This window comes from Chiloscyllium plagiosum, unplaced genomic scaffold (genome assembly GCF_037043375.1).
Source record: "Chiloscyllium plagiosum isolate Xiang-an unplaced genomic scaffold, Cpla_swu_hap1 HiC_scaffold_4, whole genome shotgun sequence".
Classification (NCBI taxonomy): Eukaryota; Metazoa; Chordata; class Chondrichthyes; order Orectolobiformes; family Hemiscylliidae; genus Chiloscyllium; species Chiloscyllium plagiosum.
Genome location: NW_028270142.1, coordinates 124,721,787 through 125,875,219, shown reverse-complemented (window position 1 = coordinate 125,875,219; position 1,153,433 = coordinate 124,721,787). Strand labels below are relative to the sequence as shown.

At 41.3% G+C, this 1,153,433-nt stretch overlaps 2 protein-coding genes across 6 annotated transcripts; both read right to left on the bottom strand.

Moving 5' to 3' along the window:
- Nucleotides 1–217,122: 217,122 nt before the first annotated feature.
- Nucleotides 217,123–1,129,963, bottom strand: tsnare1 (T-SNARE Domain Containing 1). Of its 5 annotated transcripts, none has more exons than XR_015757042.1 (14): nt 1,129,869–1,129,954; nt 1,044,655–1,044,698; nt 987,231–987,350; nt 852,606–852,683; nt 844,176–844,245; nt 675,884–675,974; nt 670,565–670,639; nt 639,439–639,492; nt 576,392–576,577; nt 550,713–550,785; nt 542,840–542,922; nt 523,875–524,042; nt 405,209–405,326; nt 394,678–394,914 (listed from the first exon to the last, which is right to left on the bottom strand). XR_015757042.1 is itself a non-coding variant. In XM_087986629.1 (11 exons), exons 1-10 carry the CDS (start codon nt 987,313–987,315, stop codon nt 405,231–405,233), a joined length of 891 nt encoding a protein of 296 aa, XP_087842755.1. In that variant the 5' UTR covers nt 987,316–987,350; the 3' UTR covers nt 217,123–219,009; nt 405,209–405,230. The 5 variants fall into 5 exon arrangements, 2 of the variants coding, with proteins under 2 accessions (XP_087842755.1, XP_087842754.1); XR_015757043.1 differs by lacking the exon at nt 1,129,869–1,129,954 and adding an exon at nt 1,061,697–1,061,754; XR_015757044.1 differs by lacking the exon at nt 1,044,655–1,044,698 and having other exon boundaries at nt 1,129,869–1,129,963.
- Nucleotides 1,087,232–1,087,837, bottom strand: LOC148150480 (general transcription factor II-I repeat domain-containing protein 2A-like). The gene has a single exon (XM_087985881.1). It carries the CDS (start codon nt 1,087,835–1,087,837, stop codon nt 1,087,232–1,087,234), a length of 606 nt encoding a protein of 201 aa, XP_087842007.1.
- Nucleotides 1,129,964–1,153,433: the final 23,470 nt, after the last annotated feature.

The window sequence follows — 1,153,433 nt, the reverse complement described above, 5'->3', positions numbered from 1 at the left end:
ATATATGTATGCATGTGGGTCTTTGTCTGTCTGTGTGTGTGTCTGTCTGGGATGGGGGTTGTGAGTGTGAGAAAGTGTGTGTGTGTAGTGAGTGCAGAGTGTCTTAAGTCTGTGAGAGGGTGCATGTGTGAGTGTGGGAGTATGTGTGTCTATAAGGGTGTGTGTGGGTGCCTGTGTGCGCGTCTGTGTGTACCTGTGTCTGTGTATATGTGAGAGTGTGTGTATGTAGGAATATCTGTGTGTGTGTAGTGCAATGGTGATCACCTGTAATGTGACATGAACCCAAGGTCCCGGTTGAGGCCCTCCCTATGGGTACCGAACTTAGCTATCAGCCTCTGCTCGGCCACTTTCCTCCCAGTTGAGGTCCTCCCTATGGGTACCGAACTTAGCTATCAGCGTCTGGAAAGTGGCCGAGCAGAGGCTGATAGCTAAGTTCGGTACCCATAGGGAGGGCCTCAACCGGGACCTTAGGTTCATGTCACATTACAGGTGATCACCATTGCACTACACACACACAGATATTCTTACATACACACACTCTCACATACACACAGACACAGGTACACACAGACACCCACACACACCCTTATAGTCACACACACTCCCACACTCACACATGCACCCTCACACAGACTTAAGACACTCTGCACTCAGGACACACACACGCACTTTCTCACACTCACAACCCCCACCCCAGACAGACATACACACACAGACAAAGACCCACATGCACACATATATTTTGTGTGGTGAATTTGTACTTGCAGAGTTACATTGCACTTTGCTCAAAAACTGCATACATTCATGTAGAACTCTGAGCTCAAAAACTGCATGAATTTATGTAAAACTCTGTTATCTCACTTTTTAGATTAGAATCAATCTAAACATCAGCTCATAGACAGAGAACACAGGGGGCTAACACCTTCAACGTATTGTCTAGCTCTCACCATTTTTTAGATTAGATTTAGATTAGATTAGATTAGATTAGATTACAGTGTGGAAACAGGCCCTTCGGCCCAACAAGTCCACACCGACCCGCCGAAGCGAAACCCACCCATACCCCTACATTTACCCCTTACCTAACACTACGGGTAATTTAGCATGGCCAATTCACCTGACCCTGCACATCTTTGGACTGTGGGAGGAAACCGGAGCACCCGGAGGAAACCCACGCAGACACGGGGAGAACGTGCAAACTCCACACAGTCAGTCGCCTGAGTCGGGAATTGAACCCGGGTCTCTGGCGCTGTGAGGCAGCAGTGCTAACCACTATGCCACCGTGCCGCCCATTGTTAACAGCTAACCCGAGAATGCAACTTTAAAAAAGGATTTTGTGATTTACACATGAAAGAAGTGAAACTATCACTGTATTCTAACAGATGAAAGGCTTAACAGACAATCAATTTTTCAATGTATAATTTCAGTTACATCACACTGCAAATTTTTGCTATAAATTCTGTGTTACGATCGAGCCCTCCACAATCACCTGATGAAGGAGCGTTGCTCCGAAAGCTAGTGTGTTTCCAATTAAACCTGTTGGACTATAACCTGGTGTTGTGCGATTTTTAACTAATTACTTACTGTACCTATATGTTTCAATTGTGTACATACCCAGAATCACAGAAAAAAAAAGCTATTATGGTGTAGAAAGAGTCTATTTGGCCCATCATTCTTGCACCATCTCTCCTACGGAGTCTAGCTCTGTTATCTAGAGGCAAACTCTTGCTTTTTTCCATATCGCAGCGCACAATTACTATCCATTTACTATATAATTAATGCCTTCAATGTCGCAATTGATGCTTCCTCCACCACGTTCTCAAGCAATGTATTCCATATCTTTACTCACTGTGTGAAAAGGGTTTTTTCTGTCATCATCATTTCTTCACTTGTCCATCACTTTAAAACCAATATCACCCTGACCTGCAAATCATCTCATTAACCACCCTCGTGGACAACTACTCACGCAGACTTGTACCTGCTCCAACCCTTTAGACATCAACCAATTCCACACTCTTTGACCACCCCAACTATCCCTCAGTTCCAACATCACACCCTCACCCCTGACCTCTCATTGATCCAGCCTCTTTCAGACCCAATACAACCTTCTCAAACAACAAACAAAATTCCCCAATTATGCACTGCAAGCCCACCACCACACTCCACTACCCCCACTCCAACACTCACAATCTACCTTAAATCCTTACCATCTGTTTGCGATCCGTCACCCTCTTGGCAGTCTGCCTGCTCATCCACATTACATCCAACACCAACTGACCTAACAACTTAACCCCTCACTCACCTTGCACTTGCATTCCTTCACCCACCTGGCAGCCATTCCTAACCTACGTGGCACCTCTATGCCGCACCCAACTGCTACCGTACATGTCACCAGTCTGGTAGCCATACCCCTCTCACCCATCTGACACTCTAACCCACCTCCGACATCCTAACACAATACCCATCTGCCAACCTGGCCAAGCACCCTCGTGCCTTACTTACCTTGCGCACTTAACTACTCTTATTTGTTGTCAATGTGGCTTATTTCACAATATTCACTGTTGCTAAACAGACAGTATTTCAGCACCTATCCATTTTGGTGAAGGCTGTAAGGCACCCTGAATTCATTAACAATGTTTCAATTGACATGACTCCTGGAATTGAGATCTACCTGAAAAACTGGACAAAGAAAGGCAATTGAAAATCTTAGTCAAAAATAAAGATTCAGAACAGCAAGGAGGATTCGGGCTAACATGCTTATTTTTCATTCCTTGTCTTCTTTTTATTTATACAATGATTTATTGAATCTAAATACATTTAACTGGTTTCACTGCTTTGTAAAGTGGTTCTGATTGTGGAATAGTGTTTTCTTTCTTTTCAGACTTTTGTCAGTCCTTTACATTGTACAGGTTGATTAAAAGTATCACCAACCTCTGAAGGGCTCTCAGGCGTACGAAATTATGAGAGGTATGGTTTAGGTAGATTATGAGAAGCTTTTCGTATGGCAGGCATATCTAAGACCTGTGGGCTTAAGTTTAAGGTGAAACATAATTGTTTTAGGGATGATGTGAGGAAACCTTTTTTCACCCAGAGGATGGTAGAAATGTGGAACATGCTGCCTGAGAGAATGGTGCAGGCAGATAATCTCATAGCATTTAAGAGGTAGTTTAACAAGCACGTAAAACATGAGGGTAAAATAGACTATGGATCAAGTGCAGGAAAATGAGATTGGTATAATTTGGGATTTGTTGGTTGGCATACACACGGTGAGCCAAAAGGTCTGTTTCTTATCCTGTATGTTGCTATTACTCTCATGCTGTTGTGATACACTCTGTTGTCCTCACCTCTGAGCCAGGAGACCCAGCTTTAACCCCCATCTGCTCCAGAAATGTGTACAAACACTTCTGAACAGGTTGATTAGACAATATCTACACTGATATTAGTTCTTGCTTCTTCCATTGTTTTGCCTATATTTGAAATAAAATGGCCTCAGCTTCACTGCATTTTTGGTATTTTCCAGCAATGCCCTCTCGATTTCTTTTCTCGGTGTATGCAGCCTGTTCATTCCAATGCACACACTGTATCTTACAATGGACAAGTTGTGAATGGCTTGCAGTACTTCCCCTGTTGCTGGATGGCCATATGTGTACATGCAATTTACAGATTTACAGTCAGTGTTAACTTATAAAAAGAAAATGATGGAAATACTCAGCAGGTCTGGCAGAGAAGCAGAATTAAAATTCAGGTCTAAGAGCCATCATCATGAGTTCTAATGTGCTATAGGCAACATTATCTTGACACAATAGTGCTGGGAATCTCTTTAACTGCTATGATCACCATAGTAATGTGACTTGCACTATGTCATAGAATCGTAGAGATGTACAGCATGGAAACAGACCCTTCAGTCCAACTTGTCCATGCCGACCAGATAACCAAACCTAATCTAGTCCCATTTGCTAGCACTTAGCCCATATCCCTCTCAACCCTTCCTGTTCATTTACCCATCCAAATACCTTTTAAATGCTGCAACTGGACCAGCCTCTGAAACTTCCACTGGCAGCTCATTCTATATGGGCACAACCCTCTGCGTGAAAAAGATCCTTTTTATGTCTTTCCCCTCTCACCCTAAACCTATGCCCTCTGGTTCTGGACTCTCCCACCCCAGGGAAAAGACTTTCTCTATTTATCCTATCCATGCCTCTCTTTGAGGTTACAAACCTCTGTAAGGTAATCTCTCAGCCTCCTGCACTCCCAGGAAAACAGCCTAAGGCTATTCAACCTCTCCCTGTAGCTGAAATCCTCTAACCTTGGTAACATCCTTGTAAATCTTTTCTGAACCCTTTCAAGTTTCACAACATCCTTCTGATAGGAAGGAGACCAGAATTGCACACAATATTCCAAAAGTGGCCTTACCAATGTCCTGCATAGCTGCAACATGACCTCCCAACTCCTATACTCAATTCTCTGACCAGTAAAGGAAAGCAAACCAAATGCCTCCTTCACTATCCTATCTATGTGTAACTTTACTTCCAAGGAGCTATGACCCTGCACTCCAAGGTCTCTTTGTTCAGCAACATTCCATAACACATGACATTTTGAATTACTGCCCAAGAAGAGAAATGATTAATAATATGTCTAAATAAGTATGGTGTGCAATTTGGAGATTTATTTGGAGGTAATAGTTTTTCCAATTTACGACCACTCTTGGTAGAAGGTGCATCGCTGGGATATGTTGTTGAAGCAACATTGAGGAGCTGCTACAATGCATCCATACACATTGCTGAATAGTGATGAACAGTTCAACGTGAGTTCACAATGATTGTGACCAGGTTACTAATTTAGAAGAAAATTAGAAAACGACATGATAATGGTCTGGCCTGATCTTCATGAATATGGGATTCTGAAGAACAGTCATATTGGACCCCAAATATTATTGATGTTTCTCTCTCCACACGTTCTGCCAGGCCTGATGAGTTTCTCCAGCATTTTATATTTTTAATTCAGATCTCCAGCATCTCTAGTCCTTTGCTTTTATTCACACATATGATAAGTACAGAAAGAAGCCATTGTACAGAGATCAGGAGAAGAAATATTTTTCGCATTTTCTCCAGATCATGTTTCACTAAAGGACATTTCTATCTGAGGAACAGGCTTTGAACAATAACGCCTCTACTGGCTGGGATTGTACCTTGAAACCTCAGGTCACCCAAAGACCTGAGACTGGATGTCCCTGACCATTGAAGTGTTCCCCAACTGGAAGGGAATGCCCTTGTCTGGCGATTGTTGTATAGTGTCCACTCATCTGTTGATGTAGCGTCTGCTTGGTCTCACTTATGTACTATGCCTCAGGGTCTACTTTAGAAATAGAAGCAGTCTGTCTCAAGATTGGGATACAGACAGATTCTAACCTCATTTCTTTAAAGTATTGCCTGAGCTGAGATGCCACCTTTTTTAATAAAACCGTAAGTTATTTCGGCAATGTGACCGCAAAGAAGTTCTGGGATTTACATATTAATAAATCAAAACCTACAACCCAATCCAAAAGATGAACAACTTAACAGCAATCTAAGTTTGTTCAATATATCATATCAGTTGCATGACACTATAGTTTGTGCTATAAATTCTGTGTCTTATGATCCTGCCCCTTGAGCTACCTAACAGAGAAGCAGCACTCCGAAAGCTAGCACTTCCAAATAAACCTGTTGGGCTATAACATGGTGTTGTGTGATTTTTTTAATGATGTTATTGAGCTTCAACACAAAATGGCAGTAGGTCATTTGACTTGGGGTTAGTGGGAGAGTGGGATTAGGTCAGCACCATCTAAATCAAATTTCTTCATATCATCATTTATTACTTAAACCAAGGATTGTTGTTCAGCAAACACTAGCACGAGGTTCTGGCCAATTCTCTAACCCAGCTATGTGAGCAAGTGAATCATGTCATTGCTCTGGTACTAAGTAAAGAAGACCAGATGAATGCTACGTAGGAACAAAATACTGCAGATTCTGGAATCTGTACTGAAAATAAAAATGCTAGAGATCACAGAGGATCAGACAGCATCCGTGGAGAGAGAGTGCAAGCTAACATTTCAAGTCTAGGTGACTCGTCATCTCCCCCCCAAACCCAGCCCTTGCCATTCGTTCACCATACTTCCTGACCTTCCCCTCTCTGAGGCTAAACGTACTGTCCTCAACAAAGAACTCAGCTTCATACTCTTACATCCCCACTTGAATGAATTTCAGACAAGCAATATGCTAGATTGTACATTCAATGTATATCATAATGATCTTTTGAAGTAATGCTGGTGGGGTTTCTTCCTGCTATTGACTACATGGCACATGGCAATCGTTCAGGCCTCCATTCATGGAAGAAATGGACAGCCTTCAGACCATTCATACAGGGATTGCACATCCATGGTGAAGAGCTGAGGCCAGGAAAATGAAAACTATGGAACTGATGTACCCTCCTTGGTACCTTCCCATTCAACCAGAGAAGGTGTGATACTTGTCCTTTTACTACTTCCTTCATTGCTTATTAGAACCCCCAAGCATAAATTATTGTAAAGTAGTGGTTTACTTGTACCTCTTACAAGTTAGCAACAAGTATTTGTTGCTCAAAGTGAACAGACTTAGGTAATTGTTTCGCAGAGTGTTTCACTCTCTGTCTGTCAGAATGAACGTGACTTTCCTATTGCTTGCCACTTCAATGGGCCATCTTACTGTTGGGCTCGCATTTCCATTGTATGTGTGCTTCAGTGTTCCAATATCACTTAACGTGAGCTTAAGGTCCACCACCTCATTTTCCACTTAGGTACTTTTCAGTCTCCAGGTCTCAACATGGAGTTGAACAATTTCAGGACATGACCATTTTTCTCCATTTTTAATTAGTTCTCCACCCACAGACCTGCAGTGTCTTGCTAGCATAAGTTTGCCCTGATATAACTGATACATTGATAAAGTTCACAGCAATCATTCATATCTATTTTGCATCTAGATCCTTGCAGTATTTCTATTTGTAGTCACTTAGTGTTTTGTCATCATCTGTCCTACTCAGTCCTCTTTCTCCTTTATTAACAGAATAAAGCCATCATTTTCAGATCCCATTAGTCCCAAAGAAGTCACATCAAACTCAAAATGTTCACGCTGTTTCTTCTTCTCATATACCACCAGACCTGCTGAGTTTCTTGAGTGCTTCCATATCAGATCTCTAGCAGTCAAAGTATTTTGCTTTTATTTGTATGTGGTATAGCTCGAGTGAGAGGGCAAATCATATAATGACGCCTCCAGCAATACATTGAGACACAATTAGGAATCCTACTTCTTAAGCATGCGCTAACATTAAATAATATCAGGCCTGGATGTTTGCATTCCTTTTCCTGCAGATGCCATTACAGAGGCAAAACAACATTTGAAACGTGGAACTTTGAGCATTACTAATTTGAACTTGGAGCCCTTTGAGTGCTTACGTTGTTTATGTCTTATTAAATAAAGCCATATTCCACACAAGTAGAACAGTTCACTAAACAGAGGCAATTAAGATTTAACCTGTTTGAAAATCAGATAGTATTGAAGGATTATTCAGAATGTCAGATGGGATTTATAAATTATGTATTCAATTCACTCAGAAAACCATTATCAAACAGAGCTCCTTAATGTGGCAAATGCAGACCAGGAGATTTTGAGTACGCTGAAGGATTAGCAGGTTAAGCAGTAAAGTTTATTTTCCTTTAAAAAAAGTAACTTACACTGGGTATAACTTGTGAAAGTAGGATGTCTCCCTCCTCATTGTTTGTAAATTTAAGCAGCAAATGTCAAATGGTACCTCATCATCTCCGCTGTTATCTCCAGGATATCAGGAAAAGGGTTTTGGGGATACGACTGGAAGATCAGAAAAATGCAAAGTGCCTGTAAAAATTCTCATTTCTTGACTTGATATAGACAACTGCTGAACTGCTGTAAACAATTGGGAGGGAAAATTGATTTTGTATGGAATGATGTGATTGGTCCTAACAAGTAACAACTGTTAGGAGCCATAGTGGAATTGCAATGTAAAAAGTCAAAGAGAAAGATCATGTGGATTCATAATTTTTATGTGGTGTATGTTTTGGATCTGGAATGCCCTGATTGAGAATGGGAAGCTTGGAGATTGGAGAGCTGCTTTCAAATCATCTGAGCAGTAAACAATTTGTAGAGCTCAGGGAAAAGTTGAGACAGTGGAGACACCTAAATCGGTCTTATAGACGACCAGATCAGATGTGACAGGCTAAATGGCCTCTTGTGCAATAATCATTCTAAGATACTAAGACTATTCCTTCACCTGATATGGAACTGGAAATGAAAGATAAGTAACAGTGACACATGAGTTTCAGATGTCTAGATTCTCATTCCTGATGAAGGACTTTTGTCCAAAATGTCGATTTTCCTGCTTTTTGGATACTGCCTGACCTGCTGTGCTTTTCCAGCACCACTCTAATCTTGACTCTAACCTCCAACATCTGCAGCACCCACTTCCGCCTCCATGAGTTTCAGGTGTCTAGTGTTCACTTCTATTACATGAGAGTGTTCAATACAATTTATAAATCCCCAGCGGTTTATACTTGTATTTGGTAAGAGATGGATCACATTTGGCTGATAAGTGACAAATAACATATCCCTTACACAAGTGCCGGGCAATGGCCAGCTCCAACAAGAGATATAACCAGCTGCCCTGGATATCCAATCGCACCTCCATCACTGAATTGATAAAAATATAAGAAATAGGAGCAGTATCCTTGAGCCGGTTGCACCATTCAATAAGATCCTAGCCGATCTTTTTTGTGGAGATAGCTCCACTTACCCACCCACTCATCATAACCCCTTGATTTCTTTCATGTTCAAAAATTGATCTAACTTGTTTTAAAAATATTCACTGAGGTAGCCTCAACAATTTGCAAGCATCAACGCCCTGTGGATTATCAATGACATGAAAATTAACTGGACTTTAAAAAAATCAATAAGGGATCATTAAGGGTATTATACAATTGAGGAGAAAGTGAGGACTGCAGATGCTGGAGATCAGAGCTGAAAATGTGTTGCTGGAAAAGCGCAGCAGGTCAGGCAGCATCCAAGGAGCAGGAGAATCGACGTTTCGGGCATAAGTCCTTCTTCAGGAATGAGGAAAGTGTGTCCAGCAGGCTAAGATAAAAGGTAGGGAGGAGGGACTTGGGGGAAGGGCCTTGGAAATGCGATAGGTGGAGGGAGGTCACGGTGAGGGTGATAGGTCAGACTGGGGTGGGCGCGGAGAGGTCAGAAAGAAGATTGCAGGTTAGGAAGGCGGTGCTGAGTTCGAAGGATTTGACTGAGACAAGGTGGGGGGAGGGGAAATGAGGAAACTGGAGAAATCTGAGTTCATCCCTTGTGGTTGGAGGGTTCCTAGGTGGAAGATGAGGCGCTCTTCCTCCAACCGTCGTGTTGCTATGGTCTGGCGATGGAGGAGTCCAAGGATCTGCATGTCCTTGGTGGAGTGGGAGGGGGAGTTGAAGTGTTGAGCCCAGGGTGGTTGAGTTGGTTGGTCCGGGTGTCCCAGAGGTGTTCTCTGAAACGTTCCGCAAGTAGGTGGCCTGTCTCCCCAATATAGAGGAGGCCACATCGGGTGCAGCGGATGCAATAGATGATGTGTGTGGAGGTGCAGGTGAATTTGTGGTGGATATGGAAGTATCCCTTGGGGCCTTGGATGGAAGTAAGGGGGGAGGTATGGGCGCAAGTTTTGCATTTCTTGCGGTTGCAGGGGAAGGTGCCGGGAGTGGAGGTTGGGTTGGTGGGGGTGTGTGGACCTGACGAGGGAGTCACGGAGGGAGTGGTCTTTTCGGAACGCTGATAGGGGAGGGGAGGGAAATATATCCTTGGTGGTGGGTCCGTTTGGAGGTGGCGGAAATTACGGCGGATGATACGCTGTACATGGAGGTTGGTGGGGTGGTAGGTGAGGACCAGTGGGGTTCTGTCCTGGTGGCGGTTGGAGGGGCTGGGCTCAAGGGCGGAGGAGCGGGAAGTGGAAGAGATGCGGTGCAGGGCATCGTCGACCATGTCTGGGGGGAAATTGCGGTCCATGAAGAAGGAGGCCATCTGTACAACCCAAATCCGTACAACCCAGATGGCCTCCTTCTTCAAGGACCGCAATTTCCCCCCAGACATGGTCGACGATGCCCTCCATCACACCTCTTCCACTTCCCGCTCCTCCGCCTTTGAGCCCCGCCCCTCCAACCGCCACCAGGACAGAACACCACTGGTCCTCACCTACCACCCCACCAATCTCCATGTACAGCGTATCACCCGCCGTCATTTCCGCCTATCAGCATTCCGAAAAGACCACTCCCTCCGTGACTCCCTCGTCAGGTCCATACCCCCCACCAACCCAACCTCCACTCCCGGCACCTTCCCCTGCAACCGCAAGAAATGCAAAACTTGCGCCCATACCTCCCCCCCTTACTTCCCTCCAAGGCCCCAAGGGATACTTCTATATCCACCACAAATTCACCTGCACCTCCATACACATCATCTATTGCATCCGCTGCACCCGATGTGGCCTCCTCTATATTGGGGAGACAGACCGCCTATTTGCGGAACATTTCAGAGAACACCTCTGGGAACCCGGACCAACTAACCCAACCACCCCGTGGCTCAACACTTCAACTCCCCCTCCCACTCCACCAAGGACATGCAGATCCTTGGACTCCTCTATCGCCAGACCATAGCAACACGACGGTTGGAGGAAGATCGCCTCATCTTCCGCCTAGGAACACTCCAACCACAAGGGATGAACTCAGATTTCTCCAGTTTCCTCATTTCCCCTCCCCCCCACATTGTCTCAGTCAAATCCCTCGAACTCAGCACCACCTTCCTAACCTGCAATCTTCTTCCTGACCTCTCCGCCCCCACCCCACTCCGGCCTATCACCCTCCTTCCACCTATCGCATTTCCAAGGCCCTTCCCCCAAGTCCCTCTTCCCTACCTTTTATCTTAGCCTGCTGGACACACCTTCCTCATTCCTGAAGAATGGCTTATGCCCGAAACGTCGATTCTCCTGTTCCTTGGATGCTGCCTGACCTGCTGCGCTTTTCCAGCAACACATTTTCAGCTATTATACAATTGGCCAGTATTTTTTATCCAATCCTAATTGACTTTGAGAAGATAGTGATGAGCTGTTTTCTTCAACCACTGCAGACCATTTAGCATAAGTGCATCCACAATGCTGGTATTGAGAGAATTCCAGAATTTTGATCCAGAAGTATTGAAAGAAAGGCAAAATGTATTTTCATTTCAGGATGATAAGTGGTTTGGAGGGGAACTTGCAGGCGGTAGTGTTCCCGCATATCTGCTGTCCTTGTCCTTCCAGATGGTAATTGTTGTGGGTTTAGAAGGTTCATTCTAAAGACCTTTCATGAATTTTTGCAGTGCATCTTGTAGATGGGGCATAGTGCTGCTGTTTACTATTGGAGTGGAGGAGGTGAATGTTTATGGATGTGGTACCGATTAAACAGTGTGATTATGCTGTCACTTTAAAAAGATTATTTTGTCCTGGATTTTTTTGAAGAGAGGTTGTAAAGGCAGAGATGTTGAACAGGCTATTGAAGCCTACTTAAGCCAATAACGTAGGAGGCCTTTAGGTCTTTTTAAAAACAGGTGGAACAATGGAATGGGTGTGGCCAGTTCTCACAGAACAGGCTTTTTAGGGTTTTTTTTTAGCTGTAGCAATCGGAAGCTGTTTTGGTCCCAGAAGCTTCAGTGAAGGATTTGTAACTGTTACTTCCTCTGAAATCTCTTTTGATGTTGTTTCCTCCTGGATTGGAGAACTGTCTGTAACAATCTGTGTCTTATTAACTTTTTTTGCCAAGAGGTCTGTTTATGGGATGTTACTATATTGGAACAGTTAATTAGTAATAGGTACTGCATCTATTACTCAGTTACGTTTTTCAATTGTTAAGCTATTTTAGATTCTGCTTTCTTTTGGTTGTATTTTAACTATAGTATTTAAACAAATTGTGCTTTGCTTAACACCGAGTAGTTTGACCAGTCACATCACATCTGGAACACCCACTTCACATCTAACCATAAAATAAGAAACAGTTATGATCCAGGCTACCTTTTGAAAAATATTTTGAGAGGGTCTGGTCTGGTTGATAACAGCAAGTTGTTTTGTCCTGGATGGTTTCAAAATTCTTGAGCATTGTTGGAGCTACACTTAACCAGGCAAGTGGGAGTACTCCATCAAAACTCTGACTTGTGTTTTGTAGATGCTCAACAAGATATGGGGAGTCAGGAAGTGAGTTACTTACTGCAGGATTCTGGAACTTTGACCTAGTATTTGATCCATACAGTATTTATATGACTAGCCAAGATCAGTTTCTAGTCAATGGTAACCCCTGAGAGGTTGATAGTGGAGGATTCACTCAAGGTATGATCATTGAATGGTCAGTTTCCATCATGTTGGAGGTGATCATTGCTTATTGTCAAGTTCCTGTGTCTTTGGACATGGGCTGCCTCAGTATCTGTGGGGTCATAAATGGTGAACGTGGTGCACTCGTCAGCTAGCACCCTCACCTCTAACTTTATGATGGTGGAAAGTCCATTGATGAAGCAGCTGAAGATTGTTGGGCTGAGAACTAGCAATTTAGCTGATGTGAATACATAACAGCAAGAGTAGGTCAGAAGTTGGGTATTTTGTAGCAACTAATTTACATCCTAATTCTCCTGATTGGTATTTTATTGATTTGATTTCCCAGTTGATTGATAACAAATCCACAACCGTTCACTACCTCCACCATCAACACTCCATGCAGAAATTCACCAAATTTTATTAGACAGCAGCTTCCAAACCGATGTTCAGTGGCATTTGAAAGGATAAGGGCAGCAGGAAAACATGGGAGCACCACCATATGTAAGTTCTGCACCAAGCCACTCACCATCCTGGCTTGGAGGTACATCATTATTCCTTCACTGTCGCTGGGTCAAAATCCTGGATTTCTATCCCTAATGGCATTGTGGGTCTATCTAACGAAGTGGACTGCACTGGTTTAAGAAGGCAGCTCACCACCACCTTTTCATGGACAATAGAGATGAGCAGTAAATGCTGGCCAGCCAGTGATGTCCATGTCCCAGTAATGAACAGAGAAAACAAAACTCTGGACTACAGTGCATTTAGTGTGGTGAAATGAGAGTAGTATATGTTTGGTGGTGCAGACTTGATGGGTCAAGGATCTCTTTTGTAGTGTATGAGTCTATGTGTACTTTGTTTTTAAAAGAGTTCATGTCAAAGGGGTCCATGTATGAAATATTGTGACTTGACCTGCTTGTTAACCTGCTGTGGGGTTTGCAATTGATTTGCTGCAATGTCTGCTTCATGTGTTATATTTTATTGTTTCAAATAAAATAACATACAGTTGATGAGAGGTTGGTTTTTATGTCATTACTATTGTCATTAGTAGGATACAGCTAACCCTCAGATTTCAAGTTTCAGTTCTGCCTGGTATAGAAAAGCAAGCCATTAAGATTTGTTTAACAATTGGGAACAATTTTTCTTCATGAATAGCTGAAGAGTAAAAGAGCCCCAAACGTTCTGAAGCACATGAGAGGACTAATTCAGAGTTGAATTAAACTTCTATATCCATGTCATTTAGTCAGAAGGCTGCAGAATCCATACACCATGTTATGAGCAGATTCAAACAAAAGAGCCTACTTGATTTTTTTCACATGAGGACCTAGCAAACAGAATTGTTGAACTCATAATCACAACCAACTTCATTGAAGTGTTTCCGAAAGATTGGCTAGATAAACCGTAGACTTATCACCTCAAAATATGACTAAAGAATGGCTGTAGGCACAAAGCAATCCTAAGTCAATGAAGCTTACAAATCCTCAGTACAAACTTGATGATTAGTATTGTCACTGGAAACACTCAAATGTGGAACTGTCTGGGAAATTGAAGACTTGGATGACGAAAGTCCCTTTACCTACAGCCTTCCAAAAGTATCCAGTTCAATCAGAGAATTTGGAGGGTACCTCTGTATTTAAATAAATAGCTACTCAGGAAAAGTATAGATGATTAAAAACCTAGTCTAACTCCTGAGTAATTTTTAAATTGACAAACTAACTTACGATGCACACCTCAGACTCCGGACAGAGTCCAGACGCTGTGCCAACACCAACCTCTCCGCCAGAAACTTGACCCAATCCTGAATTCCCAAGAACTAGCACCCTCCACCACCCCGCCCTACCCACACCCCCTTCTCCTCCTTCACTCCCACCGCTGCCACCGGACCCCAAAATATCCAGCTCTCCTGAGGACGGAACACACCACCTCACTACCAAATACCCGAAACCCTACTTCCCACCTAGGACACGACAACTCCCACCATCTGATCCAACTCTTTGCCACAGACTTCAACAAACTGCCATGACCCTCCAAGGCCCTGAATCCTTCTTCTCCACCATTAGGTTAGACACTATCTTCTCTGCTCCCCAATGATTCCTGACCTCCCCATTCTTTCCCCCAACACAGGACTAAGAAGTCAATCCCCACTGAGCCATTATCTCCCACCTCCAGCAAACCACCCTCATCACACCATCATTTACATGGCCCTTTTGTTACCTTGTACCTTGACACCTTGCCCAACTGACCCATTTGGCACTCTACAACCTGGCAACTCACTTACCTCGGAACACACTTACCTGGCACCCTGCCCACCTAGCGTTGTACTCACCTGGTGTCATAGCTTCCGGGCATCCTAAGCTTGGCGTGCTTACCATTTCACAAGACCTGCCAAAGAGGCTGTCAGTGATGCTGGGCAAGATATTTCAATGACAGAATATGAAAAGAGACTGCTGTGAAAAAAGGGGCCATGGTTTGCCTTCCCCTGACGATCATGAACCACGAGGGACGTTTTCATTTTAAAGTATACTTCCTTTATTGGACAGAGCATTGAGTATAGTAGTTAGGAGGTCATCTTGCGGCTGTACAGGACATTGGTTAGGCCACTTTTTGGAATATTGTGTGCAATTCTGGTATCCTTCCTACTTTCAAGTGAAACTTGAAAGGGTTCAGAAAAGATTCAGAAAAGATGTGGCCAGGGTTGGAGGATTTGAGCTACAGGGAGAGGCTGAATATGCTGGGGCTGTTTTCCCTGGAGCATCAGAGGCTGAGGGGTGACCTTATAGAGGTTTATAAAATCATGAGGGGCATGGAGAGGATAAATATACAAAGCCTTTTCCCTGGGTTGGGGGATTCCAGAACTAGAGGGCACAGGTTTAGGGTGAGAGGGGAATAATTTAAAAGGGACGTAAGGAACAACTTTTTTCACACAGAGGGTGATGCATGTACGGAATGTGCAGCCAGAGGAAGTGGTGGAGGCTGGTATAATTACAACACTGAAAAGGCATCTGGATGGGGAGATGAATAGGAAGGGTTTAGAGGGATATGGGCCAAGTGCTGGTAGATGGGACTAGATTAGGTTGGGATACCTGGTTGCCATGGGCAAGTTGGACTGAAGGGTCTGTTTTCGTGCTGTAAATCTCTATGTCTCAATGAGTCTATTGCTCTGTATTTCTCAGGGAATCATTTTATCGGAATCTCTTGTCAGAAAGGTGGAGTCCCTCCTTAAAAAGGAGCAGGGTGGCAACCTGTGTGTAATCCACTCAGATGAAAATCCAGCCCAATGTGTTTCACTGATGTATATAAGTTATCACTGATGAAGGGTTATTAAGAACATTGTCAGTAATACGAAAACCTATTGCTTTATATATCTCCACATGAGGAAACATCCTTCCACATCTATTCTGTCATTCTCCTCAAGATCTTATGTATTTGAATTGAGTCAAACTTTACTCTTCTAAGCTCCAGCAAATACAAATCTCGCTGTCCAAATGCTCCTCGTAAAACAACCCACCCATTATAGGAACTGGTCTAACTGCTTCCTATTCATTTATATCCCTTACTGAACTTCCTTTTTTACTCACTCACAGGATGAGGGCAGTGCTGAATAACCACAATTTATTGTCCATCCCTAATTGCCCAGAGGGCAGTCAAAAGTCAACCAGATTGATGGAGTCACATGTAGGCAATTCCAGGTAAGGACAGCAGTTTCCTTCCCTAAAGGACGTTAGTGAATTACAGAAAGTACTGAAGATGTGGTCCCCCCTTCCTCTTGAAAAATTGACACCGCATTTGGAAATAGGATGGCACAACCATAAATGAATTGTCACTTCAAATCTTCATGGCATGCCCTGATAGTAACAGAAGCAGCAAGAAGGAAGCCACAGAGGCTACCTTCCTTGGCACCACACCATATTTGAATCTCCAGACTGAAAAAGCACTTCTCTTTTACAATGACCAGCTTAGCATAATATCCTGTCATTGTTGGAATTACTTCAAGCAGTTGAAAGCATTAACATTTATTAGACAACAAGAAAAGCAAAGAAACCCCACACAAAACTGTCACTCTGTCAGCTCTTTGATGCACATCACACCCCCTCTTGGCTCACTCCACTTCCACAGAGCATAGCATGAAAGGATTATGTCTGGTGTGTTCTGTGCAGTCCACTATACTGATTGGAGAATCATCTTCAGGAGGTCTATTGTCTGTTCCAGTGGAAAAATGGGCTGCACTGTCTCTAAGCTTGACTTCAGTCAGTGATTGCATCACGGAGTCATTAGACATGATTGCAGAAGATAGCATTTGGCTCACAGTAGCTATCCGTAGAAGAATCTTTCTCTTTAAATAACCTGAGAGCTATTGAGGTTACAGGCAGGCTATCAACTCCCAGGCTACTTAGTGCAGGTGTTTTTGATGTGTTACCAAAGATGACCTGCAGCCCTGCCTTGCCCTTTTTTCCTTGTTGCTGAGTCACAGTTCTGGAATTGTCCTCCTTACAGACGAACAAGTCTTCAAGGACTGCAGTGATACAGGAAGATCCACCATTGCCTTCTGGGGCTACCGAAGGATGTGCAATAAATGTTCAAAGAACATTTTGTTTTAAAGAAGATCTAGAAAACATAGAAACTTAGAAAATAGGAGCAGGAGTAGGCTGTTCCACCATTATTATGTTGTTGCCTGATCATCCAACTCAACATATTTATATTCAAAAACATATTCAAGTTCCCCAAAAGATACTGGCATAAGACCAGCCCATTCACCCAGTAAGTGGACAATTTCGAAATCACAAAATTATGTAACTTGATGTCCCTGAATGGAATCTGTAACCATATCGCAATTATTGAAATTGCTTATTAATTTAGGCATAACTCCAATGAGTGGATAAGGGTTTTGTACATTCACCAAGTATCCCGCATGACTATCCGTTTGAATTCTTTTCCTTTTAGAAGTAATTCAAAATAGATAACTGGATCCTGATGAATTTGCAGTTACATTAACTCTCCAAGAAATTGAGTGATCTCCTCAGGATATCACTTTCAGCCGAAACGCTATCTAATAGGGGAGCAATTTTATGCTTGGGAAAAGAATTTGCATTGTTCAGCATTCAGCAATTTAAGATATGACCGTTTGCTCGTATATTCAGAACAAAAAACTCAAACTTGATGTATTTTTCATGAATAACTTTATTAGATGCTGAAATACTAAATTTTTGCATTAACTGGGGAAGAATAAGCCATCACATAAAATGAATATGTTCTTTTCTCACAGCTTAACACCAGCTATCTGTCTTCACACGTATATCCTTTGATGCTTTCTTTCTGTAGATGTGATGGTTGTTCTCTGAAACAAGTTACACTGTCTCCTTAGTGCTTGCTGTTGAAATAAAAAACTGTATTGATTGTAATGAGGTCAGTCAGGTGGATCTCTTGGAATATGAGCTCTCTGATTGTGACTGTTAATCTGGTCCAATCAGGGAGCCCTGGCTGACAGATAATAACTGGAGTGTCGCCGCTGGGAGTGGAGTGTCTTATTTCCCCGCCCAATTCTATTTGATTTAACCCGTGCCCTCCCTTTCACTGTTTGATCATGCAGTATTACCCTTTGATGTGAAGGGCACTGCTTGTCACTGGCCACTTGGATGTTTCTTTTCTTCCTGGTGGTGGAAATTTGAATTAAGGTTTGTGCACTTTGTGTCTTTCACTGTTTCTCACACTTGCACACACACAACATGGGTGCTGGGGAAAAATAAGCACTACCGCAGTTAGGCAGTAGTGTGGGGTAAAAGAAAGGAGACAAACAGGAGTGTCGGAGGCTCTGTTCACTCTGAGAGCTGGCTCTGAAAAAAAACATAAACAGGAGTGACAGAGGTTCTGTTCACTCTAAAAACAAAATAACTGGAGTGTCGCCACTGGGAGTGGAGTGTATTATTTCCCTGCCCAATTCTATTTTGATTTAACCCCTGCCCTCCCTTTCACTGTTTGATCACACAGCATTGCCCTTTGATGTGAAGGGCACTACTTGTCACTGGCCACTTGGGTGCTTTCTTTTTCTCCTGTTGGTGGGAATTGAATAAAGATTCATGCACATTGTGTCTTTCACTGTGTCTCACATCTGTACACACACAACATGGGTGCTGGGGAAAACTAAGCATTACCCTTCCGCAATAGGCGGTAGTGTGGGGGTAAAAAAAAAGAAAACAAAGAGAAAAATTGAAAAAAAAACTGGAGTGTCAGACATCCCGTTCATTCTGAGAGTTGGCTCTGAGGGAAATGGATTAGTGTCAAGGATTCTCCACATATAAATAAAGGGTCACCTGTGATGGGATACTGGCCTGATGGAGTTAGTTCAAATGTTATTCTTTTGTTATTCTGTTGCCTTTTAAGTTTGAACTCTGTGCCATAGTAACATTACACACTGGCCCATTAGTGCAGTTGGAAATAATTGAAAACTCAAGATAAATAATTAGTGAAATCTCATTGTCTGCATTCGTAGGATGCTTTTTATGCATTTCTTTGTGTTGCACCATATAGAATTGTTACAGTTTAATGCCAAAGTTGACATTGTTTTAATTATATATGTCAATTGGTATATGTTTATGCGTACATATTTTCCAATCAAGCTCAGAATGCATAAGTGATGTTAATAAAAATACTAATCACCTCTACAATGGGGAACCTAGCACATCAGTGTAAGAGGTAAGTTTGAAGCCTTTGCAAACACTTTAAGCCAAATGTGCTGAATGAATAATTTATCCCACCTTCTTCCTGAAGTCCCTAGTATCAGCTTTCAACTAACTTTAAAGTTAAAAAAATCAAACAACACCAGGTTATAGTCCAACAGGTATAATTGGAAACACTAGCTTTCGGAGCACTGCTCCTTCATCAGGTGGTTGTGACGATGAAGGAGCAGCGTTCCAAAAGCTAGTGCTTCCAATTAAACCTGTTGGACTATAACCTGGTGTTGTGTGACTTTTAACTTTGTGCACTCCAGTCCAACACCGGCATCTCCAAATGATTCAACCAACTTGATTCACTCCACTTGAGACCAATGAATAACTAGTATTATGCCTTTGTTTAAGAACAGATATAAGGATAAGCTTGGGAACTATAGTCCTGTGAGTCTGACTTTGGTAATGAGTAAGTTGTTGGAAGTAATTCTGAAAGATAGGATTTATATGTATTTTGAGAGGCAAGGAATAGATTATGGTTAGTCAGCATGGTTTAGTGCGAGGGAAATCATTTCTCACAACTTGATTGATTTTTTTTGTGGAAGTAACCAAGAAGATTGAGGGCACAGCAGTAGACATTGTTTCCTTGGAGTTTAGTGAAGCCTCTGATAAGGTTCCGCATGTTAGACTAATTAGTTATGCCAGATCACAGGGGATATAGGGGGAGGTTGCAAATAGGATCCAACAATGGCAGAAGAGAGAGAATAATGTTTTTCAGACTGGAGTCCTGTGACCAGCAGTTGTCCACATAGCTTGAGGTTAGGTCCCCTTTTTTGTCATTTATATAAATGATTTAGTTAAGAATATAGAAAGCATGGTTAGTAAGTTTGTGGATAACACGAAGATTGATGGTATATGGACAGTGAAGGAGGTTATCTAAGATTACAGAGATCGTGATCAATTCAGTTAATGGGCTGAGGAGTGGCAGATTAAGTTTAATTTAGATAAATATGAGGGATTACATTTTGGTAAAACAAACAAAAGCAAGATTTAAACAATTAAAAGCAGGGTGATTGAATTGTTTTATAGAACAGAGAGACTAATGGTTCAGGTTTGTAATTATTTGAAGTTTGCATCACATAGAGATAGAATGGTTAAGAAGGCATTTATTATGCTTGCCTTCATTGGTCAGATATTTGAGTACAGGAATTGGACATTATGTTGAGGTTGTACAGGACATTGGTGCGGCCTCTTCTAGAGTATTAAACTGGAGAGGGTTCAGAAGAGATATGCCAAGATGTTGCTGGGGATGAAGGGCTTGAGTTACAAGGAAAGTCTGGATAGGCTGGAGCGTAGGAAAATAAGGGGGTGATCTTACAGAAGTTCATAAAACCATGAGAGATGTAGATAAGGTGAATGGCTGGTGTCTTCCCCCTCGTGGGGGAGTGGGTGTTTTAAGACTAAGGAGCACATTTTTGAGGTAAGAGGAGAAAGATTTGAAAAAGAGATGGGGACATTTTTTTTTACACAGTGAGTAGTTTCTATGTGGAAGTGGTGGATGCAGGTGCAAAGTTTACAAGACATTTAGATAAGTACATGAGGAAGAAATGTTTGGAGGGATTTGGGCCAAGCACAGACAGTTGAGTCTAATTTAGTTTGAGACGATGGGCAGCATGGATTGGTTGGACTGAAAGCTCTTTCCGTGCTGTATGACTCTATGACTTTGTAACTGGACCCTACAAAAGCCATTCACCTCAATAACGTTCTGTCAGTAGTGTTTATGGTCCAGAAATACTGGCTGTCTTGGCAAACTGCTCCAGGAGAGTTACAACACAACCATTCACCCAGCGATGTGGAAACTTTCCCAGATATGTCCGGTACATAAAAGGCAGGACAAATCCAACCAGCCAACCATCAGTGTACCCTCAACGATCATCAAATGATGAAAGGTGTTATTGACAGTTTAATAATGTGACTTGGTTGCCAGTCTTTGTTTTGTTTTGGTGGCAAGAGAAATTTCATGCAGACAGATTATGTGTTGATTACCAACACCAAACCTTATAGCTCCAAATGTAATAAAGCAAAGGACTGTGGATGATGGAAATTTGAAACAAAATTGGAAAAACATATCTGAGGAAGTTCCACATTGCTGGGTGAATGGCTGTGTTGTAACTCTCCTGGAACAGTTTGCCAGGACAGCAGGTATTTCTGGAGCATAAGTATTTCATACAATTGACAGAACATTGTTGGGGCCAACTGCTTTTGCAAGGTCCAGTTAGGGAGTCATAGAGTCATACCACACAGAAACAAATTCTTTGATCCAACCAGTCCATGCTGACCACAATCCCAAACTAAATTACTCTCTCTTGCCTGCGCTTGGCTCATATCTCTCCAAACATTTCTAATTCATGCATTTACCTAAATGCCTTTTAAACATTGTTACTGCCAGGAGAACAGGCAGTTCTGGAGAAACTCAGCAGGTCTTGCAGCATCTGTAGACTGAAAGCAGGTCAAAATTTCAGATCCAGTGGCCCTTCTTCAATTAGTGTGTACCATCAAGGTTTCTTCAGTGTTTGAAGCTTCTACTGTCCAAACTAATGATCTGAGAAACATAAAGAAAAATATTTTCAAGATAAAGTGATGATCATTACCTACTAAATTGGTTTGGAGATGCCGGTGTTGGACTGGGGTGTACAAAGTTAAAAATCAAACAACACCAGGTTATAGTCCAACAGGTTTAATTGAAAGCACTGGCTTTTGGAGCGCTGCTCCTTCATCCTATTAAATTGGCTTTCATACCTTCAGCAAAGTTTTAAAATTAAGTTTTTACCTCCCCCTGTTACCTCGGATGGAATATTTTTGATGGGCTTAGATGTTGTGAGCTATCGTTGGATATTATAGTCTGCAGATATGTCTTATACCAAATTTCCCATGAAGTAGCAATAAGTCTCAGTTAAGCATGCACAAGATTTTTTTTTACTTTTAGATTCAAACTCTTTTCATGGATAACAAGTTTTTAAACTGCTTTAAAGAAACAACCTGCAAAACTTTACTTTAGTTAATTTCACATTTTGTGTTTAAACACAAAGGATAGGAGCACATTTGTGTGTCTATTTGCACAGGAGAGAGAGAGAAAATAAAGTTTTCTGGTAAGCTTTTGGTTTGCATTTTTTGTATTTGATAAAATGAGAAAAAAAAACCCTGCTTTTACTGAGTTCAGGAGGTGAGAGGAGATAAGAGGAGATAAAGTTGAAGTATTCACAACAATCTTCACCCAGAAGGGCTTAACAGATGATCCATCTCTGCCTCCTTCACAAGTCCCCACTATCACAGATGCCAGTTTTCAGTTAATTTGATTCACTCAATGTGATAATAAGAAATGGCTGGAGGCACTGGTTACTGTGGACTGTGACGATGTTCTGACAATAGTAGTGAAGATGTGATTCAGAACTTTCCGCAGACTTAGATAAATTATTCCAGTCCAGCTGCAAACTGGCATCTGTCTGAAAATATGGGAAATCGCCCATGTATATCCTATACACCAAAAACAAGACCAATCCATTCCATTTACCATCCCAACTGTCTGCCCTTGATCATCAGTAAGTTCATGGAAGAGGTCAGCAATAGTGCTATCGAACTGTACTCCCTTAGAAATCATCTTCTCACAGTTGTCTAGTTTCGGTTCCACCAGAACAATTCAGTTCTCGATCTCATTACAGTCTTTGCTCAAGTATAGATATGAGTTATGTTCTAGGAGTGAGGTGAGACTGACTGCCCTTGATACCAAAGCCCCATTTGTCTGAGTGTGGCGTTGAGGAGCCCCAGAAAAACTGGAGTCAATGTGAATCAAGGGATGCTCTCTGCTAGCTGGAGTCATGCCTAGCAGAAAGGAAGATGATTGGGGCTGTTGGAGGTCAGTTACAGGATTCCTCTGAACTGTGGTTAACCAAATAAATACTGGGACTAGTCAGAGGAATCCTGTAGCAAGTCAGTCAACTCCTGACTCCCCAAAGCCTTTCAACCCTCCACAAGGTTACATCAAGAGTGGAATACTCCCCATTGGTTTCCAGTTCTAACAATATTCAAGAACTTTAATGTCTACCAGGCAAAGCAACAAACCTGTTTGGAACCACATCCACAAGTATTTTTCCCTACAACATAAGACCATAAACTATTTGACCAAGAGTAGCCCACTTAGCCCCTCTATCCTGATTTGCCATTCAATAGAATCATGGCTGATTTGACATTCCTCACATCCACTTTCTTACCTTTTACCCATAATGCTTGATTGCCCTACTGATTAAGAATCTACCAATCTGAGCCTTATAAATGCCCCCCAGAGCTCTCTGTGGTAAGGAAATCCAAAAACTGAGTGATGCAATTCCTTCTCATCTTAGTCTTAAATTAGTACTCCTTCATTCTGAGATTATGCCCCGTGGTCCTAGACTCCCATGAAGGTAAGCATTCTCTCAGCATTTACCCTGTCAAACCCATGTGAATCCTGTATATTTCAATGAAATCACCTTTCATTTCATGAAATTCCAATGAGTAGAGACCTGTCCTGTTTAGCCTTTGCTCAGAAGACAATCCCTCCATACTGGGGATCACCTAGTGAACCTCCTCTGAAGTCACTGATGCTCAGTAGCAGCAGTTGTGTACTTTCTATAAGAAGAACAAGAAACTCAGCAAGGCTCCTTAGATATTACCATTTTAACCCATCTTCATTTCTATCTAGAAGGACAAGCACCACAGATACATGGGAACACCAACAATTACATCCTGACTTGGAAACACATCACCGTTCCTTCAGTGTCACTGGGCCAAAACCCTGAAATTCCCTTCCCATTGCACCTGATGAAGGAATAGTGCTCCAAAAGCTAGTGTTTTCAAATAGACCCATTAGACTATAACCTGTTATTGCATGATTTTTGACCTTTTCTAACCCCTCCCAATCATGGTGAACACACAGCACATGGACTTCAGATGTCCACATCTCTCTCAGGGTTACTTTTGGGTCACCATTAAATGCTGGCCCATGCAGTGATGTCCACATCCCATGAATTCAAGAAAAAGAGAGGATGAAAATTATTGTTTGAAGTCTCTTGGACAATCTGTTCAATTATTTGAAGTTGAATCCAAATTGATAACAATTTAAACTTTAAGAGTGATCCCAGGGATGAAGGGCTCATCTTATGAGGAGCAGCTGAAGACTCTGTGTCTGTACTTGATGAAGTTTGAGGGATGGGGAAGGAATATCAATGAAACCTGTAGAATACTGACATGCTTAGATAGAGTAGATGTGGAAAAGATATTTCGACGAGTAGGAGAGATTAGGTTCCGAGGGGACAGCCTCAGAGTGAAGGGATGACCCTTAGAACTGAGATGAGGAGGGTGTTGAATCGGTGGAACTCATTGTCACAGAAGGCTGTGGAGGTCAAGTCATTGAGTATCTTTAAGAGATGGATAGGTAAGTTCGTGATCAGTAAGAGGGTGAAAGGCTATGAGGAGAAGGTGGGAGAATAACGTTGAAAAATGTATCAGCAATGATTGAATTGCAACACAGACTAATGGGTCAAATAGCCTAATCTAGCTTCTATGTCTTATGTCCTATGGTCTTAATTTATGCACAATTAGGTTATTACACTGAAATATTTGAGTAACAGATTTCAGGGTTCAACTGGCCTTTTTATAGATGTGTGTTGCGTGGAAGTTATGACTGTATGCATTCACACCTTCTGCTCTTTACTTCTGGCAGTCTCCTGGTTGCATTCTGAATTGCATTAAATCTTCTATTTGATTGTTCATTGAGATTCCTTACATATATCTTTGCTATAATTTCATAAATTATTGATTCTTGATAAGTCAATACACCTAAATCCCCATTATCTAGTGACAAAGATGTCATGCAAATCACATCACTTCTTGCTTAGTTTTTGATCTTCTGACTCTCCCGTAATTCTATTTGCTTATTCCATTAGAATAGTAATTTAACGTGGCTATTGTAACACTAAAACAACTGCTGTCCATAACGCAGTTATTTTCCTGTTATTAAACAGTAAATTGGTTCTTTATTTCTTTTCATAGCATTCCATTAAAACTGGGGACTGATCTTGGTTCCCATATGCAGCAAATCCCGATCTATCCCATAGTCTGCTGATAGCTCTTGTATAAAATCTTACTAATTTGGTTTTCTCAAGTTCTCTTAGTTCTGTGCTGAAACTTATTCTCAATTAACAAAGTATTCTGTAGTTATCTACAATTCAGTCTGACAAGCATATACAAATGCATTTGCCTTTCATGCCTCTATGATGACACTTTAATAGCATTGCTAGCCCTTTTGACCCTTCAAGAAACATTAAAAGAGAAAAAGCATCATATGGGACTCAAAATGTTAACTCTATTTCTCTCTCTCCACATCTAAGGAGAAGCTGAGAAGCTGAGGAGCTTTGGAACTGAATTCTGAAGAAGTCACAATGACTTGAAATGTTAAATCAGATTTTCTGTCTCCACAACCGTTCCCAGACCTGTGAAGTTTCTCCATTATTTTCTGTCAGAAATCTGCAGCAAGTAAATCACCTCTCCATATCCAATAGCTGACCCCCCCCCCCCCCCCCCCCGCCACCATTTATAAGACACAAGATGAAAAATGAAGTGCTCTATTTTTGCCTGGATGAGTGCAGCTACAACAACATTCCAGAGGTTTGGTATGATTCTGGAGAAGCAGATTTGAACACAACTCCATACACCAACTTTTATATTTACTCCCTTCACCACCAGTGACAGCAGTGTTTACCATCTACAAGATGCACTAGATTAACACACCAAGGCTTCTCTGACAGCATGTTCCAAACCCTCAACCTCTGACACACAGAAGGTTAAGAGCATCAGATGCATGGGCACACCACCTCTTGCAATTTTCTCTTCAAGCCACTCACCATCCCAACTAAAACTATATTGTCATTTCTTAATTTTTCAATTGGTTAAATTCCTGAAACTGCCTTCCTAATGGCCTTGAGGACAGTAACAGTTCAAGAATTCAATTCACCACCACCTTCTCCAGGACAAGCAGGTCGGAGAATGCTGGCTTAATCAGTGAGGCCCAACATTTCATAAATAAAATAAGACCAAGAGTCTAAAGAACTAAGATTTAAAGCTGAAAATAAATGATATATAAACTATTGGGGAAATGGTGTGATTTGAGGATTATGGTCTATGACAGATTAATATCTTGCAAAGCCAAAGAGCAACTCATTCCTTCTTTTTGTTTTTCGATCTTTGTTATGAAGTGCCTCATCTGAAAGCAACAAAGCATGCTCAGATTCAGGATATTTGTCATCAAACCTGCATTTCTTTATTGGTCAGCTGCTCTGTAAGATTAAAAAAAGTGCCAAGAAATTAATAATTCTGGAGTTATATACCGTATATGACTTAGATGTATCCAAAGTGGAGGATGGCAGTGGTGAAGAACAAACAGTTGGAGATCAGTACTTTGCACGTTAAATGCTTTCCTGTTGACTATCATGTTATGAAGCTAAGCAATCAAACTTATCTTGCTGGAACAGAATTGAATTCAGTGAAAGAAAACCACATTGGAAATCACTTAGCAAGTCTGACTGGAACAGGTGAGAAATTGTTTCAAAGTGTAGTATCATTCGAAGAGACAGGTGGTTGTTTTATAGTTGGCAATGTGCCCATCTGTCAGCAAGTAAGACAAATGAGGCTATTTCCGAAATTACAGGATAACATCACATTTGGCAAGTAATCGTAGTTCTTCAAAGTTCACAGCAATCCAATTCTATCAACAGAGCTACTCTGGCATCGTTGTTTCTACATGTTGAAACACAGGCAGCTGCTATTTTCTGATTTGAACACAACAGTCAAACAACTTCCTTCCCTCTGTGCCCCACTCAAACAATGGATGGCAATCATTGAGTAGACATCATCATGTAATGTTGCAATACTGGTCTTGAGCACATCCTCACATTTGACAAGGAGCAGTGATATCTAGCAGACACTAAATAGAAATGTGATGTTTCTCATGTTATTTCACATTTTCCCTTGTTGTTTCAAGATCCTTTTTGTTCTGAGAATCTCTACAAGTACCAATGTCAATATCGTGTTACTCTAAATGTTAAAGAATGGAAAAGTTCACAGTTCCATCCCAAGACTGAGTTACCAGTTTTAATCTCGCCAGTTGTAAAAGAGAAACTGTAGAACTCAGAGTCAGGGAATAGATCAGTTATGATTCCTAAATTTGGTGACCATTTTTAATTCCCATTAAATAGTGTGATGTGTGGACTGGGTCTGGTTGATACCATGCCTGCTCTCAATTAATTTCGAAGTTGTTGTTTTGTCTATTTCGATTGAACATCTGAGCACTGATAGCAGGACGGTGAAAGGGAAATCATTGACTCATTGTTCTGTGGGATGCATCCATGATTCGTGCTTGGCATGAAGGGGAAATCTAACATGGAAGTGGAAGTTCTTGCTTATCAGTTACCGATTTTTAGAACTGAGTTCTGCAGAAATGACATCAGACTTGAAGTTTTAACTCTCTCCCCAAATGCTGCTAGAGCTGCTGAGCCTCTCCAACATTTTCTGTGCTTTTGTTTCAGGATTTTACATCTTCCATTTTTTGTTTTTATTTGTGCTCAAAATTTTGTTTTGCTCAGATAATGAGAAATACTTGTTGTTTCAAGTATTTTTGATACATGTCAGCTTCTAGGAATTATTGCCTTCTATCTAGCTCAGAATCGTTGAGGCCGTTCCTCTGCATCTGTTTCTCTATTCATAGGGAGCTATTGGGGGAAGAAGCAGCCACACTGGGTTCAGGCAGAGACAGAAAGACATTGCTCTGTAGACCAGTTTTACCTCCTTAATTCCACAATTACTAAACCCTGTTCTCATTGCAACTCTCTTTGAATCTCTCACATACAAGACATTGTAACTCCTCACAACTAGTTTACTAAGAGCAAGTTGGCCTGTCCACAGCAAAGTAGGAGTAGGCTTTAATGCAAATACAAATGACTGATAGTCAGATCGTGAGATTCGGCTTATTCATTTAAATTGTTTTGAAGTGTACATAGTAATAGCATCATGGAGGAGTTAATTATCCACTTCTTCCATGGACTAATAGAGGGCAGTCTCAAATCATGGACGGCAGAGCTGGAATATAGGTGGATATTGTTGACAATTGTATTTCATTTAAGACAATTCCAAATATCTCCAACTGTTTGTTCTTCATCACTGCCATCCTCCATCCTGGATGCATCTAAGTCATATACAGTAAGAAGTAGTGGATTCCTGAAGAAGGTCTTATGCCTGAAACGTCGATTCTCCTGCTCTTTGGATGCTGCCTGACCTGCTGCGCTTTTCCAGCAACACATTTTTCAGCTCTGATCTCCAGCATCTGCAGTCCTCACTTTCTCCAAGAAGTAGTGGATACCTTGGAATTATTGGCATGAAGTAGGGAGGTCCCAGACCAGTTGTAGCTGATGGTTTGATGTGAGGTTACTGTTGTGGGAAGGAAAACACAAGAATCAGATGGAATGGAGGTAAAGGCACTGCTTGTTATTGTCCTTCTTCTGAGCCTAGGCTTCCACACCTTTTTCGGGAAAAGGATGCCAGATTTCCAAAGGTTCTATTCAATTGTCTAATATCTACTTTTCATCTGACAGAAACACAATGCCTGAATAGCCTCCGTCTCTGTTGTGAATTTCCTATGGTTCGACGTGTAACGGATTGAGCACGATATTCCCTTTTACTGTTTATATCCTTTATAATACCATTAAATTAATGGCAAAAAGCATGGCAAAAAGCAATTCAAAGTAGACAACCCCAAGGTACAGGTAATTTTTGGGAAAGGTTTAAATGTTAAACCACTGCGATGCCAATCTTTGAAAAGGAAGTAAAGTGACTCAGAATGGAGTAGCTGGGATCACGAAAGAACAGCCATTTCCAGGCTGGGTAGAGTGAACGGTTCATGAGAAATGAAATGACGTTAATATTCTGCAATCTTTTGCTGCCCTGGAAATGGGAAGTGATCAAGTCAAAATCCTGCGTTTGACACTTTGATTTGCTGTGAGTTTCTGATCAAGCGGCTATGATATAGCTTCACATCAAGAAAACTACATTAGAATTCTCCCTGTTTGGTGTCTTGGAGCAGGGGTAGTGGAGATTGACACAGTTCGTTTTGGTCTATTAGGCTGTGCTAATTGTTCAAGTGTTAAAACACGGTCATGTTGGATAATAGTTTGGAAAGTGTTGTGATAGAGTATGGATCACTGGCAAGACACATCCACATAGTTTGAATGCACAAAAAAGTGGAACATTACTACATTCCCGCAACTTTGTCTCCTCTTACTTATTTTAAGCCTGCACCTTGTTGATTGTGAACTTTTTCAGGATCATCTCCTAATCTCTACAATCTCTACACCAGCTAGCCACGAAATGACACGACCAGCTATCCTTAGTAGCCACACATGCAGATGACAAGCAACATGAGTTCGACTGGGACAACACTACTATTATAGGACAAGCCAGACAGAGAACAGCCAGGGAATTCCTAGAGGCATGGCACTCATCCACAGATACTATCAACAAACACATCGACCTGGGCCCAATATACCGGCCATTGCAGCGGACAGCTGGAACTGACAACCAGAAGCGGCAGAGACAAACCACCATAAATGCCGGAGGAAACAACACAGAAGTGCTTCACAGGAGGCTCCCAAGCACTGAGGATGTCACCTAGACAGGGGACGAAATATCTGCAACACAAATTCCCAGCTCGGCGAACAGAACCACAACAACGAGCACCCAAGCTACAAATCTTCTCACAAACCTTGAATCTCTACATAAACCTGAATCATCATATGCTGTGGCCAGGATCACCCAATACTGCTCAGAGCCTCCTAAACAGGTGCTAGGACCTTCACATGTGCAAGTGGGGGGGGGGAGAGGAATTAATGTCTGTTACACAACTTTTAAATTCTATTTTTTTCTTTTTAAAATCTTTTTTAAATCCTCTTAAACATCCCTGCTCTGCTTTTATTTTCTTTTGCTGTGTGGAGCTAATTCATGACATTCCCTCCTGCTTTCTTTTCCAATGCAGCAACCCACTTTTCAGCCTCTCCTTATCAATTTAAAGTCGCCAGCATTAAAAGTATTACACTGTTCTGGTTCAGATACTTTAGCTACCTTGCTCAGATTCACAGAACAATTTAAAAACCTTAAAAATGTGTTGCTGGAAAAGCGCAGCAGGTCAGGCAGCATCAAAGGAGCAGGAGAATCGATGTTTCGGGCATTAGCCCTTCTTCAGGAATGAGGAGGGTATGCCAAGCAGGCTAAGATAAAAGGTAGGGAGGAGGGACTTGGGGGATGGGCGTTGGGAATGCGGTTAAGTGGAAGGAGGTTAGGTGGAAGGCGGTTAAGGTGAGGGTGATTGGCCGGAGAGGGGGTGGGGGTGGAGAGGTCAGGAAGAAGATTGCAGGTCAAGAAGGCGGTGCTGAGTCTGAGGGTTGGGACTGAGAAAAGGTGGGGGGAGGGGAAATGAGGAAGCTGGAGAAATCTGCATTCATCCCTTGTGGTTGGAGGTTCCTAGGCGGAAGATGAGTCACTCTTCCTCCAGGCGTCGTATTGCCATGGTCTGGCGATGGAGGAGGCCAAGGACCTGCATGTCCTTGGCGGAGTGGGAGGGGGAGTTAAAGTGTTCAGCCACGGGGCCGTTGGGTTGGTTGGTGTGGGTGTCCCAGAGGTGTTCTCTGAAACGTTCCGCAAGTAGGCGGTCTGTCTCCCCAATGTATAGGAGGCCACATCGGGTGCACAAATGTGTGTGGAGATGCAGGTGAATTTCTGATGGATATTGAAAGATCCCCTGGGGCCTTGGAGGGAAGTGAGGGGGGAGGTGTGGGCTCAAGTTTTGCATTTTTTGCGGTTGCAGGGGAAGGTGCAGGGAGTGGAGGTTGGGTTGGTGGGGGGTGTGGATCTGACAAGGGAGTCGCGGATGAAGTGGTCTTTCCGGAACACTGATAGGGGTGGGGAGGGAAATATATCCTTGGTGGTGGGGTCCGTTTGGAGGTGGCGGAAATGACGAAAGATGATCCGATGTATCTGGAGGTTGGTGGGGTGGTAGGTGAGGACTAGTGGGGTTCTGTCCTGGTGGCGATTGGAGGGGCGGAGTTCAAGGGCGGAGGAGCGGGAAAGAGAGAAGATGCGGTGGAGAGCATCGTCAACCACGTCTGAGGGGAAATTGCGGTCTTTGAAGAAGGAGGCCATCTGGGTTGTTTGGTATTGGAACTGGTCCTCCTGGGAGCAGATGCGACGAAGGCGAAGGAATTAGGAATATGGGATGGCGTTTTTACAGGGGGCAGGGTGGGAGGAGGTGTAATCTAGGTAGCTGTGGGAGTCAGTCGGTTGAGTCGGTTGTCCGAGATAGAGATGGAGAGGTCTAGGAAGGGGAAGGAGGAGTCTGAGACGGTCCAGGTAAATTTGAGGTCGGGGTGGAAGGTGTTAGTAAAGTGGATGAACTGTTCAACCTCCTTATGGGAGCACGAGGTAGCGCCGATACAGTCATCAATGTAGCGGAGGAAAAGGTGGGGGATGGTGCCAGTGTAGTTGTGGAAGATGGACTGTTCCACATTTCCAACGAAGAGGCAGGCATAGCTAGGGCCCATGCGGGTGCCCATGGCTACTCCTTTGGTTTGGAGGAAGTGGGAGGATTGGAAGGAGAAGTTGTTCAGAGTGAGGACCAGTTCAGTCAGTCGAAGGAGAGTGTCAGTGAAAGGGTACTGGTTGGTTCGGCAGGAAAGGAAGAAGCGGAGGGCTTTGAGGCCTTCGTGATGGGGGATGGAGGTGTACAGGGACTGGATGTCCATGGTGAAGATAAGGCATTGAGGGCCGGGGAAGCGAAAATCATGGAGGAGATGGAGGGTGTGGGTGGTGTCCCGAACGTAGGTGGGGAGTTCTTGGACTAAGGGGGACAGGACCGTGTCAAGGTATGCAGAAATGAGTTCAGTGGGGCAGGAGCAGGCTGAGGAAATGGGTCGGCTGGGGCAGTCAGGTTTATGGATTTTGGGCAGGAGGTAGAAATGGGCGGTGCGGGGTTATGGGACGATGAGGTTGGAGGCGGTGGATGGGAGATCCCCTGAGGTGATGAGGTTATGGATGGTCTAGGAGATGATGGTTTGGTGGTGGGAGGTGGGGTCATGGTCAAGGGGGCAGTAGGAGGGAGTGTCAGTCATGGTTAAGGGGGCAGTAGGAGGAGGTTTCCAGCAACACATTTTTAAGCTCTGATCCCCAGCATCTGCAGTCCTCACTTTCTCCTAATTTAAAAACCTTGTTTTTTTTTCAAGGCTTTGAGAGCTGTTGGAGAGGTTAGAAAAGCTTCATTCTAGTTTTACACAAAAGAATCTCAAGACCAACAAAAGAGGTCGACAAAGATCATGCGTGGATAGAACTGAGGTAAGAAAGGAGAACTAGAGAACTAGAGAACCAAAGAAGTCAATTTCTGAATCAATTAACATGACGGCATTAATTGATTGAATCATTGCTGGCTTAAGCTACAGCAATTTAGTTAGTCCCAGCTCTGGGCTCCATCCCTGCAGTCATACAAGTATTTTCTCTTTAGGTGTTTACCCATTGTCTTTTCAAAGACTGAGGACCATGCACTGAGAAAGGAACTTCTCAAGCACAAGCGGATCTTCTTTGAATCCCTACAGTGCAGGAAGAGGCCATTTGGCCCATCAATTTCTACTGACTATCTGAAGAGGTTATAAACCCCACCATATTTATAACCCTGCATTTCCCATGGTTGACCCATGGCACTGCCTTGGACACTAGGCAATTTAGTATGGCCAATCCAGCTAACCTTTTGGACCATGGGAAGAAACCTGAACATCCAAAGGAAAACCACATAGATATGAGGAAAACTCCATGCAGGCAATTGCCCAAAGCTGGAACCGAACCTGAGTCATTGGCGCTGTGAGGCAGCAGTGCGAACTGCTGAGTCACCATGCCACCCTGCAATTATTATTAACAATTCATGAATGTTCCACAGAGAAATATAGAAGAAAGAGAAAGAAAGAATTTGCATTTATAAAGCCACTTTCATAACAAAGAATGTGATGAAGCACCTCACAATCAAATGAAGCATGATTGAAGGTATATAATTGTCATGGTAATGTCAGGAAATCAAACAGCCAGCATGCACATAAAGCTGTCTCAGAAACAGTGAAAAAATAATTAACAAGTTGATCTTTTTTAAAAAATTATGTTGTTTGCAGGATAAACTTAGAGCAACATTAGAGATGGTATTGCACATCATGTCTTGGGAATACTTAGCACCATTTAAGAGGTACTCAGGCTAACATCTTGCCTATCCTCCAGCACCTATGATTGCTTGGCCCTGTCTCAGAGGTATACTGGTGTATCTGAATAGCGAGGTAGGCGGAAGTTACCTCAGCATTTTACTCCAAAAAGCAGTCACACTCCTTAGGATAGGGTAATTTGATTTGGCATGGTAGTCAGGGCAGGAGAGTATGCCTGTGTGTAAGGCAGGTAAGGGTACACAGATAGCAGCAACACAGGAACCTCAGCCTTTGTAATTGTTCAACATGATTCTTCAGCTTGGATGGATGAGAGTGAAGGCTGCAGAATGGATGAGATAAATAACCTTAACACCATGGCAAAGATAGCCATGCAATTGGGGAGCAACTAAAAGGAATGGTACGAGGGGAGAGTTAACTGTAACACAGATTACAAAGCCAGACAGCTCCACCGTCTGCCTGGTGCCAGGGTTTGAAATATCTGTTTCAGTTTAGAAAAGAACTTCCATTGGGAAGGGAGAGGATCCAGAGGTCGGCATCCACATCAGCACTAATGTCATAGAGAGAACTAGGAAATGGATTTTGCTCAGGGAGCAATGAGACTCTAGGCTTTAAATTAAAAGGTAGAAACTCAACAATAATGATATTTCAATTGCTACCCGAACCACGTCTAAATTAACACAAACACTGGTGTGGGAGAAATGTGTTCCAGGTCTTGGGGCACTGGTGCCAGTACTTGGAAAACTGATAGGTTGAACTGTGCTGGGGACGGTGTTTTAGTGCGGCACTTCACTAGGGCGGTAAAGAGAGGTTTAAACAAAACACGAAATGTTTGGATAGATGTAGCAAATCAAAGGATAGTATCAAGACAGGGCAGCGATGTCATAACATAAGAAATTAAAGAGAGAAAGGCAAGAAAGGGCAATGAATAAAGGCTAAGAAATCACCAGGCAAGACTGTGTTTCAAAAAAAAGCAGAGACAAAACAAAATACTGCCTATCCGATTGCACATAGCATTCATAACAAAGCAAATGATTTGATAATGTATATTGAAGTAAGTAAATATGATCTGATAGCTTTTGTGGGGATGGAGCCATAAGATCTTAAGGGTCGAGTTCTGAATATTGAGAGGTATATGACATTCTGTGTGTAGAAGGAGGGGAGCACTGTTACTCAAAGGTGGCATTGGTGCAGTAGTTAGAAATGATCTTAGTCGGTAGCATCAGTTTGGTGCAGATGAGGAATAGTCGAAGAAATAAGTCATTTATGAGAGTAGACTATAGGTCCTCTAACAGTCACATCAATATAGCATAATTATTTAAAATGAAAGATTGGGTGCTTGTAATAAAAGGATGGCATTAAACCATGGGTGATGTTAATCTACATGTAAACTGAAAAAAATCAGATTGGCAATAATAGCCTGGATGAATTCATAGAATGCTTTCAAGATAGTTTCATGGTGTAGCACATTTTGAAGCCAATGTGAGAAACCATTATGCGAGGCTGTATTATGTAATGAGAGAGGATTTATTAATAACTTCATAGTAAAAACATCTCTTGGTTAAATTGACTGAATTTTACTTTTTTTTTTGAAATGAAGAAAATTAGGTTTCCATCTAATATTTCAAACTTAGATAAAGGTAACTGCACAGGCATGAAAGTGAAGCAAACTGAAGTGAACTTGAATAAGAGAGTAGGAGATAAATGAACAGAGAAAGAGTAGCCGATATTTGAGGACTCATTTCAAAATACTCAGAGAATAATATGCCTACTATGAATGGAAATTCCAATGGGTGGACCCACCATCAATGAGTTGACTGAAGATCTTAGGAGAAATATCTTAAGAAAGAAGCATATCTCTGTAAATATAAGTTGTAGCAGATGATTGGTTTGATTATCAAGTTTCACAGAAGATAATTAAAACTTTAATCAGGGTAAAGAGATTAGAGTATACAAGAAACTTAGCTAAGAGTGCAAAAATTAACAGCAAGAGTTGCTACAGGAAAGAAAAAAAGAAAGCAGTGAATGAAGTGAGTTTTGGACTTATTGAAAGTGAGAATCTGGAAATAATAATATTTAATAAGTAAATGGCAAATGAAATGAATAATTACTTTGCTTCTGTCTTCATTACACTGAATATGACAAGCATCCCAGGAATCAAAGTAAATCTTGTGTTGGAATTAAGAGAGGAACTTGGTGTAATTACAGTCACCAGAGAAGCAGTACTGACTCAATGGTGGAACAATGGACTAACAAGTCTTCAGGTCCAGATGGACTTCATCCTGGGTAATAAATGTGTTGGCATACAAAACAGCAGATGCACTAGTATTAAATTTACACACATTTGCTAGATTCTGGAATGGTTCCATCAGGCTGGAAAGTAGGGAATATAATCCTTCTAATTCAAGAAGAAATGGAGGCAGAAAACAGGAAACTGATATCTGTCATGGGATGTTGTTAGAAACGAACATTAGAAGGTTACAGCTGGGAATGTAGGAAAATGCAAGATAATCAGAAAGAGCCAGCATGGTTTTGTGAAAGGGAAATCATGAAGAGCTAACTTTTTGCGATTGTTTGAAGGAGACATATGTGCCATGCATAAGGTGGAGCCAGTTGGCATAGTGTACTTAGATTTCCAGTAGACACTTGGCAAATGCCACATCAAAGGCTGGTGCACAAAGTAGAAGCACATGATATTTGGAGCAGCATATTATTATGAATAAAAAGTCAGCTAGCTGGAAGAAAACAGAGAAAATAATATTATTTTATTGAATGGAGGAATAGGATCAAGGCCCATTTGGACTATTTCTGACTCTAACTTATAAGTTTGTACATTTATATTATATTTTAACAGAGGATCATAGGGACAGGAGTAAGTCATTCAGTTAGATCATTCAATGAGATCATGTCTGAATTGTGGCCTAACTCTATATATTTGCATTTGGCCTATGTGCCTTTATTAATACCTTTGCTAAACAAATACACTAATACTGTAAATTTCAATTAGATTCCCTCTCATCCATCCATCAAGTATAGACCCAGAGCCCTCAAATTTTCCTCATATGTTAAGCTTTTAATTCCTGGGACCATTCTTACGAACCTCCTCTGAACACACTCCAGGGCCAGTACATCTTCCAGCACCACTGATCCAGAAAAATTAATCCGTGTCAGATTTAAAACTAACGTTTGTGGAATAGTTTCAAACCTCCACCATCCTTAATGTGTAGAAGTGTTTCCTTACATCTCTCCTGAATGGTCTGGCCCTAATTTTCAGACTATGTCCCTTGTTCTAGAATCCCCAAACAGTGGATGGAGTTTACTTTTATCTGCCCTGTCTTTTTCTGTTAATATCTATGCTCAAGTTACCTGAATTTGTTGGAATAGATGAAGTGAATAAGTCAAATTTTTCAGGCAGTTCTTTATAAATGGGTAGATTAATAAGTGGATAATGTACTCACAAATATAAGTCATGAATAAGTTTGTGCAAAATGTATCTTAGCCACATGGCTATGGCTATACAATCTTGTTCGAGCACCGATGTTAAGCAACTTTGAATGGATTATGGCAAGCATGCAAAGTTTGGCAATTATTTTCTGGAATGAAGGAGACTAGGAGTCTGACAAGGATGAGGAGTATTATATTTTCTTGGTAGGGAGTCATGGTTTAGCCCAAATACAGTTGTCCTGATTAGGGGCGCCAAATGTACAAAACTAAAATGGTGTAAAAAGGTATTTGGACTGAAAATCTGAATAACTGAAACCCTGTTTCAAGGTATCTATATGGCTGCATGATTGGACTTTGGAAAGCTTGTGATTGTTTAAAAACTTTAATCATTCCCGATCAATTGTGTGGGATGTGAAGGAATCTGTATTTGTAAATTAAATGTGGATGTATTTTTGAGACAGCGAATATGTCAAAGCAAAGCTGAGAAATGAAATGAAAGGAAAACAAAAGTTTTAAACCGAGAAAGACAATCCAAACTTCTCCGTCTCTAAGAAAACTAGAAACAAATTGAGGTTGGAGAGTCAAAACTGAAATGATTGCTGAAAAATATGGAAACACACAGATAAATCCAAATTGAACACTAGCAGTTGTTGAGTCCACTAATACATGTAAGCAAATGTAGAATGCAGATGTTAATCCAAATTCGTAAACTGAAAGTAAGTCACTGCAACTATTTCCCTTATCAAAACACAATATTATTGGATGCTGTAATGCGAGTATCTGCAGATGTGTGCCATTTATAGCAAAGATTGTTCCTGTAGATATTGGATTAGTTGTGCACTGTTGTCAGCAGGGCATCAAACTAATTCCTAGAGAAGGAGGAACTGTAATTTCTCATGAACAAGACAGCATTGAAGGACTTTATGACTCACGGTGATCATTGAAACTTGAATGGACTCTTGATCCAATTTATAAATTATGCTTCAGCTGTAACTATCTGTAGGGTGCATCTTATAACTTATATTTAATGATTTGGCTGTTGAATCGTGTTTGACTTATGCTAATTTTGGACGTTAGAGAATATGGGATTCATTGTGATTTCTGCTTGCTGTGTTGGACTCACATAAAGCAAAAACTATTTTTTGATTTAAACTGTGGAATCTTGTGGCTTCATTCTTTCACCAAATAAAGGGTGAGTTCAATTTTATCTAGTTTAAAAGAAAGTTCTTCTCTCTACTAAGATCATAACAATGTAAAAAAATAAGTGTGGGTTATTTTGTGTTGGCTCATTCTGTAATCAACCAGCTTCTCTGCATCTGTGTGTGTGTGTGTATATGCTGGGTATCCAACAACTCAAAAAAAAAGATTCATACTTGATAAGCAAAGATTTTTCTTTATGAACATCACTCCCTGGCATCTGAGGAGGTTACATAGAGACCATCATGATTTTAAACTCAAAAGTATAACCTTCTTAGTACCAGAGAAATCTGACACCATCTTACAAAATGAGTTGTATTTTGTGGGGGTAAAATAGAGGACTACTCACATTCACCCTCTCCACAACCCTCAACCCCTGCCATCCTGGAAGGTGCGTCACCATCAGCTGATAAGCCAGAAAGCCAGTTTCACAGTCATAATGCACAGGGATAAATTGGTTGAGAGTGGGTTTTCTGTCCCTAAGTGGGGCATGTCCAGAACTCACGCTGTTGGTTTATCAGATTGACTGGAAGGTACAGCAGTCCCAAAAGCAGCAGAACTCAGTAATGTGCACTGCTTTGATGCAGGAAGGAACATTAGGGAGGGCAATAGCTGGTTCAGAAAGGTAGCTCCTGCGGTTTTACATTGGGGAGGGATCTGAGAAAATGAGAAAGTGGTGGAGACCATGTTTTTGGAAGACAGGTAGTGCAGAGGAAAGGAATATGAAATCTTGGAGGGTATGTCTCAATGAAAAGTGGAGATCTTTGGATAATTGCCAACCTTCCTTCCTGTCTTTCTCATGGAGACCACATAAAGGAGTTTAGCAAGTCCTACCCATCTGTTAAAGCTAACCAGGTTATGGCATGGACAGATCAGAATATTATCCTGGTCAGTAGACCTCTTCCAGCCTAACTGACCTCCAGTTAGATATATCCAATGGTTAGGCTTATGATTTTATTGCCCAACTACCTACTGTATGACATGGGTCCACTCAAGGATGGATGGGAAGGTGCTAGGATTGTCACAACTTCCCCACCCCTCGTACACTTTTTACCTGTTCCCCCAAATGAAAACACACTTGGTATGGAGACATAAAACCTTGCCCAATGTTTTTACACCTGTGAAGGAAATCAGAGAAAATATTCATGATCATAAAATCCTGTCCTTTTTAATGTGAGGAGCAGAAGTTTGACAAGCTAGTCTATATGCAATACTGCTAGTGTTATCAGCAAATAAAAGTAGTAAAGTGGATGGCGAGTAGAATAGCGAGTATCAGATATCCTTTTATGCGTACATAAAAGTGACGTCCAACAATGCCATGGATAAGAGGAAAGGCCAAGGGAGTGGGGCCAGCAGGGTTGCCTTTGAAGATGAATACCATGAGTAAGGTGGTAAAATGGCCCTCTTCTGTGCTGTAATCATTCTGTGATATTCTATGCAACTTACATTTCTATTACACTCATCGACGGAGATTAGAAGATGGTTTGCATGCTGCATGGAGAGAATTTTTACTCCTTAATACTATATGTCTTAAATTTATTGAGCTTCACTTTATCTTCTTTGCATATGACACCTTTGTGGTCAGCAACTGCATTTGTCTGCCTGTAAACTGTTTCTGCAATTTTGTTTTTAACTAATACCACAAGTTAAGTTGAAAGTAACTTGCAGAGATAGGGGTGACATGTCGATGGCAAGCTAGCATTTCTTCAAAGATTCCTTTTTCATAAAAAAGCTTCAATAAAATTGCATGCATCACCATCTTCGACTATAAGTTACCCAACTTATCCATTATACACAGTCAGCAAGTAAAATTATTTTTCATTTAAAAACTGTGTTAATTGCTGTCAATCCCATTTTCATCAGTTTCTGTATATGTATCATATAATCATTGTTAAATTTACAGGTTTTCTAATGGTATGCATTCATGTTTTAATTTGGCTATTAAATCTTAGTGAGGGATGCTTTTTCTCTAGGGTTCCAATAGCCTTGCCCATCCTCAGCAGTGAGCTTACATAGAGGTTCACACTCTGATAACAAATTAGACAGGAACAATGATAAATAGTTCACAAATCCAACTAATTGTTGCACTGCAATCACATCTTTTGGTTGCTGCATTGCTGTGTCACAAAGCTTGTCCTTTTTCTAAAAGCTGTTCCTTTTCTCAAGGATACCGTGTCCTTGATTTCTTTCGGAGGGGTCGTAAAAGCAGTCTAGGCTCCAAATCGGCTGGATTGACACAGAGAGGAAAGGAGTATTGGTTGGCTTTTTTGTTTATATGTAAACAGATGAGACTTTAGGCCAACGCTTTCATGTGTTAGAAATAACCCTCATAATGAAAGGAGAGTGGTCAGTCCTGGAAACAGAATTCTTATTGTTAGTTAATTCAGTTCAGCAGTGGGTTGTATGGAAACAAGCTGCTGGACTCGCTCTCTTTCTGTCCTTCTAACTTTGACCTATAAGCCTCTGTTTCAGTTTTACTGTGTTTAAGAGGTTTGTTTCTTGGGACTGTTGCACGTATTTTTCAGAACAGCATAATTAAGTCTGAGTTCTATGGATATTCTACATTCTGTTCTTTGTGCTTCATTCTGTAATTTTGTAAATAAAACTTTTGGCTATTTTAAAACCTGCTAGTCAACCTAGCTAACTTACTCCGGGTAAGTTTCACTGTACGCTTACCAAAACAAATAGCAAAGTTACGGTCTGGGCTGCCTGCTTCAGAATGTTTTGAGTGGTCTGGCCTGGTCCATAGCAGTTGTAATAACTCTCACCATTTTAGGACCCAAGTAATATTTTTTTGCTGTCAGTACATGTACTTAACTTCAAGCATCTTCATTTGTATCATTTACCTCTTCAGCTTATGGTTCGTCTAGTTAGCTCTCTCTAACAGAGGCACCTAATTTGTGATTGTGGTCTGTGTTGCCTTCTTACATCATATCTTTACAACGTCCAACATAGAATCACCTACAATAACGTCTGCTCTTGTAAATTGCTGACTATCTCGTGCAGACTGTGGTGATAATCTACAGGAGCAAAAGGCATGCATAACCATCTGTATCTCCTGAACGGCATCCAGAATACATTTAGAAAACAATGTTTTTCATTCAGTTTCATTTGCCAATAAATATGCTCCATTTTGAGGATAGTAATGAACTTTGCCTTGTCAGATTTTGGCAACATTTGTTCAATAGTTGGTGTGGTGAGATTTCTTCAAAGTCTTATCTAGATACTTCAGATCGATGTGTACTGTCAAATATCCAGGATTTTTGTACACTGCTATGCTGACAATTCAGCCTGTATGAGTTGTCACTTTTTTGATTATTAAAATACTGAAGACTTGTTAAAAACCTTTCTGTGATCTATTAAGGTATGTACAGCAGTAAGTGACTAAACGGCAGTGAAATGCTGAAATGTTTTCAAGCACATGCATGGTGGCTAGATTTAAGCTTTTGACTTGCTCTGTCCATGATAAAGGCTCAACCTTACTGTCAAGGCTTCGTTTTTAGGTCACCATTTTAAGCCACTTTGCACAAGGGGCAAAGCTCATGATGTTGCACAATGTAATTCTTATTGTCAACATCAGTTTGACATTTTACTGACATTTCTACTTCTGAAGTTAACATTCTAACAGTCACAAAGCATTTACCACCTTCAGACCAGATAATGCCAACCTGCTATATAGTACTTTTTCTTATTTATTCACAAGATGAGGGTTTCATTGGCTAGGTCATCATTTAGTGTCCATCCTTAATTGCCCAAAGATTAGGAGTCAACCACATTGCTGTGGGTGTGGAGTCACATGTAGGCCAGACCAGGTAAGGATGGCAGTTTCCTTCCCTAAAGGATAGGAGCGAATCTTATGAGTTTTTCCCAACATTCAACACTAGATTCATGGTCATCATTAGATTCTTAATTCCAGATTTCTATTGAATTCAAATTCCACCTGTGGCAGGGTTCGAACTCAGGGTCCTCAGAATATTACCTGTGTCACTGGCTACAGATTGAGACAACCGTTTGTAAGAAACAAAGTTGCAATGAAATTACTATTTTTAGTTAAGATGTTTAAAGCAGGCAATTTAAAAAGACAAGCACATTTCTTAATGCTGATTCAATTTACATGTGTATGGTAATTGCACACATTGGGAGATGAACGACTCACCTGCCAGTCAACCCCATTAGAGAAAGGATGTTGCTAGACTTTGGAATGTTCACTGAACCATATTTCAACAGCTGCTTTTGAGGAACAAAGCAGAGAGATAAACATGGATACGTAACGACAGGAAGGTAAAACTTGTTCTGTCTTTCACCCTACCTGGTTCTCTCATTACCTTGGCGAGTAGTACAAATTGAAAAAGGAACTACTTGGGAAAACAACCATCCAGTGTGAACCACAACATTATATCCACAGCATTTCCGCGCAACAAATGGAAACTTCACACCCATTCTGACTCACATAGCACATCAAAGTCAAAAATTGCCATTTCAGTTTTTCACTGTTGGTTATTTTCTTACTATACCTGGCTCTCCTACAGCTCTGAAAATTTGCTCAATCTGGGCTTCATACTTCTGTTATCGTGATTCATGCAATGTGTTTGATAGCTGCCAAATTCTAAAGTGATACCAAACACTAAATTTTCTCCAAACATGAACTGAATGACATGAGGGACTCAGAGCTCTTGTTTTCCATAGAATTCATTATTGTTTTAAAGTCCCTATTCCAGTATTGGTAGCTTCAGTCAAGTTAGTCAATATTAGTTATTCATAATTTCACATCTCCAACAATGATGGTGACAAATATTTGCCTCATAATGGGCAGAATCTTTTCCATAGTCCCTACCACAGGATCACTGATGAGTTGGTTCTGCAACTCACTAAATTAAGCACTTGGCCATTTCCCAGAACAAGCCAATTGCCATATCGCACCTAAGAGTAATTTGGGGGAAGGATGGGGCAGAAGGATGATGTCTCCATTCTGTTAGGGGAAGGAGTTCTTGGATTACATGGGATCACCAGCAGTTGGATTTGAGGATACAGCAACCACAGGAAGGAAGAGGAGACTGAGGTTGACTGCACACTGCCCCTCACTCCTTACCATCACCTGAAAGGATGCAGTGAGGTGAACAGGAAGAAGACAACAGTTTCTCCAAACAAGCTGGCATAGATGAATATGACAGAGGAAAGCAGTGGGTTGTATTTTTTTCTAACCTGGACAGAGTGCCCAAAAATGGAAGCCAAAACATTTGGGGTGTTGTAGGAGGCATGTACCACACTCAGAGTTGCCCAGCATTGCTCTGGACAGCTTACTTCAGGTCAGCACAGCTCACGGTTCCATTTCTGCCTCCCTCTACAGAGATCTCAAATTCCCATCTGAACATTGAACATTCACACCCACCTTTAGCCAATTGACCACTCACATACACATGCCTCACAGTAACACCATTGTTATCCTCCCCATCTCCTCAACATAAGTGACTACGAATCCTCACAATTCTCTGTTTTCTCTCCTTGAGGTGAGAAGTAGAGACATCCATGCGATGGCAGATCAATGACTGGCACCATGACAGCCATTGCAGATGTGAACCTTCTACTCCATCGACAAGCAGATCTCCTTCCAAGTTTCTGCCAGTGTCACCAGAGAGTCATCACTGCATTTTGAGCCTTGTGATGTACTAGTGATCTTCTCTGCCTGTAGAAATCGTGTTTGGACCTCACCTTGTTCTGGCCTTATTTTGGCTTCCATCCCTCTCCTCTATGAAGAGTCACCAGGCTGAAAGAAAGGCAACTTGTGCTGCTGTTTCTCCTGCCTGCTGACAGAAGTGTGAGTACCTTTACCCCTCATTGAAGGTGGGGGATAAAGCTGCACAATGTCCTCCTAAACTATGGTGAAGGCTGTAACAAGGAGAGTGAAGTTGAAGGCAAAGCGATTGATTTGGATAATCAGCCGTGATCACAATGAATGACGGAGCAGGTTCAAAGGGCGGAATGCCCTAAAGCTGCTGCTAGCTTCTCTGTTTCTATGTTTATGATACAAGTGAGATGACAGGAAAGGGAAACATTGCAAAGAGTCATTTGTCAAGTAGTGAAACTGCTGACTGAGAGGAGAGATGCTTTCACTGGCCGTGGTTGGAGCTCCTCAGTGTAATGGACCACACCCTTGCCAACCTGTCTGTTTATTAGAGAGACTCCAGTGATACAGGCAAAGTTCAGGCAGTTTAGAAGTAGCTCCTGTGTGGAACAATCCAGGATTTGGAGTTTAAAACAGTTCCTCACTGTTTTCTTCTCTGGGCCAATCTTTTCTAAATGATTCATCCAATAGAATGAATGGTAGTCCTTGCCACTTTTAATCTTTCCCGGAAGAGTCAGAAGAAGGTGGGAAGACATTAAATCCATGACCCAAAATTAATATCTATTTCATTCTTACTATACAAGTGCTGGAACCCTTACTCCACTGGTCAAGAAAAAAAAATGCCTATGTTGTTTATTTTTCCTGTATACTTGTTTTATATTTGTTTACCTTCCGTGACTATTTAAATAAAGGTTTTGTAAGACAAATCCATTGTCATTTTGCATTGGATTTTGTGAAAGGATTTTCATTTAGTTTTGGCCAAGTGGATGCATGCAATGAGATTACCAAAGAACAAAACTAATATCAAAATGAGCTGCTTCTCATACAGCAGGCCTTTAATCTCTGAAAGTGAACAGCAAGCTAATATCATCAGCTACACAAGCTATTTGCATCCTACCAAATGATGTCACCCTGATCCAACAGATGATGTGTGTTCATATAAATGAAAGGTGTTGGCTTCGTAATTCATGCCACAAGGTGATTCAGACTTCCCCCGGCATCTGTTCAATACTCGGAATGAATTCTCAGGTAAACGTAATGAATCTGCTTAATCTTGATGAGACAGAAGAGAAAAATAACCATCTCTTGGCATCCATTATAGAAGGGACTCTCATTTATCTACTCGTCTATGGGCAACGATCCCAACATCATTTGTAACAGTGAACGAGCAAGATTGAAGACAAAGATCAATCCAGCAGGTGGTGGGGTCATTCAGAGTCAAAAAGTGTGGCGCTGGAAAAGCACAACAGGTCAGGCAGCATCCGAGGAGCAGGAGAGTCAACATTTCAGGCATGAGCTCTTCATCAGGAGTAAGGCCTGCTTCTCAGAGGCTGCCCGACCTGCTGTGTTTTCCAATGCCGCACTTTTTGACTCTGACTTTCCAGCATCTGCGGCCCTCACTTTCTCCTATGTTTGACATTCAGACAGGCAGTGACACTGGTTGTGTCAGTTTTTGCTGAATGCATTTTAATAAACCGCTGACAATCTCAGCAGAACTGAAAATATCTCAGTATATGCACAACATTAACCAGCTGGTGTAACTTCCTTGGACACAGACAAGGATATTTATATTTTAAAGAGATTGAAAAGTCAGGAAGCAAATATTTGTAGCGGAAATGTACCGCCTGTGTCATTTTTAGGTCTGACAATTTATTTGCTAATTATGGATCCTGAAGTTTTCCTTTGTTGTTCAGTTCCCTTGCTCTTGTCTTGAAGTTTTAATTAATGGAGGTAGCTCCATATAGCTGTTCCACTTGTTCAAATGGCTAATTCTCAGGTCATCTGAGTATAAGGGGCAAACAGCACCTGAGCATAAGAACACAGCAAAAGAAAGTTACAAGAATTAGGAGCAGAAGTAAATAATTCAGATCTTTAAACCTGTTCTTTCATTCAATAAGGTCATGGATGATTTGATTGTAATCGTAACTTCATTTCCTTCCTATCCATGATAATCCTCAATCCCTTGTGGATCAAAATCCTGTTAACTCAGCCCTGAATGTACTTAATGATACAGCCTTGACTGCTCTCTAGGAGACAGATCGTGGCCCTCTAAAAGAAAAAATGCCTTCTCATCTCCTTCTTAAATGGCAGATGCCTTACCCTGAAACTGTATCCCTAGTTCTCGGCACTGCGTCTAAGTTGAAACATCTCAGTTTCTACATTATCAAATTCTATCAGAATATTATATGCTGTGATAAATAATTAACATTCTGGATTTTTCTTCCATAAGATCATGAGACCATGGGAAATAGAAATGAGGTAGGCCATTTAGCCCCTCAATCCTGCTCTGCGATTCAATAGGATCAAGACTGATTGACATTTGTCACACCCACTTTCCTGCTCTTCCCCCATAAGCTTTGATTCCCTCACTGATCAAGAATCTATCTATATCAGCCTTAAATATACGCAAGGACTCTGCCCCACAGCTCTTTGGGGCAAGGAGTTCCAAAGACTCACAACCCTTTGAGGGAAGAAATTCCACTTCATCTCAACTTTAAATTGGTGCCCCTTTCTTCTGAGATTACACACTGTGAACCTGGAATCTTCGAGGATTCACCCTGACAAGCCCTTTAATAATCTTATATTCTTCAATTAGATCATCTCTCATTCTTCTAAACTACAGTGAGTAGAGTCCCAGTCTATTTAATCTTTGCTCATAAGACAGTCCTTCCATACCAGGGATCATCTTAGTGAACATTCTCTGAAGTGCATCCAATGAAATGATATCTTTCCTTAAAGAAGGGGACCAAAACTGGTCACAGTTCTCCAGCTGCGGTCTCACAAGAACCTTGTCCAAATCCAATATGACTTCCCTACTCTTATATTCCAACCCTCTTGAAATATGGCTCAATATTTCATTAGCCTTCCTGATTACCTGCTGCTCCAGTGTGCTCGCTTTTTGTGTTTCATGTACAAGTAACCGCAAGTCCCTTTGTGATGCAGCTTTCTGCAACTTTTCTTCATTTAAATAGTATTCTGTTTCTTTGTTCTCCCTTCCAAAATGAACAACTTCACATTTATCCACATTATATGCCATTTGCCAACTTTTTGCCCACTTACTTAACTATCGCTATCTCTCTGTAAACTGTTTGTATTCCTCTCACAATCTGTCTTTCCACCTATTTTTATGTCATCTGTAAATCTGGCAATAGAACATACACTTCCTCTCTCCAAGTCATTAAGATACATTGTAAACATTTGCAGTCACATTACTGATCCCTGTGGAACCATATTGGTCATATGTTGCCAACTTGAAAAATAATTCCTTATCCCCACTCACTGTTTCATTTGAATTAGTTAATTCTCTATCCGTGCCAACACACTTCTGTCAACACCATGGGCTTTTATCCTATGACAATCTTCTGATAGTTACCTTGTCGACTACCATCTGGAAAACCAAATGAAACACATCTACTGATTTCCCTTGATCGTCTGTGGTTTTCACAAAAAACTCTAATAGATTAGTCATACACGAGTTCCCTTTCATAAAATTATGATGACTTTGCATGACGAGTTTATTATTTTTGAAAAGTTCTGCTATCATTTCCTCTCTAATCGATTCCAACACCTTTTCAACAATAGATGTTAGGCTAATTAGCCTATAGTTACTTGCTTTTTGCCTCCCTCCTTTTTTGAAGAGGGGTGTCACAATGCCAGTTTTCCAAACATCTGGTAGTTCTTCAGAATTCGAAGATGTTTGGAAAATTGCATTCAATTCATCCACTATCTCTGTAGTCATGTCTCTGTAGTTCCATCTAGGATGGAAGCCAGCAGGGCCTTTAACCCTATTCATTTGTCTAATACTAAGTCTTTCATGATGATGATGATGGTACTTTATTCCTCTCCCATATTCTTTAAATACTATTGGAATGTTCAAACCATTTTCAACTGTGAAGATTGATGCAAAATATCTGCTTAACATCTCTGCCAGTTCCTTGTTCATCAAAACCAACTTCCCAGATTCATTTTCTAAGGAACTAATATCCACTTTGCCTCTCTCTTTCTTTTTATGCATTTAAAGGTGCTCTTATTGTCAATTTTTATTTTCTTGCTAGTTTGCCCTTGAAATATATTTTATCTGTCTTTATTATCTTTTTAGTTCTTCTCTGCTGGATTCTGCGTTTGTCCCAGTCTTCATTCCAGTCTTATCCCAAACAGCACCATGTGTTTACCCTTCCTTCATGGAGTGCAGGGTTTAATAAGGTGACTCACCACCAACACCCACTTAAGAACAGTTTGGGAATCCACATTAAAAATATTTTCACAATCTTCCAGACTCTGTTGAGTACAGGCCCAACTTGTCCAACATTTTCACATAAGACAACACCCTCAATCAATAAACCAATTCAGTAAACCTTTTCAGAAACTGACTCCAGTTTAAGAATATCTCTGGAAATAATACCAAAATTGTGTATCTTCAGGTGTGGTCTCCCTTGAATGGTCTGAACCGTAATAGCAAAACTTCCCCTCTTCTTTACTCCATCCCTCTTGCAAAAAAAAATCAATATTTCACTTACCTTTCTAGTCATTTGCAGTAATTGCATGCTAACCTTTTGTAATTCACTTACAATGACACTCACATTTCTCTGTACCAGAATACTTTGTAATCTCTCTCTGTTGAAATTGACTTTGGACTCAGTGAAATTAGTCTCACTGCACCAGGTCAAACATGGGCAAGAAAATGTCCTGCTGATTAGCACACACCACCCACTTCAGCTGATGAATGAGTGCTCCTTCTTATTGACCAGCCCTTGGAGGAAGCACTGAGGGTGTCAAAGGCACACAATGTACTCTATGTGGCAGATTTCAATGTTCACCACCACAGTGGCTCAGCTGTAGCACTACGATTGAGTTAGTCAAATCCAGAAGGGCACTGCTGCTAGACTGGGTCTGTGGCATGTGGTGAGGGAACTGACCGGAGGGAAAAATATATTTGATCTCATCCTCATCAATCTGTTTGCCACAGATGTATCTGTCTATGACAGTGTCAATAAGAGTGATCACGGAATCCCCATTGAGACAAAATCATTGTGGATGCTCTCCATTGTGTTGTGTATGAGCAAATCTACCAAACCGCCCTTTCCTTCCTGCCTGCCCTTTTGAATATTTAGTAACCAAAATGGCTATAAATTCATACCCATTAAAATATACTTGTGCTACTAATTAATTTATTTTGTTCTGAATATTATGTGAATTTAAGTAATGAGCCATCAATTTGGCCTTAATATGAGTCCCACCACCACTTTAACCTGATTTGCTGTTGTTAAGTTTGTACATTCTGTCCCTTCCTGTCTCACTCTGGGTATCATTACCCAAGTCGCTGCCCTGCAATGCCACTGTATTCTTTGTAAGGTCACGTGTTCCCTCTCTCCAACTCTGGCTATCCCTGTTTAGTTTAGCTTAGTCAATTTCCAGGACACTTGTCCTAGCAGTGTTCAAGTGAAGCCTGTCCTTCCAGTAAGTAATAGGAACACACAGATCTTTCTTTTGTCACAATACCTGAAATGTTGGCAATAACTCGAGTGTCTCTCTCAACGGCTCCAACTGAGATCAATTAATGCACTATAGATTGAAGGAGAAAAGCGCATTTTATTTAAGAAAACATACTTTCATCACTTCAATGATATATGGAATTTGTATTAATCAGCTTTATGTCATTTACTTCTAACATGCCTCAAGCATAATTTGGCAATTTGAGGACAGATGCTGTGATTTCAAAAGGAATAAAATCTGGATTAAAACAGCAAATACTGAAATTGGATCTGAATTTTAAGTGTACAAATGTCATTGCAGTCCGGCATATAACAAAACATTGAAAAGGGCAACAGAGGTGAATGTTTCTAAAATAACGAAATATAGACAGAAATGTGATGCGAATATCCAACAGATAATCAGAAAGTCATTTTCAGACTAGATTCCTAAAAGTCAGATTGGAGCCAGGGTGAGTGATTCCATAGTCCCCTGCCCCACAGTGAGTGTATTATCCTTTTGGAAACAGCTAAAGCCATTTCACCCAAACTATGAATTTCTTGATTTCCCTGCCAGGAAGATGGATTCAGAGATTTTAATTTTGATCATGAATTGCCAAAAAAATTTGTTTAATTTTAGCATTGCTAGAGAGTAACACCCTAGTTCTCTGCTTCTTCATTAAATGCTGTTGTTAGTTAGGGAAGTTCAGCCAAATTCCCTCCAACCATATGAAACATGAGGAAAGATTTGCTAAAATCTGCTGCATTGAATACTCTTTTTGGATAGTAAGTAGCCCAAATTGGAAAAATGGATCAACATTCAAAGTTACCTAGGAGGCAGTAAAGTTTGTTTTAATTAATTCCTGTGATTTATAGGATCTTTGGAAAAAGTGGCCCATTTCTAGTTATGCTTAAGGAAGGTTTTTGTTAGCCTTCTTGAACAATGTGGTAAAAGTACATCAGTAGTAGTCTTAGGTGGGAAGTTCTCAGATTGCCAACCAGCGATAATGAAAAAATAGGGATAAGCACCCAAGTTAAAATGGTGTCAGACATAGGGAACTGGAGGGTGCCAGAAGCACAGCTGGAGAATAGTTGACAAGTTTCTGCAGTGTGTTCTGTGGATAATATGCACTGCTGTCATGGTATAGTAGAGGGAATGGACATTTATACTGATGGATGAAAAGCTAATCAACCTCTTTTTTTAGGTTAATAGCAGAATGAAAATGAAATTTTTATTTCTGTAGCTGAAACATTGCTGGTATTTTGACTGAGTTAAAGGATTTGAACCTCAGGCTGATTAAAGACATGAGAAAAGGTGGGATTTATGTGAGCCAAAAGTTAATTATGGCACAGAAGGAGGATATGAGGCTTATTAAGTCCATGCCAACTCCCTTTCAAGTAATCTAAACAATTTCTTCCCTCCAATCTATTCCCATGGCCTTGTAGTTTGCTTTGTTGAATTGCCCAACAGATTTCTTTTTGAAATCACTTATCATCTAGACTTCCACCATCCTTATAATCAGTGAGTTACAAATCATTGCCACTTCCTGTATAAAAATGTTTTACATCACATCTTCCCTACTTCGTTTGCCCAAAGTTTTAAATGTGTTCCATAGTTGTCATTACGGCCAACTAATTTGAATAATTCCTCGTTGTCTAATTTATCTAAACCTGCCTCAGTCCAAAAACTCCAACTAAATTCCCTTGGTCTAAGAACATTTTCAGCTTCTTAAATCTAATCTTGTAGCTAAAGTGCTTTATCTCTGGTACAGTTCTGGAAAATCCATTTTAAGGAGTATTTTTAACAACCATAAAATGTTTTTCAGATATTCTTCTGCATATTGGGTCTGCAAGGTAAGTTTTTAACTCTTTCTTTCCTGTAATCTTAAACATTACCTTAACAGTTTTTATAGATGCACCAAGAAAGTCTCCTATGCGGAGGCGTCATACCTTGTTATGGCAAATGCTCTTCTCAAGGTTGCAAGAAACTACAGAGAGTTGTGAACACAGCCTAGTCCATCACACAAACCAGCCTCCCATCCACTGAGTTCATCCATAATTCCCAGTGCCTCAAGAAAACAACCAACGTAATCAAAGACCCATCCTAACCCTATTATACTCTCTTCCACCCTCTTCCATCAGGCAGAAGACATAAAAGTTTGAACACATATCCGAACAGATTCAACAACAGCTTCCTCCCTGCTGTTATCAGACTTTTGAACAGACCTCTCAAATGTTAATTCTAATCGCTCTCTCTCTCTCTCTCTCTGTCTTTTCACCTTCTCTGCAGCTCTAACACTGTATTCTGCACTCTGCTCTGCTACCCTTATGCACTTTGTATGGTTCAATCTGCAAAACAACACTTTTCCCTGTGTCTTGATACATGTGACAACAATAAAATGTATCAAATCACTTAACAAGAATGGTGATTGTTTGAAAGCAGGGAATCAAGACCAGTAAATGTCACATCATTGGTAGGCAACTCCTGAGGAAAATTCTCAAGGAGAAAATTAATCACCACTTGGAGAGGTAAAGTTTGATCAAACATAATCAGCATAGCTCTGTCAGAGGGAGGTCAAGCCTAAAACTTGGATTTTTTGTTTTCGGAGATTACCAGGTGTAGTGTAGTTGACATAGGTTATGTGGATTTTTAGCAAAACCTTTGACAAGATCCTACATGGGAATCTGATAAAGAAAAACACAAGGAATCCAGGGTAATTTGGCAAAATGGATCCAAAATAGGCTCAGTGGTAGGAGATAGATTGTGGTGGTAGAAGGCTGTATGCTGATTGGAGCCCAGTGCACAGGACATACCACAGGGATCAGTGCTGGGTCACATATTGTTTGTGATAAAAATACACGATACATAGATGAGAGTGTGAGGGAAATGATAAGTAAGTTTGTAGATGAAGAAAAGATTGGCCGGTTGGATAATGGTGAGAAAGAAGGTCTCAGATTACAGTAAGATGTAGAAAGGTTGGTCAGGTCGCCAAACAGTGACAGATGGAATTTAATGCTGAAAATTGTGAAATGATGTACTTTGGAAGAAGTTAACGAGACAAATGTTTACTCAGTGAATGGCAGGACACCAGAAAGCTCAGAGAAACAGAGGGATCTTGGGGGTACTCATCCACAGATCCCTGAAGGTGGCAGGATAATTTAATAGGGTAGATAAGAAGGGGCTCTTGCCTTTATCCATCAATACATAGATTATAAAAGCAGGGAGATTATGTTAGAGCAGCACATAAATCTTTGGTTAGGCCATGGCTGGAGTAATCTGTACAATTCTCAGGACCACAATATAGAAAGAATGTGATTGTACTAGTGAGGCTGCAGGTGAGATTCACCAGGATGTTGCCTGGGTTGAAGCTTTCCGTCTATAAAGAGAGGCTCAGGGTTTTTCCTTGAGAGCAGAGCAGTCTGAGAGGGGAACTGATTCAGGCGTGTAAGATTCTGACAGGCATGGGCAGGTTGGATCAGGCAGCTGTTCCCTTTTATTGAAGGGTCAATAACGAGAGAACATCACTTTAAGGTGAAGGCCAGGGGGTTTGGAGGGGATTTGAGAAAAAGTCAATTATCATCTTCCAACCAGAAGGTGGTAGAAATTGGAAATGCATTGCCTGGGAGAGTAGTAGAGGCTTTAAAAGGTAGGTGGATGAGCATACAAATGTCATAACATTCAAGGTTACAGACTGTGTGTTGTAAAAAGGGATTAGTATAAATAGTTCACTGCAGACTTTTCTATACTGTATGACTCCATGACCCATAGATTCTTTCCGAAGGATGGTGAGCAAAATTAGATATAACACTCGAGAGTTTTTGACCAGAATCTGATAAGGGTTCAGCATATCTTTCCTGCTTAAGTGTTGAGTAAACAAATTTGTAAAGCCCAACTAACCACTTCCAACTCATTATATCACCATCACCAATCATTGCACATGAATTGAAATCTGCTGTCTTTGAACAACCTTCAGAATTGTGCCATTATGGTCTTTATTGTCACTCCCTATCCCTACCAAAGTACATTAGCTCACACTACTCTGTATTAAATTGCAATCTGCTCTCTGTTAGCCTGCTTGACCAATTAAGTGAGGACAAGTGAAGTTGAGTGAAGCTCATAAAATTTCAGCCAATAACTGCTTTTGACTGAATCATTTTATATTTCCTTTGAACATTTTAGAAGGGTCTTTTATTTTAATTGGTTTAATGGTTTGATAAAAATACGTGGAGGAAACTATTGACAGCAAATAATAGGTGGTGCTGTGATTGAACGTGATGTAAGGGGAAATGAATTCTAAGTGGTTCTGTGAAAGCTCATGCACAATTTGTACTTTCAGTCTGTACTGTGTGACTTCACCCCTCCAATTCTGAGGGGTGGCTTTCCCCTCACTCTTGATACTTCACAGCAATGGCTCCAGCTTTTACTCTATTTATAGCCTATAATTTTCTGCTAATGCTCTTTTCCCCTAATCTGAACATCCTACCTTAATATGTACTGCTTGTCTAATGGCTCTCGGCTGCACAAAACAGGTGTACTTCACACTTTGTGACTTTTTTGTTTCAGTGGGTGACTTGATCCATAAAAGGATGAATGAGCTGTGTCCATTGCCTCCAATCTTAATCTGATCACACTCAACTGCGCACCAGTTTGGATTCTGATATTAGCTGAGAAGCCTTTCTGCTCATTCTACACGGAAAAACGTGAACATATTCACAGACAGTATATGCCTATGTTTTTATTAACATAGTCAATTACAGAAATATCAAGACTGCGAAAAAAAACATTGTACGGAATTAATTTTGCTTAATTACATCTATCTTATTCCAGGTGGTCATATCAAGAGGTTCAGCAACTTATATAACAATGTTGTAAAGAGATGAATAGTTCTATCATGAATCAATAAAGTCCAAGTGATCAAGTGCACTGAATAACAGAATAACAGAATAGTACTGGCTTGGTTTAACTTAATACAATACAACAGAACTAAGGCGGAAGATCAACGTTCAATTTCCAAGAGTATTGCAATACACTGGCAAGGCTGACTTTTGCCGTGTACAATGGCAATGTAAGCTTTCCATATAAGTATGTCACTTGTGTAAATGGTAGTCTAAAAATACATGACCTCTTTTCTTCGAGTAGCATGCTAACAGCTCTATAGCAACAATTATGAACTACTCGGTGGTGTGCTGTTTCCAGGCTTGGGGATTTTTCTTCGACCAGACCTCTTTTGTTATGTGTCTAGCTAGCTCAGCATTAATCTTCCTTTTTGTCATTAATGCCGAACACATAGTTGTATGTTATTTGCTAACATTTTACCCCTGGAAAACTTGAACACTGCCTTAACTTTATTTTATCTTGTGTCACAAACGTAATTCATGCACTTTGTTGTTTCCTGTGATGAACTGCTTTTATATGAGAGGTTAATATGATTTTTGATAATCAGAGAGGCTTGCCTCAATTTAAATAGTTCCAGCAGCAAGCCTTTTCAAATTTAAAAACAAAGAAGATTATCTATGAACAGAAACTTGCCCAGGAGTTCTAAAACATAATATTTCATACATATAATCACACATGCAAAAAGAGAAGATAATGATGATAAATATTCAAGACAATTTCAATCCTGAATTATTGCAATCTATTTTGTAGCAAGTTTCTTTTTCCTTCTTGCTGGATTGCTACTTGGGTTGGGATTAGGAGTCTTGTAAAAGCAAAGAGCTCTCAGTAAACTCTGAGGCTTCTTGCAAATGACTTGCCGAGAGGTTGTCTCTCAGGTCAGCTTGAAATTAGAAGAGTTCTCTTCCACTTTGACCGAATAGTTGCATATCATCTTAGTGGTCTGGTTATCTTTCAGCTGATTTACTGACTTTCAGATGGTGTTCCAGATGATGCCTTTCTTATAACAATTCTGTTGTTGTTTTTAAAGGCAGATAAGAAAACACGGTTACCTTAGCCATTTAATCATTTACAAATTTAGTGTTCTTTTGAGGAATGGTGATGCGTTAAGTTGGCAAACATCCTGTGTTACAGCTTTGTACTCCCTGAGATTTTCAGACAGTCAAGGTCTTTGTGCTTATGAAAAGCATTGAGAAGCCATGATGTGGAGGTGTCGGTGTTGGACTGGGGTGGACAAAGTCAGAAATCACATGACACCAGGTTATAGACCAACTGGTTTATTTGAAATCACAAACTTTCGGAGCATAACCCCTTTGTCAGGTGAAGTTAGAGGAAAGCAAACCTCTTTCTTCATCTGGCAAAGGAGTTACGCTTTGAAAGCTTGTGATTTCAAATAAACCAGTTGGACTCCCACCTGGTGTCATGCGATTTCTGACTTAATACATTGAGAAGTTACTGAGGTCCATCTCATGTCTGTGTAACATTGGAGAGTTTCAATATCATATTGCTCATAGTTAAACAAAAGATGAGGCTGCTGGTTTGCCAGAGTCCAACTTTCTATTGACTGTTCATCCTTAGCAAAGGGATGCGAGAATTTTACATTTGTCTGTGTTTAGCTTGGCATTTGCTTGAAATTCAGGACTGTCTGGAGCTGGTCATTGTCAAGAGTCACATGACAGGCTGCCAGCAAAATTTAAAGTTAATGACTCAATTTGATAAAAAAAGCTTTAAATTTAAAAACCTTTTGCATATTTATGTCTGTATTATTCATAACACTTCTTTTTAGGTTTAAAGTAATTCACATGATATGGCTGATTTGCATTTGTGAGTATCCTTTTACATGATATCATTCAGCTTTACACAATGAGAAAGAGATTAACGCAGTTTCAAAATTCACTGCTCTGAAAACATCAAGACATGTTTTCAATAAATTACTGATACCCAATCTCTTCCAGAAGAGTTCCTCCTTCTGTTGCATTTCCAGTAGAATACTTGGTAAAAGAGACCAACTTAGTTGCATCACAATGCAAATTCTAGATCTTTGCATCCTCCATCTATCCTTTCTAAGGCAAGTGATAGTAAGGGGGAAGTACCTAACATATGCAGCATGATTTGGACACTATCCATACATCAGCTGACAAATGGCAAGTAATATTTACCTCATACAAGTGCCAGGCAATGACCTTCATTAACAAAATGGGATCTATTCATCAGAATCTTGATTGCAAAAGCATTGCCATCAGGGAATTATCAACACTCTGGAGGGTTTACCATTAACCTGAACTTAAACTTAGGCTAGGCATATAAACACTATGGCTACACAAACAAGAGAAAGGTGAGGCAGTGAGTAACGCAGCTCATGGCTCTGCAAAATCTGTCCACCCTCTACAAGGCATGTCAGGGATGCGTTAGAATACTCCGCACACGCTCCCCACTTTATGGGTTCACCTCCAACAACACTGAAGAAGCTTGATGCAATCTAGGAAAGAGCAGCCCGCTTTATTAGTGTCATATTTATCATTGTCACATGGCTTCCCTTTACCAGAGATGCACAGTGATAGCATGGTGTAACATCTACAAGATGCACATCAGTAATTCACCAAGGCTCCTCCAATAGCACCTTTTAAACATACCCATGTATAACTCAAAACAACACGAGCCGTCTTGGAACCATCACCATATACAGTTCGTCTTCAAGCCATACACCATCCTGATTTGGAACTATAACAGCAGTCCTTCACTGTTTCTGGGTCCAAATCAGAGAATTTGCTCCCTAACAATGTATCCAAACTGAACACTCCCAAACCCCTCCAAAATCCAGTCACTAGAATTGGAGCTGTTCAAGTAGGCATCTGACCACTACCTTCTTGAAGACACAGGGGGATACATGCTGGCCTAATCAATAGTGCTTACATTTTATGAAACAGCATTAAAAATACAGGGCACAGATTCTGTCTACACAGGGAGCATACATTCCCAATCCTCACACTCCATTGGGAATCCTTGTGATGGTGCAGTGCATGAAGTGAGTGAAAAATACTGGCAGTGTCTCAGTCCAGGTCTGCTAAATTCCATTTGTTCAGATTGAAAATCACATGTCGGTTCACACCATGAGCTATTTTAAGGTGTACTGCTTCAGGCATTGAAATGTGACTCCATATATTGGATTTAAATGGATTTATAATGAACATCAGTCCTGCAAACTGGAAACTATATTTATCACATTTCTGTAATGTTGACCACTTTGTTTCCATTCATGTTATCGTGCCTTCCAATATTTTGATCTGGAGCCAGCTGGTAAACTCTAAATCACACTTGCAGAAGCCTATTTTATTTGTAGAGGCTGCTCTGATTATTTTTAAAAGGACACTATTGTTACATAGTGAGAAAGCCTTCAATACAATGTAATGGTGAAAGTATCATTTTGCCTTTGGCTGTGCTTTAGTGAATGGATATATCTGTTCATTCTTTGTCTGGCTCTCTTATTCTCCTAAATGATCTGTTTCCTCACTCATGCTAAAAAATGCTACATATTTTGAGAAGAGTTGAACTACAGTAACCCAAGGAGCGTTTTTTGAAGTGAGGAAAATTTGAATGCCTGTAAATTTCAAGCACCTAATGCAGGTAGATTGGTCAACCGATCATCTCAAATATGAATTTATAGCATATGTGAACAAGGTACAGCAAAAAAATCATTAAAAGAAATTTAATGCATAGCGCCATGAGCTCGATGATGAATGGAAAAAAATCCCTTCTTATATTTATATTGAGGTGATTTTGACTCCCATCCCCTGGTGATAATGGTTCAAAACAGAAGTAATGTCTTTACTGAGCTATTAACAAGTGATGCCATTTTAAAAGAGTTTATAATATCTTAAAAAATCCTAATGTCCCTTCAGTTTCAGACAACAATCACCTCCAGAACTGTCAACGTGATCTGAGCTCCTGGTGCCACGTCCACTATCACACCCCCTGCCATACTCCAATGGACCCCCAAAATCTACTTCTTGATTGTCACATTTCTGCTTTCATCTGGCATTTATATCAGTTTTCATCAGAAATGACTGGTTTGCAATTTGTTTTTAAAAGGTATTGGGATGCTGATGCCTTGATGCTGAATATAAAAACCACAGTGAGAGCAAAGTTAATACCCATTAGAACTCTGCAGTCTATATTCTGGACTGCGGTACTAGATCAAAGAGCAACACAGACATGAACACATGAAATGGGTAGACTTACCCTTTCCTAATATAAGCCTGATATATCTATGTTTACCATGCACAGATCTATTTAGTATTAATTTATAAGAAATAATAATACGTTGTGGTTCTAAGCCTTGACTTTGCATTCACCTCAACCAATCTATAAAGAACCTAAAATCATAGTGTGGCATCAAATATTATCACAAAAGAGCAATCAAAAGAAATCTCATTTGGAATCTCTGCTCTCCAGTGTAGAGATTGTGGCCAGTGGTGATGACGTGCCGTTGCAAATTTCATTTGAAATCTTATCATTTAGTGAACTAATGAGTGTAGTTGGAGCTGAAAAACAGTTTAATAATGAAACCTCATTTATTTATGCAAAATTTTCTTAGTAATTGATTTTCTTGTAATGTAAGTGAGTCTATTATGATATATGGAGGGCAACTGTTAAGGAAAATAAATCACAAAGTACAATAAAAATCCTAATGTTAATTTCAAAATGTTACTTAGTAGGACCCCTCAGAGTTTGCTTAATTGTTCACATTATTGTTAACACTGAATGAAGGCACTGTTGTATTCTTCCTTTGAACTATGCAGTAACAGTACTGACACAGAGAATGAAATGTTCCTGAACTCCAATCTATCTATTGAAAGGCAAAAACAATGATCTTTGACTAGTCAAAGTTGCTCTTTGTCACGAGTCACAACCCCACGTACTTTTATTGCTGTGAAAAAAAAGTTCACAGAAGTATATCATAGAAACATGCTGTGGTAATAGAAATAAAATCAGGTGATCATTTTATAAAACAGCCCTATTTAATCTCTGCAATTTGTGTCATTTAATCAAAGCATCCATTCATAACCTTCGAAACTTTAAGGCTTTGCAGATTTTGTGAGATGATTACCTAAAAGAAAATACAACTAACCATAAACCATATATGGAAATATGCAATAACATTATTTCACAGGATCACTTTATTTCCAGAAAGTCTTCAAGCTTCTCGTACTCCAACCCTATTTGTGGAGATGGGTAGGAAGCAAACAATAAAAAAACACACAAAACTAAAGTGAATGATACAATGTGAATGGATATCAATAAATATCCAATAAAAGCATTGATTACCAAGATAAAGAAGATATGCTTATGTTTTTGCTTTTGATTCTGAATCAGTGAAAGTGCCATACACAGAGAAAAGAGTGAACTATTGAGCCTGTTTTGCCACTAAGAACCATGCCGGTGTGAAATTTAATTCTGCAATCCCACCTTCATTCCATGTCCTAATAATACATTAATGACAGATAAAATTTATCAATCTCACATTTAAAATGGATAAGTGATCAAGATCCATCTATCAATTGCAGAAGGTAGCTCCAACCCTTTTGCAAAAAAACATGTTTCATTATTAAACTCCCAAAAAGTCTGGATCAAATGTTTACAAACAGGTGAACAAAAAACAAGAGTAGACCACCCAGCCCTTCAAGCATGTTCTGTCATCCAATGACTGATCTAATCTTAACCTCAACTCTACATTCCTATGTATCCTCAATAATCTCTCATCCCCTTGGTAATCAAAAATCTATATACCACTGTCTAAAAATATATATAATGATTATGCATTTAATGTCTTTCGAGGTAGGGAATTCCAAATACACAGAACCCTCTGAAGAAAAAAAAATCCTCATCTCTGTCTTAAATGGCTGACCCCTATTTTTTAAATTATGATTTCTACTTTTACAGTATGCTCCCCTCGTCCTGGAATTCTCAATCAGAGAATTTCCCTTAATGTTTAGAAAATATTGATCAAATAACTGAGGATAGAGCTTACTTTCTTAATTATTGTTGCTTTAATTGAAAGTATAAATTTCAAAGCACCACATTGCACAAAGAACCATTGGCATCTCTCACCTTTCAAGAAAAATAAGATTAGATCAAATTACCTACAGTGTGGAAATAGGCCCTTCGACCCAATAAGTCCACACCGACTCTTCGAAGAGTAGCCCACCCAGACCCATTTCCCCCTGACTGATATAGCTAACACTATGGGCAATTTAGCACAGCCAATTCACCCAACCTGCACATTTTTGGTCTGTGGGAGGAAACACACGCAGACAATGTGCAAACTCTACACAGACAGTCACCTGAGGCTGGAATTGAACCTGGGACCCTGGTGCGTTGAGGCAGCATTACTAAACCACTGAGCCACCATGGTCTTATCAGATGACAGAACATGCTTGCAGGGTTGGGTGGCCTACTCTTGTTATTTGTTCATATGTTTGTCAACATTTGATCCAGACGTTTTGGGAGTGTAATTATGAAAAATGTTTCTTTTGCAAAAGGTAGAGCTTTGGAGCTACCTTCTGCAATTGATAGATGGATCTTGATCATTTATTCATTTTAAATGTGAGATTGATCGATTCTATCTGTCATTAAGTTAGTTCTGTATAGCTTGAGGGCATTTGCCCACCAGCTAATTGAACCACCCCATCACCACCCCATTAGCAGCATGTGAAGTGGAAATTTTTATATTAGACTTTATCAGAGAGAAAATAAACCTCAGGGTACTGCTGCTATTATACATTAGGTCAACAAGTAAGAATTAGGAAAGGCTCATAAATCTAATGTTTTGATAAGATCTAATGAATAATTATTTTAAGAAATAATAAATTTAAGAAATGAATGAATATCCATACAGTTAACTTGATGTACTGGGTGTGATCGAAGTAGTCTTTATATAGTAACACTCAGAAACATGCAGGCAATGTCAGTAACAATTCAAATGCAAACCCATTTCTGGAATTCAGATTCAGCTTTGCTGTGACTCAGATTACAACTGTCCAAATATTTCATTTTGGGCCCTCAACAGATGTCAGAAAAAGCTTTTTATCCGTCTGTCCATGTTGGCTTTGAATTAGCCCAGCAGTTAGGAAATTGCTGCACAGACATAAAGTGGAAGCTAGTTCCATTCCTCAACAGATCGGGACAAAATAAACTCTGAAAATTTTAAATGTATTTAGAAAACGTATGTCAGGCAACATTCGAAGGATGAAAGCAAGATAAGTTAATGCTTGGTGTGGGTCCTGCAGCAGGTGATTACATTCTGAGCTGGAGAAGTGTCTTAAAGAGACTGCTGCAAACCGAAGTGCTCAGATTACATGACAGAACTGATCAGTCGTGCCTACGTGAAATGTTAACTTGCCTTTTCTCATGCACGTCCAAAGCATTGCACATTTTGTAGCTGGTTTAATGTTGCTGGGAATGTAGCTAGTGTGAAGCCACTGCTAGCTAGATTTCCGGCGTTACTACAAAGGCTTACTCCAGTAGAAAACACGAAAAACACATGTAATGTAGGACATCGGCAGCTAATTTGCCCACAGAGAGCTCCAACAAATAGTAATGTGTTGTTCTAAATTATCTAATCTATGGTAGGCTACATATCAAAAATCAATTTATGCTGTGACTTGATAGTGAGAAAGCTACAGTAAAATTTAGTTAAATTTGGTGTCAGGAGTTGGAGACAGCTGAGAACATTATTTGCTGCAACCAACCTCTATGACAATTCTACTAACTCAATCCTACCTCTGAGCTACTTATAACGAGGACAGCCCCAAAAAAGTAGAGCTCCACTCTCTTAACCCCATAAACCCACAGGATGAGCTGGCTGTCTTCTGGAGGCTGTCTACCTCTAACTATGGTGATCTTAGAGGGGTCTGAACAATGTGGGCTATGGTGAGGTGTGTAGCACAATTGGATGAGAAGTCCAGCCAAGCCCATCTCAACATTGGGAGCAACTTGCTCCATCTTTATGCTTTTCAAAAGTGACAAAGTGAGTTTCTCATTTGGCAGCAACAAGCTGCCAAATGAGTAGGATCATTTCTTGTTAAATGCCATTTTTGATGGCCCAACTTGTCTCATCAATATTTAGTTTCTTATCTAACCAAGTTCATCAAACAAGCTGGAGGTCAAGAAAACTTAGCTTGGAAACCAGAACAGGTATATGATGAATTGAGCTGCAAACAACCTCCAGATTAACATTGGGCCTCACCAACTCAGGGCATGCTCCATGGCCACACACAGCCCATAGCCACTGACATTGGCAGTCAGATTCAGGACATTTTCCACATAGAGGGTAGGAAGCTGAATGCTGGGTAGCCAACAGTCCATCTTGTGTCTTTTGTCCTTTCTGTGGGCTGTTTTAGAACATAGAACCGACCCTTTGGCCCACGATGCTGTGTCGAGGACTTATCTTAATCTAAGATCAACCTACCTACACATCCCTCAATTTACTGCCATCCATGTGCTTCTCCAGCAGTCGATTAAATATCCCTATTGTCTCTGACTCTACTACCATTGCTGGCAGTGCATTCCACACACCTATCACTCTCTGAACCCGCCTTGAAAGGGTTCAGAAAAGATTTACAAGGATGTTGCCAGGGTTGAAGGATTAAGCTATAGGGAGAGGTTGAACAGGCTAGGGTTATTTTCCCTGGAGTGTTGGATGCTGAGGGGTGATCTTATAGAGGTTTATGAAATCATGAGGGACATGGATAGCATAAATAGACAAAGTCTTTTCCCTGGGGTGGGGGAGTCCAAAACGAGAAGGCATTATTTTAGTGTGAGAGGGGAAAGGTATAAAAGAGACCTAAGGGGGAACCTTTTCACTCAGAGGGTGGTACGTGTATGGAATGAGCTGCCAGAGGAAGTGGTGTAGGCTAGTACAATTACAACATTTAAAAGGCATCTGGATGTGTATATGAATAGGAAGGATTTGGAGGGATATGGGCTGGGTGCTGGCAGATGGGACTAAATTGGGTTGGGATATCTGGTTGGCATGGACAAGTTGGACCAAAGGGTCTGTTTTCATGCTGTACATCTTTATGACTCTATGACTCTGACATCTCCCCCATACCTTCCTCCAATCACCTTAAAGTTTTGCTCCCTCAGGACAACCATTTCTGCCCTGGGGAAAGTCTATATCTGTCTTCTCTACCTATGCCTCGCATTACCTTGTACACTTCTATCAAGTCACCTCTTTTCATTCTTATCTCCAGTGTGAAAAGCCTGAGCTCACTCAACCTTTCTTCATAAGACAAGCCCTCCAATCCAGGCAACATCCTGGTAAATCTCCTCTGCAGCTGCTCTAAAGCATCTACATCCTTCCTATAATGAGGCGAACAGGACTCGACACAATATTTGAAGTGTAGTCTAATCAGGGTTTTATAGAGCTGCAACAATATCTTGCGGCTCTTAAACTCAATCTCCCTGTTAAGGAAAGCCAAAACACCATACACATTCTTACCAACCCTATCAACTTGGGTTTCGCTCCACGCTTGCAGCCATGCGCCGCTGCCTATATTCCCTGCAATTAGACCTAACCCAGCTCAGGACAACACTCTCACAGACCTGCAAAGGACCTCTACTGTTCTTCATCCACAGAAGAATCCATACACTAAACAGTTCTTCCTAGCCATATCGGAAATTAAAGACAGTAAGTACCAAAACCTTTCATGTACTTACCCCCACACTCTGGGTTCCTCAACTGTTCCAGACTCTTCCATCGGCCTCTGAAATCACTCCGGCGCCATTAACCACGCGGCTGCTACAGCGCCCGCAGCAGCAACCGCCTCCGCGAACCATGACGTCACTTCTGCCCCCATCGACCTCGCAGCCTCTGCGATCGCCGCCCAGACAACTGCCTCCACGATCGCCAGGAAGACCATCGCCGACAGATTCGCGGCCTCCGCGGGGTCCACAGCTATCGGGAATAACACCGTTTCTGTTGTCGCCGCAGCCACTTCTGCCCCTAGTGACATCACTAACCTGTGCGACCACCCCGCAGTATGTGTCTCCGCCCCCACGCCGATCTCCGTCACCACGCCTAACCCCGCCCCCACGCCGATCTCCGTCTCCGTCCCCGCCCCACGCCCAACCCCACCCCATGCCGATCTCCGTCCCCCGCCCCCACGCCCAACTCCGCCCCACTCCCAGCTCCAGCCCCACACCAGGTCCTAGCTCCCAGCCCTGCCGTGTTTTCACCATCCCTCCAGAACTACCCCTCTCTGAGGATGAAAGACCAGTCCTCAGCAGAGGCCTCACCTTCATCCCCCTACGCTCCCGGATTAACGAGTTCAACACGCGGCGTGACATCGAACAATTCTTCCACCGCCTTCACCTCTGCGCCTACTTCTTCAACCAGGATTCTCGCCCACCCTCTGACGACCCCTTCTCCCACCTCCAACACACCCCATCCACCTGGACACCCCGTGCTGGCCTCTTACCTGCCCTTGATCTCTTCATAGCCAACTGCCGCCGCGACATTAACCGCCTCAACTTCTCCACCCCTTTCACCCACTCCAACCTCTCACCCTCGGAACGTGCAGCTCTCCACTCCCTCCGTTCCAACCCAACCTCACCATCAAACCAGCAGACAAGGGAGGCGCGGTAGTAGTTTGGCACACCGACCTGTACACCGCTGAGGCTAAACGCCAGTTCGCGGACACCCCCTCCTATGCCCCCTTGACCATGACCCCACCTCCCACCACCAAACCATCATCTCCCAGACCATCCATAACCTCATCACCTTAGGGGATCTCCCATCCACCGCCTCCAACCTCATAATCCCACAACCCCGCACCGCCCGTTTCTACCTCCTGCCCAAAATCCACAAACCTGACTGCCCCGGCTGACCCATTGTCTCAGCCTGCTCCTGCCCCACCGAACTCATCTCTGCATACCTCTTAGTCCAAGAACTCCCCACCTACGTTCGGGACACCACCCACGCCCTCCACCTCCTCCATGATTTTCGCTTCCCCGGTCCCCAAAGCCTTATCTTCACCAGTGCCTGTACACCTCCATCCCCCATCACGAAGGCCTCAAAGCCCTCCGCTTCTTCCTTTCCTGCCATACCAACCAGTACCCTCCTTCGACTGACTGAACTGGTCCTCACCCTGAACAACTTCTCTTTCCAATCCTCCCACTTCCTCCAAACCAAAAGAGTAGCCATGGGCACCCGCAGGAGCCCCAGCTATGCCTGCCTCTTCGTAGGAAATGTGGAACAGTCCATCTTCCGCAGTTACACTGGCACCACCCCCCACCTTTTCCTCCGCTACATCGATGACTATATCAGCGCTGCCTCGTGCTCCCACGAGGAGGTTGAACGAGGCGACCGAATCAACACAGACATTTACTATTAACCGACCGACTCCCACAGCTACCTAGACTACACCTCCTCCCACCCTGCCCCCTGTAAAAACGCCATCCCATATTCCCAATTCCTTCGTCTCCGCCGCATCTGCTCCCAGGAGGACCAGTTCCAATACCGTACAACCCAGATGGCCTCCTTCTTCAAAGACCGCAATTTCCCCCCAGACGAGATCGACGATGCCCTCACCGCATCTCCTCCACTTCCCGCTCCTCCGCCCTTGAGCCCCGCCCCTCCAACTGCCACCAGGACAGAACCCCACTGGTCCTCACCTACCACCTCACCAACCTCCATATACAGTGTATCATCCGCTGTCATTTCCGCCACCTCCAAACGGATCCCACCACCAGGGATATATTTCCCTCCTCTCCCCTATCAGCGTTCCAAAAAGACCACTCCCTCCGTGACTCCCTCGTCAGGTCCACACCCCCCCACCAACCCAACCTCCACTCCCGGCATCTTCCCCTGCAACCGCAAGAAATGCAAAACTTGCGCCCACACCTCCCCCCCTTACTTCCCTCCAAGTCCCCAAAGGATACTTCCATATCTGCCACAAATTCACCTGCACCTCCACACACATCATTTATTGCATTCGCTGCACCCGATGTGGCTTCCTCTATATTGGGGAGACAGGCCGCCTACTTGCGGAACGTTTCAGAGAACACCTCTGGGACACCCGGACCAACCAACCTAACCACCCCGTGGCTCAACACTTCAACTCCCCCTCCCACTCCACTAAGGACATGCAGGTCCTTGGACTCCTCCATCGCCAGACCATAGCAACACGACGGTTGGAGGAAGAATGCCTCATCTTCCGCCGAGGAACCCTCCAACCACAAGGGATGAACTCAGATTTCTCCACTTTCCTCATTTCCCCACCTTGTCTCGGTCAAATCCCTTGAACTCAGCACCGCCTTCCTAACCTGCAATCTTCTTCCTGACCTCTCCGCGCCCACCCCCACTCCGACCTATCACCCTCACCTTGACCTCCTTCCACCTATTGCATTTCCTACACCCCTCCCCAAAGTCCCTCCTCCCTACCTTTTATCTTAGCCTGCTGGACACACCTTCCTCATTCCTGAAGAAGGGCTCATGCCCGAAACGTCGATTCTCCTGCTCCTTGGATGCTGCCTGACCTGCTGCGATTTTCAGCTATCAACTTGGGTGGCAACTTTGAGAGATCTGTGTAAATGGACCCCCAGATCCCGCTGTTCCTCCACACTGCCAACAATCCTGTCTTTAACCCTGTATTCAGCATTCAAATTCGACTGACCAAAGTGACTCACTTTGTGGAAACAGGCCCATTGTCCCAACAAGTCCACACCAACCCTCCAAAGAGTAACCCACCCAGACCCATTCTCCCTTTGACTAACGCACCTATCACTATGGGCAATTTAGCATGGCCAATTCACCTGACCTGCACATCTTTGGACTGTGGGAGGAAACCGGAGCAAGCCCACGCAGACACGGGGAGAATGTGCAAACTCCACACAGGCAGTCGCCAGAGGCTAGAATCGAACCTGGGACCCTGGTGCTGGGAGGCAACAGTGCTAACCACTGCACCATCGTGCCGCCCTATTTATCTGGGTAAAACTCCATCTGCCACTTGTCAGCCCAGCTCTGCATCCTGTCAATGCCGTTTTATAGCCTACAACAGCCCTCGACAACATCTACAACACCACCGATTTTTTGTGTCATCGGAAAACTTAGTAACCCACCCTTCCATTTCCTCATCCAAGTCATTTATAAAAACCACAAAGAGCAGAGGCCCAAGAACAGATCCCTAGTGGGCACCACTGGTCACTGACCTCCAGGCAGAACACTTCCTTTCCGCTACCACTTGCTGTCTTCTTTCAGCTAGCTACTTCTGTATTCAGACAGTTAATTTTCCCTGTATCCCATACTTCCTAACTTTCTGAATGAGCCTACCATGGGGAACCTTATCAAATGCCTTACTGAAATCCATATACACCACATCCACTGCTTGACCTTCATCAATGTATCTCATCACATCCTCTAAGAACTCAATAAGGCTTGTGAGGCATGATCTGCCCCTCACAAAGCCACGCTGACTATCTTTAATAAAACTATGTTTTTCCAAATAGCCATAAATTGTATTTGCAGAATCCTTCCTCATACCTTGCTTCCCATTGACTGACTAGTCTGTAATTCCCAGGGATTTCCCTATTCCTTTTCCTTAACAGAGAAATAACATTTGCCTCCCTCCAATCAGCAAGTACTACTCCCATGGAACATAAAGATGCAAAGGTAATTGCCAGAGTCACAGCAATCTCATTCCTTGCTTCCCGTAGTAACTCTGGATATATGTGTTCCGACCCTGGGGACTTATCCACTTTGATGCTTCCCAGAATTTCCAACACATCCAGTTCCTTAATATCAATCTGTTCAAGCCTGTTAGCCTGGTCCATGGTCTTCTCACTATCAGCAAGATCCCTCTCTTTAGTGAATACTGAAGGAAAAAAAAACTCATTTAGGACCTTCCCTACATTTTCAGATTCCAGGCACAAGTTCCCTCTACTATTCCTGATCAGCCCTACCTTCTCTCTGATCATTCTCTTATTCCTCACGTACATGTAGAATGCCTTTGGGTTTTCCCTAATCCTTTCCGCTAAAGCTTTATCGTGCCCCCTCCTAGCTCTCCTCAGTCCATTTTTGAGTTCTTTCTTAGCTACCCTGTAATCCTCTCAAGCTGTGCCAGAGCCTTGCTTCCTGAACCTTAAGTACGATTCTTTCTTCCTCTTGATGAGAAGCTCCTCTTCTCTTGTCATCCAAGGCTCCTTCACATTACCATTCCTTGCCTATCTCAGTGGGACAAAATTATCCACCACTCGCAACAAGTGCTCCTTAAATAGCCTCCACATTTCTGTTGTGTCTTTCCCGTAGAACAATTGTTCCTAATTTATATCCCACAGCTCCTGTCTAATAGCAGTATAATTTTCCTTCCCCCAATTAAATACCTTCCCATACTGTCTGCTCCTATCCCTCTCTGTGGCTATGCTAAAGGTGAGGCAGTTGTGGTCACTGTCACTGAAGTTGTCTCCTCCCAAGAGATCTGATACCTGGCCTGACTCATTGCCCAGTGCCAAATCGAATATGGTCTCCCTCCCGTAGTTGGCCTGTCATCATACTGAGTCTGGAATCCTTCCTGGACAAACCTAACAAAACTGGCTCCATCCAGACCATCTGCACTAAGGAGGTTCCAATTAATGTTGGGGAAGTTGAAGTCACCCAGAACAACAACTCTGTTACATTTGCACCTTTCTAAGATCTGCTGTACAATCTGTTCTTCCGTCTCTCTGTTGCTATTGGGGCCGGGGGGAGGGGAGGGGGGAAATGGGGGGTCTATAGAAAACACTCAATAAAGTGAGTGCTCCTTTCCTGTCACTGATTTCCACCCACACTGACTCAGTAGGCAAACCGTCCTTGACAACCTTTTCTTCTGCAGCTGTGATGCACTCTCTAATTAACAATGTTACTCCCCCTCCTCTTTTATCCCCCTCCCTGTCCTTTTAAAAGATCCAAACCCTGGAACATCCAGCAACCATTCCTACCCCTGTGAAATCCATGTCTCCATTATGGCTACAACATCATAGTTCCAAGTAGTGATCCATGCTCTAAGTTCATCACTCTCATTGCTGACACTCCTTGCATTGAAACAGACACACTTTAATCCATCCCTTTGCCCTGTCAACTGTGTATTCTTCCTGAAAGACTCACTGCATTCTATTTCTGTCCATTCAACAACTACCCTCTCCTCTGATCTGTAGCTCTGGTTCCTATCCTCCTGTCAAAAGAGTTTAAACCCTCACAAAGTGCACTAGCAAATCTCCCATCCAGGACATTTGTGCCCTTCCAGTTTAAGTGTAACCTGTCCTTCACGTACAGGTCCCACCTTCCCTCAATTGAGACAGAGGCACACATTAAGCGAGACGACAGTGGGTGCATATGTAACTTTTGCCATGAATGGGGAAGTGTTCCAAGTGAGTGAGTAGGTAGTGCTTAGTGGTGTCAGTGGTTGGGGTTGATGACAGCGAGTGAGAGAGGACATTGTACGCCTTAATGAGTGTGATATCTTGAGTCTTGGTGGGAGGTCGTTTCAGTAACAAAGATAGGGTAAGTGTGATGTATTACAGAGAAAAAGGTGGCATTTACTTTTGCAAAATGGAAAAGGTCATTGACCTTTCTTCCTACAATATTAGGCATTTGTGTAGATGGCTGAGACTAGCCCAGGTTGCAACCCTGGACCAGGTTGTATAGTCCTGTGCTTACACTCCAGTGATGGTCCTGGAGGGGTGTAGGGAAGAAAAAATCCTGCATGTCTACTGCCCATAAGCTGGCCTTAATCCATATGTCATGTCCACGCCACTTTCAGGAATCATATGGTACAAATTCACATTATTTGGGTGAACACAAGGCTTTTAGGGATGGTGCAAGGAGTGGCGATGAATCTTGGGATACCTATTGATGTGTGAGTTGTTCCAGGAACAGCACACGTAAAGGTGGGGCATAAATCGGATGTGAGTAACACTACATGGATGGAGTAGGTTAGAATACTTACAGTGTGGAAACAGGCCCTTTGGTCCAACAAGTCCACACTGCCACGCAACCCACCCTAGACCCATTCCCCTACATTTACCCTTTCACCTAACACTACGGGCAATTTAGCATGGCCAATTCACCTAACCTGCATATTTTTTGGCCTGTGAGAAGAAACCGGAGCACCCGGTAAAAACCCACGCAGACATGGGGAGAATGTGCAAACTCCACACAGACAGTGACCTGAGGCAGGAATTGAACCCGGATCTCTGGCGCTGTGAGGCAGCAGTGCTAACCACTGTGCCACCGTGCCGCCCACTTGCTGATCCTCACAACATAATATCCACCAAAAAGAAATTGATGCAAATCAGACTTAGCCAAAAAACAAGTAAGATTGAATCATATGGCTTTTCAGATCAGTGGTCCACAACCTCGTGGAATGTCTCCCATTGTCCCTCTGGCATTCAAAGCCTGACCATTGCCCCTGATTTAACTGCAGCCTGCAGCCAGGCCTGTAGTTGAATGGGGATGTGAAGATTGTGCTGGCAATGATTAAAGCCCTAAAGGGATTGGACCCTCCGACTCATCTGTATTGTGGGTTCTTGCTCCCTGCTTGAAAATCTGCTCTGGATATTGCAATTGGACCCATAAGCTCTGGGCTTAGGAAGGGGAGGAAAAGTGTGAGGACAAAAAAAAAGTGCTAACTGTAGTGATTGTAACAAGGTCAGCCAGGTGGATCTCATGGAATGAGTCCTCCACTTGGGACTTTTAACCCTGTTCAATCAGGGAGCCCTGGCTGACAGATATAACCAGGAGTGATAGGGGTGTTGCTCACTCTAGGAACTGGCTCTGTGCTAGCTAGGTCAGTGTCATGTCCTATGCACATGTAAATAAAGGAATGTTTTGAAGAAGGGTCATTGGACTTCAAATGTTAACCCTTGCTCCATAGCTATCTGATATGCTGAATGTTTCTAGCATTCTCTATTTCTATCTCAGACATGCAGCATTCCTGAAATCTTGAAAAGAGTTTGTATAACCAACTGTACAGTTATATTCATCGACTTGTAACTGCGACATAAGACTACCTACATTCTGCTTCATTTATATTTATGAAGTCTGTGTACATTCAAATATTCTTTGTTAGTCTCTCTGATTGTAGAGCCTCAAGTGCTACTGAATAGCAAAAAGAAATTATAGTTGCAATTTTCTTTGACAACACCAATAAAACTTCCCTGCAATAAAAGAGATAAAAACAAAAGTGATTGACAGTTACAGTTATATTTTACAAACTTGAGGTCCTGAAGGGAGCATTTATTGGATGTTTTGTGCTGAGCTCAGTAGATGCCACATGATATTATGATGCTCTACATTAGAGTAAGAAATCATAAATTTATCCCAATTTGGCTGTATCTGTATAACATCTTGGTAGCTTGAGACTTCATTGCACTGGTCATATTGTAATTTAAGAAAAACAGCTTTCACTTGCACCATTAAAACAGTAAACCTATGAGCAAGAGTTTTGGCCATTAGGAAGGAACCAACCCAAATATATATAAATCTGAACAAGGCACAAATTAGCAAAGATATTTGCCCATCCATATTTATGCACTAATAGAACTCTTCTTCCCTGTCCAAAAAATCCCACAGTTTTCAATTTGACCATGGTGGCTCAGTGGTCAGCACTGCTGCCCAGTTTGATTTCAGCCTTAGACGACTGTCTGCGTGGAGTTTGAAAACTTTCCCTGTGTCTGCGTGGATTTTCTCCAAGTGCTCGGTTTCCTCCCACAGTCCAAAGATGTGCATGTTAGGTGGATTGTCCATACTTAAATGCTCACAGTGTCCAAGGATGTGCAGGCGAGGTGGATTAGCCATGGGAAATGCGGGGTTGCAGGCATAGGGTTGGGGGTAGGTCTGGATGGGATGCTTTTCAAAGGGTCAGTGTGGACTTGATGGGCCAACTGGCATGCTTCCACATTGCACGGATTCTCTGACCATTCACATTTTCTGGGAATTTGCTTCACAAAAATAGTCAATCTTTTTTATAATAGGAAGAACTTCTTTACATAAGTCCTAAATTTAAATTATACAAGTTTTATTTATGTCCCCCTTGCTGTTCAGCTTAATGTAATATTCTGGATTTAATTTTCACATTTTCTTAGCTGCCTAAGAAACCATCTCTTACATGTTCCTTTCCAGGAGATAAAGAATAAGTTTCTCCAGTCTCACAGTCACAATGATCGTTGTTGTTAAAGGTCAGTTTTCTCAACCCAGGGACATCTCTGCAGCTGTTCCTCAGGATAGTGTCCGTTGCTTTATATTTTGCCAAAATGTGTAAAATACCTTCAAGGAACATACTCTTCTTTCATCTCTGGGTGTTGGGGTTGTGTTAGACGTGGTGCAATCAGAGCTGATTTGGCTTCATGGGCTGTGGACCAAATCAGGGGAGTTGTTGTTCATTTATGTGGGCTTGGGAAGATAAGCAGAGTTGTTGGAGAGAAGGTACATGGTTTAGTTCAGTTTCATGATTGTCAGGAGTTGGAGAAAGACATTTTAAAAAAATTCATTTATGGGATCTCTGGTTAGGCCAGCATTTATTGCCCATCCCTAATTGCTCAGAGGGCTGTTAAGAGTCAACCACATTGCTGTGGATCTGAAGTGGGTGGCACGGTGGCACAGTGGTTAGCACCTGCCTCACAGCGCTAGAGACCCGGGTTCAACTCCCACCTCAGGCGACTCTCTGTGTGGAGTTTGCACATTCTCCCCGTGTCTGCGTGGGTTTCCTCCGGGTGCTCCGGTTTCCTCCCACAATCCAAAAATGTGCAGGTTAGGTGAATTGGCCATGCTAAATTGCCCGTAGTGTTAGGTGAAGGGGTAAAAGTATGGGTCTGGGTGGTATACACTTCGGCGGGTCGGTATGGACTTGTTGGGCCGAAGGGCCTGTTTCCACACTGTAAGTAATCTAATCTAATCGAAAGTCACATGTATAGTCAGACCCGGTAAGGAGAACAGTTTCATTCCCTAAAGGACATTAGCAGATTGGATAGGTTTTTTTGCCCCTGACAATTGACAATGGATTCATAGTCATCATTAGACTCTTAATTCCAGATCTTTATTGAATTCAAATTTCACCATCTGCCATGGTGGGATTCAAGCCCAGGTCCCAGAACATTACCAAGGTCTCTGGATTAACAGTCTTCCAATAATACAATTAGGCTATCACTTCCCCTTTTCCTGGCTAACTATTAACATAATTCACTTAGAACTTTTCATAGTCTCTGATTATAAATCAGAGTTGGGAATATTTTCAAAGAGTTCCAGATGCCAGGTATTTGCCCATCAGATGTTTCAACTTGCCAAGTAATTTGCTGAGTCCTGAGTCAGCTGCATCAGGACCTCTGTGTAATCCCACGTCTACAATTTTGAAACAACTATCTTCCTATTAACAGATCTGGCTCATTGTTTTTGAATGTGCCCTACATTCTTTGCAAACAATAATTCCGTAGACCCGCTTTTTATGAAATAAAACATGACCTGATATAACTAGGATCTTCTCAATCAAAATCATCTTCACATGTGAATGGACTCTCTGTGAAATTGACGCAAATAAGAATACACAGGTTCAGATTTTGAAGGGTTTTTGAATTTCCAACATTATAATAAGTTATTAAACAGACAGTTGTAAGGTTTGATCATTTTCTCCACCCAGACAGATGTTGACATTTCTACAAGCATTGAGTCGATTAAGATTTTTACAATGTATCTTTCAGCTCCAATATATTTGTCAGTCCTTGTTTTGATGATTATTATAGTACATGTATGTGTTAAATATAATCTTTCAATTCTCTGCACAATTATAGATTTTTTTCAACCTCATCTGAAAATGTCTGACTTGCTTCCCTGAATATCAATGCCCCGTCAATTGTGGATCCTGCAAGTTTGATCATTTTCCTTTGAGTATCTGAATTCAAACAATTTTGGTAAATTAAATCCAATAGTGGTCTCCTGATGAAACCCTGGATCAGTTCATTCAGTCATTTCTTCCCACTCCAACATCAGCCAAGTTCTTCACAACTTCTAAGGCTTTGGCAAACAATTACTTAGAATTATATCATTTAGGAACAACTGTCACATCCCATTAGGTTTAGACTACCATTTATGGTCCACATGAGTGACTTCCCATATTAATTCATTTCACATGTTAACATATCCATTCACACCTGTCTCCTTCACCCTTATCGAGTAGTTATATACATCTGTAATTTATGCCTCAGATGTACAATGCAGTATTGAGTTTCACATTATAGTTTAATGGAATCATACAGTACAGAAGAGGCCCTTCAATCCGTCGACTCTGTCCCACCAAAAATATTCTACTATCTACATTAGTCTCACTTTTGCATACTGGGCCCACAGCTTTGAATGCCATGACACTTCAAGTGCTCATTCAAGTAGTTTTCAATGGTTGTGAGCTTGTGCCTCAGCTACTCTCCCTGGCAATACATTCCAGATCTCCACCAATCTCTGGGTGATTTCCTTAAATCCCCTCTAAACCATTCACACTAAAATTATGCCCTCTTGTTATTGACCTTTGACTGAGGTGACCTGCTGCTTCTATTCACCCTCTCCATGCCCCTGCTTAATTTTCTGTGCATGTGAGCTTATCCAGAATCTCTTCATAGCTGAAATGTAGTATCACAAGCAACATCCTGATTAATCTATTTTGTAATCTCCTCCCAGTACATTTGCATCCTTCCTATAGTGCTAGAACGGCATTCAATGCGCTAACTGTCGCCTAATCCAAGTTTTGTCCAGCTCCTACATAACCTCCCTGCTCTTGTAACCTATGCTACCACTGATGAGAGCAAGCATCTTGTATGCCTTCTCAACTATTATATAAACATCCCTTGCCACCTTCAGGGATCTGAGGACATGCACCCCAATGATCCCTCTGTTCCTTAGTGCTTTTTGGTGTACTGCCATTCATTGAGAACTCCCGTATCCTGTTCCTTCTTCAAAGAGCATCACTCCACGTTTATCAGGATTAAATTCCATCTGCCACTGATCTGCTCATCTGACTAATCTATTTATGTGCTCCTATAACCCAACACCTTCCTCCTAACTGCCAACCATCTGGTCTCTTTGTGCCATCATAAATATATTTATCATCCCACACTCCATACTTGTACATTCTCATCTATATCATTTATGGATCTCATAAGAAATAAGGGACTGATCCCTGTGATACACCACCTATACATTGGGCTCCAGTCACACTGACCACCTTCGATCACCACCTGTCACTCGGCGAATTTTGGATTCAACTTGCCAAGTTGTCATGGATGAAATGAGCTTTGACCTCTCTCTTTAGTTTCTCATGGGGAACCTCTGTTGGGACCTCTGCTGTTTGTAATATACATATATGGTTTGCATGAAAATGTGGGTGGCCTGTTTAGTAAATCTGCAGTTGATATGAAAGTTGGTGGAGTTGTGGATAACGAAGAAAGTTGTCAAAGGATATAGCAGGATGGAGGTCAGTTGGAAAGTTGGGTGGAAAAATGGAAGATGGAGTTTAATCTGGACAAGTGTGAGATGATGAGCTTTGGGAGGTCAAATGCAAGAGGAAAGTACACAGTAAATGACAAGACCCTTCGGACACTTGGTATGTAAGTCTATAACACCCTGAAAATGGCAACACAAGTGGACAAGTGAAGAAGATGTGGGGCAGGGTGAAAATGGCAGAATCTAGGGGCATAAGTTTAAAGTGCATGGTGGTAAGTTCAACTGAGATGTATGAGGCAAGTTTTTTTATGCAAAGAGTGAAAGGTGCCTGGAACATGCTGCCAGGGGAGGTGGCAGATACAAGAGTAACATTTAAGAGGCATTATGGCAAACATATGAACAGGCAGAGAGTATACAGATATGGGGCAGAAGTGGGTACTGCAGATGCTGGAGATTAGAGTCAAGATTAGAGTGATGCTGGAAAAGCAGCATCAGGTCAAGATGCTGCCTGACCTACTGTGCTTTTCTGGCACTACTCTAATATACAGATATGAACCACACGCAGTCAAATGGCATCATGTCAGCAATGCATGGTGGGCCAAAGAGCCTGTCCCTGTGTTGTACTGGTCCATTTTGTATGTAAGTTTTGGGTAGAAAGATGTCAGCTTAGATTATCATTACCTTACAGAAGTGAAGATGTTTGTCAAGTAGGATCTCGTCTGAATTCACATGCCTCTCAACTTTTCTTTTGCTGCATTTGTTCAAAGGATTTATGCATCACTGGAAAGGCCAAAAATTGTGGCCTATCCCTAACTGCCCTTGATCAGAGTTGGGGGGCTTGCTGGGCCATTTCAGAATGCACTGAAAACACAACATGGGGAGAGGGGACTGAAATGACAAATAGGTTAGACAAAGACAACAGATTATCTTCTGTAAAGGACATTAGTGAACTAAATAGTGATATTTAACATTCTCACCGTTTTATACTCTACTGCTCCACAGGTTAGCACTGCTGCCTCACAGCAACAGGGTCCCAGGTTCAATTCCAGCGTCAGGCGACTGTCTGCGTGAAGTTTGCACATTCTCCCCATGTCTGCGTGGGGTTCTCAGTCCACAGTCCACAGATGTTGGGTCAAAGGGCCTGTTTCCACACTGTAGGAATCTAATCTAATCTTCAAGATATTAACTCCAGTTTAACATAGAATTCTATCAGATGTGGTGGAATTTGAACTCAGAAAAATACAGTAGATTTCAAGATCACTAAGCCATTCCTTACCTGTATTACCAACATTCAATTCCATTACATTGAATTGAATTTATTGTCATGTGTACCGAGGCACAGTGAAAAGTTTTGTCTTGCAAGCAATGCAGGCAGATCACAGAGTTAAGTAACATAGATAAGTAAATAACAAGTAAACAGCAGGAAAAATAAAAACACAGGTACAGGGAAAGTTAAGCATTTGTGAGTCCATTCAGTATTCTAACAACAGTGGGGTAGAAACTGTTTCAAAACTGGCTGGTGCGTGTGTTCAGGCTTCTGTACCTTCTCCCTAATGGTAGAGGTTGTAGAAAAACGTTGCCAGGGTGGGATGAATCTTTTTGAATGCTGGTGGCCTTACCTTTACATGGTATAGAAGTAAGCCTAATGATCTTGCTATTCACTGTGTATGCTTTGTTTTCTACTTTGAATCTGTACACCATGTTAGCCCACTTTCAATCTTCTGGTTATCTCCCCAGTGTCCAACTTGTAAGCCTCACAAATTTCTTCCCCAGACTCTCCTCTCTCTGGGGGAGATATCATCTATCCTTAGAGATTCACTTGTTTGAGCCTGATTAGCCTAGGAATGCCACCTCATTTATAACAAAGCCATCTTTATGCAGAGAACATGTTCCTCAGGTAGCCTCTTGTGAATACTTGGAGGAAATGCTTATTCAGAGTATTTATCATTTTATGTTCAACCGCTGTTCTAAATCTTATATCTTTTGATTCTTTTCTTTCTGTCCTTTTTCTGCTGTGTCTGTCTTTATAAATATGTTTTATCCTCAATAGCTACAAGTTCTTGCAATTGGATACATTTTCTCACCAATCATCTTTGCAACATCTGGCTGCATTTTAATTTACATTCGTTCCATTTTTGTTCAGTTCCTTTTTCTCTTTATGATGTACAGGCCATCCTTCTTTTCCATTAATTTGTTGCATAATTTTTTTTTTGAGTCTGATCATGTTGGTGATAGGAATCCTGCACACTAAGTAGTCTTGAAATAGATTCCTTGGTTCAATATCTAGGTTGTGATGGAAGAAAATTAAATGACTTAAGCACTTGAGAAGGCAGCTCATCACCACCTTCTCAAAGGCAATTAGTGATGGGCAGTAAATGCTGGCCCAGCCAGTATTGCCAATATCCCATAAGGGAAGGAAAATAACATAATGCAGGCAGCATGCCAAGAATGGTTAACTAGCCTGCCCATGTAAACATCAGAACATCATGTTTACCGTTAGATTTGATTCGTCTTTTGGACAATACTTACTAAATAATCCAAAATGCACAAAGGCTTACACCTGAAATCAACTGATTATCTGCAGTAAGCAGCATGCTGGCCCTATTCAACTAACCTAAGCATGCAAATTAATTCGTGGTTTGTTGGGTGGATGAACATTGATCAGCAAACTTATTTGTTCATCCTTAGTAATCTGGTATATAATATGATGCCAAATGACCTTTTCACTACCATGATGTACACATATAAATGATCTTTTAATTTTTGCATTAAGGTTTGTAAATATAATTGAAGGGCAGTCACAGATTATACCATATGCAGAGCATCAGAGAGAAACACATTATTTCTTCACATTTACTGGCAGGTACGAGAGAGACCAAGGAGCATTATTCCAACATATTACGTCGTCCACTGAACCTTGTTGCAATAAAGCTATAATGTATGAGAATCTAAATTAACAGAGTAACACTGTCACATTTGTGGTTTAAATGTGATCTAAATTTAAGGCTTCACTGTTATAGCTGAATTCATGCTTCATTTGGTTTCATTAGTCTTTTCGAGTTTAAAATAGGTATAGTGTGATCCCATAAGAGACAGGGCTATTTTAGTCAGGGTTTATGACTTCAGTGCCATAAATCATATACAGACCTTTTTGAAATGCTAAAAGAATTGATAATTGCACAGAAGTCATATCTACATCCAAATGATATAGTTGGAAAGAAGATTTATCTATGACTGATAATTAAACAGTGAATGTTTTTAAAATAGATCAAATGATTGAATATTGCCCATTAAAAATTCAAGAGCATGTTAAAATTGAAGGAAGGATTTGATTGCACATTATGATATTTCCTCCTTTAGAGTCTCTTCCATTTTCTTGCTACAACATCCTGTTATAATATTTCAAATATTGTTGGGCCGGCAGGGATTTCATCAATCAGATAGAGAATGAGTAAATCCTGTCAGTTTCAAAACAGAGGACAAACAGAATCAAATTCCTTCAGGTAATCAATTGGTATTCATAACAATTCAGGCCCCAGAAGGAGGTAGTCCCATCTACTGAAAGTTGTAGGTCAATCAGAGGCCATCAGCACCTCATATTGTCAATGCCAGAAAGAGTTATGATGGCTGGGAACTTAGCACTCACCTGAGGCTTCAGAGTTAAGGAAAGGCTCCAGGACAGAGATGAGTGAAGAAAATGTTCTGATGGAAATGTCAGCGGCAAGAGCAATGGCTTTCAAAGGCCACCCACCTGCAAAAACCATAGCAAAGAATCTCTGCCTCCCAGAAGGCAACTGGCAAATCCAATAGAGTTTTTTTGAGTGACCTTCCTTAGGCACACAAGGCCCATTTAATTCTTCAGCCACCAGTAAGCTCTGTGTCAATTGGCTCATTTTCTTTTTTTAAATAAGCATGTAGACATCAGTGATTCTGCCAGCATTTGTTGACTATCCTTAATTACTCAGACTCACATTGCTGTGGGTCTGGAAGCGTAAATAAACTAGACCAGGTAAGGATGACAGATTTCCTTCCTTAAATAATATTACAAAAGAATGTAAGAACTAAGAGCAAGAGTAGTCAATTCAGATTATTGAGACTACTCTGTCATTTAACACAATTTCATCTCAGCCTCAACTTCACTTTCTTGCCCACTCCCGATAACTCTCTAACCCAATACACGTTAAAAATCTATATATCCTCTCCTTAAATGTAGTCATTGTCCCAGAATTCACTGCATTGTGGGGTAAAGAATTCTACAGATTCACAAACCCTTGAGAGAAGCTTTTCCTCCTTATTTCTGTTTTAAATCTGCCACCCGTTACCTTAAAAGGATCACCTCTCATTCTAGATTTCATCATAAAGGGGAAACATTTGCTCTATATTGTAAACCAGGTGGTGTTTTACTGCAATGGTTACATGGTTGTTATTAGGCTGCCTTTGTAAACATTCCATATTTTCATTGAATTCAAGTTTCAACATCTGCCAGAGTGGGACTTGAAACCATGTCCTCAGAACATTAATTTGGAGTTCCAGATTACTCACCCAGTCATATTGCAGCTATCCCATTTCCCCCCACCTCCACTTGCTAATTAATATCTCACTGCTAGGATCTATTAAACCCATATCAATCCCTTCTGCTCTCAATACTTAATTGGAGAAAGGACATTGTTACATTGCCTGGACACTGTTATAGATCTTCTCCCAAACTAAGAGGACCTAATGGCAGATTATATAAATTCCAGCCTGAGGAAACAGGTACAATCTCCAAGCACTGTTCCAGGGCAGCTTTTGATTCTAGTTTTCCTACCAAGTCAACCTCGTACTGGACTGAGACAGATATTGCTATGATTACACGGTTTGGCTGTGAAACACATTTTTGCATTAATAACTTAAGATGCAATGCATTACATATGCAAATTATTTCTGTTCACATTCTTGTACTACAATTGATTTAATCATCTGTTACTAGCTGTGTTAGTTTTGATTTTGGCTCATCCAAATCCCCTATGCTTACAGAGTGTAGACTGTGTTTGTGCCACAATCGATTTAATCTGCTGTTTCAGCAGTCCTCACATGTTTTTGTTTGAATGTTGTATAAATTAGCATTTCAAATAATCCTTTGCTATTGTCTGCCGCAATTTCTATAGCTGCTCTTTTATATTTCCTTGGCTATATGATCCTTATTTCTCAAAACTACTCTATGTTAGATGCAACAGGTAGACCATGATCCATATGACAGTCAATATTGTCAATTGACCAAAGTCTAATCCCATTTGGATCAGTCCTAGTCAATGCATGTATTCTACAGTTATTACTGAATTACATTGTTCATGACTTTTTAGCATCTTAACTGCTTGGTCTATCTGTATATCAGCAACTTATACGGAATATATTTTGCATATCCACAAAGTTTTTTTTGTGAGGCTCTTATTCAGTGGATTATGGATATAAGTCTGAGTTGTATGTTTGCCAATTTGAACAGTCTTATCTTTCATGGGCAATCTCAAGTGGAGGTAAATTATAACGGCCCAGATTTTCCAGTTTCCACATCATTGTAGACCAGATCTATGATACAAACACATGTAGTTGCTCCCTGATAGACCTAATGTGCTGATCCTGTGGGAATTGCCTGTGAAGTTGGCAATTTCCCTGTTCCCCAACTGTTTCTGAAAGCATCTGTGATTTTGAGATAGAGCAGGAGATTTCAGACAGTTTAACATTACTTGGTTGGGACATTTATCCAGGATACATGAGATACCTATACAACTGAACTCCCATCCCTAGTTATCCACCTTGTCCTCCCAGTTCCAATCTCTACCCCATGGCTGCCTGGCCAAAATCCCTGACTGCCCTACCACCCTATCAATAGCCACCCTCATACTCTAATAACCTGTCCTACTGCCAGTCTACCCACTTAGCCTACTCACTTTACCATCCTATCCATTCACTCGTTCAACTACTCGTCCATCAAAAACATTCGCAGTGGACATTTAGACTTATCTTTCAGTTGCTCACACTATAAAAAGGGTGGGAGACATTTCTTAGTTCTTTTTATTTTCTCTGCTCAAGGTCTATATTCCTGCACTTAAGAGGTTCTGTGAATAGCGGACCAGAAGCTTGACCAAAAAAGCCTATCCAGGAGTGCGGGCAGCTTTCTCTCTCTGACCAAGGTTGGGTATTTATGTTGTTGGACTAACATCGCTAGCTTCTCATTGATTTGTTTCTTTATCTATGGGGGATATGGTATTTTGACATGGCAACCTTTGTTGATCCAACAGTCATAAAGATAGCTATAGTGGGCACTAGTCATTCCATTAAATAAAAACAATATACCGCAGATGCCGGAGATCTGAAATAAAATAAAAGAAAAATGCTGGAGAAATTCAATGTTGTCTGGTCTGTGCAGAGAGAAACAGAGTTAACATTTTGAGACCAAAATGTGACTTTTCTTTAGTTTAAATGTAGAAGTAAGCCAATCACCTCATTTTGTCTTCACTCACTTTTCAAATGAGGAATTCACTGAATTCCATTCTCCCACCTTTTTTTCAAGGGATCCTGCATGTCCCTTATTTTTGAAATACAGTCTAACTCCCTTTTGAATCCCCCGATTGAACCTGACTCGACCATAGTCCCAGGAAATGCGACATACTGTACGTCAAAGGTTTCTCTCATGTTGTTTCTGGTTCTTTTGCCAATCAGGTTTCAGTCATTTTTGTATTAGTTTACACTCCCCCCATGATTTTGAACACTTCTATAAAATTTCTATTCAATCCTTTCTCCAAGGAAAACTGTCCCAAACTCCAAAAACCATCCTAACTTCAGTTTAGGCTCAGTAATGGTACTGGATCTATTTTCTCCAAAATCAGAACTGTTATAGTACAGGAGGAAGCCATTCACCCTTTATGTCTGCGTTTTCTCTCCTCATTATGACTTAGTATCATGCTCATGCGTTTCCCCCATAACCCTACAGATTGTTTCCAAATAATGAGCTGTATCTCACAAATGCCTCAAATGCCTCCAGGCAGTGTGTTCCAGACCCTAACTGCATGAAAAAGCTTTTTCTCAAATCACATTTGCATCTTTTGCAAAGTACCTTGAATCTGAGTGTACTCAATCTTGATCCTTGTAAAAGTGGGAACAATTCTTTTTCTCTATCCTTTCGATTCCAAAATTGTCTTTCAAATCTCCTCTGAGCTTTCTCTCTGAGGAAAGCAGTCCCAGCTTCTCCAATCTGTCTTCATAACTGAAGTTTCTCTTCCCTGGAGCATAATTCCGTTTTGTTACGCCTTTTTTTCAATACTATTTTAATATATGCAGACAAGATTGAAGTCTTCATTCCTCTTTCATCACCACAACATATGTTTGTCTTTATTCTTACATATTGCCTTTATATCAGTAATCATTGTTTAGCTGGGGATGCAAGACTGAATTTTTACTCTACTCCACCTTTCTTGTTATGGGTTTGCACTGGACCCAATGATATCACATTGTTATCCCTGCTTTCTCAATTGTGAATTTTAGGTAGAGCTGTCTATTTGTTAATGATTGTATACATAACTTCTCAGTTTGTCTCAATGACCTGAAATGTGAGGTTTCTGCTTTCCCCAGCACTTGGTCAAGATGACCCCCAGGCTGTCTCAATTAATTCACAGTGGATCTTCTATCCTTAACTGGGAAGCTGCTGGCTAATCTGATTGGCCAGGTAGCTCAGTAATCCCACTAGTTTTAGCATTGAATGGGTGCATTGCTGGGAGCACCATTCCATGGGAAGAGGACCAATGAAGTCCAGACTTGACAGAAATTTGGGAACTTGGGGAGACCTAGCTGGTAGACTATGCGTAATAGAGAATGGGGTTTGGGGAATAGGGTTTGAGATCTCTTGGGAGTGTGATAAAGTGGGATCTAGAGATGTAGAAACTGCCAATAATGGGCACAGCTGATGCCCCCATATACACAATGGAATCTTACCCTTCCTCTTGGCTGACAGCAGCCCATGTAGCTATCAATCATGTCCCCACCTTCGCCCATCACATCTGAAATAGCACTGGGGACAGAATGAGGGCACTAAGCAAGCATTAATTGACAATGTAATGGCCTCAAGCATTGAATGGGTTGCTTGACACCTTTCTTGCCCACCACAGTGGACAAGACATTTACCTCCGTTTTGAAGAGAGTAGATGTGTTTTTACCAGCTCTGACTATTGTTGTACCTATTGTTATTGTGCAATAAACCTTCTTGTTAATTAAGGACAGTACACTTTATACATATATTGTACGCAACGTACCTTCTACCACTTAACTCTAGATGGACTCAGGACAAAGAAAAGTCAGTGGTGAATTGGTGGCTTAGAATTATCTCTACATTAACAACGTAAGGTTCTTAAACAATGCGAAATAATAAAGGATGAAGGAGCAGCCCTCCGAAAGCTAGTGTATTCAAATGAATCTGATGGGCTATAACCTCGTGTCGTGTGATTTTTGACCTTGACAACCCAGTCAACTCCAGCACCTCCACTTCATTGGAACTATCGCTCACAGAGATTAATTTACTCCACCATTAAATCGGTTATTGAATGAATTGAATTGAATGAATGGTTTACTGTCACTTGTATTTTATAGTGACTAATGCAGTGAAAAGCTTCAACTGTTGCCAAAACCCAGTGTCATTTTGAATAGTTTAAGAATGATAATATATAGTTGAGAAGAGTCTTTATTAGTGCCTCTGCCTTCACCATGAATCCTGAGTCATGACACCTGTGCTGCCATCCCTCCACCACCATCTTCCAACCATCTGTGGGAGACTCACCAATATAGCAGTTGCCTTTATTAGGTCCATCTCTTCACTGCTGGGCTCACCTCACCAATGCTGGGTCCCGTGCTGAACCCACACTCACCCCACAAACAAGAGTCTCCGTCTCTGCTTCTTCACCAATAACCAGGAGTTGCCGCTACGAGTCTACAGCAACCTTAAGCAGGGGAGGCTGGTTCCACAGCCGTCTCACCAGCGCTAGAGTACCCACTCCAGGCATACCATGCTACTATAGCCTCGCCAACACTGGAGTCCCTGTTGTGGACTTACTGCAAGCAGGAGCCCCTGGCTCTGCTGCCGGACCAAGTTACTGCCACCTTGCTCCGGTTGCCCTCCTCTGAAATGTCGCCTTCTCCGACCGGAAGAAAGTGAAGAAAAGAAGAAAATGAAGAAGAAAGGAAACAAAGTGGGTAAAGAAGAAGGAAGAAAGCGGCTGCTATAGGAAGGATGTTGCAAAACTTGAAATGGTTCAGAGAAGATTTACAAGGATGTTGCCAGGCTTGGAGGGTTTGAGCTGTAGGGAGAGGTCGAATAGACTGGGGCTGTTTCCTCTGGAGTGTCGGAGGCTGAGGGGTGACTTGAAACAGAAGTTTACAAAATCATGAAGGACATGAATAGGATGAATAGGCAAGGTCTTTTCCCAATGGGGGATGGTGGGGTGGGGAGTCCAAATTTAGGGGGCATCGGTTTAAGGTGAGAGGAGAAAATTTAAAAGGGACAACTTTTTTTTCATGCTGAGGATGGTATATGCATGGAAGGAGCTGCCAGAGGAAGTAGATTAGATTCCCTACAGTGTGGTAACAGGCCCTTTGGCCCAACAAAATGGGCAATTTAACATGGCCAATTCATCTTTGGACTGTGGGAGGAAACCGGAGCACCCGGAGGAAACCCACACAGACATGGGGAGAATGTGCAAACTCCACACAGACAGTCACCCGAGGCTGGAATCAAACCTGGGACCCTGGTACTGTGAGGCAGCAGTGCTAACCACTGAGCCACCATGCCCCCACCCTAGCAAACTGCTTGCCCATTGCCCATGGCATTATCAGCATGCCTGCTAATCTTTCAGCAGTGACAAATCATGTTGGTAGAGTCTTAGCAGTAGTGGAGGTTGGTACAATTACAACATTTAAAAGGCATCTGGATGGGAATATGAATAGAAAGGGTTTGGAGGGATATGGGCCAAATACTGACAAATGTGACTAAATGAATTTAGGATATCTGGTTAGTGTGGATGAATTGAACCAAAGGGCTTGTCTCCATGCTGTACATCTCTATGACTCTATGAATCTATGACTGGGGCCTGGAATGGAGAAAACAAAACTGTGCTTTAAAGAGAGAGATGGAGAGAGGAAACCCATTGATTGGCCCCAAAGCAGTTATCCTGAAGTTAAATGTACTACCCTGGCAGGGCTTAAATCTGGCTTCAGTTGATATAGTCATAAAAGCTGACAAGTTTTGAAGTTAAATCTCTGTCTCTAAGACTCTATCAACATTATTTGTCACTGCTACAAGATTAGCAGGCATGCTGATAATGCCATGGACAATGGGCAAGCAGTTTGCGAGACACGAATAAGGATGGAAGGAAATTTATCTGTAAACTTCTAGCAGTTATCATTAAGCTGATATAAACTAGACAAAAGTGAGCCAGTAATTTAATTATTTTACACCCTGGTTGTTGCTATTGTTAATTATAAATAGGGAAATTGGCTATAAATCTCAAAAGTTGTGAAGTTTAGCCAAATCATTGAGGAAATCAGATGAATGAGAGACAAAGTCCGACTTCAACATGGATTGCTAATTGGTTGGACAGGCAGGATTGAGTGCAAGACCCCAGGATTTCAGCCATACTTTATTGCTGAAAATCTGATCTTTCAGATCTCATCCAGTATCAAACAACTAGCCCCACCTCCTGCACGCAATTTTCTGTCTGACTATTCAATTGTTGCCATTTCTTATTCTAGCTTTTCCTGGAAGAAGACTTGTACAGATTGTTCGTCCTCACTGCCTGCAAATTGCCTGCAAGACGTCTTCCTACTTTACAATAACAGATATACTTTCAGAAGTATTCAACTTGTTGTAAAGTGCTTTGGGATGGACAGAGATTGTGTAGAACACAGAATACATGGTCTTTCATCTCAAACACACAGATGAAAACAGCCTAGACCAAACCCCTACCATCAGGGACACAGAGAGCTTAGTCGAGTAGGTATGGGTATATTTGGTAGCTTTCATTCCATCTTAAAAAATGAACAACATTGGGTCATAATCTCAAGGCAATCACCTGCAAAGATCCATGTGCAATCTTAACTCTTACACCTTTTCTATTTCAAAACAGCACTTCAATGGAACACAATCCTTCAGTGGAAGTTGTTATTTTATTCTACCCAGTCATTAGACAGTGTGTTGAGATTCAGCGAGTCTGGTAGCAATCCAATAATATCTTCCTGTGTTAATGAATTCCCTGAGGTGGGTGAGGCCAGAACTAGAGGGCATAGGTTTAGGGCGAGAGGGGAAAAGGGACCCAAAGGGCAAGATTTTCACGCAGGTGGTGCTGACAATAGACAATAGACAATAGGTGCAGGAGGAGGCCATTCTGCCCTTCGAGCCTGCACCACCATTCATTATGATCATGGCTGATCATCCTCAATCAGTATCCTGTTCCTGCCTTATCTCCATAACTCTTGATTCCACTATCCTTGAGAGCTCTATCCAACTCTTTCTTAAACGAATCCAGAGACTGGGCCTCCACTGCCTTCTGGGACAGAGCATTCCACACACCCACCACTCTCTGGTGAAGAAGTTTCTCCTCATCTCTGTCCTAAATGGCCTACCCCTTATTTTTAAGCTGTGTCCTCTGGTTCGGGACTCACCCATCAGCGGAAACATGTTTCCTGCCTCCAGAGTGTCCAATCCTTTAATAATCTTATACATCTCAATCAGATCCCCTCTCAGTCTTCTAAACTCAAGGGTATACAAGCCCAGTCGCTCCAATCTTTCAACATAAGATAGTCCCGCCATTCCAGGAATTGACCTCGTGAACCTACGCTGCACTCCCTCAATAGCCAGAATGTCTTTCCTCAAATTTGGAGACCAGAACTGCACACAATATTCCAGGTGCGGTCTCACCAGGGCCCTGTACAGCTGCAGAAGAACCTCTTTGCTTCTATACTCAATCCCTCTTTTTATGAAGGCCAACATGCTATTAGCTTTCTTCACTACCTGCTGTACCTGCATGCTTGCCTTCATTGACTGGTGTACAAGAACACCCAGATCTCTTTGTACTGCCCCTTTACCTAACTTAACTCCATTTAGGTAGTAATCTGCCTTCCTGTTCTTGCCACCAAAGTGGATAACCATACATTTATCCACATTTAGCTGTATCTGCCATGCATCTGTCCACTCACCTAACCTGTCCAGGTCACCCTGTAATCTCCTAACATCCTCCTCACATTTCACCCTGCCACCCAGCTTTGTATCATCAGCAAATTTGCTAATGTTACTATTAATACCATCTTCTATATCATTAATATATATTGTAAAAAGCTGCAGTCCCAGCACTGATCCCTGCGGTACCCCACTGGTCACCCTCAATCATCCGAAAGGGAGCCGTTTATCACTACTCTTTGTTTCCTGTCAGCCAACCAATTTTCAATCCAAGTCAGTACTTTGCCCCAAATACCATGCGCCCAAATTTTGCTCACTAACCTCCTATGTGGGACTTTATCAAAGGTGCATGTGTGGAATGAGCTGCCAGAGGAAGTGGTGGAGGCTGGTGCAATTATAGCATTTAAAAGGCATCTGGATGGGTGTCCAAATAGGAAGGGTTTAGAGGGATATGAGCCAAGTGCTGGCAAATAGAACTAGATTAATTTAGGATATTTGGTTGGCATGGACGAGTTGGACCGGAGGGTCTGTTTTCATGCTGTACATCTCTGACTCTATAACCTATGCCAATAGGAGCTATTGATGATAGGTGTACCACAGGAAACAGCATAGTCATACATTAAAGTCCTCTTTTAGTTTTGCTAAGGCAAAATGAAATAAAGAAATTGGAAGCATGGGCATGAGAAGGAAGCTTCTGTCATCACATGGGGAGATATAGGAGGTATTGGAAGGGCATTTTCAGTCAAGGAATTTCACCAGAATGGTTGAAGATGACCATTTTCAGCTTTCATGTTGTCAGCTTGCATGCACTCTTGTTTGTTTGTGAAAGTTGGATCATATTAATGGATGCTGCAGCTGGATTCCTGCTGTAATAGACCAGAGTCATAAACTTGGATACTGCAACTTCTTAACAAGGCTGGGACCATCCATGGAGAGGAAAGCTGAATTAACGTTTCTAGTTGAATTGTGATAGTTTTTATGCTTTTGATGATAAGGTCCGACGGAGTGTTGTTAAATAATGAGACCTTGGAGTGCAGGTTCATGGTTCCTTTGAAAGTAGAGTCGCTGGTAGATAGGATAGTGAAGGAGGCATTTGGCATGCTTTCCTTTATTGGTCAGAGAATTGAGTATGGGAGTTGGGAGGTCATGTTGCGGCTGTACAGGACATTGGTTAGGCCACTTTTGGAATATTGTGTGCAATTCTGGATTCCTTCCTATCAGAAAGATGTTGTGAAACTTGAAAGGGTTCAGAAAAGGTTTACAAGGATGTTGCCAGAGTTGAAGGATTTGAACTACAGGGAGAGGCTGAATGGGCAGGGGCTGTTTTCCCTGGAGCATCGGAGGCTGAGGGATGGCCTTATAGAGGTTTATAAAATCATGAGGGGCATGGATAGGGCAAATAGACAAAGTATTTTCCCTATGGCAAGTTAGTCCAGAACTAAAGGGCATAGGTTTAGGGTAAGAGGGGAAATATATATAAAAGGGACCTAAGAGACAACTTTTTCATGCAGAGGGTGGTGCGTGTATGGAATGAGCTGCCAGAGGAAGTGATGGAGGCTAGTACAATTGCAACATTTAAGAGGCATTTGGATGGGTATCAGAATAGGAAAGATTTAGTGGGATATAGGCCAAGTGCTGACAAATGGGACTAGGTTAGATTCAGATATCTGGTTGGCATGGATGAGTTGGACCAGTGAGTCTGTTTCCATGCTGTACATGGTATTAGGTTCCCTGCACTATCGAAACAGGCCATTTGACCCAACAAGGCCACACAGACCCTCTGAAGAGTAACCCACCCAAACCCATTCCACTACCCTATATTTACCCCTGACTAATGTATCTAATACTATGAGCAATTTTAGCATGACCAATTCACCTCACCTGCGCAACTTTGATCTGTGGGAGAAAACCGGACCACCTGGAGGAAACCCACACAGGCAGAGAGAATGTGCAAAATCCACATAGACTCACCCAAGGCTGGAATTGAACCCAGGTCCCTGGTGCTGTGAGGCAGCAGTGCTAACCACTGAGCCACCATGCTGCCCAATGACTCTCTGAAAGAGGGCAGGGGTTGGAAGTGCAAAAAGGAAGATCTGTGAAAGGGTAAAGGGTGGGAGAAACCATGCAATAAAAAGGAGTTGTATTGTTTCTTTTAAAGAAGCAAAACATTTGTCAGGAATCAGTGTGAATGGCAATGAACAACTCTGTCCAAATTAATGCAAAACAGGTTTAGGATTAGCACAAGAACATAATGAAGAATCAAAATGGGGAACAAAGGTCATGATTGGAATTAGTTGAACATTATGTTGACTCTAGGAGCCTGTAAGATGTCCAATTGGTAAATGAAGTGCTGGTATTCTAGTTTGTGTTAAACCTCCTCCTTTTCAATGGAATAAAACTCATCACATTTCCTCAGTTCTGAAGAAAAATCATATTTTATTTAATGTTGACTGAAATTGCACAGGAGTTTGAGCAATGTGAGCTCTGGCAAGATTTGTGACTGAACCGAACAAATCCGCTAAGGCCCATCTCAACATCAGGAGTACTGTGCTCCATCTTTTCTGCTTTTGACAAGTAATGTGGTGAGTTTTCTTGCAAGGCAGTAGCAAGTGTCATTTAAGGAGTATTAAAGCTTTATGAACACCTTGATCACAGCATAACTTAACTCCTTAATACTCAACTTCCACTCTTATAAAACAAGTTAGACAGTGGTGCTATGGAGTCCATGGACCATGTATACATGGGGAGTGGGCATTTTCACTCCCTTTTTAGTTATCTAGAAAACTTTCTCCTCTGCTTTTGGTTGCACTTCAGCCCCACGTTCCTAATCTTTGGGCAGCCGGTGCCGAGGGGGGAGGTTAAGTCAGAGGATCTCCTTGTGGTTCTGCTCCTGGGCCTGGCCAAACTGCCTGCCCCTCTTCTGTGGTTCTGTCCGTGCCCGGGTGTCTCTGGAGAAGGAGAACACAGTGTCGACCAACACCCTTGAGCTGTTCAGGGAGAGATTGGAACCACAAGGAGTGGAGTATTTTATTTCCCCCTCTAACTCTATTTTGATTTAATCCCCGCCCTCCCCTTCACTTTTTTGATCACACAGCATTGCCATTTGATGTGAAGGGCACTGCTTGTCACTGGTCACTCGGGTCTCCCTTTCTTCCTGGTGGTGGACATTGAATAAAGATTTGTACACCTGTTGTCTCTCACTGTGTCTCACACCTACATGCACACAGCATGGGTGCTGGGGAAAATATAATTACTACTGCTGGGAAGTAGTGCAGGGGAAAAAAAATGCTTAGTTGTTGAGATGTGGAAATCAGAGCAAGTAACACGTGAAGTCAGCTTGCTACTTGCTCAGAAGGATCTCGATGTTGCATCATGGGACGCATTCCACAGATACCAGCTGAACACACCCCTCGTCCACACGTGTTGGCACCTGACATTTGCTGACCTTGCTTATAAATCATCCTGGAATCTGTATGATACACTTGCAGGTGGCACATGAAGCTCAGACCTGCATTGCAGGATGCACTAGTAAATAGTGTTGAAAGACAGCAATTTATGAAGATGGACAGGCACCCAGCTCATTGATTCAAGTAGATTGCATCTCAGGCTGCTTGCTTGCTCTTCTAGATCTCACTCCCTTAAAACCAATCTCCACGCTCACAGTGCCTTGCCTTGCCTATTCATACTTCAGCACTTAATGATGGTTGGGACTGACTGCAATGAGAGGTTGAATAATTGATGTAAGTCTGGGTTGGAGAGAGGTTTGGAGAGGATCATCTTGCCAAATTTCCTCAGCTGCCTGAAGAAGAAGAGACTAATGCATCAACATGAAAAGTCCAAGACAGCTTGTTGTGGATGTACATGACTCTCTTTCAATGTGCTGGTCATTCAGTTGGTGTGGTGCACATGCTGAGGCTGGAGCTGGAAGAAATATAGAGACAAAGCTCTTGTTAGTGGGGCCTCTGCATAACTCACTGTATGAAGAGGTGTGAAAAGACCTTGTCTACAGAGTACGCCCCCACTAACTCTTCTGAGATCAAAGAACTACTTTCGCTGTTTATGTCTTCAACGTAGGTCATTTTAAATGAAAGACTGTGACAGAGCCTCTGGTGGGATGTAGAGCCTCTGGTGGCTAGCTATCTAAGAAGGTGAAGGTGGATGCACGAGGAGCAAGGAACAGCCCAGCAGCCGGTCAAGAAACACCCAGCTCAGGGAGCAATCATAGCTGTGGGACCTGGTGCACTGAGAACATCCTAGCTCTCAATGCCAGCAAAACCAAGAAACTCATTATTGACTTTCAGCAGGAGTTTACTCATGTCCCCCCTACACATTAACAGCACAGAGGTGGAATGAGTGGAGACTGTCAAGCTCCTGGGAGTGGTCATCCACAACAAGCTTTCTTGGACTCTTCATGTTGTTGCATTTGTCTCTTCTTCTTCAGGCAGCTGAGGAAATTTGGCATGATGGTAAATACCCTTGCCAACTTTTATTGGTATGTCATCAAGACCATTCTGTATGGAAACTGTAACATTCAGGATTGGAGACAGTTACAGACAGTAGTGAACTCGGCCCAGACAAACACAAAGGCCAACCTCCCATCTATTGAATCCATCTACCAGGCCCATAGTCAAGGAAAGACCGCCAGCATTCCCAAAGATCCATCCTACCCTGGCAATGTTTTTCTACAACCTCTACAATCGGGGAGAAGATGCAGAAGCCTGAACACACGCCCCAGCTGCTTTCAAAACAATTTCTACTCTATTGTTGTTAGAATACTGAATAGACTCACAAACTCTTAACATTCGCCTGTACCTTTGTCTTTGTTTTTGCCGCTGTTTACCTATTACTTACTTATCTATGCTACTTAACTATGTGATCTGCTTGTATTGCTCACAAGACAAAGCTTTTCACTATGCCTGGTACACGTGACAATAAATAAATTCAATTCGATTCACCTCTTGTACAGTTTTCAGTGTACTCATCTATCTCTGTACTTGAGAACATGTGACAATAAACTGTCACATTCTAATTCTAATTCTTCAGGATGTGTAGGATTTGCAGGAAGCCTGGAGTTATTTAGCCTTGATTCTTTTTCCTGAGGGTGACTGAGGTGCAGTGTGGATACTGATGTTGTGATGGAACTTTGCTGGATGGTAGAGTTAGACCTGAGAGGCGAGAGTGAGGCCTGCAGATGCTGAAGATTAGAGTCGAGAGTGTGGTGCTGGAAAAGCGCAGCAGGTCAGCAGCATCTGAGGAGTAGGAAAATCGACATTTTGGGCAAAAGCCATTCATCAAGAATGAGGCTGGAAGCCTCAGGAGAGGAGAGATAAATGGGAGGGGGATGGGGCTGGGGGAAAGGTAGCTGAGAGTGCGATAGGTGGGTGGAGGTAGGGGTAATAGTGATAGGTCGGAGAGGAGGGTGAAGTGGATATGTGGGAAGGAAGATGGACAGATCATGAGGGCAATGCTGAGCTGGATGGTTGGATCTGAGGTAAGGTGGGAAGGGAAAATGAGGAAACTGGTGAAATCCACATTGATGCCATGGTGTTGGGGGGGTGCCAAGGTAGAAGGTGAGGTGTTCTTCCTCCGGGCATCAGGTGTTAAGGGAGTGATGATGGAGGAGGCCCAGGATCTGCATTCCCTCAGCAGAGTGGGAGGGGGAGTTGAAATGTCCAGTCATGGGGCAATGGGTTTTTTGGTGCAGGTGTCCCAGAGATGTTTAATTTCTGAACACCGATTGCACAGTTCCTTCCAGGAAGTGTTAAAATCAGGCCCATAGAGCATAAATAAACATTGAGTACAATTTTCAAGTGGTTGAAGCAAAATTCTGACAGCAATAGAATGATTATTCAAAGCAATAGGATCCAATTTTGAGAACAAGGCAAGCATTCATTCATAGAATGAGCAGAATTGCAAGTTAATCTACAGGCACAGCAAGTGATAAGGAAGGCACATGAACTGTTGGTAGTTCTTTTAAGAGGTGTGGAACAGAAAAGTGGGATAGTTTTACTGCAGCTATGCATGGCCTTGATGAGACTACACTGGAATACAATGAATTGTTTTGCTCTCATTATCTACAGTATGAAATTATTGAGTTAGAAGCAGTTCATAAAAGACTTTTGATAATGAAGGAAGTCAAGTGTTAGAAAGTACAGATGAGTAAGTACAGATGAGAATGCAACTAGATCAGCCCTGATTTTATTGAGTGGTAGAGAAGGCTCGAATGGTGGTGAAGACTGTTACTGTCTGGAGTTCCTATGTCCCTAAATTTTCAATTCCCATTTCAGTGACTGTAAAATTCTCCAATACCCTCCTACCTGCCCTAGCTGGTCTGTGTTTTAACCTGGGGCAGGAGAGGCGAGAGCAGCCTGCTTACCCTCACCCCACTGTTGGCTATTTAAGGACCTCAATATTTATGCTGATAGGAGGAGTTGAGGATGGGGGTAAGCATGCTGAATGTCTGGGGAGGCAACCCTTTCAGGGGACACTTTCCATATTGGGCTACTCACCACAAGATCTGTGACCCATAGGTGCTTCCTTCTCCCTGACCTCTTCATGAAAAACTCCAATCCCTCTTCCACATCCTCCTGGGCTTTATCTTTCCTCCTTGTCATGAATCACCACACTTACCTTGTTCTGGACTGAACAATGTATTGATATTCTCGAGGCTGGATGTTGGGATGCTATGCCCAGTTATCTACCAGGCTCCAGATATGTTGAGGGGCCTGCCCACCATCAGAAAGATTCTCGTGCCTTTGTCTTCATGGACTTCTTCCTGGGTCACAACTGCTAGGCACATAATTCCATGCATTTTGATCTCCTACCTATTAAGGTCACTCTTTGTCTATTGACACCAAACATCTAAACCAATGCTCAACTGTCAGAATTTTCATGCCCTCCTGCCCCCAAACCTGCCTCTGCATGGCCAAAAACAAGATTCTGCCCTGCTTTTCCATTTAAAACAAAACATGCGAGGATATGGTCATCGCTGGCTGAGCCAGTATTTATTATACATCCCTAATTGCCTTTCAGAAGGTGATGGTGAGCTGCCTTGCTGAACTGCAGCATTCTATTTGCTGTAGGTTCAACCATAACATTGCTGGGAAGGACTTTGACCTAACGACAATGAAGAAATGGCGATATATTTCCAAGAAAGGATGGGGAGTGGCTTGGATGGGAACTTGCAGGTGGTGGTGCTCCTATGTATCTGCTATTCATGTCATTCTAGACAGTAGTGCTCATGGGTTTAGAAGTTGATGTGTAAGGAGCTTTAGTGTGCATTTAGTAGATGGTACATGCTACTGCTGTTGAATGTCAGTGGTATAAAGTGAATGTTTGTCAGAGTGTTGGCAAACAAGAGGGCAGCTTTGTTCCCGAGTGTTGTTGGAGCTACACTTATCACTTAATTTGCGCTTTCTGAATGATAGTCAGGCTTTGGGCAGTCAGGAGGTGACTTGTTCAATACTGGACTCCTAACCTCTGACTTGCTCTTGTAGCAACAGTACTTATGTGGCTAGTCCAGTTCATTTTCTGTTCAATTGGAACACCCAAGGTGTTCGTATTGGAAGATTCAACAATGAACATCAACAGATGATGATTAGATTCTCTCCTGTTGGAAACAGCTGTTGCCTGATACTTCTGTGGCACAAACGTTGCTTGCCAGGTTTTAACCCAAGCCTGGTTGTTGTTCAGGTCTTATTGCATTTGGGCACAGTTTGCGTCAGTACCTGAGGAGTGATGTGCTTTGTAGAACAGAGTGCAATCATCAGCAAACATTTCCACTTCTGATCTTATGATGGATTGAACCAATATATATATATCACCATTGCACATTTCTCATTAGAACGAACAGTGATGTTTAAATTTTCAGCAGTACCAGTAAATGGAGGGTAACCAGAATACTTGTTGCATTTGATAGTGCAGCAAACCAACCCTGATAACAATTTTCTATCTAAGGCAAACATTCTTGTAGCCAAGACACAGGGGAAATAAAATGTATTGCACCATGAATTTTGGAACTAAAAGTTTATTGGAAAATTGATGTTACTTTCCAAAAAGAGACAAATAAATAGGCCAGTTGTTCCAAATTCTCCATTGAGGTTTCCTTAAGCCAGTAAAGACAATTGGACAGCAGTAATTAGGATTTATTGAAAGAACTAGAGGAAAGAATAAAATGAGTTGGATTGCAGAGGTCTGAAATGAATAGAAGGGGAATCATGTTATATCAGGAATTCAAGAATGAAAATGAAATCTGAATCTCTCTACACAAGTTAGCTAAGGTGGAACTAACAAATTTAACACAATGACAAAGGTGAAAGCTACATGGTAAGCTGCTGGGAAAATGTTTAATTTAGTTGCATCAATTGAATTAAAATGAGCAATTATTAAAGGACATGGAATTGAAATAAGGTCCGATAGCTGCAGTGGAAACACTAGCATCAAACAAGTATAATAGACCCTACTTCCTCACCTGTTCTTGTAATTTGAGTAATTTGGGATAGATATAAAACAAGACAATAGACAATAGGTGTGGGAGTAGGCCATTCAGCCCTTCGAGCCTGCACCGCCATTCAATATAATCATGGCTGATCATTCCTAATCAGTATCCTGTTCCTGCCTTATCTCCATAACCCTTGATTCCACTATCTTTGAGAGCTCTATCCAACTCTTTCTTAAATGAATCCAGAGAGTGGGCCTCCACTGCCCTCTGGGGCAGAGCATTCCACACAGCCACCACTCTCTGGGTGAAGAAGTTACTCCTGAACTCTGTCCTAAATGGTCTACCCCGTATTTTTAAGCTGTGTCCTCTGGTTCGGCACTCACCCATCAGTGGAAATATGTTTCCTACTGCCAGAATGTCCAATTCTTTCATAATCTTATACGTCTCAATCAGATCCCCTCTCAGTCTTCGAAACTCAAGGGTATACAAGCCCAGTCGCTTCAGTCTTTCAGTGTAAGGAAACCTGCCATTCCATGAATTGACCTCGTGAACCTACGCTGCACTCCCTCAATAGCCAGAATGTCTTTTCTCAAATTTGGAGACCAGAACTACACATAGTACTCCAGGTGTGGTCTCACCAGGGCCCTGTACAGCTGCAGAAGCACCTCTTTGTTTCTATACTCAATTCCTCTTGTTATGAAGGCCAGCATGCTATTAGCCTTCTTCACTACCTGCTGTACCTGCATGCTTGCCTTCATTGACTGGTGTACAAGAATACCCAGATCTCTCTGTACTGCCCCTTTACATAAATTGATTCCATTGAGGTAGTAGTCTGCCTTCCTGTTCTTGCCACCAAAGTGGATAACCATACATTTATCCACATTAAACTGCATCTGCCATGCATCTGCCCACTAACCAAACTTGTCCAGGTCACCCTGTAATCTCCTAACATCCTCATCACATTTCACCCTGCCACCCAGCTTTGTATCATCAGCAAATTTGCTAATGTTATTGCTGATACCATCTTCTATGTCATTAACATATATTGTAAAAAGCTGCGGTCCCAGCACGGATCCCTGCGGTACACCACTGGTCACTGCCTGCCATTCCGAAATGGAGCCGTTTATCACTACCCTTTGTTTCCTATCAGCCAACCAATTTTCAATCCAATCTAGTACTTTGCCCCCAATACCATGCACCCTAATTTTACTCACTAACCTCCTGTGTGGGACTTTATCAAAAGCTTTCTGAAAGTCCAGGTACACTACATCTACTGGATCTCCCTCATCCAACTTCAGAGTTACATCCTCAAAAAATTCAAGAAGATTTGTCAAGCATGATTTCCCCTTCATAAATCCATGCTGACTCTGTCCTATCATGTTACTACTATCCAGATGTGCAGTAATTTCATCCTTTATAATATTCTCCAGCATCTTTCCCACCACTGAGGTCAGACTAACTGGTCTATAATTTCCTGCTTTCTCTCGCACACCTTTCTTAAAAAGTGGTATAACATTAGCCACCCTCCAATCCTCAGGAACCAACCCTGAAACTATTGAACTCTGGAAAATAATCACCAACGCTTCCACGATTTCCCGAGCCACCTCCTTCAGTACCCTGGGATGCAGACCATCAGGCCCCGGAGACTTATCAACCTTCAGACCTAACAGTCTCTCCAACACCAAATCCTGGCAAATATAAATTCCCTTAAGTTCAGGTCCTTCAGCCACTGTTACCTCAGGGAGATGGCTTGTGTCTTCCCCAGTGAACACAGATCTGAAGTACCCATTTAATTCCTCTGCCATTTCTTTGTTCCTAGTAATATATTCCCCTGTTTCTGTCTTCAAGGGCCGAATTTTTGTCTGAACCATTTTTTTGCCTTGCACATACCTAAAAAAGCTTTTACTATCCTCCTTAATATTCTTGGCCAGTTTACCTTCGTACCTCATTTTGCCTCTGCGTATTTCCTTCTTAGTAATCCTCTGTTGCTCTTTAAAAGCTTCCCAGTCCTCAGTTTTCCCACTTATCTTAGCTATGTTATACTTTTTCTCTTTTAACTTTATATGTTTCTTTACTTCCCTCGTCAGCCACGGCCGCCCATGCCTCCTCCTGGGATCTTTCTTCCTTTTAGAAATGAACTGATCCTGCAACTTCTGCATTATACACAGAAATATCCGCCATTGTTCCTCCACGGTCATCCCTGCTAAGGTGCCAGCTCCTCCCTCATAGCTCCATAGTTCCCTTTATTCAACTGTCACTTCCGACTGTACCCTCTCCCTCTCAAATTGCAGATTGAAGCTTATTGTATTATGGTCACTACTTCCCAATGGCTCCTTCACTTCGAGGTCTCTGACCAATTCTGGTTCGTTACACAATACCAGATCCAGAATTGCCTTCTCCCTGGTCGGCTCCAGCACCAGCTGCTCTTAGAATCCATCTCTGAGGCACTCCGCAAAGTCTCTTTCTTGAGGCCCCATACCATCTTGATTCTCCCAGTCTACCTGCATGTTAAAATCCCCCATAACAACTGTAATTACATCTTTGCGACAGGTCAATTTCAGCTCCTGATTTAACTTACATCCGACATCCAGACTACTGTTTGGGGGCATGTACATGACTCCCAAGAGGGTCTTTTTACCCTTAGTATTTAAAAGCTCTATCCACACTGACTCTATATCCCCTGACTCTGGGTCCCCCCACGCAAGGGACTGAATATCGTCCCTTACCAACAAGGCCACCCCACCCCCTCTGCCCATCAGTCTGTCCTTACGATAGCACGTGTAGCCTTGAATATTCATTTCCCAGGCCCTGTCCACTTGAAGTCTCAGTTATCCCCACAATATCGTATCTGCCAATTTCCAAAAGAGCCTCAAGCTCATCCATCTTATGTCTAATGCTTCGTGCATTCATGTATAGTATTTTTAATTTGTTACTGCTCTCACCCTTCCCATCAACCCTTATTTCATTCAACCTTACATCATGATGCCTTTCTGAGTTTTCTGCCTCATTGATACAGTTGTCTTTCTTGACTTCTCTTGTTCTAACTTTCCCTTCAATTTCCTTTATAAACATCCAGCTTGTCCCCTCCCCCCCGCTACTTAGTTTAAATGTAGCGGTGTTGCAGTAGAAAACCTGCCTGCCAGAATGCTGGTCCCTAACCTATTAAGGTGCAAGCCGTCTCTCTTGTAGAATTTATGCTTACCACAAAATATACCCCAGTGATCCAAGAACTTAAATCCTTGCTTCCTGCACCAGTTCCCCAACCACACGTTCAAGTCCATTATCTCCCTGTTTCTGGCCACACTAGCCCAGGGAACTGGAAGCAAACCGGAGATAACCACCCTGGACGTCCTGCTTTTCAGCCTTCTTCCTAGTTTTCCGAAGTCTCGCTGTAGTATGTTCCTCCTCTTCTTCCCGACATCATTTGTGCCGACATGCACCACCATCTCTGGCTCTTCACCCTCATCCTTGAGGATTTCCTGCACTCTGTCCGCGATGTCTTTCACTCTAGCACCAGGAAGGCAACACACCATCCTTAAATCCCATCTGCTGCCACAAAAACCCCGGTCAGTTCCTCTCACGATGGAGTCCCCTATTACCACGGCTCTGTGCAATGTCCGACTCTTCCGCTCTGCCTCTGCGGCAACTTTTGATTGACAAACGTGGCCGCCTTGCGAACTGGCAGTGTCATCAGTCTCTGCTTCCAAAAGCTTCAACTTGTTCCTGACAGGTACTTCTCCCGGGGTCTCTTGCACCTGTCTCCTCTCCGCCTTCCTCATCATCTGCTCTCTTCTGCTCTCTTCTGGCATGATTGGTGTAATAACATCGCTGAAGGTCTTGTCCAGAAAGATCTCGTTCTCTCGGACGAGCCTAAGGTCTTCGAGTTCTTTCGTCAGCGCTGCAATATGCTCGGTCAATTGCTGAATGTGCACACACTTTCCACACATATACGAGCCAGACACACCAGAGTTGTTGACCTCCCACATCAAGCACGTAGCGCACTGAACCAGCTTGGCAGTCATGTCTTCACCCTCCTCAACTGTGGCATAATCACTTCACTCAACCTCCTTGTCAAAGAGTCCTGAGCTGAAGCCTCACTCTTCGATCCAAACTTCCTTAGACCCTCTTTTTGTGGCAAGTCTGTGGACTCTTAATTAAGGCTAGAGGAGGAGGGAGGGAGGGAGACCCTACTTTGTAGGACCTGGGGTTTAGAACTCACCCACTCTAATAGTAATCACTTACCTTCCCGACCGGCTTTGCGCTCCGCCTGAACTTCCGCCCAGCTCCCGCCGCTCTCAATGGATTCCCAAGTCATAGAGCCTTACAGGAAAGAATTGGGCCATTCTGTCCATTGTGCCATGCTGACTGTAATCCGCAAATTCCGGAGAGAATGCATAACATGGTTGAATGGCATTATTTGTTTCATAATGTTAATACCTATGTTACCACTTTAAATGGACTTAGCAGAGAGGAATGTTATATCAGCAGATTAAGCATTCAGGTATCGATATAGTCAATGGTGACTTTTAAAGATTTTTAAAGATATAAGAATATTAAAAAGGCTCACTCAGAGGTGACATTTAATAAATGGGTTTTGTTGAAAAGTGAATGCTGAATGAGAAAGAGTCCAAATGATATTAGCTGACACTATCTGAGAGATTGAATGCGAAAGCTTGGCAAATCACACACTGTCATGAATCTCCCAGGGCTCACAAGGCTATACTTTATTCAAGGGTAGGTGTCACTCTGAGGAAAATATTTGCTTACAGAAGGAACTATGAAGGCCAAAGTGGTAAAGGGAGCATTTAAAGTAAATAATTAAAGCCATAATGGTATTTCGTGCCACTTCTGTTTTAGCAGTTCCATTGGGGATACAACTTTAAAATGGGGTTGAATGATTATGGTGTAGAAAAATGACATAAGAAAATGGTGATAACTATGTATTCATTTTCTGCCTCAATACTCTACCCAAAGGCAAGTTCTTTCTAAGTTTTTGGCAGGCTCCCAGCCCACTGCAGCCAAAATGGGGAACCAGTTATTTGCTGTTGGTGTTATTCTGATTCACATGCTAGCTGAGCAGACTGATTTAATCTACCCTCCCAATAACTCATTACTATGCGAAATAACAATAACAATTTTTGCCAGCATTTCAGTATGGTTAGTACTAGAGATAGTAATAATCATGAAATTAGTGAACTGCCAATACAACATGTGTGCTGAGAAGCAGCTTGTTAACTGAGTGATGCAAAATTCAGTGACTCACCCATAAAACAGTGCTAAAAAGAATACCTTTAAAATGTGGACGTTGAATGCGTGTTGGGGGAAGGAAGGGAGGGAGGGTGCACAATAGTGAACGACAACAGGATGGAAAGTTATTACTGGTCCAGGATGAAATAAGACCATAAGACCATAAGACATAGGAGTGGAAGTAAGGCCATTCGGCCCATCGAGTCCACTCCGCCATTCAATCATGGCTGATGCGCATTTCAGCTCCACTTACCAGCGTTCTCCCCGTAGCCCTTAATTCCTCGAGACAACAAGAATCTATCAATCTCGGCCTTGAAGACATTTAGCGTCCCGGCTTCCACTGCACTCCGTGGCAATGAATTCCACAGGCCCACTACTCTCTGGCTGAAGAAATGTCTCCGCATTTCTGTTCTGCAATGACCCCCTCTAATTCTAAGGCTGTGTCCACGGGTCCTAGTCTCCTCGTCTAACGGAAACAATTTCCTAGCATCCACCTTTTCCAAGCCATGTATTATTTTGTACGTCTCTATTAAGTCTCCCCTTAATCTTCTAAACTCCAACGAATACAATCCCAGTATCCTCAGCCATTCCTCATATGTTAGACCTGTCATTCCAGGGATCATCCGTGTGAATCTCCGCTGGACACGTTCCAGTGCCAGTATGTCCTTCCTGAGGTGTGGGGACCAAAACTGGACGCAGTACTCCAAATGGGGCCTAACCAGAGCTTTATAAAGACTTAGTAGTACATCTCTGCTTTTATATTCCAACCCTCTTGAGATAAGAGACAACATTGCATTCGCTTTCTTAATCACGGACTCAACCTGCATGTTTACCTTTAGAGAATCCTCGACTAGCACTCCCAGATCCCTTTGTGCTTTGGCTTTATTAATTTTCTCACCATTTAGAAAGTAGTCTATGCTTTTATTCTTTTTGCCAAAGTGCAAGACCTTGCACTTGCTCACGTTAAATTCCATCAGCCATTTCCTGGACCACTCTCCCAACCTGTCTAGATCCTTCTGTAGCCTCCTCACTTCCTCAGTACTACCTGCCTGTCCACCTAACTTCGTATCATCGGCAAACTTCACTAGAATGCCCCCGGTTCCCTCATCCAAATCATTAATATATAATGCGAACAGCTGTGGCCCCAGCACCGAACCCTGCGGGACACTGCTCGTCACCAGCTGCCATTCTGAAAAAGAACCTTTTATCCCAACTCTCTGCCTTCTGTTAGACAGCCAATCCTCAATCCATCCCAGCAGCTCACCTCGAACACCATGGGCCCTCACCTTGCTCAGCAGCCTCCCGTGTGGCACCTTATCAAAGGCCTTTTGAAAGTCTAGATAGACCACATCCACTGGGTTTCCCTGGTCTAACCTACTTGTTACCTCTTCAAAAAATTCCAACAGGTTTGTCAGGCATGACCTCCCTTTACTAAATCCATGTTGACTTGTTCTAATCAGACTCTGCTCTTCCAAGAATTTAGAAACCTCATCCTTAATGATGGATTCTAGAATTTTACCAACAACCGAGGTTAAGCTGATTGGCCTATAATTTTCCATCTTTTGCCTTGATCCTTTCTTGAACAAGGGGGTTACAACAGCCATCTTCCAATCATCTGGGACCTTTCCTGACTCCAGTGACTCTTGAAAGATCTCAACCAATGCCTCTGCTATTTCCTCATTCACCTCTCTCAGAACTCTAGGGTGTATCCCATCGGGGCCAGGAGATTTATCAATTTTAAGACTTTTTAACTTTTCTAGCACTATCTCTTTCGTAATGGCAACCATACTCAACTCAGCCCCGTGACACCCTTTAATTTTTGGGATATTACTCATGTCTTCCACTGTGAAAACTGACGCAAAGTACTTGTTAAGTTCTCCTACTATTTCCTTATCTCCCATCACTAGGCTTCCTGCATCAGTTTGAAGTGGCCCAATGTCTACTTTTGCCTGTCGTTTGTTTCTTATGTACTGAAAGAAATTTTTACTATTATTTCTAATATTACTGGCTAGCCTACCTTCATATTTGATCCTCTCATTTCTTATTACACTCTTTGTTATCCTCTGTTTGCTTTTGTATCCTTCCCAATCTTCTGATTTCCCACTGTTCTTAGCCACTTTATAGGATCTCTCTTTTTCTTTAATACATTTCCTGACTTCCTTTGTCAGCCAAGGTTGTCTAATCCCTCCCCGGTTAATCTTTCTTTTCTTGGGAATGAACCTCTGTACAGTGTCCTCAATTATACCTACAAACTCCTGCCATTTTTGCTCTACTGTCTTCCCGGTTAGCCTCTGCTTCCAGTCTATTTTAGTCAGTTCCTCTCTCATGCCCTCATAATTACCTTTATTCAACTGTAACACCATTACATCCGATTTTGCCTTCTCCCTTTCAAACTCCAGACTGAACTCTACCATATTATGGTCGCTACTTCCTAAGGGTTCCCTTACTTTAAGATCTTTTATAGAGTCTGGTTCATTGCAAAGCACTAGGTCCAGAATAGCCTGCTCTCTTGTGGGCTCCATGACAAGCTGTTCCAAAAAGCCATCCTGTAAGCATTCCATGAATTCCCTTTCTTTAGATCCACTAGCAACATTATTTACCCAGTCCACCTGCATATTGAAGTCTCCCATGATCAATGTAACCTTGCCTTTCTGACATGCCTTCTCTATTTCCCGGTACATGTTGCGTCCCTGGTCCTGACCACTGTTAGGAGGTCTATACACAGCTCCAATTATGTTTTTTTTGCCTTTGTGGTTCCTCAATTCCACCCACACAGACTCCACATCATCCGACGCTATGTCATTCAATACCATAGATTTAATTTTGTTCTTAACTAACAAGGCAACCCCACCCCCTCTGCCCACCTCTCTGTCTTTTCGATAAGTTGAAAAACGATGGAGGTTTAACTGCCAGTCCTGACCCCCCTGTAACCAAGTCTCTGTGATGCTTACTACATCATAATCATTCACTATTATCTGTGCCATTAGTTCATCGGCTTTGTTATGAATGCTACGAGTATTCAGGTAAAGTGCCTTAATGCTAACTTCCTTATCATTAGAGATGTTGGAAGTCATATGTCCTAAGTTATCCTTGCTTTTTACTGCATTCTCAGCCTGCCTCAATTTTAAATCCGCCTGGAAACATGCTATCCTGCTGCTTATCTTGCCATTTACCTCCATACTCCCTGACGCTTTCACTTTCCCTTCCCCCCAACTCAGAAGTTTAAAGTCCTACTGACCACCTTATTTATCCTCTTCGCTAGAACATTGGTACCTTATCGGTTCAGGTGGAGACCGTCCCAACGGTACAGATCCCCCCTGTTCCAAAACTGATGCCAATGCCCCATGAAGTGGAATCCCTCTTTCCCACACCAATCCCTTAGCCACGTGTTTACTTGCCTAATTTTCTTGTCCCTATGCCAATTGGCACGTGGCTCGGGCAGTAATCCTGGGATTATGACCCTTGAGGACCTGTGCTTCAATTTCCTGCCTAGTGCTTCGTAATGCCCAAACAGGTCCTCCACCCTAGTCTTGCCTATGTTGTTGGTACCAACGTGGACCACAACAACTGGATCCTCCCCCTCCCGCTCCAATATCCTTTCAAGCCGGTCGGAGATGTCTCGCACCCTGGCACAGGGCAGGCAACACACCATGCGAGACTCCCGATCTGGCTTGCAAAGGATACTATCTGTCCCCCTAATTATAGAATCCCCTATAACCACTACTTGTCTATTAGCTCCCCCCTCTTGAATGGCCTTCTGAACCATGGTGCCTTGGTCAGTTGGCTCATCCTGTCCAGAGCCCTTTACCTCATCCGAACAGGGAGCAAGAATCTCGTACCTGTTGGACAAGGTCAAGGGCTGAGGCTCCTCCACTCCTGAACTCCGGTTCCCCCTACCTGCCTCACTTACAGTCATACTCTTTTGTGCCTGATCACTAGCTGAATGTGAATTACTTAATCTCCCAGGTGTGACTGCCTCCTGAAACAAAGCTTTCTCCTCGCCCTACAAAATCCTGAAAATGATCTTCCCAAAGTTCCCAATTGGCCAAAAATGATTTCTTTGAAGACTACTGAAATTGCCACAATGTTCGTTTCTGCTGGATTCCAATCCAGCTAGCACCAAGCTCACACTATGTGCTAAACATCTTAGAAACATGGTATAATTGCAAAAAATAATAATATTAATCATTCTGCTCTTGAGTAGAAAAAGATCAAAGCACTGGTCTGCTAATTTCAGGACAGTTTAAAAATCACATCAGGCACTCTTCAAGTGGCAACTGAGCGAAAAGAAAATGCTGTTTCAGCAACTTACATTGAGGGTCGTCATGAGAGAAAAATGAAACCACTGTTTTTCATACAACATATTTAACCGTGACCCTATATGCCTGGTCAACTGTCTATAAAAGATTATGTGGCACTGTTCGAAGATGAAGAGAGAACCTTCCTGTCTGGATGTCCTTTTTTCCTCTTTATTCTTTCCTGGACAGTGCCACCAAGACCAGCATTTGATCTGAGTGGCTTCCTAGGCTGTTTCGGAGGGCAGTTCAAAGTCAATCACATTGCTTTGGGTTTGGACTCACATGAACGCCAGACCAGGTAAGAACAGCAGATTTCCTTGACTAAATAATTCGAGTTAACCAGATGGGTGATTATGAGAATCGCAATATTTTCATGGCCATCATTATTGAGATGAGCTTTCAATTCCAGATTTATTAACTCAATTTAAATTCCACATGTTGCTACGCTCATGGGATTTGAAATCATGTCCCTAGTATTAGCCATGGTCTTGGATTACCAGAGGACAACCACTATGTTACCAGCTCCTTACATGCCTTCCTAAACCAATGCCAATAATAAGATAAATAAAGGGGATTGGGTGGTCTTTTTAGTAAGAAATGAAATTAAATCAATAGCAAGAAGCTATAAAGAGTCGGAAGGTGTAGAATCTGTATGGGTAGAGTTGAGGAATCATGAAGGAAAAAAGACCCTGAAGGGTACTGTGTACAAACTTCCCAGCAGTAGTCAGGATGTGGGGAAGAAAATAAATGTGGAGAAAAGTACTATTACAATAATCATGGGGGACTTCAATATGCAGATAGACTGCAAATGTCAGGTGGGAAGCAGATCTCAAGAAAAAGGAATTCATGGAATGCCCACAAGATTTTGCTTTTGGAGTAGCTTCTGGTAGAGGCCACAACTGGACAGGCAATTCTGGATTTGATGATGTGTAATGGGGCAGACTTGTTTAGGGAGCTTAAGATGAAGGAACTCCTTGGGTTCAGTGACCATAATGTGATTGAATTCACCTTGTAGGTTGAGAGGGAGTTGCTGGTATCAAATGTAATGGTATTACAATTGAGTTAAGGTAACCACAAAGACAAGGTAGGAGCTGGCCAAAGTTCATTGGAAGGGGAGTCTAGCAGGGAAGGCGATGGAAAGGCAATGGCAGGAATTTTGGGGGCTAATTTGGGAGGCATAGCAGAAAAAAGAAGCATACTAAGGGTAGGACAAGGCAACCATGGCTGACAATGGAAGTTAGGGACAGCATAAAAGCAAAAGAAAAAGTGTACAATGTGGTAACGATTAATGGGCAGCCAGAGGATTGAGAACACTTTAAAATCCAGCACAGAATAACTGAACAATCAATAAGGAAGGAGAAGATAAAATATGAGGGTAAGCTAGCGAGTAAAATGAAAGAAGATGTCAAGAGTTATTTTAGATGCGTAAGAGGTAAGAAGGGACATTAGATCTGTGGAAAATGAGGTTGGAGAAATATTAATGAGGAAGAAAGAAATGTTGGAAGAACAGCATAGGTACTTTGTATTAGTTTTCACAGTGGAAGACAGGAGAAGTCGGGGCCAGAGTTGATTGCAGTGTCCATCACTAAGGAAAAGCTGTTGGGTAAGCTGACAGGTCTGAAGGTGGATAAATCACCCAAACCACATGGACTACACCACAGGTTTATGAAGGAGATAGCTGAGGAGATTGTAGAGGCATTGGTGGTGATCTTTCAGGAATCACTGGAGCCAGTGAGCATCTCAGAATACTAGAAAGTAGCAAATGTCACACTGGTGTTTAAAAAGGAGGGGGGAGGGAGGCAAAAACTATCGGCCAGTTAACCTGACCTCTTTTATTCATAAGATTTTAGAGTCCATTATTATGAAAGAGATTGTGGAATATGCGGAAATGCACAGTAAAATAAGGCTGAGTCAGCACGGCTTTTTCAAGAGGAGGTCATGCCTGACAAATCTGTTAGAATGCTTTGAGGACATAACAAACAAGTTAGACAAAGGAGAGCCAGTGGCCATGATTGCTTGATTTCCAGAAGGCCTTTGACAAGGTGCCGCACAGGACACTACTAAGTAAGATAAAACCCATGGAGCTAGGAGCAAGGTACTGGTATGGATGAAAGATTGGTTGACTGGCAGAAGGCAGAAATTAAGGATAAAAGGGTCTTTATTAGTTCACAAGTGGAGTTCTGCAGAGGTCAGAGTTGGGACCATAACTATTCATATTATACATTAACGGTCTGGATGAAGGAACTGAGGGCATTATTGTAGATGACACAAAGCTAGGTGGTTGAGGAAGCAGGGAGGCTGCAGTGAAACTTGGTCAGGCTAGGCAAATGGGCAAAGAATTGGCAGATGGAATACAATGTGAGAAAGTGTGATGTTTTGCCCTTCGGTAGACTATTTTCTATATGAGGAAAAGCTTTGGAAATCTGAAACACAAAGGGACTTGGCAGTCCTAGTTCAAGATTCTGCAAAGGTTAACATGTTGACAGTTAGTAGTCAGCAAATACAATGTTAGTATTCATTTCAAGAGGCCTAGAATGCAAGAGCAGGGATGTACTGCTAAGGCTCAAGCCTGGCCTCATTTGGAATATTATAAGCAGTTTTGGTCCTTGTATCTAAGGAAGGCTGTCTTTGGAAGGGGTCCACAGGAGATTTTTGTGAATGATTCTGTGGATGAAGGTTTTGTCATATAAGGAACTGTTGAGGACTTTAGGTCTGTACTGGATGGAATTTAGAAGGATGAGAGGATAATCTCATTGAAGTTTACAGAATACTGAGATGCCTGGAGAGAGTGGGCATAGAGAAAATGTTTCCAATAGCAGGAGAGACGAGGACCTAAGGGCACAGACTCAAAGTAAAGGGATAACCATTTAGAACTGAGATGAGGAGGAATTTCTTTATCAAGAGAGTAATTGATCTGTGGAGCTCATTGCCACAGAGGGTTGTGGAGGCCAATTCATTTAAGACAGAGATGGATAGGTTCTTCATAGGTAAGAAGATCAAGAGTTACGGGGAAAAAGCAGGAGAATAGATTTGAGAAACATATCAGCCATGATCGAATGGCAGAGCAGATTTGATGGGCCAAATGGCCTAACTCTGATTCTATATTTTATGCTCTTATGGTAAACGGACTGCTTAGTCATTAAGCTTAAAGCTATTCATGGCATCCTTCTGCATATTGTTATGATCATAATAAGAATGGATTAAGGGTGCTCAGATTCCATTATCTGATTCTGTTACCTTTCATGGGCTAAAAATGCTTTTACAAATGGCGGTTATGATCACTTGATAAGTTCATGTAATGCACATTGAATCCCTAAAACTAGCTATGTAGAATTATTATTTCAATCAAGTGGCACTGAAACTGCAAGAGCTTTTTTTTTAAACCTCTTGTTCTACTCCCACTAACATAATAAATTCACATATTGAGAGATGAAGTATTACCTGCAGATGTACAGCTTGTAGTGAAAAATGCAACAGACACCGGAATCTGCTTAAGACTCATCTTTAGCGCTATCCTCTGCACAAGGAGAGAGAAAAAACAACATGGATTGATTATAACTAGGACTCTGAAAGCTCTTCTCTCTCTCTCTCTCTCTCAATGTCCCTTTATTGCAGTAATCAGCCAATGGAAAGCAACTTGGATCAAGTTGGACTCTAGGACACTAGCATCTTTGCTATTATGGAGGAAACAAGATGGCAGATAAGCAATTGGATTCATGTTTTACTCTACAATGAAGAATCTAAAACTTTAAGCAAAGTATTTACTCCAAATACCAAAATCACATGGATTTATTTGCATGTGCTGCTGATGTCAAGACATTTCTTGCACAGTGATGTTCGCACCAACGTATGCACAGATTCCTATTTGAGATTCTAGCTTTTATTATGCATAGAATTGTGTTCCTTTTTTTGCAGTTTCAATAAACTATATAGTAGAAATTTACATTCTTTTTTATTTGTTCATGGGTATGAGGATCACTGGCTATGCCTGAATTTATTGCCCATTTCTAATTTTCCAGATGGCAGTTAAGAGTCAATAACACTGCTATGGGTCTGAATCACATGTAGGCCAGATCAGTAAATATGGCCGATTTTCTTCAGTGACTGAAGATGAGTTATTGGACAATAATCAACAGTGGTAATTGGTCACTCTAAGTTTTGTTTTTGTTCCAGAATTTAAACATCTGTCATGATTGGATTTGAATCCAAGTTCTCAGAACATTAGACTATGGTTCTGGATAGCTTGTCTTGTGACATTACCACTATGCAATAGCCTACCTATGATGTGGAGATACCAGTGTTGGACTGGGTGGACAAAATTAAGAATTACACAACACTGGGTTATAGTCCAACAGTTTTATTGCAGTTTCAAATATAACCCGGTGTCGTGTGATTTTTGACTTAGCCTACTCATGTAATTAATGTCTTGTCGATAGCTCAGGCATACTTTATAAACTGCAGCGTTATGTCATTCATTGTGCATTACAGAATAACAGAGTTAGCTACTGTCCCAAGTTTTATGTTTTGTCACTACTGCCCTAGATCATAGATGTATTAGCTTGCTGAAGCCCATAGGGTAAAGGGTCATTTCTAGCAAACTATCATCATACTGCCCAGTAAAAGAGTCATTTTTGGAACAGGCAGCTGCTACTGCAAAGAGGCACCACACTGTGTTATTGTATGAGTGAGTTCCTTGTTCCACCTCCATGAGGTGAAACAATAAACATAGCTTTCTTTAAACTACGTTGTCTTTCCTGTTTGTACAAGACACTTCTGCTCCATTCTCTGAAGCTCACGTGTTGTTATTTCATTCAGGTTTAGTTGGAAACAAAGCTCTCTTTCACTCAATAAATCTTTAAGACTGGCTTTCCTTCATTTTTGATCTAGTTCACATAATTTTATTGAAGTAATTTCGCTATGTACACAAAAAATATGTTTTGCAACTGATCAAAACGAGGGAAGCCAATCACTGTGCCCCTTATCTAGTCATTGAAGCATTAACTGGCTATTGTGTATTTGCATATGGAATAGTGATCGCTATTAAAAAGCAAATTATAGTAGATGTGAAACACTTGGCAATGTGATAATAAATTATAATTCTTTCTTTTCTTTGAATGCAATTAAAGGTATGTGAGATCTGTAACCTGAATTGGCAAATATTATTGCTGTGTTTCCCAATTCAACGTTTGATAAGATCACTGATGCACAGAAACAATTATCTAAGTACAGATTTTTAAAAAGTGTTGCATACACTGAATAATTCTTCACAGATTTTGCAGAACTTTTCTTGGTGAAGATTACTTACAAGTTTTCTATTACTACCAAAGGGCAGTAATTAAATACTTAAAGCCAAGTGATACTCAAAGTTTGTGAGAAGATTTGTAGCTCGGGTGCTCGTTGTTGTGGTTCTGTTCGCTGAGCTGGGAATTTGTGTTGCAGATATTTCATCCCCTGTCTAGGTGACATCCTCAGTGCTTGGGAGCCCCCTGTGAAACGCTTCTGTGTTGTTTCCTCTGGCATTTATAGTGGTTTGTCTCTGCCGCTTCCGGTTGTCAGTTCCAGCTGTCCGCTACAGTGGCCGGTATATTGGGTCCAGGTCGATGTGTTTGTTGATAGAACAGGATAAAGGACCCAATACCCAGCATGAGCAAAACCAATGTAGTGTACAAAATCCCATGTAAGGACTGCTCAAATCACTACATAGGACAAACAGGAAAACAGCTAACGATCCGTATCCATGAACACCAACTAGCCACGAAACGACAAGACCAGCTATCCTTAGTATCCACACACACGAATGACAAGCAACATGAGTTCGACTGGGACAACACTACTATTATAGGACAAGCCAAACAGAGAACAGCCAGGGAATTCCTAGAGGCATGGTACTCATCCACAGATTCTATCAACAAACTCATCGACCTGGACCCAATATACCAGCCACTATAGCGGACAGCTGGAACTGACAACTGGAAGCGGCAGGTACAAATCACTATAAATGCCTGAGGAAACATCACAGAAGCGCTTCACAGGAGGCTCCCAAGCACTGAGGATGTCACCTAGACAGGGGACGAAACATCTGCAACACCAATTCCCAGCTCGGCGAACAGAACCACAACAACGAGCGCCCGAGCTACAAATCTTCTCACAAACTTTGATGAAGTAGACTTAATAATGTTTGCTGACAACTCTTCCATTGTGGAAAATACAGGGCTAGGAAATTAATTAGATTAGAAATAAATTTTGATAATGTTAAATAAATGATTCAGATAATAGCCTAAAAGCCTAGACTGTTTAAATCCCAAGTGCAGCAAGGTACTATCTAGTCTTCAAGGCCATCTGTATTGTATCCCCCCCTTTCTATGCATTTTCTTCTCCATGTTTCCCCATGCTGGGCACGAACGTACATCTTTCTCCAGATCCTCTCTTAGCTCCTTCATACTCTCTTTCAGCTTATTTTATCCAGGACAGCCACATCTTGTTCCCTTGACCGCATTCTCATTACTCAGTTGAACACCCAATTGCACCCATCCTAGCCGATTCTCTTTAAACACAATCTGTTTGTATAATTACATGCTGTATATCCTGAATTGTTCAATAACTGTGTCAATATTGTTTTGGACCAGGCCAGATCCCCTCAAAACATTTCAAGAAAGTAGTCCAGACCCTTACATTTCTAGTTCTTTAAAGCAGGTGCAGAGTGGATACTTCAGGAGTTATACAGTTGGCCCAACCACTCAATTTTAAATAAAACAGAATTTATTTATAGATAAACAAAAGAAACCGAAATTTAGAATAACATAACTATTTGAAAGCCCAATCCATTCTACAGCAAATTAATGATGCTGTTCCAAATACTTGCAACATCCCCATAGACACCCCCTTGGCAAAAAAAAGGTAAAATCAAACACAGGTTCTTACAGAAGAGATATCAGAGAAAGAGAGAGAGAGAGCGCGAGAGGATTAGCATGGAGCTGTTTCTTTGGCTCCAGCTGATTCTCCGGGTTCCCAGCTAAAACTTGATCAGCAGCTACAAACAAAACAGCCAGACCGATAAAACCAAAACAAACCAAACAAAACCTGAGCTGGGAGAACTAGCCATTCCCCTTTCATTGTAAAAATGCTTTTTAAAATCTTGAAAGCCTATTACCTGAGGCAAACTCTCATTTGCCTTTATAACCACCTGGAATGGTATATGCAATATCTTCTTCAATCTCTCATTCCAAGCACATCCCGTTAGAATTGTAACTGTTACTGTAGAGCACCTCTTAGGAGTGGTGAACCAAGTGAGAAAGCTTGTAAATTAACCAGTCTCACTCCGTCCATAAGAGAGCCTTTGAAGAACAACCAACAATTGTATATGAACCAGGAACAGACTATAGCATTTCAGGATCTTTGAAGAAGCTACTCTCATCAGAAATGTTAGATCAGTAAACCAAGTCTTATTTACTGTGATAGACTTTGTTCCTGAGGTTTGGTGTCATTCTGATTTCAATGATATACAATGACGGGGCCAGAAAACCCAAACACTCCACATCAAAACATTTGACAGAAACTGAACAGAGATGTGTTACAATTGGAAAAAAAGTATTGGCTGTTATGTGTGGATGCAAACACTTTGTATATTACTACATGACTTTGGGATTCTGGGTTGAAATGGATTGTAGACCACATTACAAGAATTGTTTTCTTGAAAATTCATTCATGGGATATGGATATCACTGGCCCATGCATAGTTGCTCTTGAGAATGTGGTGACCTGTCTTCTTGAATCGCTGCAGTCCATCTCTCCACAAATGCTTTCAGACCTTTTGAGTTTCTCCGGTATTTTCTCTTTGAGCATTAATCGTATTCACACCAAGGCATCAAACAGTCCAGTCAGAGTTTCATATCATCTTGACCTGAGAGATTTGGGGTGCACGAGAGGAGAGATTTAGTTCCTGGATTTGAGGTGAAGGGGTAATTTGAGTGATCCTTAATCTATCAAAGTAAATTAAAAATGTTAATATCAACCATCGCTATCCACTACTAACCCACCAACACCCACAGTTTCCTGGACCATACATCTTCACACCTTGCTTACTCTGAGGATGCCACCACCGAGCACATATTCTCCTCTTCTCCCTTGTTAGCATTCCACACAAACTTTCCAACATTCTCTCCAGGACACCGTGAGCCCACTGTTCCTCCACTCTCAACATCTGCCCACACCCCCACAGCACCTTCCCTTGCAATCACAGACAATGTAACATATGCCTGTTTACTTCTTCCTTCCTCACTATCCAACTTACCAAACACAGGTGAAGTAACTCTTTGCCTGCACTTCACTCAATCTAGTCTACTGCATTTGTTGCTTACAATGTAGCCTCCTCTACAGTGGGAAGATGAAATACAGTCTGCTTTGCAGAACGCCTACATTCTCTCTGTAAAAAAGGTTGCCTGTCACTCTAATACACCACTGTGTTCCCTGGCCAGCATCTCTGTCTTGGGCTTGCTGCAGTGCTCCAATGAGGCTCAGTGCAGGCTGAAAGAGCAGCAGTCTAGATTAGAGTGGTGCTGGAAAAGATCCGAGGAGCAGGAAAATTGACGTTTCCAGCAAAAGCCCATCATCAGGATTGATGGAGGGCTTTTGCCCGAAACGTCGATTTTTCTGCTCCTCAGATGCTGCCTGACCTGCTGTGCTTTTCCAGCACCACTCTAATCTAGACTCTGGTTTCCAGCATCTGCAGTCCTCACTTTTGCCCTGAAAGAACAACACCTCAGTTTCTGCTTAGGGACCCTACAGCCTTCAAGACTCAATACCAAGTCTGTCTGTCTGTCTCTCTCTCTCTCTGTCACTTTCTCTCTGCTCACACCTTTCTACTCCTTTCCTCCCCACCCTTTCACTTTTCCCTGGATGTTCTGAAGAAGTGTCAATGGACTCAAAATGGTGACTCTGTTTTCTCTGCACAGATGTTGCCAGACCTGCTGAGTTTCTCTTGCAATTTCTATTTTTAATTAAAGAAGCAAATCCTATTGTGATTTCTCCAACCTCCTTAACTCCATTCTATAAAACATTTTTACAACTGAATGGTGATTCTTTTAACTAGAAATGTGGCTTGTCCCCAGTTAATTTATTTTAATAAAGTGCAAGATATTGAAAATCATTTCAATGCAAACTGATTAAAATTTAAGGCTGCTATCTTTCCTTGAGTCATCAGGTATTTGAACTCCAGCGTGACCTTTGCATCTATTGTACTATTTCCAAGCCAAACCTCAGCACTCTCGGTTAAAATAGGGTGTGTCTCACATAGGGAGGGACTGTTCTGCAATTAGAAATGTTTGTAATAATTTAGAGAGGATGGGAGCTTATTATTCAGCTGGCAGACATCAAGTGATCAAAAATAACTTCAGAACTTCTTATGTGCAAACACACCTTTTAGGAAAAACAGGAAAAAATTGCATTTGTTCAGAACTGGAGCAACAAATGGTGAAACCAAAAACAGGAAGTGCTGGAGAAACTCAGAAGGTCTGGCAGCATCTGTGGTGAGAAAAACAGAGTTAACGTTTAAAGTCGACATTTTTCTCTTCACAGATGCTGCCGGACCTGTTGAGTTTTCCCAGTATTTTATGTTTTTGTTTCAAATCCATAGTTCTTTGTTTTGATTTAAGAAATGGTGAACATTGTTGGTGAGAATAACATGAAATGATACACCTTTTATAAATACACTGTCGATCATCAATTAAACGGTGGAAGGTGCTTTCACTATGCTATCTATACACAGTGATGACCTGCTCACTGATAGTGTAGCTTCCGCTAGAGACATTTGTCTCCGGATTACATTACAATCTAAACCCAAACAACGACAGAGTTGAAGTGAGGGGAGTGTAACTGCCATTGACATCTGGGTGGCATTTGTCAAAAGATAACAAGGAGCCTTAACAAAACTGAAATCTAATGGGTATCAGAGGTAAGCTCTCAATGTTTAGAGTTATACCTAGCACAAATGAAGATTGTTGTAGTTGTTTAAAGTTAGTCATCTCAGGACCTGAACATCACTGCAGGGTGCTTCAGCATACTGTCCTAAGCCCAATCATCTTTACCTGCTTCTTCAATTAATTTCTTTCACATAATGTCAGAGGGTGGATTTTGCTGATATTTGCACAATGTTAAGAAAGTGGCCAGCTAATGATCATGTCTAACAGGAGAGACTGTAACTATCTCCTTGACATTCACTGCCATTACTATCACTGAATCATCCATCATCGACATCCTGATTGTCATACGAATGACCAGTCACCTAACTGGACTAGCCAGAAAAATGTTGTGGTTACAGCATTCTTCCGACTATGTGACTGATATGGAGCTAATCTAATCTGTTGGGGCTGAGGATAGCTCCATATAGTGTTCCATTGCCAGTAGCTGAAACTACTGAGAAACTCATGAGAAACCAGATTGGCCACAAATACAGAAAATGCAGAATATGCCAGAATATCAGATGTTGTGGGCTGTTTGTCTGTTGTTGACATTACTGCCAAAACAATGTGGTCACTGATCATCATGTTGGGCACATGCTGCCCTACAAGTGAAGTTGACATTTTTCTCCAACATCAGGCAGAACAGGTGAGAGGATAAGAATTCTGCAATTGATCATTTGTCTCCTGATTTTCCAAAGTATCAAATCAAAATGATTGATAGCATTGAAGACTACGTAGCTGACTTGATAACCATGCCATCCACCACCATGAACATACATGCTTTCTAACACTGGCACACAATGGCAGTAGTGCGAACTCTAGCGCTACTGAGGCCCCTTTGACAGCACCTTCCAATGGTACATAGAACATTACAGCGCAGTACAGGCCCTATACTATTCCATTATCATCCACATGTATATCTAATTAGATTACCTACAGTGTGGAAACAGGCCCTTTGGCCCAACCAGTCCACACCGACCCACCAAAGAGTAACCCACCCAGACCCATTTCCCTCTGACTAATGCACCTAACACTATGGGCAATTTAACATGGTCAATTCACCTGACCTGCATATCTTTGGATTGTGGGAGGAAACCCACATGACCATTTAAACACCCTTATGGTTGACGAGTCTACTACTGTTGCAGACAGGGAGTTACATGCCCTTACTACTCTCTGAGTAGAGAACCTATCTCTGAGATCTGTCCTATATCTATCACCCCTCAATATAAAACTATGTCCCCTTGTGCTAGAAAACACCATCTGAGGAAAAAGGCTCTCAATGTCCAACCTATATAATCCTCTGATTATCTGATATATCTCTATTAAGTCATCTCTCAGCCTTCTTCTCTCTGAGGAAAACAGCCTCAAGTCCCTCAGCCTTTCCTCATAAGACCTTCCCTCCATACCAGGCAACATCCTGTTGAATCTCCTCTGCATCCTCTCCAGTGCTTTCACATCCTTCCTATAATGGGGCGACCAGAACCGTAGGCAATGCTCCAAATGCGGGCACACCAGAGTTTTGTACAGTTCCTAAACTCAATCTCTCTACCAACAAAAGCTAACACACTGTATGCCTTCTTACCAACCCTATCAACCTGGGTGGCAACTTTCAGGGATCTATGCAGAAGAACACCAATGGGGTTAGTACTGCTGTCTCACAGTAGCAGGACCCAGGTTCAATTCCCGCCTCTGTGTGGAGTTTGCACATTCTCCCCGTGTCTGCGTGGATTTCCTCTTGGTGCTCTGGTTTTCTCCCACAGTCCAAAGATGTGCAAGTTAGGTGAATTGGCTATGCTAAATTTCCTGTAGTGTTAGGTGGATCCGTCAGGGGTAAATGTAGGGAAATGGGTCTGGATGGGTTGCTCTTCAGAGGGTCGGTGTGGGCTTGTTGGGCCGAAGGGCCTGTTTCCACACTGTAGATAATCTAATCTCATCTCTCTGCTCATCCACACCACCAAGAATCTTACCATTAGCCCAGTACACTGTATTCCTGTTACTCCTTCCAAAGTGAATCACCTCCCACTTTTCCACATTAAACCCCATTTGCCACCTCTCAGTCTACTCTGGAGCTTATCTATGCCCCTCTGTAACCTGCAAAGTCCTTCTGCACTGTCCACAACTCCACCAACTTCAATGTTATCTGCAAATTTACAAACCCAACTTTCTATCTCCTCATTCAGGTCATTTATAAAAATGACAAGAAGCAGTGGCCCCAAAACTGATCCTTGCAGTACACCACTGGTAACTGAACTCCAGGATGAACATTTCCCATCAACCACTACCTCTGTCTTCTTTCAGCTGCCAATTTCTGATCCAAACTGCTAAATCACCCTTAATCCCATGTCTCTATATCTTGAGCAATAGCCTACTGTGGGGAACCTTATCAAATGCCTTACTGAAATCCATATACACCACATCAGCTGCTTTATCCTCATCCACCTGTTTGGCCACCTTCACAAAGAACTCAATAAAGTTTGTGTGGTACGACCTACTCATCACAAAACCGTGTTGACCATCCCTAATCAAATTATTCCTTTCTAGATGATTATAAATCCTGTCTCTTATAATCCTTTCCAACACTTTATCCACAATTGAAGTAAGGCTCACTGGTCTATAATTACCTGAGTTGTCTCTACTCCCTTCGTGAACAATGGGACATTTGCTAACTTCCAGTCTTCTGGCACTATTCCTGTAGACAATGATGACGTAAAGATCAAAGCCAAAGGTCCTGCAATCACCTCCCCAGCTTCCCAGAGAATCCTAGGATAAATCTCATCCAGCCCAGGGGACTTATCTATTTTCATACTTTCTAGAATTGCTAACACCTCCTCCTTATGAACCTCAATCCTGTCTAGTCTAATAGCCTGTGTCTCAGTATTCTTCTCAACAACATTGTCTTTTTCTAACGTGAATACTGATGGAAAATGCTCATTTAGTGTCTCTGCTATCTCCTCCGACTCCACGCACAACTTCCCACGACTGTCCTTGATGGGTCCTAATCTTACTCTAGTCATTCTTTTATTCCTGATATACCTATAGAAAGCTTTAGGTTTTTCCTTGATCCTATCTGCTAATGATTTCTCATGTCCCCTCCTGGCTCTTCTTAGCTCTCTCCTTAGGTCCTTCCCGGCTCACTTGTAACTCTCAAGTGCCCTAACTGAGACTTCATGTCTCATCCTAACATAAGCCTTCTTCTTCCTCTTGACAAGAGATTCAACTTCTTTAGGAAACCACAGCTCTCTCACTCGACCACTTCCTCCCTGCCTGACAGGTACAGACTTATCAAGGACACACAATAGCTGTTCCTTAACAAGCTCCACATTTCCCTGTAGCTTCCTTCCCCATCTTATGCCTCCTAAATCTTGCCAAATCACATCATAATTGCTATTCCCCCAGCTATACCTTCCAAGATCCAAAATCTACACTGTCTGGAAGGACAAGGACAGCAGGTACATGGGAACACCATCACTTGTAAAGTCCCTTCAAAGTCATGCCCCACCCTGACTTGGGGTTTTATCGTTGCACCTTCATTATCATTATGTCAGAATCATCAACCCCACCCCTCCTCCCTCGCAGCAGTTCAAGAAGATGGCATGCAATCATCTTCTAAAGGGCAAATGGTGATGGGCAATAAATCTTGACATTTCCAGTTACACACACATCAGAAAACAAAACAAAAACACTGACCATTTCACATTATTCAGAGTGTGCCTGAGAAACATAATTGTGGAAAATAACCACATCATATGAGGTTTGACTTTCATTCCTCACAGTATTGAAGGGAATCTGAAGTTTGGCTGGTTTCACCCCTCATTTCTCGGCAACCCATTTGCCTCTTTAAAAAAAACACAAGTATTAGCTTCACCGAGCCAACACAGAATCTCATCTGTGTACTTACAATGCGAAGGTTATATGTCATAAACAATAAATCAATAACAATTTTGAGTACGTTAACAGTTTGGCCAGACCATCTGCTGAGCAATCCTTGGAGACATAGAACATTGACAGATAAATTGTGTTTTGTTACTTTATTTTCCTCCCTGTCGATCAGTTTGATCTTCCTTATGTTTAAGAATGGTCCTTGAAAAAGAACTGTGACTCACATTTAATTGAACCATTTAAAGCCAACACGATCCAATTTAACACAAACGTCTTCTTGGGGCTTTTTGTAACTTCTCTGACTAGTTAGATTCTCCAGAGGGGCAAGAAAAAATGAATTAAAATTTAATCAAATTCAGCAAATATTTAATGGTATTTGGCTGGAAGTTTAGAAAGGGCAAACAAAGCTGAAGCATATATCCTCAATTAACAAATTGAGAGAAGGATTTATCCAGTAAACCACAGAACCATCAGTTGACTACATGGTCGGTGTGTACAATGATGATGCCAACAGCATGGGGTTCACTCCTTGTTTTGGCCTGGCATTATGCATTGACAGAGAACTCGAAGAGAACAAGAGAAAGATCGAACCATGTAGACCAAGAACATTCCAGATTAACTGACCATCCAAAAGTCAAGTTAGGGAGAAAAAAAGCTGCAGATGCAGGAATCCAAAGTAGACAGGCAGGAGGCTGGAAGAACACAGTAAGCCAGGCAACATTAAGAGGTGAAGGAGTCAACGTTTCCATGTAACCCTTCTTCAGGACTGGGTTATACCTGAAACATTGACTTTTGCACCTCCTGATGCTGCCTGGCTTGCTGTGTTCTTCTAGCCTGTTTGTCTACACTCTAAAAGCAAAGTGCCGCAGTTGCTAAGAATCTGAAAAAAAAGCAAAATATGTTGGAGAAATTTAATACGTTATGCAGCATCTCAGGAGAGAGAGGAACAGAGTTAACTCTTCTGAAGAAGAGTAATTTTGGACGCAAACAGTTTCTCGGATTCTCTCTCTCTACATGCTGCTGCGTTTCGCCAGCACTTCCTGTTTTTTTTGTTAACTGGGCATCTGTCAGTTTTGGCTCATTTGGTAGTTAGGTAGTTATGGGTTCAGTCTCATTCAGGATTTAAGATAACCTAAGTTAACAATTCAGCCATGTTTTGAGTTTCAAATGTAATGTTAAATGAAGGTAGCATAAATGAACCTGTGGTGCTAGTTTGAAGAAAAGAGGAATTATCCCTCTCCAATATTGATCCCTCAATCAACATCATAAGGAAAACAGATTATTTGGACATTATCACAAAAAAGTTATAGGAATACTAGTGACAAAGAAGTGACAACAGTGACTTCTTTGGCTGTCAATGTTATGTTATGTCTCACAGTGAGTATGCAGTACAGCCTTAGGAGATGTGCTCTTAATGTCATAGCATGTGACCTAAGGATGTAAAATTCTCAAACTTCATCTTAACCTGAGTCACTTAAAGCATGACTCACTAAAGGGAGCATGTTGCTCTTCATAACCAAATAGCTTAGTATTGTTCCAGACACTGAAGTGCCTGTGGCTGCAATACATACGCCATGAGCTGGAATAGACCCTATTGAATCTTTTAGTACTACTTAACCCACATCTAGTTCTTATGTTACTGGAACCAACATAAACGTTGCCCCAGTGGCCACAATTACTCTGCTGAGGGAAAACTCCCAGAAAATGAGAGCAGATCAATAAAGGGCTCTGCTTTATTCTGAGGTGGGAAAAATGTTTTACTTTTCTTTCTTGGGTGACCAGAAGCAGAAACGGTAAAATTGGATTCTAGCAACAAGGTGCTCAATATGGCAATGAGTATTGGCAGGATTGAATTTGACTGTGGTGCACACACTGTGCTTGAATAGCATATTGACACTTACGCTTTGCTCATGAATAGTGAGCAAAGTACCCCAGAGAATAGCCCTATTAAAAAAAAATTGTTTCTGAAATGAGTCAACAAGTAGGGGAGAGAATACAATGCAGAAAATCAGCAGAGAAAATCTGGAAAAAGAAATTAAAATATCAATTAGAATAATGCAATATTGAATGAAAAATGTGTCCATGTTATCAATTTAAGGGGAAAAGCAAATCCAGATAGGTTAATTTCTCCAGTGATTTAGCTTCAAAATCTTTTTTTTGCCCTTCTCTGTGATTTCTGTCATTGGCAAATGAAACTCTATTTATAGCCATTTCCTTGTCCTGGCTTTGCAAGTGGTTTCGACTTTTTAAAGGAAGCAGCTCTATTTCTTGGTTCAGGGTGAAACTCAGCAGTGAACCTGGCAGATGCATTTCATGAATAAATGCATCACAAACGATTAAACCTGATGGGAGAGTGATGCATTAATTGCGCACACATTGTTCTCTCATGCCCATCGTGCAACTCATGAAGTCTTGTACACCGTGCTATAGTTGATCATTTCATCTACGTCCCATATCTTTAACGATCACTAATCCCTTTTGAATGTTGATGGTATATAGAAGTGGCTGTACTTTGTTCCAGCTTTTATATTTCTGACCATGCAATTTTGTTAACTCATTTAAAAGAAAATCCCGAGTTGATCACCATGCAATAGTGATTATGTAGCATTGTTCATGCAGTTAACCAGCCACCTAATTAAGCATTTAACCAATACACATAATAATGGTCTTTATTACTGTCTATAAGGGATCTTGTGGCATAATGGTAGTGTTCCTACTTCTCGGTCAAAAACCTTGGTTTCAAGTCCCACCAACTCCAAAGCTGTGCCAGAGCAGCTTGGTTACAATTGCTTAGTAACCTTTGCAAAGAAAGCCTCAAGATGAGAATTGGCGACTTTTTAGATTTGTGTCTTGATGTCTTCAGTATTTCACAGGACTGGTACAGCACATGTCTGTGTTGCCTGTCTGTATTTAATTAATTAAGGTTAATCTTATGGGCATAGTTGCAAGTAGACACAGGCAATAAGAAAGCACAATTTATTATGTTTCTATTACAATTTTCTTTAAAGATTTTTGTTTATTCTATCTAAAAGAAATTGGAAATATTGTATGAAAGCTGTTTGGCTGGACAAGATGGATGGAGGAGCAGGTTGCCTTGTGATGAGAGGTTTGACAGGCTGGACTTTAGAAGTGTGAAGAATGTTTTGATTGACGGTTATAAGAGCCTGAATGGTCTCATTGAGGCAGATGTGCAAAAGATGTTTCCTTTTGTGGGTAAGTCCACAACGAGGGGACACTGTTTTAAAATAAGAGTTCACCACTTAAGGAATGGGATAAGGATGAATTTTCTGATAATTGTGCAACTTTGGAATTCTGTTCCTCAGAAAGTGCTGGAGGCAGAATTAGTGCATGTTTGTGAGGTAGAGGCAGATGGATTCTTACTGGGAAAGAGAATCACTGTTTATCATGAGTGACTTGGATATAGAATTTGGAAGACAAACAAATCAGCCATGATCTTTTTGAATGACAATGCTGGCTTGAAAGTCTGAATTGCTTACTTCTCCTCCTATTTCATATGTACTTATATCTTACAAAACCTTCAAGAATTTGTTTCAAGAGAATTAGAAACACTGCCGAAAGCCTTTTGGTAAGGTTCACTTCACAGTCTGGGCCCTGCAGGCACCTCTTGTTGTTCAAGCATAATTCAAAAGAGGCAACTGACTTACTGGGAAGTCAACCAGGAGGCCTCACAAACGTTGCTCCGGTTAAAATAAAAAATAGACGGACCTCAGAAATAGTGCCATGAAGTAGAATGTCAGGGTAAAGAAGAAGGAAAGTAGTTATTTAAGATATATGAGCAGCACTTGCCTGTTCCTCATAGGAAGGTTGAGGAGATACAATACTTAATAAAGAATGCAATTCTAAAGCAAATGTGGGAAGGGAAATGTAGAGGTATGTAGCCATGAATTATCAAAGGTGGCAAGGAAAGTTGTGAAAGATTTAAGAGAATGGCTCCAGGAATCCAAGACTTCAGTTACGTGGCAAGATTGGAGAAGTTCTCCTCAAAGCAAAGACATTTTAGAGAAGTTTTGACAAAAGTGTTCAAAATCACAAAAGCTCTGGACAGAGTGTGCCTGTGGTGTGATGCAGATCATACAAAGATCCCAAGTTGCTATTGCAACATAACATCCTGCTAGAGACTGAAATTACTGTTGTAATACTCAAGGGTGCAATTTTCTTCCCACCCCATGGCTGACCAGAAATTTCTTCAGCTCTTGCCATGTGATGAGAAGATGTTCAAGTTGATCATAAATCATGTTACAAACACAAGTTCCTTAGCCATCTCATCCTCTGAGTGGGACTCAAACTTAGAGTTTCTGATTCAGAGGCAGGAACACGACACACTCTGCCACAAAACCTCCTCTGGACTGAGATGAAGAGAAATAGTGCCCATTAGAAGAAGGACGATAACCAGAGAACATAGATTTGAGGTGATGGGATGAAGTACCACTGACATAATAAGGCAAAATATTGTTCTGTAGCGACTGTGTAGGATTTGGAATGTGATGCCTTAGAGTCTGAAAGAGTACGTACCATCATATCTTTCAAAGAGAATTTGTGCAGCATTTAAAGAAGGATACATTGAAGGTCTATGAAAAAAGTGCTGCCATTTCTTTCCTACCCTCTCTCTCTCTCTGGACTTCTATTCTTAATTAGTTGAAGTTACAGATTCAGTTTAATTAAATCTGATGATTTTGAGTTGAAAAGCCAATGGCAAGCCTTATAATTCAAATATATGATGGCCATCAGTTGGCTGATGGAGATAATTATCAAATACATTACTGGTTCTCAAATTCCAAAGTACCAACATTTAAGTAAAGTTTATGGCTTTAAAAATAGCAACAGCCAAAACATGCAAGTCAACTGTGTATTTCCTGAGGATTTCTCTGCTGTGCCATCATAACTTTGCTATTAATAAGGTGAATAACGTTTCCATGAATTTCCAGTGAGGTTGTAGGAACCACTGTAGTTTTCAAATGATGTTACCCTGTGCTGGGCTCTTGGTCTATCCACTGTCATACCATCAGTAGGTAGCACTTGAATACAAAACAACCTGCACCAACGTTACTCACCAGATCAAAATGCAAGAACAGCTAACAGCATGAGAAAGTAAAGACTGGGAATGACTCCTGAAGATTTTGTGATTAGCTGTTGGAATTTAGATAGAAGATTTCAATGAACTCTCCACTTAAATCTTGGATCCTTGTTGAAATTTCATTGCAGTTATAGAAGGTGAGTATGAGACATTTGAAGGGTTTCTCAGAAGGAATGTTATGTAATCACAAACATAGAGTACATATTTCTATTTGTGAGGAGATCCATATTAAGAACATGAAAACAATCACTAAATTTAATCTTCTCCTTAAGTTCTTATCTAGTTTATGTTTACATGGCGACTTTTATAATTTGGGATTTCACAAATAATTCACAACCAATATAGTTACAGTCATCATTATGCAGGAAAACATTGCATCTACTTTGCATTTAGCAAATTTATATAAACATTGAAATGAATAACCCCAGTCTTGCTGATTGAAGGATAAGTTTGAGCAATGCTATTCATCCAAACCATTCCCTGGCTCACTGAATCGTCAGATCTTGGTTGAATACTTGATATGAAAGGCAAAATTCATAAATACATTAATAACAGACCATCTAACAAATTTGTATTGTCAGCAAATAAATCTCAAAGGTCAAACGTTGACCTTAGCTTTCTTTTCCCTGTTGGGGTTTTGGACTTGGCATTGGTAGCATCAATTTAATGCTGTGTGTAATGTGAAGGCAAAAACCTGTTTTTGTTCTCTTGCCTCTTCAGGTTCTAAACTCTCCCGCTATTTTGAGATCTGATTTGAAATATCAACAATGCAAATGTATAACTTGTGGCTTCCTTCTTTCTGTCTTCCAGGCAGTTTGATATGAAAACCTGCTGAGTCTTTAAGTGGAATCTTTGGCATTATTTCTTCATCACTTAATATAGCTTTCCTTCCAGCTGAGAAATTGCTTTTCTAATGTTATTTCACAAGACCTGGAGTAAGATGAAAGTATAAACACGGCATTATTGGGTGTAGCATACATAGCAATGCAGTGCATGACTGCACTAACATCCTAAGGCAAATGCAAGCTGATACTTACAAAACTTTCATTTGGTTTGTTAGATTTACATTTTTGAACAATTCTCTTGACAACAATAGGTTGCACATCAATTGCCTTGGCTGATCATGAGCAATCATATCCGATTTCAGCATATTAACATTTCAAAGCTTTAGGAATCTGTAATCTATTATAGTGGACAAGAAAATCCACTTACAGTAAATGGCATAAGACTTCCACACTGTAAAAATAATGATGATGAATTTCAGATAGAAGAATTTTAATCCAGATCATAATTTCAAGATTGAGGCATTGACCACCAAGTATTTCTGCCAAAGCTGGGAATTTGTGTTGCAGACGTTTCGTCCCCTGTCTAGGTGACATCCTCAGTGCTTGGGAGCCTCCTGTGAAGCGCTTCTGTGATGTTTCCTCCGGCATTTATAGTGGTTTGTCTCTGCCACTTCCGGTTGTCAGTTCCAGCTGTCCGTTGCAGTGGCCGGTATATTGGGTCGAGGTCAATGTGTTTGTTAACAGAATCTGTGGATGAGTGCCATGCCTCTAGGAATTCACTGGCTGTTCTCTGTTTGGCATGTCGTTGACTACATAGGACAAACAGGAAGACAACTAATGATCCGCATCCATGAACACCAACTAGCCACGAAACGACACGACCAGCTATCCTTAGTAGCCACACACGCAGATGACAAGCAACATGAGTTTGACTGGGACAACACTACTATTTTAGGACAAGCCAAACAGGGAACAGCCAGGGAATTCCTAGAGGCATGGCACTCATCCACAGATTCAATCAATAAGCACATCGACCTGGACCCAATATACCGGCCACTGCAGCCGACAGCTGGAACTGACAACCGGAAGCGGCAGGTACAAACCACTATAAATGCCGGAGGAAACATCACAGAAGCGCTTCACATGAGGCTCCCAAGCACTGAGGATGTCACCTAGACAGGGGACGAAACATCTGCAACACAAATTCCCAGCTCGGTGAACAGAACCACAACAACGAGCACCCGAGCTACAAATCTTCTCACAAACTTTGAATTTCTGCCAAAGTTTTGGCAGTTGAATGGCAGAAATCCTGAACAAATTCCAAGGATGCGAAGTTAAAATCCTGTGCTCTTCGAGGAACCTAGCTGTTAGGTTTAAAATCCAGGAATTCTAAGCTTGGAATTGTTCAAGGCAAATAATAAGCTGTCAAAAAAGTCACTTCAGATTTTTAGGTATAAATGGTCGTTTTTTAGCTAGTTACTTTTAGAAAGGCAGAGTATTACCTTTGTTTCTTTTATACTCTTATGTAATTGATACAAGAAAGGGTATAACTGAAGGAGAGTTTAGATTTTTAAAGGTATTTTTTTCCATAAATTCCAAACTTTTGACTGTGCACTCCTTTGAAAGATGATGTCTCACATGAATTGTCTTGCATTATATCATGCAATACAGCAAACTAAAGTTTTGAAGTGATTGGCTTTGTGTTACTGAAAGATGCCTTCATTGTCAAGGGGAGATCAATTGCATTTTGTCCTCAAATTACAAAGTGTTATTGTCATTTTCACAAAAAAATTAAATACTAATATTCACAATTGATAAATGACACACAAAAAGGTGCCAGAAAATCATTTCATGGGGCATCAGTTGCTTTAATAATTAACATGCTTGTCTGAAAGCCTTACCAGTGTTATTAAACCAATTTACTTTAATACTCCTGCTGGAATAAGGAAAAATTAATTTCAGATTAACGCATTACTTCGAGTATTCCACAAGGGCAGGCCTAGGTTAGTTAACATTTTGGAGGAAGATTACAGTAAATTCAATAACCTGCCAGAAATCAGGATCAAGGAAAGCACAGGACAGAAAATCAGTATTGAAATGTGCAGTCATAGAGACAAAGAGCCATACAACATGGAAACAGACCCATCAGCCCAACTCATCCATGCCAACCAGCTTCCCAAACTAAACTTGTCCCATTTGCCTGCAGTGTTGTACCACAAATCAGAGAAACAATGGTAGGTCATTCAACCATTTCATTCTGTTCCATGCCTCTCATTTAATTCTGAGGTGATTGTTCCTTAGGCCTACTTACTTACATTTGTTCCACATCCATTGACACCAATAAAAATCTATCAAAAGTGGTCATGAGACTTTCAATCAACACAGAATACACAGTCTTTTTGGAGTTATCAGGGGACAGGGGTGGTAAATATAGTTCCAGATTATAGTGGCGTTCAGTGACAAATTAGAATGGTTAGTACATCAGATTGGGATGAGCGAAGGACAATAGAGTGAAACAAGTTAATATTAAAATTAAACAAAGAACTGCAGATGCTGATTATCTGAAACAAAACAGAAATTGCCAGAGAAAATCAACAGGTCATCTGTGGAGAGAAAGCAGAGTTAGCATCATGGTCAAATGACCCTTCTTCAGAATGAATTGTGTTAAGCATTATAATCAGTTCTGAAGAAGGTTCACTGCACCAAAAACATTAACGTTGCTTTGTCTCCACAGATGCTCCCTGACCTATCGAGTTCCTCCAACAATTTCTGTTTACCTTAATAAAGTTGTGATTAATATAGATGGAAAAGAATTACAATTCTATTGCTTTGTTTAAGAGAAGCACCCTACTGAGGCTAGGGTATCACTGAATTCACCCTCGCCAGATTCAATAAAGACATACCGGATTTTTACAATATACAACTGACATAGCTGTGACATTGTTGATGTTGAACTGGGATTTCAGAACAGTGGAATTGATCAAGTAAATGTAGCATGTATATTTATTGTTTTCAAGTGCAGATGATCTCCCATGATTTTGCTCACAGTTTCAAACAATTGCATCTTTCTTTATTCAGCACATAATCTTGTCTGAGACTCCAGGGAATTTTTCAGAAGAGTCATCAAGCTTCTTGCTACCTGCATTAATGATTCAAGGTTCGATATCAATAATGTTAGTTGATTTGGTTTAGGGAAGAGTTTTCTCAATTTTTGAAAAAAATAGAAATTTCCCCAGGATTTGGAAATCACTCCTTTACATTCCACTTGATGCAATCTTGGTTTCCAAACCTACACAAAATGCAACTGAAATAATCCAGAAATCTCTCCACAACATTTTTGAAAGAACTTGCATTTCCACCTAGCTAACCTAGTTCCTACTAATCACAATAGTGGACAAAGGTGGGGAATTGGTTCCGACTTGATTGTTTGTAGTTAATAAGGTTCACAATGGCAGGAGAACATGGCCCTATTGAATGCTACTCTTGCAATATATAGGAAGTCAGGGACAGTTCCAGTGTCCATGGTGGCTACATATGCTGGAAGTGTGTCCGGCTGCAGCTCTTCGTTGACCACGTGGAGCAGCTGGAGTTGTGGATAGACTCACGATGGTGTATCTCAGATGTTGATAACATTGGCATAACTAGCGAGCTGATCACACTACAAGTAAGGTCTACGCAGGTAGGAAAGCATTGGGTGACCACAAGGAAGACTAATAAGCAGCACTAGAGGGCAGAAGGTGCAACAGTTCAATGTGGCTATTCCCCTCTCAAATGGAGATATATTTTAGATTCTGTTGGGGAGTTGACCTTTTAGGAGAAAGCAGTAACCGCCATGTTTGTGGGCAGGAGAGGAAAATTACTGGGACTCAGTTGGAAGGTGAACTTATAGGTGGCACCAAACTAGACTCACAAATGGTGTGTTGCCTCCTTGATGCCAAGGTCAGGGATGTCTCAGAGCTGCTGCACGGAATTCTGAAGACGGAGGATGAACAGCCAGCAGTCACGTTATATGTCAGTACCAATGGCATGGGTAAGAAAAGTAATGAAGTCCTATCAGCAGGAATTTAGAAATTTAGGTAGTACATTAAAGCACAAGGCTGCCAAGGTTATAATCTCCAGATTACTTCCAGTGTCACAAACTACTGAGTACAGGAATATGAAGAGAGGTCAGATTAACGTGTGGCTAAAGGGATGATGTAGATGGGATAGCTTTAGATTCTTGGATCATGGAGACAGCTTCTGGGGTGGTGAGACCTGCACAAGGTGGATGTGTTGTACCTCAATCAGAATGGGTCCAGTATCCTTGCTGGGAGGTTTTCTCATGTTTCTGGAGAGGTTTTTAACATGATCTGAGAGGAAGAAGGGGTACAGAGTAGCTGTACATTTGGGAGCAAGGTCCAATCAGATACAGAAGGATGGCTGGGACAGTCCAGTAGGCAGGGAAGACATGGGCAGGTTCAGGCACATGGGAGGTCCAGGAAGCTATATTGTTCTGAAGAAATGTCACTAGACCTGAAACATTAACTCTGCTTTCTCTCCACAGATACTGCCAGACCTGCTGAGCTTTGTGAGCAATTTTTGTTTTCTTTGCTGAAGGCAAATTGTATCTATTTTAATGCAAGGAACTTCACTAGTCAGGTGGATGAACTCCAATTACTAATCAACACATGGGAATATGTAATTGTTGCAACCACTGAGACATGGTTGAAGGAAGGGCAGGACTGGCAGCTCAACATTCCAGACATCTCAGGTGTGAAGGAGGTGAGGAGGTAAGAGAAGCAGGGGCATTGTTTTATTGATTTGAAGAATTATCACTGCAGTAATGAAGGATGATATCTTCGAAGGGTTATCAACTGAAGCCATCTGGATAGATCTTTGAAATAAAAAATGGGTCAATAACTTTTCTGGGATTGTACAATAGGCCACCCAATAGTCAGAGGGAAAATGCAGGAAAATCACACAGAAAGGTGCGAGAGAAACAAGATTATCGTTTTAGTGGATTTCAACTATGCTAACATTAATTGAGATCACTTAAGTGTGAAAGGGTTAGATGGAATTTTTAATATGCCTCAGGAGAGCTTTTTGTGCCAGATAGCCCTATGAGAGAATTCTCTCCCTAATGGCATTGTGGGTCAACTCACAGTAGTTCAAGAAGGTAGCTCACTGCCACTTTCTCAAGGGCAAATAAGGATGGGCAATAAAAGCTGGCCCAGCCAGTGGCAATGACATCCTACAAATGAATAAATAAAACAAAGAGATGGCGTAATGCTAGACCTAATCCCAGGGAATGAAGCTGACTAAATGGTTGAACTTGTATTGAGTGAGAATTTTGGGAATAGTGACCATTACTGTGTAAGTTTCAAAGTCATTGTGGGAGGGGTTAGGATGGTGCAGATGTTTAATGTCTATATTGCAGGAAGGCAGATTTGAATGTCGTTAAGTCAGGATCTGGAAAACATAAACTGGGCACAGCTACTTGAAGTTAAGTCTACATTTAAAAGGTGGGAGTCTTTAGAAAGTAGTATCATGAGAATTCTGGCCACTTTGTTGCTCTTAAGGGCAAGGGCAGCAAGTTAAGGGATATAGACAGCCTGTAAAAAAAAAACAGAATGATACATATGTCAGGTATCAGGTGTCAGGTACAGCGCATTAAAACCAGAGAAGCCCTTCAAAGGTAAAGATTGAAGGGTTTATGTGAAAAGAAAATTAGGAGGGAAAAGAGAAGCCATGAAATATTTTTGATAGTTAAGATCAGGGAAAACCCCAAGGGTTTTTAAAAGCTTGATTTAAGAGGATTACAAAGGAAAGAGTGGGACCTATTAGAACAAAGGAACAATTGTGTGTGGAGCCAGTGGACATGGGTGCGATTTTAAATAAATGCTTTTTATCTGCAATCAGGGAGGAGAAAGACAGTGAGGTTAGGGATAACAGTTGACATAGTGAAGTTATAGAATATGTTAAGATTAATAAGGAGGAGGTATTAAATGTCTCAGCAGGCATCAAGTTGCATAATTCCCCAGGGCTTGATGATATGTATCCCAGGCTCCTCTAGCCTAATAAGTTTTTCAAGAAGACAGCTTACCCCCATCCTCTCAAGGGCAGTTAGCAATGGGCAACAAATGCTGGCTTTGCCAATGCCATTCACAAACCCTGAAAAAATACATACACACACCCCTTCTTATCTTTGAACAATAAGCCCCGATGATTATCCCAAGGTTCAAGTGAATGGTTCCAGGAATGATAAATTTCAGTCTTGAAACCAGATTGGTGAAGTTCAAACTGATTTCCTCGAGGAGAAACAGGCTGAGAAAAGATTTGGTGAAGACACACATGTTAATCAGGGGTCTAGACAGAGTAAAGAGGGAAAAACTGTTCCTTCAAATGAAGGTATAGATAACAAGATGGCGCAGATTTGGTTAAAATAAAACAAAACTGACGAGTGAATGGTTAAGTGTTAGAAAGCACTGTTGAGTCTGCAGTGGTGGCAGGTTCAGTTTAAACATTCAAAAGGAAATTTGACGGTTACCTGCAAAGGAAAAATGTGCAAGGTTACAGGTAGATTTGGTGAATGGCACTAATTGGTTTGCTCTTTCAGAAAGATAGTAGCATTTATTCACTGGCTTTGTTCTGCCCTTTGATAATCCTGTGATATTCTATAAGAAGCATTTCAATTTGATTGTCTCAGCACAAAATTATGTACAAAACAACAAGTGCAGGTGGAAATATCTGCAATCACACCCAAAGTGGGTGAGGTAAATGCTTCATTCTGTGAGAGAGATGACTTCAACTTCAGGTAATGTAAGGTCCTTCAAAGGGCAACGATGTTATACTGACACCCATACATTGAAGCCGAAGCACACCTTTCTAAATTGACCTCCTACAGGGTTGAGGGAAGCAAGCCAACACCACTGAAGTGTTGAAAAGTGTGGTGATGAGAACATACAGCAGGTCAGGCAGCATCCAAGGAGCAGGAGATTCGACGTTTTGGTCATAACCCTGATGAAGGGCTTATGGCTGAAAAGTCGACTCTCCTGCTCCTCAGACGATGCCCGACAGACTGTGCTTTTACAGTGCCACACTTTTTGACTCTAACTCTCCAGCGTCTGCAGTCCTCACTTTCTCCTAGCATCTGGAGTATTCTGGTTCATCATCTGGCTATGTTCTTATTGGCACTGCCTTTCTCCTTGTGAGAATGAGCACCTAGAGACAGATCCCTTGCCATCTTGTTGTTCGTGGTGCACTATATGACTGTTAGACCTGGCTCCCACTGGCAATTGCCATCCTGTGCATTAAGGCGATCATCTGCCTGAAGCAGCATTGTCCCAATTGTGTTGCCCAGAGCTCCTGACTCACCTGCCTGCTACTCCTGCGAATGCTTGTTCATGTCAGTAAAGTCCTTGATTGCCGACATCATTGAGTCCTCTCCTGTCCTTGGCTAAGCAGACACTAATTTCTGGCAGTCTTCTGAGAGCCAGCGATCTGGGGAATTTCTTCCTTTCTGGTTGTGGAGATGTCATGTTGAAGTGCAGAATCATACTCTGACATCATCCATAACCTCATGACCTGGTCGATACCCCATTCAAACATTCCCATCAAGTCAGAAGAATTAATCCTGGTTCAATGCAGAATGCAGGAGGCCATGCCAGGAGCAGCACCAGGCATACCTAAAAATGATGTGTCAACCTTGTAGATCTACAAAACAGGCCTACTTGCATGCCAAACAGCACAAGCAGTAAGTGATAGATAGAGCTAAGTGACTAAAAAATCAATGGATCAGATCTACGCTCCACAGTCCTGCCATACCCATTTATGAATGTTGGTGGAAATTTAAACACACTGGAGAAAGAGGACCTACAAATATCCCTGTCCTTAATGATGGAGAAGCCCACCATATCAGTGCACAGTAGCATTACAAACATGGTGCCAATATCAATGATGCTTGTATGTTCCACAAGTGTCATGTACTTCTGGCTACAGTGAGTTAGCATTGAGCTAGCATCTGATGAGAGGGATATGATGGGGCGTAGAGCATAGTTAATGAAGTAAGTCTGGGACAATGATGTGAGAAAACTTGTGAGGCCTTGTGGAGAGAAATCTTCCACAAAACACAATGAAAATAAAACTTTGCAAAAATATGGTAAGGTTGAGTCCTATGTGTTTACTATGGCTATGCATTAATATTTATTATTGTTTTATGATGGTTACAGACATTTTTCATATTGATGGACTCATAAATCAATTGATACATCACTGATGGCTGCGAAATTTGTGGTGTTATAGATATTGTCGAGGGCTGTTGCAGGCTACAACAAGGCATTGACAGGATGCAGAGCTGGGCTGACAATTGGCAGATGGGGTTTAACCCAGATCAATAGGGTGGCATGGTGGTGCAGTGGTTAGCACTGCTGCCTCATAGCATCAGGGTCCCAGATTCGATTCCAGCCTTGGGCGACTGTCTGTGCGGAGTTTGCCCGTTCTCCCCGTGTCTGTGTGGATTTCCCCTGGGTGCTCCGGTTTCTTCCCACAGTCCAAAGATGTGCAGGTCAAATGAATTAGCCATGCTAAATTGTCCATAGTGTTAGGTGCATTAGTCAGAAGGAAATGGGTCTGGGTGGGTTACTCTTCGGAGGGTTGGTGTGGACTGATTGGGCCGAACGGCATGTTTCCACAGTGTAAGGAATCGAATCTTAAAAAAAACGTGGTTCTTCACCAACTGAGTGGTGAACAGCTTTGATGTACTGGCATGTTTATGCCCATGTTGTTTGAATGAAAACTCCTCTGTATCATTAACTTATCCCAAAGCTGCTGTGAAGTTTTGAAACTATCCCATTTATTAAGTTTGATAAGCCCAAGTTTGACTAAAATATTTTATTTTAACATTAGCTGCAGAAGGTTGCACTAACTCATCATTAATGGTCTTTAACAGTGCATGAATGTTACATATGATTCTCAAGCTTAGTTTTTTGAAGATCATTTTTCTTTGTAAGGGTAGAGATACCAAGAACAGGGCTTTACAGGTAAAAATTTCCAGTTGTATTTTCATCTGACATGCCAAAATTATGTAATGAGATTTGGCTAAGAGACCAAGCATCTTTTAGATTGTTCAAATAGCTATATTCCAGGGAAAGTATCACTAGATTGATAGTTCAAACATTCTGATCTCATCTGTCAGATTACAACGTTTATTTAAAGAAAATAGAAGAGTTAAGTGCTTGCAGTTTCAATTGCTGATACTTTAAAGTATCTGAGTGTAATTGATATTTTGATTGGCATTTGGGGAAAAGAGCATTTTTATGAAGTGAACAAATATATATGAATAACTATCTAAAACATCCTATTATCACCAGTGTTTGTTGGTTTTATTCAGTGAGTAAATGGTTTTGGAACTATCCCCAAGTGAAGAAAATCCTATCTTTGTGGGCACATTCCACAGGACGTAGGTGGGTCAAGTTAGAAATTTTCCTCACTGCAAAAACTAGCCTTGAAGTTGAAAATCTATTCAAAAGTTTCAGGTCTATGACTTTTCATCAATGCTTTATTCCCCCCCTCCCCACTAAGATGAGAACTTTCAGAATATCTGATCATTATCGAATTAAAACACCACTTCCTCCAACCAAGTGCTGGAAATCCATTCTGAAAATGTGTTGCTGGAAAAGCGCAGGAGGTCAGGCAGCATCCAAGGAGCAGAAGAATCGACGTTTCGGGCATGAGCCCTTCTTTCCTGAAGAAGGGCTCATGCCTGAAACGTCGATTCTCCTGCTCCTTGGATGCTGCCTGACCTGCTGCGCTTTTCCAACAACACATTTTCAGCTCTGATCTCTAGCATCTGCAGTCCTCACTTTCTGCTGGAAATCCATTGGCCAGGATTTTGCTTTCAATGTCAATGATTCAAAGGAACAGCAAGACCCTCCAGCAAAGCCAATTTCTGATGCTGCCATGCTCATCAATGACTCCTTATTCTACAGTCATGACCATTAAGGTCAATCTTCAGCTGGAAGGAACTTGAGTGTTTTGTGATTATCTCTTAAATGTTTGAAAACCTTTAAAAGTTTCCAGTGACTTTGAAAAACACATTGATACCTTTGACAATTTAATAAACCTTTTAACGTGTTTTGTAACATTAAAGTAAATAAAAAAAGTGTATTGGTCAGTCAATATAATAGCAAGCTAAGTAAGCTACACAGCTATTTGAAAAGCATGTGCTTATTTGTTCATAGCAAAGCAGTTGACATTGAAAAAGGATGAGGAAGTGGCGCCATAGCTTCAGAGACAAATGTAACGACATGCTTCACAATGAAGTTGCGGTGAAGATTCACCATCTTATCAACAATGATTAACGCAGAGTTCCTAACAAAGACTTCTAACTGCAAGTTTATGGATCATGGGATAAACTGAATGCTTTAATGCTGTCTGCCAAGCTTGTAGATTTTTTTATAAACATCCCCACATAAACATTAATTTAAGATTAAATAACTTATGAAATGAAGGCCTGACTTGGTATTGAGTTATTCAAATTATCTTAAGACTTATTTATAAAATTCACTTACCACTGAAGGTAGAACTCACCAAATGCTGAAACCTAGAGAAAACAACAAATGCTGGAGATCACAGTGGGTCAGACAGCATCCGTGGAGAGACAGCAAGCTAACATTTCAGTCGAGATAACTCTTCATCACAGCTGACATGAAGTGTAGAGAGGGCAGCATTTATGTTATATTTACAGGAGAGGGGAGGAGACAGAGTGTAGAGTGTTGGGAGAGAAAGGATGTTCAGAACAATGGTGTGTCTAACTGCCAGACTAGAAAGAACTGACACTCCTACTGGGATGGCAGGAGTGGAGAGAGCCCCCAGCACTCTACACACCAACCCTTCCCTCCACCCCCCACTATAAGATAAATGGTGTCCCCTCCACATCAGCTCGGATGAAGAATCCTCTAGACTCAAAACTTTAGCTTGCTCTCTCACCGTGGATGCTAGTGTGACCTGTTGTGATCTCCAGCATTGGTTGTTTTCAGCACAGATTCCAGCATCTTCAGTAATTTGCTGAAACCTAGAGAATTGCTCCAACTGAACAATAACTGTATCCTATATTTTGAAACATGTCTTCCTGAGGTTTTACCCTTTATTCTTCTGTCTTTAGGAAATATATCCTGTTCCATTGCCACTTCATTTGAGCCTGCACAAAAAATCTTTTTGTAACTGAAACTTCCCCATCTTCTGCCTTATCACGGAACCTCCCTTGAGGCTTTTTTGAACCATTTCATTGATTTTCGAACTTTTGCCAAGTATGGTGAAGATCATTGGCCTAAAATGTTAATACTGAGTATTTCTTGCTTTCTCTGTTCTTATTTTAGGCTTACTATGAGCCATTTCAAATCAAAGTCAAGGAGGCTAAGTAGAGGGTTTTGTCACACTCAGTTGCCCAACTCATTAGGCGGGGCGCTGTTTTGAAGCGGAAAGTGCCATGTTTAGTCGTACACTCACTGCCCTTAAATGGACAGAGAATATGTCTCCATTACCAATTAAATGGGTGATACATTCACCACAGGACCAGGCTCAGAACCCAGGAACAGACCTGCTCCTGTCTCTCCAACTAACAGTCAAAAAAATCCATTCAGTCAAAAAAAATCAACATCTGAGTCAATCTGTTATCCGGAGTCTATCATGCCCAAGTAAGAGCTTGCAGTCAAGGCAGGTAAACCAGCACTTTTTCTCCTTGTTGTCAAATATATAAAAATTGGCATATCAGATGTATAAGTTGCCCAAATTAGCAAATGTATTTTTAAAAAAAAAATTAAAGGTGGTTAATGTTGAGACTTATTACCTACACAATAATATTAAATACATGAACTGAAAAGAAACATTTATCTAAACAGTGAATGAGGTTAATCTTTCACACAGAAAGTAATCAATTCTATTCTTTCCCTCATTGTGGTCATGTGTAATTGGTTGTCTATGGGGTAACCCATTCCAAACATTCTAATGGTACTACTTGTAGCAGACCTCTCCACTCCATCAATGGAGTGGATCTCTCCATCATTTGAGGAGGCAGTGGTAATATCATGAGACAAGAAATCCAGAACACTAGGCTATTGTTCAAGGAGCATGGATTTGTAACCCACTATGGTAGATTGTGAAATTTGAATTCAATATAAATCTGGAAAAAAAGACTGGTCTAATGATGACCATGAAAGCCTTGTCAATCGTCATAAAATTCACTGATGTCCTTTATGGAAGGAATTCTACTGTTATGCCTGGATTAGCCTACATGTGGCTCCAATGTGGTTCACTCTTAACTGCCCTTTGGGTATTGGGGTTGTCCCAAGTGCTGAACGAGCCAACCATGTCCATGTTAATAAGTAAAACAAACTGCCCACTCACAACACTGCAGCTCATTTCCTCATTGCCTCAGTGAGGAATCGACGTTTCCTCACTTCTTCAGGCTCATGCCCAAAACGTTGATTCTCCTGCTCCTTGGATGCTGCCTGACCTGCTGCACTTTTCCAGCAACACATTTTCAGCTCTGATCTCCAGCATCTGCAGTCCTCACTTTCTCCTCAGTGAGGAATCACCTGCTTGACAGCTTGGCAAAGTGTCATTGTAATAGCATGCAGGGCATTAAACTTGGTCTCTCTCACATTTTTAGTTAATTATACAACAATGTATGAGGGGTAGGACCCTGATCTACAATCACACCATAATCTTGTCAGGCTGAAACAGGGAGAAGGCAATGGAGCTCATCAGCTGCCAGAATTTTCCCATGTGGATTGAAGCAAAGAGATTCAGCCATTTCACTTCCATACATTTCTGAGCAGCCATCTGTGAAGCATCATCTAACAGCAGTGTGTTCTACCTTAATCTAATCTGTGCATCAGACTGACAGAATGAGAATTGAAATGACAAAGAACTAATTCAGCATAAAGAAATGTCAGAATCTCGATAAGCAGAGCAGGCAACTATTTGAGGTGCCACCCAACTGTGTGGTTCATTTCATAATAGACATGGATCTTAGTGCCAAGTGCATTATATCACTCTTAAAAATCAAGATGTCGCCTGTTAATGAGGGCCTAAACGTAATGGGCTGGTTTCACCTGTCACATTCTGAAGAAACGCTTATGACTTTATTCTGATGGGAGTCAACTTATATCAACCATGCTGTATTTTAGAAAAAAATCATTCATGGGATGAAGGCATGGCTGACTGGGCAAGCATTTATTGCCCATCTCTGATTGCCCAGAGGGTAGTTAAGAGCCAACCATATTGCTGTGGGTCTGAAGTCACATAAGTGAGGTTGGCAGTTTCCTTCCCAAAACCACATTACTGAACCAGATGGGCTTTTTCCTGACAACGGATTCATGGTCATCTTTTGATACTTAATTCTGGATTGTTATTGAATTCCGATTTCATTATTTGCCATCACAGGAATTAAATCTGGGCCTTCAGATTTACAATCCAGCGATAACACTACCAGGCCATCTCCTCCTTTAGATGAGAGCCAAGGATCTGTAGTTACCTCTCAACTCTCAGTTAGAAAGTTTTGGGTTGAAATACGACTCCAGAGACATGAGCACAACATCTAGTGCAGTAATAAGATTGTGTCACAAAGTGCTGTTAATTTTCAGGTGAAACATTGAACAGAGACCCTGTTTGCCCACTCAGATGTTAGTGAAAATAAACATTTCAAGACAGAGCAGGGAAGATCTTCGCAATATCAGGGTCAGTAATCATCACTCAGTCGACATCACAAAAAACGCAAATTACCTGCTCTTCGTCACATGGTTGTGAATGTGATAGTACTGTGCACAAATTGGTAATGACTTTACCTCCAGTATAAAAGTCACTACAATTCAAATATAATTCCTAAATTGTAAGCTGCTTTGACATGTTTTGTAAGGCACTGGACAGTAGCATTTCATTTGACACACATTTAAACAAGTGCATATCCTGGGTGCATCTATCAACATCTGCGCGAGTTCACAGGCTTTTCTTGAGTTTGTTAGAAGGTTGAAAGCAGTAACACTGAATAAAGGCCAAAGGCTTACCACATTGATTGCAACCAATTGTTGCCAAGATGTCATTAAAAGAAACAATCTAGCTGTCTCAGCAACTCCAGCACGTTTTGTTGTCGGCTGTGGGATATTTTAATGTCAAGATCTGAGACACTAACACAGCCCAACATAAATGCAATGAGCTTTTGCAGAGTTTGTTGCTGCTGTGGCCTGACCGCAAAATTGATTATATGGGCCCTTTAGAAGTTGCTGTTTGATTCTCAAATGACGGTCATGGGTTTGGTGGCAGAAAAGTCTTTGGACAAGAATTCCATGCCCCCCTCCCCACCAACCCCCAAAGTGAGTCTAATCAGTTGAGAACTCTGCCACCTTCTGTCCCAATGAGGTCCATGATTAGAAGGTCCATGGCTGACGCCCCCAGAACTTACCAGCAATTCTGCTCAAAATGGGGATGATTAATGCTTTATCCCACTGTTGCTAGCATTTGGACACAGGCAGGCAGGGGACTTGCCATGCATGAAATTCAAAAGGCAAATCCTGTCTGTGTTGCTTGCAGGTTTCCATGGGAGAGTCTTGCATTCAAAGGCACTCAATACCTGATCAAGGGAGTCAGCATCAAGCACTGAGGAGTGACACTGAGACCCTTGTTGTCACCCACCTTTCCCCCCCTCCCTTATCCTCCTCCCTATGATTGCTATACTGATGTGGCTTTATGCCTCTTGTGATGGTGCTGATGAGCAATCAAGAATAGTTGGGATCCACCAGGGTGATTGATCTAATGTGAGAGTCACCAATACTTCTGAAAATTTCAATACTTAGACTAATAGATTTCTGTTCCATAAAGCTATTAATAATGTTTACAGAAACAATTTTGATCATTGCATTAAGACACAGATCACCATTTTCTTTCACTAAATGGCCCAGTAGACTTGGGGAACTAAATAGCCAAGTCTATCCCAATGTTCCTTAAGCCCTCTGGAGAACTGGGAAAAAGATCACCTATGCTCTGTGTCTCCCCCTATTGCTCAGGAGTAGAATTGCTCTGGTAACAAGGAAAGAATGCCCTGTAGTCGGTGCTAGTTAACAAAAAAAGCAACAGAAGCAAAATCACAGTTCATTGACTAAATAATCACATTTTGGAAGGAGATTGGAGAGACAGTGAGACCTGTGAGAGAGTAATGTGGAGCAGGAGTATTTAATATTCGACCAAGCCTCAAGTCCTGCACCATTTACCTTGGGAGTTGGAGAGGCTGAGGGTGGGGTGGGTGATAGCTATGAGAGAGCAGATGGCACTAGGATTGAAACAGTCAAAACAAAAGACTGACATCCCAGGAAAAGCATAATTTTACTGGGTGACTAGAAACTGTTGTTAAGGATTGTCTCCAAATTGCTGGAAATTGGAAAAGTGTTTATGTTTTAAATAAGTAACCACACTTGGAATTTAACTGAGAAAGGAAAAACATATGAAAAGATGATACAAAAAAAAGGAAAATAAAATTCAGACTTAATGTAAGGTCTCCAAAGATATAAGGCAAGGAATTTGTATTGCAGCAGGACTGTTTAGAGCGAAACGTGGTCCCGAGCATAATTAGTAGTCTTTAAAAAAAACACCTGATGAAGGAGCAGTGCTCCGAAAGTTGGTGCTTCCAATTAAACCTGTTGGACCATAACTTGGTGTTGTGTGATTTTTAACTTTGTACACTCCAGTCCAACATTGGTGTCTCCAAATCTTAAAACAAAATCCCTACAGTGTGGAAGCAGGCCATTTGGCCCATCAAGTCCATACAGATCCTCAAAACAGCATCCCAACAATTCCACTGTATCCCTGCATTTCCCACAGCTAATTCGCTAACCTGCATAACCCTGAACACTATGGGCAATTTAGCCTGGCCAATCCACCTAACCTGTACAGCTTTGGATTGGGGAGGAAACCAGACGACCAGGAGGAAACTCACACAGACAATGGGAGAATGTGCCAATTCCACACAGACAGTTACCTGAGAGCAGAATTGAACTCTGTTTCCTGGTGCTGTGAGGCAACAGTGCTAAACACTGAGTCAGTGTGGTAAGCAGCTAATAAAGGATTAACTATTAAGTTTACTTCAGAGCGAAGACATGCATTGACATGTAATGTTTCATATTTTTAAAAAGTGTGTATGAATTGCAACAGTTATTTATGTCTGCCTGTCACTTAAATAAAACAGGAAATGAGACTCAACCTTGGCTGATGAAAAGAAGGAACAGCATTAGATTCAAAGACTAGATCTACAAAATTGCCATTAAAAATAGCAAATTTGAGGATTGGAAGCATTTCAGAATTCAGTGAAAGAGAACAAAATGTTGTTAAGAGAATGAAAATAGAGTATATGACAGTAAAAATCATAGTGAATAAGGAAACTGACCATAAAAGCTTCTACATATTTTTTTCTTTGCAAGTCACTATTTTCATTCAGGGTTTGTGGGCGGAGCTGCCTGTGCCAATATTTGTTGCCCAGAGGGCAATTTAGCATCAATCACATTGCTGCAGATCTAGAGTCACATGTAGGCCACACCAGGAAGGGATGGCAGATTCCCTTCCCTAGAACCATTACTGAACCATACATATCTTTCTAACAATTACAATAACTTCATAAACATTATGAGACCTAGAAGTCCACACTATCTTTGAATTCGATACCATGGTAGAATTTGAACCCAGGTCCCCAGAACATTACCTGAGTATAAATAGTCAAATAATAATATCACTATGTCATCGCCTCTATGTAAAGAGAGAAAGATTAGAAAATACAAATTTCGGTTCCACAGAAGCTGGCGAAGTTATAATGGGAAACAAGAAATGACAACAGACTGAACACATACTTGAGTCTGTCTTCAAAAAAGAAAACACAAATAACTTCCCAGAAATGTTCAGGAACCAAGGGTCTTGTTACAGCGTGAAATTTAGGGCAATCAGCATTAGTAGGGGAATATTGCTAGGTAGGTCTAATGGGATTAAAGACTGACCAATTGAGAAGTTGAGAGGAAACATTATTGAAACATATACAGGATTGATCAGACTAGATGCTTTCCTGTTTGGGAGTCTAGGACCAGATGACGCAGTCATAGGATAAAAGTCAACTGCTTATGATTGAGAACAGGAAATATTTCTCCACTCAGGGGGTAGTGAACCTGTGAAATTCTCTCCCATAAAAGGCTGTAGAAGGCAAGTCACTGAATACATTCAAGAGTGAGATAGATACATTTTTAGATTTTAAAGGTGCCATGGATATGGGGAAAAGTGGCAACACGGCATTGAGATAGGGCATTAGCTCTGGTCATATTGAATGCTGATCTGACTCGAATGGCTTACTCCTGATCCTAGTTTCTACGTTTCTATGACTATATGTGGAAACATTAGACTTAAACTTACATTTTTTTGTTGAATCTCATGGTGAGATTCTTTCCATGAGCCCTGTGCAAATTTCCTCATGCTATCATCCCAGGTTCGCCTTATTAACTATCGACTACAGCCCTATGACACTCCTCTTGTCCAAGCCTAGACTGATTCTACGAATCGCCCTAACTGGAAGAGGTTGCCTCTGTCCAGATATCCTGAAGTAGACTGGCATCTCTGTTGCTGGTGCCATATTTAAAAGACATGCTCTGTTCCTTATATTTGCCCTTGATATGACAGAAATGGGACATTTGACACCGAGCTTTGGAGAGCTGAAAATGTGTTGCTGGAAAAGTGAAGTACATCAGGCAGCATCCAAGGAGCAGGAGAGACGACGTTTCGGGCATGAGCCATTCTTCCTTAAGAAGGGCTCATGCCCAAAACATCGATTCTCCTGCTCCTTGGATGCTGCCTGACCTGCTGCGCTTTTACAGCAACACATTTTCGGCTCTGATCTCCAGCATCTGCAGTTCTCACTTTCACCGAGCTTTGCAGAGAGGCAACTGGAGGTCTGGTGGATGGGAGTGAACACAAGGCACATTCTCTCCCCACCCCTTCAGGCTACAACACTAGACAGTGACAGCCTTGATCAAGATTGCTACTCAGGTCTCAGATGTCCTGAGGAAGATGCAGCACTGTACGATTAATGCCAGTTACCTTCCATTCTGCCAAAATAGTTACTGCTATCTTAGATTAGATTACTTACAGTGTGGAAACAGGGCCTTTGGCCCAACAGGTCCACACCGACGCGCAACCCACCCAGACCCATTCCCCTACACTTAACACTACAGGCAATTTAGCGTGGCGAATTCACCTAACCTGCACATTTTTGGACTGTGGGAGGAAACCGGAGCACCCAGAGGAAACTCACGCAGACACAGGGAGATTGTGCAAACTCCACACAGTCAGTTGCCAGAGGCGGGAATTGAACCCTGGTCCCTGGCACTGTGAGGCAGCAGTGCTAACCACTGTGCCACCGTGCAGCCCATCTCATGGCCATCTCACACTCAATCTGTCTCCATGACTGTATGCACCTTCTCCAAGTATCACTCTCACTGTTGTATGCAGCATCTTCATTCATTCACCTTTCCCACCTTTTCACTATGCTACTAGCCCAGCATGGCTATGGTATTAATTATTCACTCCCTTAGTACACCTCTCCAGATTTCCACTACCAGCAGCAATATTAACACTTGTGCCACCATTTTCAGCTCCCTTAATTGCTCCCTTTCTCTCATTCCAGGAGGAAACTACCCACAATAGGGCAAGATGGATAGCAATAAATGCCCAACTTTTGTGTCCTCACCTCTTACACACTGAGGATCCTGACCACACCTGACTTACTCTGCCAGGGCCCAGGCCAAAGGATGAATCCCTTGAGTTGTCAAACTGATCATTATTGACATTTGTCATAAGTTTTTTTGTATCTATGCCAAAAGATAAGGCAATGCTGTGAGCCTGGTAGTTCTGAAGGGGCATATCACAAAGTGGCAGGGCAAAATAAGGCAGGAATGCTGTGACTGAGCACTGAGAGATCAAGCACGTTGCTCTGAGATGCAGCCAGTCCAACCATGAGCTGAGTGCCAGTTCCTGCACGCAACGTATCCTTGCAGCAGCACTGTCATGATGATTGTCATTCTACCTTGAGATCCAGCATGGCAGAACAGAGGCATATTGTAAGTTGCTCAGAGATATGCAGTCATGATGTGGTGAAGTTGGCACATGTTGATGCCTGCATCTGTAACCGTGGGCTGCATGGGAAAGGGTGCTGGGTTTTCAATATGTGGATAGGAGGTGCAAGGATGGGCTGAAGTAATCAGGTATCCATCTGATTGGTTGGGAATTGTCAATGTCCAGTGTTCTCAGGATGGGCAGTAGGTTCAAATAAGTGAGCCGAGATTTGCAGTTAATGATGCTGACAAGCAACAACCCCTGTAAATATGGCATCCCATAGCTCCTAGCAAGAATTTCATCTCAATATCTGGAATTCAATGAGTTGCTCCCAACAGTGAGAAAGGCATCACCTGACTTTTCAGGAATCCCACATTACTTGCCGTAGACCATATGATTCAGGGATAAGATTCTATCCATTGTCAATGTCTTTGCTGTGAATACTATTACCGTGTTGCAACTGGATTGCTTCCTGTATGTGAGAGATTGTGAACAGAGATAAAGTGCAAAAGATTAAAATTTTATTCACCGTCTTCACAAATGTTTCCTTCACATTCCGTGAATCCTCTGACTCTTCTCTTTCATGTGACAAAGCCAGTTCTTTGCAAATTATTCTACCTTGTCATGTACTGCAGCTTTATATTGTCAGTGCCTTACTCTGGGCTGCTCTTTTTTTTAACAAAACAGCATTTCTGGCATTGTCAGTCATGAATCAATTGATCACAGCTCCATCTAAATGGGCCACATAATCAAAATGTTCACTAAAATGTTCACTAAATTGCAGTAGCAGTCACTGGAATAAGTGAATGACTTACATGTAATAACCTTTAATTCTGGTGTTCTTTACCTTGAATATTTTTCAAGAGACAGCTACATTAAAAATTGCAGTGAAACCCTGTTGTCACTTCTTGCTTGTTATTTCAATTTCTGCCAAACGAAAAGAAACATTAACAAGAATCCATCACTTTCCTAGTCTAATGAGTGGTCATGGTTTCCTTTGCTCAAGGGGGAATTCTCTCTATACTGCTGCTTCCTACCAATTTATTGGAGTCATTACATTGCAGTCATGTAACACAAGCTTCCCTGCTGGTTAACAACCAACCTAAGCTTGTTAAGATCAACCTGAAACATTAACTCTATTTCTCTTTGACCATTATGACCTGCTCTGTATTTCCAGCCTTTCTGATTTTACGCTCATCATAATTAACCATTTGGATATTGCCATTAAAAGCTTGACCTGGTTTTTTTGTGTCTCCCTACAGAATCTGGCCTTCTAATGGATGAGCAGTCATCTCTGAAGCTTGTTTTGTGCCCTTAAATTTTTAAGAAAAATATTTTGCTTCGACTTTGAATACTGATAGTGGATACTGAGGATCTGAAGTTACAAAAGTAGAAACCAAGTTTAGAATGAACAAAGATTATTATAACATTTTAGCTAAGGGTGAGCTTAAAGCTAATGTTTAAAAGGGCACAAAGAGATCAGGTGAATTGTTCATAGTCTTATGTTTAATGTAGTGTTATGTTTGATACTTTTAATATAATATTTCAGTGTTACTAATAGAACAGTGATTTTGATAAAGTTGTTCCTAATAATGAGGAGGAATGTAAATATTTAGTTAAATTTATATCTTGGAGTTCATGCATGTTTGGCTTACATGCACTTTAGTGAGGTTTTTATAATGCAGATAGAGGTGAACAGTTTAATGCATTGAATACAAGATAGAGGAGAAACAAACTGTGCTGTTGCCAATCATCAAGAGTCCATTCATACACAGAGAGACGCAACAATCCAGAAGGCAAGGATTCTGGATGGTTGTGCCAAAGAGTGCAGGCTAACCTGATGGAAAGAGAGTTTCAGGAACGTGTGCCTTTTCTCTGAAGTTAAAATAATAGAGTTTACTTTGCAGTTTGTTTTATGTCTGTTAGGGAGAAATGCCAGCAGAATGTAGAAAACGAATCTAATGAGTGCGCAGAAATTAAGCATAAGGAAATTGGCTACAGCTGTACTAATATGAGCGAGTAGCCTAAGCATGGAAGAAATGGTGACTTGCTGAGGATTACCTGCTTTTAAGAATATTGCAGGAAGAAAAGTAATAATGTGAATTTGAATCTTTGCCTAGTGTTTTAATGATGTTCTTCTGATTGTTTTGACCAGTGTAAATAGCTAATGCACTTTCTTATTGAATAAACATATTGTTGATTTAGACACACACTGGCAGCATTTTGTGAATCTATAAGATGGGCTTCATTCTGAGATCTGATCGGTCCACTATTAAAATCAGCAGGGGTCATAAAATTGTATAAAAATGGGAATTGCTGGATAACTCAAAACTAGCTTCATCCATGGAGAAAGAAACAAGAGATAATGATTCAAGTCTAACATGGCTCCTGTTTAGAACATAATGTTTAGGTATTCAGTAGCGTAACATTTTACGGCACAGAAAACTCAACAAATACAATAGGTCATCCGAGGAAACATCAGATTCATAGATTCATAGAGTCATAGAGTGATATAGCATGGAAACAGACCATTTGGTTCAACTTGTCCACAAAAAAAACAGTTGTCCTAAACTGATCTAGTCCCATTTGCCACCATTAAGCTCATATCCCTCCAAACCCTTCCTATTCATGTACCCAGCCAGATACCTTTCAAATGTTGTAACCAAACCTGCCTCCACCACCTCCTTTGGCAGATCGTTCCATACATGCACCACCCTCTGCATGAATATGACATCAAGTTAATTCTAATAAAAAAATACTCAAAGTAAATCTTAATGAATACACATGAAATATTCTTTGTTTTATGCATCGCTCATTCTCACCACTATTTGTCTTTTTTGTAATCTGGAAAAGACGTTCCATTGTTGGATGTCATATTTTCCAATGAGAGTCCGAGTCTGGTGGTATAATAAATACAATAAATAAGTAAGTAAATAAATAAATATTTTGGTCCAACTTTGTTACAGCTTCAGATTTTTTTCACAGTGAGGCACACAAAATCCTCATATAGTGTCCAGTTAAAATTTAGAATGCACATGCCCCCCCATTCCCCCGCTTTGAAACCATTGGTCAGCAGAGCCAGGTTATCCCTATGAGATGGGCTCTCTGGCACAGCACCTCAAAGGGATGGTGGCCCAGTCTCTGTCATGATGTTTTCACAGATTTTCTTATCTTCCTCCTTGAAGCATTTCACAATGGATAACATTTACCAGCTGCACATTCTATCTCATTTAAGGCAGACCTGCTATTGTCCTACTTGTGGAGACTGTGTTAAGTAAGTATTTTCCCACATGCTCAAACTACTATAGCCATGGGCAGCCATCGGCCATTTTGTGCCACCCAGTCATGGGCAGCCCTAACATACACGGACAATATATCTTTCAATATATTTCCCATAAACATCATTCCAGACAGAAAATGCTGAATTTGACAGTCAGCTCTTCTCTTTTAATAATTAAGTTCAGTTTTATGTTCACTCTGTTTGAACTAATGTTCCTTTAAAAAAATAAAATAGTAAGCATTTTCTTTGTATGGACTCTTCCCAGTGCCCATTTAGGGGACCAAAGCACAAATAAAAATCTGATCACTGATTGGTTGAAACAAATTCAGATGTTTAAGTTTGCAACCAGTTCAAAATTCAGAAAGCAAATTGTGCATTGTGTTAAATGTATAAAGGCTGCTGGTGGAGGTGTCAATTATTATGGATTCTCAGAACCCTGGTCATTCTTGATGATGTGAGTTGAATTCTGTCATGATAAACATGCTGCTATCTCAGCTGTCAAGGTCTCCATCATTTGAAACATTACAATGAGATTGTGTCCTCTGTTCTATGGCTTACATAAATGCTGAAGCCTCTACAAATTTATTTGAAGGATTCCCAGCTTTCAAACCTCCCCCATTAGATTTGATTCTCACACAGAGCATCAGTGCATGAGTTCCCACAGGCAATGCTTGAGGCAAGCTTCCATGTTGATTTATTTATGGCCATCTCCATTGTGAATGAGTGCATATGCTTGGTTTCAATGGGACACTCAGGAAAATGTCAAATCCTATACACACAGAGATAAATAGCAATAAGTGACAGGGATTGTTGTACAATGATGCAAGTGGCAAGTAAAACATGCAAATACTAATTACTGTGGCATTACGTTGCTTCAGATAGAAAGTTTAATCCTTAGGTCATGATAAACACGTCTAATGTGATTTTTTTTATTGGTAATAATCTCGAGAAAGAGGTTTCAGATTTTGATTTTCCTTCTTGTCAAGACCATCTTGTCAAGATGGGTGTTTACAGGATTATAGAAGTCAATGCAACTTGAGAGATTTCTTTTTAATTTGATTCAATTTATTATTGTCACATGTACCAAGATAAGTGAAAAGCATTATTTTGCATGCTATCCAGACAAATCATACCTTACATAAGTATATCAGGGTAATAACACAGCATAGAGAATGTTAGTTTCAGAGAAGATGCAGAGAAAGACCAACTCTAATGCATGAGAGGTCATTCATAAGACTGACATCAGTGGGGAAGAAGCTGTTCTTGAATCTGTTGGTACGTGTTTTCAAATTTATGCATCTTCTTCTACGTTTGTGTGCTTATCCCTCCTGACCAATGGAAAATTTTCCCAAGGTTGGCATCAAGCACTGTGAGGTTATGTATTAGAACGTTAGTAAGCCTTCATTTTGTCCAAAATATACCTGCCTCACAACTTAGAAATTACACATCATATGTGCAATATGTTTCTTTATGTTCACCAGCTCACCTAAAGTTTTACAGAGTGAGAGTATGTTTCTGCACCTCCTTTGAGCAAGAAAAATCTCAGAAAGGTTTTGTAGTGTTGAACAAAAAGAGCAAATAGGACACTCAGAAGAGAAAGTCATGGAAATGAAAAGAGAGAGCTTCAGAGTGGGAGGAAATAGGAAAGCATGTATACCATCCACAAGATACTTTGCAGAAATTCACCAATGTTCCTGACAGAACATCTTCAAAACCCCATGACCACTACCATCAAAAAAGACATGGCAGCAGATGCTTGGAAACACCACTACTTGTAAGTTCCTCTCAAAGTCACTCACTATCCTGACACATGTTCCTTCATTGGGTCAAAAGCCTAGAACTCCCTCAATAATGGCAATGTGGGTCAACTTACAGCACATAGACTGCAGGGTTTTATCTTTGCACTTATGAGATGTGGACTTCACCGTCCAGCCAGCATTTATTGTCCATCCCTAGTTGTCCTTGAAAAGGTGGTGGTGTCTGGGACATTGTCTGTAAGGTATAATTCCGTCAGTATGACTATGACTACTATTAGACTACTGAAACTATTGTTTCTGCTGTTGTCTTTTCCGGTGTCTAGATCTGTCTAGTTTTCATTTCTTCGCTAGAACTTCATAGTGATTGATGTGACTGAGTGGCGTGTTCGGCCATTTCAGAGTGCAGTTGAGAGTCAATCACATTGCTGTGGATCTGGGGTCACATGTAGGCCAGAGGATGAAGATGGAAAATTTCCTTCCCTGAAGGACATTAGTGAGGCAGATGGGTTTTTGTGGCAATTGATAATGGTTTCATGGTTTATCAGCACATGGTTAATTTCAGATTTCTTTTTATTGAATTCAAATTCCACCACCTACCATTGGGGATTCAAGCTCAGAGTTTCTGGATTAATAGTCCAGTGATATTAATTTTGGCAAAGGGGTGGGTACCAGAGCTACGTATCTGAGAGGGAGGTAGTTGTAGATGGGGCAGTGGCAGGATCTAGTGAATCTATCAAGAAGGTTTTTCACGTGATGAAACAAAGGGATCAGTTAAAGTGTGTCTGTTTTAATGCAAGGAGTATCAGAAATAAGAGAGATGAACTTAGAGCATGGATCAGTACTTGGGACCATGATGTTGTGGCTATAACGGAAACGTGGGTTTCACAGGGGCAGGAATGGTTGCTAGATGCTCCAGGGTTTAGAATGTTTAAAAAGAACAGGGAGGGTGGTAAAAGAGGAGAGGGTGTAGTATTGCTAATAGAGACTGCATCACAGCTACAGAAATGAAGGGTTGTTGAGGAAGGCTTTTCCACTGAGTCAGTATGGGTGGAAGTTAGGAACAGCAAGGGAGCAGCCACTTCTCTGGGGACTACAGATCCCCTGATAGCAGTAGGGAGATTGAAGAACTCATAGGCTGGCAGATTTTGGAAAAATGTAGATGTAGCAGGGTTGTTGTTATGAGTGAATTCAATTTTCCCAATATTGACTAGAGCTTCCTTAGTGCAGATAGTTTGGATGGAGTCACTTTTGTCGGGTGTGTTCAGGAGGGTTTCCTTACTCGATATGTAGACAGGCCGATGAGGGGAGAGGCCATTTTGGATTTGGTGCTCTGTAATGAGCCAGGAAAGGTGTCAGATCTCACGGTGGGAGAGCACTTTGGTGACAGTGATCACAACTGCCTTACATTTACCATAGTTTTGGAGAGGGAATGGAGCAGTTACCAAGGGAAGATATTTAATTGGGGAAAAGGAAATTATGATGCTATCAGACAGGAGTTGGGAAGTACAGATTGGGAGCAATTGTTCCACAGAATGGCCACATCAGACATGTGGAAACTGTTTAAGACGCAGTTGTTGCGAGTGATGCACAACTTTGTTCCTCTGAAACAGGCAAGAAGAGGTAAGATTAAGGAGCCTTGGATGACGAGAACAGAGGAGCTTCTCATCAAAAGGAAGAAGGCAGCTAACGTAAGGTGAAGGGAGCAAGGATCTAGCACAGCTTTAGAGGATTGCAGGTTTACTAGAAAGGAGCTCAGAAATAGACTGAGGAGTACCAGGAGGGGGCACAAAAAAGACTTGGCAGGAAGGATTAGGGAAAACTCAAAGGCATTTTACTCATACGTGAGGAATAAGAGAATGATCAGGGAGAAGGTAGAGCTGATCAGGTATCACATAGGGAACTTGTGCGTGCCCTAATTGATTTTTTTGCTTTGGTTTTCACCAAGGAAAGGGACCTTGCTGTAAATGAGAACTTTGAGGAGCGGGGAAACAGGCTTGAACAGATCAAGATTGATGAAGTTGATGTGCTAGAAATTTTGGCAAAAATTAAAATTGGTAAGTCCCCAGGACTAGACCAGATTTATCCAAGGCTGCTCCGGGAAGTGAGAAAGGAGGTTGCTAAGTCATTGGCGAGGATATTTGTCTCCTCACTCTCCATGGGAGTCATACCGTAGGATTGGAGGAAGGCGAATGTTGTTCCTCTTTTCAAGAAGGGGAGTAGGGAAATCCCTAGCAATTACAGACCAGTCAGTCTTACATCTGTGGTCAACAAGGTTTTGGAAAGAATTCTGAGGCATAGGATTTATGACTATTTGGAAAAGCACAGCGTGATTAAAGACAGTCAGCATGGCATTGTGAGGGGCAGGTCATACTTCACAAATCTTATTGAGTTCTTTGAGGAGGTGTCAAGACAGGTCAACAAAGGTTGAGTAGTGGATATGGTGTATATGGACTTCAGCAAGACATTTGATAAGGTTCCCCATGGTAGGCTCATTCATAAAGTCAGGAGGTATGGGATACAGGGAGATTTGGCTGACTGGATTCAGAATTGGTTGGCTGACAGAATGCAGAGATTGGTTGCAGATAGAAAGTATTCTGCCTGGAGGTCAGTGGTGAGTGGTGTCCTGCAGGGCTCTGTTCTTGGCCTTCTGCTCTTTGTAGTTTTGATAAATGACTTGGATGAGGATATTGAGGGGTGGGTTAGTAAATTTGCCAATGACACCAAGGTTGAAGGTGCCATTAATAGTATCAAGGGCTATTGCAGGCTGCAGCGTGACATAAACAGGATGCAGAGCTGGGCTGAGAAATAGCAGATGGATTTCAACCCGAATAAACACGAAGTAATGCACTTTGGAAGGTCGAACTTGAATGCTGAATATAGGATTAAAGACAGGATTCTTGGCAGTTGGAGGAACAGAGGGATCTTGGTGTTCAAGTGCATAGATCCCTCAAAGTTGCCACCCAACTTTGTTGTTAAGAAAGCATATGGTGTTTTTTTCTTTCATTAACAGGGGAATTGAATTTAAGAGCTACAAGGTTTTGCTGCAGCTCTACAAGACCCTGGTGAGACCACACTTGGAATATTGTGTCCCGTTCTGGTCACCCTATTATAGGAAAGATATGGAGGCTTTGGAGAGGGTGCATAGAAGGTTTACCAGGTTGCTGCCTGGACTGGAGGGCTTGTCTTATGATAAGAGGTTGACTAAGCTTAGACATTTTTCATTGGAGAGAAGGAGGAAGAGAGGTGACCTGATTGAAGTATACAAGGTAATGAGAAGCACGGATAGAGTCAATCGCCAGAGACTTTTCCCCAGGGCAGGATTGACTGGCATAGTTTCAAGATATTAGGAGGAAAGTATAGAGTAGACGTCAGAGTTAGGTTCTTTACGCAGAGAGTTGTGAATGCATGAATGCATTGTCAGTGGTGGTGGTGGTGGAAGCAGAGTCTTTAGAGACATTTAAGTGACTGCTGGACATGCACATGGATAGCAATGAATTGAGGGGCGTGTAGGTTAGATTATTTCATGGGCTGAAGGGTCTGTTCTGTGCTGTACTTTTCTATATTCTATGTTCTATAATACCACTAGGCTATTGCCTTCTCTCAGAAAGATAGTTCACCACAACCTTTACAAGAGCAAATAGGAATAAGCAATAAATGTTGGCCCAGCCAGCAATCTGCACTTCACCAGAGTGAATAATGTAAAACACAATATTTACATGGCACAATTAAAGAATAACTTGAGTGACTGCAGTTAAATAAATCAATTCTAGTTAAATCATATAACTATATTTTATGTAATTTAAAGCATATATTGTCATTGTACAAATCACTGAATGTAAAATTGATTTTTGTCAATCTCCGGAAGCTTATTTGTTCTGAGTTTCTACAAGGGTTCTACCAACTAGATAATGATGAATAAAATGAGTACCACATCTGAATTTCACTGCAAAGTGCAGGCCTTGCCAGATTGGCACAAGTACTGTCTTCAGGCATTCCTGACCATCAGCATTAGACACACAGATTAGCACCACATTATACTCCTATCTGGTGGTGCCGAGTTAAGTTTTTTACATCTGTAATAAAATCGAAATACTGCAGATTCTGAAAATCCAAAATAAAATCAGAAGATTTTAAAGAAGTGCAGGTCTGGAAGGATCTGTGAAGAAAGAGTTAATGTTTCCAATCCGGTATGACTTTTTTCGAACAGTTCAGAGAAAGAGTCTTGCTGGACTGAGCTTGGCCAGAGAAAGAGATAAAGCTGAACAGGAATCCTACTATTGTTCGAAAAGGCTGGTGAAAACGCTGTTTTGACAAAACAGTAAACTGATTGCTTAGTAGTGAGTAAGTTGCTTATCTTCATTTGAAGTTGTATTCAGGAAAGATAAGAGCTTCTAGCTTATTTTTATTAAATAAATCTCCAGATGTTTTCTATTTAGCTTTAAATTCGGCCAAGAGCTCAGTCCCCTGGGATGCAGGGCCATGTTTTCAGGAAGTTCCACCTGTTTAATCAGCTTGGGTGTCATGGAGCATGAACACCAGCTGGAGGCACTGCAGTACACACGTAAGGCTGGGAATTCTGAGGATAGCACATTTTTTAGACATGATCACCTTAAGGAAGTGCAGTCCAATAAAAAATGGGCACCACTGGTCAAAAGAAAGGAGGTAGGCTGTGAGCCAGGAAAGCCCCCAAATTGTAGGAGATTCAATAATGAGGGTATAGACAGGTGTTTTTGAGCCACAGGATTGACTCCAGGGTGATGTGTTGCCTCCCTGAGGCCAGGGTCAGGAATATCATTGAATGGTATTCTGAAGGAGGTGGGGCTGACAGTCAGATATTGTATTTCATATTACCAATGTTATAAAGAGGGAATAAGGTCAGTAGCAAGAATTTAGGGAGCCAGATCGCAGATTACAAAGCAGGAGCGCAAAGGTTGCAATCGTTGAATTATTCCTCATGCCATATGCTAAGGAGATAAGAAATAGCTGATAAAGCACATGAATGCATGACTGAACAGTTGTGCAGGAGGGAGGGCTTTAGATTCTTGAATCCATGGGTCACAGAGTCATAGAGATGTACAGCATGAAAACAGATCCTTCGGTCCAACCTGTCCATGCCGACCAGATATCCCAACCCAATCTAGTCCCACTTGCCAGCACCCGGCCGATATCCCTCCTAACCCTTCCTATTCATATACCCATCCAAATGCCTCTTAAATGTTGCAATTGTACCAGCCTCCACCACATCCTCTGGCAGCTCATTCCATACATGTAACACCTTCTGCCTGAAAATGTTGCCCCTTAGGTTTCTTTTATATCTTTTCCCTCTCACCCTAAACCTATGCCCTCTAGTTCTGGACTCCCTGACCCCAGGAAAAAAGACTTGTCTATTTATCCTATCCATGCTCCTCATAATTTTGTGAACCTCTATAAGGTCACTCCTCAGCCTCCGATGTTCCAGGGAAAACAGCCCCAGCCCGTTCAGCTTCACCCTATAGCTCAAATCCTCCAACCCTGGCAACATCCTTGTCAATCTTTTCTGAACCCTTTCAAGTTTCACAACATCTTTCCGGTTGGAAGGAGACCAGAATTGCATGCAATATTCCAACAGTGGCCTAACCAATGTCCTGTACAGCCACAACATGATCTCCCAACTCCTGTACTCAATACTCTGACCAATAAAGGAAAGCATACCAAACACCTTCTTCACTATCCTAGCTACCTGCAACTCCACTTTCAAGGAGCAATGAACCTGCACTCCAAGGTCTCTTTGTTCAGCAACACTCCCTAGGACCTTGCCATTAAGTGTATAAGTCCTGATAAGATTTACTTTCCCAAAAGGCAGCACCTTGCATTTATCTGAATTAAACTCCATCTGCCACTTCTCAGCCCATTGGCCCATCTGGTCCAGATCCTGTTGTAATCTGAGGTAACCCTCTTCGCTGTCCACCAAACCTCCAATTTTGGTGTCATCTGCAAACTTACTAACTGTACCCCTTATGCTCGCATCCAAATCATTTATGTAAATGACAAAATATAGAGGACCCAGCACCGACCCTTGTGGCACTCCACTGGTCACAGGCCTCCAGTCTGAAAAACAACCCTCCACCACCACCCTCTGTCTTCTACTTTTGAGTCAATTCTGTAGCCAAATGGCTAGTCCTGCCTGTATTCCCTGAGATCTAACCTTGCTAATCAGTCTCCCATGGGGAACCTTGTCAAACACCTTACTGAAGTCCACATAGATCACATCTATGATCTGCCCTCATCAATCTTCTTTGTTACTTCTTCAAAAAACTCAACCCTTTCTAGGGAATGTGGATTTGTACAAACCTGACCAAGGGCAAGCGAACTGAAATGAAATGGGTCAAAAAGTGTGATGCTGGAAAAGCACATCCAGTCAGGCAGCATAGGAGGAGCAGGAGAATCAATGTTTCAAGCATAAGCCCTTCATCGATGAAGGGCTGAAGCCTGAAATTTCAATTCTCCTGGTCCTCAGATGCTGCCTAACTGGCTGTGCTTTTCCAGCATCACGCTCTTTTAGCTTTCATCTCCAGCATCTGCAGTCCACACTTTCTCCTGAACTGAGATGGGATCAGTATCCTCGGGGGTAGTTTGTTCTTACTGTTAGTGGAGGTTTAAGCTAACTTAGAAGGAGAATGGCATAAAGCCTGCAGGTACAGTAGGGGGTGGACAAATGGAGAGGATAGACCAAGTCCATCTGGAAGACAGAGGGTACATAGTTGAGTTAAGGAACAAAGAAGCATGGAAAGACTGGATGGCATTTATTTTGAAGCAAGGAGCCTTGTAAGTAAAGCAGATGATTTGAAGGTGTTGATTAAAATATGGAGATATGACATCGTACCTTTAGTAAGCCCTTTGACAAGGTCTCGGATGGGACCCAAGATGATTTGCCAATCTGACCAAAATTAGCTTAACTTAAGGAGGCAGAGGGTGATGTTGAAATGTTTTTTTTGTGACTGGAAGTCTGAGTCCAGTGGTGTATTGCAGAGCTCGATGTTAGATTATTTGTTATGAACATTAATGATCTTGACATAAATGTAAGAATTATGATTTGTGAGTTCGCAGATGACACAAATATTGGTGGTATAGTAGATAGTGAAGAGAAAAGTCTTAGGCCAGAAAACAATATAGACAGGTTGGTCAGAGGGCCAAATGGTGGGAAATGGAATTTAATCCTCTAACATGTGAGGTGATTCATTTTGGGGGACTAAAAAGTCAAGGGAATATATGATGAATAATAGGACCCAAGGAACTACAGAGGATCAGAAGGATCTTGGAATAAATGTCCATAGACCTTTGAAGGTAGCAGGACATGTAGATAAGGCAATTAAGAAAGCATACTTAGCTTTATTAGTCAAGGAATTGAATACAAGAGCAAGATGTAGCACGTAAAATGTTACTTAGGTCACAACTGTGTGGAGTTCTACACTGTGAGAAGGATTACACTCGGAAAAGTAAGATAGATTCATTTAAGTGTTACCTGGGCTGGAGCATTTCATCTCTGAAGGGAGACCAGGAAGGTTGGGTTTGTTTACTTGAGAGCAGAGCAGTCTGAAGAGGGACTTGATTGAGGTGTACATTAATATGAGGAACTTAGATCGTGTAGATCGGAGGAAACATTTCCTCTTAGCAGTGGCATTAATAACCAGGGGGCACAGAGAGGCAAAAGCTTTCAAAAGGGATTGAGAATGCACCTTTTCATCTCGAGGCTGGAAGCTATCTAGAACTCACTGCCTAAAATGCTGGAAGAGGCAGGTATTCTCCCAACATTTAAGAAGTATTTAGATTAACTCTGAAATGAAATTGCCTAGAAGCTAAGGTCCAAGTGTTGGAGAATGTGGTTATCGTAGATAGGTTCCTGATGACTGGTGTGGACACAATGGTCAAAGGGCCTGTACCTGTGATGTAAATATATATATCTGTAAAGTTTTATGACTTAATCCATGGTGGGTTTACAAGACTAATGTCTGGAATGAGTGAGAGTCTAGATTAGAGTGGTACTGGAAAAGCACAGCAGGCCAGGCAGCATCCGAGGAGTAGGAAAATTGACATTTCGGGCAAAAGCCTGATGAAGGGCTTTTGCTCGAAACTTCGACTTTCCTGCTCCTCGGATGCTGCCTGACCTGCTGTGCTTTTCCAGTACCGCTCTAATCTAGAGTCTGATTTCCAGCATCTGCAGTCCTCACTTTTGCATGGAATGAGTGAGTTGAGTTATGAAGAAAGGTTGAAGAGTACAGGTTTGTATCTGCTGGTGTTTAAAAATGAATGAAGCAAGTTGATTGACACATAAAAGATCTTGAGGAGTCTTTACAGAGTTGATGTGGAGAGGATGTTTCCTCTTATGGAAGAGTCTAGAATTAATCTATTAATTAAAACAAAGCTTAGATAAAACTTTTTTTTCTTTGGGTCCTGATTCTTTAGAACTCTCTTCCTGATAAGTAATTGGAAGCAGAGTCTTTAAATATTTTTGTGATGTGGAGGTACCAGTGTTGGACTCGGGTGGGCAAAGTCAGAAGTCACATGAAACCAGGTTATAGTCGAGAGTGTGGTGGTGGAAAAGCACAGCAGGTCAGGCAGCATCCTGGATGTTGCCTGAACTGCTGTGCTTTTCCAGCACCACACTCTTGTCTCTGATCTCCAGCATTGCAGTCCCCACTTTCTCCTAGTTAATTGAAACCAGGTTATAGTCTAGCAAGTTTATTTTGAAATCACAAGCTTTTGGAGCAATGTTCCTAAATCATGTGAGGTAGAGGGAAGCACATAGGCGCAGAATATAAAGGCAGAGAAATAATTATGAGTCAACAGTTAAGTACAAAGAGTGTGAGTGAAGTGTTGACAGGCTGAATAACAAGTCTTTGCAGAGGATCAAAAGTGTCAAACAGTGTGAATACATTGCTGAATAGCAAGTGAAGGGATGACCTATGAACTGATTAATTAAGGCAGAATGATAATTACAAAAAAAATCAAAAATAAGATGGTGCTAGAGACAAACCTAGTGACTGGAATAACATGATAGCTATCAGAGTTACATGCCAAGGGTCCAACCAAAGTAACAAGTTATCCAAAATAGTACAAGCTAATTAATGTAGAAAGATAATAAGTTATCGAGGTAGTAGTGTTAAAACAAAAGAGTAAGGAAGATTTTACAAACACAGAACAGTATGGAGAATATATCGTGCCTCGGGGCATCCTTCCTGCAGCATATGAGTTCGGCAACGTTGGCCGAGTCATGTGAGTACATGCCATGTACGTGGTGGGTGGTGTTCCCATGAGTGATGGAAATATCCATGTCAATGATCTGACATGTCTTGCAGAGATTATCATGACAAGATTGTTTGATGTTGTGGTTTCAGTTCTCCTGAAGGCTAGGTAGTTTGCTGCAAACGCTGGTGTGTAAAAGGCTTGGCATCTGTCTTGATGGCAGAGATCGGAGGATAGATCCTTGGTAAGCAAGGGGGTGAAAAGTTATCGAGGTAGGCAAAAATGTGGATTTAAAGTTCAGACATGGCGTTATGGAACGATGTAATAGCCTAATGGGTCAAAGAGCCTATTCCAGCTCCTTGCTTATGTGTTAACATAAAAACACTGAAATGAAACAAAGCTACAAAATCAAATATCAGAGCTCAAAATGTTCTAGCTCAATATTGCACATTTTTCTTCCTGAGTCCAAAGGTAAATCAAACAAACTGGTATTATAATAATCCATATTTTTAATTATTCATCTTCGGCCTATTGCCTCCCCTACCATGACATTTGCAATATCCTAGCAGCTCAACAAGCCTCAGAACAATTTCTCTGCCGTTTTGCTCACTTTAATGTGTGTCAGTGCTGGCCACGTATTCAACAGCTTTTATTCAAGTTGCTAATTGACACATCTACTGCATTACTAAGTTGGTACTTTGTTCTGTGTACTACTGTAAATTATTGCTTTGAGATTTTTTTCAACAATTGTACTCTTTTACATAATTTACATCTACTCCTATCTGCTTAAAAACTCCTCATTTCTTTAGTTAATTGGGTTATGTTAATTTGATAATTGTTCTAGTTCGCTGTTCAGTTTTTAAACTGCCTAATCTTTGTTCATCAACATTATTCAGCATGTTTTAGTATTTTAATAAGAATATTTTGTGCCCTCCAAATTTTCTTTTACCCTATGAATGTTTTTATCTGCTTGAATGTGTTGGTGTTCTTCCTCACCCACATCCTTCCTTGATTTTTGTTCCAATTCATCTGCCTAATATTTATCTGAGACACTGGACTGGAATTGTATTAGAATGAAATTCACACTGAGATCTTCTGTCACCAGCATCAAGAAAAATTCTGTGCTGCTGACAGGAAACCTGCACAGACTGGCTTTGACCTGAGAAAAGATGGCAATATTTTTGGCTTCTTTTCTGGTGACTCGATGTCAGATGTGTGGAATCATTGACTTTTCCCTGTATTATATTACCACTCCAAACAAACCAGAATCTAAGTCTTATCCCATTTCAGCATCCCCTTTCTTGATATAATCAAATGGCTCCCTGTTATCCATTGTACTAAGGTCAACATTTTTCCTTTCATTTATGACTTCCTTCGATTTTGCCCATGACTGTCTCTGCAAGTGCTTCCTATAGTCAACTCTTTATTCTGATTTCATTTATATAACATACTGATCTAAAAGGAGAAAGTGAGGACTGCAGATGTTGGAGATTAGAGTTGTGAGCGTGGTGTTGGACGATGAAGGGCTCTTGCCCGAAACTCTCCTGCTCCTTGGATGCTGCCTGACCTGTTGTGCTTTTCCAGCACCACACTCTCGATACTGATCTAAAACCCTATTAGTCGCTCCATATGTTGGACTAAGTTCTTTTCCTAGACATCATCAACTCTATTGATTCACAATGCCTCATAACAGTTAAGAAGAATTTAGATGTGTCTTTGCCTTTCCAAGGCAAACAATTTATATTAGGCAAACATTGAACTAAAATAATCATTGAATGTTAATGATCAACCACAATAGATATTCATTCATTATTTGCACATGTCTTGTTTGCTGCTTCAATGTATAAATAACCTGGGTAACATTGTTAATATCATGACATTTATATGCTTTATGATACATATGGACATTGTTTAATGAACAGCTTCTATAAAAATTTTTAAGAATTGGAAAATATCAGCAGTTGATGCAGTATCGCTAGTGAGAAACAGTAAACATTTTAAACTACGCAACATCTGGAGGAAGAACACCTCATTTTCTGCCTTGGGACCCTCTAACCATGTGGGATCAATGTAGATTTCATCAGTTTCCTCAATTACCCCCCCACACACACTTTATGCCAGATCTAACCTTCCAACTTGGCATGGCCCTCTTGACCTGTCCGACCTGTCTATCTTCCTTCCCACCTATCCACTTCACCCTCTGCTCCAAGCTATCACCTTTACCTCCACCTTCACCTACCTATTGCACTCTCAGCTACCTTGCCCCCAGCCCCATTTATCTCTCAGCCCCCCAGCCCACAAGCCTCATTCCTGATGAAGGGCTTTTGCCGGAAATGTTAATTCTCTTGTTCCTTGGATGCTGCTTGACCTGCTGTGCTTGTCCAGCATCACACTCTCGACACTAACATTTTAAAGTTTTGCTTTTCTTGGGAATTAAAGAAAAAGAGAAATAGAAGAAGTAAGACATCTTAAATTGGTGGGAGGGCCTTGGAAGAACAATGCAGAAGACCTGCGATGGGGTGGGGGGCAGCAAGGGGAGCTTAAATACAAAAAACATTCAGAATAATTTTTAAAAAACAGTAATAAATGAGTGCCACTATTGAGTTGCTGGTTTGACTCTTGTCTATGGTGGTTTTGTTATCTCATTGTATGCTGCAAAAATGGTGGAAGGCTAATGTGGGAGGATAAAGGGATAACAGGTACATGGTCAACAGCATGTCTGGGAAAATGGTATTGGCAATTTGCACAACCTTTCCAAAGATGAAATGAGGCAATTTTGTCGCCAGTCAGTCGAAGAGAAATAGTCACGTTCTGCAGGGGTCCCCAGAAGTGCTGCTCATTAAGCAGTTTTCTGTTCTGGATATTTGTGAGAGAGATGGATCCATGGAGGAGTGCAATGAGAGCCAAGCCCATGGCACCACTAGTAGTCCAGGAAGAGAGGAAGGACTGTGGAAGGGTAGTACTGATATAGATTCTTAATGTGGAGAAACATGCATGCATTTCTGTAGCTAGCGATGTGACTCCATGATGGTTAGAACAGCTAGAGGCCGTGGCCCATATTGGTAAAATTGACAAAAATATGAAAGGCAAAGTCAAGGCCATCCACTTAATGAAGACATTTGTTTTTTTTCTGAGCGGATCACGACAGCCCTCTTGTGGAAGTGTTTCTACTCCTGGCCTGGGAGGCCCAGCTTCCAGTCCCACCTACTGCAGATGTGTGTAAAACACCTCTGAACAGGTTGATTAGGAAAGATAGGTACTCCCTTTCTCTGAAAATGGTGGAAGTGGAGTATCTGAATATTTTTAAACCAGCTGCACAGGGGTGAAAAATTATTGTGGGCATGCGGGAAGTGCTTACTTAAGATTACAATCAGATCATATGTGATTTTATTGAATCACTCGAAGGGCTGAAAGGCCTACTTTTGCACCTGATCTGAATACTAGTATGTTTGTAATATGTTCACAAGTGGCCCTGCAATTAGAGTTTAGGGAACTAGGTGGAAAATTAGTAAAGCAGTAGCCTTTCAGCAGGAAGATAAGACTGGTGAATGCTGAGCTTATATGATGGTGCAGCCGAGGACTTTAGATTTGTGGGATACTGGGTCCAGTCTCCAGGGAGACAGCACTTGTACAAGTCGGAAAGGTTGCTTCTGCACAGAACTGGAACTGAATTCCTCACAGGGCATTTTGCTTATTCTGTGGCAAAGGATTTAAACTAACTCAGCAGGGGTATGAGAGCCAGGAGACAATATTGGAGACTAATATCAGAATGTGCAAAATGTTAGGAGAGTAAGGTGGAGCCAAAATCAGAATGGCAAGTTAACAAGTTGGGTTGGAGCAGGGGAGAAAGCAAAAAAGTATAAAACAGGGGTTACATGAAGCCCAGTTATTAAGTTCGTCTTGTGAGATTATAATGTTGTGATAAGGAAAAACAAGTTTAAAGATTGGCTGGTTTGGGTGTTAAATATTCCTAGTTATGAAGGGTTCAACAAAGGTAAGAAAGGGGAAAAGGAGGAGAGGGTGTTGTTTTTGGTTAAGGAGAGAATTGCAGTGTTGAGGAAAGAGGATTTCTCAGTGAGGTTGAAGTCAGAATCATAGAGACATAGAAAATAGGAAGTTGGGACAGGAGGAGGCCACTTGGCCTTTGAGTCTGCTCTATCATCATGGCTGAACAAAGAACTCAATATCCTGGTCCAATTTTTCACTCAAATCCTTTGATCTCTTTTGCTTTCTGGTGAAGAGATTTCTCCTCAGCTCAGTTCTAAGTGATTTGCCCATATCCTTAGATTGTGACTCCTGGTTCTGGACGCCCCCCCCCCCCGCTCCCACCACTTACAGCTAGCCTGTCTCGTTGTGTTACATTTTAGAGGTTTCTATGAGAAGGTCCCCTTATTCTTCTGAAATCTAGTTAATATAATTCTAACCAAATCAACCTCTCCTCATGTGTCAGTCAGTTCTGCCATTCTGGGAATTGGTCTGGTAAAGCTTCACTGCACTCTCTCAAAAACAAGAACATCCTTGCTCAGGTAAGGAGATCAAAACTGAATATTCCAGGTATGGTATCACCAAGACCCTGTATAAGTGCAGTTCAACATCCAGGCACATGTACTCAAATCTTCTTCTTCTGAAGACTAACCTACCATTTGCCCTTCTGACTGCCCGCTGCATCTTCATGCTTACCTTCCGTGGCTGGTGTATAAGGGCATCCAGCCCTCATTGCACTTGCCCCTCGCTCAATGTATTGCTCTTCAGATAATAATCTGCTTTCCTGTCTTTGCTACCAAAATGGATAACTTCACATTTATGCACATTATCTTGCACCTGCTATGCACTTGCTCACTCACTCAGCCTTGTCCAAATCATACTGAATCATTCTGAAAGCTTCTGAAAGCCCAAATGAACCACATCCACTGACACTCCTTCATCAACTCTACGAGTTGCATCCTCGAAGAACTCAAGTAGATTTATCAAGCACAAGTTTGCTTTTGTAAATTCATGCTGACTCTATCCAAACCTGCGACTCTGCTATTAACTCTTTTGTAATGAACTCTAGGATTTTCCACAATACAAATGTCAGGCTGACTGGTCGATAATTCCTAGTTTTATTCTCTATCTCTCTTTGTAAATAGTAACAAAATTAAAAATCACACAATACCAGGTTATAGTCCAAAGGGTTTATTTGGAAATACAAGCTTTGGGAGTGCCACTCCTTCATCAGGTGTTTGTTTAAATAGTTAGGTTACATTATGATTTGGAGATGCCAGTGTTGGACTGGGGTGGACAAAGTGAAAAATCACACAACATCAGGTGATAGTCCAACACCACCTATAAGACAACCACCTGATCAAGAAACGGCACTCCCAAAGCTAGTGCTTCCAATTAAACCTGTTGGACTATAATCTGGTGTTATGTGATTTTTAACTCGGCTACATTTGTAGAACCTGTTCCAGAGTCTATTGAATCATGAAAGATGACCACTAATGCATATATTATTTCTTGGGCTACTTTCTTAAATACTAGGGATTTATTGGCATTTGGTCCCATCAATTTCTCCAATACTATTTTCTCACTAATACAGATGTTGTTCAGTTCCTCCCTCTCACTAAATCTTGAGTTCCCTAACATTTAGTCATAGTCATAGAGATGTACAGCACGGAAACATACCCTTCAGTCCAACTCATCCATGCCGGCCAGATATCCCAACCTAATCTTGTCCCACCTGCCAGCACCTGGCCCATATCCCTTCAAACCTTTCCTATCATATACCCATCCAGATGCCTTTTAAATGTTGCAATTGTACTAGTCTCCACACTTTCTCTGAGGAGAAAGTGAGGATTGCAGATTCTGGAGATGCTGATTCCTGAAGAAGGGCTTATGCCCGAAACGTCGATTCTCCTGTTCCTTGGATGCTGCCTGACCTGTTGCGCTTTTCCAGCAACACATTTTCAGCTCCACACTTTCTCTGACAACTCATTCCATGCACGTACCACCCTCTCAAAAAGTTGCCCAGTAGGTCTCTTTTATATCTTTTCACTCTTACCCTAAACCTATGCCCTCTAGTTTTGGACTTCTCCACCCCAGGGAAAAGACTTTGTCTATTTATCCTATCTGAGCCTTTCATGATTTTACAAACCTCTATAAGGTCACCCCTCAGCCTCCGACGCTCCGGAGAAAACATCCCCAGTCTAATCAACCTCTCCCTATAGCTCAAATCCTCCAAACCTGACAACATCCTTGTAAGTTTTTTCTGAACCCTTTCCAGTTTCACAGCATCTTATTTCTGCTATGATATTTGTGTCCTCCTTGGTGATCACAGAACCATACTATGTATTTAGTTGGTCAGTCATAGTTTTGTTCTTCATTATAAATTTCCCTGTTCCTGATTGTAAGGGACCTATATTTGTCTTCAGCAATCTTTTTCCCTTCATATTCCTACAGGAATTTGTGCAGTTAGTTTTTATGTTTCCCACAAGCCTACACTTGTACTCTATTCTACCTTCTTAGTCAATCACTTTAACTTGCTTTGTTGAATTCTAAACTGCTCCCACTCATCGGGTTTGTTGTTTATTTATGGCTGATTTTTATATTGCTACATTGGATATAATCCTGTTTTCACGTTCCCTTGTAAACCATGGTTTGGCCTGCCTTCCTGTTTTACTTTTGCACCAGAAATGAATGAACAATTGTTGCAGTTCATTCATATTCTGATTGAACATTTGGTATCGATTTTCCACTGTCATCTCTTGAAGTAACATCTCCCAATCTTTCATAGCCACTTTGCACTTTACACCTTTGTCTCAGAATAAGCTACATCAGTTTCCATTTTCTTGAGGAATTATATCATCATATGATCACTAATTGTCAAGGGACTTTGTGCATCCAGATTGTCAATTATTCCTTTCTCATAACATAATACCCAGTCTAGGATAACCTCTTCTCTATTGGTTCCTCAACAGATTGGTTCAGAAAATCATTCCACATACCGTTAAAGAATTCCTCCTCTATGGTACTGCTCCTAATTTGATTTGCCCAATTTCACAGAGATGAAAGCTGCTCATAATTACTCCTTTATTGCATGCACCTCTATTTTTCTGTTTAGTGCCATTCCCAACATTATCTCGACAGTTTGGCGGTCAAAATATAGCACCCACTGATATTCTTTGCCCCTTGGTATTTCTCAGTGTTACCCACACAGATTCCATATCATCAGAGCTAATATCTTTCCTCACTATTGCATTAAAGAACAAAGAACAAGGAAAATTGCAGCACAGGAACAAGCCCTTTGGCCCTCCAAGCCTACGCTGATCCAGATGATCTATCTGAACCTGTTGCCTATTTTCTAAGGATCTGTATCCCTCTGCTCCCTGCCCATTTATGTATCTGTCTGGATAAATCATAAATGACGCTATCATGCTCGCCTCAGCTGGTAATGCATTCCAGGAACTCACCAGTCTCTGCGTAAAGAACTTTCCACGTATATGTCCCTTAAGCTTTTCCCCTCTCACCTTGAACTCATAACCCCCAGTAACTGAGTCCCCCATTCTGGGAAAAAGCTTCTTTCTTTCCATCCTGTCTATATACTTCTCATGATTTTATAGACGTCAATCAGGACCCTCCTCAACCTCTATCTTTCTAATGAATATAATCCTAATCTACTCAACCTCTCTTCATAGCTAGTGCCCTCCATACCAGGCAACATCCTGGTGAACCTCCTCCGCACCCTCTCCAAAGCATCCACATCTTCTTGGTATTGTGGCGACTAGAAATGTATGCAGTATTCCAAATGTGGCCGAACCAAAGTCCTATACAACTGTAACATGATCTGCTAACTCTTATACTCAATACCCTCTGTCCGATGAAGAAAGCATGCCATTTGCCTTCTTGACCACTCTATCGACCTGCATTGCCATCTTCAGGTTAAAATGGACCTGAAAACCCAGATCTCTCTGTACATCAATTTTCCCTGGACTTTCCCATTTACTGCATAGTTCACTCTTGAATTGGATCTTCCAAAATGTATTTCCTCACTTTTGCCCGGATTGAACTCCATCTGCCATTTCTTGCCCAACTCTCCAATCTATCCATATTCTGCTGCATTCTCTGACTGTCCCCTTCTATATCTGCTCCTTCACCAATCTTAGTGTCATCTGTAAACTTACTAATCAGACCTCCTATACCTTCCTCCAGATAATTTATGTATACCACACAAAATAGTGGTCCCAACATCGATCTCTGCGGAACACCACTGGTCACAGTTCTCCATTTTGAGAAACTCCCTTCCACTGCTACTCTCTGTCTCCTGTTGTCCAGCCAGTTCTCTATCCATCTAGGTAGTACACCCTGGACCCCATGCGACTTCACTTTCTCCATCAGCCTACCAACTGGAACCTTATCAAACTCCTTACTGAAGTCATGTATATGACATCTACAGTCCTTCCTTCATCACTCAACTTTGTCACTTTCTCAAAGAATTCTATAAAGTAGGTAAGATATGGTCTTCCCTGAACAAAACCATGTTGCCTATCACTGATAAGCCAATTTCTTCCAAATGTAAATAAATCCTATCCCTCAGTATCTTCTCCAGCAGCTTCCCTACCACTGACATCAGATTCACTGGTCTATAATTGCCTGGATTCCTACCCTTCTTAAACAAGGGGACAACATTAACAATTGTCCAATCCTCCAGGACCTCACCCGTGTTCAAGAATACTGCAAGGATAACTGTTAAGGCCCCAGCTTTCCTCTCTTCCTTCCCTCAGTAAACTGTGATAGATCCCATCCAGACCTGGGGACTTGTCCATCTTAATGCCTTTTAGAATATTCAACACGTCCTCCCTCCTTATGCTGACTTGATCTAGAGTAATCAAACATCTATTCATAACATCAACATCCATCATGTCCCTCTCCTTGGGGAATACCGACGCAAAGTACTAATCAAGAATCTCACCCATTTTCTTTGACTCCACACATAACTTCCCTCTTTTGTCCTTGAATGGGCCAACCTTTTCTGTAGTCACCCTTTTTGCTCCTTAAAAGGCTTTGGAATTTTCCTTAACCCTGTTTGCTAAAGATATTTCATGACCCCTTTTAGCCCTCAATTCCTCATTTCAGATCAGTCTTACTTTCCCAATATTCTTCCAAAACTTTGTCTGTTTTCCTTTGCCTAGACCTTATGTATGCTTCATTTTTCCTCTTAGCCAGTCTCACAATTTCACCTGCCATCCATGGTTCCCTAATCATGCCATTTCTATCCCACATTTTCACAAGGAGATAGTTGAGAGCGTGGTGCTGAAAAAGCACAGCAGGTCAGACAGCATCCAAGGAGCAGGATAATCGACGCTTCAATCATAAGTCTTTCTTCAGGAATGATTCCTGTTGAAGGGTTTATACTCGAAGTGTCCTTGGATGCTATCTGACCTGCTGTACTTTTCCAGCACTGCACTCTTGACTCTGATCTCCAGCATCTGCAGTCCTCACTTTCTCCTATCACAGGGACACGTCTGCCCTGCACTCTAATCAATCTCCCTTTAAAAACCTCCCACATATCAAATGTGAATTTACCTTCAAACAGCTGCTCCCAATTCACATTCCCCAGCTCCTCCCAAATTTTGCTACAGTTAACCTTCCCCCAATTTAGCACTCTTTCTTTAGGACCACTCTCAGCTTTGTCCATGAATATTCTAAAACTTATAGAATTGTGATCACTATTCCCAAAGTAATCCCTGCTGAAATGTCAACCACCTGGCTGGGCTCATTCCCCAACACCAGGTCCAGTTTGGCCCCTTCCTGAGTTGGACTATTTACATACTGCTCTACAAAATCCTCCTGGATGGTCCTTACAAAGTCTGCTCCAAAGGGTTTTTACAAATTTATTATGGACAAAAGGGTAACTAGAGAGGAATAGTGCCCCTCAAAGATCGGCAAGGCGGCCTTTGTGTGGAGCTGCAGAAAATGGGGGGAGATACTAAATGCGTATTTTGCATCAGTATTCACTGTAGAAATGGATATGGAAGATATATAGACTGTAGGGAAATAGATGATGACACCTTGCAAAATGTCCAAATTACAGAGGAGGAAGTGCTAGATGTCTTGAAATGCATAAAGGTGGATAAATCCCCAAGACCTGATCAGGTGTACTCTAGAACTTTGTGGAAAGCTAAACAAGAGGCTGGGCCTCTTGCTGAGATATTTGTATCATCGATATTCACAGGTGAGGTGCTGGAAGACTGGAGGTTGGCTAACGTGGTGCCACTGTTTAAGAAGGGTGGTAAGAACAAGACAGGGAACAATAGACCAGTGAGCCTGATGTCGGTGGTGGGCAAGTTGTTGGAGGGAATCCTGAGGGACAGGGTGTACATGTATTTGAAAAGCCAAGTACTGATTAGGGATAGTCAACATGGCTTTGTGCATGGGAAATCATGTCTCACAAACTTGATTGAGTTTTTTGAGGAAGTAATAAAGATGATTGATGAGGGCAGAGCAGTAGATGTGCTCTATATGGATTTCAGTAAGGCGTTTGACAAGGTTCCCAATGGGAGATTGATTAGCAAGGTAAGATCTCATGGAATACAGGGAGAACTAGCCATTTGGATACAGAACTAGCTCAAAGGTAGAAGACAGAGGGTGGTGATGGAGGGTAGTTTTTCAGAATGGAGGCCTGTGACCAGTGGAGTGCCACAAGGATCGGTACTGGGTCCTCTACTTTTTGTCAGTTACATAAATGATTTGGATGCGACCATAAAAGGTACAATTAGTTAGTTTGCAGATGATAACAAAATTGGTGGTGTAGTGGACAGTGAAGAGGGTTACCTCAGATTACACTTGGATCTTGACCAGATGGGCCAATGGGCTGAGAAGTGGCAGATGGAGTTTAATTCAGATAAATGTGAGGTGCTGCATTTTGGGAAAGCAAATCTTAGCAGGACGTATACTCAATGGTAAGGTCCTAGGGACTGTTGCTGAACAAAGAGACTTTGGAGTGCAGGTTCATAGCTCCTTGAAAATGGTGTCACAGGTAGATAGGATAGTGAAGAAGGCGTTTGCTATGCTTTCCTTTATCAGTCAGAGTATTGAGTACAGGAGTTGGGAGGTCAGGTTGTGGCTGTATAGAACATTGGTTAGGCCACTGTTAGAATATTGCGTGCAATTCTGATCTCCTTCCTATCGGAAAGATGTTGTGAAACTTGAAAGGGTTCAGAAAAGATTTACAAGGATGTTGTCACGGTTGGGGTATTTGCGCAATAGGGAGAAGCTGAACAGGCTGGGGCTGTTTTCCCTGGAGTGTCGGAGGCTGAGGGGTGACCTTCTAGAGGTTTACAAAATTATGAGAGGCATGGATGGGTAAATAGACAAACTCTTTTCCCTGTGGTTGGGGAGTCTAGAACTAGAGGGCAAAGGTTTAGTGTGTGAGTGGAAAGAGACCTAAGGGCAGCTTTTTCATACAGAGGGTGGTCAGTGTATGGAATGAGCTGCCAGAGGAAGTGGTGGAGGCTGGTACAATTGCAACATTTAAGAGGCATTTGGATGGGTATATGAATAGGAAGGGTTTGGAGGGATATGGGCCAGGTGCTGGCAGGTGGGACTAGATTGGGTTGGGATATCTGGTCGACATGGACGGGTTGGACCGAAGGGTCTATTTCCATGCTGTACATCTCTATGACTCTATGAATCTATAACACTAAGTGAATCCCAGTCAATGTTGGGAAAATTAAAATCTCCTATCACCACAATGCTGTTGTTCCTACATCTTTCCATAATCTGTCTACATATTCGTACCTCTACCTCACACTCGCTGTTGAGATGCCTGTCGTACAGCCCCAACATTGTTACCGCACCTTTCGTGTTTCTGAGCTCTGCCCATATTGACTCACGGTTTGAGTCCTCTACAGTACCCTCCTTCAACCCAGCTGTGATATCCTCTTTGACTGGTAATGCAACTCCTCCACTCCTTTTACCTCGCTCTCTATCACACCTGAAGCATCTATATCCTGGAATATAGAGTTGCCAATCATACCTTTCCCTCAACCAAATCTCAAAACTGGCAAAAACATCATACTCACAAGTATTCCAATCTAAGCCCTAATTTAATCTGCCTTACCGATTACACTTCTTGCATTAGAACAAATGCACCACAGACCACCTGTCCCTTTGCGTTCATCATCTGCTCACTGCCTACTCTTCCCTTTAGCCACAATTTTCTCTTTATCCAGCAAACAACGTCATTGCTTTTTCCTTTTTGTCTGTCCTGCCAAAACACGAAATACCCTAGATATTCAGTTCACATCCCTGATCACCCTACTGCTGTGTCTACATAATCCTGATTATACCATACCTATTTTTACTTATTTGCCTGTTTAATTCATCCACTCTATTGCAATAGCTCTGCAAATTAAGGCATGAAGCCTGAAGGCTTGTCTTCTTAAAATTACTTGTGATGTTTCCATTTTTTTTTCACTGTGGCTCTATTTGACTATGGCCTCTGATACATCTGTCTATTTCCTTTCTGATTCCATCTTCTGCCTTTTGTTCCTGTCCTTGATTTCTTGCCTCTGAATCCTTGCATAGGTTCATATCATTCTCCTATTTTAGTTTAAAGCCTCCCTGATCACTTTAACAAACATTGCCCCTCGGGCATCAGCGCCAGTCCTGCTCAGTGGTGGATGCTTGAAGTTATCAACATGAAGACAATTCTGTAATTAACTCCTTGGCAGGTGAACAGCTTATGTGTCTATGAGATGGGGAGAGCAATCTCTGGACTGCAGAAAAGGCAAATTGGAATCTTCCCAAGCTGTGAGTGACGATAAGTGTGTGGCACAACAATTGGCATTCCAAGGGAAGTGACCCAAGAAATATTGGATGCATTAGTGGTCATCTTCCAAAATTCTATTAAATCTGGAGCAGTTCCTACAAATTAGATAATGGCAAATGTAAACCCACTATTTCAAACCCTTTTTGTTAAAACCTAAAAGAACATTACAGCGCAGTTTTGGCCCTTCAACCTATGATGTTGCACACAGCGCAGTTTTGGCCCTTCGACCTATGATGTTGCACCAGCCTGTGGAGCCAATCTGAAGCCCATCTATCCTAGCTGTTCCATTTTCATCCATATGTTTATCCAATAGAGAATTCAAAAGATAATTGCTGACCAGTCAGCCTAACATCAGACCATGGTTGATCAACCTACTTCATCTTGAAGTAGATAACATCACCTAGTGTCCTTTTGTACAAGGCTTCTCTAAGAATCAAAATAGTGAGGTTGATCAGCTCATTCCTCTGACCTCAAACTTACTTCATAGCTGTCATGTTGGGACACAGTTCCTTGGTTTTCTATTCTTTGTTTGCCACATGGTTTGATCTGGATTGACTGAACCTACCTCCTTGAGGCTGCGTGATTGTCCAGTTGTCACATAGACCAAACCTGCCTTCTTGGGTTTCATTATTATTTTTTGGTTATCTTACACAGGTAATTCTCTGTTCTCCAGCCCTTATATGACTAATGAGACAATAATCTAACTTCTGTCAACTTCTAGGTTTCCAACTAACCAGCCCATTTGGAACACTTATCACAACTTTAACAGCAACTTTAAACTTAGTAATTCAATTTCTAATCTTATCTAGGGCACCAACTTGCAAGTTTTCGTCCATTCAGCTCTTTTTGAAAAAAGCACAGTTATATCACATTAATCCTGTTAGGCTTGGAATCAAGATAGCCAGACCTCAGGAATAAAACCTCTTAAACTTTGAGAATCGCAACAAATTTCATGCCAGTCCTTCAAGCTAAAAAGATGAGTTGAACCCCCACAGTACATATTCAGCATTTTTCATCCCACCTCTCTTTAAACACTCCTTTCTTTGTATAACTTATTTATCATTTATATAACTCACTGTCCCCTTCACAAGCTACCATCGCATTCATGATATGCAATGGGAAAGGAAGGGGGAGCTGGTTATGGGGTGAATCATAAACTTAAGTAGCAAAAGGACGTATGAAACCATGCACCAGGGCTTCCTCCAGTGATGGTATCTGATTAGAGTCGACTCTTTCAATGTAGCGCAGACTTTATCACAGCTGTCTGTCTTCTACTGGAAATATTTGAACCACAACTGGAAAGAAACAACTAGTTGTGGAGAATTACTTTGTGCAGTACATTATTTTGATAGAGGCAGCAACGTATAAAGATTAACATAGATCATGCTTCCATCATGACAAATTAGGATTCATTGTTAGCAGGACTGATTGAATTATGTCATTTATTAATACTGTAAGCAACATTAGAACTAGAAACCAATCATACTGAGCTTAGAAAACAGACCATCCATTCATTATCAGCTTCTGCTTTTTGTTCTCAAACTGATTTTTGACCTATTTTAAGAGCCAATCTTACCTTCATCTGTTTTTATTTCATTTCCAACTGTCAGATCCACCTGTGTATTAAATATGCTGAGTAAATTTACAAAGGAGATAGACAGTCTTTTAATTAGTAATGAGAAGGGTTATGGAGAGTGGAGGTGAGATGAGATGAGATCAGCCACAATCATATTAAGGAGCTGAATTGCCTATACCTGATCCTAGTTCTTATGAAAGTCTAAGTATGTTGCCATTGCTAGACTTCTGTCTTCCAATAACTTAGCCATAACTCAAAAGAAGACTCAAGTGATCTCAAGTGAATTGTTCTACACCATTTGGATAAACGTTCATATTCTATAAATTGATGTCAAGAATATTTACTGTTGTCAATACTTCAATGCACACCCTGAAGTGCCTGATTTCCACAATCGTCTGAACATCAGAGACCTCCAGCAGCTGTGAATGTGTTAGTGATGTGCCCATCAGTCTGCCTCAAATCCAGATGTTGCACCCACAGAGGGGAAGGCTTTTGAGTTGCTGAAGGGTGCAGTTGAATGCTTTTATGCTTCTTCCTCTGAGGGATCACATTTCCCCTAATTGGAGGTGATGCTGGCTGTGCCCTCTCTCTTCCTAAATGGTATATTGCCCTTCATTACAAGAAGATTGGATTTCAGAAGTAGGGATCTCTTACGGCAGTTTTATAGGGCTTTGGTGAGAGCACAGCCAGAGTATAGTGTGCAGTTCCGGTATCCCCACCTAAGAAAGATATGCTTGTAATGGAGGAAATGCAGTGGAGGTTCAGTAGGCTGATACCAGGGGTGGCACAATTGTCTTATGAAGATCATAATTAACAAAGTTTAGAAGAATGAGAGAAAAACAGCGATTGAAACATATAAAATTCTAATGAGTCTGGACAGATTAGATGGAGGGAGGATGTTTTACCTGGTTAGAGGCATAGAGTCAGAGAGTTTTTATAGCATAAAAAAAGGGACCCTTTGGTCCACCTAATGTGTAGTGGTCATCAAACATACATCTATTCTAATCCCATTTTCTACATTTCATTCATAACCTTGTATGCAATGGTATTTCAAGAGCTCATCTAAATAGTTCTTAAATGTCTTGATAGTAATCATCTTTTCAGGCATCGACTTTCACTTACCCACAACCATCTGAGTAAAAACAGTCTATATCAAATCCCTTCAAAACCTCCTGCTTATTACGTTAAAGCTATGTCCCCCTGTTATTGGCTCCACTATTAAGGAGTAAGGTTTCCCTCATCTCCTCTGTCAATGCCCTTCAGAAATGTGCACACCTCAATCTGAAACCCTGCAGCTTACACTCCGTCAGCCTTGGTGAGATACTATACAATGGATGAGTCAGACTGAGTGAGAAAGCTGTGAGCAAGAGGCAGTGGAGGCAAGATGATGTCACTTACCCTTTGCAAAACACAGCAAATCATTCATTTTCTTGCAGCACTGTTGCTTTTCACCATGCTTTTCCGTGAATTCTCAATGATGATCCAAGCTCTATGTCTGCCCAGGCTGGGTGGCTTGAGCGTGATACCTGCTGAAGCAGTAAGTGGGAACACCACAGACCCTGGTCTCTGTGACCCTGTCCGTCAGCCTTCACAGTGTATTTTTTTTTAGATTAGATTACTTTACAGTGTGGAAACAGGCCCTTCGGCCCAACAAGTCCACACCGACCCGCCGAAGCGCAACTCACCCATGCCCCTACATTTACCGCTTACCTAACACTACGGGCAATTTAGCACGGCCAATTCACCTGACCTGCACATCTTTGGACTGTGGGAGGAAACCGGAGCACCCGGAGGAAACCCACACAGACACGGGGAGAACGTGCAAACTCCACACAGTCAGTCGCCTGAGGCGGGAATTGAACCCGGGTCTCAGGCGCTGTGAGGCAGCAGTGCTAACCACTGTACCACCGTGCCGCTCACCGTGCCGCCCACGGTGAACGTTGGTGCCAATTGGGTGTTCTTCGAACACATTCTCTGATCTTTTGGCATGACAATCACTGGCTGAGGGAACGCCACTGGCTTGCAATGTCCAAAATGGAGTCCAGCCAACAGCACCAGAGACTTTGACCTTAACATGTCCTCTCAGTGGTTTGAATTTCTGGCGTGTTCACCATGTGATTTGCCAAATGAGTTTACAACATCTCACTTGCATTTATAATGAGAATGAGAAATGTGTGGTCAGGTGGCATAACCCACCCCAAGCCATGGTGGATATCTTACTATCCAACAGGTTTGGTGCCATATTTTAACTATAAATGCTAACATTTTGCCCTCATTATTTTTATTCATATTCAACATATTAATCACTAAAATTCCATATGCGCCATTTTCCCAGATTGCACTCTTCCTTCAATGCTGTGCTTGAAACCTTTCCCAGTATATTGCACTGGGAAAAGTTGTTTGAGGTAGCTCACTGCCACAAATTCTTCTCTGTCTTTTCTTTATCTTAGGTCGAGCTAATGTTAGTGGTAAAGGATGCACCTTCATAGTTCATCTGTAGAAACTACAGCGATCTAACAAGAGGCTTCACTGCAATATGTACAGCTACATTTAGTCAGGCATCATTACTGGGACCTTAGGGAACTGATATAGATACATTTGCACCCTCTGACAGCAAGAGTCAAACTCTTTGATTTCAACCACAGACACATGAGCATGAAACATTTCAGAGACACCATCTTCAATTTTCAAACTAACTTGATCAGTGAGGTTATCACATGGCTTTGGAGCAGGTGGGACTTGAACTTTGGTCTCTTGGCCCAGAGGTAAGGCCAATACCACTGCACCTCAAGGATGCTCAGAATTATTATCTTACACAATGCTGCACAATATACTTTAGTTAGTGCTGTAATTATCATAATTGGTGGCATGAAACATTACCACCTGTGGCACTGAGGGGATGATACATATAAGCTGAATGGTCTGGAGTAAGAAGAGAATTGGATTTGCATCTGGATTAGTCTGGCACTGGTTTGTTTGAATTGAGTGAGAATACAGAACGTGCAGTCTGGCAAAAATCAGAGATGACTTGATGAAATAGGCTCTGATTCATTCAGCTGTATAAGACCAGATAAACAATGGAGTAAACAGCAAAAAAGGGAGAAACTCAACCAAAATATGAAACTAACATTGTTAACAAGTGGATGTTTTTGAAGCAAGCAGAGCTTGAAGTTAGAATGAATGTTTCTCAATGGGATTAGATTTGATTGAGAGTTAGTAGTGCAGGGAAAGAAATTTGAATCTGTTAATGCAAGTTAAAATATTGCATAAATATTGCAAGACTCTTGTCTTAATGTTAATGCTACCAGCAAGATTATAAAAGAAATTGAGACGCCTGGTACACATGCAGATTGATATGGCATATTCTAATTTTTATAGTGGATGCAATTGCAGTTTATAGTCACAATTCCTTTTATGTCTAACTGGTAGCATTAGCATTAAAACAAAACTTTTATAATATTTATAAATAATTTGGAATTGTATTACCAAATGCAACTTGCTTCATTGCAACATCAACTCTGATTCAAATGTAATCCAATTGAATGAATTTCACTCTAGTTGTTGGATCTCTTTCAGCCCCATGAAATGGTTGAAATATAAATTATTCGAATGCCCACATTATTTGGAGACTCTAAAGGAAAGATTGTTATGTAATTGTAAGACCTTTGCAGTCATTTGGTGCAAATTATGATATAATACTTTAAGTTAGAAGGTAGCAGTTCTCCCATTTTATTATAAACAAATTTAACCGTCCCTTACCCAGATCATCCATAAATTCTTTCTTTCTTACCAGAATAGAATTCTACCTCCAATCTCTCCTAGTAATCTGACAGTATCACAGCGACTCTATGACATAATAAAAATGTGTCCTGTGGGATGCCACTTAATTTGAACAGCACTTTGGTGTGACAGATCCACAGGCCTCAATGTTTCCTGAGGCTATAAATATGAGGAAGATTGATATAGGTTAGATTTTAGACAATAATATATGGATGTCAGGTCAGTGAAGTCATGGAAACAAAATTGAGGAGCTATTTAACAGGTGGTTGACCTGATATCAATGATTCGCTGGATCATCTAATGTCAAAATTAGCACCATCTTGTAGAAAAACAAAAACAATTTCAGATAGTTTACTGTCAATATTTAATCTCTCAAAAATAATGTGGAGGCCAGTTAGCTTAACATCTGTCAAAGGGAAACTATTAGAAGTTAGTACTAAAGATATTGTACCAGAGTACTTGGATAAGCTCAGGATAATCAAGCAGCGTCAACATAGTTCTATCAAAGGGAAATCATGTTTAAATAATATATTGGAGTTCTTTAAAGAAGTAACCTATACTATGGACAAAATGGAAGCGTAGATATGTTTTATTTAGATTTCAAGAAGGCGTTTCATAAAGTGCCACACCAAAGGTTAATGTGTTCAATAAAAGCTTATGGTGTACAGGGTAATGTATTGGCATGGATATAAGATTGGATGACTAACAAGATGCACAGACTTCGTCTTTTTCAGGTTGGAAGGATGTCACAAATGGTCTGCCATGAGGGGTCAATGATGTGGCTTCAACTCTTTATAATCTATATAACTGATTTGAATGAAGGAATCCAAGGTATGGTAGCTAAATTTGCTGATGACACAAAGAAAGGTTGGAAAGTGAGTTGTGAAGAGGATATAAGGATTGGAGGATGTTTACAAGGCTAATGGGGGATGATAGGGTAGTCATATGAGGAAAAATTGATTTAACTGTATTCATTACAATTTGGAAGATTGAGAGGGGATCTGATTGAAATAGATAAAATTCTAAGACCGCTAAACAGATGTAGGGAAGATGTTTGAGAGTCGAGAATCAGTGGTCACAGTTTCAGGGTACAGGGTAAACCATTCTGCACTGAAGTGAGCAAACTTTTCTTCATTCAGGTAGTGGTGCAGAGATTGATGTTTTGGGGGTAACCCTTCTTCAGGACTGTAGCTTCAGGAGCATTAATCATCAAGACATCCTTTTATTTCTCTAATCTTCTGCAGCTGAATCAATCAAGATGCCACTGAGCTGGCTCTGGTTGCACTTTTCTGAGGAACCATCTCTCTCACCATTATCCAAGATGGAAAACCAGTTGGTGAGTGAGATGAGCAAAGGGAGTTGCTGTACTAGCTGCCTGGTTCACCCAGTCCTGATGAAGGGCTTATGCGCAAAACTAGGACTGTCCTGCTCCTCAAATGCTGCTGAGCTTTTTCAGCACACACACATATCGACTCTGATCTCTAGCATCTGCAGTCCTTACTTTCTCCTGGGTCTCCGGGATTGCCTGGCCATCACCCATTCTCTCTCTAACTACACGCTGTTCACCTATAGCATTACCATCTCCCTAAACAATCTATTCATGCAATTCTCAGACTTTTGGATGCACCACCATTGCCTAGACCATTGTTTGAGTTCCAAAACTCAAAACTCAAGCTTCTCCAGCTCGCAGCATATGTTATACATCCAGGCATGGGAAACAGCCACAACTTCCCATTTGTCACAGATCATAAATTATAAGTGGCAGAGCTGTTCTAACACACCTTTACTTTACAGACTGTTTATTACAAATCAAGAGCCAGCAAGTAGCAAGCAAAATTACTCAGATAGTCACCAATTAGCTCCTTCTTTTTTGCCAGCATCACTATTTTAATTCCTGGCTTCATCTTTTGAACTCTGCCTGTGCCGTACACCCAAGGGATGCTTATTGTGCCTGACTTAGCTCTTCCTACCACCTGCTGAAAATGTGTTGCTGGAAAAGCGCAGCAGGTCAGGCAGCATCCAAGGAACAGGAGAATCGACGTTTCGGGCATAAGCCCTTCTTCAGGCCCAAAACGTCGATTCTCCTGTTCTCTGGATGATGCCTGACCTGCTGCGCTTTTCCAGCAACACATTTTCAGCTCTGATCTCCAGCATCTGCAGACCTCACTTTCTCCTCAAAGATTTCTTCCTACCACCTTCCAAGTTTGAAAGTAGCTGCTAAACTATCACTGTTTTGTCACCCAAACTCTCACAGCATTATCTTTTGAATCCTCATTGCTTTATCACAAAGGTCGCACAACTTTACCTCCCAAACCCTCACTGTCTCCTCTCACATTTTCACTGGTTCATCTCTCACATTCCTACTGCTGTATTTCCTGAGCCCTTGTGGTATTATCACTGAAATTCTCATTGCTTTGCTTCCAGAGTTCAATTGCTATATTATTTTATCTCTTGAACCCTCACTCTTTGACTTCTGAATTCTCACTGCTTTACCTCCTGAAATCTTGTTTTTTCATCTCCGAAATTATCATCTCGATATCTTCCAGAAACTCATCACATTATCTCTCTTAATTCTCATTGTTTTATCTCCTGAATTCTCACCTGTCTATGTCCCAACACTTTGTTGCTTTCTACCTCTTCCACTAAATCTTGCAGTGAGAAGAAGCATTGCATAAAAATGTGTTGCTGGAAAAGCGCAGCAGGTCAGGCAGCATCAAAGGAACAGGAGAATCGACGTTTCGGGCATAAGCCCTTCTTCAAGAATCAGGAGGGTGTGCCAAGCAGGCTAAGATAAAAGGTAGGGAGGAGGGACTTGGGGGAAGGGAGGGGCTGCCTGACCTGCTGCGCTTTTCCAGCAACACATTTGTAAGCTCTGATCTCCAGCATCTGCAGCCCTCACTTTCTCCTAGAAGAAGCATTGCAGGCCATTCTCTCCAATATTGTGTTGTTCTTCAATGGTTCTCAGGTCAGAGACACTTCATATACAAACAACAACAGTATAAGACACACTCCTAGCCACACACCTTGTCTCTCTCCTTGACCACTGTCTAAAGTTTAACCAAGCTTTGGTTCCAAATCTCACCCTGAAATGTACCTCTGACCATACAAATGTGCTTTTAGTAAGACTATCTATTTCCACTTGTGTAATATCAAAATACAAACAGTACTATAGGTACTGAGGTCACAAGTCAGAAGGAGATGGCATCATTGCCACTCTACTCCAATAAGATTCATGCTACCAAGAAAAGAAGGTGGAAAAGAAGCCACTTTATGTATGTCAAGTTATCATGTCTGTCTTTTTCCCTTCATCAGACTCATCTAATTATCCATTTTAGAAAGAAAAATAAAGGCTTGCTTTTCATGGCTACCAAATATCTCAATATCCAATTAAATAGTCATTTCTTAAAATTCAAAAGGCAGTAGCCAATATGAACTCAACAAATTCCCATAAATAATGATGTGATAATGACCAGATAATCACTTGTCAATTGAACGTCAACTATTCTCCTTGTCCAGAGATAACCCCTTTGTCCTGTTGCAAAATAATATCTCGGGAATTTTTACATCAAAGTGAACACAAGATTTCAGTTCAACATCTTATCCAATAGACAGCATTTCTGACCATGCACCTCAGTGTTACATTGGATTGGCAGCCTTGCATTAGTGGCTCAAGTGCAGGAATGTAACGTGGAACTGTAGCCTAGTGACTCAGAGGCAAGAGTGTTACACTGAGCCATGGCTGGCACACAATTTTAATGAGCTCTTTGACAACTTATTCCACAAATCCATTTATGTTGTTCAATTTCTTTCACATTTTTTCCTTTCCTAATTATGAATTATAATTTACAAGGCTTGAATTGAAGTTTACTGTCTCTGTCAGGTATAATTTTGTTCTCATAGACGAAGGGTGAATTTACTATAATTTCGCAAATGAAAGGGATCAGACATAGCTGATGAAATACTGCATTATTGAGTGTGCTACTTTTCAGATGAGACTACATGCATGTAGCATAGGTACAGAATACTGAGTATGACAGGTACATGACTGTGTTGATGTTCTCCACAAGCTTTATCCTGTATTGTGCATCAAACACCTCCATCCTACCTTTCTAAAACATTAAACCAAGATCTTGACCACTCCTCAGATGATCTTAAAAGATACAATGGTAATTTATTGAAGAAGTGCAGTGGAGCCCTTCTCACATCCCTCAATATCCATTCCTCAAACAACTTCTTTATAGACATATTACCCATTCCGTTATACCTTTTCTTTGTGGAACTTTATTGTGTATCCATTGTTTGCTGAGAATATTTAGACTTTTCTCTTCTTATTTTACATTTCCAATATCAGCGGCATCTTTTTTCTGTAACGCAAGAAGGGGCCAAAAAGTGTTGTGCTGGAAAAGTACAGCAGGTCAGGCAGCATCTGAGGAGCAGGAGAATCAATGTTTTGAGCATGAGCCCTTCCTCAGGAATGTGGAGTAGGGTAGCAGGGGGGATGTGGTGGAAGAGGGCTGAGAGAGATAAATAGGAGGATGAGAGGGGGCTGGGAGGGCAGGTAGCTTGGAAGGTGATAGGTAGATGCAGGTGGGAGATGATGCTGATGGGTCGGAGAGGAGGGTGCAACACATAGGAAGATGGAAGCATGGTCATGAATATTCCTTGTTATTAATTTATTTGTCACCTCGATGTGAGTTAAACACTAAATTCATAAGCAGTTAAACAATATTACAGGAATATGAAAGTAAGCAACAATGTTTGTAAAACTTACTTCCATTGGGTGAGAATGTCAATGGGGGAAGATTTCAACAGCAAGAAACTTAAGAAATTAAATGTCAACCACTTGACCACAATATGTCAATTATCTTTAATAATTGTTTCTAATGGAAGAAAATATAACCTTAATATTCAAATACAAGCTCAGATGCTGCAAAATTCATTTGTAACATGCTTCAAAGTTGCTTCTTCATCTTGAAGCTCATTAGCAAAATGAATATTATTTCTTTGAAAACAAAATTCCATAATTTTGCTTCATAGTACATGATGATGATTCTTCTAAAAATCTGCATCAATTGTATTCATCTAGAAATATCCATCAATTTATTTGGAAGGTCTTAACCAGTATTTTAGAGTAGATTTATAGAATCTAACAGTTGAAGGTCATTCTGTATTGGTACCCAGCGAGTCCTGCTCTCTAGCCCCATCACCATAGCTGAAGACTGTGTTGCTGGAAAAACACAGCCAGTCAGGCAGCATCTGAGAAACAGGAGAATCAATGTTTCAAGCTCCTCAGATGCTGCCTGACTGGCTGTGCTTTTCAAACACCATACTCTTAACTCGGATCTCCAGCATCTGCAGTCCTCACTTTCTCCTAGTTGACTATCACCATAGCACTCTAAATTCATCACTTTCAAATAAAAATCCAATTCTCTTTTAAAACCACATATGGAATCTGCTCAGGCAGCACATTTCAAACCCTAAGAACTCTCTGAGTAAAGAAACTTCTCCTCATCTCACTCCCAGGTCTTTTGTTGAAATTTTGAAACTGTGGTCCCTAGTTACTGACGAGCCAAATATTGGAACCCAAAAATCCTTTGTTACCCTGTCAACATTATTCATAATTTGAATAACTCAATAAGGTCACCTTTTAGTCTGCTCTGCTTCAAGGATAATAAGCCCAATTTTTCTAATCTTTGTTCTAAATTCTATCATTTCTGGTATCATTTGAGTAAATCTCCTGTGCACATCTCCAGGATATTGACATACTTCTTTAAATAAGGTGTCCAGAGTTGAACACAGCACACCAAATGTGGTCTGACAATTGACTTGTAGAGATGTAACATCACTTCCTTGCTTTCATACTCCATGCTTTGCCCTCTTAACGACCATTTTAACTTGCCTGGCCACCTTCAGAGAACTATGTATGTGAACCCCAAGGTCCTGCTGCTCCTGTACTTCCTTTAAAGTTGCATCATTGAGCCTGCACTATTTCTCCAAAATGAATTATCTCCCCTTTCTCTGCACTGAAACTGAAGAGTATCTGCCCAATTAGCCAACTTGTCAATGTCCCTCTGAAGTCACTCAGTGGCATCCTCATAATTTAAGATTCTCCCTAGCTAAGAACCAGCTGCAGATTTAGAAATTTTGCTTAAACCACTGATTTTCAAATCATTTTTATAAATCAGAAAAAGCAAGGATTCCAACACTGATTCCTGAGGAACATCACTTTCATTTTGTCTTCAGTCTGAGAAATGCCCATTTATACTTTTCTTCAGTTTCCAATCTTTTAGCCAACTTCTAATCCATGTGTCAAGGACCCATTAATCCAAAGTATTTCTAATTTGCCAACCAACTTGCCATGTGGCATGTGGCATTATACCAAATGCTTTCTGAAATTCAAAATATACAACATCCAAACACTACCCTTCTCCAATTAAATTTGTAAAATATGGCCTTCCCTTGATAAAGCTATGTTAACTGTCTAGTATTAAGTTGTTTTTCCCCCAAGTGTATATTAACATTATCCTGTTTTATAGTATCAATCAATTTTCCTCCAATTGATGTCAAGTAGACAGGTCTGTAACTTCCTCAGCTATCCTTCCTTAAACAACTTGGAAAAATAAAGAGCTATATATGACAATCTTTGTATAATATAATCCATAAAATGACAAAATAGGAATTCATGAGTGGAAATGGAACTTAAATCGTATTGAAATCAGACATTCACAACATTGTTACGTTTTATAAATATTTCACAGCACTAATAGTTCAAACACTCAAAGCCGATTCTGAAATATTCACCCCATTAATCCAGCTTGTTATGAATGCAGCAATGATATCACAACTATTTTTAATCTTGAATAAACAAATTCCACCTTTTTTTGATTTTCCATATGCATTTGACAATAGTTCCAAATCATCTAAAATTAATCAAATCATGCTTTTAATTACATTCATGTCACTGGCACTTTCATCTTTTCTTCACAATCTTGTTTTTTTCTGTCTACTTCTACATTTATAGATTTTATTACACATCACCACCCCTTCCAGCTCTCCAGAAAAGTAAAATAGATCACAAGCACCAAATGGCTTCAGATCCTTGCTGCTTTATTTTTTTTAAATTTAAATTGAAAGCAGTTTTGGAAATAACTTTGATCTTGAAATGTCAACTTGCAGATTTAGTGGAAGAAGTTTTAATTGTAAATGTTTGTCATGCTCGACACAATCCACAGATTCACAAGTGTTTTTTACGACATTCAAGCAGCATCACAATGCTCAGCAGTTAATCGCACAGATGATATCAGAGAGTGACACAACGTGTTCAACCAGAGTAAAAGGATAATATGTTGGAGGGGGAGAGAAGTTAAAAACAACTGTTGAAAAATTAGTCCAACCCAAACAGAAATAATGGGTTGAATCTTCTGATCCGCATTGCTTCCCATGCAATGTTTAACTTATCACCTATTTACTTATGTGACTAAGATGCTAGGCTTCTTCTTGTAGAAACTGTGTGATTAGTAAGGCAGAAGTACTCACACTGCCAGGATCTTCCTGTTTCCAAGTCTCTAGTGCAATATTTAAAGTTCAGCCGTGCACCACTTCAGATACTACAAATCAGAAGTGACTCGTCACATTGCAGCACTCGCCACTGCAAATGTCATAGCGTAAGCTCTTCTTTTCCAGGACAGAGACCTGGATATAGTGGTAGATGGAATGTGAGAGAGAAGCACAGTCCTTTTTTTCGCTGATTGACAATGAACAGCTGCACCATCAGACACAGCCAGCCTGGATGGAAATTTTCAGCATGGGTCAGTGCTGTCAGCAAGATGAAAAGGTAACTCTAGAGTGTTGCTAGAAGGTCAATCACCTTCTTCACTCTAAGCCGCAAGCTTCTCTCTGCTACCACACACTCACTGAGTCACTATTTGGTCTAACTCTGCCACAATACACAGATTAAGGCTGATGGACTACATGTCTTAGAATTGCACGTGTCATGTCCATTCAAGGGCTCACATCCACCTCATCTTCCCAAACTATGAGGAATTTTCTGTCATCTGAGCTTCCTTTTCATTCATTGAGGATACCTCACCATCCTTCCCGGTCAGGAATGACCACTAATTGCTCTTGCATTCACTGCACCATACTCAGCTCTCCTTTTGTGTTTTTGCAAGAAAACCTGGACCGGCCCCAGACTGATGTCTTAACAGCACCCCAGCTGATATTCCTGAAATTCCCAGGCAGGTTGCATTTGACCTGAAGGATCCATTGTGTTCAATCCACTTTGGTTTAAACAGATGAGCCACTTGACTGACTGATGTGGTACCATCTGGCTGACTCCCTTTAAACCAGCAAGGACTGTTCTCCTTGAACTTTCACACATTGCTATTTTCTTGAGGTCCATGCAGTGTATTTGCATAGGTGATGGCAGATGCTGAAAATCTGACACAGATGTAGCACGGTGACCTGCATTGAGATATCCAGCCCCTGTCTCAATGATAGATTGACTGTTCAGTTCTCCCCATTATCACCAGCTGCCTGCATCTCCCTCTGCATTTAAAAGCAAGCTAAATTGCAGAGGCAGGTAAACTGTACACTAAAATCATTATGCACAAAGAAGCCCAATAGGTTTCATGCATTCCTGTCAGCATAAAAGCATCTTGCGTGGATGCATGACATATGCAACTTTTCTTTCACACTAAACAAGCTAGAAGGACCACAGAAATTGTAGATGGTTATTAATCCCAAAGGAGAGAATGAAAGGGCTGAAGTAGTGGGTGAATTGGTGTGAGAGAAGTTATGATGATGTGATGAGGCAGGTGATTTGCTGTTACCGAGTTGCATGGATAAAAGGTCAATGGGAACAGTGGCCATGGAGCATGCTGGGATATTGTGCAGAAGGAACAACTGCATGTTGACTGCAACAGGCAATTGGTGAGCTGAAGCAATTCACTACCCACTCAGATTTACATGTTGGAAACTTATTTTGTCCAGTGTTTCAGTGGAAGGCAGCAGATGGGCCAAGAAGGGGCAGATGCAATTTAATTAATATAACTGTGAGATGTTGCATTTTGGTAAGGCAAACCGGGGAAGGACTTACACAGTTAATAGTAGGGCCCTGGGGAGTGCTATTGATAAGAGGGACGTAGGATTACAGGTTACTTGAAAGTGGTGTTTCAGGTAGAAAAGGTGGTGAAGAAGGTGTTTGTCATGCTTGCCTTCATTGGTCAGAGCATTGAGTAAAGGAGTTGGGGTGTCATGTTGTGGTTGTACAAGACATTTATAAGGCCACTTTTGGAATACTGCATACAATTCTGTTTGCCCCATGGTAAGAAGGATATTGCTAAAGGGTACAGAAGAAAAAAAATACAAGGATGTTGCTGTGACAGGAGGGTTTGATTTATAAGGAGAGGCTGAATCAGCTAGGACTTAATTTTCTGGGGAACTGGAAGCTGAGGGTTGACCTTATAGAGATTTATGAAATCATGAGGGCAAAGATAAGGTGAATAGTCAAGGTTCTTTTCCAATGGTAAGGGATTCTAAAACTAGAGACCTTAGGCTTAAGGTGAGAGGGGAAAGATTTGAAAGGTACTTGTAAAGCAACATTTTCACACAGAGAGTTGTGCACGTATAGAACAAGCTGCCAGAGGAAGTGGCGGAGGCACTTTTGAAAGGCATCTGGATGGGAAGGGTTTAGAGGTATATGGCCAAATGCTGGAAAGTGGGAATAATTCAGTTTGAAAATGTGTTGCTGGAAAAGCGCAGCAGGTCAGGCAGCATCCAAGGGGCAGGAGAATCGACGTTTCGGGCATGAGCCCTTCTTCAGGACTCATGCTTTTTCAGCAACACATTTTCAGCTCTGATCTCCAGCATCTGCAGTCCTCACTTTCTCCTAGAATAAGTCAGTTTGGAATGGCTGGTTGGCATGGATGGGTTGGACCGTAAGGTCTGCTTCCAAGTTGTATTACTCAGTGCCTCGATTTGGAAATGGGATGCAAATAGAGCAAAATGGGACTTAAAGCAGATGTAAATACATGAAGCCAGGTTGTTGCCACTCAACAGCTAGATTCTGAAATCATTTGAGGAAAAATTGGGAGAATGTTTCTTGACAAGATCTGATTTTTCTGTTATTTTGTTCCTTTTTGTCACCGTACTTGCTGTCTCACCAGGACAAAGAGGAAAATTCCACTCAATAATTTAAAGTAAGCTTCTATTTTGTGCTGTTTTATATTGAATAAAAGCAAACTTTTTTCTTTTTTTTCCATATAAAAGCAAAGGGGAATCTGTCTTAACAGCTGATGACATTTCTTGAAATTCAAAGGGTTTTATGTTAATATGTAGAAGTGCTTGCCTCTTAATTTTTTTTGAAAAAAAAGTTTTAATTTTTGTTGAAATTTCAAAGCAAATCAGATAAGCTTTTTTCTATTACCATCCAGCACCATATAATTTGGCAGAGTGGCATATTAAATTGTGTAGGATCCATAGAGATTCCTTTGATGTCCTTTTTTCATTATGAAAGCATGCTTAAGTTTCCAGATAAAGTTAATGAATAAAAGGAAAATAGATTTTGATTAACATCTATTTTTAACACTGGAACATTCTGATTGCTGTACCAATTAAAGAAGGATTGATGTCAAGTCTTCTAAAATTTTGCTTTTAATAAAACAAAAGTAATTACAAAAGCTTTTTCATTAGGCACTGCAACTACGTGATACACAAAACTTTATCCCAGAATATGCTGATACAATACATTTGATGTATAAAAGTTTAAGATATACAATCAACTTTAAAATTTAAAATGAGGCAAGAAGCTGTCTAAACTAGGGTTTTTTTTTTACCCTTACTGTCTCTAGTCCTCTTGCTTTGTTTAAAAAAGAATAGAAGCCTACCATCTATATCAGACATTTCATGACTTATGGACATCCCAAAGTACTTTACAGACAATTATTTTTTTTTGATGTGCTGTTTTAATATACCTCCAATGATTTTACAGAACAAGTGCCTGGCTTATAGTTTAATTTTATTGATCTCAAAGTGAAGAGAGAGTATCATTTAGACTTCATCACCTACAGAACAGGGCTGTTTGACAGAGTGTTCCCAAACTGTGTCCTTCACCACACTCTAGTCTACACCGAATACACCAAGATACGAACACACCCAGTGAAGGTATTGAACTAGCTAAAGATGGCTGCCTGCACTGAGGAGCTAAATGTGACAAACAAATTGCGTTTAACAAGGGCCCCAAGTAGCTATTAAATAAATCAACAATCTGTCTGTCTTAGATGCTGATTGAGGGGAAAGTATTGGCTAGAACATTACAAAAACAGCCCTTGTCTTTTCCAAATGATCTCCCTAGTAATTTTCAATATCTATTTTTGTAGCCAGACAGAGCGTCTGTTTAAACTTTTATTGATATGATGATGCATCACAATCCTGAAGCATTTATGGACAAATTGAACTTTTAATTCCAACATGTGCTTTTTTTTGAAGAGGACAGTTTCAGCCAAATGATGACTGTGAATGTAAATTCAGTGCTTGTCTGGCAGAATCCCAGATGAACCCCTGGAATGTCACACTTGAACAGAGTCTGGGAAACTTCAAACAGAAGGACTAAAAAAGAATAGAAGATGAGAAGCCCATTCTCAGTCGGAAGCCTAGTATTGTATAACCATCTTCGCGTTTTACCCTTGCAATGATATATATTAAAAAAATTGAATTAACATGGGCTGAAATACTTGGTCTATTTTCATTGGTGTCTTGAAATACCAGTGTAAATATTAGTTTGCTTTGTTGATCATTGTCTGAGAGTATGCATGAAACAGCCCTATGCGATAGGTAAAGAAAGCAAAAAAGATAATCTCCTGCTTTGAGAGCTGCCAGCCAGTCACTATCAAAAGGAACCAGAACAAAAGAATTTCAATCAATGTATAAAGTCATGAATTGCAAAATTGACTGTTCAATCATCAATAATATTATGGATACCATCGAAAGTAATAGTTGTTATGCTCTGACATCTACTGTTCATCATAACTCAGAATGTCTAAATATGCTTTTGGTTTTAACTTTTAAGTTTTTTTGGATACACTCCTTCTTCCTAATCTGTATGTATGTGAGTTGCATTTTCATTTCTTATTGTGCTTAGTAACTAATAAACTCATTATTTCGCAAACTCAAGAAAGCCTGTTAACCTGTACATTTTAAAAATTATAAACACATTCATCAAGGGCGGAGGCAAAATTAGCAAAATTATCCCTCCTTACTCAAAAGCTTAATGATTTGGGATATCCCATCTGGAACTGCAATGAATTGTGGCCCAGAGACTGGCTAAGCCATCATCTAAAGTCTTCAGCGATGGTATACTGTTTCTATACTGCAGTGGTATATTCAATCAACTTTCTCCTCACTTTCTCCTATATTCAATCAACATTGATCTTTCTGATTGTCAAATAATGCTGGCAAAATTATCAAATGGCTTATATATTTCAGTCAGATCCCTTCTCATCCTTCTATACTCTAATAATTACTGGCCCAGTCAAAAATTGAAAAAGCATTAAATGAAGATGGGCACACATTGATTGCAATTGAAATACCTCCACATTGTAAGTTTGGGAGTAGAAGGGCATTTAACAGGCAGGAGGTACTAAATGAAGACTCCAGCATTGTGTTTTCTCTGCCTTAATGTAGTCCAGTGTGGGAAAGCTCATGTTCATCTTTCCTGCCCCTTAATGATTATCAAGGTCTTCAAGTGGGCAATGCACTGTTAAGGGCTTCATCCTGCCCTCACTGTTATTCAATGAATGGCAGCCAGGACAGACAGCACTCTGGCAGATCATAAAGCAGAAAACAACCACTCTTAAATTACTGCTAGTAAACAAGCACCCATTTCCAAGTTCCCTTTCTTATCAAGAGTTCTCAATGGGCTGTAGGCAGAGGGAGTCCCTTGTTCCAAGAAACATGGAAACAAGAAACAAACAGCCTTTCAAGACTACTCAATCAATCAATATGATTACAGCTGATCCATTATCTCTCAACATCATAGTCCCACTTTCTCCCCATAACATTTTGTGCCTTTAATATCTAAAAATGTATCATTTTCTTTCCTGAATATACTCAGTGAGCAGTCTTCACAGACTTCTGAATGCTACACGTTGACAACCCTCTGAATGAAGAAATGTTTCCTCATCTCAATGCTCCTCTGTATCCTGAGACTGTGTCCCCTGGTTCTCGACTCCTCAGTCAGGGAAAAACATCCTCCCTAAATTGGACTTTCAATACATTTCAGTCAGATCCCCCCCTCCATTCTTCTATATGTAATGATTACTTGCCCATTCAAAACTATCTGCCCTCATGGAGACTGATCAAGAGAAACATTGGTAAGTGGGGGGGGCCTTACTGAAAGGGCACTTTCTGCCCTTTTTTTCTGAACTGCTACCTCACTCAAGCCAGCAACTCCCTTGCCATGACTCCCTAACCTCACTCACCTTGGCTTGGTTGCTCATTGATCCTGCACATTTAGTGGACATATTGCCATCAGCTGCCGCCTTTCTTCCAATATTGGCTGACAGCTCTCTGTGAGGGTGGTGGGGTGGGGTGGAATTTCATGCCCTGGGGTCCTTGAGTCCAGAGAAGGCTTACTGCTGGCCACTTAAATGACTCACCAGCTAACCCCATACAAACCACTGTTAGGTTTCACACCTCTGAGATCCAATGCTGTTCAGCCTACAAACCTATGATGTCATCATAGTGGGTGAAGCTTAAGGCACTCCTCAGAATTAACCCTTTCAGATTTGTATGCAACATCTTTCCTCAAGCTTTTCTCATTACTGTTATACATTTGTATATAGATATTTCCCTTTTCCCAAGTCTTTGACTGCACATTCAAGCAACAAATTAGATTGGATTCCCTAAAGTTTGGAAACAGGCCCTTCAGCCCAACATGTCTACACCAAGCCCCCAAAGAGTAACCGACCCAGACCCATTCCCCTCTATTTATCGCTGACTAATACATTGAACACTATAGGCAATTTAGCATGGCTAATTCACCTGACCTGTATATCTTTGGATTATGGGGGAATAAACCCATATGAAACCCATACAGACATGGGGAAAACTTGCAAGCTTCAGATAGACAGTTGCCCGAGGCCAGAATCGAACCTGAGTCCCTAGTGCTGTGAGGTAGCAGTGCTAACCACTGAGCCAGCATGCTGCCAATTAGAGTCATAGAGTCATAGAGATGTACAGCATGGAAACAGACCCTTCGGTCCAAACCATCCATGCCGACCAGATATCCCAACCCAGTCTAGTCCCACCTGCCAGCACCCGGCCCATATCCCTCCAAACCCTTCCTATTCATATACCCATCCAGGTGCCTTTGCAATTGTACCAGCCTCCACCATTTCCTCTGGCAGCTCATTCCATACATGTACCACCCTCTGCCTGAAAAGGTTGCCCCTTAGGTCTCTTTTATATCTTTCCCCTCTCACCCTAAACCTATGCCCTCTAGTTCTGGACTCCCCGACCCCTAGGGAAAAGAATTTGTCTATTTACCCAATCCATGCCTCTCATAATTTTGTAAACCTCTATAAGGCCACCCATCAGCCTCCGACGCTCCAGGGAAAATAGCCCCAGCCTGTTCAACCTCTCCCTGTAGCTCAGATCCTCCAACACTGGCAACATCCTTGTAAATCTTTTCTGAAAACATTTCAAGTTTCACAACATCTTTCCGATAGGAAGGAGACCAGAATTTCACACAGTATTCCAACAATGGCCTAACCAATGTCCTGTATAGCTGCAACATGACCTCCCAACTCCTGTACTCAATACTCTGACCAATAAAGGAAAGCATACCAAACGCCTTCTTCACCATCCTACCTACCTGCAACTCCACTTTCATGGAGCTATGAACCTGCACTCCAAGGTCACTTTGTTCAGCAACATTCCCTAGGACCTTATCATTAAGTGTATAAGTCCTGCTAAGATTTGCTTTCCCAAAATGCAGCATCTCGCATTTATTTGAATTAAACTCCATCTGCCACTTCTCAGCCCATTGGCCCATCTGGTCCAGATCCTGTTGTAATCTGAGGTAACCCTCTTCGCTGTCCATTACACCTCCAATATTGGTGTCATCTGCAAACTTACTAACTGTACCTCTTATGCTAGCATCCAAATCATTTATGTAAATGACAAGAAGTAGAGGGCCCAGCACCGATCCTTATGGCACTCTACTGGTCACAGGCCTCCAGTCTGAAAAACAACCCTCCACCATTACCCTCTGTTTTATACCTTTGAGCCAGCCCTGTATCCAAATGGCTAGTTCTCCCTGTATTCCATGAGATCTAACCTTGCTAACCAGTCTCCCATGGGGAATCTTGTCAAACACCTTACTGAAGTCCATATAGATCACATCTACTGCTCTGCCCTCATCAATCTTCTTTGCTACTTCCTCAAAAAACTCAATCAAATTTGTGAGACATGATTTCCCACGCACAAAGCTATATTGATTATCCGAATCAGTCCTTGCCTTTCCAAATACATGTACATCCTGTCCCTCAGGATTCCCTCCAACAACTTGCCCACCACCGAGGTCAGGCTCACCGGTCTATAATTCCCTGTCTTTACCGCCGTTCTTAAACAGTGGCACCATGTTTGCCAACCTCCAGTCTTCCGGCACCTCACCTGTGACTATCGATGATACAAGTATCTCAGCATTCACTTCCCTAGCTTCCCACAGCATTCTCGGGTACACCTGATCAGGTTCTGGGGATTTATCCACCTTTAACCATTTCAAAACACCCAGCACTTCCTCCTCTGTAATCTGGATATTTTGCAAGATGTCACCATCTATTTCCCTACAGTCTATATCTTCCATCTCCTTTTCCACAGTAAATACTGATGCAAAATATTCATTTAGTATCTTCCCCATTTTCTGTGGCTCCACACAAAGGACACCTTGCTGATCTTTGAGGGGCCCTATGCTCTCCCTAGTTACCCTTTTGTCCTTAATGCATTTGTAAAAACCCTTTGGATTCTCCTTAATTCTAGTTGCTAAAGCTATCTCATGTCCCAGTTTTGCCCTCCTGATTTCCCTCTTAAGTATACTCCTACTTTCTTTATACTCTTCGAAGGATTCACTCGATCTATCCTGTCTATACCTGACATATGCTTCCTTCTTTTTATTGACCAAACCCTCAGTTTCTTTAGTCATCCAGCATTCCCTATATCTACCAGCCTTCCCTTTCACCCTGACAGGAATATACTTTCTCTGGATTCTTGTTATCTCATTCCTGAAGGCTTCCCATTTTCTAGCCGTCCCTTTACCTGCGAACATCTGCCTCCAATCAGCTTTTGAAAGTTCTTGCCTAATACCATCAAAATTGGCCTTTCTCCAATTTAGGACTTCAACTTTTAGATCTGGTCTATCCTTTTCCATCACTATTTTAAAACGAATAGAATTATGGTCGCTGGCCCCAATGTGCTCCCCCACTGACACCTCAGTCACTTGCCCTGCCTTATTTGCCAAGAGTAGGTCAAGTTTTGCACCTTCTCTAGTAGGTACATCCACATACTGAATCAGAAAATTGTCTTGTACACACTTAAGAAATTCCTGTCCATCAAAGCCTTTAACACGATGGCAGTCCCTGTCAATGTTTGGAAAGTTAAAATCCCCTTCTCTGTAGACTTGGAATACTGGTGGTTTGCTGAAGACCATTGGCCTTGGTTCTCTTCCTGGCAGAATGAGGTCTGCAAGCTCTTTTAAACTGAAAGATCTTTGATGACTTTAATCCTTTATGTACTGCGCCTTTCCTGCTAAAATAGGTAACTTTTTTTTGCTATATCCTGGAACATTGAAGGTTACCATTATCATCCTCTTTACAGGATCTGCTCAGTCCAGTGTGGTTGGGAGAAACCAATTCCTGCTCTAACTAGGAGAGTCTCTGGTAGTCAACAATACCCGGCTTAATGTATTTTAACAACTAGTTACAGGTTATATTGATCTGATAAATATTGATACAAGGGGTAGGAGGAGGACCGAATGATTAGATTAGATTACTTACAGTGTGGAAACAGGTCCTTCGGGCCAACAAGTCCATACCGCCCCGCCGAAGCGCAACCCACCCATATCCCCTACATCTACCCCTTACCTAACACTACGGGCAATTTAGCATGGCCAATTCACCTGACCTGCACATCTGCAAATGTTAGGAATTTCTAATCTGTTCTGCCTCAGTATTGCCTTTTCAAACACACGCTTTTTTCTGAAGTTAGGGAGTCTTCCTCCTGTTCAGTGCTCAACATCACATTCTATAAATAGAATTGGAATGTATTGAAAACTTTCAGAGAGTATGGAATGATATCTAAGTATCTACCCTGCAACTATTGAATGCATGACTAAGTGCACATGCAGCATGCAGGTAGATGGTGCTGTAAGATTGGTTTGTGCACTTATATTGCCACATGGTAATACAGTAAGTTCAGTTTGAAACAATAGTAATAAAATCTCTTTCTACTGAAATATATTGAGGATCAGACAGTCCTAGCACAGAGCCTCAATTTTGGTGATAGAAACTCCATTTGACACATTTAATCTGGATGGTACGGTGAAATATGGAACACCAAATTATTTGTTATCCTATTGTTGGCAGTCTTCCAGACACTCAATATTTTTTGCTTTTCTGCACCCTATTGTTTGACACAGAATTCACTCTTCCATCTCTTGCCAGAGAGAGTATATTTATCTCTTGGGGCCAGAAAGGATCTGAAAAGCAACAAGCTTCTCAACAGCACTTCCTGCACAATTAGAATCTCAGAAAAAAGTATCTGAGATATATGATGCACAGTATTGTTGACCAGCAACTTCCAGAATAACAATTAAATTGCTCTTTTTAACATCAATATTCAACTTTAAGAGGGATAGCTTAAATTACCACCCAATCTTTTCTTTTCCTTTTTTTTCATCAATGGCCTGTTGCTTCCCAAATATGCACCCAAATTTTCTCAAGTCAAAATTCCAATTTCACAATGGGTTGCATGCCTTGCCAAAGTGGTAAAATAATAAGAATCAAAGTTGCAGACACGATCCTTTGATTTTGAAGATAGACAGAATGTTTTACTCCTTTGAGCAATGATGAGAATTTTGGCAAAACGCTGAGGAAAAGGAGAAAAAAAAATGCAGATCTCCAAATCAATAAAGATTTCAATTTTCTTCTTAAGGTTTAAACCCAAGTTCAAAATCTCACTAATAAGCAGCGGATACCTTATCTCTGTGCATTTGCTTCTCATTATTTTCCACAATCACTTCATTTCTACACTGCTTCCTCAACAAAACAAGACAAACTTGCGAATACCTGACATCAAAGTCAGAGGAGTTACTTGGCGCCAAGTATCGCCTGATTCTCTAGGCCTTTAGATGAACCCACCATTTCCCAGCATGCTTCATGCACACCATCCTCTTCCATCCTTCGTCCACACAAATGAGCATTGGTCAACCACCATCCTCATCGCCTACTCTTAGACTAACTCACACATTACTTTAAGGAAGAAACTCTGCCATTCTTACTTGATTTGGCCTACTGAAGGCTCCAGAACCACAGAAATGTGGTTGACTCTTAACTCCCTTCTGAATTGGCACTTGCAATCTACTCAGCTCATTGTGCAATTAGAGATGGGCATCAAGTGCTGGTCCAAGTAACAATGTCCACATCCCATGAATCAATCCACAAAAAGTCTTTTTAACACTTTGCAGCTCAGGGGCATCTCTGACTGAATGTGTCTATGATATTACTTTGCACACAGGAGTACATATTATACATTTACACATCTTATGGCTCTTAGCTTCAAATCTAAACTATTAACTATTTTGTGCTTACATGGAGGCTGCCAGCCTCTGTGATTTGCATTGCTTTTTAGCATTGTAGATATGGTGCAATGGATCTGAGGGTTACAGGGGCATTGGCCACTTCTTTCTGAAAGAAGACAAAGTGAGCGCTAGTATAATGACATACCATTAGTGATGATGGAGAGCAGGTGGTGAGGTGTCCACAGTGATTGAGTAAGAAGGTCAAAATGCAGGAAGAGTTCATAAGTTTGGAGGATAGGGAGGCTGGGAGCTGTTGAGTAGGTATGATGCACACTTGTAGTTCTCGGCCCTTAGTGAGACTCACTAAGAGTTAGAGTGAGTGGTGGCCCTGTCAGTGTGACCAGGTAAGGAGAAGAGTTTGCTTCTTGCCTTTGAGGAACACAGAAGGTCAGTATCAATTTTCCTGCATTGCTCTGCATCATGTTTCACCTGGGATACAGCAATGACTTAGACCAAGGTCATCTCGGTCAAGGCTGACTGAGTCTAGTATTATGGCCTCCTTTGCCAATCAGCAAATTAAAAATCACCACTTTCCTTTCCACCACCCTGCCTACCAGCATGACAAGGAACAAACCTGTTTTTCTGGTCCATTTTCTTTGGGATAGCAATGCTGGACCACAGGGTCAAAGGCAGTTCTTGACTTGCATTAGCTAGAATATCCCCAGAAATGTTTTCTCATCATGACTGCAAACAATTACCTCCAAAGTTCTCCAAGGATCTATCTTTAGCCCCTCCTCTTCCTCATAAAGTTGGGAGCCTTATCCTCCATATTCACAGGTTCAGTGGGAAGATCAGCTGCAAACATTTCCACTTGGAGCTTGGTTGTAAGGTTGTAGGGTGTTGGAAGACTGATGGGCTCCCCATCCCAAAGCCAGCAGCACAGTCCAACAGGTCCCTCATCTGAATTTCTCACAGACATTACTTAGGTCGCTCACTTTGTAATTACCTCTAGAAACCCCAATTATTTATTCAACTCACTCCTCTCTAAGAAAATCCTTTAACCCTAAATTTGTGTCGAAGCTTTTAAATCTACCCAATATGCCTCTATGTGGCGTAGTTCTGATTTCATAACTATATCTCAATGAAGTACTTAAAGCTGAAAGCACAGCAGAAAGACAAGTAATTGTCAATAAACAAGCATCTGAAGAACCCATTGATGATTAAAGAAATAGAATGACTGCTTGTTTGCACAAATTTGGAGGAATTTTAACTTGACCAACTTTGAGGTAACCAAAAGCAGATCAGGCAGCATCTGAGGAGCAAGAAAATCCATGTTTCAGGCAAAAGCCCTTCATCAGGAATGGAGGCAGGGAGCCTCCAGGGTGGAGAGATAAATGGTGGTGGTGGTGGTGGGCGGTGAGGGGGGGAAGGGGGGGCTGCTGGGGAGAAGGTACCAAGGTGAATGGGAGTGGGGATGGACGTGATAGGTCAGAGAGGACGGTGAAGGAATGTAACAAAGAGTACAATGGGCAGATGGAGGTGGGGATGAAGATGATAGGTCAGAGGGGAGGGTGGAGCTGGTAGATGGGAAGGGAGATTGGCAGGTAGGACAGGTCATGAGGATAGTGCTGAGCTGGAAGTTTGGACCTGGGGTAAGGTGGGGGAAGGGGAAATGAGGAAACTGATGAAGTCCACATTGATGCCCTGGGGTTGAAGTGTTCCGAGGCAGAAGATGAGGCATTCTTCCTCCAGGCGTCGGGTGGTGAGGGAGTGGCAGTGGACGAGGCCCAGGACCTGCATGTCCTCGGCAGAGTGGGAGGGGGAGTCGAAATGTTGGGCCACAGGGCAGTGGGGTTGACTGGTGCGGGTGTCTGGAGATGTTCCCTAAAGCACTCTGTGAGGAGGCATCCAGTCTCCCCAATGTAGAGGAGACCGCATCGGGAGCAACAGATACAATAAATGACATTGATGGATGTGCAGGTAAAACTTTGAAGGATGTGGAAGGCTCCTTTGTGGCCTTGTGTGGAGGTGAGGGGGGAGGTGTGGGTGCAGGTTTTGCAATTACTGCGGTGGCAGGGGAAGGTGCCAGGAGGGGAGGGTGGGTTGTTGGGGGGCATGGATCTGACCAGGTAGTCACAGAGGGAACGGTCTTTGTGGAAAGCGAAAAGGGGTGGGGAGGGAAATTTATCTCTGGTGGTGGGGTCCGTTTGGAGGTGGCGGAAATGTTGGCGGATAATGCAGTTTATGCGAAGGTTGGTAGGGTGGAAAGTGAGGACCAGGGGGTTCTGTCCTTGTTACGGTTGGAGAGGTGGGGTTTGAGGGTGGAGTTGCGGGATGTGGATGAGATGCGTTGGAGGGCATCTTCAACCACATGAGAAGGGAAATTGTGATCTCTAAAGAAGGAGGCCATCTGGTGTGTTCTGTGGTGGAACTGGTCCTTCTGGGAGCAGATATGGTGGAGGCGGAGAAAATGCCTAACTTAGCTATCAAATCTATCCATCTCTCTCTCTCGTCTTTTTAAGCTGTTCGTGAAAACTTACCGCCTCAATGCAAGCTTTTGGTCAACTGTCCTAAAAGGTCAAATGACACTTTTGTGGCTCATTTTGCCTAAGAAACATAGCTGTGGAGTGTCCGACTATGTTGAAAATACTATATTACTGCAAATATAGTTGTTCCTGGTTGGATTCCAGGCAGACCAATATTCGCTAGCAAGCTGATTTTTAATGAAGTTTCTGACTGGTAGATTCAGTGAGGTTGTCTTTTAAAACCGGATGTGTGTGCCTTCGCAAGTCCTTCTGGCATTGGGGCTGATGTATTCTGCACTGAAAATGTGTTGCTGGAAAAGCGCAGCAGGTCAGGCAGCATCCAAGGAACAGGAGAATCGACGTTTCAGGCATGAGCCCTTCTTCAGGAGCCCTTCTTCAGGCTCATGCCCGAAACGTCGATTCTCTTGCTCCTTGGATGCTGCCTGACCTGCTGCGCTTTTCCAGCAACACATTTTCAGCTCTGATCTCCAGCATCTGCAGTCCTCACTTTCTCCCTGATGTATTCTGCAGATAGGCTGCCTTGGATTTAATATTCCCTCAATTACACCAACATTTTACATGGGAATTGTCACAGATCCCTGTCCAGCACAGGGCAAGAAAGTGGGGCAGGAGACTGGAGAAATTCTTTCTTCACAGTAGTGACAACAGTGGAATACATTATTGATTTTAAAGCACAAGCACATTTATTTCATAGCAGAGACACTTTACAGACATTACATTGTAGTTTCACATAGAAAGCTCTGCTTGACAATAGTTTCATTTAAGAATATATTAAATAGCTCATTGCAAACATCTATCAGATAACTGAAATTTCTCTCAGGCATAGAATCCAGACAATGAAAAGTGAAAACCAATTTGTCCAAAATATATTCAAACACACTCTCACTTAATTTCAGACAGTAACATTTGGCAGCTAAAACAGAATGATTCAACAATTTCTTTGGTTCATCCTTACACTCTTTAATATATGCCAAAGTACAACACTATCACAGTTATCATCAGTGCCAAGTCTGCTTATACCTCAAAATACAGAAAGCAGACTGAGCCTGACTGGAATGGATAGGGTTGGTAAAAGAGGCAGGGGGCGGGGGTGGTGATAGGGAGCAGGGGAGAAGGAGGCAAACTCTCTCTCTCAGAGCAACAAACATGTCTTCCATGCACACAGCATGGCAAAAGGTTCTAACGATGCCTCACTAACTTGAAAGGAAAAATTCAGCTTAGCCTGCCTTACTTTAATGAACCTTCCTTTCTATCAAATACTCCCCAGGGCTGAGAAAGGAAACAGTGGCTGAGAGCCATGCTCCAGATCATCACACAGTGATTCCGACTGGAACTGTGTGCAAATTGACAACATGAGACTTAATTCTGATCTGCCAATATTGTATCTCCAAAATTGCTGTGTGTATGTCCAATGGAACTTATTCTTTCTTCACCTTTCCTGATGAAGGGCTTTTTGCCTGAAACGTCAATGTTCCTGCTCCTCGGATACTGCCTGACCTGCTGTGCTTTTGCAGCACCACTCTAATCTTGACTCTAAACTACAGCATCTGCACGACCCACCTCCGCCTCGTGAAACTTAGTCCCCATATTCAAAGCTGCAAAAAACTTTCACCTTCCAGACTCTCTGAGGTGGGGCCACTATTAACCACAGTGGGTAACAGGTGGAAATGAAGGAAGCTATGGGCCGAAAGGAACTCATTCCAGGATAAAATAATCTAATTTAGGCTATTATAATCCACACTCTATGGTATAATAATCTCTATCATAGGGTACCATAACCTTCATGCCAGACTATATTAATCCATAATCTAGATACAATAAATCAATATCATAGGGTGCTATAACCTACATTGCAAGATGTTATAATCTAAATTCCAAAGCAAAATAATTGACATCCCAGGCATTATTAAGACCTCACTGATCTTTAAATTATTTTTATTTTAGTTTATTCTTCTTTCAATTTTGGGTTGAAGTTGTGAACTGAGGACTGACTTTGGAAGATGAGCAGCAGCTTGTGTTAAAAACAACAAAAAAAAACAACAATCTGTAGTAGCTTGTGAGGTCAAGACTGGAAGTTAATTGCAGGTTTGAACTTGATCAAAAGATTCTCTAGATGATTTGTCATTGAGGAAGAATTGATAGCAGATGTTGGGCATTAACATCTGTACCTGGGAATTGGTTCTAGCAAGTTTGGAAGAGACCCCATGCTGCAGAAGCTGGTGGATGTTGAACAGTAACTGGGATCTCAGGGAAGATGGTCAGTCTGTCAGGGAAAGCCATAGTCTTAACTTAGGTTTTGGACTGTATTTTCTGGGAGAAGGAGCATTTATGTTGATGCCAAGATTTTAAGATTTGTAAGCTCCTGCCAAACCTCCCATTCTCAGACATTGGAAGTTCAAAGAATAGAAACTAAGTTATAACCAACTCCCTCTGAGTGAGCTTAAAAGGTGGTCCTAATTGAAATCTTCAGAAAATCAACCAAGAAATAATCATATATGCCTGTGGAACAATACATCATTAAAATCACTTCAGTAATCAGCCAGTTTTTATATTTTCTTTTATTTATCCTTTAACTATGTTTGTTTGTCTGTCTTTTATGTAAATCATTGCAAATAGAGGGTTATTTTTAAACATAGCCTTCAATGAGAATACTTTGCTGTTTATTTTTCTTTGCTAAAGTTACTACATTGTTAATAAATGGCTAAGTATTTATTTAAATGACAAGTTGGTGTTGAAAATAGATTATTGGTGAATTCTGGGATTGGTTAATTAAAATAAAAAGTCTGGTTGGTCACCTTGGGGTCAATTTTGAGGGTCTTTGAAGATTTTAATTTTTCTGTGTTGTGAATTGGTTCGCAGACAGGAAGAAAAGAGCAGGGCCATTTTCAGAATTGAAGGCAATGACAATTAGGATACCACAGTTTTTGGACTCTAGCTATTCACAATATGGTTCAATGATTTGGATGTGGGAATCATATGTAATATTTCCAAGTTTGTTTATGACACAAAATCAGAAAGAATTGCAAGTGGTGATGTAGAGTCCTCAGGATGATTTTGATAAGTTGATTGAGTGGGTAAATGTGTAGCAAGTGCCGTATAACATCGATAAGTATGAGGTTGTCTATCTCAGTATGAAAAACAGATGACAGAGTACTATTTGAATGGTGATAGATTGGAAATAGTTCAAATACAAATGGACCTGTGTGTCCTTGTACAGCATTCACAGAAAGTAATCTGCTACAAGCAGCTAGAAAGACAAATGGTATGTTGGCACTCATTGCAAGAGGGATTGAGTACATGAGCATGAAGTCTTACTAAAGCTGTACAGGGTCTTGGTGAGGTCATACATTTGTATTCTGTGCAATTTTGTTTTCCACACCGAAGAAAAGATCTACTTGTCAAAGATGAGTCATTGAGTATATTCAAGGCTGAGATGCAGTTATTTATAATCAGTAAGGGATTCAAGGCTTATGATGAAAATCCAAAAAAAGTGGAGTTGAGGATTATCAGTCATGATCTGATGAAGTGGAAAGGTGGACTAGATAGGCTGAATGGACTGCTTTTGCTCATACATCTTATGGAGGGAGTTCAATAAAGATTCACTAGACTGCTGGAAGATTTGACATACAAAGAGCAACTGAGCCGACAGGGCCTTTACTCATAGAGTAATAGAGTCATACAACATGGAAATAGACCTTTGGTTCAATCAGCCCATATTAACCATAATCCCAGATTAGTCTCACCTGGCTCATATCCCTCCAAACATTTCTCATTCGTACTTATCCAAATGTCTTTGAAGTGTTGTAACTGTGCCTGCATCCACCACTTCCTCTGGAAGTTCATGCCGCAAATGATCCACTCTGTGAGTAAAAAAGTTGTCCATCATTCTTTAAATCTTCGTCTTCTCGTCTGAAAAATTGCCCCTTAGTCTTGAAATCCTCCAGCCTGATGAAAGGCTGCCTGACCTTCATCTTATTTATGTCTCTCATGATTTTATAAATCTCCAAAAGATCACCCCTCAAACTCCTGCACTCCAGTGAAACAAATACCAGTCTATCTAGTCTCTCCTTATAATGCAAACTGGAGTTCAGAAGAAAAAGAGGAGATTTCATTGAAGTGTATGAAATTCTGACAGGGCTCGACACACTGGATGCAGGAACAATGCTTTCCCTAGCCAGTGCAGTCCAGAACAAAGAATGGTGGTCTCAGGAGAAGCAGTAAGCCATTTCAAACTGAGAGCAAGAGATTGACCCACTGGCATTCTCTACCACAGAAGACTATAGAGGCCATGTCAGTAAACATATTTTAAAAATGCAATAAATAGATATCTTGAAGTTAACAGTGTCGAGGGATACGGATGTAAAATGGAAGCATAGCATTTGTACAGTGAATCAGTCATGATCATGTTGAATGACAGGGCATATCATAGAAGCCATACATCCAAACAGAATCCAGGTCCGCACCAAACACATCCCACTCAGATCCATCCCCCTATCCAGTATGGGGCTTTTAAACATGGCAAACCCACACCTAACCTGAACATTCCTGGAAATTGCAGAGCAAGTTGTAGAATGGCCAATCCACCTAACTTGCACATCATTGGACTGTGGGAGGAAACCCATGCAGACACAGACACAGGGAGAATGTACAAATTCCACACAGAGTCCAAACGTGTGGTGCTGGAAAAGCACAGCCGGTCAAGCGGCATCCAAGGAGCAGGAGAGCCGATGATTTGAGCATGAGGGCCTCTGTTAAGTCTGGGGCTGGCAAATAGGCAGCAGCCTGTACTATTGTTATGGAGATGAGAGGAGAAATTCCTGCTTTTCCTGGTTGCATATTGATTAAAACAAAGGAAACCTTTCCTTGCTGCTTCCTTGAGCATCTCCATCTCCAGTTGTTTTCTGTTGAGGACTGCTATGAAGTTCACACAGCACAGATTTCTGAAGAATCTGGCAAATGACTCCTGATACAGACTGAAGACTTCATGTGAAACATAAAAATATGAGTACAATGCTGATTTCAGGCCTCCTTCAACATAAGAATATTGAAGATGTATTGATTGTAATGAGGTCAACCAGGTGTACCTGATAGGATATGAGTAACCTAATTGGGGCTGTTAATCTGGTCCAATCAGGGAGCCCTGGCTGACAGACAGAAACAGGAGTGTCAGGCATCCAGTTCACTCTGAGAGTTGGCTATGAGGGAGCTGGATCAGTACCAAGGAGTTTCCAAGTGTATATGAAGGGTTACTTGGTGATGGGATACAGACCTCTGTGGAGTTATTTCAAAAGGCATTCAGAAGAGGTTTGTTAACCTGGTTTGAGTAGATGAGTAAAGATTAGGTAGCCTGCACCTGTATCCTCTAAAGTTTAGAAGGGTCAGAGGTCTATTGAAGCATAAGATCCTGTGGAGACTTGATTAGGTGAATGCTGAAAATATGGGAGAGTGTAGTACTAGGTGTCATAGTTTAAAACTAAGGGGTCAGCCATATAAAGGAGAGATAAAAAAATATTCCTTTCTTCTCAGGAGGTTGAGAGTCTTTGGAATTCCTTTCCTCAAAACATAATGAAAGTAGAATATCTCAATATTTTTAAAACAGAGATAGATAGATTCTTGATTATAAAGGGGATGAAAGATTATTGGTAATATGCAGGAATGTAGCATTGACGTTAAAATCGGATCAGCCATGATCTTATTGAATGGTGGGTCAGTTCTGAAGGACCAATAGGCTACTCCTGTTCCTTGTTTGTATGGAAGACTGATGTGGTGGCCATATTTTCAGCATATATTAAACTCTGGATGTTGTAATATTAAAAAAAATGTGAAATGTGTTTAACCAATGTCTGAATAAGGCAAAAAAACTTTCTATATCACGATCTGTCTTTCAAATGAACTGAAGCTTATGGCGTTGCAAATCATCTCTCCACTTTTTTACTTAAAGTAAGCAATGTAATATTTAATAAGTATTCACTGTTTGTTTTGTTATCGCATCAGTATCAGTGGTGATAATCTTATTAATATTAATGCAACCCAAAGGGTCTTATTAATATTCATTTCCATCAGCTATTTTCAACGGTGCAGGCAATATGCAAACATCAACTTTCAAACCACTTCACTGTGAGCTAAGCGAAAGTAAGACCATATTGTCAGGTTCTAGATAATTACGCAATGACTCGTCTTATCATTGTAACACTTCTACCGCAACATCACACAACATGGATGCTTCAACACCTTCATGGTGAAGAGGAAAGTCAGTGTTACTTGACCTTTCCTTCATCAATAGAGAGAATATATCAAACTGTTTTGGTGTGCAGAATTCTCTACGTGCAATTTGAATGCAGTCAGTTTGATAAAAGGAAAGTTGACATTTCCAATCAATTCACACTTGCATAAAATAAAGCATTCAATGTGTCAATCTTTCTGTCCTTACACATTCAACTGAAGCAGCATCCCAGAAACAATGACCATGTTTGTGGCAAAACATGACATATTTTGACAAGCATCTTCACCAAATGCCAGCTCTGATGAAATGTCACTGGCATAAACATTGAACAGCATTTTTGCATTTGGGACTTCAATATCTAAAACATACAGACAGCCCAAAGCAGACCACAGGAGCCATTTTCTGTGAGAAGATCCCATAGTTGGCCACCTCAAGATTGCCACCTTATTAAGGATCTTAGGTGATCTCCCAATGTTTCTCACGTGTTGACAATTCTGGACCCTAGGCGAAAGTGAGGACTGCAGATGCTGGAGATTAGAGTCGAAAGTGTGGTGCTGGAAAAGCACAGCAGGTTAGGCAGCATCCGAGGATGCTCCTTGGTTGCTGCCTGACATGCTGTGCTTTTCCACCACCACACTCTCAATTCTGGACCACTGCAGCCTGCTCAGAAAAATAGGACAATTCGAGGGCTCCTCAAAACAGAGGCAAACTCATGGGGGTGGGGGAATCTTGATCAAACACTTCAATGAGAAGCTGGAAGTGAAGATCTACCTGAGGCATTCTGGGGACCACAGGTGTAGCCTTCCATTCCGGTGGTCCATCTTTCAAGCAAGGGAACTCCAGCTGCTGCAGCTCCACACTCTGCTGCTGACAGGCCATTTCCATTGAGATGGCACGCTTCCCATGTGAAAGGAGCACCAAGCCACCAAATGCAAAACCGCTTCACTGTGAGCTAAGAGAAAGTAAGACCATATTGTAAGGTTCTAGATAATTACGCAGTGACTAGTCTTATCATTGTAACACTTCTATCGCAACATCACACAACATGGATGCTTCAACACCTTCAGTATTACTTGACCTTTCCTTCGTCAATAGAGAGAATATATCAAACTGTTTTGGTGTGCAGAATTCTCTACGTGCAATTCAAATGCAGTCAGTTTGATAAAAGGAAAGAGGATATTTCCAATCAATTCGCACTTGCATAAAATAAAGCATTCAATGTGTCAATCTTTCTGTCCTTACACATTGCAGGATCTCTGAATTTCCCCAAATGTGTTAACAACTCCAATGTCAGTCCACATCCTGTGCAGCCAATTCACATTCCAACCCACCTCTCAGAAACTTCCCCAGTGAGGTGCAGAAGATTTATAATCGGAGAGGGGGTCAGTGAGGAACTCTGAAAGGACACTGACAAGGTGGTGAGGTGGGTGGATGTGGTTTATGCAGAAAACTGTGAGGGAAAGTACCTTGATCAGAAGAAATTGAAAGACAATATAAAATAGGCAATGCAATTCTAAATGGTGGTGGATGATTCAACAACCAACTGGAGGAGAGGTTTCCATAAACAGCCCCATCCTCAATGATGGACGAGCCCAGCACATCAGTGCAAAAGGTAAGGCTGAAATATTTGCAGCAATCTTCAGCCAGAAGTGCTGAGCACATGATCCATCTTGGCCTCCTCCAGTGGTGCCCAGCATCATAGATAGCAGTCTTCAGCCATGGATACAAGAAATGGTTGAATCAGCAGATACTGAAAAGACTGTGGGTCCGGACAACATTCCAACAATAGTACTAAAGACTTGTGTTCCTGGACTTGCCACCCACTCCCTGCCAAGTTATTCCAATACAGTTACAGCACTAATATCTAGCAGACAATATTAAAAATTTCTCAGCTATATACGAAAAGCAGGACAAATCCAAACCTTCCAATTGTTGCCCCATCAGTGTACTCTCCCTCATTAGTAAAGTGATGGAAAGGGTCATCAACAGTGCTATCAAGCAACACCTGCTCAGCAAGAACCTGCTAGGTGATGCCCAGTTTGGGATCTGTCAGGGTCACTCAGCTCCTGACCTCATTACAGCCTTGGTTCAAACATGGACAAAAGAGTTGAATTCCAGAGTTGAGGTGATATCAAGGCCATATTTGATTGAGCATGGCATTGAGGAGCCTGAGAAAAACTGGAATCAATGCGTTACGGGGGGCAAACTCTCCACTGGTTGGAGTCATACTTGGGACATATGAAGATGGTTGTTGTTTTTGCAGATCAGTCATCTTAGCTCCAGGACATCTCTGCAGGAGTTCCTCAGGGTAGTGTCCTGGGCCCAACCATCTTCATCTGCTTCATCAATGACCTTCCTTCCATCAGAAGTGGGTATGTTAACTGATGATTACACAAGGTTCAGTACCATTCAGGAACTCCTCAGATACTGAAACAGTCCATGTTCAAATAAAACAAGATATGGACAATATCTAGGCTTGGGTTGTCAAGTGCCAAAGAACATTTGCATCACATAAGTGTCAGGCAATGATCTTTTTCAATAAGAGAATACCTAAGCACCATTCTTTCACTGTCGCTGGGTCAAAATCCTGGAATTACCTATGTAAGAGCATTGCGTGTTTATCTATAGTAGGTGGACTGCAGTAATTCAAAAGACTCAACACCACCTTCTCAAGAGCAACTAGGAATGGACAATTAATGCTGCCCCAACCAGCAATGCCCACATTTCACAAGTTAATATATAAACATATACAATTCCTGAAGATGTGCAAGAACAGAGATGTATGTGTGCTTAGATCATTTTCTCACAGAGGTGTTAGTGGACGAAATGCACTGGCAGGAAATGTGATGAAGGTAGGTTTGATTAAGGCATTCAAGAGGTCATTGGATGATAATTTGAATTGAAATGGTGCATAGAGATTGGGAAAAGACCAGTGATTGGTATTAGGTAACAGAACCAGTACAGGCACAATGGGCCAAGCACTCTCCTTCCATGCCATAACAATTCTATGGTTCTGTGAATCAGTAGGAGGGAGGCTTTCTAATGTAGCCACTGACTCTTTTCCCAACTCCACCAACTCCACCAAAGCTGGGAAAATTCTGCTCATTAGCTTTGTTCCCAACAAACAGAGCTGCTCGCTGGCTGAGAACAGATTTTGAGCATTCTCTGTTTATATTCCTAATATCCAGCATCTGCCTTTGGGCACATAATCCTGGCAATTTGATCTTTCTGTTTCTCTGAAGTTCAGCTAATGTGGAACAAAATTAATATTTTGTTATCACCCGTGATAATAAAGTTTTAAATTAATCTGAACATGTCAGTTGTTTCAAAGGATGATATTTATTTGGTCATAAAAACTCAATTTGTCTGAGAAAACACAGTGGTAGGCCAAAGCTTACAGAGTTAAAAGCTGAGATAAATCATCAGCTTGGATTTTGTGGTGATGACAGCAAAAGTGTCAGTGACTGATCTTATTACTCTGCTAAAATTGGCAGCAACTTGAAAATCTACACCTGAACAGTTAAGCCCAAGAATCCAGAACTTGCTGTTCATGATTCCATATTTCCCCAAAGTGTGCTCTATTGAAGTGTCAAAAACTGCAATCAATTTTAAATCCCTGAATTGACTTAACCCTTTTATGCTGATGTTAGTGAATAAGGTGTAATTTGATTAAATCTTACATCAAATGCATAATTATTGTTACTCACAGTCTCACGGTTTCAGGTGACCCCAATTGGCGGCGTAGTAGACAGTCAAGAAGGTTATCTATGATTTCAAAGGGATCTTGATCAATTGGGCCAAAGGACCAAAGAGTGGCAGAATGAGTTCAAATGTGATATGTTGTATTTCGATAAGACAAACCAGAGCAGGACTGACACAGTTAATGGAAGGGCCCTGGGGAGTGTTGTGGAATAGAGGGCCCTAGTGTTTCAGAAACGTAGGCTTGGCTATTTAGAAATGTTGAACAAATTTACTAAAATTTATTGAGGATATAGAATAGATTAGGGAGAACTAGTAGATGTGGTGTATTTGATTTTAGGAAGGATTTTGATAAGGTCCCTCCATAAGATGGTTAAGTGGAAAGGTTTATAGAATATGGGATAGGGAGTAATGTATTGATGTTGATCAAAAATAATTGACAGACCAGAAACAGAGTGGGAAGAAGTGGATCCATTTTCAGATGACAGGCCGTGACTAGTATCATTTACAGGATGCAGATTCTGCAGCTTGCATTGCTTTTTTATCATGGAAGGACAGAGAGCTTGATTTTGTGAGGAGCTCTCAACATTCAAGGAGCGGAAATGTTAAAATCAGGCTTTCAACTTGTGCCAGCAACTTACATGGCAATCAATGCATTGGCTTCAAGCAAATAGTCTTATATGAAGATCAAAGGGGAGCAGTAAATCGTGGGGTGCAGGGGGATTGTAGACAGTCTAAACTGACTGGCACAGTCAGTCAAGGGGCTTATTCAATTCCTCTCCATGAGGCTGGCTACCGATAATCTAGCCAGAGGCTGCAGATCCATATCCTTATATTCTGGGGAATGGGCCATAGTCAGTCCTCCAGGTCAAGTGGAATCAGTCCAGGGATGACAGGTAACTCAGTCAGATTGCTGTGGAGACATCCATTTGGAGGTGAGCCAATACTTCTTGCAATGGCACAAAGGGAGGGTTTGTGTATGATGGGAAGTGGATGGAGGAGTGAATATGGGTGATGCACAAGCATGAAAAGAGGCGTCCTCACTAATCGAGCAGGAAATGCACAGAGCAAGAAGGATCAGGAACTCAGCAGGATAAGGAGGGTGAAAGCCTTTAAGTCGACATGATGCTTGCAATATTGAGTAGTCCATGAGCAGGAACATGCAGTGGCACAGGTGGACCTGTGAGTGTTAAGTAGCAGAGATAAGACCGTGGAATTTATTCTTGTGGAGTGCAGAAGATCATTGATTTTCTTCCTATGCTGTTTGGCATGCCTTTTCACCCCAGACATAGAGCTCACCTGGACTGCAATTTGAATCTAGGCTGGCTTGATCTGGCACAGGGTTCTCCTCCAGTAACCATAACCATTCAGCTCTCAAACACCTGATCCACCAAGACCTCCAGGTCCCTATCTGTGAAGCAAGAAAGCAAGCTTCCCTTTCCTCAGGGTCATATCTTCATTTTCCAATGTTTGAGCATTGCAGTTTGAGAGATTGTTCCATCTTACCGTGTATGAAGTGATGTGCAGCTGGGTTTACATGTGGCTCCAGCAGTGTGAACACCAGAAGGTCCTAGCAGTGGAAAGTAATATCCTCCCTCTGGCTTCACCATTCCCTGAGGAAGGTGCATGAGGCCAGTTTCATAATTAATGAGGTGCAGAGCAGAAACCTGCTTGAAAATAGTCACATCCAACCCTGGCAGACTGGGTGCTACAAATTGCACACAACGAAACACTACAAACGAAAATAGAAATAGGCACTGTTAGAAGCCTGAAAAAAAATCTCTAGTGTGGTTGCCAACAATCTGATCTTGCGATCAAATAAGATAACTATTACATAACGCTAAATTTGAAATAAAAACAGAAAGTGCTAGAGAACCTCAACTGGTCTCGCAGCATCGATGAAGAAAGAAATGGTGTGAACCTTTTAAATCCAGTATGACCCTTCTTCCGATTTCCAGCATCCTCAGTATGTGGTTTTTATTTCAGCCAAAATGGGAGATTGGTTTTATATTTTGAGGGCATTTATTATTCGTGTTGGTAAGGTGGTGCTTATGAGAATTTTACTGGCTTGCAGAAGCACGACTGAAAACCTTAAATGCAAGCAGTTCCAGCCTTCAGCAGCTTCCCAGCCACTGCACAAAGAAAGAGATGTTTGATAAACCCAACAGTTGATAAAAACTGCTACAAGTTGATACACCGGGTGTGTGAAGATTATGGACTGAACAAAAGATTGTTTAAACCTCAGGAAAGGTTATAAGAAAGAACTTTTTTTTAATCAGAAGATTGAAGAACAAAACTATGACACAGAAAGAATGAGCTATAAAGTTGAGCTGAATGACAACCATGTGCGACCTTTCACAGAAAATATTTGCAGCGTTCTGTGAGTACATTGTCTGCCTCAACAAATTGTGCATATTTGAATCATGAGTCCACGGCCCTCATTTCTTGTATGCAGACAATGTACACCAGCCTGAGACTATCATATTTCTGGCATAAAAGATACTCACCTGCTTTTAGAAAGAGAGAACCATAGAAAACAGGAGCAGGAGTCCATCATTCAGCCCATCAAATTTACTTTGACATTCAACATGATAATGTCTCTTCTTTTATCTCAATACCTTACTTGCACTTTCTCTTCATATCTCTTGATTACTTTAGTCTCAGAAATCTCTTTCTTTTTTAAACAAATCGAATGACAGTCCTGACGGTCTGACGTGATAAGAATTCTATAGTTTCACCACCTCCTGAGTGAAGAATTTCTCCTCATCTCAATTCGAAATTTGAATATATGCACAAGGAACAAGGATAAGTCGCTCAGCCCTTCAAGCCTGCCCCACCATTCACTAAGATCATGGCTGATCTGTTTTTAATTTTGACTCTACATTCCTGCATATTCTCAATCATCTTTCATCCTCTAGGAAATCAAGAGTCTATTTACCTCTGCCTTAAAAAATATTTAAAGATTTTGCATCTGCACCCTTTTGAGGAAGGGAATTCCAAAGACTCACAACCTTCTGAGAAAGGAAAGAGAAATTCTCATTGCTGTCTCAAATGGGTGAACTCTTATTTTTAAAATATGACCCCCTAGTTCTACATTTTCCCACAAGAGGAAACATCGTTTCTATGTCCACTCAGTCAAATCCACTCATCATCTTACTTGTTATAATTATTTCAACTTCTGCCTCTTCTAAATTCCAGAGGTTACTGGCCTAGTTCATCTAACCTTTCATCATTAGGCAATCTGTTCATTCCAGGTATTAGTCTAATAAACTTTTTCTGAACCTCATCCAATATATTAACTTCCTTCTGTAAGTATGGCGACGAGTACGATATACAGTACTCCAGTCTAGTCTCAGCAAAGCCGTGTATAACTGAAGCATAACCTTGATGCGTGGATGGAGGGGGATGAAGGTGAGTCCTGGCTACTCTTGCATTCAATTCCCTTCACAATAAATCATAACATTCTGTTGAATTTCCTGATAACCTGCTATCCCTGCATATTAACCTCTGTGATTCATGCACTAGGACACCCAGATCTCTCTGCATTTAAGTAATATCCTTCCTTTTTATCCTTGTCTCTGCAAAAATGGACAATTTCCCACTTTCCCACAATATATTCCATTTGCCCACTCATGTAACCTGTCTACATTCCTTTGTAAGCTCCTTATGTCCTCTTCAGAACTCATTCTCCTACCTATCTTTGTGTCATCAGCAAATTTAGCTGCCAGACCTATGATCCTTCCATCCAAATCATTTATATAAATTGTAAAGAGTTGAGGCCCACACTAACCTCTGTGGCCACCATGCTCCTAGCCTGAAAATGACCTATTTAATTCTACTCTCTGCTTCCTGTTAGCCAGCCAATTTTCTATCCATGCCGACATATCACCCCAACACCATGAGGTTTTCCTTTCTGCTATAAACTTTGATGTAGCGACTCATCGGATGCCTTCTGGAAATCATGAAAATTATACGGCAATTAAATTATCTCAGTATATTTAAGCATATTGAATGTATTTATGGGAGAGATAGATAGATTCTTGATTAGTAAAGGGATCAAGAGTTATGTGGGAGGCAATGGCTGAGTGGTATGATCGCTGGATTGTTAATCCAGGGATCCAGTTAATGTTCTAGGGACCTTGGCTTGAATCCTGCCACAGCAGATGGTGGAATTTGAATTCATTAAGAATCTGGAATTAAGATTGTAATGGTGACCATGAATCCACTGTCAATTGACATGAACAACACATGTGGTTCACTAATGTCCTTTATAGTAGGAAACTGGTCTGACCAATGTGTGACTCCTGACCTACAGCAATGTAACATTTAACTGGCCTCACGGCAATTAGGGATGGACAATAAATGCTGGCCTAGCTAGTTATGCCCTTTTTTCTGTAAATGAATAAAAAATCATGGGGTTGTGAAACTATCAGCCATGATGTAATGGCAGAGCTGACTCATTGGGCTGAATGGCCTAATTTTGCTCCTATTTCTTACAGTCTTATTAATGAACCTGGGGTTCGGATACATTTCTTATCAGGCAATTATAAAAAGAATAGTTGTGGATGACACACTGATGTTGCACCAATATATTTTGGCTGAGAGTTCCACTATCAGATAAAATACAGACTGCAAGCACTTCTAGATGCAGGTCAGCTTCAAAACTAACAGCTACAGTCTGCATTCTCCATGCATAATCATTGAATCAGATTAAGCAATAACTCTTGAGTTAAGTAAACTTAATCTGGTTGATAATTATACTTTGTTTAAAATCAATATTCGAGTTCAATTATGTAGATGCTTATGTTGTACAATCACCTATCAAGATGTCAATGAATTTGCCTTGGGGCTAATTTGCTTTATACATGGAACTGTCGGAGAATCTTGCCCATAGCCAAAGTATATCAGAGGAATCAAGCTCAAGAGACTCACAATGTTCCAATAGGTGCTGTTATCACGTATTGCATCCAGAAATCAACCCCAGTACATTCACAAAGTAATAAAACCTGAGCACTGAGTAATCCCTTCAATCCAAGCTTGCAAGTCTTTTATTGAGCACGAGGATATCTCCTTTGCGTGGCAAAATCAAAAACCTGTTCAACAAAGAACAGGTTATGTCTTTGTGGTATGTGGTGCACATGGAAAGTCATCTCCTGATGTATGCTGTTGTCTCAGAAGGATCACAAAAACATATCTTATTGATGAAATAATTAAGCCGGTCTCTACCATCGCATCACACAAAGGAGAGGTAAAATACGAAAACATATTGACAGAAGATTTGTTGGCATGAGGTGACTTCAAGTAAATGGGTTCAATGAAGAAAGATGAGGCTTATTCCAGATCTGAAAATAATTGTTCATGGGGTTATGGATTAAAAGATCGAAGTCAATAATATTTTCAAGCCGTTTAGATAAGTTGGATGAATGAGTCTGTGCAGAGCTGATTTTATTTCATATATAGTACCATGCATTGGAGTTAAAATACTCATAGCTATCTCACTAAAAGCTCATAAGATGCTACATTCAATCACTTTCCTGTGTGTAATAGAAATGTGGCCAATAAGTAAAGATCTGTGGAAGAAAATCAAACGTGTGAGTTAAGATATATGCCAGTAATTCCATATACAAACCATAAGACAAATGAGGTGGTACTTAAAATTAAAACAACAAAAAGAACTCTGAAAAGTAACAGCCAGGAAAGTAAGTGTCAATCTTCCTGCCATTTAATCAAAGCTGAAAAGCTATAGAGACCTCTTTTTGAGTGCAAAATGGAGGGCATGGCAGAAGAAAGAGGGGTCACCCTCAGTGTAATTGGATGACACATGTCAAAGAGCAATTGCAGACATGTTAGAGTCAATGCGTTAGGATGGCAGTAAAGAGATAAGCATGGTATATCATGGCAGAAGATTTCCTGACAGTAGTACTTACAAAAAGCAGCTACAAGCCATAGCTACCAACTACAAGCTGGCCAAGGATGTTGCTAAGGGGGTGATTGATAAAGATAACCAAACAAGAAAGAGGAAAGTGTATAATCACTCATTAAAATGGTACAGTGAGTACAAGTTGCTGACAGAAAAAAACAGTAGCAACAGTGTTTAGGTTATATTTTCAGGATCATCAAGACAAATAAACAGCACCACAGGATTCTTGTAAATTTGCATGCAGAACACTATTTGCACTTTTGATTTCCATACTGGTAAGGAGTTTGAAAAGACGTGGCTTTATATGCTTTGCATAAGGGCAGGCTTCAAAATAAATTGTTAAAACGGGGTGGCACAGTGGCTCAGTGGTTAGCACTACTGCCTCACAGCACCAGGGACCCAGGTTTGATTCCCGCCTCAGGTGACTGTCTGAGTGGAGTTTGCACATTCTCCCTGTGTCTGCATGGGTTTCTTCCAGGTGCTCTGGTTTCCTCCCACAATCCAAAGATGTACAGCTCAGGTGAATTGGTCAGGCTAAATTGCCCATAGTGTTAGGTGCATTAGTCAGGGGTAAATGATGAGGAATGGGGTGGGTTACTCTTCAGAGGGTTGGTGTGGACTTGTTGGGCCAAAGAACCTCTTTCCATACTGTTGGGAATCTATCAAAAGTTTTCAAAATGGTGAAGAGTTTGGATCAATTCTTGTCACTTCAATTATGTAATTATGTCACAGATCAAGATTTTGGGTTTATAAAATTTGCAGACAAATTATTTGATTACCTGTCAGCAATATTAGATTAGATTAGATTACATTACATTACATTACATTACAGTGTGGAAACAGGCCCTTCGGCCCAACAAGTCCACACCGACCCGCCGAAGCGAAACCCACCCATACCCCTACATTTACCCCTTACCTAACACTACGGGCAATTTAGCATGGCCAATTCACCTGACCTGCACATCTTTGGACTGTGGGAGGAAACCGGAGCACCCGGAGGAAACCCACGCAGACACGGGGAGAACGTGCAAACTCCACACAGTCAGTCGCCTGAGGCGGGAATTGAACCCGGGTCTCAGGCGCTGTGAGGCAGCAGTGCTAACCACTGTGCCACCATGCCGCCCACAAATACTTATTTCACATATGTTATTTCCCCTGCATAACCTATCAGGATATTGACGCAGGATCTTTGAAGGGCAATATAAAGAGTTTGTTACAGAAAAGATTGCTTCCATCAGATAGCATGAATTATTAGATATTATATATTCTTGGCAACTGTGATTTCCTGAAAACCAGGATGAGTTTAGTTTTTGTTTAAAGGACTAAAAGTTATTTGCTTCCTACAGGATGATTGGAAAGTGTAGGAGAAGATTCTGTAAGGTCAGAGCATTGAATAGTCTTTGTTCACATGTCTGATTTGGTCATATGATCCTAAGGGACATGCAAGTTGAAACTGTGATTGAGATGGTGGTGTAGTGTTTGTGTATTAGTAATCCTCTGTAATTAGTAATGAGGCAAATTTTCTTGGTTCAAATTCCACCTGGCAAAAGTGAGGACCGCAGATGCTGGAACCCAGAGTCTAGATTAGAGTGGTGCTGGAAAAGCACAGCAGGTCAGGCGTGCTGCCTGACCTGCTGTGCTTTTCCAGCACCACTCTAATCTAGACTCAAATTCCACCAATCAATTTTATTCAAGTAAAAGGGAAAAATCCAGAATTGAAATCTAACCTCAGTCATTGTTACTACTGAGTGTCACAAAAACCTAAAAAGGCCATATGATGTAGGAGCAGAAGTAAGCCAATCATCCCAGCGAGTCTGCTCCACCATCAATCAAATCATGGCCTTTCAGATCATTCTCAACTCCACTTTCCTGCCTTTTCCCATAAACCCATCATGCCCTTACAAAGAGCATATATGTGAACACCCAGTCTCAGAAGCCATATGCAGGAAAAAAAATTTCCACAGATACACCACCCTTTGCAAGAAGAAATTCCTCCTCATTTCTGAATTAAATGAGTGACCCTTTACTTTGAGATTTATGTTGGCCTCTCTGACAAAGAAAACAATCTCTCAGCATAACACTGTCGAGAATCTTCATTTCTTCAGTAAAATCTTATTCTTCTAAAGTACAATGAGTACAAGCCCAGCCTACTCAATCTCTCCTCAGAAGAAAATCCTTCCATGCCTGCAATCAATGTAATGAAGCTTCTTTGGGTTGCCTCTCATGTCAGTATATCTTTCCTTAGGTAAGAGGAACAAAACTGTTCACAGTATTTTAGATATGGTTTAACTGGTGTATCGTTTTAGCCAAACCTCTTCACTATAATAGTCCATTCCCTTTGAACTAAAAGCCATGATTCCTCCCTTATTTGTCTTCGCTATTATCTGCTTAACATATGTGCCAGCTTTTGCTGATTTATGCACAAGGATTTCCAAACCTCTCTGTGCTACAAGTTTCCACAGTGTTTCTCCATTTAAATAATATTGAATTCCTCTATTCTCCCTGCCAGAGTGCATAATCTCACATTTTCTCACATCAAATTCTATCTGACAAGTTTCTGTCCACTCCGTTGCACTCTGCTACTTACAGGTTGTTATCCTGAATGGTCCCTTATCCTAACTCTTTATCGTCCTTGAGTTAGCCACTTCCCTTTCCCTGCTAATGTACAACTCTCAACACCATGACATTAAGCAGCTTTCTGTGTGGCACCTCAAAAAAAGCCTTGTAAAAATCCAAATATATTGCAAGTACCATTCATATCCTAACTGTTCGCTTCCCAAATAATTTTGATCAGGCATAATTCCCCAGTCATGAAGGCATATTGACTCTTCTAGATTAGACAATGCATTTATTCAATGTCATTCTAACCTATTCTATTCACAGATTAACTTTATGGAAAAAAAAGTCTGCCATCCTTACCTAGTCTGGCATCTGACTCTACCCACAGCAAAGTGGTTGACTCTTAATTAGCATCTAAAATAGCCCAGCTAGCATTTGATTTCACTGGCGATTTAGGATGGATTTACCATCAATATCCACATTCTATGAAAGAAAAACAAAAATTAGCATTTTAGATTTTGATTACTCCACATTTCTGCAGACTGTATTAAAACTTTATGTATAATTTAACAGTCACAGTAGAGTCTTAGATATATGCTTAGCAAAATGTACAACAGCATGATGTGCTGTAGTCTCGGGTTTTCATCCCATCTTATCACACATTGTTATGCTGATTTCTGTCACCAGGAATTACATTTTCAGTGACATTTTCATACTACAGTTTAATCCAAACTCAAATGTTCTCAGGCATTAAAACTAAAACATGTATCCTCTTTCTTGTGAATCTCACACAAAGAAAGTTTTGGTGGCTTACAAGCTGAATGCTGGGAGAGCTGAGACATCGGTGGGAAAGGTATCTGGACAGGACGGATGCTTGAAGTTTTAAGCAGACTTTAAAACAAAGCAGAGAGATGGCAAAGTGAAGTGGATTTGAAAGTAACTTTCAAAGATAAGCTAAAGGATTAGCCCTTAAAGGTGAAACAGGGAATGAATGAGGAATCATTATCAGAAGTGGACAACTTTAATAAACTAATCCTTATTGTTGCAACATGCGAATTGAGTGAGATGGGCATGAGCTTCAACAAGCAATAAAACATTTCACGTTTACTACCATGATCCTACACTTTCGAAGTTGTACAGCAGCAGGCAATTCACGCTGAGCAAGCTCACAATGTCGTATGATATAAAACATATAACTCGCTGATAATATGCTATCAGTTAAGGGATAGGTATTGTCCAGAGTGAAATTTCTTCATCTAGTTCAATACAGTCGAATGGGATCACTGACATCTACCTGTGAGGATAACTGGAATCTTGACCCAATGTTTCCCCTATTAGGCAGCAGCTCCAGTAATGAAGCATTGTCTGAGTAATGCAGTCAAGTGTGAGCCTGGATTATTTCACTCCGACTTCTGTCGTGAGACTTGAACTCAAGAAAATCTGACTTCAAAGGAGGATGCTACCAACCAAGTTCGAGCTGACACCACTGCACTTTGACAAACCTATATTTTTGGAGGAATGATTGCGTTCACTTGTCCAGTTCACAATACACGTGAAGACACCTAACGCAAAATTCCAACGCCTGACAAGTGCATGTCTCATGATCAGACTGTTCCAGATAAGGCACTAAATGAGGACAGTACAGAGAAGAAGTCAGGACATTAAACAATTAAAGGAGGTGATCTGACATTATTCTGGATGCACTATGAAATTAATAAGTCTGATAAAAATCAGATTGTCTGATTCAGAATTAGAGCGATGGCAATCCTGTATGACATTAAACAGAAACTGGCAAACACTTTCAAGGTTACTTCTCCAGAGATTCCTCTGCTCTTAGAATATTTCATCATATACAAACATTGACACTGTGTGCTATTTCATGAGAAATTGTGTAGAAATGTCAGAGAATTCAACTGTATGAGAAAGGAATTACTAACATGCTAAAATACAGATTTGGTGCTTGAAGATAGTCTCTCTTAATAGTAATTTAATGTCATAACTTGTTTCCACTTTGTTATATCTCACATGCCTCTGAAGTGCATTAAAACAGTCTGTATTGGATTTAGCTGACAATGATTCATGTCCATTGGGCCGCTTTACTTCCAATTGTCTTGTTATGATGATGAATAAGCCTGGTCCATCTGCAATATAAAAAAACACAAAGTACTTCACTGACAAATACTTTGTTCTTTTAAATGAACAAAATAAATGGATAATAGGAAAGGTATCAATTAGACTGAAAGTTCACACATATAGTAATACATACTTGAGCAGGTTAGTTTTATGAATTTCTGTCTCATGTTGGATCTACCACTGCTGAAATTGATAAGCAGGAAATTATAGATTCCCTTCTCATGATGTTAAAGTTAACAGAGAGAAAACTAGACATCCTGCTCTTAAATTACACCAACCGTGTAAAGTCATGCCAAAAACGTTTTGGAAACAACACACACAAAAAAGGGATTTAAAAAAACATTATATAAACAGAAACATAGTCTCTTGAAACTGGAGCCACAGGTAGACAGGGCAATAAAGAAGGTGTTTGGTAAACTTGGCTTCATTGACCAGTGCATTGAATTTAGAATTCGGGATGTTATGTTGTGGCTGTACATAACATTAGTTAGGCCACATTTGTTTTAATGTGTTCAATTCTGGTATTCCTGCAGTAAGAAAGATGTTGTTAAACTTGAAAGGATGCAGAAAAGATTTTCAAGGATGCTGCCAGGGCTGGAGGATTTGAGCTAGAGGGAGAGGCTGAATAGGCTGGGGCTATCTTCCCTAGAGCATCAGATGTTGAAGGGTGACCAGAGAGATTTATAAAATCATGATGAGCATGGATAGCGTGCATAGCCACATTTTTTTTTTCCAGGGTAGGATAGTTCAAAACTAGAGAGCAAAGGTTGAAGGTGAGAGGGGAAAGATTTAAAAGGGACCGCAGGGGCAACTATTTCATGCAGAGGGTGATGCGTGTATGGATTATGCTGCCAGAGGAAGTGATGGAGGCTGGTACAATTACAATCTTTAAAAAACATCTGGATTGGTATAGAAATAGGAAGGGTTTAGAGGGATATGTGGCAATTGAGACTCAATTAATTAAGGATATCTGGTCAGCATGGATGGGATGTGCAACTGTTTCCGTGCTGTACAACACTATGACTCTATAAAAAAGCTGGATATACTTGGTAGTTCACAAACGCACAGGTTAGAATCTCAATCCTATCTGGTTATCAGAATTTATAATTGTTTTATGTGAATTTATAAAATGCTCTGGAGATAATTTCATGAGATGGAGTTTCAGAAGTTGGAGGAGAAAGGAAGCCTGAAAACAGATTACCTGGTTGCTATCACAGAGGTTAATAATGTCAATATGATTTAATTTTTTCAGTTTGCAAACCACTTTGCAGTTGATACCCTTGGCTTCAGTTGGAGCAATACATTATACATTGATGCTACAAGTCCTGAAGTGTTTATGAATGAGAAGATCTTCATTACTTGAAACTGGCATGCTAGTACAACCAGTACAATTGGTTCTGTGTAAAGCATATTTCTTCAACGGGAATTGGATTTAACATGATTGAAGAATTTAGACCATTATTTGTACAAAGCAAACTTTCCTTACGTATATTGTCTATAATACACTTCTGACCCCATTAGTTTAAATGGCGCAGTTATTGCATGATTTTCTCATTTCGTGAGATCGCACGAGAACAGAACTATCGCGTTATATCAGAACTGACTGGACATTCATTTGCAGGTTTTACTTATTTTTTACTGGTTTCTCCCTCCAAAAAGATTTGGGGGACTGGAGAAAAACGAATTATATATTTTCCAGACTGAAGCTGACAGCAACTGAGCAGAAGCTTCCTTATATTGGAAAAGTTCAATAATAGTCTTTGTTTTTGTTTATCATATTCAGCAATGGGCATGTGCTGAAGTGATGGAATACTCATTTCCAATATGATGATGTAACAACTAAAGCCTTCACGTCTTATGCATCACAGGGATATGACACAGAAGCAAACATTCACCTCAAGTGGAAACTTGAGACAGGCTCCAGCTTAAGGTCATGCTAATGATTATAACCTGAAAACAAACAAATTTGCGAGCAATGTATGTCAATACATACATCATTTGATAGATGTGTAAAGACTGTGTCTTTTTATTTTGTAAGTATATCCTAGTTCCATTGTACAGTTGGAGTGCCAGTTGTTGTCTGGACTAGTGGCAGTAATGGTAGTTAAGAAATTACCTGAAGATGGAGCTGATTTACTTCTAAGGAATGATTTGTCAAGGGTGCAAGCATCACTTTGCTTATAATCACAGAAAGTCCAGTTGAGGTTAAGGCGATGGAACAGTTGTAGAAATAGATTCTGCGTATTTTTTTTTCCATCATATGTAGTGATCAGGACATTGGCAAACACAGGTCCATTACCAGAAACTACAGCAGAATCCCTACAGTGTGGAAGCAGGTCATTTGGCCTAACAAATCCACACCAATCTTCCATCCCATCCTGAACCATTCCCCTACCCTTTCACTCTACACTTTCACTAACTAATACATCTAACCTGCACACTAAGGGCAATTTAACGTGGCCAATTCACCTAACCTGCACATTTTTGGACTGTGGGAGGAAACCGGAACACCTGGAGGAAACCCACGCAGACACAGGGAGAACATACAACATTCACACAGACGGTCACCCGAGCTTGGAATCAAACCTGGTCCGTGGCACTGTGAGTCAACAGTGCTAACCACTGAGCCACTGTGCCACAGTCATACATCAGGCAGGTGTTGGAGTACCTGAAACTGTATTTAAGATTAGATAAAGTCACTATAGCCCTCTTGGAGAGACAGAGAGAGTTAATTGATGTTGTTATAACCTGAGGATTACCACATCTCAGGAGAGAGGAGAAGTTGAGAAGGGAAATGCTTCATGGTAACCTCAGCTGTGCGGGAATTGAATCCATCACTCGGCATCACAAACCAGCTGAATGAAGTGAGATCAAAGGAAGCATTTAGGATATCCTAGTTAACTGAGGCTCAAGAAGCAGATACAGATTTAAGTAATTTAGCACAGACAGCTTACATTGAAATTGAGGCTGTAGGAGTTCTAGACTGTTATAATATTAAAAATGTTAATGATGATATATTCCAATCTTTTACTCTGTTACTAACTCCAAGTAAATTCTCAGCCTGTAGTTTAATAAACTCCTGCCTTTATCATCCTAAGTTTGAGGTGCATCTGCATTCACTGTTTAGCTTTGGTGCTTGCACTTTATTTAAGTTTGTGGCTTCTACTTTGTGTTTCAAAGACAATAGGAAGATCTGAAATAGCTGAGTGTTTGCACATATCTTTCAAGATGGTGCAGCACCTCCAAGTTTTGGATGTTTAGTTAGTCCTGTAGTATCTGCTGCCGTATCATATTATGGTGATGACTCGGTGTGAACTCTGTGTCTAGCATAGTCTGTGAGATTTTTTCAGCAGATTGCCTGTCCACGCCAGCCAGGGAGCCATCTTGAGAAACAGTGTTTGTGACTTCTCTTCTGCTATTGTTGAGGCCTCTGCAGTGACTTGCTCAGGTAGATTCCTAGGTACACAAGCAGGAATGAAGAAGGGTTATACCCAAAACATTGGACTTCTCCATCTCCTGATACTGTCTGGCTTGCTGTCTCTTCCAGCCTCTTGCTTGTCTACTTTGGATTCCAGTATCTGCAGATTTTTTTGTCTCAAGATGATTTCCTACCAGATTGAAATCAGACACTTAGAACACTGAGCTTTGTTAATTATAGTTTAAGTTTCTACAAGTCAGAACATTTATTAGGAATATATTGGCTTTTTATCATTGGTGGTTTCTTGACACTGAGTCCTGAAGTGGTCATATTCTCGATAGCACTCTCCAGTTTTGCTTGTCAGTGAAATATCACTGCACCCTGGCTTGCCTGCTTCTTACAGACTTGTCGAGTGATCTCAAAATTGCATGCTTTTTAAAACATTGGAGACACCCTAGCATCATCCATTAAGTTATTCACTCATGGAATGTGGGCATCACTGATTGGGCCAAGGTTGATTTGATTTAATTTATCGTTGTCATATGAACCTAAGTACAGTGAAAAGTTGTGCTTTGTGAGCAGCACAGGCAGATCATAACAAACAAGGACATACAGATCATATTTATTGCCTATCCCTAAATGCTCTGGAGAAGATGATTGTGTGTGCTTTTTACTGATGAAGGGATTCCTGATGAAGGGTTTATGCCTGAAACATTGATTCTCCTGCTCCTCAGATGCTGCCTGACTTGCTATGCTTTTCCAGCACCACACTCTCGACTCTGAGCTCCAGCATCTGCAGTCCTCACTTTCTCCTGTGTTCTTTACTGGGCAGTTACAGACTCCAGTCCGAACTAAGAACATATGAACTCATTGTTTACGTAAATCAATGGCAGGTTTTAATTCTTAAACTGTATACACTGTAATAGGTCATAATAAGTCTGAATTAGCCTATGAGCACCAGCTGACCGCTCATCAGTAACACATGACTCAAGTCTTAAAGGGACACTGCACCAATATCACATATAATATAACATGTAACAGTGAGGTGCTCTCTTGGACAATGCACTTTACAGCGTGCACCCACATTGCTGTAAGGGAGGGAGTTCCAGAATTTTGGCCCTGCAATAGTGAGGTGAAAGCAAAATATTTTCAAGTCGGGATAGTGAATGGTTTGGAAATGGTGGTGTTCCCATTTATTTGCTGTCCTTGCCTTTCTAGATGGTCATGATCATGGGTTTGGAAGATGCTATCTGAGGAGCCTTATGCTAATAATATTACTGTAGATAGTAATCTTGGCCATTCATCATTGTTTTGTACAGCTTCTTTTGAAATCCCATCAAAAAACTTCAACCACTTCATATTTCATTTCCTTTTTTATAGTCCATTTGATTGGATCTCAAATACTAGAATATCTTTGTCTAAACTGCATCCAAATAATTATCAGTCTAATCCAATTCTGAGCAAAGCCATAGCAAACAATCTCTGAAGGTTTGATGCATACTGACAGTTTTAAGGTTAAATTCTTCATTCTACTTGCACGTAATGTCATGAAATATTCAGGCTATTCACAAGAATAATTCAAATAGAGTTGCACCTCCTTAAGCTAAGGATTCAAGTTTGAATTTTTATCTCCAGAAATGTCATGTTATAATAAAATGGTAAGGAGCTAATATCCTAAAGAAAAGCAATTATTTATATATCGAGATGTGAAGGAAGGAGTCTGACCATCAGTACGCCATTCAAATATCAAACCTTTCGTGAGAATTTTGATTATCTTCAATGACCTTTTGATATTTCCTGTGGTGAAAAGTGATAGTTAACAGAAACATTACTTAGTCTGACAGTGATGATGGTCTTGAATTAACATCAGTCGGTAAATCTGAAAAATTGAAAAAATTGCAGTCTCAACAAACCATTTATATTGCAAAACTACTTCAAGTGAAACAGTGGTACAGCTCACTGACCTACTCAGGATGTGGAACAAAAAAATTGCATTTAATGTTTCACATGACCACTAGACTCTGACTATGACTCTATGTGCTTTACAGCTGCAAAAAAAACTTACTAATGATCTGTAGTACTGTTTTAATGCACAATAGTTACATTGCAGCAAAGAACACACCTTTCCCACTTATTGACCAAAATTGAGGTAAAAAATTCATAAAAGCCATAGATTGGACAAAATCCCAAGGAAAGTGAACCCACTACCAACAATGTCAATCAGAAAAACTCAAAGATGCAGGTCCAGATTGACAATTCAATATTTTTTGAGATTGGCCTATCCAGGAATACAGTGTGAAAAGCAGGTTTGCGATTTGTGTGGGTGGAGCAAGCATTTCAGGAAGTCTGTGGCTGTAAATTGTGATGGTGGTGACCAGTAATAGTGGGGCCTTAGGCAGAGGGAGAAGTTGAACACAAACTCTGAAAGCTATCTTCTTCTCCTATGGCATCTTAAAAATCATGGTGGAGAAACTCAACTCATGGCAATCTACTTTGCACCTCAGATGTCCTGTTGGTGGCTAATTCTACCAGATGCTGTATCAATATTCAAATGCTTTTCTAAGTTCATAGGGGACCTGTGAAGGGCATTGATCCAACAATTCAAAATATTGCATGCTTGGAGTCATAGTGTCATGTAGCATAGAAACAAATCATTCGCTCCAACCCATCCATTTCCAAATCCCACTTGCTTGTGTTTGGCCCGTATCTCTCTAAACCTCTCTTATTCATGCACCGATCCAAATGTCTTTCGGGATTTGGGCATCACTGGTTGAGTAAGCCATTTATTGCTCATCCCTTGAGGCAGGGTTGGTGAGCTACCTTCTTGAATTGCTGTAGTCTTTTAGGTGTAGCTATACCCACAATGCCATTAGGAAGAGTTCCACACCAGTGGTCATGTGCATCTTAAGTATCAGTCTTTAAAGATTCACTGCAGAGCTTTTAGCCAAAGATCACACAAGGGGTTTTAAAAGCTATTGATTCTGATTTAATGATGTGTGGATGGGTTTTGAGTGGTAAAAATGAGGTCCACTTTTAGTTGGAACTGGAGGAGCTGGAGTCCTCTTCCTACCTCCTTTGGAATTTGACTCTTCCTGATATAGTACTTGACCATGGGCCAGATTGGCAAAACAGCTGTCAGAAATTCATCAGGTCGCAGTTGGTAAGTCATATTGGGACTCTTGTTTAAGGGTACATGGCTCTCTGTTTCTGTTCAAACGAGACCTGATGCCAAAACAAGGTGAGGACGGTTCACTGAGAAATCATTCTGTCTGGGCACAACTCACAACATTAACTCCACATTAAAGAATGCAGGTGAAAGAAAAGGTAAAGATATATTATATCAAATTCAATTTAATTGATTCTTACCCACCGAATGTCATAGCTTTAGATGAGCAGTACTAGACTGAACTTCAGAAGAACCAAACTCAATTAGTTGATAAGTTTCCCAGTGTGCTTCACTACTCTATAAATCTACAATTATATTCGGAGTGTTTATACTACAGTCTATAAAAGTGAAAATTTCATTGGTCAATTAAACTCGAGGCAGGACTATGTCTATCCATGTCAGGGTGTGGGGGATGGGAAAGGTGGTGTGGTTGGGTCAGCATGTAGAGGTTTCAGATTAGAGGAGAAACAGGTGAGAGATGGGAGATGGATCATTGTCTAGAAAAGTCAGTTGTGGGAGAAGGGTTGGGGTCAGAGGATGGTGGGTGGGTGTTGGGTCCATAGGTGTCAGGCACTGGGATAGTGGGGCTGGGGAATAGCTTGAGGAGATGTTTGTGGTGAATTGGGAGTTCAGTTTAATAGTTACCGAAGAACTAGACTAGATTTGAAATCCTTACTTTTTCTGGGTAACTATTAAGCTGAAGTGAATCAGAATACTCCAAACTCCCTAGATTTAAGAGATTTTTTTTCACAGCATTCCAGATAACAGAAATTGCTAATTGGAATTTTTACTTTCTGGGCAACTCCCTTGTAGTTAGCCAAGTCACAATTTCCACAAAGACCTGATATGCAACTCCAGTCTACCCTACCACAATGATCTACGAGAAAGTAGAGTGTAGCTATAGTGAGTGGGAGCAGCGGCCGAGTAAAGGCGAACCCGGGAGACTACAGCTAAGGTAAAACAGTTTGTTTCAAAATTACTTACCTGTAGCGGGCAGCGGTGTTTTTTATTCTCTCTTCACAAAAAGAGCGGGAGCAGCAGAGGAAGTGACGGCAAACAGAGGGGCAGCCGGGAAGGAGAACTGTGAGTATAAATACTCACCCTTTAATCACCAACGGTCATTTGAGTGGGAGCAGCGGAAGTGAGGTTGGAGCACATAGCTGGGCGGGAAGGTAAGTGATTAGTATTTGAGTGGGTGTGTTCTAGACCCCAGGTCCTACTTCCGTAGGGCCTCCCTCCCACCCTCCTCCTCTAACCTAACTTTAAAGTCCACAGGTAAGTGACTCAGTGTTATTGACTCAGTGTTCTTGTTTTTGGAGAAAGTGTACAGTCATGGCAGCGCAGGCGGTGGAATGTTCCTCCTGCAGGATGTTTGAGGTAGGGGTGACCACCGATACTCCTGCCGACTTCGTCTGCAGGAAATGCAGTCAGATCCTGATCCTCACCGAACGAGTTAGGGAACTGGAACTGGAGTTGGATGAACTGAGGATTATTCGAGAGGCTGAGAGGGTGATTGATAGAAGCTACAGGGACATAGTTACGCCGGAGAACAGAGGTAGCTGGGTAACAGTTAGAGGTGGGAAGGGGAAGAAGCAGGCAGTGCAGGGTTCCCCTGTGGTCGTTCCCCTAAAAAATAAATATACAGCTTTGGAAACTGTTGGGGGGGACAGCGTTGCAGGTGTAAGCTGCAGTGAAGGGGTCTGTGGCTCTGAGACTCAGAAGGGAAAGGGGGAGAGGAGGAGAGCGCTAGTTATAGGGGACTCTCTAGTTAGAGGGACGGACAGGCGGTTCTGTGGACATGGGCGAGACTCACGGATGGTTTGTTGCCTCCCGGGTGCTAGGGTCCGAGACGTCTCAGACCGTGTCTTCAGAATCCTTAAGGGGGAGGGTGTGCAGCCAGAAGTCGTGGTGCACATTGGCACCAACGACATAGGTAGGAAGAGGGGTGGGGAGGTCATTCAAGAGCTCAAGGAGTTAGGCTGGAAGCTAAAAGCTAGGACAGACAGAGTCATCATCTCTGGGTTGTTGCCGGTGCCACGTGACAGTGAGGCAAAGAATAGGGAGAGAGTGCAGTTGAACACGTGGCTGCAAGGCTGGTGTAGGAGGGAGGGCTTCAGATATTTGGACAATTGGACTGCATTCTGGGGAAGGTGGGACCTGTACAAACAGGACGGGTTGCACCTGAACCAGAAGGGCACCAATATCCTGGGGGGTAGGTTTGCTAGCACTCTTCGGGGGGGGTTTAAACTAATTTGGCAGGGGGATGGGATCCGGACTTGTAGTCCAGCAAGTAGGTTAGCTGTTTGTCAGGATGCCCAAGACTGTAGGGAGGCTGTGGAGAAGGTAGCACTGACAGGGACTACTTGCGGACACAGAGATGGGCTCAAGTGCGTATACTTCAACGCAAGGAGTATCAGAAATAAGGTGGGTGAACTTAAGGCGTGGATTGGTACCTGGGACTACGATGTTGTGGCCATCACAGAAACGTGGATAGATGTGGGACAGGAATGGCTGTTGGAGGTTCCTGGTTACAGGTGTTTCAGTAAGATTAGGGAGGGTGGGAAAAAAGGAGGGGGGGTGGCATTGCTAATTAGAAATGGTATAACGGCTGCAGAAAGGAAGTTTGAGGGGGATCTGCCTCTGGAGGTAGTATGGGCTGAAGTCAGAAATAGGAAAGGTGCAGTCACCTTGTTGGGTGTTTACTATAGGCCCCCCAATAGCAGCAGAGATGTGGAGAAACAGATTGGGAAACAGATTTTGGAAAGGTGCAGAAGCCACAGGGTCGTAGTCATGGGCGACTTCAACTTCCCAAATATTGATTGGAAGCTCTTTAGATCAAGTAGATTGGATTGGGCGGTGTTTGTGCAGTGTGTCCAGGAAGCTTTTCTAACGCAGTATGTAGATTGTCCAACCAGAGGGGAGGCCATATTGGATTTGGTACTCGGTAATGAACCGGGACAAGTGGTGGGCTTGTTAGTGGGTGAACATTTTGGTGATGGTGACCACAATTCTGTGACTTTCACCTTGGTTATGGAGAGAGATAGGTGCGCACAACAAGGTAGATTTTATAATTGGGGGAAGGGAAATTACGATGCTGTAAGGCAGGATTTGAGGAGCATACGTTGGGAGCATAGGCTGTCAGGGAAGGATGTGGTGGAAATGTGGAACTTTTTCAAAGAGCAGATACGACGTGTCCATGATATGTATGTACCTATCAGGCAGGAAAGAAATGGTCGTGTGAGGGAGCCTTGGTTGACGAGAGAGGTTGAATGTCTGGTAAAGAGGAAGAAGGAGGCTTACATAAGGTTGAGGAAACAGGATTCAGACAGAGCAGTGGAGGGATACAGGATAGCCAGAAGGGACCTGAAGAAAGGGATTAGGAGAGCTAAGAGAGGGCATGAAAAATCGTTGGCGGATAGGATCAAGGATAACCCCAAGGCATTTTATGCGTATGTGAGAAACCTGAGAATGACGAGAACGAGGATAGGTCCGATCAAGGACAGTAGTGGGAGACTGTGTATTGAGTCGGAAGAGATAGGAGAGGTCTTGAACAAGTACTTCTCTTCAGTATTTACGAATGAGAGGGACCGTATTGTAGAAGAGGAGAGTGTGAAATGGACTGGTAAGCTAGAAGAGATACCTGTTAGGAAGGAAGATGTGTTGGACATTTTGAACAACTTGAGGATAGACAAGTCCCCCGGGCCTGACGGGATATATCCTAGGATTATGTGGGAAGCAAGAGAGGAAATTGCAGTACCGTTGGCAATGATCTTCTCGTCTTCACTGGCAACGGGGGTGGTACCAGGGGACTGGAGAGTAGCGAATGTTGTGCCCCTATTCAAAAAAGGGAATAGGGATAACCCCGGGAATTACAGGCCTGTTAGTCTTACTTCTGTGGTAGGCAAAGTAATGGAAAGGGTACTGAGGGATAGGATTTATGAGTATCTGGAAAGACACTGCTTGATTAGGGACAGCCAGCACGGATTTGTGAAGGGTAGGTCTTGCCTTACAAGTCTTATTGAATTCTTCGAGGAGGTGACCAAGCATGTGGATGAGGGAAGAGCAGTGGATGTAGTGTACATGGATTTTAGTAAGGCATTTGATAAGATTCCCCATGGTAGGCTTATGCGGAAAGTCAGGAGGCATGGGATAGAGGGAAATTTGGCCAATTGGATAGAAAACTGGCTAACCGGTCGAAGGCAGAGAGTGGTGGTAGATGGTAAATATTCAGCCTGGAGCCCAGTTACAAGTGGAGTTCCGCAGGGATCAGTTCTGGGTCCTCTGCTGTTTGTAATTTTTATTAATGACTTAGATGAGGGAGTCGAAGGGTGGGTCAGTAAATTTGCAGATGATACGAAGATAGGTGGAGTTGTGGACAGTGAGGAGGGCTGTTGTCGGCTGCAGAGGGACTTAGATATGATGCAGAGCTGGGCTGAGGAGTGGCAGATGGAGTTCAACCCTGCCAAGTGTGAGGTTGTCCATTTTGGAAGAACAAATAAGAATGCGGAATACAGGGTTAATGGTAGGGTTCTTAGTCAGGTGGAGGAACAGAGGGATCTTGGGGTCTATGTACATAGATCTTTGAAGGTTGCCACTCAGGTGGATAGAGTTTGTAAGAAGGCCTATGGAGTATTATCGTTCATTAGCAGAGGGATAGAATTCAAGAGTCGTGAAGTGATGTTGCAGCTGTACAGGACTTTGGTTAGGCCACAGTTGGAGTACTGTGTGCAGTTCTGGTCGCCTCACTTTAGGAAAGATGTGGAAGCTTTGGAGAGGGTGCAGAGAAGATTTACCAGGATGTTGCCTGGAATGGAGAGGAAGTCGTACGAGGATAGGTTGAGAGTTCTCGGCCTTTTTTCGTTGGAACGGCGAAGGATGAGGGGTGACTTGATAGAGGTTTATAAGATGATCAGAGGAATAGATAGAGTAGACAGTCAGAAACTTTTTCCCCGGGTACAACAGAGTGTTACAAGGGGACATAAATTTAAGGTGAAGGGTGGAAGGTATAGGGGAGATGTCAGGGGTGGGTTCTTTACCCAGAGAGTGGTGGGGGCATGGAATGCGCTGCCCGTGGGAGTGGTAGAGTCGGAATCATTGGCGACCTTTAAGCGGCATTTGGATAGGTACATGGATGGGTACTTAATCTAGGTTAGAAGTTCGGCACAACATCGTGGGCCGAAGGGCCTGTTCTGTGCTGTATTGTTCTATGTTCTATGTTCTATTAAAGTGAGGACTGCAGATGCTGGAGACCAGAGTCGAGAGTGTGTTGCTGGGAAAGCACACCAGGTCAGGCAGCATCCAGGGAGCAGGAGTATCAATGGTTCAGGCATAAGCCCTTCCTGATGAATTCCTGATGAAGGGCTTTTGCCCAAAATGTCGATTCTCCTGCTCCTCAGATGCTGCTTGACTTGCTGTGCTTTCCGAGCATCACACTCTCGACCCCAACCACAATGAACACCTGCCTCTGCAGAAGTTAAAAACATGCTCTGATAGGAGGAAAAGGTCAAGAGAAAGTTAAAGCCAACAAGATCCTATAAATGTTAGTGGATGAGGAGAATGGGAAAAGAACTTGAGAGTTGGTTGGTTCAGTTCACTGGATGACTGGGTTTTTATCATGTTGAGTGACATCAACGTTAGCTGAGGTCGCTATCAAGGTCCTGCCTTCTCAACCATGCCCCTCATCTGAGGTGTGGTGACTCTCACGTTAAACCCACCATGAGTTATCTCTCTCATGAGAGAGCAATCTATGATCCTTGGGAACTATGGTGACTTTCACTTCACTTCTAAATCTCTTGGCCAGTGGAATAGGAAGCGTTAGAATAAAAAAATAAGTATTACCTTGATCAAGGTAATAGTTGCATATAGCAAGCAATAAACTCTTGCTATTAGATCTTTATCCTCACTTGTAATGATGAGTTTGCAGATCCCATGTGTAAGTTAGGTCCCATGTGTAAGTTAGGTCCCAGTTTACTCTGCCCGCAACCATTTGTTTCTGGTGCAGCCTGTTTGCTGAGAGACATATTGCGAAATGTGTTAGCTTTCTTAATTCCTCACACTGACCATTATGCACTACTTATTGCTATTACTGGGAATGTTTGTTTTGCAAAAAAAAAAGCCAAAAGGCAGGGTAATCAAAGTTTCATGTCAGTTAATGTTTAAAGAGGCAAGCCATTCATGCAAAGCGCAGAGAGGAATAATGCTTCACTTATCTGCTAGCTGCAGCCCCAGGCAACTCAATTGCAAGTGGTCCCAGTGCGAAAAAGCCTACCCACCCAGGCACTTTAAAATAGGGATTAAAGCAGGAAAAGATGTTTAAAAGATGGCAGGTCAGATTCGCTGTTTTCTGCAGTTGCCCCTGATTAACGTTTTAGTCCCGCTCTATCATTTTTCCACAGGACTTAGCGATAAAGCCAATTTACATAGAGGACATGCTCAACAACTTCAACTAATCCTTCCTATGTACAATTCATAAATAATCATTTATTTTTTTCTGAGTTTTGCATGTTAATTGATGGAAATTTCTGCATGTAGCAAGTTCAGATGAAACTATAAAGAAAGAAAAAGAGATGAAAAGCAAAATGTTTTGTAACCCATGCTTGAAAACTGCAAGGCTGCTTTCAGAATTAGTGACTGTGCTGCATGCTATTCTGTATCTGCTCCAACATGAAGTTAAAAACACAATTTTATTATTCTGTGATATCTTCTAACAACTCACTGCCGTGAGCAAATATTTTCATTGCTTGAATTAAAATCTGAATACATTTTTATGCCTGGAGAATATTATCCAGTTTGAAATGCACTTGCTTGTGGAACTATATGGGTGACAAAATTATCTCCGCTTTCACAAAAGAGAATTTTCAAGCCTTGCTTGATATCTTTGCAGAAGCTTTCTGAAGAATTTGTCCCAGCCTCAATCTCAAGAAGACACAAATCCTTTACCAACCTGTCCCAGGTCAAGTTCCAGTCCATCCCGCCTTTAGGATTGATGAAGAAAGCCTTCTAAACATGGAATATTTCCCCTTCCTGGGAAGCTACTTCTTATCGAAGGCTGAATCGATGCGGAGATTCAACATCACATCCAATCTGTGAGCGCGGCCTTGCAATTCTAAGGATGAGAGTCTGATGGCGGTGACATTATTTTGATACAAAAATACTTTTGTATAAGGTAGTCATTCTTTCATTTCTTCTATATGCCTGCAAAACATGGAGCATGTGTAGATGCAACCTCAAGACATTTGAGAAGCACCATCAATTTTGTTTGAGATGGATTCTCCGCATGAGCTGGGAGGTGTCCCTGAAGCAGCTATTAGCACCGGTGTTGAGGCCATGATCATCTGAAACTAAGTCTGTTGGGCCAGCCATGTGCTTCAAATGCCTGAGTTCTGACTGCCAAAGCAAATCATCCTCACCCAGCTCAAGGAAGGCACTAGAATGAGAGGAGGATATAGGAAGTATTTTAAAGACTCCTTGAAGATTTCCCTTAAGAAACGCAACATAGATGTGGGGAACATAACTTGTCAGGATCACCCGTCAGCAAGAGGAAATATGGAAAAGACACAGGAAGAAGGAATGCCAATTATCTCAAGGCTAAGGTCCAATTCTACTCCTTGGAAACAGAAACAAAATGTATGGTCAATGATGCAGTTTAGGATCAGGTTTATGAGTCACACAAGGATACAGGGGCACAGAATTTCCTGGGTGGGCAATCATACTCATTAATGAGTGATGTCAACAATATAGTAGAACGAGGTCAAATAAAATTTTAGTTTGATTTGAGATGCTTCAATATGGAACTGAACACAAGGATCAGAAGGTCACAAGTCGACTTGCAGTCTATACAATATGATATTTTCCCAGAGGAACACTCCTGGTGCCTTGACGTTTTGTCCACTGATTGCCTCAGGGATGCATGAAAGAAGGCTATAATTAGAATCAGGGATGACTTTAATTTACATATAGATTGGACAACCAAACTAGCAGTGGTATTCTGGAGTCAGATTTCCTTGATTGTGGGTGACCTTTTTAGAACAATACACAAAAGTACCAACCAGAGAACAGAGAACTATTCTAGATGAAGCAATGTGCAATGAGAAAGAATTAATGAACAACCTTGTTGTGCAAAATCTTTTGGGGAACAACCATAATATGATAGAATTCTTCATTAAGATAAAGAGTTATTAGTTAGATCCAGATCTGAGGTCCTGAATCTAAATGAAGAGAACTATGAAGATATGAGCACAAATTGGCTAGGATATACTGGGGAACCATACAAAAGGGCTGGTGATGGATAGGCAATGCTTTCGATTGAAAGAACATCGACACAAACTACAACAATTCTGTCTGGAGGAAAAATAAAAGAGGAAAGGTGGCTCAACTATTGTCTTACCAAGTCCCTGTATAACTGAAATATTACCTCTCTAATGCAAATCTGTTTTCACCACATCTTTTTCACTTCTCCATTCTAAACATGGGATTGTTACTGGTTCTACCAACCCCTGGGCCCATTTCTCATCAACTGCATTTGATCAAATTAGGATTATCTTCATGAACAGCTGTTAAAGGATGAATGAAATATTTTTATGTTTGTTTCATGCCCTATGTTCTAAAACATCAAATTACAGCAGGGGTTCCATGCCTACGGCAAGTCACAATTTTATAATGTGCAAATACATTTCTGTAACCACCCTGCAGGCACTGTCATTTGCAGTTACAAATTACCAAAGCTACCCGGTGCACATGTCAGCAAAGATAATTCTCTTCATAAAGAAAGACTTTGTGTGGAAGTTTCCTGCATGCAGTCAGAATCTTAGTGTCACCACTCTGCCATACCTCAGAGCAAAGATTTACATGCCATCTTCCACTTTTAACCTCATTAATTATGCAAGCAAAATGTTGGACGCTTCTTAAGGAATCTATTGGTGAGCAAGACAGAAGTGCTTGCCATTAGCCAGACTTTTGAGTTTTCTCCTTGTACAAGGTCTAAGATGAACATTTCATACCACTGATGATGCTAAAAGCCAGGAATGATCCCATACCTTGTTGTGTTTTAACCTGATGATCAAGACAATGATCTGGAGATGTTGGTGGATGGTGTGATGCAGAAAAGAGCTGACCTCTTTCCTCTGGACTGCTAGTTGAGGCCACACCACTGGGAACAACTAACTTGGGCAGAAGTTGCGATATGTGAGGGTGTTGTCTCCCACATGAAGAACACCTAAGGGTGCTACTAGAAGGTCAATAATTTTCTGTGCTCCACAGGGGTATGTGCCACCTTGTCTTTGACCCCACACTCCAAGGGCAAGTTCTTAGTCTAACTCTGCCAGTGCACATACATCTCACCAAGGCTGATGGACTGCAACACTCAAAATCGCATGTATCATGTCCACTCAGTTCTCACCTACTACATCCTTCCAAAGCATTAACCCTTCCTGCTCACTCACCGGGGCACCTCATTACTGCTCTACCTCATTCATCATAACAACTGCTTTTCAATAATACTCAAACTCTCCCTTTGTCCCATTTTATGTAAAACTGGCCCACAACTAAGTGGAGAGGTCCATGACTAATGAAAATAGGCATCAGTCTTCTCACTCCATATGATAAGAAATAGTGGAGTTAGCCAGAAAACACCTGGCTCATTCATATGTGAATGAGGCGACACCAATACTAATCAACACAGTTATAAATATAAAACAGAAACAAATTGCTGGAGAAACTCAGCAGGTCTGACATAGAGAGAAGGCAGAGTCAATATTTTGAGTCCAGTGACCCTTCTTCAGAACTAATTACAGCTAGGGAAAGATTGGTGTGTAAGCTGAAGATGGACTGGGGCAGTGGGGACAGTAAAGAAATGGAAATGGAGCCCAGAGAGAGAGAGAACAGCAATTGGACAAAGTAATGAGTACAGTCTGACATTATCAATAGCTGCTAATGGGGACCGTTAGTATCTAACAATGGGGTGTATATGATAGCAACCCATGTGATGATAAGGCCTGGTGTGTGGGGGTGTTAGGGTAAGGACATAGGAGAAGGTGCCCACACCCTAAAATTATTGAACTCAATACTGTGTTCTGAAGTCTCAAGTGGAAGGTGAGATGCTGCTCTTTCCGCTTCACTGGAGCACTGCAGCAAACACAAGACAGATGTTGGCCAGGGAACATGGTGGTGTAACCAGAAACTCAGGTGTTCTCCACAGTGGTCACCCAATCTGAATTTCATCTCCCCACTGGAGAGGAGGACATATTGTGAGCAGCGAATGGAGTAGATTAGATTGAGTCAAGTGCAGGTAAATCGCTGCTTCACCTGGCATATGTATCAGAGGCCTTGAATGGTGAGGAGGGGGAAAATAAATGGTTAGGTTTTATGACTTCTGCAGTTGCATGGGAAGGTGTCATGGAGGTGTGGGGTGGTATTTGGAGCATAGAAGGACTGGATCAGAGTGTCCCGGGGGAGTGATCACTGTAGAACTCTGACAGGGAGGAGAGGGGACTATGTGTCTGATACTAGCTTGCTGTTGGAGGTGTTGGAAATGGTGGCTCATGATCCTTTTGGATATGGATGTTGATAGGATGGTAGGTGAGGACCAGAGGCACTTTATCAGCATTAAGGGCAGAAATAAAGGAAATGTGTTGGATTCCATCTATCGCTTACTCTTCCTCCCCTTCCTCCAGTCCCCCATCTTCAGCATATGTACCAATCTATTCCCAGGTGCAATCAGTTCTGAACAAAGGTCACTGAACATGAAATGTTAACTCTCCTTTCTCTCCACAAATGCTGCCTGACCTGCTGAGTTTCTCAGCAATTTCTGTTTTTGCTTCAGATTCTCAGCATCCATGGGTCTTTGTTTTTAGGAATGTTGTGCTGTACTGCTCTCTCAGTCCAACTAGCTGACTCAATTTGTATACAGTTCTGGGCATCACTTCATAGACAAGATGTGAGAAGCCATGGAGAGATCTCAGAAGTGATTTAGACAATAGACAATAGACAATAGGTGCAGGAGTAGGCCATTCTGCCCTTCGAGCCTGCACCACAAGAACGGTTCCAGGGATGAAACATTTCAGTTTTGAGGATAGTTTGAAGAAGTTGGGACTATTGTCCTTTGAGAGAAGAAGACTAAGGGGAGATCAGAAAGAGGTTCTCAAAATCATGAGGGAGAATCTATGGTGGTGGCAGGCTAATTAATTTCAAATGGGCATTGGATGATTAGTTGAATGTGCCAGGGTAAACAAACAGGAAGTTGACTCATTTAAAGAGCCTGTGCAGCCACAATGGGCTGAATGGCTTCCCCCTCCATGACTCATCATTCTTTTGCACAAGCTTTATCCATCTTCTCCAAGTAAGTTTTTCTCTTTTCATGCAGGCACTCATGACACTCAGTGAACCTCCGCAAAGAGAACAGTGCTGGAGATGCTGAGTTACAGCTCCATCCCTGGGGAAGATGCCAGTGAAAGCCCACAAGAAGCACTGGCAAAGCTTTCACTTGCACCCTCTACCAGCTCAAGACTTTCACTTCAGTGAACTCTCTTTCTGAATCAGGTTAATGGACACAATCTGATGGGTATACCACTGACACGCCACTGCAGCTCGTTGAGGAAAGAATGCTTCAGGTTTCTGCAGAAGTCCAGTTGAAGGTGTGCCCCAAATGCTTGGCACAAATAACTTGCTCAACATGCAGAGGCATAGGAACATCATGCAGATTTGTCAGTGGTAGTCAGTAAACTGGAACTAAGACTCATTGCTGTTGTAGCTCTGGCATACAAGCACCATGTCTCCATGGAAAGGATATTGGCTGCTTTGGGGAATCACATTAAGATCTATAAATGTAGGACCTCATTATTCACTGTATCTCCTTGGTGAACCCAGTCCTAATACTTCTCTCTTTGGAATCTGTACTTGCTGAAGCTGCTCCTATCGCTGTCTCCTTCTGCATTATCTTTGCCGAATCATCAAGGCCACAATGACTCCAGTGTGCAATTTTAAATTTGCTATCTTCCACAATTCATCAAAGATGTGAGATCATGAACAGGTAATCTGGCAGGAATGTCAGAAAGATAACTCAATTGCATTAGAGAAACCCCTGAGCCCTCACATCCACAACAATAAAGGATCATGTTATTCCCTTCCACAGGTTGCCATGGAAGTTTCCTAGGGAGGTAATAGTGATACTCAATAAGAGGCTCTGATGTATGTGACCCTTATCCAATTGTAAGGTGGACAACCAAGGTTTCATGCTGCATTTAGAATAGAATTTTGCCAGTTCGCTACCATGACAGCCCTCACAACTCCATAATGTAAAGCTTTCCTTCCACATCAGAAGTCATGTCCTTACATATTTAAAAGTTCAATATGAGAATTCGGCAGCTGTGAAATGTCAGCTATCAGAACTTGCTGTAGAATTCAGTTATCAAGTGGGAAATTCATGTTCCATTTTTAAGTTGCTTGTTCTCAAGAATATTGACACTTTGGCAACGAGGCAATTTGAGTGCACACTGTAATGCTCATGGTTCCTGGAGGCCCTAATTTTAACTTTGTATTCTCGCACGATTAACAACCTGCCAATAAAATGCGGCATTATTTAATCAGTGAAGGAATGATTATGGCAATGTGCCTAGGAGGACTTAACCCAAAATAAAGAAAGAGGTCAGGCAGAGATTTAGTTTACTAGTTAACAGGAGTTAAAGTAGGTTTTAGTCTGTTAACTTCTCTGGGGGAATGATAATTCTTGAGTGAGTCACAATCTTTAGAATTTTCTGACATCTGTGGGGTTTTTGGAAGGTCAGGGCATTTGCCCTTTGAAACTTTTTATTTCCCAGAAAATTAACTCAGAGTCAGCTGCTTTGCAATAATGCAGATCCCAAAGCACCTTCCAGACGACACTGCTCTAGTGACTATCTGGCCATTAGAATACATGGGCCATTATTATAAAAAGCAATCTATTCATTAGACATTCCTTTATTCACTCTTTGTATGAAGGCTTGAACCCATTCAAAATAAACAGCTACCTGGCCATTGATCCCCATGAAATTGTAATGTGGGCTGAACTAAAAAAAAGAATCTGACATGAACATCAGCTGAATCTAAACTGAAACAAAGACCTTCAGATGTTGGAAATCTGAAACAAAAACAGAAATTTCTGGAGAAACTCAGCGGGTCTGGCAATGTCTGTGAGAGAAAACAGTATTAATGTTTTGAGTCCAGTGACCTTTCTTCAGAATCGGTCAATTCTTTAGCTGATTCTACTTCAATCAGAATATGGTACTTATTTTGTGAAGCTTTTGTTTATAATTTAAAAAAAAAACATATCTACAACTTACCTGTTTGGAAGCTCCTGGTTCCTTTTATGGGATTTTTCATTGAATAAAATCCAACGGCCAGGGGTTTAAATGTTAAAGCGTGAGAAGTCACTTAAATACTGCGCTGGAAAGGCTAAACTCGCTCTTTATTCTTGTAAAACTTGTTGACACTCTCATTTTTAATACAATGTAAGTGGGTATGTCTTGGAATATAATCAGGCCCTTATTGACGACCAGCAATTTTTTTTTATTTTTTTTTAGCTATACCTCACCAGAATGTGTCTTGCTGATGAAAAGAAAGAACAGACATTTTGAAATAATCAATCAAAGCATTGGGTATTTTAAAGAAAATTCAAACAGGAGAAGATAGTGACCTTCTGATTACACTGCTGATGTATTGTTGGGATTCCAAATTATTGAAAATTGAAACCCTACAGTGTGGAAACAGCCCAACAAGTCCGCACCAACCCTCCGAAGAGCAACCCACCCAGACCCATTTCCTTACCCTATTGCTCTTCATTTACCCCTGACTAATGCACATAACTGATACATACCTGAATACTATGGGAAATTTAGCACAGCCAATTCACCTAACCTGCTCATCTTTGGATTGTGGGAGGAAACCAGAGCACACAGAGGAAACACATGGAGGAAACACACGGAGAATGTGCAAACTCCACACAGACAGTTGCCTAAGGTTGGAATTGAACCTGGACCCCTGGTGCTGTGCAGCAGCAATGCTCACCACTGAGCCACCATGCTGCCCTAATTGATAACCATCCTAATAGGAGCAGGCAGTGGCACAGCAGTAAAATCAATGGATTAAGGTTAATTCTCTGAGGGCAAGGGTTCAAATCTCACCACGGTAACATGGGGAATTTAAATTCAATTCTTAAAAAAATTGAGCATAAAACAAAACTTATCTAATGGTAACCATTTTTAATTGCTGGAAAACCCATCTGGCTTGTTAATATCCTTCAGTGAAGAAAATCTGCTATCCTTACCTTGTCTGACTGTCATGTGAAGCCACAGCAATGTGTCTTACTCCTAAATGCTCTCTGAAATAGCAAGCCATTCAGTTGTATAAAACTGCTACAAAACATAAAAGTGACTAAACTGAATGGATTACCTCACTTCAACCCAGGCAATGGAAATTAAATGGCCAATTCATGTCTGTCGACCCATTATCAATCAACATTAGTGGCTTTATGCCAAATTTGAGAGAGGTGTCCCATGGACTAGCGAAGCAACTGCCTGAATCATGCTTTACAGGCAATGTCCCAGATACTTCCACCACTATCCTGAGGTAATGTTATCCAAACAGATCCACTGTGGGGGGGGTAACACACGAGGAGTTTTCTCTGAAGTCTCATGGCATTAGAAACATGAACAAGAAATCCTTCTGCAGATATCTGGTCACTGCTACAATTTACCCTCCTATAGTTCATGAATCATTATGTCTTCATGTTGAACACTAATTGGAAGAAGCATTGAGGGTGGTGAGGATACAGAATATAATTTGTATTAGGGTGTTATATATTGTATATCCAGAACTCAAAACAAATTAGCTGAGAATCAACTGCACATGTAAATGTTCCTGTGGGAGCGCATGCACAGCTGCACCAAGTCTCCTACCCTCGCAGCATGGCAGTTGTAATAAAAAAAGAAAGCTCTGAAGTGTGATTCTTTCAAACACCTGAGAATCAAAGATAACCAGAAGACAAACAGAACACATAATATTGTTGCTCTGAAAGCCTCCAGATAACCTTCAATATTCACCAACAACAGCAGCTTGGTAGCATTCCTGGCTGATATCTAAAGGATAGACCTGCTGGAATGCGTCTGTAGACAGGCAGGAGGCTGGAAGAACACAGCTAGCCAGGCAACATCAGGAGGTGAAGAATTCAATGTTCCGGGTGTAACCCTTCTTCAGATCCTGTAAGTCCTCAGATGCTGAGTCAATCCTTCTACATGTGCACTTATACCCAAACATTATCAAAGCTTAGGCTAAGGTGGCAGTTAATATTTATGCCAACAAATACTAGACAACCACCATCTACAGCAAGAGGATTTTAACCGTCTCCCCTGACATTTTATGGCACAACTATCATTGAATGGCCTACTATCAATATTCTGAGGGTTACCAGTGACCCTCAACCCGGCATATAAAAGCACTGTGGTTGCAAGAGCAGATCAGAGGCACACAATATTGTAGCAAGTAAACAACCCCTTAATTACAAAATCCTGTCTGCTATCTACAAGACAATGATTGGAGTTTCATGGATACTGTTTACTTGCCTGGATGAGTACAGATCCAACAGCCCTCAAGAAACTCAGCAATATGTAGGACAAAGTAGCCCAATCCTCCAACCAATGCACAATGCTAGTAAACTGTGTCATCTACATAATGCACAATTACAACTTATTTTCCAACTTCAGTCATATGAGTGTGTTTGTAAATTCATCCCGAACATGGTTATGTTAATTAACACTTGACAGAACACAATTCCCTCACTGATCTCATCAGCATTTTAGTTAAAAAAAATACACAGAAAATAAGAGGCCGTGTGAGGTATCTATAACTCATGGGGCTATTTCCACTCTTCGTTACCAGCCATATCTGTACAATTCAGGCACAGTTGGCCAACGCAAAGTAAAAGCTTGTTCCATTGAAATACTCGTTGGACCCAAAGGCATTTGCATTCGTCCCTTTTGCCAATTTTCTGAAATGGACCATGAGCACAAATCAGTCGCAACCACCTTGCTGGGCATTGTAAGATTCCACAATCACATTAGATTGGAAAGACTCTTCAAATTGCACTCATTTTCTCTGGTGCACCAGCAGGCACAGATTTGAGGTTTTTTTCATATCAGAAAATTACTAAGAAACTGATTCAAATGCAAGCATTAAATGGTGCATCTCAGCCATGATTATAAATCAAGTTAAATACAGGTAGAAATTGTAAAAGAGTTGTTAATTTTGGTGATTATATATTCAGCTAATGTTTAATCCAATTTAAAATGAATTCTGAAATACATCTCTGAATTACAGAATCCCTACAGTGCAGATAGAGGCCCTCTGGCCCATCAAGTCTGTATCGACCCTCCAAACAGCATCCTACTCTATCCCCATAGCCACATGCCTAGTGGAGCTAACCTGCATATTCCTGGACACGTTGAGACAATTTAGCATGGCAAATCCACCTAATCTGCACATTGCTGAATTGTGGGAGAAAGCCAGACCCTCCGAAGGAAACCCAGGCAGACAATCACCCGAGGCTGGAATCAAACCTGGATCCCTGGGGCTGAGAGGCAATAATGCTAACGAGTAAGCCATCATGCTGTCCCATGGACTAGAGTGGGCTAGAATTTGCTGTCAGAGTATATCAACAGCTTTCTGCTTCTATTGAGACTTTTTTCTCTGACCGCTCCACAATTCTATAAGGGACAAGCAAGGCGCAGAACAAGGTCCTCTCCCTTCAGCTTTCCTCTGAGGTTGGTGGGAGCAGTTCAATGGCAGGGGTCAAACACAAAATTTGGATAAATCCAATTTTATTTTCATCAAGAAAGATTCTTCTTCTTGAAGGATGATAGTATGCTTTGGAGTAAAGGGAATGATAGCATAGTTCGTGCATTGCCTGTGGGAGGTCTGTTGAGTTCAAGGTCTGCATCTTATCCTCTAAATAGTAAGTTGGCATGCCCACAACAATATCGATAAGTGTCCTGGGTCTCACCTTTACCAGGTCAATAGCTCTTACTTTCTCAGTTTAATCGAACTATTGCATAGTTGCGATGAGACATTTACAATACAGATACAAAATCATTTCAAATCTCAGGGCTGGATTTCAAGACTGGGACTATCTTGGGTTGCTTTATGACATTGCAGGCGTTACACAATTTGAGTTGTTTCTGTTAATATTACAGTTTGAGTCTCACATAGAGCAGCAACTGGCTAATTGCTCAAGTTGGCAAAATAACCTCATCGCAATGATTTCACTAAGATTACAATGACAGAAGTGTGACTCTTATCTGCAACCGCACCATAGGGATTTTTTTCACTAGGATTTCAGTGAAGCTGAATGAAGGCTGTGTGAAGTTAACATCCATTTAGCCTGTGAAAATGCACAACAACACACTTCCAAACTTTTGTTCAGAAAGACTGTTTCTTTTTTGTTGGTCAACTCCATAACACAGTAGATGAAAGATGAAGTCCAAAGGAGTGAACGTAGCTCAGTATGTCAGTCATTGTTTCTAGAGAGAACAGGCAAATTAACATTCCAGAACCTTAAACATAGCAAGAAAACATTGGAGACAAACAGCATATAAAAAGAGGAGAGAGATTAAATAATTGTTTCAAACAATGATGTATATAAGTAGTCATTTGGGAGTGCAGAATTTGAATATTGCTGAAAAAAGATATTCTGCTGAAACTTTTCATCTTGCTGTTATCAGGACATTTCATCAGAAATATTAATCTAAAGGGAAATGTATGTATGAAAGTAGAATCCTGATTGGTTGGCATGTGGACTCTGATTGCTACAGGCATTACCACATAGAATGCACCAGTTAATGATGATTGGCAGTTAACTTACAAGCTTTGTATACAATTTTTGCCAGTTTGTCAAGACTGCAAAATTCATAACGTGCAGTCTGGGCTCTTCTCATGATGAATAGGGACCACCTTAGACATGTTTACAAGTTTCTGTAATATATAGCAAGAAATAATCTGATCACGGCAGCTATTATCCCATAAGATGGCTTCGATATACTCTACTTCAGCTTTGCACAATGCACAAATATCTCAGGCCCTATTTCTGAACATTTTAATATGACTACCCTCATAACATATGGATCTATAAGAATACCAAAGTATATTTTGACCAATAGTGTATCTGGTTTGCAGGTGATCATGAAAGTAATCATAAGATGTCATTTTAAAATTCACAGCTCTATTTTCAAACTCTATTCCTCTCTATAATCCCCTGTCACTATACCCATGCCCTAGGTCTCTGCCTTTCTTCACGTTTGCCTTAAATAGGAATTCCTGTTTTAAGTCTTCCAACATTGAAAGATCAATGCGAACTGTCAAGAGCACAAACTTTATAATTCTTTCCCTAAATTTCTCAATCTTTATCCTTCTCTAAGCCATTCCTCAAGTCATACTTGTGAGCCAAGCTTTTGTTCAGCTGCCTTAATATCTATGAGCTTGATTTCTCATTCCTGTGAAGCATCTGTGGAATTTGCCGAATTAGCAAGTAGTCAAGTCCAAAACATTGTATGATTACAAGAGGGAGTTGGATATACCACTTGGGGCTAAAGGAATCAAAGATGTGGTGGAAAAGTGGGAACAGACTATTGAAATGTAATTGCTGGGATAAAGATTCTAAGACAGTTCAGAAACAATCTGGCAAGAAATGACTGTCAGAAGTAACAGCGTTGTGATCATAACGAATGGTGGAGCAGGCTCGAAAGGCCGAATGGCTAACTCCTGCTCCTATTTTCTATATTTCTGTCTTGCTTCTCTTATAACTCCCTGTTCCAGTACCCCTCCATCAGAAAATATCCCTAAATAATTTTTGCGAACATATGAACATATGAATTAGTCTTTCCCTCACTCGCTCAATCATTTATGTCACTTTGAAACATTTTCACCTGACTGCGTAACTTCCAATAGCTCTTAACAAACCATTGAACTGAGAGAAATTCTGCTGGCTTGCCATTTAAATTCTTCCGAAAACACAGTTCTGATCTATTAACACATGCCAGGTTATGTCTGCTAAATACATCCATGGATATGTTCGAAGTCTGCATACAGTGAGTTTAGACAGTCTTTCACACTGCTCAAACACTCTTTCATGTTTGCTCGCTCCTTTCATTTTTAAATAGGCTTGCAAAAGGATTTTTTTTTCATCACAGCAGTAGAACATAACATCAAAGCAGTAAGGCTTTCACTCCATCCACAATGCTGTTACTTCTGACAGTCATTTCTTGCCAGATTGTTTCTGAACTGTCTCAGAATCTTTATCCCAGCAAATGCTTGCTGTGAGCCCACCGTCCTCTGAAGAATGTGTAATCTTTATATTAAATAAGCTACAAAATTACTCTGTGGTTTGAAAAAAAAAATCAGACAACACTATTATTCCCTTTAAGCTGGCAGTTAATTGTGCAGTATTTAGTTCCTAACTTCCCTATTTCCAAATTTAGCATAATGTACTGTATCTCATGCATATTAGTATTCACCAATTTCTCTTTCCCTCCGCAATCTTTTGACCAAATGCAGATTTGCTTCTAGTAAGAAACCGTGCATAATTGAAAGCTTGGGCAGAGTTCAAGCTGGAATTTCTAACTAGATCTTCCACCTATGGCACTGTATTCTGAAAGGTTTTGAAGAGAGTGCAATGAAAAAGCAAAAAAAAACTACTCAAAAGAATCTCAGCAATATTGGGGGCCATGGGAAAATTTATGGTAGAATTGTGTGAGAAGTCTGGTGAGGCCTATTTCAAAGTAAATAGCATCTCACGCCATTCCTTAAGCTTTTCATGTGGTAAGTTTCTTGCTAGATAGCAGCGACTTGTTAATTAAAGGGAATTATTACTTGTTAACTGCCATGTGGAGGGGTCAACCTGCTTCAGTAATAGTCAGCTTTCTATTTTATCAAATGCACCTAGCTGAATGATAATGTGCTTCATTCATCTCTCACCTGCGTCATGAGTGAGCAGCTATGGCAAAAACATATGCAATCATCAGACAGGCATGTCCTCACTGAAATCTATGGAGGTTTATCGGTAATGAGGCCCCAGGACAGTAAGTCAAAGGAAGCCGCCTATGCTAGTCCAGAGGCCAACTCTTAAGTGTCCAGAAAGTAGATTTCAATTCTGAAACAACACCTCCGGTTGTAGACTCTCCCACAGGGGGAGTCAACCTTTCTGCATTTGTCAAATCCCTTCAAAATCTTGTACATTTTAATAAGGATACCACTAATTTTGCAACAATTTCAGGCCTAATCTACTCAACCTCCTCTTATAAGACAGTCCCTCCATAGTTCGTAGAAGCCAAGTGAACATTCTCTGAACTGCTTCCAATGCCAATACACCTTTCCTTAGATAAGGGGTTCAAAACCATTCACACTATTCCCAATGTGGTCTGACGAGTGACTTAATAATTTTTAAACAACTTCCCTATTTTTAGACTCCATTTCCTTTTTAATAAAGACAAATATACAATTTGCCTTCCTTCTTATCCGCTGAACTTGGATGCTAGCATTTAGTGGTTCACGAATGAGGGCTCCTAAAACCTCTCTGCTCTGTAGCTTTCTGTAGTTTTTCTCCATTTAAATAATAATAATAATAATTGTTTTCTTACTGCATAACCTCACACTTTCAAACATTTTATTCCATCTGCCAATTTTTTGTCCACTTCTTTAACCTGTCTACATCCTCTGTAGACTCTTTGTGTCATCCTTACCACTTGCTTACACATCTATTTTAGTGTCAGCCACAAACCAGGCTGTTGTCCATTTACTTTCCTCATCCATATCATGAATAAAGCATTGATCCCTGTGACACACCACTCTGAGTGCTAGCAGCCTGGGGTATTCCTTCGCCAGCCAGGTTTGGAACTGTTGCAGTGATGTACTAAACCTTCTTGGCCTCACGCTTCCACGAGGTATCAGTTTCTGTGCTGGAGAGAGGTGCAACAGGCTGCCTTCCCAATGCTTCATCTGAGACCTCTCATTCTCAGACATCCAGGAGGTAGCTTCAAAGGGAGCTGGACATTTCTTTTGTAGGGGTGCTGTCAGGATCTACAAGGCATTGCAGCCAGCACTCACAAGTAGAGAGCAATGAATAAGACAGAGAGTAGGGTTAATGAGAGGTTAGCAGTGGAATGAAGGGTGGGCGTTACTTGGTTGATGGGTCATGGCATCCCCTCAGGAGTGGTCTCTGCCTTCCGAAAGGGCCCAGATTCTTCATTCATGTGGTACTTAAGATCAGGCACCTCCCCACCTACATGGGCACGCTCTGCCTTGTCTTTTCTGGAATAAGTGAAAGGGAGGAGTTGTGTAATGTTGGGTGGCTAGGCTGTTAGTACCATTGAAGGTGGCCAAAAGGTAGTGAGGTGCTCGGAGGATATGAGTAAGCAGCATGGAAACCACATGGGAATGTAGGAGGTTGGGGAGAGTGAGGGCAAGTGAGGGAAGAGATCACAGGCGAGAGTGAGAGTGGCAGAGATGGAGGCAGCAGCAGAGTGATTGATTGTGAGAGAGGAGAGGGTGGCACATACCCTGACACACAAGGGCCATTCTCCAGACTGCAGGTACAGCTGTGCTCCTGGTGGCTACCTCGAACCAAGCTGCCAAGGTCTGTCAGCATGGCCTCGTTTGCCTCTCCTCTGGACAAAGAATAGCCAGCTTTGCCCTCGAGCAGGAACTCCAGATCCCTGCCTGGGAATCATAGCACCATCCTACAGTTCTCCAACAGATCAGTCAACAAGTACAGTGACATCAGAATATCAATGCTTGTCCAGATGCACAATGGCCTTTTAAAAGATGGCACCAATGAAACGCACACCAGTTGTTCAATGAATATCCGCAGAGTGGCGAGCTGTTCTGGGAATTGAATCAGATATGACAGATGCTGTCGGGGTGGAGTTGGTAACCAATTTGGTAACAAACAGTGAGCGAGATTGCGAGGTCTTGGAGCAAGAAAATCCTTCAAAACAAAAACTCAAGGCAACCCAAACTTAACCAAAAACAAAAACTTGAAGATTCAATCCAAGGAGTTTTTGAAGCTGCTGAATAGTCTTCATGTTAGTCTAACAACTGCTTGTGGTTTCAGACGAATGGAAGTCAAGAAGATTCTGAGCTCAATCAAAATATTTGGATGGATAGAATCTTAACAAGTCAATCTGAACCTCTTAATTCACAATTTAGATACACGTACCAATGAATCAGACAGAAAAAAAACACCACCCGAATCACTGCTAGTGTCTGCGAAATGTCTGCGATTAAATTCAAATTATAATTGATTAGTTTTCTTCAAGTTGCCCTCAAAAGCCTTGCATCCAAGTGCTCAGTCTGTCCTCAGGGTAGTATTACAAGAAATAAATCAAAATATTTGAAATTGTTTTCAGCAGAAATTATAAGTATAAACAAAATAGATATTCAGGACTCAACAAGTCTAACTTGTTTTTTGAGATAAACCCTACCAATCGTGAAGATCGTTCAATGTTTTGCCTTTCCAGAAACACCACAACTGAGAACCTTGAACATAACCATATTGTGCACTTTAAGAGTTCCCTCCATAAGATCAACTATAATATTTATTTTTCTTTTTTGCAAAAAAAAGTCATTGCTCTGCTTCATTACTCTTAACTTTTGTAATTTTAATGTTACTTAATAGTTAAACCCTTTATTCACAGTGCATAATGATCCAGGTTTGTCAATTTGATATTGGAGGCTTGAAGGGAATGCCTGGAGTTTGAATGTGAATCTGAATTTTTATTCTGAAGAAAACATGAGCAGTGCTAGATGGAATTTTCTTTTTTTTTGTTCCCCTCTATCCCCTTTCAGGAGAAATAATGTCATTCTTTTTAATTGGAACTCTCTTACAAGCAACCCAGATATTTCACTTTTGATGTGATATGAACAGAGGTTCCAATGGTTACAAAACTATATTTTTGAAATTTGAACTGTACATTCTCCAGCTGAACAATAAAGTGGAAGTGAGAACTCTCATGAATCTGTGCAATTTTTAAAATATTTGGCAGGGTACACCTGGCTCAGCCAATATTCATTGCCCATTACTAATTGCTTTGAACATGAGTGATCTGCTAGGCTATTTCAAAGGGCAGTGAGCAGTCAACTACATTGCTGACTCACATGTAGCCAGAGCAGATATGGACATTAGTGAACCAGATGGTTCTTTTTATAGCAATCGACAATAGTCTAAATAGTCATCAAGAAAGGATATTATTTCTTTGAAGGAAGTTCAGAGAAGGCAGATGAGGATAATCCCCAGTATGGAGGGATTGTCTAATGAGCAAACGTTAAATAAGTGGATATTTTTAAAAATTTAATCATGGGATGCGGGGGTCACTGACTGGGGCATCATTTATTGCCCATCCCTTGTTGCCCAGAGGGCAGTTAAGAATCAACCACATTGCTGTGGGTCTGGAGTCACATGTAGGCCAGACCAAATAAGGATAGCAAATTTCCTTACTTAAAGGACTTTAGTGAAGCAGATGGATTTCTCCTGACCATCAACATGATTTCATGGTCATCATTAAACTCTCATTTCTAGATTATTGCTGCCATAGTGATACACTCACTGAAGTTCAGGAGAAAAAAGGGTATTCTCGTTGAAACATATAGGACTCTTAAAGGACTTGACAGGGTAAAATTTGAAGGATGCTTCCCCTCATGGGAAAGTGTCGGACCAGATGGCATAGTCTCAGAATTAAGGAGTGCTGATTTTACACTGAGACAAGGATGATTTTTTTTCTTTCAGAGAGTTGCGAGTCTTTGGAACTCCTTGCCAAATAGAGCTGTGAGGGCAAAGTCCTTTGCCACCTTTAAGACTGAGATTGATAGATTTTTGATCAGTTGGGGAATCAAGAGTGATGGGAAAAGGGCAGGAAAGTGGACTTGAGGAATACTGGAATGGCCATGATCCTGTTGAATGGTGGAGCAGCCTGGAGTAGGAACGGCCTACTCTTGTTCCTATTTCTTAATGTCTTATTAGGCTGGCCTTTTGGTCCACATTTTTATTAAATTACATTTTTGCCCTCTGCAAAGTGGAATTCCAACCCACGACCCTATATTACCACCAGGCAGTTCTGAGGAAGGGTCACCAGACCCAAAACATTACTTTTGATTTTTTTTACACAGGTGTTGCCAAACCTGCTGAGCTTTTCCAGCAATTTCTGTTGCTGTTTCTGATTTATAGCATCTGCAGTTCTTTTGATTTTTACCCTAAAACATTAGCCTAGGTTTCTAGATTGCTAGTTCAATGACAATGCCACTACACCATCACCTACCCCCAAGACAAGACGTCTCTACAAAACAGTGCTGAAATTTGTTTAAGCCTCTCAGTTTATGCAAAAAATAAATTGGTTCCTACTGAGGTCCTGAAACACCAGAGGAATTTCTTGTGAATGTGGGGATTTTCACTAATATGACAACCAATCTCATCTTGTCAGGTATGATCAGAACAGATGACAGATGTTTGCAGAGAGATAGGAAAGGATAGAATAAAGGGTAAAGGGAGGATTTAACCTCGTAGCACTGAATGGAAATGTGAAGGGGCGGATGCTGGGGACAATGACAGGGCAAGAAGTGTGAGAAAGGAGAGTTTAAACATTGACTGATAGGGGGCAAGTAAGTATCAGAATGAAATGGGGAAGTGGTGGCAGAATGAAGTGGGGGAATTTGGACTTAGATGAGTGACAATTTGAGCTGGAAGGTTAAGGTTAATGAGAGCGGTGAGTTGAGGTAAAGTTTTAGAAAGTGATCCTCTAGTTGGTCTCCTGAAGATTCAAATCCACTTGTCATTATCTTGAGAATTAAAAATCTTGCCAATTTCAGAATGGTAATGTGCTTATAACTAACAATGCTCATTTTCAATATAAACATTTGAAAATTTGAACCCAAATCCATCATCAACTTTTATCTTCAATGTTCAGATTCCACTACCTCACATCACTGCCATCTCCCAAACGTCCTGCTCTCATTTATTTTCCTTCTGTTACTTATCCGTTAACATAACAAGGAAATGTGAAACATACTGCCTGAGTTACAAACATCACCAGTTGTTTATCTTGATACCAGAAGTTTAAATCTCTCAGGCCACATGTTTCAGATTCTGGGAAATTGCATTAGTTTATTTCCACTCGGCTCCTGCCTCGAGTTACAATTGGGACACAGTGATGACGGATTGGATAACGTTTTTCATGTACCGTTATGAGTAGTTTTGAAATTCACAAGCCTCCTTTGTCGGAGGCCATGTGCAAATTGTATTTCGACAGGAATGGAGAACACTCCCAGTGTTAATTGTTAGCCCTAATCATTCAGTGCTAGTACCGGCTCAATGCATCAGTGTTAATTGTACATTTCTTGTCCATTAAATGATCCAGTTTTGTTCTTAACTCTCTCACCATGATCTTCCAAATTTTGTGAAGTTTTTGACCTTGCTCTTGTATTGACTCCTTTCTTCAATAGGTTGGTCTGACAGGGAAACACTTGTTGATTTATGTTGATGAGGCCCATGGTTAAAATATTAGGTAAGTCCTTATTATAATATTAAAGCTCAAGCTCCATACTTATAAAAATGAGCCCTCTTGGTTCTTTGTGAGGTTGTGCTTTTGTTGGGATCAGGTGACGAAGGGTCATGGCTCCTTTCTTTCTCAATCCTCTCTCTGTTATTAACAACAATTTTTTTTTTAAATTTCATCTTTTTAGTACATAGCTATCACACTTCAGTTAAACATAATTAACCAGGACAAAAATGAAGGAGATTTTCTTGCATTATGAAGTTGAAGGCATGTACAGTACCTTTAAGAAAGAGAGAGATTGCTGTTCTGAACTAAGAGATTACAAACCTCTGTCTATATGACTAGATGGTAATCCTAGAGTGTACTGGGAAATTGCAAATATGTAACATTTGGCTGTGAAACTGATACCTGAGTTCTGGTTGCTGTTTTGACAACAATTCGAATGTAACCAATCAGTTTAAATTATGCCCCAGGATACTAAAACCCAATTGAGTTTGAATTTATTATTTTACCAGCATTGATCCAGTGATGGAGATATAAAAATGCTAGCATTTTGATAATTGGAAAAAAAGCCAAGAAATTAGGAAACACTCTTTATCAAAAGTACAAAAGAAAAATATTCCTAGTGAAAATAAAGAAGGCAACCCAGGGAAATCAGCAGCTGGAAGAGTGAAGTCACAGAAGATGACTGTGGCTGTGTGGTTTTGAAATTAAGTTGATGCAATTTTAGTAAGTGTCTTATTGGAACAGCATATTGTTATAGAATTGGAGGCAGGTTAAGAGAAAGGGGGCTTGGAGTTGTGAATAGTTGTTGTTTAATGTTCACTTTTCGTGTTAAAAAATAAATTGACATTATTTTTTTTACTTAGTGGAATGTGCGAGTTCTCTGTCACTTATATTTTAACATATTATGAAGCGAGGTTGGCTTTTCTAGGTGTTTGGTTAATTAACAGAAGGGTTCACTGCCATGTCTTAACACTTGAGTGAAAGATTATAGATTTTTAAAAGCAGGTACTCCAAACAAATGATACAATACACACACACACATGCACACACAATGTGCATACAAAGGTACCTCCTGCAGCCAAGACGGTAAAGATGTTTGAATTTTACAGCTTTTTGGAGTGAATTTAGGATAGTGCGTTGTCAGAGTGAAATTGAGTCTGTTCAGTTGTTGCTCTGTTTCCTCTGTAACGGTGAAGCAGACATGTCCTGAAGTTCTCAGTGAATTATTACTGTTCATCAATTAACTATCTGGGTTTGAGGACCGTTGTGTGTGAGAGAAGAGACTGCAATATCCTGACTTTTATTATTCATGTTGATTTTTCCCTCTGCTTTTCTGCTTAAAGAAAGCTTCTAAAATACATTTTTTTCACTGTGAATGCAACACTTTGTAGATCATGTTCAGTTGGCACCTAAGGGATTGGTGAGTTCATTGGCCCATAGATCCTGTGGGTCTCTATCCATTATCACTTCACAAAGTAACTTGAGGGCAACCTGGGTAAACACTGAGCAGGTCGTCAAGCAGAAATGGTGCACAGTGACCCAGGGTTTTCGCAAAGTTTATGTTTCAGTTGTCTAACTATTCTTTATCAGACCTCAAAAGCAACGCCAGAAGATGGTACTCCTACTGCCCACTGTCAGTGACGGTAAACATTTGACTGTAATGCTCACTTTGGACCTACCCAATCATCACATTGGATTACACTTGAATGGCATTTGTTTTAGAATGTTTTAAAAATAAAATATATCATTTTGGATTCCAGCAAGCTTAGTGGGGAATTTGTCAAAGTCCAACACAAGAATTGCAGGAATCTATTTGTAATAGAGGGGGATTTTCCATCCATTAATTTGTATGGGAAATCCACGGGCTTCATCCTCTAAGCACTAACCTTCTACTTCCCGCTGGGAATTTGAGAATACAAATATTGTCTGCAGTAGTCTTTTTTTCATGTCCTTCTGCCTCCAGTCTCCCTGCAGCGCCAACCTTTCTGAATCTACAGGGAGACAATCTGCTCCTGAGTCCTTGCCAAAGTGCCTTTATAATTGGTTGCTGGATCATTGTTTGTATAGAAACTTATGACCTCCATTCAGACAGGACGCTACCTTCTGCATTTGTGCTTTAAACTGTGCGTGCCCAGTAACTATTTGTTACCCATCCCCTTGCCAAAATCTGGCACCTTCTGTTTCCCTGCCCTCCACTTTTTGGGTTAGTTCTTTCCCACTTTCGCTTGAAGCAGAAACTTAAACCTGGATTGGTATCTGATGGGCAGAAATCAGGGATTGGCCAACCCACCTGACCTCAATAGCTAATCTAGTTCTCCCAATCATGACTTGTTTCCTCTCCCCTTGTCCAGTCTCTTCTCACTTATATTTGATATTCTTCTAACTTTCTACATCGATTCCACAATTTTCAATTCCCTACCCCCTAACCTCTCACCATCTTCTCTTCACCACAGATGTGCAATCCTTCTATATCCCCATCCGAATGGTCTGAAGGCTCTCCACTTTGTCCTTGAAGAGAAGCCTGAAAAGTCACTATTTCCCACCACCCTCTTTCACCTAGCTAAGCTTCGATTAAGGTCACTTTCTCCAGTTGAAGGGCACAGCTATACCGTTCCAACTATGGATGTTGCTTTGTGGGGTATGTGGAACATCAGTTGCTCCAGAACTACTTAGGTGTCCATCCACGACTTTCTCTAGTACATTGACGACATCATCGGTACAGCTTCCTTCACTTGTGCAGAAGTTCTAAAAGAGTTATCAATTTTGCTACCAATTTTCAACCTTCCCTCACTGACACCTGGTCCACCTCTGACTCTTCCTTTCCCTTCTTTGACTTCTCCAGTGTTATTTTCGGAGATAGACTACTTACCAATATCCATTCCAAAGCCACCCACTCCCACAATTACTTTGGCTAAATTTTCTCACACCTGGCTTCCTGCAATTCTTGTATTCCATTCTCTCAGTTTCACAGGCTCAGTCACACTGCTTCCATTGGGCTGCCTCTGACATTTTCTATTTGCCTTGATTGAAGATTCTCCCCATCATGATTGACAGGGACATCAGCGGTGTCTAACCTATTCCTAGCAATTCATCGCTCACCCCTTCTCCTCCCTTCCAGAATATTGATAGCATTCCCCTTGTCGTCACTTTCCATCCCACCAGCTTTCGCAGCCAAAGGCCCATCGTCTGCCATTTTTACCTATCTTGGAGAATGCCACCATTGAAAACATTTCCTTCCTTTGCCTGTCAGCATTCTGTAGGGAATGTCCCCTCTGAGACAGCTTGGTCCACTACATCATCATTCCTAAAAATTCATCAACTCCCTTTTGCATTTTCCCATGTAATCATAGAAGGTGTAACACCTCTTTTACCTCCTTGCTATCCATTGCTCTAAACACACCTTCCATACGAAGTAACTATTTATTTGCATGCTTTCAATTAAGTCTACAGTATTTGCTGCTCACAATGTAGTTTCTTCTATGTTGGTAAGACCATCATCACCATCATGGGTGGTCCCTTACAAACAGAGATGACTCTTGGCATGGTGGCTCAGCGGTTAGCTCTGCTGCCTCACAGTGCCAGGGACCAAGGTTCGATTCTAGCCTTAGGCAACTATCTGTGTGGAGTTTGCACATTCTCCCTGTGTCTGCGTGGGTTTCCTCCAGGTGCTCAGGCTTCCTCCTACAGTCCAAAGATGTGCAGGTCAGGTGAATTGGCCATGCTAAATTTCCCACAGTGTTAGGTGCATTACTCAGGGGTAAATACAGGGTAGGGGAATGGGTCTGGGCGGGTTAATCTTCAGAGGGTTGGTGTGGACTTGTTGGGCCGAAGGGCCTGTTTCCATACTGTAGGGAATTTAATTTAATCTTCCACTCTCAGGGTGAGTCTGTAGGTGGCTGTACAGATTGATGCAGCTTCCATAGATTCTGCCATACTTGGGGGAAAAGGTGCTCATGGGAAAGGGTAGGTAGGGTGTTGGTCACTGAAGTGAATTTACACATTAGTTTGAAGTATAGATCAATAGAGATATAGTGGAAGACATTGAAGGGAATATTTCAGCACACAGAGCATAGATACATTCCAATGAGTAAGAGATATGCCTAGGGAGTGACCCACCATCCAAGGTGAGCGATAAAGGTAAAATAGGAGCAAATTTAAATAAAAAGCATATAATTCTGCAAAGGTAGGTCAAAAGATTGGACAGAATAAGAAAAACAGAAAGAAATGAATTAAAATAAATAAGACCAATCACTGACTGGGTAACTGCTTTTTGGAATAGTTCTGCAAGAATTACCTTGACCTTCCAGTTATTTGCCATTTTGATATACCTTCTTGCTTTCATGCTAATGTTTCTGTTGCAGTTGTTCCAGTGAAGCCCAATGCACGCTGAAGGAGCAGCAGCTCGTTTTCTGCGGAGACACTTTCAAGAGTCTTCCAACAACATCAGAGCATGAACACTTTGGTTACACCCCTTCCTCACTCTCCCATTTCCTGCATGTATAGTTGGAATAGTTTGTTCTCAGAGAACTGACCTATCCGTACTATTCACAACTGTGATTAACTCTGTGATTAATTCTGTGACCTTCCTGTTCCGCTACTATCAATAGCACTCCCTTTGTCTTTTGCTCTGGGCATTATCACCGTCTGTTCCACTTGATGCTCCCCCTTCCCTTTTTGTTAATGGCATAAAAGCCATTATTTTCTAGGCCTCTTCATTCTCAAAGAAGAATCATACAAGACTCAAAACATAACTGTTTCCCTCCCTACAGATGCTCCCAGATCTGTTGATGTTCTCCTGCAATTTCTATTTCAGTATTCACAGTACTTTACTTTAAATTACTCCAACAATTTGTTTAATACCACTTCTCCAGTGATTGTAATTTTCCTGAGTTCCTCACTTCCTTCATTTCTTAATTTATAGCAATTTCTGAGATGTTATTTATTTTTCCAGGTGAAAGCTGATGCAAAATATCTGTTCAATTCATCTCGCATCTTTTTATTTTCCATTACCAATTCTACAGACTCGCTTACCAAAAGGATCAATGCTCATTTTGTTAACAGTCTTTTAAAAATATTTACAGAAACTCTTACTATCTGCTTTAAAAATTCTGGATAACTTTTTCTTGGACTTCAATTTTTCCTCTTACTTTAAAAAATCATCTCTTCCTGTTTTTTATGCTCTCCAATCTTTTGGCCTGCCACATTATTATAGAACTATATGTTTTTATTTAAATTCAATCCTGTTTTTAACCTGTATCCATGCCTTGGATGATGAATCACTCAGTACTTTAGAATATCTCTTACTCAGTGGAATCTATCAGTTCTGTATATGCTAAACTATTCCCTTAAATGTCTGCCGCTACATCTGGATCAATCTATATTTCAAACTAATATGTAAATTCACTGTCATCAGCTCTACTTTCATGCAATTGTAATTGTTCTTATTGTTTTTATTTAAGTTTTAATAGAATATACTCAGACCCACTTTGCTCTCCTTCAAACTGAATACAAAATACAATCATTCACTGGTTATGGCAAGGCAAGTAACTTTGGAGTTTTCACTGCAAGCATTACTGTTGGGAAAGATGTAGGTGGAAGGGGCTGTCTCATTTAGGGGTCATCCCTGCCCATCAGGGGCAAGCCATACAGCATCAACCTACTTGTTTAATATTCCTCCCCAGTCACTTTAACTTGATTCCCAACACACTTTCACTTTCCCAACCCCATTTTCTACCTTTCCCTCTGTCATCTACTGGGGTCTCCTAGCCAGGTTTATCCAAAGATCAGGTTTACCTCAGGAGTTCAGGCTCCATATCTCATTTTTCTCAATTTCTGACTGTAATCCCAGCAGTGGGCACGTCTCAATCCTGGCATTACTGAGATGGGGGCAGACTTTCAGGCTGCTCTCAGGGTAATATCTGTTTGGGGTTGCTAGTTTCTGAGGTGATGGGCTTACAACCATTTTTTTCCATCAGGAGGGAGCGCTGAATAATTCTACTTGTAAAATTCACCCAAATTAAAACATAATTTAGGAAATCACCTTGTGTCAATGTGTACGTCTATGAAATGTGGTAAATGATTGTCTCAGTTATATTGTCTTCTCAAAGTCAACAATCTCAGATTTAGCCAAAAACTCCTGATTAACATAAAGTTAAATTCCCTTGGCACACATACTTTCCCTCAACTGCAGATCTCCACTTCAGCAGTCCATCAGCAATGTGTGTATCATTCTGGTTAAAGATTAAAGCTGACAGTGTAATGTGATTTTAGATGTACACCCATTTCTCTCAAACATTGAAGCATCCTGCTCAAAAAAAGATTAGAGCCGTATATTTTATATCTCAGATCAATGCAGAAATGACACAAGTTTCTATATGTGTAATATTGTGCTTCAAAAGGTCTGATGCATGCTTCAGCTCTGACATCAAATACTGGTCTTACCAGCAACACCAGCAACCTATTTATTAAAATTTGAATGTTTGCGACCACTTTTTAAAAAAATTTTCAAGGAAGCCCAATATGTTGCCCACAACTATGGTTTAGGTCAGATCAATTGCCTGGGTCGCTGAGGTCAATGTTTCCAGCAGATTGTTCAATTTTAAACTAGCAATGCAAGAACGTAAGATTATGTGAATTGATTTGCCCAGATCGTGTTTACCTATGACATGAAGAGATTACGTTCAGAAAGGTTTTCAATGAATTTCCACTGGCAGTGCACCAGCCCTCAGATATCATGTTGTGATCTCTTTCCTGCACCCTGCAGGGATCTGGACTCAAAAACAGGTGGTGAAGCTGGCGTTAATTCCTGACATGGGGAATAACTGCGTCCTACTGCACATGGCACAGCAGATTAATGCCCTGTAGATTATCCATATATAAGTAAATCCAAAGCACAGTCATCGTTAATTAGCTAGATTTTGTTGACAGAGTTAAGGAATGCAACACTTCCTCCTAAATATCTGGTATCGTTTCATCTTGAAATTCTCACCTTGCTTTGCCTCTTTTGTCTGATGTTTTTACTTGATTTACTGAACAGTGGCTTAGAGAACACCTGACACACACTAAGATCAGTTCACTGTCAAGTCTGAGAATCTAATGTCTGGCTGCCCAGTTGGAGAGAACTCCAGCAAACTAACCCATTGCCATCGCAAGTCACACAACCTACAGCTTCCCTGATTGTGCTTCCATATGCTGTAGTATCCTGATGCAACCAATTTCTCTTGGCACAATTTCTCGATTTTCAAATCTTATGTTTTATTTGGTCACTGTGGCTTTATTTTTGTCTGTTGGTATTTTTACACCTTTAGTCTTTTTTTTTCTTGCTATAGGCTCCAGTTTTATTCCTAATAGTTCTATTGCTTCATAAATTTTACAGGATTCATACTTTTACAGGATTTATAGGAATTAGGAGCAATTCAGTTCAAATACTTCTCTGCCATTCAATAAGATCATGGCAGATCTGATTATAGATTTAACCCTACTATCCTGTCTGTACCCCATAACCTTACCCTGATGAAGGGCTTTTGCCCGAAACATCGATTTTCATGCTTTTCGAATGCTGCCTGAACTGCTGTGCTTTTTCCAGCACCACACTCTTGACTCTAATGTCCAGCATCTGCAGTACTCACTTTCGCCTGTAACCCATAAACTTTTACTCTCTTTCTGATCTCTGTCTGAGGTCTGAATACATTCAATTACCCAGCCTTCAGTGCTCTCTGGTAAAAATAATGCCAAAATCATGGACCTTTCTGAGAATGAATTCTCAGGCAGATGTGATTAGTTGAGATGCCATCATTGTGGGAACAGACATGGTGGGCTGAAGGGCCTGTTCATGTGTTGCATTATTCTACTCATGTCATTTTTAAATGGGGCACCTCTTATTGTACACCATGACGTCTAGTTCTAGATTTCTCGCTGAAGGGAAGCATCCTCTTAGCATCTTGCGAGTCAAATCTCTTAGATTCAAATATGCTACAATCACAAACTCCAACGAATATAGATCCAACCTCTTAAGACAAATCCCTTACTCACAGGAATGGATCCAGTGAACCCTAGTTGAACCATCTCTCTTGTAAGTGCATTCCCAAACTGTAATTATATATCCCACCCCCCCCCTTGCAATCAAGCCATTTTTCATCATAATTACTTGCTATAAAAAGACTGGTGGCCAACATAAAGGGAAATCCCAAAGTCATCTTATAAGTCCATGGGAAAAGGAAGAGGAATGTGCATAAGGGAAATAAAAAAGTATTTACAGACAGAGACAAGAGGCTTGGCTGAGATGTTAGTAAAGATTTTGCATCTGTCTTTTCCTGTAAGGCCCAGACCAGGGTGACAAATGTGGGAACTCAGTCAATAGAGGGTTAAAAATTAGTAAGGAGGACGTATTGAGTAAAGTTATCAGTATTTTAATTTAATAAGTTACTGGGAGCAGATGAGATGCATCAATCAATCTTGAAGGAAGTCAGAGTAGAAATTGTAGAGGCACTGGCAATAATTTTGGATTTCTATAAGGTGCTACATAAAATTTAACTGCACTTGCTTATGATGTTGTGTATGACTGTGCGTAGAGGATTGGTGAACAAACTGAAAACATGAAGGCAAGATAAATGAATTTTGACTTCTTGCAATTAATATACAAAGACATCCAGGAGCCTCTCTATTGATATTGCAGTCTCTCTTCATTTAAATAATGTTTTACTTTTCTATTTTCCTGGTGAAGTGGTCAATCTTGCATTTTGCCATATTTCACTCCATTTGATAATTTTGTATCCACTCATTAAACTTATCTATATCCCTGCAAACTCTTATGAATTTATCTCACAACATTTGTTGCTGCCTAGCCGAGTGTCAGAGAATCTAGCCACAATACAATCTACCCCTTCACGTAAGCCATGAACATAGTTCAGAAGTAGTTGAGGATCCAGCACTAATCCATTTCCATTCAAGTTGAAAGTTACCCAGTTATCCAGCCTGTGTGTTTCAAGTTAGCCAAACTTCTATGTGCAAACACAACCATTAACACAGGCATCTGCAGTTAACTTTTATGTAGCATGTTAGTAAATGCGTTGTGGAAATCCAAGATTACTGTTAGTGCCTCTGCAATCTCCATTCTCATATCCTTCAATGTGTTTCATCTCGTCCCAGTAACCTATCAAATTAAAATACAGACAGCCTACTCAATACCTCCTCCTCACCAGTTTTAAACCCTTCTAGTGATTGAGTTTATTCACCTGTCTCCATGGTCTGGGCAACACGTACCTCACAAGTAAAGACAGATGCAAAATATTCATTTAACATCTCAACTGTGCATCTTGCCTCTGTGCATAAATGCCCTTTTTGTGCTCTAATAGACCCTCCTCTTCCTTTTTCCATCTTTTCACTATTGATGGGCATATAGAAGATTTTGGGGCATTTCCCTTTAAATTAGCTGCCAGTCTTTTCATAATTCCTCTTTGCTTCTCTATTTGCTTTTTACCTTCACACTGCGCCTTCAGTAGTCAACTTGGTTCACAATTGTAATTACTACCTGATACCTATCAGAGATAACCGTTTTCTCCCTTATCTTAATTTCTGTCTTCTTTGTTATCCAGGGGGCTCTGGATTTGCTTGTCCTAACTTTCCCTTTTGAGGGAATATATTTTGCCCATGCCCAAACTCTGTCCCCTCTAAAAATAGCTCATTGCTCAGATACTAGTTTTCTCATCATATCCCCTTCTCTTGCCCCAGTAAAGTCAGCTCTCTGCTGGTTGATTGCCCTTACTTTGGTTTGATCAACATTTGACTCCATTATTTTTTGCCTAACTCTGACTTCATCTATCAACTTACTATTCTCTATTTTAGTGCTGTCTGTCACTCCTAGCATTTTATGTACCCTGCTATTACTTGCTAATATTCTCTCCTGGTCCCCACAACCCCACTGAATTAGTTTAAACTCTACTCAACAGCATTCGCAAAATGTCCTATGAGGAACTCCATTCCGGCTCTGTTCAGATGCAATCTGCCTGGCTTGTATGGTTCCCCAGAGCCAGCTTCAGTATCCCAGGAATCTAAATCCCTCTGTCTTGCACCATGCATTTGTCTGATCTTCCAATTTCTGTACACAAATGCATATGGCAATGGGAGTAAGTTGGAGGTTACTGCTTTAGAGGTCCTGCTGGAGTTTTCTACCGAACTCTTTACATTCAAATTGTAGGCTACATTCTCCTACATTATTAGTATCAATGGGGAGCATGACCTCTGGTCATTTGTCAGCCCTAAGGAGAATGCTCCATAGCTGTTCAGTGACATCCTTGATCTTAGCACGAACTAACCATCCTGTAGTCACACTGATGGCCACAGAAATAGAACATAGAACATAGAACAATGCAGCGCAGAACAGGCCCTTCAGCCCTCGATGTTGCACTGACTTGTGAACTATTCTCAGCTCATCCCCCTACACTATCCCAAAATCATCCATGTGCTTACCTAATGTCAACTAAAGAATGCCCTGTCAGTAGTACCCTTCCACTCTTCTTCCTCCCCTCTTGTAAAGCTGGGTCACTCACGGTGACATGGACCTGGACCTTGTCATTACTTCTTAAATAATGAATTTTACAACTTGAAGAAAGACAAACTTTAGGTTGACTGGCTTACACTTTTCAGTGTTGCCTAATCCCAATGTAAGTAACTTTAAAAGATTAGCACCAACATATCCATGATATCCATCCATACTTCTTTTAAATCCCTCAGATTCAGGTCGAGAAGACTTATCACCTTTTCAGCCCAATAACTTTTCAAGGACATTTTCTCTATTGATCCTGATTGGTTCCATTGCCCCTCCTGCCTCTTGATTTCCGACAAGTTTTTGGGTTTTTTCTACCGTGAAGACAAGTACAAATATACAATTCTAAGTCCGAAAGATATACCTCTTCTGTGACTTGACCCAAAGTCTAACTGCCGCATCGATTCAGGTTTGACAGAGTTTGATCAGGATTCTGTCTCCCAAGTTTGGCAGATGTGAATGATTGCATTGCATTGTTTCAAATAAGAACATTGGCATTATCTCCAATGTCCTGGTTAATTTATACCTCTCAACTAAAAGCATCAAACCTCACCTGATTATTATCATGCCGCTGCTTGCCAGAGCGCATGTGAAAGTTGACTTTTCTACATTGCAATAATCATGACACTTCAAAAGGATTTCATTGGCTGTGAAGTTGGGACACGTTGAGGTCATGACAGCACTATAACAATGGAAATCTTGATTTCTTTATCTTTCTTTCATAGATGTTGTGACTTCAGACTAGGCTTGGAGAACATTGGGAGCTGGGTCAAGCTGAGGAAAATATACTTCACTCTGAGCATGTAGCTTGGAGGCAAAAAAAGCTTCAAATAAGTGAATCCCTGTGTGGTTGAACAATTGAGCTCAAACTAGGTGAATTGTTCAATTTATTTTTCCATCAATTGTATCTTTTACTGTTCCACTAAAATACTCACTATCAAAAGATCTAAAGAGCTAGACATGTGGAAGCTATGAAATGCCTTGAGGAGGAAGGTCTAGTTTGGAAGTTCAATTTCTGTTCTAATTATTTTAATACTGAGTACCATATATCAGTTCTCCTGTTCAAGTTATAATTCAGTGCCTTTTGAATTCCAGTTTTGAAGTGACCTAATTGCTGTTTCTTGATTTTCATCATCTCTGCACCAGCTTTTTTAAAAACCTTGGTTGGGTTCAATACTTTCAGCCTGTAATATATGGATATGGTTTGAGGGGCTTCTGAGGTGTGGGTAGTGCAATAATGTTTGCAAATTTCTTCAAAAATTGTCAGGCAATATCCTGGAATAATCATTTATCAATTTGTGCAGAAAAATGCCGGCATTAATAAATTAGTCATGTCATCAGTACAGAAAGATTTGTATGTCATTGAATCCCTACAGTGTGGTAGCAGGCCATTCAGCCCATCAAGTCCACACCAACCTTCTGAAGAGCATCCCACCCAGACTCACCCATTCCTATAACCCTGCATTTCTCATGGCTAATCCACCTAACCTGCACATCCCTATACACAATGGCCATTCCACCTAACCTGCACAACTTTGGACTGTGGGAGGAACCAGAGCAAACGCACGCAGACACAGGGAGAATGTGCAAACTCCACACAGGCTGGTATTGAACCCAGTTGTCTGGTGCTGTGAGGCAGCAGGGCTAACTGAGCTACCATACCACCCTGTATCCTCTTTCATAACATTGTAAGTGTCACACTTACTGAAATTTCACAAACAGAACAAAAAAAAATTCTAATTTGTTGCTTCTGCTGTGTTTTCCTATTACACACCATGAATTGCCCAATATGGGCAAGGATTTGGCAACACCGCTGTATGGCTTCAATAGAAATTATCATGACATTCTTGCTCATGAACTAATGTTGTCCACTCCCACTCAGTATTGTCACCTTGCTTTATTTACAATGCAAATTACTTTGCTGCAGCATTTCAGTCTTTATGAAACCAGACAGTGTCAGGTTACTTGTGTATCCATGATTTTGGAATAATACTCATGAAAGCAGTTTTACCTCGTCTTCTTGGCTTGGGTTCAAGTTTAGTTTCAAGGGCAGCACAGCGACATAAATGATCTGCAAATTACAGCGTGCTTACAGCGCCATACATAAATGAATGTCACCAAATGTCTCATTACCGTAGAATACAAATCTAAGGAGTAGAGGTTCAATTGAGAAGCACTAACTTGGGCTTGCAGCTGTCACGGATGATCTATATCTACTATAGATGACAAAAAGCTCCTCTCCAGTCAAGCTGTCCTGCCAATGTTGATGTATTAATCTAAAAGTTAGAATCCGAGCCAAGTGTAAGAATGCATGGGTATCCACCACAGGGGCTGTTAAATATCAGATGACAGCCAGGGCCACCAACAGCAATGAAAGGTAAGAGCTGTCTGTCATACTGACTAAACATCAAGGAACAAACAGGAAGGCATAACAACATATTGGTTTGAAGCCAAAACTGGCAGCACAGCAATTCAAGCTAATGCCAAGTGTTTGAATTATAATGAACCTTTTATCTGGGAAGTAACTTGTCTGCAATTCATGGGACATCCAGATTTTATGAAAAAGAAGCATTGCACTGATGTCTTATGAGCATTAGGTAATAAGTACAGCTGTATTTCAATTAGATTGGCCTCGATCCATCTGTAAGTAGTTAAGAGGTAGCTTCTGTCCTTCATAGAAATGAAGCTGCTCAATACAATGAAATTTGGAAGTGTCAGGAAGAGGTAAATTTTGTGATTCCTTATACCACCCATACAATCTCACAGGGAACCAGTTCAGGTTACAACATTGTTGGCAGGGTGCCACAATTTTCTCATATGTTCCCACTGTTCAAAATGCACTCAAATCGGCAACCTCACGAAATAGCTCCTGTGCACAGATAAAAGTGTTCCCATTGCTGTCAGGCTTTTCTGAGGCTCATGACTAAAGTAGAGAACAGCTGTATCTGAATCGCTGTGTTACTCTGGTTGAGAATATTATGGAAGCAAAACAGGCTAATTCTCCCTGAAACAATTCTTGCTCAGATATTTTTAAAAAGACCTGATTTTAGCTTTTAGATGCTATATAAAAAAAAATTGCTGTCATACAGACTGAAATTAACTTGTCATGGAGAAGCATTATTAATACTGAGGAAGATAATCGACAATATGTTTTCCTTCCCCATTCCGCTTTCACTCACTTCAAGTATGTCATATGTCTATCTCCCTTCAGCAGTGATGAAAGGACATTAGAGAACAACATTGGATAAAATTGAAATAGTGAATAAAATTTCTTGCCCTCCCCATGATGTGTTTGATTACTTGGGGACATATAATCAGAACAAGAGAGGCAGACAAGACCAAGCTGCCTTTGTTTCAGTCAAGTCCATTGCAGAAAGCCCCCAGTGTTCTTGTCATCCCAGTGCAAATTAAAACTCTAAAGTGGGTAATTAATACCTACTACAAGGCATTAATTCATCAGAACAAGTACTCACCAGTGCAAAGGGTGCACTCATTCTGCAGGGTGCACATCAAACAAACCCTGTTACTGGTTTCTTATTCAAGGACACTCAATGTCTTAGATTCACCACCCGCTGGCTGAAGAAAACTTTCATTATTTCAGTTCTAACCGTTTGTCACTTTGCTCTAAGGCTGTGCCCTCAGGCCCTCGTCTCTCCTACCACTGGAAACATCTTCTCCATTCTATCTAGGCCTCTTAGTATTTTGTAAGTTTCATTGAGATCCTTCCCCATCCTTTGAAACTCGGATACAGACCCAGAGTCTTCATTCGCTGTTGACATGACAAGCCCTTCATCCCTGGTATTAGTCTTGTCAAACTCCTCTGGACTGCCTTCAAGGCCAACACACCTTCCCTGAGATACAGGGCCCGAAACTGCTCAAAATAGACCAAATATGGTCAGATCAGAGCCTTATACAGCCTCAGAAATACATCCTGCTCATGTATTCTAGCCCTCTCAAAATGTATGCTACCTTTAAATATTGCCTTTGAAAACACTGGAAATAAACAATACCTATCCATTTCATTCTTGACTCTTCTGCCTTATTTAGCTTATAGTCCTGCTGTTTGATAGCTTTGTTTTAAAATGAATACAGCATACTCTTTAGATTCATGCCCTTCATTCTCAAATTACAATGCCACCTGTACGGTTCATTTTAGAACCAGTAAAGAGGACAGAAAAAACTAAACAGACTGTGTATTAGACACTTGGGGTGAAGCTCCTTCACTAATCAAAATGGGAGAAAGGTTGTTTATCCCTATAATTTACGGCCCTTTCATTAAATCGTGTCTGGTATTACTGAGAATGCAATTTTCATGGTGGGTTGTTAATTATGGGGAACAGGCATTTCTCTTGTTAATTAGATGAATTTTATTATCCAAGGTCTTTATTATTTGGGTAGGTCCTATTTCCAAACAAATTCTGCCTGTGCAAATTGGCTCTGCAACACAATGCAACGCAATTGCACTTTCAAAATAACAACTCCCCTTCTTCTGCATCTATATAGCGTAGTGCATTTATTGTGGAATGTTTATGATCTAATTAACTAAATTGACAGGTAAAAGTTTGATCTTATTCATGTAAAATGTCATCTATATGAATGGCTGCAATGGTAAAGTTTAGAATCACAGCTGTTTAAAGAAACATTTGAGAAAGCTCACTTCTTTTTATTCAGGTCTTATTTCTTTCAACTTTCATGGTTTAGAAACTCGTCTTATTTAGCTCTATTCTACAACTGATATCTCACAGGCTTTCTTTTTCCCTAAATTCACTATGTCCCAGAAACACTCCCACTGATGTGGTTGAAAGCAAAGATCCTTTATTTTCAGTGCCTGAGGGCTTTCTCTTTTGAGAAAACCGGCATTGACACATGTGTAAGATGTAATCTTGGACACTAGTTGGTGCAGAACACTGGCTCTCATCAATGGGCACTCCAGTACACAATTGAACAAATTGCAGATAAAGTAGACATCTGCTATATCCTTCTGCGGTAATTATTGTTTCCAGAAGAATATTTATCAAAGGTCTATTAAACCTTACTTAACAGTCTGCCATCAATTGACTGTTTTGTATATTAGTTATGTCAGCTAGGGAAAATCCATAGCAATGATTCTGGTAAAATTGTGTTGGAATATTTCCTTCCATTATTGAGCACTCCAGTTATTTAATGTCTTACTGCTAATAATTGAAAGAAGCAATTAAAATATTCCCTAAAGGACTTCCTGAAAGAAACAGTTTTGAAGAAGAAATGATCAGATAAGAGCTTCCTGAATCTAATAGCATATTCATACATTTGCAATAAAATTGTCAGTTGCATGAGTTCATGAAATACAGTGATGACCCTCTTGTTCTGTTTATATTCTCGTGGCGGAAGAGTCCTGTGTTGTCTTAGCAGATCATTCACTGAGAACAGGAGGAATAAAATTACATTGATAATAAAGCTCCAAATATTAGAATTTAATAAGTCAATCCATTGTTAGCAGTACTTTTTTAAAAAAATGGTCTCAACAATTTTACTTAGGGACTTAAAATTTGAGTAATTGAAAGGAAGAATGTGTCAACATTCAAAAGACCTTTTTGGGTTGTTCTATAACCTATAACAGATAATCATTTTCAAAAGTTTTCAGCAAAATTTCAAAACTAAGAGCTGAACAGCATCGAAAGACATACTATACACCATGCTAAACACGAATAGGGTTACCCTGACTTATTCTTATTCTCAATCAATATTACAAGAAAGGGTTATCCGGTTACTACCAGATTGCTATTTGCAGGAGCTTTCTGTGAACAAATTGGCTATTGGATTTCCTATGCAAAGATTTCAGTGAGTCCCTCTCTCACTGCACACTCCAGGTCATCTCCTCTGCACAGAAGCAGCCGAATCCCTCCAGCCCGGCACCGCCTTCCTGACCTGCAGTCTTCTTCTTGACCTCTCCGCCTCCATCCTACTCCGACCTATCACCCTCACCTTGACCTCTTTCCACCTATCACATTTCCAACGCCCCTCCTCCAAGTCCCTCCTCCCTACCTTTTATCTTCTCCTGCTGAACACTCTCTGCTCATTCCTGAAGAAGGGCCTGTGCCCGAAACGTCGAATCTCCTGTTCCCTGGATGCTGCCTGACCTGCTGTGCTGTTCCAGCAATAAAGTTTCAACTTTGATCTCCAGCATCTGCAGACCTCACTTTCTCCTCGAAGATTTCAACCTACTGCGAATCCTCTTACAAGGATGCCTTCCTTGAAGAAGCTCTCTGCCTCTCTCTACAAAGATTTCAGTGAGTCCCTCTCTCACTGCACACCCCAGGTCATCTCCTCTGCACAGAAGCAGCCGAATCCCTCCAGCCCGGCACCGCCTTCCTGACCTGCAGTCTTCTTCTTGACCTCTCCGCCTCCATCCTACTCCGACCTATCACCCTCACCTTGACCTCTTTCCACCTATCACATTTCCAACGCCCCTCCTCCAAGTCCCTCCTCCTTACCTTTTATCTTCTCCTGCTGAACACTCTCTGCTCATTCCTGAAGAAGGGCCTGTGCCCGAAACGTCGAATCTCCTGTTCCCTGGATGCTGCCTGACCTGCTGTGCTGTTCCAGCAATAAAGTTTCAACTATGCTACGACAGTGACTACATTGGAAAAGCACTTCATTGGCTGTGGAGAGCTTTTTAGCATCTGGTAGTTCTGAAATGTGTTGTAAAAATTCAAGTCTTTCTTTTGTTGAATGCTAAAACATGTTTAAAGTGTTTAATTATAATATCTTAAAATGAACTTTTTAATGAAGTATCAACATGGGTGGCGCTATAACGCAGGACTACTCATGTGACAAATAGCCAAAACAGCAATTGGTTGACAGAACTAATCAGTACCAACAATCAACAGCTCAGATCTTTGCTTGCAGTCCTGCCACAGCTAGTCATGAATACTAGTAAACAATTAGCAACTCACGGGAAGACAGCACATCAGTGAAGAAAAACAAGGCCGCATTTACAACAATCTTAGCAAGAAGTACTGAGTGGATGATCCATCTTGGTCACATCCCCACAGGTTTCCAACATCTCAGACATTTGTTTGTCTTCAGCAAATTCAATTCACTGCATGTGATATAAAACCATTATCCATAAGAGCAGAAGGAGGTAATTCAGCTCTTCGAGTCTGCTCTGTCATTTTGCAAAATCATGGTCGATCTGATAATTCTTAACTCCACTTTTCTGCCTTTTCCCCATAAACCTTGATTTGTTCACTGATTAAAAATCTGTTTATTACAGCTTTCAATGCACTGAACAACCCTGTCTCAACAACCCTCTGTGGTACAGAATTCCACAGATTCACTACTCTCTGTACAATTTCTGTGCAATGTCTTATTCTGAAATTAGGCTTTCTGGTTCTAGACTCCCTCACAAGAGGAAACAACCTCTCTGGATCAATCTTGTCAAGTCCAAAAGAACATTCTTTATTCCAATAAGGTTGTAACTCATTCTTCAAGTGAGTACAAGTCCAATCAACTCAACCCCTCCTCATAAGGCAGTCTCTCCATACATGCTATCAGCCGAGTGAATCTGCCCTGGACTGTCTCCAATGCTGATATATTCCTTCCTTAGATGAGGTGCTCAAAACTGTTCATAATATTCTAACTGTGACCTGACTAGTGTCATGTATCATTTTAGCAAAACCTTCCTACATTCATACACAAACAGGAAGTGCCAGAGAAACTCAGCAGGTCTGGCAGTATCTGTGGCGAGAAAATGTTTCAAGTCCAGTGACCCTTTGTCTGAATTGAAAGCTGCTGGGATTTATGCTGATGATGGGGGAGCTGGGGGATTGAGTTGGGGATGAGACAGATTGATGGAGAGGGTGCCCAGACAGAGACAGATTAAAAGGAGAAAGCAGACAAAGGGATTGATGATAATAAACTGGGAAAGAAGTAAATGCTGAATTGGTGACAATGGGAATTGTGAATGGTTGGCTTGCTGGAAGCAAACCATGCAGAACAGGAGCTGGGTTGTGGGGGTGGAAATGAACATGGAGGGAGTCATTCACATTCTGATATTGTTAAACTCAATGTTGATTTGAGTTATTATTGTCACATGTACCTAGATAGATTGCAAAGTTTGTGTGCAGTACTGGTAAATCATACCATACAAAGTGCAATAAGGTAATAGAATAGAGCGAGGAATGCAATGTTACGGCTACCGAGAAAGTGCACAAAGAGCGATGTCAACATTAAATTTTTGAATTTTGAATTTATGAATGGAAGGTAGGATTGCAAGATGGATTGGGCTGTGCTCATAACTCTCTAGTTTCTTATGGTCCTAGGTAGAGCAGTTGCTATACCAAGCAGTGATAGAATGCTTTCTGTGGTACATCTATAAAAATCGATAAGAATCATTATGAACATGCAAAATTTCTTTAGCCTCCTGAGGCATCGTTATGATTTCTAGACCAACACATTAAGGTAGGTGAATCAGGACATCACTCCTAGGTACTTGAGGCCTGGGGTTTTTGTAAGGTACCTAGAAGCATTGCTCCTCACTAAAGCACTGCATCTGGCTTGAGACAGAAATGTTGGCCAGGGAACACAGAAATGAGCTGGTGGCATGCAAATGGAATCTGGGGATCATTTGGATGATGAGAGCAAAGGTGTTTGTGAGGAAATCCCAGTGTACAGGAGACCACATTGAGAACACAGCAGGCATGATATGAATCACTGCTTCTCCTGGAAAATGTGTCAACAGCCTTGGATAGTGAGGAGGCGTGGGTAAACGGGCAATTGGCGAACCTTCTGAGATTTCATTGGAAGGTACAGTGAGAGTGTGTGGAGATGTTGGAGTTGGATCAGGCTATCCGAGAGGGAACAGTCCCTGTGGAAAGCTGACAAGGGCTGGGAAGATAATATATGTCTGGTAGTGCTCTCTGACTCATACTGAATTAAGTCATGCTCCGAAAAGACTCGCTTACAAATTTCTGATTTTGCTTTAAAAATTCCAAAGTACTCAATACCCATAAGTTACTGGTTTGAAATTCAAAATCTAAAAGTGATATAATCATACAATCACATAATTGAGCAAAAACTGAACTGGGATAGTCATGTAATTACTGTGGCTACAGGGGCAGATCAGAGGCAAGGAACCATGCAAGAAATAACTCAACTTCCAACTCTCCAACACCCATCCACGAGGTAAAACTCAAGGGTGTGATGGAACACGCATTATTTGCTTGGATGAGCGTAGCTCCGACCGTGCTCAAGAAGCTTCACACTATCCATCCTAGAAACCTACTTTATTAACACCATACACACAAACAGTCAACCCCTCCACCACTAATGCTCAGTAGTAGCAGTAGTACCATTGCTGAAAACGTGTTGCTGGAAAAGCGCAGCAGTTCAGGCAGCATCCAAGGAATAGGAGAATCGATGTTTCGGGCATAAGCCCTTCTTCAGGAAGCCCTCCTTCCTGAAGAAGGGCTTATGCCTGAAACGTCGATTCTCCTGTTCCTTGGATGCTGCCTGACCTGCTGCGCTTTTCCAGCAACACATTTTCAGCTCTGATCTCCAGCATCTGCAGTCCTCACTCTCTCCTCGCAGTAGTACCATTGACAAGATGCATTGCTGAAATTCACCAAGGCTCCCTTGACAGTACCTACAAAACTCATGGCTATTTCTATGTAGAAGGACAAGGTCAGCAGATACCAGGGAACAGCTCCCTTCTAAGCTATTCACCTCCCTGACTTGGAAATGTATTATCATTCTTTTAGTGCTGCTGGAGGTCTCTCCCTAACAGTGTACCTATAGCACATAGACAGCAATGGTTTAAGAAGGCAGCCCGGCACCATTTTCTCAAGGGAATTAAGGATTGGCAATAAATACCAAACCAATCATCTCATAAATGCAAAAAAAAAGGCTATTCTCCCGAAGCAGGGTTGAAGCTTTTGAAAGTACATAGTGTGAATGTAGGTGGTGTTACTGGGTACAAAATTGTAAAGTGCTTGCATCTTAGTATTTGAGAAAGAATAGGAGGATGTGGTTCACATGGCAAGCACAGAATAACACCCTTAAAAACTCAGGCATTGTCCTACAAAAGTGCATTTGTTGTAGAAATTTTGGCTTGCATTACATTTCCAGGTTTATTCTTGATGTTCAATCATTTATTTTGTTGACATTTTGTGTGGTACAGCAAGGGTGGAGTGAAAGCTTTCAGTATCAAATATCTGAATACCAAGACAATAGACAATAGATAATAGGTGCAGGAGTAGGCCATTCTGCCCTTCGAGCCTGCACCACCATTCAATATGATCATGGCTGATCATCCTTAATCGGTATCGTGTTCCTGCCTTAACTCCATAACCCTTGATTCCACTATCCTTGAGAGCTCTATCCAACTCTTTCTTAAATGAATCCAGAGACTGGGCCTCAACTGCCCTCTGGGACAGAGCATTCCACACAGCCACCACTCTCTGGGTGAAGAAGTTTCTCCTCATCTCTGTCCTAAATGGTTTACCCCGTATTTTTAAGCTGCGTCCTCTGGTTCGGCACTGACCCATCAGCAGAAACATGTTTCCTGCCTCCAGAGTGTCCAATCCTTTAATAATCTTATATGTCTCAATCAGATCCCCTCTCAGTCTTCTAAACTCAAGGGTATACAAGCCCAGTCGCTCCAGTCTTTCAACGTAAGGTAGTCCCGCCATTCCAGGAATTGACCTCGTGAACCTACGCTGCACTCCCTCAATAGCCAGAATGTCTTTCCTCAAATTTGGAGACCAGAACTGCACACAATACTCCAGGTGTAGTCTCACCAGGGCCCTGTACAACTGCAGAAGAACCTCTTTGCTTCTATACTCAATTCCTCTTGTTATGAAGGCCAGCATGCTATTAGCCTTCTTCGCTACCTGCTGTACCTGCATGCTTACCTTCATTGACTGGTGTACAAGAACACCCAGATCTCTTTGTACTGCCCCTTTACCTCTTCAAGAGAAATAGTAGTAGCAAGAAAACAAAGTTTCCTGAGCCTGTTAACTGTGCAAGTCTGTAATACTGAATATAATACTGACATAACTATTCAGAGGCAGTCATCATAAGAAAGTTGCGTGGGGAAAAACACAATAAATTTTTCCATTAGAAGTTCATTTTACACAGGATCCTCACTAAGATGATCTATAACATTCAGAATCGACCCTTCAGAGACCTGTCATCAATAACAGTGCTGTTTTGTGTTGCATCCTTTCCTTGTTAGTTCTATCAACAGGAAGAGGCAAGAGGTGCAGTGAAAATAAATGTCACAACACAGGCTGTGAGGATCTGATATTGGCCAGTGTGTTCCCTCCAGATGCTGCACTTATTTATTTTTTTCCCTTTGCTTTAAGGGCTTAGAAATAGCCAAGAATAGTCTAGTTAATGTGCCATTCATTTTGACAGCAAAATTGCTTTGTATGTCATGTCACTTGTAGTGAACTGCTACAGAATAAATCTATTCCATTAAGGTCCTTGTATAATGTAGAGAGGCCAGTTTTGCTGTACATGGCCTCACTGATATATATTTAAAATTCTGTAAAAATATAGCATCAGCAACCTGCTGCAACATCCCCCCCGCCCCACCCCTCCCCTCCTGTATTTGGTAAAAGTCTATCTGAACGACGCAAGAAGATAACTTTCAAAACATTGTCATGGCATCATTTCACTGATGATTTGTGCATCAGCTTCGCAACTCATTTTTTCACTATGTTTTTGACTGAATGTTTTCTTTTTATCCTAGCAGCAGGAGTGCTATAATTAATATTAGCTCTGCCTTTATCTGACTATGACCATGATACTTTCAGCTATGCAAATACAGTCAGGTGCATTTTCAATAATAGAAACTGTAAGTTCTGGAGAAATGTTAACAGGTCTGGCAGCTTCTGTGGAAAGCGATATTGGTATTAATGTTTCTGGTCCAGATTCAGCTGAATTGTAGCTTTTGGAAACAGTATTGTCAAAATGGCATCCAAAATGTTGTAAGCTCTTGGGATTCTTCTGCTAGACGGATGGGTGAAGAGTTATGCTTTGCACCTAAATTAAAAAAAAACAAAAGTTACCAATGGATTCTTGGGGTTTCTATCGCATGCCATGAGCTAGATTCTGTCAATTCTGGAGTTGATTTGTACGTTGTGCTCATCCGTAAATACTTTCCATGCCTTCGCTGGATTTGTTTTTGGCCTCATAAAGCTGAAATACATTCATGCTGTAAAATGCCTCTTTGCTAGTAGCCACTAATATTTTAAAAGCTCCTCACTCGGATCTACTTATGACTTGATCTGTGAAGTAAAATATTAGTTACGTAGGTGAAGTTCATGAAGATGTCACTTGCCCAATCCATAGCCAAACTGTTACCTTCCATTTCTTGTTGCAGATCTATGCCTTTTTAAAGATTTCATTGTACTGGACTTGTTTATCGCTTTCCTTCTTTATGTCAGAAAAGAATGATTTTCTTTTTGCGTTCCTTGTAAGAGCAATGTAGGGCTTAAAATTTATAGGTCTCCAACTTTAAATAGAGGAGTGCTCAACTGTTTCCTGGCTATTTAAGTTGGAGACTTGTAGCTCATTATCTTATAATGATTTGGTTGTCTAATTATTTTACAATCCAGGGCTGTTTGATCCTCAGTGAGAATTCTTTGATAAGCTGCCATTGGTTTTATTACCACACTGTCACAATGATATGAGATATCAGATATATTAATGATTTTCAACAATCATCTTGTGATATTTATGTTTGCTTCTAGAGCGTAGATATGAGAAATGGGTCACGTAGTATTGTACAATTCAATGAAATTTTATTACAGCTCCTGGTATTTATATGTGTACATTACAATCACTCTGGCACGAGTGTGCCTGAGCTTGAATTAAGTAATTTAAATATACTGGAACAGTGTATCATGCTGCAAGAGGACAGAGCTGAGAAAGATGGAGGTAGGGCTTTATACTATGACATCGTATGCCATGATATGGTGATGGCATCATGAGCTTGCCCCTCAAAAGTATATTGCATATCTGCTGTAAGACATAACAATGTTCCCTAGACTTGACTAGTTCACTGTCGAAAAGTGTGGTGCTGGAAAAACACAGCCAGTCATGCAGCATCTCAGGAGCAGGAGAATCAACATTTTGGGCATAAGCCCTTCATCAGGAGTGAGGCCAGCTCAGCACCACCTTCTCAAGAGATGGCCAACAAATGTTAGACCAGCCAGTGAAGCCCATGTCCCCTGACTGAATAAAAACCTATAACCAGTTGACAGGTTAGTGTCAGCACCAGAGATTAGTGCAGGAACCATAACTAGTTACAATATACATTAAAGATTTGGAGAAAGAAAACATATATACTCGAACCAGATTTGCAGACAATGCAATAGGTGTTACAAGTTGCAATGTTGGGGGAGCAAACAGATTACAAAGAGATATTAATAGGTTAATTAAGTGAGCAAAAAGTTGGTAGAAGTGTAAAAACATGGAGTTGTTCATTTTGGAAGGAAGAACAAAAGAACAGTGTTACTTAAATGGAAAAAAGCTGCAACACAAAAGGACTTGGGGGTACTTGTGCACAAAATACAGGAAACCAGTACACAGGTGTATTCGGCAATCAAAAAGGTTAATGGAATGTTGGCTCTTATTTCAAGAGGGATTCAGTATAAGAATAGGGAAGTGTTATTGCAACTGTACAAAGTGCTGGTAAGACCATATTTGGAATTCTGCAAAGTTTTGTCCCTTATTGAAGAAAATATATTAATTTCTTTGGAGACAATTCAGAGAAGATCACAAGAATAATCCTTGGTATGGAGGGACTTTCTAATGACCAAAGAAAGAACAGTTAAGGACGCTGCTCATTGGTATTTAGAGAATGAGAGGCGATCTCATTGAAACCCAAAGGGTTTTTCAGGGGCTTGATGCTGAGAGGACATTTCCCCTCATGAGAGAGTTTAGGACCAGAGGACAGAGTCACAAAATAAAGTGGTGCTAATTTGAGAATGGGATAAAGAAGAATTACTTCTCTAAGGATTGAGAGTCATTGGAACTCATTGTCACAAAGAGCTGTTGGGCAGAATCTTGACGTATATTTAGGGTAGGGATAGATAGATTCTTGATCCATAGGGAAATCAAGGGTTACAGGGAAAAGGCAGGAAAGTGGGCATGAGGAATTGTGGATAGCCTTATGCTATTGAATAGCAGAGCAAGTTAGAGGTTCCAAACAGCCTATTCCTGAAATTAAAAAAAAGTGCTGGGAACATTCATAATGTAAAAGCACAGTTCTTGTGCCAGAAATAGGTGTCTCGCCTGTCAACTGATTAACTGATGCGAGCCCAGGAAAGCCCATGGTATTACATACCAAGTATGCATCGAACAGCTTACCAGTGGGGCTTTACCAGGATCAAAATGCATTGGGAGGAAGCTAGCATGTACAGGTTGGGAGCTGTTTTAAGCAGCAGCATCACAGGGAAGGCAGTGACCAATGCCCATACCCTACTCACCTGAGGCCAAGACTATGCCACCGAGGAGTGACAGCAGCAGGACATTGGTGAGGCATTAAGGGCTACATTGGATGGCTCTCATTGGAATTACCCCATCCATCCAGGTTCCTTAATTTCCATGGCACTGTGTTTATCACTGGATAACATGCATCGTAAGTTATGGAGCAGACGGAACAGCAAATCAACTGATTTCTATGTGTGCAGCTAGCAGGACCACAGCTGAATAACAAGCAGGCAAAGTTTGAACATGTGGGTACATCGCATGTGGTGTCCTTAAAGGTGAATTCTCTTAAATATAAGGCAGACATGCAACACGAAGTGTCTTTTAATATGGGATCTCCATCCAACTCCAAAGTCCAAGCAGAAGCCCAAAAGGCTGAATGTGTTAGGACTTGAATCACAAAAATTAGTGTGCAGAGAAAGCAAGTGATGAGGAAGGGAAATGGAATGTTTTCATTACTGCAAGGGTAATGGATTTGAAAGACAGGGAAATTTTGCTTCAGTTCTACTGCTCATGGGTCAGACAACGTGCTGAGTCTGTTGTACGGTTTTGGTCTCCTTATTTAAGAAGCACTTGAAGCAGTTTAGAGAATATTCACTTGACTGAATCCTGGGATGAATGGGTTACTTTATGAGGAAGTGTTGGACAGATTGTGTATGCCTCCATGGGAGGTTAGAAGAGTGACAGATGATCTTATTGAAATGTATCAATTTCCTTAGGGTTCCAAACAAGATTCATTGGACTTGAAACGACAACTCAGTTTCTCTTTCCACAGATGCTGCCAGACCTGGTGCGTTTGTCTAGCAATTTCTGTTTCTATTTCACAGTCTGAGAGGACATGACAGCATAGATGCTGAGAAATGTTTTCGCTTTGTAGGAGAAGCTAAAACTAGAAGAACCAGTTTAAAAATAAGATACCTCCCATTTAAAATGGAGATTAAGAAACACCCTTTTTTGCTCGGAAGGCAATTAGTCTCTGGAACTCTCTTCTTTGGAGAAGAGTGGATGCTGAATCATTGAATCGTCTCAGGGATGAATTACACAGATTGACAAGGGAGTTAAAAGGTTTTGATGGTGGACAGGAAATAGACATGAAGCCAAAATCAGATGAGCCATTATTTAATCAAATGGAAAGCATAATTGAAGGGCTGAATGGCCAACACCTGACCATCAGACTTAGGAACAGAAGTAGGTCATTTCGCCCAGCAAGTCCTCTCTGACATTTAATGAGATCACAGTCGATCTAATAATCCTCAACTCCACCTTCCTGCCTTTTCTCCATAACAATTGATTCCCTTACTGATTATAAGGGTTTGAGATGGATTCCCCACATCATCTGTGAGGACAGGCATATTAATAGTACAGTTCTTGGTGGAGCCAATAGCACCAGCATCGAAGCCATGAGCATTGTAGACCTGTTCCAGTGGGCTGGCCATCTACTTACAATGTCTGAGTTCCGACAAGCAAACCAAATCTTCTTCACCCAGTTCAAGGAAGGTGCTCGTCGAGAGGAGGAAGAAGGAAGTGTTTCAAATGCTTTTTGAAGGCTTCCCTCAAGAAATATGATGTCAACATATGGGAGAATCTTGTTCAGAGGAAACCAACTTGGAGGAAACTCCTAAATGAAGGGACTCAATTCTTTGACAGCATCCACCGGTAAGAGGAAGCTCGGAAAATGAACTGGAGAAAGGAACGTCAATTACCTCAAGGCTAAGGACCAATTTCACCTCCCAGATATACCCGTCAAATGTGTGATCAGAGATACAGCTCTAGGACTGGGCTCATCAGCCACATAAGGACCCATGATCAATCATACGGAATTTCCTCAGTAGATAATCATACTCATTAGTGAGTGATTGATGACAACAATGACCGAATAAAAATCTGCCTTTTTAATATTCCAAAAGAACTAACCTCTACAGCCCTCTGTGGTAAAGAATTCCACAAATTCTTGATCCTCATCTCGATCTTAAATGTACGACCCCTTACTCTGAGGTTTTACCCACTGGTCCTAGACTCTCCCACAATGGAAACAACCTCTCAGCATCTTCCCTGTCAAGTCCCGAACCCAGTCAAGGACTCCTATGTCAAATAATAGGCACCATATTCTCACAGACCATTACACCATATAGAAGACTGCGACTCCTCAAGGTTAAAGTCATGTACACAATCCAAGCAGCTGTTTCCATTCTGTATGAAACAATGGTACAGGTTATTCTACTGCCCTGGCAATCATTTTGAAGCTTGAATATGCTTTAGGCTACAATATGGAGCACTGCAAAAGCATGCAATGACCTTTAAACTCCTATTGCGGGTAACAGGTCACCTGAGATAATAAGATAAAATGTTTCTTTGAAGCAATGGTAAACATAGGGATATGGCATGTCCTTGAGCAATCGTGAATTATTTAATTTTATATCAAGTGCATCATGTATTTTCTCTTTCACATGCACCATTGCTCCTCATCCTGGGTCCTTTGTTCATCACTAAAGAAATCTGCAGATGGAAGGGTTTAAAATCACCGCCTGAAGAATGCAGCCTTGTGCACGCAGAACAGTCTCAGCTCAGCAGTTCTGGATCATATTCCTATGGAAAATCCCTCCTTTGGCTGCACTGTTGTGTAAACCACGTAACTAATAAGAGACAGCAGAGCCTCCACGGTCTGGACTAAAAGAGCAACCCCTTGAGCCGGAGCTGTCAACATTGCCATCTGTCACACAGTACACCTCCTGGCGAATGAAAGCATGGCAGCTTTTGCAAGCTCAAATCAAGGGAGACTCCTGGCTGTATTTCTTTCAGAGGTTATATTACTGAAACGCTGCCCAGTGGATATGTGCAACATTGAACTTTCCTTCATTTGAGTCCAAGGCAGTCTATCCTGCCATGTCAAAGCCTTAACTATGCTGACAGAATCCTAAGTTGTTCAATTCTATAATTTGTGAGTGAATCCAGGATCATTATAAGATTTAACTCCATCTGTGCTTCTCAGTGGAGCTTTGGGACACTGAAGCAACACTCATATGCGCTGAGCAATAAGAGATTGTTAATCAGTAATTGTGCACTTCGAACTTCATTTGCATACATGATCACAAGTTCAGTTTGCTGTTAACATTGCTCCAGCATCAACTATTCCCACTGAATCAGACTCTCTCTATCAATGTGCAATGCTGAGTTTAACATGGACAGCTGGAACCCTGTCATTATGATAAAATGAGGTTCCCAAGCCCATAGCAGCAGAATTTGCTCAGCAAATTCATGACAGATGGCCTCCTAATGGGACAGAGTCCTAGAGTCATACTGCACAGAAATCGGTCCAACCTTCCCATGCTGACCAGGTATCCTCAACTGAACTCATCCCACTTGCCTGTGTTTGGCCCATATCCCTCTAAATCTTTGCTATCCATGTACCTGTCCGAATGTGTTTAAAGTGTTGTAATTGTACCCACCTCTACCACTTCCCCAGGCAGCTCATTGCGTACATGTACTACCCTCTTTGTGAAAAAGGGACCCCCATGTCTCTTTTAAATCATTCCCCTCTCACCTTAAACCTATGGTGAGAGGGGAATGTCTCTTTTAAATCATTCCCTCTGCTCTTTGAAAAAGACCTTGCCCCACATGATTGTATAAACCTCTGTAAGGTCACCCCTCAGTCTCTGATGCCCAGGGAAAAATGTCTCAATCTATCCTTCCTCCCCTTACAACATCTGAACACTCCACCAGTGGTGGGTAGTCTCATGTTGGCTTAATCAGAGGGCAACAGCTCTGAAGCCTCAGCAGTACTACCACCAGGAGAGACCAGGCCGGGCGGGAATCTGGAGTGGGGGCAGGGGGATGGGGGGGAGGTGTGTACACTTTATTCACATTAATCGAAACCAACCTGGAAAAGTTTCTTGGGACCCAATGTTGATAGCAATGCAATGTGAGGTGATGACTTTAGTGCCATCATAATTTTACTATTAGAATCGGGCAGTGCAGCGTTCCCGAACTGAGAGGTTGGAAGCTGTGAGTGGAAGATCCTCTGAGATGATGAGGTTCTGTATGGTCTGGGAGATGATAGTTTGGTGATGGGGGATGAGGTCATGGTCGAGGGGGCGGTAGGAGGAGGCGTCTTTGAGTTGGTGCCTGGCTTCAGCGGTGTAGAGGTCAGTGCGCCAAACTACCCTTTGTCTGCTGGTTTGATGGAGAGGCTGGGGTTGGAGCGGAGGGAGTGGAGGGCTGCACATTGTGAGGGCAAGAGTTTGGAGTGGGTTGAGGTGGTTGATGTCACGGCAGCAGTTTGAAATGAAGAGGTCGGGGGGGGGGGGGGGGGGTATGGTAGCAGGCCAGCACGTTGTGTCCAGGTGGATGGGGTGTGTTGGAGGCAGGAGAATGGGTCCTCGGTGGGAGGGCGGGTGTCTTGATTGTAAAAATAGGCACGGAGGCGGGGGTAGAAGAAACGTCAAGGTCGCAGTGTGTGTCAAAGTAATTAATCTGGAACCGTAGAGGGATAAAGGTGAGGCCTTTACTGAGGACTAAACGTTCGACCTCAGTGAGGGGGAGGTCTGGGGGAGTGTTGAAGACAGGGATGGGCGCTGGCACTTGGAGTGGGGCTGGAGTTCGAGGTGGGACGGGAGCTAGGACCTGGAGTGGGGCTGGTGTTTGAGGTGGGGGTAGAGACAGTGGCTTGAGTGGGTGTGGTTATGGGGTCAGTAGTGACGTCACCAAAGGAGGTGACGCTTACAAAGGAGGCGGAAGTGGTGCTGGTTAAGTTAACGGGGGCGGGGTGGGCAACATTACTGCTGGGTACTTGGCTGATGACATCAGTGGCAGCAGAAGTGACGTTACCGATGGAACCAACCAGTGACTGCGGATCTGATGAGGTGACATTGAGATTTATTTCACTTTCGTAGTAAAAACGAACATATACATAGCAACAATTTCAAGGCTGTAATCTAAAGTAAACCATTTTAGCTCCACCCTCATGGCTGATGACAAGGTAGGTGTCACATCTGTGATAGTGAATGCCGTGGCGCCAGTGTATCCTGCGGTCATAGTCTTGTCTGCAGTTGCGGAGGATGTTGGGTGGATGGCAATCTCAGAGGTGGTATGGTCAGCAGTGGCTGCAGGCCGTGCAGTGGCATTGGAGGCGGAAGTGATGTCATCGATTGTCCCGGCAGTCGTGGAAGGAGCGGCCATGTGGCTAATGGTGTCTGGGTGGTTCCAGAAGCTGGGAGAATGTTCTGGAAAGTTCAAGGAAGCCCGTGTATGGAGGGAAGTATATGAACATTTGTTTAGCTTATGTTATTTTATGTCCGATGCAGTAGATCATGCAGATGAAATGGACAACAATCATCTGACATCATGAGAAGTTGCCCCATTGCCATTGGACAAAACAGTTCAACAAGAGACTGACATAGAGAAAATAACCTGACATTAGGAATATGATTTAACAATAAGTGCCCAGAGCAGACAGGTGTGCTGAGACAGCAGGCCTTATTAAGATGTGGTGATGGTCTCATATTGTTGTTGCTGTATCATTAAACCAGTGATGCAATCTTCTGGGGACCTGGGTCAGAATCCTGTTATGGCAGATGGTGACATTTGAATTCAATAAAAATCTGGAATTAAGTGTCACATGATGACTATGAATCAATTGTTGAGGAAAATCTCCTCTAGTTCACTAATATCCTTTAAGGAAATGAGCCCTTATGGCTAAAGGAATCATGGGTATAGGAGAAAGCAGAAATGGGATATTGAAATTGCATGATCAGCCATGCTCATATTGAATGGTGGAACAGGTTCAAAGACCTGACTTGCCTACTCCCATACCTATTTTCCATGAAATTGTTGTTCTTACCTTGTCTAGCCTCAGCAATGGGGATGGCTCTTAACAGGGCAATTCGGGATGATAAATAAATGCTGCCTTAGCCAGAAATGCCCACATCCTGTTAATCAATAAAATAAGCACACCTTGTAGGCAGTAGTCCTCATCAAGCAGATGGAAGATGGGCCAGAAGTGGAGATGCAAGACTCAGAGAAGGGATCCTGAACACCACCGAGAGAGTAGCATGCTGTCCCACTAGCACTTTAATGAGTTGCTCACACATTCTGCCCTAAAGATTTGTCTGTCCTGTGGTATAAGTGAACTGTCCTCTATCACCAGGGCTTATACTTTCTTTACCTCATTTATCGACGTATCATGTCCAAACTGCTGCATCTGAACAATCTCAATAAACTACTTAGAGAATCACACACAAATCATTGACTGCTTATACTGGGTAACTGTGAGCAGGAAACACTTAAAATCAACGCCATGGCACCAAATTCAAGAAAACAGAGAAAATAAACTAGTATGAAAAGAAACACCATTCTCTCTAAAGCATTATGTTCCATGCCTAATAAGCTGCCATAAGATAATAAGAGAGATTCACACTGTGTCACAGTATGTTAAAGCTCCCTCCTAATGGAGTTGTTTGTTTCCACAATGTAGGACAAACCGTAAGAATTGAATTTGCAGGATGAAAGACACAGTCCCACCAATGTATGAAATGATCTGGTGAGGTGACATTGAGACTTATTTCACTTCCGTAATAAAAACAAACATATACGATTTCAAGGCCGTAATCTAATCTAAAGGATTCATATGATACCAGTAAACCATTTTAGCTCCACCCTCATGGCTGATGACATGTTATAAACTTGAATTAAATTACCAGCCTGGAATTACTCCCAGTTGTCTACTTTTCTCCATATAAACTATCTGACTCCTTCAATTTTATTGCAGCCATGTAATCGCTCCCAGGTATCAACTATTCTCTCTACAAATGTTTGAACTCCTCAATTAGATTACAGCTGTGTAATCAATCCCACTTATCATTGTCTGCATAAGCTATTTGAATCCTTCAATTCAGTATCAACTGTATCTGAGTAGCAGCAATTTTGAGGCAGTAGATTGTGAGCTCATACATTCCCTCTCCATATAAACCCCATCATTCTGCTCCTCAGGGTCAATGTGTCAAGGAGTGGCAGATGGAGTTTAATTTAAATAAATGTAAGGTACTATATTTTGGAAAGGCAAATCAGGGCAGGATTTATAAACGTAATGATAAGGTCTTGGGAGTGTTGTTGAACAAAGAGACCTTAGAGTAAAGGTTCATAGTTCCTTGAAAGTGGAGTCGCAGGTAGATAGGATAATGAAGAAGGCATTTGGTATGCTTGCCTTTATTGGTCAGTATAGGAGTTGGGAGGTCATATTGTGGCTGTAGAGGATATTGGTTAGACCACTATTGGAATACTGCATGCAATTCTGGTCTCCCTGCTATCAGAAAGATGTTGTGAAACTTGAAAGGATTCAGAAAAGATCTACAAGGACATTTAGATTAGAGTGGTGCTGGAAAAGCACAGCAGGTCAGGCAGCATCCAAGGAGCAGGAAAATCGACATTTCAAGTACAAGGATGTTGCCAAGGTTGGAGTGTTTGGGCTATAAGGAGAAGCTGAATAGGCTAGGGCCGAAGGGTGATCTTACAGAGGTTTAGAAAATCATGAGGGGCAAGGATGGGGTAAAAGCGAAGGTCTTTTTCCCGGGGGTGCAGAAGTCCAAAACTAGAGGGCATAGATTTAAGGTGAGAGGGTTAAGATTTAAAAGTGAACGAAGGGGAAACCTTTTCATGCAGAGGATGATGTGTGTATGGAATGAGTTGCCAGAGGAAGTGGTGGAGGCTGGTACAATGACAATATTTAAAACGTATATGAATAGGAAGGGTATACAGGGACATGGGCCAAATGCTGAAAAATGGGATTAAATCTATTCAGGATAGCTGGTCAGCAGGGATCTCTCTCACACACACACACACACACCTGATTTATCATCTTTGGGTTGGAGTTTTCACATAGCACTTCGGCATCCACTCCAGCCCTGATCTTATCATCTTGGGTGGGGACACTGGAAGGATTCAACAAAGGACATAAAGTGGTCAAAAAGACCTAAATGTGTAATGTACAAACATCTTCAATCTAACAATGTTTCCAAAATGTTCAATGAAACGATATCAATTGTTGAAACAAACAGGCCTTTATTTCTTCGGTAATGATTAAACTACGATTACCGATGGCTTAAATGAGGTGTGGGGCTTCCTGTTGGTACATGGCCAGTGAAGTGGGCTGCACCTGCCTTCCTTCTGTCATAGTCCCAGGCCACAGGATTTTCATCTTAGTTACATTTTCAATGCTTCCTGCCCCATCTGTCATTCCACTGTAACCATTTATACCTTTTCTAGATTTGTCTTTGCATTTGAGGTTTATCCACATGACTAGCCCCCTTTGCTCACACCATCATCTCTTTGGTTAATTTATCACCCTAACACAGGCAATCACTGTTTGTCCTTTCACAGGTCTCCTACATTTGCTTTAAAGCTGGGCATCTTCAATATTTTTTGGTTTTGATGAATTAGGATATCTCAAAGTGCTTTGTGCAATGAGTTCTTGGGACATGCAATAGCCCAGCATCAAATATTAAGTAGGTATAAAAGGTAACATTCATAAGTAAATTTAGAAATGCGACTAATAGGTGTCAAGTATATGAACATTAAAAAGGAAGGATAAGATAAAATAGAATCGGATAATGGCAGAGCCTTTATGGTAATTGTCAAGATGATGATAACATTTATATTTGGCAACTGGGTAGAGAGTTTCAGTGTCGTCAGAAAAACGATGAAGCCTTTGGGATGAAAAAGCTCCATGGAGACACATTGTGAAGTAAGTACTAAGATAAGTTTGCCAGAAATAACTCCAACATACTTTATGAGATCTTTCTATTTTGCATGATCACTACCACAAGTAGAAATGTCATGTCTTCTGATTCCCATAAGTCAGAAATAATCAGACTTTATCAAATCCACACTGTTGGAGCTTTATCAAATATATTTCTTGCATCTCTTCATATAGCTAGTGGTCTCATAGACTAATACATTGGCTCAGATATCTCCTTCAAAATTACCCATTTACCTGTTGACTCTTAAGGTCTGTTCCATTAGAGATAGTCAGGCTCTGAAAGGCAATTTGATAGTGACAGAGGAAAGGTGAGTGAGGGAGTAGGAGAAGGTGGGTAGGCCAGGAAATTGTGTGACAGAAAGATACAATGCAAGGGAGGTGAGGAGGGTAGGATGCCAAGTGGGTGTGATTGATTGGATGCCTGGTAAGTGGATGAGTCCTTAGACTGGATCGGGTTTGGAGTTGGGTGTGTTAGCTCTTGGTGGTCAGGCTGGGCTATGGGGTACTGGTCCAGCAGGATAGGGTCAAGCTGGATTGAGTTAGGTGTTGGAGGGGGGGGTGGGGGTCTTGGGTCAAATCATAGTCAGACCTGGGATGGGAGTGAGCCCTGTTATGCTGGGGTGGGGAGAGGGGAAATCATGTCCAGTATGGGGTCAAGTGTTGCCAAGGGTTGGGGGCTTGTAGTTGGGCATTCAGTGGTGAGTCAGGTGTCCAGTTTAATCATTTCCCAGGAAATTTTATTATCCTCTAAACTTAACAGCATATTCTGCATCGGTGAGCCAGAACTGGCTGAATACCCAAACATTAATGAACTTTTTCAAAAGGTTCCAGAAATGAGCTAGTGAGGGCAGGAATAGGAGTATAGAGAAGATGAATGCATGGCTGAGGAGCTGGTGTATGGGAGAAGGATTCACATTTTTGGATCATTGGAATCTCTTTTGGGGTAGAAGTGACCTGTACAAGAAGGACAGATTGCACCTAAATTGGAAGGGGACTAATATACTGTCAGGGAAATTTGCTAGAGCTGCTCGGGTGGATTTAAACGAGTAAGATTGGGGAGGGGTGGGGGTAGGACCCAGGGAGATAGTGAGGAAAGAGATCAATCTGAGACTGGTACAGTTGAGAACAGAAGCGAGTCAAACAGTCGGGACAGGCAGGGACAAGGAAGGACAAATAAATTAAACTACATTTATTTCAATGCAAGGGGCCTAACAGGGAAGGCAGATGAACTCATGACATAGTTAGGAACATGGGACTGGGATATCATAGCAATTTCAGAGACATGGCTCAGGGATGGGCAGGACTGGCAGCTTAATGTTCCAGGATACAAATGCTACAGGAAGGATAGAAAGGGAGGCAAGAGAGGAGGGGGAGTGGCAATTTTGATAAGAGGTAGCATTACAGCTGTGCTGAGGGAGGGTATTCCCAGAAATACATCCAGGGAAGTTATTTGGGTGGAACTGAGATATAAGGAAGGGATGATCACCTTATTGGGATTGTATTATACATCCCCCAATAGTCAGAGGGAAATTGAGAAACAAACTTGTAAGGAGATCTCAGCTATCTGTAAGAATAATAGGGTGGTTATGGTAGGGGATTTTAACTTTCCAAACATAGACTGGGACTGCCATAGTGTTAAAGGTTTAAATGGACAGGAATTTGTTAAGTGCATACAAGACAATTTTCTGATTCAGTCTGTGGATGTACCTACTAAAGAAGATGCAAAACTTGACTTACTCTTGGGAAACAAGGCAGGGCAGGTGACTGAGGTGTCAGTGAGGGAGCACTTTGGGGCCAGCGACCATAATTCTATTAGATTTAAAATAGTGATGGAAAAAGATAGGCCAGATCTAAAAGTTGAAGTTCTAAATTGGACAAAGGCCAATTTTGATGGTATTGGTCAAGAACTTTCGAAAGCTGAGGGTTTCTTAACCAAACCCTCAATTTCTTTAGTCATCCAGCATTCCCTATACCTACCAGCCTTTACTTCCATCTTGGCAGGAATATACTTTCTCTGTATTCTCGTTATCTAATTTCTGAAGGCTTCCCATTTTCCAGCCGTCCCTTTACCTGTCAACATCTGCCTCCAATCAGCTTTCGAAAGTTTTTAGATTAAATTAGATCTAATCTAATCTAATCTAAAAACTTTCGAAAGATAATTGGAGGCAGATGTTGACAGGTAAAGGGACGGCCGGAAAATGGGAAGCCTTCAGAAATTAGATAACGAGAATCCAGAGAAAGTATATTCCTGTCAGGGTGAAAGGAAAGGCTGGTAGGTATAGGGAATGCTGGATGACTAAAGAAATTGAGGGTTTGGTTAAGAAAAAGAAGGAAGCATATGAAAGGTATAAACAGGATAGATCGAGTGAATCCTTAGAAGAGTATAAAGGAAGTAGGAGTATACTTAAGAGGGAAATCAGGAGGGCAAAACGGGGACATGAGATAGCTTTGGCAACTAGAATTAAGGAGAATCCAAAGGGATTTTACAAATATATTAAGGACAAAAGGGAAACTAGGGAGAGAATAGGGCCCCTCAAAGATGAGCAAGGTGGCCTTTGTGTGGAGCCACAGAAAATGGGGGAGATACTAAATGAGTATTTTGCATCAGTATTTACCGTGGAAAAGGATATGGAAGGTATAGAGTTTAGGGAAATAGATGGTGACATCTTGCAAAATGTCCAGATTACAGAGGAGGAAATGCTGGATGTCTTGAAACAGGTAAAGATGGATAAATCCCCAAAACCTGATCCCCTCAGAACTCTGGGGGAAGCTAGAGAAGTGATTGCTGGGCTTCTTGCTGAGATATTTGTATCATTGATTGTCACAGGTGAGGTGGCAGAAGACTGTAGGTTGGCAAACGTGGTGACACTGTTTACGAAGGGTGGTAAGGACAAGCTAGGGAACTATAGACCAGTGAGCCTGACCTTTATGGTGAGCAAGTTGTTGGAGGGAATCGTGAGGGACAGGATGTACATGTATTTGGAAAGGCAAGGACTGATTAGGGATAGTTAACATGGCTTTGTGCGTGGGAAATCATGTCTCACAAACTTGATTGAGTTTTTTGAAGAAGTAACAAAGAGGATTGATGAGGGAAGAGTGGTAGATGCGATTGATATAGACTTCAGTAAGGCGTTGGACAAGGTTCCCCATGGGAGACTGATTAGCAAGGTTAGGTCTCATGGAATACAGGGAGAAGTAGCCATTTGGATACAGAACTGGCTCAAAGGTAGAAAGGTGGTGGTGGAGTGTTGTTTTTCAGACTGGAGGCCTGTGGACAGTGGAGTGCCACAAGGATTGATGCTGGATTCTCTACTTTTCGTCATTTATATAAATGATTTTGATGTGAGCATAAGAGGTATAGTTAGTAAGTTTGTAGATGACACCAAAATTGGAGGTGTAGTGGACAGCGAAGGTTACCTCAGATTACAACAGGATCTTGATCAGATGGGCCAATGGGCTGAGAAGTGGCAGGTGGAGTTTAATTTAGATAAATGTGAGGTGCTGCATTTTGGGAAAGCAAATCTTAGCAGGACTTATACACTTAATGGTAAGATCCTCAGGAGTGTTGCTGAACAAAGAGACCTTGGAGTGCAGTTTCATAGCTCCTTGAAAGTGGAGTCACAGGTAGATAGGATAGTGAAGAAGGTGTTTGGTATGCTTTCTTTTATTGGTCAGAGTATTGAGTACAGGAGTTGGGAGGTCATGTTGTGGCTGTAAAAGACATTGGTTAGGCCATTGTTGGAATATTGCTTGTAATTCTGGTCTCCTTCCTATCGGAAAGATGTTGTGAAACTTGAAAGGATTCAGAAAAGATTAACATGGATGTTGCCAGGGTTGGCGGATTTGAGGTATAGTGATAGGCTGAACAGGCTGGGGCTGTTTTCCCTGGAGCGTCGGAAGCTGAGGGGTGACCTTATAGAGGTTTACAAAATTATGAGGGGCATGGATAGGGTAAATAGGCAAAGTCTTTTTCCTGGGGTGGGTGAGTCCAGACTTAGAGGACATAGGTTAAGGGTGAGAGGGGAAGGTTATATAAAAGAAACCGAAGGGGCAACTTTTTCATGCAGAGGGTGGTACACGTATGGAATGAGCTGCCAGAGGAAGTTGTGGAGGCTGGTACAATTACACCATTTAAGAGGCACTTGGATGGGTATATGAATAGGAAGGGTTTGGAGGGATATGGGCCGGGTGCTGGCAGGTGGAACTAGATCGGGTTGGGATAACTGATCGGCATGTCGGGTTGAAGAGAAGGGTCTGTTTCCACGCTGTACATCTCTATGACTCTATGACTCTAAGTGGGAATTGTTCCTCAGAAAGGTGAATTTCCTGAACAATTTCCGCAGAGTCCTAGAAATTCTGCGTACTTCCAAAGCACAATTGCAGTATACAGTGCTCCAGTGGCTCCCTGGCCATTGGAATATCCAGACTCCTGCTATATGGAACACCACTCCAATGCCGTAGTAAAATGTGCCTCCTCAGGATATGTGCCTCCTCAGGATATGTGCTCACATATCAATTAGTTCTTAATTCCTTATGAAAATTATAACCATATAATATCAACCGTTATTAACTTGACTCACTCATTCCGTGACGTCTTCAAAATAAGTCCTGGGGAAATTGTTTTATTTTTGTCTAATAATATCAATTATAATAATGGTAACAGTATTCAAATTGTTGAGTAGAGAGAAGAAAATAATTAGGTAAAAACAATGACTGCAGATGCTGGAAACCAGATTCTGGATTAGTGTTGCTGGAAGAGCACAGCAGTTCAGGCAGCATCCGAGGAGCAGTAAAATCCTCGGATGCTGCCTGAACTGCTGTGCTCTTCCAGCACCACTAATCCAGAAAGAAGAAAATAATTATCCTAGTCAAAATGTTGTGTATATTTTTATGAAACTCTGATTACATTCAGTAATTACATGTCCAGTAGACAAAGACAGACACACTAACAAACGATACAAGCTGGTCAGAGAATTACAGAATCACCAAATTATTACAATCAGAAGGAGGCCATTTGACCCATCAGGTTTGTGTCAACTCATTGAATCAGCAAATCACAATGCCATTTTCCTGCCTTATCCCTGTAATCTTGTGTCATCTCTCTTTTCAGAGAACAGTCTGATGTCCTTTTGAATATATTAATTTCTCTCTCATCTCTTCTGAGCAGTTCAGTGATAGGTTTCCATGATTTTAAATAAACCAAATGAACAAGAACAGTCTTTGATATTGCTCAATAAATTTTATGGTTGATTACACTTACCAAAATCTGAAGTGCTGGCAGAAGAATCACGCATTTGGCTCCTTCCACAACAGCGATCTCCATGACAATGGTAGGGTCAGGTCTCACGTACTGTCCAAAGTTAGCCTCAGCATGGTAACATGATGCGCTATCATGTAGCTGAGTGTGTAACAATATCAGTGAACTCCAATAGGCATGTGGGGACAATTTTAACTGAACCCCGTGCATGAGAAGCTGACAGAATAACCTTGATTTTATAACATATTCATTTTTAGCCTTGACTGAAGTTAATAAAAACGTAGAAAATAAGAGCAGGAGGAGGCCATCAGCACTTGCAGCTGCTCCAACATTCATAGCTAATCATCATATACTGTACCCTGTTCCCGCTTTCACCCCCATATCCTTTTTCCCTCTCGATCCGAAGAACTGTATCTATTTTGGCCTCAATTGCTTTTTGTGGCAGACAATTTGACAGGTTCATCGCTCTCTGGGTGAAGAAATCTCTCCTCACCTCAGTCCTAAATGACCTACCCTGGGTTCTTTGACTTGATTCTTGGTTCTGTTTCTCCAGCCGGCAGAGATATACATCCTGTGTTCAACCAGGGGGAAATGATGGTCTAGTTGCATTATTGTTGGACTGCTCATCTCGAGACACAGATAATGCTCTGGGGACATGGGTTCGAATTCCATCACTGTAGATTGGAGAATTTGAATTGAATTTAAAAATAAATCTGGAATTATGTGTCTAATGACAACCATGAATTAATTGTCAGGAAAAACTCATCTGGTTCACTAGTGCCCTTTAGAGAAGGAAATTGCCATTCTTACTTGGTATGGACTGCATGTGACTCTAGACGCACAGCAATGGGATGGACTCTATTGGGATTGGCAATAAATGCTGGCCAGTGACACCCTCATCCCATAAAGGGAAAAGAAGATCCCTGCCTAGACCTGGCTAAGATTCCACTCTAATTTTTCTAAACTCCAGTGAATATAGTCCTCACTGATCCAGTCTCTCTTCATATGCCAGTCCTGCCATCCCAGGAATCAGTCTGATGAACCTTCACTATACTCCCTGTAAAGCTGGAATATCCTTCCTCAGATAAGGAAGTCAAAACAATACACAGTACTCCAGGCATGGTATAACCAAGGTCCTGTACAATTGCAGACATCCCCAGTCCTGTACTCAAATCCTCTCACCAGGAAGGCTAACACTCCACTAGCTCTTTACCAAGTGTTGCACCTGCCTGCTTACTTTCAGTGACTGGTCTCATCGCACCCCTACCTTTCCTACTTTTGCTATCAAACTGGATAACCTCACATTTATCCTCATTATGCTTCATCTGCCATGTATTTACCCACTCACTCCTCACTGTAATTTTCTTATGGATTCAGTCCCCGTTTGGTTTTCCATATAATTATGTTAAGATAACCCTGTTTAATCCATTATCCTTATAGAGGTTTATAAAATCATGAGGGGCCTAGATAAGGTGAACATCAAAGGCATTTTCTCCAAGGTGGGAGACTTCAAAACTAGGGGTCATATTTTTAAGGTCAGAGGAGAAAGATTTAAAAAGGACATGGGGTAAATGTTTCACACAGAGGATGGTCAGTGTGTGGAATAAACTTCCAGAGGAAGTGGAGGATGCGTGTACAGTTACATTTCAAAGACATTTGTATAAGTACATGAATAGGAAAGGTTTGGATGGATATGGGCCAAACAGAGGAAATTGAGATTAGTTTGGAAATACAGTAGCGCCTCGACTTACGAACTTAATCCGTTCCGGACTCGGTTCGCGAACCAAAAAGTTCGCAAACGGAATCAATTTCTCCCATTGTTCGGATAGCGTAAGAATGCTTGGACGTAGCAACGAACGCTGTTCACAGCGCACACGCCAAAGACGAACTGAATTAGATCACGCAGGGCCTGAGAGCTTTTGCATTCAAAGCGCGCATAGCAAAGCAGAACAATGAAACCACGGGCTTTTTGGGTTTGCACTTTCATTCGTACCTTAATCCGTACTTGAATTTCATGCATACGTTGAAGCAAAATTTTACATACAATCCTGTTCATAAACCAATTTGTTCGTGAACAGGGTCATTCGTATGTCGAGGCGCTACTGTATAGTCAGTGTGGACTAGTTGGACTGAAGGGTTTATCAATACTTTGTGACTCTATGACTCTGTCTGGAGTGAGCATTTCCAGTGAAACTAAGAAGGCATCTATTGTAGCTCGGAATTTGTAACTCGGGATGAAAAGAACAGGGAAAGCAATGATATTTGTCAAAATTAAAAATCCTTTTGTTCACTGTGTTATGAAGTTGAAGGCGTGTACTGTACCTTTAAGAAAAAGAGAGAGAATGATGTTCTGAACTGTGAGCTTCCAAGAACCTGTGTATCTGACTAGATTGCAGTCCCAGTGTGTATTGGAAAATTGAGAATATGCAACATTTGGCTGTGAAATGGATACTTGAGTTTTGGTTGCTGTTTTGACAACAATTTGAATTGAACCAATCAGTTTAAATTATGTCCCAGGATACTAAAACCCAATCGCATTTGAATTTATTGTTTTGCCAACATCGAACCACTGAGACGATACGATGTGGGGGGGTATAAAAATACAGACATTTTGAAAATTGGTCAGAGAGCAACTGCCGTCACAGCAGAAATACATGGAGTACTAACATCTTGCTCTCAAAGAAATTAGGAAACACTCTCTGTCAAAGGTACTCTTTCATATGAAACATATTCACAGTAAAAAGAAAGAAGACGACCCAGGGAGATCCTCAACCAGATGAAGAAAGACACAGAAGGCAACAGTGGCTGTGTGGTTTTGAAATTAAGTTGATGTAATTTTAATAAGTGTCTTCGTGGAACAGCATATTGTTATAGAGTTGGAGGCAGATAATAAGCAGTTAAGAGAAAGGGAGCTTAGAGTTGTGAATAGTTGTTTAATGTTTACTTTTAGAGTTAAAAATAAATTGATGCTATTTTCTTTAAATAGTGGAATTGGGGAGTTCTCTGTCATGCATATTTTAACAGATTATGAGGCGAGGCGAGATTTTCTGGGTGTTTGGTTTAATTAACAGGGGGGTTCACCTCCATGTCGTAACATTTGTCTCGTAAGTAATATGTGGGTTTGGAGATTCTCCTTGTAATTTGTAAAAAGCATCTTTAAAAGGAGATTGTTTTCATTTCAACCTCTTTGACTGGCTGTTATTCTGCCTGCCCAGAATAATACTGGGGAAGAGACTGAAATGGTTGGAATTGACAGCTAAGTGGTACTCAAATTCGACTGCACATTGTGAGAGGTAAATCAAAGTACTTGAAGGCAATTGAGCAAAAGGAGGGGACTGCAAGATTCACTGAAGTGGAAAATTAAAGTCTTCAGGTACTGAGATGTGGAGCTGTAATCTTTAGAAGGAATTGGGCCTAGCTTGAAATGAGAACAGATGCCATAAATGAGCAAGCTGCTTTCAAACCAACCTACATCATCTTAAGCAGTTGTGAGAAGCAGGAATGCTTCTTATCATAATGTTTGTGTGTCAAAAATAAATACTACCCGACTCTGCCCATTTATGTACAGATCTCAAAAGAAATATTCAAACATTTAAGAATAACGATCAAGAGGAGGGTAGAGCTTTCAAGCTGTCAAATCTGCTCTGCCATTCAACAAGATCCTGGAGGGTTACAGGGAGAAGGCAGGAGAATGATGCTGAGCAAATTGCTCATTTGGAGACCAGGCACAGCCATGATGGGTTGAATAGCCTCTATCTGCACTGTGCCAAGTTTGTGATTCTGTAATCATGGCTAATCTATTTGTGCCTTTAACTTGACTGACTTTTTAACTCTGAAGACTAATGACTCTTTCAGAGAAGAAATTCTTCCTCATCTCCATCTTAAATGTGAGATGACTTATTTTGAAATCATGTCCCGAGATCAATATTACAAATGAGCTTGAATATCCTCTTAGCATTGAGTCTTAAAATGTATCCCATTACCGCACTCCTCAAACTTATATTTCAATTAGATCAATTTTCATTCATCTATGATAAACAGCATTTATTTCAGTGCATCAGTTGTTTGTCTGCTTTTAATCATTTCAGCAACATTTATAGTTGCCAACGAGCTGCAGGTTGAGTTGAATGTAATATCAGTGGATGAACATATTTGCACAACACACATGTTTTGCAGTATTTTAATGTTAGCACTGATATTTTTACTTTAACTAACTTCATGATCCTGATTGTGTCAGTATAACAGGCACTGTCATATTTTCTTGCTTGTACCGCAGCAAACTTATGATCCATAAAAATGTTCTTGCACTTATGTTTACAACCTAACCAGCAATTGTTTTACTGCTTATCATAAAACCCAATGATTTGACACACTTTGGGGTAGACTTTGACTTAGGCTTAAAGAGGGCGATAACAAATTTGCAATCCATTTAACATCTCTCATTGGCTTCACTGCAAAGAAAAATGTGAGGCTCTGTTAAACAGTCAGCTGAGTTATTGTTTTCAGTTTTTAAAATATTGTACAGAATTCAAATTTACATTCTCATTTCTTAGTGCTTAAAAAACTTACATGGTGCTAATTATTTTAAAATCAGACCTGAGGGCTGCTTTCGGTCATGACAAATATATATACATTTTTATCAGAACTGGCCCATGGTCTGACCCACTCCAGTATAGTTAATTCTTCACTGCACTCTGAACTTTTTTATTCATTGATGGGATGTGGGTGTTGCAGGTTGGAATTGCATTCATTGTGTATCCCTAGTTGCTCTTCAGAAGGTTGGGTAAGTGTTTTCTTGAATTGAGGTAGCTTCACAACACTATTAGGAAGGGAATTCCAGAATGTTTGACCCAGTGATAGTGAAAGAATGGGGATTATATTACCAAGTCAGGATGGTGAGTGGCTTGGAGGTGGTATTCATTGTATCCATTGCCTTTTTCCTTTTATATGGAAATGGTTATGGGGTTTGGATGGTGCTATCTAAGGACCTTTGGCAAATTTCAGCAGTGCATCTTGTAGATGGAAGACACGAGAGACCATGGTGGATGGAGGGAACGTTTGCATTGCCCCAATTTTAGCCACACCGAGTTACGCAAACCGATTCAAGGTGGCTATTGATGCAAATGACATGGGTGTTGGTGCTGTGCTCTTGCAGGAAGATGACGAGAAGATAGGAAGACCTATTGTGTATTCCTCCAAGAAACTGAAAATTCATCATCAGCATTTTCAACAGTGGGGAAGGAGACTTTGAGCTTGCCATTGGTGTTACAACATTTCAACGTTTATGTTACCAGTAAAGTATCTGAGAAAAAGTGACGACTGCAGATGTTGGAGATCAGAGTCAAGAAGTGTGGTGTTGGAAAAGTACAGCCAGTCAGGCCTCATCCGAGGAGCAGGAGAGTAGATGTTTCAAGCACAAACTCTTCATCGCCCCTCCGATCCTCCACTTAAGACCATAAGACCGTAAGACATAGGAGTGGAAGTAAGGCCATTCAGCCCATCGAGTCCACTTCGCCATTCAATCATGACTGATGGGCATTTCAACTGCAATTACCTACACCCTCCCTGTAGCCCATAATTCCTTGCGAGATCAAGAATTTATCAATCTCTACCTTGAAAACATTTAACGTCCCGGCCTCCACTGTGCTCTGTGGCAATGAATTCCACAGGCCCACCACTTGCGCCCACACCTCCCCCCTTACTTCCCTCCAAGGCCCCAAGGGACACTTCTATATCCACCACAAATTCACCTGCACCTCCACACACATCATCTATTGCATCCGCTGCACCCGATGTGGCCTCCTCTATATTGGGGAGACAGGCCGCCTACTTGCGGAACGTTTTAGAGAACACCTCTGGGACACCTGGACCAACCAACCCAACCACCCCGTAGCCCAACACTTTAACTCCCCCTCCCACTCCACCAAGGACATGCAGGTCCTTGGACTCCTCCATCGCCAGACCATGGCAACACGACGGTTGGAGGAAGAGCGCCTCATCTTCTGCCTAGGAACCCTCCAACCACAAGGGATGAACTCAGATTTCTCCAGTTTCCTCATTTCCCCTCCCCCCACCTGGTCTCAGTCAAATCCCTCGAACTCAGCACTGCCTTCCTAACCTGCAATCTTCTTCCTGACCTCTCCGCCCCCACCCCACTCCGGCCTATCACCCTCACCTTGACCTCCCTCCACCTATCGCATTTCCAACGCCCCTCCCCCAAGTCCCTCCTCCCTACCTTTTATCTTAGCCTGCTGGACACACTTTCCTCATTCCTGAAGAAGGGCTTATGCCCAAAACGTCGATTCTCCTGTTCCTTGGATGCTGTCTGACCTGCTGCGCTTTTCCAGCAACACATTTTCAGCTCTGATCTCCAGCATCTGCAGCCCTCACTTTCTCCCTGCCGAACAGAAACAACTTCCCTGTATCCACCCTTGCATTATCTTCTGAGTTTCTATTAGATCTCCCCTCAACCTTCTAAACTCTAATTAATACAATCCTAGGATCCTAAGCCGTTCATCATATGTTAGGCCTACCATTCCAGGGATCGTTCATATGAATCTCCGCTGAACAGTGCAACAGGACGTTACCCTTTCTGTAACAGTCACACAGAATTTAAATTAGCCAAGTCAGAACAAACACACTCAAAGCAGTGGCCCATTTGATTGAGTGCGGCCATGTGATTTTAGGATCAGTGAAGTGCACCAGCACAATCCAGGAGAAATCTTCACCATCCAAGCTGGTAGATTACTCTGACAGTTCGTTGCCAAAAATGTTTATACTTTGATTGTACCTCATTGCAATGAGAGGTTGCAAAAGAAAGATGGACATGATCCCCAGTTCACATGTTTGACAATATCATCTCTGTTACAATAAAACAGTGGATAAGGGTCGTCAATTCGTTATGGTTCCAGACAGGACATCCAAAGCTACCATTCTCCCCATGTCTGTGTGGGTTTCCTCCGGGTGCTCCGGTTTCCTCCCACAGTCCAAAAATGTGCAGGTTAGATGAATTCGCCATGCTAAATTGTCCGTAGTGTTAGGTGTAGGGGAATGGGTTTGGGTGGGTTGCGCTTCGGCTGGTCAGTGTGGACTTGTTGGGCCGAAGGGCCTGTTTCCATGCTGTAAATAATCAGTTCTAAAAGAGGGATTTCCCTTTATTCATTCACCATTTGGTTGGTTCACAAACCCAATTCAAAATGGGTTCCTTCTTCGTTGACACCTTTCTCTCAGACTAGAATGAATTTACATTTCAAAAAGAACCAATACAGCCAGGCTTTCTTGAATTAAGTCGATAGCTTACTAAATGAGAGGCAGCAGTGGCATAGTGATAATGTCACTGGAGCCAGCAGCCTAGCATAATATTCTGGGGATGTTGATTTGAATAGATGGTGAAATTTAAATTGAATAAAAAGCTAGACTTTTATTTTTGCTGTAAATAAAAAAAACTCAACTCCTAATTGACTGCACATTCATTAATGATAGGACAGCTTGCAATACAATGCTTGTAATGTGTTCACTGTGGAACTGATAACACCAGCTAAATTATGCCTGATAGAAAACAAGGATCAGAAAAGTCACCATGCCATTGGTCTTACTGTAATTTAGTCATGAATATATGACTGTAGTCTGCAAGTGAAGTGCATGTTAGCCTCAAGCGGCGAAAGAAATGAAACTGAAGTAAGCATGAATGGCTTATTAGGTTGCAAATAAGATGGTTGCATTTACTGGAGTAGTAAAAATTGTCTCTTGGTTTCTGGAAGAGAAGGTATTAGACAAAATAAGTAGAAAAATATACAGAAAAACATTAATTCCTAGAGACATCCATATCGTCAATCATCTGCTGAAAATGCAAGATAACAGTTTTAAACTTTGTGTTTTTTGAAACAAGGTTTATATCCACAATGTAAACCTTCTCTTAATCTTCATAGATAATCATGGATCTACTGTGTGTTTCCAGTCTTCTTGTTTGTTCAGACATCTGTATTGTCAGATTTGTTATCACTTTGTTTCCCTATCAAAAATGCTGTTACACCTTTGAAATAGATGTACTTGTCAGAGATTCCTAAATTCTGTTCTGCTTCTTTAATCTTGGTTGTAACTTAATGTGTTCCAATTTATTTTCAATTCAACAATAAAAAATAAAATCCATTTCCTATTAGATTTCCTATCTCAAACCATTGACTTATGACGGAATTACATTGGCTTACTGCAGCATTGAGAGTTATACTCTAAGATGTCTTTCTGATGGTCTATTTGTTCCCTCACTCTCCCCTACAACTTCAAGTGCGAGGAGAAAGTGAGGACTGCAGATGCTGGAGAGTCAGTGTCAAAAAGTGTGGTGCTAGAAAAGTGCAGCGGGTCAGGAAACTGCAGAGGAGGAGGAGGAGAGACGATGTCGGGCATAAGCCCTTCATCAAGAATTTTCCTGATGAAGGGCTTATGCCCAAAAAGTCATCTCCCTTGCTCCTCGGATGCTGCCTGATGTGCTGTGCTTTTCCAGAGCCACACTTTTTGACTCAACTTCAAGTACCAGCATTGGCTCAGTTGGTAGAACTCCCAGTCCTGAGAAAGATGTATGTAAAGTTAAATTCTCATGCAGCACAAACACAAAGACTGACACTTTCATTATAGTGCTGAGAGAGTGTTGTACTGTTGGCGACATTGTCTTTTGTATGATACATTAAATTGTCTTTTTAGGAAGATTAAAAATCTGGTAACTTTACATCTGTCCTAACAGTGCATGGTGATAAGGTTCAGAAACATGCCTTTTTTTCAGCATTACCCAAATCTGTGCAGGCAAGTGACTAATTAATATTCTGTTTCCACTAATAATCCTACAGCAATGCCCACTGCAATAGACTTCAGGATGTCATCTAGTAACTGGAGTTACACTTGATTGTGACTTTGAGTCAGAGTGCTCACAGTTCAGTGAGTCAGGGAGTTAGGGTAGAAAGATGCTCCTTTTCTTTGCTTCTGTTACTATTTTTTTCATCTAGTAATTAGTACTTACTCAAATACAAGGGAATAAGCTATCCATTAGCCAGTTTCTAGTAAGGGGTTAGTATCTTTTTTAATTTCTACTGGTTAACATACTACATGAACTGGTGGTAGGGTATATAACATTAAAAGTGGGGGGAAAAAATTGAATAAATAATGTAATAATTCAATGAAGAGATACATTAGGGATGGCAGGGTATCTGTCACGGCAGCAGGTTATGGGAGGTCATGGATGCTGGTATGATCCAAAGCAAACACATCTGTAATACTTAGAAGTTCAAGCAACATTGGCTCAGATTTGATGAGCTGAAGGCTGAACTACAGAAATTACAACACTTCAGGAAGGGGGACATGTCATTGGACAGTGATTTCTGATTTGGTTGGGAAGGTCATAACTGTGACTGTGAGTGAGGTGGGTAACAGGGCCCAAAGGGCTGGAGGGCTGGAACCTTGATCTGTGCCATTATTCAACAGTTTGAAGGTTTCTCTTTCTATTTGTTTGGATGAGGGTGAGAGTTGTGGTAACTGACAATGGCAGGAAACAAGTCAAGGGTGGGGATCCAAAAGGAATCAAATTATAATTGAGAATAATAGTGTGTAAAATAGACACCATTATGTGCAGCCAAGAGGGTGAGTACAGAAGGCCATCTTGCTTATCTTGTGCATGCTCCAGAACATCTGCTCAGGGGTATATATGAAATGTGAGTAGGAGCAAGAGGATGTTATTGTGGTGGTCCTGGTAGGTACCAATGATATTGGTTGTGGGATGAAGGTTGGGGAGGTTAGCAAATCAATTGCAGGAGTGCAAAATAGTAACATGGGAGATGAAGGCCAGAGAATGAAAGGAAGGGAATAAACGTATAATATACCAACAGTCAAGACTAAATGTTACAAAAATACCAACAAGATGAACTAAAAGTTTTGTATGAATGTATCTACTATTCATAACAAACGAATTAGCAGCACACACTGAAGCATAATCTTGTACAGTATAAAGCACATTGAAATAAATATAATCTGATGGCTATTATGGTGATGTGGCTGCAGTGTGAAAGGATTGGACTGTAAATATTGAAGTGTTTATCAGACTCAATCAGAATAAAAAGCGAGATAAACATGGAGGGGTAGTGCCACTAATCAAGGATTGTTCAGTGCAATAGTCGAAATGGACTTGGTTCATAGCATCAGGATTTAGAATTGGTTTGGGTGGTGCTGATGCATAGTACAAAAAAAATCACTATTTGGGATGGTCTACAAGCCCATAACAATTATTATAAAATATACAAAAAGAAGCAGGATATCAAGGATAGATCAAGTGGAGTTGATAAAGGGCAGTGTTGGATGTAACGTATGTGGATTTCCAAAAGTCTTTGAGAAGGTACTATTTTAAAAGCTATAGCACAAGTTGGGGGCTCACCGTATTGGGGGTAATTTATGAGGGTAGAGTGAGAATCAATTGACACTCAAACAACAGAGACAGAATAATTGGAATATTTGGGTTGGAAAGACATAACTAGTAGAGTGCCCAATGATTAATCCTAGAGCTTGAATTATTTACTAGCTTTATTAATGATTTGGAAGAGAGGACAGAATATACTGGAGAGAATTTGCAGAAGATACAAAAAAAAGTGGGAGGACATGCTGTAATGAGCAGATAAGGAATGTGTAATGTGTTACTGATAGATTGAATGAGTGGACAAAAACTTGACAGCTGGCATTTAATGTAGAAAAATATGAGATCATGCATTTTGTTAGAAAGAATCAGAAAACAGATTATCAGTTAAAATAATAGAATTTCCAAAAAGTGCAGTGCAGTGCAATGCAGTGGTCTCTGGGTGTTCTTGTGTCGGAAACACAAAATATTAACATGCAGATGCATCAAGTAATTAAAAAGACAAATAGAATTTTATCCACTCACTTGTACGGATTTGATATTTACAAATTGGGTCGTCTTGTTACAACTGCACAGGGCAGAAAACAAGAAACTAGAAACCAATTTCCTTGACAGTGAATTACTGCAGACTTTTGAAGTACAAAAATATCTCGCTCTTCACAGAAGGCTAATATTCAGATAGAAAGTTATTAAGAAGGCTCATACAGTGCTGTTATTGCAAGAGGAACTGAACATAAAAGTAAGGATACTATGTTTCAATTATATATGGCATTGGTTCAAATACATCTTGAGTATTGTGTGCAATCTTGGTCTACTTACTTAAAGAAGAATTAAAATATATTGGAGGTAATCCTAAGATGGTTACCTGGAATAAGCAGATTGTTACACGAGGAAAGATTACACAGATTGGGTTTGATTCCACAAAGGTTTAGATGAGCAAGGGGTAACTTAAACATTGAAACTTAGGAATTAGGAGCAGGAGTAAACCATCTGACCATTCGAGTTTGCTCCAATCCATTCCATATGATTGTGGTTGGTTCTCTGATTTCTCCCCACATCCCTTGTTGCTTTTAAGATCTAAAAACTGAACGAACTCTTTCTTCAAAATATTAGTGACTTGGCCTCCACAATCTTCTGTGGTAAAGAATTTCACATGTTCATTAACATTTGAGTAAAGAACTTTTCAACTTTAACTGGTCCAGACACAATTGGTCAAATGGCCTCATTTCTGCACTGTAAAATTGATGGTGGTAGTGGACAGTGATCTCAGAATACAACAGGACCTTGGTCAGATAGATGGAGGAGCTGAGGAGTGGCATACAGAATTTAATTCAGATAAAGATGAAGTATTGCATTTTTGGTAAGGCCATTCAGGACAGGATTTATACAGTAAATGCTTGGGTCCTGTGGAGAGTTGCCAAACAAAGAGACATTGGGGTAGAGGTTCATAGTTCCCTGAAGATGGAGTCACAGGTGGACAGGCTAATGAAGAAAATGCTTGGTACACTTGTCTTTATTGATCAGTGTATTGAGTATATGGGTTCAGATGTCATGTTGCGGCTGTATAGAACATTGATTAGGCCACTTTTGGAATACTGCATGCAACTCTGATGTCCCTGCTATATGAAATATGTTGTTAAACTTGAAAGAGTACAGAAAAGATTAAAAAGGATGCTGCTGGGGTTGGAGGGTTTGAGCTACAGGGAGAAGCTGAATATGCTGGACCTATTTTTCCTGGTGCATCGGAGGTTGTCGGGTAACCTTTTATAGAGGTTTATAAAATCACGAGGGCATGAACAGAGTAAATCGCCAAGATTTTTTCTTTCCCCAAGGTTGAGGAGTTCAAAACTAGAAGGCATAGGTTTAAGGTGAGAGGGAAAAGATTTAAAAATGACCTAACAGGCAAATTTTACATGCAGAGGGTAGTTTGTGTAACGACTGAGTTGCCAGAGAAGAGAGTGGAGGCTGGTACAATTATAACATTTAAAAGGCATTTGGGTGGTTACATGAATGGGAAGGGTTTAGAGGGAGATAGGCCAAATGCTGGCAAATGGGACTAGATTAAATTAGGATATCTGGTCGGCATGGACGAATTAGGCCGAAGGGTCTGTTTCCATGATATACAACCCCATGAAGAAACTAAAGGGCTATGGAGATCGGTTTGGAGAGTGGGACTAGCTGGGTAGCTTTTTGAATATGATATCATGAATTGTCTGCTTCTGAAGTGTTAAATTCTATAATTCCATGATTCAATCTCAGATATTAAATATTCTGAGATAATGTTCTCTGATTCCAGACTCCCCCAACCAGGACAAACATTCTTTCTGCACTTTGTCTATCTTGTCCTATTTGAATTCTACACATTTCAACTTGATTGTAATGTATAATGTCTAACCCTTACAAGTGAGTTCAGAACCAGGTAGTGCAGTTGTAAAGTTCGGGATTGACAATTTTTCAAGCGAGTCAAGATTAGAGTGGTGCTGGAAAAGCACGGAAGGTCTGGTAGTATCTGAGGAGCAGGAAAATCAATGTTTCCGGCAGGAGTCCTTCATCAGGGCTCCTAATGAAGGTCTCCTGCCCGAAACGTCGATCTGCTGCCTAATCTGCTATGCTTTTCGAGCACTACTCTAATCTTGAGTCTGATCTCCAGCATCTGCAGTCCTCACTTTCACCTAATTTTTTGAGAGTCAAGGAAGGTTTCTTTTCTCTGAGAGTTGAGGGGCTTCAAAACAGTCTGCCTCAGAAAGCAGTGGAAGCAGGGTTGTTAAGTATTTTTAAGGTGGAGAGAGATAGCTTCTTGTTAGACAAGGAAATGAAAGGTCATTGGAGGTAGGTGAGAATGTCGAATATAAAACACCAACTTATTGAATATTGGAATAGGCTCAAGTGGCTGAAAGACCTACATCTGCTCCCAATTCATACATGTGTATGATATCACCAGTCCCCTTGCCAAGATTACAGCTTCTTTCCAATGATGTCCCAGTTGGCACTGAAAAATTAATTATTTGTGAGTGGGAGTCTGTAACAACCACAGAGTGTTAACTGTGTTTGTCTGGTGTGTCACTACAATGCTCTACAACATTCTGTAGCCTGCAAATCAGTAGCATTTTATAGTGTTCACTATAACGCTTTTACATACAATTTAGGAAATATTAAAACCAGCTCACTCATTACGTTCTTACTTTTGAGTCAGAAAGTCAAGTTCATTCCCCACTTCAGTGATATGAGTATATGATATAGGTTGCCAGAGTGCGGTACTGACGGGGTGCTGCTTTATTGGATAAGTCTTTGAAGTCAGGTGCTATCTGTCAGCTAAGTGAGTGGAAAAGATCCCATGATGCACTAGCTGAAGTGGATCAGGAGAATGTACCGGTCAACATCAATCCCTCAACAATCTCCATCATTGATCTTCTATTCCGATACCTCAATGTTGCTGCGGAACCTCTGTGCACATGACAGCAATTAGTTTATCTGCTTAATTTCACATGGAAACCATTTCACATGAAGCACTTTGCAACGTTTAATATCTGTGAACCCTGATTTAACTCCATTCACTGCTATGTGTGCACGAGCAGCCAGTCTGGAACTATTTGTTCTGTGCGACTTGCCGAGAAAACGTTCAACATTTAATTTTTATTTTATTATTAAACTCTGGTGATTCCAAGATGATGATGAGCTTGCACAATCTTTTCTCTCTGGTATTTACTTATTTATTTGCAAGCAAATAGTTTGACAAAGCTCTTGTGGAAAATTTCAAATCCAGCTTATTCCAAGCCTCTGTGCTACTCAACATGGAACACCATTGCATTGCCTTTGGCTGACTAAATTATGGGATGCCAGGAACCCAACTTCAGCCACATCATAAATGATTTTCTGAACATCAAAGCATCAAGCCTCTTCTACGTTGGAATGCTTCAAGAATCAAAGGCACACCACTAATTATTTCACAAAAAAACAGGAGCATGAAATATCCTTTCAGCAACTATTAAGATGAAGTAGTTCCTTTAATAAGGTTAGGTTGTCCTTGTTTTATTTTTCAGGAGGTTCTGAAAGGTCTGTGATTGGATGGACTTTAGGACCAATTTGATGATATATAACAGATACTGCCTCAGGCAGAAGGCTTTCAAGTTTTAAAAGAAACACTGATATAATGAAAGGGGAGTGGCCAGTTCTCCCAGCTCAGCTATTCTCTGGTTTGGGTTTAATGCAGCTGTATGTGTGTGAAGACAGGCTGCTGGACCCTCTCTCTGATTTCTCTCCTGTACGAACTTGTTTGATCTTTCCTTTTGTGCCTAGGGGTGTTTATGAGGATTGTTTGCAAGTATTTTTGAAACAGCATCATTCAGTTGGCATAGTACATTGGGTTTTCAGATAGATTTTAGGACAGGTTATTCAGTATTCTTTTTTTTTGTGATTCATTCAGTAATCTTGTAAATAAATTCTGTTTTGTTTAAAATAAACTGGTTTGACCAGCTGAGTCTCTCCTGAAATATCCACTGTAGACTGGCTGAAAATAACGAGCAAAGTTAGGGTCTAGGCTACCTTCTTGAAAGGTTTTTGATGGGGTTGGCCTGGTCCATGACAGATGTGGGGCTCTTTGTGGGACTTGTTCTGTAATTCCAAATTGGAACTCCAGTGCAGCAAGTGGTAGGTATTTGTGTCTATTGTTCAAGGTTTGATTTTGGTTGGTTTAAACAGTGCCTGGGATAGTAAAAGCTCTTTCAGTAACTAAGAGCTTTCTGGGGGTGGAAGAAGTGACCTAGGGGGTTTTATGAAAGGTGGCTAAGGCCAAGCTGTGGGAAATAGCAGACAAGCTGGGGTTGGAGCTCCCTCTCCACGTGAGGAAGGAAGAGATAATTACAGCAGTAGTTCAGCATTTAAATTTGCTGGAAATACCATGGGAAAATTTAGAGATAGCGAAAATTCAATTGAAAATGAAGCAGCTTGAGTTAGAGGCAAAAGATAAGGAACTGCGATTAAAAGCAGAAGAGAGAGAAAAAGAGAGGGAGTTTGGACTTTGGAAATTGGCACTGAGTAGTTTAAAAATTCACTTTCTGAAGTAGGGAGAACTCATGTGGAAGAGAAGAGAGTTAAAACGGCAAGATTATTTACAGCTAAAATGGCTGATGATTATGACTTGGCTCAAAGTTTGGTTTACAACATCAATTTCAATCCACGAGGGATAGAAATTGGGGAAACGAGAAATCCTCACGTGCAAAGGGAAAGGTAAATTTCGGTGAAGATCATAAGGATACCCTTGAAGGGGACAGAGAAGTTAAAAAGCTCAGGTGTTTTCACTGCAATAAAGTAGGCCTTATGAAATCACAGTGTTGGTGGGGTAGGAAAAGCACTGGGAAGCCAATGTAGGGAAACAGGAGAAGCCAGTGAATTTTGTTGAAGTGGTAACAGAAAGCACAGTGGAGGCTAGAAAGCTGCATCAGAATGTACAACCGAGTTGGAGGCTGGTTAAGGAGGAAGTGCCAGATCTTCTTCAACCATAAACCTGCGAAGGTAAAACTTACTCGCATAGGCCAGGAGCAGCAGGTTAAGAGGTTACAATATTAAATGATACAGGATCCTCTCAGTCTGTGATGCTGAAGCTGAGGAGTTATGTACATCTGAAGGACTATTGCCAGAAAAGGTACTAGTAATGGGAATTCACAGTAAAACAAAAAGCACTCAATTATGTAAAGTGAAGTTAGAGTGTTCAGGGAAGAGTGGAAAATTCATGGTAGGAGTACAGGACAAACTCTCAGCTCCAAGAATACAGTTTGTCCTTGCTAATGATATAGCTGATTCACTGGTAGGAGTGCTGCCTACCGTGGTTGAAAAGCCAATGGAAACTCAGGCAACTGAATTATTGCAGGAAACACATCCTGAAATGTTTCATGACTGTGTGGTAACAAGGTCACAAAGTCACCAGCTGAGACAGGAGAGATCAAAAAGTACAGATAAGAAAGTTGAAGGGGAATTAGCAGAGACCCTGTTTGATCAAATGGTTGAGACAAACTAGGGGCAGATAGATATCACAGCAGACATCTTTAGCTCAGATAAATTAATTGAGTTACAGCAGAAAGCCAAAAATCTAAAGCAATTGTATCAAAAGGCATACGCAGAAAAGGAATCCGAACGTATCCCTGAATGTTATTATCTTAAAAATGATGTCTTAGTGAAGAAATGGATACCATTACATATTCAGGTAGATAAGAAATGGGCAGAAATTCATCAAAGTGTACTGCCAGTGGTATATGAAAGAGGTGTTGCGACTGGTGCATCAGTTACCACTTGGGGGTCATTTCAGATTGAGGAAAATGCAAGTTAAAATACAAAAACATTTTTACTGGCCTAGACTCCACAAGAATATAGTTAAATTTTGCCAGATGTGTCATACATGAGCTGAAAATGTGTTGCTGGAAAAGCGCATCAGGTCAGGCAGCATCCAGGGAATAGGAGAATCGACGTTTCGGGCATAAGCCATTCTTCAGGGCTGAAGAAGGGCTAATGCCCGAAACATCGATTCTCCTGTTCCCTGGATGCTGCCTGACCTGCTGCGCTTTTCCAGCAACACATTTTCAGCTCTGATCTCCAGCATCTGCAGACCTCAATTTCTCCTCAAAGATGTGTCATACATGTCAGGTAATGGGAAAACCACAGGTAGTAATAAAACCTGCACCTTTAATACCTATTCCAGCATTTGAAGAAGCTTTTACAGGAGTCTTAATTGATTGCACAGATCCCTACTTCAACAAAAAGTAGGAATCAGTATTTGTTAACAATAATGGATGCATCAACGAGATTTTCAGAGGCTGTTCCATTATGCAATATCATAGCTGAAAGGATTGTAAATGCATGATTTAAATTTTTCACAAGGTATGGACTACCAACAGAGAGACAATCAGATCAAGGGTCCAAATTAATGTCAAAATTATCCAAGGAAGTTATAGGCAGTTTAGGAACAAAACAACTCAAATCTACTGCGTAACATCTAGAATCACGGGGACTGCTAGAAAAGTGGCATCAGACAGAGGGCTCATAGTCAAGACTATCTGGATTATTTGGGATAAGGGAAGTCCATTTGCGCTTTTTGCGTTCAGAGATGCACCAAATGAATTGACCATTTTAATTAGTTTTTGGGCTAGAAATGAGACAAGCGTTAAAATTGATTAAGGAGAAATTGGTAAGCCAGAATTCAGACATAATCTGCATATTTCGATTATACGTCAAATTTTATTTACAATTAAATAGAGCTGGGAAATTGGCTAGGCAGCACTTAAAAGTATCACAGCATATGAAGAAGCAGGAAGCAGACAAGAAATCAAAAATTTTCAACCTTGTTATCAGGGATAAGGCATTAGTGTTATTTCCAGTGATTGGTGAACCTTTAAAAGAAAGCTTTAGTGGATCTTATCAAGTCAAAAGGAAGTTGAGTGAGGTGAATACTTGATAGAGACACCAGACAGAAAGAAATCTCACAGAGTGTGTCATGTGAATATGCTCAAAAGGTATTTTGACAGGGAAGGAAAGCAAGAGGAGAAGGTGTTATTGACAACAACACAGAGGGATGAACCAAGTTCAGAGGATTCTGAATTGGACATTCCTCAAATTAAACGGGAGTTGTCAAAAATTGGGATAAATTATTGAGTTACCTTCCACATGAAAATCGAAATGACCTGAAAGAGTAATGACATGGGGAAATATGAGAAATAAGCTGGGAAGTACTAACCTAATTATGCATGACGTAGATATAGGAGATGCTGTTCCAATTAAGCAACATCCTTGTAAGCATAACCCTCTAATGTTGGAACAGATTCAAAAGGATATTGAAGGCGTGCTCCAAGACGACATAATCAAAGTGAGTTACAGTGACTGGAGCTCACCCATAGTAATGGTGCCAAAACCAGATGGTACCCAACGGTTATGTGTGGACTATTGCAAAGTCAATGTAGTTACAAAGACTGAAGCACATCCAATTCTGTGTTTGGAAGACTGTGTTGAGAAACTTACATTTCTAAGTTGGACTTGTTCAGAGAATACTGGCAGGTACCTTTGTCAGAAAGAATAAAGGCAATTTCAGCCTTCATAACGCTGAATGGACTGTATCAGTTTAAAGTCATGCTATTTGGTATGAAAAACTCTCCGGCCACATTTCAGAGACAAACTAATAAGATCATTGCTGGATTAGACAACTGTGTCATTCATATAGATGATCTGGTGACTTTTAGTTGCACATAGAAGCAATGTTTCCAACATTTAACAGACTTGCTTGATCAACTTCGGCAGGCAGGCTTTGTGATAAACCTGGCTAAAAGTGAATTTGCCAAAGCCCAAGTCACCTTCCTGGGCCATGTTATTGAACACAGACAAATGGCCTCACAGGATGCAAAAATAAAGATAATTGGGGAGCTTCCCATACCATTAACAAAAACAGTAGTACTACAGTTTTTGGGATTGAGTGGATTTTATCAAAAGTTTGTACCAAACTTTAGCAGTGTGGCTGCTCCACTCACTGAATTGCTAAAGAAAGGCAAGAGGTTTCAGTGGACAATGGACTGTCAGAAAGCATTTGACAGCCTGAATGCTGTGTTAATCACTGTCCCGGTCTTAGCCACACCTAATTACACAATGCCTTTCAAGGCAGCTATCGATGCTTGTGATGTGGATGCCAGTGTTGTTCTCTTGCAAGAAGATGACGAGAAGATAGAAAGATCCAGGAAGTTGATCATTCCTCAGCAGAAATATTCGATGGTTGAGGAGACTTTGAGCTTGGTGTTGGTATTACAACATTTCAGTGTTAATGTTACCAGTAACGTATCTGAGACAATCGTATACACTGATCATAACCCATTGAAATTTGTGGAGAAATGTAAGGACAAAAACGCTAGACGATTTAAATGGAGCTGTTGTTACAGCCATTCAATATGAAAATTGTATATGTGGCAGGATAAGAGAATGTGATTGTCGACGCATTGTTGCAGCTGTACAAAACTCTGCTGTGGCCGCACTTGGAGTATTGCATACAGTTCTGGTCACTGCATTATAGGAAGGATGTGGAAGCTTTGGAAATGGTTTAGAGGTGATTTATTAGGATGTTGCCTGGTAGGGAGGGAAGGTCTTATGAGGAAAGGCTGAGAGACATGAGGCTGTTTTCATTAGACGTATGAAGGTTGAAAGGTGATTTATTTGAGACATCTAAGAAAATCAGAGGGTTAGATAGGGTGAACAGTGAAAGCCTTTTTCCTTGGATGGTGATGGCTAGCATGAGAGGACTTAGCTTTAAATTGAGGGATGATAGATATAGGAGAGACGTCAGAGGTGGTTTCTTTACTCAGAGATTAGTAGGGGAACGTCCGACCTGCAACAATAGTAGACTCACCAACCTTAAGGGCATTTAAATGGTCATTGGATAAACATATGGATGAAAATGGAATAGAGTAGGATAGATAGGCTTCAGATTGGTTCCACAGGTTGGCGCAACATTGAGGGCCGAATACTGCAATGTTCTATGTTCTATGTCCTACTCGAATGAGAAATGGAGGTGTTCAGTGGCAGGAGTACAACAGACTGATGCGGAATGTATTTGTGCATGCTTGCATGTTTCTCATCAGTATAATGTATATGTTTGCTTTAGAGTAATAACCAATTTTTAAAGGGTTTGAAAGTGAAGTCATCTTTGGATATTAATCGCACGTTTTTTCTAAGGGGGAGGTGAGACAAAGCAGTTCCTTCAACAAGATTAGGTTGTCCTTGGTTTTTCTTCAGGACGTTGTAAAAACACGGGTTCCAAGAAGTCTGAGGTTAGATAGTTTTAGTGTCAATTTGATAATAGCTAACAGATACTTTCTCAGGCAGAAGGCTTTCAGGTTAAAAAAACCCAGGTAAAATGAAGGGGAGTGGCCAGTTTTCCCAGCTTAGTTTTTCTCTGGTTTGGTTTTAATGCAGTAGTGTGTATGAGAAGAAAGGCTGCTGGACCCTCACTCTCTCTCTGACTTCTCTCCTATAAGAACTTGTTTGATATTTCCTTTTGTGCCAAAAGGTGTTTATCAGGATTGTTGCAAGTATTTTTGGAACAGCATCATTAAGGTCATAGAGTCTGTTGGGTTTTCGGATAGGATAGGTTATTCGGTATTCTGTATTCTGTTCTTTGTGTTTCATTCAGTAATCTTGTAAATAAATTCTGTTTTGTTTAAAACGAAGTGGTTTGACCAGCTGATTCTCTCCTGAAATATCCACTGTACATTTGCTTAGAATAATGAGCAAAGTTAGGGTCTAGGCTACCTTCTTGAAATGTTTTGAGGGGGCTGGCCTGGTCCATGACACTGTGATATAAAATTGAGTTGTTAAGGTTGGATGAGAAATGAAATCTTTTATGTTCTAAGTCCTCATTATTTCCTCCTCATCATGACAGCCTCAATACACAATGTAAACATGGTTTCTGACTGAAACCTTCTCAAACCATGATAAAACCTAAAGTGTGGAATTATCATGAACCTGTGTGGAAGATTTTGAAGTGTGTTCAGAAAGAAATGGGGTAGTTGGTTCTATAAGAAAAAAAAACAAAAAAAACTGTGGATTTTGGAAATCAGAAATAAAAAGAGAAATTGCTAGAAAATCTCAGCACATCTGGCAGCCTCTGTTGAGAAAAATCAGAATTAATGTTTCGGGTCCAGTGACTCCTCTTCAGATGTGCTGAAGAAGGGTCACTTGATCTAAAATGTTAAGTCTTATTTCTCTCCACAGATGCTGCTGGATCTGTTGGTTCTATGAATATTGGTACTATGTCTTTTTTTTTTGCTGCTTACATTGCTCCTTGTTTGATAAAGTCATGCTACTAAAACTTTCATTCTATTCTTCCACTTCCTCCATGCCCTCATCCTTCCCTATCTCTATGAACTTCATATGCTCCAACTTACCTGTGCACCTCTAACTCTGACCTTTTGAGCAACTCATATATGCATTGCTTCATGGTAGCCATGCCTTCAGCTACCAAGACCCTAATCTCTGTAAATCCCTCCCAAAAGGTTTCCAACTCTCAATTGTTCTTTTGGGAATTCCTCAAAACCTATGATTTTGCTCCAGCTCTTGGTCATCTGCCCAAAATGTCACCCTTATGTAGCTCACTTCCAAACTTTGGTTGATGTTACCTCTTGTAAAAACAATGACTGCAGATGCTGGAAACCAGATTCTGGATTCGGGGTGCTGCAAAAGCACAGCAGTTCAGGCAGCATCCGAGGAGTAGCAAAATCAACGTTTCGGGCAAAAGCCCTTCAGCAGGAATAAAAGCAGAGAGCCTGAAGGGTGGAGAGATAAGCTAGAGGAGGGTGGGGGTGGGGAGAAAGTAGCATAGAGTACAATAAGTGAGTGGGGGAGGGGATGAAGGTGATAGGTCAGGGAGGAGGGTGGAGTGGATAGGTGGAAAAGAAGATAGGAAGGTAGGACAAGTCATGGGGACAGTGCTGAGCTGGAAGTTTGGAACTAGGGTGAGATGGGGGAAGGGGAAATGAGGAAACTGTTGAAGTCCACATTGATGCCCTGGGGTTGAAGTGTTCCGAGGCAGAAGATGAGGCATTCTTCCTCCAGGCGTCTGGTGGTGAGGGAGCGGCGGTGAAGGAGGCCCAGGACCTCCATGTCCTCGGCAGAGTGGGAGGGGGAGTTGGAATGTTGGGCCACAGGGCGGTGTGGTTGATTGGTGCGGGTGTCCTGGAGATGTTCCCTAATGCGCTCTGCTAGGAGGCGTCCAGTCTCCCCAATGTAGAGGAGACAGCATCGGGAGCAACGGATACAATAAATGATATTGGTGGATGTGCAGGTAAAACTTGGATGTGGAAGGCTCCTTTAGGGCCTTGGATGGAGGTGAGGGAGGAGGTGTCTGTGCAGGTTTTGCAACTCCTGCGGTGGCAGGGGAAGATGCTAGGATGGGAGGGTGGGTTGTAGGGGGATATGGACCTGACCAGGTAGTCACGGAGGGAACGGTCTTTGCGGAAGGTGGAAAGGGGTGGGGAGGGAAATATATCCCTGGTGGTGGGGTCTTTTTGTAGATGGCAGAAATGTCAGCAGATGATTTGGTTTATGCGAAGGTTGGTAGGGTGGAAGGTGAGCACCAGGGGCGTCCTGTCCTTGTTACAGTTGGAGGGGTGGGGTCTGAGGGCGGAGATGTGGGATGTGGACGAGATGCATTGGAGGGCATCTTTAACCACGTGGGAAGGGAAATTGCGGTCTCTAAAGAAGGAGGCCATCTGGTGTGTTCTGTGGTGGAATTGGTCCTCCTGGGAGCAGATACGGCGGAGGCGGAGGAATTGGGAATACGGGATGGCATTTTTGCAAGAGGTAGGGTGGGAAGAGGTGTAATCCAGGTAGCTGTGGGAGTCGGTGGGTTTGTAAAAAATGTCAGTGTCAAGTCGGTCATCATTAATGGAGATGGAGAGATCCAGGAAGGGGAGGGAGGTGTCAGAGATGGTCCAGGTAAGTTTAATGTCAGGATGGAATGTGTTGGTGAAGTTGATGAATTGTTCAACCTCCTCGCGGGAGCACGAGGTGGCGCCAATGAGGTCATCAATGTAGTGGAGGAAGAGGTGGGGAGTGGTGCCGGTGTAATTACGGAAGATCGACTGTTCTACGTAGCCAACAAAGAGACAGGCATAGCTGGGGCCCATACGTGTGCCCATGGCTACCCCTTTGGTCTGGAGGAAGTAGGAGGATTCGAAGGAGAAATTGTTAAGTGTGAGGACCAGTTCGGCCAAACGAATGAGAGTATCGGTGGAAGGGTACTGTTGGGGTCGTCGGGAGAGGAAAAAATGGAGGGCTTGGAGGCCCTGGTCATGGCGGATGGAGGTGTAGAGGGATTGGATATCCATGGTGAAGATGAGGCATAGGGGGCCAGGGAAACGGAAGCCTTGGAGGAGGTGGAGGGCGTGGGTGGTGACTCGAACATATGGGGGAAGTTCCTGGACTAGGGAGGATAGGACAGTGTCGAGGTAGGTAGAGATGAGTTCAGTGGGGCAGGAGCATGCTGAGACAATGGGTCAGCCAGGGTGGTCAGGCTTTTGGATCTTGGGAAGGAGATAGAACCGGGCAGTGCGGGGTTCCCGGACTGAGGTTGGAAGCTGTGGGTGGGAGATCTCCTGAGGTGATGAGGTTCTGTATGGTCTGGGAGATGATGGTTTGGTGATGGGGGGTGGGGTCATGGTTGAGGGGGCAGTCGGGAGAGGTGTCCTCGAGTTGGCGTTTGGCTTCATCGGTGTAGTGGTCAGTGCGCCAGACTACTACTGCGCCCCCTTTATCTGCTGGCTTGATGGTGAGGTCGGGATTGGAGCAGAGGGATTGATGTTCGTGCCATTAAACATTTTGGTAAAAGTGTTATATAAATGACTGTGCATTCAATCGATTTGCATTTTGAATGAAATGAATAATTAATCAGTTGCATGTTTATTGTTCATATCTAACTATTAGCTTTTAAATGTGTGTGAGGAGTAATTTTATTTCAAAACAATGTGAAATTGGAGATGATTTCTCTGAAAAGGTTGAATGATGTAATTTCTATGGAGTCTCTTTTTAATGAAGCATGAGGTTAAAGCACAATCTAATTTACTTTATTCATTCATAGGATGTGAGTGAAGCAGCAATTACACCCAACAATTGAAATGGTCCGAATTATAAAATGGATTGAGAAATAATACATTATTTCCAAGGAGTGATGAATTGGAAGTTTCAGATAAGTGGTTAAAATATGCAGGGGAAGATTAGAATGGATGTTTCTATTCACTGGTTTATTTAGATACAGAAGAGATTAACACAAGTGGCTACTTAAACAAGTAAAAGTGTTTGATAAATTCTTCAAAAGAAAGAATAATTGAAGAATAAAGAAAGAATAGGAAAATGGAATTAGAAGAAGTAACTATGGTGAAGTGCCTTTATGCAAGGAAGCAAAAGAATTGGAGCATCTCTATTTAAAAGCATGAAAATTGGTGGCAAGGAAGCTATGGAGTGTAGCAATTCAACATCTCTAAACACAGATTGAAGATCTCCCTGTGGTGACAAGATGCTGTGTGCAAATAATATGAGTGAGCAGGCAGCACCAGGACTCCAATGATCTTTGTTTTTATAAAAATCAGCATATTTAAAGCTGTGTGGCATAGACAAGAATCCACAGAAATATGCATTTTTCACATTTGTATTACATTAACTTTTATCTTTTAAACAAGATTGGCCCGTTCTTAATTCACACAAAGAGCTGCAGTTAATCTCCCTCTGACACACGTACACTCGGAAGTAAAATAAATCTTGCCAACATAGCGTGAGATCAAGAGACTGATAAGCAAAAGAACCTAATTGATGAAAATATTGAAAAGTCTCAATCATAGTAGTCATTAAAAATAAAACCACAGGCTAAGCAATAATCAAAAGAAAGATGAGAGTGAAGTACATTTAAATTGATTCTGCGTTGGATGATTGATCAGTCAAGCTTCCCTGTCTTTTAGATCATATCAAGTAAATGCACTTGTAATCTATGATTGCTATTCCAATGCAGCACAAACGTTTTCCAATTTTAAGCACATGACTATCTTGGGGACACCAACATGTTGTGGAATCAAAGTTATAGCAAATGCAGAGATATAGCTAAGTCTCCTAATGCTGGTATAGTCCTGTTTTATTTCAAGTATATTGCCTTTTGCACAATAAAACACTCGATCCCTCAAGATTTCCGGTGCACTGACAGTGGATAAAGAAAATTTATGGCTTATCATAAATAAATGCAACTTTCCCATATTCAGAAATTGTCCATAAAACTTTTTTTAATGATGTCCTCTAAAGATGTCAGTGCTTAATGAACAAGAGACTCAGAGATGTTAGAATAAAAAACACTGGGGAGTCTCATTTGACCATAGACATCATTAAACACAAAATTATAACTGCCAGGGAGGCAAATTCCTTCACTGGAAATGCAGTCAATTAAAAAAAAATGTTTAGAGTGGCACAGAGCATTAGGTCCCACACTCAGAAATGATGGCTCTCCACAATTCAATTTCAAGATGGAGGTAACACCGCCGTATAATAATTATATGGAGATATGATTACTGGAGTGAGATAATACCAGAGGGCCATTCCCATCAGGGCATTTAAACTCATCTTCTGATTGATCATTTGTATTTGTAAAAAGGAAAGATATAAAGGATAGAGTTTTCCATTGCTTGACTCCTTGAAGAATGCTTCAGGCAAAGCTGACAGCTTGACTTTATATAGCAACTTTGTGTGTAATATTGACTTGCCTTTAAAAACAAAATGAACTGTGGATGCTGTAAATCAGAAACAAAGACAGAAATTGCTTGAAACGCTCAGCAGATCTGGTAGCATCTGTGGAGAGAAATCAGACTCAATGTTTCACATCAAGTGACGCCTCCTTCAAACTTGACCTGTCTTTGCTCATTCTCCATTTCTAGTGTGGCCCTGTACTTTCCTCTGCCATTGCTCATAGCAGTATCTTATTTTCAATTTCGGTGAGCAGTGAGCAATTCGGCTCAGACACAGGACGATTTTCCTTTGCTTTCCTCACAAGTCAGTGGAGACTGTTACGCAGCATTCACTGATTATAATCCAGAGCTCAAGCAAATTCAATCCCAACACGGCAGTTCATGGAATTCAAAATCAACTAAGAAACAAATCCAGAACTGAAATCCAGTCTTAGTAATGGCTGTTGTAAAAACACATCTGCTTCACGACCACACCTTCAGAGGAATTAATCTGCTGTCCTTACCTGGTCTAACTTACATGTGATTTCAGACCCGCAACAAAATGATTGACTCTTAACTGCTCTCAGGGTCAGTTGAGTAGGGAACAAAATGTTGGCTTTGCTAACAATGGCCATATCCCAGGAAATACTAAAAAACAGCAGCCTTCCAAAAGGATCCTTCACAGAGCAGCCTTTGTCAATTGAAGGTTTAGCATTTCCAAGACCACCAGTGAAAATTTGTTGGTTCTACCATTGTCAATGATTGACTATCACAGGTAGTTCTACAGTTGCATTCTTGTGCAACCATACAAGTATAGAAAAATCATGCCTTAGAAATAGCGTTCAGAGTGTTGATGATGTAATTGCATTACAGCCAACACAAGTTTTAAATGTTCGTGCTTTAGAAACAATGTCCCCAATTCATCAATCGTGTTGTAGCAAATTCGTGTTGAAGAAACGTATGTTATTGCGGATCACCCTGCATGAGTGTGGGTCTCAAATTATGCAACTGTACACATTTATAGCATCTCTACCACAAAATAATCACCCCCAACCTTTCCCCAGAAATGAAATCAGGCAAAACATAGATGCAGACAAGAAACATTAGGAGGGATGTTAATGTCCTGGTCAAAGAGATAGGTTTTAATGACGGTTTTAAAGAATGGAAGGCAGAAATAAACAGGGATATAGAGTTACAGATACACAAATTACAAGTTGTAAAGCAGCCTAAAAAAACTGCAGAAAAAAACTAAAAAATTCCCAGAAAGACATAGACTCATAGAGTCTGACGGCAGGGAAACAGACTCTTCAGTCCAACCAGTCCATATGAACCACAGGTTCTCATTTTTTAGAGAATTGGAAACATAGAAATTATTCTACACTTTAATAGAAATAATAAAACATTGGTGAAGCCACAGATGTAACCCTGTGTGCAGTTCTGGTCGCCAATCCATCAGAAGGACATGATTGCACTGGAGAGAGTGCAGAGAAAAGTCACCAGAATCTTTCCTGGGATGAAAATTCTCAGTTATGAGGAGAGACTGGACAGGCTGGGTTTGTTTTTCCTGGAGCGGGGGGGCTGACATGGAATCTGATTGAGGTATACAAAATTATGAGAGACATGGCCAGATGAGATCGTGCAAATCATTTCCCCACTGCAAACATGTCTAAGACCAGAGAACATAAGTTTAAAGTGAACATCAAGTGGTTTAGAGAAGATCAGGAAAAAAAAAAGACACCCAGAAGGTACTGGGAGGTACAAACCACCCTCTTCGCAAAAACATTACCCTGCGGTCCCTTTTAAATCTTTCTCCTCTCTTCTTAAAAATATGCTCCCTAATTTTTAATTCCCCTATCCTAGGAAAAACACCTTTGCTATTCACCTTGCCTATGCCCCTCATGATTTTATCAACCTCTGTAAAGTCACCCTTCAATCTCCTACACTCCAGTGAAAAAAGTTCCAACCCCCTGTCCAGCCTCTAGATAACTCAAACCCTTCAGTCCTCACAACATCCTGGTAAATCTTTTTTGCACCCTCTACAATTTGATAATATTCTTCCTTAGCTGGGTAACCAGAAATACACACAGCATTCCAAAAGTGGCCTCATGTACAACCACAACGTGATGTCCAAAATCCTATACTCAATGGTCTAAGCAATGAAGGTAAGCATATGCTAAACACCCTCTCAACCACACTGTTTACCTGTGATGCAACTTTCAAAGATCTATGTACCTGAACATCTTGGTCTCTTGTTTGATAATTCTATCCACGACCCTACTATTAACTGTATAAGTCCTGCCTTTTTTTGTTTTACCAAAATGCAATGTCTTGCATTTATTCAAATCAGACTCCACCTGCCCATTAGCCTAAGTGATCAAGATGTTAGAAAACCTTTTTACTGTCAACTATACCACCAATTTTGGTGCCATCTGCAAACTTACTAACTATGACTCCTAAATTCTCATCCAAATTCTTTATATAAATGACAAACAACTGTGGAACCAGCATCAATCCCTACCAAACACCACTGGACACAGGCTTTGAGTCTGAAAAATTACTTTCCACCAAACATCAAGCCAATTTTGAATCCAATTCCCTGTACATAGGAACCTCAATTATCCAGCATTCCATTTTCTGAATATTGGATTATCCAACAAGATTGCAAGGTCCCAATGCTTGCCTAAACAATGTTATCCAGTATTTGATTATCCGGAATTTGATTAGCTGAATGAAATGACACCCTGCCCGTGTCCTTCGTTTAATCGAGGTTCCTTTATATTCCAAGTGATCTGGCTTTACTAATCAGACTATTATGTGGTACCATGTCAAAGGCCTTACTGAAGTCCATGCAGAGAACACCTAACACTCTCCCCATGAATCATTTTTGTTACGCCCTCAAAAAACTCAATCAAGTTTGTGAGACACAACTTCCCGTGCACAAAGCCATCTGACTATCCCTAATTGGTCCCTTCCTCTCCAAATGCATGTAAATCCTGTCTCGCAGAATCTCCTCCAATAACTTGTCCACCACTGATGTCAAACTCACTGACCTGTAGTTCCCAGGTTTCTCCTTACAGCCTTCCTTAAATAAAGGCACAACATTAGCCACCCACCAGTCCTCCAGCACCTCACCTGTTGTTATAGATGATACAATTATTTCTATTAGGGGCGCTGCAATTTCTTCCCTCCTATCATGCCCTGGGATAAACTTAATCAGGTCCTGGAGATTTATCACCTTTATGTTTCTTTAAGAGTTCCAGCACTTCCTCTTCTGTAATGTGGATTATTTTGCAGACATCAATATTCATCTACTCTGAATTCCCTAATCTCCATGTCTTTTCCACAATAAAAACTAACATTCAGCATGGACATAGTGGGCTGAAGGGCCTGTTGCTATGTTGTATAACTCTATGACAGTGACACAAACACTTGGAGTAGAACTTCTCCATTTCCAGGTACCTGTAAAGTATTTTGTTTGAGCAAGATTTGTGGTGTCTGGTCCACCATGGCTTGGTGTGACCTTTCTCCATGCAATCTTTTACTCTTCATCTCATTAATTATGCTACCAGATTCACAGGCACCTTTCTCAATGAATCAGATGCTGAGAGGTGGTAACATTGGCCTCTGCAGGGACTTTCTGATATTCACTCACACTTAGATCTCTGCTGTACAGCACTTAAGCTGCTGCAAGTCACGAACTGGCCCTCACACTGTGTTGTTTAACCACTATCACTGACGGCATTGGTTGGAAATAAAGGTAAGCTTTCTGTTTTCTGGCAAAGGACATGGAGGTGTTGGTGCATAGCATTGAGGAGAGGATAGCTGTCTATTTTTCCAACCGGCAGACCATCACAGGAGATCACATCAGTAGACCAAGCCAACATTTACCCGAATTGCAGTCCTTGTCAACGCTATGTCCCAAGTAAATTTGGATGCTCAGTTGGATGTAGGAAGAAGGTCATTGATCTTCTGCATTAGCACCGTTACCTTCTCTTTGCTACCTCACACTGATGGCCCCATCACTCATTCTATCTCTGCCATTGTTCTCACCTCTCAACAAGGATTTTGGACTCCAACCTTCACTAAAGTATACAGCTTAACCCACTCAATGGCATTCACTCACCTTATCCTCCCAACCCACTATTTCTTCCAGCCCTTTGTGCTCTTTACTTACTCACTGGTGACACCTCATCACATTTCCTCTCATACACCACAACTGACTGTTCTTCACCAGCATGGCAGCTCAGTGGTTAGCATTGCTGCCTCATCGCCAGAGACCCCTGTTCAATTCCACCCTTGGGCGACTGTCTGTGTAGAGTTTGCACAGTCTTCCCGTGTCTGCATGGGTTTCCTCCGGGTGCACCAGTTTTGTCCCACAGTCCAAAGGTGTGCAGATTAGGTGGGTGTGGCCATGCTAAATTACCCATAGGTTCAGCGAATTGCAACTAAGTGCATTAGCCATAGGAAATACAAGGTTAGCAAAGAGAGCTGGGCTTGGGTGGAATGGTCTTTGGAGGGTTGGTGTGAACTTGATGGGGCAATTGGCCAGCTTCCACACTTTAAGGATCCAACAATTCACTTCTATTCCACTCAATCTCCCCCTTTTACTCATTGCAGGACAAATTGCGCATCGTTCCAGACTGAGGTCTCCGACCAACCTATCTGTAATTCCGTACTGATTGCATTTAACCAGTCAGAGAATCTGAGGCTCAGTCCCAGACTGCAAAGGCATAGATCCCAGCCTCTGGTGGGGAGGTGACGGTGCAGCGGTACTGGGGCTGGACTCATAACAGAGAGACCAAGGTAGTGATCTGGGACCCAAGTCTGAACTCAACCACAGCAGTTGGTGGAATTTGATGTCAGTTAACACCAAATGATGATCATGAAACTGAAATGGACTCACCATATAAATACAGTGACTATAAGAGCAGGTCTGAGGCTAGAAATCCTGCAGCAACTAACTCAACACTTGACTCCTCAAAGCTGATCCATATGTATAAAACAGAAGTCAGGAATATTAATCTCTATTTGCCTAGATAAGTGTAACTCCAACAACAAACAAGAAGCATGACTCCATCCAAGACAAGCAGATTGCTTCATTGGCATCACACGCATAAATGTTCATTGCTTCCATCACTGACACCCCAAGACCACTTCCATTGAGAAGGACAAGAGCTGCAGATACATAGGAACTCACCCCACCTTTGTTTCCGTGGTGATTAGGAAAGTGGAACTAATAATGGCCCAGCCAGCGATGCTGACAATCTCTATATGAATAAAAAAATGTGGCCTACCATCCATGCACAATCCTCTGGACTGAAACCAGATGAATCTCTTTGACTGACTGTACTCATATTTATTGCCTGAGTGTAGTTGTCTTTCACCTCACTCAGGACTGTTCCCTTTGGATCTTCCTACATTGTCATTTGCTTAAAGCACATACAGTGTGCATGTCAGTAAACTGCTGTCACCTGCTGCAAGTGTGACATTGACATAACAGTATGAAGAGCGATGTGTCCATCCATTTGGCTATTCAGCGCTCCCCACCATGAAAGTCTGCTTGCCTCTCCCTACGTGCCAAATAGCAATGCAAGCCACAGTGCCTGGCAGCCTGTAACTGAGCAATAAAGACCCAGTGTCTGCAGCAAGTGATGCGACCACAGTGGCTGGTGGTTTGTAAGTCAGTGCTGAGATCTGCAAATGTGTGCTAAAAAAGCATATGAAACTGACAGAAGATGACAGGTCCAAGTGAGGACAAAGTGAATACGTGCTCAGTGAGTAACTTAAGATACACCCACTCCCTCACCAACAGACAATAACCCTGACCTTGGTTGGAACATGGCAGTAAATACTTTGTTACCATTTTTGTCATGGGATTCTCCTGTTCCCAGGGTTCTTATGATGCAGTGGTAGTATCCCTAACTCTGGGCTTGAACGGGTTGGTTGAAATGGCTACACCCCTATTCCTAATGGTAAACATGTAGTCCACGTCACTAGTGATGCAGTTGTAGTGAGGTGTGGTATTGGAAATTCACAGCAGGTCAGGCAGCAGAAAGCCTGATGAAGGGCTTATGACCGAAACATCGATTCTCCTGCTCCTCGGATGCTGCCTGACTTGCTGTGCTTTTCCAGCACCACACACTCGACTCTGATCTCCAGCATCTGCAGTCCTCACTTTCTCCTAGAGCAGTTGTAGTGACCCTATTTCTGAGCCAGGAGGTCTGGGTTCAAATTTCCACTTGCTCCAGGGCTGTGTTATTAACGTTTCTGAACAGGTTGATGAGAAACTATCTGAATGTGCAGTTCACTTTGTTTATCCTGAGTTTTGCACTCTAGAATTACATAAAAAGGATATTAATTTTTTAGGACAATTGAAGCAAAAAGGTTTTATGTTTAGAAATTGTTGAAAATATAACCTTTCCTTAAGTGCCCATTCCGAATTCTGTAGCTATACAAGAAATTCATGATGTCCATTGTGCCAAGCAGCTGTGTTGGGGAAAAAAAAACTCATTAGTGTTGCTTCACGGTGCATCCTAATACATCAGCAACGTTTCAATAATCATTTTAATTGGAAATTCTGTTGAAAGTTTAAAAAGTGACATTAATTGTATTGTCAGCAGGTAGCAATAAAACCTAGTCCAATTGTAATCTATTGCTTTAGCTGTTTGAGAGTCGTGAAGTACTGGGTTAACCAAATTAATTAGGTCTAATGTTTGATTACTTATGAACCTGAAATTTCTTATTCATTGCTGGAAATCATTTATTGCTATGCTAAACCTAGATTGGAATGTGCAGCATGTTATTAACAGTTATTAACAGTTCACAAGATATCCTGACGAGCTAGATTTCAATTTTCTACTGCGTGGTTTCCAATAAGTATTTTGGTAAAGATAAGAAATGATAGTAGTTACAGGCATCTTCTGAATTCTGCTCCTTCGAGCATTTTCTTCAGTTCCAACCAGATCACAAACTATTCCGTGGCCTGTTCTACATTCTCGCATTGTAGAAACCTCACAGGTGCAATCCCTGATTGAGCCAGACAGTCTATCAGTCTGTTTCACACCTAAAGATGCCTCAGTGTGTGGGTGTAATGCAATCTCCGTACAACGAGGTGTGACAGATAATGCAGGCTGTCACTGCTCTGAAAGCCCTAACATTTTCTGATTCCAGCAACTACCTGAAGTAAGTAGTACTGAAAAAAAGAGACTTTATTTTCATTTTGGTGTTGAAACATGAGAGCATCACATCCCCCCACAACACAATGAGCTTACTCACACCTCATTCCCTCTTTAGCTTGTGTTGTAAGCAAGTGAACTCCAAGTGAATTGCATGCAGGGGGCAACTTGCCAACACCTCTTGGGTTTAAAGGTACTGGCTCCCTGTTTAAAGGTCACCTCTTAACTGATTGCAAGGCAAGGTGTCCAGAACTGGCAGCGGTCATCACTCCCATCACCAGGTCCTGGAGATTCTGCCCAGCACCAGGAGAAATCTTCATGCTTCATGGATGCCTCACTGAGCACTCTGCTCTAGGGCCATATAAAGGAGGCTCTCTTCCCCTCTGATGGGCAAAAGATGCCCTCCCATCACATTCTGGCAGCCTGGGCACAGGTGGCACACACAATGTCAATACCTCTACCAGGCATGAATGCAACGAAACACAGTGCAGGAAACGATCTCCTACACTTCACGAGGGGTAAATAGCATGATCTTTTCTCTGCAACCTCAAGCTCATAGGGCCATCAGTGTAACCCTGCAACAGTACAGCCTTGTGACATGAGCAGGTTCACCTCACTTTCAAATGTGCACTGAAGGGCTCACACCCACCTTGTGCTGACAATCTACAAATGGGACTAGATTAGGTTAGGATACCTGGTCGGCATGGATGGGTTGGATTGAAGGGTTTGTTTCTGTGCTGTACATCTCTATGCCTCCTTATGCACTGCACTTCTCAGCTGGAAGGATTATCGAGACTCATGCACATAATCCAATTATACTCAATTTTTTTCTTCCTCTCATTGCAGGATAGGCTGCAGCACAGCAGGAAGGAGAAGGCCCAGACTGGTAGAGTATTCCCTGAGCTTCACATCCTCACCACCTTTCAAGAAGATACCATCCAGTTGATGGCTTAGGACAAGAGAGGTCATGTGCTGATGGAGAATTTGGAAGGACAGAAGCCAAGTCGAAGAGTGTAGTGCTGGAAAAGCACTGCCGGTCAGGCAGCATCCAAGGACCACGAAAATCAATGATTCATAGAACATAGAAGAATACAGCGCAGTACAGGCCCTTTGGCCCTCGATGTTGCACCGATCCAAGCTCACCTAACCTATACTAACCCACTATCCTCCATATACCTATCCAATGCCCGCTTAAATGCCCATAAAGAGGGAGAGTCCACCACTGCTACTGGCAGGGCATTCCATGAACTTACGACTCGCTGAGTGAAGAACCTACCCCTAACTTCAGTCCTATATCTACCCCCCCTTAATTTAAAGCTATGCCCCCTTGTAATACCCGACTCCATATGCGGGAAAAGGTTCACACTGTCAACCCTATCTAACCCCCTAATCATCTTGTACACCTCAATCAAGTCACCCCTAAACCTTCTTTTCTCTAATGAAAACAGCCCCAAGTGTCTCAGTCTTTCCTCATATGATCTTCCTTCCATACCAGGCAACATCCTGGTAAACCTCCTCTGCACCCGTTCCAGTGCCTCCACATCCTTCCTATAGTATGGCGACCAAAACTGCACACAATATTCCAGATGCGGCCGCACCAGAGTCTTATACAACTGCATAAACTTCATGCAGGCATAAACGTTTTACAGGAATGAGGCTTGTGGGCCAAGGGGGCTGAGAGATAAATGGAAGGGAGGTGGTGCTGGGCAGATGGTAGCTGGGAATGTGATAGGTAGATGAAGGTAGGGGTGAAAGTGATAGGTCGGGGGGGGTGGCGCAGATAGGTGGGAAGGAAAATGGATGATCGAGAGGTGCAGTGCTGAGTTGAAAGGTTGGGACCAGGGTAAGGTGGGGGATGGGGAAGTGGGGAAACTGGTGAAGTCCACATTGATCCCATGTGGTTGGAGGTCCCAAGGTGGACGCTGAGGCATTCCTTCCTCCTGGCTTTGGGTGGTTAGAGTTTGGCGATGGTGGAGGCCCAGGACCCACATGTTCTTGGTGGAGTGGGAGGGGGAGTTAAAGTGTTCAGCTACGGGGCGGTGAAGGAACATTATTGTCTGCTCTTTTCAGAAATGAAGGCTGTCTCACACATGCTCTACACATGACCTCCCCTTCTCCACCAACAAATTCATGCCAAAGGGTGCATTGGAATGCATTCTCTGCAATGTCCACCAGTACGGACACACTCACCCAAGTCTTCTTAGCTGAATGTAATTTTAGGGACACAGTCTGTGGATCATTGTTAATATACAAGAGACTCAGTCCTTGTCCTCATGCGGAATATCTGCTTAGGTGCAGTGATAGAGTCAACTTGCAGAGACAGGCATGGGGACCATGAAGAAGTAATGGCAAAGCCCTTTACTAACTGGGATGAACGATAGAGGAATCTATCCATCTTCTGTCTACTGTGGAGCTCTGGCATGCAAGGACTAGTCTGCCTCCAGTGCAAGTGATGGTCACTGCCTTGGCAGCTCAACAACAGAGTCCCCAGTCGCTGCACAGACCTGCACTCCATCACTTTATTGGTGGGTGTTTAGCATTAATGGCAAGATTGGGGGATGAAGCAACTCACTTCAGTATTTCATCTTCTCAAGGAGGCAGGGAGAAGCAGCAACTGATAGACAATTCCCTCTCAAGGCACTCCAAAAGTGTCCTGATCCTCCAACTCCTTTCTGAATAGACTTTAGCATATGATGCCATGGAGTGTATAACTGCATCTGAGCTGGAGATTCTGATCAACCCAGGGTCCTCTGGGCACACCAGTCCGCTGGGTCCTCTACCCCCGCTGTAGGCATACAGACCGTGCACCTAGAAGGACAGGAAGGCCAGCAAGAAAACTTCCTTTGCAGGATATCTCCTTGGAATGGGTATTTCAGTAATGCATAGAAATATAACACATAAACAGTTCTTCACTTTCACTGATGTAACATTTGATGTAGTGTCATTTTATTGCTGGGTGCTGGCTTAGCTGCCTGAAGTGAAAGCAGTGCAGAATCTTTCCCATTATAAGGAGATGCTGGCCTTCCTTTGTAGTCCTTTTGAATGCCTGAATGTATCAGCAATGTATGAGCGTACACTCACTCTCATATTTCACACAACCATGGACTAAGTGTTTTGGCAGTGTCGTCATAGCTACAGTGGACGAGTTTGTGGACACGCACTTTGTCCTATCTGATTAAGGGTCAGAAATGTAGTGATTGCAACGAGGTCAGCCAGCTGGAGCACGTAGAAGATGAGTTCCTTGATTGGGGCTGTTAATCTGATCCAATGAGGGAGTGCAGGCTGACAGATATAAACAGGAGTGTCAGAGGTTCTGCTCACTGAGAGCTGGCTCTGATGAAGCTGTGCCAGAGTCATGGACTTTCCACCAGTAAATACAAGGTGACTTGGTGACAGGATACCAGCCTCTATCGATTTACTTCAGGGAAATGGGTCCTTAGATCATAGATATATAGAAACATAGAAAATGGGAGCAAGAGTAGGCCTTTCATCCCTTCAAGCCTGCTCCAACGTTTAATATGATTATGGCAGATCATCCTACACAGTACCCTGTTCCTGCCTTCTCCCCATAACTTTGATGCCTTTCACTCGAAGAATTTATCTAACTCCTCGAAAACATTCAAAGTTTTGATTTAGACTGCCTTTTGTGGCAAAGAATTCCAAAGACTCTGCACTCTCTGGGTGAAGAATTTCTACCCAATACCTGCTATCCTTGGCCTGTTGCCCTAGTCATTGGACTCTCCTGTCATGAGGACCATCCTCTCTGCATTTACTCTGTCTAGTGCTGATGGAAGTAGATGGGTTTATATGAAATTACCCCTCATTCTAAATTCCAATGAATATAATTCTTTATGAAGCTGCTTTCCTCACACTTTTGCACACTGTATCAGAAGTTCTGGATTCTTTGGATACAGGTCCCCAGAAATGATCTCTGAGTTTTTCTCCTATATCATAATCAAATTGGTTACCATTTATATACATCCTCAAAACAGTTACTTTGATTATTCTAATTCTAATCCAGTTTCTCTTCATACACCAGTCCTGACATCCCAGGAATCAGTCTGAGAAACCTTTTTTGCAACACCAGCCAGTCAACTTTACTTAATAAATTAACTTAATAAGTTAATAGACAGCTCAGTGGTTAGCACTGCTGCCTCATAGTGCCAGGGACCCGGGTTCAATTCCTGCCTCAGGTGACTGTCTGTATGGAGTTTGCACATTCTTCCTGTGTCTGTTTAGGTTTCTTCTGGGTGCTCTGGTTTACTCCCACAATTCAAAGATGTGCAGGTTAGGTGAATTGGCCATGGTAAATTGCCCATTGTGTTAAGTGCATTAGTCAGGGGTAAATATAGGGTAGGTGAATAGGGCCGGGTGGGTTACTCTTCGGAGGGTCGGTGTGAACTTGTTGGGCCAAATGGCATATTTCCACACTATAGGAAATCTAATCTCTTAAATTTCTTCACTGTACTTTTCAACTGTAATAATGCCTCCTGATTTAAATGACAAACCAATGAAAAGACATATAGAAGAAATACCCACCAATTACCTACTTGCTTTCCTGTGACAAAACACTTTATATTTGACAGATAGAAAAATGCTGAAAGGGTTCTCTGTTGTCGATTTTTTATCTCTCACTTTCTTACGCAGGTTAATTCATCTCTTTATGAAGCTGCAGTTACTACTCACTCTCGTGCTTATCAGAAGCTGCTGATCCCACTCTCTTGCAGTCTTTAAGAAGCTACTTTCCTCACACTTTTGCACACTCTATCAGAAATTCTGGATTCTTAGGATACAGGTCCCCAGAAATGATCCCTGAGCTTTTCTCCTATGTCATAATCAAACTGGTTACCATCCATATATATCCTCAAATGAGTTACCTAGATTATTTACCTTCACAACATTTAACACATAATGTGTCCTTATCCCTCCCATTCCTCCCCAAATCTTTGACTTGATCCATCTGTATGAATAGCTGGATAAGAAATGTCTACAAGAACTTGCTGCTTCCCTAGCCAAACTGTTCCAGTACAGGTACAACACTGGCAACGACCTGACAATGTGGACATTTGCCCAGATATGTCCTGTATATAAAAAGCAGGACAAATCCAAGCCAGCCAATTACCACCCCAACAATCTACTCTCGACCATAAGGAAAGTGATGGTAGGTGTCACCAGCAGTGTTATCATGCAGCATCTACTCAGCAACAACCCACTCAGTGATGGCCAGTTTGGGTTCCACCAGGGTCACTCAGCTCCTGACCTCATTACAGCCTTGGTTCAAACATGGACAAAAAAAACTGAATCGCGGAAATGAGGTGAATGTGCAAAGCCAGGACATCTCTGCAAGAGTTCCTCAGGATAGTGTCTTAGGCCCAACAAGCTTCAGCTGCTTCATCAATGACCTTCCTTCCATAATAATGTCAGAAGTGGGGATGCTGAATGTTCAGTATCATTTGTGACTCTTCAGGTACTGAAACAGTCCATGTTCAAATGCAATAAGGTCTGGAAAACATTCAGGCATGGGCTGACACGTGGCAAGTAACAACTGCAACACACAAATGCCAGGCTATAACCATAACTCATAAGAGACATTCAATGATGTTACCATTACTGAACCTCCCACTGTCAACATCCTGGAGAGTATCATTGACCAGAAACTCAACTGGCCTAACCACATGAACACAATGGCTACAACAGCAGGTCAAAGAATAGGAATACTATGGCAAGTAACTCACCTCCCGACTCCCCAAAGCCCATCCACCATCTGCAAGGCACACTTCAGGAGTATGATGGAATATTTGCCTGGATGAGTGCAGTGTTAAAAACGCTCAAGAAGCTTGTCATCATCCAGAACAAAACAGTCTGCTAGGTTGGCACTGCATCCACAAGCATCCATCCTATCTATCACCAATACTCAGTGGCAGCAGTATATATTATCTACAAGACACACTGCAGAAATTCACCAAAGATCCTCAGACAGCACTTTTCAAACCCATGATGTGGAAGGACAAGGGCAGCAGATATATGGGAACACCACCTCCTTCAAATCTCCCCCCAAAGCCACTCACCATCCCGACTTGGAAGTATGTCACTGTTCCTTCACTGTCGCTGGGTCAAAATCCTAGAATTTCTTTCTTAATAGTATTGTGGGTCAACCCACAGCAGGTGGACTGCAATGGTTCAAGAAGGCAGCTCACCACCACCTCTGCAAGAGCAACTGGGGACGGGCAATAAATGCTGCCCAGTCAACAATGCCCACATTCCACAAATAAAAAAAACTTCAGATTAGGTTGGTAGCTATAATTTTCTTTGGTGGCTTCTATTAAATCAGAAATTTAATTGATCTGTTATGGTGACTGCTCACCCTGAATAGGATAAACGTACTGAAGGGTCCACATTAATGAAACTGCTGGAATGTATGGGAAGGTTAGGTTGTTTCTTCTTTACTGTCAATAGCATCTGTATTGGTTGATTGTTGGGCACATTAAGTTGTTGATTATTTTCTTAATTGATAATGATTGTAACTTTGATCTACTTATATGAGAATCATTTTGTTGGCTTGCTGTATTTGTTGATTAAAATTGTCGAATTTTGTTGTTGTAGATTTTTTTTTTTAAAACTGTTACAGTTTCTGCTGTTCCAAATGGTGTTTTCATTATAAAGTTCAGTCTTTCTTTATCAATATGGCATATTCAGAGAGATGGATGAAGATATTCCTTTTTGAAGATGGCACCAAGATTCCCAATGCATCTGTGAGTAGAGATATTGTGGTGCTGGAAAAGCACAGCCAGTTGGGCAGCACCCAAGGAGCCGGAGAATCAACGTTTCGGGCCTCTGCCCGAAACATCAACTCTCCTGCTCCTTGGGTGCTGCCTGACCGGCTGTGCTTTTCCAGCACCACACTCTTCAACGCTGATCTCCAGTATCTCTAGTTCTAACTTCTTCGTAGTGAGTAGAAACATTCTCAGATTTGCTTCAATCAATAAGATTCATTGATGTTTTAGATCGTATCAAAGATGGCTGGTGCTCAGTAGTTTATAAAATCATGAGGGTCAGGGATCTGGTCAATAACAAAGGACATTTCCCTCAGGTTGGGTAGTTCGAAACTAAACAGCATAATTTTAAGATGAGAGTAGAAAAATCAAAGGGACCTGAAGGGTAACTTTTTCACATAGAGGGTGGTTCAAATGTGGAATGAATTGCCAGAGGAAGTGGTAGATGCAGGTACAGTTACAAAATTTAACAGATATTTCGACAGGTACATAAATAGGTTTAGAAGGTCATCAGCCAAATGCAGGCAAATAGGACTAGTTTAGTTTGGGAAATTTGGTAGCCATGTACAAGTTGGACTGAAGGGTCTGTTTCCATGTTGTCTGACACTATGACTGAATAGAGCCCAGTCTCTAGATCAACTGCAGCATTGCCCCACTCGTCCTTCTTTCCCTTCACTATTTCCACAGATCACCCTTTTCTTTGCTTTTGCAGCTCTATGCCATTCAGGCATAAGCGGTCCTTTATAATGTGTACAGCCTTGACATGTTCTCTCATGGAATGTGGACATTGCTAGCGAGGCCATCATTTATTAACCATCTCCAGTTGACCTTGAGACAGAAGTGGTCATCTGCCTTCTTGAACTGCTCCAGTCTGCTTGGTATAGATGCATCAAAAGTGCTGTGTGGAGGGAGTTGCAGGATTTTGAGCCAGTAACACTGAAGGCATGGTGATGCACTTCCAAGTATGGATGGTGAATGCCTTAGAGAGGAAATTACTGGTGGTGCTGTTCCAATGTATCTGCTGCTGTAGTCCTCGTAGATGGTACTGTTTGTTTGAAAAGTTTTATCTCAGGATACTTCATGAATTTCTACAGTGCATCATGTAAATGATTTGCATTGTTACTAATATGTGCAAATGGTGGAGGAAATGACATTTTGCAGATGTGGTGTCAATGATTTGGGCTTGTTTGTCCTGGATAGCATCAAGTTTTCTGAATGTTGTTGGAGCTGCACACATCCAAGAAAGTGGGGGATTTCTATTACATACCTGACATGTGTCTTGTAGCTGTACCCCTAACCAACTGAACACCACTTCACCACATTAAACCCTCCTCCTTCCACTACCAATACACCATGGCTGCAGTGTGTACCATCCATAAGATACAGTACGGGAAATCACCTGAGCTTCTTAGACAGTACCTTTGAAACACACAAGATCTCTACCACCTAGTTGAATGAGGGGGGCAGATACCTGCATCGGCAATTTTCCCTCCAAATGGCATACCACTCTGACATGGAACAATACTGCTGGTCCTTCATTGTTGATGGATCACTTCCAGCCATGTATCTAATCCATGGGGACTCTACTGGTTAAAGGTGGCAACTGACCATTACCTTCACAAGGACCATTTTGGATGGTGAGTAAATACCTGGCAATAATGCTCATAGCCTATGAACAAATAAAAAAATTCAAACCTAATTCTATCTGAATGATATATCCAATATGATAATTGAGCATAAGCCACTGGATAATGATCCTCAGCAGATGCTCTGAATGACTTTTCCCTCCGTAACCCAGACATGCTGTGGAAAATTATAGTACCCTATTGGCACCCCAGTAGAAATCTGTCTTTCTCAGATCTGTACAGTTAACTTTCACACTAGGTGGAAATTTCATGAATTAATACAAATTAAGCCTTAGACTTTTGATGCAGGGAGATCTGCCACCCAGAAACTGAACTGAAATGAAACATAGGAATACTTCTGATTATAAATGACACAAGTTTCCTTATGTTAATATCTTATACTGTATGTCCAATTGAACAGTGACGTATTTAGGGGCTTTTAGATGATTCAGTGCAAGATGAAAAATAATAATAGTTTGCCACTGAATAGCATATAAAACCCATCTTAATTATTATTACATATTATTGGCACTATGTGAAGTTACTGCTTGAGTATTCCTGTTGGAAATGGTTCATAACATTGTGAAAATAGATAAGTCCCCTGGGCCTGATGGCATTTATCCTAGGATTCTCTGGGAAGCAAGGGAGGAGATTGCAGAGCCATTGGCCTTGATTTTTATGTCCTCTTTGTCTACTGGAGTAGTGCCAGAAGACTGGAGGATAGCAAATGTGGTTCCCTTGTTCAAAAAGGGGAGTAGGGATAACCCTAGTAACTATAGGCCGGTGAGTCTCACTTCTGTTGTGGGCAAAGTCTTAGAGAGAATTGTAAGGGATAGGATTTATGCACATCTGGATAGGAATAATGTGATCAAGGATAGTCAGCATGGTTTTGTGAAGGGCAGGTCGTGCCTCACAAACCTTATTGAATTCTTTGAAAAGGTGACGAAGGAGGTTGATGAGGGGAAAGCGGTAGATGTGGTATATATGGATTTTAGTAAGGCGTTTGATAAGGTTCCCCATGGTAGGCTATTGCAGAAAATACGGAGATATGGCATTGAGGGTGAGTTGGAGGTTTGGATTAGGAATTGGCTGGATGGAAGAAGACAGAGGGTAGTTGATGGCAAAGTTTCTTCATGGAGTGCCGTCACTAGCGGTGTTCCGCAAGGATCTGTTTTGGAACCATTGCTGTTTGTCATTTTTATAAATGACCTGGAAGAGGGGTTAGAAGGTTGGGTGAGCAAGTTTGCGGATGATACGAAAGTCGGAGGAGTTGTTGACAGTGAGGAAGGATGTGGCAGGTTACAGCAGGATATAGAGAAGCTGCAGAGCTGGGCAGAAAGGTGGCAAATGGAATTCAATGTAGCTAAGTGTGAGGTGATTCACTTTGGGAAGAATAACAAAAAGATGGGGTACTGGGCTAATGGTCGGATACTTGGTAGTGTGGATGAGCAGAGGGATCTTGGTGTCCATGTACACAGATCTCTGAAAGTTGCCACCCAGGTAAATAGTGCGGTGAGGAAGGCATATGGCGTACTGGCTTTTATTGGTAGAGGAATTGAGTTCCAGAGTCCTGAGGTCATGATGCAGTTGTATAAGACTCTGGTGCGGCCGCATCTGGAATATTGTGTGCAGTTTTGGTCGCCATACTATAGGAAGGATGTGGAGGCACTGGAACGGGTGCAGAGGAGGTTTACCAGGATGTTGCCTGGTATGGAAGGAAGATCGTATGAGGAAAGACTGAGACACTTGGGGCTGTTTTCATTAGAGAAAAGAAGGTTTAGGGGTGACTTGATTGAGGTGTACAAGATGATTAGGGGGTTAGATAGGGTTGACAGTGTGAACCTTTTCCCGCGTATGGAGTCGGGTATTACAAGGGGGCATAGCTTTAAATTAAGGGGGGGTAGATATAGGACTGAAGTTAGGGGTAGGTTCTTCACTCAGCGAGTCGTAAGTTCATGGAATGCCCTGCCAGTAGCAGTGGTGGACTCTCCCTCTTTATGGGCATTTAAGCGGGCATTGGATAGGTATATGGAGGATAGTGGGTTAGTATAGGTTAGGTGGGCTTGGATCGGCGCAACATCGAGGGCCAAAAGGCCTGTACTGCGCTGTATTCTTCTATGTTCTATGTTCTATATGTCGGTCAGTGAATTTCTTTTTTTACTGTCAAATCTCAGTCCTTTGAAATTGTCGTATCTGTAAACAGTAGAGAAGAATGTCATACTCCAATAAAAGTACTGCTGACAATCTTGCAATCTTACTGACATTCTTACATAATCAATGGTAATTAGGTGTATTGCTTTCATCAGACTTCATAGCCATAACTAACAAACAATTACAGAATCATAGAACCTTACAGTGCAGAATGAAGACTTCAGAGTCAGTGCTGGATCTTTGAAACAGCAGATATTTTCGAATCCAACATGCCTCTGAGAAAGAAGCTTTTTCCTCATCTCCCTGAATCTTTTGAAAATGATTTTAAGTTTGTGGCATTTGATTCTTGAGCTACTTGAGAGAGGGTCACATTCCTGATGAAGAGCTAATGATCGAAATGTCGACTCTGCTGCTCCTCAGATGTTGCCTGACCGGCGGCTTTTCCAGTGCCACACTTTTTTAACTCTGATCTCCAGCATCGGCAGTCCTCATGTTCTCCCACTTGACATAGGGAACAGCCCTTATACAGTCATAGAGATGTACAATACGGAAACAGACCTTTCAGTCCAACTCGTCTGTGCCAACCAGATATCCTAAATTATTCTAGTCCCATTTGACAGCATTTAGCCCATATCCCTCAAAACTCTTCTTCTTAGTTTACCCATACACATGTATTTTAAATGTTGTAATTGTACCAGCCTCCACCACTTCATCTGGCAGCTCATTCTACACATGCACCACCCTTTACATGAAAAAGTGATCCCTCAGGTCCCATTTAAATCTTTCCCCTCTCACCTTAAACCTATGCCCTCTAGCTTTGGACTCCCCTATCCTAGGAAAAAGATCTTGACTAATCACCCAATCCATGCCCCTCATGATAATATAAACATCTTTCAAGTCACCCCTCAGCCTTCAATGCTCTTGGGAAAATAGCCCCAGCCTATTCGAAAGAAGCCTATTTTAGGTTTGTGCAATATATTGTGTCAGTTGTATGACACTTTGATCTCTTGCTATAAATTCTGTAACCTATGACCCTGCTCCACTAGCTACCTGATGAAGGAGCAGCACTCTGAAAGCTAGTACTTCCAAATAAACCTATTGGACTATAACCTGGTGTTGTGTTAAGTTTTTTTAAGGTGAGACAATTTGTTTTAAAATTACTTACCAGTAGCGGGCAGTGGTGTTTTATTTTTATCTTCACAGAAAGAGCGGGAGCAGCAGGGGGAAGTGACGAAGACCAGACGGGCAGCCGGGAAGGAAAGCAGTGAGTATAAATACTCACCCTTCGACGCCAACGGTCATTTTGAGTGCGAGCAGCAGCAGAGTTTAAATGAACCCGGAAGGCTACAGCTAAGGTGAGACAGTTTGTTTTAAAATTACTTACCGGTAGCGGGCAGGGCCTGTTTCCATACTGTGGGTAATCTAATCTAAATAGGTGTTGAATAGCATGAAGTGATTAGAAGATATTTTTTGAATCAAGTTTATTTTCTTCCTGATAATGATTTCCCTGTCTGATCCCCTGACTATGGAATCGCTATAATTGTTTTTTCCTTCTTTGTCCTCCCTCCACCCTATAAAGTTCAGTAGTTCATGTGCCATGGGCTTGGCTTTAGCTGCACTGCCTTTCCCAAAAGGAACTATTCCAAAATGGAATACTGACTCACAAGCACAACAAACACAGGGGCTCCTTCACAACCTATTTGTTTTGCTTGTGAATGGTGAGGTGCACAGAATTCTAGTAGGAAACACACCTGCAAAAACCTTCAGTACAGTTGCTGAGCTTTGAGGTTTTGTACAACGATTAAACAAAGCTAACTTGTAATGTTGAATGATGGTAAACCTTTTGTAAATTGAAATGGCTCTTGAATTAAACAATATTTCGAAAATAATGATATTTTACATGAAGGTTACCTAGCATTTAAGAACAGCAGCAGCAAATAGAAGTGTTGCAATGGATGAAGCCCAGCTGAAATGATGAACCACAATGTTTTTGTGAGCTATTAAACACAGTAGGTCCAAATGACACTCGCGAGAAAGGTTTAACCAATGCAGAATCTTCTGATATAAATCTGGAGGATATGACAGTCGAAGAGATTAAAAAAGCTGCCAGAAAATTGAAATCTGGCAGCTCCCAGGAGCATGTGAGATAACTGTTAGTATTTTAAAGCACAAAATCAATGATTTGAAAAAGTTATTGCAACCAACTTGGTAGTGCTGTATAGAGAGTCAAGTATTTCTCAGAAGTACAGGAAGTGATCTATTGTTGCAATTCAGCAGCTGTAAAATTTGTCATATAAATATAAAACCAGGTGAATTTGGGGCTCTATTCTGATCTATGGTTTTCACCTGAAGAACATCTGGCTTTGTCAGGCAATAATTGCTGCATCTTTCATCAAACAAACAAACTGTCTCAGTCACAACTTTCAATGTCAGAATCCTGCAGTGACAAATGTCACAAACATGACAACAAACATAATTTAATCACTTCAGGTTTGGATGACTGCAAAGGGTCCAATAGCATTGAAATAATCAAACTCCTTGGAAAAAATCTACATATCTCCATCTTTTGTTGTAAGTTGAAGATTAAGAGTTTAATGCAGCAATTATATGACTATTCACATTAAAAAATAAAGATTACATAAATTGCAGTGGAGAGTTAGACGGAATCAACTTAGCCATTCAAACAATCCAAAAACAAATTTTAAAGAGGATGGTCAACAGGCACACAGTGAACTAGTTTAGCAATGACCCAACTTACGTCCCCAAACACCATAGATCCATTGTTTCTTAACAGAGATCTCGAATAAGACCCTTTTTAAAAAATATGTAAGTAGGAAAACTTCACCAACCCCAGATACGTTTTTGAAAAAAAGAACATTTTGAAAATAACACTGTCATGGAGGCTGAGGTGCAGGAGTCCACCTCCCAATCCACAGAAATGAAGATTGTTTCCCCTCTGTTTCCCTCCTGCACAGATCCTGAAGTGCCACTGCTGGCATTAAGCCCAAGAGTCTGAAACTAAAGTCTTCCCTCAAGTGAGCTGCCTGTGGAAGCACAGCCAACACTAGTTGCTTTCTGGTCTGTAAAAATAAACACTTTTCATTTGATTTGATTTGATTTATTATTGTCACATTTACCTAGGTACAGTGAAAAATGTTGTTTTGTGTGCAGTACAGGCAGACCATACCATACAAGGACATACAGATCATCAGGCGATTGAACAAAGTGAGAAATACAAAGTTACAGCTGCACAGAAGATGCACCAAAGTGTGATACTGATTTTTACAAACTTATTATTGAGGTTTAAAAGTGTGGACTGAACAAGATTTGCTGTATAGAGCTTACAAGGAGTCACCTTGTGTTGGCGCCACCTTGAATCATTTTATGCTGATCTTATGCAGTTGTGTACATATAACTAACACTTAGAACTGCGATATTGATTTAATTATCGACAATGGTTAAGAAATTATTTTTAACAAACAAACTAATTAAAAACTTGCATTTTGACTGTGGGAAGAGCTTTTTGAAAAATCATGCAAATCCTTACACTGAATTACAGGACGAACCAATTTCCCTCTTAACACATGAAGACAATTACAAAAACTGCATTGGAGCTGTGAGAATTACATCATTTGCCACACTGCATGCATTATCTTTATGATGCACAGTATACACAACATTCATACCTCATTGACTCAAAATAGATAGAAACGAATTAAGAAACAATCAGCAGGTAATATCAATAAGCGAGAAGCAGAGATGAAAATTACCAATTTTGTTAAAAAATGGTCAATCGGGGTTGCAAATGTTTTTAAAAATTACTTTCACCTTATTCTCTTGAATTCTCAGATAAGTCAAGGATTTTTGATTATAAGAAAGGTTTCTAATATAATAAAGACTTCAACAGCACAGTCTTCATAAGAAAATCATTAAAATAACTGATTCATCACATTTTATGTGTTTGAAATGATGATTTACAAGTGCTTCCACTTAATTCAGCCTGGAATTCATTAGGGTTTTCCAGAGGTATTAAACACAGCTAAGAGGCCAGAGACCCAACATTGTGTAGAATAATCCAAAGGATTATTTTTCTTGTTCCATGGTTAAGACTGGGCTATTGAATGCTTGTGCATAAATTCCAATCCCTGTTGCAATTCTTCAGAGTGGATTTGATGAAACGTGACCACAGACAAAGCAAGTATTCCCCAAGTTGAAAGCCGACTGTAACAATTAGATTCAGTGGAGTGAATTTTCCTAGAGCCGAATGATGTGAGTAATGGGTAAGTTTGAATGTAAAATGCAGCTACAATGAAAAAAAAATCAATATATAGAATAAAAAGTCTGATTTTGCACCTAAAGTTTGAACAGTCAGATGTAAATTTTACTTGTGCGTATTGAAGGGCCTACTGGCATGCATAAACATCTCCTTATTACATAGAAATCTCGAAGATAAGAGCAAGAGTAGGCCATTCAGCCCTCTGAGCCTGCACTATCATTCAATCATGATCATGGTTGAACATCCAACTCAGAACCCCGTTTCCATTTTCTCTCCAGGTGGCCCCTTTCGCCCCCAAAAATATGTCTAACTCCTTCTTAAAAATGTTCAATGATTTAGCCTCCACTGCTTTCTGTGGCAGCAAATTCCACAGGCTCACCATTTTCTGGGTGAATGAATTTTCCTTCATCTCAGCCCTAAATGGTTTACCTTGCAGTAAACCATTTAGTGGCTAGAAACTAAGTGGTGCTAATTCACATCATGAAAATCAGAGTGTGCTCTCGATGCCAGCTTTTTCTCCGGGTGCCCATCTTGACCAGCATTCCCCACAGTGTCAGGAGATAGCCCATGTGCATAAAATGCCAACACCCTTCAACCACTAAGCCTGGTACTGGACAGGTACCAGCCTCATTACATTATCTTGGCACATCTCATACTCACTTATAATACAGCTCAGCATTCAATACCGCACTTTGGAGCTGACCAATACCTATCGCTGCTTCCACAGGGGCAGATATCATTTTGTGCATTGCAGAAACACGTACCTCAGGTATCTCAGCTTGTTTTCTTAGTGCTCACTCAGCTTACAGCTTAGATGTTCACAGCATCTCTGTTTTGAAGTACTCTTTTGCACATTGGCATTTCATGCAGAACTTAAAAGGTCACAATACCTCTCTCATCCCTTGCCTTTTTGTGCAGACATAAAAGCAACCCATCATGCTTGCCAGCAAAGATCTATTAATGCTCATATTCCGCTGTCTCTCCATACACATCGATAAAATTTGTATCAAAAATATTAACTATCTCTTTCTTAAATGTACTCAATAATGTGGTCTCAGAGCAGGTGAGAATGGTAGTTTCTTTCCCTGAAGGACATTAAGTGAACAGATGGATTTTTTTGACAATTGACAATGGATTCATGGTCATCATTGACTCTTAATTCCAGATTTTTATTGAATTCAAACTCCACTTTCTACCATGGCAGGATTCAAACCCAGGGCACCAGAATATTACCTGGTCTCTGGATTAACAGTCTGCTGATAATACCACAAGGCCGTCACTTCACCCAATTCAGTCCCTCATGGCAGCTGTAGGTGTTCAGAAGAATTTTCAACAATATTGGATCCCACTTAAGCCAAATCATGTGAATAAACTGGAAAAAATTTAATATAAGTATACATATTCATACATAGACATACAAACAGATGCATGCGTGCGCGCACACACAGACACACACACACATTTATCTTCTTCTAATGAAAGCCTGCTGCTTAGGTCTCTTCCATTGAACATGCGATGTGTTGTTGTCACTGCTGAACATCAGAGACCTGAGAGCAATCATTCAACCGAATGATGGGCACTTGACTCTTGGAAAGTACCTGTCAAAGTCCAATTCAGCAGCAAACAATTGAGAGCATCTTCATCCAGGGTGGTTTGGAACTAGATCAATGTCCAGCCCAGTTTACGTTGATGTCAAATGAGTAGAGGTACTTGTTGTCAGTAGAGAGAATGGAAGGAAGCTTGGAAAATACTGGGCCCCTTGGTCATTTAATAGTCTGGACCCAGGTGAAATTGGATATTATTTCACTCCAGGCACTCTTGGTTTTCCAGCAGGCAGGATCATTTTTGGTGGTTAATGTGACATTTTAATTTTGATATTTAAACCAGTCCTTAACAAAAATTTTAGAATGCTGCAGTATGCAATTTCTCTTCATTCGTAATGGCACCCCACTATGGGCTGCACCTGCTCTCTTGCAGTGGGCGTTGAGATTCTTCCGTAAGATTTTATTTTGGCACCAAAATGTGAGTGGAATGTTTCTGTGCAAACAAAAACATCCGGATATTATTTAGAAAAATCATCAGATGACTCACCATAATTGAATCCGTGTTAGGAGTTTCAGCTGGAAAGAGGAACAGGCAATAATAAAGGATTCTACCCAACACTGGGACTGACCCCATTCTAAAGTATACTACAGAGTCATTCACTGGTGTGGGCAATTTAATAGTAATAATGGGGGTCACTTTATAAGTGGCCCTATTGCATTAAATTATGTCTGAAATGGTACAAAATGAGAGTTATCTCCAGGCGCCAGGCTGTACCTCTCACTTAATCCTTGTGCTACCAATTGTATCCTCATAGCTTTAGCTGCTTATTGATAAGGATTTTCTTTTTCAGCTTTGTGCCAAAACAAAGCTTGGTGCTATCATGCATAATCATATACCACTCCCCACCGCCACCAACTTAAGAGTGTAACCTCTCTACCTCCACTTCTTTGTCAGTTCACAGATTGGTTTCTGAAGTAACAGTGAATATGCTGGCTATGTGTTTTTTAAATAGAGGAAGTGCATTCATCTCCTTTTCAACTGAACTAGCAGCAGGAGCATAACAATGTTGGATTTCCCAAAGGAAAGGTGGCTTGATGGCCTGCATGTGGCTAACTGAGCAGCCTTTGTGCTATCTCTGATTGCTGTGTGTCACCTTCACATTGTGACTCACTTGGCATCATCACTTTGGTTCACCAAAATAAAATGGAATGCCACACAGGTGGAAGATATTGTCTTCTGGGCTGCAGTCCCAGACACACAGTAAGAAGATCTTGAAGATATTTAATAGTAAACATGACCACCAGCACCTCCCCCCTTAATAGGCAGGATACATTATTGTTTCCCTTACACGCTGCCTGAAGTGGTCAGCACAACAAACCATCTCATACTTCAACTGCTGTTGTCACTTCTGTATCCATTACACCATTTATTGACATGGTAACCTGTTAGATTAGGCAATAGATTCCATTCTATACATTGATATCTATTTGACAATCACTGGGTTTGGTCTGATTTATCTTTGTGAAGCCTTCGAAACTTAACACCTTTCCAGCCTTCACATGATAAGTAAAATAATTTATTTTTTTAGAAGTTAAATTATTATCACTGCCATGCTTGCACCTATTTGTCTTTCATTTTATGTTCGATGTTAATGACTTGGCCTTGGGTAGAGTGGGTATGGTTTGAAAGTTTCCAGAAGACACAAAATTCTGAAGTGTAGACCTTTGATAAGGTGCCACACGGGAGGTTGCTGAGCAAGGTGAAGGCCCATGGTGTTCGAGGTGAGCTACTGGTATGGATTGAGGATTGGCTGTCTGACAGGAGGCAGAGAGTTGGGATAAAAGGCTCTTTTTCGGAATGGCAGCCGGTGACAAGCGGTGTCCCGCAGGGTTCAGTATTGGGGCCGCAGCTGTTCACATTATTAATGATCTGGATGAAGGGACTGGGGGGCATTCTAGCGAAGTTTGCTGATGATACAAAGTTAGGTGGACAGGCAGGTAGTACTGAGGAAGTGGGGAGGCTGCAGAAGGATCTAGACAGTTTGGAGGAGTGGTCCAGGAAATGGCTGATGGAATGCAATGTGAGCAAATGCGAGGTCTTGCACTTTGGAAAAAAGAATACAAGCATGGACTACTTTCTAAACGGTGAGAAAATTCGTAAAGCCAAAGTATAGAGGGATCTGGGAGTGCTAGTTGAGGATTCTCTAAAGGTAAACATGCAGGTTGAGTCCATGATTAAGAAAGCGAATGCAATGTTGTCAATTATCTCAAGAGGGTTGGAATATAAAAACACCGTTGTGCTACTGAGACTTTATAAAGCTCTGGTTAGGCCCCATATGGAGTACTGTGTCCAGTTTTGGTCCCCACACCTCAGGAAGGACATACTGGCACTGGAGCGTGTCCAGCGGAGATTCACACGGATGATCCCTGGAATGGTAGGTCTAACATATGAGGAACGGCTGAGGATCCTGGGATTGTATTCATTGGAGTTTAGAAGATTAAGGGGAGATCTAATAGAAACTTACAAGATAATACATGGCTTGGAAAGGGTGAACGCTAGGAAATTGTTTCCGTTAGGCGAGGAGACTAGGACCCGTGGACACAGCCTTAGAATTAGAGAGGGTAAATTCAGAACAGAAATGCGGAGACATTTCTTTAGCCAGAGAGTGGTGGGCCTGTGGAATTCATTGCCGCAGAGTGCAGTGGAGGCTGGGACGCTAAATGTCTTCAAGGCAGAAATTGATAAATTCTTGATGTCACAAGAAATTAAGGGCTACAGGGAGAATGTGGAGTTGAAATACCCATCAGCCATGATTGAATGGCGGAGTGGACTCGATGGGCCGAATGGCCTTACTTCCGCTCCTATGTCTTATGGTCTTAACTTCAGGCGTCGGGGCCTCCATTTGCCGAGAGGTGCGAGGGAGGAGCGAAGGACTTCTGGGAAGGTTTTTAAGGTTTTTAAGGTTTTAAACCCGCGACCCGACACATTGAGCCTCCATCCCAACCACCTCCTCTATCCTTACGAAGAGTCTGGAAACTGGATAAGTTTTCAGATTTCTTTGTTTTTCCTTCTCTTCCTTTGTTTAGTTCTGTGTGGGCTATCAGAGTAATGGGCTATGGACGTTAGGGCAGTTGCATGTTCCTCCTGCAGAATGTGGCAGGTTTTAAACCCGAGACCCGACACCATAGGGCCTCCGTCCCAACCACCTCCTCTATCCTTACTAAGAGTCTGTAAACTAGATAAGTTTTCAGATTTCTTTGTTTTTCCTTCTCTTCCTTTGTTTAGTTCTGTGTGGGCTATCAGAGTAATGGGCTATGGACGTTAGGGCAGTTGCATGTTCCTCCTGCAGAATGTGGCAGGTGAGAGACAATTCACATGTCTCTGCCGACTACATCTGCAGGAAGTGCGCCCAACTCCAGCTCCTCGAAAACCGAGTTAGGGAACTGGAGCTGGAGCTGAATGAACTACAGTTCACCCAGGAGACTGAGGGGGAAATTGAGAGGATACATAGAGAGGTGGTCGCTCCCCGGACACAGGATAGGATGGGTAGGTAACTGTCAGGGGGAAGAAAGGGAACCGACGGTCAGAACAGGGATCCCCTGTGGCCATTTTCATCAGCAATAAGTATACCATTTTGGATACTGCTGGTGGGGACTGCCTACCAGGGGAAAGCCATAGTTGTCAGGTCTCTGGCACTGAGCCTGGCACTGTGGCTCAGAAGGGAAGGGGGGAAAATAGAAAAGCGCTAGTGGTAGGGGACTCAATAGTTCAACGGATTGACAGGAGATTTTGTGGTCAGGAATGGGACTCCCAGGAGATATGTTGCCTCCCTGGTGCCAGGGTCCGGGATGTTGCCAATCGGGTTTACAAGATTCTGAAGGGGGAGGAGGAGCAGCTGGAAATCATGGTACATATTGGCACCAATGATATAGCCTGGAAAGGGACTGAGGATCTGAAAAGTGACTATAGACAATTAGGTTGGAAGCTGAAGAGCAGGACCAATAGAGTAGTGATCTCAGGTTTGCTACCGGTGCCACGAGATAGTGAGATGAGGAACAGTCAGCGAATTTAGCTTAACACGTGGCTGCAGGAGGGAGGGCTTCAGATACCTAGACCATTGGGATACCTTCTGGGGAAGCTGGGACCTGTACATGAAGGACGGGTTTCACCTGAACTGGAGGGGCACAAATGTCCTGGGTGGGAGATTTGCTCGTGTGATTCGAGAGAGTTTAAACTAATTTGGCAGGGGGAGTGGGAATCCAAGCCACATGTCTGAGAGGGGGTCAGATGCAGACATAACAGTGACAGGATATATTGAATCTAAAAGAAAGGTTTCTCACGCGATGAAACAAAAGTGTGTATGCTTTAATGCAAGGAGTGTCCGAAATAAGAATGATGAACTTAGAGCATGGATCAGTACTTGGGACTACGATGTTGTGGCCATAACAGAGATGCAGGTTTCACTGGGGAAGGAATGGTTGCTTGATGTTCCAGGGTTTAGAATGTTTAAAAAGAACAGGGAGGGTGGAAAAAGAGGAGGGGGTGTAGCATTGCTAATCAGAGAGTGCATCATAGCTACAGAAATGAAGGTTGTTGAGGAAGGTTTGTCTACTGAGTCAGTATGGGTGGAAGTTAGAAACAGCAAGGGAACAGCTATCGCACTGAGGGTTTTCTACAGACCACCTAATAGCAGTAGAGAGATTGAAGATCTCATAGGTGGGCAGATTCTGGAAAAATGCAAAAGTAGCAGGGTTGTTGTTATAGGTGATTTCAACTTTCCCAATATTGACTGGAACCTCCTAAGTATAGATGGTTTGGATGGAGCCAATTTTGTCAGGTTTGTTCAAGAGGGTTTCCTTACTCAGTATGTCGACAGACCGACGAGGGGAGAGGCCATTTTGGATTTGGTGCTCGGCAACGAGCCAGGACAGGTGTCAGATCTTGCAGTGGGAGAGCACTTTGGTGACAGTAGTCACAACTGCCTCACATTTACCATAGCCTTGGAAAATGAAAGGAGCAATTATTGAGGGAAGATATTTAATTGGGGAAAAGGAAATTATGATGCTATCAGGCAGGAGCTGGGAAGTATAGACTGGGAGCAATTGTTCCACAGAAAGGACACAGCTGACATGTGGAGACTATTTAAGGAGCAGTTCTTGCGAGTGATGCACAAATTTGTTCCTCTGAGGCAGATAAGAAGGGGTAAGATTAAAGAGCCTTGGATGACGAGAACAGAGGAACTTCTTGTCAAAAGGAAGAAGGCAGCTTATGTAAGGTGGAGGAAGCAAGGATCTAGCACAACTTTAATGGATTACAGGCTTGCTAGAAAGGAGCTCAGAAATGGACTGAGGAGAGCCAGAAGGGGGCATGAAAAAGGCTTGGTAAGAAGAATTAGGAAGAACCCAAAGGCATTTTACTCATACGTGAGGAATAAGAAAATGATCAGGGAGAAGGTAGGGCCGATCAGGGATAGCAGAGGGAACTTGCGCGTGGAGTCAGAGCAGATAGGGGAAGCCCTAAATGAGTTTTTTGCTTTGGGTTTCACCAAGGAAAGGGAACTTGTTATAAATGAAAACTTTGAGGAGCTGGGATACAGTCTTGACCAGATCAAGATTGATGAAGTTAATGTGTTAGAAATTTTGTAAAACATTAAGATTGACAAGTCCCCAGGGCCAGATCAGATTTATCCTAGACTACTCCGGGAAGTGAGAAAGGAGCTTGCTAAGCCGCTGACGAGAATATTTGCCTCCTCACTCTCCACGGGAGTTGTACGAGAGGATTGGAAGTAGGCGAATGGTGTTCCTATTTTCAAGAAGGGAAATAGGGAAATTCCTGGCAATTACAGACCAGTCAGTCTTACATCTGTGGTGAGCAAAGTTTTGGAAAGAATTCTAATGGATAGGATTTATGACTATTTGGCAAAGCATAGTGAGATTAAAGGCAGTCAGCATGGCTTTGTGAGGGGCAGTTCATGCCTCACAAGTCTAATTGAGTTCTTGGAGGAGGTGTCAAGACAGGTCAACGATGGTCGAGCAGTGGATGTGGTGTATATGGATTTCAGCAAGGCATTTGATAAGGTTCCCCATGGTAGGCTCATTCATAAAGTCAGGAAGTATGGGATAGAGGGAGATTTGGCTATCTGGATTCAGAATTGGCTGGCTGACAGAAGGCAGAGAGTGGTTGTAGATGGAAAGTATTCTGCCTGGAGGTCAGAGTTGAGTGGGGTCTCGCAGGGCTCTGTACTTGGGCCTCTACCCTTTGTAGTTTTTATAAATGACTTGGATGAGGAGGTTGAGGGGTGGGTGAGTAAATTTGCAGATGACACAAAGGTTGGAGGTGTCATCGATAGTATAGAGGGCTACTGCAGGCTGCAGCACGACATAGACAGAATGCAGAGCTGGGCTGAGAAATGGCAGATGGAGTTCAACCTGGATAAATGCGAAGTGATGCATTTTGAAAGGTCGAACTTGAATGTTGAATATAGGATTAAAGACAGGATTCTTGGCAGTGTGGAGGAACAGAGGGATCTGGGTGTGCAACTACATAGATCCCTCAAAGTTGCCACCCAAGTGGATAGGGTTGTTAAGGAAGCACATGGTGTATTGTCTTTCATTAAAGGGGAATAGAGTTTAAGAACCGTGAGGTTTTGCTGCAGCTTTCCAAGTCCCTGGTGTGTCCAGTTCTGGTCACCCTACTATAGGAAAGATACAGAGGTTTTGGAGAGGGTGCAAAGAAGGTTTACCAGGATGCTGCCTGGACTGGAGGGCTTGCCTTATGTGGAAAGGTTGAATAGACTTGGACTTTTCTCTCTGGAAAGAAGGAGGAAGAGAGGAGACCTGATCGAGGTATACAAAATAATGAGAGGAATAGATAGAGTCAATAGCCAGAGACTTTTCCCCAGGGCAGGACTCACTGGCATGAGAAGTCATATTTTGAAGATATTAGGAGGAAGGTATAAAGGAGACGTCAGAGGTAGGTTTTTTACACAGAGAGTTGTGAATGCATGGAATGGGTTACCAGCGGAGGTGGTTGAAGCAGAGTCATCAGGGACATTTAAGTGACTGTTGGACAGGCACATGGACAGCAGTGAGTTGAGGGGTGCGTAGGTTGTTATAATATTTTACATTAGGATTAAATCTCGGCACAGCATCGTGGGCCAAAGGGCCTGTTCTGTGCTGTACTTTTCTATGTTCTATGTAGCAGACAATGAGTAAGTGAGTCAGAGACCCCAGGAAGACCTTGGCAGTCTGAAGAAGTGGCAGACATGTGTTACATAGAATTCAGAGAAGTGTGCAATGACAGACTTTGGTTGAAAGCATGAGAAGAACCAGTATAAACTAAACAGTGCATTTTTAAGAGGGAGCAGGAAAAGAGAAAAACCTGGCAATATGCCTACACACATCTCTGAGGTGGCAGTTCGAACTGAGAAAGTTGATAAAAAAGCAAACATAATGTTTAGCTTTATAAATAGGCATTGACACAAATGTATTCCATACTTCTGGAAATTTATGAAGACCTGGCTGATGGTGCAGTGAAGATTTACTAGATGAGTTCAGGATAAAAGACTCCAATGATGTTGAGGGATAATAGTGCTGTTCAGAATACGGAAGATTAAGGAACAATGGAAGTGTTCAAAACCATGATAAGCTTTCATGGCGTAAACAAGAAAAATACTTCCTCCACTGGCAGAAGGTTAATGAAGTGGAAGGTAAATTGATTCAATTTATTTTACATAGCGGTTACTGTGATCTCGAGTGTGTTGCCTGAAAGAGAGCTGGAAGTAGAGTCATGAGTAATTTTCAAAAGGACATCGAATTAATACGAGGGAATAACACTTGTGAGCTACAAATGCAGAAGAGAGAAGTGGGACGACTCAGATATCCTATTCAAAGGTCTTAAGTACCAAATTACTAACTTCTGTACTATATCATTCTTGGACTCTATGCTCCCTTCAAATTAAATTAGTTGCTTGGAACAGTCCATCTTCCGCAGCTACACTGGCACCATCCTCCACCTTTTCCTCCATTACATTGATGACTGTATTGGCGCTACCTCGTGCTCCCACGAGGAGGTTGAACAGTTCATCTATTTTACTAACACCTTCCACCCCGACCTCAGATTTACCTGGACCGTCTCAGACTCCTCCCTCCCCTTCCTAGACCTCTCCATCTTTATCTCGGACGACCGACTCAACATGGACGTATACTATAAACCAACTGACTCCCACAGCTACCTAGATTACACCTCTTCCCACCCTGCCCCCTATAAAAACGCCATCCCATATTCCCAATTCCTTCGCCATTGCCGCATCTGCTCCCAGGAGGACCAATTCCAATACCGAACAACTCAGATGGCCTCCTTTTTCAAAGAACGCAATTTCCCCTCAGACGTGGTTGACGATGCCCTCCACCGCATCTCCTCCACTTCCCGCTCCTCCGCCCTTGAACCCCACCCCTCTAATCGCCACCAGAACAGAACCCCACTAGTCCTCACCTACCACCCCACCAACCTCCAGATACATCGGATTTCTTCGTCATTTCTGCCACCTCCAAACGGACCCCACCACCAAGGATATATTTCCCTCCCCTCCCCTATCAGTGTTCCGGAAAGAACACTCCCTCTGCGACTCCCTTGTCAGATCCACACCCCTCACCAACCCAACCTCCACTCCCGGCACCTTCCCCTGCAACCGCAAAAAATGCAAAACTTGAGCCCACACCTCCCCCCTCACTTCCCTCCAAGGCCCCAAGGGATCCTTCAATATCCATCAGAAATTCACCTACACCTCCACACACATCATTTACTGCATCCGCTGCACCCGATGTGGCCTCCTATACATTGGAGAGACAGGCCGCCTACTTGTGGAACGTTTCAGAGACATCCTGGGACATCCGCACCAACCAACCCAACCGCCCCGTGGCTGAACATTTTAACTCCCCCTCCCACTCCGCCAAAGACATGCAGGTCCTTGGCCTCCTCCATCGCCAGACCATGGCAACATGACGCCTGGAGGAAGAGCGACTCATCTTCTGCCTAGGAACCTTCCATCCACAAGGGATGAATGCGGATTTCTCCAGCTTCCTCATTTCCCCTCCCCCCACCTTTTCTCAGTCCCAGCCCTCAGACACAGCACCGCCTTCTTGACCTGCAATCTTCTTCCTGACCTCTCCGCCCCCACCCCCTCTCCGGCCTATCACCCTCACCTTAACCTCCTTCCACCTATCGCATTCCCAACATCTCTCCCCCAAGTCCCTCCTCCCTATCTTTTATCTTAGCCTGCTTGGCACACCCTCCTCATTCCTGAAGAAGGGCTTATGCCCGAAACGTCGATTCTCCTTCTCCTTTGATGCTGCCTGACCTGCTACGCTTTTCCAGCAACACATTTTTAAGCTGCTTTTTCTGTTAAAGTCACACCTAGAGTCATAGAGTCAGAGTCAAATAGCATATAACAGACCCTTCAGCCCATTGAGCCTGTGCCGACTTGTATACACTAATCCTACTTTCCAGTACTTAACCATAGGACTGAATGTTATGACATTTCAAATGTTTGTTAATTAATTACTTTTTTAAACTTAATGTGGTTTCCCACTTCCTCTCCCAGGCAGTACAGTCCAGTTTCCCATCATCCTCTGGGTGAAAGTTTTTTTTTCTCTCTCTCTCAAACCCTCTGTAAAACTTTCACCTTAAAATTACACCTGTCTAACTAAGGGGAACAGCTTCTCAGCCTGCTGTAAAGAAAACAACCCAATCTTTGGTCATGGCTAAAATGTTCCATCTGAGACAACATCCTGGTGAATCTCCCTGTGTCCCCTCTAGTGCAATCATGTCCTTCTAATAGTTTGGTGAGCAGAGCAGCACAAGGTATGTCAGCTGTTCCAATGATTGTGACTCACAACTCTGACACACTCATATTTTCCCACTGCCAGCTTTACTATGAATGGTTTAATAGGTCTGACCTCAAACAGTCTAGTAAGATTGAGTTTCCTCCATTCAGGCAGGAATACATTCTACTCCACTGCGTTTTTATTGTGAATCCCCCTATTCTTCGATATAATTGGACAAGAATACGTGATAATCATACACCAAGTGATTTTGATATATCTAAAACAGAGAGAAAAACTTGCATTCTTTATTTCTTCATCACTGGCAAAACCAGCACATATACCCCTCCTTAAATGTTTTTGAGAAGCTGAGCGAATTTCTTGAAGCGCTGCAGTCCATGTCTAACTGTGCTGTCAATTTGACCCAGTGATGGTGGGAAAGCAACAATATAGTTCCAAATCAGGACGGTGACTTGGAGGGGATTTACAGCCAGTGGTGTTTCCAAAAGGCTGTTCTTATGTCCTTCCAGGTGGTAAAGGTCATGCATTTGAAAGGTCTTGTTGGCAGGGCTTTGGTGGGTTTCCATACATATGTATACAAGTATATACAGTGCACACCACAATCATGTTATACTGGTAGTGGAGACAGTGAAAGTTTCAGATGGTGGACGGTGTGTTGAGGAACTGACTGTTATGTCCTGAATGATGTCAAGTTTCTTGAGTGTTGATGGAGCTGGAAGTTGAAACTTTATTGCTGGAACAGCACAGCAGGTTAGGCAGCATCCAGGGAACAGGAGATTTGACGTTTCGGGCACAGGCAAGGTCCTGTGCCCGAAACGTCGAATCTCCTGTTCCCTGGATGCTGCCTAACCTGCTGTGCTGTTCCAGCAATAAAGTTTCAACTTTGATCTCCAGCATCTGCAGACCTCACTTTCTCCTGTTGATGGAGCTGCACTTATTCAGGCAATTGGGGAGTATTCCATCTGCTCCCTGACTTGTATCTTGTAGAAAACAGACAGGCTTTGGAGGTTTGGCAGGTGAGCTACTCACTATAGATTTTCCAGCCTCTCACGTTTCTATATAGCCAAAGTAGGCATATGGCTGGTCCATTTTGGTTTCGCGTCAATACTAACCCTTAGGGTACGGATGGCAAAGGATTCACTAACAGTAGCGCCAATAAATACAAAGGAGACAAGATAAATCCAAATTTTTGGGAGTTGGTTCTGCCAGTAGTGCCCCTTTACCTCTCAAGGGGCACTACTGGCAGGAACTGTTAGTGATGTTCTTTACAACATGACTTTCCGCAGTTGGATCTATGGACTCCTGTAAGATCCCGAACGATTCCTGACGCCATCAATTTCATGAAATTACTAAGCTTGTCACAATTGGGACAATATCATTTACCAGAATAACAATGCTTCAGGAGTGTGGCTTTGTACATTTTTTTCTGTATTTAATATCTGTCCAATATCTTTAAACTTAGAAATAATAGGAAAATCCTGAACCTACAGTTCCTTATTTAAGTTACTGCAACTGTCTTTTGAAAATTAGAAGCAAGTCATGGACAGTCAGAAGCTACATGTCAATATCTGCAGACCATCTCCCATAACGTTAATTTTTAAACCCATTGTAACAGAAAACACAGAAGTATTTAATATTTAATAGTTATAAGCTTTAGCACTATGTTCCCTGCTACCTCAAGTGATTCAAGCTGCAATAATTCACATTGCAGAGATGACTTTTTATCACATTGTGCAGTGAAATCTCCACTTAGTTGTACCAGGCATTGAGCAGTGCCATCAGCAATTTTCAAAAGGGACTATCACATTATGGACAATGTTCTAATAATAGCTCATCTGAGTTTGATTAACTCCATGAATTTGTTAATTTAAAACAGTAAAGCACTATTTAAGTCATGAAGCTGACAATACAAAAGCGAAATGATTTCTATGTGTGCTGTCTGCAAACCTCAGGAGACGAAATGGCATGCAAAGTTGCAACATTGTATGCACACAGCCCATGGAGTTCTTAAAGGTGAGTGCTCATAAAGGCTTGCAAGGTTCATATAAAATTTCCTCCTTTTCGAACTACAGTTTGCAACGTTTACAATAATAAGTGAGCCAATGAATGTGGGCAATTTGTTGGTATGTTCCTGACTTCATGATGCTGACTTTGGAGGTGTCATCGATTTTCATAATCATGAGGGATATTGTCTGTAATTCCTGTTTATGTTGTCAACTTCCTCTTTAATGGATGGATTTCCTGTTCCAGAATTTGCTTATCTTGTCACACTACATCCAAGTTTTGCTCCAGGTGAGACAATGACTGATTTCATCCCTCAAACTGTTCCTGGTGATTAAAATCATCTTGGTAATTATTGGTTTTTGGCTGAAGATCTTCCAGTTGATTTTGAACCTTCTTATTTCATAACCTGGATTCTATCAGCTCTATCAATGTTTTAGCATTCTCCTGGCCAGGTCTATTTTCTTTGCTGCTTGCTTGCTCTTCCACTCGCAGATTCAGAGGCTTTTGTTTCCTCTATGACCTGTTGGAATTCTTTCATTAAAACTTTGCTACTGGCACGATTTCTGAAAAGGTCGTTTTATGACTGATTTGCAGCTCATTATTGTGTATGCTTTACATCAGTTATTTGGTCTGGCCAATTACTTTCTCCAGCATTGTCATAGAGTCATAGAGATGTACAGCACAGAAACAGACCCTTCGGTCTAACCCGTCCATGCCACCAAATATCCCAACCCAATCTAATTCCACCTGCCAGCACCCGGCTCATATCCCTCCAAATCCTTCCGATTCTTTTACCCATCAAAATGCCTCTTAAATGTTGCAATTGTACCAGTCTTCATCACTTCCTATGGCAGCTCATTCCATACCCGTTCCACCTCTGTGTGTAAAAATTGCTCCGTAGGTCTCTTTTATATCTTTTCCCTCTCACCCTAAACCTATGCCCTCTAGTTCTGGACTCCCCAACCCCAGGGAAAAGACTTTGCCAATTTACCCTATCCATGCCCCTCATGATATGGAGATGCCAGTGTTGGACTGGGGTGTACAAAGTTAAAACTTACACAACACCAGGTTATAGTCCAACAGGTTTAATTGGAAGCACACTAGCTTTCGGACCGTTGTTCCTTCATCAGATGATAGTGGAGGTGATGAAGGAGTGACGCTCCAAAAGCTAGTGTGCTTCCAATTAAACCGGTCGGACTATAACCTGGTGTTGTGTGATTTTTAATTTCATGCCCCTCATAATTTTGTAAATCTCTATATGATCACCCTTCAGCCTCCGACACTCCAGCGAAAACAGCCCCAGCCTGTTCAGCCTCTCTCCATAGCTCAAATCCTCCAAACCTGGCAACATCCTTGTAAATCTTTTCTGAACCCTTTCAAGTTTCACAACATCTTTCCGATAGGAAGGAGACCAGAATTGCATGCAATATACCAACAGTGGCCTAACCAATGTTCTGTACAGCCGCAACATGACCTCCCAACTCCTGTACTCAAAACTCTGACCAATAAATGAAAGCAAACCAAACACCTTCTTACTATCCTATCTCCCTGCGACTCCACTTTCAAGGAGCTATGAACTTGCACTCCAAGGTCTCTTTGTTCAGCAACACTCTCTAGGACCTTACCTACTAAGATTTGCTTTCCCAAAATGCAGCACCTCACATTTATCTGAATTAAACTCCATCTGCCACTTCTCAGCCCATTGGCCCATCTCGTCAAGATCCTGTTATAATCAGAGGTAACCCTCTTCGCTGTCCACTACACCTCCAATTTTGGTGTCATCTGCAAATTTACTAACCATACCTCCTATGTTCACATCCAAACCACTTATATAAATGATAAAAAGCAGTAGACTCAACACCAATCCTTGTGGCACTCCACTGGTCACAGGTCTCCAGTCTGAAAAACAACCCTCCACCATCATCCTCTGTCTTTTACCTTTGAGCTAGTTCTGTATCCAAATGGCTAGTTCTCACTGTATTTCATGAGATCTAACCTTGCTAATCAATCTCCCATGGAGAACCTTGTCGAACGTCTTACTGAAGTCCATATAGATCACATCTACCGCTCTGCCCTCATCAAGCTTCTTTGCTACTTCCTCAAAAAACTCAATCAAGTTTGTGAGATATAATTTCCCACACACAAAGCCTTGTTGAGTATCCCTAATCAGTCCTTGCCTTTCCAAATACACGTACATCCTGTCCCTCAGGATTCCCTCCAACAATGTGCCCACCACTGACGTCAGGCTCTCTGGTTCATAGTTCCCTAGCTTGTCCTTACCACCTTCTTAAACAGTGGCACCATGTTTGCCAACCTCCAGTTTTCTGGCCCCTCACGTGAGACTATCGATGAGATCAAACCAATGTTTCAGTAACAGATCCTGCGTAACCTGATCTGTTTCACGTGTGAGTCGCTCTGAGACTTCCCATACATGGACAACTTTTTTATTTGACTACTAGTGTAGAATTTATGGCTTATCCTGCTGCCATTTTCTCCTGACTCCCTTCAGCACTTCATTCACCTTTGTAAGTTAATCAGAGGTATTCCTTAAAGACTTCATCATCTTAAGATGGCACTTTCAAGCTGGGAATTTGTGTTGCAGACGTTTCGTCCCTGTCTAGGTGACATCCTCAGTGCTTGGGAGCCTCCTGTGAAGCGCTTCTGTGATGTTTCCTCCGGCATTTATAGTGGTTGCCATGCCATGCCTCTAGGAATTCCCTGGCTGTTCTCTGTTTGGCTTGTCCTATAATAGTAGTGTTGTCCCAGTCGAACTCATGTTGCTTGTCATCTGCGTGTGTGGCTACTAAGGATAGCTGGTCATGTCGTTTCATGCCTTGTTGACAGAGAACAGCCAGGGAATTCCTAGAAGCATGGCACTCATCCACAGATTCTATCAACAAACACATCGACCTGGACCCAATATACCGGCCACTGCAGCGGACAGCTGGAACTGACAACCGGAAACGGCAGAGGTAACTATAAATGCTAGAGGAAACATCACAGAAGCGCTTCACAGGAGGCTCCCAAGCACTGAGGATGTTACCTAGACAGGGGATGAAACATCTGCAACACAAATTCCCAGCTCGGTGAACAGAACCACAACAATGAGCACCCGAGCTACAAATCTTCTCACAAACTTTGAATGGTACTTTCAAATTTAGATTAATCCTGAGCTCATTGTTCAACATTTTGCTCTTGATGTTTCATTTGTTTCTTCATATCAGGAAGCTAAAATTTTAGTTTCACTAATTCTGAACAAAATGGTGGCCCTTTCATCCTTAATATTCAGTTCCACCCATGTTTTTAAACACTGCTATTCTTAGTCCTTAACTTTTGCTACCATTTCTCTGATGCCTGACTGATTCCATGGATTATGATTAGTCAAAGATCGCAGCATGACAGTCCATATGATATATGCCACATCTAGTTAGACTTAATGTATTTGTTCTGCAGCAGTATTTAACCTGTGCACACAGTTGTCGGAACATTTTGTATTGAGGGTTTTGTCAAGGTTTTCTACGTGTTTTCTAATTCACAGGTGTAGTACAACGGCACTAGCTCTTCCGCCAATCTTAGTTAATAATTGAATTGAATGAACAAATTCGCTTTATTGTCACATGTACTCACACGAGTACAGTGAAAGGTTTACAAGTAGCCACTTATGGCACCATCTTTGGTACATGGGTACCCAGGTACCGATTCTTCAGTACAAATTCTTCGGAAAAAAATTAGAAAAATAAAAAAGTCCAGAAATTCAAAAATCCAAAATTACAGTAATAAATTTTTAAATAGTAGAAATTTCAGAATGAGTGATTCCATCATAACAGAACAAAAAAAATTAGAAATTTTAAAAATTATGACAAATTCTAGTTAGTCCATGAGGATATGTGGTTTGAATTTTTGCCGACACTTTGGATGGTATGAAAACATGTTATTTTTCATGAGATTCACTGTGTGAAACTTGAGTTCAACAATTTTTTGTCTTGAGGTGGACATCATCTGATACTGGTTTGCTCACCACAGGGGTGGCATGGTGGCTCAGTGGTTAGCACTGCTGCCTCACAGCGCCAGGGACCCGGGTTCAATTCCAACCTTGGGTAACTGTCTGTGTGGAGTTTGCAAATTCTCCCTGTGTCTACGTGGGTTTCCTCTGGGTGCTCTGGTTTCCTCTCACAATCCAAAAATGTGTTGGTCAGGTGAATTGGTCATGCTAAATTGCCCATACTGTTAGGTGGCTTAGTCAGGGGTAAATGTAGGGGACTGGGTCTGGGTGGGTTACTCTTCGAAAGATTGGTGTGGACTTGTTGGGCCAAAGAGCCTGTTTCCATACTGTAAGGAATCTAATCTATATATACCACTGGTTGGGATTCTGGATTAGCTTGCAGGTAATCCTTGCACATGGTCTGTTTAAGTGGACATTTGTAGCTGTATTAGCCTTTGCTCCAGTACACTGTTTCTGGCCTTTTTCCCAAATACCTTGCAAAATTGATTGAAAGCTCAACATTTCAAAAGGACTTCTATGCTTTCACAACATTGGATTGCTTACCATTCTTGATCATCCTTCAGTGGCACTTCAATGTCATAAATTTTTAGTTTGTTTTTTAAATCGCTCTGGAAAGCCTCCAGAGGTAAATGTGACCACCAACTCAATAATTCTGTTTTCTAGTTCCCTATCTGACAAAATCACATAACGACAAAACTCTTCTCTCAATGGCTGCTCATGAAGTGGTCTGTGTATTTTGTAGAATTCTGTCTAAATCATGAGAATACTAACTGATGAATATAAAGTTTAATCTGACTCTGAATAAGTGTTCAAATCTGGTTCATAAACTTTGGGGTACTTCTAACACTTTTCTCTTAATCCTGCTGTGTTAAGTCTATGCTGGTCGTGACTCCCAATTGTGAAGCATATCTTAATGATCTATTTTTCTGTATTGGACACATCAAAATCTAAAAAATCAAGGGACAAGTCTTATGTTTACTTGGTGAAGTGTCAGTTTGACTGAGTTACAATGAGGGTTTCCCTGCATGAGGCAGATCAAACTTTTGCACAGCATTTTATGAAATTTGCCCCATTAACTGCCTATCATACCTTTGTGGCTCTCTTCTCACTCAATTCTTACCCCAACCTATCACTTGCTGCTCCAGGAACAACATGTCACTGTTGGATATCTGCTGAAAGACCAGCATCCCTGATGCCTGTGCTACCTTTAAAAGGCTGCTGAGCTTCTGGCCAAGCATTGGTAAATCAGTGTTTGCTTTCATCGGCAGTCACAAAGCCATACTGTTCATGGCACATAACCAGCATGGCTAACATCCCTCAACCACCTGACCACACAGTTTACATACCCTTAGCTACATCATGTTTAAACATCCTCTCTAAGTCACTGCTACTCTGTGCACAGTGTCCACTGTAGACTCATATTTTACCATTAAGCAATCATAGAGCAACATGTACAGGCAAGTTATCACACAATTCCAATGACTTTTAAATACAGTGAGGGAAAGCAGACACAATCGCTGAAACCCAGTCAGAACACGACCCGCACTCTGGCCTAGATGGGGACAACGTTTGCATACCAACCGGACCAAATCCGGCGTTGCTAACTGGCCTGGAAGTCACCCAGGTGGTGTAAGGTCCCGAATTCGCTCCCTTGTGAAAATTGAGCACTTCCCACCATGGGAAATTGCTGAAACTAGAGTGGACACGGACAGCAGCCTGCCTCAGCCAGGGACAATGTTTGCCCACTGACAAGACTGAATCCCGCACCGCTAGCCAGCCTGGATGTCTCTCAGGTGGTGTAAGGTTCTGAATCTGTTCCCTTGCAAAAATGACCAATGGTCAGTCTATATTCCATAAATGTTTGCAGCAACCCATTCCCATCTACTGGAACCTTGTGTCAATAAGGTCCTGTCAGGCTTGTGGCATCTAATACTGCTGAGTTCTGTCATGCATAATTGCCCAGAGCATAGCACACAGGCATGACCAGTCTCTCTTCACTACAATGCAGGACTCAAAACCAATCCAAGGAGTGAAACTGTATCTTCAGGAGCCCTATTGTCTGCTCCACCTTGGCCTTGATAAGGCATGGGCAACATTGTATCTTTGATCTGCATCAGTCATGAGGTTGCGCACTGATGTCATCAATCATTGTCGAAGTAAACAACCCTTATTCCCCGAATATCCAGCTGGACCCTCAACCAGGTTATGGGAAGCATGGCAGCTGCAGGTAAGAAGTGGTAATAGTGTTTGCAGTTCATCTGAACATTGATGGAATAAAACCCTGATAAATCCCAAGGGCCACATAATCTAATCTCAGAATATTTAAGGAAATGTCACCCAAAATAGTGGATGTATTAGTGGCTTCTATAGATTCTGGTATAGGTCCTATACATTGAAGGGTAACTATGTCACCCCTGGTGGGGGGGGGCATTTTGCTCAGTTGGTTGGACAGCTGGTTGGTTGTCAGCAGAGTGACACCAACAGCATGGGTTCTGTTCCTGCTCCAACTAAAAATCCCTGAAGGAAACTCTTCCTTAATCTTCCCTCCCACCTTCCCCACTGTCTGAGGTGTGGTGACCCTCAGGTTAAATCATCACCAATTGTCTTGCTCTCTATATCTCTCTTGAATGAGCGAGCAGCTTGATGGTCTGGTAAGACTATGATGACTTCCCCTTTAATGTAACTCCTCTAGTGAAACAGGGAGACAGACAGAAATCTGGCAGTGTTAATCTTCCTGGTCAGTGAACTTATTGGGAGGCTCATATGACAGTCTGTCTGGAAAGTGCAAGAGCAACCAGAGTCGAATTCAAGCCAGGCACCCTACTGGCTGTCACTCTGTTGGCTTGGTGCTATTTTGGCAGGAGATACATTTCTCCCCTAACACATCTGTTTCTCAATCAATAACATGGTTTCTCACAAGAAGAATTTCATTTGAAAAAACATGTTTTGTTAGTGTTTCTGACCTTGCAATCACAGGTTAATTTGCAAGGACACATATTCAAAGAAAAAAAAAACAATTTGCACCACAAAATAAGAGAATGCCAATTGCTTGGCATTTAGATTCTGATTGATAGAGGCATATGATGGAGAAAGAGTTGATGCTCAGTAGCCTCTTAAATTTAAATTTTAAACCAGCCAAGTTGACCCTGATCAGTCAGTGCTTTGCCCTGAGAAATGAAGCTATTTTAAATTCAAATAAGCATAATGCATGTATGTTATTTTTTTTCTGCAATTGGACAATATTTACTGGAACAGGTGACAACCAATCACTTAATTCCTCTCTTAGTGTAATGCCTTAGCCAATCAAATTTAACCTTCTTGGTTTAAAATATAAACAAAATCCAGCTGTTATCTGTCAATCAATACTAAAAGGTGTATTCTCTCTGGGATAATGCCTTTACGAATCAAACCCCACTGGTTGACTAATTTATATTCTCCACTTATGTTGTATAAATGTTGGTCCCTCCTTGAAATTGCATTCTTGAGAAAAGACATACATGACAAGTAGTACTGCAAAGTACATGAGAAAAAGCTTCACAAATAAAGTACTTTTGTTTTTGTCAAGTTCAGCAACTTTACTTAAGTTCTGAACTAACAAATGACTAAAAGAGTTTCCCCATGCCTGGCTGCTCCAAGCTGGTTTAAATTACTATTATTAAAATGGAAAGAATGACCCTGGGATGCAACAGTGACCATAATCTAACAGTTGTCGATTAAAAGAAACATAAGCATAGAGTCATAGAGTTTTACAGCATGGAAACAGGCATTTTGGTCCAACTTATTCAAGCCATCCAATAAAACCAGTCCCATTCAAGTGGACAAGTTTGTGATTCCACAATAATTCCACGTTCTAACACCACACTACATACAAAAACCATCTTGTTTCATTTAATTTTAATTATTTTGCCAGCTCCCCGACCAATGGTTAAAAACATTGAGTAACCTGCTCTTTTTTGACTATGAGTTGTGGGTTTCTCTAGCAAGAGTTGAGTATGTCAGGCGAAACTTCTCTAGAAAGGTCAATACATCTTTCCATTACTAACTGGGCTTGAGAAGGTGGTGGAGAGCTGTCTTCTTGAAACGTGGCACTCCTCCTGTTAAGCACTTCATTTTGACGGCGAAGAAACAGCAATATGGCCCTATTTCAGGATGGAGTGTTACCCAAAGGAAAACTTGCCGATGGTTGTGTTCCTATGCTTTTACTGCCCTTTTCCTTCTGGGTAGTCAAAGTTCCAAGGTTGGAAGGTGCTGTTGAAGGAGAGTTAGTGAGTAAGAGTAGTGCCTCCTGTATGTGGTTCACATGCTGCTATTGTGAATTGGTGGTGGAGAAATTGCATGCTCGAGATGGTGAATGGGATACTATCAAGTCAGCTACTTAGTACAGGCATTGAGGTTCCTGATGTTGCTCAAGCTGCACTTGTTCAGGCAAGGGGATACTATCCTATTACATTTGAATGTCACATTCTGACTTGTACCTTATAGATGGTAGACTGGCTCTGAACAAGGGTCACTGGATCCAAAAGGGTGACTCTGCTTTCCCTCCACAGGTGCTGCCAAACCTGCTGTGTTTTTCCATCAATTGCTGTTTTTCATTTGGAGATGGTAGACAGGCTCTGGGGAGTCGAAGGGATTCATCACAAAACAGGCCATCTCCGACCTCTTCTATACTATTAAGTGAATGATCCAATTAAGCTTCTGATCAATGATAATCTCCCCCAGGATATAAGTAGTGGGGGATTTAGAATTGGTATTAACGTTAGATATCAGAAGAAGTTGGCTCCATTCTCTGTCATAAGAATATGAATTCCAAATATCAACCCAATATTGAATACTATCCATGTCTTGTTATATGTGAGCAAGGATTGATTCATCATCTGAGGAACAAAACACTTTTAAATCAACAGTTACTTCTGACTGTATTATTGAGAGAAGTTATGGCTGAAACAAGATGATTGGGTGTTGGCTATTACCCAGAATAATTCTTGCAACAATGTCTTGAGATTGAGATGATTGATAATCTGCTGCACGAGTTAGGCAGCATGGGAACATGCTCTTTGGTTCAACATGGTCCACGCTGACCATGTTTCTAAACTAAACTATTTCCACTTGCCTGCAATTTCATCAACAGATGCCTAAGGGAAAGACAACAGAATAAGGACATGCTGCAACCCAAAGGACTAGCCACACTACCATACATCAAAAACATTTCTGAACAGACAGCCAGTCTACTGCGACCACTAGGACTCATAACAGCACACAAACCAACAGCCACTCTCAGGCAACAACTCACCAGGATGAAGGACCCGATACCCATCATGAGCAAAACCAATGTAGTGTACAAAATCCCATGCAAGGACTGCACAAAACACTACATAGGACAAACAGGAAGACAGCTAACGGTCCACATCCATGAACACCAACTAGCCACGAAACGACACGACCAGCTATCCTTAGGAGCCACACACACAGATGACAAGCAACATGAGGTCGACTGGGACAACACTACTTTTATAGGACAAGCCAAACAGAGAACAGCCAGGGAATTCCTAGAGGCATGGCACTCATCCACAGATTCAATCAATAAGCACATCGACCTGGACCCAATATACCGGCCACTGCAGCGGACAGCTGGAACTGACAACCGGAAGTGGCAGGTACAAACCACTATAAATGCCGGAGGAAACATCACAGAAGTGCTTCACAGGAGGCTCCCAAGCACTGAGGATGTCACCTAGACAGGGGACGAAACGTCTGGAACACAAATTCCCAACTCGGCGAACAGAACCACAACAACGAGCACCCGAGCTACAAATCTTCTCCCAAACTTTGGCCCATATCGCTCTCAATATTTCCTAATCATGTACTTACCTTTTAAACATTATAACTATCCTTGGACCCACCACTTACTCTGGAAGTTCATTTCACACACTAACCACTCTCTGTGTAAAACTATTGTCCATCATGTCCTTTTTAAATCTTTCTCCTCTCATATTAAAAATATGCCCTCCAGTTTTGAATTCCACTAACTTAGAGAAAAGACCTTTACATTTCACCTTATCTATGCCCCTCATGATTTTATAAACATTTATAAGGTCACCCTCAACCTATGCTCCACTGAAAAAAGTTCCGGCGTATCCAGTCTCTCCTTATACCTCAAACCTTCCATTCCTGGCAACATCCTAGTAAATCCTTTCTGAACCCTCTCCAATTTAATACTATCCTTCCGAAAAAAGGGTGACCAAAACTGCACACAGTAATCCAGAAGAAGCCTCACCAATGTCCTGTACAACCTCAACATGATGTCCCAATTCCTATACTCAAAGGTCTGAACAATGAAGACAAGCATGCTAAATGCCTTCCTAACCATCCTGACTACCCGTGATGCAACTTTACCTGAACTCCTAGGTTTCTCTGTTCTACAATACTACCCAGGGTTGTACTATTAACTGTATAAATCCTGCTCTTGCTTGTTTTACCAAAATACAATATCTCACATTTACCAAATTACACTCCATCTGCCACTCAGCCCACTGACCCAAATGATCAAGATCTCTTTGTAATCTTAGATAACTTTCTTCACTGCCCAACATACCATCAAGTTTGGTGTTATCCACAAATTTACTAACTATGCTTCCTGCATTCTTGTCTAAATCATTCATATAAATGACAGACAAAAGTGGACCCAGCACCGATCCCTATGCAACACCGCTGACCACTGGCTTCCACTCTGATATACAATCCTCCTCCACCACCGTCTGTCTTCTACCCTAAAGCCAATTTTGTACCAAATTGGCAAGCTCACCCTGAATCCCATATTATCTGACTTTACTAATTAGTCTACCTTGCAGAACTTTATCAAAGAATTTACAAAAGTGCACAAGACCATAAGACATTGGAGCAGAAATCATCTAGCCCATCGAGTCAGCTCCATCATTCAATCATGGCTGATAGGTTTCTCAACCCAATTCTCTCATTTTCTCCCCATAACCTTTGATCCCCTTGACAATCAAGAACCTATTTATCTCAGCCTTAAATACACTCAATGACCTGACCTCCACAGCCCTGTTGGCCATGAATTCCATAAATTTACTACTCTCTGCTTGAAGAAGTTTCTCTTCATTTCTATTGTAAAGGGTCTTCCTTTTACTCAAAAGCTGTGCCCATTCCGAGTTTCTCCTGCCAATGAAAACATCTTACCAACATCCACTGTCTAGGCCGTTGAGTATTCTGTAAATTTTTTTTAATTAGATCCCCCCTCATCTTTCCAAATGTCATCGAGTATAGACCCAGAATCCTCAAATGTTACTCCTTTGTTAAGCCTTTCATTTCTGGGATCATTCTCATGAACCTCCTCTGGATCTGCTCCAGGGCAAGTGGATCCTTACTAAGGTGTGAGGCCTGAAATTGTTCACAATACTTTAAATGTGGTCCAACCAGAGCCTTATAGAGCCTCAGAACTACATCCCTGCTTTTATATTCTCGTCCTCTTGAAATAAATGCTAATGTTGTATTTGCCTTCCTAACTCCTGACTTAACGTGCAAGTTTACCTTATGAGAATCCTGGACAAGGACGCCCAAATCCCTTCACATTTCAGATTTCTGAAGTGCATGACCTCACACGTTCCCATGTTTTATTCAATCTACCACTCCTTTACCCACTCTCCTAATCTGTCTAAATCATTCTGCAACCTCCTACCTCCTCAATAATACCTGTTCCCCCCAACTATCTTCGTATCATCTGCAAACTTAGCCAGAGCTCCAGGTCAACATCATCCACCGCTCTGCCCTCATCAATCTTTTTGGTTACTTTCTCACAAAAAAATCAGTCAACTTTATGAAATATAATTTCCCTCTCACAAAACCATGCTGATTATCCCTAATCATTTCTTGTCTCTTTAAAAGCATGTAAATCCTATCTTTCAGAATCACCTCCAACAAAACCATGCTGATTATCCTTAATCATTTGTTGCTTCTCCAAATGCACATGCTATATTTCAGAATTACCTCCAACAATGTACCCACCACTGATGCCAGACTCATAGGTCTAAAGGTTCCCTTACAGCCTTTCTCAAATATAGGCAAAACATTGGACACCCTCCAGTTCTCCGGCATTTCATCTGTGGTTATTGATGATAGAAATATTTTTGCCAGGGGTCCCATAATTACTTCTCTAACTTCCCACAATGTCCTGGGATATACTTGATCAGGTTTTGGAGATTTATCCACCTTTATGTTTTCAAAGATCTCCTGCACTTCCTCATCCTAATGACTGTCATGGTTCCAGTTGGTTGAGCAATCTCCCATGATTTCCACGGCTGTCAATTTTAGGAGCATTCTTTGATGCCACCTTCATGTCAAGGGCAGTCATTCTCATTTATGCTGCTCTAGTCTGTGCTTTTACAAAACCTGCACTCATGTCTGGAGCTGGCATGGAACTTAAGTGTTCTGAGTAGGTTATTGATGAGTAAATGCTGTTCAATTGTCAATTGGTAGATGGGGTGGTAATTAGCTGGTTTGGATTATTTCTTTTCTTTGTGGATAGAACACAGTTAGACAACTTTCCACTTTGTCAGTTCGATGTCAGCGTTGCAGCTATACTGAAGTAGCTTGGCTCGGAACACAGCTACTTCATATCTTCAGGACTGCAGTAAAGTTAATCATGGTCTTTGTGTTGTCCAGTCGGCACAAGATAACACGAAATGAACTTAATTGGCCAAAGGTAGATGATCTCAGCAGGAGACAGATGAAGTACAATTTAACACTTCTGGTCAAAGATAGTTGCAATTGCTTCAGCCTTGTCTTTTGCATTCCTGTTAAGTGATCACCTGTCATTTGGATTAAATGTCAAGATTAGAGTGTGGCTGGAAACGCACAGCAGGTCAGGCAGCATCCGAGGTGCAGGAAAATCGACATTTCGGGCAAAAGCCCTTCATCAGGAATTGGGATTAAATGTTCATGGTGCCTTCTCCTCACATTAGTCTTTTTTAAATTGTCCAGCACTATTCCTGAAATAATGTGAGTGAATTACAAAGCTTTGATCTCATCCATTAGTTATGGGAATACTTTGCTGTGTCTGTGACATGCTGATCCCACTATCTAGCAAGCATTGTCGCTTCACCAGATTGGCACCCCATTTTTAGGTATGTTTTGCGTTTTACGTATTCCATAATATATCTTCAGCTATATAATTAATTTTTTTAATATAATGTACTAAAAATATAAATGTGAAATCCCTTTACAAAAAGCTGTCAGCAATTCTTAAATATATCCCTGCAAACAGCCATCTAGAAGAGATTATAATGATCTGACAATGTTCCCTACGTTATAAACTGCAAAGTATTATTAGATGATCTATTACATTTTCTCACAAATTCAAGCTGATTGCAAAATTCTTTCCAAATATATCTCCAAGTTTTAAATTTATTAAGAAATGCTTTGATTGCAGATCCATATCTAGATGACCATGAAGGTTTCAAAGTGAAATACTTAAAAGCCCTTTTTTGTGTTCTTAGCAGAAAGTAAGGAGAGTTTATGTGAGAAAGTTACTGGTTCCTCATATAATCTGCCACACTTTTGATTGCTGATTTAGGAAAGGCATGGTAAGAAATGTCTATTCCTGACTTTTTGCAACTTACCTCTCCTGAGCAAGAAATGACAACTCACATTCATACAGCAACTTCCATGCACGAAGGTATCTCAAGGCACAGTGTATGCACAAGTATTTACAGAAGCACTGTTAGACACAAGAATTGCAAACATGAAGACGTATTAGACGGGTTGATTTAAAGATATAGGTTATAAGGAAGATCTCAGGTGAGAGGGAAATTAAGATGTTTTGAAAGAAAATTCCAGAGTGTAGGACCAAGATAGTTGAAGGCACATCAGCCAATGGTAAGGTACAAAAAGAGGACAGTGCAGATGCAGACATAAGTTGAAGAACGTAGCATTCTTGGAAGGATGGAAGCTGAACTGAAAAAGGACAAGGTGATGGAGCAATTTGAAAATGAGAATAAGAAAGTTAAAAGTGAGGCATTGGTAGATTGGGATCTAGTCAGCATATCACTTCAATGAGCTCAGTTCATTGGGACTTATTGCAGGTTATGACTTGAGAAACAATTTACACAGGATGAAATGAGAAGCCTACTGGAGGTATCATTGGAATAATTGAGTTCTGTAAAGCAGGGATGTGTGTTTCAATGGCAGTTAAGCTGAACATAATGGATAACAGGCACGGTAACAGAGTTAGAGATAGTGGACACTTGGGATAATCAGAAAGAAATCAGAGGTTGATTTCATAGATGCAAGGTCAGAGAGATGAAGAGTGCATTTTTGGAGAAGGAAGGAACTGACTGCAGCTTTCAAGGTGATGACATTGGTTACACTGACAGTTTACATGGAAAGAGAGGTAAAGCTGTAATCAGCTTAGCAGAAATAAAATTTGAGCAGTGCTGAAAAAACATAACACGTTTATCAAAACATTTCATCATGCACTTATCAGGTGTACAAACCAACATTTGTTCTGTATGAAAGAACAGTACTATTAAAAGAGCATAGAAATGGGTCTCATTTAGCTGTGTTTGAAATAGACGTATGTGGGCACGTATTTTAGAATGAATATTGTGAGAACCAGCAGCCAGGTCTCTGATGCTGGCCAGGACTACTTTCACATTCACTCCATGTATCTATTTCTACAATTGGTATGGTGCTGCAGCATTCATAAACAAGTTTGACCTTCAGTAGTGAAAGCTGACCAAAATTAAAGTCTTTGCCCCATTTCAGAGATCTCCCACTAGTTTGACTGCCTCAATTATTAAAGTCATCAAGTTGATCCCAAAAGGAAGGGCATAGTCTCAGAATAAAGAGGTGCCAATTTAAGACTGATTGGAGAATTTCTTCTCTCAGAAGATTGAGAATCTTTGGAACTCATTGCTGCAGAGATCTGGAGGGGTACAGTCCTTGGCTATACTTAAGGTGGAGAAAGATTCTAATCAGTACTGGAATCAAGGATCATGGGGAAAATACAGCCAAGTGGATGAGAGGAATTTTGGATCAGCCATGACTATTTCAATATTGGTTCAGGCTGGAGGGCCGAACAACTTATTCCTGTTCATAATTCTTCTGGTTTTATGGTCTTATGGTAAAGTGTTTGGGATGGTTTTGTATTAAATTGAGGAAATATATTAAGGGAGACCTGATAGCAATCAGAGGGAATTGGAACTTGACATTTAAAATAGTTTGGGACGAGCTGTGGACTGCAAATACTTTTGTTAGGCCTGTCTTTTTCTATTCTCATTTTCTCACTAGTGTCAGCGAAATACTAAAAAAAGACAACATAATGATAAAAAGACCAGATTCACACAGAACATCCTTTGACTCATAGAATCAAGACTTGTAAAATCAGATATTGAAAATCATAGAAGCTGGAATTTGGTTATAATATTGAATCATGGGATCTCTAAAATTGTTGTGCATGGTAACTACGTTGATTGAATCTTGCCATCCCTGATATCAGTATCCAGCATTAATATAGGTTCACAGGGTCAAAGGCTATAAGATATAGAACCAGAAGCAGGCCCATATCGATACTCCAGATAGATCAACAGGACTTGCGACTGCTTTGGTGGGATCATGGTAGGCCCGGTGTGAGCACTCCCAGAATAGACTATGCGGGGAAAGCATGGTAAAAAGGAAGAGATTAAGCCCCGATAGGAAGTGCAGTCTCAGCACGGCTAAACACTTTTGAAAGACTGTAACATTTGATTTTTTTTATTTTGTTTTTTCTTTCTACCTTGTTCTTATGATTCTGTACCTCAGTGTTCGTGTGTCGAATTATACCCTTTTTACTGTATTCCTGTACTATGTACTGGAGTACACATGACAATAGAAATCTATATCCGATCTACAACCCATCGAGCCTGCTCCACCACTGATTGAGATCATACTTGATCTGATAATAGAACATGGAACAATATAGTGTAGAACAGGCCCTTCGGCCCTCAATCGTGTGCCGATCTGTGAACTAACCTAAGCCCCTGCCCCTACACTATCCCATCGTCATCCATGTGCTTATCCAAGGATTGTTTAAATATCCCTAATGTGGCTGAGTTAACTACATTGGCAGGGCATTCCATGCCTTTACCACTCTCTGAGTAAAGAATCTTCCTCTGACATCAGTCTTAAATCTATCACCCCTCAATTTGTAACTATGCCCCCTCATACAAGTTGACATCATAATCCTAGGAAAAAGACTTGTACTCTCTACCCTGTCTAATCCTCTGATCATCTATCAAATCCTCTCTTAGCCTTCTTCTCTCCAATGAGAACAGACCCAAGTCTCTGAGCCTTTCCTCATAAGACCTTCCCTCCAGACCAGGTAAATCTCCTCTGCACCCTTTCCAATGCTTCCACATCCTTCCTGTAATAGGCGAACAGAACTGTATACAATATTCCCTCGACCAATAAAACCTAACACACCGTATGTCTTCTTAACAGCACTATCCACATCCTAAAATCTATTTTCCTACATTTTCCCTGTAACTCTTGATTCCTTTATTAAACATCTGTCTGTCCCAAGCATAAGTATTCTTAATGAACCAACCATCACAGCCCTTCATGTAAAATAAAACCTACTCATCTTTGTCCTCACTGGATAACCCCTAATTCTGAGATTATGCCATCTATTCCAAACTTTCCTACAAATAACCTTTCTTCATCTACCCTGTAAAGTCTCCTAAGAATCTTGTCTATTTCAAGATGGTCACTTACAATTCTGCTAAACTCTGTTGAGTATAGAAGAAACCTTTTTGATCTGTCTCCATACCTAGGTTCAACCAAATAAATCTTCTCTGGACTCCCTCCAATGCCAGTATATCTTTTCTTAGAATAAGGGGACCCAAAGTTTTCACAGTATTACACGTCCCTCACTGCTGCCACTGGCAAGTCTTCCCTATTTTAATATTCCATGACCATTGACATTAGGGTCAACAGTACATTTTCTTTCCCTATTACCTGCTAAATCTATATGCTAACATTTTGTGATTATATGCCCAAACTTCCTGTGTGTTTTTCCGCAGTCTTTCTCCATTTAAATTATACTCAGAAAAATCATTTTTTTTTCGAAATTAGTTAATCATAAAGTTTTCCAGGTTATATTCCATCTGCCAAGGTGGTACCCACTTGCGTAAGCTGTCCATAATCCTCTGCAGACTCTTTGTATCATGACTATATGTCGGAGCAAAGTTCATTGATGAAGTACCTGAAGATAGTTGAGCCAACTCTGAGGAACTCCTGCTGACAGGACTGACTTCCCCCAACTACAACCATCTCCCTGTGTGCCAGGTTTTCCCCAATTTCCCTGTTTCTAGTTTTGCTAGGGGTCCTTGACACCACACTCTGTCAAATATGGCTTTTCTGTCAAATGCCATCACTCATGCCTCATCCCTGGAATCTTTGTTCATAGAGATTTTTGTATCTTTTAACCACTGGTGAGGTCCCAAAAGACTTAACAGTAACCAATGTTTTCCATTGTTTAAGAAGGGCACCAGATATAATGCAGGAAATGATAGAGCCATAGGCCTATAATTCCTGCTTTCACATTCATGGGAGGGAAATTATTGCAGAAGGTTCTTAGGACAGTATGTAGTCACATTTGGAAAAAATAGTATTATTAGGGTTAAGCAATATGGCTATGTGTGGGGACGCCTTACTTCTATATTTGATTGAATATTTTTGAGGAACTGATGAAGATAATTGATGAGGGTAGTTGAGGAGGGGTGTTTTCTGATTGGAGCTCTGTGATCATGGATATTTGCTGGGACTCTGTTGTTTACAATATGTAAATAATTTGGATGAAAATGCAGTTGGTCTGATTAGAAAGTTTGAAAATGACATGAACATTGGTGGAAAGTGAGGAAGGTTGTTGAGGAATGTATAATCGGTTGGAAAACTCAGCAGAGAAATGGCAGACGGAGTTTAATCTGGACAAGTGTGAAGTGGTGCATTTTGGGAGGTCAAATATAATAGGAAGGCATACATAAATTTCAGGACCCTTAGGAGCAGTGATATCCAGAGGGATCTTGTGGTGCAAGCCCATAATTCCCTGAGAGGGCCAACACAAGTGATAATGTGGTAAAGAAGGCAAATGGGGCATAGGGTATAAAACTTGACAAGTCACTTTGCAGTTGTATAAAACTTTAGTCAGGCTACATTTTAGATATTGTGTGCTGCTCTGGTCACTAAACTATCAGAAAAAAAAAGGTTGTGGAGGCTTTACCAGAATATTATCTGGATTGGAGTGGATTAGATTAGATCCCCTACAGTGTGGAAACAGGCCCTTTGGCCCAACAGGTCCACACTGACTCTCCAAAGAGCGACACAACCAGACCCATTTCCCTCTGACCAATGAGCAATTTAGCATGGCCAATCCACCTAACCTGCACGTCTTTGGACTGTGGGAGGAAACCAGAATACCCGTAGGAAACTCACACAGACACGGGAAGAATGTGCAAACATAACACAAATGGTTGCCTGAGGCTGGAATTGAACCTGGGTCCCTAGTACTGTGAAGCAACAGTGCGAATCACTGAGCCACCGTGCCGCTATAAGGAAAGGTTGTAGAAACTTGGATTGTTTTTGTTCAAGCTTCAGAGTCTGAGGGACAACCTGATAGAAATATATAAAATTATGAGAGGCGTGGGTAGTCGGAGTCTTTTCCCCAAGGGTGGGAATGTCAAACATTAGGGGGCGTAGGTATAAGGTGAGAGGAAGAAAGTTTAAAGGAAATGTGCTCGGTAAGTTTTTAAAACAAACAATGATATGTAACTGAAATGTTACATGGGGAGATGGTACAAACATATAACAATAGCAAAGTTTCAGAGGCATTTCGACAGACAGGAAATAGTGGGACATCAGACCATGTGCAGCCAGATGGGATTAGTTTATAATAGTATCATGATTTCTGAAGAATGGTACAAGATGAGAGCGGCGTGGGACTGATAGCCTGGCAGCAGCGCCAGGCAAACTTAGTGGCAGGGCAAGTGAGGGTGCAGCAGTGTCAGCAAAGTGGGCCCTGAGGCGAAGAGATTGCACCAAACATGGCGTGACCCCTATGTTGGTGGGTCCACTGCAGGTGGCAACAAAGCAGTGAGATCTCCTCTGAGGCTAGGTGCTGGCATGGACTGAGTCAGAGAGACTGATATTTATTTTTCTAATTTATTCCTATGACCTACGACACTGGACTATTTATTTCGATAGAACATAGAACAGTACAGCACAGTACGGGCCCTTTGGTCCATGATGTCATGCCGAACATTTATCTTAATCTAAGATCAACCTAACCTACACACCCCACAAATTACTGCCGTCCATGTGCTTATCCAGCTGTCGCTTCAATGTCCCTAATGTCTCTGACTCTACTATCACCGCTGGCAATGTGTTCCATGCACCCACCATTCTCTGCGTTAAGAACCTACCTCTGGCATCTCCCCATACCTTTTTCCAATCACCTTAAAATTATGACCCCTTCCGACAGCCACTTCTGCCCTGGGGGAAAGTCTCTGACTATCTACTCTATCTATGCCTCTCATGACCTTGTACACTTCCCTTCCTTCTCTCTAGTGTGAAAAGCCCTGGCTTACTCAACCTCTCTTCATAAGACAAGCCCTCCAATCCAGGAAGCATCCTGGTAAATCTCCTCTGCACCCTCTCTAAAGCATCTACAGCCTTCCTATAAAGAGGCAAACAGAACTGGACACAATATAAGCTCTATAAAAGCCTGGTCTAACCAGGGTTTTATAGAGCTGCAGCAAAATTTCACCACTCTTAAACTCAATATCCCTGTTAATGAAAGCCAAAACACCATACGCCTTCTTAACAACCCTATTAGTTTGGGTGGCAACTTCAAGGAATCTATGTACATGAATCCCAAGATCCCTCTGTTCCTCCACATTGCCAAGAATCCTGTCTTTAACCCTGTATTTAGCATTCAAATGCGACCTTCAAAATGAATTACTTCACATTTATCCAAATTGAACTGCATCTGCTACTTTGCAGCCCAGCTCTGCATCCTGTCAATGTCTTCCTGATGAAGGGCTTTTGCCCGAAACGTCGATTTTGCCTGTCCTCGGATTTTGCCTGCCCTCGGATGCTGCCTGAATTGCTGTGCTCTTCCAGCACCACTAATCCAGAATCTGGTTTCCAGCATCTGCAGTCATTGTTTTTACCCCAATGTCTTGTTGTAGCCTGCGAAGGCCCTCGGCACTATTCACAACTCCACCAACGTTTGTGTCATCAGCAAACTTGGTATCCCACCCTTCCACATCTTCACCCAAGTTATTTATAAAAATTACAAAGAACAGAAGCCCAAGAACAGATTCCTGTGGGACACTACTGGTCACCCACCTCCAGGCAGAATATTGTCCATCCACTACCACTCTCAGTCTTCTTTTGGCCAGTCAATTCTGTATCCAGACAGCCAAATTTCTCTGTATCCTATACCTCATAACTTTCTGAATAAGCCTACCATGGGGACCCTTATCAAATGCCTTACTGAAATCCATATACAGAACAACCACAGATATCTGAATGTCAATTATCCAAATTTTAGATTAGCCAAACAAGATCTCAAGGTCTTGTAAAAATGCTGTTATCCAAACAATCAGTTATCCGAACAATCAGTTATCTGTACAAAATACTCCCCACCATCTCATTCAGATCATTGAGGTTGTTCTGTACACCACGTCCACTACTCGACCTTCATCAGCTCATCCCGTCACATCCTCAAAGGACTCGATTAGGCTTGTGAGGTATGACCTACCTCTCATAAAGCCATGCTGAGTATCTTTAATCAAAGCATGTTTTTCCAAATAGTAATAAATCCTAACTCTCAGAATTCTTTCCAGTATCTTGCTTACCATAGATGTAAGACTGACTGATCTGTAATTTCCAGGGATTTCCCTATTCCTTTTCCTGAACAGAAGATCAACATTCATCGCCCTCCATTAATCCGGTACTACTCCCGTGGAGCGAGAGGATGCAAAGATCATTACCAGAGGCACAGCAACCACATTCCTCACTTCCCATAGTAACCTTGGATATATCTGGTCTGGCCCTGTGGATTTATCCAACTTGATGCTTCCCAGAATTTCCAGCACATCCACTTTCTTAATATTAACCTGTTCAAGCCTATTAACCTGGTCCACGGTGTTCTCACTATCAGCAAGATTCCTCTCTCTAGGAGGAAAAAAACTCATTTAGGACCTTCCCTACATCTTCAGACTCCAGGCACAAGTTCCCTCCACTATTCCTGATTGGCCCTACCCCATCTCTGATCATTCTTTTATTCCTCATGCAAGTGTAGAATGCCTTTGGATTTTCCCTAATCCTTCCCACCAAGGATTTTTTATGCCTATCTTGGCTTTCCCCAGTCCATTTTTGAGTTCTTTCCTAGCTACCCTGTAATTCTCTAACGCTGTGCCAGACCCTTGCTTCCTGAACCTTAGGTAAGCTTCCTTCTCCCTCTTGATGAGAAGCTCCTCTTCTCTTGTCATCCAAGGCTCCTTCACCTTACCATTCCCTGCCTGTCTCAGTGGGACAAAGTTATCCAATAGTCACAAGTGTTCCTTAAACCACCTCCACATTTCTGTTGTGCATTTCCCGTGAACAATTGTTCCTAATTTATACTCCAGTATAATGTCCACTCCCCCAATTAAACAACTTCCCATACTGTCTGTTCCTATCCCTCTCCATGGCGATGATAAAGGTGAAGCAGTTGTGGTCATTGTCACGGAAATACTCTTCGATCGAGAGATCTGACACCTGGCCTGGCTCATTGCCTCGCACCAAATCCAATATGGCCATCCCCTTGTCAGTTTTTCTACATATTGAGTCAGGAATCCTTCCTGGACAAACCTGGCAAAATCAGCTCCATCCAGACCATCGGCACTAAGGAGGTTCCAATTAATGTTGTGGAAGTTTAAGTCACCCACAACAATAACTCTGTTACATGTGCATCTTTCCAAGGTCTGCTGTCCAATTTGTTCTTCCATCTCTCTGCTGATATTGGTGTGTGTGTGTGCTCCTTTTCTGTTACTGACTTCCACCCGCACTGACTCAGTAGACAAACCATCCTCAACAATCTCCTTTTCTGCAGCTGTGATGTACTCTCTAATTAACTCCCCCTCCTCCTTTACCCCCCTCCCTGTTCCTTTTAAAAGATCCAAACCCTGGAACATCCAGCAACCATTCCTGCCCCTGTGAAATCCAGACTACAACATTGTAGTTCCAAGTACTGATCCATGCTCCAAGTTCATCACTCTTCACTTTTGTAAGTTTTTTTTGTTTCTTAAGAATTTGATCGTAAGCACCTTTGTGCTTAAGATGGTGTTTGATGTGCAACTGTAAATTTTTCACTGTACTCATCTGAGTACATGTGACAATAACGCGAATTCAAATTACTTTAATTAATTTGATTCAATTCAAGCATGGCCTAAGTGCCTATTCCTGAGCTTATGTTCTATCAACACCATTTCCTCGATTTTCACTTAATCTGCAAACTTGGTGCAAGTATATTCTCTTTCCTCATCAAGTCATTATTATGAATTGTAAATGGCTCTGGCCCCAACACGATTTCCTTTGGCACTCCTATAGTTACAGACTGCCATCTGAAAATGTCCTACTTATCCAGTTGAGTGAGAAGGCAAATGCCTGGCAGATGTGGATATAATGTGGATAAGTGTGAGATTATCCACTTTGATAGCAGAAACAGGAAGGCAGATTATTACCTCAATATGCATATACATTAGGTGATGGTCATTATGATATAATTGTACATAATCAAAGGCATAATAACTCTGTCATTGCTGAAATGATTATCAAGCACAGGAAAGGCAAAAATGCATATGGTTCCCCCCACCAGCCTTCATGATACTCCTTTATAAGTTATCAAATTTATTAAAATATCTTCATTGTGAAATCCATTATTATTAATTTTCATCTTTAAAGATAATAACCTTTTTGATGTGTGCCTGATGTAATTACAGATGTTTCCTGACATCAAACAATCAGCAGCTCTCTGAATGGTCTAAAGTAACAAGGGCAAAAACACATGTAGCTTTTTAATTCATTTCTGTGCCTGATCAATTCCTACTGCTGGGATTTAACATCTCCGACTTTGCAGCGTAGCTTCAAGTATTAGAGGGAGTTTAGACAGAATCTGCCTGATTATCTTGACATGGTTCCAAGTGATAAACTGGTGTTCGCATCGCATCTTCAAATGAATTCCTATAGATCTTCCATGCTGTTTATTTTTAATTAATAAACTTGGCTTAAAAATCAAAAACTGCTGACACAACTAAAGCTGAATTGGAGAAGAAAAGATAACATGAATTGGAAGAAGTTAGCCAATGCCAATATGTGTTGTTCTCCTGCTCCTCAGATGCTGCCTGACCTGCTATGCTTTTCCAGCAACACACTCTCAACTGTGTTTTAATAGTCTAAAGATTGTACAAAGTTAAAAATCACACAACACCAGGTTATAGTCCAACAGGTTTAATTGGAAGCACTGGTCACAACCACCTGATGAATGAGCAGCGCTCCAAAAGCTAGTGCTTCCAATTAAACCTGTTGGACTATAACCTGGTGTTGTGTGATTTTTAACTTCGTACACCCCAGTCCAACACCGGCATCTCCAAATCATGACTAAAGATTGTAGGAGGTATGAAAGATCGAAATAAGCAATGATTTCTGTTGTTTTATAATGCTGTGGGGGAAAAAATCTGGGCTGAGACAAACTGAACCATTTCACTCATCATTGGGAAGAAAGAACAAGGCAAGATCTATGAAAGAAAAAGGCCCGAACATTTCCTGGAAAGACTCAAACAATAGTGCAATTCCAGTACTAGACAGAAGAATATAAGAAATAGAAGCAGGAGTAAGCCATCTGGCCCATCAAGGCAGGAGTGAGGACTGCACATGATGGAGATCAGAGTCAGGATTAGAGTGGTGCTGGAAAAGCACAGCAGGTCAGGCAGCATCCGAGGAACAGGTAAACCGACGCATCGGACAGGAGTCCTTCATTCCCGATGAAGGGCTCCTGCCTGAAACGTCGATTTTTCTGCTCCTCAGATGCTACCTGACCTGCTGTGCTTTTCCTGCACCACTCTAATCTTGACATCTGGCCCATCAAGCATGTTCCACCATTTTGATAAGATCATGGCTGATCTTTTTGTGACCTCAGCTCCACTTACTGCTCACCACCCCCCCACCCCTCACCATAACTTTTAATTTTTCTACTGTTCAAAAATCTATCTTTGGTTTAAGAACATTCAACAAGGTAGCCTCAGCTACTTCCCTGGACAGGGAATTCCACAAAATTCACAACCCTTTATGTGAAGAAGTTCTTCTGCAACTCAGTCCTAAATCTGACCCCCCTTATTTTGAGGCTTTGCCCTCTAGTTCTAGTTTTACCTGCCAGTGGAAACAATGTCCCTGATTCTATCTTATCTATTCCCTACATAATTTTATATGTTTCTAAAAGATCCCCCCTCATTCTTCTAAATTCCAATGAACATAGTCACAGTCTACACATTCTCTTCGTATAAGTCAACACTCTCAATTTCGGAGTGAACCTCCTCTGCATCCCATCCAATGCACCTCAGTCACCGTATTCTCCCATTCACTACAGTTAGATGTACTGGCCACTGCCAGCATTTCTGAGGACTCTTTGCACCAGAACATCTTCATACCCCAGATGTGCACCTGATCAAGGACCAGCAGTCTGCAGTTACTCTGCATGATTCCTGTCTATCATCCCAGACATGCTAGACAGAGGGAAACTGGCATGCCTCTTTACTAATTAGATTAGATTACATTACAGTGTGGAAACAGGCCCTTCGGCCCTATCCACACCGACCCGCCGAAGCGTAACCCACCCATACCCCTACACCAGGACCTGAAGATCCTGGTGGACAAGGAATGCATGTTGTCACTGCCTATGAAGCATACCCTGAGATATTGGTACCTGGTGTCCCAGTTGGAAGGCTGTAGGAGCAAGTAGAAAGCTGGTTACCATTGTAATTTTCATGTTGGGAATTTTATCATCTAGTTTATATTCAATGGATTGAAGAATGGGAAATTGCATACCAAGAAAATGAAATGACATAATAATGGGGATATTAGTACACACAAATAAGCAAATGAGAATCTCACTTTGCCTTTCAATACTTAGTTGTATATTGGGGCTTTTTGCTCTTGACTCAGGAATCCCCTTATTGCAGATCTCATGCAATTCTCTGAACTTTCTCACCAATCCCCACACCATTCATTTGTGATGAAGACTGCACACAAAGTCTACAGAACTACACATAGATTAAGTGAGTGGCCAAATATTTGACATATGGCGTATAATGTGGGAGAATGACATGCTTTTCTGTTCAGGTGAAATGAGTGGTAAAAACAGAATATTATTAATGGGAAGGGACAGCAGAATGTTCTGGTAGTAATGAATCTGGGAGTGCTCATTCAAGAATCACAAAATGTTAACATGTAGGCACAACAAGTAACTAGGAAGGCAAATGAGGTCCTGGTCTTTATTGCAAGGGGAATCAATTATGAAAATTGGGAAATATACAGGGTATTGTTGAGGTCATACCTGAAGTACTACATGCGCAGTATTTAAGGAGGAATAGATTTGAATTCAAGGCAGTTGTGATTTCTGGGGTCAAGAGGTTGGCTCACAAGATAAAGATTGACCAGTTTGTGCTCATATCCATTGAAGTTTAGTAAAATGAGAGGAAGCGTTACTGAAATATTAGATTCTGTGAGGGGTTGACAGTGTGGGTTGTTGAGAGGATGTTTCTCCTATACAGCTAGCTGCAGTATAACCTCCCTGTTTTTAAACTCCATCCCTCGAGTAATGAAAGATAATATTCCATTTGTCTTCTTAATTGCCTCCTGCACCTACAAACCAACGTTTTTTGATTCACACAGAAGGACACCAAGGTCCCTCTGCACAGAATGCTACAATTTTCACCATTTAAAATGATATTCTATTTTGCTATTATTCTTACCAAAATGGATGACCTCACATTTACCAACATTGTACTCCATCAGCCAGACCCTTGCCCACTCACTTAGCTTATTTATATCCCTCTGCAGACTTTCAGTGTCTTCTGCACACTTTGCTCTTAGTGTCATCTGTGAACATTGACACACTACACTTGGTTCCCACATCTAAAATCATCCACGTAAATTGTAAACAATTGTGATTCCAACACTGATCTCTGAAGTGCACTACTAGCCACTGATTATCAACCAGAAAAGCACCCATTTATCTCCATTCTTTGCTTTCTGTTTCTTAACCCATCTTCCATCCATATTGGTACATTACCCATAACACTATGCACCTTACCTTATGCAGCAGCCTTTTGTACCTTCTGGAAATCCAGATATACCACATCCACTGGTTCCCCATTGTTCATCGTGCTCATAAAGTCCTCAAAGAATTCCAGTAAGTTAGTTAAGCATGACCTACCTTTCATGAACCCATGCTGCATATGCCCAATGGGACAATTTCTATCCAGATGTTTCGCTATTTCTTCCTTGATTGTAAATTCAAGCATTTTCCCCACTACAGAAGTTAAGCTAATCGGCCTATAGTTTCCCATCTTTTGTCTACCTCCGTTTTTTAAACAACGGCATCACATTTCCTGTTTTCCAATCTGGCATATCCACTCCAGAGTCCACCGATTTTTGGTAAATTGCCACGAGTACATTTGCTATTTCCGCCACCATCTCCTTTAGTACCCTGGGGTGTATTCCATCAGGGCTGGGAGATTGTCTACCTTTAGTCATATTAGCTTGCTCAACACTACCTCTTTAGTGATAATGATTGTTTCTAGGTCCTCACCTGCCATAGCCTCTTTGCCTTCAATTATTGGCATGTTATTTGTTCCTTTCCATGTGAAGACCGACACAGAATACTTCTTTAATACCTCAGCCATTTCCTCATCTTCCATTATCATTTGTGCTTCTCGTCCTTTAAGGACAATGTTTACCTTAACCACTCTTTTCCATTTTATATATTTGTAGAAACTTTTGCTTTTTATATATTCTGAGTTAGTTCACTCTCATCTTACTTTTTTATGGCTTTTTTTGTGAATTTCAAGGCAATTATAGCAAAAGTATCTATATCCATTGTACTACAATGGCCAAATCATCTTCATTGCATCAAAGAATCCCTACAGTGCAGAAAGAGACCATTTGGCACATCAATTCTGCACCGACACTTCAGAAAGCATACCATCCAGACCCACACTCCTTACCTTATCCCAGTAACCCTCATCTCCCATGGCTAATCCAACTACTCTGCACATCCCTGGACACAGCAGGGCAATTTAGAATGGTCAATCCACTTTTGGACTGTGGGAGGAAACTGGAGCACTTGGAAAAATACATGCAGATACGGAGAGTATGTGCAAACTCCACACAGACAATCACCCAATTTTGGGACTGAACTCAGGTCTCTGGTGTTGTGAAGCAGCAGTACTAACCATTGAGCCACCCTGATCTTTTAATCTTGATCTCTTAAACCAGGCATATGAATCCCTGGTATAGGTCTCATTAATATATCCGATTTAAAAGTACAGTTCATGCAAATTTATTTCTGTCCTGAATGAATTAGAAATCTACATCGAAAAATGGAGATGCATTTATTTCATGCTATGTGTTTTAATAGCTACTCATTCGGAAGTTAAAACAAGTTATATCAAGAGCTCACATGGTGATGGCAAGCCACAGTTGTACAATGTACAATACATTTCCTCAAATTTCATTTTTGCATAAAGAAAGTTGTGTACACAGTCATTTACAGTAACACATTTCTAAATATAGATGCTCAACAGAGAAAGTGATCAAACATAAACAAAAGAGTTCCAGTCAGTCCTACTTCTGGCAGTTTTTCTTATTGCATTTCAATTATATTCTCTGAAGAGTTCAGATCTTTTAATGACACATTTGTAAATTGGTGTCATCCAGTATCCTCATATTCTGGATATATGTTCCTTCTCTGTGGCATATCATTTCTTTGCTGAGTGCTTGATTAGAGAAAGATGATTGTGTTTGTGCTTCGGATTCAATGTCTCCACTGAATTGATGTTTCCACAGTGGTTCATGTTTTCGCTGCCCATTACTTGATTCAAGTGAAAGCTGCTTGATGTTCTGTGTCCCAGAATTATCTTAACCATGAGGTTGTGCAGAGATTCACATTTTGATGAACTGCTAGGCAAGAACTTTATCAATAGTACGTCATTTCAAAAAATCATTTCATTGTTTTTAAATCTGTTGATCAGTGAACTTCCACAACCATGTTGAGAGGATCCGGACAGCATACCTTTGTTGTCAGTAGATATCGTACAATTAAACACCTAGATATTTTACTTTAGAGCTTTATTGCATAGTTTTACTTTCTGTTCTGCTTCTTCTTATTATCATTCTTTTTCATCTGCCAATCTATGTACACTGCCTCTTTTGCTTTTGGTTCCACATCTTCTGTCTGTTTGTATGATTCTGTGAACATTTGTTGCTTACTAAAGCTGCTTCAAGTTAAAAGAATCTGCAGGGTTTTTTTTTAAATGAGAGAAGGACTTTATTCTAACTTTAAGGTTTCTGCATAATTCATTTGCTAATTGGCATGGGCTTTCCTCTCAGAATACAGCACGGCTCGGAGAATCAGCAGAGTTCCAAATGGGGCAGAATAAATGCTAAAAAAAGTTATGAAATGAGACAGAAATGGAGGACACTGACCAAGTGAAAAAAAGGGCTGCAACACGGAAAACTCCTTTCTGTTCAGTGTTATACATGAAGAATTACTTTGAATAAAGCCAGTACCATCACCTCCCTGTCCCCCACAAGTTTTCCACATTTATAAATGTAATCATGTCATAATGTATCTGCGGATGAAGTATTTATCATTGTGATTGCTCAGTGCTTGCTCATGGGGTTATCCCAGAGACTGCAGCACACCTGGTGGAAGATAGGTAAACTTCAGTGGAAAAGACTGCAGGATGCTTTGGAGGGCAACCTCAAGCAATTTTAAGTCCTGAATGCCTGACTGTGCAGCAAAAATGAAAAGTTGGCCAAGAGAGAAAGAAAATCTGTGTGGCTGTTGCCTTTTCTGATACAGGAACTTCAAATTATGAGATTGGTGCAATACAAACTGCTTTTATTAATGTGGCAACTAGGCAGTCTCACTCAGTAGGCTAACTTGCAAGGTGTCTCAAGCCATAATAGAGTTTGGGTATCGCTGTGAACTTGGTTGGACAACGGAGAGCAGCTGGCAACTTCAAACTAAAGCATTTGGCATGACTGGCTGCAGTCTGAGCCAGCTGCTTTATTATCATTGTCTTCTCACTGCTTCTGCAGTAACTGGCCAACTTCCACTTGCAAAGTGTCTGAAAGGACAAGGTTAAGGTTATGGTGCGATGGTTGGGAGGGGGAACAGAGGGAAGCAAGGAGCAGAATGTAAGCCAGGAGAGATTGTAGGATAAAGAGAAAGTGACAGGAGAGAAAAATGATTAGGTATGATGGTACTGTTGTCTTCAATTTATCCAATTTTACCTCTGGTCATGGCCTCAGCAACCTCCGTTCCCATAATAGCCAGCACCATCATTTTGGGGGTTATAACATGAATATAAACCAGACGAGACACTCTCAAAATATTTTAAGATAGTAGCCTGGATCCTAATGTTTTCTTTATTGAAGGGCCATTATAAAGTGTCTGTTTTCAATGCAATATGACTGGTCAAACGACTTGCCATTAAGCAAAACACAATTTATTTGAATACCTGTAGTTAAAATACAACCAAAGAAAGTGGAATTTAGAATAACTTTACTGGAAAACTTCACAGAATAATAGACACATTAACTATAACTAATTACCTGTTCCAATATAGCAACATCCCATAAACACACCCCTTTGCAATAGACACAGATTCTCACATGCAGTTCTCCCATTCAGGAGGAAGAAACATCAAGAGCAAATTTGGAGAGAGTAGCAGCCAAGAGAAATTCACCGAAGCTGCAATTCTTTTGAGACCCCAATAGTTTCTGTTTAAAACACTATACCTAGAAAACTGAAATAAAAATTGGAAAGCCTGGTCTGTGAGAGCTTGCCATACCCAGGCTGCATCCATTGTCCCAACTTCGAAAAAAAAATCCCAAGGCCTCATAAGATGCTTACTTTCTTAGAGTCAGTTCAGTGCCTCTGCCTTACAACCTATCTTCAAAAAAGAAACAGGACAAGATAACCCCTTGAAAGACACATCATCGTCACAACATGCAGCTGCACCTAGTATCCCCATAGTTTCTTCTTGCTGCCTGTGGTTATGTCGAGAGTGTGTTGCTGAAAAAGCACAGCAGGCCATCCAGCATCCGAGGAGCAGGAGAATCGACCTTTCGGGCAACAGCCCTTCATCAGGAATGAGGCTTGTGAGCCGAGGGGGTGGAGAGATAAATGGGAGGGGAGGCTGGGAGGGTTGGGGTGGGGGGAAGGTAGCTGAGAGTGCAATATGTAAGTGGGTAATGGTGATAGGTCAGAGAGGAGGGTGGAGTGGATAGGTGGTAAGGAAAATGGACAGGTAGGACAGGCCATGAGGGTGGTGCTGAGTTGGAAGGTTAGAACTGGGGGAAGAGGAAATGGGGAAATTGATGAAGTCCACATTGATGCTGTGGAGTTGGAGAGTCCCAAAGTGGAAGATGAGGCATTCTACCTCCACGTGTCGGGTAGTAAGGGCGTGGCGGAGTGGGAGGCAGAATTGAAGTGTTTGGCCACGGGGCAGTGGGGTTGGTTGGTGCGGGTGTCCTGGAGAAGTTCTCTGAAGTGCTCTGTGAGTGGGCGTCCTGTCACCCAATGTAGAGGAGACAGCATTGGGAGCAATAGATATAGTAAATGACATGTGTGGAAGTGAAACTTCGATGGATGTGGAAAGCTCCTTTGCAGCCTTGGAAGGAGGTGAGTGGGTAGCTGTGGGCGCAGGTTTTGCAATTCCTGCAGTGGGAGGGGGAGGTGCCGGAAGGGGGCGTGGACCTGAGAAGAGAGTCGCAGAGGGAATGGTATTTATGGAAAGAGGATGGGGTGGAGAGAGAAATATATCTCAGGTGGTGGGGTCTGTTTATAGGTGGCAGAAATGGCAGAGCATGATGCGTTGTATATGGTGGTTAGTCAGGTGCAAGGTGAGGGTCGTGGGGTTCTGTCCTGGTCCTCACATTCCACCCCACAAACCTCATATACGTTGCATCATCCTCCGCCATTTCTGTCACTTACAAATAGACCCCACTACCAAAGATATATTACTTCCCCACCCCTATCTGCTTTCCATAAAAGACCATTCCCTCTACCACTCTCTTGTCAGGTCCACGATCCCCACCAACCCACCCTTTCCTCCTGGCACCATCCCTTGCCACTGCAGGAACTGTGAAATGTGCGCCCATACCTCCCTCTCACATCTGTCCAAGGCCCTAAAGGAGCCTTTTACATCCATCAAAGTTTCACCTGCACATCCATACATGTCATTTACTGTATCTGTTGTCCCTGATGCAGTCTCCCATACATTGGGTAGACTGGACACCTACTTGGAGAGAGCTTCAGAGAACATCTCCAGGACATTCGCACTAACCAACACCACCGCCCTGTGGCTGAACACTTCAACTCCTCTATTGTCACATCCTAACCACCTGGAGGAAGAGCACCTCATCTTCTGCCTTGGGGCCCTCCTACCTCACAGCATCAGTGTGGCCTTCACCAGTTTCCTCATTCCCCTCCCCCCACCTTATCCCAAATCCGACCTTCCAAATCAGCACTACCCTCCTGACCTGTCCTATCTGTCCATCTCCCTTCCCATCGATCTGCTCCGCCCTCCTCTCTGACCCATTACCAATACCCCCACCTCCATCTACCTAGTGGACTATCAGCCACCTTCCCACCAGCCCCACTCCCCTACAATTTATCTCTCCATCACCTTGGCTCACAAGCCTCTTGCCCGAAATACCTATTCTCCTGCTCCTTGTATGCTGCCATACCTGCTATGCTATTCTAGCACCACACTCTAATCTCCAGCATCTGCAGTCCTCACTTCTGCCTATAGTTATGTGTCAATATATTCTGCAAGGGAGAGGGTAAAGTGTCAGTAACTATGCAATCTGTCCAGGTGCTGTTGTCACAGTTCAACAGCTGTACGTGTCCAAAGCTGTGACCTTTGGATGCAAGGCTTCCAGCAGTATTATTGGTCCAAGGATGTATCATGAAAATTGTGTGTCAGATTAGGTAGATAGAGGTAAGTGCCAGCCTGTGGTGATTTAGATTAGATTACCTACAGTATGGAAACAGGCCATTTGGCCCAACAAGTCCACACCAACCCATTCCCCTACCCGATATTTACCATCGACTAATGCACCTAACACTATTGGCAATTTAAGCATGGCCAATTCACCTGACCTGCACATCATTGGATTGTGAGAGGAAACAAGAGCACCCGGAGGAAACCTACTCAAACACAGACAGAATGTGCCGAACTCCACACAGACAGTCGCCCGAGGCTGGAATCGAACCCAGGTTGATGAGGCGCTGTGAGGCAGCAGTGCTGACCACTGAGCCACTGTGCCACCCTAGGGCACTAGAATTGAGGAATGCATTTGAAAATTTACTAACCATGAGGTCATTGAACCCTTTTTTGCGCTGCATCAGATCCATAGGCCTCAGCTCTATTTCCTGATCATCTGATGCCATCTCCTTTAAAGGGATCTGAAAGGTCTCTCAGCACTCCAGAGTGTGGGAGATCTCTTTTATTTTCAACTTCCAACTTCTTCTGAGGCTGCCAGTGTCATTCTCTGAACAAAACTTCGAAAATAGTCTCTCCCATGCAATGTTGTTCTTTGCTGTTTCCCATGTCAGAGTCGCTTCCTGAGTGACTGACTGCCAACATCTGTTCTAGCCACAAAGCACATCAGTTTTAAAAATGGCAGACTAGCTTTTATCAGAATCTAGAAATTACAATGTTGGACCTCTTACTGACATGTGTAGCCAATGTCATTGCAAGCTATCAATCCAAACAGCAGGTAGCAAGATGTTGACATGGTACTCGCAGTTTAAACAATAGGTATGCATTAATTTCACAATTTCCCACATGCACTTGCTGGGATCATCCAATTTAGCTGCTGAAGCGTATAAACATTTTGACTTCTTCAAACTTTAATTTTCATAAGTAAACAAGTATTTAAAATGATGGGTATTTGACACTACCTTGATTGTTTACACCAATATTCATTTATTTTGATAGTTAATTGATGATGGGGGGCTGAATGTAAATTTCAGCGCAACTTGATGGTTACACTATTTTGAGAACTGTCAGACTATTATTATATTTGCACAGACATTGCCATTATGATGAAGTTACCAATGGTTTTAATTGTTTGATAAGTGGGGTGTTCTAACCTAATGTAATAAATCCCATTTATTGAGTTTCTTTTGATTGAAGAAGAAGAAGAAGAAGAAGAAGAAGAAGAAGAAGAATACAGCGCAGTACAGGCCCTTCGGCCCTCGATGTTGCGCCGATCCAAGCCCACCTAACCTACACTAGCCCACTATCCTCCATATGCCTATCCAATGCCCACTTAAATGCCCATAATGAGGGAGAGTCCACCACTGCTACTGGCAGGGCATTCCATGAACTCATGACTCGCTGAGTAAAGAACCTACCCCTAACATCTGTCCTATACCTACCCCCCCTTAATTTAAAGCTATGCCCCCTTGTAATAGCTGACTCCATACGAGGAAAAAGATTCTCACTGTCGACCCTATCTAAACCCCTAATCATCTTATACACCTCTATCAAGTCACCCCTAAACCTTCTTTTCTCCAATGAAAACAACCCCAAGTGCCTCAGCCTTTCCTCATACGATCTTTCTACCATACCAGGCAACATCCTGGTAAACCTCCTCTGCACCCGTTCCAGTGCCTCCACATCCTTCCTATAGTATGGCGACCAAAACTGCACACAATACTCCAGATGCGGCCGCACCAGAGTCTTATACAACTGCAACATGACCTCAGTACTCCGGAACTCAATTCCTCTACCAATAAAAGCCAGTACGCCATATGCCTTCTTCACCGCACTATTTACCTGGGTGGCAACTTTCAAAGATTTGTGTACATGGACACCAAGATCCCTCTGCTCATCCACACTACCAAGTATCCGACCGTTAGCCCAGTACCCCATCTTTTTATTATTCTTACCAAAGTGAATCACCTCACACTTAGCTACATTGAACTCCATTTGCCACCTTTCTGCCCAGTTCTGCAGCTTATCTATATCCCGCTGTAACCTGCCACATCCTTCCTCACTGTCTACAACTCCTCCGACTTTCGTATCATCTGCAAACTTGCTCACCCAACTTTCTAACCCCTCCTCCAGGTCATTTATAAAAATGACAAACAGCAATGGTCCCAAAACAGATCCTTGTGGAACACCGCTAGTGACGGCACGCCAAGATGAACCTTTGCCATCAACTACTACCCTCTGTCTTCTTCCAGCCAGCCAACTCCTAATCCAAACCTCCAACTCACCCTCAATGCCATACCTCCGTATTTTTTGCAGTAGTCTACCATGGGGAACCTTATCAAACGCCTTACTAAAATCCATATACACCACATCTACTGCTTTCCCCTCGTCCACCTCCTTAGTCACCTTCTCAAAGAATTCAATAAGGTTTGTGAGGCACGACCTGCCCTTCACAAAACCATGCTGACTATCCTTGATCACATTATTCCTATCCAGATGTTCATAAATCCTATCCCTTACAATTCTCTCTAAGATTTTGCCCACAACAGAAGTGAGACTCACCGGCCTATAGTTACTAGGGTTATCCCTACTCCCCTTCTTGAACAAGGGAACCACATTTGCTAGCCTCCAATCTTCTGGCACTACTCCTGTAGACAACGAGGACATAAAAATCAAGGCCAATGGCTTTGCAATCTCCTCCCTTGCTTCCCAGAGAATCCTAGGATAAATGCCATCAGGCCCAGGGGACTTATCTATTTTCACCCTTTCCAGAATTTCCAACACCTCTTCTCTACATACCTCAAAGCCATCCATTCTACTTAATTGTGACTCAGTACTCACATTGACAACAATGTCCTGTTCCTGATTGAATACTGACGAAAAGTATTCATTCAGTGTCTCCCCAATCTCTTCAGCCTCCATACGCAACTTCCCACTACTATCCTTGACTGGACCTATTCCTACTCTAGTCATTCTTTTATTCCTGACATACCTATAGAAAGCCTTAGGGTTTTCCCTAATCCTACCAACTAAGGACCTTTCATGTCCCCTCCTTGCTGCTCTTAGCTCTCTCTTCAGGTCCTTCCTGGCTACCTTATAACTCTCAATCGCCCCAATTGAACCTTCACGCCTCATCTTTACATAGGCCGCCCTCTTCCATTTAACAAGGGATTCCAATTCCTTATTAAACCACGGCTCCCTCACACGACCCTTTCCTCCCTGCCTGACGGGCACATACTTATCAAGGACACTCAATAGTTGCTCCTTGAACAAGCTCCACATATCAATTACACCCTTGCCTTGAAGCTTACTTTTCCAGGCCACACATCCTAAGTCATGCCTCACAGCATCATAATTTCCCTGCCCCCATCTATAACTCTTGCCCTGTAGTGCACACTTATCCCTCTCCATCACTAGAGTAAAGGTCACCGAATTGTGGTCACTGTCCCCAAAGTGCTCACCTACCTCTAATTCTAACACCTGGCCTGGTTCATTACCCAGAACCAAATCCAGTATGGCCTCACCTCTTGTTGGCCTATCTACATATTGTGTCAGGAAACCCTCCTGCATACATTGGACAAACACTGACCCATCTAACGAACTTGAGCTATAGCTTTCCCAATTAATATCAGGAAAGTTAAAGTCCCCCATAACAACCACCCTATTACTTTCACTCTTCTCTTGAATCATCCTCGCAATCCTTTCTTCTACGTTTCTAGGACTATTCGGAGGCCTGTAAAAAACTCCTAACAGGGTGACCTCACCTTTCCTATTCCTAACCTCAGCCCAAACTACCTCAGATGGCGAGTCTTCATCCATCGTCCTTTCCACATTGGTTTCACAGTATTCTTAGAAATATGAAAATATGATGTTTGGATTCACGCAGAATAGATTTAATTGTGTGATGCTTGCTCCAATGATCACACTCATGTTTTTAGGGCTGAAGGTTTGAGTCCCATTTCAGAATTTTACCACAATGCTGTAGTTCAGTACTGTAGGCCTGCTACACTGTTGGGGGTAATGCTAAATCAATCCAACTAGCACTCTTTTGAAGAGCAGGGTACCCATGATAGGTGTCCTGGTCAATAATTCTCCTTTAAGCAGCAACATAAATACAGATTACCTTCCACAACATCTCACTTCAGTGTTTGTGAGCTGGCTGTGCACAGATTGGTTGCTGTTTCTCTCACATTATAGCAAAGCTCTGACTATACTTCCACAATTCTTTATTGTCTGAAATCTATTCTGCGTGAATCCAAACATCATATTTTCATATTTCTAAGAATACTGTGAAACCAATCAAGAGAAACTCAATAAATGGGATTGATTACATTAGGTTAGAGTACCCTACTTCATCAATTTGAGACATCTGCTAGTTATGGAAGGTGCTGAATGAGAGGAATTGTTTCCTTTTATTTATAACTAATGATTGAAAATGTGTGTATAATTTATAAAAGGCCATTCTGTATTATCGCATTTCAAGATGTGAGTTGATAATGTTGTCTTCTCACAATAGCCTGGCTAATCAAGAATTGAGAGCTGAAAATGTGTTGCTGGAAAAGTGCAGCCGGTCAGGCAGCATCCAAGGAACAGGAGAATCGGGCATAAGACGTTCTTCTAATTCAACTCCTGTCTCATCAGCAATCAATCATCAAAAAATGTCAGTTTGTTGCACAAGTCGATGATACCAAGGATGACAATGTCATTCCTTCAAATCAGTTTAACTTGAGCTTATGTAGCATTATAATCAGACCTCTTGGTTATCTTAATCTAGTTTGGCACAAAATGTATGCTCACACCTACATTATTTATGTCCTCAAATATTTCATTTCTAACAAGACAACAGTAAGTAAGCTTTTTAATTTCACTTTGCATCATATATCAATTATTTGAATCCCAGAAATACATGTTGCAATTTTCTGTTTTGGTTTCTCAGTACGAAAGGAACCTATTTATACTCTGTGCTCAATTTTATCAAGGTTGATCAAGCATTTATAACCCAGTTCTTGAGATATAGGATTATGGCTGTGTTTTTAAGACCCAATTCAATTTGATCATAATGGCACCCTAATGACTACACACAAGCTGTATTTTTAAAAATAATTTTCGATAAGCATTCAATGGGAAGATTTCCTTATTCAAAAACAACAACAATATCACACTTTTAATATGATGAAGTGTCAAAAGCAATTCCTAGCTGCATTATAAAATTTAAACACCAAACCCATAAAGCAATATTCAGCAAAGTAACCAAAACTTGTTTAGAAAGGTAGGTTTTAAGGCACATTCTAAAGGAAGAAAGATAAATTGAGAGACAGAGATGTTTATTGAGAGAATTACAGAGCTTGGGGTGAAGATGTTCAAGAAACCAGAATTAGGTAAGTGTGAATACATCACAGGACTGCTGACTGGAGGTAATTACAGAGACAGGCCATGCCAGGATAGATTGGAAAACACAGATGAGGATTTTAAAAATCAAGGCTTTTTTTTTATTAGGAGCCAGTGTAGGCCATGAGTCAGGGTTATAGGTAAATGGAACTTCATGCAAGTAAAAACATAGGTCATCACGTTTTGAATAGCTTTAGGTTTAGGAAGAGAAAATGTAGGAGGTCAGGCAAACAGTCAAGTCAAGAGGTAATAATGTATGAATGAGAGTTTCAGCTTCAGAAAAGCTGAGACAAGAATAAAGTTGGTTGAAGTTACAGGGTTGGGAGTAGGCTTAGTGATGGCATTAATATGTGATTTGAAAATGACATAATTTCCCAACAATTTGAATACAAACAGCTGTAGCACATGAAAGGGGAGAGTCCTACAAAGGGTCTTTAGTCACAAACAGGGAATTCGAAACAGTTAGGACCAGGCCAGTTTAAAGTTACTCAGTTACCAGAAAGTGGGGCAAACCGGTTGGATAGGGGCAGTGTCTGTAGCAACATAGAAGGCTATTGTTTTGATCTTTTTGATATTTAATTGAAAGGAATTCTGCTCATCAAATACCAGATATGAAATAACATTTTGATTGTTAAACAACAACATAGAAGTCAAGAGATGGTGGTGGGAACAGGGTGGAAGAGGGTGGCATATACATTTAAGGGCTGTTGGCAGCTCAACAGCACCAAATATTCTGGTGGAATGGAATTACAAAATCTGACTGCAGTCATTCCTACAGGTTTGATCATTTCCTGCAATGACCATAGACATCTGACAACACAATGTCAGACCATACGAAATCTGATCACATACCAAAGCAAATTTCCGAGATAGTGCAGCCCATCCTGAATAAAGAGAATCTAGCTATCTCTTTTTGACATTCAATGACATTACCATTATTGAGTGTGATGGTGAGAGAGAAGGGCAGTTGATTTGCCATTAGCCATAAATTAAATTAGATGAGCAATTTGATTAGTGTAATTGCAGGAACAGGTCACAGATTTAACATTCTGTGCCTAGCAATGCCCCTCCTTGCTCCACAGTACTGTCTAGTATCTACAAGTCAAGAGTGTAATGAAATACTCTCCACTTGTCTGGACGAATGCAGCACCAACAACACTCAGGTTTGACATCATCCAAGGCAAACAGCTCACTCGATTGTGCCCCAAACACAATTTTGAATGTTCGCTCTCCCTCATACTGATGCACAATGGCAGTGCTGTATACTATATGCAAGTAGCACTGTAGCAACATATCAAGCCTTCTATTACTTCCAATGAAAGCTTATGAAATTGGAGATAATCAGCAAAAGGAACCATAAAGTTGTGTTTGTATAGCACCTTTAATATGATGAAAACTCCATTGTCCTTGACAGGAGTGTCCATAAAACAAATCATGTCACTGCGCCATATCAGATTTTTAGGTCAATGAATAAAAGCTTAATCAAAGACGTAGGATTTTAAAGAGGATTTGAAAGAAGGAGAGAAAGTTGGGAGTTGGTGGAGAGGGTTCGGGACCATATTCCACAGTGGGGGACCTGACCAACTGAAGACATGGCCATCAATACCAAACAAACAAAGTTGAGATGTCAAAGTGAAGAGAAATACATTGCGGATCTCTCGGGGCTGAAGGATATCATGCAGCCATGGGTTTGAAAGCAAGAATGAGAATTTCAAAATTAAGGCGTAAGTTGTAACCTCGTGACATAGGTTGCTAGTCAACTTGAGGTTGGAGACAGAGTGTAGGGATACAAAGAACAAAGAGAACAAAGAACATTACAGCACAGGAACAGGCCCTTCGGTCCTCTGGCCCTCCAAGCCTGTGCTGATCCAGATCCTCTATCTAAACCTGTCGCCCATTTTCCAAGGATCATATCCCTTTGCTCCCTGCCCATTCATGTATCTGTCTGGATCCATCTTACATTCTTGCCCCTACCACCTTTGCTGACAATGCATTCCAGGCACCCACCTCTCTCTGTGTGAAAAACTTTCCATGTATATCTCCCATAAACTTTTCCCCTCTCATTTTGAACATGTGACCCCTAGTAATTGAGTCCTCCACTCTGGGAAAAAGTTTCTTGCTATCCACCCTGTCTACACCTCTCATGATTTTGTAGAGCACAATCAGGTCTCCTCTCAACCTCCTCCTTTCCAATGAAAATAATCCTAACCTAACCAATGTCTTCTCATAGCTGGCACCCTCCGTACCAGGCAACATCCTGGTGAACCTCCTCTGCACTCTCTCCAAAGCATCCACATCCTTTTGGTAATGTTGCGACCAGAACTGTACACAGTATTCCAAATGTGGCTGAACCAAAGACTTATATAACTGAAACATGACCTGCCAACTCTTGTATCAATACCCCGTCCGATGAAGGAAAGCATGCCGTATGCTTTCTTAACCACCATGAGGAACCTTATCAAATGCCTTACCTAAGTATATGTATATGACATCTATATCCCTTCCCTCTTCAATCAACTTTCTCACCTCTTCAAAGAATTCTGTTAGGTTTGTAAGACATGACCTTCCCTGCACAAAACCATGCTGCCTATCACTGATAAGCTCATTTTCTTCCAAATGGGTATATATCCTATCCCTTAGTATCTTCTCCAGTAGCTTCCCTACCACTGATATCAGCCTCACAGCTCTGTAATTACTTGGATTATCCCTTCTACCCTTCTTAAACAAGGGGACAACATTAGCAATTCAAGAGAAGGCTTTGATCAACAGGATAGAACATGTATGTTAACCATGGCAACATCATCTAACCAATGCTCACTGACATATTTCAATGGCTCCTCTAGTTATTTTAACCTTGATAAAATCTTGTACTGTGTGCCCATCTTATAATTTAGGGATTAGTAAGATTAATTTCGAACATGTATTTGTTGAGTTGGTGAATACAATTTTCTTGAAGGAAGTCAGCACCCCCTCAGTTGTTGAATTTAAGATGGTTAGTCTGCCATTTAATCTACAGAGGAGACACTCCTCAGTAATGTTTGACATTGTGTACTCCCTCTCTGCAAACACATAAGGTTTTGTACTGAGGCTTTGGCTTGTCCTGAGTCCATCTTGTAATGGTCGCAAGTTCAAACCTGTCATTCAACAAATGAAACTTGTCACAAGGACTTGTTAAAAATTTCCTGTGCTTCCCATTCCGTGATCCAAGCGATATCTGATGGTTCAACCTTGCTCAGGATGTTTGCTCTGTGTATGTGACGCTAAGATGGACTGCAGCTTTGAGGTGGACAGAGGGCGGTAGGGGGGGTTACTGAGGAGAATTCTGGGAGAAGTGACAGAAGAAGGGAGTCATGGAGAACCCAGTGCTCAACAGAGCATCCAACAGGGAGCGGTAGTGAAAGCAACTGAGGAGGATTCCGGGAGAAGTGTTACCTTCCGACCAGGCTATAGCAGGAGTGGCCATTCTGGACAGGGTCTGTGAGGTTGAAGTGTGGGTTTTGGTGAACGTCACACTTTGCTGAGGAGGGTGAGCAGTATTAAGGTGTGGCCGTGTAAGACCTTTCCTTTTCTTTTTCGCCAATAGTTACAAGAGACGTAGTAACACGGGTTAGTGAAGTGGTATGCTCCTCCTGTGAGATTTGGGTGATCAGGGAGGAGTCAAGTGTCCCTGACAACTGTGTCTGCAGGAGCTGTGTCCACCTGCAGTTCCTCTCAGAATGTCGGTTAGAGCAGCAAGTGACTCACTGAGGATCACACGAGACATTTTATAGCTAGGAGTTTCAGGGATGTGGTCACATCAAAGGTTTAGCCAGACAGATGCAAATGGAGACACAGGCAAATAGTGCAGCTATTCCCCTCTCAAACAGGTATACCATTTTGGACACTGTTAGGGAATGGCCTCTCAAGATAAGGCAGCAGCAGCTAGATCTGTGGCACCATGATTGGCACTGTCATACAGCAAGGAGGATCAAAATGTAGGTGAGGGTAGTGACAGGGGAGTCTGTAGTCAGGGGCACTGGTAGGTGTTTCAGTAGCTGTGTGGGAGACTCCACGATGATATCCTGCCTCCCTAGTACCAGGGTCAAGGATGTCTCAGAGTGGGCAGAGTGTGCAGTCAGAGGTCATTGATCCTTTTGGGACTAAAGATAGGCAGGAAAGGAGATGAGGTCTTGCAAAAGGAATTTAGGCAGTTAGGTAGAAAGTTGAAAAACAGGACTTCTAGGGTTGTAATCTCAGGTTTACTCCGTGTTACATGTTAGTAAGGCCAGACAGACTATTGTTGACTGTATGGCTAAAGAACTGGTGTAAAGGGGAGGTCTTCAGATATCTGATCAATGGGATCTCTTCCAGGGCAGGAGGGACCTGTACAGGAAGGACAGCTTGGAGGGACAAGTAAATCGAGCAAGTCTAATAGGAAGAACAGGCAGGGCCAGGCTCATGAACAGAGTGGGACTGGCAGTCTGAAATGTATTAATATTAATGTAAGGAGTACAACAGGTAAGGCTGATGAAATTAGAGCCTGAATTAGTTCATGGTACTATGATGTGGTAGCCATTATGGAAACTTACTTGAGAGAAGCTCAATGTTCCAGGTTCAGATGTTTCAGATGAGATTGAGAGGGGTGTAAAAGGAGTGGGGGAGTTGCATCACATATTAAGAAGATTGTCACAACTTGGAAGGAACTTGCTGAGGAAGTGGTGGATGTGGGTAAAATTACAACATTTAATGGACATTTGGATAAATGCATGAATAAGAAAAGTTTGGAAGGATACAGGCCAGAAGCAAGCAGGTGGGACTAGTTTAGTTTGGGATTATGTTGGCATGAACTGGTTGGACCAAAGGATCTGTCTCTATGTTGTATGATTCTGTGACTACTAAGAGAGGAGGACATCTTGGAGGACTCATCGAGTAAGGCGATATGAGTGGAAGCCAGGAATACGGAAGATATAATCAGGGGCGGCACAGTAGTTCAGTGGTTAGCACTGCTGCATCACATTGCCAGCAACCTGGGGTAGATTCCTGCCCCTGGGTGACTGTCTGTGTGGAGTTTGCACATTCTTCCCGTGTCTGCTTGGGTTTCCTCCGGGTGCTCCGGTTTCCTCCCACAATCCAAAGATTTGCAGGTCAGGTGAATTGGCCATGCTAAATTGCCCGTAGTGTTAGGTGCATTACTCAGGGGTAAATGTACAGGAATGGATCTGAATGGGTTACTCTTCGGAGGGCGGTGTGAACTTATTGGGCCGAAAGGCCTGTTTCCATACTGTAGGGAATCTAATCACTCTGGTGGGTTATATTATAGGCAACCCAATAGCCAGTCGAAAATAGAGAAATAGATACATATTTAAATGCAAGAGGGGGGTATACTTTAAATGACAGGACGCTTAGGAGCACTGATGTAAAGAGGGGTCTTGGGGTACAAGTGCTGAGCTCCCTGAAAACGACAATGCAAGTGGATAAAGTGGTAAAGAAGACATATAGCATGCTTGACTTCATCAGTTGGGGCACTCAGTACAAATGTTGGCAAGATGTAAAAACAAGAGTTGTTGGAGGGTAATTTTAACATTAAGGTAGATATGTCCCCAGTGCCTGTTGGGATCTACCCCAGGACACTGAGGGGAAGGGAAGCGGGGAGATTGCCAGAAAGATGCACAATAGTCGCCGACATGAATGATGGGGCAAGTGCTGAAACATGGAGTTGTTGTGACAGCAATGCTCCCATATTAGTTGATGAAAAACAATTCTTAGAAGAGAACAAAAATCACAAGAACCACCAGAATAGATAATGATTTGAACTTTATTACTGTTACTAATTTGCAATTGAAAAAATCTGCCTAATGGTTTTCCACTCTATAGTTGTGTGCCATTCTTGATATTTGTTAGTTTGAAGGTATATAATACCATGAAACTGCTCTTATGTTGACAATATTTATGTGGCTGCAACTTGCATCATTCCATTTGATTTATTCTTTTTTGTGGTGAGTTGGAGAAGTACAAAGGATAAAACTGGAAAATCCTGAAAATAAAACAGAGGCATGTAATTAGCTCATCACTTCCAGTATCATGCTACTATACTTTAGAATATTGAGACCACACCTGAAGTCCTGTGTAGATTTAATTTTCTTACCTAAGAATCAGACATATTTGTCTTGCAGGAAGTCCAACGAAGGCTCTTGGGATGAAGGGATGGTTCTATGAGGAGAGGATTGAGTAGGCTAGGCCTGCAGTCCTTAGGATTTATGAGAATGAGAGATAGCAACAAAACAAAGAAAAATCCCCAAGAGGCTTGATAAGATAGATTTAGGGATTGCACTCCTAGAATAAAGAGTCAGCTATTTTGGACTGAATAAGGAGAAATATTTTCAAACTAAAGAAGTGTAGGTATTTGGAATTTTCTAACCAACAGGGCTGCGGATGCTGAGTACATATTTGAATACCGAAGGAATTAAGAGAAATAGAGACAGGGGAAATGCCTATAACTGTGTTGAATGGCAAAGCAGACCCAAGGTCTGAATAATCTAATCCTGCCCCCATTTCTTATGTTCTTATGTAATAGTAAACTTCTCATTTGAAATAAGCCGTTTCCTGATTCAGATAGGTCGCTTTTGGATGTCTTTTTGTCGTTTGTGTTCCAAATGTTTGCTGAAATCAGAAGATCGGAGATGAGAGAAGCCCCAAGGTTCACTGTGGAGGCTGCTGATTTCAAATTTAAGCCTATACAGTATAACACTGAGAAGAGCAAAGCACTACAAGTATGAGACAAAATGAGGAGGCTGTTGCAGGCGGAGCAGAATAGAAAATATAGCTAACGCTATGAAAAAAAATTACTTTGTATGAACAAAATATGAAAAACCCAGTCAAGAAGATAAAGACAAATAAATAATATAAATATTATCCATATTATCCCACTTAGAAGTGATATAATGGCCTAGATCTCATGGGGAAGGTTAATAGATTGTTAATGCTGTATAGTATTATTAAGGTGAAAATCAGCCAACAAATTTTCAGGTTTGAGAGTTATGTTGTGAGTTGTAAATGTCTAGAAATTTCTGACCAAGTTACTCCATTCCATTGTTCATTTCATAGCTTTCTTGTTAATTTAAGAACTTGTTGGATTTGTATATGATTGCTCACTAAATCACAGAAACTTTACTATTTGAACAGCGTGATAACTCAAAATGCAATGCCAATTATTGGACCAGCATTTCAAAAATCAAAACAGTGGGGTCTTTCAGGTCGAGAATAGTTTGTCTGAAAATTTAAGTCTAAAATGTCACATTTTGGTCTTTAGATCTTTTTTTTCTCACTTTCTAATTGTGCTTCTTTTCTCCCCCTCTCTTGAATGCTCCCATCCTGAGAAGCAAGGTAGCAGAAAGAAAACATTATTGGATGAGTTAGCACTGGGGAGATACTGTCACCATCACACCACCGTGGATGTTAATGCCTGTGTCCGTGGAGGGCCAAGATTCACCTCTCCATCCTGCCATCAACTGAGGCCCTTAAGTGGTCAATAAACAACCACTTAAAGGGCCACTTTATGCTAACACAGTGTTGCTTCGGGGGCAGGATTTGGTGGCACAGCAATCTAAAAGTCTAGAATCAACGAACAAAATAGATGAGTTTTTGGTTGGCGGTCATGGGAGTAAACAAACATTCTTTTTCACATTCCTTTCTCTCTCTTCTTTCTGGTTTCCAGAGATCATGAACAAAATATACAATACAATTCGGTACAGCACAGGAACAGGCCCTTCGGCCCGTCAAACCTATACCAATTCTAATCCTTATTTAAACATGCTACTTATTGCCCATGCGTGGTTTCCATCCCTCTGTTCACTTCCTGTTCATGTGCCTATCAAGATACACCTTAAAATTTCTCACATGCCTGCTTCCACCACTTCCGCTAGCATTTCAGGCACCCACCATCCTCTGTGTGAAATATTTTCTCTGCATTTATCCACTAAGCTTTCCATTTCTCACCTTGAACTTGTGTCCTCTTGTAGTTGACCTTTCCGACCTGAGAAAAAGCATCTGACTATTCACCCTATCCATCTTTCTCACAATTTTGCAGCTCTCTCTGAGGTTGCCCCTCAGCCTCTGTTTTTTTAGTGAAAACAATCCGAGTTTATCCAACTTCTCCTCATAGCTAACACTCTCCAGACATAGCAACATCCTGGTAAACCTTCTCTACACCCTCTCCAAAGTATCCACATCCTTCTGGTGGTGAGGCAAAGAGAACTGTATGCAAAATTCCAAACATGGCCTAACTAAATACAAGGTAATTTGTGGAGTTGGGTGAGATGACTGCGTGCTGGCACTCAGACTACTTGGAATTATTTACATAATGGCTGTTAGCAGCCAGCTAAGTAACTTCACTTGGCAACACCATGGTTATGTTATTGAACTATTCCGGAAGTCTGGATAAAACAGAGATCATGTATTCAAGTCACAATCTAGTCATTGAAGTTGTCTTTCAAGCTTGCAAATTGCCCTGTCTTCAAGATTGAGAGGGAAAGAGAAACTATTTAAGTATAACTCTGCTAATTTAACAGGAGTTTAGGAAAGTTTCTGGAATCTATCCCACAATACTGACTGAGAATTTGGGCAACTGTCAAATGATCAAAGAGGATTAAAATATATTAATTGATGTAATTGTTGTCTCATAATCAGTAACAAGGAGACTTCGAGACAACCTTGTAACTTATTTAAAAAGCTCTTGTGGTGCTCCTCTCTCCTAGCCAAGGTTCACGTCCCATTAGCTCCAGAAGCAAGCAATAACACATCTAAACTGGGTGCTTAAAAATATTTGTAATGTATTCGAAACTGAAAGGCAGAAAGCAGAGGCAAAGGGAACACTCACTGACTGGAAAGATGTGAATGTGATACAAAGGCAAAATACCAAAGAAAATCAGAAATTAAAACTGTAAATGTTAAAAATACTCAGCAGATTGAGTAACATCTGTGGGGAGAGAAATAGAGTAAACGTTTTAGTCCTGTTCTGATGAAGAGTCACAGACTTGAATGATTTACACTGTTTCTCTCTCCACAGATGTCACCCAACCTGCTGAACGTTTCCAGTATTTTCTTGTTTTTGTGAAGATATGATTTCCCCAGAAATCTGCACCGGGACTTATAGCTTTTTAACCAATGTATTAGCAACAACTTAGCACCTTTAGGATAATGAAACTTCCCAGCAGCTTCAGAAAACCATTAACCCAGCCAAATTTGAATATTGGTCCAATCTTTCTGAAAGAGGAATATTTTAAATAGTAACTACAAATGGGAATGTGAGGTTGAGGTGCAGAGAGATGTAGAGAGGGAATTTCAGGATTTGGAGTCCACAATTGGAGATGTACAAGAGGCTAGAAGTTGAAGAGCATTGATTTGTCAGAGTGCTGTGGTGCTGGAGGAGGTTGTCTAGATAGAGGGGAATTTGAAACCATGGGTAGGAATTTTAGGCAAGATTTACCTTGGAATCAATGTAGGCCATTGAAAATAGAGGAGGAAATGGGAAATGGGCAGATGTTTGCATGACCTCTGGTTTAGAGAAGGTAGAATTTGAAAGACAAGCCATGTGCATGTTGGATTCATTGAGTCCAGAGCCAACAAAGGCATGAATATGGATTTTAGCAAGCAGCAAATGAGCTGAGTCAGGCACAGGCAGGTGATGTTATATAGGTGAATATAGGTAGTCCTAGCAGTGACGTGGATATGAGGTTGGAAGCTCACTTTAGGATTAAAAGTACAATATTACAATCAGTAGCTTAAACTTGGAAAGTTACCAGGGAGAAAGATGGATTTGGGAATGGAGTTTGCAGAGGGGACCAAAACAGAGGTTTCAGTCTTCCCAATATTTAATAACTGGAAATTTCTTCTTGATCCAGTCCCTACATGTTGTCTGAGCACTTTAATGTTTTAGCAACAATGGAGGAGTTGAGAGAAGTAGTGGGTTAGAGCTGGGTGTCATCAGTGCACATAAGAATATTTCTGCTAAGCATCTGGGTGATATTGCCAAGGGGTAGCATGTATATCAGAAATGGGAGAAGGGGAACTGGTACCAATGTGATACTGTTACTGGACTAATAATCCAGAGCCACAGGCAAATGTGTGGGGAATATGGGTTGAAATCCCATCATAGAATCAGAAAGAATTTAAATTCACTTAATAAATTTGAAATTTAAAATTAGTCTTAGTTATAGTGACAATGACAGCTATTGTTTATTGTTTTAAAAGCTCATTTAGTTTAATAGTGCACTTTAGGGAAGGACATTAGCTGTCTTTGCCTGGTCTGGCCTACATTTGACTGCGGACTGAACCTCTGACCTTTAATGCACTCTGGAAGCAAGCTGCACAGGGTGAAGACAATTGGGAATGGATGACAAAAACTGGTGTTGCCAGCAACACCCACATTTCATGAAAGAATAAAGATAATAAGATGTGAGGGGCAAAGATCGACCCTTGAGGGCAATCAAAAATAATAGTTATGTTTGAAGGAACAGAGAATTACATATTCAAATGTATAGAAGATGGCAAGTGTCCAAATTTCTGAAAGCATTCAATGCAAGTGTGCAGGTATAAGTAGAAATTAAAATGGCTAATTGAATGTTGTAAGTTATCAAGATTAGCTGGAATACAAAGGGGAGGGAGTTATCCTTTTGCCGTAATCAGTCTTCGTGGAACCTCACTGAGCAACAAACATCTGGGCAGTCCTTTTAATCTCACATAGGTGCAAATCAGATCCAGCAGAATTACATAATAGAACAAATTATAGGGGCATGTTGAATATAGGAGTCTTGAATTTTTTTGCAATTAGAATGCTTTGAGGTGATCAAATCAACATCTTTAAAAATGAGAAAGAGAATCGATCGATATAAATAATTTCTTCTGGAGAGAGAATCCAGGGCACAATTTTCAAATGAAAGCTTCGTGACCAAGGAGTAAACAAGGCAACAATTTTCTCTAAAAAGCATGGTGGAACTCTGGAAACTTCTCTGCCAAAATGCAATGGAAACTCGGCCAACTTATTCTTTTAACACCAAGGTGAATTGACTTGTGTTGGGTTAGAGCATGAAGTGATGTGGAACAAATAGAATTCAGGGATAGCCCTGGATGTTAGGAAATGCTCAAAAGACTGAGTGTTTTATTCTGAATGTCAAATACTGTGTGCGTATTTAATCTCCCTATTTAAGGAGGGATGTAAATGAATTCAAAGTAGTTCAGAGGAGGTTTCCTAGTTCAATATCTGGCATTGCTTAGGAATCTTACATCTGGTTGTCTTTTGAGGATAAGTTGCACAGGCTTGCCTGTTTTCATTTAAATTTGATAGGAGTGAAGGGTGCATTGATTGAAGGATTCTGATTAGCCCTGATAAGGAGAAACATGGAAGGGATTTTCCTTGAGGGCAAATCTAGAACTTAGCAGCTCTGCTTTTAAAATTAGGAATCACCCTTTTAGGATGGCAGTGAGAGGGAGAAAATTTCCCTCAGAGGCTTGTGTTACTTTGGAATACTGCTTGAGGAACGGTCATTAAATTTTTTTAAGACAGAGGTAGATAGCTTCTTGTTAAGCAATGGATTCAAAGATTATTGGAGGTAGATGGGAATTCAAAACACAAACAGATTAGCCATTATCTTATTTAATGGTGAAGCAAGTTTAAGCAACCAAATGGCTTACTTCTTGTTTTAAACAATAACAATATTTCTGGAAAAGCTCAGCAGGTTCGGAAGCATCTCTGGAGCGAAACCAGAGTTAAGATCGAGTGACCCGAAATATTAACTCTGATTTCTCTCCACAGATGCTTCTGGACTTGCTGAGCTTTTCCCACAGTTTTTGCTTTTGTTTCTGATTTGCAGAATCTGCAGTTCTTTCAGTTTTTACTTCTATTCCAATCTAGTAGGATTGTGCTGCTTATTTTCAATACCCTAATGGAATCGCTGCTCCAATTTCGATACTTCAATTAATCTGTCTGCAGTTTCTTGTTACCTCTTAGTCCGACCCAGATTAGGCTCACTCTGGGATTAACAGATGAGTGGAGGTTCGTCAGTACATTGTTCATCAGGACGAATAAACTGCATGAGGGGATTCATGAACAATTCATTTTCGAATTTCATGTATAAAATTTTTGTTTCAGCAGCAGGAAGAGCAGGAACATCAACCAGGGAGCTGACAGGAAGGTGAATCACTGATTTTAAAACTTATCTTGAGTGTCGGGGCCCTCCATTTTTGTTTCAGCAGCAGGAAGAGTAGGAGTGTCGACCAGAGGGCGAATGGGAAGGTGATGTGAAAACTTACCTCATGAATAGGTGGAGAGCATGCTGAGCAGTAGCGGACATGGGACTGCTGAGTAAGCGAAGTAATATATTTGGGTGGTTGTGTTACCCGAAACACTACGAAGGTAGTGTCTCCCATCCATCCATCTCCACTAACCAATGGAGTGCACTGGATTGGTAAAGTAACTTGATTTAAAAAAAAATCTTTGTTTCTACTGTCTCGTTGGGAATTTAGAATAATTAGAATGGTGGTTAGATTAGATTCCCTACAGTGTGGGAACAGGCCCTTCGGCCTAACCAGTCCACACCGACCCTCTGAAGAGTAACCAACCCGGACCCATTTCCCTCTGACTAATGCACCTCACACTATGGGCAATTTAGCATGGCCAATTCACCTGGCCTGCATGTCTTTGGACTGTGGGTGGAAACCGGAGCACCCGGAGGAAACCCACGCAGACACAACGAGAATACGCAAACTCCACACAGACAGCCGCCCAAGGCTGGAATCGAACAGGGGACCCTGGTATTGTGAGGCAGCAGTGCTAACCACTGAGTTAGGGTAGTTGAACATTCTTGCTGCAGAATGTGGGAAGTAAGGGTCACCATTAGTGTCCCCGCTGACTTCATCTGTGGGAAATACACCCAACTCCAGCTCCTCGAAAGCAGTGTTAAGGAACTGGAGCTGGAGTTGGATGAACTTCGGATCATTCATGAGGTGGAGGAGGTTATTGAGAGGAGTTGCAGGGAGGCAGTCACACCTCAGGTAGAAGATGAAGGTAGATGGGTCACAGATGAGTTCGCAAATGTTCTTCAGGAGGGTTTAAACTAATTCAGCAAGGGGGTGGGAACCTAAATTGTAGTTCCAGTGCCCAGGAGGTTGAGAGTAGTGAGGTTTCAAGGTCGCAAGAGTTCACCGGCAAGCTGGAAGGTGTTTTGAAGCATGTCTACTTCAACATCAGGAGCATCTGGAAGAAGGCGGGTGAATTTGTAGTATGGGTCGTTATCTGGGATTTCGATGTTGTGGCCATTTCAGAGACATGGATAGAGCAGGGACAGGAATGTTGCAGGTTCTGGGATTTAGACTTTTCAGTAACAACACAGAAGATGGTAAAACAGTGGGGGAGATGTGGCATTGTTAGTCAAGGACAGTATTACAGTGGCAGAAATGACGTTTGATGAGGACTCATTTACTGAGGTAGTATGCCTGAGGTTAAAAAGAGGAAAGGAGACGCCACCCTGTTGGGAGCTTTCTATCAGCCTCCAAATAGTTCCAGTGAGGTAGAGGAAAGGACTGCAAAGATAATTCTGGATAGTTGTGAGAGTAATTGGGTAGTTGTTATCAGGGACTTTAACTTTCCAAACATTGACTGGAAATACTATAATTCGAGTACTTTAGATGGGTCAGTTTTTGTCCCATGTGTGCAGGAGGGTTTCCAGTATGTAGACAAGCCAACAAGGGGCAAGGCCACATTGGATTGGATACTGGGTAATGAATCTGGCCAGGTGTTGGATTTCGAGGTAGGTGAAAACTTTGGTGATAGTGACCACAATTTGGTTATATTTACTTTAGCAATGGAAAGAGATAGGCATATAACACAGGACAAGACTTATTGTTGGATGAAAGGCAATTATGATGTGATTAGGCAAGATTTAGGAGGCATAGGATGGGGAAGGAAACTGCAGGGAATGGGCATAATTGAAATGTGGAGCTTCTTCAAGGAACAGCTACTGTATGTATGTACCTGTCAGGTACAGAGGAAGTGGTCGAGTGAGGGAGCTGTGGTTTATGAAAGAAGTTGAATCTCTTGTCAAGAGGAAGAAGTAGGCTTATGTTTGGATGAGACATGAAGGCTCAGTTAGGGTGTCACAAGTTAGCCAGGCAGGACCTAAAGAGAGAGCTAAGAAGAGCCAGGAGGGGACATGAGAAGTCATTGGCAGATAGGATCAAGGAAGAACCTAAAGCTTTCTATAGGTATGTCAGGAATAAAAGAATGACGAGAGAAAGATTTGGGCAAATCAAGGATATTAATAGGAAGTTGTGCATGGAGTCCGAGAAGATGGGGTAGGCCAAATTAATATTTTCATTGGTATTCACATTGGAAACAGACAATGTTGTCGAGAAGAATACTGTGATATAGGCTACTAGACTAGATGGGATTGAGGTTCACAAGCAGAGCAGTTCTGAAAAGTGTGGAAATAGATGTCCCCTGGACTAGATGGGATTTATTCTAGGATTCTCTGGAAAGCCAGGGAGGAGATTGCAGAGCCTTTGGCTTTGATCTTTATGTCGTAATTGTTTCCAGGAATAGTGCCAGAAGACTGAAAGATAGTAAATGTTGTCCCATTGTTCAAGAAGGGGAGTAGAGATAACCCTGGTAATCACAGACCAGTGAACCTTACTTTGGTTGTGGATAAAGAGTTGGGAAAGGTTATAAGAGATCGGATTTATAATCATCTCAAGAGGAATAAGTTGATTAGAGATAGTCAACATGATTTTGTGAAGGGTAGGTCGTGCCTCACAAACCTTATTGTGTTCTTTGAGATGGTGACCAAACAGGTGGATGAGGGTAAAGCAATTGATGTGGTATATATGGATTTCAGTAAGGTGTTTGATATGGTTCCCCATGGTAGGCTATTGCACAAAATACAAAGGCATAAGATTGAGGGTGATTTAGTGATTTAGATCGGAAACTGGCTAGCTGAAAGAAGACAGTGGTTGATGGGAAATGTTCATCCTGGAGTTCAGTTACTAGTATTGTACTGCAAGGATCTGTTTTGGGTCCACTGCCATTTGTCATTTTTATAAATGACCTGGATGAGGGCGTAGAAGATGGGTTAGTAAATTTGCAGATGACACAATGGTCGATGGAGTTGTGGATAGTGTTGAAGGATATTGCATGTTACAGAGGGACATAGATAAGCTTCAGAGCAAGGGCTGATTTGTGGCAAATGGAGTTTAATGTGGAAAAATGTGAGGTGATTTGGAAGAAACAAAAGGAATACAGAGTACTGGACTAATTGTAAGATTCTTTGTAGAGTAAATGAGCAGAGATAACTTGGTGTCCATGTGCATAGATCCCTGAAAGGTGCCACCCAGGTTGATAGGGTTGTTAAGAAAGCATACGGTGTGTTAGCTTTTATTGGTCAAGGTTTCAGAGCCACAAAGTCATGTTGCAGCTGTGCAAACCTCTGGTACGGTCGCACTTGGAGTATTGCATACAGTTCTGGTCACCACATTATAGGAAGGATGTGGAAGCTTTGGAAAGGGTTCAGAGGAGGTTTACTAGAATGTTGTCTGGTATGGAGGGAAGGTCTTATGAGGAAAGGCTATGGGACTTGAGGCTGTTGTCATTGGACAGAAGGTGGTTGAGAGGTGACTGAATTGAGACATACAAGATAATCAGAGGGTTAGATAGGATGGACAGTGAGAGAGAGCATTTTATTCTTGGATGTTGATGGCTACCACGAGGGGACATAGCTTTAAATTGAGGGGTGATAGATACAGGACAGATGTCAGAGGTAGTTTCTATACTCAGGGGCATGGAATGCACTGCCTGCAACAGTAGTAGACTTGCACCTTCAAAGGCATTTAAATGGTCATTGGATATACATGGATGAAAATGGAACAGTGATGGATAGATAGGCTTCAGATTGGTTCCACAGATCAACGCACCATCGAGGGCCAAAGGGCCTGTGCTGTGCTGTAATGTTCTATGTTCTATATCTCCACTCAGAGTGGCACTTAGATTAACTTCTCATACCTCATTCCAGGCAACATTCTGAAATCTGATTTATACATGGGGCACCAAACAAAAATCGTAATTTATTGCTTGTAATTTGTTCCACCATAACACACAAACAGCACTTTTTTATTGCTGCAATGACATTCCACTGAAGAGATTTTCTTTATACACGAGAATTCAATGCAAATTCCGAAGCTGACATCCCTAGTTCCAAAACATCATTGAACTCATCCCAAAAATTGGTTCTAAATTCAGATATGAGCATTTGAGTAAGTTATTACATGAAATAAACAGTCATTACCTGCCGGTGTATTGTGCCAAGTTCAGTGCTTCACCGAAACCACGATGATGATAATGATGACAGACAAAATAATCACACCGGTCAGAATGAAGCAGCATTTCATCTTCCGAGCTCTTTTCTGAAAGAGATTTAAAAATTGTCAGTCACTTCCACAAAGATGACACATAGGATTTTCCACAAAATTAAAAGCTCAGTAATCCAGAAAATTCATAAGAAGTCAGTAAGATCTTACTGAAACAATAGGAAATCTTAGAAAATCTTTACTCTCTTTAAAATTATATTCAAGATCTTTGGATAATGTTCTGAAAACAGAGTCTATTTTGATGGAGCTATTCCAGGTGTAGAATTGACTAATTAAAGTCCTTGCTTTGCATGTTGCTGTTCTTACTCTTTGGTTTTATTTTTGCAATTACTGAAGTTTCAGCCTTTCCATTTGCACACATTAATATTATTTTTGCAGCTATGAATAAAACTCAGGAATTTCTAGGTCAGTTGTCCTCGTCAATGTATAAATTATAATGACCCTCCTTAAATATCATGAATATAGAGCCAATACAGATACAGAAAATAGTGCTTAAAATAAAGATACAAATGATGGCCTATTTATATTTTTTCAGTGGACCACATTCGATAATATGATTAATTCCTAACTTTTATAATCTCTTTTTTTGGCTCAGGCAACATTACTGGGATATCTAATTGTGATTCTCAATAAGCCTGCTCCCACCGTTGAAAGTATCCAGAATATGTCCATAAAGATTGTCCAAGCACATGGTGCAACAAGGCTTACAAATAAGCTGCCATAATGTTAACATTCTTGACAAATGCTATTGATTCTAATTTGGGATTTAGCTGCATTGCTGCTCTAGTAAAGGCTGAATGTTGTTTTCTAAACAAATGTTCTTCCAATAAAGTTGATTGCAGGAATCAGAGCAAATGAAATTACATGTTAATTCTTGGGATCTTAAGGTAGCGTGTACACTTTCCACCTGTCAAAATCTCAATATGTGACAAATAATAGATGTAGTCTTTGATTCAACATACTTGCCAAGCAAAGAGTTAAATCTATCCTCAACTCATGTGGCTATGACTGACTAATAATTATATCACTTTCGGAGGATTTGTCAGCATTTCTTTGGCATGAAGAAAGACGTACTTTAACAAGAAAAAATGCTCAGGAGGGGTGCAAATGGTAGCCCTGTAAACATAGTGATTGTAATGTGGAGCTGGAGTGATCATTCCTCTAACTTCTGACTCCATATTCAGGTCACTTTTTTTTTTAAACACACTTTCTTGCTGAATCCCTACATTGCTCCTTTTGATCATCATTGATAGGCTGACGGTTCTAACATTGGCTGCATTCTGGTTAATCCAATAAGTTAAAAGAGGCACTTGCAGAGGCACCGGGTTGCTCACTGTAAACAACAGCACAAGTTGAGAATGACACATACTGGTCCGCTCAGTTCTGGCAGGACCAGTACATTCATTTCTGTTACTGGTTTTTCCTCTGGTCATGCATGCAAGAGTTGGCCACTACGTTTGATGACTGCATCATGATCGTGGACAGTGTATATCTGGGATTGATGCTGCCCTACCATATTGGATGACTTGGTGACCTTTCTATGCTGTGAAATTAGAACTGTATCAAATTGCTGGCACAACACATAATGGGCATTGTTACAAAAGTACAACTTTACATAACAAAACAATCAGATACCAAGTTGGTGAGAGACTTGTCAAAGTTTAATGAAATCAATATTGAACCAACACTTCTTTCATCAACCAATATGCTGTCTAAGACCAAACTGAAAAACTGCTTAATTCAGTTTAACTAAGTTTCTCAGTTTTACTGCATCTGCAGATTAATGGCTGGACTTCCTTTTTGTCTCTGGGCCAAATGAGATTCCTGGCATTGCACTGTTTTGGAAACAATCACCTGACAACTATTTTTGCAGGATTGGCCAACAAAATCGCCAGCGGGTGTGTACACTATCAATTAAAGATGATCTCCCAAGGCTGCAAAGCCAATAGCCTCCCAGCACTGACACAATAGCTCCTGGCTGTCATGGGAGCTGCAATTCCTGCAGTAATAACGACAGTGATAGTGAGAGTGAAAATCGCAAGGTCCACACTGAATTTGAATTGAAAATAATCCTGGCGACCTGGCTGTGCTAGCTGACAATCAGGTGTTCCCAAAAAGGCTCTGAGTCAGAACCATGTTGGTAAACTGGCAAGCAGGATGGCAATAGGAAATTCTGGGTGTTCTCATTTTGTCACCCACCCTCATCGGGTCTTGAAAACCTTTGGATTCTAAGAACATCGGGCCTCGACTCGGAGTGAAGCAACCGTAATTTCGGTTTGGTTTAAAGCTACATTTTAATCACATTATCCTATCCAGCACCAATTATTTCCACTTTCAAACATCAGGCTTGTCCACCTCCCCAGCAGTTGGACTATCATTGATATTATTTGTCATACATGATCATTCAATTTCTTCACCCAATTTCATACAGCCCTTCCAATATCAAAGCTCAGTAAATTCCTTCCAAATGTAATCCAGGCTTCATGCTGCCAAGATCAGGCACGTTGGTTTCACTACCAACCCAGGGTTAAATTATGGCTACAATACCCATCCTGGCCTATATTGATGATGAGTCTGAAATGCTCCTGAAATAGACTGATTTATTTTAAACTTATAGTGGAGGCAGAATGAAGAAAAATCTGCGGATGTAAATCATAACTATATTAATTTAGTTGATTATCTCTTCTCGCTAACAATGGTATTTATTGCCATAATTATATGCTGGTCTGTCAGAAAAGTTCAGAGAGGAGGTGGTAGTGTTTTACATCAATTGTAGGATGCTCATGTTACTCTCATTCCAATAGAAGATATTCATCAGAGAACTATGCCCCACAACACAGCCCATGACTCCTTTATTTGTGTTTGAAGTATGTAATACAACACTGTTGATTCAGAAAAAAGATTGTTTTAGACTCTAATAGGAAATGAACTTGTTGAACTGATCTGACAAATTCTTTCCAAGATAGTAGTGTATGTAACACAGACAAAGAAAAAACGAATGTGATTAATTTTTTGTGTGTATAAGAGCAATGGCTATAGAATCAAGGGAGTGTCAAGGTATCATTTAGTTCCAGTCTCAAGCTATCCAGGGAAGGTGATATTTGACCTGCTCTCTGACCCGTCCAGGTTCTGGTACAAATGATACACTAATGTTAGGGAGGAAATTCTCATTCCTGTTTTTGCTTTTGTTGGACAAAGTTGGGAGGTCTTTAAAAATGGCTGACATTACCTGATTTTATGGCTCCCGACTCCATTCCTATCTCCAGTTATTTTTGCTGGGACAGGGTAAGGATATGGGTAGGGAATATGAAAATAGCACCCCAGAGCTTGCCAGACATTTGAACTGACTGTCTGTGCATTTTGTGAAACAGATGGGATATTCATTTTCATAAACAGAGGTATTCAGTTCAAAAACAAGGAAGCTCTAATGAACCTTTAGAGCACTCTGTTTAGAACATGATTTCAGTCTTGTGTCTGGTTCTGGTCATTACACATGATAAAAGATGTTGACATACATGAGAAGGTGCAGGGAAGATTCGACAGGATTACCAAGGATGAGAGATTTTAACCAAAAGGGTATCTTGGAGAAGCTGCAGCTGTTCCCCTTGATGCAAAGAACATTGACAGAAAATTTGATAGAAAAACGTTAGCTGATGGTGCAATGACAGAGAGGAATGTGAGAAAGAACTGCTTTGCACAGCAAGTGGGAGTGACTTGGAATTCATCACCTGTAGGGATGGTTGATACAGAGATGATCAATGATTTGAAAAGGATTTTGGATGGGCACTTGAAAAATAAAATAAATTTGCAGTCTAAGAAGTAATGCAGGGAAATGGCACTCACTAGATTGCTGAATAATGAGCTGGAATAGACACAATATGATGACAGCCACTGTCTAGACTACAATTATTCTGTGAGTATGAGTAACAGGGGAATTAATATAGAATCTAATCTCTCTTCTCACCTAATTGTCCCAGCCACAATTATAGGCATGAAATTATCCATAATAATCAGGAAGAGGAACACTAGTAGATTTGGCTGTTCAAGTGAGAATTCTGCGGCCAAGTTGAAAGCAGTGAATCTGACATGGACAAGAAGCAACTGAACCCTATTCTAGTCATTCTTCTTAGCAGCAAGATGCAGGACAGGAACTGAAATAAAACAAAGAACTGAGGATGCTGAAGACCTGAAACAAACAAAACAGAGTTAACATTTCATGCCCAATGATGCTTTGTCAGAACTAGTCTAAAGAAGGGTCACTGGACTCAATGTTAACTTTATTTTCTCTCCATGGATACCGCCAGACAAGCTGGTTTTCTTCAGCAATTTCTGTTTTTATAAAGTCATAGACATATACAGCACGGAAGCAGACTCTTCAGTCCAACTCGTCCATGCCGACCAGATATCCCAATCTAATCTAGTCCCACTTGCCAGCACATGGCCCACATCACTCCAAACCCTTCCTATTCATTTACCAATCCAGATGCCTTTTCAATGTTGCAATTGTACTAGCTTCCACCATTTCCTCTGGCAGCTCATTCCATGCATGCACCACCCTCTTCGTGAAAAAGTTGCCCCTTAGGTCTATTTTATATCTTTCCCTTCTCAACCTAAACCTATGCTCTCCAGTTCTGGACTCCCCCACCACTTCCTTGAAAAGAACTGGACAAACTTTACCCACTGACTGGTTACAGGAAATCAGAGCCAATTATAATGGATGGAAAGATAAACTAACTTAAGATCAATTCTGTATTCTCCCTCCAAATTGGGTCAACACTCATTGTATTTTCTCTTTTTCTTTCAAAATAAAAGCTGCAAAACTCAGTAAGAGTTGCAAAAAAAACTGCATCTGTTTTCACATTTCTTGCGAGCTCTCATTTTAACTTATTCCTCCTTTCCTTGCCAATTTTTATATATGGACCAATTATCTCACCTTCCTCTATTTATATGCTTTATTCCCTCAAGTTTGATGTTTTCCCTACCTTCCTTAGTTAACCTCAGATATTGGAGCCTCTCTTAACAATTCCTAACTATAGTAGGAAGATAATTATTCTGAGTATTCTGAAATATCCCCTTATGTGTCTACCCATGAATCTCTATTTTTCTGTCCCCTAACCTAGATGTCAGTTTACTTCAGCTAGTTCAGCTTTAATGTTCATATTATTCTAATTACTTCATTTTGAATTTCTAATCTTAGACCTAATCTTCTCTCTTTCAAAATGCAATGATATGGTGGGCACTGCTACCTGGAGGTGCCTTTGCTTCAAGTAGATTAAATCAATCTTGTCATATGATACAATACCAAGTCTAATATAATTTGGTTCTAGGATATATGTTTCTAAGAAACTATGTCAAATACATTCTATGAACTCTTCTTCCAGTCTATTACTGCCAGTCTGATTGCTCCAGTTTATGTGTAGATCAAAGTCACCCATAATTATTGTCATCCATTTATCACAAGCACTCAACATCGTTTTTTGTATATGCTGTTCTGCATTCTGGTTACTGCAAGTTGGCTTGTAGACTATTTCAATTAGTGCTGGAAAGGCCTGATGAAGGGCTTTTGACCGAAACCTCGATTGTCTTGCTCCTCGGATGCTGCTTGACCTGCTGTGCTTTTCCAGCACCACTCTAATCTAAACTCTGGTTTCCAGTATCTGCAGTCCTCACTTTTGCCCATTTCAATTAATGCCTTCTTCCCTCTATCACTCCTTATCTGCACCCAGACCACTTTTATAACCTGAATCAAGGTCATTTCTAACAACTGTAAAAAAGCCCTCCTGAATTAACAGGGTGATCCCTTCAACTTTACCTAGCCTTTAATTCCTTTTGAATATCATACAGTCCTCAACATTCAGGAACAAGTCCTGGTCAGTCTGGAGCCACATCTCCTTAATGGCCATCAAAGCATTTTTGTTTATTTCAATGTATGCTATTAGTTTTTGTTGTGGTTCTGTTCGCCGAGCTGGGAATTTGTGTTGCAGACGTTTCGTCCCCTGTCGAGGTGACATCCTCAGTGCTTGGGAGCCTCCTGTGAAGCGCTTCTGTGATGTTTCCTCCGGCATTTATAGTGATTTGTATCTGCCGCTTCCGGTTGTCAGTTCCAGCTGTCCGCTGCAGTGGCCGGTATATTGGGTCCAGGTCGATGTGCTTATTGATTGAATCTGTGGATGAATGCCATGCCTCTAGGAATTCGCTGGCTGTTCTCTGTATGGCTTGTCCTATAATAGTAGTGTTGTCCCAGTCGAATTCGTGTTGCTTGTCATCTGCGTGTGTGGCTACTAAGGATAGCTGGTCGTGACGTTTCGTGGCTAGTTGGTGTTCATGGATGCGGACCGTTAGCTGTCTTCCTGTTTGTCCTATATAGTGTTTTGTGCAGTCCTTGCATGGGATTTTGTACACTACATTGGTTTTGCTCATGATGGGTATCGGGTCCTTCGTTCTGGTGAGTTGTTGGTTTGTGTGCTGTTATGAGTCCTAGTGGTCCCAGTAGTCTGGCTGTCAGTTCGAAAATGCTCTTGATGTATGGTAGTGTGGCTAGTCCTTTGGGTTGCGGCATGTCCTCATTCCGTTGTCTTTCCCTTAGGCATCTGTTGATGAAATTGCGCGGGTATCTGTTTTTGGCGAATACATTGTATAGGTGTTCTTCTTCCTCTTTTTGCAGTTCTGGTGTACTGCAGTGTGTTGTGGCCCTTTTGAATAGTGTCTTGATGCAACTTCTTTTGTGTGTTGGGGTGGTTGCTTTCGTAGTTCAGGACTTGGTCTGTGTGTGTGGCTTTCCTGTATACCTTAGTGGTGAATCTCCGTTAGGTGTTCTCTGTACCATCACGTCTAGGAATGGGAGTTGGTTGCCCTTTTCTTCCTCTCTAGTGAATCGGATTCCTGTGAGTGTGGCGTTGATGATCCGGTGTGTGTTCTCTATTTCTGTGTTTTTAATGATTACAAAGGTGTCATCCACATATCTGACCCAGAGTTTGGGTTGAATTTGCGGTACGACTGTTTGTTCTAATCTTTGCATTACCGCTTCTGCTATGAGTCCAGAGATGGGTGAGCCCAGGGTTGTGCCGTTGATTTGTTCATATATTTGGTTGTTGAATGTGAAGTGTGTTGTGAGGCACAGGTCCAGTAGTTTGAGTATGCCGTCTTTGTTGATAGGTTCAACGTCCTGTTGTCTGTTCTATATGTCCAGCAGGTTGGCTATTGTTTCTCTGGCTAGGGTTTTGTCGATAGAGGTGAACAGTGCCGTTACATCGAATGAGACCATGGTTACTTCCTTGTCTATGTGTATATTTCTGATGACGTCCAAGAATTGCACAAAACACTACATAGGACAAACAGGAAGGCAGCTAACGATCCGCATCCATGAACACCAACTAGCCACGAAACGACACGACCAGCTATCCTTAGTAGCCACACACACAGATGACAAGCAACATGAGTTTGACTGGGACAACACTACTATTATAGGACAAGCCAAACAGAGAACAGCCAGGGAATTCCTAGAGGCATGGCACTCATCCACAGATTCAATCAATAAGCACATCAACCTGAACCCAATATACCGGCCACTGCAGCGGACAACTGGAACTGACAATCGGAAGCAGCAGATACAAATCACTATAAATGCCGGAGAAAACATCACAGAAGCGCTTCACAGGAGGCTCCCAAGCACTGGGGATGTCACCTAGACAGGGGACGGAACATCTGCAACACAAATTCCCAGCTCGGTGAACAGAACCACAACAACGAGCACCCGAGCTACAAATCTTCTCACAAACTTTGAATGCTATGAGTTTGTTTACTTTATCATGCATGTTCTGCAGGTACAGGTACAGAGCTTATGGCTTGTAAATTCAAATATTTAATGTTGGAATATTTATGTGTTTTTCGACTGTATTTTTTTCTACCATTTTCTGACCCTTTTTTCACATATTCATATTTTCCTCTTTTGCATTGTCGCAACTTGTTGATAAATCAAACATTTACACATGATCCCTTGCTCCATTATTTAATTTAAAGCCCTCTGCACTTCCATGGCTATGCAGTACCTGAGAATGTTGGCTTCATCACGGTTCAGGTATAGATCCTTCTAATGGTACTGTCCCCACTTCTGGTGCTTGTGCCCATCAACCAGAATCTAATTATCCCAAAACAGTCATTGAAATGTGTGCTCATCTCTCTTATGGATTTTATGGATCCACTATGTACGCTGTTGAGAGAACAATCCTGTGATTACACTCTTCGAGGTTCTTTCTAACTTAGTGCCTAGTCCCTTACACCGCCTATGTAGAGATGTTTCCCTATTCTACCTCTGTCCTTGGATCCACATGGACACAATTCTCCCTCATCTATTGTAAGTTTCTCTCCAGCCGGGGATGTCCCAATCCTTGGCAGTAGAAGACAACGAACATCTGGACTCCGGCTTCTTGCTGCAGAAAATGATGTCAATCCCCTCACTATACAGCATCTACTACCAGTACTATGCTCTGCCATTCACTCCATCTCAATACCTTCTGTGCCCTGGTGACCATGGGGGTCAGTTTGCTCATCCATCTGCAGCTTCCACTCACTTCTAAATGGGCTGAGATAACCTCAAATTGATTGGATCACGGTAGAAGCTAATGTGCTTGCAAACCTAGTGTCTGGGTCCTCCTACCTGCCTGACTCAGTCATAATGGATTGCACTTGACCACTGAGGAAAACAGAGAACCCTATGCTGGGAAATGCAACTGCTTCCTGGTACAAAGACTCCATGTAACCTTCCCCTTTGTGATGCAATGTATCATCTGTAGTTCAGTCTTCATCTCCTAAACCATGCTGAAGCCATATAAACTTTAATGCACAGACATGTTTGCCCTGAACAACGATAGTATGCAGGAACTCCCACATGCTGCAGCCTTGACACATCGCCTACTCTGCCATCCTTAATCAGTTGTAATTAATCACCAATAACTTACATATGATCTAAACAATTACTCACCAAACAACTAACTGCTTTCATTGCATTGGAGTAAGGACCAATTCCACAGAGTTAGAAGGGTTGGAAAGTAAAAGCAAAAGGAAGCAAATAAATAAAGGCAAAATACTGCAGATACTAATGGTCCGACAGAAATACACAATGTGCTGGAGAAAATCAGCAGGAAAATTTGCAGGTGAGAACACCACCAACTACAAGATCCCCTCCATACCAATTGCCATCTTGGCTTGGAAATACATAGAGTGTGTTGCTGGGAAAGCACAGCAGGTCAGGCAGCATCTGAGGAGCAGAAGAATTGATGTTTCGGGCATAAGCCCTTCATCAGGAATGAGGCTTGTGGGCTGTGGGCTGAGAGATAAATGGGAGGGGGGTGGGGTTGGGGGAAGGTTGCTGAGAAAGTGATAGGTAGATGAAGGTGAGGGAGAAGGTAATAGGTCGGGGGGGAGTGATGGACAGGTCAGGAGGGTGGTGTTGAGTTGGAGGCTTGGGACTGGGATAATGTGGGGGGGGAGGGGAAATTAGGAAGCTGTTGAAATCCACATTTATCCCGTGTGGTTGAACGGTCCCAAGGCAGAATATGAGGCACTCTTCCTCCAGGCGTTGAGTGGTAATGGTTTGGCGGTGGAGAAGGCCCAGGACCTGCATGTCCTTGATGGAATGGAAGGGGGAGATGAAGTATTCAGCCAGGGGTCGGTGGGGTTGGTGGGTGCAAGTGTCCCAGAGATGTTCTCTGAAAGGATCCACAAGAAGGCGTCCTGTCTCCTCGATGTAGAGGAGACCACATTGGGTGCAATGGATACAGTAGATGACATTAGTAGAGGTACAGGTAAATTTCCGACTGAACATCAATTCTCCTGCTCCTTGGATGCTGCCTGACCTGCTGTGCTTTCCCTGAAACACAATCTCAACTCCCATCTCCAGCACCAGCAGACCTCGCTTTCTCCCTTGAAAATAATCAGCCATTCCTTCACTGTTGCTGGGTCAAAATCCTGGAATTCCTTGGCTAACATCATTGTTTGTCCACCTCGAGCACATGGACTGCAACAGTTCAAGAAGGCAGGTCACTATCACCATCTCAAGGGCAACTAGCCCAACCAGCAATACTATGTCTCAAGACAAAATATAAAGAAAAGGGTCTTGCAGCATTTCTGAAGAGAAACAGGGTCAATATTTCAGGTCCAATTTGACTCCATTTTGGAACAGAAGTTGGCCGGAAATCAGTTAGTTTTTATGCTGTTCAAAAAGGAGCAGCAACTGGAATGGATGGTAACTGTTCCCAGGGTAAAAGGGAAATGGGTTTTAATGGTAGTGGTGGAGAAACATAGCTGAAAAGTAAATATTAAAAGCAGAAAACTTATCAGCTCTGCAAACAGCCAACCCCTGCACTGGGTTGGGATGGAAGGGTGAAGAGATTGTGAGAAGAGCAAGATAATTTAGACATAATGGAGGACAGAGTTAGTGGTTGTTCAAGTCCTCAAGGCTGAAAATTGCCTAGTGGAAACTGAGGTGTTTTTCCTCCAACTTGTGTAGGGCTTTGCTGTAACACTGCAGGTGGGCCTGGGATGGAAATGTTAGCATCAGAGCAAGATTATGTCTTGAAAGGTCAAGCAACTTTGAGCCCTATCAGCTGATTGCCTCTGGCAGGTGAATGGTCAATGATTCAACAATCAAACCACCAAACCTATCACTTGCAGAAATGTAAATCATGCATCAGCATATTTATATATTTGATGCTAAATCCAGAGGGCCCATGGAGATAACCTTACTATCAGGGTTTCAATGTTCAACATCCATACACAGTTAATTTTTATTAGACTCTAAAAAGGTGGCTATTCTGCAACTTATTTCTATGAATCTCAAATAAATGTATATATTCAAGTTAGAATAATTTTTAACAATTCACTTATACTGGGCTAAATACAAATCACTATTTTCTAGAAAAGATCATACAAACAATCATGTATGTTTGTGCTTTTTATAGTTACAACACGTAGATAGTTAAACATTCATCAAAATGGCAAGGTTATTTTCTTAAAAACAATGTTTCTGCAGGTAAAGAAGGAATTGTAAAGAGAGGAGACATTTCACGTCTCCGTACTTGATCATAACAGTGGGATTACGGTGCACAAGATTACATTCTCCAATGGAAAATGGTTGTGGTTGCTGGAAGTCCGAAATCTCAGCTCCGAGACATCTCTGCAGGAGCTCCTCAATGTAATGTTCTAGGCCCAACCATCTTCAGCCACTTGATCAAAGACCTCTGATCTATCATAAGGTCAGAAGTGGGAATGCTTGTCAATGATTGCACAATATTCAGCACCATTCACGTCTCCTGAGATACTGAAACAATCCATGTTGAAATGAAGCAAAACCTTGGCAATATCCAGGCTTGATCCGAAGAGTGGCAAGTAAAATTTGTGCTTGAAAAATACCAGATAATCATCATCTCCAGTAAGAGACAATTATGCCTTGACATTCAATGGCATAACCATTAGTGAATCCCCCATTGTCAACATTCTCAGAACGTATCACTGACCATAAACTGGACTAACCATATAATTACAATGGCTACAAGAGCAGGTAAGAGGCAAGGAATTGCATATTGAGTAACTCACCTCCTGACTTCCCAAAGTCTGTCCACTATCTACAAGGTGCAAGTCAGGAGTGAGTTGCAATACTCCCCATTTGCCTGGACAAGTGCAGCTGCAATAACACTCAAAGTTTGAAACCACCTTGGACAAATTTCCCAACTTGATTGGCACCACATCCACAAACTTCCACCACTGACACTCAGTAGTAGCAGCATGTACTATCTACAAGATGCACTTCAGAAAATCACCAAAGGTCCTTAGACAGGACCTTCTAAACTCATGACCACTGTGATCTAAAGGGTTAAGGACCACAAATACATGAGAATACCAACACCTGCTAATTCCTTTCCAATCCATTCATCATCCTGACTTGGAAATATATCACCACTCCTACACTGTCACTAGATCAAAATATTGGAAAATCATCCCCTTAATGGCATTGTGGGTCTACATACATCACTTGGACGACAGCAGTTCAAGAAGGCAGCTCAACACCTTCTCATGGGTGTGAGGGATGAGTAATAAATACTGGCCAACCAGCAACACCCATGTCTCACCAATAAATATGAAAAAAAATTCCATCCCAGGATGAAATCTCATGTATGCTTGTTTACTAACTCTGATTCCTCTCTACCTTTTCCCTCACAGTGTGTGTGACAAAGCAGGCAAAATAAAATGTTGGTACATCACACAACCAGGTGGATTTTAAAAAAAGGATGAGAGATAGAGAAAATTGAAAAACAAACGATATAGAAAGAGAAAAAAAACATATTGATATCACTTGTCTATTTCACGTGACAGACTCAACTCACAGCCATTACCCATGTTTTCGATGTTAGTTGATGCCTCAGGTGTATATGTAATGGCTGAAAATCCCATACCTCACATTTATTCAGAGCTGACAGCTCTGTATATATTGAACTTCAAAAGATTGATAGCTGCAGTCCTTGAATTGCAGCTAACCATTACTTACACATTTCTGTTGTCTCTTATTGAGGCTACCTATATTGTAGATAGCTCAGTTGACAGTACATTTCCCTCTAAAGGGGACAATGTATTGCAACAGTCTTGAACTCCTTTCTGAGTATGAAATACCATTGTCTGTGGATCTGGAATGTCTTAGATCTGAATTGTAGAAAAAAAACGATCATTGAGTTACATTACACTCTGTTCTGTAGATAATACCATCCAATCTTCAGGCAGTATTTTATGGAGGTGTACAGGATTAGCACAAGAACCCTGCATTGCCTCTTTCCAGGAGGCCATGCAATGTCAACTGGGCAGTGGTGCACATTCTCTGGGATGAAGGAACCTGGGGCAAAAGACCAATTCTTCGACAGAGGCCAGTCACTAGAGGTCAATGGATGTTAATAAAAGCAGAGTCATTGGGAAGGTGATGACTGCAACAAGCAATACAGCTAACTGAGACCCATGATCAGGAAGGAATCTCAGGCCACAGATGAATGATGGTAAGCAGGGATCCATTGGTTTGGCATAACAGGTGGGAGAAACTGAAGGGAGAGGAGGTCAACTGCAAGGGTAGTGGTGATGTGGTTTGTGTTTTTTTTAATGTTAGTATGTACCATAAAGAGCTGGATTCTTGTTGAGACGGATATCTTGAAGTTTATGAACTAACATACCATCTGGGTTCTGTGCCTACTGATGTCATTGTACATTATGACTGAATGAAATCACTGCAATGACTCCATTAAAGAAACAGCAAAAGACCTAAGGTGAGTAGGGTACCGTTGTATCAACATATCACATTTCTGGATATAACTCTCTTTAAGATACAGGCCTGTCTGATATGATATTGATGCAATCATTGACCATGGAGCTAGCTCTCAGTGGAATTCACCTTCCCATTCGTCCTCAAAAGCCTTGCAATGAGGGACCACTCCAGTAGCCTTTGGAGGTGGATATTAAATTCTGCCCTGTTTGTGTTAGTTTACACTTTCTTGCTGCGCTTCCTGCTCCTCCTCATCCTTCACCCAAACTTAACAATATGACACTCATGCCTTTGTGTCTGTAGCACTAGGTGAGGTTCAGGCCTCAGCAGTAGGCAATCAACATAATCCACAGTCTTGACAAGCTGTAAGTTCTCAGAGTTTAGCAGTACTCTCCAATGGTTTCTTAAGACTAACTTACAGAATTCCACAGAATAACTGTAGGCGAGTCTACAGGGCAAAGGTAAGAATGACAACTTAAACTTCAGAAAAGTACACAACAGTACTGATGTGAAAAAGGAAAACAAACAAGAAAGTTAAATAAGGCCAATGAGTCAAACTCTGAAGGTACAGTGACTCTTTAGTCTGCGATGTGGAAAAATGCAGATATATTTGTGAATGTAGTGATTTCTAAAGTAGAATGCAAATTTCAAGACCAGTAAGCCACAACGAAACAGTATTGCAATATTAATGAATTAATAGTTTGGCATTGATTGTGAAGTGTTTACTTTACATTTACCTTAATGCAATGGGAAAGAGGAATACAAGCTGACCTTTCAAATTACCAACACTACCACTGAATGTGACCTCAATAGAAACTGTTTAGATTCAGTGACAGAAATGACCCTAGCTCTTGGAAGAAATAGATGAACCAAGCTTTCAGAATACTTGTGAATCCAGCTGTACCAAATAGTAATTCACCGCATGGTGATTTGATGTGTGTGCATATAACCTGTAACAGGTCAGGGAGTTAGAAAAAAAAGCCACAAATCGAAACTATTAGACATCCCTGTGCGTAGAGTTGCACAAATACCATGCATTCGTTATTCTTAATCAGTGACGTGGAAAAAGTCTTACAGTGTGGAAGTGCAAAGCTTGACAATACCTGGTGTTTTCCAGTATTTGCAGAATATAAAAAAAATCTGGAGATATGACACTATAAAATGTACTGTGACTGTGTTAACAACTTGTAAAGAAATGAGAGATGGACCATTACAGCATCTTTGTTCTTCCACAATCTAAATGGTCCATAATTAATGAAGAGAAAAGTATACAAAGCAGCAACAAAAAGCCTTTTATTGGTTCATCTTTAAATATATTTATTTAGTAAGAATATGGTCATCAGGAAGAGATGGAGGAAATTCAACCCATATTGATGCATTCAAATATTTGTTATAAAGGACATACAGAAGTGCAGATGTCGTAGCATATTAATCCAGAGCTCCAGGCTAATATTATGGGGATAAAGTTTGAATCCCATCACGGTAGATGTTCAACTTGAATTCAACCAAATCTGGAATTAAAATTAGAAGCTGCCCCAAAACTAGTCAAACAGTCATACTCATGGAATCAGGCCTTATAGACAATGTTCCAAGCAACACCATTGCCCTCTGAGAGCTGGCACTCTATTGCTATAGATTGATGACATATGGTAACCAGTAGGAGCCTTCCTGACGCTAGGTAACTCCATGGGTCCAAAGTCAATGTGGAGGACTCCAAGGGCAACTTTCCCCTGACTGTATACCACTGCGTTACTACATCTTCTGGGGTTGCTGGTGGGATATGACATAGCTAGTGATGGTGAAGCTGCCATATGGATACGGTCTGTAAGTTAATGATTCTGTAAGTATGTCTATGTCAGGTTGTTGCTTCACTATTCTGTGAAATAGCACTCCCTGACTTGACACTAGCCAAATGTTAGTAACAAGGATTGTGCAGGGCTGACAGGGCCGTGGTTTGCTTTTGATGGCTAGTGCCTTGGTCTTTGCCAGGTGGCCTGCCTGGTTTGATTCCTGTCTTGAGACTTCTTAGTGTTTGATACATCTAGCCAGCGAAATCCACATCCAGAGAACAAATAAAAGAAAATTGTTCATTTGCAACCATCATATTTGACACAGCTCAGATTGGACACTAAGCTGGCTTCAGTCTGCATCCTATAGTGATTTATATCACAAAAATATGCAAATAATGATCCACACTGGAGCTTCACATCTGAACAGAGTTTTGTTGCAAAATCTTTTAAAAATGGCCTCACCTACTAGCTTCTGTTTGCTTCTAGTTTTTGTTTCTTTGTAAACACATACACAGGCATACAACATACAGAAAGGTCAACAACATATGAAATCCCCTTGCAAAACTAACATTCCTGATGAAGGGCTTATGCCGAAAACATTGATTCACCTGCTCCTCAGATGCTGTCTGACTGGCTGTGCTTTTCCAGCACCACACCTTTTGACTCTGATCTCCAGCATCTGCAGTCCTCACTTTCTCCTATATGAAATCAGTGAATAATTAAACACTTTTGCTCCCTTACAAAAAGAGAAGTGCTCACTTTAAATTAAACTGCCGTCAACAACAAACATGTATCTATTAAAAAGTTGCTTTGAGGTCAAAGTGACCATTTTCTCCAATTAAAGAAACAGTCTAAAGATTGAAGGTCAATGACGATAAGTACTAAGATCTATGAGCTCAAGACTATGGATTGGTCTCATCACTTCGATGAGGCAGATGATTAACAGCCGCTTATTGGAAAACAATAAAAGTGTTCTCTAAATATCTTGGTCTACTCGCTACAGAGCATCTGACGTTTTACTTTGTATTGTCATCTGACAGATAAGTATTGGTGCTGAGTTATCCTGATCTGTCATGGACAAAGACATTGCATGATGTTAAGACATGGCTATTTGATGAAATAGGTAAAACAAGGACTGCAGATGCTGTAAACCAGAGTCTAGATTAGAGTGGTGCTGGAAAAGCACAGCAGGTCAGGCAGCATCCGAGGAGCAGGAAAATCGACGTTTCGGGCAAAAGTTCTTCATCAGGAATAGAGGCAGGGTGCCTGCAGAGTGGAGAGATAAATGAGAGGGAAGGTGGGGGTGTGGAGAAAGTAGCATAGAGTACAATAGGTGAGTGGGGGTGGGGATGGAGTTGATAGGTCAGAGAGCAGGGTGGGGGAAGGTAGCAAAGAGTACAATGGGTGAATGGGGGTGGGGATGAAGGTGACAGGTCAGAGAGGAGAGTGGAGAGGATAGGTGGAAAGGAAGATAGGCAGCTTATGAGGGCGGTGCTGAGCTGGAAGGTTGGAGCTGGGGTGAGGTGGGGGAAGGGGAAATGAGGAAACCGGTGAAATCCACATTGATGCCATGGGGTTGAAGTGTTCCGAGGCGGAAGATGAGGCGTCCTTCCCCCAGGCATCGGGTGGTGAGGGAGCGGTGGTGGAGGTGGCCCAGGACCTGCATATCCTCAGCAGAGTGGGAGAGGGAGTTGAAATGTTGGGCCACAGGGCGTTGGGTTGATTGGTGCGGGTGTCCTGGAGACGTTCCCTAAAGCGCTCTGCTAGGAGGCATCCAGTCTCCCCAATGTAGAGGAGACTGCATCGGGAGCAACGGATACAATAAATAATATTGGTGGCTCTGCAGGTGAAACTTTGATGGATGTGGAAGGCTCCTTTGGGTCCTTGGATGGAGGTGAGGAAGGAGGTGTGGGTACAGGTATTGCAGTTCCTGCGGTGGCAGGGGAGGGTGCCAGGAAGGGAGGGTGGGTTGTTGGGGGGCATGGACCTGACCAGGTCCAATCTTCAACCTCAAACCATGTTTCCCTCATCACTTTATCGTAACTTTACAATTTTTCTCTGTTTTCACTCTGACATTTACATTAAAAAGCAGAGATAGCTTAAAAATGGTTAGCTCCATGCAAAAGCTACAATTCTTTATAATTTTGTCCAGTGGACAGTACCAAAGAGCAATGTTAACGCTTCCATTTTAGATAGTCTCAGCAGTGAATGAATAGCTTGTGTTGGCTTTACTAGAACTTCTGTCATCCTATCCCATTGAAAGTCAAATTTGTGCATTGCAAATGTGCACTTGTTCTTGTTGAGTGTCAAATTGTGTTGTGCAAGTTAAGTGAGCACCATTGATAATCATCAACCATGTTCTGCGCTGCCCTTTCCATAGACAATATGGACATCCCCTCAACATCTGTTAAGACTGAATATTAATCTTCTAGAATGTGCTGGGTATCGTATGTCAACAGTTCTGAGGCACACTTACACAAGTAACAAAAGCTGAAAGATATCAGTTTTCTCTGTTAGCAGTATCCAAATATAACTCCATTGCACATTGAGATTTGTGGATTCATGAAATGTTGTCAATTGTTCTTCGATCATATAAAAATGGATATTTGTCTGGAATGCTTGTTGACTGCTTTAAGGTTGATACGGAGTATAAAGTTCACCATTTTTGCAATATGTAATGACTAGATGACATATCCATGGGGATGAGTTAATTTGTTCACTGATGCTCTCTACTTCAAGTCATTTAAGCTTCTGTGACATTTTGACAATGATCATAAATAGCAACCATCTGGAATTTTGTAGTACAGCCTGAATTGGCAAATTGATATCGGCGTACGACAGTGCCACTTAATCTCCCCCAAATCCACTAAATACAGAAGGACACTGCTGCGCATCGTCTGTGAAATGTATCACATTAATGTGTGCTCTAGTGAGGTCTTCAAATTTGAAGACAAGCTTTGAATGAATAGGTTTAACCCCATTAGACTTCTGTTTTTGGTCATATGGAATGTAAATCTAAGATCAATTCTTTTCTCACACACTAGTACTGTTTTCTTACATATGAAACAGGGATAATCAATACACTTGAGGAATGTCTTTTAAAGAAGTGAGAAAAAGTTGTGAAATATAATGATTGTAGAATCTGTCACTTTAGCGCAAATATTTCTGTACCAACATTAATGAGGAGCAACACTGAAATGCCCGTGTTCTCTCCTGATATTCCCAGAAATGCCTGATACTTTACTATCCACGAGAATGTATACAAGCTGTACTTCAATCTCAGGAACAGATTGCTCCATATGTTGAAATGATGATACTGTCTTTTTCAATAACCTGCGGAACTTTTCCCTCAACTTGAACATCATATTGAATTGAACGTTCTCCCCACAATTTTGGCAGTACCAGACCCTGATGGCGCAAGTATTGACGAGGCTGCTAAAGTCTCTTTGTCATAATGTTTGACTTTTTGAGCTGCTTGGGCATGCTGTGCCTGAGACTCTGGGTCTCAGCGTTTTCTATTTGCATCTGTCCAATTCAGTTATGGCGGATTCACTTTGGCTGCTAAATCCATGGCCTTTTTTGCAAGGCTAATTCACCAAACTCTATGAGGAAGCATCTTATCAGTTATTATTTGAAGACTGTTTGATGAATATCATTTGTCATAAGAATGTCATTTGTTATATGAATATGAAGACATGAAGTTTTTTTGAATAAACTGATCATGAAGTAATTCATTGGTCAGTGTGCAAAGTGTAAGTCAACCACTGTAACACTATCATGTGCTTAAATGTTTTCTGGCCTTTCTGACAGAATCTATAGTGTGACAATACTATGGCTTTATGAAGTGTATTTTGTTCTGGTTTTATTTAATAAACAGAGGCTGAGATAGAGGTGGCGAGCAGTTCTGCTCAAAACCAATAAAGTAAACAGCTTGTGAAGCCTTGAATTTCTTTTAAAAGTTGGAACAATAGAATCAGCCTGAATGGGTGGGATCAAGCTCCAACAGAACTAAAACTTTTAGCTTTGCTTTCAGCAGTTGCTGTGATCTTGAAGCTAGATGTGGAAGTTCTTATTCCTCTCTCTGTTATAGCTAAAAACTGGGGTTCGCTTCCTACTGCTAGAATTGCGTGTGAAGCAATCTATTTTACTGAATTTGCCTTTGCCAGGGGTGTGCTTTTGGGATGTTCCTATATTAATTGGTAGTAGCTAATACATTATTTTGTTAAGCATTTTGATAGACTTACAATTAAGTCAATTTATTTTCAAAATTTTGTATTTTTTTTAACTATAATGTAAAGATAAATTGTGTTTTGCTTAAAGTCGAGTAGTTTGACCAATCAAATTGCAACTGGAATGCAATGCCTTACACTTACCTTTAAAATAAGTAAAAACTAGGGTGTAGGCTTTCTTTTTAATATATTTTGAGGGGTTTTAGTCTGCTCCATAACAATAGTGTATACTTTGCTTGACCCGGAAATATTTTTGCTGTATCAAATGTGGACATCACTCCTGTAAAAATATAATCACAAAACCCTTTTTATGGTATACAAAGTCCTTTCTCTATCACTTCTCTTGGGCTTAACTGTGGCCTCAACTCCCAGTCTGTGAACCTGAAAGCCGCCTCATTGAACTGACCATAAACTTACCCAGCTTCAGATAACATCTTTCAGAGTTTTCACCAAATTCTGCAATTCACAATAGCAGCGTTCAAACAACACCTGGATGAACACATGAACAGGAAGGGAATAGAGGGATATGGATCCTGTATACGAAGACAGTTTTCATAAGGTAGGACAAAATATATTGGCACAGGCTTATAGGATTGAAGGGCCTGTTCCAGTCCTGTATTGTTCTTTGTTCAAAAACTTATGACATGAAGGTGTCGAAATTCTTAACAAAGTACTACTTTTAACAATTCTAAATAACCTTCACACATCCAGCTTCAGTTGAGAACTCTGCAGAACTGCCCAAACTGAAAGTCAAAGAAAAGCCTTTTTTCTTCCCAAGTTCTATCTGTTATTTCTAAAAATCAATCCCCGACCTTTCAAACTGGAGCCCTGTACAAAACTGTTTCCCATGTTCACTCATTAAAAAGCCTCCAAAATAAACAAAAGTCTATTACCATTAAGGAGCTCTTTCTTACACTTTATTAAAAAAAATCACCTTGTCAAGTCATACTTAAAGGTTAATCATTAAACCACTCCAAAAATACAGAAAATCCATGAACCGCTACCTCAAATTCAAAAATGAAAAGACAAAAGTAAGTGGATCACAAATTTTACATCTCACTGTACATCCTACGATAATTTGATTTTAATTTTCTTAAAACATGGTGATCGGTTTCTGTTGCTGAGAGAACACCAATTGAGCAAAGATAGCTACATAATTCAAACAAAACTAATATTTGAGTCAAACTCAGATGCTTGGATATTTATTCAGAATCAATGGCAGTCAGCTTTCTTATTTGAATGATAAGATATTTTTAAAGAAAATTAAAAATGAGAATTTTGGTTCCAGTATCTCATTCCATCAGAACTGTGTTGCTATTCAGAGGTAGAGTCTAACTGTACTTATTTTGGAATAAGGTAATATAGTAGACAGAGGCATTAAAATTAATAAAAATGTTGAAATGAATTATCAGGAGAAAACCTAAGAAACATCTGTCCATTAATAATCTTTAAAACAACCAATAGTCCGATTAGAAGGGAGAATTTCTGCTTTGCTGGAAGAACACTCATATATTTTCTGGAAAGCCTGACAAACTGATCGAATTATATTTTCAAAAATCAAATTCCACATGCAAGGCTTTTATTTCAACTCCAGTTCTTAAACAGTAACTTCTAAACCTATGACCATCGAGAAGGACAAGAGCTGCAGATACAAGGGAACACCACCAAGTTCCCCTCCAAGCCAGTCACCACCTTGACTTGGAAATATATTGCCTTCACTGTCACTGGGTCACAACTCTAGAATTCTGTCCATAACATTATTGTGGGTCTACCTCCAACACTGGATTGCAGCAGTTCAAGAAGGCAGTTCACCATCACCCCCTCAAGGGTAACTAGGCATGGACAGTGAATGCTAGCCCAACCAATGACATCCAGGTCTGATGAGTGAACAACATAAAAAAAAAGTGATCAAAAGGTGACCAATGTAAAGGAGTGCAAGAATGTTCAACTGGGAAAAAAGGAATGGAAAACTGGAACTATTTTTAATAGAAGTAGAACACTGATATGCAAATAGATGTGTAATCTTTGTACACTCGTCACAGAACAGAAATGAGAGGTCATGAGATTTATTCCTGGGATGTCCTGGGAGAAGGCATTTATTGGAATGAGCGAATATTCTCTGCAGTTCTGAATAATTAGAGGATGTCATAAAAATGTGCAAAAATATTCGGATGCCTGATAAGAGAGGCTGTTTTCTCTGGTAGAGAGTATAGCACCAGGGGTTACACTCTCAGAAGAAGAAATCAGCCAATCAGCTTTAAAAAAATGAGAATGATTAGCATGATGGAAAAAGGTAAAAATTTAACTGAAGTCTATTTTAAGGCTCATACTTTGCTTTAAAATGAACAACAGTATTTATTCAATATGTCCAGATTTTATAATAAATTCTACAAGGATGAGGATCTTACTTTATTCTATCCCCAATCCCAAATGTTCTCTTTGACTGTCAGAACACATCAGTCAAGTTTAGAGATAACTAATCAATGCTATTGCTTACTTAGGCAACAGAAAGCCACAACTCAGTGATGCAAAATTGACCCTTAGCTCCTTCATTAAAACATGAACCATAAAATAATTTCTCTCTCATAATTTGCTAACTAATATGCAAAATCTCCCAAAACATTTACAGAGAAATAATTAAAATTATGATTTTTCCAATGTTTTGTTGCTACCTCTTTGTCTTTCAGATTCCATTCGCCATATTTTAGCATGTCAGGTAATATATTTTTTGCCCCAGGTATTTCCTGCATTCACTATAGTAATTCATTGCTTGTCCATCATGAATAACAGTAGCTGTTTGCCTTATTACTTCAGACGTAGGTAATTCCTAAAAAAAACCCCTCCACATATTGTCACAGGAAGCATTCCCATCTGCATGACTCATTTCTTATATCTGCACATTCCTTCAGAAACAAGCTTGCTCTTTTCCCCTCTCAGTTTCAAAATTTAGCTCTGCGTGCATATGTCCTGATGACTATGACAGAAATACAAAGCTGAAGCTATAATTCAACACATTGTTAATTTGGCCCAAGCTCTCATGCTATCACCTGCCATGCTTCCTATTACTTTATCTTGTCGGTGCAAATTATCTAGTAATATTAAGATGAAAAGCTATGTCATTTTGTGACAATACATAAATAGTAGAACATGACAGATTATTATGTCAGATTGGTAAGATTAATTGATGGCTGAAATGTATATGGTTTTACATTGTGCCCAGAGATTGTACATTAACAGCAAGTAAGTTGGAGTGGATTTTATTTTCATTCAATTATGAGATATGAGTGTCACTGGCAAGGCCATATTTATTACCCATCCTTAATTGTCCTTGGTGAGCTCTTACTGAACTGCTGCAGCCCATGAAGTATAAGTATTCATTGTAAGGGAGAGGGTGCCAAGGTATTGATCCAGTCGTAGTGCGAATAGTAATTCAGCTTGCAGGGGATCTTTCAGTTCATGGTGTTAACATGGCTCTTCTGCCCTTGTAGGTGATACAGCTGATAGGTTTAGAAAATGTTGTTGAAGGAGCGTTGATAAGTTGTTCCAGTGCATCTTGTATATCATACACATTAAGGTGATGAATGGGTTGCCAATCAAGAGTTGTGTTGTCCTGACTGCTGTCAAGCTTCTTTAGTGTTGTTGTTTCTGCACATATTCACCCAAGAGATGCAGAATTGTGATTGTTTAGATGGCAATATGATTGGGGTGAGTTGGTTGCTTGTGGAATTCCCTGACTCTAACCTGGATTTGCAGATGCAATTTTCATTGATAAAGTGGGAGCAATTATAAAACCAAGAAGGGCTCAGAAAAGATGTTGCCAGGATTGGAGGTTTTGAGCTATAGGGAGAAGCTGAATAGGCTGGGGCTTTTTCCCCTCAAATGTTGGAAGCTGAAGGGGTGACCTTATAGAAGCTTATAAAATCCTGAGGGGATTGGATAGGGTAAATAGCCAAGGTCTTTTTCCAAGGGTCGGGGAGTCCAAACCTAGAGGGGATAGGTTTAGGGTGAGAGGGGCAAGATTTAAAATGATCTAAAGGCCAACTTTTTTCACATAGAGGGTAGTGGGTGCATGGAAAGAACTGTCAGAGGAAGTGGTAGAGGCTGGTACAATTACAACATTTAAAAAGCATCTGGATGGGCTTATGAATAGAAAGGCTTTAGATGGAAATGGGCCAAATACTGGTAAAGAGGACTAGATTAATTTCTGGTCAGCATGGATGAATTGAGCCGAAAGAACTGTTTCTGTGTGACTGTATGACTCTATAACTGTCAATGCTGAAAATCTGAAAGTTTATATTTGGTGTGGAGTTGAAGAAATCTGGTTTCCATTTAAACCCACAGCCACCTGACCCACTTCTGTTTTTTATTCAGGTTAGAAGTCAGACAGGTGCCCAATCTAACTGAACTCTACAAGGTGGACCTTGACTATGGCAATGAAGTTGTATTGCAGCACAGGTTTCACAGGCTGTGGGAAAGCCTACAGTTTTTTTTAAAGGCAAGGACTAGTTGGATCCAAGAGGTATGACACTTCATGCTCCGCCCTCAGAACCAGGTGTAATAACCAAGGAGCAATTAGGCTTCCCCTCAACAAACCTCACACTGGGCAACATGACCTGATGCAGGTACCAGCACCAGATCCTGATTGTGCTCTAATCACACAGACCCCACATTCCACTTCCTGCCATATACTCCAAACCAAAACCGCATTTTCAAACCAGCCCTAACTTTCCTCCTCGCTCCCCAACTACCTCCATCCAAAACCCATTCTCCCTTCAACTAAGAGATCTTCAGCTACCTCTCAGGACTGTCTTGTTAAATTTATAATTAATTGTGATTAATTGTATGCAAGTGCTGGATATCAACTAGGCTTTCACTTAAGTCCCTTATAAATGACCTGGGGGGTGGGTTGGTCAATCTGTGACTGTAAGGTGCATACCTGTTAGGAGTAATTCTCTGAACTTAAGTAAAGATCAGCTTCAATTCTATGCTTCAATGATTGATTTTCTGGAATAGAATCTGTTAACTACTGGCAGAGGATTACTCAAAGGTGATGTCTGAAATCTAAGAGGAGCATTTTATGATTTAATAAAATGTATCATCCTAACTTTCATCGTAAAGAAATGACAGAAAACAACCCCAAATTTTAGAGGCATGAAAACCCAATGAGAAGCTTCATTTTTTCACAGTCCTATTCTTTTTAGAGACAGAATATTACAAAACACAATTCGGAAGGAGAGTTATTGTCATCTTGAAACATTTTGTTGTTCACAAATGTTGCCAGTTTGCTGAGTTTCCCCAGCTTTCATTGTGTATATGTCAACACATTTCACCTTTCTCACTGACAAAAGGGCAACTGAGACAGCCAATCCTGGTTGCATCAACGCTGGCAATGCCATGAACAATCAGAGTCATCGAACTGTACAGCATGGAAACAGACCCTTCAGTCCAACTCGTCCATGCCGACCAGATATTCTGAATTAATCTAGTCGCACTTGCTCGCATTTGGCCCATATCCCTTTAAACCCTTCCTATTTATATAGCCATTCAGATGTCTTTTAAATGTTGTAATTGTGCCAGTCTCCACCACCTCCTCTGGTAACTCATTCCATACATGTACCACCCTCTGCATGAAAAAGTTGCGCCTTAGCTCCCTTTTAAATCCTTCCTCTCTTACCTTAAACCTCTGCCCTCTAGTTAAGGACTCCACTACCCTGGGGAAAACATCTTGGCTATTCAGCCTGTCCAGGCCCCTCACAATTTTACAAAACTTCTATAAGGTCACCCCTCAGTGTCTGACACGCCAGAGAAAATAGCAGCCTTTCCCTATGGCTCAAACCATCTAACCCTGGCAACATCCTTGTAAATCTTTTCTCAACCATCATATTTGAATAAAATGAAGAATCATGGATGCTGGAGATCTGAAGTTAACAGAAACAGAAATTGCTGGAGAAACCCAGCAGGTCTGGCAGTATCTTTGAAAAGTTACCATTTAGAGTCCAGTGACCCTTCTTGAGAAACAAAAATAGTACACATCTCAGTGCCAACTATAGTTCAACCAATGAGTACCCGTTTCTCATGCTCTACAAATTTGCATTCTCTTTCTCGGTTGATTTTCATGCATTTAGTTCTGATGAGTAAAAGGTGAAACAGTTTGCCTTCATGCCTATTTTTAAGGCATATCCCTCATATTAAGTGGATATGTGGTCATAGGTTATATGCGAACCAAAGAGCAATCATGTCGTGATCTTCTTTTTCACCAGAAGTAAACCAGAAATAACTTGTGATCTGTACATCTATCATTTAGATCTTCTATTAGAGGTCTTGAGTGAAATTTGCATGAAAACAATTGTCAAATGTTGAAGTAGGAAACTCAGAATTTCAACAAAGAGTTGGGCATTCCATGCGTGAATACATGATGGACTTCAATAGATTTTGCAAAAGATTGACAAATGGAAATTGAAGATCCATTGATCTTGAAATAGTTAGATTTTGTTAAATGTCATCATGTGGATAGGGCTTTTAATGTTTCCAGTTGATGTTTGATTCTGAAAGGCTATCAGACTTTATCAAGATTTTGAGGTAGACGCCTTAGCTCTACATCCAGAATTGATGGATGAAGTCAAATATTTTCAACAATAATCCTTCAGAACTATTACCTTTAAGGTAAAGTCATCACAGGGCTACTCTCTCATTAGAGAGAGAGAGAGAGAGAGAGAGAGAGATAACTGGGGATGGTTTAATTTGAGAGTTACCATGCCTCAGGTGAGGGGAGAGGTTGAAAAGGATAGAGTCCTTCATGGTAACCTCAGCTGATGTGGAAATTGAACACTGAGTGATGTTGGCACCACTCTGTATTGCAAACCAGCCATCCAAACAACTGAGCCCCTTACTCTTATCAACACATATCTGGAATATTGACTTTCAAATTTAAGCTAATATACATATCCATTTGAAGCAGTGCAGCAAATGTTCATTAGATTGATCACTGGGATCAAGGGGTTGTCTTTGATATGAGCGAATTAGATTAGATTAGGTTCCCTACAGTATGCAAGCAGGCCCTTCAGCCCAACAAGTCCACACCCACCCTCCGAAGAGTAGCTCACCCAGACCCATTCTCCTACCCTATATTTACCACTGACTAATGCACCTAACACCATGGTCAATTTAGCATGGCCAATTCACCTGACCTGCACATCATTGGATTGTGGGAGGAAACCAGAGTACCCAGAGGAAACTATGCACACAAGGGGAAAATGTGCAAACTACGCACAATCACCCGAGGCAGGAATTGCACCCAAGGTCCCTGTTGCTGTGAGGCAGCAGTGTTAACCACTGTGCCACCATGTTGCTTATAATTGAATTGGGTCTATAATCTCTGCAGTTTAGTAGATTGAGAGATGATCTCATTGGCACACATAGGATGCTGAAGGGGCTTCATAGGACAGTTACTGAGAGATTAGACTCCCTGGGCAGTGGATATAAAACATAGGGGCCAAGTCTCCAGATAAGTCTCCAGTTGTTTCAGAGATATCTGAAGAGAAATTACTTCAAAGATTGTGAATTGTCTACTTTGTGTGGATGCTCTATCGTTGAATACATTTAAGACTAAAATAGATGTTTGGTCTCTGCTAAAATCAAGAAACATGGGAAGCAGACAGGAAGGTCAACTGAAGCCCAAAATCAGCCATGGTCATATTGAGCTGCACAGCAGACTCTATGAGCCAGGTGATCTAATTTTATCTTTATTCTTGTGTATTTTTTGTGTCTGTCCTGCTAACAATATGAAATCTTTATTTTGAAAGGAAACATTACTATAAATGCTAGAGTTCTACAGTATTGCTGTAAAGGTTTTATGTGACATCAAGGGGATTTTTATATCATTCATTATTGTTACACTAATATCCACTGGGTGTTATAGAGCCTTTTTGTTGATACAACACGGCATTGTAATGCCATAAAGTCCACTTGTTTAATGAGGCTTGAATCATAACTAGAAAATGCTCAACTGATCAACAGTGAGAGCCTTGAGGCTTACTGCAAATCTAAATCTTGCCTAAGATACAGGTAACCTGCATCAGTATAGTAATTCTGAGACCAACATCACCATTCTGTAACCCACCAACACAGTCATGTCATGAGTTCAAGGTAATCTGGATTGTGCTCATTTACCTGAAAAATAAATGCTGACTGAGTGACACACAATGTCTGCCCTCAATGAATTAAAACATTGCCTCTGTTCCACAATCCCCCAGAGCATCCATGTTAAGGTCATGAAAACACTGAACTCTTCTCTATCTGTGAGCGATACAACTTCTATGTGAAATGAGGACAATTTCATTCAGATGCTTATAGCAACAAGACCAAGTGCAAAGCTGTCAAAACGTGAACATTGATGTACAATCTTGATTGGTTTGAAAAAGGGAAAGTCACACTGACGCTTTGGAGACACGTGTATGTTTTTGAGATCTGAGAAAGGAAGCTGTCACCTAGCAAGTGTCAGAACGAGTGACTCAAACAACTGCAATGCTCCTTTAATGAAATTGTGAAGACTGATAATAAACATGAGATAGCAGCTGCGTGTTCCGGGCACTGAAATCCAATACTTTATTCAAAGAGTAATTAGAATGTGAGATAACTAACAGGCCAAGTTGAGTCTGAAGCCGATAAGAGTTCAGGCTGTACCACAATACTTCCTTCTCACTGTGCCCTTGCTAATCAATAAATTCTGAGATGAATAGGCCCAATGTTCAGAATATTGATTACCTTATAATGTGGGAAGACAGTACAACCATGTCTATTCATAAGATATGGATTGAAATAGGCCTATGTAAGTCATTCTCTGTACCTTTGATGGCCATTGTGAAAGTATGTTTATTTTTACACCTCAGACTGCCCGCTCAGGTGGTGGAGTTGGCGAGGATGGGGGGGGTAGTGGGCAAACTGATGGTTTTATTGGTCATGGGTGAGCTTACCAAGGATTAACAGCTAAATCTAGCTCTGCAAACAATCAGGAAAACTCCTTGCAACTTCAATGGACTGTACACAGTGTATAGATGGCTAAGAGCCATCGATCCCACCAGGTCTCTTTTTTTCAGCTGTGCAATGACTCACATTAAGGGGTGGTCAATGAAAATACTTCAGAGATGATCTACTTGAAGCCTAGCAGCATTGATATTAATAACAGGGAGGAGATAACAACCAGTCATTCAAAACAGTGACTTGTCCATCAAGCTGTATAATGCACAACCTTGTGGGACACCTTTTCTCTTGTGTCCAAAGATGTACAGGTGGAGAACTCACATGTTAAGCCAAATGAAGACTTGTGACAAATTGAGGAACAACTGACCATCATTACTCTAAGTGTAGATCAGATTTGTGCCCATTACGTCTCAAATATTACACCAACAACAGTCACACTATGTCATATCATTTTTCATTGAAAGTCTTTTTTTGAATAGCGCACTCATTTTTACAAATAAAGTTAATTTTAGAAAACCCTGGAAATGATTTCTCGGAAAACCCTATGTCATATGCCTGAGGCTGTTTTGTGATTGTAAATGCTACATCAGAAGTTTGCATCATAAATACTGACATAAATAGCATTCTAGAAGTTATGCTGTAGGCAGGACTTGGATGTCATACGCTGGTTTTCTATCATTACACTGAGCTGCATTTACTCGCTCCAAGACTCCTGGGTTTTGAGGAGCATTGAATCTGGGTTGGATTTTCAAAATGGGGCTGAGGGTCATGGGGGAGAATATTTATGGCTATAGTTTAGGTTGTTTCTGTAGTTTCTCAGGTTAGAAATAACAATGGTGTGGGATCCAGCATGATAGTGGTAGAGGTCCAAGGTATGTCTCAGGGTGGACAAAGACCATCTGGTGTTGAGGAATGACAGGAAGACATCAGAGATCACAGGGGCAAACAGGGATCAGAGATGCAAACTAGTTTCTTGGGAATATTGCAGAAGGGTCAATAATTCTCAGGATATTAAGAAGAGATTATGGAGGTGGGGTGGATGCTTACAGGATCTGTTTGTTAGGTTCAGAGGAAATGCTTCTGCTCCTCTTGGCCAAATAGCTATGCTGTGAGGGAATTCTCACTTCTTGCTTCTTCTTAGCTGTCTGATTTACGAAGGCCCTGAAAACAAGGGTCAAAATGGAAAACCTTGTAAAAGACGAAGCTTGTGGCCTTCTCAAACAGTTTCAATAACTAACCCATCTCCTGAAGACATCATCAACCTCAGTAAAACAGGAGGTCAGCAAATTTGAAATGGGTCAGGTTTCATATTCTGAGTTTAAGTCTTATAACTTGCCACCTGACCCAAATCTACCCATTTAGACACTTCAGCATGATGGGAATGGAGAGGTTAAAATAAGCACTAAAACGCTGCATGCTGCTTCAACCCTTTGACTCCACAGCATCATTTAAGCAGGAAACCTCCATGACCTCTTACTAAAAGGGCAGCAGTCACTAGTTGTGACACACAGGAAGTGCCAGAAGGCCAAATATAAATGGGTAATGAAAGAGTACACAAATGCCATTTGGAATGCTACGGTGTTGCAGGAGGACCTGGGAAGTACAAAACGACCATGGAACCACTTAAATCAAGGCACACAGCTGCCTTTGCAATGACTCACTTTACTTTGATTTGGCAATAGATGAATGAAAACATGTGCTGTTGTCTTTCTGGTAGCAGAGAACAATTTCCTGCTCACAAAATGCACTCTGGACACACATTTCTGAAAAGTCACACTTCTTTGTATGTGACATTTCTTTTACTTGACTTGCATTCATTTTAATTCATTAAAGTCTGCAATAATATAAAATGCTTCCAAGACTTTTAATTTGGTCGTGCATTTCGATGAATTTGTTCTTTCTTCCAAGTTTGACATTATTAACTCCATTTTTTTATGAATTCCTTTAATATCTGTTTTTACCTCAGCATCTAAAAGACAACCAGCAAATTAAGACATTCCCCTCTGTTCAGTTCTATTTGTCTTATCTAATCTAATAAAGCTGTTCATTAAAATATGCAAACATACACACATTTATATCTTTCAAGCTTGAGATACTAATTACCACTCCCACGATACTTTATAATGAGAAAGTAACTTAAGCGATGTGACAGTCATTTTATTGCTCTCTGGATTCTCTTGATTGCATCAATTTCAATTTATCTCTGACTTATTGTAGTAAACACCACAGGCTGGACAGACATTAAATGTTGAGCATAGTTCTGGCACGTGGTAACTGTATTTACCACACTTCCAAATATCTCTCAGCTGTGTCCATTTTGGGAAATCTGTGACGAATCTTTTTGCCTTGCATCAGAGAAGGGAAATCCAGAACATGGAGTCACAGTTTAAAGGATTCGGGAAAGGCCATTTAGGATTGAGATCAGGAAAAAATCCTTAAAATGGTTGAGGTCAAAGCATTGTATGTTTTCAAAGGGGTTAGATACAGTTCTTAGATCTAAAGGGATCAAAGGATATGAAGAGAAAGCAAGAACAGGGTATTGAGCTGCATGATCAGGCATGATCATATTAAATGTTGGAGTAGGCTCAAGTGACAGTACCGCATATGCTTACACTTTTCTCTATGTTTTGAAATTTCATGCTACAATTCTTGATATTTTACCTTTTGATGAGGCTGAGGATCTGAGGACATTGTGTGAGAACAGTTTTATATTCCACCATTAAACAGTCTAACAACAAACAAGGACTAAGGGCAGTGGCATAATGGCAATGTGACTGGGCTACTCATCCAGATTGTTCTGGGGACATGGGTTAGAGGGCATAGGTTTAGGGTGAGAGGGGAAAGGTATAAAAGAGACCTAAGGGGCAACTTTTTCACGCAGAGGGTGGTACGTGTATGGAATGAGCTGCCAGAGGATGTGGTGGAGGCTGGTACAATTGCAACATTTAAGAGGCATTTGGATGGGTACATGAATAGGAAGGGTTTGGAGGGATATGGACCGGGTGCTGGCAGGTGGGACTAGATTTGGTTGGGATGTCTGGTCGGCATGGACGGGTTGGATCGAAGGGTCTGTTTCAATGCTGTACATCCCTATGACTCTATGACTCTATGATGATATTTGAACTGTATGAAAATCTGGAACTAAAACCTGAGCCCAATTGCAACCATTATTAATTATTGCAAAATCGCATCTGCTTCACTAATGTCCTCCCAGGAAGGAAATCTGCCATCCTCACCTAGCCTGGTGTACATATGACTCGAGACCCATAGCAACATGGTTGACTCTTAATAGCCTTAGCAAGCTACTCAGCTGAAGGGGCAACAATAAATTCTGGGCCAGGCAGTATACCTTTGTCGCATTAACAAATCAAAATAGCTCATTGCTGAGTTTCGTCAGCACTGATTGCACAACACCCCAACAATGCAGGCTAGTGCCTTGAAAACAGCATGGAGATTTATTTTTAAAAACAGAAACAGTTCATATGAAACTTTACTCTCTATGATATATTTGGATTCATGAACAAGTCAAAAAGCTGACCATGTTGAAGTATTCATGAGTGCAGTACCAGGCATGAATCTCTGGATCAAATCCATTGGTCTGCACATTAAACACATCTTCTACATTAACAATTAAATTAAAGGTCATATTCTATAGTTTAAGATATCACACATCTGTACTGTGTAATTAGTTTTCCAGAGATATTAGGCTTTTATAAGGTCATAACTTCAGATGCACACACCTCCTCTTTTCACTGATGGCTCAGCTGGATTTCATCCTGCAAGGAAATGCTCATAAAAGTTAAATAATCTTTTCCAATGTCGAATATATTAATTTTAGTTCTGTTTGGAAAACCAAAAGCACACACCCTGGTGATATCTATTAAGTCAAGTATATATAGAAATTGACATGAGGTCTTAAGGAAGTGCAGTGGTAAAATCCCTTGTCTCTGACAGATAACTTTGACTATGATTGTGTAACGATTTAAAAATAAATCCTTCAATTGCCCGAGTATGATTCAGGAATCTGCTACTGTGTAATAATTGTTCCACTTCAAATTGACATTATTATTCCAGGTATTAAATCAATGGTTGACTAGATAATCTATAGTTAATTTGAATAGATCAAGTTAAAAAATCCACAGTGAGACACTTTAAGGTTTCCTGTGTTGGGAAAGAACACAGTATAATTCTAGCTCTTAAGGATCTCGTGGCCCAGAGGTACTATTTCTACCTCCAGGTTCATGTCCCACCTGCCTGGAGCTGTATCATAGGTGGTTGATTAAAAACACAATTGCCAGTTCCTTCCTCAATGTTCATACTTCTAATATTATGCTGATTCTTTTTTTGTTAGCTATTGCCATGACCATACTTGTTATCTGAATTCATATCAAGTTGTTCCAATCTCATTATCCTCTTTGATGGAAGAGATGCTACTGCTGGGAAATGAAACTTTTTTGCTGTTTAGGAACATAGAACTTAGGAAGAAGTGGAGGACATTTAGCTTCTTCTGGCAAACAAAAGATCACAGCTGATCTGATTACGGTCTCAATTGCACTTTCAATCCACTATCATTATTAACCACTCTCAAGTCAGGTACCATATGAGTTTTGATGCAGAATAGTTCCAGTGATGTATTTGAAGCTAAATGTTGAAAAAAATTATTCCCTTTGTTCTAAGACATAAATGTATTTTGATATTTTTTTAAGACAGTTGTCAATTAAACAATAGCCACTTTTTATACTCTGAAAGTGTGGTTACTAAGAACAGTATTGCAAATAAAAACACTCATTTTTTTAAAGCTACTTTAATTATTCCAATAGTTTAGGTTCTGATCAGGTTTGGCTATGATTCGAGAGGGGTCAAAACAAGAGAGTGGTTGAGTAAGTGATGGAACAGTGGTTTGGATTCATAAAAGGTTTGTACGACTTCTACACAACATTGTATTTTGAATTGTTCCATGGACTTGTCCAAAATGACAGCGTGAAAAGTGAATTCTGGCAATCCATAATTAAATAACATGCAAACAAGGAAGTAGGCCGTTCCACCTCTCGAGCCTGTTCTATCATTCAATAAGATCACAACTGATCTAATTTTAACATCAATTCTACATTCCTGCATATCCCAAATAATCTTTCAATCCCTTGGTAATCAAGATTCTACCAATCTCTGCCTTAAAAAATATTTAGAAATTCTGTATCCATTGACTTTTTACAAGGGAATTTTGAAGATCTCCAACATCCTGAAAGAGGAAACATCCTTTCGACATCCATCCAATCAAATACCCTCATATGTTTCTATTAAGTCACCCTGACTCTTCTAAACTCCAGGTCATTCAGGCCATTCCTGTTCTGCCTTTTCTCAAAAGGCAATACACACATTCCAGATATTTGTCTTGTAAACCGTCTGTAAACTACTTCCAATGTATTACCATTCTTTCTCAGTAAGGTAACTGGAACTAGGCACAGTCATCTAGGTACAGTATCATCAATGCCACGTGTAACTAAAATATAACCTTCCAACTCTCTCATAATATTCTATTATAAAACTCCTGTGTTCAGAAAATGTATTTATTGCAAGATAACAATGAGGTACAAATTGCACTTGTTATGTGATATTGTGACTAACAATATGAGTTTTGCAAAATTAAAACCAATGCAAAAAATAACTATTTACTTTTTTTGACCCAAGGATGAAATCCATCCGGACCTGGGAACTTGCTATCTTGCAGTTCCAACACTTACTCAGTACATCCTTGGTAACTATGATTTTCCTGAGCTCTGGATTCACAGCTGTTTTCAGGATGCTGCTTGTATTCTCCAGTGAAGACTGATACAAAATATCTATTCAATTTGTCTGCTAACTCTATCCTCCATTACTAATTCCACAGATTTGTTTCCTATTCGACTGACACTTCTGTATTAACTCTTTTTAAAAAAATATCTTAAGAAACGTTTACTGCTTTTGTATTTTTGGCAGCATTTCTAGAAATTTATTGCCCACGTTTATTGTGCTTGAGAAAGTAATGATGAGTGATAGATTTAAACCCTTCCACTTACTGTCAGGTGAGGTACATTTGGTTTACAGGAGAAACCCTAAGAATTTCAGTATATGAGCAAAGAGGAAACTGAGATACATTTTGAAGTTAGGATGTTCCATGACATGGAAAAAACTTGGTCTTCATTGTAACTGAGTGCACATATAAAAATTACTGAAGCTTAACAGCTAAGAACTTACTAATAAGCAGTACCAGTAAAATCAGTACATATGATGTAAATTTTCCAGTCATTGGATTCAGAAACACCTTCTCATGATGATGATTTTCACCCTGTGCCTGTTTGAATCTTAACATTTTGTTTACCTTGATGAGTGCCTTTGACTTGACAGGTTGCCTGTTTATTTTTTGTTACCCTGGTCCTCATCTCTGGAGACACATTTAATTATCCTGCTAGCTTTAGGTCCAATATTATTCTTATTTGGCTGAACAAAATAGATCAGGTCAAACATTTTGAAGCTGTAGATGTATAAATACCACATTCCTAGATCAATTATCACTTGTTACTTAAATCAGGTCCTTTCCAGAAGAGTTTTTTCAAATAGATAGCTGGCTTTTGTTGAGCAATGAAGTGGTTCCATGTTACATGTTAGAGGCTGCTTCAAGCTCCATAGAGCAGAGATAAGGCAGAACACCACAAGATTTCATGGAGTGAGGACCTTTACATTGGCCCTTTCATATTGTTAATAATAATATGACTTAACAAATGCAATTTGTACCTTATTGTTATCGTGCAATAGATACATTTTCTGAACACAGGAGTCTCTTCTTGCTAAGATTCTACTGATTTGAGCTGAATTGGCCATTAGACACAGTCAAGGAAAAAGCAATGGTTGTAGCATCCTCTTCCCATAAATACCACAGCCTTCACCAGAAACCTCAGATAAGGTTGTGAGGCAAAATGAAAACAAAATAAGCTGTCTTACACATATTCCATAATTCCAAGGACCCTGTCTGAGTGAAGGAAAAATACTACATGGAGTAATCACCATTGGACACCATTGTCTCAGATGGTGAGCAGAACACACCAGATCCCAGGAAAAAAAAGCCAAGTGAACAAAATGAGTTGCAAAAAGTGTTTCCCTTTTCATTATCCTGGTCCTCTCCTCTGGGGACAATCCTAGTTATTTTGATATAGCATTAGGTCTAAGACTGTTCCTATTTGGCTGAAGAAAATAGGTCAAACTAACCACATTGAAGCTATCAATGTAAAAATATCACATTCCTGGATGACTTAACACCAACTGCTTGAGGCAGATCCTTTCCAGAAGAATCCACAATCAGTGACATTTTAAATATAACACTGATTTTAACTCTTAAAGCAAGAAATCAAGGAAATATATAATAAAATGTCACATTTCTGGAGGTCCCTGAAAAATTCCCAATGTGTGCAACTGAGAATTGAAAGAGATGCACTGTCTCTGCTGTCAGACTACTCCATTCACTTCCCTTAAGATTTGAAATAAATTTCCTTTGTAAAACAATCCAAGGTTATAGGGCTTCTCTATGAATTGTCAAGGGCAGAATGATAATTGAAAAGATGATACCATATTGAATAAAAAGCAGAAAAAGGAAGATGGACTTTGCTATGGCTTACAGGTTGGAGATGTGGATTTTACATAGAAATAGCCTTGCAACAGCCATAATTAATTGCTAAACTGGACCATGCAAGAGGATGAAATTCAAACTAAACTAAGAACTTGCAAATAACAGGATAATAATTTTGTCCTATTGTCTCTTAATGCTATCTATGACACCCTTTTGATCTTCATCTTGTAAGCTCTTGCACCTGACGAACTGCTTTATAACTGCTTTATAAAATGAATTTCCAGTCCCTTTTCAGACCAGATGATCCCAACTACTACCTGACTGAAAATGTTTCTCCTCTCTTCCCTCTGGAATTTTGAGTCATAGAGTCAAAAAGTTATACAGCACGGAAACTGACCATTCAGCCACATCTGTCCATACCGACCAGATATCCTAACTTAATTTAGTCCCATTTACCAGCATTTGACCCATACCCCTCTAAACTCTTCTTATTCATATACCCATCCAGGAGCCTTTTAAATGTTTTAATTCTACCAGCCTCTACCTCTACATTTCCTCTACATTGGGGAAACAAAGCGTAGACTGGGTAACCGCTTTGGACAACACCTTCGTTTTGTTTACAAAAAAAGACCCCAAACTTCCAGTTGCCTGCCACTTCAACACACCACCTTGTTCCCTGGCCACCACCTCTTTCTCAGGCTTGCTGCAGCGCTCCAGCAAAGCTCAGCACAATTCCATACACGCATGGTTCTTCTCATTTTACCATCCTGTTGATGTCATCCTGAAAAATATAACCACCCTTATTACTATATATTGTTTTGTCAAGCACTCTATCATTTTCAGCTCACCCAGAATGTTTTATCCATATCTTAACTTGCACCAAGCACCCTTCACAGTATATCCCTGGTACAAAGAAAGAAAGAAGAACAAAGAAAATTTACAGCCCAGGAACAGGCCCTTCAGCCCTCCAAGCCTGAGCCGATCCAAATCCACTGTCTAAACCTGTCGCCTAATTCCTCAGCATCTGTAACCCTCTGCTCCTCACCTACTATGCATCTGTCCAGACACATCTTAAATGAATCTACCGTTTCTGTCTCTTCTACCTCTGCTGGCAACGCGTTCCAGGCACCTCCCACCCTCTGTGTAAAGTACTTGCTGCATGTATCCCCCTTAAACGTTTCACCTCTCACCTTGAAAGCATGACCTCTCGTTGTTGAATCTTTCACCCTGGGAAAACCTTACTCTATCTCCCCTATCTATACCCTTCATGATTTTTTAGACCTTGATTAACGTCCCCCTCAATCTCATTTTTTCTAATGAAAACAATCCTAACTTACACAGCCTTTCTTTATAGCTAGCACCTTCCATGCCAGGCAACATCCTCATAAACTTTGTCTGCACCCTCTCCAAAGCATCCATCCACATCCTTTTGGTAATGTGGTGACCAGAACTGTACACAGTATTCTAAATGCATAAGAATCAATGTCTTGTACAATTTTTACATGACTTGCCAGCTCTTATACTCATTACCCCATCCGATAAAGGCAAGCATACCATATGCCTTTTGACCACTCTATCCACCTGTGCTGCAACCTTCAGGGTACAATGGACCTGAACTCCCAGATCTCTCTGTTCATGGTAAACTATATCAGTTCTCAGTCCAGTATATATATGAGTTTTAAATTCATATCTACATGGTTAAATTCCTCCATTGACTTCAGCCTCTCAATCTCTATAATTGAGATCTGCAAACTTCTTAGGGCCTCTGTATTTCCTGTTTTTGGCTCCTTCTGCAGGCTCAGGTTTCTACACTCCACAATTTGTGGCTATGCCTTGAGCTGTCTCTGCCTTTAGGGCTAGAAATTCCTTCCCTAAGATTGTCCAACTCTGTACATTTCTATAGGGATGCACCATAGAGTCTCTCTGACCAAAACGATTTGTCATCTGTCCTAATATCTCCTTGACATTGCACTTACTCTGGTGGCACTCTTTCCAAACATTTTAGGATGTTTTACATTGGCACATTACCAGCTTTGATTGTTATTAATCAGCTTGTTGGAGTGGACTGATAATGAGAGCACATCAATATTTAAAAATTGGTTAACTAATTAGCAATATTAATCCATGCCTTTCACAGGAATACAAAAGAGAGAAAGGTAAATAATTATATGTTCTTACAATGATGGAATGGTAGATAGGTAACATCACAATTTGGGTGCATGCATCCTGCAGAAAGCTATTAATCGTTCTTCTGAATAACCAGCCTCTAAGCTTTTGTTTGCGTTACACATGTCCTTGTTCATGCACAATTCCATTGTGGATTACTTTGGTGCATTTCTTGTATGGGGCCGGATTTTTCAGACCGTGGAATTTCCTGCCCTGCCAAAACCATTTCGCTGATGTCATGAGCCTCAAAGCTGATTGGTTGACTCAGATGCCTTAGCAAGGCCATCGTTCCTGGTGGCCCCTGCTGAGGAAGGAGGGGGCCCTGGGGGGGGACAAAAGACGACATACCAAAGCTTATGTAACAAAAAATACAACTGATACTGATGTGGAGGAAACCCATCCAAGAAAAGTAGTGCGATAATGTGGGCTGCCTTCCAAATCCATAAGCCTCTCATGAGCTGTCACTGAGATTCCACCTCTATTCATTGGCAGCTGGGTACCTTGAACAAATGAACAAACATACAACTTTAAACATTTACATGTTTGCCTTGGACCACAATGAATTCCAGAAACTTGCCTTTCCATGCCGTAAAGCAAGAATGAATTCCAATCAAGTCAGAATTTAAATCTGTCTGGGATGCTTCTCTAGTCTGTTCATCTAGGTGATGCTGACTACCTGTCACTGAATCATGGCCTCACCCATAGTTTTTCCTGACCAAAAGCAGAAATTGCTGGAAACGCTTAGCAGGTCTGGTAGCAAATGGCAGGCTGCAGGTTCACCAAGCAGAAAATGAGGTGTTGTTCTTCCAGCTTGCGCTGAGCTTTGCAGGAGCACCGCAGCAAGCCTGAGAAAGAGATGATGACCAGGGAACAAGGTGGTTTGTTGAAGTGGCAGGCAACTGGAAGTTCAGGATTTTTTTTTGCAAACAGAATGCAAGTGTTCTCCAAAGTGGTTACCCAATCTACACTTTGTTTCCCCAATGTAGAGGAAATAACATTGGGAAACCTGCAGCCTTCCAGACTCAATATTGGGTTCAATAACTTTAGGGCTTGAGCCCTCGCATGTCCTTACCACAACACCCCCACACAACTAGGCCTTGTTATCACACAGACTGCTTTTACACATCACTCAATTTTAGCCACTAACAGTCTCCATTAACAGCTATTCACTCTCCGAGCCAGATTGTTATCCACTCTATTGCTTATCTAACTGCTCTTCTCCTTCTTTGGTTTCTACCCCTATCCAAAGTTTATGCCTTACCCACACACCCTTCCCCCCGCCCCTCCTCCTCCTCCTCCTCCCCCTCACCGCCCCCCGCGCCCCCGACCTATCTTCTATACAAAAAAAACTTTCTAGCTACAATTAGTTCTGAGGAAGGGTCATTCAGCCTGAAATGTTAACTCTGATTTCTCTCCACAAATGCTGCCAGGCCTGCTGAGCTTTTCCAGTAATTTTTCTTTTTGTCTCTGATTTACAGCATCTGCAGTTCTTTCACATTTTATTTAGTTTTGTTGACTGACTGGCATGGATTACTCCACTCAGTGATGCTGACTACTTCATTTAGTGCCTTCATTTAGGTGCTGCTGACAACTTGATCAGTATCTTCTCTTGACTATTCCACTAAGTGATGTAGATTGCCTGTCTCGGGTCCTTGTCTTGCTTGCTCCTCATAACCTGTACCTATTCCCATTATACTCCATCTGTCATGCTCTTGCCCAAACACTGAACCTAACCAGGTTTCCTTGGAGACGCTCTGCAACCTCCTCATAGCTTGTGTTTCTCCCCCGTTTTCCACCATCAGACAAAGTTAAAAGTTTAACAACTGATTCCCATATCTAAACATTAGACCTTGTACTGATTCTTGTGGGTAAGAAATAGTCTGGCATCCTGAGAAAAACCTGTTTATTTCTACACATGTACGATGGGACTGGAAATGATTATGAGAATGCCCATAAGGATAGAGCAGGTAGTTATGTGAATTTGACACGATAGGTTGAGATATCTTGCTAAGCTTCACTGTGGAAATCCATCCAAAAACCTCAACACTGCCTGACTTAGCCTGAAGGATGCAAGATACAGACAGTTGCATCTGATGGGAAGTCGGGGAGGTTCATAATGTGGCATGGGTAGGTAGGGATGGCAAGAGTGAGTGAGAGGGCTGGAGAGTTTGAGTCGTGGTTTATTTTTTAAATTACCAAAGCACTGGAACACTAAAGCAGGCATTTTGCCCAGCCCACCGGGTAATGTTTTTTGGCTTCCAATTTTCACCCACCTCCTCAGACTGAAAATCCAATCGTGTGAGACACCTTTTCCAAGTCGGTTGTGCAGAGCTACTGCTTGCTTGAAACCTACTCTTCCCCACCCCAACCTGCAGGAAAATTCAATTAAATAAAAATTCTAATTTCTCATATATCACAGACCAGAAGCACATAATCTCCCCGCTGGTCTCGCATGAGAAGCGGTAGCAAATTCAAACAACCAGGCTCTTATAAAAATGTTAGCAGAGTGAACTATTTTCTTACAACTGCTCAAGGCATCTCTATAGACGGCAATTGAAGCAGCTTATTGTTTTAGTCTGCTAACTGAACTCAATAACATTTTGCTTTGACCTAGCAGCACATAATTGATGGCTTGAGCTGACTGCTTGCAATTCACACACATTTTGCCAGCAGGTAAGCTCCAGAAAACAAAGCAACAAAAATAAAAGTTTCTTCTTGTTTGCTTAACCTTCCACGTTCACTTGGGAATTGACTGCAATGATTCACAGAAACACAAGTGAACATTCACATTACAGTCAGTTCCTGGTTTCCTGAACTATGCACACTACCAGTGTCACTACAGAAACAGAAGACCAATAGGACAACTGACTACCAACCAACACAGGTGATACTGAACAAATTCTGACACGAAGATGATTATCATAGGTCAAGCACTTGAAGTTCCACCCATGTCGAAAATACTGATACTAGCTTCAGTGGTGTCCAGGCTATCAAATGGTACTCTTACTGTGGAGAGAGGGGGTCTAGGAGATACCAACGGTTAAACTTCAATTAGGTCACACAATTCCTTAAGGAATTTAGAAGCTTGAGGCTGGTTTGCTTGGAGTGTTAGAGATATTTAAGGGAAAATAATAGAACATGTAGAAAGAAATTGCTTTCATCAGTCTAGGACTTGGGTGCATGTGCTAAAATTAGAGCCAAACCTCTGGACAATGAAGTTAGAAAACAATTTTTCACACAAAGGATGGTGCAGTGTGGACCTCTCTTCCACATACAAACATGAATTAGAAGCAGGAATGGTCTGGTCAGCCAGAGGCTTGCTCTGTTATTCAATAAGATCTTGGCTCATCTGATTGTCCACCCTCTACCCTCAACAATTCCTGATTTCTTTGCTGCTCAAGAACTTATATCTACCCAGCATTCTCAGTCTCTCCACAGACAAGGTTGAATCTTGTGATCATTTGTTCTTACTGAGACTCCTCCCGACCTATGTAATGCCCTTCCATTATGCTGCCATCTCGTGGAATCTTGCATACTTTGATCATAAATGGCTCCTCTCCTCTCTGTACCCCATTTCAAAGCCATCTCCAGCCCAGCTCTCTCTGTATGACATAAACACAGCTGGAGGTGTCTCGTGAAAATAGAGCGATCATCACTCATTTGTCAGTAGTGACATGGTACTGTTTGGACAGAATGTGTGAAGGAGGCATTGGAATCAGCTGGAGAGATGGGGGAAGGAGCAAGGACGAGAAGGGGGAGAGGGGAATAGACTGATGGGAATGGGAATGAGGACTATGGAACTAGGTTGGAGAAATGGGGGAGGGGTGTTGGATGGATGGGGGTAAATAACTCAAAATGATAATCTGAAGTCCAATGCTAGCTCAGTTTTTAACTTTAAATCTGGAGATTGCGAGATTATTGTTAACCAAAGGTGTTAAGAACAATGAAACAAAGAAGTTGAGTCACCGAGCAGTTATGATCACTTTGACAGTCAGAATAAGCTCAAAGTTAAAAATCACACAGCACCAGGTTATAGTCTAACAGGTTTAATTGGAAGCACTAGCTTTCGGAGCGGTGCTCCTTCATCAGGCGGCGCTCCGAAAGCTAGTGCTTCCGAATAAACCTGTTAGACTATAACCTGGTGCTGTGTGATTTTTAACTTTGTACAGCCCAGTCCAACACCAACATCTCCAAATCAAGAATAAGCTCAAGAGGCTATATGGCTGTTTCCTGTTCTGGCGCATAGTAGTCTTTTCTCATCTTATTGGATTTTTTACACTCTTACACTGCCCCCATTTTTCTGAGTGTTTTTTTTAATCTCCACCATCAATTTAGAAATGCAATGATACTACTGCGCCCTGTCAATGAGATACCAAGTCAAGAAGAAGCAGAGTCAGGAAATCCTAACATTCATTGTAAAAGTGCAAGCCTGTGACTCAGAGACAGTGAAGGCTGTATAACCTATGTGTCTGTTATCACAATGTGTTTCTGCTTGCTTTCTTTCACTCTCCAGTGTGAGAAATGCTGAGTGACATTTGGCGGAAATCACAATTGTCGAACACGGAAACTAGGGCGATTGTGATGATTAGATTAGATTAGATTACTTACAGTGTGGAAACAGGCCCTTCGGCCCAACAAGACCTGCCAAAGCGCAACCCACCCAGACCCATTCCTCTACATTTACCCCTTCACTTAACACTACGGGCAATTTAGCATGGCCAATTCACCTAACCTACACATTTTTGGACTGTCGGAGGAAGCCGGAGCACCCAGAGGAAACCCACGCGTACACAGGGAGAATGTGCAAACTCCGCACAGTCAGTCCCTGAGGCGGGAATTAAACCTGGGTTCTGGATTAGTGGTGCTGGAAGAGCACAGCAGTTCAGGCAGCATCCAAGGAGCTTCGAAATTGATGTTTCGGGCAAAAGCCCTTCATTGGGAATATCTGGCGCTTTGAGGCATCAGTGCTAACCACTGTGCCACCATGCCACCCACCATTGTGATCTGGCATGTAAGATTTTTATAATGTGCACAAAAATTGATCAGTCTTCTGGGCATAGTTTGGTCCCAATGTGACCTCCATGAGAGGGGCTAATTTCAAATCAGTTGCTAATATTTTCCAATCTAACATGCAGATCAGACAGTGCATGACAGAAAATAAGCCAGCAAATTGACAGAAATAGCTCCAACACAACAATTTTTCTTTAGTCCAGTTCCTTTCCATTTACAACTACCTCTGTTTTTCCTTTTTTAAAAAAAGTAGTCTCACTGATTTCTTTTTGACCCCAAATCCAGGCTGAACAATGATTTAGCAAGAACTCTCCTTAGTTGAGAACTCTCAATATGATTACATGCAGAAACCTCTCTCAAGACTTGCTACTGAAGGTTTGACATCAGAAATATTTCAGAATATCTTGCCTTGAATTCACAAATGTTAAGGGTACGCAGTGAGTTGGTGAGAGATCATGGTGTGTACTCACTGGAATGCTGTTGGAATTTTGAAATTAGAAAGTACAGGTACTGTCTCCAGTTGTCACACTCAAGAAAATGTGGAGGGAGAAATCTGAGCCTGGATGGGATCTGACCTGAGGGTGGCACCTATGAAAACACAAGATCTGTACTTCATCAAAGAACTAACCCAGACTCTGCTCGGATCTTGAACTGGAGCTTTGCTGTGTATAAGTGCCTCACTGAAGGACATGGGGCAGAATTTTCCCCTCTCTAAGGCAGTGAGACAAGTGACACAAATTAGTCACACAAGGGTCATAAATTGTGATTCTCGCGATCAAGTAAACATCTTAAAGCTAAGTTTGCAGATGGTATATCCAGAACCACGTCAGCTGTCAATAAGCCTATATGCACATTTTTGCATCTCGTTAACTGAACAACTCACTGTATTAACATCACACTTAAATTGTCCTCTCCATGACAAGAAACTAGAAGACATGAATATCTGACAACTTAGGTCCTCAGCAACAATTGCAGTTTGCAGAACAGCTGTGCGACTGTCTAGTTTTTCCTTACATGGAATTGTTCCACTTGCACAAGGTGCCTCCATAGTCAAGAGGTGTGCTCTTCCTGGACACTGTGTCCATGAATCTAGGCATCAGCAAAGCAATAGCCTCACCATGCTTGCTCCTGGATCAACTCAGGGATGATTTGAAGAGTACAAGCACACAGTTGAGAGCTCGTGGAGAGTCAGGACTTGTGTGCTATTGGCAGGTCATTTTGTACTTAGGGAGGGAAGGGTACAGATCTCTTCCTTGCCTCAGCTTGTTTCTTTTTGCTTTGAAGGTTTTAAACATAGTGTTAGAGCCCAAAAGACTGTAGTTTAGCCTGCTTGACAGCCTTCTTGTGACCCTGTTTTAGGGTGCAATAGTCAGCTAAGGTATTTCTGCAATAACACACTGAGATCTCTGACTTTCAGTAGTGAAGTCCCTTAACGCTCAGCTCATTTGTGACCATCCAAGCTACTAGGAGATCTCCAAGAGATATCCTGGGAGCTGCCACGATCCCTAATTCCAACTGGAGCACTCAGATGGGCTTGTAACTTTCTAAGGTCTTTAGCCCATACAAGAAAGCCTGCTGGGAGACTAGGAGTTCTGTGTCCACATTTGGCTCAGGAGGTCTGAAAGAAATCTATACACATATTGCAAAAATGCAACAGTGCCCATGCCTCCATCAGGACTATCAGAGAACAGTCTGTAGAGCTTCTGAAGATAAGGTATCCCTCGTCTATCCCAGTTGTCTTTTGCAATATAACCCGGAAAGAATGTGCCACATCTCGAGCCAATCGAGTGGTGGGGGTGTGTAACGTCATGCTTGCACAGGAAATGGGGCATTAAGCCACCACATTGTCACAAATCTTGATAAAGCTCTCCATGACTCTTCCTTCATCTCTATCTCTTCAGAATGACCTGAAACTCTCACCCTCCCTTAATGTTAACTGTTATCCTTGCCATCAGTCTTCAACCCGTGAAAGGCATTTTGCATATCTTTTCAATCTAGACTTGTTCAGATGCTGACCCACCCTCCTCAGCTAGAACTGCTGGAGGCTTTGGGATCACAGACAAATAAACTGGATGGCTCGGTAGTTTCCTGATAAGAAACTTTGTGGGTGCTATCTGACACTCCTCCTCCCGTTGTGTGCATGTTCGTCTGCTGACACTCTGTCTCCCTCAGAGGATGGGGTAACGAGAGTGAAGTCGATGTGCCTGGATCCCAGTTTTCTTGCTTTTGATGATAAACACACATAGTTCAAGTGCAGGGATGACCATGAATCTGGTAGCCACTGCTCATTCTGCAAGCTCAGTCTCAGGCATGTAGTGATGACCCACCATTCACTAAGTAGAAAAGACTTTGGCAAAACCTTACATATGCAAATGTAAACACTGCAACAGAACCTCAGGAAATGAAACCATAGTGATGGACCAATGGTAGTTATTAATTCCAAACAGGAACTCTGCATAAGACTGAATGACTCAATGGCATGGAATGAATTAAAATAATTTCTCGAAGTATGCAAAGATGTTTTAAAATAATTTGCAGTGTTCTTGCTTGCAACATTTTTATCTAAATGGTCTAAATGTGTAATGTTCCAGGGATTATTGGCTATACTTATCAATCTGGGGATTGTGTAAAATACACACTCTTGGTCAGCATTTAGATAAACAATAATTCATCCCTGTTTATTTAGATTACCAGTACACCGCACAACATCAAGATTTCAGCAAACTGATGTCATTTAAGATTGAGCCTATTATATAGCTCACGAAAAGGGAGTCGAATTGCTGCAGGTGACAGACATAATAAACAAGATCTGTGACTAGTATTAACCTACATTTACAGCTTTTGGTCTTTGCAATTATGCCAGAAGGAGTTCTGTGAGAAAGACTCTCAGTTTTGTTTTGTCCTGAAGGTGTCCATATACAAAGATTGACAGCTTTGTTTCATTATAGAGATTTATTTTATTTTCCTTTGGTACCAGCTTGACATCAGAAATGAACGCTGGCTGTCTGCTTGTGCTACAACTGTCTGGCCTGACCTTTTGCTCACTGAGACATTTCTGCAGCTGTTCTGTTCAACCTTATCTTCACCTCCAAATGTGATGCCCTAATTCTCCCGTAAACCCATTGCTCACTGCCCATAAATGACCCTCTCTTAAGACTAAAGGTTGCAGATTTGAAAGGTTGTGGTTGATGGCTGTTTTAAACATTCATCATCACGTCTGGTTGAACCACAAAGCAATTCCAGGTGCTAGTCTTGCCTGTTGGAACTGCTTATTGTCCCAAGATCATTCGGGACTGAAGAGATCATGTTTCACTCCTGCACACCAGGGGCATATTGTCACAGAGGCATGAGCTCAAGAACTGGTGAGATCCCAGTTGGAATCATTCCATCTTGTGCCATCTCAGGCACTTAATGTATTAGCACTGAGTGGCAGGAAACTAGAAGCTCAAACAAACAAAGAGATCTCGGGTGCTTGTCCACAGATCCTGATGGGACATTGTGGGAGAAAAATAAACCTGCCCACTGCTTGTTCACAGAAACCATGGCTGCTCTGAGCTAAACAGGACATACCCATAATACTTCAACTTGACCACAACCAGCTCAGGAACTAAACAGCAAAACAAGACATTACCCAAACATCCTCCAGACTAAGAAATGTACTCCTTAGATGATCTGATAACAGACTTACGACCTCACAATAGCAACACCGCTCCTGCAGCCCCAAGGGCATCCCCAGTCTCCTCACGTACTGAAGCCCACAAAGCCTACCTTGACTATGTGGCACACAGATACCTGACAGGAATGCACGCCAGGCGAAAGTGAGGACTGCAGATGCTGGAGATTAGAGCCAAGAGTGTGGTACTGGAAAAGCACAGCAGGCCAGGCAGCATCCGAGGAGCAGGAACATTGATGTTTCGGGCAGAAGCCCTTCATCAGGAAATCCTGATGAAAAGAATGCACACCACCTTCCGGACCCACTAAAACCAGGATACTGGACATTAGCACCTGCTCCAGCAGAGGAACAGAACCTCCTGTTACAATTATTACCTGATTGCTACAACTGGACAACTGATGGTTTTCCATTGGATGTCATTTAATTCATATTGTCTTGGAATTAACACTACACTACTGTAACACTATAAAAACTGTCTGTATCTGTAGCTTGGGGAAGAGGATCCTTGCGTTAACTGTGCAGAGTACGCCTTCTGTACCAGTCCTGTCAATTTCTCGTCCCCACAACATTGTGAGAAATAAACTAGTATTCGTCAATTTCACAAGATCGGTGTGTGGCCTCTATTTGTAATTGGACAATTCTCTGACAGACATTCAACTTTATTGTTATGGCATAGGTTACAACAGCAGGGAGGTTATGTTGGGCAGCACAAAACTTTGGTTAGGCCACAGCTGGACTACTGTGTGCAGTTCTGGTCACCACTCTATCAAAAGGATGTGACTGCACTAGAACGGGCTGCAGAGGAGATTGAATTGGTTGCATTTTTACTATGAAGAGAGGCTGGATAGTCTTGGATTGCTTTCTTTAGAGCAGAGAAAGCTGAGGGGGACTTGACAGAGGTGCATACATTATGAGGGGCATGGACAGGATAGATAGGAAGCAGCTATTCCCCATTGTTGAAGGGTCAATAATGAGAGGCATAATCTTAAGGGCAGGAGGTTTACAGGGGATTTGAGGAAACATTTATTCACTCAGAGAATGATGTGTGTCTGGAATCTACTGTCGAGGAGGAAATTAGAGGCAGGAAACTGCACAAATTTTAAAAAGTTATGTGGAATGTCGTAACATTCAAAGCTATGAGCCAAGTGTTGGGAAGTAGGATTAGTGCAAATAGGTCAGCACAGACTCAATAAGATGTAGTGGTCTTCTGTGCTGTAGGACTTTGAGTCTAAAAGTCTTTTGAAAAGCTAAGGATACTTTGCTCATTGAATCTCCTTTGTCATTTTTCTAGAAACTTTGTCAAAAACTTTCTGTAATTTGGTCAAATGCAATTTCTCAAACCCAGGAAGACCATGTCCAATCAGGTTATTTTGAATGAGGTGTATTTTTATCTTATCCTTTATTATCCATTCCAGACTTTTCCCTCCAACTGATGTAAGGCTAACAGGTCTACAGTTCCCTGTTTTGTCTCTCATTTCCTTCTTAAATAGCGGAGTGATGTTTGCCACATTCCAATACACAGGAATCATTCCTGAATCTATAGAGTTTTTGGAAGGTAACGACAATTGCATTGAATATCTTTATAGATGTAGGTGATCAGGTCCACATCTATCAATGTTCAGTCCATTAATTTCTCCTGTACGATCTTCTTACTAATGTTAGTTTTCTTCAACTTCTCATTTTCCTCGGCTGTTTGCATCTTTATTGCTGGGAGATTTCTATTATCTTCCTTGTGAAAACAAACACAAAGTAATCATTTCGCTTCTTTGCTATTTTTCTTTTTCCCATTCTCCTTACTCTATCTTTAAAACACCCGCATTAGCTTTAGCTAAACGTTTTTGTGTACCCAGTGAAGTTTTACATTCTGTTTATGCTTTTCCTAGAATGCATTTTCATTTTTCTCTCCCTTTCCTGATCTGTCTCTTGGTCTTCCTTCGTTGCATTCTATAAATCTCTCAATCCTCAGAATTATAGCTATTTCAGACAACTTTATAGGCCATTTCTTTTAACCTTATGCAATCCTGAAGTATTTCTCTTTGCCACAGTTGACGAAGCATTTTATTTTTAGCTTTGTGATATAGTTGTTGTAAGTCATGCAATAGTTCTTTAAAGGCTACCTTTGCCTATGTACAGTCATGTCTTTTAGCATATTTCCTCAATCTAGCTCAGGCAAATTGTACCTCGCTTTCATGATTTCCCTTGTCCTCAAATGTAACACTCTTGCTGAAGAATGGACTGCCTCACTTTCAAACTCTATATTATAGTCACTCATTCCTAAAAGTTTTTTTTACAAAACAATTGTTTACTATCCATTTTTTTCATTTTGTGTTACTACGTTTAAAATAGCACATTCTCTAGTTGTCACCTCAACATAATACTCGAGAAAACCATTACGAATACACTATAGAAACTCAACCTTCACAGCTTTAGTGCTCACTTGGCTGACTGAGTATACATGCAGATTGAGTCACCTATTATAACTGTGTTGCCCATGCTACAAAGTTCCCTCATTTCCTGATTAATACCATGCTCCACACTAGCATTGCTACTTGGTGGTCGATAAATAACTCCAATCAACGTTTGTTGTCCCTGGTTGTTTCTTAGCTCCAAAGTAACAAATGACATCCTATGTAACTATGACAAAGGCCAAATATTCTTTTTGTTCTGCTCAACCGATCTGTAGTCTTTGACACGTTTCAAAGGCAGCATCTTGCTCCAATAACTCTGCACTAAGGCCAGCTAGATGCACTTGTCCAGTTCACAGCTGCCAGTGTTTAGCATTGCTGCCTCACAGTGCCAAGGACTTGGGTTCAATTCCAGCCTTGGGCGACTGCCTGTGTGGAGTTTGCACATTCTCCCTGTGTTTGCATGGGTTTCCTCCAGATGCTCCAGTTTCTCCCCACAATCCAAAGATGTGAAGCGTAGGTAATTTGGCCATGATAAATTGCCCATAGTGTTCAGGGATGTATAGGTTAGGTGCATTAGTCAGGGGAAATAGGGTAAGGGAAAGGGTCTGGGTGGGTTACGCTCAGAGGGTCAGTGTGAACTTGTTGGGCCGAATGGCCTGTTTCCACACTGTAGGGATTCTATAAATTTTCACTGATCTAATTCCAAAAAGAGAATAGCTCCTCTTGCCATTCCTGCACTCATCCGATGATGTCAGTGGTCTATTCCTTCATTGCATGCTGTCGCTCACTGAGATTATACGCAAAGATTTCATAGGCACACTGATGATATCCAGCTCTATCTTACTATTACTCCTTCTCAATTTAATGTACTGCCTTTCAATGATCAGACTGCTATCTGACATCTTGCATTTGATGAGAAGACATTTACTCCACTTAAACAGGACGTATCGCTGGACATCGGAGTGCATCCGGGAAAATTAACAAACAGTGAAATTCACAACTAATCTTGGAGGAACTATCAGGTGAAGTTCACAGCACAGATTCAGGTAAGTTAATTGTTGTTTTAAGTCTGTCCAAGAGAAAGGCTGCAGTAGTGAGTATAGTGGATTCTTTCTTGATTATATGTTTTTGGAGCTAAGTCTCTTGATTAAATTAAAATATAAGCCATAGCTATTAATTTAACCTGGGGCAGTGTTTGTAGAGGAATACGACGGTGTTATTTTCTGGGTCTGTAGATTGTGAAGGAGCAAAGATGGCCTTTGCGGTGATATGTACTTCTAGTCAGATGTGGGAGTTTAAAGAAAGTTTAAGGGTTACTACGGATTATATCTGCCATAAATGCTGTTGGATGCGAATCGTATCAGATCGAGTGGATCGGTTGGAGAGACAGATAGAAGTGATGAGGAATTTACAACAGCAACAGTATATGATGGATGGCAGTTATAGGAAGGGGGGAAAGTCTCAGATACAGTCACACAGATGGGTTAACTCCAGGAAGGGTGAGAGAGGTCGGCACCTAGGGCAGGAGTCTTTTGTGGATATACCCATTTCAAGCAGGTATGCTGTTTTGGAAAATGTAGGGGGTGATGGATTCGCAGGGGAACGTAGCACGAACAGCCAAGTTTCTGGTATTGAGACTAGCTCTAATGCAACGAGGGGTACGTCAGCTTCCAAGAGATCAATTGTGTTAGGGGATTCTGTAGTCAGAGATACAGAAAGATGTTTCTGTGGCCAGCAGAGAAAAAACAGAATGGCGTGTTGCTTTCCCTGGTGCCAGGATCAAGGATGTCTCAGAGAGGGTGCAGAATGTTCTCACGGGGAAGAGGAGCCAGCAAGAGGTCATTGTCCACATTGGAACCAACGACATAGGAAGGGAAAAGGTTGAGACTCTGAAGGGAGATTACAGAGAGTTAGGCAGAAATTTAAAAAGGAGGTCCTCAAGAGTAGTAATATCTGGATTACTCCCAGTGCTACGAGCCAGTGAGGGCAAGAATAGGAGGATAGAGCAGATGAATGCATGGCTGAGGAGCTGGTGTATGGGAGAAGGATTCACATTTTTGGATCATTGGAATCTCTTTTGGGGTAGAAGCGACCTGTACAAGAAGGACGGATTATACCTAAATTGGAAGGGGACTAATATACTGGCAGGGAAATTTGCTAGAACTACTCGGAGGATTTAAACTAGTAAGGTGGGTGGGTGGGACCCAGGGAGATAGTGAGGATAGAGATCAATCTGAGATGGGTACAGCTGAGAACAGAAGTGAGTCAAACAGTCAGGGCAGGCAGGGACAAGGTAGGACTAATAAATTAAACTGTATTTATTTCAATGCAAGGGGCCTAACAGGGAAGGCAGATGAACTCAGGGCATGGTTAGGAACATGGGACTGGGATATCATAGCAATTACGGAAACATGGCTCAGGGGTGGGCAGGACTGGCAACTTAATGTTCCAGGATACAAATGCTACAGGAAGGATAGAAAGGGAGGCAAGAGAGGAGGGGGAGTGGCATTTTTGATAAGGGATAGCATTACAGCTGTGCTGAGGGAGGATATTCCCAGAAATACATCCAGGGAAGTTATTTGGGTGGAACTGAGAAATAAGGAAGGGATGATCACCTTTTTAGGATTGTATTATAGACCCCATAATAGTCAGAGGGAAATTGAGAAACAAACTTGTAAAGAGATCTCAGCTATCTGTAAGATTAATAAGGTAGTTATGGTAGGGGATTTTAACTTTCCAAACATTGACTGGGACTGCCATAGTGTTAAAGGTTTAGATGGAGAGGATTTTTTTATGTGTGTACAAGACAATTTTCTGATTCAGTATGTGGATGTACCTACTAGAGAAGGTGCAAAACTTGACCTACTCTTGGGAAATAATGCAGGGCAGGTGACTGAGGTGTCAGTGGGGGAATACTTTGGGGCCAGCGACCATAATTCTATTCATTTTTAAAATAGTGATGGAAAAGGATAGACCAGGATCTAAAAGTTGAAGTTCTAAATTGGAGAAAGGCCAATTTTGATGGTATTAGGCAAAAACTTTCGAAAGCTGATTGGAGGCAGATGTTCGCAGGTAAAGAGACGGCTGGAAAATGGGAAGCCTTCAGAAATGAGATAACAAGAATCCAGAGAAAGTATATTCCTGTCAGGGTCAAAGGAAAGGCTGGTAGGTATAGGGAATGCTGGATGACTAAAGAAATTGAGGGTTTGGTTAAGAAAAAGAAGGAAGCATATGTCAGGTATAGACAGGATAGATCAAGTGAATCCTCAGAGTATAAAGAAAGTAGGAGTATACTTAAGAGGGAAATCAGGAGGGCAAAATGGGGACATGAGATAACTTTGCCAAATAGAATTAAGGAGAATTCAAAGGGTTTTTACAAATAAATTAAGGACAAAAGGGTAACTAGGGAGAGAATAGGGCCCCTCAAAGATCACCAAGGCGGCCTTTGTGTGGAGCCACAGAAAATGGGGGAGATACTAAATGAATATTTTGCATCAGTATTTACTGTGGAAAAGGATATGGAAGATATAGACTGCAGGGAAATAGATGGTGACATCTTGCAAAATGTCCAGATTACAGGAAGAAGTGCTGGATGTCTTGAAACAGTTAAAGGTGGATAAATCCCCAGGACCTGATCAGGTGTAACCAAGAACTCTGTGGGAAGCAAGAGAAGTGATTGCTGAGATATTTGTATCATTGATAGTCACGGGTGAGGTGCCGGAAGACTGGACATTGGCAAATATGGTGCTACTGTTTAAGAAGGGCGGTAAAGACGAGCCTGACCTCGGTGGTGGGCAAGTTGTTGGAAGGAATCCTGAGGGACAGGATGTACACATATTTGGAAAGGCAAGGAATGATTTGGGATAGTCAACATGGCTTTGTGCATTGGAAATCATGTCTCACAAACTTGATTGAGTTTTTTGAAGAAGTAACAAAGAGGATTGATGATGGCAGAGCCGTAGATGTGATCTATATGGACTTCAGTAAGGTGTTTGACAAGGTTCCCCATGGGAAACTGATTAGCAAGGTTAGATCTCACGGAATACAGGGAGAACTAGCCATTTGGATACAGAACTGGCTCAAAGGTGGAAGACAGAGGGTGGTGGTGGAGGGTTGTTTTTCAGACTGGAGGCCTGTAACCAGTGGAGTGCCACAAGAATCAGTGCTGGGTCCTCTACTTTTAGTCATTTACATAAATGATTTGGATGCGAGCATAAGAGGTACAGTTAGTAAGTTTGCTGATGACACCAAAATTGGAGGGGTAGTGGACAGTGAAGAGGGTTGCCTCAGATTACAACAGGATCTGGACCAGATGGGCCAATGGGCTGAGAAGTGGCAGATGGAGTTTAATTCAAATAAATGCGAGGTGCTGCATTTTAGGAAAGCAAATCTTTGCAGGACTTATACACTTAATGGTAAGGTCCTAGGGAGTGTTGCTGAACAGAGACACCTTGGAGTGCAGGTTCATAGCTCCTTGAAAGTGGAGTCGCAGGTAGATAGGATAGTGAAGAAGGCGTTTGGTATGCTTTCCTTTATTGGTCAGAGTATTGAGTACAGGAGTTGGGAGGTCATGTTGCGGCTGTACAGGACATTGGTTAGGCCACTGTTGGAATATTGCGTGCTCCTTCCTATCGGAAAGACATTGTGAAACTTGAAAGGGTTCAGAAAAGATTTACAAGGACGTTGCCAGGATTGGAGGATCTGATCTATAGGGAGAGGCTGAACAGGCTGGACCTGTTTTCCCTGGAGCGTCGGAAGCTGAGGGGTGACATTATAGAGGTTTATAAAATTATGAGGGGCATGGATAGGATAAATAGGCAAAGTCTTTTCCCTGGGGTGGGGGAGTCCAGAACTAGATGGCATAGGTTTAGGGTGAGAGGGGAAAGATATAAAAGAGACCTAAGGGGCAACTTTTTCAGGCAGAGGGTGGTACGTGTACGGAATGAGCTGCCAGAGGAAGTGGTGGAGGCTGGTACAATTGCAACATTTAAGAGGCATTTGGATGGGTATATGAATAGGAAGGGTTTGGAGGGATATGGGCTGGGTGTTGGCAGGTGGGACTAGATTGGGTTGGGATATCTGGTCGGCATGGACGGGTTGGACCGAAGGGTCTGTTTCCATGCTGTACATCTCTATGACTCTATAGGGAAAACCAAATTCTCTGTTTCCATTCCTTGCTTTAAAGCTGAATCAGTCTCTTCCCAAACTTAGTTTCTTATTTGACCATGAGATGAGGCTTCTGACCACATACCAATATCATCAGTAAGACTGACTACCTGTGACACTGACTGACCCCACTCCTCTTTCAGCTGTTGAAATTTCATCCATGGCTTTATCACTGAGACTCTAAGTCACTGACCTCCCTCATTCAAATTCTCTGTAAATGTAAGATAATGCAAAGCTCTGTTCTACCATCCTTAATTGCACATAACCTCACCTGTAACAATTCCATCAATTAATGCTATATTCTCTGTCGGTTATGTATTGGAGAGTGCCTCAATTTTAGATGAGATGTTTTTGTTTGCAAAACCCTTTTGTGGCCTCTCACCATCCCTGAAATCAGTTCCAGCCCACACCCCTTCAGTACATCTATGCTCCTCCAAATCTGGCCTTGATTCCCAGTTTGAATTGATCCACATTAGTGGCTGTGCCTTTTGTTGCCCGCACCCCAAGCTTTAGAATATCCTTGCTGCACATCTCTGCATCTCCCTTGTATCTGATAGCAAGGTGAGAGCTCACATCCAACACATTTTGCAGTTGTCCAAGAAGACTCACCACTCGGTTTTCAAATGCAATTAGGAGTCAGTAATAAATTCTGGCATTGCCTGCAAGACCTTTCACCAAAAAACAATGAAACCTTTCAGTGCCTTTCAATTTTACCCACTGATTTGCTGATTCACCAGTCATAGTATTTAGATCTGTGCTCATCGTTGACTTTAAATTATCTTTTCTTTCATGTACATTATCCATTACTCTTAAGACATTAACAATCTGTATTTTGTTTTGCAATTGAAATGAAATCTGATCTACGGGACTTCCATCATGATTTAGAATAGCAGGTAATGCATCATGCTTTTTGTTTCTGTCTTCCCTTTCATTCAACATTCAAACATATTGGAAGTAATTTGCTGAAAATGATATAGCATTCAGAACACAATCGTTCTAATGATGTGTGAAAAGTTAAAATCACCTGTTTGGAGTTATAATCTAATGTTCTTGAAATGTATTACAGTACTTGATGATGATTGTTGATAAAAGATTCACATTGTCTGGACACTTGAAGAGAATGATTGATAATCGCGCACAAATCTTTTTCCACCTTTGAGAATGGACAGGTGTTACCATAGCAACACTCGCCTTACTTCTCTGCAGCATCAAGAAATGTCAAAAGTATAAAGCATAACTCGAGATTGCTGTGCAATAAATCCACACAAAAATCTTACACAATCCAAAATAAACTTCAATCTTTCTTTTAGCAAAGAAATGCCTTGACTTAAGGAACAGGTTACCTAACCTCCCTCATACTTTACCATGTGTCAAATTATGAATATAGATATTGCACTTCAACATTCCATAATTATATACAATATACTATCATTAATTCAAGTGCCTACCAAATTATGTTTTTAATACTTTCTTCATTCACAGAATAATGCCATTGGGTGGATCCGCTGCACAGTAACCCTGAGTTCCTCTTAATATATTCGACACTTCATGATGGATGATGCCAAGACCAGTATTTATTGCCCATTGCTAATTAGCCTTCAAAAGGTGGTGATGAGCTGTCTTCTTAATCCGCTACAATTTTGACAACAGTGAAGCGAGGCATTTCAGAGGGCATACAAGACTCAACCAGTTTGCTGTTGGTCTGGAGTCACATAAAGGTCAGATTGGGTAGGAACAGCAATTTAACTGAGCAAGTAATTGAGAATGCAATTTGAATTTTGGCCTTTACTGCTGGGGACTTGGAGTTTCAAAACAGGGAAGCAGTGAGACATTGGTGAGGCAACAATGTTGGCAGACATTGGTGAGGCCACACCTGGTACTGTGCAAAGTTTTGGTTCCTGCATTTGAAAAAGGATACACTGGTATCGGAGACAGTTCAAAAGAGATTCAGTGCACTTAATCCTGGGAGGAAGGGATTGATTTATCAAGGTTGGCTCAATACATTACCCCTTTATTCATCAGAGTTCAGAAGAATGAGAAGTGATCTTATTGAAACATAGTGAAACTCCTAAGGGTGCCAAACAGGGTAGATGTTGAGAAGATGTTTCCACAGTGGGGAAATCTTGAACAAGTGAAGACAGTGACAAAATAAGGGGACATTTATTTAAAAGATATAAAGGAACTTATTTGCCAAGATGGTAGTGAATGTCTGTAATTCTCTGGTGTGGAGGCTAGATCACTAAATGTACTTAAAGAGGAGCTGGATAGATTTGGAAAATAAAGGTAAGGTCATCATAGTCCTGTCGGACTGTAGGGCGACGCTCTCACTAGACTGCTAGTGAGGTGAGGTGTGAGGTCAAGAAGCTGACACCTTCATGGTAACCTTCGCCAGTTTGGGAAAGGTGCACTTGGTGTCCAGCTACATTGCAAACCAGTAATCTAGTCAATTGAGCTAAGCTTAGGTAATCTTTGTAATCTTTCATCTAGTCAACTGAACTGGTACAAAGGAGGTAGCCAGGGACAGATGAACCATAATCTTGTTGAATAGCAGGCTGAATGGACTACTCCTGCTTCCATTCTTATGTTCTTACATTTCAAAGGACATTAGTAAAACCTTTTTATTAACAATCTGGTATAATTTTATGATTGACAGAAAGTGAGGACTGCAGATTCTGGAGATCAGAGTCAAAAAGTGTAGTCCTGGAAAAGCACAACCCGTCAGGCATCAGCCGAGGAGCAGGAGAGTCGATGTTTTGAGCATAAGCTCTTCATCAGGAATGTATGGAGGGGCAGGGGGGAAGGGCAGGGTGAGGGGGGGGGGAGGCAAGGGGACTGAGAGATAAATGGGAGGGTTGGGGCTGGGTGGGAGGGTAGCTAGGAATGTAATAGATAGATGAAGGTGGAGTGTGTCTGTAATAGGTTGGAGTGGAGGGTAGAGCAGATAGGTGGGAAGGAAGACGGACAGGTAGGACAATCCAAGAGGACAGTGCCAAGTTGGAGGGTTGGATATTGCATAATGTGGGGGGAGGGGATCTGAGGAAACTGGTGAAATCAACATTGATCCCATATGGTTGGAGGGTCCCAAGGCAGAAGGTGAGGCATTGTTCCTCCAGGTGTCAGGTGGCTAGAAGGGCCACCTGAAGAAGGGCTTGTGCCCGAAACATCGAATCTCCTGTTCCCTGGATGCTGCCTGACCTGCTGTGCTGTTCCAGCAATAAAGTTTCAACTCAGGTGGCTAGAGTTTGGCTGTGGGATCTTTGCCCTCCAACCCCACCTCTACAATTGCAACAAGGACACAAGCCCCCCCCCGGTCCTCAACTTCTACCCCACCAACCTCTGGATATAAAGCATCATCCTCTGCCATTTCCAGCATTTATGTTTCCCTCCCCGCCCTATGTGAGTTCTGCAAAGACCATTCCATCCGCAACTCCCTTGTTAAATCCACACCCCTTAGCAACCCACACTCCCAGTACCTTCACTTGTCACTGCAAGAGGTGCAAAACCTGCACCCACACATCTCCCCTCACCTCCATCCAAGGCCCCAAAAGATCCTTCCACATCCGGCAGAGATTTTCTTTCACCTTTACACACGTCATCCACTGTGTCTGTTGCTCTCCTTGACATTGGGGAGACAGGGCACCAACTTTAGAACTTTTCAGAGAACATCTCTGGGACACACGAACTAAACAACCCCATCACCCTGTGGCCGAACACTTCAACTCTCCCTCCCACTCCTCCAAGGACATGCAAGTCTTGGGCTTCCTCCATTGCCAAACTCTAACCATCTATCACATTCCCAACGACCTTCTTCCCAGACCCACCCCTCACCCATTTATCTCGCAGCCCCCTTCGGACTCACCCACATTTGTTATGCTTGAAATATCGACTCTCCTGCTCCTCAGATGCTACTTGACCGCTGTGCTTTTCCAGCATGACGCCTTTTGACACTGAGTTTTATGATAATCCCTAGTAATATTTCCCTTTTGATTCCAGTTGTGATTTGAAATCAAGTCATTTGTCCAGGCCTCCAGATTAACAGTTAACTGAGAAAATATTAATCCTCATGTCCATTCAAATACTTTTTATGTGGAAAACACAATAATACAAATTTTAAATATGTATTTGCATACAACCTTAGATAAATATGAATAAAGGAAGATTGAATGTTTCTTCATGGAGGATTTCAATATGCTGAATTAATACAGGTAGGAATAATTTGAAATAATCTTTGATGCAAATCTGCAGCCGTGTTAAAATATAAATGCTACAAATGTATAATTTGTTAAAAGCTTACAATGTGACTCCCATTTCATCATAATCAATGTGTACCATGTGCATTAATAAGAAGCAGTGAGATTAATGCTCACAGAATGTGTTCCAATTAATGATTAAATCGATGCACACTTCCACAGATAATGTACAGAAGTTTTCTTGCTGGGTAACTGGATATTGCATTATCTCTTAAACAAGATTAGGCCAAAATGAAAATTACTTTGAATTTAAAAGTCATTATAAAGATTCATATCTTTGAGTAAGTATAAATTACACCTACTTCATGTCAAAGAAATGCTTATTTCCTGAACTTCCCGACAGAAGTTGCGTACATGAAGCTATAGAATGTTAATGACTACATGAAGCAATGATAAGTTTGTTGGAAAATACCAAACAGTTCCTGCAGATTGGAGGGTGCCAAATGTCACCTCACTATTGAAAAAAAGGAGGAAAAGAAAAAGCAAAGAATTGCAGACCAATTAACCTAACATTATTCGTGGGAAAAATGCTAGAGTCCTTTATGAAACTCATGATAACAGAATATTTGGAAAGCATTAGTGTGACTGGAAAAAGTTAGCATTATGATAGAAAAAAATCATGCTTAACAAATAAAACTATGGGAATTCTTTGTTGATATAACTAGCAGAATAAATAAGGCAGAGCCAGTGAATGTGATGTATTTGAATTTCAAGAGGCTTGTGATAAGGTCCCACACAACAGGTTAGTGGGCAAAATTAAAGCATATGGAATTGGGAATAATATATTGGTAGGCAATGCCATTGAGAGACAGGAAAGAGACCAGGCAGTGACCAGTGGTGTACCACAAAGCTCAGGACTTCAGCTCCTGCTTCTTTCAAATTACACAAATAACCTGGATGAGGAAAGCAAATCCATATTTTCCAAGTTTGCTTGCGATACAAAACTGGGTAGTATTGAGAATTGTGAGGTGGACGCATGGAGGCTTGAAAGTGATGTAAATAAGTTGAGTGAGCTGGCAAACATGTAGCAGATGCAGTTCACAATCCCGAATTGTGAAGTTATACATGTTGGTGTGAAATGAAGAATATTATTTAAATGGTGATATATTAATAAGTTTGGATGGACAAAGGGATCTGGGTGTCCTTGGAAACCAGCCAATGAACATGGTCAGGCAAGTACTGCCACCCAAATTAGACACATAAAATAAGCACAGTGGCTCAGTGGTTAGCACTGCTGCCTCACAGCACCAGGGTCCCTGGTTCGGTTCCAGCCTCGGGTGACTGTCTGCGTGGAGTTTGCACATTCTCCCCGTGTCTGCGTGGGTTTCCTCCGGGTACTCCGGTTTCCCCCCACAGTCAAAAGATGTGCAGGTTAGGTGAATTGGCCATGCTAAATTGTCCATAGTGCTAGGTGCATTAGTCAGAGGGAAATGGGTCTGGGTGGGTTATTCTTCGGAGGGTCGGTGTGGCCTGGTTAGGCTGAAGGGCCTGTTTCCACACTGTAGGGAATCTAATCTAATCATAAATGGTATATTTGTTTCACTGCAAGAGGATTTGAGTTCAGAAGCTGGGGTGTATTATTGCAGTTAAACAGGACCATGGTGAGATGACATCCAGAGCATTGCATGCAGCTTTGTCTCCTTTACCTTGTAAGAGGAGGAGTGCAGTGGTGGTTCACTAGGATGATACCAGGGATAGCAGAACTGTTATATGAGGAGAGATTGGTTTGACTGGGCTTGTACTCACAAGAGTTAGGAAGAGTGAGAGAGGAACAGATGGAAACATATAAAATGCTCACAGGGCCAGATAGACTAGAAGCAGGGGTGGTCTTTTCCTGGTTGGCGAATCAAACGTTACTCCTAGTTTCTCTGTCTCTGGGTAATGGGTGCATGAAGTTCAAAACTGCCTACTTTTAAAAGCTTTTTGTTTTAAGAAAAAATATCAACTTGGTCAACTCAATTGTAGAAATCACTGAAAAAAAAGGGACAACAAAAAGCTATTAAGGCTCAACACTCTGCACTCAACACTTTTCAAGAGATTGATTTCATCTAGCTGTGACTTCTCAGTATATCCCTTCTCTCTCAAGTTATTCACTTCCATTCTCAATTACCACATTTTTGACTTAAAGTCTGAGAACTTTCTTTTAAAACCATATAAAATAATTAAACAGGATCAGCTTGACCCATTCACTTCTTGATTCTGTAAACCCCTTTGGAAAATTGCCACAGATGCGGAAAAAAACCTGAACTAAAGCACCGGATGACGTTATATTATGTTGATAAATAGAAAACTTTCAGAAAGTGAGAAGAGGAGATTGCCATTTAACGTTAATGTTGTGCAAATCCCATGTCAACACTTCCCATTCAGAGCATACCGTGGATTATCTAAGTGAGATTGGTAACTTTAGCATTGTATTATTATCTCCTTCACTGTTCTTTGACATAGAAAAACACAAATTTAATAGCACAGTAAAAGGCCATTTGACCCATTTGTCATGGTCACTTCAGCATCATTTATCTCAATAAAATTAATCGGACCCCGTCAATGGAATGTTCTCTTTTTTCACTTATTTATGTTCCTCACATCTCCTTCATCCATCACTTTTTCTGACAAGGGATTAGAAACATAGATAAGAGGAGCAGGAGTAAGTCCCCTTGGCCCTTGGAGTCTTCTTCACCATTAACTTTGATCATAGATAATTATCCAATTCAGGCCTTGTTCCCATTTTTGCCCCATACCTTTGATTCATTTAGTCCTAAGAACTACATATATCTCCTTCTTGAAAACATGCCATATTTAGCCTCAACTCCTTGCTGTGGTAAAAATTTCTACAGGCTTCTTACTCTCTGGATGAAGACATTTCTCCTCTTCTTAGTCCAAAAGGCCTACCTATGTCCTTAGACGTTGAGCCCTGATGCTGGACTCCCCAGTCATTAGGATCATGCATCTTCTGTTTGCACGGTCTTGTCCTATGAGAGTTTTATAGGTTTTATGAGATCCTTCTTCATTCTTCAACACTCTGGAGAATGCAGAGTCATAGCCAATCCAGTCTCTCTTCATATGTCAATACTGCCAACCCAGGAATCAGTCTGGCAAAAGACTCATTGCACTATCTCCATTGTAAGACTCTTCTTCCGATAAGGAGACCAAAACTACACACTATACTCCAGTAGTGGTCTCACAAAGACCTTTCTATTATTGCTACCATAGTTGTTAACCCCACAGTCATTCACATCTTTGATGATCTGCCATGCATTGGCCCACTCAGCCAGCTTATCTAAATCACACATCTTTGCATCCTTCCTATGGTTCACCCTCTCACCCAGCTTTGTGCTGCAAATGTGTGGATATTACATTTAGTTTTCTCACCTAAATCATTAACATATATATTGCGAATAGTTGGGGTCTAATCACCGATCCCGAGTTTTGTCAGTGATTTTTCAGCTGCTATACTCCATTCACAACCTTTCCTTTCAAAGCTGGAAGGAATCATGATGTAGAAGTGCCGGTGTTGAACTGGGGTGGACAAATTTAAAAATCACACAATACCAGATTATAGTCCTGGATAATGAGCTGGTGTAGTGTGATTTTTAACTTTGGAAAGAATCAAAACAACCTCGTCCATGCCAAGGCATTAGTTATCTTCTGAATGATCAAATATTGCAAACAAATTAGCTATTTACTTGGCTACTCTTTGAATCAACTAACCATTCTGTACTTAAATTGTTAAATTTTCATTTCTGGGTGATGTGATTGCTGACTGCTCATATTATTGAGGACTGTTTCTGTTTCTTGTATTCCCTATACATGTTAATTGGAAGGCTGACCAATGATCCAGCCACAGCAAGGGTTATCGTCACTGTTGCTATGGTACATTGAAGCCACAGAATAAATGCTCCAGCAAGCCATGCCTAACAATTACCATCAAGCACCACATGAAGGGATCAGCTGATGGTTTCCTTAGGTTACGCAGAACATACAGAAGGCCCAGTGTCTATCATCCTCAATACCATTTTCTCCAAATGAGCAAGCTGCAGTGTCATCATGGGCTGAGACACTGTCTGAAAACCATGCCAACTACTGCACGGGGACCTGTGACATGAAGAAGTGGATGGCCGTCCTGTCTTGGTCACCATTAAGGTGATAGCTGTGCCAAACTTTTATGCAGATGGTTAGGTCCAAGGAGCCACTGGGGACCTTTGTGGGTATTTCTCAAACCTCAATCGACAACTGCATTAAAGCTGTTACTGATGCATTTTGAACTGGATCACACTGCTTCACCTTATTTCCAGTGACGAGGTCAGTGTGCAGCCCAGGCAGTAGGCTTGGACAACAAAGCTGGCTTCCCACTGGTGCAACGCACTGTAGGGTGTCAAGAGCACCACATCACAATACAGCTGAACTCAGCAATAGAAAATGCTGTCATTCCTTCGATGTGCGAGACATCTGTGACCATTAGTACCAAATCCTAGAGATCTCTGTCAGGTACCTTGGCAGCTGCCATGATGTTATAGAGTCATACAGTATGGAAACAGAACTTTCGATCCAACCAGTCCATGCTGTTCATAATCCCAAACTAAACCAGTCCCACCTGCCTGCTTTTCCTATTCCTGCATATTCCTGTTTCATTACAAGGACTGAATGCCTGACAATGGTGGTTACTGGGAGACAAGGACTACCCTTTGTGCCCATGACTGATGATTCCATTATACAAAACCCTCACTGAGGCCTAGCAGAGATACACAGATGACCATTATTCAACCAGAATCAAAATAGATCTGCTGAAGGTGAGGTTCTAATGCTTGGATCAGTGTTGGGAAGTCTTGCACTAATTGTCTAGACAGAGTGTATCAGATAATCCTTTCATGCTGTGCTCTTTATTATTGGAGTAAGCAATGAAGGAATGCAATGGACTCTGAATAGCTGGGAGAGAAACGGCAGTTTTCTGATAAAGTGCATGAGGATGTTTAGTGTCATGATTTCCATCTCAGGCGTTCCTTCCTCCCCTTCCTCGACCTTTCTATTTCCATCTCAGGCGTTCCTCCCTCCCCTTCCTCGACCTTTCTATTTCCATCTCAGGCGACCGAATCAACACGGACATCTACTACAAACCGACCGACTCCCACAGCTACCTGGACTACACCTCCTCCCATCCTGCCCCCTGTAAAAACGCCATCCCATTCTCCCAATTCCTTCAACTCCGCCGCATCTGCTCCCAGGAGGACCAGTTCCAAAAACGCACAACCCAGATGGCCTCCTTCTTCAAGGACCGCAATTTCCCCCCCGACGTGGTCGACGATGCCCTCCACCGCATCTCTTCCACTTCCCGCTCCTCCGCCCTTGAACCCCCCCCCTCCAACCACCACCAGGACAGAACCCCACTGGTCCTCACCTACCACCCCACCAATCTCCATGTACAGCGCATCATCCGCCGTCATTTCCGCTACCTCCAAACGGACCCCACCACCAAGGATATATTTCCCTCCCCTCCCCTATCAGCATTCCGTAAAGACCACTCCCTCCGTGACTCCCTCGTCAGATCCACACACCCCACCAACCCAACCTCCACTCCCGGCACCTTCCCCTGCAACCGCAGGAGGTGCAAGACTTGCGCCCACACCTCCCCCCTCACCTCCCTCTAAGGCCCCAAAGGAAACTTCCATATCCACCACAGATTCACCTGCACCTCCACACATATCATCTATTGCATCCTCTGCACCCGATGTGGCCTCCTCTACATTGGGGAGACAGGCCGGCTACTTGCGGAGCGTTTCAGAGAACACCTCTGGGACACCCGGACCAACCAACCCAACCACCCTGTAGCTCAACATTTCAATTCCCCCTCCCACTCCACCAAGGATATGCAGGTCTTTGGACTCCTCCATCGTCAGACCACAACAAAACGACGGTTGGAGGAAGAACGCCTCATCTTCCGGCTAGGAACCCTCCAACCACAAGGGATGAACTTGGATTTCACCAGTTTCCTCATTTCCCCTCCCCCCACCCTGTCTCAGTCAAATCCATCAAATTCAGCACCGCCTTCCTAACCTGAGATCTTCTTCCCGACCTCTCCGCCCCCACCCCAGTCTGACCTATCACCCTCACCTTGACCTCTTTCCACCTATCACATTTCCGACGCCCCTCTCCCAAGTCCCTCCTCCCTACCTTTTATCTTAGCCTGCTGGACAAACTTTCCCCATTCCTGAAGAAGGGCTTATGCCCGAAACGTCGATTCTCCTGTTCCCTGGATGCTGCCTGACCTGCTGCGCTTTTCCAGCAACACATTTTCAGCTCCGATCTCCAGCATCTGCAGACCTCACTTTCTCCTGCCAGAACATCTAGCACAACAAGCCGGACAGGACTTGCTGAACAGCTGATTACAGTAGACTGGAACTGGGTGCAGTGATCACTCATTGACAATAAATTTGCCATTGATTAAAAGGCAAGCTGGTCTTTTAATGTCCTAAAAGGCAAATGCAGCTTCTGGTTGTGGTTTATTCAGGGCTCTGGCTATTACTGAATAAAAGTGACTGGTCTCAACTGTTGATGTCATTCTCGTACCTGTTGGTCCCACAGAGAATAATGAGAAGCTGGTAGGTCACACATTGCGAATTAGCGAATGACCAGCACTCCCTCAGACAGGATTCTGAGTTGAGATCAGTCTAAGGTTTGGGTAAGCAGCGTTGCTTGTTTGTTGAATAACAATAGATTTGTGAATATACACTTGTATTTGCAACAAAGTGTCAGCTGTTCCACCTATTTTCCCGCAAAATATTCATTTGTGATTCCGCTCCCACTACATGCATGGTGATTTGAATTGAATTAGTTTTATTGTCACATGTACTCAAACAAGTACAGTGAAAGGTTTACAGTCACTGCATTACAGTGCCATCTTAGGTTCTAAGGTGCCTAAGTACAGATACTTAAGGTTAAATTCTTAGGAACAAAAAAAATTTAGAAAAGTAAAGAAATACATAGTTCAGGAATAAGTTAGTTTACAGGAATAAATTAGAAAAATAAAGAAGTAATAAGTTCATTATATTAATCCTTCTGACTCCAATCTCCAGCATCTGCAGTACCCACTTTCGCCATGCCCCACGGGAGACCTACCTCCACCACGAAGGGTAGCTCTGAAGTAGCTATATTTGGTCTACTGCACAGAACATAGAACATAGAACATCGAAGAATACAGTGCAGTACAGGCCTTTTGGCCCTCGATGTTGCGCCGATCCAAGCCCACCTAACCTACACTAGCCCACTATCCTCCATATGCCTATCCAATGCCCGCTTAAATGCCCATAAAGAGGGAGAGTCCACCACTGCTACTGGCAGGGCATTCCATGAACTCACGACTCGCTGAGTAAAGAACCTACCCCTAACATCTGTCCTATACCTACCACCCCTTAATTTAAAGCTATGCCCCCTCGTAATAGCTGACTCCATATGTGGAAACTCCATACAGCTGGGCTTTAAAAATGGTACTGACTCTAGGAGTCCCAGGAGGTTCCTGCAGTGACAAGTACTTCCAGCTGTGATGAGAGGGTACTTCAGAGGTGTGATACATGGCTAATCAGATGAGCTTTGGAAAATAGCACAAGCAATCTTGCTAGAGACTGTCTTAATTGATTATTCATAAAAAATGGGCCTTGTAAGATTAATTAGTGTTTGGCATTGACCAAAGAACTGATACGTGTGGATGGTGTCTATGATCTGACAGGCTGATCCAGAAATTAAATGCAAGGGTATGTCCTGTGGCCAGGCCACAGAAATCCAGGTTTGACATTGATAGATGGGGCTTGAATGGGGCAGACTAGTGGAAATGAACATCTTTGCATGATTGAATCTTCTACTGACACGCAGGGTTGGCAGATGGGACAGGGAGGAGTGACAAATCTCCTTGCAAAAGGCAAGCCATTGCATTACTGATGCAATATTTCAGTTTCAATGGAAGATACAATTTTGGACACGGGCTAATTTTTGCAAAGTAAATGCTCGTGATCAACAGGTTTTGTGATACTAATAACATCAAGTGACATGGGGATAGTGCAAGATAATGGTGCTGAAGTAGATGATCAGCCTGGGTCCAGAATGGCAGAACAAGTTTAAGAGGCTGAATGGTCTTCTTACTCTTGTTCCTACAATTGTCATAGAACATAGAACAGTACAGCACAGAACAGGCCCTTCAGCCCACGATGTTATGCTGACCATTGATCCTCATGTATGCACCCTCAAATTTCTGTGACCATATGCATGTCCAGCAGTCTCTTAAATGGCCCCGATGACCTTGCTTCCACAACTGCTGCTGGCAACGCATTCCTTGCGTTGTCAAAAATGGATCATATGTTTTATACATTTCCAGAATTGTACAACTCATCTACAACAAAAAAAAACTGAAAGTGCTGGAAAAGCTCAGCAGGTCTGGCAGCATCTGTGAACAAAAATCACAGTTCACATTTCCGGTTGAGTGAGCCTTCCTCAGAACTGATTCTCTCCTCAGCTGCTGCCAGATCTATTGAGCTTTTCCAGCAATTTCTGTTTTCATTTCTGATTTACAGCACCTGCAGTGCTTTTGGTTGTTATGTTGTACAACTCATCTGTTGATCTATAACTGATGACAAGTTGAGTCAGCACAGAAGAGGCATTTTGAATATAGAATTGTACAGTGAAGACTGTTTTGATTTGGTAAACAGGTCAGATTCATTCTGAGCTGAAAATGTGTTGCTGGAAAAGCGCAGCAGGTCAGGCAGCATCCAAGGAACAGGAGAATCGATGTTTCGGGCATAAGCCCTTCTTCAGGAATGAGGAAAGTTTGTCCCCATTCCTGAAGAAGGGCTTATGCCCGAAACGTCGATTCGCCTGTTCCCTGGATGCTGCCTGACCTGCTGCGCTTTTCCAGCAACACATTTTCAGCTCTGATCTCCAGCATCTGCAGTCCTCACTTTCTCCTCAGATTCATTCTGAATTTGACAATCTCTATCATTATTTGGAAAAGTTTTCAGACTACAATATATGATGCAACAACTGTCGCTTGTGATGTTAACCTTACAGTTTTACTGTCACCTGTACAAATGCTCATTCTGTTTATAAACACAATCTATTCAATATAATGAATTTCCAAGCTGTCAATGAAAATTATTGCCTTCAGGCTTCAGAAGACTAATGGGGTCTTATTGCGGCCAAAGCTGAAGTCAGGGGCTATTACTATATACTTGAGATAACAGAAAGAACAATTTGGCTCGGATCTCAGTGAAGAAAATATCTAGTGACTCTGATATCCGAGCTATACAAAGTGGCAGAAAACAAAAGGACGGTGGGAACAAGATCCATGACTTGGTTGGGAAAAGAATAGTGAAGCTCTCATTTAGTTTGATTGGTGTATAGAAAGATCTAAATATCCTCGCCTCAATAAAGAAGGATCATGACTTTAATATATTTTAAAAAACACGTTATCCTTTGATGTGTAATGTTTGCTTTTGTGGCAATTATCTTGAACAATTCAACTGGTTACTCAATTTTGTGCTGCTGTAAAATGGAATCAAACAGTAGGTGAGTGTGAATACATATCTGCAGACTGTTTTATCATGCATGTTAAAAATAGCAATGACAGGAATACAGAGGGCATCAGCCATTCAGGTAAATATAAAATATTGAAAATCTTGTAATAAGTTCATCAAGTGGTTCAGATGATATCTTAAGTCACAGTCAACTCAGAGTCAATCTTCGGTTCAGACATTCCCTCAGGACTAAGGAGAATTTGCTTCCACTTGATTTCAATAGGTGTTGAGATGGTTGTTGAGTTCATAATCTACAGACTTGGCTGAATGCGGTGTTGAATGGTCTGCAAAGCAGTTTGGAGATTTATGCTCTCTCTTTGTTGTCTTAACTTTGAGTGCCTTCAGACACACACAGAGGCAATGTGTTTCGTCCCTTCTCAAATGAAGTTTTCAGACTTATGGCGAGGTGGCGATGATTGACATCTTCACAGATATTTGAGGGTATTGCTGAAGAACTTCCAATGCCCTCCTGTAACTACATGAGGAGTAATACAATTGCTTTTGGTGGCTTGCGTTAGGACTATGAAGGACCATGTTGAATACAGCTATCAATTGTCATTCCAATCAATTGTATTGACTTCTCAAAATTGCAATGAACAATTATTTTAAAAACACAATTATTTGCTCAATGAGTTAAGAACAAGAATATGCCGAGAATAGGCTTTACTCAAGAATTAATCCATAAATAGTTGGCTGTAATTATTTAGAATCAGTGATATTAATATGTAAATAACACACTGTGGATCTATTGAAATTGTAAAAGGTTGAACCTGAAATCAGATACAAGACGTACAAGTTATATAACACCGAGTGCACTCCATTAATTAATATTTGTTATTTAGAACACACAACATAGAACATGGAACTGTACAGCAAAGTATGGGCCCTTTGGCCCAAGATGTTTTGCTGAGCATTTATCTTAATCTAAGATTAACCTAACCTACACACCCCTCAATTTACTGCCATCCATGTGCTTGTTCAGCAGTCGCTAAATGTACCTCATGTATCTGACTTTACTATCACCGCTGGCAGTGCATTCCACACACCCACCATTCTCTGCGTAAAGAACCTACCACTGACATCTCCTCAATACCATCCTCCAATCAGCTTTAAATGATGACCCCTTGTGACGGAGACTTCTACCCTGGGGAAAAGTCTCTGGCTATCTACTCTATCTATGCCTTTCATGATCTTGTATGCCTCTATCAAGTCAGCTTGCATTCTTCTTCCCTCCAATGTGAAAAGCCCGAGCTCACTCAACCTCTCTTCATTAGACAAGCCCTCAAATCCAGGCAGCATCCTGGTAAATCTCCTCTGACCCTATCTGAAGCATCTATATCCTTCCTGTAGTGAGGCAAACAGGACTGGACACAACATTGCAAGTGTGGTCTAACCAGGATTTTATAGAGCTGCAGCAAAACCTTGTAGCTCTTAAATTCAAATCCCTGTTAATGAAAGCCAAAACACCATATGCATTCTTGAACAACCCTATCAACTTGGCTGGCACCTTTGAGGGATTTATGTACGTGGACTCCAAGATCTCGCTGTTCCTCCACACTGCCAAGAATCCTGCCTTTAACCCTGTATTCAGCATTCAAATTCGAACTTCCAAAATGAACCATATCGCATTTATCCAGATTGAACTCCATCGGCCACTTCTCAACCCAACTCTGGATCCTGTCAATGTCTTGTTCTAGCCTTCAACTGGCCTCGATACTACCTACAACACCACCGACATTTGTGTCATCGGCAGACTTACTAAGCCAGCCTTCTACTTCTTCATTCAAAAATTCATAAAAACTACAAAGAGCAAAGGCCCAAGAACAGATCCTTGCAGGACACCATTGATCATTGACCTCCAGAGGAATACTTTCCATCCATTACCACTCGCTGTCTTCTTTCGGCCAGCCAATTCAAAACTTCCCTGTATCCCATACCTCCTAACTTTCTGAATGAGCCTACCATTGGGAACCTTATCAAATGCATTACTGAAATCCATATACACCACATCCACTACTCGACCTTCATCAACTTGTCTTGTCACATCCTCAAAGAACTCAATAAGGCTTGTGAGGCATGACCTGCCCCTCAGAAAGCCATGCTGACTATCTTTAATCAAACATCGGCCTATCGACATATTGAGTCAGGAATCCTTCCTGGACACACCTGACAAAATCGGCTCTATCAAGACAATCTGCACTAAGCAGGTTCCAATCAATGTTGGGAAAGTTGAAGTCACCCGGAACAACAACTCTGTTACATCTGCACCTTTCCAAGATCTGCTGTCCAATCTATTCTTCCATCTCTTTGCTGCTATTGGGGGTCTATAGAATACACCCAATAAAGTGACTGCTCCTTTCCTGTTACTGACTTCCATCCATATTGACTCAGTAGATAATCCATCCTCAACAAACTCCTTTTCTGCAGCTGTGATGCACTCTCTAATTAACAATGCTAACCACACACCTCCCCCAACCCCCTTTTAATCATCTCCCTGTTCTTTTTAAAAGATCTAAATCTTGGAACATTCATCAATCATCCTGCCCCTGTGAAATCCGTGTCTCCATTATGGCCACAACATCGTAGTTCCAAGTATTGACTCATGTTCTAAGTTCATCACTCTTATTCCTGACACTCCTTGCACTGAAACAGACACACTTTAATCCACCCCCTTTGCCCTATCAACTGTGTATCCTTCCTGACAGACTCTCTGCATTCTATTTCTACCCATTCAACAACTACCGTCTCCTCTGATCTGTCTTCCCATCTCCCTGCCATACTAGTTTAACTCTCCTGAAGTGCTCTTGCAAATCTCCCATCCAGGACATTGGTGCCCTTCCAGTTTAAGTGCAATCCATCCTTCACATATAGGTCCCACCTTCCCCAGAAGGTACCCAATGATCCACATATCTGAAGCCCTCCCTACTGTAGCGACGTGTTAGGTTGCACTCGCTCCCTGTTCCTCGTTAGCCTGTGGCACGGGTAGTAATCCTGAGATTACTATTCTGCGCGTCCTGCTTTTTAGCTTCTAACCTAACTCCCTGAAATCACTATTTCTTTGATCTCTTTGCAGTTTGAGAAAGACTGAATGTCAATTTGAAACAAATTTCAATCACTTATTTAGCAATAACTTGGTTAGAATTTTGTCCCTATCGAAGAATGTAATATCTCTATCTATCATCTCTTCAGGCAGTTTTCGATTAACAATGGCACATAGCAACAGTCTAACAATGATTCTTCTTGTTGTGATTTCAGTCCCACGAGGGCAAAATGTTCTGTCACAATACCCTCGTTAAAATGAGGAAAATGGGGAAAAAAAACTTGTTTCTTCCTTTTTCGAGATGCTGCAGCCTGCCCTCAGCGGGAAAATAGATATATTAGATTCCCTACAGTATGGAAACACACCCAACAAGTCCACACCAACCCTCCGAAGAGTAACCCACCCAGACCCATTCCCCTACTCTATATTTACCCCTGACTATGGGCAATTTAGCATGGCCAATTCACCTAACCTGCACATCTTTGGTTTATGGGAGGAAACCAGAGCACCCGGAGGAAACCCATGCAGACACGGGGAGAATGTGCAAACTCCGCAAGACAGTCACCTGAGGTGGGAATTGAACCCAGGTCCCTGGTGCTGTGAGGCAGCAGTGCTAACCACTGAGCTACCATGCCGCCCCACTGCACTTTAGATTAGATTAGATTAGATTAGATTAGATTGCTTACAGTGTGGAAACAGGCCCTTCGGCCCCACAAGTCCACACCGACCCACCGAAGCGCAACCCACCCATTCCCCTATATTTACCCCTTTACCTAACACTACAGGCAATTTAGCATGGCCAATTCACCTGGCCTGCACATTTTTGGACTGTGGGAGGAAACCGGAGCACCCGGAGGAAACCCACGCAGACACGGGGTGAATGTGCAAACTCCACACAGTCAGTCGCCTGAGTCGGGAATTGAACCCAGGTCTTTGGCGCTGTGAGGCAGTAGTGCTAACCACTGTGCCACCGTGCCGTTCCCAATGGTATGCATTTCTACTGCACACCATTTTCAGAAGACCTACCGCCAAAATCTGATGTGGCTGGACTTTGATGTAGTTCAGTCTTCCTCAGTCAAGTTTTGGAAGCATAAATAGGAAATTTACCAATCACAGTAATCCACACTAAAATCAGAATTGGAGAAGCATCAGAAGATTAGAGCTTTCCTTATCTGATAGTGCAATTTTCGAAGACATAACTCCATTCTTACAAAATTAAATAGGCAAAGTGAGTCCTCTCATAAACAAATAGAAACAGGCAACAAAATTCCACACAATATTAAAGGGATCATACAGCGACTCAGACCCAACACAAACTGAGATCGCAGGGTGGCACAGTGGCTGGCACTATTGTCTCACAGCAGCAGAAACTCAGGCTTAATTCCACCTCTGGACAACTGTCCATGTTGAGTTTGCACATTCTCCCTATGCTTGCATGGGTTTCAAACTTGGTGCTCCGGCTTCCTATCACAGTCAAAAGATGCGCAGGTTAGGTGGATTGGCCATGCTAAATTGTCTGTAGTGTCTAGGGATGTGCAGGCTAGGTGGATGAGGCATGGCAAATGCATGGTTATGGGGATAGGGTAGGGGTGGGCATTGAGATGGTCTGGGTGGGGATGCTCTTCAGAGAAGTCATTGTGAACTCACTAGGCTGAACGCTCCCATACTGTAGGGATTCGATGATTCTGCCTTGCTGAAGAATCACATCGGACCCGAAACATGAAATTAGTTTCTTTCTCCAGAGACTCTGCTAGACTTGCTGAGCTTCTCTAGCATTCTCTGGACTTATTTTCACCTTGCTCCTCAAATCCAAAGAATGAACTCAGCATTGCTGGTAAGGTGGACAAAAGGGAGAAAGAGTCATGTTAGCCCCTCAACTGTATTTTTCTGCAATATTATGTAACCTGTAATAAGGTACTTAATCAGTACAATACAGCAACTTGAGAAGAAGTTAAGCTATTTAATCAATACAATACTGTAACTTCAGAAAGAGGCTAAATTTTATGGAATCCAACCAAAAAAATAATTTGGCTGCTGTTTCTAGCAAACACTTTTGTGAGCTCAACTAATTATCTGAAATTGGTTGTCAGAGTAATTATAAGACCACTCAGGATTATTCAGCTAGTGCTGACCAATTGTGGAGTTCTAATGAAGGGTTGCAAATTTCTTTGATTTCTTTCCACAAAAACTACCATATCTGCTGACTTTTCCTATCTTTGTTTATGAACAGTTGTGGAATCACAGCTAACAATAGAGGTATTGTTTTTGACTTCACAATTGCAGCTGGTTGACTATGGTCTGTCCTCAACTTTTATTCCTAACAGCCAGAGAAATGCCAGCACTATGAATACTGAAGTTCTGAAGTAAAAACAAGAAGTGTAGTGAAACTCAATAATTTGCTGACAGCAGCATCTGTGGAGAGAAATAGAACTAACGTTTCAAGCCCAAATTATTCTTCTTTGGAACTGCAGATATTGAACCGTTGAGCTCCAAAGAAGAGTTGTATTGGATTTGAAACATTACCTCTGATTCTCTGCTGCCAGATCTGCTGAGTTTCTGCAGGCTATTTAGTTTAGGCCAATAAATCCATTGTTTCAATCAGCCAATTGATGGGAGATATGGCCTACCTATGGGTAACACAATGACACTGAAATTCATTCATGATATTGCTCAATTGTGGTCAGCATAATATCATTCTGGACTGATAGTAGCCTCATCACTCCAAAATTATGACTTGATAATCCACACCAATGTCAACAAGTGTCTACGCATGTGCACAAGTAATTATAAATGCCTCCTAACTCCACACACTTGACCATAATTTATGTAATTAATAATGGTTAATACTCATTTGACATTACCATCCACAGCAATGGACCTAAAGGGTGACTGAAAGACATCAGCATTTCACACAATCACAGCCTGATATATGTCAATGCAGTGAACTGGCAACACTTTAAATAAATGTCCTTTGTCTGTTGTAGTTTTAACTACGTTCACCCTCTTTTGATGAAATTGCTAATTTTGGATGAATTATACTAAATTATAGGATGTTTTGTGCTGTGGGCATTTGATGTGATGGACATGAGAAAGTGATCACACACGCTGTTGAATTCCTGTCATTCATGGACAGCAGAAACTTTCATCTCCCCATTTATCTGGTTCAGAAGCCAGAGATGAAAGATAAAACTTTAATCATGTTATCACCCAATGCCATCTAGCCCGCACATACATCTAGCTTTTAAAACTAACGTAAATCAGATACCCAAATAATTCTAGCCTTCATCTTTATTTTCTATAGAAATTTGATCCCTTGTATTCCTGACTTACAGGCACCAAGTTTGAAACTGCCTTTGTTCTTACACCAAGGTTTCACAACTGTGTCACTATTAGGTCAGATATTCCATGAATAAGACGTCTTGGGTTCGGAAACAGTCCTGTCCATGTGCAGCAAGACCTGGATAATATCCAGATTTGGGCTGACACTTGGTAAGTTACATTTGTGCCACACAAGTGCCAGGAAATGACAATCTCTAACAACAGCATGACTGTTAACCTCATTATCAACACTGGGGGTCACCATTGACCAGAAACTGAATTGGACAGGTCACATAAATGCTGTGGCTATAACAGAAGGTCAGAAGCTAGGAATCCTGCAGCAAGTAGTTCACCTCCTGACTTTCGGTTGCATGTTCACTATCCACAAGGCTCAAGTTAGGAGTGTGAATGTATACTCCCTACTTCCCTGAATGAATGCAACTCCAACAACACTTTAGAAGCTTGATACAAGAAATAAACAGCCCACATGATTGGCATCACATCCACATACACCCACTCTCTCCATGACTGACACACAGTAGCAGCAGTGTGAACCAGCCACAAGAATCACTGCTGAAATTCACTAAGGCTCCTTCCAAACCCATGGTTACTAATTAGAAGAACAACAGAAACAGCAGAAAGCGACAGTACAGCAGAGGAATAGGCCCTTCAGCCCACCGAACCTGCACCAATTCCTAATCCTTATTTAGACCCACCTCTCATTGCTCATGCATGGTATCTATCCTCCTGTTTGTCTCACGTTCATGTGTCTATCAAGTTACACCTTAAACTTTGTTAATGTGGCTGCTTCCACCATCCTCACTGGCAGTGCATTCCAGGCATCCACCAACCTCTGTGTGAAAAATCTTCCTCACACTTCTCCTCTAAACATTCCCCCTCTCACCTTGAACCTGTGCCCTCTTATAGTTGACCTTTCTGCCTTGGGAAAAAGCCTCTGACTATCCATCCTATCTATACATAATTCTGTAGAATTTGGTTCAAGTCGCCCTTCAGCTTCTGCCTTTTCAGTGAAAATCAGAGTTTATCCAATCTCCCCTCATAACTAAAACCTTCCAGACCAGGCAACATCCTGATAAACCTTCTCAGCACCCTCTCCAAAGCATCCACCTCCTTCTGATGGTGTAGCAATCAGAACTGCATGCAATATTTAAATGTGGCCACACTAAACCTTTGTACAGCTGTAACATAACTTGCCCAGGTCAATGAAGGCAAGTGCACTGTACGCCTTCTTCAACACTTTATTCACTCGTGTTGCCACTTTCAGAGATCTGTGGCACTGGGAAGGTGCAGTAGGTCAGGCAGCATCCGAGGAGCAGGAGAATCAATGTTTCAGGCATAAGCCCTTCATCAGGAATTCCTTCAGAAAAGCATTCCTGATGAATGACTTATGCCCGAAACGTCAATTCTCCTGCTTCTTGGGTGCTGCCTGACCCGCTGTGCTTTTCCAGCACCACGCTGTTCAACTCTGATCTCAAGCAACTGGCAGTCCTCACTTTCTCCACTTTTAGGGATCTGTGGTCCTGTGCACCAGGACCCCCTCTTTATGTTAATGCTTCTATACACATAGGAACATCACCAAGGGGAAGTTTGTTTCCAAGCCACCCACCATCCTCACTTGGAAATATGCTGCACTTCCTTGAGTGTTGCTGGGTCGTTGTCCTGGATCCTCCTCACTAACAGCACAGCAGGTCTACCTTCATGAAATGGATTTCAAAAATACAGCATCTTCTCACCACCATCTTCTCAAGATCAGTTAGGGATGGACAATAGATGCTAATTCAGTGAGCTAATGCAGTCCCATATCTCTTGAATGAATTTAGAAAAGATGAATCTGGCCTTTAAAATTGACTCAATGTCTAATAAAGTAGCTACATGGACTGTCCCTACTGACTCACTTCAGGTAGAAAGACACACCACAAAGGAAGCTATTTACAATTTGACTTAGTTTTGGACATACACAACGTGTGATTTTAAAGGTGTCAGAATTCAAAGCGGTCCAAAAAAACAGGATATTGAAAGAAACACCGACTTGGAATTCCAGCATTGGACTGTTCATTTACAGAATAATGATACATTAACAGTTAACATAGTAGCCATCTTAATTTTAATCTGTGTATGACTTTGTAAAATATCATTTTCACCACAGCACCCAAGAGGAGCTCAGAGAAATAGGTCAGACATACGGTTCTCAATTGGCAGAAAAGCAAAGATGACAAGCCATCTAAGCACTGCCATTTTGAACCAGTTTATCAAGAGCCACAACCAGTATTACAATAGAAAGACAAGAAATTAAACACTCACATCCTGCCAAAACCTATTTGGGCTGAGTCCACCTGTGTGCAAGCAATTCCACCTATTCATCTATAACAGTCTTCACTACTACTGAACGTGCCTTCAGGTTTTCCAGACCTTCACTTCAGAAAGAGCAATCTTCAAGAAAGTAACAGGCATGTTATTCTTGTCTTGATAAGCATATTTTATGTTTATCTCGTTTTAATCACTTATCTGTTTTCTGAATAATTATCTCTTGCTTGACAAAATAACTTGCAGCAATAGCGGTGTAATAAGCTAACCTTTGATCTTATTTAAAACTAAAGCCTTGCTATTGGTTATTTCAAAGTGGAACACTCAAGAATTATGGAGAATTAAGTCAGCTATTTAAAATTGCAATTCATGAACCACACTGAGGTCATTTCATGGCGTGGTAGTGACAGAGGTCTCATACATTGCAATGTTTTTCATGCAGCAACATACCGCAAGCACCATGACAGGTGAGTGAATGGATGTACTCAGTCATCCAATCTGAATCTGTATTTTCCAATGCTTTTGCATGAATCTACTTTGTTGTATCACCTCTCAGAGCAACAATATCCTCCTTTAGGTAAGAAATCTGAAACCATACATAGAATTTGAGGTGTTAGTCAATATCATAGATGACAAAAAAGAAACAGCTATCTTGACAAATCTGTTGAATGCTTTCCAGGTTCTAATGTCAGTTCCAAAAGGGGGTGCCTTTTGGAACTGCAGTTTAATGGTACTAAGAAGACATTTACCATTACCATTTTGCTTTGGCACAATGCATCCTATTTATAGGACAGAAGAGATAATTGAGCATCTACATGAGAGAAAAATAGGTTAAGTTTTCAAACGAGTTCTCAAGGGTCCTACCCAAAATGTTAATCCATTCTCGTTTCCGATGAAGACTGGCTTTCTCTGTTTCCACACCTGTTTCATTCACGTTAACCCACAAAGGATTTTGTTTATTCACCGTAAATAGAACAGAAAATTTAACCCAAAGTTGTGACATACTTTTGACGGCAAGTGAAACATTCTTAGCTAATTGTTGCTTCACAAAACAGAATGTGCCGCATAAAGAGACACGCTATCAAAGCTTTTCACCTCCCTCTCATCAGGACAGATACAAATGTGCCAAAATATAAAATGGAGAAATAGTACTCCTTGAGAAATGAATGATTGATTAGCAATGTTGAGGTTTTACCATGAAGATTGCATGGTAGGCTATTGGCTGCTAAATTATTGTTTAGTCCAAAAAAAGGTGCATTGCGTAGCCAAAATTCCTTTTTCCTGCAGAGGCGATATCCCTGTGCATAAGTATATATAGCATCTAGCACGCACAGGTGAGCCCAACCAATAATCTTTAATCGGTTGTTAGTATTATCCTTAGTACAATCAGGACTGTTCAGCAAGTGCTGTTCAACTACATCGAACAGTGGACATTATGTACAGACTTATAAAGTACGGATTGTCAAGTGCAATCAATACCCTGACTATTGCGAACAACTGAAGATATGTGCCGTTTAATATCATCCACCAATCATTGCGATATATGACCTACATAACTGATATCACATCAGTACTGAAACTCACATGTTCTTCACTTAAATGGGAGGCACATCCTTTTAGATTGATGGCAGTAACCTATCAGTGGAAAATATCCATGGCATTCTTACTTCATTTTAGCAGATGGAACAGCTAGCTTCATTCGTTGAAACATCTTATGTTTTCACGGTTATTTGAAATTAAACAGTGTCAATTACATCTCTGAAGAGGTTGATTATAAAATACTGTAACCATTTCACTAGCTCTACTCTTGCCTTGGTCTTTCTCTTTAATTTTCCAAATTTCCCCTGAGGTGAACTTTCCCCTCCACTTGTTAATTTATAATCTTCTCTACAATCTGAGTTATAGGATTCACCTGGTCACTGGTCCCAGCATGGTTCAGGTGAACACATGCCATCTCCAGTTCCAGTGAATGAATCAAATCCCATTTCTCCCACACTAATCTCTGAGCTTCAGTGCATTTAATTCTGATAGAATCACAGACTTATACAATTATTACAGCACATAGGTGGCCATTTGGCCCATCATGTTTGCACTGAGGCTTCAAGTGAGCACCATTACATTGTGCCAATCTTCTGCTTTCTCTCCATACTGTTGTACTGGATGGTTTTTGGATGGTCAAAAATTCATCCAATATCTTTGTGAACACCTGTTCCAATTTGCTTGTGACTTAAACTGTAATCTGGAGATTACCACCTTTTATGGGAGACTTAGAATGAGCCTCTCATTGACTTGGCAGATTAGACCACATGACATGATCACAGCTGTTACACAGATTTAAAACAGGACGTTATTTCCTTCACTGCAGCCGCCTGCTCTTCTGCTCAAAATATCAGTTATACAGCAACACAATGGGAAAGCGGTCAGATTATTAAACATACCTGAGCCCTGTCTCTTTAACCCCACTCTACCATTGTCAATCAGGCAGTGACAGGGAAAACCAGGTCTCTGCTTCTTGTGATAAATCAGGGCAATAGTTACGTCAAAAAATTATAAACATGGGTACCCGTCTTCTCTTTATTTTATAATGGAAGAGTTAAGTCTTCAGTAAAATATACTCTGAATTTCTCTCAACTGGTTACTCTGTACCCACTTCAAATCTCTTGTATCAGGTAACTCTTTGACCAAGTCTCTGCTTCCTAATTATAGTACGATGACTCAGCATCTTTATTGACTGAATTGGTATATTTGCTAAGCGAAAGCAAAACGTAAATGGAAGTTCTAATTTGAATTATAATGAGCTCAAGGAGCATGAAATCTCAGATAGATTCAAGAATGGATGGCAGTTATAAAAGCATACAGGTGGCAAGGTGGTACAGTGGTTGCCACTGCTACCGCACAGCACTCAGGACCTGAATTCGATTCCACCCTTGGGTGACTATCTGTGAAGTTTGCACAATCTCACCGTCTCTGTGTAGGGTTCCGCCCAGCATTCTGGTTTCCTGCCACAATCCAAAGATGTGCAGATTACGACTGGCTATGCTAAGCTGTCCATAATATCCAGGAATGTGCAGGCTAAGTGGTTTAGTCAAGGGAAAGCAGGGTTACAGGGATAAAGTGGGTCTGGGTGGGATGCTCTTCGGGGGGCCAATGTGGACTTCATGGGCCAAATGGCCTTCTTCCACATTGTAGGGATTCTATGATAGTATTTCAAACCACTAAACCATTCACTTCTTAATTTCCCTTAATAGGAAACCTTTCTGTTGTAACAAAATCTATCTTACCAAGAACTCATCATATTCTGCTTTCAGCTCCTTTCATTCAGAAGCTTCGAATCCAACATAATTAGCCCTGATTAAGCTGATTTTGTTAATCCTCATGCGTCTATAAACTCATCTGCATGATCCCTTTCACTGAACCCTTTGTTGACTTGATTAAATATTGTTGACGAATGGGAAAATATAATGTTCTCCCAAACACATTTACAAATAGTCAATATTTTGTTAGGTGGGTAATCAACAAAAAAAATCCTAGTGTCTGCCAACAATATTGCAATTAGGAGAAAGTGAGGACTGCAGATGCTGGAGATCAGAGCTGAATTTGAGGAATCCGGAGTGTGGGGATAAGTACATGAAAGTTTTTGGTGCTTACTGTCTTTAATTTCCGATATGGCTAGGAAGAACTGTTTGTTTAGTGTATGGATTCTTCTGTGGATGAAGAACAGTAGAGGTCCTTTGCAGGTCTGTGAGAGTGTTGTCCTGAGCTGGGGTAGGGCTGACTACAGGGAATGTAGGTAGCGGTGCATGGCTGCAAGTGTGTACCGGAGGATCCGGAGGGAGGTCTGTTGCTGGAGGTTTCGGATTTGTTGTATTTGAGGAATCCGGAGCGTGGGAGTAAGTACAGGAAAGTTTTTTTTGAGGAATCTGGAGTTCCTGAAGAAGGGCTTATGGCCAAAACGTCGACTCTCCTGCTCCTTTGATGCTGCCTGACCTGCTGTGCTTTTCTAGTAACACATTTTTCAACAATATTGCAATGTCAACTTACACTGAATGCTCCTTACATCAGAGGGAAAACTGGAATTGGAAGCTAGCTAGGTCCCTTGGTTATCAGCAGATGGAAACTGTGCCATTCTCCATAGCCAGCAAGTGGAGCTGAAAGAAATCTCCAGCCTTCTGTCGTCTAAGTTAGGGAGTTCTTAACTTCTAGTGCTCATGTATGTGGGAGCAATTCCGCTGACTCAACTGGACTGAGAATTACACAACATCCGGTTATAGTCCAACAGGTTTAATTAGAAGCACACTCTCTTTCGGAGCGCTGCTCCTTCATCACCTGATGAAGGAGTGACGCTCTGAAAGCTAGTGTGCTTCCAATTAAACCTGTTGGACTATAACCTGGTGTTGTATGCTTTTTAAGTTTGTACACCCCTGTCCAACACCGGCATCTCCAAATCAGGACTGAGAATTACTTGCAAAATGTGTGTCAAAGACAGATTTCAGAAAGGAGGAACACTGCAGTCTGGTGAAAGTGTCAGCAATAGTCAAATCAGTGCTGAAGAGGGACATTCTTACACTATGGTCATAATTGCAGAAAGGTTGGCATAGAGGATATTGAAAGTGTTATTGAATGTCTTGGCCCATATGGACACCGAACAAAGGAAAAGTTACCTGCACGTCTGTTGCCTAGGATTTGCCAATGACCCAAATTGAGCCAATGGGGAAGTCATGACTGCCTTGCCGTGCAGTTTTGAGTTAAAATTATACTTAGGCCCAGATAATATAATTGAGTCCAAACTTTATTTTTTTTTAAAAAAAGAACTTGTTCCTCACATCTGCTGAAAAGAGCAAGTTAAAATTGAAACTTGAGAGAAATGGTAAGATTGAAAATGGTATGTGATCTACTCCGAGAAGCAGAGATTTAAACTATCAAGTGACACAAAGTTCTTTGCCTCTGGATGGATGTATGGAAGGAAAGATAGACATATGTCATCAGTTTTATCTTACAGAGTTTTCTACATTGCAACAGCGACTTCAAAGTTATTTAATAGTTTGCAAAACACTTTGGGACACCAAGAGGTCATGAAAGATATAGGACGTAGAACATAGCGCAGTAAAGGCCCTTCAGCTCTCGATTAGATTTAGATTAGATTAGATTACAGTGTGGAAACAGGCCCTTCGGTCCAACAAGTCCACACCGACCCGCCGAAGCGAAACCCACCCATACCCCTACATTTACCCCTTACCTAACACTACGGGCAATTTAGTATGGCCAATTCACCTAACCTGCACATCTTTGGACTGTGGGAGGAAACCGGAGCACCCGGAGGAAACCCACACAGACACGGGGAGAACGTGCAAACTCCACACAGTCAGTCGCCTGAGTCGGGAATTGAACCCGGGTCTCTGGCGCTGCGAGGCAGCAGTGCTAACCACTGTACCACCGTGCCGCCCACCAATGTTGCACCAATCTGTGGAACCATCCTGAAGCCGATTTAACCTATACTATTCCATTCTTGTCCATATGCCTTTCCAATGACTATTTAAATGCCCGTAAAGTTGGCGAGTCTAATACTGTTGCAGGCAGTGCATTCCACAGTGCATTCTACTACTCTCTGACATCTGTCCTATATCTATCACCCCTCAATTTAAAGCTATGTCCCCGCATGCTAGCCATCGCCATCCGAGGATAAAGGTTCTCACTGTCCTCTGATTATCTTGCAAGGCTCAATTAAGTCGTCTCTCAACCTTTTTCTCTCTAAATGATATATGTCCAAAGGTGAGATCTTCCCAGATACTGAATGATATGGGCATTGGTGAAAATGGTTGGAGAATCACATGAGATTGGCAGTCAGGAGCGTTGAGAGTGTAAAGTCTCACTTTCCAACCAAGTGTTGAATGGCAAGACAAAATTCTTACTCATGAGTAATGAGAGATCTCTTTGGGATGCATTAACATTCATTTACAGCCTCATTATGAAAAAATGTGACATATTTATATGCAGTTTGCTATTCTCTCACCAGCTTGACAGAAACTAGATGGCAACCATACCTAACATGGAGGTCACAGAGAGCGCCTGTCAACCTCAGATCATTCCTCAATCCTCCAGATCTTTATCAGTCTTCAACATCACAGGGCATTCTCCATAGACAATGACCACACTTAACACCGCTCCAGCCAAGATCCTTTCAATAAGACATGGAGCAAATTATCTTCTGTTGGACACATCTGGGGCAAATAAAATGAACCATACAGGACAACTGCAGGCTTTCAGTGCTTGACCGGTGCACAGCTGAGTTTTAAAGATGGTGCCAGCACCAGGAATCTCAAAACATCCCATTAGTGGTCACCATGCTCCCCCCATGGCGAGTGGGAGAACACAATGAGTAGGATACGAGGCACAAGAGGGGCATAGAGCCGATGTAAGGAAGAGAGTTTGGAAAGACAGTACAAGAAAACCTGTTCAGGCTTACAGAGAGAAACCCTCCATGAAACTCACCAAAAATGACACGCAACCAATTTCTGATATGATTCAGTCCTAAATCTTTTACTAATCGATCAGTGTCCAAGTGCAGCATATGGTGGCAAAGATGTGCTCATGCAATTGTTGTTCATAATAGGCAGTTTTTTTTACTATTTGGATCTGTCCAATGGATACTGAGTGAAGGCATATCTGGAATTAACTCACGTTACTCACAAAACTTTTGCCGTTCTATTGAACATTTGTTTCAAATGTATTTGAATACCAAAATTGTCACTTTCCAGCATATTAGTGATGATGCCAATGTTGACTTCTTGTGCGTGTGACTGGTCAGAGGACAGTGGTTGCCTGTCTGTTGCCCATTAGCAATGCTCCCACCTCAGCAAGTAGAATATCTGAAATGAGAATCACCACACCATGCCTCATCACCAATTCACCAAAAAAGGAGGAATTTCATTCTGTTGTCAAGTAGCCTGGTGCAAGGGCAGGGTTTGGGTTATGTAAAGTAATTATGGAGAAGTCGACATTTTGAGTATAATCCAAAAGTTATCCAGATCTCTCACAAGTTAGTCTCTACCTGTGATTAACAGGTTTGGAAGCATTGTGATAATTTATATATAAACCAATCTCAACTTTAACACTGGGAACAAAGTGACCAATAATCCAATGCAATTTTAACTGAATCCCATTTTCAGACTGCTATGTCCCCATTTACACAGCGCTATCCAAGTCAAAAATCACACACAATGAGATGTGGTGGAAGCATTGCAATACCAGAATGTCTGCTTAGCAACAATAACCTGGACTAAACTGAAAACAGTCCCCTTGCCACTGCAGTGAAAGGTACCTGACAGATTTAGAAGGTGTGCCCATTAATCTTACCGGTTACTTCTGATAAATTTGGGCTCTGTTGCAATGTGCTACCTCAGCATAACATGCAACTGTTTGTAAAATGTGTCAATTAATCCCTTTGGTCATAGCTAGAAAGAAAGTAATCTAGATCTCTCATAGGTTAGTTTCTACCTGTGATTAACCAGCTTACAAGAATTGTGTTAAATTATATATCAAATACAAAAACTGATCTCAACGTTAACTCTAGGAACAGGTCTTTCTGTCATTCATTCATGGGAAATGGGCATCGCTGACTGGACTACTAGCTATTTCCTGTCTCTAGTTGTCCTGGAGAAAGTCGTGGTGAGTTGCCTTCTTGAGCCCTTGCAGTTTATGTGGTGTATGTAGCTCCATAATGTCATTAGAGAGTAAGCTCTAGGATCTTAACCCAGTGACATTGAAGGAGGAGTGATATATTTCCACATCAGCATAGTGAGTGTTCCAATGTACCTTCTGCCGCTTTACTTCTAGATGGTAAGGTTTGGAAGGCATTCTCTGAACAGCCTTGATGAATTTCTGCAGTGCGTTGTGTAGATGGTACAGACTGCTACTACTGAGCGGCAGCAGATGAGGGAATGATTCTTTGTAGTGGAGGTGGTGGGGGGATGGGGGAGGTTGTTGGCGGTTGGGGTTGTGTTAGATGCTAAGCATAGATCAAAATAAAGAGAAATAACATCTTATGAGATGTTGGGGAAGAGGGTTGCATGCTGTGAGTCCTTCTTTCCCATCTTTCCAAAGTCTATGTTTCTTTCACAAGAGGACGACCCACTCCTGTCCGTCTGCCTCTGCATTTTCATGACATAGGCAAAGTGAAATACAGGTCAATGGTTAAGAAGAAAAGCTCAATTGATTGTTAACTCATCAGCTTAAAATTCCTGATGAAGGGCATATGCCTGAAACATTGACTCTCCTGCTCCTCAGATGCTGCCTGACTTGCTGTGCTTTTCCAACGTGCACTTTTAGACTCTGACTCTCCAGCATCAGCGGTGCTCACTTTCTTCCACTAGCTAAAAATGGTGGGTTGGCTGGCGAAATATGTGCTCCCCCCTCAACACCCACTGTGTCCCTGAAAATAGGTCATGGGAGGATGGATGGTGACAGTCTTAATCCCATGTATTGAGTATTCCCACCACCACAACCAGCAACTCCCCATCCCCCCTCCCCCTCACCCCAAGAACCTGCTGACATCAGACACAGCAGTAAGGAAATAACCATAAAATCCAACCCTGTGTCATGTATTGCTTTCAGCTCTTGAAATGCTCTGCTTGCTTAAAAACCATTGCCTGGGTTTTGCCAGTTCTCCAAGTTGGTACATAAATGCCACTTGAGAGACTAAGCCTCTCATACCACAATTCTTTGACCTCTTTCTGTGTCACCACCTCCTTTCGTAACAGGAGGGAACACAACCACATCCTGTGATACTCTCAATGTTATTTTTTTTAACTTCCTGGGCTCACTCTAGATTTTCCACAGTGCTTTTCCTCCTCTCTGAATCCCCAGGTGCTAAAATCAAGACACATCACACCATCTCCCACTCAAATTTTCTCTTCCCTGAAGCTGTGAAGCATCGCATCCTCCGCAGTCTGCAGAATCCACAGCATTTAAAACTTAAGCTCTAACCCTTTCTTCGTACCAGCCTCAGCAGCAGCGTGAAATCTCTCCTGTTGAAAGCACACGGGCAAATAAATATGGATCTGTACAATAAGAGAAATTATATGTTGTAAACTTGCTGATGTTTTAGCCAAAAATAGGTAGGCAGGAGGAATGGCATCCTCATTCTCTTCTCTTTTGTAACCCCACTGACATTTTCAACCATTGCTCTCGGCCATTCAGTCTGGTTTTCTTCATATGAAAGTCAGTTCTCTGTCAGTCTCCATTGTCAATCTGACAGTTACTGCCTGCATTACCTTCAAGTACTGACTCATACTCATCCATGTTTCTATGGTGATCTGCAGCCTTTCCAGTCTCTTGCCTAACTTCCCATCCTTCATATGCAAACGAAAAAAATAAAACTGGCAAGTGTTGGCAAGATGTCCTCATTGCCCAGCGCCCACAGTGTGCACTTTCAGCAGGAGATGCTAATTAAAAATTGAGTTGCTTTTGCTTCTCCCAAAGCCTGAGGCGCTAAAAGCTAATAAATCTGTTGCTGACTGATCTACGTTGCTTTGGAGAGAAAAAAGGAACTGCATTTAGCTACTGAGCCATCGAGCCAAGAGTGTAGGTACTTTTCTTTAAATGCAAGTTTGTCCAATCTGAAAATTAATTTCCAATTACTTTTCTCCTTTGTTTCTTTTTTCTGAGTTACTCAATATTGCTTGGATTGCTTTTGTAATTGGATTAGATCAGACTGCCAAACTCATTAACAAAGTTCTGTAGCTCTATTTCAAATATTTTGATGGTGAATATCACAAAGGCTGCAGAGTTTTTTTTTAATTGCTCCTTCAAACCGAAGCCTTAGGCTTTGCAGCTTCATAAAGATTGGGAGGAGGACCGTGAAAAAAAAAGTTTAGAAATCTTCACATGTTAAAGTCGCTGTAATTAAAAAAAAACATCAGCTGCATAAACAAAGGGCCAAGCAGTTAAATTTGTTCTGTAAAAAACATTTTCAATTATATCTTTAAAGTTACAGAAAGGATGACAAAGTGATATCATTAAAACAAGGAGATGAACAGCATTGTTACGGTTATCTATCAAGTCCAAAATAGGATAAAGTTTGAGATCAGGAAGATTATTTCAACTCTAGGTTGTTAATCAAACTAAAGATTGAGATTTGTCTCTTAGGACTTCAGCGCATCCCAAAGTGTTTAACAGTGACATGCCCAGTTTGACCAACACTGAGGTCATGTGACCAATACTTTTGCCACCTATTGCCTGTGGAACGAACTGGCTCTTGTTGTCTCTTTCTATCCCTCTCCCCTTCCTCTGCTGCCTTTCATATTGACATCCATTTCTAGAGTTATGCCATGCCCTAATTGCTGCATCCCTCAGGTACAGAGAAAACTATCATACATTACCTCAAAAGGTTACAAGAGGAAATGGCTCCAGAGACAATTCTGTCCATTTTAAATAAAGTATTTGGAGCAAAGGTTACAACATGGAGTTAAGTTGTTTATCAGCCATCAGAAGAACTGAACAGTCTTCAGAGGTTAAGTGACCTCCCTTGATTCTGATGCTCTCTTGAGAGGAGGGAAGGTTGGAAGGAGATCGACCTTTATCTATCCTGAGTCACCTTATTTAATCTATTCCATTCTGTTCTGTTTATATTTCACAGCAATGTAATGTCTAACTTTGGGGCTTTCTTTAATTTAGCAGTGATATGAATGTTTTCACTTAATTGTGAAGATACTACTCACATCTTTACATTGTTGTGATAAGAAGAGTTTGGTTTTAAATGTCATTAATATCGCGGTTGATGTACAAGATCCTTAATCGTACTGTTATTATAAAATAAAAAAGGCAGATGGTTATTTTCCATAAATATGGGCAGAGCCTTGGTTGCATTTTCCAGTTCAAGCTTCACAGACTGATTCCTGGGACGGTGGGACTGATGCATGAGGAGAGACTGAATCACTCTGGAATATATTTTCTGGAGTTGAGAAGAATGAGGGAGGATCTCATTGAAAATCCATAAAGTTCTGACAGAACTAGACAAGGAAGATACAGGAAGGGTGTTTTTGATGGACAGGACATCCAGAACTAGTCTAATCTAAACCACTTAGGACTGAGATGAGGAGAAATCTCTTCACCCAGAGAGTGATGAGCCTGTGAAACTCGCTATCACAGAAAATAGCCAAGATTAAAACACTGTGTGATTGCAAGAAGAAGTTGACTATAGCACTTGGGGTTAAAGGGATCAAAGGATACAGGAGAAAAGCACAAACTGGCTATTGAGTTGGATGATGAGCCATGATCTTAATGAATGGCAGAACAGGCCATAAAGGCTGAATGGCCTACTCCTGCTACTATTTTCTATGTTTCTATTTTCTAAGGGCATTTAATAGCTCAAGCTAATTAACTGCTGTCGGTATCCGAAGTTTCTCCATCTTTTAAAGTCTTTGGAAATTTCATGGCAAGCACAAGTGACTTGGTATGAAAGATGGGTCGGCATTCTCAAGGCTTTGAAAATACACAATGTAGGTGGGCTTTGAGAGACGACTGATGGTGAATTTAACCTGGTTCAGGTGAGGGTAAGGTTGAGAAGGCAGGACGTTCATGGTGACCTCAATCAGTAGGGGAATTGAACCCACACTGCAAACCAGCCATCCAGTCAACTGAGCTGACTGACCCTACACCCACCCACCTTGATAAGCTGGTGTTACTGCACACTCAATGTTTATGTTGAATGACCAATCCGTACCTTGGAAAATTGTTAACATTCCTTGAGGTCAACAAATTATCATCAAAGTAATAACAGTATATTGAAGAATCTTGCATATCAACACCAAACTTTTCTTATCGTGATAATGTAAACGTGAATAGAATCTTCACATAGGTGAAAGCATTCATATCACTGCTCAATTAAAGAAAGCCCCTGAGTTAAACATTACATTGCTGCCAAATGTAAACAGAACAGAATGGAAGAGCATAGATAAGCTGACACAAGGTCCTTTGGATGGATAAAGGATGATCTTCTCTCAACCTTCCCTGCTCTCAGGAGAGCATCAGAATCAAGGGAGGTCACTTAACACTTGAAGATTATTCAGTCCTTCTGATGGCTGATGTGAGACTTAACCCCATGTTGTGACCTTTGCTCCAAATATTTTAATTTTAAAAATACAATTTTCCAAACAACCTGCTCAGGGATGTTATTATATACCTCTGGAATAGGTGGGACTTCAACTCAGGTCTCCTTGCTCAAAGCTAAGGATGCCACCACTGGCTTATCTTTGGTTAACTAAAAATCTATGACTGTCAGATTTAAAAGCTATAATAAAGTGATCTTTTGTGCAAAACATGATCTTAAGGGAGATGAATCGTACACTGGATAGAGCTACCTTTAGTAAGAAGTTGATAGCTACTTAAATTCCATTCTAGCTCTCATTATAAGACTATATATCATTTTGGTGGACAGTGCTTCACCTAACTCCTCCCAATAACAATCAGTAAACAAGTGGATTGCTGAAGGTTTTAAAACTATTTAAAAGCTGTTCACTTGCGGCTCAAAAGGTGAAGAGAATACTTAATATATTTTTAGAGGCTTCTATCAACATTTATTCTGACTGCGAGATAGTCATCAAACTACAGACAGCAGGAAATGAGGACAACAGTTGACTGAAATGTTTTTGCCTACAATGGCTAGTGTATTTATAAAGTGCTTTTCACATATTAAACTGTGCAAATATTTCCACCGAGGTGAATCTGGATGGTGGAAGAAATGGTACATAAAGTAGGTATAGAACTTGATTCTGAAATACTCTGAAGGTGGGGAGAGAGGTGTTAGAAGTGCAGGCAAGGGCACAGAGAGACTTAAATGAGGACACAATTCTGAGTTTAATGCTTTGGAAGCCAATGGAGATTGGTTTGATAATGATGACAGAACAAGATATGATGTTGAAAAGGAAGTGTGTGGCAGAATTTTGACTAGTTTTATTTGGTGTCATATAGAACCTGTGTGACCAGCAAGAAAAATGTTGAAAAATGTGGACCTGGAAGGGTCAAAAGCTTAGGAGTCTGGATTTTATGGTCAGCTGCCACATATGTTTTTGGTGATAGGGAAGTCTCAGTTGAGTAACCAGTGCATCTTCTACCTGCTAAACTGCTCCCCACAACATACGAGGCTTTCCACCCCAGGCCTATTTGAGCACTTAAGCACCCAATTAACTGGCAGTTAAGGACCTCAATCCATCTTCACCAGCATTAAGCACTAGACAAGGGATCTTGTGGTAGTGTCCCTACCTCTAGGACAGAAGATCTGCATTCACTTCTCTCTTGCCTTGGAGGTCCATTTCTAAGCAGGTTGCTTAAAAATGCTTTAATTTCTTGATAAAGGGGACAGGGCCAAAATGCTGTCCACAAAGTGCTTCTTTTAAAGGAGGAGTGAAAAGCAAGGTACGATAATTGGCAACCTTGCACATGTGGGGAAAGCCCCAATATGTCCTATAACTTTTTTGTTCCTCCTTGCCTGTCGTCCAATAACTGGCCCCCACCCTCTTCTCCCCACTCCATGCCATAAAAACCAAGGACTTGACTGACTCATGGGCACAATGGTCTCTGTCATAATGGCCTCTTTGCAGTCCCAGCAGCGACCACTTCTGGTGCACCTGAAACTTCTGGCCAGTCAAATTAGCTGGCAGCTCCTGAGGGTGGGACATCATGTCAATTCAAGGTTGGTTGGGGGATGTAGGTGGTGAATTCTTACCCTGAGCGTATTTAACATGGTGCTAGTATATTATTGTTTTGAGGCAGAGTGGACTTTTCAAAAGTCACTCCATTGGGCAGCACCAATCTTTCTGGAGGTGAGGGCAATTTGCTTTCCAACACTAGTTCACCTAAAACTGAGTCCCAGGTTTCAGCAGAAAAGGACTGAGTTAATGACGGAAGCCAAAGCGGAAGAGGTTAAAAGGTAGATAAATCTCAAGGCGTTCAGATTGCTTACTATTTGGTGCAACCTGAAAAGAAACTTAACTTGGGGGTTGGGGTACTAGCTTTTTGGCAAGAGCTGGATAATGAAACTTTAGTCTTGCCAGGAAAGACGGATTCCTTGTTGGTTAGTGGAGGCATGCTGGTTACAGTGGAATTGGAAAGAATTGAAAGGGGAAGGCAAGGTGACAGAAATGAACCTAAAAGCATGGAGATGGAGGAAGAGAATGGTATGAAAGAAGAGTTGTGGGACGATAAGGAACAATAGCATGCCACTACCGTAACCAGAGAGCAAAACTGTACAGAGAGCAGAATATAGTAATGAGATGACTGAGACAGGGAATTTACAAGAACATTATGATATTCTCCTCTTTTAGGATACACAAATCAGTTAATAATGATGGCATAGAGAGCAACTTATTCTCAAGTGCCTCAAGGCCCACTTTTATGCAGAGACTTTTTCAAATTATTTGCCATTCTTATAATGTTCTGAGTAAAGCTGAATAGGCCCTTATCTTGTTCACTGATGATTCCTGATATTCGGAATGTCATGGTAATAGAATTTTGCCATTAAGGCCCATTTCTGTTTGAATAATAGTTATTCCTTTCTCACAGCAGTTCAAAGTAGTTTATTTAAAACAATCATGATGCATTCAGAGCTTTTGAAACCACAAGCAGGGACAGAATCTCCAGCATATGAGATTATAAATATTACCCAGGTTAGAATTAAGAAGACACAAACTGAATTGTGGTTTTAATGTGCAGTTAACATGCATTCTGTGGTTTAGAAGCATACAAGACAGCATTTGTCATGTCTGTAATTTTTATTTTCCCCTATACAGAAACATTACATCTAAATGTGATTTAAGTGTCAGCTTGGTGCACTGTTGGTGGTACTGTTACCCAAATGAAAAAGTTACAGAATCCAATTTCATTCTGGAATTTGATCAAATAATCTAGGATGACACTTCCATGCAGTGCTGTGAGAGTGTTGAATGATATTTGCTATCCATCAGGTCACATGTTAAACGCGGCCCAATACCTGGTTAACAATAATATGATACCTAGAACATAACAAAACATTCCAAGGAAGGAGTGAGAGCATAGAGGGATTTGATACCAAGGATGAGAATTGGAAAGTATGAGGCATTGTGTTCGATGTAGGTCAGTGAGCACAGAGGTAATCGCACTTAATTGTAAGTAAAGTCATGAGCACCAGAGCTTTGAATGACTTTATATTTACACAATGTGGGACTCCAACCAGGAACATGCTGGAATCACAAAAAAGATGCAAAAGACAATACAACATTAATCTTTTTCAGAATCATTGCTTATTCATTTTAATTATAATGAAAGACCATTGCAACTAATATAATAGCAACTATTCTATTTCCTCCAGTGCTACGTGGCTTGTAAGTGTTTGTAGCTTTTTCTCTTAATTTCAAATTTCCAACATGAATGATAATTTTGTTTCATTTATTTTGCTTGTTGTTTGTTGTAGCTGACTTGAATGCAATGATCACATTCATAAGAGGGGCTACATTTGAAAAGTAATTAATTCAGTTAAATACATTATGATGGTATTATGAAGGTACTGTACAAATACATATTCTATATAAGTTCCTGAAGTCAGAGATGCAAAGTGTGCAAATATTTCATCACCTTTGAAGCAAAATGGTGGCATGATAAACACTTGACAAAAATGCAAGACTGACTCTTTTGCCCATCACAAAATCTCAGAGAAGTCAAGGCCTCAGTGTTTCAGGATTTAGAGATGCCGGTGTTGGACTGGGGTGTACAAAGTTAAAAATCACACAACACCAGGTTATAGTCCAACAGGTTTAATTGGAAGCACACTAGCTTTCGGAGTGACGCTCCTTCATCAGGTGGTTGTATTGTCACCTGATGAAGGAGTGGAGCTCCGAAAGCTAGTGTGCTTCCAAGTAAACCTGTTGGATTATAATCTGGTGTTGTGTGATTTTTATCAGTGTTTCAGTTTTTCTTCAACGCTGGTAACAAATACTGTATTTAATCATTTCAGGAGCAGCCAAATATGCTGTTTCTTCTCAACTGTCCCTGTACCAAAGGAACAGAAAAGGATAGAAAAATGTGGAAGGACTAGTCGGCCAGAAACAAAATATGAGAGAAGTGAAATACTCATCAAAGGCATCGTGTACATAAATTTGCACACTTAACAAATCTGTTCTGAATAAAAGCAAAATACTGCAGATGCTGATTTTTGAAACAAACACAGAGAATTCTTGAGAAACTCAACAGATCTGGCAGCATCTGTGGAGACAGAAACAGAGTTAATGTTTCAAGTACAGGATAAGACTTCTCTTCTGAAGGTGCTGCCTTGCTGGCTGTCGCATCGTTTCACTGCTTTTGCAGCATGTTGAGTGGACAGTACAATAATAGGCAGGAACTGATAGAAAAGATAATCGATTGCAAAAAGAGTACTCAGTCACATCCTCACTTGATGTACAGCTTGGAACAGGATTTTGTAGAAATCCTTGCTGTCATTTTGTGCTCAATATGATGGCTTGATATTTAACAATTTTCACGGACTGGTGTTAAGATACACTGTTTGTTTTTAGAGGTCCATAAACGAACATTTGTTTTTTTTTAATAAGGTATGTCATGGAAACCACAAGGTTCCAGATAAATGCATCTTTTGGTTGCTTGAACTCTCTTCAGTGGAAACATCTGATGATTTCTATGACTGGGTTTTATAGCTGTTCTGTTTGAATAGTGTTTTGCAGGATTAGATTATCAGTTGGAGGCAACCTGTTGAGGGGCAGGCTGCACAGCTAGTGCCTCGTGTTTCAAAAGCACCCTTGCTGTGGATTGAGTGTGAATGCCGATTGTACTTTTGAAGAGTGGCATGAAGACTTTGCAATACTGTGTTTCCAAGATCCTAAGGCAACCACCTATGTTTGCTGACAACACATGCCAGAATGTCAGACTGACAGCTATTTAAACATTTCACGTCTTATTCTTTTCTTCCTTCATTTTTAAAAAATATTTTCCCCCAAAATGATTCACTGCAGGAAGAAATCTGTTTCTTTTCGCCTTTACCCTGGTGCGTGCATGCTTATTTGTATGTTTGTTTTGGGTTAATTAGAGAGGTAAACAAATTTTCACATTACAAACTAAATCAATTTTGCATCTTCGCTGAATAAACTTTTCCTTATAATAAAGTAATAATCATGTGTTTGTTGAAGCAACCTGGTTGATGGATCTTTTTATATTATATCTAATGTAGAGAAGGTATATGATTGATTATATCAGGAACCAGTAAAACAGGAGATTTATTTTTATGACCCATGGAGCTGATGAGTGCACTTGCCCCACCTTGGTCATTACATGACCCATAAACAATAAGACAGTTGAAACATCTGAACTCAAATGGAGAATCCTAAATTATTGGCCAAGCAAAGATCAGCGAAAATTCAATATTAGCTTTGAACTGAAACCCGAGACTCAGTTGAATTGTAGAATACCTTCATGGGCAGTGTTTTAAAACAGTGCAAGAGGCTGTCTCACATTAATGTCAGAAATTGAAATCAAACCAAGCCTGCAGTACTTTGCTACTAAATCAAATATTACGACCGGGGGAATTCAGACCTCGAGTACAAAACGCTACAGTGTAGCTATTAGCATTTGTTTCATTTAATATCAATGTGCTTTAGTGAAATAATTGAACTGACAGGGCTCTGAAAACAATGTCTCTCTTCAAATCTGTTCAGTTATTTCAACTCAATCAGATATTAAGTTGATTCAACCATGCCACCACCCCCACTCCCTCTCTGATTATGTAAATAACTTGTCATCTCTATTAAAGAGCTTTGAAATTTGTTTTTAAAAATTGACTTTAAAAGAGGCTGCAGCATAGCATATAACAATAATCTGTGCTGCCAGTTGCTGTGGGATCTCAGTTCTGTTGGCTCGCTTGCTGCAATTAGGTTTGGATGCTGGAGAAACATTAGGTGACAGCTTGCATTACAGAACGAGAAAGACTAGGCTTGTTACATGGAACATCTAAACGATTGAAGTAACCTGATATGTATGCGCAATGGGATGAATGCTCTCCTTTTTTAGCATTCAGCAAGTCACAGACCGGAGAGACGAGTGTACAAACAACATGATAGATTACTTTTAAATCCTATAGATATAAAGACTTCTCATCTCATGGATGAGTTATTCCACATCTGTCTCCATCTGTTAATGTGTCAGACAATTATAAAATGTTAACCTTTTATATTATTATGCTGTACAGAAAAGTGTTGTACAGGAACTAAGCCATTCAGTCCTCTAGTTTGGTATAAACCTTACCTTGATACCCTTGCTTAACAAAAAAATGATTGATTTACTTTTCAAGCATTTATAATGATCTGACATCTACTACTCATTTCGAAAGTTTTCTATTTTTGTGAATAAGCTGAAATGAGTGAGGGATTTCAGAGCAGATATACAGAAATGCTGTTTTTCTTGTGAGTGAATCTGGTTGTCTAAAGGGTCATAAGTGACTCCTCCTCCATTTCTTACCATTATGAAAATATTTAATTTATCTGTCATACTTTCAAGTAAGTAATGTCTTATCTATTTACTTTGAACTCCAAGCACTAGAGTTCCTTAATTACTAAGGCTGGCTATTTACTTTTGTAAGATGCTGTTTCCACATACTCCATTTAATGGTCATCCCTAATTAGCGTCACCTACAAAAGACTCTATGAGAAAGCTCGGATCTAGGCGAAGGAAATTTGGTATATCAAGAAAGACTCTCGACACATTTTATAAATGCACCATAGAAAGCAGCTTGTCTGGATGCCTCACAGAGGAGTTTGGCAACTGGCTTTCCTAAGACTGCAAGAAACTACAGAGAGTGGTGAACATTGCCCAGTCCATCACGCAAATCAACCTTCTTCCTATTGACTCCATTTATATTTCCCACTGCCTCAGGAAAGCAAATGAGCGGCCAGAGATAGTGGTGTCGGCTGGGACAATTATGACATTTAATAGGCATCTGGATGAGGTCATGAATAGGAAGGGCTTAAACGGATATGGACCAAATACTGACAAATGGGACTAGATTATATTAAGATATCTGACAAGATTAAGTTGGATCAAAGGATCTGTTTCCATGCTGTACATCTCTGACGCTAACTTGGATATGCATGCACTATTCACACCTCCAAAGTAATAAGAAATGATGAAAGGTTGAGGGTCTACTACAAATTCCGAGGGGATTCCACTGTCCACACTGTGTCTCCTACTTCACAATCAAATACCAAATATTGTAGCCACCTTCCTTTTCAGCAAGTATTCATGAAGAGATGCCTTCTGAAACTCCAGACAAACAACATCCATAAACATTTCTGTGTTCAACATGCTGGAGACATTTTCAGGCATTTCAACTAGGTTAGTTAGACATGAGCAACCCTTCACAGATGGCTATTAACACCATTTTTGATCAAACTGTAAACCAATCATCTTTTCATATATTACTGACACCACTAACAGAAGCTAGTATTACAAGCAGATTAAAACGTAATACCATAAGGTAGGTAACGCACAGTATTCTACAATAGCAGAAAAAAATAGGTGCAGAGGTAGATCTTCATCCCTTCAAGCCAGAGCCATTATTCTGTTTGATAATGGTGGGTCAGCTCCATTCTCCACTTTCCATTCTCCATTTTCACCCCCAAAGATAACTAACTGAGAAGGAAATCCACAACTATCTCTATCCCCAATCATGTGAGATTTCATAGCAAAGGATAAGCCTGAACCTTTTGGAACAATCTTCGGCCATGTGGTGTCAGGAAGCAGCCAAAGAAATGCAAAGGCTATGGGCCCTCACAATATTACAGCAATATTGGTAAGAAGGTAAAGTCATGCCCTTGGTCAGTCTATCCTGTCCAGCTACATTGCTGGCATCAATCTGACAATATGGGAAACTATCCAGGTATGTCTTGTACACAAAACACTGGAAAAATCCATTTCAGTCATTTGCTGCTCCCTCAGTCAAGTGATGGAAGGGATCACCAAGTGCTGTCAACAGTACTTGCTCAGCAATAACCCACTCACTGATGCTTATTCTGAGTTCTACCAGGGTTACTCACTCCTGATCTCATTACAGCCTTGGTTCAAACATGGACAAAAGCACTGAATTTGAGCGGTGAGTTAATAGTGATAGACTTTGACATTAAGATGATAACCTAACCAAGTGTGACATCAAGGAACCTTAGCAAAGCCAGAGCCATTGGGAATTAGGTGGAAAGCTCTCTGCTGGTTGGAATCATACCTGGCAAAATGTAAGATGACTGTGGTTGCTAGTAGTCAGTCATCACAGCTCTTGGACATCTCTGCAGGAGTTCCTCAGGGTAGTGTCCTAGGTCCAACCATCTTCAGCTGCTTCATGAATGACTTTCCCTCTATTACAAGGTCAGAAGTGGGGATGTTCGCTGAAGATTGCAAAATGTTCAGCACCATTCATGACATCTTAAGCAGACCATGTCCAAATGCTAGAAGACATCCATGGTATCCAGACTTGGGTGACAAGTGGCAAGTAAATTTGTTCCACACAAATGCCAGGCAATGACCATATCGAACAATAGAGACTCTAACCATCATCTCTTGACATTCAATGGCATTATCATCTTTGGATCCTCACTGTCAATACTTTGAGGTTTACAATTAACCATAAAATAAAATGGATTAGTTATATAAATACAAGAATAGGAGAGGCCAGGAATCCTAGCTCTTCAAAGCCTGTGCACCATTCTTCAAAGCAGAAGACAGAAGTGTGATGGAATACCTCCTCCCCCACCATATGTTTGGATGAGTGCTACTCCAACAGAAGTCATGCAGCTCAACACCATCGATAAAACTGTCCACTTCTTTGGCACCACATGCACAAACATTCATTCCCTCCACCACCAATGCCCAGCAGCAGTGTATAGGATCTACAAGATGCACTGAGGAAATTCACCAATGTTGCTTATATAGCATCTTCCAAACACATGGCCACTACCATCAAGAAGGGTGTGAACAGCATGTGTGGTAACAGCTGTAAATTCTGCATCATGTTATTTCTCTACTTTTTTTTCGTAGACTGAAATGAGAAAAAAGGACTGTTTTAAAACCCAAGGAAAGTAGAAGGAATTGCTGGATTTTTTAAAAGCAGGTTACCATTGTAAATGCTGCTTATACAGTAGGTCCAGAAAAATTAAAAGGATCATCTCAGCAAATCCGGACAATAGGAACCATTGAACTAGCTTGCCAATTTTTTCATCCAACCATGACATCAATGTTTTCTTTGTGTCTGCATGTATGTGCTTTTTCTAAGGAGATTTTTGCTGGTACAGAAACCTGGATCACAGTTTTTACTTCTCATTAACCTGGGTTTTAAAATAAACAGAAAGATTGAGGAATTTTATGCATATTAATAAAGGCTTTTAACTTTTGTGATGACTTTGAGAATAGGGGGGCTTGATTTCGATACTTAGGCATGTCACACCATCAGGTGCATGTTCCCCTCCAAGCTATTAACCATCCTGATATGGAAATGTATCACTGATCCTTCATATTAATGAGTGAATATCCTGGAAATCCCTGACTAATAGCATTCAGAGTGATCCTACACCAAACGGACTGCAGCAGTTCAAGTTGGCACCTCCTCAAGGACAATTTGGCATAAATGCAATAAATAACGATACAGCTAATGATACCCATATTCCACAAATTCGTTTTTTTAAAAAAATCAATTCACTGTTCATTGACCCTTGAAAAGTGTAAAGACACAAAGAGTGCCCTTTGCAGAACAATGATTTAAAAAGATAACAATAGGGCCATTTTGCTTAATTGTGGTAAAAGCTGGTTCAGGGCAGCCATTTAGATGAGAAACATCTGAATACCATGTGAGAAATGGTTAAAAATAAACTGCAACAGGGAAACAGAGGAAGACATGCTGGACTAACTAGTTAATGGATTGCTGTTCTGAATGAGGCAACCAAGAGATTGTAAATGGGAAAAACAAGAGCCTTTACTCACTCCCAAGACCTGAAAGAATAACTTCTGACCATTCAATTACAGAAGCTGAATCTGTTAAATCTGACCTTCGGGTTTCAACCCCTTCACTTCAGGAAGGGAATCTTTAAGAAAGCCAAGGCTGCAGTGATATTAGAGACTGACCTCATTTACAACCTCATATGTAAGTGTTATCCTGACTTTGCTTAAATCTGTTTCTATATTAGAACTTTACATTTTTAACAGAGGCAAATTTTCAAGAACAGTTGCGTCAAAATTAACTTTGAATTTGTTTGAAACAACGAGTTATGCAGCTGGTTATTTTTAAATTGAAATTTAAATTCTAAATTTAAAAGAGGATTCCAAGTAAGCTTAGCCAAATTCTTAGCTCATGGATCAAACTGAAGAAACACGACTATGCGGTTGTGAAAACAGCTTGAGCTTATTGAGACAATGATGATCAGAAAAACTGAGAGAGAGCTGAGCTCAGGGAATCTGTTGACCCTGTGTTAAATTCTCATCTCCTTCCAACTGGGTCTTGGTGTCTGTTCTCTCTCCTGCAAAGTTAAAGATCACACAATACCAGGTTATAGTCCAACAGGTTTATTTGGAGGCACTAGCTTCCTCACACCTTTAATATATTGTCTGTGGTGAGATGGCATCTATTGTTGGAAAAGCTGAAGCTATCTTGAGAATGTAACTTAAAAGGAGTTCTCGAATTTACATATTAAAGAACTGAAACTAGCATACCGCACACCCCCCAAAAGATGAAAGACTTAATCTACATTTTTATAATATATCATTACAGCTCCGTGACTAAGTAACCCGTTTGTTATAAATTCTGTGTTTTATGGTCCTATTCCACAACCACCTGATAAAGAGGCCGTGCCTCGAAAGCCAATGCTTCAAAATAAACATGTTGGACTGTAACCTGGTGTTGTGTTGTCCACCCCAGTTGAACACGGGCACCTTCAAACCATGACTCTTTCCTGCAGAGAGACATCTAATTGGAAGGCAACCAGTGCTGCTGGTGGTGGTGTTGCTGCTCCTCCCTCCTCTGGAACTGTGGAAAATGGTGTGCTCTCTATTGTTGTCCTGCAACAGATAGGGAAAGGTAGGCCTGCCTAATTTGTTCCCATACCATGGCAAAGGTTAGCAACAGCAAAATGTAGCTGAAGGTAAGCAGAATGCTGGACAAATGAAGTGCCTTCCAAGAAGGTAGCAATCACCTGTCAAAACGGTGACAGTTCTTTCTAACATGAGGAAGACTCAAACATCAGTCTTGCAACTGACATGGTTAGGGCTCTTCAGTGTAACTAAACAAAACCAACTCAATTTATTAGTTTCACTGGAGAAACTACTTCTGTAGGCATTCATTTTGGTAAATGTGACCCTTTGCGGAAACCAAGGACTGTTTGGTAAGAAGGCATTAATGTTTCAAAAGACACTCAACACTGCTTTTAATCAACTCCATTGTTTTTATAACAGCTCCCCCTGGATATCTCAATGGACTCAGAACCTATTTTGGAGGAAGCCAGAACAGTGTAGAATGACACAATGTTTTCCAGACTGCACATATTTAAACCTACCTGCAATGAGGTGGAGAAATTCTTCACTTGTATACTGTCCAATTCCATTTGACGGAGACATTTTCCCACATCCAACTGTTGTAATTCAAACTATCACTTTAATCCCTTGATCCTCTTACTTTATCTTTATGTAATCTTCCAACCAATGTTCAAGTTGACACTATTTTGTCTTTCCCATAACCTAATTCAACCCAACTCTCAGACTTGAAGCTTGTCTGACAACATCAACTTCTCCCACAGAGTTTCCAATGTGGTTCAGGTACAGAGCAGCAGAAAACACTAATCTGAGATATTGTTTGCTTCGTATTTACACTATGTTTCTACCTTTACCACGCTCAACTTGAAGTCCATAATATCCTTTGCCAATGTAACAAGTCTCCATTCCTTGTATTCAATCAATTACACCTCACAAATTGGTAGTCTCTAAGAGAAGATGCCAGGACATATTAATACATCAGATTGGGGTTTGGTTCAAACACACATAAATGTCAGGGAAACTCATGCCTTTGCGCAAAACAAAAGTTTTGTGAAAACTTTGCTGGCTAACTATGCCTCTGTAATCAACTGCACAAAAGGCAGATTAAATGGTGACTTGCTTCCTTCATTACTGTTAAAATATTTAGCCGTGTGCACTACGGTTGCACTTTGGTAACTGTTGCAAAACAAATCACTTTGTGTGAAATGCTGAGGGATGTGGTAATGCCATATAAACAAGTTTTTTTCCCCTCTATCTATAAAGTTAAAGTGGATTAATTTGGTGAGTTCACAAACATGATACATTTGATAATGGATAATGAATTCGAGGTAGAAGCTTAAAGAAAGCTCAGAGAAAGCTAATCTTCAAAAAAACTAAAGCTACTGAAAGTAGACATGAAGCACCTCTGAAATGGATGAACATAAGGTTGCACAGAGGAGGTCTGTAACGAAGATTACGTGGGATTATGTCAACAATTAATTACTTTAAAAGATAGAGCTGCCATCTGTCTTAAGGTAAATATTTATCATTCGTATCACTCACCTCCACCCCCATCCTCTTTAAAGAGTTATACTTCACATTGAAAAGCTAACGCTAGGAAAGCGGAGCCACACCACAAGTTTTGTTTATTTTGATATCCAGCTAATTTCACGGCAAATCTCTCTCTTTTAACATGAATCATATCCTGTCACATGTAGAAGTAAATCAGCAAATCGGAAGCGGGTGGAGGTAGCAGTTGTGTTGTGACACAAAGCTGTAATATATTTTAAGAATAATGGGCCCTATTACTACTGTCAAAGACTAAAACACCACTCTTCAATCTCTGCCTTCATAACCAACCAGGTACAAATATGAGCTCACCTGGTGAAGCAACAGTGTTCCTTTCATGTTGCTTGTTGGGTGAGGGGCATGAGATGAGCATTTATTTTGATATGTTTTTGTGTCCTGCAAATGCATGCTGGTCACAACATGTACAATCCAACTACAGATGGTAAATGCAGATTATGTTAGTCACAAAAAGTGAAGAGAAACATTCTGTTCACTTGGTACCAAGGAGAGCGGTTCCATATCACATGAAAAGATATATGCCATCATCAATTCTCCTATTCTCAAAGTCAGCACTAAAACTTTTATTCCTCACTATTAAGCATACTAACTTCTGTTTATAAAGTGATGGATAATGAAAGGGTTACTTCGGGCAAAGCTGACGTTCCACCCATTCCAATCTACAATGGAACTTGAAACATTGGGCAGAGTTTAGGTAGCCTGAGGCAGTTAAGGTATACAGCAGTTGGAAACTGCTCATGGAGCTATACATATTTTACCTACTTCACATTATTAATACATTATATCTTTCAATGTAACCCCTATAAAATTGGGATGCCACAGTGGTTAGCACTACTGCCTCAAAGCGCCAGGTATGGGTCAAGGTGGAATGCTCTTTGGAGGGTTGGTGTAGACTCAATGGGCCGAATGGCTGCTTCCTGCACTGTAGAGATTCTGTAATTCCATAATTACTGAAATGTAATAAACTACTTTCCATTATCTGAAATGCAAGCCTCTTCTACTGAGACTTATTTGTGGTTTATTCTTCACAGAAAACTTGGAAAAGCCCTAGGTGAGCCTAGCGAGGAGGATTGGTGACAGCATTCAACTGAAACCAAAACCAATTGGTATCCAGGCGTCACCTTACTGCTCTAACAACTTTAGTAACCTAAGCATCACAAGCATTAATTATAAGTATTAATAGCTGAAACAGTTGTTTCTTGGTGTGGTCTTGACAAAACCAAGTTCAGAACATCCTAAACCCAAAACATAACCAATATTGGGTTAGCTGATCTCAATTAGAGCAAAGGCACTATATTTAGCTTCAGCTTGAAGAAATGATTGAATACTTCAAAGAAATGTGATGCAAAGTTTAGTACATCAGACTTGAGAGCAGTCAGAACATTCCCGACTGGTTACAACTAGTTCTAAAAATTGTAAGCTTCTTAATAATTGTCTTTCTACTGTCGTGAAATTCTAATTATGGTGAACTGTTTACTTGGCAAAGCATATATGAACTCAGTACAACAAAAAAATGTGCAGTGCACACTCGAATAGTTCAATACCACATTGAAACATCTGATTGTTTGAATGCAGTTTCTAGTTAGAACAGCTTGGAAAGCTTTCATTGGCATGGCTGAGGTGGGGGAATTCTTCATGAGTTATCTGCATCCTCCTCAACTCCTCTCCAGCAATTTGGAAGACTGGCTATATAGCAGAAATGAATAAGGTGAACTGAATATTCTCTTCTCAAATTTTCAATTGATTGGCAAAATCAATACAGAATACGTATTTTTTCAAAGTTTTAACACACCCCTCGTATCTAGCTGAAACAAAGGTATAAGTAAACAAGTCCTAATTATACACAGTTGCAGTGGAAAAAAAATACTACACAGCAGTTTCACTGAAATCCATCATCTTGATCTTTATTCCTTCACCCATGTGGCCATAGGTCCATGCAGACTCAAAGGACCAAAGTCCTTTTCGTGCTGTTTGATTCTATGATTGCTGTATACATTGCTAGGCTATTTGACTGTAGAGAGTAGTGCAGCAAAGTCTTTCTTATACATTTCCCAGTAACATTCATCAACTGAGGATTAACAGCAGAAACCCATAGCCTTCCTTTAACTACACCTCCTCTCAGATAGTGGGACTGGGTTTATGCCTTCCCAAGCATTTATTTTGGTCTCCCTCGCTGACACTGCTGATTGACTACCTAGAATTCGCAGAATCACAGCACAGTTATGACACAGGAGGCCATTCTGCTTAGTGTGCCGCCACCTGTTCTATTGCCCAGTGACAATTTCCTGCCTTTTCCCCATATTGCTGCTCACCATTTCTTCCAAGTAATCATCCAAAAGCCTCTTGAAGGCTTCAATTGAACCTGCCTCTACCACATTTCTTGGCAGTGCATTCCACACCTTAACAATTTGCTACATGAAAAGGTTTTTGAGTCAAAAGGTAGCTGAGTCATATAAATCAAATCACTCCCCGTCCCAGCTCCTTCCCAATTCAATGCCCAATCTCTATTTACTTTGGCTGTACTAATGGCCCTGAGTCATGGCCAACGACCCATCCTTGATCACAACATAGTTCTGCCTGACTGAAAGTGAATGCATGTAGATTTTCTACCACAATTGCCCTCTGATCCATCAGCTATGATTTATTTGGCAGCACTCTTGCCTGAAAGTCAGAAGGCGAGCATTCAAATCTGACTTGAGACCTGATACTCCAGTGCAATAATGGGAGATCTTTTCTGTTGGCCACGTGGACTTTCAGATGAATCGGTAATCCAAAGTTCCACTTGTCTTCTGTGGTGGATATAAGAAAGCCCAGAGCACAATATGATATTCTCTCTGTGCAGTGATCCCAATACCCACACACTGCCTGCAGAAGTGGCAACCCTTGCGAATGTTGCTGACAGTGAGCTAATGACACACAGGCTGAGAGAGCTGTTGTTCAAACAAAGAGAAATTGAATTATATGGGAAGAGAAAGAAATGGAAAAACAGCAGTCAGAACACAAAGACAAAACAGTGTGGACAAAAAGGACTAAGGGCATTTAGATTATGTCTTCAATTCTGCACAGCATTTCTCTCTTATGTAGTTAACCTTCTCTTACTCTGTACACCATCTCTCTTTCATTGCAAGCTGTCAGCAATATCTCTTAAGCATTGTTACCTCTATTACTTGCTGTCTACACTGTTCCTCAACATCCTCAAGTGCTCCCAGTTCTATATCTACAGTGACAGTCTCTTCAGTGCTTTGTTTTGTACTCAGCTGCAATCTCCTTCCCGTCATGCATGCTGTTGGCTCTCCTATATGCCTATATGAGTATGTTCTTAGCAGTGTCATTTGCTGGGGTAGTGGTCAGCATGAGATGCGCTGTGCTAGATTCAGAAGACTTGGTGATGGTCGAAAGCCCACAGAATAGGAGAGATCAAACTTTCAAAGGGACAGGAGAAAAAGTGCAAGGTAACATTTTGTGTCCTCCTCCCAGAGTGAGTTTGCAGCATTTAATTGGATGGACCCTGCCACTTGTCTCTAAAATGATTGTGACCTCAGAAGGTCTCCCACTCCACTGCCAATCGAACAATAGACCCTTTTTCAAAGGTTTTCAATATCTGATGGCATGACTTGCCAATGGAAAAGATTGGAATCTCACTGAGGGATACCTGCCTGCCTTTAGCACCATTCACCCTAACTCCAACCACCGAGACCACATGAAATTCTTGCTGTCAAATCTTACCTGACCCAGCTCACTCCCTGTAAAGTAACGGACTATATCTTTACTTGAAGATGAGTACTAAAGGACCTACACCTTAAATTGGATCATGTGTAAAGCCTGCAGCTTCTAACAGACGATGCTGAAGAAGTGAGCACTAGAAGCAGTTTGGTGCAACCTTGGATGTAGTAAAGGAGATAGCTTAACAATCTTATCCAAGTAAGAAAGGTAAATATATTTGCTAATCCACTGACATACAGTGGTTCAAACCACTCCTCATCCCCTTTACTTTATCCTGCCAAACACATTCCATTATACTCAATTCAGCACCTATCCTTCACTCTGTACAATTTCTCACTACCTATGTATCCATTCACAGCTGCCACTGCAATCCTAAGCAATGCATTGTATGGTCTGATATCACTCTCACTGAATACAGTCCATCCAGCAGGTGAATACATGACTTCCAGCCTGTTTTCCTTCCTTGTGGCAAAAGATGAAACAAAATGCAAGGCAGCAGCTCATGACTGGAGGTGGGACACTGCAAACTGTAGAGAGTACTGTCACAGAGGAGGATGCTGTGGAAATAAGTTGCGCATTCTTCTCAACTAGAGAGACAGCGAGCTCACAGATGGCTGGAAACAGAATTATAGATATATCTGACATAAAACATGCTGACATTATTTCATCAATGACTGAACGATGAGAAGACAGACTATGGAGTTTGTCAAAGTCATTACTTGCTTGCCACAACTAACTTCTATTTTTACTTCCCATCTGAATCCAACCCATCCGCCCGTTATCTCTTTAATTGCCACAGCCAAGAGGAATGACAACACAGATGGCATGGCGAGACCAATTTTGTTGCTTCTCTTTGTAGAAATATATTATCTATTATGAAAAACAGCAGAGCGATAATAGAAGATGATTTGTAGCTCAGGGCACAATCCTATCTCATCTCATAACACACAATGGTTGAGGCACAGCTCGCAGCAAGATCCATCTTCCATTTCACAAGTGAGTTGTTCAGCTTCTTCTCATGGGTAAAATACAAATCCAATTGTAGTACTTTGCTGACACGACATTCTTTGATTTTATTGCCTGTTAACTAAAGGAAACTGAAGACAAAGTATTTCAGGAGGGAAGAAGCTGGCATGATTACCCTGAGACCATGTCTGGGAAAAGAAATCGGCACTTGCTTACTGACACTTTTGAACTTAACATGTTGCTCCTTTAAAGCACAGAGTTCGGAATTCTACATATTTCTTTTTCCTCTCTCCATCTATTAAGCATGGAAACCAAGATTTATTGTATTATCTCACCTTAACTTACTCATGAGATTTAGCACAGTAAAAGCTTTTTTTAATATAACTCATGTAAATATTGTCCTTGCTTAGAATCTGACAACAAAACAGTTTATGCTTATACAACACCTTTAACATCATAATAAAGTGTTTTACAGGAATATTTTAAGATATGACACTGAGTGACAAAAGGTGTATTAGACCAGATAACCAAAAGCCTTATCAAAGAGATACATTTTAAGAAGTAACAGTTGAGGCTATTCGGTCCATTATGCTTTTGATTTTGAGAAGAGATATTGAACTAGTCTCTTTCCCAGCTCTCCCTTCATGGCTGTGCAATTTTCTCACCTTCAAACATTGATCCAATTCCCTTCTGAAAGTTATCATTGTTTTCTCTACCTTTCCTGTAGTATGTTCCTGATCATAATTACTCAGTGCTTGAAAGATAAAAGAAGCTTGATCTCACATCCTGTTCTTTTGTCAATTTCCTAAAATCGCTGGTGTTTAGTTTTCAACCCTTTTAGCAGAGGTTTCTCAGTAATTTTATCATGAATCTTTACCAATTTCAATATCTCCACAAATCTCCCCTTAACCTTCCCTATTCTAATGAGAACAATGCCTTCTTATTGAGTCCCTCATTTTTGACTCCTTGGCTTTTTGATTCCCACAACAGCTGGAGACAGAAATAAAAAAGCCATCACAGCAGTGTTTAATTAAATCTGTTCAGGAGCAATTGCTGTTTGCATATTCACAGTGAAAACCAAAAGGGTGGTACAATAATTAAAATATCTTAAATGTGCTGAATATACCTGGTCCTGGAAATATCTTTCAAAGGATTAATCTCATAAATACATTCAAAAAATATGCCCATTCTGCAAATGACAAGCAATACTCAGATTTCTTGCAAATTGCATTGGAATACATCCAAATTTGCACTGAGTATGATTTCATAGGAACAAGCGAGATGCTGTCATAACGGTCCCCTGTGTGGGTTACATGAAGGATTCTAAAAGTTGAATTTTGAAGTGAATTAAATGTTGTTTACCTTCAGTTTGTTTTGTTATGTCACTGCATGCTTGCAAACAATGCTTGAACTTCAAACCAGCTGAGAGATCTTTAGAAAGAAAAAGCCCTGAGGTCGCTATGGAGATTGCAAGGGAGGAGATTGCAGAGCCATTGGCCTTGATTTTTATGTCCTCTTTGTCTACAGGAGTAGTGCCAGAAGACTGGAGGATAGCAAATGTGGTTCCCTTGTTCAAAAAGGGGAGTAGGGATAACCCTAGTAACTATAGGCCGGTGAGTCTCACTTCTGTTGTGGGCAAAGTCTTAGAGAGAATTGTAAGGGATAGGATTTATGCACATCTGGATAGGAATAATGTGATCAAGGATAGTCAGCATGGTTTTGTGAAGGGCAGGTCGTGCCTCACAAACCTTATTGAATTCTTTGAAAAGGTGACGAAGGAGGTTGATGAGGGGAAAGCGGTAGATGTGGTATATATGGATTTTAGTAAGGCGTTTGGTAAGGTTCCCCATGGTAGGCTACTGCAGAAAATACGGAGATATGGCATTGAGGGTGAGTTGGAGGTTTGGATTAGGAATTGGCTGGATGGAAGAAGACAGAGGGTAGTAGTTGATGGCAAAGTTTCTTCATGGAGTGCCGTCACTAGCGGTGTTCCGCAAGGATCTGTTTTGGGACCATTGCTGTTTGTCATTTTTATAAATGACCTGGAAGAGGGGTTAGAAGGTTGGGTGAGCAAGTTTGCGGATGATACGAAAGTCGGAGGAGTTGTTGACAGTGAGGAAGGATGTGGCAGGTTACAGCAGGATATAGAGAAGCTGCAGAGCTGGGCAGAAAGGTGGCAAATGGAATTCAATGTAGCTAAGTGTGAGGTGATTCACTTTAGGAAGAATAACAAAAAGATGGGGTACTGGGCTAATGGTCGGATACTTGGTAGTGTGGATGAGCAGAGGGATCTTGGTGTCCATGTACACAGATCTCTGAAAGTTGCCACCCAGGTAAATAGTGCGGTGAGGAAGGCATATGGCGTACTGGCTTTTATTGGTAGAGGAATTGAGTTCCAGAGTCCTGAGGTCATGATGCAGTTGTATAAGACTCTGGTGCGGCCGCATCTGGAATATTGTGTGCAGTTTTGGTCGCCATACTATAGGAAGGATGTGGAGGCACTGGAACGGGTGCAGAGGAGGTTTACCAGGATGTTGCCTGGTATGGAAGGAAGATCGTATGAGGAAAGACTGAGACACTTGGGGCTGTTTTCATTAGAGAAAAGAAGGTTTAGGGGTGACTTGATTGAGGTGTACAAGATGATTAGGGGGTTAGATAGGGTTGACAGTGAGAACCTTTTCCCGCGTATGGAGTCGGGTATTACAAGGGGGCATAGCTTTAAATTAAGGGGGGGTAGATATAGGACTGAAGTTAGGGGTAGGTTCTTCACTCAGCGAGTCGTAAGTTCATGGAATGCCCTGCCAGCAGCAGTGGTGGACTCTCCCTCTTTATGGGCATTTAAGCGGGCATTGGATAGGTATATGGAGGATAGTGGGTTAGTATAGGTTAGGTGGGCTTGGATCGGCGCAACATCGAGGGCCAAAGGGCCTGTACTGCGCTGTATTCTTCTATGTTCTATGTTCTATAATTGCTGGGGCTAAAGCTAATCTCTCATCAGAAACTGATGAGCCTTGGTTTTGAAAACCTCAGCAAGTGAGAAGTAAAGTGACATGGAGGCACAGAAACTTAGCCTGTTGTGATTTAATTATACAGAGTTAAAAATCACACAACACCAGGTTATCATCCAACAGGTTTAATTGGAAGCACACTAGCTTTCAGAGCGATGCTCCTTCATCAGATGATAGTGGAGGGCTCAATCCTAACACACAGACAATATGCTATCACTGTATTCTAACAGATGAAAGGCTTAACAGACAAGAAATCTTTCAATATATAATTTCAGTAACATCACACTGTAAATTTTTACTATAAATTCTGTGTGTTAGGATTGAGCCCTCCACTATCACCTGATGAAGGAGCGTCGCTCCAAAAGCTAGTGTGCTTCCAATTAAACCTGTTGGACTATAACCTGGTGTTGTGTGATTTTTAACTTTGTACACCCCAGTCCAACACCGGCATCTCCAAATCATAGTTACACAGAGAGTGAGTTTGAGGAAATTTGGTGGGTTAGAGAATTATAGCAAAAGAATGAATGCCAAGGGAATGCCTGCATTTGTCTGGTGGATAATGGTATTGTGACTGCCAGCAACACTGATTCTGGACATAGAGGTCATACTGGGAGGCACATGTCACACCTCAGAGCTTAATCTGCACATCCAGACTCAGAATAAAATTGGGACAAAGTGAGGACTCCAAATGTTGGAGATCAGAGTTGAGAGTGTGTTGCTGGAAAAACACAGCAGGTCAGGCAGCATCCAAGGAGCAGGAGAATTGATGTTTCAGACAAAAACCCTTCATCAGGTATGCCTCATTCCTGATGAAGGGCTTTTGCCTGAAATGTCAATTCTCCTGCTTCTTGGATGCTGCCTGACCTGCTGTGCTTTTCCAGCAACACCCTCGCGACTCTGGATAAAATTGCACTGCTTTCCCAAGTACAGGTCATTCTGCTATAACACACATTTCATTCATACAAATTCACTATAATACGATTGACGAATTGACAACTATCCCGATAGCATGAACTTTTAAAGTGTCTAATGGTTATAACGCAATTCCTGCTCCATTAAATGGTGCTGCAATTACATGATTTTCTTATAACATGGAGCTACTGCATTATAGGAGAACTGACTGTATGACATATTTATAGCCTATTCAAGTGGAAGTCAATGCAAAAAAGGTTTAAGTTGTATTAAATCTGTTGGATTGAATTTAAGGTATATGCTTGTATCGCTGAGAATCATTATCTTATTTTTTCATTGCACCAATTTAGCCACAATTGACTTTTTAGCATTGCTCAAGTTTGCATGTTTCAGTGTGATTACAGAGGCCTGTCAATGAAATTCATACCTTCAGTTGTTCCACGTGTTATATCTTTAAGTGATGATGATCGAACAAATATCTGGCTTGTTTAGTATTCTCATAAGCTGAAAATGTGTTGCTGGAAAAGCGCAGCAGGTCAGGCAGCATCCAAGGAGCAGGAGAATCGATGTTTCAGGCATGAGCCCGAAAACATTGATTTCCCTGCTCCTTGGATGCTGCCTGACCAGCTGCGCTTTTCCAGCAACACATTTTCAGCTCTGGTCTCCAGCATTTGCAGTCCTCACTTTCTCCTAGTATTCTCATAAACAGAGTCATAACAGGTCAAGGAGCTCTCATTCTATGTTTTGTCCTGAACTTTCATCAAAACAGAGAGCCTCTCTGTTATGGCAGGTAAGACTAGAAATTGTAAGTTTCACCTCTGAAGGCAGAACTTCTGTTTTCTCAGAAGGAGGAATGCAGTTGGGTTGGCATACAAACATTCATGGTTCACACAGGTGTCTGGTCATTTATTTCAGCAGCTACTTCCTTTGAAGTGGGATTTGATAGTCTTAGTGTGAAATATGAACTATGTAGAGTAGACCTGATAGGAACAGGTCTGAACTTTTTTTTTGGATAGTCATGGTCTCAAAATGGAGGAGCTACAATGTCATTTGGTGGAGCTAAGGTGCCCCTTGGAGGAGATCAGATGCAATGTGCAAGAGGCATGTAGATGCTTAAAAAGTGAATAAACACAGTACTGCAGAGATTACTGAATGGTCAACAGATGTGTCAAAATTATCTGACAAAGGGACCTGTCAAAAATAATTATCAACCTCTCAAGACATTTAAAGGTCCTGCCCTTGAAATCTTTGGAGAAAAATCTAATGTGTTCTTTTTAAAAGGAAGTGATGACTTGCTATTTCACTTTGTCTGTTGACATTAGTCTAGGGGCTTCCATTGCTGAATTATTACTTCATAGAGGCATAGGGTCATACAGCACAGAAACAGAATTTGACGCCGAACCAGTCCATACCGAATATAATCACAAACTAAACTACTCCCACCTGCCTGCTCCTGGCCCATATCCCCCCAAACTTTTCCTATTCATGTATCCATTCAAATGTCTTTTAAACATTGTAATTGTACCTGCATCCACTACTTCCTCAGGAAGTTCATTCCACACATGAACCATGCTCTGTGTAAAAAATGACTGATTTCACAGCCACCATCACAGCTTGATTGACAGCTGCAAATTTATGAACTCTAATGTTGGACAACATATTCAAACACTTTTGGTTATAAAGGATTGTGCATTCAGAGAGTAATGACCATAAGACCATAGGAGCAGAAATCAGGCCATTCACCCCATCGAGTCTGCTCCACTATTTGATCACAATTGATCGGTTTTTCAACCCATTTTTCCTGCTTTCTTCCCGTAACCTTTGATCCCCTTAGCAATCAATAACTTATTCACCTCTGTTTTAAATATACTCAATGACCTGGCCTCTCCAGACCTACGTGGCAAGGAATTCCACAGATTTACCACTCTCTGGCTTAAGATATCTCTCCTTGTCTCCTTTCTAAAGGGTCTTTGCTTTACTCTAAGGCTGCACCCTTTGGCCCTAGTCTCTCTTGCCAAATTAATTATCTTCCCAATGTCCACTCTGTCCAGGCTGTTGAGTATTCTGAATGTTTCAATTAGATCCCTCCTCATCATTCTTAGCTGCATCGTGTATAGTCTCAGGGTCATCAAATGTTCCTCATATGCTAAGCCTTTCATTCCTGGGATCATTTTCGAGAACTTCCTCTGGACCTGCTCCAGGGCCAATACATCTTTCCTGAGGTGTGGGGCCCAAAATTGCTCATAATACTCGAAATGTGGTCTGACCAGAACCTTATAAAGCCTCAGAAGTACATCCCTGCTTTTATACTCTTGTCCTCTTGAGGTTAATGACAACATTGTATTTGCCTTTCTAATTACTGACTCAGCCTGCAAGTTTATCTTACGAGAATCTTGGACTAGGTCTCCCAAGTCCCTTTGCACTCCAGATTTATGAATTTTCTGCCCATTTAGGAAATAGTCCATGTGTCTATTCTTCCTACTGAAGTGCATGACCTCACATTTTCCCACATTGTATTTCACCTGTCACTTCTTAGTCCACTCTCCTAACCTGTCTAAATCTTTCTATAGCCTTCCTGTCTCCTCAATACTACCTGCTCCTCCACTTATTGCCTCATGGCATTATCACTGAACTGTTAATCTAAAGCGTTAGGGAAAGTTCTGGGGTTCAAATCCTGCCACGGCAGGTGGTGGAACTTGAATTCATTAAAAGCCTGGAATTGTGTGTCGAATGATGACTGTGAATTCATTTTCAATTGTTGGAAAAATCCATCTGGTTCACTAATGTCATCTAGGAAAGGAAACCGTCATCCTTACCTAGTCTGGCCTACATATGACTCCAGACCCACAGCAATGTGATTGACTCTTAACTGCTCCCTAGGAAATTAGGGATGGGCCATAAATGCTGGCCTGGCCAATGACACCCGCATACCATGAATGAAGAAATTTTACAAATTGAATAAAATGTTTGTACTTCGAAGGCTTACCTAGTTGAAGCAAGTGTAGTAAACGGGTTCTTATGAATGACAATATTTTTTCAATTAAGTAAGGTCTGCAAATTAGAAAGTTGTTTTATATCCTCTGTACGTGAATCCTGAGATCATCCAACAGTGCACACCAGGTGAGTTGGCATGCAAGATATCAAGGAAAAATCAGTGAGTTCTTTGTTGGGGGGATATATTGGTGTGGAAAGCATAAGGAGTAATGGAAGCAGGAGGAGGCCTGAGGTGGTATAAATTGTAATGGATTGTGTGTGTGTGTGTGTATGTGTGTGCGTGTGCACGCACACACGTGCAGCAGTAGAGCGTGAGGAATAGAGAGGTATCTGATGTCACATTCATATTTTTGAACTTCAGAGAGTATCAGATCCCCTGAGCAGGCTTTCCATCCAGCCCACTGCTGCATGCAGTCATCTCCCTTGTTACATTGGGATTATCCATCCTGTCTGCTCAACTGGTCCAATCCCCAGCATGGAAAACCTCATGTTCAGACAGCCATTTTTATAAGTCAGGTTTACAGGGAAGGAATTGTCCCATCACTGCACACCCCACCATTTCTTCTCAATTAAACATTTTTGATCACTTTAGGCCCAAAGAGATTAAAAACGACGAATGTTGATGAAAATATGACATATGGGTAAGTGAATTGAAGAAAAGGAAACAATTTATTAAAACATGGTGAATAAAAACCAAAAGGTGTTGATTTCTGCTGAGGCCAATCATGTAAAATTCACAGTTGAGGTTGTGTGATGTGGTAGGGTGCATTGAGTTGCCATACAGAGATGCACTTGGTTGAGAGGTTTATTAGATTGAGGAGATTTGGCCTTTTCTTCCCACCTACAGACATTTTTATATAGATCCAATGACTGCATGAGGTGGTATAAATTGTAATGGATGTGTGTGTGTGTGTATGTATGCGTGCGCACGCACACACGTGCAGCATTACATGAGGGATAGAGATTAGATTAGATTCCCTACAGTGTGGAAACAGGCCCTTCAGCCCAACCAGTCCATACCGACCCTCTGAAGAGCAACCCACCCATTTCCCATTCGCTAATGCACCTAACACTATGGGCAATTTAGCATGGCCGATATACTTGACCTGCACGTCTTTGGACTGTAGGAGGAAACCGGAGCACCTGGAGGAAACCCACACAGACATAAGGAGAATGTGCAAATTCCACACAGACAGTTACCCAAGGCTGGAATCGAACCTGGGACCCTGGTGCTGTAAGGCTGCAGTGCTAACCACTGAGCCACCGTGCTTATTTTATGTGTCTAATTTGGGAGAGCATCTGGGCACAAGTAATGCAGGAAATTCAGAGCACTGCTCACAACAATGCTCTTCAATGTTTTATTTAAGCAACCGAAGGTCAAGGCAGCAATAAGCAGGTTATTTTTTTTGTATGGGAGTTTACTGAGTATGTCATTGTATAGCATGTTCTGAGGTACTGAGATCCTGAAAAAAATGCATGTCCTTTTTAATGTCTTGTTGCCAAATAGGGAAGACCTTCATTAAAAAAAATATTTCTATGCATTCAATTTAATAAGTGGTACTCTTTTTCTATACCAATCAAATGAGGTGTCACATTAGCTCCATCCATTCACAGATAAAATGAATAAGATGTCTAATGATTTGAATGTTTGTTGTGTTCTATTCATAGCAGCAAACCATGCAGAATTATTTACTCAGGAATAACACCGTTGTCTCATCAGTTTTGCTTTGAGATTTAAATTCTCTGTAGCAAATTCAACATTCAAGATTTAAATGGTTATGCAATTTTAATGCATCCATTTATATCTTTGATATTTCCTGAATCTTCAATTGTATCTGACACAGATGATGATTTGATATGAAATAACTAAGGGAATGTATGGTCCCACTTATTTCCTGTGAATGTCAATTGAATCAGAACAAATTCACTTGACTATGCTGTTTGTGTAACATAACAGAATGAGAGTCAAAGAACACTTAAATTACAGTTGTTTTATTTCAGGTAGCTTTAATGCTTTTCCAATTGCTGTATATTTTTCTCATATGACATTACTCAGACTGACAATGTTATAATATTGCTATGGCATGTGAGCTTTTGTGACATAAAAGGCTATTACTGATCTGTTATGGGCTTTGTTTATGAGCAGAGATGTCATATTTGGTTGTGCATTCAATTAAAGGCATTGCCTCACCATGGTAAGACTGACAAGATATCTTTATCATTCTTAATTCATGTATGTGTATATATAAGAACTGATTAGTTTTTCAAAACATATATTTCTTGTACAATTCATGAAGAATTTTGGATTTTGGCAAAAGACGATCTCAGTGATGTTAAGCTGTGCATGGATGCAAATCTCGGTTTGCCTCTAGTTGTGGCTGAATGTGTGATTTAACATCCAATGCTCAATACATGCAGAAGTCTTTGAGGCTAGAGCTGTCAATTGTCCATTATTGAATGAACAATGACGTTTAATTATACAGGACACTGCCGATTAGCTCTCACACAACTTTCAATGCTTTGATCAGGTATAATTGAATTCTTCCGGAGATCAAAATGCTATACCTTGAACATTTCTCAGAAAGTATCTGCTTCTGGAGAAAATTTGGTTTAAGAAATTGCTCGTGCCGTGGCTGTTTTATAGGCATGTAATGGGCCCTTAAGAGGTTCCTTCATTCACCTCCTTCACCAATACAGTCCATTGCCGACCAAACTGGTAAATTTTCCTGTTTGTTGGCAATTTCCATTCTTCACTCGTCTTTGCATGGTCCATCATTGATCCTTCCCTGTTATGAGTTTCTGGGGATTGACTATCAACATGTATGTATTATAAATTAATTGGCTGACACAGTGACTTCAGTAACAATTCCTTACATCTTCCCTTCTGCAAGGACTTTATTGCGTTCCTCTCACATCTGTTCTTATGACAGACTCTTCCTCCTCATCATGATAAGGCTCTTCCTACACTTCTGCTATCATCTCTTTCTCAAAGAGCCACAGTGGGATCCCTCCTGTCCTCACCTTTTACCCATGTGTTCAAATGAAGATCCCAATGTTACTACCACTTCCAGCATGATGCCATCATGAAAAATGTTTATCTTTGCCTTTTCATATTCTGAATGAATTACTCTCTTTGTGATATCTTGTCCAAACTTCAACTGCCCCTGGACAACCATCCTCTTTCAATGACAATTATAAGCTTGGGAGGTATAAGACTTGACATTTAATTTTCTGTTTCTCGCTGTCCAAAGCTCTAAACATTCCTTCCGAGTGGAACAGCAAGTGGTTCTTGCTATTGTGCCTTTGTGTAGATCTCAGAAAGGCACTGCACTTTTAAAACAGCTAGCTGACATCATAACATCAGAAGGTCTCCATTTTGCATTCAGTTAGTCAGTTTGTCTCTTAGCAAGCAGTCAGTCTGCCTTCTGGTCAGTCAACTCTATGTATGAAAAGTAAGCAAACGTATTACTTAAACTGTATATTAAGTCTGTGAGTGTACACAGCTTGCTGCTAATAAACAAATAATTTCTAACATCTGTCTACACAAATCTATGTCTTATCATGATCTGTAAGGTACCCAATCCATCATCGCCCACACGCAAAGATTCCAGATTGCAACACTCAGTCTGTCCATAATCTGACCCCAGAGGTTTGTGGAGGCTAGATCAGTGGAAGTATTCAAAGAAAACATAGTTTTTTTACAATGGCCTACTCCTACTGTATATGTTCTAATCCTTTACCCAGACTAGTGCGATTCTATGAATAATTATAATGGTGATACAGTATTACATCTGAAAGATGATCCCCAGCCCAACATTGACCCTCCTCATGAATGCAAGATTCACAGTCAGATCATCAATTAGGTTCCATGGTACAATACTACAACAATAACAGTAAAGTCAAGCCTCATACTGATCAGTGCAACTCTATTCTTTGCACTTTGAAGAAAGATAGCACTTTCTGTATACATTTAGATCCAGGGTTACTGAACATTGCACCAAAATGTACTTGCAAGATTTCTATCCTGGAAGAGATTAATCACAAGTTTTCATGTAGAAATCATTGCTTCTAAATTGGATGCCAAGAATGAATATTGGTCCATCCATCTCCCCAGTGGGTCACAGAGATTGACAACTTTTAGATGATCTTTTTGTAGATACTTTTTTTCTGAGGTAACTATTTGGATCATCTGTTATTCAGGATATATTCCTACAGATCACATTATTGAAAATCTACCAGGTTGTCTCTATATAGCAGATGACATTGCAGCTCTCAAGAAAACAAAATTTGAAGATGACATAAACTTTCATTAGCTCACAGCTGGGGCAAGAAAACACACTTTTTCTTATAACAAGAAAAAATGTCAAATTCACACAAGCCATATAACTCTGTCACATCAATCCACCTCTCAAATAGAATGAAACCTAATCAAAAATGACAGATTTTCAGAAGACTGCTTCACCATCAAACAAAGGTGCCTTGCAAAAGGTATCTTGGTTTCTTCAGCTTTTTATTCCAATACATTCAGAACTTTGTGACCAATGTATTGCCTCTTCTCCAGAATAGTACATCATAATATAGCAGAAAGATTACTAACATATAATTTCACCTATCAAAGTCATCCCATCTTCCACCAAGTTATATTCTCCAATATTATATCTCCATGATTACTGCACTACAAGTAGATGAAAGACCTGAGAGAATATTTGTTACAGGGGGACGAGCTGATTGGGCTTGGATCTGAAGCCCTTATCACAGCCTAGGGAAATGATTCCAACACTGCAAGAGAGCTCTCACTCCAGTATTCAGAATGCAATGGTTCCAAATGTTCTCATTTAGTAAGCACTCTGACTGAAAACCATTGGAAATGATCTGTTGAAAACCTTTCACAAGACATCTCCACAACTACAATATTTACTGCAAAGATTGAAAAGGATGATTTCAATATTCAGTGTAATCAAGATTTGGAGATGCCGATGTTGGACTGGGGTGTACAAAGTTAAAAATCACATGACACCAGGTTATAGTCCAACAGCTTTATTTGGAAACCCTAGCTTTCAGAACGCTGCTCCTTCATCAGGTGATTGTGGAAAATAAGATTGTAAGACACTGAATTTATAGTAAAAGTTTACAATGTGATATAACTGAAATTATATAATGAAAAAGACCCAGATTGTTTGTTCAGTCTCTCATCCTTTAGAATGACCATATTGGTTTCAGTTCTGTCATATGTAAATCACAAAAACATTTTTAAAAAGTTACATCCTCAAGTGCACTTTAACAACTGGTGTCATGTCGGCCCAGATAAGATATTGAAGGCGTTAACTCCCTGTGAGGCTGTCTGTGCCACAATGGTCAAACTGATTCTAATCTAAAAAAAGCGGACTTATTCATTCTTGGCATCCAATTTAGAAGCAATGATTTCTACATGAAAACTTGTGATTAATCTCTTCCAGGATAGAAATCTTGCAATGCCATTTTTGAGCAAAGTAAAAAGTAATTGTGCAAGTACAAATTCACCCCACAAACTTGTATGTGTAGTGATATATATATAATATATATATAATGGGGGTCACCTGTAGTATGGCATGAACTCAAAACGGGTACCGAACATTCGTTGGTTAGTTTGATGGTGGGATGAAACTTGTTGATATCACTGTGCATTTTTTCAGTGACTCCTCTCCATGGGTCCAGAGGAAGAAAATGTTGTCAATGTACCTAGTGTATAGTGTTGGTTGGAGGTCCTGTGTAGAGAAGAACATAGAACATAGACATAGAACATAGAAACGTACAGCACAGAACAGGCCCTTAGGCCCACAATGTTGTGCCAAGACTTAATCCTAATATAAAATATAGTAACTTAACCTACACACCCCTCAACTCACTGCTATCCATGTGCATGTCCAGCAGTCACTTAAATGTTCCCAATGACTTCACTTCCATCACCTCAACTGGCAACGGAATCCATGCATTCACAACTCTCTGCGTAAAGAACATACCTCTGATGTCTCCTTTATACCTTCCTCATAATATCTTCAAACTATGACATCTCGTACCAGTCAATCCTTCCCTGGGGAAAAGTCTGCGGCTAACCAGTCAATCCTGCCCTGGGGAAAAGTCTCTGGCTAAGTTTTGTTCGAACCTGTGCATGAAAATGTTTGCATATTGAGGTGCAAGTGTGGTCCCCATGGCTGTTCCTTGGGTCTGAATGAAGAACTGGTTGATCAAAGGTGAAGATGTTGTGATCGAGGATAAAGCAGAGGAGTTGTCGGACGGTGCTCAGAGATTGGCAGTTGTTGGTGTTGAGTACAGAGGCTGTTGCTGCATGCTGTCATTGTGGGGGACGCTGGTGTAGAGTGCTGAAACATCCTGTGTGACGAGGAATGTTCCTGGTTCGACTGGTCCACAGGTGCTGAGTTTCTGTAAGAAATCTGTAGTATTGTGACAGAAGCTGGGGGTCCCCTGTACAATGGGTTTCAAAATGCCTTCGACATAGCCAGAGAGGTTCTCACACAGAGTTCCATTGCCTGATACGATGGGACGTCCTGGTATATTGGCTTTGTGTGTCTTTGGAAGGCAGTAGAAGTCGCTTACAAGAGGAGGGACTCTGTGTGAGAACCTGTCTGGCTATGTTGAAGGCATCTTGAAACTCATTGTACAGGGGATCCCTAGCTTCTGTCGCGACACTACAGATTTCTTACAGAAACGCAGCACCCATGGACCAGTCAAACCGGGAATATTCCTTGTCACAATGGACATTTCAGCACTCTACACCAACATCCCCTACAATGATGGCACACGGCAGCAGCCTCAGTACCCAACACCAACAACTCCCAATCTCCAAACACTATCCTACAACTCATCTGCTTTATCCTCGATCACAACGTCTTCACCTTTGACAACCAGTTCTTCATCCAGACAGATGGAACAGCCATGGGAACCACATTTGCACCCCAATATGTCAATATTTTCATGCACAGGTTCGAACAAGACTCCAACCTCCAACCAGCACTATACACCAGATACATTGATGATGTTTTCTTCCTCTGGACCCATGGAGAGGAGTCACTGAAAAAAATGCACAGTGATATCAACAAGTTTCATGCCACCATCAAACTCACCATGGCCTACTCTCTACAATCTGTCTCATTCTTGGACACATGCATCTCCATCAAGGAGGGGCACCTCAGCACCACACTCTACCGCAAACCCACAGATAACCTCACAATGCTACACTTCTCCAGCTTCCACCCAAAATGTATTAAACCAGCCATCCCCTATGGACAAGCCCTATGCATACATAGGATCTGATCAGATGAGGAGGAACGTGATGGGCACTTGGAAATACTCAGGGATGCCATCATAAGATTGGGTACGAGGCTCAACTCATTGACCGCCAGTTCCAACGTGCCACAGCAAGGAACCGTAACGACCTCCTCAGGAGACAGACACGAGACAGGGTAACCTTCATTGCCTAAAAGCTACGCCATGTTCTTCGCAGCCTGCAACACATTATCAATGAGGATGAGCACCTTGCCAAGACCTTCCCCACACCTCCATTGCTCGTTTTTAAACAACTGCCAAACCTCAAACAGATCATTGTTTGTAGCAAACTGCCTGGCCTTCAGGACAATACCATATAACCTTGTCATGTTAGGTGCTGCAAGACGTGTCAGAATGTCGACACAGATAACACCATTACGCGTGGGGAACCACCGTGTACGTGGCAGGTACGCATGCGACTCAGCCAATGTTGTCTATCTCATACTCTGCAGGCCAGGATGCCCTGAGGCAAGGTACATTGGCGAGACGAAACAGAGGCTACGCAACGGATGAATGGACACTGCAGAACAGTCAACAGACAGGAGTGTTCCCTCCCAGTTGGAGAACACTTCAGCGTTCCGGGACATTCGAACTCAGACGTTTGGGTGACTGTCCTCCAAGATAGACTTCAGGGCAGGCATCAGCGAAAAGTGGCCAAGCAGAGGCTGACAGCTAAGTTCGGTACCCATAGGGAGGGCCTCAAATGGGACCTTGGGTTCATGTCACACTACAGGTGACCCCATTGCACCACACACACACACACACACACACACACACACTGTCTCAAATACACTCATAAACAATCCCCCCCCACACACATGCACACATAAGTTTGTGAGGTGAATTTGTACTTGAAGAATTACATTTTACTTTGCTCAAAAACGGCATGAATCCATGTAAGATTCTGAAAATCCGTTTTTTAGATTAGATTAGATTAGATTTTTTAGATTAGGATCAGTCTGATCATTGTGGCACAGACAGCCACTCAGGGAGTTAACACCTTCAATACCTTATCTGGGCCAACATGATACCAACTGTTAAAGCGCACTTGAGAATGTAACTTTTTAAAAAAGGTTTTGTGAGTTACATATGACAGGACTGAAACCAATATGGTCATTCCCAAAGATGAGAGACTTAACAAACAATCCAGGTCTTTTTCAATATATAATTTCAGTTACATCACACTGTAAACTTTTGCTATAAATTCAGTGTCTTACAGTTTTGTTCTCCGCAATCACCTGATGAAGAAGCAGTGCTCCAAAAGCGAGTACTTCTAAATAAACCTGTTGGACTATAACCTGTTGTTGTGTGATTTTTAACTCAGTATAATCAAGGCTCACAGATTACTATTCCTGATGCTCTTAGCAGTCTTTCAAATCACATTAAGCAAATAAGTTACCTCCTTAGACCAATAAGTTGATATTGTTGAATCCAAGTTAAAGATGTTTCCACGTCAATCTTGTTATTTTTAGACTGGCCAAAAGAAGCAAATTCAACATGCTATCTCTAATGACATCCAGCTGCATTAGCTCAAGATAATCATCCTCAGAGGAAACCTGAGCAGTGTCTTTTTGCACAGCAGTAGTATCCCTACCTCTGAGCCAGAAAACATAGTTCAAGTCCCACCTGCACCAGAGGTGAATCATAACTTCTCTGAACAGGTTAATTACAAAATAGCAATAGAGAACCCGAATATTTCAAAAGATCACAAAGAAGTACATTCTTTTTAGTCATTCAGAGATGGAGGACTCTCTGATAGCGTACTTTGTAAAAGCAAACAAAGCTTATTCCACAATCTCTTCACTGAAATATGTTTGACCGTACATACAAAGGTTACATTGGTGCAGAATAAATTTACACCAATTTATTGGCCTGGCATCAACAAGAACATGGATCAACTGATCATGTCATATGGAACATGTCAACTTCATCTATCTCAATTACTGAATTAGTCTCTCATTCCGCATGAAATTCCTTCTGCAAAATCATACCAGCTATTTTTCTGGTCTTATCATGTACATGTGGTTGAGTGGTAAATGTGTGTGATGGAAGAAAGGCATGGATCTGTCTCCTAAACATAACAGTGACCAATGAGGGTAAACCATCGCCTTGGGGAGCAGCTTGTAGATTTATTGTGGCTGTCCAAAGATCTGCCAAGTAGCTTGACGCAGTGATCATGGACTTCATCATACAAGGAAGAAAATGCATAATCAATGAATATGCAGACAGTTTCCTTAGTGTGAACCAGGATAAAGTATTAGAGACTGAAGTTTTCATATGTATGTCTTGGGTCCTAGAAAGATAACACAATGTGATGTTCAGCACAAGTCATAGGATGTCACAAACCATGATCAAATCTTACGAAAAACAGATGACATGTCTGAATGATCCATGATCAACCATCCATCACAGAAGACATTGACTCCGATACTGATATCACACCTGACAATAACTATGTACCACAATGCACTTAAGTCCGGAATGACAGATAACACACATGACTGAACAAAACTACAGAATAATAATTGTATAATGATGAGATTTGGTTATATTGCACATCAATGTATAAAGACACAGTGGCAACAGGAATCCTTGGGAATATTTATCATAAATGGTTTCCTATTCTTCAAAGGGAAAAGAAAGGGGCATCATATTATTGCACAGGTCTCAGAAAGTCATATATTGTTAAGACAGTTCGATAGCATGATGACATATGGTACTCTACCATGAAAGGTATCCATCTTACTCTCTGTTCAGTCTTTCAATTGCCTGCATATTAGGAGTCATTTAGTTCGCCAACAAATGAAGTGTGTATGTAATGTTATGTGACCCCAACTATATATGTAAGCTTATGATATCATATTTGTGTCTACAGCTGATTGTTAAAAAACCTTCAGCAATCTGACTCAATGTGAACCCGACTCTCTGGAATGCTTGTTATATGGGCTACTATATAGAAAACTTGAGGAAGCATATCACCTACTCCTCACAAAGTAGTATTCCCTGTGTTGGGGAACACAGATTGGATGATCGCTTTGTGAAACATCTCTACTCAGATATAAATCTGCCCCCAATCATCCTGTCATTTTAATTTTCCACTTTGCTGTCACTCTAACCTCAATCCCTGGTCTATTGTTTGTCAAAAGGATACAGTAGGATGTAGATCAGTTAGACAGTTGGGCGGAGAAATGGCGATTGGAGTTCAATCCGAACAATTCATTTTAGGAGGTCAAATCCAAGAGGAAAGTGGCAGGACCTTCAGGAGCTTTGATGCACAAAGGGATCTTGTGGTACAAGTCTATAGCTCCCTGAAAATGGCAACACTGGTGGGTATTGTGGTAAAGAAGAGGTAGAGCATTCTTGCCTTCATCAGTCAGGGCATTCAGTATAAAGGTTGGTAAGTCATGTTGCAACTCTATAAAAATTTTGTGAGGCGACGTTTGGAGTATTGTGTACAGCCCTAGTCACCACACTACAAGAAGACTGTGGAGGCTTTGGAGAGAGTGCCAAATAAGTTCACCAGGATGTTGTTTGGATTGGTGCGCATTAGCTATAAGGAGAGGTTGAACAAACTTGGATTGACTTCACTAGTGTCAAAGGCCGAGAGGCAACCTGATAGATGTGTATAAAATTATGGATATGTTGGATAGTTGGAGTATTTTTCACAGGGTATAAATGTCAAATACTAGAAAACATAGGTTTAAGGTGAGAGGGGTAAAATTTAAAGGAGATGTGCAAGGCAAGTTTTTTTTGACACAGAAGGTTGCAGGTACCTGTGAGATGATGCTTCTCCTTTAACAAGGTTAGGTTGTCCTTGGGTATTTTTCAGAGGGGTCATAAAGACAGAGGCTTTGTTTTGTCTGTGTTTGTCTGCTTGAAGAAGCTTTTAAGTTTAAAAAAAACCCACTTGTACAATGAAAGGGGAGCGGCCAGTTCTCCCAGCTCAGCTTTTCTCTGGTTTAGAACATAGAACAATACAGCACAGAACAGGCCCTTCGGCCCTTGATGTTGCGCCAACCTGTGAACTAATCTAAGCCCATCACCCTACACTATCCCATCATCATCCATATGCTTATCCAAGGACTGTTTAAATGCCACTAATGTGACTGAATTAACAACACTGGCAGGCAGGGCATTCTACGCCCTTACCACTCTGAGTAAAGAACCTGCCTCTGACATCTGTTTAAATCTATCACCCCTCAATTTGTAGCTATGCCCTCTCATACAAGCAGATGTCATCACCCTAGGAAAAAGACTCTCACTGTCCATGCTATCTAAGCCTCTGATCATTGGTTTGGTTTAGTTTTAGCAGTTTGGCTGTTCAGAGCAAGCTATCAGTTTTGAGGCTGCTGGTCAAAGAAACAGCTACATGGAAGAGGGTGTTCCATGCTGAATTTCTCTGCCATCTCTCTCTCTCACACACATCTCTCCTGTAATACGTTGTGTTTGATTGTATCTTTTTTGCCAAGGGGTGTTTATGGGGATTGTTGCAAGTATTTGGAACAGTGTCATTAAGTTGGGATTATCGATTGGGATTTCAAATTGGTGAAGTTATTATATATTCTGTTCTCTTTTGTTTACGTTTCATTCTGTAATCTTGCAAATTAATTCTGTTTTGTTTAGAACTAAGTGGTTTGACCAGCTGCATCTCTCCGGGAGTATCCACTGTACACCTGCTTAAAACAACTAGCAAAGTTAGGATCCAGGCTACTTTGTTGAAATGGTTTGAATGGGTTGGCCTGGTGCATAACACCTGGAACACATTGCAAAGGACTACAGTAGAATTATACATAATAGCAAAGTTTAAGAGGCATTTCAACAGACATATGAACAGGCATGAATAGAGGGACGCAGACCATGTGCAGGCAGATGGGATTAGTTCAGAATGGCATAATGGTTAGCACAAACATGGTGGGTCGAAGGGCCTGGTGCTAATCTGTACTGTTCTTTAAAATGACATCCTGTTTAGAAATACCATTTATCCATATAAAGGTCCATAGATTACAAGTGACCTTGTGTCATTAAATTATGAGGTTGGCTTCTAGAGATAGAATAAGTGCACACAGCAGATGCAAAAACCACAGAAGCTACTGCACACAATGAACAGTTTCAATAGTATGTGACGCCCAAGTGCTGTGATTATATAATTAGATATTGGGTAGGATGTGCATCTCCTTGATTGTAGTGGACATGACTTCCATTTATGGAAATAAGTTGCAGTGTTGAATCTGAGCTATCTAATAGAAGGATGATGGGGAGAAAGTGAGGTCTGCAGATGCTGGAGATCAAAGTTGAAACTTTATTGCTGGAACAGCACAGCAGGTCAGGCAGCATCCAGGGAACAGGAGATTCGACGTTTCGGGCACAGGCCCTTCTTCAGGAATGAGCAGAGAGTGTTCAGCAGGAGAAGATAAAAGGTAGGGAGGAGGGACTTGGAGGAGGGGCGTTGGAAATGTGATAGGTGGAAAGAGGTCAAGGTGAGGGTGATAGGTCAGAGTAGGATGGAGGCGGAGAGGTCAAGAAGAAGACTGCAGGTCAGGAAGGCGGTGCCGGGCTGGAGGGATTCGGCTGAGACAAGGTGGGGGGAGGGGGGATGAAGAAACTGGTGAAGTCCAAGTTCATCCCCTGTGGTTGGAGGGTTCCCAGTCGGAAGATAAGACGCTCCTCCTCCGACCGTCGCGTTGTTGTGGTTTGGCGGTGGATGAGTCCAATGACCTGCATATCCTCGGTGGAGTGGGAGGGGGAGTTGAAATGCTGTGCTACAGGGTGGTTGGGCTGGTTCGTCCGGGTGGCCCAGAGGTGCTCTCTGAATCGCTCCGCAAGTAGGCGGCCTGTCTCCCCAATATAGAGGGGGCCACACCGGCTGCAGGGGATGCAGTAGATGATGTGGGTGGAGGTGCAGGTGAATCTGTGGCGGATATGGAAGTTTCCTTTGGGGCCTTGGAGGGGGGAGGTGTGGGCGCAAGTGTTGCACCTCCTGTGGTTGCAAGGGAAGGTGCCGGGAGTGGAGGTTGGGTCGGTGGGGGGTGTGGATCTGACAAGGGAGTCGCGGAGGGAGTGGTCTCTACGGAAAGCTGATAGGGGAGGGGAGGGAAATATATCCTTGGTGCTGGGGTCTGTTTGGAGGTGGCGGAAGTGACGGCGGATGATGCGCTGTACATGGAGATTGGTGGGGTGGTAGGTGAGGACCAGTGGGGTTCTGTCCTGGTGGCGGTTGGAGGGGCGGGGCTCAAGGGCGGAGGAGCGGGAAGTGGAGGAGATGCGGTGGAGGGCACCGTCGACTACGTCGGGGGGGAAATTGCGGTCCTTGAAGAAGGAGGCCATCTGTGTTGTATGTATTTTGAACTGGTCCTCCTGGGAGCAGATGCGGCGGAGACGAAGGAATTGGGAGAATGGGATGGCGTTTTTACAGGGGGCAGGATGGGAGGAGGTGTAGTCCAGGTAGCTATGGGAGTCGGTTGGTTTGTAGTAGATGTCCGTGTTGATTCGGTCGCCTGAGATAGAAACAGAAAGGTCTAGGAAGGGGAGGAAGGAGTCCGAGACTGTCCAGGTGAATTTGAGGTCGGGGTGGAAGGTGTTAGTGTAGTGGATGAACTGTTCAACCTCCTCGTGGGAGCACGAGGTAGCGCCGATACAGTCATCAATGTAGCGAAGGAAAAGATGGGGGGTGGGGCCAGTGTAGTTGCGGAAGATGGATTGTTCCACATACCCTACGAAGAGGCAGGCATAGCTGGGGCCCATGCGGGTGCCCATGGCTACTCCTTTTGTTTGGAGAAAGTGGGAGGATTGGAAAGAAAAGTTGTTCAGGGTGAGGACCAGTTTGGTCAGTCGAAGGAGGGTGTCGGTGGAAGGGTACTGGGAAGGATGATACAGATTTTAATAGATCAGACAGAAAACAGCTTGGGTTTTTGATGATTTTGCTTTGATGAAAACCATGGAGGCCTGATGTATAGAAGCCGTAATAGATTCCTATTAAAAGTTAACTGCAATTGCTAGTTAATCTAAATCAACAATAGATGGTGTTATATGGAGCGGTACAGAATTACATTCCAAAATAGGTTGGATTTAAAGCTTGTCCTTCTACCTGTTAAAAGTCTGCTCATATAAAATGGAATAGTGATGGGGTGCTACATCATATTTTCTGTGATCTATCAAGGTTGAAATTTCCCTCCTGATTTCTGGTTCTTGCTAAAACCAATGGTATTCCAGTTGAGGAAAGCATTGAGCCTACATCTTGCTCATTCCATTGAAAAATGGCTACTGGATGCAGGCAGATCATATTGAATTGTCTCAATTAAGTCAATGTTGTCAGATGTGAAGTGGAGAAAAGTGGTGACTACGTCTGCTTAATTGAATCAGCACCACAGATCAATATCTGTTTTTCATCTACATTTATAAAGGTAGCATTAGTGAAACTAAGCATGACCTGCTGAGATGGTAGTCTCATAACAAAAGCCATGAAATAGAAATAATCTAAATATTGATTTCGGACGTTTCAACTGATTGGGCTTTGACAATGAAATTTCCCAAATGGGCAGAATGATTTCTGTTTCAGGGGGGCTCTGTTTAAAGGACCCAGTATTCATCCTCGGGAAACAGAAGTATGATCGAGTTGGGCCCAATGAACTAGTCAGATCATTGGTGACCAAGTGGTTTAAACATTAGCTGGGTTAGTAGGCTTGCACCTATTCTGTGTCATTCTATAATGTTATATTATCTTTCCCTCATCCCTCACAACCTCTTGCCTCCCCACACATTCCAATTCACGTTCTCATGGCATACTCATAGTCACTCACCCAATATCGGCCATGGGCATACCACAGGAGCTATGTGGAGATTTTTAGAAAAAACTTCCAACAATTTAATACAACTCTCATTCAATACATACTTGATACTGAAAAAAAACTCCCATTCTTTGATTTTAACTCCCATCTTACATTCAACCTACCATGAAAAGAAATTTCCATTTGTTATCCATTTTGATTTTAATCCTTTAATTGCCTCTTAAACTGTCAATCAAAATATGAACAGAACACAAACCTACTGAGCATGCTTTACCTTTTGAAACTTGGTCAAACAATCACAATAATCTCAGTGGCAGTCTCAATCCAGTCTCAATCAAAGACATAAATATAAACTGTAGGAAAAGATGAAAATTATCTTTTTTTCTAACCGATACCAGATGGCCTGTAAATCAAACAATTTAAGCATGCAGTTTTTCTTTAACCCTAAAAGATTATTTAAAGTCTAATTTTATCTTTTTTTTCAAGCTTCTGAAACAAATGTTATCTACTCTACAGGGGTATTTACAGATAATCTATTAATTTGTGATTCACTGAATTAAGACTCTGGGAATAGCCAAAATTGGATTTGATTGGATGCAGCATTGATGGCTCTGCTGGGTTTGGATCTCTTACAGTGTGCTTTATTTTCAACTCCCTTGCCTGTTGTGGCAATTGCAAGATCTATCAGCTACGTGGGTGAGACTTTTGCATCCAGGTCTCACACACTATTTTCAAAAATCTTCCAGTTGCCATGGAAATCTGGTCCAAAACATTGAAGGTTCATTTCTTGGAGATTGCACCACGTGTGTATTATATCACTTGTTCGAAATCCTGTATCTCCCATCCCAACGGCACTGTGCCTGTCCAGCTCACCACCATCTTCTCTAGGTAAATATGGCTGAGAAATAGATTGTAGTTTAACCAGTGATGTTAACATCTGGTGATGGCATGAAAATGGATCAGAATAAAATCACTGCTGAAAATGTTGTAGAATATTGTTCTACAGAATCTGACGAATTCTATCACATACCAACATTGACCTTTTCAAAGCACAATTATGCTCCGTAAATGGCAGGCTCAAATTATAATTTCAAGGAAAAAAAAAGCTTAGCATATGACCTCCATCCAATGCCAAAATATATTCAAGCTCGATGACATTAAAGTCAATTTTGCTCTGTAATTTTACCTTTTGCTGTTTCATGCTCCAAGCTAATGAAGGAAAAGCCAGTCAATATATGACTTGTAAGCCACCAGCTAATTTGTTGTCTTAATTAAAAAAATAAAATTGAATATCTCTGCTGCCAACAAAGTTTCTTAATGTATCAAGAATGTGCAGTATCAAGGCCCATTAAACACACGTATTTCAAAAGTGATTAATTCTGATTGATCCTCTACATCAACACAGACATTATTAAACAACTGAATTTGAATAATCTCGATTTTTATTAAATATGCAAAATGAAAAGAAAATTTGTTTGTTTCTTTTCTTTGGTCATTTTATCCCAAGATTTCAATTCCTATAAGCATCTAAAGGTTTGGTTACTTGTCTTTTATTCATCTCTGTTTTAAGTCTGCTTTCGTGACGGAGTTGTTGGGAGCAGTTTTACCGTTACTGGAACTAAGGTGTACTGATGGGATCGAATGGAATGGTGAATTTGCATGGAGCTCAATAAGAGACTCCACTGACTGTAATGGAGAGCAAAACTGGTGAAGCAGAAGCAAAGAATGCACTTAACCCCATCAGGTGCCTGCTCGGCCAGTTATTCAAATTGTCTACATTTGCATTCACACAGTGTTCAAGCAGTCATGTTTAGCATACTCGACAAAAAATAAATCTAAAGAATAAGACAAATTAGGTCATAACAAAATGCATCTGGATTTTCAGACCTTCTGTTAAGTTCATACCCTTTCTTGAACCTAAAATTGAGAAAGTGCTGAATCCCTCTATCTTCCATTCCTTCCACAGTCGATAAGCGATCAATCGCCTAAATTTGTCCTTCCTGAGGCATTGCTTATTGACACAGCTCACTTTGTCTTCCATTTTTTAAACTTTGGCAGTGCCCTGCACTGCCATCCTTTGTCCTCCACTTGAGTTTCCCAACAAGAAAAAAGGGTAGTATTAACACCTCTTTTTTATTAAATAGCAGATGGGTGATTAGCATTTGATGGCTGATTAACATTTAGGTCCATATTATGTTGCTTATAAGTCATTCAACATTCAAAAATCTGTGAATTTATATCGAGAAATATGTAGCAAAGCAAATGACAGTTATTCAGAAGAAAACATGGCAGAAATACTCCTCCATTTTTCAAAAGAATCTAACAATTTTATAGTACAGAAAGAGGCTATCGAACTCATCATGTTTGTACTCTCGAAAGAACTCAGCTAGTCACATTCTCCAGCCACTATTTCCATTGCCCTCTACATTAATCACTTTCAAGTGTATATCCAGATCTCTTTCAAATTTTTCTATTGAAGTCAGCTTCAACACTGTCACAGGCAGCTCATTCCAAATCCTAAGAGCTCCCTGAGTAAATAGGCTTCTCCTCATCTCACTGCGAACTGTCTTGCTGACAATCTTGAAATTGTGACCCTAGCTACTGACATGCCAACTATTGGAAACAGAATATCCTTGTTTACCATGTCAAAATTGTTCAGAATTTTGAACACCTTAATAAGGTCACCTCTTAACATTCTCTGTTCCAAGGAGAATAAGCCCAGTTTCTCAAATTTTTATATAAAAATGTTTGTATATAAAATCCCTCATTCCTTATTTCATTTTCGTAAATCTCCTTTGAACTCTCTCCAGGGCGTTAACATCCTTCCTTAAATAAGGTGCTGAGAACTGAACATAATACTCCAAATCTGGTCTGGCCAATGATTTGTAGAGGTACGGCATCACTTCCTTGCTTTTAAACTCTATGCCTCTATCCATAAACCCAAGGATGCGATAAGCCTTCAACAGTTTCAACTCGCCTGGCCACATTCAGGGAATCATGCACGTGAACCCCAAGGACATTCTGCTCCTGTACATCCCTCAACGTTGTCCCATTGAGCCTGCATTGTCTCTCTTTATTTCTTCTGCCCAAATGCAAGAAAATTATGTCTTGCAAGAAAATAAATACAAGGTCTCACAGTCGCAAGTTCGGGAAAACTCTAATTATTTCAAAACCACGTTAGTTTTTAAAAAACATTTGAAAAAAGTGTATGCTGTCACAACTGGCAGAGAATACCATATTCTACAATGTTTTTTATATCCTTTAGAATTAATGATCAGTAAACCAAGGCCTGGAAGGGCACAATTTCCTGATATGTGCTTGCATTATGAGCCAGAAGCACTGAAGTGCAAAATCCTTAATCTTAATGTCTTCAAATGCATCTTGTTTTATTAATCATATGTCACGCAAAAACAGAAATAAGCGGTTTGGGCGCACTCAACAGATCTATGAAGTACACTACAAGGAGCTTAATTTACATATTGAAAATTATTTAGACCTTTTGAATTGCAATGGATTAATTTTAAAAGAATTAAAAATAAACTAGCAAAACATTGAACCTGTGGAGGCAACTTCCTTGATCACAGCCTACACAGTAATACAACAAATGGTTTACTCACCTGATGTGTAATGGTCGTAGTGCACACATTTGAAAGGGATAAAAGATTGTCAGGCAACTTAATTTAGGGAGTGTGGTGCTGGAAAAGCACAGGTCAGGCAGCATCTGAGGAGCAGGAGAATCGACATTTCAGACATAAACCCTTCATTAGGAACGATGAAGGGCTCTTGCCCGAAACTTCGATTCTCCTGCTCCTTGGATGCTGCCTGACTTGCTGTGCTTTTTCAGCACCACACTCTCGATTGTGATCTCCAGCATCTGCAGTCCTCACTTTCTCCCAACCCATTTTGGGGAAGCAATTAAATAGTCAAGTGTGGTAAAAAAAATCTCCTCAATAAAATTGACATTAAAGATATGAAAGATGCTATTAAAATCCATGGGATTAAACTAAAACAAAGGTAAATTTGCCACAGTCTTACCAGACCACTGGGCTGCTCTCTTATTAGAGAGAGTGACATCCTGGTGGTGGTTCAACCTGAGGGTCACCATGCCTCAGGAGAGGCTGAAATGGACAATTCTTCATAGTAACCTCAGCCAGGACAGGAATTGAACCCACACTGCTAGTGTCACTCTGTATTGCAAACCACCATTCCATTCAATTTAGCTAACTGACATCCCCTGATAAAAACAGAAAAGTCACCATCGTCCTACTGGACCACAGAGCTGCTCTCTCATTACAGATCGGAGGTAATTTCATCTGAGGGTCAACCCCACCTCAGGTGAAGGGGAGAGGTTGAGAAGGAGACCCTCTTATAACTAGTGGCAGCTGTGCCTTCAGATACCTAGACCTCAGATTTTGGAAGTCTCCTTCTAAACCTGACTGCCTTTCTCCACCTTTTTGTCCTGCTTTAGATCTCTGTCTACTATTTGGTTCATTTGTCTACTGGTCAGGCTCAGTGTTGAATATTATCTGATCTTGGTAGGTATTTATTGAAGCTTTGCTAAGGTAAATGTGTTATACAAATACAAGTTGTTGTTGAGTTTTGGTAAAGAATTTTAAATTGCGATTTTAGAGATTGTTTGCTCTGGTTTTGGAACAGATTATAAATTTGCTCACTGAGCTGGTAGATTTGTTCTCAGACGTTTTGACACCATGCTAGGTAACATCATCAGTGAGCTTCCAATGAAGCACTAGTGTACTGTCCCACTTGCTATTTATGTGTCTTGGTCTGTTGTGGTGGTGACATCACTTCCGGTTCTTTTTCTGAGAGGTTGGTAAATTGGGTCCAAATCAATATGTTTGTTAATGGAGTTCTGGTTTGAATGCCCGGCCTCTAGGGATTCCCGTGTGTGTCTTTGTTCAGCCTGTTCTAGGATGGATGCATTGTCCCAGTGGAACTGGTGTCCTTCTTCGTCTGTGTGTAAGGATACCAGTGATAGTTGGTCATGTCGTTTGGTAGCTAGTTGGTGCCCATGTATCCAGGTGGCTAGTCTCCTGCCTGTCTTTCCAATGTAATGTTTGTTGCTGTCGCTGCAGGGTATTTTGTAAATGACGTTTTTGTCTGCTGGTTGTTGGTACAGGATTCTTCAAAATCATCAGGAGCTGTTTCAGTGTGGTGGTAAGTTTGTGGGCTACCATGATGCAGAGGGGCCGGAGTAGTTTGGTCATCATCTCCGAGATGTCTTCGATGTATGGTAGTGTGGCTAGAGTCTCTTGGCGTCTTATGTCTTCTAGTTTAGGTCTGTTGCATAGGAATTGGCAGATTGCACTTATCGGGTACCTGTTGTTCCTGAATACACTGTATAGGTGTTTTTCCTCAGCTTCTCCTAGTTCCTGGATGCTGCAGTGTGCTGTGGCTCATCTAAATAATGTCCTGATTCAGCTCTGTTTGCGGGTGTTGGGATGATTGCTCCTGTCGCTGAGTATCTGGTCTGTGTGTGTAGCTTTCCTGTAGATGCTAGTCTGCAGCTTTCCAGTAACTCTTCATTCTGCTGTGACATCTAAGAAGGACAGTCTGTTGTTCGCATCCTCTTTGGTGAACTTTATACTGGTAAGGATGTTTTTTATATGTTTGTGGGTTTCTTCTAATTTGTTGCATTTCATGATGACAAAGGTGTCATCCACAGAGCGGATCCAAAGTTTGTCAGGTAGAGGATGATGAGGTCATGGTTTCCTTCAACATGATGGACCTATTCACATCAATAAACATCATCCTGGCCAAAGAAACACTGGCCTCACTGCTAGACGAACCAAGGACATAAAGACCTGACAGCACCAATTCCATTAGCAAGGACAGCATTCTCAAACTCGTAAACCTGTGCTTCACAACCCACTTCACCTTAAACGACAAGATCTACAAACAAATCAATGGGCCGCTTATGGGATCACCAATATAAGGACTCTCAGCAGAAGCAGTTATGCAAAGGTTAGAACAAACAATCCTTCCCATGATCCAGCCCAAGCTTTGGGTCCGCTATGTGATATCACCCACCACAACAGACCAGGACAGATAAATAGAAAGTGGGACATTACACTAGTGCTTCATCAGAAGTTCACTGATGTTACCAAGCATAGTGACAAAATGTCTGTACAGGACATTAGTTAGGCCATTGTTGGAATATTGCATGCAATTCTGGTCTCCTTCCTATTGGAAAGATGTTGTGAAACTTGAAAGGATTCAGAAAAGATTTATAAGGATGTTGCCAGGGTTGGAGGATTTGAGGTATAGGGAGAGGCTGAGCAGGCTGGGGCTGTTTTCCCTGGAGCGTCGGAGGCTGAGGGGTGACCTTATAGAGGTTTACAAAATTATGAGGGGCATGGATAGGATAAATAGACCAGGTGCTTTCTCTGGGGTTGGGGAGTCCAGAACTATAGAGCATATGTTTAGGGTGAGAGGGGAAAGATATAAAAGAGACCTAAGGGGCAACGTTTTCACACAGAGGGTGGTATGTGTTTGGAATGAGCTGCCAGAGGAAGTGGTGATGGCTGGTACAATTGCAACATTTAAGAGGCATTTGGATGGGTATATGAATAGAAAGGGTTTGGAGGGATATGGGCCGGGTGCTGGCAGGTGGGACTAGATTGGGTTGGGATATCTGGTCAGCATGGATGGGTTGGACCAAAGGGTCTGTTTTCATGCTGTACATCTCTATGACTCTATGACTCTAAATCTACCAGATCAGCGAGCCGACTTAAGAATTTTAAATATTTCAGCAAAGAGGAAATTGTTGTCCATGTTTTGGATATTTTGACTAGTTTATGTATTAAAAACACTTTGCTCAGCCGTTCATTGAAAAAAGGCACACAGAATTCAGTTTGTACTTCAATTTGATTTTACTCACAAAATATTCCTTACTGAAAACACCATTTCCCAAATTCCCACAATATTTACTCTCTATCTAACTCTATCCATCCCAGTAGGGATATTACCCACAAAAATCCACATGTTTGAGCTAGGCCGTTGGAAGCTCCTTCCTCTCTGACGTGGCTCTCTTCTATGAAGCTGGGTCGCCCAGTTTTATGGGAATGTGGGTGTACTGTGCCTTTAAGAGAGTTAAAATCTGCCCAAACTACCTGACACAGCACCGAGTGTTCTGGATAAGATAACAACGTAACATTTGGTTGAAACAGCTCGATTAGCTGGGTTGCCTGGGTGACGACAAAACAAATTCAAATTTGGCCATACCTTTTAAATTATACCCCAAAATTACCAAACTCCAATCAAGTTCGAATTTAGTATATTGACAAACTTAAAAGCCAATGACACAATCTGATGTTTGGGGGTATAAGACTGGGGAAAACTGAACAGTTGAGGGAAAACTGCCAAAATACCAACAGATGTTGGCTACTAGTAAGAACTCTTTGAGGGGTATTTTTCCAGAGAAGGAGTTTGCATAGAGAAAAAGCATCAACATCGACCTGGAGAGCAAATCCACAAAGAGAAGATTCGACAGTTGGCTGGTTTTGAAATTTGATTTTTTGGTAAATCTTAATCGGGGGGGGGGGTATATCAGACTAGTATTGTAGAAGGGGAAGGTAAAAGATAAGTTAGAGAAAGGAGTTGTAAATAGTAGTTCATTAATTATTCTCTGTTATACTTTAAGAAATAAAGTTGTTAAGTTTTACTTTAAATAGTAACCTTTGGGATAGTTCTTGGCCTCTCAAATTTTCACAGATTACCGCACAGGGTAAATCTTTTCTGTGTTACAGGTTTAAATTAGCAGGGAGGTTTACCCTGTGTTGTAACACCCAGGTCAGGGTGGATCTTCCCCTGTATCTTCAGCCACAAATCTTGCTGTGAGTCTTCACTGAGGGGGTGGCTGCCAGACGTATATTTTTGTTCCCTTTGTCCTGGACCTCCTGAATATTCTGTGCCCTTTGGCCAGTGAGGTCATAAGCAGGATCAATGCATCCAATAGGGTCACACCAACATTGTTCACTGTTGCTACGCAGAGTGGTGTGAAGACTCATCCTCAGGCACTTCTGGATGTCAAGGTGCCCGAAAGTCTGATCAATATTTCTCCAATATGCAACCCTCGGGTTGGTTGTAACTGGCTCCCCTGAACATTTGTTATGTCTTTGATCTTGGTTTCCACTGTTCCCTGTAGCCAATAGCTGCTGTTGAATTTAGTTTGAATAATTTTCTGTCAAGCCCGATTTCTCCAGCTGTGCATCTATTTAGAATGTCCAGCTTTAGGCCCATTGTTGCTTGATCACTGAATCCTATATTATTTATCTCCTCATGGGAAAATGGCATACTAGTCCTATAAAAGCCTCTCGCACCGAATAAAAAGAGAGGAAGATTTGTCATTGATATAATCTTTCTCAATTCAGTTATCATATATAATATAACTATCCCACAAAGCTAGAGAATGACAAATGCACAAATATCAGAAAGACATCTTCTATTTCTTCAACAGTACTTTTCCATTGTAGAATGTATTGCTCTTGGAGTATTGGAACACATATTTGAAAAAGGTCACACATATCAACTCACACAAAGCCATGCTGACTATTCTTAATCAGTCCTTGCCTCTCCAAATGCATGTAAACCCTATCTTTCAGAATCCCTCCAACAACTTATCCACCACCAATGTCAAAATAACGGGTCTATAGTTTCCAGGTTTCTCCTTACAGTGTTTCTTAAATAAAGGCACCCTCCAGCATATAACCTTCTGGGGGGTCTCCAATTTCTTCCCTCACTTCTCACAATGCCCATAAAAAGCTCTTCATTTCACACCAACTGATTGCAAACCTATTACTTTAAAAGTTATCTATATATCTCTAAAAGAATCATTAGAACCAATAGTAATGGCAACTGAAAAGAAAATGGAAGAACAAATTCTGGTAATATTGGCTGCAAATAGGTCTTTCAATTGGATTTCGAAAACTTGCTTGCAAACATAATAGAACAATTTACGACGGTTATTTGCAAAATAAGGAAACATAACATACACAAAACAACAAAGAACATGAAAATGGGAAGACATGTCACGAGATTATTTTCAAATTTGAGAAATGTAGTGATATTAAGGAGATTGTGTGATGCAGTGGCTTGTGTCCCTACTACCAACCCAGAAGATCCAGGGTCAAAGCCAGTCCTGGACTGGTTTCAAAGTGTGTTCATCACATGGCCAAACAGCCCGAGTATGGAGTTGAAAATCCTGTCAAAAATTGCAATGGCAGGTATCAAGAAAGGAGGAGATCCCTGAACATGTGATGGAAAGAAATTGGAGTGTCTACCATCATATGTGTAACAACAGAATTCAATGCTACTTTCTCTGTTGGTTTAAAGTCATGGTTCAATTATCTTTGTCCAATTTCAACAATAATGTATTAGCTCTCAATGTCCTTAAGAAGATTTTAACAGAGACTTACCTGATGCTGATTTGCTTTTGCCAATTGCTCATTAGCTGAAACAACATTTGAAGCTGCATTCTCAATGTTGGCTTCAATGCTATCTGTTAATTGAAGAATAAAGTTGTACAAATATGGTGAGATCAGCAATGCTTCTGAAATAGATTCACCATTATGTTGTCTCAAGTTGGAAGATCATAATTTCAATAAACAATCTTAATATCTCAATAAGGAAATAGCTGAAGAAATTAATAAGTACTTTGTGACAGTCTTCACAGTGGAAGACATGAGTAATATCCCAACAATTAAAGAGAGTCAGGGGCAGAGTTGAGTATGGTAGCCATTACAAAAGAGAAAGTGCTAGAAAAGCTAAAAGGTTTAAAAATTGATAAATCTCCTGGCCCCAATGGGCAACATCCTAGAATTCTGAGTGAGGTGGCTGAGTAAATAGCGGAGGCATTGGTTGTGATCTTTTAAAAGTCACTGGAGTCAGGGAAAGTCCCAGATTATTAGAAAATCACTGTTGTAACCCCCTTGTTCAAGAAAGGATCAAGATAAAAGATGGAAAAATTACAAGCTGATTAGCCTAACCTGGGTTGTTGGTAAAATTCTAGAATCCATTGTTAAGGATGAGATTTCTAAATTTTTGGAAGTGCAGGGTCAGATTAGAACAAGTCAGCATAGATTTAGTAAGGGGAAGTCATGCCTGACAAACCTGTTAGAATTCTTTGAAGAGGTAATGTAGATTAAACCAGGGAAACCCAGTGGATGTTATCTACCTAGACTTCCAAAATACCTTTGATAAGGTGCCTCACAGGAGGCTGCTGAGTAAGATGAAGGCCCATGGTAATCTACTGGCATGGATTGAGGATTGGCTGTCTGACAAAAGATAGAGAGTTGGGATAAAAGATTATTTTTCGGAATGGCAGCCGGTGACAAGTGATGTCCCGCAGGGTTTATTGCTGGGACCGCAGCTGTTCACTTTATATATTAATGATCTGGATGAAGGGATTGGGGGAATTCTGGCAAAGTTCGCCAATGATGCGAAGTTAGGTGGATAGGCATGTGGTAATGAGGAGGTGGGGAGACTGCAGAAAGATTTAGACAGTTTAGGAGAGTGGTCCAGGAAATGGCTGATGAAATTCAATGTGAGCAAATGTGAGGTCTTGCACTCTGGAAAAAAAGAATGCAGGCATGGACTATTTTCTAAATGCGGAGAAAATTCATAAAGCCGAAGTACAAAGGGAGCTGGGAGTGCTAGTCCAGGATTCTCTAAAGGTTAACTCGCAGGTTGAATCCATGATTAAGAAACCAAATGTCATGTTATCATTTATCTCAAGAGGGTTGGAATATAAAAGCAGTGATGTGCTTCTGAGACTTTATAAAGCTCTAGTTAGGCCACATTTAGAATACTGTGTCCAATTTTGGACTCCCCACCTCAGGAAGGACATACTGGCACTGGAGCATGTCCAGCAGAGATTCACACGAATGATCCCTGGAATGGTAGGCCTAACATATGATGAGCGGCTGTATTCATTAGAGTTTAGAAGGTTGAGGGGAGATCTTATAGATAATGCATGGCTAAGAAAGGGTGGACGCTGGGAAGTTATTTCCGTTAGGCAGGGAGACGAGGACCCATGTGTACAGCCTTAGAATTAGAGGGGGTCAATTTAGAATGGAAATGAGGAGACATTTCTTCAGCCAGAGAGGGGTGGGCCTGTGGAATTCATTGCCATGGATCGCAGTGGAGGCTGGGACATTAAATGTCTTCAAGGCAGAGATTGATAAATTTTTGATCTCACAAGGAATTAAGGGCTACGGGGAGAGTACAGGTAAGTAGAGTTGAAATGCCCATCAGCCATGATTAAATGACGGAAAGGACTCGATTGGCCCAATAGCCTTACTTCCACTCCTATGTCTTATGTCCTTATGGTCTTGTAAATCTGTCATGTAGGAAATAGTGATGATATGTTAATACCTATAAATATCTTTGCCTAGTGCCTTAATATCAGATAACTTAAACATTCATGAAACAGTGACAAAGAAGGTCCACAAAAAATAAATCACTAAGACGATGCAAAAGATAAAAAGCCTTCATTATAAGGAGATACCTGACAAATGAAGACATGTTTCTTTCGAGCCAAGAAGGTGAAATGAAGATCTGATTTTGTTTTATTCTTTCAAATTTTATAACTGAGTTTGGAAAGACGCATCAATTCATTCCTAGTCCCACTGCTCCATTAGTCAGATCAAATTTAAAATTTAACTTAAGTGGTGATATGGTCAATTTCCAGTTGGCTGGTCGGCTGGCTCATGATGCAGAGGAACACCAACAGCATGGGTTCAATTTCCCCACTGGATGAGGTTACCCCATGAGGGTGTCTTCTTCTCAACCTTTCCCTTCACCTGAGTCATAATGACTCTCAGGTTAAACTGCCACCAGTCATCTCTCCCTAATGAGACAGTAGCTCTATGATTCAGTAGGACAATGTCAACTTCACTTTTACCTTTTGTGCCAATTATATATATTTTGCACTGAATCTGGGTTAGTATTTTAAAAAGAAATCAGCCAGTTTTGTTTCATCAAAATAATGACTAGTTTATTACAAATAAGATGCACTCAAACTAATATGCAAAGATTATTAACCATAAACGTGGGGAAAATATAACAGGGTCTGGTACCAGCTGTGGAGAGACAAACAGAGGTAGCATTTTGAATCTGATAGATCTTTTCTTCAAGAATTGAAAGGGGCTGAGAATTGGTGGTTTTAATGCCGTTGACGGGGTTACAGGGGTGAAGGAAGAGTGAGAGGAACAGATGGTGGAGAGTGCTCACAGCAAAGGTCAAAGGGAGCAATCATAATAGTAAAAGGTAGATAGAAATGCAAAGTAAGTGTAAGTGAATGGTGTGAAAAGGAGAAAATAGGTCAGCTCTGCTGACAGCAAAGTCAACAAGTTACAAACAGGACATGCTCAGGGTCTGTATGTGTGTGGGAATGGAGCTCTCTAATAGAGGAAATGTCATACTCTGAAGTTGAAAAACTCAACATTGAGTCCTAGACACTTTAAAGTATCCTAAGGGGAAAACAATGTGTTATCACTCCAGCTTGTGTTGATCTTTGTTGGAACACCTAGCTTGCCCAAGATGGAAATATTAGCAATTGAGCAAGATGGCTTGTTTAAATGGCAAGTAACTGGAAGACTGGTGGTCACTCCTACTGAGAGAGAGTGGAAGTATTCTGCAAAGTAGTCACCATGTCTGGGTTTGATCTTACCAATACAAAGGAGACTTTTTTTCAGCAGTGAATGCAGAAGACACGATGGACAAGTAATAAAAGTAAAACACTGCTTCTTCGGGAAGGTGTGTTTGGAAACTGGGACAATGAAGAGGGAGATGGTGTATGGACAAGTGTTACACCTTCTCCAATTCCATGGGAAGATGACATATGGATATGAGGAAGTATGAGGAGTGATGGAGACTATCATGATGGAAATAGACTGTGGAATGCTGACAGTGGAGGGAAGAGAAGATGTCTTTAGTTGTGACATCCTGCTGAAGGTGTTGGAAATGGTAAAATGTGATCCTTTAAATGCAAAGACTAATGGGGTGAAAAATGAGGACAAGGGAAACACTAAGTTATTCTGGAATGGAGGAATAGGATAAGGGCTGGAAATAGGTCGGACACAGCTGAGGGCCCAGTCAACTGCATTGTGGGGGAACCTTAAGCTAAGGAGAAAGGCGGTCATGTCAGAGGCAGCCTGCTTGGGTTCACATCATCGTTCTAAGTGCGATGAAGTCAGAGAAATTGGAAAAATGAAAGAGAATCCTTGCAGGAAGCAGGGCGTGAGGAAGTGAAATTGAGGTAACTGTGGAAGTTGGTTGGTTTGTGGAGGATAGTCTCAGACAACATATCCCAGAAATATAAATAAAGATTTCAAGGGAGGGAAGAGTCAGAGGTGGACCAGGCGAAGATGAGAAAAGGATATAATTTGGAAGCAAAATGAACTAATTTTTCCAATTCAGGATGAGAGCAAGAAGCAGCAGCAATTTCATCACTGATGGATGGGAGGAGTTGTGAGTATTGAGGGGGATGCTGCTAAGTAGGACTGGAACTCGGAGTGTTCCGCATGCTCCACAAACAAACAAACACCAGAGAGACGTATTCAATTATCCATCGCCACACCTAAATATGTCAAAGTCCCATATATTTAAGATCATAAGAAAAATAAACAAAGCAGACAGCAGACATTTAGTGGAGATCATTTGCTAGGGAATGGTAAAACCTATCAGAAATGCATGCAGGCCACTCCGTCAGTGATTATTGTGATCATCAATGGTGCAACCAGCTCGACCCCCCCCCACCCCCCCATCCTTTATTCCAATTACCCATTCCCAGCCAAATATGTTTCCAACTCAAATATGAAAGCATGAGTTGAGTTTTTTTTTCCATGATATCTCCAAAATGCATTCTTTTTAGGGGAGTACGTGATGCTCTTTTGAGCAGTCAACCCACACGCTATACCCAACCTCAGAGTATCTCAACCAATGTCAATTTCCCTTAAATGGAAAGGTCTAGTGTTCCTTCCATTTGTGATGACAACAATTCTATATTTCTAAAGATCTAATTTCATTAGCCACCCCCTCTCTTTATCCTGCTCAATACGTTAAGAATTGGAAAAATAGGTGCTCCGGCCATGTTCTTTCAATTGTGTTGCTCGGCTCAGATTCAATACTCTCTGTGATGTAGCAGAGCTTTGGAAATGGAGAGTGTTCTCAATAATGAGTCAGAAAATGTGGAAACAGTTGAAGAAATTATCACATGGCTAATGGCATCCCAACATGTCATTTATGCTGAACTGAAGCAATTTTGCATTCCATAAAATAATCATGCAAATAAATGTATTGAAATGTAAATGCTTTTAATAACTAAAAACCATAATTTGATGCGAATGTGCAATTAATCACCATTAGTCAGCTTTGTGATTAGCACTCTACTTTCCTTTAAACTTGAGATGAACAACAGTAACTGGTTGCTCCTTATCTTGTCCATTCAACTAAAAGTTAATCGCTCAAGGACAGCATATGCTGTTAACCTTGTGTCTTTGGTGTTACTTCAAGTTGAAAGTGAACATTTCAACATCAATTCAGTACCTCATGCTTGTCCCACCATTTAATCAGAGCTTTTTCATCTTGCCCAAAGAATTGATAGCCTTTGCTGACAAAAATCTATTAATCTAGTTTGATATCAGGAGAAAAATACTTGATCTGCCATGTTGATACGTTTTGGAGCCTGTCTTTTTTGTTCTTCCACAGTCTGATCGATAATATTCATCTTTGTTTTAAAGTTGATCTTATTGATGTGATTTAGCTGTAAAACGTAATGTATTAAAATCAAGAAAATCAATACACCTTTGGGTATTGCTGTAAGTGCCCAACTTTACATGTTTAATGTTTTAATCTCATTGTCAAGGGAGAGATGGGTAATGAAGGAGTTGACTGCTAAGAAATTATATTAGAGGTAAACAAACAGGAAATATGATCCAGAAACAGAACTTATTTTACTGCAGACTGAAATACAATTCTCCTCCAACTGTATATATTAGATTTTTGTTTTAATTTAATGATTCCACAATATGTGGACAACAGCCTTCTCTAGTTGCTGTAAGATGTTGATTGCTCTTTTTCTCGAATCGATGATGATTTATGATAATAGTACAGCCATAATGTTAGTGAGGATGTAAGACAACATGAAGTCATTTTCATCTTTGGCAGCTGCCTGATAATCTGATGGAACAGACTTTCCAACCTATGTGGAATTCAATGGGGTGAAAATCAGGCAAACATACAACAGATGAGTGGTCCAGATACAAAACCTGTGGTAAAGCCACATATTTTCCTTTGCGAAATTTTCAAAGTGATTGGTGAAAGAACCCTTTGGGAGATGAAAAGAGGGTATTATGCATCAAGCTGCTCTGACCAGGAATATATTTTCTTGACCATAAGAAAAGATTGCAGATTTGTGGGAAAAGCTGTTGAATTTTAAGGAGCCAATGTAGTCGTGAAGGAGCTCATTGAATGTTGTGCAATTTTATGTCTGAAGACCTATCAGTATGTTGTAAAGTTGGGGTGAGCTGTTTGCTGCTATGTACACTGAAATGAACAGAATATACAAAAATACAACTATATATGGGGAGAAAGAAACAGCAATAGTCTTGTTTAAAATGTAGCATCCAAGGAGCTTCGAAAGCGACGTTTCGGGCAAAAGCCCTTCATCAGGAATAAAGGCAGTGAGCCTGAAGCGTGGAGAGATAAGCTAGAGGAGGGTAGAGGTGGGGAGAAAGTAGCATAGAGTACAATGGGTGAGTGGGGGAGGGGATGAAGGTGATAGGTCAGGGAGGAGAGGGTGGAGTGGATAGGTGGAAAAGGAGATAGGCAGGTAGGACAAGTCATGGGGACAGTGCTGAGCTGGAAGTTTGGAACTAGGGTGAGGTGGGGGAAGGGGAAATGAGGAAACTGTTGAAGTCCACATTAATGCCCTGGGGCTGAAGTGTTCCGAGGCGGAAAATGAGCCGTTCTTCCTCCAGGCGTCTGGTGGTGAGGGAGCGGCGGTGAAGGAGGCCCAGGACCTCCATGTCCTCGGCAGAGTGGGAGGGGGAGTTGAAATGTTGGGCCACGGGGCGGTGTGGTTGGTTGGTGCGGGTGTCCTGGAGATGTTCCCTAAAGGGCTCTGCCATGAATCGCCCAGTCTCCCCAATGTAGAGGAGATCGCATCGGGAGCAACGGATACAATAAATGATATTAGTGGGGTTGCAAGTAAAACTTTGATGGATGGGGAAGGCTCCTTTCGTGCCTTGGATAGAGGTGAGGGAGGAGGTGTGGGCGCAGGTTTTACAGTTCCTGCAGTGGCAGGGGAAAGTGCCAGGATGGGAGGGTGGGTTGTAGGGGCGCGTGGACCTGACCAGGTAGTCACGGAGAGAACGGTCTTTGCAGAAGGTGGAAAGGGGTGGGGAGGGAAATATATTCCTGGTGGTGGGGTCTGTTTGGAGGTGGCGGAAATGTCGGTGGATGATTTGGTTTATGCAAAGGTTGGTAGGGTGGAAGGTGAAATTGTGATCTCTAAAGAAGGAGGCCATCTGGTGTGTTCTGTGGTGGAACTGGTCCTCCTGGGAGCAGATGTGGATGCCATCCCGTATTCCCAATTCCTCCACCTCCGCCGTATTGTATCCGTTGCTCCCGATGCGGTCTCCTCTACATTGGGGAGACTGGGCACTTCCTAGCAGAGCGCTTTAGGGAACATCTCCGGGACACCCGCACCAACCAACCACACCGCCCCATGGCCCAACATTTCAACTCCCCTTCCCACTCTGCCGAGGACATGGAGGTGCTTGGCCTCCTTCACCGCCGCTCCCTCACCACCAGACGCCTGGAGGAAGAATGCCTCATCTTCCGCCTTGGAACACTTCAACCCCAGGGCATCAATGTGGACTTCAATAGTTTCCTCATTTTCCCTTCCCCCACCTCACCCTAGTTCCAAACTTCCAGCTCAGCACTGGCCCCATGACTTGTCCGGACTTTTCCTACCTGCCTATCTCCTTTTCCACCTGTCCATTCCACCCTCTCCTCCCTGACCTATCACCTTCATCCCCTCCCCCATTCACCCATTGTACTCTATGCTACTTTCTCCCCACCCCCACCCTCCTCTCGCTTATCTCTCCACGCTTCAGGCTCACTGCCTTTATTCCTGATGAAGGGCTTTTGCCCGAAACGTCAATTTCGAAGCTCCTTGGATGCTGCCTGAACTGCTGTGCTCTTCCAGCACCACTAATCCAGAATCTGGTTTCCAGCATCTGCAGTCATTGTTTTTATCATGTTTAAAATGTAACTAATACTCACCAATGTTTTCACCCTGTTCATGTACCAGTAATGCTAGATCCTTGATAATCTGATTCACATCAAGCATGTCTGCCTGTGGACAGATTGAAGAAAAGCATTAAATCAGTGTGCAGTCTGAAAGATCAGGTGACATACGAATCCTAAACAAAATTTGTCAATTTAATAAAGGGAAGCATTTTAATTCTAACATTTATCTTTAAACTTTAATCAACTACAGAAGGCCTGAACAGTCTGGGTATAAAATCTAGAAACATGGCTTATTTTTCTAAATTTAAATGATTTACAAAAATACATTTTGATAAGAAAAATATCTTCAATGTTAAACTAATGCTGTTTTTAGATTAGATTAGATTAGATTACTTACAGTGTGGAAACAAGCCCTTCGGCCCAACAAGTCCACACCGACCCACCGAAGCGCAACCCACCCATACCCCTACATTTACCCCTTCACCTAACACTACGGACAATTTAGTATGGCCAATTCACCTGACCTGCACATCTTTGGACTGTGGGAGGAAACCGGAGCACCCGGAGGAAACTCACGCCAATACAGGGAGAATGTTTACAAAGCAACAGGCAAGAGTTGATGAGCAGGTGGTGATTAAGTGTCGAACCCTATGACGTTTTTATGATCATTTGAGTATTATTTCAACTCATAGGCCTCATGTTAAGCTCCTGATCACATAACAGTTCAATCAGTGGAAGCAAAATTGTCACTGCAAAGTTGCAATTGCCTATCTGCACTTCTGTTTGATGAATTGTAGAAGGCAGTTAAACACAGAAATCTGGAACAGAAGTAGGCCATTCAGCCCTTTGAGCCTTCTCCATCAATCAATACCATCATGACCTATCCTCAATCTCAATGTCATATTCCCTCTTTCTCCCTTTGATGCCATTAAAATAAAAAAAAACAACTTTCTTGAATATATTCAGGGACTTGGGCCTCCACAGCCTTCTGTGACAAAGAATTCCGTAGTTATACTACACTTCAAATGAAGAAATGTTTCCTCATCTCAATCCTAAATGGTCTACCCTGTATCCTGAGCTGATGTCCACTGGTTTCACACTCCACAGTCATGGAAAAATCTTTCCACCTGCACCTGCACCTCCACACACACCATTTACTGCATCCGCTGCACCCGATATGGCCTCCCCTATATTGGGGAGACAGGCCGCCTACTTGCGGAACGTTTCAGAGAACACCTCAGGGACACCCAGACCAACCAACCCAACCATCCCGTGGCTCAACACTTCAACTCCCCCTCCCACTCCACCAGGGACATGCAGGTCCTTGGACTCCTCCATCGCCAGACCATAGCAACACGACGGCTGGAGGAAGAGCACCTCATCTTCCGCCTAGGAACCCTCCAACCACAAGGGATGAACTCAGATTTCTCCAGTTTCCTCATTTCCCCTCCACCCACCTTGTCTCAGTCCCAATTCTCAAACTCAGCACCACCTTCCTAACCTGCAATCTTCTTCCTGACCTCTCCACCCCCACCCCCACTCTGGCCTATTACCCTCACCTTAACCTCCTTCCACCTATCGCATTTCCAACACCCCTCCCCCAAGTCCCTCCTCCCTACCTTTTATCTTAGCCTGCTGGACACACTTTTCTCATTCCTGAAGAAGGGCTCATGCCCAAAACGTCGATTCTCCTGCTCCTTGAATGCTGCCTGACCTGCTGCGCTTTTCCAACAACACACTTTCAGCTCTGATCTCCAGCATCTGCAGTCCTCACTTTCTCCATGGAAAAATCTTCCCAATATTCAGTCTACTAGCCCATTAGAATTCTATAAATTACAATCCTGTCCTCTCGCAACCTTCTAAAGGTGAATTAATACAGGCCCAGTTGAATCACCCTCTCTTCATAAGACAGCCCTACCATCCTCAGTACCTTCAGGAGAAAATGTCTGGAAAATGCTGAAAGTTGTCTTCCTGGGAGCCTAAATAGAAGACATGAGGACAAGGAGGGAAACAGAAATTTGCCAAGCTTGGAATGCTTGCTTTTCTACATTAAAGTTGTTAATATGTATCATGGCTAAGTTCAACTAAATTGAATGCTTCTCATATACTGGACCATATGAGAGCTAGAGGCAGAGTCTGCCTGCAGCATCAGTCACTTGCCTATCTGTGAACATCAATCTGGAATAGCTCTAATAGCGAGGGACTAATGATAAAACTATTTGGAAGACATTTGAAAATACTAGCACCCAACTTGTAGATATGAGAAGAAGCCCAAATGACAGGGTTCAAAAGATACTAGCACTGTTAAACATTGTGGTCAAACCTTTTAAAGTGTTCATAGCAAAGTGAACAGGAATTTTTAAAAACAATTTAGGCTGAAATTGCAATTGGGTTTACTACACCGCAGATGCTAATAAAACTGGATCTTGCTGTCTCACTGCGTATCTGCATCATGTCTCTCAGACTTGAAAGTGTCAATTCAGGTGATATTTTGGATTACTCTAAATTAAATGGACAAATGTATCAGAGTACAATTCAGGAAGTTCAATGAGGCTTTGCAGAGTTCTTGGTGAACTTTGGACAGACATTGTCTTTCAAGAAAGTTAGTGGGTTTTGAGAACTAAAATAACATGTTAATTCACTAAACTCAATGAACAATAGTAAGGCTGAATCTAGGGTGACTACTGTTTAATCAAGAGGCTTGCAATACTCAGAGATAGTTGATGTGATACAATGTGATTGGAAAGATTGTGTCTCCGTGATCTGAAACATGGAACACAGGATTTGTGTAATTTCTTATTCAAAACCAATGCTATAAATGGATAATAGCTGCACTGATAATAGCTAGACTTCAATATAAATGAAAAGTATATCTCTGATTAGAATGTTTCACGATAACATTGAGATCCTTTTTCAATAGAAACATATTAAATTAAATCAATTGTTACAATAACAATATGTTTGATGATGAATATCATAACAAAGAGAACAATGTATTTTTTCATCACGTTAACAAAGATAGTTGTCACGGTTTCTTTCTATTAGGTTAAGTGAATAATTATTGTATATTTTTCTCTCTGCAAATGTCAAAGCATACATGCTTTTTTTAGGATAAGTCTGGCATTATTACGATATGAAAATAATTTTGGTGTTTTTCATAAAGTGCATACTTCAAAAAGACTATTAGAAGATACTGCAGACTGACTAGGAAGTGGGAGTAATGAAGTGTGATTGACAATGTAGCTGAAGGGGTCAATTTCAAAGAAATTGTTTAAAGTGGAGACGGAGGGGTCAAGGGAAGAAAGGTTTTAGGACAACTCCAATATGTCAAGACATTCTTCCATTGTAAATTGGAAACAACAACTTATGTTCATACATTACCTTTCACGTTATGAAACATCTCAAAACCCTTTAATACAATGTTATGAAACAAACGATAAAAATGCTGTTCATTTATCTTCCAAATGATCCCTCAACAATCCATAAATCCCTGGATGATATGGCTTATTCTGATCATTTCACCACACAGACCAACAAATTTGATGTTGCAATTTTTCTCAAGATCTAAACAAGAACTTGAATTTCTATTGCACCTTTCAAAAACCCAGTGTATTCCTGCTGCTTTAGAACCAACTTCCAAAGAGCAAAGGCCTACAAATAGCAATGTGATGTTGACCAGATCATCTGTTTTATTGGTATTGGAGTAGAGACAGAGGAAGGAATGTATGTGTTGAGACATGGGGTTCGAATAGTTTTCTGAGGTGATATGGAGCAACACGATAGAAGGACTTGAAAAGGAGGATCAGGATTTTCAAAGGAAACATCCCAGACAAACATTTTGGACAGAAGGGATGAGAACAAAAGTTGCAACAAAATAAAAAGAGAATTAGACTATGAAATCAATCTGTCACAGGTATTAAAAACAATTCATAACTTGGAATATGTAAGTCATATGTAAGTCTGGTAGAAGTAAATTGAATAGTCATGTCCATGAGGCAATTGCATACATGCCTGAAAATAAGACAGAAAACAAAACAAAAAATTATGGGACTGTAGGTAAGACGTGGAGTGTGGAACAAATTTGATGTCTCTTTCAGAGAGCCAGCTCAGGAATGATGGACCAAATGGCTCACTCTATGATATTTGACTCGAAAAGACTATCACTGGCAATCACAATTAAGAGTCCAAGAACGTGTGTAGCCTACCCAATGCCACCCAATACCCATTTCCGAAAGAATCAAACTCAGAAAGGGAGGTAAAGAAAGCAAATGTTGAGATCTATTTTGGAACAAAGAATATAGAAAAGGAAGAAACTCTACTGCACAAGGGAGTAATCACAGAATAAGCATAAGTCCTATTGATTGCAACCTGGGCTAATTGGTACAGATATATCAAATCAGCATATTAAAAACATATTAGTTTCAGCAACCGAATGTTAAAAGGTTGTGAGAAATATACTATTAGCGAATGTGGGACATAATTTGAACAATTGTCCAAAAGATTTATATTCAAAATTCAAATTATGTACTTATTAAAAGGTAGAACACAAATTCATTTTCAAAGGCATGTTATAGTTCTAATTATGAACATGGGTATGAAACAATCGCTATTCTACAGACTTCCCACCTTTTCCTTTGTTACATTGATAACCGTATCGGCGTCACCTCATGCTCCCATGAGGAGGTTGAACAGCTCATCAACTTCACCAACACATTCCACTCCAACCTTAAATTCACCTGGACCATCTCAGACACCTCCCTACCCTTCCTGGATCTCTCCATCTCCATCAATGGTGAACGACTCAACACAGACATCTTCTACAACCCACGACTTCTGTTTGTCATTTTTATAAATAACCTGGAGGAGGGGCTAGAAAGTTGGGTAAGCAAGTTTGCAGATGATACGAAAGTCAGAGGAGTTGTTGACAGTGAGGAAGGATGTGGCAGGTTACAGCGGGATATAGATAAGCTGCAGAACTGGCCAGAAAGGTGGCAAATGGAGTTCAATGTAGCTAAGTGTGAGATGATTCACTTTGGTAAGAGTAACAAAAAGATGGGGTACTGGGCTAATGGTCGGATACTTGGTAGTGTGGATGAGCAGAGAGATCTTGGTGTCCATGTACACAGATCTTTGAAAGTTGCCACCCAGGTAAATAGTGCGGTGAAGTAGGCATATGGCATACTGGCTTTTATTGGTAGAGGAATTGAGTTCCGGAGTCCTGAGATCATGTTGCAGTTGTATAAGACTCTGGTGCGGCCGCACCTGGAGTATTGTGTGCAGTTTTGGTCGCCATACTATAGGAAGGATGTGGAGGCACTGGAACGGGTGCAGAGGAGGTTTACCAGGATGTTGCCTGGTATGGTAGGAAGATCGTATGAGGAAAGGCTGAGGCACTTGGGGTTGTTTTCATTGGAGAAAAGAAGGTTTAGGGGTGACTTGATAGAGGTGTACAAGATGATTAGGGGTTTAGATAGGGTTGACCGTGAGAACCTTTTTCCACGTATGGAGTCAGCTGTTACGAGGGGGCATAGCTTTAAATTAAGGGGTGATAGGTATAGGACAGATGTTAGGGGTAGGTTCTTTACTCAGTGAGTCGTGAGTTCATGGAATGCCCTGCCAGTAGCAGTGGTGGACTCTCCCTCTTTATGGGCATTTAAGCGGGCATTGGATAGGCATATGGAGGATAGTGGGCTAGTGTAGGTTAGGTGGGCTTGGATCGGCGCAACATCGAGGGCCAAAGGGCCTGTACTGCGCTGTATTCTTCTATGTTCTATGACTTCCACAGCTACCTGGACCATACCTCTTCCCTGCCTCCTGTAAAAACTCTATCCCTTACTCTCAATTCCTCCATCTCCACTGCATCTTCTCCCAGGAGCACCAGTTCCACTACAGAACATACCAGATGGCCTCCTTGTTCAAAGACCACAATTTCCCCTCCCACGTGGTTGATGATACCCTCCAACACATCTCATCCACTTCCCACACCTCTGCCCTCGAACCTCACCCCTCCAACCGCAACAAGGACAGAATCACCAATCCTCACCTTCTGCACCACCCACCTCCATATACATCCCGTCATCCCTCATTTCCGACACCTACAAACAGACCCCACCACCAGAGATATATTTCTCTCCAGACTCCTATCCGCTTTCCATCAAGACTATTCCCTCTGAAACTCCTTTGTCAGGTCCACACTCCCCACCAACCCATCTTCCCCTGTAACCGCAGGAATTGCAAAACCTGCACCCTCACCTCTGTCCAAGGTCCCAAAGGAGCCTTCCATATCCATCAGAGTTTTACCTGCACTTCCACACGTTATTTAATGTATCCGTTGCTCCTCTATATTGGGGAGACCGGACACCTACTCGCAGAGCGTTCAGAGAACATATTTGAGACATCCGCACCAATCAACCCCCCCTGCCCCATGGCTGAACATTTCAACACCCCCTCCCACTCCGCCAAGGACATGCAGATCCTGGGCCTCCTCCATTGCCACACCATACCAACCTGATGCCTGGAGGAAGAATGCCTCATCTTCCTACTCAGGGCCCTCCTACCACACGGCATCAATGTGGGTTTCACCAGTTTCCTCACTTCCCCTCCCCCCATCTTATCCCAGATCCAACATTCCAATTGGGCATCGCCCTCATGACCTGTCCTACCTGTCCATCTCCCTTCTCACTGATCCACTTCACCCTGCTCTCTGACCTATCATCATTACCCCAACCTTCTTCTACCAATCACACTCTCAGTTACCTTTCCCCCAGCCCCACCCCCTCCCATTTATCGTTCCATACCCCTCGGCTCACAAACTTCATTGCTGATGAAGGGCTGTTGCTTGAAACATCGATTCTCCTGCTCCTCGGATGCTGCCTGACCTGCTGTGCTTTTCCAGTACCACACTCTCGATTCTGATCTCCAACATCTGCAGTTCTTACTTTCTCCCAGTTCTACAGACCTGCCGACAAGCCGAGTGAAATAGAGTAGACATTAAAGAGACCCAGTTACAAGGTGAATGCATTAAGATCTAAACATTTCAGGTATCAGAATCTTAATAAAATGACTGAGCAATTTGTTAAATGTTGTTATTTGTAAAACGTGATTGAGGTTTTAGATAACAAGCATAAGGACAACAAACTATATGGTAATTTCCTTAAGAATTCTCTTATTAAAGGAGAACTGGGATCTATCTCAAGACTTGGTTGATAATAAAACAAAATATTACATAAAAGCAATGATATGGCTTCACTAAATTTGAAATCAGATCCTTCTCAATAACAGAAGTAGCAATTTAACATAACAATGTGCTCTGCAAATCAAGCTTTGCACCCATGTTAGCACACAAAACGCTGATATCAAGTATTGAGACTAATTAAGCATGTGACTATCGATATAAAATGTGATTGATTTGAGTCATACTGCAACAGATTTCAGAAAACTTATTGTTTGCCGTGAGGCTCCAATGTTAGGCCAGGGAAGGAGGATGTGAAGCCATGAGAGTGAAAAGGTGTGGGAATTCAGGATTTCATTCAAAGGATGCAGAAATCAGGTATGCAGAAAATTGAAGCCTGGCATACAAGTGCCAAGTTACAATAACAGAAAGTGTTGGAAATATTCCACTGCACAGGCAACATCTGTGGAGAGAGAAAATACTTCAGACTCATTGTTTTTAGTCATTCCATAAACAAGTGGGATGGAGTCAGATGAGGTGCAAAAAAAAGTAAAAATTCACCCCAATCACTTTGAGTTTATTGGAGGCGAGATAATTGCCTTGAGTCTCAGAAGGCAAGTACACCTTTTAGATACGCCTCATATTTAACCTGTTTTCAGGTTTCAGATCTGGCACAAGAGTGCAAAGAGAACAATGGTTAAACCACGGCTTACAAGGGAAGTCAGAAACAGTATTAGATTCAAAACAAGACGATACAGATTGGCAAGAGGAAACAGACATGAAAATTGGGAACAGTTCAGCAATCTGCAAAGTGGACCAAGACTAAAACTACAGTAGGAAAGTAAACTTGTGAAGAAGTAGCTGCAAAAGCTTCCATAGGCATCTAAAGAGAAAAAAAAGATTGGTGAAAACAATTCAGAAACAGGACAGTTTATAATGGGAAACAAAGAAATAGCTGATGAACTTAAATTCATAATTTGCCTCTGCCTTCACCAAGGAGGACATGGATGAAATACCAGAAACGATGGTACACAAAGGTTTCTGAAATGGAGAAGCTGGAGCAAATCTGCATTAGTAGAAAAATGGTGTAGGAGAAATTAATGGGATTGAAGGCTGCTAAATCCCCAGAGTACTCGAGGAAGTGGCTGTAGAAATAGTGGATTCATTGATGGTCATCTTTGAAGATTCTTTACACTCTGGAACAGTTCCTATAGATTGGCGGGTAGCTCATGGAATCCCGTTATTTAAAAGGGAGGTAGAGATAGAATAGGGAATTTGACAGTGAGTTTGACATCAGTAGTGAGGAAGATGAATATGATCAAGGATTTTATAGCAAAGCACTTTGCAAATAGTGGCAGAATCAAACATAGTCAATACTGATTAACAAAAGGGAAATGAGGATTGACAGCCAAGGAGGTGAATGGTCTGCTCCTGCTCATATCTTCTACATTAACTCTGGCTGTCTGAATGTTTCAGGCCTCAGGAAAACCTGTCACGTAAATGAAAGTGTGATCATTGGTTTAGTGTGGATGTAAGCAAGTGCTTTTTCTCATGCTGTCTGTGAGCCAAGAGAAGCATCTCATTGCCTTTTCTCCCTCTGATACCAATGTTTCTTGCACCCAAGGTTACTTTGTCCCTACCATTGGAAACCTCTATCCACCATGACAGGTTTACCTGACTGAAGATCAGTCTATCCCCCTTACATCTTGTACAAGCCACCTCGACTCTATTGGAATCACCATTGTCTCTGTAACGATATTGACTCCACAACCACCTGATGAAGGAGCGTCACTCCGAAAGCTAGTCTGCTACCAATCAAACCTGTTGGACTATAACCTGGTGTTGTGTGATTTTTAATGATATTGACTAATTTGCTGATCAATTCCTTAAATACATTGTTTTATTTCAGATTCCAAGTAGCTTCTAGATTTTGTATTTGTACCAAGTTACAATGCTCATCTTACATGGTAGGTATGTACTAAAAATCCACAGCTTGGTCTAACCATGTGCCATTCTGAATAAGTTAACTCAAACTTAAAGCTGACATAAGGTGGAAAATATGGCCTTGACAAGATGGCAGAAAAGAAAGAGGATCCTTTTCACGGAGATGAATACAAACAACATTACAGTACAATTACAGTCACAAATGCTCGAAAAAGTATACTATAATGGGGCTAAAACAAAATACAAATTCTTCCGATACTGTAATGAAAAGCAGATAGTCAACAGAGGTGAAAACCATAAAGATGCAGTACTTTCAAAACCAACGATGAGCTAAACATTTTGAATGTTTCCTGCTGATAAATATTTATGAAAGAGGGATGTGCACAACCTTGTTCTTCTGAGACAAAATCAATCAATCTCTCTAATAGAAAGAAGGTTAACATTTCATTTGTCTTCCCTATTACCTGCTGAACTTGCATGCTAGACTTTAGTAATTTTTGCATGGGGACTCCCAAATCACTCTGTGCTGAACCTTCTACAGTCTTTCTCCACTGAATAATTTCACATTTTCCCAAATTACATTCCATCTGCCAAGGTCTGAGCCACTCATTTAATCTGTTTGTATTCCTCTGCAGACTCTTCCCATCTTCATTATAGCTTGCCTTTCTATTTTGCATCCTGTACAATGCCATTGTACATTCACTGTTTTCATTAATATATATTGTACATAACACTGACCCCGGTACTGACCTCTATAGCACTCCACTATTTAAAAGTTGCCAAGCTGAAAATGCGCACTTATCTCAACTCTCTGTCTTCTGTAACTTAGCCAAGCCTTTACCCATGCTATTTATATCTTCCCAACACTATGAATTATTATCTTATTAAGTAGACTTCATTCAGAGTACTGGAAGAGACAAGAAGATAGATTTGAGAGGTACTAGCAAACATTACAAATAGATTAATAGAAGTTAGTGCAACAGTGATAAATAGGAAATAATGTGGTAGTCATATCCTAGAAAAGTGACAACATAGACTCAGGCAACTGCAGATTGATTTGTTATTGTTTCATTGAAGTAAAATAAATGGAATTGAATATCATGCACAAACTTAAAGATGTAATTTTGATAAATTACCAGGACTGAAACACAATCTCTCATGATCATGATTTGAAGATGGCGTCAAATTAGGAGGGAGAGAATTTGGGGAACATAAAGTAAATAAACATTTTTTTAAAAAATCAGGACAAGTGAAACTTAACACAGAGAAATGCAAAGTATGACAGAAAGGAATGGGAAAATACAACACAAATATTTCATGATTGGTGACAGTTGGTTGATGTGCAGATATGGCTTTCCATGTTTATCTATATCTTTAACTATGTTAATGTTAGGCTATCCCTCAGGTATATGTCCTTTAACTGAATCTCTCATGTTTTGGACTCAGCTGTTGTTGACTGGAATATGTACAGCATAGCATGATTTTTGATTTCAAAACTTGCTTAAATGGCATGCATTGCTGTAAGAACAGATACTCATTTGATAGGGATGAGCTTTGCTGAGGCTATTTCCGAGATGGATACAGGATCACAACTTGAGAATTGTCATTTAGGGTCAGATGTTGCACGGTTGAATGAATGCTTCCCTCCATTGCTCTGGGGATTATGCACAAGAGTTTTAGCGCCCCAATGAGGCTGAATGTGAGATGGAGTGGGTGGGGGCTCACTGAGTCACCTGAAGGCCTATTAATATCTATTTTCAGAGGTCAAAAGGAATTTTCTAGTCAGTCTCCAAATCCTCTGACACATTATATGGCAATGCTCAGAGAGCTTCATCGTCACATTAATGGCAAGTAGCACCATTCAGACACTCGGTTAAATAGTTAAAATGTGTGTTTTGGGAATTCCTCAAGTTAAGTACTCAGCATGACGAGGCAGATTCGCAATGTAAATGTAAACCTTTGGGGAAAACATATCAGAAAATGAATGGGAGCATGGGGGGGTGGTGGAGGTGAATGCCTTTCTAAAATTAGCCATCAGCTCATTAATGTTATCCAGACAAATTACATGGATGAACAGGCATTGATGGTTAGACCTCTGTGCACAAGTGACTAACTGCTCAGTTGACAATCACAATCATTGATTTAGCACATGACAATCATCCTAGGCAACAGAATTCCATAACACCCCCCCCCAAACTCCAAAAAAACGCCAGTGAGTACCTTTGTTGCACTAACTGCCAAAAAGGATGTCACTTGAATAAAATATGTTTATAGTTTCAGAACAGTTAGGAAGCAATTTTGGTTTGAATGTCCATAGCATTTACGCTGCAGGTACTTTAATGCAGCACTTTGCCACACTTCCACAGAATCTGCTAAATCTATTGATTGTTATACCTCCAGCCAATTTCCGGCTGTGCTGATTCCCACAATCAGCAGCAAGACCCTCAATTTTCTTTTGTTCCACGAAAGAGCCATGAAAACGTTGTTTCAAAGATCCTCCTGCTGGTAATCTACAATGTGCACAGCATACAATCAATTCCAGTAACAAGAACAGAACTGCAGCCTCACACCTTGACATGGGCTGAAGGACATAAGTTGGACCCTGTAAGTCAACTCACATGAAGTAAATATGCCTGAGCTTCCAAGGGTAATGCGTAAGACTTTGCAAATTGGAATATTATATTGAATCCACGCCTTCTGTTCATTAGAATTTTGAAATCCATTTTTATTCATTCCACCTTTAACAGCATGTATTCCAAGTTCTTTTTTTTTGAATAGCAGATATTGAACAGCTCAGGTTCTAGAGGAATAGATGAGGAAAGAAGCCAGAAACAGGCAGTCACCATCACCTGAAGGAGCAGGGGAGACAGTCAACATCATGAAGTAGATTAGATGAGTGAAGGTCTGAAACAGGGTATCAGCAGCAACAGATGATCTGGCAAGTGAAAGACCTTGTGACAAGATATATTTAATACAAACAGATTACCATTCCAAATGGAAACAAGTTTTTGTACTCAATACAAAATGACAGAGTTAATGACTAAAGTATTGAAGAAAACTTGTTCTATATAAGGTTTTCCAGAACAGATAGCTTCAGATCACAGTCAGTAATTCATGAATGAAGATTTTAAGCAGTTCACACTGAAGGAAGAAATCAACCAGTTGAAAAGTTCTTAATTTTTTTCACCAAGTTAGTGGAAAAGCAGACTGCACAGTTTAAATTGTCACATTGCTAATGACCCAAATGCTGATGAGAAGTTAGTGCTATTTAATCACAAACATTCGTTTTGATAATGGCTATTCACTGGCAGAGTTATTCAAAAGTCGAAGATGAGACAGAAAGCTCTTCATTAAGACACAATCTCAGACAGAACGTTATGTCCAAGGATTGTAATAAGGTCATCAAAATGGGATTAAAAAAACTGCTGAAGACATTAAAGGTGTATCCCCCTCTCAACCATTGCCATTAAGCCAGGGGATCAACCCTGATTCAATGAAGTATGCAGGAGGGCATACAAGGAGCAGCACCAGCCATACCTAAAAATGAAGTGTCAACCTGATGAAGCTACCAAATTGGTTTGGACTGATAAATGCCAAGTAACATTCGTGCCACAAATGCCAGGTAATGACCATTTCCAATACGAGAGAGTCTAACCACCGCTCCTCAATATTTAAAGGAATTACAATCACTGAATTCCCAACATCCGGGCTGTTCCCATTGACCAGAAACTCAAATGAACAAACCATATAAACACAGCAGCTACAAATGCAAGTCAGAGGCTAGGAATACTGCAGTGAATAACTCAGCTCATGAGCCCTCAAAGTTGTCCACCATCTTAAAGGGTCAAGTCAGGACTATGATGAAATATTCTCTACTCACCTGAATGGGTGAAGTTCCAATGACAACTCAAAAAGTTTGACATCATCCAAGACAAAACAGACCACAAGCATTCACTCCCTCCACCACCGATATTTAGTAGCAGTAGTGTGTGCTATCTACAAGATGCACTACAAAAATTCATGAAAGATACTTTGATAGCACCTTCCAACCCCATGACTATTTCCAACTGGAAGGACAAGGGCAGCAGATGCATGGGAACACCACCACCACTGGCAAGTTCCACTCTGAGCCACTCACACCTTGAATTAGAAATACATCTCTGTACCTTCACCATCTCTATGTCAAAATCCTGGAATTCTGTCCCTGAAGGGAATTGTGAACTGTAGCCATTCAAGTAGGCAGCTCACCACCACCTTATATCGTGTATCAATATCATGTATCTGTTGATACTGAGGCTCAAAGAAAAGGGAAAAAGAAAAGAAAGAACTGTATAAGAGAGCAGGAACCAGTCTTCTGTATATTGGAATTTGAATACCTACAGAAGATACTGTGAATGAGGAAAGAGTTGGGAACATAGGACCAGGAGTAGGCCATTCAGCTCCTTGAGCCTGAATCTCCTACTCAATGAGATCATGGCCAATTGTGGCCAAACTCCATATACCTGCCTTTGGCCAATATCCCTTAATACCTTTGCTTAATAAAATGTATCTGTCTCAGATTTGAATTAACAACTGGTTCTACATCTTAGTTACTCTAGATAAGTTGCAGATAGTGATGCAGCAGACTTAAAGTTGGGACAGTAGAGATAGATAAAACAGCCTGAGGAGAACAACGCAGATGCCAATACCCAGGTCCCACAGTCGGCAGGATCAATGAGGGCATGATGACGCAGGCTTAACTACAAAGGTGAAGTAGCACAGATCAGACTTAATGGAATCAGCACAAATCAGTTGGCATTTGCTAATTCTTTTATTTATTCATAGGATGTGGACATAGTTGGCTGCTCATCTCTAATTTGCTCAAGAAGGCAGTGGTGAGCCACCTTATTGAACTGCTGCGCTTCATTGGAGCAGGGGCCGGTGTCTTGGTGCTGCAGTGTAGATGTACCCACAAGGCTATGAAGGTAGGATTTCTAGAGTTTCAATCCAATGAAAATAAAGGAACTGTAACACAATTCCAAATTTGTGGCTTTCTGGAGAATTGCAGGCAGTGCTCTTTCTATGGACCAGTGAGTGGTTAGAAAATATTTAACAGGGAGAATGGATCCATTAATGGAATGTTACATTCCGTCTTTTCTGCCACTGACCCAAACAGTGAACATTGTCAGGCTTCACACTTGACAAGGTCCTCTTTGCCAGTGCTTAAATACCCACAACAGTGGCATGGGGCTCTAACATGGGCATTAACTGCTTCAGAACGTCCTTGACCCATTGGGAGAGTAAGCAGTCTACCCCATTGTCCACCACTTATTCCACAACCCCACCATTAGACTGGGGGCAGGGGTAGGCAGGTTAGCTCACTACTTCTTAACTAGACTGTAGGTAATTTGTTCAATGGTCAACAACTACCTTTCCAAAACATTAAGGTGATAGGTCTTTTACAATGCCCAATTCCTGTCCAGAAAAAAGTGCCCATGTCCATAATTGTGGTTATGACAACATAGATGTTTTGAAAATGTATTCATTTATGGGATATGGTGGAAGTGGCCATGGGTTTGGAAGATACTGTCAGAGGATCTTTGGAGAATTTCTGCAGTGCATCTTGTAGATAGCACAAACTGCTGCTACTGAGCATCAGTGGTAGAGTAGGTGGTTAACTTGTAAAAAGGCCACAAATGCAAATTACAAAGCAAAAGGTTCATGGTAAAAGTATTACAAGTGAATTAGACACAAAGGTTTTTAAAAGACAATCAATAGGTGCATTAGCATCTAAGATTATAAAGCTAATAATAAAACTAGTAATGAGATTGCGACATCAAAGTGCCCTCACATCAGTTCTCGTTTTCTTTTCAGTATAGTCATGTTTTCAGCTGCCTGGGTTTTAAGTTCCAAATTCCTTCTCTAAAATCCCTATTTCAGTACTTCTAAGATTCTTCAAAATATGTCTCTTTCAACAAAATCATCTCTCCTTATGCAACTGAGTGCTAAATTCTCTTTGAACCAAGCAGCTGTTAATGTGACAAATATCCTTGTTGTGATTTGAGAAACAACAGAAGTCCCCTGACAGTGATCAGTAATTTTCCAATGAGGAGCAATGGCATAAAATGTGAGATGAACTTTCTTCTTCTGAGTATTTACTTAGTGACACACAAGGAGAAAAAAAATTCAAACATTTTCAGAAACGTAAACATACATTTGCAAGCAATTACATTATAACATAAATCATCACACAAGGCAGGTGATGACTAAGTTATCTGTCATGACTTGCCAGAGTCTATTGACTTGCTTGTCATTTCATATTCACATGGCGTCAGTTTTATTTGAGCTGATCTATTCCAAGTTAGGAGTTCTAAAACCAAATCAAGTGAGCTAATATCTTTTGTTGTCCTTTCTGTTTAGAAACTGTCATTTTTGCCTCACTGAGGAAGAGTGAGAACATAAAATACAGATATCAAAGCTTTCTGATTATATACTTATAACTAACACATGAAGAGGTCATCTGCAGCTATTCTACATATTTCTTAACAAGAATAAATGACAGCAACAGGACAAAATACTCACAGCATTGTTTCAAAACCTCTTCACAGTCTACCCGGCAATTTGCATGGACGTTTTCACAGAACATATGCATTTACTGAGTCTTTCACCATGACCAGACATTTCAAAGCACTTTTCAGCTAACTAAATGCAAGTGAAGCCTAGTCACTGTGGTGATGTAGGGTGAGAATATTCTTGTTAATTCCGGTACAGTGTCAGTAAATGAACAAAAGCCATGGAATTTGATCAAAGTCTGATTCACATGATCTGTTATAGCTTCAAAGGCCTTTTGGAGGCTACACACATGGTTGTAAGTGGTCTGTCTTGCTCATCATCGTTGCACAGTGCTCTGTATCACTCCCACTTCTGACCCTAATTAATTTTATTGACTCAATTAAATGTAACTCTCTCATTTTGTATCCCTCCACTTGTGTTTTGGGCTCAAAACAGATATCTAAGAATCCTCTCCAACAGATCAGGGAATATGCTCATTATATGCCAGAGATATGTTATCTGTCATATTGAAAATCCCAGAGAAAACAACTTACAGGGCAAACAAAAATGCAAATGCCTGTTTGAGGCCCCTTTGCAAAACTGGACCGCATGGAATAGGAACACAATGGGTAAGGTACTGAACTCCTAACCAGAGACTTGGAATAATGATTCAGAAGACAGGAGTTCAAATGTCTTCACAGCGGCTAGGGAACTTGAGTTAATAATTAAATCTGAAATAAAATGATATTACCACCGATAGTGACCATCTAATCAACTGGCAATTGAAAAAATCTCTCTGGTCCAGCACAGTAGTTGAGTCTTACCTGCCTCTGAAATAGCCGAAGAGAGTTGGACAATAATGTTGTCCACTGTCCTGACACTGCTCTATCCCTCTGCCAAATGCTGTCTCACTGCTGACATGCTTGCATCTCTTCACACTCTCCCTTCCACTCTCAATCACTGTCTCCTTGCTCTCTCATAAATTGTTCAAAAAACTTGGAGTTTTAAAAAAAGAAATACAACTGCAATGCACTCGTGCACATAAAATATCAGATGTGAATGCTTCTGGTGAAGTTTAGCTTCATGTCCTCATGAATTGGTCAAAAATCCTAAGAACCAAGATGAATGATGAGGAACGCTGTACATATTACATGGAAGAACACAGCAAATACTTCAAAAAAGGGCTAGATATATCTCTCTCTATCTTTACAATCGACCTGTTTTTATTATTAGATGGGATATCACTATCATATTACAGTTTGTGAGAGCTCTCTCCCTGTAAATTTGCGTGCCAGGTTTCCAACAACAGTACCTGGAATACAAAAGTTCTTAACTGGCTACAAAACACTTGGCATCCTAGGGTTATGAAAGTCGTTGATAAACAGTAATCCATTTTTTTTGCTTCTTCGAATTGCTTTGCAAAGTTACTGAAGTGTATCTGCTGTGCCTAGTCTGCTGATTCAAAAATTAGGACTGAGTTGCTGGTCAATAATTTCTAGACTGCTACTTAAGTTATTTATCAAACCAAACATGCTTAGAAGACGACATAAAGCTGATTAGTGATTTGCGGTCAGGTTGAATTTATAACCTTTACTATTTTCAAATCGTGAGAAAAGGGCAAAGCCAGCAATAAGTTCTTCTCTAGGTTTCACCCTGGTTTACAGAGTACTGCCATTATTTTAGCACTCTGTGATCAATATCCATCACAATAAAACAGTGCTTCTGATGTTTGTAAAGTTAGAATGCACATTTACTAGTCCAAAATGAGAAACCAATAACAAATAGCTATATCTAACCCACTAGTTCAAAATATCTCCAATTTGTTTCTCTTATTTCTCTTAAATCGAAAAAGAGAAAATTTCGCCAATGAGTCACAGCTTAAAAATTAATCACAGTTGCTCATGTTGAGGATTAATTAGTCATCATGCACAGTCAAGTTCACCCCAATGTGCAGACACATGAATGATATTCTGGGTGGTATGGTTCACCACTTTCCATTTTGCTTGTGGGTATTATTCATCGCAACAGACAATATGTGACAGCATTGTGGCGAGGCTACTTTAGTCTGCTTCAAAAGCAAGCTAGAACAACGAGTGCTGCCAGACTATTCCACCAAGGACAGCAGCATCTTTGGGCCAATATCTATCCACAGTCACAAGGTTTCTGTAGCAATAACCAGAGAGTTCAGGATTATGGAGCCAAGCTAAATGTTTTCTTGCCTGGCCAAGAGATACAGAAGGAGCTATTGTGGCCTTGAATTCAATTTGTTTATTGACACAAAGCTCATTATTTTCTTTACCCAGTGATCTCTTTCACTGTGCATCTCAATATTATTTCCCTTTTACGACAGAACATCCTATGTAAATGCAGTTCATTTATTGTAGCCATATTTTATATTTAATTTAAACAGCATTTTTTGACATTTATAAATATTTACATGGAACATATTGAAAGAATATTTGGGCACAGTTGTTAAGCAAGGCAGTGCAAAATTTTAAAAAATCTAACACACATGGTGAACATGGTATAACTAAGGATTTATTAACTATAGTTTGCAACATAGGACTTAATGTGTTAACTTCATCTCTCTGGTATTTTAGTGGAGGAATAAATATTCCCACTTTTATTTAAACATAATGATCACTCAGCCTAAACTCCAGGTCTTTATTTCCATTGAAGTTGAATTAAATCACCAACACTACAGGGTTGAATAAACCCTTCAACACTATTGCTCCCAAAGGTCATGAGCATTCATTTTTTAAAACAAAAATACTGACGGAAATAATTGGTCGACAGAAGGAGAAACATATTGTATTCATAATTCTTCAGGCATGAATTTTTAAACAATCCCAATGGTGAATGGAGTTAATGACTTTGTCATTCAAGTCATTCTTCTCATAATCTTTTTTGTGTGTGGACCACAATTTCGTTGTGTTTTAAGCACTGAGAAACTGAAATGAAAATCAAGAGTGTTGGAAACTATCAAGGCTAAAAAAGGATCAGCAAAACAAGCCAAGCAGAAATTACGAGGTGACGTGAGGCTTGTACACTGGAGGAAGATTACTTGACGTTAAGGACATGAGCCCTTCATCAGGAGCGCATTCGGGTTCATGCCCGAAGCATCGACTCTCCTGCTCTTTGGATGCTGCCTGACCTGCACCACACTATTTGACTGTGACTCTCCAGCATCTGCAGTCCTCACTTTCTCCTAGCCTCTGGAATAAGATGGCAGACAGTAGGGATCAGTAGTTTTAAGATACTCAGGAAAAGGAGTTAGGGTATGAGGCAAGCTGATAATTATTGTTTTCAACATGATCAAAATGCAGAGACAGATTGGAAAATGGGCTGGTTGACAAATTTGGAATGAAGAGGCCAAACATTTTTAGGAACAGTCCATAGTAAAGAGAGACCATGCATTTTTGTAACTACTTTAAGAACTTTAGGATCTTCCAAAGCAGTCTACAGACAACAAGGTAACTTTGCAGGGGGACAATTAATGAAAAGAAATATAGCAGCCAATTTGTGTACAAGATCCAAAAACGGTGAAAATTGTGATTTTGATTAAGGAATACGCAATGGTAAGATTACCAGGAGAATGCAACAGCTGTTCAGTTCTGAGGAAGCCTATCGGCCTCAGGGTGTGAGCGTAAGAGTGTGGGGGTGTGAGAGTGTGAGAGATTGAGGGTGTGAGGCTGTGAGAGAGTGAGGATGTGAGAGAGTGAGGGTGTGAGAGAATGAGGGAGTGAGAAAGTGAGAGAGTGAGTGAGAGTGAAAGAGCGAGTGAGAATATGTATATACGCATGAGAGTGAGAGAGTGTGAGAGCAAGTGAGAGAGAGAGCAAGAGGGAATGTGTGTGAGTGAGAGACTGAGTGAGTGAATGAAAGGTTGAGAGAGTGAGTGAATGAGTGAGTGAGAGATTGAAAAAGTGAGTGAGTGAGTGTTGGATCACAATAAAAAGACTTGATATAATAACTGAACTCATAATTATTCAGACTACAGCCAAGGATCCTTGGGGAAGGACTGTCTGTGTGATCTGTTAGTGACACTATAAATATGCCATGCTATGCATCACGCACAAAGGAAACCCACTGTGTCTGTTCTGATCACTGTCAGAGTTTTGCTGCCAAGCTTAGCAGCGTCAATAAGTATTTAAACGGCTGATGTCAAATGCCCAAGAGCTACTTTATCAACGTGAAACTAGACATTTTCCATCATTTCCTCTTGACCTGAGTCTTCTATTCCATGATAAATAAACACATCACCAGGAAAGAACCATGAATCAAATCAGTGTCTAATAACACAATAGAAACAAAACAAATTCTAACCATTCCTCCTCAACTTACTGAAGAATAGGTTAATCAAATTGGTTGCTGAATTAGAGGCAGGATTAGACTTTTCAAAAATCATTTGAGGTATACACCATTAAATAAACACATTGTAGTGTATATAATGTGTGAAAAGTAAACTCAGTCATGGAATAATCATAATCCATGATTTGGCTGCTGGTGAGCTTACCTGATTACACACTTGAGAAATAGCTTGGCCCTTTTTCGAATATAAATGGCAATCTTTGTTCTAGTGATCATGCTGATGTTGTCTCAGTTGATTGGTTTATTCTCAGCGAATATTTAGAATGCTACAGTGCTGTTCACACCATAGATCAGTTTGTGATACCACACACCAAGCTAACTCGCACTGATCACTTTAAAAAAAATCATTTACAGGATAAAGGCATCGCTGGCTAGGCCAGCATTTATTGCCCATTCCTAGCTACCGAGAGGGCAATTAAGAGTCAACCACATTGCTGTGGTTCTGGAGTCACATGTAGGCCAGACCAGGTAAGGACAGCAGTTTCCTTCCCTAAAGGACATTATTTGCTTTCTCTAACATAAACTAAATAGCTTTCTATGCATTTTTCAAAAAAGGATTGAACAAAACAAGATCATTATGTGTGACAGTGGCACTATGTTTGGAGCCTGGCTACAAAATTGCCACTAGATAATCCTTGTATTTTAAAACAATTTAGATCAGCCATTCTCAATGGGGTCCATATGTCCCTTAGGCACCCTGGCACATTTGAAGGGGGCCACAGACTGAAAACTGTAAGAAGGGGAGCCCCAAGGGTTTATGGGAGCCCTGGTAGCTGAACCGATGAAATACTCAAGCAACAAGCTTCTTTGTCTAATTTGGAGCCCAATATCATGAACTTGCAGAAAAGCACCAAGCTCAAGGATTGCATTAGGCCTGATAAATATTTAATTTCATACACAGTCTTTTTTTTTTAAAGTTTTGTCCAGCATGTCGGAATGTTCAAGTTTTCTTGGGTGTTCAATATTAAATGATTTTCTGCCTATCTGTTCACATTGTATCCCTATTTTAAGAGTGGCACTGGAACCTGAGAAATGCCCCTGTGGGGGGATCGTGGTGAAAAAAACGGTTGAGAATCACTGGTTTAGGTTGAAAACTTAGTGATGTTACAGGTGGCATTGTCGGTCTACCTACAAGACATAGACTTCAGTGGTTCAAGAAGGCAGCTCACTGCCACATTCAAGTGTAACTTGAAATTGGCAATAAATGCTGGTCCAGCTAATGGCACCATCTTCGCACAAATGAATTCAAAATGAATAAGAGTGACTTTAACAATATTTTGGAGAATAGACTGAAATCCAAAAAACATGCCTTACATAAATCACTGTCCGAAGTAAAAGTTTTACTGGGAAAAGGACACTTGTGGGTAGAGGAGGGGAAGCACCAAATCTACTGAAAATCATCCCTGGTTATTTTACCCATTGGTTGTTTGCCTGTAGACATCAGTCGCTTGGTGGGGCAGCAGTGGGAGTTGAGAAAGCAGGAAGCCTCATTTTGCAGTGAGACAGGCACATGATGCAGCTGGGATTTTTTTTAGGAAGAGTCTTTTCAAAGACAAGATGCTTAAGGCAGGAGAGGTCTCAAATTACCATTAAGTAGCATTGTTCTGTTTCAGAACATCACCTCATCCCTGGGAAAAGTGTGGAGGAGGTGGTGGGGTAATGGTTATGTCAATGGGTCTAGATACCACCATGGAAAAGAGTGAAATCCGAATTTGAGAGAAAGTGGTGGCGCAGTGATAATGTCATTGGGCTAGTAATCCATGGTAGCTGGTGGGACTTGAATTCAATAAAAATCTGAAATTTAAAACTAAAAGCAAGCCTAGTGATAACCAACGTATCACTCTTAATTGTTGTAAAAAACCCATCTGTTTCTAATGTCCTTCAGGGAATGAAACTGCTCTCCTGACATGGTCTGGCCTATATATAAACAGGTTTTGGATTCTTGGATAATTAGGGCTCTTTCTGGGGAAGATGGGACCTCTACAAGCAGGATGATCTTCATCTGAACCAGAGGGGTACCAATGTCCTGGGGGGAAAATTCGCTTAGGCTATTGAGGTGGGTTTAAACTAATCCAGCAGGGGGATGGGAACCAAAATTGTAGTTCGATTATAGAAAAGGTTGAGAGTATGGAGGTTCGAAATCAAGTTTCAGGGACGCAAGATGGCACCGGCAAGCAAGAAGTTGGTTTGAAGTGTGTCTACTTCAACACCAGGAGCATCTGGAATAAAGTAGGTGAACTTGCAGCATGGGTTGGTACCTGGGACTTCGATGTTGTGGCCATTTTGGAGACATGGATAGAGCAGAGACAGGAATGGTTGTTGCAGGTTCCAGGATTTAGATGTTTCAGTAAGAACAGTGAAGATGGTAAAAAAAAAGGGGGGGAATGTGGCATTGTTGGTCAAGGACAGTATTACAGTTGCAGAAAGGATGTTTGGGGACTCGTCAATTGAGGTAGTATGGGCTGAGGTTAGAAAGAGGAAAGGAGAGGTCACCATGTTGGGCCTCCGAATAGTCCCAGAGATGTAGAAGAAAGAATAGCAAAAATGATTCTCGATAGGAGTGAGAGAGACAGGGTAGTTATCATGGGGGGGACTTCAACTTTCCAAATATTGACTGGAACATTATATTACGAGTACTATAGATGGGTCAGTTTTTGTCCAGTGTGTGCAGTTGGGCTTCCTGACACAGTATGTAGACAGGTCTACAAGGGGCGAAGCCACATTAGATTTGGTACTGGGTAATGAGCCCGGCCAGGTGTTAGACTTGGAAGTAGGTGAGCACTTTGGTGATAGCGATCACAATTCTGTTATGTTTACTTTATTGATAGAAGGGATAGGTGTATACCACTGGGCAAGTGTTACAGCTGGGGGAAAGGCAATTATGATGTGATTAGGCAAGATTTAGGAAGCATAGGATGGGGAAGGAAACTGGAAATGTGGAGAAATGTGGAGCTTATTCAAGAAAAAGATTCTGTTTGTCCTAGATAAGTATGTACCTGTCAGGCAAGGTGGAAGCTGTAGAGCACAGGAGCCATGGTTTACGAAGGAAGTGGAATCTCTGGTCAAGAGGAAGAAGAAGGCTTATGTTAGGATGAGATGTGAAAGCTCAGTTAGGGCGCTTGAGGGTTACAAGGTAGCCAGGAAAGACCTAAAGAGAGAGCTCAGAAGAGCCAGGAGGAGACATGAGAAGTTGTTGGCGGATAGGATCAGGGTAAACCCTAAGGCTTTCCATAGGTATTTAAGAAATAAAAGAATGATGAGAGTAAGATTAGGGCCAATCAAGGATAGTAGTGGGAAGTTGTGTGTGGAGTCAGAGGAGATAGGGGAAGCACTTAATGAGTATTTTTTGACAGTATTAACTCTAGAAAACTAAAATGTTGTCGAGGAGATTACTGAGATACAGGCTACTAGACTAGGTGTAATTGAGGTTCATAAGGAAGAAGTATTAGAAATCCTGCAGAGTGTGAAAATAGATAAGTCCCCATGCCCAGATGAGGTTTATTCTAGGATCTTCTGGGAAGCCAGAGAGGAGATTGCCGAGCCTTTGATATTGATCTTTAAATTGTCATCGTCTACAGGAATAGTGCCAGAAGACTGGGGCATAGCAAATGTGGTTCCCCTGTTCAAGAAGGGGAGTAGAGACACCCAGGTAATTATAGACCAGTGAGTCTCACTTCAGTTGTTGGTAAAGTGTTGGAAAAGGTTAGAAGAGATAGGATTTGTAATCATCTAGAAAAGAATAATTTGATGAGGGATAGTCAGCACCGTTTTGTGAAGGGTAGGTCATGCCTCACAAACCTTATTGAGTTCTTTGAGAAGGTGGCCAAACAGGTAGATGAGAGTAAACAGGTTGATGTTGTGTAAATGGATTTCAGCAAGACGTTCGATAAGGTTCCCCACAGTCGGCTATTGTACAAAATGCGGAGGAATGGGATTGTGGGAGATATAGCAGTTTGGATCAGTAATTGGCTTGCTGAAAGAAGACAGAGGGTGGTAGTTGACGAGAAATGTTCATCCTGGAGTCCAGTTACCAGTGGTGTACCGCAAGGGTCGGTGTTGGGTCCACTGCTGTTCGTCATTTTTATAAACAACCTGGATGAAGGCATAGAAGGGTGGGTTAGTAAATTTGCAGACAACACTAAGATCGGTGGAGTTGTGAATAGTGACGAAGGATGTTGTAGGTTACAGAGAGACATAGATAAACTGCAGAGCTGGGCTGAGAGGTGGCAAATGGAGTTTAATGCAGACAAGTGTGAGGTGATTCGCTTTGGTAGGAGTAACCGGAATGCAAAGTACTGGGCTAATGGTTAGATTCTTGGTAGTGCAGATGAGCAGAGAGATCTCGGTGTCCAGGTACACAGATCCTCGAAGGTAGCCACCCAGGTTGAACAGGGTTGTTAAGAAGGCATACAGTGTTTTAGCTTTTAGTAATAGAGGGATCGAGTTCTGGAACCATGAGGTTATGCTACAGCTGTACAAAACTCTGGTGCGGTCGCACTTGGAGTATTGTGTATAGTTCTGGTCACCACATTATAAGAAGGATGTGGAAGCTCTGGAGAGGGTGCAGAGGAGATTTACTAGGATGTTGCCTGGTATGGAAGGAAGGTCTTAGGAGGGTACGCTGAGGGACTTGAGGCTGTTTTCATTAGAGAGAAGAAGGTTGAAAGGTGACTTAATAGAATCATATAAGATAATCAGAGGGTTAGATAGGGTAGACAGGGAGAGTCTTTTTCCAAGAATGGTGATGGCGAGCACGAGGGGGCATAGCTTTAAATTGAGGGATAATAGATACGGGACAGATGTCAAAGGTAGTTTCTTTACTCAGAGAGTAGTAAGGGTATGGAATGCTTTGCCTGCAACGATAGTAGATTTGCCAACTTTAAGTATATTTAAGTCATCATTGGACAAGCTTATGGACACACATGGAATAATGTAGGTTAGATGGGCTTCAGATTGGTATGACAGGTCAGCGTTGTAATGTTCTATGTTCTAAGCAATGTGGTTGACTCTTAACTGCCCAGCAAGCAAAGCCCATATCCCGTGAACGAATGGAAAAAAATTTAAAAGATGGCCTAATGGATGACCATGCTTGCTATAAAAGTCCATCTGGTTCACAAACGTCCTTTATGGATAGATATCTGCTGCCCTTACTTGTTGTGACAATATGTGATTCCAAACCCACAGCAATGTGGTTGAATCTTAACTGCCTCTTGGGTAATTAGGAATGGCCAGTAGGCAGCAATGCCTCATCATATGGATGAAAGAAAGAGAAACCACAAACAACTTCTGCTCACACAGAGTTAATTTTGTAATCAGAAAGCTAATCTACAGACTTAAGCAAGCAACCTGTGGGTGCCTTTGTTGTCCACTCAGAGGATCTGGTTAAAATCAAATTTAGCACAAAGACAACAAGAATTCAGAGAGGAAATCCTCCAAGGCATTTTAACTATTCACCCATATGGTCTCCGCTGAGAGTTGAATTTTGAAGTATTTGTTCATGATTTCCTGCTAATCCCAATGTTTCAGCATTGGGAAGGCAGTAGTGATTCCATAACACATTTATTGAGAAGTATGTAAATGTCAGAATCAAAGCTGACGTCTTGTTCTATGCAAGACTGAACATCCACATAAAACTTCAGAGGTACAAATCTTGCAATAGCCAACAGTTACTGTTACACTCAAAGCGATTGCTCACCTCAATCTGTAATATTGCCTCCTCTCTTTGTTTTACAGATTCCACTTCATCCTCTGAGATTTCGGAAAGGAATGCCTGACTCTGGGCCTGAGTTGGATCTGAAGTGTCATCTGCTTGCCATTTGCCGGACCCTCTGCCAAAGAACTCGTCCTCATCACTGATCTCTGTGAATGGGTTCCTGGCAATCTGCAATAGGAATTCCATGCCAACCTTTAGTTCCAAACTTAAAAAATGTCAAACCTTGACAAGAAATGTCCCAATCTCCACTACAACAACAAGTGAAAACCTCCATAATAGCATAGTTTGCACAACTTAATACATATAAAGATTTTTATCATTGTTGTTCCAGATGTTATGCTCGACTTTGTTTGTTTCACTAGTACAGCATTACTGAATACTGTTTTATTTCCTGGCAATCAAGAGGATGTTCATATTGCAATTTTATGAGAGCAAATCTGGGTGTGTAAGCATAGGACTCCCTCAAAACATGAACTGAAGATTGCATTTTTCACGCATCCATACTTATTGAATCATAAAAAAGTTACAGTACAGAATGAGGTCTTTCGGCCTCACCTGTTTGTGCTGGCCCCGAGGAGCAATTTAGCAAGTGTCACTCCCCCAGCCTTTTCCCTGCAGTAGTCTTGCAACTCCGTTTTTCATTTCAATGTCCTTTTGAAAGACTCAATTGAATATTCTTTCAGGCAGCATGTTCCAGATCCTAACTACTTGTGTGAAACACTGCATTATTATCTTGATATTGGGTGTTTCTGCTAGTTATCTTAAATCTCTGAAATCCCTGGTTTTCAGTTCTTCCACCGTCAGGAACAGTAAATTTCTTCTGCCACTTGTCCCAGATTCCACCAACCTATCTCTCCTATTTGCAAATGTACACTTCCCTTGTCATGGATCACCATACGTCCACGCATCACATCAACTGAAAATTTTGAGATTGCGTCCTGTACACCAAGGTCTATGTCATTAATATCTCTGGGAAGCTCCATTACAAACCTTCCTCTCGGCCAAAATACAATTAGTCATCTTTGTTTCTTGTCACTCAGCAAATTTCATGAAGATGATACTAATTTCTTGCTTATTCTATGACTTCTTACTTTGCACATTAGTTTGTTATGTGACAATTTATAAAAGGCCTTTGAAAGGCCATATATACCACACCAACAGCATTTTATTCAATCTTCTCTGTTAACTTATCAAAAAACTCAACCAAGTTGTTCGGCACTCAACTAATCGATGATGGTTTCCATTAATTAACTTGCATGTCACCAGGTATCTCCTAATTTTGTCCTAAATTGTTACCTTAAATGTTTCTCTAACACTAAAAGCAGGTTCCTGAACAGCCATGATCTTACTGAATGTTGGAACACTCTCATAAGGCTAAAGATTCCCATGTTTCTGCAATTTTAAATGGATTTAAAGTGAAAAGAAATTGTTATTAGAAATTAGTAGATGCGCAGTGAGAGACAGCTAAGTGCAGATCCAGAACTCAGTGAGTTAAATGTGAACAAAAAGATATTGGCAAACATTCTTTTTTTAATTTTAGTGACAATAAATAATAATACTTGCTCAGGAACCTGGCCAAACTTCAATCGACCCCTGACAGGAATATACTTTTTCTGGATTCTCGTTATCTCATTTCTGAAGGCTTCCCATTTTCCAGCCATCCCTTTACCTGCGAACATCTGCCCCCAGTCAATTTTCAAAAGTTTTGGCCTAATATTGTCAAAATTGGCCTTTCTCCAATTTAGAACTTCAACTTTTAGATCTGGTCTATCCTTTTCCATCACTATTTTAAATCTAATAGAATTATGGCCGCTGGCCCCAAAGTGCTCCCCCATTGACACCTCAGTCACCTGCCCTGCCTTATTTCCCAAGAGTAGGTCAGGTTTTGCACCTTCTCTAGTAGGTACATCCACATACTGAATCAGAAAATTGTCTTGTACGCACTTAACAAATTCCTCTCCATCTAAACCTTTAACAATATGGCAGTCCAAGTCTATGTTTGGAAAGTAAAAATCCCTTACCATAACCACCCTATTATTCTTACAGATAGCTGAGATCTCCTTAGCAGTTTGTTTCTCAATTTCCTTCTGACTATTAGGGGATCTATAATACAATCCAAATAAGGTGATCATCCCTTTCTTATTTCTCAGTTTCCCCAAACAATTTCCCTGGATGTATTTCCGGGAATGTCCTCCCTCAGCACAGCTGTTATGCTATCCCTTACCAAAAACATAACTCCCCCTCCTCTCTTGCCTCCCTTTCTATCCTTCCTGTAGCATTTGTATCCTTGAACATTAAGCCGCCAGTCCTGCCCATCCCTGAGCCATGTTTATGTAATTGCTGGTAGGTATAGGGAATGCTGGATGACTAAAGAAATTGAGGGTTTGGTTAAGAAAAAGAAGGAAGCATATGTAAGGTAATAGACAGGATAGATCGAGTGAATCCTTAGAAGAGTATAAAGGAAATAGGAGTGTACTTAAGAGGGAAATCAGGAGGGCAAAAAGGGAACATGAGATAGCTTTGGCAAATACAATTAAGGAGAATCCAAAGAGTTTTTACAAATACATTAAGGACAAAAGGCTAACTCGGGAGAGAATAGGACCCCTCAAAGATCAGCAAGGTGGCCTTTGTGTGCAGCCGCAGAAAATGGGGGAGATACTAAATGAGTATTTTGCAACAGTATTTAATGTGGAAAAGGATATGGAAGACATAGACTGTAGGGAAATAGATGGTGACATTTTGCAAAATGTCCAGATTACAGAGGAGGAAGTGCTGGATGTCTTGAAATGGTTAAAAGTGGATAAATCCCCAGGACCTGATCAGGTGTACCCAAGAACTCTGAGGGAAGCGAGAGAACTGATTGCAGGGGCTCTTGCTGAGATATTTGTATCATCGATAGTCACAGGTGAGGTGCCGAAGACTGGAGATTGGCAAACATGGTGCCACTGTTTAAGAAGGGTGGTAAGGACAAGCCAGGGAACTATAGACCAGTGAGCCTGACGTCAGTGGTGGGCAAGTTGTTGGAGGGAATCCTGAGGGATAGGATGTACATGTATTTGGAAAGGCAAGGACTGATTAGGGATAGTCAACATGGCTTTGTGCATGGGAAAGTAAGTAACAAAGAGGATTGATGAGGGCAGAGCAGTAGATGTGATCTATATGGACTTCAGTAAGGTGTTCAACAAGGTTCCCCATGGGAGACTGGTTAGCAAGATTAGATCTCACGGAATACAGGGAGAACTAGCCATTTAGATATAGAACTGGCTCAAAGGTGGAAGACAGAGGGTGGTGGTGGAGGGTTGTTTTTCAGACTGGAGGCCTGTGACCAGTGGAGTACCACAAGGATCGGTGCTGGGCCCTCTACATTTTGTCATTAACATAAACGATTTGGATGCGAGCATAAGAGGTACAGTTAGTAAGTTTACAGATGACACCAAAATTGGAGGTGTAGTGGACAGCGAAGAGGGTTACTTCAGATTATAACAGGATCTGGACCAGATGGGCCAATGGGCTGAGAAGTGGCAGATGGAGTCTAATTCAGGTAAATGTGAGGTGCTGCATTTTGGGAAAGCAAATAGACAAAGTCTTTTCCCTGGGGTCAGGGAGTCCAGGACTAGAGGGCGTAGATTTAAGGTGAGAGGGGAAAGATATAAAAGAGACCTAAGGGGCAACTTTTTCACACAGAGGATGGTACAGGTATGGAATGAGCTGCCAGAGGAAGTGGTGGAGGCTGGTACCATTGCAACATTTAAGAGGCATTTGGATGGGTATATGAATAGGAAGGGTTTGGAGGGATATGGGCCAGGTGCTGGCAGGTGGGACTAGATTGGATTGGAATATCTGGTTGGCATGGACGGGTTGGACCGAAGGGTCTGTTTCCATGTTGTACATCTCTATGACTCTATGACTGAATTTCTACACTTTTTGTTATGCTTTGGGCATCTTAAATTAAAGAAACTTAGGAAAGGAAATAAAAGGTCAGGGGGCAATAAAGAGGTAATTGGGTTAATGGAAACAGTCGACTACTAAAGATCTGACTAAGTCTCTTGATTCCCTACCATATTTAAGTCCAACACACGGCTAATTAAATGCGATTGTTTTGACTCCAGGGTGTGTGCTGCCTTTGTGGAACATATGGGGAGAAAGGGTTAATAAGGAAGTTAAAGGACAGTAGAAGTTACAATCATGAACTTGCATTCTCTGTGGACAATCTAGAAAATGGATTCACTTGAAACAGCCCGAGAGAGGGTGGTATCCCATCAAGAGTAACCCTTTATTTACACAAGAGTCCTTGGCATTGATCCAGTTCCCTCAGAGCAAACTCTCAGAGTGACATAATGTCTGACACTCCTGTTTTGACCTGTCAGCCAGGGCTCCCTAATTGGACCAAATTAACAATCCTATTCTGGGAACTCATATTCTACGACGTCTAGCTGGTTGACCACATGTCACCATACTTCGGATCTTGAAAGAAACAATGCTTATTTGGAGCAGAAGAAAACAAATGTCTAAGTGGACACAAAGTCTAACAACTTCAAATCCACCCATTCCAGAGACTGTAAAAGTCTAGTACTCCTCACCTGCCTGTTTTTGTTGAAATTTTACCAATCCTGGGATAGATATTGGGTGGTGTGTGTGATGTCTGCAGATACATCTGTATCTGTGTGTATGAGTGCCTTTGTGTCTGTGTGAATATGCGTGTCTGTGTGAATGTGTGTGTGCATGGAAGTGTGTGTGTTTGTGTCTGTCTGTATCTCTGTGTGTGTCTGCATCTTTGTGTGACTGTGTGTGTGGAAATATTCCAGAAATAATATTTGCAATCCAAAACATTAGAAATAGAAGCAGGAATCGGCCGTTCAGCTTATCGATCCTGTCTGTAAATTTTCTCCTTCAAAATCCATTCCCCATAGTATTTAAATATTGACAGTTATTCACTTATTATTTCCTTAAATTCTTTCATATCTTTAATATCTGGAAATGAACTTCACCTTGCTCAACCAATACAGATTTTGTAAAATTATCAAAACCTCCACGTGACCAAGAAACGATCAGCCTTTACTGTCCTGCGAATATGTGGGCAGTAAAGAAATATGATCCCAGACATGTTCTGAAAAGCAGGAAAGTTCAAAACGGGTAAGACTCTTCACCTGGAAAAGGGAAGACAAAGGCATGAACAAATATAGGGGTGTCGGAAAAGGCCACTCCGAGATGATGCAACGACTGCACCTGCTTCAGGAAGTCTAGCCTCATCCTGCCGTGTTGCCTGGAGCTGGGAGGCCGTGTCTAGGGCTCAGGGTTGCTTCCACAACTATCCCTGCTGCTGCCCCTCTGCATATTCCAGGCACTGAGCTGTAACACCTCCCAGGCACAGGCTTCCAGCTCCTGGACAGTGCCGGTGCAGGGTGCCTCTTCTTCATGAGCTCCAGCTTTTACCTCTGTACAGTGCCCTACAGCCTCCCCAATTTCTACCGCCACTGCCTCTGTCCCCTTCTGAACTTTAGCCTCTGTTGTGGACCAGACCAGACCCCTACCCCCGCACCTCAAAATATTTTAAGGTCATCAAGACCCTAACGTTTCCTTATTTTAAAGGCAAATGTAAGGTGTTTGTTCTAGATGTGATGCGATTGGTCAAACTACTCAACATTAAGCAAAGCACAATATATTTAAACACTGTTGTTAAAACAGAAACAAAAGGAAGGGAGATTTTAAAGTACCTTAACTTTATTGGAAAACTTAACAGAATAATACATAATAGTAACTATTACTCATTAACTGTTCCAATATAGCAACATCCCATAACACATCCCCTGCAAAATGGAAAATTCAGACACAGATGCTCACATTCAGTTCTCCCATCTAGGAGGAAGAAACATCAAGAGTAAATTCAAAAAGAGTAGCAGCCAGGAGACATTCACTGAAGCTTCCAACTCTAATGTTATTGAAAAACTAAAACCCTAATCTGAGAGCTGGCTACACCCTCTCAGCCTGGATTAACAACCCCAAGACCTCCCAAGCTGTTTACTCAAGTGGTCTTCTCATCCAATCCTCTCTTAAAACTAGAACAAAATAACATCTTAAAGTCACACATCCTCCCTGACCAATCCTCAGCAGTGGAAAAGGAAGCACCTAAGCACAGCTGCATCAGCTTCTGTGGGATTTTCCAAATGCTTTTTCCCATTTCCTGGAGTTGAACTGGAGACTTTCCTTTTGAATGAATGCTGAATGGAGTTTGGGAGACTCCTCAGAGGAAACATGGATGTTTTCTTGCCTTTCGCAGCCCAATAAACCAAGCAGGTCTCTGCATCCATGTTTTCAAGTAAACTTCTGCAGCTACTGTCAAACCTGCAATTTCAGTTACATCTCTTGTCGAAGACTTAAAATTCTTCTAACTTCCGTTTTCTGTCACACTCAATCTCCTACTTTTTTAAATTGTACCTTTTTCACCTTAAATCTGTTTCCTATATTTATTGCCTCTTGACATTGCTACTGTAGTCATGCCTCATGATGTGAGCGTGATATGGCAACAATTTTCCCTGTGAGCTGCAAGTATTCTTTTTTGTCTTTTTCCTTCCCAACCTAGTCCTTTGTGTTGTTCAGTTTGAGTTTTTTTCTTGCCTTTCCTCCAGGATCTATAACTTTATTCGCAGAGATCTAAAATGGCTGCTCACCAGCTAACCCTCCAATTATTTCTGCCTCTAATAATCTTTCTTCTTCGAAAAATTCTTCACTTGCAAATAATGACTTGCTTTTTAGTTGTTCCTAGTCCTCTCTATCTTTCCTCTGTCTTTTATGAGTTTGGAAGTGAACAATTTAGTTTGAAGTATTGCTATTTTTCTGTCACTCCTTCCATTAGTTTTTCAGATTGCTTCTCTGCTCAGTTGTTTGTGGCAGCTGACTAGTTATCTGAGTATTCTTAAAGTATCAATGTTCTCAATGTGTAAACTTGCTTGTCTCCTCAAAAGTTCCCTCTCTGCATCAAAATGGATGTTTTTCACTGTTGTCACCTTGAGGTATGGAACCAGCCGTGGACGGTTTGTGGTTGGGATATGTGTTGCCTCCAATCCTCGTTGTGTGACTTCATTTGATTGGGTGGAGCTTACCGCAATCTCCAACATTAACTGTTTCACTACCATTACCTTATACGCCAACACTCAGTGCCCAGGCCCTGAAGAACAACAGGGACAAGATAGTCAGAGAGAGCTGGGCCCAAAAGGAAGGATTCAGCTGGCATTGAGGCATAACCATCAGAATTCAGACTTTAAGACAATGTGACATGCTGCACTATTCATAGCAAAAATAGAATCCCAGGTACCACAAGAGAAAGGGAACGAAAGCACTGGAGGCCACTGAAGAAAATGAAGCCCTGGAAGGAAACAGGTCACTGGGGATGAGGAGAAGGAAAAGAATTGAGAAGAACTGGAGATGAAGAGATGGTTCCTGAGCACAAACAGATGGTTCTGATGAACAATGAAGTAGCCTCCTCTCCAACTTTCCAATGACCTTCAGCATCAGAGGCAAGTCTGCTTTGATGAAGCAAGGATTTGCTGCGTACGCCGGGTGCTTGATCTTTGGCCTCCAATGGCCATCTAACCGCCCCCTAATGCAGAGGAAGGTTTTGGAAACATCAGCAGATCTTTTCTCTCCGGTGCAACCAGAAGTCCCAGGGATGACTGTTGTTGACTGTCTAAGTGAGCCTAACACATTGTCTGACCCATCCTGTGAAAATCTGAACCTGACTTAATTTCCACTTGAGCTGGTTTTTGATTTCAAAACAGATCTGGCTCTTGTTTCCCATTTCTGCGTTGAAAATTTATCCCAATATCCCCACTTTGGGAGGATACAAAATCTACATTAATTGTTGGTAAATCCAAGAGGGAATTCATAAGAAACTTCTTTACAAAAATACTGTTAAAAATATTGGATAGTGAAGGAGATTGAGGATTAGAATAACTGGTGCAGACGTGATGGACCAAAGTTTGTTTCTCATTTGTATGGATCTCTACGACTCTAAGAATAACACATCTGCATGCAAGGTGAAACTAAATAGAATAGTGGGAGAAAGGAGTTGAAGGGTCTGTTGACAGGGTTGGGAGGTAGAAGGCTCATGTGGAACAAGTGAACAGTATGGAACAATACTAATTGCCTAATTAATAATTGTCTAATTGCTTCTTTCTATGCGATAGACTTGCTGTGACTCACTAAGAATAAGAAATAAAAGGGACAAAATAGTCATGAATAAGAGTGAGAATATGGATTAAAAATGTTGGACAACCCAAATACTGTAATAAAAACTTTAATGTGCTAAATCCCACAATTACTACTGTAATTATTTTATGATTGAGCGTACACTTAACAACAACTGCATATGCTGTGTCCTCATTAAACCTGTGAATGCTTGACCTTCACATTTCTGGAACCTTATTGATTGAGCATCTAATTATAAATAAATACATCTTCTAACAGTCGAGAAATATGGTAAATTAACAGAAAAATGAAATTTTTGAACTTTGACCCTTATGATCTGTCAATCTATAATTCCAAAAGGTTAATTTAAATATCAAAACTGCATTACCATCAAACACTTTAGATACAAATTGTAAAAGGGAGATTATACACCCCATGAGCTTCATGAACAGCTTGGTGCCGAAATATGTTACTGAGTGTGACACAGAATGGGTGATTCTTGCTTTGCTGATGTATGTTAGCTGAGTAACCTAGACTTGGAGAATGACAAAAAAAGAACAATGGTTACTGTTCCTGGTTGTTATTCAGTGATGGAGAAAGTGAGGTCTGCAGATGCTGGAGATCAAAGTTGAAACTTTATTGCTAGAACAGCACAGCAGGTCAGGCAGCATCCAGGGAACAGGAGATTCGACGTTTCGGGCACAGGCCCTTCTTCAGGAATGAGCAGAGAGTGTTCAGCAGGAGAAGATAAAAGGTAGGGAGGAGGGACTTGGAGGAGGGGCATTGGAAATGTGATAGGTGGAAAGAGGTCAAGGTGAGGGTGATAGGTCGGAGTAGGATGGAGGCGGAAAGGTCAAGAAGAAGACTGCAGGTCAGGAAGGCGGTGCCGGGCTGGAGGGATTCGGCTGAGACAAGGTGGGGGGAGGGGGGATGAAGAAACTGGTGAAGTCCAAGTTCATCCCCTGTGGTTGGAGGGTTCCCAGTCGGAAGATAAGACGCTCCTCCTCCGAGGATTTGCAGGTCATTGGACTCATCCACCGCCAAACCACAACAACGCGACGGTCGGAGGAGGAGCGTCTTATCTTCCGACTGGGAACCCTCCAACCACAGGGGATGAACTTGGACTTCACCAGTTTCTTCATCCCCCCTCCCCCCACCTTGTCTCAGCCGAATCCCTCCAGCCCGGCACCGCCTTCCTGACCTGCAGTCTTCTTCTTGACCTCTCCGCCTCCATCCTACTCCGACCTATCACCCTCACCTTGACTTCTTTCCACCTATCACATTTCCAACGCCCCTCCTCCAATTCCCTCCTCCCTACCTTTTATCTTCTCCTGCTGAACACTCTCTTCTCATTCCTGAAGAAGGGCCTGTGCCCGAAACGTCGAATCTCCTGTTCCCTGGATGCTGCCTGACCTGCTGTGCTGTTCCAGCAATAAAGTTTCAACTGTTATTCAGTGATCCCTTCTCTATCCAGCTTTTACACAAAAATATGATTAAAACTAAACGTAATACTTTATTATATACACTTTAATAGGTAACTGATATGCATTGAAAATCAAATTTAAAATTATAACATTTTCAGGTATCTGGCTATCAGTTGTGAAAAATGGTCTGTTAGCTCAGTTGGATGGATGGCTGGTCTGTCAAGCAGGGTTAGGGTTCAGGGTAGCATCAGTTCAATACCATGAAGGATTCTCCTTCTCTCCCTCTACCCTGACTGAGGTGTAGTGACCCTCAGTTTAAAACATCTCCAGTCTTCTCTCTCTCTCTGTCTCTCTAACAAGACTGCAGCCCTGTCATCTGGCAGGACTTTGGAGATTTTACCTTTATCAGTTGTGAAACCTCAAAGCTTGCAAACTTCTCCTTTTTAGGAAATGTCATATTTAGGGATGTGAATTGTTTACTAAATAACAGGGTGTAAAGTTGCAGGGATAAACTGGATTGGTAAAATACATAGTTTTAGAATCATATTAACATTTCATTCATTGTTCCCCATGATGAACCAATTCAATTGCTGCTTACAATTACACACTAATCAATTACCTTTAAAAGCATGCAATGGATGGATGGTAAAGATAACTGTAAAGCTGGCCTGAAGTCACTGGGCAGGATATGGATGAGGACATACAAGTGTTAAAATAGGAATATCAGTGAATCCTCGACAAGAGGATAAGCACTCCCTCTATGGCTCGATCAATGTAAGCACACTGCCCCGTCAAACCATCCTATACAACTCCAAGAAAGTATATTTGAAACAAAAACAAGAATTGCTGGAGAAATTCAGCAGGTCTGCCAGCATCTGTACAGAGAAAGCAGAGTTAACATTTCAAAGTCAGATGACCCTTCATCAGAAGCACATATGAGCTGGGATCACATATGAACTTATTTTAGCTGATGTAGAGTTACCGGGCTCGTAGTTATCCACAGCCTTAGAGGGCAGAGAAAATCTAACCCAGTCTCTCACTCCAAATAGCTACCTAATGCTGTAGTGCCTACATTTTTTTACATCAACAAAATATTCACACCCAATCCCTTTTGAAGCACAGATATGAAAAAGAAGGGCTACTTGGCAAGGTACTGGAGTCAAACAGCTGACACAATATTCTCTAAGAAAATATTGTGCAGTCAGAAGAGGAGGGAGCTAAAAATGTTGCAAAGTCAATTTATAGAGTCATAGGGCACAGAGGGAGGCCACGTGGCTTGGTGCTCTTGTACTGGGTCTTTAAGGAGCTATCCAAATCATAAACAAAAAAAGAAGTCAGACCCACTCTACTGTATTTTCTCCATAGCCCTGCAAGGGTTCATCCAATTCACTCGTAAAGTTCCTTTTGAAATGCTTCCACTGACTCAGGCTCTGTATTTCAATTCATAGGAATGTCAGACCATCAGGAAATCACCCTTCTTATTTCAGAAGGTTTCTTTACATAACATGCGCTTAATTAATATTCTATGTTTAATATGCAATTGGTTGCAAACAAACCTTTGTTAGTTTTAACAGATACTCAGCAGGGCTAGCAGCATTTGTGAAGAGAAATCTGAATTAATGTCTCAAGTCTAGTGACCTTTGTTCAGAAGGCTACTAGTTGTGAAGAAGGGTCACTGGACTTGAGGCATTAACTCTGTTTTCTCTCCAGAGATGCAGTTAGACACCCGGAGTTTCTTCAGCAATGTCTGCCTTTGTTTGTTTCAGAGTTCCTGCATCTGCAGTTCTTTGTTTTATTTTTGTGTTCAATTCACCATCACATCTCTTCCAGGTATGCGCACTGCAGAGACGTTCTGCTTCTCTCTCTGACAGGATTTCAGTTCACATTTTTTTTCTCTCCGTGAGTTTGACAAAACATTTGTCAAAACTCACTTCTGCACCTCTTCTCATTCCTCAGTGACTGGTTTTGAAAAAAGTGTCACTCGACTCATAGAGACCTAGAATCATAGAGTCATATAGCACAGAAACAGACCCTTGTGGTCCAACTTATCCATGCATACCATTTTTCCAAACTAAACTAGTCCTACTTGTCTGTATTTGGCCCATATCCCTCTAAACCTTTCATATTCATTTACCCGTCCAAATGTCTTTTAAACATTAATCTTAATCTCAGGGCCATGGGTTCGAGTTTGGGCGCTTTCATTATTGGGGTAGCATTATGCTCGGTGGTTAGCACTGCTGCCTCAAAGCACCAGGGACCCAGGTTCAATTCCAGCCTCGGGCGACTGTCTGTGTGGAGTTTGCACATTCTCCCCGTGTCTGCGTGGGTTTCCTCCGGGTGCTCTGGTTTCCTCCTACAGTCCAAAGGTGTGGAGGTTAGGTGTATTGCCCAAGCTAAATTTCCCGTAGTGTTCAGGGATGTGTAGGTTAGGTGCATTGGTCAGGAGTAAATATAGGATAATAAGGTAGAGGAACGGGTCTGGGTGGGTTACTCTTTGGAGGGTAGGTGTGGACTTGTTGGGCTGAAGGGCCTGTTTACACACTGTAGGGATTCTATGTTGCAAAACTGTACCTGCATCTACCACTTCTTCTGGCAGTTCATTTCACATACGAACTACCCTCTGTGTGGAAATGTTGCCCCTAAGGTCCCTTATAAAGTTTTCTCCTTTCACTTTAAAAATTTGCCCCTCATTTGTAACTCACATACCCAAGGAAAATACCTATTGCTATTCAATAGGTATTGAATATGATTTTATAAACTAATATAAAGTCATCCCTCAACCTCCTAGGTTCCAGCGAAAAAAGTCACAGCCTATCTAGCCTCTCCCTAAAACTCAAACCCTCCAGTCACAGCAACATTCTGATAAATCTTTTCCGAACCCTCTCCAATTTAATAATATCCTTCTCACAGCAAGGCAATAAGAATTGTACACAGTGCTCCAAAGGTGGCCTCACCAAAACCCTGTACAACCTCAACATGATGTCACAACTCATATACTCAATGGTCTAAACACCTTCTTAACCACCCTGTCTGCCTGCAATGCAACTTTCAAACCCTTTAGTCTGTCTGTTCAACAAACTACCTCAGGACCTACCATTAATGATATAAGTCCCACCCTTATTTGTTTTACCAAAATCCAATAGCTTGCATTTATCCAAGTTAAAATTCCTCTGCCACTTCACAGCCCACTGGCCCATTTGATCAAGATCCCTTTTGCAATCTTAGATAACCTTCTTCACTGTTAACTATAACAGCAATTTTGGTGTCATCCACAATCTTACTAACCATGCCTCCTAAACTCTTATTCAAATTGTTCACATAAATTACAAAAGTGGACTCAACAGACTTCCCTTTTCCCAATAAAATAAAGACCAACAGACTAGATGTCTTTCCTTTAACCCAGTGAACTTGAACCTTTTGAGATTCAGGTGATTATTACTGCCTGAGGCATTCAAAATAAGAGAACATTGGAATGGATTTTGAGAAATGGTTTCATGTATTTCTTATTTGTTTTTCTCTCTCATTCTTTATACATTTCTAAAAAAATACACAACACTTGAAGTTTTTCATCTTTCACTCATCAGGGCTAAAATGTAGGGAAACAAACTCCCGAAAAGAGACAGATTATTAAAAAAAATGAGAAGAGAATGCTGATTGCTTGGACTGTGACTGACTTAGTCGAGAGTGTGGCACTGGGAAAGCATAGCAGGTCAGGCAGCATCCAAGGAGCAGGAGAATCAACAATTCGGGCATCAGCCCTTCATCTGGAATGAGGCTTGTGGGCCGGGACTGAGAGATAAATTGGGGGGGAGAGGGGTGGATGGGTAGCTGAGAAAGCGATAGGCAGACTGGTTTAGAGAAGCATTAGGAACTGTTCACCAACAATCTGAGTTGGCTTATGAAATTCAAACCAACCAAGTCACCTTTAATTGATCAGGTCTGAGCTGGGTGGTGCAACAGTGATTGGATATCTCCAATGCCTTTGCCTCATGGCAAAAGATGCCAAGTGGCAACAATACACTCATTTTGTCTGCAAACAAGATCTTTTGTATAAATATGCAAAGCTTCTGCCATGCACAAAATGAGCCTGATGAACGTTAAATTGTTTTGCACCATAATTCTTAGTGTAGTATATTACTTAATGAACGTTATACAAAAACAGAATCACATGTATTGTTGGACAGACATGCTGCCCACTGTAGAAAGCCAATGGAACATAATGCTTAACATGGATCACCAGTTACTTCAACAAATGACCTACAAGGCTAGCACCACGCTAATGCTGCAATCTATAAACCACATTATTTGTTTGTGTGATGGGAAGAACATGTTTTTGGGCTTCACAGTATAAGTTTTTTATCCATACCAGAATCTACTCATATTTACACAAAGGGACTTGTTTGCAGACAAATGAGTGTACCATCGCCTTGCAACTTTTGTAATGAGATAAAGTTCATGTGGAATAAGTCTTTGTCATTTGTTTCTGTTTGAAAGTGCTAACAATTAATTTCTAGTTTTCTAATTCCTGTTTGGTCATTTTTGCTCCCATTACTAGCCATGGGGAAATACTTCCATGGCTAGTGATGGGACCAAAATGATAGGTCCCAAGGATGTGCTGAAGAACAAAAGGATATTGATATACAAGTCCATAGATCCCTGAAGGTTTCAGCATAGGTAGGGGGTAGTGAAGAAGGCAGATGGGATGCATGCCCTCATTAGCTAGGGTGTAGAATATAGGAGCAAGGAAGTCTTGTTACAATTTTATAAAACATTAGTTAGGCCACAGATGGAATACTGTCACTCTTATAAGGACGTGACTGCATTGGACAGGATGGAGGGGAGATTCACCAGGATGTTGCCTGGAATGGAAAGTCTCAGTTATAAAGAGAGACTGGATAGGCTGGCTTGGAGTAGATTGTGAGAATTTCTTCTGCATAGCAGAGGGAGTATGTTTATGGGAACGAGCAAGTGGCTTAGAGGGAATCTGAGGAAACATTTTTTTAACCCAGAGGGTGGTGGACGTATGGAGCGTGCTGCCTGAGAGAGTGGTGGAGGCAAGTTCGCTTGCAACATTCAAGAAACATCTGGACAGTCATTTAAAATGCTAGGGCACTGTAGGCTACAGACCCAAATGCGGGTAAATGGGATTAGTGTAGCTTGGTGTTTGTTGGTCAGCATAGACATGGTGGGCCTATGCTGTATGACAATGACCTAATGACCTTTTAAGTTTTATTCAGGATTATTATCTGAATATAGTCTAACCCAATCAACTTCAACTGCAATACAGAAACACACATACAAATAAACAAAGCCCAAAAAGTGAGACATCTGACATGTGATGCCTGAGGTACCTGGAAAAATTGAAAAACCATACAGATATAAAAGAAAAAGTGAGAAAACAGGATTTATTTCGGAGCTAAGTAATAAAATGAATTCGTAAAACGAGGGGAGAAAACTAAAACAGTAAAACAAAAAATAAAACATAATGCCCTTTATGTGATAAGGATGCTTATCACATCAAAACATTGCCATTGACGATATGAGGATGAGGAAGAGAGCTGATTTTAAGGCGCTGTTAAAGGAGAGAAGTGCAAAGCTGGGGGAGGGAATTCCGAAACTTAATTCTCAAAGTGGTAGCAGCAAAAAAGGTGAGTAATTAAGGTTGGCGCTGTCAAGAGGTTAGGATTGGAGAAATGCAGGGAACTCATAAGAAGTGGCTGGAGGAGTTTGCAGACTCAGAGAGAAGCAAGGCCCTGGAGGGATTTGAAAATAAGTATGAGCATCTTACAGTCAAAAAAAAACTGCTCAACCATGAGCAATGCAGATCACAGAAGAATTGCTTTTTTTTGCACTAAAATATTGATATCTCTGTGTACAGTGAGAACAGAAACATGTTACATGAGTTTCATCGACGCAAGTACCATTGAATTTGCATTAATCAGGCAGATGTAGCACTAGCTTTTTAAATGTCAAAATCCCATCACACTGAATATTGTAATTTCCCAGCTGCTTGTGGCGATTAGCTTTCCAGGGCTGCCCATGTTGCCTGTATTGGTAATTCACAAGTGATTCAAGTAACCAACAGAGTTGAACCTCATGCAAATAAGAAATCGCTCAAAAGAGATCCTCTCACACCTGCTCTGCAATGAATCACTCTGGCAAATGAATCACCGTCAACTTTGCCACTTTGCTGGAAAGTGCCAATATGTTTCCAGAGATGAAACAGTGCCTACTATGACTCAGCCACAACATGTTCTTTAACCTCTCTCAGACAATCAACATTGTGACAAGATGAGAAGCAAAAAACTAGAATGACGGTCTAATTCCATTTTCTAAAGCCATTAATGCAATTTGAAAGCTTTTTCTGTACATCTGAGAATGAAGTAAAGTTCATCTGGGCGAACTTATGAATGGAAAATATCAGAAGCATTGTATTATATAGAAGAGAAGGATTTTTGACTCATTGTGCTCTTTGAAGAGGCTTTAGAAATTGTAAAGACTAGGAAAATGTAAAGGTTACAGGTTGCCATTTATGGACAGATAATGAACAACAGGCAAACTTATTTTAGCGGCTTGATTACATCAGCCAGAGAATTGAATAAACTTATAACTTTAGATTGGTTAGTGTTGTGGGGTCCTTCAAGTATCTCTGGTGTACCAGAACAAATATTGTTTCATCTGATGGACTTGTCCTCAACTCAACTGGACTTACCACATGAACACAGATGACCACAAAGGCATGTCAGAGCTAGGAACACTTCAGCGAGTAACTCACCTCCTGACTCCACAAGCCTGTCCACTGTCTACAAGGCTCAAGTCTGGAGAGTGATCGAATACTTCCCACTTGCCTGGAGATGAGTGCAATCCCAACAACACTCAAGAAGCAGCCCGCTTGTTTGGCACTGTATCCATAAGCATCTACTCAGCAACTCACCAAAGATCCTCAGACAGCACCTTCCAAATGCACAAACACTTCCATCTAGAAGGACAAGGCAGCAGATATATGGAAACACCACCACCTTCAAGTTCCCCTCCATGCCTCTCACTATTCTGACTTGGAAATATATCTCCTTTCCTTCATTGTCAATGGGTCTAAATTCTACAATTCCATCCCTAATGGCATTGTGGGTCAACCCACAGCAAGTGGATTGCAGCGGTTCAAGAAGGCAGGTCACCTCAACCTTCTCAAGGGCAACTAGGGACAGTGCAATAAAATACTGGCCAGCCAGTGATGCCCATATCCCACAAATGAATAAAGAAATTCAAGCAGACTACATCAAATGGCATTCCAAATAAAAGAGTAGAAGAAATTTCAAAGCCTTCACATTCACCTTTTGCAACTTTGAATTTAAGAAAGGAGATACAGAATCTAAATCTCAATTCTGGCTTCTAACAATCAGGAAAAAAAAAGTTCAACAAAAACAAATTTGAAGGTTATTCATTCAACTGGGATCTTCCCTTTCTTGCTCTGGAGAGCTTCTAGTTAAGATTGGTAACAAATTTGGAACTTAATATTGGTATTGATCAAACATTTTGGTCATCAACTTACGAGATGCGCAGGAGTGATCAAATTTTCATTTAAAACACCAATTCTTAGAAAGAGGTTTCACCAACGTTCTTGAGTTATGAGAGGTCAAACCAGCATAAACACAACTTGGAAAGAATTTTGATGGAGGTACCAAAACAATTAGAAAGCCTTTAGCAAAGTTCAGTCCGATAAGACTGCCTCATAAAGCTTAATTCTGTGGTATTCCAGGTCACAATTCGAGTTGGATAAAAAATAAGAGGCACTAGTGAGGATGCCATAACTACTCCATGTGATGACTTCAGTCTGATCATTGTGTTGTAGATATCTTAAATTCATAGTTCATGTATATAAGTTTTAGTGTTAGACATTACATTTTAAGAGTAGAAAATGGGATAAATGCAAATGAAATACCATGAAGTCTTGTGCAGTTAAAGGGTTGCAATCATATTGCTTTAAAACATTAACAGCTGGGAACAAAAGATAATTAAATTGCTGGGCTTTAGTGGAGCTAACATAGCTGGTATAACTGGTAATTCAAAAGGATCCTTCTGCTCATTTAATAGAAACAGAATAGAGAAATGGAGCTATAAAACAGCAGGTCAGCATACTTACCTGGAGATGTGGTATCAGCAAAGCTTGCAGTAATAGCAGTCCAGAGGGAGTTAGAGCTAATAAAATTCAATAAACCCGAAAGTTCAGGTTGAGGATAGCCTAGGTGGACTATGTGGCTTGTAGATAGGTGGAGCCAGAGAAGATTTCTAGATTGAATACATCTGGGTTTGTGCTTGCTGGGAGGGTTAATTACAGCATAGATCTTGGTGAATACTGAAGCAGAAGAAATGCCAGCAGGCAGCATAAGTGTTACTGTTCGCAGTCAATTAGGTCTCAGGACATGGCCCAGGAAGTGGTGGCTCTAAAACCTCGAAAAAACATTGGGTCCAAAATAAAACTGTTAGAGCCACTGACAGTTCAGTATAGCTGAGAGTTGGATGAAGGACGTCCACAAGAAGTATTTGTTTGATACAGCTGAGAAAGGTTGGATTCTCCTAGATGCTCATATAGTCCAGAGCAAAGTGTTTGAATTGCAGCTCAGAGTTAATGGAACTGGAGGCTGAACTAAAAACAAACACTGCAAAGAAGCAAGGAAGGGGAATATAACCTGAACATTTTTTTTACAAGAAGATAGTCACATCATACAGCATTGTGTGGCACTATCACTGTGCTAAATGGGATAGGCTTCTACTCAAAGTTGGTCATCCAAGAGGCTCTGTGGGCCATTAGTTACAATGCAACCATACTCCAACACGTTCTGTCACCTCATACCGCATCATACCCTCTACTCTATCAGTACCATCAGCTGATGGCTCAATCCTACTTCAATGAAGAGTACAGGAGCAGCACCAATAAGCTAAAAAACAGGATTACCCTGTGTGACAAACAGCATAAGCAGCAAGTGTCAGATTAAGCCAAGTGATTTAACACCAGCGGTTCAGAAAGTCCTGTTGGTCTTCAATCTAGTATGTTAGCAGAAGTGGCTCATGAAATAGTCGATGCATTGTAACTCTTTTATTCAAAAAGAGAGTGAGACAGAAAGCAGGAAGCTACGGGCCAGTTATATACATCATAGGATAAACATTAGAAGCCATTCTTAAATAAATTATAAAGCAGGGTACTAGGATAAGTTCAAGGTAAGTAGGCCTTGAAATAATATTCAACTAATCTACTGGAGATCTTTGAAGGGAAAACACATGTTGTGAATACAGATTAATATGTATATCCTTTAATTTCCACAAGTTATTTGATAATGTACAACATCAAAGGTTATTGTGGAAAACAAAGCTCGTGCAGTAACATATTAACGTAGATAGAAGACTGACTGGCTATCAGGTGGGCAGAAATGGCTGGCAAAAAGTAATAAATGGTGTGCCACAGTCAGGTATTGGGGTTTCAGGTAATTATGATTTGTATAAAGGACTTAGAAGAAGGCACAGAAGGTATGGCTTTCAAATTCATTGGCAGCACAAAGGTAAATTGAAAGTACTTTGTAAAGAATATATAAAGCGGCTAGGTTAAGTGAGTAAACAAAGATCTGGCAAATGGAGTATAATGTCGAGGAACATAAAATTGCCCATTTTGAGGGGATCAAAAGGAATCATATTAAATAAATGGTGAGAAATGGTAGAGCTCTGAATACAGAGAGATCTGGTTGTCTTTGTGCATAAATGACAAAAGGTCACTATGCAAGCAAGTAAGAATGTCATCATTATTCACAAGGGGAACAGAATACAGAAGTTGTACAATGCATTGGTGAGACATCATCTGGCATACATTGCACAGCATGGGTCATAGAACATAGAACATAGAACATAGAACAATACAGCACAGAACAGGCCCTTCGGCCCACGATGTTGTGCCGAACTTCTAACCTAGATTAAGTACCCATCCATGTACCTATCCAAATGCCGCTTAAAGGTCGCCAATGATTCCGACTCTACCACTCCCACGGGCAGCGCATTCCATGCCCCCACCACTCTCTGGGTAAAGAACCCACCCCTGACATCTCCCCTATACCTTCCACCCTTCACCTTAAATTTATGTCCCCTTGTAACACTCTGTTGTACCCGGGGAAAAAGTTTCTGACTGTCTACTCTATCTATTCCTCTGATCATCTTATAAACCTCTATCAAGTCACCCCTCATCCTTCGCTGTTCCAACGAGAAAAGGCCGAGAACTCTCAACCTATCCTCGTACGACTTCCTCTCCATTCCAGGCAACATCCTGGTAAATCTTCTCTGCACCCTCTCCAAAGCTTCCACATCTTTCCTAAAGTGAGGCGACCAGAACTGCACACAGTACTCCAACTGTGGCCTAACCAAAGTACTGTACAGCTGCAACATCACTTCACGACTCTTGAATTCAATCCCTCTGCTAATGAACGATAATACTCCATAGGCCTTCTTACAAACTCTATCCACCTGAGTGGCAACCTTCAAAGATCTATGTACATAGACCCCAAGATCCCTCTGTTCCTCCACCTGACTAAGAACCCTACCATTAACCCTGTATTCCGCATTCTTATTTGTTCTTCCAAAATGGACAACCTCACACTTGGCAGGGTTGAACTCCATCTGCCACTCCTCAGCCCAGCTCTGCATCATATCTAAGTCCCTCTGCAGCCGACAACAGCCCTCCTCACTGTCCACAACTCCACCTATCTTCGTATCATCTGCAAATTTACTGACCCACCCTTCGACTCCCTCATCTAAGTCATTAATAAAAATTACAAACAGCAGAGGACCCAGAACTGATCCCTGTGGAACTCCACTTGTAACTGGGCTCCAGGCTGAATATTTACCATCTACCACCACTCTCTGCCTTCGACCGGTTAGCCAGTTTTCTATCCAATTGGCCAAATTTCCCTCTATCCCATGCCTCCTGACTTTCCGCATAAGCCTACCATGGGGAACCTTATCAAATGCCTTACTAAAATCCATGTACACTACATCCACTGCTCTACCCTCATCCACATGCTTGGTCACCTCCTCGAAGAATTCAATAAGACTTAACAAAGGGTATAAATGCATTGGAAGCAGTTCAGAGAAATTTTGCAAGACTAATACCTGGAATGCAGAGTTAGTGGTAATGAGTAGATGTGATGGTGATAGAGTTGCTCTATAAGAAAATGGTGGACAGATTTTGTATCCACTGAAGTTGATAAAATTAAGAGGCATCTTGATTAAAGTATACATGTTGCTCAGGTGCCTGGACAATGTCGATGCTTCCTCGAATAGGAGAATATAGAATGAGGGGTCATTGGTTAAACAGAGATGAGGCAATTTTTTTTTCTCTGAGAGGGTCATGACTCTTTAAGATCTTTCTTCTTGAAAAAATGGTGGCAATAGAGTCCTAAAATAATCTGAAGGTACAAGTAGATAGAATATTGTTAAGCAATGGATGAATGGTTGCCAGAGGTAGGCTGGAATATAAATTTGAGGTTTCAATCAGATAAACCATGATATTACTGAATGGCAGATCAGGCTCCAGTGGCTGAATATGCCACTATAGGATTGGAGCTGATTTCACAAGCTACCTTTTTCACAATGAGGTGCCTGTCAAGTGAGCCTTTTAATAAAAAGGAACTCCAATAATCTTTGGGATGGAAATATTTGTTGACATATGGATTTGAGAATTTAAGTGATATGTATATTTTTATAAGGGATTAGTTGATGGAACTTCAATGTTTGGTTTCTTTTGTATCAATGAGGGTGTCATTTTTGGAATAGTGATATCTTCAAAAACAATATCTCCTGAATTATTACAATGCTGGATAATTGTTAACATGGAGAGAGAAGGACAAAGTGTGGTAGATTGAGAGTTGGCACTGAGTTAGCATGAAAGCATAAGGGTAATTACGGACATGGGTATCAAGCGGTCAGGAGCCATAGAAGATGCCTAGATGGGAATAGGGTAACATAGGGTTATAAGACACCAGGGAGAAGGATAGAAGGATAAGATATATAAGGGTAAATACCTTTGCACAGGGGCTACTGGAACTCATGCTGGGACACTGGTTGATTTTGGGGTTATGAGGGGCCATGGAAGTGGGTGCAGCGCATTGATTTGCAAATAATGAGTGTCGGTTAGTTCAGCTAGCTGGTTTGCAATGCAGAATGATGTGTTCCAGTAGTAGTTGAGGCTATTGAATAACTTTCCTTTTCATCCTTTCCCTTACCTGAGGCAGGGTGATCTTCAGACTAAACCGCTACCAGTCTCCTCTCTCTAATAAGACAGCAGCCCTGTGGTCCTCTACGGAAAATGTACCTTTACCTTTCACAAAGGTCAAAGAATGACTCTTCATGAGAAATGGATAAGGAGAAACGTGACCATCCTAATATGTTGGGTACCTCATCCTGTATTAATCGGTTATAAGGGTGCCAGCAGATAATTAACTCCTACACTGTGAAAAAGATGTGTATTTACAAATTCTCAATAGAGAACAGTGCTTTTCAGGTATCAGTGCTCAACAGGCCAGTTGCCTTATTCAGATGGAAAATTGAATATGGAAGATGAAAGACTGAGGGAAATGCCCCTAATACTTTGGCAGGAGAGTAGGATGTTGCCATCAGAAACTACCGAGATCCCCCCCCAGACACACTGTCGACTGACCTCAATTCTCACAGGTTATGTGCTTCTCCTGTCTATTTAGTTAATACACTATGTTACTGCTTTCAAATCACCACTCCAGTGATGAAATCATGAGCAGCAATTGGGGCAGTTTAGGCCTAAATTGGCTGGAGTACAGAAGAATGAGAGAAGCTCTAATTGAGAGACACAATTGACAAACTAGACGTGGAGAGGATGCTTCCCCTTGTGAGGCAACATAGGTCACAGTGTCAGGATAAAGGGCGGTAGATTTATAACAGAGATGAAGACAACTACTTTCCTCAAAGTGTTGTGAATTGATTGTATTTCACTAACACAGAGTGCAATGGATGCCAGGACACTGAATAAATTTGAGAAACAGATACATAGATTTGTAATTAGTGTTGAGTTAAAAGTTATGGGGAGTGGGCAGAGAGTAGAGTTAAAGCAGAGATGAGACATTATTATATTAAATGGGGTAGCATCGAGGGACTGAATTCCTGCTCCTAGTTCGCATGTTCTTATGTACTTCTGAATAGTCTACAGCCTATCTTATTTGTCTGTGACTGCTTTAAGAGTGCATGCTGGAGTTCTATTCTTGACAAGCAAGGTAGATACAGAATCCAAATCCAAGTTGGATGTGAATTCAATGGGCTGAATAGGCTGCTTCCACACTGCAAGTTTTCTTTGATTCTGAATCTACCAAAGCATCCAAATGCTATAGAAGTAACAGTACAAGCAAAGAGAACTCTGGAAGTTAAACTTAATAGAGATGATTATTAAAATGAATATTCATTATTCACTGACTGGTGTCAATCTAGCTAAGTGAGAAGGTGAAGTTGACATGAAATTTAAAGATATCTTGGTCAGTCACCTTTCAACAGTACAAACCAAACGAATGAAATATCAATCTAGCTTATCTATTTTTAATCAAATTAGTAGAACAGAAGTCCAAAGACTTTAAGCTGAAGATCTGTAGTATCTTGATCAGGCTTTGTCTGCAGTACATTGTCTAATTCTGGTCAATGAGACAAAGAGGATGCCTCTATTCTGGAAGCAGTGCAGTGAAAAGATACAAAGCTAACATCGAAAGACGCAAGTTGCCTGAATAAGTTATCAAACCATTAACTGTCCAGTCTCAAAACTACAAAATAAGGGGCAACCATATAAAATTGAAGCAACATTAATAAAAAACATTTTTTTACACCAAAGTGAAGAGAGATCAAATGGCTTTCCTGTCTTTTTCCTCTCATTTGACTTTAAAAGAAGGACCTAAGATTCCAGTGTATGTCCTTTCCTGTTCATCTGCTCATGTAAAGGATGAATCAAAATGGTTTTCTTCAGTTTTTCCACAAAATAAGACGTCAAGTTTATTGTTCTGAAACTGAGCTATGTAAAAACATTAAACCACTATTAATAGAAGACTCAGAACATATTACACGTTCTCAAAATCCAAACACAAATTTTGCAGTACATAGAATGCAGTGTTTCAAGAAAGCAGCTCACCATCACATTCTCAAGGGCAACTCAGAACAGATAATAAATGTTGGCCCAGCCAACAATGCCTACATCCCATGAAATAATTTTAAAAAACACAAAAATACAGGCAGGGTAAATTTGGCCAATTGCTAAGTCACAAAGACATTGAAAAAGAGTCAGTTCACAGCTTATATAGGCCGGCTAGAATTCTCAGATTTTCAATTCTCAACTGCAATACTGTTTCAAAATACTATCATGTTCCCTTTCCTTCTGGAGATTTTGCTGTAGAAATTCACTGACGATTCCTGTAGAAATCTCTGCCTGCAGGGTGTTAGGCACAGTTCACAACTCGACAGACAGGGCATCAGGCTTAGCGATTGGACTTTGGGGCAGGGGAATAAAAGAGAGCACAAGACAGAAGGAGAGCAGCTTTTTCTCACTCCTGCTGGTACCTTCTGCCAGCTCAAGTCCAATTACACACACTAAACACTTGCTTGGCTGCTTGTCTTCATGATGCAAGGTGAGTCCTGTTGCATACTTTGAATATACCCTTTTGTCAGGTAGGAAGGAAACTGCTTGCACCTCTCCAGGAGGTGATGGTTTCTATAGAATCCCATCCCTCCATCTCCATACAATGGAATGTGACTTACATAGTGATGCAAGTTGGAAGCTGTTTGAATGCGAGTCAGTGTTTCTTTTGCTCCAGTGAAATATCCTTTCTTCAGTTGAAAACTGCCTCAAGTCCAAAATGCGAAGAAATACAAATTAATATTTGACTTAGTTCAGACTCACGGCACATTTCAACAAATTAAACGAAGGATTTAGGATATGGGGAGGGGTACAAAACAGCAAAAAAGGCAGTTAAATAGTCAGATAGGTTGAAGGTGGTTTGACTTCATTATCAGTGATTTCCTTTGCAATTTATACTATCTAATATCTTTTCCTTGATTAAGCCTCCCTCTTTAATCATCTTCGTTCTAAAACTGCTGCATAATCATTTCTTACGTCAAAGTCAATACTGGCTCATATACTCTTCTGTTCAGTCTATGTCTTTCAACTCTTAAATTATTTTGCTATATAGTATGGTTATTGTTAGTGATTTGTCTTTTATTATTCCTCAGTTCCTTCCTGAATCTCCACGCACCAGTTTGATTCTATTGATTGTACAATTAGGATGCACATTACTTGACAAAGTCCAATACTTTATATTTGTCATTGTTGAATTTTATTCTGTCTGCTCGGGTGCATTGCAGACGTAAATCACTCTGCTGTATTTAGAAGCCAATCTTGTTCCTTAACAAATTGGGGAGACTTTTACTCACCTGGCATTGCATTGGAGGGATAGAAAACTATATTATGTTTTAATTGACTTAACCACACTTTTAAACGATTCTGCAATTCAGATTTGTGGAAGCCTTTCAACCAGTACAACTTTGTAAAGAATAAGCACTGTTACCTTGGAGGTAACAGGAGGTTCAGCAGTAACTCACCTCCTGACTTCCCAAAGCGTGTCAAGGCACAGGTCAGGGGTGTGCTGGAATGCTTCCCACTTGCAGAGAAGAATGCACCTCCAACAACACTCACAAAGTCTGACACCATCCAGGACAAACCTTGATTGGCACCACATCCACAAACATCCACTCCATCAAACACCAATGCTCAGGAGCAGCACTGTGTACCATTTATAAGATGCACTGCAGAAATGCACCAAATCTGCTCAGATAGCACCTTCCAAACCCATGATTACTTCTACCTGGAAGGACCAAGACAATAAATGCATGGGAACACATGCAAATTCTCCTCCAATGCACTCACTATCCTGAGTTGGAAATAGATCACCTTCTAAGTCCTGGATCTCGCTTCCGAACAGTTTTGTGCATCTACTTATAATACATAACTGCAGTTGACCAAAAATACAGCTCACTACTACCTTCTTAAAGCAAATAGGGATGGGCAATAAATGTTGGCCCAGCCAATGACGTCCATGTCCTACAAGTGAAGGATGAAAAGAAAACTCATGTCTTAGTGTGAACATGAACATTTGCAGAATCTGTAGAACCAAGATTGGAATTGCCACATAATTTACGCAAATGAAGATTAACTGAATTATATCAGATGCAGATGCAGCAGTGTGTGTTTATGCCGGGAGGCTAGTAACTGAAAAGTCTAGACCATAATAAATCAGAGAAGACTTGGATCAGAATTTACTGATGCAGACTTTAACAATCGATAGAATGGAATAGAATAGCAAATTGGCACCAGTAATTATGATCATGGGAGTTGCTGAATTGGCATAAAAATTAATTGTTTCTATAATGTTCTTTGTAGAAGGAAACCTGCCCACCTTACCCAGTCTGGCCTGTATGAGACAATGTTCCATGTCAATGTAGCTAAATCATTACAGACCTCTGATGTGGACATCTTTTCAACTAATAGCTGCATGCTAATAGATCATTGTGAAAAGGATTCCAATGAGAAGGGGATGATACCTGAGAGTTAGTCTGTGTCAAGTGACTTCCCTTCTCTGTGGTGTTGGGAATATCGAGGAATAATTCTGAATTAACTAAAGATATTGGCAACAATATATGAAATTATCTAAGTCAAATGTCTTCTCGAAATGGCATTGTCATGGCTTTCGTTTGTGGTGCTATTTTTGTCACACTTGTTGGAAAACTTAGGAAAAGGTATAATCTTTGGGATGTTCTTACCTCCGTTTTGGCAGTGTGGCCTCAAGGCTTCCAGCCAGGCCCTACAATTCAGTTTGCTTATGCTGTAGATTCCCACTTATGCAGGTTGGCAGTCTCAAAGAACGTCGTCAAGCTCAATGATATCAGGCAGCGTACTGTTCAGAACTCGCTCCCCAAACTGCCCACCTACTGTTCTCGGATATTCCATCAAAAGTAATTCCTTTGGAATTAAATATATTTAATGGATAGTAGCAATAGAAGATTATTTTACAATAATTTACTTCTTTATGATGCCACTGAAACTGTTCTGATGTCACAGACATTTCTCTGTCACATCACACAGCTGCCTAACTGCCTTCTTTCTCTTCTAATGGACAGGAAGGGTCAGAACAAACTACCTTGTGTTTAGAGGACCCGAGTTGCGGTCTCTAGAACAAATGCCTGATTACCAGAAACAAGATCCCATTGAATTTTACCTCAGATCCAGGAGGCTTGGCTCCAGTCTCACCTGCTCTAGAGGGTGTGTATTAACAGCTCTCGACAGGCTGATTAGAAAACATTTTGCATAGTAAAGACACTATGATTGTCCTGATAGTTTCCTTACAAGTTTTCTGACCAGCTTCTGCATAGAAGTAGTGGATGAGATAATGACAGGGATTCAAAAGTCATTATTTCTGTACCAGCTTTTTCTGTTCATCAGAACTTGCCACTATCTGACTTTTAATTCAGCAGGCTGAAGAGATATTAATTCCAAAAGTTAATCCATTTTAACAGCTTTGTGTTATTAAATGTTTTCCAGAAGCACCAATTATATCCACCAGACTGCTTTAATCTATCTTCTCCAAGACGTTCTTAAACATAACATTCAAAATTCAAGCTGACTAAAGCTGCCAGTCTGCGAGTGTCGAGATCCTGTGAATAAAATTCCGGGCATTTTCCTGCCAGGGATATAATGCTTTACAGAGAGAAGAGGAGACTGGTTTCTACCTTCCCATGAGAAACTATGGCATGGATGGTTGCTGAAGAGCTACAAAAACCTTTGGATGGAGAAGCAGTCATTCAATTATACCCTCAATAGGTCATGGGGGGGCGGGGGGGGGGAATGGGTGGGGAGGGTCAGATATTCAAGGAATGCAGATGGGCTCTTAAAGCTGATTAGTCAGTTCTCACAGACTGAGAGGAGCAGCAGGCTCCTGGACAGTAAGAACAGGGTAGGACATGTCAAGATGGAGACATCCTCTGCCCACCTTTTGTTCTAATATTAGAAGTGTGGGGGATGAGGAAGACATATCCTTCTACAGCTTTGGCTGCACCTCTACTAGGGCAGGGAATGAGAACCTTTGATATTGTAAGAACAAACTAGCTGCCCATTCCAAGCACACCTTCCCATATCTGGTCTGTAGCCTTATAGATTACAGTGCTTCAGATGCAGATCCAGGTTAGTTTCACATGAGTTAAGGGATTCTGCTTCAACCAATATACTGGGCAGTGAATTCAAGATACTCTGCGCCCTCTGGGTTAAAAAGTTTTTTTTTCCCTTTTGTTCTCTCTATTACTTTTATCAATTAGCCCATGCCTCCTCCTAACTGACCTTTCCTCTCTGTCCATTTTAGTCAAATACCTCATTATTTTGTATACCTCAAATAAGGCAACTCTAGCTGTCTCATGACTGCAATTTTCAAGACCTGGCAACATTCTTATAAATCTCCTTTGTACCCTCTTCAGAGCAATTATATCCATCCTGTCATTTGGTGACCAAAACTACACAAAATATTGGCTTTACAACAACTTCCATAGATCTGTCTTTTACACCCCAACCTTTATATTCAATGCATTAGCCAATGAAGGAGAGCATCCCATATGCCTTCTTGACCACTTTACCTGTCTGACCTGCCAGCTTCAGTGATCTATAGATACACATTCCAGGGTCTTTCTTTTCCTCTCCCCCTCAAAACATAATCCCGATTACGGTATATTCCCTTGTGGTATTTGTCCTATCCAAATTCAAAGTCTCACATTTCTCTGAATTGAATTCCATTTGCCATTTTTCTGTCCATTCAACCAATCCATCAATATCTCCCTGCAGTGAACAGCCATCCTCTTCACTATCAATGACCAGTCGGTTTTTGTCTTATCTGCAAATTTACCAAATCAAATCTAAAAACTGGTGCTTACTGTGACTTCATTAATACATGTTGTAAAGCTTGTAAGCAACATAACTGTATGCAACATGGTCTGAGGCAAGTCTCAAATAACGGTTCAGAACCTGGGTAAGAGTTAACGCCCATACATGGAAACTTGCACTGACTCAATTTAATTCCATGGAACAGACACAGCAGCTCAAGGAGAGAAACAAAAGAAGCTGAGAAAACAGTCAGAGATAAGAAGTAACAAGATAAAAAGAACTTGATTATAAACAGGAGTTAAAGAGATTGAAAATGAGCTAGGCTACAAAGATACTGGAACATTTCTTCTCATACTAAATTATTATAGATGTTGATCAAGTAACCATAAATCCAATGCAAGTATGCAATGTAAATGGCTTCCTATATTTTCATTTGAGGGGACTGGGTTGAAACTATGTTGCAAAGGTTGGAAAGTAGAGTTAGTCTCTGAAATAAGCTGTGCATTGTTGAGTTTAGCAATTTTCTGTATATAAAAATCCCATGTCACAGGAAGAACTGGCAGAGAAATAAATAGAAATTGAAGGATAATGAGCCAAATAAGTCTCATCAATATTCACATGAGTCCCCATCTCTCATTATCCTTATGCTGTCTAGCCTACATTGGCTTCCAGATTGTACATAATCCTTATGTTCAAATCTTTCCATAGTACCCGCAACACCTCACCCATCTCCGCTTGCCATCTCCCTAATATCTTCCAGCCTTACAACCCTCTGAGAGATCTGCATTTCTCCCTGGTCTAACCAACAGCATCCTTCACTCCAACATTGGTAGTTGTGTCTTCCATTTGTCGAGATTCGAAAGTCTGAACATCTCTTTGCCTCTCATTGCTCTTTTATGATGCTTCTGATACCTAACCTTTTTTGTCCCATGTCCTGATGCATCTTGCTTGACAAACTGTAAATATTTGGCTGATTATGTTCCTGTGAAGCCCTTTGTCACGGTTTCTCACATGGAAGACTATATTTAAATCTAAGTGGGTTTTAAATCAGAGGCACACAAGAGAGAAATGAAACAGCATAGAAACTGTGAAAGGAAATAGAAAAGGGAATAGATACAGAATGCAAAGAAACATTGCATAAATGAAAATGGCAACAATTGAACTGCCTCCCCTATTTCTTCCTCCTGTCTGAAAGATGAGATTCATGGTAAGGTTGCAGATTCTCAGACACCAGAAACCCTCTAATACTTGAGTCAAGTGGAAATTCGTCATTCATAAACAGATCCAAATGAACACTGACTGCACAGTAGTCTTCAAAGCTGATCCTGGACCTATGTCTAGCTAATGCTTCCTCAGACCGGCTTTTGGGCAGGATTCCAAAATGTATGTGTTAATCTTTCTTGTTCTGTCATGTCAGGAAGACAGCTCACCTCCACCTTCTCAAGGGCAGTTAGAGATAGATATGAAATGTTGGCCCAGCTAGCAACGCCTGCATCTCATGAATGAATTTGAAAATTACAGGTTTGATGGACATTAGAATAATGTTTTGTCAACTTAAAATAAATCCAAAAAAATTATCAAAACTGAGTGGAAAATTCCAGCAAAAATGCTTGGGTTGTTTCCAAGTGAGGCAAACAGCTGATAACAGTGTTAAAATGACAGTGTAAGCTGCAAGAGTTTTGTATTCAGGGTTTGTAATGTCATCCTAGCCTCTTGAGTGTTGCCCGCTCTCAGCCATCTGTTCTCCCCTGTTTACATACCTCGCTGAGGTTTCTGGTGGTACCAGAAACAAACTCAGCAACTGAGTGTCTGAATCAAGCTTGAGCAAATATTTGGAACTTTGGTGCTATTTTGCTGTTTATGCAGCCTCCAAATTAACAATCTGATAGCAACGCTTAACTTAAATGATTTTGTTTCAAAGTATAATATTCACTCCTTATTGTTGACAGATAGGAAAGACATCACTTACAACAGATACTAAGCTGTTTGTATAGATGTCTCTTGGGATGTACTTCAAATCTTGTGACACCAAGAGCAAAAGAAAATAGAGTATATATTGGGAATGTTAGAGTACATTGACCCAATCAACAATGACAGCAGGTTCCAATAATGCTTGTCACACCATGGTAACATTCAGGTTCAGGTCTGCAATTACTTGCTTGAGTAAATTCCACTATATAGAGGGAATTGCCTTCTATCAACTGCACTGTTCTGTCAGTTTTTTTTTTGCTGTTTGCTCCTGAAGCTTTGATTGTTCAGTGTATTTCTAAAATGTGGAAACCAGCCACACAGAAAATAATGGCTACAAATTCGGTCTTCTTGCTGTACGTTCCATTAGCTGATCTGAACCAGTAGCTACAGTAGGCACTACACTTAACCTCCGCCTCCCCAGCCTACAGAGCCTAAAAATAAATGTGGTTACCATACCTACTCACTAGATAGTGAATCCCAGCGAGAAAGGGTATTTGCAGATTTCATTGTAATGTCTCCTAGGTTTGTCAGCACCCACTGTGAATGACCATTTGGATGAGAAACTCCAAGGTTTCTAGAAATCATTGAACCTCAGCATGAACCAACATCTTTAGGTCAGCATGATGAATACTGGGCACAAAGAATAAGCAGCATTATTTTCCATGTGACCCAGTGATCATAGTACTGAAGAACAACATATTGTAAAATTTCTGCACGATGGATAATGACAATTAATGCCATTTTCAAGATTTACATTCCTTGGATTTTTGACTGAATTAATATTTGTGTTGGTTAGCTGCTGAATATTTGTCAGATTGTCTCAAAACAACTCTGCTGCATTTGAAATAACTCTTGGCACGTAGGATTTGAGCTAAAATTACTTTTGTTACATTTTACTTACAACCTCCAAAAACAGATGTACAAAAACGTCCCAAGTGATCTTCCCAATGGTTCAGCTGCTAAAGGCAGTGTGTAACTGAGCATTACAGGCCATAAGGTTTGGTTTAATTCCCAGTCTCTGCTGAGGAAGCTGATTTTTCTCAAGTGTTCAGTTGCTACAACTGGCCTCTACAAAGCCCGGACGAGGCAAGGAAATAAATCAACCATCTTCTGTTTAATTTCAAAAGCCGTCCAGTAACTGCTGCTGAAAAATGAGAAGGTGAAAATAAGGAAGGCATAGGACTGGGTCTGCCTGTCATTCTCCCACAGGCAAATGGCCTGACTCTCACCTCACTTATAGCACACATGCAAAGATTGGCAACGTGGGAATGGAACCATAGAGTGACTGACACACTAGGATTGACTGTAGACCAAAGACTTTTTATTTCCATTTTGTTATGACATTGTTCTGCCCCAATACCACAGCTATCATCAGAAACCTCTTTGGCACCAGATGTGCATGGCACCAGATCAATACAGTTAATTTAGTTACTTTTAATTTTCCACATGGAGGTAAATTGTGGCAGGTACCCAAAATGAAAATGTTACATTGAAACCTCTTTGATTTGCTATGGTTCCCACTGAGTAATTCAAGTAATATTGTGAACAAGACTGGTAAACATACTTTCTACACAGTAACAAGAATCATAGAGTCATAGATTTGGTCAGCAAGAAAACAGAGCCTTCGGTTCAACTCATCACACTGACCAGATATCTCAACCCAATCTAGTCCCATTTGCCAGCACTTGGCCCATATCCCTCTAAAGCCTTCCTATTTATATACCCATCCAGATGCCTTTTCAATGTTGCAATTGTACCAGCCCCCACTTCTTCCTCTGGCAGTTTGTTCCATTCATATACCACTCTATGCATGAAAAAGTTGCTCCTTAGGTCCCTTTTAAATCTTTCCCCTCTCACCCTAAACATATGCCTTCTAGTTCTGGACTTCCCTACTCTGGGGAAAAGACTTTGGCTGTTCATCTTAGCCATGGCCCTCAAAGTACTTCTAATCCAATCCAACCTGAACGGGAGGGGGAGGTGGGATGGTTTAGGCTGGATAATGACAGCTTTATCATGGCCTATCTTGTAAAGAGGATGGTTGAATTCAAGTCCCTAATTAATATCATTGCAACATCAACCACACACCCCTAATGGGCCCTCTGTTCACCGGAGCAAAACTAAAAATCAAAACAATCACAAAAACCACTTCAAAGTCAAGCATTCTGAAGATTAGACCCGAGAACATGAGATCTGTAAACTGAATACTGAAGGTCTTTGTGTATGCAATATGAGATAGTGGCTGAGCTTTCTAAGCTAATGACCCAGAAGTCTTCCAGCATCAATGCAATAGCAGAATGCAATGGAAAGTAACTGAGAAAGAGGATGCTTTAACATTCTTGCAAATTTAAAATAATTTTAAGCAAAGGGTTTTGCAGCTAGACTACCACACTGGTGTGATGAGGATGCTTGCTTCACATGGTTACAGCTTCTGCAACATACAAACAGACAGGGAAGGCTCAAAGTCTCTCCTGGTCAGAAGGAACAACAGGCTTCATATCATTAAAAATGCAGCATTTGTTATAAGTGTAATCAACCACACTAATGAATCCTTCGGTTAATGGCACACTGACTACATTGGGTGCTCATGGAATCTCATAATTGTTATGACACAGATGGAGGCCATTCAGGCCGTTGTGCTAATACTCATTCTACTACCGAGTACCAATTTCCTGCCTTTTTCCCTTGTTCTTTTGCACATCGCTCTAAATCCATATCCTCTTGTTCCTTTTAAATCCATGCCCTCTCATTGTTTTGCTCCTTTTCTGAGTGGGAACAGCTTCTCCCTGTCTACTCTATCCAGCCTGCTCAGGATTTTGAAAAGCTCTTATCAGGTCTACTCTCTGCCTTCTGCTCTCTTCAGGAGAACAGTCTCAACTTAGAGTCACAGAGTCATAGAGATGTACAGCACAGAAGCAGCCCCTTTGGCCCAACTCATCCATGCTGACCAGATATTCCAACTTAATCTATTCCCATTTGCCAGCACCTGGCCCATATCCTTCCAAACCCTTCCCATTCATATGCCTTTTAAATGTTGCAATCTTTCTAGTCTCCACCACTTCCTCTGGCAGCTCATTCCATACACGCACTACCCTCTAAGTGAACAAGTTGTCACTAGGTCTCTTCTTCTTTAATCTATCCTCATAACTGAAGATTCTTATTCTGAGAACCATTCTTCTAAATTGTTTCTACTCTCTCTCTCTCGTGAGTTCACATCTTTCCTATAATGCGGCACCCACAACTGTATGCGATATTTCCAGCTGAGATTCAACAAATGTCTTGTAGAACTTCAGCATTTCCCTGTTCTCTTTACTCTATGCCCCTATCAATAACACTGAGAAGATTGTATGGTTTATTAACTGGTCGTTATACCTATCCTGCCACCTTCAATATCTGTGCACATATACATCCAGGTGTCTATACTCCTGCAACCCCTTTACAATTGTGCCCCCTATTTTATATTGGTCAGAAAAACATTGAAAGACAAAGTGCATTACTCATACTTCTCTGTGTGGCACCTATCCACCCACTCCACTTGTCAATATTCTTTTGAAGTTTCACATTGTCCTCCTCACAGCTTTCAATTCTTCCAAGTTTTGACTCATCTGCAAACTGTGAAATTGCCCCACACACCAAGGTCCAGATCATTAATAAATATCAGGAAATGTAAGGGCTCCAGTAGGGTGGCACGGTGGCTCAGTGATTAACAATGTTGCCTAACAGGGGTCCAGGTATGATTCCAGCATCAGGTGACTGTCTGTGTGGAGTTTGTGCATTCTCCCCATGTCTGCGTAGAGTTTGTGCATTCTCCACATGTCTGCGTTGGTTTCATCCGGGTGCTCCAGTTCCCTCCCACATTCCAACAATGCGTAGGTTAGGTGGGTTGGTCATGCTAAATTGCCCATGGTGTCCAGGGATGTGCAGGTGAAGTGGATTAGCTATGGGAAATACAGGGTTACAAGTAGAGGGTAGGGGGATTGGGTCTGGTCTCCGTTCCTCAGAGGATTGGTATGGACTCGATGGGCCAAATGACTTGCTTCCATACTGTATGATTGTATGATTCTATGAATAACTATTCCTGGGGAACCCCACTACAAACCCTCCTCCAACCTGAAAAATATCCATTGACCATTGCTCTCTGCTCCCAATCACTGACCCAATTTTGTAATCATGTTGCTGCTGTTTCTTTTTGTGCCATGACTAATAACCTTCCTGATAACTGGTATCAAATATATTCGAGAAATCCACGTACAGAGGAACCTCAATTATCTGGCATTCTGAATATCGGATTATCCGGCAAGATTGCAACGTCCTGACGTTCAGCTAAACTATGTTATCCGGCATTTGATTAACCAAACAAAATACTCCCCGCCTGTGTCCTTCAGATAATTGAGGGTCCTCTGTACATCAAATCAGCAGCATTACCCTTTCTATTACCTCTTCAAAAAAGACCAACAAGTCAGTCAAACAAGATTTTCCCATTAGAAATCCATGCTGACTCTTCCAAATCAACTCACATTTTCACACTTGAATCCTAATTCTATCCCAAACAAATGGCCAATGATTTTGAAACTCATCAACCTGCTCAAAAGCTAGGAATAACCTCCAGGGTCTTTTGGCATTCCATGTGAATTGCAGCACAACCTACAATCCAGAAACAGGCCACACAACTCCATTGTCTGTTTACGACAGTGTGTCACTTTACATAACATTCCTTTCACCCTTCCCATCTTGAACAATCACCCCCAAACCCTTTATTTCCTTCATCTCAATTGTGACCATGAAGTACTGAAGCTGTGCACATGGTAATGGTTCTGGAATTGGAGCACATTCTATAAATAGATTTTTTAAAATATTTAATTAGCAAGTAGTTAACTTCTACTTACGTACCTCAGTCTCCTCTAATTGGTGGTTGGTTAGCTCAGTTGGTTGGACAGCTGGTTTGCGACGTAGAGTGATGCCAACAGCATGTGTTTAATTTCCACACTGGCTGAGATTACCATGAGGCATGGTAAACCACCATCAGTCCTTGCTCTCTGTTATGGCAGTGCTGCCCTATGGTCTGGGAGATCTATGGCAACTTTAACTGTACATCCTCGCACTTCTGGTAAATCATCTGTATATCTTTTCTCCAAATATTCTAATAATTGATTATCTGTTACATATAAATGAGAACTACATGCAGCTAGATACATGGAAAACAATGCAATGGTAATACTGGATGGAAAGGAAAACAATCACTACAGACAATTGTATGGATTATCCATCTGGTGAGTTGGGTTAAAATAAGCCTCATGGAGTCTCTATCTTCAAGACTAGAATACAAAAGGACTGACAACATCATTCAAGAGTTTGAAACTGGTGCTAAAATGCCATCATCCAAGGTTGGTTCAAAAAACTGACCTTTTACCTGCAGAGCTGACCCTCGCCTATGAATTTTGAATAATACCCAGGGAAAGCCTTGAAATTATAATGCACTTGAAAAGTCTTGACCAATTCTCTCGAACACATCATCCAATCTTCCTTTCTAATAAATGTGAATTAAATGTTTACCAATTCAAACTGACCTTGTTAATTTAAATATTCTCTTTCAAAATTTTCATTATCAGGACAGGAGATGTCAGACAATTGCTAAATGCAGTGGACCATCACCCGTCATTTCTTTTCACCAATCCATCATTATCCGCAAAGTAATTTTGTCTTTAATGGCCATCAGAAGAGACTGCTATAAATCTAAAAATTACATAGATACTACAATGAGTCTGTTGCTACATTCACTGGAGATTTACTGTCATTGAGGCAGGAAGGTATGCCAACTATATTTTCATTCAGCACTTCCCCCCATGGTTGTTCCATCACTGGTATAACTTCTATTAATGATTAACTTCTATCGTACCTTGACCAGCTGACTCATATCGTTGTTGAGGTTCTGTTCGCCGCGCTGGGAATTTGCGTTGCAGACGTTTCGTCCCCTGTCTAGGTGACATCCTCAGTGCTTGGGAGCCTCCTGCGAAGCGTTTCTGTGATCTTTCCTCCAGCATTTGTAGTGATTTGAATCTGCCGCTTTCAGTTGTCAGTTCCAGCTGTCGAACAGAACCACAACAACGAGCACCCGAGCTACAAATCTTCTCACAAATTTTGACTCATATCGTTTAAAGCAGAGCTTCCTATACTGTAGCATGTAACACCACCAGCCACCCTCAATGAGGTGGGCAGGCAAAAATTTGAAGTTGTGAGCTGATGCTGCAATGGTTGACCAAGGTTCAACAGCTGTGAGGCCCCTTTCAGTGCTACAGTCTTCTTTAAAACAGTGGGTGTGGCCTAACTGTCTGATTCTGCACGTCTGAATCCTGTCTACCTATGAAGGAGACAAGCAGGAGGCTAGAAGAATACAGCAAGCCAGGCAGAATCAGGAGGTGGAGAAGTCAACATTTCCTTGGTGTAACCCTTCTTCACATCTTGTGGTGCTGCCTGGTCTGAGGTGTTCTTCCAGCCTCCTGCTTGTCTACCTTGAATTCTAGCATCTGCAGTTTTTTTGTCTCGACCTAAGTTAAGGTGCTTTTCACTTTCAAAACTGTGTGGATGGAACAGTTCTGTTTCCTGCTGCTCTCTCAGGTTTCTCCCCCCTACAGTCTCTCAGAATCTTGGCAACTCTCAAGCAATAAATGGGGTTTGCAATTGGTAGAGGTTTAGGAACCCTTGCTTTACTGAATGTAAGTGCAAGAGATGATGCATAAGGGAAATACTCATCAGGGAGATACAAAAGAGTGGAAAAGTGCCATAAATGACAGAACTGCCCACATTTATCCAAGTTTGTACTGAAGAGGAAACATTATTGTAATTATCTATCAAGTTGAATTTAAAATAATAAAACTTTGAGCCATATTTTTCAAGACAATAGTGTGTGTGAAAGATCACACTATGAAAACGTGCTGCCTCGAGGTGAAATTATAACACAGACTGGGGGGGGAACAAACAGTTGAATCACATTTGGTTCACAGTGGATGATGTATATGTCAGTGTCAGTTCCTGTACACGTGTGCTGTAAACCATCTTTAAAAAGCTCAACTCAATTGAGAGCCAAACACCTTCTTTTCCTACAAAAAGCACCAAATTAAGACAAGACAGGAATATGGTTAACAGATCTGATGAAGGGGTATTTCTATAATTGGCAAGTATTCTTGAACAAGATACAAGAAAGGAAACGTTCTATGCAATCTCTTGTTGACCACTAATTTGTTAATGTTTCTCTATTTTATTTTGCTTTTCTGTTCTATTGGCACTATTATAAATCTTATAATAGTGACGACTATTCAAAATACTCCAGCAGCTGTAAAGTGCTTTTCGAAATCTCGGGTTATGAAAGATTCAATATAGCTACAAATGTTTCTTTCCTATTACAGTAAGCGTGCATTGGAACTTAACTCCTTTGAAAATTCGACAGCCCACATGCACCATTCTGCATATACACCTCCCTCCATCTTGCTTGACATAAATATTAATCTACTTTGAACAGTCTACTATACTAAACATACAGTATGAATGATTAGAGCTGTTGTTATTCAATCATTCTTTACTGAGACCCAAGACTGGTGATTCTTCTTAGTCTTCAGTCAATTTTATCAATGTCCCACTGAATTTTAAAACTTAAGACAGCCATCACACAAGTGTTACTTTCCAACTCTGAGTCATTCTCGAAAGGCATGCACCTAACATAATGAAAGACCAACAGGCAGTACTATGCAAGCTAATAGGGGTAAAGGCAAAAATGTTCCTTGGCTGTGATGGCTTGCATCCTAGGATTCTAAATGAGCTAGCTACAAATAGCTGCATTGGTTGAAATTTTACAAAACATTTTGGATTCTGAAGAATCCAGAATTTCAAGAGGATTGGAAAAGTAATACCTCTATTCAAAAAAAGGGAGGGATGCCAAAAGCAGGAAACCATTGGTTGATTAACCTTTTGAGAAGACTTGTAGCTCAGGTTGAGGTTCTGGATGTAGGTTTGCTCGCTGAGCTGAAAGATTCATTTTCTGATGTTTTGTCACCCTAGTGGGTAACATCTTCAGTGAGCCTCCAGGCGAAGCACTGCTGATGATTCCTGCTTTCTATTTATATGTTTGGGTTTCTTTGGGTTGGTAATGCCATTTCCTGCAGTGATGTCATTTCCTGTTGTTTTTCTCAGGGGGTGGTAAATAGGGTCTATCTCGAGATGTTTGTTGATAGAGTTCCGGTTGGATGATTAACCTAACATCTATTGTAGGAAGAGTACTGGAATCAATTATTAAGTAATAGCAGAACATTTGGAAAATCATGATCTTGTCAAGCAGGATCAGCATAGTTTTATGAAAAGGAAATTGCATCTGACTAATTTATTTGAGTTTTTTGAGGAAGTCTTAACCAGAGTAAAGGGGAACCAGTAGATGTGTTGTATTTGAATTTCTATAAGGTTTTTGACAACACATCTTACAAAGTCATAAGAGCCCACCATATTGGAGATAGTATCTGAGCATGGATAGAGAAATGGACAGAAAACAATAAGTGTGACCACAACTGTTTACAATATATGTTAATGACTTGGAGGAAGCAAATGAATGCCCTGTAGTCAAATTTGCAGAAGGCACAAGAATTTGTGGAAAGGCAGGTTGCGAGAGGCATACAAACAGTACAGAGAGATACTGAATAGGTTAAGTAAGTGGAGAAAAATTTGCCAAATGCACTATAATGTTGGAAAAGAACAGTAATATTTGAATGGAAGAAAACTGCAGAAAGATGTAACACAAAAAGACATCCAGAAAGCTAGCACTAACGTGCAGCAGGTAATCAGGAAGGTTAATGAATGTTAGCCCTTACTTCATGAGGCTTGAAATATAAGAGAGCAACTGGCTAAGGTGCTGATGTGACCACATCTGCAGTAGTGAGAGCAGTTTTGGTCCCATTATTTAAGGAAAGATCATTTCACTGGAGGCAGTTCAGAGAAGGTTCACTTGGATGATCCCTTGTATGGAGGGATTCTCTTATTAGCAAAGGCTAAACAGGTTAGGACTCTACTCACTGAAGTTTAGAAGAATGAGAAGTAATTCCATTGAAAAACATACAAGTTTCTTAATAGGCTTGATAGGGTAAAAGCTGAGAGAACTTTTCCTCTCATGGAATAGTATAGGACTACACAGCAAGGTCTCAAATTAAAGACCGAGATGAGGAGGAATTTCTTCGCTCAGTGGGTTGTGAGGCTTTGCCAACATAGCTGTAGGGGAAGAGTCCTTGGTGTATGGTTAATGCTAGGATAGGTTCTTGATCAATAGGGGAATCAAGGGTTATGGGGAAAGGGCAGAAAAGTGAACGTGTGCAATGTCGGATCAGCCATAATCCTATTGAATGGCAGCGCATGCTCAAGGAGCCAAGTGACATACTCCTGTTTCTATTTCTCATGGGCATATGGTCTTAAGCTCAATATTATGTGTGGAGTGTACATTAAAACAAAACAATGATTGTATTTCTCAAGAAGTAAATCTGACCCTCAAATACACCTTGCAAATTTAATTTTAAAGATGTGACGTCAAACATGGGTTATGCACCACTTCTAAAAGATTTATTTCAAATTGATGAATTTAAATGTGCAAACACTAGTCAACAAGAAAAACATTGAAAAAAAAGAACCAATGTTACTTCAGTAAAGGATACAGGTAAATGTCCCAGCATTCTACCAATACACAATATCAGGACAATGGTGGTACCAAGATAGCAAAGAACAATTAACTGCAAATTCATTTGAAATATATTCCTAAGTTTCCCCTCAGAATCATATGCACAATAGGTCTCATATGTGTATTGTCACTTTGAATGATTGGCATGTTGTCAATCTGTCTTTGTCCACAATGAAGTAGGTTACCATTAACAGAGTCTCATATCCTCTGAGTCATTGGCAATCAGCGGGAAAAAAAACAGAATTTCACACACCAACCTGTACTGAATTCAGAATTATGCTCCTAGAGATTAGACTGCCTAGCTTCTTTTGTTAATGATACCCATTTATATGTATGTTCTTAAACCTGATGCCAATTTTGTTATTCATTCACAGTAGGTAGGCATCACTGGATGGGCCAATATTTGTGGCAAGCAAGTGCCCATCCACATACTTCTGAAATGTTATGAGGATTTCTGCCTCCACCATCCTTACAGGTAGTGAGTTCCAGATTCTCACTATTCCCACTACCCACTGGGTGAGAAGGTTTTCATTTTCTCAATCTCCCTTAAAACATCTGCATTTATCTTAAATTCATGCCCCTTAGTAATCCTTCCACTTAGTAGACAAGTTCCTGAGTACCCTACCTACATCCTACATAATTCTACACATCCTAATCACGTCCTCCTTCTATCTCCTCTGCTGTGAGTACAAGAACCCTAGTCTGTCCAATTCTCTTCACAACCAATACTCTCCAGTGCAGGTAACATCCTGGAAATTTCCTCTGCACCCTCTCCAGTGCAATTATATTCCTCCTCACAATGTGAATTCCACAAGTTCCCTCAATACACTAGTTGTGATTTAACCAATATTTTATCTAGTTTTAGCATAACTTGCCGACTCCTAAATTCTCTGTCTCAGTTAATAAAGGCACGCATCTCATATGCCTTCTTAACCACTTTATCTGTATGCCCTGCTACATTAAGGGACCAGTGGACATGCACAACAAGGTCCTTCTAATGCTTGGAGGATACCAGGGTCCTATCATTCATCATGTATTCCCGTGTCTTCTGAGGAAGGATCACTCGACCTGAAATGTTAACTCTGATTTCTCTCCACAGATGCTGCCAGACCTGAAGTTATCCAATAATTTCTGTTTTTGCTTCTGAGTGACAGCATCCGCAGTTCTTTCAGATTTATTCCCGTGTCTTGTTTGTCCTGGATGCTATCAAGCTTTCAGTGCTGTTGCAAGTGGTGATTATTCCACTCCTGATTCATGCTGGATAGGTTTTGGGGAGTCCAGTGATGAGTTACTCGCTGCAGAATTCTTTATATCTAACTTGTTCTTGCAGCCATGGTATTTATATGACTAGTCCTGTTCAGTTTCTGGTCAATGATCATCCCTACCATATTGATGGTGGGAGACTCAGTAATGGTAATGACATTGTATTTCAAGAAGTGATGGTTAGATCCTTAAAATTCTTAGAGATGGTCATTGCCTGGCATTTGTGTGGTGTGCATTTGCCATTGTCTGTCAAACCTCAGTATTGTCCAGGTTTTGTTGCATTTAAACTTGGGCTACTTCAGTATCTATGGATACTGAGAGTGCTGTTGACCATTGTAAAATCAGTAAACATCTCCATTTTTGACTCTGTGATGGTGGAAAACACATAAATGAACCATAAAAATGATTGGAGCTAAAATACTACCTGAGGAATTCCAACAGAGATGTCCTGGAGCTAAGTTGCCTGACGTCCGACAATCACAACAACCCTTCTTTATGTTAAGTATGAGTCCAACAACAAAGAGTTTTCCCTCAATTCCCATTAACTCTAGTTTGGACAGGGCTTCCTGATGTCATATTTGGCCAAATGTGATCTTTATGTCAAAGGCAGTCACTCTCCCTCACCTCAAGTAATCAGCTTGATTGCGTTCGAAGGAACATTGACCTAATAGGTATAATTGATATCTAGGTGCCTCAGTTATGTTTGTACCTTCAACTCTGTGTACACTAATTCACCAGTCTTGCTCTCCTTCTCAACAGTGTATTTGAAAAAAAGCTTCTCTAAAAAGATAACAGCATTCTCTTTACTGAGAGACAAACATAAGACAAGAATTTGAACACCAGTTTTAATAAAAAGAGATGAAACTTTAATTAGCATTTATTTTAATAGATGTTAAATCAACTAAGTAGCTTCACACAAGATGGTGTGCCCGATCCAGAATGGATAGGCTCAAAGCAGATGCAATGTTTATCTTTAAATTCGTTGTCATCAGGTCAGGATGCTAACAAATGCAATGGGTTGTCCAATACAGCAATGTGAGATCTACACACTTGTGAGTGAATAATAAAGACTTTACTGAATATAATTATGCAGAGAACATGCTGAAGCCCAACAGATCCAGGCTCCAGCTCCATATATGATCTAATGTCACTCCCTTCATATGCTCAGTACCAAACTTAGCACCAAGGGATTTACTCTTTCTCCTTTATTTGATAGAGAACAAGGATCAAAATAATTAGAGAGAAATATATAAGAAAGGGTAGTGATATGAATGCCAGTGATCCTGTGGAAGGATGGTGACGATTAGAAGGGAAAGTGACATTGACTGGGAGTGAGAATTTGGGAGAGACTGTGGTAATGTCATTGAACTAAGAATCCAGATCCTCAGTCTGACAGTCTGCGAACATGTATTCAAAATCCACTGAGGCAGATAGTGAAACTTGAATGAAATAAAAATCTGAAATTAAATGGTGATCATGTAGCCATTGGTGTTTTTTTGTAAAAACTCATATGGTTCACGACTATCCTTACAAGTGATTGCAGACCCACAGGCAATGTAGTTGACTCTTAACTGTCCTGTGGCAATTAGAGTTGGATAATAAATGCTGTCTTAGCCAGCAACATTCACATTCTATGAATTAATAATGATAAAAATAGTGACAGCAATAAGAGAGGATGCTGTTGGCAAATATGGACGTGATGATGGTAACAGTTCTGTGACCAGCAGTGGTTCATGTAGTTTAATTGTGTTTCTGAGGAAAAAAATCATCGAATTATTACAGTAAAGCAATAGGCTATCTGTCCGTGTGCCTGCACTAGGATGTAGTGCCAATCGCCTGCCTTTTACACATTTCTCTGCACACTACTTCTCTTCAAATAATCATCCAGAAGGAGATGGTCCATTACAGATCTAAAGCCTTTGTCGTCCCTAACTTTAAAACATTCCTTCCTCAGTTCAAATTTATTCAAGTAGATTTTGAAGCTTATTGACTTCAGCTTACAGTAATCCCTTCAGAACTAAGTGTGCCTGTTATGACACATGTAGAGACAGTTTTCCTGAACACCGTTGAAAAGACACCTGTTGCATTCAGGATAAACAAATATCACATAGGATGATGTAAAACTTTGTTTTCAGTCCTTTGGATTGAACATGTAAAGCAACCAAGTTGCAATGTGGATGATGAACACATTATTATGGTCTTTGCTAACATATTGGGCAATGCATTTCCAATCTGGAAGGAGTATAGGGTGCCTTTTGCACCATTTTGAATCTCTAAAGCATCAACCTAGTAATTAAGGTAAAGTTTGCACCTCTAATTGCAAGGCTATTGTAATCAGATGCAAAATGGGAAGATAGAAGGCAAAGTTGATTTCAGGCACTGATTCTATAATTTTACTGTGCCTTTAAAAACATGCAAATTACACTCATTAAGCATATGATGTATAATACACACTAGGTCTCGTGAGCCACTAAAATAAAAATGAAGGTCTAATTACAGCTGCATCTTTATTAAGAAGATATGAGGCATTGTAATATTAGTACAAAACTCATAGCAGCAAAGGTAATAACATTGCATTAAAAAAAAGATTATCCAAGTGACTCCAATCTATATTCCACATGCATTCTCTCAAAACAAATTAAAACACATTGCATGTACAACCTAAAATGTATTGAAAATTACTGTAAGATTCATCAGCAGTCCAAGAAAAATCATTGAATCATTGAAAGGAAGTACTTCCTCTGTTGGAAATGAATATTACTATCATTAACAAGCAACAGCAGATGCTGAGTAGTTAAAGTTTTTTTAATGCTACAAATGCTGATGAAACTTTCAAAGGGTTAAATATATGGCATATGCAGGCTTGGAACTGCCTCTCTACCCATACTTGGCTTCAAGTTATGCTAAAAAAGATCTGAATCAAACTTCCCCACCACACACATGCTGTTGTTCCTCACAGATATTCTAGCTATTCTCAGTTATTCTGTAGAAAGCCTGGGATATCTCACATGAGGTGATACAACTGTGCCTGCATCTGCCTCCATCCATTTATGAGGAACTCTGTTTGAATTCCCGAATGAAAAACACACATTCACCACAGTAACATACTGCAACTCATGAGTAAACAAGAATGAACGCACAGAAAGAAAAATAAAGTTTATCCAGAAACATCACCACCTCGTGGACTGGTGTGCCAAGGTTCCAATTCAATGGAATGCTCCATTTAGCCAAACACTACCAAACATCGCAAAGGGAAGTCCTTTAAAAATACTTCAGGCCATATAAAATTCTATAGTTGTGTATCCCATGCAGCAACTGCACGAAACATGGACAGGAAACTCATCACCAAAATACATGAGCATCAGTTTGTAAGGAAACGACATGACCAGTCCTCCTTCATATCAATACACACTGACAATAACTGACACCCAGTCAACAGTGACAACATTACGATACGGGGACAGGCTAAACAAAAACAAGCTCGGGAATTCCTGGGACCTGGTATTCATCCACTGGTCCCATAAACAAACATGTTGAAATAGAATTCCTGAAGAAGGGCTTATGCCCGAAACGTCGATTCTCCTGTTCCTTGGATGCTGCCTGACCTGCTGCGCTTTTCCAGCAACACATTTTCAGCTCTGATCTCCAGCATCTGCAGCCCTCACTTTCTCCTCCATGTTGAAATAGACCTCAACTACAGACCACTACTGTACAAAACCAGAATTAGACCCACTTGCCACAACAGACAGAACCATATAATTTCAGGTCAGATCACAACAACAGCATTTCATCCAGAGGATACATGGCACTGAAGAGGCAAGCCCGGAGAGAGATAAAATGTTTGCAAAAAAAATCAACCAGATAAGTGAACTGACCAACAACTTCAAGAATCTATCTATCTATCTCTGCCAAGATGGTACATTGACAGCCTTTTGAGGAAGGGAATTACAAAAACAGTCAACCATCTGAGAATGTTTATTTTTCCTCATCTCTACTTTAAGTGAGTGCCCCTTTTTAAAAAAAAAGAATGACCTTTAGTTCCAGATTCTCCCACAAGTGGAAAGCAGCCTTTCCACACACACACCCAGTAAAGAGCTGAGTAACAAAAGACAATACAGCACAGGATCAGGCCCTTTGGTGCTCCAGCCCTGCGCTGTCACATTTTGCCCTTCCATACTAAAACTACCTTCACGTACAGGATCCGTCTCCCTCTATTCCCTTCTTATTCAGATATTCATCCAGGTGCTTCTTGAATGCTGCTATTGTGTCTGCTTTCACTACCTCCTCTGGCAATACGTTCCAGACACTCTGCATTTTTGTGTAAAATCTTGCTGTACTCATCTCATTTAAACCCTCCATCCCCCCCCCCCCCCCCCCCCCCCCCCCCCACCTCCACCCCCCTCCCCCCCACCAACCTTGCACCTTGAACCTGTGTCCCTAGTAATTGACCCCTCCACCCTTGGAAAAAGCCTCAGATTTTCCACTCTATCCATGTCATTCATAATCTTATAAACTTCTATTAGGTCACCCCTCAACTCCTGCGTTCCAGTGAAAACAAGCCCAGTCCAGCCAAATTTCCTTCATAGCTAAAATTCTCCCACACCAGTCAACATTCTGGTAAACCTGTCTGCACCCTCTCCAAAGCATCCACATCCTTCTGGTAGTATGGTGACCAGAACTGTATGCTATATGCAAAGTGTGGCTGAACTAAAGTTCTATAAAGCTGCAGCATAACTTGTCTATCCTTATATTCAGTGTCCCCTCCAATGAAAGCAAGCATACTATAAGCTTTTTTTTAAACCTTAACTACCATCAGTGATCTGTGGACCTGCACAGCCAGATCCCTCTGCATATCAATACTCCGTATGGTTCTGCTATTCACTGTATAATTTCCACTTGCACTTGACCTTCCAAAATGCATCACCTCACATTTGTCCAGATTAGTCTCCACCTGCTATTTTTCTGCCTATGCCTCCAACTGATTTATATCTTGCCGTATCCTCTGACAATCCACCTCACTATCTGCCACTCTACCAATATTTGTATCATCTGCAAACTTACTAATTAGACCAGCAATGTTTTCTTCCAAGTCATTTATGTACATCACAAAAGCAGAGGTCCCACTACTGATCACAACCCTCCATTCTGCTACCCTCTGTCTCCTACGACTAAGCCAGTTCTACAAGCATCTTGCCAACTCACCCCTGATACCATGTGACTTCACCTTTTGTATCAGTCCACCATGGACCTGGTCAAAGGCTTTACTGAAGTCCATGGAGATAACATCAACTGCTTTTCCTTCATCAATCATCTTCATCACCCCCTCAAAAAACTCAACCAAGTTAGTGAGGCATAACCTCCCCTGCACAAAACCACTGAGCAGTGAGCAGTGATATTTAATATATGTGCATTTCACTTATGTGAAGTTCTAGAGTGTTTGGCTGATAGCTTATCTACTAAAACAGGGTTATCTGTCATGTCACATTGGCTTTTTAAAGTAAATGAGTGTTTCTCCAAGAGCATCACAAATTCACTTTTTGAATTGATTCCAAAATGACTGCATGTAGAAATCTGTTACCTTTTTTTAGCAGCTTGAATGTGTCAAATAATTGTCATCTGCAATGTTGTATGCACAAAAACAAAGATAAGCTTTTCATTTTATATCTGTGAAAGTTGGTTAATAGAAGGATCCAGATCATTGATCTGTATGTGTGAAGCAAGTATGCTCACGAGTTTACCCAACATGCATGATAAAAATATATTTAAAGCAGGATCATGACTTACTGAATGCTGAAGCATTAACAAACATACATTATAGTCATGCTCCTGCTTCCTACCATAGTTATATCATAGGCAATACAGATGCATCCAAGTTGTGGATGTAATGTAGTCCATGAGAGCTTGGAAGAAATCCTTGTTAGCTTGAAGGGGAGTCATTAAAAACCATGCTGTCTGAATGGGATACAAAATGGAGTGAACTCCTGAGACTCCTCCACAAGATGAACAGACCAGCAAACATTATATCTGTAAATCTTGGATTTAATTCTTCTATAGTGGAACTTTGAATGGGCTGTATATAGTCATCATGGATCAAGACATACGCTCAAAGATCCTCTCTCTGCATGATGCATATTGTTGTGTTATATCAATCTACATGTTCCTGTATGCAAATCATTTCATCCCACATCTTCCTGTCTAGCTCGATCCTCATTTTGCCTTTTAAGTGGGTGCTGCACTTGCATCTGTCAATGGATTAGTTTCCTTAAAGTAGCTCCCATGAAAATGCCAAATTTTATTAAAATATTCTGGATAGTTTGATGTTAAGTCATGAAGTGAAGTGACAGTTGAAGTTTCTGAGTTGATTTGTTGTCTGATTGATCCCATGGATTGTGACCATTAATGCTGGTTTAGTAGTATCTGTGAACAAAACATCAACAATGTCCAGAGACACTGATTGGGCTTGCACTCCAGCATTATTGATGCTGCACATACAACTGATGGATCTATGGATATGTAAGGTGGTACATTTATGGACTTTTGTCATGATTTCCCATTTTTGTGGTACTGTTTTTTTTAAAAAACAAACTTGCAGAGATAATATATTGGCTCTTGCCCATGTTAATTTTAGCTGATAAGGATAAATCACCAGTTTTCTGTGAAACGTTCTTTCAATTTTTGCAAACACTTCAGATTGTTTGAGGATATGTTTCCCACAAGACTGCCAACATGCAATGTGTGCTCACCACTCTGTGTCTCATTGCGAACATCATTAGATTCTGGCTTGTTGATCACTTCATGTACATGCCTCTGGTAAGATACCAGATGGCCCTAACTATTGCTTGAACGTACTCCTTTTGTGCAGTCTGATTCAGTTGGTGCAAGCCTCTTTGTAACTGCATTAGCCTTTGCTCTACTGTACTTCTCTGCTAATGCCATATTCTGCCTTGCAATATTTCTTTGAAGCTATCAATTTCCTTGATGCATGCAGAAGGCCACATCTTTGGCTGTTGAGTTTTTACTCTGGTCCTGTAAGCTTCAGAAAATTGCAAGGATTGCTTCGTCTTCCATCCACGCTTCAGTAGCTTCAACACAAAAACTTTCAGGAAAGCTTCCATGGGGGTATATGTGATTGTGAACTCAACAATTCTGTTTGCCATCTCCCTGTCTGAAAAGTCAAACAATGAGTCCTTTTCTCTGCATCTGCTCATGCCCATAGGCTCGATGGGCTTCTGTCTAAATTATATAGAGTCATAGAGATGTACAGCACGGAAACAGACCCTTCGGTCTAACTCGTCCATGGTGACCAGATATTCCAAACCAATCTAGTCCCACCTGCCAGCACCCAGCCCATATCCCTTCAAACCTTTCCTATTCATATACCCATCCAGATGCCTTTTAAATGTTGCCACTGTACCAGCCTCCACCACTTCCTCTGGCATTTCATTCCATACACGTACCACCCTCTGTCTTTCCCCTCTCACCCGAAACCTATGCCCTCTAGTTCTGGACTCCCCACCCCAGGGAAAAGACTTTGTTTGCTTATCCTATCCATGCCCCTCATGATTTTATAAACTTCTATAAGGTCACCCCTCAGCCTCCAGGGAAAACAGCCCCAGCCTGTTCAGCCTCTCCCTATAGCTCAAATCCTCCAACCATGGCAACATCCTTGTAAATCTTTTCTGAACCCTTTCAAGTTTCACAATATCCTTCCGATAGGAAGGAGACCAGAATTGCACACAATATTCCAAAAGTGGCCTAACCAATGTCCTGTACAGCTGCAATATGACCTTCCAACTTTTGTACTCAATGCTCTGACCAATAAAGGAAAGCATATCAAACAACTTCTTCACTATCCTATCTCTCTGCGACTCCACTTTCAAGGAGCTATGAACCTGCACTCCAAGGTCTCGTTGTTCAGCAACACTCCCTAGGACCTTACCATTAAGTGTATAGGTCTTGCGAAGATTTGCTTTCCCAAAATGCAGCACCTCGCATTTATCTAAATTAAACTCCATCTGCCACTCCTCACTGATCAAGATCCAATTGTAATCTGCGGTAAACTTTTTCACTGTCCACTAAAATATGAATTATATTCTATGAATATGGATGTTGAATCTGACTAAAAACTGATCCTCTAATGAGGCCAATTTCTTTTGAGGATCTTTTATTTCCTTAGCAGTTAATCCTGGTGTATTAAGTCTATGTAGGCCTTCATTCCCATTGCAACCAAATCGTAATGTCCTGCATTTCTGCACTAGACACGGAAAATTGAAAAAACATTGCTCTGAATGTTGTGTAAATTCTGTTAGGAGGTCTGATATGTAACTATCTAAGTTGTGTTGATATTCTGACTAGTATTTTCTTCCACTTTCCCATAGGCTGTACAGGACTCTGAACTTCATGTGTGGCAGTAACTTTTTGTACTGATGTGCTGAAGCCAATCCCTGTACATGGAACGTTGAGTGCACACGGGGTTTAATGGGAACATTGATTCTGACAGCTTGTCTCTGAGCTTCCCTCGCTTGCTATTGATCAAAAATAAAACTTTATCACATGCCTTTCACAAGTGAGCCAAACGACTCTCTCAATGGTGATTTATCTGTTCACCAGCAAGCCATAACCTGCATATTCCACTGGCCAGACAGTTGTCATTCCAGCGGAGATGGGGGTTGTGTATGGACATTCTGCATTGTGGCAGACTGCAAAGGAACTGCCCTGGAAATGAAAAATTCCATTCAGCAATTCCCCTACTCATGAAAACCTCTGAAAGTCTCCATTCTACCCCCAATCATCTGGCATCATATCGCCTGGGGCCTCCACCACCTGCAACCACCACTCTCCCCCCAAAACTCCCACCACCCGCAACCATTGCCCTCCAACCCAACCAACAATGTACATAGCTGCCATTTTAACTCTTACACATGGCAACCATGTTACTTTGCTCCATGCACCCTACCACACTGTCGCTTATCCATCTGACAGCCTCTGCCTTAACACCTGAACGTCAGACTCACCATTTTTACTTACATTTTGACAGCAGCTATCAATGTATCCCTCAGTTATTCTGGATCTATAAATTTCAGAATGTGACAGCTGACTTTTTGTGAGAAGGGGCATAATTTCCCATCCTCAGACACTTTTAGGTGATAAAAGAATGATCAGAATGGAAGTACAGCTCCACACATCTGAACGAGCCCAGAGTGTTATCTCCTCTCAGAAAGACAGATCATGGAATCACAGAGCCCCTACAGTGTGGAAGCAGGCCTTTTTAGCCATCGAGTCTACACTGATCCTCCAAGAACATCCCACCCCGATGCAACCCCCTCCACTATAACCCTACATTTTCCATGGTTAATCTACCTAACTTACAAATTCCTGGACACTATGAGCCATTTAGCATGCCAATCTTCCAAACATGCACACCTTTGGACTGTGAGCAGAAACCGGAGCACCCGGAGGAAACTCACGCAGACACATGGAGAAGGTGCAAATTCCACACAGATAGTCACCTGAGGGTGGAATTGAACCTGGATCCCTCGTGCTGTGAGGCAGCAGTACCAACCACTGAGCCACTATGCTGCCCCACGTCTCTCTCATGTCAGAAGAAAAGGGATGGCGTGGCAATCTGAAGGTGAACCAAAGGTCCTGTTCCTCTGTCATGCCTGTGCTCATTGACCTCAACTGGTTTAGGTCAAGCAATGTCTTAACTTTAAATTTCTCTTTCTTATAAAGTCCCTTCATTGCTTCACTGTCCCTATCTCTGGAATCTCCCTCTAGATCAAAAATAAATGCACTGCTCTAATTTTATTGTCTATGGTGCACCATGATATTAGTAATCTACAACAGAGACCCTTCTTCAGCTGCCTTTGTCCTAAACCCTGGAATTTCTTCTGTGCCTCTCCACCTTACTTTCTTCCTTTAGTGCACTATTTACAATTGACTTCTTCAATCAAGCTTTTGGTCATAATAGCTGCTCAACTGACTTCAAATCATACAAGAAACATAGAATCCCTACAGTGCAGAAGCAGGCTATTCGATCCATTGACCCTCTGAAAAGCATCCCACCCAGACCCACTTCCCTACCCTCTCCGTGTAACCCTGCATTTCCCATGGCTAATCTACCTAGCCTGCACATCTCTGGACACAGTGGCAAATTTAGCATGACCATCCACCTATCCTGCATATCTTTGGACTGTGGGACGATACCAGATAATCCAGTGGAAACCCATGCAGACACAGAGATAATGTACAGCAAGGCATCAAGCGAGGGTGGATTGTAATCCAGGTCCCCAACACTGTGAGGTAGCAGTGCTAACTACTGAACTACCATGCCTCCCTTGATGACTTGGTGTTATTAGTTATTACATAATATCTCTCTGTGAGACAACTTTCATAAAATTGCTACCTATTTGACCGATGAATAACAATCAACAAAGTTATTCGCTGTATTAGAAGTATAACTCTAATAAAGTCCAAAACATTTGCATGAAGGAATCAAATTGAAGTGTGAATCTCAAAGGAGACTTAACATTTCATTCTATAATTTGCTTTCTGCCATCTGTATTTCTGAGATGTTTATTTTTGATCTAAGATTCCAGAGAAACTGTACGCAAAAACAGTAAAATCATTAGCAGCCAGCAGTAATTCAATTTTAGACCAGAGGGAATGGTGGCCTTGCAGGTGATAACATGCAAATAGCACAAAGCGAGTTAGCAGCAAGCTGTAATTGTGCCAACATCCGTAAGCTATTACAGGATTGATGGGAATGGTATGAATTTGCAAAACGAAAAATGCAGATAATGTTATAGATTTAATTTTACTCTCTTCTTCTACCCACATGTTCTGTAATAGTCACCCTTTCCTCACTGTTAAAATGTGTACTATATGATATATTATATCATTCTTTTTCAGGGCCTCAAACGTGCTAGGGTCTATGCTGCTTGCAGATGTCCCTCCTAATACCTTTAGGCTTTCAATTCGTAAGCTCAAATGCACCCCTTCTTCACAAGGTCAATTTAGGTCAGCTAGATCTTTGTGCTCACCTGATCATGTCTTTCTAACCCTGACAGCTTTCCATTACAGCATCCCAATCCAATGGTCCGATTTCAATCAGCCTAACGGAGAACTCTTCTTGCAAAACAAAAATGTTTTCCAACACTATAAATTCTTCCATTCTGCTCTCTTGCTGTGATATGTTGACATGGCTGAAAACATTGTCCCAGGGTGAAATTTTGTTTGCCTTTAATTCCAATAAATACCACATCTTGGATTTCAGCTGACTGTATGTTACATTCTTACAGCTGAAATTTCTAAGCTATCAAATTATCCCTCACAAACCACTCGGTATCATTACAGTTTCTGTCCTCTCTGATCTTTTCTCCAGGTAAAGGATGTCATGGTAACAGACTGCATGCCATTCTCTAGGTGTCATCTGATGAAAGCCATGCCTCACATGGATTTATTTTGACGATATTTAAAGTCAATTAATTTGACGATACAATCCAGAATTTTATTTGTTTTATCCATTGGTACTGCAGTGTGTGTTGGACAAAACGAGCAAAAGTTTAAATATCCTCCTAGGATATCTTTCACTTTCATTGATCCCACACCAGTCAATCTCACTCTGACATTTACCCCGATGTAATATTTGCACTTATCTTTGTAAAGTTTCATTGAGCGTTTATCAGCTTAGATTTAAAGGTGTCAAACTCTCTTTACTATCCGTGCTAAGTTCAGAGTCTTCAGACATAGTATCATAGAATCTCAAGAATGTGGTAAGAAGCCATTTGGCCCATCAAGTCCACAGTGACCCTCCAAAGAGCATTCCACCCAGACATCCACCCTTTTCCCAAATTTATACCATGGCCAGCCCACCTAGCCTGCATATCCCGAGACACTACAAACAACTTACCATGGCCAACTCACCTAATTTGCATATCCCTGGACACTCCAGACAATTTAGCATTGCCAATCCACCTAACCTGCACATCGTTGAGCTTCGCAAGGAAACCAGAGCACCCAGAGGAAACCCACACAGACACTGGGAGAATGTCTGTCTGGAGTTTGCACAATCACCCAAGGCTGGAATTGAACCTGGGTCCCTACCACTGTGAGACCACTGAGCCACCGTACCACCCTTCTCTAGCTTGGTGCTGTATGAAAGTTTAACTGCTTTGAGTTTGGACAACACACTCTGGTCCTTCATGTCAGCATAAGGAGAATAGTTGAGGCTACAGCATTGATTCCCCATTGAATAATTGTCCAGATTTTTTAATGGTGCTGCTTATGACCAGTCTTTGTTACTTCATTCTCACATGAATTTCATCAGGGAAGAGACAGGTTGGCTGTGATTTATGAGGTCAATTTCAAATCAATGCTCTTCTCAGTTTATTTTGACTATCAATTGAGCTATTTACAGGGTAATGAGTTTTAATATTCCTTGACTGGTTTCTCATGTCCTTCATGACTTACATTTTCCTGTTAGAATTCCTGCAATATTCATGATCCTTTAAGAATGTTACAAACTTCTCCTCTCCATTGCAATATTCTGCCTCACGACTCCCATAAATGACAGCACATGACACATGTTTAAAGTAGACTGTGGTATTGTCAGACACCCTGATTAAAATCTTCAAGAATGCATTTCCAGGTTTATTATTTAGTCTAAGCCAAAGTGAGGATTGCAGATGCTCAAGATTAGAGTCGAGACTATGATGCTGGAAAAGCACAGCAGGTCAGGCAGCATCCGAGGAGCAGGAAAATCGACATTTCGGGCAAAAGCCCTTCATCAGGAATGAGGCTGGGAACCTCAGGGGTGGAGAGATAAATAGGAGGGGGGGGTGGGGCTAGGGGAAAGGTAGCTGAGAGTGCGATAGGTGGATGGAGGTGGGGGGGTAAAGGTGATAGGTCGGAGGGTAGGGTGGAGTGGAAAAGTGGGAAGGAAGATGGACAGGTGGGACAGGTCATGAGGACAGTGCTGAGCTGGAAGCTTGGAACTGGAATAAGGTGGGGGAAAGAGACATGAGGAAACTGGTGAAATCCACATTGATGCCAAGAGGTTCGAAGTCCCGAGGCAGAAGATGAGGTGCTCTTCCTCCAGGCGTCGGGTGGTAAGGGAGTGGTGATGCAGGAGGCCCAGGACCTCAGCGGAGTGGGAGGGAGAGTTGAAGTGTTTGGCCATGGGGCGGTGGGGTTGGTTGGTGAGGGTGTGCCAGAAATGTTCTCTGAAGCACTCTGTGAGTAGGCGTCCTGTCTCCCCAATATAGAGGAGACTGCATCAGGAGCAACAGATACAGTAAATGACATGTGTGGAAGTGCAGGCGAAACTTTGATGGATGGGGAAGGCTTCTTTGGGGCCTTGGACAGAAGTGAGGGGGGAGGATTGGGCACAGGTTTTGCAATTCCTGCGGTAGCAGGGGAAGGTGCCGGGAGGGGAGGGTGGATTGTTGGGGGACATGGATCTGACAAGGTAGTTGAGGAGGGAATGGTCTTTGTGGAAAGCGGATAGGGGTGGGGAGGTAAATATATCCCTAGTGATGGGATCCGTTAGTAGGTGGCAGAAATAGCAGGGGATAATGCAATGTATATGGACCTTGGTGGGGTGGAAGGTGAGGACTGTGGGGGTTCTGTCCTTGCTGCGGTTGGAGGGGTGGGGTCCGAGGGCGGAGGTGTGGGAAATGGATGCGCTGGAGAGCATCATCAACCATGTGGGAGGGGAAACTGCAGTCTTTAAAGAAGGAGGCCATCTGGTGTGTTCTGTGGTGGAACTGGTCCTCCCGGGAGCAGATGCAACGGAGGCGGAGGAATTGCGAATAAGGGATAGCAATTTTGCAGGAGGCAGGGTGGGAGAACATGTAATCCAGGTAGATGTGGATTTGTAGAAAATGTCAGTGTTGAGTCGGTCACCGTTGATGGAGACATAAAGGTCTAGAAAGGGGAAAGTGGTGTCAGAGATAGTCCAGGTGAGTTTAAGGTTGGGGTGGAATGTGTTGGTGAAGTTGATGAACTGTTCAACCTCCACATGGGAGCATGTGGTGGCACTGATGTAGTCATCGATGTTGCGGAGGAAAAGGTGGGGAGTGGTGCCGGTTGAACTGCAGAAGATAGACTGTTCCACGTAGCCAACAAACAGACATAGCTGGGGCCTATGCAGGTGCCCATTGCTAACCCCTTTCATCTAGAGGAAGTGAGAGGATTTGAAGGAGAAATCGTTGAGGGTGAGGACCAGTTCAGCCAACGATTTAGAGTGTCAGTGGAAGGATACTGGTGGGGATGTTGGGAGAGGAAGAAATGGAGGGCTTGGTGGCCCAGATCATGGCAGATGGAGATGTATAGGGACTGGATGTCGATGTATAGGGACTGGATGTCGATGTACAGGGACTGGATGTCCATGTTGAAAATGAGGCGTTGGGGGCCGGGGAGGAGGTAGAGGGTGTGGGTGGTGTCCCGAATGTATGTGGGGAGTTCCTGGACCTGGGGGATAGGAGAGTATCGAGGTATGTGTAGATGAATTTGGTGGGGCCGGAGCAAGCTGGGATGATAGGTTGGCCGGGGTAATCCAGCTTGTGGATCATGGGTAGGAAGTAGAACCAGGTGGTGCAGGGTTCCTGAACTATGAGGTTGGAAGCTGTGGGTGGGAGATCTTCTGAGGTGGTGGGGTTGTGCATGGTCTGGAAGATTATTATTTAGTCTGTTGATCCCTCTAATTCTAATTACACAATTTTTATAACTTCTATATTTGTAATTCTATACAAAGTGTTTAATCTTCCTCATGAATACTCTCTTGAAGGTTAATCATACGAGGAGAACTTTGTATCTGTGGTTGCGTGCCTTCCAAACCCTCTTGACGTTTTAATCATGTATATATCCTGCATCCTCCTATGCCCAATGATCATCATCCACATTCTTTTACTTTGGTGAGCTTGTTTTTAAGCATTATTTTCAATTTTACTGTTGATTATTTTTGGGCATTTTTGTTCCATTGGCTTTGTCACAGTTGTGTGATGTGCTTGTTTCTGAATGACTCCCACTGCTATCTCCTAAGCTCACCCCTCATGTCTGTATATCTCAAATTATGGAAAGGGATTTGGCTTCTTGCTGCTATCATACCCCAAGTTAGATTTAAAGTTATCACATTATGCTTGATATCACGCCACTGAATACAACCTGAATAATTTCTCAGACCAACACGAGGAGAGGAATGATTGTGAGTAAGAAAGCAGTTATGTACGGTATTGATTAAGACAAGGTCCTTCACACTCGAGTACTTTCAGCTTATGCACGGTAGCTGAAGCATGTTGTCAGCATTCCCTTTTTGTCCTCACTCTGCTTTTTAATACAATCAGAATGTGACGAGTGGGATTAAGCTCAAAAGTCAGCTGGCTGATTTTCACGTATAACCAAAAATGTTTGCTTCTGCACAGCTGGGTCAACTTAAATTCCTGTTTTCCCTCTACGTATCAGGTAATCTAATCAACTTTTCTGTCCTCCCATTGTCCCAGAACAATCGCTAAGCAGTTCCATCATCCAGTAATAGCCATGTTGCTGTGATTGACACACCGAGTCACCTCTGCTTTTCTTCTCAACCTTGAGAGTGCCCTACACCATTGGCCTCGGTTTTCTCCTAAGTTACAGAACTTAATTTAAAATCTCTTCCTGTTGATAAAAAATACATTAAGTGTAGTTTTGACAATCTCTTAAATATTGTGTTCTCATAGATACCCAACACAGACATCAAAACTGAGCACCTCAACTCTTAAGATCAAAGTCATAACTGCAATTATTTTCTCCAGTTATGCTGCAGTACAAACAATTGTTCAGTGTCTGACATTGAATTTACCAGATTGATTTGAGCAGCTTCCTTTTAAGGGCAGCAATGCTAATTTCTCCTGTCTAGCTGTGCAATCAGCTGTGATGTTCACCCTTCCCTTCTGTTTTGTCAGTCCTGGGAAGGGGATTAATCAGTTTGACCATTATGCTCTGGCTGAAGGTTTCCATCTGATCCATGAATAATGTTTTTCCCTCCCTCAGAGAAACTGGTGAAGGATGTTTGCTCAGCTCTCTCCCTCCTGGATCATCAGAGAGGGAGAAATAAAAAAAAAACTGATTATATTCCTCTGCATTAAAACGTTGAGCTGGTTCACTGAAATTTATGATCATTGTAAGTGTAGGTGATGCACTCTTGTACTGTTTCCAGGTTGCTCCAGTTAAATTTACAGCAGTTTAACCAATGCAGATATTTAGTTCTCAGCCATGGGTAGAATTTTATCTGCCAAGAAGGGATCTGTGTAAGTGTATAAAGCACTGAGAAATGATGGTGTGTAGGTAAACCAATTTGTTTCTGCTCTCGCTCACTTTTTAACAGGATGTGTTCAGAAGTAAGCAGGAAACACAAGCGGGTGACAGGTCACAACACTAAATATGTTTAACAGCAAAATAAGTGACAATATCTGTTCTGACATTGTTAGCTATGCTTGGATACCCTGAGCAGAGTGGACCACACCAGGAAATTCACAAAGAGCAGAATAGGAAATAAAAGCTAACAGGCTAGATCATAGAGTCATTGAGTTGAACAGAACAGAAACTGACCCTAAAATATAACTCATCCATGTCAATTAGATATTTTAAATTAATCTAGTCCCATCTAGCAGCAGTTGTTCCATGTCCCTCTAAACACTTCCTATGTAACCATCCAGATGCCTTTTAAATGTCATAATTGTACCAGCCTCCACCACTTCCTCTTGCAGCTCATTCCACACATGTACCATCCTCCGCATAATAAAGTTATCCCTCAGGTCCTTTTTAAATTTTTCATCTCTCACCTTAAACCTAGTTACAGAGTTGTCATAGAGCTGTACAGCATGGAAATAGACCCTTCTGTCTAATACATCCATGCCAGCCAGATATCCTAAATTAATCTGGTCCCATTGGCTAGCATTTGGCCTATTTCCCTGTAAATCCTTCCTATTCATATACCCCCAAATTGATGCCTTTTAAATGTTGTAATTGTACCAGCTACTACCACTTCCTTTGGAAGCTTGAATTCAAATAGAGAATCCCAAATGAAAACAGCATTCGCTCTAGATTTTCTATACACGGATTTCAATTGCATCACTTTCGACACTCCCTCAAGAGTGTTGCACTGACAGTAATTCACTTCCTCTTCATTATTATAAGCACACCTAAGTCTGCAACTGTTTGAGACTTTCATTTGTCTTTTGAATTAAGGCCTCAGCTGCAAAGTAGTCTAAAAAGTTAATGGACTGAATCTTGCTGAAGAATTAACAACATGCTAATGATGCACACCATTATTAATGCATATATTTGCTAACAGGTCAGGGGCTTAGAAATTTGCTGTCAGTTGTGAATTTTCAGAATGTGTTAGTCAATTTGCACCTTTTTCATTGTACAAATGGCATCCTGCCCTGAGTGTCCCTTCAGAAGAATTTGCTGGATTGAAACAATGATTACACATTCAATTCATTGCAAAATGTTAGGGCTGATCATCAAGTAAGTAGCCATTCATCACAGTGATCATTGTTCATGAAATGCCAAATGACCATTCTGGTGCTGTATTTGATAACTAATGTTTAGGCATTTACCTCATATTCTATAAGCTTTTCTCACATTTTCTTCTTTTTCTTCAAGTTTGGGATATTGCGTGCAATTCTGGTCTCCTTCCTATCGGAAGGATATTGTGAAACTTGAAAGGGTTCAGAAAAGATTGACAAGGATGTTGCCAGGGTTGGAAGATTTGAGCTATAGTGAGAGGCTGAATAGACTGGGGCTGTTTTCCCTGGAGTATTGGAGGCTAAGGAATGACCATATAGAGGCTTATAAAATCATGAGGGGCATGGATAGGTAAAAATTGACAAAATCTTTTCCGTGGGATGGGGGAGTCCAGATCTAGACGGCACAAGTTTACGGTGAGAGGGGAAAGATATAAAAGCGACCAAAGGGGCATTCTTTTTCCACGCAGAGGGTGGTGTGTGTACGCAATAAGCTGCCAGAGGAAGTGGTGGAGGCTAGTAAAATTGCAACATTTAAAAGGCATCTGGATGGGTATATGAATAGGGAGTGTTTAGGGGGATATGGGCCAAGTTCTGGCAAATGGAACTAGATTAAGTTGGGATATCTGGTCGGCATGGACAAGTTGGACTGAAGGGTTTGTTTCCATGCTGTACATCTCTATTACTCTATCTATTGTTTCCTCACTTTACTCTTCCTCCTGTACTTAATTTGACACAAATTCACTCTCCATCATACCCATCCTTCTTGCTCACCTGCCACCCTTACTTCCCCTAAACCCTTCACTCACCTGCCAGCCTGCCACTTGCACATTTACCTTCTCTCGGTGGTGAAGTAGTAATGGCACTGAACTAGAAATTAAAAGATTCTTGCCAATAATCTTGGGATGTGAGCTTGAATCTCATCATTACACAAGCTAAAATTTAAATCCCAGGATTTTTACAGCAGAAAAGATGGCCAATCAGTCTTTAGTCTGTGCAAATTCAATAAAAATCTGGACCCAGAAGTTAAACTAATGGCGACCATGTAACCATTCTCAATTATTGGGGAAAAAAACATCTGGTTCACTAATGTTCATTTGGTGAGGAAATCGACCATCCTCACTTTGTCTGGCCTACATGTGACTCCAGAATCACAGCAATAACTTCCCTATCAAATGGCCAAGCAAGTCTCTCAGTTCATTGGCAAATCGGAATGGGCAACAAGTTCTGGCCTTGTCAGTGGCATCCACTTGTCATACAAGAGTAACACGGGAAATAGCAGTAAGGGTATGCCATTTGGACCATCAAATTACTTCAGCATTCAATGAGATTTCAGCTGAGCTTCTAACTCAAAGACCTTTTTCTGCATTATCCTCCGTATGCTTTGCTTTCTCTAATATCTTTCAATCTTATTATTAAATAGACAGTCATATGCAGTATGACTGAGCTCCACAGCATACCAGGGTACAGAACTCCAAAGATTCTCAGTGAAGAAATTCCTTCTAACTTAGTCATAAGTCGCCTCTCTCTCTTATTCAACGGAGACAGTCATCATGCATGTCTGAAAGCAATTTAATAACTAAAATCAACAATGGAAACAAACACAGGGACTGAATCTTCCTTTTGATTTGGCTGGGTCCAAGTTAGGTTGATTTTTTTTTGGGAATGCGAGATGCCTCACCCTATTTTACCAGACTCCCTTCCCTACCATGCCCCAAGACGTCTCTTGGTATCCTATTTTCACTAAACCTTCCCAACCCTGGTCCCATAACAGCTAGTCAATGATGGTTATCTGCCAATTATAGAGAGCCCTGAATCTGTGGAATTCAATTCACCACCTCAGAGTGCCAGGACACGGAACAAATGCCAGGAGGAGATAGACAGATTTTTAAGTAGTAATAGGTTAGGGGTTTATAAGTGGAGTTGAAGCTGAGATAAGACCAGCCATGATAATAAGAAGGCCCCATGGACTGAATTTCCTACACCTGCTCTGATTTCTTATGTTCTTCTGAGGTGTAATGACCCTAATTGCCTCTGCAACTGTGCAGCAAATCCTGTGACCGCGAGCCTGTCCCCATGGACAGATTAGTGTTTATCTTGGACAGTGAGATCTATCACTCCCAGAGGCCACTGGAGATAGGCACACACCATTCCAATGCTCCACCTATTGTTGTTCCAAAAGACCAAAGGTACATGACGGGTAGGTAGAGAACGCTGGCATCAATCATGGAGGCTCTTTCTCATAAGGCGGCAGCCAGCTGGAGGCTCCTCTGCACTTCCCACTCAAAGCACAATGGAGAAGGCAGACCACGTCACCCCCACCCCTATCCCCACACCCTCACCCCACCCACCCCCACCCCTCATACACCACCACTAAATTCATTTTCACACCATGTGGCAGCGCTTCATTGCCACTGATGATGTTCCGTGAGTGGAGGTGCTGAGATCCTCCATGGACCATCTGGAAGCAGGAGAATAATGCATACACATGGCATTGGGTCTTGATGACACCTTTGTCCTTCATTATACAGTCATGGAGATGTACAGCATGAAAACAAGCCCTTCGAACCAACTCGTCCATGCCAACCAGATATCTCAACCTAATCTACTCCCATTTTCCCGCACTTGGCCCATATTCCTCTAAATCCTTCTATTCATATACCCATCAAGATGCCTTTCAAATACCGTAATTATACCAGCGTCCACCACTTCCTCTGGCAGCTCATTCCATACAAGCACCACCCTCGGCATGAAAAAGCTGCCCCTTAGATCCCTTTTAGTCCTTCCCCTCTCACCCTAAACATTTGCTCTCTAGTTCTGGACTCACCCACCCCTGGGAAAAGGCCTTGTTTATTTACCCTATCCATGCCCCTCATGATTTTATAAACCTCTATGAAGTCACCTTTCAGCTTCCAACATTCTAAAGAAAACAGTCTCAGCCTATTCGGCCTCTCCCAATAGCTCAAATTCTCCAAACCCTGGCTGTATAATTGTAAATCTTTTGTGAACCCATTCAAGTTTCACGACATCCTTCCGATAGGAAGGAGACCAGAATTGCATGCAATATTCCAACAGTGGCCTAACCAATGTCCTGCACAACTGCAGCATGACCTCCCAACTCGTACAAATGAGGTGACTATGCCTGGTGATGCCATTCACTGACAGCACCCCCTCCTATTAAAGCCAGTGTGCTTCTGACCACAGGCTAGCACCCTCCTGAATTACATTCATCGTAGTTGCGCTTTTCGATCCCACCATCCGCTTTCAAATCCTGCAGCTCCTCTCAACTGCACTGCACCCTTGCCCCGATCCTGAGGACAAATTTGCTGAGACTCAGTCCTATGTCCCTTGACCACTTCTTCCCCTTAGTTTATGTGGGCAGACACAATACACTGATTATATCCTGCTCCTTCAATGAAACATGACTAAAATCTCTGGGAAAGATGTGCCCAGACTCCTGCCGATATAGTTCCCTCACTGCATTAGCGGTGTTCCTCTACATCTCAGCAATGTTCACTTGGTCTATCTGCGCAGTCATTAATGCCGACTTGCATACTCATAACAACCTCCTTGGTTTTGCCAATTAGTGCAGTCACAGTACAAATAAGATACAAGAATAAATGATAGCTTTAAAAAACATCAGCTATAACATAAAATTGATCGGTCTGCAAAATGCACAGTTTAAAGGTAGCTTTTACATGGGAGCCCAGAAACACAAATTTGTTGTGATAGGGCAGTTAACTACAGTGGGCTAAAAGTTGCAAACCATTAGAAATGAGTTTCAGAAATAGCTCACTGTAATTGGCTTTATATTTCAGATTCCTGGAAACAGGTAGTCTCCAGGATTACCTTTCCTGTTAATGGAGTCACTTACAGTAAGGAATAGGAGAAAATGAACATTGTCATTGTTTTCAGAACGGAGCTATGGTATGAATGAAAATGATCCCACCTGTACAGCAGCCTGCTTGAATTAGATTTGCTACGTGCAAAACTGCAATGCAAGCAAATTCACGTACCTGTCTGTCTTTCTGTGGTGCAGGAAGCAATGCTCTGGACTTCTCAGCAACTTTCTGTATAAAAACAAGAATAATTCAGAGATTCTACATGCCTTCATTTTCACATTAAAGCATTTAAAAATAAGTATTGAATTTCAGGAACAAATTACTCTTTAAAGTGCAGATGTAAAATGGATTGGTTACACGATTATCCTACAATATTAACAATAACATGCTTCAATTTCAATGACTGGCATACTTGCTTTGTTTATTCTTTGTAGAGTGGTTCATTGGCCAAGCCAGAATTTATTGCCCATCCCGAACTGCCCTTGTATAAGTGATGGTGAGCCATCTTCTTGAACTTCAGCACGGTGCGAGACAGTGGCTCACTGGTTAGCACTCTGTCTCATGGTGCCAGGGATCTGGGTTCAATTTCAGCCTTGGGCTACTCCCTGTGTGGAGTTGACACACTCTCCTTGTGTCTGCACAGGTTTTCTTTGGGTGCTCCCATTTCCTCCCAAAAATGTGCACTTTAAGTGGATTAGCCATGCTAAATTATCCAAAGTGTCTAGGGATGTGCAGGCTAGTTGAATTAACAGGGCTACAGGGATAGGGTGGCAGGGGGGCAGTGGGTCCAGGTGGGATGCCCTTTGAAGGGTCAGTGTGGACTCAATAGGCTGAATGGCCTGCTTCTACACTGTAGGGATTCTATGATTCTGCAGTTCATGCAGTCCATGTAAAACACAGTGCTGTTCAGGAGAAAGCTTCAGGATTCTGACCCAGTGACAAAAGAATACTCATATTGATCCAAATAAGGATGGCTAAGGTTTGGGTGGTGGCGTTCCCATGACTCCATTGCTCACATCCTTCTGGAAGACAGAGTTCTTTGATTTGAAAGGTGTATAGGGACAGAGAGGAAAAATGGGATTGAGCTACAGGACCAATCCTGAATATTTTGAATGGCAGAACAGGCCTGAAGGGCGAAAAGGCTTACTTCTATTTCTACTTTCTATAAAATCCAGGGAAATTATCTCGTAGCTGTAATGTTACTGGACCCATCCTCCAAAAGGTCCAGACTAACACTCTGGAGATGTTGTTAAAGTTCCACCAATTGCCATGGAGGAATTTAATGTAGTTTATAAAAGTTGGAAAAGTCAGCTTGTCATAAAACTATCATTGATTGTTGTAAAACTCCATCTGGATCATCAATGCCCTTTAGGGAAGAAAATCTGCCTTCTTTATTCCATCTGGCCTACGTGAGATTCCAGACCCAGAGCAATATGGTTGACTTTTAATTGCCCTCAAGGGCCATTAGGGACGGAATCAAATGCTTTCCTTGTGACGACCACATCCCATCGCAGAATATTCAAAAAAGTTAGAAAAATGGGCAACACAGCAAATACTGAATTTCTAGAAAATTAGTAAAGAATGGTGTCACAGGATTTTGTTTTAGGCAATTTAACATTTAATCAGAGAGACATGTAAGGAAGCTAATATGATCATGAGAAGAATTTCAATTTGCCTACATTAATTGGGAAACCTGTGCAGGGAATTAGAAAGTGAATCACTATTAATTAAGGGCTGTTACATGACTCTCAGCCGTGGGAACTTTAATACAGCTGGAACAATCGCATACTTACAAAACGCCAAGGGCTGGCAGAATGGTCTCAATTACAAAATGGTGAAACAACAATCAACACAATATGCTGGAGTTTAAATTACAATTTATATAATTTAAATAAAGACAGAAAAAGGCCTAATGGTTGTAGAAAGGGAATTTCTAGATTCTGAGGAAGAAACCAAGAAATGTGCATCACATATACTGGTCATATGAGGTACATACACAAGCACTATTGCAGACTACACATTCCACTGTGTTATACGTGCATTACAGAGCATAGGGAATGTATGCGGGAAACACAAGAAACAGAAAAGGGATGTGAGGAACAGATAGAGTTAGTAGTAGTTGTCTTTTCCTTAGGATGGGGGATTTCAAGGGGGAGGCACATTTTTAAGGTGAGAGGAGACCAATTTATAAAAGACAAAGAAGCAAATACTTTACAGAAAAGGTGGTTCAAGTATGGAATGAACTTCCTGAGAAAGTGGTGAATGCGGGTAAAATCACAACATTTAAAAGACATTTGGATAGATACATGAATAGGAAAGGTTGGGAGGGATATGGGCTAGGAGTAGACAGGTGGGACGAGCTTAGTTTGGGATTATGGTGGGCATGGACAGGTTGGACCAAAGGGTCTGTTTCCATGCCGTATGATTCTATGACATCTTGCATTGAAATTAAAGTATACTTAAAAACAAGGGTGAATACACAAGGAGCTTAAAAAAATAAAGACATTGATTGGGAGTTTTCAGAATCATTACAGATCAGAAGAACAGAAAGTAGTTAAAATGTATGAAAGGTTAAATATATTCAAGGAACACAGTTGACAAATGGAACAGTGAAGCCCTGAGAGACCCCAGGTGAGACAAAGGACATTATAATAAATGATCGCCGAATGGTCAAAGCCCCAAATTATGTCCTTGTGCCAAGCATTTACAAATGAGTCCAAAGATTGCCATTCTCTCACACAATTACAAGTTAGATGGCAAAAGGAAGAAGTAAAATGTTGAAATTACCCAGAAAGCATTTGAATCAATAGCAAGACTCGGAGTATGAAGGTTTTATTAGACAAGATAACACACAAAAAAAATACAAGACCAAAGTTTTCTTGAACTTGAAGATTTAATGATTTAAAGCAACAGGACTTACCTGAAGTGGAATATGTAGCATAGAAAAAAGTATTCATTGCAAATTTATAGGTGCTGTTATGATTGTTTCCTTCTATTCTGGTAGTTTGTGGTCTGTAATGTTTTCCTTTTGTCTAACAGTAACTGTAGTGTAAGTCTGGTAGATTTCTGCAAACTATTTTATTGCAAATATTGTTCTCTGCAATTATATATTTGTCACTAGTGCACAGAATTTCATCATTCCTTCACAGTATCTGACTGAACATATGATCATCATCCCTTTATCTTTACCATTCTCATATTACATCTCTTCCCTCACACCCCACCCCGATATTCCTTTCAACTTCTACATTAGCTTCACAAAGCTACATATTTAAACTCATTACATAATGAACATCTGGCTCTTCCTCCACCAAGCCTGGCCTTCACGAGTGAATGTTTGTCCTGCTCTTACTGCTCATCCCAATCTTCTTCCACTCATCACAATCAATCCAGGGAGATGATTTTTTTTTTTAGATTAGATTAGATTACATTACAGTGTGGAAACAGGCCCTTCGGCCCAACATGTTCACACCGACCCGCCGAAGCACAACCCACCCATACCCCTACATTTACCCCTTACCTAACACTACGGGCAATTTAGCATGGCCAATTCACCTGACCTGCACATCTTTGGACTCTGGGAGGAAACCGGAGCACCCGGAGGAAACCCACGCAGACACGGGGAGAATGTGCAAACTCCACACAATCAGTCGCCTGAGGCGGGAATTGAACCCAGGTCTCTGGCGCTGTGAGGCAGCAGTGCTAACCACTGTGCCACCGTGCCGCCCTACATTTTCAATGTAACTACTACTCTGAGTCATAGTTAACATTGTTACTTCTTCATTACTCCAAAGCTTTTGGTTGTCACACTCATTCATTCTTGAGTTATATTATTACTTTCCATTCCTCTTGAAAATGCCCCCCAATTTTGATTGCTTTGCTTGTTTGTGTATTGTGCCCCATGGTGTCCTATCTCTGACCCATACCTGCTAACCTGAACAGATAAAATCTTTGCTTAATGCCTAGAATTCTGTTCTTCGGTTTTCTCTTTTGGTCATTCTTGAATGTCCTTACACTTTTCTGGTCTTGAGCTCTGCCCAGGACAATAAGAAACTAAGAAGGTTGTGTGCACATCTCAGACCATCATGGAAGCCAACCTTCCATCCATGAACTCCACTTACATGGCTCGCTGCTGCAGAAAGGCCGCCAACATCGAAGACCCAATGCACGATGGTAATGCTCACCTATACCTTTTCTGTCAGGCAAAAGATATGGAAGCTTGAAAACACGCACCAGCAAGCTCAGGTACAGCTTCTTCCCAGCCGTTATTAGACTGATGAATGGACTCTCTAACTTCAAATAATGCCGATCTTGCCTAGTGCATGCCCTGTGCCACGTAATGTGTGTGTCTCAGTGTTTTGTTCTCATCTTATGATCTGTATGTCCCTGCTTACTATGATATGCCTGTAATACTCATAAACAAAACTTTCACTGTATTTAGGTACAAATGGCAAAAAATCAATCAAATCAAATCAAGATACAATAGTTCATCAATGCTTTGCTGTAGCTATGGAATTTGTTCTGTAAGTAAGTCTACCTGTGAATATCTATTCCTCTCGGGTGTTACTCTGTACTCCGAAAGCTAAATCCCAATCATTATTTTTCTGCACTTTCTTGCTTTTGCATTGACTGAATGAAGAGGACATCTAGTGACCTGGATCCTTTCTGGACTCTGCTGGAAATCTCTCAGAGTTGAGAGTGTGATGCTGGAAAAGCACAGCAGATCAGGCAACATCCAAGAGGCAGGAGAATCGACATTTTGGGCGTGAGCCCTTCATCAGGAATCTCTTAGAGGTATTCATTCAAGAATGCTGGACCATCAGCTGAACCCATATCATCTGTGTGCGAATAAAAATGTCTTCATTGATTGATCACAGTCTCTGCTATTGTAAATAGAATTCTGCTAATGTACAGCCATCTAGAATAGCAGTCTACTGGAAATGTAGTCTACCTGACTGTCAACAAGGTTTAATATTATCCTTTGCCTTGGCCAATCTGGGTAAACACGAGAATAATAAAGGTTTTGCTGGTGCCTGACTATTGATTACACAAGGATGGCAGCATATAGGATTTTGATGATGGTACTAATTTTAAGGCTACGATGTTGTTTGAAGTTTGTTTACGAAGCTGCCTTGTTAAAGGTTTTACTTTAAATTTCTGCTGGCAAGGCATTTAACAGGTCAGCTGCTTGCAAGAGTGATTTTGAAGTAAATGATTTGAAGGTACTGAAGATTAAGCAATTCCTTAGTATCAGTTTTAATGACGATGGGTGCAGGATTTGATTGTTAACCTTAAATAGATAAGTTCAAAAAAATCATTCAAACAGCTTGAACTGAGTATAACACCTATTATTGAAATAAAATTAGAATTTGCTTTATTGTCACGTGCACAGGAGCGACAACAGTGAAAAGTTTGCAATATTTCTGCCGAAGACACCATCTTAGGTACAGGACACCAAGGTACATCTACTTAGGATTGCTGCAGAATTGAAAGAACAATAAATAAAGTTGAGCATTGGAATACAGAGTTTTCAAAAGTATTTGAATAACTTGAAAATTCCAGCATAAATATAAAGTGTTTTTAAAAAGTACTTAAAGTACAGTCCTTTACACCCAAGTCTGTGCCAGCACCCAGACCCCAGGCCACACCACATCAGGTCTTGAGGCCTCGCATCCACACTGCAAGGGCCCCCTATTCTCCGTGACAGCCTCCAGCCCAGGACCCGTCTCTCCCTCATTGGTCTCGAGCTTGGGACCTGCCTCCATGGCGATGCCCTCCAGCCCAGGACCCATCTCTATGGCAACACCCTCCAGCCAAGGGCTTGTTTCCCTGTGTCGGCCTCCAGCCCAGGACCCGTCTCCCCCGCGATGCCCTCGAGCCCAGGACCCGTCTCCATGGTGACACACTTGAGCCTGGGGCCTGACTCTACGGTGACACCTTCGACCCTGGGACCCGTATCCACGGTGACGCACTCCAGCCGAGGGGTCGTCCAGAACAGTGTCGGCCTCCACCCCAGCACCAGTCGGCCCCGCGATGCCCTCGAGCCCAGGACCTGTCTTCACGACGAAGCACTCCAGTCCGGGATCCGTCTCCCCCATGACGCCATCCAGTCCAGACCCATCTCCCCGGACGCGCCCACCACCCTACCCTGCCCCACCCAGCACCGGCCTGGTCTCAAACTCGCCTCCGGGTCTCGCCAGCAACAGCCTCTGGTCTGGAAGCTGCTTCCTCCATTCCCGCTGGGTAAGTTTAGAAGTTTAAAATTTTGGAAAAAAAAACAGCAGGAAAAAGAAAAAAACTGGTGGAGCAAAGGAGTTCCAGTTGGAGTGTCCTACTCTGCCGCCAACTTGATTTATGAAAAGATTTCAGTTTGCTAACTAATTTAGTCAATTAACAGCAACTGCAGGGCAAGACATTGATTCCTTTTTTCGAAAAAGAACTTCTGATATTCTGCTGAAAAGATTTGGTTTAATTGCTTTAGCATTCCTTGGAATGCTGATGTGAATAGGAATGCAATGGTTGACATTACAGATGAGAGGATGCAACATTACATCAAGATACTTCATTTGTACACAAAATGAAATGTTAATTCTTAGGGCTTGGGGAATAAGACTAGGACATTTATTAAACCTGTATGACTCTGTCTGTACTTGGTGATGCCCACCTTAAGCTGAGAGAAATGTTTAATTCACACAGTTTCCTCATAAGAAGTTCAACCGATGCAGAATTGGGAATAAGAGCTGGAGACTCAGTTGTTTGTGGCACAGTCTTACCATGACTTTTGTGATGCAATTAGAGTTTTCAAGTCACTGAGATGTGCAGCACAGAAACAGGCCCTTCGGTCCAACCTGTTCATACCGACCAGATATCTCAACCTTATCCCGTCCGACCTGCCGGCACCCAGCCCATATCCCTCCAAACCCTTCCTATTCATGTACCCATCCAGATGCGTTTTAAATGTTGCAATTGTACCAGCCTCCACCACTTCCTCTGGCAGCTCCTTCCATAAACATACCACCCTCTCCATGAAAACATCGCCCCTTAGGTCTCTTCTATATATTTCCCCTCTCACCATAAATCTATGCCCTCTCGTTCTGGACTCCCCAACCCCAGGGAAAAGACTTTGTCTATTTATCCTATCCTGATTTTATAAACCTCTATAAGGTCACCCCTCAGCCTCCGACACTCTAGGGAAAACAGCCCTAGTCTATTCAACCTCTCCCTAAAACTCAAATCCTCCAACCCTGGCAACATCCTTGTAAATCTTTTCTGAACCCTTTCAAGTTTCATAACATCTTTCCGATAGGAAGGAGACCAGAATTGCATGCAATATTCCAACAGTGGCCTAACCAATGTCCTGCACAACTGCAACATGGCAATTGTTCTGAACAAACTTTCAGCACAAAATCATTTTAGTGATTTTAAAAAAAGGACCGCATCATTTATGACGACAACACTCGTGGAATTCTGGGCTTGAATAATCAGAAATGTCTGGGTTATCTTTGCTGCTTGTATGTTCAGTGTTTACCCTTTTTTTTCTAATTAATTTGTTCAAAGATGATATTACACACCCCTGGAGCAGGTGGGTCTTGAACCCAGGTTTCTTGGTCCAAAGGTAGGAACATTATTACTGCACAGCAAGAGGGCCCTTGCTTAATATTTATAACAACTTGCTTAATCACTTACATTTGATTCAGAAACAGTGGTTGTGGTTAGGCCAAGCACATTAGAGGATTATATGGCTTTAAATTAGAAAAAAACCTCAGAACTTAGATATTTTAAGCAATTGGGCTTTATACCTCAAATACCCTAAATTCATAAGGAACATATGAAATCTTCAATTTTTCCATAAATTCATAGTCATCTCATATATTACTGAATGTGAGCTCTTGACTTGGTTATTCCCAAGTGACCTCTGTGGATTTAATGAAACATTTCATCCCTCACAGCCTTCTGAATTTCTAACCTCTGATTAAAGTCTTGAAAATCATTTAGTGTAGTCAAATGCTTCTTTTGTTCATGACACTTCAGTTAGAGCTAGCTGCTTGAACCTGTTAGCTGATCTGAGTACATTCTTTGCAGGAGCTTTGAGCTTCGCTTACTTCAGGAGCTGGTGAAGAATTTTTATGACAGACCTAAATGTTTCCACATTTGAAATAATGATAAAATCATTTTGCTTCAGCTTGATGCATACACCGTATAATCAGAAATTATCAGTCTGAATCAAAACCCCTGGATAACGTAATGGGCTTTTCCATCGCCTCTGTGGAATTCAATATGATAGACAACAGGACGTCGGTGATCACAACCACCATTGGGTCGTCTGAAAATCACGCACAACCCAATGTTACTATTATTACCTCTTTTTCTATTTATCACACAACATTGATGTGTTTCATTTAGTGCTCTGGAAGTGAAATGGGGCAGCACCGGTAGCAGTGCTGCCTCACAGCACTAGGGGCATGGTGCCCATTTCGAGATTGCACCTTCTCTCCATGTCTGATGAGTTTCCTGTGGGTGATCTGGTTTCCTCCCACAGACTAAAGATGTGGTTAGCTGGATTGATCATGCTAAACAGCGCTGAAAATGTGTTGCTGGAAAAGCAACCCGGAACACGAAGAAGGGCTTATGCCTGAAACGTCGATTCTCCTGTTCCTTGGATGCTGCCTGACCTGCTGCGCTTTTCCAGCAACACATTTTCAGCTCTGATCTCCAGCATCTGCAGCCCTCACTTTCTCCTCGATGATCATGCTGAACAGCCCATAGTGTCCAGGGATGTGCAGACTAGGTAGATTAGCTGTGGAAAATGCAGGATTTCAGGGATAGGGTGGGGAACAGTAGGTCTGGGTGGGATGCTGTTCGGAGGGTCAGTATAGACTCGATGGACCAAATGGCCTGCTTCCACACTATAAGGATTCTATGGTGATTCGATGAAGTAGGCTGTCTATCTTGGATCATGGCTCTGGATCTGAATGTGTATCACTATTAAGCCTGCTGAGGACGCTTCTGTGGCAAAACCTGAGTCACAATGTACCAATACATCTGAAGAAATAAATCTCACCTTTGTCTTCTGAAATTATATGGAATGCTCAATATTCCAAATCTACTCCTCACTGGTGTAGCAGGCTGAAAATCAAGCCCCGCTATCTCTAGAGTCATCACAAATGTAAAAATAAATTACCAAAGTCTGCAAATTTACCTGTGTGATAGATGCCGGTTCACAGAAAATGCAGACTTGGGCTTTCGTACTTCACTAGAGTTATTAAATAATATTAATAAATAACCACAGAGAAACAACTATGAACTGTAGGCAGATGATTCCAGTGGTTATAAAATCTAACCCACTTCTAATACATGCCTGCACACACAGAGAAGAACTGAAAAAAAAATGAAGCCAGAAGATATAACAGCAAATAGGACCATTCGGCCCATTGAGTTTTCTCCTCCATTCGATCATTGTTGATATATTTCTCCATATTCTCTTTCCTTCTCCCTTTAACCTTTGATTCCCCTTACAATCAAGAACCTATCTCTGTCTTAAATACATTCACTGACTTGGTCTCCACAGCAAGTGAACCACAGATTTGCCACCCTCTGGCTGAAGAAATTCCTCCCCATCTTAATTTTAAAACTTCTTCTCCATGTCCAATCTGTCCAGACCTCAGTATTCTGAAAGTTTCAGTTAGATCTCCCTCATCCTTCTGGACTCCAATGAGTCCAGACCCAGAGTCTTCAACCACTCCTCATCCCTTCATCCCTGGGATCATTCTTATCAACCTGCTGTGGACCCTTTCCAAGGCCAGCACATACTTCCTTAGATAAGGGACCCAAAACTGCTCACAATATTTCAAATGAAGACCAGAATCTTATTCAGCTGAAACTTTATTGCTGGAACAGCACAGCAGGTCAGGCAGCATCTAGGGAACAGAAGATTCGACGTTTCGGGCACATGCCCTTCTTCAGGAATTCCTGAAGAAGGGCATGTGCCCGAAACGTCGAATCTTCTGTTCCCTAGATGCTGCCTGACCTGCTGTGCTGTTCCAGCAATAAAGTTTCAGCTTTGATCTCCAGCGTCTGCAGACCTCACTTTCTCCCAGAATCTTATTCAGCCTCACCAATTCATCCCTGTTCTTGAATTCCAGCCCACTTGAAATGATTGCTAACATTAGATTTGCCTTCCTAACTGCCAGCTGAGCCTATGTTAATCTTAAGAGAATCCTGGCCTTGGACTCCTAAATCTCTTTGTGCTTTAGATTTCCCCTGTAAAAGAATAGTCTACACCTCTACTCTTCCAAACAAAGTGCATAGTCTCATTTTGTTCCCTCAAAGTATTGCGTCTGCCACTTCTTTGCCCACTCTCCTTCTGCAGCCTTCCCACTTTCTCACACCACCTGTCTTCATAAATATTAGCATTATCATTGGAGGGAGAAAGAATACAGAGGAAACAGCTCAATGGCACCAGTTCTCAGGATTTAATGGCGGGGTTCCTTTAATTTCCCAAGTCCTTTAGTTCTCTGAATTTTTTCCTTTGGATTATTTCATTTCATCACTAAAGGCACATGGGAACTGGCTCACAAATTATAATGTGTATGATTTATTGGTTAACAGCAACAGCTTACACCAGTTAGTGTAATAAAATGACTTGTTTTGTTTAGCATTAGGTATTTTGTTGGAAAGAAAGACCACTTTCCATTCCAGAGATTCAAGAACTTCTCACTGCTCGTTCATGCCCATAAGCTAGTCAGCTGTCCAGAGTCAATGATGACAGCTTTCGTCACACTGTTCACCTTTGGCATCCACAACCAATCAGCTGTGGGATTAATTTTACTTTTGTATACACAGCCTGGAGCTGTGTCATCTCCTCCAACACCTTTCCCCACTGCTTGAAATCTAAAAGTGTAAACATGACCCACAATTGGTTTCTGTGACTTATTTTTTTAACAGCATTGCGCTTCCTTTGATATAAAACAATCTCCATCCCAATTCAGTGTAGAATGAAAATGAATTAAAATGAAAAGATGTGGTCTTTAAATTGCCTTCTCTTAAATGGTCCCTTAAAACATTTGCTGATTATAGCAAAGTTTGGAATGAATATACCTACCTGGTTATTAATTCGCAGAAACCGCTGGACATCATTAATACTCTTTAGCTGTTGAAAATCACTTCTGGCTTTCATTTTTTTGAGTATTTATTATTATCATGCTCTGTTGAATGAAATGTCCCAAGAATCTAATTCTCATACGTGCAAACCTGCACTTTATATTCAATGTGAAACCTGTATTCTGAAATGCTCTCAGAACTTTACAAACTCAGTGGTCATGTGTACCCTTTTAAAATGTGACATTGTGCATTAAAGCATATCTGAAGCTGATAATATTCCAAAAAAAAGTGATTAAGGCAGTATCTTCCACAATAAGTGATTAACTGCAAGAGATAATAGAGATATGTGCCAAATAAAGTGCTATTGGTATCAAGCTTAATACAGGGCACACTGTTGGTGAATTCTGCTCGACTATTGTCCACTGATGACATTGGATGGACATTTTTCTGGGCTGTTTTATTTAATTCTGTCAGGTGTCCACCTAGCCTGAACTCAAGATGAGGTTTTGAAATTGTCACAAACACTGACCATCGATGGCTCAATATAAGTAAAATTACTGCTGTGTGCGTATTTTATCAAGCTCGTTAACTTTCTCCAGCAACAGATGAGGTAGCTTCCTGTGAGTGTACTGACATACTGTCTTAGCATCTTGAACCAATGAGATGTAGGGCAGCACAGTGGCTCAGTGGTTAGCAATGCTGCCTCACAGCACCAGGGAGCTGGGTTCGATTCCAGCCTCAGGCAACTGTGTATGTGGAGTTTGCACATTCTCCCCGTGTCTGCGTGGGTTTCCTCCCACAATGCAAAAATGTGCAGGTCAGGTGAATTGGCCATGTTAAATTGCTCAAAGTGTTAGGTGCATTAGTTAGGGGTAAACATAGGCTAGGGGAATGGGTCTGTGTCAGTTACTCTTCGGAGGATCAGTTTGGACTTGTTGGGTCGCAGGGCCTGTTTCTATACTGGAGGGAATTTAATGTGATATGCTTTCAAGAGTTTACCTTGACCCTGAAACAGTTGTGGGAATTCTTGGCAGAACTGGTCTTCCTTCATGATTTGGAGATACCGGTGTTGGACTGGGGTGTACAAAGTTAAAAATCTCACAACACCAGATTGTCGTCCAACAGGTTTAATTGGAAATACTAGCTTTTGGAGCACTGCTCCTTCATCAGGTGGACACAGAATTTATAGCAAAAGTTTACAGTATGATGTAACTGAAATGATATATTGAAAAAGATCTGGATTGTTTGTTAAGTCTCTCATCTTTTAGAATGAACAAGTTGATTTCAGTTCTTTCATATGTAAAGGTTGCATTCTCAAGAGAACTTTAACAATTGGTGTCATGTCGGCCCAGATAATGCATTGAAGGTGTGAGCTGTCTGTGCCACAAGGGTCAGACTGATTCTAATCTAAAAAATGAATTTATAAAATCTTACATGGATTCATGCAGTTTTTGAGCAAAGTAAAATGTAATTCTGCAAATACAAATTAACCCCACAAACTTATATGTGCATTATGCATGTGTGTGTTTGTGGGAGGGCTTATGAGTGTCTGTGAGACAGTGTGTGTATGTGAGTGTAAAGGGGTATAAGTCTGTGAGAGGGTGCATGTGAGAGTGTGGGATGCATACTCAGATTTATACCGCTTTACACTCACACACATAAACACACTCTCTCACAGACACTCATAGTTCCTCCCCACACACAACTTTGACAGAAGCTGTAACTGTCCACCTACATTTCTGCTTAAAAAGATTTCCTTGATTCTTAAAGACATGGGAAATATCACTGACCTCTCACCCTTGAAATTCCCAGTCCCTTGTGCATTGTAGATTAACACTTAATGGCTGGTCAGCTACTGATTTGAGCCACTGCAAATGTGCTACCAAGATTGCAACCTCAGTACCAATATCCAGCTTAAACTTTTCATCAATGGAATATACCCATCTCCCGGAAGGCCTGAAAAGGGCCAGGGAGAGAAAGTTGGGAAAACATGTGAGATGTCGACAGAGGAGCAGGTCAACATCAAAAACAAAAAGTCTTATTTCTAGCCAAATGCTGGCTAGTGAGACAAGATTCTCATCAATGAACATTAACATCTCATTATTACCAAATCTAGATTTATTAATATGGAATGTCACATTCTCTCATCCACAGGACAGAAACTGGATAGCTACAATTCCCAACATGAAGATCAAACCAGACACCCAGTGATTCCAGCTGCCACTTACTCCTCCAGACCTTCACCTTTGACACATAGAATCAGAGATGTACAGCACAGAAACGGACAACTTAGGTCCAAATCGTACATGCCAACCAGACATCCCAAACCAATCGAGTCCCACCTGCCAGCACCCTGCCCATATCCCTCTCAGCCCTTCCTATTCAGATGCCTTTCAAATGGTGTAATCGTACCAGCCTCCACCACTTCCTCTGGCAGCTCATTCCATACATCTATCACCCTCTGTGTGAAAGAAATTGCCCCTCAGGTCTCTTTTATATCTTTCTCTCACACCCTAAACTTATGCCCTCTAGTTTGGGACTCCCCCACCCCAGAGAAGAGACTTTATCTATTTATCCTATCCATACCCCTCATGATTTTATAAATCTCTATAAGGTCACCCCTCAGTCTCCAACACTCCAGGGAAAACAGCCCCAGTCCATTCAATCTCTCCCAATAGATCAAATCCTCCAACCCAGGCAGCATCCTTGTAAATCTTTTCTGAACCCTTTCAAATTTCACAATATCCTTCTGATAGGAAGGAGACCAGATTTGCATGTTATATTCTAAAAGTGGCCTAACCAATGTCTTGTACAGCCGCAACATGACCTCCCAACTCCTGTAGTCAATATTCTGACCAATAAAGGAAAACATTCCAAATGTCTTTTTCACTATCCTATCTATCTGCAACTCTACTTTCAAGGAGTACTTGAACCTGCACTCCAAGGTCTCTTTGTTCAGCAACACTCCCAAGGACCTTACCATTAAATGTATAAATCACGCTAAAATTTGTTTTCTCAAAACGCAGTACCTCACATTTATCTAAATTAAACTCCATCTGCCAATTCTTAGCCCATTGGCCCATCTGATCAAGATCTCATTGTAATCTGAGGTAACCTCCTTCGCTGTCCACTACACCTCCAATTTTGGTGCCATCTGCAAACTTACTAACTTATACCTCTTATGCTCACATCCAAATCATTTATATAAAGTAGTGGACAAAGCACCGATCCTTGTGGCACTCCACTGGTCACAGGCCTCCAGTCTGAAAAACAACCCTCCACCACAACCTTTGTCTTCTACCTTTGAGCCAGATCTGTATCCAAATGGCTAGTTCTCTCTATATTCCATGAGATCTAACCCGTGGGGAACTGTTGAACACTTGTTGAACGTGTTACTGAAGTTCATATAGATCACATCCACCACTCTGTCCTCATCAATCCTCTTTGTTACTTCTTCAAAAAAATTCAATCAAATTTGTGAGACATGATTTCCCACGCACGAAGCGATGTTGACTATCTCTAATCAGTCCTTATCTTTCCAGATGCACGTACATCCTGTCCCTCAGGACTCCCTTCAACAACTTACCCACCACTAACATCAGACTCCCTTGTTTCTAGTTCCCTAGCTTGTCCTTGCCACCTTCTTAAACAGAGGCACCACGTTAGCCAACCTCCAGTCTTCCAGCACCTCACCTGTGACTATCGATGATACAAATATCTCAGCAAGGGGCCCAACAATCACTTCCCTGGCTTCGCACAGAGTTCTAGGGTACACCTAATCAGGTCCTGAGGATTTATTCACTTTTATGCGTTTCAAGACATCGAGCACAAACTCATAGGATGCTCCATGGATGTGGAACAGATTCCTTCCCATCTTGAACTGGATGTATTTGCCAACATCCATTACAATTGATTGGCACAGCAGACTCTATAGGCCAAATGGTCTAATTCTGTTCCAGTATGTAAAATGCTCTTATGTGAGGCTGGGAACACAAGCCATCAGGTCTCATACAGAACTTGCAATCTCCCTTTCCAACAAGACTGGTGCAGCATTCATCAGACTGAAGTCATATGTCAAAGTTCCATGTAAGATAATTTCACAGCCCTCCTTGTGGAGGGCTCTTTGCGCAGTGGAGTATGCTTAGCCATCATCTGTAAGTGATGAAAATGCTGACTACACAGGCCACCAAGGACCTGTTCTGTTTATTTTTCATGCACAGACTCATTGCGAGTATGACTGATGGATCTGTCTACAGCAGGGGCTCTCGTTGCTGTTGCTATGATGCAACAAAACCTCAGAGACATGGAAGAGGAACGGATATTTCAGCAAGCCCAGGACCAGCAGCAACCTTCGAACAGAAGCCACATGAAGATGCTGTAGCTGAAAGCCCACTCAGAAGGTGTAGAAGGCCCAGTGTCTATCACCCTCAATGCCATTTCATCCAGATGAGTGACTATCACTGTAGGCTAAGGATGTCCCAGGACATGGTCACAGAACTAGGTCAGCTACTGCAGTGGATCTGACAACAATGAAGGTGTGGGTGACCATCCTATCTTGGAGGCTACCACAGGACTTTTGTGGGATATCTCACTGCTCAACCCACAGACTAGCAACTTGTGTCAAATCATCTTATTTCCCCTTGTTGAGGTCAGACCTGCAGTCCAGGCAGTAAGCTTTGGCAACATATTTGGTCTCCCCCAAGTGCAGGGCACTATATATAGTTTTATTAAGAGAGTCATAGACTATGCAAGAGCAAGGAGGTGATGGTAAAATTGTACAAGACACTTGTTTGACCTCAGCTGGAGCAGTCAGGACAGCTGTAGCACCACATCACAATAAAAATTCAAATCTATTGGAGAGGGTACAGCAGCAATTTACAATCGTGGCACGAGGAATGAAAGATTTCAGTGACGTGAATAAATTGAAGACATCAGGGCTGTTCTCATTGTAGAGAAGACGACTGAGATGGTATTTGATACAGGTTTTCAAATTCATGAGCAGACTGGATACAACAAATAGGGAGAAGTTGATCCCACTCGTAAAAGAAATATGAGCAAATAAGTACGGATGTAAAGTGATGTGCAAAGTAAATAAAAGGTGATACAGGAAAAAGCTCTTCCACATAGAGAGTCAAGGAATTGAATCCTAATGGAGGCAAGTTCAAGAAGACACTGGATAATTATTTGTGTGGTAATAGTGTGCAGGAATATGGGGAAAAGGCAGGAGATTGGCAGTAATACAACCAGTATAGGCTGAACGGCCTCTATCTGCCTGTCAGATAATCTCTTTTGGTTTGTCCCTTTTCCAACAATTTTTGATCTTCAAAACGATGCAAGTATCCTATCTCCAAAGATTGAGAAGACTGCTTCCTCTGCTGAGCACTCCTGCCATCAGTGTTATAACCTGGTCCTTTAATATGAAAACTTCATAATGACTGATGTCCTGTTTTCCCTGTCCCTGTCCCTTAGTTTCACAAGCCTTTCAGTGTGTGGGGCTGCATTCAACTGCCTGAGTCCATTGTGAATAAGCTAACTTTGCAAAGTTTCATAATTTCAACTACATAGGTGTACAAGATACAATTCAATGGATTCCCCATGGCCCCTGAAACCTCATTAAAATCATGCCCGCTCAATTACATGGTTCTGTTTTGGGCTGAAAATGCAGTGAATGTCTACAGGCTGCATTTAAAATCAGTTGTCATCTCTTTGACCTGTTTTATGAGACATAACCAGCAATCAGCTCAATGGCGCACAGGGACGCTCTAACATGGCACTTTACTTTGCTGGTATGCAAACCTGATGCTATTTGATATCTTTGGAATGATTTGTCCACAAGTTCCAATACTGCTCTTTTTGAGCACATCTGCAGCGTTTGAACAACTGCAAAAGAAAATCAACTGATCCAGAAAACATTACTGGCTTTCATTGTACCTCTCATCTGAGTAAATCTGCTTTTTTTTTTGCATCTTCTTCTTTTGAAGGTATCTGATCTGTCCTCATGAATTGGTATAGCGCCATTTTGTGATTATTGTCTTCTCCACTGCTACCTTGATTATGTTAGCATGAGGCCTGTGCTTAAGGTCTCTTCTGCACATTGGAGAGATGACTATCTTTGGTGGCCTGTAATGGTTTCTCTTTATAATGGAGTTATAAAGTTTAATAGTTTGACCATAACTGGTGAACAGGTTTTGGTTCTGGTCACCACACTTGAAAGAGAATGTGCAGACCCGAAGCAGGATGTGGAAATAATTCAGCAGAATGGTTACAAGGATGAGGGAAGTTAGCCTTAAGGTTTTGTTGTAGAAGCTACATTGAAGCAAATAAGATTTGGGGAGATCTGACAGAGGTGTAGAAAATAATAACAGATTTAGATAAAAGTAAGCAACACAAAGCTTTTCGTCTTGGCTCATGATCGAAGACTAGCCAGTACAGGCTTTGAACAAGAGAATACAATGGGAATCCAAAAGAAAAACTGAGAATGCTGGAGAAACCCAGCAAGTTTGGCAGCATCTGTGGAGAGAGAAATTTCAAGTTCAATATGACTCTTCTTCAGAACTGAAAGGGTTTACAAAATGGTGGCACTTATATATTTGGCAGAGGCAGGAGAGGGGTCAGATGGTGTAGAGGTCAAGGGCAAAAGACAAAGGAGTTGCTAATTGAGGTGAAAGAGAAAAAGACATGTACAATTGTTGTGAATTAAGGTGAGAAAGGGAGTGAATGGGTCCTCTCTACTGAAGGCAAAGTAAACATGACATGAGCAATCTAAGTCCGTGGGGGGAATAGAGGAGAAAATATAGCTGACATCATGTTGGACTGATCAATTTATTGTTGTCACATATGCCAAGATACAGTGTTAAAAATCACACAACACCAAGTTATAGTCCAACAGGTTTATTTGGAAGTACAAGTATTCAGAATGCTGCTCCTTTGTCAGGTAGCTAGTGGGGCAGGATCACAGGACATGGAATTTACATTAAAAGATCATAGTTTCCTATATTGAACAAACCGAGATTGTTGTTAAGTTTACCTCAGGACTGTGACTTGCTAGAAGTTCTGTGATTTACATATTAATGAATGAAACTTGCAACCCATTCTGAAACATAAAAATCACGCAACACCAGGTTATCGTCCATCAGGTTTATTTGGAAGCACTAGCTTTCGGAGTACTGCTCCTTCAGGCGGTTGTGGAGTAAAAGATAGTAGGACAAAGAATTTATAGCAAAAGTTTACAGTGTGATGTAACTGAAATTATATGTTGAGAAAGACTTGGATTGTTTGTTAAGTCTCTCATCTTTTAGAATGGGCATGTTGGTTTCAGTTCTTTAAGAAACTTCTGGAATTTACATATTAAAGTTACATTCTCAAGTGAACTTTTACAATGTTGGCCATGTTGGCCAAGGTAATGAATTGAAGGTGTGAAGTGCCCTGTAAGGCTGTCCGTGCCTCCAAATTATTCTAAGAGATGCAAGACTTAACAGCAATCCAGCTACCTTTCAAAGGAGCAGTGCTCCGAAAGCTTGTACTTCCAAATAAACCTGTTGGACTATAACCTGGCATTGTGTGATTTTTTTCATTTTGTCCACCCCAGTCCAACACCAGCACCTTCACATCAAGATACAGCAAAAAGTATTGTTTTGTGTGCTATACAGGCAGATTGTTACATACAAAATATATCAGAGTAGCAGAACAAGGACAGAATATAGTGTTAACTGTCACAGAGGAGGTGCAAAAAGAGAGATCAGAACTAACATTTGAGAGGGATGTTCAAAAGTCTGGTAATAGCAGGGAAGAAGCTGTCCTTGAATCTATTTATTTGTGCATTCAAACTTGTACATCTTCTGCCCAATAGAAGACAGTATAACCAAGATGGGAGGGGACTTTGATTATGTTGGTCGCTTTCCCAAGGTAAAGGGGAGTATAGATGGAGTCAATGGATGGAAGCCTGGTTTGCATGATGGACTGGGCTGTGTTCATGACTCTTTAGTTTCTTGTGGTCTTGGGAAGAACAGTTGCCAAACTACACTGTGATGCATCCAAATGAGATGTCTGCAATGGTGCAACTATACAAATTTGGTCATGTGATCAGTTTCTGAAGTTATTTACTTTAATATTGAGACCAAGAGGCTGTAAAGTGCATGGGGAAAATGAGGTGTTGTTCCATCCATTGTGTTTCATTGGAACATTTTAGCAGTCTGACCACCGAGATCAAGACAGTTTATTGAAGTGCCAAGCAACTGGGACAAAAGGCTCATTCCTATGGATAGAGTGGAGGGGCTCTGCAAAGCAGTTATCTCATCTGTGTTTGGTGTCGCTGGTGTGAAGGAGGCTGCATTGTGAGCAGCAAATGCAGTACGCTAGATTGAAAGAAATCCAGATGAAATGCTGCTTCACCTGGGAGGTATGTTTAAAGCCTTGGATGATGAGAGAGGAGGTGAATGGACAAGCATTGTATCTTTTGTGCTTACACAGCCAGGTACCACAGGGGACTGAGAATGTGTGATGGAGAAGTGAACCAGGATGTCAGGAAAGGAACAGCTCCTGCAGAATGGTGATAGTGGAGAGAAGGGGAGATGTGTTTGATGGTGACATCTTTCTGGTGATGGGGGAAAAAATGGAGGAAGATCCTTTGAATGCAAGACTAACGGGGTGGAAGCTGAGGATGAGGGGAATCTTTTCATTGTTCTGGGATGAAGGGGAAAGGGTGAGTAAATTGGACAAATACATTTGCAGCAAATCCGCTTACTTTCTCTTCTTTGTGGCCTGGACAAGGCTTGCCGTGCAGCATGTTCAGCCATATTCTGGCACCCAGGCCAGCTCTTGAGCATATTTACTCTACAGAGAGCCAATGAGATGATCCAAATGACCTCTCTCTGGTATTGTGGTTACTTCAGAGTACACCTCAAGACCGTAATAGGCTTCATTGGCTGATGTAGTGAACTCAAGTGAACTAATAAGCTTGGACTTCAGCAGAGTCTTTGATATAAAGTTACACAGGAACATACTTTTGAAGGTTAAAATAAAGGGTTTCCAATTGGAAGGAAGCATAGGTGTTAACAAAACATTGGGTAAGATGATGGAAAGTATGGGAAGCTGAGGCTATTGGGCTTTCACAGGGATTGTTCAAAGCCTTTTTCTTCAATGTTTCCAAGTTTTGTAACTCTATAAATTCAGATATTGTAAGGGAATGCGATAGTGAAGAGAAGCAACTCTAAAGTGTGATCTGGAAATATTGTAAGGTTGGACTGAAAAATTGGAAGATGCACTTGAAAGTAGAAAGATGGAAAGTTAATAAGTTGCACAAAGGAAATGTATAGATAGAGCACAAATTCGATACGACCAGTTTGTATTAGAAAAGGATTTATAGAATTTTGTGAGAAAAACTCTTAAACCATCAAATGAATGTGGCAACTGGATGTGGGAGTGCAAAGATTGAGGGTTAGAGTGCAAATTCATTGGATATGACAATTAGTTTACATAAAGTACTGATCCACGCTTATCCACCATATGGCACAAATGCTGGAAGCAATATGGAGAAGGGCGATTAAGTTAACAATTGAACTGTTCTTCTGACAATAAGATAAGACATTTCACGTTATCTTTTATTCAATCACGGGATGTGGGCATCACTGACTGGACCAGCATTTGTTGTCCATTTGTAGTTGTCCTTGAGAAGGTGCCTTCTTGAACCACTGCAGCCAATGTACTGTAGGTAGGCCCACAATAATATTAGGGATGGAATTCCAGGACTTTGACCCATAATAACAGGGATGAAATGTTGCATGTCATAGCAATATTCAAAATGAACACTATGTCCAGGACAAGGGAATATGGATCCAAACATAGAAAAAAATTATTTTTAAAAAATGAAGATACTCGTACTTGACTTTTTTTTGGCAGACATGGCTATTGTAAAATCTATGAGATAAATTTGAATAGGATATCTGTGACTTGTTGCAATGGCACAAGATATGGAAGTGGTCTCTATTAGCAATGAATGAATAAGGACATAGTGAGAAGCAAAATGCAGAATCAAGCGTAGAATGTGCCAAAATAAAACGCACCTCACTATCATTCCTTCTCTCAGTAAATTGACATGTCATGTCTAACTGTTGTCTCAAGGTGATTTCTTGAGAAAGGCTTTTCCTAGAATTTCATCACTTAAGCCTCCCCTAAGAGTTATTGTTAATCCTTAGTGCTCGGGATGTTGTTGTGATGAACTTGGGCCATCTAACAGATAAAATTCCCACAAAAACAGGTCATCAAATTGTCAAAGTCTTTCTCCTCACAAGTTATTAAATATTTCATAGAATCGTAGAACCCCTACAGTGTGAAAGCAAGCCATTTGGTCTATTGAGTTAACATCAACTCTTCGAACAGTATCCCATCCAGACCCAACCCCCTACCCTGTCCCTCCATTTCCCATGGCTATTCCACCCAGTCTGCACATCCTGAGACAGTATGAGCAATTTAGCATGGCCAATCCACCTAAGCTACATATCTTTGGACTGTGGGAGGAAACTGGAGCACCCAGAGGAACCCAGGTCCCTGGCACTGTGCGACAGCAGTGCTAACCACTGTGCCACAATCTCAAAATCTACAAAAGGTTAATTACCATCATTATCTTTTAGTTATATTGTAAGATTTTATCTTTTGAACAAAACCAATCTGTTGTCCAGAAAATGCACCTATTTTTAAATGTTAACTCATGATATTTACAATACAACACAACCAAACAAAACCTCTCTTCCATTTTCTTGGACTAAAATAAAGCTGATACTGGGATGAGCTTCTATTGCTATTTTCTTTTGTGGGGAGCAAACACCTGTGATTTTACTGATGATTTATTTTGACAGCATAAGTGCACATGAAAAATTATAGATAATAAAGACAATGCTCAGATGTTTCATACCCCTTAAGGGTCATAAAATAATCCAACTAGCTGTTAATTTTGGCAGTAATACATTAGATTGTATAACTTTCAGTTAAAGGCAGAAAGAACAGGAACCTGTGTGCCTGTGTGAGGTATAATCAAAAGTGGCCAAGTGGGTGGGTAAGGTATTGGACTATAATATTCCCAAATAAACTCTCTGATTTTCAGGACTGGGTTCATATTTCCATTCACTTCCATGGGTGAGTGAGTGAGTGTGAGTGAGTGCATGAGAGAGAGAGAGAGAGAGAGAGAGAGAGCACGAGAGCAAGAGATAATGATTATTTGTTATTTGCATTTTACTGTGAATAATACAGTAAAATAGTGAAAAGCTTTAATAGTCACCACAATCTGGCACCATTTTGAATAGTTTAAGAATAAAAATTATAAAAGATGTAACTGAAAGAAAGTCCCGAGCAGGCTCGCCAATGATATCAGCACTGCCACTGTCTCACCGCAGCTGCGCCAAACTCTCCAATGTAGGAGTCACCACTCTACACGCTATCTCTTTGTTGTCAGGTCCACCTTGTTAATGCTGTCACTGATGCCGATGCTGGGTCCCATGCTGAACCCACATTCGCCCGGCAGTCAGGAATCCCTGGCACCATTGCCATCATGATGCCAGCAGTCCCGGCTGCGGGCATACCACGCTGCTGCCGACTCACCAATGCCAGGACTCCCTGCTCTGGGCATACTGCGAGCAAGAGTCGCTGGCTCGGCTGCTAGACCAGGGCACCGCCACGAGTGCCGTTCCGGCCGCCTCTACAGAGATGTTGCCTTGCCGGTGTCACTATCTTGAATACTCTTCCACCTCCAATCGCTGGAGGAGCTTTGCTGCCGCTGCCACCACCAGTTCCAAATGGCAAGGGGACATCTCTGCTGCTGCTGCTGCCATCACCGCCTCCAGTCACAGTGAGGAACCGCATCTGCCAATACCTCCAACTGCCAGCAGAAACCACCATCCACACGTGGCCAGTTCTAGCTGCCATGTGGGTTTCACCGACTAACCGCACAAAAGGCTCCAAAGTGAAGAAAAATGAAAGAAAAAGAGCTGAAGAAGAAAGAGAGAAGAGAGAGAGAAGAGAAGAGAAAGCAAGCAAGAATGGATGACCCTCAAGCAAGAGTCCACATGCAGCCCTGTTCCTCTGCCACTATCTTGAATCTCTCAACCTTCATAACAATTTCCCTCCAACAGTTCATGTTTTAGTCCCAACTTCACTGTAAGGAATGAAAACTCCTAAAATAACCTGGTCTCAAAACTGCTGCAAATCTTTAGTGAATGCTTCTCAATTCTGCCAATACATAAACAACCAATAACTCTACAACACATAATTTCAAGTATCTAACTCACTGTTAAAACTGCGATACTATTCTGCATGTTTCTTTAGCTTCAGTTTTTTAGAAGGTCATTCCAAAGTGCAAGACAATCAATAAATTGCTTTGAAGTCACTGTTAACTCGGTCAGAGCAGCATCCAAGTGCAAACAGCAGGGACTCAGAGATAGTAAATTCAATAAATGATCACTTTGCTTGGGTTATGACCTAAGGCCAATTGAGGCAGAGAAGGTCACCAGGACACTGACAGAAATATATGTTCAATATCATAGGCATGACTGGATCATTTCCATCCACCTGAAAAAGCAGGTGAACATCCTGTGTCATCTTCAGGAAAGGTTGTGACAGTTTTGTTGAACAATGAGTGCTTCCTCTGAAATGGCATGGAGCTGTCAATCCACTTTATGTCTTGGAGACAAATGGATAATCCACTTGGATAATCCAACAGGCACCATCATCCTGAATCCTCAGTCTCGGGTGCCAATTTACCAGGTGCTGTAATGTGAGACATTACTCAGATGATAAACCAAATTCTTTTGTGGACTTCCAGAGATAAATCAATATTATTTCAGTAGTTTAGTGGATCTCAGCCACAGCATATCACCAGAGAAGATTTTTTAAAAATATAAAGCTAACAAGCAGAGAATACTACTCTGGGTAGTGTCTCCCACATCCTCCTCCTCTCACCCCCCAAAAAAAACGTTATGGGAGCCAGATGGACAAGGTAAGGTAAATAGTTTATTTCCTAATTTTTTTTTTAGTAGTCACTTCGGGAGTTAGAACAGTGGGAATAGAGTGTAGGGCAGTGGAATGTTCCTCCTGCAGAATGTGGGAAGTAAGGGTCACCACTAGTGTCCCTGCTGACTACATCTGTGGGAAGTGCACCCAACACCAGCTCCTCGAAAACCACGTTCGGGAACTGGAGCTGGAGTTGGATGAACTTCGGATCATTCGGGAGGCAGAGGAGGTTATTGACAGGACATACAGAGAGGTAGTCACTCCCCAGATAAAAGGAAAAGACAGATGGGTGACAGTTAGGGGACAGAAAGGGAACCAACAGGCAGTGCAGGGATCCCCTGTGGCCATTCCCCTCAACAATAAGCATACAGTTTTGGATACTGTTGGGAGGGGATGACTTACCAGGGGAAAGCAGTGTGGCACCTGCTGCTCAGAAGGGAAGGGGGAAGAGGAGAAGAGTAGTAGTCACTGGGGACTCGATAGTTAGGGGGACAGATAGGAAGTTAGGGGGACAGATAGGAAGTTCTGGGGACGTTCATGGTTGATGTGTTGCCTCCTGGGTGCCAGGGTCCGTGATGTCTCTGATCGTGTTTTTGGGATCCTTCGGGGGGAGGGAGAGCAGCCCCAAGTCGTGGTCCACATTGGCACCAACGACATAGGTTGGAAGAGAGATGGGGACTTGAGGCAGAAATTCAGGGAACTAGGATGGAAGCTTAGAGCTAGGACAAACAGAGTTGTTTTCTCTGGTTTGCTGCCTGTGCCACGTGCTAGCGAGGTGAGGAATAGGGAGAGAAAGGAGTTGAACATGTGGCTACAGGGATGGTGCAGGAGGGACGGTTTAGGGTTTTTGGATAATTGGAGCTCTTTCTGGGGTAGGTGGGACCTCTACAAGCAGGATGGCCATCATCTAAACCAGAGGGGTACCAATATCCTGGGTTGGAAATTCGCTAAAGCTATTAAGGTGGATTTAAACTAATACAGCAGGGGGATGGGAATCAAAATTGTAGGACAGGTACAGAAGAGGATGAGAGTAGGGAGTTCCCAAATCAAGTATCTGACACTGGCAAGTGAGAACCTGGTTTGAAGTGTGTGTACTTCAACACGAGGAGCATCTGAAATAAAGTGGATGAACTGGCAGCGTGGGTTGGCACCTGGGACTTCGATGTTGTGGCCATTACAGAGACATGGATAGAGCAGGGACAGGAATGGCTGTTGCAGGTTCCGGGATTCAGATGTTTCAGTAAGAACAGAGAAGATGATAAAGAGGGGGAGGTGTGGCATTGTTGATCAGGGACAATATTACAGTTATAGAAAGGATGTTTGGGGACTCGTTAACTGAGGTAGTATGGGCTGAGGTTAGAAACAGGAAAGGAGAGGTCACCATGCTGGGAGTTTTCTACAGGCCTCCGAATAGTCCCAGAGATGTAGAGGAAAGGATAGCAAAGATGATTCTCTATAGGAGTGAGAGAGGCAGATTAATTGTCAAGGGGGACTTCAACTATCCAAATATTGACTGGGATCACTACAGTACGAGTACTATAGATGGGTCGGTTTTTGTCCAGTGTGTGCAGGAGGGCTTCCTGACACAGTATGTAGACAGGTCTACAAGGGGCAAAGCCACTTTAGATGTAGTACTGGGTAACGAGCCTGGCCAGGTGTTAGATTTGGAAGTAGGTGAGCACTTTGAAGACAGCGATCACAATTCTGTCAGGTTTACTTTAGTGATGGAAAGGGATAGGTGTACTCCACCAAGCAAGAGTTACAGCTGGGGGAAGGGAAATTACGATGCAATTAGGAAAGATTTAGGAAGTGTAGAATGGGGAAGGAAACTGCAGGGGATGAGCACATTAAAAATGTGGAGCTTATTCAAGGAAAAGCTCCTTTGTGTCCTAGATAAGTATGTACCTGTCAGGCAGAGAGGAAGATATAGAACGTGTGAGCCATGGTTTACTAAGGAAGTAGAATCCCTGGTCAAGAAGAAGAAGAAGGCTTATGTTAGGAGAAAATGTGAAAACTCAGGGCACTTGAGGGTTACAAGGAAGTCAGGAAAGACCTAAAAAGAGAGCTCACAAGATCTAGGAGGTGACATGAGAAGTTGTTGGCGAATAGGATCAGGGTTAACCCTGAGGCTTTCCATAGGTATGTTAGGAATAAAAGAATGACGAGAGTTCAATTAGGGCCAATCAAGGATAATAGTGGGAAGTCGTGTGTGGAGTCAGAGGAGATAGGGGAAGCACTGAATAAATATTTTTCGACAGTGTTCACTATAGGAAATGAAAATGTTGGCGAGGAAGATAGAGATACTTGCATCTAGACTAGAAGCGATTGAGGTTCACAAGGAAGAGGTATTTGAAATACTGCAGAGTGTGAAAATTGACAAGTCCCCTGGGCCGGATGGGATCTATCCTAGAATCCTCTGGGAAGCAATGAGTAAAGTACTGGGCTAATGGTAGGATTCTTGGGATTGCCAAGCCTTTGGCATTGATCTTCAAATCATCATTGTCTACAGGAATAGTGCCTGAGGACTGGAGAATAGGAAATGTGGTTCCCTTGTTCAAAAAGGGTAGTAGAGACAACCCTGGTAATTACAGACCAGTGAGTCTCACTTCAGTTGTTGGTAAAGTGTTGGAAAAGGTTAGAAGAGATAGGATTTATAACCATCTAGAAAAGAATAATCTGATCAGGGACAGTCAGCACGGTTTTGTGAAGGGTAGGTCGTTCCTAACGAATCTTATTGAGTTTTTTGACAAAGTGACCAAACAGGTAGATGAGAGTAAACTGGTTGATATGGTGTATATGGATTTCAGCAAGGCGTTCGATAAGGTTCCCCACAGTAGGCTATTATACAAAATGCGGAGGAATGGTATTGTGGGAGACATAGCAGTTTGGATCAGTAATTGGATTGCTGAAAGAAAACAGAGGGTTGTAGTTGATGGAACATGTTAATCTTGGTGTCCAGTTACTAGCGGCATACCGCAAGGGTCGGTGTTGGGTCCCCTGTTATTCGTCATATTTATAAATGACCTGGATGACGGCTTAGAAGGGTGGGTTAGTAAATTTGCGGACGACACTAAGGTCAGTGGAGTTGTGGATAGTGACGAAGGATGTAGCAGGTTGCAGAGAGACATAGATAGGATGCAGAGCTGAGCTGAGAGGTGGCAAATGGAGTTTAATGTGGACAAGTGTGAGGTGATACACTTTGGCCAGAGTAATGAGTAAAGTACTGGGCTAATGGTAGGATTCTTGGGAGTGCAGATGAGCAGAGAGATCTCAATGTCCATGTACACAGATCCCTGAACGTTGCCACCCAGACTGACAGGGTTGTTACGAAGGCATACAGTGTTTTGGCCTTTATTAATAGAGGGATTGAGTTCCGGAACGAGGAGTTTATGCTGCAGCTGTACAAAGCTCTGGTACGGCTACACTTGGAGTATTGTGTACAGTTCTGGTCACCGCATTATAAGAAGGATGTGGAAGCTTTGGAAAGGGTGCAGAGGAGATTTACTAGGATGTTGCCTAGTATGGAAGGAATGTCTTACGAGGAAAGGCTGAGGGCCTTGAGGCTGTTCTCGTTAGAGAGAAGAAGGTTGAGAGGTGACTTAATAGAGACATACAAGATAATCAGAGGGTTAGATAGGGTGGACAGGGAGAGCCTTTTTCCAAGTATGGGGACGGCAAACACGAGAGGACACAACTTTAAAGTGAGGGGAGCTAGGTATAAGACAGATGTCAGAGGTAGTTTCTTTACTCAGAGAGTAGTAAGGTTATGGAATGCTTTGCCTGCATCGGTAGTAGATTTGCCAAGTTTAAATGCATTTAAGTCATCATTGGACAGGCAAATGGATGTACATGGAATAGTGTAGGTGGGATGGGTTCAGATTAGTACTGAAAATGTGTTGCTGGAAAAGCGCAGTAGGTCAGGCAGCATCCAGGGAACAGGAGAATCGACATTTTGGGCATAAGCCCTTCTTCAGGAATGAGGAAAGTTTGTCCAGCAGGCTAAGATAAAAGGTAGGGAGGAGGGACTTGGGGGAGGGGCGTCGGAAATGTAATCTTCAGATTAGTACGACAGGGTAGCGCAACATCAATGGCCGAAGGGCCTGTACTGCGCTGTAATGTTCTATGTTCTATGAAACATTTGAAATTAACTAGTAATGAGTCAGAGCTTGCAATTTTAAACACTATCAACTGTTCTGATGATTTTGGGCAGATATAAATAAATGAACTGACCTCCTGTGATAATAGTAATTCTTCTTTACTCACCAACACAAAAATGATACTAACAGCTCACTCATCTCTCAGTCATTCAATTTGTAGATGCAACACAATTAGCACAATGACATAACTTCGAGATGTTTGAAAGATGTGATTGAAAATTGTTATAACATTAGATGTCTTTCTTTTAACAAACCTAACTGTAAATGTGCCAAATTTCCTCACATTTAATTACTGGGAAATTAATTTCTTTTACAACTTGGCCTCATTAATAATTTGCTTACATGGTATTAATATATTTCACAACCAGAGGTAAAAGGTGAAAACAAAGTAAAAACTGTGATATAAATTTCAATAAGGAGCCTACCATCATTCTGAAAGTTTATAACAGCCACTTTACATTCCACCCTAGACATAAACATTACCTTCATTATTGACAGCCTCATTCATCCCTCCCCTTTATAACTTACAGGATTTGATACACCAAGATTCCTGTCATTTAACCACTACTTGACACACATCCATTTCATCCAACACTTTGTTTTGATGTTCATGCTAGGTCAAGACATAAAGCAAAACAATATAGAAATGGAAAATATGAAGTAAATCTGAAAATTCAGACCAAACTGAGATTATACTCACTTCTAATGGCAATTTGAAATGGTATCTCTAATTCTCTCCATGGATATTTTCTGACCTGTGCACTTCCAGCATTTTTATTTCACACATTGCAACCAAACTCCGAGGTAAAAAAACAAATTACAGTGATGAATGTTCCCATAGCAGAACTGAATAGAAAATAGAGAGTAGTCTTTTTGCCCAGACCAACACTTATCCCTCTAGAACACCAACAAAATAGACTTGTTTCTCATCCCAGATTCTTAACGGCATATTGTTCTGTGTAAATTTGTACACTTTCCTCAACACAACAGTTATAGTGCTTAATAAATAATTCATTGATTGTATTGTGCTTTGGGACATTATCAGGAATTGAAAGGTTCTATATTAATTAAACTTTCACAGTTGTAAGGTGGGCTTTATTTGCAGAAAGCGGCGGAAACATATCACGAAGGGGAGGGATTTGTGGGGATTGGGATCGGATCAGAAAAGGGATATGTTGTGTTTTCATGTGCTTGTATACAGTATCGGTGACCCAAATAACAGCACATCAAGTTAAAAAAAATTGCTTTGCACAATTTTCCAGTCTTGGAGTAATTCTTCTGCACAACACATATTAAATAGCAAATCAGCCTAAAATGTAATGTGAGTGCCCGAGGCTCAAGCTGTTAGATCCCAATCATTTCACTCACAATTTCAGAAACAAGGTTTGAGTAGAACCCATGTATTAAAGACGGCAGGAGAAACCAATAATCATTGCGGTGCCTCAAATCGAAATCTGAATTCATGAGGCCCGCACAATGTTGACAAACTTCGTTTGGCATTGTGTAAGCAAATGTTTAAATGTTAATTGTAATATTTATCATTCTGGAATGCAGTAAGGCTGAATACAAGTTATTGCCACAGAAAACATGTGAGCTGATCAAGATGAGGCACCCATGTAATTCTCCCAACAAGTGAGTGATGACCGGCTCCATTAGATGCAGACGCGAAATAAATTAAGAACAATGAAGGATGGTATGCATGAAGCAATCATTGGAAAGTACGGTATATTTGATTAAAATACATCACTCAGCACGATACATTCTGAAGGGAAGGTGCAATATGAAGATGACTTTGACTTATGCCAACAGATTGATTTTACTTTGAAGTTAAGTTTTGCCAAGAAATCAAAGGGAAAATGACTCAGGCAAGTCTCGAACGTTTTGTTGCTTCATGTGCCAAAATGTAGAATTTAACATTATTTTGCATTCATAATTATTATTGAGATTATCCTGATGGATGTTATGCTCCATTTTCCTCAAACTATACTTAAAGGTATTCCTAATTCTATTAGCTGGATTTTCTAATCATTCTCCCTCATCACCAATTTCTCACTGGGTCAGCATGTCAATTCTAGAGTGTTTCCTTGACCCGAGAGGAATTTACAAGGGTCTGTAGAGATACCCCGCTATCCTTGAGTCCACTCAGGTTTTGAAGTTGCCTCTATTTAGTTACCTAAGGGTCTTGTTCCCCTTGCCACTAGTACTTTATCCTCATGCATGGGAGTGTGAAGGGATGGGATGGGGGAACTTGGTTGGGAGGAAGGAGGGTGGGGAAGATGGGGGTGAAGTGGGGTAGTGGCATTGTTAAATGTCTCTCTCACAGTTCCTAATCCCTGCTTCAGGTCATTGATTACCCTTCTTACCGAGTCTCCCACATGTATTTTTCTCCATCTCACAGATTGCTTCTACCATCTCGATTATGCCCACTCCTTGTCCATCCTGCTATCCACCTCCTCCCCCAGTCAGCGATCAGTACCAACTAATGTCCCCGTGGAGGGATACATCCTAAAATCCAGCATCTATTCATGGTCTCTCAGTATAAAAGAAACAAGCAAAACCTGGAAATCTAAAATAAAAACAAATGCATACAGGCAATTTAATACTCCAAGTACACTAATGAAATGCATATATGAACATCTAATCACCTTGATGCTGCCTATGGTTACCATTAATCGTTTAGTTGCTTTTCAAATAATCCTTAACATTTTTTTAAGGGAACTATTTTTAGCTGTGATGAAAATGAATGTTTACATACGATAGAGATATGAATGGAAAAAATCATCTCGCTTGCCTGACAGAAGCAGGACAGGATAGCAGGAGTTATTCATTCTAATAGCAGTCTTCAATTTGCTCTCTATATTTAATTGCTACAGGTATCAATGGCTGATAAATCCAGTCACTACAAACCACATCAGAGAGAAACATCATTCATTGCAATCCCAGCACTGTGAAACTCTGAAACAGGGTGAAACACCAAACCCTCACATCTGTAGGAACTGCAGAGAAAATAACAGGTTTTAAACATTAAGAAGCAAAAGATTTACCTTCTGCAACCCTCCGTAGCGCTGGATAGAGTCCGAAAGCTGGTTCTTAAGCCTATCCAACTGCAACCATTCTCGCTGAAGTCAAAAAAAATAAAAACATCAATTAAATAGTCCCTTTGCCTCCCTGAGACTTGAATTAAACATCTAATCAAACCCATTCCCTCAGATTCCATCAGTATGCTAGATACATGAAGAAAGGATAGGACATCTAAAACAAATAGCAATAAAACAGGCTTTTATTTTAAGATGTTTTCAATGTGATGAGATGGGTTAATATTTAAGGGGCAGCCTTTTTCTCAGGAAAGGGACTGTGTGTTAGGATATTAACTCTTCACACTTTCAAATGCAGATGGACTGGAGTGCATTTTTTTTTAGCATCAAACCTTGCGTCCCTGACATTAATAATGACTCATTATTGGGGCTAAAACTTCTCCACCCCTCTCACCCACTCCAACCTCTCACCCTCGGAACGTGCAGCCCTCCACTCCCTCCGTTCCAACCCCAACCTCACTATCAAACCGGCAGACAGGGGAGGCGCGGTGGTAATTTGGCACACCGATCTTTACATTTAGCTGAGGCTAAATGCCAGCTCGCTGACACCTCCTCCTACTGCCTCCTTGACCATGACCTCACCTCCCACCACCAAACCATCATCTCCTAGACCATCCATAACCTCATCACCTCAGGGGATCTCCCATCCACCGCCTCCAACCTCATAGTCCCACAACCTCGCACCGCCCGTTTCTACCTCCTGCCCAAAATCCACAAAACTGACTGCCCCGGCCGACCCATTGTCTCAGCCTGCTCCTGCCCCACCGAGCTCATTTCTGCATACCTAAATATGGTCCTGTCCCCCTTAGTCCAAGAACTCCCCACCTACGTTCGGGACACCACCCACGCCCTCCACCTCCTCCATGGTTTCCGCTTCCCCGGTCCCCAATGCCTTATCTTCACCATGGACATCCAGTTCCTGTACACCTCCATCCCCCATCATGAAGGACTCAAAGCCCTCCGCTTCTTCCTTTCCCGCCGTACCAACCAGTACCCTTCCACTGACACCCTCCTTCGACTGACTGAACTGGTCCTCACCCTGAACAACTTCGCTTTACAATCGTCCCACTTCCTCCAAACCAAAGGAGTAGCCATGGGCACCCGCATGGGCCCCAGCTATGCCTGCCTCTTCGTAGGATATGTGGAACAGTCCATCTTCTGCAGCTATACTGGCAAAACCACCCACCTTTTCCTCCGCTACATCGATGACTGTATCGGCGCTGCCTCGTGCTCCCACAAGGAGGTTGAACTGTTCATCCACTTTACCAATACCTTCCACCCCGACCTCAAATTCACCTGGACAGTCTCAGACTCCTCCCTCCCCTTCCTAGACCTTTCCATTTCTATCTCGGGGGACTGAATCAACACGGACATTTACTATAATCCGACCGACTCCCACAGCTACCTAGACTACACCTTCTCCCACCCTGCCCCCTGTAAAAATGCCATCCCATATTCCCAATTCCTTTGTCTCCGCCACATCTGCTCCCAGGAGGACCAATTCCAATACCGTACAACCCAGATGGCCTCCTTCTTCAAAGACCGCAATTCCCCCCCAGACGTGATCGACGATGCCCACGACCGCATCTCCTCCACTTCCCGCTCCTCCGTCCTTGAGCCCCGCCCCTCCAACTGCCACCAGGACAGAACCACTGGTCCTCACCTACCACCCCACCAACCTCCATATACATCGTATCATCCGCCGTCATTTCTGCCACGTCCAAACGGACCCCACCACCAGGGATATATTTCCCTCCCTTCCCCTATCAGCATTCTGAAAAGACCACTCCCTCCATGACTCCCTCATCAGGTTCCCCCCCCCCCCCCCCACCAATCCAACCTCCACTCCCGGCACCTTCCCCTGCAACCGCAAGAAATGCAAACCTTGCGCCCACACCTCCCCCCTTACATCCCTCCAAGGCCCCAAGGGATCCTTCCATATCCGCCACAAATTCACCTGCACCTCCACACACATCATTTATTGCATCCGCTGCACCCGATGTGGCCTCCTCTATATTGGGGAGACAGGCTGTCTACTTGTAGAACGTTTTAGAGAACACCTCTGGGACACCCGGTCCAACCAACCCAACCACCCCGTGGCTCAACACTTCAACTCCCCCTCCCACTCCACCAAGGACATGCAGGTCCTTGGACTCCTCCATCGCCAGACCATAGCAACACAATGGTTGGAGGAAGAACGCCTCATCTTCCATCCTGGAACCCTCCAACCACAAGGGATGAACTCAGATTTCTCAAGTTTCCTCATTTCCCCTCCTCCCACCTTGTCTCAGTCAAATCCCTCGAACTCAGCATCGCCTTCCTAACCTGCATTCTTCTTCCTGACCTCTCTGCTCCCACCCTCACTCCAGCCTATCACCCTCACCTTGACCTCCCTCCACCTATCGCATTTCCAACGCCCCTCCCCCAAGTCCCTCCTCCCTACCTTTTATCTTAGCCTGCTGGGCACACTTTCCTCATTCCTGAAGAAGGGCTCATGCCCGAAACATCGATTCTCCTGCTCCTTGGATGCTGCCTGACCTGCTGCGCTTTTCCAGCAACACATTTTCAGCTCATTATTGGGGCTGTTGATTTACAGCTTTTGTGTTCATCAGCTTACAACCTTTGGCCTGTTAGCACAAATAAGGGGATAACAACAGGGCTGCACAGTGGCTCAGTGGTTAGCACTTCTCCCTTACAGTGCCAGGACACAGGTTTGATTCCAGCCTTGAGCGACCGCCTGTGATGAGGTTGCAAATTCACCTCGTGTCTGTGTGGGTTTCCTCTCACAGTCCAAAGTTGTGTAAGTTAGGTGGATTGGCCAAGGTGAATTACTCATAGTGTCCAGGCATGTGCAGGCCGTGTGGGTTAGCTATTGGGGAATGCAGGATTATAGGGATAGGGGGGTCCTGGGTGGGATGCTCTTCAGACAGTCAGTGTGTCAAATGGCCTGCTTCCACACTGAAGGGATTCTATGATTCTATGAACAAATCAAGGGTATGCGAAGACAAAGGAAGGATACATTGCTTGGGATGGCATAGTTAGTGATATAGATCATGAAGGCAATATTTTAGGTGCCCAACTCACATCAATATACTTGCACCAAAAAGTGCTGGAATATCAAGAAGCACAAGAGCAGCAAAGAGACAGAGTAGCTTAAAATGAAAAGGTGACAGGAATCACCTTAATTCAAGTTCAGGAATGGCACTCGGTGTTTGATGAGCAGTAATATCTGCAATCACCTCAAATTAACTTTAAATGGTAAATTGAAAAAAAAAATGTTTTGTGGAAGGCAGCATGAAATAATGTTTAATGTTTGCCTGTTAATTTTTCCAGAGAAACCTTGCAGGTACAACAGAAAAAAAGGGGTCACTGATGTTTGGGACTGAGACAGTGCTTTGACAAGACCAACAACTAGAAAAAGCAAGAGTTCCTGACTCAGGCAGAGAAAATTTGCCAAGTCAGTCATCTCATGAGTGAGAGAATAGGGAAAGAAAAGTAATAAGACAGTGTGCTCAGACCAAACAAGACAAGCACCCTGCAGGATGCAAAACAGAATTCAAACATCTAGGAAACAAAATGTTGTCTCTCTCTCTCTCTCCCTGTCTGTCTGTGTAATTGTTTGCTGAATACAAGGCAGCTGCACATCAATGGGAGGAGGTTAGGCATCTCATGATCTGGTTGCCTGCTCAAGGCAAAATTCAAAAGCAAGTGAGTCGTCAAAGTCTGTTGTCATGGGAGACAACATTTCCACGGTGGCCAGCTGACAAGTTTAACATCGTTCGTCTCTGCTGAATATACTTTTTTAAAAATCTGAAAAGGCAGCTTTGAGGTCAACAGCTCTGCCACCATAAGGCAAGACATCTAACCTCTCTGCTTCCACACACACACATTCCCCCCACCCACCCCCCAACATAACGCATGTTTCAGCAAGTGCAGGAGGAATTAATTTGTTATTATTCATGGGATGCCAGCATCACAGGCAAAGATGGCAATTACTGCCCTTCACATAGTGGGCTGCTGAGCCATTTTTTTTTTTAAGCACTGATAAGGAACAGCATATTGCTGAGGGTCTGGTGTCGCACATTGGCCAGAATGAGGAAGGTTCTTCCCAAGAGAAATTCATGAACAAGACTGCATTTTACTATTACAAAAGCAAAGTCCTGCAGATGCTGCAAATTCAACACAACACAGAAAGTGCTAATAAAATTAAGCTTGCCTGGTATCGTCTGTGGAGAGAGAAACAAATCTCAACAGAGGCACAAAGACCTGCTGGGATTCTCCAGCATTTTCTCTTTGGGGTTTGATGACAATTTAATAGGTTCCTGGTCATTATTCCTGATACAAGGGGGGTGAATCCTACCCTTTCTCGGCTGCGCAGGTTGTGCTGAGTCTTTTTGCAGGGATTCCCACTATGGCACTGGTAACCAGCATGCAGCGAGTGTCTCCTGTATCTTTACCTAGGATACTCTCTGTCATTACTTTGCAGACTCAAATCACTGTGGGATGATCACTAGAGAATAACAGTCCAGAAATTGGCATTGCTGATTGTGACAGTGGAATTAATTATGGCAATGAACTTGAATTGCCTTTGATGAGTCTATTGGTACAGGTACAATGTTCCTAGTTTGGGATGCCATCTTTAATGTACTGTAGCTTATACTGAACAATTTCATATGAACAACGAATGCATGAACTGTTAACATAATAACACCATGTTATGATGCCCCTAAAAACCCATGGATCAGTCTTATTCACAACTTCAAAATTCTTTTGCAGAGTTGCCATCACCAGGGGCAACTGGATAATGTTAGATAAATAAACTAGATTCTATTTTGTTAGTCTAAGGTGCTATGATCTTTCTGTAAGTGTTTTGTGATCAAAATCTATAAGTCTGTTAAGTTTTTCTACAGACTGATTAAAACAGTTTGATTTAAAACCTAGCACATCTGAACTGCATTGTTTCACTATTACAAAAAAGGTGCCCAAAAACCTCTGGCACATCAGCCACAAAAACAAATGGCAGAGTTTACATATTAATAATGAAATCCCATTTAATGTATTAATGAAAGCTGCATTTAAAGTCGATTAATAATTCAGGATGTAAAAGTCCAATGACTATATTAGTCAAAAATGGCTTACAGCCAAGACGAGGAGTAATTATATTTTATATGCAAATCTTACTGGTTTTAATTTTCTGGCAATTGCATTTTGGTTTCAGGACTCGTTTGCATAATATTTAAGTTATTGTTACATTTCAGCTGCACTTACCCTGGATGATCCACGCACTATTTCCGAGAGCTGCTTAATATACTTTGTTGAAGAGCTGATGGTTTTATTCGTCTCCTGCTGCGTTGTGTGCCTTTGGCAAGACAGAAGGGAGGAGGAAACAATAAATAAAATAAATGCTGCATTTGAAATAAAACAGCTGAACTAACTGTGGAAAGAACAGCAATTAGGACGCAATCATCAGAGATTTAAATGGGAATATCACAAGATATCAATAGGCCCTTGTAGAATTACAAATTCAATATAATATTGGGGCATTTGAATTTCACTTTGGTCCCCATAATTCAAGTCAAGATATTTTAATGACATCAAATCACATAAAGGAATGTTTTCTCTGTGGCAAAAATGCAAAGCAAAACACTGAAGTCATAAAACTTGTGTTTAATCAGCAAAACAATTCTGGAAGAAACCAACTGAATACTTTTCCTCAGTAATTCTTGAACCATCTCTAATACTGAATGCTCCCAAGTACTGTTCCTAGGTTTGTGGATGCAAGTACAAGACTCAAACATGTCTGGCAAACTGTTAATTTAGCCATCCATCATTACATTTGTCTCAACATCATCAAAATCTGTTCAACCTTATTTCTCACTGCCAAAATACTGCTTTTAGATAATCCTGCAGGAGAAAGTGAGCCCCTGGTTCCATTGCTTTACAACCAACCCGTTCTGAGAACTCCCTTCTCCCTCAGGTGAGAAGCTCATGAGTTTCTTTGCCAATGAAGTGGAGACTATCTATTGCTTTTGTTACATTTCAACTTACCTTTGCCAAAAAAGAATGAACAACCCCTCTCCACAAGGATCTGCCCTTGCCCAATTCCTAAGCTCTTGCTTGACTGTGTTAAACGCACTCCATAAATTTAAATTATTGTTGGTATCTACTTCTCTTCTAATGTTCTCTCTGTACTAATCTGACCCAAAGACCTGTCTCCTGCTTCTTTAAGAGTGTGGTGCTGGAAATGCACAGCAGGTCAGGCAGCATCCAAGGATCAGGAGAATCAATGTTTTAGGCATAAGCCTTTCATTAGGAATCCTTCTTGATGAAGGGCTTATGCCTGAAACGTCAATTTTCCTGTTCCTTGGATGCAGCCTGACCTGCTGTGCTTTTCCAGCATCACATGCTCGACTCTGATCTTCAGCTTCTGCAGTCCTCACTTTCTCCTGATCCTTCAACCCCATTCCACTGACTAACCTACTTCCCATCTTAGCGAACATTACAAATGGTTCTCTCTCCTTGGGTATTCCCCCCTCCTTTGCAGAGGGTACTATCATCCACACTTTGCAAGATAATATAAATGCATTCCCTTGCAAACTGTGACCCATGATCAACCTCAAACAGTGTTGTCTACTCTCAGCCCTTATTTCACTGCCTCTCACAACTTATCATTTCAACCTCTCCATATTTCTATACCTCTAACAGGAGCATAACAATCATAGTCAACATCACAAATAGCATTCACTATAACTGCATTGAATTGAACCTACTTGACCTGTGCACCTTTCAACATGATCAAGTACACCATCCTCTGCTAATGCCTCTATCCTGCCATTCATTTCTATTGAGCCTCTTATCCATAACTTGAGACTAAAGCAGTGTTGCTAATAACTTCTTCTCCCATCACTAAACTGATATGTTAGAATTCTCTGATTTCTCATTGATCTATTCAACCATAGCTATAGGATGAGCTTCTATAAGATGACACTCAGTGATACCTTTTAATCATCTTTCTTGACCCCCTTCACTCCATGCATTGAGACACTTGCTTAATATCTAACCTTGAATGAGCTACAAAATTATGAATCAGCTTCCCAGAGTCTTCAGAGAGCATCGTAAACTCAATAACTTCCCTGTTGCCTTGCTCTGTCCTTCTGACACTATTTCTGTCTCAAAGGTCAACAGTGGGCTGGATTGTGTGGCTGGTGATGAAGCAATTGCATTTGCCAGTGGTACTGAGGGAAGTTACCCACGGCAATGGAAGCAATCTCTCCAGCATGCATTCTCTTTCGTAATAGCAGATTAAATTGGGAGCCTAGTCAAGGGTATCTCCAGACGCGTAGCAGCAGTGCTGTTAGCACTCCAGACTTACATATCTTCACTGAAAGCAAACCAGGAAGCAAAGAGCATGATCAGATTTCACTCAGCAAACAGCAAACTCAGTAATGATGTTGAGATTAAGAACGGGGGTAAAATATCATAAACTTTCAAATATGAAGTATGGATTTTTCTTATTATAATGAAGAAATTTAACATTCTGCAAAGACAAGACTCAGTGAAAGTGTTCAGCAGCAATTTTGAACTGTTACAAATACAGTTAAATCTCATTCAGGTGATTCAACTTTTTCCAAGAGTTTTTTACATTGCAAAGGTAAATGTTTGTATCCACAAACTAATTGTGTGTGGTTGTATGCTGGAGAAATTTCAACAGAGTTACATCCTCTGGAGAACGGTCAACAATTTAATCTTCAAGATGGTGGTGGAGTACAGCTCCTGAGCTCAGGCCTCTTCCATTCTCCCTGCTCTTTTTGTTTCTTTTCTTCCCCTTTTTTCTCATTTTCTTTTTACTTCTTGCACTTGTTTTGCGCGAAAAGCTTGGTTGTGGGATCGGCATTAATAGCGGTGACTGAGCCCTGTGTGGACTTGTGGCAGAAGGTTCCGGTAAGATGGCAACAGAGGAGTTGGTGAAAGGGCAAGCACAGGACTTGGTATTGACACTGGCGGCTGCTACATTGTTCGAAGCAATGTCAGTAAAGTAGGCCCAGTGGCAAAAGATGACACTTGAGGATTGCTGACTTTTAAGTTGGTTGGGTCCGGCACCGGCGGCAGGAAAGCGGTAGGGGAATGGGCATGACAACATTGAGAAGATGATGTTGGAATTGGAGATGTTGGGCTTCTGCTGTGACGATGCCGTAAGCCCAAATTAGCACTTCTAAAATGGACTGTGATGTGGGACGCCGGTGGGTCCAGAGCTTGTTGTGAAGATCCTCCACAACGATGTCAAGTGGAGCACAAGGAGGGAGGTAGATGAATTCTGTTTTTACTTGTAGTTAGGTCTCTCATATGTTATATCTTAATATCTTCTACAAGTCAAAATGGCTCCAGACTGCGGTGAAGTATTACATTTTTCACTGCATTTATTTGTTAAATACAAGTGACAGTATATCATTCAATTCAGTTCCATTCAACTTATAAATATCTGCAGATCATTTCGAAGATTTGCAGACTTTTGAACTTGCTATCAATTTCAGAGGAGTAATGAAAATGACACCATCATTACCACTTCAAACCATTATATCCCAAGCTGATTAATTGACCTCACTTACTCGTCAATCCAAAGGCTATACTGCCATCCCTCAAGGTCTACAAAATCATAATCCAGTTCACGTGTTCTGAAATACTTTTACGTACCTCCAACATTGACTTTTTCAGCATTTATCTGGTCCTTTGATTATGAGATTGCTTTGCTCTGTCTATAGAATCTTATTTCCATGATGCACTGTACATGTGCTCAGCTACAGTGACTTCAGGAGATTGGCAATTCATCTTGAGGTATGCCTCACGCTATTCTCGGTACATTGTTCACTGATCCAAGGTCAGCCCCAAATCTGATGAGAGATATCCATCATGCAAGCCAACCTTCCATACATTAACTCCAGACAGGCAGCCAACAAAATCAAAAATCCCTCCAACCCCAGTCATAATTTCTTCCAACCTCTTCCATTGGACTGAAGATAAAAAAGCCTAAACACACGGACCGACTGATTCAAGAACAGCTTCTTTCCCGCAGTTATTCGACATCTGAATAGATCTCTCAATTTCAAATTTAACCTCACTCTTTATACACTTTCTCTGCAACCATAACATTGCATCCTTTGTTTTGTTCTATGACCCTTATGCACTTTGTATGGCATGATCAGCCTGTATTGCAGACAAAACAAAACTTTTCACCATACCGATACATGTGACAATAATTAATCAAGTCAAATATCCTTGGTCATTTGCAACACCTGTTTGCCTTGTTACCTTTAACACATAGATATTTAGCATCCTTTTAACAGGATTAGATACAAACACGAGTACCTCATGGATACCCAGTTTTGGACCACTGCACCTGATCTGAATCTATCTCATTGGTAGTGTCACACAACACAATGGAGGAAGTTATTAATATTACAAAGTTATAAACTTTGTAATGTTATCTTCACAAGAATACCAATACTGTCATGGATAAATGTGTATCCAACAGATTGATTGGTGAGGATGGTTCTTTCAATGTCTGTCAATTGGCTAGTCTGGCATACCTGGATAGCTTGATTAGAAGTGAAGGCTTAAAGAGAACGTTGTGAGATGGCTCTGAAACATTTCTGATTAAATCAGCCTTCAATCTATAAAAATAGTTAAATGAATTAAAAGGATTCAATTGAACAGTTATAGGGTATTGTTTCATTGTCCGGGTCTTTCAGGAATGAAATCAGGAGTGTTCTTTCTAAAAAAGTTTTAAATTGCTAACTCCTTAAAGGCTATGGAGCCTGGGTCAATACACACTCTCAAGATTGACATCAATAAGAAAAAAATGTTAGATAAGGTTATTTAGGGAACGGAACAGAAACAGGTAGTTGAGGTACATATCAATCATTAACTTGTTGAATGATAGACTAGACTTAAGGGGCTGAATGGCCTCTTGTTCCTGCGTACCTAAGACTAAAGCACAGCAAGAGCTTATGCGAGAGAGCGCAGAGGGAGGGAATAATGGAAGAAGCAGAAAAGTGCAAGAATACAGCAAAACAGAAAACATAAGAAGAAAGATAGGATGCACATTCCAAAAATTAACATATTGGATCTCGACAGAAGTAAGGTTCACTGTTTATAGCCCTTGCAAGACACAGAATGATGATGATAAGCCTTGTGAAGCATTTCCTCTGATTGTGAAAAAAAAGTTATTTCTTGATGAGTCATTTTCCCGTGACACGCCTACCAAAACGTTGAAGCTAGGGACTTGCAAGCAATCTCAAGAATTGTTCCTCAGTAACATCAATGTTAATGTATTCACTTATTTAGCTTTTCCACAATGGAGATGAGCAGTGGCATTGTTCAGAGGCTAAACCCAGCTCCAGTTCAACACCCACATTGTCCTGTGCTCCAGACAATCACATCTCTGCAATTACAAAAAGTTCAATGATGTTCATTCATGTAACCTTCAGTCCCATTTATAAACAGGTATTTGTTTTGTTACATACTGGAGAATTTATCAGTGTTTCACCAGTTACATTTGAGAAGCCTTTGCTCTGTATGTACACTACTCTTTGGAGTAAAAATTCTTCTCTCTCGCTCGCCTTGCTTGAGGCATGCCAATTTTGTATTCCAGTCCCTCATTCTGCAATCACAGTTTAACTTAATAACCTGCTTACATCCACATTATCCATGCCTCTCAGCAATTTAAAGATCTGGATCACATCCCTCTCAATCTCACATTCTCCAATGGGTACAAATTCAATTCAGCCAGCCTATCTTCACAACTTTGTGCTTCAAGTCCAGAAATAATCATTTTCACTTTTCTCTGAACCTTTGCCAATTCGTCAATGTATTTCTGAAGGCAAAATGCTCACAATTGAATGCAGTAGTTCAAATGTGGTCATACCAATTCATCAGTCATACATTTAAAAAGCTTATAATCAAGCACTCTCCAGATGTATCCCAATACTTGATTAGCTCTGCTGTAAGAAGTCTTATGTCAATTGGGAAAAAAAAGATTGAAAGTGCTGGAAATATTCAGCAGGTCCTGCAGTGCTCATGAAGAGAGTAAGAGAGTTAACATTTCAAGTCGATGCCTTTCATCAGAACTCGAAAGGTTAGTGCTGTTAATAGAGTTTATGGGAGAATAGCAATATATATATATATATATATAGAAAGAGAGAGAGAGAGAGAGAGAGGGGCAAAGGCCAACAACAAGAGAGAAGGTCCATGATAGGAAGGAAGCCAAGAGAGATAACAGGACAAATGGGATAATGGTGAAAGGGAAACAAGAATTCATGAGATAAACCTTAAAAAAAAAAAAAAAAGGTGTTGCGAGATGGTGAAAATAGAAAAATCAAAATCACAAATAGTTGTTCACCAAACTAAAAGTGGCAGAAATGATGATCCAACATTATTGAATTTAATATCAAATCCTGAAGGCTGCAAAGTGCTAGTCTGAAACAAACTTAAACTTGTATGTTAAATTTCAGTGCAACAATCTCAGAGGTAGTGGTGTCAAAGAATTAAACTAATCTACAAAGCAGCCGCCCAAACTACACCTGATGACTCCAGTAACCAGATTGCAGGCTGATGAATACAAGTCAACTTCATTTAAAAGGGGAATTTATGACTGTGATTAGTGGGAAGGCATGAGTTGTTAAAGAGCAAATATAGAAACTCTTGTGTTTTTTGCATTTGTTCATGAGAAGTGGGTATCTCTGGCTAGGCCAGCATTTATTGCCTATATCTAACAGCCTTCAAAAAGATGACGATGAGCAGTGTTTGTATTTACAGGTACTATGGGAAGGGATTGAAAAATGAACCAGGATAATATTGAGGGCGTGAAGCAGAGGATGTGTTTGGCAGTGATAAAAATGGCAAAGGATAATGTTTGGAAACTGCTGAGGACAAAGGGAGCCCTGTTGTGATTTTCAGAGGGAGAAGGAAGATTAACAGGAGTTCTAGAAATGGAACAAACATTTTCAAGGGTCCAAATTGTTCAGCACAGAGGAGGGAATCCTTCATTGAGGAAAAGCAAAGTCGTATCAAAAGTACTGGCGTGAAAGATGGCATAATCAGAACAATAGAGATAGGCATCAGTTGTAAATTACTGACTAGCCTATTTCCAGATATAGAGACATTACTTCACATTCCTTCCCCGTGCATTGACATCCATCCATCCAGCATTCAGGCATCTTTTGCTGTTGTCCCTTCCCATTACACTGGCTATTTAACAACACAACTCTGTACATTATCCATAAATCTAACATTTCATTCTCCCATGTATAACTGACACAGTTGTGGCACTGGAAATTTGTTTAACCCACAGCTTATGAGAAGAAATCTCAATATATCTGTTGTTTTGTGGCAAAGTTCTCGAATAATGATTTTGAAAGCTTCTGTAAAACCCTACAGATCTACTAAAGCTTTCAAAAACCTGAACTAGTCACTAGAATCAATGTATCTGATTCTGTCTTGCACATGACTGCAGTGTGTACAATGCTATTGATTCAAAAGCCTCTGAACAATCCTAAAAAATTAGTTACACGAAGAATCAATCCTATGTAACAAATGGTAAGTTGGCCGATCCATTCTCTGAGCAGTGAATGCCAAAAGAACCAACATGAGGAAAAACATTTTTTTTTAAAATGCTATGAACAGTTAGAATCTGGAATGTACGTAAGAGCGTAGTGTAGGCAGATAAAGTATGCAAGAGGACATCCCTAGATCAGCACCAGCCACTCCTAAAACAAAAATGAAGTGTCAACCTGGTGAAGTTAAACTTGTGTAGCAATCAGCACACAGCAAATGATGGACAAATCAAAGTGATTCCACAACAAATAGAATATTGAATGTGCAGACCTGCCAATTGTGAATGACAGGGGGCAATTAAGCTACTCAATGGAGGAAGAGATTCCACAAATATCCCCATTCTCACTGATGGGAGAGACTAACGCATTGATCCAAAAGCCAAGACTGAAGTATATGCAACACATTCTGCCAGAAATGTCGAACGGATGATCCAACTCAGCCTTCTTCAGTAGTCCCCATAGATACCTGTCTTCAGCCAATTTAAGTCGCTCCACATGATACTAAAAAACGGTTGGAGGCACTGGATATCACAAAGATTTTGGGACCTGACCACATTCCTGTAATAGTACTGAAGACTTGTGCTCCAGAACCTGTCACTCCCCCAATCAATCTGTTCCAGTACAGCTACAACTTCTTCTCCGACAATGTAAAAAAATCACACAGTATGTCTTCTGCATTAAAGTAGGACAAATTCAATTTGCCATTAACCATCCTATTGGTCATAGTATGGAAACAGACCCTATGGTCGGATTCGTCCATGTCAACCAAGTTTCCCAAGTACAACTATTACATTTGCCTACATTCAGCCTATATCCCTCCAAACCTTTTCTATTCATGCACCTATCCAAATGCCTTTTTTAATGTCGTAACTATCTCCATCCACCACTTCCTCTGGCAGTTCATTCCAGACACTGGTCCGAGTGAAAAAGTTGACCCTTACGTCAGTTTTAAAAGTATGCCCCTTAGTTTCCAACTTCAGAAAAGATCTTGCAATTCACCTTATCTATGCCCCTCATAGTTTTATAAACCTCTATAAGGTTACCCCTCAACCTCCCACACTGCAGTGAAAGGTATCCCAGCCTAATGGGTGGCACAGTAGCTCAGCGGCTAGCACTGCTGCCTCATAGTACCAGGGACCTAGGTTCAATTCCAGCCTTGCGCGACTGTGCAAACTCTATACAAACATTCTCCCGTGTTTGTGTAGTTTCTCCGGGTGCTCAGATTTCCTCCCACTGTCCAAAATTGTGCAGCTAGTTGAATTAGCTATGGGAAATAAAGAGAAGGGGCAAGTTCTAGGTGAATCCTCTTTAGACGGTCAGTGTGGACCCAATGGGCTGAAAAGCCTGCTTCCATACTGTAGGGATTCTCTGACTCTAACCATCATCTCCTTATAACTCCAATACTGACCGTATCCTAGTAAATCCTTTCTGAATCCTCTCCAATTTATTAATATCCTTCCTAAAGCAGAGTGGCCAGAACTGTACACGGTACTCCAGATGAGGCCTTGCCAACCTCTCTACAACCTCCACATGATGTCTAAACTCTTAGACTCAATGGTCTGAACAATGAAGGCAAGTGTGCAAAGTACCTTTTTAATCAACATGTATACCTGTGATGCAACTTTCAAATTACTGTGAAACTGAACCCCTCGGTCTCTCTATTTGACAACATTCCCCAGGGGCCAACTATTAACTGTATAAATCCTGTTCACTTTATCAAAATGCAGTACCTTATATTTATCCAAATTAAACTCCATCTGCCACTCCTCAGCCCATGGTCCCAATTGATCAAGATCCCTTTATAATCTTTGACAACCTTCTTCACTGTCAACTACACCATCCATTCTGATATCATCCACAAACTTACTAATCAAACCTCCTAAATCCTCCTAATAAAAAATTTAAAGTTATTCAGAATCAGTGAAAAATAATTCTCTGTTACTTGAAGTCATACCTGGCACATAGGAAAATGGTTGTGGTTGTTGGAGGTCAGTTACTTTTGCTGGAGTACTTCAGCATAGTGTCCTTGGTCCAACCATCTTCAGATACTTTATCAATGATATTCCTTACATCACAAGGTTAGAAATGGGGATGATTGTATACCGTTCAGCATCATTCATGACTCCCAAAATACTGAAGCAATCCATGTTCAAATACAGCAAGACCTGGATCACGTCCAGGCTCGGGCTATAAGTAGCAAGTAAACACTTGCATCACAAAAATTCTATGACCGTAGAGTATTATGCCACTCACCTCCTGATCCCCCCTCCCAAGGCCTGTCCAATGCACAAGTTAGCAGTGAGTTAGAATACTCCTAGTAGCCTGGATAAGTGTAGCTCGAATAACACTCAAGAAGTTTGGCACCACTCAATACAAAGCAGCCCACTTAATTGGAACCATACCCACAAACATATATTCTGTCCACCACCAACACTCAGTAGCAGCAGTGGGTACCACCTACAAGATGCACTGTAGAAATTCACTAAGGCTCCTATGATCACTACTATCTCAAAAAAACATAAGCAGCAGATACAAGGGAATACCACCAACTACAATATCCTCTCCAAGCCATTCACCTTTCAGGTCTGGAAATAGATTGCCATCCCCTTGGTGCCACTTGGTCACAATCCTGAAACTCCCTCCCTCAAGCCACTGTGGATATCATTGAACCAGACTGCATAGGTTCAAGAAGCAGGTCACCATCACTTTCTCCACTGGGACAGACAATAAATGCTGGTCCAGCCCTATCCTATGAATGAATTTAAAAATTACAATTGGGGCTTTCAAAAGGATCTGGACATTGACTTCATGATGACAGGAATTTTCTAGGAGAAAGGTGAGAACTGCAGATGCTAGAGATCAGAGCAGACACTTTCCTCATTCCTGAAGAAGGGCTCATGCCCGAAACGTCGATTCTCCTGCTCCTTGGATGCTGCCTGACCTGCTGCGCTTTTCCAGCAACACATTTTCAGACAGGAATTTTCTGTCTGATTTGTTATTGTAGAAAACTTGCATGGATACATTAGACTGCTTAGCTACCTGTCACTGTTCCATGATTCAAGGTCTGAGTCCCTTTGGAGATCACACATTTGTGTTCAATATTCCGGATTGTCCACCAGGTGCATCAGGATTATTAGTTCAGCCATTATTAGAAATTGTGTGAAAAGTCAAATGTCAGTTATTTGTTTGTTTGTCATCTCTGGCTTATTAGTGATCAGTATCTTTAATTCAAAATGAACTGAAAGTTAGAACACAAAGTGAAACTTACACTCCCTCCACCACAAAGATTGGCAACTGTTTACATTGTTACAAGGTGTATCACAGCGACAAGCCAATGTGTCAATGACAGCATCTCTAAACCTGGAAAATCTTCCATCCAAAAGATTGCTCCAAGTGCCACAACATCATAACTTGGAAATATATCAGCGTTCTACTGTCTTTACTGGATCTGATCAATGGGCAACATGGTAGCACGGGCCTTCAATAGATAGGCTATGGTGGTTCATGAAGGTGGCTTACCATCACCTTCTCGAGGACAATTAGGATCAAGCAATAAATGCTGGCGCTAAGCGGCACACTCATTACATGGGTAAATAGAAAAAAAAGTATCACAAACAACAAATGTAACGACTTTTTTTTTAGATTAGATTACTTTACAGTGTGGAAACAGGCCCTTCGGCCCAACAAGTCCACACCGACCCGCCGAAGCGTAACACACCCATACCCCTACATTTACCCCTTACCTAACACTACGGGCAATTTAGCATGGCCAATTCACCTGACCTGCACATCTTTGGACTGTGGGAGGAAACCGGAGCACCCGGAGGAAACCCACGCAGACACGGGGAGAACGTGCAAACTCCACACAGTCAGTCGCCTGAGGCGGGAATTGAACCCGGGTCTCTGGCGCTGCGAGGCTACACGTCAGCAGCCTAGTGGGAGCCAACTGAGACAGATATGAATTTATCATTCCATCAGGAGAGAATCTGACCTGCAGATGCTGCAAGTCCGGAACAAAAACTATGTGTTCTGGAGAAAAAGGATAGGTCTGGCAGCATCTGTAGAATTCTTTAAGAATTCCCTTTCCTTCAATCAGGTTACCTCACATTCTAATCTTCTGAATCTCTCCTCAAAATTCCAATATCCCAGATATTGGTCTGGGGAAGCTGTATAGCACTTTTTCATGGCTATATAAATTGCAGGGAGACATCTTTCCTTACATACTTAAATTCTTTTGCAATAAAAACCAAAATATAATTTTGCCTTCCTAACTGCTTGATGTATCTACGAGTTAGCTTTCACTGACTTATGAATAAGGACATGCAGATCCCTTTGGAGATGAGGACTTCCCATTCTATCATTATTTAAGAAATACTCTGCATTGCTGCTTTTCCTACAAGGTGGATAGGTTCACACTTAGCCATGTTGTATACTATCTGCCATGTTCTTGCCCATTCAGTTGTAGCATGTACCCTTGAAACATCTTTCTTCACAACTCATCATTGAGCATGAGAGAATGAGCTTGAGGTAGCTCAGATTCTCTCCTGATGGAATGATAAATTCATATCTGTCTCAGTTGGCTCCCACTAGGCTGCTGACATGTAGCGAGAACCTGTCAGAAGGAAATGAATGGGAGGGAATGATTCAATCATCCCATGCTCCCAGCAGGACAGCAAGATTCACTGGAAACATAAATTGTAGCACCTTCTCGAGATGTGCTCTCTGCACACAGGGCTCCCTACTGGTGATATAACATGGCAGAGTCATTCTTAAAGACACTGAAATTGTGTTAACAAAGAGAACAGTGGGAATACTAATGATCAGCAGCAAGAAGTCTCCCAGGAAAAGCTATATAGTTACAGTTTACAGGAACAGTAGTCTGGGCAAATTCATTGGTGCAGATTTGTGAGGAGGAACAAGACTAGTCTGGTCCATTTGCCAACAGTCAGATAGCAACAGGCAAATGGGAAACGCATATGGACTTCAAGGGGATGTGAGAGCAGCAGTGTGGAAAAGTGAGGAGAAAGGGGTGAGTGAATGATAAAATTAACAGGAATGGGAGTAGTTAATGGCAAGGGCAGTGGGCAATAGAAAATGAGATGGCACCAATGGGAAAGGTGAAGGATTAATAACACAAGAGGAAAGACGGAGGAGGAATAAATGAAGAAAATGGAAATGGACAGCAATAAAGGGTGGGGATTTATAAAAATAGAAGGCATTTTGATGACAGCGATATGGAGTAATGGAGTGAGGAAGGATAGTGAATGGGAAAGCTATATGAACTGTGAAAAAAGCAATGGGGCATTGGATGTTATAAAAGCAGTGAAATTCAGGGCTCAGTTGCAGAAAAGGGCAATAGCGGGAACCGTGCACCCATGGAAGGAAGGACGTGCCAGAATGAACAATTGGGCAGGGAGTACAGAAGGGTAGGAGTAAAAGAACATCATGAACTCTTTGAGGAAGGAAAAAAGTATCATTTTGAAAGCAGTGCCATGGAAGATAAATATCAGCTTAACAGGGTTCAAGAGAGAAAACGATAGAATAAATGATGGAGATGGTCTGAACTGAATGCGACCATCGAAACATCTGGTCATATGGCTCACAAAACAAACACAAAGAATGCTGAAGAAATTCAGCAGTTCTGGCAGCATCTGTGGAGAGACAAACAAAGTAAATATTTCAAGTCTGGTCGGACTCTCTCTTGTAACTAATAGTGATAGAGCTGTTCAGTTTTAATGAGTCTGCTTGTCAGAGATAGTCTAACCATTCCCACATGTTTGGTGTCAGTCTAATTGTTATATTTCACATCTTTGATTACAGAATGTAATTTAACAAACAGATTTGATCACACAGTGTGATAAAATTGCAATTAACCACTGCAGTTCAAGTTACATCCTCTCCAGTGAGTAATGATTTGCATACATAAAAAGAATCATTCTCAAACAAATACTGCACAACTATCTGTCACATATTTATGTTATGCTCAAACTAAAACAAAACTACAAAGTGAAACATTTTCAAACTAGAAAATACTAATAAGCAGAACCTTTAAAATATAAATCAAAAATATAACAAAAAGAAATTTATCCTGTATAGAAACAAAAATAGCTGGAGAAACTCAGCAGGTCTGGCAGCATCTGTGGAGAAAAAGCAGAGATAACATTTTGGGTCCAGTGACCCTTCTTCAGAGTGAATGGTAGCTCAGAAAAGGTGGCATTTATGTGGAAGATAAGGGGTGGAGGGTGGGGAGTGGGTTCATAGGGAAAGATAGACGCCAGAGAGAGAGAGGGAGAGAGGGAGAGAGAGTGGAAGAGAATAAGAGTGCGAGACTACAAGAGGGAGTATGTGTGGATGTGAGAGAGAGCGAGTGTTTGTGAGAGAGAGTATGTGCATAAGAGAGTGAAAGAGAGAGAAGATGACAGCGAAATAAAAGATGTATAATAGTATGCTCAGGCGAAAGAAAAGTTGATGAAAGGAGACCGTAAGTAGGTGAAAATGGTTTGGTTGTGTTGAAAGCAGCCCGTGTGCTGACAAGGTCTGACTTGTACGGGTGGGAAGGGACATGGAGTATGATGTGAAGGTTCTAAAACTATTGAACTTGATATTGAGTCCTGCAAGCAGCAAGATTTCCAAGTGGAAAATGAAATGCTTGCACTAAGCTTCCCTGAATCCTTGCAGCAACGCAGCCCTGTAGCAAGATCAATAATTTTAGAACCTGTACAACATCTTCCATGTCTTTCACCCATTCCCCACCCCCATATCCCAAAAGCTCTGTAATGACATGGGCTGCTTTTGTTTACTTATAATCCCTATTATCTGCTTTTCTTCCTCCTGAGCATATGATTTTCCATCCCTTTGTCTCTTAACTGCCATTCTCTCTCTGTCTGTCTCTGGACGTCATCTCTGTCTATCCTCTACTTTGCTCCCCCCAACCCTTTGTCTTCAGCATAAATACCAGTTTGTCCTAGCTGCCATCAGTTCTGAAGAAGGATTAATGAGTTTTGAGAAGATTTGTAGCTCAGGTTGAGGTTCTGGATGTAAGCTTGCACGCTGAGCTTGAAGGTTCTTTTTCAGATGTTTCATCACCATACTAGGTAACATCATTAGTGAGCTTCCGGTGAAGCACTAGTGCTTTTATTCAACAGCAGCCAATTAACTTGAAAGACTCTGCACAGATAATAAGCAAAACAAACATCATTTACAAAATACCGTGCAAGAAATCTAACAAACACTACATTGCACAAACAGGCAGAAAACTAGCCACCAGGATACATCAATCTCAACTAGCCACAAAAAGATATGACCCACTCTCACTAGTATCTTTACATAAAGATGAGGAAGGACACCACTTCTACTGGGCCAACACATCCATTCTAGGACAAGCCAAACAGAGACAGATGCGAAAATTCCTAGAAGCACTGCACTCCAACTAGAACTCTATCAACAAACACAGTGACTTGGATCCCATTGGCCACCTCCTGAGAAAAAGAACAGGTAATGACATCACCACAGGAAATGACATCACCAACTCAAGGAAACCTGAAAACATAAATAAAATGTGGGCAATACCACCACTGCTTCACTTGAAGCTCACTGATGACATTATCCAGTATGGTCAAGAAACGTCTGAAAATGAACCTTCTGGCTCAGCGAGCAACTTACATCTGAACGAGGGTCAATGGATCCAAAATGTTAACTCTGATTCTCTCCTGAAATGCTGCCAGGCCTGCTGGGTTTCTCTGGCAATTTCTGATTTTTTTTTTCAGATTTCCAGCATCCACAACTCTTTGTTTTAATCTGGCGGTCATTTTCTCACATTTACCTAATACATCAAACCTGGTTCATGAACGTCCTTTTGAGAGAAGAGTATGCTGACCTTACCAGTTCTGGGCTACATGCAAGTCCAAACACACAGCAATGTGGTTAACTCTCAATTACCCTCATACATTGCCCACTTGATGCAGGTCAATTCAGAACTGTAAACAAACACCAGCCTTTCCAGTATCATCTTCTGTATGAGCTGCTGCTATTAAGCTTGCTGCTACCATTTTCTTTAAATATGGGAAACCAAACCAGAAAACTTATGGACATATTTATGAAGAGCAGCAAGGCTTTGTATTAGGGAGGTTGTATCTCACAAACTCCAGTGATGCTTTTTGAGTAAGTTACAAAGATGTTTGCTGAGGGCGGGGCAATGCTTGTTGCCCACATGGACTTCAGTAAGGTCTTTGATAAGGTCCGTTGTGGCTGGTTGATACAGAGGGGAAGTCACATGGGATTCACAGGGAGCTGGTAAGATGGATACAACATGGCTTGCTCATACAAGATAGATAGTAGCAATGGGTGCGTGTTTTTCTGACTTCAGACCTATAACCAGCTGTGTTCCGCAGAGATCAGTGCTGGCGATGCCTGTTATTTGTAATATATGTAAATATTCGAAGTGGAATGTAAGTAGTCTGATTAGTAAGTTTGCAGATGATAAAACATTGGGGGAAACTGTGGACAGTGAGGAAGATTGCCGCAGGATTTACACAGACTGCAGACTTGGCAGAGAAATAGCAGATGAAACTTAATCTGGACAAATGTGAGATTATATATTTTGGATGGTTAATGCAGGAAGGAAGCATTGTTATGAAGATGTAGCTATACTGTAACTTTAAGAGAGTTAAAAGCTAGCAGTGACAGCACCAAGTGTTCTGAATAAGACACAATGTAACATGTGGTCCAGCTATTGGAGTAGCTGGGGTAATTGGTTGGCGAGAGACAAAAACAGATTTGAATTCAGCCAATCAGTTTACACATAGCGCACAAAAAAGTAATAAACTCTAAACCAGTTTGAATTTAGTATATTGACAATCTTAAACGCCAAAGACACAATCCGATGCTTTGGGGGTATAAGACCGTGGAAAATTGAACAGTTGGGAGAACTGCCAAGCCAATGACATCTGCACATTGCCCAGAAAAATAGCTCTCCTAAAGGTACCTTTATCGATCAGTAACCTGTGAAGCAGAATCCCCAAGAAGAAAAGAAGACACCGAAAGACAGAGAAAACTGAAAGCTGACTGGTTTTGAGATAAGAAGTTTTGTTTTGTAAATCTAAATCAGGGGTTTATCGGACTAGTATTGTAGAAAGGGAAGGTAAAAGATAGGTTGGAGGAAGGAGTTGTAAATAGTTGTTAGTAAATTATTCTCTGTTATGCTTTAAGACTTAAAGTTCTTAATTTTTACTTTAAACAGCTCTTGGCCTCTCGAATGTCCACAGATTACTACACAGGATAAATCATTTCTGTGTTACTGGTTTTAAATTGGCAGAGGGGTTTACCCCGTGTCGTAATAGTATGCAGTAAATGACACAACTCTTAGAAGTATTAAAGGGCAGAGGAATCTTGGCATACATGTCCACATTTTCTTGAAAGTGGCAAAATAAGAGGATAAAGTGGTCAAGAAGGCATATGGCATGCTTATCTGCATCTGTCGGGGCACAGATTATAAAAATTGGCAAGTCATGTTGCAGCTGTATATAACTTTAGTTAGGTCACATTAGGAACATCGTGTTTAATTCGGTTGCCACACTACCAGAAGGAGAAGGAGGTTTTGAAGAGAGCTCAGAAAAGGTTTACCAGGATGTTGCCTGAATTGGAGAGTATTAGCGAGAAGGAGAGATGAGTCCATTTGGCTCCTCAAATCTGCTCTTGTGATTTGCCTGATCGGATTGAGGCCTTAACTCTAATCACCTACCTCCTCCACATTTTTTGTCAAGGAAGACATTATGAGGGTGGCAAAGCTGCAGAAATTGAGAAGGGGTCTTCAATGTTCAATGTTGCGAAGTTGGTGTATGAAAGTAGCAAAATTGTACAATGGGGGAAAGCATTGCGTGGTCCCCTTAAAAAATAGTGTTCTTTTTAGTGTTCAGAGATTTAAAAATTAATATTTATAAGCAGCTGCAGGTGATCAAATTGACACATTGTATGAAAAAACACATTGTATCAAAGTTAGCAGACCCAAACAGCATTTTACTCAGACAACAGATTAAATTCAGCTATTTAATTTTAAAAAGGCGCTTGGAAACTAAGGACCACTTAAATTTAAATCTGACGGTGATGACAATTTCAAACCAATCATATTGTGAGAACTTGGTGTATCATGGGTGTATATAACAGGGTTGAAAATGTGTTGCTGGAAAAGCGCAGCAGGTCAGGCAGCATCCAAGGAACAGGAGAATCGACGTTTCGGGCATAAGCTCTTATTCAGGAATGAGGAAAGTGTACCCAGCAGGCTAAGATAAAAGGTAGGGAGGAGGGACTTGTGGGAGGGGCGTTGGAAATGCGATAGGTGGAAGGAGGTCAAGGTGAGGGTGATAGGCCGGAGTGGGGTGGGGGAGGAAAGGTCAGGAAGAAGATTGCAGGTTAGGAAGGCGGTGCTGAGTTCGAGGGATTTGACTGAGACAAGGTGGGGGGGATGGGAAATGAGAAAACTGGAGAAATCTGAGTTCATCCCTTGTGGTTGGAGGGTTCCTAGGCGGAAGATGAGGCGCTCTTCCTCCAACCGTCGTGTTGCTATGGTCTGGCGATGGAGGAGTCCAAGGACCTGCATGTCCTTGGTGGAGTGGGAGGGGGAGTTGAAGTGTTGAGCCACAGGGTGGTTGGGTTGGTTGGTCCGGGTGTCCCAGAGGAGTTCTCTGAACCGTTCCGCAAGTAGGCGGCCTGTCTCCCCAATATAGGGGAGGCCACATCGGGTGCAGCGGATGCAATAGATGATGTGTGTGGAGGTGCAGGTGAATTTGTGGCGGATATGGAAGCATCTCTTGGGGCCTTGGAGGGAAGTAAGGGGGAAGGTGTGGGCGCAAGTTTTGCATTTCTTGCGGTTGCAGGGGAAGGTGCCGGGAGTGAAGGTTGGGTTGGTGGGGGGTGTGGACCTGATGAGGGAGTCACGGAGGGAGTGGTATTTTCGTAACGCTGATAGGGGAGGGGAGGGAAATATATCCCTGGTGGTGGGGTCCGTTTGGAGGTGGCGGAAATGACGGCGGATGATCCGCTGTACATGGAGGTTGGTGGGGTGGTAGGTGAGGACCAGTGGGGTTCTGTCTTGGTGGCGGTTGGAGGGGCGGGGCTCAAGGACGGAGGAGCGGGAAGTGGAAGAGATGTGGTGGAGGGCATCGTCGACCACGTCTGAGGGGAAATTGCGGTCCTTGAAGAAGGAGGACATCTGGGTTGTACGGATTTGGAACTGGTCCTCCTGGGAGCAGATGCGGCGGAGACGAAGGAATTGGGAATACCTCCATGTACAGCGGATCATCCGCTGTCATTTCCGCCACCTCCAAACGGACCCCACCACCAGGGATATATTTCCCTCCCCTCCCCTATCAGCGTTACGAAAAGACGACTCCCTCCGTGACTCCCTCATCATGTCCACACCCCCCACCAACCCAACCTCCACTCCCGGCACCTTCCACTGCAACCGCAAGAAATGCAAAACTTGCACCCACACCTCCCCGCTTATTTCCCTCCAAGGCCCCAAGGGATACTTCCATATCCTCCACAAATTCACCTGCACCTCCACACACATCATCTATTGCATCTACTGCACCCGATGTGGCCTCCCCTATATTGGGGAGACAGGCCGGCTACTTGCGGAGCATTTCAGAGAACACCTCTGGGACACCCGGACCAACCAACCCAACCACCCCGTGGCTCAACACCTCAACTCCCCCTCCCACTCCACCAAGGACATGCAGGTTCTTGGACTCCTCCATCGCCAGACCATAGCAACACGATGGTTGGAGGAAGAGCGCCTCATCTTCCGCCGAGGAACCCTCCAACCACAAGGGATGAACTCAGATTTCTCCAGTTTCCTCATTTCCCCTTCCCCCACCTTGTCTCAGTCAAATCCCTTGAACTCAGCACTGCCTTCCTAACCTGCAATCTTCTTCCTGACCTCTCCGCCCCCACCCCACTCCGGCCTATCCCCTCACCTTGACCTCCTTCCACCTATCGCATTTCCAATGTCCCTCCTCCCTACCTTTTATCTTAGCCTGCTGGGCACACTTTCCTCATTCCTAAAGAAGGGCTTATGCCCAAAACGTCGATTCTCCTGTTCCTTGGATGCTGCCTGACCTGCTGCGCTTTTCCAGCAACACATTTTCAGCTCTTATCTCCAGCATCTGCAGTCCTCACTTTCTCCCTGTATGTAACAGGGGGTCGATTGTCAGAGAGTGAGAGCCAACCGCCATTTGAAGAGAAGAACTTTCTAGCTCTCAGAGAAGAAATAAGCATCACCCACTTAAAAAGATACACGGCACAATTAGCAAATATTTTTGACACCAAAAAATGACTAGGAAGGCACTTCAAACAGAGGAACACGATGGAAGAAGATGCAAAAGTTCAGGAGGATCCATTTTATGTGAACCTTGACAGACTAATTCTAATTTATTGTTTCCTTATTACTTGAATTTATACAAGTGGGGTCTGTGTTATTGAAAGCATACCAACAGAATTTAATTCCTTTCGGGAATTGGTATAGTTCAGGAGTAATTGTTCAGTTTGTTAGGAATTCTATTGACGTGTTCACTGTTTCAGTTAGATAAATAAATTGTTACTTGTTAATTGTAGCATGAGAGAAAGGATTTCATTTCACTTCACCACTCCTTTATGACACATTGAGGGTTGAGAGGTAGGTTATAACTCTTGTCACACTTCTTTATCAGATTACGAGGCAAGCTGCTCCTCGCTGGGTGTTTTGGTTTTAATTATCAGAGGGGTATTAACCTCCCCTTTATAACACCAACACTAGGAATGGCTCAGTGGCACCACTAATAACTGAGGTGGCAGTGCCCTGGAAGGATATATTGAGGAAGAAGACATAATATACAGGGCTAAGCAATTCCACAATCAACAGATTAGAACTAAGCCCTAACCTTGCCACTTTTAATTGTAAATCATAAATCAAACTTCCCGGAGGAAGAATATCCACAAAGATTCTCATCTTCAATGATGGAAGAGCCCAGCAGCTCAGTGTAAAATATGTAATTAAAGGATTTGAACAATTCAGCCAGAACTACAACTTGGAAGGACCATGGATATTACATAGGCTACAGTCTCCGACCACATTCTGGCAACAGTATGGAAGGTTAATTCTCCAGAACTAGCTGAGCCAGGATGTTCCAATACAGCCATAACACCAGTCAACTCCCTATCAATGTGAACAATTGGCAATGTACATCCTGTATAGAAAAAGCAGGACAAACCCAACCCAGCAAATTACTATCTCAACCATCTACACTCACTCATCAGTGGCTCACTATTATCTTCTCAATGGCAATTAAGAATGTAGAATAACTTCTGGCCTTGCCAGTTATGCTCATTTCTTGTGAAAGGTTAAAGAAAATCAATCAGTATCTGTTCACACAGAGGTGGATATCTCAAACTGAAACATTCAGACTTCTACATTTTTTGTTATTTTACCTGATCAAATATCCTCCTTTTCAAGGGTTTAGAAATTATCTGTATATGAATCAAGCAAGACAGCAAAGTTTGAGCAGTGAGCTACAATGCTGATTGTATTGTTCCTGCCCTCAAAATTTATCTAGACCCCACGCTACTGCTCCTTCTTTCCTGGAACTGCTGATTGGTGTTGGAGCAGGAATGAGCAATGCAGCTTTTCAAGAGTCTTTTTCAGGGGGCAAAAAAAAGGACACATCTTCTTCTCATGAAAGTAGCTGAAATCTTAGCTTAAGTTTTCAAAGGTTTGGATCTTTTAATGAATGTGTGGGGAGGTGGGTGAGGGAATATATGAGGTGAGTAGTCAGGAAGTTGGAGTATAGTCAGAAGGTCTTGGCATGGTCAGGAGTTGTCATAGAATCCCTACAGTGTGGAAGTAGGCTATTCTGCCCATTTAATTCACATTGAGCCTCCGAAGAGCATCCCATCCAGAGCCAGCCGGCACCTATCCCTGTAACCCTGCATTTCCCATGGATAATCTACCTAGGCATGAACATCCCTGGACACTACTGGACTGTTTAGCATGGCCAAGCTACCTTACCTCCACATCTTTGGACTGTGCGAGGAAACTGGAGCACCCAAAGAAAATTCACACAGACACGGGGAGAACGTGTAAGCTCCATAGAGGCAGTCACTCGAAGCTGGACTTGAATCCGGATCCCTGGCGCTGTGAGGCAGCAGTGCTAACCACTGAGCCACCGCACCACCCCAGGAGGTCAGGGAATGGTCAAGAGGTCAGGGAGCAGTCAGGAAGTTGAGGAGTGATCTGTGCAGTTGTTGGGGTTCATTGTGGTGGCAGGGAGGGGGGTTAGTCTGACTGAGTTGTGGTTTGGCATTTAGTCAGGGCATGGTCAGGTGGTTGGGATAGCTCTAATTCTCAGTCAGATTACACAGCTACTGGACCAGGTCCTTAAACTGTTAAAGGATCGGACGTTTTGCTGACAAGCTTCCTGCTGGACACAAATCTGCTCAGAATTGACATAAAATGTTAACCTTGCCAGCATCTGCACATTCTGAAAAAACTATGCTTTAAAATATCTGAACTGTCAAGCTTTTAGTGACTACTGTTTGAAATTTCTTTTTGAGATGATCAAACAGATTTACAATGTTTGCCTCATTTAGAAAAATTCCTTTGAAAGAATGCTATTAGCTTTCTTTATAGCCAGTTTGTAACATCCCTGTTGTCAGAAAGATCTTCCCAAGCCTGAAAAGTTCAAGACAATTTGCGCAATCAGAGGTTCAAATTATTACTGGTGAGCTGTACCAAACCAGTTCTAGACATCTATGGAGCCTAATACCACAGATCTATTTGCAATTTTTAAAAAAAGTTACATTTACATAATGATCCCTGTTGACAAATTTGTCACAAAACTTTCATAGTGAGAAGAAAAGGTAATTGTAGCTCCGATTTGTTCATTGATCTGGAATCGGACATCAGGGTCTGTTAGTACATTGAAAAATGCCTTATAAATCTCTGGTATCTGCCAACTTTGCAAAACATACCAAAAGCTCATCAAGCAATTGATTGTTATTGGTCATGGCAAAGTGACAGTGCCCCTACCTCTGAATTAGGAACCCAAGTTTCACTCTCCCATGTCCTCCAAACTCCCGTCACATTTGTTCTGATGATATAAACTTTGACAAGGGGTCTCCACCTTCTTCCTCAACCAAGTATTCCCCAGCACTGTTGATGACAGGGCCTTCATCCGCATCTGACCCATCTCCTACACTTCTGGCTTCCCCCCCTCCCTCCCATCCCACAACAGTGATGGGATCTTCCCCCTTATTCTCACCTACCATCCCAACAGCATCCACATCCGATGATCATTAGCCACCATTTTCACCACCTCCAGTGAGATGCTGGCACCAGACACATATTTCCCTCCCCTCCCTTGTTCATCTTCCACAGGGACTGTTCCCTCTCTCCTCTTCCTTCACTCCCAACACTCCCCCACAACTCCTTCCCCTGCAACCACAGAATGTGTAACACCTGTTTGTTTACTTCCTCCCTCCTCAATAACCAAGGGCCTTAACATACCTTCAGCTGAAGCAGCGATTTACCTGCATTTCACTCAATCTACCGTATATACTCGTGTAAAAGTTGATCTCATGTAAAAGTCGACCCCTTATTTTGGGCCAAGAAATCTTGTATTTTCCACATACCTCATGTAAAGGTCGACCCGACTATAATGCATTAGAAACCTCTGACAAAGGAAACTGCATGTTACCTTTAACCCATTTAAACAAAATCGCAATCATTCATTCATACAGGATAACTCTACTCATCGCTCTTTGTTCACTATATTGTGTCTCCATTCATTCATTCATTTATTCATTCATAACTCTATTTAGCCCACTTGGTTTACTACAGCACATTTTGGACAAGTACCTTGCATCAGTGTTTACTGTGGAAAAGGGCATGGAAGGTATAGAATGTAGGGAAATAGATGGTAACATCTTGAAAAATGTCCATGTTACAGAGCAGGAAGTGCTAGATGTCTTGAAATACATAAAAGTGGATAAATCCCCAGGACCTGATCAGGTATACTCGAGAACTCAGTGGGAAGCTAGAGAAGTAATTGCTGGGCCCCTTGCTGAGATATTTGTATCATTGATAGTCACAGGTGAGGTGCCGGAAGACGGGAGGTTGGTTAACGTGGTGCCACTGTTTAAGAAGGATGGTAAGGACAAGCCAGAGAACTATAGACCAGTGAGCCTGACATCGGTAGTGGGCAAGTTGTTGAAGGGAATCCTGAGGGACAGGATGTACATGTACTTGAAAAGGCAAGGACTGATCAAGGATAGTCAACATGACTTTGTGGATAGAAAAGCATGTCTCACAAACTTGATTGAGTTTTTTGAAGAAGTAACAAACAGGATTGATGAGGGTAGAGAGGTGGATGTGATCTATATGGACTTCAGTAAGGTGTTTGACAAGGTTCCCCATGGGAGACTGGCTAGCAAGGTTAGATCTCATGGAATACAGGAAGAACTAGCCACTTGGATACAGATCTGGCTCAAAAGTAGAAGACAGAGGGTGGTGGTGAAGGATTGTATTTCAGACTGGAGGCCTGTGACCAAGAGTGGCACAAGGATCGGTGTTCGGTCCAGTACTTTTAGTCATTCATATAAAGGATTTGCATGTGAGCATTAGAGGTACAGTTAGTAAGTTTGCAGATGACACCAAAATTGGAGGTGTAGTGGACAGCAAAGAGGGTTACGTCAAATTACAATGGGATCTTGACCAGATGGGCCAATGGGCTGAGAAGTGGCAGATGGTGTTTAATTTAGATAAATGCAAGGTGCTGCATTTTGGGAAAACAAATCTTAGCAGGACTTATACACTTTATGGTAAGGTCCTAGGGAGTGTTGTTGATCAAAGAGACCTTCGAATGCAGGTTCATAGCTCCTTGAAAGTGGAGTCGCAGGTAGATAGGATAGTGAAGAAGGCGTTTGGTATGCTTTCCTTTATTGGTCAGAGTATTGAGTACAGGAGTTGGGAGGTCAGGTTGCAGCTGTATAGGACACTGGTTAGGCCACTTTTGGAATATTGTGTGCAATTCTAGTCTCCTTCCTATCGGAAGGATGTTGTGAAACCTGAAAGGGTTCAGAAAAGATTTACAAGGATGTTGCCAGGGTTGGAGGATTTCAGCTACAGGGAGAGGCTGAACAGGCTGGGGCTGTTTTCCCTGGAGCGTCGGAGGTTGAGGGGTGACCTTATAGAGATTTATAAAATCATGAGGGGCATGGATTGGATAAATAGACAATGTCTTTTCCCTTGGGTGGGGGAGTCCAGAACTAGAGGGTATAGGTTTAGGGTGAGAGGGGAAAGATATAAAAGGGACTTAAGGGGTAACGTTTTCACACAGAGGGTGGTACATGTATGGAATGAGCTGCCAGAGGAAGTTGGGGAGGCTAGTACGATCGCAACATTTAAAAGGCATCTGGGTACGTATATGAATAGGAAGGGTTTGGAGGGATATGGTCCAGGTGCTGGCAGGGGAGGCTTAATTGGGTTGGGATATCTGGTCGGCAAGGATGGGTTTGACCAAAGGGTCTGTTTCCGTGCTGTACATCTCTGTGACTCTATGATTCATTCAGTCATTCAGAACTTTACTAAGTCTATTGGTAATTGTCTCATTTTGTTCAGTATACACCCAAAAGTTAATCATTTTAACTGTGCCATTATATCTGAATAAAAGTGAGATATACAGAGGAACCTCAATTATCCAAATGAGATGGACAGGCACTATACCATTCGGATAATTGATTATTCGGTTAATTGATTCAATGCCTCCCCTCTGGGACTTGGAATTTTCTGGAGTTTCCTTTTCCATCACTCTGCCTGCCTTGCTCCCTCTCTCTGTCTCAGGGTTTGTTTCTGAGCAGACATACACTTATGTGTAAGGGACCTGCAACACTGCTGGAGCCTCGCACGCGAGCCCCTGTCTGCTCCCCCAACCCGCTCCCTTTCCCACCCCCACCGTGCGTACCTGTCCAACCGCTCCAACCCCGTCCAATCTTGTGCCCTTTCTGACCCCACCCCCACTACGCTCCTGCACTCCCTTCCCCTATGGGGCAGCCAGACCGGACACCAGCAATAAAACTGCTGCTGCCTTTGGGGGTGAGTCTCCAAATAGCACGCGCGTGCGTACACACACACACAACCTTTTACTTCAACTTTTTGTCAAGTTCCACCTTTCCCCTGTACAGCCCAATGTCGGAGAGATTATCTGGGAAGCTGGGTTCAGGGTGCACGTCTGTGTAGAAATCCAGGGAAAGTGTGGGTAGAGAGAGAGAGAGAGAGGGCAGGCAGTCAGTCATTTGCAGGTGGTGCCTGGGCTACCATGAATGTCCAGGACTGCTCTTGGCAGTATTTCAGGAGGCCGAGTGAGTTTGTTTTTTACTACTGTAAACAAAAGGCACGAACAGAGTTAGAAACAGCTCTTTGATGTAACGTTTCTATCGGACCTCGAAATTTTCAAATAATCCGAAATTCGGATAATTGATATTCAGAAAATTGAGGTTCCTCTGTATTAGCTACATATATCTTTAATTCTTTGACAAACTTGTTAATGTTACTGAGGTTCATTACATACGAGAGTAAATGAGAGGAAACTGAAGAATTGAGCAGGAGCATTCAAAACGCTTACACATTCTGAATTTAATAAATGTTTCACTTTAAGTGTCCCATTATACAAGGCCATGACAATGTTGAACAGTGTGATTTTGCAGGATTTCAATGAATATTTGACATGTTAAATTTTCATACTGGTCTGTATAAATAAAATTTACTACCAGTAATTCATTCTTGTTTCTCTTATATTTATCCGGTAATTACCTTTACCATAATTCATTCTTTCTTTCTTCTTTACCCAGATTTGGCTGAGCAATCAAATCAGCTTCTGCTAATAATATGGTATTTCTAACTGCAGCATGAATTTCAGCCCCTCAAAACTATTAGGGTCATGTAATAGTTAACCCTATAAATTGAACCTTTAAAAGCAGTCTAAAATGTTGAGCTTTACATGAATTGTCATGAAATGGCGATCCTGGCGTTGGACTGGGGTGTACAAAGTGAAAAATCACACAACACCAGGTTATTGTCCAGCAGGTTTAATTGGAAGCACTAGCTTTCAGAGCAGCGTGTGATTTTTAACTTTTTACATGAGTAGATATGGTAGACCACTGCATTTGTTGCTCATAATGTGGCTTCCTCTACACTGGGGAAACTGGGTGACAGTTTTACTGAACACCTCTGTCTGTTCACAAGACCCTGAGCTTCCAGTTGCCTGTCACTTCAACACACGACCCTGTTCCCTGGCCAACATCTCTGTCTCAGGCTTGCTGCAGTGCTCCAGTGAAGCTCAGTGCAAGTTGGAAGAACAGCACTTTCTGCTTGGGGACCCTGCGGCCTTCTACTCAATGCTGAGTTCATTAACTTTAGGTCTCTCGTGTCCTTATCCTAACCCTCACAGACCAGGCCTTGTTAACAAATAGTCTGCTATCATACACAACCCATTGTTAGACACAAACAGTCTCCATTCATAGCTATTCACCCTCCTAGCCAAATCTTTATTCATTCATTTGTTTGTCCAACTGTTCCTCTCTCTCTTTGGGCTCTATCCCCACCTATCATTTACTCCTTAGCTCCTTCCCATACCTTATTTTCTGCACATAAACCAACATTTTCCTAGCTACCATAAGTTCTGAGGAAGGGTCATTTGACCCAAAACATTAACTCTGATTTCTCTCCACAGATACTGCCAGACTTGCTGAGCTTTTCCAGCAATCTTTGATTTTGAGCTGAGGCTTAATTCCAGGAGTGAGTAAAAATCTCTCTGAATGGTTGGATTATAAAATATCTATCCTCACCTAAAACTCTGCATTTCTCCCCCCTTTCCATGTATAAAACCGAATCCAACTTTCAAACAGCTACAGTATCTCAACCTAAGAGGAGACGTTGACCAGGTTGTGTCTGTACTCATCAGAATATCGAAGCTGGAGAGCAACCTCATTGAAAAACAAGATACTTCGGGGATTTGACAGAGTAGATGCAGAAAGTTGTTCCCCCTTGTGAGAGAGTCGAGAACCAGAGGGCACTTTCTCAAAATAGAGGGTTATCCATTTAAAATGGAGATGAGAAACACTTTCTTTCCTCAGAGGGTGGTGAGTCTGTGGAATGCTTTACAACAGAGAGCTTTGAGGCTGGTTCATTTGATATACTTAAGGCCAAGATAAATTGTTAATCAGTAAGGGATTCAAGAGTTGCGGGAAAAAGGCAGGAAAATTGAGTTCAGGATAATCAGATCAGCCAGTGACTGGCAGAACAACCTCAATGGGTTGAATGGCCTACTCTGCTGCTGTGTCCCTTTGACTGGACCTCCAATTAAACTTGCTACTGATTTGCCCTTTACTTAGCTTTGTTGAACACCATGCATACCACCTTTGACTCAGCACAGCAGTATAATGACAAACATAGTTTTTTAAAGTAATTTTTTTTTACAGTTTTCAATCTACTGGATCTAACTAGTTATAGGATGATCACATCAATCAGGAAGAAAACAGACCCTTCGGTCCAACCAGTCCGTAATCCAAAACAAAACTAGTCCCACCTGCCTGTGCTTGGCCCACATCCCTCCAAAAGTTTTTATTCGTGTACTTTAAAATATCTTTTAAACGCTGGAACTTTATCCACATCCCCCAATTCGCTTGGAAGATCATTCCACACATGAACCACTCTGTGTTAAAAAAAATGCCCCTTTTGACCTTTTTAAAATCTTCCTTCTTCCACTTTAAAAATGAGCCCCCGAGCTTTGAAATCCCCACCATATGGCAAAAGACACTTGCCATTCACCTCATCTCTACCCCTCATTATTTTGTAAACCCCTATAAGGTTGCCTCTCAATAGACAATAGGTGCAGGAGTAGGCCATTCTGCCCTTCGAGTCTGCACCACCATTTATTATGATCATGGCTGATCATCCTCAATCAGCATCCTGTTCCTGCCTTATCTCCATAACCCTTGATTCCACTATCCTTGACAGCTCTATCCAACTCTTTCTTAAATGAATCCAGAGACTGGGCCTCCACTGCCTTCTGGGGCAGAGCATTCCACACACCCACCACTCTCTGGTGAAGAAGTTTCTCCTCATCTCTGTCCTAAATGGCCTACCCCTTATTTTTAAGCTGGGTCCTCTGGTTCGGGACTCACCCATCAGCTGAAACATGTTTTCTGCCTCCAGAGTGTCCAATCCTTTAATAATCTAATACATCTCAATTAGACATATTGAGACGTCTGATTTTTTTCAACTCTGTACGCACAGTAAAAAAAGACCCAGCCAAACCAGCCTCTCCTTATAACTCAAACCCTCTATTTCCAGCAACATCCTAACCCAGTGTTCATGCCAAAGACATCAATCTTTGTTGTAAATTCTGAAATTTATGATGCATTAAATTTCTACCCCAACCAACATCAATATATTTCTAAAGATACAACTGTGCACACAATTTAAAAAAAATAGGTGGCAAATGTATATCCAGTTCAACAACACACCAATCTGTCAGGCCATTAGTTGAACTGTATCGAATTGTGAAGTGATACAGTTTGTGAACAAGGCAAACGCTAATATGCCGTGAAGTGATGTTATGTATTTTGTCACAGGCCAAGTGAGAACTTGCTCACTGTTCCTTGAACGAGATCAGTAGATGCCTCACAGAGAAAGAAAAACATACCAAAAAGGATATTCTCCGTTACCAGCTTTTCTATCCTCCTTGGGGATTTGGAACAGTAAAAAGAAACCCTGGTTTGCTCGATCATTCCACTGCAATTTCCAGGATACTTTCCAATTGAATAAAAGGTCAGTACTCTGCAGATGTGAGGTCAGCCTCTTCCATATACCTGCACAAGAGAACCAGTCAAATAGTGCAGGAACAGTCCTGCATTGGTTAACTTGAACTGCCAGAATTTATTTCACTCTGAAAGGGACAATGAAATGGTTGAATAAAGGTCACAGAGAGAAAAAAAATCATGTTGCTATCTTACCTGCTGGCAGGATATCATTGAAAGAAAGACAAGAGTATAAATAGTGACTTATCATGTCTGTTAGTTGTCTCAAAGTGGAAGTGAATGGACAAGGCCCACAGTAAAAACCATTATTAAAGTTGAAAGATGATAAATTAAACAGAGATTATAAGAAAATTTGGAACAGGGAAAGCCATTTTTCCCATCGCATTCCCTCTTGTCACTTTTTATACATTACTTATTGCAATCAGTCAAAACATTAATCTGTCCTCAGGCAATCAATATACTTGGTCCATTCTACAATTTCAGGTTTATGGGTGTCACATCATGAAATATTAGCATGAGCCAAGGAGAAGAATACAAAATTGAAGAAATAGACACAAAATCCAGAAGTCTCATTATTCTGCTTGGATCACAATTGTACACTTCACTAACAAATGCATAACACCTATTCGCTTCACCTTACAGATCAAGGGGCAATTTAATATCAATAAATCAAGCAAGTACCTTGATTAAAATATGAAATTCCTGGAACAGCACTTACACACTATATTTCATATAATTACACGCACTTCAATAAAAAATTCTCAGAGACTGTTAAAAATTCCTGAGGCAGTGTGAAACTTAATTAATAGACAAATGCCCATGATATAAGAGATCTTAATGTCATTGTTCTGGAGAACTTCACTTTCAGCACTGAGAAGGAAGTTCAAAGAAGATGCTATGTAGACAGCTATCAAAAGCAGTTCATTACTGTATAGCCACATTCAGTGTGTTCTGACTACTGATTCTCCCCATAAAGCCCTGACATGCAGCAAAACAAATGCCCTTTGGATTGACATTGCCATCCTTGAGATCATCTCATATGGCCTCTAAGTACAGAAGATGGAGAGTTGCTCTGATCAAAGTATTCAAAATGCTAAAAGGTGTAAGAAGACTATTTGTTTAGGAAGAAGAATCAAAAACATAAGGACATAATCTTCAAAAAGGTTATTGCTAAGCCAGTTAGGAAGCACTTTTTTTCCCCAGGCAAAATGTAATATGAAATTTACTCCAGGTTGTAGCTGGGGGCAATTGAATCTTATTTAAAACTGAAAACAATACAGTTTTGTATGTTGGCAATATCATATGACATGGAGATTAGATGAATAAATCATCAGTATCCAATTGAATGGCAGGGCTAACACAGAGCAGAGGAGCAGCCACTCCTGTACTAACGTTCCTAAATATGTTTGGGAGATTTAAATTATTTCTGTAGTCGTGAAATAAATTGTGCATTACTATAAATTACCTCTGCCTCACCTTATACAAATATACATTCCAGCAAAGCTCAGTGAATAGCAATTATGATTGATTCACCTTTACACATAGGCAAGCAAAGGGATATAATTTAAATGCCTTTCATCAACTCTGATAATATGCCACATTTTAACCAGGCAAATTGGCACAATAATAACAGAATATGTCACATTTTGTATCTACCTTTCAAAAAAAAAAATCTACATTGTTTGAGACTCCTCCTTGAACCTGACTTAGTGACATGGTAGAATGGGCGATATGCCATGAGATTATAAATTTTACTAGAAATAGGCAAAAAATGCTGGCTAGCCAGTCCCATGAAAAAAATAATGAATATCATTTTGATGATGCAGATGGCTTTCAAAGCAATGGATGCTCAATTTTGGGTGATCATATCAGTTCTGAATTTATCCCACTTAATATAATGGGCAGTGCCACATGACATAATGCAGAATGCCATCAGTACAGAGACAGGATTGTGCCCCATGAGGACTTTGCAATGGTCACTTCTGAGTGTTACCATTATCACTATAGATTGACACACCTGCAGAATGTAATTTGTTAAAGACGTATCCATATAAATTTTCCACCCTCTTCTTTGACTTGTTGCAAGCCAATTTGGCTGAAACGTCCCTCAGGGCTTCGACCCTGCGGCGGTACTGAGACATCGGAGACTAACAGAGGTGAGCACCCAAGCTGCTCTCCAGTCAGAAATGGAGACATTTTAATGAGGCAGATAGCCTCAGTTGTAACCTCTTCTAAAGGTTTGATGCTGGTGAATCTGTGTTTCCAACTAATGGAACAGGACAGCTGGAGCAAGCCAAGGACAGGTTCAGAAAAAAGGTTGTTACACCCTGGTTATGATTTAAAAAGATCAGGAGGACTTCTTGCTCTCCACAAAACAATCTCTGTATGCAATCACTGGGATGAACACGAAAGGATCAACTCTCATCAATGTCTATTATTTATCATTCTTCTGTTACACTGTAACTTGGGTGTTTTGCACTCCTTATGCACTTTATGCCATGTATGATTGTATGATTTGTGCTGTCAATGTAGCACCCTCAGTACTGGAGGAACACAATCTCGTTTTTACTGTGTCAGTTATATATGTTAAAAATGGCAAAGAAAGGCTACTCTACTCTACTCACCTAGGGTCAACCTAGTTATTCAAAAATCCACAGCATGTGGGATCTCCAGAATTTCAGGTCTCTAAGAACCTACCAGGTCCCGCTGATTCAACCCAATCCATCAAATTCAGCTTCAGAATACCTAACGTGCATTTGCATCAAAACTGATCAGTCATTAACATCCTGTTTTGATGAAAGGTTATCAACCTGAAACATCAACACTATTTATCTCTCTAGAGTTTGCCAAACCCACCGAGTCTTTCCAATATATTTGCTTTGCTTTGCAATCCCATCTGATGGCCCACATGACCAAACAGCATTAACTGTCTAAGTTCAAGATATCCAATGGAGTGAGAAACTAGAAGTGCAATCCATTCCATTGCATTTATACCTTATTGTCAAAACAAACTTAGGAAACTAGAGAAAAGTGATAGGAAATCAAATTAAGCAATTCACAAAAATAATTGCTGGAAATGCTCAGCATATCTGGCAGTATCTGTAAGAACGGAGTTAATGTTGTTCAATGATAGTTCATCAGAACATTTTTTAAATAATACATGGCGTTTCATGCAAAAACAAAAGTTACCTTCACCAACAACAAATTGAAATGTACAGTTTGGAGAATTAAGTTCAGTTCATTGCATGATCTCCATCAACCATTAATGGACCACAACAACAGCTAATAAATAAGCTATTAAATACTTATCCTCATATAATCTCTCAGAAGTAGAGACAAAGTAATAATCACACATATCGTTTTTGTTTGTGCAATAATTTGAAGTGTTCTTCCAAAGAGATCTCCCAACAGATGAATTCCAGACAAACCGAAACATTCAATCCATTCTATATAGTGATTATTTAACAAATATTAGCAATGTTAATCTCTTGTCTACATTATATAGCACTGTTCTTCAGCAACAGCTAAACATTTATGAAGCCCTCTTTCATACGAATAAAAAAACTCTCACAAGACAGCAATAAATGTTTGAGTACTAAGGTGTAGTGGGAAAATGAGATTTTATAAAAAGGAATTCTGACAGAAGTAAGACAACACCTTACAAGATGTTACTGTAAGGCACATTGTAGCAGGCACAAATCTTGGACATTCTAAGAATCCACATCAGCAGAAAGGACTGCAAAGGAATCTTGTATAAACTTGAGTATAAACAGATTCTTGTAGATGGGATAACAGAAAGACTTAAAACAGAGGAGTTCTGTTTATTGTACAAGAATGAAATGTAAACAAAATACGTGTATAAAAGGTTGATGATTTCTGTATGGGTACGACTGAGTCTTGGGATAGAGATCAGACAGATATGGAACACAATCTGCAAGAGCTGGACAGAAGATTAGACAGAATTCTACTTAGTCAGTCTAAGGCTGAGATTATATGAATAAATACAATGTCTGTCTGTATACTGAGTCCTCCTGTGGTCTATGCATGGAGAATAATGACAAAAATGGAAATTAAAGAGTATGTTGGGTGCTGTAGGAACATAGTTACAGAATGGAGACAGCATAATTATCTCTTTGTTTGCCTGTTCCTTTCCTCTCTTTCTGGACAGTGTTGCCATACACTCTATTCTCTCTCCATCTAACCCACCCGACCGACCAACCCCACCCCATCAGTATACAGTCCACCCTTCCTCAGGTATCTTCAATTCTGGCAGATGGTCACTGAACTTGAAGCATTAATTTTGTTTCTCTCATCAAGGACACTGACAGACTTGTTGTGTTTCTCTAGCACTTTCTGCTTTTGTTTCTGATTTCTAGCATCCACAGTTCTGTTTATTACAGGCATAACCTGGTGTATGCTCAAAAGACCAAATTGTCTCCACCTGTTCTTATTGCAAGTATATGTCTTTGCTTCAAAATCTATTGGTTTTACTCTATCACTATCATTACCTGCATAGGAACCTTCTACAACATCTCAGTAGAAGGAACAATATTGCTTCTGGCAAGCTAAATGTTCATTTATTTCCAAGACAGCAAAGAAATCATCAGAAAATGATTGCTAAATGTGTGAGATGATTGTTTTGAATGAATCTCACTGTTGCATGAAATCCTTTGGAGATGGGAATGCAAGTTTCAGTTTCATTTTATGAAGAATGTATGGGTACAGGAATCAAAGTGCGTAAAGTTTTGTGCGTGACAACATTTACAGAGTGCCTTTCAAGTTGCAAAACATCCAAAGGAACTTCACAGAAGTGTATTCAAACAAGTTTTTGCATTGAGATGCATTCAGACATATTTAATAAGGTAATCAAACTATTGAGGATGCAATACAGTAAGAGAGGCTGTGAGGTTTGGGGAAGGAATTTCTGTGATTAGTTACTAAACATTTTAGGCTACAGGCAGTAATGGTGGAGCAATGAAGTTTGAGGGTACACAAGAGGCCAGAATTGGAGATTCTCAGATACTTAATGGAGTGGGGCAGCATGGTGGCTCAGTGGTTAGCACTGCTGCCTCACAGTGCCAGGGACCCGGGTTCAATTCCCGCCTTGGGCAACTGTCTGTGTAGAGTTTGCACATTCTCCCGTGTCTGCGTGGGTTTCCTCCGGGTGCCCCGGTTTCCTCCCACAGTCCAAAGATGTGCAGGTTAGGTGAATTGGCCACGCTAAATTGCCCGTAGTGTTAGGTGCATTCGGCAGGGGTAAATGTAGGGGAATAGGTTTGGGTAGGAGGGTCGGTGTGGACTTGGTGGGCCGAAGGGCCTGTTTCCACACTGTAGGGAATCTAATCTACATTTACCCCTTACCTAACACTACGGGCAATTTAGCATGGCCAATTCACCTGACCTGCACATCTTTGGTCTGTGGGAGGAAACCGGAGCACCCGGAGGAAACCCACGCAGACAAGGGGAGAACGTGCAAACTCCACACAGTCAGTCGCCTGAGGCGGGAATTGAACCCGGGTCTCTGGCGCCGTGAGGCAGCAGTGCTAACCACTGTGCCACCGTGCCGCCCACTTAAAAGCAATCACCAACCTGAACACAGCACTACAAACTTAGCTGGCTGGCCCACCTCAGCCCTTCCTATGGTTAGTAGGGGAATTGAACTCATGACTTTAGCATTATTAGCACTACACTCTATCCAGCTGAGCTAACCAACCAACTATAAGTAGATTTTAAAAAATTCTGAAGTATGCATTAACTATTTGGTTAAGTATTGTTGGGCAACTCTGACCTTCTTTCATAGCTGTCTTAAATTGGAATCAACAATGACAATGATCATTAATTCTTGTTCCACCTATATTTTTGAAGGCTAAGGTTAAGAGTTGAAAGGTTATCGGGGCAGGGAGGAATGTAGATTTGAGGTTCAAATCAGATCAGTATGACCTTATTGAATGGCAGAGCAGACTCTTATTTTAATTTATATGTGCATCATTTTTGGCTTGGTGAGGTCTCTATACCAGCAAACAGGGCAAATTATTCATTGGACGTGAGCATTGCAGAGTAGGCCAGCATTTATGGCAGCAAGTGTCAACCATGTTGCTGTGAATCTGGAGTCACATGTTGCCTAGACCATATTTCTTTCTGTAAAAGGCATTAGTGAATCATGGTATTTTACAACAGTCAGCAATGGCTATATAGTCACCACTGAACTGTTTTTAATTTCAAACTTAATTGAATTCAAATTTGACCATCTGCAATGCTGGGATCACCTCACTTCTACTACATTCCATTTCACTTCCACAGTTATCAAACAGGGTGGTGAATGCAGACTATTCCATCCACTGCTTTTCATTTTTACTCCAATTGCATCAGACAATTTTTTTTTTACAATCACTTATTGATAAAGGCTGAAAACATCATGGTTTAAATCTTTAAAGCTTGAAAGGTTGAAGAAAAATCATCCACAGTTATATGGCCATCATACCTTACATGCAGACAGGCAACAAAGCTTTCCAACCTTACCCATTTGGCCTGTTTTGTTAATCTCGAAGGACAATAATAGTCGGGTCAAATATGGACTCAACATGCATTTTGAGGAGGGAACCAACTCTAAGCTAAAAGCTCGCTCACTATGAACAAACCTGACAGCAAATTGCAACTTCTGCTGCAGTTAAACCAGAAACTTACAACAATTTATCAGAAATTGGCAATGTAAATGTCCTACCTAATACGTTGAAAAGACACCTTCCACCATCCCATGGATTTTCCATTTGACCGACATCTTCAGTATTTCTCTTAAGAGGCAGGCAGTGCCTTTTGACACAGGTGCCAACTAAAGTGCCTCCAACAACATTCGCTATCTGCCCTCTCAATTCATATGAAGGCCTGCAGAAAATTGTCACACCTTGATGGCAGCTATATTACTCCCAATCCACGCTGGAAAAGGGAAAATATTTTAAATATAGAAATACACGGTTTGATTAGGGCATCTTTGCTTGGGATTCAAGGACAGATAGTGACATAGCTTGCATTTTTGCATGCTGCAGGAGACTTGATCTGCTGACTAAGTAGTATTCCTTTCGCCCAACAAATTAATTGCCCTAGCTATTAAGTAGCCCATCTTCCCAAAAGAGCTTAATTTGACCACATTACCCCAACTGAATTCAATACGGATTATTAATTGTGTCCTCTGGTGCTATGATACAAAATGTATGATTAGGTGGAGTGTTCAGTGCCTGAGTAAATCATAGGGAATTAACCTGTTTTATAATTAATTGGAATTCTGTCATTATTTACATTCCTAATTTATCCAAGCTGAAGCTAACTGCCAAAGGTCTGAATGACATTTAGTACTTTGTCCACTTGTAACCAGCAGATTGTATGATGATGATCTCTTGCTTTGTTCATTGCACAAAACTCAGCAAGAAATGGACTCAAACAGGCTCAGGAACAACACTAGCAGAGTGATAGTGGATTTCCAAATAAAACAAGTGTCTCCACAGAGGATGCTATTTGTGAATTTGCTTCTATTAGGGCAAATGCTGTAGTTGTCACTGGTGAACCAGCTTGGAACACTGATAGGCCATACAGAACACCGTTACAGATGGAAGATTCTTTTGGAAGCAAGGCCAATTTTGTGAAATCACTTAGTCGATTCTATTGCATGATTTTATTTTTATGGTTAGTGCTCAGATTCTTCAAAAGATTTATCCACAGACCTCAGCAAGATCATCTCAAGTTAGTACCACTTGTGAGGTCACTGTCATGCTGTTACATTTTTAAAGCACTTTCTTCTAAGCAGAATTGCAAATTTGGTGCCAAGTCAAAGCAAATTACGAGTAATGTCATATTGTGGGCTCATGACTATTAAGCTATGGATTTATACACGTTCCCAAATTACTGTGTATAGATATAGATATTCTGAATTTTGAGTTTTGAAATTTTGAATCCTGGTTATTGTCAGAAGCAACAAATATATGTAAGTCTTTTTATTAACAACAAAATGGTTTTTCAATTTAAAATAACACAGCAAAATGGCTTCAAGTTATGATTTGACTTTGTGAACTTGCACTGCTGCTTTGCTGAATTAGCTAAAATAGAAGGTAAGGCAAACAATGGAGTTTTCATGATACATTAATTGACCAGTCGAACTAACCTTGAACTGCTAGCGTAAGATGATGATCTACGTTAAACAAGAAGCATTTCTCAGGAAATATCATTGGATTAGCCTGCTGTCAATCATGTCACCTTTTCTTGTAATTAAGGCTGTACTGTCTCTTAAAAAGACATTAAAAATGCTTATTGTTCAATTGTAATTGCGCAATTTCACCACGAAGCACAGAAGCTTTAACCTTGGTGTTGCTTGACAAAGTTGCATCAGGCTGCCTTATTTGATTAAACAAATAACCTTGCTATATACAGACTGCATTCCATTGACTCTTTTGACCGATCTTGAAGCTGAGAGTTCCCGTCTGGGATCCACATCTTCTCTAACGGTAGTGATTGGAACCAGGTTGACTGTGAGATCCTTGATTGGGGTTGTTAACCTCAAGAAGTGAGGACTGCAGATGCTGGAGATCAGCATCGAAAGTTGTGGTGCTGGAAAAGCACAGAAGGTCAGGCAGCATCCGAGGAGCAGGAGAGTCGACGTTTTGGGCATAGGCCCATCATCAGAAATGTGGGGGTGGATGGGGGTGCTGAGAGATAAATAGAAGGGTGGGGTTAAGGAGATAGGGGTGATAGTGATAGGTCAGAGGGGAGGGTGGAATGGATAGGTGGAAGGAAGATTGACAGGGAGGACAGTTCAAGAGGGCGGTGCCAAGTTGGGTGTTTCGATATAGGATGAGATGGAGGAACATGAGGAAACTGGTGAAATTGATATTGATGCCATGTGGTTGGTGGAAGATGAGGTGTTCTTCCTCCAGTCATTGGGTGGCTTGGATTTGGCAGCAGTGATGGCCCAGGAATTGCTTGTCCTTGGCAGAGTGGGAGGGGGAGTTGAAGTGTTCGGTCACAGGGTGGTGGCGTTGTTTGGTGTATGTCCCAGAGATGTTCCCTGAAATGTTCTACGGGTTGGCATCCTGTCTCCCTAATGCAGAGGAGACCACATCGAGAGCTGGGTAGATGTGCAGGAAAATCTCTGCTGGATGTGAAAATATCCTTTGAGGCCTTGGACAAAGGTGAGGGGGGAGGTGTGAGAGCAGGTTTTACACCTCTTGTGGCAGCAAGGGAAGGTGCTGGGTGTGGAGGGTGCGTTGGTGGGGGGTGTGGACCTAACGAGGGAATTATAGAGGGAGTGGTCTCTGCAGATAGGGATGGGGAGAGAAATATATCTCTGGTGGTGGGGTCTAATTTCAGGTGGCAGAAATGGTGGAGAACAATGCGCTGTACCTGGAGGTTGGTGGGGTGGAAGGTGAGGACCAGGAGGGTTCTACCCTTGTTGCAGTTGGAGGGGTGGGTTTCAAGGACAGAGGTGCAGGATGTGGAGGAGATGTGCCAGAGATTCAGAAAGCAGAGACTCCTGCTCCTCGGATGCTGCCCGGCCTGCTGTGTTTTTCCAGCACCACATTTTTCAACTCTGGTCTCCAGCATCTGCAGTCCTCACTTTCTCCTCCGAGATGTGCCAGAGGGCATTGTTGATCACATGGGAGGGGAGATTGCGGTCCTTGAAATAGGATGCCATCTGGGATGGGGAGTTGGAGGAAATTGGAGTAAGCAATCACATTTTTATGGTGGGGTTGCCGGACACAACCTGGGCCAATCAGGAGGCCCTGGCTGACCAACATAAACAGGAGATTCAGAATCTCCTCAGTTCAGGGACTGACTCTGAGCTGGTTGGCCACAGCCAATATAATGTTCACAAGTAAATAAAAGGTATCTTGGTGATAGGATACCGGCCTCCATGCAGTTATTTTAGTAACATAAATACAGGAGCTGGAGTTGGCTTTTTGGAACCTTGAGCCTTGTGAAACAATTAACAAGATTATGGCTGATTTCTACCTAAACTCTGACTTACTACATTATCCCGATAGTCAATAATAGTCCAGAATCAATCATCTTTTATCATTAATTACTAAATTACTGAAAATTCATGAGTTTATTGTGTAGGGAACTCCAAAGATGTTGTGGAGTGTTCTTCGCATGTAGACATTTCTTCTCATCTCAGTCAAAGTGACTGCCCTCTTATTTTGATGATGTGACCCAGATTTCAAATAATTCAGCCACAGCAGATACTCCTGTTTCTTTTCTCATGACACGCCCCTTAAGAAGTTTGAGTGTTACCATAGGATTCCCTCTTATTTTTTTCCACATCAGTCTTCTCCATCCATGCACAATGGATAATCCCCTGATCCCAGTGTACTGTCCAGTGAAACTTTGTGCACTCTCTTTAAGAAAAGTCCATGCTTCCTTGGACTCCAGGTATGACTTCATCCATACCCTTTCTCATTACACTAAGAGAATTATTCAGCCTTTACTCCAATCTGTTAGGACAAAGGCTAACATGCTGTTTGTCATTGCAATTGCTTTCATGCACAACACACCACTAAACACAAACACTTCACAGTTTGTTGGCATTCAAAAATATACTGTTTTTTTAAAAATATTTCTTGCCAAGAGCTAACATCACACTTTACCATACAGCATTCCATTTGCCATGTTCTTGCCCACTCACCCAACCTGTCTATATCCTTCTGCCACCTCTGTGCATCCTCCTCATAGCTTAGTTTGCTACTTGATTTTGTGTCATCAGTAAACTTAGACATGCTACAATCAGTCCCCTCATCTAATTCATTACTATAGATTGTAAAGAGCTTAGGCTTAAGTATTGATGGTAAGGATGAATCACTTTCACCTTGACAATCTGATCTTAATACATGTTACACAGTTGAAGAGCACAGCATATGGTACCCCACCAGAATATCAATCAAGTCCAGAGTGAGCCCATCATTCCCCCAATGCAGGATATTAAAAATAAGGATCACTCATGCATTTGTCCAAATTTTCAATAGATTATTCAGCAGAAGTATCTCTTGGATCCTGGAAAAACTGAGCCCAAGTTGTCTAACCTACGGAATCAATCACTTTCACGTGTACATACTGATAGAAAAGTTTCAAGTGTTGCTTTGCCGTCTTTATATTATTCATCTCCATTCACGCAAAAAGCTGCCTTTCTTATCACAATTACACAGCTGATGTCAGCTTGATTAATAATATATTGCTCACTTTCAATGCAGTTGAGAGTGTGGTGCTGGAAAAGCACAGCAGGTCAGGCAGCATCCGAGAAGCGGGAGTATTGACATTTCGGGAAGGGCTTTTGCTGCACTTTGTTAGATGTTGTTCTTATAACAGCCTTATGGCATTCAGCATTACTTTTACACAAACAGTGCAGCAATGTCAGATTGGGGAAACTATACGTATTTAAAAATGTCAACTTCCAATGGTTGCCAGCTGAACTGTGACAATCAGCTACAAGTGACAATCAGCTACCATGTCACTATCTGTCTCACCATTAAGATGTATTGAATGTATTAAGTCATTGCAATTTCTCAATGGACACAAATTAAACTTGCTACTGAAAGTGATGTCTTGCCATTCCAAGTCATTGCGTCATTTCAAAAAGATCCCTGCTACAGAAAAGCTGTTGTTCAACTTGGAAGGATGCAGAATAGATTTATTAAGATGTTGCCAGGTTTGGAGGGTTTCATTCATAGGGAGAGGCTGTATAAGCTGGGGCTATTTTCGCTGGAGCGTCGGAGGCTGAGGTGTGACCTTACAGAGGTTTATAAAATCATGAGAGGCATGGATAGGGTGAATAGGCAAGGTATGGGAATCCAAAAGTAGAGGGCATGGATTTAAGGGGAAAGAGAAAAGATTTAAAAGGGACCGAAGGGGCAACCTTTTCAAGCAGAGGGTGGTGTATGTATGGAATGAGTTTCAAGAAACAATGGTGGAGGCTGGTACAGTTACATTTAGAAGGCATCTGGATGGGTACAGGAATACAAAGAGTTTCGAGGGATATGAGCCAAATGCTGGCAAATGGGACTAGATTAATTTAGGATATGTGATCGGCATGAATGGATTGGACCAAAGGGTCTGTTTGTGTTATACGACTCTACATTCTGTATCATTTCATTAACCTGGCAAACAAATATTTAAACATGCAGGGGTGAGTTTAACTTTCAACGACTTGCTAAGGATAGCTCTAAGGATATGCCTTACTTGTCCTTAAATGCAATTGATTTCTGGAATGTGGAGGCACCACATTTTCTTAAACAAACAGAAATTGCTGGAGAAATTCAGCAGGTCTGGCAGCACCTGTGGAGAGAAAGCAGAGTAAATATTTTAGGACTTTAGAATTGTTGACTCTTGCTTTCTCTCCACAGATGCTTTCAGACCTGCTACAGTTCTCCACCAATTTCTGTTTTTGCTTCAGATTTCTAGCACCCGCAATTCTGTGTTTTATACTATAGAACCACATTTTCTTATTAATTAAACGGCTCAAAGTTGGCAACTCATTGTAAAAACTAGAATTGGGAAAATAGTACATTGTTTTAAAATTGTCCACAGCAAAACTAATAGTAAATTAGATCAAGGATCATTATGTACCAATGTAAAGGTATTTAACGGACAGAAGTTATAATGAAAATTATTTATAAAATAACAACTGTCTTGCAAAATTATTTCAAAGGAGGAAAAATTCCTCAATTAGTTATTAATTAGTTAATGAAAAGCTTCTTCCTGGCTTTCCTTTTCCTGAGTACTTCCACTCGTGTGCAAGGAGCAGAGTGGTTGATTCCCTTGTAAAATGTCTCTAACTTATGAATTAAAAGCTTCTAGCAACTGAAAGAAAGATTCACTGGTTTTCTTCAGGTTTAAAGTGAGTTTTGACTGCAGAGAACAGACAGTGAGCTCCTGAGTTGGTGGAGATAAAATCACTTCTCTGTATATTGCACCTAGCGCCAAGTTGCTCAGTTACCTGGCTCAAAATCATATGGTCGCTGCCAAGCAGAAGGCTGTTCTCATCATTAACACTTCATCAATCTATAGACCAATCAACTTTTTGTTGACAAGTAGAGCTCCATCTAAATGCAGAAACCCTCAGCTTCTGTTCATCTGCCATCACATCAATTTATTGATTGTTCAAACAGCTGTTTACACAATGTTTGCCGTTGGTGTCAAGTTTTTCACTTTTCAAAACACTTTCAAAACATTGGTTTTTAAAACCGTTCTTTTTCATTCATGTCCACAATTTTAAAAAGCACAGAATTAATAATACGCCATACTTAATTCTAATTTGAATTACAATATGTCAAGGATTTGGACAAGGACATTAACTGTAATATATGATGTGACACAAAACTAGTTGGAATTGAGAGTAGCGAGGTAAAAGCAAAGAGGCGACAAGGTGATTTAGTTATTGAGTAAATGGGCAAATTCATGACAGGTAAGCATAATGTGGATAAATGAGAAGCTGTCCACATGGTAGCAAAGAAAAGAATTAAGTGGTGACAGGTTAGAAAATGCAGATCCTTATGTAATCAGCAAGTCTAGTTACCATTCACTGAGATATTGTGCCCTTATAAACCAGTCACGGAAAACAAGCATGCAGATACAGCAAGCAATTAGGACGGCAAATAGTGTGTTGGTCTTCACTGTAAGAAGGCTTGAAAACAGGAGCAAGGAAATCTTACTGCAGTTGTACAAGCATTGGTGAGACCACACCGAGAGGATTGTGTGTAGCTTGGTTCCCTTTACCCAAGAACGGTTAATAATTGCCCTCGAGGGAGTACAATGAAAGTTCACCAAATTGATTCCTGGGAATGCAGGCTCAATACATGGGAAGAGATTGGATTGACTAGGTCTTTATTGTCTGGAGTTTTAGAAAAATGAGAGCGAATTCCATTGAAACGCACACAATTCTGACAAGAGTGGTCAAACTGGTTTCAGGGATGCTGCTCCCCTTGGCTGAGAAATCCAGAACAATGTGTCGCAGTCTCAGAATAAACAGTACTGCATAAGATTGTGAAGGCCAAATCACTTAAAATATTGAAGAGAAAAACTGGACAGATTTCTAGATACTAAAGACATCAAAGTTCTGCAAATTCACTTCTTGTAAGTATCAAACTAGTTTTCCATTCTCCCCACCAAAGTCGCAAAATCAACAAAATTCCTACTTCATACTCCATCTGCCAATTTTTGTACAATCACTTAACCCATCTAAACCCCTCTGTAGATTCCATATATTTTCTCTGCACTTACTCTTCTACCTATTTTTATATCATCAACTAAACTAGCTGCCATACACTGGGTGTACTCATCAAAGACATTAATGTTGATTGCAAACAGCATATTGAGGATCTAGCACAGATTGCCATGACAGTCTACCAGTAATAGCTTGCGACCCAAAAAATCAGTTTATGCTGTTTTCTCTTCACAAACCTTTTGCTGCAGAACACAGCAACGATGAAGAAAGATCTCATTCTCAGTCCTGCAAGCTCATTGCCTGCAAAAACCCCATCAGACTTGGTGTTTAAATTATAAACTCAGTCTGTAGGTTCTTTCAATATCTCTGATTTTCTTGTGATGAAAAGTCATTGACCTGACAAGCTAACTCTCTGCTTTCCCAAGGTTGACATTAGGCCTGCTGAGTGCTTTCCAGCATTTTCTGTTTGTCTATTAGATTTGCAGCATTCACTTTCCTTTCTGATGAACTAATCTCTTCCTTTGGCTGTTTTTCATTGCCTTAGCTATTACCTCACTTTCTTTCGGATTTCTATAATGCTTTTAATAGATTCTTTCATTGTTTGATGTAAAGGTCATCCCAGTGATTTAGTAATCTTCTGTGTTTCATTTAAATGGGTGACAGATAATTCCTCACTTTTTGTTCTTTCCTCCCCCTCGCCACTTCTTTTTTTGCTAAGATTACATTAAAATCTTTCATGCTTTCGGTTCTGAAAGAAGAGTTGAAGCCTGAAGTAATAACAAGGCTTGTTTTTGTCTGCATGGAAACAATGTTTTCTGTCTTTGCTGCAAATATCCAACGGATGTCAGTTCAGGGACAAATCTTGGCCAGGAGAACAAGTGTAATCAAGAGGAAAGTAAACTATGAGGAGGCCACAAGAAGGCTGCAAACAGACATAAACTGGTTAAGTGGTGACAGATGGTGCCTAATATGGGGGAGTGTGAAATTATCCCCTTTTGTACAAACAATGGGAACAACAGAATTTTTTAAAATGTGGAAGATTGGAAAATGTTGGCATTCAAATGAATTTAAGTACCTTTGTAAATAATTCACTGTAAATTCAGAAGCAGATAAAACAAGTAGTTAAGAAGGCCAATGGCCTGGAAGGACGTTTGCTGAAATTATACAGGGTTTTGCTGACAGCACACCCTTAAGCATTGTAAACAGCTGGACGTCTTCATCCAAGTTCAATATATTTGTCTTGAAGGTCAGCAACTAAGATTCACTTGATACATTTTGCTAAGGAGGGAAAATGCATTCTGCCCAATTCATCAATTCTCATTTAATGAGTAAAATAACAGAAGACACTGTTAATGGGAGTCTCCATTGCATTTGATTTGTTCACGAAGGATCAATGTGGATCACGCCAGAACCACACAGCTGTAACATAGTCAAACCACGGCCAAAATATTTGAATTTAGACAGAAGGTGACTATACCCATTATTGAGGCAGTACTTGCTCGAGTATGACATCAAAGGGCGTGAGTAAAATTGAAGTCAATAGGAATTGGGCAACTGGAAGACAGAGCTAATCATCCACAGGATGGAGTCATGTTTTGCATAAAGTATAATAGTTGCAGTGTCCAATTATGTCAGCTCCAGGTCAACACTGCAGGTGTTCCTCATAGCAATTTGCTCAACTGAACCATCTCCATTGTTTCGTCAATGATCTCCTCAGCATCATAAGATGTCCACTGATGATGAACAATGCTCAGTACAATAGTTTAATTGCTCTGATAACGAGTCAATCAGCTCAGGGCCACAAATGCGATCTGGACCATATTCAGTCTTAGACTGATAAGTGGAAGATAAAGTCCAACTCAAATCACGTGAAATTTTATGCTGACATCAGCTCTCATTTTGCTATACTCCACATAATAGAACATATTCTATATCAGTCTCTCCACAGAGGACAATCTTTCTTCCCAGGAGTGAATTCAATATATGTGATATTAATTTCCCCTTAAGTGTGCCCATTTGCTTTAAGTAATCCAAGAGGTGTACAGTTCCCAGGATCCAATGTTGGCCCTACCACAATAAAGATTAAATGAGAAATATTTTAGTTTTGTCTGAGTAACCAGCAACAATCTTTTAAAAATATTTTTGTTGCAGCCATTCAATCTTGGTGAATACAGCTTGTGTATGCGCTTCACACTCAAATCACAATTGGAGTTCTACATACATCGTTGGCTCTTGCCTTTGTTGTGAACAGGATAGATATGATAATATAGAGTTTAAAATGGCTGCCAAAAGTCACCTCTCCTTTCACAAGAGCAATGTCGTTCAGCTTCCAGAAGGCTCCAAACGTGTTAGGGAACCGGAGCGGGAGCTGGATGAACTTCGGTTCATTTGGGAGGCAGAGGCTGAGATAGATCTGAGTTACAGGGAAGTAGTTACTCCAACGCAAGAAGAAAGCTGGGTGACTGTTTGAAAGGGGAAAAAACAGTCAGTGGAGGGATCCCCTGTGGTTGTTCCCCTGAAAAACATGTATACCATTTTGGATACTGTTGAGGGGGATGACTTACCAGGGGCAAGCATTGGGGCCCAGGTCTCTGGCACAGAGCCTGTCCCTGTTGCACAGAAGGGAAGGAGGGAAAGGAGGACAGTGTTAGTCATTGGGGACTCAATAGTTAGAGGCTCAGATAGAAGGTTTGTTGGGAAAGAACGAGACTCGCGGTTGGTGTGTTGTCTCCCAGGTACCAGGGTCTGTGATGTCTCAGATCGTATCTTTGGGGTCCTGAAGGGAGAGGGTGACCAGCCTCAAGTCGTTGTCCATGTAGGTACCAATGACATAGGTAGAAAGAGGGATAGGGATGTAAGGCAGGATTTCAGGGAGCGAGGCTAGAAGCTGAGAGCTAGAATAAACAGAGTTGTTATCTCTGGTTTGTTACCCGTGCCATGGGATAGCGAGGCAAGGAATAGAGAGAGATATCAGCTGAAAACATGACTGCAAGAATTGTGCAGGAGGGAGGGTTTCAGGTTTTTGGATATTTGGGACTCATTTTGGGGAAGGTGGGGCTTGTACAAACAGGACAGTCTTCACTTGAACCAGAGGGGTACTAATATCCTGGGTGGTAAATTTGCTGGTGCTATTCGGGTGGGTTTAAACTAGCTCAGCAGGTGGATGGGAACCGGAGGTGTAGTTACAGTGCACAGGAGGATGAGAGTAGGAAGGACAGGGTCAGGATTTCAGGGCCACAGGAATGTGCTGGCATATAGCAAACTGGCTTGAAGTGTGTCTACTTCAACGCCAGAAGTATCCGAAATAAGGTAGATGAGCTTGCAGCATGGATAGGTACCTGGGTCTTTGATGTTGTGGCCATTTCGGAGACATGGATAGAGCAGGGTGAGGAATGGATGTTGCAGGTTCCAGGGTTTAGATCTTTCATTAAAAACAGGCAAGGTGGTAAAAGAGGTGGAGGCGTGGCTTTGTTAGTCAAAGATAATATAATGGTAGCTGAGAGAATTTTTGATGAGGACTCATGTACTGAGGTAGCATGGGCTGAGGTTAGAAACAGGAGAGGAGAGGTCACACTGCTTGGAGTGTTTAATAGGCCTCTGCAGAGTTCCAGGGAGGTGGAAGACAGGATTGGCAAAATTATTCTGGGTAGGAGTGAAAGGAACAGGGTGGTCATTATGGGGGACTTTAACTTCCCCAACATTGATTGGAAATGTTATCGCTCTAGTACGTCGGATGGATCAGTTTTTGTCCAATGTGTACAGGAGGGTTTCCTGACACAGTATGTCGAAGAGCTGACAAGAGGTGAGGCCACACTGGATCTGGTGCTTGGTAATGAACTAGGCCAGGTGTTTAATTTTGTTGTAGGTGAGCACTTTGGAGAGAGTGACCATAATTCAGTTACGTTTAGTTTAACGATGGAAAGGGATAGGTACACAACACAGGTCAAGAGTTATCGATGGGGCAAGGGCAACTATAATATGATTAGGCAAGAATTAGCATGCATAGAATGGGGTAGTAAAATGCAGGGGATGCAGACAATCAAAATGTGGAGCTGGCTTAAGGAACATATATTGCGTGTCCTTGATAGGTATGTCCCTGTCAGGCAGGGAGGAACTGATAAGGTAAAGGAACCGTGGTTTACTACAGAAATTGCATCTCTTGTTAAGAAGAAGAAGGAGGCTTATGTGTTGATGAGGCAAAATGGTACAGATGAGGCGATGGAGAGTTACAGTCCAGCTAGGAAGGATTTAAAGAGAGAGTTAAGAAGAGCAAAGAGAGGACACGAGCAGTCTTTAGCAAATAGAATAAAGGAGAACCCTAAAGCTTTCTTTAGGTATGTGAGGAATAAAAGGATGATTAGGGTAGGAATAGGGCCAATCAAGACAGAAGTGGGAAGTTGAGTGTGGACCCTGTGGAGATTGGAGAGGTGCTAAATGATCATTTCTCATTGGTGTTCACTCAGGAAAAGGACAATATTGTAGAGGAGAAGAATGAGATACGAGATATTGGACTAGAAAGGATCGACGTTAGTTACGCACAGTGTTATCAATTCTAGAAGGAGTGAAAGTTGACAAGTCCCCTGGGCCAGATGGGATTTATCCGAGGATTCTCTGGGAAGCTAGGGAGGAGATAGCAGAGCCTTTGGCTTTGATATTTGAGTCGTCATTGTCTACAGGTTTAGTACCTGAGGACTGGAGGATTGCAAATGTTGTGCCATTATTCAAGAAGGGCAGCAGAGATGACCCAGGTAATTATAGGCCAGTGAGCCTTACTTTTGTTGTAGGAAAGGTTTTGGAAAGAATTATAAGAGATAAGATTTATAATCATCTGGCAAGCCACAATTTGATTTTAGATAGTCAACATGGTTTCGTCAAGGGCAGGTGATGTCTCACAAACCTCACTGAATTTTTTGAGAAGGTGACCGAGCATGTAGATGAGGGAGGGCAGTTGACATGGTATTCATGGACTTCAGTAAAGCCTTTGGGTTGGAAAAAAATGCAGAGGCACGGAATTGGGGTGATTTAGTATTTTGGATTAGAAACTGGCTTTCTGAAAGAAGGCAGCAAGTGGTGGTTGATGGAAAATATTGAGCCTGGAGTCCAGTTAATAGTAGTGTGCCACAAGGATCTGTTTTGGAACCACTGCTGTTTGTCATTTTTATAAGTGACTTGACGCAGGCGTAAGTGGATGGAATAGTAAATTTGCAGACGACACTAAAGTCGGTGGAGTATTAGACAATTTGGAAGAATGTTACAGGTTACAGGGGGACTTGGATAAACTGCAGAATTGGACTGAGATGTGGCAAATGGAGTTTCATCAAGGGCAGGTCGTGTCTCACAAACCTCACTGAATTTTTTGAGAAGGTGACCAAGCAAGTAGATGAGGGTAGGGAACTTGACGTGTTATACATGGACTTCAGTAAAGCCTTTGATAAGGTTCCACATGATAGGCTGATGGAGAAAATGAAGAGGCATGGAATTGAGGGTGATTTAGCAGTTTGGATTAGAAATTGGCTTTCTGAAAGAAGGCAGCGAGTGGTGGTTGATGGAAAGTATTCAGTCTGGAGTCCAGTTACTAGTAGTGTGCCACAAGGATCTGTTTTGGGACCACTGCTGTTTGTCATTTTTATAAGTGACTTGACGCAGGCGTAGGTGAATGGATTAGCAAATTTGCAGACAACACTAAAGTCGGTGGAGTATTGGACAGTTTGGAAGAATGTTACAGGTTGCAGGGGGACTTGGATAAACTGCAGAATTGGACTGAGATGTGGCAAATGGAGTTTAATGCAGCCAAATGTGAGGTGATGCACTTTGGGAAGAATAACAGGAAGGCAGAGTACTGGGTCAATGGAAAAATTCTTGGTAGTGTGGATGTGTAGAGGGATCTTGGAGTTCATGTGCATAGATCCCTGAAAGTTGCCACCCAGTGGATAGTGCTGTTAAGAAGGCATACGATGTGATAGGTTTCATTGGTAGAGGGATTGAGTTCCGGAACCGCAATATCATGTTGCAGCTATACAAAACGCTGGTGCGGCCACACTTGGAATATTGTGTACAGTTCTGGTCGCCCCATTACAGGAAGGATGTGGAAGCATTTGAAAAGGTGCAGAGGAGATTTACCAGGATGTTGGCTGGTCTGGAGAGAAGGTCTTATGAGAAAAGGCTGAGAGACTTGGGTCTGTTCTCATTGGAAAGAAGAAGGCTAAGGGTAGACAGTGAAAGTCTTTTTCCTAGGATGATGACGTCAGTTTGTACAAGAGGGCATAACTACAAATTGATGGGTGATAGATTTAAGACAGATGTTAGAGGCAAGTTCTTTACGCAGAGAGTGGTAAGGGCGTGGAATGCCCTACCTGTTAATGTAGTCAACTCAGCCACATTAGGGAGATTTAAACAATCCTTAGATAAACACATGGATGATTTTGGGATAGTGTAGAGGGACGAGCTGAGAATAGTTCACAGGTCGGTGCAACATCGAGGGCCGAAGGGCCTGTTCTGCACTGTATTGTTCTATGTTCTTTATATAATAATTATTGTTCTGATCTTCATGCTATCATACAAAGAAGATTAGATTAGATTACGTTAGATTCCTTACAGTGTGGAAACAGGCCGTTCAGCCCAATAGATCCACACCAACCCTCCGAAGAGTAACCCACCCAGGCTTGTTTCCCTCTGATTAATGCACTAATACTATGGGCAATTTAGCATGATTAGAATGGTGCTGAAAAAGCACAGCAGGTCAGGCAGCATCCGATGAGCAGGAAAATCTATCAAAAATCTATCAGGCAAAAGCGCTTCATCAGGAATGAGGCTCGAGAGATAAATGGGAGGGGGTGGGGCTGAAGAGAAGGTAGCCAAGAATACAATGAGTGGATGGAGGTGGGGATGAAGGTGATAGATCAGACAGGAGGGGGGAGTGGACTGGTGGGAAGGGAGATTGGCAGGTAGGACAGGTCATGAGGACAGTACTGAGATGGAAGGTTGGAACTGGGTTAAGGTGGGAGGAGGGGAAATGAGGAAACTGGTAAAGTCCACATTGATGCCCTGGTGTTGAAGTGTTCTGAGGCAGAAGATGAGGCGTTCTTCCTCCAAGCGTCGAGTGGTGAGGGAGTGGCAGTGGAGGAGGCCCAGGACCTGCATGTCCTCGGCAGAGTGGGAGGGGGAACGGAAATGTTTGGCTGGGGGCGGTGGGGTTGATTGCTGGGGGTGTCCCGGAGATGTTCCCTAAAGCGCTCTCCTGCACATCTTTGGACTGTGGGAGGAAACTGGAGTACCCAGAGGAAACCCACGCAGATAAGGGGAGAATATGCAAACTCCACACAGTCGCCCTGGGTCTCTGGCGCTGTGAGGCAGCAGAGCTAAACACTGAGCCGCTGTGCCACCCCTTTTTCTCCAAATAGAGTATCAACAAGACGACTTGTCTTTGGGAGCTGTACCTCCAAGTGCATATTCTTCTTCCAGTCAGTACACTGAAGAGGATATTATAAGACATTTGATTTGATTTGATTTGATTTCTTGTCACGTGTATTGAAGTACAGTGAAAAGCTTTGGTCACGAGCAGGCAAATTATAATAAGCAAGGACATTCAGATCACAGGTGAAAGAAAACTGCAAAGAATGAGAACCATGCGTGTTACTGGTTGAGACAACCTTGGTAAAACGACAACATGTGACACTAATGTGGGCTAAACAAAAATGAAAACATCGATCAACAGATTGGGATAGCAACCAAGTTGGGTCTTGAACTGTTTAAAGACTGGCTGAAAACAGGCATTTTTGCATGGAAACAACAAGAAGAAAACTGAAACATCATCAGAGAAGGTTCTTAGCCAAAGGAGCTCACGGAGTAAAGTGAAGATCAATTGCTATTCGACCAAGACAGTTCAGACAACCTGCAACTATAGAACTAGCAAGAAACAATAAAAAAACTCTCACTTGCAAAACCCGTCGACCTGCTGATTTCGCCTGTACAAGCAAACTGACGATTCGACAACAAGGTCCCTCACAACAGTGGAAACTGACTTCAGGTTTCAATGCATTTACTTCAGAAAGGGAAACCTCAAGCAGCAATTATCTTGAGGGTGAATGTACTTTCACCTTTATAAACATACTGTGTACAAAGATTAAAAGGGAGTAAAGACATATACTTTTAGCTAATGAATGTGACTTTTATTTTAGGAATTTTGTAACAAACTAACATTTGGCTGCGGCAGAGAGAGAAGCGGGGGAGGGGACTCCAAGTTGCAGTATGTCTGAAGCATGGTTGTCATTGCTGTACTCAGAGCCAGGATTCCTTGAGACTTGGAGCAGCTTGCAGAGATCTTGCAGAAAGGCTGGAGCTGTGTTTAAAGACTCATTGTACAGAAGCTGAACTCTATTCCTTTCTATTCTTTTTGTAACTGGTGCCTGATTGTGGTGACAGAATAATTTTCACTGTATCTTTCTGGACATATGCGCCAATAAATTGCTCGTAACTCATTTAGCCTTTGCAGCGTGTTATTTTTAAATTGAATAATTCTCAAATTAAATGAGAAACATATGAAACAGACACAAAAATTCTTAGCTCATGGATCACTTTGTGTGAACAGCTTCCGTGTGTGAAAATTACTCGTGGATTCCACCTGGATAATGGCTGCCAAGCAAGATTTTGGCTGCTGGATCACGAGAATGATTGGAATAGTGCTAAGTGACTCAACACCATTTTCAACGGGGAGGTGATGGCTGAGTGGTATTATTGTTGTTGATCGAGATAATGTTCTCGGGACTCGGGTTCGAATCCTGCCACGGCAAATGGTGGAATTGAATTCAATAAAAATCTGGTATTAAGAGTCTAATCATGACCATGAATCCACTGACGAATACTGGGAAAAACCCATCTGGTTCACTGATGCCCCTTTAGTAAAGGAGACAAAAAGCTGCAGATGCTGGAATCCAAAGTAGACAGGCAGGAAACTGGAAGGACACAGCAAGATGAGCAGCGTCAGGAGGTAGAGAAGTTCGTCATTTCAGGTGTAACCCTTGTTGATTATGATGAAATAAACATGAAACCTTTATTCAAATGGACAGAACACAACTTGCAGTAGTGTATTGCTTTACAGCCAATGAATAACTTTTGAAGTGTATTTACTGTAGATGCAAATCTTCCAGAGTGAGCTTTTTAACTTAACTATTATGCCCAGGTACCAGAAGTGCCAAGTCCAAATATTTTCATTTAAGCTGACTGTGTTGAACACTGCATGACATGAATCGAAAGGTAATTAAACATTGACTCTGCAAGATATTCAACCTCATTATCCACTGGCATAATTGTGTCTTCATCATTTGTGAAAAATTAGGAACTGATATCCTGATAAAGCCAATTATCAACTTTCTCTGCTATCCTCAAATAGTCACATCTAACACTACCATTACATAAACATTAATATAACACATTTTTAAACTATTACTGTGCAGACAAATTAATTAGTGACTGAATTGAGTTAATTGTAGTTGTATTATGAAACATGATCAAAGCTTTAATCACATTTTAAATAGCCATACAAGTGTTAGAGACAGAGGACAGCTAAGATGTTGAACATACGTTGTGTCTTCTCTTGAGATGCCTGAGATAAAGGGCCTTTATTGGTCAGAGTATTGATTACAGGAGTTGGGAGGTCATGTTGCGGCTGTACAGAACATTGGTTGGAATAATGTGATGCCTGAAATAAAGGGTACACCAAGGGACTATTAATAGCAGTAACATCCAATATTTTTCCTTCTGGATATTAGAATGTATTAAGTGAATATAAAGCTGAATAATTCTCATTTATCCAATAGACTGCATGATAAATATTAAAAGAAATAGTTGCTGAGGTAGCACACGGAACATTATGATTTCCCAAATTCCTTCCAAGATTCTTAAACAGCCCACTAGATTAGAAGTTAGCAATCATAACACTAATGTTCAAGAACGTTTTGTCGTTTATATAAATGATTTGGATGTGAGCATTAGAGGTATAATTAGTAAGTTTGCAGATGACACCAAAATTGGAGGTGTAGTGGACAGCGAAGAAGGTTACCTCAGATTACAACGGGATCTTGACCAGATGGGCCAATGGGCTGAGAAGTGGCAGATGGCCATTAATTTAGATAAATGTGAGGTGCTACATTTTGGGAAAACAAATCTTAGCAGGACTTATGCATTTAATGGTAAGGTCCTTGGGAGTGTTGCCGAACAAAGAGATCTTGGAGTGCAGGTTCAAGTGCTCCTTAAAGGTGGAGTTGCAGGTAGATAGGATAGTGAATATTGGTCAGAATATTGAGTACAGGAGTTGGGAGATCACGTTGCAGCTGTGCAGGACATTGGTTAGGGCATTGTTGGAATATTGCGTTCAATTCTGGTCTCCTTCCTATCGAATGGATATTGTGAAACTGGAAAGGGTTCAAAAGATTTATAAGGATGTTGTCAGGGTTGGAGGATTTGAGCTGTAAGGAGAGGTTGAATAGGCTGGGGCTTTTTTCCCTGGAGCATCGGAGGCTGGGGGGTGACCTTATAGAAGTTTATAAAATCATGAGGGGCATGGATAGGATAAATAGACAAAATCTTGTCCCTGGGGTGGGGGAGTCCAGAACTAGAGGGCAGAGGTTTAGGGTGAGAGGGGAATGATACAAAAGAGACCTAAGGGGCAACTTTTTCACGCAGATGGTGATACGTGTATGGAATGAGTTGCCAGAGGAAGTGGTGGAGGCTGGTACAATTGCAACATTTAAAAGGCATCTGGATGGGTATATGAATAGGCGGGGTTTAGAGCGATATGGGCCGGGTGCTGGCAAGTCGAACTTGATTAGGTTTGGATATCTGGTCGGCATGGATGAGTTGGACCGAAGAGTCTTTTTTTAAGCTGTACATCTCTTTGACTCTAAAAGGAGAGAGAAAACATGGAATTACAGACCAATTACCCTAACATTAGTTGTTGGAAAAATAGAAATTACTTGTATTTTCAGAGAAAACATGACTTTATCAATGGGGAATTGTTTTTAAAAAGGAAGATGGAGTACTCTAGGATTCCCAATAAGTATTTAATAAGATGCCACACAAAAAGTTAATACTCAAGATAGGAAGGTCATTGAAAGAATACAAAATGAAGGGGGGGGGGGGGTCATGAGTTGAGGGCCCTGAGCACAAATTATTGAAGGTTGTAGGACAATTGGAGAGATAGTTCTTATTGCAGACAATGTCCTCGGTTTCATGAAATGTGCATAAAATACAAAAGCAAAAAGGCGACATCCCTTGTGTAAGACATTTGTTAGATCTCAGCTGGTGTATGTGTTTAGCTGTGGCCATCCCACTTTAGAAAGATGTGAATGTTTTGGATCTTTGGAGGTTGGCTTATTCACTATATTCAAGACTGAGACAGACAGATTTTTAATCAGTAAGAGAATTAAGTTGTATGGCAAAAAAGCAGGAAAGTAGAGTTAAGGACTATCAGATCAGCCATGATCCCACTGAGTGATGGAGCAGACTCGGACTGAAGAGCTTATTTTTGCAGTTGCACAGTCTACATTAAATTCCTCACAGGTCACAATAATTCTAAGTTTTGAAGCAACTCACATTTTGAAACTGTGCCATGTGCATCTAAGTCTATGTCATTGTTATGCAACCACGATAGATTCCTCTAGTCTGGAAAAAAAACTCCATTAACTATGACTCTCTATTGACTGTCACTCAGCCAATTTGGTGCCTAGATCACTACTGTCCTTTTTCTTCCATGGGCTATAAATTAGCTTACAAATGTGTTGAGCAACACTTTATCAAGTGCATTTGGGAAGTCAATGCACACCACCATTACCCTCATCAACCCTCTTTACTACCTTATCAAAAGCTCAAACAGTTTTGTTAAAACAAATATGTGCTGGCTTTCCTTATTTAGACCACAATTGCTTAAGTGACAATTAATTTTGTCCCAAATCATCACAAGGGATTAGACACTACCCTGCAAACAGGTCTGAAGGCAGACAGAGCACACTAAATCAAGCAGCCTGTCACCTATTCTTCTATCCCTGCTCTCAGTGACCAATGGTGGTCCTTAAATGTGAACATTATGCCAGCATGAGGTATGTTCTCCCAATAACAGTTCTCCCACGCTCACAGAAGCCCCCACTCACAGGTTGCTTTCCCACCACAGCCTCTCAAACCCCAGCTGTCCACCTCCTTCACCTGCACCATCCCCACTGCTCAATGGAGTTTGCCAGCTTGGCACTTGATAGGGCACCCTAGTCACAGGTGTTATTCTCCAAACTGAAAATTTGAAAATTTTGAAAATTTGTTGATGTTGCCTCCAGTTTCCAGCCCTCTGTAAATTTCACATAATCTATATCTGACACTCTCCTTCCTTTACTTGATCTCTCCTTCTCCATTTCAGGGAATATACTGTCCATTGCCATCCGCTACAAAGCACCGACTCCCACAGCTACCTTCACTACAGCTCTTCATACCCCACATCCTGCAATGTCTTGATGCCATTCTCCAGTTCCTTTGCCGACATCATTTCTGTTGTGACTATGCCACCTTCCAAACTGCACTGCTGACATGTCTTGTTTCTTCCATAACCATTGTTTCCTGCCCACTGTCATTGATAGCGCCCTCAATCAGAACCAACCTATCACCTGTGCTTCTGCCCTTACCCATCACTCCAACATCATCATCAGGACTCCCTTGTCCTCACTTTTCATCCCATCAGCCTCCGCTTTCAAAGGATCATCTTCTGCCATTTCCTATAACTCCAGCAGAATGCCACCACCAAACACATCTTCCCTTCACTCCCCCATCTGCAGAGACTGTTCCCTCCAGACCAGCCTAGTCCATTCCTCAGTGACCACCAACACCACACCCCTTCCCATGGCACCGTCCCATGCAACTGCAGAAGCTGCAACGCCTATCTCTTCACCCCCTCCCTCCTCACCATCCAAGGGTCAAAACTGTTTTTCCAGATGAAGCAGCATTTCACCTGCACTGCCTCCAAATTTGTGTATTGTATTCGCTGCACCCAATGTGTTCTACTCTATACTGGAAGAACCAAATACAGACTGGGTGACCGTTTTGTAGAACACCTCCAGTCTGTGCGCAAGCGTGACCCTGACCTTCCCATAGCCTGTCATTTTAACACAGCATCCATCTCACATACCCAATTCTCTCGTCTCAACAAGCTGCAATACTCCATCATATCACAGCGTCAACTGGAAGAACAGCATGGCATCTTCAGATTAGGCACTTTACAACCTTCTGGACTTAATGTTGAGTTCAATACCTTCAAATTGTGAACCCATTCCCATTCTTTCCCTTCCCTTTAGCTTTACTTACTACATTCTCTGTCACCATGTCCTCTCTCCCCTTCCCTCACTCCAGTGGGACTATCTTTTTTTTTCCAGTTTGGCAGTTGGACACACTCTTGTTCTGCCATTCTCACATCCCAATCATTTAATCTGCATTATCACCAATCTTTTGTGCCCCACCCCCGCAGCATTCCAACAACTGTATAAATGCTGGCCCTCCAGACTTCATGTAAGCTCTGATGAAGTCATCTAGACTCAAAACGTTAGCTTGCTTTCCCTCCAGAGATGTCACCTGACCCACTGTGATCTCCAGCATTTTTTTTTTGTTTTCAGCACAAATTCCAGCATCTGCAGTAAAATGCTCCTATGCCCCAGACACCCACCCATTCTGCTTCACTCTCGTTTCCTGGCCCAAAGTTCTGAAAAGGGTTGATCTCCAATTGGCCGGTACTTCTCTGAAACAGGTCTTTCCCATCTCCATCCTAAAATGGCCAACTGGTCATTAAATATGTGAGAAAGTTCCCTACCATCAAGGTTAAACTGGCTGCCTGTAGCGGATAGGCTTGTCTTTACATGCTTTTTAGAACAAGCACTCAGACTTCTCAAGTCCCCTGGTATCATTCTGAGTCTGAAGAAGGCGGCAAAATAGTTTCAGCATCAATGTAACCCAATGGAACAACGAACTGATATTTCACTTGAGACCAAGAAAGGAGTGAACAAGTATCTGCTCGTACAACCGAGCATAATAGTGCATTAAGCAAAAGTCCAATTAAAGTTGTTCTTTGTTGAAACAGATTTTGTTGTTTTCAGGAGGTTGCAGAAAATATTTCCTTTGCATATTTTCCAATAATTTGGGATATACTGAAATTAATACTCAATTAACTGAGTGTGCCCATAATAATATGGCTAAGTGCTTTCTAGAGCTGCCAACCAGACGTTTAATCAGCTGAATTTTGAGCTTTTATTTTAATCACACTATTCATCCTGCTAGTCTCCAGTACTGTTCATTCAAATTGTGTTTCCGAGAAGCAGTCTCTTGAAGACGATCTGTTTGCTCTTTGCAAAATTGAAAATTGCAGCCTGCGTGAAAATCACAAGGCTTGCAGAAGAACTTATTTTATTCCATTTAATAAAGGTTATTACTAATTTCAATGCAGATATCTGTTGACTCAAAGAACTGGTTCAATAAGTGCTTCCAACAGTGAGATGAAAATCACATTACACGTCCTGTGGGGCACATTATTTTAGCACTGGATTTAACGATAGCACGTCAGAAAATCTATCCATCTGAAATTCTGACATTCAAAATTCATTCAAACCTCATGAGTAAATGCATCAAAAACATACAAATATGAGCAGGCCAATCAGCCCTACTAATCTGCTCTGCCATTCAATGAGAGGTTGGCTGATCTGCCTTCTGAACCTACAACCTCTAGAAAATGCACAGGACACAAATTCACTGGTGGTCTCCAATCCTGACCCCCCTGAACAGGAGAGCATTTCATTTCCTATCCTGGACACACTGTAGATATCTACATGTCCGTTGTGGTGGAACCTCTGGCACTTAGCTGTCATCATAACTGCCTAAGCTATGCAAAATCAAGGATAGCGCATTTTCTGTTTCAAAACAAAACCTGCAATCCTCAAAACTCAACAATGAAAGCATGAGGGGAAATGAGCAGATCTGGCAGCCTTCCACAAGATGATGTGTAGTAGTTGACCACTGCAGGTAAACCACCTTCCTTGGAACAGAGGGTCATTGCAGATAAGCAGCTGATAAAATGCATCAGAGGACTATTAGTCAATTATCTAGAATGAATCACTTTCAATCAGGGAGTGATGACCTCACCAACACTGTGAGAAATACGAAGCCAAGACACCTGAGTGAAACAGTGCTGGTACCTTATTTAGATGATCTCTCATATAGGAGAATGGCACAGTGGTAGTATCCCTATTTTTGAATCAGGAAGCCTGGGTTCAACTCCCACTTCTTCTAGAGCTGTGTAATATCATCTTATGAGAGAACATTATGAGAATGTTTGTTTTTTTCCAAACCTCGCATTCACTTGATAAGTGGAGAGGGCTCCCATTGCAAGGAAGAATACTTAGAATCATAGAGATGTACAGCATGGAAACAGACCCTTCGGTCCAACCTGTCCATGCCGACCAGATACCCCAACCCAATCACGTCCCACCTGCCAGCACCCGGCCCATATCCCTCCAAACCCTTCCTATTCATATACCCTTCCAAATGCCTCTTAAATGTTGTAATTGTACGAGCCTCTACCACTTCCTCTGGCAGCTCATTCCATACACGTTTCACCCTCTGCGTGAAAACGTTGCCCCTTAGATTTCTTTTATATCTTTCCTCTCTCACCCTAAACCTATGCCCTCTCGTTCTGGACTCCCCCACCCCAGGGAAAAGAATTTGTCTATTTACCCTATCCATGCCCCTCATGATTTTATAAACCTCTATAAGGTCACCCCTCAGCCTCCAACACTCCAGGGAAAACAGCTCCAGCCTGTTCAGCCTCTCCCTACAGCTCAAATCCTCCAACCCTGGCAGCATCCTTGTAAATCTTTTCTGAACCCTTTCAGGTTTCACAACATCCTTCTGATAGGAAGGAAACCAGAATTGTACGTAATATTCCAACAGTGGCCTAAACAATGGCCTGTACAGCCGTAACATGACCTCCCAACTCCTGTACTCAATACTTTGACCAATAAAGGAAAGCATACCAAAAGCTTTCTTCACCATCCTATCTACCTGTGACTCCACTTTCAAGGAGCTATGAACCTGCACTCCAAGATCTCTTTGTTCAGCAACACTCCCTAAGACTTTACCATTAAGTGTATAAGTCCTGCTAAGACTTGCTTTCCCAAAATGCAGCACCTTGCATTTATCTGAATTAAACTCCATTTGCCACTCCTCAGCCCATTGGCCCATCTGATCAAGATCCCGTTGATATCTGAGGTAACCTTCTTTGCTGATCACTATACTTCCAGTTTTGGTGTCATCTGCAAACTTACTCTTATACCTCTTATGCTCACATCCAAATCATTTCTATAAATGACGAAAAGTAGTGGACCCAGCACCGATCCTTGTGGCACTCCACTGGTCACAGGCCTCCAACCTTACAATACTCCTTGCAAAATACGTTACTTTGCTTTTATTGCTGACAAGGATTGCATTTGTTGCTCTTTCAATCCTCTTGAACTGAATGACTTACAAGGCCATTTTAGAGTGCAGTTAACAAGTTAACTAATTGTGTGCGTCTGGAGTCACAGGTAAGACAGACTGGGTAAGGTTAATAGATTTCCTGTTTATAAAGGAAAATCACTTGTGGAGCAATGGAGTTAAGAACTGGGGGAGGGAGATGAATTGGAATCTCTTTCACAGAGTCAACATAGACACACGAGACTGAAATGCCTTAATCTGTAGTTTGTTCGGTTCCAAGATCTAGATTTTCCTGCTCTTTGGATGCTGCCTGACCTGCTGTGCTTTTCCAGCGCCACTCTAATCAAGATTTCCTTTCTGAGATTGCTGCTCCCCAGAAAGTACATTGCAATATTCCCTTTTCTTACCAAACAGCCAGCATATACATAAACAGCGGAAGTCCCTTCTTCTGTGTTGCATCTACCCATGCTTATGTACCAATACATCAGGCATCACAACCATTCAATTCCACACTGGAACATCATCCTGTGACTATACATTTCAGCCTTCGCAAAAAAAATACTCAAAGGCTGAGAAATTGCACTGCTACCAACTGAGCCAAACTGACCATTGAAAAGGGGAAGAAAAATGGCAGAGTACAAAAAAGTTGCCCACAGGATCTCTTTTGCAATTGAAATATTTCAGAAAGGGGTGGATGAGGGATTCAGATAAGTTTAATAATTATGCTAACATTGCCATGACCATTTTTACAGATATGTAAATTACAAGAGGCAAATGCAGTGGGGATTTCCATGAGAAGTAACTTCAAGGCAAAAATGTCAGAACCACAGCACATATATTTGTTCTTTTCTGGCAGAAGAGCTGTCAGAGACAAGCAGCACTGAATTAAACTGACAGATCTCATTGTACGATTTCACTTGGTAATTATCCTACCCAGACCTGTCATGCAACTGACAATACAACTGACGGGAATACTGCTGATTAAAAATGTACGCACTCCCTCTTTTTGCAAATCCAGTTAAGCAACAAAACCAAAGTGGAATACAAAGGTCATTTTTAATGAAGGGTTCATTTTTCTCCATTGTGAAGGTTAGCAGGAAAGATGGCTAAAAATCAGGGAGCCCCCATCTTCTGCTCAATCCAACCTGTACATTAATATCACAGAACAGAGTACGGCATTTTCAAAATGGAATTGGATTTCCAGATATAAAGGAAAATCACTTGTTGAGCAATGGAGTTAAGAAGGCGGGGATGGGGATGAATTGGAATCTCTTTCACAGAGTAAACAATAGACACAAGACTGAAATGCCTTAATCTGTAGTTCCTGTGGTTCCAAGATCTAGATTTTCTGATTGTTTCCTTTTGACTAATTCTATTGGCTTAAGTGTAGGTTCAGATTCATTACTGCAGTCTTTGGTACTTCATCAAAGCAGAATTTCTTGACATCTAGCATTGTCTGTTTAGATGAAATCTACCTGCTTCTCTTTGTCCCCCCTCCACACTTTGAGGCATTCTGTGATGCACAGAAGCAGCACTGCCCCGACTGAGCTTACATCAGAAAACCTGGCACAGATTGAGATTCAAATAAGGATCAGCACATACTGAAAGAGGACTAAATAAGATGTATCAACCCTCCACATCTCACTCACTGCCTGGAGAAAGCACATTAGGCAGCCTGCTTTTATATTCTTTCTATTGGTAGAAGGATGGAAATTTAAAAAAAGAACAAAAGCAAACATGCAGTTCCACAATGTTGTGGAAGATTCTCCAGCAGTTAAAAAAAAGTTGAACTTCTGAATGTTTTGAATTTCACTGGCTAATTCAGCATTTATTATCTACCACTATTGAGAAGGTGGTGGTGAGCTGTCTTCTTGAACTGCTGCAGGTAGACCCACAGCACCATTATAGATGAAGTTCCAGGATTATGGTCCATATTTCCAAGTCAGGATTGTGAGTGCCTGCGGGGAACAGAAGGTAGAGTTCCAATATATTTACCAGTCTTGTGTTTCTAGAGGGTAGGATCCATCTGGTGTAGCGCCCAATGCCTCCACCATTTCATGATATCATATCGAGTGAATCAAATTGGCTAAGGAATGGCATCTGTGATGTCGAGGACTGCTGGAGGAAGTCAAGATGGATTATCCACTTGGCACTTCTGGCTAAAGATTGTTGCAAATTCTTCAGCCTTATCTTTGAAGATGGGGAAGTTTTGGAGCTTGGTCGTCCAATTAAATGTTTAGTTGTCTTCCATCATTCATGACTGGAAGTGGCGGGACTGTAAAGTTTAGCTCTGATCCATTCATTGTGGAATAACTTAGACCTTTCTCTCACCAGCTGCTTATTTTCTTTGGCATGTAGTGAATGCACCAGATTGACACCTCATTTTTAGTTGATGTTCCTGGCATGGCCTCCTGCTTTCTCCATCAAACCAGGGTTGATGGTAATGGTTGAGTGGGGGATATGCGAGGCCATAGGGTTGCAGAATTGAGCTGGAGTATGATTCTGCTCTTGTTGATAGGCTACAGCACTTGTTGGATGCCCAGTCTTGAGTTGCTTAATCTGTTCAAAGTCTGCTCCACTTAGCATAGTGATAGTATCACACAACATGACGGACACTGTTTCAAGACTGTGTTTACACAAGGGTTATGGTGGTGGTCAGTCTAGCTGATACGCTCATGGCAGATGTAATGTCACAGGCAGATTGGGGAGGATGAGATCTAGCATATTTTTCCTTCCTATTGGTTTCTTCACTTCTTGCCACAGACTCAGCCTAGCAGCTCTGTCCTTCAGCATCCAACCAGCTATGCCAAGTCACTCTTGTTGATACACTTGTTCAAGTCCCAACCCAGAGTACCTCAGTGCTCCCTACTGTTTCATCAGCTGAGGGACAATAGTATGTGCAAGCAGTTTCCTTGATCACGAGGGACCTGATTCCATGAGATGTCATGAATTCTAGAGTCAATGTTGAGGATTCACAAATCAACTCCCTCCTCAGTATAAGGCATAATGCTATCACCTCTAATTGGCCTGTCCTATTGGTGGAACACTACATACCGAGGGATGGTGATGATGGTGTCTGGGCCATTGTGTTTAATGGATGATCGTGTAAGTATGATTATATCAAGCCGTAGCTTGACTGGTCTATCAAACAATTCTCCCAATTCTGTCATGAGCTACAGGGAGAACTTTACAAAGTCAACATGGATGAGTTTGTTATTGTCATTTCCAGTGCCTCAGTTGAGGACTGATGGTCCATCCAGTTTCATTATTTTTATGAAACTTCTTAAGAATCAATACAGCAGAACAGTTTGCAAGGCCATTGAAGTGGATAGTTAAGAATTAACCACATTGCTGAGAGTCTGGAGTCACTTGTGGGCTAGACTAGGTAGGAAAGGAGAAGCACAGCAGTTCAGGCAGCATCCGAGAAGCAGTAAAATCGACGTTTCGGGCAAAAGCCCTGCATTCCTGATGAAGGGCTTTTGCCCGAAACATCGATTTTACTGCTTCTCGGATGCTGCCTGTACTGCTATGCATATCCAGCACCACTCCAATATAAACTCTGGTTTCCAGCATCTGCAGTCATTGTTTTTACCTAGGTAAGAAAGGAGTTTGCATTCCCTAAGCATGACTAATAAACCAGATGGAGCTTTCATTCAGACACAATTGTTCAGTATCAAGTTTTAAAAAGTTGACATTAAAAATCCTATGATGTTATTTGAAGAGAGCAGTGAACCATCTTAACATCCCACCATCTATCATGACCAGGAAGAAAAACAAATTCAGCACATTGCTGTCTTTGGGACAGCATTGGAACAGATCAGAAGATATTGTGAAGCAAGAGGAGTTCATTGTGTGGAGTTCTTTCAGGTATTTTGATATGATAAGACACTAATTAGATATTTGAAGAGAATATAATTAATAATACTAATCAGCTGGCAGGAGGCTGACAATTACACATCTCTCTCGAACTAGTCCTTCATTTCTCTTCATGCACATCAACCTATTGTCAACGGTGAGCATTGTAGAAGAACCATCTTTTTTCTCAGTTGAAAGTTGTCAACTTCATTAACTTTGTCTTACAGTCAGTGCAATGGAATTTGAAGTAATATACCAGCATCCTCCAGGAAAGGCCTGTCTTAAGTCCAAGGTCTCAACCCATGAATAATGTCTGTCAGGAGTGGCTAAGCTCATTGATCTTGGCAGCACAGCCTGAAACGATCTACATTGAGGACGAGATGTATGCTAGAATTGTGCCAACAGAAATGTAGCCTTCAGCAGATTTTGAACATCAAATGTAGGAATGATGAGGATTAATCTATCTCACACAAGCATCTGTACAGCAGTAGCCCTGCCAATTCTGTACTATGCATTCATGACATAGTGATTGCACACCTTGTGAAAGAACTCAACCAGTGACATTAAGTTGGCTTCAGAAGCTTCTGAAGATCAGATGACAGGATGAAATATCAAACTTTGAGGTGTGCGCCCCTAACAAGCTTGTGAAGTATCCTCAGCATAGCGAGGGGGCAGCTAGGAACATGTGACACTCACTGGTCAATGTGAATCTTCTTTGGAGAGCTTGATCTTGGAGCGTGCTCTTATGGCAGTCAAAGGAAGTGTGACATAGATATTCTGAAAGCTTCAGGTTGGAGTCTGGATATCAAGTTCAAGTTCTGTGACAAGCTGTCAAGGATTGCTGAACCTGATACAACCTCATCTGTGATGGTGCAGACTCCTTTGGAAGCAAAAGCATTTTTTAGACAAAGAAAAGAAAATTCATAAAGAAGACATCCAAAGTCAGCAGCTTATTCAACTTCTCGGTAAGCTTAAAGTTGTCTAACTCACAGATGAGTTTCTGAGGAACAGGTCAACTTTGTATCCATGGGAAGCCTATGAAGCACAACAAGGGGTGAACAAAGGACAATCATTGGGTTGTCAATGAGCACTGTTTTGATCAGTTTGAAGGCAGGATTGAAGCCTGCCAAGCCTAGACAGGATGGCAGGTAAGATGGAATGTTTTTAGATGGATATTATTGTTGTAAACTGGTGTTGAAAAAATGTGCAGGAAGCAGAGAAGACAACTTTGTTCCCAAGCACCATAAAATATTGCACCGTTAAAAAGTTAAAAAGGGCATATTTTCTTAGCCACAATAGGTATTAAACCCTATATCACATTTTTGCTTGTTTTACTTTGTGTTAGCATCTCTAAATCTTCCTCTTGGAAGAAAAGCCAACACAAGTCAGAGACTTGTGTTGTAGGCAGTAATCCAAGCCAGTGATACAGACGCATTTTAGATTTCCACCTCAGCATCTGGAGGGCATAAGTTCAGTTAAGTAAGTAAGTCTGGAATCTAAAAGAAAGCTAGGTGACCACAAAACCCTTAGATTTTTGTAAAAGATAGATGCTCAATTCTCTGCTCTGTTCCTCTGTCCAGAGATGCTGTCTGAACTGCTGAGAATTTCCTGCAATATTTTTTTCATTTGTTTATAGTTCAGATTCACAGTTTTGTGCTTGCATTTGTAGGTGTCAGCTGTGGGCTCAGTTGGTGGCCCTCTCACTGCTGAGTCAACAAGCTCTGGGTTCAAGACTCACTCCTGGGTGTGAGGACAAAGAGAAAAAAAAGTCATGGCTGACATTTTAGTGCAGTGCTTCAGGAGGACTGAATGGTTGAAGGTTCTGTATTTTGGTTAAGGCATCAGTTATCTTTGATGTGCTGGCTGATTTTTATCCCTTAATCAATTTCGTAAAAGCAGATTATCTGGCCATTGTCACACTTGCAGCTTCTGGAGATTTGCAATGTGAAAATTAGCTGCAGTGTTTCTTACACTACAACAGTGATTACACTTCAAATAGTACTTTCTTTCAACATAAAGCAATTTATTTGTCAGGTGTTGTGAGAAATAATACCTTTTTTCCCCCCTAAGCAGCCAACTTGAACAATCAAACAGCTTTGTTCCACACTTTATTTTATAAGGAGATGGTTCAGCTAGGATGCTGCTGGGAAAGGAGGATTTGAGTTTTACAAGAGACTGGACAGACTGGAATTAGTTTTACTGGAGTGTAGGAGGTCGACAAGTGACCGTATCGAGGTTTATAAAATCATGAGGGGTATAGATAAGGTGAATGGCAAGTGTCTTTTACCATATGGTGGGGGATTTCAAGACTAGGGGAAGAGGAAAAAGGTTTAAAGAAGACATGAAGGCAATTTTTTTGCACACAGAGAGTGGTTCATGTGTGAATGAACTTCCAGAGGAAGTCGTGGATGTGGGTACAGTCACATTTTAAAAAAGAGTTGGATAAATACACAAATAGGAAATGTTTGGAGAGTTATACAGGTGGGACTAGTTTAGTTTGGGATTATGGTGAACATGGACGTTTGGACCAAAGTGTCTGTTTCTGTGCTATATGACTCTATGATTCTACAAGGACAAAGTGAGGACTGCAATGCTGGAGATCAGAGTCTAGAGTATGATGCTGGGAAAGCACAGCAGGTCAGGCAGCATCTGAGGAGCAGGAGAATCGACATTTTGGGGATAAGCCCTTCACTCGTGAAGAAGGGCTTATGCCTGAAACATCAATTCTCCTGTTTCTCAGATGCTGCCTGACCTACTGTGCTTTCTCAGCAACACACTCTCGAGTCTATCAGTCTATCAGTCTATAAGCCCGTATCAGCTGAGCGGCTGATAGGCTGCAGCCTTGCAGAATTAATCTCACTTTCGCCCAGTGTCATTCGATCCAGAACTGTTGATTTTAATTTGTTCTGATAGTTTTGGAGGAACGTCAGGCCAACAGTGTGACTTTGAAACAGAATCCTTCAAATATATTAATGGGATAAAGATGCATAGGACACAAAAGCAGGTTGAGGAATTAAATTAAGAGCCAGTACAGGGATGATGGACTCAATATCTTCCCTGTAGGTTCAGGAAGAATGTTCCTGTTTACGGGGAGTTGAGAACTAAGGATCACAGTCAAAGAATATAGGGAAACCAATTAGGACCAGCAGGAGAAGAAATTTCTTCACCCAGAGAGTAGTGAGCCTGTGGAATTCACTTGCACAGAAAGCAGTTGGGGCCAAGGCATTGTAGGATTTCGAGACTAAGTTGGATATAGCATTTGGGGCGAAAGGGATCAAAAGGGTATGAAGAAAAAGCAGGAATTAGCTATTGGGTTGGATGAGTCAGCCATAGGGCTGAATGGTCTACTCTTGCTTCTATTTTCTATATGCCTACCTCCTGCCCATGACAAGTCTGTGGAGAACTACAGGAAGCTTAAACATGCGAGCATATTGACTGAATAAAATATCAGAATCATTAATTTCTATGGAAATATTCTTTAGGATATCTTCTTCCAAAATAAATTTTCCAACATTAAACTTTTGAAGGTTCGAAACTCTCAAATTTCAAAAGAAAAATGACCCAGTTGCAAACTGCAGTCGTATATGCAAAACAATTAATTAAGAGCAAAAGCAGGCCACTTTGCCCTTGCATTGTGATACAAGAAATAGCTTATTTTGTGTACTCTAATGTAATCTTTTAGTAACTGCAATTTCACTTCAAAACACTATAATCTAATTAAGACTGCGTTCAAGGCTAATTTTGAGCTGACAGGTTTTTGTTTAAATATTAGGAGAAAGTGAGGACTGCAGATGCTGGAGATCAGAGCTGAAAATGTGTTGCTGGAAAAGCGCAGCAGGTCAGGCATCATCTTCGGGCATGATTCCTGAAGAAGGGCTCATGCCCGAAACGTTGATTCTCCTGCTCCTTGGATACTGCCTGACCTGCTGCGCTTTTCCAGCAACACACTTTCAGCTTTGTTTAAATGTTATTCAACTATTGCGAGATTTCCAGATTGGCCTTGTCCTCAGGCATTGTTGGAAAAATTTTCAATCTTTCCAGTTGCTCAGGTAGTTTGACTGTAAAACTAACTGTGAAATTCTGAGAATCTATGGTTTGCTTGGAATACATCAGCGTATAGAGTGAACCCTAGACTACTCTATGGGCAGCTTAGATATTGCACTGTGCTTGCTTCCTTATTGTTTTTGACTGTAGTGAAACCCTTCTCCCACATCAATTGGAATGTTTACATTTTACAAAGTCTTTCTGGCAAACTTTTCTCATTGTGGTACTGGCATGATAGAATTCAAATGTAATTAGATTGCTGAGCAAGAATCTAAGGGGTATCAAGTAAATGTGGAAATTTAAGGTTACCATCAGATCAACCATGAGTTTATTGAATAACATGGTGGGTTCAAGAGGCTGAGGAGCTAAATCCTGCTCCTTAGTATATTTACATGTTTATGAATTTGCATTCCTCTAGTTCTATTTCACTTATTAGTCATTTATCCCATACTGGTGGCCATACTTCCACCTGCCTATTCCCCACTTCACTTAACTCCCTTCATCGGTCTCTGTCTCTGTCACACACATACTTTCCTCCTTAAGGCACTTCTTAAAACTGACCTCTGTGACCAATCTCCTAGCCACCTGACACAATGTTGTTTAATGGATATTGTCTGATTTTATTCTTTTTCTCTAAGAAGAAGGACTGTAACCTGTTTTGAAGCTCCTCAAGAAAGAAATTCTACTGCCAGAGTTGGAAGATTGTAAGTGTTATAATATTCAATACGATGGGGTCTGCAGATTTTCCTGATCAGAAAATCACCAAGCCAGAAGGAGGTTGTGGGAACTGTCATGTCAACAGAGTAAAAACAGAATCTGATGTTGAGTTATTTTGGTAGTTTAGCACTAGTGGAGCTCTGCTTTAGATTGAAGTCAAGGTGTGCTTGAAATTGTCACTGGGTCCAAAGCTGAAACAAATCCCATTTCCCAGCACTACCACATACACATACTGTGCAAGCTACAGCCAATAAACCTTTTGAAATGTTAGAATTCAATCATTTCATTTCCATTGCTATTGCTATTTTTTCCATCACAATTGGCTCAACTCTTTAAATTAAAGGCACTCTTTTTACAATGCAACATAACACAAGGCAATAATCGTTAATTCATTTATTTCATTGAACATATATGCCACTTTTTTCAAAATAAAACATCACAACTTTTATTGGTTAATAGACGCAGATCATATTCTTTGGCACTTCTCAAACATTTCATGGTTCATCAGTCAAACTGCAGCCATTAATTATGATGTCCATAAGATATAGGAACAGAAGTAAGCCATTCAGCCCATCATAAGGCTGCCAACATTGTCAAAGACCCCTCCCATCCCTTTAATCCTCTTTTCCATACTTTTTCATCAGGCAGAATATAAGCAGCTTAAACACACACATCAACAGATTCAGGAGCAGCTTCTTCTATACTATTAGACTAATGAACGGGCCTCTCTAATTTTAAATAATGTTGGTTTTATTTTGTGCACTTCCCATGCAGCCGTAGCCTTGTATTTCTCGCTAATTCTAAGCATTTTATGATCTGTGTGTCCTAGTTTGTTATGATCTGTCTGTGCTGCTCTCAAAACAAAGCTTTTCATTGTACTTCGGGACATGTGACTACAATGAATCAAGTCAAATCGTCTCTGATCCACTGTTCAATGAGATCATGCTTAATCTGATAATTCTCAACTTTACTTTCCTGCCTTACCCCATAAACTTGGATTCCTCAACTGATTAAAAATATGCCTACCTCAGCCTTGAATATGATTAATAACCAAGCCTCTACAACTCTCTTTGGTAAAGAATTCCACTTGGAGGAGTAAATTTCCTCCAAGAAATGAAATTCCTCTTCATCCCTGTTCTGGCTGGGAATGGAACAGTTGATCCAGAGTAGGAAGTTTTAGATCTCTGGTTAAGAATTCCAATCACTTTAAGTTGCCAAGCCCTTTCAGGAAATCCTGGAGAGGCCAAAGGATGAATTGCGAGATAAGGTAAGCATGAGAGCACCCACTGTCAACCAGAAATAATCCAGCACTCTCAAAAGCCACACTTGAGAAAAAAAAAACCTTAAAGAGATTGTAAAAGTTGAAGTATTTTCTGAAGAAGTGTCATAACGAACTGCCACTTGAAAAGAAAGAGTATTTTGTGAGACATTTCCTGTAGGTAGTTTTCCACAAATTTTAGTCTGAGAGCACTCACACAGGGAAGTACCAACACAGTCTGCAGTGAGGTTATTATATTCTGTGGTTTTAAAGGAAATGCTGTAAGCACAGGCAAATTGTCCTGCACGGAGAAGTGCTTTCAAATTTTATTTCTCTACTGCTTTAAACTAAGTAATTTGAATTCAACAACTGTGGTAATGAACAACAAAGGGATCCTTTCATTTCATGACAGATGGATTTGGAGAACATCTCCCAATGTAGCCCTATGATAAATACATGATATGCTTCCAACCACCCTGCAAGATCAGTCTTTACCTTTGATGTAAAGTGGTTTGGTTTCATGCTGATTTAAATTCTGAAATTATTGTGCAAAATCATTTTAGCCAAATTTGGGGACGTCTCTGAAAGTTGTAGTCACCAAGGCAAAGCTGCCTCGAAGCTGTGCACACACATAATCGTGGAACAATTTCCAAGGAACCATGCAGGCCACTCAAGTTGTTGCTTCGACAGTAACTTGCAGAAAAAAATCTCAAGGCACGATGCATTCAGAATAGAAAAAAAAGAGGAAGGAGATTACAAGAATTAGAATTAGATTTAGAATTGGGGTAGCATGGTGACTCAATGGTTAGCACTGCTGCCTCACAGTGCCAGGGACCTAGGTTAAATACCAGCCTCAGGCGAATTTGCACATTTGCCTCTTGTCTGAGTGGGTTTTCTCTGGGTGCTCCGGTTTCCTCCCACAGTCCAAGGATGTGCAGGTGAGGTGGATTGGCCATGGGAAATGTAGGTTTACAGATGTGTGTGTGTGTGTGTGTGTGTGTGTGTATGTGTGTGTGTGGTGGGGGGGGTGTCTCGGTGGGATGCTCTTCGGAGTGTCAGTGCAGCCTTGTTGGGCCAAATAGCCTGTTTCCCAATGTAGGGATTTTATCAAAAGGTTCTTTAAATTAGATTTTATTGTCATGTGTAGTGAGGCATAGTGGCATAGGAGTCCAGGGAAAAGTTTACAATGTCGCCATTTATGGTTCCATCCTATGTACAGGGCACCTAGGTACAAAATCGTAGGTAAAAAGTAGAAAAATAAGGAAATAAATTAAAAGTTTTACATGTATAGTTTTTTAAAACTGAAATGCTACAGGCAAATAGTTGGTTTGGGGAATGATAGCAGAGGGGTGACTGTCTCATTGTATGAATTACAACTTGGAAATTAAAATGAAAACAGTCAGAACAACTTAGAGCTGATAGCTGGTATACCAGAGCTTTCTCTCAGTTTAATTCTGTAAAAATAATAAATTACATGACATTAAATGCCAGAACACTAATTCTCTCTGGCGTCTTCAACACATAATGTCTGCTAATCTATGATAACAAATAGATCAAAAGCGTATTTTCTGGAAAAAAAACTGCTGTAAGTTGTCTGCTTATGCCAACAAATTCTGCATGTGCAAATCTTTGCTTTTGTTCGTATTACATTGCAAAACCCTGAAGCACAAGTGGATTACATTCTACAAAATAAAGAGATCATGCTACTAATACTTTCGGCTACTTATTGTTCAGAAATTAGAAATTGAGACCATAATTTTCAAAGAAAATTATCACCCAGACCGAGCTCACCTCCTCATCCTCCCAAATGTACAACTAGAATTAGAATCTCTACAGTGTGGAATCAGACCCTTCCTCCCAACAAGTCCACACTGACCCTCCGAAGAGTATCCCACCCAAACCCATTCCCTATTACTCTTTATTTTCCCCTGACTAATGCACATAACCTACACATCCCGGCACACTAAGGGCAATTTAGCAATTTAACACTAAGGCCAATTCACCTAACCAGCACATCTTTGCATTGTGGGAGGAAACCCAACACTCAAAGGAAACCCACACAGACAGGGGGAAAACGGGCAAACTCCACATAGACCATCGCTCGAGGCTGGAATCGCACCCAGGTCCCTGACGCTGTGAGGCAGTAGTGTTAACCACTGAGCCACCGTGCCGCCCACTCAGCTAAACAATTGATTCTATTTCTATTTTCCTCTTTTTGTGCCTCTTGCACTAAATTGGAAATGGTTAAGTGGGTAATACCCCTTTAATTTTGCACATATTTTCTAAATTAGGCCCAATATTCAATTTTAAGACCAAAAGAGCATTGAAAGAACATTACGTACATTTCTGACTTAATCTTATGTGTCCCAGATAAAAGTTACAAACTGATTTTTTTAAACAATTTGATTGAGATTGAAGTGTGCAAAAATGGGATGCTATGTCAGCATTAATATCCCTGTCGGAGGTGGTGGTGCATGTCGGCACAAATGATGTTGGGAAGAAGAGGAGGGACGTTCTACAGCGGGACTTCAGAGAACTCGGAAGAAAGCTGAAAAGCAGGATGTCCAGGGTGGTTATCTCCGGTTTGCTTCCAGTTGCTCGGGCATAAGAGGCCAGGAACAGGGAGATAATGGACTTGAATGTGTGGCTGGGGAACTGGTGCATGAAGCGAGGATTTAAATTCTTGAATCACGGGGTATGTTTTGCGGTAAGGATAAATTATATAAGAGGGACGGGTTGTACCTTAATAGGTAGGGGACCAGCATTCTGGCAGGTAGGTTTGCCACTGCAACACAGCTACGTTTAAACTAAGTAGCTGGGGGGGGGTCAAACTGGAAGTTTAAGAAGGAAATTGAAGAGAAAGTTAGAACAAGAGAAGTCAAGAAAGACAACAGTATCAATGGAGCAGAAAACTCAAAAAGGGATCATGCCGTAAGGTTGAGTGAAGTAGGGATTGATGGGAAGGGTGAGGGCAGTAACAAATTAAAAATATTATATATGAATGCACGAAACATTAGAAATAAGATGGATGAGCTTGAGGCTCATTTGGAAATTGGCAGTTACGATGTTGTGGGGATAACGGAGACGTGGCTTCAAGTGGACAGGGCCTGGGAAATGAACATTCAAGGCTATACGTGCTATCGTAAGGACAGACTGACGAGCAGAGGGGGTGGGGTGGCCCTGTTGGTAAGGAATGATATTCAGTCACTTGCGCGGGAGGACCTAGAATCAGGGGATGTAGAGTCAGTGTGGATAGAGCTGAGAAATTCTAAGGGTAGAAAGACCTTCATGGGAGTTATCTACAAACCCCCAAACAGTAGTCTGGATGTAGGGTGTAAGTTGAATAAGGAGCTGAAATTGGCCTGTCGCAAAGATATTACTACAGTTGTTATGGGGGATTTCAACATGCAGGTAGACTGGGAGAATCAGGATGGTACTAGACCACAAGAAAGGGAGTTTGTGAAGTGCCTCTGAGATGGATTCTTAGAACAGCTGGTGCTGGAGCCTACCAGGGAGAAGGCAATCCTGGATCTGGTGTTGTGCAACGAACCAGATTTGATCAGGGACCTTGAAGTGAAGGAGCCATTGGGAAGTAGTGACCATAATACAATAAGCTTCAATCTGCAATTTGAAAGGGAGAGGGTACAATCGGAAGTGACAATATTTCAGTTGAATAAAGGGAACTATGGAGCTTTGAGGGAGGAGCTGGCCAAAGTTCAATGGTGCAATACCTTAGCAGGGATGGCAATAGAGGAGCAATGGCAGGTATTTCTGGGTATAATGCAGAAGATGCAGGTTCAGTTCATTCCAAAAAGGAAGAAAGATCCTAAGAGGAGGCAGGGATAGCCGTGGCTGATGAGGGAAGTTAAGAAACATATAAAGTTAAAAGAGAAAAAGTATAACATAGCAAAGATGAGTGGGAAAACGGAAGACTGGGAAACGTTTAAAGAACAACAGAGGATAACTAAGAAAGAAATACGCAGAGAAAAAATGAGGTACAAAGGTAAACTGGCCAAAAATATAAAGGAGGATAGTAAAAGCTTTTTTAGGTATGTGAAAGGAAAAAAAAGGTTAAGAATAAAATTGGGCCCTTGAAGACAGAAACAGGTGAGTATATTACGGGGAACAAAGAAATGGCAGAAGAGTTGAATTGGTGCTTCAGATCTGTGTTCACTGGGGAAGACACAAGCAATCTCCCAGAGGTAATAGTGACTGAAGGACCTGAACTGAAGGGAATTTATATTAGGCAGGAAATGGTGTTGGAGAGACTGTTAGGTCTGAAGGCTGATAAGTCCCCGGGGCCTGATGGTCTACATCCCAGGGTACTGAAGGAGGTGGCTCTGGAAATCGTGGATGCATTGGTGATCATTTTCCAATGTTCTATAGATTCAGGATCAGTTCCTGCGGATTGGAGGGTGGCTAATGTTGTTCCACTTTTTAAGAAAGGGGGGAGAGAGAAAGCATGGAATTATAGACCAGTTAGTCTGACCTCAGTGGTGGGAAAGATGCTGGAGTCAATTATAAAGGATGAAATTTCGACACATCTGGATAGCAGTAACAGGATAGGTCAGAGTAAACATAGATTTATGAAGGGGAAATTATGCTTGACTAATCTTCTGGAAATGTTTGAGGATATAACTCTGAAGATGGACAAGGGAGATCCAGTGGATGCAGTGTATCTGGACTTTCAGAAAGCCTTTGATAAAGTCCCACATAGGAGGTTAGTGAGCAAAATTAGGGTGCATGGTACTGGAGGCAAAATACTGACATGGATTGAAAATTGGTTGGCTGACAGGAAACAAAGGGTAGTGATAAACGGCTCCCTTTCGGAATAGCAGGCGGTGACCAGTGGGGTACTGCAGGGATCAGTGCTGGGACCGCAACTTTTTACAATATACATTAATGATATAAATGAAGGTATTAAAAGTAATATGAGCAAATTTGCTGATGATACAAAGCTGGGTGGCAGGGTGAAATGTCAGGAGATTACAGGGTGACCTGGACAGGCTAGGTGAGTGGACAGATGCATGGCAGATGCAGTTTAATGTGGAAAAATGTGTGGTTATCCACTTTGGTGGCAAGAACAAGAAGGCAGATTACTACCTAAATGGAGTCAAGTTAGGTAAAGGGGCAGTACAAAGAGATCTGGGCGTTCTTGTACACCAGTCAATGAAAGCAAGCATGCAGGTACAGCAGGCAGTGAAGAAAGCTAATAGCATGCTGGCCTTCATAACAAGAGGAATTGAGTATAGAAGCAAAGAGGTTCTTCTGCAGCTGAACAGGGCCCTGGTGAGGCCGCACCTGGAATATTGTGCGCAGTTTTGGTCTCCAGTTTGAGGAAAGACATTCTGGCTATTGAGGGAGTGCAGCATAGGTTCACCAGGTCAATTCCCGGAATGGCGGGACTATCTTACGTTGAAAGATTGGAGCGTCTGGGCTTGTATACCCTTGAGTTTAGAAGGCTGAGAGGGGATCTGATTGAGACGTATAAGATTATTAAAGGATTGGACACTCTGGAGGCAGGAAGCATGTTTCCGCTGATGGGTGAGTCCCAAACCAGAGGGCACAGTTTAAAAATAAGGGATCAGCCATTTAAAACAGAGTTGAGGAGAAACTTCTTCACCCAGAGAGTGGTGAGTGTGTGGAATGCTCTGCCCCAGAAGACAGTGGAGGCCAAGTCTCTGGATACTTTCAAGAAAGAGTTGGATAGAGCTGTTTAGGTTAGTGGAATCAAGGATTATGGGGATAAGGCAGGAACAGGATACTGATTGAGGATGATCAGCCATGATCATAATGAATGGTGATGCTGGCTCGTAGGGCAGAATGGCCTACTCCTCACCTATTGTCTATCGTCACACTGCTGACTTTAGTTTGTGGCAATCAAAGCCAAAGCAGCAAATAGAAGAAGCTTTGTTTTAGAGATTTAATATTATTTCATATGACAATGTAATATGTCTTTTGGTGTGCCCGAGGATCAGCTAGTTGAACCAATAATCAAATTGCTGCTGGTACCTCATGCAGATGGAAAGCTCACTGGTAGAAACTCATGATGGGATTCCTGCTAAATTGAATCATCCCACAATAATCACCTAATCTTCTCTCTGGAATGCACTGTCACAATTTGTTTTTTCAACCTAGCGTGGTATTCAACAACTAGCATTTTGGATAGATAATTTTTGTGGTTCCTTAATCCGTATCTCCAGTTGCTCTAAATTATGTGTATAGCCTCTGTTCAGCTAAACTGAACTAAGTGCAAATATTTCAAAACAAAATGGATGAAACAGTCCAAATATTTTGAAACATATCAGGAACATTAGACTAATAAGTTCACAATCAATACCAATATAGTCACTTGATTGATGCTCAATCTATCACTGTAAAAGAACACAGCCTCAATTCCAGAATAGCTGGTACGTACCATCTGCATAGCAGCAACTCACTAATATTTGTTTGAGAGCACTTTCCAATCCAGAGATCCTTCCCATCCTGGCGAACAAGACAGCAGATGTGTGGAAATACCAATAAATGCAGCTTCTCCTCCAAATTATACATGATCCTGACTTGAAAATATATCACCATTTCTTCATTACCATTGACTGAGAACCTTGGAGCTTCCTGCACATTAGAATGGTGGGTACACTTTTGCCACATGGACCATGGCATCAGGAGACTGCTCATAACCACTTTCATGAGGGCAGTTAAAGATAGGCAATAAATGCTGGCCTTGTCAGTAATATTCACATTCTATTATTCTTTTTCCCCAATCACCTAACAATTTATTTCTAATTTTCAACCTGCATCTGCAAAAACACCTCAAGTTGCCTTTTGAATCTATTTACACATCAACAGCAAAGGCCTATTTTCATAGCTTGTTGCAAAAGTATACTCTATTCCCTGATATTGAAAATGCCTCCTGCAGTCTTTCATTGATAATTCTCTTCTTTTAATTCAAAAAGTATAATTGAATTATTCAGTCAATTGAACTAAATAATTGGATTTAAAGTATACCAGAGGCTTCTTTCCTGCAATTCAAATCCTCAGTTGCTTGAATTAAGTAACTTGAAAATATCAGCAACAGATTGCATTTCCTTTCTTTTTTCTAAATTCCTCCACTACATAAGAATTGCATCATTGTAATACACTGCACCGATTTCACTCATCAACAGAATTCAATTCTTTTCAAGATCAGTGCAAGGTCCACTGCTGTTTGTCATTTACATAAACAATTTGGCTGTGAATATAGGAAGTATGGTTAGTAAGTTTGCAAATAGCCCCAAAATTCGTGGTGTAGTGGACAGTGAAGAAAGTTATCTCAGCGTAGAATGGGACCTTGATCAGATTGCGCATTGCTAATTGGTCAATGAAGAGTGTCAGATAGAGTTTAATTTTAATAAATATGAGGTGTTGCATCGTGGTGAGGCAAACAAGGGCAGCGCTTATACAGTTAATAGCAGGGCTCTGTGGAAGGTTGCTGAACAAAGAGGCCTCAGGGTGACAAGTGTATAGTTTCTTCAAAGTGCAGTCTCAGGTAGACAGGGTGGTGAAAAAAGCATTTGGCATGTTTGCCTTCATTGGTCATTACATTAAGTATCAGAGTTGGGATATCACGTTGTGGCTGTACAGGATATTGAATGGGACACTTTTGGAATAATACATTCAATTCTGAACACCTTTTAAAGGAAGGATGCTATTAAATTTAAGATGCTGCAGAAAAGATTGACAAGGATGTTGCCGGACTGCAGGGTTTGAGCTATGTGGAGAGGCCAAATAGGCTGGGATCATCACAGACTGAGGGGTGACCTTGTAGTATATAAAATCATGAGGGGCATGGATAGGATGAATAGGGTGGGGAAGTCCAAAACAAGAGGGCCTAGGTTTAAGGTGAGAGGGGAAAGACTTTAAAGGGGCCTGAAGGGTTACCTTTTCATGCAGAAGGTGCTGCGTGTATGGAATGACCTGCCAAAGGAAGTGGTAGAGGAGGGTACAATTACAACAGGTATCTGGGTGGATATATATTGGAAGGGTTTAAAGGGATATGGACCAAATGCAGACAAATGGAACTAAGTCAGATTGGGATGTCTGGCCATTATGGATGAGTTAAACCGTAGAGTCTGTTTCTATGCTGTATGACTCTGACTCTATCTTATAGTCCTTACCATTTATACGAGGCAAATTGATGTTCAGCAAATTAGTCTGCTCAGGATTTAGGCCTTCCGCATTAATTAAAGCATGGCCAATCCAGCTAATCTGCATCTTTTTAGACTTTGGGAGGAAACTGGCGTATTTGGAGGAAACCCATGCTGACATGGGGAAAACATCCAAACTCCACACAGTCACCCAAGGGTAGAATTAAACCCGGGTCCTTGGCATTGTGAGGCAGCACAGCTAACCACTGAGCCACCACGTCAGATCACGGTGTTTACTCACTTATGTGGCAGTGGTCTTCTTTTCACAATAGTTCTTCCCAATTCATCACCAAAAGATAAATAAATGAAGAACAGCATGGAACATTATATTATATACTGCTTTGCATGCCCCATGGCTAATGATGTACATTTAAGATTCAGTCATTGTTGTAACATAGGCAACATATACAGGATATGGTAACAACAACATTTTGTGCTGACTCCCAGCAGTGAAAACACAACCTCTTATCTGAATTAAATAAGCAGTTTGTATCATCCAAGATAATACTGTGTAATATCTTATGCTTTTTTAAAAAGTGTCATATTGAGGTTTGATTTACAGTGAAGAAGGAGACTTAGCCAGAGATAATTTTAATGGGAATTATGCGAGAGTGCAATTTCAAATAGCCCATTTGGAAGATATGTTCTGTCTTAAATGACAGGTGCAAAACTATATAGCGATTAGGTGGGAAATCTCTAGTATATTTTAAAAAGGAGTGTGGACCTTTCCCTGTGCAGATAACTACCACCTACGCTACTTAAATGTTAAAAAAGTCCATTTGCCAAACTGGTTTGGTGCTTTAGCAGTAAAAAAATGCCCATTAGAATCATGTCTTCAGTTTTAATAATCATTTTGCTAGCTCTTTTAGAGATCACCAACCACTAATAGCAGGCTGAAGGGAAGGTATTCAAAACTGGAAGCAATTTCAACACACACCAAGTTTGACTGTATTCCCCAAGCTAACATTGCAGGAAGTGTACCTGAAATAATGGCACAGAGGCCAGTGTCTTGTCACCAAGTCGCCCTTTATTTACATTTGCTTTGTACATGGGCTGTGACCAGCCAGCTCTGTGCCAGTCCCTAGAATCAGGAGACTCTCTGAATCCCCTGTTTATATCTGTCAGACAGGGCTCCCTAATTGGCCTAGGTTACAACCTTAATCAAGGATCTCAGTCAATAAGATCAACCTGGTTCCAATCCCTATAGTACTGTAAAATTTGCCAGCTAATGCATTAATTTCACGAAGAAGAATTTTGTGGCATAACATGTATTGAATAAATGCACATTTTGTTTAATTTGTTTTATATTTCTAAGTGTTTTCCTAGCTCTATCTGGATGATTGTGGATGATACGGGCCTACTATTGCCATGACAGAGCTTCAGACAGAATCTGAGGTATAACCACTTGCACAAAGGCCGCATCACTACTGAAAATCCCGCATTGTGTTCAAATCAACTCAAAGCCTTCTGATAACAAAATAGTCAATGCAACATCATAATGGGCCCTAAGCAACATGAGCTGGTAAGTGGCAGGGAACATGAATGCCATTTAACTGCGAAGCAATGATTATCTTTAACAAATAAAGACTAACTTTCTCTCAAATTTAACAAGCAGTACTATCTTTGAATTCTTTCTGGAGGCATTACCAGCAATCACAGCTTAACAGGACCAATCACATTGGCTGTTAAAGGAGGATAAAAGCTGGTGAGCCTCTGACAAAGTTATTCACCTTCCAACTCTTCAGTTTCCCCATCAACAGAAGACCCAAGTTGTGATGCAATTATGCAATAAAGATATACGTGGATTGTGTTTTTTTTTTAACAATAACATAAAAAAACTGAGTAAGCCTCTGTTGTATAATTCTCTAAGGGTCTGAAAGGATCAAAACTGAAGAGTGTATTAAGCACCCCTTATTATGACAATGTCATGTGAACTTGGGGAGAACAGGTAAGGATCTCAAACAAGTAGGATTTACCATCTCTGTGACAATTCACATCAATATTAATTTAACTTGTCGGTAGTTGGTATCATGCAAGAAACATTCAGATCGCTTCATCTTGTTTTTTTACAACAATAAATGAATTGGAACCAGCAATTAAAATTAAACAAAACTCTTTACCATAGCAGCCTACTGGATAATGAAAGCTTGGAACATTAGGCTGATTTTTCATTATGGAGCACTGACACTTGGCCTAACTGTATTGATTCAGTGGCTATCCATTTGATACCAGCAACTGCACTGCAGAACACAATCAGAAACACCTTCTGAAAAGTATTTTTTAATGTCACACTGGGGAAGTACCTTGACTGAGAAATATCAAGGAATTACAGAAGGGTATAATTAAGTAGCAACATCAAATAATAAACTAACCAAAAAAGAAGCCTGCAGTAAAGACTGTTTATCTTAATGTACCTGATAGCTTTTGACACAATTTAACATGACACACACAATGATGTATGGGTATAATCAACAATAAAAATATTTGAGTAGCAAAAGCATCTACTATAAACTTTATGTAGCAATACCACTACGATTGAATTGTGCTTTGTTTAGTCCAGGCGTAGAAAATCAATAATAAAATAAATGTGTCTTTTCCATCAAGATCTTGAGATGTCAATTTTTAACAAAGCTCAGTCAGTTGCTGAAGTATTTATGTAACTTATTTCTTCTGCTAGAACATTTAGTTTTAACTGCACTTTAACCTGAAGAAAACATTAGCTAGAAATTTGAACAGTTGATGCAGGACTCACCTCTCTGATCTTTCTTGGGTTTTGGAAATAATGTGTTTTGAAACTTTTATATAACCTCTGTTATCATGGACAATCACGTTCATCAGAAAACTCATCAGACAAAATAAAAATACTTGTATGCGCAACCTCAGTTATCTCAAGGGGCCTTACAACCAACTAAACATTTTTGAAGTTACTGTCTGTAACAAAAACACAAATTGCTGGAAAAACTCAACAGGTCTTGCAGCATCTGTGGACAGAAAGCAGAATTAATGTTTTGGGTCCAGTGACATAAACGAGAGGCCTGAAGAACACAGCAAGTCAGGCAACATCAGGAGGTGGAGAAGTCAACATTTCAGATTCAGGGAGGAAGGGGTAATACCCAAAACATTGTCTTCTCCACCTCCTGATACGGCCTGGCTTGCTGTGTCCTTCCAGCCTCCTGTTTGCTAATTTGGATTCCAGCATTTGGAGCTTTTTTTTGTCTCTACTCAAGTCCAGTGACCATTCTTCAGCATCTGCAGGTCTTTTGTTTTCTTTTGTTCACTGTCTTTAACGTTAGGAATGAGCTGATTTGTGTACACCATGTTCACAGAAAAAAACTGACAGATCAAAGCTGTCCTGAATGTAAAACACAATGGGTTAAACTGAAACTAGAATAAAACAATAGAGTTGTCACAACTTAACCTGGAGGCAGCTTCTCACAACCCTGGTGATCACTTTGCAACATATATGAATTGAATCAATGAACAGTAGTGGACTTAATAAAGATTGAAGTGTTCTGAAAAAAATGCCGAATGATGTTTCCTTTGCAGGGCATGATTCTCCTTTTCTGGAAATCTTAACCATCAATGCGAGGGTTGCTAAATTTTCAGTCTTTGTGGACTTTAAGCAATTTATGTACAAATCTCAATTTAAGTTAAAAACAAAGCTTCTCTTTGTTATGACTCAAGAGTTATCTTTACTTACAACCCTTTGTATAGAAAATGGGAATCAATATAATTATACAACTTTTTTTATCAAAATAATGGCAATTAATAACTTTTCTCTAGATTGAAAGACAATATGTAATATTGTGACTACATTACTGAACTAGCAATCCAGAAACTTTAACTAATAGCCTTGAGACATCAACCCAAATCCCATCAAAACAGCTGGAGAATTGAAATACAAGTAATTAAATAAGTTTGCTATACGAGCTGGTATTAGTAATGGTAATTATCAGATTAAATTATCACATTGCTCTAAAAATTTATTTTGATTATTACCCACGACCCCAACCTGCAATTTTAGACAAACAGCAACGAGAATGACCCTTGACCATCCTTTGAAATGGTCAAGTCTCCTCAAGGACAACCAAGCTAGGCTATAAATATTGGGCAAAGAAACCAGCCAGGCATGTTTCATGAAGTTGTACCTCTGTATTGTACGAATTACTTGTAGTGAAATGTAGTTGTGATCTTTGAAAGGCATCAGTTCACTTGAACTTGTTGTGTGTCACCTCTGTACATGACCAACAACATAGCCCTTCTCAAAATGAAGAGTAAGGTACAGGCTAATCAGCTGAAGACCATTGGTGGGAAAACTTAGCAACATTGATGCATTTTTTAAAACAAAAATGACATTTAAAAAAAAGTATGCATTGGTGGATGAAAGGCAGCATGGCCTTTTTCAATATATTTATTCATGGAAATTTTGGCAGGGTGTTATGATGGTCTGCCCTCCAACTGCCCTCCCCCCTCCCATTTATTGCCCATCCCTTAATCCCAGGATATGGTTTTAAAAGTAGCAAGGGCTGGAGAATCTCAGAAGGTCTGGCAGCATCTGTGGAGTTAACATTTTGTGTCCAAATACTCTTCTTCAGAACACTGCTCTAGGTCTGGAGTTACACCTGTTAGGCCTGACCAAGTAAGGGCAGCATATTTCCTTTGCTAAGACACGTTAGTGAAGCAGATGGGTTTTTATGTCAGTCAACGCTCGGTGAGGTGTGGATGCTATCTAATTTAAATTTTACCAATGTGCCATTGAGGGATTCAAACCCACATCTCCAAAATACCACTGCGGTGATCTGGATTAGCAGTCCAATGAGACTACCACCACAACATTCATATCCCAACATTATTTTTGGCCATCTTAGTTGATGGATTACCAAAGAGGGCTCATGAGGAACACTGCCAATACTGTGTATTGGACTTTCAAAGGTGCTTGATAAAGTGCCACATGTTAGATTTGTAAGCAAAATTAAAGTTCATTGCTGTTAAGTGGGAAAAGGGACAGAAAACAATGTGTAATGGTGAATTTTTCAGACTGAAGTGAAAGGTGCTCAACTTCCCAAGATTCATACCCTGTCAACATCATTCTCCAAGGATTCAGTGATGAATACTGCAGGTCTAAAAGTATTTCTAGCAGCAACAAATTCAACCTGGCCAATTATTGCCTCATTAGTCTACTCTTGATCATCAGTAAAGTGATGGGAGGTGTATTCAAGTAGCACCTGCTCAGTTCCACCAGGGCCATTCACCTGCTGATCTCATTGCATCCTCGGTTCAAACATGATCAAAAATATTGAATTTGAAGTGAGGTGTGGTTAAGGGGACAGCCTTTGACTTCAAGGCCATGTTTGACTGGGTGTGGCATCAAGGCTGGTAAGAGTCAGGCCTAGCACATAGGAAGATGGCTGTGGTTATTGGAGTCATCTCAGCTCTAGGACATCTCTGCAGGAGTTCCTCAGGATACTGTCCTAGGCCCAACCATCTTCAGCTGCTTAAACAATGATCTCCTCTGAACCATAAGGTCAGAAGGAGGATGTTCATAGATGACTACACAATGTTCAGTACCATTCGTGACTCCTCAGGTACTGAAGTAGTCCATGTTCAAATACAAGAAGATCTGAACAAAATCCAGGCTTGGACTGATGAGTGGCAAGTAACGTTTGCACCACACAAATGCCAGGCACTGAATATTTCCAATAAGAGACCATCTAACCACCACCTCCTGACATTCAATGATGTCACCATCACTGAATCCCCACTATCAACGTCCTTGGGGTTACCATTGACCAAAATCTCAACTGAATTCATCACATAAACACCTGTAAGAGCAGATCAGAGGTTAGGAATATTGCAGTGAGTGACTCACCTTCTGGCTTTCCAAAGTCTGTCCACCATCTACAAGGCACAGGTCAGGAGTGTGATGAAATACTCCCTACTGCCTGGATTAGTGCATCTCCAATAACAATGAAGAGGTTTGTGATACCATCCAGGACAAAACAGCGGACTTGATTGTCACTACATCCAAAATTATCTGCCCCCTCCATCACTGACACTCAGTAGCAGTAATGTGTACTATCGACAAGATGCACTGCAGAAATTCAGCGATGATCCTCAGACAGCACTTTCCAAACCCACAACCACTTCAATCTCAGAGGCTAAGGGCACCAGATACGCGAGAACACCATCACTTGAAAGTTCCCATCCAAGCCACTCACAATCCTGACTTGGAAATACATCATTGTTCCTCCAATGCCGTTGGGCTAAAGTCCTGGAACTTTCTCCCTCAGAGCATTATGGGTCAATCTACAACAGGTGGACAGCAGTGGTTCAAGAATGCAGCTGACCATCACTTTCTCAAAGGCAACAAGGGATGGGCAATAAAAAATGTTGGCCAGCCAATGATGATCACATTGCTCAAGTGAATTTTAAAAAACATTTTTCTGGTGGTAATGCTGTTCCTGGAAATGTGCCAGCCACTGGGGGAGTGCAGTGGTCACCCTATTAACACTTCAATGGCAGATGCATCTAGTGGAGGTAGATTAGCAAAGAATCAAGACTTTTTCTCTTTCATTTTTCTCATCAGCTATCCTACACTAAACCCAAGGATGTCTCAGTCCACAGTCAGCCAGCTGGGTCAACAGTTGGACTACCAAATTGCTCTTGGTAATAATTACTGGAGCTCCTCAATTGCTAAGTTTTGGGGTGGTGACAGCAATAGATGGTAACCAGGAAGACATTTTCTTGCCAGTATCTGATGATGACAAGAGATGGTTCCAAAGTCAACATTGAAAACTCCCAGAGAAATTCTGCCTATATACCATCACGCTGCCAACTCTACTAAGTCTGTCCTGGACATAGTCAAGTATGCTAACAAAGGCTCTGGGACATTGTCAGACCAATACCAGTCTCTTGTTCAACTAATCTGCGAAATAGTTCCTTCAAGTTTGGCTCAAGTCTGCAGCTGTTAGTCAGAAGGACTTTACAGGGTTCAATGGACTTTGCCCTTGTTGTGTCAAGGCCTAGGTCATTGCTAGATGATCATTCCTGTTCTATTCTCATTTCACTTTTCCACATCTGTTCCAAACACCTTAGCCATGTGTTATCCAGGAGACTGGACAGTTAATAGTAAACAACATTCCCTTGGGATTGGAATCTCATCCAGGCCAAATTCAGTCTGGACAGTAGTTATTTTCCTAAAGGACATTCATGACACTGATGAGTGTTTTTCCAACAGTCTAGCAGCTTCATAGTCACCAATACTTCAATAAGCTTTTCAATCCAAGACTTCTTTAAGTAATTCAAATCCCTTCATAGACTTTACAAATGGAATTCAATCTGGATAAGTGTGTGGTGAATGTATTTGGGCAAGACAAACAAGGCAAAGGAAAATATTGGGAATGGTTAAGACCCTGGGAAGCATTGAGTTTTAGAGGGAGTCTGATGTGCATGTCCACTGATCACTTAAGTTATTCGGACTGGTAGACAAAGTGTTTAAGGAGGCATGAGAGATACTTGCCTTTATTAGCTGAAGCATAGCACTTCAGAGTAGGGAGATTATGCTGGAACTATATAAACTGTGCAGATGGAGTATTGTGTGCAGTTCTGGAATCCACTTTAGAGGAGGGATGTGATAGCAATAGAAAGACTGCAGAGCAGATTAACCAGATATTTCCTGGACTGGAGAGCTTTATTTATGACAAGTGATTGGTCAGACTGGGGCTGTTATCCTTGGAGCAGAGCAGACTGAAGTGAGACATGATTGACAAAATTTTTAGGGGCATATGCAGAGAGGAGAATCATTTCCCCTTGATGCAGGATTCATTGACCTGGGGGGCACAGATTTAAGGTAAGGGGTAGGAGATTTTGAGGGGACGAGTGAAAAGTGTTTTTCACCCAGATGGGTGATGGGAATTTAGTACACACTACATGTAAGAGTGATAGAGGCAGAAACCACATAGCACTGAAGTATTTAGAGGTGCACTAGTGATGCCAAGGCACATATATGCCAAGGATATGGGCCAAGAGTCAGAAAATGGGATTACAATAGTTGGGTGGTTGTTTTTGAACAATGCAGTCCCAACTGGCCGAACAGCCTTTTTTTTTTGTGCTGTGGATATCTATGATAGTGAGATTTGAAACTTATGTCTCCAGAATATTAATCCAGGCCATCAAAATACTGTTGTAAGAAAATTATCACTTTGCTCCTGAAGAATTTAAGTAAATTAAATGAAAGCAAGCAAGCACCGCAAACTATTTAGAAAAGAGTCTTCACCACCAGATTCAAAAGATGAAAACAAAAAATTATCGGCATGTCACTTTGATAGCTCCTAGTGGACAACTGCTTCTAAGGAATCGTTTAGATACTGACTGGGGGAGGTAGGCGTTAAGATCTTAAGGGCAAATTGATGTGCTTCATCATGTTACTAAACCGTGTACAACAATCCAAACCAATAGAAACTGCCTCAGGAAAGGATTTCACCATAATACTATAATTATGTGCACCATAATCAGTCACCAATGATCGGTGATCCAATGTAGATGAGAAATCAGTTTCTTTACCCAGTAAATTATCAAAGAATTAAGACTCAATAGGAATTACTGTGCTATTGGTTATGGAGGTTCTTGAAACAGTGAAGTTTGTACATGACATTCAAATTTGGATGATAGATAAGATAATATTTTGCTGCAGTATTACTTTTCAGAATGTAACGATTTTGAAACATTGAACATAAGCTACCTGTAATAAGGGGGATGGGTATTTTTACCATCAGTAATTCTCTTAGCTTTTAATAGGCTTGTCTATCTTGAAACACCTGAGTACCTTTACCACTTTGTATATTATTTCCTGAAAATGCTTTAGGTTTCAAATGAATTGTGCATATTTTATAGTTATAACTGGCCCCAGTTTAAATGCCTTTCAAACAGAGGACTCTAAATGTTTTCTTGCTGCTCCAGAGCTAAATTTATTGCTGATTTAAAGCAGGCTTAATTTCCATCTCTTTGGTAGTCTATCTCCAATGTCTTCAATGACCTGTCCAACCTAGCAGAGCTTCACTACTATGCTGCTTACCTGGTCATAATTACAGCCAATGAAATCTTTTCTTGAATAAGATGACAGTTACCGCCATGCCATTCTTGGCTTTCTCTGAAAAGCACATTAATATTTGTTGTAACCTCCTTACAAACAATAACTCAAACTGCCCTATCTTCCTTTGTCACTGCTTTTCAACCCAGCATTGGCTAGAAGTCAACATCCACAGCTTCCTCACCACCCTACCTACCTGACCCACCACTTACTCCCTCACAATATGCTAGTAGGTCATTCACTGCTTCCTTTGCATGTCTCTCCCGAATATCCACAGCCTTAGTTTGAGTGACTGTATTAATATCTTGGCTTTGACTAAACCTTGGTTTCCAAGCAGCAACAGTTACCCTGGCCTCACTGCCAAGCTCGACTTAACCATCAATGTCCCCATTCAAAATATTGTGGTCATGGCTCCATTATTCTGCAGCCTCTCTCTCACTGCTTAGGTACCTCCTCATTCAAAAAAGCCACCTTGTTCAATTCCTCTTATCTCTATCGTAATATCCACAGTGTGTAACATGCCCTCAAGTATTGTTCCTAGTTTTGTAACTGAATAAGTTTACTCTCTCATCCTCTATACTGATCAACTACACATTCTCAGTGATTTCAAACACTATTTTAACTTCCCTGCCCCTTCCCCTCCAAGTGCATTATCCTCCTATTTTCTTTCAACCATTCCCCCCCATACGGATACATTTACCCATGTTCATAGCCAATGCTTCAGCCCTGTCAACATAAACTTCTCAGCTCTGGACAGTGCAGAAACCATTTCTGACCAATTTTTACTGTCACACATCACCAAACATTTTCCTATGCCATTTGTTTGCCATCTGTTTCTGGAAAAATGCATGGTCCTAACTCGTTTATAACTGCTCTTTCAAACTCCCAATGGCATCTGCTTGGCATTCTGTCCAATGTAATGCTTATTCAGCTGTGGGATGATTGCACAGTGCTAATATAACTGGACTTGTAATCCAGTGTCCTGGATTAATGCCTGGGAGATGCAAGCTCAAACTTATCATGGCATTAGTGGTAATTTTAAATTCAATTAAGAAATAAATCGGGAATTAAGTGCTAGCCTGGTTAATAGTGATGAAACTGCTGAGCTTTGAAAAACACATCCTGTTTACAAATCTCCTTCATAGGAGTAAATGTGCTATCCTTATCTGGTCTCAACCATATATGATTCCAGGTGGACACCAATATAGTTGACTCTCAACTGCCCTTTGAAATGTCCTATCTGTTCAGTTCAAAGGCAGTTAGAGACTGAGAACTATCATCTTCATTTTTTCATTTTGCTTCTCGCAAACTGGTTGATATTAGTTTTAAGTACAAGATGTAAGAATAGGGTAAATTGGTTATCCTAACATCTGCAAATGTTTCAATATTATTGATTTCTCAGCCTATCATAAAATTTAGCTTTGCCTATTTTGTGAAATACCAGTCAATTTAGATGCAATAACTATTAAACGGTTGAATTAAGACTGATCTTAAAGCAATGGTCAGTTTAAACAATCAACCTAATTAAAAAGAACTTTAATTAGTTGGTAATAAGTCCCACAGAAGGGAACATTTGCAACATCATATCAGAAGCAGGATTCTGGGATAGAAAGATATAGATTTATAATTAGAAGTATCATTTCAGAGACTTATCACAAGAGTGAAATTATTCATAAGATATGAACATAAGATAACAAAGTTGGGGAAATGCATCCAGTCATCAGAAAAATATCTTGTTAAAAATTGAGTTATTTGATAAGGGTCAATAGAAGTAGCTTATTAGAATTCACCTTATATGAATTACATTAAGTAATGTAAAAATTTCATAGATTGTCAGCCAAGAACAGTAATAAAAAAAAAGTGTCTGAGATAGAATTCAAAAGACTATGGTCATTATTCAGACTCAGAAATATACCATGTTTGAATCCTCTAGTGACAGATCAGTAGGTTTTGTTGTAAGTACTGCCGTTAATGGTATCTTTAATTATTCTACACTTACACATTATGTGACATTTGTCATTCAATGCTTCCAATGGTACTGATTAATGTATAAATTATAATAATGTAGCCCTCCCAAAAAGAAAGATATCTGAAAAACCACTAGATCTATCTGGACCATTTCAGGAACACTTACTTGCCAAAGGTAGCTTGCAATTTTTATTCACCACCACCAATTATTCCTTTGTTCCCTCTTCTCTCATTAAGTCCCTCTTCCTGTGCTGTTTCTTCTTTAAGACCTATTTCCACCAACCCTTTATTTAGCTTAATACTTATTTTCCCTTCTATCACTGCGTGAATTTTGGTTCATTTCCTTCCTCCATCCAGCATTATATTGTTTCTGTACTGTTAGAAGCAGACTAAAAACCACTAACCCTGTTAATATGATAGGCAGATGCAGACACAGGGAAAGGAAGGCAATCAGTCTCCTAAGCTCCTCTCACCAACTATCTACTCACTTTTGCATCTCGCGGTTCCACCCAGCGTTAGATTGCAGAGGTTTCTGCATTCCTCCCCTAGGTAAGCAATGTTTCAGTATTTGTTCTCAGCACATAAGCATCAGTGATCAGATTACCATGTGTTGTCCACCCCTAATTGCCTTGAAAAGTTAATGGTGAGCTAACTTCTTGAACCATTGGGATAAATAGACTGACATCTTTGACCCAATGACAGATGAAGGAACAGCAATTTGGTTTCAAGTCAGGATGGTGTGCAACTTGGAGGATAAGTGGAGTGTGATGGTGTTAACATGGATCTATGTTTGATATTGTTTCAGAGGTGTTCTTTGACCTTGCAATTTGTTAAGAGCAGCCACCATCACCTCACCTATAGGTTTAACAAATGTTTCCATAGTTGGACCAAAGCTGTAATGAAGTCAAGACAGAAGTGGTCCTGGCAGCACTCTCAAGCCTGTGAGGAAACAGGTTATTGCTATGGCTGTGCTGCATGATAATACTATTGAGAACTCCTTCAACCATTTCTTAATTATTACACAAAGTAAATTGAAATAACTATCTGTGATGAAGGCGACCACAGGAAGAGACCAAGATCCATCATTGCCTTGAAACTTCTGACTGAAGTAGTAAAGATGAGTCTTTTGCATTGGTGTGCTGGGGTCCTACACAATTGAAGATGTGGATACTTGTGGAAGCTCTTTCTGTGGTTGGTTATTTAATTGTCCACCATTCATGACTGGACGTGGGAGGGCTAACTGAGCTACAATCAGATATGGCAAAAGTGAGGACTGCAGATGCTGGAGATTAGAGTCGAGAGTGCGGTGCTGGAAAAGCACAGTAGGTCTGGCATTATCCGAGAAGCAGGAAAATCAACATTTCAGGCAAAAGCCCTTCATCAGGAATGAGGCTGGGAGCCTCTCGGGTGGAAAGATAAATGGGAGGGAGTGGGGCTAAGGGGGAAGGTAGCTGAGAGTATGATAGGTGGATGGAGTTGGGGGTAATGATGATAGGTTAGAGGGGAGGGTGGAGTGGATAGGTGGGAAGGAAGATGGACAGGTAGGACAGGTCATGACTGCGGTGCTGAGCTGGAAGGTTGGAACTGGGATAAGGTGGAGAAGGGGAAATGAGGAAACTGGTGAAATCCACATTGATGCCATGGTGTTGGAGGGTCCAGAGGCAGAAGATGAGGCGTTCTTCCTGTGGGAGTTGGCTGGTAAAGGAGTGGCAATAGAGGAGGCCCTGGACCTGCATGTCCTCAGCGGAGTGGGAGGGGAGTTGAAGTGTTCGACCACGGGATGGTGGGGTTGGTTGGTGCAGGTGCCCTGGAGTATTCTTTGAAGTGCTCTGCAAGTAGGCATCGTGTCTCCCCAGTGTAGAGGAGACCACATCAGGAGCAACAGATACAGTAAATGACATGTGTGGAAATGCAGGTGAAACTTTGATGGATGTGGAAGGCTCCTTTGGGGCCTTGGACGGAGGTGAGGGGGGGAGGTGTGAGCACAGATTTTGCAATTCCTGCGGTGACAGGGGAAGGTGCCAGGAGGGGAGGGTGGGTTGTTGGGGGGACGTGGACTTGATGAGGTAGTCGCAGAGGGAACGGTCTTTACAGAAAGCAGATAGGAATGGGAAGGGAAATATATCTCTGGCAGTGAGGTCCGTTTGTAGGTGGCAGAAATGCGGAGGATGATGCGATGTATACGGAGGTTGATGGGGTGGAAGGTGAGAACCAAGGGGTTCTGTCCTTGTTGTGGTTGGTGAATTAACCTGGACCATTTCAGACACCTCCCTCCCCTTCCTGGACCTCTCCAAATCTATCAACAGTGACTGGCTCAGCACTAACATTTTCTACAAACCCACCGAGTCCCACAGCTACCTGAATTACACCTCATCCCACTCTGCCTCCTGTACACTTCCCCTTATTTCCAATTCCTCCTCTTCTGCTGTATGTGCTCCCAGAAGGACCAGTTCCATCACAGAACACACCAGATGGACTACTTCCTCAAAGACTGCAATTTCCTCTCCCATGTGGTTGCTGATGTCCTACAGCGCATCTCATCCACTTCCCACACCTCCGCCCTCAAACCCAACTGCTCCAATGACAGAACACGCCAACCCCCACACAACCAACCCCACTGCCAAACATTTCAACTCCCACTCTGACTCCGCCGAGGACATGCAGGTCTTGGGTCTCCTCTATTGACACTCCCTTACCACCCGACGCCTGGAATAAGAACGCCTCATCTTCCGCCTCGGGACTTCATGTCTACGAATGGCTCTTGCCCTCCTCCTGCAATCCACCTATCACCTTCCCACCAACTCCAACCCATCCCCACATTTCTCTCTCATCCTCCTTCTCCTTCTACATTCCTGATGAAGGGCTTATGCCTGAAACATCAACTCTCCTACTCCTCAAATGCTCCACCCTTTCTTACTCTGCTAAATGACTAAATCTTCCTCCTCTCTGCATTTCCTTTTCAATCACTTGGGACACCTTATCACCTTTCTTGCTCAGGCATTACCACAAATAGCTCTTCCATCCACTTCCATAATGTTTAGTCCTTCATTTTGATCCATTGCAGGAAATACTGGCCCCTCCCTTGGAAAGATGTCTCCATAGAACCCCAGTGGAACTACCCATAATTCCTGGATTGATTGCATTTGACCTGCAGGACAGACTGTGGCCTAATCTTAGATTGCAAGGACTTAGACTCAGGACTCTCATAGGATCAAGTGCTTGACCAATCGTGACCAATATTGGGAACTTGAATTGGACGAGTCCACACCTGAGTGTGACCATACCTGCTTGACCGCATTCCCTATTGACCCCAATAAGGACAGTTCTCCTTTGATCTTGACACATGACCATTTGCTTGAAATACATGTATTGTGTTTGCCAGATAAACTACTGGCATAAACCAAGGGTGTGGCATTAATGTAGCATGAAGCCACACAGCGTCACAGCCACCCCATTCAGTGCTTCACTCCATAGCAAGCTGCCTGCCTCATTATCTTTAGAAAAAAAATGCTTGCCACAGAGGCTGATAGCCTTTAAATAAGCATTAAAGATCCTATACATTGAGAAGGCAATGTGAGACAGGTTATAAAACCATAAGTTAAAGCTGAAGTCAGTGAGTGTGCAATAATAAAGGAATGTGAAGCAGGTAGAGGTTGATAGCCTCAGAGTAACCACAACCCAGAGGGCAAGCTAAGATCAGTAAGATGCATCCTGTATAGGTGCACAAAGTGACCTAGCAGAAGCATGCAACACATAGATGCCCATAAGCTCCAAAGTAAAATACAGAAGAGGCTGAAGCAGTGTGAAAGATACCTCAAGAGCAGGTATGATGATCTGGTGAAGGTGGTAGTTTGCTGATGCCAACTTCTGTGGATGAAAGGTTAGGGAGGACGATGGCCATATAGGAAGGTTGTTGTGAAGAAGCAGTTGGATTATGGCTGGAACAAGCTCTCAGCAAGCTGCACATAGTACACATTCTGATACACACATTGTGAATTTGCACCATCTAGCTTCTCAATGGAAGAGAGGAAAATTGGAAATGTCTTATTAATAAGGTGTTCGGGTTATGCTAAACATTACCCCATTGCAGGTGGGTCTTTAATGAGAAAGAAATGCAGGGCAATAAAGCTACCCACAATCAATGGCTAAAAGTAAATTCAAAAATATTTTCCCAACATCAAAAACCTGTTATTTTCACCTTTCTCACAGTTGGTCTTGCCACACCAGGGAATGGAAAATTCTATCCCAAATATTTGTTTAGTTTCTCCATTAGTTTATTACTCTCTATTATAAATTCTACTCTCTGCATGTGCAACAACCATACATCTGTTCGTCATAGCTATCTTTTTTCTTTGTACATATCTAGAGGAGCTTTTACAATCTGTCTTCATGTTATTGCTGCCAAATATTCACATACTCTCACCCTTTCCTTATCAATTTTTTTGTCCCATTTTGACTGCGTTCCTTAAGGTTTCTTTTGTGATGGAAAAATGTTTATTTTTCATGGAATCCATCCATTGGATGTTGGTGTCACTGACAAGATCAGTATTTGTTGCCTCTCTTTACCTGCCCTTGAGCTGAGTTGGTAGGGCATTTCAGAGAACAGTTAAGGGACCAGGTAAGGATTTCATTTCCTCAAGGACATCAGTAAATCAGACAGGTTTTTAAAATAATCGACAGTGATTTCATTGTCATCAATACAATCTAAGCATTGCTAGGTTTGTATTCAAGATCTGATTAACTGAATTTGAATTCCACCAGCTGCCATAGTGGGATTTGAATCCACGACCTCATAACATTGGCCTGGACTTTCGAATCATTAACCCAGTGGCATTTCCACGGTGCTACCATTTCACCCTCAAGCTGGCTCAGAAGTATGAGGATCAGTGCTAAATGTTGGCAAACCAGTCTGCCAAAGAAGTGAACTGCAGCTGTGCACGATGAGATGTTGAGTATGTGATGAGATTAGATTCCCTACAGTATGGAAACAGGCCCTTCGGCCCATCAAGTCCACACCGACACTCTGAAGAATAACCCATCCATACCCCTTTCCCTCTGACTAATGCACCTATCACTATGGGCAATTTAGTATGGCCAATTCACCTAATCTGCACATCTTTGGATTGTGGGAGGAAACCGGAGCACCCGGAGGAAACCCACACAGACACGGGGAGAATGTGCAAACTCCACACAGACAGTCGCCCCAGGCTGGAATCAAACCCAGGTCCCTGGTGCTGTGAGGCAGCAGTGCTAACCATGTTTATATTCCTGTCCTTGTTTGACATTTCTAGGAAGGAAGGGGACACTTGCTGATGTTTCTGTCAAGTAGCTGACTTGAGCTGTCCAACAACCAAAGTCAGTCAAACCAGCACAGGGACCTTCTTCGCAATGTGGCTTATTACCATAGTGTACCACACAATAAATACAATTTCTTCTTAAAAGCCCACATGCACAGTAACGATAAGTGAGACATTTGCGGAGTCTACATTAAGACAACAATCCCATTATAATGCTCTTTATACAGCAGCCTCTAATCTTTGAATGTGCTACATTGATCTGACAAAAGAGAAAAAATACATTTTTGAGCACAAAGCCTTTTAAATATTAACAAAAAATGAGTATAAAGACCTTTAAATATTTTAAACATGCTTTGAAATGATAATATTTCAGAAGCAGAAAGCAAGCATTCAAGTAATTGAGCTCACACACTTCCAAGAGCTTAATTCTAAAGAAGAATCATTGAAATTCATCAAGGGGAGAGAGAATAGAGAGAACAGTAAGAGATGAAGGAAGAAGCGGGATCATTCTCATATTTAAATTAACCTGCCAGTTCAGCCAGTTGCCTTCTAATAGTGCTGTTTGTCATTGGAAGCTGTGCACCTTCTTATTGTCATGTTGTTCTGTTTATGTTCAGTAATAGTTGGAATGTTAGCCTCAGGGTATCGGATGTGCATTATAACCAATCTGAAACTCAAATCCACCTGATGTGTTAACGGTCATGAATAGCACATTTCAGTGTGTTAGACGCTAAGCGCTCAGTAGAAAAAACAAATTCACAGGAGTTTTACCTCCTCCCCAGCGTTGCAGGCAGCTTTGAGACAAAGTCTTAGAGTTACAAGAGCACAAAGGGAGGCCTTTTCACTCCATCAAATCTCTACCTGCTCTCGCTGACAGCACTCAGCCCCATTCCTACAAAGCCCTGAATCCAACTTCCATCTAAAATCATTGATTGCTTCCACTTTTATTACCCTTGTTGGCAGAAAGGTTCCAGATCATTTCCTCTTGTTGGATTAAAAAGCTCCTCCTCAGAGTTTCACTGTCTCTCTTGCCTTAAACCTTAAATCTTTTTTACTCCTGTCCTTCCGACTAAATGAACAGCTTGTTTTTTTTTTTGCCCATCCTTTCAAAACCTGTTGTAAACATTTATTTTGTGCATGTTTACACAAAAAAGAAGGCCCAGAAGGATTCTAACAGGTGAGCATATTTTTTTTAAAAAATATTTTATTCTCCCTTTTATGTGACAAACTCGCTAAGAACTGTGTGAAGCATTATTCAATGCCAATTTGGAAAGTAAATCAAAATGCCCTTGGGCCGCTCAGTTGATAGATTCAACCCCAATGCTCTTTAATACAAACGTTAGATAGGTGTACACTTACCTTTATTAAGAGAATTCAGGATTGGTTCAGCTTCCCTCTTGGAAAAATATGCCAGCCAGTATAGTACTGAGCCAAGATAATACATTTATAATCTTCAATTATACTGAGTTAGAGAAAGTCAACAGTGCAATTGGGTCTGAGGTGAAAACGGGATAAGGTGAATCAGCCAGGTTTTCCTGCATTTGATCTGCATTTGAAAATGCCTTGTAGTAACTGTTGAATGAGAAGAGGGTTTGTCGACATGTAATGCTTTTTGTGGTCAAGTAGCCTTGCAACAATTTCATAGGTTCACTACCCACTGAGTGAAGAAATGTTTACTCATCTCATTCCCAAATGGTCTACCCCATGACCTGAGGCTGTGTCCTCTGGTTCTACACTTCCCAATCAGAGAAAACATCCACCGTGCTTCCAGTTTGTCCAGGCTGTGAAAATTTTCTGCATTTCCATCAGAATCTGTCTCTAAACCCTATTGAATCCAGGCCCAGTTGAACAAATCCCTTCATAAGAGAGTCAGTCCAATGAATCTCCATGACACTCCCTCTTTGCAAAATATATCCTTTCTTATGAGGTGAAAACTGAATGCAATACTCAGGTGTGGTCACTGCAGCAGGATATCCCAACTTATGAACATAAATCCTGTTGCAATGATGACCAACATACCATTTACCTTCTGAATTGCAGCTACACCTGCTGTCTACTGACTGGTGTATAAGGACATCAGAGCTTTATGTATATGCAGACTTCCCAGTGCATCACCAGTTAAAAGCTTTTATGCTAAATCATGATCTCTCAATCAAATTTCACTTATTACCTTTCTACTTCCTGGTAATAGTTTTGCTTCCTCAAATCAGAACTCCTTTGCAGGTTCTCATCCTCCGACAATCTGTTTTAAATATTCTCCAAACAAAACGAGCCACTCTACATGCACAATAAGAGTTCCATTTCTGCTAAAATGCAATCTGTTCATCTTGCACAGATCCCACCTGCCCCAGCACCAGTCCCTCAGAAGTTTGATATCATCCTTCTTATGCCAGTTCTCTAGTCGAATTGTTCAATTCTCCTATTCCTATGTTCACCAGCACAGGGAACTGAGAGCAATCTCAGATTACTGTTTATGAGATCTTGCTTTTTAATCTAATTGCTACTTCCTTAAAATCTACTCTCCGAACTTCACCCCCTTCCTTCTCGTGTTAGCAAGTGGGACATAACCTCTGGTTGGTCACCCTCTCTCAGAAAAAAACGTTCCACAGGAATTCCAGCACACCATTAACCCTGACCCCAAGGAGGCAGTCTACCAAATTGCTGTCACATCTAAGACAGCAGAAACACTTGCGTGTTCTCTCAATTAAAATCCGCTGTCACTGAAGTTCTAAAGAAGAGTCATACCAGACGCAAAACATCAGCTCTGTTTCTCTCTCCGCAGATGTGGCGAGACATGCTGAATTTTTCCAGCATTCTCTGTATTCGATTCTGCCAACACTATTGCCTTTGCAGTTTCTTCCTCCCCTCCTGCATACTTGAGCCAACTCAGGGCATTGAATTAGCTCATCTGCACCCTTTGGATGAAACATTATCTTCACCAGTATCCAATATGTAAAACTGATTCGAGAGAGATATTATCTAAGGTGATGTTTGCACTGCCTGCCTGGTTCTCATACACTGCCTCATAATCGCCATTCCCTAACTGCCTGCACCCTATCAAGCTGTGGAGTGGCCATCTTATTTATTGTGCAACCCACATTTGCAGTTGCCCCAAAGTGATTCTCGCATCTGCTCAAGTTCTGAAACTTAAGCAATGGCTGAAGTCAAGGTCATGTATCTATATGGATATGATGAGTCACTGGAAGTCATTCAGACAGACGTGTCCCAGAATATCATGTTCATCATCAATGAGGCAAAAGGCATTGTGAGTTAGCTGGAATAAAATAATAGGAGCTAAGATAGGAGGAATTTATTGTCTTTCAAATATATCCAAACAGCTTTGGTGAAGAATGCGTAACATAAAATCTAATCGCAGAAGTACTACATATTGCTTTTGTAAATGAAGAAGGTCTGAAAAGATGCAGCATATCATTTTCACATTCAACAGACAGTTCAAAGAGATAAGAGGCAAGGAACATTAGCACTTGGCAATTTTAATACATTCATCGAATCAACACCGACAAATTACCGCTACAATACAAATGGGAAATACATTATTGATTTATTTTGTTCCAGAACTAATTTGTACAGAAGATTAGAAATCACCTCATGCATATGCTGGATGAGGTGATTGTTTTATTACTTAATTTCACTGCTAACAACCACTCCTGTTGTCCATTTGGGTCTTCAAAATAAAACTAATTCATTACATGTATTATTGTGGTGGACTTCACTGTCAGTAACGATGCTGCAATCAGTTTTCGATATCATTCCCTTTGTTTGTAATACTAATCTACCTCCACTTGTATTTTTTGTTAAACCTCCCTCCTCCTCATCCTTTAATTTCCTCCTCTCATAAAAGCCTTTAAGATATCTGCTCTCCTTAATCACCTATATTCTAACTGCTCCACCATGAGTGGTCATATATTCAGCTGCCAAGGACCTAGGTTTTGGAAATACCCATGCCTCAAATTTTGTTTTGCTCCTTTAAGATGCTCTTTAAATGAAGACATTTTTAAAAAATTTGTATCAAGGGTGTACGTGTCACTGGCCGGATCATCGTTTCTTGACCATCCCTAATTGCCCAGAGAGTAGTTAAAGTTAACCACATTGCAATAGGCCTGGAGTTGGATGGCAGAATTCTGTTTTTAAAGGACATTAGTGAACCAGGTGTGTTGTTACAACAATTGACATTAGATCATCATTAGGTTAGGGGTTTATTCCAGATTATTTATTAACTTTATTCAAACTTTACCATCTGACATGGTGGGATTTGAAGCCATATCCCCAGCCATATTACTAAGCCACTGAGATTTCCATTGTACCACTGTCACACCTTCACTGTCTTATGGTGTCAAACATGCCCCCACAAGACAGTATAAAAGACTTCGATAAATACAAATTATCATTGTTATGGTATTCACTCCTGCCAGTGCTTTCTTGACTCAACTGGTAACATTCATAATTCAGCTGCAAAAAGAAGGGATTGCTGTATATCGGTGCTCCTTCAATCCAAGATGTGATGCAGTGACTCAGGCAAACATTAAAGATCTCATGGCTCTGTGCAAAGAAAAGCAGGAATTCTCCAAATCAATCCATTCCTCCCTCAAAGAGACATTCTCAAAACATGGATCAACTAATCAGTCATTTCTACTGTCATACAGTAATTCAGCATGAAACAGACCCTTCGGCCCAACCAGTCCACGCCAAACATAATGCCAAACTAAACAAGTCCCATCTGCCAGCCCTTGGCTGATATCCCTCCAAACCTATGCTATTCATGTACTTATCAAAGTGTCTTATAAACACCATAACTGTGTCCACATTCACCACTTCCTCATGGAGTTCATTCCACATACGAACCACCTCCCATAAAAAAATTGTCCCTTGTGTCATTTTTAAATCTCTCACCTCTTCATTTAAAAATATGCCTCTTAGTCTTGAAAATGTACCTATCATTAACTCTATCTATACCCCTCATAATTTTATAAACCTCTGTAAGGTCACCTCTCAACCTCCTAAGCTACAATGAAAGAAGTCCCAGCCTTTCTTTATTACTCAAACCTTTCTTTCCTGGCAACACCTGATAAATCATTTCTGAACCATGTCTAGCTTCATAATATCCTTCCCACACAAGCGACCAAAACTACACAAGCTACAGAAGAGGCTTCACAAATGTCCTGTACAACCTTAACATGACTTCCCAACTCCTATACTGAAAGGAATGAGCAATGAAGGCAAGCGTACTAAAAGCCTTTCTAACCACCCTGTCCACATGTGATACCTGAATTGTGTACCTGAACCCTCTGTTCTCGAACATGTCAGGATTTTGTGAAATGTGAAACGATTGGTGTATTTGACTGCAGAGATGTACTTCAAAATGATTGATCATGGAGTTGAAATATTTCAAAGCAGTGTAAGATACAAAATGCATTTTAAAAGGAAATTATCCCACAATATAATTTCACCTTGCATCTCATCTCTCCAATATCCCAAGCAGGTGACCTGTTCCTTTATGTGAATCTAGAAATGTGAACCTGAGTTCCAGCAGGTTAATTGACTGTGGGAGTGAAATGAGACTGACCCTGTTTCCATCTGATATCCAAACACGTGTAGAGTAAACATAGGGAGGGCATTTGAATTATTTTTAGCATTCTAGCAACACAGACTGGAGATTGAATTTGATACCAATAAGGAAGTAGTCTTACTCTCAGGGAGTTAAATGACACTGGAAAAGGGTTCCTAACCCCTGCCAATTATGTGGTGAGATTGGTCAAAATATCTTCCAGGCATTGTTTCTGGAAACTAGAAAGAAGGTCCTTTGTATACATGATTATATGTGCATTATCCTTGATTATTATGACCGACAATTAAATCTAATTATAAACCTCATTTGTTTCTGCTATTCAGAGAAAAAAAAGTGTTACCAATTGCAGGCTGAAGATATTGGAGTTGGCAAAATATTCTGTCAAACACCATAAATCCTGAACCAGCAACAGAGGAAATAAAGAACAAAAGAGAAAAAAGTGAAAACCCGGTGAGGGGTAAGAAGTGGGAAGGTAGAGTAAAAGAGAGGGGAGATGGAGAGAGAGGACAGCGTGAGAGGGAAGAGAGAAGAGAGACAGACAGCAGTAGGGAGGGAGAAAAAACAAATTCAGAAAGGGAGAGACAGAAATTTAAAATTGGGAAAAGGAGAGTGAGAAATGCACAAGATTAAAAAGCAAAAGCATTAAAAAAATTCAAGTATGTAAGACTTGGTACTAATGTTATTTATTAATTGTTTAATTTTGTAAATCGCAAAAAGCTACACCATTAAATAACAATTTCAATTACAGATTATTTGTGTATTTTGCTGAGATATTTGTTATCTCAGATTGTAGTCGATGATGTAGAATCAAAGGTGCAGCTTTTACTATAACATTCCTTATTCTGAAATCCTTTATGTTTTGTATCATTTTATTTGTAAGGTTCTATTAGAAAACTGAAAGCCAGATATAATTTAATATTGCTTAGACATTTTTGTAGATTCCCTACAGTGAGGAAACTGGTCATTTGACCAACAAGTCCACACTGACCCTCTGAAGAATAACTCACCGAGCCCCATTCCCCTACCATGGGTAAATGACATGTGAAAAACATCACATGAACAATGGCATGAGATCAGCCATCACAGTTTGAAGGAGGGATCAGGAAGGTTTACTAGACTGAAACCTGGACAGAGCGGTATATGTTATAAGGAAAGGTTGAACAGACAGGAGGATGGAAGGGAGAGGAACGACTTAGAATCATTAAAACCCTACAGTGCAGATAGAGGCTATTTGGCCCATTGAGTCTGCACTGACCTTCCAAAGACCTTCCCAATTCCCACCCTATTCTCATAACTCTACATTTACCACAGCTAACCCACCTCGCTTGGGCATTATGGGGCAATTTAACATAGCTAATCCACCTAACCTGCACTTCTATGGACTGAGGGAGGAAACTCACACAGATATAAGGAGAATATACAAACTCCACACAGACTCTACCCATGGCTGGAATTGAACCCAGGTCCCTGGCATTGTGAGTCAGCAGTGCTAATCACTCAGCCACTGGACCTGTACATAAGGATTGATGTACACAAGGTTCTGAATGGGCTTGACAAAGTGGACCTGGAAAGGGTGTTTCCTCTTCTAGATGGGCATTGTTTTAAAATGAAGCATTGCTCTTTAGGGTGGAGCAGGTGTTTTGCTTTCTCTCTCAGATTGATGTAAGAATTTGGAACCCTGTATCTCAGAGGTTAGGGGAAGTAGGCCATTGAATATCTTTAAGGTGGAAGTACATTGATTCCCTTGTCTAACAAGAGTCTAAGATTATTGGGAAGGTAGACAGGAATGTGCATTCTGAAACACAAACAGATCAGGCCTGATCTTATTGAATTGGAACAAGCTTAAGGGGTTGTATGTCCGCATATGATCAAATGTTTAAGATTATCTAAAATAAGAGGAGCAACCACATTTTTAGTCTATTCCTGACTGCCTTACAAAAGTGCCAGCAAGACATTTTCTTCACACAAATAAGTGGCAGCCTACCTAGTTCAGAGGCCCTCAACAACCACTAAAGTGGGGGAGATGAGTCATATGTTCTATATAAACTTCACTAATAGTTGTATTTTAGAGACCAACTTTTTCAACAAAAGTGTTGACTGTGTTCACTGATACTTAAGTAGTACAGTCACCAGCTGAAAGCCACACTAGTTTTTGGTACTTGACTGATCATGAACCATGGCAAAAGTGAGGACTGCAGATGCTGGAGATTAGAGTCTAGATTAGAGTGGCGCTGGAAAAGCACAGCAGTCAGGCAGCATCTGAGGACCAGGAGAATTGACAATTCGGGCAAAAGCCCTTCATCAGGAATGAAGGCAGGAAGCATCCTGGGTGGAGAGATAAATGGGTGGGGTTGGGGCTGAGTACAATAGGTGGATGGGAGTGGGGATGAAGGTGATAGGTCAGAGAGGAGAGTGGAGCAGCTAGGTGGGAAGGGAGATTGGCAGGTAGGACAGGTCACGAGGATGGTGCTGAGCTGGAAGTTTGGAACTGAGGTAAGGTGGAGGGAGGGGAAATGAGGAAACTGGTTAAGTCCACATTGATGCCCTGGGTTTGAAGTGTTCAACGGCTGAAGATGAGGCGTTCTTCCTCCAGGCGTCGCGTGGTGGAGGAGGCCCAGGACCTGCATGTCCTTGGCAGAGTGGGAGGGGGAGTTAAAATGTTGGGCCACGGGACAGTGGGGTTGATTGGTGTGGATGTCCCGGAGATGTTCCCTAAAGTGCTCTGTAAGAAGGTGCCCAGCCTCCCTGATGTAGAGGAGGCCACATTGGGAGCAAAGGATACAATAAGTGACATGTGCATGTAAAAGTTTGATGGATGTGGAAGGCTCCTTTGGTGCCTTGGATGTAGGTGATGGGGAAGGTGTAGGTGCAGGTTTTACAATTCCTGCGGTAGCAGGGGAAGGTGTCAGGAGGGGAGGGTGGGTTGTTGGGGAGTTTGGACCTGACCAGGTAGACGTGGAGGGATTGGTCTTTGCGGAAAGCAGAAAGGAGTGGGGAGAGAAATATATCCCGGTGGTGCGGTCATTTGGAGGTAGCGGAAATGTCGGCGGATGATGCAAAAGTTGGTAGGGTGCAAGGTGAGGACCAGCGGGATTCTGTCTTTGGTGTAGTTTGAGGGCGGAGGTGCGGGACGTGAATGAGATGGGTTGGAGGGTATCTTCAACCACGAGGGAAGGCGAATTGCGGTCTTTAAAGAAGGAGGCCATCTGGTGTGTTCTGTGGTGGAACTGGTCCTCCTGGGAGCAGATATGACAGAGGCGGAGTAATTGGGAATACGGGATAGCATTTTTGCAGGAGGTAGGGTGGGAAGAGGTGTAAACTATGTGGTTGCTGACCATGGTGCTGAAATCAGCAGTAAATATGTGACCCAGATTATCCACTTGTAAAGATTTAAATGGAAAAAAGAGTAACTGTGGAAAAACCTGCCCACCCACTAACTCTGCTCTTCATTTTGAGACTATCAAATTGTTATTATTTGGTCCCCAAAGCTCACTTTCTCTAAACTTCAAGGCCCTGCAGAATAGTGTTACGACCTTTTTGTAAATGTTATTGTCTTTGTAAGTTGCTTCTCCAGTTTTCAAGTTTCCCCTTTAAAGTAAAACCTTTCAAACACACGCTAACCCACTCCTCCCAACTTTAGCTTTTCCTCTGCTACTCTCACAGCAGGGAACATCTCCAACAATATCCTTCTCATGGACTATATTCATTTTTTTTACACAAAAGAAACAAAAACCATAAGAGGATGTGGACCAGAGGGAACTATTCCACTCTCAACACACTCCGGGGAGCCAGTTTTAACAGTGGCTGACATCTAAAGGAAAATAGTCAAAAGAATGTCAAATGGTGAGCTCTTATTTCAGTCCAAAATACCACAACTGCACATTGTAATAATTCCAAATATAGCGACCTTGCTGGGCTTGGCATTAATGGCAGGACAGACATGGAAAGATTGAACCTTACTGCTTCAGAGCCTACAAGTAGATACGGTACCAGTGATTTATTTCTGGCAGTTCAGAGACAATTTCCTTTATGCCTAATATTGTAATTACATGCTCACATATTTTGAAGTTCCAGATAGCCCTGGACAGCATACTGTTTAAGAGAAAACTCAACACAATTTCCACTGTTCAATTCCTCTCATCACAATATAGATCGCACAGTAAAGATTTCTGTTATTAGTCTGCCTCTCAGTGCTATTCCTCATTGTAACAAACTGCACAAGGTAAAGGTTCCTATTCTTCATGCTATTTCTGCTTCTCAATAAATATATTCCTTCCCCATGCTTGAAAAAAGGTCACCACATTATTGTTGTTCAAATAATGACTTTCTCTCATGCTTGGACCATGATATTTACTTTTAAATGGTATAATTTGTGCATTTTTACCTTCAGAAAATCTCCCTTCCATTTTTAAATAAATCACCACATATTTTTTACATAAACCTTCAAACATCATTTTAAGTCCCTTTCTCAAACAATCTTTAGCAAAGTCCTTTCTTAGGTTTATTCTACCGATGCTTCCACTTTTAAAGGAAGAAATCCCTACTCTAATTGTTTCCATTTCTCTCCTGTTCGCCTAAAATGCCTACAGCAATAACTATAATGCTACTTTAGTTCTCATCCTTTCCCTTGTAGTTATATCACTTATTTTTAAATTTTTAAAAATTTTTTTAAAGTGAATTTTCGAAAATCGTTACTCATGCTTCCTTTCAAAATACATTTCTTAGCTGAGTATTCTGAAGCTGATATCATTGTTTAAACTTTGCCAAGTTTCTCCTTTTAGCTTAAGTTCATGCACGACTGATTGTAACTGGAGGAATTTATATTAACAGGCTGGAAAATAGCCTCTGGGTGGGACTACTTGATTCACAACCAAATTAAAGCCACCAGTCAGGCTTCTTGTGATGTGGTGGTAGTGTCTCTCGGAGCCAGGAGTCCCAGGTTCAATCCCGTCTATTTCAGAGATATGTAATGACATCTCTGAACAGGTGGAATGCAAAATATCTATTAAAAACAAAATTCTGGATGTCACTATTTTACAGTATCCACTTTCAGTCAACTGGTCACTTTTAATAAGCAAAGTGGTATATTTTGTAGGGCTCTCCACTCCTGCTGAATATTTCATGGAGGTTACATGGCCTTTCTCCCATTTTCTAAACCTGCCACTGAGACATGTTGATTCACATGCACTGCCCCCCATACTCGTGCACAATCCCTCCTGGTTCTAATCCAGGTAATTGGAGCATATTCTAATATCCTCTGAACTTGCCTAGACCCTAACTTTTATATTTATTTAAAGACAAGTGTAAGATGCTGTGTTCCAGATGTAATTCAATTGGTCCACCATTCGGCTTTAATCAACACTTTATTCTTACAACATTGTTAAAATACAAAAGGAAAAAATAACATACTTTATTCAAATACTGAACAAGATAATGTACTATTTAACCACTTATCATCAACTGTTCCAATCTAGGCAGCATCCGACAAACACACCCTTTGGCAAAAAGTGCAATTTGTGATGATTTTCACATGCTGTCTCTCTCCAGTCCAGGAGGAGGAAGCAACCTGCCCCTTCTGATTTTTAAAATGAAACCTTGTTGTCTGAGCCATCACTCTCGCAGCTGGGAACTCAAACCTTTAGCTCAGCAGCCTACAGAAAAATCTTCTCAACTAAGTGAAAGCATAACTGAAAGCCTTCCTAGGTCTGAATGAGCCCTGATTCCACCTACTCATGGTTCTTTTGTCTTATTTAAAAAGAAACACCTAGGGCGAACTCAAAACTGAAACCAACTGCCTGGCTGACGAGACACTCTGGCACCACTGTGATACCCTCATCTGCAAGAGACATAGCACAGAATACTACTCTTGAAAGCACAGTCTCATCACACTAAGCTTTAGAGAGTCAGGACATAATTACTCGAGAGCAACTTAAGGTACTCACTTAAGGCAACTTAAGAATTCCTGGTTGCTGCAGTAACCAGTTTACTTGTGTGACTGATCTAGTTCGGGTTCCAGTCAAGGTACTTTTCCAGTTAACATGATACAAGCAAAATTCAGCTGGAGCCACACATCCCCTGGACCCACATTAACAAGTTGTGTATTTATCATTTGAACCTTACAAGTTTTATGCAGCTGAGGGCCAGGCCCCCATTTTGACTTATCCTTGGACTGACATCTTTGGGTGTAAATAGTGGTGATGTCCAGCAGACACCAATTTCTTTCTTAGAGTTTTGTGAGGCAGAGATCAGTTTGGGAATATGTTTGAACCTCAGAATCAGGTAGGTTTCTTCGAACTTATTTGGCAAACATGGCGTGACAACCCTCCATAATCCATACTGTCATTTTGCCAGCAGTTTTTCTTGTACTTTTCAATGTCAACCTCCATTTCTAAAATTATTGTGGCATGATATTAGGGATTTGTCTTTTTATAAGTGGCCACTGCTGTTAACCCTCATCTATTCTGCCCTCATGATCTGCTGTAAGTGCAATAATGGGGTTTTTTACCTTCAGCGGGGTATTTGTAACTTTTGAGACAATACTCCTGTTAGCTCCTATAACATAAGAATGAAATGTGGATAATGTAGAGTCTGAAAGATGCAATGGAACTTTATTATAGCTCATGATATAGATAGGAAAGATTTAGAGGAATATGGTCCAAATGCAGGCAAAAAAGACTGTTTCAGTTTAGGAAAGCTGGTCAGCATGGATGAGTTGAGCGCAAAGGCCTGTTTCCATACTGTATGATTCTATATGTAGATTTATTATAATTATAAGCACTTATGCTTCTGGGCTCAGCTAAAGAATTTGGATGTAAGCTGTAGCATACTTATGTTATTAAGTCACGCTGCAAGCGATCTCAGTAAGAGATAGAGACCTTTATACCATCGGGTCACACATGGTGATGATATCATGAACATGTCCCTTAAAGGCATATTGCTTAATCATTGTGAGGCAGAACATAACACGCAGGTAAAATGTCTGAATTATCTCTGTTCATCCCATTCCTCTCAGTTCACAATGTACGCAATGAAAGTTAATATTAATTATCTTTTAATCCTATCCATAGACGTACATTTTGCTCTCAAATTTCTAACTATTAAAGTTGTTTGTTATATTGAGGCATGAAATGTGAAAAACAAAATCTCACTCATTATCATCAATATAATATGCAGCTAGGAGAGATTAAAGCCTGAGATGCAAAACCAGTAATCCTGAATTTAACATAGAAAGGATACTCTGTTTCTAACTTACATTGCTGTTACACATTTTCAAGTATGGGCGATGAACGTTAAGGCAGAATGATGATGACTTCAGGATAAATTTACATTCATATGAAGCGGGGTTTGTCTGGACAATAATAAGTCAGAATATTCATATCTATTGTGCGTTTTATAATAACAATAGCTTTGAAAGAAATGTAAGATTCTCTGTAACAAACTCAGTGAGTATACCAGAACATTAGAAGCAAGAAAGGAAAATCAAATGGATCTGAAGCAATCAAGAATACCCATGTTCACAAGTTAACAAATGAAGGATGCCATTCAAGTCATTTTAGCTCTTTAATCATTTGGAGGAGAAAAAAATACTCAAGACTACTTAATCATTTCATTTGTACCTTGTAGAATGGGGCCATTGAAGTAGACATTTTAAGTTTGTTTGAAAGACAAATAGACGCATCTCAAGAGGAAAGGGATTGAAGGATGCGATGAAAATATCAGCAGTTGGCATTTATCTATGTGGAATGAATGGCTTGTTGGTCCCTCTGGACTTTTCTCATTCATCAAATCTCTTGTGTCTTTCACAATGCACATTAGATAACCACAATGCTAAGTTTGATTCACTGGGCTCCAGTGGAATAATGTCGAATATGATAATATAATAAAATAAAGAACTGCGGATGCTGGAGACTGGAAAGAAAAACATAAGTTGCTGATGAAACTCAGCAGCTCGGGCATCAACTATGGGAAGAAGGCAGAGTTAACATTTTACCTCCTGATGAACAGTCACCATATTCAAAATATTAACTCTGCTTTTTTCTCACAGATACTGCCAGAACCTGCTGAGTTTTGCCAGAAATTTCTGCTTTTGCACTGAATATGCTAATATATTTTCTAATACCACAGAGAACTATGTTCCACAATTTAATCTACTGAAAGTCATCAATCTGACATGAAACGGGGAGTTTTCACTGCCAGTAATTAAACTTTACTTGTTACTCCTTTCTTTATAAACATATATTGTACACTATGCATCTTCGTAACATCTACTACTTTCCTCTTAACATGAAGAGGAAATCATAAATAATTCCAATACCTTTCTGCCAGAATTAATTTAGTGAATTAGACTTCGAGCTTATGTTGGTTTTCGCAGGTTTGATTGGGGAGGCATTAGAGGTGATGATTTAGCCCTCTTGGGATACAAAGAACAATCAGCTTGACTTCTCACTTCTGATGCCTATCTGAAATATCTGGTGGAGGTGGTAAATGTGGATAGCTGGAGAGGACAAGAGCAGGCTTAGCTGTGAGACACCGCATGTCTAAATCACTTATTAAATTCAAAAAGAATTTGGGCACTTGGACAAAACACTACAGAGAAGCCTATGGTTATGGAATTGCAGTCTTGAAGAGATGACCAACTGCAGCAAGTCCACAATAGGAAAAATAGGAAGATGTTATACCACAAATGATTTGGTGATGGGAGAAATAAAACGGTGTTCAGCTGTGTGTAAGAGCATTTCTGGGTATAAAAGAAAAGTCGGAAGATATGATGAGTTAATGCTTACTGCCTCAGGGCAACTCCAACACTGTTTCTGAATAATTAATCTGATGTACAAACCTAAAAACTCAGGAGACTGCAAGATACATAGCAATTCCAGCTTCTGAGACTTGGGTATGAATCTAGACTGGATTGAGCAGACAAGAAGGTGTCCTGAATACAATGCTCAAAATTGTCCCTAGTTAGAGATAGCAATAAGGTGGATCTAGTTGAGCAAAATATGGAATTAAGTCGAGGGCTGCCTGTTATTGAAAATATAATCTATACATCGATGCAGAAGGACACTTTTCTGTCAGATTGTGGTCAAGTTGCATTTACTTTGAACGCTTACTCTGAAACTAACTAATGCTATGACGATCCAGAGTGAATGTTGACTCTAGTGCATGTTGCAAAAGCATGTTTCATTTCTCACAGCTGAAGAAGTTAGAAAAATATTCATCCCATCTCTAAAAACAGCATAATTGATTGCCTCATTCTGTTATATCCTAGGAGAAAACAATATCCTTGAACCATCCTACAAGGATCAAATATTAAAAAACAATTGAGTTTAAATTCGACTGGCTGACATGGATACTAACACAGTAGACTCTAGTGTCTAAATGAACCCATTCACTTTTTTAATATGGGAATAATAGATCATTAAAGACCAAGCCTGTCATTCAATTCTTTAAAAGATGCTCCACTTCCAGAACTGAATGTGCACAAATTATAGCTTTTGATGGAACCCATATAGATGTAAAATGAATCAAATGGTTTTCACGAGCCATGTTTACTTCTTGGGAGAAGGATACTATGTAGAACATAGATTAATCTGCAACTTCACATATTATATTGGCTGTGTCTCGTATTACGACAAGGGGTAAACTCTCCTGCTTAATCTAAACCAGCAACAGAGAAAAGATTTATCCCGTGCAGTAATCTGTGGAGATTCGAGAGGTCAAGAACTATTTAAAGTAAACATTAACAACTTTATTTGTTAAAATTTAACAGAGAATAATTAACTAACAACTATTTACAACTCCTTTCTGAAAACTATCTTTTACTTTCCCCTTCTCCAATACTAGTCTGATAAAATCTCCCAATTAAAGTTTACTAAAAATTAAGTTCTTAAAACAAGCCAGATATCAAATCTTCTCTTCCTCAGTCTTCTTTACTTCTTCTTTGGGATTTCTGTTTCACAGGTCACTGATCGATCAAGGTACCTTTACGAGAGGTTTTTTTGGGGACAGTCTCCCATGCTGGTGGCTTGGCCGTTCTCCTCCCAACTCTTCAATTTTCCCCAGTCATATACTCCCTAAGCATCAGCTTTTAAGATTGTCAACATATTAAATTCAAACTTGATTGGAATTTGGTATTTTTCAGGGTATAATTTAAACTGATTGGCTAATTCTGTTTTGTCATTTCCAGGCAACCAGCTAATCTAGCTTTGACCAAGTGTTACATTCAGAACACTTGGTGCTGTCAGATAGTTCTGCTTGTGTTTCACTCACTTAAAGGTACAGTACATCCACATCTTCATAACACTTGCACCTGAGGGGTTTGTAATATATCAGACTTCCTGCACTGTCAACTAGTTTGGGTTCCACCAGAGCCACTCAACTCCTGACCTCACTACTCTATGTTTGAAGTAAGGGTGTAAAGAGTGAAATTCCAGGAGGTGAGGCAAGAGTGAGTGCCCTTGACATCAAGGTTGCGTTTGACCAAGTGTCAATGGCAATTAGGTGAAAACTTCTCCACTGGTCAGAGTCACACTTGGAAGACAGTTGTCCCCATTGAAAGTCAGTCACTTAATCTCCAGAACATCTCTCCAGTGTCTTCTTTGAGGCTCAACCATCCTCAGCTGCTTCATCGTAAAGTCAGAAGTGGGATGTTCACTGATGATTGTACAATGTGCAGTACCATTCATGACTCCTTAATTACTAAAGCAATCCATATCCATATGCCCCAAGGCCTGGATCATATCTAGGGTTGACCTGAAAAGTGACAAGTAACAGTCACACCACAGAAATGCTAGGCAGTGAACATTGCCAACAAGAAATTTAACCATTACTTCTTGATGTTCAAACATGTGTTACCACAATAAATCTCCCATTAACAACATCCTGCTGGGTTACCACTGACCAGAAACTGAACTGGACTAGCTATATAAAAACAGTGTCCACAAAAGCAGGTCAGAGGCTGTTAGTGCTGCTATGAGTAACTGACTCCCCAAAGCTAGTCTATCAGCTACAAAGCACAAGGGACTATGTCTGGATCAGTGCCTAACACTCAAGAAGCTAGACACCATCCGGGACAAAGAAGCCCATTTGATTGGCACCACAACACCTTCTGTACCATTGACATTCAGTAGATGGTATATACTGCTACAAGATGCACTGCAGAAATTTAAAAGATCCTTAGACAGCACTGTCCAAACACACTAATACTCCCATCTAGAATGACAAGGGCAGCAGATATATGAGACCACCAACACCTTTAAATTTTCCTCCAAGCAATTACCATCCTTACCCGGAAATATATCACAATTTCTTCAATGTGGCTGGGTGAACATGCTGGAAACCCCTCCCGAACTACATTGTGGATCTATCCACAGCACAAGGGTTGCAGCTTGTTCAAGAAAGCAGCACACCACCACCACCTTCTCAAAGGAAATTAAGGACAGGCGATAAACGTTGGCCCGACAATGCCCACATCACACGAGTGAATCAAAAAATGTAGCAGCAATAGTACACATCTTTCAGCAAAAGCAGCCAGCAAACATGTGTGAGTTACAATGCTGTGTGGAAATCCTACACAAAGGAGATGATCTGAAACTCAGCATTATAGAGCATGTTGGAACTTTATTATCACTATATATCAGACAGAAAATAAATTGCAATATTCTTACACTTCTGCTTAACTCTTATTAAAAGTCAGTGGTGCCCTGTGCTGTGAGGCCTTTGCCTATCACCTAGCATTCTTTACTTCTAAAATAAACCTGCAGCCTAAATCTTAGCATCACTCATTCCCCAACAATTGCCTTTGAGCATCTGATGCATGCATATGAACAATGCAATGATGGCAGAAACTATTTCGAAATATACTAGACAACAAAATGGTTGAGAGTTGAGAAGTTGTTATATCCCATCGCAAGAGTAGAGATGAAATCAACTAAGCACTAAATCTTTGTTCCCCTAGTCTATGACACCATAAAATATGTCTTGCAATATATTCCAAGCTGTGTACTATCTTCCACCTACTTCATTTAGAATGACATACCTTGAATTTCGTGGACTTGAATATGCCACAAGAGTAACAGAATTATTTGAGCACAGGAAGTGGTCATTTGGCCCATCAAATCTATGATGGCTCTCAGTAGACCAAAGAAGACAGGCCTATTCCATCAGTCTATTGCTGCAGTTTTGGATATTTTCCTTATCAATCTATTCAGAGATTTGCTATTACACACCTCTGGAGCAGGTCGTGAACCCAAGATTCAGAGATAAGGACATTACCATTACACCTAAAACAGCCCCAAGCTGTAATTTTCAAAGCTTATTTTCCTCAAGTGCCCATTGAATTTCCTTTTGAAGTTATTATCATCTTTGTTTACATCACTGTCATTGGCTGAGAGCTCTTGGTCACTAGAAGATTGGATATTCATTGCTGAACTCGCTTGAAGTTTTTGATTGAATTGTGACATTAGGCGAATACCTTAGCATCGTGAATAATATTTGTACACCGGTACGGGTTTAATCATCAAAGTAAAACCATTCTATCATGAGATTAAAAAACATGCAAAAAATCTAATACCTCTCAACTGCACGGTTGTTATCTGTCTCATTACAGCCAAAATGCATTTTCCGGTTCTTTTTAAAAAAAAGATGCTAGGTTTCTTGCACTGTAACAACAAAATATGCAAACAAGCCTGTAATTAAATTTCTGTTCGACTGATATCAAAATTGAGCACAGCAAAGAAATCCCAATTTATACGTCTTTTTGAAGCACTCAACCTGTGAATTTTATTGATTTTCTTTTCTGAGATACAATTTGACATTTGCTAGCCACTCTCAGAGAACTAAAACAAATGAATGCAAAGTAGCAGCAAACTAAATGGGCATGATGTCAACTTTGGAAAAAGAAAGAGTTCAGGTCTTGAGTCTGGCATAAGTCCCCTTCTGAACTATAGATATTCAGTTCTGAGAAAATCATACAGGACTCAATATTAATTCTGTTTTTCTCTCCACTGATGCTGTCAAATCTGCTGAATTTCTCAAAATTCTGCATTTGTTTCGGATTTCTAGCATCACCTCCCTTTCCTTTTATGAACCTCAGTAGCGTTTTAAATAATAAAATTCAGTTTCTTCATCGAAATCATAACTGATAATTAGTTTCTTAATGTTTAGTTACTTAACTTAAAATCTCCAACTGTTAGGGCCAAATTTGAACTCATCTCTGGATTATTGTCTAGACCAAAACAACAGAAAACACTCAAATAATTCAGCAGGTTTTGCAACATCTGTGGACAGAGAAACAAAGTTCGCATTTTAAGTCCAATGCAACTTCTTCAGAATTCATGTTATGCATGTGGAACAAAACCAGGCATTGATTATTGCTGTTGAAAAATTAAAACACTGACCCCTAAAACTCCTTGGGCAATATCCATCCACTATCATCATGTGACAAATTTGGTTTCTCACCAGAAATGGAGTGCAAGGTCACAGGTTTTCAATAAGTACAGAAGAAAAGAAAGGGGAAGGACAAAACTAAAGCTGTATGATTCTGTGCAAAGTAGGAGATGACAGGCAATAAAAAGGGATTACCATTCCAGGAAAAAGGAGATAGGAATGGGAGATGCTAGGAAACAAAAAATTGCTCTACAGAAGCTGTAAATAGGAAAAAGTAGAATTGTCATCAATAGTGAAAAACTGGGACATGATTGCAATCTCGCTGGAGATCAGTAGCTTAAAAAACCCTAAAATCTTAGTTATTTATTACAACAATTAAGAAACTAGATTCCATAGTTCAAAAGATAAGAATTCTTGTAATTAGTAGTCAAGTAATGCTAAATATTATTTTAGTTAATTACCTGAATGCTAAAATTCAAAGTCAGCATGAGTTAACATAGAATTTACAGGCAAATTATGGTCAATTATAAATATAAACTACACATTAAATGGGAAACAGAACTAAGACCGATTTTACAATTGGTTCAGCAGTCCACCTCACTCAAAAAATCCTTCAAAACTGTTTTCTTCAAAGAAAATGTCAGGAAATCTCCATGCAGAGGCTAGTGTGATATCATCCCAATAGCAGCTCATAATCAATTCAAGTTCCAAGGGCACAATATGTACCAAGATTAGTAGCCATCCATAAACCCCCTCCCCTCCCCACCCTCCCCAGATGAGTATTAATAATATAGATCGAACAATGTAATCTTCGGGTAATGCAAACAGCTGCAGCAATTGTGTGTTTTCATATTTCCACTCACGATCTAGCAGTTGGCATCTTCAGCCTTCCTATACTGAACCAAGAGCTCGTAACCTTCAAACTCTGGGCTAGCATTTACTGCCTTGAGAAGATGCTATTGAGTTGCCTTCTTGAAATGCTGAAGATCTAGAGGTGGAGTTAAATGCACAGTGTTATTAGGAAGGTTGTTCCATTATTTTGGCCCCCTCACATGAAGGAATGGTGAAATACTTCTGAGTGAGAATGGCATCTAGCTTGGAGAGGAACCTGTAATGGTGATGATTCCATAAATCTGCTGACCTTCTGGAAGGCAAATGGTGTGGGCTTGCGAGAGGCAACGGGAGAAGGACGTTGCTAGAATGTTGGATCAATTGCTACCTTAGTCTGGGTTTGCAAGATTTCTGTTTTGCAAGACAAATAAGGTATATAGGTATATTGAGCTAGGTTGCAGATCCATAATGATCTCACTTAATGACAGAACAGGCTTGAGGAGCCAAACAGAGTATTCTTGTTCTTAAGTTCTTAGAAATTTTGAACACTTTCTGTTGAGATGGTGTGAATGCCATGATGATTAGCTCTGTCAAGACTAAAATAGACAGATAGTTGCTAGCTAAGGATATAAAAGGATATATGGAGCAAATGTGAGAATGTGGCATTATGTTCCCAATCAACCACAATCTAATTGAATTATGGAACAGTCATCAAGGACTCCTGTTTATTTATGTTCCTAGGGCATGTTCTTCGAAGCCACTTTCAGTATTTCTTGGAACATCAACTTAACTAAATAAATATAGTCAGCAGATATGTGGAAAATGTGAAACTGTTGCAGCAAATTCTATTACACCTAACAAACTTAAATTCAGGTGAGTAAAAGATGACAAGTTATCCAGGTTTGCCATTTATCTGTTAGTGCCCTACAGCTTAGATTCCATACAGAGCAACCCAGGAGAAAATTAGGCGGCAGATGGTACAGAGGGACTGAGTGGTGCAGTAGATTGGAAAAATATATCTTTTATCCCAGACCTGGGCTTAAGTCCAACACAGAATGATGGGATGTTAGTCCCTTTATCCAAGCGCTATAAACTATCTGAAACACAATGTGTATGCTATGGATTCCACACATATTCTGGTGCAAGGCTGAATACATATTCAATTTGAAGAGTCAGAAAAATAAATTGTTCACTGACAAGGGTCAGACTTTAAACATAATCTCCTTTCCTCATATGCACATCAATACTCCCATTGCAGCCACAAGGACAGGATGCCAAACACTTTCAAGGTCTCTCAATATTTAACAATATGGTTGAAATCTCCCACACACATCATTCTGATTGAGGCTGAATAAGCAGGGGCTTTTTTCCCCTGGAGCATTGGAGGCTGAGGGGTGACCTTATTGAGGTTTATAAAATCATGAGGTGCATGGATAGGGTGAATAGTCAAGGCCTTTCTCCTTGGGTGGGGGCTCGAAAACTAGAAGGCATAAGTCAAAGGTGAGAAGGGAAAGATTTAAATAGGAGAAGAGTGGTCCCTTTTTAACACAGAGGGTAGTGCATATACAGAGCAAGCTGCCAGAGGCAAGTACAATTACAACATTTAAAAGATATCTCAGTGCTGAAATGAATAAGAAAGGTTCAGAGGGATAGCAGCCAAATGGGACTAGGTCAGATTGGGATGACTGGTCGGCATGGTTGGGTTGGAGCGAAGGGTCTATTCCCATGCTTTATGACTCCGTGACTCTCTGCTTTTGCCTTCCCCAAGCCCACTTTACATTCTCACTTTTCAGACAGTTTTCACTGTTCTCAGCTATGTGACAGAGAAACTATCACTTACCGTTTCTCATAGAGTCTAATAATTGTACATTGGATGCAGATTATTTTTACCTGCAATGCTGTACACCCCAGCATAAATTAATTACGGCATAAGATGTTGAGAAAATCTGTACTTCCTTCACAAGGAATCTAGTTACTGCACTTGCTTCAAGCTATAATTAATGCAGGTTGAGGAACATGGGGAGGGCTATTTGCTTCCAAGGTTACCAGATTGACAGTGGATGCTAAAATATGGAAAACTACAGACAGGGGACAGTCAGAATGATTCAACCCCTTCCCAAATGGTGGTAGATAGCTTGAGCAATGTTTTTTTTGACATTTAATAGTAGTGATTTAAAAGAAAATGTTTTATTCATCACAATCTCCATACATCACTCTAATTAAACATACACTACAATATTATGTTCACTCATGAACCTGTAACATGGCTTTGTGTCACTGTAATTAGTTTAATACACTGAAATGATTTATGAAAACCCTTGGGTCTAAATATGGGCAATGACTGGAAAGAAAATAGTCATGTGCTCATAATAATGTCCACTCTTGCATATCGATGTGTCTTCAATTGACAAACAATGTCATCTAAAATGGTTCAGTCTGCTGCCAACTAAATAAATACAGAGCTCTGACAGCCGTTCCTTCTAGCCTAGTTGGTAGCAATGAGTGACTGAGAGCAAACCTCACTGGGTAGGACAATGTAATTTATTGGTTGCTTTAATTAAATTACTAGTGCTTTTAATTGAGAAATATAATCTTACAGAAATGTAGATTACATCCATTTAGATGCTGTGTTATCCACAACTTATTTTCAACTTCAGTTATCCTTTATATTTCTCAGATGGGTTAGTCAATCCAACAGTAAAACATTGGCACAATTTATTTTCAGTTCTGTCCTTTACTATTCAATTTTTGCTTCTGCATTATATTATTAGCAGTTCCTCCCCTACCTGTCTATCTCACAAAGTAGACTAAACTCAGAAGTTAGCAAAACTTTCCATCCGTTTCCCCTTCCTATTGACATCATAACACCTAAAAAATAATTGGTTTTGATTTTTGTCCCTATTCTTCTCGAGCTGTTGCTTGATAACTCTTGAATAACTTGCACAAAAACGACAATGTTCATATTAACTTGTATAGGAACTACATGCATGAATCTATTAATCCACAGGCAAAGTGACAAAAGGCTCAGTTGGCTTCTCACCCAGCTTATGTGCATGTGCACACATACATGTGTACACACACAGGTGAGATCTAGTGAACCTTACAGAGGCAGGAAACAAGATACACAGGAAAATTTAATTGTGCAGAAGGTAAAATGTCAACTTTCTGCTGATGTGATACAAGTTGGGAAGTCAATTGGTGTGAATTAAAGGTGGATCATGGTTCCCATTGCTGGTGAGAATCTAGTTTCAACATATCAGCATGTCATGCAAACTCATTAATACATGTGGTCAATGGATTCAGTTTTATCTTTGGATAAAGTTAGTGCATTCTTCATTCACAGCTGGTCGATGATGGTGTCCACTGGCAAGGTCAACCACTTGTTGGATTTGGAGTAGGAGTTGCTTCTCTTGTAAGGGGGGTTTTGGTTGATCCAGGATAAAGGAGGCTAATCAGTCGCATTTGTCCATCAAGGTCAGGGTATGGCCATCTGAGAGAATGATATCAGATCATGACAGCCCGAATAAATATCAAAAATAGAAGCAGGGCATTCTCCTCTTTGAGCCTGCCCCATCATTCATTATGATCATGGCTGATCAAGGCTAAGAGCACCCGCGAAGGGCAGAGGGAAGGACCTGAATGACAAACTATCAAAGATTGCATGAAATGGTAACTATCATCCCTAGTTCGGGATTCCCCCAAGAGTAGAAACATTATCTCAATACCTACCCTGTTAAGCCTCCTTAGAGTAGTCTATGTTTCAAGAAGATCACACCTCATTCTTTTAAAATTTCATGCATAAAGGCCTAGCCTGTTTAGCCTTTCTTGATCATTTCACTGCTTCATCTCAGGAATTAGCCTAATTAGTTGCTTTTGAATTGCCTCGAATGACAGAGACTCCTTTTGTTTTAAAATACTGAACCAAAATTGTACACAGTACTCCAGGTGTGGCCTCACCAACATCATGTACAGTTGTAATAAGACTGCATGGGTTTTCAGTTCCAAGGCCCTAGCAATCAAGGTGAACATTTTATTTGTCTTAATTACTTGCTGCAGCTGTGTACTAACAGTTTGTGTTTCCACAAGAATAACCAGACTCCACTGCTCTGCACTTTATTTGAGCCTCTCTCTATTTAAATAATAGACTGCTTCCTGATTCTTCCTACCCAAGTGGTGATCTCACATTTGCCGACAATAAATTCCACCTACCATGCAATCATCTCAACGTCTACAAACAAAGCTGCATCAGAACATTATTTCAATGAGCCAACACACACTGCAGCACAGATGAACTACACAGAGCAGAGGAAAATCACCTATACTGTATATTCAGAAATAATGGGTACCCAGTGAACACAGTCCGCTAATTTCTCAGCAACAAACCCAAACAAGCAGACAAAACATGTCCAGAAACCCTAGCCACTCTCCGCTACATCAAAGACATCTTGGAAATGACTGTCAGACTACTCAGACCCCTTGGCATAATGGTAGACCACAAACCCACCAACACACTAAAACAGCAGCTAATGAACTTGAAAGACATTATACAGACAACAAGCTAACCTAATGTCATTTACAAAATACCGAGCAAGAACTGTAACAAACAATACATTGGACAAACAGGCAAAAAACTAGCCCCCAGGATTCATAAACATCAACCAGCCACAAAACAACATGACCCTCTTTCACTAGTCTCCTTATATACAGATAAGGTTGGACACCACTTCGACTGGGACAACACATCCATCCTAGAACAAGCCAAACAGTGACATGCATGAGAATTCCTAAAAGCATGACATTCCAACCAGAACTCTATCAACAAGCACATCGAGTTAGACCCTATCTACCACGTCCTGAGAAAAAGAACAGGAAATGCCATCACCATAGGAAATGACATCACCAACCCAAAGAAACCCAAATGTATAAATAGAAAGTAAGAATTATCAGCAGTGCTTCGCCGGTGGCCCACTGAAGATGTTACCTAGTAGGGTGACGAAACGTCTGGAAGTGAACCTTCCAGCTCAGCGAGCAAACCTACATCCAGATCCATCTACCAAGTTTTTGCCCACTCACTCAACTTACCTGCATCTCTTCGGAGATACCTTATGATCTCATCGCAACATGCTCTTTGACCTATTTTTGTTTCAACAGCAAGTTTTGGTCCACTGCACTCTGCCCACTCATCCACGTCATTCATATAGATAGTAAATGAGTCCCTAGGACTGATTCTTATGGCACACCACTAAATATTTCTAACTTTCAAAGATCCATTGATCCCAACTCTATCTTCCGTGTATTAACCAATCTTCAATTCATTTCTCCCAGTACAGTGATCTCCTGCCTTGTACAATATTTGGGCTCAACATCAGATAGTTAATTCAAATAGTGATCAGAGGAGTCTCTATCTTGACCTAATCTTCTATTTCAGCTTGTAGTAAAATTGCTCAATAACTGATCAGTGACCTATATATGTGAAAATTATGGAATATGTGAAAATAGATTACTACTTGAATGGTCAAAAGTTGTCGCACGCTGCTGTGCAGAGGGACCTGGGTGTCCTTGTGCATGAATCACAGAGGGTTGGTCTGCAAGTACAACAGGTAGTTAAGAAGAGGGAGAGGGGAAACAGAGATTCAGTTTTAACTGAAGGCTAGTGCCTTCCTCAGTACAGCCTTAAAAAGTGTCAACATCAAATGCTGTGGTCCACTCATGGAGTGACTCAATAGAAAAATGTTGGAAGTAAATTATTTTTTGAAGCTTGTCTTTCACTGGTTGGAAGCATTCATTAAAAAATAAAACAGGCAGAGAAAGGAAGAAACCTTAGCTCTGAACTGGATTCAAATCAGAGTTCTCAATGTGATAATGTAAGTGCTCTGACTGAATGCATTGCACATGAAAGTTAGCTCTCAGCAATCATCTGGGCCAGCTACATAGACATTTACATTTGAGAGCACAGTCGACACAGCAGCAATCAACAGCTAAAAAATGGTCATGAGTAAAGCAATTCTTTTCACACTTTAGATTCACACTTAGAAGGTAAATAAATCCATCTCCTTGTCTTCGTTCACTGCACCATGCACATTATGGGCAATACTCCCTTAAAAAAACAGATCAAATGGGGTCATTTTTGTTGCTGGAAAAACTGACGCTGAAATGTTAATGAGTGCACATTTCAAGTGAGTAGTGCTGGGATTTAATAAATTGGAACCTGTTAAACACCGTAAAGATTAAGCAGCAAGCAGACCCAAACATTAACATCAGTCAAGAAGCTTAAAACGAAAGGTGACATTATCGCCATTGTGGAATTACAGTCACTCTTACCAAGATGCAGCTCTCCCTATCAGCTTGTGTTGGTACAGATTCCAGACTTCTAACAAAATATTCAACCTTACAGCTTCAACTAACCTTTTAGCTACACAGGAATGAACCACTGAATGGATTCCCTGTCATACTTTTGGTCTGGTTAGTAATTCTCCTCATTTCAAAATGCTGAACCTTGCATTCAACTTATAACAACTGCAGAGAAAGGCTGAAGAGCAATTGCTGAGGCAGGATGGAATTGCAAAACTATTTATTCACAAAAATGTTAATACTTTTTCAATGCATCAACTCATAAGATCTCTTACTTCTGTAATGTGAGCGCTTTTCAAAATATATGGACATCAAAGCATTAAACAATTTTTCAAATTATACAAAAGCAGTATTTCCAAACTTTTGATACCTCAAAACTCAAAGAGGACCACATATCTGATTACTCCAATTTCATTAGTTCTGAGGGTAGCAAAACACTTGCAGACAGTGCTGATTCACATTAATGGTTATCAGTGCTCCTTGAGTCAAGAACTGTCTTTGGCCCACATATAATTAGTGATGGGTTTCATAAATACCTAATCTTTGTAACTACTGAACAACTAATTCAACAAGTCATTGATGGGACGAAATGCATTCCCCTCCACAGGTGTGGTGTTATGCAAATTTATCTAAGGGTTGATGTTTTGTTTCTGTATTTAAATTTTCCATTGACTGTGGCTCTCTGAAAATCTTAGGGAAATTACAACTGCACATTTGGAATTCTATCTGCAGTTTCAAGTCAAGAACACAGGATGGACTTGGCTGTCATGCATTAGGATTTGGACAGCACTACTCACTTGAAATGTTAAAAATCACACAACACCAGGTTATAGTCCAACAGGTTTAATTGGAAGCACACTAGCTTTCGGAGCGAAGCTCCTTCATCAGGTGACATTATCACTTGATGAAGGAGCGTCGCTCCGTAAGCTAGTGTGATTCCAATTAAACCTGTTAGACTATAACCTGGTGTTGTGTGATTTTTAACTTTGTACACCCCAGTCCAACACTGGCATCGCCAAATCATCACTTGAAATGTGCACTCATTAACATTTCAGCACCAGTTTTACCAGCAACAAAAATGACCCCATTGGAGAAAGCTGGACAGCAGGGACTAAGAATTGCTGTATGATGGCTTACATAGTACCTACCTGAAATATTTAAAAGCAAGCAGCCCCAAATAGTAAAGCTAGATCCAAGTCAAAGAAAAAAAATGAGCTGTGGAATTTGCCTTTAATTTTGCACTTTTCAAAACTTTCACTTTTCCTAATGAGAACATAAGCTCACTCGGCTAATTTTGTTTGTTTTATGTTGATCAATTGATCTGAATCTTATTAGTACACTCCTAAAAGGTTCTATTAAAATGCCACATGAAAGTTTGGGCAATATTCTCAAGATGTGTCCTACTGCTACATATTCTGGAACCAAAAATACAGCAGGTCGCATAGAATCTAGTATTGAGTCACACCTAGATAATCTAACAGTAAGGCAACATTTATCTTACAGTGGTCATAACTGATTTAAATATTAATTTCAGAAACAAGAAACAGAAGACAGTTGTTGAGTTTAATTTCAATAACACTAGCTTTATCGTAAGGCGACAAAGACTGACAACAGTAAAGTGATCAGAACAGTTATCGATGAAAATACATTTCAACAGTGGAAAGAGTTCAAATCAAAGTTTACCATAAGAAAATGGAAAGTACATCCTCAAGTATATCCTCTACATAATAAATAACGCTGCTGCAGCTGCATGGCTTCCTTGGGAGGAAGGGACAGTTAACAAAACTGAAGAATAGATTTAAAAAAGATAAGAATTAAAACAAGGGGCTGCAGTAAAAGAAAAAAAAATGAGAACAGCAACAGTTGAGTTAAAAAAAAATTAGATCTGCAAATCAACCCTCAATACCTTCAAGTTTTCTTGCCTCCCAAAAAATTATCTTGACATTAAAAAACATCATGGCCCTGTCTCTCAACACAAAGAACTCTGATGTCACACAACCTTTCATGGGAAACAAAAGTCTTTATCTCTGTTGGAGAAAGGTGTCCACTAAATTTAAAACAGCACCCCCCAATTCTGGTGGCAACCCCATAAGAGGATACACCTTTTTCACATCCACCTTGTCAAGACTGTTCAGGATCTTATGTAATTCAACCGAGTCACCCATCACCCTTCTCAAAATGAGTCAAAACAAACCCAGTCTGTCCAAGCAGCCTCATGTGACAATTCATTCAGTCAAATTGGTAATTAATCTAGCATACATCAACCTCGTAGACCTCATCTGAACTAGTTCAACCTGTTTGTATTATTCTTTAAACAACGAGACTAAAAATGTATTCAGTATTTATGATCTGGTCTCACCAGTGTTATGTCTAAAACTCATGTTATGCCTAAATGAAACAAAATATCCTTACTTATATGTTCAGTTCCAACAGCAATGAACAATAATATTCCACTATCTGGATCAGTGGTGCTGGAAGAGCACAGCAATTCAGTGTGGTGTAAAATTCCAAGCAGTGGAATGTGGTGAAACGGTTAAAAATTATGTCCCAATACATGTGTGAATCTAACCGGAATGGAGGTGTTGCTTAGTCCCGTGTGAATCTTCTTATCTGTATGTAACCAGAATGGAATGTGTTTTTCTGCTGTTCACATGAATGTTTATATCTGGAAAAGAGTATATCAGCCGGAAAAGTCTCCAGTTCGGTGAGTCTGCTCCGGGGTTACGTTTAACCGCCGAGCGTGGGTTGTTGGCAACCGCTCTACGAGAACGGACGGCTCCCAGTTTTTGTAACATGTAGAGTGAGTATAAGCCAGACCCGTTGTGCGACGCTGCGGGGAATAAAATGCCCATATTCTAGCAGTCTCGCCTCTTGGTCGTTTGTTCTGTGTCAGACTACTCTCCTACGAACCTGACCTTGAGAATTTTTTAAAACATTCAGGCAGCATCCGAAAAGCTTCGGATTCCACTAGTTTTAATTAGTTGCAGTTAGCATACTCCACAATCACCTGATGAAGGAGCAGTGCCCCAAAAGCTCGTGCTTCCAAATAAACCTGTTGGACGATAACCTGGTGTTGTGTAATTTTTTTAAACCATGATCAATTCTAACATCAAGCTAACTGCCTAGAAATTTCTGATTTTCTGCCTCCTTCCCTTCTCGATTGGAGAGGTAATATTTGTTACTTTCCGGTCTGAATGAACTTTTCCAAAATCTATCAATTTTTTGAAAACTACTGGTCAGCATGGACAAGTTGGACTGGAGAGTCTGTTTCCATGCTGTACATCTCTATGACTCTAAGAAATTTTTTGAGGAAGATCAAGATTTCCATAAAACTATTTTCACCTATGTTGCAGACCTTTGTAAAATGACTGGGCTAACGCTGCAACTAGAAATAAGACCATGGCTGATTTTTTAACATAAGTAATTTGTGGCAATCTTAACAGCAGGAAAAAAAACCTGGCATTCTCAGAAAATGAGTATCAAATCGCTATAAAAACAGAGGAAAAGAAACTGTATTTGAAAGAAATAGTGGCACAAAAGGCGAACAGATTCTCAAGACTTGATCGTTTCTAACCCACAACTTCAAAAGGAGGTACGTGCAGAAATGGCTTCATCCATAACCTGCCACACTTTCCCAATTCTGAAATTGTGCCTTTAAATTGAAGAATTATAAACAAAGTCATTATGTCAGAAAGATCCAAGAACAAAACAGGAAGTTAAAGGTCTGCTGGCTTAACTACTGTTTTGGAGAAGCTAATGCGATCTATAATTAAAGAATTGGTAACTTGGTACTTTGAGAAATTTGAGCTAATTAGAGAAAGTCAACATGGATTTGTAATGGGTTGATCATGATCAATGAAAGTAATTGAATGTTTTGTGGAAACAGTAGACAGGGGATTGTCTTTGAATGTAGGTCATGCAGACTTTCCATATAGGGACTGTTAACTAAAACTTAAAACTCATAGAATGGAAGGTAAATTATTGACCTGATTAGGACATTGACTTCAGTTTAGGTAGTAAAATGCTGAGAATAGTGCTAATGGACATTTACTCCATTTGGAAGGAAGTGACTAATGATGTCCCACAAGGAATTGTGCATGCATCTGAAATAGTCATTACATTTATTAATATCTAGATAGCACAACAGTCATACATGCAAGTTCAATGTTTGGTGGTATATTAAGCAAAGTAGACAGGAACAAGAAATTACAATAAGCTGTGATAGATAATGTGAGTGATCAAAACTGGGGCAGATTGGTTGCAAACGCAGGCATACAGGGTCATTCGCATGAACTAAGAAAGATAGGTACAAATGGTATTTACCTAGTAAAAACCTATGAAACAAGGAAGGTTTAAATAAATTTAGAGGTTCAATACACAGATCACTAAAATATTGCAGTTAGTTAGAAAAATAATTTCAAAGGCTATCGGACCATTTGCCTTTCTAGCCAAACAGCCAAAATATTATAGTCATTTTCAGTGCAGCTTTTAAAAGTCCTCATTAATTGATGTTAATTGGACAGTAATTAGAAATCAATTAAGTAATAGACTTCAAAGTAAAGGGTACATTTCTTCATTGGAGTTTACAGGGCCATAAGAGTCTCTGTGCTATCACCACAAGGTGATAGAAGCCAGGAGAATCCATTTGCTGTTACTTGGTTTCCCTAAGGCTGGACTTTAAACTTTGGTCAAGCATCAATTATGCAAAGTTTCAAGAAGAATTTCCATCAGCTCGAGCAAATGATCCCTCTCAATATTATGCTGCTGACCACACACACCACACCACTCACTCTATCTACTGCGTGTTCAGTGCTGCCAGGACCTTGCAGGATTCATAGAATATTTAAATGCTGGCTGTCTACCAGCCACAGGTAACTTTTCAAAATATGTGCAGGGAGAGGGAAATGGGAAAGAAAGATTTCTGAAGGCACTTAGGTGGTATAGGTGAAACTTCCTTGGAAATAGAATCTCATATTTGTAAAGTGCACTTTATATTATCAACCATCCACTCAATTGTCACTGCAGCTGCAGCAACACAGGATTCCTGTCCTTAGTGCCCTACCATCTTCAAACCCTGTCCAAGGGAGTGTTACTCTTTGCCTAATGCCAAATGTAACATAACAGCCTGTTATCATTTGACACATCAGATGCTGAAAAGGAGCATTGATTTTTATGAAACAACAGTAAGATTTAAGAACAAAATCAAAAAATCTACTATTGCTTCTATGACTTTGAAATAAAAACAAATGTATAGTCAACTTCGCACACCTCATACTTACTTGAGGCAGGTCACACCTAATTCCTGTCTAGCTTTTTGAGCACAACATCACACCACTATCACATTGAAGTTGATGTTCTTCTTGCTCAACGTCTTCATCATCCACCTTAGAATACTGTCTCCAATCTCCCAATCTCTGCAGTGTCCATCATATCCCCTTTTTTTGGCCTGTTTCAGTTGCAAAATGCACACCATGTAAGGATTATGTGGCATACTCTAGAGTCCAAAGAACATTCCTATCCTGTAGGTTTGTACTAGTGTCCTCCTAGCTTCCAAAACCAGAAGTAACACCTCATTACAATCCCAATAGGCTCTTATTTCAATAATGAAAGTGCTCTAAATTTCAATATTTGAGGGAATTTAGACCTCATCATGCCCAAAGAGTACTATGAATAAAGCTGATGGTACTTCTTTAAAAAACTAAGCAGCTTGATTTTGTCTCTGCTATGAAATCAATTTACAGGTTAAAAACATATGGCAATATTCCCTGAGATGCAGCGGGCTGGTGCTGACTAAATGACAAAAATTCATTATATGGTTGATCAAAAGCTCCATAATTGTTAGATCTGATGACTGCCACAATGGTAGAAAGCAAACTTATGTGTTTATTTTAATCCAATGATTCCTGAGCATTAGCAGGAACTGCAGTGATCTGAGCATAAGAATTAGCAGCAGTAAACCCTAGAGCCCATCAGGTCAGTTCTGTAGTTAAACAAACAGATGGATGACCTTCAGTCTCAGCTGTACTTTCCTTCCCATTCCTTGGCGGATCATAAGTCTGTCAATCACAGCCTTAAATAGGTGCAATGATATGAAACCTGCATCTCTCTAGGGTAAAGAATTACAAGGATTGTCAGTCCTTTGAGCAGTGTGATAGTGGTGTTAAAGAAAACAGCTACCAGATGGAGGTGGACAAACAATTACTCTTGACAATGTGTAGTGAAAACATAGATGCATTTTTTTTAATTAACTGCAACCAGGTCTACCCTTCCCTCTGCTTATATGCTTTAAGAACATGACATAATTAATTAATAATAAATGTCTTTAACCAACATGGAAAGCCTTTTATCTTTCTAGAAGTCAGTTCATCCTCTGTTCTTTCATAGCTTTCCGAAGTCAACACTTTCATGTTTTATAATAAATGGTCAGTTAGTTTGTCATCCAGAACCCATCCAACTCTCACCTACAACCTTTTCCAGTTGCTTCTGCTTAGCAACATCCTTTTGATTACTGCACTCTGAAATTTCTTCTCAAACTGCAACTACGTTAATGTAAAATATATACAGGTACAATTCAACAGTCCTACAACCAACATGGTCAGAGAGCAAAGCTCTGTAACTTTATTATCCCAATCAAGAATGGTAATGAACAATCAAGTAAGTAAGTGATGATTACAGGACTGAACCACAAGGTTTTGTGGACATTTTAAACTTGTAATTCCAACATGTATATTAAAAAATCTGATACAGCCAAATAAAAAGGTGTAGAGATAATTTAAATGGCTGTTGAAGAGCTCGAAAGACCCATGGAATGACACACCTACAGATGCAAAGGGTACTTCAAACAACAGTGCTTTGTTGGTTAGTGGGTATGTGGGGGTGTAAATTAAAACAAATAAAAGGACTGCGATTGTTCTGACTACAAAGTTAAAGAAGAGCTTATGACCCTATGGTCAACATTGAGCTGCTCCTGTAGTTCATGTCCCAAACTGTAAACACATTAGTGTTCTCACTTTGAAGAAAAACAAGGTCAGTTTGAAGTCAGTTCATAATTTACTGGAATGTGTTAGTGGGACTGAATATTCTTGTGTGTACCAGTCTGGTTTCAAGCATTAGCACACTGCAAAGTTCAGAGTTAAAGAAGAATTCATAGAGGCTCTCCTACATTTTAGATAAAGATCATCGATCATTGCAAGCGTTGGACACCAGACAGAAGGAAACAGGACAAGAAACGGACTCTGTCACACCTTGAATGCTGGAATTCAATCATGATCAAAATGAAACAGTATTACAGAATCTCAACCAATCTGTGAAACTAGGGATTGTGAAACTGATTATTCAACTACCAACATCAATGCTGCTAGTAACCTCTACTACAGCAGTTTTGTGAACTATTCAGACTGATCTGCATTTTTTTTAAACTTGTATCTTTTTGGATTCAACTCTTACTTATAACCTGTGTATATGTGTGTTGTGTTAATAGTTCTTCTTGCATTAATAACATATATATTATTACATTAAAAATTTGCTAATTCAATAAAGCTGGGATAAATTGCACCACTTTGAAACTGAAGTCCACTTGGGCCCAAGAGAAAGTCATCCATAAAGGAAGTGATCCATTTCTGAAATTAACTTTGTTCTCGGTTGGTTTCAACAAAGAAACAGGCCCAGTTCAACCTACCTCACCTTGAACTTCAGAATTTGGGGTATCCCGTCAAGAACTGCAAAAAATTGGAGAACCTAGATTCCCTACAGTATGGAAACAGGACAATTTAGCGAGGCCATTTCCCCTGACCTGCACATCTTTGGACTGTGGGAGGAAACCCGAGCATCCAGAGAAACCCACGCAGACAAGGGAAGAATGTGCAAACTCCACACAGACAATTGCCTGAGGCAGGAATCGAACCCAGCTCCCTGGTGCTATGAGGCAGCATTGCTAACCACTGAGCCACCGCGCCGCCCTACTCAAACCTTGCCCAGGGTTTGAGTAGAATAAGTAACAGGAAGAGGAAAAAGGCTGCAGTAAAATCACCACCTTCAACTCTGGTGTAGTTCAGAACAATTTTAAATCGTTCACAATTTTAAATCGTAAGGGACAATTGTAAATCATTCACAAACACAAATCAGCCAAAAGTGCCAAGTGACTGTCCTACACAGAGCCTTCAAGTTCCCACCAGCATAGATGTCAGCATCCTTAATTCTCATTATAGCATCGAGAAATAACAAGCAATTTAGTCTTGTTAGTCTTAAAATGCTACCTTTAACAATCCTAGCACTGAAAATCTGTACACAAGAAGGACCCACCTTTGTTTCAACCCAGTTATTACAGATGTCTAGAATATAAGATACAATCTATCTGCAAACAAAGGACAAACCTGGCCAGCCAATTATCACTCTATTAGCTTCCCCCCTCAAAAGTAACCTAATAAAAGACAATCACTGATAGAATAAGTTATCAACATCGCCATCAAGAAGTGTCTGCTTCTCATAAATAACCTGTTGACTAATGGTTTAACTTGGGGTTCCTGTGGCGCAGTGTTAATATTTCTACCCTTGGACCAGGTGGCCTGTGTTCAAGTCCTGCCAGCTGCAGAGGTGTGTCAGAACATCTCTGAACAAATTGATTAGAGTTTGAGTTTGGGTTCAGTCAGATCTATGCAGTTCCAAATCCATTTGAGACTTGAGAAAATAAGCAACAAAGTACAGGAGAAATTAATTACCCCTCAAGCCTAACATGCAAAAAATGGAGGAGCCTGAACAAAAGTGAGATTAATGGGGGTCAAAAGCACAATTCTCAAAGGATTGCAGCAGCACAAAGGGAAACAAGAGTTGATATGACAGTCAGCATTGTTTGGGAACACCAATGCAGACCAGTAGTCTCAACTTCACCATTATCAGCTTTATTCAATGACATTGCAGCCATCAGATTCCATACTGTCATCCACAGTAAGGACAAGTATTTATATCTCAAAATGGCAGAAGACTGAAAAATCACAACTACTTACCACTGCAAGGTTCTGTCTAAGACCACAGTCTTTTCTAGACCCTCTCCCATCACCCCCACCACCACCCCCCACCATTTGGATTGATAAAGTATCAAGGGATGGGAAAGAAAATTGAACAATATTTCTCACGGAAAGACAAAACGCAACACGAAGAGAAACTGAAAATACATAATAAAATAATAATACATGTAAATTCCTGATGTATTTATCACAACTTGTGTTAACAATACCATCTAATTAATCAAGCATTTTGCACAACCCAGATATGATTATAATGATATTGTCAGTCCCATTCATTGGAAGATGTTCCTATGCTTTGTGACATGAAGTATTTATCCAAATACACACTGCATTGCATAAGTGAAAGCGCAAGATCTGAACACATGCTACAGATAATGCAGTTTCAATAAATATTTTGACACATCAGTTAAAGAGCAATTACACCTTATTGTTTTCCTTTAAGAATGTTGAACTGTAATAGCTTGCTTACAAACTAATCCCTCCATTCAAATCTGTTTCAGAAAGGCCAAGTATTTAATGCTTCAAAGTAAATGGTAAATGGTCACACAGCATTTTAAACCGTGAACTTTAGGAAACATGAGAGTTCATTCATAATCTTTTTTATTCTATGAGTATTGCTGAACTAGAATGTTGTCTTGGCTGTGGCATGCTAAGGAAAATGTGTTTCTTACAAGGGCAATATTGGCCTGAAATTTTCCGGTGGCCAGACTATTGTTTTTCCAGTGCAGATGGGAGGGGCCTACGGGGACCCTGTTGAATGTCCCAAAGGAATTGGGTGGAAATTTGAAGATGTTGCTGGGCACTTCCCTGAATCCTGGTAGCCTTGAAAAGTAAATGAGAAGAATTCAGGGGATTCTGACAAAATTCAGAAAAATAGTTATTCATGAGAATTCAGATTCTTAAACACATTGTTAACTATTCAACTAATCTCATGCTTAGCACACACATTCCTGACTCCACCTCCTCCTGCTCACCCAAACCTGACATACCCTCCTTTTTCTTTCCACCTGGAATATTGCACATTTCTCCCATGCCATAGATGATCTTCATTGCCCTCCCAGCCTGATACCTGGTCTCCCCCATTCCCCTGTTCCTCACTTGCTCCTAATCCTCGATTCCCTGTCCAAGAATAAGCACTTACCTTTCCACAGTGTGGGACTCAATGTCCATCCACTTGCTCCCTGCCAAAGCTACTTTTGCCCTACCTACCCTAAACACTGCATCATGTACTTAGCCCTAACCTCTCTTGTCACCTTGCATTCTGGTACCCTCCCCACTCAGGGTCCCAGTCATCCAATATCTTACGCATCTGTCATCCTACCCACCTGACATCTTGCCCCCACTCTAACCCACATGGTATAGGATCCTACCTGCACCTTATACCCAACCCACTTGCCACCCTAAGCTCCCAACACCCTAACCTCACAGTTACCTAGTTATTTACTATTTGACAGCAGCTCCCAAAGTGGCTGTCTGAGATTGTGCACCTTTAAAGTTCAGAATATCGTAACTAATAGCTGTGAAAAAGGAGTGTGTGAATTGCCTTGTCTCAACAGTTTGCATGATGTGTCAGAATGGGAGTATGTTTCTGAAAGAGTCCTGATTGAAATTTCCTTAAGAAATTAAGAATTCTTTCCTTTTGAGAGAGACGATGCATGAGATTGCCACTCAAAGAGTCTGACCCATTGCTTGTCTTTGGGCATCTGATACTAGGGTCTGGATTTTCTTACTTTTTACAACCTGAGGAGAGATGGCAGCCACGTTTGTAATGAATAAAACAATGTGAAATAAATGTATAAATCAATAACATGGGTTTTCCTGAGATCATGTCTATGTCCCATTTCATCCTGAGAAGGTCTTTAAGAGGTCATCCAATGTAGCTCGGCCACAATCCAGGTGTAGTAGCTTGATTTAACAAGAAAGATTTGAATTTACATACCACTCTTCCCAATCATTGGATGTCTCAAAATACCTAACAGTCAATGAACTACTTTTTGAAGTGTCGTCACCATTGTAATAAAGGAAATACAGCTGCTACTTTGAGCTCAACAAATGAGACAATGACCAGATGGTTTCTGTGATGTTGACTGGGGCACAATTTCAGGACACAGGTGTAACTCACCTGCTCTTCTTGGAAACAGTACTATGGGATTATTCACTTTCACCTAAACACACAGATTAGGAGGAGGCATTACAGAATCCCAGGCCAATGTTCTGGGAACATGGGTTCGAGCCCTAGCGTGGCCATTGGTGAACTTTGAGTTCAGTCAAATCTGGAATAAACAGCTGATACAATGTGATCATGTAACCATTTGTTACCTGTTCTCTAATGTCCTTTAGGGAAGGAAATCGGACTTCCTCAGCTGAGCTGGCCTACATGTGACTCCACACCCACAGCAATGTGGTTGACTCTGAACTGACCTAACCAATGACACTCATGTCTAATGAATACAACAAAAAAACCCTGCAAGGATACCCAAAGCATGCAATAGTATCACCATTTGCAAGGTGTCAGAAAAAAAACTCAAAGCCACTTTTGGAGCACCTTATGATCTATAATTACCTCTATGTAATCAGTAAGCTGATACATTTGGTGTCATTACAAACTATCTGCATCAGTCACCGAGCTGTCGAGTCCAAAGTTGCAGGTTTCATATAACAGTCAGTCAATCTGAAGAACTGCACTGTTTTATATATATATATATATATATATAAAGACTTTAATCATGCTTTTGTGCAAGTAAACTACATTTAATTTGAAACATTCAGCAAAATTATAATTTAAAAGATAAACTAGTGGTTAGATTTTTTTGTTTTTTGGTGAATTTTGAGTTCAGTCTTGAGGGAAAGGATTACTTTGCTATTTTGGGTATTTAAATCAGCTTGAGGCATGCTCTGGGCTGAGGTAGCTCAGTTCAATACAGAAGACAGTTTCCTCTATTTTGTCCGTATAGGTCTGACTGCAAAACTCTGTATACAGAATGTTCCCCAGTTAAATACATCACACAATTAAAGGTACATATATTCTGTCCAAGCAAACCGAACCTCAGTTTTAACTCCAGAAATACTCAGTTTGCATCAGCAAGATCAGGGCCGAAAATTTAATGTCAGTTTAGAGAAGCACACTCATGGACAACCTTTGATTTTAGTGACAAGTATTATTCAGTTTCTCTGGTGATTTGGTTTTAGATACAGCTCCTGTTATCTTTATCCACATAATGAAGATGATCTCAGCTTTGAACCTCAGCCCATCAGTGTTAATTGATCCCTGTTGGTGAGGCAGATTGAAGTGCCTATTATATTCTTGATCACGTGCTACAAAAAAAATATTTACAGTCTACTCATGAATTAAGGAAAATATGAACTTTAATTAAGAAACATCTTATGGTGGCTTCTCCTTACTATGAGGCAGCATGAACAAGTAGAATCATTTGACATTGTATCACTTCCTATTATAATGCCTCTGATTAGCATGACACAGTCAGAGTTAGCTCGTCATACTGTTCCTCTCTCCACTGATGTTAGAACTGCTGAGTTTCTTCAATATTTCTTGTCCTTAACTCATACTATGTAATTGGCCCTGCCATCCCTGGGCCTGTAGGACAAGAGAATGTGAGTTAGAATGGTTCCCACTTATCCAGAGACTTCTGTATGGATCTGTTGACTCAGTTGCATGGATGGCTAGTTTGTGATACAAAAGTAAGGCTAAGAGTGAGAGTTCAATTCCCACACCTGCTGAGGTTACCATGAAACTGTCTCCCTCTCAACCTCTTCTCTCACCTGAGGCAACGTGACCTTCAGATTAAACCACCATCAATGTGAGAGCAGCCCTAAGGTCTGATAGGACTGTAGGAAGTAAGATTCACAGGGCAAATCCCCTCCGACTACTTGGTAAATGCTGGCTGCCAGTCAAGTCCATTTAAGAACCTATTGAACAGCTTCTGTATACAGATATTGACTCAATATCAGAACAAATTTGCTAATTATTTTTGGTTTAATTTAAGTTCTCAGGCAGAAATAATTTAAATAAATTGGGACTGTTTAATACACTGAAACTGAACCAGAACAGATGCCAGACACACAAATGCCTTTGGCTAGGTACCTCAACCATTTAAGAGCTTGATTCCAATTGACAGGAAATAGAGAAGCACATTTTGAAACATATGAAGTCTTCAGACAAAGATTGGAATCTTTGAACCATTATATTTTATAAACATGACAAATTTATTGAAATTTAAAGAACACCTTTTTTAGTAATTCAATAATGGTGAATGCTGGTCATACTGGCATTTTGCATCTGAGGATGAGAATCATTTCTAGACAGAAAAATAGCTAAACAGGAATAAAAAAAGGCCTAACTCAAAAAGACCAAACCATAACCGCACTTCATTGCTCAATAAGTACGGTAGCATAGTGACTGTAAAACTATTTCAGAAATCAAATATTTAGATTGATGATCCTGAGGCATGAGTTCCAATCCCAATATAGTTGCAGTACAATTCAAGTTCAGTTCATTAAAATGCAATTGTTAAAACTCTGAACTAAAAAATAATTCATTAGTAACTGTGACGATGAACTTCAGGCTGGTCCTAAAGCTGTATTCTATTCTTGATTGTCCTTTAGGGAAGCTATCTGCCATCTTTATCTGGTCTGGCCTACATGTAACTCCACATTCATAACAATTCAAAATTCTTGATCTGAACTTAAATTACACAAGCAGCCCTGGTGAGTTTTGAACCCACCTCCACAGAGCATTAACCAAGCCCTCTGGACATTATGATGCTACTGCCTTCTCCAATTCCTATGGCAGCTGAAGTCTCCAACAAGGGCCTGTCCATCAATCAAGCACCTTGTAAGGTGTGATGACTTTGGAGTTAAAACTCACCACTAGTCACCTCTTTCTAATATGATAGCTGCTTATATTCTACTGGGATTATGGTGATTTTCACCAACCACTGTAGTGACTTAGTACCACCTTCACCAATTAGATGTGGACAATAAATGTTGATTGAACCAATAATTTTCTCATCCCATGAACGAACAGAAAAACACATTTGTGTTGAGTCAAGACCTCACCAAGTTCAGCACATTTTGTTAATACAGTTGGATATCTAGCATCCAGGGATAATCTGGAAGGCCCTGGCCACCCAAGAAATACTAAGCACCAGCTTCAGTATTCAGGAAACTGAAGATATGGAACCATCAGATAAGGGAAGAATAATACTTACTGAGGAGATATTTCCCAGCCGGCAGTGCAGTACCTGAAAAAATTGGGATGGAGTAGGAAGTCCAGTTGGAGTAGGAAAATAATTCTTTAAAACAAAGAGATAATATAGAAGGATTGACATGAAAATAATCTGATTTTAGGCTAAGGATATCAAAGAATATGGAAGCAAAGCTTGGTAAATGGAGTTGATATACAGATCATCCATGATCTATTCAGATAACAGAGGTGGTTGAGGGGCTGCAGGACCTACTTGTTATCGATGTTCTGATGTACATGGCTGACTATTGAGCCACTATGACATTATGGAAGAAGAATTAAATTTATCAAAAAATTATCACATCTTCCATTTTAAGAGGTCAAATTGCTACGTTTGCCTCCTCCCCAGTCGTGGTTAATGTGACCACGTTATCCTTCTTTTACTTTGAAACTAGTTACAAAGAAAGTGGTGAAACAGGAATACAGAACCAGAAGTTTAGAAACAGGAATTTGGAATACAAAAGCAAGGCAGTCAGGTTCAAGTTATATGGGCCCAGTTCGAGCATTGAGTCCAATTCTGGACATTGAGCATTAGAAAAGATATGGGAACTTTACAGACAATGCAGAACTTATGTACAAGAACGATGCCAGTGATGGGGAACTTGAGTTGTGTGCGTACATTTGAAAAGCCGGAGCTGTCCTCCTGGAAAATGTTGAGAAGAGCTTTGATAGAGGTGTGCAAAATTACAAAGGTCAGAATAGAGTGGGAAAGGAGCAAGAATTAATATTGACCAAATGGTCAAGAACCAGAGGAAACAGATTTAAGGTGAATGATAAGTGTTAGGAAAGCCCTTTTATCTTAAATACAACAAGTGGTTAAGATCTTGAATGTATACCTGAGAACCTAATGGAGAAAGATTCAATCATGACCTTCAGATAATTCTCCAATTTCTCTTTGAAGAAAAATAAAATTGCAAGGTGATGGGGGATGGGAGGGGAATGTGATTAGTGGCACAGCACTTAGCAGAGAGAGGAACGCCTCATCTTCCACCTTGGAACACTTCAACCCCAGGGCATCAATGTTGACTTCAATAGTTTCCTCATTTCCTCTTCCCCCACCTCACCCTAGTTCCAAACTTCCAGCTCAGCACTGTCCCCATGACTTCTCTGGACTTGTCCTACCTGCCTATCTCCTTTTCCACCTATCCACTCCACCCTCTCCTCCCTGACCTATCACCTTCATCCCCTCCCCCACTCACCTATTGTACTCTATGCTACTTTCTCCCCACCCCCACCCCCACCCTCCTCTAGCTTATCTCTCCACGCTTCAGGCTCTCTGCCTTTATTCCTGATGAAGGGCTTTTGTCTGAAACGTCGATTTCGCTGCTCCTCGGATGCTGCCTGAACTGCTGTGCTCTTCCAGCACCACTAATCCAGAATCTGGTTTCCAGCATCTGCAGTCATTGTTTTTACCTAGCAGAGAGCCAGCTAAAACAAGAGTAGCTGCATGGCTTCTTTCAGTGCTGCAATCATTACACAGAAAATGTCTTTTAATGCTTTTACATGGTTTTCAAAATTTCTGAAGACAGTATTGCTGCAACAAATAACTGTAAGGGGAACTGCAACTTTAATTCATGTAAAGACAAAAAAAAAGACAAAGATCGCTTCCAGGAAAAGGCCAGATGGCATATTTATTGCAGATGCGCAGACGGGATCGGCAACTCAACAGTTAGGTGGTTTTGTTCCCCCAATGTACCAAACTCAGCAATTTTTCAAATGCTTTTCAAATATTTGATGAAGAAAGAAAAAAACAACATTTGATACACTTCTGCTGAAGTAAAAAGCAGACATGACTGCAGAGTCAAAGATCTGATGGCATTATTATAGAGAAAAAACACATTGATATTTTAGATGTTGTCCCTTCATCAAAATTTCCAACACCAATGAAGTCGAGACAATAAACCTTCTGCAGTGTTCCTCCATTTAAATAATATTCAGCTCCTGCCAAAGTGCATAATTTCCCACATTGTATTTCTTCTAAAAGGGTTTTGATCACTCACATGATATGTCTAAATTTCTCCGTTGACTCTTTGTGTCATCCTCATCACTAGCCTTGCAATCTGTTTCTGTGTTATTTGTAAACTTGACTGAAGTGTACTATTTCATCAAAGTCATTAATATATATTGCAATTAATTATGGTTCTGGCACTGAACCCCGTGGCACTCCACTAATTGTGTGTGTGGCTCTCAAATGGTTAATGAAATAGAGCCTCCATCAATTTTTAAAACGAGACTGAATAGGCACATAAAGACAAAGGTCACAATGTAACATGAGAACTAGGTAAATAAAACGACTAAGACTGAATGTTCGCGTGGAGGGTAATTGGCAAGGACCGGTTCGTGAGTTTTGAGAAGATTTGTAGCTCAGGTTGAGGTTCTGGATGTAAGTTTGCTCGCTGAGCTGGAAGGTTCATTTTCAGACGTTTCGTCACCATACTATGCTTTAAATGCAAATTTGTATTGCTGGTGTGGTACATAGAAAATCCTCAGTTTTAATAAGGAAGCAGGTCGTTCAACCTAACCTATCCTCTGAATGTAGGTTTGTTCAGTGAGCTGGAAGGTTCATTTTCAGACATTTCATCATCATACTAGGTAACATCTTCAGTGAGCCTCTGGGCGATGCACTGCTGGTGTTTCCTGCTTTCTATTCTTTCCTGCTGTGTCTGGAGACTCACTGAAGATATTACCTAGTATGATGATGAAATGTCTGAAAATGAACCTTCCAGCTCAGTGAGCAAACCTACATTCAGAGGACAGGTTAGGTTGAACGACCTGCTTCCTTATTAAAACTGAGGATTTTCTATGTACCACACCAGCAATACAAATTTGCATTTAAAGCATAGTGAAGCATCACAGGGAGCTGCTCAATCGAACAAATCATTGGAATACCACCAACTGCAGGCTTCCCTCCAAGCCGCTCAATATCCTGACTTGGAAATATACCACTGTTCTTTCAGTGTTGCCATAGCAAAATTCTGAAATGTTCTCTTGGACAAAATTGCAAGTCTAGCTACACCAAATAGACTGCACAAATTCAAGGAGACAGCTCAAGGACAACTAGGAATGGGCAATCAATGCTGGCCCACTCAGGGATACTCACATCCCATGAATGAATTGTGAAAGAAGCTACACTGTTAGACAAAGCATACAGGAAGACATAAATGAGGCACACTAGTAAAACACCACTGAAATAACTGATGGCTTTGATCTATATGTAATTTAGATAAATCAGACTGACCTGAAAAATGCATTCATAAAGTGTATCCTGGATAATTTTTTATCATTACATTCTAGAGCCAACTAAGGTGTAGTTCTAGACACCTTTTATTTTATGGATATAAGCAGACTGGCAAGGGCTGCATTTATTGGCCATCACTAATAGCTATTGATTTGACTTAAGTCATTTCAGAAGGCAATTATGAGTCAACCATATCACTCTGGGTCTGCAGTCATAGCCAGAGCAATAGATTTCCTTCCATAAAGTACATTCTTGAAACAGATTGTGCCACAGTAGCTTCAGAGTCACCTTCAGTTTTACACTTCAGTTTTTATGAGTTGAATTAAAAATTCCACCAGTTTTTAATTTTTTTTTAATTCACCCATGGAATATGGGCATCACTGCCTGAACCAATATTTAAGGCTCATTCCTAGTTGCCCTTGAGAAGGTGGTGGTGAGCTGTCTTCTTGAATAGTTCATTTGTATTCATGACATCACAATATTAGCCTAACCCTCTGGTTTTTGGATCTAGTAACATAACCATGACACCATCACTCTTACAGGAAGTGGGATAATGATGGAATGGTTGCATCAATTTTCAAACCTGGACATAGGAGAGGGGCCAAAAGACTGGAGGAGATCTTCGCAGGATGCCTCCATGGAGAAGTTCAGTCTCCTTGATCCTTTCTAAAACAACCCACACATAGAAAATCAAAACACTCACCTCGCCACCAACATTGCAGTCTTCCAAAAATCTAAATGTTTATTAATCAGTCAGTGTTTTTATTTATCAACTCAGTACATTCAGTCTACAGGCAACAAAAATGAATATATCCCAACAGGCACATGGAAATATCCATTTCCAATGCACTGACTTTATGGTACTTTCCCAGGTAGTTTAAACTTCTAATAAGAAATTACCCAGCATCTAGAATACCTGAAAGAAGTGTCCAACTCTGAGTTAGCTTGGAGGGATCCAACTTATATATTTCAATGGCTACCTGAGAAACATTAGTGCGATTTTGCCCACTCTAACTTTTGGGTGAATATAAAATGAACCATTTTGCTGAAATCACTCATATGGAGACTCCTCCATTCCAGTCCCCTAAAACACTAGACTTCATAGAACACCCGATCTTGCCTCCGATCACACCTCTTCACCAACATAGTTCTCCAATACTGATTGACTCTCCCCCACCCTCCTACCCTTTTACCTGCCACATCCTCCTCACCCACTTTGCTGCCAGACTTACATAGAATATAGAATAGACTCCCTACAGTGTGGAAATATGCCTTTCAGCCCAACAAGTCCACACTAACTCTCCAAAGAGTAACCCACTCTGATTCATTCCCTTAACCTGATTACCTTATGTTTACCCTGGACCAATGCACCTAACCTACATATCCCTGAATGCGATGGGCAATTCACCTGAGCTGCACATCTTTGGATTGTGGGAGGAAACCAGAGCATCCTGAGGAAATCCATATAGACGCAGGGAGAGTGTGCAAACTCCACTCAAGGCTGGAATTGAACCCAGGTCCCTTGTGCTGTGAGGCAGCAGTGCTAAGCACTGAGCCACCATGCCGCCCTGCTTGACACCCTACTTTCTCACCCAAGTACCACCTGACCAACCTCACCCGCTTGTCTTCTTTCAGTAGATTTTCATAGGGGCTTTGGAGCCTTTAAACTGTTTACTTCCTGGAATGTAGCAGCTACTTCTGTAAAAGGGGGATCTAGTTTGTGTGGGGATCCACTGTGATGCTACCTGGTCGGGATTTCTGCATGGCATCTGCTGTGATAGATCTTGCATACAAATTCAGGCTCAGAAAGTCATAGAAAGGTTTAAAAAGGCTGCTTTTTCCAAAAAAAAATCTCATAGAGGTTAAAAATATGGGTATAGTTGTAAACTTCAGCCATTTATTTATTTTTAAAACTTGAATTACTTGGGTACGGATCAGTTCCATAACCAGCCTGCTTCCAATTACTGTACTTGGTCTCCAATACTCTTGAGCTCCAATCACTGGCCACATTCGTTTCATCAATGAGAGGGCCAAGACATGACACTGTTACGGCCAATGTGAATGGATGAACAATTGATAGACCATTTCCCTACAATATGGAGAGAATAGCTGAAAAAAATTTCAACCTCTTACTCAATATCTCAGTCACTCAAGTTTGGCTACATATGATACAAGTACATGACTGAAAAACTATTCAAAATCCTTTTCCAAGTACTTTCTTGATAGAAATTAGTCTGCGAGGACTTCATGCTGACATTCTGAAACCACTTTGTGGATTTGATCTGAAATGCTGAGACTGTGAATTGCAGTGTGATTAGTGCAGATTTAGAGTGGCTAATTGCACAATGGGGAGCACACCAAAGAGTGGATTAGCATAAACAACATGTAGCAACCAGTTTTTGCAATGTTTAAGACGATGTACAATGAGTTGCATGTTAATTTACTGACTAAGCTCTGCAACCTTCATAAAAATTACTGCAAACTGACTGTTAGAACATTAAATGCAGGTTGCAATGAGGTACACAACAATTCACCTCTTTCTCATCCTGCAGCTAAATGTTGAATTCCACTCCAATGTTGGCATTAAAAGTTAGTCCTGTGTCTGCTTAATACATTTGTCAATTATTGCTGCTGCTTTAGTGATATCATTTCTATTAATAGTTCTATTTGTCAATCCCAGTCAACTGCAGAGGAACTAGAATATCATAATCCTTCACACAGACAGGGCTGCAGCAATAGAGTGATTGCATTACATGGGCAGATGAACAGATGCTGGTGGAGAAATGATTTCTTCCTCTCATATCACTCCACAACGTGTGGAAAAAATGTGGATAAAGCTACATTATTTGGGTTAATCTAAAAGATCATTTTGTGGAATTTTTCCACAAACATTCTAAACTGTAACTATCTTAATTTCAGACATGATCTTTGTTGAAGTGTTAAACTGACCGAACATAACAGTGACAATTTTGCACAGTGCAACTAATAAATAATGCAACAGCCTGCTGTGACAATGTACTTGCTGATATGTAAAGGATACTTCTCTAAATATGCAATTATGTAAATAGTTATATAATCACAGGAATTAGTACATTATGCGATACAGCTATCTTAGTTAATTTGCAACAGCCAGTTAACACATTTATAAAACATCTATTTCAAACTGCTATAGCTTCAACTTCCAACCTTCAGCTTCATTAGTATGAATCTCAAAAGAGGTAATATAATTTAAAAGTTGGAATTCCATGAATAAATGTTTTCTTCTGAAATTAATGTTTCTTGGGGCTCAAGGGATCACGTTATGGTGGAAAAGCAGGAACAGGATACTGAATTGAATGATTAACCAAGACCGTAAAGAATGACAGAGCAAAATGGCCTACTCCTGCTCTTTCATATTCTACGTTTCTGTGAAACAGGAGACTGTGAGCTAAATGAGGGGTCCTGCAATTTATTCATAGAATAATATATCAGTGAATGGGTACAAAACTGCAGTTAGTCAAAAAAATTCAGAGAGCCTCTTTGAAGGAGAATACACCCTATTGAATAATTATAAAACCTGTCCAACTGAGTAGTTCAGGAGCTTTATATAGAGCATAGAAGGTGACTCTCGGGCAATGATCTCGGTGACAAAAATTCAGATAGAGAGCGCTAATGGTCATCAAGTCCTGCTGCTCACATACGTGATTCGTGAATTTGCTTAGCCTCACATCGCTTAATTTTTCATTCAATGAGAGTCCAATCAACATGACCTGTAGTTCTAAAAGAAAAAAAACCTGAAATGTCACTTAATTCCTGGAGCGAAAAGTATGTGCTGCACTGTGTATGCACACTTTGCTATGTTTGTTGTTTGAACAGAATCACAGTTTACAAGGTTTTTGAACAACATAAACTGCATGTACAGAACCCAGAAGTCATTTCACAGCAGTAATCCATGCAAGGGGTTCTAACACATCAAAGAGGAAAAGGTTTCCTGGAATTAGCAGCAAGATGGTGACATTTAATTTGCCTGAATGGAGAATGCTTGATGGCTGAGAGCAACCACAAGTAGTGATGTAGTTGGGGTTCGCTATTTAATGATTTACACCAGAAAAAAACTCTATCCAGCTATGATTTTGGAAACAAAAATGAAACTGATCTGAAGATGAGGTGCTAAGGATCTTTGGTGAATTTCTGCAGTGCATCTCGAAGGTAGCGCACACGGCTGAAACTGAGTGTTGGTGATGGAGGCTGTGGATTGTTGTGAATGTGGTGCCCATCAAAGTGGGCTGCTTTGTCCTGGAAGTCAAGCTTCTTGTTGGAGTTATCACCCATCCAGGCAAATGGCGAATATTCTGTCACACTTCTGACTTGTGTCTTGTAGATGATAGACAGGTTTTGTCCAAAAATACAAAAAAAAATTGAATTCGATCACTGTACAGCCTCAAATAAAACAGCGCATATATAATCTAACTATTTTCTCTTCCAAAACATCAGCCAAATACATTCACAGTTCTAATGCAATATCGTTAAAAAATGTTTCCAAAATATGATATGCTAACCATCAATTAACTAATGTTTTTCCATCATCTTTTTTTTGTATTCTCTGCCCTATTTATTAAACTTAAATACTTTTTTTAAAATGAATGGTATTTCTATAAAATTTTTAATTTTTTTGGATTAAACAAAATCAGTACAATTTTTCAAGTAGTATAACATGTTGTTTCTTTTGAATTGTGTATACTTACATTCATTAACACAATTGTAAGATGAAAAAATTTCAATAGCACATCACACTTTACAGCAACACTTAATTTCTGTACTTCCAGATGACAATTTGATTATGAGCAATATTGAAATGTCCAACAAATGCATGACTTTATTCAGGAGCCAGACAATATAATCAATATTTTCTTTCCTTAGAAATGCGACTTTAGATTAGATTAGATTATGTTACAGTGTGGAAACAGGCCCTTTCGGCCCAACAAGTCCACACCGACCCACCAAAGCGCAACCCACCCATACCCCTACATTTACCCCTTACCTAACACTACGGGCAATTTAGCATGTCTAATTCACCTGACCTGCACATCTTTGGACTGTAGGAGGAAACCGGAGCACCCGGAGGAAACCCACGCAGACACGGGGAGAACGTGCAAACTCCACACAGTCAGTCACCTGAGGTGGGAATTGAACCCGGGTCTCTGGCGCTGTGAGGCAGCAGTGCTAACCACTGTGCCACCGTGCTGCCCACTTGTGGTTGTTCACTTCATAATTGTCTCAAAGAACCAAACAACTTGTCCCCTTATGCATCTTACACTCTACATCAACAAAAAAAAACATAAGACCATAGGAGCAGGAATTAGATCATTCAGCCCATCAAGTCTGCTCTATCATTCAATAATGGTTGATAAATCTTTCAACCTCATTCTCCAGCTTTCTCCCCATAACACTTGATACTCAAGAATCTATCTATCTCAGGTTTAAATATTCTCAATGACCTGGCTGCCACAGCCTTCCCTGGCAATGAATTCCATAAACAATCAAGAGCCTTGAATAATCTGAATAAAAATACAAACTAAGGCTTCACATTGGCTTATGGTGTTATTTAGAACTTCACATTTCAATTACCTTGCATCTCCCAGTTCTCAACAATTATTTTGAGACTCCACATTAGGCTTGTGCACAGAGGACTCAACCTGATCCTGCTAGTTTGGGTAGGCGAGGCCAATTCCAGTTAAAATGTTATCAACCTCCAAAAACTGTTACCAAAGCATTATTAAAACTTATCAAGTCCGATTTGGGATAACAATATTTTAAAGTGCTTACATCAGTATGAGTGATGGCAGACTTTGAGACAATTATTTTAGCTCCTGCCATCTTATCCCACTGTCAGACTAAAGCACAGTCAAGCACAGTAGTTAGGAGCTCCTGAATGAAAACAAAAGACATTTTGGAAAGGTCAACAATCTTAAACATTAAATCTTCCTCTCCCTAGTGAATCTGCCTGACCTAGATGAACATGAGGTTTTTCTCATCGAGCACTTATTTGTATGGATATGTTTTTACCATACCTGGATCAGACCTCAAAGCTTGGCTCTCAAAAATAGCCATATGTAAATTCCAGCATTCATTGTATTTTGCTTTTATTTCAATATCTATTTAGTCTATCTATCATCCCGGTGATGCATGATAGGATAGCCGATCAATTAACTAATCATAATAAATCTTAGTCAAAATTTACAACAGACCCATTAAAGAGGCAAGACGTTCATATACAGATATACTTTGCCAAATCCAACAGTTTCATGACAGTGTTCAGAAGAAAGAACATTTCAAGGTATTAATTCAGATTGAGACATCTTAATCCAGTGAATAGGAGACACAGGAAACAGCATATGATTTAAAAGCAATTCAGGTTAATGGTCATGCTGCTACAAATATTAGTTCACTTCTCACATATTAGAGCTTATAACTGTTTCATCTCTCCATTGATCCTTGTATTAATGCAAATTGCTTAAAGTGAGCTAAGTTTTTAGATAACACGGTTTTGGTTAGCTGCTTGTAATACAGTCTAGCTGTACTGTAAACAAAATCATATTTTGTGTTAGGTAAGAAACATGAATGGTCACCCATGGAAAATTCAGTTATTATGTTTTAAAGAGCATCAAACAAGTCTGTTCTTTTTTATTGGAACGAACATGCTCAGGGATTGGATGGATGTCCCAAACAAAAGGGACAAATTAAGCTGAATACTGTACAAACTTTTGTCAAGTTATCACCGTAGAACAAGAAATCAAGTGTAAAAGGAACGATTCAACACTTGATTTGCCAGAAATCTCGCTAACAAAGTTAGATACAATCATTTGGATTGTGTGGGGTGACATGAGTCCCCTCGTCCTCTCTGTGAGAAGTCAGGTGATGCCAGCTGGGTGAGGCCATGGAAGTGCCATTGCCTGCCACTGAAGCTTCTCAATTGACCCAAATGTGGCCAGACACTCAACTGGTCCCTATAAAACTTTTGACAAACTACAGGCAGGCAGCTAAGTAGCTGCAACAAATCCTACCCCCTTCAAACATGGTCAAACAAGGAAACATAACATCCAGCCCAGCTACAGCAACTAACAATATCCTATTTATCAAAGATAACACATCTAATAGGAGATAGCGAGGACTGCAGATGCTTAGGAGAAGGCAGAGTCAATAAAATATGGCACTGGAAAAGGCACAGCAGTTCAGGCAGCATCTGAGGAGCAAGAGAAAATGACATTTCAGGCTTAATCCTTCATCAGGACTGGTTCTGACGAAGGGTTAAGCCCAAAACATGAACACATCTAATGGCTTGCAAAGCTAACCATTGAACATTATAATTGGATACTGCACGCTTGACTATAAATGCTATTTTAAATGGCCTAGAAAACCACACAGCTTCAGATCAGGCCAACTAGACAGAAGGTGAAAGGTAAAGTCACCGTTGTTCTACCAGACCTTAGGGCTGCCCTCTCATTACACAGTGGCAACTGGTGGCAGTTAAACCTGAGGGTCACCATGCCTCAGGTGAGGGGAGACGTTGAGAACGGGAACTATTCATGGAATTGAACCCACATTGCAAACCGATCATTGAGCCAATCGAGCTAACCAAGCCCCAGAGAGAGGGAAGCAACACATGTGATCCCTGCCAATGGCATGCATGCATCAAGATAAAATGAGAAAAAGGATTACATATTTGAAATTGTTTCAGGCACAAATCTAAGTTAAATGTACCACAGTAATTTAGCAGTAGGGAGATTCCCTAAGTTACAGTGCAACAGTGTTTGAGATACAGCACAGCACAGCACAGCAGGGTTAAATTCACATTAAGTCTGTTTATCTCTCCACAAACAATGCCCAACATACCATTGCCAGAAATTTTTGTTTGTCAGCATCCACAGTATTAGTCTATTGTTAAGATTAAATCTGTAGTCTATGCGTCACTAACACATTAAAAGATCCAAATAAACAGGCTGCTAACCATCTTGGCTGAGAATAACCATATGACTATCTTTCTGGTCGGGTGACTTTGTGGCACTGGCTGTTAGACCTCCTCTGGGATGCATTTACTTCATGGGTTGCCTGCAGTGAATAGCCATCTGTGGTCATCATCACCTTACTTGAGTCATTGTCTCCTACTTAATGAACCTTGCATGTACACATTTCTGCGATTCAGTTTTTACGAACTGTTTATTCTCGGATCATGGTCAAAGTCTTCAACTCTTAAATATATTTGCAATTCCAACTGCAAGTTTATTTAAAATCAAATTAACCCTAGTATTTCTACAAATTAAAATGTTTATTTCTAATAGTTTCTTTCCAGCTTCTGCAGAACTTATAAAAGGTACTTTAATATTTCTGTTCAACTTTGTGTTCTTTTGAAGAAGTGTCTGAATGCTTTCTTTGAAAGTCCTTCAATATTGTTCCCATTCTTATTTGACTTTTTTGCCTTTTTTCTTCTTTTGGATGTAGAGAAGCTTGACTTTGTACTCAAGATTCTACTGAGACAAGTGTACTTCAGGAGCAACATCTTGGTGACAAAATCAAAAGGATTAACTGTCACTTGAAATGTTTGCGAGACTTCAGACAACTTGAAGGCACATGCCAAAAGCTATGATAGTCAAATTCCAAATGCCTTGATGAAAATCAGTGTTTCCACGTAAAACGTACCAAGTTGACAGGAGCACTGTCAAACAAAATTTAACACATTAGGGCAGATGGCAAAAAGTGGTCAAAAGGGTTGCCCTTTAATAACTCTCTTAAAGAAGGAGAGAACTATAGGAAGGCATAGAAGATTAATAAGGAAATTTCAGAGCATCTGAACACACAATTGTGAATGAAATTGTTTACCATGCAGAAACAGGCCCTTTGGCCCAACAAGTCCACACCAATCCCCCCAAAGAGTAACCCACCTAGACTCATTCTCCCACCCTATTATCCTATATTTACCCCTGACTAATGTCCCTAACCTACATATCCCTGAACACTATGGGCAATTTAACATGGCTAATTCACATGACCTGCACATTTTTGTGATTGTGGGAGGAAACCGGAGCACCCAGAGGAAACCCACGCAAACTCCACGCAGACAGTCAGCTGAGGCTGGAATCGAACTCAGGTCCCTGTCGCGGTGAGGCAACTGTGCTAACCACTGAGCCTCCGTACCGTCCCTGTATAGCAATTAAAGTTGGGGACGGTCAAGTGTCCAAACTTGAAAGAATGCAGATACCCTAGACAGTTGTACAATTAGAAGGGTTCACACAGACAGGGGGAAGTGAGACCAAAGAGGACTTGACATGTGATTATTAATATTGAAAGTAGAATTGCTTAAACAAGATCCAAAATAAATCAGCAAGCATATGGGGTGATGGGTGAACGGTTGTTGAAGCACAGATGACAGAATTTTAAATAACCTAAATTTTGCAAGGAATAGGATGTGGGCAGTTGGCCTGAAATGTGTTGGAATGTTCAAGATGAGAGGTACCAAAGGTAGGGAGTTCAACTGCATGAAAGATGGAGTCAGGCAATGTTATAGAGGGGGGAGAAAGCTGGCCCTCAGATTGCTTGTACGTGTGATTGGCAGCTCATCCTGGAGTTAAATATGATATTAAGGCTGTAAGCAAGACTTTACAAGATCAGAAAAGACCATTGTTGTCCATCTAATCAGTCCAAATGTCTGAGAACTGCCATATACCAAAATAATGATGTAGCTTCATTAATATTTTTTGCCTTCTTACATCATTCAGGAAGCCATCTCTCAGGCTAAAAGTCTTCCTATTGATTTTATGGTTGTTTTTGGAAACAAAATGATTTATCACTTGGGTGCGCCAAGCTTTGGCTCCAGGTTTAATTAAGGCATTTGGTGTCTGTCTATATTAATTTAAAATGTTGTCAGTTTGTCCAAGTCCTTTGTCTGGACTTTGCAGTAAGATTTTTCACTTCTTCAGTGTTCCAGTATTAACTGCTCAATGCGGTTCAGATGGCAATCTTCTTAGACTATTCTTATTATTACACTTCCACATGAAAATAGGATAAGAATTATAACAGGAGCTGACTTTTCTCCTCCCATTTTCAGGGACAAAGAGATGAAATGAGGGACAAGTATCCCTAATTAAATTCAGCACAAAGTAATGACATTTCCTGGTCTCCACATCTCCCCTTACCTTCAATTTGGGCATTTTTTAAGTCTTTGTAGAATAATCATATTTGACATATAATCAAAACTATACATCAAAGAAGGGTCATATGCAAGCAGAATGTGATGTATATTTTACAACAGAAAGGTAAATGGGTCTGCATTCTTACCAGGACAGGTTTTCAATATGCAAATTCTTTTGCACTTCTTGCTTATACTATCACATGCTGTGTAATAGCACACATCTAATCTGGATGTACATTAGAAAATCACTACTGTAGTCATTGCAAGGAGCAACACGACTTCCATTATTTAATGTGCAATTTGGTAATGCCAGTCAGTAAGGAAGAATCAAGGCTGAACCTGAACTTAAATTCCCAAATGATATTATCAAAACTTTCCTCTACCGTTTTCCACTTGCTCTTCTCCTGAACATAGGAACATTGCTGAATAGCCCTCAGTCTTTCAGTTACTGGACAGACCATGGCTAATCGAAACCTTAACTTCATTTTCAAAGTTTGCTCCACACATCCAGATACCCTTACTGAATAAATATTTATCCATTTATCTTGAAAGTTTTAACTGACCCAAGCAGACAATTTCAGAATTTTTGTTTCAAAGATATATTTTATTTTCCAAATTTTAAAAATGTTATGATTCACATAGAGCAATACACATCAAATTAAAGAGTGAGAAATCCCAGCATGTATTCTACTTATGCTATAAATTTGTGATGATGCTATGGCTTTAAGATGTGTATTTTATCCTGGTTTGTTTTAGTGAAAGATTGGGGGGATAGATGCAAAGCAGTCAATGAGAAAATAAACAACGTGTGAAACTTAGGCGATTTTTTTCTTAGAAGTTGGAACAATAGAAACAGCCTGAATGGGTGTGGTCAAACACCCACAGAATCAGGATCTTTAGTTCAGCTTTCAGCAGTTGCTGTGGGGCCTGAAAGTGAAAGCTATTTTTTTCTTTCACTTACAGCCAAAAATTGGGGTTTTCTGCCTGCTACTGGAGTTGCATGTGAAACAATTGGTGTTCTGAACTTGCCTTTTGCCAAAGGTGTGTTTACAGGATGTTACTATATTGGAACATTTAATTAGTAATAGTTACTGTATTCATTATTCTGTTAAGTTTTCCAATAGAGTTAGATTATACCAGTTCCTCCTTTCTTTTATTGTATTTTACCTGTAGCAATTGAATAAAGTGTGTTTTGCTTTAAATCCAGTAGTTTGACTAATCAAATGCAAGACCTTACATTTACTTTGAAAATAAGAAAAAGTTAGGGTCTAGACTATCTTATGAAATACTTTGAGGGGGTTTGGTCTGGTCCATTACAGATTGCATCTAAATTTAAATTACTTTGGGCATTTTGTCATACAGACAGCTGAAGGGATTTACATTAGCATACATATGGGTTTGAGCCAATGACACCAGAGCTCTAAACTGTGAACACTCACTTTCAGCTTTTGGGACAACTATCCAAAATTAAGGTGTGGCCCCTCATAACAAAAAGAAACCAAGAACTGAGGATGCACAGGCGACACGGTGGCACAGTGGTCAGCACAGAGACCTGGGTTCAATTCCCAACTCAGGCAACTGTCTGTGTGGAGTTTGCACATTCTCCCCGTGTCTGCGTGGGTTTCCTCCGGATGCTCTGGTTTCCTCCCACAGTCCAAACATGTGCAAGTTAGGTGAATTGGCCATGCTAAATTGCCCGTAGTGTTAAGTGAAAAGGGTAAATGTAGAGGAATGGGTCTGAGTGGGTTGCTTCTTCGGAGGGTTGGTGTGGACTTGGTGGGCCGAAGGGCCTGTTTCCACACTGTAAGTAATCTATTGCTGGAGATCGGAAACAAAAACAGAAATTAGGGAAGGAGTTCAGCAGGCCTGGCAGCATCTGTAGACAGAAAGCAAAGTTAATGTTTTGCATTCCAGTGATCATTCATCAGAACTGATTCTGCTTTCTTTCCACAGATACTGCCAGGCCGACTGAATTTCTCCAGAAATTTCTGTTTTTTATGCCTCAGAACTTAGTCCTGCATGTTGGAATCTGATAGTTTGCAACACTCGATCAACAGCATCTTGCACTGGAAGACTGGCAACATTTCAGGCAAACCAAAGAACATCTATTATCAAGTTGATAATTTTCCAGGAGACAAATTGTGTGTCCCTAGAAACAAAAAGCACAGAGGAGAATCCTATCTTATGGAGCTGCTCAAGATGAATGTCAACATTTTGTTTCTTCATTTATTAATGGGGTGAGGGTGTCGTTGGCTAGACAGCATGTATTGCCTACCCCTAATTGGCCAGAGCGCAGCTAAGAGGCAACCATATTGCTGTGTGTCTGCAATCACATGTAGTCTAGACCACGTAAGGATGGCAGTTTCCTTCCCAAAGGACATTAGTGAATCAGATGTGTTTTTTCTGACAATCAATAATGGATTCAATATCATCGTGAGACTCTTAATTCCAGATTTTCTTTAAAAAATTGAATTCAAATTCCACCATCTGCCATGGCAGGATTTGAATTTGGGTTCCCAGAACATTATCTGGATCCCTGGTCCATCAATAATACCATTAAGCCATCACTTCCCTATTAAACAAAAACTGCAGCATCTCTTTCTACATACTCTTACAAAATGTGTATTCCAGAATAAAATGGATGCTGGCCTTCACCTACTGCAGGCACCTTGAACGTAAGGTACAAACTGGTATCCATGAAAGATTTGCAGTGAGGTCATTCTTGCAACCAGCCAAGGCAAATATTGATTCTTATTTGAAAAGTCTTGCAACAAGAAATTCTGTCAAGTGATTTGACCATCTGCTCAGGGAATTATTGGACAGGATTCACAATCGCTTTTTTCTCCACAGGGTCTCATGGATGTTATGTGCAGACTAACTTAGTTGAATTGCAATCACAATTTTCTTCAACTAATAGTGGTGTTTTCCTTTGTACCTCTTTGAATGCCTTCAGGCATTTATTATTGCAACTCCAATTGCCAGATGCAGAGTACAACTGACTCAGCATGGTCTGTTTTTCTGGGGCATTCTCTAGCAGGTTTGACAGACCAAATGTTTGCAACAGTGAAGAAAAGAGAACATCAATATTTACTGACATTTGGAGTGGGTGGATTCAGATGTGAATTCCTCATTATTCATTCTTGCAAGGAATGTCACATAGTCAGCATAGTGAGAGATCTGCAATACTATCTGCACTCATGGAATGGTGCAAGTCTGCATCTTGAAGTGGCACAAGGACAACAAACATTTCCACCTTTGTGTTTAAATGCCATGGATTTCTGCACAAATTAATTCAGCCACACACAACTGAGGCCAATAGGGTGATGATAGCAAAAGTAAAAAAAATCTATGGATACTGGAAATCTGAAAGAACAGAAAAATGCTGGAGAAACTGAAGAAGAGTCCTAATAGATTCAAAACATTAGGATGCAGGTAATATTCAATGCATTTCTTACATTAATAAAAAATTTGTATACCATGTCTCTGGGACACTAGTTATTTTTGATCTCCTGATGAAACAAAGGCTGCTTCGGGGGACACTCAGAGCCGCAGTAGGGCTAGGGATGTGTCACATAGAGTCATTGAGTCATAGAGATATACAGCACGTTGCCAGCACTTGGCCCATATCCCTCTAAACCCTTTCTATTCATATACCCACCCAGATACCTTTTAAATACTGTAATCGTACCAGCCTCCACCATTACCTCTGGCGGCTCATTTCATACACACACCACCCTCTGCATGAAAACGACACTTAGGTCCCTTTTATATCTTTCTCCTCTCACCCTAAAACTATTCCTCCTAGTTCTGGGCTCCCCCACTCCAGGCAAAAGACCTTGTCTGTTTATACTATCTATGCCCCTCATGATTTTATAACCCTCTATAAGGTCACTCCTCAGCCTTCGACGCTCCGTGGGAAACAGCCCCAGCCTATTCAATGTCTCCTTATTGCTCAAATCCTCCAAACCTCTTGTTCAAGAGCGTTGAAGGAACAGGTCTAGAAAGAAATCTCATACCTCATAATCATGTTCCTACATGGAATCTTAATGCCCAGTATCTAATTCATTTTCATTATTGATTAACATATATACCTTAAGGATACAGCAGTTAAGGTTGCTTGCACCAATGTCTCCAAATCACTTTTCCATCACCTTTATTTTTATTATATGGTGAGACAATGTAATTGCTGGCTGGGCAGCACTTATTGCCCATCCCTAGTTGCCCTTAGGAAGGCGGTAGTCAGCTACCTTCTTGAATTGCTGCAGTCTTATGGCAGCCGGTAGATCCAATGTGCTTTTAGGAGCCAAAATAGATCTACAACCCTTTTTAAATATGGTCACACAGAAGTGTACACATCAACCGAACGGCTGTAGACTCTGGGAAAAAAAGCTAAATTTAAAACGAAATCTATAATTCCATTACTTTTTCAGATGAATTTGATTGCAGTTAAGGAAAGGAAGAACAGTTGAATTCTGAATTGAATTCAAAGTCATCTCATTTTCTAAAATCAGCATGCTCTCTTTCATCCATAGAAAACAGGATGTAGGTAGGGAGGCTGCACTTATCAGACATGCCCTCAGAAAGTTACATTAAACAATTAATTTCAAACACAAAGCTAATAGTATTTATCATAATCTGATGTTAATTAACAACTAGCTTCTAAATAAATAATAATGAATTCTTGGCATGGATTTACAAGACAATATTTAATCTCTGCATCCTGTAACCCACAAGTGAGTTACAAACAATTCAAAACTTGCTACCACAATTTGGTAGCTTCTGGATACATTTGAATTAGCATCTGCTATTCTATTCTTGCAACAATGTGTAAAATATTGGCCAAATTAATGCACTTGGTTGATTCTCTGCTCTGTGTACGATATGTGAATTAGGACAGTGCTGGTACATTGCATTTCATTAGCTTATATCGACATTACATTACAGAACCAGTAACCCAGAGGCTTAGACCAGGTCAGGAAATTTAAATTCAAATAATAATTAAGCAATTAAACAGAGATGCAAGTGTTGTTTTTTTCTTGTTTTTTTTTTCATTCAGAAGAGGTGCTGTTTGCTGGCTGGACAAGCACTTAATATCCATTCCTTATTACACTCAAATATGATGTTGATCTACTTAAGTGTTGTTGGAGCTGTACTCATCCAGATAAATAGGATCATTCCACCACATTCCTGACTTGTGCCTTGTAGATGATATACAATTTTGGGGGAGTCAGGTGAGTTACTCACTGCAAGATTCATAGCCTCTGAACTGCTCTAAAGCCACAGCATTTGCATACATAAACCAGTCCAGTTTCTGATCAATGGTAACCTCCCAACATTCCGAGTGGAGGATTCAGAGATGCCACTGAACGTCAAGGGACCATGGTTAGATTCACTCTCGTTCAAGGTGGTCGTTGCCTGGCACTTCTGTGGTATGAATGTTACTGATCACTTATCAGCCCAAACCTATTCTTCCTCCTGATACTTCAGTGATAGAGGCGTGACAAATGGTGATGAGTATTGTACAATCATCAGTGAACATTTCCATTTCTGAGGTTATGTTGGAGCAAAGGTCACTGATGAAGCAGCTGAAGATTGTTGAACCTCAGAGACGAGAAAGGGAAGGGAGGGTTAACAGCTCCTGCAGATAGACTGGCTGTACACGAAGGAATGGTGCATCGTTTATCTGTCAAGACCTTGACCCATGTCTCACATGTGTGCCTTCAAGTAGTTATTAGGGTACCAGTTAAATTGACTGGAAGAGTTAAATAGAAATTTCTGAGGTCATAGCAAAACCAAAGGTGCAGAATTCGCCAAAAGAATCTTGTACATCAAAAGGGCTTCATCAGCAGAACCTTCCAGAAAAGTCTTGAAAATCATGAAGAATTAACTGGTTTAGGAGATAGAAAGGGTCGGCAGTATGAGGATAAATAGATACGGGATGAAGCAATCAGTACTAGGGATAGAGATAGGTTAGGGCATGATAATGAGGCCCCGCTTGGGTAAGTAAAGAGCAGGACAGTCTAGGGACTCCTGCTTTTTGCAGACAAGATTGGAATTCAAATAAATAATTGTGCACATGACTAACTGTGTATTAAAATCAAATGAGTTTCTTGTCTTGAGCACATCTATGCTCTAGCTGGCCTGGGACAGACACTCCCCGCAATTGCTTAAAGAAATTGAGATTTCTGTGGTCAATCAGAAGTAAACACAACATTAACAAATGACAGTAACCACACCCCAAGAGGCCACTTGACAGACAGGCCAAACTAGGTGAGTGAGACCGTCAGGTCTCCTACCCTCAGCAATCTAGGGATTTGTCCAGCATACGGGGACTGATTCTGGGAGATTGGAAAGATGAAACCAGTTTGAGGTCTAATAGCATTTAAGGCCAATCCGCACTACACTGTGAAATGAGTAGAGCTTATTACGACACAGAAGACATCATGGTCACACAATGCATTCAAATCCATCTATAGCTGTGTAGACCCGTCTTGCTACTGGACAAAGTTAAGTCAGAGCAAGAGAGAGAGTGAGGCTGGCCAGGCACAACTTTCCTTCAATGAAATTCAATTGATCTGTTGTCATTTTTTTATCTGTTTAGTTTGGTGTAGCTGCAGGTTCGGATTCACTGGGAGTTGGAACCTGTACACAGATGCCTTGGGGCATAGCCCTATTTGTCACTGGGGAAATAGAAATGGAGCTTGGAGCATCTAACTGAGTGACTGGGCAGAGCTTTTCAAAGATACACTGCTTTGTCTGGTAAGAAGGAAGGAGCTGGAGAAGATGTTTTGAAGATTGCTTCATTTATCTGGGCAGGAGGTCACAGCTGGCAGGGATCCTATTAACGTGATCATAATACACTCTTAAGGAAATGAAAATAAAGATGACACCATTGACTGGTGGAATTATGCTCTTCCATGGACAACATCACTAGACTGAGAGAAGAACTGCACCTATTGATAGGGAACTGTCTCAGTTTAGACTGCTGCCCTGAAGTGGAATGTGACTACCTCAACAGGGTCAGCTCAGAGAAATTGACACAGGTTAAATGATGCAGGTTCTTTTGGAGTGACAGTAAATGGGATGAAGATGATGTGGACTTTGGTATCATGAAGCATCTTGCCAGTAAGATGCCAGTGAGAAAGGCAAGTAGTCAAAGATAAACTGACGGCTTAAACTCCATTTGTGTGGCAACACCCGACACTCCAAACATGAGCAAGCCCAAAGAAACCCAGAATAAATTCTATGATGACTTCCACGCCCAGGCTACCACTGTGCCAAAGTCAGATATGCAAATGGGGCTTTATGCAGATCAAGGGGTTGGTGGTTCAAAGCAGCAATGATCTCCTCTGAAGATACTGTAATGAAGGTGTAAGGGGTACTGTACCTTTAAGAAAGTTGAAGGACTTGGAGAAGCATACAGACTGCTGGAGAATTTACAATGTAACATTTGGTTAAACAGCTAGATTAGCTGGGTTGCCTGGAGACAAAAAAAAATCATATTGAATCATATTCAACCAATCAGGTTGAATTATACCCCAATCAAGTTTGAATTTAGTACATTGACAAACTTAAAAACCAATGAAACAATCTGATCCTTTGGGGTATAAGAAAAGGAAGAATTGAACAGTTAGAGGAGAACTGCCAAAAAGACCAATAGATGTAGGCTGCTAGTCAGAGCTCTCTGACAGGCACCTGCCTGGAGAAGGAGTTTGCACAGAGACAAAACATTGACACTGACATAGAGAGTAAATCTACAGAGGAAGATATCAAGAGAAGATTTGACAGCAGGCTGGTTTTGAAATTTGAATTTTCCTGTAAATCTTAATTGAGGGTTTTATTGGACTAGTATTGTAGAGGGGAAGGTAAAATATAGATTTAGATAAAGGATTTGGTCATAGTTGATAGTTAATAATTCTCTGTTAGACTTTAAAAAATTACAGTTGTTAATTTTTACTTTAAATTGTGACTTTTGGGATAATTCTTTGCCTCTCAAAATGTAACAGATTACAGCAAGGGTTAAATCATTTCTGTGTTACTGGTTTAAAATGGCCCCATGGCTGGGTGGGTGGTGGGGGAGCAGGGTTTAACCATGTGTCATAACAATACTTGCTGAGCACTCAATCATCACCACAGTCAATGAGTCTAAACAATCGTGTTATCACCAGACAGATAGAATGCATGTAATTAAAGCCACTACCGGACTGATCACCGTGATGTCCTTCTATCATTTCAAAATTAAATATCAAGATCTAGAAGTGTCTCAAGGTCTCAAAGTTCAAGCAGATGGTCAGGAAAGAGTCCTTATCAGGGAAACTCGATAGTCACTTGTGTGCAGTGATGATGGAAACACCTTGCACTGAGGATGTTAGGGTGACCTTCATGGATACAAAGTACTTCATTGTTCCTGAGGAATCTAATCCCACCTTTCATAGGCATCAAATTTGGTTTTATAAAAACAATTAAGATATCCTGAAATTACTAGAGCGAAAACATCAACTCTACTCTAAAACATCCACCTGAGTTTTTGCAAGGTTTGTGAAGGTTTGTAGCTCAGGTTGAGGTTTAGGGTGTAGCTTTGCTCGCTGAGCTGTAGGTTTGATATCCAGATGTTTCATCACCTGGCTAGGTAACATCATCAGTGGCGACCTCCAAGTGAAGCGAAGCTGTTGTCTCCTGCTTTCTACTTATATGTTTGTCCTGGATGGGGTTCCTGGGGTTTGTGGTGATGTCATTTCCTGTTCGTTTTCTGAGGGGTTGATAGATGGTATCTAGAAAGCAGGATCTAGATACAAACTCACAAACAAAGACAAAACCGATAACACAGGGGCATGGATAAAGAACTTATCAGACCGAACCCTATCAGACACAGAAAAAGCAGTACTAGTAAAAGGACTAAATTTCAATTACCGAGACGCTGACAAGAAGGATTTTCTAGAGGCATTAGAAACCACATTGAAGGACAACAAACTCACGGAAGAAACACAACAAACGATCAGACAGACAGTTGCACCTACTCTGAGCCGAAAGAGGGAGGGAAACAAACTGAACACACAAGAAAAGAAAGCCCTCGAAACCTCAAAAAAGACAAAGACATTGTTATATTACCTGCAGACAAGGGTCGGCTCACAATCATCCTGAACAGAAGGGACTACATACAGAAAGCCAATGCACTACTCGCAGACACCAACACCTACCAACAGGTGATGCTAGACCCGACCCCACAACGAGGAAACAAAATTACATATCTCCTAAGAAAATTACACAATTCCGGACAATTAAACAAGATGGAGTTCCAAAAAATGCAACCAGACGGGACCAACACCCCACGATTCTACGGACTACCAAAAATCCATAAACAGGGGGGAATCTAAGATGGCAGTGATCTGAGAGGATCACCCTGCAGAGCTTCGCATCGCAGCAGGAGCAGGACGGTCCTTTAACCCACCCATCCCAGGTCATCAGGATTTCTTGGGGCATTGGAAAGATTGTGGAGCCCCAAGAAACATTTAAAAATTGACTTACCTGTATTTTCAGCTGTCCAGAAATGCCTAAAAAGGGAGGAGGAGCATCTGAGGCCAGGCCTGCAGCTCAGCCTGCAGCAGCCTCGGTGCCGATTACTCTCCAGGACCTGGTGAACCAGCTCTCGAAATCTCGCGAGATGTTGGGGAAACAGATTGAAGAGAAGCTGGCTCCAGTCTCTCTCATGCTGTAGAAGCATGAGCAGCAGCTGGGAAACCTGGAGAAGAGGATGGATGAGGTGGAGCATAGGGTCACAGTGGTGGAAGCTGAAGCCAGTTCATTCAAGGAAGAGATCTGAAGACGCAGGTTTGTAATTTGCGTGACCAAGTGGATGATCTTGAAAACAGGGGCAGGAGAAAAAACATTCGGATCATCGGTCTGCCTGAGGGTAAGGAAGGTGAACGGCCTGCGGAATTTGTTGAAGATTGGCTTCCGAAATTCCTTGATTTGGAGACTGGCATGAGAGGATTGACGATAGAGAGGGCTCACCGGGTCGCAGCACGGAGGTCGGGTCTGGGTCAACGCCCTCGTCCTTTCCTGGTGCGGTTCCATCATTACCGGGATAAGGAGAGAGTCATGGAGGCTTCCAGACTCCAGGGGAAGGATCCAAAGGCCCTAATTTACGAGGGGTCTAAGATCATGTTTTTTCAGGACTTTTCAGCAGCGGTGATCCAGAGACGAAAATCGTATGATGGTGTCAAGAGAAGATTGAAGGAGCTTGGGATTCAGTACTCCCTGAGATATCCAGCAGTGTTTCGGATCACCTTAGATGGAACCATGCATCTCTTTGACACATTGGAGAAGGCAAGAGACTTTGTGGACAAACTAACCTCATTTAAACAATTGTAGTATGGTATAAATATTGTTGCTTGGGTATACGTTTATCATTCTGTAAAAGAAATGGAGGAAATCCGGTTGGAGCTTTGTTTTTCCCCTTTTTTTCCCTCTATTGATAATAATTTGGTTCAATCTATGTCTGGCAGTGGTTAAGATGTACATTTTAAATTTCTAAGTTAGGACATACCAAAGGATGAGTGGGGTATTTATTCCCCCTTTTTTTTATAAAAGAATTTTTTAAATTCATATTGATATTCTATGGGGTGTTTATTCTTTTTAGCTTGTGCTTGCGATGCGGCTCTAGCTGGGAGAAGTGAAGGTGGTTGAGATGGTTAGATGCCTATTTCTGGGCAGTTCGGGACAGGTAGTTGCCCCCTCTGGGCAGGGGGTGAGTTCCCCTACTCAGCTCTATTGGTGCTTTATATGTTGGTTTGTTTTCTGGTTTTTGTTGTTTTTTATTTTTAATAATTTCATATGTTTGTTAAATGCAGTGGTTTTAGTTTATGTAGTTTTTATATTTGGTGGACCATGCGACACTAAGGCTCAGCAATTTGTGGTTCAGGTTCCTCCTCTCTGGAATTTAAATGTAATTGCAGAAGATTATGGCTAATGATTTGATTAAATAGTGTACTTGGAATATCAAGGGAAGTCACTCGCCAATTAAGAGGAATAAGTCTTGAGTCTTAGAAAGGAGAAGGTGGATATTGCTTTGTTACAGGAGACACATTTGGATGACAAGGAACATCTAAAATTACAGCAGAATGGCTTTGACCAAGTTATTTTTCATCATTTAATACTAGAAGTAGGGGAGTGGCTATATTGGTAAGGAAAAATCTCTCATTTAAATTGCTGGAATGTGTTAAAGACACATTCGGGAGGTTTGTAATTCTTAAAGCCTTGATAAATGGGGAAGAATATGGCATTTTAAATGTTTATTGTCCCCCAGCTCATCCTCTTAAATTCTTGGTAGATGCTTTTTCTAAACTGATAAGTCTCAAGTCTCGGCACATCATTATAGGGGAGATTTTAACTGCCTCATGGACCCCACAGAAGACAAGTTGCCTAAAGGTCCCTCGATACCCTCTGCACAAACTAAACAGTTATTGGGTTTGTGTGGGGAATTAGGATTGGTGGACGTCTGGAGGTGTCTCCACCCTACAGGTAGGGATTTCATGTTTTTCTCCAATCTGCACAGATGTCACACGAGAATTGATTTTTTTCTGACCCCTGCGGTAACCCTGGATCTGGTGGCATCCCGTACGATTGGTAATATTGACATCTCTGATCATGCTTCAGTGTGCCTCATGGTTAAAATTAAGGATGTTACAGTGGATTCAAGGTACTGGTGAATGGACCCCTTTATTCTCATGGACAGCAAGTTTGTGAAGTATTTCTCTAGGGAATTTCGGGCATTCCTAGACATCAACATAGGCTTGGTTGATAGTTCATCTGTTCTCTGGGAAACTGCCAAAGCTTATGCCAGAGGGTTAGTTCTTTCATATTCCATCAGTAGGAAGCGGCAGAAGGGTGAGCAGCAACGTCTCCTTGAAGCACAGTTGAAGGCAGCTGAGAAGGCCTGTTTTGACAGACTCTCGTTGGTCAAACAACAGAGGATTATGGCACTGCGGTCTACACTAAATTCCGTGCTCATGCAGACGGCAAAGAAGGAGCTGGCTTTTGCAAAGCAAAGGTTATATGAGCATGGTGACAAGCCAGGCAAATACTTAGCATACCTTGCCAGAAAGAGAAGTGCCCCACAAACCATTACAGCAATTAGGGAAGGGTCTGGGAACCTAACATGTGATTCTAAAAAGATTAATGTGGCGTTCCAGAGATTCTACTCTAAGTTATATCAGTCTGAGAATTGTGAGGATGGGCAGGCAAAAATGGAATCCTTTTTTAGAGATCTGAAACTCCTGGGTGTGACTCTCGAACAACAGTCCTTTCTCAATGCCCTATTATCAGAGCAAGATGTGCAGGAAGCTGTGAGGCAGCTTCAGAGTGGAAAGGCGCCCGGTCCTGATGGACTTCCCAGTGAATTCTATAAGGAATTTATAAGTATACTGTCAGGCCCGATGCTGAATATGTTTAATGATTCATGCAGTCGTGTTTGTCTTCCACCATCTCTGAGAGAGGCCAATATTTCACTTATCCTTAAAAAAGGAAGGATCCGGAAGACTGCTTCATACAGGCCCATCTCGCTCTTAAATGTGGACTTCAAGGTCCTCTCTAAGGCTCTTGCGTTAAGGCTGGAGACTGTGTTACCCTCTATTATTAAAGAGGATCAGACGGGCTTCATAAAGGGTCGCAGATCCTCCAATAACATTAGGAGGCTGCTTAACGTAATTCAAGCATGCCAACAGCAGTCAATACAGGGATTGGTGATTTCTTTAGATGCAGAGAAAGCATTTGACCGAGTTGAGTAGCCGTACCTATTCTATAGTCTAGACCGGTTTGGTCTGGGCGAAGTTTTCATAAGGTGGGTAAAGGTTCTCTACAGTGTACCTCTCGCTGCGGTCATTACCAATGGGGTACGATCAAGCAATTTTAATATTTCTAGGGGCAGTCGGCAGGGCTGTCCCCTTTCACCATTACTTTTTACGTTGGTGATTGAACCGTTGGCAGAGGCTATTCGTGGGGATCTCAATATATCAGCTCCAGAAGTGGGGTCAAAATTACATAAGATCTCGCTGTATGCAGATGATGTTCTAATTTTCTTGACAAATCCAGCAGTCTCAGTGCCTTGCCTGATACACGTTTGGCGCTTTTTCAGGGTATAAGATTAATTTTGCTAAATCAGAAGCTATGCCTATGGGTGGTCTTACGAACGAATTGGCTCTTGAGAGTGACTATAGATTCCCATTTAGGTGGTCACGGGGTGGGGGTGGGGGGGGGTGGCTTTGTGTATTTGGGCATATTCATTACTCCAGTTCTGGATTGGTTGTTCAAAGCCAATTTTACTCAATTATTTGAAAAAATTAAACAAGATCTCCAAAGATGGGAGGCACTTCCAGTCTCATGGTTGGGTCAGATAGCGCTTATTAAGATGAATATTCTCTCTCGTTTGCTATACCCTATACGGATGCTCCCTCTGATTTTTAATAAACAAACACTCAGAAGACTGAACAGTTGGTTCAGCTCCTTTATCTGGCACCGTAAACGGCCTCTCATTAAATTAGCCAAACTGCAGTTGCCTCACAGATTGGGGGGAGTAGATCTTCCGGACATTAAAAATTACCAATTAAGTTGCTCTTGACCTACGTAAGTGATTGGCTTTGTGGGGACCCTCTGTCAATATGGCTCAATATCGAAGCCTCCCAGGCAAGGTGCCCCCTTATCAGTTTGCTATTTTTGGACAAGGTGAGGACAGTTAGGGAATATTGCCATAACCCAATAGTCATCAACACTGTTAAAGCATGGAGGGCAATTTGGTAGAGGGAAGGTAATATTGGCAAAACATCTTTGTTTACACCTTTAGTGGGTATGCCGAGTTTTCAACCAGGTATGATAGATTCAGGATTTAAATGTTGGGCAGCTAGGGGTATATCTTGCATGGGTGATTTATTTGAGGGAGATGTAATGATGTCCTTCGATCAGTTAGTACGGAAGTACGAGTTACCTCATAGAGACCTCTTTAGTTCTTTTTCAAGTTAGGGATTTTATTCAAAAAAAGACCACACTTTTGACTGATCCCTACAAATCTGACACAGAAAGAGGGGTACTAAGGGCTAAGAGTACACTCTCTGTCAGTACTCTATATCACCAATTGGGGAGTGCCATCTCAGATGAGTCTGATCGACTCTGCAAGATGTGGGAAAGAGAGCTGGGTGTTAAAGTTTCTTCAGAGGCATGGGAGGATATTTGGGAGAATGCAAGGAAGATATCAATTTGCAATAGGACCCACCCCATCATACACACCCCAACCACCATCAATCACATTACCAACGAAAACATCATGAAGCTAGTGGACCTGTGCCTCACCACCCACTTCACCTTCAACAACATAGTCTACAAACAAACCAACGGCACACCCATGGGTTCTCCACTATCAGGATTCATAGCAGCAGCAGTAATGCAAAGACTAGAACAAACAGCCCTCGCAACCATCAAACCAAAAATCTGGGTCCACTACATAGATAACACCTTTGTCATCACAAAACGAAACAAGATAGAAGAGACATTTAACATCATCCACAACACTCTCACAGGCATAAAGCTCACCAAGGAGGAAGAAACTGACAACAAACTCACATTCTTGGACGTCACAGTCGAAAGAACGGACAATGGAGAACTACAAACCTGCGTATACAGAAAACCGACAAACACTGACCAAATACTTAACTACACCAGCAACGATCCCAACATGCATAAACGAAGCTGTATCAGAACACTATTCCAACGAGCCACCTCACACTGCAGCACAGATGAACTTTGGAAAACAGAGGAGAACCACCTATACAACGTATTCGAGAAGAACGGATATTCAAAAAAATACAGTCCGCAGATTCCTCAAGAACAAACCACGACAAGCAGACCAAGCACAGCCAGAAACCCTAACCACCTTACCATACATCAAAGAGGTTTCAGAATTGACAGCCAGACTACTAAGACCCTTCAGAATCCTAGTAGCACACAAACCTACCAACACTCTCAAGCAAAAACAACACACATAATCAAACCCCTAGCTAGTGACAATGTTCCAGGACCTGAAGCTATTCCAGCTGTGGATGACAAGACCAATACCTGATCCAAGCTTTATCAGTTTTTAGAGCTGTTTACAATGTTAGCTGGATTACAGCTGGAATAACGTGTACAGTTCTGGTCATTAGATTATTGCAAGGATGAGGTTGTACTGAAGAGCGTGTAGAGATAATTCACCAAATTGTTGCCTGGGCGACAATGATTCAACTACGAAGAGAAACTAGATAGACTGGGGTTGTTTTCTTTCAGCACAGAAGGTGGAGGGGAATCCTGAATAATATGTAAAAAATTACAAGGGGTTAAGATTGGAAGAAACCTTTCCCTCATAGTAGAGGGATAAATAATCAAAGGGCACAGTTTTACAGTCATGAGCAGAGAGTTTAGAAGGATCTGAGGAAAGTGTATTTTAATCATAAGATGTGGCTGTCTGGAACTCACTGACAAAAAGGCTGGTAGAAGGATGAACTACCAAGACATTTAAGAAATGTTTAGATGATCACATGAAACACCATAGCATACAAGACAATGGGCCAAGGGTTGGAAAATGGGATTAGAGTAGAAAGATGCTTGATAACTGGCACAGACACAATGGGCTTAAGTGTCTTTTTCTGTGCTGTAAAACCTCTTTGACTTTCCATGACTCAATATGGAAGCAAGGGAATCTCTCAAAAAAACTAAAGATTACTTCATCCACCTTTCATCAGAAAGGAACTCACAAATCTTACAATGGTCACCAGAATTCTCCTGAATGGCTTGATGAAACACCTTTGACCAGAATAAGAAATGTTTGTATGGATATGGACCAAACATAGGCTAGTGGGACTAATTTAGTTTGGGATTATGGTTAGCATGGTCTGGTTTGACCAAAGAGTCTATTTCTATGCTGTATATTTCTTTGATCTCCTGCCATAGAGTCACGTTTCAGAAAAAAATATTTTAACAAAGTACACTGATGTGGTGTAGCAGTTAAACAACTTCAGAAAAAAATGCCAAGAATAGTAAAACAGCCTCTGACATTCAGTTAGCAGAGAGGCAGTTTGGAAAATAATGAAGAAAGTTAGCTGCACTAAGAACTTGCCTCCAAATGGAACGGTGCAGTTGTTCAATGATAAAGTATACTTGAGCAGTCCTGAACGATGTTAAGCTGTCTTGGCTATTGCCAATCACTAACAGCGTTAAACAGATACACGTCAGCACCAAACTCTTTCAGCATGTGTTTTTCCAGCCATTCCTTCTGATGCCTTTCATGATGTTACTCTGGTCATTAAAATCCATCATTGCATGGATGGGAGTAGACAAGCAGGAGGCTTGAAGAACACAACAAGCCAGGCAGCATCAGGAGGTGGAGACGTCGATGTTTCGGGTCTAATCCTTCTTCAGGGCTGGGGGTGGATGTAGTGGAGCTGCAGATAGAGAGGGTGGCGGGGGCAGGGTGGTGAAGTGGGGATAGGTGAAGACAGGTAGAGGGTATGACCTGACTGGTCAATGGGAGGAATGAATTTGGTTGGTGGCTGGAGGAGTGGAAGGGAGAGAGAGGGCTGTGAAGGGAGGTTATGGAGAATTCAATGTTGAGTTCTCCAGGCTGTGGGCTGCCCGGGCAGAAGTTGAGGTGTTGCGCCTCCAATTTGTAATTTTGTTTGTTGTGGAATAGAGGAGGCCAAGGATGGTCATGTTAGAAAGGGAGATGGAATGGGAATTAAAATGGGCAGTGACTGACCTGCTTCTCTTCCAACCTAGTTTACTGCATCAGGTGCTCCTAATGTGGTCTACTCTACATTGGGGAGACCAAATGTAAACTTAGGGAACGGTTCGCCGAGCATCTCAGCCGCGCCCACAGGGGACAACCGGACCTCCCAGTCACCGCCCATTTTAACCCCCTTCCCACTCCCTTTTTAACATGACCATTCTTGGCCTCCTCCATTGCCACAATGGACCAAACCGCAAATTGGAGGAACAACCTCTTATCTACAGGCCGGAGGACTCAGCATTGAGCTCTCCAATTTCAAATAACCTCCCTTCCCATCCGATTCCCTTCCAAGCCCCTCCCCCTCTCTTTCAATGCTCCCTGCCACCAACTGGATTCATTCCTCCCATTGACCAACCAGGTTGTACCCTCTACTTGTCTTCACCTACCTCCAATTCATCACCCTGCCCCCACCACCCTCTTTACCTACAGCTGCCCCTCCATCCACCCCCAGTCCTGAAGAAGGGTTACACCCGAAAGTTTGACTGCTCCACCTACTGATGCTGCCTGACCTGCTGTGTCCATCCATCCTCCTGACTGTCTACTTTGGATTGCAGCATCTGGATTTTTTTTTTCTCTAACCATTGTATGGATGGGAAGCTGTTCATCCCCTGAGATATCTTCAGACAAAAACAGGGGTTGCAAGGGCATAATTGGTGGATTTCGTGTTTCCTGATGACTTTGTATCAGCTACAAGTTCAAGGTGGACATGCCGAGTCGCATGAACTCGTCCTCCAATGCATGTGACAACTTTAGCCTGATAAGCATGAAGAAAAAGCAGGAAGTTGTGGGTCAGCCTACTCCAGGAAAAGCTTTATTTTATGCCCATACTTTCCCCCATGAACTGATTTCAAGTTTTTCTACTGCTATCCTTTCTTCTTCTTTCCTTGAGGGAAAGATGACCAACTTTATCACTTTAACTGATTGGTAAATTCCATTGGGGATATAGGTAGCTGTTAAAGCTGACCTGCACCCAATAAGTTCTGCTGTAAATAGGGCAGGGATACAACAAATAAATCTGTTTTGGATTATTTGTTGGCATGGGATTGTGAACAGTGGATAAAGGTCACTTATCTTGGCAGCACACCTTCTCAAGCTGTCTACATCAATGACAAAACACATTTAAGAACTGCCAGGAGAAAATGCAGCCCTTGGCAAACTTCAAGTATCACTCTTGGAAGTAAGAAGTGTTAACTTGCCTACTAAACTAAAAGTCGCTAGAGCAACAGCACAATCTGTTCTACACATGTTGCTCTTGGACTGTGTACTTGAGTCAATCAGGCTTCATTCCTGATGAAGGGCTTTTGCCTAAAACATTGATTTTCCTGCTCCTCGGATGCTGTGCTTTTCCAGCACCACTCTAATCTAGTACTTGAGTCCAACATCAACCATTTTTCCTTGAAATGGCTCTGGAAGCTTCTAAAGTTCAGATGAACAAATAAAATACCAGTGCTCACAAATGGTGGCATGGCATCACATCGACAATCATGACTGAGCTCAGCTGGTCTTTTAACCAGTATGTCCGATAATCATCACCAAAGTAGGTCTTCTACGGCTCAAGACTGGGATATGTCTCATGGCAACGGCAATACTCTGAAAGCTTCACATATGAGTGTTCACATTGACTTTGAGTTCAGGGAAATGCTTGCCCAGGATTGCTGTTAACAGATGATTCAAATTTAAAAATGGTGCATCTGCTTTTGCAAGCAAGTGTATATCAGGATCAGACAGAAAACTTAAGCAGAAAAATCCCAAGCCAACAACTAATCCAAAATGGAATTATTTGTTATGTCCCTGTCCTATTTACAGCAGAGCTTGTTAGGTGCATGTAAGACGGAGCAGATTACATATCCATTGGAATTTACCAATCACCCAAAGTGAGTAACTTGGTGTTCTTTGCCTCAAGGGAAGAATGGAGAATAGCAGCAGAAGAACTTGAAATCAGTTCATGAAGTAAACCTGGAATAAAAGCACAAAGCAGTAAAACTGATCATGCTAATTAATGTACACGTAAAAGCCTTATCCTACTGTCACTGGGAATCACACAAGCAGCAGTGTGCAGATCAATTGCCATGCAGGAAGCCCAAATACTCTTGGTCACTGGCAGACTTAATTCAGGTGTCCCTCATTCCCAGGGACTGATCAGAAGATCCTGCACCAGGCAAGAGGTACTCACTGAGAGCTACCTATTTGTCATTCTTATTCCATCTGGCCTATTTATAACAGACCCATGTTTGATGCTTAACTGTTTTCCAAAATTAACTGCCAAGCCACACTTTTGTAAACTGATGTCCAAAATCCAGTTACAAAACACAGAAAAAGAATGTACCAGACTGTTCCAAGTCACAATTCTATTAGCAACCCATCTGACATTTAGACAAGGTTTGAGACTGTTGCTTTGCTGAATGTATAGTATGTCTTCCAAGTGAAAGTGAGGACTGCAGATGCAGGAGAGTTGTAGTCAAAAGTGTGGCACTGGAAAAGCACAGAAGGTCAGGCAGCATCCCAGGAACAGGAGAGTCAAGGGCGTATGGAACGTACCTCCCACTTGCATCCACCTATCGCCATATCATCTACCTTCCCTTCTAGTTCCACCACCATCCCCTATTTCTCTCTCAATCTCCTTCCCCATCCACATTCCTGATGAAGGTTTTATGACTGGACCATCGACTGTCCTGCTCTTCAGGTGCTGCCTGACCTGCTGTGTTTTCCAGCGTCACATGTTTTGACTTTGTCACATCTTCTAGTAAGTGGTTTATTTGCTATCTAAAGTGAGTGGTCCAGGAAAACACTCAAGCGAGGGTCACCAATCTGGATCATCAGTAGCGATCTCACTAACTGAGCCCATTTCACTGCCAACTGTATGAAGTGGAGGAGAAAAATAATTTAATTTCTACTCTCTCATCTTTGATCAGAACATTTGCGACAAACGAACATAAATCAATACTAATAAAAAGTTACTTCCTTTAGCCTAGCCCTCAAAACAATTCATTCATCTTTATTATGAAAGTAATTGCATTTTGTCAGCCTGTTCCAAACGTAATCAGTTTGAACATATTAAAATAAGCAGCATTTCTATATTCAAAAATAGCTTGCCCTCTATTTCAACTCTCAGCTTCACAGCTAAATGTCCTTGACATAAAAGACTAAATGAGTTTTAAGTTTCACACTATGATGTTATTAGGAAGTCTCAGTTACACCTGATGATCATTCTCAGACCAGTTTTACAGAGGTGAATCGATGACCATTTTTGTATGTGTCCATTATTCACAGATATAAGATTACACAATGCAGTTTGAGCAAAACAGTAGACAAAGCCATTAGTCTTCTCGCAAAAATCTATATCAAAAAGTGACTCACAGTCCATCTCTAAGCTCTTGTGTGTCATTAGGTGTCCCCAGAGCTTGCAGGCTCTTCTCTAAGGAAGTCACTGCAAAGAAAAGGTGAGGATTAATGAGAACGAGAGGCTGAAACATTGGCCGACGGAAAGGTCAGGCTCTTCTATGAACACACACTGCCTTTTTTGCTTTTGCGTGATCCAGTTAAGATTTATTGAGGCAATAAATTTAAAGCAAGAGGTTTTGCAATTCCAATTCGATACCCCAGTAATTATAACAAACCGCAGATGTTGGCTGGAAGACAAAGATTGAAAACTGAACTGGATTGATATTTCTGTTTTTTATCCCCCAATCTAAAATTGCTGATAAGGGTGTTATTATGTACAACTGACTCTGAGGATATGATGTGGGTGAGATATAAATGTGTCCAATGTGGTCACTTCAGAGGTTAAAATGCGAAAAGAAACTCTGAATCTGGAGCCCAGACCAACTTGAACTTATCAATTCCTGGTTTTAATATAGGGAAGATGTAGATTAGACAACAAGTCCACTTACAGAAAGAGGTTTATCATCTCATAAAGATGTGATCATGTTCTTTTAAATGGCGACTCGTTCCAATTTTAACCACAAATTGTTGGATTCTCCAAATTCTTAAACAGAGATGAAATGATGGGTTATTTGCCTTCATACAAAGAGCTTGTGGACCAGGCAAAAGAGATGGAGTCTTTCCTCCAGGTACAACAATATTCCCAGTAAGAACCACCGTATCCCATGAAAATTCTCAACTCTCTTTTCTCATAAATCAACATCAGACTCCAGCAGCCAGCAACAGACTCCACCCAGGCTACCACAGACTGCCCTCACACTACATCACTTGATGGGGTCCAACTATTCCAGCAGTAGACTGCTCAACATCTTCTATTGGACCACAAATATTCATCACCCTCTGTCTGTGATCTTCAGCACCACCATCATCTGATTGAAACCCTATTTCCCGCGATACTCCCCTCATGTTCCCAGGAACCACCATGAGTCTCGGTCTTGGTCACGGTCTCTCTCTCTCTCCTGATATATGGACACATTGATCAGGAGGAACATCCTACCCACAGCATGACAGATTGGGCACCATCAGGCAAAACAAGTCAGAAAGGACTCGGCTGGTCCCCACTTCCACTAGATTTGAGTTTAATTGATTGTAAATCTGTTCTTGCCTAACAGACATGTAGCCCCTTTTCTGTCAACAGTCATTGAAAATTTGATTTATTTGAATCTTTAAAGAGGAGTGTGGGCTAAGGAGCCTGTTAAGCATGTAGGAAATTTGGTCCTTCCAGCTACCCTCCTTTGTCCCCACTTCAGACCTGCTGCCCAACTTTGGAAAATAAAATTTCTGGATAACTGGACTTACATTCAAAAGATAGGAATGCTAAATTAAATGGGAAATGCTCCGAATTGTCCTTTCTGACTTGAAGAGGGAAATCCACCCCCTGTCAATGATTTTTCATCAGGACTGAAATCCTGATCAAAAATAACCTGAAGTATTTTTCTCTTTTCCCACAGATACACACTACTTGACCTGCTGAGGATTCCCAGCATTTTTTGTTTATTAGCAGTCTCCAGTTTATTTTTGGCTGGGAATGCTCCTTTATGGTGTGTCAAGACTCTATCACGAAGTTAAAATGAAGCCAATGGTCCCACCAAATGTTCGTCAGCTGGCTGCCCATTTCTGAGGTTTAAAAGAAAAACACACAGCCAGCAAATGGAAATCCATGCCTCCTCCCCTCAAACTCCATTAAGTTTAGTTTCATTCAGGCATCATCACTTAATTTATCATTTTTCTAAACACTGCAGTCTTGCAAAACGGACCACACCCAGCATCTCATTTATCATTTCTTGTTTAAATCTGAAAATGGGAATTGAAAATTCTGCTAGTCTCAGTTCCTGAGCTCGCCTTTTGTAAAGTCAACCGTAACACAAAAATCAGGAATGACACACATCCTTCCCAGATGGAATGACACCGTACTTCACTGTATCTGTCACTAGAGGCTGCCAGTGCTTTTACACAATGCAGAAATCAGATGAGATTTTAATGAATGCACCAAGATTATTAACACACTGTTCCACAGATAAAAAGGAAAATGCAAAAGCACAGAACACTTCAAATGAAAAGCAAGTCCATCAGGGAGGAGGACTGTAAAAATATTATACACGTTGCAAATCTGAAACAAAAGTCGACACACATTTCCATCCATATTATAGTGGTGTTGCCTATTCAGAACTGAAATAGAAATCCAAGTTAATATTTCAATGGGAATACCTCATTATGCTCTTTCAGAAGCTGACTGGTCTGATTTTATGACATTTTAATAGCTAGGTGCTAGTCCACGAAATGCTAAGAATCCTTTCAACCATGCTTTTTTTTAAAAAACATCTTCTCAAACAGCAAGCAAGAAATTTCACTTCATTCTGACTGCCCCAGCATCTTTTTTTTGTTTTGCAATTGAATTTGCCTTGGATTCTAACGAACAGTAAAAATGGCTCTGATTTAATCCGCCACCCACTGCATGGCCAAGAGACCCAAGGAAGTAAAAGAACACCTGAGGTACAAAGCAATTTACAGTGGCTTCCAACCCATTTAAACATTTCCAGTCTACAGTGATGCATCACCTCCCCCACATCACTACATAGACTACAGTACCAGAAGCAATTACCTCCCCGCCATTGCAGGCACTGTGCTTTTGTCAGAAATTCAAAAGAAATTGTGTGGGAACTGCTACAACACGGGCGGAAGCATTAAAAGCAGCATTGTCAATTCAGCTCTGTGCTCCTCCCAAAATTTGTGTTCTGAAATAAAATATGTTTTTGGCTGACTTGTGATCAGAAAAATAATTATCTGACAGTTCCACACTGCCTTTGTTGATGTAATAGTAAAGGATATTATTATAAATGAAAATTATCTATCACATACCTGAAATAAACAACTGCAAACATTTAAAACTAAATTAAAATCGCAAACCATTTTGGCGGCACGGTGGCACAGTGGTTAGCACTGCTGCGTCACAGCGTCAGAGACCCGGGTTCAATTCCCGCCTCAGGCAACTGTCTGTGTGGAGTTTGCACATTCTCCCCGTATCTGCGTGGGTTTCCTCTGTGTGCTCCAGTTTCCTCCCACAGTCCAAAGTGTGCAGGTTAGGTGAATTGGCCAAGCTAAATTGCCCACAGTGTTAGGTGAAGGGGTAAATGTAGGGTAATGGGTCCGGGTGGGTTGCTCTTCGGAGGGTCGGTGTGGACGTGTTGGGCCGAAGGGCCTGTTTCCACACTGTAAATCTAATCTAATCTAAAATCATTTTTTGAGTACAAACTGGAATAATAGCGTTTGCAATATAGCCTTTTAGGGATTGATGAGTCCATCAATTACCATTTCAATATGTTTGAACCAATCTTTATCTCATTGAAATATTAACTTGGATTTCTATTTCAGTTCTGAATAGGCAGCACCACTATAATATGGATGGAAATGTGTGTCGACTTTTGTTTCAGATTTGTGTTGGAACACTAACAACAGCAAAAATAATTTGCAAACAGAATGGGAGACAAATTATTTTTAAGTAATCTTCCTAGGCACTAATACAGTACATACATTTGTTAAGCATGTATTTCTAGTTAGCTGATAACTAGAAATGGAAATAAATACAGTTAGGACAATTGATGGAAAGGTATCTGATTAACGTTCCCAATCAGGGAACTCATATGCTCCGAGGTTCACCTGGTTGGCCTCATTTCAATCACTACAGTGTATGTGACATCCAAATGGCATTTAACATTGTGCCGCACAACAGATTTGCCAGCAAACTTCAAGCCTGTGATATAAAAGGAACAGTACCATGCTTGATACAAACTTAGCTGTGTGAAAGAAACCGAGCAATTATGAACAGGTATGTTTTGTATTAGTTGAGGATATAAATTGTGTCATCCTAGAGGGCAACCTTGTCTTTTGTCTTTTGTGATTTATGTTGATGATTTAGTCTGGGATGTACAGAGCACAATTACAAAAATGTAGGCTGGCTCTAAACTTGAAATTGTAGTTAGCAATGGTGAGGACAGTGAAAGAATTAGAAAGGACGCAGATGGGTTGATGGAATGGGCAAACGTAAGCAAAGCGAAATTTAATGTTGGAAAATGGGAAATAATATGTTTTGATAGAAAGAATGAGGATAGACATAAAATGAGGTTAACAGTTGTGGCTAGTGGGATAGCACATGTTACAGTCTTGTAACATAGATCAGGTGCAGGTACATATAAAGGATTTTTAGGTTCTACATCTTTCTGGGCTCTTTGCAAAGGCAACTCAGCTGGTCCCACTTCTCACACTTGCCCCTAAACTTGCATTTTATTTTCTCTTCAGGTAATTATCAAAGTCATTTTGAAAGTTGTGAATGAACGTACCTTTGTGACATTCTCAGGAAGGTGCATTCTAGATCTTGATTGTTGCTGCATATAAAATGTTTTCTGTCACAGCTCAACGTTCTGGAACTCCTTCCCTAGCAGCATTGTGGTTCTACATACACCAAATGAACTGCAACAGTTCAAGGAGGCATCTAGCCACCACCTTCTCAAGAGCAACTAGTAAAGACAATAATTGTTGGCCCAGTCAGCGAGAACCACATTCTATGATTGAATAAAAAAAATCTCTTGACTCTTTCACCATGCACCTTGAATTAGTGTCCTCTGATTCTTGACTCTTTGAATGGACATCCCAACTCTATCCAGATTCCTTGTGATTTTGAATAAATCTATCAAGTCTGCTCTTAATCTTCATTTTTTAAGGGAACACTGCTGGTTTCTCTAATCTATCTACTTAACGGAAGTCCCTCATCCTTGGCAACATTTGCTTAAGTCTATTCTGCAACCTGGATAATGTCTTTATATCATTTTTAAAGTACTATGGAGCTGGATATAATATGCCAATTGTTTCTGCACCAGTATTTTCAGAAGATTTACCATAACCTCCTCGGCTTGATACTGTATGCCCTCAATTAAATAAAGCCCAAGATTCCAGAAAATCGTATCCACCACATTCTCAACTTGTCCTGCCACCTTTGAGCACATATTGTACATATTGGAATTGTCATAATTTTTAAGCTATCTGCTCATAATTGTTCTGGCATGCCTCTGGGACAGATGGGACTTGAACTCAGATTCTGTAGCTCAGATTTAGGGACACTACCATTGCACTACAAGACTGTAACATGTGCTATCCCACTAGCCACAACTGTTAACCTCATTTTATGTCTATCCTCATTCTTTCTATCAAAACATATTATTTCCCATTTTCCAACATTAAATTTCGCTTTGCTTACGTTTGCCCATTCCATCAACCCATCTGCGTCCTTTCTAATTCTTTCACTGTCCTCACCATTGCTAACTACAATTTCAAGTTTAGAGCCAGCCTACATTTTTGTAATTGTGCTCTGTACACCCCAGACTAAATCATCAACATAAATCACAAAAGACAAAAGACAAGGTTGCCCTCTAGGATGACACAATTTATATCCTCAACTAATACAAAACATACCTGTTCATAATTGCTCGGTTTCTTTCACACAGCTAAGTTTGTATCAAGCATGGTACTGTTCCTTTTATATCACAGGCTTGAAGTTTGCTGGCAAATCTGTTGTGCGGCACAATGTTAAATGCCATTTGGATGTCACATACACTGTAGTGATTGAAATGAGGCCAACCAGGTGAACCTCGGAGCATATGAGTTCCCTGATTGGGAACGTTAATCTGATTGAACCAGGGAGCCCAGGCTGACAGATAAGAACAGAAGTGTCAGACATCCTGTTCACTCTAAGAGCTGGCTCTGAGGGAGCTGGATCAGTGTCAAAGACTCTCCACATGGAGGTAAACATTATATCCCATTATTAAATGTGAAAGTTTTAATTCAAGATCGTTTACTGTATCACATCTCCATGAGACTGGACGCCTTTGGCTATAAATTCTGTGAGCATGATCTGAACCTCTGCAAGCACCTGATGAAGGAGCTGTGCTCCTAAAGCTAGTACTTCCAAATAAACCTGTTGGACTATAAAATGGTGTTGTGAGATTTTTAGCATGGAGGTAAAGGGTCACTTGGTGACAGGATACCGGCCTCTGTCAGTTATTTCATACACCACATCACGTGAATTAATCCTTTGTGCTATCTCATCAGCTCAAGCAATGTAATTAAACACAAAATGGCTTTGAATGATCAGTGTTGGCTTTCCTCAATTAATCCATGTTTATCCAATAGACTGCTAATTTTGGCATAAATAAGCATTTCCAAAACGCTTCCCATTAAGATCATGGTTCCTTGAAAGTGGAGTTGCAACTGATAGGATAGTGAACAAGGCGTTTGATATTGTTTCCTTTATTGGTCAGTGTATTGAGTATAGGATTTGGGATGTTATGTTGTGGCTGTACAGGACATTGGTTAGGCCACTTTTGGAATACTGTGTTTAATTCTTGTCTCCCTCCTATTGGAATGATATTGTGAAACTTGAAAATGTTCAGAAAAGATCTACAAGGACATTGCCACAGTTGGAGGGTTTCAGTGATAGCGAGAGGCTGAACAGGTTGGTGCTGTTTTCCCTGGAGCGTCGGAGGCTGAGGGGTGACATCATAGGGCGTGGATAGGGTAAATGGACAAGGTCTTTTCCCTGAGGTGGGGGAACTAGAGGGCATAGGTTCAGGGTGAGAGTGGAAAGATATAAAAGAGACCTAAGGGGCAACCTTTTCACGCAGAGGGTGGTGTGTGTATGGAATGAGCTGCCACAGGAAATGGTGGAGGCTGGTACAATTACAACATTTAAAAGGCATCTAGATGGGTATACGAATAGGAAGGGTTTGGAGGGATATGGGCCAAGTACTGGTAAATGTAACTAGATTGGGTTGGGATATCTGGCTGGTATGGATGAGTTGGACAGAAGGGTCCGTTTCCAGGCCATATATCTCTACGACTCTATGACTCTAAGTGACATATCTGTGGTTATTTCAAAAAGCCATGTAAACTTCAAAAATTCTAATCTTAGCGAGTTTTGAGGAGATTTGTAGCTCATGGCATCATGGTAGCCCACTAAACAGCAGCTAATGAACTTGAAAGACCTATACAGATAACAAGCAAAACTAATGTCATCTACAAAACCTTTGCAAGAACTGTAGCAAACACTACATTGGACATTCAGGCAGAAACCTAGCCAGCAGGATACATGAACATCAACTCGCCACAAAAAAAGACATGACCCACTCTCACTAGCACCCTTACATAAGGACAGACACCACTTCAACTATCACACCCATCCTAGGACAAGCCAAACAGAGAGAGGCACGAGAATTCCTAGAAGCATGGGATTCCAAATGGAACTCTATCAACAAACACACTGACTTGGATCCCATTTACCACCCCCTGAGAAAAAGAACAGGAAATGACATCACCAACCTAAGGAAACCCAAATGTATAAATAGAAAGTGTACTCCACCATCAGTGCTTCATCTGGAGGCTCACTGAAGATGTTACTTCGTATGGTGACAAAAAAATCTCAAAATGAACCTTCCAGCTCAGCGAGCAAACCTACATCCAGAAACTCTAATCCTATAGAGTACCATCTATGTATTTAGAGTGGATTGGAAGATTATGGGTTGGACCTCAACAATTTACTCCATTACTAGCCTCCAAATCTTTGGCTGCAGCTCACCTGGTCCTGGAGACTTATTAACATTAAGGACAGTCAGTCAGTCATTCTAATATTAGCCCTTATTCAATATTTAGCTTATCAAGTATTTCAATGACCTCCTCCTTCAGGACAACATCAGTAGTATCTTCTTAGTGTTTCTTTTAGGCTGAGAAATCTACTCGAAGGACCAATGTCAATAGGGCAAGAGCACCAAATAAAATGTGAGAAAAAGTGAGAAGTGATTCATTTGATGTATAGCTTGCACTATATCGGGGGGAGGGGGCAAGAGAGAAAGAGAGAGGCAGACAGACAGACAGAGAGTGCGAGCGTGAGAAAAAGAGAGAGAGATAGACACATCAAATGGTGAGTTTAACCCAAGGGTCATCACACATTAGGTGAGGGAAGAGGTTGAGAAAATGAGACCCTTTTCAGCTTGTGTCGGAATTGGACCCACAGCGTTGGCATAAGCCTGCATTGTAAAACAGCTGTTCTTCAATTAACCTCACACATGAAATCTCTCTCTCATGAGAAGTAGTCCCCTTATACTATAATGACTTTATTATGTGTTGGTTATCCACTATTGTGCCATCCTAATTCGATAGCGAGGTATGAGGGGGCTGTCAATTAATTCACAAGGCCTTCACCTATCATGTTCCTATTTTCCTGATCAATCCCATCATTACACTACAAGAACATAACCATCACAAATTCAAATAATAGTTATGAGCAAAAGGTAAACTCACCGTTGGTGTTAATGCAGAAGATGTTTGCTGTAAGTTCCTGGAACACCTCTTGAATTTCATTGGGGTCAATCTGAGATGCTATTTGGATGGAACAGAAATAAAATTTACCACATGATTAGCACAATAACCTCACTTAAAATATTCAAACTAAATTCTTTTGACTTTCTGAAAACGAAAAAGCCACATTTCTTTTAACTAGGTTGTTTCCAACAAAATAGCAGAGACACTTAAAATTGGATACAAGGGCATTAAATAACTGCATAATAACATCAAGGAGTCTGTTGTAATTGTAATTAAAACCATTAATAAAACTTCACTTGTGGCTGTAACTTAGCAAATACCTTCTTTTAAATCGTGCATTTGTTTTTCTTAAACGATATTTATGATTGGTCTCTACCATCAGGGGTTTAACAGTACTATGATCATTAGAAATGCAGACAGAACTGGGATGTTTGCACTTGGGAATCAAAAGCTAATGCGGCGCCACACTGAGTGACTGCTAAAGCTGCTGGAATTATTAATGCTGGAAGTTTGTGTTATTTTGGATCTGAAATTCCGATGGCATTGTGTTGCTGGCACCAGGAAGGACAGAGAATATTTCAGGTGGTGTCAGCATTGAACTTACCTTAAATTGTGTAATCAACCAACATGATTGTGAACCAACACTCTGAGGGTGTAGGGTGTCAAAGCCTTCTGCAGGCATCAGAATATGGCCCCAGATGGAAATATTATGCATCATTTGAAGAACTGGCATAGCTTGTGCAATGTCCAATGTCATTCCCAGTGACAAAATTTAGAAATAATGTCAAACAATACCACTTCCTGAAATAAGCAGATGAATAGTGGTAATACAAGACCTGAAAATGTGTTGCTGGAAAAGCGCAGCAGGTCAGGCAGCATCCAAGGAGCAGGAGAATCGACGTTTCGGGCATAAGCCCTTCTTTAGGAATGAGGAAAGTGTGCCAAGCAGGCTAAGATAAAAGGTAGGGAGAAGGGACTTGGGGGAGGGGCGTTGGAAACGTGATAGGTGGAAGGAGGTTAAGGCGAGGGTGATAGGCTGGAGTGGGGGTGGGAGCGGAAAGGTCAGGAAGAAGATTGCAGGTTAGAAAGGTGGTGCTGAGTTCAAGGGTTGGGACTGAGACAAGGTGGGGGGAGGGGAAATGAGGAAACTGGAGAAATCTGAGTTCATCTCTTGTGGTTGGAGGGTTCCTAGGCAGAAGATGAGGCGCTCTTCCTCCAACCGTCGTGTTGCTATGGTCTGGCAATGGAGGAGTCCAAGGACCTGCATGTCCTTGGTGGAGTGGGAGGGGGAGTTGAAGTGTTGAGCCACAGGGTGGTTGGGTTGGTTGGTACAGGTGTCCCAGAGGTGTTTTCTGAAACGTTTCAGAGAACACCTCTGGGACACCCAGACCAACCAACCCAACCACCTGTCTGTCTCTGTCTCAACAGGTTTCAACTCTTTTACTCATCATTATGAATTTCAAATTAACTTTGTTGCAAAACAATGTTTCTTGCACTGTAAACATATTGCTCTAAAATTTAAAAAAATATGTCCTGCATGAGACCAGAGTCACAGCCACAATCTGCTCCTATCAAACTTTCTTGCTGACTCTTTCTCTATTGGTAACCTCTGACACAGCCTAATCATATGGTCAGTTATAGGAAATTCCTGGACAACCAAAGAAGCCTAATTCTGAAAGAGAGAATTAGCCTAATAAAACAAGATCCCCCTCCCCACACACAAGGGCGGACTAACACGAGGATAAGTGCCAAGTCATATTTATGCAATGAGGGCCTGGCAAGGAGCACTTCCAGCTAAGGAGAATCCAACCATCTGCCCTTGAGGTTCAATGCATTGCCATTATTGTATTCTCCACCATCAACATCTTACCACAGCTACAAGGAGCCAAAGACTGGAAAATCTGTGATGAGTAATACAACTCCTAACTCCTCAAAAGCAATGCACTACCTTTAAGGCACAAGCAATGAACACAATGGAATACTTACCTCTTTCCTGCCTAAGTATAGTTCAACAAAGTCAAGATTTTTCTCACAAATCCAGCACAGAGCAGCAAGCCTGACTCGAACCACATCTCCCAATTTAAACATTTACTGCTTTTACAGCAATTTACTCAGCATCATTCAACACCACGTTGCAAGTATGCAACTTCCACATTCCAAAGAAGGGTGTCAAAGGCTGAGCAGAACAGCCACACACAGGTTGCTCTCTGCCCATACATCACCCTAAATTCAAACTATGCCATTGCTCCTTTACTGTTGGTGGACCAAAACCATGGAATTCCCTTCTGAACAACACTGTAGATTATTCCACATGAACCGCAGCATTTGAAGACAGCAGTTCACCATGACCTCCTCATATGTAAATGCTGACCTTGCCAAAATTGCACACATCCCATGAACAAAAAAAAAAATGAAATTTAACAGTCACTTTTTTTAGTCCAAGTGCACATGTAACATGGATGGAAATCAACCACTTAAAGGATCTTAGTTGTCACCTGTGGCTAAAATTGCATACAACTACAGTACATCCAAGTCTTCTTGATCACACAATGCATCATGAAATCCTCTGCAAAAATCAATCCCCACCCTTAAAACTGGACACACCCTTGACTCTCAAATGTAAATGTACTGCAATTTCAAATAAAACTCTTGTATTTTATTGAAAGCTTTCAAGCGCATCTTCAATTTATTCATAATGAAAAATAGCTGTTAGCTCCTGCTTTGTAAAATGCATTTTTTGATGTGAACTTAAGAGGCATTAAATATGAAGAAGATTCCTTGACTGCAGTGGCTGAAAAGAATATTGTTCAAATGTTTTGATATTTCATTCTCACGTTTTAAAATATAATGGGATGGGTTCAGCATTTAACTTGAAGCTCAAATGTGTACATTCTAAATTTTACAATTTCAAGTTCAGTCACATTCTAAAATAGTTGAGGAGATGTTTGAACTTACATTGGCATCAGCAAAATAAGCAAAACCTCTAGACTGTGTGACAATACTATAGTATTAAGAGGTATATGTTGTCCTTTTTTTCACAAATGGTTGATATAGAGGCGACAGGCAGATTGCTCAAAGTTAAAGTAAATAGCTTGTGTGGCCTTGGAATTTTTGTTTAAATAGTTGGAACAATAGAAGCAGCTTAAACTGTGGGCTCAAGCTCCCACAGAACCAGGATTTTTAGTTATAGCTTTCTGTAGTTGCAGGGATCTTGAGGCCGGATGCAGAAGCTCTTATTCCTCTCTCTGTTACAGGTAAAAGCTGGGGTTCTCTTCCTTCTGCAAGAGTTGCATGTGAAACAATCAATTTTACAGAATTTACCTTTGCAAAAGTGTATTTATGAGATGTTACTATATTGGAACAGTTAATTAGTAGTATTTAATGTATGTACTATTTTGTTAAGCATTTCGACAGAATTCCAGTTTCCTTTTATTTTTATTTTAACTGAGGAGTAAAAATAAATTGTGGTTTGCTTAATAACAAATAGCTTGACCAAATTGTATCTGAAATTCAATGCTTTATAATTACCTCTAAAATAAGAAAAAGTTGGGGTCTAGCTACTTTCTTAATATATTTTGAGGGGATTTAGTCTGGTCCATAACACCTATTCCCAAGTCAAAACCCAGGGCCCTCAAATTCAAACAAAGATGTGAACAACTTGTCTTCATTGAATTATATCTTCCATTATTATATTAAGAAGATTGATATGAATGAGAAATCATTACTCTGGAAGACAGCCAACTATCACTGTTACCATGAAGATATCATGTAAAGATGCTCCAAACTGGAAGACTGCCAAAGTTCTCTATCTTGCTTATCCAAGTGCACATATAGCTTTGAATATTCTAGTCAAACGCATTGTTGCCTCAGTGGAGCAAAACACAATGAAAACAGACTTGGTTGTTTGTTGAAGGGGAAGCTCTCAAATCAAGCATCACATGCCTGACATCCTTGCTCCAGGAATAGATAGCAGTATATTTGCAGCTGCCCTCATGATTGTACTGTCGTATGTGCAGAGACATGTTATATATCACAAAGAAGATGAAATGTCACAGCAGTTATGGAGAACTCAGTGCCTGGCCAAAGTGCCTTACCTGTTGCAAGAACTGCTCTCAGATGTGAAAAATATCTGTGCAGAGTAGTAGTTCAGAAAGCCAATGAGTACAAAAATAAACTGAGTACCATGTCTGACCTGTGTTGTTCATTTATCCTCTTCTTATTTCACTGAACTCATCTATTACATATGAAGAGAACTGCAAACATTACACCCTTGTTCAAACAATGGGTCAAAGGAGAAGTCAGCAATTATTAGCCAGTCAGTTGAACCTTGGTAGTGGGAGAGCTTTTAGAAATGATAATTTTGGATCAACTTAACAGACATTTGGACAAATACGAATAGAGGAAAGCAACACATATTTATTAAGGACAGATACTGTTTCACCACTTTCACTGAACATTTTCCTGAGATTACATAGGGGGTGTTGAAGGTACATTCAAATGTGAAAATGAAATTTCAAAACATTTTTGTGTGCGTGGAATTCCAGAAGGCAAAACCGGGTTTAGCAGTAAAATTGGCTGAGCAACAGGCAACATAATTGATAAACTGTTGCTTTCCATATTCAAAGCTGACAAATGTGGTAGGTGGCTTTAAATGCGGACTTTCAAAAAGGAAATGGACAGTGGGATTCTGCAGAGATCAGTAATAAGACCACTGTTTTTCATGATCCATATAAAAGACAAACCTGGGTACTCAAGGCATGACTTCAAGATTCATCGCACAAGCAAATCTTTGAAATATGGGGACCTTTGAGGGGGGATAGATATAAAATAGTAAAATGGATGGACAAATAGAAGATAGGCTTCAATGCAGATAATTTCAAAGTGATGTATGTTTGTAGACAGAATGAGCAAATGGAAAATAAGCCATACAATGCTATATTGTGATGAGAAGCAAATGGATCTGGATATTTGTGCACAAATCATAAAAGATGGGTGGGTGGTTTGAGAAAATAAATAGGAGCAGGAAGTATAAAAGCCAGGAGGCTCTGGACAATTATGACAAAACATCGGTTCAGTCTTAACTGGAGAATGCTATCCAGTTCAGGGCAACACACTTCAGAAGAACACAAATGCATTAGAGAGGATACAGACAAGATTCAAGACAATGATTCGACTGTCGAGAAGTTTCAGTGCACTTGCCAAATTAGTGAAGTTGGGATTGTTCACCTTGAAGAGAAGGATGAGAGCAGATTTGACAGAGATGTTCAATATCATGAGGGATCTAACCAGAAGGTTTCCCAATGGTAGAAAGGTAACGAACTGTAAAAGTCGAGAGTGTACTGCTGCAAAAGCACAGCAGGTCAGGCAGCATCTGAGGAGCAGGAGAATCGACATTTCAGGCATAAGACCTTGGGCTTAGGCCCGAAACATCGATTCTCCTGTTCCTCAGATGCTGCCTGACCTGCTGTGCTTTTCCAGTACCACACTCCTGACTCTGATCTCCAGCATCTGCAGTCCTCACTTTCTCCTAAAGACCTGAAGGACACAGATTTATAGAATCACTGAGTTATGCAGCATGAAAACAGATTCTTCAGTCCAACTTGTCTATGCTTGCCCATGTCCACTCCCTCCGTTCCAACCCCAACCTCATGATCAAACCGGCAGACAAGGGAGGCGCAGTGGTAGTTTGGCGCACCGATCTTTACACCGCTGAAGCTAGATGCCAACTCGCGGACACCTCCTCCTACTGTCCCCTTGACCATGACGCCACCTCACACCATCAAACCACCATCTCCCAGACCATCCATAACCTCATCACCTCAGGAGATCTGCCATCCACTGCCTCCAACCTCATAGTCCCACAACCCCGCACCACCCGTTTCTACCTCCTGCCCAAAATCCACAAACACGATTGCCCCGGCCGACCCATTGTCTCAGCCTGCTCCTGCCCCACCGAACTCATCTCTGCATACCTTAACACTGTCCTGTCCCCCTTAGTCCAAGAACTCCCCACCTACATTCAGGACACCACCCACGCCCTCCACCTCCTCCATGATTTTCGCTTCCCCGCCCCCAACACTTTATCTTCACCATGGACATCCAGTCCCTATACACCTCCATCCCTCATCACGAAGGCCTCCAAGCCCTCCGCTTCTTCCTCTCCCGCCGACCCAACCAGTACCCTTCCACTGACACCCTCCTTTGACTGACTGAACTGGTCCTCACTCTTAACAACTTCTCCTTCCAATCCTCCCACTTCCTCCAAACCAAAGGAGTAGCCATGGGCACCCGCATGGGCCCCAGCTATGCCTGCCTCTTCGTCGGATATGTGGAACAGTCCATCTTCCGCAGCTACATTGGCACCACCCCCCACCTTTTCCTCCGCTACATCGATGATTGTATTGGCGCTACCTCGTGCTCCCAGGAGGAGGTTGAACAGTTCATCCACATTACTAACACCTTCCACCCCGACCTCAAATTTACCTGGACCGTCTCAGATTCCTCCCTCCCCTTCCTAGACCTCTCCATTTCTATCTCGGGCGACTGACTCAACACAGACATTTACTACAAACCGACCGACTCCCACAGCTACCTAGATTACACCTCCTCCCACACTGCCCCCTGTAAAAATGCCATCCCATATTCCCAATTCCTCCACCTCCGCCGCATCTGCTCCCAGGAGGACCAATTCCACTACCGAACAACTCAAATGGCCTCCTTCTTCAAAGACCGCAATTTCCCCTCCGACGTGGTCGACGATGCTCTCCACCGCATCTCCTCCACTTCCCTACCTCCGCCCTTGAACCCCGCCTCTCCAATCGCCACCAGGACAGAATCCCACTGGTGCTCACCTTCCACCCCACCACCCTCCGGATACATCGTATCATCTTCTGTCATTTCCACCACCTCCAGACAGACCCCACCACCAGGGATATATTTCCCTCTCCACCCCTATCAGCATTCAGGAGAGACCACTCCCTCCGCAACTCCCTCGTCAGGTCCACACCCCCCACCAACCCCACCTCCACTCCCGGCACCTTCCCCTGCAACTGCAAGAAGTGCAAAACTTGCGCCCCCACCTCCCCCTTCGCCTCCCTCCAAGGTCCCAATGGATCCTTCTATATCCGTCGCAAATTCACCTGCACCTCCACACACATCATTTACTGTATCCACTGCATCCGATGTGGTCTCCTCTACATTGGGGAGACAGACCGCCTACTTGAGGAACATTTCAGGGAACACCTCTGGTACACCCGCACCAACCAACCCAACCGCCCCGTGGCTGAACACTTTAGCTCCCCCTCCCACTCCGCCAATGACATGCAGGTCCTTGGCCTCCTCCATCGCCAGACCTTAGCCACACGACGCCTGGAGGAAGAGCGCCTCATCTTCCGCCTAGAAACCCTCCAACCACAAGGGATGAATGCAGATTTCTCCAGCTTCTTCATTTCCCCTCCCCCCACCTTATCTCAGTCCCAACCCTCGAATTCAGCACCGCTCTCTTGATTTGCAATCTTCTTCCCAACCTCTCCGCCCCCACCCCCTCTCCGGCCTATCACCCTCACCTCCTTCCACCTATCGTATTCCCAGCACCCCTCCTCCAAATTCCCTCCCCCCTACCTTTTATCTCAGCCCGCTTGGCACACCAGCCTCATTCCTGAAGAAGGGCTTATGCCCGAAACGTCGATTCTCCTGCTCCTCAGATGCTGCCTGGCCTGCTGTGTTTTTCCAGCACCACATTTTTCAACTCTGGTACTCCAGCATCTGCAGTCCTCACTTTCTCCATGCTGACTAGATGTCCTAAACTGATCTCATCCCATTTGCCAGCATTTGGCCCATATCCCTCGAAACCCTTCCTATTCATGTACCCATCCAGATACCTTTTAAATGCTGTAACTGTACCAGCCCCACCACTTCCTCTGGCAGCTCATTCCATACTCTCTGTTTGAAAAAGTTACCTCTTAGGTCCCTTTTAAATCTTCCCCCTCTCACATTAAATCTATGCAATCTAGTTTTGGACTCCTCTATCCTGGGGAAAACACCTTGGCTATTCACCCTACCCTTCCCCCTCTTGATTTTATAAACCTTTGTAAGTTATCTTCTTAGCGTACAATGCTCCAGGGGAAAAAAAACAGCTTGTTAGCCTCTCCCTACAGGTCAAACCCTCTAATCCTGACAACATTCTTGTGAACCTTTTCTGAACGCATTCACGTTTAACAACATCTTTCCTGTAGCAGGTAGACCAGAATTGAACACAGCATTCCAAAAGTGGCCTCACCAATGTCCTGTACAGCCAGAACATTATGTCCCAAGTCTGAGATACTCAATGCATTGACCAATAAAGGCAAGTCTGCAAAATGCCTTCTTCACCATCTTGTCTACCTGTGACTCCACTTTCAAGGAACTATGACCTGCACCCGTTGGTCTCTTTGTTCTGCAACGTTCTCCAAAGTCCTACCATTAGCTGTATAAGCCCTGCACTGGTTTGCCTTACCAAAATAAAACACCTCACATTTATCTAAATTAAACTCCGTCTGCCACTTCAAAAGCTACTGGCCCATCTGATCAAGGTCCTGTTGTACTCTGAAATAACCTTCTTCACTATCCACTTCACCACCAATTTTCATGTCATCTGCAAACCTCCTCCCCATAACTCGTATGTTCACAGACAAATCATTTATATAAATGACAAAAAGTAGTGGACTGGTTGGAGAAACTAGAAGCTTCATGTGGGAAAGTACTTTCTGAATGCAGAGTATGGTTAGGACCTTGATTGTATTTACTGAGATTGTACATTCAAAATGGGCTTTCAAAAATAAATTAGATAATTATCTGATGAGAATAGATTTACATGGCTATGGCCAAAGTGGAGAGACTTTTGCTTTTGCAGAGACCTAGCATAGGTATGATGGGCCTAATGGCCTCCTTTTGTGCTGTAACCTTTCTATAATTTAGTTGAAATATCAACCTTTGAGCACAAAAATTTAACAGGAGAAAGTGAGGACTGCAGATGCTGGAGATCAGAGCTGAAAATGTATTGCTGGAAAAGCACAGCAGGTCAGGCAGCATCCAAGGAGCAGGAGAATCGACTTTTCGGGCATGAGCCCTTCTTCATGGATGCTGCCTGACCTGTTGCACTTTCCCAGCAACACATTTTCAGCACAAAAATTTAACATCAAATTCTATGAAAAGAAATTGAATGTAGAAATTACACCAGCCAACTTTGCTACCAATCAACTATAGAAATTTAAAATATAGAGACAAACAACACATAAACTCAAAATTTGGAGGCAGTCAATAATTTTGGAGGGTTTTTTTGTATGAAACAATAAGATTGCCTGATTTGAAATTTAATTCTACCTTGTTTCAAATATGGTACAAGTACTGAAAGGTAACAATGAAATTGATTGAGTTTCAGATTACACTTCATAGACTCTCATGCCTCTGTCGGGCATTTTGACACAATATTTAAACAAGAAAAGTCTCATTTGTCTACAATGACTATACAACTGAAGAAATTCAGAGCATGAGAGGGGTCAGAGATCATTAGAAAAGCTATCCTATTAGTTCTATTGTTCTGTTTTGTTTCTTTGAGTGTACATCCAATTTCCTTCTGCAGTCTGCTACAGAATCTCTTTTGACTATCCTTTCATGTAGTGCATTCCAGACTATTCCTCTGGTTCCTTTGTGAATCATCTGTACTCTTGCTACTAATCCTCCTAATGGTGGAAACACTTTCCCACTATTTACTCACCAAAATCATCCATATTTTGAGCACCACAATTAAATAGGAGAAAGTGAGGGCTGCAGATGCTGGAGATCAGAGTTGAGAGTGGTGCTGGAAAAGCGCAGCAGATCAGGCAGCATTCAGGGGCAGGAGAATTGACGTTTCAGGCATAAGCCCTTCATCAGGAATGAGGCTTGTTGGCCCAGCAGCTGAGAGAGAAATAGGAATGGGGTGGGGCTGGGGAAGGTAGCTGAGAATGCAATAGGTGGAGGAGAAGATGGGGGAGAAGTTGATAGGTCAGGGAGGAGTGTGGAGTGGATGGAGAGGTCAAGAGGGCAGTGATGAGTTGGAGGTTTGGGACTTGATAATGTGGGGAACGCGAAATTGGAGAACTGGTGAAATCTACATTAATCCCATGTGGCTGCAGAGTCCCAAGGCGGAAGATGAGGCATTCTTCCTCCAGGCGTCGGGTGGTAACGGCTTGGCGATGGAGGAGGAGTTGAACGCCTCGGGGCAATGTAATTGGTTGGTGCCAGTGTCCCTGAGGTGTCCCCTGAATCGATCCGCAAGTTGGCGCCCTGTCTCTCCTATGTAGAGGAGACCACATCGGGTGCAATGGATACAGTAGATGACATTTGTGGAGGTATAGGTAATAGTTTCCAAGAGGGCTGTTAAAAGTCAACTACATTGCTGTTAGTCTGAAGTCAGAAAAGGATACAGCACATCAGGGAACCAGATGAGTGTTTCATAACAAGTGATAAAAAGTCAGATTTTTAATTCCAAATTTTTATCACATTTAAACTTCACCAGTCATGGTGTGGTTCAAATCCATGTCCCCACAGCATCAGCATGGGATTCAAGAACTCTAGTCCAGTGACATTACCACTACACCACTGCCTCCCTTTGACACAACTTTGGATCATGTCAGCTTTATTTTGCACACTTGAGTTTCCACCTCATTCTGTCATGAAATCATGGCTCATCTGATGATCCTTAAATTCACTTCCTCTCTTTCCCCTATAACTCTTTATTCCCTCACAGTTTAAAAATCTGTGTATAAGTACCTATTCTCACCTCATTTGTATGAAATTTGCTGCTCTCCAACAAGTTGGAGAGAAAATAGATGGCAAAAATTCTCAACAAGAAAGTCAGATTGGAAACCTGGCCACTCCAGTTCACTGCTTGCTTCTCTGGGCATCCATGTTGGCCAGCGGTCCCCAATACCTCAGAGTATGCTCCCTGTGTATTGACTGCCTGCAGCCACCATGTCCTCAGAGGACTAGACATGTACAGCCTCACCACATCATCATAGCACACTTTCCAACTCACTTACAAGACAATTATCTACTTCAATGCTGAATTTGAATGTACCAACACCTTGCACTGTCTTCCTGCTTTCAGCCCACTTAGCATGTTGGCTCAGGCACTTGTCTCATGGATGGAGCAGGGTATATCTCAGGGTTCTTCATTTGCACTCTGAGCTCACTCACTCATTCTGAATGCTCACTGTATCTTGCCTTTTTGCACATAATGTGTTTCAATGTGTCAATTTCTAAATTTTATTAGACATTCATGATCACTAAAGTCCATTCTAATGGCTTGTGAACCATGGAGTCACAGAATCCCGACAATGTGGAAACAGGCCTTTCTGCCCAACATGTCCACACCGATCCTCTTTGGAGGGTCAGTGTGGAGGTTGGGCCGAAGGGCCTGTTTCCACACTGTAGAAATTCTATGATTCTAAAACCATCAATATAGTTATTTTGAAGCTCATGAGATCTTACATTGTGGCTGTAGTGGCGATATGGTCAATTGACTGCCTTGGGGGCACATATAGTGATCATGGGGATTGGAGGTTTCGGGGAAATAGTGTTATAAGGGGGGGGCATGGAACTTGCAAGTTTAGATGTTGGGAATGAGGGGTGAGATTGATAACTAGGTCAATAACCCAGAGAGCCAAGACAAGCTTGCCTATAAAGGTAGCAAATCCAAACTTGCCAGCCCATATCTCGCAGATAGGAAAATCTTCTGGAAGTGGGAGAAGCAGACAGATTCATGAGTGCCAAGGCAGCAATTGGCTTGATTCACAGTTCGCAAAACAGAGAGAAGATCCAACTCATTAACTCTGTTTCTGGTGTTGTCACACCTGCTGAGAATTTCGAATAGTTTCCATTTATTTCAGACTTCCAGCTTCCACAGTAATAGGTTCTGTGATAGGTTTGGGTTAGATGTGTCCAAATTTAACGATTGCTGTTAATAGTCTGATGAACTGCAGACACAGGTAACTATATGGAAATGTACTAGAATGGCAACGATCGACCTGGATCAAAAAAGGGGAAGAGTGAAAGTTACTGGTCCTGAGTGCAAAGTATTCAAAAAATGTGACACAAGGAAAAGAGGAGCGACAACAGGCCTGGTAGGGGGAAAGCAGTAAAAAGAGAATAGCCTGGAGCAGTTAGAGAAAGAAGCAATTTAGTCGTGTTGAGAAACATTAAGGTATTGGCTACTTGTTGTACCCAAATATTCAGAAGGCAGATAAATTAATTAGTAGTGAAATTACAGAGAGGTGCAGGAACCAAAGGACAGCAATAATATGAGAGTTGCATATTCCTCACTCCACATTAGTGAATTATGTGGTTTCCATATTATGGGCAGAAAGGAGGTGGAATTTGTGAAGGATTTTCTATGTTATGTTTCCTGCCCAGTGAAGGAAAGGCATATTGCTGGAACAAATATTGGGGGTAATGCTGTGGGTTAAAGAGAAAATGTACCTGGGGTAAAAAAAAATAAATTTAGACCAGTTCTGGTAAAGGACAAGGAGTAATCTAGAATAAAATACTTAACTCAATGGTGACTAGTATAGGCTAATTGTTATGGACCAAGTCAGATCTCCTCAAAATATTTCAAGAAAGTAGACTGGACCCTAATTTTGCTAGTTGTTTTAAGCAAGTGAATAGTGGATATTCCAAGAGTGATGCACTTAGCCAAACCACTTAATTTTTTTACAGAGGTGGTGGTGCTGGATGTTTTGAAATGCATAGAGGTAAATAAATCCCCAGGACTTGATCAGGTATACCCTAGAATGTTGTGGTAAGCTAGGGAGGTGATTGCTGGGCCCCTTGCTGAGGTATTTGTATCATCGATAGTCACAGGAGAGGTGCTGGAAGACTGGAGGTTGGCTAACTTGGGACCATGTCTTAAGAAAGGTGCAAAGGACAAGCCAAGGAACTATAGACCAGTGAGCCTGACGTTGGTGGTGGGCAAGTTGTTGGAGGGAATCCTGAGAGACAGGATATAGATGTTTTCGGAAAGGTAAGGATTGATTCGGGATAGCCAACATGATTTTGTGCGTGGGAAATCATGTCTCACGAATTTGATGGAGTTTTTTGAAGTAGTAACAAAGGGGATTGATGAGGGCAGGGGGTTGGACATGGTCTTTATGGACTTCAGTAAGGCGTTCGACAAGGTTCCCCATGGGAGATTAGTTAGCAAGGATAGATCTCATGGAATATAGGGAGAACTGTCCATTTGGATACAGAACTGGCTCAAAGGTAGAAGACAGAGGGTGGTGATGGAGGGTTGCTTTTCAGACTGGAGGCCTGTGACCAATGGAGTGCCACAAGGATCGGTGCTGGATCCACTACTTTTTGTCATTTATATAAATAATTTGGGTGTGAACATAGAAGAAAGTTTGCAATGACACCAAAAGGGCGGCACAGTGACTCAGAGGTTAGCACTGCTGCCTCATAGAACCAGGCTCCCAAGCTCAATTCCAGCGTTGGGCAACTGCCTGTGTGGAGTTTGCACATTCTCCCTATGTCTGCGTGGGTTTCTTCCGTGCTCTGGTTTCTTCCTGAAGTCCAAAGATGTGCAGGTCAGATGAATTGGCCATGCTAAATTGCCCATAGTGTTAGGTACCTTAGTCAGAGGGAGATGGGACTGGGTGGGTTACTCTTCGGAGGGTTGGTGTGGACTTGTTGGATCAAAGAGCCTGTTCCCACTCTAATCTAAAATTGGAGGTGTAGTAATTAGACAGTGAAGAAGGTTACCTCAGACTACAATGGATCTTGATCAGATGGGCCATGGGCTGAGAAGTGGCAGATGGATTTCAATTTAGATAAATGTGAGATGCTGCATTTTGGAAAAGCAAATCAGAATAGGACTTATACACTTTATGGTAAGGTCCTAGCGAGTGTTGCTGAACAAAGAAACTTTAGAGTGCAGTTGCATAGCTCCTTGAAAGTAGTGTCACAGGTAAATAGGATAGTGAAGAAGATGTCTGATTTGCTTTCATTTATTGGTTAGAGTTTTGAGTATCGGAGTTGGGAGGTCATGTTGTGGCTGTACAGGACATTAATTAGGCCACTTTTGGAATATTGCATGCAATTCTGGTCTCCCTCCTATTGGAAGGATGTTTTGAAACTTGAAAGGGTTCAGAAAAGATTTACAAGGATGTTGCCAGAGTTGGAGGATCTGAGCTCTCAAGCAAGGCTGAATAGGCTTGGGCTGTTTTCCCTGGTGCATCGGAGGCTGAGGGGTGACCTTATAGGGATTTACAAAATCATGAGGGGCATGGATAGGGTAAATAGACAAAGTATTTTCCCTGGGGTGGGGAAGTCTAGAACTAGAGGGCATAGGTTTGATGTGAGAATGAAAAAATATAAAAGAGACCTAAGGGGCAACTTTTTCACACAAGTGTGTTGATAGAATAAGCTGCCAAAGGAAGTGGTAGATGCAGGTAGAGTTACAACATTTAAAAGACATTTGGACAAGTTCACGAACAGGAAACGTTTAGAGGCATATGGGCCAAACACAGGCAAATGGGGCTATTTGGACCAATGACTCTATTTCTATGCTGTTTGACTGTATGAATCAAGAAGCTTGACATCATCCAGGTCATGGCAATCCATTTGAAAGATACCATACCACACTCGCCCCCTCTACCACCAACACTCATTAGCAGAAGTAAAGATGCACTGCACAGCTCTTTAGACAGAATTTTCCAAACCTACAAACATGATAATCTAGAAGGAGAAGAGGAGCAGATGTATGGGAATACCATCATCTGCAAGTTCCGTTCCAAGCCACTCACCATCTTGTCTTGGAAATGTATTCACCACTCCTTCAGTATTACTCAGTCAAAATTCTGGATTCCTCCCCAATAATGTTGTGGATCTACCTCCAACAAATGGACTGGAGCAGTTGAGCTGGACAGCTCACGTTGCCTTCAACAATCACACAACATCAGGTTATAGTTTGACAGGTTTATTTGAAATCACAATCAACCTGTTGGATTATAACCTGGCGTCATGTGATTTTAACTTGATCCACCCAATCCAACACCAGCACCTCCACACCTACTCAAGAACAACTAGGGGTAAGCATTAAATGCCAGTGGTACTCATATCCCATGAATCAATAAACAATAGCAAAAATAAGTTCAATGCATCAATTAGGTTTTGGAATCAATTGACAGTGGCAGAAACAGATTCTGTACTTGTTTTCAAACAGGGAATGGAAAATAAAATGAAGCAGAATAGATTGCAGAACTATGAGGAAAAAAACATAGCTGGGGACCTAACTGGGCTCTTCTTTGATGAGTCCAGTAACCTAATATTCTGCATTCAGGAATAGATTGTTAGTCTGATGACTTGCCTTTGCCCATTGAGTTCTCTAGCTTCTATCATTTCAATTATGTCTTCAATCTTTTACCTTTCTGAAAAAAGGTATTAGAATTGGGACTTATGATAGATTGCCTTCTTCTGGAAATAAGTTTACGACACATCAAATTTGTCAGGGTGACTTGACGAAGGTTTGACAGTCTAAACAATTATATTTCCATGTAACATTTTCTCTTTCAACCAGAGTTAATTTGTCCTTTTAAACTCAGTCCACAATGCATTTTTAATTTTATTTTTTTTCAGTTCCTGTTCTCTTGTTTAATGTTTATTTCACTCTAACCATGGAAAATTTCATAGATCATGGAGGAAGTGATGACAAAACCCATGTTGCACTGTTTTGGAATGATAAGAGCTATTGCATGCCTTCAAAAGAAAACAAAATTTATGCTATCCTTCCATCTCTGCAGTCAAGGCTAATGCTTAATCCTTCCTTTGAAAAGGTCTTCTGAGATTAAAAAAGCAAATATTCCACTCTGGAGCACAATAATGTGACGTTTCTGAATATTGGATGGAAACTTCAATCTCCCATTTTGCTGCATCCATATTACAGCTATATGCTGCGGGGATGAGCCAGACAGAAACCAGAGGCTGATTATAAACCCCTATCACCCCGAAACCCACCCTGAAAATATGTTACTTCGGAGAGATTAATATTTTAAAATGTCAATCTCCAGGCTCCATATGATCATTGACATTTTTACTTGCCTTAAGCAGCTTATTGACTGGTCTTGCAAAAAGCAGAGGAGTAAGGAGTTCACATTCTAAGTTCGCAGTCCAATCATAGGTACAATGACGCAGATGCATACGCAGAATTAATTGAACACTGGGACACCTCTCGCTGTTAGTTGCTCAATATCACACTTACAACAGGAGACACCAATCAGTAAACATTAATGATTGCTTTTTCTACCTCGTTGTGGTAGTGTGTCTTGAGAATATTTGGGTCTCAGGTTAAGGTTCTGGATGTAGGTTTGCTCACTGAGCTGGAAGGTTCATTTTCAGATGTTTCATCACCATACTAGGTAACATCTTCAGAGGTGATGAAATGTCTGAAAACGAACCTTCCAGCTCAGCGAGCAAACCTCTATCCAGAACCTCCTTGTGGTCCGTGGAACTTTGCAGCCCTGATTGCTCCAAAATACTTTCCCTTTGTTAAAAAACCTTCCTCCCACTGACTCTTCACATCACTGATGGTGATGTCCTGCAATTAAACTTTCCCTCATGCACACTCAGCAGTCTGTCAAGCGACAAAGTGCCAAACTGTTCAAAATTCCATGGTCTTAATGGCCCCATCTGGGCTGGGTTTGTGACTCATTAGCCTGTTTTCTCTTCATACTTTGTACTCCTCTGTGAGCATAAAAGCCCAAAAGTCTCTCTGAAGTAAAAGAGAAGAAGATTAAAAGAATAATACTATCTTCTACAGTCATGTTTGTTTCCTAATGATCGTGAGTGATTCTGGTGGTAAAGTGGAATCCAGAAGCAAGTCACCCACCTTCCTTTCAGGTAGTGCATGACTTAGGGGATCACCAGAAGCTATTGTGAAATGAACTGGAGGCAGACCAACCTTCAACTCAATTTCACACGAAGAGGGTCCTGCTAATTTTGCTACGTGCCACGATCACATCCGACTGATCAGCTACCCTTCTGCATTGAGCCACTCACAGCTCCCTGCAAGCCAGCTGCAGTATGTAAGGGTGCATCTTGGTGTAATTTTATAATTAAACACATTTTCAAACTACTTAGTAAACAGTTATGTCAATTAGATAAACATTACTGCATCTGACATTCTAAATCAGGCCATTAAGCAGCAATAATTGATCCTCAAGCTGTTCCTTTCTGAGACCAGTGCCAAAATACGGGGTGTGGTACATCAGTGGCTTTGTTAAGTGGACATTGGCGATTTTTTCCATCTCTCATGTACCCCTGCTGGGAAGTGTGTATGATCACACATATTTAGGACAAATTGAGAGTGTGGTGCTGGAAAAGCACAGCAGGTCATGCAACATCTGAGGAGCAGGAGTATTAATGCTTTGGACATAAACCCATCATCCTTATGCCTGAAACGTTGATTCTCCTGCTCCTCAGATGCTCTGATCTCCAGCATCTGCAGTCCTCACTTTCTCAATACTTCGGAGGAGATAGCAGCCTATTGATAACATCACTGGACTAATAATCCAGAAACAGAGAGTAATTCTCCAGGGACAAGTGACGGAAAACCAGTATGTCAGCTGGTGAAATGTTAATTCATGTAAATAAAACAATATGAAATGTAAATATGATTCTCACTTACCATTAAAATATTATCATTTATTCATCTGTTTCACTAACATCTACTGGGGAAGAAAATCTGCCAAACTCGAAAGTAGAGTTGTAAGTACATCGGACAGTGAAGAAGGCGTTTGGTATGCTTTCCGTTATTGGTCAGAGAATTGAGTACAGGAGTTGGGAGGTCATGTCGTGGCTATACAGTATGTTGGTTAGGCCACTTTTGGAACATTGCATGCAATTCTGGTCTCCCTGCTATAGGAAGGGTGTTGTGAAAATTAAAAGGGTCCAAAAAAGATTTACAAGGATGTTGCCAAGGCTGGAGGATTTGAGCTCTCAGGAGAGGCTGAATAGGCTAGGGTTGTTTTCCCTGGCATGTCAGAGGTTGAGGGGTAACCTTTTCGGAGTTTATAAAATCATGAGGGGCATAGATAGGATATTTAGACACCTTTTTCTTGGAGTGGGGAGTCCAGAACTAGAGGCATAGGTTTAGGGTGAGAGAGTGTATGGAATTAGCTGCCAGAGGAAGTGGTGAAGGCTGGTACAATTACAACATTTAAAGGCTTCTTGATGGTCATTTGAATAGGAAAGGTTTGGAGGGATATGGGCCAAGTGCTGGCAAATGGGATGAGATTAGGTTGGGATATCTGATTGCAACGGACAAGTTGGACCGAACGGTCTGTTTCCATGTTGCACATGTCTATGACTCTACTTGGTCTGGACTACATAAGACTTCAAACACGTAGCAATATTTATGACTTTTGACTGACCTCTGAATTGGTTGAGCAAGCAATTCAGTTCAAGGGCAATTAAAGATGGGTGTTAACTGTTGGCCTTGAAGTGATGCGAACAAGAATGAAAAAAAATTATAATTCCATGCAGAGTCGACATGCAGAAGAACTGGTAAAATCAGGAATATGATTGAAGCAAAAGGTCCATCCTATTTAATCACACAAGCACATATTTTCTCATCCGCACCCTCAATTTCTCAATATTCAGAATTATCTACATTTCTCTTGGGAGCTAAAGTATATCACCAAATTGTGTCCATGAGAACCATACATCCCCTAGACATAGAACCCCAGTATGACAGAGAGGGAATCAGCCAAATTATTTATTAGTGCTGCAAGAGCCTATGACATTAATCTGCACGTGGACCAAGTGCAATTCAATGAAAAAGAATCAGGCTATGCAAAACTATTGCATTGGTTAATGTAAAACTTAAAATGTTTATTTGATTTATTTCAAAAACCATTATTACGTCCAGCATATTAGAGTCAAAGAGACGTACAGCATAGAAAGAGACCTTTAGGTCCAACCTAATCTAGCCCCACCTGCCAGCACCCGGCCCATATCCCCCCAGACCCTTCCTATTCATATACACATCCAGATGCCTTTTAAATGTTGCAATTGTACCAGCCACCACCATTTCTTCTGGCAGCTTATTCCATACACATACCACCCTGTGTGTGAAAAAGTTGCCCCTTAGCTTTCTTTTATATCTTTCCCCTCTCACCCTAAACCTATGCTGTCTAGTTCTGGACTCCCCCACCCCAGGGAAAAGACTTTGACTATTTATCCTATCCATGTCCCTCATGATTTTGTAAACCTCTATAAGGTCACCCCTCAGCCTACAACACTCCTTGTAAATCTTTTCTGAACCCTTTCAGGTTTCACAACATCTTTCCGATAGGAAGGAGACCAGAATTGCACACAATATTCCAACCAATGTCCTGTACAGCCGCAACATGACCTCCCAACTCCTGTACTCAATACTCTGAACCAATAAAGGAAAGCATGCCAAATGCTTTCTTCACTATCCTATCATATTGAATGGCGGTGCAGGCTCGAATGGCCTACTCCTGCACCTATTGTCGATTGTCTATTGTCTACCTGCGACTCCACTTTCAAGGAGCTATGAATTTCCACTCCAAGGTCTCTTTGTTCAGCAACACTCCATAGGACCTTACCATTAAGTGTATAAGCCCTGCTAAGATTTGTTTTCCCAAAATGCAGCACCTCGCATTTATCTGAATTAAACTCCATCTGCCACTTCTCAGCCAATTGGCCCATCTGATGAAGATCCTGTTGTAATTTGAGGTAACCTTCCTCATTGTCCACGACACCTCCAATTTTGGTGTAATCTGCAAACTTACTAACTGTACCTCTTATTCTCACATCCAAATCATTTATATAAATGACAAAAAGTAGTGGACCCAGCACCGATCCTTGTGGCACTCCAGTGGTCACAGGCCTCCAGTCTGAAAAGCAACCCTCCACCACCACCCTCTGTCTTCTACTTTTGAGCCAGTACTGTATCCAAATGGCTAATTCTCCCTGTATTCCGTGAGGTCTAACCTTGCTAATCCTTAGAAGTGTATAAAGGCAGTAGGAGTATACTTTAGAGGGAAATCAGGAGGTCAAAAAGGGGACATGAGATAGCTTTGGCAAATAGAATTAAGGAGAATCCAAAGGGTTTTTACAAACGCATTAAGGACAAAAAGGTAACTAGGGAGAAAATGGGGCCCCTCAAAGATTAGTAAGGTAGCCTTTGTATGAATCCACAGAAAATCGGGGAGATACTAAACGAGTATTTTGCATCAGTATTTACTGTGGAAAAAGACATGGAAGATATAGAATGTGGAGAAATACATGGTGACATCTTGAAAAATGTCCACATTACAGGGGAGCAAGTGCTGGATTTCTTGAAATCCACAATAGTGGATAAATCCCGAGGACTTGAGCAGAACTGGCTCAAAGGTAGAAGACAGAAGGTGGTCGTGGAGGGTTGTTTTTTCAGACAGGAAGCCTGTGACTAGTGAAGTGCCACAAGGATCGGTGCTGGGTCCACTACTTTTTGTCATTCATACTTTTCGTTAAATTATAAACATCTGTGACCAACAAAATACTTGCAGAACAATGATTGCAATGATAGAGAGATAGTTGTCAAAGCCAGTCAAATTAACCAGTTTTGTGATTCAATTGGTAACTTATTCATTCATGATGGCTTATGGACTAGTGGGGCTTGATTATCAGTGCACGCTTCCCATCAAAATGTGACTAGTCCTATAGGGTGGGACAAGGTGAATGTACATACAATGGCTGAATATCAGGAACCAAGGATAAGAGGTCGGACATTTAAGATGGAGATGAAGAGGCATTTCTTCCTTTGGCAGGTGGTGAACTTTCAGAATTCACTATCCCAGAGGGTTGTGGAAGCTCAAATCATAGACAGGACAGAGATCAGCGCTATGTCGCTGAGACTAATGAAAGGATATGGAGATAGTGTGGGCAAGTGACATTGAGGTAGACGATCAGTCATGTTCTCATTGAAATGTGGAGTGGATTCAGCAGGCTGATGGCCCATACCTGTGCCTAACTTCCATAAGTACATCACATTCTCTGTACCTCAGGAACTGCCACTGGACAAACTTACCAATAGTAATGCCCTTAAACTGACCAATGATACAATCCAAGCAGACTAAAGCTGAACATTATTATAAACAAATTGTATAATTAAAGTTTAATTTAATATAAACTATTTTCTACAAATTCTGCCTCCTACAGTTCATACACCTACTTCATGAGACATTAAATACTAATGTCTATACAGCTACAGTTCTAAGTTATACACTTCCTTGTTAAAATCATCAACTGAGACAATCCTTTGTGAGCTGAATCTCAAAACAGATGACAAGAAACTGGCCAAATCTCCAGACTGCATGCAGCTCTATTTTTTTTCTCCCTTGTATCTAGCTTCTTTGATTAAGTACCTAATAAAAGAACTGTTAAAAATGGAAACCTTTAGAACGCTAATGAACTATGGTCAACTGCGGGAGGTTTTCCTTTGCATATTCCAAATGACTGGTTTTCTTTCTTCAATGTGACATAGATATTAGTGTAACATGAAAACTTGCATGTGGGCACTGACAACGGCATTCATCAGAAAAAACTTTTAAATAAATTATTCAGTGTCTGTGGAGCTTTCTCGATCTCCTGCCACTGTAAAGGGGGACAAATGGAATGAACTGCAAACACAGATCAGCTCATGACTTAGCTCAGAAAGTCTGTCAGTTCAGGAGGAGGAGGAGGGGTGTGCCTTTAGTCTGGGCTACTGCAGTGGAGATTGCCTTCCCTTCCAGATATCAGCACCTTCTCCAGACAACAACACGACCCCCCACTTTCTTTCCCACACATGCCGGCACAGGCAGCATTATTCCTCTCAGAAATCCACTCCCAGGACACAGACAATGGTCACAAAACATTCTGCTGTTTACATTTCCTAAACTGAACAGTGAGTTCACTAGCTGTGCTCATATCTCGATCTCTGATATTTTCCATTTTCTAATATACTTTGCAAATTAATTGTGCATTTCTGTCATGCTAATCTAATCGATTATATTAACCGGTGCTCTCCCACTCCACTGCAAGCAATTCTGACAGATGTGAATGAAGATAAACACCATGACTTCAATATAAGGAAATATTAAAAGATCTGTGGCTTGGTTTCAAGAGTAAACACCCTATGTTTCCTCTCCAACTACACTGCATTCACTTACAGCAGCCAGGGCAGCAGTGGAGATTATAAAACAGATTGAAAGGGGCAACACAAAACTCAGCCAGCTTTCCTATTCCTGATCATTATCAAATCACTCCAACTGGAAAATGCTGTCTGCTGTAGTTACTGGAGAACAGGATTAAGCTTGGCTCTGACGGTGACACAAACAGATATCATTGGCACAACTTTCTGCATTAACTCACACATTGGAAATCATTCACTACCATGAATTACAATATGCCAGACAACATCAGCAGAGTCATACAGCACAGAAACAGGCCCTTTGGCCCAACTCATCCATACTGAGCAGGTTTCCTGAATGGAACTCATCCCATTTGCCTGTATTTGGCTTATCCCTCTAAGCCTTACCTGTCCAAACGTCTTTTAAATGTTGGAAATGAATTTCAACTAAGGATAGTGCCTTTGAGTGGTGGGTATTTGTAGGGGATGTTTCAGTGAAACTTGGAATGAACCTAATATTAACAACACAATAACGAGTGCACAGAAATGATTTCAATGACAGGTACTAAGCAAATCTTATTTGACATTAAATATGCCTTGTATCTCAATTAAAGTATTAAATTCAATTCACATTTGGATTTTTAAAAATCATTCATTCTATTCCTGTCGTGAGGAAAAAGAAGGATGAGTCACAAAGCCCTGGACGGTCTCGCCATAGGGTTAGGTAAAATTTAGGAACAGTATTGATGGTCATTGGTGCAGGATTGAAGGATGGGAGCAAAAAAGGTGTTGCTTTCTGTTTTCTCTATTTCCTGGAGTGTAACCATCAACCCTGGGATACGTGAGTCATTTTTCAGAGAATGTCAAAGAATGAGAGAACACACTTCATCATAGCTTGGTTAAAATTAATTGCAAATTATTGCTTTGACTGTGGAGGCCATGCGAGGACTGTTATAGCCCCCTGCCAAGAAACATATGCAGGAGATTGCTTGAAGATTTTCCAGTAGGTAAATTAATATATGCTGTTTACTGTTCAGCAGAAGATGAAGTATACTTAAGCAGTAACTTCTAATAACCAGCAATGTTCCTGAAAAGTGAGGAATTATGTAGACATTTATTTGCTCACTTTCTGCTGCAATTATCACTATCTCTCAATATTTTCAATCAAATTGATTTTACACAAGTTGGAAGTTCCTTCAAGAGATTTAGGGACCTAGCAAATGAAATTAATCTATCAAAAGAGAGAAAGCTTTTTGGACCTTTATTTCGTGGGATGGGAGCATTAATGGCAAGGTTAAAAATCTTGGCCCCAACCACCTGATGAAGGAGCAGCGCTCCGAAAGCTAGTGCTTCCAAATAAACCTGTTGGACTATAACCTGGTGTTGTGTGATTTTTACCTTTGTATACCCCAGTCCAACACCGGCGTCTCCAAATCATTTACGCAAGCCCAGCGTTTATTGCCTGTACCTAATTACCATTGAACTGAGAGTCAAACTGAATCATATGGCGGCAAGTATGGAGGCATATGTGGTTGATACAGGCCAGATCAGATAAGAATGGCAAATTTGCTTCACTAGAGAAACTTAATGAACCTAGATAGTATTTTAAAACACCTGACAATGGTTTCACAGTCATTGTTAGTGATACTAGGACATGAGGAATTTATCTTCCAGATTTACCAATTGAATTTAAATTTTACCAGCTGGCGAAAATGGTGGGAACAGAACACACCACCATAGAGAATGAATCTTGGGTTCTAGCCCAAGTGACATTACTAGAGCACCACCCTCCTTCTAAAAGCTTGCTGTTATTTGTACACACTGCATACTCCAATTGGTGCAACTAGCTGGTAAATGCCTCCCATGCATCTGTTATACCATTCTGACAGAGCAAAGATCTTCTGTGTTTACAACCAAGTTTTGATTGTGGTAGATCAGGTTAACAAAGGGGTCTTGGCTTTATTAAATAGAGGCACGCTAGCAGAAGAGCCAGGAAGCTATGGATAACTCTTTTGAAACTATCATTCAACCTCAGCTAAAAAAAACTATCTGTAATCTGAGGCACCACATTTTAGGAAGAATTTGAAGACTTTTGTATAGGTACAGAAGAGATTTCCTTAAACAATTAGTGATGGGTTATGGTTAAATGGTCAAACAGGAGAAGTTGGGGTTGTTCGCTTTTGGGCAGAGAAAGTTAAAGGAGATTTGATAATGGCGTTTTAAATCACAAAACATCAAGATGGAGGAAATAGAGAGATTAATTTGCTTTGAAGAGCTGATAACCAGAAGGTAGAGTCTGAAAGTGAAAAGGAAATCTGTACCAATACAAAAGTCTTCAAATTCTTCCTAAAATGTGGCAGCTAGGGTCAGAGGAGACATGAGAGAAAACTCAGATAAGCTATAAGGGGTTCCAATTTTAACCACAGAGTGACAATTAAGCGGGGTCCTTTGTCCTGGATGGTTTCAAGATTCAAGTGTTGTTGGAGCTGCACTTATCCAGACTAGTGCAGAGTAGTCCATCATACCGCTGATTTGTGCCGTGTAGATGGTGCAGTCCTTCAGGAGTCAGGGGTTGCTTGTTGCCATTTCCATTCTGAAATTCCAGCCTTAGGCTTGCTCTTGTAACCACATTGTTTATATAACTAGTCTGCCTGACTAAAGGAGGTTGGGCTAGTACCTTTTCATCACTGATCTTAGTACATTCGGTGTCTCAGCAATGTTTCTTTAATCATGATTTTGATAGCATCTTTTATCCCTTTGTAAAGACAAATACAAAAACCAGTTTAGTTCTTCAGCAGTGTCACCACCTCCACAACTGGATAGTCTTTTCAATAAATTTCACTCTTTCACTTAGTATGTGTTTAATCTTTACCTATCTACATGAGACCTTGGATTTATTTTCATGTTAGCTGCCAGTCTCTTCTTACACTCATTCTTGACCTATTTCCCTTTTCATTCACTTTTTGATCTTACCAGATTCTGGCTCATGCTCGCTCAAGTTTTCTATCTGATATCTGTAAAAAAACCCTACTTCAGCTGCAAGTTGTCACAAGTGTCTCAACATTAAAACAAGTCTACTCAAAGTCATAAATGATAATTTTCCAATCATAACAGACTCGCTCTCAATCTTTCTGAAGATCTCTGATATTTTTGATATCTTTGGCCACACAACCTTGCTCCTAGTCCATTGTCCACCCACTTTTGTTTGACTCAATGGGACTTGATTTGCTGTTCCATTCTTATACAAGTTAGATAGCTCCATGATAAGTAAGTGTTCTTCCACAATATGACACAACTTCTTTCATATAAGTGAGACATTTTTCACAATCTGCATACATTATATGTCTTCTGGCTTTCTGTCCCCATGGTAGATTTTGCCAGCGGATGGCTATCACCTCCACCATCACCTCCCCATGCATATCCCTCCAAAATGTATGTTAATTTGTGAACAAGACTTTTGAACATTTTATTAAGGGCAATTAAAGGTTGGCATCAAATTCTGGCCTTGCCAGAGACAAGCCTACCTCATGAGTGAATAAAACAAATTCACAATTAATAGAAACCCAGCTGAGACTTGTACCTGCAGCAAGATTCGGGAAGAGTTAGCAGAACATAAAATTAATCCGATAGTCAGGGTTAGAGGTGCCAAGATTTAATTTTACAAGTCTATACAGTGTGTAAGAAAGAGGAAACTAAACATAGGGGCGGCATAGTGGCACAATGGTGAGCACTGCTGCCTCACAGCTCCAGGGACCCAGGTTCGATTCCAGCCTCAGGCAACTGTCTGTGTGGAACTTGCACATTCTCCCCTGTTTGCGCTGGTTTCCTCCAGGGGCTCCAGTTTCTTCCCACAATCCAAAGATATGTAGGTCAGGTGAATTGGCCGTGCTAAATTGCCCAGAGTATTCAGGGATGTATAGGTTAGGCGCATTAGTCGGGAAATGAGTCTGAGTGGGATACTCTTCGGAGGGTTGGTAGACTTGTTGGGCTGAAGGGCCTATTTCCACACAGAAGGGATTCCAATTCTGAATAGAGAAGAGTAGCAGAGACCCTGAGAAACATCATTATAGTAAGAAGCTGGACTGTGTCTTAATTTCAACAATATGGGTACAGAAAGGAGGAAGAGCAGGAGTGGTAGAATCACCGAAAAAATGTTCAGTCATATCCTTGAGGTATGCAATATCGGCAACAGTTCCTTTACCAAAACAGTATGGATTCTAAAGCTAATCCCATATGTTTTTACATCAGTTGCTATAATCGTAATTTTGTGTTGTGAATTTTCTAGTCAAACTGTTAAAACACCATTTCACCAAAATATTTATTATCTGCCAAAGTCAGCTGAGTGGTATTGCACAGCTTAGACTAAATTCTACTTTGAGCATCAGAAGGATAAATCAAAGAGGAGAGAAGAGAAGCAGCCTTGGTTGGTATTGAAAGGTGCAGCATCACCAGTTAGTAAATACAGAAATCCTGAAAAAGTCCGCATGCCTGACAAGATGCAATGCCTGCTAATGATATATGAGAGAGCAATTGGCGAGCAATAGCATTTTGATTTATAATGACTAACAGTCATCTTGAATAAGAGAGAATATGTTGAAGCACTCCAATCAGTCATCATCACAATTCTTAATACTTACACTTCATCCTGCATTACCAGCCACATTTCTCACACATTTCCTCTTTTACATCAATAAGGCATTGAAGACTTTCAACACAGGACTGTGTCTCCTTTATCATCACTACCTGAAATAATGGATATTACCAATACCAGCTCCAAAATCTTCAGTTTTAGTCATCAACTTCCTACATCTGAGATTTTAGTGGATCCATTTTTCCTTGATATCTGGATTAGAAATAATTGTGTTCGAAGTGGAATTTGTTTTGAAAGAAAAGTCTTTCAGGCAATCTCATTCTGAAGACTGACTCAGGTTAACTGGGATAAATAATATATAAGGCACAGAGTAAAGAAACTAGTATAGATGCATGTGAAAGATAATTGTTCATCACCCTTGGCAGAATATGTAAGTAATTTGTCCCTTCAAATGCTCTAAACATTGGCATTGATTGGACACAGCAAGTTAGATTCTGAAACTACATGGTTGTAAAATAAACTTTTCATTAATTGTGGCACAAGGAAAGCGAATTAACCAAGATAAATAAAGCATAACGACCCATGAGGTATGATCTGTTAAGAAAGCAAGATCCATAATACAGGACACCACAAAGGTTAAATTGAGCTAATGTCAAGAAAACTCAAAAAATATTGTGATTATACAGTTTCTAGTTTGGCTTTACAAGTCACAAATAGCATCCTATGTGGCTGTGATGTGGTAAACTATTTCCCTTCACCTTTGTATGTTTTTTAATGTGGTTGACTATATCATCTTTCTTCAGTGACTTCTGTTGGTAAACTGAAGGTGACTGCACTCACTTATTCCTATCTAACTGGTCATGGCTATCATCCAGCTATAATGGTTTCTTTTTCTGCCCATGTTCAAGTACCTGTGGAGTCGCCCAGGGTCTAATTCTGGCTTTTTCCTGTTTTGCATACTGAGTCTCATCATCCAAAAATAAGTCAATATCCTAATTGTAATTCTTCCTCTACCGATAGCCATTCCGTCAGCTGATGAGTCCCTAGACTTAGAATTCCCTCTCTGGATTTCCACCTCTCTGTCTCTCCTCTAAGACACTCCTTATGATCAGCCTTTGATTAAGTTTTTGGTTGTGTGCTCAAATATCTACTTCTGTAAATCGATGTCAAATCTTGCTGAAAACTGTTCTATAAGGTATCTGAGGTTTTATTGTCTTGACCAAACCACATAAAAATAAGTTGTCATTTTCTTTTCCTTTGTTCTTTTACAGGCAAGTGACCATCACTAACAAGGCCAACATTTGTTTATCATTCTTATTTGCCCTTGAATCTGATGGGCTCTCTAAGTCATTTTAGTGGACAGTTAAGTGTTAATCGCTTTGTGGGCCAGAATGAATGAGAAGAGCAGATTTCATTCTTTAAAGGGCATGAGTGAACCAGATGGTTAATTATAGTATATCAGTCACTATGATTGCGGCAAACTTCCAAATACAGATTTATTTGGAAAATGAATACAGTCTGTCCATTGCCATGGCGGGATTTCAACCCAAGGCATTATCTTAGGCCTCAGGATTGCTCTTCCACTGACAATATCACTGCCTTTTGCACGATAGAACATAGAACAGTACAGCACAGAAATAGGCCCTTTGACTCATCAGGATTCCATTCTAAACTAATCCCATTTGCCTGAATATGGTTTAAATCCCTCTATTCTCTGCCTGTTCATGTGTCTGTCCAAATGCCTCTTTAACGTTGCTAACATTTCTGCTTTGACCACCTCTCCCGGCAGAGTATTCCAGGCACCTACAACCTCTGTGTATATAAACTTGTTTCACACATCTCCTTTAAACTTTCCCCCTCACACTTTAAACCTATGCCCGTTAGCATTTGATTTCTACCCTGGGACACAACCTATCCACTCTATCCATCCCTCTCATAATGCTGTATACTTTTATCAGGTCGACCCTCAGCTTCTGAAGTTTTCACAAAAATAATCCCAGTTTGTCCAATCTCTCCTTATAGCTAATGCACTCCAATCCAGGTAACATCCTGGTAAACCTCTTTTGCACCCTTTTTGCACCCTCTCTAAAGCCTCCACATCCTTCCAATATTGTAGTGACCACAACAGCACACATTACTCCAAATGTGACCTCACTAAAGTATTACACAGTTACAATGTGGCCTGCCGACTCCATGTCTTCTGAAGCCAGCAACTTCTCGTTTGTTTATTGTACACTGTCCACAGTGGATTACTGACAAAACAACAGACAGAACTCAAGTTTGCATGATCAATGGATAGAGTGTGGGATGAGAAGAGTGTTTGCACTTGACTACATCTTCAGAGAAACACAAGGGAGAGAGTCAGTTGAATCAACACAATCAACTGACCAATTACGCAAAAATGGTAATAGCACGCTAATTCCAGGCTCTTAGACACCCTGTAGACATGATTAAATGATGACTGGAAGAGTCCCTTATTCAACTAGTCCCTTATTCATTGTCCAAAGTGATTGTGCTGAATTCTTGCTCCACAGATAATTGAAAAGATTTTCTGAATATTTGATGCACATCTCAAAGGTAAAGACTTGAAGAGTGTGGCATTGGAAAAACGTAGCCAATCAGACAGCATCCAAGGAGCAGGAGAATCGATGTTTAAGGCATAAGCCCTTCATCAGGAATGGTCATCGATAGGCCATTCACATTGTCTCTCGTAGGTTCTTCCTGACAAGCTGACTCAATGCTAATGGATTTGGAATCTGGAGGGTATAATTTTGTTCATGTTTGTCCATCTTAAAAATAGCTTCACTGAAAAGCTATTGTTCAGACTTTCAGGTCAACCAAAGGTCTCAGGCTAACAAACAGGAAACTAATTTTTGACAGCAGTATCATGACATCCACTGAACTAAATACTGCAGAGTTCCTTCAGAGTGGTTCAAGCAGTCGGATGCTAATGGTATACACTATAATGATCTTGGTGGTAGTATCACTTTATTGTAGAACTGCTATGCATACATTCAGTTCAGAGTCAGTCCGTGAATGGGGAACCCTCATTGTCCTGTATCCAGCCTCTAACCTACAAGGATTGGTCAGTTACAGCTGGCACACAGAAGTGCTGCAAACTGAGGAATCGTGACTACTGTCAGGAAAACTAGCATTTGCCTGCATGATCTACTACTGTAATCACACACTGAGTAAGTGGAGAAGCTTTCAATTCCAAGTTTATGCGGTGCACAAAAAGCAGTGTGATCAGTTAATGATGCCACCAGAGCCTGCAATCCAACAATCCCATGCTTTCACTCCTCCAATGTGGCTCTGGCAAGAATAAACAAGATAAAACTGTGTCTCTGCTGCATGAGGCTCCATTAGTATAAACTGCAGGATGTCGCTTTTAACTCCATAGAAGGTTGAAGATCCAATGACACCTGGCCAGCCACACAGAATAGGATCTTTCTCTTCAACTTGTGATTACAGCAATGGGCAGACTTAAGCCACAACCTGTTTCTGTTTCAAAAATGCATGAACGTCCCTGAAATAAAAGCAAAGTACTGTGGATGCTGATGAATTAAAATAAAGCTGAAAGCTTTAGAGACAACCAGCAGATCTGGCAAAATCAGCGGACACAATTATTATTTTGAGTTCATAATATATTCTTCTAAAGTCATGTAAACCTTTTGGATATACTAAGTCATATTGCATGCAAACCAGTAATGCTGTTTCTCTCTCCATGGATGCTGTCAGACCTGCTGAGTTCCACCTGAGTTAGTTTTTATCTGGTGTGACTGAAAGTAAATTATAAGAACTGCTTTCTCAAGACCCTGAGGGAATGTGGCCTCCTTAAATGCCCTTCTCACCCTCCTCCTCACTCATTTCGTGCTTTGTCCCACACTCCGTGATCGCTCTTCATTCCCCCATTCATGTTCATTTTCAAAAGGAAAACCAACAAGGTTGCAGTGACTAGAAGCAACTTGCTTCAGCACAAGCCTTTAAATCATCATAAACAGAACTTCAGTTTCCCCACTACCCCTCCTCACAGGTAAGCAAAATTGCAGGTGAGATTGGAAAACAGCAAATATAGATGGAATTTCGCCGGCAGGAAGAAGAAAGAATTACTCCTGGTGCTACGAGCTAGTGAGGGCAGGAATAGGAGGATAGAGCCGATGAATACATGGCTGAGGAGCTGGTGTATAAGAGAAGGATTCACATTTTTGGATCATTGGAATCTCTTTTGGGGTAGAAGTGACCTGTACAAGAAGTATGGACTGCACCTGAATTGGAAGGGGACTAATATACTGGCAGGGAAACTTGCTAGAGCTGCTCGGAAGGATTTAAACTGGTATGGTGGGGGTGGGGGGCCCAGGAGATAGTGAGGAAAGAGATCAATCTGAGACTGGTACAGCTGACAACAGAAGTGAGTCAAACAGTCAGGGCAGGCAGGGACAAGGTAGGACTAATACATTAAAGTGCATTTATTTCAATGTAAGGCGCCTTACAGGGAAGGCAGATGAACTCAGGGCATGATTAGGAACATGGAACTAGGATATCATAGCCATTACAGAAACATGGATCAGGGATAGGCAGGACTGGAAGCTTAATGTTCCAGGATACAAATGCTACAGGAAGGATAGAAAGGGAGGCAAGAGAGGAGGGGGAGTGGCATTTTTGATAAGGAATAGCATTACAGCTGTGCTGAGGGAGGATATTCCCGTAAATACATCCAGGAAAGTTATTTGGGTGGAACTGAGAAATAAAAAAGGGATGATCACCTTAATGGGATTGTATTATAGACCCCCAGTAGTCAGAGGGAAATTGAGAAACAAACTTGTAAGGAGATCTCAGCTATCTGTAAGAATAATAGGGTGGCTATGGTAGGGGATTTTAACTTTCCAAACATAGACTGGGACTGCCATAGTGTTAAAGGTTTAGATGGAGAGGAATTTGTTAAGTGCATCCAAGACAATTTTATGATACAGTATGTGGATGTAGCTACTAGAGAAGGTGCAAAACTTGACCTACTCTTGAGAAATAAGGCAGGGCAGGTGACTGAGTTGTCAGTGGGGTAGCACTTTGGGGCCAGCGTCCATAATTCTATTAGATTTAAAATAGTGATGGAAAAGGAAAGACCAGATATAAAAGTTGAAGTTCTAAATTGGAGAAAGGTCAATTTTGACAGTATTAGGCAAGAACTTTCGAAAGCTGATTGGGGGCAGATGTTCGCAGGTAAAGGGACGGCTGGAAAATGGGAAGCCTTCAGAAATGAGACAACGAGAATCCAGAGAAAGTATATTCCTGATAGGCTGGTAGATACAGTGAATGCTGGATGACAAAAGAATTTGAGGGTTTGGTTAAGAAAAAGAAGGAAGCATGTGAAAGGTATAGACAGAATAGATCGAGAGAATCCTTAGAAGAGTATAAAGGAAATAGGAGTATACTAAAAAGGGAAATCAGGAGGGCAAAACGGGAACATGAGATAGCTTTGGCAAATAGAATTAAGGAGAATCCAAAGGGTTTTTACAAATACATTAAGGACAAAATGGTAACTAGGGAGAGAATAGGGACCCTCAAAGATCAGCAAGGCGGCCTTTGTTGGAGCCACAGTAGATGGGGGAGATACTAAATGAGTATTTTGCATCAGTATTTACTGTGGAAAAGGATATGGAAAATATTGACTGTAGGGAAATAGATGGTGACATCTTGCAAAATGTCCAGATTACAGAGGAGGAAGTGCTGGCTGTCTTGAAAAAGGTAAAGGTAGATAAATCCCCTGAACCTGATCAGGTGTACCTGAGAACTCTGTGGGAAGCTAGAGAATGATTGCTGGGCCTCTTGCTGAGATATTTGTATATTCGATAGTCACAGGTGAGGTGCCGGAAGACTGGAGGTTGGCAAACGTGATTCCACTACTTAAGAAGGGTGGTAAGGACAAGCCAGGGAACTATAGACCAGTGAGCCTGACCTTGGTGGTGGGCAAGTTGTTGGAGGGAATCCTGAGGGACAGGATGTACATGTACTTGGAAAGGCAAGGACTGATTAGAGATAGTCAACATGGCTTTGTGTGTGGGAAATCATGTCCCACAAAATTGATTGAGTTTTCTGAAGAAGTAACACAGAGGATTGATGAGGGCAAGGTGGTAGAGGTGATCAAAATGGACTTCAGTAAGGTGTTTGACAATGTTTCCCATGGGAGACTGATTAGCAAGGTTAGATCTCATAGAATACAGGGAGAACTAGCCATTTGGATACGGAACTGGCTCAAAGGTATAAAACAGAGGGTGGTGGTGGAGGGTTGTTTTTCAGCCTGGAGGCCTGTGACCAGTGGAGTGCCACAAGGATTGGTGCTGGGTCCACTACTTTTCGTCATTTACATAAATGATTTGGATGTGAGCATTAGAGGTAAAGTTAGTAAGTTAGTAAGATGACACCAAAATTGGAGGTGTAGTGGACAGTGAAGAGGGTTACCTCAGGTTACAACAGGATCTGGACCAGATGGGCCAACGGGCTGAGAAGTGGCAGATGACTTTTAATTCAGATAAATGTGAGGTGCTGCATTTTGGGAAAGCAAATCGTAGCAGGACTAATAGTCTTAATGATAAGGTCCTAGGGAGTGTTGCTGAACAAAGAGACCTTGGAGTGCAGGTTCATAGCTCCTTGAAAGTGGAGTCGCAGGTAGATAGGATAGTGAAGAAGGTGTTTGGTATGCTTTCTTTCATTGGTCAGAGTATTGAGTACAGGAGTTGGGAGGTCATGTTGCAGCTGTACAGGACATTGGTTAGGCCACTGTTGGAATACTGCATGCAATTCTGGTGTCTTTCCTATCGGAAAGATGTTGTGAAGCTTGAAAAGGTTCAGAAAAGATTTACAAGGATGTTGCCAGGGTTGGAGGATTTGAGCTATAGGGAGAGGCTATAGGGAGAGCTATAGGGAGAGGCTGAACAGGCTGGGGCTGTTTTCCCTGGAGCATTGGGGGCTGAGAGGTGACGTTATAGTGGTTTACAAAATTATGAGGGGCATGGATATAGTAAATAGGCAAAGTCTTTTCCTTGGGGTCGGTGAGTCCAGAACTAGAGGGCATAGGTTTAGGGTGAGAGTGGAAAGATATAAAAGAGACCTAAGGGGCAACTTTTTCACACAGAGGGTGATATGGGTATGGAACGAGCTGCCAGAGGAAGTCGTGGAGGCTGGTACAATTGCAACATTTAAGAGGCATTTGTATGGATATGGGCCGGGTGCTGGCAGGTGGGACTAGATTGGGTTTGGATATCTGGTCGGCATGGACGGGTTGGACCAAAGGGTCTGTTTCCATGCTGTACATCTCTAAGACGCTATGACTCGAATTACCAATAGTAGGCTGAAGGAAGCAGGAAGTGGGGATTTTTTATATTGTGTTCAGTTGTGTGACTTTATGCAGACCATCGACTAAAAAATATATTTAAAAATGGCACACTGGCATTGTAACGTGTTTGAGATTATATTCTTTTAGAATCTCTTCAGTGTGCCAACAGGCCATTTGGCCCAACAATTCCACACTGACCCTCAGAAGAGTATCCCACCCAGACCCATTCTCCACTTATTACTCAACATTTTCCCTAACTAATGCGGGGAGAAAGTGAGGTCTGCAGACGCTGGAGATCAAAGCTGAAACTTTATTGCTGGAACAGCACAGCAGGTCAGGCAGCATCTAGGGAACAGAAGATTCGACGTTTCGGGCACATGCCCTTCTTCCTGAAGAAGGGCATGTGCCCGAAACGTCGAATCTTCTGTTCCCTAGATGCTGCCTGACCTGCTGTGCTGTTCCAGCAATAAAGTTTCAGCCCTAACTAATGCACCTAGCGTACACACTCCCAAACATTACGGGCAATTTAACATGGCCAATTCACCTGAACTGCACATCTTTGGATTGTGGGAGGAAACCGGAGCACCGGAGGAAACCCAGGCAGACACGGGGAGAATGTGCAAACTCCACACAGTCAGTCGCCCAAGGCTGGAATCGAACCCTATGAGGCAGCAATGCTAATCACCTTGCCACCCCAAATACATCTGCTCTTCTTGCTTCCAAAGTACTTTACAAAAGTGGGTGGCACGGTGGCTCAATGATCAGCACTGCTGCCTCACAGCACCAGGGTCCCAGGTTCAATCCCAGCCTCGGGCAACTGTCTGTGTGGAGTTTGCACATTCTCCCCGTGTCTGCATGGGTTTCCTTCGGGTGCTCTGGTTTCCTCCCACAGTCCAAAGATATGCAGATCAGGTGAATTGTCCATGCTAAATTGCCCATAATGTCAGGTGCATTAGTCAGAGGGGAAGTGGGTCTGGGTGGTTACTCTTTGGAGGGATGATGTAGACTTGTTGGGCTGAAGGGCCTGTTTCCACACTGTAGGTAATCTAATCTAATCTCAAAAGTATAGTCCTGTTGGACAATAACCTGGTGTTGTGTGATTTTTAACTTTGTTTACCCTAGTCCATCCATGCATAACATGATTTTATAAATCTCTACAAGGACACCCCTCCACCACCAGGGAGAAATCTCCCAGCCTATCCAGCCTCCCTTTACAAATCAAACTCTCCAATCCGGACAACGTCCTTGTAAACATTTTCTGCACACTTTCAAATTTAATAACAGCCTTCCTATAGCAGAGAGACCAGAATTGAGTGCAGTATTCCAAAAGTGGCCTCACCAATGCCTTTACAGTTGTGACATGATGTCACAACTCTCCTCAATGCACTGATGAATAAAGACAAGTGTGCCAAACGCCTTCTTCATCACACTGCTACTCCATTTCCAGTGAACTATGCTTCTGCATCCTTAGGACCCTTTGTTCGGGAACACTTCTCCAGGTCCGACCATTAACCTTAAGCATCTCACATTATGAGTATTTTCTGATTGATCCCTCATGGTGAACTTGGTGAACAAAGTTCTGAAATGAACTATAAAGACCAACAAACCTCAGGTTTACCATAACAAATATGAAAAGGAGTAGGCCATTTGGCCTCTTGAACCTGCTCTGCCATTCAATAGGATCATGGCTGATCTGACATTTCTCACTGTCACTTTCCTCATTCCCATACTGCAAGGCAATCATTCTTTGTACATTTCAATTAAGCAAGAAAACAGCCTGGGACAAGTTCCAACCTGAGAGGATCAAAATGCAAGTGCGAGTAGCCCATCGACACCTCCAAGTCCACCTCCCACCATTGTCCAAAATATTACCTATTAATCCTACAGTCAGAGGAAGATGTCCCTGCGTCTTAATCTCACCAACATCCCTCTTCACATCACTTTGGCTGGAGGTCAGCTCCCATTTTATTCCCCATTACTGGGTTCTTTGACAAGATTCAAAGGATAACAGCAAGTACAGGAGTGAAGTTTAAGCACTTTACTAATATCATCTTAAGTTTGAGTAATATTACTGTAAAGCTAATCTCAGAAATGTTGGAAGAGGAGTCTTCATACCTCAGATATTTTGCTTTAGTATGTAAACCAGAGATCAACAAGTGAACGATTTCCAATCATCACAAGATAACGATAGATGAGGAAAGTTATTTAATCCATCTCCATGAGTACATGCAATAAAATACAGATCACAGCATTTATTCATTAATTAACTTTAGATTTCTGGTCTCCGTTGCTCTTTCTGAAAGTTAATTTTTAACTGAATACCCTTTGTTTGAAGAACCTATTGATAACAATACCGAAGCTGCCTTTGACAATTTTGAACCATCCAACACTTGCATAAGAACTAGGAGCCGGAGTCAGTAATTCAGCCCCCTGAGTCTGCCATGCCATTTGATACGATCATGGCTGATCTCATCTTGACCTCAATTTAAGTTGGTTTTGGAATGTCTTAGATTTACCTTTAAATTAAATCAAAGGATGGCTTTGAAACTCACAATATGTAGCAATTAAAACAACATTTTAAGGCATTCCAGTAAACATATAAAGCAGAACATGCTAAGTCTAATATCAATGGTGGCCAGAAAAGAAAGTACATTAATACATGAAATGAAAGGACAAAATTAGAATTGTTCTTACAACAATGCAACTAATCTGGTTAATAAAATCTGTAACGTGTTAGGTCTTGTCGGGAGTGTAAAGACTAGATATCCTTAATATCACAGAAAACAAATTAGGATAATTAAAACTTGAATACAGAAGCAGTGAAAAGAAACCTTATTTTTTTTATGAAGAGGAGATGAGCAACATCAGTGTCTTGAGTAAGAACCTGAGGGTGTTAAAGAAACAAGTCAGTGGCACTAATCACATTATCAGTTTAAATTTTCAAAAATAATACAACCCTCAATTATAGTTCACCAGGTTTATTTGAAACCACAAGCTTTCAGAGCCCCTGCTCCTTCCTCAGACAGCTTGCAGTTTCAAATAAACTTGTTGGACTATAACCTGGCATTGTGTAATTTTTGACTTTGTCCACATTTCAGTTTAAAATTTGCACAGCTGGTTGAAAGCTAAGATAAAGAAATCTGAGCTGCCAAATACAATGAATCAGAGGGATGAAGAGAAGAAATTGAAGGAACTCTTATACGAAGATAAGTACTGGAGGCCTCCTTGAGATGAAATTGGAAACCAGTTTATGTTATCCCTGTTTGGAAATCAGTTACAAAACTGACCAAGAAAACTGCAAAGGAGTGAGTTCATTGGAGGTAGGGTGATGGAAACTCTTATTAAAGATACTTGATAGATCTGTAACACAACACAGGGAATTGCATCATTGCTGGGATATGTTATTGGTTGAGTGCTTCAACCCTGTTATGGGCAGTTTGGAGTCATATGAAATCTGATCTAAAGCTGGGAGTCACAAGTCCAACTGGTAATTTTAGATGGTACAATCCTAATAAATGTGATCAATTTTAAAAAACTGTATAGACTAGGCTAAAACGGAATTCAAATACATTAGGTAACTGGATGGACAAATGGCAGATTAAATTCAAAGCAGAGAAATATAGTGTTTCAAAAAACACAGGAAGTGTTAATCTAGATTGAAAGAAAATCTGCAGATCTAAGGTTGCTGACTTGAAACCAATTGGAGTTGGAGAAACGACACCCAACGGTAGTAAGTCATACGAGCATTGGAATCTACTTCAAAGCATAACATTTAACTATAAGGTGAGGAAATGCTACCACTTTATAAAAAACTAAGGGATACACAGTCGGTTCAGTTCACCAGGTGGTTAGATTCAAATAATGACAATTTGGTTCAATTCATGTTCTGGCTGAGGTAAGTTTGGGATCTGCCTCCCTACCCTACTCCTGTCAAGGGAAGATACCTGCAAACAACTACTGACAAAAACTCGGAGTCCCACCTTCCTAGGCTGAGTAACTGAAGCTAGGAAATATATCTTCAATTGGAAAGGAAAGACCAAGAGCCACGTTTGTGTTCGTGGATCTGTTTGACCCATTTGGAATAATTCTTGGATGCATTGCCATCAATATCCCAACTAAGCAGGTCAAGTCAGTGTTTGGGCATTCTCCACCCGATTCCTAAATCTCACTATTAATTTTATACCACTTTACCTAGAGATCAGTTCCTCTCAGATCAACCTTTACCTCGCAAAATTATGGATTAGATTAAATTCCCTACAGTGTGTAAACAGGCCCTTCGGCCCAACCAGTCCACACCGACCCTCCAAAGAGCAACCCAAACCAGACCCATTTCCCTCTGACTAATGCACCTAGCACTATGGACAATTTAGCATGGCCAATTCACCTAACCTGCACATCTTTGGACTGTGGGAGGAAACCAGAGCACCCGGAGGAAACCCACGCAGACACGGGGAGAATGTGCAAACTCCACACAGGCAGTCACCCGAGGCTGGAACCAAACCTGGGACCCTGGTGCTGTGAGGCAGCAGTGCTAACCACTGAGCTACCGTGCCGATGAACAGTTAAAATTAATACAACTGCAAGCAAAACTGAAAGCTTTCTTTCAGACTATTTTATGAGTTTGTTTTGAGTTGTCATCAAATCTAGATAGCGGTAACTTCACCTTTACATAAGGAGGATTTTCTTCTCCACCCAGAATGCATGATTGGAAACATTGCATTTTTCAGGGAAACATTGACACTGAATCCACCACAGCCCATATGAATACCTGACAACTGAATTATCATTTCAAATTGAGAGAGTTGTTTGACCCATATGTGAAAATTATTTATTAAACAATACTATGTCCTTGCTGCATCAAGGAGTCAAACAAGGCAATTTGATATTCCCAGTCATCAAAACACTTGTGAAAGGGCAGGTTTTTCTTTTCCTTCATGTGGGCATCCATGTCTGAACTACAGCAGAATTCTTGGCTCCTGTGGAGGATTGCAAATTCAATCATTTATGACTTGGTAACAGTAGATCGTTACCGTAACCTGGGCTTTAATAGCAGAAACCAGGGAAATCTTTTGTGAAGGATATTTTTAAATCAAAAAACAAATTTCGCTCAGTACACAGTGTGGAAGGCCTCTCAGGATCTATCCAAATATGTCAGCAAATATCGACTGTGAATGCAGGAAGAAGCTAGGTAGATTAGTTAGAACATGGGATGAAGCTGATCAGAAAGTCATTAGAATTCCAATTTATTTTCAATACAATGTACCATTTGAACTTCATATTTGAAAAGAACAGTGCTTTTATCCCTGTGGTTCCCTTTTGCTGTTCTTCCTGCCTCTCTAAATGAGTAGGCTCTTAGGTACTGTCCCATTGATGCCAGCAACCTTCCAAAACTTTGGCCAAACAGCTATTTATTCTTCTACAAGTACAGATGATGAAAGCTGATGGAGTATTTAACTACATGGCATCATATAGCTGATGGAGTATTTAACTACATGGCATCATATTTGAGTTGACATGGTGCCTACATATTTGCAGTTTTCTGTAGACCCTTGCTGATTGTGGAAAACATGAGTTATTTCCAATGATGGAATCAACCAATCCTGGATAATTTGATTGTTTGTCTTCAGGTAGCACAGTGGCACAGGGGTTAGCACTGCTGCCTCACTGTACCAGGGACCCTGGTACAAATTCAGATTTAGCTGACTGTCTGTGTGGGGTTTGCATTCTCCTTGTGTCTGAATGGGTTTCCGCTGGGTATTCTAGTTTTCTCCCACAATCCAAAGGTGTGAAACTTGGATGGATTGGCCATACTAAATTGTCCATAGTGTCCAGACTGTACAAGCTAGGCAGATAACCCAAGGGAAAATGTGGAGTTGAGGGAATAGGATTTGGGTGAGATGATCTTTGGATGGTCGATGCAGACTGATGAGCATCCTCTTTCTACATCGTAAGGATTCTATTATTCATATTTCATAGAGTCAGAATGCCATAAAACACAGAAACAGACCCTTCAGTCCAACTCATCCATGTTGAACACGTTTTCCAAACTGAAACTAGTCCCATTTGCCTCCACTTGGCCCTAAATTTTTCCTATTCAGTGAACCTGTTCAAATATCCTTTAAATGTTGTAACTATACCTGCGTATAGTTACCCCTCAGATCCCTTTTAAATCTTTCTGCTCTCACTTAAAATTGTGCCCTCTAGTTTTCAACTCCCCACCCATTGGGAAAAGACCTCTGTCAAACACCTTATCTGTGCCCCTCATGATTTTATAAACCTCTAAAGTCACACCTCAGCCTCCTACATTCCAGAGAATTTGAGCCTACCCAGCCTCTCCTGAAAACTCAACTCTCCAGTCCCAATAACATCCTTTGTAAATCTCTTCTTCACCACCTCCAAGTTAATAATATCCTTCCTATAGCAGGGTGAGCAGAACTGTACTCAACTCCATAAATGGTCCTACCAACATCCTGTACAAGTGACTTCCCAACTCCTAAACTCAATGGTCTGGGCAATGAAGGCAAGTGTGCCAACCGAATTCTTTACCACTACCTGAGATGCAACTTTCAATGAACTATGTACCTGAACCGCTAGGTCTCTCTGTTCTACAGCATTCGTGAGGGCCCTACCACTAACTGTGTAAGTCTTGCCCTTGTTCAAAATGCAATACCTTATCTAAATTATACTCCATATGCCACTCTTTTTAGCCCACTGGCTCAATTAATTCAATTAATTTCTGTTCCTCAGATATGATCAGTTAACCAATTAAATAGCAGGAATCAAATGTGGGATGTACCCATCTTTTATGATTCACTATAGCACTATTTATTCCCCATATGAGGAGTTTGACAAAGAACAGCAATGTAAAACAAGCAAGTCTTTGACAGCTGAAAGGATTTTCAACATGAAACATCTCGATCCTGTAATGCTAAGGATCCAAATTAATGGCAACAGATTCTATGACTCATCCTGAGTGTCTCCATGGTGATACATATTTTGTCGAGCTCTCACTTATGTGCCCAACATTTCTATAAATTCACTATTGCTCAATGAGCAGGATCAACACTCACTATTTATATGAACAATGAAAACAGGAACAGGAAGAACACTGGTCATAATTCGTTCAACGGTTTGAAGTTAATATCACAACCTCAGTCTCTAGAGAGGATTTATAGCAAATGGGAAAATCCATTCAGAAATGATAATATAATGTGGCCAATGAGTCTCAAATAGATTGAATAGGCTTCTACTTTTCCTAATAATTATCTATTCTTCTCTATTTAATGACTGTTGTTTGCAAATCCATTACACTGAATAAACATGACTGCATTATTACATGTCCCATTGAGCAGGCAGACAAAAATCACAATTTTGAAGTATGAATTTCTTCCATATTTTAGTACAAGGATAAATCAATATTGAAGCTGACAATTTAATTTAACCAGATGAAGTGATTGAATTCTTACAGTGGAGAATAAGAAAATAGTCAACTGCATCCTACATTACAACTCACATGTATAACGTGGCAGTCGACAATTGTAAATTAGTCTGTTACCTACTATGGGCCATTTAGTATCACTTTTTGTACACCTTTTAGAGCAAAATGAGCCAGTTTATAGAAATGTTTCTCAAAAGGGCCTTCCCAATCGTACCTTTGATTGCTCATTGTGGAACCAGGCCACATGCTAGTGCTCCCAGCACATTTCAGTTCAAGTGCTTTGTCCAATTTGTACAGAACCATACAGATCACAAAGGTCCTAGGTTCGATTCTTGGCCCATGCTGCATTTTCTAATCTTAACTGGTGCAGGAAATGGATAGGATATATCATCATTGAGATGCTGACTAACCTTTACTCAAGGACAAGTGTCTCATCTCCCTGTCAGAGTGCTTTGACATTCCAGGATTGTGCACAATGAGCACTACGGAACAAGGACACATCCTGTTCTCTATAAAGCAGCAGCACAGGAACTCCAAATTACTCAATAAGTGAAAAGAAAATGTAAACTGATTTTGCCTGGAATCAAAGCAAATAATAACCCTTGTTTAATAAATGACTTGTAAAGACAGCACTGAGGTCCGGGAGCACAAAACCAGGGATGACCGCAGCAAGTGAACAAAAGGCCTAGTTAGACCTTAGGAAGGCTGCATAACAATTGCTTTTTTTAGATTAGATTAGATTAGATTACTTACAGTGTGGAAACAGGCCCTTCGGCCCAACAAGTCCACACCGCCCCGCCGATGCGCAACCCACCTATACCCCTACATTTACCCCTTACCTAACACTACGGGCAATTTAGCATGGCCAATTCACCTAACCTGCACATCTTTGGACTGTGGGAGGAAACCGGAGCACCCGGAGGAAACCCACGCAGACACAGGGAGAACGTGCAAACTCCACACAGTCAGTCGCCTGAGGCGGGAATTGAATCCGGGTCTCTGGCACTGTGAGGCAGCAGTGCTAACCACTGTGTCACTGTGCTGCTAAATTATTCAGCTGTTAGTCGGTAACCTGTACGCTTTCCTCTGAATTAGAGTTCAAGTCTCAATCCAGAAAAAAAATCAGCTGACTCTCCAGTGGAGTGCCAAGGGAATGCTGCATTTTCTGAGATGTCATCGTTCTCATAAAATGAGACCTCATCTCGATCCTCAGGTGAGGATAGAAAATCCTATGATCCTGTTCTGAAGAACAGTAGGTGTGTTATCCGAGGTATGGCTGGCCTTCCACAGATGCCTACAAACAGATTACCTGGTTACTATTACACAGCTTTTTGCAAGAACTTACTGTGGTCAGCCAGGTTTCCTACATTGCAGGGGCATACATTTTCAGCTACTGAAATGGATGCAATGCAACTTCTGACATTCTGATTTCATGTGGGGCACTATACAAATGCAAGTTCTTTCATTTAAAAGCTTGAGGAAGACTAAGCAAAAATCAACATTTGCAATAAACTGGAAGCAAAAAAATAATGCACAGTCTCATGATTCACCATTAGAGTCAGAGTCATAGAGTCAGAGTCATAGAGCATGTAAACAGATTCTTTGAATCATCCACGATAACCAGCCATCACAATCTGATCTAGTTTGTAATTGCCCCATAGCCCTCTGAATGCTTCCTAGTTGTCTTTTAAATGTTGTAATTGTACCACCTCCGCCACTTCCTATGGCAGCTCGTTCCTCTGCATGAAAATGTTACCCCTTCGGCCCTTTCCCCACGCACTTTAAACCAATGACCTCTAGTTTTGGAGGGCAGGCCTTGGCTATTCACCAAAGTTGGGCAACAAATACTGCAATGACAAAAAAAAAGAGATGTAATTTACTTCTTCAGCTGAAGCACTATTCTGTTTAATAGAGTTCTGTTTTACTGCCATGATGTATAAATCGTTGCTTGGAATTAAAGAACTTCAGTAATGCTGAAGAGAGACACATTTTGCCAAAGCTTTTCATTTTGCCGTCTGAAATAAACACAAAAATTTTGACCGATCACAACAAATTATTGGACAGGAGGAATGGGTACTAATTGGTTGGCAAGTCAACTCTGCTTGATCAGACCACAACTGGACAGAAAACAATGAGGAACAACAGGCTCAAAATCCTCAGAAAAGGTGCAAATCTGGAACATGTTTGCCTAGTTTACAGAGAATTGTTTTCTATGCATAGATTAGATACCCAAAAAGTCCACACCGACCCTCCGAAGAGTAACCCATCCAGAGCCATTTCCCTCCGACTAATACAGATAACACTATGGGCAATTTAGCATGGCCAATTCACCTGACTTGCACATCTTTGGACTGTGGAAGGAAACCGGAGCACCCAGAGGAAACCCACGCAGACACGGGGAGACTGCGCAAACTCCACACAGACAGTCGCCCGAGGTTGGAATCGAACCTGGGACCCTGGTTCTGTGAGACAACAGTACTAACCACTGAGCCACCATGTAGCCCAAAGATGTATGTTACTTCTATCAAGTGTAAACGAAGTATATTAAATCTCAGAAGAGAAAGTGAGGGATGTAGATGCTGGAGATCAGAGTTGAAAATGTGTTGCTGGAAAAGAGCAGCAGGTCAGGCAGCATGCTATTAGTGCACCAAGAACTGTCCTGCAAGTGCTGAAAATTGCAGAATCATCTCCAATGGCAGACATTTTGTTTTGGAATTCGATAGCCTGGGCTGGTTGAATGTGGTCTGTACTCCACGGATTATGATCAACCAAAGTCACAGGCTGTCTGATTTGATCAGCTAATGGTTGGGACATACAGTTTATAAACTGAGCATCGCAGCAACTGGAGAAATAATCAGCACCAACAACTACATTGTTATTGTATCGTCAACAGAAGAGCATACCCCCAGGGTGTTTCACTGGAGTATTATTCAATTAAATTTGATAACCAACCATTAAGGTAATATGAGGTGAGTTGACTAAAAGCTTGGTCAATAAGGTGAACTTTAAACAGCAATTTAAAAGACCCAAAAGGAGTAGAAAAGTAGGAAACCTTCAGGAGGGAATGCTACAGCAGAGGGCCTTGGCAGCTCAAGACATAACTGCCAATGTTGAAACAAGGGACAACGTAGGGAAAGTAAGCAGGCTCCAGATCAAAATAGTCCTTTCACATTTGACATGAAGCCTTTATTCTATTTCATTTGGCCAGTAATTATATTTAAATTATACTAATTATTTCCATCAGTCAGTCACCGTTTCACACAAAGGATTATTTAATACACCAGGCCTTAAACACAACTTACTGGAATTTCTGACTAACATGACATGCCTTTAATGGTTGCTGTATTCACAGCCAACAATTTCCATCTACAACCTCTGGCAAATTTGTACACTTATTTTAACAACCTGAGGTACCAGCCAACAAACTAGATCTGATGAGATTATGGGTACTTGAAGGCTTATTAACTGTGACAAGCTACCTCCTCTTGAAACAAGCAGCTTTCCCCCTGACAATACTGCTATATTTGTCTCATATTTCTCACACAAAGACAAAATAATTTCCTTAAAGAGTGGAGTTAAGAGGCTCTGATTTTTAAACAGTAATGTAACACAGATAACGTTTGAAGGGGGATCTCAGTCTATATAAATCACTTTAAAACATCTGTCCACAGGGCTGCATTGATGTGGACCTGACTGTCACAGCAATCAGCCTGCTATGTAAATACTGCAGATTAAAAAAGAGGTGGTGGTCATTAAGTATTGAAGAATTCCTTCAGGAAATATTTCTTTCCTGTCTATGCCTCTGATAGTTTTATACATTTTAATCATTGCCTCCCCAAACCCGCCACCACTTCAATCTCCTTTGCTCCAAGGCAAACAACTCCAGTCTGTCCAATCTCTCTTCAAAACTAAAACTCTCAAACCCAGGCAATATTCCTGGGAAACTTCCTTTATACCTTCGCCAATGCAATCTCATCTCTCCTGTAATGTGGATTCCCAAACTTGCCACAACAGTCTAGTTTTGGAACAACCAATTTTTTGTAAAGTTCTATCAGTTCCGGAAAACCCATCGTCTCAGCCTGCTCCTGCCCAACCGAACTCATCTCGGCATACCTCGACACGGTCCTGTCCCCATTAGTCCAAGAACTCCCCACCTACGTTCGTGACACCACCCACGCCCTCCACCTCCTCCAGGATTTCCGCTTCCCCGGTCCCCAACGCCTCATCTTCACCATGGACATCCAGTCCCTGTACACCTCCATCCCCCATCACGAAGGACTCAAAGCACTCCGCTTCTTCCTTTCCCGCCGTACCACCCAGTACCCTTCGACAGACACCCTCCTTCGACTGACCGAACTGGTCCTCACCCTGAACAACTTTTCTTTCCAATCCTCCCACTTTCTCCAAACAAAAGGAGTAGCCATGGGCACCCGCATGGGCCCCAGCTATGCCTGCCTCTTCGTAGGGTATGTGGAACAATCCATCTTCCGCAACTACACTGGCCCCACCCCCCATCTTTTCCTTCGCTACATTGATGACTGTATCGGCGCTACCTCGTGCTCCCACGAGGAGGTTGAACAGTTCATCCACTACACTAACACCTTCCACCCCAACCTCAAATTCACCTGGACAGTCTCGGACTCCTCCCTCCCCTTCCTAGACCTTTCTGTTTCTATCTCAGGCGACCGAATCAACACGGACATCTACTACAAACCAACCGACTCCCACAGCTACCTGGACTACACCTCCTCCCATCCTGCCCCCTGTAAAAACGCCATCCCATTCTCCCAATTCCTTCGTCTCCGCCGCATCTGCTCCCAGGAGGACCAGTTCAAAATACGTACAACACAGATGGCCTCCTTCTTCAAGGACCGCAATTTCCCCCCCGACGTGGTCGACGGTGCCCTCCACCGCATCTCCTCCACTTCCCGCTCCTCCGCCCTTGAGCCCCGCCCCTCCAACCGCCACCAGGACAGAACCCCACTGGTCCTCACCTACCACCCCACCAATCTCCATGTACAGCGCATCATCCGCCGTCACTTCCGCCACCTCCAAACAGACCCCAGCACCAAGGATATATTTTCCTCCCCTCCCCTATCAGCTTTTCGTAGAGACCACTCCCTCCGCGACTCCCTTGTCAGATCCACACCCCCCACCGACCCAACCTCCACTCCCGGCACCTTCCCTTGCAACCCCAGGAGGTGCAACACTTGCGCCCACACCTCCCCCCTCACTTCTCTCCAAGGCCCCAAAGGAAACTTCCATAAAGGCCACAGATTCACCTGCACCTCCACCCACATCATCTACTGCATCCGCTGCAGCCGGTGTGGCCTCCTCTATATTGGGGAGACAGGCCGCCTACTTGCGGAGCGATTCAGAGAGCACCTCTGGGCCACCCGGACGAACCAACCCAACCAACCTGTAGCACAGCATTTCAACTCCCCCTCCCACTCCACCGAGGATATGCAGGTCATTGGACTCATCCACCGCCAAACCACAACAACCCGACGGTCGGAGGAGGAGCGTCTTATCTTCCGACTGGGAACCCTCCAACCGCAGGGGATGAACTTGGACTTCACCAGTTTCTTCATCCCCCCTCCCCCCACCTTGTCTCAGCCGGATCCCTCCAGCCTGGCACCGCCTTCCTGATCTGCAGTCTTCTTCTTGACCTCTCCGCCTCCATCCTACTCCGACCTATCACCCTCACCTTGACCTCTTTCCACCTATCACATTTCCAACGCCCCTCCTCCAAGTCCCTCCTCCCTACCTTTTATCTTCTCCTGCTGAACACTCTCTGCTCATTCCTGAAGAAGGGCCTGTGCCCGAAACGTCGAATCTCCTGTTCCCTGGATGCTGCTTGACCTGCTGTGCTGTTCCAGCAATAAAGTTTCAACTCTATCAGTTCCCCACTGGTCTGAAACTCTCCATTTTGGCTATTAAAGGCAAGTGTCCCATTTGTCACCTTGTCCGTTTATCTACTTGTCCCACTACCTTAAAGGACTGGTGGGTATGCACACCAAGGGTTCCTTCTGATCCTCGATGCTTACTAAGGTCCTATCGTTCATCATGCATTCTCTTGCCTTGTTTATCCTGCAGGTGTATCACCTCATACTTACCTGACTTGAATCCCATTTGCCACTCATCAGCCCACCTGACCAGCCAGTCTGTATCCTCCTGTAATCTAAGACAATCGTACTCACTACTTATCATTCCACTAATTTTTGTATTATGTGTAAAATCACATCCTAGATTTATTTATACCACAAATTGCAAGGACCCCAACACTGATCCCTGCAGAAACTCATTGAACACACCTACCATTACCGTGCTGCTGCTCAGCCACGGAGAGAACGTGCAAACTCCACACAGACAGTCGCTCAAGTAGTGGATCCAATGAGACAAATTGCCTTCGCTAACAGTCTCCCCTGCAGGACCTTATCAAAATCCTTGGTGAAGTCCAAGGAGACTATGTCAAACGCATTGCTCTCATCTATACACCTGGTCACCTCAGAGTGCTGTGTCTTTCAATGAGAACACACCTCAACTTTCTAAACTCCAGGAAATACAGGCCCAATTGACTCAGATACTCATTTTCACAGATTAATTACTGGTGCTTAAAGATCAATGGACAGGGGTGTGTGGGAGACACGGGCCTGGTGAGGGCCAAAAGTGGAGTTGCTCTCAAAGGGTTGGGGGCAGAGAAGCACCTATAAGCAGGGTGAAATGTTCAGTGGCAAGTGTCGGGGGTGGGGCGGGGGGGGGGGGTAGTTGATGCATGGAGGGTGGTGGAGAGCGTTGGGTTAGCAATTGCAGACATTTTCTCCCTGTACTTGAGTAGATACATGGGAGCGTCAATTCACCACTCAACAGAGAAACTGCGGAAATAGCCATCCTTCCTGTGTGGAGCATCAACAGGGAAAAGTAGGTAATGTAAGAGGATCTCCACCCTGCAATCCCCCGCCAAACTCACATGAGCATGATGTACTCTTTAAAACCTATTCCTACTTCCCATATACCAGCACTTTGATGTATTAGATGTAAACTTAGTTCCATTACTCTCCATCTCTCGGTCAAGATATTTTCTAATCAAGCCGATTACATATCTCCAGAGTAGGCTAAACTTGACCACAGGCTTCCTGCCCCAGAGGTAAGCACTGCACCAAAAAAAGCTCTTAATCCCTTCATCTAAATCATTCATATAGATCGTAAATAGCTGAGCTCCAGCACTGACCTTTGATAGTGAAGAACCTTGAATCACAGCGGTCCATGTGGTGTGCACATCAGTTAAATAAGTCCATCACAATTTCCCTTGTGTTAAATCAACAATCACTATCTCAGTAACGTCCTAATAAAAAGGAATGATCAATCAGAGATGAAGTGAAAACATTCAACCGATGAATGGCCTTCATAACAAGAGGAATTGAATATAGGAGCAAAGAGATCCTTCTGGAACTGTACAGGGCCCTGATGAGACCGCACCTGGAGTATTGTGTGCAGCTTTGGTCTCCAAATTTGAGAAAGGACATTCTAGCTATTCAGGGAGTGCAGCATAGGTTCACGAGGTCAATTCCCAGAATAGCGGGACTATCAGATGTTGAAAGATTGGTGCCACTGGGCTTGAGTTTAGAAGGATGAGAAGGGATCTGATTGAGACATATAAAATTATTGAAGGACTGGACACTCTGGAGGCAGGAAGTATGTTTCCGCTGATGGGTGAGTCCATAACCAGAGGACACAGTTTTAAAATAAGGGGTAGGCCATTTACAACAGAGTTGAGGAGAAATTTCTTCGCTCAGAGTTCAGTGGATATATTGAATGCTCTGCCCCAGAAGGCCAAGTCTCTGGATACTTTCAAGAAAGAGATGGATAGAGCTCTTAAACATATTGGAATCAAGGGTTATGGGGATAAGACAGGAACAGGATACTAATTGTGGATAATCAGCCATGATCACAATGAATGGTGGTGCTGGCTCAAAGGGCCTACGCCTGTACCTATTGTCTATTGAATCTTGAATGAAGGCTGCCTGAAGCATGACATCAAACTCGCCAAACAGGGTGGGCATAGGGACATAGTGTGAGACATGCTGCTATGGTGTACATATTCAGAGGGTTTCAACCATGTTGATGACACCTGACTGTCCAGCAAATGGTTCGGCATTGTGATTTTTTCATGGATGCAGTCTGTGGCAGAATAGAAGGTCATCATTTCTGGTCCCTGACCGGCCATTGGAAGGCTCCCTCTAGGGACCAGCTGGAATTCACCTGCAGGGTCAGTTCCTTTCCAATGTCCTCAATCTGACATGAACTTGTCAGATCATTGGTTCTAACTGTTTACTTGCAAGTAATTCTCAGGTCCCTTCAGCCTGTCAGGTTTCAAAATGGACTTGGGGAAAACGAGTGTACCAATATTAAAGCTTAAAGTAAGGTTATGTCTGAGGAACAAAGCCTCTCTCAAATATTTAAGTAAGCAACCCAATACCTGGTTGCCACACAACTCCCTGTTGAAAGTGAAAAGAAATAGCTGAAACTGAACACAAGTGATCTTGAACTCACCTATTGTGAATTTAACAGTGGTTTAGCTGTGGGTGGGCTCAAGGCAGCTTTTGATCAATTTCAGCTTTTTTTTAAATCCCACTGCACACAAACAGAAATGAATCAGAGAATGGCTGCTTACTTAGTTCATTTGACACAGGTGCATGGTGTATATATGTATTTTTATGTCTGTATGTAACAGGGCTCTTTGTATCCAATAAATGTATTTTCCAGTGCTACTCTGCTTGCCTGACCAACTAGCTTTAATTGCTTATCAGTGTGATTCTTTGAACACTCAGATTTATTTCACAATTGCTGTCCAATCGTGGAATGACAGCTAGTGTCGGACATATTGGGAGTTTTACAAATGCAAGCTGAACAGGCATATTGTTTGTTAAAAAAAGCCAAAAGAATTTGCTGTTTGATATACAATCTGCTAATCTTGGTGACAGATGGCCTACATGACTGGCATCACACTGCTACTGAAACTCATATACCACTTGGATGATAGGCAGATGGCAGCGTCATGTTCGTGATGTATAGCGCTCGTTTAGGTATTGATTTGTCACAGTGAAAAAGAACTAATTTCAACTGTTCCTCAAACTTCTGAAATATCTTACCTATCCAGGATACTTGGAGGTAGACAGTGTACATTTTAGGACCAAAGTGATGGCCTGAGGTCTGCTCATGGGTTTGCATGGTGCATAAAGTGAGAAATAATCAGATCTGGGTAGCCATTACCCTGCAAGATGGTTTTGATGTACCTAACTTCAGAATCAAGTCTGCACAATAAACAAGTGCCTTGGGCCCTACTTACAAGGTAACCAATAAGGCCAAATTTATAATATGTGAAATCTTGACATATAGCCACAGATATAAAATATAACAAATGTATCACCTAAGAATCAGAAATATGAAATACAGGTTTTTCTGGTATAACACATGTTTCATCAATGCGAATTGGCGAAAACGTAATTGATGAATAGTGGATGTTGTTTGGATAGCGCAAACTTTCTACTGCACAGGTATTGTGATTTTCTATGTTGATCTTCTACAGCACAATTTTCTATACCAATTTTCTATAAGCATGATTTTCCAACACAGTTTTCTATAGTGCGAGGTTGCACAGGAACACAACCATCGCATTATACCAGAAATACCTGTAGGAGGTTGGGGGTCATTCCATGAGGACATATTTCTTATGGAAAGCAAAAAAAAACTTTTGTAAGAACTCAGTCTAATAAAAATCCAATAACAATACCATCTAGTTGAGTATCCGTGATGTTGTTAATACAGAATTTAACTGGGGGGGGGGGGGTCAACATACAAGATGATCTCAACATAAAGTCCTTGCCAGACTTGTCATCCGATTCTGACACATGTCTCATCTCTCAGACCCCAACTGGATTCCATCTGAATATTATTTTTCAGCTATACTCAAGTTCTGAACCATCAAATTACATCCGCTTTTATGTGGTTGACATAGATCGACTGTATACGAGCAGAAACATACAAACATACAAATTAGGAGAAGGAGCCTATTCAAGAGCAAGGAAGTAATGTTGAAGTTGCACAGAGCATTGGTCAAGCTCCAACTGGAGTACTGCGTGCAGTTCTGGTCACCTCACTACATGAAGAATGTGATAGCACTGGAGGAGGTACAGAGGAATTTCACCAGAATGTTTTCTAGGATGGAGAAATTGAGATACAAGGAGAAACTAGATAAGGTTTAATTGTTTCTTTAGAGTAGAGAAGACTAAGGGGAACATGATTGAGGTGTGCAAGGCTATGAGGGGTATGGACCGGGTGGATAGAGAGCAGCTATTCCCCTTGGTTGAGGGGCCAATCACAAGAGGGCATAGTTTTGGGGTAAAGGGTAGGTCATTCAGAAAGGATTTGCAGAAAAAAAAACTTTTTCACTCAGAGTGGTAAGAATTTGGAATGCGCTGTCTGGGAAGGTAGTTTCACACAGAGGATGGTATGTGTACGGAATGAGCTGCCAGAGGAAGTGGTGGAGGCTGGTACAATTGCAACATTTAAGAGGCATTTGGATGGGTATATGATTAGGTAGGGTTTCGAGGGATATGGGCCGGGTGCTGGCTAGTCCCAACCGGGACTAGGTTGGATTGGAATATCTCGTCGGCATGGACGGGTTGGACTGGTGTTATGACCTGCTTTCTGTTTATGTGTTTAGGTTTCCTTGGTTGGTGATATCATTTCCTGTTTTTGTTTCCTCAGAGGGTGGTAAATGGGGTCCAAGTTAAGGTTTTTGTTCACAGAGTTCTGGTTGGAATGCCATGCTTCTAGAAACTCTTGTGTTTCTCTGTTGGCTTGTTCTGGGATGGATGTGTTGTTCCACTCAAAGTGGTGTCTTTCCTCATCTGAATGTAAGGATACTAGTGGTAGTGGGTGATGTCTTTTTGTGGCTGGATGAGTCAACTATGTGGATGACACCTTTGTCATTACTAAATTAAACAAATTACAGGAAACCTTCAAGACCATCAATGGGTACCTATAGAACACAGTTCACTGATTTCTCAGCAACAAACCCAAGCAGACAAAACACATCCAGAAACCCTCGCCACTCTCCCCTACATCAGAGACATCTCAGAAATCACTGCCAGACTATTCAGACCTCTTGGCATCATGGATGCCCACAAATCCACCAACACACTAAAGCAGCAGCTAATGAACAGAAAAGACTCGATACAGACAACAAACAAAATAATGTCATTTACAAAATACCTTGCAAGAACTGTAACAAACGCTACATTGGACAAACAGGCAGAAAACTAGCCACCATGAACATCAACTAACCACAAAAAAACATGATCCACTGTCACTAGTATCCTTTACATTCAGATGAGGAAGGACACCACTTTAAATGGAACAACACATCCACCCTAGGAGTAGCCAAACAGAGAAGCACACGAGAATTCCTAAAAGCTTGGCATTCCAACCAGAACTCTTTCAACAAACATATCGACTTGGACCCCATTTACCACCCTCTGAGAAAAAGAACAGGAAATTACATCACCACAGGAAATTACATCATCAACCCAAGGAAACGTAAACACACAAACAGCAAACGGGTCATAACGGCTTCACCGGAGGTTCACTGATTATGTTATCTAGTATGCTGACAAAACGTCTGAAAACAAATCTTCCAGCTCAGCGAACAAACTTACCTCCAAAAAGATAATGTTTAGAGTCCAGTATGATTCTCATCAGGAAGAGGAAGTTTCCACATTCATGGGATGTTTGTTGCATCTCTATGTCCCAGTGTGTTTTCACCAGAGAATACCTAAGCAAATACTTACCACTTCAAATGACATTCCTGGCCTCTAACAATCTAGGTTTATAATCATACAATTTAGAATGTTATGATTTATTAATATGGGTAAAGAATCCTGGAAGATCATTATTTGAAGGCACACTTTAGTTTGTAAATAATTTTTTATCACAATCTTGTGTTTGGTACATATAATGTTTGCCACAGTAGAATTAATTATTTCGGTATTTACTAAAAGCAATTTATTCTACAATATAAAATAGCCGACCATTGCCAAATCAAAGTTTTTTTGTCATCCATGAATGCACCAACGAAGTGGATATCTTGAAGCAAGTACCTGGTAGTTTGACAAAGCACTTAACACCTACACATGGGAATGAAAGAATAGGGATATGGTTAGCTTGACAAATGCTTGAGTGTTCTGCTTTTAGGAATAAAGGCAAGAGATTCTAATCGCTTTTCAGAAACATGTCAATTCAACAGAGATCAGGCATTATCAAAAGGCTTCTGCAATGCACAGTCTACGTACTTGGTAAGATAAAAACAGTGAAATGAAAATGAATACTGTTCATATATATTCCAGCAATGTGAGTTATTGTGTTGTGCCATGATTCAGAATAGCAAACCCTTTCTCATTAGTAATTCTTCAGATATGTCATGCAATTTTCTGCAGAACATAATCTGCAAATCACAGCAGGCACCTGTACCTAATGCAACTAGATATATGGACAATCACCAGCTGTATAATTGAGAACACCTCCCATAGACACATGGGCAATTACTCTGCAGGACTCCAGAATTACAGGAGAAAATCACAGACAAATATTTGCACAAAGATCAAACTGAAGATTAGGCCAGTGGGGGAAAAGACTGGTGTTGATGATAAAGATGTCAAGACATCAAACCTTGCTGTAAGGCAATTTTAAGTAATAGCATTACATGGCACATCAGGATTCTAATCAAAAGTACAAAGACTCTCAGAAATGCACAGCAATTCGATGTGCATCTGAAAGTGAATGCTTAGACTTTGATAGTGGTGTTTCTTTAATACTCAGAAATGGATGTAAGAAGGGCACATGCAAAACAGCAAACAGCTCAGGAAAATCGACACTTATTACTGTGCTTCCTGAGAATGTAACTGAAATTTGTGACTTTTGATGAGCCAGAAAGCATTATAAACAATAAGTACACATTTCAGGAAAGTACATAATCGGTCTAAATCAAATCAGGTTGTGCACAGTAAGCCTGTATAATTAGGCTATAACTCATGCAACAATTTTGCAACTGTAAGATTTTGTCTTGCATCTCATTTGTCACTGTAATCAGCGATCCGTATGTTTCGTATTATGAATTTTACTCTCTAATGTTTTGCACAATGAAGCTGGAGCTAGGATATATTTGAAAAGTATAACATTTATAAATCAAATTATATTAAATTAACCAATCAATTAGTATGGAATATGTGAACATAATGTTGGAAATGACGCTGCAGCAGGAGATAAAAATCCTTGAACACACTTTTTACGATTTTCTGAAAGACTACTTTTTGGGTTCCAGGAGTTTTTCTTTGAGATAAAGCCCTTATTGAAGAGTATGAAAGGAATTAGAAGCTCAGTGATGGGCAGATGGCCAAGAATTCAACAACCGTACAATATTTTGCCTTTATGCATCACCCCGTATTCATTCTGTCATCCTCACCCAGTGGCTGACATGGAAGCAAACTTAAAATTTGGATCAACTTTTGGATCAACTGAACTCTCAATGCCTTCTGTCCAGCAAGGTGGCTTTCTAATCATTAAAATATTCCATAACAGGAACATGAATCATGATAACCAAAGAAGATTGTCCACAGACTCTTCTATGCCAGAAATATTTGACTTTAGTGGTTTGATGCAACTGACTATCCCAGAGGACCTTTAAGAGTTAATCCAGGTGCTCTGTAGGCCAGGCCATGTGAGAATGCTGAATTTCCATCCCTAGAGGACAGTTGTGAACCAAATGAGTTTGGACAACAATATATGAAATGATGGCTTCACAGTCGCAGTTGCAAAGGCTAAATTTCAATTCCATATTTGGTTTGTTTTCTCTTTAAGCAGCCTGTTCAGATATCGTATGATATACCTCTGAAGCAGTTTCTGAGCCTGGGCCTTCCAGTTCAGTGGTAAAAGTGCCACCACTGCACTATTTTATTAATGGAGTGTCCCTTTCACCATCCAACTGGAAACCATGTCCCTAGAGCATTTGGGCTGGCCTCTGGATTAGTTGTCCAGTGACATTAGTGCTACACCACCATCTCTTCATAGATTCATAGTCTTACAGCATGGAATCAGGTCCTTCAGTGCAACACATCCACGCTGACCAGGTTTCCCCAAACAAAATTAGTTCCATTTGCCCACACTTAGCCCATATGCCTGTAAATATTTCCTATCCATATACCTGTCCAAATGTCTTTTTAATTTTTTCACTGACTGCATCTACTAATTTCTCTGGAGGTTTATTTCACATATGAAGGGAAGAAGTTGTCCCTCAGGTCCCTTTTGAACATCTCTCTCAAATGTGAAGAAGATGATTCCAAGGGTGGAGGAAAACTCAAACATGAGGAAACAGTTACAGAGTGAGGGGGCATCCATTTAAAACTGAGATGTGAAGGAATTTCTTCTCTCAGAGGGTAGTGAATGTCTGGAATTCTATACCCCAGGGAATTATGGAGGCTAAATCATTGAAATTACTTGAATAAGAAATAGATTTTTAAAATATGAAGGAGTTGAGGGCTATGAGGATTTGGTGTGAAAAAGGACTTGAGACCTGGGACAGATCAGTCATGACAGAGCAGACTGAGGGGTTGACTGGTCTACTCCTGATCCTATTTCTTATCTTATTTACGTTCTCAAAGGCAATTAAGGATGGACAATGAATGCTGACCTAGCTCGTCACGTCTACATCATGTGAAAGAATGAAAAAGGACTCTGATCCCAACCAATTGGATTCAAGTCACTATGTAGTTTGATGTCAGAAGCAGATGAAGACCTTGTCCTATCATAGAAGAGGTACAAAATGGGTCAAGATTGAATTAATTTAATGGACTAAACTGATTCGAGCACAGCAATGATTACTTCCTCTTGTACTTTTATACAAGAATTCCTAGCCTAAGTACCGCACTTCTTCATTTAACATTAAGATAAATTGTTTTGGGAGGTCCATCTCACAAAATCAGTTTACGATGGAAAAAAGCATTAGAACCTAATTGGCAGAATAGATCAGGACATTATCCGTTCACCTCATTCCCGTCAACCTGAGACAAATCAAAGTTTTCGAAAACAGTCTTACTCAAACGTTAATCTTATACTCCTTTACAAAATATTAGCTGGAGCTGCAGAACAATGAAATGAGATGGTTTCAAGTGCTGGACTGATATTTCTTAAGAAATTGAGGTGATTGAGATATTAATAGCATCATTTGATTCTTTCCTGTGGAGAATATCAAAAGATTCAGTGACACGACACAAATGAGCAGCAAGGGAAGCTGTGGTGTAAACTCATTATTAGTGTTTCTTAAAGTACGGATTTTGGAGTTCCCATGATAGAATAATTATACATAGATTCAGGATGGAGTAGACTTGATGGGCCAAGTGGGCCTGTTCTCACTCTAACTGATTTATATTCATTGTAACCTAAATTTCAACCAAACTTTATTTGATTATCTTAACATGAATCATAGCTAATTAATGTCACTGAAGTCTTAGATTGGCACATGGGGATAAATGCTGCATTGAATGTGAACAAGACTCAAACCCATCCAACTGAACCTCACACTGTATTCCACCTTCCTGCTGCATTCCCTGACATGCCTGACCCAACTACCATGTTGGTACTAAACTGACATCAATGACAAATGCCTTTTGTTTTTTACTGAATTCAGTGCATACACAGGAGACTCATATTTTTATCTTGCTACATCCAGTTTCATATCATGGAGGATAAAAAAGCAGCAATTACTAAGTGTAAATGACAAAATTGTGAAAGCTCCTCGAAAATATTCCTTGCTTCATTCTCTGTGAAATGAGAACAACTGAGTACTGTTTATTTGCCAGTCACCCGCATCTAAAGCACAAATTAAAAAAAAAACAACACATTTCCTCAAATGCCAAACATCTTTCACGTTCCTGACCATATTTTAGCTCTTTTCAAATATGCTTAAACTGAGGTCCGGTTTCTTTGGTTGAAAGTTTCCACACTGTTTGGAAAAAAAAGTGTATGGGTAAATTCCTGAAGAAGGGCTTATGCCAGAAACGTTGATTCTCCTGTTCCTTGGATGCTGCCTGACCTGCTGTGCTTTTCCAGCAACACATTTTCAGCTAAATTCCTTCTTACCAATTCTCTTGGTGATATTATTCCAGGTTACTAATACCATGTGGAGAAGGAAGCCCACGTGACATCTTAAAGAGAAGACAGGTTCTGCTTTTGTTAAATAGTAAAAACATTTTGCTTGCTACCTAGGAGTGAAATGTTTGTCTCATAGGAGACAACCACATCCAACTTAAGAGTAGAGAAACTGGCACACCACAATGAAGATGGATTTACTCTCCTCTCTGGAACAGGCATTTACCTCCTGATTGACAGAGCTCATGCAGGAAGAGAGTTAACCCTGTCAGATCATAACTACATTGTACACCACTAGCAACATTTTTTGCCTGAAAAGGTAGATAATTGGGTCATTCATCAGTTAAACAACTTCTTTGGCAATTAAAGAAAAGTAGGTGCTTGAATTGCTGCCTCATGTCAAACCTACAGAACAACCTCCTTTGCACAACATAATAATTGGTGAGGAAAGGTGTGAATATCCCTCAGAATCAACTGATGCAATTATTTTTCCTTCACACCACCTCCCTTTCCAGTCTCAGGGGTGGGAAAATTCTGCCTTTTGCTCCAGAGTACTCTCATAAGAAAGTCCATAAGAGTATATATAACTCTCACAATATCAAACAGAATCCACTCAAGCTCAGATTCATAGACACTAAAACTTGAAAGTGGCTTTTTTCACATTCATTCTTGGGATGTGGGTGTTGCTAGCTGGGCCAGTATTTATTTTGCCCACCTTTAGTTTCCCTTGAGAAGGTGAGAGTGAGCTGTCGTCTTGAAATGCTGTACAGTTGGTTCTGCTACAACACGATAGTTCCAATCTCGTGCAACCCCAAGAAAATCGCATAGTAGCAGCATTTAACCTAATGGGGCCAGAATCACATTATAACCAATAAAAGTTCATTCTTTAGAAACAGTGTCCCCAATTTGTTAATCATGTTATAGTGAATTATAGTTAACAAAATGCATGCTATAGCAAAATGACCTGCAGTCTGGGTTGGCCATAATGCCTTTTGGGAGGCACATCCAAGATTTTTACGCAGCAATGGAACCGTGATATATCTCTAAATCAGGATAGTCAATGGCTTAGGGGTAATTTGCAGATGATGGTGTCTTCCCATGTAGCTACTGCCCTTGATCTACATGGAAGTGGTTATGGGTTTGCAAGGTGCTGTCGAAGCAGCCTTGGTGAATTTCTATAGTGCATCTTTTAGATTGTTCATATTGTTACCACTGAACATTGATGGTAGAGAGAGTGTCTATGGATGTGTTGGCAATCAAATAGGTTGCTTTGTCCTGAATGGTGTCAAGTTTTGAGTATTTTTGACTTGCACTCATCAGGCAAGTAGGAATATTCCACCAAAATTCTAACTTGCGCCTTGTAGATGGTGGACAAGCTTTGGGGAGTAAGGCGGTGTTACTTGCTTCAGTGTTCCTAGTCTCTGATCTACACTTGTAGCAACTGTATTTATATGGCTAATCCAATATTGTTTCTGGTCAATGGAAACGCCCCAGCATTTTGATAGTGGGAGATTCAATATTGGTAATTCCATTGAATGTTAACAGCTGATGGTTAGACTCTCCCTCGCTGGAGATGGTCAATGTTACTTGCCAAGTTTCACCTCAAGCCTGGATAGCAACCAAGTATTTGGATATGAACTGCTTTTAGTCACAAGTGATGCTAAACATGGTGCAGCCTTCCGCAAATACCCCCAAACCTCTAAATCTCATGATACAGGGGAGATCGTTGATGAAGAAGTTGGGGCCAAGAAAATGACCTTAAAGCAGAATCAATCATCAATGACAATTTACAGAATACACGCACATTTCCAGTAGACTGCTAAAGCCTTTATTGCAGTGAATTGCATATTATCGAGTTAGAACAAAGAAAATTCCTCTTCATAAAGATGATGTCCAAGAAATAAACACAAACCATGAATTACTGTAATTAAAATGATATGTTCCACAAATGAGAATTGCGGAACTATAATATTCCTCATATAAATCATGTGACCCAAAACAACATGTTTCTCATTTGGTCTGTAAAATCACAACAGGAAGGGTTTAAAGGGATATGAGCCAAATGGTCATAAATGGGACTAGATTAATTTAGGATATCTGGTCAGTATGGGTGAATTGGACCGAAGGGTATGTTTCCATGCTGTACAACTCTATGACTCTATGATTATGACTCTTGATATAAAGGCCAGCAGTATATTAGTTTTCTTGATTATCTTCTGAATCTGAAAGATCTATGCACCTGAACCCACTAGTTTCTTTGGATATCCACTGTTTTTAACTTCATATCATGCAGAAAGTACCCTGATCTATCCATTTCAGTCCAAAATGGACAACCTCTCACTTGCTAGTGAGTTTCATGGTCAACGTTATTGAGACTACTTTTCAATTTCAGATTCCTTTTTAAATTTCAAAGGCCACCCTCGAGAGATTTAGAACCCATGTCCTCAGGGCATAACCTTGGTTCTCTGCGTTGCTAGTCTAACTAGACATTGCCATCTTCCCCCAAATTAGCCTATTTCCTCAATAGTTAGTTGCAGGTTTAATTATTTCCCCATGGCCTATTTACCCAATATTTCCCAAGGATGATGGTTTGCGAACCTATTTCTAACACCTTTTCAGACAGCCCATTCCATATCATAGACACTGTCTGTGCAAAATAAAACATCTTCCTCATGTCATCTCTTGTTCTTCTGACTGAGTTAATATTGATTTTATTATCCCTGGTGGAATTGTGTGTTAGGTAGTGAATCCTGTTCAACCCTATGCCTGACCACCAACAAGTTATTCTTCTAAGAAACTGAATGTAGAATTTCACATAGGAACATGTACTGACGTGATGTCAATTATGGTTGTTTTAACATATAAGGGAAGAGTAAGAAAAGATGGCCAAGGTAAAAACAATGACTGCAGATGCTGGAAACCAGATTCTGGATCAGTGGTGCTGGAAGAGCACAGCAATTCAGGCAGCATCCGAGGACAGGTAAAATCTCTGATTTTGCCTGTCCTCGGATGCTGCCTGAATTGCTGTGCTCTTCCAGCACCACTGATTAAGAAAAGATGGCCGTCCATCCTGTGAATGAATTTTTAAAAAATCATGCAACTTATATTTCAGACACTGGAGTTGACACTTTAGACCAAGCACTGTGGATACTTAGAATGACGAATAAAGAAAATCTCAATTGAAGTGACTAAATAGCGGCTTTCAGAATGATAAGAATCTTTGACAGATTCGAAATTCCTTTTGACAATTGGGGTCAATTACCAGAGCTAACAGATTCATAACTATTGGTAAATGACATATAGAAGAGAAGATCTTTCTTACACATGGAATTATCAGGAGTTGGAATGCACTACCTGAAAATTTGGTGGAAGCATTTCTTTAACTAATTTGAGGAGATAGTTGCATGGGTACGTGAAGGTGGTGAACTTACTCGATTGCAGACAAAAAGAAGGGGCATGTGACTGAACATAAGTCATTGGAGCTATTGGGGCCAAATAGCCTCCTTATGTGCTGTAAGTTTCTCTGATTCTGCCATGTTACAGTGCTCTAACTTCCTGTTTAATACCACTCCTTTCTCACCATCACTGTTTGGAGACTGCTCGACAGCAATTTTTGTCTTCTGTCCATTAATCAGTGCTGTAATCATGCTTCCTGACTTTATCCAAGGGACCTTAATGCAAGTCTTCTGAAACTGCCGAATACACCACATTAACTGATTTTCTCCTTGGCACATAAATAGGACTGCTACTGTAATCATGATGTGGAAACATGGAAAATAGATGCAGGAGTAAGCCACTTGGCCCTTCAAGCCTGCACCACCATTCAATATCTTCATGGCTGATAAAACATTTTCAGTATTCCATTCCTGCTTCTCCTCCACATCCCTTTGATCCCTTTAGCTCCAAGAGCCATATCCAGTTGAATATATCTAACAAACTGGCCACAACATTTTCCTGTGGTAGAGAACTCCACATGTTCACCACTCTCTGAGTGAAGAAAGTCTTCCTCATCTCAGTCCCGAATGGTTTACCCCTTATTCCAGACAGCGACCCATAGTTCTGGACTTCCCCATCATCAGAAACACTCTTCCTGCATCTAGCCTGTACAGTCCCATCAGGATTTTATATGTTTTATTGAGATCCCTCCTCATTCTTCTAAATTCCAGTGAGTACAAGCCCAGTCGTCCAATCTTTCTTCATATATCAGTCCTGCCATCTTGGGAATCAGAGAAAAAGTGAGGACTGCAGACGCTGGAGATCAGAGTCGAGAGTGTGGTGCTGGAAAAGCATAGCAGGTCAGGCAGCATCCGAGGAGCAGGAAAGTTGACGTTTGGGGCATAATCCTGATTCCTGATGAAAGGCTTATGCCCGAAACGTCGATTCTCCCGCCCCTTGGATGCTGCCTGACCTGCTGTGTTTTTCCAGCACCACATCCTGGGAATCTGGGGAACCTTCACTGGACTCCCTCAATACCAAGAATGCCCTTCCTCAGACTAGGAGACCAAAACTGCGCACAATACTCAAGGTCCTATACTTTAACTTACATACAGACTGGGTAAACCACATTAACAATAATACTGAAATGGATTAATTCCTGGATTGTATGCAAGATCGATTTTTAGAATAATACATTGAGGAACTCAAACATGCAATCCTCAATTTGGTTATGAGAACAGGTTGCGGATTATCTTTTTATGAAATGTCCTTTAGAGAAAAAGTAACCATAACATTGGAATAGACATCAAAATAGTCCAATTTAAAATTAGGAATATAAATCAAGACAAAGGAAGCTACGGAGATGAGGGGTGAGTTAGCTTCAATAGACTGTATAACTTCACTGAAGGGTCTGACAGTGGACAGGCTGTGGTTACTATTTAATGAATGCAGACATTGCAACAGCTATGAATTCGTTTTGGGTGAAAGGACAGGAACAGTGTCTAAAAATGATTAACATGTTAAAAAAGGATAGTATTAGACACAAAGCAAAGTCCATAAAGTTGCTTGAAAAAGTAGCAAGACTAAGGATTGGGAGCAGTTTAGAATTCAGCAAAGGAAAACCAACAGGTTGATTAAGAATGAAACAATAGATTATGAAAATAAACTTCAAAGGAATATAATAGTGAACTGTAAGGACTTCTATAAGTATATAAAATAAAACAAAATGATGAAAGTATACCAAAATATCGACCAGTTACTCTAACATCAATAGTATGGAAAATACTGGAGTTTGCTGCAACTACACAAAACACTAGTGTGGCCACACTTGGAATATTGTGTACAGTTCTGGTCCCCATATTTTGGAAAGGATGTGGAAGCATTGGAAAAAGGTGCAGAGGAGATTTACCAGGCAGTTGTCTGGTCTGGAGGAAAGGTCTTATGAGGAAAGGCTGAGAGACTTGAGTCTGTTCTCATTGGCAAGAAGAAGGTTAAGAGGGGATTTGATAGAGACATACAAGATGACCAGAGAATTAGATAGGGTAGACAGTGAAAGTCTTTTTCCTAGGATGATGATGTCAGCTTGTACGAGGGGGCAAATTGAGGGGTGATAGATTTAAGACAGATGTCACAGGCAGGTTCTTTACGCAGAGAGTGGTAAGGGCGTGGAATGCCCTACCTGCTAATGCAGTCAACTCAGCCACACTAGGGAGATTTAAACAATCCTTAGATAAGCACATGGATGATTTTGGGATAGTGTAGGGGGACAAGCTGAGAATAGTTGTCATGTCGACGTAACATTGAGGGCCGAAGGGCCTGTTCTGTGCTGTATTGTTCTATGTTCTATATGCTGAAAATGTGTTGCTGGAAAAGCGCAGCAGGTCAGGCAGCATCCAGGGAACAGGAGAATCGACATTTCGGGCATAATGTCGATCTCCAGCATCTGCAGACCTCACTTTCTCCTCTATGTTCTATATGATAAAGGAGGTGATAACAGGACAGTTAAAACATTGAATGTGTTGCACAAAGTCACCATGGATTTATGAAAGGGAAATCATGTTTGAAAAATATCTACTCAGGTTTTTTTGGAGGACATAACTTGTATGACTAGGTAAGGGCATAACAGCGATTGTGGTATATTTGGATTTTCAGAAAACTTTAGATAATCACCCACATAAGAGGCTATTGTGCAAAATCAAAGCACATGGGATTTGTGGTAATGGATTGTGAATTGATTAACACACAGAAAACAGTAGGCATTAATTAGCCTTTTTTATATTGGAACGAATGCAGTACTGTAGGGATTAATGGTGGAGCCCCAGTTATTCACAAGATCAACAATTTGGATAATGTAATCAAGTGTAACATTTCCAGGTTTGCGATGACAAAACCAGGACTGAGTGCTCTGATGAAGATGACATAAAGAGGATTGAGGGTAATTTGGACAAGTTGTATGATGGGAAAACACATGGTAGATGCAATAGAACATGGATAAACATGACGTTGTCCATTTCAGTTGGAAAAACAGAGTGGCACAGTTAAATGGTGATAGATTGGAAAATGCTGATGGACAAGGGGACCTGAATGTCTCTGTATACATGTCATTGAAAATAAGCATACAGGTGCAGCAAACAGTTAGGAAAGCAAATGGTATGTTGGCCTTCACTGCAAGAGAGTTTGAGTACAGGGAAAAGGAACTTATATTGTGCCTGCACAGAGCCTTGGCGAGCAATGGCTCACCGAACTGATTCCAGGGATGGCAGATTTGTCATAGGAGGAGAGATTGCACTGATGAATCCTGTATTCATTGGAGTTTGAAAGAATAAGGCATCTCAGTGAAACATATAAAATTCTGACAGGGCTGGAACAGACTTCATGAGGAGATGTTGTTTCCCCTGGCTTCAGGTTCAAATCAAAAGGTCACAAACTCAGGATGTGTGCTGCCACCCTCCTAATATCATTATGCTCTCTTGTTCCTTCTGCACTTTTAGACTGTCAGAGTTGACCTGTTCAGCCTAATTCAACAGATACTAGTTAGCTGGTGTGTGTCATTGCCATAGCCACACACTACTCTCCAGTAGATACTGGCCACACTAGTCACTGTCGGAAGAGACTGAATCATTATTAGTTCAGAATCCCAATGATGTTAAACAATGGAGTTAGATGTTGTACTATTCAGACACACCTATCAGGACATTTGCCCATTTTAAACCCATTAAACATGCATAGATGAAAAAAGTCGAAGCATTATGTTTGCAGCTTTCCAACAAATAAAGAGTTTTTTTTTCAAATGATCACTTCTCGTAGTATCTTGTGGTATTTGTCACCTTTACAATGCGTGGTTCCAGGTAAGGGTCATTTGAGATAGTTTACTGCCACTAACCCTCCTTTGTCTGTACCTTATCTTGGGCCTATCTACTGATTAGTGGAAAAGGATTCTTAATTAAGAAGAAGGTTTATTGCATGATAGCAATAAGTGCAACCACATTTGGTCAGACCCAAATTACTAGGACCTTAGGGTGCTGGCACAGATATACCTGCATCCTTTGAAAGCTACAGTCAAAGCTGGAATTGAACTCCTCACCCAGAGATTGTGAGAGACATCAATCTAGTCAAGCTGCCAAGTCAAAAAAATACACAAACCAGGTTATAGTCCAACAGATTTATTTGGAAGCACTAGCTTTCAGAGCACTGCTCCTTTGTCAGGTATCTGTGGAGCATAGCACCATAAGACACAGAATTTATAGCAAAAGATTACAATATCATGCAACTGAAATGATATATTGAACAAATCTGGATTGTTTTAAGTCTTTCATCTTTTAGAATGGGTTGCAGGTTTCAATTCATTATTATGTAAATCCCAGAACTTCTTTTAAGTCACATTCCAGAGATAACTTAAGGTTTTATAATAAAAGGTGACATCTCAGCTCAGGCAACGCATTAAAGGTGTGAGGTTAGAGTCTGTCTGTATCCCAATCTTGAGTCAGATGGTTCTCTTTCCAAAGTGGAATTTACAAAATATTACATGTATTGGCTGCCTGCAGATTGTGCATTTTTTCAGCAAAATAGAATGTATCCGCAAATACAAATTCACTCCATAGACTATACGTGTGTGTTTGCATGTGGGGGGGGCGGGGGGGGGGAGAGAGAGAGAGTGCGTATTTGAGTGTGTGCATGTGATGCAGTGTATGATTGTGTTTGTGAAAGCTTGGTAAAGTATATATGTAGGTGTGATGGAGTATAAGCTTGCTATAAATTCCACCTGATGAAGGAGCAGTACTCCAAAAGCTAGTGCCTCCAAATAAACCTGATAGACTATGTGGGATATAGGTGAATTAATGTTATTTCTGCAAATTATAAGTTCTGATACAGAGTAAATGAATTCACATTAGTCTATGATTGTTTCTCAGCTAAGAGCTGAGTTAACAAGAATGGGAACTACATAGAGGAAGTATATAATCCGTTAAAAATGATATGTCAGCATGAGACGTGATTACAAAACAATGGTAGAAATACAGGCACTAGATAAAATGCTGTGAAAAGAGGCCTTTATAAACATCTGTTTCCCACTTGTACAGAGACACAGGAACAAACCCCGGTTAAAAGGGCTTAGTGATAAGATGCTGTGAGGGGCAGCGCAGATGGAGGGAGTAGATAATGGTAAGCAAAGGATGGGATGACGTCAAACAACCTTATGGGGGGGCCAGGGATAGGCATTTGTCACGGACAAGGCCAGATAAACAGAAGTTGTGGGATCAGTCTTAAGGAAATGAATGATGTAAGCGGAGGATGGGGCAAACAATGGAATAAGAAAAAATATGGGGATTCAAACTGTATAAATTTCGAGAGTTTGTTGGATTTGATGTGCATTTATCATTGCCTTACCTGGCATTAGACATGGCACCCACTTGCAAGTGTACAAATAAACGACACTGTTTCAGATTTTTGGTCTCGGACTGAAATTATTGAAGTGAGTGAGTTTTTGTTTCTCACAGACTATAACCTGGTGTTGTGTGATTTTTAACTTTGTCCACCCCAGTCTAACACCGGCTCCTCCACATCATAGTCTGACCAGAGCATAGGGTTACTCTCTCATTAAAGAGACACAACTGGTGGTGATTTAACCTGAGGGCCACCATACTTCTGGTGAGGAGAGGGGTTGAAAAGGAGAGTCCTTCATGGTTCCCTCAACTGGTATGGGGATTGAACCGATACTGTTGGCATCAAACTGCTTCACAAACCAACCATCCAGCCAACTAAGCTAAATCGACCCCCAGTACATAATCCTTAAGAACCAGCACCTAATGATGTGGTCTACCCTCACATTCTGTCAAAGCTAGTGGGTTTTTTTTGACAGCAGTATGATATTTGTAACTGATAAGGCAATACTTATGTTAGGTCGCATAAGAAACAGATGTTAGTGACGTGATATGAAAGCATTCAGCAGACGTTTACTATGGTTTCTGGTATCTACACACATTATAATCACTGGCACCACTGTGTCTGGGCTAGCACTGAGCAATTTGGTTGCAAACTGCTGCACATTTTTGCGACATCCAGAAAAATATGGGGACTGCGACCTTTGACCCATTAGTTCATATTCTAAGGTACAGCGATGATACTGCGGGCAAGTCTCTTATGCACACAGCCGTAAAACACAACAGAACACATTATACAATTTTTTTAAGAACTTTTTTTTAATAGCTGTGTGGTTTCTAGAGAAAGACAACAACACAGACACTAAAGATTTATGAGCAAAATGCTGAAATGACTTTCAAGGAAACACATCCATCGAATAGTCAAATTAGCCAGCCCAACTGAGACCCTGATGCTTCAGAATGACACTTTCACTGCCTCTTATTACAAGCATGTTACCTGCTATCATATAAATGGCTGCTTGTCAAAGAGGTAATGTCAAGGGGTGGCATCGATAATCAGATATCTGTCATGTTAACGACATGGCCATAAATAGGTTAGAAGATGCTGAAGTCTACTCTCCACAGAAAAAGATAGCACTACCACCAATCAGGGCTTGTTGCATGTCCAGAGATAAGAGCTACTGAAGTAATTGACTGCACAGGAACAAAATTAATCCCCTGAGTATCCAAGCGTTACAGCCAACTGCAGAGTAGAGAAATTCTGGCTGATACAGTCAGTAGAATGCCACAGCTCTTGCTTCAATTTGCAACTACAAAAAGAATTAGTGAGGGCTTTAATGATTAACTTCTACAAGACATTTTACATACAGACCTGACTGATGAGCTTATCCTTTCAGATTTCCTTTCAACATACTATTCAAAAGACCAGGAATTATTAATCCACTTTTAAAATTCTGATTAAAGTTAATCAGAGCAAAGGGTTTTTTTTTCCCAAAGAAACAGTAAATCTCTGAATTCATTAAAGCCAAACCATTCCTTTGGAAGCTAGGCTGAACAACGAGATTAAAAATGAATTCCAATTTAGCACAAAGCTGAGGTGATGGAGGGAAACATGAATCAGAAATGCATAATTTTCTTTTAATGTTGCCTTGAAAATCTGATTTTTCAAGAAGTACACATTTCTTATTCATTATGAGCTGAATTTACAGGAGCTCACAGCCAGCCCCAGTGCTGTGGGTTCTATTTATTCCATGCTTCACTATTGTTGCATTAACTTAGTCAAACTGTATCTGGCGATAAGCTTGAATGACGCAACAAATCTAAAATTTCTGCAACCCTGAGGATCTGAGACAGAGTTAACACCTTTTTTTTTGCATGGTCTATATTCCCATCCCAATGAGAGGTGGGTCAAATCATGGTTTCTGCTGCTAGCAAACCATCGTAGTCAATAAATGAGTTGCCACTCACCAGCTCATACGAACATTGTGTCGATTAGGAACAGTATGGCAACTAGACCAAAGTTGCAAACTGTGACACAAAAGTTGTTTATCTGTGGCTCAAGCTGTTGGCAAACCTTCCAGTAATATAACCTGGCTATCCTTCAGGACAGTTGAACTCTGGAGCATGGAACTGTTAGTATAGAAGCACTTGGCATTTAATCTGAGGTTTTGAGAGTGTATTCCAAAACCACTTGTACGTACAGCTGCCTCATGTTTATATATCATTTTTTAATTCCAATATGAAGCAGGGCTCTTGAAGGCCAATTTTGATAATAGTCTTCAATAGTCATTTTGCAAATGTAGTGGACACAGGAGGCAAAGTGTACGGCGGCACGGTGGCACAGTGGTTAGCACAGTGGTTCAATTCCCGCCTCAGGCGACTGACTGTGTGGAGTTTGCATGTTCTCCCCATGTCTGTGTGGGTTTCCTCCGGGTGCTCCGGTTTCCTCCCACAGTCCAAAGATGTGGTCAGGTGAATTGGCCATGCTAAATTGCCCGTAGTGTTAGGTAAGGAGTAAATGTAGGGGTATGGGTGGGTTGCGCTTCGGCAGGGCGGTGTGGACTTGTTGGGCCGAAGGGCCTGTTTCCACACTGTAAGTAATCTAATCTAATCAAACAAAGAACAAACGAAGAGGGTATTCACATTGCTTCATCATGTTGTGTTAACTCAACATTGTAACAATTTTGAAGCACTTCCTTGAGACTTTTCCCTAACTGGTCTACAACTAACAATATGAAAAACATTTTAACAGGGCTTTCATCGAACTGAGAATGCTTCAGACCAACCCACATCCAGAAATCGGCTCTGAAAACTGTACTCATACAGTGTTCAGCTGTGCCAAATTGCACCTCTGTATTCGAGACAATGCATAACTTTATGAAGCAATGAACCACATTTAAAATAAAGCAAACCAGAATATTCCATATAATAGCTTTCAGTCTATCTTACAATGAAAATGGATTCTTGAAAGAATTCCAGGATCCAAATCCAGAACTCTACCTTTACCAAAAACTAATCAGTATATCCTTGGCCAGACCAAATACCAGCGTACCACATTTTATTGAAATCCACTCATTAGGTTTTTGGATATAATATTTGCAGACAAACAATCTAGCAAGAGTGAAAACACTGGTCCAGATTTTCTGGTGGCCAGGTAGCGCAGATAGGGATTGCTCAAGGCAACCCTGTGGAATCCCTATTATGTGTCAGAAACTAGAAGAATTTCCCAAGAAACTGTAGATTTCACTGAATAATTCTGCTATGCTTGGAACCCTCCGAAAGCATCCTTTTAAATCAGTGAGTGTGGAAGTTTTCACAGTAATTAAGTAAATAGGTGCTCAGGTAAAGTTTGACTATTTAAATGACCAGTCTAATCTCTGAATATCTATTAAACCAACACGAAAATTGCCTCTTACGCTTCCAAAACCAACTTTCCGAGCACCCCTTACAACCTCAAGACTCTGATTTGATACCCACTCTCATCCTCGGACATCATCACCAACCCATACATGCCCAGAACCTGACACAACCCCTGGAAGCTAACACCACTTTTTAAATTCTGTAACTGATTCCTGCTCCCTACCCAATACTCTACTCTGTGGTTTGATCCAACTCCTCCACTCTGGAACAGAGACCCCCTTCACTTGGCATGAGCCTGAAACTTACTTTCCCTTACTCAGGATCTCACGACATATTACCCCCAACACATACATTCCCCCACTTCATACCCAACAAGTCTGCTCTCTCTCTGGACCCAACCCATTACCTCAGGCTGAAATCGCCTCCCTTCCCTTGCCAACCTCTCTCACCTTTCCTCATTGTAGACATGGCACCTCTGCCATATCATCAGATCTGATGACCTCCTATCTGGACATGACCAGCCTCCACACTCACCACTACCCCCAACTCCAGACTTGTGTCCAGCATACACAACCTCCCCCATCTACTCCACTAGGACTTGATGTACAGCTGCCCTGACAGCCATGCACTACATGTCAGAATGGAAGCACAACTCCACATTTCTGAAGGAGCACTGCTCAAAATCTCCTGTCAGAAATTCAGGGCTCTTTCCTGGCTTGCAAAAGGAGGGGTGGAATAGGAATAGCAGGTAGATTAACACTCCTCCAAAAATCTGGCCTGTTATCTTCACTTGCCATTAGTAGCAGAGGTATTGATTCTGCATTTCTCTTTCCTCTCCTCAACACAGTTGGCATAGAATTTGATGAACTTTCAGTTTAAATAAGCTGCAATGGAGAAATGCTACAACATTAACTGTGCAATCCTCCAAATGATATGTGAAACTTAAACCTTGCCTACTCTCTTCATTGAATATAAAAATCTTCATCGCAGCATTCAAAGATGACCAGGCAGGTTTCTATCTTGCTCCAGCCAGTATTTCTTCCTCAATCAATAGCTCTAAAATGGATTGCCTGGTCATTATTCTTTTTGAGCTCTGTTTGCTACGCTATAACAGTGACCATAGTTAAAAGGATTTCACTGTCCATGACGCACTTCAGGATATTCTGAACTCATTAAAATTGTTCTATAAATCAGAGACTTGAAGATTTTTCTTGAAGTTTTATTCCTTCTTGTCACAAACTTCACCATTAGTTCTAGTCCATATCAAGGTCGACGTAAACGTCATTACTTGCACCATATAATATCATTTTTTTCCTGAGACATTCAGACTGTTCCACAAAGAAAAAAAATGGAAGAGTTGATTATCAAATCACTGGACACTAAACAATGGTGTGATCAAGTTGGTGCATTAACCGAATGCCACACTTATTTAAAACTAGTCCAAAACTACAACTTTGACTAATTAAAAAAACTAGGGCAGAAGCGAATGGAAATTTCCAGGGATATAAACAACCATTTCACCTTCCAAGTCTCATACCATCCTGAGCCTTCTCTCACTGTCACTGGGTGAACAATCCGTCCCATCAACGCTATTGATTTACCGAAGCCAGACAGACTGTGGTAGCTTAAAAAGGTGGCTCATCATCATCTTTTCAACTGGAAATAGCGATGGGCAAAAAAAATGCTGGCTATGTCAGTGATGCTCACATCCCATATTCCAGTGTAATCACAAGTACTGAACAACAACACTGTGATACTACCATTAGCATACGTTCAGTGATGTAGTTCTTATAGTGTCAGGAGTCAGTGGTGCAGTGAAATGTAAAAGAGATAATCGGTATCGGATAGCAGCAGCTTGCCCATTTCTAGCCAAACTAGCAGGTTTTTATGTAAGCAATTTGCATTGCTAATCATATTAGTGGTGAAGTGATAGCAATCTGCCCATTTACAATTTATTAAAAATCCCAATAGTAAATCTGAACATCACAGGGGTTTCAATCTGTTCAAACAACTGATGCCTACAGTCCTGCAGTTTCTGTACTATGTGTATAATCTCAATGAGAAAAAAGTGGGGAGGACTGTTCACTATTCTGCCAAATGCACTAGCCACATTGATATAAAAGCAGTTCCTGAAACCAAGTAGCCCTTTATAACTTGAATTTGTGTTCAGTCTAAAGCTATGTATTTTAAATAGACCTGGGCCCCATTCATATCTCATCATAAAAGACTTGTATTTTGGCCTGTGGTCTTGCCAGACTTGACCCACTGGATACCCTACTCCCATTCCCTTCACTGTTCCTTCTGAACCTTTTCCCCTAATAAACAAAGAAAGAGGCATCAGGGAGGAAATGCTATATGAGAAACTCCTGGTTTTGATGTTGTCTACTGGAAACAGTGTGAATGGATGTTCCACTGACGTCGTTCACTCGGACAACATGAAAGAGCCCTGAAGGGAAACAACCATGGTTAAACAAATCGGCTGATCTCACCTTTCCACAGTGGGTACACAACTAAGCTGTGCAATGTATACCACTGTGGTAGACTATCCATGTCCCAGCAACACACGAGGGATAGCTGGCCTGTCAGTGGACTCAAGGAAAGAGCAAATCAAGGTGCAGGATGCCATTTATACCCAGTTACCATGTAAATATTCAAATCCAATTCCTCATGCACAAGACAACCTCTGATATTTTGTCTAAAGAACTCTATAACTTCCACATGGGTCTTTGATATCTTAGAGGTGACAAGCAATTGAGGAGCTTCATTGCCTGTCACTACTTTAATGCAAAGCCACCATAAATCAGTAAGACATATGTCTTCAAGAATAAAAATATGCACAGCGACACCTTTTCTCAGGAGCCAGGGGCAGAGAGCTAATATCACTGGATAAGTCAACTGGAACCAGAGGCGAATGTTCTGAGGACATAGGCTTAGATCTCACCCAGTCAGATGCTGAAATATAAACTCACTTCAAAGAGTTTATATTCCAGAATTTAAAAAGCAAGACAATATAATGGTGGTCATAACAAGGTATAATTTTTAAAAAACCCATCTGGTTTACTAAATAATTGAGGGAAATTAGAATTGGGCAAGTGACACTCATATTTCATGAATGATTGAGAAAACCTATCTCAAAAGTGTACCGGAAAATTCAGGTCCATAATGCAGGTCATCTTTCAATTGTTCTTATTTATGAGGATTTTCCTGCCTGATAACTTGTACTGGAATTAGTAACCAAACCTTATGTTAATCAGCCTTTTCCTTTTAGAGTCTGTCACAAAGCTTGTTCAACTTTTCCGAAAAACCATTCCTTTTCTCAAATAGGATACTGTGTCCTTGATTTTTTTTCAGTGAGGTTGTAAACTGCTCCCGGTGCCGATTAGACTGGCTTGGTACAAACAAGCCGGAATTGGAACCGACTACCTGCTTCTGTGAGGAAAGGAGAGGTAATTACAGCAGTAGCTCAGCATTTAAACTTGCTGGAGAAACCATCAGAATCTATAGAGATGGCAAGAATTCAATTGCAAATGGAATAGCTTGAGTTAGAGGCAAGAGATAAGGAAAGGACAGCAGAAATGAAACACTTCAAGTTAGGATTAAAAGCAGAAGATAGGGAAAAAGAAAGAGCAGAGAAAGAAAAAGAGAGAGCTTATGAACTTCAAAACTGACACTTAACAAGGAAAGTCAGCTTAAAAGGCTGGAGATAAAGGCTGAGGGTAGGCTTAGTGAGGAAGAGAGTGAGGATGAGCAAGTCCCTGGTAGTCAGAAGCCCAGTGAGAAACTGTTTAAGTATGTTCAAGCATAGCCTAAATTTGATGAAAAGAATGTGGAAGCTTTTTTCATCTCATTTGAAAAGGTGGCTAAACAAATGTAGTGGCTAGTGGTTTTGTTGATCCAAACGAAACTTGTAGGTAGGACGAGTGAACTATTTGCATCACCATCAGAGCCATTTTAAGTGCATATCCATATATGCATATAAGGAAGCCTATAGACAACATTTCAGGAATCTAAGGAAGGACTCTGGTCAAACCTACGCTGAGTTTGAAATGATCAAACAGAGTAATTTCAATCGATGGATAAGAGCTTTAAAAATCAAGCAAACCAATGATGCCCTTAGAGAGGTAATTATTTTGGAGGAATTCAAAAATTCACTGTCTGAAGTAGTGCAATCTCATGTGGAAAAGCAGAGAGTTAAAATGGCATGGTTAGTTACTGAAGTGGCTGATGATTATGAGCTGCTCAATAAAACAGGGTTTGACTTCCAGAATCCATTTCAGTCCATGAGGGATGGAAATTGGGGCAAAGAGAATTCCTTACGTGGAATGGGAAAGGTAGATCTCAGTGAAGATCACAAAGATAACTTACCACAGGGTAAAAACAAAACCCTTGAGGGGGACAAAGAAGTTAAAAAGGTCCTGTCTTTTCATTGTAATAAAGTGGGCCACACAAAATCACAGTGTTGGTGGGCTAGGATAAGGCAGATTTAGGAAAATCAGACAAGCCTGGGAGGTTTGTGAGGCTAGTAACAAAAAGCACAAGGAAAGTTAGACAACTGCCTCAGAGTGCACAAGATGATCAGAGGTTGATTAAGGAGGAAGCACCAGATCTGCTTAAAAAATATACATGCAAGGGTAAAATATATTCACATAGGCCAGGAGTAGTAGGTAAGGAGGTTACAATATTAAGGGACACAGGATCCTCTCAGTCTGCAATGCTGAAGGATAAGGAGATATGTACTCCCGAGGGACTATTGCCAGAAAATGTACTGATAACAGGAATTCATGGTGAGACAAAAATTATGTAAAGTGAGGCGAGAGAGTCCAGAGAAGAGTGGAGAATTTGTGGTAGGAGTACTGGACAACCTCTCAGTTCCAGGAATACAATTTGTCCTTGCAAATGATATAGCTGATTCACCGGTAGGTGTGCTGCCTATTCTAGATCAAAACCCAGTGGAGACGCAGGCAATTGAAGAATTGAAGAATGTTTTTTTTCCAGGAATTTTCCCTGATGGCGTGGTCACAAGATCACAGAGGCACAAATTGAAGCAGGCGATTTTGAAAGGCACAGATAAGAAAGCAGACATAGCTTTATCCGAGACCTTTTTGATCAGATAAGTGAAACACAGAAGGAGTGAATAGGTAAACATGCAAGTATTTTTAGCTCTGCAAAGCTGATTAAATTACAGCAGAAAGACGAGAACTTAAAACAGTTGTATCAAAAGGCATTTTCAAAGGAGAGTGAATATATTCCTGTGTGTTACTACTTAACAAATGATATTTTAATGAGGAAATGGAGACCATCACACATTCAAGCAGATGAGAAATGGACAGAGATTCATCAAATTGTTTTGCCAGCAATGTTTAGAAAAGGAGGTGCTACGAGTGATGCATGAGCTACCACGTGGAGGTCATTTAGAGGTGAGGAAAACACAGGCTAAAATACAAGGACATTTTTACTGGCCTGGACTATACAAGATGCATACATGTCATACATGTCAGCGAATTGGAAAACCACAGGCAGTTACAAAACCTGCACATTTAATATCTATTCCAACATTTGAGAAACCTTTCATAAGAATCTTGATTGAGTGCGTAGATCCCCCCACCTCAAACAAATAGTGGGAATAAATATTTATTAGCAATAATGGATGTGTGATCGAGTCATAGAGGTGTACAGCATGGAAACAGACCCTTCGGTCCAACCCATCCATGCCGACCAGATATCCCAACACAATCTAGTCCCACCTGCTAGCACCCGGCCCATATCCCTCCAAACCCTTCCTATTCGAATAGATTCCAGAGGCAATCTCATTATGCAATATCACAGCTGAATGGGTTGTAGAAAAATTACTCAATTTTTTTATTAGCTAAGGACTGCCAATTGAGATCCAGGCAGATCAAGGATCAAACTTTACACCAAACTATTCAAGGAGGTTGTGGATAACTTGGGAATAAAGCAATTCAGACCTACTGTATACCATCCAGAATTGCATGGAGCATGAGAGAGATGGCATCAAACACTAAAGACCATGTTGGGGGCTGCTGGTCAAGATTATCCAGATGACTGGGATAAGGGAGTTCCATTTGTAGTTTTAGCAATCAGAAATGCACCAAATTAATCGATCAAATTCAGTCCGTTTGAATTAATTTTTGGGCATGAAGTAAGAGGACTGTTAAAATTGATTAAGGAGAAATCAATAAGTCAGAATTCAGAGACCACCCAGTTGGACTATGTGTCAAATTGTAGGGAATGATTAAATAGAGCTGGAGAGTTGGCTAGACAGCACTGAAAAGTATCACAGCAGATAATGAAACAGGAAGCAGACAAGAAATCACAAATTCACAATGTTGCAATTGGGGATAAGGTATTAGTGTTACTTCCAGTAATAGGTGAGCCTTTAAAAGCAAGGTTTAGTGGATCTTATCAAATTGAGAGGAAATTGATGAGGTGAAGTCCTTGATAAGGACTCCAGACAGGAAGAAATCTCACAAAATGCGTCATGTGAATATGCTCAAAAGATATTTTGACAGGGAAGGAAAGCAAGAGGAGAAGGTGTTAATGATTACAGCCCAGAAGGAAGAACCAAGTTCAGAGGATTCTGAATTGGACATTCCTCAAATCAAATTGAACAACGAAGAAGTTGTCAAAAATTGGGATAAATTATTGAGTTACTTTCCACAAGAAAATTGAAATGACCTGAAAGAGTTAGGAGATGCTGTTCCGATTAAGCAACATCCTTATCGGCATAACTCTGTAAAATTGGCACAGATTCAGAAGGAGATAGAGCGCCTGCTCCAAGATGGCATAATCGAAGTGAGTTACAGTGACTGGAGCTCACCCATAGTCATGGTGCCAAAGGCAGATGGTACCCAACAGTTGTGTGTGGACTATCGCAAAATCAATGCCGTTACAAAGACTGATGCATATCCAATTCCATGGTTGGAGGACTGTGTCGAAAAAGTGCGACAAGCAACTTACATTTCTGAGTTGGACTTGCTCAGAGTCAACTGGCAAATACCTCTGTCAGAGAAAGCAAAGGCGATTTCAGCCTTTGTAATGCCAAATGGACCATATCAGTTCAAAGTCATGCCTTTTGGTATGAAAAACAGTCCAGACGAATGAAGTCATTGCCAGATTACCAAACTGTGTGATGCATACTGATGATCTAGTGATTTTTAGTCACTTATTGAAGGAACATTTCCAGCATTTATCGGACTTATTCGATCGCCTTCGGAAGGCAGGCTTGGTGGTAAACCTAGCTAAAAGTGAATTTGCCAAAATCTAAGTCACATTCCTGGGCCATGTTATTGGACACGAGCAAATGGCCCAACAGGATGTGAAAACAAAAGTAATTGAGGTATTTCCCACACCATCAACAAAAATAAAGCAGTGATACAATTCCTAGGATTGAGTGGATTTTACCGAATGTTTGTGCCAAACTTTAGCAGTGTGGCTGCTCCACTCACCGAACTATTAAAAAAAGGCAAGAAGTTTCAGTAGACAGCGGACTGTGAAAAGGCATTTGAAAGCCTAAAAACTGTATTAACCCCAACCCCCGTATTAGCCGCACCGGATTACGCAAAGCCTTTCAAGGTGACTATTGATGCCAGTGATGAGGGTGTCGGTGGTGTGATCCTGCAGGAGGATGATGAGGGAATAGAAAGACCCATCGGGTATTTTTCCAGGAAGATGAATGTTCATCAACAGAAATATTCAACAGAAAGAGACTTTGAGCTTGGTATTGGCATTCCAATATTTCAGTGTTTATATTACCAACAATGCGTCTGAGACAATCGTACATACTGATCATAACCCATTGACATTTGTGGAAAATTTTAAGGACAAAAATGCCAGACTGTTTAGATGGAGCTTGATATTGCAGCCATTCACTTTGACAGTTGTGCATTTGGCAGGTCATGAAAACGTGATTGCCGATGCGTTACCGAGACGCGGATGAGATACGAAAGCATTTGGTGGCAGATGTTCCATGGTCTGAATTCACATGTAGTTCTGACTCATCCATGCCAACCAGCTATCCTAACCTAATCTCGTCCCATTCGCCTGCACTTGGTCCATATCCCTCTAAACCCATCCTACTCATACACACATCCGATGCCTTTTAAATGTTGTAATTGTACCATCTTCCACCACTTTCTCGGGCAGTTCATTCCATACACGTACCACTCCCTGTGTGAAAAGTTTGTCCCTTAGATGCCCTTTATATCTTTCCCCTCTCACCCTAAACCTATGCTCTCTCAATCTGGACTCCCCGACCCCAGGGAAGAGACTTTGTCCATTTATCCTACCATGCCCTTCCTGATTTTATAAACCGCTATAATGTCACCCTTCAGCCTCAGACACTCCAGGGAAAACAGCCCCAGCCTGTTCAGCCTCTCCCTATAGCTCAAATCCTCCAACCCTGGCAACATCTTTATAAATCTTTTCTGGTATTTCAAGTTTCACAACATCCTTCCGATAGGAAGGAGACCAGAATTGCACGCAATATTCCAAAAGTGGCTGAACCAATGTCCTGTACAACCACAACAAGACCTTCCAACTCCTGTACTCAATACTTTGACCAATAAAGGAAAGCATAATTCTTCTCTGTCTTATCTACCTGCGACTCTATTTTTAAGGAACTATGAACCTGCACTCCAAGGTCTCTTTGTTCAGCTCCTGAAAAAATATGCTGAGGCGACTGCTGCGGGCTTTAGGCATTTTTTCTCTGAAGTTCATACTTTCACAAACATTTACTCTTCATTCTGTGGATTCTAAACATGTGCGAGGGTGTAAAATTTATTGGCACAGAGCAATTCTCTGTGCTGAGCTGGAGTGAGGCAAACAGCAGCTGCAGACAGTATTATTTATCAAGTAATTTTCTTTATCTCTTGTGTTGTGGAAAACCAAACAGCTTTGTCTTCTCAGCATAATAGAAGGCACACTCTTTAAAGTAGCTTTTTAAAGAAATATGATGGTTATCCATATTTACAAATTAGCAGCATAAAATTGCAGTTTCGATGTAAATTGTGCCTCTGTGTTTCTGGCACCAGTGGCCAAGCTGAAGCTTGAAGCTAACATTAATCATGATCACTATATTGTTATGAGCTATCAGGCAACAACAACACTTGCATTTTTCCACAGGAAAGCAGTCAGGACAGTTGAAAGGAGGGCTATGAAATAAAGTTCGATACAAAGCCACATGTGATGATATTAGACAAAAATCAATACAAGTAGCCACTAAAACAAAAGCATGACCAAAGAGGCATGCCTTAAGAAAGCTCTTAAAGTAGAAATGTTTTTTTTTTCATGCAAGGGGAGAGTCTTTCATGAAAAAAAAGGATTTGGCAGAGACAGAGGTACAGAGATGGAGAAGTTAACTGCATGGGCAAAAATGATGGCTCCCATCCTAATCTCTTCCCTTCCTGGTGCTGGGTCACTTGAAAAGGCACTGAATGAGTAACCCCATAATTGACCTCAACATGATCTAATTTCCCCTGAATGTTGATCCTGTTATTGTCGCTACAATGGTGAAATCAGAACCCTAAGAGAACAGTAATTACCACTGCTTGCTGTCAAACTGCCACAAGGGAGGGCATTAAATTCCATCACAGCATCTCATGGAATGTTTCATCCCACATTAAGCGACTAGCACAGTTACCTCATGTTGCAAGGATTGGAATTTCAGGTCTCATTCCATTTATATTAAAAAATGCAAGCAATTAGAGGGGAGTTATGTTTATATATATATATATATATATATATAGCACAGAAGCAGACCTTTCCGTCCAATTTGTCCATACCGACCAGATATCCTACATAAATCTAGCCCCATTTTCCAGCATTTGGCCCATATCCTTCTAAACCCTTCCTATTGGTATACCCATGGAGAAGCCTTTTAAATGCTGTAATTGTACCAGCCTCCACCATTTCCTCAGCTCATTCCATACACACACCACCCTGTGTGAAAAAGTTGCCCCTTAGGTCCCTTTTAAATCTTTCCTTTCTCACCTTAAATCTATGCCCTGTACTTTTGGACTCGCCACCCGGGGAAATGACCTTGCCTATTTACCTTATTCATGCCCCTCATGATTTTATAAACCACTATAAAGGTCACCCCTCAGCCTCCAATGCTCGAGGCAATATAGCCCCAGCCTATTCTGCCTCTCCCTACTGCTCAAAACGTCAAGCCCTGGCAACATCCTTGTAAATCTTTTTCTGAATCCTTTCAACTTTCACAACATTCTTCCAATAGAAGGAAGACTAAAATTGCATGCAACACACCAAAAGTGGTCGAATCAATGTTCTGTACAGCTGCAACATGACCTCCCAACTCCTATACACAATGCACTGACCAATATTGGTTAATGAGAATGTTTTCTCACTATAGTGTTGGAATTTCCATGCTCAAAAGGGGACCAAGCAAGTCATATTTAAAAAATCACATTGTGTACTGTGCACTGAACCAAGATTTCCAGAAATAAATTTGCATTTTACTGCCACCTTCTAATCTTACAATGGCTTGACATCAAGTCAAAGCACTGACTTGACTGATGACTATGAGTGGAGGTGTTCATGTACAATAGGGGCTGCCAGAAAAATATTTAAATCTATCTACGTGCCGTGAATCACATTTAGAAACAATCAGAAATTCAAGTTCTAGTTAATTTACATAAATACTTGTGAACATCAGTAAATATTTTTCCACTTCCCCGAACAGGTCTTTGTACAAAATTAAGCATAGACCTCAAGAGCAGAAAGGAGAATGTTACGAGAAAAACCTGACCTGAAAGCAAGGAAGTGAGATGAAGAGGGATGCTCCATTGAGTCTGCACCGATCAAAACAACCCCCTAACTATTTTAATGCTATTTTCTGGCACTGAGCCAATAGCCTTGTATACCTGAACATCACAACCGTACGTCAAGGCTCTTCTTCAATGTTGTTAGCATTTCTGCCTCTACAACCCTTATGAGCAGTGAACTCTAGATTCTCATCACACTTTGGGTGATTTTTCCCCCTCACATCTCCTCTAAACCTCCTGCCCCTTCCTTTAAATCTATGTCTGCTACATGTATTCCCATCATAATTTTATGCCTCTCAATTATGACCTCCCTCAGTTTCCTTTGCTCTCAGGAAAAGAACGCTAGTCTATCCAATCTCTCTTCATAACTAAAATGTCCAGTCCAGGCATCATCCTGGTAACTCTCCTCTGCAACCTCTCCATCGCGATCACATCCTTCTTAAAATGTGGATTCTGGAACTGCAGACAATTCTCAAGCTGTGGCCTAATGAATTTTCAAACAATTCAAGCATAATCTTCTTGTTCTTGGCTAAAAAAAACGAAGTATCCCATCTGCCTTCCCAAATACTTTAACCACCTGGTCACACAACCTTAAGAGACTGGTGGACATGCATGCCAAGGTCTACTCCTTACTACTTCCCACAGTCTTACCATTCATTATGTAGTCCCTTGCTTTGTTTGTTCTGACCAAGTGCATCACCTCACATTTAGCTGAAGTGAATTCCATTTGCCAGTGATCAGCCAATGTGACTAGCCCATCAATATGCTCCTGTACTCTAAGGCTATCTTCCTCACTGTTTACCACCCCATCAATTGGAGGATTAGCCACAAACTTAGGGGCTAACCCTCTCACATTCAATTCTAAATAGCTGAACACCTTAGAAAATACTGGCCACTCGCTAATTAGGACCAATTTTTTTGTCAGACTTTATTTCAAGACATTCTGTGGATTATCCACCATGACTTTGATGGAATTAAATGTATTCCATGAATTTTTCATTTTTTTATTTGGGGGTGGAGGGGTGGGGAAGAAGGGCAATGTGGCTGGGGGAGCTGCAGACATTTTGTACTCCCATTTTCTTCTTCCAGGTCTCTTAAGCTTTGAATCTGAGTTGTAGCAACAGGCTAGTATGCATCATATATAAGTGTCATTTCAGCAAGATCTGCTCTATGCAGTCTTGAGTTTAGGATCTAGCGGTCCATAGATCACACTGAAACATCTAACCTCAACGCTTTAATGCGTACAATCTAGCTTGCATTTGGATGAGTCTATTAATGAGAATATAGGTAGAAAGGAACTCTTTGGAGTTTATTCCTCCATTCAGCTGGATTATGGGACAAGTGTACTTTAACAACATTTGCCTATCTTAGTCCCATATGTCTTAATGGTCGAATGGCCTTATAAAAATTAATCAATCTCTATTTTAAAATTTTCAATTGACTGCGCCTGAACAGAAGAAATACTTCTTCACATCACTTCTGAATTAAAACTTATTTCATAGAATCATAGAATAGAATCCCTCCAGTCCAAAAAGAGGTCATTCAGCCCATCAGGTCTGCACCAAGCCTCCGAAAAGCATCTCACCACAAACTCAGCCCCCTACTCTAACCCTGTAGCTACATACATCCATGACTAATCAACTAACCTACACATCCATGGACACAACATGCAATTTACCAAACCCAATCCACCGAATTGGTAAGACCACAAATAGTGTATTATGTGCAGTCCCAGAATCCACCTAACCTGCACATCTTTGGGCTATGGGAGGAAACTGGAACAACCAGCAGAAACCAATGTAGAAACTATGGTGGTGGTGCTGGGGGAATCGGGGGCATGTAAGTGGAGGGGGTGGTTAAAAGAAATGTTTGATGCATCATTTTCACGCAAAGAGTGGTGAGTGAGCTCCTGGAATGCGCTGCCAGAGGACGTGGTGGAAGCAGACCCAATAGCAGCATTCAAGAAACATGAATAGGAAGGGAATAGAGGGGTTCCGATCCTGCAAGGGAAGACAGTTTCAGGATGGAAGGGCAGAATATGTTGGCGCAGGCTTGGAGGCATGAAGGGTCCGTTACTGTGCTGTATTGTCCTTTGCTTCAAAAAACAATGCTGGACCAACAATTCTTGGTTAGCTAGGAAGTGAAAGGTTGTCAGGGAGAGGTGGGAATTTTAAATTGAGGCTATAATCAGATCAACTGTCTTATTGGAATTCAGAGCAGATTTCTGGTGCTGAGTTGTTAGCTCATGCTTCTAATTCATATGTTCATTTGTGTTCTGCATGCTTCAATATTGTTGCTGTTTCTCCCAGTCTTCCCCAACATGCAATGGAGTAAATGTGTAACAGCAACAGTTTTCACAACCGCAAATCCACAACAAAATGCATTAAACAAATTGGGGAGTGGCATGGGAAGTGGAGTAGATATTAGTTTAAATGAAGCAGTGAGCATAAGCACATTTCTTTCACATGTTGGCTTGCAAATCAAGTATTTTGCTTGTACATTACCATCGCAAGATGGTAAACATATAACGCACAAAATTACAGAGTAGGATCCATGAGTGGCAAATGGGGAAAAGCACTGCTGAATTTAATGGAAAATCTGGATAATATGAATCTCTAATAATAAGGGCTATTAAGGGTAGTCCCAGCAGGTTCTTTTAAATGAGGTTCATTTGTATCAAACTAAGAGAAGAACAGACTTCAACAAGGCAAAATGCATCGAATATTAAAAAGACATCTGGAACACAATCCTTAACATCTGCAAGTGATTCATTAAATTCGTTAAGGATGAGATAATGTTAAAGGAAAGTGACAAATCGTTCATTCTCTTTCTCTGATCTCCCTGTGCCTGGGAAAGGCCAAGAATAAAATCATATCCTTACAGAATTGTTATGGTGCGGAAGGAGGCCATTGGACCCATCAAGCCTGTACCAGTTCTTTAAATGAGCCAGTTTCCTGCTTTTCCCCCATACACATGCACATTATTTCTATCCAAATAAACATCCAATGCTACACTTATCGTCAGTCCATTCCATAATCAAAGGCTTGAAGGACTGAATGGTATATTCCTGCTCCTATTTTCTAATTACCCACCGAATAAAAGTTACTTCTCAACAGTAGTGTTGTATTTCTTTTTAAACACATCACTGAAAAAGTACAAATGGATCTGGGAGTGCTCGTACAGGATTCTCTAAAGGTTCTGGATTAGTGGTGCTCCTCGGATACTGCCTGAACTGCTGTGCTTTTCCAGCACCACTAAACCAGAATCTGGTTTCCAGCATTTGCAGTCATTGTTTTTACGTATTGTCTAAAGGTTGACTTGCAGGTTGAATCCATGGTTAAGAAAGCAAATGTAATGTTGTCATTTATTTCAAGATGGTTGGAATGTAAAAGCAGTGAGGTGCTATTAAGACTTTACATAGCTCTGGTTAGGCCCCATTTAGAAATCTGTGTCCAGTTTTGGGCCCAACACCTCAGGAAGGACATACTGGCACTGGAGCGTGTCCAGCAGAGATCGCTGGAATGGTAGGCCGAACATACGATGAATGGCTGAGGATCCTGGATTGTATTCACTGGAGTTTAGAAGGTTGAGGGGAGATCTAATACAAACTTACAAGATAATGCATGGATTAGAAAGAGTGGACGCTGGGAAATTGTTTCCGTTCGGCGGGGATACTGGGACTTGTGGGCACAGCCTTAGAATTAGAGGGGGTCAATTTAGAATGGAGTGGCGGGCTTGTGGAATTCACTGCCATGGAGTGCAGTGGAGGCCGGGATGTTAAATGATTTCAAGGCAGAGATTGATAAATTCTTAATCTCGCAAGGAATTCAGGAATACGGGGAGAGTGCGAGTAAGTGGCATCGAAATGCCCATCAGCCATGATTGAATGGCAGAGTGGACTCCATGGGCCGAATGGCCTTACTTCCATTCCTATTTCTTATGGTCTTTAAAATCTCTGCACCCCACTCTTGTTCCTTTTACAATTGGGAACAGCTTTCCCATATCTACTCGATCCAGCCCAAGTATGATCTTGAAAATCTCCATCAAATGTCCTCTCAGCCTTCATCTCTCCAAGGAGAATAGACTTTAATCTATCCACATAACTGCAGTTTTGCATTCCTGGAACTATTTTTGAGAATCGCTTCTGCACTCTGTTCAATACATTCACTTCTGGCCTAGAATGCGGCGTTAACAACTGTATGCAACATTCCAGCTAAAAACTTCAGTACAAAACCCCCTATCATACACTAGAAACATTTGTAGGAACAAATTAATGCAAATGCTGGAATCTGTACTGAAAACAACAAATGCTGGAGATCACAGCAGGTCAGACAGCATCCATGGAGACACAGCTCTGATGAAGAGTCCTTTAGACTCAAAACGTTAGCTTGCTCTCTCACCATGGATGCTGTCTGACCTGCTGTGATCTCCAGCAATTGTTATCTTCACTCAAAAAGAGTTACCGCAGCAAGAGATTCTTCATCAATTAAATTATCAGATCTCAAAATGCAGCTAAAGAAACACATTGCCACACAATAGCTGCCCACGTATGTCCATGTTAAAAACTATTTCATTTGGCTATTTTATTTGGCCGTTCATCGTATGTTAATCCTACCATTCCAGGGATCATCCGTGTGAATCTCTGCTGGACACGCTCCAGTGCCACGATGTCCTTCCTGAGGTGTGGGGCCCAAAACCGGACACAGATTTCTAAATGGGGCCTAGCCAAAGCTACATAAAGTCTTAGTAGCACCTCACTGCTTTTGAACATTCATATCGTGAATGATAAGTAGAATTGAATGAGCCACTTATGATTGTGATATTATGCAAATTTGGTCTGTTTAAAATGTCAGTTTAATGATCAAGTTGGAGCTTTACAATGCTTTCATAATGCCTGACTGATATCTACAAAATATCTTTGGTATATCACAGCATGACAGCATTAACCAGTTAAAAAAGTGACCTCATGTTCCAGACCCACTGACAGAAGTCAAACTTCTTCCCAATATCCGAAGTAGTATTCAATTACTGCTTAAAATCTGAGGAGAAAATGCAATACAACATCAAGTCTGACTCCACTGTTGAATTTACAATTAAGTTTAGATGTCAAGAATTCCAAGCAAGGAACGTTGAGATTTTGACTCTAAGATTTTGAAAGCTTTCAAATCGAACAAGTCATATTCTTCTCTTACCAATGAATCCAACTTCTTATTTTCTTTGGACGCAAATTTCGTGCTTACCCCAATGCCAAGTGCAGGACTTGGAGGAAAGCTTGCAAGTGATGGTGTCCCCGTGTATCTGCTGCTCTTATTCTTCTGTGGCAGGAGAGTTTGAGAGTTTGGAAGGTGCTGTCAAAGGTCTATTGCACATTGTTGCAGTGCACTTTGTAGGTGGTACATAATGCTGCCAATGCACTACTCCAACCAAGAAGGGAGTGAATGTTTAAGGAGCAGAACGGGGATCCAATTAAATAAGCCGCTTTGTCCTTGATAGAGTTGAGCCTTGAGTGTTGTTAGAGCTATACATAACCAAACAACTGAAGACAACTCCATCATACACCTGACTTGTGCCATGTAAATGGCGCGCAGGCTTTTGGGAATCAGCAGGTAAGTTACTCACCACAGAATTCCCACCCAGTTACCCGAAGGTCTTGCATCCAAAGCACTCGTGGCCAGTCCATTTGAGTTTCTGATAATTGTAACCTCCCGGATGTTGAAACGTATCTCAGCAATGGCATTGCCCTTGACTATCAAGGGAACAAGGGGTGACGGGTATATTCTCGATTGTTGAAAATGGTCACTGCTTGACCAATGTGTGCTATGAACGTTATTTGGTACTTGTCAGCCCAAACCTGGACATTTTCCAGTTCTTTCTAGAAATGGACATGTACTGCCTCAGGTGCGGGAATATTCTTCAAGAAGGAACTGCTACTAAATTAAAGAACAGAAGGAAAGTACCACACAGGAAACTGAGAACAGGATGAGAACATTCATATTGGTAATTTTTTTCACATTGTAGATGGCAAAATTACAACATATATAAACCCCATCTGCTTGCATGCAGCCCATATGTAAACAAAAACCGCAAAAGCATAATGCAGTTCTGTAATCCTCACAAGAGTAATTGCCTCTTTTGATATAAGTGACTTTTAATACAGCTTTTTCAGTTTTGCTCAAACACACCATTAGTAACTCTATTAATTGAAGAGATGTACCTCTACATTACCTTGCTGCTCTATGTAAATCCTTATTTTTAAAAGTTGTCATATCCTTTGTTTGCTCTGTAATTATGCTCAACAATCACTTCTACCACACTCCAGAAATAAATTAAGTATATTAGCAAGCTGGCACAATGCAAGAAAATTACCCACCCTCATCCCTTTGTTCATTTCTCAATGCTGCAAATGGAAGAGCTGAACGTTATTGTTGAAGACATTCAAGAATTAACCAGGATAACTGGTCAGAAACAGGAGAGCAGTAAAAGTACTATTGCTTTGGCCAGAGCATTCCTGGGGTAAAGGGGGTGGCAGAAAATATCCAAAGTTTCCACTAAACTGTCAGCTCTATTTGATATGCAGGTACAGATTCTGACTGAACGATTCAGGCTCCACAGTGACTCACCCTGCCAATAGATAGGCCTCCTAACCTTTACAGGCAAGACATCTGCTTGACTAACAGCATTTTATTAAAGTTCACGAGTCTCATTGCATAGGAATTGATAGCCCCACAAAAAAAAATTCAAAAAAACTCCTCTTTAGAAATGTTAATCTACTTCATCCTTCAGAGATTGGATGACTTGTTGAGTATTCCTAGCATTTTTCAGTGTTTTTTTTTAATTTCAGATTTCCAGCAGTCAGATGTTTCTTTTAATTGCATGTTATTATTGTTAAAAGAGTGCTTAGTATTTTCTAAGAATTTCAGGCACTCATCTCAAGAGATATTTTGCAATCTTTCTGAAATTGGCTATGGTGGATTTAACTGCTGTATTTAAAACCAGTACATGTCCCAAGCACAGCGCACTTGTTCTTAATTACTCTATATACTTCAAAACGCCTAAAAGCATCCTTGTGGGCACTAATGATAACGTCAAATCCTTACAAATTGCAAATCAAAGGCTTGCAAGAAGAGGATTAGACTCAGGAAAACCTTGATGTATTTTTCAGCAATATTCAGGGCACAAGTGCAGTTTTTAATGAACATATGGCAAATAATAAGTAAAATGTATACAATCTGGTGAGATGTATGATCAGTAGGAGACAAGCTAGTGAAGTCCATGCACTGCTATAGCAATGAAAGCATTTACAGATCATACTAATACTTAAAGCTAAAAATCACCAGCACTAACTCACTCAATAGTTCACCAACACAAACTTGCTCATCCCTAATCTCCTTTTCATAAATGGGTTTGCTCAGCTGCAATAAGGTTCATGAATGTTAAAAAAAAATTATGACCAATATTCTGGGAGTTAAAATTAATCATAATCTTCATTACTCATTCAGGCATTTCCCTAATATGACCTCTTACAGTGAATGCTGGTAGGCTATTTCACCATGCAATCATCACATTGGATTATGGGCATAAAGTGAGAGCACAAATCTGTGGCATGAATGTTAGTTGTCAGCCAACTATGAGGAGAATCAACTACAGGAACTATTTTACCTCCCTCACTTTTGGGTAGTGAAGCTAATTGGACTGCCGGAGATGAACTGACAACAAATAAATCTGTGGGTTTCTGAGGCTACATCAGTCAGTAACACATATCCACCTAGAGGAGGAAAGTAACTCAACTCCCCAGGTTTGGAGAGTGAAGTACCACTAATGGAAATCCAAATGTGTTTGTAGGTATCCCAGAACACAGATCAGATTCATGGGGTGGCAAGGTGACACAATGGTTAGCATTCCTGCCCCATAGTGCCAGGCACTTGGGTTCAATTCCAGCCTTGGATGACTGTGTGAGGTTTGCACATTCTCCCTGTGTTTGTGTGGGTTTCTGCTGGATGCTCAGGTTTCCTGCAGGTTAGCTGGATCAGTCATGCCAAGTTCTCCAGTAGTGTGCAGGCTAGGGGGGTTAGTGATGGTGAATGTGTGGTAACAAAAGGGAGGGGGGGGGTTTGGGGGTCTGGGGAGGATGCTCTTCAGAGACTTAGTGCAGTCTTGATGGCTACAACGGCCTCCGTCCGCACTGTAATGACTCTCTGATTTCAAGCAGTTGAATGTGCATCAAGTAAGCTCGACAACCAAGGTAATCCGAAACTCTGATTTCAGGTGACATGAAGCCCTTGTTCACACATAGGAACCCACAAACTGAAGGTATGAGGTGATACACTTTGACCGGAGTAACCGCAATGCAAAGTACTGGACTAATGGTAAGATTCTTGGGAGAGCAGATGAGCAGAGAGATCTCAGTGTCCATGTACACAGATCCCTGAAAGTTGCCACCCAGATTGACAGGGTTGTTAAGAAGGTATACAGTGTTTTGGCCTTTATTAATAGAGGGATTGAGTTCCGGAACCAGGAGTTTATGCTGCAGCTGTACAAAGCTCTGGTACGGCCACACTTGGAGTATTGTGTACAGTTCTGGTCACCGCATTATAAGAAGGATGTGGAAGCTTTGGAAAGGGTGCAGAGGAGATTTACTAGGATGTTGCCTGGTATGGAAGGGATGTCTTACGAGGAAAGGCTGAGGGCCTTGAGGTTGTTCTCGTTAGAGAGAAGAAGGTTGAGAGGTGACTTAATAGAGACATACAAGATAATCAGAGGGTTAGATAGGGCGGACAGGGAGAGCCTTTTTCCAAGTATGGGGACGGCAAACACAAGGGGACACAACTTTAAAGTAATGGGAGATAGGTATCAGACAGATGTCAGAGGTAGTTTCTTTACTCAGAGAGTAGTAAGGGTATGGAATGCTTTGCCTGCAACGGTAGTAGATTCGCCAAGTTTAAGTGCATTTAAGTCATCATTGGACAGGCAAATGGACGTACATGGAATAGTGTAGGTGGGATGGGCTTCAGATTAGTATGACAGAGTGGCGCAACATCGAGGGCTGAAGGGCCTGTACTGCGCTGCAATGTTCTATGTTCTATGTGACCCTGGCCCTAAACTTTCACAGGATCTGAAATCTCACAGGAATCCACGCTGAAGGAAACCTGCAGAATGAGTCAAGAGACACTGAGGGACTGTCTTCATCGGGTAATAGTCATTGTGTTTGGTTCGGGTTAGGAGTTCATGAGTTAAAGAATTCCATAGTGCTGAAAATGTAGAGGGGTAGTATGCTTCTTCTGGATTGTGAGAATCTCTCAGAGAACAGTTAGCAATCAATAGAACACTTCATGCTAAAAGTTTCCTTTGGAATTAAGAGGCCGAGGGGTGGCATTATAGAAGTTTATCCAATCATAAGGGGCATGGATAGGGTGAATAGACAAAGTCTTTTCTCAGAATAGGGGAATCCAAACTAAAGTACATAGATTTAAAATGAGGGGGGAAAGATTTAAAAAGGGACATAAAGGGCAAATTTTTCAAGCAGAAAATAATGCATGGATGGAATGAGCTGCCTCTAGGAAGTGGTCAAGGCTAGTATAATTACAACATTTAAACAGCATCTGGATGGGTATATGAATAGGAAAGGTTCAGAGAGATATAGGCCGAATGCTGGCAAATTGGACTAATTAGGTTAGGATATTTGGTCGGCATGGACAAGTTGGAACAAAGGGCCTGTTTCTGTGCTGTACATCTCTATGACTGTACGAACAGAAAGGGTGACCACTCTTATTATCTTCGTGTTCTGCAATGCCCGCCTGCCCATCTTACATTTGAGGACGTAGCACACACAGTCTGTCATGGTAATTCATTATGCTCAACTCAGTCACCAGACCATCCCATGGATGCCAAGGAGGAGGATGGATAATCATTGAAGAGCCTTACATCTCAATGGTACATTTCAGCTGCCACAGATGTAAGCAGTGCGAAGATCTGGAATCAAGTATATGGATCCACTCAACAGATGGCTGCAAAGACTATCAACTTGCTGCAGGAATTTTTGAAGCTTGGGTAGGTCTTGCGCAGCTTTCCTTTCCAATCTTCCCAAAAAGCTCAGTAAGGAGAGACATAAAGTGTTATGCCTTGCATAAGTAAGTCTTAGCAAAGCCTGGACATACTCTTTCAAAACTCAGAACAGCCAGAACTAAAAGACATCCACAGAAAGCATCAGTTTGAAAAGGTAGAGCTCATAGTGCCTTCTGCAGAGATCATGACCCAAAGAACAAGCAAGTAGTGATTGTAATGAGGTCGGCCAGGTGGACCTCATAGAATAGGAGTTCTCTGATTGGGACTCTGAATCTGGTGCAATCAGGGAACTCTGACTGACAAGTCAGACAGCCTGTTCACTCAGAGCTGGCTATGAGAGAGCTGGATCTGTGTTAAGGATTCTCCATGTGTCAATAAAGGGTGACTTGGTGATGGGATACTGGCCTCTGTGGAGTTATTTTGAGGCAAACATAATTCTCTTAACTCTCAGTGCTGATTTTATTCTAAAACATGTCTCATATGATCCGTATACTTCAAATGTCAATTATTGAAAGTCAATGTTTCCTGTAAACATTGAACCATTTACAGATATTCTAATGAATCCCAAAAAACTTCAATGAAACCTCGTGAAACATCAATGTTGATCATGGTTGGCTTGTACAGATTTTGAGTATTGTCATTTTTCAAAATAACCATTGCTCATGTTTTATGGAAACAGTATCTCTTTAGAAATGTCTACTTTTTTAAAAAATTAAACTTGCAAAGGACATTGGATTGTCTAATGCTAGCTGGTGTTGAAAAATGTGGTGCTGGAAAAACACAGCAAGCCTGAAGAAGGGCTTATGTCCAAAATGTTGATTCTCCTGCTCCTCGGATGCTGCCTGGCCTGCTGTGTTTTTCCCGCGCCACATTTTTCCTCTACAGTCCTCACTTTCTCCTAATGCTAGCTGGTGACATTTTGAAGGTTTAACCTTTGATTTTGAACTTGACCTACATTGTCTCTGATCAAGCAATATTGTGATATTAAAATTCTCAGCTTCATTTCAAAAAAGTATGTGGCCTTCTCTCTCTCTCTCTCTCTAACTTGCTCCAGTTCCACAACTATCTGAGATATTTGTGCTCACCCCATTCAGCCCTCTTCAGTAACCCCAATTTTAATTGCTTAACTGGGCATGATCAGGTCTTCAGTCCCCTGGGCCTGAGACTGTGGCACACCCTCACTAAATATATGCACCTCTCTTTCCTCTTTTAACTCACTCCTCAAAGCTCATCTGACCTATTGTGGCTGGCGTCAATGTGTTTTATAATTCTTCTGTACAGCATGGCAGGGTGTTTTAAGTTAAAGGCACGATATAAGTAGCTGTGATGATTCAAAGGCTCAGGAGCAATTTTATTTCAAAACTCATCAGTGAATAAGCTCAGCACAGTCATAATTATGCCATAAGACAACTCAAGACCATCAGATGGAGGAGCAGTATAATGTTCAGGCCATCAAGTCTGCTCTGCCATTTAATGAGATCACTGTTGATCTGATAATCCTCAACTTATACATTGTCTCTTCTCCATAACCCTCCCTTGCCTCGCAGGTAATAAACCTGTCTATCCTCAGCCTTGCTGACAATCAAAAAGATAGAGGAGGTAGGAGAGATAGTTTAAAAAAAAATCAAATCCCCTATTCTCTCAAGGCACATTGCTTGGTCAAAACATGGGAATGGAGCGGTCAGTATAGCTTTCCCTCAGCTTCATTCAGAAGGGCTTGCCTTCCTCCAATTTGAAGACTTTCCTCCTGATAGCCTTCTTCTGTGTTCAGCCTTCAGTGAGAACAGAGAGGTTTAAGACAATGGAGATGCTCTTTGAAGCAACTTAAACAAATCCGTGAAAACATTTATGAAAAAGAGCTGTCGGCTTTTAATTTTGTACTCCCCAGGCTCACTCTGAAGATGTTTTTCTTGCTACTTGTAGAGCCTCTGAAGCCCCGTGCATGCACTTTCAAATCTGTACAAATCACACTTGCCAATCAGATTGATTTTACATTCAGGAATACAATAATCACATTGAAATTGAGCATACATTAACACTGGCAGAATGAATCCAGTACTTCCCACTCTGTTCAAATGCCAGTTTGAGTTCAATCAAACTTTCAAGGGGCCAAGTGGTCTACTCCTCTTCCTATTCCTTACTGTCTTTTTCTCCAAACTGTTGCTCTTCATGAGGAATCAGAAGTTAATGAGACAATGTAACAAAGGCAATAGATTACTCATGAGTGACTTCAACTTTAATGGAAACTGGGACAATCAGAATGGGAGAGGTAACCACAAACATGAATTCACAGGGTGCATTTGGGACAGTTTCTGAGCACAATACCTGAGATTGGGCTGTTTTGGATCTAGTGATGTGTGATAGGCAATTTTAATAAGTTATGTCACAGTAAAAAGATCACTAGTGTAGATGCAGCAGAATTTGTCATTCAGTTTAACTGAAAAGAACTTGATGAAAGCGAGGACTGCAGATGCTGGAAATCAGAGTCAAGATTAGAGTGGTGCTGGAAAAGCACAGCAGGTCAGGCAGCATCCGAGGAGCAGAAAAATCAATGTTTCAGGCAGGAGCTCTTTATCAGGAATGAGGTTGGAAGCCTCGGGGGTGGAGAGATAAATGGGAGAGAAGGTGGGGAGAAGGTAACTGGGAGTGCAGTAGGTGGAGGGAGGGGTAAAGGTGATAAGTCGGAGAGGAGGGTGGAGTGGATAGGTGAAAGCGAAGATTGACAGGTGGGACAGGTCATGAGAATGGTGCTGAGCTGGAACATGGGTAAGGTGAGGGGAGGGGAAATGAGGAAACTGGTGAAGTCCACATTGATGCCCTGGGGTTGAAGTGTTCCGAGGCGGAAGATGAGGCGTCCTTTCTCAAGGCACGGGTAGTGAGGGAGTGGCGATGGGGAAGGCCCAGGACCTGGACCTGCATGCCCTTGGCAGAGTGGGAGGGGGAGTTGAAATGTTTGGCCTTGGGGTGGCGGAGTTGATTGGTACGGCTGTCCCGTCTTGGTACCCTTCAATCGCCTCGGAATCCTTCAACCCCAGGGCTTCAATGTGGACTTCACCAGTTTCCTCATTTCCCCTACCCCAGTTCCAAACTTCCAGCTCAGCACCATCCTCATGATCTGTCCCACTTGTCAATCTTCCTTCCCACCTATCCGCTCCACCCTCCTCTCTGACCTATCAACTTTATCCCTTCCTCCATCCACTTATTGCACTCTCAACTACCTTCTCCCCAGTCTCACCCCCTCCCACTTATCTTTCCACCCCAGAGGCTTCCAGCCTCATTCCTGATGAAGGGCTCCTGCCTGAAATGGCGATTTTCCTGCTCCTCGGATGCTGCCTGACCTGCTGTGCTTTTCCAGCACCACTCTAATCTTGACTGAAAAGAACTTGAGTCAGAAGCAAAATGTGCCAAGTTTAAATAATGGCAATTACTAAAAGAAAGAGAGGCAAACCTAGCCAGAGTGGACTGGAAAAGATGTTTAGCATCAAAGACAGTTTGAGACATTTTAAAAAGTACCTTTGCTGTGAACCAATACTAGGCCATTCAAACCCCCCAAAAAAATCAATGACCTGAAATTATATAGTTATATATCATGATTCACAGCCTCAAAGTAACATTTAATCAATTTTGATATTGCACTGTTATTGGAAAAACCGCACTTGCCAAACACATAATGACCCCTTGAAAAACACCCCCTCGCCTCATACCATCTGCTTCACAGTGATATGGATGAGACCATCTGATATTTTATTGAGGATGGTTGAGGGGAAATTCCATTACTCTTGGTCAAAGTAATGCCAGAACAGGATCTTTTGCATTTATCCAATAGGACAGCTGAAGGTTCAGTTTAACACATCATTTGAAACCACTAACAGTGCAGCACCCCTTCAGTCCTGTACTGGAATACCACCTTAGACGTTAGTCTTCTGTTTCTGAAGTGAAGTATGCATCTACAAATATTATATAATGTATTTTCTCTAATAGTAGATAGCCTGAATTTTACTTTTGTTTAAGGATTCCCATTGCAATTTATCAATTTTTATATCCCAGTTTCTATGCAGAATATTTTATAAATTTAAATTTGTTTCTTTTATCACTTGCACTGTCTCAATGTCCAATCTGAATAAGCAGGCCTCTGCCAGTGCTGCTGTCTGGCTAGGCAGCTTGCACAGTCAGAGTTGGGATCACCTGCTCTCTCCCTCCCCCCTCAGCTATGGAGATGCCTAATCTCCACTTGCCACCACATGATGGATTAGGAAAGTCTTGCGGTTTCCATTACTGTGAAATACACAGGCGCACACAGATGGATGGAAGCACTGCAGCAGAAAATCCTTTCAATTATAGGACAATGAAAATAGGAGAAAAGTAGCTGCTGAGGGCAACAAGGCACTGTTACACTGCACATTCTCATCATTCTCTCTGATTTGACTTACAAAAGACTAGAGGTATTCATGCCTGTATACACACACGCACACACAAAAACGCAAACATACATACATACAGATCATTACACATTGACGTCTAAACACTGGCTGTACTCATACATTAGGATAACAGATGGACAATCATCTTTTTCTCAAAACAATGGAAGGATTTTAAGATTCTTCGCATCACTAAATTCCGCTATCTTCAAAATATTCATGTACTTTCTATTGCAACCAAATGCAGCTGTTCAGTTCACCTCTTCCTTGAACTTTATTTAACCTCACTGTTCACCTATCCCTGTTGAAATGGAAAGACCATGGCCTGCTTGTGCTTTGATCTGCATTGTGCTTTTGGAGATCATCATATGTGATTGCTATCCTGTTTTGACCAATTGTATTGGCGAGCTGCTTTAATTATCTCCTAAGAATGAATGGTCCCATTTCTAAGTGAACACTCAAATAGCGAAAACATATAGGGTCAATTTCTCAGTTTTACAAAACTGTCTGACCTCTGAACCCCATCAGCCCAATATATTAATGTGCTCAAAGTAGTATTGGAGTAAGAGAGTTGGGCTCCTTTACATTACAGCAATAGAGTTACAGACCGGCATCAGGTTTTGCACAACACAATGGTGCCAACTTCCAGGAGGCTTGTTCATGTTCCAGCTTTAAGAGATTCTTTCTTATAGAGAGGGCGGTGGCATACTGGCCATGTCATTGAAATAATAACTCAGAAGCCAGACTATTACTCAGGGAAGATGGTGAAATTTTAATTTTAATAATCCTGGAAAAGCTGACAGACTTTTGAAGAACAGCATGTTAAGTCCCTGAATTTATTAGCACATGACTAAACAGCTCCATATTTTGTGATATTTGTGATATCTATAGAATCCATCTACCAGGCCCGCTGTCAAGGAAAGGCCGCCAGCATTCTCAAAGATCCATCTCACCCTGGCAATATTTTTCTACAACTTCAACCATCGGGGAGAAGGTACAAAAGCCTGAAAACAAGCACTAGCCGGTTTCGAACAGTTTCTACCCTATTGTTGTTAGAATACTGAACGGACTCACAAACTCTTAGCATTCGCCCGTACTTGTGTTTTTTGTTTTTGCCACTGTTTACATATTATTTACTTATCTATGCTATTTAACTCTGTGATCTGCCTGTATTGCTCACAAGACAAAGCAAGTTCACTGTGCCTCAGTACAAGTGACAATTAATTCAATTCATCTAATTCCATTGTTAATTGTTGTAAAGCCTAACTGGTTCACTAATCTCATTTATAGGGAAACAAATCTGCTTGTTGGACCTGTAAGTGACTCCAGACCATAGCAACATTGACTCTAAACACCATTGGGCCTTAAAAATGGGTATAAATGCTGGTCTAGCCAACGATCCCCACATCTCATTAACAAATAAAATGAAAATCACACCAAACAATAGCTTTATTACTAATGAATGAAGCTGCCCGTACACATTTCCCTGAATTGTTCATGCAGCATTTTAGGAGATGGATATTTAAATGTTGGAGGCTTCATTATGATCTTGGAATGTTAAAACCCCTACACCCAAGATACACATGTGGATGCAATGCCAATTATAGGGTGCAAGTATCGAAAACAGACTTTCTTAAGGCCTTAATCTTGAGTAAAACAGTGAAACAATTGCAACAATTTCAAGCTGACAGAATTTTAAAGAATAGCATGTTAACTCCATGAATTTAATAGCACACAACTAAACTGTTCCATATTTTGTGAGATTTGTTGCACTGTTTGAATCAATGGTGCAGGTAAGTTATTGGTTCTTTAACGCATAATTTTGAAGGGAGGGTCAAATTATATTAACTATTGAAGTAATTGATGCTATTTTGTCAGGAACAGGAGAAAATAATTACAAAACCATTACATACACCTGGCAAGACAGTGTACAAACCTGTAATTAAGAAGAAAATGAACCATACTCTTTCAAAGACTATTTTCCCTTATTTATATGCAACCTATCGGAAGGGATTGTCACTCTACACAAGAAATTGTATTGAAAAGTATGAGACACCTGTGGATAATGTCATGTTTTTTTGTAAAACCAAAATTTGCAGCATGTTTTTTCAAATATTAAAATTCGTACAAAGTGTGACAAGACAATAACACAAATTTATATTTTGTAAAGACAGCTAAAATGGGGGATATTACCGAGTCTGCACAGAAACAGAATTGGATAAGGCAGAATTTTTAATAATTTTAAAATGCAAATTAGCTGTAGGAAAAAAGAGCAAAAACAACATCTGGATATTTCCAATCTTTATCTGACTCAATATCATTTTGGTCAGAGATTCTAGAAATAGGGGTGACACTTATCCATTTACTTTTTCTCTCACCATCAAGACATGTATGACTCCTGTTTCAAAAAAGAACTGTGTATCCTTCTTTAAACTACTAAACTCTAAACTAATTATCATGATGCAGCCACCTACACATAGGAGAGGCCAAATATCAATTCGGCATTCACTTCCCATTTCTCAATTTCAGTGGCACATTGTCCGCACCATTATACCACTTTAACTCCTCCTGGTGGCCCTCACGGCATATTACATAATTTCAATCAAGCATCGTGTTAACTCCAGAAATAGTGGGGCTAATTTTTCTGAGGCGCACGGGAATAAATGGAATAACCCTTTCGAGGCTAATTTTTATATCAAATGCATCGAGCAAATGTGTGCATTGGCCCCTTCTTTAGTCACTTGAGAGAATAAGTAAAAGTGAGCATATTCAAGAAGAATGAAAGTGGGGGCAACACCTTGGGATAGCTATGGAGCAAACAGAGAAGGTTTAAGTCTAGATGATGAGTTGGGAGTATGGTCAACTCTTAGAAACAGCTTCTGGAATTATTTTTGCCAGATGATGAATTTTTCAAGGGACAGCACAAAGAAATTAGAATTTCCATGGCACTTCCATTGTCCTGATGGGAGAAAGAGTTCAGTTCAAAGGCCATGCCTTACTGACATGATGCCAGTGGGTTGCTGCTGAAGAACAAATTGCTCTACAGCAGTCTGCTGGCTCCTGAAAGTTGCAGTTTTCAGCCATTCTTCAGGCTGCAAGGTCAGTAGAGGCAGGCCCCATTCCTCAGGAATGTACTGCAACACCAGCACTCCTGTTCCCTGTCACTCTTTGGATTCTTCTTCAATTGAACCACAAGCGTCATAAAGAGGCAGTGAAGGGTCCACCCAGCATACAACCCTGTGTGTTACAATGACTGATCCTGTTTACTATTCCCAATGTCATAAAGTCATGGAGTGTGGCACAGTAAAAAGCACAGCAAGTCAGACAGCTTCTGCATCTACTTCAAACCCACCGACACCCACAGCTACGTTCACTACACCTCCTGTCAAAATAGGATCACTTATTCGCAACTTCTCCACTCTCCTCAGAAGGTGCATTAGTCAGAGGGAAATGGGTCTGGGTGGGTTACTCTTCGGAGGAGCGGTGTGGACTGGTTGGGCCGAAGGGCCTGTTTCCAGACTGTAGGGAATCTAATCTAATCTAATAAGACAGAATTTTATTAAGCAAAATGGATAGATACATGAATAGGAAGGGTTTAAAGGGATTTGGGCAAAATGTTGACAAATAGAACTGAATTCATTTTGGACATCTGGTGGGTATGGACAAGTTGGACCGAAGGGTCCGCTTCTGTGATGTGCACCTCTATGATTCCATGTCTTTAAAGAAATAAAAATATAATGGAGAAAGAAATAATACATTTACTTATAACCAGAAAAAAGTGTTTTAAAAACATAAATGTATAATCCTGCTGAACTCCTTTCCAAGTAAACTCAATGTCTCTTATACAGTGATCCTTGTATAGTACTCACACCAGGTATTGAACAACTCAATAGATTTAAGGTATCTTGACTTTGAACTCACGAACTGCAATCCCTTTATCTTATTCCTGGATCTATCATATACCTAGGTTTAAACAAATTCAGCTTCAAGTCCTCTTCAGGGTTTCATCCCAACACATCTGGTCTGGGACTAATCGCTAACACCTTACTCAAAGGCAATCTTGTCTGACTAAGTTCTCCTCTTCTCACAAGCACTGCCCTATACATTAATCTTCATGCAAGAACTACTCAAAACAAAGGAAAACTAAAACTAAAACGTTTCCATCTGGACTGTGGATGCTCGCCCTAAGCTTAAAATAGCCTAGAAATTTAGAAGAGACCTTAAAAAGCAACAATCAACCTTACTAAGTAGCAAAAGTGAGAGTAAACAAAAGCCAACAAGTATGAAGAGCAAGCAAATCTGAAACGACTGAACATTAAACTGCAGCAGAAGAGGGATTGCCACAAAGGATGAAAGTGCTTCTTCCTACAGCAATAATGTTGCAGAGTCTAGATGATTATGATCCTAGGTTCGAGAGGAGAATACTTTCACATCATTATTGCATGCATTGAGTGATATGTCTAGCAGCTTGCCTGCCATGACAACAAGTGAAGTGTTCACGAATGCACAATGTTGAAAGCACGTAGGGGGTGACAGCTTTGGCACCATCTGTTATGCAGTTCCTTAAAAACCAACATTTCTTTGCCAATCTGAGAATCTGTCCTGAACATTTACGATTTAATACATGCTCTGAGCTGAATTTCTGTTGGAGAAAGTCAAGACAATCACAGAAGTCGTGTAGTGCTGACTCTGCAAATTCAACAAAGGCTCAAGGTAATTCATAGACTTTACTCACGGACAGAGGCAGAATGGTCAGGAATGTCCAACTATAACAAATCATCAATGCTGATGCTCTCCAATGGTTCCCCTTCCACAGCAACTAGTCTTTCCCTTCCTTATCACCACATAATGCCCTAAATAGCAGACAGGGCCATATAATCCATGCTAACCTCAGCCTTCCTGCACAACAGCATCACCTCTTACCTCTTCCCAGAACCCACAGGAGCAGTGACACTGATTCATGAAGCTACCTCATCCAATGAGTGAGTCCCCAAAAATCAAAGCTCACCTGAGCTCACAGTTCCTAACAGTTATACATGCAGCTGCTAACCACATGCACAACAGGGGCAGCTCACAGGATGTTCACAATGAAGTCATTGAGCACATAAACAGTCAATATTGAAAAGAGAAAGCATTGTGATGGAAGAAACTAAATGAAAGCAAGAGACTTGATTTACAGGAAATAATTTTCTGATTCTGTTCAAAACTCAAGATGGATTATTGAGTGGCTTCCCAATAGAGATTATAACATACAAGAGACAGACAAGGAAATGGAGTGATGCAATTGCAAATATAATTAGGAGATTATCACCCAGATATATTTTTCACATATTTTCAACCAGAACAAACATCACTATCCATTTTTCATCTGCCCAGTTGTCCTTTCCATCTTTAATTACTCTATGAGTGCTAGATTCCAGAAAACATTGTGATCCTGGAGACAATTCTTTAAATTGTACCACATGACTTCCCAAGGGATCAAGACAGCACAACGTTGGCTTCTGTGCCCCATTGAATGAGGAATGGGTGCTGTCTGCTCCATTGCAGTAGGTGGAGAATGCAGCTATGAACCTACTCATTTAGGATAACTCCAAGCCACAACCTCTAATATTCCCGATAAGTTACCCATGTGTAGTGTGGAGGCCAAACAGAGCAAACAATCCTTTCAGGTATATATTCACTGAAAGGGACTAGATAGTGCATCAAATGGCTCACACGCAGTGACTGAAATTTCAAGGGAACATTCCTCACCTGCCTCATTCTGGACTTTCTTACATCCTCTTATGTCTAACCTCATAATTTTCATAAAATCCTAGAATTCCTACGGTGTGGAAACAGTCCACACCAATCCGCCAAAGAGTAATCCGCCCAGACCCCTACCTTATTATCCTATAATAATCCTGACTAATGCACCTAATCTACAAATCCCTGAACAGTATGGGCAATTTAATATGGCCAATTCACCTGAACCGCACATCTTTGGATTGTGGGAGAAAACCGGAGCACCCAGAGGAAACCCACTCAGACATGGGGAGAATGTGCAAACTCTACACAGACAGTCACCCGAGGCTGGATTTGAACTCGAGTGCCTGGTGCTGAAAGGCAGCAGTGCTAACCACTGAGCCACCATGCTTCCCCTAAATTTTAACAGCTTCAATTAGGTCATCCTCTAAGACTTCATTTTGACAGACAAATGCCCCAACCCATACATAGCAGATTTCGTAGTAGTTAAAACACAACCATTCTGGTTCCATCTTTATGAATCCTTTTCACACATTCATCATTCCCTTCATAGATGAGTGAACACAGAAACAACAATAAATTTGGTGACTGGCCTCTATCCAGACTGCTGGCATTTTGAGTTCATCATTTCATTTGTTTGAAACTTCAGATTATCTGAAACGGTATTTTGCCCCTCTATCCTGTGTCTTTCATTTCCTCAATGGGGGATCTCCAGGGATATTCATCCCACAGACATGGTTATCTACAAATACTTTTGCTTTTGCATTATTTTGTTTTCAGCTCGTTTATATTATTGGACAGCTTCCTGCTCTTCTATTAAGCTGTTTGCAAGTTGTTCAACCTATTAACTTCCTCCCTATGCTTGGTGCTTGATTCTCTTTCAATTTTCAAAAAAGTCTGAAGTATACATTTCCAGCAATTTCAATTTATTTTATTGCAGAATCAGGATGGCTTTGTTTAGAATGGATTTTTTTTTTGAGTGTGTGTGTATTTCAAAATGAAAGAGCATTACAGAGGTTAATTCCTACATAACAATGTACAGCACAGTGTAATTGGAGATGTCAAGCATACAATTGCCTCAACGTTTAGCTCACCAAACGCACACAAGTACATAGCATGCTATGCACTGTTAAGGCCAGTTGCAATTGCCTCGAGATAGCAGGTGCATTTGTCCATTTTCTTGCTTATAATAGTCTGAGAATGGTGCCTCGGGAAATTTACAACTACTCAGATTGCCTCTCCCGTTTCATGGAGCAGCTACATGCCATGCTGTGAATAAGAATAAAGATAACCATTTACTAAAAATACTATTATCTCATTGGGGAAAGCATGAAATGAGAAACATGTCCTCAGAAAACAAATTGGCCTTATTTCATCAGGTATAACAAATCCAATGATTACAGAAATCAATTCAGAGCGTATTGCCAAAAAACAAAACGGTTTCATTTGGGCTTGGCAAACAAAAAGCACATCAATAAAAGCATGGTTTTATTTTCTTGCACAACCTACATTGTACAGGTGTTGATTTCTCAAGAATATTAGATTAGATTAGATTAGATTAGATTACAGTGTGGAAACAGGCCCTTCGGCCCAACAAGTCCACACCGCCCCGCCGAAGCGAAACCCACCCATCCCCCTACATTTACCCCTTACCTAACACTATGGGCAATTTAGCATGGCCAATTCACCTGGCCCTGCACATCTTTGGACAGTGGGAGGAAACCGGAGCACCCGGAGGAAACCCACGCAGACACGGGGAGAACGTGCAAACTCCACACAGTCAGTCGCCTGAGGCGGGAATTGAACCCGGGTCTCTGGCGCTGTGAGGCAGCAGTGCTAACCACTGTGCCACCGTGCCGCCCACTTATTGTATCTTACCACAATCTATTCTCTTGATTTTGCTTTTATGAACAAAGTTTACACAAAATATTGATATATTCCCTCCAGGAACATCTCTGCTGTAATATAGAAGGCACTAGTCAAAGTGAGCACAGCAAACACCAACATATTCCCCTCTTACTCTTTTCCATGTTTTTTTTTAAATACTGTGAAGCAAAAATGGCAAAGTAAATTTCCAAACAAATCAAAGTGCTTTTTCTGTCTAAACTGATGGGAAATTTTGAGATTTATTTTCTACCTTGAGTACTAATATCCGCCAAGGTATGACCTAAATGGGACTGCACCCGAATTGGAAGAGGGCTAATATACTAGCAGGGAGATTTGCTGGAGCTGCTCAGGAGGATTTAAGCTATAAAGGTGGGGGGTGGGAATAGAGAAATAGTGAGAAAAGAGATCAATCTGAGGGTGGCACAGTTGAGAAAAGAAGTGAGTCAAATAGTCAAGGCAGGCAGGAACAAAGAGAACAAGGAAGGACTGGTAAATTAAACTGCATTTATTTCAACGCAAGAGGCCTAACCAGGAAGGCAGATGAACTCAGGGCATGGTTAGGAACATGGGACTATGATATCACAGCAATTACAGAAACGTGGCTCAGGGATAGACAAGACTGGCAGCTTAATCTTCCAGGATACAAATGCTACAGGAAGGATAGAAAGGGAGGCAAGAGAGGAGGGTGAGTGGTGTTTTTGATCAGGGATAGCATTACAGCTGTGCGGAGGAAGGATATTCCTGGAAATACATCCAGAGAAGTTATTCGGGTTGAACTGAGAAATAAGAAAGGATCACCTCATTGGGATTGTATTATAGATCCCCTAGTAGTCAGAAGGAAATTGAGAAACACATTTGTAAGGAGACCTCAGTTATCTGTAAGAATAATAGGGTGGTTATGGTGGGCGATTTTAACCTTCCAAACATAGACTGGGGCTGCCATAGTGTTAAGGGTTTAGATAGAAAAGAATTTTTTCAGTGCGTACAAGAAAATTTTCTGATACAGTATTTGGATGTACCTACTAGAAAAGGTGCAAAACTTGACCCACACTTGGGAAATAAGGCAGAGCAGGTGACTGAGGTATCATTGGGGGAGCACTTTGGGGCCAGCGACCATAATTTGATTCGTTTTAAAATAGTGATGGAAAAGGATAGACCAGATCTAAAAGTTGAAGTTCTAAATTGGAAGAAGGCTAATTTTGACAATATTAGGCAAGAACTTTCAAAAGCTGATCGGGAGCAGATGTTCGCAGGTAAAGGGACGGCTGGAAAATGGGAAGCCTTCAGAAATGAGATAACAAGAGTCCAAAGACAGTATATTCCTGTTAGGGTGAAAGGAAAGGCTGGTAGGTATAGGGAATGCTGGATGACGAAAGAAATTGAGGGTTTGGCTAAGATAAAGAAGGAAACATATGTCAGGTTCAGACAAAATACATCGAGTGAATCCTTAGAAGAGTATAAAGGCAGTAGGAGTATACTTAAGAGGGAAATCAGGAGGGCAAAAAGGGGACATGAGAGACCTTTCGCAAATAGAATTAAGGAGAATCCAAAGGGTTTTTACAAATGCATTAAGGACAAAAGGGTAACTAGGGAGAGAATAGGGCCCCTCAAAGATCAGCAAGGCGGCCTTTGTGTGGAGCCGCAGTAGATGGGGGATATAGTAAATTAGTAATTTGCATCAGTGTTTACTGCGGAGAAGTTCATGGAAGGTATAGAATGTAGGGAAATAGATGGTGACATCTTGAAAAATGCCCATATTATAGAGGAGGAAGTGCTGGATGTTTTGAACTGCATAAAAGTGGATAAGTCCCCAGGACCTGATCAGGTGTACCCGAGAACTCTGTGGGAAGCGAGATAAATGATTGTTGGGCCCTTTATTTGTATCATTGATAGTCACAGGTGAGATGCTGGAAGACTGGAGGTTGGCAAACGTGGTGCCACTGTTTAAGAAAGGTGGTAAGGACAAGCCAGGGAACTATAGACCAGTGAGCCTGACCTTGGTGGTGGGCAAGTTGTTGGAGTGAAGCCTGAGGGACAGGATGTACATGCATTTGGAAAGGCAAGGACTGATTAGGGATAGTCAACATGGCTTTGTGCATGGGAAATTATGTCTCACAAACTTGATGCAATTTTTTGAAGTAACAAAGAGCATTGATGAGGGCAGAGCGATGGACGTGATCCAATGGACTTCGACAGGGCGTTCAACAAAGTTCCCCATGGGTGACTGGTTAGCAAGTTTAGATCACATGGAATACAGAGAGAACTAATCATTTGAATACAGAACTGGCTTAAAGGTAGAAGACAGAGGGTGGTGGTGGAGGGTTGTTTTCCAGATCGGAGGGCTGTGACCAGTGGAGTGCCACAAGGATCAGTGCTGGGTCCACTACTTTTCATCATTTATATAAGTAATTTGGATGTTAGCATAAGAGGTATATAGTTCATAAGTTTGCAGATGACACCAAAATTGGAGGTGTAGTAGACAGCAAAGAAGGTTACCTCAGATTACAATGGGATCTTGATCAGATGGGCCAATGGGCTGAGGAGAGGCAGATGGAGTTTAATTTAGATAAATGTGAGGTGATACATTTTGGGAAAGTAAATCTTAGCAGGACTTATACACCTAATGGCAAAGTCCTATGAAGTGTTGCTGAACAAAGAGACCTTGGAGTGCAGGTTCATAGTTCCTTAAAAGTGGAGTCGCAGGTAGATAGGATAGTGAAGAAGGCATTTGATATGCTTTCCTTTATTGATCAGAGTATTCAGTACAGGTGTTGGGAGGTCATGTTGTGGCTGTACAGGACATTGGTTAGGCCACTTTTGGAATATTGCGTGAAATTCTGGTCTCCTTCCTATCAGAAGGATGTTGTGAAACTTGAAAGGGTTCAGCAAAGATTTACAAGAATGTTGCCCGGGTTGGAGGATTTGAGCTACAGGGAGAGGCTGAACAGGCTGGGGCTGTTTTCCCTGGAGTATCGGAGGCTGAAGAGTGACCTTATAAAGGTCTATAAAATTATGAGGGGCATGGATAGGATAAATAGATAAAATATTTTCCCTGGGATGGGGGAGTCCAGAACTGGTGAGCATAAGTTTAGGGTGAGAGGGGAAAGATATAAAAGACACCTAAGGGGCAACTTTTTCATGCAGAAGGTGGTACATGTATGGAATGAGCTGCCATAGGAAGTGGTGGAGGCCAGTATGATTGCAACATTTAAAAGGAATCTGGATGCGTATATGAATTGGAATGGTTTGGAGGTATATTGGCCGGGTACTGGCAGGTGGGACTAGATTGGGTTGGGATATCTGGTCGGCATGGACGAGTCGGATCGGAGGGTCTGTTTCCGTGCTGAATGTCTCTATGACTCTGTGACTAGATTAGATTAGATTACATTAGATTAGATTAGATTGCATTACATTAGATTACATTAGGTTACATTAGCTTACAGTGTGTAAACAGGCCCTTCGGCTCAACAAGTCACCGACCCGCCGATGTGCAACCCACCCATACCCCTACATTTACCCCTTACCTAACACTACGGGCAATTTAGCTTTGGACTGTGGGAGGAAACCGGAGCACCCGGAGGAAACCCACACAGACACGAGGAGAATGTGCAAACTCCACACAGTCAGTCGCCTGAGGTGGGAACTGAACCCAGGTCTCAGGCGCTGTGAGGCAGCAGTGCTAACCACTGTGCCACCGTGCCGCCCACCATGACTATGATTCTAAATAATGATTCTCGCTTTAGGCTAATTCTTAATGATTCATGCTCACTTTCAAGATAAGTTCTGTTGTACAGGTAATGGTTCTGAAGGACATTAATGTTTGGTTTACATTGACTCCACCCAGTCTCCTGAATTCTTACACAGTCTGTGGGTGGAGCCACAATTTTCTCCTCTGACTTTCTGAAGGAGCTCCCTTGGGTTCCAGTAATTATGCCAAACTAAATGCAATAGTATTTATTGTCATCATGCCATAAGCTGTCTTGCTACTTAGTTTGTTATCTTGTTGGTAAAGTGTTGGAAAAGGTTATAAGAGATAGGATTTATAACCATCTAGAAAAGAATAATCTGATCAGGGACAGTCAGCACAGTTTTGTGAAGGGTAGGTTGTTCCTAACGAATCTTATTGAGGTTTTTGACAAAGTGACCAAACAGGTAGATGAGAGTAAACCGGTTGATGTGGTGTATGTGGATTTCAGCAAGGCGTTCGATAAGGTTCCCCACAGTAGGCTATCATACAAAAGGCAGAGGATGGTATTGTGGGAGACATAGCTGTTTGGATCAGTAATTGGCTTGCTGAAAGAAAACAGAGGGTTGTAATTGATGGAACATATTCATCTTGGTGTCCAGTTACTAGCGGCATACCGCAAGGGTTGGTGTTGGGTCCACTGCTGTTCGTCATTTTTACAAATGACCTGGATGAGGGCTTAGAAGGGTGGGTTAGTAAATTTGCGGATGACACTAAGGTAGGTGGAGTTGTGGATAGTGACGAAGGATGTAGTAGCTTGCAGGGAGACATAGATAGGATGCAGAGCTGGGCTGAGAGGTAGCAAATGGAGTCTAATGTTGACAAGTGTAAGGTGATACACTTTGGCCAGAGTAATCGGAATGCAAAGTACTGGGCTAATGGTAGGATTCTTGGGAGTGCAGATGAGCAGAGAGATCTCAGTGTCCATGTACACAGATCCCTGAAAGTTGCCATCCAGATTGACAGGGTTGATAAGAAGGTATACAGTGTTTTGGCCTTTATTAATAGAGGGATTGAGTTCCGGAACCAGGAGGTTATGCTGCAGCTGTACAAAGCTCTGGTACGACCACTCTTGGAGTATTGTGTATAGTTCTGTTCACCGCATTATAAGAAGGATGTGGAAGCTTTGGAAAGGGTGCAGAGGAGATTTACTAGGATGTTGCCTAGTATGGCAGGAATGCCTTATGAGGAAAGGCTGAGGGCCTGGAGGTTGTTCTCGTTAGAGAGAAGGAGATTGAGAGGTGACTTAATAGAGACATACAAGATAATCAGAGGGTTAGATAGGGTGGTCAGGGAGAGCCTTTTTCCAAGTATGGGGACAGCAAACACGAGAGGACACAACTTTAAAGTGAGGGGAGCTAGGTATAAGACAGATGTCAGAGGTAGTTTCTTTACTCAGAGAGTAGTAAGGTTATGGAATGTTTTGCCTGCATCGGTAGTAGATTTGCCAAGTTTAAGTGCATTTAAGTCATCATTGGACAGGCAAATGGACGTACATGGAATAATGTAGGTGGGATGGGCTTCAGATTAGTATGACAGGGTGGCGCAACATCAAAGGGCCTGTACTGCACTGTAATATTCTAATGTTCTAATGTTCTAACAGTATGTTCTTAAACTGAAGAAGAACCTCCCTACTTTTGTATTCAAGGGACATTCCTTTCCAGCAAAAACTCAATAGGCCCAAAGTAATGTCAATATAAAAGAATATTGGGCACAGTGAACTAACTCAGAGAGTCCTTGTCCAATATTACATACTGGTGGAGTAGGCAAATACCACAATGTACCAAATGGTTATCTGGGAAAATACCAAAAGTTCAGTTCTTGTGATATTTGTGAATTGTCACCAGGGGACTGGTTAGCCAGAATAACAACTCCTGTTCAACTCCCATTCTGGTGGAGCTAGTATTGGAACTAGCCTCTTCATCTGCCCCATGTTTGATACAAACTAATATCTTTCAAGCTTTATAACCAATTGCCTTTTTATTTTTACAGAGAGAGATACCTATGGCCATTAGATCTACCTGAATTAGCCTGGATCCAAAATACATGTTGGAACTAAGTTGACCTAAATGGATTAGGCTAAACATTTTAGTAATGTTCTTTCACTTCCCTTTCTTTGAAAATGACTTATGCTTGATCTAAGGAATTGTGGTTTAATGATTTCGGTGTTCATATGAAGAAATAAAAGCGACAAATATGTAAGATATAATTTGAAGCCTTTTTCCATAATGCAGTAAAAGTTATTTAATCCACCATCAGCTAAATTAAAATTTGACATGAGCTGCTAGGTCAGATAGGCTCCCCCACTTCAACTACAATCACACAGAAAAGGTGGTAAAAGCAACAGTACAACTGCCAGCTTATGTAGCTTTGTGAAAATAATAAAAGATGAGACAAACTTCATCCGACACATTCCAAATCAGATCAATTCACTATGTTTAAATGGATGATTAAACAGATTAAAAATGCTAAACCATCACTGGTGATACATAATTGTAATCACACAAATTACATTATTCATATTTGGCAAGGCAAGGTGACATTTAGTGAGTTTACCTCTCACTGGACAGTTGAACTCTAATGTTTTGCTTGCTACCTAACTACCTCCATCTGAGTGAATTTCCTAAAGGCATCCACATTTCACTGTGGAAATGGAAGCTGAATGGTTATAAGTGACAAAAAATACACGAAATACAACAGAACAGAAGGTGGCGGCTTGGCTAGTCTGTGCTGGAAGTTTGAAAACAATAATCCTCTTCACCTGCTCTTAGTGCATTGCTCTGCATTTATTTAATAGTCTCTTGGTAAAGAACTCAAGTATTGCAGAATTGCTGCTATCTTTCAGTTTTGATACTTTTGTGATTCTGTCCTGATGAGCAGAAAATGAAAAGAACTTTAATAGTATGTCTCTTTGCTCAGTAGTCTGCATTAATTTGGTTTTCAAGTGTAAATCTAATTCTCATTTGAAGGTTACTATTCAGAGTGCTGCAGTTAGGCATTTCAGATTCAAATGCAGTTAACTAGCCTGAATCTGACCATATTTATAGAATCATAGTCACACAGTATGGAAATAGGACTTTTGGTCCAACTAGACATCTATTCCAAATCCACCAACTTACACCTCTTCCCACCCCCTGTCCCCCCCTCCCCCACTTCCTGTAAAAATGTACTCCCTTACTTTCAATTCCTTTGCCTCTGCCAGGAGGGTCAATTCCATTCCAGGTCATCCCAGATTTCCTCCCATTTCAAGGATCACAATTTCCCCACCTATGTGATCAACAATGTCCTCCATTGCATCTCCTGTATTTCTGCCTTCTGCAATCATATTCCCAAACTAAACTAGTCCCACCTGCCTGTGTTTGGCCCATATCTCTCCAAACCTGCCATATTCATAAACGTTTCCAAATGTCTTTTAAACATTGTGACTGTATTTGCAACCATCACTTCCTTTGGCACACACTTGAACCACTGTGTAAAAAAGGTGGCCCCGCATGTCCTATTAGGCAGCATGGTGGCTCAGTGGTTAGCACTGCTGCCTCGCAGCGCCAAGGACCCAGGTTCTAATCCAGCCTCAGGTGTCTGTCTGCGTGGAGTTTGCACATTCTCCCCGTGTCTGCATGGGTCTCCTCCGGGTGCTCCGGTTTTCCTCCCACAGTCCAAAGATGTGCAGGTCAGGTGAATTGGCCATGCTACATTGCCCAAAGTGATAGGTGCATGAGTAGAGGAATGGGTCTGGGTGGGTTACTCTTCGGAGGGTCGGTGTGGATTTGTTGGGCTGAAGGGCCTGTTTCTGCACTGTAGGGAATCTAATATAATCTAGTTTTCAAGTCCCCCACCTTAGGGAAAAGACCTTTGCAACTCACCTTATTCATGCCCCTCATAAGTTTATAATCTTCTATAAGGTCATCCCTCAATCTCCTGCACACCAGAAAGATATGAAGAAATTCTATTAAGATAAACATGTGAAGACTATCCAGAATCCATCAAACTTTATCCCAGCAATAATCAGCACCTTCCTAGGAGTTGAAGGAATAATGGAGGCAGAAAGTTTGATCAATCTCTTTATGAGTTAACCAAATGCTTTCAACTTAGCAGAAAATTCAGTATTGGTTAATAAATTTGTCTTGAAACTTCACAAATAAATAGTCATTGTACAAATTAGATTAGCTGTTGGTCTCATAGTGATGCGTATCTCTGCCAAACAATCTGGCTCTATGGTAGCTTGAAATAACTGCAGGTAGTTAAACCTTGTTTTTTAAAGGTTGCGTGTAAATCTAATGACTTCAATATATCATTTGTGGATTGTTAGTTATTAAAATGCTGGCTGTTTGTATTAATAACCAAATTTGTATAACAAACCAAATTATCTGTACCATATGGCCATATAAAAGTTGGAGATCTTTGCTTTTGATTCGTCTTCTGGTCTCAGCCTCCCCGCAGGTCAGGCTCATTGTGCTGTGATCTCCTCTATATTGAGGGTAAGTAGGCAGATCCTGAAGTTCACGTGACCTCAAGTTCGCATGGACTATCTCTGAAACCTCCTTTCCCATCCTGGACCTCTCAATCTGTCTCCGGCAACCAACTCAACACAGACATCTATTCCAAATCCACCAACTTACACCTCTTCCCACCCCCTGTCCCCCCCTCCCCCACTTCCTGTAAAAATGTACTCCCTTACTTTCAATTCCTTTGCCTCTGCCAGGAGGGTCAATTCCATTCCAGGTCATCCCAGATTTCCTCCCATTTCAAGGATCACAATTTCCCCACCTATGTGATCAACAATGTCCTCCATTGCATCTCCTGTATTTCTGCCTTCGAACGCAACGCTTCCAACTGCAACAATTGTAGAATTCCCCCCGGTCCTCACCTTCAACCTCACCAGTTTCCGGATACAATGCATCATCCTCTACCATTTCCGCCACTTACAGTCAGTCCCCACCCCATCTGTATTCCGCAGAGACCATTCGCTCCGTGGCTCCATCAGTAGAGAATGCAAAACCTGCACCCACACTTTCCTCCTTACCTCTGTCCAAGGCCCCGAAGGATCTTTTCACATCCAGCAGAGATTTTCCTGCACATCCAAACACCTCATCTACTGTGCCCATTGCTCTAGGTGTGATCTCCTTCGGGGAGACAGAACGTCGACTCGCGGAATTTTTCAGGGAACGTCTCTGGTCCGCATGCACCAAACAACTCTATGGCTAACCACTTCAACTCCTCCTCACACTCCCCCAAGGGCATGCAAACACTGAGCTGCCTCCACCGCCAAATCAAAGCCACCCACTGACTGCAGGAAGAACACCTCATCTTCTGCCTCAGGGCTCTACAACCTACACGGCATCAACATTGACATCCCCTCTGCCCACCTCATCCCAGATCCAATCCTTCAACTCAGCAATGCCCTCCTGACCTGACCTATCTACCCATTTTCTGTCCCACCTATCTGCTCCACCCTCCCCACTGATCTATCACAATCACCTCCTTATTGCGTCCATCTATCGCCATCCCATCTATCTTCCTCCAAACCCCACCCCCACTAATTTATCTCTCTGTGCCCTTTGCACCCCACATTCCTGATGAAGAGTTCATGCCCGTAACGTCGACTCTCCTGCTCCTCAGAAGCTACCTGACTGCTGTGCTTTTCTAGCGGTACACTTTTCAACTCGGATTCTTCAGCATCTGCGATCCTCACTTTCTCCTAGGTCCTAAAGGTATCCCAGACAAAATGGGGATTCTGTGATTTATTGTGTGGAGTGTTAGATGAATTTGGGATATGCTACTCTTTGCTAAAGATCTGGTTAGATCCTGAGGTCTTTTTATAAAACAATTAATTATTTAAAATATGTTGATATTACAGCCTACATGAGGTGCAAGCTCTTGCTCCTCCTCAACAGTCTCATGGCCGTGGCATCATCAGCCAAATAGCTTTCTATGCGCATGCTCAGGAGTTAACCTTTTACGTTACAATGCTCAAACCTTATCCTAAAACCTTATCCTCTATTCCTGGTGAAGGGCTTTTGCCCGAAACATCGATTTTCCTGCTCCTCGGATGCTGCCTGAACTGCACTCTAATCTAGAATCTGGTTTCCAGCATCTGCAGCCCTTGTTTTTACCTCAAACCTTATCCTGTTGGTATTGATTTGATCCACACTGGCCATGCAGCTAACTGACCAACAATGCAATCAGAGTCAAAGTCGATGTGGTAGCAAATATTTTCTCATGTACGTTGAATTCTAGAGAATCCTAGAGCTATGCTGGTGACGTTGAGTCTCTAACTTTCTTTCCAACACATGACTGACCAAGAATCTTTCCCACTCTTACCATCAGCCATTGTAGGTGTTCAAAGTATTTAACAAGTTGAAGGTCAACAACTTTGGCTGTGTTACAAAAGGACCTTTTCATACTGATTATAAGTCCTTCCAAAAGATCATCCTGAAACATTATCCCAGCGAAAGATGATAAGGAGATATCCTGGAAGCAGTGATATTTAAGAGAAAGATATTTAAAATGCCACCAGACTCAACACATTAAGTCAGTTTATCTCTCTATACATGCTACCAGATCTGATGAGTTTCTGCAGCAATGTTTTAGTTTTAAATTTCCAGCATCTGCAGTTGTTGTTTTCATTATTGATTTGTAGACCTGGTTTCCAGTTGAATGAATAGACGATAAAAGCCACCAAATAGTTAACACCACTGACTTAGAGCATCAGCTAAATAATTGGAACAACGTTGGAGTTTGCATGTTTTCAGCTAATAACATTTCCTGCAAACAGAATGGAAGTTCTCATACACACACACACTCCCATCGCAGGAGCTTCACCTCCAAAGATAGTGTGTGAAGCCATCTTCTGCTTTGTGCCTCTCGAAGCGTGTACACCTGTTCATTCACTGAGTCACAATGTTAATAAAGGATGACAGCCTTTTCACCTGACTGACAGGCTATACTCAAGGATAAGCAGCTATGATGACTGCAAAAGTAAGTACGAAAATTCTAGTTTACAAACAAAAAGCAGCAAAAATGTTGGATGGTGACATGCCATTGGATAAAGCATACCCTCGTTTCCCTCTCCGTTTTTAAATGTAAAACTTCTTCCTCGTTGTTTTTGAAAGATTAACACATTTGCACAGATCCTGCTGCCAGAGTGACATTGCAGCAGAAACATTAACGCCATTGAAGTTCAAAAGCTCAGCAGGTCTGGCAGCGACTATGGAGAGAGAAACGCAGTTAACTTAGAGTCCAGTATGCCTCTTCTTCAGAGTCATTCTCTCCAGTTCAGACAAGAGAGATCAAGTCGGGCAGGGTTGTATGGTGCTGTAAAAGCGCACGTCAGACAGCATCCGAGGAGCAGGAGAGTCAACAGGAGTTCAGAAATGTGAAGTTCGTCATCGCAAATAAGGTAACATTTCTGGTAGCACGAGTGCATGTTACAACAACTAAACAAAGTATTTCATTCTAATTAGGATCCTGTGTATGATGACACAGGCAATTCACTTTATCAGCTGCTGAACACCCACAACAGAACACAATACTAAGTAGTCAGGTTATATTGCTCTCTTCGGAATAGTCATCTGTCACTCTATCACTTTGACAAGATTGTTACACTTCTCCTGGTACAAGGGACTAGCAGAGTTATTCTTCTCTTTAGCATCTCAGGGTTGTGGATATCTGACATAGTTATTTGAGGTTAGGAGCTTCTTAATCTGGAGTCAGGCTCTCTCACTCTATTCAGTATAGTGACACACTTTTTCGATATCTATACTGAATATAGCCTCTTGTGTAGTGTTTCTCTTTACATGCTTCTTCTACTCTGATCTCTGTATCAGACCTCTCTGTTAATGTCAAAGTAACTATTTGTACATTTCCTTACACTACGTGTATGGCACACAAACAGGCCATTTGGCCCAAACTGTCCTTGCCAGTCAACTGAGGGGTGACTTTAGATTAGATTAGGTTCGCTATAGTGTGGAAACAGGCCCTCCGGCCCAACAAGTCCACACCAACCCTCCGAAGAGTAACCCATTCAGACCCATTTCCCTCTAACAAATGCACCTAACACTATGGGCAATTTAGTATGAACAATTTGCCTAACATGGACAATGCACATCTTTAGACTGTGGGAGGAAACCAGAGCACCCGGAGGTAACCCATGCAGACGCAGAGAGAATGTACAAACTCCACACAGTCGCCCTGGGTCCCTGGTGCTGTGAGGCAGCAGTGTTAACCACTGAGCCACAGTGCCGCGCTTTATAGAGGTTTATAAAATCATGAGGGGCATGGACAGAGTGAACAGATAAGGTCTTTTCCCCAGGATAGGCGAGTCCAAATCTGGATAGCAGAGGTTAAAGGTGAGAGGGGAAAAGATTGAAAAAGGTCCTGAGGGGTAACTGTTTCACACAGAGGGTGGTGTGTGTATGGAATGTGCTGCCAGACGATGTGGTGGAGGTGGGTACAATTGTAACATTTAAAGAGCATCTAGATAGATTTATGAATAGGAAGGGTTTAGAGGGATACGGGCCAAACGTTGGCAAATGGGACTCGGTAAAATTGGAATCTGTGGTTAGTGCAGACAAGTTGGTCTGTTTCTGTACTGTCTGACTCAATGATTCTACTTGTTTTGAAGTATATTCGCCACTGTTTTGGGAAGACACATGTGTACAAATTGTGTTGATAAACAGCTAAATAATGCACTTAAGCAGAGCTGGAGGCTGGGAATTGAACCTTCCCCTGTGTTGGTCAACTTAATTCTGTTAACATGTTTGTATGCAATAATAACCATAAATTCTATCTACCATTGCAAGGTCTGGCCTGGAAAATGGAAACCTAACTAAATACCAACATGGTTCGGGAATCTTTTATTTGACATTGCCAGAGTCTTCCTCTGTCTGCAACCTAATAGTTTACATGTTTCTCCTTCAGTTTTGTTTGTATATTGTTTTTAATCCAGAAAGTGTCAAGTAAGAGCTTTAGGCCCCCAGGGCCATCTTGCATTGATGTCACAGAGCTATTCCTCACTGAGCTTACATTGTACCATATGGATGAAGTTAGAGTGGAATCGATCAGAAGACTCATTATAGCATGCAAAATTAAATTGGAAGACACAGAAGCAAATGGCTAAGTAGCATGGAGTAAACTGATTTGTGTAAGGCAGTGTCGGTCACAGAATAAGTTCAGCATTGGTACATCTAGGGTCACCATCCATCATAGTATTTAGTGACATACAATAAATAATTTTATTTTAAAGACTATCTTGAACACAAACTTAGTCCAGCATTAAACCATATAACAAATAAGAAAGGGTGGAGTTTGATGGGTTCTCTGCCTGTTTTGTCTTTTTCAAAGTATGTCTTGGTGGATTGGGAGTGACTTTTTTTTTCTTTTCTTATAGGCCTTCCGTTTTATTCTTTCATTGAATGTGGGGGTCACTGACAAAAGCAGCATTTGTTGTCCATCCACGATTGCCTTTCGATTGGATAGCTTTATTTCCTCCATTTTGGAGAACCTTACTGTGGGTCCAGCATTGCAATCAGGGACACTGGATCTCCTTCTTTCAAAATGTGGGTTTGCACCAACAAACCAATTATAGTTTCACGGTCACTATTACTAATTCTAGCTTTTCCATTCATGCTGTGTTAATTGAATTTAAATTCCGCCAAGTTTGAATCCATGTCCCTCACAGCATTAGCCTGGGCATCTGAATTACTAGTCCAATGGCATTACTACAACACCAATTCCCAGCACCTGAATTGATTCCGGTATCTTTTCATGACAACAGGATCTAGATTGTAAACAAGTCATTTCATAACAACTTTACAAATAGTTCTGGCATAGATCTGGTCTAGGTTGTTTAGAAATAAAAGGATGGCGAAGGTGAAGCACAAACATTGATTAGATTAGAATCCCAACAGCGTGGAAACAGGCCCTTCGGCCCAACAAGTCCACATCGACCCTCCAAAGTGTACCCACCAAGACTCATTTCCCTACATTTCCCTCTGACTAATGCACCTATTACTATGGGGAATTTAGCATGGCCAATTCATCTAATTTGCACATCTTTGGACAGTGGGAGGAAACTGAAGCACCCGGAGGAAACCCACGCAGACATAGGGAGAATGTTCAAACTCCACACAGATAGTTGCCCGAGATGGAAAGTGAATCTGGGTCCATGGCATTGTGAGGCAGCAGTGCCAACTACTGAGCCACCTTGCCACCATTTGGAGTCAATTGAACCATTAAACCACCTCTACAAAGGTGCACAGAAAGTACTGCCTGACCACTTTCCAATCTCTGCAATCAGAAACTGAGTTGCTTAACCGATACACCCTTTCCGAAATGACTGCAGCCAATAAAATGTTGGATTGCAAATGAGTGGTGGGCAAAAAGATATTGTGTCAATGATGCAGTGAAAGCACCTTTCCACTTCAGAGCACAACTCCAACACTGGAATCAGCTTTATTAAAAAAAAGGTGAAAACATTCACGGAGAACACCAAAGTCTGAAGCTTTCATATAAACATTACAGTTTTGAGAGGGCCAGAGTGTATAGTGGGGCATTCACCTCCTTTTCACTTAAATATAAAATAATTGTCACACATCGTTGTGCAACTGTTGCTCCAATCCACACATTGATGTAGATTTGATTTAGTTGTCACTCTATTATTGTATAATTGACAGCAGTTTTGCTCCATCAAATCAATGGTGAGAAATATATGTTGAAAATGGGTGTACTGTATCCAGCTGATTTGAGGAATACATCTGGCTTTTGAGTGGCAAAGGTGTTTATAAAGTGCTATACGTTTCTCAAAATTAGAAAATCAAATTAAGTTTGGCTGTTAAACAATGTTTTTGGATGCAGTAAGTGACACATTTTCTTCAAATAACAATACCTGGAATAATGCATAGAGGATCAGACAATTAAGTCAGGCAATTTGCTAAAACTAAACAAATACAATCTCACCACCTGGTTGGGACTGGCAAGACTCGAACACACAGGAATAATTTCCATAATAAGATTATATATACAACTTTGTTATTTTCATCGCTGGATCAGTTTTGAGAAGTTTGTCCAAAATTTAAATTTAAATTAAAAATATTTGATATGTGTGGTCATTTTAATTTATTTTGCCATTCTCCCACTGTTGTCAAAAATAGTAGCTGCTCTTCCAAGTCAGAAATTGTTGTCCACTTGTGAACTGGAAAGGGTCACTCAATTCCATGTGGCTATTTTGGTGTTTGGTCAATGGTAACCTGCAGAATGCTGATTACTCAATAAAGTCTGCAAATAAAAGCCAAACAAACAGCGACGGTCAACTTTCATAAAATTCCATCTGGGTCACTGACTTCCTTGAGGGAAAGAAATCTGCCTCCCTACCTGATTTGGTTGACATGTAATTCCTGACCCTCAGGAAATATGGTTGCCCCGTAACTCCCCTTTGAAACAGCCTCAACAGCCAATCAATTCAAGAGCAACAAGAGATGAACTACAAATACTGGTATTGCCAGTGATGATGATCTGGGGAGTTACTCACAGTGAGCTTGACTGGAATTATCACTCAGGCAGTGAAAGTGAGGCCTGCAGATGCTGGAGATGAGGGTCAAGATTAGGTTGTGCTGGAAAAGCACAGCAGGTCAGGCAGCATCCGAGGAGCAGGAAAATCGATGTTTTGAGCAAAAGCCCATCATCAGGAATGAAGCAATTCCTAATTCCTGATGAAGGACTTTTGCCCAAAATGTCGATTTTCCTGCGCCTCGGATGCTACCTGACCTGCTGTACTTTTCCAGTACCACTCTTATCTTGACTGTAATTATCACTCAGCCAACCGCAGTAAAAAACAGATGTGCTGGTCTTTATCTCATTGCTGCTGATTGGAATTGGCTTTTGGCAAATTGGCTACTGCATTTCCTACAACAATGATGACACTTCCTTGTCTGTGAAGCAATCTGGGAGACATGGAGGTTGCAAAAATTGTGATATTAATGCAAAAACAAAAGAAAAATGCCTCCACCTAAACAAAGGTTTCTTATTGCTCCAATATAACATTTTTCCATTTCACACAACTGTCTACATATGAGTTTGGAGTGAGAAGTGCAGTAAGTGTCAATACTGTGTGTCAGTTGACATTGGGTTGGAACTTAAACAGAATGGAACCTTTACAGCCAAAAAAAAAACATGAGACATTCATCGAATTAATTTGTAGATGATGAGATAGACCCAGTGAAACAGTCAAGCCTATTTTCCAATGCTTACAATTTGGGAAACATAAAGATAGACTCAATAAGTTAAAATAAAACTTGGGTAATTGGCTAGTTGTCTTGATAGATGGAACAAAGTCCAGAGAAGAGTCTTTGACACAAAACATATTGCACAAATAACATTAAATTTGTACACACAAAGCAACAATATTCTTCAGTAAATTGGCCACAATATCACTGTTCATTTAAAAAAGATCAGCAAAAATGCCTTTTCTCTTGGCATGTTGAAATTTAGATGTTACTAAGCATACCATTGCAGTTTCACTTAGTACGATACAGCTGCTCAATCTAGATGGAAAATCAACTGGAAAATCAGCAGTCACTCATTGCTCAAAACCTTGCCATCATACTAGTTAGCAATTTATGCCATTACATTCTTAATACTCAGTTGACTTCAAAACATTTTTCTTTTCACTCTCATTGTTCTTGCTTCCATGTGTATTTTTTTTAAGATTAGATTAGATTTCTTACAGTATGGAAACAGGCCCTTCAGCCCAAAACAACCCTCTGAAGAGTAACCCATCCAGACCCATTCCCCCTAATGCACCTAACACTATGGGCAATTTAGCATGGTCAATTCACCTGACCTGCACATCTTTGGGTTGTGGGAGGAAACTGGAGCACCCAGAGAAACCCCATGCAGACACAGGGAGATTGTGCAAACTCCACACTGACAGTCACCCGAAGTGGGAATTGAACCCGGGTCCCCGGCGCTGTGAGGCAGCAGTGCTAGCTACCGAGCCACAGTGCCGCCCTAAGTATTTCCCTCTAACAAATGCCTCAAATGCATGGCAACATTATTTTCCTGGACACATTGAGCCACCAGCCTAGCAGGCTGCATTACTTAAATTTCACAAATTTCTCCTGACTATATTCTACTCGATATGAATCTCTGAATCACTTCAAACGACTCTGACCCATAACACCACACTTTGATCTGCCAGATTGCTGCTAATTATAGGTACAAGAAAAAGTACTGGCAGAAAAACGGTCTTGGACAACAATTCTAAAATGGGCAATAATCGTATTATGCTACAACAATTTAATTCTCTCCTCACTGTCAACCCCTACTGTGTGATTATACATTCACACTACATAATGAAACGAAAATGTGCGGTTGTGAAAATTCTACAATCGAACATCAAAAGAGCCCAAATGCATTTGCTTTCTTAATAACCTTGACAATATGTCAACATCAAATGTTTCTGTTGGGAGATTTTCAAAACACTTCCTTCTAATTTTTGAACCTCTCTGGGAAGGATTAGCCTCTCATCTGAAATGTCATTTTGCTGAAGCATCCTGATGGATCCAAGTGCTGACGTTTCCTGACAATAAGGTGGAAGCCAATGATCTTTCACTCTTTAATATTGCAGAATACACCAGTGTTAAGTGATTTTTGTTAGAAATGCCACTCTCGCCCTGCCATCCACACATTGTGCATAATGGCATCCAAACAATACAGTTTCTCATTTCCTTTCAACAGAGAGTGACAAAGAACAATTTCTACAGAATTATTAACAAACCAAGGACAGTGAAATATTGCAAGCATATGAAGAAAAGGGACAGCACAGTTGCCGCAAAAACAACCAATTCCTGCCACTAGATACCATTTGGTGTGAATTGTGAGTTAGAAAAATATCCCAGAAATAAACTTAATTAAGAATTTTCATTCCTCGCTCCAATCCTGAAGGCACCAAGCCGAAGAAAAAGGTGTTTCTGTGACTGGAGAGGTCAATCCAGAATGGTCTGTAGCTTCAATGGAGCTCAGGTCAGGAATGGCATTGAAGAGGAAGACTGGCTCACCTGTGTTTGTGGTTCATATTGACACAAAAGATGGGAAGAGAGTGATAAGGCAGGCAAAGTTTAGAAAGCCAAACAAGAAACTAGCAAGCAGGACCTTGCAAATAGAAATTTCTAAATGCTCCCTGTAAACTGTGAGTACGTATTGAAATTGACGATTGGAATAGATGAATAAAAGGCTGGAGGGAGAGCGAGAAAGAGAGTGTGTGTGTGCGTGTGTGAGAGAGAGAGCAAGAGAAGGATGAAATTTTAGATTGCTGTGATGTTGGGACTGATTGTTAGGTAGTTGGGACCTTCATAGGCTTGCCAGTTTGCACTTGAACAGAACTTGGATTAATGTCCCCACTGAACAAATGTCTGATGCAGGGTTTAATTTAACTTGGTAGTGATACAAAAACCAAGGAAGTAGCAGTTAACAGGAATGCCAAGGTGCACAGACAATTGGGAGAAAATAGGTATTACTAAAGCAGGAACCAGTAAGACATTAGGTGGGGTCAGAGAGCAAGATGGAATATAATAGGACTTAAATTAGGTTTGCTGTATATGCACAAGAATGCATGGAGTATGGCACATAAAGCTGGCAAGCTACAGACAAAGATAACCACGTGGAAATACCTTGTTGCAATAACCACGCACAAAGGTAGGCAGGATTGGGTTCAAAGCAAATCACTCAAATAGCCAAGTGTTCAGAAAAGATAAGAGTAGGGGGGAATAACAGAACTAATTGAAGAGAAAATGGCATTGCTACAGAGGCAGAGGGTAAGGGATTAAGGCTAGCATCTATCCCAATGAAAGGTCATCAACCTGAAACATTGTTTCTTTATTTTCACAGATTTTGCCTGACATGCTGAGCATTTCCGGCGTTTTCTATTTCAGTGACACGATTGATTTCACTCAAGCTAAGAAATAAGAGATGTATCTTGTATTGATATGTATACTTGATAGGCCCCTGATGAATGGGAAACAGATAGAGGAAAAGATTTTCAAGGAAATGATAGCAAAGAAAGAAAAGTTAAAACGCATGGAATAAAAGAAACAGCAGTTGCCTGAATATGATAACCAGGCATATGAAATTGGTTGAGTTACAGGGGGAAAAAAAAGAGTCCTGGCACCTAATGATTGTTATTTCAGACTGAAAGAACATCAAGAGTGGGGATCTTGAGGGGATGTTGTTAGGACCCCTGCTTTACTTCATCTATATTAATGATGTAGCCAAAAACAAGTAAGAATCTGCTCTAAGTCTGAAATGCATCAGTCATCTCAGTCCAAGAACATGTCTGCAGGATGTCCTTAAGGTAGTGTCCTAGGGCCAAACATCTTCAGATGTGTTATCAATCACTTTCTCTTTATCATAGGGTTGGTGATGAGGATATTCAGCATCATTAGCAACTCTTCAGATGCTGAACCAGTCCAGTCCATAGGTAGCAAGACCTGGACAACATGATGGCTTCAGCTGATAAGCAGCAAGTAACATTCGTACCACACAAGTGTCAGGCAATGATCGTCTCCATCAAGAGAGCATGTAACCATCACACCTTGACATTCAATGCTATTTTGACCACCGAATGTCCTACTGCTATATATGCTGGCATTAAAGTTGACCAGTCATTGAACTTCACCAACTTTAAAAATATTGAACTCCAAGAACAGTTCAAATGCAAGGAATTCTGTGGCATGCAATTCATCTCCAGTCTCCCCAGTGGCTGATCACCACACAGAAGTCAGGAGTGTGATGGAATACTTCTCACTTGCCTTGAAGAGTGCTATTCCAACAACATTGAAAACACTCAACTCTATCCAGGACAAAACAGCCCATCTAACACTTTCACAGTTCATTCTCTGTATAATAGATGAAATCTATATCACCTACAAGGAGCACTGCAATAACTCACCAAATCCGCAACCTGTAGGCCACTCATTATTTGGAAATGTATTGCCTCTTCTTCAGCACCAATGAATCAACATTGTGGGTTTACCTACACCTCAAGGACCATAGTGCCTCAAGAAGTGGTGCCTCACCATCACTTTCACAAGGGTAATTAGGAATGGACAGCAAATGTTGCATGACTGAACAAAAAACATGCAGAAAAATCACTATCATACTTAAGGAATTTCAGTAACTTGGAGAAACTGAGATTGTTTTCCATGAAAAGGAAGTGATTAAGAGAAGATTTAATAGAGGTGTTCAACATCAGAAGCTGTCTGGACAGGGAGAAATTGTTCACAATGATGCAAAGTTTGAGGATGAAAGAACACTGACTAAAGGTATTTCACAGAAGCAGCAATGGTGGCATTTGCATCAACATCTCTTATGCCACAAAGGGATTCAGACATCTTCCTAATCTGGCTCACATCTCCACAGCCTCCCAGTGAAGTCAAAGGGGCAGATCTGAATTTGCATTAGCTGGACTGAAAATATGTGAATGCAGAATGGTATCATTATATAAGTCTATACAGCTACAGTTTTAAAGTTAGCAGCAGCTTTCAGATGTCCTGTTCTAAAGAGATTGCTCTAAATTCATGCCTGCTGCAATTCAACAATTTATAATGGACACTTAAAACAACAGTTCACTAAATACACCTGTACTTTTGGAATTGAGAGTGAAGATGTGTCCTGTCAGACGAATAGCTGACATACAAGACAGTACTGTTTTACTGAGGGCAAGAACATTAAAAGGTTCTTCATAAGGAAATGGTCAAGTTTCTTTTCTCTTCCAGTAGCATGCAATTCACAGGATGATGATGGTAAAATTTGACACTGAGTTTGGTAAGGAGATAATGCAGTTGCCCAAAGGCTCAAACAAAAAAAAAAGGTAAGCTCGTGTTTGCAGAGGTCAAAAGATGGTACAGTGACCACAAAAGCATTTCAACTGTCAACTGTCAAAGTCTGTAACTAGTAAACGATTCAGAGGATTTGAGTGTCTGAAAGGCTGAGGCAGGGGTGGTGCATTAGAACCTTCCTGATGTGAAAGTAACATTTGCAAATCCATGTGGGTTCCTTCAAGCTCAAAGTTGTCTGGTATGGACTAGAATATCTATTGTTCTGGTCAAACTAAATGAGTCTTGTTGGATAAACAGTGGGAAGTTTATTGCATTACGGCAACCAATTACAGGTTAGGTGTATATATCCTACATTATTTCAAAGACTGTTAAGAGTATACTATAAGATGATTAGAAGAAGGAGCAGCAAACAGCCATTTGGCCCATCGAGTCTACACCACCATTCAATAAGATCGTGACTGATCTGATAATGCTCAAGTTCACTTTTCTGAGGGATGCAAGAGTTAAAAGGTAATTGACAAAGTAGATGGAGCGAGGATGTTTCCTCAAGTGGGGCCAATCGAGAACAAGAGGTCAAGTCTTAAGATAAGGGGTGGACAATTTAAAGAGAGATGAGGAGAAGCTACTACTCTCAAGGCATCATGAACGTATGTAATTCACTATCTCTGAGATGTTTCATTAGTAATGAGTTAAAGGGTTGTGGAGAGCAGGCAGGAAAACTGGAAGTGAGGCCGAGATGACATCAGTTATGAACATATTGAAAGGTGAAGTTGACTCAAGGGGCTGAATTACCTACTCCTGTTTCTAATTTTTATACTCTTATTTTCAGTGCAGTTTTAACTGATCCCCTGCATAGTTTTACTAACACTCTTCAATTTCTGGCATCCCAGGCCTAACTTTTACAAGCTCCACTTTACTCTGAAAAAGTCCTTCTGGCATCATCCCATTGGATGGTGTTTACTGCGCTCAATCAAGTGTTAACCCTGGAGAAAGTGAGGATTGGAGATGCCGGAGATCAGAGTCGAGAGTGTGGTGCTGGAAAAGCACAGCCAGTCAGGCAGCATCCGAGGAGCAGGAGAATTGACATATCGAGCCCTCAAGAAAGAGCTTATGCTCGAAACGTCGATTCTCCTGTTCCTCGGATGCTGCCTGACTGGCTGTGCTTTTCCAGCACCACACTCTTTGACTCAAGTATTAACCCTTTCAGTTATTTTGGGGGTTGCAGTGGACATCGGGATTGAAGAGACAGCTCTGAGTCAAAAATAACAAGAGTGCTGACTTTCTGGTTTAGCATAAGACACTGGTCATGGAGAGAGATGGAATTGATTGGTATAGAGTTTGTAATGGTGAATGAGGACAATAGCTTCCTAAATTATGTTTTACAGTCTGCAGGAGGACTTGAACCAAAAGGCATTCTGACTCCAATGATTGCTGCCAGCTGAACCAAACTGACATGAAGATTAGAATAGATAAGTCTAATAGGGTTTTTGGACAGGTGGGACAAATGGTCTCATTCTCTAGTCTAATATTCCCATTATCTCATCCAATTGAATTTTGCTAGCCCAGACATATTTGACTCATTGGATTAATGTGTTAATCAAGACAAACATATCTCTTTCACCATGCTTTGACCAAAACTGGAAAAAGTGCTGTTATCTGAGCAATGCATTGTTCAATCTTAGTAATAAATTATGTTGAATTTACCTACTCTTTTGTCTATATATGCAAGCATTTCTTATTGTTCTAAATCAAGTCTGCCATGATGTATAGGTATTACCCTTTTTAAAGTATCTTTGTGCTAATTCAGCTTCATTCATTACATATTTATTTCCTACAGTTTTTCAATTGCTTAAGTATAGCTTAAAATTTATTAAAGCAATAATTCATTTGGATCGTGTCAGCCAATTGCTCAACTGTTCTAAATTCTTTTGGAGATTTGCGCCACATCTTCATTCCTTTTGGCTGTCCTTATTTCTGTCTCATCAGCAAATTTAACCAGCTACCAGGCAGATCTCTTGAATGTACAGCAGAGGTGGTAGAGGGGATGGGGGAAGGTGATGGAGGGGATGGAGAAGGTGATGGAGGGGATGGGGAAGGTGATGGAGGGCTGGGGAAGTGGCAGGGTGTGAGGGGGAAGTGATGCGGTGGGGGGAGGCAATGCTCACAACCTGATGCTTCATGCTCAAGTTTGAATCGGCATTCAACCCATCCCACCTATTCATGGAAAGGTGACCACTGGGCAGCATGGTGAATCAGTGGTGAACACTGCTGCCTTGCAGCGCCAGGGACCCGCATTCGATTCCAGCCTCAGGTGATTGCCTGTGCAATCTCCATGCATTCTCCACGGGTTTCCTCTGGATACACCAGTTTCCTCTCTCAGTCCAATGATGTGCAGGTTAAGTGAACTGGGCATTCTAAATTGCCCATAGTGTCCAGGGATGTGCAGGCTAGGTGGATTAGCCATGGGAAATGCTGGGTTACAGGAATAGGGGCAGATGTGGGTGGAATGCCCTTCAAAGGTCAGAGTAGACTCAATGGCCTGATTCCACACTGTAGGGATTCAGTAAGTAATTACCAAAAAGTGATCATTTTTAAAGAGCAAATTTACAATTCATGTCAAAGCAAACAGAAATAGTTACCCTCTGCTCCCAATTGATGAGTTACCTTTTCTGTCTGTCATTCAATGCTATATTTCTGCAAATTAGAAGTCTTTCACTTTCTCCAAAGTTTCAAGTCATTGATTTTTACAATGGAGTCCATTCTGCCCGTGAGATTCTCCTCATCATTCCATGTACATTTTTTGTTTTTCCCTTTACTGTTTAGTTTCTGCTGGTGATATAGACTAATATGTGAGATTCTACTTCCATCATTCTTTCTGATGCTCACTCTATCTGCTTCCGATTATTCACAACTGTTTTCTGAAACATCTTGTCTATGCTTTCTTTTTCCCCAACCACCTGAGCAAAAAGGTTAACAACAGTTAATAACAACCACCAGGCACAGATACTTTTCCTGATGGTTTTAACCCTTCAAATGCTGTTGTCACACAAGTGGAATTTTAACCTAATATTTTCTGTACAACCTGTGGACTTGTTGTCTTAAGTTGAAATCCTTTTCTACTAGGATCTAGTTTCTTTTTATTGCTTGCTGTCCCACCATTAAAGTGATGTATGCACATCCAAAGTTACCACTCATTTTCAAGTTGTACTATTCAGTACATATTTCCTCATTTTTTTAAAAAAAGTTATTACCTCACAATTCTCCACATTAAAATGCTTTTGGCATCTGCTCAGTATACTAATCTCAGAATCATATAGTGCAGAAAAGGTACTTTGGCCTATCAAGTCTGTACTGCCAAAGCTAAAATAGTCCCATTTCCATCACGAGACCCATAGCCTTGAATGTTATGGCAATTCCAGTGCTCATCTAAGTACTTTTTAAAGGTTGTGAGATTATGTGGACTACCCTCCCATTGCAAGCCCTAGCATCCTCTGGGCATGAAACATCAGAGTGCAGACAGCACCATCCCCGCACCACCCTCTGCCCGCTCCAATCCGTCGATGTTCTTCTGAAATTTGCTTATTGTATCATTCACTGTTTTGCTGTTTCCTGAAATGTGCTCAGTGAAACTATGCCAGAGGTAGCACATTTATCTTTTTCATCATTCACATGCAGAAGTGATCGAGAAGGTTCTTCGCACGGGGTTGTAAGTTTTATATTATCATAATTGTTCAAGTTATTGATATACAGGCATTCATCTGCCTGACTGAGGAAAGGTATCATTTTATCTTTCACTGCAGCTGGGGTAATAGATCCAATCCTTTAAAGTGACAACCTCAGCTCAGTCAGTAGCACTCGCACCTGAATTACAAGTTGGTTGGTTTGAGATCAATTCCAAAGATTTGAGAACCTAATCTCGGCCGGCACGTCAGTGTGGTAGTGGACAAAGTGTTGCAGTCTCAGAGATTTCAGATGAAATGTTAAACTCAGGTCTGGTTTGTTGTTTTAGATAATTATGAATGATTGTAGGATACTATTTAAGCAGAGGTGTTTCTAACCTGTCCTTGCCAACATTACTAAACCACATTGTCTAGTCATTATCTCATTGCTGGCTATGGGACTTTGCTATACACAAGTTAGTTGCAGCTTGTCTCTATAATACACAGCGTGACTGGTATTTGAAAGCATTTTATTAACTGTAGTGTTTTGGACTTGCTGAGGTCATTAAAAGTGCTATATGGATACAGGTTCTTCTCTTCTTTAAATTTATTGTTTGGTTTTAAATCAGCCTCTAACTTCAGCTGGACTTGGCAATCCTTCCACAATAACCGACAGTCAACACTTCTTCAAGTTCATCTTTGTCATAGGTACTGTTTGCCCAACAGTTATGTTAACCTAAAAGTAACAAACATCATAGGCCATAATCTGTATTCATTTCATTTTTGTCATTTTTCACCTAGATTGTCCTGTATCCCCATTAATGTTCTCATATTTCAGTGACATGAGCTTAAGCTTTTGAGCTACTCAAATGTACCAAAAGTACGACCACAGCCTCACAGTGCCCAAGACCCAGGTTCGAATCCCACCTTTGGGTGACTGTCTGCAGGGATTTTGCACATTCTCCCAGTGTCTGCATGGGTTTCCTCCGGATGCTCCAGTTTCCTCCCACAATCCAAAGATGTGCAGGTCAGGTGAATTGACCATGCTAAAGTTCTCCTGGTGTCAGTCATGGGTAAATATAGGGTAGGAGAATGGGTCTAAATGGGTTACTCTTTGGAGGGTCAATGTGGGCTTGGAGGCTGATGGACCTGTTTCCACACTGTAGGGAGTCTAATTGAAGCTAATCAAAATATTGATTTTCAGATAAAGCATACTTTTCCAGCTTAAGAATAAAAATCTAAGAACACAAATTAAATTTTCAACCTGAGTGAGAGGTAGGTTTAGAAGAAGGTGGTTTTCCAGAAAGTTCTCAGAGCAAGTAAGCATACCAATCTGTCACCAACAGTGGGTAGCCAATTAAAACTTGCCAAATTAGGCCACGTTGTGGATCATCCAATACTGAAAAGGCCTCAGATATGATTAAAAACTGCAGATCAGCATTTGCAGGTCTTATGGTGGTGGTTCCACCCTGTGGTGTCCCCAGGTTCCTTCAACAACAGAGCTGAATGTACAAACACAGAGACAATGAACAAGCATTTTGAGCCTGCTCCTGTCACTCTATAAAATCATGGCTGATCCCATCTCTCTCTGTAGGACTTCCCACTACCTAGAGCCATGAGCATTCCCATCGGACTTCCCTGCTTTGGAACACACCCACCATTCCTAGTTGGACACTGTTCCTGAAGGCATCTAACTACCTGTTCACTATCTCAAAAGGCTCCTTCAGGGTTCTGCCTCAGACCAGCAGTGAGATTGGAACCACAGAACTAAAGTTCAACCCATTGTATGTCACATTCCATCCAAGACTGATACTTTTCAGTCAGTATATATACACATATAAACTAGTCACTGAAGAAAAGACTATTACACCTAGATAAAGTATTGAAACAGAGGATGAAGTGTAGATAAAGCAAAGCACTGTGATTAGTTTGGATAAAACCATGTGTTATAGCGGCAGAATTGGCCACTTAGCCCATTGAGTCTGCTCCACCATTCAATGAAATCCTGGCCGCTGTCTAAATTCTCAACTCCACTGTCCTGTCTTTCACCCATAACCACTGAATCCTTACTGACGAAAAATCTGCTTTTGGATTACTCCAGTAAAAAGCAAAGGCATAATAGGTCAGATGAGCTCCTTCTGTGTTTTAATCCACAGATTAAAATTAAGAAATGTCAGTTCTTCTGAAAACAAAAAGAGAATAAAGGTTGATCAGGTCCAAGATCAAAACATAATGAGGTTTCCAAGTATTGCTCATTGAACTTTTTTGAGTGACTTAATGCACATCACTAATACAAAAACAGGATTTTTTGGTGGTAAAAAAACAATAAACAGGGATTACATATGGTTTGTATACACACAAGTGGGAAAGCAGTAGTTAATTTGCAGCCCTGGATATTGCCTGCACTGTGAATAGGAAGTGAATGAGAATCAAATGATCCCAGTCCCCTTGGAGAGGTCAATTTACAAGCTCAAAAATGGTGAACAAGAATTTTAAGACATTTAATATCCCTCTTTGGTAAATGATGGTGAAATTCTAACTCATTGACCTTGACTTCAAATCATTGGGACAAAAGTATTCTTACATCACTGCAGAAATTAAAGTTGGTTTGTCAGGTGAGTCAATATAACATTGTCCATTTGCTGCCAACCATATAAATCATTTGTATCAGTTTCCAATAATAAACAGAGCTGAAAATGTGTTGCTGGAAAAGCGCAGCAGGTCAGGCAGTATCCAAGGAGCAGGAGGGAGAATCGACATTTCGGGCATGAGCCCTTCTTCAGGAAGAAGGACTCATGCCCGAAACGTCGATTCTCCTGCTCCTTGGATGCTGCCTGATCTGCTGCGCTTTTCCAGCAACACATTTTCGGCTCTGATCTCCAGTATCTGCAGTCCTCACTTTCTCCTCCAATAATAAGCACTCTCCCTCTTCTGACTTATGGAGTCTTACAGTGCGGAAACAGACCCTTCGGTCCAACCTGTCAGTGCTGACCAGATATCCGAAACTGACAGAGTCCCAATTGCCAGCATTAAGTCCATATCGCTCTAAACCTTGCTATTCATGCTTTTAAATGTTGTAACTGTACCCAACTCCACTATCTCCACTGTCAACTCATTCCTTTCCTGGGGATTTATCTACTTTTATGCATTTTAAGACTGCCATCACCTCTTCTTCTGTAATGTGGACTCTGTTCAAGACATCTGTTCTTGGATAGGATTCAAAAGCACCAATGGTGACAGGTACCCCAGTCAACCAATCTTCAAGTCCATGCCTCCCCAAACAGGCTGGGATGCTGATGTAGAGGACAGGCATGGCTGAACATGTTTTGACATTAAACAACTTTGGTCACTGGATAGCAATGTGGAGTGGGAAGTTTACTTGATTACCAATAAGTCTATACCAACTGTGACCACACCATGCCTTACATATTGCAATCAATTATTTTAAGAAATTCGAGGAGGAAGGAGGGATAGAGAATGAGATTCTGGAAATAGACAACATAAGAACCGCAATTTAAAACTGCATTGTGACAGAGCTGTACCAAATGAAACCTAGAAGTGTGAACTGCTGCTTATAGAAAGATGACAATGGAAAAGGTATAAAAAAAATTACAGAATGGAAAAAAAAAATCAAGGTGCAGCACCCTTAAAGAACAATACCCAACTGGCTAAGAGGCTAGACAAGATAAGGATCATAGATTCAACATCTCCTGTTGATGCGGGACAACAATCAATGAAATGAACAGTATGCTGAGGTAGCCTGTGAAACCAATAAAAGGACAAATTTAAAGCAGTTATGTTGGAGTGATGGAGTGCTTCTCATGTAGCCATAACCTGATTGTTAAGTTCATTGCTGGTCACTGAGATTCAAGGGAAATATCCAAGTGCTGAATATGATTAACAGAAGACTCAGTCTGATAACACAATCTTTAATGGACTCCAAAGTAAGCAGATACCTTACACAATGCATACTCAGGCAAGAGAGAGGACTGCACCATACTAAATAGAAAATAACAAAGGGGCGGCGAGAGTAGAATAGTTGGGATTCATTTCAAAACAGAAGGATGCAGGATAGAAGTAAAGCATTTCTGACTCAGAAATGAAATCCCCTTAAACATTATAAATCTTAACTTTGAAGAAAATGCACATGCAATACTAAATATGTTTCACTTCAAAGAATTTTTGAATAGAAATCTTATATTGAATTAAATCCCTTCCACCCTATTAGAACATAGAACATAGAACATAGAAGAATACAGCGCAGTACAGGCCCTTGGGCCCTCGATGTTGCGCCGATCCAAGCCCACCTAAACTACACTAACCCACTATCCTCCATATACCTATCCAATGCCCTCTTAAATGCCCATAAAGAGGGAGAGTCCACCACTGTTACTGGCAGGGCATTCCATGAACTAACGACTCGCTGAGTGAAGAACCTACCCCTAACATCAGTCCTATATCTACCCCCCCTTAATTTAAAGCTATATCTACCCTGCTTTTGTTCTTCTCATGTTCTTCGGGTGTCACCAGAATCTCTCTCAACTCCTCCACTATTACATGGTTATTCTAATGGAGCGCAGCATAAATTTGAGGAACAGATCTTAATCATTCCATTAGGAACTCTGTCACTCTCTGGCCTTAAATTTAATAATATATTAATCTTAGATTCCGAAATACCTTTGGGTGATAGCTGCTGGTAATGTCAGATGGGGATACCAGAGGTCCTGAGAGAGAACTTGCATCTCGAGCTGTCAACTCCACTGTCCTGGATTTTTTTTTCCCTTCTGCTGTATTTTGGGCGACTGAAGCATTTTCATCTGGTTGCCCTGCTTTTGTTCTTCTCATGTTCTTCGGGTGTCACCAGAATCTCTCTCAACTCCTCCACTATTACATGGTTATTAGACAAATTATGGGACATTCAGTACCAGATGAGCAAAATTTCCTTCTTGGAAATTACTAAGTTTAACATCGAGGAAACTGCAGCCAAATTGTTTATGGTCTCCATTCCAAACGCTGTTCCTTACTGTGATAGGGATAGCCAGTCCAAGATGACAACGGAGCAGGGCTCCTCTTCCAGAGCCTGTCCGCTCTTTTCTTTTTCTTTTTTATTGCTCTTCGTTTTTAAAAAAGAAACGTACTTACTTGTCCTTAGGCAAACGGCATTGACAGCAGCTAGAGCCCAGCGTGTGGACCCCAAGCAGATCCAGGTCACGGACGCGGAGTGGTCTCGAGCCACACCCAGGACACAGATCTTGGGCGAGCCTACCATGGACATCAGGTGGAACCAGTGCACGGACCTCAAGCCAGGCCCAGAACAGAGGGGAGTGGGCGCAGCGCAGACCTTGAATGAATCCCTATTACTTTTCTGGAGCAAGCACACAACCCAAAATAGGTGGCTGCCGCAGTGCCCAGTGGCAAATGATGGCACCTGAAAATTGACAATTTCACCATTGGTTGAATCTGGGGCTGGCGGCGGCAAAGCGATGGCAGAAGGGCAACACGGCAACATCGATCAGATGGGCCTAGCATGTGGACCTCGAGCAGAACCAGGGCGCAGGCATGGAGTGATCGAGAGAAGTGACTCTAATGGTTGGTCCCCTGAGGCAGAGTATTAGCCCAGCGGCAAAGATGGTGCCTGAGGATCGCTAACTTTGGCATTGCTTGGATCTGGTGTAGATGGCAGCCAAACTATGGTGGAAGGATGGAGGCAGAGGCAGTGCTGATGGCTCAGGACTGATGGGCTTCAAGCTATATCTTTATTTTCTTATTTGTAAATTATTCTAAATGGTGCCATATCATGGTGACAAGTTAAAGCTTTTCACTGCCATTATTATATGCTTACTTCAAAATATATGCGACAATAAAAGTAAAATCAAAAATCAAGATCGGTCCTATGATTTGTACGGTTCAAGATCCTTCCAGTGAATTCAGTCCATCTTGCTGTGGTGGTGAAGCTTGAGGCTTCCACTGATCTAGAGAATGATCCTGTCAGGGGTTCTCAATTCCCAGCAGGGTGCCCCCTGATGGTGAGGTCAGAGGGGAGGAACAAGACAACTCACAATCCAAAACAAGTCCTCAACAGTGATTTGAGCAGAAAACATTCATGTAATAGTAATGACAGTGATGGTAGATGAATGCTACAGCAGCAAGGAAATCTCCATTTATGACCAAGGACACCCTTCAGGCTTACCCTCAGAAAAGAAACAACATAGACATCAACGGCTATGGAACTTTGACTCAGAAGAAACTAACTTGAAGAAACCTCCCAGGGAGGAAACACTTTTTCGAGAGCATCCGTTGGCAAGAGGAAGTACAGAAAAAGGAACTGGAGAAAGGAATGTTGAACATGTCAAGGCCAATGTCCATTCAACTCCCCAGAAACAGGTACCAAATGTGTGGTGGGTACTGTGTTTCTAGGATTAGATTAATCATCAACCAGAGAAGGACTGCAGAGCCCATGATCAGTGACATGATATTTCCTGGATGGAGAGTCATACTCATTAGCAAGTCATTGTTGATGACGATCGTTCTGTAATCATTTATTTTGGATTTTAAACTGGAGGCATATGGGGTTTCCATGTACCTGAAGGGGCTCAATGATTAACTTCTAAGTATTTCTGTCGCATGGAGATTTCTTCTAAGAGAGATTTCCTGGATAGTAATGGGGGTTTATTTACAGTGGGAGAGCTTATGAGCAAACAAAGTAAACAGTATACTGCATTAGGTTTTCAGATTCTGGAATTTTGGGGTTAGGAGGCTGAAGGGAAACACTCAGATTCAAAGAAAGCTTTTATTTGGAAAATATCGTATAAGTTTTATTTGAAACAGAATATATAACACAGTTACTCATGAGAAAGGAAATGTTTTAGTATTGTTTTTAAAAAAAATCATTGGTACACTTCAGAATACCACAACCACCATATATCACATCTCAAATTAACCAAACTTAGAAACCCCAAATTATCGAGAAGTATTTTAACTAACTTTCATTCTGTGCATCAGCATCAACTATCGGCTTCCATCAGTTCACAGATAACGAATAGGAGGCAAAATTGCTGGTCTTTGAGAACAGCCTGAGTGCTCAGCCTTTTCTCAGATAAAAAAACACCGAAATGTTTTGATTCTCTGGTTTGTATTTACATCAACTGTTGCCAATTGTTATCCTTGAAAGAAATCAAAGTTACCACTTCCCAAGGTCCTCTCCTCAATAGCCTCACTGCTAAAGGCAGAGATGCTGCTGTGTAATGCAAACAAGTGCAAAAACTAAACTTGACAAGACACATTACTAATATCAGTCATGTAGTGGCACTTCAGTGAAGTGGTGCTGTCTGGCAATATCAGGGAGTCAAATGGAGGGCAGTATAGCTCAGAACATGCTTCATGTTTAAACCGACTGAACATTCTAATTATGGTAGCTTGCCAATGCTCCAGACTTTGCAGGTGAGCACTATGTGCATCAGATAAGTCGGTTTGATTGTCAACCAGAAAAGGATCCAAGAAATATTATGGAAAGGCTATCAAACTGAGATTTACCTAAAGGCTGATATCCTTGCCTTGAAGGTCCTCCAAATGGGTTGCGTCCACTGAAGCTGCTGCCATCGATAGCTCCATATGACATTGCTGCAGTGTTGAATGGAAGTCGAAGGAATGCACCTTTGAAGAAAAGGCAAGTCACGAGAGATATTAAAAGCAATTCAACAGATACCTCTCTCTCAGCAATTCCGATTTAAATAATTCATTAGATTAAAACACATTCATGTCATAGAGCCCTCATGCCCTCTCTTCCCTCCCACAGCAGGAATAGGATCCCCCTCATCCTCATCTACTATTCCTCCAACATCTACATGCAGAAGATCATTAACCACCATTTCTGCCAACCCCACTGGGATGTCACCACCATGTACAGATTTCCCTCCCCTCCCTTGTCAGCCTTCCACAGGGACTATTCCCAATGGCACTTCTTGGCCCACTCCCAACGTCGCCTTATCTTCCCACAGTACCTCCCATGCAACCGCAGAAGGTGCAACACATGGCTATTTCCTTCCTCACCCCTCAGTATCTAAGGGCCTAAGCACAGCTCCACACAATCTCGTTTACTGCATCTGCTGCTCACAATGTGCTCGCCTTTACACTGAGGAAACAAAGTGTAGAATAGTTGACGACATTGTAGAACTCCGACAATCTGTCCGCAAAAATGATCTTGAACTTCTAATTACCTGCCACTTCACCACACCACTCTGTTCTCTGACCAATGACAGCACAAGCTGGATGAAACCCCAGTTTCTGCTTGGGAACCCTGCAGCCTTCTGGATTTAATACTGAGTTCAACAATTTTCCAGCTTCTTAATCCAACACTCATCATATGAGCTGCTGCCACACACAATGGTCCTTATTTGCAGCTACTCATTTTCCCAGGCCAATCTTTACACTTTGTTTATTTCCCCCATTACACCTAACCTTTTTTCAGCATATAGACCAACCTTTTCCCAGTTGCAATCATGAATCTATCTACCTCTACCCTCAAAATATTCAAGGACTCTGCTTCCATTTTCAGGAAGACAATACTCAAGACCAACAATCTTGTGTGTGAAATCATCTTACTTTATGTCTTTTTTAAATGGGTGACGCCTTTTATTTCATTTTCCCATGAAAGGAAACCTTCTCTCCACACCTACCTAGTCAAGGTTCCTCATGATCCTCATTGAGGAGGGGAATATGTGCAGAGCCTTCAACTCCTATTTAGTTATCCTCCACTATTCACAACTGGAGGTGGCAGGACTGCTGAATTTATTAATGACCCATGGGTTTGGGATTTACTGTATATTGCATGCTGCTGTGTGATGTGAATCCATAGCCCAGTAGTTTGTAACTACACCAGACTGGGATCTCATTTTTAGTCATGGCTACTGCTGTGCTGGTGTGATCTCTTCTACTCCTCATTGAATCAGAGTCGGTTCCCTGGCCTGATGCTAAAGTCAATTGAAGGACATGCCAGACCATGAAATTTCAGATTTCAGAGTTGAAAATGAAAGGAAGGTTTGTTTTTAAAAGTGTGAGTGATAGTTTATGGTTTCTTTGCTGCGGCGATTTCATGGGAGTTGTCTGCAGATGTATTCTTTCTACCCTCTTGGCTTTTTTGTATGTGGCTCCAATTCAAGAAGTTTTACCAATCCTCAAGTGTTATGAGCCCTCAAATAATGGAGATGTTTCACCTTTGGCTGTGAGCTTAAATGTCTGCTTTCTCAGACTGTACTTTATGCATGTCTCTGGCTTTCTGACCAGATCTTGTGGCCAAAGATATCAGGCAATATTGGGGAGGTGGTGGTGGTGATGGCGGTGGTGGGGCGGGGGGGTTCAAGCTTGGGGGCTTAAGCAGGAGATCAGCCATGATCATAATGTAAGGTGGAGAAAGCTTGAGGATTGAAAAGTCTACTCCTATCTTCTGTTTCTATGTTGCGAACTTGATCATCAGAACACAGTGTTTACATCTGCTGACGACTCAAACAAACATGACTAACTGAACACAAATGCTCATAACTCAGTCTTTTAACCAACTGAAGGATGTATTTTAATAGATAAGGAACAACGACAATGTTTTTGCAGACATCAAGAATTTTGCAGGGATGCAAACATGATTGTCATACTCCTAAAGGCTGCATTCATCTGCTGTTGAAATTCTCACCTATTACTTTATTATTTCCAGCCTTTACTATTCCAATATTCTGTTGTCCGGTCTTTCATCCAACAAAACCCCAACTGCATCTAAAACTGTGCTGCTCTGATCTTGATACCTTTCCCGCCTGACTGACATTTGCTCCTGGTCCAAAATATACACAGGTTTTAAAGTTTTCAATCTTGTTTTGAAATCTCTTCTTGATCTTGGCATCAGTTGGCCGGAAGACTGGTTCAAGATGCAGATTAATGCCAACAGCATGGGTTCAATTCCCACACTGGCTGAGGCTACCATGAAGGGCATGCCTTCTCAATCTCTCTCCTCACCTGAAGCAAAGTTCACCAGTCATCTCTCTCAAATGAGAAAGCAGTCCTATGGTCTGGTAATGCTGCCTGATCCGCTGTGCTTTTCTAGCACCACTCTAATCTAGACTCTCATCTCCAGCATCTCCACTTTTGCCCATGGTCTGGTAAGACTATGGCAGCCCTACATCCTTCTATCCTAAGGCTTCGTTATCCAACTCAGTGTGGAATTCTGCTCACTATTTCTCCTTTGAAAGGGTGTTAGATGGAAATTTAGAGGCAAACACTACACCACGTTTATTATGACAAATTGAAAACATCCATTAAATACATTCTGCAGTAGGACCCACCGAGCAAAAAAAAACTTGATGAAAAACAAAGATTTCAGGAAAATTCAAAAATATGTTTAATAGGATGTACGCTGAGAGTATAGGGGTGTAGTTGGACACAGTTAAATGAAACTGTGCCCTTCACTTGTTCTCACTGCATTTTCTGCACAGAAGCTGCAAAAGGTGTTGATGAAAGCACTAATGATATTAATAATTAATAGGATATTTAAGAATTCACAGAAGGTATTACCATGGAGTAATATGACAAATGCTATTAAGTCTTAATGGCAAAATAATTAGGATACAACACATTTTGAAGAAATTACACTTTTAAATAGGGCTGTGTGGAAAGATATAGACTGTAATGCAGCTATGTTCTAATTCATTGATTCAAAGTTGCTCACACAAGTTTAGAATAAAGATTTTTTTAAAATGAAAGCAGAGCCCTTGAATTTCAGTGAACCTATAAAAACAATAGCATTTTGAAATTTAATCAAGGGTTTACTCCTGCGAATGTAAATGTTAAATGAAGAAAAGGGAGACAGATTGGAAGCAGAAAATTCTGAAGGACAGGACTAATCAATTCATTGGAAAGGTAGGGATTGATCAGGATAGTCAACAGGAATTTGTTAGAGGGAGATCCTATCTGAGGGAACTCTCCTGTGGTGTAGTGGTAGTGTCCGTACCCCTGGACCAAGAGACCCAGTTTCAAGTCCGCCTGCTCCAGAGGTATGAGAGAAAGTCTCTGAACAGGTTAATTAGAAAAGCAGAAGATCCTGTCTGACAAATTTTTGAAAAGGTGCCAAAATATATTGATGGGGATACTGCAGATTGATATGGTTTACATGGACTTCAGTGAGGTCATTGACAAGATCCCACAAGGAAGAGTTGTCCAAAAGGTAACAGACCTTGGGCTCCAAGAAAAGTTGGCAAACTGGATCTAAACCTGGCTTACAATTAGGAGGCAAAGAGTGATGGTGCAGGGTTATTTTTATATTCGAGGGCAGAGTAGGCTATGGGCCAAGTACAGGTAAATGGGCTGAGTGTAGTTTACTGTCTGCTAGTCGGTATAGACATGGAGAGTTGAAGAGGCTGGTTCAGTGCTGTATGAATCTGTGACTCTGAAGGAAAGGAACAACATCCATTAATTTGGTACCTTCCACAACCACAGATAAATCTGAATACTTTGCACCCAGTGCAATATTGTGGCAATATTTTCAAAAGCAACCTATTTAGGGATGTCATTCCACTCCTCAGGGATTTGAACTTAAGCGTTGGCTCAGATGTAGGGGCACAACTATGTGCCACAAGAGCCACAGAATATGAAATATATAAATAAAAGTTAAATGCTTTGTAATATGCTGTAGTGTAGTGTCACAAAGCTGTTTCCTTTTTTCCAAAAGGTGTTCTTTTCTCAACGATACTATGCCCTTGGTTTTCTCAGACGGGTTGTAAATGCTTCCGGTGCCAATTAGACTGGTTCGGTATAGAGATTAAAGGGTACTGAGAGTCCTTTTTAAAAAAATATGTAAAGAGATGAGATTTCAGGATAAAGTAATCATGTTTTGAAGTGACCTGCATAAAGAAAGGAGAGTGGTCAGCTCTCTAGTTGGACAGTTCAGTTTCGTCCAGAACTACTTGGGAGTTCAATACTGAGTTGTCTGAAAACAGTGTCTCTCTCTCTCTCTCTCTCTCTCTTCCCCTCTCTTTCTCTCTCCTTCTGCCCTTCTAACTTCCACTTGTAAGCATTTGTTCCATTTGTACTGGTTTTTAAGGGAGTTTGCTTATTGGGACTGTTGTGTCTATCCAGAACAGCATAATCAGGTCTAGTTTGGATAGACTGAGTTCCGCAGGGTTTTTAATTATGTTCTTTGTGTTTCATTGTGTAATTTTTTGAATACATTTTTGTCTGATTTAAAACCTGGTTGTGAACTCGCTAACTTTACCCTGGTAATTTTCACTGCACACTTACCGAAACAAATTGCAGAGTTATGGCCTGGGGCTGCTTGCTTAAGAATATTTTGAGTGGTCTGGCCTGGTCCATAAGAGATTGGGGGTCCTTTACCAAATTTTAAATAGCAAGTGTAGGTGCTAGTGTCTTCATTTCAAGTGCTGGTTTTGGTTGGGTAGACAAAACTTGGGATAACAATGGCTCTTTCAGTCGCCAAAAGTTTTTTGGATATGGATGTGGTCTCTTTGGAAGTTTGGTAAAAGGTGAATAAGACCAAGCTGCTGAAATTAGCAGACAACTTGAAATGAGAACTGCCTGCTTCTGTGAAAAAAGGAGAAATAATTACAGCAGAAGCTCAGCATTTAAACTTGCTGGAGAAACCATCAGAATTATAAAGTTGGCAAGAATTTGATGGCAAATAAAGCAGCTTGAATTAGAGGTGAGAGATAAGGAAAGGGCAGCAGAAATGAAACAGCTTGAGTTACAAATAAAAGCAGAAGGAAGAGAAAAACAAAGAGCAGAGAAAGAAAAAGAGTGAGCTTTTGAACTTAAAAAACTGACACTTAGAAAGGAAATGATGATATGGAGATGCCGGGGTTGGACTGGGGTGTACAAAGTTAAAATTCACACAACACCAGGTTATAGTCCAACAGGTTTAATTGGAAGCACTAGCTTTCAGAGCGCTGCTCCTTCATCAGGTAGTTGTGCTTCAACAACCTGAAGGAGCAGCACTCCCAAAGCCAGGGCTTCTCATTAAACCTGTTGGACTATAACCTGGTGTTGCGTGATTTTTAACTTTAAAAGGAAAGTCAGCTTAAAAAGCTGGAGATAAAGGCTGAGGGTAGGCTTAGTGAGAAAGAGAGTGAGGATGAGCAAGCCCCTGGTAGTCAGAAACCCAGTGGTAAAGTGCTTAAGTATGTTCAAGCATTGCCTACATTTTATGAGAAGGATATGGAAGCTTTCTTCATTTAATTTTAAAAGGTAGCTAAACAAATGCAGTGGCCAGTGTCCATGTGGGTTTTGTTGATCCAAAAGAAACTTGTAGGTAGGGCGAGTGAGGTATTCACATCACTCAGAGGAGGTATCTGGGGGGTATGAGGAGGTGATGAAAGCCTTTTTCAGTGCATATGAGCTTGTACCAGAAGCCAATAGACAACATTTCAGGAATCTAAGGAGGGACCCTGGTCAAACCTACATAGAGTTTGAAAGGATCAAACAGAGTAATTTTGATTGGTGGCTGAAAGCTTTAAAATTGAGCAAACCTATGATGCCATAAAGGGGCGATTATTTTGGAGGAATTCAAAAATTCACTGTCTGAAGTAGTGCAATCTTATGTGGAAGAGCAGAGAGTTAAAATGGCATGGTTAGTTGTTGAAGTGGCTGATGATTATGAGCTGCTCCATAAAACACGGTTTGACTTCCAGAATCCATTTCAGTCCATGAGGGATGGAAATTGGAGCAAAGAGAATTCCTCACGTGGAAAGGGAAAGATAGATCTCAGTGAAGATCATAAGGATAACTTACCACAGGGTAAAAAAGATACCCTTGAGGGGGACAAAGAAGTTAAAAAGTTCCGGTGTTTTCATTGTAATAAAGTGGGCCACACAAAGTCACAGTGTTGGTGGGCTAGGAAAAAACCAGATGTAGGAAAATCAGACAAGCCTGGGAGGTTTGTGGGGCTAGTAACAAAAAGCACAAGGGAAGTTAGACAACTGCCTCAGAGAGGCACAAGATGATCAGAGTTTGATTAAGGAGGAAGTGCCAAATCTGCTTAAAAAATATACATACAAGGTTAAAGTTTAATCACATAAGCCAGGAGCAGTAGGTAAGGAGGTTAGGTATTCAGGGAAACACGATCCTCTCAGTCTATAATGCTGAAGGGTGGGGCGATATGTACTCCTGACAGATTATTGCCAAAAAAGGTATTGGTGACAGGAATTCATGGTGAGACAAAAACTGCTCAATTATGTAAAGTGAGGCTAGAGAGTCCAGAGAAGAGTGGTGAATTTGTGGTTGGAGTACCAGACAAACTCTCAGGTCCAGGAATACAGTTTGTCCTTGCAAATGGCATAGCTGATTCACCGGTAGGCATGCTGCCTACTCTAGTTGAAAACCCAATGTAGACGCAGGCAACTAAAGAAATGAAGGATCTTTATTCAGGAATTTTCCTTGATTGTGTAGTCACAAGATCACAGAAACACAAGCTGAAGCAGGAGAGATCAAATGGCACAGATCAGGAAGCTGACATAGCTTTATCTGAGACCTTTTTGATCAGCTAAGTGGGACCATGCAGGAGAAAATAGGTAAATATGCAAGTATCTTTAGCTCTGTTAAGCTGATTAAATTACAGCAGAAAGATGATAACTTAAAACAGTTGTATCAAAAGGCATTGACAAAGAAGGGGAGTGAATGTATTCCTGTGTTTTATTACTAAACAATTGATATCTTAATGAGGAAATGGAGACCATCACACATTCAAGCAGATGAGAAATGGGCAGAGATTCATCAAATCATTTTGCCAGTAGGGGAGAGAAAGGGGGTGCGAGAGGCGTATTAGCTACCACTTGGAGGTCGTTTAGAGGTGAGGAAAACACAGGCTAAAATACAAACACATTTTTACAGGTCTGGACTACACAAGATGCAGACGTGTCATACAAAAAGTGGGAATGAATATTAATTAACAATAATGGATGTATCGACTAGATTTCCAGAAGCAACATCATGCAACATCATAGCTAAAAAAGGATTGGAGAAGAATTACTTAAATTTTTTACGAAATACACAGCCCCAGAGATCCAGTCAAATCAAGGATCAAACTTCACATCCAAACTATTCAAGGTGGCTGTGGATAACTTGGGAATAACGCAATTTAAATCTACTGCATACCATTCGGAATGGCAGGGAGCACTACAGAGATGGCATCAAACATTAAAGACCATGTTGCGGGCCTCTGATCAGGATTATCCAGATGATTAGGATAAAGGAGTTCCATTTGTACTTTTTGCTATCAGAGATGCACCGAATGAATCGACCAAATTCAGTCCATTTGAATTAATGTTCGGATATGAAGTAAGAGGACCTTTAACATTGACAAAGGAGAAATTAATAAGTCAGAATTCAGAGACCACCCATTTGGACTATGTGTCAGATTTTAGGAACAATTTAAGCACAGTTGGCTAGACAGCATTTAAAGGTTGAGTCAAAACTGTGGTGCTGGAAAAGCACAGCAGGTCAGGCAGCATCCGAGGAGCAGGAGAATCGACATTTCAGGCATAAGCCCTTTATCAGGAATGAGGCTAGTGGGCCAAGGCGTTGGAGAGATAGATGGGAGTGGAGTGGGTAGCTCAGAGTGCTTCAGGGCAGATGAGTTGATCTGAGGGTTGCAGTGAGAGAGAGACTCACTGAGATGCTTGTAGAAAGAGGAGGAGAACTTCTTCAAGGTAGGCATCTTCGGAAGAAGATTCGCAGTAAGTTTAAAATCAACTAGGAGGAAGTGAGTACCGCAGATGCTGGAGATTAGAGTCAAGAGTGTGGTGCTGGAAAAGCACAGCAGGTCAGGCAGCATCCGAGGAGCAGACCCATCACCCTCCCATTTATCTCTCCACCCCCGAGGCTCCCAGCCTCATTCCTGATGAAGGGCTTTTGCCCGAAACATCGATTTTCCTGCTCCTTGGGTGCGGCCTGACCTGCTGTGTTTTTCTAGCACCACACTTTCGACTCTAATCTTCAGCATCTGCAGTGCTCACCTTCATCTAGCATTTAAAAGTATCACAGCATACAATGAAACAGGAAGTGGATATGAAATCACAAATTCACAATTTTGCAATTGGGGATAAAGTATTGGTGTTACTTCCAGTAACAGGTGAGCCTTTAAAAGCAAGGTTTAGTGGACCTTAACAAATTGAGAAGAAATTGAGTCAGGTGAACTACTTGATAAGGACTGCAGACAGGAAGAAATCTCACACAGTGTGTCATATGAATATGTTCAAAAGGTATTTTGATAAGGAAGGAAAACAAGAGAAGGTGTTAATAATTACAGCACAGAAGCAAGAAGCAAGTTCAAAGGATTCTGAATGGGACATTCCTGAAATCAAATTTGACAATGAGGAAGTTGTCAAAAATTGGGATAAATTATTGAGCTACCTTCACAAGAAAATCAAAATGGGGAGATATGCTGAAATAAACAGGGAAGTACTAACCTAATTGTGCACGATGTAGAGATAGGAGGTACTGTTCCAAATAAGCAACATCCTTATCAACAATAACCTTCTAAAATTGGCACAGATTCAGAAGGAGATAGAGCGCCTGCTCCAAGATGGCATAATCAAAGTGAGTTACAGTGACCGAAGCTCTCTGATTGTCATGGTGCCAAAGGCAGATGGTACCCAACAGTTGTGTGTGGACTATCGCAAAGTCAATGCAGTTACAAAGACTGTTGCATATCCAATTCCACGATTGGAGGACTGTGTCAAAAAAGTCTGACAAGTAACTTACATTTCTAAGTTGGACTTGCTCAGAGGCTACTGCCAAGTACCTCTGTCAGAGAAAGCAAAGGTCATTTCAGCTTTCGTAACACCAAATGGACCATGTCAGTTCAAAGTCATGCCATTTGGAATGCAAAACACTCTAGCCACATTTCGAAGACTAACTAATAAGGTCATTGCCGGATTGCCCAACTGTGTGGTGTACATTGATGACCTGGCGATTTTTAGTCACTCATGGAAGGAACATTTACAGCATTTATCAGACTTGTTCGATCAACTTTCGAAGACAGGCTTGCTGGTAAACCTAGCTAAAAGTGAATTTGCCACCTTCCTGGGCCATGCTATTGGAGATGAACAATTACCCCATGGGATGCGAAAACAAAAGTAATTGGTGAATTTCACACACCGTCGACGAAAAAAGAAGTACTACAGTCTCTGGATTGAGTGGATTTTCCCAAAAGTTTGTGCTGAACTTGAGTAATGTGACTGCTCCACTCACCAAATGGTTAAAACAGGGCAAAATGTTCTAGCGGACAGTGGACTGTCAAAAGGCATTTGACAGCCTAAAAACTGTGTTAACCACTGCCCCAGTATTAGCCACACCAGATTACACAAAGCCTTTTAAGGTGGCTATCGATGCCAGTGATGAGGGTGTCAGTGCGGTGCTCCTGCAGGAGGATAACAAGGGAATCGAAAGACCCATCAGGTATTTTTCCAGGAAGATGAACATTCATCAACAGAAATATTCAACAGTTGAGAAAGAGATTTTAGGCTCGTTGTTGGCATTCCAATATTTCAGTGTTTATATTACCAGCAATGCATCCAAGACAATCGTATACACTGATCACAACTCATTGACACTTGTGGAAAGGTTTAAGGACAAAAATGCCAGACTGTTTAGATGGAGCTTGATATTGCAGCCATTCACTTTGACAGTTGTGCATGTGGCAGGTCACAAAAACGTGATTGCCGATATGTTATCGAGACTCGAATGAGATACGGAGGCGTTCGGTGGCAGGTGTGCCATGGTTTGAATTTGCATGTCTTTGTGCGTATTTGTATATTTATAGCGTATGTCTGTGGTGAAACTACTAACTGGGTTTTCGAAGGTTTTTAAAAATGAAGCCCTCATTTGGTACTGAGGGCCGTTTTTCTTTGAAGAGGGAGGTGTCACAAAGCTGGTTCCTTTTTTCTAAAGGCTGTTCCTTATCTCAAGGATACGAACGCCCTTGGTTTTTTTTCAGAGGGGTCGTAAATGCTCCCGGTGCTGATTAGACTGGTTTGATACAGACATTAAAGGGAATTGAGAGGCCTTTTTGTTTATATGTAAACAGATGAGACTTCAGGCTAAAGTGATCACCTTTTAGATGTGACCTACATAAAGAGTGGTCAGTTCTCTAGCTCGGGCAGTTTAGTCCAGAACTAGTTGGGAATTCCACAGTGAGCCGTGTGAAAACAGATTCTCTCTCGCTCTCCCCCTCCTTCTGCCCTTCTGACTTGAAACTGTAAGCATGTGTCCCATTTGTAAAGGGATTTGCTTATTGCGATTGTTGTGTATATTCAGTTCAGCATAGTTAGGTCTAGTTTGGATAGACTGAGTTCTATAGGGGTGTTTTATTCTGTTCATTGTGTTTCATTGTGCAATTTTGTGAATACATTTTTGACTGTTTTAAAACCTCGCTAACTTAACCTGGGTAATTTTCACTGAACACTTACCAAAACAAATTGCAAAGTTATGGTCTGGGCTGCCTGCTTTAGAATGTTTTGAGTGGGCTGGCTTAGTCCATAACAGTAGGGAATTGTGGCAAACCAATTTGCACACATCAAGCTCCCTCAAACAAAAAAGTGAAGTAATGATTAGATAAATTATTCCAATTCGATTGATCAAGGGTCAGCATTAGTTGGGATTTTGGGGGAAACACTACTCTCCTTCAAACGTTGTCATAGAATCTTTTATTAGAGACAAAAATAAAACTGGAGATGCTGGAATCCAAAGTAGACAGGCAGGAGGCTGGAGGTGGCGAAGTTGATGTTTCAGGTGCAAACCTTCTTCAGGACTGGGGATCAGTGTAGGGAGAGCTGCAGATAAAGGTGGTGGCGGGGGCTGGGTGGTGAAGTGGGGACAGGTGAAGACAGGTAGAGGGTATGACCTGGTTGGTCAATGGGAAGAATGAATCTGGTTGGTGGCTGAAAGAAGTGGAAGGGAGGGGAGGGGGGCTGGGGAGAGAGTCGAGGGATGGGAAGGGAGGTTGTTTCACATTAGAGAACTCAATGTTGAGTCCTCTGGGCTGTAGGCTGCCCAAGTGGAAGATGAGATGTTGTTCCTCCAATTTGCAGTTTGGTTCGTTGTAGCAATGGAAGATGCCAAGGGTGGTCATGTTGGAAAGGGAGTTGGAAAGGGAATTAAACGGGCAGTGACTGGAAAGTCCGGTTGGCCACGGGCCCAGCTGAGATGCTCGGAAAAACATTTGGTGTCCCTGAAGTAGAGAAGACCACATCGGGAGGACATAATGCAGTAAATTAGGAGGGAAGAGAGGCAAGTGGACCTCTGTCGCACCTGGAAGGACTGTTTGGGGCCCTGGATGGAGATGAGGGGGGTGATGTACCAGCAGGTTTTGCATCTTTTCCGGTTTCAGGGGAAAGTACCTGGGGGTTTGTGTGGGGGGGTGTGGGTTGGTGGGCTGAGTGGCGCAAACCAAGAACTGTCGAAGGGAACGATGCTTGATGGAAGGCAGGGAGAGGTGGGGAGGGGAAAGATGTTCTTTGTGTTGAGGTCTAGTTGGAGTTGGTGGAAGTGTTTAAGGATGATGCATTGTACACAGAGACTGGTGGGATGGTAGGTGAGGACAAGGGGAACTTTGCCTTTATTGCATTTGGTGGGTGGGGTTTAGAGCAGTGGAATGGGAATAGAGGTGATGCAGTGGAGGGCATCCAACACATCATCCTTAAACACTTTGCCAACTCTAACTAGAGGAGAAAATGAGGTCTGCAGATGCTGGAGATCAGAGGTGGAAATGTGTTGCTGGAGAAGCGCAGCAGGTCAGGCAGCATCTAGGGAACAGGAGAATCGACGTTTCGGGCATTAGCCCTTCTGTTTGTGATACTTCTGGATTTATATGGAAGCCTGTAATCTGATCTCAAAATCACTTCCTCCATACTCTTTTTGAACGCAATGGGAAACTTTGTATTGAAGTAAAAATATTAATCAGTTACCTTTGATCCTGGGGTTATTTCATCTTCTAAGTCAAGCTATAGTTTCCATCGCATCTATTTGCAACATAATTTTGACAATGAACAAAAAAAACAAAGACCTGCAGATGCTGGAAATCATAAAAAAAAGAAAAATTGCTGGAAAAAGCTCAGCAGGACTGGCAGCATTGTGGAGAGAAAGCAGAGTTAACATTTTGAATCCAGTGACCCTTCTTCAGATCCAGTCACTAAGGAATGAGATGAGACTGTGGAAGTGAGTGATGTTGACGGTATGTCTCCTGAACCTTGGAAGATTCAGGGTTTCCCAGAGTAGATTTCGAAACAGCTAATATTGTTCACAAATCTAAATGTCTTGTGTTTACCTCTCTCTAAAAATATAAGTCTTCTTTTGGTCTCTCACAACCAGATTTTCTATCAGACAGTCCTATAACTTCTTTCCAATGCCTTATATTCAAAGCTATAGTTCCAAACCATAATAGATCTATAAAGCACATGAAGCAGTCTAAAAACATGATTATCATGTCAACCTCACAAATGGAACAGGAGAGAATTATACAAATATTGTGGAGATTATTCAGATACTGCCCTACTGATTTTGTTGAATTCTCAAAGGACTGTTTTGTTTTTACTTTTGACAAAAGAAAACATTTCATAAATTTTAGTTAAAATACTTATATTATAGCAAAAAGTTATTATTTGGACCCATATGAGTTTGAAGGCATATCAATGAATCTTAGCACCAGATATTTTAACCAGGAGACTTGGGAAGTTGAGCCAGGAGGTTTTGGGGAAAGTATTGTGAAATACTTACTGGTCCTAATGTGAAAAATATCCTCCTAATGAAAATAAGCAATGGTTTCTTCCTTATTCCATCAATGCTGCTGATAGTACTCACTTTGTTACAAACCCAGCATAGATTGCAGTCTGCAATTAAGGACCCTCCTCAGTTCTGTTCAGCCACTTCTCATATACATAAGTGTAAAACATACCCTGGCAGTATTAAACTAAAGGAGAAAGTGAGGTCTGCAGATGCTGGAGATCAGAGATGGAAATGTGTTGCTGGAAAAGCGCAGCAGGTCAGGCAGCATCTAGGGAACAGGAGAATCGACGTTTCGGGCATTAGCCCTTCCTGAAGAAGGGCTAATGCCCGAAACGTCGATTCTCCTGTTCCCTAGATGCTGCCTGACCTGCTGCGCTTCTCCAGCAACACATTTCCAACTCTAACTAGACCCCACCACCAAAAACATTTTCCCCTCCCCACCCCTCTCGGCCTTCCACAAGGACTATTCCCCTCGACAGTCCCTAGTTTGCTCCACTCTCACCACTGAACCCCCAGGTACCTTCCCCTGCAAACAGAAAAGATGCAAAACCTGCTATCACATCACCCCCCTCTCACCTCCATCCAGGGCCCCAAACAGTCCTTCCAGATGAGACAGAGGATCACCTGCCTCTCTTTAAACCTAATTTACTACATCAGGTCCGCCCGTTGTGGTCTTCTGTACATCAGGGAGACCAAACATAAACTTAGGGACTGTTTCGCTGAGTATCTCAGCCGGGCCCGCAGGGGCCAACCAGACCTCCTAATCACCACCCATTCTAATTCCCCTTCTCACTCCCTTTCCGACGTGGCCATCCTTGGCCTCCTCCATTCCCACAACAAACGAAACTGCAAAATTAGAGAAATACCACTTCACCTTCAGCCTGAGCAGCCTAAAGACCAAATGATTCAACATTGAGTTCTCTAATTTCAAATAACGTCTCTTCCCAGCCTCTCCCCCCTCCCTTCCACTTCGACCAGCCACCTACCGGATTCATCCCTCCGGAGCCCAGAGAAAGCAAATGACAGTTGGATAGACAAAGTAATGAATAATGGTGAGCTAGGACCATTAGTGGGTGAAAATGGAACATTTCAGAAGATTCCCCCGGCCTCTGGAATTGCTTGGATGCCATTAGCCATGCGGCTGCTGCAGCCACCATCCCCACGGTGATGGATGATGTCTCTTCCGCTCCCATCATGACCACTTCCACAGCCACATCCACCCCTCACAATTCCTCATGCACCACAAGTGACATCACTTCCGCCCCTCACATCATCGCTGATGTCACACGCTCAGTGACATCCGTCCACCCCCCACTGCCATGTTTGCCACCACTTCTGCCCCCACCAACTCCACTCACCTGTATTCTGCTGACCCGCTCCCCGCAGGTCCCACTGTCACCATACCTGCCCCCCAGAACCCTGAGGGGAACACCACCCCTGATCATGACTCCACCCCCATTCCCACTAACATCACAACCACTCCAGTTACAGGCTCCGCCCTCACTCCCAGCTCCACACCTACCCCGGGTCCTTGCTCCCAGCCCTGCCGAGTTTTCACCATTCCCCCTGACCTCCCCTTCACTGAGGACGAACGATCAGTCCTCAGCAAAGGCCTCACCTTTATCCCCCTCCGTCAACACATCAATGAATTTAATACACACCGTGACATCGAACATTTCCGCCACCTCCGCCTCCGAGCTTACTTTTACAGACAGAAATCCCGCCCACCTTTCGAGGTCCCCTTCGTCCACCTCCAACACACTCCATCCACCTGGACACCCTGCACTGGCCTATTACCTGCCCTCGATCTCTTCATTTCCAACTGCCGCCGAGACATTAGCCACCTCAACCTGTCTCCCCCCCTCCCTCACTCCAACTGCTCACCCTGACAATGCGCAGCCCTCCACTCCATCTGCTCCAATCCCAACCTCACCATCAAACCAGCAGATAAAGGAGGTGCAGTGATAGTTTGGCACACTGATCTCTACACCACTGAAGCCAGACGCCAACTCAAAGACACCTCCTGCTACCGCCCCCTCGACCATGACCCCCCCCCCCCATCACCAAACCGTCATCTCCCAGACCATACAGAACCTCATCACCTCAGGAGATCTCCCACCCACAGCTTCCAACCTCATAGTCCAGGAACCCCGCACTGCCCGGTTCTACCTCCTTCCCAAGATCCACAAGCCTGACCACCCTGGCCGACCCATTGTCTCAGCATGCTCCTGCCCCACCGAACCCATCTCTACCTACCTTGACACTGTCCTATCCCCCCTAGTCCAGGAACTCCCCACATATGTTCGAGACACCACCCACGCCCTCCACCTCCTCCAAGACTTCCGTTTCCCCGGCCCCCAACACCTCATCTTCACCATTGATATACAATCCCTCTACACCTCCATCTGCCATGACCAGGGCCTCCAAGCCCTCCGTTTCTTCCTCTCCTGACATCCCCAACAGTAGCTTTCCACCGACACTCTCAGTTGTTTGGCTGAACATGTCCTCACCCTTAACAATTTTTCCTTCGAATCCTCCCACTTCCTCCAGTCCAAAGGGGTAGCCATGGGCACCCGTATGGGCGCCAGCTATGCCTGTCTCTTTGCTGGCTATGTAGAACAGTCCATCTTCCGTAGTTACACCGGCACCACTCCCCACCTCTTCCTTCACTACATTGATGACTGCACTGGCATCACCTCGTGCTCCCACGAGGAGGTTGAGCAATTCATCAACTTCACCAACACACTCCATCCCGACCTTAAGTTCACCTGGACTATCTCTGACACCTCCCTCCCCTTCCTGGACCTCCATCTCCATTAATGATGACCGACACGACACTGACATTTTTTACAAACCCACCGACTCCCACAGCTACCTGGATTATACCTCTTCCCACCCTACCTCCTGCAAAAATGCCATCCCGTATTCCCAATTTCTCCACCTCCGCTGTATCTGCTCCCAGGAGGACCAGTTCCACCACAGAATACACCAGATGGCCTCCTTCTTTCGAGACTGCAATTTCCCTTCCCACGTGGTTGAAGATGCCCTCCAACACATCTTGTCTACATCCCGCACCTCGGCCCTCAGACCCCACTCCTCCAACCATAACAAGGACAGAAGCCCCCAGGTGCTCACCTTCCACCCTACCAACCTTTGCATAAACCACATCATCTAACGACATTTCCACCACCTCCAAACGGACCCCACCATCATGGATATATTTCCCTCCCCACCCATTTCCACTTTCCGCAAAGACCTTTCCCTCCATGACTACTTGGTCAGGTCCACGCCACCCAACAACCCACCCTCCCTTCCTGACACCCTCCCCGGCCACCGCAGGAATTGCAAAACACCTCCTCCCCCACCTCCATCCAAGGCCCCAAAGGAGCCTTCCACATCCAACAAAGTTTCACCTACACATCCACCATTATCATTTATTGTATCCGTTGTTCCTGATGCGGTCTCCTCTACATTGGGGAGACTGGATGCTTCCTCGGAGAGTGCTTTAGGGAACATCTCCGGGACACCCGCACCAATCAACCCCACTGCCCCGTGGCCCAACATTTCAACTCCCCCTCCCACTCTGCCAAGGACATGCAGGTCCTGGGCCTCCTCCACTGCCGCTCTCTCATCACCCGACACCTGGAGGAAGAACGCCTTACCTTCCGCCTCAGAACACTTCAACCCCAGGGCATCAATGTGGATTTCACCAGTTTCCTCATTTCCCCTTCCCCCACCTCACCCCAGCTCCAGCCTTCCAGCTCAGCACCACCCTCATGACCTGTCCTACCTGCCTATTTTCCTTTTCACCTTCCCACTCCACCCTCCTCTCTGACCTATAACCTTCATCCATGCCCCCATTCACTCACTGTACTCTATGCTACTTTCTCCCCACTCCCACCTCCCTCTCATTTATCTCTCCACTTTGCAGGCACACTGCCTCTATTCCTGATGAAGGGCTTTTGCCCGAAACACCAATTTTCCTGCTCCTCGGATGCTGCCTGACCTGCTGTGCTTTTCCAGCACCACTTTAATTTATTGGGAAAGAAATCCATGTGATTGCAAGTCCAGGGGTTTGGGAGTGCATAAAGGACATGGAAGGAGGTGCTCAGGTAGTAAAAGTATCGAACGCTATATTGAGTCCAAAAGGCTGGATGCTTCCCAAGCTCAAAACGGGATGCTGTTCTTCCAATTTGCACTGAGCTTCACTGGAACTCTGCAGCATACCTGAGACAGAGGTGTTGGCCAGGGAACATGGTATGTTGAAAAGGCAAGCAAAGTGGAAGCTCAGGGTCCTTTTTATGGACTGAACATAGGTATTCCAGAAAGCAATTCCCCCAGTCTGAGCTTTGTTTCCCCACTGTAGACAAGACCATATTGTGAACAGCATATGCAGTAGATTAGATTGAATGATGTGTAGGTAAAACATTGCTTCACTTAAGAGGTAGGTCAGAGACCTTTCAGTGAGGAGACAGGAAATAAATGGGCAGGTGTTACACCTTCCACAGTTGTAAACGAAGGTGATTAGATTAGATTAGATTAGATTAGATTAGATTACTTACAGTGTGGAAACAGGCCCTTCGGCCCAACAAGTCCACACCGACCCACCGAAGCGCAACCCACCCCATACCCCTACATTTACCCCTTACCTAACACTACCGGCAATTTAGCATGGCCAATTCACCTGACCTGCACATCTTTGGACTGTGGGAGGAAACCGGAGCACCCGGAGGAAACCCACGCAGACACGGGGAGAACGTGCAAACTCCACACAGTCAGTCGCCTGAGGCGGGAATTGAACCAGGGTCTCTGGCGTTGTGAGGCAGTAGTGCTAACCACTGTGCCACCGTGCACGAGGGTCTGGGGATTTGCTGAGGGTGGAGGAGGAATAGACCAGGGTGTCCAGGAGGAAATGGTCCCTGCTGACAGGGAAGGAATGGAAGACTGAAAGGGGTCGGATGGGGGGTGGAGGTAATGTGCATTTGGTGGTGGCATTCCATCGGAGGTGGCAGAAATAGTGGCCAATTGTCCTTTGGATGTGGATGAGATGGTAACTGAGGCATGGGGATCCCTACCATTGTTGTAGGAGGGAAAAGAAGGGGTAAGGACAAAAGTGGAGGAAATAGGGGTCTCAGCCATGTCTGACCTGTCAACAACAGAGGTGGAGAATCCTTAGTGGAGGAAAAGGATGGACATTTCTGAGGCTCCCCCTGTGGAAGATGGCATTGCCAGAACAGATACAACAGAGAAACTGGGAGAATTGGATGGAGGTTTTGCAGGAAGCAGGATGTGAGGATGTGTAATCCAGGAAACTGTATTGTAGTGTATATCAATGGACGGTCTGTGTCCAGAAATGGAAACAGAGATGTCAAGTAAAGGAAGTGAGGAGTTAGAAATGGACAAAGTGAAGATTAGAGCAGGGTGGAAAATGGATAAAAGTGGAATTGTGGATAAGAGAGGGAAAGCAGCACTAATGATGTCATCAATGTACTGGGGAAAGTGTTGTTAGTGGGGACCAGAGCAGGATTGGAACAAGGAATATTCCACATAACCCACAAGAGGACAGCCATGACTGGGGTCCATGCGGGTACCCACTGCATAAGTTACCAAGGAAAATAATCTAGCCGAAACAGGAAATCATCTTAAAAGCAGTCAAATGTTGCATTGAGAACCAGCAATTCAGTAATCTGGAAGGCAGAGATTAATAGGTTAAAGTAGTTTCTTGCCCAACCGACTTTGTGAAAACAAAGCAAAATATGTAAACTCCATTGTCTCCATTCAAACTATTAATGTTCTTAAAATACTTCTGTATTCTGCAAAACTAGATACAGAACATGAGTATCACTCAAGTTCTAGTTTACCTTGTATCTGCATGTGTTGCAAGTGAGGTAAAATCTTAAACACTGAAAATTGATGAAGTTGGTATGTCCTTGATTAATAGGTTGAAATTAAACACACTGAGTATGGGCATGATTGACCATTGTTATTACTCTGCCATTTATTGTTATACCTGACTTTTCACACCAATATCGAACATCAGTGAAGAAGGGTACCTTTCACTCGCACCAACGTCCTTCAGCTTGACATTCATAAAATGTATTAATAGAATATGAATCCTATCACTTATTTTGACCGATGATAAGTATGGTAGTTGGTGAAAATAAAAACAAAAAAGCTGAGAAGAAAATAGGAAGATTAATTGCACCACTTCACTCTTGAAATTTTGAAGTCAAGCAGGATATGATAGTGGAGGTAGCAACGTATCGAATAACAGTCAAGCTCAATGTCACAAAAATGACAGACATCAAAAATAGGTATTGAAATGTCATGAGTTATAAGGGTTTGAAAGAAGGTGATTTTGAAAGATCTTTATTAACTTTAACCCTCATGAAGCAAAGGATTGAAATGTAAATTAGCCTCAAACACAAACAAAAACAGAAATTGCTAGAAGTGCTCAGGTGTGGCAGCATCAGCTGAGAGAAATCAGAGTTAATGTCTCAAGTCCAGTGGTCCTTCTTCAGAACTTCAAGGTTAAGTCTGATTTCTTTCCACAGACCCACTGAGCCTTTCAAGCAATTGCTGTTTTAGTTTCTGACTTCCACCATCTGTAGTTCTTTCAGGTTTTATGCGGATTAGCTTCGTGAATACTGTAGTTTCAGCCTAACAACTGCTTGACAGCTCTCTGTCATTAACTGGATCCATTCCCACACTTGTCCCCATGACTTTGTAAAGTTTCTCTCTTCAGGTAATGATCCAATTCCTTTTGCAAACTGATTCTGTTTGAAATCCCCTTTCAAACCTATCAGGTTTTGGTTAAGTGGTTCCATTGACTCCAATGTGGCATGGTGGCTCAGTAGTTAGCACTGCTGCCTCACAGCACCAGGAACCCAGGTTCGATTCCAGCCTCGGGCAACTGCCTGCATGAAGTTTGCACATTCTCCCAGTATCTGTGTGGGTTTCCTCCCACAGTCCAAAGATGTGCAGCTTAGGTGAATTGACCATAGTAAATTGCCCATAGTATTCGGTGCATTAAGTCAGGGAGAGGTAGGTCTGGGTGGGTTACTCTTCAGAGGGTCGATGTGGACTTATAGAGCCAAAAGGGCCTGTTTCCACACTGTAGGGAATCTAATCCATTCTTTATTTACAAAGCAGAGCATCCCACATATATTTCCAACTACCTTCTCAAACTGCCCTATTAATGATATGTGAAAATGTACCATCGATACATCTACATTTGCATCCTTTCAGAATTTTATCCTTTAGTTTGTGATGCTACTCATGATGCTTTCCACCAAAACTGTATCACTTCACACTGCAATACAATTGAACAACTACACATTTGCAAGTAAAATAGGAATTGTGGAAAAGCTCAGCAGGTCTGCCAGCATTTGTGCAGAGAAATCGGAGCTCATGTTTCGGGTCCAGTGATTCTTCCTCACAATAGTTCTGAGGAAAGGTCACTGGACCCAAAACGTTAACTCCTGATTGGTCTCCACAGATGTTGCCAGACCTGATGATCACTTCCAGCAATTTCTGTTTTTGTTTCTGATTTCCAGTATCCGCAGTTTATATATTTGGCTTTCCCACAGTCTCTTCCATAAAAGCTACCAGCATCCCCCTTGTGCTTCACAAAATTTTCGAATTTCAATTACCAAATTCGAAAGTAATCGGTGATAATGAAGTACAAGGGCTTGGGGGTAGTTGTTTGGCAAGTGGAAACAAAGGAGGATTCAATGGGTCTTTGCCAAGAGGCAGCTAGTGGCCGGTATGGAATTGGAGGAATCAGTGTTCGGAACTCAGCTATTCACATACAGAGGAACTTCAATTATCCGAAAGACATGGGTAGGGAGTATTTTGTTCGGATAATCAAATTCTGCATAATCGAATGCTGGATAACACAGTTTTGCCAAGCATCGGGGGCTTGCGATCTTGTCCAGATAATCCAAAATTCAGATAATCGAATGTTGGATAATCGAGTTTCTTCTGTACATTTATGAATGATGAGAAAATAAGTATGTCTCCAAAGTCACAGATGACACAAAGCTGGGTTAGATTCATCTCTGAAGAGGAAGCAGAAATGATTCAATGTGATTTGAACAAGTTGGATGAGTGGGCAGATGCAGTATAATGTGGATAAAAGTACGGTTATCCATACTGGTAGTGAAAAAAAAGAAACAGGAATGCAGAATAGCTGAATGGTGATCAATTTGGAAGGAGGTAAGTACAATGAAACCTGGGTGTCGTTATATATCAGTCACTGAGAATAAGTGCAGCAGGTGTGGAAGAAGGCAAACAGCATGTTGACCTTCATAGTGCGTGGATTTGAATGCAGGAGCAGGGATGCTTTGCTGCACCTGCACAGACATTGGTGAGACCACACCAGGAACACTGCATGCATGTTTGGTTTCCCTATTGGAGATAGGATGCTCTGTCTATGGATGGAGTGCATCAAAGATTTACCAAACTGATTCTGGGAAGGCAGAATGCACGTAAAAGAAACTGTTGGTATATAGTCACTGCAGTTCAAAAGAACAAGTGGGATCTCAGAGAAACCTATAAAATTTGACCGAACTAGACATGGTAAACACAGGAAGAACCTTCCCAATGACCAGAGAGTCTAGAACCAGAGGTCACAGTCTAAGGATAATTTGGGCCATTTGGGACTAAGGTGAGGAGAAATCTCTTCATCTAGAGAGTGGTGAACCCATGGAATTCTCTGCCAAAGTAAGTGCCTGAACCATAAACTTGGAAGAAAGATTTAGATATAGATCTTAGGGCTAAAGGAATCATAGAGTTTGAATGAAAACAGAAACAAGGTAGAGAGTCAGATGATCAGTGATGATCACGGTGAATGGCACAATAGGATCGAAGAACAAAATGGCCGACCCATGCCCTTACTTTCTAAGTTTCAGCATTACTTTCACTTTCCTATCATTTAGTTGATGCATTTTATTCCAGAGTCTTTGCTGGCAAACCGAAAAACTGGCACTTTATTAAAACCTTTCCAAATCCATTAAGGTTATATCAACCTCATTACCCTCACCAACCCTCTGTTGCCTCATCAAAAACCTAAAGTCAATTGTATAAACTCTAATTTTCTTGAACAAAGGTGTCAGCTTTTCATAATTAATCCACCCTCATCCAAGTGATTTTATGTCAATTACCCAACATTTCTGTTTAGAGGATGTAGGTTTGCTCACTGAGCTGAAAGGTTCATTTCCAGACTAGCCACAAAAAGACATGACCCTCTTTCACTACTATCCTCACATACAGATGAGGAAGGATACCACTTCGACTGGGACAATACATCCATCCTAGGACAAGCTAAACAAAGCCACGCATGAGAATTCCTAGAAGCATGGCATTCCAACCGGAAGTCTATCAACAAACACATTGAGTTAGACCCCATCTACCCACCCCCTGAGAAAAGGAACAGGAAGTGACTTCACCACAGGAAATAACATCATCACAGGAAATGACATTACCAACCCAAAGAAACCAAACATATAAATAGAAAGCAGAAATTTTCAGCATTGCTTTGCAAGAAATCCACTGAAGATGTTACCTAGTAAGGTAACGAAACGTCTGGAAATGAACCTTTCAGCTAAGTGAGAAAACCCACATCCAAAATCTCAACCTGAGCTACAAATCTTCTGAAAACTCACTAATTCTGTTTAGTTTAAGGGTAGTGACCTTATTGGTGAGTGAATCAATCCTTTGAGAAAGAAAGTTATTTCAGCTTTGGTGTGTCCTGTTTGGGAGCTACAAAGTGAAAGACTAGAATGAGCATTGAGTGATTCTTTGCTCCTGCTCCTCGGATGCTGCCTGACTTGCTGTGCTTTTCCAGCACCACACTCTCGACTCTGATCTCCAGCATCTGCAGTCCTCACTTTCACCTCCCCAAACACGTCAACTCAAGTGAAAATTAAATATATCATGGTCCAAACTCTCCCTATCCCTGCCCAATGCTCCCAACTTTACATTCAGCCTACCTAGAAAGAGTTGATGTACAATAAAATTGCTAAGGCTTCACCATTAAGCTGAATCTTCCTCCTGAATTCTCAAATCAGGAATAACAAATTTGGCAAATAATTCTATTCTGCTTCATTTCAAATACACCAAGTCAATTGGAGCTTACCACTGTGGCCAATGAATTTATGCAGGACGAAGAGGAATGTTTGAAACAAGGCTACATCAGTCACAAACAGTACTTTGTTTTAATAATGATCCTATCAATGTTTACTTTTACAATATACTGTTGATTTCAAAATAAAACAGACCACTCGCTTTGTACCCTATCCACCACAGCCATCAATTGACCACTGACGCAAAGTGGCAGCCATGTGTACCACCGACAAGATGCACTTCGGGAACATATCAAGGCTCATCTGACAGCCCCTTAAAACCTGTGACATCTGCCTCCTGGAAGGAAAATGGCAGCAGATAAATACCAACACCAGGTATTACACAATCTCCTCCAATTCTTACATGATCCTGATTTGGAACTGGATCACTACTCCTTCACTGTCACAAGGTCAAACTTCTGAAGGTCCCTTTATAAAAATACTGTGCGTGCCTCTACACCCCAAGACTACAGTAGTTCAAAGAAGGCAGCTCATCAGCAACTTGAGGGCGGCACGGTGGCACAGTGGTTAGCACTGCTGCCTCACAGCGCCAGAGACCCGGGTTCAATTCCCGTCTCAGGCGACTGACTGTGTGGAGTTTGCACATTCTCCCCGTGTCTGCGTGGGTTTGCTCTGGGTGCTCCGGTTTCCTCCCACAGTCCAAAGATGTACAGGTCAGGTGAATTGGCCATGCTAAATTGCCCGTAGTGTTAGGTAAAAGGGATAAATGTAGGGGAATGGGTGGGTTGCGCTTCGGCGGGTCGGTGTGGATTTGTTGGGCCGAAGGGCCTGTTTCCACACTGTAAGTAATCTAATCTAATCTAATCTTGGGGAAAATGATGGCAGGAGTAATAAATGCTGGCCCAGCCAGTGATACCTGTGTCTTAGGGATGCATATTCTGACACCTATCACTGCTTGAGCCTGCCCTTAGTCACATCCCAACTTATAAACTGCTCTAAATCACTGCAAATCTTCCCCCAATACACACTGGAGCTCAGAATCTTAACATCGTGTCATGTGGGACCATCAATACAAAAAGATCTTCAATCACTTCAAAACATTCACTTTTAGCCACCAACACCAAAAGTGAATGGAAATCTAGCAAACAGATGCTGCATTTGCCATTCAGAGCAGAAACAGACTGATTGATTGTAAAGTTACTGGTGCATGATGGGCAATGAATGATCACTGCACCCAGCTCTCATTTAGGATCCTGGCTGACAAGGTTACATCACATGGAATCCAAGGGGAGCTAGCAAATTGGGTGCAATATTGGCTTGAAGGTAGGAGTCAGAGGACGGTGGTGGAGGGTTGTTTTTTTTAAACTGGAGACCCATGACCAGTAGTGCGCTAGAAGGATTGGTGCTGAGTTCACTGCTTTTTGTCACTTATATAAATGATTTGGATGTGAATAAAAGAGGTATGGTTCTTCTGTTTGTAGATGACATCAAAATAGATGGCATAGTGGACAATGAAGCAGGTCATCTCAGAGTACAATGACACCTTGATCAGATGAGCCAATAGGCTGAGGATTGGCAAATGGAATTTAATTTAGATAAATGTGAGATGTATTCTGTTAAGGAAAATCAGGGCAGGACTTATATAGTTAATGGTAGGGCCCTGAGAAGTGTTTCCAAATAAAGGGGTGCAGGTGCATAGATCTATGAAAGTGGATTCGTGGGTAGATAGGATAGTGAAGAAACCTTTTGGCACACACAGTGCATTGAGCATAGGAGTTGGAATGTCATGTTGTAGCTGTAAAGGACATTGATTCAGCCACTTTTGGAGTACTGCACTCAATTCTGGTCTCACTATTATAGAAAATATGTTGTTAATCTTGAAAGAGTTAAGAAAATGATTTTGCTTGGTTTGGAGGACTTGAGCAGTAGAGACAGGCTGAATAGGCTGGGGCTATTTTCCCTGGAGTTGTCAGGGGCTGAGGGGTAACCTTATAGAAATTCTAAAATTATGAGGGGCATGGATAAGGTAAATAACTAAGGTCTTCTTCTGTGGATAGGGAGTCCAAAACTAGAGAGCATAGGTTCAATGAGTTCAGATTAAGTCATTATGAGGGCAATAATGAGTGATGATCCAAGCTAAATTAAACAAACAGAATTGAGGATGCAGGAAATCAGAAATACAGATGTCTGGAAAATCTCAGCAGGTCAGGCAACATCTGCTTGTGATCTTTGGTAAGCCTCTTGCCACTCACTAGTGAGACTCAATGTTCAACACTTGTTTACAAAATGGGACCTTTTGACTCTGCATTGAGAAAGGGCTCACTGGAGATCTCACCCAATTTTCACAAGATTTGCAGGCACAGCTCATGTTATTCAGGGACTTGGAAGTCTACTTAGCTTTGTGTTGGCTGGATTATGTTTATCCAAGAAAATAAGCTACTTAAATGATTGATTTGGGTAAAATTGTACTTACTGCACCATAATTAATTGCACTTCAAAAAGTGCAATAGAGTTTTCTTCATGACAAAGGAGGCAGGGGCAGTATTGGCAGGTAGAGGAAAGATAATGTTTCAGAGTTTTATTCACAGCATTGCCATAATAAATCAGAAGCACAGTTGATACTTGAGCAAATTTGCTGTATGAAAAAAAAAGTTCTATTTGCCTGATGTTGCAAAGACAAAGAATCACATTGGGCCAGCACCCTCACCTCGATGTAGAGGCACCAAGCATCGGTTCAGCCTGGCTGCTCTTTCATGAGCTGGAACGTTTTACTGTGAAGGAGATACAGTGTCACGTGAACAAAGCAGCAAAGCACTGCAACACATTAAAAGCACATCAAACTCCCCAATGTATGCATGGGCAAGAGGAATTTGCAAAGAATATCAAATTCTTTGACTGTAAACAGCAGGTGACAGATGCAACACTCAAATATGTATTACTTCCCATAAACCCTTTGGAAAAAAAGTGAGTAATAAGGAAATGCAACTTTTACTGTTTTTTTTCCTCAGTGGCAAATCTCATTGAAGGATGATAGTCACCAAGGTAGCAAAACTGTGTTGTCAGAAGATAGCATTAAAATTAAGTCAAGTTGCCTGACCGGGTACTCACATACTTCACTGGACTCCATTTGCTTTAATTAACCGAGTTCAATTTTTTCCATGGCCTTGATCCTCCCAATTTCAGTGATCTCCTGAATCCTTCAAACCTGTCTCTTTTCTAATTCTGGTCTCTCACATATCCTTGATTTTCACTAGCTGCCAAGCCCTTCAGTCCCAGGCTTCAAAATTCCCTTTTTAAATTTTGCTGCATCTCCACTTTGCTTCCCTCCCTACTACAAAGTACCCCTTTGGCTAAATCTTTGGTCACCTGTTCCAACATCGCTTCACACCACTTGGTGACTTCTTTTTAATGTTGTTATTCTTGTCATAGAATTCCCACAGTGTGGTAACAGGCCGTTCAGCCCAACAAGTCCACACCGACCCTCCGAAGAGTAACTCACCCAGACCCATTCCCCCTAGCATATATTTACCCTTGACTAATGCACCTAACTACACATCCCTGAACACTATGGGAAATTCAACTTGGCCAATTCACCTGATTTGTACATCTTTGGATTGTGGGAGGGAACCAGAGCACCCGGATGAAACCCACGCAGACATGGCGAGAATGTGCAAACTCCACACAGATAGTCACCTGAGGTTGGAATCAAACCAGTGTCCTGGAGCTGTGAAGCAGCAGTGCTAACCACTGAGACACCGTGCCGCCCAAATTGGTTTTTGAAAAAGAACAAGTCATGCATCTTGGGCTATTTTTGTCATATTAGTGTGCTATACAATGCAACCCATTGTATTTTTAAAATAATTGAGAAATGAGAAAACTTTGAAATGGATTACCTTCAAATTCAGTGGTCTGGCACACTGAGGAACAGATCCTAATCACTGAATCCTCTTGCAAGAGATGAGGGTCATCATGAAGCAAGTGGGCTTTCTTGCATTCTAAACCACAGAATGATACTATGACTGGACTAGTGCACAAGTAAATGTGCTTTCCACCAACAATTAGGTAGTGAATGTAGCATAATGGAAATGAATATATTAATAATGACCTAACTCTTAATATAATTGTGTGATATGGAACACGGATGGTCTGCCACTGTCACTCTCTAATATTAATGTTAGCTCCCATGGACAAGAACAAGATGTGAGTCATGTCATACCAAAGAATTCAATGAACTTTTATTACAGCCCAATATTGACATGGGACTCCACAATCACAGGCACTAGAGGGTCAGGCTCAAGCTCAGCAATTCAGGTGTACTGTAGAGTGCCCACTCAGTGTATGATGGAAGAGAACAGAGCTCACCAAGTTGGAGACTCTGAGCTTACCATTAAGTCATATGCCATGATACAGGTGATGACATCATGAGCACATCCATTAAAGGTGCCTCACACATTTGCTGCAAGACATATCATGGACATGAACAGTTGCATGTTATTGCAATTCTCAAAGAGGAATAAAGAACCGTACTAGACAGCTATAAATAGCATTACGTAAAATTTAAAATAGACAAAGAGTTTACGGAGACTCCTGAAAGTCAGACAATAGATAAGATAGAGGCAGGAAACAACATACTCAGATGATGGACAGTCAAGCTCTGTCCAGCAGCCTCAACTGTGTAGTATAAACACCCAATCTACAGACTCCATGGAAAGCAGAATTCATGAAAACAGAAACACAAAGGCTGGAGACATGGCAGCAGAACAATTCCTGGAGATAGAAAAGACAGAACACACCAATAAACATTTGCTTTAAAGCAAATTTCAAACTGATCAAGCAAGGAAGACCATGGACCTTCAGTGCGCAGCAACCTCTGCCATAGTAAAACAGCCAGAACTTGTCTCGAATTAATGGGTCTGGCTAATGCCAGGGACTGAGTGAACAAATGGCTTTGGAGCAAAACAAGGAGAAAAGAGGGTCATTAAAAAGGGCAAGAAAAATGAGATAAAGGATAGCCTACACAGTGTGCTCAATCATATCTAATACACATAACTTTAGATGCAAAACACATCAAAACATCACAAGATATTCCACCACATTGGGTAGTAGTTACAACAATAATAATAGTGTATGATTCACAACTTTGAGTCTCCCATTTTATGCTCCAAGTATGTGTCTCCCTATTCAGCAACCACGTTTTAAAAAAATCTATTTACCCTGTTAAACACTTTGAAAACTCATTCAGTACATTCTTTTCCTCCAAATCGTCTCTGCAGTCAATCAAATATGTCATACAGCTTTAATATATATTGAGTAATTTGGTTTCAGTTTACCTTAGCATCTCAGCAGAGGTACAGTAGAAACTTATTGAAGGGGACGATTCAGTCCAGGATGCACAAGTAACTTAGTTTATATGCAATAAAGGGATCACACCAATCAGAAAATACTCTTAACGGCACACTGCACTACTTCAGATTACCTCCTATTACTTTAAATGCAGCTAACATCCTACGTTTTTCATGTTATAGCTGGAGACATTTAACAAAACAAATTTACACAGAGCAGGGATTAAAGAATGGCAACTGTAGATGAATTATACAAGACCTAGAAGTCAATGAGAGTTATGCCTAGAATGAGCTCTGAAACCTGAAAGCAACACTCTCTCACTCTGTGAACAATCCATATTGTAAGCTCAAAAAGAAGGAACCATGATACTATCATGTTTGATCTCTATTGTCAGGTCCCAACAGAGACACTGAAAGGACCTTTCCATCAATGGTTGTCAAACCTTTGTCCAGGGCAGTGAAGGGGAAACATAATTCAAATAGTCACATGCTTTCCATGAGCCTTTATAAGTAAGGACTCACTCCCAGGAGCCCCAGTGTCAACCTCAAAATGTCAGTGTCAACTAGTGAGAGAAAAAAAGGCTTTCATTGCAAAAATAAAATGAGGATATGCAACATCTTTGAAATAAATTGTACGGTAAGTTCACAAATGCAGAAAAATATAAAAATCTGACAAATTGAACAGAAATCTGACCTCTATGCCCTATGCATAGATCCCCTCGGGTCTTTAGTGAAGTAGTGGTCCATTAGAGTGACTTCAGACCCATTGCAATAAGACTGACATAGCACGGCCAATTGAAATGGCTTAGCTGGACACTCAGTTCAAGGACAATTAGGGATGCTGACCTCACTAGTGACAACCAGATCCTATGAAAGAATAAAAAAACTTATGTAAAATGCACAAATTTACAACTTTTCACACAATGGACTCTTGTTCAAATAATACAAAGAGAGAGAGAACTTCTTATCTGCGAGAGAAACCTCCCTTTTCTAAATAATGGAATAGAGCTGAGGAAGGAATATAGTGATCAATTGCACAAACTCATGGGGCCTAGTTGCCAAAGAGTGTGAATCATAAATTTGCATGAGTTTGTCTGCTGGCTGCTGCAATCTTCCATTATGAATTACGTTTTTGTATGTCCTAGCTTAGATCAGCATCTTAATGTATCTAATTTTTGCAGTTACACAGCAATTACCTTGGCTAATTCTAAGTAAAATTGACAATTTCAATCAAATGGGAGACACCCACCATGCTGAAGTGACATCCCATCCACCACCTTTGACAATCCATTTCTTCAACACTGCCAACAGTGACAGCAGCATGTACCATCAATGAGATGGGCTGTAGTAACTCAACGAGGCATCTCTGGCAGCACTCTCCAAGCCCACAACAGCTATTATTGAAAAAAGGACAAGGGCAGCAGATGCATGGAAAAACTGTCACCTGCAATTTCTTTCTTCAAGCTGATTTCAAACTAGATTCCCCTTTCTTTACTGCCACTGGATCAAAACCCTGAAATCTCTCAAAACCACTGTGGCTGCCCCTACACTCCAAGGACTGTAATACTTCAAAGGAGGCAACTCACCACAACCTTCTTCAGGTCAAGTCGGGAAGGCTGCACCAGCCAACAATGCCCACAACCGTATGACTAAATACAAACACAAATCTAACAATTGGATTTAACATTAGATTAGTGCACTGTGTAACAAAACACAAGTTCTGCTATGATATTCTGGGAAGCATTGTTTGAAAGTGTTGAAAGCTGATTCAATAGAACTTTCACAACTGAATCTAATACATGAAAAAGGAAAAAAGTTACAGGGCTTCAGGGCAAGTGCAGGGGGCTGTGACTAATTGGATAGTTGTTTCAAAATGCCAGCAGAGACATGCAAGATCAAACAGCTTCCTTCTGTGCATTAGGGTTCAATAACCTTACTACCAAATGCGATTCACATCAGTCCTGTACAGCCGAGAAATGACTCCATATCTATTTGTCAAACTGGGGACTGTCCTGGAGAGAAAAGGCGAATGCTTAACAGAGTCCTTTAGTCACTATCGGGAATCTGTCAATTAGTTTGGTATTGACCTTCCATGTGATCACAACCAGCATTTAGCAACTCATCTTCCTAGCTATTTTTTCGAAATTTATCAGCTAATCTCCTGACCTTGAAGTTGACAACACTGAAGAAACCTCCCACTTAACACCACACAGCAGCTGCAGACAAAAACACCAAGTAGATGATTTGGTTGTCAGTAATTTTATTTCTCCCTCTGCATGATTCCATGCGCAGAAAAATGGCCCGGATCCACAGACCCCATTAAAACGGATTGCTATGTCCAAAAATATATCCTGTGCTGTAATGCAAGTACCAGAGTATTGTCAAACTACTGCATGCCGCACAGTTTCTTACATGTTGAGAAAAGTTTTGACATCAACTCCTCTCATTATGCTTGATGATATAAGCTTCCTGAGAAGGGTACTAAAGCTGACAGAGTGGTCTGAAATAAAGAAAGCAGGCATTATTATCCAGGAACAGAAATGTCCTTCCTGGCTGTTTTGTTGGCCAGGTCAGGAATGGGGTAAGAATTCTTTAAAGAGAAATGACAGCTGCATCCACAAGTAATTGATGGACACATATTAAAAATTAACAGCCGCGCAAAACAATAATTTAGGCAACCAATATCTGATCTCACAACAATCTGAAATGGGGAATTTCTACTTGCATGTGAACCCAAGTGAACTCACCTTAACTATAACACAACCTTCAGCAACTTAGTCATTGCTACATAACTAATACTATCAAAACAATTGTCACATATTGCTCTCATTAATATAAAACATACAATAACTGGCTGGATTGAGACGGAGAGACAAATAATGTCATGTTATTTAATTGTTCTCCTTTACTTTCTAGCCCTTATGACAAAGGTTCTTCTCCAATTATTCACAAATTTCTCAGTAACATGCATAACTTAAAAAAGCTGACAAATGTAATATGCTGAGCCAAGTCCACAGAAGATCTACTTTTGATGAAAAAAAGCAAAGTACTGGAAGTGGATGATGGACATTACGACGAGGGATTGCATTTCAGAGGCATTGCTCACAGTCTATAATGTATGTACACAAAGGGTATTTCAAGATATCAGATTACATTATACATTACCTAATACCTGAATGATTTTCTTTTTAAAAGATGTTGTTACAATAAATATTCAAGTAGAATAAATGATAGAACCTGTGTGACTGGGAGAACTATTTGAACAAACCCACTTGCTATCTCTCCATTCTGACTGCATCCAACTCCTAAGAACTGATTTCAAAACCATTTAGAATCTTCAGACTCAGTTTCAATGTTTCATGCAACAAATTGGCATCAAGTGATTTACCCATATACATAACTAAATAAAGATGGCGGCACAAAACCTTGAGTATCAGGAGCATGTGGATTAAATCTCCCTGTGGGACAAGTCAAAACAATTTTGCAAATTATTTAATATCTTAAGGCAGTGATAATTCTGAATGAAACTTCAAAGAGGGGAAATGGTAAAAAAAATTCTCCCAATCTCTGAAGATAGTACAATAAAACATTATCACTTGTTATTATTTAATACAGGGCAGGCAGTTCATTGGTATTTGTTCTTTGTAGTGCTGTCAGACCTCAGGTTAGGAGAGCTATGTTAAGATTAGAAACATTTAATTCCATTCGTCTTAAACAACAGTTGCACAACTCTGTAATTTAATCGTCCGACTACATACCCAGGTCACACAAGAATGTGATCACCATAGATGTTTTTTTATTAAACAGTATAAAATATAAACAAACAGTTAATGTGAACAGTCATATCCAAGAAACAGCAATTTACAGAGGAAAGGTGCGGCAAGGCCAGACCCCAGACCCCAGACCCCACTGTACGACGAGTTCGCAGGGAAATGAGGACGAAACTCGAATCCCACCTTACATCATCAAGGAGGAAACAGTGAGCGCTAGCACATACAGTCAATCTGATAAACCTAACAATAAGGCAGTGCATAAAACACAGACACCCCTGGCAACCCAGCAAACCACCCGTCCCTCCCACCTTCCAGCCACTCAAACGGAGCCCACCCCTATGCCCCTTCCAGCTCTCGGTCCACCCCATGCCCTGTCAGTCCACCCTGATACATCTTCTGGCCACCTCTAGGACAGCACATCCTGTTTCCCCACCCCCAGGACCACAGATAGTTTTATTTATTTATTCATTCATGAAATCCGCACATCATGGTTGGGCCAGCATTTGTTACCTATCCTATTTGCCGTTGAAAAGGTGGCAGTGAACTGCTTTCTTGAACTGCTGCAGCTCATTCTCTGTAGGTAGATCACCAATGGCATTCAGGAGAGCGTAGCAGGATTTTTACACAATGGCACTGAAGGAATGTTAATATATTTGCAAGTTAGGAAGGCGTGTGCCTTGTACAGCAACATACAAGTGGTGGTGTCCCCATCTACCTGCTGCCCTTGTACATTAAAAAGGCATCTGGATGGATACATGAATAGTAAGGATTTAGGCGATATGGGGCTAAACTCTGGCAAAAACTGTCAGATTGGGATGTCCAGTCACAGGGATGAGTTGGATCAAAAGGGTCTGCTTCCATGCTGTATTACTCGATAGCTATTTTCTCGATGGAAGTTGTCATAGTTTTGGAAGATTCCATCTGAGCAACTTTGGTGAATTTCCGCAAAGCATCTTGAAAATGGTGCACACTATTTGGGGATGCTGCACCAAACAAGTCGGCTGCTTTGACCTCTAGAGTTTTGAGGTTCTGGAGTGTGGTTGGAGCTGCACTCGAACAGGCAAACAGTACTGTAACAAGTACTACATTGGACAAACAGGCAGAAAACTAGCCATCAAGATACATGAACATCAACTAGCCACAAAAAGACATGACCCACTCTCATTAGTATCCTCACATACAGACGAGGAAGGACACCACTTCGACTGGGACAACTCATCCATCCTAGGACAAGCCAAACAGGGACATGCACGAGAATCGTGGAAGCATGGCATTCCAACCACAACTCTGTCAACAAACACATTGACTTGGATCCATTTACCAACCCTGAGAAAAAGAACAGGAAATGACAATAGTACAGGAAATGATGTCACCACAGGAAATGACATTGCCCTAAGGAAACCTAAACAAATAAATAGAAAGTGAAGCACCACCAGTGCTTCATCCAGAGGCTCACTGAAGATATTACCTAGTATGATGATGAAACGTCTGAAAATAAACCTTCCAGTTTAGCGAGCAAACCTACATCCAGAGTCATAGAGATTCTACAGCGCAGAAGACCCTTCAGCCCATCACGTGCACTCCAGTCATCAAGAATCTATCTTCCTTAAACCAATTTTCCCACACTTGGCCGAGAGACTCATACAATATGCCATTTAAAGTGCACATCCGTATACTTCTTAAATGTCTTCTGGGTTTCTGCCTCTACATGGACTGATTCAGTATCTGAGGAGTTGTGAATATTACTGAACACTATGCAATCATCAACGCACATCCCCACTTTTGACCTTACAACTGAATAGAAGGTAATTGCCGAAGTAGCTGAAGCTGGTTGGGCCTAAGACACTACCCTAAGGAACTCCTGTAAAATTGTACTTGAGTGGAGATGATTGCGTAGCACTGTGGCTCAGTGGTTAGCACTGCTGCCTCAAAGCACCAGGGATCTGGTTTCGATTCCAGCCTCAGGTGACGGTCTATGGGGAGTTTGTACATTCTCCCTGTGTCTGTGTGGGCTTTCTCCCACTGTCCAAAGATATGCAGGTTCAGTGAATTGGCCATGCTGAATTATCTGTAGAGTCCAAGGATATACAGGCTAGATGGATTAGCCATGGTAATGTAGAATTACGGGGATAAGGTAAGGGTCGGGTCTGGGTGGGTCATTGGGAGGTCAGTGAAGACTCAATGGACCAAATGGCCTCTTTCTGCACCAGAGGATTCTATAATTCTATGACTGACATCCAGCCAAAAGAACACTCTTTCTTGGTGCCACATGAGGCTTGATTATTGATGCTCAGACATCACAGTAGTTGAATGTGATAGACTGACATTCTTGCTTCAAAACCCATCCTGTGACTGGGTCGAAATAGCAAGCAGAGTAAAGATGCATCTTCATAAAGAAACAAGCAAACTATCGAATAGTGAGATGCTAAGCTGACTGGAAGAAAGCAGAACTGTGGGAACAACTCAACAGAAAGGAGGGACTGCCAGTGAGAGAGATAATTTGTGCCATGCAATGACAGACAGGATGCCATCACGTAAGGGACCAACACTGCTTTGAACGACAGGTTACAGAGATCGAGTTTTCAATGGACAAGAGCAAAATGCAAATCTAGCACCGGTCTGAGAAGTAAAATGAGAAGTGACAGGAAATATTTCTGGGTGAGGAGCACACATGCTGTGAAAAAAGGTGAGCAGAGCAGTTGACAGCAAGGAACTGTTTACAATTGTAAATGAGCTGACTGGGAAGAGAGGTAGAAAAATCATTGGCTTTGACTCTGTGAAGGACAAGGACAGAAAATAATGTGATGAGGAAGGTTGTGACTCACTTCAGGGCAGTGAAAATGACAAGAATTGGGGAACTGCATTAGACAACAAGGGACTTTCAGAAATAGCACTGAAACATGGTAGGTCAAATAGAGACATATAAGATTAACTAATCTGCTCTTTGTGCACTAGCAATTAAAACCAAAATGAATTCACACGATTATGGATTTTTAAATCACATAAAGGTCAGTGGACATAAATATGCAGCATGTAAATAAAACAGCAAAACAGTTTCTCAAACAATGGATCAGATCAAAGCTCTGTAATCCTGCCATATCCAGTGGTGAACTACTCAGAGAATGTGGCTCCACAAATATCCTCACCCTCAGGAAAATGGGGACAGTTTAAGGGACATGGCTGAAGCATTTGCATCCATCTTCAATCAAAATATGGCGCCTGAGGATGGGTGACTTGGGCATCCGTTGAATCCAGTGTATGTGGCAGCAAAGCAATGGAGCAGGGTTGGTGGTTCAGGCATCATTGATGCAGATGAGCCAGCTCCAGACTGATGGACTCCCTTTAAGCTACATCTGTCTTTTTTTCCGATTTTCTTGAATTATTTAACATGGCACCAATCATGGTGACAAATGAAAGCTCTTCACTGTATTTTAGTGCATTCTTTCTGTAGAATGCTCGTGACAATAAAATCATTCATCATTCATCATTCAAAAATGTTGAATAGATTTTTTTGCGTTCAAGATATTTTCTAACCAAACTATTCAGCAACCCTCTGAAGCACGTGAGATTTGAACCTGGACCTTCTGTCCAGAGGTAGAACACTACCACTGTGCCATAAGAGCCCTTGGTTTTGTTCAGTTCTTCAGTGCTGTTCCTATTATATCCATTGTTCCAATTGCTTAGTGTTTGATTCTGCTCTCCCTGCTACTAGTCAAGGCTGTGGCCAGAAGAAACAAAAAGGAACCTAGCAGCTGCAGACATTTTCAAAGCATGAGAAATAAATCCTGTTTGATATAGAAACTAGTGTATATCGTCTCTGTCAATGGTGAAGCATAAAACACATTATGCCCAATCTGCCACTTTTAACGGCTAAGTAAAAGTTGTGTTTTGAAGGGATCCTCTAGTGAGATTTCTCATGCATTAATTGCCTACCCGCTCCTCATGTCTGGTTCTATCCCCATTTCATCATACACCGTTCTGAAATCAACTTGCCACTCATCGGATATCCTCCAAGACCAGCACTACTGGTGTCCCATCTTTGACAATGCAACGATCCACCGCAGATGAGCACTGACAATCCACATTGCCCCTCACCAGAAGCGCAATTGTACAGTGGCTGCAAAGCCACACTAACCACAGATCATTGGCTGGCATTCCTTCATTCATACAACCCCATTCTCTCAGCCTAATCATTGTTTAAACATCGACCGTAAACGCTGCCTGACCATTACATACACCCTGTCACAAGACCCTCTCTGAATCCATACTACTCTTCCCACACTATCAGAAGTCACATGACATCAGGTTACAGTCAGGTGAAGTGTCACCTGATGAAGGAGCGGCACTCCGAAAGCTTGTAATTTCAGAATAAACCTGTTGGACTATAATGTGGTGTCATGTGACTTCTCATTTCGTCCACCCCAGTCCAACACCGGCACCTCATCATCCTTCCACAATGCCCAGTACTTATCCCTATCCTGTCCTTATCCAGTCTGGGAAAACCACAAGCAATCGGACAAATCCAACACAAGCTTTTATTGACAGCCAGAAAAAGGGAGCACAAGGAAACAAATGCAGGCTGCAAAATCCTGCAACAACACAAACCAAATGTTTCCAACTTGACCTTGATGCTCCATCATGGTCTTATGCACCCAGCTGGTATAATCTAAAACACATAGGAGGTTAGTGAGCAAAATTAGGGCGCATGGTATTGGGGGCAAAGTACTGACTTGGATTGAAAATTGGTTAGCTGACAGGAAACAAATAGTAGTGATAAACAGCTCCCTTTTGAAATGGCAGGCGGTGACCAGTGGGGTACCGCAGGGATCAGTGCTGCGACCGCAGCTTTTTACAATATATATTAATGATATAGAAGATGGTATTAATAGTAACATTAACAAACTTGCTGATGATATAAAGCTGGGTGGCAGGTTAAAATGTGAGGAGGATGTTAGGAGATTACAGGGTGACCTGGACAGGTTAGGTGAGTGGACAGATGTATGGCAGATTCAGTTTAATGTGGATAAATGTATGGTTATCCACTTTGGTGGCAAGAACAGGACAGCAGATTAGTACCTAAATGGAGTCAAGTTAGGTAAAGGGGCAGTACAAAGAGGTCTGGGTGTTCTTGTACACCAGTCAATGAAGGCAAACATGCAGGCACAGCAGGTAGTGAAGAAAGCTCATAGCATGCTGGCCTTCATAACAAGATAGATTGAGTATAGAAACAAAGAGGCTCTTCTGTAGCAGTACAGGGCCCTGGTGAGACCGCACCTGGAATATTGTATGCAGTTCTGGTCTCTAAATTTGAGGAAAGGCATTCTAGCTATAGAGGGAGTGCAGCGTAGGTTCACGAGGTCAATTCCTGGAATGACGGGACTATCTTATGTTGAACGATTGGAGCGACTGGGCTTGTATACCCTTGAGTTTAGAAGACTGAGAGGGGATCTGATTGAGAGTATAAGATTATTAAAGGATTGGACACTCTGGAGGCAGGAAACATGTTTCCGCTGATGGGTGAGTGCCGAACCAGACGACACAGCTTAAAAATAAGGGGTAGGCCATTTAGGACAGAGATGAGGAGAAACTTCTTCACCCAGAGAGTGGTGGGTGTGTGGAATGCTCTGCCCCAGAAGTCAGTGGAGGCCCAGTCTCTGGATTCATTTAAGAAAGAGTTGGATAGAGCTCTCAAGGATAGTGGAATCAAGGGTTATGGAGATAAGGCAGGAACAGGATACTGATTGAGGATGATCAGCCATGATCATAATAAATGGTGGTGCAGGCTCGAAGGACAGAATAGCCTACTCATGCACCTATTGTCTATTGTCTATTGAGAATCAATCAGGTCCTGTCTGCCAAAGGGCCCAATACAGCTGAGCTCTGTCACCCACAAGGAGGTGTTTTCATCATTCCCTTTGGATAACTGCTAGCATTCCCCTAGCTCTTCGCCATTTCTTGTATCACCATGTTGTATGTACAGAACACACCATGCTGAGATGGTGCGATACACTCTGGACAATACTGCAGTGTGCCCTGGGCTGTTCTAAACTGTGGGACCATACCTTTAGCAGCCCTATCGTCTATTCTACCTGGACATTAGATGAAACATGTGTACAAACTCGGTGAAGTTGTTGCACTGGCTAAGTGAACAGAACACAAGAGGGAACACAACCCATTCCCATCTGAGACACACATCAACCATTCCACTTATCATTGTATTCTTTCAAGTCCATCATTATATTTACATGATATACAGTGCTCCCTGATGTCTTTGGGTGTTCCACAAATGATGGGGCATGCTCAAACACTATTTGCCTCCTTATAAGATATGGTCCTAATTTCTTTATCATTGAGATGACAACACTAGTTTGACTTGCACCAATGCTATGATGTAATCAACCAATCAGTCTTTGACCAATATTTGACACTTCAGCATGCCCACTCTGCACGCATTGCATGTGTGTGGAGAAATGTTTGCAAATAAATTGTAGCGAGAAACACATGTTCCACATATTTATCCCTTCATTTTTCTTCGTCCAGTAGTCATGGATGCTCCATTTTTACCCAAACCGACACGGAGCTCTCCCCTAGCCTGGACATTATCAGTGCTGTTTATCAGTCGCCATTTTCTAGATGTGGAGCGTAAGTGATAATAAGGAATGTCGATTATGGTGAACACCATCAGCAGCAGGCTCTGCCTGGTCACCAGGTATTCCTTCACCCATCCCTCTCTCCACAAGACCCTCCACATTTCCTTCTACCTAGCACTACTCTGACAGCCCATTTCCACCTAATTCCCCCATGGGAATCTTGCCACATTAAACTTCACCTCTGATTGTCCTCTCTGTCTCAAGCCCAATATTACATCTTAATATTCCCACGATATACCTATAGTAGTTCCCATTCACTGTCCTCGTCCCATCTCCACAAATGCCTGCATTTCTTCCCTCAGAGAGGTGACTCCTCAATCGCTTTTGGCAGTGGCACCCGTGCTTTCCCCTACAGATCCCTCTTGCCCCCTCCTTTACACTCAATGGGCAGACACCCACAGGTGTATTCACCAGAAGTCTAACCTATTTACTTTCCCCTCAGCTGAGAGAACCTGTTTTCATCCTCACCCAGTGCAGGCAAAATGAGCAAAATGGCCTCCCTGTGTCATAACAACTCTGTTTGGGTGACCCTTCTAAACTCAATTTATACTCATCTTACATCTCTATTTCTCTTTCGCCCCAACTAGCTAATATTTTGCCTTATGTATGGGCTTCTATATCATCTGTGCCTTTTGTTCCTTCTCTGTCACCGTCAAAAACTATATAAAACCTACACTTGCCAATTCTTTTCACTCAGAAGAAATCATATTGGACTCAAAACATGAACTGTTTCTCACTTGGCAAATGCTGCCATACATGTTGAGTTTCTCCATGTTCTATGTTTCTTATTTAACTGTACCAGTTTTGCCAACACTGACAAGGTAAGGGACTTGGATTCAGAGGCTAGTAACTCACTTCCTGACTCCCAAAGGCTTGCCCACTACCTGCAATGTCCAAGACAGGAGGATGATGGAATACTTTCCACTTGCTTGAATGAGTGCAACTCCAACAGCATTCAAGAAATTGGCAAACCATGGCAGAGCTTGCTGAGTAATACATTCACTACCCCAGCACAATTCAGAGTGGTAGCACCATAGTGGGCAGCACGGTGGCACAGTGGTTAGCACTGCTGCCTCACAGTGCCAGAGACCCGGGTTCAATTCCCGCCTTAGGCGACTGAATGTGTGGAGTTTGCACAGTCTCCCCGTGTCTGCGTGGGTTTCCTCCGGGTGCTCCGGTTTCCTCCCACAGTCCAAAAAATGTGCAGGTTAAGTGAACTGGCCATGCTAAATTGCCTGTAGTGTTAGGTGCAGGGGTAAATATAGGGGAATGGGTCTGGGTGGGTGCGCTTCGGCGGTCGGTGTGGACTTGTTGGGCCGAAGGGCCTGTTTCCACACTGTAAGTAATCTAATCTAATCTAATCTAAAACAAGCTACACTGTTGCAGCATGCTAAACATCCTCTTGCTACAAATCTAAACCTGTAATTTTTATTGCCTAGATTAAGATCAGCCAAATGCGATCAAAATTGTTGTTACTTCAATGATGCAAAATTAAAATCTTGGAACTGTCTTCCTAAGAGTTCTGTACAATTCAAGTGGACAACATGAGGGTCATTAAGGATGGTCAATAAATGTTGGCTTTGGCTATCTTGTGTTTCCAGAAAGGTCATCTTGACAGCTTTAATTGACCATCTAGTCATTTAGTTTCAAAGAAAACATAGCTGAAGTGTAGTATGAAACTTTATAAAAGTATTAGCCTGAATTTCACAATGATGATAAGCTTCTCTGTTACATGGCTCCACAATTTTTATGGAAAGGATTCGGCAGGTTAACATTTGCACAACCATGGTTCATAGAGGCAGCTGCTCATACAAAACATCAGCTGTGTCATGTCTATATTTCAGCAGATAGGAATTTTAAACATGACGTGTGCAAATTAAGTCTATTTCTTGCAACTTTAACTTGGTGGTTTTGTTTCTAAAGATGGGGCACATTTTCGGATACACTCTTGACCTTCCTTTGGGGGAGATGATATGCTTGTTTGCAATTATTAGAAAAGTAGGCATGCATGTGCACAGAGTAAACTCAGTTAAACTCTCGGGACCTGCCACAAAATGTCAAAGGATATTAACAAACCTGGAAGAAAAAGTTGCGACAGGGAGCTGTCAAAGCATTTAAAATGCCTGCCTTTTAAATACCTGTTTGAAAAAAAACTTTCTGGAGTGTTAATTTAAAAAAAAAACTGCTTGCTAAGGATGGCTCAGTGATTAACACTGCTACCTCACAGTGCCAGAGACCCTGGTTCAATTCCAGTCTAGGGTGACTGTCTGTGCAGAGTTTATCTCCTTGTGCCTGCATGGGTTTCCGTTGGGTGCTATGATTTCCTCCCATAGTCTAAAGATGTGCAGGTTAGGTTGACTGGTGAGGCTAAATGCACTGTAGTGTTCAGGGATGTGCAGGCTAAGTAGATTAGCCACAGGAAATGTGGGGTTACAGGGGTGGGGCTTCTGAGGGTCAGTGCAGATTCAATGAGCTGAGTGGCCACGTTTTTTGCACTGAAACAGGTCAGCCTCAAGTTCTAATATTTTCTAAAAATCTTAACAAAACATCAGACTTAAAATGCACTCTTATTGTGCACTCTGCATTAAAAACACAGCAAAGATAATTTAGTACAATACACTCATCTGTCAGCATGACCACTGACACAATTGTTGTTTAAAACTGACATTGTAAAATTTCAAAAAAATCAGGGGCTCAAGGCCCTCAATCAATTTGTTTTAAGGTTACAAGTTTGATCATTTTAAAAAGGACATAATGTTGCACAATTTCAATGTAAAAACAAAATCTGCTTTATTAAATTGCCCACATAACATAGTGATTTGAGATCCTGATTCAAATAAGGCAAATTAAAAGGATTTTCTGAACCGGTATTTTAATAAACCAAAACATTTAAATATCAAACACTCTCAGCATGGCACAATTTATATTGAAACTTCCTTTTTCGACCCCAGTATTAGTACAACCTTAATTTCAGCGTTTCTCTTTTTGTTGCACCCTCTCGCTGAAATAACACTTATAAAGAGAAAGTCCTGGCAGCGGACCACATGGGGCCGCAGTCCAAGCCGCTCCCTTGCCGCAGAAGAAGGGCTCTCCAAGTTGAGTCCACAGCCCAGAAGATGAGACTCTCACAACAAAATAAAGCTTCCCTGGCAATCAATGTACTTGACAGTTGGGATCAGAGCAGACTGGTTCCACTTCCTCCCCCTTTTCCCAGTGACGCCACGTTGTCTCAAAGTACTTCTAAGGGGAGGTGTGGGGGACAAGGGCGATAACTAAGTACCAAATTCTAACTTTATTTTTACACTCTGGAGCCTCAAACCTTGTGTCTGTTGGACTTGAAACTCCTTTTCCCTTAGAGGACTTTAACCCATTTCTCACTTTATTCCTCATGGGGACTCGAACCCCTGTTCTTACTCTGTATGTCTGGGTACTCTAACCCCAATTTAAAAATCAGGTTCGCGCAAAGCGACTCATTGGCGTGCAAGTGTGCGAGTTACCTCAAAGATTCTGTCACCACAAGTCCCAGGAGATGAGGGGTTGACTGAGTGTTAAGTTTAGAGAAAGAGAGAGAGAGAGAGAGAGAGATCAAGGTGAAGCTTACCTTGTGGGCCCATCCATCTCACACAACCAACACTTAGACAAATGCTTATTCAGTCAACCTGGAAGCTCCGTGTATGTGGGAATCCCACTGCTGCCACCATAAATTAAGTTATTTTCCCAAACCAACTTCTGCAAACAGTTAAAGTTTGTACAAGCTAGGTGACCCCAACCCCTCCCAACCCCTTTGCAGGTGTGCAAAGTCGAGCCAAAAGAGACCCCAAACAAAGGAAATACATCCCTTTTATACAGGTCAGTTGGTAATGCTCACAGATACTCTGGTCACTCCCCCCACTCCCCCCCCATAACCAAGTTATCCCAGGTACAATGGCAGGTTGAGATTATCCTCAGAGATAATGCAAATGTAAATGCCCTAATCCTGAGGAATCGTTGTGCAGATGATTTCCTAACTCAGTTATTCCTCAAAACAATGTAGATGTGATATGTCCTAGCTTTGGAGCTACCCTGAAAATGAGTTCTGGCTCTGCTATTTCTCCAGACTATGTAAGTCATCGGGGATGATCACACAAGCAAACCTGATTGGCTGGGGGATAGCTATGAAAGTATTTCTGAATGGAAGGGGCTAAATGATAGTTTAATTTGATAATAGTAGGGGTGTAGTAGCAAATGACTGTCTAAATGGAGTGGGAGTCATCGCATTACTGCATGAACGTCATCTCCACCCACTTCCAGAACACTAAGTCAGTGCAGTATAACCTGGTAATATTATATTAATGTTCTGAGAGATATTCCAATTTAATCTTTTAACATTTAACTGTTTTACAGTGCCTTTCAGTTTGATTGGCTTCTCCAAATAATGAGATATTCTTGGCATTGGACTATGAATTCTAACCCTTGTTTGTCTGAAGGGTTAAGGAAGTAAAATGTAGTAATGCATCTTTTAAAACTGAATGCATGTTTTTATTTTAAACAGTGAATTTTTCAATCATGTTTAAGAACCTTATTCGGACTCATCACTGTATGGGTTCTGAAGTCCATGTTGCTGATAATTTCTTAAAATTAAGAATCATGAAATAATTTTGACATAGATCAAGCTGTCAACAGAACTTATGGCAAATCAGAGCTGTTTGGTGTGTCCAAGACGTTGGTGTTCTTTGTTGTTAGTAGCGCTAGGAGGTGCTAACAAAGTAGAAGACTTGTTACAACATCTTCTGTAGATTGTGCTGTGGTGGTGAAGGGAGTGATTATTACATTCAGTGCTGAGCACTGATCAAGCAGATTGCTCTGTCCTGGTTTCTGCCATTCTGTCCAGCCATTCAATACAGTGGCAGATTTTACATCAAGTTGTTATTCTGAACCTGACAGATGATGGTGAGGCATAGGCAGGTCAACAGGTGAGCCACTCATGAGAGTGTCCAATGTCTCCTCCCGTTGTAACAGATAATGATATGGTGCATCCAATAACATTCATCTTCAAGTAAAATCCTCACTGACTTTATGGTATTGCAGTGGGTGATGATTGTTTCAACTGTTTCATGTTGGTATCTATTCACCAAGTCACTGTTTATATACAAATGCACAGTCCATTGGCTGTGGCCAGCCGGCTTGGAGTCAGTTGCCTGGAACTGAGGAGATTCTAATCTCCTGGTTATGTTTTTTTTTTATTCATAGTTACACAAAATACAATACAGCAATAACAATACATGAAAAATAGGGGACATAACCATGAGGTGCCCGAAATTTCACAAAACAAACGGCACTACATAAAACACAGAATTTTCAAACAAGTCACTGTCCCCTTAAAGAGACCACAATGACAGAAGTTCAGGAAGGAGTCCATTTAAGCCCCTAAGACCAAAGGTTACAGTCAGTTGATGCCCACAATTTACAATTGCAAACACTTGACACATCGCCTGCACCCAGGTACAAAGGAAAGCAGTCTACAAAACACAATATAGCCAAAAACAACATTCAACAGAAAACACTGATTACATAACAACTCCACCCTACGCCCTCCTGGTCCCAGGTACCCTACATACTCCTGTCACCGGTCCACACCATGTACTGACTAACCCTCCCCACGCCCGCTTTCCTCTGGGCTAGTTGTCGACCACCCAGCTCCCAGTCACTCCACGAACTGGAAGGGGCCTGTAAGTATGTGGGGTGGGCATGGCCAGGCCACCAATAGAGTGCTCGCAGGAAAGCCGTTTTAGGCTAGTTAATATGCAGGGTGGCCGAACCAGGTGGCCAACAGGAAGGCTGACCAGGGGAGAACCAGTCAGTACGTGTCGAGGCTAGGAGCCAGGTGGCCATGGCAACATGTACTAAGGCTGACTCGAGGAGGACCAATCAGTACGGAGGGAAGCTGGGATCTGCTGACAGCTCATCTGTAGGAACGCTGGCCAGAAGGGAGGGTCAGTCAGTACGCAGGGCACCTGGAGACCAGAAAGCTGGCAACTAGCTCGTAGGAAAGCGGCCTGGGGTAGTCTGGTCAGTACTAACTGACCCTCCTCAGGCCCACTGACCCTCCTCAGCCTGTAGGATGGCTGAACAGGGGAGACCAGTCAGTACACAGGGAGGCTGGGATCCAGACAGCTGATGGCTGGTCTGTAGGAACGCTGGCCAGGAGAAAGGGTCAGTCAGTATGCGGGTGACCGGGTGCTCGAAGACTGACAGCCCGTCTGTTGGAAAGCAGGTTGGGGCTAGTTTGGTTTGTACGCAGGGTGAACGGAGTCAGGAGGCCAATGACTGTGCAGGAGGAAAGTGGGCCTGAGGAGGGTCAGTTAGTACTGACCAGACTACCCCAGGCCACTTTCCTACGAGCTAGTTGCCAGCTTTCTGGTCTCCCGGTGCCCTGCGTACTGACTGACCCTCCCTTCTGGCCAGCGTTCCTACAGATGAGCTGTCAGCAGATCCCAGCTTCCCTCCGTACTGATTGGTCCTCCTTGAGTCAGCCTTAGTACATGTTGCCATGGCCACCTGGCTCCTAGCCTCGACACGTACTGACTGGTTCTCCCCTGGTCAGCCTTCCTACAGGCTACGGTCAGCCGCCTGGTTTAGCCGCCCCACATACTGACTGGCCTCCCTATATCAACTTACTTGCGAGCATGCTATTGGTTGCCTGGTCATGCCTGCCCAGCATACTGACAGGCTCCTCCAGGCCAATCATTGACCCTCGGACCCCCAGCCAGCAAAGTGTACTGATTGCCCCTTCCCTTGCCAGCTTTTCTCCGGGTTCGCTGTCAGCTGCCTGGCCCCAGGCAGCCCGCATACTAACAGACTCATCCAGCCGGTCATCAAACCTCCAGCTCCCGGCCACCCCATGTACTGTCTAGCCCACTCTGGCCCACATCCCTCTGGGTCAAATGTCAGCCACTTGACCCCCACCATCCTGCGCACTAACTGACCAGTAGCCTGCCTTCCATCGCACTGGCCGACCAAAGGCTACTGAGCCCCCAACACCTCATGGTCCCCAACCAACCTTCTAACTTCTAGCGACCTAACTACACACACACAAAAACCCAAAACACAATAAATTACAAACCCACATACAATAACAGAGTTTACAAAATCCTCGTGCAATAGAAATTCCCAACACCCAGTCAGAGTCCACGCCCGAAGGCAGAGTCCACATCAGATAGCAGAGTCCCCACACAGAAGCAAGTCCCCACACAGAAGCAAAGTTCACTCACAGGGAACAGATTCCACCTGCAGAAGTATGGTCTACACATAGGAGAATGCCCACCCACAAGGGCGCAACCCACAAACCAAGAACACAGGGCCGGGTCGCATCACCGAGTCATCCAGAAACTCTCAGGTCTCTTCAACAGTACCACCAGCCATCTAACCACCCATTTCAGGAACCAGTTCTGACAAACAACAGTACATACTGGCTGTAACTCAACTAACACTGAGATCAGTTCTCCTCTCTGAAGCACACTGGCTGAGGCCAGCCAGCTCAGAGTCAATTGCTTGGAACCGAGGAGATTTTGACCTCCTGATTGGTCAGCCAAGGATTGGGCGAGGTTGACAACCCCAATCAATGACCTTGTAGTCAACAAGGTCAACCTGGCTCCAGTCACTACCGAAGTAATGGGAAAAAGTGAGGACTGCAGATGCTGGAGATCAGAGTCGAGAGTGTGGTGCTGGAAAAGCACAGCAGGTCAGGCAGCATCCGAGGAACAGGAGAATCAGAATTTCTAATGAAGGGCTTTTGCCCAAAACATTGATTCTCCTGCTCCTCGGATGCTGCCTGTGCTGCTGTGCTTTACCAGCAACACACTCTCGACTACAAAAGTAATGGCCTACCCCTTATTGGAAGCCTACACGCTACTGGAGGATATATGAACATCAAATAGTAGTCCATTTCCAAACAGCCTATTTCTGGCAACATAGCCATTGCTCAGAAATTGGAGATGGTTCAGCACAGAATGGTTCCATGTGAAATTCTCAGTCATGTCCTGGGGTGCAGCAATTGCCAGTTAACAGTCATAACAGTTTTACTGAGATACAAATTGATTCCAACCACAGTGCATCTGCTTGACTGTTAGTCAGTTTCTTGAAGGCTCCTTGCTGCCAAAACCTTGCTCAAATTCAGCCTGAGCGCTGTATCCAGGAACCCATTCAAAGCCCAAATATATGCAGTTACAAAATGATTCAGTGAACAGATTGTCAGTGTTAAGATATCACCTAAAAGTGTATACTGTTTGCTTTTCCCATCATTGAAATGAATTATAAAATCCAGGTGAAGGTGAATGCAGTTTACACTCACACCTGACTACTGCAACCAATAGATTAGAGAAATATTTGAATTACCTATTTGAATCCTAATCCAAAAAGCCTCCCAGGAGCAACCTCACAGGACAAAGGAAAAAAAATTTTGAAAACAAAATCAGTAACAACCTTACACCCTGAATAACCTTTAATTAATTTGCAGTGTACCTGGCTTGCTCAAAACGCACATAGATACATGTAATATTCCAACATGACTCAAGTGACATTCATTGGGACTGATGGCTACTGACATTAAGCATCAGGGAGCTGAACATTCAATGGGGTCGCCTGAAACTCTTTTGACAGGTAAGAACATTAAATTTGAAAAATAACTTTGAAATTGCTTCCTCCACAACTTTTAGTCCAAATATATAGGAACATATTAAAAGTGACATAGCCAGTATGCGCCACTGCAAGTAAACCTGACACAGGAATTAAAATCAAAATGACTATGAAAAAAAAACAATGAAGTTCATTATTATAGCAGAAGCATTGAAATATTTGCCACTTGAAATTCCTGTCCCTCTGATCCTATTTCCACTCGCCTCTCCGTTTCCTCTTACTGTACTGTATAAGACACTCCAACCTATGCAACAGTCATCGGCTATTATTGAACAGCATGGAATCTCACTTTATCTAATGAGTTACAGAATGTCATCCACAAAGGCAGAGTATCAATTCAAAGTCGCAACCAGTCGGCATTTTCAGTAAATTAAAATGTAGCTTCAGAAGAGCGGTTGGACTGCTACCTCACCAGTGTCCCATTAAAAAGACATTTCCATTAATCATTATGAATGGAATAACTGAACAGTTACTTTGCAGAACCGAAATGTAAATATTAATTTGAGCAATTGCATATGGGGTTTTTAAAACAATGATGGTATGGATGCAGACCTTCCTGAGATCAGAGCTCAGATATCCAATTGGACATGTTTACAAAAAAAATTCAATTAAAAATGTGCAGCTCCATTCTTCACTGCAATTACATGACTGAAGTCCACAGTAATAGCTTGTCGTTTTTGTGCATTCACTTATCTGGTGTGAGGCACATCTGTCAACAGTGAGCTGCATAACCAAAACATCATAATGGGAGTTTGGCTCTGTCGCAGCACACTCACTTCAAAGTCAGAAGGCTGGGGTGAGAAGCTGTACTCGAGAACATGAGTAAATAAGCCAAGCTGACACCTCAAGCGTACTGCTCCATTATCAGATTTGCAGTAGGGAACATTAAACTGCCAGCACTTTGAGTTGAGATCTCAGATTCAGCTAATTAGTGGTATTGCTGGACAGGCAAACAGTGCAGATCCCAACTAGCAATTAAACAGCCATCACATTGACTGGAATATATGCAACATGGTTAGCACTGCTGCCCCACAGTGCAAGGGACCTGGGTTCAAGTCCAGCCTCGGTTGACTGTCTATGTGGAGTTTGTACATTCTCCCAGTATCTGCGTGGGTTTCCTCTGAATGCTCTGCTTTCCTTCCACAGTCCAAAGGTGTGCAGGTTAGGTGGTTTGGTCAGGGTTAGTTACCCATAATGTTCAGTGATGTGGAGGTTAGACGCATTAGTTAGGAGAATGAGGCTGGGTGGGTTACTCTTTGGAGTGTTGGTGTGGACTTGTTGGGCTGAAGGACCTGTTTCCACATTGTAAGGGTTCTAAATTCTAATACTTGATAAAGATGGCACTACTGATGTGTTTACAAATCAATCATAGACAGCAAACAATGGTGGCTAGAAATGTGAAGTAAAGTCACAGCTACGATATGTGCTAAATGCCGGCCAAAGATAAGCATATTTTTTTCCATACTTTGAATCAATGGAAGATACCAACTCATTCAGAGACTCAAAGCAGACAGAAAGATGTAGAAGTGGTTGAGGGCCATGGAGAATTACTTTCAATGGTTCTCAAGACAGATCTCCAATGACTGAAGAAATGTCATGAACTGAGTAGAGCAACGGTCAGAGATGAGCATGACATTTGTCATTCGTGCTCTGTTACACTGTCTGCATCAATGCCTCACACCTTACCCCAAGTCTTCACCTGTTAGTCTGTGCCATTTTCAAGTCTCTTACCATTTCAACTTCTCTCACACATGGAGAACAGAGCAGTTTTTGACAGAAAAAAAATTATTTCTGTCCTCACTCAAAGACATAGACCCAGTGAAAGGCTATGGTTTCAGTACTCAGTGAGAAAGAGAAAAAGGTAAAAATAGATTTAGAGGTCAAGCATGTCAAAACTATCTAAATTTTGACAACATAACTTTAAGAGATTCCTCAACCAGATTAGCTGTTTTTGACAAACTTATTTTTTTAGGAAATGGTTATAAAAGGGTTAAATGTTGGGAACTGCACTCAGCTCCACCAATCTAATCATGATCACTTATAGCCACAATGCACAGTATGACAGCAATGTCTAACAAACTATTATAATGTACCTAATTGCCAGCATCCAATAGAAACGTATTACTTAGGAGGAGGAGGAGGAGGCCATTTGGCCCTTTGAGCCTGCTCTGCTATTCAATATGATCATGGCTGATCATCCACCTCAGTCTCATGCTCTTGCTTTCTCCTCATACCCTTTGATCCCTTTAGCCCTAAGAACTATATTTGAAAGCATTAAATAGTTTGGCCTCAACCACTTCTGTCGAAGAGAATTCCACAGGTTAATGACTCTCTGGGTGAAGAAATTTCTTATCTCAGTCCTACACTGTAGCTTAAGCTCTGACACCCATCATCAGCATTCTCTGGTCCTGTGAATTCCCTGGGCATCAGGAACATAATTCCTATGTTCACCTCTCGAGTTCTTTTAGAATTTTATAGGTTTCTACGGGAGCACCCATTCGTCCCCTGCCATTCTTCTTAACAAATTATTACCTTGATCAGTCAAGAGGATCTTCTTGTCTAGCTCAAGGTTAGATTAGTGGTTGATCCTGTATTGGACTTAATCAATTAGGCCCTTTGACCCAATCAAAGGAAAAATAATTTGCGGCAACACTCTTCCACATACAAATACAGATAAGCCAGTGTGATTATTGAAGTACGTTCTTTGCATAGATATGTGGGAAGTCAGAAATGATAAAATTTATTATAGAACCTCCAGTGATTGTAACAAGGTCAGCCAGGTGTACCTCATAGAATACGAGTTCTCTGATTGGGGCTGTTAATCTGGTCCAATCAGGGAGCCTTGGCTGACAGATACTCACAGGTGTGTGCAGTCTGCGGTAGTATAGTGGTGAATATCCCTGCCTGTCACACAGATGACTGGGGTTCAATTCCACATCTCCCCTCCCCCTCAATTTTGTGCGGGTGGGGAAGAGCAGGTCAGAGGACCTCCTCATGGGTCTGCTCCTGGGCCTGGCCAAACTGGCCATAAACAGGTCCAGGCAGCAGGCCATAGAGGGGGTCATTAGGGCCGATTGCCTGTCCCTCTTCCGCGTTTATGTCAGAGCCCGGGTGTCTCTGAAGAAGGAGCACACAGTATCGACCAATACTCTTGAGCTATTCAGGGAGAGGTGGGCACCGCAGGGAGAGGAGTGCATTATTTCCCCCTCCAACACTATTTTGATTTAATCCCTGCCCTCCCCTTCACTGTTTGATCACGCAGCATTGCCCTCTAAGAAGGGCACTGCTTGTCACTGGCTACTCGGATATTTCCTTTCTTCCTGGTGGTGGAAATTTAATAAAGATTTGTGCACCTTGTGTCTCTCACTGTGTCTCACACCTGCACTCACACAACATGGGTGCTGGGGAAAACATAAGCACTACTGCAGTTAGGTGGTGGTGTGGGGGTAAAAGAAAATAAAAACAGGAGTGTCAGAGTTCTGTTCACTCTGAGAACTACCTCTGAGGGAGCTGGATCACTGAGTAAAGGACTCTGCTCTTTCCTTTCCCTGTATTAAAGGGGAGAGGAGAAAAAAAAATCACAGGAGTGTCAGAGGTTCTGTTCACTCAGCTCACTCTGAAAGAGCTGGATCAGTGTCAAGGACTTTCCACGTACATATAAAGTGTGACTTGGCGAGAGGATACTGGCCTCTACGGAGTAATTTCAGCCATCATCACTATTCACTGGTCCTCTATAACAATGCAGGTGTTTCTTGCAATCTACATTCTCATGTATTCACCTAATGAGACATCACACAGGGAACTTCTGTGTTGCATGTTTCCAGAATGACTGCTTTATCAGACTAAGATAGATTTAACCCACATGATCAGTGCTTCAATTTACCACATAAATGTTTTGAATGAGAAACCAACTTACATAGTGGGGCCTGGATGGTGACGATTCATACTTATTAATAATGAACTAGTTTCTCTTTACTGCATTTTTGAGTTTGAAATCTGGGAAACTTTGGATTTTGTTATTTGTTAAGTCCATGGACAATAAAAGGTCTGAATTTCACATAAAATTTCATCTTAACACACCCAAGCAAACCACTGAATAATATATAAAAATGCAACAGACAGCTGGAGAAAAATAACAACTGCTAATCAATGTGTAACTGAGCTGTGTGGCACTCATTGGATTTTATGTTGCTATGCTCTTTCAGAGTTACTTTACAAGAAAACTTGACAGTGCTTTCAACCAGAATGATTCCCAGAATGGAATAAGTATCCTTTATTCCATTGAAAATTTTAAAAAAAAACAAGGCAAAAGGAGATCAAAAAGATTATATTTTAAATACTCCTGTCTCTCCATCTCTGGTGGAGAGACAGGAATACGCCGTGGTCAATTTGAAATCAACACTGAGGAGTGTGCAGGTTTGGATCTTTTTTCTCGGAGATAGTACATTGTTTAGTTTTTTATTACTTAATTACCACAGTGTGAGAATGATTTCAACCATTACTTCATCTTCGAATTTAAATACTTGAAGCAACAGAAAATTCAAGGCGATTCAAGGACATTATCAGTTCATCAGCTTGTAGAAGGGAAAACACCTCTGGGAAGACATTTCCTTATTTTCAGTGCTTGCCGATCAGAAGAGGGACTAATACTTTGCAGGTTTGTCTCTGGGAAATAGAAGGAAAGCATTAAGTGGCAGTGACCCAGTGCAGTTGTCAGAGAATAAGGAGCAGGAACCGACCTTTGCAGTATTTGGCTCAATATGTTTCAGATAGGACAACACCAATTGATGATTCACCACTCACTAAATATCCTTTGCAACAGTGTAAACTTGAACTTGATGTAGGTACATTAAATCATGAAGGCTAGAATGTGTGACTTGTGACCATTTATTTCAATTTAACAGTGAAGGACCAGAGAACATGCATTTAAACAAGACAAATACAGACACAGTCTTTGCCTGATAGATAATGAATGCATACAACCAGAAGCTGCTGCACTACTTCCTTGCTGGGGTGGGAGCTTGCATGGTGTCAGCAAATAGACCAGCAATTTGCAGGTCAGGTATGAGTGGTCAGTGTCATCTCTGCACTGATTTAATATCTGAAGAAATATCAGAAAGCAATTTTTAATCTTATTTCTGATTTCGCCTCCATTCTTCTGCTGCTTTACCTCTCAGTGGAGATCAGGAAGGATTTAATTATGATTCTGGTCATCATGACTGTCAGCAGGTTTAACTGAATACTAATATCAATATTTTCACAGAATCAAAAGAAGCCATTTGGCCTATCATGCCTGTGCTGGCTCTCCAAATGAGCATTTAATTTGGTGCCATTTGCCTGCCTTCACCCCTTAATCCTGCACATCCTTCCTTTTCAATGAACACCTTAATCCCATAAAATCGGCCATTTCAGTCCATTGAGTCTGCTCCACCATTCAGTGAGGTCATGGCTGATCTGATAATCCTCAACTCCACTTTTCTCCTTTTCCCCATAATCCTTGCTTCCTTTACTGATTAATCATCTCTGTCTTGAATATGTTTAATGTTTAATATGTTTAATGAGGCTAGAGAACTTCTGCAATTCTTTACCACAGAGAAAGAATTACTCCTCATCTCTGTCTTACAAAGGGTGATGCCTCATTCAGAGATCATGTCCTTTACTTCTAGACACACTCACCAAATGAAATAATCTTTCTGCATCCAACCTGTCAGGTCCATAAAAATCTTGCATTTTTTCAATAAGGTTGCCTCTCATTCTTCTAAGCTCCAATGAGGACAGGGCTCACCTGCTCAAACTCTCTCCATAAGAAAGTTCCTTCACACCCAAAGGTGACCAATGTATCTTTTCTGGACTGCTCCAGTGCCAGTATCGCATTCCATAGATAAGGGGCCCAAAATTGCTCAATATTCCAGCTGTGGTCAGACTTGTGCCTTGTACAGTTTTAGCAAAACTTCTCTATTTTTCTACTCCATGCCTTTTGAATGGATGGTCAACATTCCATTTGCCTTCCCTGTTCATATGATCCAGTTTTTATTTTGAGACTTATGGACAAGGATTCCCAAATCTCTGTGATATAGCTTTCTGCAGTATTTCTCCATTCAAATAAAATCTAGATCCTCTATTCTTCCTGCCAAACATTTTCCCATGTTACATTCCATCTGCCAAGTTCTTGCACACTTACATAACCTGTCTATACCCTGCTGTAGATCTTGTCTCATCTTCACCATTTGCCCTCCCAGTTATTTTGTGTCATCCACAAACTTATTTATAGTACGCTTTCCTTATCTAAGTCATGAAGGTATATTGCAAATAATTGTGGCCCCAGCACTGATACCAGTGGCACTCTACTAGTTACACCCTGCCATCCTCAAAATACTCTTTCTATCCCAACCTTCTGATTTTCTGTTGGATAGCCAATTCTCCATCCATTCTAGCTTAATATACCAACACCATGGACTCAATTTGATAGGAATCTACTTAATAAAAATGCCTTTTAAAAATGAAAATCTATTACATCCACTGCTCCTCTTTATCTATCCAGCTTGTTACTTTCTCAAAAGAATTTTAATAAATTTGTCAGGCATGATTTTCCCTTTGTGAAGTTGGGTTCACCCTGCTTGATTGTATTATATGCTCTGCTTTGGATCCTTTACAATAAACTCTGAAACTTTCTCAATAACAGATGTTAAGCTAACCTTCTGAATGCTTTGAGTGAACGTGCCTCCCTCACACTTGGAGGCCTGTCATGTACGTAAAGCTACACTCAAATAAACATTTTTGGACCTGTACTGATGGACTGGACACTGCCCAGCCCCTGGCAATCAGTGCAGCTGGCTTATTAGAAATAAACTCAAGGCCATCCATTGTAGGTTCACATCAAACAGGCCTCTAGATGACAAGTTTATTCACCAACTTTGCAAGTGTTCTATCCCATGTACTTTCGATATAAATAAATCAACACCAGTTCAAAAAGAAATGTCACTCTAACATACCTTACCAGTTAAATTAGTGAAGACAGAAATTTTGACCCTGTTATCTCTTTCAGAGAAATGTCAAAGCTGTATTCTGCCAGCAACCTGACACACAGAAGTTCTGTTAGCTTGGATACAGCACATTGAAAGGAGCCAGTACATCCTCTTCCCAGCAGCATGCTGTGCATTCAATTGCTGTTCTCCGACATCTCACATTACAGCACATCAAAATGTCTACCATAGCTGGTGGCAAAGATTGAATCTCCAGGTATTACACAAAGCAAAATAAATAAGCTTCTGCAATCCAATCAAATATCATCCAACTGCTCTGGTTTGTTGGCTAACTGATAAAACATTTTTGTACAATAGTTGCTTACCCCAACTTTTCAAGAGCTATACCATATAAATGAAATGTCCATCTTGCATGTTTTTTTTTAACGCCTCGGGACAAGTCATAAAGCTATAGCCTCTCAGGGTAGTACTTAAATCGAGACAATGAGAGCTTCACCTGCCAAGGGAACTAATGAGAGCCCTATGTTGTCTCTTTTAGGGCTGACCAGCAAATTAAGTGCCAATCAGGCAGTCTTTCCATTGTGCAGGAATCCTACCTACCAATGGGAGGCTGGAGACCTAATGAATCGCAAGTTTGAATTGTAAGATGTGGGCTGCTACTAACACAATACCAACTGGAGGGTTCGGGTCATCGCTGTAGTCCAGACCACGACAACGAGGTGTGGCTTTCAATGGATGCCCCCTAGCTCCCACTTTCAGATCCCTCCATCAAGCCCCAAGTAAGAGCGCAGGAACAAGAGCAGGCCTTTCAGCCTGAGCCTGCTGTGACACTCAAGACAACCATGGCTGATCTGTGGTCTAATGCCACCTGCCTGCTTTGGATCCATATCCCTTGATATTCTTGCTTCATAAACATTTGTCTCAGATTTAAATTTAATAATTGAATTAGCATCAACTGCCATTTGAGGAAGAGTGATCTAAACTTGCACTACATGTTATGTGTTTTCTAAAATCCCTCCTGAATACTCTGGCCCTAATTCTTTGACAATGCCCTCTGATCTTCAACCAGTGGAAATAGTTTATCTTTAATCGACCCTGTCTTTCCATGTTAACATCCTGAAAAATTTCATTAGATCACCCTTAACCTTCTAAATTCAGGGACTAAAGGCCTAATTTGTCTAATCGCTCCTCATAACGTAACCCCTGAAATGTAGGTACCGTCCTTGGAAACCTGTGTTGACCTCCCTCCAGGGTCCAAACATCCTTCTTATGGCATGGTGCCCAAACCTGCTGATAGTACTCTCAGTGGGGTCTAACTAAGATTTTGTTTAACTGCAGCAAAACATCCGCATTCTTACACTTCAGCCCTTCAATCTTGAGGGCTAGCATTCCATTAGCCTTCCTGACTGTTTTCTGCACCTCTTCATGGCATTTTAAAAAGCTAAGCACCTGAACCCTCAAATCATGTTAGACAGACACTGTATTTAACTTTGTTAATATCCTGATCTATTCATTTTCAGCCCAATTGGATAACCTCACGCATGCTTTTGATGCCCTTAAACAAAATACCTCAACCCCCTGGGAGCCTGCAAGCAACCCCACACAGGTTTGCTTGGCGTGTTCCCCAGTTGGTGAGTCGACCAACTATCACTCAGTCAATACCTGATGGGGTGAGACCTTTCCATTTGCATTAAATTTCCCACTTCAGTCAATAATGGTGCTATCTATAAACATTCAGTCAATTGACTTCAGAGTGAGGAGGAGAAAGCAGCAGGGTTCCCAACTGCAACCCTGCCACACAATTAAATATTCCACTACCAACCTCAACTGAGGAACAGGGTCGTGTAAATGCAAGGCTGCTCATCATAAGGGCAGTTTTCTGAACAGTAACTGTCACAATTCACTACCTAGAAAAGTCAGACTTGGAAAATGTGATTATTTGCGGATGAGGAGCCCCTAGAGAGGCACAAACAAATTTTACATGACTGTAACCAGCTCAAGGCATTTCATGGATTACTCATTAACTTTTTTTGACAAATTGACAAATGTTGCATAAACTGAAGCTTAACAGAACGACGATCATCTGATTTCCATTTTTTAAAGATGCTTAGCCTTCAGTTCAATGGTACCTTATTCCTTGAAACTCCAAATGTACAATGAAACACGTTTTAACATCTCGCACCATATATCAGACCATCATCCCCCAATGGGTGCATTTGCTATTTACTTATAGGCTGTGAGAAAGAGGAAAGGTAGACCATTCAGCAAATCAAGCCTACTTTCCTGAAGTTCCTCTCAATTTGAATCACTTATTTTCTTCTATATTGTCTCTGATACAATAGCTGACTAAATGCTCTACTACTTAGTTATGGACACTGTAATGCCCTCAGCAATTTCGAGAGATTACCCTGAATCACACTGATTTGAAAGTAAAAGCGGTCATTGTGCAAGACAGTTTTTAATCTGATCATGACTGTGCGAACATTACACGTACATTCTTTGAACAAGACATTACAATACAGGTTTTGTAGCCTCAAGAAGTGCAGCACTCCAGTTAATCAACTCGTATTGATGTCAAATCTGGGGACTCCCAACTGAAAAATGATACTTTTTTTTAATCCCCACTTGCCAAGAATCACAACTCACTTCAGTTTATCCATATGGAATGAAAGAAAGACCTACTTTGAGAGCTTTAACTTTTGGTCCAACATCCAAGATGCGAAGTGCTGTAGAAAAGAAGTGCAGAAACAAAAATAACCATAGTGAACTGACACTCAAGAGGACAAGACATCACACTTCATTCTAAGTCGCAAAGTCATCAGGGAATAATAGAACAGTTAGAGTAAATAAGAATCCATTTACTTCATTCTATCTGTGCTGACTCTCTGAAGGAGCGATTTACCTCATATCATTCGCCAGCTATTGCCTTACCTTCCTGCAAATATCTGAATTTTCAGACAGCAATTCCATTCATTTTTGAAATTCTCAATTGACTTAGCCTCCACTACTCTCTCAGGCAGTGTGAAAAGATTTCCCCTCATTTTGTCATTTTTCCCTTTGCTAATGAACTTAAATTTGCATCTTAATCACTCCACTCTTGTTAACAGCTTCTCCCTCAGTACTCCTTCTTGCTTTTGAATATCTTGACCGAATCTCCTCTCACCCAAGTCAAACTTCTCCAAACCATCTACAAAATTGAAGCTCATCCTCAGAATGATTCACAGGAATAATTTCTGTATCATCTCTAATTCCTTTAGATCTTTCCTAAAGTGTGGTGCCCAGAATTGGAAACAATATTCTAGCACAGGCAAAGCCAGCATTTTCTATAGCTTAACTTATTTTCTTTGATTTTATACCATATTTCTCAAGTAATAAACCGGGGATGCAATATTCTTTTATAAACACTCAACCCGTAGAGCGATCTTCAATGATTCACGCCAGAAGGATGTTTGAAAAAATATATATATATGTATGCATATTATGTCTAGAAATTGGATTTTAGAGTAGTGGCATATGAAATTGTTTGCTTTCCTGAAGGGTAAAAGAGTAACTGGCTCCGATTTTCCAAAAGGGTAACATAATTCAGTATGTTTCAGTGAGCAGAGAATCCCTGGAGTGTTAAGGGAAGATCATTTATTCTGTGCTGTTTTATGACAGGATGTGTAATCATTGATTTTGGTTAGTTGATTATAGCACAAACAACTCAGATATTGAAAAGATTTTGAATAGTTTAGAGAACAACTGACTGGGATTAAAAGTAAATACGGTTGCTTGCCTAAAGATAGGGATTATAAAATAGTTCAAAGAAAGTAGTTACTTCAATTAACAAAAGTTTACTTTACACAATTTCTACAGCGGGAGCATTTGATAATCAATCTACAGGTTAGAACATAGAACACAGTACAGTACAGTACAGGCCCTTCAGCCCTCATTGTTGTGACGATCTTTAATCCTAATCTAAGTTCAGATGACCTGACTTCCCTTTCCTGAACGAGGGAATCACATTTGCCACCTTCCAATCATCAGTGAGGACACAAAGATCATCGCCAAAGGCACAGCAATCTCTTCCCTAACTTCCTACAGAACCCAAGGGTATATCCCATCTAGCCCAGGGCAATTTATCTATCCTTGTTTTTCAAAATTTTCAGCATATCCTCCTTAATATCCTGTTCAAGAATATCAGTCTGTTTCATACTGTCCGCACAAATGACAAGGTCCCTCTCAATAGTGAACACTAAAGCAAAGTATTCATGAAGGACATCCTCTGCTTTCTCTGACTCCAGCTGCAAGTTCCCCCCACTTTCCCTGATCAGCCTTACCCTCCTTCTAGCCATCATCTTGTTCCTCAAAGCCTTTGGGTTTTCCTTAATCGTACCCACTTTGCGACTTAGAATGAAGTGTGATGTCTTGTCCTCTTGAGTGTCAGTTCACTATGGTTATTTTTGTTTCTGCACTTCTTTTCTACAGCACTTTGCATCTTTCGTGGGGGGATCCTGTAGATAACTCCCAATAAAGTTACTGCTCCTTTCCTGCTTCTAACTTACACCCATGCTGACTCTGTAGATAAACCCTCCTTGACAACCTCCCTTTCTGCAGCTGTGATACTACCTCTGATTCACAATGCCACTCCTCTACCTCTTTTACCTCCCTCCCTATTCCTTTTGAAACATCCAACAACCATTCCTGCCTCTGTGATATCCAAGTCTCCATAATGGCCACAACATCATAGTTCCAAGTACAGATCCATGCTCTAAGGTTATTTAAAAGCTGGAAAAAAAATCTAAGCTCTCAGGTTTGTGAGGATTCATTGAAGAACATTTCACAATTCACTGGAAAAAAAACTTGAAAGAATTAGCATGTCAAAGATAAAGATTTGGTAGAGGATACTTTCTTTGAATTCAAATCGTAAAGTGATGAGGTGTTGAGAAACAGATCAAACCTTTGTTGAATGTTATACATTTTTTTCCTGTGTTTTATATCTAGATAACTTAGTTTGATTATTTTTATTTTTGTGTTCTGTTTTACTAAAAATTTGCTTTGTCAGTAAAGAAATTTTGCAGCCTGGGTTTCACAGGATGATGCAAGTAACTAAACAATATATAAAAAAAAAGGCCGGTCAGCTTTCATTCTGGGATTTGATTCATCCAGAGATATATTCACCAAAGATGATAACAATGCACATAATTCCAGAAGTCAATTATTGGATTAGAGGCACTAGGTGCAATTAAGAGGGATTTCAAGATAGAAGTCTTAAAAACAGAAGCAGCATTTTTTTGGAGGATATGCTTCTTACCTAGTAGGAGAGATAGCAGAAATAAATCCATTGAATTAAATAGGTTTCCTGGAACAAAACAGCAAGGGAGGCAATCAAACCAAAATAACAGTTTTATGATTTAGGATTCTTTTCCTCTTTCTTTCTGACCAGTACTCTGCCACGCCATTGTTTATCCATACAATTCATGACCTGAGGCAACATCCTTTTTTATTAGCCACACACATTTTCATCCCACATGACTACTGAATATGCTGAAAAAAGTATTACTCTCTTGAGACCATTTCATTTTCGTTGCATCCTATTAATTATTGGCATCAGTCCTTTAAAAAGTCAAGCCTTAATAAGTTTCTGAATGAGTATTTAATTGAGCCAACCTCATAAAATCAGCCAGCATTGTGTCAGCCCAGTAAGACCAAACCTCAGTATACGCTGGGTCTACCACTTCTGCCCTCACACCCGAAATGAAGCATAAGGTAGACAGAGACTAAAATCAAGACGCAATGATCAATTATGCATTTGGTTTGTAAAAATCTAAAAGACTGTAGAACAAGATAAACATTCACAAAATACCTTCAGCTTGCCACATCTCTACCTCATGTTCTTCCTTTAAAACATCTAAAGTACAATTCTTCCACCAAATTTGATCAATGAATCCAGTATTGTACATGGCTCAGTACCACATTTTGCTTTATACTGCTCCTGTGAAGCGCCTTTGGGCATGTTTTGACATTAAGGCTATGATACGTAATTGCTGAAAAATTCCATTATTTCAAGGTCCAAGGAAGCAGTAAAGAGAAAAAAGGCTGCAACCCAAATTGATTAATGAATTCAAGAAAATATTACATATATTTTCTGGAGAAGAAACCAAATAAGGAAACAAACAATCTGTCAAGGATTGTATAGAAAGTGCTCTCACAATCTGCAAAAATAGAATGGGTTTTCTGAACCATATGACTTTTCAAAAATGCTGTTAAATTCCCAAATCAGAACTAACATGCCAAGGTGTGAGGACTGCATTAAAACTGAGCAAAGATGATAGAGGGCAAAATTTACACAACCGTCACAAGAACATAATCACAACAACATATTTTTAAAGCATCCGCAACTGAGGTACTTCAAGATAATGAATGAAAGATACTGAATTTATTTCAATAACTCTTTTCTGAATCTTTTCAAAATTAAATAACAAAAGGAAATATCGAGATGCAAGAAGTTGGATAGTCATGTGGGAAGAATGTATAAAGCACAATCTATTCTCCTTTCACTACTCTTAGAATTATACACTGATCTAATTTTCATTTTTAAAATGTCAACTGCTGAACCTTGGACTTATTCCAGGAGATTTTATTAGTGGACACACCGATATCAGCTGATTGAGAAGCTTACTTGTCATTGATTAATTGAGCAAGCTTCATTTGATTTACCATCATTCCTCTTAATTCCTCTTTGTGGGCTAATTATGTCTAGATACTGTTTCATGGACATTAGTGAGCCTCCCTATATTCTATCCAAATGTAGAGCTCAAACCTGTTTGACAGTAAGAAAATGAATATGATCCTGCTCCCAACTGATATCTAATTGCATTTTCCCATTAGTGTGACTTCACTGTAGCCTGGAGCATATATGCAACGTGATCCTTCTCCCTTCCATCTGATGAGTCCAGGCTCTTACACTGATGATCCAGATACAACCTCAGCTATTTCTTTTTAATCATTATATCACCTTTGCCCAGTGAAATGTGAATCTCGCATCTTAATTGACCAATACAATGGTCTGGCGATCTGAATATCAGTCTAACTATTTCTGACTGTGGTTACCACACCTGCATTCCACTCCTCAAAAGTATAGCCAAGTTTCAAAAAAGATGCCATGATAATGTTTCAGGATTTCTTGCTACATCACCATAGCATGAATGATTTGGAATCTATGATCAGGGCGGTATGGTGGCTCAGTGGTTAGCACTGCTGCCTCATAGCGCCAGGGACCGAGGTTCAAATCCACCGTCGAGTGACTGCCTGTGTGGACTTTTCACATTCTCCCCGTATCTGCGTGGGTTTCCTCCCACAGTCCCATAGATATGCTGGATTGGTCATGCTAAATTAACCATAGTGTCCATGTCAGGTGAGTTAGCCATGGGAAATGTGGCATTACGGGGATAAGATAGGGGAGTGGATCTGGGTGGGATGCTCTTCAGAGGGGTCAGTGTGGACCCGAAGGGCTGAATAGCTGACTCCTACACTCTCGGGATTGTATGCATATTCAGTACTTTTATATCTGAAGTGGATTAACCCTGATGAGAACCTCATTCCCACATTAGTTTTCTGCAGTTAAACAAAGGAAAAGACATGAGGAGAAATTAGACCCCAGTTGATGAACATGGAGGATCATTAAGAAGATATTTAAATTCTCCCAACTAAAATATATTTCCATGACAAAATAAGATTCTAAGATGGGGAAAAATATTCATGGCTAAGCAAGAAAGTGAAGGATTACAAAGTTAAAAAAAACATATCTATGGCATACCGAATTGCAAAGGTTAGTGGCAGGCTGAAGGATTGGCAAACCTTTAAAGACCTACAAAGGATTACTTTTAAAAAAAGGGGGCAAATTATAAAAGAAAACTAATGCAAAATGTAAAAACAGATAGCAAACATTTTTATCTGTACATAAAAGGGAAAGAGTAGCTAAAGTGAATGTTGTCCCTTGGTGGACAGGACTGGGGAGTTAAATAATAATAGGGAACCCAGAAAGGGGCAGCAAAACTAATTCAGTATTTTGCCTCGATTTCACAATGGAGGACAGCAAAATCATCCCAATAGTAACAGGTAATGCAGAGGTTGTAGAAAAAAAAGAGGAACTTAAAACAATCATTGCGAGGGGAAAAGTACTGAGCAAAATAATGGAAGTAAGGTGGACAAGTCACCAGGTCTTGATGGTTGACATCCTTAATCTCAAAGGAAATGGCAGGAGAGATAGTGTATGCATCAGTTTGATATTCCAAAATTGCCTGGATGCCAGAAAGCTTCCACTGGATTACAAAATTGTTAATGTAATGCACTTATTCACGGAAGTAGGGAGGCACAAAGAAAGAATATATAGACTAGTTAGTTTAACATCTGCTGCATGGAAATTGTTGGAATCCAATATTCAGGAAGTAATAATGGGGCAAAATGCTATGCATCAGAGTCAGCAGAGTTTTATGAAGGGTAAGTCACATGTGACTAATTCCCTAAAGGTCTTTGAGAATGCAACAAACAAAGCAGAAAATGGGGATCTGTAGATGTATGCAGATTGTATCCAGATTTTCAGAAGGCATTTGACGAGGTAGCATACACAAAGATCACACAGAGTTAGGCTAGATGACAGGTAACCAACAGAAAGCAGAAAGTCAGGATAAGTGGATCTTAGGGTGCCAAAGGGTTTGGTTCAAACTCTCCAACTATTTGCAGTCAATGTTGTTGACTTGGATGCAGCAACAGAATGAACGATAGCGAAATTTATAGATGATACTAAATCAGATGAGAAAAGAAGTGGCTGTGGAAATAAAAGAAATTCACATGGATTTGGATAATTAGGTATATCTGCCAACATTTGGCAAATGACATTTAACATGGATAAGTGGGAGATATTCATTTTGGTCAGAGGAATTGAAAAGCAACTTATTATTGAAATGTAGAGAAGTTTTGGATTGCTTTGGTGCAGAAGGATCTGTGTGCCTCATGCATAAAAAGCAGAAAACTAGTATGCAGGTACAATGGTAATAAAAGAGGGGCACTGGGAGATTGGCACTTACTGCTAAAGGTCTGTAGTACAAAAACAGGGAACTTTTTCAACTCTGTAAGGCATTGGTGAGACCACATCTGGAACACTGCACCATATAGTTTTGATTGGTGAGACCACATCTGGAACACTGCACCATATAGTTTTGATCCTATCACTTGAGGAAGGATGTACTTTGTGTTAGAAGCAGTGCAGAGGAGGCTCACAAGGGTTAATTTCAGGAAAAGTTTTTCAGACCTATTATTCCTGAATTAGCTTTGATTGTCTTTGATCTAGTTTGTGTTCCTCTTCCAGCCATCACTAGGCAGAAAGACTTGAGCTTTCCAGCTGCACTTTCTCCCCCCGCCACACCCCGTTATCATTTGAGAAGACAGTTGAGAAGACTTTGTGACATATCATGACTCAATATAAGCGGATGGTGAATTTAACACAGCTTTCAGGCCAAATCTGTATCATAATGAACAGGCAGGTCACCTGATTTTTATAATCAATTGAAAATATTGCTGCAATGGCAGAGACCAACTGTATTTGGCTTGAATATGTGGAAGCTGGTAACGAGGTATGTGCCGAGGGAGGACAGATTCACACCAGCTATTACAATGCAGCATTCTCAATAATCACTGTCCATGAGCTAAATTACCGAACTGAATGTAATAGAGGTTATGGTCCAATGAGTGCTAAGCAGAACATTGTCTTCCAATTACTGCTGGCTGTGTTTCTCATATTAGATTTTCACTTTAGCTTCCATCAACCAAAGAGGCCAAAAGAGGCCCTTAACTCAAAAAGTGACACTTATTCCATCAGCCTGATGTTGGATTCCATTGGAAGCTCGTATTGAAGGCTGAGAAAAGTAAATAAGACCCGTTGTGCAACATCAAAATTTGGGGAGATAAAGAAAGCACAACAAGGGAAATACCAAGTAACAACTAGCTGTTAAAGCCAAAGGCTGGTGGAAAAGCATCCATTAGAGTTATGAAATTTGCATGGATTCATTTTCACTATCTTGAAAACAAAATAGAAATGGACTTCACTTCCCACATGGGTTGCTCCTTTATTTCCTTGTATTAAATCTGTAATGGGAGAGACTACATTTTGCAGGTATTGATAGTGAGTGAGCTGGTGAGCTTATGAACTAGCCCCAGGCATCATTTCAGAATCAGGTCTGCATAACATCAGGCTCATACACAATTGCATTGTAGCGGTAAGTTAACTGGTTACAAGGGACATTGGCAGCCCTAAAGCTGGAAGCTAATTGTGTTGTGCTTTTCATTCACAGTATTTAATAGAAAAGAATATTTTCCTTCTCAAAGTTAGACAGAATTCTCAAAAGGTATTCAGAAAATTAAATGCATGACTCATTTGAATATCCCCAACTGAAGGATATGCTTCAGGACAATTTGCTTCTCTCGAAGTGGGAGATGCTGGCCAGATATTTATTGCCGATTTGCACCACAAAAAATCTCAGAAAAGTGCAGCACTGAAAGAGCCCACTGTGGCTGTACCAGAAGAAGATGCTAAATGCAAAAGCAGGTGTATTTCCTATACTGTTTGCACTCATAAAATTGGCTGGGACATCTATGATATTGACATAGTACCATTGTTAATCAAGCAACAGCGATATGCATCTAATCTATAATTATCTGTGATCTGGAGGCATTGGCATGCACTCAAGATAGAAACCAAGAGCAGGAGTAGCCCATTCAGTCCTTCAAATCTGCCTTGCCATTCAATATAATAATGGCCGATTCTCTAACTCAATGCCATATCTCCGCGGTCTCTCCCTAATCCAGATCAGAAGTCAGACGATGCCAGGTTATAGTCCAACAGGTGTATCTGAAATCACAAGCTTTCGGAGCATAGCCCATTTGTCATGACTTCAACTGATGAAGGGCCAGTGCTCCCAAAGCTTGCGATTTCAAATAAATCTGTTGGACTATAATGTGGTGTCGTCTGACTTCTGACCTCGTCCACCCCAGTCCAACATTGGCAACTTCACATCATAGTGTCTCTTTCAGTGACAGACTCGCAAAGGAAAGGTTATCTGCTGTGTACTCTACAAATTGTACATTCAGTAGCTGCAGTGCACTGATGTTAGCATGAGGGGATAGTGAGGCTGCTGACAGAACAGCTTGTCCAGTATTACAAGGCCAGACAGTGTTAAATTGTAAAGCATTATTTTGTTGCAAAATCCCTTTCTAACGTGTTGGAGGAAAAGCTATAAAATACTTGAAATGCAGCAATTATCCCAAGACTCTTCACATGAGCATTATGTGAACTCGATGACAGTGAACCAAAGTTTTGCCAAAGGACCTGACTTCAAAAGCAGTAAAGACAGATTGAATGTGGAAGGGCTTATTCCAGAGTTCAAGGCTATGGCAGCTAAAGGCAAAGCTAGTGACGGGAAGTGGGCACAATGAAGAGACCCAAACATTGAAAGGATTACAGACATCTCAAAGGGATATAGGCTATAAATAGGGAGGAACAAGACTCTGGAGGAATCTGAAAAAGAAATGAGAACACAATTTCAAAATGAAGCTGTTACCGAACTAGAAGCCAATGTGAGTAATTCAGTTCATGGCTGCAGGAAAGGATATTTCATAGAATTTATATGGTTGCAATGGCTGTTTGGAAACTCTCCGTTGAAGGGAAATGTAATAGAGACTATGCAGCCGGCAGTCACAAGGGAAGGCAGGATTGTGGTAGGAGGAGGGTCCCATAGAGGTCCCTTCCTTGCTGGTGGCTGGTTCCTCTGTCAGTCCAAACTGACATCCTGGCTGTAGCATGCCCAATATACACCTGGCACTTTACCCACATGTTCCTGTTTGCTGCCAATTAAGCAAAAACAATGGTCAGATAGAAGTGGCTCCCTAAGGGTCTCAATTGGCCTCTGTTTGGAAAGCTGACCTCGATCCTTCCTATCTTGGAATTAATCAGGGGAGAAGCTGAAAAATGTGTTGCTGGAAAAGCGCAGCAGGTCAGGCAGCATCCAAGGAGCAGGAGAATCGATGTTTCTGGCATAAGCCCTTCTTCAGGAATGAAGTGGGAGGATTGGAAAGAGAAGTTGTTCAGAGTGAGGACCAGTTCAGTCTGTCGAAGGAGGGTGTCAGTGGAAGGGTACTGGTTGGTTCGGCGGGAAAGGAAGAAGCGGAGGGCTTTGAGGCCTTCGTGATGGGGGATGGAGGTGTATAAGGACTGGATGTCCATGGTGAAGATAAGGTGTTGGGGGCCGGGGAAGAGAAAATCATGGAGGAAGTGGAGTGCGTGGGTGGTGTCCCGAACATAGGTGGGGATTCTTGGACTAAGGGGGACAGGACCGTGTCGAGGTATACAGATATGAGTTCGGTGGGGCAGGAGCAGGCTGAGACAATGGGTCGGCCGGGGCAGTCAGGTTTGTGGATTTTGGGCAGGAGGTAAAAACGGGCGATGCGGGGTTGTGGGACTATGAGGTTGGAGGCGGTGGATGGGAGATCCCCTGAGGTGATGAGGTTATGGATGGTCTGGGAGATGATGGTTTGGTGGTGGGAGGTGGGGTCATGATCAAGGGGGCAGTTGGAGGAGGTGTCCGCAAACTGGCATTTAGCCTCAGTGGTGTACAGGTCGGTGTGCCAAACTACCATCACGCCTCCCTTGTCTGTCAGTTTGGTAGTGAGGTTGGAGTTGGAGCGGAGGGAGTGGAGGGCTGCACGTTGTGAGGGTGAGAGGTTGGAGTGGGTAAGAGGGGTGGACAGGTTGAGGCAGTTAATGTCGTGGCGGCAGTTGGCTATGAAGAGATCGAGGGCGGGTAAGAGGCCAGCATGGGGTGTCCAGGTGGATGGGGTGTTTTGGATGTGGGAGAAGGGGTTGTCAGAGGGTGGGCGAGAATCCTGGTTGAAGAAGTAGACGGGGAGGCGAAGACGGCGGAAGAATTGTTCGATGTCTCGTCACGTGTTGAACGCATTAATCTGGGAGCGTAGGGGGATGAAGGTGAGGCCTCTGCTGAGGACTGATCTTTCATCCTCAGAGAGGGGGAGGTCTGGAGGGATGGTGAAAATATGGCAGGGCTGGGAGCTAGGACCTGGAGTGGGGCTGGAGCTGGGAGTGGGGGGGGGGCAGAATTAGGCGTGGGGCAGAGTTAGGTGTGGGGGTGGAGTTAGGCGTGGGGGTGGAGTTAGGTGTGGGGGCGAAATTGGGCGTGGGGGTGGAGATCGCCATGGGGGTAGAGATCAGCAGGGGGGCAGAGACGCATGCAGCATGGTCGTTGTGCAGGTGAGTGACGTCACTGGGGGCGGAAGTGGCTGCGGCGACGGCAACTCCGGGGGTGGAAGTGGCTGTGGCGACGGCAGAAACGGTGTTGTTCCCGGTGGCTGTGGACCCCGCGGAGGCCGCGATTCTGTTGGCGATGGCCTTCCTGGCGATTGTGGAGACGGTTGTCTGGGCAGCGATCGCGGAGGCTGCATGGTCGGTGGGGGTGGAAGTGATGTCATGGTTTGCGGCAGCGGTCGCTGCAGCAGGTTATGGCGCCCGATGGAAGATACTGGAATGGTTGAGGAATCCGGAGTGTGGGGTAAGTACATGAAAGTTTTTGGTACTTACTGTCTTTAATTTCCGATATGGCTAGGAAGAACTGTTTGTTTAGTGTATGGATTCTTCTGAGGATGAAGAACAGTAGAGGTCCTTTGCAGGTCTGTGAGAGTGTTGTCCTGAGCTGGGGTAGGGCTGACTGCAGGGAATGTAGGTAGCGGTGCAAGGCTGCAAGCGTGTAGCGGAGGATCCTAGGGAGGTCTGTTGCTGGAGGCTTCGGATTTGTTCTATGTACTGGTTGTCCTGGTTGGGTCCAAATTTTGTTGGTCTGAACGTAGTCCGGAGTCCATGCGGGGTCAGTCAGTTCCGTAGACAGGTGCTGAGGAAGGAGATGTGGCTGTGGTAGCAAGTCTGTTTGAGGACATGACTGAAGAGCTTCAGGGCAGTGGAGAGGACTTGGGGGGTACAGTGAGAGAGGGACTCACTGAGATCCTTGTAGAGGGAGGAGGAGAGTTTCTTCAAGGAAGGCATCCTTGCAAGAGGATTTGCAGTAGGTCAAAATTAACTAGGAGAAAGTGAGGACTGCAGATGCTGGAGATCAGAGCTGAAAAATGTGTTGCTGGAAAAGCGCAGCATCCAAGGAGCAGGAGAATCGATGTTTCGGGCATAAGCCCTTAATCAAGGGAGTAAGTAAAGTGAGGGTTTTGTCACCCTGCTCCTTGCTAATAACTCATCAAATCTTTTGTGTCTTTCCAAGTTGAGAGTACAAAGGAGGTACACAACTAATCTAGTTAGAATCACAGAATCCCTACAGTGCAGAAAGAGGCCATTTGGTCCATCAAGTCTGAATCAATCCTCCGAAGAGTATCCTATCTAGACCTAGCCCTCCACCCTGTTTCCGTAACTGCACATTTACTGTGGCTAACGCACCCAACCTGCACATCACTGGACACTTTTGGCAATTTAGCATAGCAAAATCCTCCTAGCTTTATACATCTTTGGATTATGGGAGGAAACCCACGCAGACATGGGGAGAACGCAAGTGTGGAGTTTGCACAGTCATCTAAGCCTGTAATTGAACTCCAGTCCCTGGCACCGTGAGGCAACAGTACTAACCACTGAGCCACCATGCTACCAGAACTTATTTCAGGTATATACAGAACAGAACGCAAAAATGGTAAGAATGTGTTGAAAGTTTTATTGAAGGAGGATGAAAAAGGATCACATGGGCAGGGCATTTCTGTTGGAGAAAATTGCATATTCACAATGGTTGAATGGGCAAAGTTGACATGGACAGGTCGTGATTCTCACTTATCACAGAATAGTTATAATGCTGCGAGAGAGCCATTCAGTCCATTATATCTGCATTGTCTTACTGATGGAACATTACAAATTCTCCCCATTTTCCCCACAACATTGCACATTATTTAAATAGAAACAATCATCCAATACTCTTTTCAATGTCTCAATTCAAAGTGCCTTCACTACTATTAAGCAGTGTGTTTCAACTTAATTTCCCATCACATTTACTTAGTTTCTGAATTTCTTCAAATCTGTGCCCTCTTGTTCTTAGGTGGGAATCGTTAATTTCCTCCCAATATCTTTTGTCCAGACCCTGCATGATTCTGAAGGCTTGCAGCACATCACCACTCAGCCTTTTCCCCCAAGGAAAGTAGTTCCAATGCTTCCAATTAGTCTTCAAAGTGGATATTTCTCAACCCTCCTTTACTTTTTCTACACTCTCCAATATATTTGCATTCTTCCTGAAGTGTAGCACTCAGAACTGTACAAAATATATCCACTGAGGTCAAATTAGCATTTTATACAAGTTCTTCAGAACATCCTTGCTCCACACCACTAAGAATAAAGCTCATTAATTCATACACATGTACAGTTAGGGGTCTGATGTGTACACCCTTTGGAGTATTACCTTGCCATATTCTTTCTACCAAAATATATCACCTTCAACTGCTGCTCTTTCAACTTCATCTACCACCTTTCCACCACTTGTCAATGTCCTTTTCAAGTTTTATATGGTCCTCTGTACTAAGCTTCAAAGTTCAGTACCACATTTAAATGAATGTGGAGGAAAATTGCTCAAGCTCTACCATGGACATGAGATGCCAGCGATCCAATTTATCCCTTCCTATCCCAGTCAGCCAATACTACACACCCAAAAAAATAGTAAGAGGACTTAGCCCAGAGCTGTCAGATCATAGGTTTACATGCCTGTGATTTATTTTTCAACTCTGGTTTGGAATTTGTTTAGAATTCATTGTCACTGCATCTCTGCTTCCATTCCCTGTTCCGAACAGAGGAATCTTTAATAAGTAAATTCATGACCAACTTGAGGATCAAAAAAGCCATCTCTTACTTTAATTAATGTTGCATCTGCCTATGATATTCATGGCTCTTAAAAGTAGGATGGCAACAACTTCACTTGACTTGATCTATCACATAAATTAAATAAAGAATAAGAAAACAGTAGACTTGACACAGGTAGGTAAGTTGAGCAATTAGTGCATAATCTATCCCGCTACATAGAATATCGAATAGTGTATGGTTGTTGTGCTTAAACGCATTTCACATTGTCATTCTTTTCTGTTCACCATGATACACACAGATTTCATTCATGACTTGAAAGTGTCAATAGTAGGGCCTGAATTTGATATCCATCTCCAACTAGCCTCATGTGGGGTGACAGAGAGCTATGTTCTGACTAATATCTATCTGGTGATAGGCAATTCCAGGTCTGTGACCCAATGGCAGTGAAGAAGTGGTGCTAAAGAGCCAAGTTAGGATAGCGAACATCTCAGTGTGGAATGTGAGGGAGTGGTGCTGTTCCCAGGCATCTTCAGTCCTTATCCCTTTTGTTAGTAGAGGCTGCAGGTTTAGAAGATGACAAAGGGATCATGGAGAATTGCTCGAGTATATCTTGTCAAAACTGCCACTGTGCAGTAATTGTGAAGGAAATAAGTGTTTGAGGTGGCCAATGGGGTTGCAATGAAACAGGGTGGCCTGCCCTGGATGCTATTGAGCTTCTTGAATGTTGTGGAAGCTGTACTCATTCAGGTAAATCAGATAACACTGGAGAGGGTGCAGAGGAGATTTACGAGGATTATCCTTGGGTTGGTGAGTTTTTAGTTACAAAGAGAAATTGGACAGACCGAGGCTGTTTGCCTTAGAGCTGTGGAGATTGAGAGAGGACATGACTGACATGTAAAGAATTGAGGGGCATAGAGGGGCATAGACAGGGTAGACAGGAAGAAACTTTACTCCTTGTTTGAGGACTTAGTAAAGATTAGTGTGGTGCTGGAAAAGCACAGTAGGTCAGGCAGCATCTGAGGAGCAGGAAAATCAATGTTTTGGGCAAATGCCATGATATTCCTGGCCTGTACCATACTGATGGAGGGCAGTCTTTGAAGAATCAAAAGGTGATTTACTCACCATGAACTCAGGTTCTGAAAACCACCAATTAATTATTCCTGATTTGAGCTGATCATGTTCGGTTCCTTGTCTCTGATAAGCTTAGAATTTTAAGAGTGGAGGAATTCAGCAATAGCAATACCATGGAATATACAAGGAGATAGAGTTGAAGTTTGATACCCACCTGAAAGGGTGAATTTATTTTATTGATTCATGGGAGGTGGGTCAGCATTTATTACCTGTACCTAGTTGCCCTTGAAAAGCGACCTTCTTGAGCCACTGTAATCCAATTGAATTGTATACACGCTGTCGGTAAGGAGTGAGTTCCAGAATTTGGACCCAGCAACACTAAAGGAATGGTGATAGATTTCCAAATCAGGATGACATGGGTATACAATGTATTCAGGGACAACGGGTATCCGATAAGCACAGTCCGCCGATTCTTATACAGCAAACCTAAACAGGAAAGCACAACACGCCCAGAGACTCAAGCTACACTACCATAGATTAAAGACATCTCAGAGATTATGACCAGACTACTCAGGCCCCTTGCCATCATGATAGCCCACAAACTTACCACCAAACTGAAACTGCTCCTGATGAATTTAAAGGACCCATGACCAATAACCAGCAGTTCGAACGTCATATGCAAAATACCCTGCAAGGACTGCAACAAACATTACATTGGACAAACAAGCAGGAAGCCAGCCACCAGGATACAAGAGCACCAACTAGCCACCAAAAGACATGACCAACTGTCAGTAGTATCCTTACACACAGACAACAAGGCACACCAGTTCGACTGGGACAATACATCCGTCCTGGGACAGGATAAACAAAGACACGCATGAGAATTCCTCGAGACTTGGCATTCAAACCGGAACTCCATTAACAAACTCATTGCTTTGGACCTCATTTATCAACCTCTCAGAAACAGAACCAGAAATGATATCACCTACCACAACAGACAGAGAGAGATAAATAGCAAGTGGAACAGAACACCAACGCTTCACCAGAGGCTCACTGATGACGTTACCTTGCATGGTGATGAAATAGCTGAGAACAAATCGACTAGCTCAGTCAGAAAACTTACAACCAGAGGATAGAGTGGATGCTTGTGTATGTAGCGGCCATCAGAAGGATGGCTTTGTCCTGGATGGTGTCAGCTTCGAGAGGACTTCCAGAATTATTTAAATGTATCCAGGAGTATGCGTGTAGAAACTGCTATAAGCGCGGACCTAATTTTAGGGATTGAAGCCTGGCAAGTGGTACAATAATTGGAGGGAGAAGCATGTCAGTGATAGTGGGGGAAGTAGAACATAGAACGTAGAACAATACAGCGCAGAACAGGCTTTTTGGCCCTCGATGTTGCCCTGGCCTGTGAACTATTCTCAACTCGTCCCCCTACACTATCCCAAAATCATCCATGTGTTTATCTAAGGATTGTTTAAATCTCCCTAATATGGCTGAGTTGACTACATTAGTAGGTAGGGCATTCCACGCCCTTACCACTCTCTGCGTAAAGAACCTACCACTGACATCTGCCTCAAATCTATCACCCCTCAATTTGTAGTTATGGCCCCTCATACACGCTGACGTCTTCATTCTAATGATGAGAGGGCAAATAGACAAGCTTATGGAAGACAGAGAGAGCTCAGAACTGCATAAAGTCAAGAGCTGGATAGAAAATGCTGGGCTTATTTAATGAAGAAATTAAGAGAACAAAGACATAATAAGGAAAATCCAAATATATTTTGTTAGTTTTTTTAGAGTCAAGAGGATTCCAATGGAAATCGTGGAGTCATTACGGACCAAAGTGGCTATTTCATATGGATTTGGAAGATCGAGATGATCTGAAGTTGTTTTCACTCGAGGTGGTCAATGGAGTTATAGAAATCAGACTGTAATATATTTGAATAAATTTAAATTGAAGAGAACATATTAGCAGTTTTAGCAATTTTAAATCTGGATGAATCCCCAGATCTTGATGAAATGTATCCCAGGCTTCCATGAGAGGCAAGGAGTGAATGCTGACATTAATGTACAAATTCTCTCTGACCATCGAAGAGGTGCTTGACAGCTAGTGTTACCATGGAGATACATGATGACTGGTAGGTCCCTGAGAAGCACTGAGAATTAGAGGGACTTTGGTGTGCATGTCACCAGTCCCTTAAGGTATCAGGTGGGCAAAATGATAAAGCTGGTATATGGATTGCTTGCTTTTGTTAAATGAAGCATAAACTTTACAAGTACGGAGGTTATAATGGAACTGTATAAAACAATGGTGAGGCCACAGCTATAGTATTTTATGCAGTTCTGGAATCTCCATTAAAGGAGGGATGTGATAACACTGGAGAGGGTGCAGAGGAGATTTACGAGGATGATCCTTGGGCTGGTGAGTTTTTAGTTACAAAGAGAAATTGGACAGACCGAGGCTGTTTGCCTTAGAGCAGTAGAGATTGAGAGAGGACATGACTGACATGTATAGAATTGAGGGGCATAGAGGAGCATAGACAGGGTAGACAGGAAGAAACTTTACTCCTTGTTTGAGGACTTAGTAAAGATTAGTGTGGTGCTGGAAAAGCACAGTAGGTCAGGCAGCATCTGAGGAGCAGGAAAATCTATGTTTTGGGCAAAAGCCCTTCATCAGGAATTTCCTGCTCCTTGGATGCTGCCTGATCTGCTGTGCTTTTCCAGCACCACACTAATCTTGACTCGAATCTCCAGCATTTGCAGTACCCACCTCTGCCTTGAGTTCTCAGTAATCCAGGGCATAAATCTGAGGTAATGGTTAGAAGGTTTGAGGAGATGTGAAGAAAAACTTTTCGACCGAGAAGGTGGAGAGAATCTGGAACTCTTAACCTGTATGGATGACATTTAAGTAGTATTTAGATGTGATGTCAAAGCATACAAGGCTATTGGCTAAGTGCTAGAAAATAGGATTATAATAGTTAGGTGGCTGATTTTGACTGGTGCAGACTCGATGGGTCAAAGGGCCTTTTTCTATGCTTAAGACCTCTATGACTATTATTCAAGATAAAATACAGAAAACCCCAAGTGAAATTAAAATCAGTGGTAGGGAAACTATTGGAAAAAATCTCTAAGCAACTGACTTAACAACGATTTGGAGTGGCAGGAATTACTCAAGGGCAGTCAGCACGGGTCTGTTAGGGGGAGATCACATTTAACAAAATTGATTCAATTTTCTAAGGAGGTGATTCAGTTTGTAGATGAGAATAGTGCAGTTGAGAGGGTGTACACAGTCCTCAGCAAGTTTTTTGACAAGTTCTCACATGGCAGCCTGGGTAAAAGGCCAAGAGCCCACAGTAATTTGGCAAATGGGATCCAAATTTGGATTAGGGACTGCTTTTTTGACAGTCCAGTCTGAGCCGGGCACCTGTACAAAAGATCGTTCTGCTGCAGCTAGAACTGGTTGCTGGTGTCCTCAGTATTACAAGTCTGTGCTTTCCGAGCACACTGCCAGTCTATCAGAGAAGTGCCAAGATGGTCATGAGGGATAGCGAATGTCACATGCAGTAAAACTCCATATGTCTGGTGCCTATGGATCATGCTCTGAGCTCAGAGTAGTTTCGTCACAGGCAACACTGAAGCTGTTTGGAACAAGCAACAAGCTGCATCTACCAGATACACGGTCCTGATTTCCATAGTAAGTTTTACTGTCATCTAGCTCGCTTGATGAGTTTGGTACAATGAAAGGCTGAATATCAATTTATACAAGTGATGAGAAATAAATACTGTGCCATCAACAAGGTGTTGAACAAGCAGAAATCACTGCCTATTGGCCACAAACACCACATGTGAAAAGCACAAGTGATTACTCCTGATGTAGACTGTACCAGTCTTCTTGTCTGATTCTGTCATACATCCCACCATAACCCACATCACTGAAATCCCTGCAAATATTAAAAATCAAAATAACAACCACCACCACCTTCTTGGAGTCTAAACTGTGTGGAAAAAAGCTCAGAAATAAATACAAATTATCTAAATTATACGCAAATTAATCAAAATATCGTATTGCCTTTCTGCCACTCCAGAAATGTTCAGCTCAGGAACCGGAATACGACTGAAACAGGTGACTCCGGGAATACAAATGGGTTATCACAGTTTGTCCAATCAAGCAAGCTCAAGATGCACACCTAGTGCTTACTAAGCAAGAAGCTACAATAAAGACAAAATAAGGTAAATTGTTTTTATTTTGCTTCTCCGTGAAGATACACTTATTACAATAAACGCATCTCAATGTTCTTTATGTAATCTGTACTGAAAAGGGCACTCCATTGCCACTGTATTTTTCTCATAAGTTCCAATGATCAAAAGTCCTTGAGCAATTGCTTCATAAAACTAACGTATTTCCGCATCATTCAATAGGTCATCCTATGAATCTATATGTCACTGAACTGAACAGAAATGCTCTTCCATTCTTATATAATGCAGATTCTGTCCACCAAGATAATCGTCATGAATTATTTTATCATTGAAATGTTGTTATGTCTCATTTTTGGGATCATGATACTTTTGTAAGTTAGAAATGAGGGGACTAAGTTAAAAATTCTCTCACAGAAAGAACATTAGCTGACAAAGTCAGGCACTTCCAAACTGTGCAAGCATTTTACATGATGCCACTAAACCTTTAAACATATTACAAGGGAAATCCAAAAGGTTTGAACAGAAGGGGAAGTTTGAACACAGTCCAAAAAATCCTAAAACCATGGGCAAAACACACTTTATTTATCTGTTTATTAAACTTATACTTTTAAGTTCACAATTTCAACAGGCATTGCAGAAATGAAAATAAGTTAATATTAAAAGATAACTTACTGACACAAGTAAACTTGTAATTATATTGCAGTTTGAGCATAATAGTTCTGTAAAGTGTCTTGGGATTCAAAAAAAAAAAATGACATTTACAATAGACTTTGAAACTCTGGCTCCATTTGCAAGGGTATACATCTCAATAGACCAACATCTGTTCTTTTAATGTTAAATTGGGGAACATCTTTCCTTCCTTGAAAATTAAAAGGCCAGATTAAATTTAGAAAATGTTGCTTTGAAATCTGATTGCTCTAAACACACTAGGGTTAGTAGATCATTAATCATGTAGGAAAATATACATTGATCTCCTTCAGGATGCAGTCCTTAACTTGTATGAAAAAGATATGTTCTTGGGATGGATGTATTGCTGATGAGATTGCATTATTGCCCTCAAAGGTGTGACTAGTGATCAGTTTTTTAAACCACTGAATGACTTGCTTCGCCACTTAGAGTGATAGAGTCATAGCAATGTACAGCACGGAAACAAACCCTTTGGTCCAACCTGTCCATGCCGACCAGATATCCCAACCCAATCTAGTCCCATCTACCAGCACCTGGCCCATATCCCGCCAAACCCTTCCTATTCATATACCCATCCAAATGCTTTTTAAATGTTGCAATTCTTATTGAGAGTCAGCCTCACATTTTGAAATCCTTCAAAGTGAATTGTATCAACTGTATTTTTACATTTCAACAATTTGTGTGATCAGTTTTTTTTTTCTGTTGCAACTGCCTAAGTTAGCTCATTTACTTGCAAATCTAAGGGATTAACACCAGTTAAATGTGAAACTTGCCACCCCCAGAGTTATATTGATGTACATCTCCCTAAAAAAAAAAGTCAGGCAAGAGAGTCCATCCAACCCCTGTGCCACAGAAATTTTAGTGTTGGGGGTTTAAGTTAACATCATTGGTTGTAATGATCTGTCTCGCTCTCTCTCTCGCCAGAAGCAAAGACCCCAGGAATGGAAGGCCTATCTACCAAGCACTACTGACCAGAGGTCAACAGCCTACCATAAGGGAACGCCTACTCACAATGCCTACTGCTCGTACAACACTCATGATTGTACTTCAGTCCAAACATGTACACATATCCCTCGAAAGTCTGTTGTAATCATATGACTGCCACCTTGAGGCATACACCTTGTAATCAGACATCTTCAGCTGGCTTCAATAAAGACCTTATGCTGAACATAGTATGCACCAAACAACTTATCAGAGAGCTACCATTGCCCGATCTCGGGAAAAATGCTCCATGTGAGTTTCCCTTCCGCCATTTGCTTGAAACCAACAGCAGTAGGATCATGACCTTGATGGTATTAATTGGCAACTTAAGAGTTTCAAAGCTACAGCAGAGAAGAGCGATCACAGGTCTTTCTGCTACAGATGTAAGTGAGGTGGAGTTCCAACATGCCACAGTCCCGAATGATTAAATAGCTTCCCTCCTCACACCAACTTGCTGTTACATGTCAGAGAGCATCCACTTTGCCTTTAAATTTGGCAATATTTACTTACAGCTCAATGACAAAATTAATGCAAATTATTTATTTTAAACAGTCTCAGGAACAAAACCATATAGGTTCAAGTGGACATATTCGTTTGGTCTGACAATTTCTTTTTCATTTTGAAGTTACAATTTCACTCAGTACTCTGAGAGCACTCACATACACATTGGCACTGCTCATTAAACTAATGAGAGCACTACTTTTATTGTAGGAAACATGCTTGTTGTGTCCTCACAGGACGGTCAGAAATATATTGATCACAATAGATGAACTGAAAGGCAATAAAAAGAAAAATCACTGTCCACTCTTTGCATTGACACCTAGAATATTTTCGCCAGCGAGAATTTAACCCTTTACCTGGCAAAGACGAGTTAACTTGTCTTCACCCAATTTGTCTTTTTCAGAAAGCGAAGAGTAAACTCGTCCAAAACATATAATTCAAAAACAGCCACAGACGAGTTTATACGTCAATTCTCGGCATTTCTGGGCCCTTCTCAGCTAGAAATAAGTATACTCGGTGACTCATACGTCCGGTAGCTGTGTCTCTTTCGCCTCAGGCATTGCAAGAAGCGTCGACGCACTGCTTTTGGGCATACAGTGTCATTCGGTTTTTTCTGTTTTTCTTTTACAAATTACGCCAAGATGTCGAGCTCAGAAGATGACAATGAGTATGAACCTTCTATTTGAAGCTTGGATACATCAGATGAGAGTGCAAGCTCGTCTGATAATGGCTATTCTCTCTCAAGTGAGGAGGAGGAGGAGGATGGACGAATTTGGTATCGACATGTGTGTCGGAAGAATGCATGCTTCCTCCACCAACACGTTTCCCATTCACTGGAAATCCTGGAATATCAATTGATCAAGACACAGCTGATATGACTCTTTTGGATTTTTTTTAGTCTTTTATGTGACAACAGAATTATTGATCGAGTTGTGGACGAAACTAATCGCTTTGCTGAACAAACTGGACAAAGAGATTGTATGTGGCGCCCTGTACCAAAGGCAGAAATTTGTGTGTTTTTCGCCTTGAAAATGCTTGGGGGTATTGTGAAAATGCCAGATCAAGAAATGAACTGGTCGAAAGATGAACTACTTGAAAGACCAATTTTTTTGGCCGAAAATGGTATCTTCAAAATAAAATTTCAAGTAAAATATTGGAAATAGATAATAAACAAAAGCTATTTCCATAATCAGCATTAAAAATACTATTAAAAAAAGCAATAAAAAAATTAATCTGAAAATGAAACATTTTCTCTAAAAAAAGTCGCCGGGAAAGGGGTTAAAATGCTTTAACTCTACTGGTAATGACCTTGTAAATATTTCAATGTGCATCAGGCAACTTTTTGGATTTCCCTTAAAGTTATTGTCAATAGAAACAGGATCAATTCAACAGTCATCAGTTGTCAAAATACTTGGAAAGAACATAGAAACTACAAAGTAATTGACTTGACCTCGGGCCCAGTCCAGCATGAAGCATGCTTAAGGGTAAGACAATAAGAGTGCAGTTTCCCATTAAAGATGCCTGAATCACTCAATTCTCTCAGACAGAAAACAGTCGGTGCCCAGCTGCTGATGTTTTCCAGGGACCACCAAAGGGTGTGAAGTCATGAGCAGGTTAAGCAGTTCTCTCATAAACAGAACACAACACTACAAAAACACACACACAAAAAATTGCTTGGTTTATGGTTATTTTTCAAACTGGAGGAATCTTTCCAGTAGCATTTTCCCAAGGGATATAGTAACAGGAACTTACCTTGCGCCATTATTCAAGATCCTAGTTTATACAGTTTGGTACTTTGTGGTCTGCATCCCATAACCCTCGACTCAGGTGTACTGTTTTTCTTGGAATAAGTTAATGATAGTGACTCCTACACCCAAGACTATATCAAAATATGCAGGTTGGACATCTTCAAAGAATTGTGAATGGTGAGGATGCTTATGATAGACTTTAAGAGGATATTGATGAGGAGGACTTATGATGAACCTATGCAATATAATACTTAATGCAAATAAATGACAAGTGACACATTTTGGATGAGCAGACACAATACAAAATGAAGGCTACAATTCTGAAGGAGATGCAGGAAAACAGCAATTCGGAGGTCTAAACATACAATTGAGTGAAGTTGCAAGACAAACCAAGGCCAATCAGCCCTTCAACCCTGCTGCTCCACATCCCCGATAATCTTTCACCACCTTTGCTCATCATGATTCCACCTACTTCTGCCTTAAAAAAAGTATTCCAAGACTCTGCTTCCACAAGTTAAAAGAGGCTGAGTAAGGGGTTGAAAAAAAAATACATACAAGATTTCAGCCCCATTTTACAGTCAAATAAAAAGCAATAGGTAACTGATTATAAATTGGTTTGACCTCAACTGAAGTATGTCCAATTCTTTGGACCAGACTTCACCAAGGACATGAAGCTTTTAGAGAAATGATTTACAAGCATCTTCCAAGAAAGAAATGCCTCAATTATATGAATAGATTGGAGTAGAAAATGCTGAGAGGCTTGTGGTAGAGCTGTTCAAAGTCATGAGGAGTCCGGACATAGTAGATTAAGAGAAACTTAGTGGAAAATTGATAACAAGAGGATAGCAATTTAAAGTGAAGAGTAAAATAGAACCTATGGGGAAATGACTTTTCTCTCCCCACAGAAAAAATACTTTTTAACATGGAATGCTGAGAAGTGTGGTGGATAAGTATACAAGTATAGTTTTCAAAAGGAGTAGTCCCAAGTCTTATGACATTATTTTATAGGCCCCCAAAAAATATAATTATGGAGAGTATAAATTTAAAATTAATGGGGTGGGTTGAAGGAAAACTGCAGCATATGCACTTTGATTTGCACATTAATTGGACAATCAAACTGGGAATGTCGCCTGAAGGATACGTTTGTAGAACGTATTTGGAACAGTATCATGAACAACTCGATTAGGTGTCAATCAGAAAACAGGTTACATAATGGGTGATAAAACACAACAATGAATAATCTTGTAGTAAAAGATCCTCAGAATGTGAAAGAGTAATCACAACAGCATGAAATCTTAAACAAAACCAGAAATTGTTGGAGTAACTCAGCAGGTCTGGCAGCACCCGTGGAGAGAAAGCAGAGTGAGCGTTTCTAATTCAATCATCTCTCTTCAGAAGCGGAAAGGTCTGGGAGGGGAGGGTCACTGGACTCAAAACATTAAATCTGGCTCCTCTCCACAGATGCTGCCTGACCTGTTGAGTTTCTCCAGCACTTTGTGTTTACTTCAGATTTCCAGCATCCGTATGCCTCTGTTTTAGTTGAGAATTTCATAGTTAGTTTGGATGCTGAATAAACTGGGCCTGAATCTCATATCTGTTCATACTTAAGGCTTGCAGGCTACAGTAGGCTACAGTTGGCTACAGTAGACTAGACAAATAGGTTAAATTGGACAGAAAGCGAGCAGTGTCATTAATTTATAATAAATATAAAGTTCATAATAAAATATATAGTTATTTCATGAAGAATCAAGCGAGTGCTGGTCTTTCAGATAATAAGGCGAAGGAATTAATATTAGGAAAAAAGGAAATGAAAGAGGGTTTGAACAAGTATTTTGTATCAATCTCCAAGATAAAAGAAATAAAACCCAAGAAGAATCAATTGGTGAAAAGGAAAGAATTTGTGAGGAAAAGTTGACCATCTTAGACTATGTTCACTCAAGTTTAGAAGTATTAGGGAAGATTTTACAGAAATAAAAAAGATTCAGAGGAGTCAGGACAAGGCAAACGCTGAAAGAATTTTCCTTGCTAACAGAACCTCCAGCAGCAGATAGTGCTGGTGTGGGGAGGACTGCTCAAGAAGTGAAATGTAACCTCTCTAGAAAATAAAGGGTCTCTTTGGTGGGTAGTGTTGGGAAGGAGAACTTGTAGAAAAAAGAGCAGACAAACAAAGGAATTAGTCAACCCAATATAAACCATATGCTTCATTCCATGTGAATTCTTGTTAAACCTTAAATTTTCCTTCACACTTCTAATGATCTGATGCCAAAGGAACAAAAAAAAACCTCTTCAGATCTTTAGACCATTTGTGTTCAAATTTCATGTTACACTTTCCTTCTTGAAACTTACTGCCCCAGTAACTACCCATTCACATAGTGACTGTTTAGTAAGTATTTGGGTGATAAGCAAGTTTACTTGCACCATAATGATAGAATTCAAGTTCATATTAGTGGCAGCATTCTCTTCTTGCATCACTGAACTAGACAAATGCTGAGGTTGTGGTCATATCTAGTATTTCCTTGAGAAGACTTTCTATCTCTGCCCATTATCCACATTGGTACCTTCTAAGGGATCCAGGCTTTGTGGGTGACTCATATCCATACTGAGGTCTGAGTCAGTCTAATTTCCATGGGGGGGTATGGTAGACGGCATTTGTTGCTTGAGTTTCTGCTTCTTGATGGATCCTCCTCTGCCATCTTCCACAAGGCAAATAGGCCCGCCATACTGGATGCAACTGGACAGAAAGCACAAGTCAGCGAAGATTTCACATCGCTATCCAACTCCACTTCACCCATGTCATCAGGCACTGACACCCCAAGTTCTGAAAGGTTGCTGCGTGGACTCATCCACCAGACATATCAGAGTTTGCCCTCCAGCTACTGATTCACAGCATAGGTGTGGTCACCTGAGAATTCTGTTGAGTTCAGAGTCCCACACAGCCTGCATCTCATTCTGACTCCTGGCACTCTTATTTCAGAGAAATACCCGGAGACCGATTGGAAAGGGAGTTTTGTCAACCCTGCAATACTTCAGTGGGATTTTTCTCCTCAGCATCTCTCTCCCATTAAAATGGAAAAAAATTGTGCCCTTTCTATAATTATGTTCCAGTCTAAAATAAATTTACAGCATATTTTCCAATAATGGTTATGACGACTTAACATTGTTTTTATGTTATCTTCAGTCTTTTATTCAACTGAGCATCATTCTCCTACAATCCCATTTTAGCTCTTTTCCATTCCTTTGTAAAGCCACCTGTCTGTATCAGAAGTGAATTGTTCAGTGTGAGATGCTTTCTGTTTCAATATCAGTTTACATTTCATTTTATATCATTACAGTTGTGGACGATTTACCAAGAAGAGCTAGTCACAATGAAAGTTTCTCAGCCGGTAGCATATAACTGCAACAATAATGGACCATCAGACCCAACAGTGATTATATCATAAGCATATTTAAAGATGGGAGTGAGTGCCAAACCTCAAGAAAACAAAAGTGTTATTTCTTTTGCTGTGTTACATTTCTGGTCATTTCAGAGGGCAGAGTTTTGTAGCCTTGTTGAAACAAGAGCATAATTAATCTCCATGCCTTCTCCAAAATAAGCCTTATTCTAAAGCATCCCCTTAAACCATTTTCAGCAGTGACCTGGTTACCAAATGGTAAAATTAAACATCAAGCCCAAGTGATTGATTAAGTCCTAAATACATTTTATTGATCCAAAACACAACAATGTGTAGTGAAATTATTTGTTTTCTGTGGCTGCACAAATGCATTGAGACAAAATGCAAAACTTTTCCTACAACAATGAAGAACTACAATTAAAATTAATAAAGTAATATAATTGGATTGTACATGTTCTTTCTTCAGTGCCTGCCAGTACAGACTTCCAACAGTAAGTTCTGTGATTTTGAAGAACTAACTGTCAAGCAATTTGTCAATGTATCGCATTCCTGGAAACAGTATGAATGTCCCTGACAAACCAGACTTGACCTGACCAAAAGCTGTTTGTTCAGTACCATGCAAGCCACAACTATATGGATGGATGGATGGATGCCAGGGGACTATCAACCCATTTAAATTAATTTCAAATTCTTGAAAAACTACAGTGATTGGATGCTACACTGTCAATTCCCCTTAAAACAATTGTAAGAATGTCCCAATATGATGGGAATCCACGATATCATAGAAGGTGTTTGGTTGAGATGATACCATGCATTTCCTTCAATTTGCCAAGATTCAGCACCTTTCCTCTTGTAATATTTTATGACCAACTGGAATTTGGAATTCTTATGCTGTTCCTGAAATGCGCATGACAAAATGCTTTAACAACATATCTCTCTTTTCAGTAACATCAAAGACTTGATTTATTTTGGTACAAGTGTTGGTGCCTTCAAGGGATTAGGTGTAGTAATTTCAGTGTTAAATATTGCCCTTTGAATAACAAAATTCCTAACTGAAAATTTAGCATAAAAGTATGATGATACAATGGAGACTAATTCCGTAACACAAGTGCAATCCATCAAGAAAAACAAGAAAAACTTGCCTTTAGGCAAAATCTTGTTACACACACAGGATATTTAATAACCATTTAAAAGGAGCAACACTTTGGGAGCTGTAGTAAATGTGAAGAAAAGTACTTAATAAACAGCGCTGATAGTAACATCAAACTTACTCCTTTGAACATCACTTCAAGACAATCTAGACTGAGTTCCCAGTGCTACAGTCAGGAATTATTGCACAGTTGGAACGGTCATCTTGCAATTAAGACATTAAATGGAGGCCCTGCCTCCCCTCTCAGGTCGAAATAAAAGAGCTACAGGAATGTTTCAAAGCAGAACAGGGAAGTCTTTTGTGGTCTGGATAATATTTATCTCTTACATCAACACATTGCTGCTTGTGGGAATTTGCAACGTGCAAATTGGCTGCTGCAATTCTTACATTTTAACGCTGATTGCAAAGTGCTGTAAAGACCCGATGGTTGTGTTGTTTGGGTCAGCCAGAGGTGAACTATCCCTTCTCTGTCTGTAGGTGTACATTATCGAGTTCAAGAGCAGTACCATCCTCTAGTAAAGAGACTCACAAATGCTTAGGTAAGGAAGCCATGTCACATGCTGCGTGGCATCTAACAAATTTCAAAACAGCTCTCAGTCTGTTGCAGAAGCGATTGTGCAAAATTACATTATGCTGCACATGTGGAGAAACAGGTAAGAGGTTACTCAGCAGGTGAACAAGATTTGTAGAGGAAAGAACTAAATGAAATCCACCGTTCTAATTAAAGAAAGTCTATTAGACGGGATGGTCTTATCTTACTTCCTCTAATGAATCAAGCCAACATTGCAGGAATATTCCTGCCCACCTTCTGCTATATGTGCCAGATCTGAAAAACCAACCAATCTGAAAGTTGTCTCTGTTACAGGCAGCACAGACTTGAAAACTATTTCAGGCAACAAGATGTGTACATTGATTGAAAAGCATGGACTGACTGCTGAAGAGATACAATGTGAAACTCAATCTATCACTTTCCCTGCTACAACATAACATTTGCTGTTCTGTAATTAGGACAGTACTACTTAATCCAACACAAATCCTGTAATAACACCAGTTAACAGCGGAAGATGTTATTATTTCAGAACAAGTTTTTGTCAATGACATAATTTTTCTCAAGATCTTGTAAAGCTCAAAGAGGAGAGAAGGCCTCTAAAATCAAAATGTCTAGATGAAATGTGCCATGAAGTAACATCGCTGTTTTTCTAATGAAAAGCAGAGAGTAGGAGTAATGCAGCATAGCATGCCTACATTCACACTGAAGTACCAACCCATCGATCCAATTGTCAGGTTAGACCAGTGGCAGTGATGGAAAATTCCATTCAAAATAAATGACCCAGCAGAACAAGCAAGTCCCACCTGTCAGCTGCAAAATTAATGGGAACTATTCACATTGTCCTACGTGTGATTATTTAAACAGGCAGCTTGAATTTTGTTTGTTCTCACACCCGAGCTGCAGTATATATTTCATGAAGAGCTACTGTTGTCATGAAAAATGTAAACAAAAATATCAGCAGATATTTACCAGCTCCTTTTTATTTGGAACTCTGCAACTGGATGAGGAGGTTTGGAGTGTACAGCCCAGGAAAAGTCACATGAATTGTGGTCACAAGGTCTTTACTGAGTGCATTTCTACTTAAGAAAGAAAGAGTAGATTCATTTGTAACAGTTAGGCATGACATACGGTCACTTCAACAAAAAACAAATTCTCTCTGGAAAAACACAATCTATTTCCAGAAGTATTGAGGTTTCTTGATTCTGGTTTCCATGCTGACATTTGAACAGGATGGGCCTGTTTGTACCTATTTAGCTCCAACAATGTCATCGAGTCATAGAGATGTACAGCATGAAAACAGACTCTTCTGTCCAACCCATCCATGCTGACCTAACCTAATCTACTCCCATTTGCCAGCACTCGGCCCATATCCCACTATACCTTTACTACTCATATACCCATCCAGATGCCTTTTAAATGTTGTAATTGTACCAGCCTCCACCACTTCCTCTGTCAGCTCATTCCACACACGTACCACCCTCTGCATGAAAAAGGTGCCCCCTTAGGTCCCTTTTAAATTTTTTCCCTCTCACCCTAAACCTATACCCTCCAATTCTGGACTCTCCCACCCCAGGGAAAAGACCTTGTCTATTTACCCTATCCATGCCCCTCATGATTTTATAAACCTCTATAAAGTCACTCCTCAGCCTCTGACGCTCAAGGGAAAACAACCCCAGCCTATTCAGCCTCTCCCTAGAGCTCAAATCCTCCTCCAATCCTGGCAACATCCTTGTCAGTCTTTTCTGAACCCTTACAAGTTTCACAACATCCTTCCGATAAGGAGGAGACCAGAATTGCATGCAATATTCCAAAAGTCCAAGGCTAACAAATGACACTCGGCAGGAGGTAAATTTAAAAGTGGCCTTGAGCTGAGTAATGGATGGGGACATTGTGACATCCTGAGTATTTGTCTTTTATATTCATTGTTTAAAAAAAGCTCAAGCAAGTGATTGATACAGTGTAAACTGCATTCATTAACTGCTCAGAGACAGGGAGCAGTCCTCAACATGCAGCCATCTTCAAATGGAAAAGTTCCTTAAAAATTTGACTAGAGAGCAGGATAATGCCATCACAACCTACTGAGATCACACCCTCTGTACCAACCACTGGTTGACACTTGGCTACTTTTCTGTCTCACTCCCTTTTGAATAAGGGTGTCATATTAGCAGTTTTCCAATCCATTGGAACTTTTCCCACACTCAAAGAATTTTGGAATATTATAACCAATGGACCCATTTTCTCTGCTGCCTCTTCCTTTCACAGCCTAGGATTAGGCCATCAGGTCCTGGAGACTTATCTACCTTGAATCCCAATAGTTTGCTCAGTAGTTTTCCCTGAATGATGTTCCACCTTTTCTGTAACTCCAATGCACTCGTTACTATTTAATACTAGTGTCCTCCATATTGTAAATTGAGGTAAAATATTGAATTATTGTCTCTGTTTCCATGCTCCTCAGAACTTTGATAATGGGAGGTTGAGTGATTGTAGTGTCGTTTAATAGGAGAGAGTTTTCACCTCAATTCCCATTGACTCCAGTTTTGCTAGGACTCCTTGATGTAGCCAGGTATCCAGGGCAGTTATTCTCACATACCTCTGCAATTCTGCTCTATTGTCTGTGATTGGAATAAAACTGTGATGAGGTCAGTGTAATGGTAGTATCCAGCTGCCCATAAGTGGGATGTTCATGTTTTTTGCATTAGTGACTGTCTGTGAGATAGCTCTTAGAAGATTTGGAATGGGTATAGGTAATGTTGATTAAAGTCCACATGGACAGAAATGAGCAGGTCCGAACATCTCTAATAACCTAAGTTTGTCATCGCCAGTGCCATTTTTGTAATTTGTTTTCAGTACTCTCTCAAATGCCTTCACACGGTGAACTCCAATGTTTCAATGTACTGTATGATCTGTAATCTTTAAAATTTGGCCTTTTCAACATGGTCTGGGTCATTAATGTGTAACCAGGAAAAGCAAGGATCCAGACGACGATCCTTGGAATGCTACTACAAACCTTCCTCCAGCCACTCACCACTATTCTCAGCCAATTCATTATCCAAGTTACTTCTAGGAGATCAGAGCTGAAAACATGTTGCTGGAAAAGCGCAGCAGGTCAGGCAGCCTGAAGAAGGGCTCATGCCCGAAACATCGATTCTCCTGCTCCTTGGATGCTGCCTAACCTGCTGCGCTTTTCCAGCAACACATTTTCAGCCAAGTTACTTCTGCCCCATTCCCATTAGAAAAGAAAGCTTTTGGCTCTGTTCCGCTGCAACCCTTGATCATTTTCAAGCCATGTGAATTCATCAAGCTTCAAAACTCAAATACTATCATTTTCCTCCAATTCCAACGGCAAACTTCATTCACTAAAAGATGTTATTGCTTATTGTCAAACCTACAGTCTTTTTTTTTGCAGTGTTTCCAAAGAAAATATAAACAAGTTGACTGTTTCCAAAATGCTGTAGTAAAGTTTTGTGAGAGGATAAAGTGGGTAGGTTACCAAATAATTCATAGATTTTTGTAAATGACATTTTAAAATGAACTTTCAAAAGTGTTTGAACTAACTTTATAGAATCAGTTTTATTATCCCTGAAGCCCTGGAGTCTTCTGATGACTCTGAACACGTTAATAAATTTGCAGTGACATTTGGTTGAGGAGGCAAGATACTCCTTGGAAAATAAGAGATTTTTTTTCGGTTGAGGACCAAATTACAACATTGTTATTAATGTATTTTAATGGATCAACGTAGGAGTACTGATCCTAAATTCATTATAAGTGTCACATGTTACACGACCTAGAAAAAATGCACACAAAGCATTTGAATTTATTTCTTGAAGAATAGAACTTTAAAAAAAAAACAGAAGTTAATGTATAACAATCAACTTTAGATGCACTTAGAGTACTGCACACAATTCTGGTTTCCATGTCGAAAAATAAGCCTCGAGGAAAACGCAAATAAGATTTACAAGGATATTGCCAAACTAAGAGAGGCCGACTGTCAAGAAAGGAACCTTTCTCTGGGAAAGAGAAGGTGGCAGTGAACAACAATTACTTAAATTACACATGGTTTGTTAAGTAGACAGAAAGAAGTCTTTTTTTAAAAAAAAGAAATTAACATGGGAACCCAAAACCAGGGGTGATAAATATAAGACAGTCTTTGATAAATCTACTGAAATTCAGGAGAAACCTCCTATGGTTTCTGTGCATTGAAACATTCTGCAATCATTCTCTTCCCTCATCTGGGTCCAATGACTTGGTTCACTCTGGTAGAGGTACAACCTAGAGTGATGGTGTAAACTGGAATACATTCAGCATTCGTTGGCTGTTTACTGAGGGGAAGATCAGCCAGTAGTGAGTCTTACTAAGAAAAAAAACACCGTTTATTAAATTATAGCAGCTAGGTGCATATCATATTAGCTAATTAAACATTGTATAGCAATAATATGGCTTCAAGACGTATATTTTGTCTTGTTTGTTCTTAAGTGAAGAAAGGTTGAGATCAGAGGTGCTGATTGGACTGCTGTAAAGCTCATACTGTAACCAGTTTGTAAGGCTTTGGGACATTTTTCTCACCTCGGAACAATAGAAGCGTCCTGAATGGGTAAGGTCAAGCTCTCACCAAACCAGAACATGGAATTTTAGCTTTTCAGTAGCAAATGCTGGGTCTTGAAGCTGGGTATGGAGGTTGCAGTACATCTCTTCTCTCCATCTATCCATCCCTCCCTTCATCTCTACACACATGCACGCACACATTTGCCTTGATGTTTTCCTCCTGGACTGGAGAATTGCCTGTGAGACAATCCATTTTTCTGAACTTGCTTTTTTCGAAAGGGTGCATGTTTATGCAATGCTTTATGTTGGAATACTTAGTCTATGATTTTATTAAACATTTCAAAAGAACTACAGTGAAGCCATTTTTTTCTTTGTATTCATATACCATTGTTAAAATATAGACAAAATATAATGTGGTTTGCTTAAAATATGGTAGTTTAAAACAGCCAAATTGCATCTGGAATGCAATGCTTGGCACTTACCTTTAAAATAAGCAAAGGTTAGTGTCCAGTCTATCCTCTTAATATATTTTGAGGAGATTTAGTCTGGTCCATAACCATTGTTACTACGAAAACCAGTTTGATGCTTTAGAGATCCAGTTATTCTCCCAGTTAACCCACATAGGACAACATGACATCAGAGTGAATCAAGCTCGAGGGATTGTTCATTATTAAACCTTTCCAAAACCATCAACACTTGCTTATTCAAAGAGTGATTTCCAGCCTCCACAGTTCTTTCAGCTTTTATTACGCAAGTGGTTAAGGGTCTATTGTTGGAGGCTGACTGTGATTTTTGTAGGTTTTTTTTAAAAAACAAACAGATTTGTGAAACTTTTGTTGTGACCACATCCTGGCTGAAGTTTCTCAATTCATCCTGGCTCTAGACTAGATTGCACAAATGGGTGAGCTCCCAGGTAAGGGGGACTGAATTGATTCCCATTCCTTTATCATCTGTGCCCTGGGTTGGTCACTACTAGACCCCCTAACTTGTGAATACCATTGTCCTGGATGTAAATAAACTTATATTTCAAAAGCAGCAAATCCAATGAACCTTTCGTAGGTTAAGAAAAAGTGAGTTCACTAATTACTAAACACAAGAGGAATTAGTAACTTGACACACACAGATTTAAACTAAGGGAGCCCAAAAAGGTTTTACAAATGCACTTATGTACAGGACACTCTCTGAATAGTTCATTAAGTGGATAGTTGAAAGTTATAGACATTGCAGTAAAGTTTACTAGTAGCACTGACACAGGGAATTGAAAGGGTCAATTTTTGTTCTTAGTTTTGCTTGGTGATTGAAATTCTTCAGCTCTGACTCCTTTTCACTGAATTGCAGTATTCAAGGTGAGAGGGAAACCCTTCATAGTCCAGTTTGTTAGTTGGCACTTAGAGTTAAAAGTTCCTTTTACCTGAAATACAGGGGTTACAAAAAGAGATAGTTCTTTGATCACGACCTTCACAACAAACTCATGTTCAAACCCAGGCTGGTACACATAAGAAAACTCAATCCAACTAGAATTTAAAATTAGGCTTATTGTCACACATACTCAAGTACAGTGATACATGAGTACAGCAAAAAGTGTACAATGTCATCAAAACACAAAGATACCCACGTGCAAAAGACAGGATTTATACAATATTAGGGCTCTGGGTAGTGTTACAGAACAGAGACACCCAAGTGTTCAAGTATATAATTCTTTGAAATTTGCAAAGGTAGACAGATTGGTTAAGACAACTTTAGCACACTTGCCTTCATTGCTCAGTTGAGTATAGAAGTTGGGACATCATGTTAAAGTTGTAAAGGATGTTGATGAGACTTCTTCTGGAGTACTATATGAAGTTCTGATTGTCCTATTATAGGAAAGATATTATTAAACTAGAAAGGGTTCAGAAAAGATTTACCAGGATGTTGCAGGGAATGGAGGGTTTGTGAGATAAAAATAGGTTGGGGAGGCTGGGTCATTTTTCACTGGAGCACAGGGTGTTGAGGGGTAATCCTATTGAGGTTTAGAAAATCATGTGGGACATTGATAAGCTGAATGACAAGGGTCTTTTCCCTAGGGTGGGGAAGTTCAAAACTGGGGGCATATTTTTTAAGGTGAGAGGAGAAAGATATAAAAAGGATATGGGGGCAATTTTTTTCTTAATAAAAAAGTGGTTCATATGTGGAATGAACTGTCAGAGAAAGTGCGAGATTCAGGTAGTTACGTACACATTTGGATAAATATATGAATAGGAATTGAAGTGGTAATGGGCCAAGCACAGGCAGGTGGGACTAGTTTAGTTGAGGAACATGGTCAGAATGGATTGATTGGATCAAAGGGTCTGTTTCCATGCTGTATAATTGAGTCCACACTGGGCTTTCTCCATACTGGGAACCGATCTGTGCTAGGTCTCCATAAGACTGAAGCCTATCAAGTCCATTTGAACAACAGAGGCAAGCTGAGAGAAAACAAAAGGAAAACACTCCAGTAGAGTTCAAACATGTTTTTTTAAAATCTCTCGTCCTTTTGTATTCTTTAAAGTGAAGTACACAAATATGTGCCTGCAATTTTATACATAATCTGCAATGGGCGGCTTGCTGTTGAGTGGATGTTCATCAGCTCCCTATTATCTTGTAGTCATAGAACATAGAATGTTACAGCGCAGTACAGGCCCTTCAGCCCTTGATGTTGCACCGACCTGAGAAATTAATCTGATGCCCATCTAACCTACATCGTTCCATTATTATCCATATATTTAAATGCCCTTAACGTCGGCAAGTCTACTACTCTTGCAGGCAGGCCATTCCACATCACTACTACTTGGAGTAAAGAAACTACCCCTGATATCCTGTCCTAAATCTATCACTCCTCAATGTTAGCCTTCACCATCTGAGGAAAAATGCTCTCCCTGTCCACCCTATAAGGACTTCCTTCCATACCAGGCAACATCCTAGTAAATCTCCTTTGAACCCTTTCCAAAGCTTTCACATCCTTCTTGTAATGCGGTGACCAGAACTGCATACCATAATCCAGGCATGGCCTTACCACTGTCTTGTACACCTGAAACATGACCTTGTGGTTCCAAAACACAATCCCCCTATGAATTAATGCCAACACACCATATGCCTTCTTAATAACCCTATCAACCTGGGTGGCAACTTTCAGGGATTAATGCACCTGAACACCAAGATCGCTCTCTGTTCATCTAACTGCTGAGAATTCTACCATTAGTCCAGTATTCTGCATTCCTGTCACTTCTTCCGAAGTGAACTACCTCACATTTTTCCACATTAAACTCCATTTGCCACTTCTTAGATAAGATGCAAAGCTAGGCCATGTCCCACTGCAACCCATAACATCCTTTGGCACTATCCACAACTCTGCCTACCTTAGTGTCATCTGCAAATTTACTAACTCATCCTTCTAAAAGGCTAAAGCTCTGCTCCTCTTTCCCCTTTCTCTCTGAGCAACAGGGACAGACTCTGTGCCTGAGACCTGTGCCCCATTGCTTACCCCGATAAGTCGCCCCCCCATAGATAAGTCGCCCCCCCCCAATAGTCACAGTCTATATTGGCTCACCTCTTTTCCCTTTGAAAAGCTATTGTTTGAAATGCCCTTATCCTCAAGTATGAAATGCCTTGGGTATGTTTCTCTGTCTCTCAACAGTCACTAAATTTAGACTTGCAGTCATTCTTGGCTGCCTTAGCCCTTTTAAAAAATACATTCTTCATTAAAAGTACAAGTTTAAAAGTGTCCATGATACCTGAGAATTACAGTTATATTATTTTCTCCATTACCATTTTTCTATGCTCACATGAAATCCTTCAAAGTCCTCCCCTAGCTGATTTATAGGTTCCTACGCAGTAATATCAGAAAAAGTAGGGCACTTGACTCAGAGTCTGTCTACTAATCCATTACATCATGGCCATACTACATTTCAACTCCATCTACCTATCTTGGTTCCACGAGAAAAAAAGTGTTTTGTTAAAAAAAAATGCATATTATCTCAAAGTTGAGAGGTTGCAGAGCCTTGAGATGAGGGAGATTAGACATCAGTGTGTACAAATCTCAAAAGTTCGCACGCAGGTACAGCAAGTAATCTGAAAAGCCAATTGAGTATTATGGTTTATTGCACAGAGATTTGAATGCAAGGGCAGGGAGGTTATGCTTCAATTCTACAGGGCAATGGTGAGATCGTATCTGGTGTGCTGTGTACAGTACTGGGCAATACTTATGAAAGGATGTTAATGTGTTGGAAGCAGTTCAAAGAAGGTTTACTCAACCACTACTGATAATTGACTAGTTTGCCTTAAGCCTAAAAGGCTAGACAGACTCCTCTGAAGTTTGGAAGACTCAGAGATGACTTAATTGAAAAAGAAAAAAAGGTCCTGACAGGAGTTGACTAGGTGGATGTTGAAAATTTGTGACCTCTTGTGAAAGAATCTAGATGTAGACATCATAGTTTAGAAAAGAATGGAGTCCACATTTCAAGTGAAGATTAAGAAATATTTTCTACACCACCACCTCGCCACCCCACCCCACCCTCCACCCCGCCCACCCATCCCTGCCCACTGGCTTGGGAATCTTTGGAGTTCTCTTTCTCAAAAAAGTAACGGACACAAAACCTTTACATTTTTTCTTTTAAAAAGGCAGGGGTAGACAGATTCCTGATTACCAAGGGGACGAAAGATTATCAGGGGGAGGCAGGACTGACAAGTTGAGATTAAATCAGATCAGTCGTGCTCCTACCAAAGGCAGAACGGGCCCGAGTGGGTGAGCATCCAACTACACTTTGTATCTCTTAATATTTTTATCCACAATTGGTTTTATTCTTTCTCCATGGTGAAAATGGATATGAATTCTGTATTGCTTATTAAAATCCATCCTGCAACTGTACATAATGAGACCCCATTCTACTTCACTTCTCCTTCTCATTTATTAAAAGTTTTGGCTATTAGCAATGATTTCACACACACCTCTCCCCTCTTTGTGCCTTGTTAGTTTCTTTGTATCCTCTGCATCGCTTTTATGCAATGTTTTGATTTTGGTTTCAGTAATGAGCAAGTGCTGAAGCAACTAAGAGGGACTGCTGTGCTGAACAGTATGAATGAACTTAATTAATGCATATTTAATCCAAATGACATGATCTCACTAAGACATCCAGGGTTACTGTTTACATCCCCACTGTTGTTCGTACAGGTCCCTTGCATTGGCTCATTAGCTCCTCCCAGCTCATTGCAGCAATGATACTATCTTTCACTCACTACTGAAACAAACACAAACATTGTTAACAAACACGGAATTGAGCAGACAATTGTACCAGCATGCTCACTCCCAAGACTAGTTCAGATCGGTCTCCAGAGCTATCACAAGCCAATTCCTCATTACCAAACATGGTTTTTATATAATTGGAGGTAATTAGCAACATGTATTTCTTGGTTGTTTTGCTGCCTAAAAAAAGAGAATGGAAGTGGTTTCTGCAGTGATCAGTCAGGTAGACATCAAAATAAGAGTTCCTGGATTGGGACGGTTAATCTGGTCCAGTCAGGGAGCCCTGGCTGACAGACATAAGCAGGAGTGTCTGCCCTCTAAGGACACTGCTTGTCACTGGCCACTTGGGTGTTTCCTTTCTTCCTGGTGGTGGAAACTGAATAAAGATTTGTACACCTGTTGTCTCACACCTACACACAACACAGGTGCTGGGGACAATATAAGCACTACCGCAGTTAGGGGGTCATGTGGAAAAAAACCCAGCAAGGTCAAAGGTTCTCTTCACTCAGAGCAGCCTCTGAGAGAGCTGCATCAGTGAGAGTGAAGGACTCTGCTCAAAAAAAAAATAAACAGGAGTGTCTTACATCTGTTCCCCGAGAGCTGGCATTGAGGAAGCTAGATCACTGTCAAGGACTCACCATGTGTAAATAAAGGATGACTTAGTGACCGACCTCTGAAGTTATTTCAATTTCAACAGATTTCCAAAGAGAAAACTTTTTCTATACTACTTGCAGGAGATGAATTACATGGATGTTTGTGGGGGGAAAGAACAGGGGAGATGAATTCAATTAGGTAGTGCTTTCTCAAAGCTGGCATGGGCAAAATGGCTTCCTTCTGCTATGCATCAATGCACATGTAATTGCAAAGCTCTGTCTGTCTAATGCAGAGAAAGATCCTTTGGTCCATCATATCCATGTCAGTCAAAAGGAGAAAGTGAGGTCTGCAGTTGCTGGAGATCAGAGCTGAAAATGTGTTGCTGGAAAAGCGCAGCAGGTCAGGCAGCATCCAGGGAACAGGAGAATCGACGTTTCGGGCATAAGCCCTTCTTCAGGAATGAAGAAGGGCTTATGCCCGAAACGTCGATTCTCCTGTTCCCTGGATGCTGCCTGACCTGCTGCGCTTTTCCAGCAACACATTTTCAGCTCATGTCAGTCAAAAGCCTTGCATGCATTGGCATTGCAGGGGCACCTCAATACTGCTCAAGTATTATGGGGGTTTCTGCCTCCATCACACTTATAGGCAGTGAGTTCTAGATTCCCATCACCTGCTGAGCAAAAATGTTTTTCCTCACATCTCAATCTTCTGTCCCATATCTTAAACCTATGAACCCAGTCATAGTTTTCTCCGTCAAGGGGAAAAGTTTCTCCCCATTGACCCTATCTATGTTCCTCAAACTTTACATGTCTCAGTCATGTCCCCTCTCAATCTCCTCTTCATGGAAACAACTCCAGACTGTCCAAGCTCTCTTTGTAACTAAAGCTGGAAATAATTTGAAACTAACACTCTCACATATACATCCGTGCACCAATAGGTTGAAATTTGGCGGTCACCTCAAAATGTTCCTCTTCAGAGATGAGAGATTCTTCTCCCGAGCTGCTCTCCCCCTTGCAAGTTCATAATGAAATCCACTTCAGACCTTTTGTGTATACGTGACTATTTTTGTTCTGCCCTAATTTCACACAAAGCCAGCCATTCAATACAGAAATTTAACTTCCTCTGAAATCCATTCTAATGTGAAACTACTGGGGTTTCTTTACCTCACTCCCTTGGCACAGAGTGAAACTTATTCCATTTTTATTCCATTTCCACCATTAATGATTATGATGAGCAAAAAGCTAGGGGGGGGGGGGGGGGGGGAGAGAGGAGAGATAGGGAAGGCTGGTTTGATTTAAATCCTAGACGAAACTTTTTCTTTTCCTTCCTCGGTTTGCCTTTTGGTTCATCTTTATATACCTCCCTCTCAAACCTGAGGCTGGTAAACCTCTGACAATGGCACAAACTACTGTCTTACCTTTTGCCTGTCAATTTCACTCACCCCCCCCCCCCCCCCCCCCCCCGCCCCCCCCATACCACAAAATAGGTGCAGCACATTCTTTAGCTATGATCTCAGAGATCTTAGCCACCCATAGAATTTGTGCACCAGCATTAGTGGAGGGCTTGTGGGATTCACAAAAGGTATACATTCCCCATGCCAGCTCTTTTAGCAACAGGTAGGAGACAAAGAGAATCCATAGCCAATTTCTAATTTTGAAGGAAGAATGAACATCAGATGGCCGTTTCAATTCAGAACTTTTATCTTTGTGGATAAAAAGATCAAATGTATTGAAAGCTGATGAATTACTTTCTTGTAAAAAGGTAAATCTTGCTGCAAAATAAATAATCTAATGACAACCATTACCAATTGTTGTAATGCGGGGGGGGGGGGGGGGGCGGGGGCAGTGGCAATGGCCTAGTGGTGTTATCGTTGGACTCTTAATCCAGAGACGCTGATAATGTTCTGGGGGACCAGGTTCGAATCACGCCATGGCAGATGGTGGAATTTGAATTCAACAAATATCTAGAATTAAGAATCTAATAACTACTATGAATCCATTGTTGATAGTCAGTAAAAACCCATCTGGTTCACTAATGTCCTTTACAGAAAAAGCTCTGCTATCCTTACATGTTACTCCAGACTGTCACCAATGTAGTGGACTCTTAACTGCCCTCTGGGCAATTAGGAATTGGCAACAAATGCTGCCTAGCCAGTGACACCCTCATGTCATTAATGAATTTTTTTTTAGAAGTACCAATCTGGTTCACTAATATGATTTAGGGAAGGAAATTTGCTGTCCTTACCGCTCTAGTCTACACTGGACTCCAAATCGATAACCATGCGGTTACTGACGGAGAGCACCACTCAGTTCAAGAGCAGTGGACAACAAATGCTGGCCTGGTCAGTGATGTCCACATCTCATGACAGAATAAAGTAAAAAACAATACCATAGGTCATTTGAAATTAACCTCGCTGAAAAATGGATGATCAGTTACAAGATTAGTTTGAGAGTCTGCCCAATATTCTCTCAATTTTTCCTCTGTTGACCAATCAGTGACACGTGGATATTGTTATGGATGGGGGGAGATGGGAAAACCATTACACTTTGTTTTTGCCTTCTTACAATAAAATGAATAAGTTTCAAGGGAGTAACTTACCCCGAGTGCTATCAATTTTGATAAGACACAATGGCCTCTTTTGTGCGTAATTTTAAAAATTAGGAGAAAATGCAACATTTATTTACTTAACAAACCTACAGGCAGTGAAAAAAAAAGGTACACACACAAGCAGCATATTCCATGTATAGATTTAATCCTTTAAAGATTCACACATTACACATGTGAGTGGACACTCTCTCATGATTCTTTGGAAGGTTGAGAATTAGAATCCTCTGGCCAGGATAAACAAGGTAAGGGAATGCATGATGAAACAGCAGGATCCTGGGAAGCACCAAGAATCAGTACAACCTTGGTGTGTATTTCCACGATGTAGCAAGACAGGTAGTTAACAAAGTGGTTAAGAGGATATTGAGATACTTGCCTTTATGAGCAGACACAGAATGCAAGAGAAGCCAAGTTATCCTGTAACGATGTAATTAATGGTTAGGCCACAGCTAGAGTATTCTGTGCAGTTCTGAAATCTGCATTTTCAGAGGGATGAGATTGCACCAGAAAGGATGCCAAGGAAATTTAGTGGGATAGTGTCTGGGCTGGAGATTATTTAAAAAATTATGAAAAGAAATTGGATAGAATGGGAGCAGAAGACACTGAGAAGGGTTATGATTGAGATGTATAAAACGATGGAGGTGCAGAGACAGGGTAGATAGGAAGAAATGTTTCCTTTTGGTGAAGGGATCAATGACCAGGGAACATAGATTTAAGGTTTGGGGCAGGAGGTTGAGGGGATGAGCGGAAAAAGAGGGTGGTGGTAATCTAGAACTTGCTGCCTATAAAGGGTGGTAGAGGCAGAAAATTTCATAACACCTGAGAAGTAGATTGGCGATGCAAGGCATACAAGGCCATGGTGAAGTGCTGGAAAATACAATTAGAATATTTAGGCATTTGTTTTTGATGAGTGCAGACTCAATGGGCCAAAGAATCTTGTTCTGTGTAGGCCACTATGACTCAGTTTCCAGACAGAATCACAGCAGAGCTCCTGTAAAGGCAATTTCTTGCAGGGAAAGACTAGATAACCAGCCTGACTGGTTGTTTTAGAATCATAGAATCACATCAGGCTGAAAGAGGCCTTTCAGCCCATTCAGTTTGCAGAGGCCCTACATAAATACCCATAACCCCGCATGGGGCTTTTACCATGGCTAATCCACCTAACCTGCACATCTCTGGACCCCATGAGCAATTTATTTTTCAACATGGCTAATCTACTTAATGTGCACGTCTTTGATCTGTGGGAGGAAACGGGAGCACCCGATGGATATCCAGGCAGGCACTGGGAGAAAGTGCAAACTTCACACAAACAGACAGACAGGCAGCCAGCCAGCCAGGACTGGAATCAAACTTGTATCTCTGGTGCTGTGAGGCAGCCACCTTGCCTCCCTCATTCTTGCAGGACCTTTCTTCTTCTTGATAGAGGAATGGTCCCTCCTGTCCTGTTGGTCTTCAGACTGCCTGATTTGCAAAGTAGTAAATAATAAATATCTGAGGCCAAGCTTCTATCATGTTTAAAAACAAATTGAGGTCTCTTGTGGTGTAGTAGAGGGCTCTTACATTAGAGTAATGCAGCTTTTATTCTGGGCCAGAAAAAGTTAAGTTCCACCTCCCTCACAAGTGTGTGTCATAATATGTGTTAAGAGGTTTATCAAAAAATAATTCAAAGAAAGAGACCAGTTGCTACACAATAGCGGATGAAATTATTGCTGAAGGCAAAAATGACACGAGGCAGCTGCAGCAACAAGGTAGATCACATGAAATAAAAATCGACAATACAAACCTGGAAAACTTCTCCATATTAGCATCTAGGGCAGGGGTGGGCAATTAATTCTTCCAAGGGGCCACATGAGAAACCAGAGTTGTGTTGGAGGCCGAACCAACAGTCTTACAAACAATTCTATACAAAAAGCATAAGTACTTTTGATGTTTTACAGTTCATTTTACTTGTTTAGTGAGAAAAATCTGTTTTGGGCTTGAATACGTGCACTGAAATCTGGTTGAATGCCTGAGGTGGGTATACGAAGGACAGCTGAGAGGTGATCATCAGTGATAGAGGATCTGTATTTGGATTTGCTAAACTTCATCACTGAAAATGTCTGTTAGCATATATAGGTAGCTCCAAAGAGGACTAAAATCTTCTGAGCATGCCTCCTCATGTGTGGAAAGTTCTCCTCTTTGAGGAAAGAGTAAAAATCAAGCAGTGAGACTGACTTAAAGTACTCTGCCAGAAGTGTGTCAGACTGCAGATCAATGAGTTCAAGCTGAACATCACTAGATGCATTCTCCACATTGCATGTAAATGGGGAAAAAATCATGTGCATTTCATTTTCGACTGTTTTAAAGTCTTGAAATTGCCTTGAAAATTCACCATGCAGTGCTTCTAACATAGACGAGTACCTGTGGAGGTGATCAGCTGAAGGTGCGGCTTCCTTCGGTGTTGGCAAGTGGATGAGAATGTTGTCCTCCATTTTGCTTGAGAGATGCTGCAACTTTCTCATAAAAGCCTTTACCAAGTTGTACATTTTATGCACAAAAAGGCCCTTGCACTGCAGTTTCACATTTAGTTCATTCATAAGTGCAGTCACATCAACAGCAAAACCAAGGTCTGCAATCCAGTCTGCATCTGAAAGCTGTGGAATGCCATTCCCTTTCTTCACACAGAAATCTTGAATCTCTTCTCTCCGGTCCCATACACTTTTCAGCATTTTGCCCAGGCTGAGTCAGCTGACAGCTGTGTGGTAGCCTATGTTTTTTTTTAGATTACTTTATAGATTAGATTAGATTAGATTACTTTACAGCGTGGAAACAGCCCATTCAGCCCAACAAGTCCACACCGACCCGCCGAAGCGCAAACCACCCATACCCCTACATTTGCCCCTTACCTAACACTACGGACAATTTAGCATTGCCAATTCACCTGACCTGCACATCTTTGGACTGTGGGAGGAAACCGGAGCACCCGGAGGAAACCCACGCAGACACGGGGAGAATGTGCAAACTCCACACAGTCAGTCGCCTGAGGCAGGAATTGAACCTGGATCTCTGGCGCTGTGAGGCAGCAGTGCTAACCACTGTGCCACCGTGCCACCGTGCCACCGTGTCACGATGTTCAGTCTCACTTTCCTCCAAAAGTGCAACAAAATGCCTGTGATTCAAAACTCTTGCCCTGATGAAGTTAACTATTTTAGTTACAACAACAACAACAACCACATGGTTAATTTTTAGCACTGGCTTACACAATGCTTCCTGATGTATAATACAGTACAAAAATACCAATTTCTGTTCAGGGTCAATTTCTGTCACTTTATCCTGCATTCTCTTAAAGAGTCCAACGATTTTTCCCCGTTAGATTTGGACAACCAACCGTTGTTACACCTGTCAGCTTGTCCCATTTTAGTCCCAACGTGTCCAAATATGCATTTACCTCCATGAACAAATCATTACCCGTTGTTGTTCCTTTCATTGACTGCATGGCTGCCAGCTCCTCCGTGATTTTAAAGTCCATAGTTATCCCACGTACGAAGATAAGTGGCTGGGCTGTGTCATGTATGTCGCAGCTCTCATCCAAAGCCAAAGGGAAAAAGTCAAATTTGACCGCTCTGTGCTGCAGCTGAAGCTCCAGATTTCTCGCGATATCCCCAATCCTTCTTGTTACAGTGCGTCGAGAGAGGGGCACATTCTCAAATGCCTCCTTTTCTCCAGGCATATTAATTCTGCAGAGTCCAACAAGCACTCCTTAATAAACTCTCCATCAGAAAATGGTTTACTGTTTCTGGCGATTTTGTGGGATATGACATAACTTGTCTTGGCGTGAGCTGGCATTTTGAGGGCTAGCCAGCAAGCATCAATTTTAGCAGTTCACGCACGCACATACACGTGCATGTGCGTCCATACATAAATCAAAAAAGCATCCTTTTCAAAACAAAAGCAACACAGTTGTATTGTGTGCATGACGTAAATACTTATTCATTTATGTTCTAATTTAAGATTGACATGCGGGCCGGACAGGAACAACCAAAGAGCCGGATATGGCCCGCGGGCTGTATGATGCCCAGGTCTGGTCTAGGGGCTTACAGTCAAACGTTTTACAGCACAGAATGGGTACAGCTCCAACAACATTCAAGAGAATTGATACCATCCTGGATAAGTAAATGTTGGTGCCCATAACCCACATATCATGGTGACAGATCAGAACATTGAAATACCTTGGACACGGTTAATGTAATTCCAAAATGTGATTTATTTTAAAACAAGTACTTGCTACCACCAAAAAGAAACATACTACAAATGGAAATACACTCTTTGGCTGACAAAGTCCTCTGAAAGATCCATGGGATGTCATACCAGAGCATTAGAAAAACTTCAAACAAAGAGAGGCAAAACTAGATGAGATAATGGAGGGGCCGACTGCCTTTCATACCACCCTCAACAGAAAGCCTGTGGTGCTATGTTTTGGCCTTCAATATGATTGCAAAATGAATGCTGTGTGTAGAGGGGCCTGATATCTTAGTGTGTGGAGTAGAGGGCTGCAAGAGTACTAACTCTAAGAACAGCCAATTAAATGCACTTCCACTTCTCTCCCTCGACCAAGTATGGCATTAAGGAACCCTAGCAAAACAGGAATCAATAGGAATCAGGGGCAAGCTCTCCACTGGTTGGTTTCATACCTGGTACATCAAGTAATGGTTGTTGTTGTTGCAGGTTAGTCATCTATGTTCCAGGACTTTTCTGCAAGAGTTCCTCAGGGTAGTGTCCAAGGTCCAACCATCTTCAGCTGTTTCATTAATGATCCTCCTTCCACCATCAAGATCAGAACTCAGAATGTTCACTAAATCCACATCCAAACACAACAAGATCTGAACAATATCCAGGTTTGACCTAAGATGTGTCAAGTAATATTCATGTCACGAAAATGCCAGGCAATGACCATCTCACCGCCACTCCTTCAGATTCAATGGTACTACACATCACAGAATTCCCCACTATCCTGGATAAGTAAATGTTGGTGCCCACAACCCACATATCATGGTGACAGATGGGCGGCACGGTGGCACAGTGATTAGCACTGCTGCCTCACAGCGCCAGAGACCCGGGTTCAATTCCCGCCTCAGGCGACTGACTGTGTGGAGTTTGCACGTTCTCCCCGTGTCTGCGTGGGTTTCCTCCGGGTGCTCCGGTTTCTTCCCACAGTCCAAAGATGTGCAGGTCAGGTGAATTGGCCGTGCTAAATTGCCCATAGTGTTAGGTAAGGGGTAAATGTAGGGGTATGGGTGGGTTGCGGGTCGGTGTGGACTTGTTGGGCCGAAGGGCCTGTTTCCACATTGTAATGTAATCTATCAACATCCTGAGGATTACTGTTGACCAGCAATTCAACTGGACTCGCCACATACACAGAGTGACTACAAGAGCAGGTCAGAGGCTAGGAATATTGCAGGAGCAACTCATTTCCTGAATCCCCAGAGCCTATTCATCATCTACAAGGCACAAGTCAGGAGTGTGATGGAATATTCATCACGTTCCTGGAAGATCAAAGCTCCAACAACACTCAAGCTTGACACTTCCAGCAGACCACTTGAGCACCACATCCTCAAGCATCCACTCCCACCACCACCAACACTCAGTAGCAGTAGTGTGTACTATCCACAAGATACACTGCAAACATTCACCAAACATCCTTAGAGAGCACCTTTCAAACCCATGACTAGGTCAATCTAGAAGGATGACAGCAGATAAAGAATACCACCACCTGCAAGTTTCCCTTCAAGTCACTAACCATTGTGACTTGGAAATATATCGCCATTCCTTCAGTATCACTGGGTCAAAATCCTGGAGTTCTTGCCCTTATGACATTGTGAGTTCATCTACACCACCACTTTCACAAGGGCAACTAGAGACAGGCAATGGCGCAGTCAACGATACCCACATCCCATGAGGGTACATAGAAAATAAAATGATTGTTATTTCACTGGCTAACTCGGAGACCATCACCTACCAATCAGTAACATTGACCTGGCGTGAGTTTTCCCTATTCCATTGTTACAGCACTGTCAAAATCCCATTAAGTCTGTTTATGGAGGTGAAACAAGTATTTTTTTTTAAAAACGCTGATCTGAATACTAATTACTGATGAATCATTCTTTTGCTGAAAAAAATTGTGCAATGCTTTTAAATACCTTCATTATCATTAATTATTAGATTAAACTGGATATTTTAAAATAATTGTCTTAAAATTTGTTCATATCATTTCATCTCCCACCTTAATTCATGTACATCTTCAAACTATTATTCCAATCTAACATTTTGCTAAATCAACTTGATTACTTGTGTTTTTGAAATAACTTCAGAAAGGTCAGTATGGTCACCAAGTCACCCTTTATTTACACATGCATAGTACTTCACACTGGTTTGGCATCCTCATAGCCAGCTCTGAGTGAACAGAACCTCTGACACTCCCATGTCTAATCAGTCAGTCAGGACTCCCTGATTAGACCACATGAACAGCCTCAATCAGAGAACGCATTCTTGGAGTTCTACCTGACAACCCTCATTACAATGACTACAATTTTCATTTCTTAGATCGCTATCTGTGCAAATACTTAAACATGACTGGCTGCTTAACAGCTGAATGACATCACTGTATGCCCTGTTCACAAATCACATCAAAATACATTACAATCTACTGCATGGAGACAGTTGAAGGTCTCACCAGAGAAATCATGAGATCTCAGAAAAGCTTTCTTCCAGGTCAATTGAAGGCAAATACCATTGCACAGAAACATACTACTTGCATGCCTTTTTATTAAAAAAAATATTGGTACAAGTTAGACTACAGTCATTATTAGAATAACATTATTCAGTTATATATTTGTAGACTTGTATTTACTTCAATTTAGGATTCACATTACTCAAAACAATAATCCAAATTTGGCAGGGTATCATTTTATATTTGCAGAACTCCACAGACAAGCTTCTGATTTCAGTCACAGCAAAGTTTCATTCAAGGCAGCAGCTTACCCATGAGGCAAAGTGGTGGAATGAATGAGATTGGGACACAATATTCAGAGACCTTGGTAGTTGGGTATAAAAAGATGAACCAACATTTGCTTGGATGAGGAGCCAAACCCACATTCTTCAATGGGGATCTGCACCTCAAACAAAATATTCCATACTTTCACACTTCTAAAGTTTTGGAGGTAAGGTCCAGCACCTTAACATAGCACCTTTGGTACTTATGATAATATCTGACTCTCAAGTAAAATCTAGCAATTCTGACTAGCTCCAAGATTGGCATAAAACCTAATATGGCTCTCGAGTGCCCTTAGGCAAAGATACCTGCCAACCAGGTTAGCAAACATTAATTTTCAATTTCTCAGTATCTGGTTATCTCTGAAAAAGGATTGAACAAACATATTTAATGCCATTCACTATCACAGAAGATACAAGGTACTTCAAAGCCAATGAAATATTTTTGCAGTGTCAACTCTTATATTGGCAAAGGCAACTGCAAAGTTCATTGTGCAATTTGTCCACTAATAATGGCTTAAATGGCTCAATACTTCACACCTGTATGTTTGCAAGGGGTGCTATATTTTCAGATGAGTTGTTGAAAGAAGGTTACACAATTATTTGTATTCACTTGGGCAGTCAAACAGGCCTCAACTGAACATTCAAGAGAAAGCTCTCCATATAGCTTTCCATCATTATTAAAAATGCAACGTTAGTCATGATTATGTGCATAACCCCTAAGACTGGGTTTGATATCACAACTGATTGATGTAACTTAGTAATCTGAGTAAAATCTCAAAACGTCATATTTTCTGCTCAGAATAGAAAACAGAAATTGATGGAAAAGCTTAGCAGGGCCACCAGCATCTGTAGAGACCCGACGAGCTTTTTCAGCAATTTGTTTTTGTTTCTTATTTCTAGTGTCAGCAATTCTTTCAGTTTTTATTTCCTGCTCATAACCCCACTTGAAGTATTGTCTGCCAAAAAGCACAAACATCCCTTTCCCCTCATCCACAGGCTTGTTTAAAAAAGGAAAAATTGAAAAATGTACTTAATGACATTTTCATGAGCATTGCAGATAATGGGTGAGCAAACTACGCGATCACTTAGAAATATAGAAAATGGAAGTAAGCCAGCCAATCAGCCTTTCGAGCCTGCTCCGCTATTCAGTACGATCATGGCTGATCATCCACATCAGTGCTCGGTTCCTGATGTCTCCTCATATCCTTTGAAACCTTTAGCCCAAGAACTATATCTCTCTCTTTCTTGAAAACATTCCAAGTTTTGGCCTCAACTGCTTTCTCTGGCAGGGAATTCCATAGGTTCACCACTCTTCTCATCTCAGTCCCAAATGGCCTACTTCATATTCTTTAAAAAAGTGTGTCCCTTGGCTCTAGTCATCAGGAACTTCCTTCCTGCATTTACCATGTCCAATCCTGTTCAAATTTTATAGTTTTCTATGAGATCCCTCCTCATTCTTCTAAACTCCAGTGTCCTAACCAATCTAGTCTCTCTTCATACGATCCCAGAAATCAGTCTGGTTAACCTTCATTGCACTCTCTTCAAAGCCAGAACATCCTTCCTCAGAGAAAGGGACCAGAAATATTCCAGTTTACTTCATCACTATGGAAGAGTACCCCAGTGGATTCTAGTGGTTATTGGCATTACCTTAACCCTCGGTTGAAAAGTAACTCATTAACTTGCAGGTTAAATGTCAGTCCTGAGAGAAACATACTGTATTTATTCGCCGTGTTCAATTATTCTCAAAATTATGAAATGGTTATGACATGCAGGGCGCATGAAGAAATGGATATGTGCACCACTATCAGTCAAGGATAATAGATTTAGCAATGCATTCTCATCTATACACCCACCATTATCTTTGTATCATGGGACAATAGAGCTAACTCATCATGGAATTCTTAAATTTTGTTTTAATTTGTCAACACACGATATTATCACTAAGAACTACTGAGATTTCTGGTCAACTCTCTCTGGCTGTCAAATGTGATAGCGACTATAATCCGAAATGTTGACAACATGCAAGCTGTCAACATCTTGTGAAATGTATGTAACTTCAGCTGTTTCAGATTTATTCCTTGACACCATTAGAGAAAAAGCAGAGCCAGATGATACCACAATCAGGTCACCACAGCCAATTTCCATCATGCTCAAAAGGTGCAGTCCTAATAATGCCAAGAGCACAATTATACAGTTTAATCATTACTGTCTGAATTTATATCAATAAAAGATTAAGGGATTCATAACATGGGTTTAAATAATCAGTACTCAACATTTTAAATTGGTAGGTCCGAACGAGTGTCACTATTGTCACTTCTAGTCATTAGGATTCCTATTGAGGCTGACAAAAGCTTTTGAAACCCCAGGAGAATGCTGAACCTTCCTAGCTTCTGAAAAACATGGGCAGTGGCCAGTCAATTACAAAAAAAACAGAAAAAATGTGAACCTTGACAGAGAAAAATTGGATTTTCTACCAAGATTTTAAAACAGTGAGGTGACTGGGCTACATAGATATCACATCTACAGCAGCTTAAGTGGCAGCCATACTGCATGTCCTTTAACTGAATAGCTATATTTCAAATTCTAAAGATAGAAATGCTCTGTCAAGTTAAGGGAATGCATTGCCAAACTGGGGATCCTCCTTGAGTCAGTCCAGGATATTGAGTGATCTCAGTCCATAGACTGAGACATGGTTCAGTCAGGGAGTTGAGGCATTCAGGGTCAGGAGTGCCATAGAAGTACATTCCAGGAAGTAGGTCACAATCAGTCCTGTAGATCCAGTGCAAAAGTCAATTGGGGAACTGCACAGAGATTAGTCAAGGATGCCCCTCCAGGTCAGTCAATAGGTTGATGCACGGTCATTCCTAGGATCTGTCCACTTAAATTCAAGGCAAGTTATCAAGGACCACTGCGCTCATAGGCAAGTTGTGGTAGTCACTCATGGGGATTGGGGTCAGCATGCTACAATGTGGTGGTGGTGGGAGGGGGATAATTATGAAGGAGGACAATTCAACAGGGTGGAAGACAGTAGAACAATAGAAAAAATGGAATGGAGTGTTAGAGTACCAAGTCAAGACGGCTCAGGGAATCTCTAATGGACTCGACCTGTAAGTCACTTTTGGTTCGTCCCAGAAATCATACTCTGTGGTCATCTGGAATATAAAACTCTGACAGACAGTTTAGTTTAAATTATTATCTTTATTTACCAATGGCATCAGTGTTACACTATAACATAGATACCTTCAAGCCAGGCTTGAGCTAAGGTCTTAAAACAGTTCGGAGAGTAGCGGCTCCAGCTCATACCACTTAGCGCTCTCTCAGACTATTCCCCTTATTGCTGCAAACAAGCTGTCTTTATGCAGAAATTTGTACTCAGATTACAAAAAACACCATATGCCCTTAATCAGATTAGCAGCAAAAGTTTGTAGAGGAAGAGAAACTAATTGCCAGGTCTGAGTATACTGGACTAATTAAGCTACATACACTTCTAGTGGGAAACCCTGATCAAGCCAGGCCAAATGGCCAATTGCTTTGGCTAGATAAGCTTCCCTTTTAAGAGTACATCATAGTTCAGACTAGTCTCTCATTATGTGAAAAAGGTCATGAGGTAACCTCGCTCAGCTAACATATCCAGTATCATTGTCCTTCAAAATGGCTTTTTTTAAAAAATCTTTGATTTCCAAAATGTAAATTAATGTCATAACATTCTTGGATCTCGAGCTCTAGGAACCAACACACCAACATTCAATCCATGACAATCAAGTGTCCACTCAAATCAGACCATAAAGAGTTAATCTTTCCACCAGCTTCCATCCTATCCCACCAACAACCCCACCCCACCCCCGTTTCCCTTGAACCCTTCGGTCAGTGAATGTAATTTACGGTAGAATTTTTTTTCTCTCTCTTTCTCATATATGAGCATCTTCCAACTTTCTTACTATCTCAGTTTCAGCCCATGTTTTCCTAGCTTGTAAGGGTAAGAGACATTCACATTCCAGAACAGTCAAGATTACGGAGCTGAGCTTCATAAATTCAAATCTGTTCAGTGTGGTATACATGAAAATGTTTCAGGATTGTTCTGCTATGTACATATTCCACTCAGCTTATTAAATTACAAGTTCTTTTCCTAATGTGTATGAGTTTTGTTAAGAGTCTTAAACATGAAAGAGAAATTCAGTTATCCAATCTCCAACTGTAAAATATATACAGCTTCTAGCTCTCGGGGTCAAAAAGGAAGTACTACCACCCATTCCATAGGTGAACAAATGTTATCACCTTATTTACACTGATCCATTAACTCCAACAACAGATGTCCTTAATTCTTCTGAACAAATGCCTCTTTCTCCCCCTGCCTGCAACCCCCCCCCCCCCCCCCCCAATTCCGGACCCCCATGGTCAAGTACTTTTCTACATATCCTGCAGCAGATGTGTCACATGTACAAAGGATAAAGAAAACTTACAGGCCAGGAATAGGCCCTTCGGCCTTCAATCCTGATCCGATCCAAACCCACTGTGTAAACCTGTCGCCCAATTCCTAAGCATCTGTATCCCTCTGGTCCTCAACACTCATGCATCTGTCCACACGCATCTTAAATTAATCTACCGTGCCTATCTCTATGACCTCAGCTGGCAACGTGTTCCAGGCACCTACCACCCTCTGTGTAAAGTACTTGCCGTGTGTATCCTCAAACTTTCCACCTCTCACCTTGAAAGCGTGCCCTCTCATTATTGAATCCTTCACCCTGGGAAAAAGCTTCTCTATCTACACTGTCTGTACCTTCATGACTTTGTAGACCTCAATCAGGTACCCCCCCCCCCACCTCCTTTTTTCTAATGAAAACAAACCTTACTTACTCAACCTCTCTTCACAGTTAGCACCTTCCATACCAGGCAACATCCTCGTAAACCTTCTCTGCACCCTCTCCAAAGTGTCCCCATCCTTTTGATAATGTGGCGACCAGAACTGTATACAGTATTCTAAATGCAGCTGAACCAATATCACGTACAATTTTAACATGACCTGCCAGCTCTTCCACCCAATAAAGGCAAGCATACTATATGCTTTCTTGACCACTCTATCCACCTGTGCAGCAACCTTCAGGGTACAATGGACCTGAACTCCCAGATCTCTCTGCTCATCAACTTTTCCCAAGGCTCTTCTGTTCATTGTATAATTTGCTCTCGAATTAGATTTCCCAAAATGCATCACCTCACATTTGCCTGGATTGAACTCCATCTGCCACTTTTCTGCCGAACTCTCCAGTCTATCTATATCCTCCAGTATTCTTTGACAGTCCCCAATGCTTTCTGCTATTCAACCAATCTGTGTCATCTGCAAACTTGCTGATCATGCCAACAGTGCCTTCTTCCAGATCATTTATGTATATCACAAACAACAGTGGCCCCAGCACTGATCCCTGTGGGAATGTGGGCGTGGAACAAAAAAGGAATAAGGACACTTAGGGGCCAACTAGATTAAATCGGCTTGGTCTACAAGTCACAATGTGAAGAATCAATTTGATTGCCTGCCAGCCTCATCCAAATCTCAAAATGTGCAATGGAGATGATAAATAGCTGCCAAGAGACCCAGAGTGGGTACATTAATAAGTGTTTTTAAACCTTGAATGAGGGAACAAGCTCTACTAGAGAGAGAAAGTGATGGAAGGTCATTCGAGGGTAAATTGCATTAACTAGGAACTTACATAGTACAGGTCAAAGACAAATGTAATCATAGTACCCTGCACATCCAAAACATGCAGTGAGCAATTATGTGGGATGCAAATCTGATGAAGGGCTTTTGCCTGAAATGTCGATTTCGAAGCTCCTTGGATGCTGCCTGAACTACTGTGCTCTTCCAGCACCACTAATCCAGAATCTGGTTTCCAGCATCTGCAGTCATTGTTTTTACCAGCAATTGTACCCATACCATCACTCACAGAAAAACTGTTCATTATCACCTTGGTGAGGCAGAAGTATTCACAAGCATCAAGAGTATCATAATTCATAGACAGTTCAGGGTCTGATTGGCATTGTAAGGGTGAGGATCTGCTTAGTTTTCACACTGACCTGTAAGTATTTGACAATATGCTGTTATATGCAGTGCTGCCTGTTCTAGTGCGTGGGAGTGGATTCAGTAATCCTATCACATTTTCAATCTCCTTCTGTGTTTATGCCACATGACTTGCGACGCAAACATCAAAATAAGATCTACTGAATCAAACATCCATCCAATCCATGGCCCTCTCTGACAAAGTTCAGCAGAGGACAATGCTGAACTGTCACTTGTGGGAGATTTGAATGCTGACTGCTTGCATTCATAAAAAGGACCAGTTTATGTTTTTGATACTCTCCACATCGATTCATTGGAACCATGAACAATGGATCCAGATACAGCAGATGTTATTCTCACTGTGGCCTCTGTACAATGAAGGCATGGACTGAGAAAAAGAAAAACAAAAGTACCAGGAATCTCAGTGCCATCAGCAACTTCCAAAAGCTACGTAGGGCCATCACAAACTGATGGATTTCCAGAAGGTACATGATACAGAGTCAGCAGAGGAGACTCTGACTATCATCCTTGACTCCATTTCCTCCAAATGAAAGATGTGTCATGGCACCACAGTTTGAGGATCTCGTGGGACATTGTCGCAGATCTGTTTGTCACTTGCTGGAGCTAGATGTGCATCCTGAAAGTGTGCAGGCATCCTGAAAGTGTGCAGGCATCCTATCCTGATGGCTATCAAGATAATAGTTGTGTTAAGTGTTAATGCAACTGGCTGTTTCCAAGAAGCCTGTAGATACCTGTGTGGGATCTCTCAAGCCAGAAATATTTGAAGGTTGTTATGGAGGCAACTTCCTCACTCCCCCCCGTAAAAGTGTCATGGCTGCAACCTCAGTGTAGGCTGTGCCAGCGTGGCTACCTTCCTCCAGATGCTCAGCACTACAGACTGTCCACAAGTCATGTTGAGATTACCATATTGTAACACAGCTGACTTCAGCAGAAGGAAAGGGTTCTATTTGGTCAATGCACAATTCATCGGTGATCATCAGTCCCACTTCTTGGAAACTTACAGGTTCCTTAGAGGCTACTATGATGCCTATACCCTTTTACTCACATATTAATTCAAGGGCCCTATTTGTGATGAAGGACTCATGCCTGAAAAGTCGATTCTCCTGTTCCTCGGATGCCGCCTGACCCGCTGTGCTTTTCTAGCGCCGCACTCTGGACTCTGATCTCCAGCATCTGCACTCCCGACTTTCTTCAAGGGCTCTATGCTTTACAAAGTTGGTGAGTGGGAGACAAGGGTTACCCTTTGCGACCATAGCTGGTGACTCTAGTTGTTAATCCCCTAATGGAGGCAGTGCATAAGATGCAATGCAACCCATTCTTCTACTAGAGCCAGAATGGAGCAGATGATAGAGCTGCTGATGGTGTTTCAATGCTTGGATCAATTAGTGGGGATATAGGGTTGTTTGGGATAGGTGGGTGGGGACGAGGTTAAAAGGGAGGTGGTCTTGAAGTAAAGTCCACACACAGTTTGCTGCATAATCCCAGCATGCTGCATCTGCACAACTGAAACTGGCAAAAAGAGGTGAGGTGATGGATGCTGAAGGAGGTGGGAGAGTGGCAGTGCGCTTCCCTAGTGGAAGATATGGCCATTGAGCAGGAGAAACATCAGCTTCAGCATAATAGAATGGTACAGCATCAGTCACAACAAGCCAGTTAGGACTTAATTGACACCTACTTAGACAATAGACAATAGGTGCAGGAGTAGGCCATTCTGCCCTTCGAGCCTGCACCACCATTCAATATGATCATGGCTGATCATCCTTAATCAGTATCCTGTTCCTGCCTTATCTCCATAACCTTTGATTCCACTATCCTTGAGAGTTCGATCCAATTCTTTCTTAAATGAATCCAGAGACTGGGCCTCCACTGCCCTCTGGGGCAGAGCATTCCACACAGCCACCACTCTCGGGGTGAAGAAGTTTCTCCTCATCTCTGTCCTAAATGGTCTACCCCATATTTTTAAGCTGTGCTTTTTAAGTTACTTCTGATACATTCAGTTGGGTTATTGTAAATTCATTGACCACAAATTTATGGTTCAAAGACAAGCAGCCATTGCTTATTTCTGGAAGAAAGTACAAATTTTATTTTGCTTCTATTGACACCTTTCTTGTTGTTAAGTAAAAGTTAACATCAAGACATGAGAGAAGACTTTACATCTAAAATTGTGTTGAAAATTACAAACATTGCTTTAGGAATTCACGAAACGTAGCACTACAGGTTCTAACAAGTACTCAGATCAGTAGCTTCATTCATGTGCTTACAGTTACTATGACAGATGATGTAAAGAGGCAATATACTTACAAATGTGTGATCATATTTCCAATGAAGTGACATGTGTACAGAAGTTTTTCCTAGTTTCTCCTAAGACTTAGACTTGGAAGAGCTACTCAGGGCTGGCAGTATTTGACCCGTTACATAACAAGACTTTACATATGGCACTGGTGACACTAATCCTGGCAGGTACCAGCAGCAGCAAGTAGTTCTGTCGCTGTTGAGCGCACTGGAAAGTGGTACACGTGATGAAGCGAGCAGCAGAGAATTACATTGGATAATCTTGTAAGAGCTCAGAGAGCAAATCCCTTCCATGACGTTCCCCAAAATTAGTCAACTTTGCTAAATTATAGCGCCCATCTCCATAACCAACTCAAAAAGGATTAACAAGATAAGATTTTAAATCCTCTAGGGCTATAATAAACCAAGTCATAAATAGTAGGCAAGTAATACCTGAAGTACACAAAAGATAGCACCCCCTTATCTTTTAATACAGCAAAATCCCAAGCCGCAGTTGTATTTTCCATTCTGCAATCCACAGAATTGCAAAGTCAGCGCAATCTTACACCCAGCTTCCAATGGGTTCGCTTCGGTCAATTTGCTAAGTCATAACATCGAGTCGTTATCAATAGACATGGGTCTCTTATGATGCCGTGTTAGTGTCCCTACTTTTAAGCAAGTATGCCCGGGTTCATGTCCCACCTGTTCCAGAGGTGTGTAATAACAACTCTGGACAGAATGATGAGAAGGTATGTGGGTTTATCCTCCGGCGGGGTTAATTACCTCATGTGGCATTGCTTATATTATCCCTCATAATATTAGAAACTAGGCATAGATAAAACTAGTTTGAAAAGGTTCAGACATTTATTACAGCCAGCTAGTATATTACATTCACAAGCACGTCATTGTCTGGACTGGGGTTAGTCCAGTGAGTCATGTGCTTTCTGTATGTGTTAAGCTTTAAGAGATCCCACTAAGATCTTTATACTTTCCAGTGATAGAGTGATGATTGCATAAGCATACCTCTGAAAGACGACCATGAGACACAACATAACAACCAAAGGATACAAACTTAAACTGATCACCAAAAGAAAAAGAAACAATGAGTATAAAACTTTTGTTTTGTTTATGCACAGCCTGTTGGGGATGATAAATTCAGATTCGGCAACTTTCAAAAAGATAATAGCATCAATACTTGAAGGAGAGAGAGAAAAAAAATACTGTAGAGTCTGGAGCCAGAACAAAGTAATGGCATTGAAAGAGCTGGGCCAGACTGAACAGACTGAATGATAGCTATGTTGCGCTGTTCTGGGATTCAATAATTAGCTAACAGCGGCAAGTCCCAGGGGCTCAATGTTTCCAACATTATCACAAGCAGAGTCTTGGATAATGGGCAATTCCCATTTTGTTGATAAATGGTATATAAATCAGTGATGCCTGCTTACAGTGACACATGCTTGAAACAAAGACCAAGCTGCAAGCTTTGAAGAATTCTCTCTCCCATCCATTCATGCATATTGTTTAAGTTTTTCAGAAATGTCATTCAGCAGTATGAGGTCAGACCCATCTCTCATTAGAAATCGCAGTGTCACCCTGTAGCAGTATCTAATAATATACCATCATTTCCGAGAAACCAAGGTAATATTGTACAGGTTATAAGTGAGAGTTATGTTACATAAATTAGCATTTCGATCTTCAGTGAAGGAATGCCAAGATACAATACCACGTTGATACACATTTCTCTGTTGAGAAGTGTGCCTCCAAGCCACAAACTCCAACTGTAAAACAGGATCATCAATTAGTTTGCTATTTGCTGAGGGGTCAGGACAAATTTGCCAGTCTCTTGATCTGGGTCAGATCATTCAGCTGCAAATGAATGACTTTCAGTTAAACAACATTCTTTGCACCTGGGAACTAAAATTAAATATACAAATGTTAAAAAGTAAAACACAACAAGTCATGAAAGCATAAGTTTTAAAGGTCAACACTCAATCTATTTGGAGTTGTATGTGTAGAGCCCCCTATTTAAACTGTGTGCTGACTCCCATCATTCAGAAACAAGTGGAAAATGGCATGGCTTTGTCCAAACAGTTTGATTCAACAAGGGAGCATGCCTGCTCCTTCAAAAGGATAAACATTTCACTAATCACCAGCTCATTGTATAAAAGATCTCTCTACCTCCAATGGCTAGATTCATGATTTCTTCATGAATAGATGGTCATTCAATAATCTTTCGATTACATTACTTAAAATTACACTGTTTAATTGTCACCCTTGGTTCAAAAGCAATCCCTTCGTCTCCAGATTTCTCCTTCACATCACAGAGCTCTACCAGAGCAGCAGGTAGTTCGGAATATGATCGCCTCCAAATTATGTACCATTCTATATCACTGTTCCTTCATTGCCACCAGGTAAAAATTCTGGAACTGTCTTCCGAACAGCATCACGGATATATCTATACCTCAACATTGAGGGCTTCAACAGTTCAAGACAACAATCCATGATGATGTTTGAAAGGGCAATTGGAAATGGCAATAATTGCTGGTTTAGTCACTGATGCCACAACCTAGAAACAAATGTAAAAAAATGAAGCTTGTGGGCATGCAATCTTGGCTGAGGTTTCACTGCAACAGGGTATATTGTCAGAGGAGTGTGATGTCAAACTGAAAGGACAGACGAGGCCAAAGAGAGAACAAGGCCCCTTTGGCAATGTTCAACATGAAGTAATTCTGCATTCATCTCAATCAACCTAAAAAGGCAGATCATCAGACAAATTATTACGCAAGGCAAAGGTATGCCCCATGCTGAAGTTCTGAAAATCAAATTAAGAAACAAATAATTTATTGTAAATGAGCAACTTTGCAGGTGACTTACTTGTCTTCTATGGCATGATAATTTCTCCTTTCACGGAACAGACAACAAATAAAATGACTGTAGCAAAATGCTGGCATTTATATATCAAAGTACCGAACTGAGGAAACGAATACATAATTACTTGCCTGGCAATCCGAAAGGGATGTGTCAAATAGAAATTATCTTCAACACATCAGTCGCACAAAGAACATAAAATACCTTAGGGGTCCATATATAATGAAACATTTCTAAACAGCCATATGATAAAGGACTTTCCATACTTCAACCCTGCTAAATAATTGAAAACTTTCCGACACAAAGTAATCTAGATTGCATAAATTAAGACAAAAATATAGATTCTGAATTATTCACCTACACAGCTGCAGATGTTGAAGAGAACCTTGTACTCCATACAAAAAGGACAGACTCTCAGTTTTAACCGACCTCAACAAAACCATGAATTTCGGGTAAAAGCAAAATTCTGCAGAAACATGAAATTGAAATAAAAACTGGAAATACTGAGCAGTTCATGCAGTCTTTATGGAGAGCGCAAAATAAAGCGCATGTTTTAGGTCAAACTTCATTCTGGTTAAAAAAATGTAAACAGTTAAAAGGTTAGAAACATGTAGGACAGTTTTGAAAGCAAATACATAGGCTGAGAAAGTGAATGAAGAAGAGGAAAAAGCAAGAGGTGAGGTCTGATAGGATGAAGGGCAAAAGGGATTAAAATGTCAAAAATGGAGCTGCATTAACTCTAATCTTAACAGGACGAATAAAAGAAGGATCTACTGGATTTATAAAACGTCAAAAGAATCATTATCAGCAAATATTATCCACAGTGCATGGGATCAGCCATTTCAGGCTGAAATTGAAGCCTAGTAGCTGAGTTCAATAGGTTGAAGAGATTCCAAGAGATGCTTCTTTCAAATAGTGAATAAGCTTAGGATCAGAATTGTGCACTGAACAGAGGTTTCACGCAAAGCTATCACCTGCTTTAAGTCAACCCTTGGCAAGGCTGAGAATACAGATTATTAAATCAGCAGTAAAAGTAAGTGGACATTACAGCCTGGAAGGAATAGTTAGGGTCTCGGATCATGGAAAAGGAGGAGACAAAAGTGCAAATCGTGCACCTCCTGTGCTAATACAGGAAGGCACCATGGAAATTGTGAGGGGATCGTTGAGGGCTGGCCTGAGTATTATGGAGCAAGTGATCTGAAAAAATACTCATTGGGGATGAAGGTGTGTTTAATTATGGTAACACATTGGAGGTGGCGGAAGATGTTCCATTAAACGGTGTGGTGGAAGCAGAGAGCAACACATAAACCATCTCAGAAGCACTGGTGAGCAATGTGGCATCATTGGAAGATAGCAGTTCAGGCAGCATCCGAAAAGCTTCGAAATCTTCGAAAGCTTCGGATGCTGCCTGAACTGCTGTGCTCTTCCAGCGCCACTGATCCGGAATCTGGTTTCCAGCATCTGCAGTCATTGTTTTTACCTCATTGGAAGATATGCAATGGAGAAGGAAACTGGGATTTGCACTTGGTGTGAAGCAATATAATCCAAATAGCTATGAAAGTGTGTTGACATATCAGTAATTTTAATTAGTAGTTTGTCCCATAAAAGAGATAGCAGTCAAAGCAGGGAAGGAATTAGAACAGGTGTTCAGAAGGGAAGAGTGGAAAGGGGAAGTAATGATGAAGGTTTACAGTTCAGTGTCAAAAGTAAGAATAAGATGGGAATAAAGTCCTGATGAATGGACCTGCCCAAAATGATGACTCTCCTACTCCTCAGATGCTGTCTGACCTGAGCTTTTTCCAGCTCCACACTATCTGCTCTGATTCTCCAGCATCTGCAGTCCTCACTATTTCCTAATAAAGCATGCTTCTCATATCATTGCAAAAAAAGGTAAACATTTATAACCTCAGATGTCCAAGGCAACAGATATTTTCTTTGGAGGAAATAAATGGAAATGAAGGCAAGGTTGCTGTTAAAATCACTTCAGCCAAGCTGAGGAAGATTGTGGTGGATCAGAATCGAGGTGCCTCAGTGGAGATCAAGGCAATGGAGCACCCTCAGGATATACCACTGTGGATGAAACTGTAAGTAAACTGGAATTGGTTACACTAACAGATTGTTGTAGAAGTAGGTCAGAAGTCAATGAAAATGGTTGAAAAAGAGAGAATGACGGGAAAAGGAAGAAACCAGTTGTATATCATAAGAATGTGAGAATTATGCAAATACCAGGGAAAACCTGTTTGTTGTCTTGGGTCAGACGTAGACAGTATTGAACATGAGCAGATGATAAGGTTGGTGCTGTGAGGGGATGATCACCAAGGCACACAAGGTAAATGGTAGTCTGAAAATATAATTTGATATTTGGTGATAGGTTGTGACCCCAGGGGCAGAGTTGATGCTTGAACTTTTAAAAAGGTGGAAATCAGTTGTTACAAAATGACAACAGTGTCTCCCAACGGTTTAAATGACAAATAAGATTGCATGAGAGTACCATGTACTGCAAGTTTAGAGGCAGAGATCAGGGGCAATGGGTGAGTGAGTCATGGTATAGGATGTGAAATTTATAAGTAATGCTAATATCATTTATTTTTATATTTAGAATGATTGAATTTTAAATTAGTGATAGGAGTTTTGGTGAATGCAGGAAGGATGATCTCTATGATCAGAGAGTCCAGAGCCAGGGGTCACACTCTAAGGATAAAGGGGGAAGGCCTTTCAGGAGTGTCAAGAGATATTTTCATCCAGTGAGTGGTGAGCCTGTAGAACTCAATGAAAACTATTGAAGTCAAAACTTGCAAGACCAGTCAAAAACATGCAGCTAATATTCTTAGGACTAAAGGGATCAAAGGATGTGGGGAGAAAGTGGCAACAAAGTACTTAGTTATATGATCAGTTGTGATCATATTGAACTGTGTCCGTTGCTCTCGAGGTGGTCTCCTCTACATTTGTGAGACAGGATGACAACGCATGTAACATTTCAGAGAACATCTCTAGGACACACGCACTAAACAACCCCACCATCCTGTGGCCAACCAATTCAAACTCCCCCTCAGACTCCACCAAGGACATGCAAGTCCTGGGCCTCCTCCGCCGCCAAATCCAAGCCACCCGACGACTGGAGGAAGAACACCTCATCTGCTGCCTTGGGATCCTCCAACCACAAACCATCAACATCGATTTCAGCAGTTTGCTTATCTCCCTTCCGACCTCATCCCAGAACCAACACCCCAACTCAGCACTGTCCTCTTGAACTGCCCTACATGTCCATCTTCCTTTCTACCTATCCACTCCAGCCTCTGCTCCAACACATCACCATCACTCCCCCACCTGCATCTAACTATCACCTTCCCAACTACCATCCCCCCCACCCTCGTTTATCTCTCAGCCCCTTTACCCCCCTCCCACACTCCTGACGGGCTTATGTCCAAAACATCGGAGGCTGCCTGACTCGCTGTGATTTTCCAGTGCTGCACTTTTCAACTCTGATCTCCAGCACCTTCAGTCCTCACTTTCTCCATTGTAAATGGCAGAGTTATCTCAAAGGACCAAATGACCTAATCCTGTTTCTGAGTGTTGAATAATTCATTTATAAGTATTTCTGTAACTATGACAATTTATTTTAAAACAACTTGAAAAAAAAAGGTATCTTCCAGGACTTGTATATTTTGGGAGAGTTTACAACCAAACAAGGTAAACTGTTTTGACTCAGGATTTCTGCCAGAATTTTAAGTTTAGAGGAAACGCCTGTAGATCGAAGCAATAAAGAAGTTTTTGAAGTTTCATCCTTGGACAGTACTGCAGAAACCCGAACGAAAATGAATGCTTAAAGCAATTTCCTCGAGAAAGCAAGATGATTAATAATAGTTGAGGAGAAAGTGAGGACTGCAGATGCTGGAGATCAGGGCTGAAAATGTGTTCCTTCCTAAAGAAGGGCTTATGCCCGAAACGTCGATTCTCCTGTTCCTTGGATGCTGCCTGACCTGCTGCGCTTTTCCAGCAACACATTTTCAGATTAATAATAGTTCCCAACCCAAAATATTCGAATAAAATCCTGGGGACGCTATTTGAAGCTGAGAACACACAAAATCTGATGTCTGAAAGCTCCAGGAAAAGGCTTTAGAATTTAGATATTGGTTCACAGTTAAAGTAAACCCATTGACTTGTCAAAGAAAGACATTTTTTTCTGGTGAGAGCATGAGGTCAGGGATGATGATTCTTGGTATTTTCACGGGTGTTTTGGGGATTAGAGCCCTATAGTTTGACCGTGTATTTCAAAGCCTTTAAAATTTGTAAGATATAACTAGATGGTATTCAACTTTTTCCTGTTTCACTCTGTTGTGAATGGCATGCCTATCGCTCCCAATGGAAAGGTGAGAAAGAGGCTGCAAGGAGGGGTCTGGGTGGAGCAAGAGCTTTGAAGAAAAAAAGGGAAAAGAAAACCTTTTTTAGAGAGAAGACTTCTGGTTAAAGCATGATTGTTATCAGAGGTGGTGAACAAAATTTAGACTTTTCTCGCTTCCCTACAGAGAGCTGGTACAACTATTGGAGCTGTCTCTAAAAGCCCCTATCTATTTGTTCACAAACATGAATTATTTTTAATAAGTGTTAAATTTCCATCACTTTCCACCTCCACCTCTGGAACCTGCTACAAGTTAGTTCCAGCATTTCTCAAATTTTATCTTACCCCTTCTTCTCCTCCACATTGACCATCTCTTCTCAACATAAGAGCTCAGTAAATTACAAGTCATCAGTAACCTTCCACTTTTGTTGTCATTTATATAAATTATTATGATATTTATAAAATAAAATTGCTCTTCATGTCTTTTTAAAATCCCTCTGTTCTCACCTTTTAAAAATGTGTCCCCTCGACTTGAAATCCCCCATTCTAGAGAAAAGACAACTACCATTAACCCTATCTATACTTCTCATTATTTTAGCAACATCTATCAGATCACCTCTAACCTCCTATGTTCCAGTGAAAAAAGTCCCAGCGTTTCTTTATTTCTCAAACCTTCCAAAGCCAGCAACACCCTGGTAAATCGTTTTTGGAACCCTCTCCAGCCTAATAATATCCTTCTTATAACTGGACGACCAAAACCGGAAACAGTATTCCAGAAGAGGCCTCAGCAATGCCCTGTACAAATGCAACATGACTTTGCAGTTTCAGATGACTCCAATATTGGTGCCATAGAACACAGTGAAGAAGGTTTTCTAAGATTACAAAGTGATCTTGATCAAATGAGCCAATGGGTTGAAAAAAGCAGATGGAGTCGAATCTGAATAAAAGTGAGGTATTGCATTTTGGTACAACAAGGGCAGGGCTTACACAATTAATTAGATTTTTTAGATTACATTACAGGCCCTTCGGAAACAGGCCCTTTGGCCCAACAAGTCCACACCGACCCGCCGAAGTGCAACCCACCCATACCCCTACATTTACCCCTTACACTGCGGGCAATTTAGCGTGGCCAATTTACCTGACCTGCACATCTTTGGATTGTGGGAGGAAACCGGAGCACCCGGAGGAAACCCACGCCGACACGGGGAGAACGTGCAAACTCCAACACAGTCAGTCGCCTGAGGCGGGAATTGAACCCGGGTCTCTGGCGCTGTGAGGCAGCAGTGCTAACCACTGTGCCACCGTGCCGCCCACAAATCTAATCTAATCTAATGGTAGGGCCTTGCGTAATGTTTAGAACAGAGGGACCTAGAGGTGCAGGTACATAATTCTTTGAAGTTTGCATCACACATAGACAGGATAAAAAAGTGATTGGTCAGCTTGCCTTCATTGCTCAGTCATTTGAGTATATGCGTTGGAAAGTCATGTTGAGTTTGTAAAGGGCATTGCTGAGGCCTCTTCTGGAATACTGTTTCTGGTTTTGGTCGCCCAGTTATAAGAATGATATTATTAGGCTGGAAAGGGTTCCAAAAAAGATTTACCAGGGCGTTGCTGGCTTTGGAAGGTTTGAGTAATAAAGAAACGCTGGGACTCTTTTCACTGGAGCACAGGAGGTTGAGAGGCGATCTGATAGAAGTTGCTAAAATAATGAGAGGTATAGATAGGGTTAATGGTAGTTGTCTTTTCTCTAGGATAGGAAATTTCAAGTCGAAAGGGCACATTTTTATCAGGTGAGAACAGAGAGATTTTAAAAAGACATGAAGGGCAATTTTTTTTTACATAGAAGGTGGTTCACATGCGGAATAAATTTTGAGAAAGTGGTGGATGTGGGTACAATTACATTTAAAAGATATTTGGACAGATACATGAATAGCAAAGGTTTGGAAGGATATGGGCAAGGAGCAGGCAGGTAGGAGTTTAGTTTGGCTTTATATGTTTGGCATGGACTGGTTAGACCAAAGCATCTGCTACATGTCTATGACTTCACAACAGCTCCGACTGTTTAGTTCCCACTTTCTCATTAGATTGTAATGAAAATCAACTGGTACATTCTTATGCCATTCATTTGTTACCCCTTTGCAACTTTCATGCTTAGCAATGTAAATAAAATGGAGAACTTTTAAACATTTTAAACACTCACAGTCCGCACGCATGCTAAGGTGCAACAGTTGTCTGGACAGAAAGATCCTCTCTCATCTGTCTCAATAGGCCTCAGCTGCACTCTCAGAACAGCACTCTTCATCTGCCACAATGTGGCTATTCATTTCAAAGTTAGCTATTCTACAGCAGGGCAAAAGTCATCCAATTCAACACAGTCTTGTGATAGAGGTTGATATGCATTAGAAATTAAATTCTGCAACTTTTGCTTTGATCAATCTCATCTCAGTTGAATGATTTATTGTGCAATTTATTAAAGATAAATGAGATATTAGTTTTTTTTCAGCCACAGTGAAACTATTTTTAAAGAAGTTTCAAGCAATTAATTATTTTGTTTTGGAATGCATGGTAATTACACATCAGCTGACTCACCAGAGTGCTTGTAGTGTTCGAGAGGAAGCTATTCCTGATACACATCACAGAAGTGATACCTCTAGTATGAAAGTGTAATCTCATTCTCTTCAGGTATTGAAAGCCTTCATACTGGGAAGGTATGAATAAGACCAAGCTGACACATTTCAAGAACCAAGTAGCAAATGCATTTACTCTAATCTTCAAACATCTGTCTTTACATCAAATTGAACAAGCCTCATTTCAATTCCCTGTTGTTTCAGGAACAGCTGGGGACATTTTGAATGGATAAAAGAACACACAGATCTGCTGACCACATCCTACAAATGAATGATGCACTTCAAATGAGGGACTCCCATGTAAGTTGAAACTTTATTGCTGGAACAGCACAGCAGGTCAGGCAGCATCCAGGGAACAGGAGATTCGACGTTTCGGGCACAGGCCCCTCCTCAGGCCTGTGCCCGAAACGTCGAATCTCCTGTTCCCTGGATGCTGCCTGACCTGCTGTGCTGTTCCAGCAATAAAGTTTCAACTTTGATCTCCAGCATCTGCAGACCTCACTTTCTCCTCGAGGACTCCCATGTAAACCTCAAATGTCTACATTTCACCCAGAATGATTGAGCTTTTTGTTTTGTTCTGCCAATTGACACACACAGACTATTTCCCCCTGACGCCCCAGTTTGCTACCACAGATTCTCCAAAGCATTTTCCCAAGCTATTCAAGCTGACTGATGTCTGCTGCAAGACTATCTCAGGACCACAGTGGATTTCCTCTACCGTAAGCCAAAGAAAATCTTCCAGCTGATTTTCTCTGACTAAATCTAAACAGAACTGGACTGACTACATTTGATGAACACAAACTTTAAAAAAACCTTCCAAACAAAGCTCCACCTTGAAATCACAGTAGCTTAACTCAGATCTTCCATGATTACAGCCAACATGGCATGCTTTGGAAGGGCACAAACAGAAATACAAACACATCATTTTCTCTTCAACACAACTCTGAGACCCAAGTCCATAATCATTATTCTTAATTGAGTTTGATGCTGTTTTCTCCACTTTTCCAGCTGAATTACAAGCTGAAAAATGGATCATTGTTCAAACCTTTTGCACCGCCAACTCTGACACAAGCATTTAAAGATTTTAAATCAAATAAAGTTCAGTTCATTTGAATAATATTGATAGAGTCGTTTTTAAGAGGTTGCATGACCAGAGGCCTCCATTTCCACAGATAAAACTTCCATTCCTAACACCTTTAAAGAAAGGTTACAGTTGGCACGGTGGCACAGTGGTTAGCACTGCTGCCTCACAGCGTCAGAGACCCGGGGATCAATTCCTGCCTCAGGCAACCGTCTGTGTGGAGTTTGCACATTATCCCAGTGTCTGTGTGGGTTTCCTCTGGGTGCTCTGGTTTCCTCCCACAGTCCAAAAATGTGCAGGTGAATTGGTCATGCTAAATTGCCTGTAGTGTTAGGTGTAGGGGAATAGATCTGGGTGGGTTGCTCTTCGGAGGGTCGGTATGGACTTGTTGGGCCAAAGGGCCTGTTTCCACACTAAGTAATCTCATCTAAAAACAGTTGTATTACCAAGTAAATATTCACAACATTATCAGCCATCTGGTCTTGGATGAGTTGAGACATCAGAAATTTGCAAACTTTATTCACCAGCAATGATTCTATACTCCTCTACAATCACCAGCAGGAATTAATTCAGACTATTGACAAATTCCACATCTTTCACCTGAAACTCAATTTTGAGCTTGGTGTCTTTGCCATCAGAAAGGCCACAATTTTATTGCAGTAAATTCATCCACCTGCTCACTGGTGGCAGCTGACAGCAATGCCTTTACACTGGTTAACAAAAAACTGACGCTATCAATGTTCTCATGGCTAGAGTCCCAGCCTCCACCCTCAGTAAATATCAATGCATCCAAATTCTATTATCTGGATCCTTCTCACACTAGGTTCCAGTCATTCACAGTCCCAATCATTTCCTTATAGTGAACTAATAATTTCAGATCAGAACATTATGTTTAAATCCCTTTATTTCTTCTCCTTTTCTCACAGAGTTTCAGAAGTCTACAGCATGCAAACTGGACCTTTGGTCCAACCTATCCATACCATCCAGTTTTCACAATTAAACAAGTCCCATTTTCCTGTGTTTGGTCCACATTCCTCCATACCTATCCTATCTATGTACCTGGCTAAATGTTTCTTAAATGATGAAATTTAAGCACTACTTCAGACCATTCCAGACACTCACCACCCTCTGTGCAAAAACAAAATTGTCCCTCTGGACTCTTGTATCTCTCCCTTCTTACCTTCAACCTATGCCCTCTAGTTTTTGCAGAAAAGCTGTTGACTATCTACCTTATCTATGCCCCTCATGATTTTATAGACCTCTAAGACCTCAGTCTCCTATGCTCCAGTGAAAAAAGTTCCAGCCTATTCAGCCTCTTCTTATAACTCAAACTGAGAGTCATTGAGATGTACAGCATGGAAACAGATCCTTCAGTCCAACCCGTCCATGCCAACCAGATATCCCAACCCAACATAGTCCCACCTGCCAGCACCCGGCCCATATCCCTCCAAACCCTTCCTATTCATATACCCATCCAAATGCCTCTTAAATGTTGCAATTGTACCAGCCTCCACCACATCCTCCGGCAGCTCATCCCATACCCGTACACCCTCTGCGTGAAAATGTTGCCCTGTAGGTCTCTTTTATATCTTTCCCATCTCACCCTAAACCTATGCCCTCTAGTTCTGGACTCTCTGACCCCAGGGAAATGTCTTTGCCTATTTACCCTATCCATGCCCCTCATAATTTTGTAAACCTCTATAAGGTCACCCCTCAGCCTCCAACGCTCCAAGGAAAGCTGTTTAGCTTCATCAGCTGTACATCACTCAGACTATTTTGACCAGTGGTTGCTCACATTAACTTTGTACTTTAGAATTCACAACTATAATATTCTACTTCCCTTCTTAAAAATCTACCTCCCAAGAACTGGATCACGAGCCCCCTCTTGGTTAGCGTCTCCTTTGGGTGTTACCCTTTCTAGTACTTTGAACATTCTTCTATGTCAAAGGAAGTTTCCAAATGCAAATTGCTTTTGTAATACTATTCACAATAAATTGTGTCGTGAACACAAAGTGTGTGATCTCAACTGAAGCAAACATAACACATTGCAAATAATTGACTGTTTGCTGGCAGAGATTAAAAACATGTTCTGTACCCTACTGTCACACAGCACAAAAGGAACAAGTGAAATGCACCTGTACTGTGAAATAAGTTAGCATACACTTGCATTTCCCTGCTTGCACCTGACTAAATTATATATGAAGATCAGTACTCATTTATCTTCATCTGCTACTATTTATGCTTAACCATGCCTGGCGTGAAAGCTGTTTGTTTTACATCACAAACTGAACTAAAGCTTTTGACCTATGAGTTTTATGAAGGCAACAAAATGAATATACAAGTAAAATTATACTTGCTCTTCAAGCACGTAGAAACGTCTGGCCATTTTAGCCATAATGTAATGGTTTTCCTTTGGAAAAAGAACTATCAATGTTAGATAAATCATTTTAAGTTAATAGTTTAGTCAAGGGTTTGATCATGACTGATCTTTCTACACAGTACACCATTCTCACTTTTTCCACCACATCCTTCGACTTCTTTAGCCCCAAGAACTGGACCTAACTCCTTCATGAAATTTGCAAAGTTCTGGCTTCAACTGTTTTCTCAAAGAAAGAATCTTTCAGGCTTACAATTCCCAGGGTGAAGACATTTCTCCACATCTCAATCATAAATGGTCTACCCCATATCTTTAAACTGTGATTCCTTGTCCTGGTCTCCCTCGTCATTCCGAAAGTCCTTGCTGCATTTACCCTATCTAATCCTATTAGGATTTAAGAGGTGTCTGTGAGATACCCTCTCAATCTTCTAAACTCCACTGAATTTAGTCCTATCTGATTTAGTCTTTCTCCATACATCACCCCAGTTATAGCTCTTTACAAATGTCTGTATAGAAGACGTGGTGACTTGGAACCTCAAGTGCAGTGGCATAGATGAAAAAAAGCATCTGCTCCAACACCGTTTTGCTCACAACACAAGTGAGATCGTCAAGTCAGCTGTGAGATTGCAATGGGACACAGACGAATGGACTAATTTATCAAGAAATAGAGAATAGTGTGAAAAGGGAAAATACGCACTTTGGTCAGAAAAATGGAAACAAATAGTTCGTTAAAAAACATAAGCTAAGAGATTTCAAGGGATACCAAGAAAAATTGGGAGGTTTTTTTTAACATGCAAGTCAAAGTTAACATGCAGGCACTACAAACAATGGGTTATGTCTGTTTAAAAACATGAAATATTTGAGCATAATTCCTTTTAGTTAATAATTGGGTGTTCAAATTTCTCTTGCACTAATCTTGACAGAATTTTTTTATAAGTGTAATGAGCAGTCTGATGTTTAGACAAAGGAAGCTGTTATGATTTTCTAGCTATCAACTGATTTTTGATGTCGTCACAGATTGAAAATATGTATCTCCATTTACGGTACAGTTTTCCATCGATATGCCACAGAAAGCATGCTATACTAATGCAAAAATTGCAAGTGACAGCCAGTTGTTCAAATTTACAGCATTCTTGAGTGCAGCACCAATTTTAAATGGAGTCAACAATATTTTTGAATGTAACATAGTTACTTATTTTTTCTTCCACAGAGAACTGGAGGCCTTGAACATGACATTCAGATAACTAAAGCTGACTTCCTTCCACTGCTTTGATGTTGCTTACTGGGGAGAATTTGGTTCTGAACTTGGATGTTTTGCCTTCTTGCTCCCTTGGGCTGCAAACATGTCAAACTCAAACATGTAATTAATGAATCATCGATGACACCATCAATAACTTTCAGGCATTTTTCCCCCATGAATCCCAACTATGCAAAGCCTAATTGGGCATTGTTTGCAGTAACATGCAGGAGGGTCAGATTGAATAATGTCGAACTCATTGCTGGCTTCTGGGCTCACTTTAGATACAGCTTGATCTCTCTCTTTCATGGCCTTAACAAAGACGAGCTCTTTTGTGAAATACATTGATAGCTGTGAAACAAACATAGTCCGAATAAATAATGAGATTGAAAAACCAAGCAGATGTTCTGGGGTGTTTACATTATTACAGTCAACAGGTGAAGACTGCTCTTCTCATCGACTCACTTGCCATCTCAGAGCATTTTAATAAGGTTGACTTCACAAACAATTTCTCAGTGCAGGTTGGGCAATTTGTCAAAATGCACGATAGGGATTGGGGTTCATGAACAAGGATATCTCATCAGGATGAGAGTGTTCATTTGTAAAGGGGAAATTATGTGGACATTTTCACAAATTATAGAAAGATTTCAGAGGATGAATGCTGCAAGGTTTCTTCTTATGGTTACCTAAGTATATAATGCAGCAACTCAGACAAAAGATGTTGCTATCCTCAGTCACTTATAAATATTGAATGCTTTACATATATAGCTATTGAGACAAAATACTTCAGCACGATTTGAAAGGGTGTGATGGCCATGTCTTGCACAATAAGAAAAGACAATTAGGAAACAATTTTTATTTTCAAAAAAGCAACATAGAATTTTGACAAGATCCCATACTTTGCCCAGACAGACTCAAGAATGTCAAGTGACTCCTTTTGTGATTTCAGCAGAGACCTGATAACAAAGCTCCGGCAAGTTACTTAAATCAAACTATTTTGCCAGATGCTAATTGACTACCCCTCACCACTTGAATAGAATGCCTTAAAAATGATAGTAGTTGCTTGAGCGCTCGGCCCCATGAAGAGTTAAGATGATCATAGCTGGTTGATCAATATTGATTGGATTGCAATTAATTAGCTTCAATGCAATATATTAATGCTAACATCCCATGACTGAAACTGGCTGAAAAAGAGAGTTGATGCCATAATAATTGATAAGCAACTCCCAGCAGCTCAGTCTGGAGCGAGTGCTTCAGAGGGACAGATCACTGAAAAAATAAGGAACTCTACTCCGAAAAGTTGGTCATCTCATGCAGTGAAAAAGAGCTAACTTGTTAAACCTTAAAAGTTATATTTCTTCACTACAAGACTTCAATGACAGTTTTATTTGAAACAAGCAAACATTTTGAACCTCCATTTGTCTCCACAGAACCAAGAAGGCATCTTCCAGCCTGCAATGTTTTCAACCATAACAACAATTAACCTGTTTCATGTTACTCTGTTCATAATGGAAGTGCATGTTACATTTCTAGAAATGTTGTGCACACAGGCACAATGTTTAGAGATTGCACAGAAGAGTTTACGTTTCAGATGTTACTTACAAACAAACATTTTATGCCTGTTCTTTAAAGTCACAGCACCCAAAGCTTAAAACACTTTTCAAAATGCTATCAAGTGGTGAGTCAAATGGTAAAAAAGGTGAACTCTTAAAATTTAACTTATTGCATTTAAAAATCCAGAAATTATGAGGAAAGTAAAGATGTGGTGTAGTAGTGGGTGGGGGGGGGGGGGGGGGGGGTGTGGAGGGGAAGAAAGAGGAGTTGCTGGCATGGGGTGGGGGGCAACAAGAGGTCCATCCAGAAGTCCAATAATGACGAAGAAGCTGTTCTTGAATCTGTTAGCCCATGGGTTTAAGCTTTGGTATCTTCTGCCCAATGAAAGAGGTTGGAGGAGATTATAAAGGGGTGGGAGGAGTTTTTGATTATATTGGCTGCCTTCCCAAGGCAACGAGAAATAATGATGGCAGCAATGAATGGAAGGTTGACTTGTGTGATGGATTGGGCTGTGTTCACAACTCTCTCGTTGTGTATTTATCCTCTTAAGGTATTTAACACTTCCATGCAATTTCTCACCCTTAACCTTCATGAAAACGTTGTGATTTTTATTTTCTTTAAAATATTAACTTAGTATTTTCACTTCGTCCTTCCAAGAAATTTTCAGTGTGCCCTTTTATAGCTTTATTACTTGTCCTATCGTGAGGTGTGCAACACATGCAATCACACACAAAACTATAAAAGTTCTTTGTTTTTATATTCAATATCCTTCAATATTTAACATTATGAACTACTGAATTCCATTTTCCTTCTTACAGGCTTTTCTACCTACACTCGAACCTTACTAAAATCAATGTAATTGCACCCAGATCCCTTTGTTCTTTGACTCCAAGAAGTTAATGCTTCAAGTTTATCATCTCCAACCAATATCCTTTATGTTGTTGCAAAGTTTGAACTTGTTATGAAGTTGAAGGTATGTATTATATCTTTAAGAGAGTGAATACGGTTCTCCACAGAACTGACAAGCACCTATCATATAAATACATAGCAGATCAGAGTGTATTGGAAAATTGAAAATTTATAACATTTGGCTGTGAAATAGATACCAGAGCTGTTGCTGTTTTGACAACAATTCAAATTTAACCAGTTTAAATTATGTTCCAGGATACTAAAACCCAATCGAGTTTCAATTTATTGTGTTGGCAACATCGAACCACTGAGTTCATCCAATGTTTGGGGGTGGAAAGAGGTGGGGGGGGGGGGAAGAAGAGGGGTGGGGGGTGAAGAAGAGGATGTACGTCATATTGTGAAGAGGGTTGGTGATCTGCAGACACAGGAAGCCATAGAAGAGCAGAGTGTTGAGACAATAATGGAGACCCAATTCAAAATAAAAGATAGGATCGAATTTTAAATATTTCCAATTCCAAATATGCTGATTCCTATCGGAACAGATATTTGACAGATGGTATTTTTGTTTAAGAAGAGGAGTGCTTACTTAAGGTCTGGTTGGACCATCCTCTCCACCAAGATCAGGTTGGACTGGAGGTTGGGTGGGATGGTTTCAGCTCCAGCAGATTGTCAGGCAGATGGAGGGGAGGTCAGTGGTGTAACTGAGGATTCAGTTTAATAGGTCCCCCCAAGTGTTAGAGAATGCTTTTGTTAAAGTATAGATTTGAGACGGCCCAGGGAATAAATCTTGTGGACTGAGACCTGTAAGCTTCTCTCTCTTGGTTCGTCCCAGAGATCGTACTCTTTGGAAGTCTGGAATAAAAAACCTCTTACAGACAGATTAGTTTAATTTTAGTCATCCCCTTTATTTACCAATAGCATCACTGTTACAACATAACACTAGTACCTATAAGCTAAACTAACTAGATTCTAATAACCTCGGAGAGTAGGGTACCAGTTCTTCAAGTGCCCCATCAGGCTACTCTGATGTACTGATACAAAGTGGTTTCCTTTACACAAAAGTTTACAAAAACATTGCATGTTCTTAGCTAGACATAACAGTGAAAGACAATAATTTGTAAGGAAGAAAAGTTAATTGACAGATCTGTGCACGCTTGACTAATCACTCTTATAGGCCCTAAGCCATTCATCAAGTGGGAAAAACATACCCAGCTGAGTTAGGCGCCTGCTAGTGAGATAAACTCCTATCATAAAGAGATACCAGTCCGAGCTAATTGGAGACTTCATAAGGTAACCTTGCACAGCTCACATGTCAGACAAACTGTTTTACAAAATGGCTTCTTAGCAAGGAGGGCAAACTTTTGACCATAAAATGGCTTCCTGACACATTGTGCCAGAATCTCTTCAATGTTATGCCAAGAATAATTTCTAAGCTAACAGCAGGCTCCTGCTTTTTAAGCACTGAATCATCCTGTACCTGAGGCTGAAATGTTACTTTAAAGTTGCATTCAAACTGATTTATTAGTCTTCGGATTAAACATGCTTTCTTTTTAGGGTTGTGATTCAAATTCAATTAAAACAGAAGATCTGATTAGTTAGAATTGATAGTGGGGCAGTCTGTAAGGTCTGTAGAGTGGTCTGCAAGAACAGCAAGTAAGTTAAAGCTTCAACAATATTACCTTTTACAGTGTTTGTATTTAATAACCAGTAATGACTACTCAATGTCATCATAAAGTCTCAAAAAAATGCAATTAAGTTCAATCCTTAGCAGGTAAGCACCAAGAGTTAAATTTTCTACTGGCTTCAGCAGCCTCAGCATTAAAATGGTACCTCTCTCTTTAGTGTCCTTTTGAACTGTCAAGTCAGGGTCTTGTAAGAGCGAAGATGTTTTTCCCCTCTGTGGCTGCCCCACTTGCAAGGGTAATAAAAATCCATTATAATTGACAGGACCTGACCATCAAATACCAGGCTTTTGATAGTACAGAGTTTCTTTTCGGGGTCAGAATCAAACACTTTCATTAATTTCACAAGGGAACAGCCGTGAACATTATAACTTGGTGTCCTGTTTACACAGATTCACTGATGTTAAGGCAAATGTTCTTAAATGCCTTAAAGCATCCTGTTATCACTTGGTGAGCACAGATGTTTTTATCTTCTGCATTCCTTGGGTTCCCCACCTTTTCTGAGCCTCCCTGCCTGACCTGTCTATTTTCTAGCAAATGTGTTCTATAATTCAGCATTACATTTTAGTCTAAAATGTTTAAAGTCAAGTTTTAAGGCTATAGACTTTCTCACTTTTAATCTTCTGACATTTCCTTGGTAACCATTCATTTTAACTGAGACAGAAACCTGTCAGTCAGATTCTGACATTATAAGGGTTTTTTTTAAACTTGTTCCAGATGCAGGGATTTTGCCCACTAGAAAATCCACAGAGTTAGTTGATTCTCTATGGTCCAGTCATACAACTCCAACCTGCATTGCTCCAATGGGAGTCATCACCAAGTTCATAAGTGAGAATCGAACGATAAAATAATGAGCAAATGAATGAAGGGGAACAACAGTATTCTGAGCATGTAATATTCAGTGCGAAAGAGATATGAGAGCATAGCCTAATAAGATCAAAAGGACAGAATCCATTTGGGTCAAGCTGACCAAAATATCACAAGCAACATCTGGAAGCCTTATAGAGCTGGCAACTTAATGCCGCACTCTGAACCAACTGAAAGCCACCCACTACATATACACTTGCGTGGTTCCTGAAGAAGGGCTCATGCCCGAAACGTCGATTCTCCTGCTCCTTGGATGCTGCCTGACCTGCTGTGCTTTTCCAGCAACACATTTTCAGCTCTGATCTCCAGCATCTGCAGACCTCACTTTCTCCTAAATGCGTGGTTCAGCCAAGAGTGCACCAGGTGGGTCTCTCCAGAAAGCTGATAGGGGTGGGGAGGGAAATATATCTCTGGTGGTGCGGTTCGCTTGTAGGTGGCGGAGGATGATGTGATGTATACGGAGGCGGGTGGAGTGGAAGAGGAGGATCGGGGGGGGGGGGTTCTGTTGTGTTAGGAGGGGTGGGGCTCAAGGGCGGTGGTGCAGGAAGTGAAGGAGATGCTCTGGAGGACAATGTCTACCACATGGGAGGGGAAATTGCACTCTTGGAAGAAGGTGGCCACCTGGGATGTATGGCAAGGAAACAGACCCTTCAGACCAACTCATCCACGCCGACCAGATACCCTAAATTAATTGCATCCTATTTGCCAGCATTTAGCCCATAGCCCTCTAAACCCTTCCTATTCATATACCCATCCATATGCCTGTTAAATGCTATAACTGTACCAGCCTCCTCCAATTCCACTGGCAGCTCATTCCATACATACATCACCCTCTTCTCCACTGTCAACACTACTGTGTACTTAATATTCCTATGCCAAATTGTTGAATAATTCTTGCTCATTAACCATCACAAAAATCAGTATACCATAGCTCTCTGTGCTCCACTTATTCATTCACTTCTCCCCAGCAGCAATACCCAACTATCAGCATTGGAGAAGAGTCACTGGACTCAAAACATTAATTGTGCTTTCTCCGCGCACACGCCAAACCTGCTGAGTTTCACCAACAATTTCTGTTTGTATTTAGGTGTCCAGCATCCAAAATTCTGTGTTTCATTTAACCAAATCCAGTATCATTTACAATACCATTTGGGGTTCTCTATTGTCATCAACCTTGGGGGAGGAGGGCGCAGGAGATCGAGTCCCATGGTTCCAACAAAACCATCACAAAATGTGAAATATGAGCGATTTCATGTCTCAGATGGTTGAAGCCTGACTGTGACCACTACCCGAAATAAACTCCTCAAAAGGTTTCAAATGAACAAGAAAAGGAAAATAAAAGCATTTATTTGGACAGACTTATCCCCTAACGTGGCAAACAAAAAAAACCCAACAGATTAATTACTAATATGTAAACTTAATCTGCCCATGTTTTATATCCAAATCCAGTAATAGACAGGGCAGGACCATGAGAAATAGGAACAGGACTAGGCTGCTCTGCCCCTCAAACTTGCTCTGCCATTCAATAGGTTCATGACTTAGGTCCAACACTGCTCACGTCTGCTTTCCTGCCTTTTCCCTGTAATCCTCAATTTCCCGTACCAATAGAGCAGCTACCTATCTCAACCTTAAACATACACAAGGACTCTAACCCCAAGGACTCTAACCCCACAGCACTCTGTTGCAAGGAGTTTCAAAGACTTGCAATATTTTAAGAGAAGAAATTCCTCCTCATTTCAATCTTCAATTGGTACTCCTTTATTCTGGAGACAATACTCTCCAATCTTAGAATATCCCATGAGGAAGCACAGCCTCTCAGCATTTATCCTGTCAAGCCCCTTAAGAAACATATGTTTCAATGAGATCACTTCTCACTCTTATGAACTCCGAGGTGTCCAATCCAAACCTGTTTAGTGTTTGTCCATAAGACATTCCCTCCATACCAGTGATCATCCTCAAGAACTTTATCTGAACTGCTTCCAATGAAATAACATATTTTCTTAGATAAGGAGATGAAAACTGCTCACAGTATTTGAGGTGTGGTCTCACCAGCAAAACATACCTCGAGGCTCTTGTGGCACAATGGTAGTGTCCCTATCTCTGAGCCAGGAGGTCTGTGTTCAAATCGCACCTGCTCCAGAAATGTGTAATTTGACATTGATTGGGAGAGCAATTAGAAACCACAGCATGGGACTGTAAGTTCTGAAGGCAGTTACTGAAATGAAGAAAAATAGAAATTCAACCACTTTAGAAATAAAAATTAGGGTAGGATGTAATAACATGTCTGAACAGATTGATTAGAAAAATAGGTTTTGTTAAAAAAAAAGTTTCCACATTGTCAGATAGATGCCAGTGTTTCAGCTGTACTGGGACATCCTGACCATGGACACAGCTTCTTGTGGACCACAAGCCCTGACTAAGGCCACCTGGATATTATCAGGCCCGACAGCCTTTGTCGCCTCCAGTTCTGTTATCAGTTTTCTGAAACCATTTGGTGTTAATCTAATTCACTGAAGACTGGCATTTATAATGCTGCAGACCTCTGAAGGAGGCCCAGGTGGAACAACCACTTGGAGGCACTTTTGGCTGAAGATGGTTGTAAATGTTGGTGCTTCGTCAGATATGTTTCTCAGATTAAACTATGTACCATTGTCTGATACATTGCACTACAGTTACTATATTGAACAGCAATGATGAGCAATACGTGTGTTATGGATATTCAAGTACATGGACATGAACATATAGTTCTCAATCAAATTGAAGTAATAACAGTATAAATAATCTCATTTTATACCTCCTACACTAAAACAAAACCAATAATAATTTTCCTTCAAATCCTCAAACTTCTAGTCTTAATAAGTATTGCTTTGTACTCTCATCAATGGTTTGTAAAATATGGCCAATTCACTTTCTTTTCTTCATGTGCGAACGAAGAGGTCAACTTGAATTTAGATACTATAAATCCAATGCTAATTTCAATTTCTGAAGTGGGTGAATTTCTATTTGTCTTTATTTCAGTAACTGCCTTCAGAACTAATAGTCCCATGCTCTGCTTGAACAATGGTTTCTATTCACTCTACCAATCAATGTCAAATTACACATACTTCTGCAGTACATTTTTTGTAAAGACGTTGTCACACAACCACAACCATACTCAAAAGCATAATTAAGTAGATATGAACTAGGTGCAACGTAGGCTATTTGGTCCCTCAAACCAGTTTCACCATTTCATAAGATTATGGCTGACCAGTCTGTGTTCCTAATTCCACATTTATTTGCAATTACTTTAAGTTCCGAGTAGCGTTATGGACCAGACCACACCCCTCCAAATATTTCATGGAGGTAGCCCAGACCCTAACTTTCCTGGTTGCGTTACACTGGTATATGTGGATATTTCAGGAGTGATGCAGCTGGTTAAATAATTTCTGTTTTGTTTAAAACTAAGTGACTTACAAGATTACAGAATGAAACTCTTAAGAGAACAGAATACCGAATAACATAACCGATCCAAAAACCCAACAGATCATTCCAACTTAAAGATGCTGTTGCAACAGTTCCCATAAACAGCCCTTGGCACAAAAGGTAAAATCAAACATAAGGTCGTCCAGGAGAGAGGACAGAGAGAGAGCGTGTATGGAACACCTTCTTCCATGTAGCTGTTTCTCAGACCAGCAGCCTCAAAACTCTTTGGCTGCTTTCACCAAATAGCCAGACCAAACCAAACCAAACCAAACCAGAGAAAATCTGAACTGGGAGAACCGGCCACTCTGTTTTCAATATACATGTGGTTCTTTAAAAAAAACTTAAAGTCTTTTGCCTGAGGCAGTATCTGTTAGCTATAATCAAATTGGCCCTAAAACCTGTTCAAGCCCAGACTTTTGAGAACCTGTGTTTTTCGGACCTCCTGAAACAAAAACCAAGGACAATATAACCTTGTTAAAGGAGTTGCATCATCACAGCAGGCAATGGAATCAATCCTCTTCTATCTTAACAACATTCAATGGCCCCACCTCCACTGCCTTCCAAAAGTATTCCAAAAGTTGCACAAACAGCTGAGAGAAGAACCTTTCTCCTCAACTCTGTCCTAAAAAGGGGGATCCCTATTTTTCCAAGTGTTAGCAAGTTTGAGGAGTAGGTGGCAATATGATTCAATGCAGAGGAAGTGAGGTGAACACAGTGGTTGGAAAAACACTGAAAAGATAATATAAATTAGGAGTTACAATTCTGAAGCAAGTACAGAAGCAGACGGACCATAGATGCACAGATCAATGAAGGTGGTGTGACAGGTGAAGAGTGTAGTTAAAAATAAGCATACAATGTGTTCAGCTTTATTAACAGGGGAGTAGAGTGCAGGAAGGTAATGTTGAGCTCATACAAAACATTTGTTAGGCCTCTGCTGAAGTATTCTGTACAGTTGTGGGCACCACATTATTAAAAAGTTGTAACTGCTTTGGAGAGAGTGCAGAAGACATTTATCACAATGGTCCAAGGAATGAGAAACTTCATCTCTGAGAAGAAATTGAAGTTAAGATTATTTTCTCTGGAGAGAAGGCGGCCGAGAGGAGATTTGATTGAAGCTTTCAAAATCATGGGTGGGGTGAATGATTGGATTGGGAGAAACTGTTCCTGCTGGTAAACAAAAGGTTGGGGTGAGGGTGGGGGGAGGTGGGTCTTTGATTTAAAGTTTTGTGCAAAAGAAGCAGAAGTTAATGAGAAAAAAAATGATACAGTACGTTGTTAAGATATGGGATGTACTTTCTGGAAATGTGGTGGAGGCAGGTTTAATTGAAACATTCAAGATGGCTTGAAGATGTTTTTTGAATTGTAATGAAATGCAAAGATATGGGGAAAAGGCACCAAACTGTGCTTGCACTCACTTTGTATTCTAGTGCCCATGGGCTGAATGACCTCCTTCTGTATCACAATAATGCAGTGATTCAGAGAAACATTGAACAAAGGAGAAGTAAGGCATTTGACCCTTCCAGTCAGCCCAGACATTCAAGATCAGAGCTGATCATCCAACTCAATAACCTGTTCCTGCTTTTGTGAATAAATTAATTAAATATGATTTGCTTTTCACAAAAGTATCTTCCTAATTACTTTGACTTTTTACAAGTCCTCAGTTGTACGCTCTTTAATGGTGAATTCTAACATCTTCAGCAACAGACGTTCAGCTAACAGGCCTATAGTTGCCAGTCTTCTGCCTCTGTCATTTCTAAAAGGCAGGGGCTATATTTGGTACTTCCCAACCTTCCCTGGATTGAAGGTATTTTAGAAAACTATCAATGCATCCACTGTCTCATTGGTCATCTCATTTAAGATCCTAGGGTGAAGTCCATCCAGACTAGGGTACCTGTCAGCCCACAGTCATCACCAGTTCGTTCTTAAATTCACTCATAGGACGTAGGTAACATTGGCTGGACTAGAATTTATTACCTGCCCCTGGTTGCACTTGAGAAGGTGATGATGAGCTGCCTTCTTGAATCGCTGCAGTCCCTATGATATAGGTAGACCCAGAGTGCCCTTTGAGAGGGGATTCCAGAATTTTGACCTAGTGGCAGTGAAGGCATTTTCCAAGTCAGGATGATGTGAAGCTTAGAGGGGAGCTTGCAGGTAATGATGTTCCCAAGCATCTGCTCTCTGTCCTTCTAGATAGAGTGGTTGTGGGATTTGAAGGTGCAGTCTCAGGAGCCTTGGTGAATTTCTGCAGTGCACCTTGTAGATAGCACACACTACAGCTGAGCGTTGGTGGTGGAGGGAGTGGATGTTTATGGATGTGGTGCCAATTGAGTGGACTGTTTTGCCCTTGATCGTGTAGGTAAACCTATAATGTCATTAGGGAGGGAATTACAGGATCTTGACCCAGTGAGTGACGGAACATGCTTCCCATTGTAGGTCAATCTAGGATGAGAGGCCATAGTTTGAGGCTAAAAGGTGGCAGATTTACAATAGAGTTGAGGAGGACTTTTTACTCAGACAATCACAAATTAGTATAATTCACTATCCTGGAGTATAGTGGATGCTGGAACACTGACAATTTTGAATTAGTAATGGGTTAAAGGTTCAGTGAGCGGCACGGTGGCACAGTGGTTAGTACTGCTGCCTCACAGTGCGGGTTCAATTCCTGCGTCAGACAACTATCTGTGTGGAGTTTGCACATTCTCCCAGTGTCTGCGTGGGTTTCCTCCGGGTGCTCCGGTTTCCTCCCATTGTCCAAAAATGTGCAGGTTCAGTGAATTGGCCATGCTAAATTGCCCGTAGTATTAGGTGAAAGGGTAAATGTAGGGAAATGGGTCTGGGTGGGTTGCTCTTCCGAGGGTCGGTGTGGATCTGTTGGGCCGAAGGGCCTGTTTCCACACTGTAAGTAATCTAATCTAATCTAAAGGGTATAAGAAACAAATTGAATAATGGAGTTGAGGCCAAGATGAGATCGACCATGATTATATTGAAAGGCAAAGCAGCTAAGAGGGGCTGAATTCCCTATTCTTGTTCCTAGTTCTTATTGTCATCTAGCACCACATCTCTGTAATGGCTATCAGACCAGATTAATTTCCTCAGTGTGCACTAACTTATTTACTTTGTTTTGACTGGTACATACATTCAGATACAGAGCTTTGAGAGGTTTTCTTTCTTTGTAATACATCGTCTTGACTGCTGGTGTATTCTTAAAAGGTTTTTTGCTCCCTCAATCACTTGCCATTGTTTGACCTTCATTTCTCATTATTATTTTATTCTCCTACCTCAGCTCTATCACTTGATCTATTACATCCACCCACACTTGATTTCTTTCCTCACCCACATACCTTTGTTTCAGCTAAAGCCCTCTCCACTTCCTGAATTATGTCACTCCCTCGCACACTATTCCCAGTGTGGTTCCAGTGTAAATGATCCCACTTGCCCCAGAATTGCAACCAGTGCCCCACAAACTGAAACCCCATTTCCCTTATGCCAACCTTTGAACCTTTTAGTCATTCCCCTAATTTTTATTTGCCTTGTGCTAACTTGGACATTGCTCAGGTCATAATCCAGATTTATTACTTTTGAGGTTATGCTTTCCTTTACTTTAAGATCAATTAGATGCCTAAATGATTCTCTAAGTGCAATGCTGAAATTTTAAATGGAGGATAATGAGACACTTAAAATCTTGACGTGTCTGCAGAGTGCACATTTATGCTCACTTTATGATATTGCTAGCAAACCTTCATTCCCAAAATTTTACAGAGCACCGTATTGCCACACTATCTCCCAACAAATAAAAGGGAAGAGAGAACACCCTCACTTTCCTAATGACTGCTCCACAGCAATTCAGCACAATTGCTTCATTGAGAGACTTACAACAACTAAGCAGACAGGACGATGGCATTTTTTTGCTCTGAAGAAGGGTCACTGGACCCGAAACATTAACACTGATTTCTCTCTATGGATGCTGCCAGACCTGCTGAGTTTTTTCAGCAATGTGTGTTGTTTGTTTGTCTGAGTGAACAAGGGCTATGTTGTCCCAACAGTGTCATCAGGGCCACTGCTAGGACGAAAAGCGATCACTGACAATTAGCAAGATAGATTGTAGGTCTTTGGTAGGTGGGAGCTGAGAGGGGACTCCATAAAAGGGATGAAGATGGAGGCAGATTCAAGAGGACAAAGGTGGAGAGGTTGGTGGGTACATCCTATGGTCTACAGACCCTTAAAGCCACACATCCCTCTGTAAACACAGCAAAAGCCATCAAGGTTCTTTGAGAGCAATAGATAGGTGGGGTGGGATGGTCAATGGTGAGAATGCCACTATTACACACCTTCCACACACTTAACCATACTGAAAACTCGGCCCCATTTTCTGCATTGTTTTATTCCAGATGGCTATATTATCCTGAGTACTATAATGTGGCATCTGTGTAAACACACTTAGTTCAAAGAGAAACTGAATAGCAGAGATTGAGACGAACTCCTCAGTTTTAGCTCCCATTTTAAAGCTGTTTTGTTTTTCTTAAAAAAGCTGAGTGTGCATGTGAAACAGAACGGTGTGCCTGGATTTTGACGCATCTTTAGTACATATGGAATTTTATATAAATACAAACACAACAAAAAGTAATCAAATCTTATAAGTATCTTAAAGACAAACATAACAAGTATTTTGTTACAAGGAAAGCAATTGATTAAGAACACTGCTTTAAGGCTCAGTAAGCTAGAAGAACAATAATTCAGTCCTGCTGAGACCACAGGAATACTATGCATTCCACATTTGGAGTAGACCATCAGTAGAGCCCTTGTAGTGCAGTGGTAGCATCCTTACCTCTGAACCAGGTGATTCAGATTTAAGTTCTGCCTGTTCTAGAGGTCACAGAGTTATACAGCACAGAAACAGACACTTCAGACCAAGTAGTCCATGCCGAGTATAATCCCAATCTAAACCAGTCCCATATGCCTGCTCCTGGCCCACATCCCTCCTAGCCTTTCCTATTCATGTACTTTGCCAAGTGCCTTTTAAGTATTGGAAACGCACCCACGTCCACCATTTCCTCAGGAAGTTCATACCACACATGAACCACCCTCCGTTAAACTTTACCCCATGTCCGTCTTTTTAAAAAATATTTCTCCTTTCACCTTAACAAATGCTCCCCCTGGCCTTGAAATCCCCCCTCCTGGGAAAAAGACGACTAATTAACCCAACTCACACCCCTCATTATTTTATAAACTTCTATCAGGTCACCTCTGAACCTCCCACACTCCAGTGAAAAAAGTCCCAGCCTTTCTTTATAACTCAAACCTTTCATATCCAGCAAAATCTTAGTCAATCTATTCTGAACTATCTTTTGCTTAATAATATCCTTTCTATAACTGGGCAACCAAAACTGGACACAATATTCCAGAAGAGGCCTCACCAATGTTCTGTACAACCTCAACATGTGTAGTAACAGCTCCGAACAGCTGATTAGAACGTATCTAGAATTGAAAGTTTCAGCAATAGCTGAATTATTTTATATGAGATAGTTGAGGGAAAATCCATAAATATAAATTAAGATTTTTTAAAAAAAAATCACAACACCATGTTATAGTCCAACAGATTTAGGTTTCAGAGCACCACCAGGTCCTTCCACCACCTGGTGAAGGAGCAGCACTTCAAAAGCTAGTGTTTCCAAATAAACCTGTTGGACCATAACCTGGTGTTGTGATTTTTAATATTGTACACCCCAGTTCAAATTATAAATTAAGTGTACACAACCTACTTTAAAACAACACTCAACAGGTACAAAACACATTCAACATTTTTTTCTTTTACTGACTGCAGGGCAAATAGCAACCCCACTTTACTTTCCGTTAATAAACCTCTCAAAGATGCCAGTTTAATGACGAGCAATAACTCCATCCACATCAATCACTTCACGTATATGTGACCAGAATAGCTGCACTCAACAACGTTTCGAGTGATAGGTTAATCAATAACAACTTCGGCCTGATGTAAATCATTTCTTTTTAAACGCAAGGTGTGTCCAAAAGTACCATTACATACAGTGCGCTACCAGTTTCAGTATCTATTTCCCATCCATTTCCACAGGCCTTGATACGATCCAAACAGCAATGAACATGGGTAATTTATAAAAAGGATCAAGTTACACCCTTTGCTTTATTTTTTTGTAAATACGTAAGAACAATGATTGAGCCGAAATGACACTCAGAGAATTGAAAGACAACCCGAATAACCCTCTCCGAAAAACCCATGCAATATCAAATATATAATAAATGTCAATCCACAAATGCATTTGATACAGATACATTTGCACATCCAAGTTTGCTTTAACTACACTAAACCTGTATTACAAGATAACCACCTACCCCTGCAGCAACTCACAGCTGTCAAAACGCAGAGACAACCAGCAGCGATCGCCAGGCGTCATATATTTCAAAGGGCCACAAGAGGCGGCGCAGCAGCTGTCGGGAATTGTAGTCCAGGCCGTGATCAATCACCTGGGCGCTTGAGGGAGGTTGCTCAGCTAAGGAACTACAATGTCCAGAATGCAGAGCGGAAGCCGGCGATACCGTGGGTGGGTGCCAGACTGGGAAATGAATCATATTTTTGTTTCTTGTCCTGCATGTGATTTGTTGTACGAACGCTGAAAAGTCATTTGTGGGGGAACAAAAAACCAATTGATATGTTGGTCACAAACGATAAATGACATGATTATTTAATACGAATAGTGTGATATTGTATAACTCCTGTGTATTCGAGTACAACTAGTGAGGAGCTTTCACTTTCTGTTTATGGCGAGTTCTATTGGCAGACTTCTGGTGATTCTGTTTACAGCAAAAATAAAATCACAAGCTAATTACTCGATGCGCTCATAATTGCATCCATCATATGCTTTATAGCTGAAGAATACAACTCCAAAGGTGTATCGTAGCACGTCTGAACCGGTTGATTAAAATATCCCTAACTGCAGGTGTCAAACATTCTTTTCATTCCAAAAAAGCAGAGGTGTGACATATCTCCAAATATTTCCTTTTCCGAGGCATTGTATTCATCGGTGCTTGGCCATCAATTGTTTTGCCCCTTTTTTCCGTACAACCAAAATCCATCTCAATAAGAATGTACAGATCATTTCTGAAGGCTTCAATGCCCTGGATAATTACAAGACATACTTGTTCCTATATTCAAATCCTCCCGTTTTGAAGGCCAACACAAAAGATTTTTTTAAACTTATTTGCTGCACCTGCCTGTTTCGTTTTAGCGACTGATGCACCAGGACACCCAGGTCTTGTCGAACATTCCCTTATCTGCAGTCATTGTTTTTACCTCAATTTACAGCAAGTCAAGTAATAACCTGCCTTCCTGCTTTTTGCTACCAAAGTAGATAACCTCATATTTAACCACATTATGCTGCATTTGTCTTGCATTTGCCCACTAGTATTGACCCCTGTGCTATACCATTAATCACTGCCTGCCATTCAAAAAAAACCTATCAATTCTTACTGTTTGTTTCCTGTCTGCTAAACTATTTCTGTCCCTCTCAAAACATTACCCTCAATCCTCAATCCCATGTGCTTTACTTTTACACATTAATCTCTTATGGGAGAAAGTGAGGACTGCAGATGCTGGAGATCAGAGTCAAAAAGTGTGGTGCTGGAAAAGCACAGCTGGTCGGTAGCGTCCAAGGAGCAGGAGAGCCGATGTTTCAAGCGTAAGCTCTTGAGTCATACTACAATTAAAAGTTAACTATTTGCCTCTCCTCAGATACTGTCAGACCTGCTGTGTTTCTTCAACATTCTCTGTCTTTATTTCAGATTTTTAGAATCTGCAAGATTGTATTTTTATTGTAGACATCCCAGGTTCGAATCTTAGATTTACATTAGGTAAGGGCAAAATTTCTTTATGTGTTTATGTCCATGTATTCATAATACCATAAGACCATAAGACATCAGAGCAGAAAATAGGCCATTTGGCCCATCAAGTCTGCTTTGCCATTCAAACATAGCTGATAAGTTTTCCAACCCTGTAACCCTTCATTTCCTTGACAATGAAGAATCTGTCTATTTCTGTTTTAAATGTACTCAATGACATGGCCTCCACAGCCTTCTGTAGCAATAAATTCCACAGATTCACCACTCACTGGCTGAAGAAGTTTCACCTTATTTGTGTTCTAAAGGATTTTCCCTTTACTCTAAGTTGTTCCCTTGGGTCCAAGTCTCTCCTGCCCATGGAAACATCCTTCCCACATCCACTCTGTCCAGGCCATTCAGTATACTGTAAGTTTTAATTAGATTCTCATTCACCCGTCTAGTCCCAGAGTCCTAAAATATTCCTCATATGTTCAACCTTTCATTCCTGGGATCAATCTCCTGAACCTACTCTGAACCTGCTCCAGGGCCATTATATCCTTCCTGAGGAATGGGGTCCAAAATTGCTCACAATACTCTAAATGTGGTCTGACCAGAGTTTTATAACATCTCAGAAGTATATATTTGCTTTTATATTCTAGTCATCTTGAGATGAATGACAACATTGCATTTACCTTCCTAATTACTGACTCAACCTGCAAGCTTACTTTGAGAGAAATGTAGACTAGAACTCCCAAGTCCTTTTGCATTTCAGATTTTTGAATTTTCTTCCCATTTAAAAAATAATCCATACTTCTCTTCTTCCTACCAAAGTGCATGATCCATCTGCCAAATCTTTGCCCACTTTCTAAACCTGTCTAAATCTTTCTGCAGCTTTCCCACCTACCCAATACCACCTATCCCTCTACCTATCATCAGAACTTAGCCAGAATGCACTCAGTTCCTTCATCCAGATCATTAATGTATAAAGTCGTGATCCCAACACTACCCATTGTGGAACATCACGAGTCACCATCTTCCATCCTGAAAAGAACTCTTTTGTCCACACTCACTGCCTTCTGCCAGACAGCCAATCTTCTATCATGCTATTGCCATGCCTTTAACAACATTGGACCTTTTGTTACTTAGCAGTCTCCTGTGCAGCACATTATCAAAGGTCTTCTAGAAGAGCAGATAGATAACATTCATTGACTGTCCTTGGTTTAGCCTGCTCATTACCTCTTCAAAGAATTCCATAAGATTTGTCAGACATGACCTCCCTTGCTGATGTTGCCCTATTTTACCATGCATTACCAAATATTCAGAGACCTCATCATTCAGAATAGACTCCAAAATCTTACCAACAACCAAGTTCAGTCTGTTGTGGTTCTGTTCGCCGAGCTGGAAATTTTTGTTGCAAACGTTTCATCCCCTGTCTAGGTGACATCCTCAGTGCTTGGGAGCCTCCTGTGAAGTGCTTCTGTGGTGTTTCCTTCGGCTTTATAGTGGCCTGTCCCTGCCGCTTCCGGTTGTCAGTTTCAGCTGTCCGCTGTAGTGGCCGGTATATTGGGTCCAGGTCGATGTGTTTGTTGATTAAATTTGTGGATGAGTGCCATGCTTCTAGGAATTCCCTGGCTGTTCTTTGTTTGGCTTGCCCTATAATGGTAATGTTGTCCCAGTCAAATTCATGTTGTTTGTCGTCTGCGTGTCTGGCTACTAAGGATAGCTGGTCGTGGCGTTTCGTGGCGAGTTGATGTTCATGGATGCGGATCATTAGCTGTCTTCCTGTTTGACCTATATAGTGTTTTGTGCAGTCCTTGCATGGGATTTTGTACACTACATTAGTTTTGCTCATGCTGGGTATCGGGTCCTTCGTTCTGGTGAGTTGTTGTCTGAGGGTGGCTGTTGGTTTGTGTGCTGTTATAAGTCCTAGTGGTCGCAGTCGTCTGGCTGTCAGTTCTGAAATGCTCCTGATGTATGGTAGTGTGGCTAGTCCTTTGGGTTGCGGCATGTCCTCATTCCGTTGTCTTTCTCTTAGGCATCTGTTGATGAAAGTTCAGTCTAATCGGCCTATAATTTCCCATCTTTTGTCTTAATCTCTTCTTAATAACGTTAGTTATATTCCAGTCCTTTGGGGCCTTCCTTGACTCCAGTGATTCCTGAAGGATCACTACTAAAGCCTCCACTATTTCTTCAGCTATCTCCTTCAGAATTCTGGGGTGTAGCCCATCTGATCTTGGTAAATTATCCACTTTCAGACCATTCAGTTTTTCTTGCACCTTCTCCTTAGTGATGGCCATGATATTCATCTCTGCCCCCAACTCTCTTGAACTTTTAGTGTATTTTTCATGTCGTCCACCGTGAAGACTGATGCAAAGTACTTCTTTAGTTTCTTAGCCATTTCTTTGTTCCCCATTACTACTTCTTCAGCATTATTTCCAGTGACCCCAATGTCCACTTTTGCCTCTCTTTTGGTCTTTATATATCATGTAGGTCTTCCAGTCGCGAGAAGTAGAGCATTATGTCTGGTTTTTGTCCACAGTGTTCAAACTCAACTCACACTTTTGTATTTATCGTCAGTGATATGCAGCTCTGTGACAACATTGCAAGGTTGCTCCAGGGTATTGACGCCCTTATATAATATTATTCCAATGGGTAGCAACACACATGTTCGACAAGTGTAAGCCTGCAAAGGTTGCCAGGATAGTTCCTTTCAGAAACAGAAATCTGAACCTGATCCACTCATTTTCACAGCAAATGGATTAAAGTGAATAATAATGATTAGAGGATCTGCTTAATAGTCCAATGGAGGCATGTTTGGATTATGCCAAATACACTGTCACATGGTCTGAGATTAAGTACAGTTAAAATCACGATAGATCTAGAGGACGATAGCGGCTGGTCTTTCATTAGTGATTCATCAATAAATTTCACCTGAGGGTTACCACACCACAGGCGAATGGAGAGGTTGAGAAGGAGAGTCCTTCATGGTAGCCTCTTCCAGTGTGGAAATGCACATTGTTGGCATCATTCTGCATTCCAAACCAGTCATCTCAGCTAAGTGACCCCATTATCCAGTATCCAGATCAAGTAACTAATACAAGCTGAGAACTGAACTTGGAACTGTTATTTTTGTCTTCTATGCCAAGTTAATGTTTTGGGAAGAGCTACATGGGTTTCAGAATCATTTGAATCCTTGAGGGTGGTTTTTCCTGCTCTTTCACACTTCATCTTTGGTTGAGATAAGGATCTCATCCTCAAGACTATGAGCCATGGGCAATGACCACACCAACACATTTGCATTGGTGATACATCTATAATCTTAATGGAAAATGACAATGAAAGTATTGGGAAGACTTGCATTTATTTTAAGTGCACTGTCGACTTTAATGGGAAATCATTCGATCTAGTAATTTCCCTAGTCTTGTTGCCATTGTTCTGTGAAGTTGTAAATACAGGCTCTTAATATCAAATGAAGAAGAAATTGTAGGGCTGTATGGTGAGATGGGCAGATGACTACTATTGTGGGAGAATGCAAAGCAGTAACATTAACATTCAAAATTTCAGAAACTGGGGGTGTATGGATAAATTTATGACTGGTTTAACAGTTAAATTGGTATTTGCTTTTTAAAGTCTGGTAGCTACCATTCCTAAAATATTCAGGATGCGATAAGATGGCACATTATATGCATTTTCAAAAATACAGCATTAGATTTTACTGAGACAAGTTGCCATTTATGTTCACCTGTGAAGCCCAGATTAGATTGGCTTGAACATGTATTGTCACTCCATCATTAGTACAGGGCCATCACAGAGAGTTAGGCAGAAATTTAAAAAGGAGTTCCTCAAGGGTAGTAATATCTGGATTACTCCCAGTGCTACAAGCTAGTGAGGGCAGGAATAGGAGGATAGAGTAGATGAATGCATGGCTGAGGAGCTGGTGAATGAGAGAAGGATTCACATTTTTGGATCATTGGAATCTCTTTTGGGGTAGAGGTGAGCTGTACAAGAAGGACAGATTGTACTTAAATTGGAAGGGGACTAATATACTGGCAGGGAAATTTGCTAGAACTGCTTGGGAGGATTTAAACTAGTAAGGGGGGGGGGGGGGGGGGGGGGGGGGGTGGGACCCAGGGAGATAGTGAGGAAAGAGATCGATCTGAGACGAGTACAGCTGAGAACAGAAGTGAGTCAAACAGTCAGGGCAGGCAGGGACAAGGTAGGACTAATAAATTGAACTGCATTTATTTCAAAGCAAGGGACCTAACAGTAAAGGCAGATGAACTCAGGTTAGGAATATGGGACTGGGACATCATAGCAATTACGGAAACATGGCTCAGGGGTGGGCAGGACTGGCAGCTTAATGTTCCAGGATACAAATGCTACAGGAAGGATAGAAAGGGAGGCAAGAGAAGAGGGGGAGTGGCATTTTTGATAAGGGATAGCATTACAGCTGTGCTGAGGGAGGATATTCCTGGAAATACATCCAGGGAAGTTATTTGGGTGGAACAGAGAAATAAGAAAGGGATGATCACCTTATTGGGATCGTATTATTGACCCCCCAATAGTCAGAGGGAAATTGAGAAACAAACTTATAAGGAGATCTCAGCTATCTGTAAGAATAATAGGGTAGTTATGGTAGGGGATTTTAACTTTCCAAACATCGACTGGGACTGCCATTGTGTTAAAGGTTTAGATGGAGAGGAATTTCGTAAGTGTGTACAAGACAATTTTCTGATTCAGTATGTGGATGTACATACTAGAGAAGGTGCAAAACCTGACCTACCCTTGCGAAATAAGGCAGGGCAGGTGACTGAGGTGTCAGTGGGGGAGCACTTTGGGGCCAGCGGCCATAATTCTATTTGTTTCAAAATCGTGATGGAAAACGATAGACCAGATCTAAAAGTTGAAGTTCTAAATTGGAGAAAGGCTAATTTTGACGGTATTAGGCAAGAACTTTCAAAAGCTGATTGGAGGCAAATGTTCGCAGGTAAAGGGACAGCTGGAAAATGGGAAGCCTTCAGAAATGAGATAACGAGAATCCAGATAAATTATATTCTTGTCAGGGTGAAAGGGAAGGCTGGTAGGTATAGGGAATGCTGGATGACTAAAGAAATTGAAGGTTTGGTTCAGAAAAAGAAGGAAGCATATGGTCAGGTACAGACAGGATAGATCGAGTGAATCCTTAGAAGAGTATAAAGAAAGTAGGAGTATACGTAAGAGGGAAATCAGGAGGGCAAAGAGGGGGCATGAGATAGCGTTGGCAAATACAATTAAGGAGAATCCAAAGGGGTTTTACAAATATATTAAGGACAAAAGGGAAACTAGGGAGAGAATAGGGCACCTCAAAGATCAGCAAGGCTGCCTTTGTATGGAGCCACAGAAAATGGGGGAGATACTAAATGAATATTTTGCATCAGTATTTACTGTGAAAAAGGATATGGAAGATATAGACTGTAGGGAAATAGATGGTGACATCTTGCAAAATGTCCAGATTATAGAGGAGGAAGTGCTGGATGCCTTGAAACGGTTAAAGGTGGATAAATACCCAGGACCTGATCAGGTGTACTCGAGGAGTCTGTGGGAAGCTAGAGAAGTGATTGCTGAGCCTCTTGATGAGATATTTGTATCATCGATAGTCACAGGTGAGGTGCCGGAAGACTGGAGGTTGGCAAACGTGGTGCCACTGTTTAAAAAGGGCGGTCAAGACAAGCCAGGGAACTATAGACCGGTGAGCCTGGCCTCGGTGGTGGGCAAGTTGTTGGAGGGAATCCTGAGGGACAGGATGTACATGTATTTGGAAAGGCAAGGACTGATTAGGGATAGTCAACATGGCTTTGTGCGTGGGAAATCATGTCTCACAAACTTGATTGAGTTTTTTGAAGAAGTAACAAAGAAGACTGATGAGGGCAGAGCAGTAGATGTGATCTATATGGACTTCAGTAAGGTGTTCGACAAGGTTCCCCATGGGAGACTGGTTAGCAAGGTTAGATCGCATGCAATACCGGGAGAAGTAGCCATTTGGATACAGAACTGGCTCAAAGGTAAAAGACAGAGGGTGGTGGTGGAGAGTTGTTTTTCAGACTGGAGGCCTGTGACCAGTGGAGTGCCACAAGGATCAGTGCTGGGCGCTCTACTTTTTGTCATTTACATAAATGATTTGGATGCGAGCATAAGAGGTACAGTTAGTAAGTTTTCAGATGACACCAAAATTGGAGGTGTAGTGGACAGCGAAGAGGGTTACCTCAAATTACAACAGGATCTGGACCAGATGGGCCAATGGGCTGAGAAGTGGCAGATGGAGTTTAATTCAGATAAATGCGAGGTGCTGCAGTTTGGGAAAGCAAATCTTAGCAGGACTTATACACTTAATGGTAAGGTCCTAGGGAGTGTTGCTGAACAAAGAGACCTTGGAGTGCAGGTTCATAGCTCCTTGAAAGTGGATTCGCAAGCAGATAGGATAGTGAAGAAGGTGTTTGGTATGCTTTCTTTTATTGGTCAGAATATTGAGTACAGGAGTTGGGAGGTCATGTTGCGGCTGTACAGGACATTGGTTAGGCCACTGTTGGAATATTGTGTGCAATTCTGGTCTCCTTTCTATCAGAAAGATGTTGTGAAACTTGAAATGGTTCAGAAAAGATTTACAAGGATGCTGCCAGGGTTGGAGGATCTGAGCTACAGGGAGAGGCTGAACAGGCTGGGTCTGTTTTCCCTGGAGCGTCGGAGGCTGAAGGGTGACCTTATAGAGGTTTACAAAATTATAAGAGGCATAGAAAGGATAAATAGACAAAGTCTTTTCCCTGGGATCGGGGAGTCCAGAACTAGAGGCATAGGTTGAGGGTGAGAGGGGAAAGATATAAAAGAGACCTAAGGGGCAACCTTTTCACGCAGAGGGTGATACATGTATGGAATGAACTGCCAGAGGATGTGGTGGAGGCTGGTACAATTGCAACATTTAAGAGGCATTTGGATGGGTATATGAATAGGAAGGGTTTGGAGGGATATGGGGTGGGTGATGGCAGGTGGGACTAGATTGGGTTGGGATAGCTAGTCGGCATGGACTAAAGGGTCTGTTTCCACGCTGTACATCTCCAAGACTCTATGACTCTATAACGGGATATACTTTGCACAAGGATTCCAGTGGTTCAAAAAGATGGCCCCTAATTCCTTCCATGGATAAGTTGGGCAGTATCAAGTATGTACCATAACTAAGTACAAATAGTGAGAGCAGAAATGGGTCTAACTGTGATGCTGTTTCTGCATAAACAGGTGCTGTCTAAGAGTAAATAACATTCTGATTTTTAAAAATTCACTTGTGGGACTTGGGCATTGCTGGCTGGCCAGCATTTATTGCCCATCCCTAATTACCTTTGAAAAGGTGATGGTGAGCTGCCTTCTTGAATTGCTGCAGTCAATGTGCTATAGGTTGACTTCATCTCCATTGATCTTGATAGAGGTGTGTCCTCCACTTTTCTTTCTGAAGTCAATGATCAGTTGTTTTGTTTTGCTGAAGTTGAGAGAGAGAGATTATTACCATTGCACCATGCCACCATACGCCTTCCTGTATTCTGATGCATCATTGTTTATATCCAGCCTACAATTTTAGTGTCATCAGTGAACTTGTAGATGGCATTCATACTAAATAGTCGTAGGTGCACAAGGAGTACAGTAGGGGGCTGAGAATATATCCTTGGAGGGCATCAGTGTTGAGGATTATCATGGAGGAGGTGTTGTTGTCTATATTCACTGATTGCGGTCTGTGGGTCAAGAAGCTAGGTCTCTAAATTATGAGATGAATTTAGTTTGGAAAAGTAGGTGGAGCTGTAGTCAATAAATAGGCGCCTGACGTTAGTATCCTTATTGCCTAGATGTTTCAAGAATGAGTGTGGGGCTAGGAAATGGCATCCGCTTTTGACATGTTGCAACGGTAGGCAAATTGCAAGGGATAGAGTCAGGCTGGGAGGTTGGAGTTGATGTGGCCCATGACTAACCTCTCAAAGTACTTCATGGTCATCGAGGTCAGAGCAAACAGATGGCAGTTGTTTGAGGCAAGTTGCATGTGTTTCTTCGTGAAGCAGATGGGGACTTCAGATTGTAATAAGGAGAGGTAGAATATGTCAGCAAATACTTCCACCAGCTGGTCCACATAGAATTTGAGTACCTGGCCAGTCACCCCATTTGGGCCAGTCGCTTTCCTCGGATTTATTATCAAGAAGGCCAATCTGAATTCCAGGATTTTGACCCAGCAACAATGAAGGAATGCCAATATATTTCCAACTCAGGATGGTGAGTGGCTTGGAGGGGAACTTGCTGGTGGTGGAGTTTCCATGTTTCCTGTGCTTCTATCCTTCTAGATGGAAGTTGTCATGGGTTTAGAAAGTGCTGTCTAAGGATTTTTAATGAATATTCCTTGTTGATATCACTTGAACTGATCAGCAAATAAACATAAGTATCTCTGAATCATTACCTCACTTTGGACTTTATGTAATGTTGAATAAAAAAGGTGAATGTAAGTTGGTAGCCTGGTTTATGTCTCTTTCAATTTTTATTTCTATTTCCTATTTTAAGTTTACAGTATTACATGTAGTCAAAGGTATGCTCAATCAATGCCAGGGGTGTTTGAGTTGCTTGTGTTTCTGCTCGGATAAATTCAGCTATCCTGTGCTAACCGTGCAGTGATGTTTCACTTGACGAGCATATAAATGTAAGGAAGGGGTGCCAGATTGTAGTCACAGTGATCCCTTGCGACCACTTGCTTCAAGCAAAGCTCTCCACTAGGAGCGCAGAAGTGCTGCATTTGTCTTCAACTAGCAGAAGTGGCGCTTTAGGCTCCTTGTCAATCTACTGCTGAAAGTCACAGGTCCTCAGCTGGCCATTACACTATGGTACATATTTTTATGAGAAGTTATTAAATCTTGCACAAGTGCTTTACCTTTGAAACAATTTGTTCAAAGAATAATGAAGATAGTGAAGTAATTAAAATGGCAAAAGATAAACTGGAGTCAGAGCATGTTTTTTCTTTCAAATTGGTGAACATTCAAAGACAATGATTTCGCAGTGACTGCATTGAAATGCCTGTACGGAGAAGTCGAGAGATCTCAATGGAGTACGTTACACTGGCTATGGCCAGCCAGCTCAACTGAGGAAATTCTGATCCCCTGGTTATATTGACCCAGGTTAACAAGCCTAAACAAGAACCTCATAGTCAAGGAGGTCCACCTGGTCCCAATCACTACACTAGTCCAGTATATTTTATCCCAACACCATGTCATCTTGAGGTAGCTTTATGTATGGTCCTCTATCAAAAGGCTTTCCAAATCCAAATGTATTGATTTCTCTTTATCAGTTCTGTCTGTTGCCTCCTCAAAGAATCCTGCCTTATTACACATTACTTGATGCAAAATAGGCTGATACTTGGTTTGGATCCACAACACAATATTCCAATAAACCATCCACAATAGACTATGAATTCTTCCTCAGGACTATCACTTGATTTTCATAATTTTCATGCAAAGTAAAGTCATGCTTTTGTTTACAGGCCATCATAATCGCCTAATTTTTTGTCTGAATATAGCTACTGCTCAGGGACTACTTCACCAGTATCTTCATTCCCTTGTTGTTTCTTACCTCCATCCATGTGGATTCTACATTCTTCTATTGTCAGACATTTCTTCCTTTTATATCTATTCCATCTTGCACGAACAAAGTTACTCCTCAACCGTTTCCTGCTTGTCCTTTTGAAATGTCACACACTCCAAAAATGTCATTCTCAGCTTTGATCTCCTTGTAACTAATGATGACAAGATCATACTCATTAATCCCTACATGTGCCACTAATTCATTTATTTTGTTGCAAATATGATTTGTATTCAAGACAAGTCATGTTGACCATTTTTACCTGTTTGACCCTAATTACAAACTTTTAAAATGTTTGTACACTCCCCTCACACCCAAATATCTTCCCTGAAATGCCAATATATTCTTATTGATTTGAAAGCCTTCCTTTTCCTCTTTCCTATTCTCCTTTCCATTTCTCTCTATTTAGTTTAAATCCAACTCTATAGACATAGATATTAAGACGACATGGTGGCTCAGTGGTTAGCACTGCTGTCTCACAGTATCAGTGACCCGGGTTAGATTTCACCCTTGGATGACTATCTGTGTCAAGTTTGCACATTGTCCCCGTGTCTGCATGGATTTCCTTAATGTACTCCAGTTTCCTCCCACTGTCCAAAGATGTGCAGGTTAGGTGGATTGACCATGCTAAATTGCCCAATGTGTCCAGGGATGTGCAGGTTAGGTGAATTAACAATGGTAAATGCAGGTTTACAGGGATAGGGTAGAGGAGTGGATCTGGGTGGGATGTTCTTTGGAGGGTCGGTATGGACTTGATGGGCTGAATGGCTTGCACCAACACTCAAGCGAATCTATGATATTATATTTGCTGGGATACTGGTCCCAGAACAGCTGAAGTGAAGCCTGACCCTTCAGCTTCTTTCTAGTCTTGTGCTCGTGACAGTGCCCCATTGACCGAAACCAATTCCACTCACTCCAATTTTTAAACAAAGGATTTAATACCTTGGCTTTATTCACTCTATGCTTGGCTCAGCTGGTTATCTCAAATTTATCACCTTGCAGCCTTTTAATTTAGCTCCTAATTGTTCAAATTCTGTCAGTGTCTCCTTTCTTGTCCAATCAATGTTATTGGTAATAATGTGACCATCTCCAGCTGAATATCATTGCAATGGAGAAGGAATACAGAGATTTACAGAACAGAGGGATCGGGAGTCTTGTCCATCAATCACAAAATGGCAAGCATATAAATTTAATAGGTAACAGGGATGGCAAATGGAATGTCAACCTTTATTTCAAAGGGAATAGTACATAAAAGTAAGATGACCCATAGCTAGAATACTGTGAACAGTTTTGGGCATATTATGGGAGGAAAGATAACAGATATTGGAGGCAAGGGACTACCTTATAAGAAGAGGTCAAATAGGTTGGGCCTGTACTCATTGGAATATCAAAGAATGAGAGGTGATCTTCTGGAAGCATACAAGATTCTTTGGGGACTTGACAGGACAGATGTGGAAAAGTTCTTTCCCATTGCGGGAGAATCAAGGACCATTTTGTTTAGTACAGAGGGCTATGGAGGCTGGATCATATAGTTAAAGTTGAAATAGACAGATTTTTAATCAGTAAGGGAATCAAGGGTGATGGTAAAAAGGCAGGAAAGTGGACTTGAGTATTATCAGATCAGTTATCATCTCATTGAACAGGAGAACTGAATGCCCACCTCCACTGCCAGGTCTTATTAATAATCACTTTTGACACAGAATTCTGTACATGCAGTGGCTAAGCTGAGCCAGAGAACTGCCAGCCATCTGATTAGCCAGCAGCTCTTGGAGTCAGGATTTCCTCCCAGATGGGAACATAATTTTTGCTCTGAACCAAATTGGAACCCAATGGCCATAAAATTGGCTCTGACGGACCTGGCCAAGCAGAAATGAAGATATCCCAAAACCCTGAGGGTGGCATGGGGTGGCGGAGGGGAATGGCTGAGAGGTGGTGTTGGTAGAACATGTCCATCACCTCCACATAAAACTCAGCCCCATATATTGCTGATCAGTAATCCTCAAAACATCTACAGACAGCTGCAAGCATTCAATGGTGAATGCCATTCCTTCATAACTGACTGTGGGGCAATGCCATTTTTGGATAGAAGGTCAGACTAATTGCCATTGAAGTGGTGCTTTGGTACACTGAATTTTCAATGAAGGAGAACAATTACAATTCTAAAAGTGAGGAGAAAGTTTTCACATGCTTTCATTGGCAGCACGTTAGAAACTGAGATACATTTTAAATAGCGGTTTGATTCAATTTCTGAAGTCATTTCTTCACATCGACCTGTAATGGATTTGGTAGTCCCATTCAAGCAACTGTCATTTAATCTTCAATGCAATTATTTGAAACAAATTATATTCTTAATTTTGATTAATTTCGTTGTATTCCCAATAATGTAATTAAAGGTGACTGAAATTACCACAACCTAGCTAATTTTGAAAAACATCTTGACTCAGCTTTGAAACCATTACAATAAATAAGGTGAACAATAAGTTGGGAATATGAAGCATGATGGTATGTCACAGATAAAGAATTAGACTCAATCTAGATTATATACCAGAATTGAAACGTGTGGTCCTGGAAAAGCACAGCCAGTCAAGCAGCATCTGAGGAGCAGGAGAGGTGGCGTTTTGAGCATAAGCTCTTCATCAGGAATGAGGGGGTGGCCCAAAGGGGCTGGGAGATAAATGGGAGGGGGATGAGGCTGTGGGGAAGGTAGTTGGGAATGCAATAGGTAGATGAAAGTGGCGGGTGATGGTGGTAGTTTGGAGAGGAGGGTGGAGTGGATAGGTGGGAATGGAGATGGACAGGTAGGGAAGTTCAAGAGGGTGGTGCTGATTTAAAGGGTTGGACTTGGGATAAGATGGGGGGCAGGGGAAATGAGGAAACTGGTGAAATCAACATTGATCCCATGTGGTTGGAGGGTCCCAAGGTGGAAGATGAGGAGTTCTTCCTCCAGGCATCAGGGGGGCTAGAGTTTGGTGGTGGAGGAGGCCAAGGACTTGCATGTCATTGGTGGAGTTGGACGCCTTGGGAAGAACGTCTCATCTTCCGCCATCGGACTCTCCAACCACACGGGATCAATGTAAATTTCACCAGTTTTCTCATTTCCTCTGCTCCCACCTTATCTCAGATCCAACCTTCTAACTCGGCACCACCCTCTTGAACTGTGCTACTTGTCCACCTCCATTCCCACCAATCTCCTCCACTCTCCTCACTGACCTATCGCCATCACCCTCCCACCTTCATCTACCTTTTACATTCCCAGCTACCTTTCCCTCAACCCCACACCTCTCAAATTTATCTCTCAGCCCCCTTGGGCACCCCTCCCTCTCCACATTCCTGATGAAGGGCTCATGCTCGAAACGTTGACTCCCCTGCTCCTCAGATGCTGCCTAACCAGCTGTGTTTTTCCAGCACCATACCTTTTGACTCTGATCTCCAGCATCTGCAGTCCTCACTTTCTCTCTGATTATATGCAATTCAACCACAGGTTTCCAAGCTGTAAATTATGTTCCTTTACTTACTAATGTTTGTACACAAGCCAGTTTGAGTACAAGATCAATACCAATGAGGGTTTACAGTAATTTCCATTTCATTAATATACTTTAAATCAAGATGATTGGATGTTGTAAGTTTACAGATCCAAGCAAGGTGGGAACAATCCTGCCTGTTTGTGGCTGCATGGCAAATCCATCATTAATTAGTTTTACTTTTCACTTGCATTAGTAAATAGTGTCCCTATTTCTGAGCCACAAAGTTTGGATTCAAGTCCCACTTGCCCCAGAGGTGCATCAGCACATGTCAAAACAGGTTGATTTTTAAAAACAAAACATCAGTGAATAAAAGGATATACAATGAGTTTATTTATCTTCTGCAATTTTCTACATTCATTATGCCTTGAGGATTTTCTATTGAGTTTCTCCCATTTTTTGATAAACTCCGGGCCCACATTCTCTAGAGTTTCGAAAAATGAGAAGTGATCTCAATGATCCATTCAAAGGGATAAAGAGGATCGATGAGACTAGAAATAAATATTTGGAACAGCGATAGCACACCAATTTACAAAGACAGAACCTCTGAGCATTGCCCAGTTTAGACTGAATTTAGGAAGCAGAGGGCTCAATTTAAAAATAAGAGGATGTCACATAGGTCCCAAATAAGAATAATAGCCATCATTAAAACTTGCAAGGGAATGATTCATTTTATAATTCTTCCTGGTTCTTAATGGAAAGAACAATAATTACAAAATCTTAACTCAACCTATAATATTTTCTCACATTTAGAGAAAAATAAGAAATTCTCATTGAAACAGAGAACATTCTTACAAAGCTCAACAGAGTGGATGAGGGACGGATTATTCCACTAACTGGTGTGTGTAGCAAAGGCCATTGTCTCAGGGTAATAGGTAGGCCATCGAGGATTGAGATGAAGAGGAATTTTTTAATACAGAGGATGGTGACTCTTCAGAATTCTCTAGCCCAGTGGGATGTGTAAGCTCAGTCATTGACTATATTCAAGATAGTAATCATCAGGTTTCTCGATATTAAAAAATATGGATAGCGAAGGAAAATGATATTGATGTAGAAGAGCAAACATGATCTAGTTGACAAGGAGAACAGCCTTGATGAGCTGAATGGTCAACTCCTGCTTTGAGATCCTATCTTCCTCTGCTCCTAGAATGATCAAAGAAAATTAAAACTAATTCTTTTTTGTCAATTTGTATTTCAGGAATGGCATTGTGAAATCTCCACCATCAGAGGAAGCAATCTTTGTTTTGGGGCAATGAGAAGCTCAATCTAGGATCCACTGGTGTAGAGTTTAAGCTCTCTGAGTTAACCTTTTACAGAATGTAATTAATCTTCTGTGTTTCGATTATTGTTTGAAGCATTTCGCTGTCTCCTGCATGCTGATACACACCTGAAATTGTTAGACATTGATTATAAAATTAAAGGATAGCACATGCAATTTATCTTACTTATTCATTTCAACTTGCTGTATTGTTTTTAATTAGGTATTCATTTGATTCATTGCTAAAGGAGTTGATAAATTTGCATTGATTACACATATGGGAGGAAAAAACAATTATAGTGAAACCATGAGCTAATGAGCAGATTTAAGTGAGAGTAACTGTTAAAGAATTTCAAAACCTTGAGTAAGGTTGAGTAGCAAAATACAGATTATATTTTGCTAAATGACAGCAGAACAGTTGAAATATTATACAACACCAAAATTAATACTTGGAGGTTCACACAGGGCAAGCAACTGTTGAGAGGGATTCCGTAATTGGGTAAGTAGGTATAGAGGTTTACGTAAGGAGTAAAGTAAATTGTGTGGGTTTGTGTTTAATGAGGGCTAAGGTCAATGACAATAGAGAGATGGCAGACCATTTGTTAAATGGAACTATTTGTCCAGATTGAGGCAATTAATTTGGATAATAGGTAACGCAAGGTTTCATAAGACACATAATTAAGAGCTTTAAGGATAAAAATGTAAATGCAATGTTATCCAAACTCCACTTCTATAATTTAAATACATTCAAAACTAAAATAAAATTAGGCAAACTTAAGAAGCTATAATTAAATGGAGCAGAGGTATCTCAGTAAAGGCTATAAGGTTGAGAAGATCACAGCAATAGCGTGGGGTGAGGACAGAGAAAGATTTGAAAATGAGTGTTCAACATTCAAACACAGAATGTTGCTTGATTGGTGCATTGTAGGTCAGAGGACAATAGTGACAGGCAAAGAGGAATTTTTGTGAATTACAATACAGGCAGGAGCATTTTAGATCAATTGAAAGTCATCGAGGGTGATAGAGGAGAGCAGAATTAATTTATGATTGGAGGGGAATTTTGTGAAAGGTATTCAGTAACTGGAATGGATAGAAAGAAGAGAATAATGAAAGTTGTTCCTCTGGTGTTCCCAAGGATCTATATTTGGCCAATTCTCATTTGTATGTTGCTCCCTAGCAACATCCTCCTGCACTATCCCATCACATGTTCAATGATCTAACCCAACTCGACCCATCACATTCTCTCTTGACTCCTTCATTGTTGCTGAGTTACAAAACAGATCACAGACTAAACTGAAGCCATTGTTTCTGGTTCCCATTTCAAATTCCATGCCCTAGTTATCAATTCCATCCCACTCCTTGAAAACTGCATGAGATTAATCCAGAATGTACCCAGCGTTGTCTCTAATTAGATCCCAAGATGAGCTTCTGACCACATATTCACTCCACAGTGAAGCTTGAATTCTTTTCAACTCTAACATCACTTATTTTCCCCAACCTTCATGAATTTGGTGATCAAACCCCCATTCATGCCTTTGTTGTCTCTAGACTTGGCTATTTTGCCATTCTTCTGGATTATCACCCTCTATGACATTCAAATAATCTCAAATGTTCCTGCCTGTATTATAATTCACAAAACGTCCTCTTTGCCTGTCATCATTGTTCTCTCTGACCTACAATGGCAACCAATCAAGCAACATCCTGTGTTTGAAAGTTGAACTCTCATTTTCAAATCTTTCCCTGTCCTCACCCCACTCTTATCAACCTTACAGCCTTTGCTGAGATATCTCTGCTCCATTTAATTCTTGCTTGAAATCATGACTCATCTGATCGTAGCCTCACTTCCTGTTTATCTATAAGGTTTGGCTCCCTTGCAGATCTAAAATCTTTCTAACTCAGTCTTAAATATCTTCAATGACACAACCTCCACTGTCCTCTAGACTGGAGAATTGTAATAAAGATTGGTGACAAGACAGTTAGCGCTGCTGCCTCATGGCGCTAGGGACTCAGTTCGATTCCAGCCTTGGGTGAGTGTTTGTGTGGAGTTTACACATTCTCCTTCTGTCTGTGTGGGTTTCCTTCCATAGTGCAAAGATGTGCAGGTTAGATGGATTGGCTGTACTAAATAGCCCCATAGTATCCAGGGTGGGTGGATTAGCCTTGGTCAATGTGGGATTATGGTAATAGAGTGGGAGTGAGCTGCTCCTCGTGGGTCAGTGCAGAATTGATAGGCTGAATAGCCTCTATTTGCAGTCTCGGGATTTTATGATTCTGAGGGAAAAATCTAGAACTAGAATGCATGACAACCCACCAGTTTGGCAAACAAACCAACAATAGCACTTATTAAAAAAAATCTCCCATTTAGAATGGGTGTGAGGAGGAATGCTTTCTATTAGAATTGTGTTTGTGTTTGAATGTTTTAAACCCAGCAAATGTATGTTCTTATTTCCTTGACACTTTTCCTCTAAGAATTGTGATTATTTTAAGTTCCTCCCTTCCTTTTGCATTTAGATTCCCTTCTCTTCTTGGGGTGCTGTGTTTCTTACCTTGAAGCCAAATGTTAAATATTGATTTTTTATGTCATTTCTTTGTTTCCTATAATTAATCCCCTATTCTTGTCCTCTGAGAAAACAATGCTTACTTTAGCTATGCCCTCCCTTTTTACATTTCGCTACTTTATTCCAGTTTCTCACTCATTGTTACTTTGTTAGAGTCATAGATTAGTCACTTGTTCCTGAAGTTTTCCAAGCTTTTGAGAAGCTATTAATCTTCATAGCTTTGTACAACTTTTCTTTTAATTTGTCACCATACTATGCTGCTCACCATGGAGTCTCCTTTATGTAGTAAGATGAAATGCAGACTGGGTGAATTTCTGCTGGAGCTTTTGCCCGAAATGTCGAATTTCCTGCTCCTTGGATGCTGTCTGACCTGCTTTTCCAGGACCACGCTAATCTTGGCTCTTTTGTGAAACAGCTCGACTCTGTGCATAGGAATGACCCTGATCTTCCAGTTGATTTACATCTCAATAAACCACCATGCTCCCACACAAACACGATATATCTGCTTTAATGTCTGCAACTACTGTATTAACTTATTCTTACAAGTCATTGCAGCCATCTCTGTCTTTACAATGGAGCAACTATGTACTTTGACAACAGGCTTGACTCTCCCTTATCTCATTTTGCGCTGTTTTCATAACCTATACAGATTCTGTTTCCATACATTGTGATGGCTGGCTTCACGTTTTCAGGATGCACCAAAATGGTGTACCAAGACTAATTATATCCAACACTCTGCACCTTTGATTTATTTGAGAACTTCAGCCACTTACCAAGGGTTCCTGGATGCAAAGAAACATCTCTGTAAATTCTGATGATGCTCAAAAATATTCAGAAGAAAATGTCAACCCACACATGGTCCTTTCCCCTAAGTTCTCAAGCAGGATGAATTCCAACAATAGGTTGAGAAAATATCAGTCATTGTCTCCTGATTCAAACTAAATGTTTCCAACGTTAGCAATAGAATCTTTTTATTCATACTTTTTTGAGTAAGATTACTCTGTACCAAATTGTTCATTTTTCACAACAAAGCTATTGATATCATTTTGTTATTCTTCTTATTGAATGTGACTGACTTAATTGTTGTTGGTTCTTCAGTGGGACTTTTGCATAAATACATAAGCAGAAAACAGCATGATTTAATGCAATGAAAGAAATTAATTGCCACATCTCTAAAATATGTTGTTTGTGCTGTCACACATCTTATTATGTTCTCAATACTATGTATTATTTGTAGTCATACAGCCAACGTCAGGTATATAATTGCATTGCTTCAGTTCATGTAAGTGGCATGCCTCGATATAACCTTAATAGGGGAAGCTGCAATTGTTGCTCAGCATTATTTTCAAAGTTTTAAGTAATTACCATTCCATTTGTTTGGTTACCATTATTATGAATTTATTTTATATTTGGTGTGTCCTTTCTTTTGTGGCTTTTATGGACTTAAGGACTGGATTTATGTGAAGTTTTTTAAAAATCTTCTCCTATGCTCTATTTTCAATTTATTTGCATTTTAGTTTATATTATCACAAGTGTGTGCTGGTGTCATAAGAAGGGTACAACATTTTATTTAACAAATAAAAGAAGAGTAGCATACAGTTGTGAGAAAAAGCTTGGAAAATGTTGACTCTCTCAATGGAATTGAGAGGTTTAAAGAGAAAATCTTTAAAAGTTTTCAAGATGATGAATATTTTTCCAAGTTTTCCAAATCTGTGAGGCATAAGTTCAGCATTACCACCAAAAGAATGAATGTTGATTTGAATACAATCACATAATTTGAAAAAATAAAAGACTTGGATCATTTATGTAAAGAGAGAATACAAAATAATACTGAGAAAAGTCAAAAATTTTGGTGCTGGAAAAGCACAGCAGGTTAGGCAGCATCCGGGGAGCAGGAGCATCAACATTTCGGGCATAAGCCTAACGAAGGGCTTATGCCCAAAATGTCAACCATGTGCCCTTCACACAGAAGTCAGCTGCTATGTTGCGAAATGTAAAGGTCTGGAATCTCAGGCAGTCACTTTGACAATTGTTGTCAAAAGATAAGTATAATTGTAGGGTGCCAGCTGAGTATGGTGCCAGAGTTTGATGCAAATAGCATACTGGGTATAGGTTGACTGCTGGAAAGGATGCCAAGTGGGTATGAGTTAGGGTGCTGGTGGATAGATTGCCAGGTGGATTGGATGTTCAGTGGATAGAGAATAAGTTGCTGGGGGTAGAATGCCAATATAGAGCTGGAGGGTATCAAGGGTGGGGTGCCAAGTGGGTACAATGCCCAGATACAAGAGGGCCATGAAAGTGATGCCAAGTATAGGGTAGTTCAGGGTTAGTAGGATAAATCAGATTCAGTAGGGGTAGCGGAGGGTGGGTTTGGGTTTGAGGTTTGGGTGATGAGTGTCAGGCTTGGAAGTGAAGGATGAGCTGCATTGTCCCAGGTAGAGGTGTGGGGATGGGGATTGAGAGTATTTAGCATCTTTTGCTGGGTATCAGAAAAATTGACCACAACGCAGCAACATACTCTGTTGACATCAAAACTTCCACATAATTCTGTGAGAAGAAATAAGCATGGGATACAACAAAAATTGTTCACTGATGTGCTGGTTCTACCTTGGGATTTATGGCTGAAATTGATGCTGGAAGTTGCTATCCTGTTCAATTCTGTAGATGAACAGAGTCATTCGCAACCTTCAAAATATTAACAGTATCAGAGTGATCAAAAAGCCTTGGACTTACAGCGATAATATCCTGGACCTCAATGCTCATGCTGATAGCCCTCGACCACCTGATTCCACCATAAGTTAAAATTGACCCTGCAATGTAGATTTTAAAAGTGTTTAGAGGAGAGACCATTCTGAAGAGTGGTATAGAGTAGATCGATGGGTAATTAATCCCCTGGAAACTCCATCTGCACGTATTATATTTATTATTCATTCATGGGATATGGGTGTCACTGAACATAGAATACAGAACATAAAACATAGAACATAGAACATTACAGCACAGGTCAGGCCCTTTGGCCCTCGATGTTGCACCAACCTAATCTGAAACTAATCTGAAGTCCATCTAACCTACACTATTCCATTATCATCAATATATTTATCCAATGACCATTTAAATGCTCTTAAAATAGGTGAGTCTTACTACTGTTGCAGGCAGGGCATTTAGCACCCTTACTACTCTCTGAGTAAAGAACTTACCTCTGACATCTGTCCTCTATCTATCACCCCTCAATTTAAAGCTATGTCCCTTATGCTACCTATCACCATCCAATGGAAAGGCTCTCACCTTCCACTCTACCTAATCCTCTGATCATCTTGTATATCTCTATTAAGTCACCTCTCAACCTTCTTCTCTTCAACAAAAACAGCCTTGAGTCCCTCAGCCTTTCCTCACAAGACGTTCCTTCCATACTAGGCAACATCCTGGTAAATCTCCTCTGCATCCTTTCCATTGCTTCCACATCCTTCCTGTCATGCAGTGACCAGAACTTTACACAATACTCCAAGTGCAGCTGCATTTGAGTTTTGTATAGCTGCAACACGACTTCATAAGTCCAAAACTCAGTCCCTTTACCAATAAAAGCTAACATAAAGTTCCCCTTCTTAATAACTCTATCAGCCTGGGTGGCAATTTTCAGGGATCTGTGCACATTGTCACCAAAATCTCTCTGCTCATCCATACTACCAAGAATCTTACCATTAGCCCAGTACACTGTATTCCTGTTGCTCCTTCCAAAGTGAATCACCTCACACTTTTTCACATTAAACTCCATTTGCCACCTCTCAGCCCCAGCTCTGCAGCTTATCAATGCCCCTCTGTAACCTGCAACATCTTTCCACACTGTCCATGACTCCACCTACTTTAGTGTCATCTGCAAATTTACTAACCCATCCTTCTACGCCCTCATCTAGGAGAAAGTAAGGATTGTAGATGCTGGAGATCAGAGTCAAAGAATGTGGTGCTTGAAAAGTACACCAAGCAGGCAGCATCTGAGGAGCAGGAGAGTCAATGTTTTGAGCATAAGCCCTTCATCAGAATGAGCGCAGAAGACTGTTCCCTTGTCTGAATAAAAGTGTGTTGTATCTGGTTTGAAACTGCAGTTCATTCCTGATGAAGGGCTTATGCCTGAAACATTGATACTTCTGCTCCTCGGATGCTTCCTGACCGGCTGTGCTTTTCCAGCACCACACTCTTTGACTATGCCCTCATCCAGGTCATTTATGAGAATGACAAACAGCAGTGGCCCCAAAACAGATCCTTGCAGTACACCACCAGTAACTGAACTCCAGGATGAACATTTCATATCAACTACCACCCTCTGTCATCTTACAACTAGCTAATTTCTGATCCAAACTACTAAATCACCCTCAAACCCATGCCTAAGTATTTTCTGCAATAGCCTGCCATGGGGAACTTTATGTAAAACTTTAATGAAATCCATATGCACCACATCAACTGCCTTATCCTCACCCACCTGTTTGATCACTTTCTCAAAGAACGCAATAAGGTTTGTGAGTCACAACCTGCCCTTCACAAAACTGTGTTGACTATCCCTAATCAAATTATTCCTTTCTAGATGATAATCTTTTCTAACATTTTATCCAAAACCGATGTTAAGCTCACTGCCCTATAATTACCAGGGTTGTCTCTACTCTCCTTCAACAAGGGAACAACATTTGCTGTCCTCCAGTCTTTTGGCACTATTCCTGTATGCAATGTTGACATAAAAATCAAAGCCAAATTCTCTGCAGTCTTCTCTCTAGCTTCCCAGAGAATCCAAGAATAAGTCCCATCCATCAATCCCATCCTCTCTAATAGCCTGTATTTCAGTATTCCCCTCGACAACATTGTCATTTTCCTGTGTTAATACTGATGAAAAATATTCATTTAGTGCCTTTCCTATCTATTCACACAACTTCCCACTACTGTCCTTGACTGGCCCTAATTTACTCTAGTCACTCTTTTATTTCTGACATACCATTAGAAAGCTTTCGGGTTTTCCTTGATCCTACCTGCCAAGGACATCTCATATACCCTCCTGGCTCTTCTTAGCACTCTTTTTAGGTCCTTTTTGATAACTTGTAACTCTTAAGTGCCCGAACTGAGCCTTAAT

Bases quoted from the DNA above. Each gene is read 5' to 3' on its own strand.
- tsnare1 (XM_087986629.1), bottom strand. From the start codon at position 987,315: ATGTCATATGGAGCTATCGATGGCAGCAGCTTCAGTGGACGCAACCCA. The intron at 852,684-987,230 runs GTAAATCTCAGT...CCATCCAAATAG, and splicing joins GCAAGGATATCAGCCTTTAG to CATCTCAGATTGACCCCAAT. The intron at 550,786-576,391 runs GTGAGCAATCGC...ATCTGTCCACAG, and splicing joins AGGCAATATTACAGATTGAG to GCAGACATGCTTGATGTGAA.
- LOC148150480 (XM_087985881.1), bottom strand. From the start codon at position 1,087,837: ATGCTGAAAAGTGTATGGGACCGGAGAGAAGAGATTCAAGATTTCTGT.